The 1085876-nt window shown below is 38.3% G+C and overlaps 14 protein-coding genes across 38 annotated transcripts; 5 read left to right on the forward strand and 9 right to left on the reverse strand.

The window, feature by feature from the left end:
• Positions 1–94335: 94335 nt before the first annotated feature.
• LOC310918741 (uncharacterized protein) lies at positions 94336–156573 on the reverse strand. 11 transcript variants are annotated; one of them, XR_014591737.1, is made up of 6 exons: positions 156310–156563; positions 155951–156052; positions 125611–125700; positions 123797–123966; positions 97254–97485; positions 94337–94636 (listed from the first exon to the last, which is right to left on the reverse strand). XR_014591737.1 is itself a non-coding variant. In XM_083877699.1 (5 exons), the coding sequence occupies exons 2-5, from the start codon at positions 156015–156017 to the stop codon at positions 94580–94582; spliced, it is 384 nt and encodes a 127-aa protein (XP_083733825.1). In that variant the 5' UTR covers positions 156018–156052; positions 156310–156565; the 3' UTR covers positions 94336–94579. The 11 variants fall into 11 exon arrangements, 5 of the variants coding, with proteins under 5 accessions (XP_083733825.1, XP_083733824.1, XP_083733826.1 ...); XM_083877699.1 differs by lacking the exon at positions 97254–97485 and having other exon boundaries at positions 94336–94636; positions 156310–156565; XR_014591739.1 differs by lacking the exons at positions 94337–94636; positions 97254–97485; positions 155951–156052; positions 156310–156563 and adding exons at positions 119054–121350; positions 128949–129020; positions 139881–139937 and having other exon boundaries at positions 125611–125667.
• Positions 156574–156973: 400 nt separating this feature from the next.
• On the forward strand, positions 156974–258740 carry AKAP9 (A-kinase anchoring protein 9). The gene is made up of 50 exons (XM_083871724.1): positions 156974–157065; positions 181303–181557; positions 188383–188427; positions 194563–194616; positions 195024–195194; positions 197547–197702; positions 198462–198659; positions 199333–201774; positions 203331–203544; positions 204308–204387; positions 205606–205735; positions 206122–206243; positions 206695–206800; positions 207235–207448; positions 207966–208062; positions 208922–209014; positions 209417–209785; positions 210379–210603; positions 212205–212345; positions 212900–213003; positions 213716–213921; positions 220483–220694; positions 225045–225207; positions 227995–228207; positions 230639–230871; positions 231499–231618; positions 234652–234828; positions 234951–235055; positions 235468–235620; positions 235883–236062; positions 238826–239914; positions 240881–241021; positions 241403–241888; positions 242306–242369; positions 243085–243203; positions 243974–244165; positions 244967–245155; positions 245806–245950; positions 246718–246937; positions 247915–248065; positions 248981–249649; positions 251367–251566; positions 252448–252556; positions 253429–253614; positions 254164–254364; positions 254746–254978; positions 255970–256055; positions 256754–256874; positions 257682–257821; positions 258431–258740. Exons 1-50 carry the CDS (start codon positions 157018–157020, stop codon positions 258472–258474), a joined length of 11811 nt encoding a protein of 3936 aa, XP_083727850.1. The 5' UTR covers positions 156974–157017; the 3' UTR covers positions 258475–258740.
• A 1460-nt stretch (positions 258741–260200) lies between these two features.
• CYP51A1 (cytochrome P450 family 51 subfamily A member 1) lies at positions 260201–270679 on the reverse strand (the record flags this gene model as incomplete). The annotated part of the gene is made up of 10 exons (XM_083877685.1): positions 260201–260450; positions 261115–261283; positions 262177–262272; positions 262845–263040; positions 263497–263616; positions 263793–263967; positions 264907–265033; positions 268444–268620; positions 269600–269696; positions 270507–270679. The coding sequence occupies 10 exons, from the start codon at positions 270677–270679 to the stop codon at positions 260272–260274; spliced, it is 1509 nt and encodes a 502-aa protein (XP_083733811.1). The 3' UTR covers positions 260201–260271.
• Positions 270680–273007: 2328 nt separating this feature from the next.
• On the reverse strand, positions 273008–294223 carry KRIT1 (KRIT1 ankyrin repeat containing). 3 transcript variants are annotated; one of them, XM_083865123.1, is made up of 18 exons: positions 294145–294223; positions 292708–293032; positions 291911–292032; positions 291469–291628; positions 290273–290365; positions 289181–289310; positions 286838–287081; positions 286403–286518; positions 285836–285979; positions 284594–284750; positions 284204–284311; positions 282382–282538; positions 280153–280304; positions 279354–279520; positions 277564–277651; positions 275632–275838; positions 275209–275325; positions 273008–274743 (listed from the first exon to the last, which is right to left on the reverse strand). In XM_083865123.1, the coding sequence occupies exons 3-18, from the start codon at positions 292010–292012 to the stop codon at positions 274675–274677; spliced, it is 2211 nt and encodes a 736-aa protein (XP_083721249.1). In that variant the 5' UTR covers positions 292013–292032; positions 292708–293032; positions 294145–294223; the 3' UTR covers positions 273008–274674. The 3 variants fall into 3 exon arrangements, with proteins under 3 accessions (XP_083721249.1, XP_083721250.1, XP_083721251.1); XM_083865124.1 differs by having other exon boundaries at positions 291911–292068; XM_083865125.1 differs by lacking the exon at positions 291911–292032.
• A 398-nt stretch (positions 294224–294621) lies between these two features.
• On the forward strand, positions 294622–381618 carry ANKIB1 (ankyrin repeat and IBR domain containing 1). Of its 4 annotated transcripts, XM_083870637.1 has the most exons (21): positions 294669–294746; positions 314837–314887; positions 327041–327309; positions 339406–339706; positions 345821–346003; positions 352653–352770; positions 356260–356468; positions 358657–358745; positions 360429–360573; positions 361882–362048; positions 366137–366225; positions 367245–367375; positions 371414–371548; positions 372107–372193; positions 372282–372348; positions 372718–372863; positions 373417–373595; positions 374152–374203; positions 377372–377483; positions 379062–379195; positions 379541–381618. In XM_083870637.1, exons 3-21 carry the CDS (start codon positions 327122–327124, stop codon positions 380291–380293), a joined length of 3285 nt encoding a protein of 1094 aa, XP_083726763.1. In that variant the 5' UTR covers positions 294669–294746; positions 314837–314887; positions 327041–327121; the 3' UTR covers positions 380294–381618. The 4 variants fall into 4 exon arrangements, with proteins under 4 accessions (XP_083726762.1, XP_083726765.1, XP_083726764.1 ...); XM_083870636.1 differs by lacking the exon at positions 314837–314887 and having other exon boundaries at positions 294622–294746; XM_083870639.1 differs by lacking the exon at positions 314837–314887 and having other exon boundaries at positions 294622–294746; positions 379062–379105.
• Positions 381619–387102: 5484 nt separating this feature from the next.
• GATAD1 (GATA zinc finger domain containing 1) lies at positions 387103–392346 on the forward strand (the record flags this gene model as incomplete). The annotated part of the gene is made up of 5 exons (XM_083877258.1): positions 387103–387294; positions 387403–387528; positions 387823–387882; positions 388961–389144; positions 389884–392346. 5 exons carry the CDS (start codon positions 387103–387105, stop codon positions 390072–390074), a joined length of 753 nt encoding a protein of 250 aa, XP_083733384.1. The 3' UTR covers positions 390075–392346.
• An 8436-nt stretch (positions 392347–400782) lies between these two features.
• PEX1 (peroxisomal biogenesis factor 1) lies at positions 400783–430603 on the reverse strand (the record flags this gene model as incomplete). Of its 3 annotated transcripts, none has more annotated exons than XM_083879629.1 (24): positions 400783–404170; positions 404854–404984; positions 405328–405525; positions 407016–407246; positions 408794–408970; positions 409885–409988; positions 410067–410209; positions 411020–411084; positions 411689–411823; positions 412607–412773; positions 412978–413167; positions 414350–414504; positions 415766–415936; positions 416984–417080; positions 417716–417848; positions 419135–419235; positions 420539–420648; positions 420905–421028; positions 422125–422244; positions 423624–424396; positions 424486–424600; positions 424844–424927; positions 426925–427068; positions 428640–428756. In XM_083879629.1, 24 exons carry the CDS (start codon positions 428754–428756, stop codon positions 404086–404088), a joined length of 3870 nt encoding a protein of 1289 aa, XP_083735755.1. In that variant the 3' UTR covers positions 400783–404085. The 3 variants fall into 3 exon arrangements, with proteins under 3 accessions (XP_083735755.1, XP_083735757.1, XP_083735756.1); XM_083879631.1 differs by lacking the exon at positions 428640–428756 and adding an exon at positions 429332–430603 and having other exon boundaries at positions 400784–404170; XM_083879630.1 differs by lacking the exon at positions 428640–428756 and adding an exon at positions 427899–427991 and having other exon boundaries at positions 400784–404170.
• Positions 428911–435026, forward strand: RBM48 (RNA binding motif protein 48). The gene is made up of 5 exons (XM_083879657.1): positions 428911–429130; positions 430936–431126; positions 431257–431402; positions 433288–433823; positions 434785–435026. Exons 1-5 carry the CDS (start codon positions 429017–429019, stop codon positions 434866–434868), a joined length of 1071 nt encoding a protein of 356 aa, XP_083735783.1. The 5' UTR covers positions 428911–429016; the 3' UTR covers positions 434869–435026.
• Positions 435027–435143: 117 nt separating this feature from the next.
• Positions 435144–439893, reverse strand: CLXN (calaxin). The gene is made up of 6 exons (XM_083879691.1): positions 439806–439893; positions 439429–439584; positions 437902–438006; positions 436748–436899; positions 435891–435995; positions 435144–435323 (listed from the first exon to the last, which is right to left on the reverse strand). The coding sequence occupies exons 1-6, from the start codon at positions 439861–439863 to the stop codon at positions 435276–435278; spliced, it is 624 nt and encodes a 207-aa protein (XP_083735817.1). The 5' UTR covers positions 439864–439893; the 3' UTR covers positions 435144–435275.
• Positions 439894–442288: 2395 nt separating this feature from the next.
• Positions 442289–455410, reverse strand: FAM133B (family with sequence similarity 133 member B). 2 transcript variants are annotated; one of them, XM_083879671.1, is made up of 11 exons: positions 455260–455409; positions 451627–451724; positions 450839–450917; positions 448688–448762; positions 448476–448514; positions 448008–448076; positions 447318–447413; positions 446105–446152; positions 444368–444463; positions 444042–444086; positions 442289–442509 (listed from the first exon to the last, which is right to left on the reverse strand). In XM_083879671.1, the coding sequence occupies exons 1-11, from the start codon at positions 455281–455283 to the stop codon at positions 442423–442425; spliced, it is 756 nt and encodes a 251-aa protein (XP_083735797.1). In that variant the 5' UTR covers positions 455284–455409; the 3' UTR covers positions 442289–442422. The 2 variants fall into 2 exon arrangements, with proteins under 2 accessions (XP_083735797.1, XP_083735798.1); XM_083879672.1 differs by having other exon boundaries at positions 442455–442509; positions 444038–444086; positions 455260–455410.
• Positions 455411–460844: 5434 nt separating this feature from the next.
• CDK6 (cyclin dependent kinase 6) lies at positions 460845–597392 on the reverse strand. Of its 5 annotated transcripts, none has more exons than XM_083860013.1 (8): positions 596272–597392; positions 593641–594126; positions 566301–566436; positions 540421–540588; positions 503806–503915; positions 479968–480018; positions 475949–476084; positions 460845–474481 (listed from the first exon to the last, which is right to left on the reverse strand). In XM_083860013.1, the coding sequence occupies exons 2-8, from the start codon at positions 593871–593873 to the stop codon at positions 474335–474337; spliced, it is 981 nt and encodes a 326-aa protein (XP_083716139.1). In that variant the 5' UTR covers positions 593874–594126; positions 596272–597392; the 3' UTR covers positions 460845–474334. The 5 variants fall into 5 exon arrangements, with proteins under 5 accessions (XP_083716139.1, XP_083716138.1, XP_083716142.1 ...); XM_083860012.1 differs by lacking the exon at positions 596272–597392 and adding an exon at positions 596157–596216; XM_083860016.1 differs by lacking the exon at positions 596272–597392 and adding an exon at positions 596157–596172 and having other exon boundaries at positions 593641–594106.
• A 74964-nt stretch (positions 597393–672356) lies between these two features.
• On the reverse strand, positions 672357–698572 carry HEPACAM2 (HEPACAM family member 2). Its single transcript, XM_083870294.1, has 11 exons — positions 698467–698572; positions 697632–697771; positions 691791–692141; positions 690436–690720; positions 684152–684448; positions 681169–681294; positions 681061–681085; positions 680901–680938; positions 679490–679563; positions 677978–678090; positions 672357–674777 (listed from the first exon to the last, which is right to left on the reverse strand). Exons 2-11 carry the CDS (start codon positions 697699–697701, stop codon positions 674768–674770), a joined length of 1389 nt encoding a protein of 462 aa, XP_083726420.1. The 5' UTR covers positions 697702–697771; positions 698467–698572; the 3' UTR covers positions 672357–674767.
• A 2028-nt stretch (positions 698573–700600) lies between these two features.
• On the forward strand, positions 700601–774696 carry VPS50 (VPS50 subunit of EARP/GARPII complex). 2 transcript variants are annotated; one of them, XM_083870272.1, is made up of 28 exons: positions 700601–700709; positions 703065–703133; positions 708657–708779; positions 709375–709446; positions 713978–714031; positions 717025–717095; positions 717505–717622; positions 717735–717770; positions 720199–720281; positions 721866–721908; positions 724608–724706; positions 727636–727776; positions 731503–731638; positions 736639–736736; positions 737434–737528; positions 738160–738258; positions 741236–741326; positions 742855–743031; positions 743434–743552; positions 745009–745115; positions 752422–752543; positions 755762–755842; positions 767490–767638; positions 768727–768823; positions 768971–769129; positions 771497–771618; positions 772610–772799; positions 774223–774696. In XM_083870272.1, the coding sequence occupies exons 1-28, from the start codon at positions 700677–700679 to the stop codon at positions 774340–774342; spliced, it is 2904 nt and encodes a 967-aa protein (XP_083726398.1). In that variant the 5' UTR covers positions 700601–700676; the 3' UTR covers positions 774343–774696. The 2 variants fall into 2 exon arrangements, with proteins under 2 accessions (XP_083726398.1, XP_083726399.1); XM_083870273.1 differs by having other exon boundaries at positions 736645–736736.
• Positions 774697–827650: 52954 nt separating this feature from the next.
• Positions 827651–982875, reverse strand: CALCR (calcitonin receptor). 2 transcript variants are annotated; one of them, XM_083867200.1, is made up of 14 exons: positions 982785–982875; positions 961428–961533; positions 896133–896215; positions 886785–886938; positions 883475–883585; positions 874273–874385; positions 870012–870103; positions 864928–865054; positions 851557–851710; positions 846598–846658; positions 846429–846495; positions 843817–844035; positions 835312–835353; positions 827651–829760 (listed from the first exon to the last, which is right to left on the reverse strand). In XM_083867200.1, the coding sequence occupies exons 3-14, from the start codon at positions 896178–896180 to the stop codon at positions 829539–829541; spliced, it is 1410 nt and encodes a 469-aa protein (XP_083723326.1). In that variant the 5' UTR covers positions 896181–896215; positions 961428–961533; positions 982785–982875; the 3' UTR covers positions 827651–829538. The 2 variants fall into 2 exon arrangements, with proteins under 2 accessions (XP_083723326.1, XP_083723325.1); XM_083867199.1 differs by lacking the exons at positions 961428–961533; positions 982785–982875 and adding an exon at positions 933435–933483.
• Between the last annotated feature and the right edge of the window lie 103001 nt (positions 982876–1085876).

A 1085876-nucleotide genomic window follows, 5' to 3' on the forward strand; every position in this document is an offset into this window, starting at 1 on the left:
CAGTGCAAAGCAATCCTTCTTGTCCAACAGACTAAGTGTATTTCATTCCCATAATGTACAAGAGCTCCTATACCAGTAAAGCATTCCCAGTTTAAGTACAGCCTGTATTTTCAGTCATTCATCTCCAAAATGGTAGAAAACACCTCTAAAAAAGGGTATGGCGAGAATTCTGTCATCGGTAAATGAGAAGTGCTTTCAGATCATCACAGAGAAAGTTCAATTGCATAAAGGATTATATATCAATATTATATAATCTCTTTCAAGGGTTTATGGCTTTATGAAAGCATGGGAGGAAAAATGATTCTGGATTGCAAGCAAAAAGTGACTGCTTTGAGTGTTTGAAAATGGTGCTAATTTGTTAAAACCCAAACATAAATCTGTGTGATACCTATGAGACACACATTTCTCAGCTCAAAAATTTTAAAGAGCATTTCTAATTGTCACCATGATTTTACAGGTCCTCCGTCATACTGGACCAGCTCTTCATGGATTTCAGTTTCTTGTTAGTGTGTGTGCATATGGCATGTACTAGTTCTTTATGAACATGGAAATTTAGGATGACAACATACAACATTTATTCATTTAAATAAAAGAGACAGATCAGAATAAAATACATAATTATTTCTTTAAAGCCAAAAAACCAAATCAGTAATTTATTTTCATGAGCACAGGCTGCCATGTGACATTTGCTTTGTAGGATGACTCATATATTTGGACATCATACCAAGCCATGAATATCTTGTCTGGCTTAGAATTCCCTTTGTACGGCAAATGCTGTTGAAAGTGTTTCCAAGCTCCAGTAGCTTTTAAGAATTGCAATTGCCTGAAAGATTCCAAGTGAAAAGTAAAGTGAAAGAATGGGAGAGATCACTGACTATGGTCAGCAATTTTCTCGTTATTGGCAAGGCCAAATACAGTCAAGAAATAACAACATTTTTACAGAGAGTAACTCAGATTGTACCTAAGGGTGTCAAATTATGTCCACTGCATATGGAAAGATCCGAAGTGTGACTCTTGGTTTGCTTCCTGAGGTACTGGTGGACTCATGCACTCCCTCTGCCATGCTCCAGAGCAGTGCCAGACCTGCCGTGACCACATCAGGATTACCTTTGGGCCACCAAGGGAGCAACCCCTCAGCCTCAACATTCTTTTACCCATTTGAGGAGAAACCAGGAGAGAAGCACACACTATTCCTGTCCTGGTCACTGCTACTGCCCCTGGGTGCCTGCCTGGGGCACATTTCCTAAGGCTCCTCTCAGAGCTGGATCACTGCCTCACTGGCTGAAGGATGCACATCTGACCACACAACTAGGCTTGTGCTGGGTGTAGTTGAACAGGACATAGCAATTAACCCCTTTAATAAATGCAGTATCTGTGGGCTCAAGGGGGTTAAATGAAGAACTGAAGGATGGTTTCAGCCTTCATTAGCCCTGGGCGTTGGATTACAGTGTTTTTTAAGGCCCTGCTCTTCTCTGTATTGGCAGTGACTTTCAGTTTGAAAAGAGGTCTGTTGTCAGACACTCTAATCCATTCAATAAGAACAAACTCACCTGGTTAAGCCTGACTACATAAACAGATTAGGCAGCTGTCATGCACCAACAGGCATTGTAAAATATGAGATGACACGATATGATAAACAGCATACATATTGTTCGGAAATTTCTATCTCTTTAGGTTGAGATTAAATACTTATGGAACACACAAAGCCTGACTTTTGTTTCACCATTGTCTCTGTTTCTCCAGGACAAACACTCATTCACTAATTAATCACACATGTTCCATTCATTCAAGCTTCATGCACACCTTGTTCACTGTGGGTCCTATTCTTTTCTCAGCTGTTTTCTTTGCAAACCTTTGGAAATCAATGGATGTAGGAGTGATTCACAAGCAATGAAAACAGAGACGTGCCTCTTTTTTTTTTTCTTTAACTGGGAAAAGGCTTTAGGGATTATAAGCATGACTTTCAGCAGAATTTGGGCTATGGTACAATGACTTTTCAAGAGGACTTAAGAAAAATGGATCTACATCCTCTTGCCATATGCTTTCTGTAATGAACATCTGGTTCCAGTGCGATCTCACTGTGGGATATTTTGTAATGCAAAAATGTGTTAAGTGACTTTTGCTCAGAGAAAGATTTGGTCACAGACCCTTCATCCTCAGTGTTATATGTACATAAGGCTCCAGTCTGTACACTACACGTCTGAGGATAATTAAATATCTGCAACCAACCAGGAGGCATTGATCTTAGCAGGAATAACAGCCAGGCTGCAGACAGATGTATTGGAGTTTGTTGTGAGATCTGGGTGAGATGAAGCAATACAGAAGAGAACCCATGGCATAGAAAATAGCACAATATATCATGTACTAATGGTACCAGTTTTTTTGCTGACTACCTAGCCAGTCATTCTTTCCTCTGAAACCATAGCCTTTGGTAATTAAAGCAAGGCAAAAATACAATTTTTCCTTAAGGAGTCACTGAAATTTAAACCTGTTCATTGACAAAATTTATTCACGACCTCTGGTAATTTCTAACCTAATGGACTGAAACTTGAAGGTTTATATGTCTTCTTTCAAAAATAATATATATTCTGGATGTATACACATAATGAATATACATTATTGTAGCTCATTTTAAGGTCTTGATTTCCCTTAGTGGCTAATGATTCTGCCTTTCAGAAATTAGATGTCCACTATTTTTGGAATCTTAAAGCCTTCCGAGGAAAATCAAGTTGAAACACAGAATCTGAGATTCTCACAGTATAGGCCCTATTTTATGAGCTTTTGCCTCTCATCATCTGGCAATTAACATCTTGCATTGTTTGTATATATGAATGTCTCAGCTTGCCAGTCACCCTAAGCAGCTTTTACCCAAGTGATAGAGAAGGTGACTCATGGCTGTGCCTTACAGGTCATTGCCACATAAAATCCTTTTATCCAAAACCTATATAATGGGCAAGTCCATCAGTATTTAAATCAAATAAGAGCACCCTGTTGCCATATTTTTCTATCCAAAACAGCTGAATGGGTGCTGTACCTGATGTAATAAAAACAGAAAGTAGATGGGAAGAATGAGGAAAAACCAGAATTAGTTTAGTAGAAGTTTCTGGGGGGTGGGGGGGGCGAGGTGTGCAGGTGCTCTCCATGTAGAGGGATATAAAATAGCCTGAGCAGGAAGGTTTGCAATGGGCAGGGCTAAAACTAGGCAAAAAAAAAGTGGCAAAAATGTTTGTCCAAGCTCAGCATTAACACTCTAAGGCAGCAGAGTGGCCAAAAAGGGGAATTTTCTGGAATTTAGAGCCAGAAGAGACTGAGATGTGGAGGCACAGCAGAGAGATCAGATAAAGAGAAACAGTCAGACAAAGCTTGGATTACTTATGTTGGGAAGCCCTGGGAAGGTGCTCAGGTTGTCAGGTGCACAGCAGGCAGAAGCAAGGAGGAAAAGTTTCAGGAGTGGATACAACTTGTGTGATTGGGCCTGGAGCACAACTTTGATTTTTCAGAAGAGTCATAGTACTTAGCCCTGTAGTTTTTTATATCAGAGATATAAGAGTTTTAGATTTTGGAACCAGGTTGACCATGTCTATCCATCTCTCTGTATGACCAGAGGTGTCCAGGATGAAAAGAGCTTCTGGTAGCACATCTTTTGTGAAAGTCAGACAACTCTAAAAATTTTCCTCTATGATGCTGCTTAACTAGATTTCTGTAACTTTCCAAACACACTGCCAAGACCAATACTTCTTCAAAATATTTGGCACAGTAGGGATGTTGGCCTCCAAGGTGAAGTTAGGTTCTTTTAAATGGAAGTTAACTCTGAAACCCAATAATGCTAGATTAACCTTAGGCACAAATTTTGACGTCTGACTTCTTCCCAATCAAAACATTAAAAATTAGAAAAATCTGTGCAAACTGCAAGACCACCAGCCCAGTGGTTTTGTAAAATAGGTGGAAGGGACCTACTGAAATAAGCTTGGAGGACTGAGATTTTCTCTCTTACTGTTACAAGCTGGGTTAGCTGCAAGCGCAACATGGCATTAGGGGAGATATTCAGGTGCCTGAACATAGGTAACCAGTGTAATTTCAGATAATTTCTGGTGAGCTGATAGGTGTATGGGAAACCCACGACTTGCTACAATAAAGCACGAGACCCTAGGGCATCTAAAATGTGCTGGACATATATGTTTAGGTACTCACCTCCTAGGTGTGTTCAAGTGGAACTATCATGGCAGTTTGCCATTCATGCTTTTAGAAATCCCTCCCTGAATCTCTTCAATGTGTCCCCAGTGGTGCTTAGCAGGCCTGAGATGAGCTGGCACAAGGGTTCAGCAGCACAGCTATGTGAATAAATTCTAGCACGTACATTTTATACCCCAAATCACTGTGGGAGAATGCACTAAACAAAACCCTACTGTTCCCCACCAGGGCTGGGAGCTGAACCAAGCCCTTTTCCTTGTGAGGGAGATCTGACCCACCGTCACCCCACATTTGTCCTTCACATGCATGTTCCAGCTAACCCTTCTCTTCCCAGAGATTTCAGCTGCCACACATCTGTTTGCTTGCTTAATCACTCTACCAAATGCATAAAATGCTCCAGCTTTACATAGCTATGTATAATGAGATATAACACATTTTGTTTAGTGCCAGAAGCGGTCTAAGCAAATTTCCACAACTGCCTTGGAAAAGATTAAGATCACTGGGGCAGGTGGCTCTAGTTTGCTGCATGGTGCCTGTGGTGCTGTAAGATGTCCTCTCCTCTCCCACCCATATGGATGGGATGTGTGGCTGAGTCCAGGGCAAGCTCTGGCTCCAGCCAGCTTCCAGCTGCCTTCCCTGTGCTGGCAGCCAGCAGCTCTTGGGTGCTTCTGGTGCTACGGCTCAGTATGGCATGAAAGCAATCTTGTCAGTCAGGGGGAGAGGTGTTATTACTCAGATCAAAGTCAGGATTTTTTTCCTGTTTTGAGTCACAGCTAGAATTATGGCACTGTATCTTCTCTGTCATATTAAAGTTTTGAGTGACTTTAACTCAAAATAAAATACTTCAACTAGTGCAATTAATGCTTTTAACACATTTGAGAATTTAAAATTATTATCCCTGAGTGTGGCATAAGAGTGGAAAAAAAAAAAAGAGGGAAGAGAGACTGAGATTCTAACTTTATTCCAAGCATTAAACCATGTATAAATTGTAAGGATTCTGGACAAGGGGATTATAATGTGATCTCAAATTATTAAAAGGCTTTAACACACTAAGATAGTTCGCAGCCTTTGGCACTGCTAACACAGAATGTTTCAGTAATGCTTAAACAACTTTTCTGCAGATTCTCCTTTTTTATTTTCTTTGATCATATTTCTGTCTTCATAGAAGTAAAGGGAAAAGTTACAAGCATAACACCAGAATGCCTGGGCAGGCCAGACACTAAAACAAAGAATCCAGGCTTCAAATCATGTTGTTTAATTGTCTTCCATTTGCCTCTCAGCTATCAAAATGCTCAGCTATTGAAAGCTAAGACATGTTGCTCTGATGCTTAAGAATAGGGTAAAATCCTCATCTGGCTTTCCACAGCATTTGCCACCAGGAAAGATGAAGAACAGCTCCATCTAAATAAATCAAAATAACGTCAAACCCAAAACAGCCAAAGTAGATGATTAGTAGGAAAACACATCACGCTCATACACCATGGTATTATCTGTGCAGACAAGTAAAGAGGAAGCACAAAGCAGGAGTCTTTTTCTTCTGAATTTCCCTGGAAATATTTTCAGATATAGAGGACAGGGCAATACCTGGGAAGCAGGGATCAGCCAGCGATTGAAGCCACAGCCAGGCTGAGTCTTAGGGAGGCCAGCATAGCTCCACTGGCATGATAGCTGCTGCCCCAGCAAAAGGAAAGTGATTAAAAACCCCAAGGCAAGATGAGCAGTAACTGGGCAGCCTCAGCAAACTCCCATATCTGAGGGCAGGGCAAGCAAGTCAGATGGAAATTTCCACCCCAGGCAGTCCATGGGGGAACTAGGGCAAAAGGATCCTGCAGGGCTCAAACACAACCTCTGCTTTATTCATGTTATCAAAAGAGTGCAGAAACAGATTCTGGAACTGGAAAATTCACAGTCAGGGCAAGATGTAGAGGAGCAAGGACAAGAAGACCTACAGCCAGAAAGCCACCATGTCATTCACTGCAGAAGGGCCTAAGCACATGGAGCATGGGACGATTTTGAAAAACAGAGCTCTTTTTGACATCAGAATTGAAGATCTGGACATACAGTTGTCTTTGTTGTCTTTATCTCACCAAACATCTTGCACAATGAGCAAAATGAACACCTGTAGTAGTTTTCTACCTCTTTTCTGCAAGACATTCAAGCACAGGAGGATACCAGCAGTGAAACTTTGCTTCTATCCTTCATAAAAGAACTGCTGGGCCATCACAAAACAGTGTAGCTTATCTTTCTATAGCTATCATTCATTAGTGTGGCACCTTGCCTTGCTCTGATTCATGGATACATCTTTCAAAATGAAGCCAATGACAGCATGGACAATAACTGAACACATAGGTGTTTCATTGTATAGTATGCTGAACAAGAAGTACACCTTTGTGGCATACATCTTGTCTGTGGATCCAAAGCTTAAAGCAAATATGAATAAATTTAACTCTGCTTCACTTCCTAGGGAGGCAGATTTCTCTCTGTTTTGTAGAGAGGCAAAGCTAGGCACAAAGGGCAAGATTTTCAAAGATATTGAAGTGCCTGAAGATGGAGAAATGCCTTTTGGGATTTGCAAAAGTGCTTATGCAGAGTAGGTACCTGCCTCCCACTGAGATCAGTGTTTTGTATCTGTTCAACAGATGCAAATCTGACAGCTGGCTCTGTTAGAACAATATTTGCTGAGGGTAAACCAACTGCACACAACAGAGAACAGAGACAAGACCCATTCTCTGCTTTCCTCCTGACACAGAACTGGCATGATATTCACATGATACAGAGATCTTGTACTTCTGTCCACAAGGGGCTTCTGTGCACCCACCTTCATGCTGTGCCACACTTGGCTGCTCTCCTTAACCTCACCATCTCCAGGAGCTCCCACAAGTTGCCCAGGGTAACCTTCTACAATTTTTCCTAAAGCAACTGCCCTTAGCAATATTGTCAGACTTTTTCTGCAGTAGACATTCAGCATTCAGTCACAGATCTGCCTTCTGCTTGAAATAGTTGCATCATCTTTTAATGTCTGAATATCTCAATAATTGTTCATGCATCCATTTTAGATATCCAACCCCTGGTATCTTTTCTGGTGCCCTCAGAAAAGAATATCCAGAGCCTTCTGGGCTGAGTCTGTGGAGAGATGCGTTCAATTCTATCACCTGATGATGATTTTCCATGAAGTTACCAACTGGACTAGGAAGAATAAATCCACAAAAAGACTGGCAATAGCCAACATAAAGGTTTATATACCAGCAAAATCCTAGTTGTTTAATCCGTGTGTTTAATCTGGACATGCTGTGAACCCTTTCACCTGCTACTGCCATTTCATACTGCAATTTGACACCTGTGTGACAGCCAAGTTCATCACTGGGAACTGGAAGACTTCAAGCCTGGAGGTGTGTTTAGGGCACAGCAAGCGTAAGTTTGCAAAGTCATCCAGAGTATGGGCACAGCATCCCTTGTTCAAAACAATGTCCAAGCAGCTCCTGCCTGCAGCTCTGCCAACACCACCCCCTCTCAGAGATGGATAAGATTCAGGTTCCTTCATCAGAAAGGATTCAAGCCAACGTGTCCCATCTCCAGCTAAAGGCCAATCAGGCAGGCAGTCAGAGCACACAAAAGGGAACATCACTCTGGTGCTAAGCAGACCGTAAGAAGGACTCCTGTCCCTGACCTGCAGCCTACACACTTTGACCACCGGTGATTTAATGCAGTGTTCAGCTTTGTCGTTGTAGTATGCAGGTTATGTGTAATTTGAGATAGACATACATCTCTATATGGTCTGGGCCAAATGAGCATTTTCATGTGGAAGGAGTGAAAACGTTTAGACAGTTTTGGTGCTGCGCCTTTTTTGTGTGCTTGTGACCAGGAGTTTGTTGGCTTGAGGGCTTGTGTTACTGACACAGCTGAGCCTGCTCTGGCTGGGGCGTCCCTGCTGTAATCCTGAGCAGGATCCTTACTGGTGAAAGGCATACTCTGAGAGTGAGGAGCAAAAACAACAATTGAAAAATAGCCTACAGCAAAATTCATTACCTGTGGATTCAGTGCTAATGTTCCAGGGTTATACATGCTGTTCAGTATTTTATCTGCAGTCAGACCAGATATGTGAGCTCCCAAGAAAACATTTCTTTGCCACAAAAAGACTGATACTTCATATTTAAAGAGAAAGAAAGGCAAATAAATTTAGGAAAACATTCTATTCCTCACTTAGGACTTTTGTAGTAATTGAAACAAACCCCCAAGAACATTGGAAAGAGATGCTCCTCAGCACATGCACATGGTCTGGCTCAGCATTGGGTTCAAAGGCAAGCACATTGCTGGTGCACAGCATGGCGCGCATGGGAACAGGCTGGCAAGCCTTCCGCCTTTGTTCAGTCACTCCATAGCTCAAAGGAAGTTTGTAGGACTGAGAATTCAATATTGAAAAACAAGCAAAGAACTTTAATTACATACTCATCACTGTACTTTATAAATGTCAAAGAGACACTGTCAAATTCAAAACACATTTGAAAACACAATTTTGCTATTGATATTCTTTGTTTTAAAAGCCAGAGAAAATTTAAGACATATTTACTTTTCTCTGTCAATAGTGTTTATCCATTGTTAAGCATTTATACTCTTAATTCATTGTGAAAAGCAACACAAGTTTGTTCTCAATTCCTCCTCTCTTTGTACCACTTTCTGTTTACTGGAAGCAAACAGCAAAGAGCTTCTTAATTTCTTAATCCTTTATGGTTATGATCTTTATAACTTCTTCAAGGAAAAACTTGCATGTTTATGCTGAGCTCTCTATCTATACCTATACATACTAGAGAAAGAGAGAAATACAGAAAATATATTTTGAATTTGTATGACCTGATGGCCACACTAGCTTCCATGTTCCAGAAGACTCTGATCATCAGCAGAGAGGACAATTCACAGCAAAGCAGGAGGGGAAAACAAATGTCTAACTTCAGTGCCTTACCCAAGCAGGTTATAAGTAATTCAGGTAAAGTAGGTAACAAAGTCCTCCTAAAGATATTAAAGTCTTGACTAACTAAAGCCACTCAGAGAAAAACACTTCTCAACATAAATTCAAGCGCTAGCACCTGATTTTATCCACAATGCAATGCATGTGCTGATTCAACATCAGAAAAGCTGTGATAAATTCTTCCTTATTCATGTTGCTTACAGATGATTATAGCAAAAAGTCTGTTCCCAATCTAGTTCCAGTCAAAATGACAGAACATTTTTTGATTTGACGACACAAAGAGACATTAAGAGATATAAATTGGGCAATTTCATTTTCCAAAGAGAGAACCATAACAATTTTGGCAGTTTTATATACGGACAGTTTAAAATAAGGCCCTCCCTGTATTATTCACTCTCTGAACTGGTTTTCTGATGATCTCTCCTAGCTCCCTCCCCTTTGCCACCAAATCAGTGAAACATTTTCTCAGCAGGGCAGGCTGTTCATGGCTCCCAGCCGTGAGGAACATGTACATCAGGATGTTTCTTAAATCTTTTTATTAAAGATTCCACAAGTTTGCCCCAGGCAGGAGACTGAATAATTTTGCTGACGAACGATACATGCCGCTCTGAGGGCAGCACTCCCTGCTATCCTCTCTTTTTGGCTGCAAATGTGTCCCAGCATCATCAGAGTCTTCAGGTGGACTTCATCAGTTGTAGTCATCTTATCAGCTAGGCACAGCCTCTCCTAATGGCTTGATAAATATTCTGGCATCCCCATATCACTATCAAGAGATTCAAATCATGCCCAGTACTTACTGCTGCTATTACTACAGAGCTACTGCCAATGACTCTTTCACTTATCTCTGTAACCAGAGACACTGAATAGTTCTTTTTATGTCTTCACTCCTGGTCACCAAGGGCAAAATTCATATAGAACTGTCCTCCACCTGGGTGGGAAATCATACTGCCCTTGTGAAAATTTAAGAAAACAATTATTCTGTGTAAGAAATCCATTTCCACAATCCCATCCCTAGCATGCTAATGCAAATGTGTACTGCACCAGATTTTTTAATTTCTGACATAGGAACATTGTATGTCCAACTCTCTCACAAGGCCACCTTGTGCTTGCCATGGGGCTCAAAGCATATGTGAGTGAAATAATTTATATTGTTACTTTTGAACTCCCTGCATCCAAAGCTAACTAAATATGTATGATACATATTTTGGCTTCAGTCAGAGGAATATGATTGCTGTCTTAGTGATTTGCAACCTTTTTCTCATGCAAAGCCTTCATCTTTAATCCTCCTCCCATCCATCTGGGCTCTAAGATGTTCTTCTACAAATAAAATAGTCTGTTTCAGATTCCATGCTCTAACATCAAATCAGGGGGAAGAATGAGGTAACAAATTAAGCAGACATTACTGCCATTTGACAATATTCAAGTGAAATCCTTGAAGATTAAATCATACCCAGTACAAGAAGGGTTTGCATACAACTTGTGGAACTGTCTAGGTTGCCCCTAGTTTTTCTGAGATAACCAGGGCAGTTAAGATGAAGATATGTCGTTTTCCTTTTTTTTTTTTTTTTTTTTTTTTTTTTAAAGTGGAAAACCACACATCTTCATCTTTTTAAAAATAAAGTTTTAGAATGGCCTTACATTCATCTTAGGAGGACTGAGAGGTGCACCACATAGCAAAAGAAGCAAAGGCAAAATGGTTTTTGTAGTGTACCCTGATATGGAAACAATGACAAGATGGTTTGGAGAGATGCAAGAGGGGTGAAGCAGAATTGTGGTGTGGGAGAGAAAAAGTGAGATGAATCAAGATAGGAAATTAAAGGAAAAAACTGAGTCAGGGAAGAGAAAAAAGAAATTGGATAAGATGAGAATGAGTCAAGAAAAGAACATATAAGATTGAAGCAAAATAAAAATACAAAACATCGATAAAAAACTGTTTTAAATTGAAAACTTTTCAAGTTTATGTTAGACTAGCACAATAAATCATGGACCTCAGCACACGACATCATGTGGACACATGCCATGGGAAGATGACTGACGGGTTAATCAACTGACATCACGAGAAGCAGACACACAGAAGAAAATTATATTTAAACTGACAGAGTAATTACTTTCATCATCCCTCATACAGGTCCCCTCAGGCAGAAACCTGACTCCCAGACCAAAAGATAGGGAGAACTATCACCACAGACAGAAGTATTTTTCTCCCTTGTTACATTCTGAGGCATTTCTTCCATTCTTCCAGTCGGAAAACCATGAGAACAGAATGTATTCTATGATCAACATGTAGCCAGGATGAGTATTTCCAGCACCAGAGAATCATTTAATAACATCTGCAATCAAGATGTCTTTGGGAGGAGGGTTTTTTTTTAAATCTGCACCCTCTGCAATCCTTGCGGTTGATATAGAAAGCCGTTTATATTATGTTGGATTTTCACTTAGAGACTGAAAACAGGCACTGGTATAACCAACCCTTCCTTTCCTTCCAAAGATTCCTGCTACGATGGGACACAGTTTTGAGGGAAGAAAAAAATTGTGACTACTGTATGGGAACTCCCCCAAAGTTTTGACTACTTTGTGCTCTTCAGATGCAGACCCCATTTGTACATTTGTAATTCGATGATTTGAAGTGATAACAATTGACATGCCAAGTTCAGTTTGAGTTCTGGTAGCATCTTTTACTTTCAGAGTTTAAGACCTGTCTTTGATTATAACGACATTAGCTAGCAAGGGAAGTGGTGCATTATTGTAAAATTCATCAAAGGAAAAGATACTATAGTTTCTGTGCAGAAATAAGCTATCTACAGTTTTTTCCAGATTCAACTTGTAATAAAAAATCTGTATTTACCTTCAGAACAATGAGGTTAAATCAGCTCATGTACAAGCATCTACATTAATGATGAGTTTGGTTTTTATGTTCAAGCAAGTGACGTCTTCCAGCTGAGGGATGTCTCACACATATTTGAGGCTTTTGTTTTGTGCAAGATTTAAATGACTGAGCAGAAGTATGACGACACTGAGGCTGCCCACATGTTTCCACCACAACCTCAGCCTCATGCGCAGCCTTCCATGTTTGCTTGGTTATAGGTGCTAGATAAGGAAACACTGTGCATTCTAGAACCAGCCTCAACTTGGTTCCTCTCACTCACCATGTCCTGTGCTTTGTGCAATGGGGATACTTCATTCCCACTCTGCCAACTTCTCCCACACACCCTGGCCCTTCCAGCTCTGCCTACATTACCCAAAGAGATCCTCAGCAGATTCTCCCCACCCTGAACAGGTGCCACAGTAGCTTGGACTTGAGATGCAGATAGACAAGGAAGTCTTGCCTAGGTAGAAAACACCACCACCACCAGAGCAAGTCAGCTGGGCTCTGGGATAAACAAAACTCAGTTACTTTCTTCACCCTCCAGCTTTCTTCAGAAATTCCTTCTGAATAATGAAGTAGAGAAAAACGCCCTTCATGAGACTGCTTGTCTTATTGGACACTACAGAACTGCAGAATAGTAGGCTCTTCTTTGATGCCCCCTTCTACCACCTGCATCTAAGTTTGGTCTTTATAATCACACAGATCAGCCTTTCAGAACTGGAAGAGAGAGGCTCAGAGGCAAATTACAAACCACAGCAGGATATTTTCTCCACATAACTGTTCTCAACCTCAGGGTGATCAGCCAAGCCTTTGGAAAGATGCATCACCAGTCAACATGTAATGGCAAAATCTGACAGTACAGAGTGTTTTGCTGTTTACTCAGAGAATATATTTGAATAATGAGTATGTTCAAGAAACCATGCTGATGCTGCTGCACTCATGGAAATAAGAGCAAAAGCCTAACTTTCCCAATAAATTATGTGTTGCAATTTTTTTTTTCCTCAGAGCTCTATGCTTCCCATGAGTAAAGAACTAGTAAAGAAGCTCTTTACCCAAACAAGTGATAACTTGGTAAAAGAATTTCCAGCTCAGAATTCAGATATGTGGACAAGCAGAACTATCTTGTTTGCAAAATGTACAAATACAGGCAGCAGTCTCTTCCAGAAAAAAAAGGCATGGAAGACATACAGGACACTCAGCACACACTTATCCTTCCATCAGAGAAGCTATTTCCAAAAATTATAAACCCTAAGTTAGAATTGTATGAATATTTACTGGGAGATAGAACATTTTCTCCACTTCTTTTGGCTTCAGTTTAGGTCTCCCTTCAGGATCCAGGTGTAACATTGCTGAAATTCTCTGGCATTTGCTTGAAGGCCTGAAAGGTGCACCACTTTCCTTTTCCATAAAAACATCCACAATGAGCTTTTTGTGGAACCTACACTCTTTTCCTGTTAAAAACCTGGTTGCTATGTGAATTTCTTGGTTTTGACACCTCAGGTTTCCTACACAGCTGGTAAGTTGAATTTACCCATTTGTGATCCAAGAGGCAGCTCCTAGAGACAGTCAAAGTCTTTTGAATGCAGCAATTTACTGTTTTCCAAGGAAACTGCTTCTTAGACAGTTTTTCACTAAACATCTTGTTCCTTATAGACTTTTAGCCTCCTTCCTTACCTTTTAGTCATGAGTAAATTCCCTCCTCTGCATTGCTTCTAGATGACTGTCTTCCTTCTAGCTTCTATATAGGCAGTCAAGAGTACTCTGTGTCTTTCTCTATTACTTTACCTTGTTTTCTCCTTTCCTTTCCTACCTTTCTTTTCCTTTCCTTCTCACACAGACCAAATGCAGAGAGAGGAAGTCACTGACAAATACTACCATTTTGTTCCTTTCCTTGCACAGCTCTTTTTGCCTGGGGCCATGCCTGGAGCTGCTGGCACACACTGCACAGCAGAGCATGCACCAGTAGCCAGGGTAGTTCCCACAGCTGTTGTGATGCCTTCAGCTCCAGTTTGATGGAATGGATATAGATCTACATTGCTCACATAGTCCTTGCAAGTGCAGCTTCCAATGGCTCTTCAGAGATATACTGTCACATTCTTTTTCCCTTCTGGCCTCTGAAGACACCCTGCACAGTTTTAATGACACTGAATGTAAGTTGAAACACTGTACACAAAACCTTACTAATCACCTTCCACTCTTACTTCGCGGATAAATATGATAAAATAAGGTGCTTAAAGATTGCCTCTGGTAAGAGCTATCAGTCACCACACTTTCAAAGGTGACCCTTGTTTCATAAGTATATTTGTTTAGACTACTTCAAGATTTGGAGTTATTTTTTATACCACTCTTGCAGATTGTGGTCTGTGTATGCTAATGTCAAGGCATTTTTCATGAATAAAAGCTCACAGAAATTAGATTGTTTCCTTATGCCAAAGGACATTCAGCATCATCTAGCCCATTTCATTGTACTTCACCATTCATCTACAACTGTGGCTCTCATTTATATAATCTTCCTGTGTGGCCTCTCCTATGCTTCCTTACATGGCTGCTATCACATGCCTGCCAAGCTGGGCTCAACTGGATGGCTGGTGCTAATGGAGTTGAACACTTTCTGTCATCCAGTGGTACATTGGCTCTGAAAATGAGAATATGGATTGCTTAGGAAAAAATTATCTGACTGATTATTTTTAGTTTACTCTTCTGCTGCACTGAGTGAAGCAGCTTGCAAAAAGCATGATTACTGCTGAGCAAGAACAATGAAGAAGTATTATTTGTGTGCAGACTTCCCCACAGACTCTATCTTTGACGCCAGCTTAAAATGTTCCCAGTCAGTGATGCATGGAAAATGTTCAGGATGCAGTAGACAGTTCTAAAAACAGCAGAACCAATCACCTGGGAAACAGGAAAAACAGAAAGTCAAGTCAAAAAGTATTTGAGCTATTGAACAAACACCACCCACCTCTAAGTGAGTGGCTAGCAGCCTGAAGCAATATGTGTAAATCCTTTTTAGGAGTTCCAAATTTTTATTTTTTTTTAATGTGAGGGAGAGAATAATTTCCTCTCATATTCTGTATGTGATGTTTAAAATCTGCTGTGCAATGGTAAAACTTACAGACTCCATCCCACATTATTCAATATAGTTTTTAAGTTGATGTTGAAATGTGTTTGAGAATCAAGAAGGATAGAAATAAGAATTAATGTGATAGAAAAACTCAAACCTTAGGCTCAAAATTGAGAACAAATGAGAGGTATGCTTCCCATACTTTGCCCTTAGTCCCAGGGAATCCGGAGCCCTGCTAAATAATCAGTAACAGGTATTGCACTTCTGGAAACTCAAACCTAAGACTGAGGAGAACATAAGAGGCACGATCTGAGCTATTTCAAATGCTAGCTACAGAGCCAGTTACATCTCCATTTCTTAGACTGCTTCAGGAAACCATTTCTCTTGAAGTAATAGTATTAATTAGAATTCTTTTAAAATAGAAGTTTCAAATTCCATACAGAACAGGTCCAGAGAGAGGGGTCCTTAGTGTGAAAGCATCAGTTTGCCTGATGCAAATCTTCATGGAATATTAAAATAAGTGTTAAATTCCATACAAGTAATTGGCTGAAAAGAGGAGATGAAACCAGTGTCAGGCTACTGCATGGGCACTGAGAAAACTGCCTATCAATGCACCATGCTTACCTACAGACTCCCCTGATACTGACTAGATAAAGGTGTTTGGGTGCCTTGGAGCACCTTTCCTTATGGGAAAGAAAAGAAAACTGCTAGCTGTGGGAAGGAAAAGGATGTTGTGCATCTCAGATCTGGGGGTGGAAAACATATTTGGGGTGAGTTTATGTTTTTCTGTAGTCATAGACAGAACCAAACATAGTCTCAGGAGTGATTTGTGTGCATCTGCATGACCATGTATGGCCAAAATTTTAAATCATTTGTTTCATTCCTGGGTGCCTCTGATTCTGGTATTTTGGGGGCAGTGGAGAGGTTATAAGTACTGAGCCCATCTGATAATTAGGCTCCTAAGAAAGCCACTCATTTGAATTTCCCAGAATGGAGACACCTAAAAATCATGACACTTATGGAAAATGTGAGTTTAAATGTATAACAATTGGGTTTTGGTTTATTTCAAAATGTGTGTACAAATCACAGTAGAGAGTTACCCCTTCATTAACACCCATAAAAGTAACAATAATAAACCTTCACTGCTGTTTCTGAAAGGGAATTGCTTAAGGTTAAGAGAGGTAACCTTTGAACTGGTGTATGTTTTCAAACCAGAAAGATTAAAAGGTGAAAGTTGAAAAGTATATATTTTAAATAGCACCAGATGGCTGTGGGCTGAGTTCAAACTGCTGGGCAGTTAAAGCACATGCACTCACCAGGACCCCACGGGTGAATTACAGCCTCTGTGTGCACTGAGGGTCTCCATTATCTGACATATACCTATGCCTGCTCAGCATTCAGCCAGGGACAGCTTTTCTTTCCTAATGACTGCTGGATGAATAGGGCCAATTCTTCAGCCATGAGAGCCATTCCCAGAGCCTGTGATGGGAACTGAGTGCATATCCAAGGACAGAGATTAGTCCACAGCCCAATGGTTTTCAACTTTTTTGATTTGTGGACCCCTTACTAGTTCACTTGGTGAAGTGGAAACCCCAGTGAAAATTAACACATGTGGATTACTAAAGAGTATTTATGAGCTTGGTTTCCACAGTCACTTTTTGCAAACAATTTCAAAGTTCTCTGCAGACCCCAGACTGAGACCATCTCTGAAAAAAGTCTCTTTCACATTCCATCTAGTTCTCCCTTTGCAAAATCTAGTAGTTTACCTTAAAAAAATCTTCTCCTAGTTTCACTACTACCAAAATGAATGCAGCTGTACAGATCTGACTTTACCTTGCAGGCTGATTTGAAGGTTAACCTAATTTCTTTTACTTTTTAGTTCTCATGTTTATATGTCAGCAGATATTTGGTTTGCTTCCTCCTGCTCTCCTTGGTCATTTTTCTCTAAGACAGCTGTGCAAAACTAGCTGTAAATTATACAGTAATCACTTTTTTTTCTGGACTTATGGTGTGGCATTATCTTATCAGCTTGTTATCTAATCTGAAATAGTCTTTTTCCATAGGGGAAGCATTCCATATGTTGATCAATTAGATTTATTGCCTATTAAATTGACAATTAACTTGGAACAATAATCACAACGAGAAATCCAGATTTCATGCTATGTGGCCTCAATTCTTTCAAGATCAGTCTTAATTCTCTGATTTCTTATAGTATTATCCTTGCTTAGGCTGCTAAAGATGTCTCCTCCCTCTGCTGCAGCAACCCCTTAAAATATAAAGTCAGAACTGAGAGTAAAGAGCAGCATTTCTTACAAGCTCTGCAAGCTATTATACTTTTTAAAATATTCTTCTTTTTTCCCCCTACTTATTTCATTTTTGTGATTCTTTGATTGCAAGCACGTCGAAAAGAGTCGACTTGTATCACCATGTTTGTATCTCAGACAACAACAAAGTCTTTGAGCACTACAGGAATATAAATATTAAAGAAGGAGAAGACTTATTCCTAGGATGAGGGTCGTTTTTTTAAACCTGTCTGTGCTCTCCATCACTTCTCTGATATGATAGGGTTCACTAGCAGGTGAACAATGCAAATTGAAGCCATAAAAGCAGCACAATTTTCATTTCATAAAAATCAAATTTGTTGGGAGGAAAGCTGTGGCCTTATTCAGAAAACAACACAGATAGAAAGAATTATTGCTTCCTGTAAAATGATAAAATCTGTGAGTTAAGAAGTAGAAATTTTATACCTCAAAAATGTCACATTTTATGTGAAATTAAAGGTGTTTTCTAGTTGTTTTGCACAATTCTTCAATTCCTAGCAGTATTTTGTAGTGCATGCATCAGGCTTGCATGCTTCATAACCATATCAAACTGTTTCCTGTATTTCACTAGCCCATTTATTAATTTCACCAGTTCTTGTCACACAAAATTAAAATAAAGTAAGGAATTATATTTGTATTTAGAATTTTTGGCAGCCCAAAGTAGTCTTTATTTTTGTATTTGCATAGAAGTGTGGTTATTGTCATATGTCTAAGCAATCTGATTTTAATCCTTCACCTTCCCCAATAATATAATTATTTTGGTAAACCCACTTATTTTGCTTTTGTTCCATGATGAGAATTTTAATGCTATAGTGAAGCATGAACTGAGCCATAAGAGACTTTTTTCTGAGCAATTCAGGGTTTTTCTCAGTTCTATTCACTGCAGTTGCAATGTGTTCTACATGCCAGTGCAGAAAACATTGCAAAAAGTGAAGAAACACGGAAAGTGTTTTCTGCATGCCTTTCAGACAAATTACATTTATTGATGGTAGGAGATACATTTACTCACAGAAATCCTACAACTAATTTTTGTTATTCTTCTAAGAAATGTTCTCAACACGCACACACATATAGAAAAAAAAACCCCACAGAAACAAAAACATCCAAAATAAACAAAAACAACAAGGACAACAACAAAATCAATTCTAAGCCGCCAAATCATTAAAATCACAATTATCAATAAATCCATATCTTCATTATGATTTGAACTTGTATCAGTGTTTGTACTGGGGGTAAGTATGGAGTAACTCCCCTGGAGTTTCATACCCAAAATAAAACCACAGTAAGATCTTAATCTAGGCTTCTATCTCACAGTACAGAGGTGAAGATATGTATGATACATATTTTCATATGCTTTTATGTACTGGAACACTTCAAGGTAGATAATAATTCATATATTGTGTTATTCATCTATTCCCTATAAAATTTATTAATTCAGTCTATCTTTTGGGGGAGGAAAAAGCTTATGCCTTGAGATTAAAACAACTTGAGTAGAATAGTAATCAGAGAGTTTAGCTAACGTTAGTATGCATCCCTCATATCACAAATGTGGTTTCAAGGTTATCCAACAACTGAATATAGCTAAATTTAATTATCTGACCTTCTAAAGAAATCAGCTATGCTAAAAAGGATAGCAACATTGAATTCTATTGTCAAGCTCTTTTTTTCACATAACTATATTGCTAAAACATCTAAGGCTGTTTTCAAACTGAACATGCCTTAAAACTTGTACAACTTAATTTTTTTTCCTGACTTTAGGTATGCAAATGAAGACAGGCTTGTTAGCAAGCTGTCATTTACTGGTAGGTAAATCTTAGATACTTGCTATGTGAACCCTCTGACATCAACATTAGGCAAACTGTTCCCCAAGGCTATATAAATGTGTTTCCTTCCTTTTGTTAAAAGAAAACCACAGCTGAAGAGATTTTATACAGCATCTTGTGACACTTCATGTAAATGCTTTAATTATTTTAATACTTCATGGCTGCACCAACATACATTTCTATTAGTGCAAGACAATGTGCTTTTCAAGGCTTCTACAGCTTCAGGTTTACAACAGGACTGTCCTGGAAGTCCTCCTTGCGAAACAGGGTATTAGGATAACTAGGTTAAGAAGATGATTGATCATTGCAGTTTAAAATCACTGCCCAGAGCTTCTTTGATTTTTCCCTGGTTCTTGCAAATCTATACTGTGGCAAATTTCCGGTATCCCCATGTCAAACTACACTACCTTCTTGATGCTGTCTGCTTGCCACAGAAACTTCTGGTAAAAGCTTTATAGCTCCATGTGTCTCCCTCACGCAATACCTACACTTCCAGGCCAAGAGATAGAACTTCAGATGCATGAGAACAAGTAGTAGCAAATAAAAGGTGAATGTTTCTACTTTGCATGCCGTCCATCTCACCTACTTCTCCACAAGATGTACTGAAGACAAGCATTTTACATGTTATGAGGACATAAATGTAGCTATAACTGAAGTTTGATTCACCATTGTCTGTTGGAGAGGCCCTGAAATTGTCAACTTGGCACAGCCCTTTCCATTTCACTTGGAACCTGATAGTACCAAAACTAATACTGATTTTTAATTCATACTTTAATGGGACACACGCCAATATAAAACTTGGTTAGCATCATAGACACCTTGATTTATGTGTATGTGTTGCCTGTTAAATTAACCTGAATTTTCACTGGCACAAGATTGAAGCCAAATCACAATGACAAATTTGAAGCCAAATTAATTAGCATTACAGTAACAAAATGGTTAAACTATTGATCAAAAATACTAGAAAGAAAAAGTGAAGTAAACACAATGACAGAATCACAAAATCATGGAGTCTGGAAGAGATCTCTGAGCAGATCCTCTGCTCAGAGCAGTGTCAGATAGAGCAAGTTGATCATAATTATGTCTAGTTGGGCTTTGGAGTTGCCCAGAGATGGACACATCCCAACCCTTCTCAGAAACATGTTCAACTGTTTGATCACTCTCACAGCAAAAAAGAAGTATTTCTTCTTGACATTCATGTTGCTTGCCTCGACTCAACTCCAGATGAGCTTTGGCTTTCCAACACACTTAGACAGTGTCTCTATGTTCTTCCTTGGAAATCCAACTCTGGTTCCATTGTTTGTAAAATTTCTTTTTATGTTTGATTTTCATCAGAAGCTCCTTGTTCATCCCTGCAGGCCTCGTTGTTTTCCACTCATTGTGTTGGACCATTCTTAAGTCTGGTGGATCCTTGAAACACAACGCTCTTCCAACAGCTTCAAATACTGGGATTAACCTCTTCTTCAAATTGCCATTCACTCTTTCTCTGAGATGTTACTTAGCAATGACAGGTGTCAATAGATCATGTCTAGCCTCTTCTGGAGGTTGTATTTCAGATCATATTTTCTGAGGCTGCAGTCAGCCTCAATAATGAAGGAAGCAGCTAAGTCTTTGTCTCTCTAATGCCATCTTGCAAAGTAGATTTATAACTTTAATAGAAGATGTGAGGAAAGGAAACAAAGGCAGACATTCAAAACTCCAGCACCTCACAAGGGTGTGCTCTCTGTCCAAGATAGATCCCTTTCCACCTCTCTTGCCTTTCATTTGCTTTATCCTTATCTCTGGCCCTTGGGAGTGGAGGTTTAAGATTTATGTGAAGTATGACTCCCTCTTCCCTGATAGCTAGCATCAGATTTCTTCTTCCCACAGCCTCTTGGAAACCTACCTGAGTTTACATTCCAAAAATATTCCTTAATTAGAACATTCCTTCAGCTCCACTCACTTTCTTGCTCTTTGCAACAATTCAAGACTATTACAGTAGTTTTTGAATCATACAACATCAGAACGGGTAATTTTCCATACTCGTCATTAGCTTTCATAATATCTAGGTCAGTGTGAGTTTTTAATATGTGACCTCCTAATAAGGAAGATGGCTAACATGGCATTTAAGTACTTCATCAATGTAACTGTCTGGAAATTGTAATGCACAGCGATCTATTGCTTGGGTGAAGGCAAACCATGACTCTCCTGTTTAAGGAATACAAATTCTAACTCTCCATCTCAGAATGGCTCTTTATTGGGTTGCTTAATCAAAATCCAAACACATATTTTTTTAATACGTTAGTTTTCTCTAATTTCACATCAAAGGGCCTTTCTGAATGCTGTTAATTGTCTTTGAAGGTATTACATGCTTGGGCTAAGCAAGCCACAGTTTTGCTATATTCATTTAACTAGAGAAGTGTGTCAAAGAAGGAAAGAAAAGAAAATGGGATTATGAATATTTTTGAGATGACTGACATGTTTACTATTGAAATTCATTACATCTCTGATTTTTGTGACTGTTAGCTTATAAATATCCAGTGTTTTCATTTCTTATGACTACTAATCTCTTAATATTTGTTTTTCCTCTAAGCCCTGCTCTTAATGTTGCAGAATTGCTGGGAAATCCCCACTTTTCAGCAAAAAAAAGCACACATCCATTTTACATTGCCTCAGAAGTCTCATTACTCATTATTTTAATAGTATGATATTTAAATATGTCTTATGACAATGAGGATGTTATTTTTTAAGTCCAAAATACTAATTCAATATGTGAGTTCATCTTAAATAGTACTTGTTAAAGATTTAACCACTGATGAATTAATAATGGTAATAATGGAAGTATTATCATAGTACTTTCGAACACTAATCATAGGTCAAGTTGCCATTATATGAGCACAGATTTTAAGGATGGTCTTTTCTCTGAAAACCTTACCCTCTCAGTCTATGACAGAGATAGATTAAAACAGAAGTAAAAGGTAGCAGTGAAATAGTGGCAGTGAGCATGGTAGGCACAACAGCAGCAACATCACAATTGGTAATTTTTGTAGGCATCCACAGAGAAAAAAATCTAAGGAGCAGAAAGAAGCAAAAGGAAGGGGAGAAAAAGGTTCTAATAACTAAAATAATCTGGATGTACAAATGAACTCAAAGAGGGGAGGGGAGGGTAGGGGAGGGGAGGGGAGGGGAGGCGAGGCGAGGCGAGGCGAGGAGAGGAGAGGAAATATGAAAGAAGAGCATTCCCCTGTTAAATGATTACCATTTGGGACTGTAAACCAAACATCCCATGTTCCTTCATCTATAGGACAGAATAAAATCTTGGTCATTGATTGCCCAGCTGCAATCTCATGGCAAAGCCTTTGGATTCAGAGTTGGGACATCTTGACATCTGTCCCACTTTTAAAGCCTTAGTCTTTTACTCACCTGAGCTTGTAAAAGGCATGTGAGGCTTTTCGTGGCTTGTCTCCTGCTGCTATAAAATGAAAAACATGAAGCAATATCAGAATCTTTAAACCATTCTGGAGTTGCTCCTTACTGGAAAGATGAACCCTTCCTTGAGAGGTGGCTACTGCATTCTCCACTTGTCTGCATGAGTGTTTTGACTGAATGATATCCCACTGTTTTTCCCCATAAAATAACTTCAATATGCTTCATAGCCCACTAATTAAATGGGATTTATCATCAATTAAACTGAAACCACACAATTTCTATGTGGGTGCTTATCTTGTCCATCTTGTCCAGGAGTGTGTGCCTGAGGAAAACTGAGTGTCTGTCTCCTTGCCATGAAAATGGCTCAGGCATTCCCAGTATGGCCTTCAGACTTTTGTTCATTGCTGTTTTGCTTCCTTATCCACCCCTTTTCCTTCCCTTTCTGGCACTACAGCAGTGTTGAACAGCAGCCATTGAGGGCTCCAGCCAGATTTTTCTCAGTGAAATGCCTTCTGTGGGGTAGGAAGCCAGGGAAAAGAGCAACAGCAAATGGACCAGCCTTGAATGTTCCTCCTCAATGCCCTCACCTGCACCCAAGCCCATCAGTTTGGCTGCCACCAAACACACCAGCTCTGGATGCAGAAGGCCCAGCATCTGGGCTATAGTACCAGTCTCTAAGCTTCTGGGCCAGTTTTAGGAATGTGTTTTTAATATTCATTGTTCACTTTGTCTGCTACAGATGTGCACAGTGCAATTACTATAATGTTTTGCACATGTGGTGTTATGAAATGTATGCCTTTAAAGTCATGCCAGCTTTTTTTTTTTCCTATAACCCAAATATATTATTTCTACCTATGTTCCAGTTACTTAGTTTGCCACACATTTAAAAAAGAACACAAAAAACTAAATTATAAAGATTAAACTAACAGCTATGTAACCAAAAGAGTGCAGACCCATTTTCTTCATAAAAGAACAGGGTTTTTTCATTTGCATGCTTGTATTTTTTTTTCTTCTGCTCCTGCTTCTCACCACAGACACAGATGCTCACACAAACATCTATCTAAATAAAAAATACATGCATGTAAGGACAATTCCTACTGTATGGAAGGAAATGGTTCCTTAGCCAGGAAGCCATGCTCTATCCAAACATTCCCATCTCCAGAAAATTATCTCCTTGCATTAATCACCTTCAAGCCTAACCATTTCAGCTTATTGTAGTCAATGATAAAACTTCATCCCTTGCTCTGAAAACAGTCAGTCATCAGAGGGTCATTGGACCTCATCAGTCCTTTTTGATTTTTCACCATGGGATACAGTTAAAGTAGATTGTAATTGGATGCCATTTGAGGACCTTGGTGGCTCTGAAACAGTATGGGATCTCTTGAGATAACAGTGCCTTCTTGAAAAGATTAAATGATCAATGTATCAATGTGGGAATTCATGGAAAGCCTGAATGCAGGATCACTGCATTGTCCCGAGTCAGGCACAGACCTCTTGAAAGGGAAACTAATTGCTGCAGGCCTAAATACATTTTGAGCTATCCAGTCTGTCCAGGTCCCTCCCTAGAACCTTCCTATCTTCAAGCAGAACAACACTCAAGTCTAACTTGGTGTCATCTGCAAGGTGCCTTTGGTCTATAGGTTTAGGCCTCTTTCCAAGGTGAAAATGGGCAAGCAGTGGGACACAAGACTGTCTGTTCATCCAGGTCTCTTTCCAACACAGACTTAGTCTGAATTAATAAGGCAACTATACTAACTATCTTTACATGCTTTCACTGATCCATATTACTTAGAGATTCATCACTGCCAGACAAACTAGCAGCAATTTCCAATCTTAATTTCTTGAAAGAGCAGCAGACCTTTGACAATACATACACACACCTCAACAAAAGTGAATGTTACTGAATATTTAATGATGAACAGGGCCAAAATCAAGTGGGCTAAACGAGGACATCTGATCTCTGACTAGAAACGAGAATGAGCTCATCCATAAAGAACATCATATTGAAACTTAGCAAGAAGAGCTGGGCACTACACCTAACAAGGAAGGAAGACTACAGTCACAGCAGCAGATAACCCACATCAAGATGGCTCAGTCTTTATTATTGACATAAAAAGCACCAGGACACAGACCTGCTGTTATCCTATGATTACCCATACTGCTCAATATGAGCACAGTATCTGGAAGTTTTGGTCATACCTTTGGTGCATTCTAGCAGATCCTCAGTATGCCTCACAAGTGAGCCAAAGACCAATCCCCACAGTCAGTTTGGATGCAGCCACTGGGGTTTGGAGGGCAGGAGAGCTCAGTGCTATGGACATGAGCCATGCCCTTTCAATCGGCCAGAGAAAAGACAGGATGTACTTTATTTCCTAGTACAGATGTAGCCACCAATATCTTTGGCATAGGAGCCAGTGAACTCTGACGGTCTTTGATTACAAAGAGAAGAATCCTATATATCTAAAATAAATTTAATTATATAGCAAGCCCTAGTGAACCTCAATTTGTTTGATGTTGTGTTTTCATTCAGTCAATTGCCTAAAACTTCAGCTCTTTTTCTCAAGCACATCCAAGCTTCTTTGCTCTGGAAATCTCAGAGGATCAATCTCCCTGAGGAGATTTTCAGTACACCTTCATTCAGACTGCGCAGGCACATCTTTCATGCTGTGTTTTGATATTTCCCCATCTTCTGGCTGAATGCAAGAAGTAGGAAAGCTGCTCAGAACTTAATTTAAAAGGTAAACTGAGCTCTTTTGAATTTCAAAAAGTCTCAAGATGGATCTTCTTTTATCAGAGCCATCTTATCCATCCCTAATTCAGAGAGAAACGTAGGGATTCAGATCAAAACTTTTTGATCTGTCTTTAGATGTTCTCAAAGTTCAGGGGTATTTGGATCTCAGGTTTTGGTGGGGGTCCACCGGTGATCTCCTGTGCCCATCTCCTACCTGTCTGTTCTTTTACATGTACATTTCTTCTTTCTAGCTTCCCTCCCCCTCCATTGTTCTTCCAAGATTAAAGCTTTTGTATTATTATCATTATAAACTTATTTCCTATAAGAGATAAGTAACTCCCCAGTGTATCTTTATTAATCCTGGTTAAGATAACATTTTGAAAGCAGACAGGAAAAGAGATTTATAAAGAGCAAGAGAAGACAGTTGCAGATCAACACAGCAGGAGCAGAATTTCCTACCCTGTCTGAGCCTGTTTACAAGAAAGAGTGGGTTAAAATTTGCCCTGCATGTGAAGTCGCATACTAGTGTACATGCAACCAGCTTGACAAGTCTGAGACATAATTTAATCTCCCAGTATGGCCAATATTGTAATCTTGCTGTGCCTTGGAATAGCCACCATAGTATTTTGTCTTGTGAGCAGACTCTTGTATACACAAAGCTCTTTGTCACTTTGATGTCCTCATATTGAAGCATGAGTGTAGCTTGTAGATTCAAGAAGGCAAGAGAGGAAAACCTCAGGAATGGGAAACTCATTGATGTGCACCAATAAACCAGCATGTGTGCTGGGATTTGCTGGGATTTCTTGATTAGTACCAATTTAATTTCTAAATATGTAGAGAGAATCCAAACCATATAGTGTTATCCCAACACTCTGAAGTTAAAAAAAAACCAGTTGTGATGGGCAAAAGGACAATATACACAAAGCCAGCAATTCAGTGTTGATCTATTTACAATCTTAACAGTCTTATAAGTTATTTTTGTTAGTGCAGACACAGTGATATGACACAGTTCAACTTGCATTTCACAATTAAAGAGATGTACACACGAATTTTATAGTACTTATCTCCTTCTCTGGTCTTACCCTCAGCCTTCCACTGACACTTGATGTCCAAAACCTAATGGTGTCCATTTGTGCAGGGCACAGAGAGGATTAACATGAGTCTTAAGAATCCCAAATCCTTTGCTAGGAGTATGATGTTGGCGTTGAAGTTTTCTCCCTCCCTCTCTGAGATTTGCTAGGGGACATTTTTATGTTTGCTGACATGCTGTGAGCTTTGCTCTTTCATCATCCATCTGCAAATCCTCATTGCATCTCCAAGTAATCTCTATATATGGTGCCTTTTACATACATCGGACCCTTCTAGGTTCTTATGGCTACCCCTGAAACTGATTTACATGACATCCAAGGTTGCATTTATTTGCTGAACACTAACTGGCCCAAATTTGTAGCCCTCTGGTCCTCTGCATCTGCCTTTGCCTGTGCTAACAGGTGTTAAAACTCAGAGCTGTTCCAAGCTAAGCAAAAGCTGTAACCAAGCAGGTAACACCCCACCCCACAACAGGTAACTGCTGTCACAAGCTGAATCAAATATCCAGGTGGGCCAAGACAAGTCCAGACAAACACAAAGAGGTGTGTACTGATAGCCTAATGCAAAGCCATATCTCTTATAAGCCATGGAAACACCAGATTTACTGGGAAAAAGGCTGCAGATAATTTTTCTCTCTGTCTGGGCTTTACTGCTTTTTATGACTTTGACTTCCCATGAGAACCTGGAGAGATTTCTTCATCCTTTGGAAACTATAAGCACAAATATACTGTCACCTTAATACAGTGGAATTAGAGCACACTGATAGAAATGAACCATTCATTGTAATTTGTTTGAATGAAAATCTCTGAGTTGGAAAAACCAAAGAAAATAAATCTGAAGGGTTTTTTTTTATTTTATTTTTTTTAAATGTCCTAGAAGACTCAGGAAAACCTAATCTAAAAAGCTTTTAACAATCAAGTGAAGGAAATATTTATTCTCTCCCAGATATGAATGCTGAGAAGCACCAGCATGTTGGAATATCTTGAAGTGATTCATCCTTTTGTGTATTTAATTTTTCCTAAAACTGGGAACATAATCATCTACTCAAAGTGGGAGGATTACCTTTTCGATACATAAACAGATAAAAAATAATTTCATTATTAAAGTACTGAGAAAATTAAATCATTCTCAGAGACTAGATGAACACTGATAAAGCCTACTTATTCCGGACTGAGTTTGTGGGGCAAAATACTCTCTGATATTCACCACAAGCAAAGATTATGGAGAGCATAACATATTGAAATCTAAATTAATCCTACTTATTGACTGATAATATGCCCTGACCCTGGGGGAGTATGCCTAATTTATTACTTTTTAAATTGTTTGGGTTCCTTTAGGATGAGCAACTCCCCAATTTATTTTCATTGGGTAACTGTGTGGGGAAAGGACTAATTAAATATGAAATAGGGATTATTTTGTTTTGAAAGAGTATTGCAAAAAATTCACATTCAGCCAGGGCTGTTTAGATTGTATGTTTTTTCATACTGCAAGGAAGAGAGACAATTTGGAGCACAGACTTTAAAAATGAAAATGAAAATAAGATGCTTTGCATAGTTTCCTAGCAGACAGCTATTGTCCTCTGAGTTTTCCTCTCTTTCTGATGCCACTCTCCACAGAACACATGCAGTACAGCTGGAAGAGTTGTGCTGGTACAGGAGGAGGGAGGGGATCTGTTTCCGACTGCTGTCATGCTCACAAAATAGAAAAACTGGGGAATAATATAAAATATTTTACCTTTAAGTCTCAAAGGATAATTAAGCCAGGGGGTGTCCCTTGATATAAATCTTTAGGCTGACTTAGTTTCTAGTTCTTGGGGGTTCTTGGCCCTGGCTGTAGATTGGCACCCTCTCATGTTTAACACTGTGCTCGTAATTCAGTCTTAAGAAAGACACTTGTTAGTTAACAAAAAACCCCAAAAAACTTAATAAAAGAATAATAAAACAAATTACAAAAATGCAGTTCCTGACCTAGACAGTCTTTCTGCAAAGGCATTGCTCCTGTCTGAACTCACCTCTTCTCCTAGGGCCTTTGTGCATTTTGCTTTGATAGAATCTGGAGGCCACTATTAGTCCATTTGTCACAAGGTATCATCTCCCTACTTTATTGATGTGCTCATCATATTTGTGTTGCACTGGATTCTGTCAGGTCTTTAGAGGGGTGAGCATGCAAAACATGCAAACAGTGGGTGCTGTGCATAAAAAAGCAGTTGGCATTGTGGTTTGCACTTCATTCTTATTTCTTCTTCAATATCCATCATTGATAAAACTGTACTCTCAAACCTATATAAGACATTCCGGTGTCCAGCAGTCTAATTCTCTATTTACATAATAGGATTATGTTCTTCTACCTTTATTACAAAACATCACTGTTAGCTTAGCAGTGAGGAGATAATAGACAATTTCTTTGAATCTGTCTTTGATCTTCAATAAAACTTTTATGGAAATCCTATGAAATTTGGTAATCTTTTATATTATCTTACTAGAGGCTACCTAGGAAGGAACAAAGGCTCACTGGATTTGCCTCCTGTTCCCTACTACTGTTTGTAAATATTAACTATTCAAGTCAGCATGAACCTAGGCACGACAAGGGAAAATCCTTTCTTGAATTTGGCCTGATGGATGATGTTTCCCACTCCAGAACAACATTCACTGCCTTTCACAGAATTTTTGCACAATGCACTATGTGTTCTTCTACAAGGTCAATGAACCAACAAACCAACACTGTCTGCAGTAACAGGGAGAAAACAGATATGCTTTGTCATACAATCTCTTCTCCTCATACTCTGTCATCAAGTGGAACAAGCTATGAAGTCCAGGTTAATATATATGTGACAGATAAACCTGTAGGTAAGGACTAAGACTGGGTTGGTTGGGGTTTTGGGGGGGGTTTCACTTGTTTATTTGTTGGTTGGTTTTGGTTTTGGTTTTTTGAGGGTTTTTTTGAGTCATTGGAGTTTTGTGCCTGGGGAGATGTGGTCCCTTTCCAGGTTGTAACATTGGCTTGTGGCTCCCCTGGCAGAATAGACTGTGCCAGGGATTATCTTCTTCCCTGACAAGTGGTGGCCAGCTCAGGGCATATCTCTGGGAGCCCTGTATAAGGAGCAACTTGCATCCTGAAGATGCAACAACTCAGTGTTTTCTTTCATTCCAGGCCAGGGTTCACTTCTACATCTTTCCAGGATAGAAACCAGAGGTTTGGAAGTGCTCAGATACACATCATCTAAGCTCCAGACCTGTGCAGATGGGATGGAAGGATGTTCTACACATTTTTCCTCTGTATCTAGCCCTATGATGTCTGTCAGGGAAATGAGAAATAATTACATTACATCACTTGAAAGTGAAATATGAAGAAAGGTGAATGCAGCGGCAAAGGTCTTCAAATGCATCCTGCGCCTTACAGAAGGATCCATGGCCTATATAAACCATAGAATAGTCTGGGTTGTAAGGGATCTTTAAAGGTCCAACCCCCTGGAAGGAGCAGGTTCATCTTCAAATAGATCACTCAGAGCCTCATCGAGCCTAGTTTTCAATATTTCCAGGAATGTGGCATCTCCCACCTCTCTTTGAATAGTCAAAGACGCAGACACTATGGAAGGAATAGAAAAATAGACCAGGCATAAAGGGATCTTTCTCTAAATGTGCCCTTCCAGCTTCTCACAATGTACATTTCAGGGAATTTCTGATCCAGATCTCATAGCTACATGTTTCTGGTGATGAACATTTTCCTTGTGTTAATTTGACTCCTTGCTTTCCTGAACATAGCAATGCCGTAGTACCCTGCAGTAAATGTTTAAAGGGTTAATTATACATTTTGCACAATGATCAGGGCATGAAAGTTTCTGGAATCAAAGACCTTGATCACAGCAGAGGTAAAGAAAGACGCATTTTATGCTTAAAAATGTGTCATCATATATATTAATGTAATTGATTACATTTTATTCACACAAGCTGACCTTTATTGCCAAATAGAAACCATAATACAATATAATGTTATACAGACAATACAATTTTCAAATGTTTCAAAGGACTAGTGCTTTCATATTTAATTTACAAAAAAAAAATGCATAAAGCTCATTTTCCTTCTTCCAAAAAATGCAATTTCATTTGAAGCCTGACAGTATGAGAGATCTTCATACCAAATAGCCAGCAAATGTTTTTGTTAAACTTTCTGCAAGACAAGAAAACACAAATCAGGTTTGTAACTGTTCATCAGTCAGAGTTTAAATCTGTAAAATCCAAAATAGCTATTTGAAATTCTGCCTTTATATTTCCCACACAGAGTATTTTTTTCTTTGACCTATTTAAAATAAAAATTTCCCATATAAGCTGCAAAACATAAAAGCTGCTGTTGACTATCCTCGAACTTCACACGAATTCTAGCCACAATTTATTTGACACTTACTGCTATGATGTTTAGGCATCATAACATGATTATAATAAAAGCTGTTGAGGTTTGGGGTCAAGGTTCCCCAGTGTTCTTGTTTTGACAAATGATCTTTGCAGCATTTACATATCATAAGCTATGTTTAAAATTAAATGCTTCAATTAAATCAACAACTTGGTTTTGCCCTCTGGGGTGATAAACAACCAAAATGAGATGTGTTTTTTCTCTGTCCACAGCAAGAGGGTTAGAAAGAGAGAGGCGGCAACAATAAAGACTGTTGAAAGGTTGTTCTGTTAAAAGCCTTAGTTTCAGTTTTACTCTAAGCTTTATTCTGATTGGCAGTTTTGTGGCCTGTCTTATCAATTATTGGAAGCTTTGCCAACAAAATAGAGGTTGCACAAGAACTTTTCCCACACTCATTTCTACCATTCTGGTTCAGTGAACCACATTTTTAATTTTCTAGCTCAGTTTTCTCAGGGTTTATTCTGGTTGTTTCCTCACCCGAGATTCCAAAGCTGGCTGGTGGTTCATGTGGGCACGAAGGGAGTGATTTTCCCTCTTGACCTCTGAAGGATTTAGGGTCTGCTGTCTGACTCTGTGTCTCTGTGTTCTGTGCTGAGCTCGGTGCTCGGTATTCGGCGCAAGAGAATGATGTGGAGTCTCAAGGTCTTGGTTTTCTTGTTTCTCGCGTTGTTTATTAGTTCTTATCTTACAATTCTCTCTGTCCAGCTAAGATGTTCACAGCAGCCTGGACACAAGGCGACTCCCCTCCTGTGTTCTCAGCAGCCTGGACACGAGGTGACTCCCCTCCTGTGTCCGACCAAGATGTTCACAGCAGCCTGGACACGAGGTGACTCCCCTTCCCCTGTGTCTGGCCATGGTGTTCTCTGCAGCTCGGACACAAGGCGACTCCCTCCTGTGATGGGAGGTCGCTACCTCTTATACAGATAACTACGTACCCATTGTTTACAATTCCATGCCAATGTCTATCACCTATACTAACAGGGTCATGTCTACTTTGATCCAATCCACTGAAACTACTTTGTGCCCACATCACTGCAGAAGATGGATGCCAAGGGAGAAGAAGAAGAACACAGGGCACCGCCCTAAAACCACCATCTTGTCCCTTTGGATCTACATTCTAAAAACCCAAAACTACAAAATCTTCTGCACAGTGATAACTACACTACTCTCAGTAACACCTTTGTGACTTGCAATTCTTCTCTCTGTTAGATGTTTTTCTCATGGACCAAAATCAAAGACTGTGTCTTCCTGGGCTCTGTGCCAGGCAAACCCCCCTGCACAGACCCCAGACCCTCTTTTTCGGGTCCCAGGCCTCTCTACAGAGGTCTGTGACTTCCCAGGGAACCCAGAGGGGTGCCCTGGACTCCAACAAGTTTTGTCATGGAGCTGCGTTTTTACCATCCTTAAGGCAATTTCAAGATTTTCCCAGAGATTAAAGGAATTAGAAACTTGTTGTTTAATGGAGACCTACACTCCAGAGTGTAGCAGAAAGGAGGATAACTCTAGCAGAAGAAATATATTCTGCTTCCTGAACAGCCTCACTGGTCCACCTACTGTCCTCACTGATTATTATAGTGCAAAGATACTTTTATTAAACATAATGATATTAAATGGACCTGATGCGATTTAACACATTTATGAGACTCTTTCATGTCTCACTGTAGGAGGCTGATATTTAAACCCTAGTCCTCACTGAACCTGAAAGCATTAATAATCCCCTTCTCTTTGGCCCATATGCAGGCTCATTACAGTTGCTCTTTATAGTTATCTATTTTCTCTTAGGCCCTTATGCAGAGAAGAATCTCTATAGAGGAAAAAGCTTAAGCACTTGATTAACTTTAAATACATTGAAGTCAATGCTCAAAGTTAAGCAGGTGCTTAATACTTTCTTGAATCTGGGCTTCACAGCACAGGGTTTCTACCTCTGTACTGGTTGAAAAATAATGGTCTAGAATTTGCTTCTACACTCAACTTCATTGATGCAAATGAAAGGACAACTCCATTTAGATTAAAGAGCTTTGTTCATCTTTGCCTTGTATTCTAGTTATCTAGAAAAATGGGTGTCAAACATTATTATTGGGGAACAGCAGACTTTAAATAAACTTTGCATTCACTTTTGTCACAGTTATAGAAGACGTGGTTTAACATCAGCAGGAACATCAGAAGGAAACTGCAACTTGGAGGTGGTGGTGGAACACCAGCATAAAATAAGAGAACAGGGTGAGTCTAAAGTGATGCCTCATGGCTCGACTGAGTGGCTTGCCTCCAAGCCATTGGAATGAGGCAGATAGAAGGGGACCGAATAGGGGCAGAAGGATGTATAGGCAGTGATGAGTGCCATGAGCAAGACATGATGTGTCCTCCATCAATATTGATAGTCAGACCTCGCTGTTGGCAGCGTGCATACGAAAGAAGGCATATGAAGACCACCCTCCCTACCCTCTTTCCCTCTAGTTACTGTATTTCTCTCCCTCAAGAATGAGGAGGGCCCTTGTGCTTCAAGGGTGCAATACCTAAAATCCTGCCTGCATCCAGTTTGTTTCCCAAGCATGTGATGGATAATACCCCTGCAGAACTCATTTCAACAGCTTCTTTAATCTGCTTTCATGAGGGACAAGAAATATCCTTATGTATCCTAACTTATTTGGATATTCCCAGTTTCTGGAAAAAAAAAAGGTCAAGTGGCTATACTTCTTTGCTCATGAATCTTGTCAGCCTGGTCTCCATGACAATCTGGGACACAAGGTCAGTGGGGAGTCATCCATTTCATCAGACACTAAACTGAATCTGAATTCCAACAACAGCCAGTCTATTAATGATCTACAGCCACTGGTAACCCGCAGACTTGTCTGAGGGTATAGATCAGGCCTATGTCTATGAAATGGTGCCTGACATTGCTGGGCAAGACCTGAAGTCCTAGACCAGGGACTAGGATGTACCTGTTGCCAGAGATGTTTGATTGGTCCATGATTGTATGTACCTACTACAGAGCTTCAGCTGCCCCTCTACCTTTGGCCTTCATTGCTGACGTTTAATGTATGATGTGAAAAGGATTTCAGGCACATTTCATGCACGTTGAGGGTAATTACATACCAGCAAGAGCAAATGGACAGTCTCACTTTTTCATCTTCAAGAGTGTCCCTGGGGTTTGGGGTTGGGACATGCCAGACGAATATTCACCAGGAGGACATTACCCTTCAGACTGGATGGACTGAAGTCATGGGGCCAGCTCTTTAACCACCCTCAAACAACTCTATTTCACAGTATCAGCCAGAAGCTGGCATCACCTGTCACTGATATAAAGGGATTTAAGAGTATCGATTTGCAGACTAAATAAAAAGACAATGACAACAGATGGGAGGAAGATTTTGGGGATTATTCTAAAACTTGGATTATTCTCCGGGCCAGCCAGGTACAGCATAAGTACTGCATATAGAGTCTCAGTTTCAATGTAGATGTAGACCCTGGGAGCAGGGAATATGACATACAAAATGCAGAGCTAACATTATCAGTGCCTATGCACAGCACATGCATCTCTTACAGCGAGAAATAGTTAACAGACATAGAATGAGCACATGCAGAGCTGGTAGATATGCCCAATTGAATGAATCAGTTTATATATTTAATCCTTCTTAAACAGGTTTATCCTCCAAAGAGTTTCTCATTTCTTCCTCTTTTCCATGATTTAGCAGCCAGCAATCTTACAGCCCTACTGTGCTTAGAAGGGGGCTCCAATTTTTTTATTTCTAACAAGGTTTCCAGCAGATTTTGAATGTCATACAAGTATTCTATTTGCACATTAACTTCTTTCAGACTGAACACATCCAGAGCTAAATTATTATCCTTGAGATCCAGAAAGGCAAAAGCGCCATCACTCCCTGTTCAGTGGAGGCAGCATTAGTCCTGGGTAAGATTTAACAGCTACTTTTCTTCTGAACATCTACACTTAAGAAACATTAAAATATTTAATTCTCTCATTTCCTGACAAGGAGACTTACCAACCATTTGTCATTGGATGAGTGACCTAGAGCCACATGTACAGGAGCAACCCAAAAGCTCAAATGTGCATGGCTTAGGCAGCTAAAGTGAAAGCAGTTAAGCTTGGACTCTCAAGTCTATGGATTTGAAAACCTAGGACCCTGTGAGAAAAAAGCTGAACGGAGGGTGGGTGTGAAATGCAAACATTCTACCAGGTAAAAAGATTAGTTGTTGAGTATTTTGGGACAAAGCACTGAAAAGGAACAGTATTGCAAATGTCAGAAAAATCAGAACATTCATTAGTAAGTCACAGTAACTCATAGAGGACAGGTGCCTGCTGCAATCCTTATAAATAAATGAAATACTTATCCTTTGACCATGCTTCATGTAAAAGCAGTTTTAATGTGAGATTCTTTATCTGGTAATATTTTATATGCGAGCTGATTCAATTTTCAACATAGACATGTAGCATGCTACTGAAGAAGCAGCAAACGCCAACAAAGATTATTTCAATCTGCAGCTAAAGTAAGGGGATCATCTGTCCCACTACATGATGAGCTCATCATATGGAGGGAAATGAACACCATACAACACTGCCTTGTAAAGGCTTTGGATGGCACTTTCATCCAAAAACAACAAACAAAAATTTGGCATGATTTCTGTCGTACATAACATCATCATCAATCATTTAGCTCAAACATCAATATATCCATTAGATAATTGCATATCCAATGACATACATTCATGAAAAGATAAAGGCCATATGCTGGTTGGAAATATTACATAGTAAAATCTGATCCTTATTTATACTGATCTTTGCCATTTTCTTGCAAAAAACCACAATTATCCTTCCAACACAGAGGTATGTTTGGTGTGATATTTGTCCATGAGAATTCAGTATATTTTATAAATTAATCTTGTAATAATATTAAACATGTTTAACATACTTGGCAATATGTGAGATGATATAAATCATCCATGTCAATCATCAGCATAAGTTGTGAGGCACTACAGGGATCATCCTGGTTCAACTGACATCCTTAGTAATCTGATGAGATATACCAAATCCTATAATAAAAGCAACCACAGTGATACTTATTGCAAACCTCCAACAAAGGGGTTTTGGCCAAAAAACCCTAAAACCAAAACATAACAAAACTAAACTAAAGGTGCTTTACTTTGAGAACTGAAAAAAAAAAAAAAAAAAAAAAAAAAAAAAAAAAGAGCCAACAATCCAAAGCAGAAGAAAGTGAGAACTTAATTGAAATATTATGTAGGCATTACAATATTACAACAAAAACTTGGAAATAACTGCAGTGAGAGTTATAGCAAAAAAGGTAGCAGCTGGAAAGAAAGCAATTATGAGAGGACAAAAAGAAGATTGGGTACAAGAATACTTCCATCTCTCAGGAATCAAAATGATGCTTAGATCTGGGTTTGTTACCAGTAGCTGCACAGACAATCCTGTGGCGCAGGAGATGTATGTAATCAAGAAGACATTTGATGAACCAAAAAGCAAGTATGAAACAGCAGTTCTTCAACACACAGCCATGTAATTCCTGAGCTTCCCACCCTCATCATCATATCCACCCATACATACATCTCTCCACTAACTCAACTTGGATTTGATCTGTTGAGTACTAGTGACCTGCACCTCTCACCTGCAGAGAAAAGGCAAATGCTTACAGAACACTTACAGGACTTACAGGTTTACCACTCCTGTGTGGAAATTTCCATTTTACTCATTCAGACCTCTAACATAATGAAATTTAGGTAACTCTTGAGTCAGACTGCATAGTTTAACTACTTGCACTCCCCATAAACATGACAGGAATGATAAATTTCTTTGAACACATGCAAATGAAGATACTATTAGGTTAGATTAGGTGCTTCCCTCTTTCCATTGGCTGTATCAGAATAAAAGAACCTCCAGATATTAATCCAGAGCCATTAATTAATTTTACTTCATATAGGAAAAAATATGTAATATGTCTGTCTGCTCCATTCACACCTAGTGAAACAGAATCTCAGACTTCCTCACTAAGCCTGAAGAGGAAAAATACTTTGTTAGAATCTTTCACCTACTATTTGGCACACAGCAAATGATAGACAAACTGCTCTCAGCCTCACTGAGTCCACATTTCTTTGTCCCAAAAGATTTCTGTAGTTGCCAGACCATGGGAATTTGTAATGCTCCACATTGACTGCTAAAGCAGAGACACTGGCAGACAGGATGGCTCTAGACAAGACCAGAAGCAGGGGCACTACCATGTACCCTGACTGATGCTGCTGAGACTTCAGCACAGCAAAGAATTTAATCCCTTTTCATGGAATAACTTTCATTTTTGTAACCAAGGACTACTGCAAGAAATTCATAATAGAAGTATACTATATATGGAGTGTCTCTATATACTATGTGAAGGATAATAGTTCTCCTTTTTCAGAATACAGCAGAAATAAATCCAAATTAAAAGATTCTCCTCTTATTTCCAGGGAAGCCCAAGATTTTATATTTAAAGTTGTTCCACCACGGACTCTCTACCTTGATATGGTGGATAGTGTCACCTTTCTCATTAAAGCACAAAAAAATCTGAGGACAGCTGCTTTATAACGAGATTCAGAGGTGCTGCAAATGGGAAAATGAAGTTAAAAGTCCTTTTGTTTTGATAAAAAATGAAAACTCAATTGGGAAAGAAGAAACTTTTAAATGTAAGTATTTTTTTCCCAAAGGAAAAAAACTTCGAGAAAAATGACCCTCCTATATCAGGTATTTCACTTATATTCTCTGTTATAAAAGCAACAAAAATGAAGGAAATCACTTAGTTTTCATCTATTCCAGGGTGATCTGAATAATTTAATGAGAACTGTTGTCCATGGGCAATCATTTACTATAAAGAGGACAGAATGAACTTATCTAAACTTCTTAACTGTCAAAACTCTGGTACCCAGGAATTTAGATTCTTCCAGTGTTAACTCTGAAAGTTGTGTCCTGTACTGAAAATGTAATTTATAAATTTCTGCCCACTCTTGCTGTGAAAAAAACCCAGAAGTCACATCTGTAACAGTTCCAGGTATTGAAAAGGTGACTTGCTTTTGGTAGTAATGTTTTGAAGGAAAATGGAATTGTATACTTGGCAATGGTAAGGAATACAACAGGTTATTTTTAAATGAAGGCTCAAGTTTTTTTAATGCTAAAAAATTTGGAATAAATTCTTGTAGTTAGATATTGTATTCAGATAAGATTTTGGCTTTATTCTTCTTTTATTTCTGTGTTTGTAAATGTGAAGAAGTCCAAAAAAGTAATGAAGACACACTTGAAAAATCACAAATTAATATTATTATTTGGCATTCATCTAAAAAAAGCTACTCAGTAAAAGCAGACTTGGAGCTGTCTGTGTTCTAGCACGATTCTGCTCTCCACCCCATGTGAAAGGTCTGTGTCTGAAACCAGACAAGGTCACAGGGTTAGGGAAAGCATTGCCTGCCATGGCCACAAAGCATTCAGCTACCAAGAATGAAGAGCAGTTCCCTGTCCAGATTTATAACCTCCCCTGCTGTTTCAACAGCTGAACACTGGCATATGCTCCAAAGGAAAATGGTCTCCCACATTTCAGGCTGAAGGGGAAAAAAGTGATGTAATGGAAAAAAAGCAGCAAGAAAAAGCATGGTGCTGAGCACAAGAAAATGTTTTCAGAAAGTGAACTGTCTGAACACAAAGGTTAGCCACACATGTTGATACAGCACAGTCAGAGTTGGGTGAATTAATGAGATGTCAACAGTGGTTTAGCCCTGTAGAAAAGGGAAAATTCTAGTGGAAGCAGTATGCTACATTTCCATCATTTGATACCTTGGTTAGAAAGTATTCTTAAGCAACTAAACACTGAGAACATATGATAGTATATGCAGCTAATGATACATAATATTTATTTGTTTGATTGTTCATTTACTGGTCTTTTGTGTTTTGTGACATAGGATAGCAGCTGGAAGGCAAAACAAATATAGAGGCCTGCATTACAGTCACAGAGTGGAAAATACCTCAGGAAAATAGGATTCCAGTTCTCCCAAAAGCTTTGGTGAACATAGGATATTGTCTTCCCCAATGTCTGATTACAATTTTGCATACTCTCAGTTTCTAAAGAAGAGATAGCAGCTTCAGATCCCTGCACTTTTACTGAAGATCCAGCTCATGTCATTGATCACTCAAGTGGAGTGACAGCACCAGACTACTAGGAGTTCTGTGCTACAGGAATGAGGAAATGGTTCTGGCATGGTCATCATTTTCCTTCCTGGTAGCTGATACGCTGGATATTTCCATACTGTGGAAATGCTGCCTAAGAAAGGCAAAAAACATTGGTATGAATAAGAATTAAGTAGTGAAATGTACCATTTTCAAACCTATTTTAAAGGAGCTAGGGAAATAATTCATATTCCCCTTGTATTTTCTCTCTGGCTTCTGTAGTATTCAACTACTTAGAAGCAGAAGAGTCATTTATATTTAGCACAACTTCTATTCTAAAGCTCACATATTAGTAAAGTTAACACAGATCATTCTATACCCGTGGTTGTTGCAAAACTGGATATGTCAGATAGAATAGTTTCATCTTTTTTAAGATGAGCATAAATCCACAGTGTCTTTCGTATTGACACCAACCACAGCATAACATTGTTCCTGTGAAGGTTAGTTTTAGTGAAGCCAGGTTCTTAGTGAAACCCTACAGGTGCATAAATTTCGATAAATTGCTTCAACATACTCTCAGACCTGAGTGTTCACCTTCAAGATACAGGATTTGTCTGATTATAAGTAAAAAGTCATTTACGTTTGAATTATGACATTACCTACAGGTAATGACTCATTAACAGCACCTTGTGCTCCTCTGATCAGAAGGAATGCCCCCTTCCATCGCAAAAGAAATCCATTTACTAGGGTCACAAATATGTGGAATTAGGAACATGGGCTTTGCTTACTCAGGGAGACAAAGTCATGTCCAGAGACTTTTTAAAGGTTTGTTGTTTGCAACAAAAATTAAAATCTAGGAAAGTCACTTTCACTGTCACAAGGATGCCCATCCAATCTTTCTCCTTAGACCGGGGTGAGATGGAATGGATGCTGAAGGAGAAAATGTTGATGTGCTTTACAGAGCATCATGCAAATACCAAGGGTGGGACTTAGATCACAGCTTAGGGCAAAAAATTATCAGGTGTGTGCAGGTAGCCATCTACATGTCATTTAGAGAACAAGCTCTCACTGTGCTCCATGGAGATTTGGTCAGGACACTCAACAGTCTCTCAGGAGTGGCTCAGCTGGTGAGCCACTGTAGCAGAAATCTGTACCAAAACCTATGTACTTGGTGCCAAGTGGGATGCTCAGAGTAACCCAAAACACCTGTGTAGAGGTAGCAGACATTACACACCATATCATGCTGCTGCGTAAGAGATTGTGGCTCATCACCTTTATTTTGGAGGACCTTTTACAAAACTAAACTTCCTCATAATTTGGGTGCTGTCCGTTTTAGAATGGACTGAATCATCCTTTAGGCTGTACTGACAGTTTTGGGTTGATCTCTATCAGCTCTCATGAGAGTTTAGTGCACATATCGAATATCATCTACAGACGTCAAATGTCAATGCCATAGTCAGCAAGCTGAATCCTATCCTAAGGCAGTGTGTGCTGCAGACATGACATAATTGTGTACTCTTAATTTTCCATTATTCATGGGCAGATTGCCTGGTTTGCAAAATTCACCTGCTTTACAGGTAAGGACGTATCCAAGCAGCCTCTGTTTGGAGACAACTGTGGTCCATCAGAGTGTATTACTTTGTTTTCAGGCCTGTAGGAGGTGAGACAGCTCTAGAACCCAAGCTACGTGCTTGTTCACTGCTCTACCCCATGAAATAAAGACTCCACAGAACCCAAGAAGATGCATAATGTGGTTCAGAGCCAGCAAAGGCGGGTCTTATCTCACTTAGGGTGGCTATCAGAGAGAACCAGGACCTTACAAGTACCACCATGGTCAGGTATTGGTTGCACTGACTCATCACTTCATTAACATTTCGTTATTATGCAATGATGTACCATCTAGACATTATGCAAGTCATTATGCCCTAAAAAGTTATTCCAAATCAGAATTCTCTTCCTAGCTCACACAAAAGGCATATTTACTTAACCTGGCTGGACCTGTAATTTCACAGCTTCCTCTGCTTTCATCCGTGGTCTTCACATTAGTCTTCCCAACCCTTCTACTACTATATGCATCTCTTTTCTGTTTTGATGACACTTTTACTTAGGCCTTTTAGTTCTGAGGTTCCCAAAATGGGCACACAAACATCCAAGAGGACTGTGTCCACACTGTATGAATCAGTTCATTAATGTTGATTCCTGGCTCTATCTTGCTAGAATTTTTTAACTTAAGTTGATTTGACATAGATTTTTACCTCAGTGATTGTCCATGAGTATTACAAAATATGAAAGGGAATATATTTTAATTAGTGAAGTCTTTCAATTTAAAAGTTAATCTTAGAAAGCTAATCTTGAACACAAAAGTTCCTTAGGACAAGAATAAGTACTAGAAACACAGAACATGGAATCATTTTAATTGGATCCTATCCGGCCCCATAGCCTTGTGTGTCTAAATGGTGCAGCAAGTCATTGACCATTTGCCCTTGGATTGTGGGGGTTTCATTCTGCTTCCTGTCTCTGTCTTCCAGCTCAGGGGACTGGGTACCCAGGGAACAACTGTTCTTATCATTAATGACTGAGGCAAAGAAGGCATTAAGTGCCTTAGCCTCTTCCTCGTTCTTTGCCACTGTATTTCCCCCCACATCCAATAAACAATGAGAATTCTCCTTGGCCTACCCTTTTGTTGCTAATATATTGGTAGATATATATATACCAATAGCCAAATTAAATCCTAGTTGGGCTTTGGCCCCTCTAATTTTCTCCCTACATAACCTCATGACATCCTTATAGTCCTTCTGAGTTTTCTGCTCATTCTTCCAGAGGCTATAGCCTCTCCTTTTTTTTTTTTTTTTTTTTTTTTTTTTTTTTTTTTTTTTTTTTTTTTTCTTCTGATTTCCAGCCAAACTCTCTGTTCAGAAAGGTTGGTCTTCTTCCCTGCCAGCTTGTCTCTAGGCACATGGGGATAGCCTGCTCCTGTGCCTTTAGGATTTCTTTCTTGAAGAATGTCGAGCCTTCCTGGACTTCTTTGCCCTTCAGAACTGTCTACCAAGGGACTCTGTCAACCAGGCTCCTCCATAGCCCTAAGTCTGCCCTCCAGAAGTTTAAGGCAGCAGTTCCCTGACCCTTTCTTCACTTCTCCAAGAATCAAAACCTCCATCATTTCATGATCATGCCCAAAATGGCCTCCAAACTTCACATAACCCACCAGTTCTTCTCTGTTCACAAAAACAGGTTGAGAAGAGCAGCATTTCACAGCAGAGTTTGGTGGCAGTCAAAAGAATGTATAAGGTTTTTCATAGTTAATTTAGAAACTGGCCTTCTTTTAACTTCAATCTAAAATATTTGAACACTAGAATGAACACAGTAGATAGGTAGATAATTAAATATTTTTAAAGTGGAAGAAAGAAAATTTCTTACAGTGACCTTTTGAAGCATTTCATGTTCAGATTTGGTTCATCATCAGGAATAATCATGAACTATTCTCATATTTTTTTAATCTCATTATTTAAAGGAAAACATATCAAATGCCAAGTAATTGCACCTGTGCCAAAAGGTAATTTTATATTTCTTGTTAAGTGAGACAGAATAATAATTCCTCTGTTCTTTCCAAATGAAATTTGAAGATAGAGCATGAATCAATGAACAAAACAATATATGACCATCTTCACTAACAGTTTAAGAGGAACATTTGGCAGTCCTTACAAAAACAATGCCCTCTACCTGGAAAAAAGTTAAAAAGCAAACTTATCATGCTTGTGAATTTGAAAAAGTTTCTGGATGTCTCAGAGGAAACTTGAGCAAGGCCAATAGTGTATGATCAGCAGAGATGGGTAACTGAGAGTGGACAGAAAATGGAGCTTCCAGCACAATGGAAATAAATTGTTAGCCACCTACTGAGGCCTGTGAAGCTGGCAACAGCTAGGAGAGATCAAAAAAACACAACGAAGTGAGTGCTTATGCGCTTGAATATATAAAGTGATGCCTACTGAAATACCATTTTATGGTTTTAAGAAAAGAGGCAAAATGTATCAGAGATACTGAGTACTCAACTGTATTTTAGTATATCTCTCAGAGCCTTATCTAAAACATGAAATCAAATTGGTTGGTGAAGCAGGATTGATGAATGCAGGTGAAGAGTCTGAATGCTGAATAATGTCCACAAGTGACATTACAGCTCACTGCTTACTGGGGCAATGGCCCAAGAATATGTAGTATGAGTAAACACTGTCAGCAGTGAAGCAGGAGGATGAAGACAAAATATAATGCAGTTTCAGAGATACAAACATAGGCAGAAAACAATAAATTAATTCAACAGAAACCAGTTCTAAAAGAATGAGGGCCCTGAAAGGTCATTTTAACTGATAAACTCCCCAGTATAGAGACCTCCCTTACTTAGGTGATTATAGCAAGCGGAGGAAAATGCAGTCTTAATCCCAAACTGAAATTATCTGTGGCAGTAAAAATACTATTAATGGCAGCAACCTTGATTCAGGAGGAGAGATAAAGTTGAAGGATAATGAAAATGCCAGACTGGTCATGTCATGAGTAGCAAATCTGTAAATGTGTGATCTGAATAGTGTTCAGCTGAAGGAAGAAACTGGGGCAAACTTGAGCAAACATAATTAGGGAGTAATTAAACCCTACCTGTAAGATAAATAGATAAAAATGTTGAAATTAAAAACCTCACTGCTTTACATTTCCTCTTTTAGAAGAAATATGACAACATATTACATCAATTTTAATGCTTTTACTTCACTGGCTGTTTAAAAGTGCTCAAGCAGTCAGGTGAAAATTACCACCAGGTGAAAGACAGGGGAGCTGGCAGAGAACTCCCCAGGCCCTGGGGCACACTGCCGGGGGAGGCAGGAGTGAGAGGTGTGGAGGAGAGGTATCACCAGCCTCTTTTTTTGCTGTGAGCCATTCAGGAAGGAGCAGGTTGGAGCAAGTCCTGGTTTCTGGCTTGCGCACCTCAGGTCCTGCACAGCAGGAATCTCGGTCAGGCAACACAGTGTAAGTCAGGGGCTGAGTGCCAGGGCAGACTGCTCATGATAGAGCCATCTACTTTATGATTTTGGAATTATTTTAAAGACAGCTGGCAAGGGAATACTCCTAAATCCTCATCATGTTAATTAGCTTTTTCTAACAGGGCAATCCCCATTCATAAAATGTAGTTTCCCTAATAGGCTACTGAATAATCTGTGAAAAAAAAAAAAAAGCACATCCCTCTCATGCTTGAGATTCATGCATCAAAGCAAAAGGTGAGATTTGATGAAGTCAACCTGCACAGCATAATGAGTACAGCACTGCATCAGCAAGGTTTCCTCCAGGAGATAACTACGGTCAGAAAATCATTATAGCAGTTGCTGTTAATAAGAGGGAGGAAGAATGATTCACAAACAAGTCCTGTAAGTTGCCTACAGGAGCACCACAGGGAGGAGTCCTGTTACTCATTATGCTGTGTGTCAGCTCCAAGGAGGCCAGAAGCACAGCAGAACAATGGCCGTGACGTCTTGGGTGGCCAAAGGTTTCTTACATTGTTTTCACATTCACTGTGCACTTGAAATTTTCTCAGAAAAGAAAGGAAGCTTTTGGGCCTGCCTGTGAGAGGCTTACTCCCCTATATAAATGGTAGGACTTGCACTTCAATTACATATAAATGTACGTATACATCTTCACCACCCCACAGAACACAGGAGAAAATATCCTTTTCTAGCACTTTTCCAGCTTATCGTTCAGAAGAGCAGTGGGAAGAATACATAGGCTTATACCATGGTTGTCTTCTATTCCTTTTATTTGTATTTAATTTTGCAGGGACAAGGTTCATTTTGTAGACAGTCCCAAGAAGGAAAATTCTTTTATTCCACATTTTGTTGTTATTATAAACGCATGTGGAGTATGTTATATGGTTTTTCAGGCTGTATGGAATGAAGCAAAAAGGAGTTTTCAATCTTTTAATGCTCCATGCTTGGGGAAGAGGCATAAGAAAATGGTCCATGGAGATCCTATATTATTATTTGAGAGATTTTTATTTTTCAGGCCTGGTCAGGTTTTATGACCTGGCGCATTTCTGAGAATGCACCTCTCAAGGACGAGGTTTATAATGATTTCTCCTTACGCTATTTATCTCACTATTCCAGTTGCAGTGCATTTATCCCCACAGACAGAAGCATGACAGGAGAGGAGAGAAGACATCAAAGAGATTTTGCCAAACAGAGGAATATGGATTTCTCACTCCCCTCCCTGAAGGATATTTTCAAGAAGATGCAAGGTTTTGCAATGCACAAATATATTAGCAGTGCAAAGCAAACAGGAAAGGCTGTAACATTTGCTGAGGTTCTACTGAAGTAACTTGGACTGTGTGTAGAGGGGGAGAAGGATCTGGGGCCTGGCAGTTTGCCCTGAAATGCACAGAGGTTACAGGGTCCACTGTGATTCCCCAGTAACTTTTCTTCCACCTACTGCAACCCAGAAAATAATTTGCTCTCAATCCAAAAAGGAAAACACAAAACAGCCGATTCCCATCTGATTCTTGCAGTATCTAGACTTGCTGGATGACTTGTTCCCTCCATTTCCTTTCAGCTATGTAGCACAGCAGTTATTTTCAGCATCTCTCTGCTGGAACACTGGCAGGGTAAATTATAGACATATTTCTCAGCAATCCCAACTCCTGTCTTTAAATACTCACACCACAGACTTTTCAACACAACATTTGGGGAGGTGACACTGTTGTTTATATAAGAACATATTCATTCTGAGGTGGGATATGGGACTTAACAAAAGTTATTACACAATGTGGTGGTAGGGAAAGGCAGCTGAATGCAGCCTAGTAAACAGTAAAATGTTGGAAGCTACAAACTCTTTTCCAAGTCAGAAAAAAAAAATATTTTTACACTTTAAATCCATCTTTAATAATAGGTATAATCTTAAATGGGATATAGGGGAACAATACTTTATACCAAAAAATAATAAGAACGTATTTTCAAATGCATTTTCAAAGGTGCTAAAGGAGTTAGGTGCTCAAGTCTTACAGGATGGCATAAGTAGATTCTGTAAGCTCCACTGCAAATCACAGCTGTAATGTCTGTAGTTAGCCTAAATCGCCCGGAAGATCTCGGGATGTACGAGGAGGTAGGGTCCCCTTCCTCTCCATGGTGTTACCCCGCAACCGCTGTCAATCATCTTTCAGGAAAACCACGTGGGCGCACCGCGGTTACTTAAGCGGACGCCCGCAGGAAATAAATCGCATTCCTCCGTTCACCACATTGGTGTCACGCGTGGTCTGTCCAGCCAGTTTGTAAGTTCGCCGTGGTCTCCCGCCCGACCAGGTCGCACTGCCTCGCACCTCGAGGCAACAAATGTCCATAAAAGAAGGCCTATTTTGCAGCCAAGGCACTTAACTAGGACTCAGTAGATTTGGGATTCATATCTGGCTCTGTCTAAATCTGCAAGCCATTTGCCCTGTCTATACCTCAGTTTCTCTTTCTGTGTAGCAGTACTGAGGCTGCACAGAGAAATTCTCAGGATGCAGTTGCAGTAATGTGGTGCATACACATGATTATTTAATTTATAGTAAATTTTGACAACTAGGAGGAAGTGGGATTGATCATAAGACTTACTCCATATGGATAGAAGAATATTACTCAGAAGAAAAGAATTAAAGCAGTACTTACTGCTTCCCTGGTAAAAATATCTCATAGTAGAGATTTCTTCAGAATTTTAAATAAGGCAAGTCTTTCCCCCTAAACAGGAAAATCTTAGTCATTATTGTGATGAAATAGCTTCACTCTATGAAGTATCTATCTAACTGTTCTAGATACTGTATCATTCTATCTAACCTCACCTTAAAAAGTCAAGGACACGGACAAAATGAGAATGTGCATAATGATGTCAAACATTATGACCACAGTGCAAGAGCGGTCACAGAAGCAATGCCTGGCTGCTTGGTATCACTGTCAGCAGGACTGGGCAAGCTCAGAGGAACAATAAAGTAACAGAAATTGGAGCTATACTCATCTGTAGACTAAGCTAAACATGAACTGGGACTTCAGGTCTCTTAGTTTTGCTGTGATGCCAAGCTTTGGGCTTTGAAACCATAAAAGATGCAGATTTGCCTGATAGTGGGTGCATCAGGTGGGAGTGGGGATGACTCAGCCCAGCTGCCTCCTGGGTGTCCCAGTGAATACATGCTGAGGAACCAGCTTTGGGCCCTCCAGACAAGACAGCACCATCACTCACCCTCCAACCTTCCAAACCTGAACCTAACCACTGAGAGAAGGTTTTGTCTGTCCTCCTCCCTGCAGCCCTCCAGGGAGGCCAGCCCTGGTGGACATGCATTGAGGGATACTTTCTAAACCTACATGATATTCATGAAAGAAAGGCAAAAGATTTCCTTTCCCCCTTGTTACTCCTGGCTGCTGATACACTTTGGTGCTCTGGTTTTATTCAGGCAGACCTCAGGCTCTGCCCTCAGGCCTGAGAGAGGGCAGTGAAGCAATGCATCTGTGATTTGGGGGTCATCACTTGCCACAATGCCACTGAGGCTATAGCTCTCCTGGTACCTTCAGTAGATAAATATGTGGATTCTTCAGAGGAAAATATTTAGAAATCTGTTCAAGGGAAATGCTGAAGAAAAGTAGCCCACAGGACCAATCCCTTAACCAAACCAATACAAACCAGTGCAGAAAGATTTTGTAAACACTCAAGATATGCTGGTTTCTCTGCTCCATCAGTCCCTTTTACTTGGGTCAGCTACATCCCAACACAATGGTAATTTCTCCTAGATATATTCTACACACAGCTATATATGCTTTCTTTTTTTTTTTTTTTTTTTTTTTTTTTTTTTTTTTTTTTTTTTTTTTTTTTCCACAATGTTCTGGACTACATTAAAATAACTTTGTCCTCACTGGGGACATCTCTGATTACTCACTTCTAGTTTAGTTCCTCACTTGTGTTCAGAGAGGAAAGGGGTTCAAACTAGGAACCTGATCTTCAGGGAAAATTCAGACTTGGGACTTGAATTGTCTTCTTAAGTAAATGATCCTGCAACCTCAGACCTTCCTCTAGAGAAGACATGGGGATAATCATAGTCATGGTTTACTGTCAGCTACCTGCCCTGGTGTTCCTCTTTGCTTTAACACAATGGTCCCAAACTTAAAGCTTAGCTGAAACATAAGAAAAAGGGTAATCATGCCAATTTTCTCTGTGTCCATGTCAACCAGGATTTTAAATACCTTTGTTTCTGCACGGGATTTAAGCCATTCCTCCAGATCCCTCTTGAAGTACAGTGTGTTAAATTTCAAAGGCACATTAGATTTTCTTCCTGTCTCTGGTATCCAAACAGGATGAATCTGCATAAAAGGATGTCCACAAATGAGAAAATAGGACCAGGTCCACTGATACTATTAGCTTATGCATGAGAAAGCTGAGCAGGCAGTTTATCTGCTGTTTCCTTGTATTTAGGCCAACTCTAACTTTTGGCACTTGTCCCAGCATAGATGAGAACATTTTGGGTATTAACAAGGTATAGCTGGAGTTGAAAGCACAAGAACTGCAAGAGACACCCTATATTCCCTGGATGTTTTTCCATCTCAGCTGGAGCAAGCAGATACAAGTCTCACCCCTTTACTCCACTAAAGTGGTTCAAATTGGAATGGAGAAGGAAAAAAATGGCAAAATGAAACAAAAATACTATAAAACCATGGCCAGTAGAGAAACAGTTACTAGGATTGCCAAAACAATGCACTTGAAGGCAGTGTGTAGCTTTAAAGGTGATCAGCTCTCTGGAAGATCCAGGTGTTTCTTAGGACTTGCTCAGGAATAGGTATCAGTGGTTTTGAGTTTCCTGGAAAACCAGTATAATCATTGCAGACTCCATCAACTGGGCTGCAGCTCTTCCATCTGCACTACCAGGACCACCAGAGCTATTGATTCATCCATCCACAGCTGTTAGATCCTCATCAGGAGGAGACACTTCTCTGGAACTCCTGTGGACACCCACTTGCATACCCTCCCCATTTGCAAGCACATTTCTGACTGTGTGTGGACCTCTGCACTGTTCTGAGCGTGAACCACATGAACTCCAGCTGGTCATCCTGATGCTGTTTGGGTTTTGCCATCTTTTTATTTTATATGTTCTCTGTATTCTTCACACATATACTTGTAACTCTGTCACCTATTGTATTAGTTGCTAGTTTTCCCAGTACTTTTCCATGGACTATCCCTAAGCAGAAAGACAAAACAAATTCCAGAGCTCCAAGCTCCAGGAGGTACAAGGGTCCATACTATCTTGGTTCTTCCTGGGAACCAAGGCTGAGAACAACTCTTCCAGATACATTCTCATGGACAAAGTACAACAAGTGCCGAGGGGGGCTCCAGAGAAGGGGCTTTACCTTGGGGGGAGTTGCATCACCACTTGTCTTCCTAATTGGTGCTTTTTATAAATTATGCTAATTTCCTAAAACCTATAGAAATGCACTCACCGTGGGGCAGGGATGGGCTTTTGTGGACATCTTTCCATAACTGCTCCTGAAGGCCTTCAAATAAAGATCCCTTTTATATTACCTCCTTACTAAAATTATCTCGAGTTTCATTTCCAAGTTGAGCAAAAGGCAGCAATGCATACCTCTATACACCCCACACATGTACATGGAGACAGGATTCTGTCCAACATGTAGAATCATAACCCTGTCTTTGATACTCGGGCTTCCATTTGGAAACCCCATTCCCAAATAATTTATAAGTAACTGACAGAAATAGATTGATATAAAACATGAGAGTAAAAACAGTATAATGTCAAGCTAATAAAAATGCAGAGGTACTCATGCCTGGCAGGAAAGGATTGTGGGGTGAACCCACAAGATGGAGGATTACTCTGTGGGCATGTTTGGAGGTCTTAAGCACCTCAGGGCATCCTGGCAGACTCCACTGAGGAACTCCAGCAGTGGGATCACCTTTTTACCTCTTCTACCCCCTTTATAAAGAGACACATTAATCTCCTCCATGTGTTTAAGGCAGCCTTTACTAGCTGCATTGAAACAGTTCACCTTGAGATTTGGTTCAAACACAGCAAGTCCCTCAAGTTTTTTCCCCAGATGTTAAAAAAGAAAAAAAAAATATTTGAACATTCACTTCAGGAAAGCTGCAGACAAAGGCATTACCTCTTCCCAGATGTGGATTCTGCCTGACTTTGAAGTGAATCTATTGAGCCATCCTTGAGACCATTCTGCATGTTCTGTCATTATGTTAAACTGTTAATTGTCCTACTTTCCAACATAATGTGCATTAGAGTCATTAAGATACACTGCTGTGGCAGGTTTTTCTCTCTAGTTATCCAGTCTACATAAAAAAGATATATTATCTGAGTCTCCGAGGTCTTGAGTATTTTCACCTGTCCTGTGAAAACTTACCATTTATTCTAATGGAGGCAGAAATCAGACTCAAGATGTTCCTCTGGCATGAGGAGAATATTCACAGGTGAAAAGCATAAAATAATAACAGATACACAAATACTTAGATCTCTTAATTTTTAAAAGAACATAGTCACTTTCTGGGAATTGCAGCTGCACTTTGAAGTGTTATAGTGTACTTTAGCTGACCAACTCCATACTGACAAGCTCATTCATATCTGGAATAAACAGGAGCATTCTTTCAGTGGCTAAAATCTGTAGATAAATGTTTGGGTTAGTCTTCTCTGGAAGAGTAGAACTTTTCCAAAACTCTTCTGCTCCAGTCCTGTTCATGCCCTCCCAGTTTTAATACAGCACAGTCCACTAACAGGGATCCTGAATACCACTAATAAGGATTTCAGGGACTCCGAAATAAATCTTCTGTGCCTTCCTCAGCTGAGATTAGAATCTACCCCTAAATTATAGCTCAACATTAGCTAAATATTCAAGTTATGCTTTCATTTTTTAACTAGAAGGTCTGTTATGTTCCCACGGTTCTCCTGGCTGGTTCACAACTAGAGAAATACATAAGAGGTCAGAAAATTTATTTCACTGCTTCAACAAGAAATTAATATAATTGATTAGCCACAGTATCTCAAGGCTTAGATCCATGCTTTGCAGAAGACATTCATAATATCCTGCAAGTTGAAATCCTGAAATATCATTTCACTGCGGTGAATAAGACCAAATCAGCTATTCGCTGCACTCAGTAAAGATACAGTATAGCCAAGAGAATGATAAGCCTGGCTCGCTGTTAGCACTGTAACGAAAGCAGCAAACCATGACAAGGTTAATCCCTGCCATTAAGAGTGACTATAACACACCTTGTTGATATTAATAAGGTCTTTGAGCTTTATTTTATAAAAGGCTTAATAAGTCATAGTGGGAAGTTGACCCAAATATGCTGCTGATGCTTTTCTGTCATCGAATGATATGCCTACTTTGCTCCTGGTAGAGTAGGATGCTCTGTAGATCCTGTGCCTTAATCAGAGATTAAAGCAGCTATCATGGTTTTAGATATGGAAAATGCTAAGAAATAGAGGGCATATTACAGAGCTTTATAGTGCCATTCAAGACCTGTGCTGAGACCCACAGCATAGCCTATGGAACTCACAATCAGGATCATAACCTCTGCACCCCTTCTTTCCTGTATTTCATTTCTCTGCTATAAAAATGAAATATTGTCAGCATTACACTTTTACTTTATCCATTCCTTTATTGCTAATAAGATGGGAGGCTCTTTAATGGCTACTCCACTGACATCTAGCAAGACTAAAACCCCTAACAGAGAAAAGCCTGTGCTTGATTAGTCACCCAAAAAGAATAAACTATCAAAGCTCTTAGCAAATTGCAACTGAGGAGTGGTTTTACATGCAGAATTTAAAGATAAAATGCAAATGTTTCCTAACAAATGGTGTATTCAGTGCTCTTAGGGTTTTCAGTGCTCTTAGGGTTTGAGTGCTTTGTTGATTTTTCCCTGGAGTCTTACTGGGTGTTCTCTTTTCACAAATGTTCTGCAATGCAAGTAGGCTGCAGATTGTTCACCAGCAATTTACAGGATGTGTCAACAAACTGGCAGCTAAGATCTGTTAACTGGTTTTAACTGAGTGCATTCAGACACATTATATTCTACTGGGATTTTCACCTGTGGTTAAATTACCTGAATATATTCACATCAGTTTTAAGGTGCAAGAACAAAGTTATTCCTGACTTGTACATTATCCATTTAAAAGAGAGCTTCTCATAAGGAATGGTGAAGCCAAGTTGTCATCCTCAACGAAACTTCCCCGAAAAGTCATCACTTCAGTACTGTAGAGAAGTAAAGTAAAACCTTGTAATGGGTAGACACTGAGAAAACAGCAGCAGCAAAGCAGTCATATGCTACCAAAGCTCCTTTCTGCAGTCTTATCCTAGATCACTTGTATGTCACCCGCTTTCCTTCTCTATTTAATTGTGAGAGCTCGACAGACGTGGTGTATCACATAATGCTTAATGCAATTGGGTGCAAGTTGTCGCCATGTAAATATCAAATTTGCTGCCAAGTGAAACACCTACCAACAATCATGAGTATTTTGCTCTGAAAATGAACAACAAAATGGAGATTACTAGAGCTGAGAAGAAATCTCGGGTTGTGTTTGTTTCCCTGGCTTTTTTTTTTTTTTCTAGGTAAGCAACTTTTTTGGTAAGCTTAACCTAGCAGGTAGCTAAAGACCACCTAGCCACTCAATCCCTTTCCCTTGCTCCCAGTGGGTTAGGGTACACAATTGGGGAAAAAAGAGTAAAATCTGTGAGTTGAGATAAAAGCAGTTTAAAAGGACAGAAAAGGATGAGATAATAACAATAATAGAATTAGAATGTAGTAAACAAGTGATTGCTCATCACCCAGCAATTGATACCCAGCAGTTCCTGAATAGCAGCCTCTTACCACTTTCTCTCTAGTTTATATGTTTAGCATGATGCCATGTAACATTGAAAATCCCACTGGCCAGTTTGGATCAGCTGACCTGGTTATGTCTCCTCTCAATTTCTTGTGCTCCCCAGTCTACTAGCTGGTGTGATAACAAGAGAAGCTGCAAAGTCCATGACTAAGTGTAAAACTGCTTAGTGACAACTGAATCATCAATGCTTGATCAACATTATTTTCACACTAAATTTAAACCATAGAATTATACCAGCAACTAGGAAGAAAATTAACTGTATCCTAGCCAAAACTGGGACAGTAGTTGAAAGTAGAAAAGGTTCAACTTCTTGGTTGACAAATTAGAAGTAAAGCTAGCACACAAAGGTGACTACATGATGTTAGCCAGGGTAGCATTTTCTCACATCCTATTCTTGCATCTGTGCATGCTCTTGCTCTTGATGTGTTGTTCTTCATTTCTCCCCTCCCTAACTGAAAGTCAAAAGTTCCTTTCTGATGTCTTTTTGGCTTCTATCTCATCACTCCTGCTCTAAGGTAAGCAGGTTATAATTATGACCTTCTTCTGGGAGAAAGGCATAAGCCTTGTGTATTTTTAAGCAGTTTCTGAAGGCTGTGTGATAGATCTTTGTCTCCAGGGGAGCCCACTTCAGCCCCATCTCACAGTGACATTAACATAGAAGCCATAACTACCCATTTCTTGGGACACTCAGGGAGCAAAAAATCAAGGGCTACATATGCCAGATGGGGAATGGCAGCTTCAATGCACTTTGCTTCATTGGCTTTTTACTAGCAATCTTTGATTCTGAATGTGTGAAAAATTGAGTGCAAAATGCCACAAATCATTGCTAAAATACTTATGAACACAAACATGTAACAATAAGGTTTCTGATGCTGTTATCATGACGAGTGACACCATGTATGCAACTTCATCTCAGTTCATTCAGTGCCACTGTAATTTCTGTTCAAAAATTATTCATTCCAGCAGAAGGTCGTGCCATCCCAGGGGGTTGTCATGAATTTCCCAGGCAGTGTGTGAGTATGTTTGGATTTAATGAAAAAAGACCACTCTCATAAGTTAATGATAGAGGTTGTTACAAGGCCTGAGCAAAGCAATTATTTTAAACTACAAGCCAACAAAACATTCCTTTTTTTGTTTTTCTCAGAGTTTTCCTTGACTTTCAGAGCTGGAAGACAGCTACAGGCAAGAGTGCAGCCAAACTAGTCAAGGAGCAGCTGCAATTAGTTTCTAAAGCCCCTCTGAGTAGTATAGGGTGTGCCTGAACACCCCTCCTGAGGCTTTGATGAAGAATAAGGTACCCATCTCTACATTTTAAACAGGATCTGCCCCCAAGTTCACCTGCTAAATCAAAGGCATGTCCTGACAGGAAACAACCTGAGCGGCCAACAACTGGAGACCACATCTGCCTGATGGAAATCCAGTGAGTAAGATTTATATTTCCCAAACAGTGCTGAAGAACAAAGAAAAATGCTTAGAGATATGCAGGAACTGGGAACATGGGTTTCCAGAACGCACATGGAGGAACCCAGAAAAAAGAGAAGGCTTCTTGCCATACCAGAAGTGGGAGAAAACAGGGGGAGAGAAATATACTATTGTGTTATCCTTTTGCTGTGCATAGAAGTAAAGTTTTGTTAAAAAACCCCTTTTTTTTTTCCCAGAGATGCTTTATGCAGATGGCAAACATTTGGGCTGTTGTGTTAATCCAGACAACAAAAAGGCAGAAATGTCCCCCAAATTGTGTACTAAGAAGGTTCAAATTAAATAGAGTTGCTCTGGCTTAAATTCAGACTGCTTCATCACCCTGGATTCATCACATCTCGCTTCTGTTCCAGCCTTCACACCAGGTGAAATGGGTACAGAGGTGTGCAACACAGCTTGAGAGCTCTGTATCCTCCCCATGGGTTCTGGTTGTATCTGAGAGGAATCATTAAATGAATGCTCATGCTCATGAAATGCATTAATTTGTTTGTTTGGTTGTCCTGCTGCTCCTGGTACTGGATTTCCTGACACTGCCAGCCCTGTAAGAGTGATGAGGCTGGTCCCCTGAGGCAGCTTCCATAGCTGTTTGCTGGCAGCCTTCCTCACAAGTCCAGTATCAGGCTCCCAAGGGTGAGAAGAGAGGAAAAGAGGTGGAAAAGGAAACTCAGGAAGAAAATTTAAAAAGAAAATTAAGGGGGGGAAAAAAAAGAGTAAAGGGGAGAGCAGAGAGAGTTCTGTGAAAGGAGACTAAGAAAATAAGATATCATTCCATTTTACATTTTAGTCCTCTACCTCCCACCTGTTTCTTTTTAAACATTGAAGAATTTCTGTGACACGGAATAGCCAACATAATGTCCTTGTGCCTCTTCACCTTCAGATATAATGCCTGAGACCTGTATTATTTTTGTCATCTAAAACCAACCAGAAATAAGAACAATATGACAAAAGAAGTAGGACAGGGTTTGTGCTGTGATGCAATAGTCCTGGAGAACGCCAAAGGCTTCCAGATTATCTTACAGAAACCTGCAGTGTCACATTTGCTCTTCAGTCATTTCTTACAAATTGAGTACAATATAGCTCTTCTCTTGTCCAGAACACTTGTTGTAATAATGCCTTCTCTTTTTTTCCCCCAAAGTTTCTGATATGGTGTGACATGGAAGAAATAAACTTATGTCTGCACTGGGTGCCCACGGGTGCCATAGAAGGTGGAGCATACACATACATACAGATTGCAAAGCTGGTCCTGGATCACTCTGCCTGAATGCTACCATCAAATGCTTCTTAATGCCCCATTTCAAGTTAGATTGACTAAGTAGTCAAAAGTCTGATTTTAGTTATTTTGATGGAAATCTATCTAATTTTGTTTTGTGGTACATACAGTTACTCCAAAAATGAAGGTAGAAGAATATCCTCAAAATTTCACCCAGAAGTATTTCCATATGAGATGACCATAATATGGTTAAAAAAGTTGACTGTAATGTTAGGTCGTGATGCCCATAAAAATTACTTTTAATTCCTTTCTTTGATCTTCAGTGTCAGTTTGTCGTTGATCTATCTCAGGTTTTGTGTTCGGTTCCCAGTATTGATTACATACTGAATTTCCAGTAGATTAAAAGGTTTATTCTTGTTAATCTATTTTCTACTGGTTTAATGGATTTGGGCATAACAAATTCAAAGATGGTCCTCATTCTAGGGCCCCAAAATACGTGCTTAAAAGTATACAAAATGTTTTAATCACACTGCTCCATAATTCCTAATTAAAAGACTATTTTTCCTTGATGTAAAAAAGGAGCAGTTAAATATCAGCATTCATATCAAATGAATCTTATTGCAGCAAATTTAGCACAGATTTAAATAATGAGATATGTTACACTTTTGTGTAAAATGATCAGAAAACTAATGAAAATTGCGAAGTTGGGCAGTTTATTCTAATTTGGCAATACTGCTCATGGAAATCCAAGTCATTTGGAAAAGATGATGTCCAAGGAAAACTCATAAAAACTGCCACTATTCAAGCTGATATAAAGCAAACATAGTAAATATAGTGCCATGTATTTCTTTAACAAAGAAGGCCATATCTCAAAATTTACTACACGTCTCAGATCATATCTCAGGAGATTTACTAGAAACTTACTAGAAGGTTTGTGACGTGATAGGATGTGCAGCCTTCCATTCTCTAAGCATTGTGTGCCTAAGGGAGATTTTGTTGACTTGAATCAATTTTCTCCCAACAGGTACCAGCCTAAGTGAAAGAATCAAGCTCTGCATGTAGACATTCTGCTGGTTAACTAAAAACCTGAGGGAAAATTGGGTTCTCATTCTGGTATTCTTCATATTTTACCCACCCTTAAGGTATTGCAAGATACGATCAAATACAATGCAGGATGCTTAATCTTATTTGCGTGTTTTCCCATCATTTTATTCAAGAACCTGGAAAAAAAAGTTGCATTAAGCAAGTATCTCTTTTTGTGGATAACAAACATAAACTATTTGATGGTGTGTTCAAGGATGGTTCTGCTCATTTCAGACTTCCTTTGGTGGTACAGGCTTTGCAGTTTTTCCAGCCTCAATTGTTATGCAGAACATTGAAAGCTATTGAAAATTTCATGAAATTTGTACTTGAGAGACATAAGAGCATAGCATAAGTCTGATTACTTTTGTTTAAAATATATTAATGCTACAGATTATCTTTATAAGTGTAATTCATTTCTGGCTTACTTGTGATGACTTGAAGAGTGGTTAATTACTGCTTGGAGGCAAAAATTGTGGCACGGAGGTCATTAAAAAAAGAAAGATTTAGGGAGTGCAAAAAAAAAAAAAGGGCAAGATTTGGGGGTTTTTTAGATCTGGTTACTTTGTCCAGAAGGGGATACATTTTTATAGCATGCATAAAGCAGAAATATTTATCTTGAAGCAAAACCACAGTGTTTTCCTTCCTGTTTTTAGAATCAACCATTTGATTGTTCTATAACATTGTTAGACAGATCTTTCATTGTTACTAGTTTTTACTGCAATGCTTTCCCTGCCGTTGAACTGGAAATTTTAGGGTTGTGTGTCTTAATATTTTAGGTAATTCTCAGCTCTCCTTCAAATTCTATTGATGAAACATGAAGAAAATTTCCTGAAGAAAATGTGGTGACACTATAAAAAAAAAAAAGAGAAAAAAATCTGAATATTTTTTATGTTTTAGTTGCATTAGCTTCATATTCCCTCAAAATAGTCTTGAATTTGACACCTGCCATATTAATCCAGAACATTTCTTCTCATCAACATTATGCCCAAACTTGACTGCCTCCTGTTTCCCAGGAAACCTATGAGAAGCTGCTAGAAACAAAAGCACCTTGCAAAATCTGATCCAATAAAGTGAGTCAGGTTTCCAGGTGAGCACCTCAACCTAACCATAAGCCAAGCAAACAAATTTGTGATCTCAGAGACCTGATTAGAAATGGGATTTGCTACTGTCTGCCTGAAAGTTGGTAAAACAGAGAGGTAGAGAACAAGACTGTCACATCAATTTAGTTAGTGGAAACTAAGGGGAAAAAAATTTCTCAAAAGTATAGGAGCCCAAACAGCTTATTTTTAAATGGGAAACATAAAAACTCATGTTTCTTGGAGTAAAACAGAGGTGTTGAATTTTGAGAATTCAACAAGAAAAAATGTGTGTGTTCTGGTTTAAGCGTTCAGACTCCTACCCAGGGAAAAACTCCCTTGTAGTAGAGTAGATATTTATCACTCCGTCTGGATTGCATGCAATTAACAGTCTGCATTTTTTATTTAATCTGTTTCACAGAAAAAGGCATTTTTCTCCGTCTTTTTCTATTTAATCCAAATTTTAAATCAAGATGGTTGACAATGGCAGAGGCCCTGCCTTCATCCCAGAGCACCTGTTTGTTTCTCAGGATTCCATCCACGAAGAAGTCACTGTTCAGTGTGCTGGGCCATAGTCAACACTCAGTAAACTAAAAAAAAAAAAATGAAGCCACTGGAGATTTACCGACTTCTTGCTATCTCAGAGTAGTTGTTTTTTATTAATTTGATTGGTTTAAGGCTTAACCATGTATGAAAAACTAGGTTCTAACAGGTTCTGAAATAGGTTTTGCTTTAATTAGGCACTTGCCTCTCCCATAAGAACATATATGCATTCACAGATATACACTTCTTCCATTCTAGGGTCTTTCTCACTGCTGGCAAAGTCTCCTTCATTACAGGATTGTTTAATGCACGTATGGGATGAAGTACATATATTATGATTTCTTATTCTGCCTTTTCCCCACATATTTTGTATGTACCTTACTATCACCCAGGAATGGCCATACCAGGTCATATCAAAACTCCAGCAGCTCATTCGCCTCTGTGATTGGAGCCAAAAGTAGATGCTTAATATAAAATTTTAGATTCAAGTACAACATGAGGCATTACCTCTCCATTATATACTCTCGGTTTCCAATTTTGTATTACTCAGAGAAGTCAGCATTACTTTGAAAATATGGATAAATGTGCACAGAGTGCTTTCAGTCACTAAATTTGTTTTAATCTCTGAACATTCCAGATTTGGATGACTTGTGAGGATAAGAAGAGAAACAGCTCTCTGCTGCCACTATGGGAGAATGGAGAAGAGCTAACTTGAGCATACTTTATTTTTGTAAACTAAATTCAGCCAGATATGCCTACGCTTTCTGTTGTATTTTTTAAATGGCACATGAAAATGTATTTCTTAAAGGGAACTGAAATGCACCCTGTACCCAGATAGCATCCCAAAGTTGCACTCCCATGCACACAAGAAGTTGTAGGAAGTGGGAAAGAAATACCATCAAGATGTCACATCAGATTTCAGTACATTAAATTTCTAGTGCCTTGAAGTTGAAAAGATCAGGAAAAAAACTTATTTCCACAATCACTATCACTAGGTTGCTTGACAAATTAAATTGAACTTCCTTGAATTGAATTATGTGTTCTGACCTGGTTCATAGACTAAAACTTCATTACATTCTGATTTCTGCCTCCAGAGCTCATTTTCCAAACACATAATGTTAATACAATTATTTTTCTTTTTAGTGTCAGTACCTCCCACTGACTGTCAAAGCTGCTCCTTACCAACTATAGTTCATGGTCTCAGAGGTGCATGAGTTGTCATGTTACACACACACAAGTCTTTATCCCTGTTCCCCGTTTTTACACATACATTTTATTTCCCTCCTCCTCCCTTTCTCTTCCATGCAGCTCTGAGAGGACCATTTCCATCACTAATGTTGGATGATGTTGCACGTGGAGGGGGCAGAGTACAGAGCACCAATCTAATGTATGATGTACACCCTCCTGGGCAGCTCCAGAAGCCCATGCTCAGCAGAGCAAATGCCTTCATAGCACAGCTGTCAGCCAGGAACTAAAGATTCATGTTGGGCCAGAAAAGAAAATGTAAAAGATATGGAACTATGCTTTCTGCATGTATTCTGTGCATTTGGATTAAGCCAAGAGCTCTAAACAGCTCTCAAGTCCAGATAGTGAGAACATTATTGTAGGTATTGATGTAGAATTTTGAGCACAACACCCAACAACAAACAGCTGTTCAGTTCAGGGGAGGTGCTGGAATCCCTCAAGTTTTCATTTTTATCTTGTTGCCTTGTCCCAGGAAGCACAGGGGTGAACTTGGAAGGACAAGCTTGTTTTATTTCCTTGGCATGGAATTTACATCTATGCCCAAATGAAAATTTTTTGTTTATCAAATATGGAAATAATAGAGATACTCTAAAGCAAAATATATTTGCCTGTAAATTCTTCAGGGATTACACAGGGAGTCTGCCAGAGGCCTTTAAACTCTGTTATTATTAGAATAATTTCATAGGCCCATGTATCCAGCTGCCCACTCTCTTGATTTTATCAAGAATCCTGGTAGCAGACACAACATTCTCTTCTGGCATCTGGAGATTACATGACAATTTCCACTTTCATTTATAATGAAAAAAAGCTCCCAAGTTCACAAAGAAGATCTTGAAACTAGGAACAAAATATAAGCAGCAAATAAAAAAGACGACGTTTTTTAAATTGATTTTGAACTCTGTCTCACCAGAGTCTGAAGGCAACCCTTATGATTTCAGGCTGGTGATTACTGCAAGCCGTTAAGGCTTAGCTCTGAGGCTGGCTCTGACCCCTGCAAATTTGTACAGGGATTTGATTTAGGATCTTGGCTCTTGGCCTGACTAATCTAGGAAACAAAAGACATGTAATAAGGGAGAAAGTACAGCTAGGGAAACAAGACATCTGGTACTCAATGAGAGAGAAAGCCAACAGGAGGGATGAGCCCTCAGCAGAGACAGAAATGGTGTCAGTATCTTGGTTAGGGTACACCTGGCTGTGGTCCTCACCAGCCACTAATCGCTTTGGGATTCTTCAAGATTAAGAGACTGCCATGAGTACCAGTTATCATTACTGAAGCATGCAGATCTGTTTTCACAGCTGGATGCCCTGATGCCCACAGCTTGTGCTGCTTGAAGCAGTGCTCATTCAAGCCACCTGCCAATGCAACTCCACAGATCAGCCAAATGCCAGGATTGAAAGCAGTGTCTATGCCTTAAAATTAGTTCCTCTGCAATTTAAATTAGATACATCAACCTAGCTTTTGATGTCCTTAGTGACAGTTTGAAGGACATCCTAAAAAAAGAAAACCCTTTCCAGACAACACTGGCACTTCATACATTGACAATAAATCTCCCCATATCTTAATTTGCAGTGTGAGAAAAAATAGCAAAACTTTAAGAAAGGTAATTAATTTCCACACTGATAAGAATCTCCTTTGTAAAAAAAAAAAAAAAAAAAAAAAAAAAAAAAAAAAAACATTTCACTCTTTACAGACTAAAACCATTCTGAAAGAGCTTATCTCAAAACCCCTCTTCCCATTTCATTACGTGCCAAGGTTTTATCAGGCTGAGTCAGGTGAAGACCAAGGGGCAGGAGAGCCCTTCACAGAGGAGATAGGTAAAAATGCATACTTCCTATTACCCAGTTTGGAGTAAAAGGGAATTGGCCTGCTTTTAGCCTTCCTCTGGTAGTTTTAGTATTTGCATGTCTAGGAGTGACCTCCTTTGTCCTTCACAGAGAGTGCTGACTGGAGGAGGTTGCTTTGGAGTATCAGGAAGGCATTCTTCCAGCTAGGCCTGTATAGACCCTTAGCTCATCCCATCCTCCTCCTGGCACCACAAAGACACAGTTAGGGCATTAGATTTCAAAGTGTAACATTCCCATTAAAGCACTTTTACAGAGCCATTTAGCTCAGGACATTTGCAGTTACTTCCCAAACTGGAGTTCACTGCACCACCACAGAGTGGAGATGGAGAGGGTCTGTTAATGATACCACCCTGGTGGAAACTCAGTGAACTCATGCCCTGGAGCAACTTGGAAAATAGCTGGTGCATCAGTTTAACAAACTTGTAGCCTATGTTGTCTTCAGTTGCATATATTTGGATCAATGACTTACTGTTCAATCCATTTCTAGTGCTTAATGCTGGAAACTGCACTTATAATTTACCTGGTTTGAAAACACAGCTATATTTACTACCAATATATTTACTGCCACTAAATGTACTATATATGTACATATATGTACTATATTTACTGCCACTCAGTACTTTTTCCCTGGATCCTCATCCATTTCCAGGCACTGCAATACCCTCTTTGCCCTTGTCCAGTTTGAAAGTTAACAGACCTTTAATTCAGTGAGTGGCAACAGCAGAGTCCTGCCCCTCCCCATCACAGAGCATAACCAGAGGCAGGAGGCAGGGCACAAGTTCTGAGCAAGAGCTGCTAATTAGCTTGCGGTCATTCATAAGCAGCACTAAAGTCAAACTTACCAACTTTTGCACCCACAGATTCTTTGCCCAGTCTTTTAAAAGACTTGATTTCATTCCCTAAGGCTTCCAGGGCTCAGCTTCTCAGCCTGTCTATCCCCCGCTATGCTGACAACTATTTTTTCCTCATCCGTGTATTCAAAGCAGAAGCTAAGAATGCAAAGGTTATTCACTTCCAAAAGCCTCTCTCCATGGACAGGTCTGTGATGTCTCTCATGATGACTAGCACCATGCTGGCATGCAAATTTGCTAAATGTAACCAAGGAAACAGGGTCCTCACTTAGTACCATACACTTCTCAGAGCATGTGCTGGAGGCAGAATAGCATTTCTGGTATCTGTATGCTGTCACTCACCTCTGAGAGTGCAATTTAAAAATAATTATATATGTATAATGAAGAACAGGAAAGAAATGTATTGTATGTAAATACAGCCTGACAGTCCTCTCAATGAAGGGACTGATTTCATCAGGAAATCTGATGGAGCAGAATAACAGTACTGATTTGGTTTTTATTCCCAGTGGAAAGCAGAGTAGATTCACAGGAAATATGCCACTGCTTAGACCATCTAGGTAAAATTTTTTGTTAGAATGTGTTTGGCCATGTGGAAAGGTCTGACATGCTGGGAGGGGAGCAAGATTATGGCATGTGTGGATATCAGTGCTATCTGAAACAAACAAACTTGAAATTTTGAGACAACCTAAATAATAGAGGAGCTGATGAGGAGAATTATGAGTTAATGAACAAAAGTTGATGCTGCCCTGATCTGCCAGCCATCCATAATACACCCAGACAAATGCCTGCTGAAGGGGACTATCTGGGTCATGAATCAGGGAATATGAACTGTGAAGGAACTCGAAAAGGGATGAAACTTATGCCTGGGTTTAGGTGATGTTCATGGTCTCTGTGGATGCAGCATACCTCTCATAGGTTTTTGTTCCTCATGCTTTCCACCATGCCAGCATTAGGCCATGCTTAACAGTTCACTTCCAGACTAAACACCTCTAGTAAAGCCATACCAGAACAGGATGCCAAGAGGAAAACACTCACCTATGAGATTTCCTTCTGGGAAATCTCTGCTGTAGATGTGATGTCAGTGTGAGTGAAGCTAATGAACCTTTGAGAGCAGTCAGGGTGGCCAGAACAGAGGCAGGAAGCCACTGGAGAGCTGTGAAGATACAGGGTCGATGTGCAGTTCTAGGGTGGCAATGGGACAGGGTGGGGCTGTGCTGGAGTCAGCAAACATAGAGGGGAGAGAGGAGGAGTGATTGTGTGTTGCAAACTCATGGAGAGAGTTAAATCTTTCAGAATGAGCAAATTTTTAACTAGAAAAATTAATAAGTTAAAGTAAAAAGCAGGATCCTCTTGTCTTCTCTCAATCCCTGACTTTCATCTCCTGCCTCTCTGGGTTCTTCATTAGGTATTTTAGGTTTAAAAGTCAGGGCTCCACTCTGCTAATCCTAAACCCAAATGTTTAAAAATCTTTTAGACGGAGGTAACATTCTACCACTTACTCAATGGAATATAAAGAATCGCAATCTATATCAATGAATGGGACATGAATAAATGAGAAACACATAATATCATTAATGATGAATGGAAGCATTTTAGTTGCTTCAAGTGAATTGCAAAAAAGTCTGATCATTCAACACATTTTGAAGAACTGCAAAACCTGAACATCCCCCAGAGGTTCTGGAAATGTATCTAAAGTGTCTCACAATGCTCATGGTAAGAAATATCAGGGGAAAATATCTTTCTATGGTTTTCAGTATTTCCTGATTTCCTTTTAACTAGAAGTACCAAAAAAATACCTGTGGTATTTTCATAATTTCACTTTTTCTTCCTCAGATTCCAAAAAATGAAAACATACGAGAAAATATGTATTTTAACCCTATTCCTAACCTCAAAAAATTTCATATTTGAAAATACAAAAGCTCAAGTTAAATGTTACTTTTTGTTACATGTGCCATTTGTGTCTCCTTGTGGCTTGTCCATGACTTTTGTGACAATCCCAATGCACTTTACACCAACTGGACCTCCAGAATTTGTTTTTTGGACATTGTGTTTTCTCAATTCATTCTCAAAAGAAGGATGTTACATGGAACAAAAATACCTTTCTTATATGTGTGTTAACATACTTGATGATGACCTTCAGATCCTAATCCATGTCTCAAGCCTGAATAATGACATAGCTCTGTGTGACTCAAAAGTCAAGCAAGATATACTAATTTTGAATGTATCAGTGCTCAGTATCACACTAAATGAAATCTGGCACAGCCCAAAACCTGATGTGCAGGTGTGAAAAGTTTATTGGGAGTTTTATGGAATCAAATTGAGCTCCAAGTTCTTCACATTCATGACAAAAGAACCTCATGTGACATTATGATGCCATTGAGTTCCACCAATACTGGTGCAGACTGACTGAATGTGGAGCAAGTGGAGAACCTCTTCCATAAGATAGCACTGATTCCAGGAAAAAATACAAGAAAGGTGGCATGTTAGCTAGAGAAAACATAATAGGCATTAGTGATCTATGGGGTTAGGTTATTCTGTGACAGTAGAAAAAGTACAGAAGGGAATGATTGGACATCAACAGGAGAAAAATCAGTAATTTTACAATAAAAGAAATCTCAGCATCACTGTCACTATGAAAATCTTTGAAATAGATACAGAATTAAAATAGTAACAGATACACACTTCAGAAGATTAAAGAGTCAAGGAGCATTTATTTAAGTAAGGCAGACTTAGAATTGAACCATAGAGGTGCCACAGGACATTGTTGAAGAAAGTGACACAAAACTTTTCTGTATCTTTTAAGATCTTTATATGAGTAGTAAATCAGAAGATAAGGCTCTTCTCAAGGTATATCTCCTTGTGCAAGCATGTACCTGATTTTAAACACATGTGTACCATAGAAAAAGAGGTAGGAAATCCCCTAAGGAAAGAAATTCAAAGGAACCGATTTTATGGGATTAAGAACTTTACAATAGTAACCATAAATAAAAGCTGTTTAATTAATTTTTAAAAACCCCATGAAATAGGTATTTCTGCAACTATTAATAAACATGATACATGCAGACTATGACACTGTGGAAGAACGAGACTGAAAGTGATCCATCTTGAATACTCTGAACAAAAGCTAAAAGAACTCAGTTGCTTCCTTTTGCCCAAATACTAACCATAATAATAAGGGGAAAAAAAGATTGTTATCTTATGCAAGAAAAAGGCAATTGAGTGTGGAAATTATTTAAGCATTGGTGATACACTATATGTTTCAACCCCCATTTAGAACTAGTACTGTTTTTACAGTAAAGAAGCTACTAAGGAAGAAATTAAAGTGTGTAATTAATGTTACAACATTACATTAACACATAAATAATTTCTCTGGCAGGTCATACAATTCACATGCATATTTTATTAAACTGTAAGAAATAATTTTCTGAGTGACCCTGATCTTCCTGCATGCTTTGAAGTTTGAAAGCCAGCAGTATAGCCTATAAGTTTAAAGAAATTTAGAAAGAATTGCAAAGTTAAAAGGTACTTTTGATGTTTGTTCTTTCTCTTCTGTCACAAGGGCATTCAATACAGTAGGAGTAGAAAACATTAATGGCTATGAAATTTCCATAGCAATCACGCTCATTTAACTCTTTCTAATCACTTAATATAAAAGGCTGGAAAGTGCTATTCATTTAGAAGGGGTGTTAAGGTAGTGCTAGGAATTTCCTATCTCATTGCTCACAAATTCTTCTATTACTGTCCTTGCACACACTGCCAGGAGTTATTGCTTGCCATGAGATTAAGCATCTTCAGCTCTCTAAGTACCCAGCAGTTGCTCTGGAGGTCAGATTCAGAGAATACCCCTTTGCCCTAGAAGCATCTCCAGTATCTCTGGTCACACAAAAAAGGCATCAGATTGCCAGACAACCTCCCTTCCTTTGTCCAAACAGCCTCATCCTCACCACTCAGACAATTGCATCCACAAACATGCTGGATTGCAATGGGGTGTAATTGTGGCATGTAGTGGTCAGTCAATTTTTAGTTTTTCCTCTTTTAAAGAAGGTTGAATGTTGAAATCCAGCTGATAAATAGGGCCAGGCTGGCTGTGCTGTGAATACTCTCCCTTTGTCTCACTCACAATTCTTCAAGTCTAATAGGAACTGAGCCCGTATTCTGGTGTGTAGCTGAGGAGAAAGTGCAATTTCAGCAGTAAATGAACACCATCACTGCTGAAGTGCCTGTCTCTTTCTCTAAGGACAGAAATTTATTTTATGACTGATAAATGTGTCCATTCAGAACATTTCTGACCAGTAGCACCAGCAGGTGGAAATGCACCATGGAGTAAATGCCTTGGTGGAAATACTTCATCTTTAGGTGTGGCAATGCCAAAGCTTTGTAGCAAACCATACACTTGACTTTTTGGTGGTTATTCTTGGAAACATTTTAAGTTTTGAGCTAAGAAGGCAAATGCAGCTAGTGAAGGAAAATATCTCAGAGGGAGATTTCAAAGAGTAAGTTTGAAAAAGTAATCAAAAATGTCTTAGCAAAGGTTATAAACCCAGATCTACCCTGTCTCCTGAGCACAATGTTTCAAGCAGTCCCACCCATCTTGTATATTTAAGTGCAATTTCCCATTAAAATTGAAGAATCAGAGATTAAAGGGGTCTTGGGTTATTCATCTCCACCCTGAACTCTATCCAATAGTTAAAGACAGCAAGGAACACACCCACAGGCACTTGAAATAATCCCAACATGTATGTCATGTGAAATATCATGAGATTTTTAAAAGCACATTTAAATCAATTAATCATAATTTCATAAATGAGATTTCTCAGAAGTATTGATTTAAATTCCTGCTAAACTGTTAAATAAAATTACCTGGCCACCAAAGATGAGGTTTTAAGTCTCCCAGTTGGTGCAAGAGTCTCTGTTTGCCAGCTGTATTGTAATAACCAAAAAGTTAACATCTCTGACTTCATAATTATTTGAATTTTAATGAACAAGATGAATTAAATCTTTCAGCTTAGCTGCTTATGCTGTGAACTAGCCTGAGTTCCTGAAAGATAAGGAATATATTGTGCTTATTCAACAGCTTTTCTGCATGGAGAAAGGAAGCCAGGTTTCTGTGGAATTTAAACTCATTATTAAAAAAACTGATAAGGGCAATTATGAATATGAGTTGTAGAATTAATTATTGAGTTTGAGACAAGCTCCAAAATGAGAACATGGTTTTTTTTACTATGTCTAGGGACAGTGTGCTTTTTTAAAGGAGGGTGGTGTGTCTGTCTGGATGTCACACACACACACACACATATATATATGCATCAGAATATTATTTTCTTGTAGTCACAGCAATCTAAAAATACAGCTGAAAGACTATCAAAGAGCACATAATTTCTGCCAGTTTTAATTCTTTTTTTCTTTTGGCTGAAGCTTTTATCACCCTCACTGGTATCTACATTTCACACAAAAAATATTGAACATCTTTTATGTTTTTCATTTCCCTCAGAATGAAAGGGATGTTGGTACATTGGTGCAATTTGCCAATAACACAAGCAAACTAATTTGGAGATAAGTACATGGTGAAGCTGGCTCATTTCCAGCTAGTAAATTCATTACCAGCATGGCCGATCTTGCAGCCAAAAGTATCAGATCTTCTATGCACAGCAAAATAGAGAAGGCTATGAATATTAATATGAATGCATTTTCCTTTTTGAATTCTGCATTCTGCAAGTAAAATAGACACAGGTGTATCACATACATATATACATACATGCATGCAGACACGTGTAAAGACTGACTCTCTTCAGCTACATGCATACTGTTCAGCATGGAAATTTTGCAGCTCTAACTGGGGGATTAGCAACTACTTAGGGATTTAACCTCATTTCTATGCAAAAATTCCAATCAGAGCTTAAATAAGGAGATATTGATGAGCTAGATATATTTGCAGGTGTTTCTATCCAGTACTGCTCTTCTCTTCCTGCCTCGCGCTTTTCTATGTTAAACACCAAGAGCAATTTTTTAAACAATAAGAAATGTAAATCTCTACAATAGTGCCTTTAAACTGCGCACACTGCAATTGTTCAAGTGAGGATTAGTATATTTTTATATTGGTGGTTTTTTCCTATTACTTATTTTTTCCCTTGTGAGGCTTTTAGCATGCTAAACACTGAAAAATGCCTTCATTCCCCAGAATTATAAAATAGTCTTGAAAGAGTAAAAGAGCCTCTCTGTCGCATACCTTTAAGTTTGAATATTTTGATTTCCTGTGTAATTTCAATTTCGCTGTGAATCAGAACTATCTACAGTAAACAGAAAGCGGAACTGGAGCTTGCTGATATTACAGTCTGCCAGGAACAGGAGCTGTTATTGCAAGTCTGAAGAATTTTATACCTCTCTGATAGCTTGTATACCATCTGAATCTTATTAAACTGCTTGTGCCCGAGCTGCAGCCTGGAGCCTTACTGAGGAACCTAAATGCTAATAACAAAATAGACCTTAATGAACCACAGCTTCAAAGAGAAATAATAACAAATTTGAATGACTTCTTGGAAAGGATTTTACTATCAGCAGTGATTAACAAAATAAATAATGTGCCAGGAAACCAACTGTGGACTGCTACATGTGTTTACTTCTGCCTCTGTTTTGACTGCCTGACTGGTCTTTGAGCTTCTTTATCCTAAAATGTGTGCCTCAGCCTGATGCCAAGAGTAACATCCTGGTTCCGTTCACAGTATGAAATACAGTAGGAGGTCGGCATTAGAGGTACCTGGCAGAACGGACATTGCATATACAGTAAAGTTATCAAAAAGGCAGCAGATAAATGTACAACAGAAAACAGAGCTGTGAAACACAGGTTACACGGCAGAACCATAGATACCGAATTGTTCATTCCCCTGTGTTGTGGTTTGAAAACAAAACGAGTGAGAGGCTCCAAGTCAGAGATATAATTTAATGAGAAGAAAGGTAAAAAGGTAAAAATAAAATAAAATAAATGCAATAACACAAAGAATCACTGACAGGGTCAGAATACAACCTGAGCAAGATGGTGGAAGCAGTCCAGGTGAAGTGCTCTTCCTGAAGCAGTGATCCTGTAGAGAGGTCTGGGAGCTTTGGTCTTCTGGGAATCCAGTGGGTAAGTGCCCACTGCACTGTCCCAAATCCCAGCTTATATCCAGGTGAGAATGCTTGGCTCCTCCCCTTTGGCAGAGCACTTCACAATAGCATGAGAAGTGTGAAATGGGTCCTTGATGGCCCATTAACAGAGATAACCCCTGGAGGGAGTTACCTGTGACTCACGGGCCATTAGCAGGAGACACCTCAGAAGTCATTAGCAGAAAAACACTCCAAAGGCGTTAATGGGCCATTAGCAGAAAAGACAGGGGGCTTGGGAAAACACTAGCCCACCTGGTTTCAACAGTTCATGAAGATGGTGATAGAATAAATACTTTGTGTACATCCTACACTGCAACCCAGGACATAATCCACCCCTTATTCTATTACCATCTACATCATATCCAAATCAATACATTCTTACAAAGATATGCATACACATAGAGAATAAAATGTTACACACTGTTCTCACTTAAAATTAGGTCTCCCTGTGGTACACAATGGGTTTCCCCATCTTTTTGCATTACCCACCAAGTGTGACCAGGTCCTTGAGCAAAGACAATCCCACGGATGGGTCTGCCTTTTCCTGAGGCGGGATTAATCCAAACAGTCTTCCCTAAAATGCCTTTCATATGCACTGCAGGGACTTTATCTCCATCCACTGTGTGCAAGGGTTCAGACTGGGCAGGACCACCTCGATTAATAGACCTTCGGGTGTTGACCATCCAAGTAGCTTTGGCTAAGTTCATTTCCCAATTCTTGAAGGTTCCCCCGCCAAGTGCTTTCAGGGTAGTCTTTAGTAGTCCATTGCACTGTTCAACTTTTCCGGCAGCTGGTGCGTGATAAGGAATGTGATATATCCATTCAATACCATGTTCTCTAGCCCAGGTGTTTATAAGGCTGTTCTTGAAATGGGTCCCATTGTCCGACTCAATTCTCTCAGGGGTGCCGTGTCTCCACAGGACTTGTTTTTCCAGGCCCAGGATGGTGTTCCGGGCAGTGGCATGAGGCACAGGGTAGGTTTCCAGCCATCCAGTGGTGGCTTCCACCATGGTCAGCACGTAGCACTTTCCTTGGCGGGTTTGGGGAAGGGTGATGTAGTCAATTTGCCAGGCTTCCCCATACCTGTACTTCAGCCATCGTCCACCATACCACAGAGGCTTCACTCGCTTGGCCTGTTTGATTGCAGCGCAGGTCTCGCAGTTGTGGATGACCTGGGAGATGCTGTCCATAGTAAGGTCTACCCCTCGGTCACGGGCCCATCGGTATGTCGCATCTCTTCCTTGATGACCAGAGGCATCATGGGCCCAACGAGCTAGGAACAGTTCTCCTTTGTGCTGCCAGTCTAGATCCACCTGTGATACTTTCACCTTGGCAGCTTTGTCCACCTGCTCATTGTTGCGATGCTCCTCATTAGCCCGGCTCTTGGGTACGTGTGCGTCCACATGTCGAACCTTTACGATCAGTCTCTCTACTCGGGCAGAAATGTCCTGCCAAATGTCAGCGGCCCAGATGGGTTTTCCTCTGCGCTGCCAGTTGGCCTTTTTCCAGCGATTCAGCCATCCCCACAGAGCATTAGCTACCATCCATGAGTCAGTGTAGAGATAGAGCCTTGGCCATTTCTCTCGTTCAGCAATATCCAAAGCCAGCTGGACAGCTTTAAGCTCTGCAACCTGACTCGACCCACCTTGTCCTTCGGTAGCCTGTGCAACTTGTCGTGTGGGGCTCCAAACTGCAGCCTTCCATTTTCGGTTAGCGCCTACAATTCGACAGGAGCCATCAGTGAAGAGAGCATATCGTCTTTCAGTCTCCGGTAGTTCATTGTATGGTGGGGCTTCCTCGGCACGCGTTACTTGCTTTTCTTCTTCGTCAGACGATAATCCAAAATTCTCACCTTCTGGCCAGTTTGTTATAACTTGCAGAATCCCAGGGCAATTTGGGTTTCCAATACGGGCGCGCTGTGTGATGAGAGCAATCCATTTGCTCCATGTGGTGTCAGTGGCGTGATGTGTGGAGGGAACCTTTCCCTTAAACATCCACCCCAGCACTGGTAATTGGGGTGCCAGAAGCAGCTGTGTTTCAGTGCCAATCACTTCTGAGGCAGCTTGAACTCCTTCATAGGCGGCCAAGATCTCCTTTTCTGTGGGAGTGTAGTTGGCTTCGGAGCCTCTGTAACTTCGGCTCCAGAATCCCAATGGTCGGCCTCGAGTCTCCCTAGGCACCTTCTGCCACATGCTCCAGGACAGACTGTTGTTCCCGGCTGCAGAGTAAAGCACATTCTTCACATCTGGTCCCGTCCTGACTGGGCCAAGGGCTACTGCGTGAGCAATCTCTTGTTTGATCTGAACAAAGGCTTGTTGCTGTTCAGGGCCCCAGTGGAAATCATTCTTCTTGCGGGTAAACAGATAGAGAGGGCTCATGATCTGACTGTACTCAGGAATGTGCATCCTCCAGAAGCCTATGGCACCTAGGAAAGCTTGTGTTTCCTTTTTGTTGGTAGGTGGGGACATGGCAGTGATCTTGTTTATTATCTCTGTGGGGATTTGGCGACGTCCATCTTGCCACTTGACTCCCAGGAACTGGATTTCTTGAGCCGGCCCTTTAACCTTACTTCGTTTAATGGCAAAACCAGCTTTCAACAGAATTTGGATAATCTTCCCTCCTTTCTCAAAGACCTCCCCTGGGGTGTTTCCCCATACGATGATGTCGTCGATGTACTGCAGATGTTCTGGAGCCTCACCTTTCTCCAGTGCAGCCTGGATCAGCCCATGGCAGATGGTGGGGCTGTGTTTCCACCCCTGGGGCAGTCGGTTCCAGGTGTACTGCACGCCCCTCCAGGTGAAAGCAAACTGGGGCCTGCATTGTGCTGCCAAAGGAATGGAGAAAAAGGCATTGGCAATGTCAATGGTCGCATACCACTTTGCTGCCTTGGACTCCAGCTCATATTGAAGCTCTAACATGTCTGGCACAGCAGCGCTCAGTGGTGGTGTGACTTCATTCAGAGCCCGGTAATCCACCGTCAGTCTCCATTCTCCACTGGACTTACGCACAGGCCATATTGAGCTGTTGAAAGGTGAATGAGTCTTACTGACCACCCCTTGGCTCTCCAGTTTACGAATCATCTCATGTATGGGAATCACAGAGTCTCTGTCAGTGCGGTATTGGCGGCGGTGTACTGTTGTTGTGGCAGTTGGTACCTGTTGTTCTTCGACTCTGAGCAGTCCCACAGCAGAGGGGTCATCTGAGAGACCAGGCAAAGTATTCAACTGTCTGATGTTTTCTTTCTCAACTGCAGCTATTCCAAAAGCCCAACGATATCCTTTCGGGTCTTTAAAATATCCATTCCTGAGATAGTTTATGCCGAGAATGCATGGGGCCTCTGGACCAGTTGCGATGGGGTGTTTCTGCCACTCGTTCCCAGTTAAACTCACTTCAGCCTCTAATACAGTCAGTTCCTGGGACCCTCCTGTCACCCCAGAAATAGAGATGGATTCTGTTCCTACATACCTTGATGGCATCATGGTACATTGGGCCCCAGTGTCAACCAACGCCGTATATTCTTGTGGGTCAGATGTGCCAGGCCATCGGATCCACACAGTCCAGTAGATCCGATTATCCCTTTCCTCTTCCTGGCTAGAGGCAGGGCACCCCTATTCCTGGTCATGGCATACATTGATCTCTTCCTGTACATATGTTTCTGAGGTCCCTTCCAGAGGATCAGTCATATCATCATTCCTGTACCGTCTGGAGTTCTGAGAGACTGGGGCAGCTTTGATTCTAGATGGGCTTCTTGTGGTAGGTGTTCCTCTTTTCAGTTCACGTACCCGGGCTGCTAAAGCGGAAGTGGGTTTTCCATCCCACTTCTTCATGTCTTCTCCATGCTCTCTAAGGAAAGACCAGAGGTTACCCCGTGGTGTGTATCCTCTCTCCCTGGCTGGGGGACGCCTGCTCCTAATGGCAGAGACTCTCATCGGCTCTGGTGAGATATGGTAAATTTCTTCCTTAAGTTCTTTTAATTTCTGATGGCCTTCTTCAATCAAGCTCCGGACTTGCTCCGCCAGTCTTGTTTCCACAGACGAGACATGGGTGCGGACTGGGGCGACAGTGTCTTCGTAAATTCTTAATTTATTAGCCAAGACACCCACCTTGTTCTCACTTTCCCTCCATTGCAGTGTTGCCAGGTAACGTGAGTGCATCTCTGGTCCAAGCCGTGCAAGTCTCAGCCACATTCGTGATGTGCACTGGACGTCATCTGGGTTTTTAGGAAATCTCTCGTTTTCTGAAAAAATGATCTCCAGCACAGCCAATTCCCTCAGGCGTTGGATACCTTGTTCTATTGTGCTCCATTTGCCTTGGTGCACTTGGAGGTCTTCTTTACAAAGGTATCTGTCTTTCACACTTGTCAGCAGTCGCTGCCAGAGGCTGAGAGGTTCTTGGGTTTTCCCAATCCCCTGGTCAATGACCACATCCCGGGACAGCGATCCCAGTTGCCTGGCCTCAATTCCATCCAGAATGGTGTCATTGGCTGCAGCGTCCCAGATGCGGAGCAGCCAGGTCAGGATGGACTCGTTGGTCTGGCGGGTGAATTCCCTTCGCAGGTCACGCAACTCACCCAGGGATAGAGAGCGAGTGATGATCTCTATCTCTGTCTCCTCTGCTGGCTGCGAAGGTCCTGCTGCATCCTCGTCAGTCACTACACGGACTGATTTGCTCCTTGACTTCTTCTTCTGAGTGGTGGCAACTGCTACTGGTTTAGGTGGTTCTAGTTCAGTGACGGTTTGTGTGGAGATGCTGACAGCACCTTTGGTTCCTTTCTCCTCTGTGACAGTCTGCATAGATGTGGACACCGTTCCCTCACTTTTGGCTTCTTTCTCCTCTGTGGTGGTCTGTGTAGATGAGGATACCGTTGCCTCACTTTTGGCTTCTTTCTTCTCTGTGGTGGTCTGTGTAGATGAGGATACCGTTGCCTCACTTTTGGCTTCTTTCTCCTCTCCAGTGGTCTGTGTAGATGAGGACACTGTTGTCTTGCCTTTGGCTCCCTTCTCCTCTATATCGGTCTGTGTGGACGTGGACACTGTTGATTTACTTTTGGCTTCTTTCTCCTCTCCAGTGGTCTGTGTAGATGAGGACACTGTTGTCTTGCCTTTGGTTCCTTTCTCTTCTGTATCGGTCTGTGTAGGCGTGGACACTGTTGATTCACTTTTGGCTTCTTTCTCCTCTGCGATGGTCTGTGTAGATGATGATGCGGTTGTTTTGCTTCTCTTTCCCTCTTCCTCTTCCTTAAGAACACACTGTATCACACCAGATAGTGTTTTGATCCTAAGCATGGTGCAGAAAAAACAAAAGGCTGTGCAGAGAAGAGAAAGCAGGAACAACAACAACATCATACTATCCTTGGTATCAAGAGGGTACTCCATATTTTCAAAAACTGCTGTGTTATGCCTGAAAAGCTGGAAAAAATCATTCTTTACTCCTCCCCACAGGGGCTGGGTAAGATTGTTGAGGCCCCAGATGTAGCATCCTAGACCAGAAAACGAATCTAAAACTGGGTATATATTTTGAATGCTGTTCATTGCCTCGGGGTTTATCAAACAATGGGCATAATAGACCAATAAGGCAATTTTAGTACCATACCCTGGTCTACACAGGAGCATTAAGACCGGCACATAGTGCCCCATGTGTGGAAAAATATAGAGAGATAGATATAAGACACATGTAAGCATGTTGAGCATCGTAGCAAACATGTGTCTTCTCAAATACAAAACTGTAGTTCTGACTTTTCTCAGTGCCTCTGCCCCACGTTGGGCGCCAAAAAATGTTGTGGTTTGAAAACAAAACGAGTGAGAGGCTCCAAGTCAGAGATATAATTTAATGAGAAGAAAGGTAAAAAGGTAAAAATAAAATAAAATAAATGCAATAACACAAAGAATCACTGACAGGGTCAGAATACAACCTGAGCAAGATGGTGGAAGCAGTCCAGGTGAAGTGCTCTTCCTGAAGCAGTGATCCTGTAGAGAGGTCTGGGAGCTCTGGTCCTCTGGGAATCCAGTGGGTAAGTGCCCCCTGCACTGTCCCACATCCCAGCTTATATCCAGGTGAGAATGCTTGGCTCCTCCCCCTTGGCAGAGCACCTCACAATAGCATGAGAAGTGTGAAATGGGTCCTTGATGGCCCATTAACAGAGATAACCCCTGGAGGGAGTTACCTGTGACTCACGGGCCATTAGCAGGAGACACCTCAGAAGTCATTAGCAGAAAAACACCCCAAAGGCGTTAATGGGCCATTAGCAGAAAAGACAGGGGGCTTGGGAAAACACTAGCCCACCTGGTTTCAACAGTTCATGAAGATGGTGATAGAATAAATACTTTGTGTACATCCTACACTGCAACCCAGGACACCCTGCTGTAGAAAATGGTCAGTCACTCATTAGCTGAGGTGGCACTAAAACTGTAATTTGCACTCTGATAAATGTCCTTGTGGTTCTGATCTGCATCAAAACACATGGAATTGCATGAAAACAAAAGAAAATACTCAGGAGATTTCCTAGTCCATATTTCTTTATCAAAACTGAATCTGCAATCCTTACACTATTATAGATAGAATGGTTGTCTAGTATTTAGAAGACTTAATGTAAGAAAGAATGTATTTGTAAAGCTAAAGAAGACCAATCAAACAGCTTCTGACTAACAGATCATTAAATAATCAAATTTTATTTAAAATATTGACATAGATTTGCCACCTTCATTCATTAAATTTTTGCTGTTTATTCCCTGGAGGTTTCCATAATTCATACTCCAAGTGTACTTAAAGATGACAAGCCAAAATTATACTGAGTCATTTTTTTATGATGATAGAGAACACAAGATGTTCTGGTTTTTTTAAACTGCTTGGAGTTCTAGACATTGAAATCAATAAAATCATAAACCAGGTTGCATGAGCATTCAGTGAGATCAAGAGAAATGGCCACTGAAATTGTCACAGGATATTTGTGTGTGTGTGTGGTGAATGTAGGCACACATAACTGACTTACTGAGGGCAGGAGCTGGATTGTAGGAGCTCATTTTGGGGCTATGCAGTTGCATCCACCATGGTGCCCCAGTTTTCAGACACTGTGAGACCTGCCTGCAACAAGAATGACTTCAGGTAGCATGTGTGCAATGTGCCATCGCATCTTCAGACAGTCTCCGTCTGCACTATGTACAGACAGAGCAAGGAGAAAAGCCTAAAAGCCCTCAGGGCTGAAATAATTTTGACCCTGGAGCAGTAGGTTCCCTGCATGCCATTTTTATAAATGACCAGCTACAATGCTGTTAGACTTTCAAATGGGGAAAAAAAATCTTTTGGGGACTGATAATTTTCAAGCCCTTGAGCACTTTATTGTTTAATAACTGTGTTTGCAAATACTTTCAGAGTGTTCTCACCTATAGGTTATACATCTGCTATTATGATGTAGCATCAGAATAGTAACAGACTTGAATTTCAACCACTGCTTAGTTTTGCCCTTGTGTGAAGTGGAGAGACAAAGTAGTTTGCAGCCTGACATTTTGTGGGGTTGCAATATATCCCACACCTTCTAAACACAACCAGTTCAGTTTACAATCCCAAATACTATGGTTATGGCTCCCGCTGCTACAACTCCCCCCCTTGCACGGCAGACAAGCTGTGCCCTGGTGCTGCCCGCCCAGCCCCTCAGGGGCGGATCAGGGCAGCGGCCGGGGCGGGCTCGGGGGGCCGGGGGGCACAGACAGCCCCTCCCGAGGGCTCAGCTGCCTCCCCTGGCCCGGACATCAGGGGCTCAGGAGCAGGGGAAGGAGAGATGGGATCCTGCTGGGAGGAGGAGGAAGGAGGGAGCCGCTGCGTGCGGAGATGCTGTGAAGGAGCAGTTCAGAACATCCAGTAATTTTGGTAAATCTGGGCACCATTTTGAGGCTTAATCTGTTCCTGATCATAGGCAGTGAAAGCACAGACATGCTGGTGACAGGGGTGAGAGAGAAACAAAACCCCAACACAGGCAAGTATTCCTTTTGGTGTTAAACATCCCATTATCACAATTGAATTGACAGTCAGACTGGCAACCCTGGAGTCAGAATTCAACTACAGTGTTGCAATTCGGAGCTTTCCTTTGCTTTCCAGACCAAACCCATATTTTTGTCAGTAAAACAAGCAGATTGGACTCAGATGTATAACAGCATTATATTATTGAGACAGAAGTACAATTTTAACATATTTTAGTTATTTGCAGCCACAGTTGATTTTCTTCATGCATTGCTGCAACTTGATTATCTAAATGTCTCAAATGACAACATATAAGCCATTGGATAATAAAAGTTTTAAATAAACAGCATTTAATTTTCAATGTGAATTTTTAAGATAAAGGAATAAACTTCATGGTGTAGAAAATGGGCAGCAGGGACTCAATGAATCCATGACAGGCAGATTTACTCACATTTTCAAAGTGGATAATGGGGAACTTCTGAATATTGCTTTTCAGACTAATAATATATTACAAAAAATCCTAAACCATTGTCTTCTATTAGTGGCTTTCATGACTCTCTAATTTTGCACTTCATTGAGGAAGTGACTATTACCCCTCTGGTAAGAGCAGTACAATCCTGATTTACATGCTATTTGTACTCTTTCACATTTATTTTTCCAAACATGATATTTTCTGAAATGTTGTTTTGAGTGCCAGTTTTACCTCCTGGCAAAGTCAGGGTGCCCTGGAGTGTTTAGATGAGGTGTGCCCCAGCACTGCACAGCAGTGCTGTGCTGACAGAGCTGCCTGACACAACCCTCTGCCATTTGTGGGCGTTTGCTCAATTATGCGACCACCCACAGAATGGTGAGATGCTTTTGAACAAGAAAGAGCACCTCTCCCGGTTATACAGCTTTACATTTGGATTTCCTGGGTAATTACAATTTAGCTGAGAATCAAAATCATCATCAGAAAACAGAGAGGGATTTCTGATCTGTTATGTTGTGCCAGGAATGAGAGCTCTCCTTACAAGTCTGAAGAGAGCCGTACTCCTGCAACTTCACAGATGAGTCTTGTTAAATCGCTTGCAACCAAATGGAGAACCAAAGCTGATTTTTGTGCAAAGCCTCCAATATTATCCCTAAGACAGTCTTTTGAGCAACAAGTGGAGCAGCTCTCTTGTAGGACCCAGTGGTGGAACTGTCACTAAGGCCCTCAAAATGCCTCCTTTACATTATGCAGTAATTAAACAGCTCATTCACCTTAGCTACAGCTCAGCGGGGAAGCACTTAGCTCAGGAGCCTTAAATTTTTACTGTTGGCCAAAAAGCATCCAGTGAAGTCTGACACAATCATTTATTTTTTAGCACACTGTAGGTGACACTCCTTGCTCTCATTTCAGAGCTCCATTGTTTATTAAACCAGGAGAGAAACAAAAGCTCCTCCTGGCTTGCTTCCCTGCTTCCCACCTTAGCTGGGGGCAACTTACCTTTCTGCTCCTACTGCTCCACAGACACGGCTGAAACATTCCTTAGAGCCTAGTGCTCAGATCTGATTCATTCCTGTAAAAATCCCTCCTAGGGAAGCAAGATATCCGCTATCTCACTTTTGCAGAAGTAGCAAGGTGATCTCCCAGTGCCACTGACCCCAACAATCTGCATGAGAAAGCTGAGAAAATACACATACTTATTTTCTTCTTCTGCAATGCATGCTGCTTTTCAGATTCTTCTTTTCCTATGGAAGTACAATTCAGCTAGAAGGCAGTTTCCCACAACACTTCCCAGTGCCAGGGGACTGATGCCAATTCACCAATTCCTAGTAAATAATTTCCTCCTGAGAGTTTGCCAGATATGTTTCCCTCTAAAGACCTCCAGCCACCCAGATGTACCCAAATTATACATGGGGAGATCTTGATGGGCTCAGAAGAAAGAGATAAAGATGAAAGGTTCCCAATTCTGCAGGTATCTGGCCCTTTCATGAAAAGATGTGTCTGCAGGGAATCCATGGGCAGACTGTACATCCAAAACATGCCGTCACCTTTTCCCCATTCTATTCTGGGCAAGTCACTCCATATCTCTGCCTTAAGAAGATTATTACCTTTTTTTAGCTCAGCTTCACAGTAGTTGCACTACAGCTCTGATGATGCTGCAATAATGGAGCAGCCTTTCAGTTGAATTCCCACCACATTATAAGACCATGAAGCATGAAAATATTAATCAGGGAATCTTTTACACAGAAATAATGAAAATACTTACTAAACAAGATATTAAGCTGCATATTTAGTCCTTTTTTTCTCTAACGTTCTGGAATTAGAATAGAAATAGAGTTTATATGAAATCCAGATGAATCAGTTTTTCTTCTTGCTTCAAGGTGGATGGACGCTGATGAAAAACTAACTTGGGTACCTCTGCACCAAGGTGTGCCAACAAATCATGATGAACAAAACAAAATTAATTTTTTTTTTCTGAATCCATCTGGCCTCAATGAAGTACCATGAAGGAAATGAATAATAAAGAAGTTTCTTTTTTTTATAAATTATGTCTCAATTAATCTAAGTAGATTATAAAATCTGAAAATCTGGTAGTAGCATAACATGCATTCTCATAGCAAAATTTATTTGTTGTGTGTTGAACAGCTGAAAACTAATTATAAGAGTCTTGTATGGATTAACAAAAGCAACTATTTCAACATCTTCACATATTTTATAATACACAAGGTGCACCAGCAGAATGCCACTATATAAATGTATATTGAGCCTTTTCTGTCTTTGGGGTATATCAAGGATGTCTCACTTCCCCCAGTTTGATTAGAATCAGAAATAATACTATGGCATCCAAGTAGGAAGGTGCAGAGACTGAGGATGCCCAGCACAGAATTTCTGTTTGAGGGGTCTCCCTCACTTTTCAAGAGAGCTAGTTATATCCCACTTATACAGGTGAAATCTGCTCCAAATTATTGATTGATTAAATATGATTTAGGCAAACCTAAATGATCTAGCTGTCCAATTATCACTGAATTATTAGCATAAGTTAAGAAGTTGTACAAAGCGCATATGATAAGCACTCTACACTTGGAAGCACACTCTAGATCTTTGCAGTACCAGCAGAAGTATTGTATAGAACAGTACAATTTGTAAGTTTCCTCTGCTGCTGAAAATTGTTTCATCTCTACATCTGAGTGAACCTGTGATGATGAAAAATGCTAACATTTTTTCTTTGGCATGAAGAAAAAAACAGTGTCTTGAAAACTGGATTAAAATGGAAAATTTGGCCTTGAAATTAAATACAAACTTGGGGATGGATGTGGCTTTGGCCCAAGGCTTCTTTTCAGATATAGCTCACAGCATTCAAGCAGCAGAAGTTTGTAAAGAAATGGAATGTCCAAAATTAATTTTCCCTACCAATAATTTACTGAAATCCTGACAACCGTGTTTTATTAAAACATGTCCCTTAGTATGGTGCTATTTAAACAGAACTGCAAGGGTTTGAAATATTTTTAAACTATTTTTATTATATCTATTTATACATGTGCTTGTGTTTAAAAAAATAAACATTTAATGGAAAAAAAAGGTGTGTCATTATAGGTGTCCCACAAATGACATCCACCAGAATTGCTACATATCAAGTGGCACCTCTGCTTTTCTGCACTATATCATAATCCTCACTCCCAACAGCTCTTACTGGAAAGGAAATAGCACATTTACAAACATTGCCTAGTAGTTCTTGTTAACTAATGAAACTACTGTTATTGTTAATTTTAGGGTTACATATTAAATCATAATGAGTCTTGTGAAAGTAGTAGGTACCTCTTAAAACATGCAGTTGATGGATTGCCTCTGATAAACTGGTTTTTAAACTGATGAAAGTGAAGTAACTTTCAAGTGCTTTTATGTACAGCAGGTTCCTACTTTTTATTGGAATTTTTTCTTCGTTATTTAAAGAAATCTGTAGGGGATGGAGCCATAAAAATGCATTTTAAAAATGTGAGAATCCAAACAGAATCTAGAGTGACAGCTGACACCATGCACTTAGCTCAGCCTGTGGTACCTTTGCACAGCAAAAGTCTCAGTAGAAAAATTCTGCAGCAGTGCCATGACACAGAAGAAGACTTACAGGTGATGTTCCAGCTTTCTTCTTGAACTGACTTCTGTCATCATCAAAATCAAAAGGAAAAAATTGGTTTGGTTAGTTTGCCTGTCCTCCCTTTGCAGTAGTACCACCCAGTTCTTTTTTTGCCCTTTACACTTGGACAAGGTGATTCAGAGAATCCCAGCTTACAATCTCATAAATTTGTGTTTTGCAAGTGCTGGAGACATTTGTATCTGGTGTTTGTATAAACTCACCATCATCAGGCTTTATTCCATCTTGCTGAGATATTCCTAACCTTAAATTGACACACTTACCATGGAAGCTGTCTCCAGGGCACAGCAGTCTCTATGCAGTTTCTACATCAGGTTTTCAATCCCTTCTCTTGGCAACTGCGTAAGGGGAACATAAATGCTACTGGCTCAGACCTAGACCTACCTAACCCAAACTCACAATTTTGATTCTGCCAAGACCAGAAGTTTCAAATACAGATTCAAAAGTGGGAGACTTGCAAAGCAGCTTATCTCTCATTTAAAGTCCCTAGAAGACAGCTGGTCAAAATCTTTGAACACAGGATGTAGGACTTCTCAAACTTAACTTAGTTCAATGGATGATGAATGCATTTAAATGTGACTTTCAAAAGATTTATAGTTTCTATCCTCTGCACTTATTTCTCTTCTTAATCCTGTAAATATTTTCCTTTTTGCTGTTTTCCAGCTACACCCAGCAGCACATATATCCATAGGTCATTTGCTTGTTAATGCAATATATTTTCTTTAAAGCTTTTGTTTCCTATATTTGTCCTTTGTTCAGTAGCTCTGCTCTTGTACGCTTAGCCCTCAATAGAAATGCTGCTTTTCTCTACATAACCTTTTATGTAATTACTCTATTTGCTACAGTTAGTTGAATCGGTATTTACTAAATAATTTTCTTTTTTCATTAGTCATTTTTACAGGACTGCTATTATTTGTTTCTGTGAGGCCTTCTGTCTTTCTAAAAATCCTTTTTCCCTACATATAAAACCCTTCCATCTTCAATCTACTTTTGTCTCTTTTGATTTTTTTTTTCTAATCAGAAATGAATACAATTTACCTCAGGACAGCCTTTTTAAAAGTACTGAAATTTTAGTGATGTCTTAGCATGGACTCCAAATGTTCTTTTGAGATATGAGGCTACAATGAGTTAGAGCCCAACCTTATGCACAAAATATTTTAAAAAGTCTTTTCAGTCTGTTCAGTCTTGCTGTTGGCTTTATGGAACTGTCTGCCATGATACTGCCGATTTAGTTATGTTGTGAGTTTTCCAGAATCTTCCATAATCCTGCCAAATTAAGCGGCTTTGTGCCATATGAAAATTGTCTCAGGTTTCCATTCTCCCTCCCAAACGACTATAAAAGGGTTTTAACCAGCACAGTCTCATTAGAGGCCAGATGCTCAGGTCAATAACTGTTCATCCTGTTGAAAATGTACTGTGTTTCCCATCTTTCTCATGCTATCTGCCTTCTAAGAACACAACTATTCTGCTCATTTTATGAATAATTTTATTTTCCTAGCAAGTTATGAGTGATCTCATCAAAAGGCTGTAAAAGTCTGCAAAGGTGTTTTCTTTAATCCTACTCAAGACTCCATAGAACATAATTGCACACAGAAAACACAACTGACCTTGCTGCACTTATGCTGAAAATTTATATATGTACCTATTTTCAGTGATTTGTAACTATGTCCTTCTATATATATATATATATTTTTTTTTTTTTGTCATTATATAAGCCTCTTGAAATAAATTTGATGATTTCACAAACCAGTTTATGGTTCATGAAACCAATACAAATGAAAACTCCGGCATGAGGAAGGACAATCCTATGTGCCGATACAGACTGGCAATCCTGTCTTCCTGTGTTTGATAAGGAATTACTTCTTGTTACTTTTTTTCTCCTGTCAGTCTTGTTTGCATCTTTCTTGTTTTCCAGAATATAACATTGTCTCTCACCATGTAGGCCTCTATCTGTAGACTGATGTTCCATTTTCTGAAGCCACTCAAATAACCACTGCTGCAATTTTATCATAGCAGGAGTTAGGGGTTTATACCTTGCTTCATTTTTTGTTTAGGGATGTGTATGTTTTCTCCAACTTTGACATATTCTGCTTAGAGCACTGAAAGTATCTTCTGGAAACTTGCATTTTCCCACTTTTCATTATAGAATACTTTTAATTTAATATTTTTAATGATTTATTATTTTTTTCCTGTATTCCCTCAGGCTGCTTTTCAAATCAATCTAATGCAAGCATAGCACATGTTTGTGTTCTTTTAATTTGGTTTTGGTTTAGTATAGGAATATGCATATCCTACAGTGAGTCCCTATTCCCAGTACAATGCTACAAAATGAACTAAAATTGCATTCTAATCCAGATGGTTTTCTTTTTTTTTTTTTTTTTTCACTTTGACATTAATGATTCTTCTACACCCAAGACTGAGCTTTTAAAAACGTATCCATTTCCCTTAAACAACTGACCCCTTAATAGTTTTCCTTCATCTCTCAGTCTCTTGTACCACATTGATTCTTCAATGTGATCCATGACATTCATTCCTACCATTTGTACTCATTTGCTATCCAAAGTCAAAATAACTGTGTCACCTTGACCCTGGTGCAATCATTCCCCTCATCATTCTAGCCCCAAATGGTTCCTCACATTGGACTTTCCTGCTACATCTCTGACTGCAAAGGGAAACAAATGCTTGTCCCAGGAAAGGAATGACTCTCTAACAATTGCCAAGGGAACACACTTGAAAGACACAAGCAAGAACACAAAAATGCATCACCTCCTCACATTAGATAATGTCTGTCATGCAATCACTTCTCCTTCCATAGTTCTTCATTCTGGAAGTTGAATTGTTATCATGATCTTCTCAGAGTTCCCAGATGATCAAGGCTGTCAAGGTATGCCAGGGTATGTGGTGTTGGGAGTATGTGGCATGTATGAGTTATTATATCATGTTCACTGTGGACTGAACCTTCAAATGACAGGAAATCACACAGCAAAAAAGAGCTACTGCTTTTGGTCTCAGGTAACCTACAGAACATTTGTAGATAAATCCATTTCTTAAACATCTTTTGAAGGTTATACTTGCATCATTTACCTTTTGCCTTCCTCTTATTATTTGTAAATATAATTGATTCATTTAAAAATTTCTTCTTGTTTCTTACCTAAATTGCTGTGTCACTTAGTCTAATGAAAGATATTGGATCTGTCTATGAAACATAGATATAACAAGAGAGCTGTATGTATGTAGCTGTATTCATAGCATTTATAAATAGCTGGAGACAGTCCAAGATTACAAAATTCACATCCAAAATGGAATTTGTCCTAAATTTTAGTGGTTTCAAGCAGGACTGATGATCTGATGTGTTTAAGGGAAAGGGTTTCTTATACAGAGGGCTTATCAAATTCAGAGGTTGCATATGATTCCTTTTTTTCTTCAGAGTAATGTCTGTCAACAAACAATAATAATAGATTTTTTCAAAAAATTACTCTTTCATTTTCCTCCACAGACAGGTTATTTAGATTGTCCAAACAGAAATATGTTTGCTGCAACTGTTTGTTGAACTGTTTGTTGAACTGCAACTGTTTAACAACTAGGATTGCAACGACCTTACCAGAAGATCTAACTTAATATAAAAATATTTCCAACTCTTCTTCAGATAACTTTGTTTCATTCCAAACTAGCAGTGTTTTTGTTAATCGATTTCAATTATGAACCTCAAGTCGAATTCCTCAACCATTTTTTCCATTGTCTTTTATGTAATACTTGGCTCTAAGAAAATTGGAATATCTTTTGAAACAAAGTCTTTTTTAAATATATAGAATGATAAAAAATAAATTTTCACTTCATTCATGTAATTTTACTGCTTAACAGAAGAATCAAGAGGAGCTTTGCAACAAGACAAATAACTTCATTTCTTCTTTAGACTTCATCTCATATTTGGCATCACATCAGTGCTTTTTAAAAGAATGAATATTACTGTCAAAATATCTTCTCACTGGAAAAAAATATTGCCTCAGAAAAAATTCAAAGAGAACAAAGAAGGTAATTTATTGGGTGTAAATATCTATAAGATTATTATTATTATTATTATTATTATTATTATTTTCAGTATTAATGGTAGTTTTCGGAAATCAAACATGCGTTTTCTGCGAAGCATGTGCTTTGGCCATGAGCACCGTGTGGTAATGCACATTAGCCCTGCCTGATGATGTTTGAACAGAGGAAAAGACATCATCTGTCAAAGTTAAATCTATCATGTCTTTTACTATATTTTATGTCTGGCTTGTATTCAATGAATAATCCAAAACATGCACAAAGAAAAGCTGGGAGTCAGCATCTTGAAATATGACCAATTTGCAAGAAATGCTTCAGAATATCATTTTCAGTTATCCCATGTCAGTGATTGATTGCTTGTTATTGCCATGTGATAAACATGGTGAGTTGACACAAAATTTCACACTACTTACAGATTGTATGGCTTGTTTTGTCACTCAGAAATAACCCTGCTTATTGTGTCACTCGCACAAGAATTTATATGCAGCACATAATAGTAGAGTTAAAAGCAGATATTCCTGATAATTATTCTTTTCAATGATAAGTCAAGGTTATTTCACTTGATCCAAAATAAAGAATTTCCTTGCTCAGAAATGATATATATGTGACCTGACCAAGAGCATACCAAATAAGACAGCTGAATGATGCAAAGCAGACAATGAAGACTACACATGCATTTGTAAAGAAAAAGCTAAAGTATGACAGAAATAATGAAAGACAAAAAATTTTAAGATCTTGGCTCCCATTCCTTGATTTAGTGCACTGTTCTCCTCAATTAATGTAACAGAAAGTGTCCTTCACTGAGTTTTCCAAGGAAGCAAACAGCATAAAATGCACTTGACTCCAGAGCTGAACTATCTATGTTATATTCATATCTTACTTCAGGAACCCTCCTATTTAAGGCAATTGCTACTTAAATGCTGTTTAACAGAAGTGTCATATGCAATGTCTAAGTGCTAATTATTTTAGCTAGACCTGGTAAAATCACAATTATGGTATAGGAACTTGTTGGAGCACAGCATTTTAACAACAACAACAACAACAACAACAACAACAAAAAAAAAAAAAAAAAAAAAAAAAAAAAGACACAGACAGGAGAAGAAAATAGATACTTAGAAAGTATGATTTTTCTGGGATGATTAAAAGAATTTTGCCTTATTAGTCTCAGATATGGGGAACTGTGAGAGGCATGAGAACAGTCTTTCAAAAAGATAACCACTCTCCGAGTGCAGAAGGGGCAGGAACAGAACAAATCCATTTATTTTGCTGTAAAAAAGATAAAAGTCAGAGACAATGAAAACTTTCTAAATGGCAAAACCAGGCAATTATTGCAAAAGAAAGAAACAGAAGATGATGGTATCTACTTTCTGGAGGCTCCTTAAGGGAAAATTTTTAAAGCCACAAGTTATTCAGCAGTAAACCATAAATATCTTGCCTATGTGCAGCTGGCTGGAGTAGGTCACCTCAGTAAAGAGTGTTAAAGTTAGCATTGTGTTCCAGTGTGGCCTGTGAAGAGAGCAAAGCAGTGAGAACAAACACTGAGGCTGCAGTGCACTCAATGGAGGTGTCCAGCAGGAGCGTCAGTGTCAGCCCAGTTCAGATGAAGGCGGCACAGTGGCTGTGCCTGGCCAGAGCTGAGGCCCACCCTCCACCATGTCCTACCTCCAGATCCAGTCAGAGACACGTAAGAGCTGGGCAAACTCTTTCCTCAGGGCACCAGCAGGACTGACTTACTCCAGCACCCTGGACCCCCCACCTCCCCACGGCCCAGGATCCCCCCAGGACCACCAGTCCCTGCCCCAGCGAAGCCTCAGCAGGGCTGATCTTCAGCTCCCCACCCTGCCCAGCCATGAGCCCACATCCATGGAAAGCCTTGGTCTACACATGCATAAGCATGCAAATGTGGCACTGCCCCAGACCACTTCTTCACCATCCAAGGCTTTTTCTGAGCAGTCAGGGAGTCATGGAGCCAGGAACAGAGAACAGAGGTTGTACTTGGAGGGGATGAGACCTTTGGGAGGCAGTGGCTACATATTTGTGAGTTATGATTGATTACGGGGTAAACATGAGGACTCTGTACAATGCAGCATCCAAAGATCTTTTTGAGCCCTGGATAAAGAAAAAAGAAGAGCTGAGAGCAGAAAAACATTCTGCCTTTATGGACAGCTCTGCCAAGATCAGTTCTGGAATATCAAGTTCATTTCTGGTATCTACATTATAAAAAGGATGTTGAAATTTGGAGATGTTACAAAGAGAAGCTACAAAAATAACTTCAGACTTTAAATGAATACCTTGTTGAGAATGTTTTAAAGAAGTTCATCTCTTTGACTTGTCAAAAGAAAGATGCAGTAGTTACCTGTCACTGTCCCCTAAGTACTTAGCAGATGTTAATAATGTGCTCCTTAGCCTACCAAAGAAAAGTGGATCAAAGACCAATGGTTGAAACAGAACTAAGAAGACGAAACATATTGTAAGAGCTATGGGTGATTACTTCTTGAAAGAACCTGCCAAGAAAAACAAGGGATTCTCCATTTCTTGGTGTCTGGAAATCAAACCAGAATGTCTTTCTATAAAATAAATCCAGGCAGATGAAGAAATTGAAGTTCTAAATGAATGAAATGCTGCATTTAAATTATATAGAATTTTTAAATATTATTTATTTGACTTTAATGTGCGCATTTCTCAATGGGCAAAAATCCACAAATAGTATTTCCCAATTCTTTTATTTGCATTTCAATTGCAAAGCAATCTGGATCAGATTTAAAGTCATTATAGAAAGAGCTAGTAAAGGAACAAAGCAAGATGTTAAATCTACCTGGAAAATATGTTCCTATACCAGGACTGCAACTAGTTATCAAAAGAAAATTTTCTGTATCTTTGGCTCACATTAAATTACAACCTTTTTAGCTTAGGTAAAAAGCAATACATTCAGCCATGTATCATTTTTAAATCTGAACTTTCTTAATTGACATCTGTGTAGAACAGAAATCTCTACAGATATATCAGGCAGACACATATCTGATAATCTCTCCCACTCTGGCTATGTTTCCCCTAGTGCAGCTAAAGCCAGTCCAGATGGAGGGCTGGAGGATCTTCCTGTTTTTCATTGAGCAACCTTTCCCTCCCTTTGATACAGGTTGTCATCCCATGATGAATGCCATGGCAGCCCTCTCTGAAATACGTCACTGGGAGACATCCAGGGTCAACAGAAAACACTCAGCCACATATTTTGCTCACTAGATATAAGAATTACACTCTTTCTACAGGCAGTTATTTTTCCTCCCTCTTGGGTTTATTCTTACCAACATTTTTAGCAACATTTTGTAGTCCAATATGCCTTTTTTTCCTAAGGAGATTTCTGAAGAAGAGCATAAAGCAACAGAACTGTAGCTTTGCACACCACAGGACACCTTTCACCCACCCTCTCCCTCCCATCCAGAAAGAGCAGTATACACAGACATTGGAATTACTCAAACAAACCCAGTGGATTCCTGGGCTATGACCATTCTTAAAAACAGTGTTTTCCCCTCTAATTTGGGAAGCCCCGTGACCCTGCTTGAGAGATGTGGGTCATCATGTCTTTAAATTAAGAGATCCCCCATGAACCGAATGGTAATGGGAATAAACAAAGCAGTCCTGATTCCTAGCCAAGGGTTAAATTCTTTGCTGATGTAATTCCATGAGCTGTTCATTCACAAAAATCAAGACAGCCAAATGAATTCCGGTAGAAATTATGTCCATTGTGAGCTGATACCTAAGTTACCAACAAATTTTAATTACCAAATTGTTTGCTGCAAAATTTGTTCTTGCAAAACAGCACAATACCCAGTCAGTACTTCACATGTGTATTAAAATCCTTATCAATTTTTGAACTCAAAATGAATTATGTCAATTTTGTTTTGGGTGGCAGCAAATTATGACTTCACTCAGCAAGAAAACATTTCCTGCTGCTATCTCTTAGAGACTGCCTGCAGTGTTTAACTATCAACTGCCGCATCACACGGACTGGAAGGTGACCAATCGAATGTGCAAGAAGAGATTAGAATGAATTTTTGACGTGTGTTTTCATTTCATAAACTCCAGTCTCTGTAGACACAAGTTTGTCATTTGTTATGTGTTTTTTTTCAACAGCAGTTTTGTCTTATCTGATGTTGAAACTCCTCCATGAAGCTTTGAATGCTGAGGCATAAGAAAGAGAAATCAGTTGGAAATTTGTTCATGTCTATCTCTGTGCTTGACATTTCTCCACTGATAAGGTACAGCTAAATATTGACTTTTTAGTTAAATTCAGATTAGCTCTCTCTCAGATTAGGTCCATGGGCATTGATTGTAAACCATTATCTTTTCCTCATTTATGGGCCCCAGTGCTTTAACAAATTAATTAAAAAAAAAAAAAAAAAAAAAAAAAAAAAAAGACAGAAAGAGAAAAAAAGAAAGATGCAAGACAAAATGGAATGGAAAATATGTAATTGGCTGCAAAGGTGTAATTAAATTCTGCTAGGAAAAAATATAAGAATGTTCTTGATGTTTACTTTTTAAAAGCTATCCTTCTTTTATTGTAGCAGTCTCCCTGTTCAAGTAATTTTTGACCGATTTAAGGAAAATATCCAACAAAGGTTGCCACCAGGACACAAAACTGGGAAAGATATAAAAAATTCTTCTATCATTAATTAACTAAATGCAAACCTGGCATTAAATAAGTATTACTAAAAGTACTTCTCTATGGGGGCTCAGTGGTACTGCCAATTCCATTACCCCCGCTCCTTGTCCCAACACAGTATAATACTTTGGGTGTGTTAAAATAAGAGCAGATGAGAAAGCACAATGATGTAACTCCTTTAATTTTTTAATAGCCTTTGACCAAATCCCTCCCAGGAGGCTCAAGAGGAAATTAGGGGATCATGCAGTACAAGGCAAAGTATGCTTATAGATAAGAAATTGGCTAGAAGAAGAAAAAAGAGAAACAAATAGGATGAACAAGTAGGAAATCTTCAGCTCAGCAAAAGCTGATCAGTGTGGACCCTTGTGACTCTGCTCCAGAGAGGTAGCACAGGGAGGACATGGCAAGAGAGCTGCCCAGGGATGTCTCCATCTGGAAGAGATTAGGATTACACACACATGGATTTACTCCAAAGCAGCTATTGCACACTCACTTCTCACCATTCAGATCCCATCTAATTTTCAAGTATAAACAAGTATTTAACTTCACTGGGCTGAAGCTGGAACAGCACAGGTATCCTGGCTTTCCTGAGCAGGTGAGATACCTGTTAGCCTCAGGTGTCAGAAGGAGGGGAGGGAAAGGGTGACAGAAGTCTGGATCAGGGAGGCAGTACCATTAATGTTGGCAAAATCTGTTTTTTTCTCCAAGAATATAAACAAGCCTGACCTGACGTAAGAGTGTCAGCTAATTAGTGCCTGCATACTGGCTTTATAACATGGACCCTGCTGGGCAACACAGATACAGAGTTAGGTTTTAAATTTTTGATCAGCACATTGTATCTCCGTGTGACCCTCGGTCAATAAAGGAGACTATCACAGTAGGGAGAAAGAAGTTGCCCTCAGTGGAGCAGATCCAGCTGATGGCTGTAAGGGGAAAAGAGCTCTTCTGATACTCAGCAGTCACAAAGGATTTAACAACAAGTTTAGGGATCCTTTCTGCTGTGAAATATACAAGCACTGCCTAGTCTTAGATCAGAAACTCCATGTGTTCCTATGATCCCCATCTTCACTGTGGCTGGGTACACACTCCCCGTTTCAAATCCTGTGTGTGAGTACATTGGAACAATGACAGCTTAGTTGTAGGAATTCAATTCAATTAAATACTTTGTGTCTTATTTACAATTTCAAATGGAAGCACCTGCTAAAAGAGGACTCCTCTAGGAACTTGATTTTCTCTTCTCAGTTTCAAGTCAGAGAAGAAAAGGGAAGGGAACCTCAGGATTACAGCATTAGCCATCATTCAGTAGAGCAGAGCATAGTGGAGCCCCTCAAACTTCCAACTTAAGCATAAGGAGAACCTGTCATGGAAATATATACCTTGTATATGGTATGGCATGTGTTCCTGTAAATACCTCCTTTGGCATAACATGCAGACATGATGAAAGTACAAAAAACAGGTGAGTGCCTTTGCATTTTAATGACTCTGTTATTCAGATTTTCCTTGATTGTTAGCACACCACATCTTCCAAAGAAAGAGCTTGTAATACTTCCATTTTAATCAATTCCTTTTCTATTCCTATATCATGAATTCCAGCAAAAAAAATCCAAAATCTGAAAAATAACTGATTATCTAAAGACCTTTTTTCCCTTTAAAACCAAATGTTGCACCTATTCCAAATTTCCAACTTGATGCATATTTAAAATCTAAATTATGATTCTTCAGAAATATATTCACAGCTCTGCTGATAGGATCCTAACTGGCACCTACAGTCCAAGAAATGAGTGCTGTGATCTCATCATGTACCACAGGTCCAGCTGGGATTGGGCTAAATCAACCTGTGGGTGGGAAACCTCAGTGGAGTTTTAGGAAGTAATATTAATAATTTAGACTGCATTTACCCTGCAAATTTTGCTAAGGTTGCAGTACAGTTCATTACTTTCAGAAAGCAGGAATAGTATTTTAACATTGCTCTTTAAAAAGGATGAAGAACTGTCAGCCTCTAACTACAGTCATTCTGTACAGCTAGAAATATGCACCATAATTAGAACAAGCAGGGAACCTTTTATGGCAATAGGAGCCTATAAAAAGATGTGTTGATGCTGAGAAAAATCTTTATTTTTCTCTGACTACTGCCATTTTGCAAAGGCTTTTTTAAGCAGCTGGTCCTCTCTGGTACTGTGTTCCTGTTCAGATATGGCTGGGAATTCCGGGGCCATGGCAAGTGACTTAACTCACCAGAAAGCCTCTACAGATCTCCCCAAACGGTGAATTGTGATGGAATTTGTCAGGTCTTCTGAGCATAAAAAGGGAAGATTGGTGGAAAAGGATGGCAGAATTATTAGTATGCAAGTAAGTTATTCAGCATCCTGCTTGGAAGACAATCAACTGAATGAATGTGTCATTCTGTTATCACTGTTCCTGGCTGGGTAAATAATCCTGAAATTACAGCATCACCAAAGTCAGGTGAGCAGAAGTTGTGTGTAGATAAGATATAAAATCAAAGTGGAATTGAAATTAACTCTGCAATGAAGATCTTTGGAAGCCAGAAAGCATAGATTCTTCTATGCATGAGAAGAAGTAAGTGTGAAGGGAACATAGACACACGGAGACACACATAAAAATCTGCAAAATTCACCTCCTCTTTAATAAGGTTGGTTTTTAATATTTTTAAAGATCTAGGGTTTTTTTAAAAAAAACGGTTGTTTTCTCACCAGAATCACCTGAAAAACTGCATACCCACAAGATGATCCACAGAACCCTCTTTAGAGGGAAATGAATGGGTCTTCTTATACCTCAGGTGGAAGTGCACATGCTCATATTTAGCATGAGCTGGCATGTTCTTGATTGCTTGGCCATCCTCTTGATTGCTCTAGGTCTCTCCTTCCTACTCTTGCATCTTTTTTCCTGTAGAGAAAGGGTCAGAAAATGTGGCCTGAATCTTCAATGAAACAAAATTACATTATTTAATTTAATCTGTATTTTAAATGGCTGTATTTTCCACAAATCTGAATGCAATAAACTTTTAGCTGTATTTTTAAAAATCCATTTAAAAATTACCATTTTTAAAGCATCTTATTAGCTGACTGATGTTTTCAATTACCTTTCCTCTGTGGCCACTAAAAGCTCAGTCAAGGGCATGCTGATGCCAACAGGCAGCTTTCAAGTTGTCACAAAATGATTTCTCAATCAAACCCTAGAGGCACAATTTTTATCAGTATTTGTCAAGTTCAGCTCAAAATATTAAAATTAAATGAGAGAAATCCAGGTCTTTGAGGCACTAACTTGGATAAATACCAGAAAATTAAACCAAATTCAGTCATGTCTCCAGCAATTCCACTCAAGCCAGTGGCATTTCAAAGGTTTCAGATAACAAGAGAATTTGTCCCAGTCACTGTTTTGCAGTCAATTTACACTCAGAGTTCATCGACTTCAGTGGAAATTCCACCATGATAACCATGACAGAGCTGGGAATGATTATATGCAGTTAAGGTATAAAGAGCTAATGAAGCATGCACAGATCAGTTCAATATGTTGAATATTCTCTCAGGACTGCTAGCTAGATAATGACTTTAGTAGATTAAGAGTTATAAACAGGATTCTTCTTTGTTTTATGTTCTTATTAAATAATGACTAATCTACCCTAAAAGTAGTGATCTACAAAGTTATTCAACAGACAATTTAAAAGGCAAAAAATAATCCCCACCAAAAGTGCTTGCCCTTTTGGCCTAAATGTTTCCAGTCTTAACTATAACGATGTTGTTCAGAAATGTGTGGAGAAGCAAACAATGTATCTACTGTCACTTCTCATTTATTAATGGTTAGTACACTGATGTAGGCATTCCTTATTTGTCTGCAATTATTAGAGATTATTCCCATTACACATATACACACAAAATTAGTACAGTATTGGGCAAACTTTTAATTTCTTTTCCATTTCTTTGAACATTAAAAAAAAAAAAATCCCTATCTGATTTTTGGAGCATGAAAAACAGCATGGAAAATGCTGTAAGAGTCTGTTACACAGTCTCCCAGCATTGGTTCCAGACAATTCTTTGGCAGCTAGGAAGTTATTCTTAATTAGTCCTGAACTCTATGCCCCATTCTGCCCTGTAATAGCCCTTGACTGAAATAAGAACCTGGGTCATCATATCTAACTGGATCATCATAGGTTATAGAAATGGAAACTAGTCACCTCTGGTACAGCTGCACTGGTGCAAATTGATGTAGAAGGTTGCTTGGGGTTTAACGTACTGTCTTCTCTCTCCAAAAGGACAAGGTGCTAGGCAACATTCAGGAGATGGATGGGAGATGTTTTTCTGTTTCCAGGCACTCACAAAAAGCCTGGCAGCTCTCTCATGCGTTAATCCTGCAGGCAGACCTAACTCAGAATTTCCAGAGACTTGCCATCACAGTGAGATGTGGAATGATTATGCAGTTATCTAATTGGAGTGCCATCAAATGCAGGGATGTTCAGAGAGTTGGAAAACAGCCTCTGTAAGGTGCAAAACAAAATTATTGAAACAGAAAAAGCCACTGAATGCAGAAATAACTCCAATGTGATTATACATTATCTAAAAATATTGTGGCTGACAGTAATAAATACATTCATAAGAACTGGGATAACATTCAATTCTTCACAGGATTTAAAAAAATATGATCAGGCAGAAACAATCATCATAATAGATAAGGAACAGAACAAACAGAAGAAAGTACTGGTAATTCTTGTTAGAGTAAAAAAAGCCCAGCTTTTTGTGATCTCACTGTCAGACACTGCTTTCAAGGAAAACTATATGGTTCATACCTGACTTTTTTCCATATTTTATGTGACCAGTATTAGAGCTTTCCAAGCTCTGCCTTCTCCACTGCCTGCCTTTTGTTTATGTGATGATTGAGGACAATATAAGGAGCAGAGATTTCCAGTGTAGCAGCCCCAGAGCAGAAACTGGAGGATTGTAACACAAGTCATCCAAAAAATAAAATTCCTCTGGCAATTAGTCAGTATGCCATAGCCTATAGACAGCCCATGGCAGGACTGCATGCACAGCCTGTGCTGAGAAGAGAGTCTGAACTGAAGTCAGAACTTACACTCACCTGGAAATTTTAACCAAGTTTCATGCAATCAAAAGAAATGGGTATCATGTATGGCATCACTAGCAAAACCTTCTTTTTTTGTGAACTTTTACCATATTATCACCTTTATCCATTCCCACATAATTTCATATAATTGTCTAAAACTGTGTTTATAATCACAATGTCAACATTTCACCCTTCCCTCAGGACAGATTGGCTTCTGATTCCTGCAACACTTCACTAACTGCTGTAATCCAGAGACCTACGTTGTGCTGGGAGACAAAAAACGAGCTGCAGGTACAAAGCTCAGCATTACTATGAGCCATTTGAAAAGCCATTTGAAGGACTACACAGATCTAGAGGGTTTACCTCTGCTGGTAGCTCTGAAAGATGCCCAAAACTTCTTTGCTCCAAAGAATGGCAGTGACATATGGAATAACAAGAGAAGAGGTGAGCTAGTAGAGATGACTGAAATCTCTCATCCATTATGTTAGCTTTAATCAGATATAAGAAAAGAGTAAATTCAAAGAAAGCAAGCTGTGCTTTGCAACAATCCCATGAATTCTTAGAAAACAATCAGTCAGTAAATTTTTACCAAGCCAGCCTGGTTTTGACAGGTAAAAGAAAAGATGTATGTTCATGAGAGTACCAGTTTGGGAACAACTTGCTTTCATACTTGCTTGACATTATCTTTCTGTCCTTCCAAAGGCTTTGCAATGTGTACAAATCCCGATTTTTGTATAAGCATTTGCTGTTTCAAAAATTTTTAGTTAAAATAAGTTGGTGTTATCAAGTAGGGACTTCTGGGTATTACTTCTCATTTTATACCAACAGCTACTTTAAAGAAAACCTGACATGTTTCTGAGCTTAAAATTCCTTGCTTCTTTCCTGGAATGAAACCAAAATAAAGCTCTAATCCTTGTTGCTCAACTGACAGATGACTAAAATTTTAGACAAATACAAAAAAGTGTTCTGAAAACCAGGTGTCTGCATATCTGCGCAGGGTCCCTTTATCTAGCAGTTTGTATCTGATATCAGCTCCCCATCTTGCAAAACCAAAACCAGGTCAGTCAAAACTTCCAAGGCTAAATATTTCCCTTTCTATTTTTGCTTGCAATTAACAGGCTAAGTTGTTCTGTAATTGTATCATGAAAATGAAGCAATTGTAGTACAATCTTTTCATTACTAATTAAAATTTAAAATTTATTTATAAGTTCCTAGAAAAAAATCTGATGAGGACCTTTGTGAGAGAATCATGGATATCTGCTGGTCTTTATCTGAGGCAAATTCATTATCATGTAAGTTCCTAGAACAGTCACAGTGGCACCACACCCAGTGACACATGTCGTCCTATAAGTTTGGTTACTTATTCTTCATGTACTTCTTTAAGAGGTTTGCCCTTTCAAATTAAAACAAACAAAAAGAACCACCAAAAAAGAGAGATTTTTCATTGCAAAACTTTATTGAAAGAATTACTAAAGATTGGGCAACTGAGTATTAATAATAAATATTAACTAAAATAACCCTTTTTTTTCCATTTGTATGGTGCCATGGAACAGTTACAACAGGATATTTCTGCTTTGGTCTCTCTTCCTTCCAAATGACTTTAGAGTTTATTTTTCCATGGTTATTCTTTTTCTATTCTTCATTATTATTTTTTAAGTATGAGTCTTACCCCTTTTTCTGTTTTATGAATGCATGAGGGAAAATATGTCTTTCCCTTTAAAAAAGTTTGTCTCCTTTTTAATGCAAATTACAGCAAAAGGACCTTTATTAATATTCTATTATCAGAACTGAAAGAGGTCCAGGATACCATAGGTAATGGAAAAAGTAGGAAACATAAGTGCTAGTAGTCAACCACAGATCCAGTACAAATGTAACTTGGCCAGTGCTGACACGGAGCTCATAAGTTTATGCTGAGCAAGTTGAAAGCTCATACAATCCATACCTAAAATGTCCCTGCATTGTGCCTGGCTGGGACCAGGTCTTTAAGTTATCTGTTGGTTTGGATGGAGAAATAGTTGTCAGAAAATTATTACCCCAACAGGAAAAGCTGAGAAGACAAAGCATGGAAATCTCCTAGGGAGTGGAAGTCAGACTCCTACTGGACATGCAATGTGGTTCTTGCTTCAAGGAGGGCTGGGGAACACCACTTGATCTGTGCCAGTTCTGTGTCTTCACTCAGGACTGCATAGGAAGCCACAATTTCCTCTCGCGGTGTGAAGAGATGTAGAAGCACGTCAGTACTGGCCAGTAGGAGGCTCAGAAGTTCTGGAATTGAAGGAGAAAGCACCAAATGGATGCGTCTCTACTCAGTGTTTCCAGATCCTTGACTCTCCACAGAGGTACCCCAGATCTACCAGGATAAAAAGCCCAGTCTGTGCTGGATGCAGAAGCAACAGTATGGTCCCAGGACCTAATCTGGGCATGAGAGAGCTACATCCTCCTCCATGTAGCTCTGTGCCTGAGCTAAGTACCAAAATAAGACACTTTTCAAAAGCCTAGATAGTGGACAAAAGAAATGTGTTTTGTAAACCAGTAAGATTTTCAAGGAAGGGTCAGTGGTATATGCTTTGCTAAGTGCATCAAGATTTGCCATGCATTTTTATTAATTCAATATGGTTGATCTAGTTATATAAACAGGAAATGGCAATAGATTAGCTCCTGGAGAGTGTTTCATATGGGATTACATTTAATGCTGGAATTCCTGTCAAACTCTTAATTTTTAAAATGCTGATAACACAGTACATACTGTGCACTTTTTTTGAACACTTGAGCAATGCATTCCCCTCAACACACTCAGAGCGGTAATAATCAAGATTGCATTTAGAGAAGCTTAATTTTATTCCATTAATCTCTCCAGTGGTAAGAGTAATTATTCAGTATTCACTAAGAAGCAATCCCATATCATGCACGGGGTGCCAGTATGTTAGCATGATTTGAATGACCACATAGTGAGAAGGCATGTTTCTCTCTCACCATCAAATTATTATGCAGGTCCTTAAAAAGACTATGAATTGTACTTGCTGGATATAAATTTCCCTCTGGTACTCCAAATTACCTCCAAAGCATGCTATCTTCTTTAGTATCATCTTTAAGGTCCCCTTTCTGAGATTGCTTTTCATTTTATGACTTTTTTTTTCACCATGCACCTTTGTCCATCCCTACATTCTGCTAAGGACTTTTACAATGGTAAAATTCCTATTTCTTATTCCTCTTGTCTCATCTGAAGCCTTTTTAAACAACTACTGCTGTGTATTGTGTAGCTTCTTCAGGTGAGTAAGGCAGAAAGACAGTATTTGAATAAGGTAGGGATCACTGAACGCTAACTGATGACTTTTCTTTGTGTTGAAGCCATTTCAGTTTCTAGGAAGGAATTTTTTTCCTGTGGCTTTTCTTTGAAGAAGATGTATCTTCCAACCAATTAATTCCTTCCATTGTAAAAGATGCAAAACAGTGGAAGACCAAAACTAGTGCCTTAGATGACATATCCCATATGTAACTAAACTTACAATGTAAATGTCGTACATGTATACATTATTTAATTGTCTCTCACTGTGTCTTGTGTTTATTTCCTTCTGCAGATTCCTATCTGCAGGAATATTCAGATAGGATATTTTGACTATGCTGAAGACAAAATCTATTTTTAATGTACATAACACATCCTGAATCATGAATTGAGCTTGTGGAAGCCTCTGTAATAAATTTCATAAAATAATAATAAAATTAGTACGGAATATGGAAAATTTTGCAACATGAGGACAGGCTATACTGTTTTTAAGACTTTGCCTTCTGCACCTGATATGCAGACTCCTGGATATTCTGACTTGGATGTTTGTTCAGTTGCTGTAAATTCAATCATTCAGCTAAGACATGAGGCTTAGAAACCATAACTGTGGCCACCCAGTGCTAAGGGCCACAGGGAATCTTTCTCTCCTGCCATTTAACTTCAGTAAGCAGCCAAGGTGCCTGTCTCTATCTGCAGAGGCTATTTCTTTCTCACTTGCTTAATTCTTCTAAATCTTATTTCTATTATTATTCCATCATTTATCTCAGTCTATCATCATTTATTTCAACCTAACCTCAGCTGGTCTACTTCAGTCCATATAAACTTTGGCTGCTCCTAATTCTTCCCCATCTACACTTTCAACTGCTTCTTCACCAGTTCCTTCAATTACAAGTTTATTGGAGATTTCAAGTCCTCCAAGTCAGCAAACCTATGTCCTCATCAAACAGGAATCAATTCATGAATGCAGTATGTACCTGGACTCTCTTCTTGATATTTTAAGGGGCAAAACATAATGAATAAGCTTATTAATCACATTTGGAAGAAGCCAAATTCCTGCTATATAAGCACTCTTGAGGGCCTGATGGTACTATAATAGTTGCTTCAGGGTTTATGAAGATGGTGAGGAGCCAGATTTTGAGAGAGGAATTATTAACTGCAACAAGCCTGCCACTTTTAAGATGAATGGGAGTGATCCTGTAGGAGTCTGCACCACACTCACATTTTCTGGCTTCCTGGCATCTGCAAAGGGAGCCAGGCTCAATGTCTCCCTGCCAGAACAATGCAGTCCAGGATAATCTACTGTGAAAGGAGAGCTTATGGCATGTTCTGTGGAACTCAACCACCACAGCTGTGAATATTATTTTTGAGTCATACAAGCACACACCATACCAAGCGTAGGTGTGTTCTCTGGCTCTGAGGATGGACTGTCCTTGGAGAGTGCTCAGAATTATGTTAATTCCTTCTTCTACTGCAACTATTACAAAGAAATATTTGTCTGTTTCAAAGAGCTATTGTATGAACTGGAATTATTTATTTTGATCTCCAGGAAAGAAGATTGCTGCCATTGTTGCACCTTTGCTAAGAATTACTGTCCCCTACTGACGGGAAACACAATTCTCCTCGGGTGGGTACAGTCCCGGGCTGTGTGCTGACCAGAGGAACTGCCAGAGACTGACTGCTGTCAGTAGCTCTCTCCATGCTTCACACCACCTTACCCTGTGAGGAGAGTCTCTCTTGGAAATCTTTGTCTCAGTGAAGTTACCAAAACCCTCGACATAGTTTCCATTTGCAGAGGACAACTGCCTCCTCTGTCCTTCAAGGTGCCTTAGCTACCATCCTGCTTTGTTTTGAATTCCCCTGAGGTTAACTCTTCCTTGTCCAGCACTCCATCATTTATCTCACTTCATCCCCCATCAGTCTGCCTCTTTCAGCTCTCTCCACATAAATTTTGACTCTTCCTTAGACCTCAGAATCATTTAGGCTTTTGCAGTGTGTATGCAGCTGTGTTCATGGTCAGATCCAAGGTCTGCCTGACAGCCAGTAAAGGCCAGGGTGGACGTTAATGTGTAAGCAATGAGGAAACCATTGAGTGTGACCTTGAATCCTAAGCTAACATGACAGTATAAACACAGTCCCAGTTACTGCTTATATGCTCTCTGCCTGTCTGAACAATCTCTCTCTTTTTCTCTCAGGCTCCCCCATTCCCGCTCACCAAACTTTCATTGCTTCCTCCACCATTCCTCACTCTCAACGTGAGATTGGAGACCTTTTAAGCAAGTTGAATAGAGGTATTCAAAAAGTCCACTAAAAATCACCTGGTCCTGAATGGCTTCACATAAGTCCATGCCATAATGAAGTTCAGAGTCTATATTTGGATAACCACAGGCCTCTGTAATTTTTAAATTAATCAGTCAGTGATTCCTCAAAATTATTTCAGTACAGTCCTCACAACTCACTCATGTAAGAGATTTGTGAATTCCTGTCCTCAGTGTCATGATCTTGCCCACTTGTCCTTCTATCTGATTAATCAGGACTGGTTCACAAAAATACTGATAGAAGTGGCTGTCACATGTTCATCCATGCAAGAGACAGAGTTAGAACCCAGAAGATACCTCAAATCCTTCTTCACTTACTTATGGAGACTAGAAGAAAGTACTATTATTCTAGAGAATTTTTTATTAAATAGTGAGATTTTTGTGTCCTGCTTTGCCTTCACAAAGGGTTACCAAATTTCAGCATATTCCCCAGCCACTGCCATCACTCTTCATTCTGATGATTGTTTTACAGGCAGGAAATCCCATGATTTATCAAATTGCTTTTTAATGAACATGTAATAGCAACTAATGATAAATGAAACTAGAGAAGGCAAGAAGGACCCATAATCACAGCCATCAACTCAGTCTAGAAGTGCCAATCCTGATGCTAATTTAATTTAAGATTTAAGAACATTACAGAAAGTATTATAATAATTTCAATTTCCACTGCCTCAGCAGTCAATTAGCATTGGACAGATGGCATCATAACCAAAACATTTATCTTGCCCCTTATATGTACTTCCTCCAGTTATTTCCTTTATCACAATATGGCAATCAAAGAAAACAAAAATCATGATGTCTATTAGGATGTAGAAGACTGGTATCAATTAAGGTTTAAGTATAAATTTATTTTCTTTCTGAAAACTTAAAGGTTTTCATCATTTTCCCCCAAAGGTCCTCCTAAGCCTGGTTTTCATGATGGACTACATAATATATCAGTAAGGAATGGCATATTGTAGAACAAATAAACTGAGTAATGGAGAATGACAGACTGTCAAGAAAACCAAATAGAAGTTGTAGCAAGTCCCTAATTGCATGTTTTGAGTATTGATTGTTAAACAATTTTTGTGCTTAAGGTAAAAAATTCTGGGTTCTCCCTTTTACCTATGTGTTGGTATTTTCCAGTCAGCCCTAGCTCCGTCCTGATATCTGTTACAAACACCTCATCCAGACTGCACAACTTCTTTCTATTTTCAACTTTCATTAATTACATAAGTTTTTTTTCTTTATGTTCTCGATGCTCCAGTGTTTCTAGACACTCAGCCATTCTGTGACAGACAGGGATTATATTAGCTGTTCTTTACACAGTTCAGTAATTTTAGTATGTATACAATTCTTTTTCTTTTCCTTTTACAAACCTGGCCACTTGTGACAAATGGGAAGTATAACCAGCCATTCAAAACATAGTAAGCTGTAGCATTTAGGTTAGGGTAATGTGCTGCTCTGAATACAGAAAAAAACGTGTTCTAACTGTACTGTGTTTAGTGGGTACACAAAGGAACCAAAACTAGTCCTGGTTCTGGTGAAGAACACTGTGGGCAACAATCTAATATACTATTTGCCAAGATTAGGTGGCCTGCTGGAATTATGTGATACATGTGAATTCCTTACTGAGATGGAGAGGCAAGAAAAACCCCATTAGCAACATTCAGAAATGTATCTGGAAAAGGAGCAGCACACATGGCATCTTAGAGGATGCGATGGCAGGAATAGAAAGGAAGGTGGGAAAGTATACTTGCATGGGGAGGTAGGCAGAGATTTATAAAATGAGAGATCTACAAAGTTTATGTAAGAGAGTCTCAGGTCTCAGTTGCTGGAAAGCCATGTCTTCAGCAAGCATTTCCCAAGAGTATGCAACATCAAGCAGTTGGTATGGAAACCAGGATGCATAAAAGTATAACTTCAGAACTCCACTGAGTCAGGGCAAAGACTGTCAGCCCAGTATCCTGCATCTGACAGTGATTAATACCAGTTCCTTAGAGAAAAAGCAGAAGAAAGACAGCAGGTACAAAGTGACCTCTGCCTGTTACTTTCCACAGAGTTGCCTGGGAGAATAGCCTTCTTGAGACAAAGAAAGTTAGCAACCATGAACAGAGCTGTATCTGATTCCCTTGTTTTGGCTGTTTATTAAAAAATTTCATCTTTTCATTCTGAATTGCAAAAGTATATCTATATATTGGTTTAAATTTTCTAACCTTCCGTCTGAAAATGTCAGGGGTGGGGGAGCAGCCTCTATGCTTCATGTGTATCCACTTTTTAATCCAACTTACTGTAAGGATCAGACACCCAAAAATCACAGCTCAGATGGAGACTTACAGAGTATTCCCACCCAAAGAAGTGTCCAGCGATGTTATGTCCTCCTCCTCTGGATTTATGTCTGGCTCACTTCTCCACCTAAGAGGGTTCAAAATTTTCTAAAGCATAGTTACATTAGCCAATTCCCTCTGCTGTTCCTCTGTGACAGATAAAATGGCCAAGTGACAGCATCTCGTGCTGAGCAATGAAGAGTCAAGTGCTGCATCAAGAAGGATATGAACACATAGCTTTAACTCTTTAACAAGTCATCTCTGCTATAGAAAGAGATGAAGTAAGTCCAAATGGAAGCATGCAGAGAGATAACAATCTGTTATGATTATACTTTTCCTGGGGAAACTGTCAATTTCACTGGCGAACCTATATATTCCAGGTATACCTGGAATGAGAACGTTCCAAATCCTTTGCTCTTCATCACCACCATCACAAAGTGCTTGGAAAGACATGGCACCTGGATGAGTTCAACCTCCCTCCACTGCTGCCAGCAGTGTTGCACTCAGTACAACTCTGAAAAGAGTCAGCTTCAACTCTCAGCCACTTCTCTGGGCAAAAAAGCAAATTGAAGTCACGTAGAATGGAATCATGGTTTTCTGCTAAGTTGCCTCCACTGCTCATCATCTGCACATCAGCTGGCCACCCAAAGTCAGTGATTACAATAAAAAAATAATGTAAGTAATTCCAATCCAAATCCAATTCCATCTTTTTCCCAAATCAAGTAGGTTTTTTTCTATCTTTTCAGCCAGTGTTTTTAACAAGCCAGCAAGCTTGACACTATATGAGCAAGCTTCATCATCTTCTTCAGTCAGTACTTTTGAAACATCATAGCTCGCCTCAGATTGTCTGGTGCAATTTCTAGATAGGCTGATCTCCAATAGAATCAAAAAGACAATCTGAGCAGCATGTTCCTCTCTTTACTTTTTTATGAATCCTGTGAAAAATTTGTCTATTTTTTTCCTGCCTGGAGCTTGAGGCTGTTAGACCGCTGAGTGCTACGCCAACCAGCATGACTTCCAGAACCTTGCAGTGAGTCATTTATGTCTGAGTGATTGTTTCAAAGAAAACAGTGCTGTACACTTCTGAGGCCCACAGCCTCTCCTGCTCCTCAGTCATGCGACTCAACTCACAGCTATAAAATATGTAGTGTACACGTTTTGCCTTAACTACAATAAGTAACTCCTCTCTCAACATCTTGAGAATTGGGACTTAACTTAAGGAAAAAAAAAAATTGTAGAATCATAGAATGGTTTGAGTTGAAAAGGACATCAGAAATCATCAAATTCCAGTTCTCAGGCATGGACAAAGACACCTCCCACTAGACCTGGTTGCTCCAAGTACCAGTGCAACCTGACCTTGAACACTGCAAGAGCTGGGGCATCCACAGCTTTTTGGGGCAACCTGTTCCAGTGCACTGGGTATCCACAACATCTCTGGGCAACTTGAACAAGTGTCCCACCACTCTAACCACCTCGAATTTGTTCCTAACATCTGATCTAAACCTACTCTCTTTGAGTCTGAACTCATTTTCCCTGTTCTGTCACTACAGTTCCTGTTGAAGGGTCTAATTCTGGCTTCCCTGTAGGGCCCCTTCAGACACTGGAAAGTTGCCATGAGTCTTCACTCAAGGTTCTCTTCTCCAGGCTGAACAGCCCAAACTTTCTCAGTCTGTCTTTATAGGGGAGGTGCTCCAATTCTCTTATCACCTTTATGGCCTCCTCTGGACATGCTCCAAACAGATCCATGTCCTTCTTACATTGGGGCACCAGAGCTGTGCACAGACCAGAGCTGTGTTCCAGGTGGGGTCTCACAAGAGCAGCAGAGAGGGGCAGAATCCTCTCTCTCAACCTGCTGGCCACACTCCTTTGGATGCAGCCCAGGATCCCTTTGGCTTTCTGGGCTCTAAGTGCACACTTGCTGGCTCAGGTTGAGTTTTTCATCAACCATCACCCCCAAGTCTTTCTCTGCAGGGCTGCTCTGTCACTTCTCCATCCACAGTTCTATGAGATCATGTTGTAGTTAGTTTTTTGAGAATGGATATATTCCCCTGTTTTACCTATAGCCATTCTATTTCACCTAGCAGATCTGCAAATCTGAAGGTTGTCTTCCTGCCATGAACAAGGAATTCTGTGGGATACAAAAGTGGTCAATACTAACAGCAGTCAGAGCAGACAGAGGTCTTAAAGCTTGATCCTCTGATCATCTGCAAGCCCCATAGACTGCAAATCTCATTTCTCCTTAGAAGTTTAACATGTGTTGTACATAATTAAACACTTCTGATTTCAAATACCACAGCATAATGATCATTAGCCTGTGCTAGATTCCCTTTATAGCAACCACCCTCAGATTTGGACAGCATTCTGAAAAGTGGTAAGCTAAACATTTTCAGCTATCTTTACAAACATAGTGAGAGGAACAATAAAATTACGTTTACGAGCAAAAGAGAATTTCCTTTTCAATAATTCCAGGAAAGGCTATTCTTATGGAAAGGATTATAATACAAATAAGAAATGGTATAGACTTAACCCATTTTCTTTACAGTCTTAAGACTGCAATTTTGTGGTTGTAATCTAATGTCATGCCTTTTCTATTAGTAGATTTTCTCCAGAGTCCAGACAGAAGTAGACATGTTAAGAAAGACATCAGGAATATACTGTTTTTCTGGCACCAACTTAAAATATAATTCTCATTAGACTGCTGCCTCTTTTTTATTTTGGAATTTTCTCTAGAATTAAATATATTTTGCCTTCTAAAGAAATTCTGTTGCTTTCAAGTGACAGAGAAATGCTCCTCAGATCTTATTGCCAGAACCAACATTCTGTCATTTCTCTGTCAGTTTACTTTGTGATATGATGATCATCTAACTAGAAGTCTGATATTCAAATTCAGCAGGGAGGAAAGGAGTGCACCCTCATGGCCTCCCTGTTCTTCACATCCAAACTCAACAGAAGAATCCCCTATTTCAATGAGAACAAGACTGAATCATCAGAACATCAGTTTTTAGGCACAGGAATCAAGTCTCTCCCTGTAGTCAGAAAGGTGCCAAACACAAAAGCTGTGCCAAGTAAACACCAAACACTAATAGCAGCGAGGAAACCACATACAAGTGTTGTGGGGTTCATCTGGTATATTTAATAAAACAATGTATTTCCACGGGTGTAAGGGTGTCTCCAAAACAACTCAAAATGAGAAGGTGGCACAATGTCAGAAGGAGACTGGAAGGTTATCCTGTTTTATGAAAGCATGAAGAAACCGAGATAGCCCCCATATAAGGAAGAGTACACCGGCTTCTCCTGATCATTTCCAAGGGCCAACCACCTTCCGTCCTGACCCATCCCCCTGCTGCACAAAACCAAAGAGACATCCTCTTCTCTTCCCCTCTCTGCCCCCTCACTTTGTCCTCTCTGGGACAATGGAAAAGGAGACAGACTGCAAAAAAACTTCTACCTCCTAGAAATACAAACCAACCTTCCTCAAACTCTCAAGGAGATTTTCAAATGAGGTAGGAGAGCAGAGTGTCTTTTCAGTGCCAGGCAGAATTTTGCCCCTTGCTGATGTTTTGTTTGGTTTGGCTTTTTTTCTTTTCAAGCCAGTAGCAGATGGCTCACCAGTCTGATTTCATCTGGCAATTTCCCTGCTCCTGTATTGCCTTCATGAACCACTCCACAGCCACAGTATGGAGCAGTTTTCAGAGCTTTCTGGTAAAAAATTGTCACATCTATTCAGAATAATAAAGTAAGATACTGACAACAGCAAGTTATTTTAAGTTTAAGGCTTATTTCTATCCAGGGTTCCCTTCTACATTCAATTCCTTCCTAAGCTATGAACCATTCAAAATACACTTTTATATAGCTGAAAGCAGATTTGATTAATATGATTTCTTTGTGAAAACCTGAGAAGATTAAGAAGCAGTGATGTAGAGAACATATGCCCTTTCTCAATGTGACATTCTCTAACATTACACAGGGGTCTGCAGATCCTTACAGTCATTATATTGTTCCCAGTACTGGTATCTAAATAGAGAAAAAACTATAATCAGGAAAGAATTTCACTTTTTTCGTATTATAGTTTCAATCTCATGTACAGGTCAACAAATCTACAGCTGTGTATCGAGTTCATTCTGTAACTAGGCAGGAAAGGCCACATTTCAAGGGAGCATTTGCAGATTGTTTTTTCCTTTGTATTACAGGAGCTTTTGTGATGCTTCCTTAGAAAAAAAATTAAGATTGGCCAGATGACTTCTATGTTCAGTGAAGCAAAATGCCAAATAAATATGTTTACAGGCACACCAGTTTACTGTTTTTTTCTCTATGTATCCCAGAGTGTTACTAACCATGGAAATACTTTCCAAAATCAGTGGGGGGAAAAAAATCTGTCTGGTATTGATTGAATATGGTTTCTCATCTGTCTCATGACCTTTTCCATCATATATAATTAGAAATGGAAAGGTCTTAGCTGTGTGCTTGCAGTACTCTCCAGAATACAGATAGAAGGTTGGTTCAGTACTGAGATACAATGAAAGCATGCATTCCATAGATTCTAGGTTTTGGCAATACCTGTAGCTGTTCCTCAAAATAATAAATACAGATCACCCAAGCTTTGTGTAAATCTTGGATTACATTGCACATTGTAAAGGATAAATATAGTTTGCAACCATCTACAGCACTGTAGGAAAACATCAAACCTGTTGATTATGTGATATGATCTTCATTACTTGCTGCTGCAGGGATATTTCTATGTCAAAGAGACAACATGATTTGCCTATCAGTGGTTAAGGAGATGATTATAATGGCTGTTTCTAAAAGCATTTATGAGTCTCTTGTGGTGAATCAAGCTGCTATTTCTGGAAGTCAGAAATCTTAATCAGCCCTATTGTCCACAGAGTGTTTGCAAGTTTAGGGCAATAGCATTTCCAGTTTTGACACCTACACTTTCTTCCTTTTGCTTGGATTTGAAAAGTTTGGGTGAATGTCATTAGGTACTGGCCTTAAATATACTGACCCCATAGGTATATATGGAATCAAACCACAGAATCATATGCCTTTCCCAATGTGAAAAGCAGAGATTGTGGTGATGGGGCCATCAAAAAGTTAAATATATTTCACTTTCAGATACAGCTCTATTTCCATTTTGATATGAAAATATTCTAGCAAAGTACCAGACAAGTTGTTATTGAAAATCAGTACTTTTAGACAGATACTTTCTTCCCGTATGGGGTAGGTCTGCAGCTCAACAGACTGCCAGCAGAATGTGTTTGTTGGCCCACTATTTGCCACTCTTGTGTGAAATTGAGAAAAACCTCATTAAGAATGCACAAAATAGCTCTTCAGCATGGAGGATGGTGGATCAGTTCAGATGATACACAACTGTCAACCTCTTATGCTTGGTTGCTGTGTGGCTTCTAGTGGACTGCTCCTCATACTGCACCAGACACAACTAAAATTAGCTGAGAGTCAGAGAAGAAGCCATTGCACATAATGGGTGGCTGAACAGACTGATCCAATTTTTGAGACTGTAGTCCCCTTTATAAATCTTTTTCCACAATTTATATGAGTCTATGGACTACATGGAGCATGACAGCTGCTCAACAGGATATGCCAATCCTGTGCCTTTCAAAAATCATACACACACACAAAAAAACAAATGTTTTAAACCAGCTGACCTTCCTTCATAACTTCAGATACCTCTCAAACCTCTGAGGACTCTGATTAAGCAGTTTGTAAAATGTAAATCTCTCCCACTCATTCAGACCATTTCAATGCCTGTTTTGGTTTTTGACTTCTGGCAAGGCATTGTACCTGTTAGATATAGTATCTGTTCTAGGAGAACAGAATCATTGAGTTACTAAATAAAAGAGATTGGTACTTCAGTGGTATGCAGTTGTCCTGGCTGTGAATTTATGCAATGTAATTTCTGTTGGCATCACTATAAATTATTTCAAACATAGCTGTGAATTGAAATAACATTTCACAACAGAGTATATACAGGGGATATTCTAGATAAAGTGCTTCAATTTCATTTGACCAGAAATGTATTGGCTAATAAAACAATAACATGAATATCAGACTGTCAGCAAAGAACACATTTGCAGTGAGGGTGAAACATGCATGGGTGACAATTCATCACATCTGTAAAAATAAATAAATTCCCCCAAAACAACAAAAGAGAAAAACATGAGTTTGTGTTGTTTCTGAAGTCCAAGTCTTATAAAGGAAAAATTAAAAAATGCCAGAGATGGTTTGCTTGCAAAAGACATGACACAATGCCACCTTCTGGTTAAAATGCATAGAAAAATATACCAGCTTTTTGTTGAAGCCTTACCTATTTATACATGTGCATAACTAGATCAGATCCCAGTATATTCACTATTGGATTTTCTGGAGTAGTCCAGCCCAGAATAAAGGCAGAATCTTGCTACTCAATAGTTAAAGTTCAGTAGAGGCTTGCACCTTTAGACGAGAATCCTCTATTTCATATTCTAGCAATGGGGGTTGGCCTCCAACTTTAAAACACTCATTTTTTATAGAGTATCAGATTTTTTAATAATGTTTCCTTGTTCAAAGATTTAGCAATTTTGGCAGCAGAAGTGTTTTAAAATTAGGCTTTTGTGAATTTTCTCTAGAGAGCCTCATGTGTTATTAGAGTCATATGGCTAAAAACTCTTAACTCTGCAACATGCAGAGACATTTTCATAACAACTTGGAGATATGAAGGATTTAAATATTTTCCAGTTTAACCTAAAGAAGAATCATTTGCCACTGGGGAAGTCAGCAGCTCTTTTAAGACACAGTCAATGTCTCTCTTCTCTTTTCTTGTCCTTTTGAACTGCCAAGCAGTTTAAAATAGTGTCAGGATCCAGGTAAAGACTGCTTATTAAATTTAATGGCTGGAAGAGTTAATATTGGACACACATACACATCAAATTTCTCCAATACTCTTCATCCAGGAGCAGGGTTTGCCCATTCCTTTTCACTTTTGAAGAAACTCCAGGACTTATTTCAAGGTACTGAACTTTACCCTCAAATCTTCACCCATTCCAGGACTATTCCAGGATCATTTGTAAGGAGGTCACACCCATCGTGTACTAGCTCAGTAACCCATCCCTTCAATTCCATGCTGCATGGGCCAACAGTGCACTGTCTGCAGAAATCCCCTTTACAGAGGAGACAAGTAAAGGCAGAAACTCAAAGAGGAGTTGAGCAAGATGAATAAAATTGGTGGTGTTTCCCACTTCTCATTCATCAGCCTATTTCAGAACCTCACTTGCCTCATCCACATTCTCTGTATGCACCATATGAAGGGGAAAGTGAGAAAAGTGTGCTGGGAGAGGCAACAGTCACTGCTCCAGAGGAGTAGCACAGGGAAGCTCCATAAATGCATTGGTGCCACCACAGCTATTGCAGCATATTGCAGCTATGGCAGCTTTAGAGCTAGAAAGACCAGAATTGTCCCTAGTGGGTAATAAATTCCTGAACAAGAATTTGAGCTCTCTATATGATACGAGAATAAAGCTGATCAATGGAGAGAATTATTGTATTGTAAAACTACAGCAATGAGGGCACTGTGACAATTACTGGGTATTTATTCAACTGATTTTCCTTGAGGAATTTTAATGAGGATTTCACACTCCATAACCACATGCTTTAGATTCTGTCAGTAAAAATGTTAAATGCTTCTGTTAAAGTAATGTGACACTGCTTTTACTGCAGTAGTCTTTGCAGGGGAATGATATTTTAGCAAGACGAGACCATGTCTACTTTTTTTTCAGATGTACTGGGAAGGTTTTCAATTATTTATGTTGTGGTTGAATCTCTTTAGTATGCCACTAAACCCAGACAAAAATGACAAGGCCAGCCCCATTGTGGAACAGTTGTGGAAATTCCTTCAGCTTTTCAGGCATAAGTTTCTCTGTACTCTCCACGTAGCTGGCAACAATATTGTGCATAATGCACAAGAAATGCTTATGATGGGATTAGAAGTGGCAAAATCCATCAGTTTTTATACAGAAAGTTCCAAAATTGAACTAATTTATTTGCAGTTATGGCCATTCCATGTTATTGATTGCTATGATTACAGAAAACTTAGGCTTTTGGTACCCAATGCTTAGATTAAATCTCATGAATATGGCAATGGGATTCAAATAAAGAAAAGGATCAGTTAAGAATTTGAAAACTCAGTTTATATTTTTGACTCAGACAATGATCTGCATCATGTTCTTCACAAGATTCATTTTTATGTGCTTCTCTTTCACTGTTGTCTTGCAGATTATAACTAGCATTTTCAGAAAGGATTATCTCTCATTATGTGCTTCTACTATGCCTTATTTACTGAGGTGCCAAATACATTGAAGCCTCTAAGCATAACTGTACTATACATAATAACATAATAACCCATAACCCACTGAAATCATCCTTCACAAACTGAAAATTAAAGTTTGTTATTCCAAATTGCCATTATCTTCCTGTGCTTCTGATAGGGGCTCTCTGCAGTTCACAGATATGCCCCAGAACTATCAGACAACATGGCAGTGTTTAAAATGCAAAATGTGAACATATCTCTCAGATAATCTGCACTAAATCATTCATTGCTGTGGCCATTAAAGTATTTCCATGTATACTTGGAATGGGCTGCTATTCCTGCTTGGATGTTTAAGGTAAACAATCACAAAAAAGTAAGTAGAGGTGTGTCACCTCCTTTGTCACCTCCTTGTACACAACAACATAAATTTAGTTTTAAGAAATTAGTGTTTCCACTGATGCTTATGCCAGACAACTGCAACTTATAGCAAAACTGACATTTCAAGTTAGGGCTCTAAATTCCTTCTTGGTGTAATACTACAACATTTTATGAGACTACACCAGAAACTAACACAGCCCAACAACAGAAAATTACCCTGTGCCACTTTGGGTTTGGAAATGTGTTGTGAAAGGAAAATGTCTTTCTTATTGCGGACTTTAATGTCTCTCAGTGATGGTATTTAAAGACTTGATTGCACAGACATTTCATGTGAATGGCTCTTCCTCGTTCAGTCATGTCAGTGATACCAACCAGATACATGTAAGCAATAGATAAATTGTTACAACACTTTTAAAAATAACTATATCAGAAAATCGTCACAAATTAAAAGGTGTGTACATTTAGTTGAAGACAACCTTCACCATCGAAAAGAGAAGGAAAAGAGAAGTGAAAATTGAACTTTGATAGGGGGTGAAAGTGAAATCTCAATGACCAACACTGAAACAAATAATGCAAAGACTATAGAAAGTAAGAAGTATTAAAGTAGGTAAAGGTTAAATTTGACAATACATATTTTGAAACAGTTATGAATGAGTCTGAAACTAAGAGTAAACTTTCTGGTGTAAACTATAATGGTGGTTCAGGAGCTTTACATGAGTCCATGCTCTGTGAATCTCTAGAAGCTATCCTGCCTTTAAACAGACTCTCAGCACCCTGACAAAGCTTGATAAACTCTGAAGGTAAGCCTGGGTAAAGATCTAATGCAAATATATACTGCACACATCATAGAAGGCAGCACAGGATCAGGGCCTTTAAATTATAATTTTTTTAGGACAGGTACAGATTGTGTCTGGTTTCCTCTGGGATGTAGCCCTTGGCTGACACAATAGATAGCCATTAGTAGTAGCAGTGGTGTCAGGTATTGTGAAAATCTGTGAAAATATCTCCAGCTTTACAAAAGGAAGATGCATTCTGCTACATCCCTGTGCAAGGCATAGCAGAGTTCACAGGAGGAGCCCTCTGTGTAGTTCTAATCACAATGACCACAGCTATGAATGCAAAGAAACAGGCCACAGGATGAAGCTCTGGTCTGCCCACAGAGAGGGTGCAGAGCACTCTCCTGGGCTGGGCAGCATTAAAGGGATAAGGAACTGAAGACAGGATGGCAGGAGTGAAGCTTCCCTGTTTTGAGTGGGAAGACAACAGGTGCAATGAGTGCCATACCATTTGGTATTCAGCTAAAAGGATAGGTTTTAGCCTATGTTATGTACCTGCCAAGGGGTTTCTGTGAGAGAGAATCATCATTCATTAGTGACATACCAGCAATAAACCAGTGCAATACCCAATAGCAGTGCCAGACATCTGCTGCTCCAAGAAAAGGTGGAAAAGGGGACTTGGCTCAGCCAGAAGTACCATGCATGGGGGAGAGCAATTCTTTGCTAATAATGTCTGTGGGGAGTAATGTTCTCTGGGCTTATGCTGCCTCACAGGTATCTTGCTAGACATGTCCTCACAGGTATCTTGCTAGAGGAAAAAAGCAATAGCAGCTGTGGCTCATGGGGCTTTGTAGTCTCACAGGGAAGCTTCCTTCACTCACAGCTCTCCCTCAAATCAACTTGCAAATAAGCATGTGGGGAGCTCACTCCTCTGCATGGCCAAGTGAGATTACAGACAGCATTTCATTAGTGCAGGCCTTTTGGCAAGCACCCACTGAAGTGAATGATTACACAAAAAGTCAGTTATTCTTCTGTTAAAATAAAGTCCTTTTTTACAAGAAATCAACAAAGCAAAATTTCCATGAAGTCATTAAACAAATCTTAGTTTAAAAGAATTTATCAGCACTGAAGGATTCAAAGAAAGAGAAGAATTAGGGAAGCCATAGCCAGTTAAAAAAGAAGAAAAGAGAAGAGAGGGGGAGAAAAATGAAACTGATTTTTTCTGAATGTTTTCCTTAAGCTGAGGAAGTCAAAATGATCATGAAGAAGAAAGGAAAATTGTGGCATCTGCATTAATTGGCATTAAGCACTTAAAACAAGAAGCTTCAATAACTGCAAATTTAAATTTCTGAACTTCTTTCCATCCTTCCTCATTGATATTCGTAGGGCAGTAACCACAGTATTTACTCTTGCTGGAAAATGCAGCTATAATTTATTATGAATGCATTGAAATTATTGTGAATCACTTTGGAAAACTTTCATAATATAACCCAAATAAAAGCTAGACAAACAAATAGGGGATTTTTGGTCCAGTCACTAAAGAAAAAGGAAAAGAAAAAGGAAAAAAAAATATATCCAGTTGAGTTTGAATAAAAAAAAAAAACTTTTTATGTTTTTTTGAAAAATAGGGGTTTTTTCAGAATCAAGCTAATCTGTAATGCTTTTTACTTTCATTTTAGAACCTTTATTTTTCAGTGAGTCATTATTAAATATTAAAGATAATTTTATTTAACAAAAGTAAATCTTCCAGCATTCCTAATTTTTTTTATTATTCACAAAAATCAGGAATTAAATTATTCTTTTTCTAATATAATATCTGTTTTAGTCTTTATTCATCTGAATTTAACTGCAGGCGATTCACACTAGCAACCAATTTCAGTCCCCTAAAAATGCTGGTTTATACTATTACCCCAAAATTTACACTATTTCAGTAAAAAACAAGAGCTACTTCCTATTTGTCTGGAGTTCAATCTGTACCTGAAGACTCAGGATATATTTTGGAAAAGTGCATTTATTTGCTTGGCTTGGCCTGACTTTGCTTGGTTAAGTAAAACCAGGCCAAGTTCCAGTAGATCCTGGAGTGACTTGTATGTTTGACTGGAAACTCTTGAATGTCTTTCTGAGGGGTTTCATGCTGAGTGCTAAAATCTCACAGTAAGTGAGAACGACTCTACCAGTCAGGTCTACTGGCTCTGAAAGGTCCCAGGCACAGGTCAAGTTCATGCAGAGCTTCTTGTAATACAGACAAAATGGAAATTTACCACCTCAAATATTAGGATTCAGAGCTGGGCTATACCTACCAGAGGCAGCCTGATAAGAAGTCAGCCCTTAAGGCTCCTATTAGAGTGGGAAAAACAAGGGAAAGCATGCTGCTGGGAATGTACATTCTCCCTCTGTCCCCAACACTTGTAACTGCTCCAGACACCTCAGCAGAAGCAGAGTTTCCGAGCCATGGCAGAGGGAAAGCAGGCAAAGGCACATAGCAACAATGGTAGGTCCCACCAAGGAATGTTGGGTTCCACATCCTGCCTCTAGCAGTGGCCAAGAGAGGCTAGAGAAGCATGGAAATGAGGACAAGTATGCAGTAATGTCCCCTGGCTTTGAGCACTCTATGAGCTGCAATACTTTCTGAGCCAAAACCAGCACTTCTGTGTTCTACGCCCCTCGATGAATTCTTCTTCTGTGGATTTATCTAATTCCTTTTGAAACGATGTAAACTTCTGGCATCCTCAGATGCTTGTGCTAATGCCATCAACAATATAACTATGCTTTCTGTGAAAAAAAACCCTGCTTTTTTTTTGTCAAACCTGCTATTCCATGCCCCTATTTGTGTTACCACCCTACTCAGCATTCATAAATCTCTGTTCCCTCCTTCCTCAGGCAAACCTTTTTCTACTCAGTAAACCAGGCTTATGTAGTCAATCTTCATCTGGAAACTATCTCATAGCTTTGAGCATCCTATCAACCTTTTCTAGCTCCAGTCTACCCTTTCTGAGAGACAGGGGATAAGAACTCATGCAGTCTTCAAGATATGTCTAACTCACAGACTTACACAGACTTCTATCCTTTTCTTAATAATTCCAGAGTCAACCCCAGGTGCATCAGTTTACATCTTTCCACATAGAATGGAATCTGCTATTTTTTCATTCAGCCAGAACATTAAGATTCTTTCAAAACTACCCTGAATTGCTCATTCTGTTTCATAAAGCTGTGTCACCTCATTTTGTTGACTCCCTTAACCAGATTGGTATGTATTTGAAAGCATAGAGTTCAGCAATGATCTCTGTGGGTTTCCACTGGTGCATCAACCAGGAAAGCCAACAAATCAACCTTTTGTTTTATTTTCTACCTCCAAACTATCCATTTACACATGCTAGGAGCCTTTTGTGCCTAAGCATTTTATTTCCTTAGAAGCACTTGATGAGAACTTCCTGAAAATATTTCTGGAAAATCCAGTAGAACATATTAACAGAATTTTCTAATCCAATGTTGACTGATTGCTGACTGATTCCTTCAAAGAAGTCTACAATTTTTAAGAATAATTAATAATATGTGAACACAAGGCTTGGGTCCTACTTAATAAACCATATGTAAGTAATTTCATTGGTTTTGTTCTCTACGATAACAATCACATTTATATATGTTCATTATTTCTATTATTTATTATAGGTACCACCAATTTGCTAAATGCACTTGTCAGATTTGCTAAGATACATATATCCTCAACTCCTGCATCAAGGCTTTTTTTTTTCAAATTGCATCATTTTCTTTTCATAAACAAGGGGGAAGCTTTAGAAGACTAGATGTCAAAATTAGTAGTTTACTCCATTCATAGTTAATTTCCTATATAACTCTTAAGTGAGCACCATATGCTCTGGCTGATTTGTTACTCTTTCTAACTAAAAAACTCAAACTATTTCTAACTATTGTTACCCATTTTCTTCAAAGACCTCTTTTTTGCCAACTCTTAAGTTTATAACAGACGAGTTGTCCCATTTAAAAATATTTTGGAGCAAGAATCCACCTAGCCTCCCACAGTGAATACAGCTTCAAACAGTTCATTTCTTTTTTTCTGCTTTTATAGTTAGATCACAATGCTTTAAAAAGCATTTTAAACTCATGAGCAAGAAGTGTAAGGATGGTCACCCCATTAACTAAGTCAGCATGCTATTGTGTTACTGTCATAATCTGTATTACTGTCATAAGTTAACAAAAAAAATGGGGGTGTGGGGGGGGAATATATGAATTACATATATATAAGTCATTCCTCAAAAATAATTGTCTATTTCTTAATGTCTTATGATAAGTTGGATGATGACAATCCTGATTTCACAGTATTTTTTAATATCACATCAGAGCTATTTGCACATAGCACACAGAGAGTATGAGGACAGGCCAGCCTGCAGTGAAATATCCAGGAAGGATTTATGGAGCGCAGTGCACTCTCCTCAACACGCTTCCCTTCCTCCTTCTTTGGAAAGACTACTGACAATGACTTTTTGCTAGTCAGGCAAAACTGGTGTTTTACCTTCTTTACCTTCCCTAAAGCTTAATGAACTCTGAACCACAATCTGGCCCCTTTTGTTTTATGTGCATAATATGACAATTCAGTATAAACATTCCCTGTCTCTAGGAAGCTCAGTTTAAGATATAAAACAGGGTGAAAGTATACATTAGATACTGCTGAAACTAACTTTGAAGTTGTTGTATTTAATTTAAACATTAGTTTAAAATCAGAATCCTTTATTTGGGGCCGGGGTTGATAAATAAAGCAAAAAGAAATTACAAAACGTAGATTGAAATAAGTGATGTTTACACATATTTGCTTAGGCAAGTGTGCTTCTCACCACTCACAGCCAAAGGCATTTCCCTTCTCAATGTTGTCACAGGAAAGAAACCTGGCTATGTGAGCTAGGATGATGCATTGCCCAATCTGAATGTTTTGGGGAGTGATTCTGAGGTGGCCAGAGCCTTCTTGCCATAGAAAGGCCAGACAGTGACATGAACTGGTGTTATGTTTGACAGCCATAGCTCCTGTGTAGCTTAGGCGTAGCAATGACTCATCATACCTTCCATCAAAAGCAGGGTTACCAAACACTTGTGCAAGAAAAATTGTCAGCATGTGGCACCTGCCTATGCTGCTTACCTTCCACTCACACACAAATTGGCAGCTCCTGACAGTTTGGCAGTGGAGGAAAGTGTTTGCAATTGTGGGTCTAAGGCAAACCCAAATTCAGTCATTTATTTCTTTTTTTTTTTAAACTTATTTTCCACATTTTTTAAAATTTCAAATGTGGGATTACTTGAGGTATTAAAACCAAAAAAATCTAAAACCTATAAGGTCAGATTAAAAGCAAGAATGGTGAACCTATTGCAATATTTCAGCTAGTGCACTCTGATTACCCATTAAATTATATTATTTCTTTTTATAAATGCATTTTCATTTTTTCAATCTGTTTTTTGACAAGAGTCTTTGAAAGAGTGGAAATCCACACAAAGAGCAGGTAAATTGATTCTCTTTGCAATTCCAGCTAAAACCTAAGTTCAGAACTGTCCATCATCCTGTGCTATTTTTGACCACAGATTAACGAGTAATATAGAGCAGAGGACAGTTTTGTACTTGTGGCATTTTGATAGGTAGAAAACGCACAAACAATTATAAAACAATCTTGAAGCTAAACCTTGAAATTATGCACACTGAAGTGCGTACTGTTGTGTGTTCATGGCACACTGGTATCTAACTTTATTTAAATTCAGGAGCCAAAATGTGACCTTGGTGAACTGGGTGGAAGTTTTGCCAGAAAGTTAGGTGGGACCTGGACCTGACCTCAAATTTCTGCATAGAAGTGCAATTGATTTGAGGGTTTGCATCAGCAACACGTCGCTATCAAAGCATCCTATCTCACTTTCATCCCACTGCTGCTGCCCCCGCTGTTACCATGCTGACCCCTTGTTCACACCACAATATTGGTTCCCTCTGAAATTGAGTTTTGAGTTCAGGATTTTACCGACAACTTTCAAGGCTCTTCAAGCCTTGACCCCTCTGTTCTTGTACAACCTGGTCCACATTTCTGCTTCCTTTCGTAACCTACTTTCTGTTTCTCATTTATCTCTGCTCTCCCATCACTTTTTAAGTTGACTGTGTCAAAATAGGGTGCTTTTGCAAAGTTGACCCCAGTGTGGTGGAACTCCATTCCTCTTGATATCTACAGATTTGGGAGATAAATCCCCCCCTCTACAGCTCAAGATTTCAACAGCTTGTCTCATAGGGTACAAAGTGTGGTCAGACCATGTGATACAGCTTTCATTTCCCCCAGACCTCCTCCCTCTTCAATTTTTTTAAGTTAAGGTCAGACTATGTAAAAGAATCAGAGCTCACAGCAGAATAATTGGAGTCGCCTGAGACTCACACAAAGGTCATGTAGGTTAGTGCTTTTGAGAAATCTGTGATAAGGCAGTGCCTGAGTGGGATTTGTGATCCAAGCCAATATTTCTGCTTAGTGTAACTTATGGGAGAATTTTAAATAAATTCTAACAGGGACAAAACTCCTTTTGTTGTGCTTCTTATCATGAAGTTTATGAGTGTTGTATGCAATATTGGACCTGCGAAGTTCATGTCCACTTGTTTTCCTGAAAAATACGTGTTGTAGTTGTTACTACCTCTCTGCTACTGAAGGCTTTCTTCCTACATAAATTACTTGAACACACTTCAAATATCTTTAAGAATTCGTTCATTTAATATATTGCCTTTTAGAAGAGAATACTTTTATTTTGAGAGACATATTAACAGTTGCAACACTGTACTGATTTAGCTTAGAAAAATCCTTTGGCTTTTACTCACATAATTTTGTATTTCAGAAAACCTGGGAACAGTTGCACTGTTCACAGGTTTCTTAAACTAAAAAAGGAAAAAAATTCCTTTCATATTTTTCCTATAACAATGTTTTCATTAATGTTCCAGGCTAGTTTTATCTTGGTTATGAATTTTATGATGATAAGAATTAATCACACTAGTCAAGCATGTTTCTTCATGAAAGTGTTTCTTCCTGTGAAATACTGTTCACATCACTGCAGATTCTTGAATGAGGGCTCCAGTATGGTTAGCACTGAAGGGGGCTGAAGAAGATTTTATAAATAACTCAATTATTTATTTTAGTTAAGGAAGACTTAAAAATTCATAAGAACACTCTAAGAATATCTAGAGTGTTCTGCTGCTGCCCTTACCAAAATGCAGTTTTCTGTATTTTTGACCATACTCCATAGAGAGGTTTTAATATGGGTCAGGAATGAAGCATATAACTTGTGGGGCTAAATTTCTCTGGACAGGAAGTGGAGACCCTGGTGTGGCTGAAGAACTTGACCAGATCAGCTTGGGAGTTTGTAAAAACATATGAACAAAAAAAAGAATATTTTTTGTCCTCTAACCTTCTCTTAGAAATAACAGTGTGTTTTTCCTTCTGTCAGTGAACACTTGTCACCCGATGCCAACTCGTCATAGTATAGGTCAGCTTGAGACGTCACACAGCAGACAGAGAAAACTTTATCTCTTGCATTCAGACTTTTTGAAACTCTTAAAATAACAAAAAAAGGGCAACAAATAATAATCTCTATTTAAAAAAAACAGAATTCAAACCTCTGTTTCAGCATTTTTTAGAACTGAAGCAAAAAGTGCTTTCAAGTGTATATTTGGGAAATCAGCACTCTTTCATTCTATTTACAGTTCACCTTTCCAGCTGTGCAGTGCCCTGACTTGTGTGTGCCATTTCAGGGCAGACAAATGTCCACAGTGATACAACAAAGCTCAGACTTACATTGAACTTTATCAATTTGTGAAGTCTCTCAGGCTCAGGTGATTTGGACCTTTCAAAGAACCATTCAGTTAAGCCCTGCTTTGGCAAGAACAAATACTTGATAAATGTTTATCTCTTCATACCACATTTCTCTCCTAAGCTGACTTCCATGTCATCAAAACTTCATCAAAAGTTCCACCCAAAAATGGATGGAATTCAGAAAAGTGACTATATCAAAAACATGTGGTGTTTTGCTAAAGAGAATGATTCTTCACCAGTCCCTCATAGTCACCCTTTACTTTACAAGAAGAATTAAGCACTCCTTTCAAAATCTCTTTTCTGCATAGTTTACAGACCTTCTCAGTGATGCAGGATTGTTGTGTTTGCTAACCAGCAAATATATGAGTTGTAAACGTTCCTCAGGAGTTCAGCATCCCACAGCATAAAAAAAGGAATTCTTTTCCCCCACTCTTTTCCAGATCTTCTGAAGTGTAACAGATGGTTGTTATTATTTCTCCTTTTGGTTTCTCTTCCTTTTATCTTTACCCAAAGTATTTCACCACCGCACATTTGAACTGTCAAATTGCACCATGGTGGAATTATGCACACTTCTGGAATGTGGGATGATCTCTTCAGTTCTTCAGCCTTCCTACCACTTCCAGGTAACTCCTCAGTTTTGCTGACATTCTGCTTCTGAGAATCATGTTACAAATTATATATTTTCTCATTCAGCCTATATCACAATCTCTGCCATTTAGAGCAGCTTTCAGTTCTACTGTTGTTTTTTCCTTACTTTTAATTACAAACATCTGAATATTAAAATACTTGTAATTTACAATGTCCTTTACAAAAAAAATGGTACCAGAGAGCATCTCAACCTGGACAAAAGGCATGATCCCACAGTACTTCCAGTGTTATGTCACCACCAGGTTTGTCATTGTTTTGGTATCTTGTTTTCTTCCTCCAGACATAATCCTGCAGAGCTGAAAAATTTTCAGATATATCAGATATATTTAGTTTTTTATTTTCCTCTTTATGAGATCATTGCTGTCTCTGAAGGGCTCTTCAAACAGTAAAAGATACCTTTCATTTGTTATCATATTGTGTCATATATATTTTAAAATTAACATTACTATGGAAAAAATTTAATAAAATCTGTGGTCTGTTCCTAACTCCTATAGCAAAAACATCAACTGGCACTCAATTATTTAAACTGTTGGTCTCCATTTATAGTGCTCTACTATAATGATGTACAATTTATTGTTGGACCGTGCAATTTATTTGTTCAGTCTGGCTGTGATTAATTTCAAAATTTTCATCATTATTCAAAAAGATCTTCCACTGTACATAGGCTTAATAGTGTACTCCTATCATACCTGCTAAATAAGCTAATGTACTTCAGCACAAATATTCTCTATCAGTTGCATTTACACTACAAGACCATTAATTCTGAGTAATAAAGCAAGACACATTTTATTCACACTTTACACTCTTCTGAAGATAAACACATTTATCACAATTCTTGTTATAGTTTGTGTTTGTGTGATGGGGTTAAAGAAACAACAAAATCACTTTGGAAAAAATATTTCTTCAGTATGTTTTACCCCACTTGTGGTTCAAAGAGCTATGCCTCCAATGTGCTTGAAAAGATTTCTATATGGGCAGCAGAAGCATGAGTTTTAATTTGAACAAAACAGGTATTATAGAAGAAGCTGTGTATGAAAGCAAGCAAGAACCCTTTGAGGCTCAAGAGGCCTTTATTATCTTCCTAAGGGGCCTGTTTAGCTCTGGCATGAAAAGTTAATTTATATACATTTAGTCTACTTTATTTTCGTAGAAATAATTATTTCTTCCTGTTGCATTTTTTCATCTGTTGCTACTTTCTCCCTAGTGCAGTTTAACCTCTTTGTAACGTATAGTTACAAAACATTGCTTGCAACATTAATTTCAAAGATTTATCTCAACCTCCTTTGAAGGTGTCTTCAGTTCAGTTATCTGCAGCATTTCTCCCCATTGAGATTTTTTTCCAATTTTAGTTAGTTATTTTTATCAAAGAAGACTAGAACTGCTGACAGTACAAAAAGCAGAAAAAGCAGGTCTCATAAAAATGTGAAAAGGAACATATAAGCGATGACAGCCTGATTTGTGGGTTATTGTAAATTGTATACACTTCTGCTGGAAATTATGTCTCTATCTAATACATATCAGAACATCCTTGCTCCTCTGTCTTTACTTACACAGTTCAAATGTCAATCTGGCTAGCTCAATAAAGGGCCAAGGTGGCAAGTAAAAGAGGCCTCTAGAAAAGGTCTCATATCAATGATTTGATGTGAAACTTAGACTTAAAATTAGATAATCCAGAGATGGCTGGATTATTTGTGTGATTAATGTCTCACTGAAGCTGGGGAGCTGAGAGCAGAATGTGGCAATCTGCAAATGAAATGATCTCCTGAGCAATTCATAGAGGACCATATTATAAGAAAGGAGAATATTTTTTCCCAAAGTTGTCAGCCTTCTGTGCTCAACTCAGGTTTGCAAAAGGAAGCTGGGCAATTTCTCTTTCTTAGACTTCCTTCAATAACACACAATGCTTCTGTAATTCAAAATTCCCTTTTTACTTTGATACTGCTTGAAGCAGAATATGATCTAGTTTCCCTTTTCCTGGTTTAGATCTGCTGCACAGAAAACAAACCATAAAAATGTGGTTTTGTCAGTTTTATGCAAGTAGTCAGGACTGAAAGACATGTGGGGTTAAAGGTTGAAACACTTTCAATTCATCATCCAGGCCTAGTTCTCAAGTATTTGGCTGTTCAATTTTGCAAACACAAGACAGCAATTATATGTGGAAACTGAGAAATTAGAACTCTTATCAAGCTCAAGTATTTGTATAAGGGCACAATTTCAGGGAAAAAAAAGAAAAAGTCTGTGTAAGGTCATATACAAAGACTGCAATGTGGTTTGAAAGTGTTCCTGAAAAATACAGGATCTGTTAAATGTTTGCTGACTAGATCCCCTATATCTGTAGGTGGGGGGCAGTGGTTCTTAAAAATGCCCTTTAAAAAGATAAGCATTTCTCCATAACTTTACAGATAATGAACTTTGGTTTTTTGAATATGTGGTGCCTCTGAATATTTCCAAGAATTATTGTCATCCAGCTCCATAGGGATCTAAAGTAAGCAAAAAGCACTGAGTTGAACGTTCCACAAACTTACATAATGGGTATTTAAGCTCTGAAAACTGTATTCACTACAAACAACTGCTAGGTTTTGCTACATTTAAAACATAATCTTTATAATGGAGCTTGATTTTCAGAATACTCTCATTTTGTACTCATAAGAAACTGCTGTAATTTTCCAAGCAAAAATTTGCACAAGTGTTATTCCATGACTGATCCTCCTTCCAAAAATCAAAATCAAAAGAAGGGCTCACCTGTAGATAGGGGGATTGAAATGATCCTTTTTTTATTTCAATTTCTTCTTCTTTCAGTGTCAGCTTTCTCTCTTCCCTTGATCCATAGGTGAAACCAACTTGCAAAGTTTTCCCCCTACTCAGATGTGAATGATCATCCCCATGAACAAACAATCTACAGGATACAGCTCCTACAGATTAAAAGCCAGATTGTTAACCAAAGGCACTCTGCATCGCCAGTTCACAAAAGTCTCAATTCTTCTTTAGCAAAAAATGCAGCAAATTTAGACCTTTTAATTTCATTTATTTATTTATTTATATTTGCTCATTTAGACCTTGCAATTTAAACAAGATCTTGCAAGTTCATTCAGCAATGTTTGCTGAAAGCTGATGAGCTCTTTCTAAAGACAAAAAGACAAGTAGACACTTACCTATAAGCTAATTGTTTCTCTGCTAATCTTCAGAACACATGTCATGGCCATGTGCAACATGGCAATCCTTTTAGTAGGAGCTGGAAAGCCCCAAAACTTTCAGTGCATTTTGCCCAACTGAAAGACTTCCTTTTGGATTAGTGAATTTTCTGTGGGGTGGGAATTTTGAGAGCTGACTCCCACTTTCTGGAAAGTTAAATTATTTATGAAACTTGCAAAGTTTCTGCAAATTTCTGTCTCATATACTGTCTGTGCAAACCAGGAACCACAGTGTTGCTCCTGGCTTTCTTTTTCGCTGTCAATATCACTCTCTTGAAAAGTTAAGATGAAAACTGTTGCTACAGAGATTTGGGGATGAATGGTGAATTAAGTAGAAATAGTTACAATTAAGTCTGTTTACAAAGTGACTGTGCACAACTGACTAGGAAGGGTTATCACTGGCCCTCAGAAAGAACTGAAAGTCAGTTCCAGAAAGAAAACTTGGAAATGTTTTGAGGTTTACCAAAAACATATTATGTTTTAAGTATGTTTATATGTTAGAAACAGTGTTCACTTAGGAGTAGGACAACGTCCTACTTTTGTATCAGCAGAAAGTCCCAATACAGTAGTAGTTTTGCAATCAAAATCCCTTTTCCAGTGCTACTTCTTTCACTTAGGGCCCATGTCTAAGGAATACCATCAGAAGACATCTGGCAATATTAACCGTGTCTGCCTTACACAAATTATGCCAACAAAACATTTTGCATTTCCCTGACTCCTGAAGAAGAACAGCAGAGGAAGGATTCCTCTAGAAAGGAAGATGAGCCAAGTATTTGTCTAGCATCTGACCGCACTGCAATGAAGAGTGGGACATTTTGTCTCTTTAGAGAAGGCACAGATTAGGCTGGTTTTTGTCTCTTATCAAAGTTTCTACTGACTGTTCTGCTGACATGTTCCCAGCCGCATGTACCTCAAAAATGTAAATTCAAGGGCAGAAACAGTATTTTACCAAAGGAAGCAAAGTTCCACTGCAATTTTGAATAATGAGAATTCAAGTAGCAACACTACTCAATTAGAAGAGTACTAACTGGAACATAAGTGAAAAATTAAGAGCAGTCTCGATACTCATCCTCCAAGACTCCTTCAAAGTAATTTGCTGAGGGAGTAGCATGATGCTTTAAAGGTAATTATCCTGGTAAAAAATGGTGAAAATTTTCAACTACTTGCCATGTTTTTTCGGCTTCATATTTCATTTTGGATATCTGAGGTACAGTGAAAGCAAAGACAAAGAGAAGATGAAAATACTTGAATTACTAAAAGAATATTTATTTTAGTCATCTTGATTAGCCTTAGCTATTATGTCAAACAATTTTTATTCTGTTTATGGAATATAACACATCTATAGGCCAGATGTTAACAATGTACCTGAACTCGGTGTCCACTTATTTGAAGCAAAATCTCTTGCATGACTCCTTTTTCCTGCTGGCAGTTGAGAGCACAAGTGATTGAAATGGCCTTTACGTCAATAAGGTTATTTAAATTTAAAAAAAAAAAAAAAAAAAAAAAAAAAAAAAAAAAAAAAAAATCAGACACAAATGTAGCACAGGAGTTCTGGGTTTAAAAGTTATTATTTGTTAACACAAACAGTAGCTGACAGAAGAGCACATGCAAATGTGAGAATATCCATTCATATTCCACATATGAATGGAGATCACACTAAGTCTCTGAAAACCTGACCTTCACTAAATTTGCAATACTTCTTTCTTATGCTACATTAACAGTGTTGTACTTGTTACATAGTAACAATCTCGATTTTATGTTAACTGGGTCTGATAGTTTAGGTTTGTTTTTTTCTTTCAGAGCTCTAGATTTAGGGCTAAGTCAATGCCAATTACTGCGGATCCTCCAACTGTACTGGAAATCTCCAGTGAATATTTTTCCCTCATTCAGTGAATATTCTCCCCTCATTACACACATTGAAATTCCATTAATATCAATACTGGTTTGGTGTGTAGAATACACAATAGAGATCTACACTGAAGTTCAAGAATCACAATTTTGTTTTCTGTACTAAACTTCAGCTCTTTTATTGATTCTTTTTCTGCCCACTCTCCTCAATGTTAAAACTAAATTGCTTCCAGACTTAATTATAAAATTATAAATTGAGGGCAAAAGAAAAAATCAATGGCAACACCCGTAGTGATTAATTTGTCAAACAAACAAACATTCCCAATTTCCCGACGTCTTATTTGCTTATTTTGTAACAGACACTGAAAAATAGCCTTAAAAATGTAAAAATGAAATGTTGCCTTCTTTCTGGGGAATAGAAGCCACAAGTTTAAATCATTAAACTATAATTATACTCTGAACATTGGAAGGATTTACAGTAAAAATATCAGGTTGAGATTAAGTCAATAAAATTAATCACTCGTAACCCTGAAGGAGCAAAAGGGTTGAAAAATGCTACAAAATTGAAAGCTACCATGAGCAAAGGGACTCAGGGAATTCATTTTAATTTACCACAGCCAAGTTCAAATACAAGCTGTTCTTTGTTATCCAACCTGAGGTATTATTTTTCATACAGATGCTCACATTTGACCAAGCCATAATCACATACTGTAGAGCTTTCTTTATCTGATTGTAGAAGTTTCCTGTTTTAGCTCTACATTGACAATGAACTGCATATGGAGGGGGTGGTGTCACAGAGTGGACTCTATTCTGCTCACCTAACCACATCTATCAGTGTATTAAGTGCCTTAAAGCTGGGACTTGAGCAATAGGTAGTAAAGTTGGCCTTCAGTCACTACTGTCCCTCTTTCTTACATGAGCCTAAAAGACATTTTATATTGTGAATTTTTTGCTGTTCTAGCAGCACAGACAGCTCTCCCACAGTGGCCTAAGAGAAGGTTATGAATTGCAATAACCTTTTCTCTCTCATCTGGGTTTAATGGTTGACGATGCTGTCTAAAACAGTACCTCTCCACCCCAAAAGGAATGTGCTGCCCATGAGAAACTGTGAAGAGCAAATGTAGCCATTTCTCTTCCAAGAATCCACATGGTCTGATGATGGGCAGACTTCTCAGTAGAAATTATCTAACAAAAGAGGTGTGAGTATAGGAGGACATAGGAAAGGTTGTGTTAAGGACAAGTGATCAGCTCCTTAAGTAGTAATTTGTAATTCGAGTAGATCATGCTTTTGGATCTGGAGTGACCTGGTACAACTACTCTGAAAATCAAGATGTGTCTGTGAACTGTGGGACTGTGCACTACGGTTGAATTTTAATTCAGCTGCAGAGATTTAGGTTCCTCCTCTAGCCCCAAGAAAATTAAAATCAATTAACAAGATCTCTTTTGGTTTGCAGTGTAGCCATCTCTATTCACTTCAGATATTAGCCATCTGATTTTACAGCTACCAAAGTGGGGACAGCTGTGTTTGAAGACTTGCAAGTAAAGGAGAGAATTGCTTAATACATGATGTAAAGTAACATTTCCCAGTGAAATCAACCAAAGTTCAAAGACTTCTTTTTTTTTTTTTTCAATGAGTGCTTTGAAAAACTACCAACTCAGGAACTATTTATGTTACCAGAAATAGTGAAGTAGGGCCTGCATGAAAAAGTACATATGCCGTTGCCCCTTCCTAAGCAAAATCAAACATCATAGCCAGTATTTGCAGTGGAACAGTTTCATTGAGAATATAACCTATGATAGTGCAGCTCCACATGATCAACCTGACGTGGCTTTCTTTCCAGACTATTTGCAAGAATTCACTGCAACCTTTGTTTATTTACAAGATTTCCACCAAAGCTAGTTTAAATAGACATTTTTAAAAAATATTTCCAGAAACATATAGCAGCCATCTGCAGGCAAGTTTATTTCTGAAAAGACATTTATGAATTTATATCCAACATAAATAAAGAGCTGTTAGGCAATTAAGCTGGAAAATGTGCATTTTTCAGACAGAAAATAAACATTTGTTTCCAGCCAGTTGATGTACAAGTACCACAATTTAAAATGTGAAAACATAACTTTCTACACCCAATGTTGAGACTGACTTTCTGCTTTAAAAACAGAATGTCTAAGTGTTCTTGATGACATGAATTTTTAAAATTCTTCTCCATGTGGAAGATGCTAATCTTCTACATGATTTAAAAGTGATCTTCACTCACAGCTTCATTCTTACCATGTATGCAAGACCTTCTTAATGAGCTGTGCCCTGCCACAATTTTTCAGGCAAATGCCTGTTTCAAGTCAAAGAGAATTTTGCTTGACTGTCCTTGAAAAAAAACTTTAGGACTAAATGTAATTCCTGGAATTATTTGCCTATCACCTAGGGATATTGGTGAAAATTTAACTTTATTTTAGACTGCAAATTCTTAGGTGGAAAGCACTGAAGAGTACTATAGTTTTGCATCAGTCACTCTACTGTAAAGATAATTTTGCTACCAAGCCTCAGTTTTCATCACTTTCCTCAGCTAGTATCTTTGGCCTGAAACATTTTCCCCTTGTTTCCATCCTCATGATGTTCTGTATATTTTACACTCTACATACTTGAAGAACATCCAGCTATTCCTTCATACAAGACTTAAAATAACACAACAATATTTATTTAGCCAAAGATCCGATAAGATATCTTTGGAATAGGTTAGGCAGAAACTATTTGGCTTTAAAATATTACATGTAGCATCTGTGTAGCTCCTTGAGAAGAAACTGATAATTTTTTTGATAAAAGACTTGTGAAAGAAAAGAATGAGATAGTTACAAGCCATATTATTTTCTAAGGTATATGTAAGGTCTTGGTCCAGCAAGAATTGCTCTTATGCTCTGAGCCATTAAAGCTGAAAAGAATAAAAATATTGTAAGTTTTTTAACAGTAGAATTTAGGTGTGGTTCCCCGACCTGCTCATGGAATAAAAATGTGTTTGGAAGGAGTGAGCTAATGGTTTCTGAACTGTGCTGTCCCACTCCCTAAAATCTCTAGCTGCATTAACAGCTCATCCACATTATTTAACCTCCATAGTATTAACTTACACCCACACTAATATTAATATAATCTTTGGTATTTTCCTAGGTTTACTTTACATTTTTTTTAGATAAAGGAATAGATGTGGAGGGCAGGTTTATTAGTGTCTGTGGCACAGGATGATCTGTGCTCTGGCTACCCAAGTCCCAACACAGCTGCTGAGTGCCATGATCAGGAAGTTAAATGAGAATAAACATCTTGCTATACTTGCCCTGTATCTTATGTATGTACCCTAACAAGTCAAATTGTCCACTATCAGAAGGAGGAGTCTGTGCTAGCTGGGTTTGGGTTTATGTGGTACATTTTTATGTTCTTAATATTTGCATTTTCAAATAGCAATGCCTATAAGGCAAATAGCCTCAGCTAAGGGTCAGGACTCCCTCTGATAGATACTATACAAGAAGAAAATTCCTGTCCAAAAGGGCTTGGTAAGGCAAAAAGTGGAATGGATACACTTCGTCAGAGGGGGTACAGAAAACACCAGAACAAGTAGCAAGCTATTTGCTCACTACACAGAGAACAAAACCAGCAAATCTATTTTAAGTGTTGTCTTAACTTCTGCTCTCCATTCCCTCTAGGTACTGAGAGGGATGCAAAGTAACCCTGATGTTGCAAGTGATATGCCCTGTAGGCTGAATTTGCAGCCCTTGCCTCTGGTTAGCAAGAGACAGGTCTCTGCACCATGGAAACCAGAAGCTGTGTGTGTTTGGAGAGAATGGCAATGCTGCAATAACAGGTGGAATCCCAACCCCGGTTCTAAAGCCCATGAGCTGCAACACAAAGACTTCCTGTGAAATTCTTGAAGAAGCACCTGAGAGTGTTCAGGTAGAAGGACACAAAGTTCTACCATCTGAGAGATCTGAAAATAAAGATGATGGGGGCATCACTCCAACCAAGAAACTGAGACCACTGTATCCTACCTGTGTGCTGTGGTAGTACACCACTACCTTCAGTCTTCGTTATCTTCAAAGAAGAGTTTAAACTCACATTAAAAGAATTGTAAAGAAAGAAGCATTAAACTCACACACACACAGAGCTTTTCTGTCCCTTTAAATTATGTTCCTTATGACAGGCAAGGTGAATTTTAACCCATATGGGAGCTCAGAAGCACAACAATGTGCAGAAAATCAGTTCCTAGATGCACCACAGCCATGTAAGGTCTTGAACATCTAGCTCTCAGGTATCTAAATCCTCACTGTAAACCACAGTAAAGCCAAGCTAACAGTCTCCTGATGCCCCAATATTCCTCGTAATTGATTTTTTTATATAGATAGCAGTAAAAGGTTTCCTAGAGTCAGCTAGTCCTAGAGTCCTCAGCAAGAAGGACTAGAGACTCCATGCATTACTTCCCTTCTTGTTAAATGAGATTTAAAGTACTACTGCTTCATAAATATGTCCAAAGTGAGAAAACACCTTCCATATATTGAAGATAGATATTTTTTTAAAAATCTGGAAAGTTGTCTGTGCACAAAGACAAAAAAAAAAGAAAGAAAAGGATACATAAAAGAAAAATTTTAAAAAGTAGCAAAAGTAGATAAAGTTTAAAAAGTAGAGTAGTAGAAGAGAGGGAAAGGGGGGAAAAAAGAAAAATGAAAACGAGAAAAAAGCAAAGAAATGAACTCATATTTAAGCTTTACATTTTGCATTCCTTAAGAATCCTGCTTATTTAAACCAGACTTTGGAAACGTTGCTGTAGTTTCAGACTGTAGAGCAACAATTTGCAATGCTAAAGATATTTCCTTTTGGGGTACTAATCCAGAATCTCCTCTTTTTTTCTTGATTTAGGAATATTTTAATTGGAAAGATTACATTTTTTTAGTTCACTTAAGCAAGCAGTTTTCTTCTAAAATATCTAGATTTCTGTTAGCACTGTTAACTACTTCATCTTCCTTCCTATGCACATACACGTCATGTCTGGAGCAAAGCTAAATAAGAACCACATGTTCCATATAAACATTTAGATGCTTTGCATATAGATGGTGCTTAGCTGGAACAACTATAAAGGAATAAACCAAAAGGAAACAGTAGGTGAAAGACTCAGCATTTTAGTAAGAGAGCAGGAACATAAGCAATTAATCATTAATATGGAAAAAGAAGCGGAAGGCAATAGGAGGAGGAAAGTAGTTACAAGAGAGGAAAGGTTTGGTTAATCTTACAGTTGAGGTGAACCTCACCCAACCACAGTTTGAGTCTTGTCTAAAATACACATCCAGGGTTACACTTTGCCTTGACGGAACTGGTGTCAAATCCTAAACATTCATTTTCCATAGATACGAGCACGAAGAGAATTTGTCCTTTCATCACTCCATAAATGTACTGGATGTATTGTTTACATTTCAAGTGTTCAGAATCAAAGACAACAATATAACTCAGACAGGATTAATTGCATCTGGTAAAATGCAGAGTAACTCTACTAAAACAAACTCTGATACTTAATTTTGTTAAGTAAACTTCAATAGAGTTACATAGATTTATCATTGTGTAACTCAGATCAAAAGCTAATTCAGTCAAAAGCAGTATCAGAGGGAGTACTGCCAGACTTGTCAAGCCTCATACTTCACACACAAGACATTCCTCTGGCTCCATCCTGCTCTCTTCAGTTTGGTGTTTCTGTCTCAGGCGACCACACAACAGCTCCTCAGCTTCCCTCCAGCTCTGGGATCCAACATCAGATAGATGAGTTTAGATTGCTGACAAATCCTGTTTGGCAGATGAGGTCCTGGATGAGCAGGGAGGGCTGCTGGAGCATGGTCCACAGCTGGGAGCAGTTGGTCTGGAGGGAGAGCCCACCCTCCGAGTCCTGCAGGTAGGCAGCAGTTCCTCACCCTCACTCCACTGCCTCTTTCCCCATGTGGCCCATACCCTGCGTTCCCTCTAAAAGCAGAACATTCCTGTAAAAGCAAAACTGAGGCCTTAACCTCGATGACAAAAGTATGTAAAGGAAATTACTTCAGTGATTCTCATTATAATGAAGAGTTTTCTAAACAGAATCATAGGTTGACAGGTAAGGTGTCACCATTGTAAAAAATTTCGCATTTTCTTAATATTTTGTGGGACATGGTGATTCATAACTATTGCAATTTTCATTGTGATCACCACAGTGATGCACTATAAATTACATGGATAGTCCCTGTGAAATATATCTTCCTCCTAAAAAGAAAAGAAAAGAAAACTAAATACTGTACACTGCTGATGAATGCTAAATGCGTATTCTTTTTATTTTCTAGACTTGCAGCCACATCCAGGCCAAAATATGAGAGGCAAATGAGAACTAAAAACTTCTGAGAAGGCAATCCCTGTACATTACATAAACACATATAGCAACTCCTTCCAATCTTATGATGCATTAAAAATTCTGAAATTTTTTTGCAAGATCAACCTGATTAGCGGATATTCCAACTTTCATTAAATTACTAACCAAAATATTCCTTTATAGTAAACCAAATTATCTGATAATAGTAGTCTCTGGTTACAGTCCTATTTTTGATTCTGATTTGCAGAGATAGTCCTGCTACTTTGAGATTATTTCCTACAAATGGGAAAAAAAAAAAAAAAAAAAAAAAAAAAGTTTCAAGATTTGACTTGCTCCAGGTTATGAAAAGGTTAAAAGCCAGATTCTGTCTCCATTTTGCCAGGCCTGGGAACAATGGGGGCTGGGACACAGGGGAGGGCATCAAAACACAGTGAACTTCAGTTACTCTTTTATCTCCATCTTTCATCCATTATCTTCATCACCCAAGTGAAATTGTCTTTTAAGGATAATTAGGAAGTAGCTTAGTTTATAGCAGTCCTGTGGCTGTCCTAAAACAAATGGTTAGAAAAAGAATGATCGAAAATAGCTTCATTTTTTTTTTCTGACATGGAAGCACACAGGACTTATTGAAAAATACACAGAATTTAAAACAGAGAAAGCTAAAGATTTCCTGGCTCTTAGTTCTGTCTGACATCCCTTATTACTCATTCAGACACAGAGGGACTTCAGAGCTTCATTCAAACTAAATCTCTAATGGGATTCCCTACCAGATAAGGGTATAGGTCCTTGGACTACAAATTAGGAGATAAAAGTCACTGAAATTCAGCAATGATCAACTTTTCAGTTCACTGTCAATAATATAAAATAAATTGAAAAAAAATAGTTTGAATCTCAGCAATAATGAGCCTTCCTTGAATTGTCCTAAAATAAAAACAAACAAAAACAACTTTTGAGGAAAAAATATTTTGTTCAACTTTTTTCATTTCAGGGTTCTTCCCATTCTTGAAAAAAAGAAAAAGGCTTCAAGAGGATGAAAAGATACATGTCAGGCAGTCTGCATCTCACTGATGCTAACCTAATCTATCAACGGCCTGGGAAATATGTGGCTTGACAAAGGGAAGCAGATGTGCTTTTAATCCTCCTAAAGCAAACTATGGGATGGGTATCCTCAATCACCCAGAATGTTTTTTTCTGGTGCCCTTATGTCTCTTGGTAAAGGCTGAACAGAGTTATTTGTCATGGAATCAGACCTTCACTTGGGATTTGTGTACTTTTTAGTCCTTTGATCATATGTCTCATATTTTACCTTAACTGAACCTTCATGGACTTTTGAAGATAATCATTGCTTTCCATTTTTCATCAGAGAGAGCTACTGGCATGAGCAATCATCCCTCTCTGCAAGCACTTCTCTTGAAATTAGGAAGCCACTTGCCCAGCCTGCTGACAGGCAAATAGGATACAGTAGATGCCAGATTCTGGCTTTTTTTCAAAGAACAGTTGTTAAATCTTTCCTACTTCATGTTGATTGGAAACTTGATTAATCTTTCACTGATGAGATCCAAGAGAGGTGAGAAAACACCTTCAATGCCAAAATGGAAGTAGTGTTTATTACACCTTGTTTGTGACCAAGATCCCATGTCTTGTGTAACAGAGTGTGCAGAGAACAGTCACTGAGCTCTGCCTGGCACTCTCTCCAGCACGGTGTATATGACAGGCTAAGGCAGTATCAGCCCATTTTTGAGACAGGAAAGCTGCCTTTAAGAGTTCTCAGTGAAACTAGTTTCCTGCTCCATGAGCATGTAAGGGAGAGAAAGCCATCCTTTGTTGATGAAGCCAGATGTCCAACTCCAATGTCTGAAAACACCAAAAAAAATTATACCTCCTATTTAAACACAATATGCACAATGAACACAATTCCTTTGGCTTTTTTTGGAAAGAGTGGAGAGCAGATCAATGCTGTCATCAGTGAACAGCATTATCGTGAAGCAAGGGTCAAATCAACAGTCCTAAATCTTCTATCAGCAATTTTCTCTGAGACTAGATTGGTCTTTATCATTATCTATTCCACAGATTCATCAGAAAAAGAAGAGAAATACACAGAGTATTCTTCACTGTAGCAAACCCAGACTGACTTTTAGCTACTGCTCTAAACACCTCCAAAGCCAGGACAGAGTCATTCAGAATTTTGGAAGTCAGTAAATGGTTCACTTCCCTTGTAAACGTAGTGCCCTTGGCAAAATAGTGTGTGTGCAGTGTAGTATAGCAACCCTCTTACCTTGACCGAAAAAGTAGTGCAGCCTTTGTTTGAACCTAACCTCCTTTACAAGATATTTAAAAGTTTGGCATATTGGATTGGTCAGAGGACAAGGTGGTGTGCATCATCACACAAAAGACTGCAAGTCTTTTGCACGTACGAAAAACAAAACAAAGGGCAAGTGATTACTTACTAATAATGAGGCAGACAGAGCTGTGGCTGAAATACAGGTCTCTTGCCACCCAGATCCATGTGAAAATTGAGAGGCCACAGTTTCTACAATCACATTACTTAACCTTTTCATGTCTCATTCTCCCCCAAAGTAAAACAATATGCCATAAAACCTTTTCATATTCAATTTTTCATTGACATAACTAGTCAATGCTAGTGCCTAGCATTAATAGCACACTTTGAAAATATAAGGTATTCTGTTAGAAAGCAGAAAATATGTTAATGGCTAACTGCTTGGTTATATACAGAAGGAACTAAAACATGGAGTTAAACTGCTGCAGGCATCTTCCACAGAGGCAGCATCCAAAAGAGGAGCCATCCAAAGCCCAGCATAGGCAACACAAATTAACTAATTCTGTGGCACTTTGCAACTCTGGAACTGGACCCTAGTAAAGTTGTATAGGTGTTTACCATGATCTGACAACCTTTTTTATGCAGCTAAATTGTTCATTGACAAAAGGCAGTGCTTTATTGTGCTAACTAGAGAAAATGGGTTGTTTTGTATAAAACTGAGCTGTGGCACAGGAGCCCTGGATTCAGCTACCATCTCTACCACATGTTCCTGTAGGACCTTGAGCTAGTCAATTGCTCTTTCCATTCCTCAACTCCCTCTGTGTAGCAATTTCACCAGCAAAGCTTCTGGGATTGACAAAGGAATTGGTGGTAAAAATTGTACAGTAAGTATTGTAGATTTGTATATGGCTTTCAGGGCATAAGTGATACAAAATCTATGGGTTTCTATCTTCTAGACAGAAAGTATATGCAAGTGTTCCATTTTGCAAAGTTAAAAATTTCATCTGGTTTTATTTAACATTTTCTTAAGCATCCAATTTTTTCTTTCCCTTAGCTGCCAATGTTTTGTGATTAGAAAACATTTTGTTCTCAAAGTCTCGCCATGCTTTCATTGCCATGTTTTTATGAACTAAGTGACAGAAGAGATAAATGAAGGCTCAGCTGTCCATGGTTGGAAAAAAAATTTAAAAAGCAGTTAAAAACTTAACAATGGGACATTAAAACCAGAAAGACAGATGATTATCTAGTGGTTACTTCCATGTAGCAGTTTTGAAGGATGAATATTTAAGGGAAAAAAAATATGTTTTTTCTGAATTGTTTGATTTCTTTTAAGAAATAAAACCATTCCCTTTTCCCTATCACCTTTAAATTCCATATATGACCCTCTAAATCAATTATATAGGCCCAGACAATGCCAAGGAATTTAACCTGCTACTGTAGCCATGATGAATATGAAGACTGCAAGAAAGGTTTGAAATCATTTAGTAGTCATAAAACCAAAATCTAAGTTGTATCTTGCTTACTGAATTGCCAAAAATTGTTGTTGGTTTACCTAAACAACACTCCTGTGTAGCCATATATTAAATATACTCTCAGACTTTCAAATTAGCTACGTACTGTATTTCACAATTCAGCTCTGGTGTTAGGAATAAATTTTAGTGTTGCGCTCACCCCACCTAGCTGCAAGCTGCAGGAAGGCCAGCTAGACAAAGACAAAACTAGCCTTATGGAAAGGAGTGCAAATCTAATTTAACTAAAAGACAGAATGTTATTTTTTACAGAAATAAATCTTACAACATCTGTGCTCTCTCAGTACTGGTTAATAACTCACCAAGAGTATATTCTATTGTGTGTTACTAACCCAGTTGCAGTACTTTTGCACTTAACTATCATTAGCACTTAAAATCTATTTCACAAAAGCATTCTTAAACGTGCACAGTGGCACACTGAGAAGTTTAGAAACGTAAAAAACTAAAATTCTTTAGGAAACTGAAGTAATTACTTTAGTCTGCATACACTATGTTTCAAACTTTTATCAGTTTGAAACCCTACCTTCCCCTGTGGAGAAACAAACCAAAACCAGATCAACAGCTTGATGATCTCAATTCTCATCTGCTTACACAGCAGCACTCCATGTCCTCTGTCTGTCTCAGTCTCCTTGAGAAACACACAGTCCTTGCCCTTGGGCACATGGGGGGAAGGTGCCTCTGCCCATTCTACAGAATCACAGATCACAGAATATTCTGAGTTGGAAGGGACCCACTAGGACCATTAAAGCCCAACTCCCAGTCAAGTAAGTTTTAGTAAGACTTTGATTTCCAGACAATGTTTCTTGCTAAGAAAGAACTTAACAGAACTACCCTTTCCTCTCCCTTGTCCCATTTGTTCTCACTGCCACACAAAGGGAATGAGTTAATACAGAGCAGAGGAGAAGGGAACAGAGAGCTCAGCAGAAGACTTGAGAATGAACATGGTTAGAAAACCTGCAGGAATAGGACTTCACAGTCAAAAGGGGCTCAAGAGTAATGGGCACACTGGCAGGAAGCCAGGGTACAAAACAACTGTGTTTGTACAAACTAGTTATGTATTTACTTCTGCCTAGTAAAAGGTTATAAGAGTTTTCTGTGCTTTCGTAGCACCCTATTGGTCATTTGTAGATAGCATAAAGAAGAAATCAGTCACAGTGAAACAAAATACTGTGAGGGAGGGAGGAGGTAAGTGGAGAGAGAAGGAATTTCCATAAATAAACTGTGAATACATAGTTTTAAATAAAAATGTATTAAATAACAATCAATACTAAAAGCATTCTTTTTATGTACTTAAAAGCTTCCTTTTGTGAAAGAAGAGGTTAATTTAATGAGTTGCTGTGTTTAGAAATCACTGGAATTTCTTTAAAACCTTTCCTTGTACATTAAAGGACCCAGGAGTTAAACAGGACCTATTGTCCCATTTCATTTTCAAGAAAGCAACCAATATTGAGGGAAGCTCAGTTTAGGGGATCCATTCATAAGCTCCATAGCTGAAAAAGAGCTTGCTGACAGTGAGAAAAAGCAGAAACAAACTGTAGAAATCACATCTCCAGAAATTCCCTGAAATGTGATAATGGTGTAGCCTGGTGGTCTGTACAAGTGAGAGAGAGCAGAGAAGCAGGAAATCAGGGACAAAGATAAGACTATAAACCAGCAAACTGCAATGAGTTCCACATAGAGCCTGAAGAGTAAGTAAAATAGCTACTGCTGTTACTTTTGGGAAATTTTAGAAATAAGGAGACTAAAGAACTGGTAGGTTTATTATTCACTATAATGTTTTCTAAAATCTGCTAGCAGTTTCTTTGTTATTAATGGTAGTTTCAGTACTAGAGCCACATTGACTTACTTACACATGCTGTACCATGAAAGTCTGCTGAGTCCCTCCAGCCTGTCTCAGGAGTGAATCTGTACTGTTTTTAACAAACAGGGGTCTGTAACTGCCTCATTTCCCCTCATGTGTGAAGATCTCATAAAAGCCTACTCTCTCAACACTGATGATTTCTGCTTCAAACCAGCCCTGAAAATTCCTTCTCCTACAAGCCCTGTGCTAAATGAATCAATAGTGCACTCTTTACTTTCTTGTTTAAATGTAGATTTCAGAAGTTTTGCAGAGAAATAGAACTCAACAAGAACTAAATCTTTTATCATTAATAAGTGTATTAGTTCCTCATCCTATTCTCTCACTATTGCTTGTTTCCATAACATATGGAATCATATAGAGTCAACTTAGGTTGCAAATTCTTTGGGATAATGTTCTCATTTTTGTTAAATAGTTGCCCTGTTTTAGGAAGGGATATTAAAAATTATAATCATCATGAGCCTAACAAAGTACATGCCCAATCCTCTTAGTCAAAGGTGCTGCCCTTCCCTGGGATGTCATGCAGATTCATACAACTTGATCAAATTGGTCAGCAGTGAGAGCTGATAAGGTAAAATAATAGTTTGTAGTTTCTTGTACAGATATAATGGAATTTCAGCTGGTGGCAATTCTCCTCCTCCAACATTTCCTCCAAGTGAAACAACATTTTTAAAACAGATAATTTTAAAGGACCATATGGCATATAAAAAAATAAATATCTAGGGCATCAAAAGCTCAAAACAATTTTTATTTTGATTGCCAAATAAAGTTTTTAAATTTCTTTTTGGCTTTGCATACAAAGGAACCATTGTGAGGCTTCTAGCGGCACATTTTCTCCCCTTCATCTTAGAAAACTAGCATTAATCATCAAAAGTCTTTTAAAAATACCATCAACATAGAATTTGCATGCCAATGTTTCAGCTCTATCAACATGAAACATTTGGAATTCCTTTTGCCCTCAGACTCTAAGTCATCTCTGGCAGGAGCCACTGAACAGATTCTTTCGTTTGCTTTGCCCTGGCTCCCAACACCTCAGCTAATCTAGAGCCTTTTTAACCCATCCCTTTGGATAGAAAGTTGCAGGCAGGCTCATTAAGGGAAGAGAAATCTGGATTTCTTCTGCTGTTACAACTGCATTGTCAAGGGCCCATCTCAGATAGAAAAGTTCTGTCTTACCTTAAACTAGTCATCCTCTTCTAAGACTGATTTACAAGAAATAAATTTTCTGTTGCCTTGCTATGTTTGGATCTCTTCTTAAATTTTCTGATTTCAGATTGCGTCAGGAAGAAGCTGATTGTGCATTTATTTGACTAGAAATTCAGAATATTGCTTTTTACAAGGATTCTACTCTCAACTTCTTACAGCAAAGGCTGTGTGTCATTCACACACATCGTTCCCAACAATAGCAAATCTATTGCTTGGCAAAATTGAGATGTGTTATTTTTTCACAAACTACCACATTTTTTAAAAATTTATCTTATCCTTCTAATATGGGGAAAAGAAAAAAAAATAAATTTAAATTGTCGTTTCCCTCCTGAGGGACTCTTTTAAGCACCACTTATGCCTGTCTCTACAGTAAATTGGATCTTCCTGAACAGCTAAACTTATATCTAAGATCATCTGGTAGCAAAGAGGATTTGCATTCCTATAGCTCATGTCTGCACATTTCCTATGTATGAATACATTACCTCCCACTATGCAGTGTAATGAAGTCAAGCCACTGACATTGTCATAAGATAGATTGTTTTTCTAATTACCTCTGTTTCTGGGGTCCCAGAGCATCAGGAATGTAAAAAGCTTAACAAACACTGAAATGTTTACAAATAGGAATAAGTCCCAAGACAAGTCCAGGTCAATGTCTAAAGTGTACTGAAAGTTAGGACACCTACTTAACTGAAGTAGTCAAACTAAAACAAGTATTTCTGTCATCAGCAGCCTCCCACAAAATCCATATCTGGTAGGATATTGAGGTCAGTCTCACCTCTACATTTATCAACATGTTTATAAATTCTCTACCACAGAGGAAAGAGCAGTATTCTCATTTATGTTGAGAACAATTTCTTTGGAAGGAAACTTCCAGAAGTTCATACAAACTACAGAGTCTAATGCAATTACCAATTTGGGAGCTCTGTGCTCACTCATCTTCCTCTCAAATCCAGATCCAAAAGTATTTTCAGTGAAAGACACAATGGCTGATCTAGACCAAATGGAATTTATGTATAAAGGTTGCTTCCCAGAAACTATGGGGTTCTTCATATTTGTTTTGGGGTTGAGTTTTAATTTTCTTCTTTGTAGCTCATACAGTGCTCGATTTTTGATTTAGTGTGAGAGTAATTTTGGTAATACACTAGCATTTTTATTGTTGCTAAGTAGTGAAAACATTACTGTGTCACCAACTTAATCCCTAAATCAAGGACTTTTCAGTTTCCCGTGCCCTGTCAGAGAGTAGCTGCACAAGAAGGTGGGAAGGGGCGCATCCAAGACAGCTGACCTGAACTGACTAAAGGGATATTCCAAACCATAGAACATCATGCCCAGTATATGAACTGCAGGGAATCAGCAAGGAGCTGCAGGTTACTGCTCAGGGATAGGCTGATGGTGAGCAATTGCATTGTGTACTACTTGTTTCTCCTGGGGTTCATTCCAGCTTTTCAAGCTGTTTTCTATAAGAAAGGAATTGTTTTTAAAAGTATACACCACATAGATGAAACATAGCACTTTCCTATACAAAGTACATATGCAGGCTTTTGCTCTGAATTATCTCAGAGTCCAGATGGTTTTTTCCAAATCCCTTTACTTCAGAAAACCCTGATAGAAAATTACTTCCCTCCTGAAATTAATTCTCAGAGAAAAATAAACACTGCCATTTACCAACTCTGGCTGGCTGGTTTTGGCCTTCTTGGCTGTAATATAGGCAAATTATTATGCAATAAAAGAAGAGGATTTTTATTGGGTTTTAATCCTTTTTCATGATGCTGAGATAAAATGGGTCTAACAATCTATCTAGGCCTGTACAGAACCCTCTCCTGATTTAAGTTATGGCTTCTTTAACAGCCATACAATTCCTACTCTGCCATCATTTCTCCCCTATCATAGCATTTTTTCCTCAGGTCTGCCAGTAACATACTGCCATTTTTTGTTGCAGTCTTTAAAATAGCTAGTGATATTGATCATTCTAGTGATATTGAAGAGTCTATAGTTTCATAGGATAGAGAGAAGAGTAAGGAAAGATGGTTTCTTTTCAGAATGGTTTTTCATCTTCAGAGGAGGTGGGTTTTTTCCTCTGAGAAAATTCTGCAATGATAAAGCACCCACCATTTACAATCTCTGATAAGAACTAAGAAAACTTTACTAGAAAGAAGAACGAAAAAGTATTAGCAGATAGACTCATATCAAATTTCAGGGAAAGATTAAAATCAAGAATGGAAACACTAAAGACACAATTCTGCTTTTCTGAAGATTGCAAGTCAAGAAACATACTTTATCCAGAAAGTTTTTTAAGGCTGCACAATGACAAAACAACCAATCTTTCTTACATACTTTTCATATACAATTGCAAAGTTTTTTACATTCGCTATTAAGTTAACATCAATGATCACACTGACAAGATATATATTTTTCTGTATCTACAAAGTTCAAGTAAAAGACATTAGAGTCAAAGGATAATATTTTTTGAGGAATCATTTAGAAAACACTGAATTCTCTCTCCATCTTACAGCATGCTACTTATAAAATTAGATCAGGTTACACAGGCAACAGTCAGATACTGAAAATTTGCAAGGGCAGTTATACCATAGGTTTTCTGGTCAGTCTGTTGCCACATATAGCCATTTTCATTCTTCATCTCATCAGAAATCCTCACATTGGCTTCTGTCCTTTCACTGTATACCTCAGAGGAAGAGTCTGCTCCATCTTTCCTGTGATTGCAGAAGCCTGCTACTAGTTGGGTCCCCACTGTTCTGCCTTTCCTTCTCCAGGCTGGACAAATGCAGTTCTGAGCATCTCCTCTTTGTCAGGTGCTCCAGCTCCCTGAACGTGCCTCAGTGGTCCTACAATAAACTTCCATTTTGTCAATATCTCAGCTTCATTCAGAGATAGTCTCGAAACAGAGTCACATTATCAGGATGGCCTGAACAGCATTCAGAGGAAACTGGAGCATCTAATGAGATGTGTATTTTGACTTTAAAATCAAAAGCATCCAATGGGTCTTGCAAAGAAAGATCATGTCTGCTTTGAAACATATTGTGAACTTTATATCTCATATGTACAGTATTAGTTGGAATATAATATCACATGAACTACTTCCTAAAGGATTCCATGTTCTGGTTTACTGCTGTCAAATACAATGAGCCTTACCCTTTCTAGTAACCAATGGTCACTCATTTTTTTTCCATTTAAAAGCTATTATTGCTGTATTTTGCTTTTGTAAAATTTCTGCTTTCAAAAAGAAGTTAGGATTTTCTGTTTCATCCTCTGCATTCCTTAAACAGAGAGAAAATATATATTCCTTAACAAAAACTCTGGGTTGGGGTAAATGGTATACAGATTTTTCATTATTTGTAATTTATCATGCAGTTAAATTATAACTTCTAATAATTAAGTCTTCCTTTAAATAGATTTCCAATTATTGTCCTAATGATTTATTGTATTAATCCTCTTCCAGTAGTAAAAAGGAAGCAATTGCTGTTCTAGTCTGGCATGTGTCATGCCAGTTTTTTACTCCCTATAAATGTGTTACAGTTCTTCCACTGGCAGTCACAGAAACTCTCTATAAAAGCAGCATTTACTGCAGTTTCTCTCAGAGCCAAGGAATACATATGAAGCTTGACATTCTGGAGTATCTTTTTTCAGGCATTGATCTACAGGAGTTATTAGAATTATTGCTCTTAGTATTTTACATTGTCTTAGAAGTGCAGCTTATGGCAATTTTTATGTCTTCACTATAAAGGAAAAAAATAGCATTACATAAAAATGAACGTTGCAATGGACAAAAAGTCTTCACACAGTCACTGTAGGGTCTCTAGGATGTCTACCTTTTTGGCTGCTGGTAACAGTATTGAGAAAAATAAAACCAGTCTCAGAACTCCTGAAGGCCCTTCTCATCTTAATTATGCACCAACTGCAAATATAGAAAACCTGATATTTTAAAAACAAGTACTTCCATTAACTCTTGAAGGATGTACATAATTTTTCTCTTGTATCACTTTTCCCTTTAAACAGTAACAGCTAGAGAGTAAAAACTCCTATTTTTGCACTCTGATTTTCTGCCTCAAAGAAAGACTAGCCTTCTAATCACAACACTTCTTGAATGACAATTAAGACAAAAATGAAACTCAAGTTCTTACTAAAAGACAAAAAACAACTTGTCTCAACATTTCTCTTTCACAGGAGTCAAGATCAAGCCATCTTGGCACCCATGCCCTTCCCAGATAGTCCTAACAGGTGGAAATTGTGAAAAATATAACAGTGGAAGAAAACTAACAAAGAACAAAAGCTTTCTTGTTAATGAAAAATTAAAATAACATGTTGAAAAACTAAATATTCAGTAACAAAATAAATTTAAAAACCTGCATATACACAAATTCCTGGATTAGATTTTTTCCTAGATTTCTGACCAAAGATAAATGGTTTAAGTTTATAAACAGTAGTATAAAAAGGAGGAGGAAACAAAGCAACTGAAACTTGCTTTTAGTGAGACTAAGCAAAAAGATAAGTTATATGATCAGAAGAAAAACAGATGTATGCATTTGGAGGTCTTGCAATTTAACAGTAGAAAAAAATGCATCTGAAAAAGAAAATTAACCTTCTTTATATTTTAGGGGCATCATGTTACTTATTTTTTCATTATAAGAACCCTCTTAAAGTACTCTGATCAGTCACGAAGGCTTCTGTAGCCTTTAGTGAAACTGCCCCCAAGACATTATAGGTAACACAGTGTCACTGTGGATAAGACCCACTTTTCTCACATCTCCTTCAGTCATTCATTACAGTTTGTGCAATCACTGATTCCATTGAAATCCTCAGTAGAAGCACAGCAACAAATCTCTATAGGTCAGTTACTTTCACATTTGACAAGGTCATGCATCAAATCTTTCTCACAGCCACCCCAGAGCATTCCAGTATTAGTGTCAGAACATTTTCTTACAGCTGTTTATTTGGAGGGAAAAATATTTTTAAACTTTTTCAAAACAATATGATTTTTTTAAATTACATAATCTGGCCAAGGAAATTTTACGCAAGAGGTTCTCTAGTCGTGAATAATAGCTATGCCAAAATAAGCTACAGGACATACTTTCATTTTGGTTTCAAATTTCCTTTTTAATTAGGGCAAAATTGCCATTTCTATGAATTTCAGTTATAATCAATCTTTTCTAGTTTTTTTTAATCCAGCTGCCTAATGTACTCTTACAGAGAATAGAAGATTTTACTGTTATACATTTAATGTAGAATTCTAACTGTATGAGATGAACTATTTTATCATTGAAGTTTCTGGATGAAGGAAAAAGGACTTGCAGTTAGTCAAGAACAAGTCTATCCACAATTCTTTCAGTAAAATCAATGAAACCAATTTTTTCCTTGATATCTATAAGATTTCTTTCAATGTTAATCAGATAATGTTAAAATACCAGCCACACAACCAGAGACAGCAGTTCTCAGTTGCTCTCTTTGAAAAATGTCTAGAGAAACTCCATGCATTTACTTACTTTCTGCTCCAAATTAGCAAAACATTTCTAGAAATGGTCTTTAAAAAGCCACTTGGTTTTCACTGAACACAGGGAACCTCAGGCAACAGGTATGCCAGTTCTAATCTGCTCAAAAATATTGTGGTGCTCTGTTCAATTGATCACCAAGGTTTCTAGATAACAACCCAAGAAAGGAAAACCAGTATTGTTTTACTCCATATTGCTGTTACTACAAGAATAAAGAAAGGACTCTAGCCAATTTTTCAGAGTACTTTGAATTTTCACATCACCCATGGTAATGTTAGATGATGCTGCTAGCTTCTCTGCTCTTCAGGCCCTGCATCTGATCAATCTCCTAAGAATGCACAATGGTTGTTGTCTAACTTTTGATATCCACTCTGCCACATGCCAAATTGCTCTTCAGGTGATTCTGCACCACCACTACTCTATTATCTTCTTTCTGGAGCCAAAGTAGGCACTAGTCTTAATATAGCCCACACAGAACATCTAATAACTAGAAATCATTAGAGATCTTACAGCTAAGAATCATTCATGTTAGAGAAGCAAAGTGTTCTTCACGGGTATTGATCATCTGACTATCAGGTGGATCAGAAACTGCATATACCCTCATATGACTCTTCTTGAATGGTTCTTCATGTGGATGTAAGAAAAAGAAAAATCACACAATGCAACCAAGTTGAACAAAAAACAATATACTGAGGCTTATTTTTTTTTTTTTTACATTGGTCACAGATCAAAAAAAAGGAAAAAACTCTAATTGAAATAAGAAAAGGCAAACAATTATTTTTTAAACAGCTAAAACTGATCCTACAAGTTAGTAGCAGTCTAAACTGTTAAAAAGTTAATTTGTACTTCAAACTTGAAAGTGCAACATATGAATGTTTGATCTTACCATGGAGCCAAATTAAGTTACATTAAAGTTGCAAAGCATCATTTTAAAGAAATGTAAAACAGAATCTCTCACCCTCAGAGGAGGAATAGCTAATATGAATTTAATCTTCTGCTAAACTTCCCCAGTTCTGCACAACCTCAGTCTCAGAATATTCACTTCATGCACTCCTTCCTGAGAACCAGTACAAATTATGGCCTCTAAAATGCCATCCAGAATTTTCCATTAATGTTTTCCCCCAAACACTCCCCACGTATGCCTTATAAATAAGTGTTCTAAATAAGAGTTCAAGAAGGAGTCCTGTAAGGACAGTATCTAGGGTTTTTTTCCCACAGCAATACCATTCCAAAGGAGGTTTTGTCAACAAAAATGGGGTACCACAACACCTGATTCTGGTTCACTTTGTTTCATGGTTACAAGGAAATAATACATTTTATTTTGTACAGGTTAACTATTTTACAAAATCTTATTATGGTAATAAGCTCAAAAATTCCGTAATTGTGAAAAGCATGTTTTTTCAGGGATCCTCTTTACTGTTGTGAAGTAATTTTCAATGTATTTCAATTGAGTTTCACCATAATGTGTCATTTCTCGGGCTTTTAAATACAGATGGTTGTACAAAAAGCCTGTGTTTTCTAATTTTCCAGCACGGACACACAGCTCAGGAAATGACATCACTCTCCTAGTGCCAAAAATCAGATTGGAAGTTCTAAATCTCAGCACACTTTCTCAGCCAGTGACGCAAGCAGCCTGCTGAAGTGAATGAAACCTTTGTCCTATGCAGTGAAACTTGGCTTTTCACGCCTTTTTCAAGAACTCTGCAAAATCTACCTGTTGAATATGTTCATGAAGTAAGTTTCAAAAGGTAAAAATCTCAGAAGTGACAAAATAGGTTTCAGAATGGGATTCAGACCTTTCAGGTTTAAATTCTGGCAATGTTCCTGAGTTTTAAATAGCAAACAATTTTTACTTTAAAAAAGACCCATATTCATAACATGATCCTTTATTTTGCAATAATTGCCCACAAACATGCAGATCCAGAACAGAAAATAGGCACTGCAGTAACACCAAAAGGAACACCAAGAAGCCACTTCTTTCCCCAAGTGTCATATGAATAATTTAGGAAATAATTTAGCCAAAGATCAACACACCTCAATACAGCAATCTAAAGATAGCTATCTATATAATAATATAGTTAATGAAGATCAAAATTACGGTTAAATCCAGGTGACTATCAAGTATATATTTACTTTAGGGTAAGCTGATTCACTTTCCAGTCTCTGTTCACTGTTTTGCAACTCATGCATGACATGAGGAGAGGCTTTGTGGTACGGTCCCACCAAAGCAATACCTGATACCATCTGTTTCTTCTCTTTCTTTCATTTCTTACATGAATCTCTTTCATTTTTTATTTTTTCTTCTTTTTCTTTTTTCTTATTTTTCCTTTTTTGTTTGTTTGTGGGTTTTTTGTTTATTTGTTTGTTTGTTTTGGTTTTGTTTTTTTGTTTGTTTGGTTTTGTTGGGGTTTTTTGTTTTTGTTTTGTTTTGCTTTGTTTTTGTTGGGTTTGGGTTTTTTGTTTCCCCAAATGGCATGAAGCCATTGCAATAAGCCATAAACAACTCTCATGACACTGAATTCTCACACTGTTAAGCCAGGTCAGTGAACTTAGACTAAAAAGCGTTAAAAGCCCAGTAACAACCCCTCAAGAACATAGAACCAACCTGTTAATTCTCTTAAAGTACCAGATATATACAGCAACCAATCTTTGTCTTTCCCCTACTGGGGCATAAAAAACTTAATTCACAATACTCAGAGCACATAGAATAGAACACTGATGAAAATCACCACAGTTTTTCAATCAACAGTAAGTGCTGTGAGGTCTCCTGACGTTTGCAAATGCTCAGCATGTTTCAGCAACACGTCAGTCTTTACAGAGCTAAACTTGTGGCATTACAAGAACATGAAGTACCATGCACCACTTCCAGTTCCACAGCAGTTGAAGAGCTTGTGGAGAACCACTTCAGAGCTTAGATACTGCCATTTCTTGGAATATACAGTGAACATGACGTCATGCACTATTCTGGAACACTATGATTGAGGCTACTCCTTTAGCAAACATAAATCAAGTTCTGGCACTGTTTTGTTCTCACCATTCAGCTCTAATGTCCTGCACAGAAGTTTACTAGCTAAGTAGTATTGCTAATTTCTCTACATCAGGAATTCTTTTTTCGCATCAGATGTACAACCCCTTTTCATGACAACCCAGCTATACATCAGCCATGCTTCTACAGAATTGTTACACCTCCAAAGGACAAGTACAGTGAATGGAATATTACCCAAGATCCCTTCTCTGGGGCCAGTGAAAGAAGCAGTTTCCTAAACAACTAGCTGGTTTTTCCTCCCCTAAAGCAAACTTCCCAGGCTTTAAATTTACCTGTGTAAATGGTCCAGTAAGTCCTTTATTTTGTTTAGACTGAGCTATAACCCCAACACAGAGATAAGCAATACAGATTGGCCCTGGATAATGATGGATCTGCCATTTCCAGTGCTGCTCAGACATATGGGGGTCACAGCAGCTGTTCCAATTCTCTTCACCTCGGTCATAAAAATACACAACTGGCCCATGTCAATGGAGAAGTTAGGACACAAAGTATAGAGTTGCAAGGGTAAATATTTATTCATGCACATGAGGTGCACCAGCCAACATGGGGCACCATCAATGTGGCTTTACACAGGTTCTTTTAGCCTTCATACTTTCAGGTACAACACAATTTGACTAATCACTGACACCCACGCTGCTGATTAGCAGTCATAGTAAAACTTTACAAAGCAGCTATATTTTTGCAGGATTCTCGCCGCTTGTCTGCTGATCCAGATGTCCCTGGAGCCAGTCTTGCCAGTTATCTATGATACAAGATGACACTGAGAGGGTTTCAAACACATGTCAGAGAGGCTGGGATGTTGTGTTACCTTGGTTGTCCAGGCCTATCCTTTATAGACAGCTCTAAGCCTCCAAGAAGCAAAGGCATTTACTTCTAGGGCCAGGTAGTGCTTTAGTTTGTTTTACTGAAGCACAAACAATACTACAGCGTCCAGTAAAATACCACTATTCCACTTCATTCCAGTATATAATATATACATGGACGAACATACATATTAACTAAATTTCACACTAGGAAGACTGACACACAATTGTTAGGTAAGGGAATTTTTGTAACAATTCCCCGATGTGCTGCAGCTGCAAACAGGCAGTGGAAAGGCACTGGGGCTCGTCACCGTCCCTCTTGCAGAGCGATTCTCTGGTTTTCCTCTTCCCTTGCGCCAGCAGAGAAGAGGAGCCCGTGTGTTACCCCTTTGACCGGCTGGACTGTCCTGCTGAACCCCACACGAACCCACCGAGCCCCACGGAGGATCTGTTTTCACCACACGGACTACGAGCCACGTGCACTGACCACAAACCGCGGGGCTCTCTAGAGGTTCTGAATCTAAAATCAATTGCTGGGTGGGCGGCAGAAACATCCCCTGCCCTTGTCCTCGGGCCGGCGCAGGCGAGACCCGCCCGGAGCGCGGCCGCCTTTGTTCCCGCGCCGGCTGCGTTTCCACGGCCGCTCCACCCGCCGCTTGTTTTCCGGCTCAGCCAGAAGATGGCAGCAGACGATAAAATAGCCCTGAATTTTGGGACCAGCTGTTGCCGCAAAGATGTGTAAAAGGCCCCCGAAAGCCTTTTACAGCAAGGCTCCGATTCCCTGCAGCAAGCGGTGCGCTACAAAACCACTTGTGCTCAACTCGCGTAGTTTTTAAAGCGTCGGGTTTATAGCGGCAGGTAGAAAGCAGTTTGTTCTTAAAAGGATGTTCAAGTTTGGTGACAACAAAAGCTGTTTCATGCCAAAGGAGCAGGAGCCAGGCACGCAAGCTGACCAGCTCCAGGGCGTGGGGCTTTGAAATCGTGGAATTGTTTGGTCTGGAAGGGACTTTTTAAATGTCATCCAGTTCCAACCTCCCCACCATGGGCAGGAACACTTTCCACTAGAACAAGCTGCTCAAGGTCCCGTCCACCCTGGCCTTGAGCATCTGCTGCTGTGGCAGTCAGCCCTGCCTTCGCAGAAGGGCCAACAAGAAAAACAATAAATCTCTCTCAATAGGTAAACGATCGGATCTGCTGTAAAGTCCTCTCAGTTACATCTGCAGCACCCAATGAGGCGCTGGTGCACAATATTTTTTGCGTAAAGCAGGAGCAGCATGTGGCTCCATGGGAAAGCGACCATATCACATTCCCACCTCCTGATGCACACCCCAGTGGGTTAGATCTGCCTGGATTTGCAGTGAACACAGCATATTCTCACATCAGTTCAGTCATCATAGAATCACAGGATCATACAATGGTCTGAGTTGGAAGGGACCTCAGAGATCATCTATTTCCAACCCTACCACCATGGGCAGGTTGCTCAGAGCCCCATCCAGCCTGGCCTTGAATACTTCCATGGATAAGTCATCCACAACTTTTGTGGGCAACCTGTTCCAGTGCCTCACCACTCTCACAGTAAAGAATTTTTTCCTAGTATCTAATCTAACCCTGCTGACTTGCAGTTTGAAGGCATGCCTCCTTGTCCTGTCACTACTTGCTCTTGTGAAAAGTCCCCTTCCATCTCTCTAGTAGGCTCCCTCCAGTAACTGCAAAGCTGAAATAAGGTCATCTCAAAGCCTTTTCTTCTCCAAGCTGAAATAAATCCTTTTGCCAGAGTGTTAGTGAGGTCTTTGGAAGTCCTAAGTACTTCTCTCAGCTCTGCTGTGTCTGTGGAACTCTTTATTTGAGGTGGCAGAAGATTTTCCTGAGTACTAAAGTTAAGTCTAGGAAATTCTTTGTTCTTACCAGTACTTATGGGATTACCTGACGTGACATGCCAGCTCTTTCTTCCCCATGAATAATACTCAAAAAGGCATGACTCCCAGTATGGTACAATGATTTAGAAGTAATCCTTATTAAGTAATGACATTTTTAATGTATTTTGAGACTTTCTGAAATATGAAAAAAACTCAAGTATTTGCCATTTTAGCACCAAAATATATTATAATAGTTAAAGTTTTAGGAAGCTTATTCAGATTTTGTAATTGTTGCCTGGAGCACTTCATCTCAGATACTATCAGAATTTCTGGAATTTCTAAAAAACACTGGGAATGCTGATCTGTCAGGTGAACAGTATGGACAAATTTGAAGAGAAACTGATATAGTCACTGGTGATTGGTACTGTGCTGAAATGTGGACATTCTATTAAGTTATTAATTTCTTCTATGTTCTTAATGGAGTTTCATTAATTACACTTGACCATATAAATTAGCAGAATAGTAGGAAAATTACTCACTTTTATACCTTCATGTGCAATAGGCTGAAGAAATTCTTATTCTGAACCTTCACGTAAACTTGGAAAATTGTGACCAATTATAAAGAAATATGTGCTATAATAGTTATACATACATCACATACAAATAACTGATTTTTGCTAGAAATTAATCTTTGTTGGTACCTCAAATATCAAGTGCCAATTTGAAGCTTCAGGGTCACTTAACAATTAGCTGTATTAGTTGCAATCTTACTTAAATTACCTTCCTTAATATATTATGCCTGCATAATAAATTATTCATCTCACAAAACGTCTTAGCTAAAGAGTCTCGCATCTTTCTAGTTACAGTATTTTCATCAAAGCAACAAACAAATACCAGAGTATTTCTCTTAATTAATTAAAATATAAGGAATAGATTCCAATATGCATCCAAAAAGATATGTGGAGCTTACAATTAGTCAAACTAGAAGCTGTGCAATTCCAGCATTCAGAAAATAAAGACACCCATCTCCAGGAGGTCTGTAATAATATGAGTTATTTTACTGTATTTTCAGCAAGATGAAAAATGTTTGGTTTTGGAAACAAGAAAAACACTTTTGTGTGCTTGACTTTATTGTGTCTGATTGAAGCATGCTAGCAAACCCACAATTATTCAAATATTAAGGGAATGCCTGGATCATATACATGCAAAACTTTAGTGTCTGATTTCTTCTGTCACCTCTTACAACAAAATTTACTTTCATTAAAAAAAAAAAAAGCTTGCTTTACAGACATTTGGTGGGATTGTGGTTGCAATGGTTGATATAGATTTGTCTAATTTCACAGCTGTATATGGAGGTTAAGAATTACATTTTTTTCTAATTGTTTCTTCTTATGCGGGAACATTTAATTTTCATCCTCAGTACCTGTTTTTTTCATAGGCTTTGGAACCTTCATTTAGAAATACATATAAGCGAATAGAAATTTTAGCTATTACATAGGAACTTGATTCTAAAATATTCATCAGTTGTATCATTTATTAATTTTTCAAACTGCTATGCCTCACCAGTCATTTTGAAAAGAAAACAGATGCAAAGAAACAGAAATAAACCAACACCAAAACACCCATGCTTTTAAAAGCATGTCTTACATCTCTAGCTCACCTACTTTTTAACCACCAAGCCTCACTGTTTTTTCTGTAGTGGCATCTGTTCTGCTCTGCTTTGAAGGAGAGAATATTTGTCTCTTTCTAAAACACAAGCAGGTCCTAACATAAATAACACACCTAAATGTCCCTGAGGTTAAAGTTTTATAACATGCAGTCAGACTAGCTGAATACAATAGACCAAGTTCTACCTGAAATTTGAGTAGACATCCACTTGCTAACAGCCAATTAACATAAATAGGCAATCCTCCCTCAGCATTACCTGCAATGGGTCTGTGAAATTAGGAACTTTACATATTTTACCTGAATCACCTGCCTGCTTCAGGTAAGCCAACGAAGCAGCGCTCTGGGAGACTCCAGCCAAGGCTCAGTGCAGCTGAAGAGCAGATGGTAGTGGACAGATCTGACACAACAGACTGTGACAGAGGCAGAGCTAAGCTAGTCTTTACGTCAACTTCATATTCTTCGTGCAAGCTCACACTGAGGTGGAGGTAAATCTGTTTGGTTACCATGCACTATGACAGGTATGCACTAAGGCATTTTTGTACTGCCAGTACCATCTGCCATAGAACTCCCACTAGGTTCAGTGGAAACAGGTGCATATCCTGGTCAAATAAAATCGTCACCGTGGTCATCTCTCAGACAGAGGTGTCTCTTATGCTCACACTTGATCCCTTTAATGTTCACTATAATAGAAAGTGTTATCCCACCAGGCAGGTTTTGTACAGCAGGCAAGAGCTACAGCAGAACTGTTGGACATACTGTGATGAAAGACAGCCAGGTCTTAGCAAACACCCCATCTCCCTTGCCATTGTCTCTGATGGGCAATATGATTTGTCTTAAGGTGAGAACACTAGGTGGGAATTGCAGGAGGAATGATTTGGATGCTCATTTAATCCATTCCAGAGATGGGGAAGTTGTGGTGTTTGCTATTGACTTTGGTATGACTTTCAGCCTGCAAAATCTATTAAATGTTGCTGAAGACTGGGCCAGCTGAATAAACTGGTATCCTGAGGTTGCAGGCAGCTATCTGGTGAATCCCCAGCCGTACAGGGACACCTGCAGGGTATGTCCAGCCCTAACACAGGGAACACCCACTTTTGGGTGGGTGAGAAAGGTGCTAAGATCTGGTAAGACACGAAGATAAAATCCTAAAGTAGCTACATAGGTGCTTTGTAATTCTGAATTCTGCAATGCCAAAGACTGTAAACCTGTTCATTTGTAGCCAAACCTAATATATTATAACCTTTTATACCTGCTTATATTATATACTGCATTGACAACATTCAGACACTGTATTAGCAACAAATCTAATCATAATAATCCACATAATCAGTGTCATATTTCCCATGCCTGACCAAGAGTCTTCTCTCTATCACTCTGCCACACATACATATAAGGTCATATCCTTAACAGGACTACTTCTTTATGAATTATATTGACCAAATATAGACATTTAAAACAACAACAAAAAAAAAAATTTAAAATTTAAGAATTTAAGTTTAAAATTAAAAACTAGAAAGTGGCATGGTCATTGTATTACTGCTAGGAAAACATCTAACTGCTGTCAGGTATTTTTTTTCTTACAAAATGGATCAGGGAATCTTATGTGATCCACATAGGAGTCTTTCATTCTAATAAGTATTTTTGTTGAAGAAAATAAATTAGAGTTAGATAGTATTATTATTAAGAGGTATTGCTGAAGTTATGACACCTGAGAATACACAACATCTGTGTTCCTTACCTGTTGGAAGAGGTTGTATTATCATCTTATGTCTGTGATATTTTTAAAATTTTTGCATATTATTTGCAAATGTGATTTATCCACAGCATGTTGTGATCTGACTGCCCTCTGATTCTGGCTCCAGTGGACTATGACAGAATTTGAATCTCCTAATTAGAACTTTGTGATTATCACACGTGGTCTTTAGGCTTCATCTTTTGGCTTCACATCCACTAAAGTGCCACAATGAAAGTCACCAGGCATACATTTTCTGAACAGTGAATAAAGGAAACAGAAGAGGTAGGAAGAATGTGGAGTTGCATTGTTAGAGAAAATGCTGTAGATGAAGAAGCCTTTGTCCTTGTCCCCAGACAAACACAACTAAAAACTAACTCTGATATTCGAAGCTGGTTCAGTGCCATTTTGTATATGAACGATTTTCAATACTAAATTAAATTCTAAATATAAATAATACTAGGACAAAACACCAGTTCTTGCTGTTTTGGAGAATGTCTGGCCTGTATTTCTTACCTTGTTAATCTGTTTCACTTTGCATATGCTGTTGAAAGCAGTTTACATGTTTAACTTACATGAATTCAATGAGTGTTAGAGCTATTTGGTATTTTCTTACATTCTTGGGCAAGCGAACATTATTAGTCAATTCTGAGATTTAATCAAACAAGATGAATGCCTATCTGTTACTGAAAGTTTAATTGGCTAACCAAGTTGTGAATTCCGGACAACTTGCCCTGCATGAATGATAAAATAGGAATTAAAACAGCTGAAGTAGGAAATCATACTGTACGGGTTTGGAGCTTATTTCCCCCTAGGAGAGAAAGTTCTATTCTTCCAATGTTGAGGGGATATGGAAATATAATTCCTTGAGATAGTATATTTAGTAGTAATTTCCACAGTATTCTATTATAGTTTGTCAGTACGGCTTTCATGACTTTCATAGTCGTTAATTAGGTGTTAAGCTAAAATCCAGTAGAATTACATGGATATAAGTCTGTAAGTAAAAGCAAAATTAGGCCCATCAATTCTTAGCATTAACTCAAGAACCCATTTAATTGTAGGATTTGGAAAGCTTGTATTTATCTTCTAAATGGGATATTTACAGATAGATTATTATCAAAGTGTCATGTGTGTGTGAAATCTTACTGACATCTGATAGCTAGTTCTACAACAGGGGCCACTGACAACCAAGAGGAATGTCACTGACACAGAAAAGGTGATTTATTTTTCCCTCAGGGGTCTCTGGGCCTTTGTAGTTGCTGGGAAAAATCTACTTGTACAGGCTTTGAGGAGGTACTTAATTTCACTGACTTAGGAACACATTTTTAAGAAATTAACTCAAATTTAGGTTCCTATAAAAATCTTTCCTCTTTAATTATTTTTTCTCATTTTCATTTGCTGCTTTCCTCTATACCACGATTTTCCTGTAGTGAAATGGCAAAGTCTGAGAACTTTAACCGAAACATATGGCTTGATTCAAATATGAAACAACAGATAACGCAGACATTTTTCATTCTCCATGATGGATGGTGTTTTCTTTTTACATAAATGGTACACATTCCTTTTTGATTAAAAGTTGAGTGCATTGTTTTGTAAACACAGGAATACACATTACCTGTTCCTATTAACAAATTATTTCAGACTTTTCCATAAAATGTAATGGAGGAGGAAAGGAAAAACCTTTAAAATGTCGGACTGTAGGTTTAGTTTACTTTGGTAGTAATATGGGTGTGGCATTTTGTTGCTAGGACACCTAATTGACTTTTTTTTTTTTTTTTTACTTGCTCCAGGTCAGTAATACTGTGCAAATAATGTTTTCTTTTGTATTTTTGTTTGTTTGTTGGGGGGTATCCCGTTTTTGCTGGAAAATTCAAGCAAGGAAAGAATGTATACTAAAGGAACCATATTCAAAAGATCAGCAAAGCGGAGATTTAAGTTAATTCAGAAAGATTTTGAATTTTGCATTTAGCAAAGCAGCACGATTCCAAATGCAGAATAAGGAATCCGTTCACATTGCAGGCGGTACACATTCCTGGGAAGGCTTTTTTCTTCCTTTGTGTGTAAGGCTGTGCCATCCATCGCACCATCACTAACGGAGCCCACGCCGGGGGGAACTGAAAGAAAAAGCACAATAGGACCACGTGATTCAAATTGCTATGAGCCTTTCAAGGCACACATTAAGTAGACTATTAAATTATCTCAGAATATTGCTTTGTATTTGCTGGAGTATAGAAATGGTATGAGCATTTAATTGCCACGTGCCATATTCCCCGTTGTGCTTTTAACACACTCTTCCAGCCCGCCTGGCACACGAGTGCAGGGTAAGTGATTTTAACAGAAGGGGCTACGCATCCTTTGTTGTCAGTCTTACCCAGCCTGCGGCACACGCTCGGGAAGCTCGCTGTATTGCCAAGCCTCAGATCGAGCTGTGGGATCCCTGCAATTGTGTGAGCCGCGCGCAGGAGCAGGACAACACCCGGAAAACCAGAACTGTCAGAATTGCCCTTCTAACCAGGGACACGGCATCGGCGGGGCAGCAGGACCCGCCCGTCCAGAGCCCCGTGAGCGCCGGGCCCCTCGGCGGCGCGGCTCCTTTGTGGGCAGCGGGAACCCCCCGCCCGGGCCCGCAGGGCGGGGTGTGAGGGGGTGAGAGGGGGTGTGCCCACCGAGCCGTGCGCGCCCGCTGCCCCCGCCCCGCCGCTGCCTTGCGGGGCTCAAACCCGCTCCGCCGGGGGTGGCTCCGGCGGGACTCGGCGGCAGCCGGGCGGGCGGGGGTCAAACCCGCTCCTCCGGGACTGGGCGGCAGGCGGGCGGGCGGAGGCGCCGAGAGCGGCCGGGCTCGGGGAGGAGGGCCCGGCGGCGGAGGGAGGAGGAGCGGGCGGGCACACGTCACTTTCCCCGGCCGCGTGTTTACGTGGAGCTGAAGATGGCGGCGCCGGTGGCCCCGCCGCGGCAGCTGTCGGTGTGAGGCGGGACGCGCCCGGAGCGGACAGCGGCGTGTGCGGCCCGGCCGAGGGGAGGGCGCGGGGCCGGCCCCTCCTCCTCCCGCCCGTGACACCTGCTCTCCCGCACAGACGCCATGGAGGACGAGGAGCGGCTGAAGAAGCTGGAGGCTGGGAAAGCCAAGGTAGGAGAAGGAGGCGGTGGCGTGGCGGGGAGACGGCGGGGTGAGGGCGGGGAAGGCTGTCAGCGGGGCCGGGCCGGGCCGGGCGGTGCGGCGGCGGAGCGGGGCCGCGGCAGGGCTTGGCGCGGGGCCCCGCCGCGAACAAAGCCGCGGGCGGAGGAGGCGCTTTGCGCCCCCGCCCCGCGCTCCCCCGCCCGCCGCGGGGACACCGCGGGGACACCGGCCCCCGACACCCGGCACGCCACAGGTGCCCGTCACGGGCCCGGACGGCGACAGCCCGGACAGCGCCCGCTGCCGCACCGGGCGCAGGAAGAGCCGCGGAGGAGGAGGAGAAGGAGCGTTAACCTCGTCACCCTCCGCAGCCGAGGCGCGAATCCCGTTTGCCTCATAACCTGGGAAAACCTGTGAACCTTTCGGGAAGTTTATGAAACCGACAGCTGTTCCTTCATTGTGGAGCTAATGCCGTGAGAGAGCCTGAGGAGCCGAGCATTAGCGGTGCCCCCGGCGCGGTGCGGTGCCTGTGCCTGTGCCGGGAGCGCCGTGCGCCCCCGCGGGACCCGCCGTGCGCCCCCGTGCCCTGGGGCCCGCACCGCCTCGGGGCTGCCCCGCCGCTCGGGGGCTGACCCGAGGGTTAATCGGGGAGCTTATCATTTTACTCTAAGCATAGCTCAGTCCGCTCCGGCTTGCACAGCGTTTCGCCTTCTGGGCAGCAGACCAGACTGCGCTTCAGGAGGACCTGTTTATAACTTCAAAGAAAGCTTTGGTGTGGTCAGCGAGATAAGCTAATTAATAGCATTCGAGATAAAATTAGTGTTTTAGCGTTAGGTATCATCTATTTCCTTCCTGTAGTCATAGCTAAATGATACGAGTTCAGAAGTTGGTCAGTAATTCATGCTAAAGATATGCATATAACTTGGCAGGGGCTAATAGTACAGCCAAAACGAAGACAAGCTAAAGATGAAACTATGAAACATCATTGTCTTATTTATGCAGACTATGGAAAAGATCTAGTTCCATCTGCAAAGTGTTATATATTAAATAGGTATATATATATATGTATGTATTTTATGTTATATTAAATATTATTTTGCTGTGTTAGTAAAAAACTTGTTAACTTAGTGTGTTTCTGTTTGGGTTCAAAACGTCTGTTGGGTAAATCTCCTAGAGGGAGTTGTATGCTTATATAAAAAAACCTGTTCATTAAATGCTTAGTGCAAGAATGGTGTTTGCACAACATTATGTAGTACTCATAAAAGGCACTGAGACAAATTAGACCCTGGTGGCAGTACATTTTCACAGATTGGCTAATTCTTTTGCAAAAAATTCGAAAGTAGTTCACAAATTAAATGGTAGGTGTAGATTTGCCAGTATTATAAATCGCAATGAAGAATTTAGATTTTTCTGCCCTTGTTGGCCTGGGATTAACACAGAAATGAATGACAATTGCTGAAAATTGAACCAAAAGCTAGGACTCTATCAGGAATTCAGTGACTTCCTTTGAGAAAAACTTTGAGAAAAGACATGTACACTTTACTAATTTATTCTGTATTTTAAGAGTACTATCATAACTTTCACTATTGTTCTAGTCTTTTCTGTCTGAAACCTAATGCTGTTCTTTTAAGTATTTGCTTGAAGACCTTAGTGTTCTATGCCTTAGTGTTCTATGCCTTAGTGTTCTATGCCTTAGTGTTCTATGCTATGTTCCTTGTGATTTAAGTCATTATCATGCTTTAAAGCTATACATGGTTTATGTGAAAAGGGACTATAAAAGCAGTGTGAGTTTTTCCAGGTTTTTTGTTTGCATTCTGTGTTGCATTTACCCTTTTTTACATGTGAATATAAAAATGTGTTGTATAGTGGAGATTAGGTCACAGTCTTTCAGTGACAGGTGTGACTGATAAAAGCAGAAAAGGAGAAATTGTGTTAGCAGAGAATGGAAGCTGGAGTTGCTCCTGCAGCTGCTTTTCTCTTTTTCAGACACATTCGCAGTAGTGTAATTAGTGCATCTCCTACAATTGCCTGGCTCCAGTGAATGTTTTCTGCAAACCACAGCAACAAGCATCTGGAAAACTTTTGAGCTTTATCACTTGAGAAAAAATGTGTTTAAATATATGTTGTTATTGTTATGCCAAAAAGTGCAGGTATTGCTATACTGTAGACACCTTAAACCATCCACTTGAAATTACAAACTTTAAATAAGCTGTTCCATAAACTACAGGATGAATGTAGGTAATTTGGAATCTGGTAAAAGAGCCTAGTAGATGCCATGAAGGTGGCTGGTACATTGCTAACAGTGGAGTTATTCATAATAGATACCTGGATTCTTGTTTGGTTTGGGTTGATTTTTTTCTTGTAAAGTAGACACTGCTGAATCTCAGTGTCTGCATATTAAACCATATGAACTTTCTTGTAAAGCAACCATTTGATTGTTTTCTGATATCAAGTAGGCAAATGTGGCATGTGGTTTTGTGTGAATTTATCTACAATGGAACTTTTTCTGATGTCTTCTGGGACACTGTGCTCCCACATAGATCTTTTACAGAGAAGTGTATTAAAAGTGGATTTTCTGCAAATTAATTTTTTTCTGGGTCCTCCTTTATTGTTATTGGAAATGAGAAGCTTGATTGAATGGTGCTAAGTGTACTCAAGCCTGGCAGAACAGGTCTCAGTGTGAGCACACAGCCTTTGCCAGTACATAATTTGAAAATTGGAATAAAAAGTCTTGATGGAAGCTCACCAATCTTCATGTGTACCTGGTGATTTTCGGAGACTACACCAAGTCTGCATTATGAAGCAGTTTGCACTATATGTTGTTCTGTTAAAAGCCTGCAAAGGCAAGGGAGGCACAAAGTTAAACCCAGTAAATTACACGCTCCCTTCACAGACTTGTAGTCATTAATTTTCTTTTGCCATGAGGTAGATCTGCTGAATATTAACCTAGCCTCTATAAACATCTGTCTCCCTTCCATGGAAATGATCTCTCAGTTCCTCTGTAGAACTCCTTTCTACCCGAATCAGGCTATTTCTTTTATCTTATCTTGTGATGTCATAGTGGAGAAGCAAGAAGAGTGTTTGTTAGAAAGGCCAGCTATGGTAAATAGTATTGACTGTGATGGAAAGTGGAAGGGAGAAGATGCATGCTGTTAGGTTGGTCGTTGTCCTAAAGCACAGTGACATTAGAAATCCATCAGTGTTTTGGGCCTTGCTGAGGAGATTCTGGAATATTGTTGATGGCCTGAGATAGTGAATATGTATCTGGTCTTAAAAAAAGACTACAGAGGATGGTGGTTGAAGATCTTGATATGGCATACTACATGTGGATTCCTGTGTGCATCAGTTTGCTTGGAAAGCTCATCTAACATTAAAGAGGGTACTATTTATGGTAGTTGGGTTGGATATTTTAATTTCATGTATTTATTTAGCAGCTTAGTAGCTGGCTTTTCTTATTAGGATATGGCACTGTCCTGATCAACTTTCAAAACTACAGTGAGTAGTTTGCTAGCTTCACGATAAAAACACCGGTGATTGAATTCCCCTGTCAGAAAGTGGCTGAGGGTATTTTGGTATAAAGCTTTTGAAATTAATAAAAGTATTTTAATTTCTGTGCACACAGACACACATGAAAGACACAGCTACTCTAACTGGCAAAATTGAGATGAAGCTATAAACAGCAAGTTTCATGGAACGGTCCATTTTACAGTACTGGAATTTAGTTAGCAAAGTATTTAAGTGTTTAAATTTCTAGTGAGCAAAGGGCACTCCTTAGCTGTATGCTTGTTTTTCCTATGGGAGAGGTGAGCGAGGGAAAGATACTAATACACTTTGTAAATTCTCTTGGGTTGGTCTAGGATTTGAGTTCTGATGTTAGAAATACATCATTTAGTGTCTTGTTTTTCAAAGCTTTTATGAATATTTGAAATACATTGTTGCAGTGTTTTAAGAAACTATGTAATTGTTGGAGAACCTGAAGAAATTAGCAAGTTGGTTTAGTTTAAACACTTGAGAACAGAATAAGGGCTGTTACTGCTTTTGATCTATACCAAAAAATCACGAGCAGACGGAACAGTGATGTCAGTTGGGGAAGCTCTAATGGCTCTCAGTGGACAAGTATTACAGGTTGTATAACTAATTTGGCAAGTTATCTTCACAAGTTGAATAGTCAAAAGAAGTAATTGCGTATTTTGTCATCTGGTCATGCATGTAAATATTTCAGAGGACAAAACATGAAAATGATATGTATTATTAAAATAGCATTGTCTAAGAGTCTGGGAATGTTTGCTGTTTGCATTGTTATGTCTTTATTTTTTGAGAGGAGAAAAAGATTTTCCTCACTCATCTCTAGCCTCTTTGGACTGAGTAGTTTGGCAAGTCTCAAGGAAAAGTGTTGATACGTTGCAGTTTTTTAAAATAAAACACTCCAACATGGAATAGTAACATGACTCAGTGATTAAAGCTCTGATTTAAATCCCCCAGAAGAACTCAAAAGTATAGATTTTGTGTGAAACACAGTCCTTTTAAACTCCCTATAATTTACCTGAAGAGGAAAAAAAGCAGTATCTCAGGTGTTATTAAAGAGATTTTCATCACTGAAGTCACAGATCATAGAATATACTGGTTTGAAAGGGGCCTAAATGGATCATCAAGGTCAACTCTTAAATGACTTAAGACAGTAATGGGGATTGAACGTATGGGGATTGAACCCACAACCTTTGTGCTATCAGCACCATGCTCTAACCAACTGAGCTAATTTAAGGGTCAGTCAAATTAAATAGATATAAAACTTATATGTCATTAAATAGCTGGGCTACTAGCACATCTTTTGCTTTCAAGTGTAGATTATTCATTTCGTTTATCCTATCTGCCTCAAATAACTTGAGCAAAAATAAATGGAATTATGGAAGGAAGAATTTACTTTCCAATCCGCATTTTCCTACTCTGCTTTTCTCTTAAAAGAAGTCATATTTGCCATGTCATGAAGTTCTGATTTCATCATAAAGCCCATAAAGCATCATAAAGTCATCATGGTCACTCTTCATAAATTATGGATGGGAGAAGCTTTTTGAGTTAAAAGTTCACAGCATGGCAGTGGTGCTTTGTCTATTTCTGAAGATGCTGCTGGTGTGTTAATGGACAAGAGAGGAAGCAACTGGATCTTTTAAGAGTTTCCTGGAAAGGTGTGGGAAAGCTTTAGCTCAAGACTATAGTGAAACTATGAAAAAATACTTTAATAAACAGTTTATTTGATGGAATCCTTTTTCTTGCACATGAAGATCCTCAGAAATCTGTATCAAATCTGTATCTAGTTCCTAGGCATTCTTTTATTTATTGCAAAGCTGTTTTGTTTTCTAGATCCTTCTGAACTTGTGAGGTTTGACTTCTTTTTGTTTACTGGCTTCTATCTGCTTGCTCCTTTGCATCTCTGTCGATTTTAAATGCAAATAATAGAAGGTATGTGAATTGCATATGTATATTTTGATTATGAACATGAGTAAGCTTAAAAGCTTACTTTGAGTTGCAGAGGAAATCATAGACATAAGGACTGAACATTGCCCTGGAGAGAACACATGTAATTTAAAAACTTTTTTGAGTAAAAGAGGATAGGGCAGAAAGAAACAAAGTGTGAGGTGGTCAGCTTGTGCATGCATTTATTTTTGTTCAAAATAGTGGATATCTATGTTGTATTGTAGAAAAAAAAATTATATATGTTTAGGATATAAATATATTCTGTCTAGATAATCAATTGCTAATTGGGTGGCGCATAAGATGAGAGATCAAATGGAAATCTGTGAGACCATTTACAAGAAACATTGTATGCCTAAAAGCAGAAAAATTGGTATGACTAGTTTAATTTTTCTTTTAATAGGATAATAGGACTACCAGCTTGTTACAGTTTACTCAGTGTTGGTATTTGTTTGTTTGTTTTTGCTTTGAAAAAATAAAAAGAAAATTTAATTTTTTTCTCATGTGTTCAGATTTTTTTATGGACTCTATCAGGTATTTGTTAAAAAAAAGGTACTTGAATTGAAGTCTGGGATTTCAACTCTCTTTTAAAGTGAAACTACTAGAAGTCTTCCTGTTTCCAAGTGTGGGTTTTTTCATATTGTTTTGATCTCCATTTCCTTCATTCCAGAGATCTTTTCTTCCTTTTGATATAGGACTTGATTATTGGTTTTAGATATTATTAGCAATGTACCCTTTTGTTCAAGTCTTTAAAGTAGCTCCCTACTTTCCAATAGTGGTGCAAGGTAGAACAAGCTGTAATTTATACTTGTTTTCTCCTGTGAATGCAGAGAAATATCACTTCAAAATAACCTTTGTTCCTCTGCCAGTTTAGAGAGAGTTGTTCTTTAATCCAAAATGCTAGTGAATTTCACAAAAATAGAGAAATAAGTCAACACAGTATTGTTAGTAGCACTGTGAGAGCAAGAAGTGGCATCGTAAAATGCGATTTAAAATGTTTTCTTGTTCCTTGTGTAAGGAGAAGGAATTACAGAAAAGAAAGCAAAGTTGCTCTTTGCCTACTTTCAAGACTTTCTTCATTTCTGTGGTCTTCTTTCCAACTGCTTATTTTCTTAGTATGCATGTTGCAATAGTGAAATAGAGATGACTGCAATATTTGTTTCCTTGTTATAACTAGAATCTAGAAAAGTTTGTTTGTTGGTACTTATTTGGAAATAAGCTTGATCACCACCACAAATTTATTCTGTAGGACTTCAGTAAAGTGTATCTGATACTCCAAGGAAATTGGACTTTTTGGCATATGTAGGTGTTGCCAGAAAAATCCTGTATTAAACTATATCGCAGCATAAGATCATTTACTAGTAATACAATTGTTGGGAATCCTAATGTAGGATCTGAAAGCTCTTTCTTAAATATCTGCCCCACAGAGAGAGATTTCAAGGTCTTTGTTTCAAAATAATTCTGTTACGAATACAAGCTAGCGTGTCACTTTGAATTTGGAATGATAAATGTGTTTGATAAACAAAACACAATTGATAATTGCCATCTTTTAAATGCTATGCTGAAACCTAAATAGTTCTTGACATTTATGTTGATGAGATGATTGTTGACTGCAAAGGGTTGGTACACCCTGTTGTGTTGGTGGTTCTGATGTTCCTGTTTATTGAAGGAATCCTTAATCTTCGTTTTCCTATGATTTTTTGAGAAGCCAGCATTTTATAACTACCTTTCCTACAACCAGTGGAGAAAAGACTGAGCAAATAATAAAAAGGTTCAGATTTCTTAGAATTCTTAGTTTCTTAGAAGTATGGAATGAGTTCTCCTGCTTTTCTCCTCTTCTAAAAAGGAGCCCCAGCAAGCTTCCAGATGGAACAAATTCAACAGTTGTCAGCTGGGCAAAGGAATGTGAGACTCTAGATACCAAACACCAAGTTTAGGTAGTAAGGGAGTGATCAAATCTCAGTTGTAACAACACTGAGCTGTAGCATCATGGCAAAACAAAGAAGAGGTAGTTAATTGGTCTGTGTTTCTAAATCTCAAAACATGAAGAAATTTTAAAATTCTTGACAATGGGATATAATAATGATAAAGAGAATATATATCGTTGTGATATTTTTAGAGGAAAGCCTAGATTTGATGAAAACTGTGCTGCCGTGATAAAATTACAGCATATCTGTAAAACTCTGATAACAAACAAGACCCAAGAAGATTGATGGACTGAACATGTTTCTGTGCAAATATTGATAAAATAGGTGTTCCAGAGAATAAGCAGAGTAAGTTGCGTAACAGTTTATTCAAATCTGAGTTCAGTGGTAGGCTGTGATTTGATAGAAGAGGTTATCCCTTAATCCTGGCTTTGTTTGCTGACCTTTTTACTTATCATTAAACTCTTCTCTATGAAGAAACCTCCAGTACCCAACCACAAATCAAGGGGAAAATGTTTAAGTATTTCTAAATCCGTTTAGATCCAAGAGAGGTAATTGGTTTAACATAAAACCCATATGTTTGCGTATACGTCTATTTAAATAAATATTGAGAAAATATATTTTCAATTAAAAGGTATATAGGAGAAATGTCTTACTGTAACAAGTAATGCTCAATAATGATTGGTCTGTTCAGTAGTATGCTGCGTTAGCTAGGCCAGTTTGCTGTGTTAAAAGAAATAAGGGATGTCCTGATACAAGACTCCTTTAAGATGGATGTGTTAGATTTTCTTCATTATTTGGAATATATTCCAGGAATTCAATTTAGCTTTCTTAAAAGAAAACCCAAGAAACAACAAGAAACAGCAACAACAACAAAAAAACCCACCTAAAACAACTCTCCACAGACAAGTGCAGTTCTGTGAGCAGTATCAATGTCTTTGTGAGCTTGCTTTTCTCATGATTCAGCAGCGTGTAAAAAGTGATAAAAGCCTGTCAAAATAGTACAAGCCTGTCAAGCCTTGAACACTGAGCATGAAATTCATGCAGTTGGTTCTTCCCTTATGTCTGCTCTGCTCCTGGCAGAGCTGTCTCTCTCCCACAAGCTGCATTTTGTGGGCTTTATTCTCACTCTGTCCATTCCGTGCCAGACGTGTCACATGGTGGGAATTAATTAAAGGTGATAGAAACAAGGTGGGAAAATGGCAAAGCACAACTGAGTTCTAAAGTATTTGCAATTTCCTAAAAAAAAGAGAAAATAATTAAAACCACAAACATTTCTTAAAATGAAAAATAATTTTTGTTCAGTTCCTATATGGCATGGAGGTGGCCAGAATGCATATGAATAATCGCTAAAAAATGTATCGTAAGTCTCTAGAATTTCTGCTTTTGAAAACTCAACACAATGTTCCTGAAAAGATTGCATTGACAACTGGATGGAAGTCATCACATCACTTGTGTTTATTAACAAGGAATGGCTATCAGTTCCTGCTTAGTGTGAACTGTATTTAAACAATTGATCTGTGTCTGAAAAGCTGATTGTTTCGTTGTCAAAGATGTAGCCTCTCAGATTCTGTGCCAGTTGGTGCTTGTTAAGTTGAAAAAAATTATGATTTTGTATTGATTATTAATAAAGTCTTATTTAGACATGGTCTGTTCATTCTAGAGGTGCCTCTTTCTTTCAGACTTCTTGATAAATGAGAAATTAGATGCAAACACAATTCTTGAGATCTTGCTGTGCATTTACATGTTCTCTCTATGTGTGGGTTTTACTTCTCTCAATTTTTGATCTTTAAATATTTCTGTCATAGCTACATTTTTTACACTGTGGAGAGGAAACATGTAGATGTAGTCTACATAAATGCAACTAAATTGTTTCCTCTTACAATGAAAAAGTTAAATTTACATGAATCAAGGTAATGTAAACAGTACATAGAGACTTAAAGTGAATAAATAGTTTATGCTTTTTCTAACATTCAAAAATACTTTTGTCAGCTCGTCTCAGCCAATATCTAGTAAACTCTTCTTCCTCATTTAGTATAATGACTAAATAATCCAATGCAGGAGGAAGGAAAAATATGCATTATTGGGCAGTGCAGGAGTTCTGCTGATCAGGAAAAACATGCAGTGAGCTTTAGCTCCTTTCTTGAAGCATCAACACAAATGACAAATGCTGTTATGATTCAAGTTTTCTTGCATTAGCTACCTAGAGAAGTCTGGACAAAGCCCTTTCAGATACAGGTTCTCTCCATGCAGTTCTTTATGTGTTGCAGTATCATTGTATCTTTAAAGCCCTGTGCTCTAGAAATGGTAGGTTTTTTAAGTTAACTGATTAGAATTTGCAGCTGACTATTTGCAGTGTGTTGTGGAACGAGTATTGATTAGGATCCCATAGGATGTAGTAGTTGCCTGACTGCAATTTTATACAGATGTGTCAGGATTTTTGTGGTAGGATTCTAATCAGTATTCATCATTTTTGAGAAACAGTTGATTATCCCTAACTTTGGCCTCCTGGAAGCCACATTGATGCTTGATAATACAGTGTGACCACAGCTGCAGTTATCCTGCAGTTATTGGTGAGACTGCATAAAAGACTGGCAAAGACTCCTTAAATGAAACAGACTTCTCTGAATGAATTGTCAACTTTAACATCCTTGGAGATCTGCACAACTGTTAATAGGAGACCCCCTTTAAGTAACTAGGGCTGATCTGACAGAACTTGCTGAAAGTGTTAAAGATTTTTGACACTGTGTGACATCAAAGTAAAGACTTGGTTAAGGTACAATCATTATTACAATCATTATTCCATGTTACAAATTAATAGAAATTTTGACTTAGTGTTATTTGTTTTAATGGCTTACTGTCAAAGTGGGTGGTCATTCAGTCTTCTACCAAGCCTGTGTCACTCAGTATTTACATTATTAGCAGTGGAAAAAATGTGTGGTTATATGTAGAAAGTACTAAACTGAAGTGGGTGGCAAACATGGTGAAGAGGCTTAGACTTCAAGATAATTTGGTGCAAAAGGATGTGGAACAACAACACTGAAGGGTTTTTTTGCTTCTTTGTGGTAAGGACTGTCCTTGGGCTTTCCAGAGTTTAATGGCATAATTGGGAGGGCCGAAGTCCATAAACATTTATAGGACTGAGTACAATGTGTCCGTGTCCTGCGGAAGTTGGGTGCTATCCTTACAAGGCTATTTCCTTGCTCATCTTTGAAAGGTCATTGCCTTCAGAGTTTTCAAATGAGGCAGGAGAAAAAAAGCAAACATCAGCTCCATATTCAAGCTGAGTGAGAAGGCGTATCGGGATCTATAGGCAGGTCAGCCTGGCTGTGATGTCTGGGAAGATGATGGAGCAGATCTTCCTGAAATCCATGTTCAGGCACAGGGAGGCCAAGAGTGTGATTGGAGTTTATCAAGGGGAGGTTAATTGTTCTCTGTGATAAATGGTGGATGTTGTTTGCCTTCACTTTAGGAAGGCATTTCATGTAATCTCTTAGAGGCTGTTTGTACAAACTGAGGCAGGTGGCTTGGATAGATGGTCTGCAAAGTGGGCAGAAAATTAGCTGGACTACAGCAAAGTCCAGCTGGTGGTAAGTATTGTTCTTCGGGTGCAAAGTTGGATGTTTTGTAAATGACCTGCAGACCTGGGGAGTGTGCCTTCTGCATGCTCATGGATGATACTGCCTTAGGGAGAGGTTAATGAATTGAGGCATAGAGCTTCTTATCAGAGACACTATAACAATCTGAAAGAACAGGCTGGCAGAAAACTCAGGAAGTCTTAGCAGCATGTTAGATGGTAGAGGAACGTTCACACCCAATTTTGGAATATTTTTTGTTCTCATGACTTCTTTAAGCCAAATTGTGCTTTTCTTATGTGGTCAACTCAGGTAGGTAATATTCTTGGGTTTTATCTGAAACAAGGTAAGAATAACATGAGGAACAGAATTATGTTATCAGATAGCATCATAGCTGTTATCTTGGTCGATAATGGGCTGATGTGATCAATTACTGATAGAGAAATTAAGGGGAGCTAGAAGCCAACAGAGCTCTGTTTTACCTTTCTTTTTTTACCTTGCTTCTCCCCTTGTTGTTGTTTCATTCCAGCATATATTGGGGTGGTGGGGGGAGGGAAGAAATAGATACAAATTTATTCTTCCCCAGCAACTGCAATAAGATAATCCTTTTTGTTGGGAGAATCGCATTCAAATGATCGATTTCACAGTGCCGGATTAGACACAATATAAAGCTAATTTTAAAAAATGCAAATAAATAGGCATATACTCAGTAGTTCAATACTATACTGTGTCCTAAGGAGCTGGGTTAATCTATGCAGTGAAAGGATTATATACAAACTTCATTTTTGTGATCTAATGCTATAAAATGGCTGGCAATTAAGATAATTTATAATACTGTTTCACTCTTTCCATGCTCCCTAAAATAAGTCTCTACTTTTAGGTGTTAATCTTCATTGACTTAGGTTGGGGAAGAACACCTCTTTGATTTGGACTATAATGTCCATGAAACTAGTTGTGTGAGGAAAAGGGATTTCAAGTGTTTTACTAGGAACCCACTTGAAATAATGCACAGAATGCTATGAAACAAGTGGAAGTGAATTTATTCTGGGGATTTTTCTTCAGCTGAAAACATAAAGATTTTGCTTATAGTTATTTCTTACATAAATGCATGTAAGCAAAAACTTAAATGAGTCTGGCTCAAAATCAAATGTAGTGTAAGTAATTTGTATTTAGGATACCATTATTAGAAACATGAGAATCATTACTTTCCTTCTTAAAGCTTTTTATTTTCTTGTTTCATAGTTTTAATGTTAATAGTTCAATTTTTATAAAAATGAGAAATGTCAATCTTAAATTTTAAACATGTAAGACAATTAATAAGCGGAATAAAGTGCCTGTGTTACATATAAACTTGCAGATTGCTGGTAATTTGATTGACAAGCACAGTGTGGAGTTACTGGCAACTGTTGCTTCTGCATGCTTTTGTATTTTTAGAGTTGCCTTCTAACTGGCAGGCACAGATGGCCACAGGTTATGATTTTTGTGTGTTTCTGAATTAAATGAAACATTTTTATGGTATTTTAAATTTCATTGTCTCAATATCTTGTGTAAAATACTCTATATGGGTTTTGATAATAATTGAGAAATTAGAATGTGAGATTTTTAGAATTAATAAGAACATTTTTTTCTCATTAAGCATCAATGTTATTTTGTGGTAGAAGTTGTTTAAAGTTTTCTTGAAAAAAATTATTCAGATTTGACACCTTTATTGTTCTGATAATAAAGAAGGTTCTACCAGGTTCAGAGTAAGTTGTTTCAGTGGTATTAAAATCAAAAGGTCATAAAGTATTTAGGACTGCTCTTACCTAGAGTTTAAAATGCTTTTAGAGAAACCCTGTGGATTTCTCTTTGAAATATCAGGCTTCTTCTGCCCATCTCAGAAGTTCAGTGTGGTATATAACTTTTTTCCTTCTCAGATTTCTGTTAAAAGTGAGGTCTAAAGTCTGTATTCTAGGTGATAAATTGCAGTTATGTGTGTTTAATACAAAGAAAATGATAATTGAGGAGAAAAATTAGCCACAATAGGAGATGTGAAAATAATTTCTCTTTTACGAGAACCGGACTCGCCTCTTTCCATCTATTATTGCCAAAATTTAGATTGAAATTCAGCCTTGCTTTGGGCACAAGGAAAAGGTAGAGTCACTTTTTCACTGCCTTACAGTCTCAGGAATGTTTTCCTAAGGTTATGTTTTGGGGAAGAAGGGGAGCTTGTGAAGAAAATTACAGAGCATGCTTCTAGTATTTAATGACATAGTTTCATTGCTTTTTAGGCTGTACCTATTCTGAAAGACATTTCTTTTGACTTGAGTATTTTTAAGACCTAAATATAGGGGAATTAAGATGCTTAATGCTTAACCGTGTTACTGTATTGCAGTTATTTTCTTAAAATAGTTATCCTGTAAGAACTCCAAGGGATTAATTAAAGGCGTCTCCAGCTGTTGATTTAACTATATTTAGTCAAACAGCTAATACAAATATATACTTGTTAGAGAACAGGTGTTAAACCAGTTGTTTTAAGAAGAAATAAATTGAAGTTACTACATAAGCAATGCTCAGATTGTTAGTAAATATATTTTTGGGGATACATTCTGGTATATGTCTGATGACTCTGTTGCTTTCCAGAAATTAAAATTCTGAATAGGTTAATGTTTTAATGCTTGTATTTAGCCTCTAAGTTGCTACTATACTGTAAAATAAGTGTTTGGATTTTGGTTTTTTTTATAAGCCTGATTGAACTCTCTGTCTGTGAAAGCCCATTACTTCTTTTTGTATTTCTTGTAGTCTGTGGCATATTCATCTTTATGGTTTATTTAAATATTTAATTGTGAACAGTTCATGAAGTATGGTTCTGCAGTTAAGGATGGGAAAAATTGATCCTATTTGTAACTCACTGGACTTCACTGAGTCTGTAGAAATCAACTGCAGTAAAGCCTAACCCTACAATTTTGTTGAATAAAACACAATATTGAAAGAAAAAGCAGATATAAAACTGCAACCTAGTACATAGTTTTAGTGCTTAAGTGCTTTTTGCCTTCTGTTCAGGAGGGCAGTATCTGCCTTTTACTTTCAGAAGATGACTTGTTTCACAAGACTGAATTCATCAAGAATTGATCTGAGAGAAAAGTACTTAAAATCTTAAAAATATTTGTAATTGTAAAACAAAAATGTCAGTGCAGAAACTTGCTAAAGAGTTTACCTTTATGAAATATTGTACTAATTATGGCTTCTGTCTAATGATTTTTCTGTCAAATGTGTTTTGTAGGTAATTTTTTAATCTGTCCCAAAGGCTTTAAGATGTGATACCTTTTGCAGGTTCCAGGCATTTTTGATTGTTTGTTAGTTGTTTGCATTTGTTTTACCTCTATCTTCATCTGATCAGATTTATTGAGCACAAACTTTGTCTTGATTGCTCTATATGCCTTAGGCCAGTAGAAATACACAGCAAGCTACCTTCCATTTGGTTGGTGTCATGTATCATGTGTACCCTACCTAATTTAGTCTACTACATGCCACCAGTGGCTTAGTTTTATTAGTTATTCTTACGTTTTAACACTTAACACTTAATGTAATATCTGACAACTTTGACTTTTGGCAACTTTCCATTAAGATGAAGGGGTATCATGTTGTTATACATCAAGACTGTGATAGATAACGTTTGCGTCTCCTTTTGGAGCTCAAGAATTTTACTTATTCTGTCTGTCATAGGCTCTACTACTTACTTTTCAGCTGTTAAGTGTTACTAAGATATGATCATTTGATAGCTTGACTTAAAACACCAGAGATCAAATTGTCTGTGCACTTCCTAAAGTCTATCTTTTGTTTGTGTCAGCAAGACACATCACATCCTGTGCTTTCATTCATAGGAAACTGATACTAAAATATAGTGTAGACTTACATACACCTTTAAAACAGCAGTTGTTTCGATTAATAGAATCTCATCTACATTTACATCTTGTTTAAGGTCCTGCACTTCCATGAGCTTACTGTTCTTAAATGGATGCCACAGCTGAAGTTACCCATAGCCTTATGTGGATACCAAAACATCTCAGAAAAGTGCCTGAAGATAAATATTGATACTTTTGTTTCTAAAGGATGGTGGGATAACATGTTCATACAGTCCAATGAACAGTACTGTAACTGTATGAAAAATGAATGCTTTCAGAGTATCTAAATCTAATACTAGGATGGTTTTTAAGAATGAATTAATATACAGACCCATCTTCTGACTGCAGATTTTCAAAAGACTTTTGTGAGAGGTGAAGGACAACATGGCAAAGCAGTGAAGTTTTCTAGTTCAAGAATTAGCGGAAAACATCATATAAAGACCTCACAGTTTAGCAAAGCAGTAATACCTTTCTTCCCTCATTCTTTTATAAAACTTAAAATTAATTCTAATATTTATATCACTATTATTAAAATTTATTTGACAGCACTTTATCTCTGGCCTGGAATTTAATTGCTATGGCAAGTTGGATTATTTTAGAAAGGCTTAAGGAGTAGAGGAAGAAACATTTTTCTTTAACATGTTTGTTTATTAACGTTGTGATAATTCCTTCCCCACCTCCCCTCCAAAAGTTGTTTCAAAAGGTTTTAGGACATTGAAGACTTGGCTTTGTCTCTGCACTATTTGCGGTTTTTTCAGCCTAGCTGAAGAATATTTCAGGATCCAGTTTTCAATTAAAGTTGGCATTAAACAGAAACCACAAGAGCGCATTTCTATAGGTGCATAACTCTTTTGCCCTCCCATTGTTACCAAGCCTCTGAAACTTGGCAAAAGTGACTGATAGACAGTGCCTTTTGAGCCAGCATCCAACTGGTGATCCTCAGCACTTAATGCAGAGTAAATGAGGCTCGGCTTTATGTCGGCGCCTTTAGCCTCGATCCCCAAAGACTTCCTAATGTTTTAGGCTTCAAGTATGTATGATATGTGTTTTTTATAGAAAGCAGCATGCAACAAGCTTCTGTTGCCGTCTCATTTTTGTCACTAACAGCTTGTCCCAGTCCAGTTATTTCAGCTTTGCTTTGGGGACATTTGGTACCAGTGTAGGTCAGATGATTTTTTTCTCACCCTCAGTATCAGCAGAGAGGCAGCATTCAATATGAGAAGAGTAAAATCAAAAAGTAGCTAGAATCAGTATATAAATCATTTAGGTAGAAGCAGTTCAGTTAAAGACCAGTTGAGCAATTTTTTTAGAAGTTATTTTGAGACATTGCTTTTCTTGAAGCAGTCCAGTATTGAAATGTGCTTGGTGTACTTGTGTCAGTCATCGTAACCTGACTTAGAGTGAATTTTCATACACTTAACTTCCATTCTGTGTCCAGAAAATAACTCAGCTGTAATGAACTTAGCTGGTCCTAGATCTGTTCCTATTTAAACTCTCGGGACGGGGAAGAGCAGACTAGATCAGAACCAGACTAATTCTGAGGCTTTCCATCTCACAGTGCCATCTGGCGGGGTTCATTCCAGTTCAGCGCCCCTGGTAATTAGCACTGCCAGCAGTACTCTTAACTTGATAAAGACTGGCTAAAAAGAATTGCCTGAGGTGCCGTTCCTCTCATTATCCTGTGTTGTCCTTCAAGATACCATGGCTATAATTGTAAATTCTGGTGATCCCATTGGTTTTCTTCAGAGGACTCCAAAGGAATGGCTGTCTCTAAAGCTGAAAGATTCTCAGGCTTTTATTTAGGAAGAGACTATAGGATTTCTTCTTTAGAAATTTTTATATTCTTATTGTCATCAACTAATGCGCATGAGCCACTTACGTTTCTGCAAGGGGAGACATTCTAAGGTATTGTTCAAGCTATTTGGAAAAATCTGGCTGTGAGTGCAACATAAAAATCAATAGATTGGAAGTACCTCATTCCTGGGTCATTATTTCTTGCTCATTCAGCCTAATGTTTCCCATTTAGTAAGTTCAGCATCTGTTGAATAGAGCAAATAACCTAATGCTCTGTTAGGCTCAACAGATAAGCAGATTGAAACTTGCAAAGAACATTAATTCTTTACTTACAGTTTGGATTTTCAGCTATGTGACATAATATGTTTAAAGTATTTGCAGGTTGCTTGCTTATTTATCTTCTTTTTGTGGGTTTTTATCTTAAGATTTGAAAAGAGTTGTGATACTCTTATTTGTTGATTAGCAGAATAGAATCAGTAGACTGCACTAGGAAGACGTCTGTTTATTCTCTGTGTTGGCAATATTTCATTCATCTTAATTTAAGTTATCCTTTGCTTAGTATAGACATCAGGAACCTAAAAGAAGCAGGCACTATAAACTTACCTACACTTCAGTTAGTGCTTCGCCAAGACAGCCCTCAGTGCTTAGACCTTCTGAGAATATGACAAAAGTGACGAAGTGCCACTTTCTTCTCTAATGCCAGTTAACTATTCAACATCTCTTTACAAGACAGACTAGCTTGTACAAAACTTGATAGCCTAACAACAGATGAGTTCTAAACAGCTCAGGTGAGATTTACTGCCTGAATCTCAGTGTTGCTGTCTCCTAGCCTCTCTTCCTTATCACCCTTTGAGGGCCTCTTATCAGCTGCTGTGAAGCATGAAAATGTTACTGTCTATTGGAACCATAAAACCAGGTCATGGGTGAGAGAGAGATTATCACAGGTATTTTTTCAGTTATCCAGGGTAAGGTGGGATGGATAGGCTTAAACCAAAGCAAATGTCCAACTAATAAAGCATGTCAGAATTTCAAATTCAGGTTGGCCTTTTTAGTTTGTCACTGTTGGCCTGCAGGACACCCCAGTCAAGAATTCTTGGGACTTATCTGTGCTTAATACATGATCAAAACAAATCCCACTTCAGGGCTCTACTTTTTGGGTTTTTTGTGGTACTGAAGAAGTTCTGTAGGAATAATTACTTACCTGTGTCAAAGGGAGTAGGCACTTGACCTATCATTACTAAGGCAGGTGATTGTTAAATTAGTCCTTCACCTTTTAAGACAAGGTGGCAGTCTGTCTCAATCTACGTATTTTGGTCTCAGTCTACATATTTTGGTTTCACTTTCAGTAATCCTTCAGAATTTATACCTTATTATCATTCAGTGATGAGGGATTAGGAGCAATGTAATTAGAAAAACCTGAGCCTTTCTATCACAGGACTGGTTATGATCTATCATGAGTTTCACCATGATATATATCCAAGTGTTACTATGTACTGGTTCTGGGATATATTGTAGTTACCACTACACAACATAGTTTGCCACAATGCATGTGATACATGCAGGTGCAGGTTAAAGCAGATTTTGCAGCATTTGCTCTATATGCAGAATAAATATGCCTTTCTGAGGCAAAATTGTGCCTTTTGTGTTAGTGAAAAGTTTCAAGCAACCTCTGACAAAAAGTTCTATTGCACTTTTGCTTACCCTCATTATGCTCAGTTGCAGATACTGTTCCTGTGGAGACTTTCAGTCTGTTAAATCAAAAGTTTAAAATATGCTTTCTAAACTTAAATAAAACGTTTGTATTGAAACACTGAAGCCAGGATTTGTTTGTTAGGCCTATTGGGCTTTTTCTGTATTGTGAGGCAGTCTCAAATAACAAATGGTATTATTGTTATCAAATTCTGTTCTACAAAACAGGATTGCATGCGGGCTTTTCAGTCATACCATAAGTATTTAATCACTAAACTGATGTTTTAGTAATTTTCTCTGGTAGGCATTGAGAGTAATTTTGAAGTTTAATGGTTTCTCTTCATTGCTGCCAGGCATGCTGCTCACTCTGGGGTGGCTTGCCAGGTTAACTCTCTGGTCCTTTTCGGCAGAGCTACACACCATCCCCATCAGTCCCCAGCTGCTGCTGTGATGTGGGATAATTCCATCCCGGGTGACGATGTGATGTTTATTAACTGACATGCAGTTCTTGTTGGCTTAGGCTTCCAGCATGTTGTGGTCTCACTATATGGTGGTTCTTCCTTCTGCTCTATCTGGCTTTCCACCAGTGTATTGTGATCCATGAACTTGCTTAAGATGTATTCAATTTCATCATCCAGATTATAAAGAATATTACAGAGCTGTCAATTTGTGTTTCAGCCCCTAACTACTCTTTTTAGCTAGAGACCAGAAGATTCAGAAGTCCTTGTCTTCTTACACTGGATGAATGATTCAAGTATGACCCAGTCCAGCACAGAACATTTCTCATTGGACACCAGACTACTTGAGAATTTCTGACAAAGAATAAGTCCGTCTTGTGAGAACATGTTAATCTGAAGCTTAAGCAGTGTCTGGAACATCTTTTAAAGTTATAGTAGTTGAGAAGTGCAAAATCATGATGTAGATCTCCATTCATGCTCTTTTTGTACTGTATAAAAATAAGCAAGTGTAATTACTTGCTTGTAGCAGCTTGTCTGAGGTTCCTTTTTGTTGTCAGTCTGTAAGTTTGTGACTCATCCTTTTATACTTTTTCCTTAAATGAATATAAAGAAAGAAATAGGGGTTTTGTACTCAAGAGAAGCTGTGAGAGATGAACAGACCCTGCTCTTTCTGTAAGAAGTGCCTGTGTGGCACTGAATTGGAGATGAGTTTGGTTTTAGAAAGCTGAAGTTTGAATCTAGTAATGTTTGTGTACATGTACATGAAGTTTGACTGTACAGCTGTACTTGTACAGGATGTGCTATACCTATGAATTTCTTCACAATTAAAAGGGGTTTATAAAACAGCAACTACAGCAAATATGTTTTATATTATTTCCTAACATCTTTCTTTGGAAGCGCTGAGCACTTTCAATTTCTGTTAACTATAATACCTCTGAAAATGAGGCTCCCCAAACCTGTTACATTAGTTGAGAATGTTAAGGAATAACAAGCATCCATAAAGCAGCATCCAGGTTTAAAAGGTGCTTAATGTATTTCTGTTCTAAAAAGTCTTTTAAGCATGTGAACTAAAAATATAGCTATTGATGCTTTACAAATGCAGCTTCATTGATTTTCACTGATTTTTTCAGTATTGTCTTCTACTGGTATATAGGCAGCAATTAAGTGTTGCAGCTTTTGTTCAGACTTTTTCTTAAGTGCTTAAGAGATTAAATTTTGCATTGTTGGAGCCAAATTTTATTTTACTGTGGACCTTTACTGTAGAAATAGTTCAGTCAGACCATATTTGACACTAATCAATGGACAGTGTAACCCAGCAATCCAGACTGCTGTCACAAGTGCTAGAGGTCAGAATCTGCTGAAGGTAGCTGAATAAATAAATAATGCTGCTGACATGATTTACACAAGTAATCCTCTCCATATTTTGCAGGTTAGTTCCCTTCTGTCTCAAGAGTATTTAGTTCCTAGTAGTGATTGATTCTTCTTTGCATCTCTGACTTTCTGCCAGTTGGAGGATACTGGCATTTAAAAGTGAAGATAATGTTATATCAGGGGATTGGTGATTTTGATCCTGTCTGTGATGTGGGAATTGGTGCTAGTATGTTGATTTGGGATTCATGAGTAGGAAGGTAGAACAAGAACTAGATAAATGCCTAGATAAAATAGGCATCATCTAAATACCTGAGTTTTTCTACTCAATTGTTCTTTTACTGTGAGAAATTATTTTGAAATACCCATTATCAGTCTACATACTGCTCTATTGTAGTCTGATGACTCTCAGTGTTTTTTCTGTTAACAAGAGACAACATCTTTAGTGAATTTAGTGCTAATACCCATTTCCCATTTTTCAAACTGATGGAAAGCCGAGTGTTGTAAATGGCACTTTTGAAAATCTGGAAGTAAACAAGTAATTCTTCCTGTACATTTTTATTGTCCCTTTTTATGCATTAAAAGGAAAGAAACACATTTTCATTCTTATTTCATTTTACACTGGATATTTGAAAGAAATATTTCAGACAATAATTTCTTTTTTCTAAATGCTATGAAGTGTGTAGAGGCATCCCTCCCAACAGAAGTGAACATGCCTGTTTCCAAGAGTATTGGTTTTTTGCCCAGAAGCAGAACTTGAAAAAACCTATGAGCTGGGAGTTGCAAGTTGTTAGTTTATTTAGTTGCAGAAGCGGAGAGTCAAGGAGTGAAATCGATTGTTCTCCACTACTGAAAAATACAGATAAATTTTTTAACAGGATTCGGTACTGCTTGCAGGATCCAGGCAAGGTCTTATCAGCTTCATGGGAGAAGCTGGAGGCAATGTCTTGACAGATAGGTGAATAGTGTTAAAAAATACTCTGCATTGGTTTTCATATGTGCTAAAAACGTGTTGTTAAGTGGATCATGGCAGTCTGTGTTCCCGATGCTTTCCCAGGGTAATGTGCTTGCTCTCTGTTGTTCTCAGAGGCCTATCAAAGCAGAGAGCCTGTTCTGAATGTCCTTCAGCTTCTCTTTCTTTGCATCCTTCCTCCTCCATGAGTACCTCTGTGTTTACATACTTGGCTGTTGCTTGCAATTTTTGTAATTCAGCAAAGACTTGACATTGAATTGTTTCAAAACTGCAGGTTCAGAACTGATGGAAGCAGCATTGAGTTCTCCATAGGCTTAATTGTGGCATAATTAATTAAGCTGGTGTGCTTGGAAGACAGGATAAGACACTGTATCAGTGTGTATTTGTTTCACATTTTGTTCACACCAGAAAAATCTATTTTTCTAGAAATACAGCATCTGGAAGTATTTTTCTTTTTAATTGGAAATTTTAATTCTAAAGAATTTGTTTCCTTTGGCTCCCATGACTGCTGGTGGACTTTTTCCTGCTTGTCATTGGAACGATGATAGATCCTCGACTGTAGTTCATGAGAAAGAATTTGGTATCTGAGTCTCCCCTGTTTTGATGTGAACATCACAGAATGTGTTTGGTCAGCAGTAGGTTTTTGCTGTGCCGCTTCTCTTATTTCTAGCTTTTAAAATTTGATTAAAAATATGAATTTAAAGTTGTGTTGCATTAGTAGCCAGATAGTTCTGTATGTACCTGAATGTGTGGGGTTAAAATGCTCTTGGTTTGTGCATGTATCCATCACTATTAGTGCAGTTATTTCCAAAGTCCTGGATTCTCATACGGAATTTGTCAGTTGTGTAATACAAAAACGTTACATTTTCATTTTCACATGTGCTTAGCTTTCATATGTGCTTATTTTCATCAGCATTTAAACAGAAAAAAAAAATAGGATTTGCTTATAACTGCCATCGTAGATTTTAACCTGTTAGTTCTGAAGAAGAGAAAGTTGACAACTTAATTTTGAAAGGAGGGAAATCTGGCATGCCCAGATGCTTCAGTTAAAATATGCAAAATACTTGAGAAGAGACGAGGAGTAACTAATTTGTCCTTGAGCTACATGTCTAATTTTGTAGACAAATAAAGACTGTAAAGCTGCTTTAAAAAAGCCAACTTAACTTTCCATTACAGAAGGTTTCAATCAAGTTGGGGAAGAGACTTCTTGACCAGTGACACTACATGTCGTTTATTACTTAGAAATAAAACATTAAAAAAGCAAAATTTCTCAGTAATTACACTTGAACTCAGGTTGTTTGCTTCCTGTCATTGGGATATGACAAATTCTGCTTTTCTTTTGGATAAACTGAAAATATTTTATTGAGATAAACTTAGTTTTAGGAGAATGTCGTAATATCCTAAGGGAACAACTGGAATTTTTACCCTTCCCATTTTTGAGAAACTAAATGATTTTGAGAAACAAAATATCTCTTTAGTTGGGTTTGAGGGTGTTGGTTGGCTGTTTTGGGGGGGAGTTTTTCTCAAACTTTGAAGTAGAAGGAGACTATTCTTTCTTTTCCTGTTTAGAATTTTTAGATTTGATGAAATAACAAAAGATATATATTTAAAAATAGAAAAAAAATCACAAAGTTGAACTAATTAGAAAAGTAGTAAGGAGGAGGTAAGTATTAAATACTTAGGTGAGCATATTTGGCTCAGCAAATGTTCAGGTCCTCCTCCTGTAAACAGAGCAGGAGCTATATGCCAAGCTGTCCGTCGTCCTAACAATGAGAGGAGACTGAAGAAACCCACAAAGAAATATAAATAAAGGGACAAAAGAATAAACCAGCCACACGTCAGAACTGATCTCCCAGTGATGCATTTATTTAGATTGAGGCTTCTCAGCTCTCTTGGGACCAGATGAGAACTAGAAAGCTCTTCAGGTGACATCTTGCATTGTAACCAGATGGTGACTGGGAAAGGATCCGTGTGTTCTGTTCTGTTTGGGTGTTCTTGAAGAAACTGGATGGAAACCTGGCTTTCTCGACTGGTGAATATCATGAGCAAATATGCTCTTTTTAATACTAATTTTCTTAAAATTGCAGCATATTTATTTAAAAAAATGTGATATTTGAGTATTTGTTGATGTTGAAAGTTTAAAGCTTTAGAGTCTTTATTTGTACACTTTACATTGGAGCTACATTTATGAAATGTATTGTAGCATTTAATGTTGGATGCTTCAGTTGGAAAGTGATAGTTCCTGTTTTCAGATTTTTTGATAAGATCTTTTTAGTTTTGAATTTTACTTGGTAAATCCTGATGTGCTTGTTTTTATTATTTGAACAAAAATTCAGTTCTTGTTAAGAAAAAAATATTTTAAATGGATTTTCTTGTGTAAACCACTGTAAAGTGATTAAAAGTAATAAGCTCTTCAAAAGGCAGTGTCTTTACCGTATTTGAATAGCTTACATACTAATTGGTTTTTAAACTGTGTGCGTGGCTCACCTGTGACTTTTTATTCATCAGCATGTTTTGCTACAAGGTAGTGTGTCTTGTAATCTTCTCACTTTTTGGTTTCCGAGTATTCTTTTAATATGTATTCTGCTACTTGCTATTTCTTTATGTTTTCAGTAACTTCATCAGCTTTTTGTGTTATAACAAACTTTTTTTAAAGGTTCCTATGATGGTTGCTGGAAGAGAAGTTTGCTTTTGTCTGTCTCTGAAATAAAAATTGAAAGGAATGTCTGTAAATTATTTTAAGGTTTTTATGAAATTGAAAAATGAGATCAGGTTATTTCACTGCATTTGTCCTTTATAATGATGTTTGTACCTTAACCTTTGAATGTTTGAATTTTAGGTATCAGTCTGTGGAACAGTAACTTGAAAGTATGAAACTGAAAAGGAATTAATTAACTGAGTGTTGGTTTACATTTAATATTTTTTTAAAGCAAAGTATGTTAATGGAAAAATAATCTGGGTCTGTCTCACATATGCAACATTAATTTCCAGCTTGTTTTCTCTAGTGATTAGTTTGAAACTTTATGTAGAATAGTGGGTAAGCCTTTATAGAGGATGTCATTAGTAATAAAGAGGAAAACTTTCACCTTTAACAAGATTTTGTGTTCTGTACAGCTTGCCCAGTTCAGGCAGCGGAAGGCACAAACTGATGGTCAAAATGGATCAAAGAAGCAGAAAAAGAAGAAGAAAACAGCAAACATCAAAGATGAAGAATCAATACAAGATGGGATTGAAACTGATCGATCTCGAAGTGATGAAATATCCACATGCAGCAGTCGAAGGGGAGCAGCTGCTACTGCTGACTTTGCTATTATCAGGACTTTGCATAGTGGAGAAATTATCAAACACACCCAGGCTTACACCATTGAGGTAAGTTTGTCTCAGGCTATAAACAGTCACTTTTAGGGGTGAGTGGGCATAAAATGGAATAAGGGAATTGGATGACATTTTGCATACTATTTCCTTTCTTCTTCTACCTGACTTAGTATGTCCGGAGAAGTACTTTCTGCCTGCCTGCTGGCATCTTTTTTTTTTTTTGTAGTCAGTTCCCTGTAGAGTATTGAAAGTGTGTTTGTATTGCTATCCTCCTTAAATATGCATAAATTAATTTTATTCTATTAGATATTGCAAATTGAAGTGGATTGTTGATCTCTGCATTTATGGCTACACCAGAATGCAAAACTAAACATCTTTCTTGTATTCGTGATGTAATTTGAGTCGCTCTGGTTAATGAGGATAAGGAATGAATTTAGAAATCACTACTTACAACTGGGAGCTTAAGAGACTAAAGAACAGTTACTCTACTTTTACTGCTTAATTAAATGTAATCTTAATTGCTATTGGCTGAAAGTACATATTCTGGGAAGTTTGGAAGATGGTGTGTGACATACTGGCAGTCTAGTTTAGTTCTGAGTGGACATGAATTCATATAATGTCATTACAGATAAAGGGACAAGAAAGGCTGATATTATTTACAGAATAACTTACTCCATTATTGAAACCAGTGCTTCTGAAGTGACATGAGTGGCATTCTAAGGAAGCATCTCAAAGCAGATTCCCAGCTCTGTGCAGATGAATACAGTAATTTTTGAGAGATACGGTACAGATCAATGCTCTGCATTTTGACTTGCCAATCCTGTACTGGGATAGACCATTTGTAACCATTTTGGCTCTGGTATTGAATTTCCAGCAACTGAGGACTAACTGAGAAATTACATTTTTTTAAATGTTTTTGCATTTTTGTTAAAAAAGCCGCAAACCAACCATGGTGGAAGGGCAGACAGACTAAATCGTACATGCGAATGAAAACTTGTAAAGTAATTGATCCATTTATTTTACAGTTTTAAGCCTATAATACACTAGATTAAATAAATCAATAATATATATATTATTGATTAGATATTTTGAACTTTGTAGGTAAGTGCCTTTAATATGTAGCTTTTAATTTTTAGAAAGTTTATGTTAGGGCTTCAAAACTGTTTGCAGTAATTCAATAAAACTGCCTATTCAACTCAGATTTTCCTGGTGGAGGTAAGAAATTTGATAACAGAATAGCTATTTTCATAGATGAAGATATGACTATTTCGCCTTCTAGGAAAAGAGAAAGATGTACTTTTTGTAGACAACCTGAAATTAATCAGGTTGTCTACAGCTAACAAGAGAGGACTGCTAGAGAAGAGGTGTTTAGAGAGAATCACTTAAACTGTTGTTTTAATAATGCAATAGTCTACATAACTATGACAACTGTATGAAGTAATTTCCTTGATCAAATATAGTTTGAAGTTGCAGATGGACTCTGCTAATGTATTTCCTTTGTTAGGATAAGTATCTCTACTACAGTTGGAGAAACGGTAAAGTACAGGGTCATAGAATAACTTTGGTTAAAAGGGACCTTTGAGGTCATCTAGTCCGATCCTGTGCTCAAAGCGGGTCTAATTAGATCAGGTTGGTCCTAGTGGCCTGTATTCCCCTCTAAATGCATACAGTATAAGACATAGGTGATTTTGGAAATGAAAAAAAATATCTGCACTGCAGTTGCTAAAGATTGTACCCATAGATACATTCGTAAGATGGGATGTGATTTTTTTGAGGTCTGTCTTACTCCCAAAGCAACTTATCTTTTGTTTAAATAGGGAACTGTGGAGATACACTAGGGTTTCTGGTTTGTTGAGGGGAGGTGGTTTGTTTGTTTCTTTTTTTAAATGTAGCTTTGAAAGTATAAGCCTGGGAATAGTGTAATTTTGGAATCTGACTCTGAGTTACTTAGTGACCAGTATTCACTTCCACAAAAAAAAAAAAAAAAAAAAAAAAAAAACCACCACAACACCCCCCTCCCAATGGGAGAGCATTTTCCTTTGTTAAATGTGGTCTGTAGTCACCATATTCATATTACTTAAATAAATAATCAGTATTCTGTAGTTGGAAGGTGATTGCTCAAGTCTTTGCAGTATTAATAAAAGAGGAAAAACGCTGCAAGTGTTTCAGTGAATCTCATAATTTACTAGTTTTAGTGTTATAAGTGCAATGATTTGGGCAGAGAGCCTGTATTACAGTAATTGGATTGGAGCTTGCTGAGTTGATATGGCAGCCAATGTAATAGGCAGTTTCAGGCTAATCTCTGCAGTGGAGAATTACAGCTTTGAGCTGTTTGCTTTTTCACCCAACATTAAGTCGTTGTAGGTTGCTGTGTCAGAAGAGTGAGACAGGATTACTGGAAGCATTAGGCAGGATCATTTTCTAGCTAAACTTTGATTCTACTTATTTATTTAATCTTTTACTGGAACTGATATTTAGAATTGTTCTTTCTGTACCACAAAATACAGACTCAGAACATCTGACTATACTGCCTGTCTATTTAAAAATCTTGGTTGGGCTTCTCTGTGGTAGTTTTGTGGGTAGAAATTTATCTTCCTGAAGTTCTTCTAGTATGATTTTAAATCCCCAGTGGACTTAAATGTCCAAATACAAGCAAAAAATATTACTATTTTTTACTCTTACTCAATATGAGTATCAGAAAGTGAAATAGAGATACTCCTCTGGGAGTTTATTTCCCTTATGAAGGCAGAAGAGTTTCTTTTCAGAGAGGACAAAAGTGTTTAGAGTACAAAGAGGGGTTTTTTGCAGTGATGTATTGTGATGTATTTCCTTTTTTTTTTTCGTTTTTTCCTTCTGTGTTCCTATGGGTGGATTCCACTATTCCCCTGTATTCCTTCCAGTTACAGAAACTAATTGGAAGAACTCTGGAAGAACTCTCATTGTTTAGCCATTACATTTTACCTTCTATCTGAACTTCTTTGTAATCTCTCAGGTGTTCCACCCACAGTTGGAGGAACAATTTACGAGATTTCTTAGAGAAATGCCAGTTGGTATTTATTGGTGAAAGTCTCTTGTTTCATGTTGAATGTTTTTTGTCTTGTTTTCACAAAGAGAATATTTTCTGTCTTAATTCTGTTGTGCCCTGATATTTTAGGTGTTGACATCCATAGTGTCCTTTTCCATATAGAAATAAAAAAAAAACCTAGACCACATTATATGAACTGGAATCAATTAAATCTTGGGTTTAGAATTTCTTCTTTTTGTGACTTATGCAACTAAAAATGGAAGAAAGCAAAAGCTGCTTCTAATGTAAATACTTGCTGAGATCAGCTTTTCTGGGAAGTCTTGAAAGGATGGATTGGAGCACACTGCTTTGCAATAATGTACTAATGCCAGGAAAGTAAAAGAAATTAACCTGTGTCACCGTGAAATTGTCCTTGAGCCACCTGGGTAGTAAAAGCTATTATACAAAGCTTCTTAGAAAAGAAAAGTTCAAAGTTCTGTGATGAAGAATACCTGCTAATTGACTAAGGTTGGATTAGTAATTCGTCTTTTGTTTTTCAAAGGTCAAATCCTTTTGGTAATAGTTTTAGAATAGCTTAACTGTTAACTAAAGTGGATGGTAAAGTTTACAGCTCCATGTTTATTGTTTCATTTCTATAAGGTATTCCAGTTGTTAGTGTCTGAGGTTTTGACATACAAAGATCAACAAGTGATTAAGAAAGAGACACTGGGTAGGATTCTTGAGAACTGATGAAGAAAAGTGAGAGAAGTAAGAAGGTATATAAGCAGCAGTATGAAGAAACAAGAGAGGATGCCTCAGTGAGGAAAGGTGTAAGTGGTGAATGTGATAAGATATTCCTGTGATGGAAGCAAGGAGCAACTAAAGACTTTGACTAGAAAAGAGCTATTCTGGGATGTACACTAAGGTGGAGGAATTGAAAAAAAATGGATAAATTAAATGTAGTAAAAATTAGCCCAATCACTTCAGATAATATAGCATCCATTGAAATATGTTTTCAAATTGAAGAATGAAGAAAACCAAATGTTTGGAAATAGTCTGTTCAATACTAAAATCAGTGCCACAAGAGAAGGTAATAAATTCTCAGCAGCATATGGTTCTGATTGAAGCTAGTCATCCTTCCCATTCACCATCTGGGCAGAAAATTGCTGGGAACACTTGCCAATTTTCTTCAATTCATAAGACAACCTCTGGTATTATGCCTTCCTTTATCTCTGTAAATACTGATATATAATAGATTTACTGGCACAGAACTCACCTGTATTGGAGTATGGTCTCTGTAATTACAGGGTATTTGACTTTAGATTAAACATTTATAAAGCCATATTACCAAAGAACAGAAACCTAATTGAATGTTTAGGTTACCATTGTTGATGGTGTTTTCTGATACCATCAGAAGTTTACACACTGCAGAGTTCAGTACCTCGCTGCAGGTTATATTCATATATGCAAGTTTGGCAATAGTTTATCTCCACTAAAATGCACTCGGTTTAAATTTGATCATAGTAATTTGGTTTGAGTCATAAATTACCAGGGAATTTGAATTGAATGGTTTTGATACTGGGAACTAAGGAAGACATTATAAAGCAATAAAAAAGAATAGCCTTTTGTATTCAGAATGTTCTACAAGTATTAAAGGCCCATAAGGTTCAGGATGACCTAAAGAGAGGGTTTTATGTCTGGGATATTCTGTTTACATTCTCTTTGCCTCATTTCTAGTTACAGTCTCCTTAATTAGACTTACTTGTGATCCTTTATGAATTGCTAGAAACCCATCTGAAAATGGCCAAGTCAAAATAACGTGGTCAAGAATTAATCCAGCTTTTTGTAGTTACATTTTTGTGACAGTTTTCACTGAGGTCATAAAAAAGTCAGTAGTTTCCTTCAGGTAGAATTCTGTTCCATCAGTATTCTGTCTATATCTTCATCCATTGCAGTTTGAGTAGCTGAGTACTGGATGTCGGTTCTTGCAAAATGTTTTATTGTCACCTATGGAAGTTTTCCAAAGAAATACGAAAATCACTTTTCTGTTTTTATGGCCAATTTTGTATATGGATTCTTTTGTGAATCCTGGGATATTGTTGGGTGTCCAGTGTCTAAGAACGTGACTTTTGAGCAGTGCTTAACTGCATAGAGAAACAAGTTACTCTAAAATGGGCCTGCTGTATGTATTCCACAGGCTACTCCATTTTTTTGTATCATCTTGCAGTATTTCCTCTGAAGTATATAGGTGCAACTTTTAAAAATTTTCTGAATACTGTTATAATTAAAGGTACCATCTGCAGAATTTATGGAGATAGTTGCATATAAAGAGTCCTTGAGATGTCTCTTCAATGTATTTTAAGAATCAACTACATTGTCAGTGAGGAAAATACTAAATTTTTTGCCAGAAGAGAGTAACTGTTTGCAGCAAGAAAATGATGTTGGACATAGTTAATATAATGTGTGCAAAACACCTGTGAGGGTGTTACAAATACCTGTTTCAAATTCCATGAAGCATTGAGAGAACTGATAAATAGCCTTCTTGGCATTATCCTGTCAAAAGATTTTGTGTTGCTAAGAGTGTGTAGTAAGAATTTTTTGAAATTACTTCCTTTCAAACTGGACTCCTGTAGCTCAAATGAGCTATGTAAAACCTAATTATTTTTGCTGATGAAAGAAGAATTGAAGCATACAGAATAGGTGGCTTGATAATGGAAGAAACTGGATTTTGAAATAAAGTTGGTCAGGTCTTAGGAAGTAACATAGCTGCTTGGAGGGCAAGATGACTGCCTGTAAAATGTTGACTACTTGTAATGTTACAGATTCTGATAGTGAAAGAATAACATGAAGTCTTACAGTCTAGGGTCTAATACGTGAGCTCATAGGATTTAATTCTCTTTAACTGTTTTTTAGCAGGATTTGGATGAGCCCCTTAGCACAGGAGATGGTGCATTTAACGGGAGTTCATTTGGCCATCTTTCTGTCCTTAGAATCATAGAATCCCTTGCCAAAAACTTGTTCCTTTGAAAATAAACCTGACAAAACTCAATATAAAATTGAGACAGATTTAATGTGAGGCTGGCTAACATGTTAAGTGAATTTTGGACAAGTTTTGTTATGTGCACATCATTTTTGCCAACTTAGTTGTAACTCACAGTTGTACTTCTCAAGTTTTTTCAAGTGCACTTAGTCCATGATAGTGCACCTTATATACATAATTTGCATCTTTTCCCAGGAACATTCTCAAACCTGATACAGTTTATGTAGTTCATCAAGATACACTGTGTTTCATTCAGGTGTCTGCCATGGCACATTTATGCTCAGTTTGTTAAGGATTTGTTCCTTTAATTCCTCTACTTCATTAGATCACAATATTTGAGTCATTGTCCATTTGTCTTCCCTTGGTTTCCACAGAAACTGAAGGATGAGTGCTTGTTTAAAGTTCTAGTAAACATCAAAAGTCTTGCATGTATGAAGATGGTGTTCTGTACAAGATTGTGTTCTTAAGCCAACAAAGTTACTAATTAGGTAAAATGGATATATCAGAGACAAGTTCCTTTCATGGTATTTCTTAGTTATTTTTTTAAAAACAAAAATAAATCCCACAAAATTACATTAAATTTCCAAAATATTGTTCTGCACTGGTTGTTTGAAGATTTTGTCGTGTAATTGTAGTGTTTCTGTGATCATAGTTCAACAGCAAAATGACTTTATTAAAGCTGGGATTTCAAGCAAGTGAAGGCAACTATTGCTGTACGTATGCTCTTATCAAATTCACGTATACCTTGGTGTTTTCAAATACTGTAAAATGGAAAATGTCTTGTTTAGTATTTTTAGAGTGCCATCATTGTAAATATTTTAATATTTTATTTTAGCCAGAAAATGAAATTTCCACCACAGTAGAAGATTACAGTTCTGAGGTAAGACTGGAGTAATGCTTTTCCTAGCTTTTCTTTCAACCTTTTCTGTTACATGTTTGCTGCGATGCTGTGCATTGTTTTTCAAAAGGAGAAGGAAAGAAAGAGCAGATGTGATATTATGGACAAATCTGTTGTGTGTTATTGCTGGTATGATCAATGTACCATTAAAATAATCATTATGGCAACTCCATAACGGGATGGCTACTGTAATAAATATTGCAGTATATACATAAACTGTTGTAGCAATGTCATCCTTAAGGTCGTATTAATGCTTTGTATTCCCATGGGAGTAGTGGCTGTGCATAATCTCTACTAATTTTCTGGGAGAGACTATTTAACAAGTCGATTACATTTTAATGAGTTTCAGAGCAGCCTCAGTGACTGGCTGAGTGTCAGTCTGCTGGTGGGAGATGATGAGTGATTTCCTGTGCATCTCTTCTTGTTTGGCTCATTTGTTTTCTTTCACTTATTAAGCTTACTGTATCTCAGTTCATGAATTTTAGTTGCTTTTGCCTCTCCAGTTCTCTCCTCCACCCTACTGGTGGGAGAGTGGAGTGACTGGAGTGGGGGCTTAGCTGCCAGCCAGAGTCAGCCCACACATTGGCACCTACAGCTCATCTCTGTCACACTGAAGGGTGGTTGTGTGTGTGGAACTTGGGTCCGGTCAGATAAAGCAGTTATGTTTGTAAGGGGTGAACTACCTCACGCATAAGTATCGGTCAAGAACATGCCAGCAAGAAATAGCCATGGAACATCTGAATACAGTGGAATTGGTTTTAGTTTGAAAATCTAATTTTTCATGTCTCAAATGATCACTTGGTGTAGGGACAGTCTGAGTTTTATTTTGCAGTTCTCTGTGCTAAAAGCTTTATATCAAATACACCCAGAATCTTAAGCTTGGCAACAAGTAAGAGGGGATGAAGTAAATCAAATTAATCTCATTGCTGTTTGCCATTAAGAGTGTAGCAGACATACTTTTGAAAGACTGCCATGGCCATAGTGCACCTTTTTAGAATATGCACATCACCATGGTATGTGGTTACTTTTAAATGGAATTTGCAGTATGTGAAGAATGTACCCTTGAAAACAGTTGACGGTGTCATTGGTATACATGTATTTTGACAAGTGAGACATATTACATATATAATGAAATATGGATGAAAATGTGATCCTACTTCTGAGGTGGTAGGAAGCAGTGCTGGAGACTGATTTTAAAAGCTGAAGATAGCATGTCTGCACAGGGCAACAGGATACACAAAACATCTGGTATAATGCCTCATGGTAATTGTGGATGTGTTCTGATTTTAGTGTTTTGGGTTTCAATTTCAGTTGAATTTAAAGGTCTGATTTTAACGTGAAGTTTCACATCTAAACACTTTATTCTTCAAAGATTTCCACAGATAACCTGCAGAGGATATTAGGGAGCAATTTTTGAGATACTGAAGACATAGAAGAATAGAATTACAGTCTGAATATTCCTTAAAAAAATTACAGATTCCCTATAAAATGCAATGACAGATGCATTACTAGGCAGTTCTTATTCCTGCAGAAAGACTTTACCTTGCTGAGAGTTATTTCCTAAGATGTAAATAGGTGACAGAAAACTCATGAGTAGTAGCATGATACTGGGTCTGGTAAAGAACAAGCTCAAGCAGTCAGATTTGCCATCTTTTCTAAAAAACACTTTTTAATTCCAGTTCATTGTAATTAGATAGTATTTGAAATGGGGAGACATCACATTTAGGAATGCAGATATTTTAGGAGCTGATTTTTCAATATGTTTCATATCAGCTGTAATGTTACTTTTTTTATTAAAAGCTCTGCTTCCATTCATGGATACACTGTAAATAAAATGATCTGAAGCCTTTTCAGTTGAAGAAGATGATAATAAATTAAACTTTGTCTGTAGCAGCATAATTATGCAAATATATAAAATATTGTGCTTATTTTTTTTCAAATACATAATTTTCTTTTTCAGAATGCTAAGAAAAGCCATATTTGAAGAGAGATAGGCCTGTTGATCCATCTTTTTCCTTATAGATGAGAACATCTGTATTATTTTTAGTGGTTTTGCCAGGAATAAAGTTGAATTGTGGTTGTCATGCTTCAAATAGGTTGTAAATTGTTTGTTATGGTGTCATTGATAAATTAAATCAGATGGTGTTAATTCTTCAGCCCCTTGTCTTGAGGAATTGATAAAATTAAGTGATAAGGTCACCCTCTTTAGTAGACTTACCAGACACAGAATTAAAAGGCAATACAGTTATTTAAGCAAAAGTGAGGGTATGCTTATATAAGAATTCTTGTATTGAAGGAAATTTGTTGTAAATACAGTCTTTTGTTCAGTTTTGCTTGGCCACCTTTCTAATACCTGCACTATCGAGGTAGTAGCCGACTGAAGACTGGTAAAAAATCTTTCATGTGACCAATTTGTCTTTTGGGACAAATTCCTCAATGTGAGCAACAATGACACCTACCTACATAGTCTTAAACTATAATGGTGATTAGCTATTTAGGGTTATGGTTTGAACTCAGAACTAAGGGAAGTTAGGCTTTTTCCAACAGTTGGAATTTTGGGGGATTTTATAACTGTGTAAGGTAAAGTTGCCCCCACACATTTTCCATATGCTTCAGTTTTATGGTATAACTGAAAAGCTGTTCCACCTGATTTTTTTCTTCTCTTCTTGTATCTCCTTCCAATTTGCAAAATAGATCTCTGAGAAGATGGTTAATACAAAGTCTGGAAATTTGTTTGTTTTTATATTTTTTCATGAAATTCTGTACCTCAATCTTAACTACTGCATAAAGAAACCTGTTGCTGTTCTGTTAGTATATAGAAAAATGTGTTAAGCCATGATATTTTAAAAAGTCATTCATAGTTCTCCTTCAGGAGTTACTAATCTTAATTACAGGATTATAACTATTTCATCACAAACTGAAAATGGCTTTTGTTTATGGAGTATAAACCCTCCCCAGCAAAACCCCCAAAATACGCTGAAATTCATTTTCCCAAGTTGGCCTAATTGCTAATTTTAGCTCAGTTTCACGTAGTCAGTTGTGACATAACTGAAAAATTGAGGAGAGGCTAGGAACATTGGCAAGCAGTGTTCAAGGTCTAAATACTAATTTTTAGGAAGGAATCAGGTGTCCGAAATGTATAAGAAAGAGTGGAGGAAGAAAGAAAACATGAGATAGACTTGCTAATCTGTTTCAGATACTTCTGAATGTTTCTACTACCAAATCAAACAAGTCTTCTAAGCAGAGCAGTATGTATTGATTTATGCTGAGCATCAATTTATTATTTGTAGAGGAAAATCTCTATAGTAATGGTATTAATGTTGTAAGTAGATACACATTATATATTATTACTGGTATTTTTGAGATACAATTTCAGGTCTTCCAAGGTCTAAGGAACATTAAATAGGGTAGAGTAATTTCATAGATGTAATCCTGACCTCTGGTGGCATTTGTCATGAATCACTGCCTTAATTCAGTGGTGGAAGTTGGTTTTCCTTGTATTTCTCAGAAAGAAGATTCCTTTCCATTGCCTTAAGCATATGTATTAACTGATGTGATAGAAATGAAACCTTTATTTTTAGCCAATAGACTACAGATTATATTTTACTTTATAATACTAAATAATATTTCTGTGAATTATTTTGAAAATGCAAGGAAGAACAATCAGACAGAATGTCCTTTGGAAGACTTCCATAACCTTCACTTGTTTCATACAATTATTCACCAAAACTGTGACTGCTGAGTAATGTATTGTAAAATTTAATCTATTCTTATTTGTGATTATTTGCTCATACAATTTTATCCAGAGCTCTTGTTACTTCTTGGTTCAATTGTGTTCAAATGGTATGTGGTTTGATTCTTTCAATGTTTAATTGTTTCCTGGGGTATGTAACTAAGCACATCATAACTAATTAAGGCATAAGACTGTTTCAGTTTTAAAGGTGAACTGCAAAGCTTTTAAAGAAGAAATAATAAGAATCTACATTAAGAGCATTTACAGATTTGCAGAAGATCTCTAAATGAATAAATCACTGGGACTGTAAGTCAAAATGGAGTCATGCAAGCCTTGTTTAGCCATCTATTAACACTCAAGTTGGCATCTGAGCTATTGAATTCTTATATTTCAGATAAGTGGAAAATTAATTTTGAATTAAGATATTTTGAAGCTAATAACACATTGCTAACTGTCTTTCTGCTCTTACAGAGCAGAATTTGTCATGCCAGGAGTTGCCAGGCTGCTCCCAAGGTTTCCCTCAACACAGCACCCTGCTATAGCTGTCTGGGGTTTTTTCAGAGATTGCAGTGCAATTTTTTGTCTTGTCATGTTTCCACTTGCACTTTGCCAGAGGATATAAGACTTTTGAAAGAAGAAGGTATCAGATGAGAAACAGTATGGAGTACCATGTTACTGTGTGCATCACTTATGTGATGTTGAAGAGTTATGCTCCCATGAAATGTAGCAGGATTTCTGACGTTCCAGACAGTTGATTTGAATGAGTGTAGCAAAATCCCTTTTATAAATAGTTAAAGGTCTTTTGTAGAATTTTCAGCTGCTGAGCAGTCTGGAACAGCTAATGAGATAAGACTTTTGTGCCTTTCCTATTAGCTCTTGTTATAAAGTGTCTTTGATAGTCACACATAGCCATGATTCATGGGAGGAGAAGTGTATCCACTGTGGTAGATTACAAAGATTGTACACTGCATCTTTTTCAGTTAAGCCTAAGTAAAATCGGTGTTACAAAGGGGAAAGGAAGGATTTCATAGTAGTTTATATTAAACTGCTACTGTTATTAATCTGGGACGTGTGCCGAAATCTGAATAAAGATGTTGGTGCCAAGCGCTGTGTAGACATTTGTGTGCCTGAACGTAGAGCAAACATCTGGCAATACACAACTGATATATAGTGCCTCTGTGAGTTGCCTGGACTGCTGTTAACTGCAATTTTCTTTATTCCTGCTAAACTAAGGTAGTAATCTCTGTGGTGGCTTCTTTTTACTGAGAAAATCAGAAATTGAAAGGGCACTGTGTCAGCTCTGCAAATTCTCTAATGCAGATTTATTCATTTGCCTAATACAAATTCAATGACTGTATTGATCCCATTTATAACAGTGTACTTATTGATTTACTCAGGCATGATAGTTATTTGTAAGTAAGCCCTGATCTAGGCTATGGCAGACATCTGAGCAGTACAGTTTCTTTTTTTTCATTTAAATATAGTATTTGGGTCTGAAATACTATGATGCCTTTCCATTTCTAGTACCATTATTTTTGTTTCAGGCTCTGATGTAATAACGAGCTCTGAGGAGAAATGCAGCTGTTCTTGCTTTCTCATTTTTGATCATTGAGTCTACTGTTTTAAAAGCCTGCTTGTTTGGTTGTTACTCATGTGTACACAGCATGTCCTTTTCATTTGGATTTTTTTTTTTTTTTAATCTATAACTGCTACTTTGGCTTGTGCTTGCCTTTTGGAGATTTGCTGGTTTAGGTTTGTACAGTCAGTAGAACCAAAATTCTCATAGAAGCTGAAAGGACTTGCAGTGTTAGGTGAGTGAAAGAGGATTTATTTTCAAATGTCCTAAGTCAAATGTATAATTTCTGCTCTTTTGCAATTTCATAAAATTCCTTCAAATTGGTGATGAAAGTCTATGATACTGCTTTTCATCCCCTATCAAGAGATAGGTGACTTTAAGAAAGACTAAGTCTTGTGGTGTATAAAAATCTTTCAGAAAGCATAACTATGTTTAGTAATATATAAAAATATTAAGCATATAATTTAAAATGCAAGAATGCTGTATTTTATTGATTTAAAAGATAAAGCTTTGCATTGACCTTTAAATCTGAATTCCTTTGTTTTCTCTAGATGTTGATTGGTAATAAGGTTTTTGTTTTGAGACAATAGTATTTATTTTTGCAATTTTGGATGTTTTACTTGTTATCTATGCTTATTTTGATGCAATTTGCTATATAGAAAGCTATTTTGTATTTCAAATGAAATAAATCTTTGTAGCATAACAATTCCCATGGGTCTGCAGAAATTGCCACATAAGATTCAAGTACATGGGAAATAGTAATCAAGCATTATTTCAAATAATATATTTAGAAATTGTCTTTATACAGGTAAATGGTTGCAGTTTTGTGACAAGAACAGCTATACCTGCAGACTTAATCAGGGTACAGTATTGCAAAATGACTCAGAATACTAATGGAAAATACTAAACACCTCAATTTGTTTTGAACAAAAACTGTGTTGCTGATTAATACTTTATTTTGCATGCTGTGCTCTGCATCTGCATTGTTTGCTATATTAATATAGTATATCATTAAACTTGAAATGCAAACCAATTTAGTCCATCTATTAAGGCTAAGGTTATAGAGCGCAACTCACAGAAAGGTTTTGTGTCAGTGCTTTTGAGGTGTGAATTATACTAACCAAGGAGGTTACCATGGCAATAAGATCTTTGATGCTCTATTGTATGTTAATATTCTAAGGTGGCATTTGGTACAGAATTTGATGCTTGACTGTATTTACTGTAGTGAAACATAAAAATTGGCATGTAAAGGAACTTGGATTGATTTAGGAAGAAGAATTTGGAGTTGGAGACACTCGCTCAGAGCATGGAATGCAGCAGTCACACACACAGCTAGAGGTGATGGAGAATCAGTTGTCTGGGAAGCAACAAGAGATTGAAGAACTAAGCAGAGAGATAGAAGAAATGAGGGCAGCCTATGGTACAGAAGGATTGCAACAGGTATAATTACCTTATGTTGCTTTCTACTTTTTTTTTGGTTACATGCAAAGATGCAGAGCCTCACTGCAAAGAGCCCACACTAATGGTGGCTGTTCAGAATGCACTCAGTGCACATTATTACACATTATTTCTTTCAATCATATGCCATGTGTTCTATTACTTTGAATGGCATTTCCATTGTGTGTCCTTTTTCTCTGTATTTTGTGACTAAAATTTGAATTGTCTTTGCAGTGAGTTTCTTCAAATTAGAAATGGAAAGACAATATTCTTCAAGAAAAGCCCTAATCCTTCTCTACATTTGCAAAGACTTTAATATCTTCCTGTTTCTCCAAGATCAAAAAAACCCTCAGGTTTTACTCCCCAAGGAATAATATAACTGAACCAAAATATATTTGTATGTCAGACTTCACAGTGTGAAATACAAAAACAACAGTGTCAGAATGGTCTAATTTAAAACACTTAATAATTTGGGTTTACAGGAAAGCATTTCTTACTTTAAAAATACCATTGGATATAAACTTAAGTTTTAAAGTCAAGAATACTCTTCCAATTTAAGCCAGTGGCGCAGTGCACTCAGGTCAGTGCTTTGTTGTTCTTTACATCTTACTTGTCTCTCTCCTTATTTGGATTCAGGTCATGTCACTGTATTTTGCTATTTTTTTGCAAATTACCATAAAATTTAAAAAAAAATTCTCTAATATTCAGTTATTTTTGCATTGCATTATTATTACTATTATTACTATTATTTTATCTGTGATAATAGATGTAATTTTATCCACTATAGCACCAGTTAAGTGGTCGCCCCAGAAAAGGGGGTTTATTATTTCTTTGTTTGGTGTTGAATTTTAATTACTGTGTCTTGTATCTGTTGTGCTAAACATAATAGTCATAATTATAGCATAATAAAATAAATGTTTCTAATGACTGTAACTACTGTTAATTTTTCCTGAAAGAGTAGAAAGTGAAAATGTTTTCATTTTTTAAATGGTTATAATTACACTTTTTAATAGAAAATAAAAATATATTGAAACAAAATTGAGCATTTTCGGGTTTGGAGCTGTGATACAATCATATTTTAATAGTTGCCGTGTATTTTTGTGTGATAGTGGTACAGTGCATAGTATCTCAGTTGAGAAATGCATATGGTTTATTTTTCAGAAGAAACAAAATAATTGTAAAAGGGGAGTGGGGAAGATAGTTGTGTGCATTTGTGTGCCTGTTTGTCAAGAACAGAGATTGAATTTTAGAAGTTGGAAATTATATAACATGATGTGGTTTGGAACTGACATATTTCCTTATTCGATTTCATTGGACAGATGCAAAAGCAAAGGTGTAGCACACTTAAGTTCCTGATCTGTTCCTAATTTTCTCTGCTATAACAAACATTTAGTGTTTCCATTAGCCCTGTGCTTTTGAAGTAGGTGTTGACTCCAGTGTTCTAAAAAGAACTTTATCTGGAAGCATTATCATGTTAACAGCCAACATTCAGCATATAATTCAGTGAAGGTTTTTTTGGGGAACATTGTAAACAAAACAGTTACAGAAGATTACTAGTGGTTTAAAAAAAATTGCAATATGTAGAGGTGAGGCTTCCATTAGCCTTGAATGAGTTCAAACTGAGAAAGAAACTTCATACTGATACATGATTATATAAATGCACAAAAAACTATTGCTAATCAATATTATAGAATATCTGACTGAGTGTAATCCTACAAAAATTAAAACAGTTGGCAAAGAATTTTTTTGTACTCTTATAATTTCTTCATCATTACAAATTACAAACGATTCATCTGTTAAGTATGCTGTGTCCATTTTGCAGCTTGAACTGCTTTTCTCATGTAGTTATGAATGATTTCCCTGGGTTCACAGTGTAGGATACTCTATGGTATCTATTACGTTTTAGTACAATGAATGCTATTTGTTGCATTTTAAGTGAGAATGATATAACTTGCATTTATTGTGGGAAAAGTGTGTGGATATGAGTAGTTGTACAAAAGTGCTGAAACACTATTACTAGATATTCTGGCTTCCTTTATAATGATTTGTTAATGTGGCTGCAATTTTAATTTTAAATTCAAGTTATATTTAACTAATTATCCTTCTTAAAAGTTGAGATTCTCTTATTTGTTAACTATATTTTATGAAGAGATCATGTATTGTTCAATGAGGGGGGAAAACCCTGTTTCTGAAATTTTACAAATAGAGTTTGTGAAAATATAAAAGCTCTACTAGTGAGACACCTTTTAAAACATAGAGTTTAGGGATGACTTATTCTAACTTAACTAAAATTAGCTAGTATTTTTTGACTGTGGTTTTCATGTGCATTAATGATTTCAATTTTATCTTTTACAGCTGCAAGAATTTGAGGCTGCTATCAAGAAAAGAGATGACATAATCACTCAGCTCACTACTAACCTACAGCAGGCACGGAAAGAAAAGGATGAAACCATGAGGGAGTTCTTGGAGCTTACCGAGCAAAGTCAAAAACTGCAAATTCAGTTTCAGCATGTAAGTTATACAGCTACCAACATTTATTTGGGTTTACAATAGGTGTCACTTTGGAGGTTCCATAAATAGCTTCTTCCTGCAGAAAAACTTTTGTGCATTTTTCAAGAATCAGCCTCTTGACATAGATCAGCAGTCATTTTCCTGTAGTTGGACAGAAGTGTTTGCTTTGAAATCAGAATGTCCAGCCATCAGCTTCCATGGGTCACAGCTTCACACTTGTTGTATAAAAGCTTCATTTGTGGTGTTATTAAAAGGTAATTTAAATAACAAAGTGAAGCTTCAGAAAGACATTTCTTCTAAAAAGCCTGGTGATTGAGGTGCCACAGGCACAGAGACTACACCTTACAATGTTGCAACTGAATATCGGTGTATTTCATGTTGCATAAGTACATTATGTAGCTTATTTTGAGCTTCAAGTGGATTATATTCTGAAGCCTGAGATTTTATTATTAAAAACTCGGATTATGGGCTCCATAGCTGCAGTTAGTTAGTTTTACTATATACTGATGTATCTGAGACATTACTGTCCTGTGTTAGTTCACCATGAATATTTAATTAATATGAAATATCTTTTTATTGGTTGGCCATCCCAAATGAATAAGGATGTTTGATGAGTAAGGATATTTCCTCCAAAAGAACTTAGAAATCTTTGGGTTTCTGATGTGGAAGAAGAAAGTAAAGATCACTGTTTCTGTATGTAGCACAAGCTGTTTCTGAAAAACCTGATGTATTTTAGGTTTTATTTCTTTAAAATTCAAGTTGCAGGCAAGTGAAGCCCTAAGGAACAGCAGCCATAGTTGCACAGCTGCTGATTTATTGCAAGCCAAGCAACAGATACTTTCGCATCAACAACAGCTGGAAGAACAAGAATGTCTGCTTAAGAATTATGAAAAAAAGAAGGAAGAATTTGAAGAGCAGATTACACATCTGCAAGAGAAAATCGCGACATATGAAATGGTATGTCCCTTATTATAAAGATCTCTTTTCCTAAATAGTTTTCAGGATTTTGTAATTCCTTTGAAATAAATAAAGCCAAAGCACAGGTAATGAGTGTGCTGCATAAAATGCATACAATGATTTTAAGTTTGTGACAGTTTCTGTTAACTAACACATAATATGTAAATAACTTAAAACTGAAAATTTTATGTCAGTATTATGTAGCATTTTTAAAAAGTTGTGGAAATACTTAGAGCAAACTATGAAACTATGTTTCATATGTTAAAATGCCTTCAATAAACATTATTTTAGAAAAAAAATTAATTACATGCTTGAACATTCTTTGCATTAAGCAAAAAATGATTTTTTTTCCTTTGTGTACTTTTTAAATTATCCTTTGTGGAAAACATTTTAAAACCATCTGAAAATTTAAATATTATTAAAAGTGATAGAGACACTGGGGGTTGCAAAGAATAGGGGAGAGGCGTGATGACATGGGTGGGGTAGGAGTTCTCAGTTATTCCAAGGGTACAGGAAACCTCCAGATGAGGTCAACAAATAATTTATATTTATGTTTTATAACTAAAGCCTCTCTAGCCTTCTAAGGAGGACTAAGTAGCTAAGTCTGTAAATGTTCTTACATGTTCAGATAATTAGCTAAAAATAAGAACACTTTTTTCCTCATTTTTTAAAGGAAAAACAGAAAAAAGAGGGAGACGATTTGAGTAAATTACAAGAAAAAGAAGCATTAGTTGAAGAGTTGGAAGCAAAACTTGGAGAAGAGGAAAAAAATTCATTTCAGCTAAAGGAAAAACTATCAGATGTCAACAAATTACTTGAAGAATTGAAAGAAGAGATTTCACTAAGGAACCAGCAGATAAGTAACATGAAAGTTGAACTTACCACCTACAAACAGAAAGAAAGACAATGTTCTGATGAAATAAAACAATTAATGGGAACTGTGGAAGAACTGCAAAAACGATGTCATAAAGACAGCCAGTCTGAAGCTGACATTGTGCAAAGAATGGAATTAGAAACACAAAGGAGACTGGCACAACTTCAGGCTGAATTAGATGAAATGCACGGCCAGCAGATTGTACAAATGAAGCAAGAATTAATTAAGCAGCATGCGGTGGAAATAGAACGGCGTCTTTTGCAACAGAAAGTAGAATTGGAGCAAACTTCAAGTCTGTGTTTTAATGAGAATGTTAATAAAGATCAAATGCATTTAATGAATATTAAAATTAATGAATTGAATGTAAAATTGCAGGATGCTGATAAGGAAATGGAAAAAATGAAGCGAGAATTGTCACAACAGATGGAAGTTTCTGCAACAGAGAAATCTCTTCAACAAACTAGAATTGAAGATCTTCTTCAAGAACTGAATTTTTCAAGAGAGCAGGTTCAAAGAGCCAAGCAAACTATAGTGGATATGGAATGTAGATTAAATGAAGCTGAAAAATACCAGTTTGTGATTGAAGATTTAAAAACTCAGCTGGCTTCTGCCTCTGAATTTAAGAAGGATTTGGAATTAAAACATGAGGCAGAAATCACAAATTACAAAATAAAACTTGAAATGCTAGAAAGGGAGAAGGATGCAGTTTTGGACAGGATGGCAGAATCTCAAGAGGCAGAATTAGAGAGGCTGAGGACAAATCTTCTGTTTAGTCATGAAGAGGAACTTTCCAGGCTTAAAGAAGACTTAGAAAAAGAGCACATGGTGAACATGGAAAGCCTTAAACACAACTTGAATATGCACCATAAACAGCAGTTAGATGAAGTACAAAATAAAATGAGTCAAGAGATAGAGGCCATGCAATATGAAAAGGACAACTTAATCACAAAGCAAAATCAGTTGATTTTAGAGATTACGAACCTGAAAGATTTACAGCAGTCTATTGTAAATTCTAAATCTGAAGAAATGACACTTCAAATCCATGAACTGGAGAAGGAGATTGCAGTGCTTAGGCAAGAGGAAAAAGAGAAGGGTACCCTTGAACAAGAAATACAAGAGCTGCAGCTTAAAACTGAGTTGATGCAGGAACAAATGAGGGAGAGAGAAGATACCCTTCAAAAAAAATGTTCAGAACTAGAAACACAAAATAATGTTATTAAGGGGGAAAATGAAGCTTTAAAAGAGAAATTAAAAAATATGTTGGTAGGCTCTGAAGAAAACATACTTTGTAACAGTAGTGTTAGCTCTAAGACAGAAATTTTGGACTTGCAGAAAAGAATAGAAAAGCTGATTACTGAAAATGAGCAACTTAAAAACCAGAACAGTATCCTCCAAGAGGATACTGAAAGGCAGAAGAGTGCCTTTTCATTGACCGAGAAAAAACTTGAAGCTAGCTATAGAGAACTACAGAAAGAATGTGCAAGTCTTCTGAGGGCAAAAACTGAGTTAGAAGAGAACAAGAAAAAGCAGGAAGCTGAATATGAAAGCAAACTCAAAGCTTTGAATGAAAAAATCTGCCACTTACAAAGCAATAGACCAGTTTTATTTCAAACTAAAGCTGGTCTTGAAGGGAGTAAAGAAGTGAAGGTGTCCAGGGAAGACATATTTGAGGCTGGAGAAGTTGTTGAGAAAGATGCAACAGAACTTATGGAAAAGCTTCAGGTTACTCAGCGTGAGAAGGTGGAATTATCCCTGAGACTTTCTGATCTCTCTGAACAGTTAAAGTCAAAGGATAATGAAATCTGTCTTTTAAATGAGAAAGTCAAATCCTTAAAAGATGAGAAAGAGCAAATTCTAGTAAAGTGTAAAGAACTAGAAGTCACAATTAGTCATGTTCAGAGAACAAATAGTAGTAGTAATGACTCTAAGAAAAAATGCTCTAAAGGAAAATCTCTAAAGACTGCTACTCCAGTGTCTGAAGGTAGGAAAAAACCCTCTCGTTCAAGGAATAAAGCTGATGAAGGAATAAATTCAAGAGGTAATCTAAGTTCTGGTAAAGACTGCAGCCATGAGGTAACAAAAAGGAAGGAGGTCCAGCAAGTGGTGAAACCAGAACAGCAGTCTGTTGTGGAACATTTGCATGGGATGCCAGACAGACTGACAGAGGAAACATCATTAACAGCCATTACACAAAATGAAAATAACCTTCAGCAGCAAGTGGATGCCTTAAAATCAGAACAGGTACGTGATGTAAAACAGTATAGAAAATACTTGAACTATGAAAGTTTGTAGGAGCTTACACTTGAAAATTTGCATCATATTTTTTCCAATTGGCTGCTTTGAAGTATAGGTTTGTGTGTGTCAATGGTTGAAAGAGGTTACATGAATGACCAGAATTACAAGCATAGTCAATGTGTATGAGGATGATTTTTGTATGAAAAAAAATACTCTTCCCTTGCATTTAATTAAATCAATAGCAACAACAAAAAGGTAAGAAGACTACCAGAGCAGTTCATATTTTGATGCAGCATTTCACTTACTTAAGGGGAACACTTATTTTGTGACATAATTTTTTATTCCATGATTATTTTTTCAGTTCTCTAAGTACTCATTCAAACAGTATAAAAATAATGAAACTTCATCAGTCACCTTTGCCCAAAGTTTTGAACTATCAAACTTGTGAAATACTAAAATTACATTATCAAATTTTTTAATGTTTATGTGGTTATCACTTTTTAAGAAATGTATCTGGATGTGGAAATCAGAATCCATATAGTGTGATTCCAACTATTCTCTTAAGTTTTGCTGGGGCAATTTTGCTTGTATTTCTTGGTATTGTAAATTAATTGTAGGTAACATGGAAAGAATTCTTATTTGTCAATATAAATAGCTAAGTATTGAGTTACCAGTATTTAATTAGGCAGTGGAATCATAAATCTGTATTTAAATTTATATACACTGGTAAAGCTCAATAGCAGGCTGCAAGATGTATGCAACTAAGTGTTCTGTGGAAATAGATGTTAAGCAGACCTCTACTATTTTTTAAACTTTTTTTTTATGTTACAAAAGTCAACCTAACAGTGAACTAATACCACCAACTGCTTAATATTGCATTGTAGTTCATTCACTTCATAAGTGAAATCACAAGCAAAAGCCACACTGGAAACAGTTACGAGATATTAAAAAACGCTTAAGCTTTTTTATGGTTTGATTTAGGCCTGTTTGTTTGATTGTTTGTTTTTAATAAGATTGTGATAAGGGTCATATAATTTCCTGCCATACTACTAAAAATCATTTTGGTCCAGAAGTGTCTAAAAACCTTTTCAAACTTCAGCTCTAAGTAGGTCCCTGTTGTCATATCCCAAACATCCTTCTTCTTTAGCAGTAATATCCCCAAAGTGCAGACTGGAACTACAAGCCTTGGAAGTCAATGTTTTTAAGGTCTGCTAATAATGCGTTCTTTTCTCTGTGTTTAGAGTACACTTTCTTAACTACTTTGTTAGTAATGATAATGCTCTTGCTTCACTGCGTTAAAATTCATTGGGATTTTATTGCTGCAAAATAGGAATTGCAGTGTATTGAGTTTTGTTGATTTTAATTTTTTATTCTAAGGTGAAGAAGTGTCTTACTATTTTGTTAAAACTCAAATTTCCAAACTATGTATATTTAAATTTACCTTATGCATGCTATATATGCAGCATTCCATTCAACACATTATTAATCTCAGAAATTTCTAAAGATAGGTTTTTCTATTTTCTTGTTTCTCACTATTTTAAATTGTGTCTTTATATTCAAAGACTGATTTACAACTACAAATGGAAGCGCAGCGGATTTGCCTATCCCTGGTTTATTCAGCTCATGTAGACCAGGTTTGTGAGTCCTTGAAGGCAGAAAAAGAGAGTGCACTTTGCAGTCTTAAAGAGGAACTTGTTCATCATCATATGCAAGAGATGACTGATCTTAAAAGAATGCATCAGCTAGAACTCCAGACCCTGAAATTTCAACAACCAGGTAACTTGACCGAAATTATGAAACTGAAACTCTGTATGAAAAACAGTGTCTTAAAAAGCCCCAACCAAACAAGCACAAGAATTTGTGCATCTAGCTGTCCAATAACTTGTTTTTATAGAATATTTCAAAGTATTTTTTCAAGAAATTGTTTACCCAGTACATGCAATCTGTTACTGAGGTAACTTGAAAAAGACAGTATATAAAAAAATAAGGAATTACAACTCCTTGCTTGCCATTTATATTAGCTCAATTAATTGTGAAGAACAATATAGTAGATTCACCTATAAGTAAAATAGTAAGCACGTTCACCAGCAAAATGTTTCTGGACTTGTTCCTTTTTCTTTTCTTTGTATTGCTGCATTGACTCCCTGCATGCTTTAAGTAAACTTTGATACTACTTTTTGCCCCAATGAGCTTTTATGTTATCATGATGATTTTCTCTCCCACCATGTTTTGCCCTTGTTTAATTTTTTTGCATAAGTTCTTCTCCCTCCACTAAGTATTTGTACACTTTTATCTTTCTGGAGGGCACTAAAACACAAAACCCTTTCTTATCTCTTGCTCCTCTAGAACCTGCAGCTCAATTGTGATAACAGTAACTGTTCATGTGTTGTAACAATAAAGAGGAGAACAAAAAAACTTTCCCCCAAAAGTTCCTTTCCTCAAGCTGAAGAGGCAGTCTCACTGAGGCAGGAAATTAAGCCTTTGAAAAGTTATTGTGCACCTAGTGTTTAAAAATAATCTGAATAATTTGTATTTGTAGATGATGAAGGGAAATCTACACAAAGACTAATAGAAAAACTGAATGAAGCTGTCACTGAGGAGTGTTCCAGGTTGGTTCAGGTAAGACTTAACGAAAAACCTTTTTCAAATTGAAAATTTGGAAAACAAGAAATGATGGTTAATGAGTCATCATATTTTTGTGCAATTTTTTTGCATGATTTCTTTGCAGCTTTTCTCTTTGCATTGATCTCAAAATAGAGACTGCTAAGCCTGAGCTTCCAAAACAGCATTGCAAATGGTTTTTTGTTTGTTTGTTTGTTTTTCATTAAAGTGGTTTACAAGAGACAAGTCTTTTGTCTTACACATGGTCTTAATCTTCTAGCTAATGTTGATCTCATCTCTGCTGGTTTAAAAGTCCTTTTTCCTTTCTCTTTGTTTCTGGCTATCAGGATTCTGATGTCATACACATATTGATGCACAGGACATCACCTGTCATATCTGCAATAAGATAGTAATTTCTTTCTTAGCTGCAGCTTATATTTCATAGATAAGATTCTTTTGGGGAAAGTGAAAGAGATCCAGGATAGGAGAGATTAAGCAGGACTCCATGATAGCTCACAGAAAGTAGCAGCTGAGAGTGCTTGGCATGAGTTATTTCACAGTGTGAAAAATGCTGCTGCCTATTTGTGTGATTCTTTTGTTGAGCTGTTGGAGAAATTATGATTTTACTTATTTATAAGTTGAATTTGGATTTTGTTGAGTACAAAATCTTTCAAAAAGAATCCCACTGTGCTTTGAGCACATGGTTTCTTTTCAAGTATCACTTATCTTCAGAAATCATATGGATAAATCTTTTTGCCTGCCTATTGTGAATATTTTTTATGCCATACCCTTTAATCTGATTTGTTCAGCACTTAACGAACAAGATGAGTTGTAATCCTTAAAAAGATACAGATTTCTGCTGTAAGGAATTCCTCTTCCAAGTAAGATTGCAGCTTATGAGAATGAGACATTTAAAATGTAAATGTTTTTTCCACATCAATAAAGGAGGCCTTTCTCTACAAGATTTTAATACTTGGCAGTTCCAAATTAAATACTGATTTGAAAACATACGTGTTTATGCTTTTGCTGAAAAGTCTTTTCATATCTGTTTCTTTTGTCATGAGTTTTAAAGATTGTCTAGGTTCTTAGGATTCAACAGAACGTTTATGCCATCATTAACAGAAGTTAATGCTCACAAGATACTACTTTCTTCCTATTTTTCTTGTTTTCTTTGTGTATTGTGATTGATAAAATAATAAATTGTTTGCTTTTCACTTTGTTTGATTTGTTATACAGGTTTTGTGTGGCAGTCAGGATGAAATTTCTTCAGCTGCTGTAGAAGCTGGTGATAGGGAGCAGGAAATTTTCTGTAAACCTGCTGTGAAAGAAAAACTGAGTGTAGAATTACCAGTACCCAGAGGTCAAGGTAATGACTTTGTACTATCATGCTGGTTAAAAGTACTTATTTAAAGTATTTCAGACTGGCAGTTTTGCCACTACTTTTTCAGGTACTAATTCACGCACTTAAATAACTGGTTTAGAGATTTCTCGTTTTTTGTGGGTATTTTCTTACACTGTTTTCATTTTCATGGATATTGGTGGAAAAAAGTGTTTGGGGTTTTTCTCTTCCTCTTCCTCCTACCAGAAAAATGCATATGTATCCATACATACAAAAATGCATTCAAAATCTGGAAGGGCTTCACTTGTTTCGCTATTTTGTAATGTTTATCAGACAATTCTTCACAGCAGAACTTGTGAACAAATCACTTGTATTAAAAATTGTGGTAAAACATTCATTTCCCTTTTTTAAAGTCCCTGGTTATTTGTGTAATTTAACTCTGCAAGAACGTATGGATGCACTTCTCCACAAGATAATGGAAGAGTACAACAGGCTGAAAGCACTTCAGACACAGCTGATGGCAGAATATAAACAGGTAAACTTCTATAGCATGGAGTATATGAGCATTTGAATTTTCTCTGTTGCATGAATTCCTTCTGAATGACTGAGGAAGGACATGCTGTCCATGTCACAGAACTATGGACTGGTTGAGGTTAGGAGACACCTCTGGAGTTCATCTAATCCAGCCCCTCTCCCAAGGCAGTGTCAGCTAGAAAAGGTTGCCAAGGACTGTGTCCAGCTGAATTTTGATACTTCACAAGCCTGGTGGGCAACTTTGCCTTTTTTAGTTTACATGTGCTCAGCTCTTCCAGCCTCTCCTAGTACAACAAATGCTCCAAGCCTCCCATCTCCTTTGTAACTCTCTGCTGGACTTGTGCTAGTATGTCCGTTTCTCCCTCATACTGGGAGTGCAGCACTGGATATAGTATTTTTGTGCTACTACTAGACAAATTGTTGTTAATTGCATTTACTTGATTATTATTTAGGTCAAGGAACCAAAGGTGTCTTCTTCAGAAAGGAGGAAAGAAGAGGAACCTATCCCTATGGAAATAGGAAAGGAAAGTGTGCACACTCCTTCACAGAATCTAACGGGTAAAAAGATGTATATGCTGTTTTTAATGTATTTATATTCAGAGAGAAAGAAAAGACAATGACTTTTAATTTTAACTCATATATATCTTAATATAGCTTGAACATAAGAGATTTTTTTCAAATTTTGCAGTACAATACTCTGATTTTCTTACTTCTGTAAATTTTTTCAGTATTATATTCTGTGATATATTTTTGGTTTAGTACTTTTTAGTTTTCCACAATTACAATTTGTTACCCATATCAAATATTATTTTGCAGAATGGAAGATTAAGTTATCATTTTTTGTTATGGAAAAGTAGTTGACAGGATGTCAGAATTTTTTTTTAACTACATTAATTATTCAGTTCATCACTGCTAAATATTTGTGAAGAAGTTAATATAGTTTCTTTCTTTCTTTATTTCTGTCTGTCTGTCCTTCTCACCCCTTGCTTCAGATAACCTATATACAGATCCTACAATTCAAGAATACTGTTCAAAGCAGATAGAGAACCTTAAAAAACAACTTAAGGAGCAGCATGCTCAGGAACTGGAACATCTCAGATCCTATTTCCAGCAGCAGCTGAAAGAAGGTCAAGAGAGGTACACTGCAGAGCTCGTCCATCTTCAGGATAAGCTTCAGATTGCTGGGGTATCCTCTGACCACACAAGGTATTAATCAGTTTTTCAATGCTTATAACTTTGCACTCATTCTATAAGTGTTTCAAATAACCATTTGTGTGAAGCTCTGTGTTCTGCTTCAGGATTGGAGAAATTCTTTATAAAAATGTTGCTCTTCTGTAGTTTTGTTCCTTCAAGAGTTGTTAAGAGTCTTATAAATAAATGACATAAACATTGCAAATAAAGTAGTGCAGCATTTATAGTTATTAGAGGAATATTTGATAAATGGAATAATGTATAAAAGTAATTTCATACATATGAGCTTTATAGCAGCAATTTCAAAACTTCAACTCACTAGACCATGTTTAATCCTCAAAACTCCAGTCACTATCCTTTATGTCTAAAGACATCTTGTATAGTTGTAGTTACCTGAAATTAATTAAAGTTTGTGGTAAAGTTTAGTTCCACTTAACACGTTCTGGTTTTCACCAAGTCGTGGGCATTGAAATACTGATTTTTTTTTTTTTTTAATTATTATTTCCCTTCTCTGCTTTTTGTATCTTTTTAGTGTAACCACAGAATCAGAAAGAAAGTTAAAAGAAGTCTTCAGGAAAGTAAAGTGCACAGAAAATCTTCATCAGAAAAAATCAGATAAAGCATTAGAGGTATGATGTAACTCAGTTACTATCAACTCATTTGATAGCTAATATATATATGAGTGACATAATTTAGATGCTTTGGCTTCTTAGATGAAATTGAAAGACAGACTTATACTTGGTAGATTAAGGTAGTTACTGTCTCTATTATACTATTAGACAGTCCATGTTGGGGAAAAATATTTAAATTTTGCTGAAAAACGTACCTGGGAATGATGATCAATAAAAGTTGCTTTATTGATGCTGGGTTTAAATTTGTTTTCTTTAATTTATCACTGAAATAAGACATTTTAGTTGGCTGCTTCTTACTAAAGTGGAAGAGAATTAGTGTTCAAATTCTGGGATTTCATCAGGAATCTTTAAAATATTGTGACTTTTCTTTAAACACAAGTTATGAAAGGAGCAATTTAAGTGAAATCCCAGGACTTCTGTAGTACATGCTGCACAGTTTAGGAGAAATTTTGGAAAAGTAACCCCAAAGATTTTGAGAGGCTGTGTGCAGATGGGAAAGACCCTATGCATTCCTCCCCTAGGATTGCTGGAAACTTAGCTGAAAAACTTCTGCATTTTGCAAAATAGTAATGTTTTGTACTGTGATTCTGTGCTTCCTGACCTGGTTTCACTGCCTATGACATCTCAAATAGTTCTGAAAGGAGAGTTGTTGCAAACTGTACTTTAAAAATTAATTTTAAAGCAGAAACAAGGCAAAGTCTTTTACCTGGTTCTTCTGTGTTGGGGTACAAAATTATGTGATTTGTATGAGATGAGGAAAACCTAATTGAGAAAAAATCTCTTACTACATTGAAAGTTGAAACTAATAAAACAAAATCACAAATACATGATCTGAGATTCTGTGTTTTTCTTACAGCTTGGTAGGGAGATGGAAACACAGAATGATCTGGATGTTGTTCAATCGCTCCAAAAGCAGTACCAAGAAAGATTAGAAGAGGAAGTAGCAAAGGTATTATTTTATTTCTTACATTAAAATATGTTTAAAAAATCTGTCATTTTCATTTGCCATTTTCAACTATTTAGGCAGTTGCTGTATAATATGATAACTTTTATATGATTTATTTACAAGGACTTGTTTAATTTGGCTTCTGAATGGGAAAGTCTTAAAAAATTCTGCAACATTTTGGGGTTTCTTAGCTATCCTAACTCATAATTTCTATTCATATGGGTTGTAGTGGTGGTGGTTAAAACTTAAAAGGAAATGGACAACATGCTACCATATTCTGCACTAGAATTTATTTTAAAAATCCAGAGACTTTAGAAGTCTTGTTGATGGTCACCTATGGGATTTCTTAAATAATAGGAGATGGTGTGAAGCATAAACTAATACAGACTTCTCTTATTTTTTCAGGTTATTGTGTCAATGAGTGTAGCATTTGCCAAACAGACTGAATTGTCAGGAAGGAGGCAGAAGGAAGAAGAAGCACCAATGCAGATTGTACATCCAGAAAGAAAACATTTTGGAATTAAGAAGCAGCACAGTGAGGAAGAAGTTGACAGCCTTCTTATAAAAGCAACTGGACAAGGCAGTAAGAATGAAGAAGAATTGAAATCACTTTGCAAGGAACTCAGTGAAGAGTCTGGAGAGATCAACTCACTTGGAGAACAGCTTCATTCTGATAGCAGCCCTGATTGCATAGTAGGACAAACAGCACATAAGTCAGTGATTTCTGAAGAACTTTTTTCCCATAGCAAAGGTCTTATGGCAGAAGAAACACCAGTAAGTGTTAAAAAAAAACCCAGCAAGAAAAGATTAAGATGAAAATTCGATTTAAATATTTCCTTTTGCCTTTCAAAGGGTTGACAACTTTAGACCTAAAAGATGTACCTTTCTTTCTTGCGTGCTGAGTTAGGGAATATGATGCCAGTTGTATTGCAGGCAATAAACCGTTTAAAGACTTTTTTTTAAGCTAGGTTATATTTTAGTGTTTCTACAAAGAACAGATTAAAAATAGTGCTTAAACAGTTTGAGTCTCTTGTGATAAAGGATATCAGCTGAACACAAAAATTATTAAAGTGATGTAAAGCATATAGTTAGCATTTCACAAACACAGGGTTTGAATTAAAATCAGTAAGATAAAATGAGTCGTAAAGAGCATGGAAGTTAATACTGTTGCAAGTTACTGGAAAAAAATTGAGTTATCTTTTTAAATGGAGAGTAGTTCTAAGCTTGGACTGTCTGAGAAACGGGCAATACAATAATGCTTTCATGCCAGCTACGTTCATTTATGAAAGCATTTTCTGAAATTTATTTAAATGTTTCTTGAGAAGAGTTGTTGGACATAAAATGCTAAAATAGTTGCACTGTTCCAGCACTCCAGCAAGGTGGTGGCCGCAGACACAGAAACGTGCAGTCAGCTGTTGCTGTACGAGGAGCGCCTGGAGGACATGCGGCAGGAGCTCGTGCGGCAGTACCAGGAGCATCAGCAGGCAACCGAATTATTGAGGCAGGGGCACATGCAGCAAATGGAGCGTCAGAAAGAAAATCAAGATCAACTCCTAGCAGAGCTGGAGAGTCTTAAAGTGCAATTAGCTGAGGTATTACAGAATTCAACCAGTGGGTTAATATGGGTTAACGAAGGAACGTCACCAGGCAGATTCATATTTATGATTTATATCTATTTAGAGGGAGAGAGAGGCATGCGCATATTTTCCATGTGCATGCATGCACACTCGTGCATACACACCTATCTTTTTGTGTGTGTACATACAAACCCATATATGTGCATATTTATGGAAGACATATTTTTTTAATCAAAGCTCAGACAGTGATGGATCAATTTAGACTTCTGTAAACAGGGAGCAAACCTTCAGTGCTGCACAGCAGCCAGAAGAGAGTGAGTGGGGATGCACTGCCAATTGTGCCACCTCACAGATACATGGCCCTGTATAGCATGCAGGCTAGCAGCCATTTACATCAATGAAGCCACCAGCCATGGCTAGAAATACTATTATAAAATTCTTCATTTTTCATCATTCTGACTTGAATAGTATCAGTGGCTTCCTGCAACAATGTGTTTTGGCATTTTGGGACTTTTTCCCCCAGTTCTAGGAAATGAATCCTTACCAACTTTTGGAATGAAACAATGTCTGTGGGTTTTGGTGGGAAGCATCAGTGTTTCTTTGCCTTTTCAAACTTAACTTGCTGTCACTCTGTATCTATTCCAAGCCTAAAATAGATTTCTTAATGAAACTCATTAGTTTATCTTAATTAATAATGCTTCAAAAATAATATAATTTATAGACATGTCTTTCAAGAATTCCTTCCACTGAAAGACAAAGTGAAAAGAATCCAGAAAAATATGTCTTGCTCTGATTTAATTTCAAGAGTGTAATGTTACCAAAATGGACATGAAGCTAGTAATCAGTGAATTCTAAAATTCTGTGCTTTCGCTGTGGAGTGGAGCATCCAGCATCCGACCTTTACCAAACCTGGTTCTGCTCTGTTTAAGTTTGGGCTCAAGGAGTTCTGGAATCTAGAAAGCCAGTCGCTTGAACCTTTGGAACCTTTTCCAGCAACATCAGCTGTCTCTCCTTGCTGCTTTGAAGGTGTCCTAGAATCATTTATCCTGATAATCTTTCCTTTTGATACATGCATGTTTTCTCCTTTTACCTTTTATTTCAGTTTGTAACTGCATCTTTGTCAGGGTTGCCAATTCCTGTAACTGATAAAAAAAATTAAGTAGAACTTAGGCTGCTGGGTGTTTTCTGGTTTCTAATGCCAAGCATGTATGTTCATAAGAACCACATAGAAATGTATGCAATGTATTTAAGCCATGAACACTTCTAGCTCTTCTAAAAGAGAATCTGTGTAGGCTTTTTATAAAAAAAAAAGTTATTCTCATCTTGTTTCTTGTGCAAAACATGTTATAGCATGTAATATTCAGAAATTCCCTTCAGTTTGCATTGTGACCATTGTATTTCCTAGAGAGCATAAAAATGGTATGAAAATCTTTAGAAAGGTTTAAGTATTTTTTAGCTGCATTCCATTCTAGAAAGCTTTTAGTGCTTTTGTAATGATTTAAAGAGACAGACTGAAATTTCATTGTTCATTGTCTGTAAAGAATTAGAAGTGACAGGACTCACTTTACTCAGAAGCTTAAGAAACTGTGTGAACCACTATAACACTTCTTTCTTAGCGTGTCTCAATGGAGAATGACAGCCTGGTTGCAGAGAGAGAGAGAATGCTTTTAGAAGAACTGGAATCGTTAAAACAACATTCCATACCCGGAAAAGAGAGGCTGTTTTGTGAGTTACAAAACAGCAGCACGCAGACTGAGGTAAATATGGACTTTGACTTTCTGGGCAGCCGTGGCATGTAAAACCAGTAGAAGATTCCTGTTCACTGTTATTCTTTCTGTGTAATATATAAATATGTTTTTCTAAAAGATGTTGAGTATTGCGGGAACAGAGCAGTTGTAAGATTCAAGAGGTGATAGTGGTAAACATAGATTTTTGACTTCAGGTAAGCAAAAGCTGGTTGAACAGCTTGAAGGTAGGGATTATTACTACAGCTATTTCCTTAAGTAAACTCACTTTTTCATATTGCTATAGCAACACAAATAGAAAGTACAACAACTGCCTAATCAGTGTAACAAAGTTCTTTCTAATTGGCCCTGCCTTGGATTTCCTGGTTTGTGTTTTTAATATCTTTTTTCACATACTGAGAGTATTACTTGATTTATAATTTGGTGCAGAAGTATTAAAAAGGAAATGACAACTAATTTAGGTTTTAAATTTCATATTCTACCATACATAAGAAGAATATGTTGATTCTGACATGACAGGATTCCTGTCCTTTTTGTTTTCTCTCCCTCTGCCAAAACTTTCTCAGAATGAAACTGAAAGCCAAAGCGATGCGAGAGAGTGGATCTTTGAGCATGAACATGTGGGAAGAAAGCCTGATGAAACCCCTTCAGCTCTTCTTTCTAAAGAAAGGTGCTTAAAACTGTTAAGAAAATATTTTTCTTAAATTTTGATAATCATATTCTTGCTGTTAAATTAATAATATTTATAAGCTTTATTCTGACTGATGGTAATGTGCATTTTTTTTTCTAGAAAACCATATTTCTAAGTTTATATACTTTAGGTTAAATAGTGTCTTATTTTTTATAAAGCCAATGTAATGGCATAGACAAATCTTAGCCTATTTTACTATATATTTTGTAAAACACACATTGAATCATAAGCATTATTTATACATATATATACATATTGTATGTACATATGTGAATTAAGTTTATATTAGTATGATTGTCTTATTTTGTAATGCCATTGGACTATTCTGTAACTTTTTTGGTTTGTGTAGAGGAACAATTTTCTTAGCTGTCATTTTGAGAAAGGATTAATTTTATAATGAATACCAAGTGAAAACAGACCTCCACTTTAAAAGAATAACTATATAAAATGCCAAGATAAAAGCAGAAATAGTGATAAATACTTTGACTTTGTACATAATTTCTAAAAAGAACTGACTTTTAACACAAATGTGTATTTAGTATTTCCATGATTTAGGGTTTAGGCTTAAAAAAGTAGTCTTAATTTTGTTATTTCAATTGCAAATCTTCTTTGTTTGCAAGGGTGTATAAAGGATAAAACCCACTTGGAAATTGGGGAAAGATCAGAGGATTGATTAGTTTCTGTCCTGCAGGCATGTTTTTCAGAAGGCTAATGAAAAACTCATGAAGATTCTTTTAGAAGTTGTGAAGACAACTGTAGCAATGGAGGAGACAATTGGTCAGCATGTTCTTGGGTTACTGGATCGGTCTGGGAAAGTTCAAACTTCCAAACAAGCGGGATGGGACACTGAGACAGAGGAGTCAATGAAACCCTGCATCCGTGTGGGGTATGAAAAAGGTACTGATTGTATGGTTTTATATTTCATGAGAAGTATTTGCATGCTTTAATGATATATTTAAATACTCTTAGTTTTGATATTTTTAATGAAATTTTAACGAAAAACATCCCCACAACCTATTTTTCATTTGAATGTATAAGAGATCTCTGCTGAAGAGACAACATTTCAGAAGTTGTCTTGGTCATGCCCCACACCAGTTACAACTCACATCCAGGGTCCTGTTGCAAAGCCTGCAACAGAATGGGAAAGTGATTGAGAAGTTAAGAAAAAAAAGTTCCTGCTGATGGAAGCAAAGAGAATGAAACATAGCACCATGGTATCTTGCACCACTTACACCCTTTTGTGTATGTGTAGGGAATGGGAACTGGTGTCAAGGGCTGTATCTCCACCAGTGCACTAGAAGTACAGAGGTGTGCTGTGGTCACTGAGGGCAGCTGGCAGGGGACAAGCCTGTGTATGTGTGCTTGTGGACTTCATTAGCTTCTCAAAGAAGCATTTGCAAGCAAATCCCATTTTGGACACAGTTCCAAGAACTTCTCAACTGCCGACACTTGCCCATCAGCTCCTGTTTCGAGGAGTGCTAGTTGGCACAGGACTGAAGAAGCATTTAGATGTTATAGTTAGTTGCCTGCCAGTGTCAAAGAACTCTACTGGGCTCTGCTTATTTTCTTGTGACTGCACTAGGACAGCATCTTCCATTTCTCTTTTGGGCAAGAGTAGATGCTCGATTGTATTGCCATTTAGGTACCCTTTAGGTTGCACACATGCATCCTGGGTCTTGTGGGGAGCTAATGAACAGCAGAACAGTTCAGCCTCAAACATGTCACACATCTGGATTTGGCTGGAATTTTAACTACTAGGAATGAGAAAAAGAACTGGAAGTCCCATACTACATTTCAGTACTAAGAAAGTGTCTATTACAGGATAATAATACAACTGGTAAATGAAGGTGAACTTTACCTCTTTCTTTCAAAATGTAGATTATTGCATATTATTGATTCCCTCTGGCTTTAAATATAGGTCACATTAAGCCTTGGTGAAAGTTGAGAAATGTTGTATGAATTTGTAGCACAGAGATATCTTCACTTGATCACTCAAAAGATTATCTGCAATGAAATTTATAATGTCGTAGTCTAAACATTTCTGAAGTTATCAAGTGAACAGCACTTTTATTCTTGTTCTGCTGTTTCATTTAAAAAAGTAAACTTTTGTTTTCTACACACTTCACTACATTCAGTTGTGAGAAAAATTATCTTTTGAAACTTAAGGCTTTTGAGGCTTTGCCTTTTTCCTCAAAGGGCAGATGGGATAACTAAGCTTCTGACCTTATTTTTTGATGCATTCACTTTTTGCCTGCTACTGCACATCAGTGTGTATACTTGTATCTGTCTCTAATTATTGTCATTAACAATTCTTAATATGGAATACTTGCATTACATATATATAGCAAAACACAGTTAAAAAGTACCTCTATTTGTTACTTTGACTTACCCCTGGCTTCCATAATGCTACTGTCTAAACACAAAACATGCCCTGTGATTGGAATGATTTGCTTATTTCTTGTGAAGTCTTCTGATGAAAGAGGAATCTCTTCGCTCTGTTCCTTTCTGCTAGTGACTAGGTTTGACTGTTTCAACTTGTTTTTGCTGTTAGTGTATTTTGAAGAGGTATGTAAGGTTTCATTGTCCTGTAAGAAAGTAGGTATCTATTCCTGTAATTCCCCTCCTTGGCAGAGAGCAACATTTGAGCTGCCTATCTACCAGTTGATTATTCCAGTATTTTTTTTTTTTTTGCATGTTTCCTTACATTCAGAAATAACAATGAAGGCAGGACTAACCAAAGTAAAAAGTGAAAATTAGATAACAGCTAAGCTTACAGTAGCCATCATGCATGTTTGTAATGTATCTCTGGAACTGTAGTCACAGCTCTGCTTTTTTTGCTCTCAAAATGATACTGCACCATCCTTCCTGCCACTGGGGTCATGGTAGCCATAGTAATAGTTGTACTGTTTCATCAGCTAAAGTATTTGATCTTTCTTCAAATGGAATTAGATGACCAATTCTGTTAGTGTTTTCAGCAGTGAGACTCTTGTTATTCATTTTCTATACTAACACTAAATGGCTTGAGAGGACGAATTTAAAAATTTTTCCCCATTATTTTAAGGAAATAAGAAATATGCAGACACTGTTGTTTTTTTTTAAAAAAAACTCTGCATATTATTGTATTTTGTAGTACCCAGCCAAACAGAGCTTCCTTTTTAATTAATTAGGAAATATGTAGGAATAAATTTATACCAATAAAAATCTAATAATAGAGTAGTAAAATAATGTGTTTATTGAAGTGAATTCTCTCTGACCTTCTGAACATAATCCATATGTATTGACAAGCAAAACTCAGCTTACTAACTAACTGACTTTGCTAAGTTTCAGCACTTTTAAAAACTGAATCATTAAGGTCGTATACTTATAACCACACCTGATTTATAGAGGGCCATTGACTAGGTTATCTGCAAGCGCAAGATTTTATTTCTAGAAGAGTGAGTAAAGTTCAAATTTCAGTCATAAAACATATCATTGGAAGTGAATGGCCATTTGTGCACAGTAATCTGGTGAGTTTACTTGGGCAGAGGGGCTGCAGTAATGCAGGTTGCTCTGGAGAAGTCTGTGAGGTTATGGCATTTCTTGAATATTAAACCCTCCTGCCTACCTTCTGAGCTCCTTATTTCTGAGCAGCATACCAGGAAAAAAGGTAGTAAATATCTAAACACTGGGCTGCCACTGGTTATTTTTTTTTCAACTCGTAACCCCTAATTCCTGAGTGGAATCCCAGGAGTAAACTGAGATACTACATCATGCAAAATATGTATTGCTTCATAAATGTCAGTTGGCAGCACATAAGCAACTTCTGTAGGTGAAAATTCTGAGCAAGCCCTGTATAATTAAGCAGTTTTCTTAAGATTTAGTGGACCATGGCATCTGATGTGCTGAACTGCATGCTCCATGACAAAGGAAACAATATAAACCTTTGTTTCTTTGGTTGTTTGTTTTTTTTTTTCATTACAAGGAGAGAGTTTACACAAAGAGATGATAGTTTTACTTAAGTCAGTTATGTTCTATTTACTATTTTGAATTGACTGAAAAACAAAATTGCAGGACACAGGAATTTGATTTAGTTCTGTTAGGGTGGGAGACTGAACAGCCATAGAAGGATAAACAAAATGGGGATTAGACCTTAAGCTGCCAGGGGTGATTAATGAGACTGGACAATGTTTCTATTTCTTGTTTCCACCACTGAAAATCATGTGGAAAGATGCTGTACTAAGCTGCTGTGTACTAAGACCATTTTGGGGAGGAAAAGATACAGAGACTTTTACTGTGCAGTTCAGAAGACATTTAACATGAATTTGTGCTCTTAAGTTACAATATGTAGAAATCATAATATGGTTGTCTACATTTATCATTTGGGTTACCAACCCTATTGTATAAACAGAATTATTACAAGTTTTTTGTGCATTTGATACTTTTTGGGGGTGTTGTCTTGGAGACTACTAAAGTTTCCATGTGCCAAATTGTACTTTTGGTAACAGCTCAGTTTTTCTTTCCTCATTTTTTATAGTTCTGTTTCAGGCGAATTATGATGTTTTGTTTTGAGATATTTCATATAACAAAATGGTGGTTTAATGTTGATTTATTTTTTATTATTGAGAAGAAATGGAAGCAAATTAAAAAAGAGTTGTCATAAACAAAAGAGGAGTTTTAAGTCTTGTTATGAGTTTGTGGAAGCCTGTTGGTACTGAAATAATATTAGCGACATTATTAATGTAAAAGACACATTCTGATCCTGGCTTTTAAAAATTACATTCTGAGCTGCCATCAGTGTTTTTAAGTTTTTCTTCAGAAGTTTACAGACAGCTAGTTCAGATGATTTTGCAACCAAATCCACATTTCTGCAGTCATTTTGTATAATCTTAATTTTTTGTATTTTACACACAGTCATCATTGCACAATTCAGATGTACATCTCAGGAAATAATTTACTAAAATAGAAGGGTGACAGGACATGAATTATGGGTTAAACCTGAGCAGGAAAACGGGAACATTACCAAGGTGATTTGTACTCCACCAGGAAAGAATTAGATTGTGCAATAACTAATATGTCATTGTTTTATCTTGTTTATAGCTGTGCTACTGTACTGTGGGCTTTTATTTTGTGAGATCTCTGAAGCTAAGCAGGGTCTTACCTGGTCAATTCTTAAGGTTGGTGGCCTCCAAAGAGCATCAGGTGCTGCAGTAAGTGTGTTGGTGGCTCAGTAGGGAATATATTTTCCTTCAACTCAGTCTTTAACCAATACTTTGGCACAGCATTTGGAAATACTTATGCTGCTTGACATCCATCTCAAATGAGGGTCCTTTCTACTCTGAGGATATTAAAGCTTCTGCATCATTATAGATATTTTGAAACACCCAAACCCAGCCCAAATTTGGGTGGTAAGGCATGAAAATACTATTGAATAAAAAAAAGCGAAATTGTTTATTTCGCAGCCTTCGTTATACTGCAGGGGGATGGAATATTAGGGTGTTTGGGGAAAGCTTTTATGGTCTATAAACCCATTGCAAATATTTAGTGTGCTGGCAGAAAATGGCTGCTAGCCACTGCTAGGGTGAATCCACTACAGGAATTCATGGCTGACATTCCAAAGTGCAGTACTCAAAAGTGCTTTGAAATCCTGTGTAGATGAAAGGTGCCATGTGAATGTATCTTCTATTCATCTGGTTATTTGTTCTATTCATGCATATAGTGTGCTTCTGTTTTTCCCTTTGGAGTGTGAAAACAGTTTGTAACATTATATCCCACATATCTAAAAGGAGATATAAAACAGTAATAATGCAACTAGAAGAAAAATATTACTAAATGCATCTTCATTTGAAAAATCTTAGCAATTTTAAGAGAAAATTAAACCAAGTGAAACCTTCCTCAATTAAAATCACTATAGATTAGTTTGTTGTGTATGGGTCATATATATGGGTGCAGATATTGTCAGAACACTTGCAGGTAGGAATGTAGTACACCAGGTGGTTAGTCATGTTGCAGCTTGTTATAAAAAAATCTAAAAACAAACCTCAAAACTAGAATCTGACTTGCTTGATAGGTTCAAACAACATCAACAAGAGTGCTCATATTATTATATGCCTTCCAATGTTATTTGTCTACCTGGTTAGGAGGCAAAAACAACAAGACCTAAACCAACAAATTTTTAAAGCAATTTGTGAGACTGACCTGTTGTAATTTCAATTCAATTTCTGTAGCTAAACAAACTGTTCTAGTTCAGCAGTCACAATTCGTGGAGTAACCAGGAACTTGAATTCAAAGATAACTCAGTATTGCAACTTCATTTCTAAACAGGCATTGACTATTCTTAGTTCATTTAGTCCTACTGCTGTTCTTGAAAAATAAGATATTTTTGAGAAAATCCTAAGCAAAAACATCTAATTGTTTAAAAAATTCACCATATCAAAATACTTATTTTAAATATAATCCAGAAATGCACTTCATTTAAATAAATTTTCATTTTTAAAAACTCTCCACAGTGGCTTTTTTTTTCTGACATTTCAAATCTGTCAGTCTAAGGAATAACCTTCTTTATTTTTAAAAGACTTTTTCAACAATAGTTTCTACTATATGATATGCCTACTGTGTTGTTCCTTCATACTGAAAGTATGATTTTGAAACATTTCACGAGTTTGCTTTCACTTGCATTGCTTAAATACAGCCTTGATTTCTAAATATGGCAAATTTGCTGTTTTCTAGATGAATTGCTATCAGTCTAATACCATAGTCATGTGTCTGGCTTTTCAGAAAGAATGGATAATGGCCTTAAATGGAATGAGACCTCAGGAAGATTGAGAAGCAGGCAGGTGCCAGGTGGCCCAGCAGCAGGAACAGTTGCAGTCCTGCTGCAGTGTACTTGATCAGCTACCCATTTTAGTAAATTTTCAGTTCACTAATAACCATGCTGAATATTGTTGTTCAGTATTCCAGTCCGTTTGTCCTAAGAAGCCATCTGAATTGCATGCATGCCTTTCCTTTTACTCACTTGAGTTTGATTCACTGGCTTGGACAGTTTTGTGTTAATGCATAGTAACGTAATTGGGTGTTGATGAAACAGGGACTGGCAGTCTGGTTTTTCGTTTCATTTGGGGTTTTTGATTTGTATTTTAAGGACAATTTTGCAAGTATTATTGCAAGTTATTCTAAGTAGTAAGGGTTACTGATTGTAACAAAGATTAGAAGATGAGTATCAGAGCCCCTAAGCATACTGAAAGTATGTCTAAAATATTGTCTGTTAATATCTCCTTTTCTCTCGCACTTCTGCTTCTTTTTAATTAACACATTGTTTGTTTTGTTTGTGTGACTTTTAGTATGCAGTATTTCCCTGTCTGTTTTTGTGACTAAGATGAATGTTTTAACCATTTTTGGACTTGTCTTTCTTATTCTAACTCAGTTGTACAGTTTGCATTTGCTATGAGACTGTGTGAAAAGGTAACTTCTTTTTTTTCTCAGAGTCCTGTTCCTTATATCATGGTAGTAGTATGGGAGATGATGATATTAACGTGTGGTCAGGAGCAGCAGGTGAAGGACTGCTGAGCCAACATCTTGCAGAAAGTGGGATGGAAATAGATCCTGAAAATGAAGAGCTTATTCTGAATATTAGTTCTCGACTGCAGGCGGCTGTTGAAAAGCTTCTGGAAGCTATCAGTGAAACTTCAAATCAGGTGGGGTGATTTAATAGAGAAGCACTTTAAATTTTGTGTCTCAATTGGGCTTTTTTCTTTATTTTTCTTGTGATTGTGTTTTCATAAGCCTAAAACCCATAGGTTCATTTTGACAGCTGTAACAATGCTTCAGGTGCCTCCACCCAAAAAACAACTGCTCCAGCATGACTTTACTGGTGAATTTACCTTCCTGCTAGAAATCTGCTTTGGTCTGCAGAGGAAGTCTGAATTTGGGCATTCTTACCAATGTAGGGCAGTCTTTCATTGCTCATACAGATCATCTGCATTCTGCTACAACCGAGGGATGAGACAGGAGGTGTCAGAGCGCATAGAGCTTGTGAAGAGGGAGGATTAAGGGGAACTATGTCTAGTTCTCTTGACAGACATTTTAGTCAGTTGGCTGGCCAAAAAGGTGGAGCTCTCCTGCTGTCTCTTCCAACTGTGATTTAAGCATGGCCAGTTAAGCACATATCCACCTTGGTATCAGAAAAGGAGTCTGCACTCCAGCATTATGTGAGGTGTGTGATTCAGGAATAGTATTCAAAAAAGAGGCAGTTTGCTATCAGAGTATTTTGTATGGTGGGATGTTAGTTGCTGTCTGGAGTACTTCCTTGTTAACTAAAATAAGAACTGTGTACCTAGGTCAGTTCAAATCACACTGCTTTTATCATATGCTTTACTGTCAGATTCTGTACATCCCAATTTGAAGGTGTCAATATATTTTCCTTCATAGCTTTGTAGCTGAGACTTTGCCAATATAGCACCAGAGTTATGGCTCAAACACATACCGGTGCATTTTCTTCATTAATATCTTCTATACAAAGATGGATTTATCCCTGATGATCATATATGTTTGGCTTTATTTTTCTTAAGTTAATAAAAAATCCATCTGTTTATACATTTTTCCATAGTATAAATATTGACACCTCTCTTGCTGTTCTGTAGAGGGACTTTGCAAGCATTCATGCTTGTCTGCTTTGCAATATCTGCTCACTGGATTATATACAATTGTATATATGCATACTATTATACTTGTATATACCACAGTATGAGTTCTTGTATATACCATCACCACCTATATACCATATAAGTGACTTGAAAATTATTTTTAAATATTCAGAAACTGAATCCTTTATTTTTTTCTAGTCTGCAATATTTTATTAATCTAAAACTGGTTACAGGCAGAAAAGATTTTAACCTTTTCTCTAATCAGTTGTGTTTTGCATGCAGACATGTACCCATTTCTTCAAATAAACTTAAAAGACTCAGAGAAAACCTGGCAAAATCTTCAAAGTAACTGTATAAGACCTGCCTGAACACACACTTTCAGACCTGAAGTGCAGTTTGAAACTTGAGGCAAGGCATATAGTGGGTGTATTAATTCAAATTCCACCTGCTGGTGTTATGTATAGGTAAATAAACTGGGCCACTCCCCTGAACTCTTTCAGTTGGGAGATACTAGCAGGAAGACTTTAAACTAGCAGAGTTTGAGAAAGTTCTTCCTGTTGAATTAACTCCAGCAGCAAGGATAAACGCGAATAATGACATGCCTGTATTTTTCTTTCATTAGCTGTAGTGGAATTGGAAAATTTTTAGTTTCAGTTTTGTTAGTTTGCTTGTCTGCTGCAGTGATCCTGCACAGGTAGAAGAAAATTCTGCTTCTTTGCCTTGGAAATTACTTGCCAATTGCTATTGGAAGATTTCTGTTGCTTTTTCATGTGGAACATGAAGAATTTTTTAGGAGTGACTATACGAAGTTTTCCTGTACCTTTTTGCTTGGGATTAATCCACCCCTGAATTACTCAACTTGAAAAGCGATCTGAGGCTTCCTACTGATTCTGAGTAGGTTTGTCACCGGCTGGGCTGATATGTGTCTTCAGACTGGTAAATGCATGTGTTCTGTTACAAATTCCTGTCAGAAATTTCTAAAGCCAGCCTAGCTCATGCAAAATACCCACGGGACGTTTGAGAAGGCAGCAAGAGCAATATTTTTGGAATGGATTCTTACCGCACCTACTGGGCATCTAACCTGTTTAGTGGTTTGTGGACTGAAGGCCAAGAAGAAGATACATACGAGGTTGAATCTCGTGTGCCTTTACCATATCCTTTTCCTTTCACTGAACACTTGGATGAGAATAATTCTGTAGTTGTAAATACTTCAATTTTTCACTTCAGCCACAAAAAAAATGGGCACATTTTAAAAGTTGTCTCTAAAATCTCGTTGCCTACACCTCCATATTCAGTAAGTATACAAGTTTTTAAAAGAAGTTAATCTTAAACAGAAGAAAGTGCAGTGAAAAATTATATGATCCTGTCTCTGTTGTTAAAATTGTATTGCTCACAGGCCCTTTTCCTAGTCAGTTTTCAGTGGGCACTGAAAAAGCCTTATTTATACAATTCTCTGGTCATTTCTAACACAAGTAATTTATCAGACACAGAAATATGTTGAATTCCAGATATTTGAGATCTCCTTTTAAAGCACTTCAGTGTTACTCATTACATTTTATTTTTCTCACTGAGAATAATTCACGAGGGGGAGAGACTGCAGTCAAAGTTGTTGTCTTTTAGCTTTGGTGCACTGATTAGTAACAGTAAGTAGCACAAACTGGCAACTTGCTTGCAACGATCCTGTGGAGAAATTGTTGATCTTAAAAAATCATTTTTGTCCTTCTTTTTGGTTTTGCCCTGTGATATTTTAAATAATATTTTGAGTTGTTATTACTGAAAAAAACCTGGAGAATAATTTTTGTTCTGAATATTAACCGGAATATTTCCTGCATTTCAGGAAGCCACTTTTAGAGTTGTCTATGTACAGTAAATCTGTCATATGTTTCTCTTTCATCCGAGGTGGGTCTTTCATTAGCACTTGAAAATAAAAGGATAAAGAAAGGGTGCTCTGTGATTTTTAAAACTATCTCAAGCCAGTGCAGATAGTTGCAGTATTTAGACCTTTCTTTAACCCCTGTCAGAATAAATAATTAACATCAACATGTTAATGATGCACATCTGAAAAGGAATGCCTTAGAAAAGACATCAAGTATTTAAATTCCATGTATTATAAAAGAGAATGTATTGATTATTCAGATTTTCTTTTCAAAGTGTAAGTGGATAATTTTATGTGCACTGTTCTATTTAATGTTTCTTAACCCGTTTTTCTGAGCTTTTAAAGCAAACTCCTCATATTCACGATCTTAGTGGGAATGTGAGAAAGCTTTTATCTTTTAAGAAATTAAGACATAGAATAATTTATAAAAACTGTAGATGTTACTATCTTTCAAATATCTGCCAATAACCAGAATGTTAATAAGTTAATACCCAAAACAAACAAAAAAAAGCCCACAGCCAAAGGAGCAGAAAATGTTATTTCATTTTCCGACATCTATTGTTCTTATTCAAAATAGATGATCTTATTTTGAATACAAGCCACACAAAAAAACTCACACAGACTTCAGGTCTAACCATTTGTTTGTGTTCCTCAGAGAGGTGACTGTAGACTATAAATGTTAATAATTGAAAAGTAAAGATTTTGGTAATTTATTTCAGTTTGATGTTATCTTAGATGGACATTTTGTGTAATCAAAACTTCTAACAATGTTTAATCTTTATGCATTATTTTACTTTTGTAATTCAAATTTTAATTAGTTTTGAGGCTATCATTTTGGATATGTCTAAACTGTAAATATGCAATTTTATGTGACATGATTTTCCAGTGATTCAGGATAGTAGCACAGTGAAACTGTGCTATTTCTATGTCAGTATTTGTTAAACATTAACCCACCTGGACAAGGGGAGAAGAAAAAAAAAATCCTTAGTAATTCTGCTAGGTTGACACTGTTGGAAGAAGCACTGCTTTACACCCTTGTTGGTTGAAATGTGTAATACTCTGAAAATTCACATTTTCCTGGTGTTCTCATCAGTCTTCATCTTAAGGAGAAAAAGAGGTGAAACACCATTTCAGTCAATTTATAGTAAGGCTTCTCCAGGTTTTATACACTGTTTTTTAGCCATTCTACATGTGTGGTGGCTGGTAGCTTACTCATATTTAGTGCAAAACTCATGTGTAAACAAAGGTGAATCTAGTGTAAACTCATAAATCAGGAATTACCGGAACAAAGACACGGATTTAGCCAGGTGGCTCATGGAGTTCAATCTACTGACAAAGCCTGTTTGCTTAGACTTTTGTAAGTCAGTCTTCATCTTGTACTCTGCAATGAGTGTTCAATAAAGATTTTATCAATTGTCTAGTGAAGTTACGTGAGGCTTCCCGTTGCACTGTTAAGCAACTGTGAATTAAATAGGAATGATAGAATAGGTGTTTATCTAATTTCTGTATTTTTTTTCCTGTGATAGCTTGAACATGCTAAAATTACCCAGACAGAACTCATGCGAGAGTCCTTCAAAAAGCAACAAGAGGCCACAGAATTTATCAGATACCAGGAAGAGCTACAAGAACGTCTCAATGAGGAAACCAAAGCCAGAGAGCAGTTGGCTTTGGAGCTTAGTAAAGCTGAAGGTGAGTAGCTTTTTTGATAAGTTGTTGGACTTTGCACCTACTTACTTATTAATTGGGTAAAGAAATAGCAAATTTGATCAATTTCTTTGCAAATTTTAGAATGTTATCAGCCTTCTGGATAATTATGGACATGATGACCTCTGGAGGTCCCCTACCAACATCAACCACACTGTGATTTTCTTTTCCAATTTTGACTCACTTATCTGAAAATATACACAACAATATTAAAAATACTAGGTTGGTTGTGTGTATGTTTGGAACCTCAGAATTAATTTATTTCATCATAACATGTTTTGTTTTTTTTTTTTGTGCAGACAAGCTTAAATGTCAACAACTTGAAATCATAAATTGTTTAGGCTGGAAGGCACTTCTGTAGATCAGCTATTCCTGCCCCTTGCTCAAAGCAAGATCAGGTGGAGCAGCTTGCCTAGGTGTTTAGTCAGGTTTTGAATGGCCACAGTTTCTCTGAGCGGCTGTTCCAGTGTTTGAGCAATGTCAATTAGGGGAAAGGAAAAAAACCCCAAACTTATTTTCATGTGTTAAAGTGCAGTTCCCCATATTTCAGTTTGTGTCTGCTGCCTCTTGACCTTGACACAGAATCTTTACTCTGAATGTGATCATATGGTGGTGATATGTTTCAGTTTGCCCTGTTATAAGTGATCTTTTAAAAAGTGTATTTGCAACTTCATTAAGGAAGCAATTAAAAATTGTAGGGTCTTACAACAGGAGAAATCTAGTAATCTATTCTGACATCAGGAAAATACGTTCAAACGTGACGAACACTTGTTCTCTTGTTTTGATAGCTCAATGTTTTGCAGGCACCCAACTTTTCTATCATTATCTCTGATTAGCATCTGGAAAAGATGCAAAAAACACCTGCTCTATAGATAGGTTCTCTGTAGTAGTAAGCAGAAAGATATTTTTGATAGTTTTGAAACTCAGCAGACTTCTCTGTTTCAAAGTGGGAGAGTAGAGTGAAGTTTGATAGTCAAATGTTACTCCTGGAGAATGCTACCTGCCAGGCTTCCTCTTCTTTTTACACAGACAGATAATCCATCATGATTTTACATGCTATTAATAGCTGGGACACACATAAGCTGAAAAGCAGTGCATGTTTCTAAGCCGCATGTCTAAATTGTCATGTGAGGGACTGTTGGTGGCCTGTCAGTTCATGCAGCACAAATCTTGTGTGTCAGCAACAGCAGTACTGGCTGCAGCATTTCAGTAGCTTTAGCAAAAGCAGAAAGGATGAAAATTTATTTCAGATAGAGAGAATTTAAAATCTGAAGATTAAACTCTGAAATAGGCATTCCTACTTTTATTCCCCCCACAATTAAATTAAGAGTGAAAAAAATTGTTTGGAACATGTCTTAACATGCAAAAATATGAAGAACTCTTCCACACGATATAAATAACCTAAGAATTTATATTCTGACACAGACAGAGTTACAAAATGTTTAATATTGAAAAATTTCAGAATGTAGGCAGCTATATGTTGCTGCTTTCTTTGAAGGATAATATTTTGTCTTGATAGAAATTTTATTCACAAATCTTCGATAATAAAGTAAAAATGCCTAATATATTAGGACAGAATTGCTGTTTTGATTTGGTTCATGAGCACTTCTGGAATATAAAGGACAGGATTAGATGTTACTTTTAGCCCTTGATAAATATATTGCACAGCTGTGAGTTAGGTGCATTTGAAATTAATGCACTTTTACATGACTGGCACCTTTTTTTGTTGGCGTTGGCATAACAAAACAAAGATGTCATAGAACTCTTTTTATTTGATTTCTGCCCATTGAACTGAGTTGTGAGCATACTCTGACAAAGACAAACTACATTCTTTTATCGAATTCCTTAGGTAGGTACACAGAACAATGTCTTAGTTCATTATACATCTGATGGTACTCTGTCTTCTCTTGAGATTAAATGTGTCATTTGTGATCATTTCTTTCTTATCAAAAAAACTGCTGCAGCTGAGACATTTTCAAACCTCTTGTGTTTTAGTGTTGTCAGATATGATTTATCTGATGTGATAGAAAAGCTAATGCAAATTTGTTCCCTGAACTCTGACAATTTTCATTACATCCCAAAAAAGAACCTGGCAGAGGTAAATACCACAACATGTGATTTTTGCAGATTTTTGTGGGAGTGTGCATTCCATTTAACCTGGGAATGCCCTCTGAACTTCAAATCTGTTAAGTATTCATTGTGAACAGCATCTGATATAGCGGGAATAACCACTGGAGTTTGTCTCAAAGTTTTGGAATGTTATAAATTATGTTACTTGTTCAGTGTTTTCTATTTCAGTATCCAGTCCTGTGCATCTGTGTTCACTGTGAATTCAAATATGGAAAAAAAAAAGATGGGTCTACCTGGTTAACAAATGGAAATACTTTTAGTTTTTCTACATTCTCAAGATAGGGTAAAATGCATTGTAATACTGATTCAAGACTGGATTTATAGTGATTTATACTGAATTAATTTAAATTTCTTACTTCTACTGTGGTTATTACAACCATATCCTTGGCTTTGGAATTCCTGTTTGCTCCAGCGGTTTTGCACTGAGTAAAAATTAGAAGCTATATCTGGTGTTCTAGTATCTTTCCTGTAATTTGTTCATCATGAAAGGATAGCAAGGACAGGAGTAGAAATTGTCAGGTGTTGTGTTGAGCATCTAACCTACATGTGCATGCAGGTTAAAATACAATAGTAACTTCAACAAGAAAAAAAAAATTGTGTTTGATTGTCTATTAAATCTGCTTCCAAACTGATGTTTTACAGGCCTCATTGATGGTTATGCAGATGAGAAAGCATTTCTGGAAAAACAACTCCAGGAAAAAATAGATGTAATTGACCATCTAGAGCAAGAGCTGCTATGTACAGGTAACAAATTGCAGGAGTTAGAGGCTGAACAGCAGCAGGTCCAGGAAGAAAAGGAATTACTCTCCAGACAGAAGGACGCCATGAGAGCAGAGGCTGGGCCAGTAGAGCAACGTATGTATTCATCACAACCTTTCTATGAGATTTGCTTATACTTCCAAATAAAACAATGAGTAGTCTTGGCAAAGGCTTCTCCCTGTTGCCTTTGTGATCATTAATAAAAATGTGATAGGGCCAACTGTGATATTTTCACACCTGTTGCCTAATGTTAGCATGATAACTTTTCTTGATTTTTAAACAAGAAATGACTGAATTTTTGGAAGTGTTGAGAATTATAGTTGTTCTTTAAGTGAGATAAAGATTTATTTCCAAAATTTTGCTTTTATTTAGATTACCACTGGAGATGGAATAGCAACAATGGATAAAAATACTGTCTAAATACTTTCCAAACAGACTTAAAAACAGAATAGGAAGCATACCTACCAGAACATGATTGCACTATGTGTGATGGCTGTATTTATTTTAGTCATGGAAGATAAACTTTTCTAATGAATTCCTCTTTCAGGGAAGAATAGCAGAACAGTTGTATAATAAAGAAAGCCTTTTATCTACCAGTAATGAAAACTTTAAGCCCTGATGGTGAAAATTTCATATATATACCATGTCAATGTAATTTAACTAACAGCTTACTCAAAAAAAGCATTTGCCCTCATGAAGTAAATGTGTCTTTTAATTCTTCCTTAAACTAATAACTGAAATTAATATTTCATGTTTGAGAGGGGAAGAAAATTAGAACACTAGTGTTTTAAGAAGTACTGATCTTTCAAGGACTGCAGTGCTTACATTGTAAATAGCAGGTTGAAATTATAATTTTATTTTATTTTTAGAAGTTTATTCCAGTTTATAATTTTATAGATTGCATATCTTGTGTATCTGCAATTCCCTGCAATTTTCTGTAACAATGGAATTTTAAGAACAACCTGCTGCTTCCTACTCTGCAATAAAAAAGATCCTTGTCTATGGTTCCACTTTACTTATTTTTTGTATGGCTTAGGCTTCTAAATAAATTAAAGTTATTTTCATGTTTAAGAGCTGTAAGGATAAACAATTCTATAAATATGTGTAGGTACTTATATCATGCATACCAGAATAACTTGTCACATTCCTTAAGTTATCTCAACAGCTTTGTCATTAAATGCCACATCTATCTTTGGCTTCATTTTCTCTTACATTGTTGCACCACAAGAAAACTATAGCTGGCATGTGAATTACTTTGCTTCTTTTTTTTTTGTTTTCTCTCTCTCTATTCTCCTAGGCCTAGTAGATGCTGCAATCGATGCAGCTTCCCAAGCAGGTGTGTTTGTATGTTGCATGGCCAATCTGTAACTGGGTGGAAGACTTACACGTACTGACATTGTTAATCAGGATTATTGGGCTTTTGGCTTACTGACGTTACTTGTAATTCTTACTGGCCTGCAGCTTTGATGTTGTACTTCATACTGAGTTCTACATTTTGCTAACAACATTTCTTAAAATTTCTAAACATAATAAGCAAATTCATCAATAACCATCATCTTATTCACCTATGAATTACAGTTACTTAGATGGTATTGGAGAGATATTTTTGTAGTCTTTTATTTCTTTTTATTTCCAAATACAGCTGAGTCATTCACTGTGATAATTAAACATCTTATTGTATTGCTATATAATGGTTACCTAGAAATGAGAATTGGTTACATACGATGTAAGATGATGGTGCCTGAAAGATCTTTCTTCTTTAGTGAAAGTACATTTTATTGTTTCTGTCTAAATATCAATCCTGTTTTTAAGATTCTCCAAAAGTAAGTGCACTTTGCCGTTTGGGTTTTACCTCGAGGGGTTTGTATGGTTATTTAATAGGCACTGCAGTGGGCTGTGGCTTAAGAGTCTTAGAGTGGTTCGGGGCTTTCCTGTATATGTGCTTGCTGGCTTTTTCATGATGACTCAAAATTGGGCATTCATGCAGTGACTGATTTTGCAAGCTCCAGTTGCAGGTCAGTAATTTTCCTCTCTGTCTGCCCAGCAACCTTGCAAAGTCTTTCAGTATTTCCCTCAAATTATTTATATGTATCACATTAAATAATGAAATCTGGGAGTGGATTGATTTTGCTGGCAATGGGGATGAGAAGAGGGTTGGGTTTTCTGTGCGTCACTCCTGTGCTGACTCTAGCTGTGGTTTGACCCCATGCATTTTCTTTTCTTTTCAATTGTACGAAGACCTTTTAAATTATATGAAACTTAAACAGGCAAGTGATCTGATACAACTTCAGTAACAGTCCTTCAAAGACTACCTAAAGGATAGTAATTTTAATATAAATTTGCTTCAGTCACTATCGTGATTATTTCTCAGAAGAAGATATATTTTCAAAATAAGAAAAATAGTAAAAACCCAAGCCAGTTCACATCCTTCTGCAGATTACAGCATGGATACCCTGGGGTGTGGTTTTGCTTCATAACATTGCTTACTATTCATATCTAAAAGTAGTGATGCTTTTATTATACTCAGAATTACTGGAGGAAACAGAAAAACTAATGAAGGAAAAAATTGAAGTACAACGTCAAGCCGAAAAAGAGCATGATGATCTTCAGAAGCAAGTTAAAGTTTTGGAAATAGATTTGGAAGAACAGGTCAATCGTTTCATAGAGCTAGAACAAGAGAAAAATGCAGAACTAATGGACTTGAGGCAGCAAAACCAGGCCTTGGAGAAACAGCTGGAGAAAACAAGAAAATTTCTAGATGTAAGTATGGTAAAAGGCAGATATCGTGAAAGTGGGTGGCACTGCTACTGAAGTTTGGTTCAGGGAGCAATGATAATTTTTTTCAGATTTTGAGCAAACATAGGCAAATGATGGCAAACATAGGTAGTGTTGTAGGTTCCAGCCCAAGAATTAACATTTTAGGAGTTGAAAATTATTCAGAAGTGCTTGCTTAGGACACTCTGTATTTCAAGCAATTTATAGGTTTTTTTTTTTCTGATGGCTTTTTTGTAATATTTACCCAGAGTTAATTTCCATTTTGAATTTCTATTTTTTCTACATTTATCAAAGACAAAGAGTAGGGAAGAAATCATAAAATATTTGCTTACTGTCATTTGTGTGGTGTACCTGGAACAGAAGAAACAAACTTGTCATTTTTGTGAAGTATTATTTGGCGTGTATCTGCTGTGCTAATTTTTTGATTAAAAATATGAAATTTATTGCCTCAAATGATAAAGATGTTAATGATATCAGCAATAATTTCTGCTAGCTTATAAATGCTGATATTACTGTTACCAGTTTCTTACTAATGCAAGTTAGAAGTGATGATGCTTAACTTGGATAGTTTTTTAATCAAATGGTGTATCCACATACTTCCTTAACTTTCAGGAGCAAGCAATTGACCGAGAGCATGAGAGAGATGTATTCCAGCAAGAGATACAGAAGCTGGAACAACAGCTCAAGGTTCCACAAAGGAGTCAGCCTGTCAATGAACATCAAACCAGAGAGGTAACACATTTTATTACTTGTACTCAAGGAATATGAATGACAAGTTGACAGCTGTTAAGATATAATGAAGCCATTTTATGGTGTACCTACTCTGCAGACATTTGCAAGCCAGAAAAGTAAATGCCCTGAGATTGAAGGTGTTGCAGGAAAGTGGTGGAAATGTGTTTTGGGGTTTTTTCTAGGCTGTTTGGTTTTAGTGGAAGACATACAAAAACTTCTTGACTTTCTATATAGGCTCTCTCCTATACTTAGAAAATCCACTGTTCTCAAAAGCTTGTGGAGACATTCAGGACTATTCTAGCAATTTTGCATTATTATGTTCTTTGACGACAGTGTTCTTTACATTACATTCTTATGTTGCTTTTTGACATCCTGTTTATAGCACAGGTACACTGCTGTGGAAATGCAGTTACTGAGCTTTAACACCTGTGAAGTAGCACTCTGTGTGTACACCTGAACCTCCCCAGTGAAAGTCTGTTGGAACTGAAGCAAATGCAGTGACTGTAGAACAGCAGCTCAAGGGAATCACAGAAAACTCTTAAACTCAGCAAAATCAATAAGTGGCAGCAGTGCAAATCTATCTGTTATAATGCTTTTGCAGATTTTGTTTGATGAACTGCTAGTCAATTAAATTAAATTTTATTTTTGTGGATTTTCTTGTGTGCTGCTTTTTGATCAAAGTTGATACTTTTGCATGATTTCCTTGCTTGATTTTCAGTATTAAAATGCCTGCTATTACTTAGACTGTCATTTTCAAATCAAAGGTCTTACTGTAGTAGTTCAGTTGCTGTCATTCAACTCTTAAATATTAGCAATATTTAGTATTCTGTATTATATGAAATAGTGGAAGGTGTCCCTGCCTGTGGCAGGTGTGTTGGAACTAGGTGACCTTTAAGATCCCTTCCAACCAAAACCATTTTATGATACTAGGATATATTTTAGGACCACAGACAGTAATAGGACACAAATTGCTATATGTGAGATGAGCGTGTCAAAGTACTTATTTATTTGTAATTTCCAGATTTAGACCTGTGATTCACTGGGTTTCTAAATAAATTTTAGTACAAAGATTTGTATGAAATATGACATTGTTCAGTCAGTACTGTGGGATGTGGTTGTCATCGGCCTCTGTGAACAATGAATCATCTGGAATTAGCTGGGTACGTCGTGTTAAACAAACCATACAGAGCAATTCTACATCTATTTCCTTCTGTTGCCAAGAGTGTGCACACTCCTCTCCTGCTGACATTTTACAGAGATGGAGGTGGCTCTAGCACAATTAATTTTCCTGAATCCAGGATGTTAATTTTCGATTCATTTTGTTACGTTTCTGTTTATTATTTGTGGCATGCATAGCATATGAATTCCTGGTTAAAATTCTCACATTAAAAAAAAAAAAGTCCTATTTGTTTATAATCTGTTTGTAAAAATCATCCTGATTTATATGTACATATACACATACGTGCACACTCTTAAGCTGGCAGATATGCTTCAATGGAAATTTAAAACATACTGTAAAATGAAAGACAGATTTAACTGTGATTCAAATTTTGAGATTTGCACTTGATGTTTTTAAATTGGAATTTCTTGGTAGGCAGAAAGACAGTAAGATAATGTCTGCAAGCACCTCAGATGTAGGAGCTGGTTTAGATGTAGGTGACATTAAATGTGATATGCTGGAAATTATAGACAGGATTTTCAATAACGTATTCAATTTACATTCATCTTACAAATGTGCTGCATATTACTATATAGTATATTTTGATGTAACAGTATTCCTTGAAATATATATATATTTTTTCATTATTTATCATGCTTTTGAGAGAGCTGTTCTATTTTTTGTAGTTGCACATTTTTTTAAATCCTCTTCTGCTTTGAGGGAATGCCATGAGCATTTTCACTTGATAACTAAATTTGTTTCTTACTGTTGTTTCAGCTTCGTCAACTTATTCCAGGGAGGGTTGTTGTAGAGTCTGCTCTAGACTTGATTTTTATTTTTCCATTTCTCTCTCAGGACTTTTTTGAGGTCACTTCAGACTGTGATGTTACTCATGGATGGATAACGTCAATAATACCATCCTGTCAGCTTTATGTTCTGGTCCTCTTCTCTTCTGTCTCTTGAAATGCTTTGACTCTTCTACCTTTTGGCTACATCGTAACTTCCTAATTGTAAATACTGAAATCAGTTTCTTGAGTGGGACAAAGTTTACTTTCCCTATCTCTTGCTCAGTTATTCAGGTCTTATCTCTGTACATCATACTATGGATTTGTTATGCATCTTTCTTATCCGTAATTTCAATTAATAATTTCTGAAATACAGCTAGAAATCGATAGATAACACTATCTCTGCTACTTTAGTTAATATTTTAATATGTTGTTTCTGAGACACATACATCTGACCTACTGAGATTCAGAATGTTTGATTTAGATGTTTTGTCCCCCATAGAAAGTGAATTTATTACATCCATGACATCTGTTTGGTCCCATTTAAGGAACACAGCAAGAAAACAAAGCTTACTGTATTTTGTGGTTTAAGTATAGCTATTCTCTTCAGTATTAAAGATCCAGTGAGTTTTAGCATATTCCTGTATATCACTGATCAACTCCTTCTTTTGAATAATTTTGTCACAGATTTTTAGAACTATGATTTTCCTCTGAAGCCAATAGCATCTTGATCATAGGGTCGAGACGTTCCATCCATAGGTGTTAAAGGGATCATTTTAGTGGGCTGCATTGGGATGCTGTGCTGCTTGCTTTTAACTGACTACAGAGTCTGAAGGCTTCAGAAGGACAAGATCAGATCTAGAGAGTAGGCAATGTGGCACAGATCATACCACTTCTGAAATAATGCTGTTTGTACTTTTTGGATGTAATACCTCAGTATTCTGACTATATGTTCTGTTTCAACTAAAGAGTAGGAGTTTCGTTATGGGAGAAAAAGAGGAATATTTTCTTCCTGTCAAAAATGCATGGTGTTGCTAGTGAATCCTTTCGGTGCAGTACAATATAATAATCTTGCCATATTGTCATCAGGTTGAACAGCTAACAAATCATCTCAAAGAAAAAACAGACAAATGCAGTGAGCTTTTACTCTCTAAGGAGCAGCTTCAGAGAGATATACAAGAACGAAATGAAGAAATTGAGAAGCTAGAATGCAGGATAAGAGAACTGGAACAAGCCTTAATCATCAGTGCAGACCACTTGCAAAAGGTATTGCTTGGTTGAAATTTATCAAGGATCTGCTGCTTTCTTATTTCCTTGAAACCAAAATAGTGTGGTGGTTTGTTTTCTTTTTTTAATCTGATAACTATTAGTATTATTTCTGTTTATAGGTGGAGGAAAGGAAACAGTTTGGCACCATCGTTGTAAAGGGAGAGTTACCACTTGAAGTACAACTGCAAGCTGAACGAGAAGCTGTGGACAGAAAGGAAAAGGAGGTAAAATGCCTCTGAAAATTTCCATCTTTCCCCTTCTATTTTGGTTTGTCAGTTTTTGCTTTTTGTTGATCCTAATAGACTATACAGGTGACATTTTTCACAGTTAAAGAGACAGCAGTCTAAATCTCTTCGAAATTCTCTCGTGATCCATGATAGTTGTTGTTCTGTGTTAATATTTATGACTTGCAAGAGTGTTTCTGAAATAAAAATTCAGCCCAGTTGAGAAAAACTGATTTTTTTAGCAGTGTTTAAAATTCCATTCAGTTTAAGGACTCAGGACGTCACCAAGTACACATTCTTTTGTTTGTGCGTGGCAAACCAGTTTACTGTAGACATTGTACTTGAAATTTATAGCATTTAATTTTTGGTATGGCTTCCTACTCCTTTTCCTGTTCCTTTTGTTGAAACATAGGTCACGAACCTTGAGGAACAGTTGGAGCAGTTTCGAGAGGAGCTAGAAAATAAAAATGAAGAAGTTCAGCAATTGCACATGCAGTTAGAAATTCAGCGAAAGGAGTCCACTACACACTTGCAGGAACTTGAACAAGAGAATAAGTTGTTTAAGGTAACTGTGTAACAGAGAAGCCTAAGATTTAGTCTCCTTCCTCCACAGAAATAAGTTCTTTGAAAATGCCAAGACACCAAATTCTTTCTCTTTCTCAAGCATTCCACCATTCAACTTGCCAAAAATATTAAAAAGCAGATATGGTTACTTGTCATTCCATGAAATTTGTGTTATTTTAATTCCTACACTTGAAACACTCATAAAAGAATATACAGAAAATGCTATGTATGACTGTAACATGTTTTGTGGGGGGTTTTGGCAGGATGAAATGGAAATACTTGGACTGGCTATCCAGAAATCTGAAGAAACTGCCATAAAGGACCATCATTTAGTGGCTGGGAGGCTTGCTCACATCATGCAAGAAAAGGATCAGGAAATATATCATCTTCATGAACAAATAACGAAACTGCAACAGCAACTTGAAGTCACAACTGACAACAAGGTACATATTCTGAAATCTTTTTTGGTGTCTTGCTTTCTGCTGCTAGTTTAAAGGAAAGAAATCTCTCTGTCCCTCACCAGTTCATTATCTTCTATTGCTGCCTTAATTTAAAAATGCATATGCTTCGGTTTCAAGCCATGCTTTAAACCTAATCGCTTTTTCTTTTTTTAGTCTTGTTTATGACAGATGCTTTTTGCTTGCTTTTCTTTTTAATTATTCTCCCTTATTTCTACTTGAGTTTTTGCCTAAAATTCTTCTTCATTCCTTATTCTTCTGATAGTTCTGAGTATTTCATAGTATTTAGGTAGCTGAATTCAAGCTCAACATTCAATTTAGCATCTTCCCTCACATGACTTACATTCAGTGTTGCACTCCAGTGACATCTGCTGGATCATGTTGGATTTTAATGTATTTTTAGCAGTTGAACTTCTGAGCTCCATGAGCTTGTGTGAATGCTTTGTTCTCATACCAGTGCTGGCAACATCTTTCGTCCAATTTCAAGCATGGTGGTGCAAGCGAAATGCTGTGTTTTATTAGAAGTAGAGAGGAATAATGAAAGAAGCAGATTTCTCTTTTATTTACTGAGCTTTAACACCTGTAACTTTCTGTTATTTTTCAATTATATGTTTTTTTGATTATCAACTTCATCTTCTTTTGACTTGCTTTCATTTTGTACAGATAAAACACACTGATTTTTTCAGTGGCTGAATTATGCATTCTGACTATTTTAAATGTCATTTATTAGTCTTAAGCTTTCACTCAAAAGCAAGTTAAGAAAAGGCTTTCTGTTATCCCTTGGTAGCTGACTGAACATTCTACTAGGACTTATTGAATCCACTTAAACTGGGCTCTGACTTAGCTGGATAATTTCACTGAGTCTTTGTTCTAAATTCCGTTCTAGTGAAACTCAGTGAATAATGACAAAGTCTTGAACTGGATTTAGGAAACTGGATTTAGGAAATATCATACTTCAGTTCTGCTCTATACAATGACCCCAGTAATGGAGTTACACTTCTTGCCTTGAGAAAAGTAGTTATAATTCATTTTAATGAATTGGTTTTTCTCCTGTTACATGGAGCTTAATTTTCTTAATTTCATCCTCTGACTTGGTTTTATTTTCCAGGATATTAAATAATTACTCTGCTTGGTTATGATAGCATTATTAAATACTAATAGATTATTCTTAGGTTAATCCTGTTTCTAAGTCCCTTAGACATCTTCATCCCACTAAGTGCTTTTAATTACTGTGAGCCTTTATTCCATTATGTTATGAAGAACAGAAACTGTTATGCTGAGTTGATAGCAATCACCAGGATCACTGTGCTTTCTTCTGTCTGTGGCAGTGGGATTGAAACTATATCATCTTTAATATCCCTTCCAATGCAAACCAATTTTTGATTTTATGACTTGTTCAGATTTTATTTAGATTTTTTGCACTTCCTCTAGTCCGTGGATTTTTAAAATCAAGTTCTTGATTGACAAACCAGCCTTTCTACTTTACATGGTCACATTTTTTTTGTACATATTATATTTATTAAAAGTCATCTTATTATTCTATTTAACTAACTAAGCATAGTGAAGTATTAAGTGACAAAGGCAAAAACATGGCTATTTGAGTAATAAATTTAGTAATCTTTCATATTTTCTGCATTTTTTTCATATTCAAACAGGCTCTGTTAGAGTTCTTACCTATTTCAGGTACCATAACTGATTTTATCTTATATGTTTTTCTGAATATTTTGACATATTTTCTTCTGCCTTCTGCATTTCCACTGTAGAAGCACTGTTGTCTTCAGATCTCCAAACATTCACTTAAAAATAAAAAAAATCCATTTTGTCTCTTAGCCTTACTACTTATAGTCTTGTCTGTCTTTATTTTGTCTTTGTAAAGACGAAAAGACGAATTTTTTGTTATTCTTCTACATTCAAATGAAATTTGCTTTCACTGCAATTTAACAAGAAGGTTTTTTAAGGAATTTTCTTTCTTTTGCTGAGACTTTTTTATACATAATTTTATAAATTTCTTGGAATTTTGATCCCCTTCACAGCCTCTAATTTAGAAGTAATCTAGGAAGATATTGTTCTTACCCTCTTCATGTTTTCATGAGTCTCTGATTTTTGTTTGGATAGTCATATACATTATAAAATAAATACTTCTGTAACTTTGTCTCTTTCTACTTTGATTTAAACTATGGCACAAAGGAATGATTGTGCTCTGGGTCTGTGTGTACTACTTGCCCTACGTGTTTGCATGCACATCTGCATACATGTATGCATGCACACATAAACACACAAATACGTAAAACACGTATTTAGGATTGTGACAGAAAATGTCACAGCTGATAAGTGTTTTCTATTGTCTCAGATTATAAAGCATGTTACATTGGTATCTTTGAACACAATTAGTAAAAGGTGTATTTGTATGTAAAATACATATTCATCTAAATTGGGTGTGTCTTATATAAGCAAGTATTGTGAGCACTTAAAATTCACTGTTCTCTAGCTCTGTGAATATTATGAATGCTTTCACTTCATCTGATGCTTTAATACCTGTTTTTCTGTTCTTTAAGGTCGTGGACTACTTTCTCAGTCCTTTTTGAAGATGTCTCAATTCTCATTAAAGCTTTAGCAGAGACATCACATTAAGAAATTCATTGAGAACTTTCTTTTAAGAGATCTTTGAATGTTGGACTAAACTGTTTCTGTGAAGTCCAGGACAAACATGATCTGGGTGCTTTTGTTTGGCTTTTTTTTTTTCCCCAGGTTATTGAAGAGCAAAATGAGCATATACGGGAGCTTGAAGCCCAGATAGAATGTCTGAAAAGTGATCAAGAACGTGTGAAGAAAAAAAATTATGAGGAAGTAGAGCAGTTGAATGATGTAATTGATAAGCTTCAGCAGGAGCTGGCAATTATTGAACAAAAGATACCATCAGACGCTGCTGGTTTTCAAGAAGATGCTGACAGTCCAAAACACATACTTGAAGCAGTTCTGGCAGAAAAGGAAGCTTTGGAAAAGCAAGTAGAAAACATAAACGCAGAAGCGTCTCAAACGAAGAATGAGCTCGAGGAAACAAAGTTAAAAATGAGCCAGTTAAAGCAAGAAATAAGTATGTTAAAAAAAGAGCATGAAAAAATAACAGAGAAATATAAGTGTGCACTGGCCCAAGGTGATAAGTCAAAACCAGGAGACAGGAACAATGGAAAAACTGAACAAATGGAAGGAGGCTTATGTCAGGAGATACACTTGCCAGAGCAGTCCCAGCCTAGGACTTCAGATGAGAATGCAAGAGTCACCATTAGCAAGATGGAGATACAACTGCAGCAACTTCAGGAACGCATTAAACAAAAAGATTCAGAACTGTGCCAGTGCTACAATGAAATAAAAGACATGAAAGAGCAAAGCAAAGCTGAAAAAGAAACACTTAAGGAGAGGATATTAGAACTGGAAAAGACACTAATGGAGAAAGTCGCTGCTGCTCTTGTGAGTCAAGTTCAGCTAAATGCCGTTCAAGAGCAGAGAAGATTCATGCAGGAAATTCAGGAAACTTCAAAGTGTGTGAATGAAGCAAGCAAGAATGCCCAAACAGAGAGTTTGAGTGATAGAACTGAAAATGAGACAGAGTCAAAATTATCACTCTTAACACAGAGGCTTAGTGAGATGGAAGACCAACTGGCAATGGTAAATCGTAGCTTGGAGCTAGAAAAAGAAAAAGTAAAAGTTGCACAAAAGGAAGCTACAGTGAAAGAAGAAAAGTTCTTAAAGCTTCAGCAATTGCTAGAAGAAGTTAAAGAAAAACATAAAGGAGAGATACAGAAATATATTAAGCAAGAAGAAATGCAGACGTATCAGGTAAACAGATGCCATTTCCTCTTGTCTTATTTTCACTATAACCTGTTATTTTATGTAAAGTATAATGAAAGAAATGGTTATAATGAAAATAACCATAGGAAAAATCTGCTTTATGAAGCACTTTCATTTCTATATTATTCCTACAGTTACAAAGAAGAGTTATTTTAGGAGAACCCCATAATAATCCATTATGCATTAAAAACACCTTTTGATAACTGTAAGGTGGTTTTGAATTTTGGACATATTATTGCTTATTCTTAATTGGACTTGACAGAGAATGGAATATAGTCCACTTCTACATGGTGTGGAGGTAGAGACATAAAAATTAAAATGATAAAAACTGTCTAAGAGGATTCAGAATGATAGGGGAAGTGATACTAATTTGTCTATACAGGTGTTTTTGGAATGGAGGTTGTTTATTTATATATGTTTTGATTTTGATTAATGTTTTCTTGTTTTCCCATCTCAATTCCAAAGATATTTCCCTTCAGTAGCTTTTCCAGTATTCATTTGTCTAGATTTCCATGCACCAGTGGTTTATTGCCTCTCTATTTAGGACCATCAGTCGAAATTGACTCTGTTTGATAGTCCAAAAATGGGCTTGATGTCTCTGAATGTGAGTTTCAGCAATCACAGAACCCAGTATTGAACAAGAAAAATTTCTAAGATGCTTTATCCAAATACAAATTTAATGAATGTCATAAATATCTTATAAGTTAAATAATATTATCAGACCTCATTTCATACTCTCAGTAGGACCTTCCTCTCTGTGCTTTCAGTTTATGCTTGTAGTTTAGTAAACTGTAAGATAGTCTTTCCTCCCATGGTCTTAGGTTTATTTTTTTGAAGCTTTGTTACCCCAAATAACATACATTTGTCTTTTCACTTTGTAAGTTGGTGTGAAAGTGCTCAATGCTCTTAAAACTTGATTCTTTACCATTTTCTGTGTTTTGTGTTGCTGTATAGGTAGAAGCACAGCTCATGGAAAGTCAAAAAGAAAAAGTGCTTATTACTGAACTTAAACAAGTGAAAGAAGAGGTGGCTGCTGCTAAGGAAGAACTGAGCAGTTACAGAGAAAAGGCAGAAAAACTTCAGCAAGAACTAGCAGTAAGAACCAGAGTGTTCCATATTATATTTAAATCAAATAGCTGTACAGGACTTAGTATTCAAATATGCATGCTATAGTTTGGGATTTTTTAATCTTTTACTGCAAATGTCACCAAGAAAAACAGCCACTTAGTGTCTACTGTGAGTGGAACAGAGCTGATGCTCTAGATCTAATACTCACTCATTGCCAAAGTGCTTAGTTTTACTGCAGTGCAACAGCGCATCTAAGAGCTGTATTTCTTAGGAGATAATATTTGCCACCATGTGTCATAACTGCTTTAAAATAGAATTAATCTACCTGTAATGGTTTAGAGGGTTGCTTGAATTTTAGCTGCTTTAAATATTTGGAAGGATTCCAATTGAGATTCGCTGCATTTACAGGTAAAAGAGGCAAGTCTGATACATCTTCAGGGAGAGCTGTGCAAAGTCAAAGAGAACCTGGTTCAAGCAGAAGAGAGGCTTGCAAGTTACCTGAGAAAGGACAAAGAAATGGTGAAAACTGAAAGCAAGAAGGATGCAGAAATATCATGTGATTTGTCCACCAGTGAGTCTACTCTAACTGGAAACAGCTCCTCAACACAAACAGATGAGACTGTGGAAATCTCACCAGTCCTTGTTAAAAATGCAGAAATTCAAATTGATTTGCAAAATGAATCTTCTTCAGAAGAGATTGCAGAGATTGTAAGAGAATTTACTGAAAAAATTGACCAAATGCAGGAACTGCACGCTGCTGAAATCATGGACATGGAGACAAGGCATATCTCTGAATCTGAAGCATTAAAGAGAGAAAAGTTTGTTGCAGTACAAGTATTGACTGAAGAATGTAATACTTTAAAGGAAGTCATAGAAACTCTACAAGCCAAAGAAGTATGTATTTTATTTTTAATTACTGAAATACTTTGGTTCAGGCTTTTTTCCTTGCTGCAGAAATTCCCATTTAAAATCTGTAAAGTGTGAACTACCACATGCTCAGTAAAAAACTTCTAAATGTTCTAATGTTTCCATGGCCCTGGGAGAGGTTGTGAACCTCTTTCTCAGCATCTAAGTTTACAAGTATGCTCAACTATCGAGTGTTTCCTTGTGCTTCAGCCTTGAACCTGCCCTGTTCTCTGAAATGTAGGTTACCCTGTGGAATGCCATCTCTTTCATATTCGGTTTTATTACTTTGATTGCAGGGGAAATGGAACTATGAGTTTCATATTATTTCCTGCTCCTTAAAAGTTTTTTCCTTGTTGAGAGTGGATGAGGGGTTAAAGACTCAATTGTTTTCTTTTCTAAATACAGAGCATCCCAGTTTCTGGATTAGCACGTTCTCCACCACATCAAGCTAGAGATGGAGGTTCTAGTGGTAAGAAATTAGTTTTTACAGATTTAAAATACTATTATAAATTAAATCTGCTTTTTTGATATTAAGTTTACTGTTAACAAGTTTGTGTTGTAAGAAATCAAAACAGCTACTGCCCAGATTGAAGCAGAAGCCCATTGCACCAGCAACAGGTTGTGAGCATGCCATGTCTATTAATTTGGTACAAAAGGAAAATGTCTGGAGCAAAGATGGGTTTTAGTTGAGGCATCAGATGCTAATTATTTTATTTTCCATTGGAGTTTCTATATCCTTCCTAGCTATTACATTATCTCTTCAGCATAGTTTCATCATCTCCTGACAGTATTTAAAGCTACAACTCCCTAGCAGTGGGAGATGATGAGACGTATTAACTTGTCCAAGTGTAATAATATTATTAGAGTGATCCTTTTCGTAGGTAAGGCTAAGCACATTAAGAGTGGGTCATTTGGCAGAAGTGTTTATAAAAGTAGTTGTCTGGTAGAACTAAAGTAGGATTTTTAAGTGTGATTGTGATTTTATTTTTTGGTTTTCTTTTGCTGTTACTTCTTTGAAACTGAAAAACAAAAACTGTAAAACAAGTGGTCTCCAGGCTTAGAATGAACCCTTAGTGACATGCAACTACCTGTTAAAACAACAGATAAAAAATAATTTTTTGATGCCTGTTCTTCAAAGCTTCACCGTAATCCAGCTTTCATGTTTTTCTCTCCTTTTATTTTAGACTCCAGTTCAGACTGGAGTCAAGGAATGTACCTTGCTCAGACCCAGGGATCCGACACAGTATCTGAAGGAATAGATGAAGGTGAAACTTCAACAGATTTACTTCCAAAAAAAATTAAGGTAAAATAGACTCAATCTTTTTTTTTTAAGGAACAAGAGTGATACTGCTTCTGTTTGATCATTGATCATTGAACATTGATAAGAGAGCCATTTAGATAAGTTTAGTGTTGACAATTTTAATACATTCTCTTAACAGTGATGTGCATTTTTGCATTTTAAATTAGGCTAAATATGAGTTTGATATCTGTAGGCTTGTTCTCAGTTATGATTATGAGAAATAAAACTACTGTTATAATTTATTGCAATTTTGTTGTATTAACAAAAATGTCATGCTCATATATTACACAATTTTATAGATTCTGTTTTTATAGCTATATTATGAAAGCAAATGTGTTTATTATAAACAGTAAGGGTATCATGCTTTAATTACATTTTTTTAAAAGTATTTTGTGACAAAGCCCTACCTTCATAGTAATTTCAAAAAGTGAATGACAAAGCTCACCTGGAAGCTTCCCAGGACTGTTTTTAAAATGTTGGTTTCCATTAGTAGCTCTTTTAAAAATAAGAAATTGATTTGACAGATGTACACTGGAAAATTTTACTTGAAACTGAGGAAAAATACAACTATTTAATAAATTTCTCTGTGATACATATAAAGGACTGGGTGACACTTCCGTCTTTGCTATGAGGGAAGCATTGTTTCCTTAAGCTGTTCAAATTAGAAGCACCAGTTTTCCAATACATATGAAATAAGATTGCATTTATTATTGTTGTTATTATTATATGTTGTTATTACTGGCATTACTGATTTCTTGTTGCTTTTATTGTAGGGTTTGCTGAGAGCAGTCCATCATGAAGGCATACAGGTGCTATCTCTCACCGAATCTCCATATAGTGAAAAAGATCTGTCACCTCATAAGCAAGGACGAGAATCTTGGCTGGAAGAAAGAAAAGCTTTCCTAAGCACCATCTCATCTTTGAAAGACCTTATTGCAAAAATGCAAGTTCATAGAGAAGCTGAGGTATAAATAATATTGTAAGATTCTATATGAATAAAAAATAATTTATTATAACCTTCTAAGACACAATCACTGTTCGGGTTTAAATGCTAAAATATTCTGTTACAAGGCAAAATATTTTTAAAATGTGCCATAAAACTCCATATTGCACTTCATGATATTACAGTTTATATTTGTTCTTCTGTGGATTGATAACTTTTGACTGTATGGGTCCACCTTTTAAGAAGAATTCTATTTTGAATCATGTTCCAGTAGTAGTTTAAATAGAATTTTAATGCTGTTATTTATTGGCTTATTAATCAGTAATCTGTTAAAACTTTTGCTTGTTAAAGTACCCCAATTAGACTCTTGGATATGTACAGGTAGTTTCTATTACTTCAGCATTTACTTTAGCATGCAAAGTGGGCAGATGAACTTCGTGTCATTTAAAATTAAATCTTTTTCATACACAATATCTGCACACTACCACATAGCTCTGTGAGAGCCTAGGGAGAGACATGTAATATATGAAAAATTAAAAGAATAGTCTGATGTGGTAACCTCAGTAGTAACTATACTGGGCTAAGTTTTCAGTTACAAGAAGCTAAATTGCCTCCATCTAAAACAAAGATAAAAATTTAGCATTTGGGAATGCAGAAAATTTTGTAATGTGTACAGTAAATACATCCATTTGGATGGATGAAATTTACACAGCTATTAAGAAAAGTTAAATGTTGCACTGAAAACACGCACACTACATAGAATTATAATGATGTAATATAATCTTTCAGTTTGGCTCTTTAAATTGTTTTTTTACCACTGCAGATCTGTGCAAGTACTGAATCTCCTGAAGGTGTCTCAGACTGGCGAGGAGAACTTCTGCAAGCCATTCAACAGCTCTTTGTGAGGGAACAAAATGTTCTCCTTGCTGCATTTCAAACTGAACTTGCAGAAATGGGCACAAGAGATGCAGTGATATTGATGAATCAGTTAGAGCACAGACTACAAGAGCAGGTAATATAAAATGTACTGTAGTCAGAGTGTTTGTCTACATTAGATTCTAATTTTAAATTTAAAAATCCATTATAAATATATGTATTAATAGTAGTTTTGACAGTCTAAGGATGAAAACAAAGTCAGATTTGCAGAAAGAACTGGTGTTTTTTAAAAGAAAAATTATGTGGCATGGGAAAGAAACTTATGGATACACAAGTTACAGAATATGGACAGCCTTCAGAGATCAATTTGAATTAAACAGAGTTGTCCTGAGTTTGATGTCATTAAATTAATTACAATTATTTTACACTGTCTAAGAGAAAAGGTAGCTTGATATACAAAATAATTTACGATAAGAGAAAGTGATAAGACTTCTATGAGACAGACAAAATAAGTCAGTTATCTCCTCTGGAATGTGGAAGGATTAGTGAGGAAATTGCAGTTTGCCAGAAAAGTGATAGTTCTTTTCAGTCTGTAATTTTGATGCCTAGTAGAGAAATTTAAAAAAAAAAATAACAAGCAGTTCTTCCAAATGTTGTAATACTGACTTCATTGAAAATGTTTTGAATATATATGCACTATCAATATATAAATAAATGTGATGTCAACACCACAGATATTCTCGTAAAATCTGGACTTTTATTTTGAAATGTTTCTAATGCTAATAGGCTACTAACCAGAGAGCATCAATGGACTATCTTCAGAATGCAGACAGAAGAAGTTTGCTGATGGAGATTCAAGTATTACATGCTCAGATGAACAGTAAAAAAAGTAACCCAAAGAGAGAACCAGAGATTGATTCAAAAAGCCAAGGTGACTTCTGTGGTAATATATGTCTGTTTCCAAAAGCTTTCAAGACAGTGCTGATAATGTTGTAAGTGACAAAAATGGTGACTTTCTTTGGTCTCTAATTTTGATATGCATGTTCTGAACATGCTTTGTGTACTTTCCATCTTCTTCAATCTTATTTGACTACTTTTGCAAAATTTAAGCTATAATCTGTGTTCTTATGACTTGTATCAAACTGAGAGTGATACAAAGTTATGTTCAACTGCTATAAGAATCCAGTTTGAATTTTAAGGCTATTTTCCATGTATATGCTTCACTGTTTAGGTTCAGCAAGCTTTGAAATTATCTAACTCGGATAGTCAGTCATAATGCAGAAACTAAGAAGCAATTAGAATGAAGAACAAAAGGTTCAGAGAACAGGTATAGTTTAAAATTAAGTAAAGCTGACTGTCTGTCAGTGTTTAGTTACAAGTATTAGGTCACAAGTATGCATATGTAATATAACTAACTTAAATTATGTTAACCATTATCCGGATAATGCATATTGCTATAGTTGCACACATCTTACAGCCTTTAAGAAATAAAGAAGATGAAGTGGTTTCATGAAAGTATGAAAGGTACTCAAGTATAGAAGTCATGGGTTTGTTTTTATTGCACTACTGAAAGAATATATTATTTTAAAATATCACTCTTAATAATAGCCTTGTGGCCATGCTCTGGCTAGGAGAAGCTTTACCCAAACACAGTGTGTTTTTATGAACTAATTTCCATATTAATGGTGATCTCTTTAGAAATGCTAGAGTATAATATGCAGCAGAAGCAGTTGCAAATTCTGGAGATGCAAGTGGAGCTCCGGAGTATGAAAGACCGAGCAGCAGAGCTTCAGGAGCAGCTGAATTCAGAGAGGATGATGGGTGCAGAGCTGAAGAATGAACTTGCACAAGCCAAACTAGAGCTTGAAGCAACCCTTAAAGCACAGCACAAGCACTTCAAGGACCTAGAAACCATCAGGTGTGGCTTTCAGTGCCAAGCTGTCTGTGTTGACTGTGAAGATTATCTTTCCTAATCTGAAATCCTAATACTGATTTTATTAAGGGACTTGATCTCATGTAGTATAATTGGTTCTCAGTATTTTTGTAAAACCTACCTGACAAAAATAGACTTTTTACATTTTACAAAAAATATATTTCAATTCATAATTTGATTTAATACTTTATTAATTATCAAGTTCCTTTTAAAACTTTGTCACATTAGACTACTGTATACAAGCTAATAAATAGACCATATTTATTTCTAATCTCCATGAACATGGAAAAAAAATTGCAGAGTTAAGATGACTTTGCAAGTACTTCCACATGAAATACTTTTAAATGTTGCCCTGGCATGGTTGATAGCAGAAGCCACAGATTTGGCACTTAGGAAAGCCATTATTATTTATGCCTGAAGCAGAGGGATGTGCCCATGAACAGTATCTTAATGTTCAGCTCTGAGATACCAAATTAAGCTGGAGTTTAAATTGGGATTACTTTACAGATTACTTTATACCCTTTATAGACCATCAGGAGCAAGTTTCTTTCGCAAACAGATGCAATAGTGATTTGCAAAAAAAAGAAAATTGGGATCATAGATTTTTTTCCTCCTCCCCCAGTTTATTTTTTCCTTTGAGAAACATGGCAGCAAGATGCACTTCCATGGCGTTCTTTAAGATTTTGGCCCATGCTGGATTAGGTTGAACACTTAACTGCCTCTGAGCCCCCACAAGTGGCAGCTACATAGGTAGCAGGATGGGCACACTTTCTGTAGTTCTTGAACTATGCAACTCTTTTGGTCTTGTCTTGTCTTGTCTTTCTAAATAGGCTTTTCACTGTTACTCTACTAGACTAGCAGTGTTTTCAGTGCGCAGGATGGAATAAATAACAAGTAACTGACAGTATCGAGACAGGATTAGAGCCATTGCCTAATGTAAAGTTTGCCCATTTCTCTTTTAGGACTGAAGTCAAAGAAAAAGCAGCTGAGCTAGATATTCTTAAGGATACAATGGCCAATGAACAGAAAAAATCAAGAGAGCTACAATGGGCTTTGGAAAAAGAAAAAGCTAAAATGGAACGCAGTGAGGAAAGAGGAAGAGAAGAGCTTGAGGTATTCCATAATTCCAAATATCTTGGGACATCAAGGAGCATGAAAATACTATTTTGGTTAACATTTCATCTCAGCTTACATTTTTGTCCAATGCATGCTTCATGTTCTGTCTTCAACTGTAGTATTATATCATCTAGAGCTAAAGAAAAATGTATAGAAGCTGTGTGGCAAAGTATGAAGTAGGCCCAATGCACATTCCATTTAAATCAATAGGAATTTTACTGTGCTTTTCAGGCCCAAGATTAAAAGATTCTGTAATGGTTCTCCGTTATTCAAGGGGACAGGATACTGCTGATATGGCTACACCCATCCCCTACCACAGCCTAACTCACAAAATACAGTATTTAAGAGTATGATTTAAAAAGACATATTGATTGTCACTATTTTAAAAGTCTGCAGTTTCACCTCATGAAAATCAAACTAGGGAGCTTACTTTAGGAGAAAATGCTTCATTACTATATTCATTGGTACCTCTGCAGTATTTGCTATAGTGAAGGGGAGAGCAGGTATCCTGGTACAAGACAAAAAAACAAAAAAGCAATAACTTCAACAGCATAGATTTATTTACATCTTGAAATCCAAAGCTGAAAAACCATTTTCCCAGTTTTTGAAAGTAAAAGCAGATGGCTGTCTTCAGCTTCAGAATTACAGTTGTTTGTATCTCGCTATAAAAGATATGCATCTCGCTATGCATTTAAAAGATTCTTTTATGAAATAATCTGATTTTAGAATTAAAACATCTGTAATGTATTTTAGTATCAGATGTAACTGCAGCATTCAGAGTATTGCATGATTTGTGAACAGCAAACCCTGTTAAAAGCAGCATGTGTAGGGTTAGTGTATTTGCAATTTGCAGAAGATAGTGGAAAGTATGCACAAACAGCGTTGATCAATTCTTATGTTTTCTTTTGAAAGGACTTAAAATTTTCTCTTGAAGATCAAAAACAAAAGAACTTAGAGTTAAGTAAACTTCTGGAGCAAGAGAAACAGCTGTCAAGTGATCTGCAACAGAAAATTGAGTCCCAAGAAGCCCTCAGTGCTGCCCAGCTGTCACGTGAGCGAGGCCGTAATTCTGAGTTGCAGGTGCTTCTTGAATCAGAGAAGGTTCGAGCTCTCGAAATAAGCAGTGCCCTAGAAAGGGAAAAAGAGCTATGTGCTCAGCTTCAAAGTGCTGAAGATAAGGGACAAGCTGGAACACCTAATCCATCTGAGGAATTGCTTAAAGAGCTACAGAAGCAAATGGATGAAAAGCATGACCGTATAGTGGAGTTAGTAAGTGAGATGGAGAAGTATAAACTGGAATCTGTGCAAGTGAGACAGCAAATGGAAAAAGAAAGGCAGATCCAGAGGCAAGCATTACAAGCAGAACAAGATGCTAACATAGTAGTACAGAAGAAACTCCATGAACTGGAGTCCAAAGTAGAAGACCTTCAGTGGCAACTTGGAGAAAAGAAGCAAGAAGTTCATAAATTAGGAAATGAAACAAAGAAGTTGCAGGAAATAATCCAAGATCTACGGAAAAAAGAGCAGGAGGATGAAGGAAGAAAGGAAGCTGAAAGGACACCAAGCCACAACCCAAATGAGGTACAGTAGGACTGAAAGTAATGTGTAATATTGAAATATGCAATTTAGCTTTAATTTTTTTGCTCAGTCATTGTGTATTGACTCAAGCTATAAAATAGCCTGCAGATTACAGAACATGGGCACCAAAAAATGTAAAATGAAAGAAAGCATTCCAGTTTGCTTCCTAAAACTATTCACATGCTTCCTCCTGAGGGTGAAGTTATAGAAGTATATAAGGAGGAGCATAGAAGTGTATAAGAAGGAGCATGAGCAGGAGAAATGGATCTGGCTGTATACACACACTTTTTGTCTCAGTACAGGAGAAGAACATTTCCTGCAACCAGTTGCAGGAATGAGCTGTCCTTACTCAGGAATGCCCCAGGTCACTGCCCTTAATCTTCAGTTCATAAACTGCAAGGGGTCTTTGAAACATTAGAAGTGATCTTCCAACAGCTTCAGTAAATAAATAAGTAAGCAATCAAAAAAGCATATGTGTATGTTAGCAAACAAAATAGAAGAAAGAAATCAATGCAAAAAAATCAATTTAAGAAATATTCTAATTTTTAGATTAATTAAAGTGGTAACTCTGTTGCCTCTAAGTTTTTCAGTTAAAAGTGAAGAGTCATAAAAGGTCAGGGAAGTTTTAAAATTATTTTTAAATTACTTTTAGAACTTTTTTAGAACTTGCCTATAAAAGGTAGGTGTTGCTGGGTGAATGATTTGTGGATAGTCGCAGAGAGGATTGATGGAGACTTGCTTGCCTCTTTACTGACCATGTTTTGGCACATCCTGACATCATTCTTTTTTTTACCGGTTATTTGTATGTGGACCCAGGAAGGAAATTTTTCTTTTCATCTAATTTGGCTACTGATTTTTGTCTTCTGAAGCATTGGAAACTACCCACAGCCAGAGGCAGGATGTTGAGTGTATTGATAACTGTGTCAAGCAACAGCCTTTCTGCCATGCTCAGTTTGTGCACTTTGTTCTTCTGCACAGAGGGAACTGCCAGCACTGTGGTCAGCAAAGAGTCTTCCCTTGGATCAGGTTAGCAGCAGCTGTTGAGGTTTTTTCCCTTCCTCATCAGCAGATAGTCTCATCTATTTTTCAGGATCTGCCTGGAATTTCAAATAATGAATTCTCCTGCTGTTTTCTGTGACATTTGCTAAACTCTGTAGGGCAAACAGCCAAAGGTAGAGCGGTGGACTCAGGTTTCTTTGTGAAGGATTGCAGTTCTTCCATGGCAGTGTTGGGAGGCTCTGGGAACGCCTAGGAACACCTCTTCACTGCATTGTTTTGCTTGTAGTAGCATCAGTGGTGTGGTTGCCTGTGACTGGACTGACCTCCATGACCATGGTGGTCTTTTTCAGCCCCTGTTCTTTGGACTGTAAATTGGTTACCAAAACACATAGGTCCAGTTGCCCAAATTTCTTGCACAACTGGTAAAGGAGCTGCTAATGGAAGAAACAGAAAGGCTTGGTGACATCCTGCTGAGTTTTTTGACTGGTTTCACACTGTAGCTCCATGATTGCTAGATCTTAGTTAAGAAAGACACTAGACCTTTCACAAATGATAATTTAGTGGTATATTACAGCAGTGTTGTAGTCACACTAAACTTCCTTCTCTGTCAGAATTATCTGTTTTTCAGTTTCTGAGTGTGTTTCAGAAACACGTGTTTTCATTTTACAGCATTGGATCACATACATTATATATATATATATAAAAACTTATTTCTTTCCAGACTACCTGGGATACACCCAATGACAGAACAAGAAATTGGGTTCTGCAGCAAAAAATGGAAGGAGCTGAGACAAATGAATTGACTTACCACACACTGACAGGAGAGCTCTCTGCTGCTACTGAAATTCTGGAAAAAGTCAGACAAAAGCTGCAAAATGCATCTCCAAAGCTGAAGCAGTTGGCTTGGAAAGCTGCTAGCAGGTTAGACCAGACTTCAGCCATTTGCTTTTGTAAATAGCAGCCAGCAAGCTAAGATATTGGGTTTGAATCATAATTCACAGACTGCAGGATTTAATTGAGTTTGGGGTTGTTAGTTTTACTGTGTGTGCTGTTACTTGAGATATACTGATGGAAGACAGGATCACAGAGTACCAAATGCTGCTGTAAATCCTGTTTATTTTAATAGCGTCCTTTTTAAGGCACAGCAAATTTGTCTTCTTTTTCCTCCTAAAAGTGGTAAGGTTTATCTGGGTATGGTGCAGGTAGATGAATTTAAAATAGTAATTAAACAACTCATCATGTATAAGGGGATGAATATAGGGATTATTGTTCTGAATCATCCTCCTTGGGGAAAAAGATAATTATGGTCAAGTGAAACTGATCTTGATTCTTATTTTTGGAAGGTTACTATCTCCGTAAGATTAAAAAATATCATGATATCAGGTCCATGGGAGGTTTGAATCTGTTTTTATTTTGCTGTGATGATCATTTAATATTCAGCATTCCTTCTGAAACATTTGGGCAAAGCAGAATGCAATGTATCTGGGAAATACCCTAGGATTTTGATCACACACATTCAACAGATCTGTGGGAAGCAGAACCACTATTTTAAATTTGCTCCATGTAGAATATCCCAGTCTACAAATGAATGGAAACTGTTCTATACACTTTTTTTAAAATCAAGACAAGTTTGTTTAGAGTCATTTAGCAGTCTTGAAAATGTTGCCCTGCCTTCAGTCTCCACTCCAACTGCTGAAGTCACTTGCTGTAGATCCAGTGCATAGGAATCCACAGAAAGTCCTGTTAGTCTGGCTTGGGCTGTCAGAATTGATCTGCTGTTGAAACACTCCCTTTTGTTTCAGATTGAAGTTTGAAACAGCAGATGATCAAGACTTCATTGCAGTACAAAATGCTATTGAAGAAGTTATTTCAGAACTGAAAATACTGCCTGGATTGTCCAGTCTGGAAGAGGTGAGAGTCAATGCTGTAACTTTGATGGGAGAGTTTGGATGAAGAGCTGTAAGCAGAAACTGCAAGGAGTTTGTAAGCCTGTACTTATTCAGGTCTTTACTTTATAGAGATAAAATTCCAGCGAGTGTTCTGACTGGAGTTTGTAAAGTGTGAAAACCTCTTTCCTGTTCTTTTTTTTCAATTTTAATACATTTAAACTGATTTTTCAAGTTTCAAATCAAAACTTTTCTGATTTCATTTTAAATTTCTGCATCTCGTGGCTTTTTCTTTAAGAAAAGCTGTTTTCCTTTCAGCAGTAATCCTGTAACTGAAGAAACTTTTCTCAGTTTTCTCTGATATTAGAATCAACATATAGTATTTACTGTGTTGTGTTGACACAACACATTTACTTAAACTGCCCTGTATTTACCAAAGGAAAAGCCATTGAAGATTGAGTGGTGTGCAGCTGTGTAAAAAAAATGAAGTGAGGTAATCTGTTGCAAGGAATTTGGTAATATTTGATTTTTAAGTGAGCTTGATTTAGTCCTTTCCTATATTTTAAGCAAAGGTTTTCAATATAACTTCAAAAAAGCTTTGAGGCTTTTCTTTTCCTCTAAGTTAGATAAACACAAACATAGTAGAAAACTTTGCAAATCATGATAGCTGGTACAATTGACCTTGTATGAAAATACTCTGTTGTAATGTACAAGATAAGTATAGACAAGAAAGTCACAATAATCTGTAGTTTACATGTACACTGAAGTTTTTTGTATACGAATTGATACAAAGCTATTGTCATTATCTATGAAAGTTTTTCACCGTAAGCCAGTTATTTTCAAATTGGCAGCTTGGATCTAATAGAAGTTGAGTTTGGTTTTCTTTCTTGCTCGTAGCTGAAGCTGGTGCTGCCACCAGGGACTCCCTCCAGCTCACTGACTGAGAGGCTGCTGAGGCAAAATGCTGAGCTGACGGGCTTTGTCAGCAGGCTGAGTGAAGAGAAGAATAATTTGAGGAATGCTGTTATGAAACTGGAGGAAGAACTGAGAAGATACCAGCACAGACAACCTTCTGCAGACTATGTATGTCTTCTGTGGTGCTGATCTAATGAGTTATGTATAGAGACATAAAGGCATAATTTCTTGTCTTAGTCACTCAGTTGAGAGTGATCAAGTCTTTCTTGGCTTCCCTCTACAGAGTAATTCTGAGTGAGTTATCCTTATTCAGTGGTCAGTGTGTCTCAACTCACTCTTTAAAGTGTAAAACTTCGTGATTTTACCCAGCTTCTTTTTGTTTACTCTTTTTTTTTTTTTTAATGCTTTGTGCTGTTCTTTTTTATCTCTATCTCATCACCATGATAAGCAGATCCAGATAGATCCAGATAGCTTTCAAGATCATGAAGCTAGTAAGATCCAGTTGAGGGGAATTTTTTTTGGGAAAAGCTGTATTTTTCTGGGACATTGATTGGGTACTGTTTTTGAGGTGTCATAGTGCAAGGGTGGCCTCAGATCCAACCACTGAATAGTTTTTCTCATTAATTTTATGGGCTCTCCACCAAACCAATGATCAGATTGACATGGCCTAAGCTTTTCCAAATTATGTCGTTCAAATTCAGTTTCCTTTGTCTTCAGTCTTCTAGGCACTCAGCAGATGTTGGAGTTAATATTGATACTCTTGTTGCTTCTGAGAAGGAAATTTGGAATAGAGAAAGGCTGTCTCTTCAGAAATCCTTGAAACAAGCTGATGCAGAACTCTCCAAGCTGAGAGCAGAGCTCAGGAGTGAGGCTTTCCTCAGAGAACTGGGATCAGACACTGAAAATGCTGTTTTAAGGGTAAGAAAGTTTTTTTTTCCCCCCACATACTAACTACAGCTGCTTTTAAAATTTTGATTTGGGCTTATTTTTCATTTTGTTCACTCTGCTTTATTCTGAATAAAAACAGATTAATTCAGCTTTAAAAATTTCATCCTCAGGTACCTATTATTTTTTCTCTCCAAGAACAATCTATGTTGTCCTTTTGCGTATGCTCTATTTCTTGCTGTTTAGGTGATCCTCAATTGCATTCAACAAGTGTGAGCAGCAGCACAGTCTTCTCCATGGTACTGAGAAATGAATAATCACAGAAATACTGTTGAAGTAACAATGTCAAAAGTCTTGGAACTGTTGTGATTCCTGGAGCTTATGGGGCTTTTTTGTCTTTTTCTCTTTTTGCAGAGAATTTATGGCAAATACCTACGAGCAGAGAGCTTTAGAAAAGCTCTCATATATCAGAAAAAATACTTGCTGCTGTTACTAGGAGGATTCCAGGAGTGTGAAGAAGCCACGCTGGCCCTCATAGCACGGATGGGGGGACAGCCTTCCTACACAGACCTTGAAATCATCACACATCATTCAAAGGGTTTTACACGATTTCGCTCTGCAGTCAGAGTCTCCATTGCAATTTCAAGGTAAACTGGAGGAAGTTACATTTCAAACAGATGTGACTGTGCTGTTTAATATATACTTTTCTAGCTCTCTAGTGAAATCTAGATACTCATATTCCATCATGTTTAAATGGTATATTTTTGGTAGTCATGAATATAGTAGAAACTTGTAGGCTGACAAGGTGAGCAGAGTGTAGGTAAATTCTGTAATAGGAATAAGCAGTCTGATTGTAGTTGAAAAGGGCTCAGTATCTGATAATCACAGATGGAGTGTAGGGGTAAAGTCATGTTATTAAAAAACATTATGAGCAATTCTAAAGATTGCACTTATTTGCAAAGGTTTTTTCTGCAACTTAATTTCCTTTAAAGACTAAAATCTTACATGTAAGTATAATATAGATTTAGTTTTCTTCATCTAGGTAGTCCTTTGAATTTCACAAGGCTAAGGATGAGCAGGAAATGGTGAGGAAGAAAAAGTAAAGTTTATTGCTGCATAGTACTGCCATGTTGCTAACAAACCTTCTTCACAAAGGTTTGAACCCCCAAGCACTTCTGCTGGCTATTGTTCTGAGCCTTGTGTGTCATATAAATTGAAGGAAGTATTCATGTATCTGTTGTGAGAATTTTACTCATAGTGCTCTGCAGTTGCAGTTTTGGGGCTGCAACAGAGCAAAGAATTATATTTAGTATGATTTTAAAATGCTAGTGTGCTGTAGCTTGCGTGCTTGAGCCATTTACTGTCCACTTGGACCTATATCTAAGACCTCTGGAATTGCACAGATGAAGGTGAAAGCAGGTTTGAACAAAAAGGTGGTGTTTCTCAGGGATATGCAAAAGGATGTTTTGTATTTGATACTGAGGTTTTAGATGCCCAGTTGTTAATTTTGCGTGCTGATCAAGAAATTCTTATACTTTCTAGAATACAAGAAGCAGATTGCTTTTATCAGACTATTTCATTTATCCTGAAGCCATTTGGTTTTTTTGGTTTTTTTTGGTTTTTTAACTTGAAATGCAGAATGAAGTTCCTGGTTCGTCGATGGCACAGAGTTACAGGTTCTGGTATTCTGACTATCAATAGGGATGTCTTCAGCCAGAACACAGGTAAGTCATAGTCCAATAATGACTGAAAAATGGTATTTGCAAGTCACACAACTGCTTAATGGAGATGGGTTTTAATTTGTATTATACTCATGTGGAATGAATATGGGCTGTTCCCTTTTTCTTTTGCTATTATTGTTTGGATTAACCTCAGTTTTCATCCTCAGTTGATTTCTGTTTTCTCTTCAGTTTGTTTTGCTCCATCGTGGGTGGGATTTAAAAAAATACAGAAGGTTTCCCTATGGAGGGTGTTCATGAAAGCAGTTTTAGCTGCGTCATTGGAGTTTTTGCAAAAGATCTGCACCACATGCTTTTTCTTAGAACAAAAGCTTCTCATTCTTTTGTTACAGGTTTAAGTCTGGGAAACAATGGTTTTCTGTTAGCTTTTTTTGTAGGAGTCTAAGGAGAATCAGAAGCTTCCTTATTATTTACTGGCTGTTTAGGTCTGCACTAAAACTTCTGCTCATTCTGTGAGAGTTTTCTCATTGACGTCAGCAAGGCCAGGATTTCATCTCTGCTTGTCCCTGAGGGAGTCTGAAAGTGGTCTACACTTGTTAAATGCCATTTTTGTGATATGCAAACAGAAAACTTGTATCTGAGATTCCCAGTAAAGTGCAAAAGGTCTTTTTTTTTTTTTTTTTTTTAGGTTTCAGGACGCTGCTTTTTGTATTTCTAATATTCTGTATACTTTGTATTTCTAGGTAATGAATTACGGCCTGATTCATTCCCTGGTGGCATGGATCTTTATGGAGAACAGAGGCATTCCTATAGATCCAGGTCAGGCATGGAGTCTCCTAGATCACCTATAAACTTTCAACATAAGTACGTTTGGGGGTTTTATTACTATTCTCTTTCAGGCACTGTTTAAATAACTGAAAGCCTCAGTGTTTACGGCTAAGGTTTGTAATCTTTCATGCTGTAAGATTTAACATTTTTGTAAGAATATGTCTCAGGCATTCAGTGTGTGATTACTCATCACACGATTGAGGCCAAAGCTCGCACAGCCCTGCCACTGAAATGGGATATTTTTCATCAAGAGCAACATTTTTATGAGTGCCATCATACTTTGATGAGCTTATATGAAGTTGTGAGTTCATATCTTCCCTGAATATCAAATTCTAGCCATATTTTGGGGTTCATTTTCATGTAAACCACCTCAATATCTGTATTGTCTTAGTTTGCCATGACCATAACAGTTTACATGGTAAAAACCTTTAATCTATTTTAGCCACTATTGACTTTTACTTATAGAGAGTAATGACAAGAGGCAGAATCCTGTAAAGATAGCAGTGTCCTTCTTGACACAAGCTTCTTACTAGAAAACCAAACTTCAATCTACCGTGGATTTTGCTGCAGTCTCACTAGGAATTTGCTGGTCAGTCTGTCTCAAAAAAATCCAGCAACAAGTCCTGTGCAGTAGAAAGAAAAGGCAAGAGGGAAAAGTGGTTTCTCTGGCTTGCACGGTAAGTGGCAGGGCCATTAAATGGGTTTGATGTGCTGGCTCCCACATGGATAAGCTAGAGGCCATGCAGGTCATAAGGTATCCCTGCCTACACTGTTTTGCTGTGTTGCTGGTATTTTTACTCAAAATTTCCCTTTTTGAAATGGTGTGTGTTGTTCTGCCCCCAGGCTCCACGGGATGCACGCTGATTTAAACCCAGTCTCCTTCGCCTGTCCTCAGCTGCAGAACTACGATCCCGAGAGGGCTCTGACGGATTACATCCATCGCCTGGAGGCGCTGCAGAAGCGGCTCGGCAGCGTGCAGTCAGGTAGGGCACCACAGGGCCCACTGCCACATGGGTGCTGCTTCTCTGAGATACATAACAAACAACTTCCATTTTATCCATTTTCAGCCTTAAAGAAGAGGCATTTCTGAGCTGTAGCAAAAAGCTCACTTAAAAGAAGGTTGTAAAAGTCTTTGAAAAGAGATACCAAGCATGCTTTCAGTATAGATTTTGAGATTATTGGTAACAGTTTACTTCCCTGATCTCCAATGAATGCACAGCAAGGATTCAGTTGGCATCTTGCTAAGAGTTTAAGTTATGTAGAAAAGAATGTACCCAGAAGATTGTGTTGTGGAAGAGGAATTTTCTTCTCCTACCACTTCAATTACAGAAGTTACAATTTGTCCCATAGATGACAATTTTTGTGCTGAAAGAGGAATACATCAAGAAAATTGTCAGAACAAGGGGATGAAATTTGAGTTTTGAAGTTACTGTGTTTGTCTTTGCCTTCATTTGGGAAAGTTTTGTTTTTAAAAGATTTGATCTTGAAAAGTCCCTATTCTATGACTTCCCATGTAAAATCTTTCACGCTTATTCAGCTGAATGTGTGTACTTGTTCCGAGTAATCCTGATCAGTTTTTCTCCATCTTACAGGTTCGACTTCATACACTCAGTTGCACATGGGTATAAGAAGATAATAATACCCTTCAACATCTCCATCACTGGCAGAGATGCTAACAGATTGCCTTCTGTAAATCTGTGCTCTTTCTGTGCTTTTGTATAATGTGTATATTGTGGGACCAATATGAACACAGCTATACAATTGTGTACAGTTCCATCCTGGCACACCCACAGAGACTGGGATTTATGGATGTAGGCACTTTGTGTTCATGAAAAAAAAAACAAAACCAACAAAATCTGAACAAAAAAAAATCCCCCCAAAACAATCCCCCCACCATTAAATTACATGTATATTTGTGGAATGCTAATTTAAATGATTAACTTATGAAGTGTGTATTTATCAAAAGGGTGCGAAGATGAAACTTGTGTATTAATTAAATTGAGCTACATTCAGCAAAGTTTACTTGCACTTTTTCTGGCAAGGCTACTGAAGTTACATTGACTCTCGTAATATTTGCTACTGGCAGTGCAGACAGAATATCACTTGTAGAGACCTATTTTTGTAATGGTAGAAGTTTTGAATTTTATGGGTATTTTGTCAAAGTACTGAAATAAACATGACTTCATGCTTCTAACTGTGTTCAAGAACCACTCCCTTATTCACATGGAACAGGTTCCTCCTGCTTGTAGTGACTGCAGCTTGACTTTTTAGATTCCAAAGCACTGCTATCAGAGAGGGTCAGGGACAAGCCTGGCTTCTGCAGCCCCTGGTCACATCTGACAGGGAGGAATGGGCCTGCACTCCCTCCCCTGCCATGACTGATACAAACACAAGGTTTTAGAACAGTTAAACTGAATTTAGACCAGGAAGGACCAGAAAAAACCCTGGTTACACCGAGTGCTGCTGAAGGGGCTACAGCCCCCTCCAAGAGTTACAAATTTACTGATGAAACCTTTTCAAAAAGAAGTGACAGGGTTGAGCATGGAAAACTTCAGCAAGAAGTTTGTTTACAAATTTAATTCAAAATTTCTGTGAGCCAGAGCTCATTACCATTTATCATTAGCACTCTTGAACCAAACACCATTTAACAATCCTGCATGAGTCAGTACAAACCCAGACAACATTCAGCTATTTCACCTTTTTACACACAAACATGTTATTTACAAAATTCAAGTTGTTGGTATCTTCATATTGTTAACTCTTACACTTTACATCAAGCTTCCAGAGATCACCATTTTCAAACTTTTTTAGAGAATTACTTGTTGCTTTCCAAACAGAAGCATTTTACTACTACTTCAAGTTAGACAGTTAAATGGCTCATTCTTGAAATAACATACCTGTGAACCTGCCTACCACTTAGCTGTACAGTAACATTTTCTTAAATCAGCCAAGTCCATCACTTGCTTGGAACAGAATCACAAATGCAAAGGAAGGGCACCACCAAGTACAGTCCCCTGTGGTGCCTGTTCCCAGTTGGGTTTGTTGAAACTGGATACAGAGGCAAGGTTGGCAGCCTCGCCCCTTGGACATCTGGGGAAAGTAATCTTCAATTATTTTTCAAAAGGAAAGTGTTCCAGTTTTAGAAATTACTTTTTTCTTCATTAAAGATCTGGCATGCACCTTAAAAGTGTTACATCAATAGAAAAGACACCTTTGCTTTAAAAATGCAATGCGAAAATTGTAGAAGAAGCAATTACACACAGCAGTAGTAAATAGTATGGGCAAACAAAATGCAAAACCTTTGCATTTAGTAGACTACTGTTGCTCTCCTAACAGTAGATGCATCAGCTTCCATCTGCCACTTAATCTGTCACAATTTTATTCAAAAGTCTGTTCATTCACACAATTTAAAGAAAGGTTTTAGCACCAGAGTTTAGAGTGACCGCCTCTTGTATCTGATAACAGGGTTGTTAGGTGTGTGTATCATTGTTGTATAATTTATAGTTGGAAAATAGTCATTGATAAGATCAAATTCATACAAACGAAGCAAAGTCGACCAAATTGTCTTAATTTGAACATAAGCGAAGTTTTCTCCAATGCAGCGATGACGGCCTAGAAGGGAAGCCATAAAATGCAGTTAGAATATTTTACTGGATCCTCTTTGACATTTAGCTAACTTTAGAAGTTGTATGCAGACAGTAGTTGCCCCTTTCTCAACAACCTCAGTCTCTGATGTTTCACATACCCCGTTCTATCTATAATTCCATCCAAGTTTTATTTTTCCAAGTTGTCACGGCATAAAACAGAGAAGTGGAATGAGATTGTACTGTTCTGTCCTCACTAGAAAGCATTAATCTATGTATCAGGAAAGAAGCATTTGCTTCACTGAGAAATGAGATCAGCTCTAACTCCATCGTGGCAATACTTGCAAATTGTTCTGGAAGATGGGACTCTGCACACTTTTGCTCTGCCTTCAACTGAACTTTTATTACCAGGTTTGTCCTTGACTTGAAAAGATGTGAGTCAAGCATCACTCACACTAACCTAGAGGTGTTTTGATGACTGCTGTGATAGATACATACAGCTATGACTAATGCAGAACTATTAATTCTTTTAAACAGCACTTTCACAGTAAGAAAACTTTAAGGCAGAAACAGAAAAAAAACAAAAAAACACCTGTCCTCAGAAGCTGCAGTGTGGAGAGGAGCTGTAGGAGATGGCTGGTATGAGCCACCTCAGCACAACTTCACACAAGGTGCTGCATTCTCTTACTCACCAGCACCAAATGGAATGTATGCAAACTTCTCTCCAGCTGCTGGGTTATCATGGAGGTATCTGTCAGGCTTGAAGTCCAGAGCTTCATTCCAGGAGTCTCTGAGTCTGTGGTTAACAGTGGGAGATACACACACTTGATGGCCTGGAGGAATATTGTATCCAGCAACAGTCTACAAGAGAAGAGACAAGACCCCACACATGACAAAATGTCTCCATTTTTCTATCTGAAGTGTTACATCATGAGGCTTAAATTTCAAGGGATTTTGGCAAAGTGCACTTAAAATTAACGCAACCTAACACTTCTTGTCTTCCTTGTACAAGACATAGTGCTCAAGTAGTTGCAGAAACCTTCCAGCTGTTTGAGTAAGGCTGGCAATTCTACAGAATTCTACAGAAGGAGGGTAAAAAAAAAAAAAAAGAAGAATGAACTTAAAATTTATTGAAAGTATTTAAAATTGAAGGGGCATAGTTAAAAAAATATGTGAATTTTTTAACATGGTGCCATATTTATATAAAGCAAGTTTTCTTTCAGATTTACCTAGCTTGTATTAAATGCATGCCATATTTTTCTATGACAGCAATTAAAAATACCTTGCAAAGAAAAAATGGTGTCACAAAACTAAGATCAAATAAGACTTATAGCTACAAGAAAGGGTCAGTTTTGCTGAAGAAAATGGCACATGGCTGTTCCTAGGTTCAAGAGCTGCTCTTCCCTAGGTGGAGCAATCCCTGTTCCCCCAGCCTCTCACCACCAGTGCTGCAGCCCCCTCCCATCCAGGTGACCCTCTGCTTGTTTCACTTCATCAGTCTCTTGCTTGCTGGGGCCTGCAGGGATCTGACACTGGACATAATTCCATATGAAAGTCAGAAATACCAAGTTAAGGGTATTAATTGCTTTCCTAGCTCAACACTGGCTGTGTTACCACTGACAGAACCCCAGACTGCCATCAGCTTTCCTCCCTGCCAGCAAACACGGCTCACTTGTGTTTCATTCTGCCAGCTGATATACCTCTGACCTGGCCTGTGCTGCTGCAGTGAAATTAGCTCCTAAAAGTGTCCTCACCTGAGGAGTTCTGGCCATTCTCATCATGGTCATGATAGGAGGTCTAAGCCTTAAAGTTTCTTTTAGACAGCGGTCCAGCAAACTGAGATCCTTGAGCTGAAAACACAGAGAAAATGATGTATCAAAATATAGCCAAGTTCATTCAACACAAATAAAATGCTATTTTGTACCATTATAAAACAAATTTAAAAAATCAAAGAGTAAGCAGCTTATATTTACATGTACTTTATTAGCTACACTGATTATTTCTTTTCCATTTGATTCAATTAAGAAGGAAAAAAAATCACTGACCAACTAGTGTCTTAGTGATCTGTCTCTTAAATATTTTCTGTTGCCTAATTAAAGAACAAGGTCACACTATATTACTTTCCTCAGTAGAAATATGAGGATTTTCCTCTACTACAGGTCTATCATTTATTAAAAAACATAGGAACTGCAATTTACCTAATGAACACTGATTAAGAAAAACCGTGTCAAGCTGTAAATTTACTTGCACAGCAAGAGAACAGGAAATGTACTGGCAAACAGCATTATCACAGAATGACTGTGCCAATTATTCTAACACAAAAGCATGTGACTGTATTTCATGTTCGATGAGTTTTTAGGTTTTTTTAAATAAACATCTAAAAGTATAAAAATACCCCTCAGGACTAATGTAACACACAAACCTGGTCATAAGTTAAGGGTGGCAAGTCATCTCCACATACTGCCTTCTGTTCTGCATAGCACTGTTCCTGTATGGCTTTGTCCCTGGCGAGGAAGAAGCCGAGCCAGGCACTGGTGGTGGAGGACGTGTGCTGCCCTGCCAGCAGCAGCCCGATCAGCATTCCCGCAATCTCATCGTCCGTCAGCGCGCGGCCGTCCCTGCACCCAAGGGAACAAAGCTGGAGCTTCATTTGGCCACGGTTCATTATTTAGCATTGCTATTTATACAGTAGCATTTACAATTTCTTCTAATGTACTCCTTACTCCTCTTACTCTTTTATTGCCTACCCTAAAAGATGAGGCAAAAGATCTAAGGGTAGGAAGAAGGGTGAACAGAGAGAGACACTTTAAGAGGATCATTCCTCAACAGCCAGCAAAGCCAAAGGAAACAACCTCAGCCACCTTGTGACCACCAAGGAAAATCTCAGAACTCTGAATAACCATTCACAAGTGAAGTTTTAAACCTGTTTTTAGAATACAACTAGGACAAATTGCATGCAACAAAACCATTTCAGAACATAAAGGGAGTGTTTCTTGGGTTTTGGTAGACAGTTCTAACTAAAAAGTGCAAAGCTGAAGTAAACCTTCAAACAAGTCTTTAAACTTTTGTCTTACTTGTATGAAGCATCAAGTAGAGTTTGGAGCATGTCATCCTCCTTTTCCTCAGACTTTCGACGTTTCTGGATAACCTTGTAGAAAATCTTCTTTATTTCTCTGTGAGCTCGATCTCGTCGTCTGCGATTCAAAACACTTCCATTAGCAACTTCACACTACATAACACAAAAGGCTTATGAGGATTTACTGGGATGTCTAGAATAGCATACAGAGAAGTGGTGGGGATGTGGGGCAATCCAAACAACAATGATGTTTAGATAAAATGCTTAAGTTGCTTCCTCTGTTACTGGCGGTACCTGAAGCTCGGCAGAGGCAGCCAGCCCGGCAGCAGCCAGGCAGCGTGGGTGAAACCCCCATCCAGGTCGGCGTACAGCTGAGCCACCTTCTCATCCAGCAAGCCTCGGATCTCCTTCCCATGTAAGCAATGACTTGCTGTCAAAATGATCAGTTCTGAAAGGGCTTCAAACAGGTCTGAGGAAAGATTTGAAAAACATTACTGAAATTTATCTTATCAGATGTCTCTTGGAACAACTTTTTAATTAGATCACTAATAGCTTTTTTCTAAGGTATTTCTTTCTAGAATTTTTTGTAGCAGAGTTAGAAATTCTTCCAAAGCAAGACATGCATCACAAGCTCAATCCTTAATAAATATAAGTAAAGTCATACAAAGATTTAACCCTGAAATCCAAATCTATGGGAAACCAGTTGGTTTTGCTGCTCGCTGAACTATTTTCATATAGTAGTACTTAGACACTTAAATATCAATTTATATATTACCATATTATTAACTATATTTACATATAAATAATATACATTCAAAATAATTCAATATATTAAAATCTGACGTTTATTATATAATTTTTATGCATTTAAATGTAAGTATGTTTGTTTAAATAATATTTGACACTGTTATGCAACTGTGAGCTTGCAATAGTGATGATGGGCAAGCTGGGAATGAGGGAAAATAATAATTTCACTTCGGTCACTATGTAACCATATCAGCTTGGAGGATGCAGGTTTTCACTGTAGAAACTCCCAGAGTCAAGATCTCCAGCACAGGCTCTCTAGGAAGCCAGAGCAGCAGCTTTTCCCAGGGACCAGGAAGTGGTTACACTGAGCTGACTGATATCATACAAAATGAGCACAGCAGGTGCACTATGAGCTGACCAAGAAAGCAAAACTAATAGTCCTTCACTCCCTTCAGCGATTTTCTGAGCAGCTTTATTCTCCAATTGTCTTATATTTGATTTTTAAAAATCTGTATTTTCTTTCTTCTGATGTTCAGTACACTTTTACCTATGTAATTTTAAATTTATTTTATATTGCAGTATATCTTCTACAAGAATATACTGCATTGGCCTTAAGTACTTCCCAGAAAACTGGAGGAAAAATACATTGGATCCTGCTTACTTTTCTCTCCACATTCTCCCCATGCTTTGAAATACTCCTTTGTTTCTTCTTCAATCACAGATACATGCTGTCTAAACTGGGCAATGTTTAGCCCAGTTTTGAGCATCTTCTTCTGTTCCAAAAATATCTAAAAGAACCAAAAGAGAAAAAGCAATCAGTACAAGGATCGTCATATTAATGTGATTAAAACTTACTAGAATTTGTACTGTAAGAACATCCAGAAGTAAATAGGGATTATGATTAGGACTGCAGGGTACAGCAGATACTCAGTTTTATCCAATAGGTAATACTGTTTTTCATCTTCTTTGTCTTTCAAGCAATAGTTCAGAAACATTCAAGTAAAATAATAGCTCAAAGCAGCTGCAGTTCTCTCTTTTGCAGTACCAAACAAACAAAAAAAATTTTAGTATCTTCATTAAGCTTTATCCCTGAAGATACAAGATGCCTTCAAAGTTCAACTATGGAATGCCCTTTAGATACATAATCACAAACATAACCAGTCTCATCTTTGCAAAGTCTGGATTTAGCCTGTGTCCCCTGATATGTGGCCTCCTCACTTTCTCTCACTCTGTGTTCTCAAGCAGAAGGACCCTGCGCTAGAGCTGACCCTTTCTTTTACAGAGCCCTCTGATCTCACTGCCCAAGAAGTCAGATACGGAATATAGTGAGTTTCACATCCTTCTCACCTCCTCCTCTTTTTCTATGTATAGATTCATAGCTAACAAACCTACTGGTGAAAATCCCTTCATTAGATGAGATCCATTCAATGCCTTGACAGGGCATTAACTCAGAAAATTATTAATTTGATTTTTAAGCCCTAATTATGAATGAGGCATTTGCCCTATAGCTCTGCACTGTACCATTAGTAATACACCAAAAACTCTTCCCACCAAGGGCTCTGCATGTATGACACAGAACAAAAGGCATTGAAAGAAAAGCTACTTTCTAGAAGCTTTTGTTTTGAGAATGCAGTGTGGACCCCAGCAGCCTGTCAGAGGGCAAACAGGCCACAGAGCAAAATGACAAGCACATTTTCCCTTGCAGCATGCTAGCCAGTCTCCAGCTTGATGGATTCAGGAATGGCACATAGGAGTGAACACATCCTTTGCAATTTCAGTTCCTCTCAACAAAAAAATGTCTGCAAGAGGCTTGGAGGGAAGAGAGAGAGTGGATATGAGTTGATATACCGACTACGGATATTAACGATTACCAGAATCACTAGTAAATAAACCAATTACTCATTTTGAAGAATGAGGGGTGGTTCTTCCAAACACATGACTGAAAGTCACAGAATAAACAGATACTTAGCAGCTTAAGCAGACAAAAGGGGGTCTCAAAAGAAACTTCAGGATGTCCCATCAATTGTAGAATGCCAATGAAATTTTCCATGGCTCTCTAAATGCCTTCTTATTAGATGTCTGAAATAAAGTCGTGGTGGTGATACTATGCAAAAAAATCAGTTTACCTCTAGCAGAATGCATTCTGGCCACAACTGGCTGTGCTCTTTCTCTAGCTTCATAGAGGGAAACTAGAGATAATCAGTGTCAGAGATAATTTAACTGTCCATAGCAAACTCTCTGCATCTCCTCGCTGTGGAAAAAGAGTAACTTGTGGAAAAAAAGGAATTTTCTGAGGAACCTGAATCTGCAGAGATAATAAGAAAAAAGCCCATCTGGTATCAAAGGTATGAATTAAGTAGACATATCCACAGACACCTAAGGCTTACTGAGCAATAGGATTCATCTCTTGACTAAAGCAGAACTCAAGTGCACTCTAGGGAAAAAGAAAACCTGGGGTAACTCTAGAAAAAGACCTAATTTCAAAAAAAAAAGGCAAAAAAAAAAGCTGTATATGGTAGACCAACGAGGTAGGCCTTATGTGCCTGAAGTACATGGTGGTAAGAAATGCCCATTTCCAAGGAGCTTACAGAAGATTCTGTAAAACTGATGGATGAGATTAGATCACATCAAAGAACTACCTCTTGCATAAAGACAGACATTCAAATCCATCTACAAACTGAAGAGCATGAAAGCCGAAGTCAAACCATCTGTAACCAGTGGGCAAACTTTCACAGAATTAAGGACAAACCACGACCTTTAAGTTTCAAGCAGACATCCCATGACAGTCAGAATCCAGAAAACAAGCACAACACAGTGAAAATCTGACCAGCTTAGCAGTCTGATTCACAGACACTCTTCTGAAATGAGTATATACCAGAGAAGAACATGAGATGTATTGCAGAGAATCATGCATCCTCCACGCTCCAGCAGCTGCAAAAGTGATTCATAACTCCAACCTTGATTTTTTGAGGAAGACCTCTAACTATCTGAACTGGTAGAAACAAGTCTGTTGGAATGGCCCCACTCATGGAAGAGATCTCCTAGGACACAAGAAATGATCTCTTACCTGTTACCCAGCCTGCAGTCCTGCTGGTTATCACAGGGATGAGGAACTATGCAAATCCATCAAGTGGCAAAGAACCTACCCAACCAACCAATCCTGCCCCCAAACTGCTATCCACAATACTTCCTGACAAAGGATGACAAAGGAGGAAACAATCAAATTCTCCTTTACCTACTTAGAAAGCAGCAAGTTGTAGGTAGTAGCTGTGTATGAGATTTCCAAAAGAACAGGGTAAGAACATGGTTACTCTGTGGATCATGGCAAAATGCCAGTGTGGAGGCAAAGACAGTAGTGATTACTGCCCCTAAGCCACATCATTCACAGGGCAACAACCACAGCACGTAGGCAGGAATGAATGAAGAGGCATGCTAAGGAGGAAAAGAAATTGATGGTCACAGAAACTATCACCAGCATTAATACAAACAAAATGAAGCCAAAACTGAAAATCCAAAAATAAAGTATATCACAGTGCTTTTTCTTCCAGACAGCTACTCTGCTATACAACATGCACTGAACACAGAGTGCCAGTGGAGCAAGTGTGGCCACAGAAAAGTTGGCTTCTGCAGTTTGAGAGTCTGACATGACAGGCCACCCTCACAAACAAGAAAGCAGCCAATGCATAGCTCAGATACAATGCCACATGACACAACCCCCATGCTCCCATGCAGACTGTATTCTGCAAACATGCACAGAATGGTTTCTGTCTGAGCAAAACAAACCTTGTGGTTCTAACTGTTAAATTATTACTCCCATGTCTAGATTTGACATGGCATAAAGTTACCAGTCTTAGGCCTCTCTCAGAAGAAAGACCTGAAGTTGCTTGGAAGGGAAAAGTGAGCTACAGTCAGTGGCATGCTGCAAGGGAAGAAAAAGTGATGCACTAGTTTTTCCTCTTTGGTGAGATTAGATGGTTTCAAGAACAGAAGATAACACCCAGAGTGACAAATAGCCAGGTGGCAAAGAAAGCAACCTGAACATGCTCAATCTTGATTATCCAGATGAGACTATTCACCTACTGCAACATGCCAGTCTGTATGAACACAACCCCATCACACAGAGCCAAGAGCTCAGGGCTGCCTACTCAGCATCCAAACTGCACTGCTTTTCTACTCCTCTGATATTTAAAATACAAACCGCATTGGGGACGTCATAGGCGACTCCCCTGCCAAAGACCGGCGTGGTTAACCGGGAGTACACATCCTCCGCGTTCAGATCCTCGTTTTTGCTGTTGAACAGTAGAGCAGCAGCATCACTACCCAGTAAGTATGTGAATGTCTTGCCAACCATAGTGAAACTGAACACAGGTCCATACTAAGAGAGAGAATAAACAAACAAAAAAAATCTCTTTGAAATAAGAACAAAAATCATTAAATCCATATCTCTCTGTATAGTCTTGCATAAATTACTTTTTCTCCTAAAAAGTATCCAGACATTTATTAAAGATAAATGTATTTTAAACCACATTTAAATTCATTCTCAATGTACATACCAGTGATATCTAATGTTATAATGAACATATGTGAATGTAGACATTTTAAAACCATTTATTTTAGAAAACATAAATAAAAGATCAGTTACACTAAAAAAACTAGCAGAGAGATTGCAGCACATATTGACCCAAGTAATCTACAAACACTGTCTTGAAAAATTCTGGATTTGGAATTATGCATAAATAATTAGGGGCAAATAAGATTTTGACATTTAAAAGTCATTGCCAGCAGACCTTCATGCATCAAATTTGGCTTTCTCTAAGCTAACCAAGCTAAGATTTAAGCTTATAACTCTAGATAGTTTTAGACAATGTGAAACAGCTTTATAAATCTAATTTAATTGGAATTAAGGTTCTACTGATTTAGTTAATTTTTTTCTAGGCTGTTACGGTACAAAAACTACTGAGGTTTTATACACAAGCTTTTTTAACATCAGAGAGGCCTTAAAATTCATCAAGTTGCCCACAGAGCTGGTCAGCTATATTCCAACCTGGTCACAGATTGGTAAAGAATGTAATTAAAAGCTACCAATTACCACAAGAAATAACTTCATGAAAATGGCTTTTTAATTAACTTGTGATTCGGCTCTGAGCACTACCCAAATGTACTAACATATATATGACATGTGAATCACGAGAGCTTAGAAAACACATGAATAGATCTGAAGATCACAGAGCCTACTGTGCATTTCGAGGTGGTAAATGGGAATGAACTGATTTTAAACAGGCCTCAGACAGAGACCTTAACAGATACACAAAGTATTTTCATATATGCTCAGCCAGTCATGTGGGGAAACATACCTTGTCGTAAGCATTTTCCAAAAATTCAATGGGGCTTTTTCCAAATGCAATTGCATGACCAAGAAAAGGGATGCCTGATGAAATAAAAGGTGGGTAGTTCTGCAGAAGAAAGAAAAAAATAATTACTGTATTTTCTTCAGAGATTATCACAGAATCATGAACTAATAGAACATCCTGAGCTGGAAGGGACCCACGAGGATCATCCCCAAGGGCGGCAGCATGTGCCTGGCAGAGTTGTTCAACCCTCCTTGAACTCTGCCAGGCTCGCTGCTCTGACCACTTTCCTGGCATGTGCCAGTCCCCAGAAGTAACAAAATCATGTCCATTTACATAAAAACTGACCACAGAAGAAGTTTTAAATATGTTTGTTTCAACTCTTTCGTGAAAAGGCCAACTTTAAAAACATAGTCAGTTGTTCAGCTAGAGCTACATTTAAAAGCAGCAAGGGTTAAAATAAAGTGAATATTGTTAAGATTCTTCCTATGCTGCCTCTGAATGTGAAGCACAAACATACTGCAACTGAAAAGAAGGCAGTCAGACACCACACAGTGCTGGAGGATTTGTTAAACAGCCCCTCAAAAGCCCCTTCAGGTCAGCGCTGTGTTCGTACGCGACCGGGCCCCTTCCCTCACAGCGCCGGGAACGCCGCGGGCCCGGAGCGCCTCTGCCCCGCGAACGGAGCGCCCGCTGAGGGGACGGCGGCCAACCCTGCCCCAGAGACCGCCCCGGGGAGCTGCAGAAATGCCGCCCGCCCTCCGGAGCCCCCGCGCCGCTTCCCCCGCGCTCCGAGGGCTGTCCCGAGGCCCTCCCCGGGCCGGGCCCTGCGGTGACACCGCCCGGCTCCCCCAGCCCGCGGCCACCGGCCCTGCCGGGCCCCCGCCCGGGCCCGCCGCCCGCAGCGCCCACCTTCTGCTCGGAGCCGAGGTGCCGCCGGTAGCTCAGCTGGAACAGGTAGCCGAGGCTGAGCGCGAAGGCGGAGGCGGCCAGCACCAGGGACAGGGGGTTGCCGACGGCCACCCGCTCCAGCAGGGACCCGCCGACCTCCATGAGGTTCAGCATCTTCTCGGCGCCCGCCGCCATCCGCCGCGGCTCCGCAGGGCAGGGCAGGGCCGGCAGGGCCGGCAGTACAGGGCGGCGCGGCGCGGGTGGGCCGGGCTGGACCGAGCCCGAGCGGCGGCTCCGGCGCTGGGCTGATCTCTGCCCATGTGACGACGGCCGCCCCGGAGCCAACCCGCGGCCGCGCCGCGCGGGGTGACGGCATCGCCCGGGCTGCGGCCCGCGCCATTGGCCGGCCGGCGGGCGGGGGCGGGGCCGGGCCCGGCGCCTCAGGCCCGGCCTCCGGTGTTGGGAGTGCTGGGGATCCTCGGACAGCAATTCCTCTGGGAAAGGAGGCTCGGTGACGGGGAGCCGCCCCTCGGGCCGCACTGCCGGCGCCCCGCTAACCGCCCGGGGCGCTGGTTTGTGAGGCGGCACGGCAGGCGGAGAACGAGGACAGCGTGTGTTTAATTCCTGATGCTCCAAAAGTTTAACGTCAGAAAATACTGGTTTTGAAATGAGTTTCCACTAAGACCTAAGGGTTTAAGATCAAATAGTGCACAAAGCTGTATTTGGAAACAGAAAGCTCATCCCAGCCGAGGCCAGCTTGTTGTCCACATACATTTTTTTAATTCGACAGGAATGTATCTTAATGCAATTCCATAAAAATCTGACTTGGGCAGGTCTTTTAAAGGCAGTGTTCATCCGGTAAGTCCAGTCAGTTTCTAAAGTTTAAACTTGTAAATCTGGGAATACTAGCAGGAAACTGCAAAGATGAGCTCTAATGCTTTTAAATAAATTTTTGCAAAGTTCAGAAACCTAAATTCCCATAAACTCCCTACTTCATCTGCAATAAGTCATCAGTTATGAGTACTTTTAGTTTTGTCAACCGGAAAAGATGCACAGGCAAAAGCATAAGCTTGTTACTGAATGAATATTCTCGTACTTTTTAAAAATGTGTAATATCATCTGGTAAATCATCTGGTAATATCATCTGAGATATGCATGGAACTAATGTTAAGTACCCTCAAACTCTTCATATCAGCTACAGGATCTAGTAAAGTTTTCAATTTGTTGCCTGCAAGCTCTGAAGTTTCAACACTTTGCAGTGCCAAAGGAAATTCATGAGTGTTGTAATGATTGAGAAAGGGTTCCTTCCTGTTTACAAGCCTTGACAATTCTTCTGGGGGACATGAGAGCTATCACTGGTAGTTACTGACATTCTGCTCTGTCAGTTTATGAAGTGAGGACATTTTTGGCGGAATAGTGTCAGTCTATTTCTTCCAAGGGAGAGGAGCTCCAGATTCATTACCTATCTATTAATGGTTTTATTTCATTTTTATGTAATTACTAATTAAATTTATATAGACTAGTAATTTAGTAATTATTTTTATATCTTTACCCTACAGTAATAACAATTAGGTAAAGCAGAGCTTTTGCAAACCAGGTATGTTGTTTCTGTTGAACCTGTGTTTCTTTTTTCAGTCAATGGCCCAGCTTTAAAGTGCATCCAGCTGTAAGCTGACCGTGGTTGGGAAAGCCCCACCTCCCTGGAGCAATTGTTCCCTGTGCCAAGCAGCAGCAGCAGCAGGACATTGCCCCAGGACCGAGGCTTCCCCCTTGAACAAGCTGCTCACTGAGGCCAGGAGGGTCAGTTATTCCACTTGGTAAAACTGTGCCTGTTTTTCACAGTTTTAAGTTCTCAGTTACTCTTTTGCCATACAGGACGTGGCTGAGTGGTCTACTCAAACCTTTGCTTTTGGCAGCTGTACAGGTTCTCGCCTTTTAAGAAAGTGCTTGTTAGATGGACTATAGGTGGTGAGCTGGGCATCTCATGTTTACAAAGGCGCAAGTGTCAGCTTTGCTCATCTTGCAGCTCATTTTCATTAATTTTTTTGTTTGATATGAGGGTTGTTATGAATGGTCTGTCTCAGTGGTGTTGGATTTCTCCCTGTTCCCATCTTTAATTTCCCCACTTCCAGATGAAAGGAGAGCACACACCCGTTTTGGCCCAGCAGGGCCGCATGAGCTCCTATATACCCAGGTGCCAGAAGCCTCTGGGACTGCAGAGTTGGGCTCTTGCTGCTCAGTGGCTGCACTGATGTGCAACATCTGCAAACCTTTGCCTTGCCATGATGAACAGTTTCCCATTTACCTGGTAAATTCCTGAGCAGCTTTCAAGGTGCACTACCTTAATTTAGAGCCATCGTGGGACTGTCCCTCTGCTCCTCTCTGATGCTGTTCTTCTATACCTTACAAAGATGAGCCTGTTACAAACTACTGCTCTTTGGTAATAACACCTGCTTGGTGTAACATTTGATGGCACCTTCATGCTGGCTACAAAAATAGAAACACCAAATATGACTTGTTGCAAACAATTTATTAGGTAGTAATGAATAAGAATTTAGCAGAAAGGACTATACAGCAATAAGGCATATTGATAGTATAGTTATATAGGCAACTGACACACCTTCTTAACATTATCCTCTTTCTAAGAAAGTGCTATGTAGAGAAATGTATTTCTGATACCAGTGCCAAGTGATAGCAGGAATGTACAATGAAGGACCTGACTGTTGGATTATTTACCTTAAATAAAGCATAACAATCCATGAAAATTTACTGTTATTTAGGCCTGTGAAGTTTAAGTAGAAAAGTACAGCTTGCTAAGAAGAATACAAAATACAAGTCTCCTGTTCACTTTTTAACAGCTTACTACTTTAATTTCTTAAACTGCAGTTACTAGTAAGGTATGAGTTAAGTTACTATACAACAGCACAGTTCTTCACATTCATTTTAGCTTTTATTTGAAAACTTAGAGGCAAGTGCTAATTTTTATTTTTTTATAAAAGCTTTTTTTTTTACAAAATATTGCACACTGTTTTAGCATGCAGTTTACACGGAAGAAATAGTCAAGTGCACTTAAAACCCTGAAATACAACCAGAAACTTCAAAGATTTGTGTTACAGATACTATTTTAATGTACAAGGATATGTTTCAGACTGCATAGGATCCCACCTTACACTTGGGACCCAACTTGTTGAGCCCCAACCCTGACTCTACAAAGAGCAGGCAGAATGCTTACAAACTGATATCTTACTTCTTTGTCATTTTCATTCCTGCATCCTGCACTGCTCTTAGCCTGAAGAAACTGAATTAATCAGTAGGAAAATTAATTTAAGAGAAATAACTTAGTACCTCTTGTATGAGCTTTTGTTACTGCATATGTGTTGTAATCCAGGGTAGGATTTATAAAACTTCCTGAAGTCCTCTGAGTAAGGTTCATCTGTAAATCCCTGTCTCCCTCTCCTCCATACATACATTTTATATTGCACAGCAAAAGTAAAAATCCATTTTACAAAACAAGCATGCTAAACATTCAATATGGCTTCTGAATGATTTAAAGTATTTCCCTTTTGGCATCCTCATGCAGTATTTTAGAATAAATATGAATACAAAGTACGAGAAAGTTAAGAGTAAAAATAAAGAGAGCTAAAATGTTCATCAGAAACCAAATAAAAAACAAGAGCTTATCAAAAGTAGTTGCTCAAAGGTCTAACTGGTCTAACTGGTCTTTTAAGCATATTTATCAATATTATCTTAAAAATACAGGGTGTCTACAAAATACTGCCACGTATACCACCTCCTTGATGTTCCACGCAATGATGTGAAAGGTAAATAGGTTAACTGAGACTTGCTTAATGGCACTCGTAGTCCCATATTTCTCTGGGAACAAAAGCTTCACTGGAGTCATGCTCATCGAACTTGGTAAACCATTTAGATTTTATCACCTTTATTGGTTAAGCTCAAGCCCTACAATAGTTAATATATGAAACACAAAAATATTTATAAAAATAATAGATATGTTGTATAGTTCTTTTAAAAAAATAAACCATGCAGCTTCTGTACAAAGTTAAAAAAACTGTACAAATTGACTTTTCTATTGTGTAAAATTCATGTACATGGAAGTCCTGTTACGAGGAGGAACAAGTTGTTTTTTGCTCAGCTGTCAGGTGCCATCTCATAACTATTGTTCATTTCCATCACTCATTTCTTTCAGTAGGCATTAGCTGGCCATTTAATTTCATCAGGAGTTTTACAACGAGTCCTGCCTGTGTAAAGGGATGCAATTAATTCTATCAGCATTGCAGAACTATGACAATCAAGTACATGACAAAAGCAATTCTCAGCTTTATCCAATATCAAACTCAATTACTTTCAATCACAAAGTTACTGGCTCCAGCTCTCTGCATCTCATTACATTTGGAATTAATCTAAGAGAATGAGGGATTGGGCATATGCAAGAAACAGTTTCAATTAAACGGAAGGTTTATCCTAATGATTATAGATGCATTTTATGTATTTTGAATTCTTCACAGAAGGCTTCACATGCTATGAAAACAAGCAAACATCCTGAAATATTAATAATAAAGTTTTAAAATCACTTTTGTGAGGGCTTGGCTTAGGGCTTTTTTTATACTGTGCATGGGTGGTCAATCTCAAGAGAAAAGAGGCTCATGAATCTAATTTAGGAAAAAAATAATTGAATGTAAAGGATGCAAAATGACAGTGCTTACCTGTTTGGTATGCACAATAAAGCTCATTTTGTTTTCCAGACTGTGGATTTGGAAACACGTATCTCCATCTCCCAACTGCCACATAAAGCAACCGTACTTTAGGCTGAGGAGTAAAGCCTATGATCAAATGTAGGAAACTGTCACTCAGAAAATATCCTCCATACTTGCAAACTGAACTTCCCTTCATTCACAAAGACAGGATTCAGACTTAAACCACTACATTCCACGACACAGATGTAGTTCATAAAGTAGTAAAGTGAAAAAATACAAGACTTTGTTAGTGACTTATAAAGACCTTAAAATCTTGGAAATTTTCACCCAAGTTTAACTCAACAGTTGGATGTGAAATTACCTCTAGCACAAAGATTTTAAGAGAAGAGAATTAAGTTTTATAGTTATCACTGGCAGTTCACTTAAGCTGACCTTTGTTTCCATGTTGAGGAGGTGCAGCCCTTTTACATTTACTCCTACATACACTTTGATGACTTTATGGCTACTTGAACTTGCTTTGGTGAATATCTGTCCCGTGAAAAAAGCTGCTCCATAAGTAGGAATTTCCCAGCAATTCTGCAAGAACATGCGCTGAAGGTGATGCATCTCCTTACTGACGCCTTCACTGGTACTGAGATTCTAAAAAAAAAAAAAAAAAACAGAAACAATGGCAATCAACAAGTCCTTCCAGACAGCTGTGATTGTTTGAAGAAAGTCCACTGTTCAGTGCAATCCCTACTAAATGCGTATTTCTGAAGTGCCTTCCCATCAACCATCCTCCTACAGCTAAATTAAACCTTGGAGCCATGCAAAGGCTCAAGTGCTAGAAGAGATGGAGGCAAAACCCAGATACCGACAGGAGCCTTGGAAATCTGAGCACAGACACACAACCTCTGAAGGGCCCCACAGCTTTGCCTCTCTCAGAAGTAATTGGGACTTGGGATCAACATCTGTGCACCCATCTGATACTAAATGCATCAAAATCCTTAAAACTATGTATTCTTTCTCCTTTAAGGGTTCCAATCCAGTGAGACATGGTAAGATGAGCAAGTACCTCCTTCCAAAAACATGGATTGTTTTTTCTTTTCTAAGCAAAAAAGTGCAGATCTCTTTTCATTAGTGGAGCCTTCATTCAGAATGAGACAGGCTTCTGTTCCTTCCTCTTCAGTAGAGTGCAGCAGTCAGAACAAACTGTCACTGGAGTGCTCCTCAAACCAGAATGATAACAACCACTCTAACAAATAAAAAATTGGTTGGGCCGTGGACAAGACCAGAAGGCACAGACATGAGGGAGAACACAAATCTTCAACAGTTAGGGGCCATGACTGTGGGCATGATGGACAGGATCAACCTCTCTGGATCCACATCCTGCCTTACAGCTTACCTGAATTCTACACAGTCATTTCTAACAGGTAAAATCTTCAGAACAAAAGATTGCAAATGTTTTCCCTTTCCCCCCATGCCCCACACCCCAAAATAATGTCCCAAAAGCAGAAGTCAAGAAAGCTGTGCTTATTCTTACATATAATTTGATGACAGAGTAGAGACTACAGCATAGTCTTAGACCACCATCACCCCCTCCTTCATCTCTATTAGAAATAATAGGAATGATCTGCTAATTTCTGACAAAAAAGGTGTGGGCACCAAAAGAAAATTTATGACTGAGTAATCTCATCTCAGAAAGAGACGCAAGGTTTGAAAACATTCCCATGGAGCCTCTGCAGCATTTCCTGGCAGTTATACACATCATATATGTGCATTTATCACATATGTGTTTCCTTTAGTGATGCACATCAGCTGGTACAGTTCTCTTTCTGACACACCTCATTTTTTCCACAATTACTTGTGAAGACCACAAATTTAATCTGATCTCATTTGGGACCCACAGCCCTCAGTTAAGATGCGTTCTTACACAAAAAGCCCAAGTCCAAAAATTTTAAATTTTTTGCTCAATTAACTGCTCTAATTAAAGGAGTTTGTGTGTGTATGGGTGTGCACATGCACATCAGCAGCACTACCAGATCCCCAAAATACAAGTTACACTGGCAAAAAGGACTTTGGGGATGTATTGCTACAAGCAGACATGGAAATTTAAATCAGAGTAGATTTTTTCACACCTATGCCTGAATTGGAAGTGTACCCAATACACAGCTAACACTGAAGGTAAATGAACAGATAACAAACATATTTACTTCTAACAAAGAGATCTGTAACTGTGCAAGAAATATATTCCAACAACCCATCCCAAAAATTCAGAACATACACATTTTTAGCTTTTTATACCAGTAATTCTGTTCATTAATTGACAACCAGTCAAAACAGGTTTAAGAACAGGTTTTTCTACTACCTGCTTATTTATCTTACCTTGTATTCATGAAGTATCCTGTTTGTCCAATGAGGAGCTTTGCTTTTTAGTTTAGTTATTGGTACAATAGATTTAAGATTTTCTTCACTAAGAGAAAAAGAGGAACAAAGTTTTTCTTCACTAAACAAAGTAAGAAAAAAGAACAATGTCTGCTACAGTGTACCTTCAAGTCACATACTGAGCTAGACAGTCAGCTCCTACTCCATCTTGCCTCATCAGATGAGATGGTTTCCCCAGAAACAGTGCAATTCTCAGTTAATGAAAAATATGACAGATTGTAGATACTCTTCCTTCCACTCCTGTAGTCAGCACTACCAAGGACTCAGCCCAATGAATCTCCACATTAAAGTTACATATTACATGACATGAAAGAGAAGCTAGTTACATCAACTGCCTTTTTTAAAAAGCCCAAAATGCAGGAAACAAAAAACACTGAAAGGCAGAAGGCAAGCCTTTACTAGTTTGCTTTTATGTACAATTAGGACAATCTCAAGACCTAGTGATGTAATCTATTTAAACTGTATTTGGCATATGATCTACCAGGCAAAAACCCTGCACAGGACAGTGCATCAGATCTTTAAGGTCAAGGATACTCTCATACAAACAACACCCTGGATATATTTTTGGAATTACCACTGTTTTAGTGAACATTTATGTCAACTACAAAAGGAAAAAACTGATTATGAAACTCCTTATCTACAGGAAAAAGAACTACGTGAATATGGATGGAAAGCATGTCCAAACGGCTTTTTATCTAGCCTAAACTATCTTTGCAGGTAGTCCTGTCTGTAGAGCCGAACATGTCCATTGAGCAGGATGAACTTGGAACCACAGTATGGATATGCTTCAGGGAAGAGAGAAACACGGATACGCCTCAGGGAAGAGAGAAACACCACCCTGCAGCTGCTAGGAGTCAGCAGGGAGTAGTTTCATACAAAACTCAGCTGCACTGAACTGCCCACTTGTACAGGAGGGCAGTCCCACTTAAGCCCCAGTCTCCTGATGCTCCATCCACTGGCTGTGCAACTGCAGAACAATACTTGCAAAAACCTGCCAGGCCAAGGCAGCTCAGCTGATGCTGTGAATAGAAGATGAGAAGCACAGCAGCATTCCAGAACAGCACAGCTGCTGTTCCATGAATGAAGTGAGGTGGAGATGACAGGGGGTGAAGGTGCACACAGTAGAGAACTGGAATCTTCATGGGCTTCTACTGCTGTAGAAATGTATGTGGGAAGAAAAAGCTATCCCAAAATAGCTCAGCTACTGTTGTGCTGGCATGCAGAGGGAAGGGGAGAGAAAAATACCATCTGGCTGAGCCCTACTGGTGCTATGGGTTTGACCAATTTAGTACAGCATTTCTCCTACAAATGACAGAAGAGAAACAGTATTGCCGACAGCAGGGTCTGTCCAAAGAGGGAAAGTCATCCCAGACATTGGTCTATCTGCCATAGTAAGATGTTTCTTCAACATTGCTCAAACCCTCAGTCCTTTCAGAACCCTTCAAATAAATACTGTTGTTTATTTTGGTATTACTGTAACTCAGGACAGATTTTACACACTACAGAACCTCAACCCCTCTGTCTAGGACTGCAATAATTAAGATTAATATATTTTCACACACGATATCCAACTTCTATTAATGCTACAAGGGTTATGTGATTACTCTGAACTATAACTCAGTGATAAAACCAACAAATATATCATGCCTAAAGTTTGAAGGTTCCATAGTAAGTGCTATCTAAAAATACTTAATCTAACCCATAATTTTAAGTTTTAAGCACATACTTACTTTAGAAAGCCCTGTTTATGTTTCTTGCTCTCATAATTTCCATAAACTATTTGTAGAAGCAGACTTGCCAGTGTAATCAGCTTTGCATCAGGTGATGTATAGAAACCTTTGAGTAAATTATATCTGGCCTCATCAAAAAGTATAAGAATAGCCAGTGGATCTTCAATCTGTTAAAAAGATTTAAATAATATGATTTCTTTGTAAAAAGGAAAATAAGCTCAGAAACTATAAATACCATTTCTCACTGATTCAGAGACAGAAGAAAAAGGTGTGATCCTGACTGAAGTATATATTTTAGTGGTACTTTGTAACAGAAGCATTGCTTTTCATTGACTTACTTCAACACTTAACTGATTTAACACAAATGAAAGGCAGCTAGGCACACCATGCCCAATCAAAAAGGTTCCCAAAAATACTAGTATCTGTGGATTTTCCCCCCCATGAATTCATTTTCAGTCATATGTTTGAATAATCCCATTGAAATTCACCAATTAAATAACTGAAAAACAAAAGCACAAAGAAGAAAATCAGGCAGGTTGTTTTTAGCTGTTTGTTAGACAGAGACTGACAAATGGAGACATTGGATAAACCCAACGGAGAGGGTGAGAAAGAGAGAACAAAGAGATGACAGGAAGGCAAGAGAGAGGGAGGGAAGAATGTAAAGACTCAAACCATTACAGAAAAGGAGGTGTCAGGTTTAAGTAAGTTTGGAAATTACTACAGTCACTATACACACAGAGTGCTGACAGTCAAAGTGTTCTGAGTCTGACCATAATTTCATTCACTTCCAAGTGCTGACCTTTTTTTCTATTTCCAGTGGAAGTCTCACATCCCTTCTCAGAAAAAGCTGTGAAGTTTCCCTTTGAGGATCCAAGTTTGTCAGTTCAGTGAATATTTCAGGCCAGTCTCGAATATGCTGCAAAGGCTTGTGATATGGCTTCAGCTGGAGACCTGAAAAATAACAGGTTTGTTTCTAAATAAACAGGCAGAATAATCCAGCACATACACACACACATAAATGATTAAATGCTGCACCAAACCCAGAGTATCTGAAATTGAGGACTCATTAACAAACACTTTCCCTATGTTTTCTAAACTGCTGTATAGAAAAGGTTTTGAAAATATGGATTTATTGACAAAACTCTTAGCATCAATTTGTTAAATGCAATAGTGTTGAAACTTCATTATTTTCAGTTTCTCAGGAGTGAAGTGCTATTTAAAAATTCAATGGAGTACCAAGACTGGTCTTAAAAACACAATAATAAAACATGAGAGACTGTTGTCTCTATTATTATGGCAGTAATACAAAGTCCAATAATCTTCTTTGTGACAGAAAAATATAGATATAATTGATCTTATTTGCTGTTTTTGCATATATATGTAAACCATAAACTTTTCAGAATAGACATTCTTCATTTTAATCTATAAAATGTCTTGATTCTTAACAGGCAAAAGTCAATATTTCATGTTCTCCTATGTATATGAGAGCTGAGAAATTGATACTGAACTTTCAACTACAGTCCTACTACATACTAGTCTGTACCTTTGCTTAGTCACCCTGCCTGTCCTTGAATTATTGCTTGGCTTTTTCTAGGAGTGAGGTTCTAGGAGGCTGTATCTGCCTCATCCTCTCTGCTCTGGCTTTCACACTGTGGCATTTCACATTATATGGAAAACTTATATAGATATGTTATAGGACAACGTCTTTCACTGAGAACAATCTGTTCATTTAACTTATCCATCTTACATTCAAACACAGAAAAGCATCATCTGTCCTACAGGCAAGAAACCAAAGAACACAAACTGCAACATACTTTATAATGAAACTTGTCCATTAGTTGTTTCAAGCCATAAATCAGGAGCTCAATTTCAAATCTAGGCTAAATATCTAGAGAATTACTTGCTTTTACGCAAACAATGGATCAGTGAGCTCTTCCCTCCAAATGCAAGCATAATACCTCAATGATTCTAGGAAAACATTACATACATATTTAGAAAAGGCAAAAGCAGCAACACTTTAACCCTCAAACACTTCCTTTTCTTCTCATTAACATCTATGTTTAGCTGAGGGTTACAGTTGTCATGTGGCATACAGCAAAGTAAAAAGGCCAATGGTATGACACTGGAAGAAAAAGATTAAAGAAAAATAAAAAAAAGATTTCCTGCAATAATTCCTACTTAAAAAAAAAAAAAAGAAAAAAGTAACAATGCCACTGTAGTGGAGCCTTGGCAACAGTAAATAAAATTTTAAATGCAAGGCTTCTGTGTTAATGACACTATCAACATAGTATCCTACCAGACCTGAACTAAGCTTTGAAATGTCCCATAGCTATCCTGTTGCAGCAGTACTCTTGACCACATTATCTGAAAATACCCAACCACACTCTTTGATTCTTCTGGGCTTCTATTTATCTTCTGCTATATATCTCAAATAAAAACTATAATATCTTTTTTCTTTAGATCAGAAATACCATAAAATACCACAAATATAGACATGACATTTTACATCAGAATTCTCTCCCATCAAATATATTTGAAAACTTGTTTATCAAAAATTATTTTTGTGCAAAACATAGGAAAATTCATTTGATTAAAGCACCTTATGAAGAAACATTAATCATCTCACTTTAACTAGTAGTTTTAAAAAGACTAAACATTGGTAAAAACAACTACATGCATCCAAATTCAGATACTCTGGGAAGAAAAATACAGATAAAACCAGGATAAGCTTCTAATAAGGCCTATGACATCCAAGGTGCCCTGCAACCTGGAACAGCCTCATCTTCCTGGATGAAATACATTATAGTTGCCAGAGTGATACAGTCAGACCTACTGAGGGTTCCCAAAGTAAAAGCTGAAACAGAGAAGCTCTCCACAGCTCTGAAAGCAATTTGGAGACATCAGGCCCTAAAGCCTGTCAGAGAGCATGTCTCTTACTCTCTCCTAAGACAGCATTACTTTTTCCTAAAGGCAAGCAGAAACAAACTGTCATAAAACCTCAATATAACCATTGTTCTTTTTTACTTACTGAGGTTCTCAGAACAGATCCAGATAGTGAAGTACTGCTGAGTTTCTTGGGACAGGCGCATGCCCTCCATGATTTGCTGGACAGTTGTGTTGTTGCCGTGTTTCAGCTCCACAGAGCGGTATGACCCATCCATACGATAAATTCGTGCCTTCTCATACTACATAAAAATGGGAACATAATAAACAAACAATTTGTTAAAACCCTTGCTGTTGGTGTTTCTAGAGAGGAAAGTAGTTTTACCATATATCAGCAACATCTATAATGTTGGGAAAAAGAACATGGGATAACGCCTACATATTTATTATTTATCCAAATTGCTTGTTTCATGTCCTGTGGAAGTTCTTACACTGTGATTTTTACAACAGTAACTCCAAGAAAGATCTTACTGCTGTTATGAGGACTTCTGTTGAACTCAAAGGCAAGTAGGTATTTAAAAGTTACTTGAGGGATCTGGGCTCAGCTGCCTATGCATATCTCAAAATGTTCACTTTGCTATTACTGGCAGGTTATTTTCCCCCCATACTAAAAAGACTTATTTTTAGAGGAAAACACCACCCTTTATTCAGAACCTGCTACAAGAATACAATCTCACTAAATCTTATGGTGGTCCTGAATATAATCTGAATAAATCTAATAAATATTAAATCATTTTCCCCTTCAGAACTCCCATAGGTTTCACTGAATTGCATGTGAGCCCACGGTATGCCTCCGGAAAGACATACATAAACATAAATCAGGTGCTTAAAGCATATATACACAAGTCATAAATCAATGAAATGTCTCGTTTTCATTTCTGCAAAAGGTTAGATGTTTCAGCTGCTTGAATAAAAACATTTCAGGAATTTGTTATTTCCCTTCCTCAAATCTACTAAGTCATCAAGTCATCAAGAACTGAGTTCCTAAAAACTTCTGGAAAAAAAAGGTGGATGGCTTGGAAAATGACAACTGATTGAAAATGAGGTTGGAATGGAAAACATCAGTCTATTTTTGCTGCAGTAGTCACTGTCATTTCTACTGTAGTAGTTTATAGGGGGAGTTTATACATTGTATTAATTAAATAGCAATAAGTGACAACATCATGCATTACACTCAGAAATCGGCTTAAGTATGTCCATTAGTCTTTAGAGTCATTAGACCACACACCTTCACATGATCTACTGCATAATAAGATCCTTAAAATAAAGGTCAGTTCCCTCCTTAATCATTCTGGAAGATCATTCATGCAGAGTGAAATGAAGATAATTTAAAACATCTTGAAAAACTGACAGGTTTAGTACCACCTACTTACAGGGATATACGTTGCATCTGAAGTCAAAGAAAAGAAACAAGTGGGTTTATATCATTTAGCTAATTTTAAATCTACTTCAGGATAAGAGGAATTGCATTATAAATTTTGTTTCCTGTCATGGCTAAATCTCCACTGGCTGCCAGGGAAGCCTGCACTGACTAACTGAAGAAGAAAGCCTATTTCACAGAAGCCGACATTTAGTCAGCTGAATGCTTCTGTTTATCAACATATAAGATAAGAATGCATAAAGAAAGCTGATGGTTGCATGATCAAAAATAGACAAAATCAGTGGCTGATGTGATGCTCCTACAAATAAAGCGGAGCATCATGTTTACATGTCTTACATGTATTTCTTGAGCCATGAAACAGAACAGAAGCATTTCAAGAGACAAAATGTCAGTTTGCAAATATTTACACGAACAATTTCAATGTGCTGCACATTTCCTGTAAAAGCCGGAAGTGACTCTAGCTCTTCTACAAGATTATGTGTAAATTGAACATAAACTTTAAACTATTTAGAAAATAAACTCATACAGGTTTATTTATGGCTTCCTTCAGTAGTTTTGCAGCTTCTTCCCACTCATTTTGTTTGTTCTCTTCACAGACATTCAGTGGAGATCTTCCTTGTTGATCTGTAATGTGCTACAAACAAACAGAAACACTAATTCTATATTGATTTCACTGGAGACAGGTAAATATTTACACATTTTTGAGATAACTAAAATCCCTGATACCAGAGTTCAAACATTTAATTGATACACAATGGGAAAAGTAGACATAATGAAAAATATTTAACCATTTTTTAGTAATTGCTTAACAAGATCATTGTGTTTATACATTGTGATCTGGACACCAAAATATTTCTCATACACAAGCTAGAAACTGTTGCTAAAACTACTATTTCTATACACAAACAGAACTTACTCTGTCAATTTCTGGATGATTTAGTAGAATTTGTACTATTTCAGCATGTCCACCTCCAGCAGCAAAATGAAGAGGAGAGCTAAGTTGACCATTCAAAAGATTTGGATTGCATTTCCCTTTCTCCAACAGCATTCGAGTGGCTTCAACTTTTCCATACCTGTAGACATGTTTAAATCAGAAGAGACACAGCAAATATATAATCATTTTTTTCAGATGGTCCTAATTATGAAGAAGTGGTTTTTTCCACACTGAAGAGTTTTCAGCTTTCAAATTACACCATATACAATGGAACATAATTAAGTTTGTAGAAATTACTATCAGTTTGACGCTTCTTTGGTAATCACTGGTCTAGGAACTATTGATTGGATTAATTATAGACAAACTGAACCTTGCTTTAAGCTAGCTAAGTTTGGGTAGTTGCAGCAATTCAGTCATGACAGAATAGAATCCAGCTTTGTCTGGAAAAAAATAATCAGTGTGAGAATCAAAGTTCAGCTTATGATTGTCATGCAGATGGATCCAGAGGATTCTTAACGCCCATGCTTACAGCTGGTAACTCTTGTGTATATTTGATGTATAGAGTATTTACAAAGTTTCTGACAAACACTAAAAAGCAAGTAAGATTGTGGGCTTTTTATAACCAAGTTTGATTTTAATGTTATTCCTACCATCACACATACAGACCATCATATATACAAAAGACTAACTTCCATAAAGATAAAAGAAAAGCATTTTTATGACTGAGGAAAGCTTTCAAGCACTTAGAGATTAAATCACAGAGTTATAGTCAGACATGCTGACCTCTGTAAATCACCTAGTCCAGCTTCCCACTCAAAGTGTGACCAGCACCAAAACATGCTCAGCTCAGCTGCTGCTGTGCTGTAAAACTGCTCACAGGCTTAAGCCAATACAGGCTGTGAAAGCTACCATGCTAAAGCAGATCCAGAGCCTCCAGCAGGAATTAGAACAGATAGTCAGGAGAGATACGAGAGGCAATAAGTAAGTGATGACATGATCTCCACAACTGGTCTCCCCAAAAACCATTCAAATTAAAATTATCTCAAAACCTGAAGCAATGTTTCTCTTCAGAAGCTTAACATTAACATTATTATATTCAACACATAAAAAGTCTAGAGGGTTTTTTATTTCATATTTTGGGGGCTGATAAATTACATAAATGATAGCACTAAAGAATCATGATAGCTAGAATGCACTTGATTGGCAAAACTCTCCTTGACTCACCAGCATGCATAATGGATTGGTGCCCAGTGGTCACTGTCCAACTGATTAACGGAAAACTTTTTATCCAGAAGGTGGCTTAGTAAATCAGAGTCACCTTCACAAGCACTGCGGTGAAGAGGGAAATCATCTACCCACTGGTGTTCCCTATTAATTAAAAGTGGAAACAGGAAAAACACTGTTCAGAAATATCACAACTGTTGAGAACATCAACTTTTTAAAAAATACTAACATAGCACTAACCATAGATCTACATGAAGAATAAAAGAGAAATTCATGCAGCTAAAATGTGCCAGTATTCATGCAAATAGGTTTTTGTCATGCAGAAATCAAGCCACAGCTGTATTTATTAGAGTAAGAAATGCTTCTCTAATATTTATAATTTACACCTTTCTTGATTCCCCCCTAAAGTATTGTGTTTCAAATAGAAATATTGAGATTTCAAATAGAAATATGTACTTATACAGTGAAGCCTAAAGTAATAGGAATCTCATTCTAAGTCTACCAAGTGCTACTGTAATAAAACAAAAATTAATTATCCATTAATGAAAAAGGAATGTAAAATAATACTTGTCCTCTGTGACACTGCTCATGCTACGTTGCCACTTTTCTCTTTTAGGAATCTGAATCTTCGAATAGTCAGGGGCTCCAAGGCCAAAGTATGGATTTATTACCACCTTGTCAACCTGTGAAGACATAATTTAAACACAACTGAAAAAATATCTTACTGAGATTTGGCTACACAATCCACCATTCCAGTCAGGTATTCTCTTGAATAGTTATGACGGTAATATATTATTATATATTTATATATAGTAATATAAAATTTCATTTTATAATGAAAGAGAATTATGATCAAATGTGAGGTTTTGAAAAACTAGTGCACACTTACTGCTAAATAAACAACTCTGATGTGAGCACAAATTCATATAAAATAAATGAATGAACTTTAAAATGAAAATGTACATATGTTTCACAAATACAAAATGAAAATATAGTTCTTACCCTATTGGTATACTGAAGGTCAGATCCAAACAAAGGATTATAGATACACATATCTGCTTTCTCCAATGCCAGCATTTTACTCTTTATTTCCAGGGCAGTATAACCCATGTGCAATGAACTCTCTGTTTGACCAGGTTCTATAGCATAGGCAGGGTTTATTACATTTGTTTTGATTCTCTCAAGAGGAGATGGTCTGAATAAAGCTGGGATAGAGTGAGACTGGGTGTGCCGTTCATCCAACCACCTGCAGGAGAGAATGGGCAAGTGATTAATTTTCAGGTACAAAAGGATCATTTTGGTCATGCTGTCCATTATTTTGTTTGATTAAGGATTGCATATATGATAATCACACATTTGAATTAAAAAAGAATTAAAATGTGCACAGCCAATTTTATAAGACTAAATTACTCCCTGAATGTGAAATGTGTTAACCACACTCAGTTAAATGGTTGTATTTGCTCAATTTTGTGCAGATGCAAACTCTCAAAGAGAAGGAAATTATACCCTAAGAGTTACAGTGGTTATAACCACAAAACTTACCCACCCCAACACATCACCATTTCATTTACTTTCAGTTTATTAACATTACTATGCTGAACAAATTTTGAAACTTAAAGCAGTTTCTTTAAGGGTGAGTTTCAACATCTGTACTGACTAGCTTTTCAACTCACATGGTTCATTAGGGAAACACAGGAAAAGGCAACAAACCAGAAGGTACAGCTTCCAAACTGCTAAGTCTCTTTCACATAGGCTACCACCTGTCTTTTTATAAAGCTCTGCTGAAGTTTATTTTCTTCTCAGTGCACTGCTACTGACGCTATTGAAGAGCTTTAGAGCTCTCTATTCTGTGCTACCAGGGGAAGTCAGTACTCTACACCTGCTGCATTTTTCCTACCATATATGGAATATAACACAGAGCTCAGGACAAGCTGTTCATCTCAAGTTTTGGATAAATATATTTTTACCAAATTGTTAAATTGTTTTAGTGTTTTATTAAGAGGTGTGTTAAAGGTCTAAAGCCAGGTTTGTATTTAGGTTTCTGCACATGCTTTCTCACAAGTTTGTTGGAATACAATAAATTCTGTGATTGAGCCTGGAAATACAGAAGAAAGAGAATTAAGTACATGCTTTGGACATCCACTGGCAGACCACTCAGATCTTGTCTGTCTCAGAATCCTATGTAATGATGGCAGAAGATAACCTGCAGTTCAGTGCATATGCTCAGGCCTATTTTTAAGTCCTAGATCCAAGCTATAATGTTCTGCAAAAGCAGCATTCTCTTCACTTACTCATGGTCCTGGCAGAAAGAACAGTAAAATTGTAGTCATTGTACTATAAACACCCTCTAAGGTATTTTCAGGCATTTTCTCTAAATATTTGGCAGATAAATTACTTATGGCAGTTTGAATCTTTAAGAAGTATTGTTCTAGATTATGTACATAGAGAATAAAATATATAAACTATTTTCCATTATACCTCCAAGGCCTCTTGTGAGGCTTGAAACATTTCTAAGCAGAACTTAAGAGCTTGAAGGCATTCAGCAAACAACAAATAAATTTAACTGGCATGATAGTATACATGGAAATACTACAACTCTCCTAATAAAAGGTAAAAACCCTACACACAGAACCTTTTAGGTAATAGCCCATAGCACTTTTACATTAGCCAGAGGTCTCAGCTAACTTCATCACTGCAACTAAGTTTATACACACATCTAAGTGCATCTGGTATTTCTTAGATAAGGGTATATTAAAAAAACCCAAAACCCAGAAAAACAAACACCAAAACAACAACAACAACAAAAAAAACCTGTTCATGTATTTAAATTTCAAACTACTATGAATCTGGCTAGACAACTAATCACCTTTCTGAAAGTTAATTCCCTACTGCAAATAAATTTGTGTGTCTGGGGAAGATGCACTCCCTTTCTACAGGGAGATTTAATTTAAATGCAAATCTTAATGGTATACAATTAAAGGTTATTTTTACTACACTCTGGCAAGTGCTCTTACTCAAATGACAATTATGCCATTTACAGAAGATTAAACATTATGATTTTACAAAACATTCACTGTGAGCATGAACTTCCAAAAAGCTCCTTGATTTAGATAAACACACCATTCTTGAGTTGGCAAAAAGACTTTTAAAAATATGTTGTGAAGGTTTGCATTTCTGATAAACATGAAGAAAATACCATGATGATTTCCTTTTTAACCACAAGAATGCTATAAAAACTATGTGTTACACTGACAAGTTATCTTTTTAATATATACTTATATTTTGATATAAAATATCTAACTTTTAATTTTAATGTTTTGTTTTTTTTCTGATGGCATCTCTTACTTATCCAAGGCAATTAACATTTTTGCAGTAAGCGTGGCAAAGTGTGTGCTGGATTCGCTGCAGACTCTCATGATGTCTTGTAAACAGTAGAACACGGGGCATCCCGGACTGTATGTATATTTCGTATTATCTAAAAAAGAAACATACTCTGAAGACACAGCAGTGAGAAGAATCTTATTTTTCCCTTCTGCATCTTTTGTAGTTACACATCCCTAATTAAGACCACATTCTAACTTTAGACTAGAGTGACTTAATTTTCTTCAAATAATAATTGATAACAATCACATACAATCCTTTCATAGCAATTCACAATCCAACAGGTTAGCCTTAAAACCCCTATGTATTCTGTCACTACTCCATCAGTGTGATCAGATTCATTTAAAGAATAAATGTTAAATGCATCCTATTACCATAAAAAAAAGGAAGATGACTCAGGACTAGGAGGGCTATGTATTTGTACTGGTAACTCCACAATGGTATCTATTTGATAGGTTTTATCAAGTCTTATAAGTAAGGCAAAAAATGAATACGTTTCCCCAAAAGCACACAGACATTTTACTTCGATATTTTTAAAAATACTTTCCTGACAAGTAATTTACTTGGCTTTCTAAAGAATTTATTTACTGTTTAGAGACTTAGTAAACATTCTTCTCTGAGTAGAGAACACTGGACTGAGTAGGATGTCTTAGAACTGCATTCAGCAAATTCTGTACAAGTTAAGGCCTGTGTTTTGAAATATAACCAAATGCACAAATACTGCTTAAACCAGAAATGTGCTATTGTTACAAAAACAAAGGCAATATATTAAACCAAAGGTTTCTTCCTTGATTTTAAGTAACTTCTTCAAAGTTTAAAATATTCAGAGAGTTTTGCATCTGCCTGCAACTTTTAATGTTTAAATACAGAAAAAGCCATTATCATATTGTCATATATATGACATATAAATATGTAATATTATATATATAATTATACATATAATCATATATCAATGAGATAGATATATACAACTTAAATACATCATATTAAAAAATAAACCCTCAAGTGAACTTCTGCTAAAATAGGTACAGCTTCACAAATCATGCTCAGTGTTACCTTTCACAACAGTTGGAACAATGTAAAGAGATGCCTCCTGGCCTGCCTTCTCTCCATCTAGAGGAAACTTCTTCATTAACACCACACGCTTTCCTAGTGCATTATTTAAAAACAAAAAACAGACAAACCACAAACCAATTAATTAATCATAAAAACAAAGAAAAAATCTGGAATTGGCTATCTGAAAGCTTACCAAATTCAATCTTCCCACCTTCTAGGAAGAAAAAATTATGACTATAAGCTGTAATCTAAAGAAAATGAAGAAAATCTAAATGCATATGAAAAACTAAAGAACATAAATATGCGTATACCCGTTAACATGAAAAAATTATACGACTGTAGCCCTTTTTAACTTTTCCAACCTCAGCTGCATATTTTAGCAGTGTACAAACTAAGCTGGGCATAATTAATGCTTGGACCATCCGAGTGAGTTGAATTAAAACTCTCCAAACTATGCAAGGAACAGAGTTTTTGCTTTCAGAAGGCATCCCTCTATGTGTGTTAATTCTATTTAATTCTATTATTCTGTGTTTGCTGCATGATGAGCTCTGTTATGTCCACTCAGCTGCAGTTAGTGCCACCTGCAACATTTTACCACATAAACAACAGAAATGAAGTCAACAGCAAAGACTAGAAGTCCTTTAGTCATTCTATTTTATACACACCTGGAAATGTAATAAGCTGTCTAAAACAAATTTGTCAGCACAACTATGAGGTTCTTTGCTAAACCAGCTATGTAACAGCAAGGAAAAAAAATGTACTCATCAAATTCCATCTGTGAGTGATAGAGTTATGCTAGAGGTATGTTCCTATAGATAATGTCTTCTGAACAACTGACTTTATAATCTATCAGGTTTTCAGTCCAAGTCAAGTTTTAGCTGAAATTATGGATACAAAAGCCACTTCGATCTGGTTTACTGGAAGTTTAGCTATAAATCTAAATTCAAGGTGAAGAAGCAGCACAGACAAAGATTCATTTATTAACAATCTTTTAGTAAGCATTTTACAGAGCTGGAAAGAGAAACAAAGGCAAATAAAGGTTTTAGCTGTATAGTTGCCCTAGGGTTTTTTGATGAACCTCAAAACATATCTTCTTTTTTTACACTAATTTCATGCTTTTGCACAACCTTGCCATGCCAATTTAAAAAACATTTTTATAGTGCTATCAACAGTACATTGGATTAAAATGGCTTTACCTTTAATACCCTGATTGGCTGGTGAGATTGGTTTGGTGGCTTCTAATACATAATCCAAGATGCTCTGGGTTATCTCAGTGCCTCCTTGAAGTTTAGTTTCCAATAAAACTTTCTTTCTTTTTTTCTTTTGGCCTTCAATGGGAACTTCAAGCAGCAAAATCTTTCAAACAATAATGAAATCAAAGAAGTTTAAGCACAGGTGAAAGAAGCACAGAACTTTAAAAAATATTATTATTATTTATTATGACACTGTAAAATTCAAAGTAACAAAATTCAAGAAGTACTAAATGTTGAGGAGCAGAATGGTGAAGTCAGAATGACCTCTGCAGCAGGCTAAAGAGTAAAAGACAAGGCTACATTCTCTTCTGCTATATTATTACAGATTTACTGTAGTATTTAAAAAGCCAAACAACTAATACATAAAGAAAATAAATAGTTTTACTTCATAGGATTTAGCTCGATATTCCCGAGAATTGAGGCTAGCAGTATTTTTTGGACGAATCACAGCAACATATGCATCTCCAATGTTTTCTGGGTTTCCCATCTCTCCTTCTTACTTTATCACTGGAAATAATGAATAAACAGGAAGAAAAGGTTCAGCTGAAAAAAAAAATCCAACAGCACACTAAACTTCAGGATGCAGTGCTCATATCCACTGATGCTTTGTATTATTCATTTATTGTTCTTTAGCTGGAGAAATGCCAATGGCTGATATAATGCTGCTTCCTTTTCATGAAAGGGGAAAATAGGATGTCACATAGATTTGATTTGATTTGTTCTATAACCCATCTTTAAAATAAAAGCAGTGTATTTCTTTTTCCTCTTTGTAATTATCTTCCATTTTGCAACATTTTGCAAAACAGACAAAAGGCCAAAGAAATTTTGAACTCTGGAAAATATATGAAATTGAAAAGGAAAGCCATTTCGAAGTGACAAGCACTGTAATTTATAAATTGTGCTGTAACAAGTACTGCACTTCTATGAACTCGACATGGATTTCAAGAAAATATGTGGTTTTCATCTCCCCCCCACAAAGTAGAACACAGTCTTGCCTACAGCCAAGTAACAAAGCTGATAAAAATAAACTATAATATGTATTAATTTTCTTAGTTTTATTTCAGTGGGGCTGCAAATTGGTGCAGCACAATTCACTCAAATAGAGCTTCTTAAAGGAATGTATCTTTAGTTTCTGAAAAAAGTGAATAGAAGCATTTAGATTTAAGAAAAAGCTTTGCTTACCTTTCTGTTAAACCAAGGTGACAATTCCTAAAATCACAAAATCGTATGGAAATTATATGGAAAACCTCCTAAAGCTCAATCACATATCAGCTTCCAGGAAGAAGGTTATGTCTGACCATTTCCACCTTCCAGCTGATCATTTTCTTCATCTGCAAATGAACACCCTTTCATTCCATAGCATCAGTAAGCACATGCTTTTTGCAGATTAATTCCTCCAGATATTTTAAATGTTAGTGTTTCTAGCTTCTCCACCTCTTCTAGAAGAAACAGAGGTCTTCAGGTTCCTGTGCCCTTAGTCCAGTATTTTTCCTGGGATCAAGACTACCTGAAAAGATAACGAAAAACCTCAACATAAATAACAGCATGGCTATCACCATCAGTTAAGATAAATACATTAGTTAGAGGATTTAATGATGTTATGTGAGCAGTATAATATCTGAAGAGAAACAGCTAATGATTTGCATTACAGTAGCATCTAAAAAACATTTAAAAAGCAACATGCTGACTTATGAGAACTCATACTTCAGGATATTAACAATTTTAGAAGGAAAAAGGAACAACCATCCCTTATGCACAGCTAGGAAAGGCCTGCTCCTTGGGTTTCCTTACACGTGCTTGGATACACAGGGCTTGGGTCATAGGCTCGTGTGGAAGGACCTGCACTGGTACGGCCGGGTCACCTGGATGACAGGTGGTGCGACAGCTGAATAAGCAGAGGGTGAACTCCCTCTGCCACTGCTCTGCACTAAATCCAGTGCAGAATGAGCATGAAACCAACAGCGCTGAGACTTGCAATACGACTCCAGAAAACAAAAATGAAGAAGGGTGGGGCTGTAAGAACGTGACAATAAACACAGCCAGCTTCAGAAGACACCACCACGAACTGATTCTGACCAAACTCAGGTGCTAACAATTCCGGGCGGCCCCATTCCGAAGGCTACCGGTCTAAGGCACACGCCGCACCCAGGCTTCTTCCAGCACCGACCCTTCCCGCCCCCCGCACAACCCGCCGGGACGAGGCGGAGGGCGGCACCACCCCCGCCAGGGAGGAGGGAGGCCGGGGACATCGGAAGCCCCGCAGCGCTGCCTCGCCTGGGCACGGCCGGAGGGCGACGGGCGGGAGGCGGCCCGGCATCTCCCGCACCCCCAGCATCTCCCGACCCGCACCCCGGTATCTCCCGCACCCCGGCATCTCCGGCCCCTCACCCCCGGCATCTCTGGCCCCTCACCCCGGCACCTCCCGCCCCGCTCTGCCCAGCCGGGAAACGCCCCCGAACTTCCCCGGCCGCGCCCAGGAGCGCCGGGCACCGGCCCCCGGGAGGTGCTCCAGCAGAATCCCCGCGGGGCGGGAGCGCCTCCGCCGCCGCCAGGCCCGCCCCGGGCCCGGGGTGAGGGAGGTCGCCCCGGCCCCGCTCCCTCCCTCCCTGCCTGCCTTGCCTTCCTCGGTGGCGCCTGCCTTCGCCTGCCCGCCGCATCCTCCCGCCGCGCCCGCCGCCCAGGCCCGGCTCCCGGCCTGCTCCGCCCCGGCCCCGCCCCGCTCCCTCCCCCGCCGCGGTGGATCCGCTTCCCGTCGGAGCCCCGCGGGCCTCGGCTGCCGATGAGTTTCCGGGTCGGCGGCCTGAACTTGTGCTGCCGCCGCCGGTTGTTGACCGCGGGCGGGGAAAGAGGGAGCGAGCCGAGGCTGCGGGCCGGGCCGGGAGCGGGAGGCGCGGCCGGCGGGCGGGGAGGCGCCGAGGCGGAGCGGCCGCCCGGGCCCGCGGAGCGCCGCCGGCAGCAGCTGTCAGTTTCAGCGCCGCCGCCGAACAAAGGGGCAGCGAGCCGGCTGAAGGGGCGTCCGAGCGCCGTGCCCGCGCCGGGGGCCCCGCGGGCTGAGTGACAGCCCCGGCTGCCCGCCAGGCTCCCGCTGGAGCGGGCACTCCAGAGGGCGCCGTACCCGAGCGGAGAGCAGAGAGAGGGAGCGGCCGCCGGGCACATGGAAGCGCTGAGCGGCGGGCGCGGAGGCGCCGGGAAGGGCCGGAGAGAGCCCCTGTGAGGAGCCGGTGAGTGCCCGCGGCGCCGGGCGAGGCTCGGGCGGCGGCTGCGGGAGCAGGACGAGCGGAGCCCGGGCGCTGGTGAAGCCGCAGGCTCCGCACGTCGGGGTGCCGGTAGCGCTGTGCACCGCGGGCGGGCCGGGCCGGGAGGCGGCTCCGGGGGCGCCTCGGTGCGAGGGGAGCCGAGAGGGGGAGGCGGGAGCGGCCGGAGGTGAGCGAGCAGCAGGTTACCGGGGGCAGTGCGGGGGGCTGCGGGGAGCGGGGGTGGCGGGAGCCGCGGGCCGGGGGATGAGGGGGGAGAGGCCGCTCCGGTCCGGCTCCCCGAGGGCGCGGGGCTCGCCCGGACTGACGGGCGGGGGCATCGATAGCGGCTACCCCGGGCCGCCCTAAAGTTTGGCACTGCCCATGGCCTGGCCTCAGCCGGGTCCCGCCGCTGGGCTCACGCCCGCCTTGTTCGTAGCCGGGAAATCCTGCCGGGGAGGCAGAAGGGAAGAGTGTGAGGTGCCCGAGCGGGAGCGCGGGGGAGCTGTGGCGGGGTGACCTGCCCTCCTGGCCCGGTAACGCCGTCACTGCAGCGCTTGAATGCATTGTAAAGGCTTGCGTTTTAAATCCACCAGGGGTGTGGGGTTTGTTGGGGTTTTTATTTATTTTTTTTTAACTCGGTGGGAAAAAATTTAGGCTTGATACCGTAGCAGTTTTATGTAAGCAGTATCCCTCTCCCAGGCAAGTCTAAGCACATACTGGAAATTGGGCAACTTTTAAAAATTAATCTTAATCATTCATGCCTAGTCAGTCTACCTCTTATTTACAGTTCAAATAGTATGCAGAGGATCTACAGAATCACGAAAATATTCTTGGCAGAGTAAAGCACTAATACTATTAAATTGCTTGCATGGATCCCTCCATTATGACTAACCGTCCTTGATTGCACCTTCTTTGAGTGCATTTCTGTGCTTACCAGCTCCAGAAATGGAGTTTTAGTTGTAGACATAACATCAATAATGTGCTGTAATTTAAGTACATTCACTAAAGAGAGAGACGGCTTTTGAGGGGATTTTGGCTGTAGAGGTTAGCATTGAGAAGAATTGTGTCTTCCTTATAGATATGGCTGGTTTATCCTTACTTTCATCTTTTTGATTTTCAGTATGAAGTGTGGTTTAATTTCTCTTTAATCTCTTTTCCATACAGAGGAAAATTACTCTTCTTCCTTGAGGGGGAAAAAAGGCTTTAGTCATAAGAAAAGCTACAGGATTTTTCAACTACTTAGAGCATGTGACTTGTTTCATTAAGATGTCTACATAGAAGTAAATTGCTAGAATTTATAGCAACTTTTTTTTCGTTTTTTGGATGTGGAAAGACTAAATGGTTATATTTACAAATCACAGAAGAGGCTTCTGCAAACTTTAATTCCAGGCTTCTCTGTGATCCTGCACTCAGTCAATTCCTTCTTCAACAAATTTTACTTCTGTCTTTAATGAAACAAATATATTTTAATAATACAATCTATTATTCTAAATTATAGTATTATTATAAATCTACTAAAAAGCTAAACAGTGTTGGTGGTGCTCTGTATTCATGTATATATGCATCAGCAGAGTATTATGAATGAAGATTAATTTTAAAAGAAGGGAAAAAAGTTACAACAGTGGCGCTATAAGAATAATATAACCCAAAAATTAGGCAAGTAAGTTTTATGCAGTCTTTTTTATTTTCACTTGTGCCATACACACCTAGATAGCACTAGGTATGTACATATGTAACTACATGATTAGGCTTATTATACAGAACATGGAGTTTCCTGGATGTAGTCACATATTGCATGTGAGTTTATATGTATCCCTTAAGTGTTCCTATCTGGCCTACAAACTTCAGAAAATTAAAGAAAACTCAGCATGTAAATATGAAAAGGAATGCCTTCTAGAGCTGTCAGCTTTTATTCAATGGAGCAGCTATAAAAATGGCTTTAGAAAATGTCATTATGACTTTGTTCACTATATAAAACCTTGTTAACGCTATGGTTGATTAATTTTGTCCTGAGCAGTTTATCACTCCTGGTCTGTGACATCTCTGCTGTGATTGCTTATCATTATGTTTCTTTTTGCTTCAGTAGTAGAGCTTTGTTTATTAATCATTAACTAGTTTGGCTAGCAAGTCTTGTGATGTTTTGGAATGTTGTTTGTTTTGGTTTTTTTAATATTTTTTGTTTTGTTTTGTGTATTGGAGGGGTTTTTGTTGCGGTTTTTTTGTTTGGGGTGGTTGTTTGTTTTTGAGGGGTTTTGTTTGTTGGACTTATTTTTGCTGTTCAGATGTCATGTAGTTACCGTTACCTGAGTAGTTCATTATCTTCTCCTTGGAATCTGATAACTAGATGTTGCTGTCTGCAGTTGTCACTGTTGAAGTTTTGTCAGCTTTGCTAAGGTGACTCATGCCAGTAAGAAGGAAAATTGAGAAGCTGGAGGTTACTGATCTGTGTGCTGAACCAGTTACGTTTCTAATCATATTACTGTGTTTGCATGATTAGTAATGACACATAGCAAAGAGATCTGTTTTGCTTGAAGAGCAGCCCTGTGGAAATTCTGAAATGTTCAAAATGACACGGAAAATTCTGTTTCCAACATCATTATCATCAGGCAAGACTCTTACTGCTTTTGCTTTTTCCTCCTAAAATATGTACCACATAGTTTTCCATGGAGCATTATAGAAATCACACTTACGTGTAAATTTTAGGGGGAAAGATTATTTCGTGCAAGATTATATTACATTTTACATTGAAAGTTCAAGCCAGATGCATCTACTTAATGTTTAACAACTACTGTTTTTCTTCATAACTGCTAAATGTCTTCAAGAGTTACTGGAGACAGACAAGTTAGTCTTTGCTTGTGACAGTGGAAGGCCAAGTGCAAGGTCTCCACCTGGGTCAGGGCAACTCCTGGTATTGATACAGGCTGGGAGTGAAGGGGTTGAGAGCAGCCCTCTCGAGGAGGACTTGAGAGTACTTTTGGATGAAAAACTGGACATAAGCTGGCAGTCTGCACTTGCAGCCCAGAAGTCCAGTGGTATCCTGGGCTGCATCAAAAGCAGCATGGCCAGCAGGGTGAGGGAGGGGATTCTGCCCCTCTGCTGTGCCCTGGTGAGAGAGGCCCCACCTGGGATGCTGCATCCAGCTCTAGGGCCCCTCAAGCGTTGGAGCGGGTCTGGAGGAGGGACACAAACATGGAGCAGCTTTCCTATGAAGAAAGGCCAAGAGAAGAGTTGGAGTTCCTCACCCTGGAGAAGAGAAGGCTCCAAGGAGATGCTGTTGCAACCTTTTGGTATATAAAGGGAGCCCACAAGAAAGACTTTTTACTGGGGCCTGTTTTGACAGGACAAGGAACAAGAGTTTTTAACTGTTTTAGATAAGGCAAATGCTAAACTTATTTGTAGTAACTGCTAATATTCTCAAATTTTCTTTAAGGAGTTTTGTTGAAGTTGCTCAAGAGAGATTTTCATTTGGTGGTTTCTTTAGATTTGTATTTTAAACAAGGTAATTTCTGAACCCTGTTGGAAGATAATTGCAGCTAAAATACGGGAAGACATTGTAAAAAGGTTACTGCTGCGAAATAGGAAGGTCTCTCTGCTGAATGCTTGGGATCCTTCCTAGCTCAGGTGTCTGTATGGAGCAGCTGTGTTACAGTGTTGCAAAGAAAAGTTACTCTTGTAACTTTTCTCATTTAACTCTGTGGTGATGAGGAGGACAAGGGGACAGAATTAGTCCTCTAAAAGCAAGATTTATATTTGTGGGTAGACTTACCTAGAAATCAATGTTTGTACACAATCTTCAGTATAGTAAAATTATTCTTTGGCAACAACTTGGTGTAGTTTATATATTACATAGTGACAACCGAGGCACTATATTATTAATTATGTATAAAATAGTTTTTATGTGCAGGCTTCTGTGTTGGAGAAACTTTCATTAAATTTCTTGGGGTTTTTCCCTACTTAAAGGAGTTTCCCAGTGGCTTGTGATTACCATTTTGACACACCTGAAGAACTTGCAGCAGTCATGATGTGAAGACTCCCAGGGAACACTCTGCCCAGCTGAGTGCAGTGACTTTAAGGGATAAAGAGGCAATGGTGACAAGTTCCTGCCCAGTGCAGCAGAACTGTGTCTCTTCTGTGACTGCCTTATCTTCTCAAATGCCTTTACCATAATACTTAGGAGCCTCTGCACATGAAACCAAACAGTTACAAGGATGATGGTTTCATCTAGCTTGGTGCTGCCAAGGTTAAATTGACCTAAACACTGCATCAAATCTGCTCCCACAAAGCAAAAAGGATGGATCATTGTTGCGGGAGACTCCCTTCTGAAGGGAACAGAAGGCTTAAAGAGAAGGACCCACTTCTTGGGGAAGTCTCTTGCTTCCCTGAGGCCTGGATTAAGGATGTGGAGAGAATATTTCCTATCCTGGTATGGCCCTCAGATTAATATCCATTATTGGTTTTATTTTTTCAGGTAGGCAGCAATGAAGTTGCAGCAAGAAGTACGAGGGCAATGACAAGAAACTTCAGGGCCTTGGTTAAGGAATCAGGAGCACAAGTAGTGTGCTTCTCCATCTTTTCAGTTGCAGGGAATGATGAGGGAACAATCAATTCATGGCTCCAAGCCTAGTGTGACTGGCAGAATTTTTGGGGGTTTGATCATGGGTTGGTTTACATGACACCAGGCCTTCTGGCGACAGACAGTGTACACCTATCTCAAAGGGAGAAAAGGATCTTTGCACAGGAGTTAGAAGGGCTCATTAGAAAAGCTTTAAACTAGACTTGAAGGGGAAACTGATAAAACCAGGCTCACTAGAGATAAGCCTGGGGGCAGCCCACCCATGTTTGAGGGATGGTGTGCTAGCGATGTCCTTTGATCTTATATTTCAGTGAAGACAAGGGATGAAGATCCATGAGGTAGCAAAGACCAGTGGTTATTCAGCTGTTAGAAACCACAGAAGCATCTGAGAGTGATCATACAGGAATTAGGACTTCTTCCCCAAAAAAGGTGGAGGTATAAATAGCTTGATTGAAGTGCTTCTGCTCCAGTGCATGCAGTACAGGCAACAAACAGGAGGAGCTGGAAGCCATTGTGCAGCAGGAAAATTATGATATAATTGCCATTACGGAAACATGGTCGTTGTGTGATGACTCACAACTGGAGGGCTGCAGTGGATGGCTGTAAACTCTTCAGAAGGGTTAGGCAAGGAAGGAGAGGCAGTGGAATACCCCTGTGCTTTAGGGAGTGCTTGGATTGTCTAGAACTTAATCATGGTGCCAATAGGGTTGTTTATGAGTGAGAATCAGGGGCAAGGCCAACAGTGCAGATATCCTGGTTGATAGTCTCTTACATCTAGCCTGCTTGCAGAGGCAGACGAAATATTCTCTGAGCAGCTGTGAGAAGTATTACAATCACTAGTCCTTTTCTCCTGGGGAACTTGAACTCACCAGATGTCTGTTGGAAATACAATGCAGTGGAGAGGAAACAGTTCCCAGAGTGTCTTGAAGAGAACTTCTGACACAGTTGGAGAGTAAGCCAGCTAGGGAAGGTGCCCTGCCGGACTTACTGTTCGCAAACAGAGAAGCAGTTGTGGGTGATACGATGATTGGAGGCTGTCTTGGGCACAGTAATTGTGAAATTACAGAGTTTTCAATTCTTGGAGAGGCGAGGGGGGATTCAGCAGAGCTGTTTCCTTGGACTTCTGGAGGGCAGACCAGCATATTGAGGAGACTGGTTGAAAAACTTTTGGGTGGCATTCCTAAAAGGGAGAGAAGTCCAGGAAAGACAGACATTTTTGAGGAAGCAAATCCTAGAAGTGCAGAAATGGGCTGTCCCCATGTGGCTAAAGAAGAGCTGTTGGGGAATATGACCAGCATGACTGAACAGAGTGTTCTGGTTTGAAATCAGGAAAAATAGGAGAGTCTATGGCCAGCAGCTCAGGAGGACTACAAGGATATCATGAGGTTATCCAGGGAGAAAATTAGAAGAGCCAATTAGAACTTAATCTGGCTACTGCTTTAAAAGTTGATAAAAAATGTTTCTATTAATATACTAGTAATAAAAGGAAGGCCTAGGAGAATCCTCATCCTTTATTGCATGAGAGGGTAAACAAAGTGACAAAGATAAGGAAAGAGGCTGAGGTTCTTAATGCTTTCTTTTTCTCAGTTTTTAACTGAGCATAGCATAGCATGACCAGTTGTTCTCTGGGTACCCAGCCCTCTGAGCTGGAATAAAAAGACAAGGAGCAGAATGAAGGGCCTGTAATCCCAAGTGAAAGAGTCAGAGACCTTCTATGCCACTGACAGACTCACAAGTCTATGAAGCTGGGTGGGATCCACCCAAAGGTACTGATGGCACTGGGAGAAGTGCTCACTGAACTACTTTCCATCATTTACCAGCAATCCTGGTTAATGGTGGAGGTCCCAGATGACTAGAGGTTAGGAAATGTGACACATACAAGAAGGGTTGGAAGGAGGATCTGAGGAGCTACAGGCCTGTCAGTCTGACCTCAGGGCCAGAGAATGTAATGGAGCAGATCATCCTGAGAGCCATCACATGGCACATACAGGATGGCCAGGGGATCATGCCCAGCCAGCATGGGTTTCTGAAAACCAGGTCCTGCTAGACCAAGCTGATCTTCTAGGACAGAGTGACCTGCTTAGTGGATGAGCAAAAGACTGCAGAAGTTGTCTACCTAGACATCAGTAAAGCCTCTGACACCATTTCCCACAGCATTCTCCTGGACAAACTGTTACCACTGGCATACTCTTCACTGGGCAAAAAAAAGTGTCTGGATGTCCAGGCTCACAGGGTGATGATGTATAGAGTTACATCCAGTTGGTGGCTGGTCACTGGTGTTCCCCAGGGCTCAGTATTGCAGCCTGTCCTATTGAATATCTTCATTGATGATTTGGAAGAGGGGATCCAGTGCACCCTCAGTCAGTTTGCAGATGACACCAAGTTGGGTGAGAATGTTGATCTGCTGGAGGGCAGGAAGGCTCTGCAGTGGGATCTGGGCAGGCTGGATCCATGGGCTGAGGCCAGTGGTATGAGATGCAACAAGGCCAAGTGCTGGATCCTGCCCTTGGGTCACAACAGCCCTATGAAGCACTATAGGCTTGGGCTGAGTGGCTGGAAAGCTGCCTGCCAGAAAAGAACTTGGGATTTTGGTCGACATGATGTCGACTAGGGGTAGCCTAGTCGATATAACTTAGTGGAAAAGTGATAAAAATGATTTTGTCTAATTGTGAAAATTCTTACAGTTTTATTTTGTGGTAATTATCTTAATTAAAATAATGATTTTTGTAAAATGTCCTGTTGGGATGTTCGTAGTTTCTCACTTCTCCCATCCCCACCTTTCTTGAGGAAAGATGTAGTTCTGGAGGTTTCAAAGGTTTTTTGGGGAAAATACACTTAACATGTACAATGCTAATTCTAATGGCATATTTCTTGACGGGTTTATATAGTCTCTGATCAACTGTGATTAGATGGACATAAGTTGGAAACTGATTCTCTGCCACAGGTACTTCACCTGATGATTGCTCTTCTTGGAATTTAGCATAGAAAATAATTAAATTTTTTTAGTTTATAATTCTGTTTTTGAAACAAGTCCTGCTTGTTCTTATAGCAGGTACTTTAAGAGATGTAGGAACATTGTGTCCTGTTTGTGTCCCGGTTTTGACCCTGGTTGTAAATTCCTACTAATGAAATAAGTTAGAGGAGAAAATTCTATTTGATGTATTTATTAGTTTGAGTCCACTTAAGATTTCTGCTCCAGGGAAGTTCCATAGATGTTAGTTGGTATAAGCAATGCCCCCCTGCCCTTTTATTTCAAATGGATTTCTAAGAGGAATTTTTGATGGCAAAGTTACAAATAGTGTGTTTCTATCAAAAAAGTGTAGATACTCAAAACTGACTGTATTAAAAACAGGATTTTTAGGATGCTCAAATGAAGCACTGATGATGATAATTGAAATATTTCCTGTTACGAACCAGCCTTTGGAGAAATAGCTGACAAATTATGAGAAAAGGTCATGATACGTACTTGTCAATGTTTTTGCAAATAAAATACATCAAATACTGATTCTATTAAAATTTATTATGGACTTAAGATAGGGATTTTAGGGCAGTTGTAGTTTATTGATGAACTCTTCTCTCTACTAAGGGTTTGACTGTTACTGTACTGCTGTGATATGCAGTTGTGTGTTTTTCTTTGTATTTCTATTGGTTATTATGTGTGTAAGATGTGCAAGGCTGGATGCAATATCTGGACTAATTTTTGACAGTAGCAATCTGTAAATGCTGTTGTAATCAAATTTTTCCCATAAGTACTATTTTTCCTATTAAGAAAAAAATATTATTTCTTATTTCTTGCCTCTGCAAATTACTTGCAGAATTGTCTTTTTTTTAGCATTTTGTATGCTTTAGTCCAGGTGCCACTGTTGTGTTTTAGATCTCTAAGCAGCTGAGGGGCAAGTGAATACATTCATCTCTGTTTACCTCTACCATGTTGAAAGTCTACAGACAGATGTGTAGAAATGTGGCAGAGTAGAGCCCAGAAAATTTCTGGTTCTGGTTCTCTTCAATGAAAAATGGTGAGCTTCATCAATGTTGTGAAGAAACTCTAGAAATGTGTACCTACTAAACTATGAAGACCAAAGTTCCAGCTGTACTAATAATGCAGGTTATACATTTTAACATTTGAAGAACTTCATTGACTGATGAAGTTACCTATATACTCGTAGGTTGGGGGTTTTGATATTTTAAAACTCAAGTATTGAGACTCAGCTATATAGCAGACTTCATGGTAGCAGAGCACAATTCTTCAGCAATGATCTGGCATGCTTATTCTGTAGAAATAGATCTACTGCAAAACTGTACTAGCAAATTATCTAGGTCTATGAAGCATTGTGAGTTAAATATTCTAAGACAAAGCATTTGTTCTTTATGAAAGAATTCCTGTTACTTGCATTCTCTGAAAGTTTGTGCATGGAAGTACACAGCCTGCAGTACTGAGACATTACTAATAGCTCTGTAGCTTATTGCAGTATAAATATACAATGGCTCTTAATTTAGGCCCTTTTCCCAGACTTCTTTAGAGTCACTGACACAGATACTTTGTGTATTTAGTTCTCCATATTTAGAAGGATGTGTTGGAGAGAAATCTTTCATTGGAGCTATTTCAGTGAGTCACCGAGTGCAAACTGCCCATTAAAAAAAAAAAAAAAACAACTGAAGAGGCTTTATTTGGTGACTTACTTGTGTGTTGAAGTACAAGTCCTTTGTAACATCTCATTTACCAACCTGTTAATTAGTTAAAATGGAACTGCATGGAAGTCCTTTATCCTTTTCAGGACATGATAATTAAAATTCAGTGAAATTAAATAGTGCAACTTTGCATTTATAATCTTAATTAACTACCTGGATGAGGTGATGGAATGCACCGTCAGCAAGCTTGTTGATGACACCAGGTTGTGTAGGCTGGAGGGAAGGGCTTCTCCTCTGAGACCTTGACAGGCTGGAGAAATGGGCTGACAAGAACCTCATGGTTGGTGTTCAGCAGAATCTGAACATAGGAACAGAACAACTACACAGCAGTACAGCCTGGGACCGATGGCTAGAGAGCAACATCACAGCAAGTGACATCGCTTTGCTGGTGGACATGGAGTTGAATGTGAGTCAGCAAGGTACCTTTGAGCAAGAATGAAGCCAGTCACTGAGAGAAGTGAGTATTTCTGTCAGCTTGACATTTGTGTGATGGCATCAAAAACAGTGTCTAGTTTTGTGCTGCTTGGTGTAGGAGAGGAGCTGACGTTCTGAAACAGGCCTAGAGGAAGACTGCCAGGATAATTAGGGTACAGAAGCACATAATGTAAAAAGAGAAGCTGGAAGAGCTGGGTGTCCTCTGTTCAAAGAAGACTAGGGCAGTGGTAATGGGAGGGTACAGAAAAAACAGAACCAGACTCCTCTTGGAGGAGCTGGGTGATAGGGCTAGAGACAATAGAAAAAGTTCAAGCAAGGGACGTTTCAGTTAGACATTAGGAAAAATTATCATCACTGATGTTGGGTCAGATGTTGGGATATGTGGTCTGAAGAGGCTGTGGGATCTCCATGCTTGGAGATACTCTGAACTTATTGAGAATGGCATTGAGCAGCCTTTGAAGCTCTGAAGACTGGCTTGAGTAGAGGATAGAAGCAGATGACCTCCAGAGGTTCCTTCTAATGTAAATAAGTGCTTGCTCCATATCTCATGATATGGTTGCACAACTGTTTCCTCCCTCCTCTGCATACAGCTGGTTCTGACCCAGCTGATGTGTTTGGCCCAGAGAGCTGTGAAGTTCTGTAGAAGAGAATAATACTATTGTCTTAAGTAAACTGTACTATATGGCTCTAACCCTGTTTTTTTAACTTGACTTCTGCCTAGTCAAAGGTTTTAAGTGGTCAGTTTAATGCTTTGAATTTTCATGTGTCTGTCATGAAATAGACTAATCCCTAATGAGATTTTTTTTTTCCCAGACTGTTGTATGTTAAGGGTTTTTCTTCTGTACTATGACTTACTATTAGTAGAAGTAGACCAATTACTTGTGCATTCTTTCAGGCAATGAAATAAATTAATAATTGTAATTGGGATACTGGTTTTTATTTGTTTGTGAGGTTGGGTATTTTTTGTGTGGTTGGTTTGTTTGGGTTTTTTTCTCTCCCAAATTCATGAATTCAGACTTTCTCAATAAGCAAGCTGCCTGAAGTTTATAATTACTTAATAAAGGAATAGAAAGTTAAATACACTTGTCTGGAATAGGGGTTAGACAGGCAACATGTTCTAGTATAAAATACTTTGTTGTAATCTTTAATTAAAAAGAGATAATTTGGAGGGTTTAGTCTTTGTTACTCTGGATGTATTTGCAATGTAAAGTGTACAAACCTTAATAAAACAGTCACATAATTTTACTGTAAATGTGATGTAAGTTGCCTCTTGATTTGGTCTTTATTTCATGGAAATACCTCTTAATTTTATTCAGAAATCCTGTTGATTTTTGCTGCATGTATTTTGCTGCATGAGTAAAAAATCAGTATGGAGAACCAGAGTTTTAAGATAAGTTTTTAAGAAGATGATTGGTTAACTTTTTTATCCCTCCCCCCTTCTTTTAGCTATTTGTCTAGTTTTCTACTATACAAATAGATGATGAATATAATGAGTCAAGTTTCTCTTTAATTAGTCACAAGCTTGAAAAAGTGTACTGAATTAATTTTAGTTTTGTTAGGTTGTGGTATTAGGGTAGTCATGAAGAGTTACTTATAATTATGTCCTTTGTTATTTTGCAAATAGGCAAAGGTTCTTAATTTTAGAATCTCATGAGCTCAAGGGAAGAGATCCTAAATCCCAAAATCATGATTTTTTTGGGAATAACTTCTGTATGAATAATACAGTTTCTAGGAAAAACAAATAGTATTTTCTGTGAGTCTTCAGCATGTTTTAACTTCTTCAAAGGAATGATGACATTCAGATCAAAGCAGACCGGGTTAGTGCTAAATGGAGGTGTTCAAAAAAGTTTTTTTGAAACATAAAACCTCAGTATGAACTCTGAACAGAAAAATACTCTTGAAACAGTTTACCCATGGCTTACTGTGAAACTAAATCCTTTCACATTCCTAAAAGCCAGACAGTCCATCCTAGTCATGCCTTGTTTTAGCTATTGCATACTTTATTTTCCCCAGTGCTGCCTGAGCCTGCTTACTGTAACTGTTTGATGATTCCTGTTCTCTTTCTAAACTGCCCACCCAGCTGCTGTATCCAAACAGCTGAGGGCACACAAGAAATGTTCTGATGCAATAATTGTATGTTGTGGCCCCAGTTCCCTACAGTTGAGAGATAACAAATAATTTTTATTTAAATGTGCTACATTCTATGAAATGAAAGTGGCTTTAAAATCTATCCACACAGAGTTGAAGATATGAGTGCAGTATTCTGTTTTTAAAATGGATTCAATGAGATATGAGGCTGCAAAATGCAAAGTTTTGGGCTTTTTAAAATACAGTTTGCCATTCTAATTGACTAGGAAATAAGATTTCCATGTCACTCAGACACTTGATTACATCCTGAAAAAATGAGCAAGTTTTTGCCTAGGTGGATTATGTGCCTTTTAGAGTAGGTGGTTCCATCACCCTCGTTTCCTGGAACATTCCAACCTCATGCCTTTCTGTTGCAACACAATAGGTTTCCACACAAACTACAGTTCAAAAAGGGAGTCTCTTGTATTTATTTTCTCTCTTTATAGAGGTATATTTTGATTACTAGATATTGTTAGTTGTGGCTGGTTTTTAAGGTGTTAAATGTTTGCTTCTGAGGTACTTCTTACTTTATAACAAATAGTCTTCCATTTCTCTCATTTCTTGTCTGTTGCTTATTTTGCCTTTATTTTCCAGAGGGTAGTTTAGTGCAATTGGAACATCCTTCTTGCTGTGCAGGATGCTGTATGAGTAGATAAAGTGATACCAGAGTAGATTTTTAAAGCTGTTTGTGCCTGTTGAAATTTTCAGTAGACCTTAAAACTTAAAACCTCTAATGAATATCTCAACTACTGATAAAATATTGTTTCTTCATATCTAGCAGCAATTGAAAATCAGATCGACAGATTGTTCCCCAGCAAGTTTTAAGGCTATTACGAGATAGGGGTGCAACAGGGGGAAGGAAGGTATTGTTGTTAAACATCTCTCTTTCCCAAAGTGCAGGGGGAGAGGGACTACATTAGATATGTTTCTCACCTCTCCCTCCTTCAACACTGTGTTTGTTCAAAAAGCTTTATGCCAATTTAGTAGATGTTCTCACTGGAGTCCTGCTGGGCCCCTGCAGCTACACTAAACCTTTTTCACCTATACCTGCTTTTTGACAGTCAGGGTAGGACAGCTTGGATTTTTTCCCTCTAGTAAATGCAAGCTCACTTTTGTCCTTTCACTGCCCATTTTAGAGGGATTTTAGTTGTCTTTCCACACAGGTCCTGCTTGCCTAGTGTCAGGCACCTGAATACCATGAGTTGCTGCTATTAACAATCGTGTGGGGTTTTGCTTAGTGAAATTAAAACTGGACTCAGACAGGGTACCCATTTTGCTGACATTTTTGCAAAGGGCTGAGGTGAAATTGCTGTATCAGTTACTTCCTGTGACTTTGCATCCTGATATAATTTGATACTCCTTTGTACCTAACCCATGCTGCCCGACACGGTTATTGCAAGCTTGGGTGCAGTTTGCAGCAGCCAGTGCTGCCTTTGGTACTGTGGTGCCTGCTCTGTACCTGCAGTCTCCCACTCCACCCAGTAGCATCTTCTAGTCCATGCTCCATCCACTGTCCCTTTCCCTATGGCCACTGTCAGAGTAACAGCTGATAAAATAATGCTGGACTACAAAAGAAATTTCATGAAAACTGTTTTAACTTTAGCTAATGCAGTGGTACTGCCTTGCCTCCAGCACCCAACCAACTGTGGGCTTTGTACAGTTTGCACATTGGTGATGTTTCTACCTCTGTCTGCACTTCAGTATGAATAAACACTGTTTTGAAAGCATTTCCATTCCCTACAATATGCACTGGTACAAATACTGCCTCCCTATCACTGCTGCCGTGCTCTGGCTGTTTGGACCATCAGCATCCAGGAAGAAAACCCAGAAGAGGGAATTGATCTGAGTTAGATCTATTCTGCTTCTCTGTACAGCCACCAAAATAAACCAACAAGGGAAATTGTGGAAATATGGATTAACAGAGGGGATGGATCAGAAACAAAAAGGGCAGTATCAGCTCTGGTGTCAATTAAAACCACTTTAGAAACCACAGTGTAAGTTTCTCAAGCAACATTAGTGTCATAAAAAGATACTGGAGGCAGATTTCCATCTTGCTAAGTGCATGCTTCATAGTAACTATAAAATTTACTCTATAAATTTTGAAGCTTTCAGGGAAGTCTGATAGAGGTCTCACACTGATCTGAGCAGGGAAGTGGGCCCTGGGGAGGAGAACAACCCAAAAAATGAGTAAGAAGTATGTGGGGAAAAGAAACGCACTTTTTTTTGTCGCTTTTTTTCTGGCAGAGAGTGGGGATAGGGAATGTTCTCTTGTGGTGCCTTTTACTTTACAAACAGGAAGAACTATTCTTAAATAAGTGCCTGTGTGTTACATTGGCACTGGAGTAGGTTTTTCATGAGGTGGTCACCAAGGGATTCCTGAGCATCTCAAGTCTGCAAGCTGCTGAGGTTAATACAGCTGGTTCCCCCAGCTTTCATCTCGTCTGCCACTGCTTGTCTTTGCTCCCACAAATCTCTGCAACTGGTAGTGAGATTTTTTTCCTTTAACAAACTCTGTATTCTTGGACCTTACCCCGGTGGATTTCTGTCTCGTTTTCAGACAGCCAAATATAAGTTTGTTAGTACCTAGTAAATGCTGGATTGATGATTGAACTTTTCTAGGCATAGGTCAGGCTGTGTAAGAACTGCTTTATGAGTCATGGTAGAGGAGGCTGAATGGGCTTGTCAAGCTGAAAGAGAGACATGATGACTTAACAGACAGCAGTAAACCTGCTCTTCTCCACCAGCAGTCTGGATTCCATACTCTCAAGTGGCCAGGAGCCATCTTGGGCTGAATATCAGCTGTCACTGCTTTGCAGCCAGGTTTGGTAGCCTTTAAAGTCTTCCGTTATGTGAGGAGGCATGCCTAGCTGTGGAGACAGCAGGAAGGGAATGTATGTCTCAGTCCCAGCAGCACCACCACAGCAGGGGAAACCCCTGTGCAGATGTCCTCTGTGACTTTGTGAGCGGCATTCGGAAATAGCACTGGCCGAGAACCTCCTGTGCAGTGTCACTGACACCTCCCGCGTCAGGAGGGTGACCTGGATCTTTCTGTTCTGCAGGACCTCCCCGTCTAATGTAGCAGCAAATAAGGGACACAGGAGGTCCTAAAAGTCTCTTACCTAACCAGAAGTACCAAATCCACGGGTGAAGTAGCTGTGCTACAGCACTGTCAGTTCATTCTTTTCTTATGACTCTGGGAACTCTGTGAAGCAGATGTGGAAGGAGCAGCAGTGGCAATGAACATAAACTGTGTGAACTCCACATTATGTATTTTGATAGCAGATGGTGGTGTGAGCAAGCAGTATTATAAACACAGGGAATGTAGGTCTAGTGAATGCTGCTTTTCAGAATGTCTGCTTGCTGGCACAGTAACCATCTATTAAAAAAAGTAAGGCACCAGTTTTCTGTAAAAAAACCCTAAACAAGAGAAACATCCTACTGAAATCTGGGCAGTACACAAGGGTCAATGCATGGACAAGGCATCAGAGGATCTTGGGTACTGGATACCAAGCCAAAGGCTTTTGCTCAGGAGGGGAGCGTTACTGTATGACCATTAGCAATCTGAAATTGAACAGGCTTAAATCTGGTACCTCAGGTGATCTGATTCTGTGACAGTCCAGCACAACTGTCAGTTACAGTCTGAATCTTTTTATAATCATTCCCTTTTTTTTGACTGCAATGTTCTGCTTCCAAGTATTTTCTGACTGTATAAATAGTGTTGAATGCTTAAATCTGTGTCTGAATAGAGACATTTTCTTCATATTGGGAAGACTGGTGAAAGTTTTCAAGTACACTTCAGCTATGCAAGGGTTTTCTGTGAGGTATCTCCTTGTTCTTCTCCAGGAAACATGAAGTGAAGAGCAGTAAAGAGAATGACAAGCTTTACTGACTACAGGAGAATATGGGAACAAGAAAATAGGTGGAAGAGAGGCAATTTTGGGAGGAAGTTTCCTTTTATTTGTGGTTGCAATGAAGTAGAGAGAAGTAAAAAGAAGCAAGGTCTGCATATGTGATACCTTGAACATTGCCGGAGTAAGAGAAAAGACCCATAAGACTGCTTATGCTTTTCTCTCTCCTTTGTAGCATCTAGCTGTAGTCTTTCCTTGATAATTAGTTCAGCATTTCTCAGAGAAAGGAGGTCTTTCATGAGAAAATGGGGAGTGAAGTCTAAAATAGTGCAACATTCTTAAATGACAAATATCACTATTCTATCTCAATGTAAAAAATACTTTGGATGTGCTTTAGAGGTTTCCTCATTCTGGCTGAATCTAGCAAGGTAAAAGGAAATTAGCAGACACCATCCCTTCATTAAATATTGTTTGCCGAAGTACTTTGTGATGAGAGCCAGGGTCTGATTTTGTAGGTCTAATCTCAGAACTGACAATCTGTGTTAAATCTTGTGGAAAAACTGTGAAAATTCTGTTTTGAGTTAGTTTTTCAGTGCAAATACAATTTTCTTTAGAACTCTTTGTTCTAAAAAAAACCCTGTGCAACCCTCTCTGCATTTTGTTACATTTAATCTCTCTCTTAAGAACTAACTTTATGAATGATTACTGCGGGTGGGTTAACATGATGCAATTTTTAAAAGACTCCACGACAGGCTTGTTGGACAGCAGATGCCTTAAGCAAGATGCTGTTCCTGAAATATTAGTAGAAATCACGTAATATGATGTCATAATTAGCAGACATGTCGATAAATGTGATGTCCTGAGGATCAGTCAATGTAATACCATAATGGAAAGTCTGATCTCACAAACTTACTTAAATTCTTTGAAGAACTTGGCAAAATACATTTGTTATAATCTGGTTGAGTTTTCAAGTGGTGTATCCCATGATCGTTTACTTAGAAGTTTTAAAGAATCCAAACAGCTTTGGGAAAGAGCGAGAGTCCATCGCATGCAGAAGTCGCTGGTTTAAAGATGTTTATGGATATGGATGGAAATAAAGAGACAGTTTTTACAGTGGTTGACGGTTACTGATCCCAGACAGATCAGTGCTAGGACTTTTGCTGTTGAATGTGAGGATAATTAATATAGAAAAGACAGTAATTAGTGATACTACAAAGAGTGCCCACTAAAAAAGGATTTTATCAGACACAGTGGTGGATATAAAATTCAATATAGCTAAAACTTAAAGACTCACATGATTGGGGGGAAAAAGGGGTCCTAAATATGTCTTAATTATTACAGTTTATAAACAAGATCTCAATGTTATATTAAAAACTATGAAGAAAATTAGCTTAGTCCTTAGTATCACTCCGAAAAGTAAATGAAGTGTCAAAATAGAGGCTCTGCTGCCATGATGTGAATTCGTTCATTTTACATGTCCTAAATTAAAAGAGTGCTGGTGACATTGGAAATAGATCAGAAAAAGCAGAAATAATCCTAAAAATAGCACAGAATCCATTTCTTCAGAATTAGGTCTAATCAATCTGTAAAAGAGCAAAAGATTAGTATGACATAAGGGTGATCACCTGTAGAAGGTGACGTGATAGAAATCTCTAAAATCGCAAGTGGAATGCAGAGAGCAAATATGAAAACTTTCTTTGCCATCTGCCTCTCAGTTCTTTTAGACAGTTAAAAGGAAATTTAACAAATTGCTAGTTGAAACCAGATATTTCTTCACAATGAATAATTAAACTGTGAGATTTCAGGATGCTCTATCTGTTAAAATTTTCCATAGATTTGGGGAGATTTTGAACAAAATAGTGGAAGAAAAATGCAGTACAGGTTATTAATATAAATCTAGCATATCTACCTCAAAAATTCATCAAGTGGCAAATTGCTTGAGACTGGGAGAGTGTTATATAGAAGTATCCATCTGTTCTTGCCCAGTTTTTGTACTTTTCATTGGTACACTCTGCTGTTAACTCTGGACAAGGAATGAGATGAGTAGACAAGTATACCTCATCCAGTATAACCATTATTATGTTTACAATACTTGAAAACAAAATGAGAGATGAACATGCATATGTTGGTAACAACGAGATTTTAAAAGAACTAAAGTTGTGTATTGTCTGATTGATTTTTCATTTGTGAAGTCTAAAACAAATAGAAATTTGGCTGCAAACCAGATATGAAGCTGTTTCATGAAAGCTTACAATAAGTTGTATTAATTATTAAAATGTTGACATATAAATAGTAGAAGTGGTAAATGAGATAATTATATTATCTAGTTATCATTAATAATGTTTGAATATATATATATATATAATGAAAATAATTTTCAGCTTGCCTTAGCTAAAATCTTGAAACGGAATTGCTGTTAGGGATTACATTCTTTCAAAGTAGAAATAAACTAGTTTTTTCCCCATTTAGAGTCTTAGATATTTATTCCTAAGCAAAATTCAGATTTATTTTTGAAGATTAGCACTTTTTTTTTACAAGTCAGTCTGAAATAACTTCCAAAACAGCAGAGGATTCTTACCAGTCTTTGTCAGACCTAATTTTTAATTTATGCTACAACCCTTCCAAATCTACAGAGCTGAAAAAAACCTGTCAATTTTGCTTTTTTAGTTTTGTAGAGGCTTGTTTAATGTTTTTTGTAATTCGTCTTTTTGAAGTTGTGCGATGGAGCTATAAAAGGTTAAAGGTTTTACTGTCATAGGCTGTTGTAGAAGACAGGTAATTTTTCAGATCTTCAAACTGAAAATCAGTTGAACTCAGCATCTCAAGAACACATTAGCTCCAAGAATCTATTACAGCTTTTTAAGTATTGTACACTGTGGATAAAAAAATAGTAAGAAGACTCTTGAATAAATATAAGTGTTGACTTAAGAAGTCTGATTTCAGGACAAGATCACTAAGTTAGTGGACTAAAGAAATTTCTTCCCTCAGCAGAATATTCATTGTCTAATTAAGCTTTTTACAGTTCTTTCTGTAAGAAATGGGACTGACTGCTTTTGGGAAATATAATGGATTCTGTAAATTTCTAGGTTTGCAGTCAAAGAAAACATTTTGTAGCATGCAGAAGAAGCTAAATAAAACAGGAATGCAAGTCCTGCGGGTCTTTAACATATTTTAAACTCATTTTGGTGTTTCCACAGAATTCTTCTGGAGAGGATATCAGATTCTGCCAGAAGTTCAGCCCCATCCTAGTTCTTTCTAGTTAGTTAAATCTCAATTTTAAGTGCAGGGATGGGAACCCTTATTGCCGTCAAGGACTTTTTATTTCTCAGTACCTAAAACACTTGCTCTCTTTCTTCTCTGGAAAATCATGGACTGTTTCACAAATCTGGGCACTAGTTTTCATCTAGAATCTGCTGGTCTACATCCTTATCCTTTGCTGTATCAAGTAGCCATTTACCTAGGTCAAACATTGCTTTGACATAATAGTTTCGGGTCATAAAGTTTGGCTGAGATTGTATTTTGCCTCAGATACCTTGGAACAGCCTCCTTGTCTGCCTGCCTTTAGCTTTGAGCATAAGCACGGGACCAAAGAGATGTCTGGATCTGGTTTAATCCACTCTTATGACAATTGCTGTTGAAGTTGAAAATTGTTAAAATACTTTGAAGGAAGAATAATTTGATTATATGGGCTGATGATGTGACGTATGATGTAGTCTGTGTGCTAAACCAGTAAAACAAAACCATTCCTAGCACTCTACAACTGTATTGCAATAATATAGGATGAAAATTTACTGCAAACTGGTTAACCTTAGTACAAATGCCACTGGATTTGTTGGAGCACAGATGCTCTTTTATTGTTATGACACATTTCTGTGTGAACAGAGGGTTTTTTGTTTTCAGGCATAATAAGAAATTGAAACAGTGGATGCAATAGTGAAATGTTCCATCAGACACAAGATGTAAGAACCTGGTGACCTGGATGTTGTGGTTCAGAATATAAAAAATAGGATTTATATCAAAATTTTGCTATTTAAGAAAGACTGTAAGAGACAGATGTAAAAAGATTTCTAAAAGAATGATTTTAAAAAAATTACATCTATGATTCTATAATATTTTTTGGGCATTTGAGCTGAAGTTTACACCAGGCAGGAGTGAGCAGAAAACTCCCCAGCTGATGCTTCCAAACTTCTCAGCAATATTAGCTGTGAAAAGAACAGAGAAAAAGTAAAATTAAAAATTCTTTTATTTCTATGATAGAACATCCACTTTCTTTGCTAATGGCTTAGATTTTTAATATAAATACTAATTTTGAAGCAAATTATAACATTGTTTTTCCTTAAGCTTGGATGTCAGGAAGGGTAGTAATATTAATTGTTAGTTTATAATTCTCTTTGTTTCTATAGGAAATGTCATTGTCCTGACTGGAGGGAACATTGTATTGATAAGCTGTATAGGTACGTACTAATTCAGAAATATTCAGCAGAAAAAAAAAAATAATCAGAAGAGACTTATGCAGCCTCAGCTATTTCCTAGAAATAAAAATACATCAGAATAAGGAATGTTTGGTCAGGATAGTCACAATTCACCTACTTGTGTAGGCCCATTACTAATATGTCCTTTAGTTAAAATAAACACCTATTAGTCCTGCCTGATTTGTCTCGTATGGCAATGACCCATTGGATGAGGAAAGTTGTGTAGAGTCCTTTCTCCTTTCAACCTACTGCTAACTGTTTCCCCTTGTTTCCTGCATTTTTCTTGCTCCTGCAGTTCAGCCAGGCCTATTACTTCTGCTGCTCTTTTCCCACTGTCTTATCTGGTTGCCAGAAGGAATAGTGAGAGCATAGGTGAAATGGCATGAGTGCTGTTGTTGTCTTCTCTGTCTGGCTTCAGCATAACCCCTGGACAGGATCACAGGGAAAGTTCCACTAACCATCAGGCACCGTGTCTGTACAGTTATTTATGATCCCAGTGTCTGTACAGTTACTTCTGGTGAAAGCTTCATGGAAATACTTGAAGAACTTCTCTATTAAAATGATAAAGATTTTACTACTTGGGTTAAACAGAATATTTTTTTCAGACGCCTTCTTTAAGACTGTATAATGTTCTGTTTCATGTAATTCTGATGCCAAATGGGTCAGATTTTGCAAAGTAAGTGACTCTGGTATCTTGCATTTCCCCTTCTTCTGTTCCTTACCTTACATGGGAAAAGTCAGTACCAGGCAGTTCTACAAAGAACAGCAGTCATTTGTATTGTAATAGTGTCTGCATCAGTCCCTAGGTTTCTTGATTATATTAGTAGGAGAACTGATAAAAGAAGTAATAGAACTGCATGGCCAGCAGGTCGAAGGAGGTTATCTCCCCTCTGCCCAACTCTGCTCTTGTGAGATGCCACTTGGAGCACTGTGTCCAGCTCTGGGGTCCCCAGTACAAGAGTGGACCTGTTGGAGTGAGTCCAGAGGACTTCCACAAAAATGGTCAGAGGCCTGAAATACCTCTCCTAGGAAGAAATGCTGAAAGGGTTGGAATTGTTCAGCCCAGAGTAGAGAAGGCTCTGGGGAGACCTTGTTGCAGCATTTCCATAATTAAAGGAGGTTCTGTAAGAAAGATAGAGGCTTTTTACCAGGGCCAGTTTGGGCGAGCCATGAGGCACTGACTTTAAACAGAAAGAAGTAGTTGTGGATTGGACGTAGGGAAGAAACATCTTATGATGAGGGTGGTGAGGCACTGAAACAGGTTCTCCAAAGTTGTGGATGCTCTGTGATTGGAAGTGTTCGAGCTCAGGTTGGACAGGACTTTGGGCAGCCTGGTCTACTGAAATATGTCCCTGCCCATGACAGAAAGGTTGGACGTTTTGATCTTTAAAGATTCTTTCCAGTACAAACCCTTCTGTGATTCAAGCTCAGGTAATACTGGATTTCTTTAAAATCTTTATTCTCTTTCTGTTTTCTTTGGCTAGATACTCATCTTGAAGCCAAAAATTGTTATACAACAAGGTTGTTTCATTGTAGTTACACTGGTGTCAAGAATAATCTTCCTAAATAGGGACTGTATATGACATACTATAATTAAATTTTGTTATCCACAGCCTTTATGTAAATTGTTAAACTGTTTGTATGCAGTGGAAAAAACCAGCCAAATATCTCAGCAGAGGTGTTCTGGCAAAAGTTAAAAAATACTTCTTTGAGTTTTGTGTTTGTTTAAATTAATTTTAGATTAGATCCATTATATCTTTTTCCATTTCCTGCCAAAGTCAGAATTTTGCCAGTGGGTATATTAAACATTTTATCAGAAGTTCAGCAGTTCCAGTTCTCCTAATTTTCTGGTGTACATAAGATGCAAGTGATGATCCTTGTCACTGCAGTTACCTGAACAGCTTGTTCTTAGTTAGCAATGACTCTTGAGATTGTGGAGAGTCAGCACCATGATAAGGAGGATGCTTGGACTAAAAAGAGTTAAATAGTTCCTGAAGTTGTCTCTCAGAAATGTTGTAAAATCCTTCTTAAATACTGTGTAGAAAACATACTTTGTTAGAGGAATCCATCTCATTTTAGACACACAATGATCTCCCAGATTCTGTGTTTAGACCTTAAATGAATGTGTTGCTTTGAAGGAGTGCTGACTAGTTAAATTACCTCTTTGTTAAAAGGAAATTGATTTGTTCATTCATCTGAAAAAAAATCAAGATCTCTTTGAAAGATCAGCAGGGTCACATTGTCTTTTAGCTTTACACGGAACAAAACCAGCACGTTAAGAATGCCTCCAGGAAACAATAAAAGTATGTGCGTGATTCTTTCTGCTCCAGTAGGTTTATGAACAATGCTAGTCAACTGTCTCAGACAGTTCAATGCGCTTTCTTCACCTCCCACTTGAAAACATGGAAATAGACAGTCCTTTCATGTAATCAGAGTATATTTTACAAAATTTCATCCATAGATATTTGTGTTATTAATATACAGCACTAAGTAGAGATTTAGTCTAGTCTTCCAAGTGTAGCTTACTTGAGTGTAAGAGGGAACTCTGAAAAAATTGCATATTCCTTGAAATGGTGTGCAGTGTTCTTTTCAGTGCTTTAAGTTATTTGGGTAACAGTACAGAAATTACAGTAAGTGTTGTTTATTTTATTCAAAACATGCAACCTGTGGAACTATCAGCAGTCTACAGATAGAGCACTGGTCCTCTCAGTAGTATTGTTGTGAGCCAAGAGTCAGTGGTAGAATACTGTGATTGTTGCTTTCCTCTGACATTCTCAAATACAGCGTATTTTGTGAGATTGGATATTGAAAAATCTAGATTTGTTTCCTCGCCTTTTTACTTTATTTGAAATACATTGCTGGTTATAAAACCAGTAGATTTTATGTTGAAATGTACTGACTTAAGATATTCAGTATTTCCAAATGAGAGAGTATGCTTTTAGAAAGGAATGATGCTTATTGCAGTGCAGTCTTATTGTAAGTACCTGACCTTGTGTAGCTATCCTTACATTTGAAGATTTGTCATATAGGCCTCTTTCACATTTACAAGATCCTGTAGCAGTATGACCCTAAGAACTGATACTCTTGCACATGAAAAAGCTTCTTCAAACTGAGAAACTTCTGCTTCAGGAAGAGGCTAAGGTTTCTAAATGTGTAAGGGATTTTCAGATATTACTGTGTGGCGTCCTCATGAGCATCCCTGTGTAGCTGTCCTGTTTAGTTTCACTTTCTGTGGATGTGCCCTGGCAGACAGTAAGTTTTGTTTTCAATTCTATCAGTTTAACACCACTGAAAATGAAGTTGGCATTAAAGTTTTTGTCTGGCCAGATTCTACCAGAGGTTCTCCAGAAGGTTGGCTTTGGGCCCTCATGCAATTTCAGACTTGTTTACTTGTGCCAAGCTGAGCAAACATACTTGAAAAATACATCCTGGACTCAGTCAAGGCCAGGCATGTTGCACCCTGTAGAGATTGGTCAGTCAACTTCCTCATGAGGTTTTCTGTAATTCTTTATGTTGCCATCTCCATTCCTCCTTTCATGTTCTGGCAGTGCTCTGTACTGGTTGTCTTTACTCTCACTTTTTCTAGGCAGATCAATCTGACAGAAATACATAAATTTCTTCAGACTTTCTGCCCCATCCCATCTGTCCCTTACTCTCTGAACTGTTGCCTTGTAACTCTTGGTGGTGGTTTCTCTATAGTTTTTTGTCTATTGAATCTGATTTCAGAAAGGACATTTGTCTTAAACAACAACCCAGCTCAGTTCAGTTAATCTCACATCTAAGCAAATTGTTTGGATGTTTTTTTTGCAGAGGCTCCCATCCTTTGGGCACGTGTGTGGGGGTAGGGACAAACCAGGAGAAGCAACATGGTGGCTGAAGTGTGTTCACATGCTGCCAGCATGGGAGGTGTTGCACTGGTTAAGAACATTACCAGTCTCTGGTTTGTATTCTTTAGTTTATCACTGATGTTAAGTGTCCTGAGAGTCATCAGCTGTAGCTACCTCTTTATGCAAGTGCTGAGTGACACTTGTTCACTTCTTTGTAATGAAAAAGTGATGCTATCAGCATTAGCCTGTGACACAGAAGTCACTTTTACAAATCCTTAATAAACTGACAATGTTTTGTGTACTCTACCTAAAGTGTACTGTTACTTTAGTCAGTGGAACAGTCTATAGTGAGCTTTTTATAATAAAACACTGTGCTTGGGATTAAAATGCCAGCACTATGTCTGTCTGTAGCTTGACTTAATCTAATAAAACATTAAACATTTTTTGTGCTTCCTTGCCTTCTAATCTAGATAGAGAATGTCTTAGGGTGCTGGTGTTGGTAGACTAGGTACGAATCTTTTGGTTTTAGATTTGAGAAGTCTACATAACCTGCAGATTGAAGAGCTAGCCCTAAAAAAAGTTCTGCTGTATTTTATGTCTGGAACCTAAAAATACCATTAAGCAGAATATCTTCACCTGGAAGGTGGTTGGGCACTGGAACACACTCCCCAGGGAAGGGGTCATGGCACCAAGCCTGACAGAATTTAAGAAACTCTTAGACAACACTCTCGGGTACATGATGTGATTTTTGAGGTTATCCTGTGCAGGGCTGGGAGTTGGACTTAGATGAGCCTTGTGGGTCCCTTCCAACTCAAGATGTTCTGTGATTCTGTGATTTCTCTTATATCACTGACTAGTGTACAGCACATTACATTACTAAGATTATTAAGGCCTTGACAGACAGTTGCATTGGGAACAAGTCTAAAGTGTTACCTGAATTTCACAGAACTTTGAGAGTTTTGTTGTTATTTTTAAAAAAAATTTCTACAGACGTGAGGCCCTGGAATGAATTTTGAAGTAAATTTGCAATTACAGTTGAGACTAATGGGTATTCCAGAGCATAATTATAGAATGATGATTCCTTTGTTTCATCCTACTGAATTACTGTTCAATAAAGGAAAAAAAAAAAAAAAAAAAAAAAAAAAAAAAAAAAAAAAAAAGGATACACCACAACAGATTGCTCCTTTTAACTTGTGCTGCTGGATTTTTTCCCCCTGACTACCTGCAGGAATGCTGCCTTTGTCCAGCTATCACAAGACACCTTTGATTTGGCTGCACAGTATCTTGTCTCTCCTAACGTATGTGTACCTACTCCACAGTTGATTTACCACATTTCATTTAAATGGCAAATGCGAGTATAGTAGACAACACAATTAAAATTAATGTAGCAGTTACTTTAGCCACATCTATGCAGAGCTTTTTCTTAAACTGATTCTGGTCTATGCTGCAGCTGCCCCAGTTGCATCCCTTTTTAAATGCAACAGTGCAAAGAAAACCAAAGCCATTCTTAAAATCCTGTTTTCTCCACAAACTGCAGCTGTGAAAGATATGTGTCTGAAAGAAAATACTCCACCTGGATGAAAGTTTTTATGGCTGAGGCAGTAAGCCCAAAGTCTCAAATTACTAAATTGAGCAATAACTTTAACCTTAAACTTGTGGGTGCATATGCCAGCATAAAGAGATTGTAACCTAAGTTGCTAGACTCTCTATCCCACAAGCATATAAATGAGGAAATAATTAATTCTCTCACTAGCCTACACTATGTTTTATTCAAGTCAACTCTCAACATTATTGCCACTTTTCAACCTTGGTATTTAAAGCACGGAGAATGTTTTATTGGTGATCATTGTATGAAGAGTGAGATGGTGGCATAGCAATTTTTTTTTTTTTTCTCTGTATTTTGATGTGTAAAATGTAACAAGAGTTTGATAATGTTAAGTCCTATTCACAGAGGTTTAAAGTGACAGAGATGCTTTCATTATTTCCTGTTGATGACTTAGAACTTTTGGCACAAAACTTAGCATATTTCAGCGTGTAAAAAACCCCTAAACACCACCACTCATTTTTGTAACCAATTCTCAAGCTTTATAAGTGCTTTCCTTACTTCAGATTTTGCAGAAAAGTTCTCCCAGATACAGGTATCCAGAGAGAACAATTTGTAATGAATTAAAATTTGACAAATCTTAAATATTTACTATAAACATCTAAAAATTAGATTTAGCCTAACTTTTTCTGCTGCATCTTAATTACAGCCATCTGTGCCATCTATATATAAAATAGGTATGCACATTTGAATGCTTCATTCTTAATTTTGTCCTCCTGGTAAAGTGAGGGGGGTTTTTTATTATTATTTTGTGTAGAAGGCAGAGGGCAAGAGAGGAAGAAGAGCACTAACCAGGGCTTTTTCTGCTGCTTCTGGGAGACAGCCTGGTATTCTGAGAGTTCTTGAACATAACTTTTGACTTGCTTCATTTGTGTTAGTCTGTCCCATAAGTGAGGATTAAAGTTACCAACATCACAATGTGATACTCAGCCTAGGCATACAGGTCACAAGGCTTCCTCCTAAACCATGAAGTTGTTTGTGGTTCCCTTCTGCAAAAAAGTATGATTTATAATGTAAGACAGACTCTGAAGTAAGCATTTTAGAAACTCAGCTTTTAAAAATTAACTGTTTAACTGCAGTATCCAAAGCAAATAAAATAGCTACCTTTTGAGCTAACTGTGCTTGAATCAGAAGATGCCTTCAGAAAGCAATTTCAAAGTATTTCATACTTTCATCAAAAGCCAGGTGCTTTTGAAAAAAAAGTATTTTTTGTATTTTTTTTTCCTTTTTCTGTAACCAGTTTGTTATCATTTGTCTTTTGAAGGGTTCAGAAGCCATGTAATGTACACTAATTTTAGTTAATGTATTTTATTTTAATAACGTTAAGATTTAAGTATGAGGAACTACGTATGTAGTTTTACGTCTTTGAGCTTGGCTCACTTAATTGTTTCACAAGAATATTCTTATAGTTTACATGACAGACTGCTTAAGAAGTAGTTTTTAAGGTTTTTAAACTGCAAATTGTACTTCAACTTTTTAAGGTTAAACTCTAATTACAAAGTATTACCTTTAAAAAAAAAGTTGCACATGATTATTAGCTTTAATCCTGATCTTTGCTTATTACATAAACAGTATGTTTTTTTGGTGCAAGAAATATATAACATTTTCTTCTCATAGTTAAACCCTAAGTATTTTGTTACTGGTTTTGATAGATTTTCTAAGCATTGTGATGTAGTACATTTTGTCTCCCTTTTTCTCATTCCCCAAGGTTTAGAACAGCTCCTGTATCAACACGTGCTAGTCCTAAATTCAGTAAGAAATTCTGCTTCAGTATTAAAGCAATTAAAATGTAAATTGAGAAAGGTGTGCCATCTCATTAAAGACTTGTGTGTTCAATATGCAGTTCCTAAATGAATGTTAGATGTACGATGTTTCCAGAATACTGACCTGATCCCCCTTGTACATTATACCATTTTTCACAAATTTCTAGCAAGCACCTAGAAAGGAACTCCATCCCAAATCCCATGAAGTCATTGCTGTTCTTCTTCAGAGTCACTTCTATGAGGATGCCCATGAAAAAATCAATAGTAATTGGGCAGCTGGTGCAACTGCTCTCAGAATCACATTGCTCTACCCATGTCTTTCTTTATCTGCTCTTTTTTCATCTCGTACTCAAAGCTTCAAGCTTCTATGGGAGTGGCATCTCTTTGTTAAATTTTTATAGAGCTGTGATACCAAAGTGTTGCTAATAAGCCACAGGAGTTAGTGTTCATTGCCAAAGCAGAGAAGTGTGATGGCCCTGATGGAGTTTATAAGAATCTTTCCTTAAACTTTAGGGTGTTTTTGGTGGGTTTTGTTAGGCTGGAACTTCTATTTGGCAATACATTAATAAATATGCTTTCAAATTTTGAATTAGTTGGTTGATGTTTGGAATCCAGAAATAAGATGGGATATATGTTCCAAGCATTACATTTAATTTTTCTGGTGTTCTTTGGTAAAATAATATTCGTGGTTATGATAGATGTTATAAGGCTATGCTAAAGGCTATGATACAGTCTTTCTGTTAGCACAGAGCTTGAAGATTCAGTGAATAGATCTGCCTACTAAAAAAAAAAAAAATCTTGTATTTGTCCTGTAAAATTCTATTCTATTTTATTTAGATAAAGTACTTGAAAATTGTCACGTTTGTGTGGTCATTTTTTTTTCCCACTGTGATGTGGACATTAAAAAAATAGCCTAAGGATTTTAAATGCTGGGTTTATAGAAAGAGGGAAGCAAGACCAGTGACACTGACACTGCACACTACCCATGTGAGCCCAGGAGCTGCTGAAACTGCTTTAGCAACTCCTGAGTTCAGCTCGCAGAAGCTCTCCAGGTCTCTGAGGCTGACTGGCTGGTAACCTTGCAGACCACTTCCCTGCCACCTGTGTCAGAGGAAATGTATGTATTATATGCCCTTCAGCTCTAAAACCATGAAATGACAGGCAGAAGGAGCGAACTAAAGTTTCCTTTTCCTTAATGCCTGGTTCCAGCTTTGCTCATTACCTTTCTGTTCTCTGGGAATGTAACAGGTTGGAAGCTCTTCATGGGCAGATAAGTACCCTAAAGAGCATCAGACTGGGCCACTTTCAGCCATTCTCAGGTCAGAATTTTGTTGCATCAGCTGATATTTTGTCCTTTTTCTCCTTCAGCTGAGGTAGAGATTGCTTTGGTGGCAGATGCAGTGGGGCTGTTTGCTGGAAGATGAACTGACTACTGCAAATGGGCAGATCTCGAATATTTTACAGAAGGGCACTCATCAGCTACAGCAGCTTGAGAGAGGCAGCAGCTGTCACATCTTTGTTTCTTCTGGACTTCGAGACATGCTGGGAGCCAACTGTTAGAGCCAGAGTACAGAGACAGCTTCTCCCTTGTCTTTCTGTGTTTTTGCTGATCTGTTTAATTGCAATTCAGAAAACAAAAAACAAAAAAAAAAAAAAACAAAAAAAAAAAAAAAAAAAAAAAAAAAAAAAAAAAAAAAAAAAAACCAACACCACCTGTGTGGCCCACCAAATTTCCAAAGCATAAAAGGCTAATGCCTGTTGTAGTGTTATGGATGAAAGACCTTGTGGATACTATATGAGGGTGACAGACATTAATATAGTTTATAATATTGTGTGTTTAAAGTAGAGGATTGTTTTCTGTTTAATTTTGACCCTGTCACTTCACTCCTTGCATTCTTCCAGAGATCGGTTTCTTGCCATCACATCAAATAGAAGCTGTTTGCAATCACCTGAAGGGCCTTCATTGACTATCCCCATTCTATCATATTTAATTTTATTTTGGTAATGTGATGGCTATATTTACATTAGCCTTTGCTAAATTTTCAATACCTCTGCATTCATTCTTGGTTCTGTGTTGGAGTTCACTTGTGTGTTTTCACAGCCATGTCATAGCTCTATCTCATAATCCTTTATAAAATTCTCCCTTTCCTTTCACTGAGATTCATTTCCTTCGGAGTGTGGTCCTTTTACACAGGTATTTTACTCTTTTTATTTCATTCACCTTTCTGTATCATGTCTGTGTCCTATTTAGCCCTTTATTGGACACATAGACTGTAAGATTTTTTAAAGAAAGCAGATGTCACTGCTTTCTTCAGTGATTTAGATGGTGCAGTCTGCATATTTCTAAAATATCCAAATGATATGATAATGTACATAATAGTTAGAGCAGCATGCTTACATCTTTTATATTAGTAGTTGCTGATGACTGTACAGCATTCTAATATAGCCATAATGCATCAAAAGTAAATAAATTTTATTTGGTGTACAAAAGAAATAATGATTTTTCTCTTTTCTGTACAAAAATAACAAGCTTTTCAGCTCACCCCACAGAGACCCTCACTTCTCCCATGCATTTCCATACCCCTCCCTAAATCCATTCAAATCTCATCTTCAATACCTCAACAGAAGCACCCTGTCCCAGATTTCTCTCACTTGCCTGAGGGGCACCATCTTATCTCCTTCCACTCTAAGTGTTCTCATTCATCGCTACCCAAGTTTAATGTTCCAGTTTGGGCAAGAAGCAGCATGTTCTGCAGCTGATGCAAGTTATCTGTGTGATACTTTCCAGAACTAAATGCATGGAAATTGGTGCTGTTATGTTCTGATTTCAAATTATTTGTGCTCTTCTTAGTGTTATAGGCATTAGTGGGATCTTCATTATTGATTTCCATGACGATTCTGATCTCTTTTAGGCATTTGTTCTCATCCAATTTAGTTTATAGTCTTGAGAGCTACTGCTCGTAGATAAGGATTGACAGATAGTATAATACTACAAATGAATCTTGTTAAACTTAAGTGAAAATCATTCTTTCGAGTTATTTTTGAGATCCTGTCTGCTGAATGTAATATGAACTACTGGTTGACTGAGAAGAGTGTAGAAGTTTTCTTCGTACGCTAAAGAGTTTGTAGACTAAAGTATGGAACTACCCAGTATTTAGAGCAATGCAACTAATTTTGTATCTGAAAATAGATTAATTTATGGCACTGAGAGCTTTGACAGTAATGTGAACACGCAGTGAGTTTCTTGAAGAATATAAATATTATATCTGCATAGTATCTGCATGTTTATATTTTAAAATATATGGATGTCAGAAAGATACAAAGTGCTGTAGAGTCTGTAGTGTGATTGAATAGTCTAGGTTTTGATTTGTGTATATAACTAAAAATATGAAGGATGTCCATTTGCTTTTGGATGAGTGCCTGCTTGGTTCATCTTTAGGTAATTCTGGTCTCAGACAACATATTTAGTATGTGGAGGCAGCTGATACAGCAGTGTTGTTGTTACCTCACAACAGCTCAAAATAAGGGCTATCTTACCACAGTTTTGTAGGAAAAAGGATTAAAATGAAGGCCACCAAGGCCACCTCCCTCCTTCTTGAATAGACCTGACCACACTGATGAGATTAGCTGGTGAGACAACTGGTGACAATAGCTCTGGGGAAACAGAAGTGTATCACTGCAGCTGTTCACCAGGTTTCCTCAACTACTTGTAATGTGAATTTTATCCACATCCTGATTCCTTTGGATTCTCTGCAGCTCTAGACCCCTTGGATCCCTCTGTTTCATCCATCTACGAGGCTGGAGGGGCATCAGTAACTGTGTTGGAAAGCCAGTGTAGAAATAGTAGGTTTGAAATAGTCCCAACAAGTTGAATATAAGGTACTGGGCAGCTCCTGCCCTGTCTGATTTTATGTGCACAACATAGTCTCAATCCCCTAACCTGCTGTGCCTGGCATATTTGGATTCCTGTGTGTGCTTTGTGGGATGAAAGGTCTGGCATGGAGCAGTGTGGATGGGATGACTCATGCACAAAAGAGACCCCCTAGAAGGTTCACTGTGCTACCAGCCACAGCCAGTGCTGACTCCTCTGCCTGTCCCCTGACATAAATCAACATGTGCTCTTTTCATCTGCACATCTGGATAAGCTCCTGCTGTCCCATGTCATGAGCAGAGAAGCTCTCTCTGCCCTTTTAGCAGCTCAGTCTGCTGGTTGCCTCCATGAGGTCAAGGTGAGAGTCTGGGGAGCACAGCAGCTGGAAAATACTGTAAGGTGCAGTTGGTTTGTGCCAGTACAAATGCCAGGCCTTGTATGGACATACTCGTTGTAGATCTAAGTGTAATGGGGGTTAGGTGTTTAAGAGAGTCTGCTTAGCAGACCTGTTAAGATGAGGCCATGGTAATTTCTGTGTTCATCAGCATTCATCTTACTGGCACAGAAGGGTGCTGTGTACATCCACCTACACAAGCTCAGGTGCTTCAAGCATAATGTAATATAATTTTCTTTAATTAAAAGTTAAACTGATGTCTGCTTTATTGCATGTTTTTGAAGAATTTTTCTTCCTTGTGTAAAAATTTTGCTGTAGATCTATTCTGATTTTGAAGTAATGTCTAATTTTTATTTATTTATTATTAATGGAAATTCAGTGTGCATGCTAGTCTTCTAATACAGGTTGATACTAGCCATTTCTTTTGCATATGTTTAAAGAATATAGGTAGTGAAGATATTTGCAGAGGGAGGTCAGTCCACACTTTATCAGGGAAATGATCTGTGAAGTATTGTGAATTTGTGTGCATTTACCTGGGAAGATTCATGAGGAGAGTTTATGTACTATGTATTTCTTCTTCACCTACCTATTTACAGTGCTGTAGCTCTGCATTTTTTTCTTTTCATCTAGGAAAAAGTATTTTACAGAATAACAGGAATATTGTTTGTCTTTTTTAGGCTGTGAAGCATGTTACAGAACCATACAACAAGTGGATGAAGGGGAAAGGAAGAAGTGCCATTGATAGCTAGGATAGCAACATGGGAAATACAACCACCAAATTCCGCAAAGCTCTTATAAATGGAGATGAAAACTTGGCCTGCCAAATCTATGAGAGCAACCCTCAACTAAAAGAAACTCTTGACCCAAATACTTCTTATGGAGAAACGTACCAGCACAATACTCCGCTCCATTATGCTGCTAGGCATGGAATGAATCGTATCCTGGGGTAAGCAGCCTTTGAAATTTGGCTTGGGTGTGAAAAACTGACATAGCAAATGCAAGAGAGTCAGCAGGTTATAAAACCTGATGTGCATGTGCATAGGTGTACACATATATGTGCTTGTGTGTGTTGCGCAGACAGAATTTGCAACAAGTTCAAGCAGTAATAGAAAACATCCAAATTAGTCTGTAATCACAGGTTGATATAACAGTCTTTAATTTTATTTCAATATCTGTTCCTTTCTTGTAACATTAGTCTGGGACAGTTTTAGCTTGCTTCCTCAAAACTCCAATACTATGGTTCTTTGAAAATCATGACTGTTCCACCATTCTTGATGTGTTTTCCTGTCTTCAAGTAATCTGTTTGCAAAGCTGTGTGGATACCACACTGATTGTAGCTACTTCTAGATGGTACAATATATATTTATTGTTGTGTTATTCAGGCAGCTTTTATCTTTTGTGTTGGATAATAACAGTGAACATCTTGAAAAATAAGTAAGTTTATTATTGCTGCAGTCAACATGTACAGCAATCCCTAATATTAGCTATTTTTATTCTTTCATATTTTTGTCAGTGCTCTAAGATCAATTAAAGATTAACATCTTACCCATGTCCAGACATTGCAGACACAAACCATTCTCAGTCTGGTATTTTGTGAAGGTAGTACTGGGCAGACATTGCTAAACCTCTTCCTCAGTAAGCACTATTAGAGAGAATTTCATAAATATCCTCTTTTTATGATTAGGAAACAGAACAGAAATAAATAATAAACTGTGTCATTGGTAATATTCTTTTCATCTTTGTGTTTATGTCTAAATGGGCCTGTAATATTCGTAAGATTTGTTTTGTACCTTGTATGCTGTAATTTTACTAGCTTTCTGGCCTCTCACCATAAATTTTTCCTCAGTGTTTTAGATTCATCTAACCATTTTTTTACTTTATAATTCCTTGTTTACTTCAATTTTGGCTAAATACTTTTCTTCTCTATGTATTCTGTATTTTTATTTTTAATTTGATGTTTTCATTTCATCACTGACACTTTTTATTTTTTCCCTGATTCCTTATTCTTGAATTATAAAAAATAGTTAACTAAAATGAATTTTAAATAGCGTCCAGTTTTTACTTACACTTTCCATGTGATTTTTTTCCTCTGAGATTTTCAGGGTATTTCTCTCAAGAAAATACCTTTTAAGAAATTACAGCCTCATTGAGACAACAAGGACAGATGAAATCGCGCATATGAAAAGAAATAGTCAAAATTACTGACTTCTTAGCAGTGCATTAGTTAACTCATATTGCATCATTATGATGGGATCTCAAATAACCGCTTTGTATTTTTTAAAAAAATTCTTTTAGAAATGCTGTTTTGCTACTAGCTACATAGGACCTTCAACATCTAAGTCTCACAAGGCAACTTTTTTTTTTTTAAACACATTGCAAACTAATGATCAAAATAATCATTCCTTTGCCTTGTTTGAGTCAAGGGTTAGTAATACATTTTTTGTCCCTAAACATAGGGTAGATGCCTTTATCTGCTGGAATCTGATTCTGAAAACCCAGACTGTTAAAATTGAAGCACTTGTGAGGAGTAATTTACTGAAGTTTTTTTTTACTATTAACTTTTCTGATGTCTTTCTAATGGCTTCTCTCTAAGATGTGCTGCACATACATTTAGCCTTTTTTTCTAAACAAAGTAGTAAAAGTGAATAAATATAGGCCTTACAGTGTGTCTATTTGCTAAGTTGATAGCAGAAAGGACACAAGTGCTTTGGAGTTAAGCCGCTTCTTTTTGATGCAGAAAATCCTCGATATAGCAGGAGTTAAATGAGCTGATTATTAAAAGGAATGCTTTGATTTACTGATAAAGTTCAGTACCTAAAAATAAATTAATTTCATTCTCTTTGTATTTTGAGAGAAATTTACAATTATGAGATGTCCATAGTAGTATAATATTTTATGTTTATCTCTTCATAAAACATTTTAAATATTGGGGAATCTGTAGCAACACTAACTACAAGCTCTAGTGTTTACTTATATGCATACTGTATAATTCAGTTTTTCTTTATAAGCTGAGATTTGTATTATTGTAGGTGGATATGGACTGACTTGTGTTTACAGTTTACTGTGTGAGATTTCCTCAAAATAGAGGAGTGTGGTGCAGTTGATACATCTTTTCCATTACAGAATGCACTGAGAGAGATATTCTGGGCTGTTTAGAAATATCCTATCTAGCAGTGCTGAGGCAAAGAGACAAATTCCCTGTTTGCACATGTACGGGTGCTGTGACTGGCCAAAGGCACGGTGAAAGCACAGGCGTCAAGTTTGCAGTGAAAGGGAGTTGGGGACATCCCAGCAATGATCTCAGAAGGAAATAATAAACTGGAGAAGAGGTGAAAAGGTCACAAAGCAAAACTCCCAACCTGGGCAAACTTAGTTTAATCCAGCATGAAGTCTACTGGCAGAAACTTAAGCCAACAAAAATTTCTCAATGATTTCGAGCTGCACAGTAATTATGCAGCAAGTATCTGAGTCATCTGGCTGCTGCACTTTTCATCCAACATTTACAGCCCAGAAACAGGATCAAGCTGTAAAAATTGGAAAATTTGCTGTTAATTTCTTTTCACTAGATTCAGCAAGAATTTGTTAAAATGCTAGGATTGTTTCTTGATCATTTTAATGAGTATCATAGGGAACTTTAGTATACTAGGAATGTTGAAATAAAAAACAGAACATTGTCGACATTCCATTAATGTATAACTTGGTCTGCAGCCCTGAATAATGTTTACCTGACATACCAGTTTGTTTTAACATAGCATTTAATGTTTAAAAACCAAAAATTGCTGACCACAACTAATTAGCTCAAACAAGAATTTTCGAAGATTTGATCTCAGGCCAGCAAGCTCATCAGGAGAGAGGAGCCTCTGCTCCAAGGCTGTCACAGGATAACCCTCAGCCCCCAGCTATGACACCTGTCAGGAGGAGTTGACAGAAGGGTGCTGTACTGATTTCATGGGGCAAGGTACCAGTGGGCTGTTGAGGTTGGCATCTGTGAGAAGAGATCAGTGGGCACCACACCAGGCACAACTAGCTTCTGCCAGCTCCAAAACAGCCCCAACACTGGCCACAGCTGAGACTGTTGGTGATGCTGGTTGGTACCTCTGTGATTATGTACCTAGGAAAAGATGAAAAATGCAGCACTCTAAGAGGAGTTTAAAAAGTGTGTGAGGGAAACAGCCCTGCAGAGACACCAGGCCAGAGAAGGAGGGGGAAAAGGTGTTCGAGGCACTGGAACAGAGATTCCCCTGCAGCCCGTGGTGCAGACGGTGGTGAGGCAGGATGTCTTCCCACAGCCCCTGGACATCCACCTGGAGCAGAGATCCACCCACAGCCCCTGCAGGATCCCACACTGGAACAGGTGGATGTGCCCTGAAGGAGCCTGCAGCCCATGGAGAGCCCAAACCAGATCAGGTTCCTGTCAGGAGCTGCACAGCCTGTGGAGAGAAGCCCACACAGAAGCAGGATTTCTAGCAGGACCTTGACCCTCTGGGAGACCCATGCTGCAGCTGTGTGTTTCTGAAGGACTGTACCCTGTGGAAGAACCCACACTGGAGCAGTTCATGAAGCACCCCACATAAGGATTTTGAGAGCTGCATACAACATCCACACTGGTCTCATTCTACTACAAATATTTATCAGGTTTCTGTATGAATTAAAATATTGACAGAAGATTCATATTCAAGAAGATAGTTTAAATCTCACTCCCTAAATAGATGTAAAAATATTACAGACAAAGCACACTGGAAACATGTTTTCATTAAAAAACACAGTCTTTAGATGATCAAGCATATCCAATGCCCTCAGGCTTTTTTTTTTTTTTTTTTTTTTTTTTTTTTTTTTTTTTTTCCTAAGGTATGGTTTAGACCATCTGACTGCTTATTTTAAAAGAATTGCTATCAATGTGGAAAGTTACTCACTAGAGTCTGGCTGGCTGTTGGTGAACCACTCCTGAGCTATGACAAGAGAACAGACTTTCCAGAGGCTGGTTGAGATGGAGTGACTGGAAATCACGAGGACTTGCTTGACGTTGAAAGGAAAAAAAAAGCCTCTTAGATAAACTGTCATTTTGCAATATATGTGGTGCGACTTTCAGTTTTGCAGCTTTGCTGGGAAGCTTTTTGGATCAGTGACAGATTTTCCTCATTGTGTGTTTCATACTGCTATATCTGAGCACTTTGTGAGTATTCAAGCCAAAAGTGGATTGTTGTAGCAGTTGCTGCTGGTCCTGGCCTGAAGAGGGAGGAGGAGAAGATGACAGAAACATGGAACTGTGGGGAGACAGGACAGGTTTATGAAGCTCATTTTTTCCTAGAACAAGAAAAACAAGACTTTCTTGTTACAGAGATTCTGGAAGTTGAGGTGATTGCTGAAACAAAAGAAAAAGAAGAAAAAACCCACTTCTTTTAACATTCTTGATGTCTGCCATTCAGTAATAGGGGTAAAACAGCTCTGGCAATGAAGGCATAGCTAAGCCACTCAGAGAGAAACATTGGTAAATATGCCTGGGACTTGTTCATAGGAAATATCTCTTGTTTCACTGCTATAATTTGGTAAATATATTCCACTTCAGAAGAACACCAACAAAGAACATCAAAATGGTGGTGGTTTCCTCTAGGCTGAACTAAATATGCATCTCTTGGAATTTCAGCCACAGTCCCCTTCTCCTCTGGCTGTGTAAGAGGTTTCAATAAGGACTGGTCCAAGCAATTGTAACGCAATTAAAAAAAGTTTCTGATATTACCAGTATGTTATGGAGAGTGAATTTGCCAGAAAACTTGTTGACCCCAGAGGGAATGTTGCATTCGTCACAGCACATTCAGGAATGTCTCTTCCCATGCCAGGTTTTGTTGGCTTTTCGTCCATTTGCAGTCATGTTAAAAATTAGTTTTGGATGATTTTGAGGGACATGTGTGTGGACTGTTTTTCAGAACAAGATTTCTCTGAAGTTTAAAGGATATTACAGGACTTTTTGCTGCAAAAATATATGTTAAGGAAAAGTATTGACAAAACCCCTGCTCTTTGCAGGTCATCTGGCTTTAGAGAAGTGCTGTAGTTGCTTGTTTTCTAATAGGGTTGAAGCTGCTCTGAATTTTTGATAATTTTTTTAATGGAGATGGAAATCAAAAAGAGGCTACTTCACTGTTTTGACAGACAGAAATTCCGTAAATATTTTAACTTTGAGATCCAAATAGACCTAAATTATTCATTTGAATAATTTATTAGAATGTCATTGTCTAGATCATTCACTTCGAGCAACAGAAAAGCAAACTTGTTTTTAACTATCAACAATTATATAGATAACTATTTCAAATATACTTCTATTTAAATTAATTTTATTCAGAGAAGTAAATATGTCTCCACTGGTATTATTCCTACTAGGTCTCCTTTATAGTCAATATGGACATAGATAATAAATCTAGTCAGAATAATTAGTGAAGGCAACAGCACAATTCATGTATTGTGAAGGTGACGATAAAATATTATAAATTAAGTATATGTCAGAAGTGCCTGTTTCTTCCCATTGATTTCAAGGGAATTTAAGAGAATTGGATCAGCTGTAGTTGTCTGCACTGTAGGTCACCAGAGCTGAGAAGATGAATCTAATCCTTATATTAAATTATATGAAATATGTAAAATTGAAAGCACCTGCTAAGTTGTAAATTGAACATTTTGACGGTTTTACAATATGAGACATGAATGTACTTGGGGGAGATAACTGCTTGTGGTATAGTGTTTTCCTTTTGTGATGTGTGGTGAATGATCTGTGCAGTGTTTGAACCTGTCCAAGTGGGAGCACTGGTGTTTATGCAATTGCTTTGTTGTCATTGCACTCAGCTGCTGAATTGGTTCTGTGAGGTCCTTCTTAGATTAGTTATTTGGTGTGGTTAAATCTTGGTCACCTTTCAAATTCCTTGGAATTTGAAATACTGAAGGGAGCTCTTGATTAGATGACGGAGAATAATAAATGAAGAATATGATCTCACAGGGCTTTGTGGATATGTTTATAAAGAAACAAGAGGGCCAAGTGAACTGAAGTGCCCCTCATTTCAGTAGCAGAGCATCTGACTGGGTGGTAGAAAATAGTAATTTATAAGGTCATTTTCAGCATAGTCAGTCTAAAAAGCAGTCAAGATGATGGAGAAACAGTAAAAATAGGAAGCCTTTAAAAGTGATCAAATTTTACTGTGACCAAATCCTGAAGAAAACTGCCAAAGGCAGAAAAAAACAGAGGAGACACTTAGGCGAGCAGCTACAGATGTCATGTAGCAGCAATACATTTACTATGTTCCTCAAAGGCTGCCACCCAGTTGGGCACTGTTTTCTAAAGTACAATAAGGCAGTCTGATGTCTCAGACCTGACATCCTTGGTTTTCTTTCCCTAAAGCTCAAAATCTCACCTAAAAGCAGTTCTCACTGAACAGATGGGTGTGGCCTCCCAAGGTATCTGCCCTGGTGTTCCTCATGACTTCCTCACAAAATGCAAAACAGGAGGTAGACTTTATCCTAATCATAGTCTGACCTACAAGCAAAGATCAAAAGCCAGTCAGCTGCTGTGTTTTCAGGTCTTAAAGCTGACTTTTTTTCTATCTGACCTCTGATTATTTTAACCTTAGTTGGTTAAAGATACATGATGCTTATGAGTTCGTTGCTCACAGCACAGCCTGCTTCTTCTAACCACTGGGGTTTTTTGCACCCAGAGGAAATTGTTCTAATTTTCCTTTCCTTGGTGGAAATCACACATTGCAGAGTAAGACTGCTTTGTTACTGGTTGGTGAAATGAGATCTATTGATGCAGTACACTATTAAAGGTTTCTTTTCTGTGTTGTCTCTTCTCCTTAGTAGAGCTGTCATGAACATTTTACCACAGGCAAAGTAAAATTTTATTTGGGTTATAGAGGAGTACAGCTTTGGTCCTTGCCAACCAGAATGACCATATCTTTATTTCAACTAATTTTGTTGCCAGGTAGAGTTTGTGACTCCATGGAGTTGATTGGTAAATACTGAATCATTGTGTCAAATGCTTCACTTCACCCTGGGGTTAGAGGCACATTGGCTTCCTCACCAGAGAGATCTGTTGGTTCAAATTTTTCAGAAATAACTCACTAATTTTTATATAAAAATGCAAAATACAAGCAAAATATTAAGTGACATTCTATATAGACCCAGTTTTCCTTTTGGCCAAGGTACAGAATCATGGATGATTTGGGTTTTTTTAATTCACACTTTTTTTGTTTCCAGTTTAATGTAATAAAGTTACATCATGGGGATGTGTAAGGTAAATTAAAATTAATGTTATTAAAGATAAAGTGGCATACAAATTGAAAACATTTTTATGGAGGGATAGATAAAGATGAGACAATTTCTGTAATACATTTATGGTTTTTAAGAAATAGAAATGATGTAAAGCTTGATAATATTTATTGTGTAATTTCTTCATTATTGCTATATAACTGATATCAACACTAGATATCATACACTGCCAGGTCATTTACAAACTGATACAAAGATAGGTGTCCCATGCAGAAATACAAATCTGTGTGTTTAAAAGGTGACAATGAACACACTTGTTGGTAGTTTCATGTTTATTATTTCCTCTTACATTTGTTTGAGACTAATCCAAAAATAATAGTCAACAATTATGTGAGAAGAGAAATCAGTGTGGATGGTCTCATAAAAAATCCATGTTCTAAGGAAGGACTTGGAGACAAAGCTGGAAGGATGCCATCTGTGTTTGAGAATTGGTTCTAGCCATCAAGAGATGTGTATAAGAAAGGGCTAGAAACAGAGATGCAAATCACACGGGTTTTGCTTTACAGAGAACTGTCACAAAAGCTGCTGGTAAGTAGCCAGCTTCAGTGGAAGCCACTACTGATCTGGCATTCAGCTTTATTTCTTTTGAAATCCCACTCAGAATATTGAAATAAAAGCCAGAAGAGGCATGGGATCTTGGAAACAGTATTCCTGACTGTCCAAGGGAATGCCAAACTTAAGTAACTTGTAAATAAAACCAATAGTGTTCTGGTTACAAGAAACTTACAGATATAATTGATATATTTTTGCTTTAGGAATTATTTAATCTCTGTTTTGCTGTTCCTCCTAACAGTCATAGGAACCATAAATAAAGCATAATTTTTCTTTGGCCTGTGGTATAACAAATGTAAAGATTAATGTAAGAAATGCTTAAGAATCTTAGTGAAACAGAGAAGAAACTTTTAAATACTAATAGATAACTTTCTAGCACTGTATAATGAATAAAAATACCAATAATTATATTTATTAGATGTGGCTTTCAACATCAGGTAAAAAACAATACTCTTCACAAAATTATTTAAAACGGTAATGACTAAAAAGATTTCTTAAAGTGGTTACTAGTACACTGTAGTTGTTTTCTTATAGTATATTTGAGAGGAAAGTACTTTTAGTGAAAAGTACTTTTCATAGTTATTCAAGAGTTGAATGTGTCAGTATTGGCCTACTGTGTTGAAAGCTGAATGATTCAGTAATTGTATGAATTAATTCATTGCAAATGAGTTTTAAATTACTGGGTAACACGACTTGGCTCTTCTATATGTTGTTGTAACTCATGGCTTTCCTCTTCTTCTCTTAATGCTCTTAAAATTCTTCTGTTAATACTCATACTTCTCTTAAAGCTGTGAGCTTTAGGTTCATACCTGCACTAGAGTTTGCAGTGTAACTTTCTTTAGCAAGCTGTACTTACAAGCCAAGAGTAGATGGGATGTTGTGAAAGGGAATCCTGTGTAGTTTGTCCTGTTGCTGCAGCTCATCTTTTTCTAGTGCCTTCCTTGTCTTGTTTAAAGCAACAGTGCAACTTTTTGTGTACTTTACACAGTATATGTAAGTGCTTTGCTCTCAAAATTTGTTACTTTCACTGTCTTTGAACATATTCAGATATGTTTTAGCCTCCAGCTGTCAGAATTAGTTTTATCATTTCATTTTACACCAGTTTTTAAATCTTGCTTTATTTTTCCACACATGGGTGCATTTTTGTATGTTTTTTTAATGCATATAAATAGAGCATAGAATCACAGAATGGTTTGGGTCGGAAGAGACCTTAAAGATCCTCTCGTTCCAGCAATGTGTATCTATATATAGCTAAAATATAGATAGCATTTGTTTAGAGAGAGAAAGAAACTGTAAATATGGTGGTTTTCATGCCCCAAACATTAAAGATTTTATCAAAACCTGAAAAACTAGTTCTGTTGTTAGTTTCCCAAAGTGAGGACATGTCCCAGTTGTTCCTTATTCAAGTTCCCAGCCTTGTGATCTTGAGTTTCTTGCTGCTTTTTTGCAAATACAGATAGTAGTAGGTGTGAATGTTACAGCCCTTTCCTTTTTGTCACTTTTTCAACACTTTTATGATGCCTTTGTCACCTCAATTTTGGATTCTGCAAAGTGCTACAGATTGAAGCAAAATCTGGAAACTGCAACTAGAGTAAAGTCTGTCTGCCTTGTGGTTAAGTGATATTTCCCATAGGCAATGCATATTTTCACTCTATCAGTACATTTCCAGGCAAAATTTAGCTTCTTATACCCCTGAAATTATGAGCCAAATTGCAGGGATCTACAGCAGTGCTCTGTGAAAGTCTTATGCACCAAATATCACTGTTAAAAATGGAGCCTTGTTGAGTAATGAATTTGTGGATGTAAAATGTATTAATTTGGCCATTTTTGGATGGTAGTCATCTCTGAACTTTTAAGTCATGGGTTTGGCTGGGCTTTTCAGGTTTGGCTTGACTTCCCCTTATGCTGAAGAGCTGATCATATCCAAGGGTCTCTATAGAATTTATCTTCTTGTCCCTATCTTCTTATCTCTCTCCTTCCCATTTCTTTCTTTTTGTCTCTGACTTTCCCACCTTCCTTCTCCTACTTCCTTTCGGTCTCTAGATTCATACTATGTAAAGCTAATTCAAACAAGAAGATTCAGTTTGGGTAGTGTTTGATACTGGTTAGTCTTACCATTTCATGTAATTGGCTCTGAAGAATTTTGGCTGTGTAGCTAAATCCCTTCCCTCTGAAAACAAACAAAAAACCTCAAGCAAACAAAATATGCTGTGACTTTTTTTTTACAAGATCTTTAATCTCAAGTTTGGCATATTCATATTTCCTTACAAATGCATCTATCATGTCAGCTATTGTGGAATGAAAGAGAGATTTCTCTAAGGAACATTTTTTGTTGCCAAAATGGGGCACCATAGAGGAGACTGTTCCGTGTTTTCCTCTGAATACTTAGTTGCCACATATTTAAAAGATTGGTGTTTTAGTAATAAGCTTTATTTTCAATTCAAATCACTCAGAGATTTTCAGGACGAAGAAAGGACAGAAATCCAACTGACCAAACAGCTATCAAGACATTCTTCCATTGCAGGACCAGATCATCTGTGCCTAGTTTCTTGTACTGAAATACTTGTCCAGACTATTTTCAATAATATCTGAAAGGGAAATTCCTGTCTACCCTGTACAACCTCTTCCTTTATTAATAAAATAGTTTCAGGATTATTCTTTGTCCTGAACAAAGCAGGAGTGAACTCTGAGAGAGAGAAAGGTGGTATGTATTCAAGGACAACAGAAAGAGGAGATGGCATTTAGACTTGTAACTATAGTATAAGGCAGTAACTGAGGTAAATAACTTTTTTTTGTCATATTGATTAAGTTTGTCAAGTTCTTCTCAAAACTCTTCACCACGAGCAATATTGTCTGATTTTGTGGGTAGGCAGCACCTGCTTTCAGGTGGCTGAGCTGCCTGAAAGTGATTGAAACTGTTTTTCATTAGTCTTAGGGGTGTGGTCAGGGAGGGTGGAACCAGGTTCCCCTGCACTAACTTAATGGAGTTCCAGAATAACTGGTTTTTTCATATTTGCAAAGTGTTTGGAGTGAGGGAACAGCCTGGAGAGGAGGCATACAGTGACTTGTGTGGGCTTTATGTGTGTTTATGGGAACAGTGCAGGCATTTTTGCAGTGACTTCTTGAATGCGTGTGCCATGCTTCAGATTTAGCCTGGTATTACCTTTCTGGGAACCTGAGGGAACAATACCTGTTCTTCCTCCCTTCGCACAAAGCTCTTTTACCATTGTTGTCTCTCTGATCCCAGTTCCTTCAATGAGGTGATCTTTCCTCTCTGCCATTGCCTGCCATTTACTCTCCCTTAATTAAAAAGTGTTTTAGCATACCTCGAAAAGCTAAAGCACATACAGATGCATGGGGCTTGTGTGATTCGTCTTAGTTCTTCCATTTCAGATCTGGATTGTAACGTCTATAATCCTTGCTGGCAAGAGGCAGCAAGGGAGCTGCATTGTCTCAGGTGTTGTTAGGATTCAGAGCTGCGATTCTAAGAATCAGCCTGTTGTTCCCCTTTCACTTCTAAGGTGATTCTTTTTGCTGGTAATATTGTTGACTTTGAACTGCCTCTAAAGCATTCAAGGGTATATTTAAATTCTTGCCAGTTTCTGTCACCTATATAGGAGAAAGTTTGCATTATGTTGCACTTCTGTATTGAAAAAGTCAGTAGTCATTCCTCAATGCATGCAGTGCTGGCAGGAATAGTATTTATAATATTTTAAGAAGTAGTAAGGGCTGCATCTACGTCTGACTTAAAGATACAGCAAAGGAGAATGAATTTTTAACAAATTGCTCTGTCATTATCTATTTGCAAACTACCAGATGCACTACTATTCAGGACAGAGGTGAAGAAATAAAGTACCTATTTCATCAATCTTGTGCCTTAATAACATTTATCACAATGCAGCACAGAATTATAGAATAAACTTTCTCATACACTGACAAAGTAATTGTATATAGTACTTAGTGATGTTTCAATAATCCATCCAGATCTTGGCTCTCAACTCCTAAGAGAAATGGAGGAGAGCTGTCCAGTAGTAATTCTCTGTTATAGAACATTTGTCACTAACACAGATAATCAAAATCTTTGCAAGTGGGAGAGTTGTCATAATCCACCATTCCCACTTGAAAGAAATGAATGGAATTGTGTGCTAATTAGTTTTCTTCTATTTTTTTCCCCTTGTTGCAGGACTTTCCTTTTTGTTCGAGACGGTAACCCAAATAAAAGGAACGTGCACAATGAGACATCTATGCACTTACTGTGTATGGGACCTCAGATCATGATCTCAGAGGGAGCTCTTCATCCCCGCCTGACACGACCCTCAGAAGACGACTGCAGAAGAGCTGATTGTCTGCAAATGATCCTGAAGTGGAAGGGGGCAAAGCTGGATGAAGGACAATATGAACGAGCAGCCATTGATGCTGTTGATAACAAAAAAAATACACCTTTGCACTATGCTGCTGCCTCAGGGATGAAAACCTGTGTTGAGGTAAAAGTTCATATACAATTTTATGTATATTATGAGTAACTGACATGCACAATGTTTCACAAAGCTTTTTTTTCAGGGGAGAGGGAATCTGATATGCTATAGTGAATTAACTTTTAAATTCTATTTTTCATCAGTTGGAAAAATTGCAAAGATAAACAGCCCAAAACAAACACTGTAGAGAAAAATGAAAGAAATAGATTACATATACATTAACTTCATGAAAATAACTCCTCAACATGAGGAAGACTCATGTAGGCATATAAAAATCAGAATTAATTACAAGACTGTAATAGCAGAAAAAAAGCTTAAAAGGTAGGCATAGGCATCCTATATGTGTAAAGAGAAGTGAAATAACAACCTGAGAGAAAATTGAGGCTCTTTTTATTTTGCTATGCAGCTGAGACTGGAAATGCTGTCCATGTTTCAAGAACATTTTTGATGTCTTTAATTTACAGTGTCTAGCTTTTTTAATGTTTGTGGAAGTAGTGAATAGTAATGAGTAATTGGGAATGACTTTTGAAGATATTGCCTCAGATTTATTTTTAAACTATATCAAGTAAGGAGAACTAGTATTTAATTGTGCTGGTAATTTAATATAGAGAACATGAGCAGACAGATATCTAACATTTTCAAAAACAGTTAACATCTTCATAAGTCTGTCTGTTCTAACAGCAAGATTTGTATTGTCAATGGCAACAATTACTTCACAGTTCAGCATTTGTATGTGAAATTTACTTCTTTTTTTCTTCTGTTCATAATTTCATGTTTATTCCAACTATGCTCAGTAACTTAGTATCATCAGCAAAGTTTATCACCTCTTTTTTTCACCTTCTCTTCTAGATAACAACTTCATATCTTAAACAGTCAGGTTCCAGAATCTCTGGGACATCACTGATGACCTCTCTCTGCTGTAAAAACCTGATGGTTTTTCCTGACATTCTCTGGAGCTGTTTTTAGTATTGGTGTTACTTTTGCAATCTTCTAATTTCATACCGTGACAGATGCAGTAAACTGCATATTATAGTAAATACTTCAGAAGTTTCATATTTTGGTTTCATTAGAACTCATGAATATAAGATAAGTATGGTGCTGGGTATTTATATGAGGATTTGGTTTATTGATTTTTCTAGAACCTCTTGGGCTGAGATTTCAATTTGAAAGACTTTTTTTTGTGTCCTTCATAAAGTGAGTGTGGTACATCCGCAGGGAATCCAGCACTTCGTGCCACATTTCTGCTCTATGTTATATGAGACTGCTTTTACACTTCGTCCAGCAGCCAACTTTATAAAAACATTGAAAGATTTACTGTGTGATGGTTTAAAATTATTTGTTCTGAGTTTTTATGCATATGGTATACAGCTTAAAAAACTGTCAGAGACTTCTTTATTGGGATTTTGCATTTACCTTTCCCAGACTTTGTTCTTTACATATTCTTCATTTGGACATAACTTCAGCTTCTTTTTTTCCTTATGATTTTGTCCTGTTTGTCTCTCTTCACAGATTCTTCTGATGTTTCTGAAAATTTTTTCCACACTTACTTAGTTTCTCCTTTTGAAAGTAGACAGTGAATTTCTTGACTGATTTAGTACTGCTTTTTGAAAGTGGGCAGTGGATTTCTTGTCTTTTTACCGCTTCTGCAAGTTTAATGAATCCTTGGGAATTGTTAATGAGCGGTTCTTTGACAGTACTATTTTGAATTAGGTCTTGCAGACTACTCCGAACAAAGTCAGGAGTTGTTTCTCCTCTCGTGTTTGCTGACTGTTTTGTCTGTTATCCAGTCACCTATGTAGTCTGAAATTTTAATTTAAGTGTCATTTATTAGCTTACATATTTTCTAAATACACTTGGGAGATGCAGTGACAAAATAAAACTTCCCTTTATTTTTGTGTTTTCTTCCTTGCAGCACTTTTATTCTTAGTAGCCACGTTACTTTTATTGTTATGGTTTTAGGTTGTTCACCAGAGCTTTTTTTGTTGTTGTTTAATTACAGAATTGTATTCCACTAGTATTTCTTGATAGAGTTTATTTGTTTGGGGGTTATTTTTTAAAAAGGCATATAGCATCACCTTCTCTATTATTCTCACATTTTGTTTGCTGGTTGTAATCTGACAAGTTTGCAGGTATTGTCTGAGAATTCTCATTTAAAGTTTGTCATTTCAATTCCCGAGCCTCAGCTATGCACCCCCTTGAATCGAAAAATCTTCTTTCAGTAGTCCTTTCTAGAAGTTCAGATAGTGGCTTTTTATTTCTAATATCCAATCCTTTCATTCTGTTAGTATACAGATCATCCTGAGTTTCTTGAGCTTCTAATGAGTAAAAACTCATCTTCCTGATGCCATTTTCTATGCTTTTATTTAAGCTCCTGCCTCTCTGGTTCCCTACTCAGTAGTGAGAGGAGTTAAGAGGATGCTGCTGTTAGATGCCCATACTTAACCTCCAGTACCACAGGCTGAATCTTGCTCCTATACCTTCTCTTTCCTCTGCCCCATGTTGTTACAGCTCCTCAAGCTCCACACCAGCAGTTTGTCTTCAACATGTGCTTAGAAAATATTTACGTACCTACTGATTTTCACCAGGGAAGCAAGTCCTAACTAGTCATGCAGTCCTTGCTAGCTGGAGTATACTCAGACCCAGCTAACTCTATACATGGTAACTGAATCACATATAGCTGTTGTCTTGCTCTTTCTTTCATCCAACATAAATCATGGTTATAAGATTGATTTAGAGCCTCTTGTGATGTGATTTATTTGTAAACAAGTATCAGGCTGTCTCCTAGGTCTGTGTTACTATTGCTTTTTGATTGTCAAGTTTTTATTCTTTCAGATTTGACAAAGAAACTAATTGCAAAGGACTATATAAGTTGCTCTTGTTCTCTCATTTTAGTGCCACTTACTTGATCCAACTTCATGATAAATTCTGCCTATGGGCATTTGACTTGCAGTTGTTCTATCTATCCTTCCTCAAGATGAGACATTTGCTTTCAAGCATCTTTTTAATTACATTATTATACAATAGAGGACAAACGTGCACGTCATACGAGAAAATGGGAGATAGAAATTAGCATTGAATGACCTCTGAAAAAAGCTGGTGAAAAACACGCACATAAAATGATTTGACATAAGAAAGATTGTTTCTGGTAGAGAAATGGTAAACAGAAGAAAACTTTAGTAACAAGTTTCCAACATATTTCAATGTCTGGTATTTACAAACTTAGACGTCAGATTTACAAGGGATTTGAGCAAGGAGTCTTGTGCCTGTTTCTGCCTTCATGTCACTACATGGGGCTATACAGTGGTGTTAGAGATAGACACACCAGTTTAAAAAGTTTCAGTTTCAAGAAGGTGAAGCAAATGGGCTCATGCAGTAAGATCCAGGTTGACTGTAATGTCAGAAAGAATCACAGATGCTGCAGAGTGAATTGTAGTTCTAGAGCTGGGCTGCAGCTTTTAACTGCAGACTAAAGTCAATTTGTTTTAAACTCATCATAAAAGTTCATGGTTTGAGCTTCTTTACAAATTGTCGTTCTATTTCTCAGTGTATGTAAAGTGATTCCTTAGATAAATCCAGTTACTAGGCTGCTAGTTCCCCATTTAATTATATAAAATGGGTTATGTTATCTTAGCAATACATATTGTAATTGAGTAAACCATTTCTGACTCTAATTCACTTTCAGTTTGTCTTTGAAGAAGAATTTACAGTCTGATCCACTTGGATTGCTATTTGCCAGAGTTATGTAGTCCTAACTAGTCATGGTTTCTGCATTAGAAACAGTGCACACCCCAAGTTCAAACTTCTTTATGTGCCCTACCATGGGATAGGGAACCTTGGATCTGAGATATCCTAATTCCTCCAGTCTGTGGTCTGTAGTCCTTCCAACTTCTTCAACAGGAACAGATTTATGAACAGGAACACTACATGCCTTCACCTTCTGAAGCCTGAAATGGAGAGATTGGTGAAGGGATTTAAAAATTATCTCTTTGTTCCTAGAAGTATTTGAGGATCTAAATTTTTAGGGGAAAAAAATAGAGATAAAGAAACTGATCCTAATCCTCAAGTTGTCATCCAGAAAACTGAACGTCTCTTAAAACCCCAGGAATGCCTTTTGCCCATTTTTTGTGGTGATACTCTCAGAGCTGCATTCCTCTTATGGTCTCTTTCGCTTTCCACCACTTTTCAGGAAAACCCCAGTTCTGTATCTTTGCTATCCCCACCACACCCCAATAAGAAAAGGAAACCCCAAATATAGATCCTTTTGGGTGAAGTACCTACTGGTCGAGTTGTTCAGAGTTGACAGTCAAATGTGCAGCCTTGATACTGCTCTGTTCACATGTGTTGGATTTTTCCTCTGAGAAGAACAGCTGTGTGGAACCCATTGCTAAAGATAGTTTGGGTAAAATTATGTGCTTACCTCAAACTACTGAATAGACAATAATAACTTCCATGCTGAACAGATTTGATTTTATGCAGATACATTCCACACTATCACAGTATATTTGGCATATTAAATGGTATTTTTGCAATTGTTTCAATTGCTAATGATGATTGTTTAGATTATTAATCTCAATCAAGCAACACAAGGCTTTTGAACAGTGCTTCTAGAGAAATATGGCATCATTATTAAAAACTTGTTGCTTTGCATATTCCTCATCTTGCAGATTAGATTTTGAACTGCCAAAGTCTATGGAATGTTCTTTCAAATATATTTATTATTCTTTTTGCTCAGAAGGTGTCTTAGCTGCCTCAGTTAAATTTCTCTTAGAGGTTAAAATGAACAGACAGAATATGATACTCAAGTTAACAAAGTTTTGGCAATGTTAAGAAGTTTAGATAGAACAAAAGTTAACTGTTGACTGTGTATCTTGGTAATTGTCCCAGTGTCATCTGTATTTCTGCCTGATACTCTGCTATGAAGATCAGACACTCAATGACATCAATATCTTCTTAACTAAATCTTGTCATTGCAATGATTTGTGGTATTTTTGGTATTTTATTTTGGAGAATGTGGGAAAGGTTTCCTAGTCTACAGGAATGAATCCAGGTTTGTAAAAGACATTCTGTATTATGCAGTGACACATGAAGGAAATTTTCTCTTCTACTGAAGGAAAATTTAAGGAGTGTCTGATCATGATCTAAAAGGCTTATATGAAGAACAGATAATTTTAGAGAAATTTGGAGGGTTTTGGAAGTGAAAAATTAGAACCTTAGTTTTGAAATACCCTGAATAGTGTTGTTAGAGACATCATGATCTAAAGGCAAGATGATGTTTATAGACTTTATTTAGAAACAAGATGAATCATTTTAGTAGTGATATAAAGGTGTCCTAATAAATCAGCAGAATGTTTCACCTGGGCCTTTAAAATCTGTGGCATATGCTGTCCTTGCTTTTATAGCAGGTCAATTTATATCAGGAGACCAAGTTAGCAAGTTAAGGAGAGCAGCACAAATGTTTAATAGAGACTGCATTTTGAGAGGGTTACAGGAAAGAGTAAAATGACAGAACACTGGACCGTATTAGAGTTGCTCGAATTAGCATTATTTCATTTCACTTTTTTGATGTCCTCAAAAACAAAGTAGAACTGCCAGTAGTGTTTTGTGCTCCCTGTGAATTGGTGTCCTCTCATCTCTCCTACCCAAGGAATCTCATATTTTCTGTCAACACAAGTGTACAAATGGTGGAGTTGTACCCGTGTAGAAAGAATATTTAAAGGTGGTTTTAGCTCCATGCTACATATGCCTGAGGGCCTCAGACCCCTCATTGCCTATGGGGCACTGACCATATCAGTAAAGTAGCATTTTAGTCTTTAAAACCTAACTAATATATTGTGTAGCATTACATTGTAATGTATTTCTTAGATTTTATGATTCTGTGGAATTATGGTGGATATAGGTATAATTATGCACAAAAACAAGCAGTAATTTATTTAATAACAATAGATAATCCTTGCTTCTAAAGACCATTATTATTATTATTATTACTATTATTATTATTATTGTAATAATTGTTCTGTTTTTCTTGTTAATTTTTTGTTTTCTTCTTAGCTCACATGCCTTTTCTTTAGGGTGTTATTAGAGTTGCTAATTAATTGCTGCTTACTTTGCCATTTTACTTTTCAGCTTCTAGTAAAACATGGTGGAGATTTGTTTGCAGAAAATGAAAATAAAGATACCCCATGTGACTGTGCAGAGAAACAGCACCACAAAGAGCTGGCTCTTAACCTGGAATCTCGAATGGTATTTTCACGTGATCCTGAAGCTGAAAGCATTGAAGCTGAGTATGCTGCTTTAGACAAAAAAGAGGTCAGAGGATACTTTAAATCTGAAGTATTTTACACATTTATATTTGTAGCAGTTACATTGTGACACAAGTCTGCAAGTATTTCAGTAGGTATTGTACTTTGTACATTGTATTTGTAAACAGTTTTAGGGCAGCTCTTTATCATTTTCAAGTTAAGCTCTGAGAACATAACAAATACATTGTCAAAAGTAAACAGAAATTTTATTCATATCTTAATTATGTGGACTGTCTTGCAGGCTGTGAGGCTAGAAGAAATACAGTGAGGCCAGTAAGCTCAGAAACAGTTTCTCTAAACCAAACATTATTTATCTTTTTTAATTATTATTTCTTAAGATGCCTTTTTGTCTCAAAAATTAGAACAAAAGAAGTTCTGAAAAGGAGAAAACCTGTGGAATAGAGTAGGGAAACTTTTCCAGTGGATCTTCCTAGACTGGGACTGAGTTGAATGTTACGAAAAACACTCAAAACTGACTAGTGCAGGCCTTCAACATAGTGCATTTACTTTCTTGTTTTATAACATGATGCTGCATACTAGAGTTTATATGAAAAACAGGTAATAACAAGTGATGTTACTTCCAAGTACATTTTTGAAAGAGAGGGATAATTCACTGACAAAAAATTGGCTTGAATTCTGTGATGCCTTACAGAAAACTGTGATTCCATTTAGATAATTTGACCAAAAAGATTCTGAGTACAAGTCCCCTCCCCATTCATTATCAGATTTTAGTTAACTAAAATTCTAAGTAAGAATACATAGATAAATTATATGATTCAGTAAACATTACATAGATAAATTCTGTTTAAATTAAAGGACAATAGATTTCTGTATTTCTCCCTTGCTCCCTTCAGAAATGACATGGCTTGCCTTTTTACTAGCTTGGCCCACTTATGACCTAATGATGTTTAGAAGAAAATACATAAGTAGGCTTAGATAACATTAACTGTTCCCTGAAAATTGCCACTCATGGTCACTTTTGTTTGAGAGTAAGAAGGTCCTTGTAGGGTCCATTTAATTTTTTGACCATTTTTCTTGGATAAATTCAAATATAAACAGCCTTAATTACATAGTTTATTCCTAGATGAGACATTTTGAGATGAGGTTTAATATAGTTAGTACATTAAAATAGCAAATGTAATTAACTAATTTTAATTTCTCTGAATATTTCCATGTAGAAGCATCCAAATTGTAAGAAGATTGTTTGAAATTGCATTTTCTCTTTTGGCAGAAATACTTTAAAAGGCTGCAGCCGTTTCTTGCCACAATTGCAGTTCACCACTCCTTTGGTTTTGCAAATAGAACTATTTGGAATGTTATGTTTTCAGCTGGATCATAGCAATGTTTTGGCTTAAAAAAAGAAAAAGTTTTAAAGGGTGGTAATAATTAAGTTGAATGATTGTTTTCACCATATTTATACCAGGGTTTGCTAGCATATGCACCAGCACAGGTAAGAAGATGAGGAACTTACAGATGTGGGACAAATCAAGAGCCACTTGAATAGGCTTTTCTGCCAGAGAAAGTGTTGTCTCATGCCTATTTAAGGTAGATGCTGAGCAAAACCAGCTTAAAGACTTGATAGTTACAAGGGACTGCACAGTTGTTCATCTCACATACCAAGGCAGCTTTCCCATGTGTTCCAAATGTTCACAAGCCAAAAATGTCAGCCTGGAATTTGGTATACCAATTGATGACCTTGGGGATTTACAGTGAGCAATTCTGTCTTCACATGCTCCTTGCTGTTTTTCCCCCCTTTCTTTATGACTTTCCAGTGGGACAATTTCTCTAAGATCTTGTTTATCTCTAAGAGAATGAGTGCTGGCAGCAGGGAGATGCCAAGAGCATGTAGCCAGGAGACATTAATCTTTCAATTTGAGCCCTCAGAGTGGCCAAAACCAGTTGAAGAAACAGCTTTAGAAAGAGTTGCACTGAGCTGCAATCCAAATTACTCCATGTCCTCATCCTCAGGTCAGTGTACAAATGTCTGAGATGGGCAGTGACAGCTACAGTTACCACTGGCAATGGTGATGCCTCTGTCAAAAGTCTCAAAGTATGGATGCTTCACCAAAATTGCCTCTCATGATCCTCTGCCTTTTTTCTCTCAGTTTCATTTTTATATATTATTAAACACTGAGAGATGGAGTGTACAAAATGCTTGTTTAGCATAGTATTCAGCTTGTAATTCTTGGCATTCAACATCCTTTCAAAACAGAAAATATTCATTCATGAATAATTAAAAAACTTTGAACACTAAGAAATGCATTTTCAAAGAAACTGCATCTTTTGAATGAAGGTTACAAGAAAAGATAAAACATTTGAAAACCATGAATAGGATTTCTTCCCAGGCAAAACAGCCAAATGGGCTTAACTCCAGTGTTTAAGATCTGCACAACAGTATCTGGAATGATAGTACCCAATACCTCCCCTTCCAAGCCTGCCATGTTTACAGGAGAACACAATCCTTTTTTTTCTTGATTCTTTGCTCTTACTTTGTTGAATAATCTCAAAAAAAATCTTCGTTATATAAAATCTAAATCTATATTTTAAATCTAATTGAAGATAGACTAAATAATATGAAAGTAAGTGATTGTTCTTAAGCTGCTTTTATAGATTTTGGTTGTTCTTTTGCACAGTCTTTTACATTGTTGTTTGTTGTAGCATGAGAGCATATTTGCCTTGGTGATGTATCCCTGGGAGTCCTGAGACTGAAAGGATCCTTCCTTTCAATCAAATCATGTCATGTTTTAAATTTACATAAGAAACACCTGGAAATGAGCAGTACCTCAGAGCAGATGATCCAGAACAGTTTTGGCTCTCAGTCAGATACAGTGGAATACCTTATGCAATAGCAAAATATATAATTTCTTCATTCCTTTTACATATGTGCCACTGAATACTGAAGAAATACACTACTAGTGATTGTATCACAGATTTACTGAGTGTATAATAGTTGAAATGATTTTTTCAATTCCTGATGTCATATAAATATATAAGTAATATAAACACCATAAGTACAAAGAGTTGTCTGAAATTATTCAAATTTATTTTATCTCTACAGCTAGAGAATGGTTTATGAAGAGAAAGGAGAGAAGAGGACTACGTTTAGTTAAGATACATGTAGTCTCAATATACATATAATGCATATAATTTTACTTGAATGAGTTAAATGGAGTATAAATAATTTTTAATATATTACTCCATTAACTGTAGAACTCCATCCACCCATAAAGAAGGATGTTTACATGGAGTGTTTTGACACCATTTAATTATATAGTCATCACTGTAGCAAAGAGTTACTTTGCCTCTGTCTATTTTAATGGTGCTTTAAAAAAGAAGAAAGTAATAGTAGTTTGAAATGAACTGTTAAAATAATCAGCTTACATAGTAAAAGCACTTTCAGGAGGAAAAAAAAGGTATAATTTATGATATCTAAAAGTTAGTAGCAAAAATTGGGAGAAGAAAATAATTTTAAAGAAGGGCTCTTGAGAATACAGAAGTGTTGGAATCAGTAGTGAGAAGTTCAGCAATGCATTAAAGTAGTAACTCTAACAGTATATTTTGAAATCATTATATAGTTAAATGATGCTAGTATTAAAGAATGTCTTTTTCACAGCAAATATCAATAGAGAGTTCCTCCATAAATGACCATTAAGAGAGGTCTCCAAGCCTCATAAACCGTAATCAAAATCCTTTACAGCACATGGCATTGCAGAGATAAGTCATCAGTGTTCAAAGTAGTTAAAAACAAACCTCTGTGAAATTACATACTGGATAAAAAAATCTCCGTGATATTACATAGTGGATGTACATCCTCATAACTAAAGACTGTATCTTCACAAACCTCTGTCTTGTACACATTAACATTTTTAGGGTTCCTATTATATAAAGTCTTCACTCTGGAATTTCCAGATTAACCTCCTTAATAATGCCAGTGTAAAATTTCTCTTCTTTCAGTTTCTTCTGTGGGCTCATATGTTATTTTATGAAACAAATGTCTGATGTTTCAAACACATTCTTAGGGGGTATTTCCCTCATTACTTAAAAAGACAAAATTAGGATTCTTAAAAACTGAAGATCCAAAACTCCCTGCTGGGTTCTGTGGAATGCTCCAGCTGAGATAATATAGTAGTCTGTTACTCAAGAGGAGATACTTGCCAGTGGTTGACCTACAACCAATCAGTTAAAGATAATCTTTATATCTGTATTTTAGGATAAAATATCAGGTCCTAAAATATGCTTATGTGTTGCAAGTTTAGCAGAAAAGGTATTTTTTCTTATGATGTGTGCGGTCTTCAAGAATTGAGTACTATTGTGCTGACACAGCTGATTGCTTTACAATTGCAATTCAAAATGGAGTTCAGATTCAGTCATGATCATTTGGTTTCTATTTTTTTGCTGTTCATACAGCACAATTATAATCATTCTGGCACACAGTTGTTTCTATCCCTGTCTCTCTGAAATGTTTTTTAAAAATTACCTCTTTTATAATAAGTTAAGAAGGTCAGTCAAATTTCAGCATGCTATTAATCCAAGCGGCCCAGATTTATTTCAGTGCAAGCCATTAATGTTCAGATTGTCCTTTACTGAGTCATGCATGATCAGCACAGGAAGGACATACAGAAACTGCCTGAACTTGAGCAATCATGATACAGGTCAGGACACTCACACGTCATTTCTCTTCTGCTCTGCTTGCTTTCTCAAAAGGAACAAAGACACAATGCAGATCTGTGGAGCATTACTTTTGCTTGATGACAAAGTTTCTAGTGTGGAGAAGCACCTGTTTATTTCACTGATTAGCTAACAAGAGATGTCCTTGTGAGTCGGTTATGGTTTTAGATGCATTGTGGAGTTAATTATGATGTCTGGAGTACAGGAAGCCAGTTACATTTTTAGAGTAGGTGTCTCAAAAGAACAAAATCATTTAGAAATCCAGGGTATCCTTTCTCATCATCACTTCTGCCTTCTGCTTGTTATCCTTAAAAGGGACAGCAGACTTTTACTTAGACTGTAAGTTTTTGAGGACAGAAACAGTCTTTTGCTTTCTGGCTATGTATGTAGGTGTACATTTGTGTCCTTATAATCTAGCACTGGGGAGTCCTGGGCTATGGTCTACATAAAACCAAAATACAGATAGTAAATAATGGTGCACAGTCTTTAATGTTGTTATCCATCACCACACTGCTATGTCCTTCCCTCTCCAAATTGCTGGAGGCAATTGCCATTTGGTGGCCAGGTTCCTGGTTAGTTCTTAGCACATAACACTTAATGTCAAATGCTTTAAATATTTTGTTAGCTAGCTTTTAACTAAATAAATAAAACCAGTGCATGTAAGGATAGTGAGGTTTACATATCCTTTCTGTATCCATTCTCTTTACAGACCCTCCCACTTTTTTTTTTCCTCTTCCTACCTATGGGGCATTTTCTCTGTGCAGCACTAACAAATACATTATTTGCTGTCATAGTCTTCCTTTCTTAATTCTAAAAAGGAGTCTGCAAACATATGTGTGTATCTCTGCTCTCTTGGTTGGAGCTAATTCAGAATCCTAAAATGACTTCTTTTTGTCTTTCTGATTTGTTTTGGGGGTTTTTTTTGTTTTGTTTTGTTTTGTTTTTTTTAATGCTGTAATAAAGGGATGGATATTCAGACCAGGAAGGCAGCTGATCTGCTTTGTGTAGGGCTGTGAGAGTTGGCCACTGTTGTTCAAAAAGAGTTTTGATATCTCCACGTACAATATATCCCCAGCCTTGAAGATATCCAAAAGCCGTCTGGACATGGTCCTGAGCAGCTGGCTCTAAGTGACCCTGATTGAGGAGGAAGGTTGGAACAAATGACATTTGAAGGTCCTTTCCAACCTCAGCCCTCATAGTGTTTCTATGAACATCTAATTGCATGCCTGATCTGTCTTATTCAGGACTGACTTCACTTCTGAAAGGGTGGATATTTCCTCAGAAGATCCAGATACTGGATTCTGCTCACAAACTTCTCACTGTCTAATATCTCAATGTATCCTCCTCCAGACCAGTTTGGAGTTAAGGGGTCTCAATTAATGTTATAGTGTCAGAGTATCTATATGCAATATGTGATAACCTGTCCTTTGTCTTGCTCTTCTCTAAATCCTTAGTTCAAATCTAGTCATGCCTTCTCGTACCTATTCCACAATACCTGAGGCCTAATCACTGAATCAAAGTTCATCTAGATTCTGTGAAAATCTAGGTTTTTTTTGGAGACAGAGTCAGTGTTAGCCTAGCTTATCATTTGAAGATGGCTTCCTGCTATAATGGAGAACTTTAGAGTTTTCCTATATACTATATACTAATACATACTATATTTATAGTATGACTTTTGTAAACTTTGAAATTTAAAAGCATTTCTTCCAGGTATAATGGAGAACTTTAGAGTTTTCCATTATACCTGGAAGAAATGCTTTTAAATTTCAAAGTTTACAAAAGTCATACTATAAATATTACAAAATGACAGTGTTTCCATATAGCTTTGCGTGGTTGTTGGTGTGCACAGTGAATAAATTTTGTCTCGTACTGCCTCACAGTTGAGATGGTGATTAGTAACAGTGCTTTAAATGCTTTCTTTTTAATATTGTATTAGAGACTAACTTGAAAATATTAGACATAAATTATCTTTCTTCTTCTTCTTGAAGCCATATGAAGGGCTAAGACTTCAAGACCTGCGAAGGCTTAAGGATATGCTGATCGTGGAATCTGCTGACATGCTCCAAGCCCCGCTCTTTACTGCAGAGGCTCTGCTTCGGGCACATGGTAATCCCAAACCTTAAGGTCTAAAGAAACTGCTTGCAGCAAATTCAAAACCAGTTTTATGTTTGCACTTTATTTCCAAGTAAAAGAGAAGTAATGGTTAATAGCAGGAAATAGATCACACAGTACTTCAAAAAGAAGTACAGCTGCATACTGTACAGAAGTACGGTATGTCAGAAAACATTGAGGCAGACAGGGAAGCTAATAGAAAAGTGATTCAAACCAGGAATTATATTGGAAGACAGTTTAACTGAAGCAGTGTGGAAAAACAGAACTGCCCTATTTTGGTGAGAGACACGGGAGTAAAACTTATATGGTTTTATATGTCAAAAAAGTCAAATTCATCAAACCTATTTTTGTCAGACCATTGGTTTTTCTGCCACTATTTGTGTATCAAACTGGATCAACATTTTTTTATTTATTTTTTCTTGCAATAAAAGCAGTCTGACTATTGTACTAAGTGGTTGGAAATTGCCTTGGGGTTTAAATTTTACATGTATGTCCTTAGGAGGATTTTCTATAGTTACACTTTTAATACAGGGTATGCTTTTCCATGTGCATATCTGTAACTACTTTATTTTCACTGAAATGAGTCTGCATTCTTGTTCAAGTTAAACTGGGGTCGTTGTAAAGGGGATATACTGAATTCAATGTGTTTTCTCTAGACAAAATTATCTCTGCAGCTTGGTGTAAGCTTTAGGCTTTGATTCAGTGTTTCAAAACTTACGCTTACTGAAGCATCTGCATTGTTACTTTATGCCAAAGGAACTACTCAGGCAGTTAATGTTTTGCATGCTCATCACTGTGTTGCTGGATTAAGCTTACATACCCTATTATTTTTGTGGGCTCCTTGTTAAAGTCAGTGGGAGAGGGAAAAGTAAAATAGAAAGACAGTATTTTAAACCCACAGATTTTGGTACACTTTCATGAGGAGTCATGGTACCTGAAACTCATCTCTTTTACATTATTATCCATAGCTGGTATTTGTGTTACTTTTAACGCTGAACTAAGTAAACATGAACTTGTTCCAGTATGATGATATTTAAGCCACAGTCCTTGCATGTATATTTTTAATGTTGATTGTTTAATTCTTAAATTGTGTTCATAATATGTTCAATATTTGAATGCTACGTTGTATTCCCAGAATAGTTTCAGTAAGGCTAAAAATTTTAAATACTTGACTGAGTAGGCTCCATAACCTGTGCAGATATTTTGAAGAGGAAAATTGTGGCAATACTGTTCAAACTCTAATCTCAGTCTGCAATTAGTTGAAAATCAGTGAGGTTGATGTAAATTGTGGAGAAATATCTGCCAGCATCTAGCAAGCAGGAATTGAAAGTTGAGAAGAAATCAGTCTGTGTTGGAAAGGTCATTCTACTGATGTTGCCTTAGTGATGTTCTGGTAATTTAATGCAATTGGCCAGTGCACAGAAAGGAGCACGGACAATTAGCAAGTCATGAGAAAGTCAACTATTTTGTTTGTAGCTGTATTGATTCAGCTTAGTAAAGGAAATAGGTATTTACAGAGGTTTAGAGAATTGACATCAAATGACAAATTGTAATTTTTTTTGCATTAAATCTTGAAATTCACAAAAAAATAATGTGAAATCTTGGTTTAAGTCACACGAGGAATAAAAAACATGTTTTAAATTCTTGGAAAGATCATACTTATATACTAAGTTTAATAGTTTACAGGCATATAATATTTAATCCACCAGACTTTGCTTTCTTTTATTTACAAATATATTTATTATTGACACAGACATTAAGAGGTAAGAGTGTATTTTCCTTTTTTCTTTTAATTGAGAGACAAAAGTATGTAGAATTAAAGGCAAGATCAAAAAATGTTTTTGTGGCACTCACAAAAGCAGATATCTTTACAGTTTTTCTACAAGTGTTTTTTTCAATATTGTTTCTCTTCTAGTTCATTATACAGCAATGGATTTCAGGATAAAAAATAGGCAATTCAACAAATAGAACTACCTTGTGTTTTACTAAAATTCATAAGTTAGTGAAGAGAACACAGTGGGTCCATTTAGTGACATGTCTTAACTCTTGCTAATTTTAAAGATACAGTCCAACGAAAAAGGTCAAGAACCTTTCTAACAAATTTTATCTGTATCTTAACATCAGTCAGCTCCTCTCTGAAAAGTTATAAACTCAGGGTAGTATGAAAAATGCTGATAAAATTTGTAATTTTGAAATGTTAATGTGTTCAGAGTCCATATCTTTAAACAAATGAAATTAAACTAACCTTTGATATGTTTAAACTTACATAAGAAAGGACCTGATCAATAAATCATCTGCAGCTCAAAGAATTTTTTTGACAGGGGCAATGCTTTTACTATGTTTGGTGCTTAGAGCATGTATCTTTTTTCCCAGTACTAATACAGTATAGAAAAACTATCTTTTCCTTATAAAAATAAAATTCAATAAAAATTTAAGATCTTTTAGTTAACAACATTTCTTTGGGAGTAGCCAGCACTTAAAAAAAACCCCAAACTTTAAAATAGTTTTTTAAAGCAGTAGGAAAAATTGGGAAATTTCTAGTAGTTTATGAAATTCAAGTTTATCTGATCTGTGTGTATTGTTGACGAATTTAGATTCAAATCTGTATACGAATTTGATGGATTTATATTTAAATGAGAACTTCAAAGTATTTTTGGTAGAAAAAAATAGTGTTCTGAAGATATCTTTACTATTAATCATAGGACTCAGAAACAGAATGCATTTCAAACAATTGTGAAGAAATTGATTTAGTTTTAAGATATTATATTTTGTTTCACTAGTTGTTTTTTGTAGATAAATGGGCAGTGATAATTATGAATAAAAGTAAAATATTCACTAACACTTAATTAAAGAATAAAATGAAGTGAGAATATATGAAATTTTCTTTGCACTCGCGTGGATTTTTTTCCCCCAGGAAACACATCATTTATATGTGTGTATATATATAAAAACTGGAAACTCATTAAGTCAGAAATCTTCTTGTAATCCAGTTAGATCTTAGTCTTCTTCTTATATTTCCTGGCTTCATTAGAAAAACCAAAAACAAAGCACAACAGATAAAATCGAATCCATATTAAACAATTACTTTTTTCCTAGAAAGAAAAATTAATGAAAATTCAGTTGTGTGAGGGTTGGTATATTTTCGTTTGTCGGTGAAAGTCAGTGCGGTTCTGGTTTTCAATTGAGTCTTCTAGCTTGAGTCTTCTAGCCACTACAGTTGCTGTAAATAAATTACAAAAATAATGTTAAGACATATTACAGGGAAAGGAGATGCTTATGATGCAGCTATTTACAAAACTGTATTGCATTACATATTATCTTGGAATATGTTCTCTGAAATGTCTAAAGTTCCATTCAATCACACTCTATTATAGTTATTTATATATATATTTTGTTTGTTTAGTGTTCTTTTGAGGGTGCAGTTAGGAAATATATTTTAAACATTGTCAGGGATAATTTCCTGTATGTCTATATTTCTTGAAGACTGGGACAGGGAGAAGTTACTTGAAGCCTGGATGTGTAACCCAGAGAATTGCTGCCAGCGTTCAGGGGTTCAGATGCCAACACCCCCTCCAAGCGGATACAACGCGTGGGACACGCTCCCTTCTCCGCGAACTCCACGCACTACTCGCTCTTCTGTCACTTCCCCTGATGAAATCAGCCCCTCACCAGGAGACATGGAGACAGCTGTGGTAAATTTATAAATAGATCTTAAACCAGCATGGCAAAACAGCTGATTTCTAAATGCAGTGCACCTGTGTAGATAGGGGAGCTGCCAAAAATACCTTTGTGATAGTATAAAGTGTTTCTCTTTCTAAAAGTGGTGAACAGAGAAGTTGACACCTTAAACATTCTATACGATAAAACAGTTGAGCATCCGGCACGTACAAACCATTTAGTTTTTACCTTGGTTCTCACTCACAAACTCTCATTTTAGACAGCTACAGTCACATCAGTACATTTGGCCCTTTTGAACTTTTCGTCTCATCCCTATCAAGATGTTCACTTTCATTGTATCCATTTCCCAGAATTTACGCAGTTCTGTGAACCCTGCCTTTTGAAAATTTTTTCTTTAGAAAACAAAATTGTCTTTGTCTGCATTTTGAAATGTCAGCCCACTAGTGTACTGTAAGCTTATAATTACTTTTACTATGTGTGGGCTGCTTCAAGCAGTTTACAAAGCTATTGCAAATTTGAAATATGAAAGCGCCTTTCAGTAAAATCAGCATGGCTCTTTTGGTAGACAGAGTTCTCTTTTTAATAATCCACAGCTGCAGCATTATAAAACTATTGCTCCATGATCTAAGCATTTTTTTTTTAGAATATTACATGCAGTCTTTCAAATAGATCATCTTAAAATCTCAAAATTAAGATCTAGCATTCCTGCATAGAAATATTTTATTTCTTTAATTGTAAAATGCTGTAAAAGAAGCTATATAGAAGGTATATTGTTATTGTACATTTATTTACATTAGCAGTTAAATATTGTCCATGAATAATTCCTAATTAAAATGTTGAACAAGAGATTTTATGTCCTCAGTTTTACATTGTGTGTTTTGTTTTTCGTTGATGGTCCATAAGCCAGGAATGCAGGTTTGGACAATGATTGCCATTATAGATCTAGAGTGGCTCAATCCAAGTCCAGAGTTACACATTTAGTGTTGCTGGTTGTTTAAGAATCTTATCTGAACTATCAAATCTCATTTTGCCAGGAAAATGAAAACTGAAAGGAATAGATAAAATAAAGCCACAAGGTATAAAGCTCCTTTACATGTTTTGCATTCGCATCCTATTTTATAAACAGTTCTAGTAAATGTTTTTATTTGATGTTTTGAACTCAGGCTTCATTAAATTCCTTATTTTAAAGATACATTTTAAACAAAATTTACAGCTCATATAAATTTAATAGAGATTATTTTCAGTGCATTGTCAACTTACAAAATATTTAATTTTGACAAGGCAATAAGGTTAAATGACTGAAGAAACAATACATATCTTCACTGAGTTCTACATTTTAAAGGCCATTTTTGTTTGTTTGTTTTTGTTTTGGCTGTAATGTAAGTGCTTTTAAAGTGGCATACCACAGGCTAACTTCCTGAAAATGTCCTGTGTGTATATAATACCTAATGCATTGAAAGTTGAAATATGTTTTCATGGTGTCTTTGTTTCAATGAAAAGAAAAATCCTTTTGTATTTCTTGAAGAACATTGATATTTATTTCCACACATAACCATAAGCAGAGAGTATTTTCATCCCTACTCTTTAACTATTTAGCATAAGGGCCTCAGTATTCAGTGGGTTTTTTTAGTACCTACTTCTGTAAAATTCAGCAATTAAATCTTCCATTGGAGTATTTGTAATATAACTTATTCTTCATTTTGAAACCAAAAATCTCAAAGTCCTTTTAAAAGAATAATATGTATGTAGGTTATTACTTAAACTATTTGCAGCTGCTGCACACTCAAACTGCTCCATGTTGATTTAGACCTGACTGTGTGAGTTGCTAAACGTTTCCTGTAGCCTCTATAATCTCCAAACTCATTTCTGGCTGTCTGTGAAGCTGATGAAAAACGCAGCTCCCTTTTGCACCTAGAACTCTAACTCTGAGATTCCAGCACTCTGCAGGGTGAAGCATTTCCCGGGCTCAAGGATGCTGCAAAAAGCAGCCCAAAATATGCTCTCTGAATAGGGAGTTATAGAAACAGAGATACCAAATCTTCTCATTCCTATAGCTTTTTTTTTCTGGATAGTTTCTAGATTTTTTCCCCTTTTGAGTGCTTCTTTAAATTTTTGCTGCAATTTTCCAACATAACTCATTCTGCTAACAATACAAAAAGCTTTAGAGTATTTCTTAATCAGAAGCATTTTTGTCATTTACAGTGTGACATTTGCATGTGTAATATTTCTGTGTTTGAAGACCCAGTGGATATGCCTTGTGGACATGACTTCTGCAGAGCTTGCTGGGAGGCGTGAGTATATGTACTTCTCTGTCATTTGAGAAACTTTCATACTTGCTGCATTGAAGAGGAAAGGACAGAGACCGTAAACAGCTAATGTTAAAGTACTGTTTGGGTTTCAAAGAATTCCTAGTTTGAACATATCCAATATTTTAGTTGTCACTCAAACAACCATTAAGCTGGTTTAAGCTTATGTAACGTTTGTTTTGGTTCTGACTAAGCAAAATTCTTAATCAAGTGTTTTAAGCTTGTGTGTAAATAGATAAGCCTACTCTTGATTTGTTCAGTGTATATGTGTGGTGTTGGCAGCATTGGGGTTGACAGTTTCTAAATTAAGCACATACTTAATTCCGTCTCTGAGTTTAGCACACTAAACTTTAGGCATTGTGAATCCATCTCCAATCAGAAAAGCAATTAAAATTCTTTATGCTGAGGTTTAATAACTGAGGAGTAGATTTCACTTAGAAGTTATATTAATCGAATGCTCTTGTTACTGCATAGGTCAGAGTAGTCATGCTAGTGAAAAGCTCAGACATGGATAATTATGATAGTAAAAATATTAATCATATTTCCCAGGAATAATTATATCTCTATACAGTGCTTTGTGTTCATCTGTGTCCCCATTCAGGAGATTGTACTACTTGATCTCTATTCCTATAGTGTCTTGTTACAGCACCACTTCAGCACAACTATTCCTACTACAGATCAGCCCCATTTCTATGAACCCGTTGGCCTGGTGCTAAGGAAGAGCACTTTTCCATATGAGCTTTCCAAAGGCAGTTTTGTTCAGTGACAGGAAAATTGTTAGTCGTGCTTCTCTTGCCTTGCAAATCCCTGGGCAGGATGTAGGAGTTACCAAGAGATCACTGGTTTGATGTGGTGCTTCTAACTTGGCTGCTGGACTGTGTGTCCTTTGTGCAGGACGCAGGGTGCAGCTCAGAGCCACAGCTCAGTGGGGTTTGTGGTGGCACATCAAGGGTGGAATTCATCTTTCTGAGCCAGTCATTCCTAAGTCACTTGGAGCATAGCCATGACTGAGTTCCCCAGCTCTAAGAAACAAATCTGAGATGGGATGAATTGACAGGTATCTCTACCTTAACTATTAAAGGATCTCTGGTGAGATCTTTAGAATAATTGCCTATCCTTTATATTATTAAAGTTAGAATGGTATCATCCTTGATGTCATAAGCCTGTTACAGCTTTGAAAGTAAAGACCAGCTTTCAGCAGATTTTTGAGCTTGTTCTATCTTGTGTTCTGGTGGTCAGGGTCACCATTTACACATTTGTGTCCAAAAACAGACCTGTTTTTATTAGCACAGTTGTAGAAATTAATTGCATATTAAATTAATTATTTCCTAGATTAATTACACTTATATATTCTGTTTCTGATTTAAGATAGAAGTAATTCTCAGTTTAATTAAACATTGCAGAGCTGTCTGATAAATGGCAATGGTGGAAACCACAAACATAGGACCAAATATTGCTGATGATGCTCACATTTGAACCAAGACAGTTTTATTTTTTGTAATTATGCTGTTCATCAAATTTGTAGCTCTTTTGAGCAAAAAGAGATAGTTCTTATTCTCTATTTTAAAAGTAATCATTGTGACTGCCTGTGAACATAGTGTAAAGTACTCAACAGCCTTTTAACTTTTCCTTTTTATTCTCAAATACTGACTGGCAAAATTCTGGCAGATTTTTGAATCTGAAAATTCAGGAGGGTGAAGCTCACAACATTTTTTGCCCAGCATATGATTGTTTCCAGCTTGTGCCTGTAGACATCATAGAAAGTGTGGTTTCCAAGGAGATGGACAAGAGATACCTTCAATTTGACATTAAGGTAAATTGTCAAACTGTTCTTGTACTCTTCAACTCTATTCTATTTTATAAAAAGTAACTTAAAGCTTCTCTATGAAATGCTGCAATATATCTGTAACTTTTCAAGTAGAAATTCATAAACAAATATGTGCAAATATGTATTGGCTCTTATATAGCATAATATCAATGTTTGCTGTACCACAGAGAAAAAAGGAAAGAACATTTTCTGTTCCTTAAGTGGAAATGCCATATTTCCATAGTATATTGCCTAATGCAGAATTAATAAAATCTTTTGATCAAACTCATTTTTGTAACAGGTGATATGAAGGTTTTAATCAGTCAAAATTGTTTCTGTTTGCAATCTGAAATTTTAGAAGTTTTCAGATTATTTTTACTGCATTCAGAAATAGTACCTGTTTCTTTTTTAAAAACTTCCTAGTACAATGTTTGACATGATTGTATATGGGTAGAGGAGTAGGAAAAGCTTGATTTTATTTTCCTGAGTTTTTAATATATTTGTTTTCATCATTGCAATTTGTTTTTAAAAGCAATCTTTTAATTCAACTTTCTTCTTTTATACTAGTGTGATAATGAACTAGTCTTGAGAAATGCACTACTTTATCAATGGTGGCAGGGTAGAGGTAGAGAAATATTTTTATTTACAGTACAGTAATTTCTCTGCAACAAGTCTCTTTAATACACAGTAAGATGCAAATTAAATTACCAGATCTGACTCATCTTTTGCATGATGACATTTTATTTCAAGTAACTGGTAATCAGAATAGGTTTGAAGCAAAGGTTTTTTCTCCATATATATTAGAGACAGTTTTTACAAAAGAAGACTTGTTAGATTAACCAAAAAAGATGGGAAATAAATTACTGAGTTAGTCTAGTTCTTATTTCTGGTTTATTGTGGGATTTTTGTTTAATCAGTAAGGTTTTCATTCTTTCCAACTGAAAGAATCAGTTCTGTTAATGACAAATCAGTTCTGTATTGCCAATGCATATATATAGCAGAAGTTTACTGTAAGCCTCATCACAAAGGAATTAACTTGTAGAGGTTGAACATTTTGTTTGGAATGTAAGTAATTTTATTCTTAGTGTAAGTCTGAAGTACTGTTGTTACTAAAAAAAAAAAAGGTAGAAATCAAATTATTCCCTTTCTAGAACTATATTTAAAAGCCTGTCCTTGTAGCTGGAAGACTGTCCTTATAGTTTTTGGCTTTCTTCCTTCAAAAGAAGATTATGAATACAGATTGTTTTATATCAAGGATGAAACTGGATCTTATGTGGTACAATATTTTGCTTTTCCTCTTTTTTTTCCCCACAGGCCTTTGTTGAAAATAATCCTGCTATTAAATGGTGTCCTATACCTGGCTGTGAAAGAGCAGTAAGACTAACAAGACAAGGGTCAAATTCAGCAGGATCAGATACGCTTAGCTTCCCTATGCTAAAAGCCCCTGCAGTAGATTGTGGCAAAGGACATCTTTTCTGCTGGTTAGTACTGGAAACTTACTGCATCTACATAGACTCACAGACACTGCTATTCCAGGCACTAATTAAAAAGTCCCACATAGCACCAAGAAATTAGTATGGAATGGTATATGACCATACTGTCCTCTATCCACACACTAAATAACCTCGTGCACAAACATTGTAGTATTTTGGGGCATTGCAAAGATTATAATCCAAGAGTCATTACTGGCTCTCTTAGGTGCAAAACAACAACATGGACTGTAGTGGTGCTCTGTTCTGAGGGGGCAGAGGAGAAATGGAATATTGGAACAGGGATTTTTGTATCTGGATAGTTGCATAATCAAAACATGGCACATTGTAGTGTAGAAAACTAGCAATGTTTAGCTCTTTCTGAATTTTGCCAGAATCACATCAAAGAAGCTGGAGTTTAAATAGGGCCATGAAGGACTGTTTCCTTCACACATAGCTATTCTGTTTGCAGGATCACTCCGATCTTTGTTTCAGGTTCAGCACTTTTTCTTTCTGTTATCTGAGTTTTAAGATGAATACAACCTCAAGAAGGAGTAAAAAGCCAGATGTTTTTAAAAACATCCCTCAGATTGCTGATCTTCAGCACTTCCTAGAAAAGGACATAGCAGCATCAACAAAAATAAAAAAGATTTGCCATATTTTTCCTTGACATTATCAGAATGACAATTTATGACTATTGTAGGTAAGACATCTTTATGTTCTTGAAAAATGAAAAAGGGTCAACCAAAGTACAGACATTCAGAAAAGCACAGCAATTCTTGTTTTCATTTTTCAATTGAAACCATGATACAAGGACATACTAAATCATCTGTTTGATTCCAAATATCATAACTCTAAATGGAAGATGCTTCTGATTTTAGTTCTTTTCCCATATGAATGAAAGTAAGTAGGAAAAAAAAAAAAACAAAACAGACCTAATGAAACAACCACAAAAGCCAGAAAACAGGACTTCTTGGGAAGAGGTTATTAACAATGGATGGAGAACTCAAAAAGAAAGAAATCCCATGGACACAAACCAGAAAATCTTTTCTACCAATGAACATACAATAAAACTTAGTGCTATTCCACAAACAGGTACCATCCTCTCATCCTTGCTTCTGATGACAGAGAATCAATTTTTCCATTAACCTGAAGGAACCTGAGACCACTTCAGTGTCCTATTGACATGAACCTTCAGACAATGGCTGCTTCTGCTTCCATTGCATGAAATGAATGTAGTAGCTCCCCAGAATGTTCTGAGGCTGAAAATGTCCTCTGAGTGACTAATTTTTAGGAGAAATGGGGTTTTTTTGTTTCTTGATAATATTTCTGTATAATTTTTTACATTAATGATCTGAAGTACTGTACAGTTAAGGTCTTGAGAAATACTTCATGTTAGCAAGAAAATGTCCAAGAAGGGCTTTCAAAAGCCTCTTTTTTCATTCCCACAAAAGTGAATGGAGAGTTTCAGTAATGGCAAGGAAGTTCTGCTAGCAACAAAAGCATCCTATAGTACCTCAAAGCAGAACCATTTGCTAAGGACACCCCACTAGTCTTAGAGTACAAAGACTCTATGCATGAATTCCTGTGATTTACTCTGGAGAAAAAGTGTCTTCTCAGTTCAATTGTTTTCATCATTACTGTGTGCTTAAAGGGAGCTTGCTTTGTCTCTTTAAATTTCAATTGGCACATCCCACAATCCAGTATTTCTGTCAATTCTGCAAGTTTCACCCTGGTAATCTACAACTTAGACATTGTAATAGCAATTGATGCCGCATTTAGTAAGAGATTCTTCAGAATTTATGTATTAGAAAACAAACCCTTAGATAATCACCTACTTTTTTCATATCTATAGCCTTCCTGCTCATAAAAGCAAGAAAATTCTCCAAGTCTATTGAACAATTTCTTCTTTTTTCTTTTCAATGTAGGAGTAGGAATGTTCCTCTTCAATACAGAGTTCCCTAGAATTTACTCAGATTTCATTGCTCAGCACTAACAGCATCTTCAACTAAATGTAATCAATTGTGGCAAATACAAAATTCTATTCCCTTTCACAAAAAGCATTCTGCATCACTTAAATGTAGTATACATTAAAACTGTGCACAAATCCTACATCAGTTTATTATCAGATCCACTCAGCATGTTAGAACCCCCTCATCCAGTCTCAGAAGCACAAGGAATTGTAACAAGCAGACAGTTGTGGCAAATAGTCTTAGCAGGCAGTGCACAGTTAATTTTGTACCATCAGTTCTCACTCCATTTATCCTAGATATGGGCAAGTGGCAGAGTCTCATTCTGCAGGATTGACAACTCTTCAGGTGCACTTTGGATGCCAGCTATATAAGTTGCAACAGTGTTTTGCTGTTTTGGTTCAAAATATATTATCACGAGAGGAAAAAAATCCAGAACTATATTTTTCTTTGGTGATATTTTTAGCCCTTCCATGAATTTTAGCTTGTGTTGAAACTTGCTACAACTTTAATAAGTACATACTGCGCCTTCAAATAAATCATCCTTCTGACTATTGAGCAAGGTGTCTGGCATGCTGTTAATTGGCACAGCTGTTTGGTGTTAGATCCTTTCATTCACTGCTGTCAAGAAGTCTATCCAAAATACAACTTTCATAAAAACTTTCATTAACAGTAGCCTCAATGCCTTTACTCTTGTAAAATGACATCCCAGCATAGAAATGCTTATTGTGGGGTGGGCTGAGGAAAGAGCTTCTTCTATGAGTTGTTGTTCTTGAACAACTGTTGTAACTGTCATATATAGATATGACTGAACTTCATAAGAAATCCACAAATATACAAATTTGAAAGTATCAAAGACACATGACCCTCCTCCCACACCCCCATAAAAGATTGACTAATCAATCAGCTTTTAACTTAAAACTGAGCTTGTCAATGTTAAATCTTTGGTAGTTTCAGTCCTTTCTGGCAACAAATACTATATACTGTGAGAGGGTCTTGGCACTCTTGAAGTCAATGATTTAAGTGTCCTGCTGTTGCACAGAGGTGAAAGGTGTTAACTTTCAACCAAGGCTGAAATCACCTTATTACAGACCAGTTATTCATTCAATATTCATACAGTCTTTCCCAGCTAAGATCTTAAGTCCAAATCAGAGATACGTGTGCACTGAAGTTCAAAACTGTTCCCATAACCTTTTCTTTGTTCCTGAATTCCTGCTTAAAATGTGGACAAGGGCAATCAGAAGAGTATTGATGCAGCTTCTGAACCTGCACTGCAACAGAGCAGTTCACCACTGGATCTGCAGCAAACTTGTGTATGCTCTGATGCAGCTGGTGCCCATCTGAAATTATTTGCTTTGATATGGCAGATGGCTGAGGCTATTTGTTGCCATTCCAGTAGAAAAAAAGGAGCTGTTACAAATCCGGAGTGCGTATTGACACATCCACACTGAAGCACCATCTGGAAGCCATATATCTGCTGCCACTGTGTAGTAGTGATTGCCATCCTTAATCCTAGTAGGAACTTCAAGAGAAGCTCAAGAGACTCATTACTCCACTGTGTCCATGTAAATAAGTTCAAGCCCCCTTTTAAGAGACTCTGGTGGAAGGAGTAAATATCCATAAATACTCAAGGCTGGTGTTGAAGGGCTTCAATCTTGTTCTGGATTAAAAGCTTGAATCTAGTTAAAGGTTGATTATTGCAACTGAACAGATGCAAGTAATTCTACATAAAATACATTTCTGCTATAGCAAACTACTTTCTTTAGGATAAACTCTGTAGTCTGGTTTACCTTTATCACAGAAACTATATGAGCATTCTTGTGGCACTAAAATAATACCCAGGTATAAGAAAAAAACTGCAAGCCAGCTGATCTGTTTCAGATTGTAGTTTTAAGAAGCTTCTTTCCTTTCCAGTCTCATTTAAATTCTTTATTAATAATGGTCATCTATGTTTGTGAGAAAGTAGTCTAAGTGTATTTTAAAACAATGTTATTTAGCTGGCCTTTGTTTTCCTGACTTAATTAAGTTCTGAGCATATCTTTTTCTTTTTTTTTTTTTTTAACTTGAACCAATTTTGACTTTAATTCTAAATCTCTGAGTTATAAGTAATTATGTATACACCTTTTTCAGGGAATGTCTTGGTGAAGCACATGAACCCTGTGACTGCCAGACCTGGAAGGACTGGCTACAGAAAATATCTGAAATGAAACCAGAAGAACGTAAGAGCAGCACAGTGCTGACAGGGAGGGTGTGGGTGTTTTGCTCTCATTTTGATCTTTTCGTTTTAGACAGAATTTTTTTAGTTGCATTAAGTGAAAACTGGTTTCAACATTGTTTGAAAAATAGGGTAAAAGGGGAAGAAAATGACAGTCCTGAATGAGGGCCTGCTTATACTTTAACTACAGCACTATGGTAGACTGTTCTTTGTAGGACATTCCTCCCCACAAATACGTGTGTGGTTCAGTCAGGGTATGTAAAACCTCTTCCTTTTAAAGCTTTGTTTCATTAATTAGTCAATTTATTCCTGCATAGAACTTCATCTACCCTGTCCAGTTTTGATTTTTAGCCCAGTCTGCTCCCGGGATAGAGTAGTTTTCCATGAAGATTTTTATTCCATTAAAACTAATTCAAACCAATAGGTGATAGTAATAGTATGGTTGAGGGTGAACTGCAAGGGAGTTGTAGGAAATGGCTTAATGATATGTAGTATTTACTAAAAAAATCTAATAATGGTTGGGTTTACACAGGACAGATATTTTCTTAGTCAAAAAAAGTAAAGATGACAGCAATTTGAATACATACTAACTTGGTTACCACTGTTCAGAGCCTTTCCATAGTATCTTATAAACATTTTGGAAAGCATAGAAAACTTTACAAAGAGGTAAAATGCACCCTACTTGTATAAACTATACCTGGTTTGTCAAACTATACCTGTTTTTTTATATATGTATTTGCACCTTTATCTATTATAGTTGTCACATAAACGGTATATAAATTTGTATTAAAATAAATGTGTGGAAATACATTGAAATAATAAGTGTATTAATATTATATAGGTAAAAATTAGAAAATGTAATAATAAAACATAAGTGAGAAATATGGAAAAACTTCAATGTTTTGTCAAGAAATAGGGAAACTTGCATCATTCCTAATCTGATTCTCACAAAAGATTATACAAGCACAATTTCAACCTCTCTGTTTTTGCATGCTCCGCATCCTCCTGTCACCCTCTAAAAAGTTGTGGGAGTGAGTGAGGCCTATGAGGACGCTGCCAACTGCCTGTGGTTACTGACCAACTCCAAACCTTGCGCCAACTGCAAGTCTCCAATCCAGAAGAACGAGGGCTGCAACCACATGCAGTGTGCAAAGGTAAGAAGGATCCTTCATGGGATTTCTTAAGGAATCATAATTCAGCTTTGTATGTCCTGTATATATTTTAGGATCACAAAGGTCCAAAACCTCTGAAGAGTCATGCCTGATGGCTAGTGGAACCTATTCCAAGAATTAGATAATGAGCAAATGGCAGGTTACGTGTATTTAGAAAATGTTTAATATTTACTGAAATCCGTTTGGTTGACAAGTGTACATTATAATGATTGAAATTTCATAAACACCTAAGAATAATTACCCATACAGTATGAAGCAGAAATAATTGGTGGTTTAATCATCATTAATAATTTAGAAGAGAAAGGACAGAATTGGCAGATGCAAGATTTTAAGGAAGGCTTAGCTCTAATGAAGGTTTTGCCTTAGTATATTTTTCTTTTGCATTATTTCTCTAACATAGCAACAAAGCAAAAGAAGTTTAGGTGGAAAACTGTAAACAGGAATTAATCAGTAGGAATGAAAAGACAGCAAAGAGTGATTCCAAAGGAAATTTATTGATGACAGCAGCCAGAAAATTATTCACAAGTTTGCACTGTGCTACCAAAATAGAAGAAATATTTTTTCCATGAGTTCAGTATCATTTGAAAATGCTTTTTTGCTCTAGTTAAAAGCAGCATATTTAGAAAACTGTTTCTTTATGTCAGAAATATTCTGTATAACTACAACTATTACCTCTTTGAGGAGCATCATTAAAAATAAGAAAGTAGTGAACACTTGACATAGTTGGCCTACAATAAAAGGCTAACAGATATAGAAAGTAATTCTCTTTATTTTTCTGAAAATATGCAGGTCTTTCTCTACTGCTGTGTAGATCCCATTTTCTTTATATTGTCACATATTCTCTCTCTTTCTGTGATACGAATTGAAGATTGGGGCTTTTTTTGGTATCACTGGCAGCAGAGAACATTCTTCTACACTTTGATTTATGCTAAGTTTGCTGGTTTTGGGTTTTATGGGGGTTTTGTCCTAAATGATTTTTAAAAGAGCTCATAAATTCTGTGCTTCTAAAACTCTCTAGAGTATGTATACTCTGTAGAGAGTAACTCTACAAGGTATGTTTGTTGCAGCTGTTGCCAGTGAGCTCAGTTGAACTAAGTGCCTTCAGGCTGGAGAAGACTTTGGCCAGTAAACACTGATGAATGTAGGTAATTTGCCATTCTAAGGCACTAGCTGACAACCAGAGGTCTCTTCTTTTTTGATGCTTATAGGCAGCTTGAAGTGTCCTTAAAACAGATTCTTTTGTCCTTGAGAAATCTCTGCAGACAGCAGCTGCCCCCCCTCAGCCTGGTGAGGAAGGGTGGTGTCCTAAAGATCATTCCAGGGCTTGGACACAAGGAATAGAGGTCACTTCACTTGTTGCTTCCTCTGCTGAAGTAACAATTCCCGATGGAGCCTCTGCCTTTTTTTGCTGGGAGGTCTGCTCAAGCCTGAGACATGATGGGCTATAGCTGCTTCTTAGCATCTAGCATGTACCTTGGTGTAGAGAAGGATACCCCTTACTCATAAAACCCTGCTTTTTGTACTTAAGCAGGCACTTTCTTGCTGTTTTATGAGTGCAGCTTCTAACGAGGTGAAACTTACTCAGTCCTGCTCTCTCACTCCACTATCTATAGTCGTTTTTTAGCCTTATGGGTACTTTGATTTCAAGGAACGGGAGGAGGTTCATAGATAATAAATTGCTGCAAGTTTCAGGAAACTTGGTAGCTGTATGGTGCAGAGACTTCATTTGTACTGCCACCAAGAGAGAGGCTGAAATACCTACCCAGCTGTTACCTGCTCAGCAATTACCTGTTCTGCTTGGCTCAGACAGTGGCCAGGCAGCAGATGGGATTTGTTGAGCCCAGGTGGTGATAAAAGGCTCAGCAATCATAAAGACACATAAAAACACAGCTCAGGAGTTAATCATAGAATATGCTGAGTTGGAAGGGATGCATCAAGATTAACAAGTCCAACTCTTGGCCCTGTGCACGACACCCCAAGCGTCACATCATGTGTCTGAGAGAGCTGTTGTTGCTTCTTGAACTTTGTCAGGCTTAGTGAACACTGTCCTGGGGAGTCTGTTCCAGGGCCCAAACACCTTCTGAGTGAAGAAATTTTCCCTGCCTTTGAGGGAGTGGACAGGTCCTCGTAGTTTAGTGCAAACTCAGTGTTCTTTTGAGTTCTGTGTGGAAGTGAAGCCATCCCATAACGCAGTTATCCAGTGCTGTGTTGGACGTTTTGTCCAGAAGGAGGCTGTGAGAGTATCAGAAGTTCTGCTGAAGTCCAAACAGGTTACATCACCTGGCTTCCCTTGTTCAGCTGGGTGGGTTATCCTGTCACAGAAAAAAATCAGGTTTGACAAGCAGGACCTCCCCTCATAAATATATGCTGGCTGTGACCAAAGACTGTGCTGTCCTCCAGATATTTCTCAGTACCTCCCAGAGTAATCTTTCCCATGATTTTAGCATGCACTAAGTGAGCCTGACAGGCTGTAGTTTCCAAAGTTGTCCTTCTTGCCTTTCCTAAAAATGATTTTGAGTTTGGGAGGTGTGTAGGAATAGCTGATGTGGTTTTGAATGTCTCATGAGACTGAGATACTGGGAGGAAGGTCTGGGAACACTGTGTGAATCTTGGGTTTTGAGGAGGCTTTTGGAGATATGAGAGATTTAAAGATAAATCTAATGGAGTGGTCAGATGGGAAATAATTTGGGAGAGCTGAGATTGTTGCAGTAGAAGCATACGTACATCAATTCATAGGAAGTCAAGATTTATTAGTTCAGTGTGAAATACCTTGTTTCATATGATCTTTTGAATATTTTGTAATGATTTTTTCTTATAATGAATATGAATGGGTTTGAATGGTAGGCAAAGGATGCAGTGATACTGACTTAACAGTTTTATACACATTTGTTCTTGTACTTCATTCTCAGCACTTCTCACCATTTTTTTATAAGCCAGCAGCTTTAAAAATGTTTGAAAACAAGAAGGAACAGCACAATAACAGGAAGAAGTATTCTAGTCTTCATTGCTTTTTAGAAGAAAATCAGCACTACTGATTTTTGAGACAAAATTAGCAGAAGTACAATGCAAGAATTAGATTTCATTCCTTCTTGTAATATATCTAAATGACTGTATAAAATAACTATATAACAAACACATCTGGTATGGAGTAGGTATTCCTGGAAAGGTTAAACTTATCAAAGAGAGAAGAAATGCATTTAATTTATCAAATGCCATTAATAATACTCATGGCTTAATATTAATTAATGTAAATTTTCTTTCCTCATCTATAAGACAGATAAAATAAACATGATTCACCAAATTGTGAAATCTTTTGCTTATCCAGCCATAAATAGCTTCCAGTTATTTTGAAATTAAGTAGCTGAGAACTCGCTGCTAAATGGAGAATATTTGATCTTCTCTGATGCAGGGAAGCCTGAATAAGTCACCTTACACCTCCATGTAAGGTTTCACCTATTTTGAAAGCACTTTACTCAGTCAGTGCAGAAAAGGTTCACCTGGAAGTAATCACTCATCAAAGTTTATGTTCAGACTTCTCTCTTGCTGTAGTAGTTGTTATCAGTGTTTTTTATCAGGAACACCACATGACAAAAACTCAATTAATCATGTTCTCTTAAGTAATATTAGGAAAAAAAAATCATTCTTTCTCATGAATAGTTTCTGTGTTATTTAAAGAAATGGGACTGTTTTTTAGCAATAACAGAAAACCAGGCCTGATCAGCTATATTTGACATTTAGTTTATTTCCTCCAGTTAAAACTTAACATGTAGATCCAATGCAGTCTAATTATCCAAGGAACAAAAATGATGACTGACATAGTTTGATATGGTGTGATAAACAGATCTCTTGAGTAAGTAAAATAGGAAGGCTATTTTTGAGGCTCCTCAAAAATTTGTTTACACTCAGAATGCTTTTAATTCAGCTGTCCATAGAGGAATAATGATGCCTAACTGCAAACCTAAGACATTTCAGCTTCTTGTGTTTTTGTTTTTTTCCCTTTTATCTATTTTTTTTCTGAAGTGCAAGTATGACTTTTGCTGGATATGCTTAGAAGAATGGAAGAAGCACAGCTCTTCCACTGGAGGTTACTACAGATGCACTCGCTATGAAGTTATTCAGCATGTGGAGGAACAGTCCAAGGAGATGACAGTAGAGGTAAAAAAATGAATGTGTGGATTTGAAAAATAGCACCAAGGTTGCAATTCTCCATTCAGGATAAGTTTAATCAAAATTCTTCCAAACCACAGTTCTACATGGAAAAATACAACCTTAAACATATCAAAGAGACAGAAGGAAAGCACTACTTATTTGTGGATGCATAAGATTTCTGCTTTTGACTTTTTTAACAACCACTGGTGACTTTACTCAAGTTATTTTACTTCTCTGACATGGTTTCCTTTTGTGAAATGAGCATGCTGGTCCTGTAATTAGCTGCTGTGCACTACAGAGGATGTGCCTTAATTTTGGCTTTAGGAAAGTTCCTTTAAATAGCAGGCACTGACATTGTATCAATTCTTTGGCTGCAGTATTTGTAGTCTTGTGAATTTCAAAAATTAATTTTGTCTCTTTACTTACATGGCACTTAGCACTGTGTATAATAGTTTATATATAGTCTGAATAGAAACAGTTCATTATTTAATTTTATCTAATGGTGATTGTTGCATAAAATTATAAAATTTATTTTGGTTTCTTTTGTTTCCCATTATTTTCCAGGCTGAAAAGAAGCATAGAAGATTTCAAGAGCTTGATAGGTTTATGCACTATTATACAAGATTTAAGAACCATGAACTTAGCTACCAGGTGTGGGTCAAGCCATTTTTATTGATGCTTGTTTCTGGTTTATTAGTCAAGAAAGAATTATCTTACTGTATTTTTTTTCTTTTTCTAGTTAGAACAGCGCCTTCTAAAAACAGCCAAAGAAAAGATGGAGCAGTTGAGTAGAGCTCTAAGTGGAAGTAAGTATTTGCTGTGATCTGTGCCTTTGATTTGAAATCACATCAACAGAGTTATGGCTAAACTGTTCTTTTTGGATAGTGCTCACATCAAGTCTGCTGTGTGGTGTCATTCCTTCCAGTACTAGAATTAGTAAACATTGGATGAAAGTTAAATGTACAGTAAATCTTACCTATTCCAAAGCCTCAAGGAAGAAGTAGCATTAGAGTGTGGTAGAAGTTAATGTTGTGTGCTTATTTCTTTTAGTAAGAACACTCTGCAGTCATTGAGAACTTGCTGCTCTTTACTTGCAAAATATTTAACTGATACGTACAAAAGTAATGCTGACATCAGCAGGAAAATACTTTCCCAATGCTTGTTTCATATTGCAGCTGAGGGAGGCTGTCCTGATACCACATTCATTGAAGATGCAGTGCAAGAGCTTCTAAAAACTCGCCGCATTCTTAAGTGTTCTTATCCATATGGATTCTTTTTGGAGCCTAAAAGCACAAAGAAAGAAATATTTGAACTTATGCAGGTAATACATGGATATATTTTACTTTCCTGATGGCATTTTTTTTTTTTAATATTAGTTATCAGTGTCTGTTTGCCATTTTTGTAGTATAAAAATGACATTTGTAACCAAGTTTGAAAAAGTAGCATGTTTTTTGTATCACTTTGCAAAGGAAAAGGACAGATGGAAGGGGAAAGTAAGAAATTCCTGTTAATCTGCTTTCTGAGGGTAACATTTTAGCTTCAGTCTTCATCTCCTTCCCAAGCTTCTCTTTTCTTTCTTTCCCTTCTGATGTGCTTGACATCTGCGAGGAGGCAAAACTGGGGGAGTACCTGGGGCTGCTGCCTCCTTTCCTGTCCCTTGAAGATGTTCAGTATTTCAGAGTGCAGGGAAATCCTGCTTCAAGCTGGAGTACAGAATGTCGGTCAGCGAGAGTAGGCTGTGGGGCAGATATTTTGGACTATTTTGGTACTTCCAGGAAAATGGGTATCATTCTGCTCAGTATTTATGGAGAAGAGCTCTTCCCGATTTGCATTTCCCTGTAAAACTGTTTTTTCTGTACTATTAACTCTTGTAGACAGACCTAGAAATGGTCACTGAAGACCTTGCACAGAAAGTGAACAGGCCTTACCTTCGGACCCCTCGCCATAAAATCATCCGAGCAGCTTGTCTTGTGCAGCAGAAGCGACAGGAGTTCCTGGCCTCTGTGGCCCGTGGGGTTGCTCCTGCAGACTCCCCAGAAGCACCCAGGCGCAGGTAATCCCCCCAAAACACTGCACAAGTCAGAAGAAGTTCTTTTGATAGCTGCCAAAGTGGGTGAATCCACTGCTGTTCTCTGACTATGAGGTAGATGCTAAGTGTAGTGGTTGTAAATCACTATAGTAGTAATACCTTCTTGGACGTTTCATCCTTATGGAACTCCAGCCTTTGGGGAAAAATGTGTTTTTTCTTTTTGAGGATCACTGCTCTGTGTGTTGTAGCCTAAATTGCTTCCCCTTTTGTGATACGTTAATGATTAGATGTCATGGCTTCTGTTTCACTTTTTTCCATCAAGATTGTCACTAAATCCCCGGGACACTTCAAAAATCTCTTAAGTATTTGCTAAACATATCAGGCAGCTCTGAAATAGTCAACAATTTAACTGTAGGGTTTTCAAAATAAAATTTTGAGTTAAGAATTAAAGGGGAAGACTTGTTAAGTTTAGAGAGCTACAATTGCACTAGTTTTCAGATTTCAATAGGTTTTGAAGCTCTGGAGGTTTTTCATATTTGTTCTACTTCTAAAATTGATGGTATAACTTTCCATTTTATAGCTTTGCTGGTGGAACATGGGATTGGGAGTATTTAGGATTTGCATCCCCAGAGGTAAACTATTTCTTTTTAATTTTTTTAACTTAGTTCTGCATATGCTAGAAACACAGGTATGATCACAATCTGCATGAAGAGCTTCCTTTTCTTGAGTCAAAGCATTTCAAGTTGGTTAAGCTTTCCATTTCATTTATTTCACAATAGAAGGAAATATATTCGTAGCTAATTGTGCAATGACTCTAAACAATGCCTCTACATGGATGAGTAGTCTAAGCTGGCATTAGACAAGATATTTTGCATTCATTTTCTAAGTACATAACCAGTGTTAATATTGAATATAAACTGTTGTCTCTGTGCTGGAGAACCTTAAAGTAAGAAATGTATGAAATTGTCTAAATTACTTTTACATGCAATATCAATTCAGCAGAATTTGACAAAAAGTCTAAGAAATTTCTATCCTCTGTCACAATCCCAACAAAAACATGCAGGCATACTCCTAAATATTGTTAAATACTTCAAATATTTATTTTTATTGTTATGTATTGAAGTAGGATGGAAATTGCATACTCAAATTACATTAATTTTTGCTACTTTACCAAAAATGAAAATCACTATTTTTTAAAATAAATATTTTATGACCTGTAAATGGGAGAGAGATAATTTTTGAGACTCTGCTCTGAAAAATGAGAAGCTTCCTCTAAGGCTTTCCTTTATCTTAATTTTTAGTTAATGTTTTGAGAACATTAGATTAAAGCATTCAGTCAGGAAGGAAACTTCATTTCAGCATTTCCTTGTCTGCTGTTTTCTTTCTAGCTAGTCATTTTTAAACATCCTAGAAAACTCCATGTACTTTTTTCTATATATTTCCTTTGCTATTGTTGGTGAGCATCACGCTGGTGAGAACATGGCTGGCTTCTCTGCAAAAAAATCAGCTGCTTCTCCTGTCCAGTTCCTTTAGTTCTTTAGAAATAATCCCACATCTGACAACATCAAAGTCATTGTGATGTTACTGTATCATCACTGGAACTGTTTATGAGAAGAAGCTGGTAAGAAACGTGTTGAAAAGCTGTTTAGCAGGAGGTGCAATTGCAGCTGTGCTTAGATGATCTGCTTGTCAGTTTTTATGATTTGCCTAAATGTGGCACTGTTTGATGCAAGTTGGTTTCTTTGCTATGTAGCTATCACAAATACTTGCAACCACCTATGCTGAAGGAATTTTATAGAATTAATAATGGTCATCTTTGTTTATTTTGGTGAATTTCACTGCAAAGTATTTTACATAGAGCTGTACTTTTACTGACAAGTAGTAGAATGACTGTGTAAAGCAGATTATTATGGAAAAAAATCTTACTGGTTTTAGCAAAGAATGCTGATTGTTGTAGGAACACTGTAAAACCAAGATGTTCCTAGCCAACAAAATTAAAACTTCTTCTGCTTGCAAGCAGAAAATTGTTCTATGTGATAAGAAATAAGGTTTCATAAGTAGTAATTAAGATCTCTTTCTAAAGATTAATAAGCAACCAAAAATTAAATAGCTGTTGATAAGCCCGATTATTTTATTGCAAACAAATGAGAGCTAAAATCTGGTGTGATTCCTTTTCCGATTCAGAGTGATATAATTATGTATTTTTTAAATAAATCAGTTATATTGTTCTATATCCAGGTTTGATTTTCTGTTGTTTGAGGCACTGCCTTGCATTTAGAAAATCCCTAAGATCCCTAAAAGTTGGAAGAATATTTTATAGAAGAATCACTTTATGTTTGCCTTGTTTCTTTATACTATTCCATAGACTAACAAGCATATACTACTAACTGCTGTTGAAGACAGAATATTGGGCTAAATGGACCTTTTGTCTGGTTCAATAAAGCTGCTTTTTTATGTTCTTACGATTTCCATAGATGAAAATCTGCCCACACACATGATTTTGTGACTATTCCTTTTGTCTTGTGTATGTCATTTATGAGGAAGTCTCATAATTGGTCTGAGAAAATTCATGGAAAAAAACATACTCTCATAATATCATCTACATTAATAAGGTCATTGTGTAAGAGAAATAACACTTCTGGATTTAAGTTTTAGGTACTTTAGATGATGATGAGAAAGAGTTAATACAGGAAAGGAAAACTAATGGTTCTGTTATCTTTCTCAATTCATTTGGCCAAATGAATCTTTTGGATTACAGATTTCCCAACTTGGAGCTCACAGAAATAAAAAATATTATTATTTTTTGAAGAAGAAAGCAAGTACCTGTGTCCATACTTTTATTGCCTTGTGTGCATGAATAACTGAAATTACACAAGGTGCTACCTACACAGGTTCAGTGTCAGTTCTACCAGAAAAGATAACTGGAAATTTCCCTTCAAGCATAAAACTAGTTCCTTCATATTAGGAAAGATATGCTACTTGATCCAAGTATTAAGATAATTACCCTTGAGATGTTAGCTTGATGTGGTCAAGAGTCTTTTCCATAAATGCTATATAAACTGTCTAAGCACACACAATATGAGAAAATACAGGCTGCAGGAGTTCAAACTCATATGGTTATGGCTCATTAGCAGCTCGAGTTAAGCAAAAGTAGAGGAGATTTGTAATTCATAGAATAAAAATCCATCAAAATCCAGCATAGACTGTCCAGTAGAAGTGTGTCAGATGTGGCTTAAGAAGTTCTGGAGCCGTAGTGTCCTGGAGGCTGGGAAAAATGTGTCAAGTCCCAGTGCATGTCTGCCAGCTTTCTGTGATGTTTTGAAGGTTATTTTCTACTGCCAGTTGCTGGCAGCAAGATTCTGAGATAATCTATTGGTCTAACTCACATCAATTGTTTCTATGTTCTAAAATCATTGGGTATGAATTTATTTAAAAGTGTGTTAATGTGTGCATATATAAAGTTTGGCATCAAAGAACAAGAAATGTGTTCTTGGAATTGTTAAAAAAGGAGATTGCAAGTATTAAAATGGTAGTACATCTAGGTTGGGGGTTTTCATTGGGTTTTTTGTTTGTTTTTGTTTTTGCTAATTCGTTGTTTTATAGATTTAGGATTACCTTGGATTTTTTTGTTCTTTATGTTAAGAGTCGCATGATACAACTTGCAATTTGTTTTTCTGAAAGTGGGTGATTTTATAATAAGCATATAAAATCACACATTTTTTTATAAAAATGTGGTGCTTGTTACTCAGAAAAATAGTACTGCATGCTGCCCTGTGTTTTGTAACCTTTGGTTTATGCAGGAATATGCTGAATTTCAGTATCGGAGGAGGCACAGACAGCGTCGACGTGGAGACATGCACAGTCTGCTGAGTAATACTCCAGACCCTGATGACCCCAGTGAGAGTACATTAGGTACGGACCTCTCTGGGGCTGCTTTTTTCTCAAAAATCACTAGGAGTGACCACAGTGTTTGTTCTTCTGTGGATACACTTTAAAGAATTGTCAGATACATTGCTGTATTTTCCAGGATACAACGTAAAGGCTTGTCTCTGCAGTTTTTTTATGTGATCTTAGAAGTATTGTTGACTTCACTGTGGCTGCTGCTGTTCTAAAAGAGAAATGCATTGATCTTCCCACTAACCACTCCTCAGCTGTCCAGTGCAGTTTGCTTTTCTGAAGATATTTTGAAGGTCACTCATACATACACCAGGTCTTCTTCTACACCAATGAAAAGAGCCAGTTGTGCATAGAATGTAGAGGCTACAGGCCTGTGGAAGAGCACCCTAGGGCTGTATTCCAAAACTCTGCTCAGAAGCTGTATTGGCAAAGGCAGCCAGGAAAGAAGTTGGCCTGAGCTGTGACTTCCAGAGTGCTGCTCTTCTGAGGGCTGGTAGTGCAGTTCCTTAAGGTCTCTCTGTGACTTGGCTGTCTGGGCTGGCTCAGTTCTGCCAGAACCCAGCAAAGGTACAGAAATAGCTTGAATCCAAATCATACTGTGACACTGTTTCTGCAGAGCTGCCAGTCTGTGTGCTCAGTCTCAGCCATGCTGCACAAACTCTCATTGCTGTGTCTCAGGAACTGAACACGTAGTTTTTTCTTTAAAACCAGAGAGATCCATTATTGAGGAGAAAGGATCACATGCACCCTTTATTTTAGAAAGAGTAATCAAAATTTTGGTCAACTTTGGTTCTTCTCTATTACAAATAAAATGGACAACTTGAATGTTAGTTCAAGGACTAGATTTTGACTGAATGCTTGGATATAGTAGTGATGGCCAAGTGCACACTGTTAAAGCATGCAAGAGAATATTATTTTATTTCAGTCTATCACATTTTGAGTTTTAGAGTGGAAAATTCCATTTTCCAAAGTCAAAAGAGTTACATTTATTTTTATTACAGAGCAGTTTTTTCTGGAAACAGCATCTTACTTCTATTTTTTGTTGGATTTAAGAAAACAGCAATGTCAGTAATTGCTGAAGTATTCACTAACAACTCTACTCTTAATTGTGCTGCAATGTTACAGTCAAAATTATTATAATGTTAACATTACAGCTGAAGTTTTGTCTTTAAAAGAACAGAGCAATTTCAGTTACAAATGTGATTTGTAATCCACCTGTAAATTCATCCTGCATTTGTGTGCACATGCAGTAGTTTTCAGGGCTTTCCATAAATCATGTATGTGCCTTAGAAGCACTTTTCCCCTGTCTGCCTATGCTCCCAATGGCATAGCCCATGCTTTCACAGAGAAGGGCATTGAGGGCAGAAAGGACAAATGAGCCAGGCAGTCACTCCTAAAACAGTGGGATTGGTGTTTGACCACTGTGTAAGAGCTGATGTGGAAGGGGTTTGGATTCTTTCATTTGGAGTGAATAAAGGAGTAAAATTACACAACTAGAATCCAAAAGGAAGAAAGAGATTCTGTCAGTATATCACAACAAAGGAGGCTTCCTCGCTGGTTCTTCAACCGCTTCTGTTTTGATTGCCCAAACAGACACTCAGGAAGGTGGCAGCAGTAGAAGACATGGCACCTCCATGGTGAGTTCAGCTTCTATGGGTATTCTGCACAGCTCTTCGCTTCATGACTATACTCCTGTCAGTCGCTCTGAAAACCAGGATTCTCTTCAGGTATCTCCCCTAATCTCTTTTCCATTCTCTCTGCTTTGCTTGCTCTCCTCTGTTCTGCCTTTCTGTGTCATTTTGTCTCTGCAAATTTTCTTAATTCTTTAAGGAAAAAGGGAAAATCTACAACAAATTACACATTCACAATGGTAAGAATTGCTAAACAATCACTGACATAACAATAGTTACCTTTTATATCGTGTTGTCAGCTCTGCTGGTAAAAATTGATTTTGATAAAGGACATGTGGGAATAATGAATGAATTTCAGATTTTAGTCAAAATTACTTTTCATCCAAAATATGTAACAAGATGCAAGTTTCGTTCTGAGAGCAACCTTATGTATTTCCACAGGCTCTGAGTTCTCTGGATGAAGATGACCCAAACATCCTGCTAGCTATTCAGCTGTCATTACAAGAATCTGGCTTGGCCATAGATGAAGAAACTAGAGACTTTCTGAATAATGAGGCATCTTTAGGAGCAATAGGTACCTCTTTGCCTACAAGACTGGACTCTACTCCCATAAGTATAGACAACCCAAGGGGTGCTTTGAGCAGCTCTGAGCTGCTAGAACTTGGTGACAGTCTGATGAGACTGGGTGCAGGCAACGATCCCTTCTCAGCCGATCGTCTTCATTCCCACCCCTGCAGTGAGACAAGAAGTGGATTATACTCAACGTCCAGCGATGCTGATTCCAGCAGTCAAGATCCCAATACCAATGAAAATCTGCTTGGAAATATTATGGCCTGGTTTCATGACATGAACCCACAGAGTATTGCTCTGATCCCCTCAACAAGTACAGAAACAGATGAGGAGTCACAGCAACCCAGTACTGAAGATGGGTCAGCAGGGCAACCAAACCTTACAGACACAGGGCTGGAGCCTCAGGAAGAACATGCACTGTTTGAGGATGCACTCAAAAATGAAGGCAGAGGAACCCAAACAGAGGAAAGCACATCTGAAGAAAACATTATTCCAAGTGAAACACTATCACAAATTGGTGATAATAACAGGGAGGTAACAAGCACCCTAGATGCTTCAGGAGATAGTTCAAGTCAGACTCCTCAAACCTCAAGTGAATGGACTGAACATGTGCATCTGGTTTGAATAAATATAAATCTGGAGTAAAAGAATGGCAGTGACAGATGGTACAGTATGTGGAGTAAGCATTATGGAGGCTTTGATCCACATAATTGCAGCTCAGTTGTAACCACTGACATAACAACGGATATTTAGGAGTTTTCTTGAATTGTAGTTCTTCATAATAATGTGAACCTTTCAAGGAATATCCTTTGCATTTAACTAGGTAGTATTTGCCTTTTTGCTCTCAAGAGAAAGGAATAAGTAGGTTGTATTCCACATTCCTAATACAATGCAGCATCTGTTTAGCCTTAGGTTGATGATCCTTAACTTGAAAGTATGGATTAAAGGCTTACACTGATTATTTTGGTTGGTTTTCCTAAGAAATAGTTTATTCCATTTTTTAGAACTCATAATTTCACCAAAATAACATCTAGTAGTTCATTTGCATTTTGGTTTTGTTTTCCATAACTTTTCCTTACTCATTTTTCATTTTTGTTAGCAGTGTGAACAGAGGTATTTAATGCTTCTCTGTAGTACTGCTCCAGGAACAAGTGTTAGGGGATATTTATTCCCTTTAAAATCAAAGATTTTTTCATGTCTATTTACAGTCCAAATGTGCCAAACTGTGAAAAGTTAACTGGCAGTAGCCTAATGAAACAGTGCAGTGTTACTCTATCCAACTAATCCCACAATTCTTAGCAGTGAAAGAAACCACTGGGTAGCATTGCTTCTCTAAATTTAACTGGCATATGTTGCCATGGTGACTGCATTTAATTAAATGTAGCCTGTATCTTAAGTTAATAAAACCTAATGCTGCTGTTAAACAGTTATTTTAAATATTAAAATACAGTGAGTTAGCAACAGCTATGCTGTATTTTAAGAGACACTTTAATGGAAGTGCAATCATAGTTGTTTTTTTTTTTTTCATAATTCTACAAAGCATTTTATGCACTAATAGTGCAATTACTTTTAATGATAACATTTTATAAAAAATATAGGAATACAGAATTTTCATATATTAGCCAGTCCCACAATTAAAAGTTCAGATAACACAACACATCCTGCTCAACATGTTACGGTGCCTTTGCCTAACCCAACTGGATAGTTGCCACAGTTAAACAAGTAATTCAAATTCAGTGTTTGTTCTGGAGTAACTATGCTATTAATTGCAAAGACCTCCATAAAACCACCCATGGCCTTGCCTTTACAGTAAATAACTAAACGTTCAGTCAGTGTTTTTGCATATACAAAACACTACTAGGTATTTGTTCAATTGCACAATATTCATTTGCTGTGTGGTTACTGTTTAGTGTAAGAAAAAAAAATTAAAAATTAAAAAAAAAAAAAAACCCACAAAAAACCTTTTCCTAGTTGTTGTACCGTGAAAAACAGAAATACTGGTTTTAGATTTGCTTAAAAGCATCAATCTACAGTTAGTGAGATACAATGGTACAGTATGTAATTACAACTAGAATAAGTTGTTCAAATGGCTGTTTTAATTACATATAATCAAAACTTTTCATAACATGAGCAAATTGCCTACACTCCATTTTAAGTTTTGCTTAACTGTTACCAGAAATTTGTTGATATGATATAAAAGTTTACTACTACTGAGTGTGTATAGGCAAGTGTCATGATAGCAAAGTTTATGTATTGATTACTGTGAGTTCAAGTGAGTGTTTTGGTAACTAATTCATGCAAATCCAGCTTTGGAACCTTGCAGTTACAAGGTTCATATTAGTTAAAAATGAAATAAGACTATTTTACCCTTATCCCATAAAAACCTTGTCCATTTTCAAGCATCTTTAGAGAGAATGAATTAGAATAGTCTAAATAATTTTCCAACTTTTCCTCTAGCCACCCTACTCCTGACATAATATTGAGCCTTTGAAAAATACCTATAGGTATAAAGTCCTTCAACTGAAACGGTCCTTCATGAACTGTCATCATGAATTGGTCTGAAAGTTGTTTAACTCACATAGCTTCCTTGAATGGTAATTTCTGAATAGAAAGATTCTCACAAAAAGATTGTGTATTGCATTGAGATGTCTTGCAAAGTTGCAGTAAGATATGTAAGAGTGCTCTCTGTGAAGATAGTGAAGTTTGTGGGTTCTGGTTTTATGTAATTTGGTTAGGTTGTGCAGTATATCCATTGTTTCCGTGTTACTCTTATGAGCATGAAATTAGACTATTAAATTTGTATTTTCTTGGTACTTATTTTAACACCATAGTCATTGACTTTACAATTCAAAAATAAAAGTTTGGCAAGACTATTTTGTAAACCTGTTAATTTTATAATGTAAAAAAATTACTCTAACCTTGAATTGTTATTTGCACTTTCATAGTCTATACTTGATACATTCCCACTTTATATACAAGTAGGATACTACAACCATGTAGATGTTTGGCCAAATGAATGCTGTTAATAATATGTAAAATTCTTTGATTAAACATTTATTACTTAAACTAATCCCGTTCTGTCTCATTACATCTTAGACTTACTGTAGCAGATCCTTGAGACTGCTGATGGACATTTTTAGGGTGTGTTCAGTACTGTGCAGATTAGCTGGACACCATGTAGTAAGCAGAATATTTTGATTTGTAAATATAAGGTACCATCATCATTAAGCTTTGAAAAAAATCTAAAATAGAATTTGTCTTAATTGCTACAGCCATATTGTGCACTTGTTCTTTGTAGAGTAATGCCTTGTCACTACAAATAGTGGTGCTAAAGAGGGGGACTAATTTTTGTGAAAGATTCTCTTAATTAGTGTTACTTAAGTGCCACTAAATATCCACTCTCCATTGTTACCAGGAAATTCCAGAGTGTCTCTGTTACATTAATAACACTAAACTGTTTTGTTCATTGTTACAGTAATGTCATCAGCTTCCTCCACCAAGCATGCCAAGATCATGGAATCACACGCTGGTTTGGCTTGGAAGGGACCTTAAAGACCATGTTGTTCCAATCCCCCTTCCATGCACAGGGACACCTTTCACTAGACCGAGCTGCTCAGAGCTCCATCCAACCCTGCCTCGAACACTTCCAGTGATGGAGCGTTCCAAATTTCTCTGTTCCAGTGCCTCAGCACCCTCAGAGAAGGCATCCCACTGTAATACTCAGGGAGGCTGGTGAGAATGGAAGCCAAAACACGGACACAATGATAGCCACATTCTTTACAAGCAATTGTCTGATTCAAGAGACAGCTTTAACTTGCCTTGAAAGAACCAAGTACTCGTGGTCATTTTATGCCATTGTGCCCATTGCTTTACCTACCCATTTCCCTCATGAGGGCCAAAAACAAAGACCTCACAAAATCTGGGGTGAATTCTTGGCTCTTCTACAAGCTTGAATGAGTAATTAAGACCCAAATGTTGCAAAGACATGTGATGCATGTTACTTATGCAAATAATAACCGTGCAACACATCTCAAGAATAGCATCAGTTGTGGCTCTGGGAATTAAGGGAATGCAAGCTGCTTTTCTCACAAGAGAGCTGTTGAGCACAGAACCTAGAACAGAACCATGTGGAAATGCAGAGTGCACCAGTCCATCAGATTTGTACCCAATTTCATGCATTTACAACACAAATATTTCTGGAGAAGCACTCCGTGTGCATCCTCTGCAGCTGACTGTGGCACAGTGACATAGTAAGAATAAAGGATTCTTCAGCTGTGAGCCATCTGCCTGTAGGATAGCAGTAAGAAACTAGGAGGAAGCAATGCAATTAAATCCACTGCAGAACGATTCAACTCCTGAAGCAGGAAATGAGCAGTGTGTGAGGATGTGCATCACTTCCAATAAAACCACTCTCACCGAGAGCTCCCAAGAAACAGTTCTGTACTGACAGCCAGAGTGTTTCTAACACAGTCCCCCTCCACAGGTGGAGCCAACATTTTATTTCCTCCACTTCTTTGTGGAGTCTGCATTGGAAGTTTCAGAGAGCAGGGATGGGCTCTGATGACTCCAAAGGGCAGCCCTTTCTCTTACTGTAGTAAAAATAAACTGAAAATACACATTAGTTGGAAAAAAACATTTACAACTTTAGCTGAGCTTACACAGCACAAAAGGCCTCAGCTGCATCAGGCACTTCAGTCAGGCCTCAGACTGAGCCAACCCACTCCAGCTCCAAAGAGAGGCAGTTCTGTTAAGGAGAATCAGGAAACTAGAGGATGCTCAAAATTTGGGACATCATAAGGCTTGGGATCCTCTGGAGAGGGGTACTTTAAGAAGTCCTGAGCCCCACCTCTCCTACCTGTAACTACCAGGTATTCAGCAACTCTCAGAACATTTCAGCTATTGCCTAAGATAAAAGATATGCTGGGTATAATTTCTGACAAAACATCATAACCAATGTTTTTTGTGTCACCTTCCAGGCAAGGTAGGGATGATCAGACAGCACTGACAGCAGTCCCTGCCTCCCTCTGGCCTTACACAAGGCCAACAGAATAATCCTAACAAGAACAGGGTGTTGATCTAATCTCAGGGTGTTGTTTTACTGTGGTTCCATTTAAATGACAGAACCACACTTCTCAAGAAATACTGATCTAAAACTTTTTGACAAAGTAAAAACTATTGTCTAAACCATTTTTTCAATTATCTTAAACTATCACCTCAGATTAGGTTTCTTTAAGCTTGAGTTTTATTGATTTGGGTATTTTTTGATCAAGTCATTATTTAAAAGCAGAAAGAATATTCACTGTGGGTAAGTTATCAACAATATACAGCAGCACATTTAATTAAGAGTATACACATATACGTAAACCACACACATTCTACATTTGTGACAGAAAAGCCCCTGCATGTGGTTTCAGAAAGACCAAGGGCTTAGGAGTCAGGAGTCGGGAAGATGGTAGAACCAGAGTTGAAAAAACAACAGCAACTTTTATTTGCTGTCCATTAACAATAAATCTTATAAAATCCACAAAATAAAAACCTTCACAAAGTATTAGTTACTTCTCTGGACAGAAATGGGCACTGTCACTCATTTCTAGCCTGTTTCTATGCAGACTAGTGAAGCCATGCCAACGTGATGGCAGTGAGAGGGGCCCAGCAGAGGTGGGTGGTTGGGAACAAAAGCAGGCAGAAGCTGGAAAAAAAGTAAGTGATGGGAAGAGCTTAAGGGCTCTGAGAGATTGCTGATCTGCAAAACACAACTACAGAGAGATGCATTAAAGAAACAGAAAACAAAATAACAGCACCCGTTAAGTATAAACACCTTGAAAAGAGATGAGGGCAAATCAGGATTGATTGATTGATTGATTGATTGATATCAAAATTGAGGAATAAATTTAGCACCTGAGACAAGAAAGTCAAAGTTGGTGTGGAAGAGGCATGCAAGAGGTTAAACATAGCTGTCCATGAGCCAGTACCAGCCCAGGCACACCCTGCATCCACTGCACGATGCATGAGCATCTCTTAATAGATGACTGCAAATTATGGCTATTTGTGTCCACTGAGGACAAGACAAAAATCAATTTCATTTGCACCAAAGAAGCTTTAAATAAACCCTAAGGATGGAAACTGAATATAGGAACTAAGAAACTGCAAATCCTCATGCATGGCTGGGCATTTCTTTCATAATATCCAACTAGAAAAACATCTACATGCAATGGTCTGGGGCCATGTGAGTGGCAGTAGGTGAGGAACCACTGTCAGATCCATGGCTCCTACATTTGGCTCTCAAGGCTTCACAAAGGCGCCTGTTCATTCCCTGGCCTTTTAAACTACTTGATATACAACTGAGGTTCCTTGCAAGAGGGGCATAGAATGGTTTGTGTTTGAAGGGGACCTTGAAGATCATCTAGTTCTGACCACCCACTCCATGGGCAGGGTCACCTTCCATTAGACCAGGTTGTTCAGAGCCCCACTCAACCTGACCTTGAACACTTCCAGGGATGGGGCATCCACAACTTCTCTGGGCAGCCTGTTTCAGTGCCTCAACATCTTCAAAGCAGAGGACTTTTTCCAAATACTTAATCTAAATGAAGACCAAAACTAGTGTATGTTGAGGGTAAGGTCCACCAACACTTTCTCCTAAATCGGGACAATCATGGCTGTCTATCCCCTGTCCTCCAATTTTCTATTGAGCCGGAAAAGTGACAGCTATAAATCCCTGAATGGCAGCACCTGGTATCCCCTGCAAACAGGAACAGAACCAGAGACGGCTCCTGCTGCCCAGAATCACAGAATGTTAAGGGTTAGAAGTACCTTAAAGATCATCTAGTCCCAACCCCCCTGCCATGAGCAGAGACACCTCCCAGGCTGTTCAGGTTGCTCAGGGCCTTGTCCTGCAGTTTTGGGCACTGCCAGGGTTGGGGCATCCACGGCCTCCCTGGGCAACCTGTTTCAGTATCTCACCACATTCACAGTAGAGAATTTCTTCCTAATATCTCATCTAAATGCTCCATGCTCCAATTTGTACCCATTCCCCCCGTCCTGTCACTGCTGTTCCTGATGAAGAGTTCCTCTCTGCCTTCCCTGCAGGGCCCCTTCAGGCCCCGGAAGGTGCTGCGAGGTCTCCCCCCGGCCCCGACTGCCCCACCGGCCTCGGCCCTGCCGCCTCCGTCCCCGCCGGCGCTGACGGGGCGCCGCTCGCTGTGCCGCGGCTCCGGCCGGGGAGGGCAGCCCCTGACGGCGCCGGGGCCCGTCTGTCGCCGGGAAGGGGAAGGGGCAGGGCCGGGGCAGGGCCGCCGCCAGCAGAGGGCAGGCCGGGCCCCGCGCTCCGGGCCCGCCGCCGCCACATCCGCCGCCGCCGGGAGGGGCCGGGGCCGCCGTGGGCGCCGCGCTCCCGCCGCTCCTGCCGGGCCCGCGGGCCCCGCGCCGGGCTCAAGATGCCGCTGGGGCTGAAGCCCACCTGCAGCGTGTGCCGCAGCACGTCCTCTTCCATGTGGAAGAAGGGCGGGCAAGGCGAGATCCTGTGCAACAACTGCACGGCCCGCTCGGCGCCGCCGCCCCCCGCCGCCTTCGCCACCACCTCGGCGGCGGCGCAGCACAGCAACGGCGGCGGCGGCGGCGGGAAGCAGGTGAGCGGCCTGAGGGGGTTGAGGGGGCGGTGGGGCCGCCGGGGTGGGGCCGGGCGGGGCCGGGGCTGTCCGGGTGTCCCCCCTAACTGATCCCGCTGATCCCCGCAGAGCAAGCAGGAGATCCACCGCCGCTCCGCGCGGCTCAGGAACACCAAGTACAAGTCCGCGCCCGCCGCGGAGAAGAAGGTTTCCACGAAGGGCAAGGGCAGGAGGCACATCTTCAAGCTCAAAAACGTAAGGCGGAGCGCGTGTGGCAGCGCGGGGCCGCGGGCGGGGGGACACGGGGCCCGCGGGGGGAGCGGAGACAGACCAGGACCGCGGGGGGAGTTGGGCACTCGCTTGTCCGCGGGTAATGCTGGAGATGAAAACGTGAGCGCTGCTGCTCTGGGCTTTAAAGTAATAATGTCTGCTAGTTTTTTTAGGAGATAATGTATCTGTATGTTGTCTAAAAGGAAAAATAATTTCTGGAACTTTACGGTTGATTTGATTTAATGCTCTCGATTTTCTATTTCTGTGTTCTTTTCTTAGCCCATCAAGGCTCCTGATTCTGTATCCACTATAATTACAGCAGAATCAATCTTTTATAAGGTATGGTTTATGCAAATCTATTTGCAAAAATGATTATCCAGTTTCTGTTTCCAGTTTCAAGAGTTATCATGGGCAGTGAAAGGACTAGAGGAATAGTCACAGAAACTGTTCTTCCTTGCCTAACAGTTGTGTAAGATTATGGTTTGCCATAGTTGCTGCCATTTAGTCTTGCAAGGTAGTTTACCTAAGTAGTTTAAATAGTTATCATTGTCCCAGGTTTTTCTCTTCCAAGAAAAAATGCATCTCATTTTTTTGTAATTATTGCTGTCAGCATTTTAAAACTTAACTTGCACTGTGCAGAGGTCAAGTGACTGGAGATGATTATTTAGATTTCTGTGACATTTCCTACCTTAGGTGCAGAACATACTTCCCGTAGAGAGGGTGGGTTGCAGTGCCCCAACATCTCAGCTGGCTCCCATTTGAGAGATGGTGCAAGCAGCCTCAAACACCCTGGGAACAAGATCTGTTGGCACTTGCAGTGAAGCAGGAGGGAGCCTTCTCACATTCATGCTTGAGAGCAGCTTTACCAGCATGCCAATGTGTTGGTGTTCTGAAGTTCTGAAATTTGCTTCCCAGCAGTACAAGCAAACAGAAGGTTTTTTCTCCCTTTCCCCCTCCCAAAAAGTCAGGATAGGCAGTGAGAGACTGCACAGCCAGTGGTGGCCTGTGATTCCATATACTCTCCAGGGACCTGATGCTTCATGCCTGGCATTCCAGATTAATCTCTTGTTTGCTGTTGACCAATTCAGAAAAGAATTGCTGTCTCGTGTGTTTGTTTTTATCAGAAATTCCTGAGAATTATAGCAAAACTTCTGTCTAACCTCCTTACATAAAATGTTGCTACTTTATACTTTGTGCTGTTGTGAATAGGATTGTTTGGGGGGTTTTGTGTTCTTTTTATCTGTTTTAGAAACACACACCTTTCTTTCTTAGGCCACCATTCTTTTGCATGTGGCTAAATTGAAGCTGCATCTCAAGACTGGCATAATTTAGGATAATTTAAGATGTGAATCAGAATGTGAAGTGAAGCTGACAAAATCAAGTTGTTTGATTTCAGGGTCATTTGTATGTCTCCTAGGGTGTATACTACCAAATTGGAGATGTTGTTTCGGTGGTTGATGAGCAGGATGGAAGAACATACTACGCTCAGATCCGTGGCTTTATTCAGGACCAATACTGTGAAAAGAGTGCTGCACTAACCTGGCTCATTCCTACACAAGCCAGCCCCAAAGACTGTTTTGACCCAGCATCCTATATCATAGGTATTCTCTGAGCCTTCACTTCATGCAACTACTTGGATGTACCTATGCTAATGCAGAGTTGTATTCTTTAAACTAATATTTTAGCTTCTCAAGGTATTTAGTGCAAGTTCCACATTTCAGACTTTAATCTTGTAAACATTTCATTTACTGTAATAACTCTGTTTATTTATCTTGTGCATATAATATGATTACCACTGTTGCAGTGTGATTATCTTGTACTGTGATTATCTGGGTGTTTGTGGGGACAATTACAGCTGTGCAGCTTTAAAGATCAAATTACTGCTCTATAGATAGGTTTAAACCATAGTAACTTTGATTCTGATATAATAGTCTGGTTGTTTCATTTAAAATGACCTGAATTACTTGATTTTTATCCTGGGTATTCAAAAGACATAGCATGCAAGCACTGGCATAGAGACTGTTCTGCTACTGATGATAAAATTAGTAATTCAGAGAAGTCCTTCTAACAGGACACAAATAGAATGTATTTTAAATATATGAACTACAGTACTTCACTCAAACACCAGAATGCTTCAAATGAGACTTGAGGGGAAGATCAGCCCAGCAAAATTAAAGGTAGAGGTTTCTTGCCTGACACAGGAGACTACCTTCCTAGGACAGTAATGGATTGCAAAGACAAATTCTGTAAGGGAGTGTTGGCATTGTGGCATATTTTTATTCAACATACTTAATTTTATGCCTTTAAGTTTTGTCTTTAAAGATTTTTTTTTTCCCCTAGGACCAGAAGAAGATCTCCCAAGGAAAATGGAATATTTAGAATTTGTTTGTCATGCACCTTCGGAATATTTCAAATCTCGATCATCTCCCTTCCCTACTGTTCCTACAAGGCCAGAGAAGGGCTATATATGGACTCATGTGGGACCTACTCCTGCAATCTCCATTAAAGAAACTGTAGCAAATAATTTATAATTTTTTTAAGGAATACTTCAGACTAGTTATTTTGGGTGTATCCTGCAGTTTATAAACCCCATACAAACAGTTTTAAAAATTATGAAATGTGCCGGTTCACTTTATGGATTATGATATTTATTTATTTTAGATATATCAGATCTTTGAAGTGGAAGTTTTTATTCCAGTTGCTGCATCATTTCAGTGCTCTGTTCTTCAGATATTATTGCAAATCTTGGGACAAAGCCACAAGTTTCAGGAGTCATCTTTGACTTCCGAAAGTTACTTGTAGTGTTCATTTTTACTTTTAAGTTATCTTCCAGAAGAGGAGTTTAAAAGACATAATCATCCAGGATTTTATATAACTGTTTAATTTAGTTAACTGTGACTGCTGGTTTTATATCCTTGTTAAATAATTTAAGACTAGCTTCTCCTAAATACTAAAATGGTCAGTGATGCAGTTAACAGTTTTCTGAGAGAGGAGTGATCTACCTGGATTTCTCCAGACTAAAACCTCACCTGCAAGGAGGGACTCCAACAGTCACCTTTTAAGGGAATTTTGTTCATCTGAATTGGAAATGTGGGCCTCTGTGTGTAGCTTTCTGTTAAACTTACTTATATAAGAGCATAAATTTCCTAGAAAATTGGATGCAAATTCAAAAAGTAGTGTTATTTGCCTTCCTGGCATCCTCATGGCAGCCATGTATCTGCATTTCCTGGGCAAGCCAACACTGACATGATTTGAGTTTCGGATTGTTAGTATTTGTTTGCTTGTTAGCTTGGACTCATAAAATTTGTTTTAAATCATTTTTTCAGTCTTCACAGTTAATGATGGTAAGGGAAAAAATGGTCAGGCAATTCAAATGAAAAAAAAATCAGTAAAGGAAATAAAAACTAATTTTATATATTGACAGTGTCAGCATAACAAGGAAAATGTTTAAATAGCAGGACATGAGAAATGCCACATACTAAAATACCAATGGAGTTTTCTGCCCTAAACCGTTTACAAGCCAGTCAGCTCCAAACACAATGAGATGTGCTTGTATGGCCTGAATCCCAAGGGCTTAGTGGTTCCTGCTGCCTGTGAAGGATAAGAGCTGTAAGTGGCCTTAAATTTAAATGTACTGATCTTTTCCGGTATTTTTCCTTTGTATGAACTTATGTGACCAGCACCCAGAAGGCCCAAATCACCTTTAAGGTATTGTATGAATGCATAAAAACATTGCACTAGGCTTATATTCTAACTTTCTGAAAGGCTTTGATTTAAGAGGTAACATATCTGAAAGTCTCAGGTATTGACAACTTTTCATACAGTGGGACCTGTGAGGGCAGGAACCAGATGGATTTGTTTTGGCCTGTGGCCTCTCTTCTGCCCTCTTCAAATACAAAGAACAGTCAGCCTTAATGGAGCAGATCTAAAGTTAAGTGATACTGTTAATAATTCAGAATGCTCAGAAGTTAGCAATATATTGCTAATACAGAGTTAAATCTTAACCCTCAGTTGTTTACAAAGATGAGATGTGTGCCCATGTTTAGTGTCTTGCAGTAATTAATCCTGAAATGACCTCCCTTTTCTCCATTCTCTCCTTTCAATTCCTCTGGGATTTTTTCTTTTTTTTTATTAACAATTACAAGAAAATAAAAATAACAGGTCTTACATTTACAATAACCAGAGTGACTCCCTTGACTCAAATGTTTTCCCTCCTTTCTCTGGAGTCCACAGGGTTTTCACTTGGGCTCACTGTAAAGTCCCTGTGCTGCCTCAGCATAATCCATGGACCTGTCCTCTTCTGTGGGCTGTTTTACCTTATCTGAATTATCAGGGTTGGAAAAGACCTTGATGGTCATTGAGTTCACTGAAGCCTTGCTGCTTTCCTTGACAGATTTTCAGAGGAATAAGGAGGAGAACAATGCTTGCATTGTTTTGGTTTTTTGAGTTCCTACAAGGTACAACAAGTGAAAAGTACTTTTTGCCATTTACCTTATTTGTCAATAAATTGTAATATAAAAGGGATAACTCATTTTTCATCAGAATACACCTTTCTAAAATTCAGTGCTGCTGGTGATTCAAGTATTATACTTCCAACTTTTTGTCTAAAAAAAACCTCCTTTTTTTCAGAGAGCTACGGAACAACTTGTATTAGTAAACACTAAGTATTTTTATTTTAATTTTTATTATACTGAGAAATGTTAAAAAATAATTAAAATGAGCAAGAATTCTGATTGTAAGTTCTCAAGAGAGAGTGAATCTGCAGGCAATGACTTGTGAAGTGTTACAACTTCATTTATAGATATTTGATAGATATTTGATATTTGATAGTTACAACATTCAAACTTCATTTATAGATATTTGAATGGATGCACTGTCCTGTTTTCCTTGTATTCAGAACATCACCCAGTAACACAGGGAAAATGACAGACTTGCCTGACAGCTTCTTATAGATGGACATAGCTGAAGGGTGGGACCTCCGAGAGCAATGTCTCTGAAAATTCCTCATCTCTCTCATATTAGGAAGATGGAGGACAAAAGGAAGACCTGAAAAACAGACTCAACAGCAGAAGGGATATCAGAGGATCCTGTGGGGACAGGCTTTGATGCCCTGCAGCTGAGGGAGCTGTGCTCACCCATTTCTGCCTTCTAGCTTGGTAATCCCCCATGCCAAAAAGTAGGGAGGCTTCATATTTGCATCACTGGACTCTGAGTGGAGGCACTGTTGCTGAATTTATGGCCTTGTGTTGAGCTCCAGAGTTTTGTGACCAGCCAACAAGCTGTGCCTTAATTTTCATAAAGGCATTTTAGTTCTAAAGATGGAACTTGTAAGCCAAGAGCTAAAAGCCACAGAGCATATGTAAAATACTGAGTACTGCATAGACCTGTGGCCTGTGCCCCAAGGAACACGTTGCAGGAAATCTGTGGGAGGAGTAGCCCTTAACTCTGATTTGAACGTTACTGTACCAAAATGATGCGTACTGGAGAAGGGTTTCTGTCTGGGCAATGGCTTTGTTGGGAGCAGAATACTTGCTGGGAAAACATGATGCAAACCCAATGGATAAATAAGTGTGTGGCTCCTTGGGCTCCTAAAATGAGGCTGGGGTTCCTCTCTTGCTGTGCTGTGCTACATCACAATCATCTCAGTCATCCTGGCAGAGGCTGGATTAGGCCCCTACAGCTTGGTATCCAAGCCAGTCCAATAGCTTTTCTTCCAGGTAATGCAACCTTCAACTTTAAAAATAATATATGAGAAGCAAAGAGTACCTTTTTTGTGGTTGGTGGTATATTGTGCATTATTATTAATAAAGGCTCTAAATAGACTTACAGAACTAAGAACAAAAATATTAATAGGCGTAGTATTGAAGTTTCAACTGCTCTTTACAGTTACTGAATTAGTCAAATTATAATTTTATTTTCATACAGATAGAATTTGTAGATCTATTAGATAGGAGACTACATCCCTCCAAAATTATGGAAGATTGTGTGCCTAAGCAGAAATACTTTTACAATAGTTAATAGTTGTTAACATTTCTTTTTGTGTGCTCCCCACTGCAGAATCTCGTGATCACTGACAATAGAATTTTTTATTTGGCAATTGTTTCTCTTTCACCCACACAGTCACGCTTACCTTCAGGAAGACTACCTTATTTTTTTTCTCAGCCCTTCTAATTGGTGATTTTATATTCTTGAATTTGGCTTACAGCTTCAGTGAGATTATTTTTCTTTTCTAGTTTGGTAGCTTCAGTCACAAGAACAACTTCATGGACAACATCTCTAGGTGGTTCATGCATCTTTATAAAATGCTTAAGTGCTTCAGTGTCTAATCAAATAGAAGTATTACTGGAATCTAGTTTTGATAGAAAGGTTGTTTTAACTGAAAATACCACGATTATCCTGTGCAGGGCATTTAGACTCAGGCATCTGCCTACATATGGCAATTTGGGCTCCTACAACATTTTGTGAACTCCTTCATTTAGGGAGAGCAGAGCAGGAGTGTTCCTCTTTTCTCATGAAGCTGTCTAGGGGCCAAATTGCTTTCAGTAGTTCCACCTGTCTTCCTACACTCCATCAGTGTCCATGGGCACTTCTTTGCTGAAGACCATCACACCTCTCTGCCTTCATTAGTGTAAAGTACCCTGTTGTAAACTGATCCATGTTCAAAACACACATGATACTTTTAACACAAATCTTCCCCTAGGGAACTTCAGTAGGAATGTTTATTTTTGTCTTCAGATGGTCAAACCCTTGATAATCGTTTTCAGTGTATGTAGTCAATGTTCCCTTTCTTTCTGATTAGGTTACTTTTGTATAAAATTACACTGTAAGGCTGCTTGTGGTACTGAATCTGAATTATGTAAGCAGAATTTGGGAACCTCTTCTTTCCCAAGTCTAGATTTCAGTAAGTCATTAAGAATTAAAGCAAAGAGTAGCCTGTCCTTTTAATCCATGTTCCCTTCTCAAGTATTTCTCAAATTGTGGGAATCTGCATTAAGAATTTTCCAGTTACCTCTCCTTAAGGATTTCTTGGAGCATTCTTAGGGCTCTCGTTCTAAACTGTGTCATAACAGACCACTGCTGGGCAAGGTAAAAGACTTGTTTCTTCTTTATTGTTGGCCAAAACAAAACCGAAAGCAACCAGTTCATACCTGCAGAGTTTGCAGAGCCTGACTATCGCTTAATTGCTCCCTTGATAAGTGGAAATGATATGTTGAAACTTAACATATCTATATAAAGCTATACATAAGAACAAATACTGGGACAATGCCAGGGACACATTGCAATGTACTTCTTTGGGGGACTTTCTAGTCAAGCTTAACCCAGCAGCTCCTGAATAAATTGAGACCATCAGGAAAGAAGCATCCACCTCAGCTTTTAGTGACCAGCAATATTTTTGACACAAAAGTCAAAGGCAGAAAAAAGTAAAAATGTCTCTTCTAGAAAATTATTGGAAAAGTCAGTGCAAGGTCTGGGGAAAATAAAAATCTCGTCAGTTTGGTTTTACCCACTCACATTCCTGCCACATGTGATAGGTTGTTTGTTTCTGATGTCCCCAGTTCTGCTCTATCCTTTTTGATGCAGTGGGATGTAAACAGAACATAACATTTAACAGCACACATGCAGGAACAGGCAAGGTGGTTTTTTAAAGAATGTTTTCTGAAGTCTCTCTGTTTCTTCTCTAGTAATTTCTAACATTCAAATTCCTCTTAACAACAGGCTAGTGTTTCATGGGGGAATCATCACTGAGGAGTAATGAGCACTAGACCCTATCACATTATTTTTTCTTTCCTTTAACAAGATATTTCTTCTGCCAAGTACAGTCTAGTTTTGTGAAGGTCTTCTGTAGTGTTTTATTACCAGCCTTTGTTTTTCACAGGCCTGAAAATCTTACTCAGCAGGGTTTTTTTGCTGTTGGTGCTGTTTCACTGTTCAGTCACTGCCAAGGTCAGATGAATATGTTGAACACACGGGTGTCTGCACAGCACTGGTGTCACACACGTGCGTGCTGGGGCACAGGCTCTGGGCTGGCCAGTACAAGGCATGGACATCCTGAACAAATCCAGCAAAGGGCCTCACCAGTGATTGTAGAATAAGGAGTCATTTGAAAATACAAGGAGAGGGTGAAAGCTGGGAGTCATTTAAAATACAAGGAGTCATTTGAAATATAAGGAGAGGGTGAGAGCTGGGACTGTTCAGCATGCAATAAAGATTGGGGAGGAAAACTTACTGATGTGTCTAAGTATTGGATAAAAGCATTTATCAAAAGCATGGGGATCCACAGCAAGACAATCCTACTGAGCCTCTATAGCAGCATTCTGTTGATTTTGAAGTTCTAGTTTTCTCTCACCAAACATAAATAGTGGAGCAAAAAGGGAATTAATTCTGCAAATACTTTTTTAAAAAGTCAAAAACAATGCAAAAGAAGTGCCCATACAATGCTGTCAATTGAGTATACATTACAGACCTCAAAGGACTTTTTAATAGCTAATGTATGAAACTGCTATCCAATGAATACAGGCACACAGAAATAATCTGAAAGGGAGCCCAGAAGCCAAAAATAAATGCTTCCTCAGCACTCAGCATGCATATACAGAAAGGTGTATCAAATGTTTGAGAGATGTATGTTTAGACAGAGCTCATGAATATAGAAAAACATTTTGCCAGTTACAAAAGTTCAGCAAAATTTGAATATCACCTGATTCAGTATTTTCAGTATTCTGATTAAAATATACAGTTCACAAGACATTGTAATATGCACAGCTATAGCACAGGCTTTGAAGACTTTAAACATAGCAATGTGAGGAGTTGCCACATTACTTAATGCTTGGGATAAACTTAAAATTAAATAATCATGCTTTGTTCCCACATTTTTAATGTTTAGAAAACCTCACCCACTGCAAATTCTCACTCCACCCAAGATTCCCACAAATGACATTATTTGCAAAGACAGCTCCCAAGAAACCCGGGAAATAAAAGTTCACTAATGAGGAGGCCCTGGTATTTACTTTTCCTGCCATGTGCAATGTCTTTGAGTGTTAATATGTACTGTGAGCAAGACCTTCTCAAGCAGTGAACTTTCAGTGCATTGCCTTTGATTCTGGCTACAGGAAGAAAATACCTGAAAAAAGATAACATTAAAAAATGATGACATCACAAACAGCTGTTCCACAGCACACCTTGCCCAGGAGCATATTTAGAGTACGTGATCTCTGACGTATCCTGAACAGAAAATGAGGACTGAGGCATTATTTATTTTTCACGGAATCAGCTGCTGTGGGATGGCAGTTTCTGAATTGCTTTTCTAGCCTAGTTCCTCCAGCTATTTATGATATTACATGTACCCAAAGAACCAGTCTGTAATATTACCAATGAGAACATTTTCAGCTCTAGAAAGCTGAAAAACACGTGGAGTTCTCTAAAGAGTAAATTTGGTCTGACAGCCAAAGGGACAGCAGGGATTCAAGCTGCTTCCCTCTGCTAGGATCAAATGGGAAGGGTCTGAATGCTCAGGCTCTCAGAGTCTGACAAAGGCACAGACAGTGTCTAAACACAGGTACCACACTGATCAAGCAATCAGATAATTAGAACAACTTCAATAAAGCTAAGAAAAAAAATGTTATGGACACATTTGTCTGTATCCAAAATACCCAGTTTTTATTTGTCACCTTGAAACTGAGCTTTGTAAGTGACCTTCTTTGTAACAATATGCTCTATCTGTTGTTAAACTTTGTTTTCTATCTTGGAAGAGGACACAAGAAATCTATCTTGCTTAGTGTTTTGAAACATCACTCCATCCCTCATCACCACATCTTTGGTAAAATTTTTTACTGTTTTGCCTGTGCTGCCACTATTGGATCTTGCACAAACAGCTGTGAGCACATCTATAATTTTCCATGAAATGTGCAGATCACAAATATCAAGACAATAAAATCAGAAAACATTTTAGCCTGAAATACTAGCAAGCACTATTTTGTGGACATTCACAAAACCAAACACTTACATAGGGAAGAAAAGCAGTTTAAAGTACAGAGAAGAAAGTGGAAAAAAATTGAATGTGACAAGCAATACTGTCCCTGGTTATGCAGTCCCAATCAGAATAGATTCACTGATCATGCTAAGTGTTTTGAACAAATGAAGTTTCCTAAACCCTGGAAAAATTACACTTGGATTTTTTTTGCTTGTTGACATTTTCTTAGCTGTAACTGAGAAGAAACCTCTACAAAATCCCATTATACATGTTTCTTTAGTTATCTGAGTAGGTTGCTAGAGTAGCATAGTCTCTCTTCTCAGGGTCAGAACAGTATCTTGTTTACAACACTTTGAATTCCATTAAAATCTACAGAGAAATAAACTTGGTCTTAAAAAACAAGAACTGTTCTTCATAAAGTACATTCAGAGAGTTTCTCTGCATTTTGTTACAGTGCCTAAATTATAAAATCAGCTCTTGTTGCCATAGTTGGACCCACCTGGGTCACAAGACTGAAAAGCTGCAGAGATGAAACTGTACAAGTACTTCAATGCTGAGAACATACGCTGCTTGCAAAATAATAAGGAAAGCATGAGAATCTGAGATCAGTGTTATTGATACCTGCTTTTTAGTTTCTGTAATGCGGCTTTTAATTTTTCAGCTGTTAACTGGAATGGGTGACTTTCTTCATTAGTCACCTACAGAAAAAAAAATATCAGCAAGAATAAAAAGATTGAATTTTCAAAGAGGGAACTAATGTTACACAATTTATGTGGCAAATACATCTTGCAGTGCTTGAGGGGAAACATTTGCAAACCAAATTTACTTGTAGTATGACAGACTGAGAGCTGACAAATGTCAGTGCAGAACAGTGCCTGCACAGAATGAGTGCAATCCTACACATCTTATGACACCCCCCTGGTACCACTCTGCAGTCTGAGAAAATGATGGGCTGTCTCAAAAAGCACTGTACAGGTCCCATCTCTTCCCTTGGCCTCGGGTTGCAATGTCAGGGTTTTTTTATTGTTTTCTGTAAATCTCAGTTAATATATGTAAATGGTTCTAGTTCCATCTCACTGAAGAAGGGCCTGTGAAGGGGCTGTATTCCACCCTGTAGCCTTTTCTGGAATTCATATCACCATAGTGGGGAGCTGGAATAAGATACCTTCTTAAAACCACTAGGAAATGGAATTCATATTTCTCATAAGCATTTCTCCCTCCTCCAGCTGCTCAGGAAAGAAGGAGTCCCCTGGGAAGGCTCTGCAGTGGCTCCCAACCATGGCCCCTTTGGACAGATCCACTCTTCCTTGTGCTCCATGGCACAGGGGCCCCACATCCCTTATGGACAGAGAGGAACAACCCCGTGTGTCTCATGCCACCCCAGCACCCTGCCTGCTCCCCACTGCAAGAGTTCTGCTTTAGACCCACTGTCCTCACCAAGACATGGCTCAGTCAGCAGGACCTGCAGGGCTGGACAGCTGCTGGGGAAGGACAAAGTGATCCAATCACCTTAACATAGGAAGAAGGACTGGGGTCAGTGTAGAGGCAGATGCTGATATGACGGAAGCCAGGATCTTTTTCTCTCCAGGATCTGTAGAAAAAACAAGTTTCAATATGCTGCCTTCAAGTGGGTTTTTTCCTACCTCTATGTTTTAAATCTGTCTTTAATGAAGGACATTTTGATCTTTTAAAAGTACAAAAAAATGTCTCTTAGACATTTAGAAAATGAGCAAGTTTTTATCTACTGAAAAAAAATGGCCATTAGAAAATGGGATAGGACTTAGTTCTTGGCAAACACTAAAACCGTAAACCACCAAATAGCTCCTGTTGTAGCCTTTAAGTATCTAAACAAGTCTAAACTAGTTATAAAAAATTACTTCAGCCGTGCTTTGGCAATATACAAGCATTATGTTAAAGTAATACATATTATTAAGAAATAATTTTATTATTTTCTGAAACTTGGCAATAATTAAGGAAGTGGAGATTAGCACTGAATCTGTAACTAGTTCATCTGAAGGACCCAGTTACCTTCCCAACAGAAAACAGGCATAAAACCATGTGACGGTTTTAATTCTCCTGGTGCTAATGTGGAATTATATAACTTGGCATTGACAGCATTTTGTGGGTGGTTCCAAACATTTTGGTTTTTATTCTTTGCTTTTTATTCTACAAAGCTGCTGATCTCTGGAAATAAGGGAAATTGCCCAACCCGTGCATGACCTTAGTAATTTTTGATGTACCAAAATCCGGTGTTAGTGTCCACACTGGGTCTCCACAAGCTCCATACTGTGCTATAGCTGTGCCTACATAGGGTAGTAATCATTCCTGCAGAATCCTAAGGGCTGGTTTTGTGTAAACAGTAAAGAAAGATGTAAACATCTTTCTGCACCCAAGAGTTCCACACTGACTTTGTCCCTGAGATATCAGTCTTCACTAAGTCATTCAACTAATATTAAAGACTTTTGGAGGCTGGTGTGGGACAGCACTGCTGAGAGATGCAAAATCTGCCCTGGTTACCCAATAGCAGCTGACATGATTCTTCTGCTGTAGGACATAACAGGAAGGCCATGTACATGGAAGTCTTGCAAAAGCTCTGCCACTGTTAAGAGGACAGAGAGGATTGATTTTTCCCTTCTTTTCTGTTAATCTGAGTTACACTTGTGACCTGAATGCCAGCAAACTGATTCAGCATTTCTGCTACTGCTTGAGCATCTGAAAGTGTTTAATCCTAGACCTCTTTGCTGCATCACTGCAACAACAGGCTAAATCTTAAGGCACAGTGAAATGGAAATCTGTCGACTAAGACACATTGTTACTGTCTGGGCTATTTTAGAAATAGGAAAACTCAAGCAATTGAACCTTAAAGCCAACTGCTGTAAATGGGTCATTCCCAAATGATGCCTGTGAGAGAGAAGTGAATCCTTACCTGTCAACTGACATTGACAAACTGTAATCCAGTCTCCCAACTTCTTCCTATAGGATTAACTCTGAAAATATCTGCTGAACTCATGCAAGAAACTCTGTTCTGCTTCTGGTCTCTTCAAAGCTCCTCCACAGCTTATGGATTTATGATTGTTATCTTAACTTCTTGGAAAGTAGGCTTCACTCCTACCCTACTGCAAGAGCTTAGGAGCTATTAAATAATAAACAAGGAGTCAGATCCTCATGCAATGATATAGCATGCATGGATTTTACTGTTTTCACAATAACTAGGAGTTACTGAATAAATTAGGCAAGAAGTCAAATTATATTAGTGAGATTAAAAAGTCAATTGTATCTTTTAATAGTTTTTATATATATGTATATACATGCACAGTTAATTTGCATATAATAGCCTGTGAAAAAATCATGTTAATACAATACTTTTGTTTTGAAATTTTATTTTAAAATATTTGTTTGTGTTAAGGCTGGGGAAATTGGCTATGCTTCCTTAATGCCACAAGATGGAGAAACTCCCTGTATGACATTAAATGCACACGTTGGTCCACACAAAATTTAGACTTGTTTGCTGAACTAAAAGCTGAAGCACATTTCAAACCTAATATAAATGATAAAATTCATATGTTTTAATCAGGCTGTTAACTGTCATGCTTAAAATATTGTCAAGCAGAGTTTTAGCTGGTGACATCTATGAAACATAAGGCTAAGTAATTTAAGCATCCATACATGTTGCTTATCTTTTGAGTTAATTTCAAATGGGTTAAGAAATCTTTTCCATTTTTCTTTGAAAATGGAACAAAGTTTGATTCCTTAAGAAATTAGACAATCAGTGACCTTGTGAAATTTTAACTATACACCAGAAATACTGTTTTTGAAAGAAAAAATGCAATTTGTGGCAGAATACCATTAAAAGGACCCAACATACTGGATGGGATTTAATGTGCCCCAATGCCCCCAGTTCTTGAAAAAGCAAGTCTGTAAGATTTTCACCATTAAGAATTACCAGATTCCCTCATCATTCAGACATATAAGCCTTTCAGTAGAGTTAATTGCACCAATTAAACCAGGATTTGACAGAATTGACCTGCTACCTCATATCTTTCCAGTCAAAACTCAGTCCAGAATGGCAGATCACTTTCAAAACAGGTACATTTTTCCAAAGCATGGACTGAAGAAAATACCAGCTAACCAGCTGAAAGAAGATAGCTTCAAACATAAAATCCACTTTAAGAAAAATTACTGAATAGTAGTGGAACCCAAGTTGCTATTAACAAATTTAAAGAACCCCTTTACACACTGGAAACACGGTTACTCTTTACATCATTTATGTTTAACACTTGTTTTTTCAGAAGTCCCTCTACTATGGGGGAAAGATTAGTAGGCAGTGGAGGACAGATCAGTGACAGCTGACAATGTTGGTGACAACAGAAATGAAAGAAAAAAGCTACCCCAGGTTATCAAACCTTTGTAGGGGCTGTAATATACACCCAGAAAAACAGACATCATTATCCCTTAAGAGAGGTAGGAGTGACAGGAGAACTAGTGGGGAGGCACAGGATCTGTTCATCTCTAGGTTGCTGCTTCACAGAGCTTGTTTAGTTCTTTGACTTGATGGAGACTAGAAAACAGGTTCAAACATGACACACATTGCTTGTCTGCCTGTGCTATCATCATGAGCCACTGCAGCTAAATCCCACTGCCCTACAAAATGTGAAACAAATGCCACCAGTCTCTTTTCTCTTGGAGTGCCTCTCCCTCCCAGGCCCGGTGCAAGTGTCTCCACAGACCGGCTGATCCTCACTGCACAACAGTTGAATAGAAGGGATTATCCTCCTCTGAGCTACAGGCTTAATGCTCCTTGTACATCAGACTTATAACAGGTATTAGCTTGGCTTCTTTACATTATCTACTATCTTCCAAGGTGAGATGTCAATGTAACTCAGAATGTAACAAAGCTCACCTTACAGCAGGTAGTTATTCAGTGACCTCCTTCTTGGATCACATGAACCTGCCCTCAGCATCATCCAGGTTAGGTATACAGGGGGATGTCTGAACTAACACTGAGCTCCTGCACTGGTGAAATTCCTTGCATAAAGGAAGGAGGAAAAACAGAGATTTGGAATCTAGGCTTCCTGGGTTTTAAGAACATTTTCCATGACAGTGTAGTACGTAATTTTGGTTGAGAACTGGTAAGACTTTGGCATACAGCAAATCTGCCTTTTAAACTCTGCAATATAATACATGGCACTGAAGTATGGTATTCCAATTAAATGACTCCCAGTGTGAGCACAGTACAATAATCTATGGAATTGTCTTTGGTACCATCACAATTAGCTTGCGACTGGTCCTTTCAGATTTAAGTATCAGTGCATTATGAGATTATCAGTACTAGGAAGGTTAAATAATTTCCATTTCTAATGAATTTTGTACAACCATTACCCGGACCTCAACTGAAGAACAGATGCTGCTGCTAATTTTGGCTTATCTGGATGCTTTTGTAACATATGAAGATTTCTTTACCAAGCAAAGAAGATGTAATAAACCTCAGTGTTATTTAAACAATTTTGACAAGGACAGAGCTGGAAGACCATCTTCTTACAGAGGCTCTGGGAGCAGAAGAGAACCTTTGACTGAAAAATCTTTAAGCCAGTAGGTGAAAGAGTAAGTGAAGACTCCTATTGGTACCTGAGAAACTGCAGGAACTAATCAATGGAATTAACTGGACTGAAGTTTCAAATGCAATTATTTGAACTGATGGTAATACAGTATTTCCTTGGCTTACAGACGAAAACTATTTTGAAGGGGAAGCAAAATGCTGTGAAAGGGTGGAACAGACTCATGGGAAAAATCTCTAGTTTTCTTTCCTGCCTCCTCCTTCCTTCCCTCTCCTTGTGTTAAGACCTGGTTATCTATGTGTCACTTAAGGAACACAGCTCTTTAACAATCTCCATGGAAGACAATAGTTGCAAATAATTTCAAGATATAACATTAGAAAGCTTCCAAGCATCCGAAATATTTTTAGCAGTCTCTGGAAAGAAAAGGTAGGGATAAGAAGGTGCAGTTGTTGTGAAATGCAGTCTGGTATTCTTCTGATTAAGAAACAGTGGCAGAAAACAAGATGCAAGTATCTTGGTCTGGTTTTTCCTGCTATAGCTGGAAAAATACATTCTGGAAGTATTAGTCTAGTTGTCTGCCAATATACATATGAAATACCATCCTCCTCTAAGCCCTCCAAAGGCCATTAGAGAATGGCTTTATAGAATATTTAAAAAGCATATCCCCCATTAGTATTACAGTCTATTTGAACAGATTCTATTTGTTATGAGGGAGTAAGCAGGGACAGGAAATCATTGTTAGATTTTGACAAGTAAACTGATAAAAACCGAAATGTAAAAGTTTATATGATAAACAACTGGACAGAATATAACCAATGTTCTCTCAAAAAATTTAATATCAATCTAAAGGAGGACAATTTTCTTCAAAATAAAATGTGACATAATTTTACAGCATGAAAGTTTAAAAGAAACTTATCTTCAACTGCTGCATTAATAAATCTGTACGAATATAAATAATCTGATTTAATCACATCTGTCATTTCCAGTTACAGTTCAGCAATTACAAGCAAATACAAGATATTAAGCTAGAGTAATTTTTTGTCCTGGTCTGAATGTTGCACCAATCTGTACTTTCCTCTTCTTGGGATTCTGAAAATTATCATACCTGGGAACAAAAAAAAAAAAGACATTAGTGATTTCTTATGAAATGTGATTTTTGTGTCTTCCTCTTCAGATGCATATTAATGCACCACAAACTCCAGATGTTTAAGTAAATGTTTATGGAAATGAAGAGTGCCTGTCTCCTCAGAGCTGGGGACCTGGAAAAGTTGTCACCCACAGACCTAACTCAGAGAGCTCTCTGCCCTGCTTCCTTTGTTTTCCTCCCAGCTTTTTGATCTCCAAGTCCAAGAAGACACATTCTCCTTTTCAGTATGTTTATACTTCTACAGATTATTGCCTTTCCCAAACACAGCAGCTACAAAGACCACTAAGACCACTACAGAGGGCCAAACTCTAGCAATTTGAAAATACAAGGAGCTACTGCTAAGTGGAAGCAGGAAGGACCTGGAAGGATCAAAGAGCCTCTTTGTACTGTTATGGCTCATAACATAATACCAGAGGGTTCTGGTCTGTTATTTCTAGGTCCTACATAAATAAGACAATTGTTAAAATAGTTTCCCTTTCCCACTATGTAACTTAAAATTTCTTTAAAAACTGCTGTCAAAAGCTATCAGCTATCTGCTGCCAGTTCCCACATTTATTTAAAACTATTGTGTTTCTGATGTACAAGGAATGTTGTAAGATCACACCTCCATTGAATTAAAAATTACAGAAACAATTACTTACAGTTCAGTAAAATGCTTCCAGTCCTCCTGACTAATGGATGGTCTCATAGCCTGCAGAGCAGTCATCAGATGAGACTGGGTAATAGTTAAAGTGGTCTTGGGAAGCACTGACTGATTGAGGGTGCTGTCCTCCTTGAAAAGAGCCATGAACAGACAATGAAACATTTCTACAGAAACAGAGTGCCATCAGTATCATTAACTATGGAGCCTCCCCATTACATGTACAGATAAATGCATTAAAAATACAGTCACAACTTTCCCCCCTCCATATCAATAAATGACAGAAATAACTGTTGTTTTAAATGAATGCTAACATCTGGCTTATTCTCCTCAAACTAAGTATCACTTATTTTTGCTATTTTTGTTACACAGTATTTAATATTACTGCAGAAATTATTTACTGAAATACCAAGAAGTGTGGAAAAAAAAAACAGAGAAGTGTTAAGACTACATAATTTTTTAAAAAGTGCCTTACTCCATTCTTGCTTCTGTAATTGGCCTTGCTAGCATTGATTTCTGTCCTCAGGTGCTCTGCTTGTTGCTCCTGGTTCTCCAGGGAGCCTTCTTGAGAAGCTGCTCTAAGCATTGCAGGTTGTGAGGATGCAACATCTCTCTGAGTGATGCTGGTAAAGTCATAAGTTATGGAGTTTGGACCGGACAAACACAAAGAGCTCTAAATTGATCACAAGAGGAAATACATTAATTCATTATAGATCCAAAGAAGCAACTCCATCATTAGGAATTAGCCCACAATTCAATATAAGCTTGTCTCCACTGGCAAAAAGAGTACTTTCTCATTAAAATATATTACATATGTAATTTTTTGAACAGAATGATTTAAGTTAATATGCCAAAGTGTTTGGGCAAAAGGCCAAGTTTGAAAATTGAGTGTTTCATGTCTGGAAAATATTTAAGTATTTTTGTAATGGCCCATCAAAAAAAGAATAAAGGTCTGCTAAGTCCATTGCTTTAATTACTTAAGAAAATCAGTGGTTCTGAAATCTGGACAAGTTTATGCAGTTAGCTTTGGAATTTAAATATTCATCACCTCCAAATTCTCTGTGCACTTGGTAAGTAAGCACCTTTCCAATTCAGCAACTTTAAGACATCAAATTCTTTGTCCTTGTAGAATCCTTGCTGAAGAATTTTCACAGTCAAAGGAAAACTAAGTCTTTAAAGTTACATTAATTGAATACTATCACCCATAATGCAAGATAAAATATACCAAAGCACCTTAGCAGTCAGTAGTTACTTCTCTAATGTCAGTTATTTTTGCTTTAAGAATCAATGCAAGACAGTTTTGGAAACAAGAGTCAAAGAACTTTGATTACTACTTGTAGTAACAACAGATTGAAATTCATTTGAAAATGAGTTTCCCATGGGTCATACACAAACTGAAAATCATGTCTTCACTACAAGGAGCTCAGAGGGAGCATACCCTGTTCTGCTGACCTGCCTGCCAAGAGAGATGAGCTGATCACTGTGCATGTGCTGGGCAGCCAACTTGCACATCCCTACCTGCAAACTGGCCAGAGAACATGCTGCTCTCTGTGCTACATGATGCAACATCAGGAATTCTGCTTCTTAAAGGCAATGATGGAAGTTAAGGTTTAGTTCAATGTGATATATTCTAAAATAAGCAAGTTCTTTTTCACAATTCCATGGTCTGATTATTCTATTAATGCACATTTTACTGGGAACTGAAGACGGTTCATTGATTCTTGAGACTGTAACTTAATTCTTGAAAGCTGGCTTGTCACTCTTTTGTAATAAAACTAAGTTAAAGAAAAAAACAACAAACAAACCAATGACCAAAAAGTTGAGAACTGTTTTACTGTTAAGCTTTGGAAGGGAACAAACCATTTGACCAGAGAGTAAAATCTAATATGAATGCAATTTGCTTAATTATAAGGTATTCAGCAGTATTCTGGGATTTTGATTTTAAACTCTGCAAGGTTTCAGAGAAGTCCATACTGTATTTTCTCAGATCACGTCCCTCCATCCCCTCCCTCACTGTGGACTACTAAGTGTAATCTGAAGACAGTCTGAAGGTCAAAGCAGACATAATTGTATTTATAAACCGAACCAGGCAAATGGTATGCCTTTTTCTGCTTCTCAACTAAAAATATTCAGGAAATTCAAAACATTAAGTTAGTAATTTACCAGTTCTGAAGGAGTTCCATTTCCCAGCTCTGATTCATAAGAACTTCCAAAATAAAGACGATACATGTTGGACCTTGGATCTTCAGGAAGCAAGTCAGACATGTCTAAGGAAATAAGAGAGTGCTCTAGCCCTGCTTCTCCATCTATTGCTGAATCATCTGAGCCACTGCTGTGGTTTAGAAAAACCATGGAAGAGAGACTAAAGTCACTATCAGAACTAGATGCAAAATCCTGTAACAAAGAACAGAATATTACAAGAGTTAACTCATAACAAGTTACAAGTGGAAACACATGAAAAGATTTGATATACAGTGCAAATGAGAATATCAATTTACATTTGATTCTAGTAGTAATCTGTTTTTCTCTAGGACTATATTTCTAAATATTTTGCTAAGAAAATCTAATACCTTTAAGAACTTTATGTCTTCATGCTAGAAAAATAGTTTCAGGAGATAATTTTAAGGTTTTATTGTTTCCACTGCCTCACACTCTCAGTAAGAGCAAGTATTGGGAAACTTCATGTACATATTGTGTTGTACCACTTCTGTCTCAACCTTACCCGCCAAGCAAATTAGTATGTTGTGTAAAATGCTTTAGGAGGCTGAAGTGGGTCTACTTTTGTAGTGTCTAACCACTGTACTCATTTTCAGTCATAGCCAGCACACTTTAAATGCTGATATGGAAATCAGAATTGCTGCTTTAGACTGGTGTCTGCAAATCTCTTTGACTGTACACCTCTATCAGTCAAAACTTCCTGAGCACACCCTACCAAGCATATGGATATTATTTGTAAATTATATATATGTACCACTGAAGTTCTAATATTTTCTTCCTACACAACAATGGACTGCCTTGTGCTCTCTCTGGGGTGTGTACACACCACTGCTTCAGACAACAATATCTTTCTATGAGAGATAATCATGAGGTATCAACTACTTATTTACTGATGCTACAAGTGAAGGGAGTGTTAGGGAAGACATGGTGGAGATCCCTCTCAATACTAAGAGTCACATCCTCAGAGCCCAATTCCTATGTAACAGCTGGGGCGAAATGAATTCAAGAGGGTCTCCTTAATCTTCCACCCCTGACCCAACCCCTCCCTTGGCCACTGAGTAATGGAAGCCATGCCTGCTCCTTTCCAGCTAGAACCAGAGGACAGGCATTAAAAATGCGAAGAGAGGTGATTGAACAGAGGCTAAAAGAGGAAGGATCTGTCAGTCACATGAGGGGTACAAACCAAGGGTGGAATCCCGTACTTTGGAAGTTCAAGTACTAGCTGGTTCCTGGAAGACGAGGCAGAGCTGGCAATTTCAGATATTGCCATCCTCTTGCCACTTCTCTCCTGACCTCAGTCAAACCCAATCTGCTGGAACAACTCCCCAAAACCCACCAATTTCTCATTTCCTCCATCCTCCAAAATGTTCCATCTCAAAACTGAATTTGCTATCTGCTCCTAAGAAATTCAGTGTGGGATCCCTCCAGTCAATCTGTTAGTTGTTCCTCACAACTGTGATAAACACATTTGGGCTTACATATATCTATTTAACAATAAATACCCATCATTAAACAAGAAAAATCTTGTGTTTAAGAAGTATTTAAACCAATTCATTACATTATTCTAGCATTTTTCTGCAAACATTTTAAATTGTTAGTTCTCTGTATAAAAATATAAAAACCCCATAATTTTGCTAAAAAGCCCCATTGATACAATTAACTCTTTCACACATATTAACATAAAAATAAACAGGACAGACTTCCTTTACATCAGTTTTATTTACCTGTGTTAAACCTAAATTTAAATTAGTATGGATTGCCTCTAATTGGGCATTGTATAATAAAGCTTTTAGGTCAGCCCCTGTGAACTGTTCCGTTTCTGCTGCTAAATCCTGAAAGTCCACATCATTTGCCAAGGACAGGGAATGACTGAGAGCTTTTAAGATTTCATAGCGTGAGTTCTGGAAAACAGGAAAACAAAAAAAGTCAGTAAAGCAACCTCTTATTTTCCTTGTCCTGACTGCTGGATGGTGCTTTGGCCCTGTCATCAGCCACTTTCTCTCTGAGGGAGGATCTTTTTTCAAGAAGATATTGCCCTAACCAAATGCAGTATACAGAGAATGTATTTCTCTAATACAACAAGTCAGTATCTGGGATTTTTATATATGAAATACATAAAAATATGAAGGTGAGCAGGTGAGCTCTGCTTTTCATTTGTCCTTTTGTAAAGAAAAGTATGATGAAAGTGAAATGCTTCTGTTCACCAGAATGATCTTACTCTAAAACAGAACTTTAAAATAAAGAAAAAAAAGAAAAGAAAAAAAAAAAGAAAAAAAAAAGAAGAGTATATCTATGCTCTTAAGGCACAGGATCATCATACGTGTTTCGGAATGAAACGATGTGGTGTTTGATAAACGTGAACTAATCTGAAAATAAGCAGCACTAATGTTTTCTCATGAAATAGGGAATCAGGGACACACATTGTACCACAAAAGACTGGCTATGGTTAAAACAAATGGCAAATCCACTGGACTCATACTTCAAAGAAAGATGGAGAACATTATGCCCACTATACTGCATCAAATTTCTTTCTGCAGATTAGTTCCCTGGTTTTTAATCTTTTTTTTAAATCACCTAGATCCACAAGAAATTACTTGATCCAGAAGACTCTGGTAGACAGCCTTTTCTTTCCACAGTTTTATGTGAACACATAGACATTAAAATTAGTGAATTTATCCTGTTGTAAAACTGGAGCTGGGAAATCAACTCCACTTTTTCCAAGTTTGAAATGCCACTGCATATAAAGAAAAGGAGAATAAACCCATTAGTCTGATTTTTTCCCTTGCCTCTCGTGTGAAATTATTTGTTTCCTCACCTGGTCAGGAGGTGGACAGTACAGGCATTTATCCAGTCGACCTGGCCTTAACAAAGCTGGGTCAATCAAATCTGGGCGACTGGTAGCAGCTAGCACATAAACTCCTTAGGAAAGTGCAGAAAAATACCATTAATATATGCTAAACTTTTTCATAATAAAGGAGCACACAGGTGAATTGGTACCTTGCAGGCCTTCCACACCATCTAACTGAGTCAACAGCTGGTTAACCACCCGGTCGGTGACTCCTGTGTTGTCGTGACCTCGACGAGGAGCAACAGAATCAAACTCATCAAAGAAAACAATACAAGGCTTAGCTGCCTGAGCTCTAAAAAGGAAAAAAAAGCAACACTTATTTTTCTGTTCAAGTTTCATTCACAGAATTGCTTAAAAATACTGAAAGTAATTTGGTTTTGCTTCAGAGAACAGTTGTATTTAATGACAGAATAGAAAATCTGCTTTCTGTAGAATTTAAGAGGTTCTGAAAACTGGACTGCAATAGAATCGCTGCTCATTTTTATGACATAATTTGCATTCACATTATCATTTCTAAGTGCTCAACTGTCATATTAATATACATGAAAGCTCTAAAATCCAATCACTGCAGATGAGTTCTTGGCTTACAGACAGCTAACAAAAAGACTGCCCACATGATAAGTTGAGAAGCAAAGGCTATGTAGGATATGCTGGCATTAGTGAGCACTGAGGGCCAGTAGGAGCAGATTTGTAAAAAAGAACTACTGGCATTGAGGATTTCAACACCAAGTTTAGTATGACCCTAGGTACTGAGTGTGCAGTACTACTTGGAGTACAGCAAACTGTCTTCTGGAATCATCTGAAAGGAATTCAGGATGTGTTTTCCAAGATAATTCTATGCTGTGAACCAATACACTGTAGCTGGAGAAGACTGGGAGTTCAGCTTCAAAAGCACATTCCTCACTGGAGCCAAAATGTGCGGTTCTTTAACAATAATGGCCAGACTGAACCTACCAGGACACACCATCTGGTTCACCACAACTGATTATTTCAGATGCTTTTATGATCTGATGCTGTATCTCTCCTCAGACAACAAAATTATTTATTTGTGCTTCAACCAGAGAAATCTACTGATAACATCACTAATCTTTACAAAGCACACCTGTTAAATATATCTCGAACTGCTTGTTCACTTGCTCCAATGTATTTGCTGAGCAGCTCTGGCCCCTAAAAAGATATAATCAGAAAACAATACTCATGACATGTTTCTTAGTTTTAATGTGTAATTCAACATCAACATATATTTTGTATACTAGACTGAATTTTCTTGCAACCAAGACAGAGTCATCTCTGAACAGAAGAGCCAAGGGGTCTAGATAAGCCAGAAGAATTTTTCAAGCATTCCAACTTGTTTAAAAGTAATCATTTCCATTTTTGTACCATAACAGAACATGTGTTACATTATCTCAAGGCAAAGGTTTACACTGTATTTAAAAAATGTTTAAAATATATTGCTCAATTTCACTGCCCAGTGGAAAGACCCCCATCAAAATCTGGTGTCTTTTTACAAAGAAAAGAGAAACTAGGAACACCTAATTAAATTTTATAATTCTGCCTAATCAATAAGTATATTAAAAAAACCTCACTAATAAAACTGTGAAGTTTCAGGAATCAGATGTCCAGAGGGATATCCAGAGAGAGACAAGTAAAATTTTACGTGTGAGTTTCTTAGTTTAGTATTTTGCCCTCATAAGCACATACTTTCAGGTATTATGTAAAGTTATTTCATTCAGTTAATAAAATGAATCAATTAAGCTTAAACTCCTGCTACCTTGATGCTGATGAAATTCATTCCACTCTCTCTCGCAACCACTCCTGCCAAGAGCGTTTTTCCTGTTCCAGGTGCTCCATACAGCAAAATTCCTGATCTCTGTCGTATGGGCAGGTTTGCAAATAATTCTGGATACTGGAAAAGAGTTTCAATGTGATATATTCTAAAATATGCAAGTATTCTGTAATGTACTGTAACATCACTGACTAGTAATGATTTTTGTCTAAACAGAATCCATCTAATTTATTACATCCCCAGTATTATCCCAACAGCTCATCTGGACTGTTTTTAGTTTACCCAGGGCTGAACTAGGTTTCTAGTTTTAACAAGTACCTAAAATACAAACAACTGTGATTTTCTACCAAGAGGAAACAGACCAGAATAGGGATGGACAAGAGCTTCATATTCTCCATACTGATAGTTCTACATTCCTATTTTAATCACTGAATGATATAATCAAATATACCCTTCAGTCATTTTTCTGTAGAGTCAATGCTCAATGGCTCATCTCAACATTAAAGTTTTAAGCAAGGCAGAAAGGCCAAAGTAAAATGAAGTGAGATTGCTGGATTGGGATTCATCTGAAAGAAAATACTCCTCTAGCAAAAACACTGCAGAAAACAGCTGGAAATCTCTTTAAAGAGCCTAATCACAATCCCTGCAAGTGAGTGTGGCAATATTCCAATACTGTAGAGCAACACTTGCTCTATAGTAAAGTTCAGCCATTGCCTTTTGTATTTGGAAGACAGAAGGGGAAGGAGAAAGTGTTTTCCAGTAGTTGAAGACAGTTGAAGATTTAAATGCAACAAAATCATGCCTGTCATCTTTATATCCAACACTTTCCAACCCTTAAAAATAATTCTTCCCTACTAACATTATGTACAAAAATCAAATGAGTAATTTAAAGGAACTTAGTACCTTTGCAGGTAACAGGATGGTATCCCTGAGCATTTGCTTCACATCTTTTAAGCCACCAATCCTGTCCCAGCCAATATCTTTAGGTTTATGAAGGTTGGCATTTCTCAGAGCTAATGGAGTAAAATCTTTTAGAGCTTTTTGAAAATCCACAGTTGACAGATTCAAATCTGTTATAAAAAAATAAAGAAAAAAAGATCCTGAAAAAAAACCCAAACACACAGACTGCCAATAACTAACTCCTTACAATATGTAACAATTAAAGAAATTGTAAACATAGAACATAAAAACTAAGGGTTTATTTCTGTATTATTCCACCAGTTCTGGATAACAGAAGTAAGACTGTGAAAGAAAAGATTTTGTTGTCAACATACCACCATTATCTGATGCACTCTGGTTAGAAGCACAGGTATGAATGGCTCGATCAACCAGCATAGTAAAATCTCTAGCAACAAAACCTTCTGTTTCCTTTGCAATACACTGGAGGTCAAGATCAGAGAAGTCCTTTGGATCAGAATTCAGCTTTTTCTTCATTATGGAATACAGCATTTCATATCTTTGCTTCTGAAAAACAGAATTGTACAGCAAGTGTGTATTGAGTTTACTCTTTATATAGAGTTCAGGAATTCAAAGAGTAAATAGGTATGACTTATTAAAATTTCCTTAAATATTTGTGTAACACCAACCCTTTAAATAACAAAACCAAAGCAATATAAACAAATGCCAATTCTTCAGGTATACTTCAATAAATTCACCAGTTTTATCACTTTAAAGATTCACCTCAGCAGAGCTGCTTTAAATTCAACATTAATAATGAAACATCGCTCCCTCCCCAGATTCTATTGTTTTACATCCATTCCTTATGTTTCACATTAAAAAGAACAGGTTTCATTTTGTCAGTATGAGCAGAGAATATGTTTGAGATGCAATATATTGTGCTAGATAAAAACACTTCAAATAATTTGGTATCTTTTGAGAACTTTTCCAGTGATCTCTCATTTGAGTATTAGTATTAAAAACAATAAAAGCAGACTTGCAGGAAGTCGGAGAAAGCTAAACTGCATCTAACACAGCATCCCCTCCTCAGTGGCTTTAATTGCTGGCCTGTGACCGAAGACACACAGACAGGAACAACTCATGCTAAATACAAATGAGTCATTAGGGGATGAGGGTTTCAAAGTATCTGCTTTCTCCTCCATGAAAGTTAATACTGTTCATTCTTCTCTCTATCCATTTTTCTTTTCAAACTGGACTATGTTCAAAAGTAGAGGAATGGTATTAATATGGAAACAAACCTAAAACTGTCCCATAAAATTAACATTTAGTTTTAGGGACATACTTATTTCACTGAGCTGTGAAAAAAACATACATTTAATTTAATTTCTCTAACCTGATGACTTACATGTTTTACAAAGCTGCTCCTTCAGCATCCCCTTAGAGGCAAGAAAGAGACACGCATATCTCACCTGTGGTTAGACAACCTGACTTGTTTTATGTTGAACTGAAATGTCCTCTGAATACACCCTCCTCTTACCACTGAAGAGCAGGGCCAACTGTGAGGTTTTTTTTAACTATATAATGACAGATATAAGTTCTGAGGTACTCAAGTATCACAACAGAACTAAGATTTCCAGATTTTTTTTCTCATCTTCCAGTGTAACCTATTATTTTTGCAGCTGTTCCAGCATCACACTTGAGGCTTCTGGGAAGGCAAACAATATTTTAACCATTTTTATTTGAATTTACCTGATCTGGAGATCGGATACATTTGAAGCACTGAAATAGGTGAGTTCCTTGTGCTGAAACCAGGGACGGATGAAGGGAATGTTCAGACTGACTCGTTGCAATTAATGCAATCAAACTCCCCATGGAAATAACTTCTTTTATCAGATCTTTCAAAACTAAACACAGAAGATATTACTGCATGAATTGCAAGAGAACAAAAATGCCCCTAACCCAGAGAGCAGCATTAGTGCACATAAAATAGAACAGCTTTGTAACATATGATATTTATTCCCATGTTTACAGTTGGTTTTTTTTTTAAACTAGGAAATAAAAAAGGTATAGTGATTTTCTCTAGGACAGCACATTTCATTAAGAAAAAGACATCAGAAATGTTTTGTAAAAACTGATTTTGTAATGTCACTGATGACATCTACTTTTGTGTGCTTCCACTCTCTCCGTGCAAACAAAAAAGAAAAGTTATAGGAAAAAAACCAGAACTTAAGCCTAGAAAATAAGCACTTCAGGAGAAAAGTAATACATAAAAAAACTAAGGATGCAAGGTAGATCTTCAAGAAAAAATCTTTAAAGCTCTGTTGTATGCATTATACCTTTAAGTAAAAGTCATAAGAAAACCAAACAATTCTGTATGTAACTTAGCACATTTTTAAGGAAGAAACTATAGTAAGATGTCCTGAATTTCAAAAGCATTTCAGTAAAAATCATGCTAACTCCCTCAAAGTGAGCTAAGAAACGGAAGGCATTTTTTGCTATGGCTTTATTAATCATGGTCATTTAGATTTAATTTGCAACTTAGTATTGCCTAGACTTTCAGGAATAAAAGGGAATCATATACAGGATGTCAAACTACAACAGATCATATTATTTTTAACATTTGTGAACTGTTACATTGTAAAACAATACAGAAGTTCTACAATGTATACCAAGTAGGATGATAAAGAAGTTGGTACTCATCTAAAAGAAGCTGGTTCTCAACATGAGTAAGTATCAAATTGATCTACCACTGTAATTATAAATAATAATTACGGAAAATAAAAAAATCAATTTACCAGTAATTATCAGTTAAAAATTCATCTGCAGTTTGTAATCAATTGCAACGTATTAGAGTGTATGAGTAATATAACAAAGAACAGAGAAGCCCCAAGCACTGGCAGTGGTACTGACAACAGGCAGTACCAGCAGCACCAGTGGTGGATGCACATTGGCAAGGGTTACTCCAAGATCCAGAGTGCATTATTTTGATTCAGCTAGCAGTCTACAAATGCCTACATACCATAATTTGTAAGTCTCTGCCTGAATATCACATGGTCCAGAGGCAATGATACAGACAGGATCATTCAGGTAGGACAGTACAGCTCAGGTGTAAGAAATTCTAAGTTGCATTATATTTCTATCCAGACAAAGGTAGAATAGTATTACCATAAGCAAGTCTATTGCTTTGAACAGTTTCAGGGCTGTTCTCATGCTCTGGTGTAGAAGGTACTCCGACAATGTGATCAAGATCATCCATCAAAATAATGGATGGTTGTCTCCATGCTGCCTCTAAAAAAGCTTCTTCCACGTGTTTCCTTATGTTTACTAATCTTTTTCCTAAAACAAAATACTATTAGAATGACAAAGAATATCAGGAAAAAAATCACAATGTTTTGTCTATTTTGATTTTACATCTATAAATCCAGATACCAAGATTAAATGAGAGTCAACAATCGCTAAAGAGTCCACATCTTCAATCAAAAAAGTACTAGAAGGTTCCATGTTCTAAAATGGTATTAATCATCTTTTACTAATCACTACAGAAGCCTACAAATCTAATTTCCAGACAGTTAAAACCAGAGAAATATCAACAGCATTCTAAAATAGCTACTAAAAAATCCTGCAATTGGAAGAATTTTCCAGAGCAAAGGCTCATTATCCATCTTTCCCCTTTTCTCTGGTGTAAGGAGCTCCAGCTTAGATAGTGATTTAAGCAAAAAGAATACACTGAGGAAATATAAGGGCTCAGTAAGAAAACAGTTGAGTATTTTCTGTCCTTGTAACAGCAAGACTATTCAGAAAAGCCAGTGAAACGCAAGAGTAGAAAAATGCCTCCTTTGTGCTCTTCTGTCTTTGTACAAAGTAATTATTTTGAACTCACAAAGCCTAAGGAGTCATTTCATCATCTATAATTATGAGTGTTAGATGCCTATTGCCAAATACCCTAGTTTAGTAAATATGCCACCATAAATCAGGTTTCAGTTGGTCATTTTGACCCTTCTTTGCTGCCTGTGTTATCTTTTCACTGAGTACAGGTATCCTTTATCACTTACTGTTTGTTAACAAAACATTTGTTTCAGCTAGCACAGCTGAAAAAACACACAGTTCAATTTTTGCAACTTCTTCCTATTTTGTAGCAATTAGAAATTAGCACAGCAAGCATGGTTTGAATTGGTTGTGGTATGCGGGACAGAAGCTGATAGAAGTGTGAAATAAACTTACAGTAGCTGTATTTTCATCAGACTGTTGAAGACACTAATTGTGGGGCATCAAACAGCCTTGTAAAAATGCTAGAAAAATTATTCAGACCAAATATAGTACCTTCATAACCATGCCTCTTTATTGTACAGCAAACATTTGAGATAAAAAGAAACATTTTCATACCTCTTAAGGCTTTACAATCAATTACTTCCACATGAGCATCCAGTCTAGTGAAAGCTTCTTTGCAGATGGCCTTTGCTAATGTTGACTTTCCACTTCCCTACAAAAAATAAATGTGAGCTAAAGTAAATTGACAGAGGCAATGTGTTTCTGTGTTTTGGTCACAGTATGCACTAGTCAACAAGCTGGGGAAGCTGTACACACGCTGGGTTTATTCCTCAGTAAAAGTATATATGTATTCTGCCTCTATCACTTGGTAGGGACCAAAGCCCTAGAGTGAAACAAAGATAAATTCAGCATGGGTACATCCAGTACAGTGTTCTGATTCCACTGAGTTCAATGTTAAGACATCTGCTTAGTTCACATATGGTAGTAAATGGATCACTGTAAGAGGCAGCAGGAAAATAACAGTATAAACTCCAAGGCTATGTTATGCTAGAACACAAGAGAAAATATATCCTTATTTTCATTCAAATATTTCAAAGACAGGTGCTTATCATAACATAAACACAAAGTAGAACAATCCCTATTGAAATTGCATTGGTAGCAATCTTCAAAACATGTGTATATGTGTGATGTTTTACTGAATTATCTCTGTTCAGTTAACTGCTCTTTTTTTCAGCTTGTTCTTTATTCTTTGGAACATGCACAGCATCAAAGAATACTAACATCAACCAGTTTGTAACTATGAAAGATAATGTGCAGGGGTTTGCAGGTGAAAGCAGAAGCAAGTACCTTTCCTCCTGTGAGAAGCACCCCTCCACTTCGCAGTCCCACAGCATTAGCAGCCAGCTTCTGAGATAAAGGACGCCCCAGAAGACTGTGACTTATGTGTTCAAATAAAGATGTTCCTAATTTGTCCACTCCTCTGTAGGGGAAAGGAAACATTAAATGGCCTAGGGTAGCATCAGTGCACACTCTGTAGGTGGTAAAAGCTTGCGCTACGGGGATGTTGAAATGCTGACAGACTGTAATCTCAGTTGCCTTTCCCAGCAATGACAGCACACTATCACAACACTCCAAGCCTCTCATGTCTCCTCTGCCCCACCCCTTCACATCTGCTGCACAGGACCACTGTTTTCTCTTGTACTTATGACCACAGCACTCTGCATTTCTCCCTCCAGCTGATGATTGCAACAAAACTTTTAGGAACTGAAGTTCTTTAAGATCCTTACTATTAAATGTAGCTGAACAAGTAAACAGGAGGAAATTACTGGGGGACATGGATTGGCAGAGTGCAACTTGCAAATTTTGTTTCATTTGAACACCCCAGCTAAAACCACCCCACTTCCCCTTGCTGCTATGTAGAAGTTTGTTCATGCTACTTAGAACATCAAAAACTGCTGAACTACCAGTATTTCTTCTAAAGCTCAGTTCTGGGTTTCCATGCTGAGGCAGTCTCAGTTCTGAGACCTTTCATCCTACTGGCAGACATGCCGAAATTTTCGGTATGAGTACCTTTAGACACATGAAGCTTTCCATTCACTGCAGTAAGATCATTCAAGGACAAAATTAACCATCTGCATAAATGAGGATAAAGTCTGAACCCGACACAAGCCAAAAGATTTTGCTTAGATCTGGCACAGTTTCCAGAAAGTCTGCATTTCCACCAATGTTATTTGTCAGATTATACCCCTTCCCGACCCAGAGACGGGGCTCTTGAGAGGCATTTAAAAAACTTTTATTCTATTTTTAGTCTCATGTGAAGGGTGAGATGGTACAGATGTTACAATTCATAACACCACAATCAGAAGCCAAACTGTTTCCTAATTACTATACATTTTAAGCATTTCTTGGCCTATCAGCTTTTGCCACACAATGCTGCTAATGCCTTAAAGTTAATCATCTAAAATTACCCCTCATGGGTCCTACTACAATACATCTTTCATAGTTCTATTTCTCCAAAGTAACTAGCCTATTTGCAAGGCCATCATTTAAAATTTGTTTCTAGTTCCATTTCTCTCTCAATAATGTCTGTCCTATTCCATGGCATTTCTAAGTCACATTTTTTATCTCAGAGTTTGCATACAGATGCATACTATGTGAGCCTTCTGTCAGGCTTTGAGAATTCTCTATAAATCCATTTCCCCCAGTTATTTTTTCCTAATTCTCATTCCCATTCTTTCCCATGTTTTTTCTACCAAAATGTCTCACCCTAAATCACTTAATTTGTGGTACAGAAGCTTCTTGTCTCTATCAGGCATAGGAGGCTGCTTGTCATCATCAGCTTTTCTACTCAGAGGATGTAAAAGAACCTACAACAAAGAAGAAATAGGACTTCAGATGAATATAACTATAGAAGGTGGCTATGGAGTGACCAGCCATTTCTGGAATTGTGCAAAGACATCATTACATGTTTTGCTGTGCTTGAAAGAAAGGTGCACTGGTGAAACAGAAAAATTACAACTAGTTCCAAAATACAATCAAGTATTGACAGTAATTCAATAGTGTCAGATTAGATTTTGGGCCAAGTGCTGTTTGTAACAGACTATGCAGCCCACTATCTCTTCCTCTACCTGCAGCTTGTTCCTTCACCTGTGCCATCCCCTGTCCTGCTGGCAGGAAAGCTCATGAGGCAAAATAGTGAAACTGATCAGGAATCTGCTTGGGTGAAAAGCAACTTGACAAAACACCTGGCATGAATTTTTCCATCTTGTTCACCAGGGAGCTAGTATGGAAAGCTGGGCAGGCAAACAGGGGTTGTAGAGGTTCACAGGTAAGAACAGGCTAGTAGGAGATGTTGACACAGCTCTTAAGAAATGCATTTTGCTCTTTTGTCTTAATTCCAGTCACTAGAACAGTTTCTAGAAGCCTTTTTATACTTCACTTCTAGTAAAAGAAAGCTTGTTTTACTTTTTTTAAGAGCAATTCTAAATTTTGCAGACAAGTTCTATCCTGAACAGCCAAAAAACACCTTTAATTCCCCACTAAAATTCACTGTGTGTTTAAAAATGAAAAAAAAACCCCACTATCCCACTCCTATAATGATAACCCTGAAGTAATGGGCAGTGAATCAACTGCAATTACTAACGGAAGCAGTAATTCTCATACTAAATAGAAATATTTATTCTCCTGAGAAATGAAATATGGAAGAAACAGAAGGCACAGAAACTATATCAGAGAAAAGGCAGGGAGAGTGTGGTGGGTTTGAATGGGGAATGTGTCATCTTTGCCAGAACAAGCTATTGTTCCTGCCAGATACACGAAGAAGTGGTTTAGTTACCAAGGGAGAGAACAACTAAGCATAAGGATGGTACATATACAAATAAGTATAAGGATGTTCAAACTTGGGCAGTACTGACTTTCCTCTCTTCTAATTGATTTTTCTGAGAGTTTGATTGCAAACTATGACAATCAGTGACAAGCATGGCATGCCTGGAATTTCAGCAGGCCCTCAAGCTACAAAATGGCATAAAGGATGCAGATATAATTTAATGAAAAGCCTAACATTATTTACTTTAAAAGGGAAACTGAAATATATTATATACAAAATGCAATGTATTTTAAACAAGTATAACAATTTAAATTACTTGATACCTGATACTATGTGATATTTACTTGTATATTTGTCTTTTGCAGCAAACTGGGACTCAGTATAAAAATATTCTCAGACTTATTTTCTTCAGTGTTCACGGGATGTGCTGCACTGAGGACAAACTCCTCCATTCCTGCAGAAACACAATGAACAACTAATAAAACTCCAAATAAATTAAGTTTTCATTCCACAAAAGATAAGACAGATTAGAATATTACTACAATATAATCCAAAATGAAAGAATAAGAAAGGTTAATCATTATTAAAGGGTAACTCAAGCTTATACTTTCAGTGTGAAGAAGTATCAGTTATGTTAAAAGTTATATATAGAAATTAACTGGCATACTGGCTAAGTAATTCCATAGCAGACAGGACAGTATTAGCCTTGCCTTCTTTAACAGACAGATGTACACAGTCTGTGCTTGTCATTATCCATGGGTGATCATCAGTAGTGGAATCCTGCAGCCAAGAACTGAATGCACACTTAACATCATCTTCGTGTATATCTTTATGCTAAATAGGAAAAAGGAAGAAGGTAAGTAAAGCAAAACCAGGTGTTCATACGTAAAAATGTTTTCTTCCTATGCATGAGGCATTTTTTTTCTCTTAAGGCAGCAGAGAGATGGAAGAGTTTTCTTCCTTTAGAAAACAACATTTTGCCAACAAACACCATTTCTATCAACTGCTCTCGGGAAAGCATCTGTGCAGCCCCTGCTATGGCCATAGCTGAGTATTAGATCACCTCTAGAGATTTTTCCCTCAGAACACTGATATGAGGGCAAGGAAAAGCTTCTATTTTTGTTTTACTTATCTGCCTCCCCAGATCCAAGCGCAGTGCTCAGACCCTGGGTTTGAAGATAGTGACCTGAGACTTCTTTCATATGCCCACTACACCCCTCTCTTCCTTGTACATCCTTTTCCTATTTAAAAAAAAAAAAAAATCTGTGTTTTCCAGTTCAGGGGCATCACCAAAAACCATCAACAGGCAGGCAGAGACCAAGCAATTTATCCCAGATCACCTAGATAACTGGAATAGGAAAAGAAATTGAGTCTAGATCTCCTATCTCTTGGCTAAGTTCCTAATCACAGATGCATAATTCCCATGTAGAAAAGTGAAAAATGTGCTGAGTTAAAAGTGCTATATCCTTTAATAGCTTCAGGAAAACAAGTCAAAACTCAGAAGTTCAATTTTCTCCATCTTCTGTGATATCTACCAGTTCCTTTGAATAGAAACTCATTACAATTTGCAGTGTAACTATCTGGAGTTATCTACCAAGAGCAACCCAAAATTTAATGGTTTGATGTTTACAGAATATTGATCAAGTACTGGATAAGCTCTGTTTAAGTAGACCATAGCAACCAATTAACCTAAATTTACATAGTCAAAAGAAAAAAACAAGAAATTATACAAAAAAAAAAAAAATCCTTTGTAATTATTTCCATAGTCAACAATAGACAACTTTCAAATCATCATCTAACAAATTAAAAGAAATAAACAAAACATTCTCCTTTCCCCCTCCTCCCCCCATCTGACGAGAGCAATATTATCAGCTTCCCAACACATGAACAACTATACAATACATGAACAAGACCAGTAATATCAACTCACTAAATTCTGTTTGGGTTGCAGTGTAAGAGATACAGGAATTTTAGGAATAGATTCAACTGACTTAATTCGGACTGTTGAATGTATTTCAATATGTAGTTTTTTTCTCAGACCATCTGGAATCTGAAATATTTAAAATAAAAGCAAAAAAAGGAAGTATTAGCAAGTAAACTAGTTATAATATCACATATATAGTACTACATCAATTTCTTCATCACTAATAGAACCTCAAGAGAACGAAGAAGGAATTTATAACATTGACAGTGGTATCCAAATCTTACTCTTACATGCACACTTCCAGTTATCTTTTATCCTATTTATGAAAATGCTCACTACAGCTGACTTTCTACTAACTTAATAAACCCAAAAGCTCAAAAAAGAAGTAGAAGAAATTCTTAGAACATTGCAAGCATGCTCTTAGTATAGGAGAAAAACAATTTAATTTCATTTGCTGATTAAAATTAATTTTACATGGGCAGGTAAATATACATAGACCATTACAGAGACCAGACCTAAGCACACTTGCAGCAGAGAGATAGGAAATCCAGTCTCCCTAAATCATAGTAGGCAGTTTGCCCTTTTAAGGAAACTCCTTTTCAATCTGTGTTATTTTAAAACTTATACCAAACTGAAAACATCTCATAAATATTTCTTAACTGTGAGAGACTTTATGATTGTTGGCATTCAGAAAATTGTTACGTCTGTCAAAAGATTTCATGACAAAGACCACTGCAGGCACTTGCTCTCATTCTTAACACAACAGTGAGTGAATAGTGAGAAATGTATTATGTCAAAACAGTCAAATGGTGATTTGAAGCACATTTTGTTTGTTTTTGTTGATCCCACATGTGCTTCCAGGAAAGAAAGAACATAATCAGGCAGTAGTTCTATCAGAACAAGTTGAAACATCAGTATCTCCATACCTGGACTTGTGCCACCTGGCAAAATGGCATACAAAGACTAGAACAGTTTAAATTATATAAGCTGGTTGACATTAATATTCCAGATGTATTTTGAAGAGTGTATAAAAGGATGCACAAACATTATGTAGCCCTAGGATATGCCATCCCATTACTTTACAGTTTGATGACCCCTAGGTCACGGCAGATTTCAAAGAGTTGACTGATGAAGTCTTATCATGCAGTACTGAATGTATGTAAATAGATATTTTCACTTTCTCCTTAATACAATGGCTGCCCACAGATTTTGAAGAAAGCATAAATTCCCTTCAGAAATGTTGAAGCATTTTCCTCATTTGATGTAAAAATGCTAAATGTGCAGAAACCCAGAATACACTGTATATCTTGGAGGATGATGGTAAGTAATGTAGTCCAGAATAAGTACAAAGCACAGCTCTAGCAAACAGTATTTGGTTCTAGCAAACTCAAGAGAGTAACACGAAGTCTACAGCCCAAAACTGCACGTTAAGTAGCCTGTTCACAACTATCCAATAGAAAATATTATAAAATAAAAAGCCCAAAATATGGTGTGCTCAAACTGACCCAAACTCTTCCAACATGCAGAGTTTCCCCATCGTGGCCATACTCTATGACACTCTTTAGGTCTTCAAATCCATTCCAAACGATCTGAACAACAGATCCCTCACGGGATGCTTGACCACTATTAGAATCGGAAGGATTTTTGTCTTGTGTACCAGTCAAATGATTTTGCTTTTCAAATGGCAGATTTTGTTTTGCTTCTTGATGACGCAGTCTTGGGGAAAACAGCTGATTAATTTTCCCATAAGATACTACAGGATTTGGATCCAAATCAATATATTCTATATTCCATGGAAAAACGTGAACAGCATTGCATTTCAGAAATTCATGAGTGGTGGACACATTCTGGACACTGGGAGGCTGGGTCTGACATACTCTAAAAATGGAATCCATGTGAATTAAGTTCAGCAGCTTGTCTTTGAAGGTGCTCATTTCATCATTATCACACGCAGCCTTTTGTTTCTGCTCAGATGTGTTAGAGAAAATGTTCCCTATGAAATTCCATATATTTGGGAAAACATTTGAGCCAAACGTCACATTTGCATCAGCCTTACTCTGTTCAAGGACTCCAGGCTTTAAGTAAGGTTGTTTGGCAAAAGGATCCTTTAATGTTTCTTCTTGTTCCATGTTATTTTTCACGAAATTTTTGAGGAAGATGTCACTTTCTGTGGCTGGTGTACTGGTGATATTCTCCTCAGGTCCGTGTGTTTTGGGGCATATCAGAAGTTCCGTGCACGGCTCTAATCTCCCATATGGGGCTGCTGGCACAAGTGTACCTAAGTATGAGCAAAAGATGCCAATGAATGCACCTACCCCTGCAAAGCAGCTTACTGGAGGTGCCCCAAGAGCCCTGAGCACTGCTTACCGATCCTGATGTAAACGTGGGTGTGCTGCTCAACCCAGACAGGGAAGATGGCTCTTGGAAACACCACTCGAATCTGGTCAAGGAGATGTCTTTCAAGGGAGGGAACATGCAGTTCCTGGGGAAATGTGGTACCATCATAAATTAAATACTGCAAACATTTTTAGCATTTGTTGGAAAAAAAACCCCTATATGTCTCTTTCTAATACACCATTTGAAATATAAAATACAACTAAACCCCACCACATTTAGTATTTTCTTAGAGACTGAAAAGAATGGGGCATTGTGCAAAAAACTGCTTGAGCCAGAATCTCTGTTGTCTGTAAGACAAGAAGATGAATAATGGAAGGGGTTTTATTACCAGAATTTCCCAATCATCTGCTGTGAGTGGTTCCACTTCTACTTGCTGACAGGAGGACACATGGGAGCAGGGTTCAAGGAACACCTGGCAAAAGTAACACCAAAATATTTAATTCTTTGTTTTTAAATATATAAAAGCTCCATCTTTATTTCAACTAGAAAATTGACATTTCCTTCATTATATGTTTTTGCTACTTGGAACATACACCATCCTAATGACACTAGGTAATTAATCCATAAGCAGATGAATGCTCATTGTATAGGAAATGGATCCCATTAGGCTTGGGGATGTCAATGAGCAGTAAATATTAAAAGCATCAAGAGTTGTATCAGGTGATAACAAACAATCAATTTTTAATATACCTTGATCACATAACCATCTTTCAATTTTTTAATCTTTATTTTTAAATCCTCATGATTTTAGAAAGCTGAAAAATTCATTCACTTGTGCATAAATTTAGAACCAGATGAAAAATAAGGAAAAAGTACAACAGAAAAGCAAGCCCAGCTCCTTAATGAATAGTTGCATAGGGAGCAGCCCCACCTCTACAGAAGTTTTAGTATCACATGAATCAGGAGGAATGGTAGAATCAGTTGTGGCTTAGGTCTTTCAGAATGCATTAAATACAGACTGCTAAAGTCAGGTTTTGCCAAAGGTTTCATTTGACAAAAAAAAAAAAAAAAAAAAAAAAATTGCAAACGACATCTTGCAATTAATTTTCAAAGAAACATCATTAACTTTTTTTCTGAGATAAAACTAGTTACCTATCTTCTCAAAGAATTATGTTAGGTCACCTTTTACAAAAGTAACAATCAATTTTGAAATCCTCTATGTCCTTAGTTTGAATAATTGAGAGGATTATCTCTCCCCCAGCACAGCAAATAGAAGATCATACTATTATGAAACACAGACACCTGTAACTCCTGCAAACATGTAACTCCTGAATCCAAAATGATGGTGAAATTACCTAATTAATCATGTAGTTATTCAACTGTGCAGATGATTATTCCCAGGCAACAGCTGGGTGAGGTTTTCTTAGGTTTCCTTTTTCAATTGTTTTCCTGTTGAAGGCTATTAATCGCTAGAACTAAAAAAGTTGAGCCTGGGTGCTCAACTACTAAATTGGAAACTTCTGCAGACACATAATTTTCAGATGTTTAAATATGTTTAAAAAGTAAAAAACATAAGGTAATACACTGCTCTGAGTAACACTTTTATGTCTTCTACCACGTTGAACAAAATTTTCCATATAAGAGAATAGGCAAATACAAATACATCACACAATAACACTGTCTAAAGCAGTACTTTTCTATTCTTGTTTGTTTAAATGTCTACCTACTAATATAAAAAAAATCCTTTGATTTTGAGATTTTAGTACCCCCATGTCAGAAAACTCCATCTGCCTGTTGGGGATCTCTAACTTCTGCTCAATGAAAGAGTCGTTTATGAGGCGTTTAACAGAGTGTTCAAGAGTAAGAGGTGAATGTACAAGAAATAGATAGATAGATAGATAGATAGATAGATAGATAGATAGATAGATAGACAGACAGACTGACAGATAGATATTCATAAGAGATGAGTACAAATATTCAAAGAGAAAGAGACACACGGTGGAGGGGTGAAAAAAGGGATGAAAATTTAAACCCCAAGTACAAGAAAGTAAACCCCAAGTACAAACAAGAATATGCAGAAAGTCAATATGCAGAAAGTCAACAGCTACTTTAAAACAACAAGAACTCCAAGCAAAAATTCCCATTCCAAATTTTTCAATTGCTTAAAAGTGTATTTTCTTAAAACTAATGTCACTGAAGGTGGTTGTTCCAGCCCTGCAAAGATCTACCCACAAGCCTATCCTAACATTGTTTAGGCAATTGTTAATGGTTTAATGAGCAAATCTTTTCATGTTCCAGAAATTTCATGACAGTTAACTTTCCTCATGGGCAGATGTAAATGAAGAAACTCATTTATGAAGAAACTCATAAATACAAACAAGGTCATAGCTAACTCATGAAGTACTACCTTTTCACTTATCTTCCAATATACTCTTTATTTAAATAGAAAACTAAGGTAGCACTTCAAACCTGTTCTCCATCTGTGATGCCAAGTTTCTCTGCCAAATGTCTGTTAATCTCTGCAATATTTTCACCCTGGTGACCTCGATGCCTGGTTTCCATCCAGCTCAAAAATACTGGCTGATGACCCCAGGATACTTTCACAGCTTGGCCCTATGAGTTTCAAAGAAGAGAAATAAATTAATATAAAACCAGCTAAGATAACTATTAGACAACCTAAACCATATTTGATTGGAGAGATCAAAGGAATTAAAGACATTATCGGGATTTTACACCTTGTTTGCACAAGTCTCAACACAGAAGTGAGTGTTGGTTTCAATTCTTAAACAGCTTTCTATTTTTATGGACTATTTTTAAGTAAGAAAATTAATTATTTTTTCTTTCTTCTGCATGATAGGGTATCACAAAATATTTTACAGAAATGCGTAACTGCATATTTGTATTTCCTAAATGAGGAAAAGAAATAAACATATACTTTGATTTCACAAAAATTGTAATGTTTACATGGTCTCCAAGAGTACTTCCATGACATATTTAAAATAATTAACATTAACTTAGACCAAAATGATTTAATCGACCTATTTCAGAACTGCCCAGGTAACTGATGTCAAAATGAACAACTTATCTAGTGTCTTCTGCAATTAGATTCAGCTATTCATTTCATTTATCCCCTTCTTAACTTTTTTTTTTTTTAGGAGATGTATTTAAGACGCTATTTCTATTAAGTTTTCTGACATTCTATCTTTTCATTTAACAGCTCGGGTCAAGCAAAAGCAGGAGTCCACCACAACAAACAGAATGTACAGAATGACCCTACAAGACTTCAAAGCAATTGCACTCGTCTCCTATCTCTTGCCAGCAGATCTGTAAAACTCAGAAACTGCAGCTGAAACGAAGCTCACATTTAATACTGCATTTCTTCCAATTTCACCAACCTCCTTCTACTACCCCAAAGATGAACGAGCAGGGTTTTTTTTACACACCTACGTTGTTTTCCTGTTGCGAAATGCCCACTTTGGCCTTGAGAAACTCCCCACGCCGAGGGAGGCCTGCTCGGCCCAGAGGAGCTGTGCCAGCACTCCGCGCTTTGCTCGCATCTTTCTCGGCCCATTCCTGCCATTTCCCACCCTGTTCTGCTGGCATTCTTAGCTCTGTGTTCATGGCACAAGAGGCGCACAGCCCCTCCTCCCGTTTCCACACGTGAAATGTCACTTACAGAGTAAAGCGCTCCCTGCAGCTGACCTGACCCCGCGTCCTCACAGGGCTCGGCACGACGGGGGTGCCTTTCTACAGTGACACATTCATTTTATTTATGTACACCAAGAATGAGGATTCTGCATGGATTTGGTACCTCTTCTCCTACTGGAGTTAAGCGTTTACACATTAGTCGCTTAGTGCTAGCACGTTACGGGGAAAATCGGTATGAAATAAGAGTGCTGAGAGAGACGCAGATGCCCACAGTGGCAGACCGCGCCGGGGAAGAAAACTTCCCGCGTTTTATTAGGAATGGATGACGATACTGGGTCAGGCAGGAGGCGAGGGAAGGAGGGGTCCCCTGATGTCTCCCTGTGAGGGGTCCCGGCTGCGGGGAGGGGAGGAGGGCTCTGTATCGCCATGGAAACGGGATGCGACGGGGTGGAGGGGGGGGCGGTGCGCTCACGTAATCCTCCCTGCCTGCCCGAGGCGTCCCTGCGCCTGAGCCCCGAGCGGCGCCGCCCCGGTACCTGCTGCAGGCGGAGGAGCGAGGCCAGCGCGGGCGACAGGTGCAGGAAGCAGTCGCGGGTCCCGCTCAGGATGACGGTGGCGGCGGCGGCTCCACCGGGGTCCCCACAGCCCCACATGGCCGCGGCCCCGGGCCCTGCGCGCCCGCTCCGCCGGTCACGGACCCGCCCACCCGGGGCAGGCGAGGGGGGTGGTGCTCCCTGCCCCCCCCCCCCCCCGGGGCAGTGGCACAACCCACTGCCGGCCAATGCAAGCGCGGCATTTCCTCGCTGCCCGCCCCTGATTGGCTCTTTCCCTGCGGACCGCGGCTCCTCCTCCCCGCCGCACGAAGGGAGCCAATGGGGGCTGCGCGTGGCGGGGCGCGGTGGGCGATGGGAAGATGGCGGCCGGCAGCAGCGGCGGCCCGGGCGCTCCGTGCCGGCACCACGCGCAGCTGGGAGCCTGCGAATCGCGCGCCAAGTACCGCGAGGGGTGGCGGCCGCGCGCCGTGAAGGTGCCGGGGCGGGGGGCGGTGTCGGGTGAGAGGGCTGGGGGAGGGCCGGGCTGGGGCGGGAGTCCCGCGGCTCCGGGCGAGGGAGAGCGGGAGGCCCCGGGCCTCGCCTGCTGCGCGGCAGGAGCTTCTCGTTACTGCAGCAGAACCGCGAGATTTGGATATCTCTGTGTGCGCTCAGTGTACGAGGAGCTATAGCGGCACCTTAAAGGGCTGGCGTGAGAAAGGAACCGCTAACGTTGGAAAACACAGTCAAGATCATGAAGTCCAGCCCGCATCTGATCCAGCCTCTTGTCAGGGCGGTATAGAGAGCGATAAGGTCTCCCCGAACCACCTTTTTCCCAAGCTGAGCCCCGCCCAGCTCGGTGAGCTGCTCCTCATCCGAGCTGTGATCCAGCCCCTTCACCAGCTCTGTTGCCCCTCTCCGGACGTGCTCCGGCACCTCGGTGTCTTGCAGAGAGAGGCCCTGAACTGACTCCAGGGTTTGAGGTGGAGTCTCACCAGTGCCTGAGCAATGGTTACTCTGTGCCCGCACACATAAGGCACACCTCTTTCACTATCACCACCCTCCTGTAAAATTTCAAGCCCTCCATACTCCATGAAGTCTCAAAGCTATTAAGTTATTTTATTCTTCCAAGTGTACACGGTGGGCAGAGGGCAGAGAGCCTTGTGCATCCACAGAGCTCTGGCCACCACAGGCATCCAGCGATCACTGGATGATACACGCAGGAAAAACAGTATGGATGTCCCAAGTGTGGGGAAAACCTTATTTAAATTTCTTTTTCCTGGACAAGAAAGAGGTGGTAGAAGGACAAACCTGCCAAAAAAAAAAAAAAAAAATTTTAAAAAAATCGCATAGTGAAAGCATCAGGTTCCTTCAGTCCCTTGTTCCCAAAAGAATGTAGATGGGAGTATGCTGCTGCCACAAGAAAACTTAGGTTACCTGCCTGTGGAGACTGTTTTTATAGTGGAAGTTTGAGAGTTCATCTCCCAAGCAGTTCTCACTTTGTCCAGAATATTTTTTGAGAAATATGTGTAATATCTGCCATCTAAATGTTTGTGTTTTGAGTTGTTTTTTTTTAAAAAAACCCTCAGAATAAATTTCCTTTGATCTCAGGAATGAGCTGCTTAGCTGTCTATTGTACATAGTGAGCCATCAAAAAGCTTTGCTTAGAGTCTGTTATGTGACAGTCACTACACAAAGCAAAAGAGAATGGTTGGTTTGGTTAACCTGTTGTTAGAAGACCTTGTTTCTCTCAGCATCCAGATTTTATCTGTGTGTCTTAAAAATGTAGGCTGTTGGATCACCATGGCAAAGAGACAACTCTGCATGCACAGGATTTGCCCCAGGGAATTGTGGTAATTGTTTTTTAAATCCCTGTGTGGGAAAAAGCAGTTTTCCTCACTTGCCTGACTTCTCTGCCTATGAAGAAGACTGGTTTTACAGTGGTTTTTTCTGTATTTTGACAGTACCTCCTACGAACTGGTTATGAGTACATCTGGCATGGAAGCTGACCAGAGTTAAGAGATTCTACTCAGCAGCTGGCAGTAGTACTCTAAGTTTGTGCAGAAAAGTCAAGTCTCATTTGTGTTTTGCTATGCATGAGAGGCATGAGTTCAGCTCTTGCTCAATGAAGAGATCCCAAATATCCATGTGCTTACTGCCCTGCAAAACAGAGTACATAGGGGTTTTCGGCGTCCTGAGAGGATTTGAGGAACAACAGAAAACATGGAGAAAATGCCTGCCTTTTGCAATAAAGCAAGAATGGGAATGTTTTTGAATAGTCTCTGTTTTTGTTTTTTTTCAGGTTTACACTATCAACTTGGAATCTCGCTATTTACTGATACAAGGAGTTCCTGCATTAGGTGTTATGAAGGAATTGGTTGAACAATTTGCACTATATGGTGCCATTGAGGAATATCATGCTCTAGATGAATATCCAGCAGAGCAATTTACTGAAGTGTATCTTATAAAATTCAAAAAACTGCAATGTGCAAGGTAATGGACAGGGCAATATCTGCCTCTTGTTGTTGTAATCTTTTACATTTTCTGTACTTGCAGTGGGTTAAGTTTCTAGAGATTTGGAGTAAAATCCTCAGTTTTGTTGATACACTTTAATTCCCTTCAGGGTGGCCAAGAAAAAAATGGATGAACGAAGTTTCTTTGGTAGTTTGTTGCACGTGTGCTATGCTCCAGAATTTGAAACAGTCCAAGAAACTAGAGAGAAGTTGCAGGACAGAAGAAAGTATATAGCAAAAGCAACAAATCAAAGAGGTTTGTGAAAAAATTTCGTATAGAATCCTGATTAAATTTCCTGTAAAATTTTAATGTTTTGCAGGGCTGGGTGGGGTTTTGGCTAAAGTGCCCAATGAAGAAAACACTTTTTACCTACTTCTTTTAAAGGTGCTCTAGTGTGTTGATGCTGGCCAGATGCCAGGCACCCACCAAAGCTGGTCACTCAGTGCCCTCCATAAACTTGACAAGAGGAGAGAAAATTTAACAAATGGTTCATGGGTTGAGATAAGGACCAGAAGAGAGATCGCTCATCAAATACCATTGAGGGGAAAAGAAGCTCAGCTCAGAGACATAAAGTGAATTTATTGCTAACAAAATCAGAGCAGGATAATGAGAAGTAGAATAATCCCTTACAAACACCTTTCCCCCACCCCTCCCTCCTTCCATTTCCACCCCCTACGCCAGTGCAAGGGGACAGGGAATGGGGGTTATGGTCAGTTCATCATCCGTGGCTTCTCCTGCTGCTCAGGGAGGGGAGTTGTTCCCCTGCTGCACCGTGGGGTGGCACAGAGACAGTTCTCTGTGAATCTCTCCAGCATGAGCTCATCTCACCAGCTCCCTGTGACCTGCTGCAGCGTGAGCCCATCCCGTGGGGAACAGTCCTCCCCAGACTCTGCGGTGTGGGTCACTGCTCCATGGGCTGCAGTCCTGCAGGGACAGGCTGCTCCAGCCTGGGAGCAGGGCCCTCTCTCCATGGGCCTCCCACAGGATCACAGCCTCCTCCAGGCACCCACCTGCTCTGGCATGGGGCTCCTCCATGGGCTGTGGGAGGATCCTGCATCCCCACGGCCCTCCATGGTCTGCCGGGGCACAGCTGCCTCACCATGGTCTGCACCACAGCCTGCAGGGGAATCTCAGCTCCAGCCCCTGGAGCACCTCCTCCCCCTCCTTCTGCACCATCCTTGGTGTTTGCAGGGCTGTTCCTCTCATGTTCTCATTCTGCTCTTCTCTGGCCATTGTTACAACTGCAGAACCACTTTTTATTTATTTTCCTTCCTAAATCTACTACCACGGAGGCACTACCACCATTTCTAATTGGCCTGGCCTTGGCCAGTGGCACATCCATCTTTGAAGCCACCAGGGATTGGCTCTGCCAGACACTGAGGAAGCCTCTGGCAGCTTCTCACAGATATCACCCCTGTAGCCTCCCTGCTACAAAAACCAGGCCATGCAAACCCAATACAGATGCATTTGAAGTATGTTTACAGGGAGACATCTCTCAGTATTTAGAGAACTAAGTACTTTTCAAAGTCATTTTTTTGGTTTTAAGACTAAATAATGAGATGCTTAAGCTTTAATAATAAAGTATTTCCTTCACTTTTTGTTCAATGACCTGTTACCAGAAATTTAAAGCACTGGCAGAAAATTTGTGATCACACTTTCACCTTTCCTCCAGCCTCCTCAGGCATGCCAAAAGGACAGTTCTAGAAAGAAGATGACTATATCAGAACCTTCAAAAGCATTTCTCCAGGGGGCATGTTAAGAACGGACTAAGTTCCCAGGCAGTGCTGAAGGCTAGGCAAGCTGAGGAATAAGCAAATTACTGAGTATAAGCTTCTCCTTTCTTGTGCTCACATACTTGGGTATCATTCATTGTGTGAGGATTTCTAAAGGAAGTAAACCCACTGATTTTTAACATCAAAACATCTCAGTTTTTTCAATGTTACAAATCAGCAAAGGCAATAGACTGGAGAACTGGTTTGAAAGTTGAATTTGTTGTATTAAAAGCTTAAAAAAAATTACAGGTAGCTGGGAATCAAATATCAGTGCTATTGTTTCTGCATTTAAAATAGTTTTGTTCTTGGGTGTTAGAACTAATAATGACATGAAATAGTGAAGGTGCTTCTTTGTTGTTTTTTTAAAGATGGCTTTGTGTTAAAGAAAGTAGAAGGCCCTAAGAAGACAGACTCAAAGACCTCTGAGCATGACTGTCCATGGAGTACATCGGGATCACATGTACCCAGTAACTGGGATCCATCCTGCTTTACAAGTTCTCCTGGAGTATCCCACAACACAGCATATCCATCTGGGAATCAAAATCAGAGCCTGTTAACATCTCCACACTATGATAACAATTGTGCTGAAATTTCTGGATACTTTGGTCAAAACACATCTTTAACTCCAAGTGTCCCTCCAGGAGGACATACTCCACCAGCTTCCTTAATGCAGCAAAGAATGGTTCCAGCTTACAATGGAGCTGACAGGTTTATGCCTCGTACAACTCAGCTGCAAGAACGTAAGAGGAAGAGAGAAGAAGGTAACAAGTTTTCCCTCATTGGAACAAGTGAGGACAATACTGAAGTTGTTATTGGTCCACAACTACCAGAAATACCTAAAGTGGATATGGATGATGAGTCTTTGAATACTTCAGCTACATTAATTCGAAATAAACTGAAAGAGGTATGGGTTCTTAAAGTTCTAATAGTTCAAACATAGGTGCTTGTTAGCCATAAAAATATTGACTCTCTGATTGCTTTATTCAGCATTTACTCACTATCAGTTTATCTGCCACTTAAAGCCAGTGCTCTTACTATTTAACTTTTCCACAATCTAGAATACTACAGGCAATTCTACTCCAGACCTCTTACACTGCACTTGGGAAAGTGTAAATGTCAGTGCATGATTTTTAGTAAACCACTTTTTTTTTCCCCCACATGTGAAAGTCTGATAACTTTGCTGACTCCAGTGTGCTACTTGTATCTGGTTTCTGTAAGGAAAATAATGAAGTCAGAGTTCAATGTAATTTTGTTCCAACATTTCTTATGTCATTAAAAGCTGTACAGAATTCCATGCTGAGAAGCATGTGTTAAGCTATATATCCTTTTATGGAGGATATCAATCAATTAGCAGGTCAAACATTTCTGATAAAACACTTCCTTTATATTGAGATACCAAAACCTCCCTTGACTAACTAGACTGATTTGAAAGTGCGTATCTTATAATAAGCGCCTTTTATATTAAATACATTTCTAAAATACATGTCAAAATGCACCTTTTGCTTTCCATTCATTTCCTGAAATACCTGAGTTTATAAAGTACATTAAACCTTGCTTGGAAGCACCTGTGTTAGGAAGAAGGGAGATGGCATATGTAATAATTTATCACTGACTATCTGAAATCAGTTTGTATAGTTAAATACAAAAATGGTAGTGCTAATTCTTCTAAGTTTGACCTCTCTTGTGTATAATGCTGCCTTTGGTGTTACTTTTTTCTTCTAATCACCAGGAAAATGCAATACAACTGTGATGATAATAATAAATCCCTCCCAAACACACGGATCTTGGAGATGTGGCCTCACTCTAAAATGAGCATTAAAAAAGTAATATTTACAGGTTACTAATTTTTTTCCCCTCTAATTTAGGTTGCAGATTCTGTTTCAACATCTGTGGAAAAGCCAGAGAGCAGCTCAGCCAAACCACTTGTAAAGCAAAGAAGAAGAATATAGATACTGCTGGCAGCATCTTCCAACAGTCCTTTTGTAAAAAATATAGTTTAAAATATTTATTTTTTTATGTAAAAAATAAAACTTCCTTTATACTGTATTTCCCAGTGATTCCCTGTTAAAAATTGTATGAGTTTGTTACTTGGAATGAAGAAACCAATATACTGTATTATTGTTGCAGTGTTGTCCTGTGTACCTCCTATTGTAACATATTTTATAACTCACGCAAGAACTCTGTTTAGGCAGAGTTACAGAAGTAAATTCATTTATTCAATAGTTTTAACAGCAAAGGAATACTGAAGCTTAGGAGTAACTTGAAACTATTACTATTTTTACTATATCATGAAGAATGGTGAAGACAAAGACCTCTTTTTAACAGTATTCAGTAATGGAGTTGCAACTTGGAGTTACTATTTAGGAGTTGCCCGGAAAACTTTCTGTTCAAATGCGATACTGCTCTGTTAACAAAAAAAAAAAAAAAAAAAAAAAAAAAAAAAAAAAAAAAAAAAGAAGTTAATTTTCAGTTAACTAAAGGAATTCTATTTGGTCAGAAAAGGTACTGAACTGAAATGCAGTGATGACTCTCTTGCTTTTTAGCTTAGAAAAGGTAAATCCATACCATTCCTTGTGTCATCACTGGCAGAGCAGCCAGAACATTCAAAGTTATAGTTGAAGAGGAAATTAAAATTTTAACTGCTCAGCAGTAGGAATAACCTGGCATGGAGGCCAAGGTGGCCCAACTGCAGAATGAGACAAACTGGATGGAAACAGGAAGGCTAGAGACTGGGATGTGGGATAACAATGTAAAGGACTGAAATTTTCCTAGTGATGAGATTAATATCCGCAGCATTGTGTTGCAACAACCCTGAAGTGGGAGTGCTGAGGGGCCACCTTTAGGAAGCAGAACTGGCACTGAGGATGAATCCAACACTGGCCAAAGATGTCCCCTGCAGACATTCACAGGATTGGTGCAAGTGTCTAAGGAATTGGCTTGTGCAGTTTTTTTGAACTTAAGGTTAATGTACCTTTATGTCTGGCAAACATGGCCCAAAGACTTCTAAGAGAAGCTTTTCCTCTCTGACTGCTTTTTCAAAGTCCGCAAAAGAAAGCTTGCCATCGTGGTCATAGTCCTGCAAAAGGAAGAGAACGCTTCAGGATAGGATTTTATTGCTTGTAGTTTTGTTTAACACGTGTTTAAAGAACACAGATTCTATTTGTAGTTTGATTTGCAAATTTGGGGTCATCAGTTTCTGCTCAGAAAAGATTAATGTGACTTGCCTCTACCTAAGGCAAAAAGGGTGGGATTGAAAATTTGAAAAGATGGGTTTAAATAAAGGGAGTTGGGATGCAAGGCCTGGTTTTAAGTGAAAATTTTTGACCACCACCATGGAAGGGGGAGCGTATGTGTCTTGATTTGCTTAAAATACTGACAGACAGTCCCTGGCTGATCTGATATTCTAAATCAAGCACTGTAAGACAAGCTTCACATTAATAATCTTGAGTTTAGTGTTCTAATAGAATACATAAATTGGATAAAGACATTTCACGATCAGTTGATAAAACACAAATGTACTTAAAAATGAAGCTACTGCAGATGCCTGTACTGATGGAATAAATGCAGCTTACACTTTTGAGTTTTCCACTTCTGATTGGGCTTTTGCTTTCACTGTGCATGCACAGATCTGTATGCACATATACACATGCTAGTTTACACATAAAGTTTGTAGTACATTCGCATACTAAATTAATAGTTCCATATGAGAATACTGGACTGGGACTCATGTAAATAAGACACCTTATTTTGTTACCTCATAGAAAGTTTTAAATATTGGTTATTGAATGTTTGGAAGACCCTCAAGTATCACAATAAGTAAGTACTTGCCATTTTCTTCAGTACTAAATCTACCAAGTCTTTAACTCCCTCATCAGGCTCTTCATCTGCTGGTTGTATGAGAAGGCTGTTTTTCAGCATTTGAAACATTTCGTCTCTTGAAATGTATCCATCACCATTCAGGTCATAAACAGCAAAACAGTCTTTTGAAATAAAAATAAATTTCAAGTTGATTACAAACTATAATCACATACCATTCAAGCTGTTGCTAGAACAGACAGAAAGTGTGAACTGTACATTGTACAGCATTATCAGTTAAGCCAAATGTATCATCTATGTGCTGAAACACTCCTGGCAAACACTTGACAGACAACACTGCATCACTACACACCAGTATTATCCTCTATACTGCTTACAGCAGGGATGTGTATTTTACTGTTTGTGGTTGTACCGACACACTGAATTACATCCTGGGCACACATCCTAATGGTGTGACACCCCTGACCACCTTCCAGATTACTGAATTTATATCATGCAGTAGGGATGGTTAATGCTGCAACCTGGGAATGATGGAAACAACATGCTGTCATTCTCCTTTCTCTACTGTGTAATTTTTTTTTTCACCCACTGCACATGCCCTATTTTTTCCCTGCTGCTTAAAATTCTAGAGTTCTTGCTATTTTTCTCCATCATTATTGTGGAGGTTCTTATTACCATCTTACAGTTTTTCCATTTATGCTTCCAAGCTGAAGAACTGCTGGAGCTAATGCAACTGCTACTGTGTCCCCACTGTGCCAGTAAATGAATGTTGGCACTGGTCTTGTTTGGCTTGAAACTGTTAATTAACCAAAACCACACTAGAGATTCATATGATTCATCTGCTTCTTTCTAATTTTGTGTGTGAATACAAAAACATGTATTTTGTCAAATGTCTATACTGTAGAATAAAGTTCAGTTTAAATGCAAGATTTTGTAAACAACAAAATAAGGTGGTGACTGCAGTAACAGCAGTTTAATACAGCAAAAAACCTCTGTCTCAGAGAAGCCATTTTAGAACTCAGTTTCATTGCATTAAACTATACAGAAGAAAACTTCAAATACCAAATACTTTGTAAGAGTAATTACTAAATTACAACAAAAACAACGTGTTATTTGTTATAAATTCAATCATTAGTACTAAATATTAGCATACAGATCAATCTTACATTTCATCTTCTCTTCCAGTGTCCCTCGAAGTAACACTGCTAAGCCTTCCACCCATTCCACCACAGTGATGCAACCATTGTTGCCTTTATCAAAAGTGCTGAACACTAGGAAGTGTATTAGACACATTTTAAATTTACACGATGGGGAAACACAAAAACAGGATGTTTTCTTAAATTCAGTAAAACTATAAATTATCTTTCTTCTTACGATGTTTGTCTGCTTTCACCAAGGTAAGATTACCCTTCCTGATTATAAGATTTCACAATGAAAGGGATTCTGCCCCTCAGTTTACTGATCTTCCACTCCAGAATCCTGCCAAGATTTTGTTTGATCTGTTGCCTTCCTGACTTAAACAACTACAGGAAGTATGCTTCCATGCAGATGTAAAGCAAATAAACTGATATCCCTTAAAATAGGGATAGTTCTGCATACAGATTAAGATTTAATTTACTAGGTTTTGTCTCGGAAAATTTTGGACGAAATAATCTAAATATACAAAGAAAAATAACCTCCTGTCTGTCATGTAACAATTTTTTTTCCCCTCCCTAAGCAACTTTCAATCTCACAGCTTCATTATTCATACAGCCTGTAATACAGTAATTCAAATCCAAGCTGCAATTCAAAGCATCCACGAGCATCTACAATAATTTGTATTTTAGAATATTAATTAGTAATTTGGCTGAGGGAACATGCAGAGCCAAGAATTTTTGACTTAGAAGATGACAGATGATAGCTTTTGCAAACTGAAACCAGCCCCTTTGCACGTAAGCATCAAAATAATTTTTAAGAACGTGTAAGGTAGTGTGAGGTAGCTTCCAAGACACACTTGACTTGCTGCATAAAACTACAACAACTTTTTATTTTATGGCATGTAAGTAACTCTCCTGGCTAGAGACATGGAGAAAGCTGAACCAACGGGTGGCTCTTGGCAGCCCCAGACTGAAAGAATGCCAGACCCATGCCTGCTCTGCATACTCCTCTAGACACCTCTACATCAGAGATCATTCCTTCAACTTTCACTGTGCCTTGCAAACATGTCCCTTTCATCTGTGAAATCACTGTATTTTCAAGGGGTTATTTGGCTTATGACTCTCGCTTCCTTGTACTATCTGCCCAGGCCCTTCAATGCTGTTCACAAAGCCTCTATTCCCAAAGTTATCCGCTGTAACAGAATGCCATCCTGGGACTTCCCGGCCTGAGCTAGAGCTGCCACCCCGCAGCGCCCGCAGCTCCCGGGGGAACCACCGGAGGAAAGAGGAAAGCGACGCTGCCCTCCTCTATCACGGCACTAGAGCGGCTGCGACAGGAACAGCCACGGGGCAGCACAACTGCCCCTGTGGTCTGCCTCGAACCAGAGCGTGAGCTCCCGTGAACTAAGGGAAAACTCATTTTCTCAACAGCCCCCGAGCATTACTCCTCCTTCGCTGTCCCGGCCGGGCCGAGAGGACGCTGTTGGGCACTGACACGCTGGCGGGTGGGCAGCCGCCACCCCAGCCCTGGCACGGCGCCCAGCGCTGGGCCCTCACCTCGGTCCAGCACCACGTCATCCGTCATGCCGAAGGCGCTGTGCAGCGTGTCCCGGAACACCGTGCGGTCGAAGCCGGCCCCAGCAAACTGGCTGCTGGCCTTGGCCACCAGCGTGTCGAAGAGGCTGACCAGACATTCCACTTCGCTTTTGTTAACTGCCCGGCCCAAACACAGGTAAACACAGGCTGTAAGTTAAGCTGGTAAAACACGAGGCAGCCGCAGGGACACCCAGGGCCGTGACACCCGTAACCCCCGCCCCAGCCCCAGCCCGCTCCCACAGCGGCGCCGGGAAGGGGCTGCCCTGAGGCGAGCAGGGCCACAGAGGACGGGCACGGGAACAACGCGGCGCGGCTCCCGCAGCCCGGGGGAGACTCACAGTGCTTGGCAGAGCGGGTCAGCGAGTCCACCAGCAGCTTCACCCCCTTCTTGTTCATGGCGCCCGCAGCCGCTGCCCTGGCAACGCGGGGGGGGGCGGCCGCGGCCTCGCACGGGCCCGGCGGACACAAACACACGCAGCCAAACAAAGATCGAGCCTTAAAGCACGTTCAAAAAACTGCATTCGTAAAAAATAACTGCATTTCAAATTTCTAAAAATGTTTGTGGGGAAAAAAAGAGCTAGAAAAATACAACGTACAATAGTGCTTGTTCATCTGCTGTCAGAAGGCAAAAATATATTAAACCACTCTTTTTTCGACATTGCTCGTTTTCTACTTTGTCCCTCTGCTTGGAACACGGGTGCGCCACCCAAACCCCCCTCACGGTCTCGGCATCGGGAAAGCTGAAGGGCTGAGACCAGCCTCCCCCTCTCCTTCAGGAAAAAGGGCATGCAAGAGCAGACTCAACGTGTTTATTAACGTATTGCAAACTCAAACATTCCCTTTCAGTACTGAAGCAGCTTTGTTGGGAACTGACAAAGCCCATCAGACCCTTAAGCAGCTACACCCCTTTCCCAAGCATGACAGCAGCACTGTCCTCCAGCTGGGCAGAACAGATAGTTACAGTCACACAATTAAAATGACATACCAGCTTAGGTGTTTGGAAGACTGGGTCTCATTTCCATTTTTATTTCTTTCTGTGGCAGGTGGTTGTGTAAAAGTCAAATAAGGTATCACAGGACAGAGCATATATGCTATGGTTCATTACAGGTTCTTTTACCAAAACTGCAACACCACAACTTAAAAAGAAAACAATCCCAACAAAACTAAACACAACCCCCAAATCAAACCCCTCTGTTCACTGCCTATCACCTTTATTTCAACCTCACTGACAAGAGTGTCTAGAATTGGTAACATCAAGTCCGAGAGTATAAAACAGTTGATGAAAATATTACTATTGTTTAGATGCACATTGCTGCAACTCAATGGTTGTATTTTCCCAAGAACTTGAAGACAATTTCCCTATACAATGGCAATATGAAATAATTTTTCTCCCACAGATTTTAGTTACAGTTTGCAGACTAATAATCCATGTCTTGTAAGTCCTGAAATTCTTGGCAACACAACATTTGAAGCATTCGTATGCAATAGAGGTAAGTTCTAAGTTAGCACCTGTGCAATGGAAAAAAGGGGTGGATCAAAAATACAATCTATATTTGACTACCTGGGATGGATGGGCATTTGTTAAAGGCTAACAGAAGGCCCAGCAATCAGTATTTCAATGGAAGATGTAGTGAGAATTTAATGTAAACTAAAATCAAATGGTTGTTCATATTTTCTTGTGGGCACATTTAATTTAAAAAGCTTTTTTAAAGTTATCTAAAGCAACTAAACTAAAGTAAAACAGCTTTATGACTTAGGTCAACATTCTGTAGCCCTCAAGTACAAAAATATAAATACAAACTGTTTAAACAGTATCTTTAATGAGATTCTGGCAGTAGTTTTATCTAACAAGACATGTCACATAACAGATCTGCCACTGAACTTGCTTAGAGTAAAATCAGCTTCAATATGAAGCTGTTAAGGTATCAAAACCCTGCTTTTTACATGCTAAATAACTTCAGCAAGTGTGCACTTAAACACAGCAATGAACATAACTAAATACATACATGAAGATCTGCATGTGAAATGTAATTCTTAGAACTGGTTACAACAAATGATTACCTTTTGTTAATTTAAAAATGGTACAAATCATGCAAAACAATTCTAAAGATAACGCAAAGAAAGCTACCAGTGTTTGCAAGAAGTTTTCCATTAAACAAAAATTACATTAAATGAAATATGCATATTTACTAGCAAAGTTCTATCACTATTTCGAAAAAGCAGAGGTAAGATCTTCAGGTTTTGACTGTCAGTTATACTGCAAAATGTCATTGCTCTTGCTTAATGCAGAAGCACATGCTTGGAAGCTCAAAACTGCTCATTCAGGAAAGTCTGTTGACAATAGGTTCCCAGGAATGCAGAGATGCATGGATTAAAAGTAGCAGAGATTTGCAAAAAGGCAAAGGCACCCTTATTCAGGTAGCCAAAATGGTAGCATTCCCTTTCTCATAAGCATGGAGACAGTAATGGGGCAGATGATACACATTTCTACAAAGGCAGCCTTCTAAATGTTATCATTAATTTTCCATTAGCAGACACCAGCTTGTAGTAGTTTATGCATAATATTAAACTGCAGGATGAACTTGGGATTTAATTTGTCCTGATTTACAAAGAAAGACTATTACTAATGCTTTAAAAGACTATTTTTACTATCTAAAAAGTTTAACTTTTATTTTCCAATATTTTACACCTCAGCTGGCCTACCATCTCATATTGTCTCAAACATCTAACACTGCTTACTGGAATTTTATAAAAGTTGTACCTCATGTATTAAGCAGCAGGCAATAACAATGGTGTTTCCCAGCATAGCTGCATCTGGCTGGCTACTGAAAGATTAAGAGTATTTCTAAAACACAGGAAAACTCATGCAGTTTGGTAAAGTTTGCTGTCATTTCACAGTTTAAGTTTCCTTTAGTCATTGCACTTCTGTTGATAGTCTCAGGTTGTTTTAAAATATTATTCTGAATCTGAATTTGAACCAGCAGTCTTCTTTTTCTTCTTTTTACCATGTTTCTTGTGCTTCTTTCTCTTTTTTGTTTTATCCTAAAAAAAAAAAAAGTTATTGTATAGTACAATTGCCATTTATTACATTCTGCTAACGCAAAATGAGAACACAGAAAGGAAAGACATTGAAAGACATTTCAAAAGAGATTTCTACAAGAAGCCTATTGTGAAATCACAAAAAGCAATTTGCACTACTACGAGCAGCCTTCAATTTAAATTTATCTCCACCTCAGTACGGCTACTTCACACCTCTCATCACCGTCACTATTACATTTCTTCATCTTTTAAACTATTTTCAGAGCATTATAGATTGCTGAGAAAGTCATAACAAAGTGTTTTGAAGTGTGTGAATAAGTAGGATGTTTACAGATTTTAAAGTAAGCACTTAAATTCACTTAAAAACACTTAAATATGTGTAAAATTAAATAGCTCAACTGCACTTGGCTAGACTATCACTTGTACCTTGTTTAAAATAAAGCAATTACGATCTCAACTGTAAATATAAATACACTCAAACTAACCCTGCTGGATTCAGTCCTGAAGGCAGTATGCTGATCACTGTAATACAGAAGCTAAGAGATGCAATATTGTCTTTCTGCAAGCACAATTTCAACTGAAATTCTCAAACAGGTGTGGTATTACATAAATGAAACTATCAGTATATAAAGCTTTGTTTTATCCATATTCCTTACACATACAAATCTTTTATGAAAAAGACCATAAGCAATCACTAGAAATATTATGGCAAACGGCTCATGTGAGTCTGAAAAAACAAACAAGTTCCATGGAAAAATGTGTACTGAGTATCACTGATACTGCTATGCTTCTATTTTTAGGTGACTAATGTAGACCTTCCCTTTGCCCTACCTCATGTGGACAGCTGAGATGCCTGATAAGGAACACTACTGCTGACAGGGGAGACAGACACAAAGACATCTCAAGTAGGCATTTAGGGTCTCAAACCCACTATACTCCTAACTGAGGAACCTCAGGTACATGTGGTACATCTGGATTCCATATAAAACTGCTAAACCTTCCTCTCACTTTTACCAACAGATACAAATAAAAGATATTGAGAAAAGTAACAGGTTGCTGGCAGCTTTTTATTTGGCTGGGATAGGAGTTCTAATGGCATAGATGTTGCAGCAGTTATGCCCTAAGGCCCTTTCCATGGTGGTAGAGAAGGCTGACCAAGGAATTAGACACAACACTAATGAAGGAATAGCCCTGATGTCTGTCTGTGTGTCAAACTGCTCCCTACTTGATACCACACAGCTATTAGTATCCTAGGACATTGATACAGAATAGAATATATTCTACATAAGTGCTGAAATTGTTTAAATCTCCAATCACATATAGGTAAAAGAGTGACAAGTTTCTTTAATTCAACAATTGAAAAAGTGACTTCAGCAAGTAAATAGAGAAACTGTTAATTTAGATGTAACAGTAGACTATTGCTATGAAACATTTAGTGAATTATATGAAATTAGTGAAAAATATGAAACTGGAAATTAACCAAGTACAAAGTATTTATATCCTTAAACTACAGTATGAGTAAGAGGGATACTTGCTGTTTTCTCTTTTTCCTCATTGCTTTTCTTCTTCTTCGCTTGCACCTAAAGAAAATTAAACCAAATGTAGTATCATAACAAGCTGATTTTCAAGAAAATTAATTCAAAACTACTTGTAGGTGATAGAAGCTAGACTTAACTAGTCTTAAAAGTTTATTTTAAAAGGAAAAATACAAACAACTTGGAGTGTACTGCACTCTTCAATTCACCTGTACCGTGCAGGAGAGTTTTAACAATGTATTAAATCTAAGCTAGTTCATTAATTTGCTCCATGGATCAGTAAGCTACAAGCACTGTAACATCTGAAACTGAGGATTCACACTGACCTCCTCTGTCTGATCCGATTCAGATATAGATTCTGAAGATAAAGGTCCATCACCACGATCTGCTTTCTTCCTTTTCCTGTGGTGATTTTTACCTTCCTACACAAAATAATATATTTGTGAGTAAAGCTGGATCTTTCACATTTTATAAAACTTCTGCTTAAAATTTAAGATTGAAATTTCACTTCTAAGTTGTGAAATATTTTAAAATATTATTGACATTAAACTAATTCCATCATCATCAAATTACCCAACCAAACTGTTAAAATCAACTTTTAGTGAAAATAATAATTCTCTGTATATTCCTTTTTCTTGTTACCAAGATACAGCAACTGTCTAAAAGTGAGAGGAATAATAATATGCTCTTACTTTAAATAATAACACATGGAGGAGTAAGCATTTGGAAATAAAACATTTTACCACTTCTAAGTAACTAATAACTGAAGAGGTCTCCATATACACATACAAACATTGCAGCATCAGACTCTCGCTTTGTTCATGAAAGAAAAAGCTCCCTCTGTATTTGTGTTGAACCAGGACAAGCTGTCTCTGCCAGCTGTACTTCCAACACATCATATTTCATTCCTATGCATTTAAAAGATAGGTTTTTTTTAAATTCTGATGCTGTGTGGGATTGTTCTGATGAGCTGCTTTTCTGCTCCCTGCACTTCCTTTGCTATGGAGAAGGCAATGTGTTCCTAAGAATGAAGGTACTTTCTCTCACTCAGTTTTTAAGACCAGGAACTTCCCAAAAGAACTCTTGACAAGTACACAGGATGCACCCCATCTGACACATGGGGGATCTGCAGGTAGGGGAAGAAAGACCTCTAGTCCCCAAATGCCCTTTGCTTTCAGAAGATGTGTGAAAGTACTGCTACAATAAACGGACCATGGTAGATACTTGGTCTTCAAAGAGAAGCCTTCAAAAGATGAGATGGGAAATGGACACTGTCAAATAGAAGCAGGAGCAAGGGGAGAAAAAATCAGTACATTTGCCTTATGCAATGGAGAACTCGTACCAAAGTCAATACTATTGACCAGAGCAGGAGAGGCCAACCTGCTAAGAAAGGTAACTTCAGAGAGAGACTAGGGTGGACTCTGAAAGAATTTTTAGTTTATCCACAATATACAAATAACTAAAATTGAAATCAATTAGATTGTTTACATTAAAGATAATGGAGGAGTGTACAACATGGTGTGGGGTGGGAAGGGGAGATTTTCATACTTAGAGAAATGACAGGGTAAGGTCATTTTTCTTAAGCTAATACATTTTTCTCTGCAGTTCTTCAAAGTTCTCATAAATATAGTATCTGTAATTATGACTGTGTTTAGATAAAGAGATCCTCTGCTTATTGTTTCTTAATTTACAGCAACAAGTCATTAACCTACTAGGTATGCCACTAAAAATACCATCACGCACATTTTTAGCTCAATGTGACAGCTAAAGGTAAACCTCAAAGCACTAAGGATGCAGCTGATCTATTATAGCAGATTAGATACAGTTTTAATTTACCTTTGTAACAAGAACAGATCCAGTGGTTTTCATTAATAATTACTAAACTAGGAGCTGAATCCAACTAAATGTCTGCTTTGAACTGGGTGCACTGAATACCTTCTGACTGTGTGGGACAGAAAATTTCCACAGATGTAAAGTGTAAAGTGAGGCACTCAATATTAAAGAAATATCCATTATGTATGCAACATGCAGTTCTGTTTGAAGGATTTCAAGAATAAAAATACCTTCTCTTTTTCACAGTCTTCCTTTGACCTCTTCTTTTTTGTGCTATCCTAAATGGAAAGGAAAACAAACCACAAGAAAATCATTTTATGAGAAAGGAAAAAAATCTCCAAAGCAGTCTCACCAATACTCTTTTTATGTCTGTTTATGTCTTTTTATGTCTGTCCTTTCTACCTTGCAGTTGACAGGAATAATATAAGAAGCTGTAATTTTGATGCAGGTGCTAATCTCCTGATCCAGCAGCATGAGGAGGTCTGTATGGAATCCTTGCAGGATACTTAGCCTCTGGGAAGGATACCAGCTATCACTGCTGTAACCACATATAACATGTAAAGTTGGGAGTCTTTTTTCTTTATCCATGTCCATCTCTGCTCAGACCAGGTTAAGCAGGTATTTTCCCAGAGTTTTCTGCAGTAAGGGTATCTCTGGGTCCCTTTATGTAGCAGAAGTTTTTAACCTCCCATTAGCACAAGTTCAAAGGTGTCTGCAAACAGTCATTCATTACAATTTATATCCCACCAAATCAGGCATTCCAGTGAAGGCCTGCAATAAAGTCTAGGCAGAGAATCTTAAAACCTCACTGTATTATTAATATTAAAGCAAAAAGGTCAGTAACCATACACTGTGAGACAGAAAATGCTAACATAACAGAACAAGCTGCCTCATGTATCTGCACTTTTTTTGTTCATTCAGTAAGCCCACGTACCTACATTGCTATACTTCAGAAAAGGAAAAAGACAAATTCAATTTAATATGCATTTAGGAAAGGCTCAGTTGTCCAACAGGAAACTACTTAGATATTTAGAAAAGCAATGTTCTGGCCACTGCTATCCTGCAATACTTGCATTTTCAGATATGGTGTTCAATTTAATTGAATATTCAAAAGACATTTAAAGTGTTAATGTAGTATCAAAACTAAACATTTGAGCAGCACAAAAGCTGCATATGTCTGGATTCAGAAAAACGACTACAAATTGCTGGAATGAAGCATGTTAATTTTCTAAAGGTCTAATTACTTCCACCAGGCATGTGGCCAGTGGAGGCAGATTCCACACTCCATGTGGAAGATACAAGCGCAGCTCAGGCCTTGCAAGAATACCTGGCTTTAAATGTGGAAGATGAAAACCCATATTAATATGTTATAGTCAGAAATCTTTATGGTTTTGTAACATTGACCAAGAAAACTTGCCAACAGCAACACGTCTGCATGTTTACCTTGCTGTCTGACTCAGATTCTGAAGTTGTGCTTGCTGAAGATTTCCGTGAGGAGCGATACTTCTTCTTCCTTCTTTTCTTCCCCTGCTTTTTATCCTATCCACAAATATTGTAAAAGAAGGAAAAATACAAACTTCAATTTATTCTCACTAGCATTAAAGATTTACATTAAATATAAAGAAAAGGAAACATCAAATTCCTACATGTTATAATGTTCTCTTGAGGAGTAAAGTACACTACAATGGATTCTTTTAGTGAAGGACCTTCATAACTCTTCTGCATTGAAAAAATGCAAACTGGTGAAAAATCCAGCTTCTCTAGATTCTGTTTATTATTTAGATGTGTGCTGTAGAATCTGATTATCTGTAACAAAGACTTTTGCTAGAAAGTAAAAATGGTATTTTTGCATTTTTATGATTAGATAAGGGATTCTATTAAAAAAAGTAATTCACTGTTAAAATGAATCCAGTTTACAAGCCAGGACACCAAAACCTGTAGTGTTCATATAGAAACTATTGACTAGAGATATATGTCTAAAATTCACGACTTTATTATATATACCAAATGCATAAAAACGAAATGGTTTTATCCAAACCAGCCCCTCAAAATATTCTAAAACATATTATCAAAATCTGTATTAAATTAACCTCATGAACAAAACATGAGAGATTCCAGTAGGTTAGCTCTTACCTCATCTTCTGAATCAGATGAACTGCTGGAAGAATCAGAGCTTGATGAAGAAGAGGAAGATGAAGACAACTTGACCAAACACAACAAAAAGTGAAGCTTGTGAGATGCAGCATTTTGTCTGGCAAATACTCAGAAGCCCATCCAAACACTCCCTTTAAAATGTCTTCATTTTCAAAGCATAACCAATACAGTTTTACTTCTGAGAAGCTGGTCTTACATAGATTTTTCTTAAACAAACTTCTAAACCACTTCTAACATTTTTCTTTTAATAATATCTATTTAATGCTCTTTTCCTCCCTTTAATCCCCCTTGTACCAAATGTATGCAAAGCCCTTCTAAATAAAAGTAAGTTAATTTAACATCTAAAATCAAAATTACAGCTGTACTTTCTCTTTCCAAGAGAACTTAAACGACAAACAGGAACAACCTCAAAGCAAAAAAGCTCAGAAAACTGAAAATTTTGCTCACCCTATTAGATTTCTTCTTTTCCTTTTCCTTTTTCTTTTTCTTAAAAATAGAATAAAACAAATGTTACTTTAGCATAATTTTCTTTTGGCATGCATTTAGGTCTATAAACTTTGATCTTGGTTTTTAAAATGTAGTCACAAAATTCTGTGTTGGCAGCATTGATGATAAATCCAGTTCCAAACACAGAATGTATACAACTGAAAACAACTTACCTCTTTCTTTTTGGAGGAACTCTCATTTCCACCCAGTAATTTCTCCCTGTGTTTTTCCAGTTCTTTCCTCCAATTCTAAGAACAAAACCGAACAGATGTAGTAACAGAAGTGTCATTTCTGAACAGTTTTTTTAAGCTCTCCTCTACCTGATATTATAATTTGAACAAAACCCACAGAAAAGAAACAATATATAATGTTAACCAAAGCTGTAATACACTTGATTTTTATTCAGCAAAATACAGTGTTAGTTCACACTTAATGTTCAAGTTATTTGGTTTTAAGAATTGTCATTTTTCCTGAAGGTCATAAATTATGGTATTTTTGCTTTTGTATCAGTATCACAGTGTTCTTGCTAGAGCACTTTAGAAAACCAGAGTATCCTACCAGAAGAACTGTGATTTTGTCTTAGTTCTAAGATCACCTGAGACAAAACTTCAAGACAACTTCTCCTGGCCCTTCTTCAACATATGAGTGTCTCTAGTATTCTGGGCCTTGCTGGTTTCAGCAGTAATTATATCAAATTACTATATGCATCTTCATAGAAACACTCTTATTCCGTTTGGCCAAGCATACCAAATGAGTGAATAAAAATCTCCTCTCATTCCTCCTTTTCAGTTATGAAGTAAACCTGGTCTCTAGGTTTACTTAAATGTCCCCTTAAAGAGCTCTGAAACATCCAACCTGCCCCCATGAAACTCAAAGGCTGCTAGGTTCAATCTGCACTGTCAGACACATCATGTGCTCCCTTCTTTATTATTCTGATCCTCACAATGAAGCTCTATTGGCAGTGTATTGGCAAAACAACAATGATCCACATGTTGTGCTAGGGGGACAGAAATATCAGGAATGAAGTAACCTGTGCAATGCAGGATGATACACAGATCCCCACATCAGCACACTCTGAATTAGCTGAACAGATCTGCTAAAGGAACATGGGATTAACCAGGATGCAGTGCTGTGTGTCATGTGCTTCCACGGACCAAGGCAGCATCCGTGCGTTGTGTACTTTGATATTCCAGGTACCCAGAGCTACCTGAGGGGTCTCTCACAGCAGCCTGTGCTTCATTATTTTAAAGCCTGTGCTAGTGTTATGTTTTAAACAGAAATGTCTGACAACTGTCAGTAAAACAGGGGAGACAGCACTTGATTCAGAGACTTGGGATCTTTTCAGTGTTCAGAGATTTGTTTTTAGGAGCTTTAGGAATAACTCATGGCCATTTCACGATTATCTGCATTACCTGCCTACCCTGCTACAATACTGAAAAAGGTTGGTAGCTTCTGTGAATGTCAATTTCACTTATTTCACATTAAGTAAAGATAAAATCAGGAAAGGAATGTAATAGAATACTAAACCAAACCCACCAAGCTAAAACTCAGAGCGCAGAACAACGGATCCTCTCAAAATAGCACCCCATGGCCTCCCACATCCTGGTACAACTTCTTAGGCAAAAAGTTACAGCAAAAATACTATGTGTACTATGCCCTTCCAATAACAGAAGAGGAGCATAATCTCTCTTCAACCAGAAACTTACAGTGATGAAGATTGCTGAAGCTTATCTCAAGATATTCAAGTCCCAAGAAGGAACAGAAACAGTTCAATTCATTGTATGCTAATTTCTCCCATTTACAACAGGAGTTACATGTGAAACTTTCTAATACTCTGCTGATCTCCAGTAGGTACAGAACACAAACATCAAAACAACTGCATTTATATCAGAGCATGTGCTGTAATCAGCTTAGGATGAGAGAAAAACAAGTGCTTCATAGTCTTATCTGACTGAAAGCCATTTTTTGTGCCTTCTCCCATAATAATATTGCATGTATGTTCCTTGCCAAATACATCCCTTTTCAGTATTTTTTTTTCACTGTACTTGGGTTCTGTGACCTTCAACAAGTGAATATTAGCACAAGAGACTTTGGTTTATCATACCTGAAAATGCACTGTTTAATTTATTGATATAAGCACATGCATTTTATAAATACACTTATATTTATGACAAGGTCAAGTTTTATTCACCAGCAATTTAATAGTTACTCATTAAAAGCTGGAGTGAAGTGAAATATTATGGCTACTTGATAGTGTAAATGGTAACAGAAGCAGCATGTTAGATAAAAAGAATCGTGTATCAACAACTAATAACATTACCAACCTCATTCATCTTTTCTTCAAACTCAGCCAAAGCCCTGGATCCTTTCTTTTTCTTTTCTAGTTGCTCTTTCACCTCTTCCCTGTATGAAAAGGATGACAGATCACAATTTTTACAATTAAAATACCGTCTTCAATGTCTAACTTTTCTGTAGGGTTGTTTTTTTTTTTTAAGTTTACCCTTGGTTGAACTTCCGAGAGAAGAAGAATGAAAGCATCTTAGATGTTACACATATGGTAACCTAACCCTAATAGCTTAAGTACAGTCATTAAATCCCTCCAAAAGATCTAAAGCTAACTTTGCAATTAGGTAAATTGTTCTCTAATGTCTCATGAGGGCAGGCAAAGGGATTGAACATAAAGTAAGTTGTTGATAATATCTCAAAGTGATGGTTTTGTTGAGTAGGGTAAACTGGATTCTAAGAATATACCAGCAAAATAGTTCTTTTAGAGATTAATCTGTTTACAAATTAAATATATCTACAAAGTTTAGGTATTACAGTTTGAGAAAGAGGTAAAATGACACTTTCCTCTTCTGAGGAACCATTGCCAAAAAAATATAGACAAATGAGAAAAATACATTTCAAATTTATATTCTATTGTTTTTATAAGAGGAGATTATAAGAGGATGAATACATATTTAGAAAAGAATACCTTGGCCAGAGACAAGAAATCTTTCAAAATCTATTACTGGATATTCTGGGGAGGAGGCAGGCACCAGTGACATTTTAGTAAGAGGGAACAAATCTTTTACTTAAAAGGTAAAAAGGGTAGACAGGCAGTGCCACTTACCATGTTGGTCTTGGCCTGTTCAAGTAGTCTTGTATTGTTGGTCCTGAATTTGGGGCAGGACCTCGTGCCCTGGCCATAGCTATGGGATTCATATAAGCCTTGAATACGAAACAACAAAAAGAAATACCAAATTCATCAGTTACACTATGATACCAAAATATCTTGTTTGTTCTTCACAGAAACTTTTTATCACTCCCTGAAAAATAATTCTGACTTGATTCTAAGAATATAAAATATTCAGCTAAACAGAGTTGATTCAGCCTGGCAGAAAGACTGGTAAGTGCCTTCAGTTGGAGTTACGCTGTGGCAGAAAGAACTGATCCACAAAAAGACCATGTTCCTTATAACAATTCCATTCCTTAAGCAATGATTTTGTAAACTAGGAATAGTATCGTGATTTCTGAAATATTCTTCTTTGGGATACAGAAAATGCAATTAAATTTCAGCTCTCACTCTCTGGAACAACTGACTCTATGCCTTTAAAGTTCTGTTCAAAATTGCTGACAGGAGTCACTAAATTCGGCATGAAATTTCTTGCACCACAACAAGCAAGCACTGGTACTTTGCTACAATTCCACATGTATCAAAATTCTGTAGGGCTTATTAGACTTAGGGCTATTTAAGGAGAAAAAATGCACAAAACCCAAACATACATAATCCCAATGTTATGAGGTATTCCATCTTTCAAACCTATGCATCCTCTTTGTGTTACAAAAGATTAAATTAAAATTTAGAATTCATAATTCACCTCACCAGTTAATGGAAAAACTCTTCCATAATTTTTTAATGTCAACGATATTTTGTTCATGTGAAAAGGAGGTACATATACCCCCTTATCTCACTCATTTTTATCACTACGTCATCCCAACACTTCACTTCTGCAAAACACACAAACTGTTCTTAGTGTTTGGTTTGGAGAGAAAAAGATCAAATAGCTAAAAAAATTACTTGTTTTGGTTGCCCAATCTGAGACAATTTTTGAAAGAGTACATTTTGTAGATCCAAAGCAAAGATTTGACCATCTGTGTAGCTCTCACATGTCCAACACTGCTTTTTATCAGGCATTCAGAAACCATCATGTGCAGTAAGTGAGCATTTGTGAAAGCTGTCAGAAGCAGCAGCTGCTGCCTCCCCTCCTGCAGCTCCCACTGCAGAAGAAGTGACCACAGCAATGCTGAGTTTCTGGACTGGACTGCAAGCAGCCTGGTGGCCTTCAGCTCTTGGGAATACATTTGCTCCTGGAAGAGGCACTCCAGGCTCTGCCTGGGATGAGGCATCTGGCTGGAAGGAAGCACTGCCCACACAAGTTTGGCTCAGAATCACCTGCTGGACCACTCTGAAGCAATCCAAGGACTCCTTCAAGTGGAGCATTTTTGACTGGAGTTGACTTTGTAACTCTAAGGGAACATTTGCTGCCATTTCTTTGCTGCTTTACTTCACACAAAAAGGCTAACTAACACGGGCAAATAAACACAGAGGTGTGCCAATTGAAACAAGTAGCAGATGGATGTATGCACTCAAGTAGTTACAATACTTAGAAAGGCATTCACATGACAAATCTAAAACTGAATAAAACTTCTGTAATTGAGTTCAGCTTTGAGTTGGAAGAGGAGCTCCTTCAGGAATGCAGACAACACTATCTGAACATGGTTTTCATTAAAAAAAAGGTAATTTCAATGTATCAGATCCACAAGAAACTTGGTTTATACCAGTGAGCACATTGACTTTTGATTACCATTCAAAAATTTGTATCCGAAAGCTCTTCTTATGCAATTATTGTGAAAAAACCTCGAGGTCTCTTGCTGCTCTTAAATAAGAATCAGCTGCTTTCCTACCTGAGCTAACAAGTAATGACCACCTCACCACTTCCCAACAAAACTCTCTACACGCAGAAGAGGCTACAGCTGTCAAATGCTGATTTTCTACTTGCTCAAACTGCCCCTGGATAACTGCCTAGGAAGCTTCCTCCCTTCAGTGGCTGTCTTTGACTTTATCACAGCAAGTACTTAATGACTGTGTACTGCTCTATATTCTAGGATTAGGAAATTTATATCTTAAGACATGGTTTTATAATTTCAACCAGGTTTGTTTATGAAGAATTACTTCACCAATAAACATTTCTGAAAAGTATTTACACTACTTTGCCAAACTGCATGTCAGTGCATGGAATTGCACCCTCAATAAAGAAAGTGACTGTCCGCACATTCATTTTCTTCTTTTGGCAGTTTGCTCAAGCAGGCAATAACCAAGGAATTTGCTGCATAGCTGCCTTGCTCATGAGAAGTGTTAAGGCAGCTTCTGTCAGGCAGGGCTCTCTGGACAAGCAGTACTATTACTGCCTTGCAAGTTCCCTGCAGATGTGCAAAAAAGTATGTTTATTTTCCATCTCCAAAAAGTCAGAAACAATGGTGTATTTAAGAAGGGACATGGCAGAGAATAACCATAGGAATCTCTATGATCATACATAAGGAGCAAAAAGTCCTGTATTATAACTTGTCTGTAGTATGTGTTATGCCGTGATGGCATAATAAACCTTAAATAGGAACAGAAAGATTTGCTGGCATTGGTAAGTATATCCCAGCTGTCCCATTAAAAGAAAATTAAGAGTAAATAAATACACACCTGAAAACCTTACAGGACATTTCAACCATAGATCCAGTCTTGGAGCCTAATACACTGTCAGCTCTTTCTTAGTAGACTCTATTTTTTTGATAGGTCAACAAAGCAATCAAAGGGACTTTGCCATCTATCTATAAAGTATCTGAGTCTTTCATGTCTATTACTTTACTATTCTGCCAAGGTTTGCAAAGATGTGAATGCATCTGAGTACAAACTCATAGCATATACAAGAAAGGAAGAGAGAAAGGGAAAAAAACAGAAGTAATTTTAAGTGATTACAAACAGAAGGTGAAAGGCTGACTGGTATAAACACATTTAAAGAAAAAGAGGAGGAAGGATGAATGTGTTTCAGTTATGTATGAACTCAGGCTCTGCAGTCAGGTGTGCAGAAGCACATTTTTTGCCTGCTGAGCGCTGGCTCCCGAGGCAGCAGAGTGCTGCGCAGACATCAATTTCAGATCTCTCAGGTTCAGCTGAACGCCAAGTTTAAGGAAATGCGGCTTAGTTAGGATCAGAGCTACTCCAGCGAGTGGTGCAACTCCCAGTGGGATCATTTTATTTTTGTACGGACCAGGCCAGCATATTAATCACCTTCCCTCGACAGCTCGCCAGGCCGGGTCAGTCCCGATGCCGCCGGGTTTGACAAGGCAATCAGAGGCTCGGCCAGAGAGCCCCGAGCACGTGCCGACGGAGGGACCCCCAACCCTGGCGGGGCTCGGGCAGCTCCGGGCCGGGCGGGGCGAGGCGCAGAGCGGGCCCGCCTTTGCCGCCCGCCGGCGGGGCCCCAGCGCGGCCGGACCCCAGTGCAGGCACCGCGTCCCCGGCCGGGCCTGGGCAGCCTCCGGCCCGCCGCGGGCTGCCCCGCCGGCATCGGGCCGCCCCTGTCCCCGCGGCGGCCCCTTCTGCCCCGCCCGGCGGTGGGAGCGCGGCGGCGGCCGGACGGGCCCGCCCGGGCCGAGACAGCGCCCGGCTCCCCGCGGCCTCCGCGCCAGCCGGGCCGTCCGCGTTACTCACCACACGGTTATCCCGCTTCCCCATGGCGCCGTCGTGACCCCGCGCCGCCGCCTCGGCCCAGCCCAGGGCCCTTCCCCGCGCCCGGGAAGCGGCGGCCCCTCTCGGCCCCGAGCGGCCGCGGAGCTGCGGGAGCGGCGATGGCGGCGGACACACAGCGCCGCCTGCCGGGGCCGCGCCCCCCGCGCCGGGCCGGGCCTCGCCTCGCCGCCCCGCCCAGAGCCGGGACCGGGCCGCAGAGCCGGGGGGCCGCAGAGCCGGGGGGCCGCAGAGCCGGGGGGCCGCAGAGCCGGGGGGCCGCAGAGCCGGGGGGCCGCAGAGCCGGGGGGCCGCAGAGCCGGGGGGCCGCAGAGCCGGGGGGCCGCAGGAAGGGGAGGGCAGGGCAGGGCAGGGCAGGGCAGTTTTTCTGCAGGGCATCGGCTGCGGTGGTGGCAGCGGCGAGGAGACACAGAATCACAAAATGGGACAGGTTGGAAGGGGCCACGGTGGATCGTCTGGTCCAGCCTCCCTCGTTAAGCGGGGTCGTCTCAGAGCACGTGAAAGAGGATTGTGCCAGACGGTTCTGGAATATCTCCAGTGAGGGAGGCTCCACAGCCTCCCTGGACAGTCTGTTCCAGTGCACGGTCACCTGCACAGGAAAGAAGTTCCTTCTCATATTCAGGAGGAACTTCCTCTGCAGCAGTTTCTGCCCGTGGCGTCGTGTCCCGTCGCATGGCACCACTGAGAGGAGCCTGGGCTCGTCCTCTCGGCACCCCTGTTCCAGACACTTAGACACGTTAATGAGTTCCTCTCTCAGGCTCTTACTGAGGCTGAACAGGTCCAGCTCTCTCAGCCTTTTCTGCTGAGAGAGAAGCTCTCGTCCCTTCTCCATCTCTGTAGCCCTTGGCTGGGCCGCTCAGGAGCTCCGTGTCTGGGATCGCCAGGAACGGCCTCTGGAGGGGGAGCCCTGGAATGGAAACGTGCACTTGTGTCCTGGGGCTCTCCTCTGGAATCTGCCTCCCAGTAGAGGGCAGGATTTCACGGTGACAGGTTCCTCTCCTCCTGATCCATCTAGTGGTCAGTTACAGAGGAAACCGCAGTGTTCGCTTTTCCTTTTGCCTACGGCAGATGCATGGACTGAGGTATGAAATAGCAGCCTGTCTTGGCACAGAATTGCGCCCCGTTTCGGCGGGAGGGAGGAGATAAGAAAAAAAACCAACAAAAACAAAACAAGCAAACACCCCCGCCCCCCCCAAAAAAACCAAAAGAAAAAAAAACCAAACCAAAACAAAAAAACCCAAACCAAACAAAAAAAAACCTCACAAAAACAAAAACAAAAACAAAACAAAACAAAAAAACCCAAACAAACCAAACAACAACAACAACAACAAAACACAACCCAGAAAAAACCCCCACCAAAAACCGAGGGAAAAAATTCTCCCTCGTTAGCCATCTGCACTGGAAAATAAAGCATGGTAATATCGGCAGGGTTAATATTACATTAGGTTAATGGAAGTGCTAAGAAAAGCCCGGGAGTTAGTGGGATCTATTAACTCAGAATTCCAAATGTCCTTTTCTCAAAGCTTTAGCATTAAAAATTACTGCATATTAGTCACAGTTTTGTAAAAATGAAGAAAAGTAATCACATGTTAATATGTTAATCATACCGAGCACAAATGAGTTTTGTTACTGAAATAGCTTTGCTGTCTTCATACTTGGGAAGAGCTGGAAAAATTGGCCAGCCCACAGGAATTTGTGATACCAAATTGCTCAGTAAAAACCAAGAGCAGGCAGCTTGTGAGGAACTAGAGGAAAACTAAGAAAGTGACTATTCTAGATTTGCAAGTAAAATTTGTTCAGTTGCAAATTAATTTTAGTGTTCAAAATTGCAAGATAGTGCATAAGGGAAATTTTATTCCTCAGAAAACAGCTGGTATGTTCTAAAACAAGGATGTCTACTTTGGAAACACACCAGGCAGGAGTCCTCTCTGAGCTGCCTGCAACGCTGGAGAAATACATTGAAAACTAAACAAATAAATTGCATTAAAATACATACAAAATGAGATTAGGAGTATTAGTAAGACTATTATAATATCCATTTGGTGAAGCATGGTGAATTTCTTGCCCCAAATTTATGTTCAGATTTGGACCACCCTGGAGTTACCCCCCAGCAGTCCAGTTCCAGAGGCTGCCCCGTGGCACTGCACACATGCAGGCTGTCCCAGCGCTGCGGCGGCTCTGGGAGGCCCAAGGGTGCCCCAGGGTGCCCCAGGGTGGGAGCAGAGCTGTCCGTGTGTCCCCGCTGGCACAGCGGTTCGGCTGCGGGGCTCCGGGGGCTTCAGCTCGGCTGCAGCAGCGGAGGTGATGCCTGGGCTGCTCAAGTCTGCCAGGACAGAATGACTCTTCAGAAATGTTTTGACCAAAACTGAGCTAAGAGAGTTTATTCATCCCACACTTTGTGCCGTGAGGCTTTGAGCCTGGTGCCTGCAAATAGAAAGCCTTGCCACGGCAGGAAGCGAGGGGGCAGGGTCCCTCCCTGTGCAGGCACTGGGGAGAAGACAGTCCTCTGCTAGGCATTCCACAGTATTTTAACTAGACCCCAATTACCTTTTCTCCCCTGGGCTGCCAAGGCTTGAAAATCCAGCTAGACGAATCAGATTTTAAAAATGGATGAAAATACTTAGGGAAAGGACTTCTGTGTGCTAGAAGACTAAAAGATGACCTTGTTTATCAAAGGAATGGAGGTGCAGGAGCAACACAACTGCTGAGTTCAAAATAAGAACTCATACAGATACTGTAAAAAACTTACTTTCTGTTTTTCAGTAAATGGCAGGCAGATAATAGATAAAGGCAATACATTTTAAATTATTTTTAAATGAACATTTGTTTCTATAGTGCTAATAGATATGACACCTAGTGTCATTAGATAATTTTGAGGCCAAGAGTAAAATAACTTTTTTGAGGGTAATGAGAAGAGTAACATTTGCACTTTTTCCTACCTTAGTATACTTTCCTTCCTTAGTATTTTGCTTATTGGATTTTTTTTTTACTATAATTTTCTTTTCCGTAATTGGGTCTTATGAACTCACCTGTTCACAGATGAGGGCTAGGAAGAAAATTCCCACACAAGGAATTTGTTTCATAATTGTCAAGAGACTGTTGGATTTTCTTCTGTGGAGTCTTGCTGTGAGCACTATGAAAGATAAAGCACCAGACAGTATCCAGATCCCTATGGTAGCTTATATGTAATGTTATGTATTCCCATTATTTTTCCCTTTTTCACAATTAGCTATGGCTAATACAGGTATTTGTGACTCTGGCCTCACTGCAGTTCACTTTGTGTCTGTCTCTGGCTGGACTGCTGCTCATAATCTTATAATGTGCTTAAAGACTAACTTGGAATGTCACATAATGGAAAAGTAGTTTTTTATTTGCCTGTGTCACACCTGCAGTTTATGTAACTAATGCTTGTAAAAGTCTTTCATGGTCCCTTCAGGTTTCTAAGAGCAGCACAAAGTTTTGATTTTAACTTAAAAATCCTTTGAAGCTTTAGGGTCTGATTAGCTTTGCAGTAATTTCTGTCTCTGTGTCAGCTTTCATCCAGAAGTTGGTATCTCCTTGAATGCTTGAGCTGATAGTTTTTAGATTCCTGGATCTGGTGGCTTGTTGGAGGCTGCATTAGTAGAAGGTACTTGTATCCTGCTCTGAAGAGAACTTAATGAACTTTACAATCAGTTGAAGCTGTATTTGCAGTGCTTTGATGAGGATTTTTTGGTTGGAGTAAAACAAGAAAAAATGCACCTTGTTTTGGAGCCTGATATGTCATTTTGTGTTTGATTTAAAACATACACTTTTATTGTTTCTATATACTCAGAAATGTTACTAGTCATATTTATAGCTGTGTTGATTTGGCACAGCCTGGTTTTTTGGTAGTGGGGGAGGGCCACTGAGGTGGCTTCTGTGAGAAGCTGCTAGAAGCTTCCACCTTGTCTGACAGAGCCAATCTACGACTGCCCTGAAGATGGATATGCTGCTGGCCCAATTAGAGAGGCTGGCAATGCCTCTGTGATGACATAATTAAGAAGAAAGTCAAAACAGGGCTTGGCAGTTTTTCCCCGGGGGTGGTGAAATCCGCTGCTGGGGCCATCTCGGCATGGTCCATGGCGAGCCTTGCCTGCCTGACCGCCCCAGCCAGCCGTGCTGTGGACAGGAGGGCAGGGACGGCGGTGGCTTCTCCCTCCCAGTGCCCCACACAAAGGGAGGCGATAAAATGGCCCCAGCGCTGTGGCAGCCACCGCTGCCTGCTCGGTGGTGGTGGGGCCACCTGGCCGGCGGCAAAAACATCGTGAGCAACTCTTGACATGAAACCCAGGTGAGATCGACCTCTTGGTGCTGTGGGATCTTTGAATTGGTGGAACTTGTTGGCAATGGTACCTACAGGCAGCAGTTTTTTTTCTAGTCAGAGAAGACAAGGAAGTGAGGACACGTGAGGGAAAACAACATGGCACCAAGGTCAGTGGGAAAAGGAGGGAAGGAGGTGCTCCAAGAGCTGGAGCCGAGATTCCTCTGCAGGCCGTAGTGAAGACCATGGTGAAGCAGGCTGTCCCCCTGCATCCCATGAGGTCCACGAGGGATGCAGAAATCCACTCACAGCCCATGAGAAAAGCACTCACACAGGAGTGGGTGGATGCCAGAGAAAGCTGTGACCCAGTGGGAGATGTGAATGGAGAGAGAGGGCCTCTGCTTCCACACTGGAATGGCCTATCCTTAGAGGACCGCACCCCATGGACAAGTGACCCATGCCACAACAGTTCAGAAAAGACTGTCCATAGGAGGGACTCGTTGCAATGGTTTTGGCAAGACTGCTGCTGGTGAGATTGGAGCCACACTGGAGGAGTTAATGGAGAACTGTCTCTCACAGGAGGGACCCCATAGCATAGCTTGGAGTGTTTTCTCCCAGTCCTTACCTCAATTCATGAGCCCTTCATCATTTTTTTTCCCTCTCTGCCCAACTGTAGCAGAAGAGGGTAAGCGAATGGCTTTTGTGGGTGCCTGGCATTTGGCCAGTGTCAAACCATGACAATAACCAACAGAGAGAAAACAGTCAATCAATAAAGTATGCTCAGCTCCTTGAAAGATGAAAAAAGCGGAATCTTAAGGAATACAAAAATACCATGCACATTTAGCACAACAGTTGGATCAAGTAATGTTTGGGAAAAATAGTCCATTTCATGGACAACTGAGAGCCATTATAGCCAAATTAAAGCACAGTTTGCCTAGACCAAAACAAAGATTTCAGTAAAAATAGACCAGTGCTGAGTCATACAGCATCCCCAAAAATTCCAGCAATGATTTGCCTTTGAAAGAAAAAGTAAAGTTTTACATCATAATTTTTTAAAATGGAATTCATTGTAGGTAAGCAAAATACCTTGAAATTAGTAATTGCGATAAATAAGGGTAGAGTTTTATAAAATTGGTATATGGTAAGGTGCTGGAAGGGGTGTGCATGTGCTTATGTTTCTGTGTCTGGTTGTTTGCATTTGTAGATTTTCTAGAATACAAAGGGTGTTGAGAAAAACACTTGGAAACATAAAAACTAGAAACCAGTGTTGCTAATTTTCTGTATTTAATATACAATACTTACTGCATTTGTATTCATTTTACATTTTTAGATAAAAGAAAAATATAGCTAGAAGGGTGAAGCAGTTTTAAATACAAAACTAATTTTTTGCCTTTTTACTTTTCAATAATTTGGGAACTAAAGAGAACTAGACACTGTGAAATTTTTTATTATATTGGTTTTCATACTGAACCCTCAGCACCCAACAATAAATACACAACTTTGCTTTTCTTGCACTGCCAGCAGCAAAACGTTCAGTTCCAAAGGACTGTAATTCTGATATAATACATTATTGATAACTTTCTGCGTGCCTTAATTTAATTCTGCTGTATTGACACATTAGTTTTGCAGTCAACCATCTTTACAAACTTGTAAAAGCTAAAGAATATGTTAATACGGTAAGGTGCATGCTCCAATGAACTTCAATGCAGTCAACGTAAAGTAGCCCCAGCTGAGGGTGTTCTTAAAGCAGAAAGCCCCATAGGGTGAAATTTGGGACACAGAGCAGGCATGCAGTTAGATCAAAGGGCTTTGTTTGAAAGCTTGCAAAGGGAACTCTAGAGTTTCCAAAGTGTCTGTGTTACTTCCCAGCCATTCTGTACAGCAGAAACTTACTTTTTCCCAATGTGTATATGGTAATCAGCAGCTGTGCAAGAAGAGGAGAGAGTCTGCAAGATTTCCTGTACAGCAATGGTGCAAGACTTCTATATACCACAGTTCACATGCTGTAGCCCCTTGATGTCATATTGATGACTAAAAGGTAAACCAGTATATCTGAGTAACAGTTCAGGAAATCACTGTTACATTTTTCTGTACCTCTGCAGGTGATACTGTATTTCACACACAGACGATTTTAATGTTGAATGCAAAGAATGTAAAGAACACTGACTAGTAACTATTAAGCACACAAAATAAAAAACAAAATGATGCACCTTTAAAAGAAACAGTAACACACGCACCTTTTCATGTTTGTACCCTGATTAAAAGAACATCATGAATTTCAAGTATGAAATGATACAGTGAAATCATGTCCTGTGAATAGGTATCAATGGTAGTCTAGGTAGTACAGTTTGCACTGTAGGTAACTTTCCATCTTGCAAAACAGAATCCTACTGCATATGTAGGTAAAGTGACTTGAAATGCTAAAACCTGACATGCCAACTGTTGCACTGCTATAGACTGATACAATGCTGTAAAGTCAACAGGACTATGCTGATTTTCACCAGCTGAATATATGCCCTAAGGTGAATGAAGAAACATATTCCAAACTGCTTTGCATGCTTTCCTTGAATTATCAAATCCTAGACAACTCCAGAGCAAAATATTTTATGACAAAAAAGGTGAAAAAAGAGAGAGAAAAAAATTAATCCAAACAGCATAGAGGCTGGTTAAATTTCTGTTGTTGTTGTTTTTGTTTTGTTTGGTTGGGGGTTTTTTTTTGTTGTTTTTTTTTTTAATGGTAAAATTAGACTGAGAAATGAAGGTACTGAGAGATATTTTGATTTGCTAATGGATGTTGTTGGTTTGGTGTAATACCAATAAATAAAGTTACTCTGGATGTGTCTCAGAAGTTGTCGTCACTGTTCATAGTATTCTGTAAACCTGAAACCACGAGTTTGATAATGCCTTTTGAGAACATAACTTATCTTGAAGGTTCTTAAAAGAAGTATCTCAGGAGAGTTACAAACAGGCTTAACTTTATATGATTTCTGTTAACTTCAGTGGGATTTGTCAAGTGTAAGGTAGGCACACATGGAGCAGTAAGAACTGAATCTTATTCCTGATACATTTCTGTACCAGCATTCTGCTTTTCTCCACATATCCCAATGCCACTAAGAAGTGCAATTCTGACCTTTTGTATAAAAAAGCAATTAACAGAATTTTTCAGAGAAATAATGTAACTAGAGTTAAGATTTTTATCACACATTACAACTTATATATATTCTTGCTGATTTACTAAGCTTAAGTATCTTAATATAGACCTGAGCTGCCTGACACTGAAATTTGTAGACTTACAAGGCCAAATTCTTGGTTTAATTTAATTGTAGTCAGTGGAATTAGAACAAGAATAAATCATGCTAAATGATTTTAAATGTTTTGAATCTCCAACTCTATTTCATGCAATTGTCCATGCACAAAAAACCCACCAAAACAAACCACCACCTAAATTTGCTGCCTTTATGCTTCTGTTTAGGCAGCAATCTTACTTCAAGCCCAGATGAGCAACTTTATCACTGCAGAAAACTTTCTTCTGTTACAAGATGCTGCACAAACTTGACCCCTGGCTTAAGTATCTGGAATCAACAGATACCTGCTGGGCCTTCTATAAACAAACTAAAGCCAAAGGCAGCCTATGTAATGTTTTCTAATTTTAGTTTTTCAGACAACATCCCCCCACTATATATAAAATTAGCTCTACAATAGCATTTCAAAGTATTCTGGTTATTCCTTTACATATTAAAACAAGCAAAAATGCTCTAAAGCATAAAAATTACTAAAACTGAACACATATACTACTCTAGTTGCAAAACTCAATGCAGAGTATGATGCTTACTTATGATTTTTCCAGACTGATCTATCTTCCTGCCTAAGAAGCTAGCCTCACTTCAACAACCAAAATGTATACTAAATGCAAATAAACAACAAAGCAGCAATACTCAACACACTTTTCTGCAACTACCCTTTCACAGGACTAATGTATTTTCATACAAAATAATATACTAAACCATAATAGCAATAATTTAGATTAATGTCAAATAACTTGAAGATAAATGTCTCCACATTTTCAATAAACACACCCCCCATTTACTGGTGTCTTGGTGCTGTTATTAACCATGTGTCCTCACAATTACAGTCAGTTACTAAAGGAAAGCCTTTTTCTGCAAATACTTTTTGTGAGCAACTATACTCACACAAGTAAACCCTCTCTGCTCTGTGGGACTGCTCAGCTGAGGTACAGTATTCATGTCTTTACAGACTTAGGCCTTCAGACTAAAGAGTATCAAGCTAGTGAGGAAGTACAAATACACACTGTAACACAGAAAGTAGAAGACAGACATAGGGACTAAAGCACCCTGTGATGCATTTGGGAGTTATAATATAAACATCATTTCCAAAGTATACAGTTCCAACTTGTAACACAGCATTTTGAGGGTATAATTTTTCTTTAACTAGAGCATTCAAAGACATACTTTTAAAGCTGTTCAAAGTAATGCAGGAAGATATTATACTAACAATAAAATTCATACGAGATTCAAGGGCAGATATAGACCACTTAAATGAATTCACCATAAATACATTAATCTGAATGCTTGTAAAGAATTTACAAGAAAATTAAAGACTGCAAGGAACATATTAATGTTCATCTGTGGAATTGGTTTCAGTGCCAAAATGATACAGCATTGTGCAAAAAATCCAGATTCTACTGGAAAAATAAATGGCACCTTTATATTTTCCCTATCCTAAGTGTTTTAAAATGTGTTTCTTGCCCCAGCAAAAGGGACTGACTGCCTTGCCTGTAAATGGTGCCTGGCTAAGAGTCCTTGAGACTGTTTCAGTCCATGTGACAACTGGAATTGGCTCACTTCTTACTGAAAAGCACCATCATAATGTAAACTTTGTTTGCTCACATTGCTGTGACTCCAAATGGGTTGTAGGAAGGGAGCTCAGTCTCCTGGTAAAGAGATTTTGAACACTGTGGAGAATGACAGCTTTTAACAGTGCTTAATGGAAGGCAGATGCCATGGATGTTGAATTCTGTTTGTTGGAACTAAACTGAGATAACTTCACTCTCATGACCAGTGACAGGACTCAAAGCTGAGTCGAGGGGGTTTAGGTTGGATATCAGAAAAAGGTTCTTCACCCAGAGGGTGACTGGGCACTGGAACAGGCTCCCCAGGAAGGGGTCACAGCACCAACTCTGGTTCAGACAGAGCTTGAGAGGCATTTGGACAACACTTGGGCACATGGTGTGATTCTTAGAGTTGAACTCAATGATCCTGACAGGTCCCTTCCATCTCAGCATACTCTATGATTCCTTTAATATTGACCACCAGAGAGTGATCAAAATTTTCAGACAGTGCTGGCTGTCTCTCTTTTTGAGATAGTAAACTATAAGGCAATGCTTTTCTTTTCAACTTACTACACACAATAGAAAGGAGAATGGCAGTGGGGAGGTGAAATAAATCAAATCGAAGCAAAACAAAGCTGGAACACCACAGGGTTGCTAGACATCTAAAGAGAAAAAGCCTCTAAACTCATGATGCTGCAGTCCTTCTATCACGTTCTGATAGGTAATTTCAGTTCAAAATGTGCATGGCAACCATTACTTTCACACAAGCACATCCCCCCTGAGCTTACATAAGCCACCTTTTACAGCTTCACATCCACAAACTCCTTGCCACCATCCAATTTCTGATGCACATTTTGTTGTAGGTGCAACCCATGGTTACAGCCACCTTTCTTAAAGGGACTCCAAGATAAAATCCCTTCAAGAAATCATTGTGAGTTTTGGTCTCGCTAGAAAAACACTTATTTAAGTAGCATGCTGCAGACAGGCTGCATTTTAAACCAAGTTTGGTGGATTATTTTCTATCACAGATGAAGGGTGATTGTTTGAAATACGTCTCATCTGCCTGGAATACAACATTTTGTCTTTTCCCACAGAATGTCCAGAATTCAGTATCATCTGTTTTGTGCAGTGGGAGTTTTCTTAGGGGAGTTCTTACATCAGTGCAAAAAGTGAAAGTCAACTGTCATAGAAGCAGTAAACATACTGTCCCCTTTAGATCCAGGGAAGACTTTTCCTCAGGAGAATATTTTGGCACTTCAGGTCTGTTTGTGCCTAGTTCTTGTGGCAGGGGTCTGTACTTTACATTGCCATAGCCAGAAGGGAAGGAATAAGCTTGATTGCCTACATGAATGGAACCTATCTTAAGAGCTGGGGACTGTTTCACAGTTGCTCCACTGTATGCTGGGAGAAATCCTCTTCCTGGGAATAGTGATGTTGGGGAAGGTGAGGGGAAGCAGTAGGAGGCTGGCATTGCTAGTCCTGTATCCATCAAAAGCTCCTGTATAACAGAGGCATCATTGTGTATTCTTGTAAAAATGTGCATCACAGACAGTTGTTCAGGGATCTTCTGTACTTAGTAAATAATCTTCTGAATCCAAAGTTGTTTTGGCTGATCAACTGAACATTATGTTCAGTCTAATCTATTCTAGCTCACTGCTTTGCTTGAACCAAAAAGTGTCAAAGTAGCACACGTTTTACCATATCCTACTCTATTACTTTCCTGTTCCTAATGAGAAGCAAGATAAAACCAGAGTACAAATCACTGGCTGGCCAAGACTGAAAGCTGCAGAGTCATAAGGCAGGGATTTAGTTCACAGCTACTTCAGTGGTAGTGGAAGCACCATCAGGGTCAGATACAAATGACAGGTAGTTGTCGCTCCAGTGAGAGGAAGCAGGTAAATTGGAAAACTGCTGAGGAATAGACTCCTCAGGGCTTCCTTCACAGTGTCACAATATGATCTGGGCTAAGGAAAGGTCTGCTTGAGTGGCTGAGTGATCTACCAGTAAATATATTTAACAAGAGCCAGAGAACTACTGTGGAGAATTAGAGGTTTCCCATCCCTGGAACTGTGAAGTTTGTCTCTGTGCCAAGCCTAGTTGTTCATGCTTAATGGAAGGACCAAAATTAGCCACTCTGTGCCAACACTTACCCTGCCACCCATGCACATAGACTGAACACAACAAAATGCCATGCAGGCCTCCTATTCTGCACTTTTGGAGCTGGCATAATAGTTAACACTAGCTCTCCTGTTGGCAGAGTAGTTCAGAAAGCTGATTCCTACTCTACAACCTACAAAGTCTTTTCTTTTCCCATGGCAGATGATTTTGCATTATTATTTACACTGGGTGTCAGACTTGCTAAGCTCTCAGACTTGCTCCTGGTAAGATGCTGAACCACCTGGACTTATCCAGCAAAACTTGCATGTGGATAACCTTATCAAAATCCAAGTGTGCAAACCCATGCCATTTCAGATGACCAAAGGACTTTCAATTTGCAGCAGGAATCAACTTCTAATGCACAACATTGCAGACTAATAGACACTGTCAGTGGCTCTCCTGCAGCAGAGCTGTACATTCTCCAATGTCTGCAGCTCAACTACAGCCACTGTCTCTGTGGACAGCTTAATCTGCTGTGAAGCTGTCTCATAAGACTTCTTTTTTATCTACCCAGAAAAAGCTTTAGCTTATGCAAAATTTAAAAAATAGAGCTGTTGCTATGTTTAAGAAATGCACTGGAACTCACGACTTAAGTTGGCGTAAGTATCTAGAACCAAAATCCCGTTCATGAGTCTTGCTTTATCATCTTACATGACAGGAGAAAACAAAACAACTGGAAAAAAGTCTTCGCCCTATGTTTATATGTAACTTTTCCATGTAGTCAAACTCACTTGCCAACTTTCCTACTCTTTGCCTGGTTTTTCTCTTTCCATCACATCATGAATTTCCTCCTTCATCTAGCTACTCAAAATTGATCCTAACATTAAAGAACTGGGGTTTTACTTTTAAAAATAAAGTCTGAGAATTAGCATAACATGATGTACATGTAAAGCAGGGAATAAAATGAAGGGCTCCATATCGCTGAACATTGGTTTCAAATCCTTTAGGAGTAATTGTACAGAGGAATCCATCAGTCTGAAAATTCATTTTTCATTCAGTGGCAGAGACTGTCCTCTTTCTGGATTTAACATGAGCATGTCAATGTGAGCAAGTATCTGTGTAAACACTAGAAAATTTGTCTTTTTCAGGCATGTGGATGGGTTTAAAGTACAGAAGGCTAATTGTGTGAATGCAAATTTGGCTTGCTCAAAAATGGACAGTGAGCTTGAGAGCTTTACAGCACATCCTTGTAGACACCAAAGTAAATCACAAGTTTAACATGATGTGTTTTCCTATCTCCTTTCAAACAGTACAGGTTTGCTACAGTGCAAATGAACATTTAAGTGGTAGTTCAAATAAATTCATACTTGGATGCTTTTCTTCCATAAAACCCTATCACCTTTGCAAAGTCAGTGAAAAAGTATCAGTTTCAATGCATATTTAATACAAGGTTTGCATTTATATCTCTCACATCAAAAATATGCTCTTTTTCACTCATTCTGACAATATTTTCCAAATAGTTCCTTAAAAATATCTTTTCAATCTTTACCAAATGTCAGCTGTTTGTGGGAGCTTTTTTTGCCTTTTTTATCTTTTCTTTTTTTTTCTTTTTCAAAGAAGGCAGTATATTTTGTCTGATCCTTTCTGGGAACAAAACCCCTGCTCTACCACAATCACCAACAATCAAAATACTATAGCAGAAGTTGTTTTTACTTTCTCTAGCCTTGCAAAAGTCTCATTAACATTGAGCTGGAAAAAACCCATCAATATATCCCAAAATAGATAAAGTATGTAATGTGAAGGGAAAAAGACCATATGGTTAAAGAGTTTCGATTTATCTTCACTGTTTTGCAGTCTTTCAGTGAAAGCTAGAAAACTTAATATTGCAGAGGCCTCCACAGGACTTTTAAGTCAAAGCAAATTTTCCAATAACTTTACTCACGGCAACCTTGGGTTTTTCTGCCCAGAAAGCAAAAGGCTCATCTAAAAATGGTGCTGGTAATTTCAGTTTCTGATAAGTACATGAAGAACAGAGGGTATCTACTTGGCCTGGAAAAATCACTTTTGAGAACAAGTTCCCAGTTGATTCAGTTCTGTTTGGGTGCCTATCACTGAATTAAAAACATACACATAATTTTTCAGGAATACTTTTTAATGGAAAAATATATGAGTTTCAAGATTTTGAGTGTTACAGCTAAAGTAACGATTTTCCAAGAGTCTTATGAGCCATTTTTCGTATTATTTGTGTACACTACTCTTAAGTGGTCTTTATGGTTCTTACATTGTATATGTATTGCATATCAGTATGCAATATTGCTAAGCTTCAAACTAAAGGGAAGAAATAACACTTGGCAAAAGTATATTTGTCAGTTCACATGTCTACATCTTTCTTCTTTTAATGGTCTAGTTAAATAAAATTGATGCGAAAGCTTTTTTCTGTTTTACATAAATTATTGAGATTTGATGGTTACAGAGTCTAGTCCAGAAACTAGAATGATATCACAGCCATTATCTAATAAATTGCAAGACACAGAGAGATAATAAACAGCTCACAAATAAAACCTCAATTTGAGTCTTACAGCCTGTTAGACTGCAAAAATTATAGTCGTGTTTTTGTATATCTGAACTGTACTTGCACAAAAAATGGATAGGAAAAATAAAACTTGGAAGCTTAAACATATTTAATTCCCATTTAATTTTCTAGAGATTGTTTCTGCTTTTCTTCTTCATTGAAAGTAACCTGTATACTCAAGGCTTAGTAATCAAAAAGAAGTAAAAATATAGCTTATTGATAGTCAGTTATTGAAGAGTTCACCTCTCTGTGAAAGCAAAAATACATTTCTTAAATTTTCCCCCACTAATGCAGTTTGGAAAAAATGCTTTTTCAAACACACTAATTTCAAGAAAATAATTTACACATTAAAAAAAAGTGTGAAATCCTGTTAACATCAAAAAAGATCTTGATATTTAGAAGGAGTTTTGAAGCAATAAAATAAATACGTTAGGTTCCTAAGCTTGCAATCAATTCAAGCTTCAAGCATACAACAACAAAATCACTCACATCGCCTAGTATCTTCTAATTCACATTGTATATAAAAGTCAATCTATTCCTGAACCTACTGTATATGAAAAATACTAGCCAAGTGGTTCTATAAAAGAGAGTTCTTAGAATAAATTTCCTCATTATTCAAATGTGTCTTATACATGGAACATAATTTATGTGGCCTTTTAAACCAAACTGTATGGTTTCTGATTCAAATATGTATTTGACAACTGATGTGTTTTCAGTTGTGAGCCAGGTAAGTGCTCCAAGTTTGCTGGCTAAAAGACCAAACCAGCATGTTTCTCCCTATTTTCCATATTAAAGTTGATCTAATACCTAACAGCAGAAAGAATTATATGTATAATAAAACATGCTTCTCAAAGACAGTGAGTGAACCTGTGAAAAGCAGCAAGGCAAAATATTTTCCTCTTATTCACCAAAACAACCACTTAGTATAAAAATGAAGTAATAGTTACCATGCTGGAAATCCTGCCCTATGCAGAAGATACTCAAATGCTGTGATTTAGTGATACCTTTCATTAAAAAAGTTCTGTACACATAGCCCTAGATTTAATTTTTTTTTTTGCAAACATGACACCCTCATTTTCTGGTGTGTTTTAGGAGAGAAACAACTGGAAAAGATGCCCTACTGTTGATAATTGTGGACTAACAGGCTGAAAGAAACCTGGAGTGTGGGCACAGCCTACATAGAAATATGCACAAACCCTAAAATTTTAGAATTTTACTAAATGACACAGAAGGAAACACAGGGGTACACAAAACTAAGCCTAAGCAAGGAGGTGCACAAAGTTCTTGTCTCATCACTGGTTTAGGCAGTGAGACTAAAATAATCAACATTTAGTAATAGGAATGCTGGGGACATTGACACTGTGTAGCTATGGAAAATTTGGAAGATTCTTGCTGGAAATAGCACCTGTGAGAATCACTGAAACCTAAAGGAGATGAATGGGAAGGCTGGTGTGAGCATGGAAAGGGCTGAAGGGGGAAAAGGGCTGCACCAGATGGATTGCTACTAACACTTCACTAGCTGGCTGTGGTAATTATTTTCCTTGGCTATTGGGTCTGGTTTTTTTCTGCAGAATTATGTAGAAGTGATTAAAACAAAAAGGCTGGTGGGAGATAGAAATTTCTCCTTTCATTACTTAGAACACTCTGTTCTCTGCTAAGAAGAGCACAGTGCTTGGCTGTGGGTGTTCTAGGAGCTATACTTAATACATCTTTTGTTATTCAGCATTTTTTAGCTGCTGTTGAACCACTCCTGTAGAAGAGAACACATACAAGCTTAGATATCACTAAGAAGAATTGCACTCTGAAGTCTTATTTAAAGGTGTACAAAGAGTTTTCATCACAGCACTTTCTTTTTCACTTACACAATTCCTACATCCTACACATATGGCAGTAATGAGTAAAGGTACTAAAATATTAGAGCTATACCAGTAATGTAAGAAGAGCAAGGGCATGGATTTGAGCACAGTCTCACAACTGTCTGTGCTGTCTAATTATAAATATGATTCCTGGCATGGTATTAGCCAATGACAGTGCTTTGCCCAGCCAGAGAACAGGCTTTCTCAGTTTACTAGTGTAAGTGAAGCCCCACATGGTTTGGCAGGGAGGACTGGAATATGTAAGCCTACAGCATGTCAAATGGAATTTCTTCCTGAAGAGATTTGGAAAAGGAGGTAATTTGAAAAATTGTTGGTCCTTTGAATCCAGGCCCTTGCTACCACAAGGACCCCATTAGAGAAATATTTTCCCTAACCCTGCCAAAATTCTTAGATTTCTTGGTTTTGTTCCTGCCATTCCCACTGGAAAGATGTTCCAGAATGTGACCATTAATGCAGCCCTTTGCAAACTGTTCTCCTGAATACTCTCATTTATAACCTGATCCTACTATATTAGACAACATACAGCACCATGTTGCAGAAGCTCTGCTTCTGACTCCATAAGCCAGCCCCTGTTTTTCTCTGCTGCTTGCTTAGCTCTTTGATACTACAATTGGGAAATAACTGCTCCAGTAGCTAAATTCCTGGTGATTTCCACATTCCCATTAGTTTTTGGGCCAACACTAACCTTTGGCTTAAAGTATTCTCTCCCCTCCCTTCTGTTTTTACTCTAATAATATATCTACATTCAGCAACCATATTCTCAATTCTTTAGCTTTGCTAAGCTTAATAGAACAGATTCTTACACGGAACAGACGCACATTTCTATCTGAGAGTTTTAAGCCTAATTTGGAAAATATCATCTCCTCCTCTACATTTTCACCCTATATTAGTTGGTGGAGAGCTCTGGGAGAGTTCCCTGAGCAGTTGCTGGGAAGCCACATCAGCTGAATGTCCTGATAAAGTATGTATGATTGATAGCTCTGCATTAGGCAAAATCTGGAATGTTTTCAGAAGTGTTAAACTCCCTTAAAACCTTTTCTAATTGCTACTGTTGCAAAAGTCTCCTGACTTTTGGCTCTGTTTGTTGTTCTACTTAGTGTTTAAAAATTGTTACCAAATATTTCACCCTGGCCCATCCTTCTCTGTGAATGTTAAAGATTATTCACACTTGGGTCCATTAACCCACACAGGAATAGAGTTGGAACACCACCAGTGCAGTGGGTCTGCAGTTCCCCTTGGCTGTAGGAACAAAGAGAATGACAAAGGCAAGGCCAAGATGAGAAGGTTTGCTGCAGCTACCTGGCCTTCAGCCTCCTGCTCACAGAGCTTCCAAATTCTGATGTTACGGATCTGTAATATCTCTGTGTGCAGATGCTTTGTGCATGGTCTTACCAGGCCTAATTTGTAACTTGCCTGTTCATGCTGGCTAAGTTTTGCATAGACTCTTTCTGAGCTTAAAGAAAAGCACAGGCCACTGTATGCAAGCATGCAAGTGGTCCTTTTAAAATCTGGCTTGTTTAAAGTAGGCCTAATTTAACCATAAATCACAAACTTAAACGTCTAACAGTAACAAAAGGCTTTATCCAGGAGACAAATAAGATCCACTTACTATCCTAGCAGTGGACCATGACCCAGACAGTGCAGACACCTGAAACGGAGTTAACAGTGGAGTTCACCACAGGAGCCAGAGACCTGCCCGTGAGATGGCTACAAGTTCCCCTGTCACAGCTGGAAAAGTTATATTGCCCAACTCACTGCTGAGGACCTGCTTTGCCAAGCATGCCGTGGATGAGGATATATTGCTGGCTCACCACCTAGACAAGATGAAATAGAGACGAGGAAGAGAGAAGACTAAAGGACTGTCATGGGAGTAAGCAAAGCTGGCTGCCTCACTTAGCATCAGTTATAGTCATTGGACCAGTATTTTCCCCAAGTCATGTCCAGGTAAATGCACTGAAGTCATGCTAGGGAATATGGATTTATGGATTTAAAATATTTCTTTTTCCCCAGTACAGTATTAAAAAAATAAAAGTTTCTTTGCAAAATACTGAAAATATATTTTAGTTAAGGTAAAAATACTAAATATAAAAATTTCAGGTAATATTTAAAATAACTGTGCTATAAAGACAAGTAAATTGATTAGTTATTTTGACATTCAATAATGGCACATTAACCTTAGTGGAGAGGCACGTGCTAGTATCCCCACACGGTGGTTTAGGAGAGAAGGTCATACATTTCTGCATGGAAAACAAGCCTGCTTAGTAAGTGACATGTGAGGGAGTTTGAGCATTAATGTTCATGCACTTGTGATGCATTGGAGGGTGTTGCAGATAAGACAGCACAGTATACAGAGTACAATGCAGGACAAATACTTCTCTGTGCTTATTACAAGTATAGGATTCTCTGCTTCCGAACCAGAAATATTTCTTCTATTTTTGTTTTTGGCTGACAATGAGAACTGGTTGAAGGTGAAAATCTGTATTGATTTTCATTGGCTCTGCTCATGTCTTTGAGCTGGACATCAGAAAATTATTTGGAATGAGATGAAGAAAATATGCTTGTAGCTGTTTCCTGGGGGGAATGACGGGTTAGACGATGTACTAGAACATGTCTGCATTTCAACACAGAAAGACCATTTGGAAATTGAAACAGTAAGAACAGGACAGTTTTTTGAAACATGCACACAAACATAGCTAGATAATAACTCATTTGTGTATGAAAAAATCTAAAAGCTGAGACATTTATTATGATCATCATCATCACTGTTATTTTTGTAGAGTAACGAAACGATGAATTAGTTTATCCAAATTTTCAAGTGGGGAAACACCTGCATATATGTTATGAATGAACAGTAGCTGGATGTATTAACTCATGTATCAGTTAACTGCAGATTGCAGAGATCTGGTATTTCAATACCATTCTTTAAATATCACAGAATAATAATAAAGTACCAAATCATGCTTCAGCAGCTAGAGAGAGAGAGAGAGAGAGATTGCATCATATTTTGGCAGTGACTCGATCATCAAACACTGGCAGCATTCAATATTAGAAGGATAAAATGGCAGCAAAACTGGTCAGCAGCTTCTCTTCGTCTGGAGTTTTCCCAGGTAGATAAACAAAACAAAAACAAAACAAACATAAAGCTGCAACAGGAGCAGGTCAAAATCCTGGCTCTTGCATTGCTCTGATAAAAGTAAACTAGATTGATTTCCATGGATAAGCACATCACAATCCCAAAATAAAAGATAAGTGCATAAAACCTCCAAATAATGATCTCCCTAGGACAGCTATGTGGTTTGTATGGGACAGTGGCCTTGTCAGCTACATGTCTTGTTCATTTATGGTTCATCTTCAGTCAGCACTTATGATGCATTCACCTCACTGGAGTTTTGGCTGGATGACATGTGACAGTCCAGATTGTCCTTGAATTTCTCCAGATCATGGAAATATGGGTGAGAGAGGGCAACATACGCAGATATTCTCTTGGCTGGGTTGAACGCTAAGCATTTCTGAAAGTATGAAAATAAGTTAGTTTTAAGTAAAATGTACAGTTAACAGTGCATACACACATTAATGCATACCACCTTCAGTATATGATCACTTTGAGACAAAATAGGGCCTCAGAAGGTGCTGCACAATGACCATCCATATTAAAACAAGCAGTGGGGTCAAAGTATAAGAGTATGGCCACCTCAAAAATCATGTGCTAGAAAATTCAAGTATCCACAGTTTAGGAAATCCCAGAATACAGGTTTTCTTGAATTCACATGCACAGTCTTCACCTGCTTATGTTGTGCGTTCAGTTTCCCCCTCTTCTTCCTAGCAGCACTTTGATGGCCCTCCTTCCAGATCTGTATCCCAGCCTTTGTCCAGCCAGTATTGAAATCCTTACCCTGGCCTTGCATTTATACCTTGTTCTTTATGTCGTTCTCCTCCATATATTATTCTTCCTACTATTCTTGTCTAACCAATTCCTAGTCTTACTTTCTTTTCTTGTACCATTTAACTTCTTTATCATTTAACTTCTGAAATTTAATTCAGAGACTTCCAGTTCTACTCTCCCCTTTCATCTGTCTCTCCCAGTTATCACCTCTTTGCCTAGCAGGAACGGATTTCTTTCCTACCTCACCTTCTAGGCACAGATAATTTATCTTCTTCCTCCCATCATGCCTCAGACTCACTGAAATCTCAGTTATATATTATTCCAGAATCTAATTCTTGCTCCCTATCTAGCTTTCACTTCCAGGCTGTCTGCAAGCACAAAAGATTTTTCTCATAGCAGTGTTTCTCCCTTGTCATTTCAAGTGTCCAGATGTAGTCCAGCTTTCTGCAGCTGGGAGCTGCTGTCATGAGAACATCTGCAGGGTCATCTGCTGTTGAGATAACCTTTGGGCAGAGACAGCAGTTTCTGAAGAGATGCATCAAGTCTTTCAAGAGTTGCACTCTACCTAGCTCATGTCAATCAAGATCTTTAAAACACTTCCAGAGAACAAATTTCACTGGATTCCAACAAGCACAGCAAGAAGCAAACTGAATTCCAAGTGTCAAGTTTTCAGTATTCAGTAGAAGGCTAGCAGATGTAATCTGCCACTTCGGCCTATCTCCTGTTATACCACAAAGAAATGGTTGATCCATTTCTGTACTCACATCAGACCAATACTGTAAGAATGGCTGCATTAGTGGTACTACAGTGGTCAGTAGTGAGGATGTAATCATAAGATCTAACAACAATCATAAGGTCAAACAGATACATCCCTTACCCAGTTTCCTAATCTTAAACTATTCTCAGCTCTGACACCTCTTGAGCCAAAGGCACTGTCTTTGTGCTGCTGTTTCACAGATTAACACAAATTAATCTATTTTTGGCCTTTTTTTACTAACTCCATTAAATGGAAACTTCTTTGTTTCTTGGCAAGTTGCATGCACAGTGGGAGCTATCAATCATGTCAGGTAGGGAACAACAAATAGAAACTCACAAGAAGCAAGTCTTTGCCTACTTCATCGATATCTGGTACAAATTTCTCAATAGGTTGTGCGGGTCTGGAAGTAAAAGCATTTCTTGGAAGGGCAACATCATTAGGCCAGTCCTCTTCTTCTGGGAGTCCAATTACACTGTGAAATGAAAAGCATAATGTTAGGTCTGAACATTTATGCAGTTTTCCCTTCATATTGATTACACTGAGTAGCATTTTATAAATATTTTTGTTTAAATGAGCTTAAATGTTTAATTGTACAGTAGTGCAATAATCTCTGTGAACAGAAGCTGATAAACATAGGCCTTCAATGTGCTTGGTAGAAATAATTTTGTGGGTAGCACAATTTTCTGGCCTAAGTCTCAATTTTCTAAGTCTTTTTATTGAAAAAAAGGCTGAGTGCTTTAGAAAAAAGTTGCTTTGCTCTTGACTGGATGGTGCAACATATGTCACTCCAGGATGATTAAAAGCAGTAAGTTTCAAAGGGGAATTGCATGCAAGGATCTTTTTTCACAAGAATAGGGACTGAGAGAAGAGTGTGGGTCAAGATGAGGGTAAGGCAATAAAAGGGATGTTTCATAATGCTTCAAAGCTATGTGCAGTAATTGTTGCCCAAATTTAAACAATTTATTTGCTTCACAATGCAGGTTTTGAAGTCTCAATTTAGAAGTGGAAAGGCACTTGAGTGTCTTTGTGGTTTTGCTTTCAATTGTATTTTATTTTTTCTTTATTCTTTAATAGAATAATTTAATTTCTTTAAATGTTTTTTGTTCTTTAAATGATAGAAGATATTTATACTTATTAAGTAATCATGCTGAGGTCTAAAACTCAAATAAACTAAATAGTAGGTAAACCACCAATGATGAATTATGTCATCCATTTGACAGTTTAGTCTGATGCTAATATTTGTAGGGTTGAAAACCTGTTTCTGATGGAAATTCTGGAAAAGATAATACATTACTTGCTTGGTTTCAGGGAAAATAAATTTTTATAACCTGTAAAATCGAGATTTTCAATGGAAACGCTGACAGGAGAAGACAAGAAAGGACAGAAAAACAATGTCACTGAATACTTGGGCCTGCACAAAGGCCAGTGCCACTAGGGAGCAGCATTGACCTTTTTTCGCACTGAGTTTGTCGCAAGACTGGGTGAGGCCCTGGGGCAGCCACACGGAGCAAATCATAGGTTACCTCAGCAAACGTAATGGAATTACCCCACCTCTGCCTGTATGGATGTCAGATTGTAATTTGGCTCACCTAAAATACCTCTGAAAAATTAATATGTCGTCAAAGTAACAGCATGGCTGGAAGGGCAAAGCAATTACAGTCTCAGGACAATTAAATCCTACTACATCTGGACACATCACAGCTCTTGGGAAATCCTGAGTTCAATCTGTATGAAAAACCACACTTGCCTTTTATCAGGTGCAGCGTGGGTATGGGGCAGCCCCCTTGGCCATGGCAGTTAAAGCCTTTCGATTAGATATTTCAGGATCTGGCCCCATATTGAATATTATACAAATAGCATCAAAGATGGGAGAGTTAAGCATTTTAAATAACAATGACATTTAACCTGCCATTCAAATGTGTTTGGTTAGTCCCCCTGTTTTTAATGACTGCACGGCAGAGCATGAACGGGGCAGAATAAGCACGGGCACAAGCAAAGCTCACAACCAGAAACCAGGGGTCAGCCTGTCAAGAGAGGGGTGGGCTGGACAAGACAGTGGAAAGGAGAGACATTTCTAGCTACACACACGTAGTACTCAAAACCCCTTAATAGTGAATGTCGGAGTAGCTGTTCCCACTCTAATGGTCCGGTAGCATCACCATTTCAGTGACTAAGTTTGGGAGTAGCTTGGATAAGTTTCACCTCCTGCCAAAGGTTCAGGCCTGGTCTTGAGAAATGCTGAGTACTTTCCACTGCCATTGATCACAATGGGAGACAAGTCTGTTCAAACCATTGCAGTTTAGCCTGAAATCTATGAGCATAAGCCACTTGCTGGTAGTGTCCCGGAAAAGCAGGAAAATGTTTCAGGCTATGTATGAGGGACTTACCCTCATACACAGTGGAATTTTACTGACACAAATCACAACACACATGCAAAGCAAAGGCAGACCACAGCCTCAGTATCTGAAAGAATGCATCATTTCAGATTGCATGAAAATTCTGAAACTTCCTTCTGTCCAAACTGATTTCCAGAATGAGTCACTACTGTAGAAAGAAACAACCCTCCTACAAGAAGAGCTAGGCCTAAATGTAGGGGGCTCTCCAGCTGTGAAAACACAAACACTGTTTGCCACAAACCTTCAGAACCCAAGACAGAAACTTTTCAACTATTTAGGAAGAACTGTATAGAAGAAGCAAACCCGAACTTTCTCTTTAAGTAGATGTGCAATAAGGAATTTCTTCTAAATTTAGCACGGCATTTTCTTTTCTTAGTGAATTCTTTTCTGCACAGGTAATCTCAGCCCCTGGGGATGGAAAGATCCCGTTGGAGGCTGCCACTAGCAGCTATGCATCTAATTCTAACCCAGTTCATTTTCATTTTCCCTTTAAATGCCACAAATTAGAGAAATCACAGCTATGTCTTTTTTAGTTGTAAAGCATGCTGTATGTATCAAAGCTGTCTTCATTTAATACAGCAGAATATTGTAGGACTAAAGTAGTAGTTTTGGCAGAAGAAGAAAAAGTAAACTTTAAGGACTGATTTTTCTGGATTAGGCAGGAAGAGCTATTTAGCGCATGACAAATTAACCACACAAGTGAGTCACATACTCATGGTATGCTATGCAGGAAAAGGAAGTCAACTGTGTGAAATCAAGACCTGCAATTTAGGAACCCCACATTAAATAATAAAAATGTTTAGAAACAGCTCTGTTATGATTTGAGAATTGGAAAAATGGTTGAACACAGAAAATTCATTATGTGTTCAGTTTATGTTTTCTTAGACATTTTACTATCTTCCCTTTGGAATATCTTCAAGAAAATACCACTTTGGAATAATACTTCTCACTCTCTCTCTCTGTGTTACACACTTCTTATTTCATCCAGATCCTTGGATCTTGTACTTCTTATTTCATCCAGATCCCTGGATCCCTGCAGCCCCTCCATACAAAGAAAGGGAAGACAGAGGTGCAGAGGCAAACAGGCATTCGGTACCAGCTCTGTGTGGCTTTGATTTCCTAACTACATGATATGTACATCAGATCTCAAATTTACATGCCTCTTAAAAATACAAAAATGTTCCTTACTCTGAAGAGCTTTTACAAGACAAAGTAATATAATCCTACTTAATTATCACACTGGTAGTATAAAAACTTAATTTTGGATGAGAAATATTCCACCTAGGAGAGTTTAGAGTCTACCTGCCTCCTTAATGTATTTGATGTATCTGAAAAACACAAACTCCTAGAACTGTAAATGGTTTTAAAATAAAGTCAATTAATATCTGAAAAAGCACATGTTAAATGATGATATTCCCTCAGCTCTCACAGTTACCTTCCAGACCAAAATACAGACTCTTAACAGGCTACACAATATATTTTAAAAGCTAACATATTTTCAGATGTTTGGAAATCTTTTCTGCAAAGATGCTGTTGGTAATAATCTTAGAGATTTCAGTTTTTAATGTAATCTAATGTTTTTTTCTGCAATGCACAAAAATAATAGTAATAAAAAACAACTTCTGTATTTGTTTACATGAAGAGAATCTCTTGGACTTGACTGTTTATGAATATGTATGAATGGCATGTTTAAGAGACTTTTTAAAAAGCCCAAACCCAAAAGACTCATAACTTCCTGATGATGGTTATCAGTTTTGCAGAACTACATTCCATGTTGCTTCCTCCTCCCACTCTGACACAGAATACACGGAAATATCATGTTGCATATGGTAGCAATAGGAAATATGTTCTAGGAATACTTTGTTCTAGTCACATTATTGCATAAAAACGTGGCAAAGAAATCTCATAGGGTGTCAATGTTAAACAGATAATGACATAAGGCAACTAGTGATTACTTACTCGAAGATTTTTCCTAGTTGATCAACATCTGAATTTCCACGGAAAAGTGGTCTGAAAAAATAAAAAAATGTTTTTAGGATGTGACTTGCTTTAATTAATGTAAATTTATATATGTCACTGACAGTTGACAATGCAGGGTGAAAACATGGGGGTTTTTTGAGACTTCATATCTTCTGCTTCCATGCTTTATCCAGTCTGTGAGTGAACCTTTCAAGTTTCTACTAAACCTGGTAACGAAAGGGGACAGATAGCACACATTTTTGAATACTCTACTTTCGAAAATGTAATTGTGCCCTTTTGCATGAATGAAATAATTTTTCCTCAACTAATACTGTCCTATGAATTATATGATTAACAAAATAGTTTTCACTACAAAGAACACTAAAATAGCTGCTAAAAGGGACAAAACCAGAGTGAATGTCATGCAATTCATTAAAACAATAGAATTAGAGATTATTATGAATATAAATTGAAAATTATGTTTCTTGCATACTGTATATTGGAAATGTGCTCCTAGGTTTAAGCAATCAAATAAATGACAATGGTTTCATGAAAGTCTGTAAACAATGGAGTGTGAAACGGTACAGAATTTACCTTGAAGTAGAGGAATACTTCTGCTGCATAAATAAAGATACATTCAGGAAAGAAACAAATTGTTAGGCTGAATGTCCAAAGGCTTAAAAAAAAACCAAACAGTGACTAAAAATACTTTCAGACACACTTTTTCTTTTCAAAGCGCAATTTAAAGTATTTTCACTCATCATGTATAAGATGTTGTCACCCCACAGTGCCAATGTAAAATATGAAATTCTGATTTGTATGGCAGTATGCCTGTATTGCCAGCTTTGTGCTGAACTCAGTAAGGTGTGAACAACAGTGCAATTTTATGTTGAAACTCCAGAGATAGTCCAACATTTTACTGACAGATGAGTAAGGATCCAGCCAAGAATGATATGGTTCAATAAGTGGTAGATTACTCCAAGAAACATGACTCACACACAGTGCAAACTGAGACAGTAACTTAGGTCGACTGATAGCCAGGCTGCCCTCTCTCCTAGATCTCAGCTCTCTAAGTACAGAGTATGTTGCAAACTCATGGTTACAGTTTCTGAGTTTCTACAGTTCAGCTGAGACACAGTGACTTGACAAACAGGGCATAATCCCAGGCTTTCACCCATTCTCCTGCCTCTCTCCACATACTCCTTTCTGATCCAAGTCTTTGATACCAGTGACAGCCAAAGGCATCATTTCACTGCTGCTTTTCATAGGAGAAGATCTCTCCCATCTAGACTAGAGAACAAGGAGTAGTCATCTATGGTCCTTCCCCTCTCACTGCCCATATGCAGGAGCAGGTGTAGGATCTGAATCCTTTTGCTATCTGTGAGTTAATACTGAAAAATGGCACTTTCCATCTTGACACTCTCACAAAGGCAGCAGAGGCTCCATGTCACTTGCATGTCTTGTGAGTCCATTCCAAATACAGTAAGTAGACACAGAGCGCTCTGACATTTCTTAGATAGACATAACAATCTCTACAGAAATCTGGGCCACCAAGAAAAAGTAGTGAACTAGCAGACATGCTGTTCTTTGATGAACTAAACATGCATTTTGCCTCCTTCTTGTGTGCTGCCATTCAGGACACGTCATATCAGCTTATACTCCAAACTGCTTTGTGCAGGGACACTGAGAGAACAATTTAATCAAATCTGATTTGAAACCTTCTGACATGAGATTTGATCTGATGGGATAAAATGTGGTAGCCTGTTACTTGTCCATAAAGCGCTTTATTTATTTTGACTTTGAATAAATCATAAATAATGGGATGTTTTGCTTCCCAGATACACATGATATTTACTAACTGTAGTCACTTTGACAAGACCATTGCAACACATACTTTGGGCTTTCTGGGTTTTTTTAAGCTTTAAGGTATATAGCAATCCTGGCTTCTATAAAAATCCGAAGTGTAACCCACTCGGACAGGAGCATCTACTTCTGCCCTAAGTTTCGAACCTGATTTTCAGAACATTTAATAGCTACAATCCTAGCACTGCTTGTAGCAGCAGACATACTCTGTATCTTCCAAAGCCAAGCAATATTACAACTTAAGACATTTTTTTGAACTACTGCTTGAAATTATTAATATACAGTTACTTGGAATATTTCATTTCAGCTCCAGCATTAGATTATTAGGGTCCTTTAAACTAACAAAATCTACACATTGAAATAATCATATCTATGCAAATGGAAAGCTGATTTAATGTTTTAAAATATATGCTGAACCTTGCACTAATGCGAAAGCCTGGCAAAGGCAGCCTTGTTTGCAAATCACCTTAGGCAGTGTCATGCCAAAACAAGTACAATTCTTGGGATTTTTAAGGAAGGTTTTTCCCATCATTGCTGCTGTCTCAAATTCACTAAGGGCTGGAACAAGAATTTAAATTCTTTTGAAAGTATAATTATACAACACAAGGTGACCTTCCAACATACTTTGATATTTCATCATAATGAAGTGGTATTAGTTCATCTTTCAGCCTCCTATCCATTCCACCATCACAACTACAACAGGATGCCAATTCCAGGTTAGGCATCACTAATATAATGAAATTTGCCTCATGAATTTTGGCTCGAGGTTCAATTGGAATATTGGATGGATGACTGGGGAAATAGATTCACCTAATCAGCAGCTGTATGAAGTTCTCATTTCACATTTTGGCACTAGTTACTCTTTTGTAATGACCAGACAGCTCTGCAAGTCCAGTACACATAAAAACTTTCACGTCAAGACAATTTTTTAAAGGGCCTTAAAGGTGGACATCAGCTCTCCTACCACTTTTGAATTGAGAACACTCAGCAGCCACAGAAAAGTAAAATTTAACCTTTGTTCTTGGTGTCTTTCACTTGACTCATACATCCACTCACTCCCTGAGGTTTATTTATGCAAGCTTGATCCAGAAGCCCTTTCTTGAGTATATGCTCTCCTCTCTGTGATCTTAATCTGTGTAAGACTGGTTAAACTCTGGAGCCTGATTTTGTAGAATTCCTTTTTTCTTCAGGAAAGGCATGGAGCTGTGTTTGTGTCCTGTGGCAGGGGATGTGAGTCTGTCCTCTGGCTTCAAAAACCACCTAAAATATGTGACTACGTGGTATTTCAGGAAAGAGAGACATTACCATGGATGAAAGAACTATCCATGGGAAGGCACTTCCCTTTTGTGTGGTTCCTCAGTCCTCTCAAACATCCCTGACTCTGCTTGCTACAATATCCATGCTCTGAAGTCTCCAGCACCATTGTTGTTACTGAACACACACCAAGTAGGGAAGAAGATGGGACAAAAAGATTTGGAGTGCACCTATGACATTTAATTTCCCTGTTTGCTCAAGAACTCTCATATGGTTCCTGTGTTTGTTGGTTGTTGCTTCTTTGATTTTTCAGGGCAGCAGAAAGAGGAAAACGTTACAGGGAATATGCAAGTGTCCATCTTGTTTGGCTACTCCTTCTCCTGGGCTTGGAGCTAAGCCATTATCCACTGCCTCTGGAATGATGCCTACTGTATGGAGGTAAAGTCTTTTTGTGTCTACTGTAGGACCAGAATGCCCTTATCCTACAGATAGGAAGACATGATGGAGGCATTGTATTACTTACCCTGTCTTGCTAAAAGAAACCCCTCCTGAGCCAACAAGCAAGTACCTTAATTCCTGAGGTAAAAATTGTGCACCTACACAATTCAATGGATAGTAGCTATGAGTCTGCATTGTGAAAGCAGAAGCACAGGAACACCCTCTGAACATCAAGAAACAATTTTTTACTGTGGGGATGCCAAGCACTGGCTCAAAGAAGTTGTGGACCCTCCCACCCTGGAGATACTCAAAAAGCCACCTGGAGATGCTCCTGGGCAACCACTTCTAGGTGATCCTGCCTGGGCTTGGACCAGAGGTCCTTCCAATCTCAACCATTCTGTGATTCTGTGATAGAAATAAAAATACGGATCACAAAGTAAGGATGCAATGGAAAACCTACAAATCCTGAAATGTTACCATCACCTTATAGTTTAAAAGGGCTTGCATCATTACTTTTCTGGCCAAAACGCTCTCATGCTTATATACAGCTGAACAAACTAGATTTACCCATTTACTGACTTTAGGCTCTTTTTCTCTTGTCCATGCCTTAACTCATGCTTTTGCACATATTCATGCCAAGTTTCACCTTCACTGAATATTCTTTCCATCCAAACTGGATATTAGTGTTTGAAAAGTTGAATACTTTATTTTATAGACATTGTGTTTCACGACTGTACTAAGTAAAAACTGAGATATAAATATTTCCTAAGCAAGTCTCCACAAAAGAATTTTCCCTGGTGCAACGCTACAGACATGCCAAAGCAATTTTTAAAGTACTGTATATAATGACAATGCAATGCCATGCAAGAGATAAATGAGTTTTAACTGTAAACTGGCCACATTACTTCTAGATTGTATCTTTAGCCTGTGGTCTACAAAGCAAAGAGAATCTAAAGCTTTTCATAAGGAATGTGGTGGTGGGTTGATGAGCGCTGATGGTTATCCTTTGCTGATATGTTATGTGTTAATGTTGCATAGCTCATGCCTTGTTATCCCTTATTCTTCCTGTTCTTAGGACCAAATGGCAGTTACCTGTCAATCTTGTTGTTTACATGGCACCTGCTCCTGCCAGTCAACCAGAGACCTCTCCCAGTGTCTGGAAACTTCTAAGAAGAGTCCTGGGTGATTGGTTGAAGTCAGGGTTTCCCCCTCCCACAAGTTAAATTATGTACCCTGAATTCCTGTAATTGGTTCTTATGCTCTGCCGTCCCACATGTTCTTTTTCCTCCTTTAAAAACTGAACCCTTCAGGCGCTCGAGGTCTCTCCATCTCTCCTGCTCTCCACCTCTCAATCTTGGAGCCTCGGCCCTGGGGTTGGAATAAAACCTCAGTTGCTATTTCATCGGAGGGTCCCGTCTCTCATTTCATCTGCGCCTTAGCAGTGGCTCTGTTTCACTGACTAAAAACCCCCAAGTTGCAGAGGTGCCAGGGCTGGCCAGAGCCAGCAACACCGGGAAAACCACAGCAAAGGAAAGTTAGAATTTTCATAAAGACTGGAATTAAAGATATTGATAAGCACTGTTCTAGTCAAACTGTAATGCAGGCACAAGGAAAAACCCTAATAAAACCACATGCACTGCAGCACAGGGAAGGATTTCTGCAGATTTCTTGACAGTGACTGACATTTTTAACTAATTAGTGACATTCTGATTGGAAACTGTCTTTCCATTTCTGACATTGGTGGAATGGACACATGGAAGAAAGGTAAGAAAGGTCATATGAAGAAAGACTGTATTCAAGAGCGAAAAAAAGGTAAGAAATTCACTTTCTAACCAAAACATGCTACTGAGCTCTCATGACAGTTCTGTAATTGCCAGTACAAGTGCTTCCAAAGCTGGACAAAGCCTAGTATCTTTCCAGATATGTAAGAAATAACATACAAAATAACTACCAAGATTCCTTCTGATAGTCCATTTGCTCATTGTGGTGACAACAGCAGTTGTGACAGCAACATCTCCTCTTCCTTGTCATCACAGAAAAATGTTAAGGATAATCTCTTAATTACTAACTTGAATATATACATTATTCTTAGTGAAAAGCCTGTATATTGGTGATCCATGTGTACTCAGGGAAGTCCTCCAAGAACTCCCTAAAATGAGAAGAACATGATGGGTGGGAAGGGTACAACTTGAGTTTTGGGCAAGTAGGGCTTAGACACTCTGGTTGAGAAGATGCCGCGAAGTTGTTTTGGGAAGAAGAGCAGTGAATTCAGAATAGGTAGCTGCTGCTTTGAAGGCATTATACAAAATGAGGCATGTGTTGAAAGTCCATGATTACTTGACATAGTAAAGAAAAAAATATAAAGAGAAATGGTATAACAAGGGTACATGGAAGTTGTACATGAAATTTTAGAATCTGACAGTGTTGTAGCAGTTAAGTCTAGAAGTTTGTATGTCTGTGAGTATAAGAGAAATAAAGTGATGGTGAAGAAACTAAAAAAGCTAAAGCCAAGTAACATTTGCCAAGGAATCCTGCATCATGCCATGGGAAACCTGCCAAATTATATAGTCAGAGATACACTAAAAGGAGGGGCTGGGTTTTTTCTTTTCCTATTACAAAATATGAATAGCTGGTAAATAATTTTGTCAGATTCTTAGTTACTTGTTATGAAGAAAATATTTTCATTTTAAGAATTAAAACCATACATGACCTAAAACTGAAATTATGAGATGACTAGAAATAACATGATCTGGACTGTCCCATGGAAACCTTTATTCAGAGGGATTATTTCTGAGCTGATTCCTAGCCACTCTTGTTGCTACCACTGTTTCTCTTTGACAAATTGCCTGCACAAGTCTCTACCACAGGTATGAAAAGAGAAAGTAAAGCAAGAAAAAGCCCCTTTTAAAGATGAAGATCATTGGTCTTTCTGGAATGTAAGACGAGTAAGGTGCAATATGAGACTTTAATCTGAAAACAGGCTATGCTGACAAGATTTCACACTCTGGACAGTTACCCACTTCCAGTCACAAGTGACTTGCCTCAGCTGTTGTGTAATTTGAAGTTCCCATTTTAAATCTAGCATTTTCTTGTACTTTCTCTCTCTCCTTTCCCTTTAATAATATCTCTGTGTGGGTGGGTGCCAGACACTGCATAGGAAGAAGTTACTTCATGTAGAGGTATACTTGATCATAAATTGCTCAAAACTTTCATGAAACTTATCTTCTCTCCTCCAATATGTAAGAAAAAAGATGACATAGATAAACATTATGACTGAGGAAATACTCTTCAGCTAAAATCTGAAAGAAACCAGATCAGCCATCTTGAGTTTCTCATTTTAGTCGTTAAAAGCCCAATTTCTTTCATTCAAAAATCTATCATTCTTCAAGTATGATAGTATCACAATCATGAATAAAAGCTCTAAGATGGGACTATGTCGATACTGAACTATTATTAGAACCAGATCTAATGCATCAAAACCTACAACAATTATTATTTTCCCTGGAGTTTCTCATGTCACCCAGTAGACAGAAGCAGATAAAAAAAAGAGATAGTTTTGCAAACTTCCAGTTCTTCAGTGTGTTGAATTTGCTCTCCATTGCTATTCAAAATGAAGCAAATTAATTCTAGAAATAAAGATAATATTCTGACCTCCAAATGCACATATGGCCTAGTTCATAAGAAACATACGGGATCTCTTTCTTGAAGAAGAAAACTAAGAGCTTTCAGAGCTGGGTGACTGAAAGATACAAGCGAGCAAGGAAGGACCCAATTTCAGATGTTCCCTATGCATGCATAACTGAAAGGGAAATGTTAGTAAAAGGGAAACCAAACAGAGGCACCCTGTACAGCTTTATGACCAAAGCAGGGCCAGCCTACTGTGTAGAGTGAAGCTTATCCAACATACACAATGATCTCCATAAGTAAGAGAAAATATAACCATCTTCAAAGCTTCCTTAAGAACTGGCAAAGGAGATTTTTTTCCTGGGTGCTCAAAATTTGCTTGATACCTTTCAGGTAAGAATAGTCCAATGTGGCCTTGGAACAGAATGATGAGCCTTGTCCCCCACCACTAACATAAAAGGGAGCTTTACCACAGACATCAATGACTCCAGGTTCAAGCCAGTTGAGATTCAGTTTCAAACCTTTTTCAAGAAAAAAAATCATGCTTCAAGAGAAGGATATATACATTATATCTGTGTATATACACACTTATATACCCATACATAAAAAGTTCCCTAAAGTGAGATAAGTGTAGATAAGATCTTTGACCAGAATATACTGCAACATAGGCAGATTTCATCTGTTCCTGTGAAGAACTGCTTCAGAATTCATTACTGAACATTATTTTTTGAAATAGAAGAGCCTTGATAGGTTGAGTGTCCTTCACTTACTCTCTCATCACGCACGTCACAGTTCTCTTATCTGTGGACATTTGTTTCCCCACAAGATTTGTAGGTTTATTTCACTAGGGCTTTAAGGGTCATTATCTCAGCTCAGGAAGCATGATATAATAGTGGCACCTTGAAAACTGTGGCAACGTTTGAAGTAAATACACACACAACTGACCTTGGAAAAAGGGAAGGGAAAAAAAATGTGCGGTCTCTGCCCAGTGTGGAAGAAGAAGCATTCCTTTTGTTTGTACTGACAGTTCTACCAGCAATATGATTGAACTGTCTGTGTATTAAACACCCATCTCATCACTATGCACAGTTAAATTACATCTACTTGTCTATCAGCAGTTTAAAATTTAATGGCATAAGTAAACTGCAGGCTTATGCCTTTTGTAAGCAGCCTGAAAGAAATAGTGGTATGACACATACAATCTGGTCATGGTCTTCTCACAATCACCTTTTTAGTTTGATGCATTCTCTTCTCTCTCATTAACTTATTTCATATCCCCATTTTAAACGCACTCTTTAAAACCGTAACACGGCTTTGCCCTTCTTGTGCAACTGAGTTGTGGGGTTTAAAAGCAATAAATAATTGAGGTATGGATTAGATAAATGCTGTCTTATATGGAAGGGTATGAGCCAAAGAGGGCTCCTCACTCTCCTGTTCATTCAAACAAGTAATGGTGCAAATCAGTATGCAGAACACTGTGCAGGCAGTGTGTGTTTGTGTTTTTGTGCAGAGAACCTCATGCCTGTGAACAAATTTGCCCATATTTTCCTTGAACAGATCTATATCCTGCCCCCAGAGCATGTCAGAGCTGTTTCCCACCACTTCTTTAATTTAACTCATAATTTACCCCTCACTTAAAAATCTAGCAGACAGCACTCCAAAATGACACATTTTAGCCAGGTGCTGTATTTAAAAAAAATGCTTTTAGAACATCTGTATCAGAGCAAAAGACCGACCTTCAAGGCAAGCAAGAGGAGTTTCAGTCTGTTCCTAGTCTTTATCAATTATGTAAATTAAATGAAAGCAGTCTTCTACATGAAGTATCTACTCCTTTATTCTGTATGAAACTGCACTGTGAAAATCTTTTCAAGTCACAGTTTTCAGAGATACAGAATGAATTTTTTGTAGTAACACAATTTTTCTTGCAATGCCAAGATGCCTTCAAGAAATTTCATCCATTGACATTTACCATATTTACTGGTGTAAAAACCCCTTTTTAAATGGGCTTTGCTTGAGAGTGCCTCTAATGCTGTACTAGTTTTAATCAAAAGGATGGATACAGAACAGGTTTTAAAGTCTGAGGCCCTCTAATTAATATTCAATAATGTTCCACAAACTGGATATATTTTCAATTAGATTGCTTTCACAGTACAGCTTTAGGTTAAAAGGTTTTGTGCCATTAGGTTGACTTGTCTTGGAATAAATTCTTTTAAACCAAACGTCTAACCTTGTTATCCTTCTTGTATCAGGTGAAAGACTATGTACACATACTATTGCCCAAAGGAAACTAACTCTTACCTACCTGTGATTCTTCCTTATTAAAGGGAAAAGAAAGTTGTGAACACATCTAGTCTACATACTGGTTCATTTGATCTCCCCAAGGATACTGAGTAAATTAACATCCAAGTATGTGTTCCCAGGTTTTCTTTAACTCTATCTATCAGGGCTTTAATTCTATCTTAGTAATGCTAAGCAAGGAGCTTCACAGACCAAAGTATACTTATTCTATGGATAAAAGAGCTTATACTCCAAATACTTAATACAAAATAATGTCAAAGGATAATGTCACAAATGATGATTTATTGTCACCATTATGAGCAACACAAAAATTGATACATTATGTGATTAAATTACTAGTCTAACTTTAAAAAAACCCCCCACCAACAGAGTAGAACTGGGAAGACTAAGGCAAAAAAGCAAGTATCTGACTGTAAGTGCATCAGAAAAATTCTGTAAGCCAATCTTTTCTGTCAGCTGCAGCAGTACAGTGACAGAGTGACAGTGAGGTAATGGAGGCTGCACATGGGCACTCTCTGAGACTTCAGAAAAGGGAGCTTTAAGAGATGTCAAATTCCCATGTTTGAAGGGAAGCATGGAATTCAAAGATGTTCTCACAATCTAGAACATGAAATTCTCAATACAAAATGAAATCTAAAGAAAAGTGATTTTTTTCCCCTTTTGGAAAAACATTAAAGGCTATGAGAGAGAACCCTTGGGTGTTCTCTCCATCTGGGTTTCAGCTGCTCCTGTGTGGTGTCAAGGACATGTTTTGATCTGTGATCACTTTATTTGCCCCCACACTAGGTGTTAATGGCACCTGTTGCTCTAAGCCTCTCTAAATTTTCAGATAAACCTGAACTATCAGAACTGTGCCCACCCACAACTAATATGTCTCATCACTCTCAGTTGTAATAAAACATTCTTGGTCAGAAAAAAAAATAAATCTGTAAGTGGATTACATCCCTTCAGACAAGAAAGGCAGGAAAAACATTTCAGTACTAAATGGCAAACTGTTACGTGAGCAGAGGTTAAATTTCAATTTCAACCTTTTTCCCCAGCTGCTGAGTCTGAGTGTCAAAAGACATGAAAGTGGATTAGAAGGACGGTGTGAAGAAAATACTTTAATTTTCAGCAGCTGTGCTGGCTTACAGTGAATTAATAAACACCTGCAGAAAAGCTTGAGATAAGCATTTAAGGTAGAAAGTTATGTATAGCAATCATACATAAGGAAAACTGATACAGTTTTCAAAGGCCAGTTAAACTAGATACAACTTTGCCCTAAGCAATACTTTGTCCCATGCAATACACTCAGGCCAGAGAAGCTGTGAGATTTACATTCACTGGCCCATGACTGTATAGTAATCTGAGTTCACCTATTAGGAGCCCTCTTGTTATTTATCCTGCTCAGCTTTTAGTGATTTCACACAAAATCTCTTTTCCCACTTGAATCCTGACCAAAAGAAAGAGTAAGTTAAATGTTATATTAAAGAGAAAACAAAAATCTAACTTGCAGGTGATGACACTGCTCAGATGCCACCCTCCCCTATACAACTGCAGCACATTTTGTGCTGTAGATTTGTGTGTTACAAAGCTCCCCAAATTTTGATGCCATTATCTCTGCTTTGCCATTACTGAACCATAAGCTTTTTGTGTTGTCTGTGGCACAGCTCTATTGGTTTTTGACATAACTTTAATGGGAAGAACACACAACTCTGTCCTTAAAAAATGAGCAATCCCTCAGTCTGTGAAATACTGAGCCCATGTTATTCCTTGAATCACCCCATACCTTGAACTCTTCAGTCCCCACATCACCACAGTGTTCACCACCTTTATGTCCACTACAAGGAGTTCCTCAAGATCCAGATGGAGACAGCTATAGTTTCTGAAAAAAACCCCAACCTAATTTGTTCAGAATTAAAGAAAAAAGCAGAATCCTCTTCTAGTGAAGTGAATAATCAAGTAAAAGCCTCATCCTGTGGTAAGCCATTTTATGCCTCGTTTTTCATACAGTTGTGGCTGGCACGTTTGCCAAAAATAGAGGGTTTGCTAAAAAGTCTAGGCCCTCTTTAAACTCCACTCGCACTTTCCAGCAAAATGCCCTCAAAATCAAACTCTTCAAAGATCTAGGAGATGAGCAACACCTACCTCTTCTTTTGCAATTACTTCACAGGAATGGAAAAATGATTCCAAGGCAGGAGAGAAGCAGGCAAGTCTATTTTCTGTGCTTGAGTGGGTAGGACACCCACCTAGAATACAGTTCTGACTCTGTACATCTACTCTTTCATTGCTAATGGTCTGATGAGATCTAAGTTTAACTGGGTATCTTCACTCTTACAGCAGTAGAGCATGATTCATCACTGGCAAACAGGCCCAATTTAACAGCTACAGACATTAGAAACAGCTGTTTCATTAGAAACATTACAGAAAAATATCCTGCTATGTATACTTCTTTAGATGCTGAAAGCTTGCTCCCAAATTGTTTGGATATAAAGAGCACTTAAAAATTATTGAATTGTATAGAACAGTGTGTATGCTGTGCTGACATAATCATAAAACCTGTTTCATGGACATAATCTAATAAAACAGATCTGATAATTCACTGTAGTTGGTGAAATTCTGGATTATATAGCTCATTGAGTCATGTACCTTTAGGTAACTGATTCAGACTCAGTGAAAATCAATAGTAACTGAATCTTCATGCCAATTTACTCCAGCTCAGTTGAATAAATTAGTGGAAATGAAATAATCCTTTGGATGAAATTCATATTTGACAAATGTCTATATTCCAAAAGCACTTACTACTGGCAAACTTAGATATGTTAGGAGAGAAGGTATGAATACGGAGAATATTTAAGTAAAAGAAGAAATACTTTCTCAGAGTTTGTCTTTAGAGTGAGTTGCATCTGCACAAAATTCATTTGGTGCATCTATAAGAGGAAAGCAGAGCAGTTTATGTATGAGTTTCTGGAAGAAGTCACATGGTTTGACCTGCCAGATGGATGGTTCCTAAAAGACTCCAAAACGAAGCATGCCACAAGCACAAGAGAACAGCCAGGCAGGTCACCTGCTGACACCGAGAGCTTGTCCAGTCCTGGCTCTCCCTCTAGCAGTCGGCACACCATGGTGGCTGTGTGTCACATGGACTCATTTGCACAGGGCCAGCAGGTCAGGCAGAGCAAGCAAGCAAATGTAATGGCCGTGCCACAGGATGTGTGCAAACAAAAATTAGAAGCAAGGCAACAACACGTGCTTTCATATCACAAGGCAAACTATGGCTTCAAAGGAAGAAGGGACAGGAATTGCTGTGACTTGGTGTGAGCTGTATCCTGCCAACACCAGGCTCCTGATGGCAAAGACAGCTCCAGCTACACGTGGGTAACACGTGCTGCTCTGTCGCAGGTGGCACATACATGCAAGAGAGGCTGTGGCCACCTTCTTTCCTCACCAAATTAGGACTCTGTCTAGGACTTTGACATCTGCAATGCACAGACTGGCAAGTTCTCTACAGTGGTCCAGACCCTGAAACATCGGTAAGCTTTTCCACAGAGGTAGTGGGGAGCTGCCTTTGGTCACCATGATTCCCTCAGAGAAATTGTTTTCCAGAAATCTAAATATCAAACTTCTTGCCTTCTCACTGACATTTTGAGGTGTCCTCTCACATCCAATTATTTACTTGGTACAAAATAGTACCAGAAAGCTGTTATGTTTTGCTCTGCTATCCTTAGATGTTTTTAAACTCCAGAGATTGTCTGTTCCTTTAGGTCTGCTTTCCACTTCTGTCATGCACATTTTTGCAGTTTTATTTGATATAAAGAACATCTAACAGCCTTGGTGACCAATACATATGGAGAAGTGCTAGTCTGAAGCTACTGAAAAACATAAATATGAGAGGGATTTGTCCTATATATTTTTTAACTAGGACATATTGTCTTTATGACTGACCAATGGTAGCTAATTATTAGACTCCTTTTCTGGACAATCAAACACAGAAAATTCAGTAAAGGCTGCCTGGATCAAAATGTCTGACTAGACACTCAATATGGAAAAAAAAACCTCCCACATTTGGGAGCTCAGCAACATGAATCACAGTTAAAGTCTAGTCTTTTTCCCCCCTCCTCTCCAGAGTGCACCAGTGCCCAGGAAAGGATCCCAGGAATTTAAATACCATTTTGTAGCCATTTTCCAATGAAAGAGAAAAGTAAATAAAAACAATGTTTAGTTGTATTATGAGTCAAACAAAAGTACACAGAGATTCCCCCAGCCAAACTCTAGGCAAAAAGCAAAGTCTCTCTCAGCCAAGTTCCTGCAGAGGGAAGCTGTGTGAAAGAGCCAGGGGACCCTTTCAAACAGAAAGTCTTTGGGCAATGTACAGCTGGCTATCCTTCTTCAGGCTAGAGAGCAAGGGGCATGGATGACATTGCTCTGCTTCTCTCCTGTTCTCCGGCTGGTGGAGTGACTGCTAAAAACAATCTGCAGGTGGGGATCCCACCAAAGCAGCCCTCAGGCTGCTCTGGTTTATTGCAGTTATGAACTTGTCTTTGAGATGCTCCAGAGGACACAAAAGTGGTGCACGTTGACATCACCTGGCCAGCAGCTATGCCCAGCACAGCTCAGATCCAGATGTTTCTGCTGCTAGCTGCATTTCCAAATGGATACCTTTCAAATGCTACAATATTAATACCAAGGACTTACAAATACCTGCATCATGACTGACATGTTGTGGTCTTTCTCATAACCACAAGCTCTTTTCCTCTGATTCAGATTGTCACAGACTGGAATATTGCACCTCTAAGGAATGCATATATTTTTCAGGACTGTGTTCAGGGGGATTTCAGACTAGTGTTGTGGCACCTGCAAGGAAGAAGCTATGGGAAGCTCTCCAGAAGGAGACTTCTCTCATGAGGTGCCATCTGGGCTTGAGCTGTGTGCAGCCACTGGCTACCAGCCCAGAGCTACCTGGTCCTGGTCCCTTGGCCACTGCCTTGCCTGACATGACCCCACATCTGAACCAAACAGTCAAATTAAACTTGGTCAGCTAACATAATTTCTGTGGGGCTTTGTACCACTGCTTCAGGGTTCCCTTCTGGTTTTTTGTCATGGGGTAGCGGCAGTTTTTGGTTTCTATGGTTTATCAACCGTTTCCCTTACCAACAGATCTATTCCTCCGACTGAAAGTCTGGCACAGCTGGAAACTAGAAGCAAAACCACAAGTGAATGGCCTGGCACTTACCACCCATCTCCAACCACAAACCCATACAGTTACTGGATTTGACTAACGGCTATCAATCACCCAAACTGTAGACAAACAGATATCAACTAGAAAAGGCTTGAGGGAAAATGTGAGCTAAAAACAACATGGTATTTTACTTTTAATGAGATGATGCTGTCTTGGAAACACATTTATTTCTTACTCAATAATTATGGCATTATTCTGACTGTTTGCCCTTTTCTCTAATAAGGGCAATAATTCTCTAATAAGGGGTGTTTATCCTTTGCCTAAAGCCAATGCAAGTTCTGCCTTGGAAGTCAGGTTGAACAGAAAACAATCCAAATTATCCAAAAGGCTGTAACAACATGAACAATTGCAGTCTTCTGCTTCTTTTTATGTTAAGTTTCCTTAAGTGTGAAGCAGAATGTCATTGTTGTTCCATCAGATCACTAAGATCACTAAGCTAAACTGTGGCTTGTGCCCATTCAACTTTAAAAATACTTGAAAAAAATTTTTGTAATGGGCTGGCCACTTATCTGAGGAGGAAGAAAAAAAATCCCATTTTATTAGGTCCAATTTGGAAAAATGATCAGCCTCCCACACACCCCTATGCACATGAATGGTAGAAGAATAAAGGATGGAAAGTGCAAGGCACAGAATTTTGAATGCTGACAAGATCTTTCTAAGGAACAAACTTTCTCCCAGTACAGTTGGTCTGGACTGCAGTGAACTTTTATGGCACTTGCAACTTAAATCATTCTTGTAACAAAACAAGATAATTTCCAAAAATGGCAGAAACAAACTCAGGCCAGAATTGTACAGTACTTCGGTTCAAAGGTTGCGAATTAAGCTGTGTAGCTTTTACAGTTCTAAGCTGCAACATCCACCATTGCTTGTTAGAATAAAAGACAAAACAGAAGAAAAAAGCTGTTATTTTAGTTCTTTCTGCTACCAAGATCTAACTGTAAGCAAGCACACAAGTGAATGATTACACTCTGGAGCTCTTGGTCCACTAGATATGCTGGTTTAAGGTTCACTGGAAAACACCAGATAATGTGATTGCAAGGTCTGTGTTTGAATTGCTACGTGATAAAGAGAACAGTTCTCTCTTAAACCGCATTTAAAATGTTTGGCAGTTTATATGGAAAACCTAACTTATAAGGAGCATTCATGGCTGTACCTACTCAGTTGCTTTTTGCCATGTTTCTACTGTCTTGGTTTTATTATACCTTCCTTCTCAACATCCATCTAAAAATACATCCTATTTTTTCTTTTGTTAACAAATTCCTCTGCTGGTGTCTCCAGATGTCCTTTCCAACCTAAAGAAGACTGAAAATACATTACAGATCTTTTCTCTGCTTTTCAAAGACATTTCAGAAATGTGTTGAAAATAAGACAACACAGCATGAAAAGGAAAAGTTAATGCTTTGTGGGATGAGTTTTCAGTTCTTAGCAGAACTGAAAAGAAGTAGAAATTTTCCATATGGAGGAGTACAGGATCTAGTAGGCAAAGCCAAATATTCCTACTGCTGCATAGCTACTATGCCCACTTAAAACAGTGAGGACTAGATGATCAGATATGTAGAAGCACAGGAAAACAACTGACAAGGAAGTAAGATGCATCTGAAATGATACTCTGTTGTAGAAATATGTCTCACAATTTGTTGCATGGCAGTATTAATATTTTAGAGGCTCCTTATTATCTTCAGAGCCTCTTTTCAGTCTGTGTTCATGATAGTGTTCATGTGCAGAAAGGTAAAATAAAACTGGTCTTCACTACTATTAATAAGAGTTGTTTTTCTTTCTCACATTCAGTATGCCCAGAATTTCATCTGCATTATCCACACACACAGCAAGAAGTTAAAATACCAGTCTGTTGACAATTCGCAATGGTGTGCAAATAAAGATAATTTTAGAAAGACAAGGAATATAATTCTTCCCTACAGAAATCAAGCTAAGTTCAGTTTACCTGATTTCCATTTGAGACAGTTCTGTTTATGGTGATTTATATGAATATGTAGTTTCTCTGTTTTGCTCCCATCCAAACCCAGGTATTTGCAGCCACATCACTGATGCACTTGGGCTGCGCCAGGAATATGTCCCATACTTAGAAAAATAAGCTCTATATTCAATTGCAAAGTATCTTGCTGATAATATTTCAGTGTATGATACTTTACTGTTGATTACAGGCTTTAAACAAATATTTCTGCTTTCCCAATGGTTTGGATAATTGAATATTAATGGAAATAAAAATTTAAGTAACGATATACTGTTCCTTAATTTGAAGTAATGGTCATCTAGCACATATAAACAACCCCCCTGTTGAGTATTCATTCGCAAGGTTACAGATTGGCTATTCCTCAAGACCATTCAACAGCAGAACAACTCATCATAAGTAATGACTAACCCAGGCTATGTCAGGAGGGCACAGTACTTTCACATTTCCAAGCAATTCTCTGCAACAGCGGCATTTCTGTGAACAATTTCCCCAGAGCCCACTGTATTCTTTACTTCAACCTCCAAAGGAAGAACACACTTAGGCCATTAAGAACCTGTGGCTCTCTGCTGAACACACATTGCCAGACGTATACCTCTTTTTTCTTCTGAAAGTGCAACCTTAAAAGCCTGTATCTATCTGTGAGAGATTAGCACCTACAGAACAGCTAATTGAGACCAAATGAGCACAAGGTGAAACTGATGCTAGATAGGACAAACTCAAGGAAGAACTGGACTGCAGATCTCTTCGGAAAGGAAAAGCTGCCGGTCCCATACAAAGCACCAGGGCTCTGTTACAAGTTATCACTTTGTTGCCTCTGGTAACAAATGGGAGTTGCACATCTTTGTCTGGATAAGGACATGCATACAGTAGCTCACATCCTCATGGCTTGACTTCCTTTGTAGCTACCTTTTTGTGCCTGTGGTTGTGTGTGTGGCATTTCAGCAGACAAGTAACAATAACTGTACTTCCAGAGTAGCCTAAACTGGGGCAAATTTAACTTACACACACTCTTTTGCTTGTGCTACGCAGCCTCACGAAGCCCAGAAGACTCTGAATTCCCCCCTTAGCCTCAGCTCACAGTTCTTCATAGCTCCCACATACATTGCAACCCTTATTTTGAACAAAAGTCTCACAGTCCTGGGGTTTTATCACAGATGAGACAGCTGAAAGCTTGTACAGCATGAGTGAAAGAAGTGCAAGGCATCGAAGCTGGGGATACCACCATGCAACACCCTCTCCTGCCTTGTCAGTTTGCAGCACTGTCTTTTACTGCGATTGCTTCAAGTGCTGTACTGTGCACATTAACACAGAATAGCTCTGCCACTCTTTGTGCTACCCTGTCACACTGAATTGTTTCTGAAGAGGCTACAATCCCCTTTGAAGTCAGGGTTAATTTCAACGATTTCACTGAAGCCAACACTTCACTGCATGATCCCACTAAAAGGTTAGTCTTTTCACTTAACGGCTATTCCCTATCAAGTTTTGGAGACAGCTTAAAAAAAGATGTTCCTGTTACACTTGGCTATTTCTTTCTACAACCACTTAACCATCTTCATCCCGCAAAGCATTAACTGAAACTTCAGCTGCAGAGCTGACTCTGCTGTTCTTTCTTTGCTCATGAGTTGGGTAGAGGTAGAAGTGAGGGGCACATTCTGAGTGGATCCCCCTTCTCAGAATCACAGGGGCGTTGGGGTTGGAGGAGACCTTAAAGATCATGCAGTCCAACCATCAATCCAGCACCACCATAATCACTCCTGAGCCATAGCCCTAAGTGCCACATCCATCTCCTGAACACTTCCAAAGACAGTGACTCCACTGTCTCTCTGGACAACTTATTCCAATGCCTGACCACTCTTGGACTGAAATTTTTGTTCTAATACCTAATCTGAACCTTCCCTGGATCAGCCTATGGCCATTTCCTCTTGTTCTTTCAGTTGAGACATGGCAGAAGAGACAGGCCCCCACCTCACCACAAGCTCTTTTCAGGCAACTGTAGAGCAGCAGTGAGGTCCTGCCCCAAATCTCCTTTTTTTCCACAACAACCCCAGTTCCTCAGCTACTTGTCAGAGGACATGTTTTCTAGACTCCACCAGCTCCATTTCCCTTCTCTGGACACCCTCCAGCATCTCAATGTCCTTCTTGAAGTGAGGGACTGAGAATGGAACACAGCAATCAAGACCTCACCAGGAAAGGTCTGACTACAGAGAGACAATCACTTCCCCAGTCCTCCTGGCCACATGATTCTCATGGTCTCCTTCCACAGACCCATTCTACCACCTGGTTCTGTAGTTGACACAGGGAAGTACATACAATGGATCTGGTGACTGCACTTCAAACTGTACTAATAACTTATGGCTTGTTTGGAAAGGGAATAAAGATTTACTATATTTTAGTGCTTTAGATGATTTACAATTACTCAATACCCTAAGACATTGTAGCCAAGAATGAATATGTATACTGCTAGTTTTTTAAAACCTGATGTTTTATGATTCTAGGAAGCCTGTAGGTCCTAAATCTGGTGTTCACATCACCGGAGTTTAGATATTATCATATACGTATACATTGTCTAGAACAACAAAGTCCAAGCTCATGTTTTTCCTACACACAATTATGTAACTCCTTTAATTGGACAAATTTATACCATTGAAAGATTACTTATATGCCAATAGCTTGTTTCCCAGTCTGCTGTCTGTGTCCACCAGGGAATTTGGCCCACCATAGGTATTTTAGTAGAGTCACACATCTCTTATCTGCTGTTAGAATTTTCAAGCACAGCTGGTAATGCAATAACTGTCTCACATATATTAGGAGTTGACAGAGTAGGCAGAAAAATGAGACAACTGCTAAAAAACATGATTTAATATTTAAAAATTAATAAATAATAACCTCATATTATTCATGCCAATCTTGTGGCTTATGAATTTCTGGGATTGATGATTTTACCAGGCTGATTAAAACACCATGGAGCTGGTGCATGGACAGTCTCAGTAAGAAACCCATGTGAATGGAATTAATTTCCCTCCTGGATAGATGAAGCACTGAGATAATACTATTTTAGTTTTGGTTTGGGGAGTTGGAAAAGGGTTTTGAGAGAGGACTGTCTTTCCAGTTTTGGGTTTGAACTGGCGCCTGTAAACATGCAGTCACACACCAGCCACCCTCTAGCGTGATTTCTTCAGCTTAACTGCACTGTGAATATAACAGAGGCTACAAAAAGTAATGGTCTCTACTAATGATTTTTAGATCTGTATTTACATCAAAGGGTTGTAAAATTAAATTAAATAAGCACTCAGTTGCTTGTTTAATATTATAGTTAAATGTGCCTAGCTGGAATTGTTGCATAGATAGCCTGAGTCCTGAGTCCCACACGCACACCTACCAACCTCCTGGTTTGTGCAGCACTGAAATCATACAGGAGCATGGTTTTGAAAACTGGGCAGGTATAGATGCAGTAAGAATGAAGCACCAAACATTCTGACACTTTTTCTCAAGACTGCCTACTTTGAAGAGAATTCAAGACTGGTGATCTGAGTTTTCTTTTATAGAGCGTTTCAGACAGATCTGAATCTGGGATTCCACTCTTTTTCCCCTTTCACCTTCATTCACCTGAATTCAGTATTACCTAACGGAAGCAAGAAGGCATTCTCTTCTTCCTTAAAAAACTAGTCATGGCTTCCTGCTTAGGAGCCACCCACACTCCTGGAGCCAGCTGGAAGAGTTTTATGTATCCAGACAGAAGTGGATGCTATTCCCATTTTGCCTTTCTCTTTAATGAGGTGTTCACCAAGTAGAAGGTACAAAGCCCTTTCCTACTGGCCTGGAAAATGCTCAGGCTCAAAGTTTATATTTTTGTAAGTAATTCAAATCTTTATCGAAACATTAAAAAAACCCCACCAAATGATGTCCCCATGCTCTTAGGCCCCTGTAAATCATGCCAGCTGTATCTCTGAAGGACTCTCTCATATGGTAGCAAGCCACATAGCACAGCTTACCATCTCCCCTAGTAGTTTTTACTATCCATGCACCAGAGCTCCTAAATCACAAAGAAAACAGGCACTATGACAAATATGTTTACTCCTTTGTTATGTAATGACACTCCATCCAAATGTCTAGAAGCCACTGCAAACTGCTTAATTAAACAGGAAATTTAAAAACTGGAGCTGTCATACAAGGAATTTTTGAAGTAAAGTTTATTTTGGGGGTGCTGCCATCAGCAGTGCACATGGGCAGAAAAGACACACATAGTAGCAGAATAGTTTCTGTGTACATAACACATATACCTGACTATTGAGCAGTTTATTGCTGATCTGTAAATAGAATAGGATCCTTGGGAATCTAACTCAGGGTCACAAACTCTATGTGTTCATCTCTGCAAGGCCTATAAATCTGTACCAAAATTAAAATGTGCAGTTTTAAAATAACTATGACTTTATACAAACCTCAGACTGCGGGAGGAAAAGAGCTGAAAAGTGCAATTTGTTTAGCTGAATCAGCCAAGATGAGAGAAATGTGCAAATTTACTCTAGGTGTGTCTAGACAGAGATATATTTATTTAAATTATTTTGTGTCCCCGTCCTTTATACACTTCTGTGTATTTCAAGATCTACTTCTTAAATAAATACTTGGCTTGTATTTGTCTTAATTTTTTTTAGATTAAGGGTAATTTAAACTGACGTGTCATCCACTTAAAAGATACAGTAACCTGTAACATACAGACTGGACGATTCATACAGAGCTCACTTTTCTCCTGCATTTTTCCAGGCTTAAAGCATCCTCACTGTGTTTGTGACAGATTCTATTCAAGCAAACTCAAACTGTCCAATGTCTCCTTGACATAAACAGGATTTTGGTATCTTTTGTGATGCTGTATAATGTTTTATTATGAAACCCATTCCAGTGAAGTCCCTGGGATATAAAAATGCCCACAGAAGTCTCAGTATGTTTCTTAAAAATGACAGACCTTTAAGATCTTTAAAAGAGAAAGCAAAAGAGAGTAGGAAAAGAAGGCAAAAAGTACCTAGTAGGACAGCAAAATAAAAAGGTTGTTTTAATATCAAGCCCACGTTTATCATGCAAAGTTTTAGCTGCATTCTTATCCTCCCAACACCAGTGGAAATACAGACTGGTGATTACCCAGAGGCACTACCATTTCCCAGCAAAATTGCTATTGCATTTATTCAATCTTTTGCATATATTCCATGGAGTTTGCAAAATTTTACATTTTATAGCTACCAAGGTCACAATAACATGGGCTTTCTTTTGCAATCTATCAGAAGAATCCAAAAGACAACATAGATCATGCAGAGACTATTGCAATGTTAACCCACAGAGCCACCATTTAGGGCTGTTTGCTGTGGCTTTATGGCAAAGAACCTTGAGAACAGTCTTCCAAATCATGCTTGTACACTGAAGCATGTAGAAGTCATAATGTTGGTGATGAAAGAACATAGTACATACAGATTTGGCAGATTCCTCTACAGTTTTTGACAGTGTCCCAAATATAAGACTGAGAATGTCAGACTGACCCTACATCTGGCAAGAAAAATGGAAGTTCTTGGTTTTATTGAACTCTGGTTCAAGTAAGATTCATTTCCATAAGAAAAAAATACTGATTTTGTAGTATTAATGTAATATTTGCATTTATATGTAAGTAGAAAATTTAATTTACTGTGTGGATTTGGAGATTCAAAAAAGTTCATAAACCATTACAAGAAAAAATAAAATCAAATTGGTAGAGTTTGTACATGGCAGTATTTCTTATCTGTCAAAATGCTTCAAATTAAAAGGAGAGGAAAAGAAAGTTTTGAGCATGTAATAAAGTTCTGCATTCATTTTTTTTTGCCTGTATCACTCTTACTGCAAACACTAAAATGAAGCTTTTGACTCTGCTATTTGAATCAGAAAAAACTATCACTGGCTTAATACTATTGTGAATATGTTGGTATATGGGCTAAGACTGAAATCTTTAAAAGTTTGCAGTGGAGAGTTTAAGAGATATTCCTAAAATCGTCTTTCTTTTTTTCTCTCATTTTCTGACGTCATTTCTGAGTCAGTGACAGAGAGGGTGGAGGATAACTCTACCCAGGCCATTTGACAGGCAAGAAGCCCAAGAAAAATGATTTTTCCATATAACATTAATAAGTAGTAAAATCCCAAAGTTATTTTGCAAGACTTCAATTAGTATTTGAACTTATTGTATAAATTATGTAGTTGTTTCTCAAGGCCCTATAGCATTGCATGTCCTTGTAAACTGTACTGATTTTGAGTTTTAGGTGACTCAGTATGTATCTTTCTTTCCCATTTTCTTTCTGTATATCCTTTGGCTTCACCATGGGTGTTAGAAAATGCTATACAGTTTCTACATGGAGATCACCCAGGTGATGAGAACATGCACTTTTTGCCTTTAGCTCAACCAAAATTCAAGTGATTGGGTTAGTATGAAGACAGATTTACCCTGTTAACATTCTTGCAGGTTTGTTCCTCTCCATACCCTACATGGTACATCCTGCACATCAGTGTCTTTCCACAGACAAAGACCAGTACACGAGAGGGACTCTTGAATTCATACCTCATCTGTAATATTTTGTAGTGAGCTAGTTCTGATTTCATACAATCAATTAAAAAAACCCCATTTATCTTGGAGGATGGGGTTGAGTCCATTTAACGTCTGTTACCCTACCCTCAGGCTATGAAAGTTATTCTTAAAAAATCCCACCTATAGAAAACAACTTTACAGCAACTTCTTAAATCTCAAATATCCCAAGAGTAGACCACAAACAGACACCTGATGCTTCAATGCACAAACTGCAGAGGAAGAAGACTCTGCTGATGCAGTGCCCTGCCTTCCTCAGGGTAAATCCTTTCCAGAATCCATCTTTACTCAAACTGATCAACAGCCTCTCTCTGACCCAGTTTTATCTGCATTTGGATTCAGGTTCAACCAGAATACAACAATGCTCATGCTAGTTTTACCAAGAGCTGAGACTCCCATCAAAAGAGACTTCAAGATAGCAACAAGTATGAATCCGCAATGGGCATTTATATTTCACACTGCAAATAAAACATCCTACCAAGCCTTTCCAATATAAACATGACTTGGTATATTGTAACAGGCACTACTGCACATTTTTTCAAATGAAAAGCGTGAAGAAAATAAAACTGTATTTCTTACTTTCGACGAAACATTTCTGCAAATATGCAGCCAACACTCCAAAGATCAACTGCTGTTGCATAACTGGACTGAAGCAAGACTTCAGGAGCTCTATACCACAAAGTAACAACCTGCAAAACAAAAAGGAACAGAAAAGAGTGCTTAGCTGCAGAATTACAACCTCCCAAGTGCTGTATGTACAACTTCCACTTAGTTTAATCTATGTTGTAAAAATTCACATATTAGGGCTGAGTGGTTTAGCCAGCACATGGAAAAGGGTCCTTTATGGAAAATCTCATTATCCATAGCTGCAGTGATGATGGCTTAGGATGGGAGACCATTTCTTGTCAAGAATATTCCAATTCAGGGTACAACAAAACTATAGTTTCAGAGTACAGCATGGGTGTGACAATCATAGTACCACATCACATTACCAGCAACTCTTTGAAGCTTTTGCAGCTTACAGACTTCAAACACTTTCCAGTAGAGATTTGGACTCTACATAAGGTAAATGGTAGTCAATTGAACAAGGCCTCGTTTTCCTAACTTTTGTGAATGAAGATGTAGTCGCTAGAGTTAAAGTGGAAACAAGCAAGCCAGGGAATACTGTGGGTTTAACCATAGGACAAATTAGAACCTGCAGCATGTCTGTTCTCAGCCCTTTATGTTTTATGTACTATTTTCTATAAAAGAAATTGGGTTACCTCAAGTGCATGGGCCAATTAGGGTAAACATGTTTGATCTGCCTCAAAAGTTGTCTCTGAAGAAACTGAAGAAATTATAACTTTTTTTTTTTTTTTTAATCAGTTGGATACAGATTAAGTCAAACCCTTCTCAAAGCTGCTCCTTACCAAAGGCATCAGTGCTGTCTACTGTGGTTACCTGGCACACAAAGGAACCCTAAACTGTCAGTTTTTACCTAAGCAACACAGCACAAGGATTCCTGGCAGATTCCTGACCTTTACAGTTGTGTGACTGTCTCTGCCCATGTGCTGCTGGTCAGATCAGCAGTAACTTCTCTAACACTGTATGTTCAAATGACACACTCTTTCCCACAGACACGTGCCATATAAAGCACCTGCTTTTAGGCTGTTTTGTCCTGGTGGTTCTGTCACAACTCATTGTAGGGAACCAGTGGGAATTTTACTGGCACTGCTCCATCAATGTACTTTGGTAAGTCCTGCTCACTGAACCCACAACAGAGATGGGACAGTTTATATTTATCCTTTTGTATTCCACAAGTAGACCAAATACTGATGAGGCTGACTGTCTCTTCAAGATATCTGCAGAAGAATACAAGGAGCTCTGCAGAGTCCTGTGTGAGCTACTATCTTGCTAGAATATAATCTCTGAGCCACAGGAGTATTCCACTCCTGAATACAGTTATAACCCAGCCATAACAACATATCACCATCAGCTAAGTGCCAATATTTCCTTATTCTGTGCTATAATTTAAACCTCTGGCTATTAATATGGGAGCTGGCAGGGTCTCTATAATTACTGTTTATTTCTTCAACAAATATGAAGATGAGAGATGTAACATTCAAGAGGAACACGAACCAAACCAAAACTCTGGGAAAAAAAAAAAAAAAAGGATAGAAACAAAAAAAAGTACAATAATGAAAATAAACTGTAAAATTACATTAACTAGGATGGTGAGTTCTGAATTTCAAGACCAACACAAAGAAATGTGTAAGAATAGTGGGTTTTTTAAATGATAACAACATAATTGTCTTCTAAGAAAAATAACAATGGAAGTAATCAGCCAAATTTGCTGGTCAAAGCCAGATGAAACAAAAGTAAATACAACATTTATTGCAATTGTTACACCCCCTGACAGCCCTTGGAACCACTGAATGGCTGTTGAAGGGAGGTTCACGGATATTTGCAAGAGTGGTCATATTTGCTAACAGTTCTTTTAAACACGTTGATGCTTATTTATAAAATTTGTCTATGAAACAGTTCAATAGCACAATAAGAAGTACTGCACTGGCAAGCTACACTTCCACATAATCCACAGAAACAGATTCCTATGTGGAAGCTGGGCTTTACTTATCTCCATTTGTTTTGTTCCTGATTTGCTACCATACCAGTGATGCTTTTATGAAACACATCTCTGTATAAAAAACAGAGAAGTTTCTTCAGAGATTTACTCCAAGGAAAGAAGACAAATACAACCAGAGGTCAGGGATTCTCTCTGGAGATGCCCTGTCTGAATCAGATATAATTACTCCTAGAACACACCATTTTTCCTGAGGCAGACGTATCTCTCAAACTGAACCATGCTTTTATTCTTGCATTTGTGAGTACATTTGTGGAAAAGCTTACTGAAGTAATATTGCTTTGAGAAATTAGATATAACAATTTCAACCCATTACTGTTTGTGAATGGCTATGTTTAGTGTCAGGAGGAAGAGCTGTGTGATCTCTGATCTGTGGAAATACCACCAAACCTCATGATTCCTGGTTTAATGTCCACATGGTCCTTCTCACACAGAGCATAAGGATGATTTCTTTTCCCCAATCCCACAAGCCCTGCAACATTAGGGCTCTCTGCACTCTCACAGGCAAAGAACCAGGGGAGGCATGGTTGTGGACCATATTCCCCAAACTGAAGTCCCTTCCAGATGAATGTGGCACAGGACAGCTGCACCTTCCCTAAGAGACACACCACAGCTCTTGCCCATGTCTGTGCTTGCTCAGGGCAACAGTGCTGTTTTCAGATGGCTACGGAAGTGAGCAGCACTTGCTGCTTCTCCCCTTACTGGCAAGTTCCCCAAGCATTTGCAACCTGCTATGCTCCATACATGCATACACAGGGGAGATCTTACTTGAGTAATTTGGAAAGCTAAACCTGTAAAATATAAGATTTCCAGAAGACTAACAGTTAAATTTCAGCTAATACCCGACTGCATTATAGCCAGAGAGGAAGGAATCTGCGTTGAGTTGTTTTGATATCCTCTGTCATTAATGTGTCATTATAAAAGTGATCAAATAATCTTTATGGTTTGTAGCATGCAAGTCTGTGTTTCAAAATGTGAACTTGAAAGGGATCAAAATGTACTAAATGTCAGTTCACACACACATAATGCCACAGATGACTCCTTTTGTGGTCAGGGTCTTCTCCTGAAAAGCACAGGATGATGTGTATGATGCAGTGGTTTTGACAGTTTCACACTCTCTCTTACCATAGAAACCAAGAAAATATTTGTGGACATTCCAATAACATTTGCAGAAAAGTAGAAATGAAAATTATTCTGAACACAGGATATGGTGAGGCTGAACAAGCAGGTCATCACTTCCTCTTTAGCATGGTTCTGAGTTAAAAAATGCTTTGCTTAGGTAAGTCAAACTACCAGGGAGACAAGGTCTCCCTGAGCAACAGCACACTTAACAGAGCTGCTTGATTGTCCCATTTTTAGGATGAAAAAAACATCAGTACCTGCATCAGTACATCTCACTTAAATTCTGTTTCTCTTGAAATCTGAAATGCAGCATATGATGTAATCCTTTTCCTCTGTAGGAAAAGGATTCATGTTCACATGCTGATGGAGATCCTAAATTCTGCAAGACTCCAAAATACTTTGGAGGCTGTTGACTTTAGTCACCATGTTGCATTTTAGTCCTCTCACCTAAGAAATTTTTCTCCACTGCCCTCTTGTTTCTCCTTGCCCTGGCTGGTCTCTTCAGTTCCTCTCTTACACCAGCCAGGTTTCTACCACATGTCCAATGACCTCCTGGCTTCTTTCCCCTGTCTGCCTCTGCCTTCCTGTCACACACACCAGTGGTCCCCTGACAGCATCACCAAACATGCCTAATTCCCCGCTACTCCTATGCAAATGCCTAGGTGGACACTGCCTGCTGTCCTGTTGCATCCCATGGGCTCTGCCTTCCCTCATATTCCTCATCAGCTCCTTTACACTTCCAAGTTCCCTCAAATTTCACACCCTGTCCTCTCTTCTTCCACTTGCCTCCAAATGCTCCTAGGCAAAACTAGGTCCTTTTCCCCCTTTAGCTTCTTAGCCCACTCTGCCTGTCCTGAAGGTACCCTGAACATGTGCATTTAACAGATCCAGCTACATATGAACAGACTGAGAATATTTACATAGTGGAAGAAGTAGGTACCTAAAGATGTAACTAAGTTCCTTTTCCAGTGCACATTCTATGTTTCTACCATGCAGATAAGATTGGATGGTATCAGGTAAGAAGGATATCAGTAGCTGCAGATCACTACTTCTACCTATATAAAAGTTAATAGATTTAGGCAGCACTTCATGATGAAAATAAATGCCACGTATCTGAGAGACAGAAGAAAGGAAAACAACATCTGTCAAAGTCTACTGAGGCTGTGTTTGACTCTCTGAAGAAGGAAATGTGCTCTGTGAGAAGCAAGGGCAGAACTACATTTATATGAAGAAAGAGAAGTTTATTTTGAAATAAAGCCTTCTGCCTTACTACACCTGACAGATGTGGCTACAGGGCACCACCTAGCCCAAGGACTTTCAATCCTTTGCTTCATGTTACCCGTTTCTGCTGAAAAATCAAAATAGTGGGAACCGTCCACTCACTAGCAACAGAACAGAAGATCTAGGCATTGTGTCAGTCTCATATAATTTCCATTTACTTTACAGAACAGATTTTCATTTTTGCTCAACTGCTCAATTTAAATGGATCTGCAAAATATACAGCTCTTTCCAAATATAGCTGTTGTCTGAATAGCATTCAGTTCAAAGAAGACAAAGACAAACAGTGGTTTAGGGATGGGGTTGAGTAACGCAGACACAAAAGACTACATTTCAGTTTGCCACAGACTTTAAGTACAGACCAATGCTCAGTTGCACAGCTACACGAACAAAGCAGGGATCAGACTGTAACACAGCAGCTATGTCTGTGCTAGGAAATTAAATGGGACAGGAAATGTTCCTTTGGCACTGAGACCAAAAAGTACAGAGTGGCCTATGTCCATATTATTAAATTCTCAGCCTCCCAAAAAAGGTGACCACATGCAAACTACTTACTGGGAATGGTCTTTGGTCCATGCTTAACCGCCAGTGCCTAGGAACTGTCTGGGGAAGGGCTGGTTGGAATAACTCTTGCCAGGAACCATTCTAATAATTTAACAGTATAGACAATTGAGCTCCAGTACCCACGAATGTTTTCTGGCACTGTTTAATCTACCAGCCAGTGAGTCACGCTGTGGCCTCGGGTCTTCCTTTCACTCCAGAAGGAAGGAATTTTGCTATGCTTCCCTCATCTCCTCTGATTCAGTGGTGGCTCCACAAGAGTGATGGGGTGGGGGAAGTATGGCCTACTCCTCATCTCACCCAGCAACTGGTCTCACTTTATCCTAAATGTGTTGCACAGGTCAGATGAACATACACTGCATTTGACTACCATCTATGGGGAGAATCTGACTGGCCCACACGTAGACACCTTCCTTTTAGATAACAAAAACTGGATGAGCTAATTCTATACTGATTAGTTCTGAAGGGGCTTGGAAGAGGCTTGTACAACCTTTTTAAACACAAACTTTCACAGAAATCATGCCACAAAAGAAATTAGCAGGACGCTTAAATTCACATGAAGTATCCTTGAATCCAAGTAAAATTCTTCTTGTAAATATTCTGCTTTTGTGATTGTGGTTCTTCTGTGCTCTTTTTGTACTGATTTTGTTAATTATATTGGCCATTAGATGCTGGCTCATTTTGTTACTTAAAGCATTTAAATCTCATGGAAGATTACTTGCAAATTTGTTTTTTTAATTTTCCTTACAATAGTTTTTAGATTCAGGTTTTTTGTTCAGTTCTCACTAACAAGGCTTTCACATGATCTTCAGGACATCTTTTTTGACTGTTTTTCATTTATTTTTGTCCTTTCTTTTTAAATAAAATGAGGGGACATAGCTACAGAATATACGGTACAGTATGCAGAGTCAAGCTTTTTAGTGTAGCTTCATGGTCTTTCAATTTCACAAAAAATCTTTTGCTTCAAACTGTTCACGAGGATTCAAAGTGGAATCTTACCAAATTCACTGTGAACCTGTTACTTCATGGCTTGTTCTTCAAGTCTGGGACTGTAAAACAACTTGAAGAATTTTCTTGAAGCTTTATAAAAATGTCTTCTCAGTTGAATGACTAAGCTTGACACATTTGCCACAGACTAGCTGGAGAGGACAGAATTACAGACAAGCATATGGATTGAAGTCCGGCTTCAATCCCCACTGCAGAGAGAGGCTGTCTCTGCCTAATCCACCTCCCTCTTACTTGCTAGAAAAACAGTTGAAAAGACTCCACAGAGACTGAGAAGAAGAAATGTAGTTTCTGAACTGAATATGCTGAAATGGCTTCCCGGTCTGGCAGTGTAACATTGCTTAAAATGAAGTCCATGTAATATTAAAAACTGCTTAGGAAAAGAAAGGATTTGTTTAATAATGTTTTATTGCCTTCAGTTTGGAGTATGGACCAACAGCCAGGACTGAGCAGGGCAGAAGTGGCAATCCAGAGGGCTGGTGACACTAGGTTGTGACATGATGGCTTTTCTGCAGGATCATGGGCCTGATACTCATCCTGCGTGCTGTTCTGAGTCCTCCTGACAGCCCAAGGTGGCCCCATTTCCAGCCTTCTTCACCATGCCCTGCTCTGCTCCTGCAATGATGATATTCCCTACCTCCATGTCAACTTCCATGTCCCCTAGGAACACTCCAAAGACCTCTGGAAGTGGATCACACCTGTGCCACATAGGGAAATTATTTTTGTGTGTGTTTTTGTGTGCATGAGTCCCGGAAATAAGGGAGGAGGTAGCCTGGAGTGTGCTGGAGGCAGGAGCAAGGGGAAAAGAGATGAGGAAGGGAGGAGAGACAATGCCTCATTCCACCCTACAGCACCATGCACAACAATTCCAGCAGACGCAGAGAACACGTTCAAAACCCACCTGTCCCACAGGTGTAATGAGGCCAAGACAGGGGATTTTAGCATGTGATAAATTTTAGCCTTTGTACAATGATGTATTTTTCATCTCTGCTTTGGAAAAGGGGAATGTTTCCTTTACTTGCTGGCACCTGTCTTACTGTGTTTTCCTATCATTATACTTGGAGCATTCACTGAGCATTCTGCATTTATAAAGCGAATCTAGGACTCTCTTTAATCTATCTCAAAGGACCTATTATTATTCCTACCTGTGATAGAGAAGGTAATAATTGCTACATTATATGATGTGCTTTAGTTTCCAGGGACAGTATCTGCCCGAACAATTATATTTGTTTAATCTCTCTTTTGAGTAGTGGTTCTTCCACTGTTATTTTACTGTTTTTAGTTCCATCACAGAGATAGGTATGACTGGAGAGAATGTTTCTTTCTTAGAGAAAGATGATTATAGTTTGTCTGTTTATAGAAACATTAAAATAGTTTCCCTTTTAAAGTAACTGTGTATCAAACTACTCCAGTGGCTTTTAAAAAGCACTTATTGACAAAAGATTTAGCACACAAAACATGAAATCCTTTCTAGCGCTATGGGTCTCATGAAGTGCACATGGCAATACCAATTTTATCTCTTTATTCATATTTGTCTCCATTTTGGCCACAAGCTTGATGAATTGCTTCATGAAAACTGGAATGAATGTTGTTATCATTCCTTGAGTTAGATCATCAAGCAAAAGATTATTTATTTATAGAAGACACAATCCTGATCACATGTACCACCCACTATCAAGTTGCTGTTTTAGAATGGGATCTCCTGGTTTTGATGCTAAAGCATTTGTGATTTGAAGGAAACATGGTTTAGCATCTACTCTAAGATAACATGACAAATAAAGAAGCCATTCATTTCTTAGATGTTCTATACACACAAAACTAAGCAGAATTTTCTTTTTTTTTATTTCTAGGAAGAACCACATCACCCAGTGTGACAGTGCTGCTGAAGAGCATTTCTAGGTACATCCGTTGTCACGAGGCTTGAACGTGCATGCGTGCGTGTTTGCACATCACGTGTAGCTGAAGACACTTCACCTACATTCAGTGGGTTTTACCTTAAAAGTCTCTGTGCATGAAACATTTGTGTGGGACAGCTACTAGAAAGGAAAACAGGCTCTTAACATGAGGTAATATTTCAACCACTAGTGATTCAGACCTTACCTCAAAACTCACACAAGGAAATATATTTCTACTAAGCAGAGTATTTCATAGAATTCTCTACAGAGATGATATAGAGAACATTTCTGAAAGACTACATGAGATTTCAGGTGAAAAGTGTTTTATCTTTATACAAAAAGAAAGGAACAAAAATAGTACCAGCTACACTACTCTACCTGATCCAGATTCCACAAAAGTCAGACTTGCCAGGTACTTGGCAAGAAGTACTAATTCTTGTGTACTGAAATCAAACTCATGATTCTCTATTCTCTGAGCTGCAGTGCAGCCTTCTGTGGAAAATGAGACAACTCAATTCTTTACAGAAATGGTCAGCTTTGCATGCAATGAGACTTGTGCATATATTGCATATATTGCAATGTATTTACAGATAGAGATACTTAACAACATTGAGAGTGACGGACTTTAAATAGAAGTAGTCATTCTTCAACCATGCTTCAAGACTCAATAATCAAATCTGTAGACTGAAACAGCAAATTCTAATAATCTATCTCAGAACTAAAAAACCCAAAAAGGCAGAAAGAAATAAACACCACTGTCTTCTTATGCAGATCAAGTCTAACACATACTGTAAGGAAGAAGACATTTCCTTCCACAATTCCAAACAAAACTAAAGCTAAAAAATGCTAAAAAACCCTAAAAGATGGCAGCCTGAGACTGTGCCTTGGAATACAGACCTGGTTCTGGGTCTGGCTGCAGCAATTTGGCCTGCTTCCACTTGCTCAGTCACCTGTTGGTGTCAGCTAGCTCAGAGAACAGTCCTAACTTCTAGAAGCACATTTGGAATTTGTTTCAGTTGCTTTACTCTCCTCTGCATCTTGAAGCCACAAAATCAACTCATCTAGCACCCTGCATATTCCCACTGGATAGCATCCACCTCCTCTACAGTCTCTCACATCACTTATGCCCTGCCCTTGGGAGCAGGAGAACACACAGCTCTAACTTGTGCCTACGACCAAACTGTGGTTGTCTCTATACCAAGATCCCCCAGAGCTGCCCTTGTGACTGCCCGGCCTTTTCCTGGGTTCATTGAACTAGAGAATCTGAGCATTACCACCTAAAGCTGGACTTGATAATGACAACCGGCTTTCCACTGCTACCAGAAAACCAGCGTCTGGTCGACAGAAAAAGTGTTCCCACTTCCTGGGGTGCTGTGTTGGACTCCAGTCCTGAACAGAAAAAGCCTAAATGAAGCAAAACCACGAAGGCTACCACAGACCTCCTTCCCATGGAACTTGGGCCCACTTCTGTCAAGCCATCTTGAACAAAAAGAAGGAGATGCACAGAGACGCCACAAAGAATGGATGAAATTGGGCCAGTTCTCTAGGTGAGAGGATTTACTGTGGACAACTTGGGAGTCTAGACAGCAGAAACTTGGTGCCAACAAATTCTACAAGATACTATTTTCATTCAGTTGAGAATGAAACTTAGAAATGAATGTTGTGTCTGAAGGCAAAGTACCAATTTCACTGAGAGCCTGATACAGTAGATAAAAGACTGCTGGAGCAGCCATCTGTCAGAGATGGACATGTGAAGCAATAGCTTAAAGTAAAAACTCCTATATTACAGTAAAGCTCAAGGATAACCCAGAGTTGCAAACTAGTCAGTTTCTCTGCAATTGAAACTTCACTTATGATGTACCTGCCCTCACTACTTCACAAGGTCCAGACTTCAACTGACTCATCATCATGACAACCATCACAGAGCTGGGCCTTCCTACACCTATGGCATAAAGAATTTGACCAACTCTGAACTCTACAAATCTGTTCCACATTTGAAACTGAATGCAGTAGATTTTACTATGGCCTTACATAAATGTATGGCTTTAAAGTGAAGTAAGCAAAATTGTAAATGATACCATAGAGATGAAACTCCTATGAAACTCCTTTCAAGAATTCCTTAATATTTAATTTGGGAAACAAAACCATCATGAAACATCTTTCTTTTTGAAAACAAATGTGAAAAGAGATTTGTAAACACACACAGAGAAAATAATAAAAAACTGAACTTCCCATATACAGATGCAATATATGCATAGGTGTATGTATATGTTCATATATTTAAGTAAACATACCACAGATCACTAGAAATTAGTTGAGTCTTGAAATAAACATCACCAGGACAAAAAACCTGCCACAGACATGTACAGCCAAAAGCAAGGATTGGAGAGAAATATCAAAAACAGTAAGAGGCATCTTCAGGCTGTCTGAATGTCACATTTAAGTAGCTTTGTGAGCTTATGACCAGTAAAATGCCAGGCACAATGCACTGAGGTTCTGAAGCTCTTTGTAAGCATCTTTAGTTATCAAATTCTTCCTCTTACTCTGAAAGTGTCTGTAGGTGTTACATGTAGATGATCGCATGCATCAGAAAGATCTACCTGTACTGCAGAAACAAGCAGCTGTGCTTAGCTAAAGCACTACTGTGAGTGATGCATTTCTGGTAGACAGATACCCTGGGTAGATGGATGTTTTCAATGAAAGTCCATATAGAGCCCTACCTGGTGAAGCCTGTGACCAAGAGTGGTGGTAGAAGCAGTATATGTTTGCATCTACGTTAACATCTTGTGCAAATGTTATTAGGTTAATCTCGAAGTGGAAACTCAGCTGAAGCGGATTTAATTGTCATCTCCTACACCCAAACACATTCTTTGACCACTAGGCTAGGGGGTTTTTGGGTGACAGCTCTTTCCTTGCCTTTGCTGAAGCCAAATCACTATTCTGCCAGGAGTATATGAGTCATGGGGCAAGACTGTCTGAAAGCAGCTGAATGCTTAAGAACAATCAGCTGGAAGGGGCAAGGAGCCGAGTTTCTGGATACTGCTCTGGAATGTGTATGCATTTTACATTAGACCATCACTGGATAAAAATAAAAGCAGGCATTAATTACATTAACCAGGCTGGATTCTACTCTGTATCTAGACAGATTGTATTCTGCTTCTCTCCTTCTAATGGATGGAACTCACACTCTGCTTTCTTCTGTGGAGAAAGAAGCAACATCTCCTCCCTTGCTACTTGATACATTACTCAGCAGCCAAAACTAGGATTCACAGCACTAAGTGAAGCCCATAATTTCGAAAGAAACCAAAAGAAAATTTCCTCCACTTATAAATGTTATATGACTTTCTGAACTGATATTAACTATCTGAAGATTTAGCAGAAGACCAGAATGCTACAGCTGGTCCAATACTAGACCGTGATAGACATTATTTCCCAATTTTAACATTAAAGATTGCATGATTAATTATGTTATTTTCAAGAAGTCACATTCCAAGGAAAATGTTTTACAGATAACATATTGTGTTAGCTGGATAAACAAGACCTGAATTAGTTTAGATCACTGAAGACTCTACTCCAGCATAGTGATGGACTCATAAAAATATAAAATGATTAATTTGTGAAAATAATGTTGTAGATCAAACTTCTATAGATAACACTCTCAAAATTGATACAAAGCATCAATTATTTAAGCCAAAGAGATAATAGCTTAAGACAATACAAACAGAAATGTTCAAGGTAATGAGTGCTTTCATGTTACAAGTTCTCAAGTCTGAGGGCACTGCATCAGGCTAAAGGACAATGAGATAAGAGTAATATTGCTAGTTACTAACAAATGGCAGATAAAAGACCTCTTCTGGATTCTGATTAAGTGACAGCATTCTACACATTCCTGTGAGTTGAGAAAGTTTGCCTGAGAACAGCAGCTATGTTACATGTGAAGCACCACTAAACAAGCGTATCTCTATGTTTTCAAATTCCAGTGTGAGTAATGGCTCTTTCTCCCATCTCTTTAACTTGAACAGAAGCTCCCTCTCTCCTTCTGGACATGCAAGAATAACTTGGCGTGCTTCAGTTTCCATTAAGACGTATAAATGTATATGCTGAAAGTAAAGAGAAGTTCTGTAGGACTCAGTGGCTGCGAGCCAATGTTTACAATCCCCTGGGTGGGAAATGACGGGTGAAAGGCTCTCCATGGCAGGCTGGAGGAGTCTTTGCTGTTGCCGACAATGACCTTCTGCCTCTATTTTCAAAGTAGCTCCCTGTTAACTCCTTGAACACTGTGTGCAGAGAGGCCTTAGAAAGGAAACACTTTCCCTCAGAGTCCAAATCCACTTTGAGGCATCTGTTTGACAGACTCCAATTTCAGCAGTGGTTAAGAGAGTGTGGACTATAATGTGTACTCTGCATCTGCTGTTGGAGTGTGCCATTGAGATGCAATTTTAGTAGTCGAGAACTGGGCTTAGCTGTGTTCTGCATGATACAAAATGGATGTTCTCAGCTTCAGGGAAGGTACATCAATTTACAGGCATAGGGGTTTGCCAAACACTGAGCATAATGAGTCTCCAGGATAGAAGGAAAAACCCAATTTATAGAGATAGGTTTTAATTCTCTCTGGCCAGTCAGTAGCAATGTTGTTTGCTGGTAGTGGCGATACTTTCTCTTGGGGTCTCCTCAAAAGAAGAATGATACTAAAAATTGAAGACAGACTGAACCACAGACTTGGTGCAGTGAAGATACACAACAGAGCACCCAGTGTGGAAGGATGTACTGCTTTAAAAAAATTTTGCCCCTCTCCTGCCTGACATTGTAAAAGACAATATTTAGGAGATCTCCTCTTGTGTCACATCCCGTTTGCTGTAAATCATTGTAAATCACTGTAAATCACTCATGACTCCTAACAGTTCAGGAAGAGTCCTTATTAAAAAAAGATAAAGACCGACTTACAAAAAAGGCCTTCTAATATGTTTATTGCAATATATACCCATCTTGGAAAATAAGAGAATAAATCCAATGGAAACTAATATTCAAGCACTAGCCTAGATGCTTTAATGGTCTCAAGAGAGGGCGTCAAGTGCTCTTCTGAAAACATCAACCTTACTGCCAGTTAAACTTGGAATATGTTTTCCCATCATCTTTGACACTTGTTCAAGCCTTTTCCCCACAAAAATCTGTTCTCAGGAACAATCACTGCATGCAAAAAATTCTCTACATATTCCTTGAAAGGGAGTAAGAGTGCTTCCATCTCCAGAAGATGTTCACAGCATTAACAGCCACACAGAGACAGCAACATCTATCCCCTCCATGAACTTTTAGAGGAAGTCCTGTAAATAACATCCTCATGCAGTCAGGAAATACTTCTATGAGTGGTCCCACGGATGCTGAGAAGAGAGAAACAGTACAAGAAGCCAGAGCTTCTGCAGAGATACCAAGCCCAAGTATCAGCAGCTCTGAGACTGACACAGATGAACAGCCCCTAAAGCTGTTGCACTGTCTAAGGTTCTAAACTCAGAACAGGACAAGACTGTAGGATCTCAGCTGTTCTTTTGAGGAAAAAAATGTTTTGCATGAGAAGGCTAATGTTATTAGGCTGTGCAAAAACCACAACTGGACATCTCATAAAAAGCTCCAACCTAACTCCGAATATGCAGGTAATTCCTAGAGATTTCAGGCAAAGCTCTGGGTCGTTAGAGGAAGACATCTGCAGGGAGTGAAATCATTGATATTTAGATCTATGCTTGTTTTCAACTGTTAGTACTTTAGAAAGTAGTTTCAGAAACAAGAAATTAGAAATATTCTATGTTTTCTAAAGAGTATACAATTGCAGCTAATAAATACCTTTTTTGTCCAAAGAAAATAGCAGCCTGCAAGGGAAAGGACTTTTGACGATAGCAAACAAGTAACATATTTAGTTTGGAATATTTTTCTTTCATAGTAATATGAGATTTTGTTACTGCTGTTTAAAATCATTAATAATCCTGGGATTGGAAACTAAGTATTTTCAAGAGCTAACAGTATTGTTGTTTTTAGAACAGGCTGAATTTAGAGCAAATCAGTTTTTGTAATATGAAGCTTTTACAAAACATGGGTCTAAATGACCCCTCCTTAAGCTTTTTTATTTACAAAGCATCTTTAAACACCAGATAAACTTCGTTTTGTTTTGGGCTACTGCATGAAAATCTGAAAATGAAACTTCTTTGAAAAGAAGTAGGAACAAGACTAAAATAACCCATGAGCACAATCCAGGAGAATGAAAACAGAAGTAAACAGCACAACTAATGACAAAAAAAAAAAAAAAAAAGGTTTTTTAGTTACAGCAAAGGTGTTATTGGGATAAATAAAAGAGACTTTTAGTGCTTCTTCTGAATAACTGAAGTGCTAGTTTAGCAACATGCCTTGAAAACACTTATGTGGAGACTAAAGGTATTTCTTAATACAAGTCTGGGGTGTAATCTTCAGACTGAAAAATAATGTAGAGTACTGGAGATGACCTCTCTTAACATCTTGCCACTCCTATCTGTAGGACCTGGGATGAACAACAGTTGACTGGGAAATCCAATATGTAAGAATGCGTAATGATTAATTTGTGAAAATTAGTTTATGAAAGTTTATGTATATGTCCTGTTGTATCTCACATGTCAGCCACAAGTGTAATTTTAATCAATTACATCTAAGGCAAGTATGAAGTAGATTACATACCCCTCCCCTAATAAGTGATCTATAAATCAGCTTATTTTTCAAAGTTTAAAAGACTTTCATCGTCTTTGACTGCAGAAGGAACCAGCGTACTTATGAGAAATGAAGCCTATTCTAATTAACCTGACTTCCTGTGAAGTTCTAAGTATCTTGCAATCAGTAGCAGCTCACTACATGTAAACACATGATTTTTTATTTTTATGAGGAAAAAAAGGCAAATCTGTAAATTTTAAGGTACTTTTGGTACTAGTACATTTATGTTGCGAAGCATGAGCCTGCTCTTGAACTTTGCTGACTTAGGAGACCTAAGAGAGTCTCATGCTTGCCAGTGACCAGGAGAAAGCTATACTTAACTCTCCCATAGATCTGACCCTTTTCCTCATCTACTGCTTTGACACCACTTTGACAGTTGTTTCAAACTGACATCCCTAACTGTGAATAAATTACATACATAGATGCTACTAGGGACATCTATAATGTGTGAAGGGTCATTGAATAGAGTAAGAATCTGTTTCCACACGTGATAGGATACACAATGTTTGGTTATAAGGGTGTTAAGAAGGCATCCATGCATGGGAAACAGCACAACTATTACTGAAAAATGAGTAATTTTGCATTAAGGGCCACTGGTTACTGCAAGATGGTCCAAGTACATCTAAAGATGCTGTATAAATATACAACTTAAGTTCATAACAATAACTTATTTCTCATCAATTGAACCTGTTGTAGCTGCAAACTCTGTCACTGCCCACTGCAGATGATTCTCCTCTACATACAAACTGACAGCCTTCACACCAACTTGCACCTTCTTTGGAGAGGTGGCCTAATACCTGCAACCTGTTCTTGTTTCTTTTCTCTGCTATGTACTAGTAGAGCAAAATGACTTACAACATTGCATAGAGGAAATCAGGAATATAAAACTTCCTGAAAAAGAAGTCTATAAAGACTGTCTATAAAGACAAAGAAAATAGAAAAATGGTATCAAACTAGCATGTTTATGCAGCCTTCTGTTTTTATCCAAGTGTTAATGCTATACTGTGGGCTTCTATCCCTAAACCAGATAACTGTAAGGTCTGATTTCATTGATGAGTTTAAAAAGGCAGCATTCACTGCTACTGAGGGTCTCCTTCTTGCAGCTGTTGCAGTGATGGGTTGTATTTAATGAAATATTCTCCCTCTTCCCTCTGAAAACTTAACACCTATGATTTAACATTTAAAACTCAGCTTCTGTTCAAACACCTCACAACAACAACAATGCATATGCATTGATGTAGTTTTATTTCTTGTAACAAAATCATTAGATTCATGAAGCAACAACTGAACTGCTCCATACACAGTATATAGTTAAAACTGCAGAACTGAAGCCAAAATATGCACAGCTAAAAGGAATGTTACAGGGGGGCCTCTCTTAGTGAACAAAGCAGGCTCAGTTTGGCTCTTTTTCCCTAGCGCTACCACATCCGCACATCGTTAGTTGGAAAATTCCAGATATATGCTGTAATTTTTTGTGCTTTTTTTCCCAGTACACTTGAGGCTTTAGTGTCCAGATGCCATTTTCCCCCCCTTATCTGTCCCTGCTAGTTTGGGTCTTTGCCAGTTGTGGTCAACAATTAATACAGCAAAAGAAAAATACAGTACACTCCCTGGCAACTGGCAGAGGCTCACAGGAAATACCAAATAAAAACTTTATTATGTATTGTTTAACTATTTTGTTTGCCTGTGGGCCACCCTGTTGTTGGTGTAATTTAGAAAAGCATGCTCCATCTGGATGATCTGTGCGCAGGCTCATTGTTCCCAGAATCTGTCACGCACAATCACTGCTTCAGCCTGTGGCCCTCTGCAGAAAGAAGCAAAGGCATGGCAGCCCTCCAGCCTGCATTCCTTTTCATTAGACAACTTGTGACCAAATGTTAGAATAGAAGAGTAACCTTTTAATATTCATGTAATTAATTTACTTTCCCCTTTAATTATAAACCTTCACATGAAAAGAAGAAAATAAAAAGACTTCCCTCATGATTCTCCTCCCTCCCCCATCCTTTCTATCTGCTTTCTGGGACATGGAAGGTGCTGGTTTCATTACACACAGGTACCAGTACTTCTGTCTACTGGGAAATTCACATGGCACGAACATGTTGGCAGGCTTTTAGTTTATGTATTAATTGGTCTGGTACATGGAATAGATTCTGAATTATAAAAAAATGGGAGAAATTAAATTCTTTCCTCTATACACCCTTGCAGCATCTGCTTCCTTGTCTTAATCAGTGGGGTAATCCATTGAACACAAAGCTATTCTTCTGTATTTGAAAACACAATAGACATCTAATTGAAGTTCCCTTTCACAGCCAGGTCAGCAAATGACTCAAAATACTGTGTCAGCTGGGATTTTGGCGGTGCAGGGTTAGGTGTATAGTCAGTGCTTTGTCAGTTCTGCTTTCCTGGAAAATGGTGGCAGTTTTTATCTTAGGTTAGATCCATGTTGAACTGGGTAACATGATGCAAAAGCTCACTCCCTACAATTCAAAAAGTGCATTTGATTGCAAGTGCATCTGATGCTTTAAGGTCCCATCACTTGAGTTAATTTCAGCACACTGAACTGGGGCCCGAAATTCCACGTGGGTAGTTCACCCTTTAGTTGCTACAGCCCATTCAAATGAATCCAAGTGTAGTAGGTTATAATTGGAGTAAATGAAGCTAAGGTAGAAACTGCCTGTCTTCAAGGCAGCATTTAAGTTCTTATTGCCTGATTTTGATTGCAGTTTAAATAGGTGATGAGGACATTAAGGATTCACAGCCACTTGGCATATCAAAGGATGGGGGCCCAAACACAGTCAAGTATCCTGTATAAGATGCCGTGGTTTCTATGGCAACTGAGGAACTGTTACCGAACTTCACTCATTTCTCTTCTATTAAATAGGTATACTGCCATGTTAGGTCTGCAAGCAATCAACATATACATTAGTGGTTTGATTAGTTCATGCAACAACCCATCACAGCAATGGAAAAGCAGCACAAGAGATTTTCTGTTGTAGTCACTTCAGCAAAAAGTAATGTACAGGTCAGAATGCTTTAGATGAGGGCAAGACTTAAAAATGAAAAGTCATCCACATAGTAATAAAATAGCGCTTAATTGAGTTTGGGACAATTCTTCCTGTTCAGTACCTTTAGCAGGGAATATAACAAAAAAGATTACATTTTTCGTATTAATTGCATATTCAGAGTATAGTACTTCACATATTCACTATGAAAGAATTCCAGTTAGGTGTCAAATTAAACTGCTTGCATATAAAAAAGTAGCATCTTTTGTCCAGAAGGCAAAGCAGCAACTGGAAATAAAAGTGAATTCAAACACTCCTTGGCCTAAAGCAACAAGAAATTAAAAAACCCAACCAAGTATAATGCGACCAAAAAATCCTTGTCATTGTACTTAGCATGGCCTAATTTTTCCTGTCAATGCATTGACTGTCTTTTTATGCTTCCTCAATTTCTTTTTGCTCTCTCAGCTCTCCTTTCTCCTAATTCACTCTGTGTACACTACAGACTCCTATGGGTGTGCCATAAGACATACTATTTTGTGGGAAAAATGTTAGGAACTGTGCTAAGCTAAATTCAAAGAAAGAGGCAGGATGCTGGATTCAAAGAAAGAGTTAGGATGGACTGTATTACAGTTAGAACTCTACAATTAGGAATAAAAATTGCAGTACAATTATGACGAGTAATTTAATATGTAACCGAGGTCAAGCTCCTCCCAGGATTTCCAGATTCTTCCCCATTTTCACTTCCTGAGCAAATAAGCTTAAATACTAATGTAAAACTCAGTAATTAAATCTTGATTCATTAAATGAATTTTAATGACATTGCTCAGAGGGTAAAACCACGAGAATGAAAAGCAATATGCATCACTACACCTGGATGCTTACAAATCTCAAAGGAGAGTAATATACTCCGATAAAGAACTCTTTCCTCTGAATAATAGGAGATAATGTTAAAATCCTTGATTAAAATAATTATGCTGACTAACTGAAAAAATTAGTCTATTAACTAGGATTTTTTTCATAATGGTAAAATTTAATGCTTGGCTGTAAATACATAATATTTATGTATGGTAAAATGTCTTGAAAAAAGAAAACAGATCTTGATTCAAACAGAAAACCAGATCTTGACTCAAATTGTACAGCTTGTAACACAATGATGTTCTGTTCCATGATGACAGAGTTTCAAAGGGATTGTCTCTGCTGAGGGGATTATGATGCAAAAGCTTAACTGCAAGATATCTTTCCTGGTATCTGAACAGAAATCCATGGTTTGTCCAAATGACCACAGCCTAATTTGTACTAAGTTGCACAGTACTGCAACTTTCCATTCCACCAACCAAATCTGAAATCCCTTTCAGTGTAAAAACTGTAAAACTGGAAAAAAAAAAAAAAAAAAAAAAAAAAAAAAAAAAAAAAAAAAAAAAAAAAAATATATCTGTTCTACCTGGAAACTGTAGTAGAAGCATGCAGGAACAGTTCTGTTGAGCTTCCCACCTGGACAAGGTGCTTATACAGATCCACTAATTCTTGGAAATACCTACTCAAAGCAATGTTCAGAGCAGGATATTTCAGTCCTGAAATTAATGTTCAATCAGGATGAAAGGGCTTCTCCATTTTAGCATGTGCCTCACCAGGAATTACTGAGCCATTTGTGTTCATGCCTCTGAATGGGTTTAGAGCCTAAGGGACATGTAGGGAATCCTCAGGAGAAAATGACAACAAAAAGACAACAGGTATGGTTGTCTATTTAATACTTGTGCTGCTCTTTCAGACTTCTGGGCTTAACTGCAACTACTGTCAATGGAGCTACTCATGTTTATCACAGAATCACAGAATATGCTCAGCTGGAAGAGATTCAATCAGGATCACTGAGTCAAGCTCCTGGGTCTGTGCAGGACACCCCAAGAGTCACACCATGTGCCTGAGGGCACTGTGCAAACCCTTCTTTAACTCTGTCAGGCTGGTGCTTGGACCACGTCCCTGGGGAGCCTGTCTCAGTGCTCAACCACCCTCTGGGAGAAAAACCTTTTCCTAATATCCAACCTAAATCTCTCCCGACTCAGTTTCATGCCATTTGAGTTGTTGAGTTCTGTCACTGGTCTCAAGAGTGAGGAGATCTACACCAGAACCTGCCCCTCTGCTTCCCCTCATGAGGATGCTGAAGACCACAATGAGGTCTCCCTCAATCTCCTCTCCTCCAGGATGAACAGCCCAAGTGACCTCAGTCACTTCTCATAAAACTTCCCCTCCAGACCTTTCACCATCCCTGAGGCTCTCTTTAATAGCTTAATGTCTTTTTTATATTGTGCTGTCCAAAAACTGCACATAGGACTCAAAGTGACATCACACCAGTGCAGAGCAGAGCAAAAGAAAAGAAAATCTGATGTGGCCATCTTCCCAAGATACAAGGTGAAAACTTCTCTGTCATGATGATTTGACTAGCAACATGAAAAAAGAAAAATAAGACCTTAATATCAACTGTATAAAAATACTGACTTACTTCAAAGAAAGCAGCAAATGATCAGAGACCCTATTTCAATGCATACAAAATATACAGTTCCATTCCTTATTTTTTAACTATTCTTCAAAATAAAGTATAAAACACCTTCTAAAAAATAGCATTTTTAAATTCTATTAGCTTGAAGTGTACTACCACTGCTTGTGAAGCTACTGAAGGCATAGGGGAAAATAAAAACTCTTTGATTTTTAATATGACTTAGCCTCAGGCATTTTGTACATTTTTGATGGTCTGTGATATGGGAAGATATTAACAGTCCTCTTATTAAAAAATTTATTTCATCCCTTGGCATGAAAAATAATAAGAAAAAATTACTAGTGAGTACCCAGCATGAAGGGTAACAGTACACAGTGTGATATAGATTACTCAATATAAAGAAGAATTAGCATCCACTTATTATGAATGTTTTTATTTCTAGTCAGCCTAATAGCTTCCTCAGTTCAGTATGAATCTAGGAATTTTGACAGGATTTATGCATTTTACTTGCTAATAGTGTGAGGGTCAGATTACAGTTGCAGTGTACCAGCTGCTGGAAAGGTAAGTACTACATAAGCACAGCAGTTCCCCTCTCAAACAACCTGGTCTTGCACATTATGCTGCACACTAATGACACAAACAAGGGTAAAATATAGCTCCTTAATCCTTTCTGGGTGAATCCATTCTCAAGAACAAAATTTCTTTTAAAAGGTGAGGGCCAGAGCTATTGGGCCAATCTGGATGAAAAACAGCACTGAGAACAGAAGGGAAACAAGAAATGTATGCTTAAAGTTAAAAAAAAAAAAAAAATCATCAAAGTTATGGAATGAAAGTACCTAGCACTGCTTGTAAATTCTAAGAACAGCTGTGGTTTTTGTCTTTGCTTTTCTGTGAGGTAATGTCCAAAACTACAGAATGGGGTAATCTGTGCACACATTCAGCTGTGTATGATTTCCATTTTCAGAATTTGATAGTTCGATACTGAAGCAGTGCAGAAGGCGATGTCACATGTGACTATACATAGAAAATACACAGAGCCTCCTCACAGCAGGGTGGGAACTCCACCCCCTTGAGGGCCTCAAAAAATCTCTGCAGGGTAAATATATAGCTGATGTTGTAAACACAAAGTAGAGTGAGACAGAATGCAGGAAACTCAGGCTAACTTCAGAAGATGTTTACGTTGACTATAAAAGCTGAAAATGGTGTTTACATTGAGACAGGCTTTCTTATTTTCTGGTTTAATACAGATTCTTTAATCAAACTTGTCAAAGCCAAATGTATACACATTCTAATTTTTAATCGGAATTTGCGTGATGCGAACTTTTTTTTTTTTTTAATTCACTTGTTTTAAGTAAACTGCTTTTTAACAGTTGCATCTATTACAGCTTGCATCCAATTTCATTTTATAGTGTGGAATTGCTACCATTTCAGTAGTTTTTCTCATAACTGAAGTTAGAGATTCATTTTAATTTTTATGCAGGAATAATTTTCAACCGGCTAGTACAGTTTTAAATGATGCACTCAAAAGCATTATCCAACAATGTCTTTCATTGTTATTTCACATTCTTGAGCCATCGTAAGATTTTTCACTCTCTCTTGCATTAAAAAATGGATTACTGGGAAGGCTTTGAGAATTTTAATACATTAACTTGTCAGTGTCGTGTCAAAAAGAAAAAGGGGGTTTTGTTCTACAAAGTACCAATGAGAATTCTGTGGCCAAAACCATTAACTGGATAGGCACTGATATCAATACCATTTTCTAAAGTCCTTGTTGTTCTTTGTATACTCCACCCCTCCAAAGCAGCTTGAATATTTGTTCACAGAATATTTGTACTTTTCAAACAGAATATGAAAACCTGCAATGAGATTCTGGCTACAGTGAAGTTAAATGGATGTTTTCCATCAACTGCATGGAAGTTAGGATTTCCTAGCATGGAGATTCACTATAATTTTACCAGCTTACCATGCCAGTTTCCCAACAGCAAAATTTGAAGCTAAAACCGAAGTGGCATAATTTGCTTCTTCATCTCTATTGTAAGGTCCTTGGTAGTCAGATTACTATATCTGCAAATACCAACCTTTGTGTTTAAGACTTAGTTCATGGTAAAAATAGCATCTGCCTACAAACCCAAAGTTTTTACATTTTTGGATATTGATAATAATACCTGGCCTTGATTTCTGTTGAAAATTATGCCGTTATCACATAAATGACTAAAATTCATCTGGCTACATTGTATGACGCTTTACAATGTAAAGTGCTTTTAATGTCCTCTGAAATTACAGTTCAAATCATGCTTAAACCTCAAAACCAATGTCCCACAAATCAGAGAAGTCCATACCAGAAAACGGGCGGTTTCTCCCACTCTGTTCAATCAACATAATTTTTTCTCTAAAAAATCTAGCTGTATTTTTCATAAACTGATTTTTTTTTCACAGACTAGTGAAAGCTAATTTTCTGAAACTAGGTTATGCAATGACTTTGATCCATTTAAAAAGGTCAGACTGTTTATTCTTGACCAAATTCTTTCCCACTGTAAAAAGGTACTTCCAAATGCCACATTCCAAAACCCTGCCAGTAAGTCAATGAAGCATATTTTCCCACAAGAACTGATACCATGCACAGGCCCCACCTTATTTAATTCTTCTAGTGATTGAATTACATAAGATGCATGATGTCTTCAGTATCCCAAGTAATTTAAATTTATCAATATAAATGTAGTGCCAGCTGTGCCTTTACTAAATAGTTTTATTCATTTCAAAGCAATACTGTCTGAGCATCATCTGACAGTAACAGAAACTAAAAGACATTGAAGTAGAAATTTTAAATATTAAAACAATTAACTAAATGCAAAATCCACTGTTGATTTAAAGACAGGCCTTCTTATTTGCCTTATAAATTGGCTTACTTCATTGAACTTAGCTCCTTGCTGATTTACATCAGCTGAAGTATGTGGCTATTATGACCTGCTGCAATAGCCTTAAAAAACATAAACCAGTAAAGCATTTTCAACTTTTAAGCTATGCTTTCAAGCTGGTTTTAATTTTATGGAGCAAGAACATACATACATAAACAAAATTAAGGAAAACACCTTTACATTAAGAAGATACATATCTACTTCTAACCCTTTCTGTTTAGATGCTATAGTGAGCATGTTTTGAGATGTGTTTTTTCTTAATGTATCATGGCACTCAGATGAACTCAGAATATTAAACTTCATAGCAAGATTTTCAAGTTTTCCAGTAATGTTCTTTTGCATTTTAAGAATTGATTGTTTCTGTCCTTGCAAATGCAGTATGAAGCAGAACTTTGAAGAATCACATGGAAAGATGTACATACAAATAAAACAGGGTTAAAAGGCATCAGCTACACCATTTTTTCTGAGATGCACTGTCAATGAAATTACAGCATCAGTGGTGGAACACCTTCTTTGAATTGACTGGTAATACACTTGCAAGGTAGCCAAAACTGCTCTGCCTCAAATGGATATAAGAAGTAGATATTATTCTTATGGAATATTAGAAGAAATGAACTCAAATATTCACACTGAAGGTGCTTAAAAACATAGTACAGGAAAGTGTTCTCAATTATAATTTGATTCCAACAGCGCACCTTAAATATACAGACCCCTCTCCCCATGACCAATCAAAAAAAATTCAAAATCTGTCCTAGATGTCTTTTCACAACGTATACATATACAAAACTTCCCCTGTTTTTCAGACACAACATCCCCAGGCTGTATTAATTTATAGTATCTTCTGCCTGAAAATTTAATCAAAATAGGGAATTTACTAGTTTTTACAGCATAGGTGAGGAGGGGCAAGAAGATGTGAAATGATGACAGAAGTCATGCATTTGTTTCATTTCATAAAAAATGTGTAGAAAGTCCTGTTTTCCTGAAAAAATTAAACAGGAGGATATAGTTTTCATCTACGACTTATTCCAAGTACTCCAGCTCTCAGCTTTCTCAGCATTTTGTTACATATGTTCCTGCTGATGTCTGTGACTTTAGTGTCTACATTTGTGCAGTTTCCCATTGCTCCTCTCACCAATTTTTCCCCAGAAAGAGGAAAGCTCATTATCTAACTCCTGTAAGGCAAATCATGGTCCCCACAGATCCATGGAGTGTATATGATGTAAATTTAAGTTATTAGCTCATACCTAGACAAAATTAATGCTCAGGAACACTATAGGTTCAATGACTTTGATATTCTATCAGAATGAATATAAGATGCTGTTTCCCTTTTGTGCTGGTCTGCAAAGGTACACAGCTAAACTCTTGTATGAAAAGCTCCAGAACTGCAGATCCTTGACATTAAGTTTTCCCTTACATTTGTGTGCAGTTTGCCTGGAATCCCGTAACTCATGAAGAATTAACTCATTACAATGTCTGCCACTGTCAGGCCTCTTGGTTCCTTGCTTTGTGTACCTTCAGTCATCTCAAGAAATTGCACAGGGCTCCCACCTAGCATTGCCTGATGGCCTTCCCCACTCTGAGGTCCAAACCTACCAGCAGCTGTGCACTTCACTGTGGCTCTCAGCAACACAGTAGCAAGTTGGATCTGTCTTTTGGGAAGCTACTTCGTGGCTGTACAACCATGGCCTACATATTCTGCATTTGTTTTCCATCTTCTCCATACCCTCCACTGAATAAAATTCTTCCTCTAGGGTTAAGAAGGGATTTCCCAGTCCAAAAATGTGGAACAGTTTAACAAGCATAGCTGAATCTTTCTTTCACCAATACTTGATGTTTCTCCACACTCCTTGTAGATTCTGTATCTCATCTTGAAGTTCCAGACTAATATAATCTGCTATCATCACTGTGTTATCCAAAGATGATCTTAAATTCCACATGCCAAGAAACTTTTCATCTCACGTATCATAATGCTCTTGTATCTGGAAGCTTCTCATAGAGCAGAGGATTATTTCAGCTGCCCCAGTGGATAAGCCATAAACATCCATCCTTCCGTAAACTACATGAAAAGAGAATATAAAAATCTTTTGAGGATGTGGGTTTTTTTGCAATATATTCTTCATGGTTCCACTTAATGTTGGACTTGCAATCAGAACTTCACCAAGGTGCACAATCTGTCCTGTCCTCAAGCTTTCTCTCATACAAATGACAGGGAAGATACTGTAGAGATTTATGCAACTCTGAACGTCTGGATTTTGTTGAGTGGCGTAAGATATGATCATCAGCCAAACTTGTGGCATTCCTGAGTCAATACTTCCATGGAACTGTAAGCTCTAGGATTTGTACCCAGTATGAACAGAAACAGTTCTGAAAGGGTTTTGAAAAGTGATAGGTGAAGGGAGAAGAACTCCTAAGATCTATTTCCAACACTGAAAATTTAAAACTCTGACTCTTGTTAACTTACACAGCTTTTCAGTTCAAATAATTTTGCAGTGTTGAAATGCATAAATAAATGTTCTCTGATGTCCAGTACAGGTGAGTGGCTGTGGAGTTGACAGTTCTGTAGAGCTGCAAGTTTCTTGTTTTCACTGGAAACTCCCCCAGTCACAGATTGTGCATGTGAAGTAAAAGACCTTTTCTGGAAGCAATTCACCATCCACTAAGCATTTTTCCTCCTGTTCTGCAGAACAGAATATATGCTTCTTCAGATCCTTTGTGCTAGGAATAAAGCTGTTAAAAATGTTTCTTCCAAACCCAGGTCATTTACCCTAAGTATAGCACAGGAATCTGTGCAGTACAGGAGAAAGGAATACTGTGGACTGTCTTTTCCACTACCCACTCAACTGTTCCTGTCCCAGCAAAAGAACTCTTGCTCTGAAATGCCTCCTAAATTTTTTCGATATTGTACTTTTTCCCCCATCCTTTGGACTTGCTTGACACTATATACTTATAACTTAAGATAAAGGTATTAATTTTGGAAGATAACAGCGATAAAAAATATGGTGCAGTCATTTCTGAAACGTAGCTAAGGGTAAAACCCAAAAACTAGCTGAAGGCACATCTCTTTCTCTACATATTTCTTCAAAACTTATTTCTTCTCTCCTGCTGGCAAACAATGAACTAGCTGTTTACATGGCAGGTTTCCATGGTTACAATCTTGCATGGGGCCCACATGGTACAACCTATATCATTGTTAAATCAAAAAATATCTCCTGCTTCCTAAGCAGAAAGTCCCTACTCTCGTTATTCCTCCTTTAAATCTACACCATGACCTCAGAACTCAATCAGCATGAACTTGCAGGTGGTTGCTTTCCCTCCTTTTTTTTGCATCAGTTTTCTCCTGTTTCTGTGCTTAGTAGATTAATTGCTCGTATTTCTTAATGCTGGTTTGTTTTGGTTTTTTATCATCTGTTCTTTGTCACTCAGTCCTAGTAAACGATGAAAACTCTGATCCTGTTTCAAATCACTCTTAATTTTAAAAGCAAAAATGTCCTGAGTCTTCAAATAGTATGCAGTCATTCCATTTTTTAATTATTTTTTTCTTTTTTACTGGAAAGCTACTACCAAGACGCCGATGTCATTATGATAGTTGCCCTGGAGAGCAGAACAACTTGCTGACTGCAAACAAATTACCCATAGATCAGCTCTTCCATACTGATCACAAGTTTAAAGGATATTTTCATAGACTGGATCTGTAGAACAAGTTTTCCTTGTGTTCATTACAGAAATAGCAACATCCAATGCAATTGGATTAATTTATCTGTTCCTTTAGCTGTTCTGATTCACATTTGAACTCTACAGACTTTTGCAGTAGACAACTGTGTGCATTTTAGAACCCTTCTAAGTTTAATTTTCAAATCTCTCGCTTAATTTTTTAGCATGTCTCATCCAGTAACTAATCTGTGACAGTTTTGCATATTTCATAGAACCAGTTATACATTTTATTAGACCAATTTTAACTACTGCTACTCCTCTGACAGACCTAAACAAAAACTCAAGCCCCTGCTTGTACTTCCAAGGTCTGACTTCCAGTCAGGTGCAATTTACTGAACTATACTGGGAGTTTTTGATATATATTAAGACGTTCTGTCTGGTTTTGTACTTTTGAAAAGCATTCTGCAGTCATCTTTCATGACACTTACATTTAACTGAATTATTTCTTAATCTTGGCACTTACGTGACTTTTTCCTCTTCTATAAACCATAGCATTTTCACTACTTACAAACAGATGTAGTTTATCTGATCAGAATATCTTTTTCCATTGTCTTTTAAATATAGAATTGTTCTGGAGTTTCAGAGAAGCATATTCTGTTTTAACTGTATCATCTTCTGATTCCTTTCAGTAAGAAAATATTCCATCTTCATGGCAAATCTTACCGACACCCAGAGTCCTCCTGGCTTCTTTGCTTTACCTTGGTTACAAAACCTCATCACTGTGAGCTTCTGTGATATCTGTGTGTTGTATCAAAGCAAGTGTCCTTGGGTGTCTCTCTCTTCTTCCTCTCTGAAGCCTTCAGTATCCAATCCTGACTGGATTGATGGCTGTCCTTGACATACTGTATCATGGCCTTACAGTGGACCTGAGCAGCTGAGGTCAAGTATAAATTCTGAAGCACCGACAGAGCTGGGCTACTTAGAAAGGTTACCAGAAGTCTCAATTCTGTTCCTTTTCCTCACCACACATATAGCGTACAATGTTGAAATAAGCTTCCATGGGATTTTCAGTAGCATTTCTACTATTTGAGCTGGGAAAATGTAAGTCTACAGGATGCACAAAAAAGTAACAAAATTATAAACAGTCTCCTGATGGGTTCATTTTTAGGTTCAGGTATTTACTTTACTTTCACAGTAGTCTATGTTCCCGCTTACTTGCGCGTGCTGGTTTTTCTGCTCAAGTCATTTTTGAAGGTTAATTTTGTTAGCTGCTTCCAAGTTTGTCCAAGCTTTTCTGTCATCCCTTGTTTCACGGAAGGTCTGACCAGGCTGCTTGTCATTTATTGATGTGACTTGCCAGGTTCATCCCATTTCCAGATGGGGAACATTGCAACCAGACTTCCCACTCCATCCAGACCTTTTCAACTTGCTGTCCCAACAAGGATTCGGTTCTTGCTTTCAGATCATCTTTTCATCCCTACCTGTGAAATTTTCAGGTTGTACTTTTGATTCTTTAGTGAAGAGTCTCTCTTTTACATCTCATTTTAATTAATTGTTCTTTCACAGCCCTTTATTTAAACTGCAGCCTCCTTTGGTTTTGAACACCATGTCCATTATTTGCTCAGTCTCATCTTAATAAAGTTACATGATTTCTTTCTTTGGAAAATTAATTTGGCTTTGACATTTATGCCAATGCCTCTGGCCTGCCGATGGCTGTTTCCATGACAAGTGGAGCTAATGAAGGGCATTTCAGAAAAACTGACTATGAAAAAGCATTATAAATGCACATCAAATCTTGAAGGGGAAAACACAGAGATTTGGAACTGTAACAGACTACCACAATTATCAAAATTTGTCGATTTGCATCACAGAAATTTGCGATGCTCCCTCTCATAGTCATTTATATTTCTTGCCTAGACAATATACTTCCACTGTTTATCAAATTATCTTACTACATTTTGCAAGGATTAATGTATTACAGCCATAGGTAACTGACCTCTTTATGCAACTACACAACATTGGTCATCTGCTACCATTTAGCATACAGTAACAAGAACCATAATGGAGTTAAATTAAGAATGGGACATGGTAGACTGGACACCAAGGGAACTTTCTGAAAGTGATTATATAGAGGTTTTGGAACAGGCTCCCATGGGAAGTGATGGAAACCCTATTTATGGGAACATTAAAGTTATGGGTAAAAGATTAGAAATGCAACAGAGAACAATCTGACTTGTTTCACTGGACTAGATGATTTCTCAGCTTTTCTCCTTTTGAGCTCAAGAATTCCACACCAGCAATACTGAACAAGTACTAAATATTGTTATGCTAAGAGGAATTTCCTGGGCTGTACCTGTACAAGGGAATTCTCAATTAGAAATGCCTTCTACAGCAGGACTTCTGCCAGTGTGAAGAGAACATTTACAGTTACTTCCTTGCCACTGCAAAGAAGTGCCAATGACTCATTTTTATTATACATTAAGCCCTAAGAGCACTTCTGTCAGCACTGCACAGACTGCCTTCACTCTGGAGCAGCAAGAGCTCCAAGGACAGTATGCTATTCGGTCTGCACCTCCTTCTTTGGATGTCTCACATTCAAGTATCAAACAGGCCCATGCCTGCTTATTCAATGTGCTCTGATAAGAGCATAACCTGAGGCTGGATTTTAGTGTTTTAGGATGGTTTGAAATTATGTGGGAACAGTTTTGTAAATACACAGGGAGAAACCTTGTCAAACAATCAAATTGTTTTTACAATCCAACCCACTTGATTATCTCTGGGAGTAGATGTAAAAACAGAGCCACTTAAATCAACAGAAAAATAGTACGAAGATTTAAATCACTGGGTGGGGGAAAGGCACCACATATTTTCACAACCGAAATCAGGAGACAGAAGTATGGTCACACAAAACAAGAATGCTCTTTTAGAGAAAATACACAGTAGTAATTTTCTCCCTTCCTTTCTCCCTTTTACAACCTCTGCCCCTATTTTTTTAGCAGACTAAGCACAGGCTGTTCCTTATAAAGTCAGTTCTACATCCCAAAGTCTGTTCATCAGTGTTTTTTTGAAACCCCTAATGCAGTAGTGTACCATTACTAACATTACTGTATCTTATTAAGTGAAAGAGGAGGGGAGGAGAGGGGAGGGGAGGAGAGGGGAGGGGAGGGGAGGGGAGAGGAGAAGAGAAGAGAAGAGAAGAGAAGAGAAGAGAAGAGAAGAGAAGAGAAGAGAAGAGAAGAGAAGAGAAGAGAAGAGAAGAGAAGAGAAGAGAAGATGCCATTTTATCTTCACATCAACATGTGAAGGCTTATTTCTGCTGAGTACATTTTTCTTGCACCAATGGAACTGTGCTGTTGCAAAATGACACCAAATTTTTCCCTGAGGTGAAAAGGCAATGCCTCAGAAAAGCAGAATTAAGAGGAACCTAAGTAATATCAGGTGTCAGATTTAAAATAAAAAGCTTTTCTCACAGTGGCAAAGTTAACTGCAGCCCAGAGCAGAAATGGTTGAAAAAGTAAGCAGATTCGTTTATGAAAGATGGGTACTTCAGAATTTTTATAGACAATGATCTAGATACACACTCCAGCACTGGAAATTGCTACATTTCTGATTGCTGAAAGCTGTTTCTTCTCTCCCTTCTAAGCATCCTCTCCTAAACATTATGCTTTGATAGAGCACATAGTCAACCTCTGGTCCAGCCCAGCAGAAACTTCCTTTGTTCTGACATAAACTGTGCTCAAAGTTGCACTTCTCTTCCTTATTTTTCACCAGGAGGTAAATTTATTCTTCAGCCTTGCACTGGTGCAGCTGCAGGGCTGCAAAACATACTCAGCTCAGTGTGGACAACCTCTGTCCTCACATATTGTATGTTCTAATGTCTGCAGCTCTGGAAAGGGGTTTTCTGGAATAGGGCAAAGAAAATATTCTCATGTGAAGCCAATTTGCTTGTTTACTGTGAAATAATTTACTTTCTTTGAAAGATTGAAAGATTAAAAGATAGGCTTTTTGTGGTTCATGATAAACCTGAGTCTGAATCAGAGAGCTGCATTCCCTGCATTCCTGACAGGTCTCATGGGTGAGTCCTGGCATCAGCTGCAGAGGAACAGCACAGAGCGCTGAATGCAGGTCCTGGCGCTGTGGGGGTAAAAAATACTTCAAACACTGATACAGATGCCCTTAGAAGTTTTGTTACAGTCAGATACAGTAATAGCCTTAAATGAAGCAGCTGATTGGTTCATCTAACGCCTTCAGAACAGCCTAAATCAGCATGAGCTGTGAGGTTTTGCAAGACATTTCTGCCTTTGAGTTATTTTAGTTATTTGGGGCCTCAGCTGAACACTTCAGATGTGGAACTGACTCCAACAATCTAAGATGGTGGTGTCTAGGAGTGGATGGCTCCATCTTCCTGTTTACCCTCCCCTGTGTGTCAATGCTCTCAGTCATGTGGCCACACACTGATTTGCATCTACTAAGTCACCTGAAAATTAGTAATTACTGTATACACGGTTTGTTTTCAGTCAGACTGCAAGGGAGCAACCACTAATGCCAAAGAAAGGGAAGTGATGAAAGTGTGCAATTAAAAGCAGGGCAACCCTTTCAGCAGCAGTAGAAATGTTACATCTACTTATCCTGTGAAACAGCACCTGTAGATTATTTCTAGAATATGTCTCTAGAAGTAACAACCTTGTCATAAATCCTCTGCCTCGGTGACAGCAGCTAGCACAATTCTTCCAGACAAGTCTTAAAAATGTAAAAGTTCTTACAATGGGCAACAAAAGTTAAGTTGGCTTTGAAAATTATCTTATATGATTATAATGTAGATGAATAAGAAAGTTCTAATTTCCTAATTTTCTTAATGTTTATTTCCATACCGCCCTTTGATTAATATAGTAACATTGAACAATCTGTTTTGCTATCATTACTTGAATATAGATCTGGGTCTTCTTAGTGAACATCTTGTCTCAGTCAAGTCATCATAAATATATCTTAAAATGTTTTTAGTCAGCTGCAGACCTTACAGTCAATGTGCTGATAACGATTTTTGTTCTTAAGATTACTCTAGAGATAAATGACTTATTTTATGGCATGGAAATAACCTTCCTAGAGGGTGCTGGGAGGATGCAATAAAGATCCTACCAGGTGTTAAAATATCAGAAAAAAATCACTACTTTTTTTCACAAAGCCAGACATGTAGACTTTTTATGCAGAACTGTGTATTAGTAGAAAAGACAGATTTTCCTTAAACAAGACAACAATTTTCATCTTTCTGTACTTCTAAATAGCAACAAAATCTCAGCAGCAGGACTGACAAGCTCAAACCCACATATTTTGATCCACTGAATGTCTGTATGTGTCTCATTTTCCTTTTCAGAGACATTTGGATGCACTAGACAAATCCACCATAGTGAAAGACCTGGAGATGAGGGCCCAGATCTGAGGTGATGTGCTTCCTCACACTGGTGAAGGGCATACCAAAACAGTGCAACTTCCACCAGTCAGAGGAGAAATCACTTGATTTTATATTCTTCAATCATACATGAGATAAAATCAAGTATCACTATACTGATTTTACTGATTTCATTAGGACACTCTTTAGCACTTAGTTTAACCAGTGGCAGGTGGTTGCCTAATTTCCACAGGTCTCCTCTGATATCTGACGGCAACTGTGCACTTTAAACAGATCGCTGAATCAGGCCTACTTAGGGATCCTCAATGGATCTCAGGTTAAAGCTGCACTGCAAGAGACTCAGAAGAAGTAGCCATAAAAAAAGAGGAAAAAAAATGACAAAAACCAGGCAAAGCAAAAAAATTCTTTGTCTGGGTTCTCATCAATCATACTGCCTCACACAAGCATTTACATTTACATTATTTATTAATGGGGAGCGTTTACTAGAAAATTACAATGCAACAGTAGGCAGGAAGCAGAGAAGTACTCATTCTTTTTTGGAAGACAGTTTTTGTGTCATTTTTGGTGTTGTTTTTGTTGCTGTAACTAACTTACATATTTGTTTTTACAAAGTAGGCCCTGTTAGTGAAAATTATTTTATGCTCCCTCGCTACTATACCAACAAAATGAAGTCCAAGTTCTTGCATGATGTGACATGTAAACCATTTGCGCTGAAGTGACTGCCAGAAATGGATGGAAAGTTTTTATCCTGAAGAAATATTCAAATAAAGTACTAGCACAATCTAAAACTATTTACTGAAAGTAACTGCAGAATATTTTGTGTCCTCTCTTTTCAGAAAATCTATTAAGTCGCATCTAGTACTCAACACCTTACAGCATCAGCAGAGAAAGTGATGTATTTTCCCTTCTGTGTTGGGTAAATCTGAAAACAAGCGGTGTTTTTTTAAAAAGGAAGACATAAACCAATTTTGTTGGCATTTCATGGGGAAAAAAACCTCCAGTAGTGCTGACATCTAAGGTAAAGCACACATGTTTTCAAAGAAAGTATTATAAGCATGTTACAAACACCAACATTTTGCCAGTTTCACTCAAGATCCTGATGCAGGCCAGGTTTTGAGAGCTGGATAACCTCAGCTCCACCTAGATGCTCTCATCACAACTGCATGCACTTATCTCACTTAACATTCTTGTATGCTATGATTCAGCCTCATTTCCTTTCTTTGACTTTAATTTCTTTAAAGTCAAAAGTCATCAGAAATAGATAAATGGATTATTCCTTTTTGATAATACAATTTCAGATTTTCCAGAGACCCAATTCCTCCTTTGCTCAAAGAGAGTTAGAACTGAGCACCCATTTTTCTGTACCAGGAAAAACGTGACAGTTCATTAGCTTTTGCTATCCAACTCTAAAATTACAGTCACATCAATCTACCTCCTTTGTCCTATGGAGCTTCTCTGTTATCACAAAGCCTATTCAAAATTTCCCCAAGGGCTAAGACTAACACTTGGAAAAGAGTCTAACTTTGCACGAAACCAAAAGCATTCCCTATTACCCACCATCTCAGACACCCCTGCCCAACCTCATTCTTTCCAGTGCTTTTATTTCAGCCTCGTATCAGGTCTCAGTCTGAACACAGCTGGCAGCAGTGATCTCCACCCTGTCCCCCCCCCAGCCTGCGTAACATTACTTTGAATCTTTTATTCATTCACTGACAGAAATATCAAGAGGTTACTTTAAATGACAGCAATATGCCTGGACTATGGGTCTGCCAGAAGGATTCTTCAGCACTGTGCAAATGACCGGCTCTTAGAGAGAGACTGCTTTGAAGTCACCATTTGCAGCACCCACAGCACTTGGGCTGGATCGGTTTTTACTGGGTCACTTTCATGGCAAGCTCTTTCTGTCCCATCTGAAGAGTTTCTTAGTGAAGAATGAATGGGGATGCATCTTGGGAATGGTCTGACACTTCAAAAGATGACTCTTGTAGTTTATCTTGCAGTAAGCTTCTCCTCTGAAGGAAACTCTGCAGAGCCCTTGTATCGATCACAATGATAGTGTTTTATCACTGGGCTGTCTACAGTATCACTATCCAAAGCAAATCTTTGCAAGCTGTGACTTTTATTAATTGATATATGTATGGATATATTCTGTCTTTGATAACACAATACTTTTTCTCTGCAAACGCTTCAAAACAAGCTGGTCTTGCTCATGTCCATGGAAGTTTACTCACTGCCTGGTGAATAACTGCAATTTCGACTATTTTTGGGATGGTAAAGTAAAAAATGTCTTTATGTTTAAAAACCAGAAGTTTGGGTGTTTGGAGCTGTTTTGTTTAGCTGTGTTTCCTGTGCTAAGTTTCAATGGAGGTTAAAAAAAAGCAGCATTTGCACATCTAAGCAGCTAGCCAAAGGTACAAGTTAAAATCAGAAAAGGAAAGTTGATTGCTAAAACACATTTAATGGAAGGTTCTAACCTGCAATCAGTTTGTAGGAGCAGTGAAGACTGACACTTAAAACCATACCACATTTATCACATTCTAAACAGCTCACCCTTATAGTTTCCTACATACCCAAACACAAGTTTATTTTGAAGATGCTAAAACCAGTTTTAAAACAGTTATTAAATTTTAATCTAAACTATTAATTTTTTAACTTCAAAAGGCCATGGTCATAGATGGTTTTGGTTTTTTTTAAAAATAAAATAATTACACACTAAGTTTTAGGTGTGGAACTCAGTACTTATGTCTATGTCCATACACTTGATTTATCCTTGATCACAGAATAATTCAACTATTTTAATACTCTTTAGCTTAGCTGCAATGACACTTGGATGCTTATCTGAATACAGTACGAACTTGCATGTGGATAATCCCTTAGGCTGAACACCTCTTGTTCACAGCAGCACCAAGAGTACCAGCTCATGGGTTTTAACACATGATTTCTGGCACACAAGTATTAGATACTTGAGCAAATATACATACTTTACAAAGGAATCCTGGCAATGTTCTCTTTTGCTGTGGTAGATTTCTGGGTGTTTTAAACTTCCTTTGTAAGAAGGCTACATGGTCATGGAAAAACTCCTGCTCAGTTCTGTAGATATTTTTCCTCATTTCATGTAGAACTTTTCAAAAATGTCCTGCTAGAAACCTTGTAACATTCTGCAATTTTAGTTTAAATGATTCTACGCATCAACAGAAACACTCCTTGAAACTTCTGCTGACTGGTAGCTGGGAAACAAAAGTAAAAGCAAATTGGGAAGAACCTTTCTCTCCTTTTCTTCCGTTTTGAGTTACATGACCGATTTCCCTGATCTCAGCAGCCAGATTCTTTCACCTTTGTATCAGACTGCATCCTACAGACAGTGAAAGAAAGTAGTCCTAAAATGCAGGTTTACATATGTTTTATGTGACAAGGATACTTCCCTAGGTTTAGCAAGATGATACATTCTCTGTTGCTTCCTGCCTTCATTCACTCTGAAGCCAGATGTCCACAATTACATAAAATGACAATGGGAAGACCCTTGCACAAACTAATAATAAGAACAAATGCTTCTTACCAACATGAGCCAAGCTAACTTTTAACAATACGGTGTAAAATGCAAAGTGGATCCTTTCAGTTTCTCTTTTCAGCAGTTCTGCCTTTTCTGTCTTTATCGTAAGAGTTACTGTCATGGCAGTTGGGATACTCAGGATAGAAAAAGGAAACAAAAAACTCATGAGCAGGCAACAAACCCTAAAGAGACCAAACACGCACACAGCATGGCAGCTCTTCAATTTGCTCCAGAGATTCTGTGCCAAGCTACAGCAGCTGATTCTGGGGGTAGGGCCAGCAAACATGGAAATGGGGTCAAAGAGCAAGGAGCTGTCAGGACTTCTCCAGCATTAATGGAGGAGAGAGCTAAATCTGCAAGTGAGCTCAGGTCTGAGCCAAAGACAACCAGGAGAGCTAGTGGGAGAGGGGCAACAGTGGCAGAAGACCTGGTGATATTGGGGGTGCCCTTTAACAGCTGGCTTGGGAAACAGCTGTGATTTTGGCTGCCAAATCCACTTGAGTTTCCTCCAGCACAACCCTATTTAGAATCATTCAGTAACATATGGAAGGAAGCACTGAATACATATTCAGAGAGGTAGAAAATCAGAGCATAATGGTGTAGCATTTTCACCAGTACCTGTGGGGTTTTGTTCAGGTAAAATACCTGGGATTCATCAAGACCTTTATGTTAAAATGGATATTTCAGAAGCTTTAACCGGAACCGTCTGACTTAATTTACAAAGGAAGTCACTTCACTACAGAAGCTTGACTGATGGGAGTTTCAGAAAACTAGCACATACTTATTCCTCTGTAATCAGTCACGATTTAATTTAGAGCCAGTAGTCGGTGACTGATTACCTGTACAACATAATTACCACAACTTCAATCCTGGCTCAAAAGCAATTGTTTTCAGAGACACAAGTAACTTCAGCTGTAGACATAGTTCACAATGCCATCTTAACAGAAAAATAAAAGTCTTCAGAAACTTACCACTGAGGTAAGAGCCATCTGAAAACTGTAGATTCGTGCAAGGCCAAAGTCAGCTAGCTTTATCTGCCCATTGCTGGTTACAAGGATATTTTGGGGTTTCAGATCCCGATGCACCACACGATGTGAATGCAGAAAATCCAGTCCCCGAAACAGCTGAAGCATCATATCCTATATATAAAGAAGAAATCAATATGCAGTTATCAAGACAAGGTGGCAGGCAAACAAGTAAATCTCCTGTCATAATCTGAAAAACTAATTTAATAAATATTGACTTAAATAGGTGCACAAGAGATAAAACCAACTATTAATATAAAATGGACAGGATGTTGCTAGAATGAATGGAATTGTACCAATGTCCTTATCAAGTTAATGTATGGTTTCTAGATGAATTATGAGGTTGATTAACAGTTGTATAAAGATTAATCAATATACTTAAAAAAATAGCAAAAGTATATCTCTAAATCCCTGGACAACTTCAAATGAATGCTGTCCAAGTAGGAAAAGTACATAGCAGTTTTTTTCTCCTAACTTTAAACGACACGCCACTTTGCATTCTCACTAGCTTATGCTTTATCCTGCAGTGGTGAAGTGAAATTTTATCATTCATTTTAACAGGAACAACAGAAAAACTGTTTAAATGACAATTTTTTCTAATGTTATAGAGGGAAAAGGTTCACTTCACAAAACCTGTTGTATAGAATTTACTGAATAGGAGAGAAACTACCGTTAGATGAAACTTTAGCACTAAAACAGTGTAATAATAATAATTCTGATTCTTCTTTCTCTTTTGTTATAGTGATACAATCTTCCACAACATTTCCACAGCTGAAGAAACTATTTTATCTGTACTCATGTTTTGACAATCTTAGTAATGTGAAAAGAATGAACCAGCAGACTCAAAACCAAATACGAGAAATCCCCTGCATTCCAAATTAGAAGGATAGTGTCAACTTGAGAATTGCATTTGCAGAACAGACAGTTACAAGAAGATGCTGTAACAAGAAAGAAAAAAATGGATAAAGTTTATTTTCTGCATGCAACTGACTTGAGCTCATGAAACTGCTGTTCTGTGTATGCTGGTGGCATATGCCCTTTCCATAATCCATGCAGCAAGGTGTCCTCCAATCCTGTTGTTATTATCATACCCAAAATGATCTTGGAGAAGGGTATGGCATGAAAAAGAAAAGAGAAGAAAGGTAACTTGGGGTTGGTTGCTTTTGTTCTTCTCTATGGACTCGGGCATGTTGCAAGTAAACATTCAAGGCACACTACTGAAAGGAATTATATCTGAATATGGGTGTAAAAATAGCTCAAAACATTCAGCTTGATAATACTGGTTAAGTTGGATGCATTTTTAACGTAGGCTTTAGAGATATTGCTGAATACAATTTTTTTTCTTATGTTTCCTGATCATTTATATAAAAATATTATAAAATAAATAGATATTAAATTTGGAATCTCTCACCTGACCTCTGATAAAAAAAGGCCATTTCTGTATACAGCCAGCTCATAAAGCAATCACTTTTTATTTGAAGATCCCAATGATGGAGATTTTACCATGAAATTATGGATGCTGTGACAGTATTATATTATTATCACCTCTGAAGGAAGGTGGCGAACTGGTATAATATAGTTTGGATGTTTAAAAGAAATACACAAAGCATATTGAATCCTCTTGTATTTATACAATTTATTTATTAAGTTCAGAAACTTGTAAGAGCTCGGGCTACAGCTCTGCAGGTTTCAGTCACCAGTAAAATTAATGTATGGCATATCCGGTCACTCTGTGCCATTTTAACTTTTGTTAAATCCCGAAAGTCTTTGGACCAGTCTTGCAGACGTAAAGAACATGTCAACAACAATTAGGCAGGGTTATCTTAAATATGAACTTAGTTGTTTCATTGAATTTGGGCCTATTTTTTCTTTTTTATTCCAGGCTGACATAGTATCAAATAAGAAAATGATTTAAAGAACTGAAGTATTAGTCAGTAGACCCTGGCAAGTCCCTTTTTGGTGACATTTATATATCCTATTCATTTGTCAAGTCTGTAAACTCATTCAGGCAGTTACCAAACATATCAAAAATATTTTTTCCAACATCTGATGCTGGTTATTTTTTTTTCTTCCTTCTTCAAGCCCAGCATAACATAATTCTGCTCTGCTCACTTCAAGCTGCAAGCAATGTCTTCAGGTTCTAAATTTAGTCTTCTTCCAGCCATAGGTAAAAAAAGAAAATATTTGAAAATGGAAACTAGTGTATCTTCCCCTCTACCCATCAGATTCAAAAGATGAATATCATTTACAGTAGCTCTCTTCACACACACAAAAAAAAATGTGCTGCAGGAAAGCGTACTGGTAAAGTGTAAATTTAAAAGGTGTTAGAAAGAAGAAGAGCAACTGGAGGGGAAAAAAGTGCTATATCTCCTCTTCCAGGAAATTCAGGGTTAGCCCATATAAGCTGTTTTCCAGCATTCAGGTTGGACTGTTGATAACACCTGTTACTTACTATGATAGGTATTAACAGATTTCAGTTCAAAATTATCTGGAAGAACATCCCAAAGTTTCATGTGTGTAAAGAAGGACGCTGGGACGTAAAAAGACTGTTTGCTATTTGTTATTCATTATTGCCCTGTTTTTAAATTTTCAGCAAGTAAGAAAAAGAGCAGAAGCCAAAATAACAACATAGGCTTATTATTATGAACTTTAAATACAGAATAACAAATGTGGCAGTTGAAAATTTTGCGCTGCACGTTAGCTTAGTCAAAAACCATTAGGCCTTGCTTCTGGAAAATGATTTCATTCACTTGGTCAGCCACTTGCAAGATACATAAGGCAGGGTCTGGGCTCTGTGTTTTCTTTGACACTGTAACTAATATCGGAAGATACTAACCTTTGCTAGCAAATTGAATAAAGGCTGTAAACATGCACAAGCCAGATCACTACCTAATTAAATCAGGATAATTTCACTCATCTAACGGAAACGCATCCATTTTTATCAGTGACGAATACGCAGTATTACCTCAATTACCAAGTTCTAGAAATAATTGCAGGAGAGTCTTCGTGTGCCTCAAGGATTAATTTTTTCCATGTCTGCTTTTCCCTGAGAAATTTTCTGTGGTAGATAGGCATACCACACTTTGGAATTACAGAGAGAATCATATTTCAAAAGTTAATTGAAAAACAATCAATTCTATTCAATAACAAGAACCTTTGTGTCTTAAGAGATTGAAGGAACAAGCTCTAATGAGTCATGATCAAACCTTAACTGATGCCTATCAGTGTTCTTTGGATATTGTATGTTTGCAAACAAAGACACAGAATATGCCTGTTCTTTCAGATTAGAGATTTCTGCTGTGCTCTAGTATCACAAAACTGATGATAGTTGGCTGTTGCTTGAGTTGAAGATACATGCACACATTATCCCACTGCAATTACTTTCAGAAAATCAGAGCTTTACATTTTTTTTCTTTTTCAGACTACATTTTCAATGCCATCTATGTGCAAATATAAAGTATTTACCTATAAGCTCAATTGAAAACAGAGCTATTTTGGGATGCAATAAGCACTTTCTTTAGAGGAAAATATGTAGCTTTAATTTTGTAAAAGTCTCATACTGAAAACAGGAGCAAAATTTGTTATAGAAATGCTGCATCTTTGCAGCATTTGCTTGTTCCACTACATAAGTAAAGATAAGGTATTAACAATAAGGTATTGCTCAGTCTGACATTTACTGAATTTATCTGCTCTGAATGTTAGCACCAAATTATGATTAACTTTTCAAGCAACACCATGTTATGTCATGAGTCTCAATAATATACAGAAATATATCCTGCATATTCTTCATCAGAGAGGATGGGGCTGGGCTTGGGTTAGGCTGATCACCTGCTTCTGCTGCCTCTGCCAAAGGCAATATTTATGGCTCATATTTCCTGACAGCAGGAACAGAAAGACCTGATTTCCTATACATTTTTGTCTCCACCTTGTCCTATTCCCTCTTGACTCTATGCTTCACTGACTCCTCTTAACCATCCGCCAGCATCTGATCCATAAATCCCTTCCAAGCCATTGGCTTTCAAATACCGCTCTGATCCTTTAAGAGTCACCCACCATCTTGACTCCCAACAAAAATATCTATTATCTGCAGCAACTTGCTGCTCATTTAAGACCCGCCAGATTCTCTGGAGGATTCTGCCTGCCTAATCCAAAAGAAGATAGCATGGCTGAAAACCAAAACATTCAAGTATCTACTCAAAGACAAAAGAAACTATGGAGTTGGTTTCAGTGTCAGTGCCTAGGCACCAGCAGCAGCCTCAGCCAGGGGACACCAGGGGTTGTGCCCTGCCAGACACACACTCAGCCCCAGCTGCTCTGACAGACCCACCGCAGAGCATGGCTGGGCCCATCAGCCACGACAGTGGTGCCTCCATGAACATGTACTCAAGGGCAGAAAAGGCTGCAGGGAAAGAGAAGAGAGAAGAGAACAAAAGGAGTGGGAAACTGCACAGGAAACACCAAGGCGAGAGACATGGAAGAGAAGTGAGAGGACAAAGAAAGTAGTCCATGGTGGAGCAGTTACCCACACTTCAGCTCATGGAGCAGGCAGATATTCCTGAGGGAACTGCAGCCCATTGAGATGACCTAGGATAGAGCAGGCACAAAGTGTGAGGAGGAAGGAGCAGGAGAGGGGAGCTGCTCCTATGCTGCTTGGGCTGAGGAGAGTCAGAAGTGATGTACAGCCCAGAAAAAAGCAGGAGAAGGCGTTATTTGAACATCTGCTCCTTATTTGCCCACCACTTGAACTAGCAAGTATCCATCTTGACCGGCATTAGACTAAGTTGATTTTCCCCAGGATAAATCTATTTTGCCCATGATGGTACTTAGTAAGCAATCTTCCTCTCTCATCTCAGCCCATGAGCTTTCTTGCTCCCTGTTGCTCTCTACTTTCTGTAGCTGAGGTGGAAGAAGTCAGTGCGCACCTGGATGGGAGTCTGACTGCTGGACTAGGCTAACCCACCACCATGGTAAAGTATGGATGCTAGGTTTTGTCTTGGTAAAGGGGAAAACATCAACAGTTATATATCTTCAGAGAACAAATACACCCTGAGGTAAACATACACTTATGATTGGCTGCTTGTTATGTGAAGCTTACGCTTTTCCTCCACTAGCTACAATGTGAAGAAAGAAAAGCCTTTAAGCAGGTTGCCTTTTGTTACAGTGATTAGTTCTTAATGCCAAAAGTTCCTAATTTAGTGGAAGCACACAAATATACTCAGCTGTATCACCAAATAAAAGCAACACAGTATAGAGCCTTGCAAACTACAACAGATCCTAAATTTGTATTAACACACAGGTCACACAGGTTTTGTACTTTTTTTTTTTTTTTAACCTGCCTGTTTTCCTCTTCCTGCTCTATTTCTATGTGAACATTTTGTAAAGCACAACAATCCTTTGGTATCTCCTAAGGCTTCTCCTACTCTTCTGTGGAGTATCTAATGCAACTTCACAACTTGCATCCTTCACCCAGAGTTTCTGTCTATCTGCAACTCATTTTTCTTTCTGCTGAGCAGAATGGAATGTCCCTATTTTACATGGCAGGTGTTGGAATACTCATCCTGAACATTTCCTGTAGGAGTGTTTGCGTAAAAGGCAACCACAAGTGTAAACAAAAGGGATGAGTTTTAGACAGCAATGTGTGATGAATCAGTCAAGGTAGTTTCATTAAAAGGCTCACTGCCTCTCACTGGAATAGGACCTTCTCAGAGCAGAAGGGGAGCAGGATGAGGCTTCTTTCACATCCTACTCAGTTATATAGAATCCCCAACCACTGAATTGCTTTCAATTTAAAGGATGATTTTACACATGCTTGGAATGAAATTTTAAAGAGCTGTCCCATTCTCTGAGGCCTATTTTTGAAGCAGAATAATTACAGCCCTTCTATGGTTATACTTTGTAACAAACAGTCAACATTAATTAATGCCAAAAAAACAATGGCATTCCTGAGGAATTACACAGTACAGATACATGAATAGCAAAAGACATGATTAATGTCGTTACACTGAATCCCGAAGGCATGAGCAATAATGCAGTGATTCCCTGTTAAATGCAGTGATTTTTTTTTTTTTTTTTAAAGTTTTTGTCCTCACACTGGGCTGGGAACACATCACAGCAGCCTATCTAGAATGTCATGACTGTGATGGTGGGGGCAGATGCATTTTGCCACTGTCTGTGGAGCTGCAGGATACTCTTCATGCAGCTGGCTGGATGCAGTGGCTGGAACACAGTAAGAGGCAGACAGATCCCTGCCCTTGTGCCCTGTTCCTTTCCTCAGAAGAAAGCTATTTGGATCAGTCTCTCTGCAGGGCATTCAGAAAGGGGACGAGGAGGCTGTCTTTACCTTCTCCTAGACACATCATAGTTCCTCAGGTCTCATCTACAATCCAACCAAATATATATAGAATATATAGAGTTCTTCATCTTCCTTACACTGGGTAACTATTTATCTCAGAGTAATCCAATTGCTTTCCATAAAGTATTCACAGGTCATTCCCCAGAAGACTGCTGTGATACTCCTGTCAATTAACTAGGAAGTACCAAGAGAATGTGAACTTCACAGCATGTTCAATTTAAATATGTTCCCTGTTTTGATAAGAGAACAATAAATTCAAACAATCTATTCACTTAGCCTTATTAATCAACTTTACTATACAAGATAACATATTCATTTTCTGTTCATAGAGTAAAATACTATGGAGAGAAAGATACACTCAATTTATTTAGTGTATTATTAATATCTGACAAGCACATGCAAGAAATTGGTCTAATAATTGGTGGTGTTTTCTATGCTGATATCCTAAAGGTAAATAATTTGTTAAAAAATAATTAAGTTACATATATTTTTAAACATGAAGTACTTGTGTAATTATCTTTGAATTGTAAAACTATTTTAACCATATAAAAGGTATTTTAATGCACTTAAGAGTAGATTAAAAGATATATTAAATATATTCTGATAAAGAGTCTCTAATCTATTTTAAACTGCTTTTGTAAGAAAGAAAGCACAGCTCGTACAAGGGATTTTGGATTACCCAGTTATCAGGATGAAGAACCCTACAGACATGGACACTCACAAAAGTGTGCATGTATGTATACACACGTTATAATATTTTGAATAATCCCATTGAAGACAATGCTATCTATAGTAGTCCACTGCAATAAACATGAAATGAATATAGTTGTGTTGTTTGGTTTTGTGTTTTGTTGGTTTTCTGTGGTGTTTGTTTTTTTTTTTAATGGCTAGAATTATTTGTGTACCAATTTAAGAGATAAAATACCTGAAGGAGTGGAGTCTGTAAAACACTATTTTGAAGACTGTTTTGGTTGCTATTGGAAGTAGCAAGGTAATGAAGATTAGAAAGTCCTAAATTAATTACTTTGAAATACAAGAATTGGTCAATTAATTCAGAGTCTGCCTAGTAAAAATGGCAAATGTTACTACTATGCACAGACCTGCCTGTATATTACGAATGTTATATGTCAGTCGCAATCAAAAGTACTGCAATTGTGCACAAGATTCAGGAAAAATGCATAAGTTTACCTGTATTACAAAGGTCCATGGTAGTATTTGAAAAACTTTGATGCTCACCAATTCTACTGCATTGCTGTAAGATTATGACTCAATTTCATGAATGTATCTATGTAGCTATGTCTCTTAGCTTTCAGTATACTGAGGCACTGTCTTCCCTTGTTGCGCACCTATACATAGACTGAACTCGATTCATAGCCATGACAACAGGCTTAGCATGTTCTAGTCTCTTTGCTTCAACTTGCCAACTGTTCCTTCTGAGTCAGAAAAGAACTGCTGAATTCGTCACTGCCACAGGAGAACCGGACCTAACGTATATTGGAGTGCTCCAAGCATTTCTCAAACACCAGAGCTCACCAGCAGCAAAGGCAAATTAGGACTAGGCCACAACAACAGATGCACCTGACTCTGCATCTACTGCACCTGCAAGGACTTGCACCTGCAAGGAACTGCTCTGAGTAACCTCCTGTCTACCCTCCTTAAAATAAGGACCTGGATTCATATTTTACAGGTTGGTAAAAGTTTCAATCTAAGCACATGTCTGTTTTACCAGAACTTTAATGCTGACAGATTCCCACGCTGATCTCAGTAGCTGTGAACAAAAGACCAAATTCAGCATATAACATGTCTACTTGACATCTCTGGGGGACATATGTACATACACATGCTTGGGCACACACATGGATGCATTTTACTTAAGTTTATGTAAGTCCTTCCAAATGAATTTCTAATTTTATAGCTCAACACCTGTCAAGTCAGTTTACAATCTAGATCTTTCGAGTTCTACTTTTTCATCTGCTATTTTTCATATTTGATGAGAAGAATATGCATGACTGAAAAAAACTCTGCATAATTATTGTTCTACTTACATTCAGTCATTCAGTGTACCAACAATTCCTGTCGAAGTGGAATTACCAGACACGCAAATGAAACATACAGCATTTCCCACCTGGCTACTGGTATTTGTCAGATAAAATACATGAGAAATGAACAGAGGGGAAGTTTGTTTTAAGATTCTGACAGAAATCGGCAAATGCAGCATTGTTAGCAAGACTTGTCCCATATGGGAGAAGTTTTACAGCAGGTAAATCTAACTTTGTGATTAACAGTCTTTTTCAGTGCTCAAACCCTTCCACTCTCTGTTCCCTGCAGAAAAAAAAAAAACACAAGGCAAAGCTTTTAACAGAATTTATGGATCTGAACCTAGATAAGTAAAATACTCATGTTTCTTTCTTGTACCTCTGGATGATATCAGAGTTTTGTACATCCCCAAATACCTTCTGGGAAACTTCCTTTCTTTTATTGCAAGGTTTTTATAACCGTATTGGAAACAGCAGTTTCTCACAGAGCTTCCTAGTCTGACAAGTTGTTACTCCTCTGTTCTTTTATCCCTCATATAATCTGAAAAAGAGATGAGGACTAAAATGTACTACAAAATCCCCTAAATTCTTTACTGCCTCACCCAGCTGGTAAAGCTCCATATAAATGACTTGAAACAGCACCTGTGATTTGTATGCATCAGCTGCGAAGACCCTTCTAGCACATATCTAGGGATTCACACCAGCACAAATTTGCTACCTAAGTATCACAGCAGGTCACACTGAAGTTTAAATTCTGGAGTACACTTTCCATATAATTACAGCTCCCTTAATTATGTTTGATAACAGGGTAAGTCCTACAACATTTTTCCTTCAGCTGATGTTGTGAGCCTCTTTCTTCTGAGGTAAAATCTAGATTTTAACTTGACTAAGTTAATCTGTTCTGGAACATTGTGTATACACCCCTATCTCTATCACTTTAGTGCTTTCAGTTTTTAAAAACAGATTTTTTGATTGCTTCTAATAGTACGTATTTCCTTCTCCCATTGTGGGATATCATTGCCAGTTCCTCTTCAGAGTCTTTGTTTCTGCATTACTACCCATCTCTATTTTGGGACATCACCACTTGCAATCCTTATGGAAGCTCCCCTGATGTAATCAGAGAAATCAGTCCACCTCGAAAAGCCACAAAGCTGGATGTGACTCCCTTAAACTACTTCAGTATGCTTTGGGGAGAAGTGCACAGAAATCACTGTCTCACTCCCTGTCACCACCTACAAACTACAGTAAATTATTAATCACAGATGAGTTAATTGTCCTCCTGTGCCTCTCACACCAGTCCTTATAAGAAAAGGTGTCAACAAACCAACCCTCTTCTCTAGGAAGAATGCAGCTCCAGCAGCAGTACAGCTCTTTACCAGCACCTTCCTGATGCCATTAGCCATAACAATCTTCCCAATTTCCCTAAACTCCAGAAAGGGTTAAAATATGGCATATGTTGACAGATGACATGCCTTGCTAACAGGAAGGACATGTTGCTGTGGGGCCCAGATCTCAGCTTCTCCTTCCCTGCAGCTGTCTGTGGACAGCAGCTAATTGTATCCACTTGTTTTACCTCAGGGATAACGTCTGGAGGGGACAAGTGCCACAAGCGTACTTTTTTTTTTTTAACGGTCATTTCCTCTCTGGTGTAACTTGCATGACAGCATGTGACAAGCAGAAATTAATGGGGACACTGCTGTGCCAATATCTCTTGAATTGCTTTGACACTGGCTGCAGGCTGCCTGCTTGGCCACCCAGCCAAGACCTCACATGAAATGTGGCAAGAGGCCCACAAGCTCTATTCACTAACAAGCCAGCTGGTCAGTGATTAGAAAGCTGAAACAACGCTGTGCACATACATCAAGAAAAATGCTTTACAAGCAGCTTCGGACTTAGGTGGTAAAGCGCCTTAGAGGAATAAATCTGTAAATTTATCTTAGGGACTGTTACCTTAAGGCAACATTAGAAAGAATGCAGAAGGCCCTTGAAGATGACTGGCCTATGTTGTCACCTAAGTACAAGAAGGACTAACCTCAGAACAAAGACTAACATCTTGATGTGCCCAAAATCATGTGTGAACAGCTCAGGCTGCATGGATTCTGGTCCAAAGGAGCACTCAAATTATGTAAATATATAGAGATTTATGACAGACTACTTTTCCTAATGGTCCATCAACACTCTGGCAACATTACTGACATTTCTACAGAAAGTCTCACTGAATCTGTTTTATACCGATTTGTTTCTACACTGATACAGAACAACAAAGGATGAGCCTTTAGAAGCATCCCAAGAGATTTGGATGATCAGATCTCATACACCCAAAGCAGCTTTGTACCTTTCAGCCCAGACTTTTTTGAAAACTGTCAGATCCTTGGCTAGACACAAAAGGCTCAAGAGTGTTCCTTTAATTTCTCTCTTCAGTTGCTTTTTTAAATACTAGCCACTGAAAGTGCATAGGCTCTTGATGACACACCTGATGGCAACAAGAAAACAAGTTACGCTTTTTTTAAAACTGAGAAAAAAAGCAGTCAATAGGATCCTAGAGATTGGGAATACATCCATCTTTTAAAATCAGTAAGACTTGGGCACCTAATTCCTAGGGCTCCTTCACAGTTATTAACTCATTCCAGCAATTTTTGTTTGATGAAAAACTTGTTTAAACTTATTATAACACAGGCCTGATCAATCTCCTGATATATGAGGAAATATATTTGTGGCTTATACAGATACATCAGGGCACAAGGCACTGTAAAAGGATGTGGCTGGACAGCAGAGTAACTTTCTCAGATTAGAAACTGAGGTTACTGAAGAGTTTGGACCTAATTTTGAAGGCTTCCGATGTAGAAACTTTGAGGAATTCTGCATAGTCATGAATGGCACTTGCAAGCTGAGGAAGAAGATGGCCTCATAATGGCACGATGAAGTCCAATGAAGTTACCAGGACTCTACCCATCAATTTTCAAAGACCTAAGCTGGTCTCACTGCTTTTTATTATTCCCATTTTCCTCCCACCATCATTGGAACCAACAGCACCTTCAGAGAGATGTAACCAACTTTCACTGAGACAAAAATGTCAGCATGACATCAGGCATCAAAATACTACTATTCTCTAAAGTTAGACTCTCCTTTACTAAATAGTTAACAGCTTTTATGAAAGATGCGAACATAGAGGAAAGTAAGAAGACAATGCCTTCCTAATCTCTCCAGAGAATACATAACAAATAAAGCTCAACTGTGTACTTTAAAAAAGTCACTTCAATATTGTATTTTTTTTTTCTTGTAGGGTACTTGGCACAGCAGAAGAATCATGATGCTCCTAAGTGCTGTAAAATGGCTCAACATTGGAGCCTATTACTACCCCAGATCTAGTCACAGGAGTACATTTAACTTTGCTGCCTCTCTTGCTCTGTATTATAAATTCAGGGATAATGGTTAACTAATTCATGAGCATTGCAAAGATTAACTAGTTAATGTTTGTTAAATACTCCAAAGAACTAGATTTTGCTTTCAGTTATAACGGCTTACAAGCTTGAAGAAAATTAAAGGCATATAGAAGAGGAAGGATTTTATTTTTATACAATTCATAGGAAAAAATAGGCTTAAAAAAAACTCGGGAGGGGACAGTGGCCTACTGGAATCAGTTTGTCCAGGATCTCCCATTTAAGAATTTTACATATAGTTTCTCAATACTGCAATAGCATTGTTTGAGCTCTTGAAATAGTCTTCAGGATGAATGTCTTACTACACCTAAATTAAAAGCAGGAAACAAGATAATCATTTTTCTTGGAAGCATTCAGCAGATCGAGTTGCTCTCTGTGTTTACAGCAGCAATTAATTTGCAATTCTATTAACTTGAATTTAAAAAAAAAAGGCTCCTGAACTAACAGCTTTCAAAAGGGAACAGGCAAGTGTCTCATCCTACAGACAAGGCAAAGAGAAGACATTTTGCAAGAGGAATAGAGCATATACACAAAGACTTTTGTTTTCACTGAAAGAATGAGAAGTTTCCTGTTAGCACCAGACTAGTGGGAATGGCTACCCATTCCCATTGTGCTTACATAGTCTATCACTTTCTCCTTTCTTTTCTTATTTCTTACCTTTTCCTTTATGTCTCTCTTTCCTCCCTTTATGAGTCCTGTTGCCCCTTCCTTCCCCGTTCCCCTTTCTGACCCTTCTTATCATGCCTGCACTGCACCCTGTTCCACTTCACACTCACTCCCATGGCCTGTGGTCCCACTCCATCTCTCTGGGTTGCTGCCTCCCACAGCCCAGGTGGTAACAGGCAAGGTGGGTCACGAAGATGCCAGCTACCAGCTGAGCCCTCAGATGCCAGCTACCAGCTATCTGAGAGCCCATCTCTGGATTTCAGATATAACAAACTGCAGCAGGCAGTGATGTGACTGTGATCTCTGCTGTGGCTGCAGTGGTGAGAGATGGTCCCACATATCTGCTGAGCCTCTCCAAAGTCACATGTGCCACAGCCCCTCCAGCTCTGAGCAAAATGACACTGATTTACATTAGCACACATTAGTGGAAACCCTGCCTTGTTTTCTTTTGAACACTTGACTGATTCTAAAAAAAGTAGATATCCTCAACTTACAATGGGCGATGAGTCTACTTATTTCCTAAAGTTAACACAATAGACAAGAATCAGCTCTGCTTTGGGAGTGAGAGGAAAGGTGCAACGTGAGAGCTGACAGTCTTGGGAGGGGAGAAAGATGGCCTCTGAAGTTTCATAGGAAGAGGATATTTCCTCCCTTCACTTCCCCAAATATTCAACAAAACAAACTCTAAGACATTTTTAATAAAAAGCCACTGTATGTTAGAAGTTAGTGTGCAAAAAGAGCTAATCAGTGGAACAAACTGCTTCCATGAAGATACATCTTTTGAAAGTGTCACAAAAGATGCATGTGAGAAATGCAGCTTCTGGCAAATTCAACACTGCTTCTCAAAAGGGTAATCTGTGACAAGCAGAAAAGTATGCTATTAATTACCTAATTTGGAAAAGAAAACTACATGTATTCCTGTGTGTCTTTACTGTAAGCATTAATGGAGAACCTATGAGAAAAAAGTAGCTATGATCCAGACAACCTGGATCACGTATGTCCATACTTTGCTGAATCAGGTCCCAGAAACCGAAATCTTTTGTTTTCCCTACCAACAACAACAAAATAATTACAAATTATATGATCCAATATCAAACTGTATGTTATTCCAAAACTAGTCAATTAAGTAGAAACAAACTGTATCATCAGAAGGGCAAATGAGAAAGGCTAGGGATCACTATCAAAGGACTTCTGTTTTCTTTTGTTTATTAAATAGCAACTGTATTATTTACTGCAGCTTTGCAAGCTAGTGAGCAGCTGGGTGTGACACATTTCCATGCTCTGTAACCTCTCCTTATGCTTCGTTAGACTCCTTATCAGGACCAGAAGAAAAGAAATCTCTCTGTTATGCTTTTCCTGTGGCAAAGGAAAAGACAAGATGATGACTTTCCAGCTCATTTCACTTGTACAACGTTCTCATCAATCACCATGGGGTAGGTCTTTGTTATTTTCACTGAAGGACTGTTCTTAGTTTTCTGTCACAATAAAGCGTGACTCCACTAATTAGCAAATCAAGGTTACCTCTACCACATTTGCAAAAGAACAAAATGCAAACATAAGGCTAAAACTGCTTCTGAAATATTTTCCAAGTCCCCAGGTTGACAGAGATAAACCTAAGTCAAGCTAAGTCTAAATTTTTTAATTGAAACAGAAGTTAAGGTCTGAAACACTCAAAGTAGATGACGTAAGGAAGCAAAACTAACCATTTAATCAAGAACCAAAAGTCTTCTGCTTGTTTTGCGACTTTCTGCTCCAGAAACCAAGCAAAGAAACTGTGGTTTATTTTCATATTAAACTCTCTGTGAAGCATGCATCTCTCTGCAGTTTTTGTTGCTATAGCCCACACAGCTTGGCCTCTACTCTCCTTTTGCTATGTCTTCAATAAGAGTTTTAGACATCAGCAGGAATTACGTGAGAAAACAAAAAGCAAGAAAAAGCGGTATCTTCTAAGCAAGGCAAAAACTTAATAGAAAATGCTTTGTAACAGGGTCTCTCCCCTAACTTAATGTCTTTATATGTATTTTCCCTTTTAGTCTGTGTTGTTTCTCACTGAATGACAGCTACACACAACATACTACTGTAATAACAAGCATAGGGCTCAGAGATCACTACTGACATTTTCAGAATTCAATTTAGACATTTTTATTTAAATGCGTGAAAGACATCTATATACTCTTTCATTAATTGCATTTTACATTTGTAATGTTCTACGTATTCTTTTGGAACCATTTCCATTAAAATGCCAACTCTGTGTTTGGATAGCAAGTATTTCCTTTGTAACACTAAGGGAGGAGTATGTTACTGTCAAAATTTCTCCCCAGAAAGTCCTTGCTAAAATATTTACCCTGCTAGTCAGAACAGGAATATCTGAAGTTAATTCCAAATGAAAGAATATTTTAGAATGAATCATAAACTAGATGTTAAAAAAAGGTAACATGCTGCCATTCCAATGCTCCTTCCTTGTTGTAAAACTAAATGAAAAACAACCCTGCATTTCCATCCACAGAATATTGTAACATTTTGGAGTGTTCTGAAGTTTCCTAATTGTAGTTATGCAACAGAACTATCACAGCCTAAAACAAAGGACAAAAATTCAGCAGCTGAGTTTACTGGCTTGCAAATTAAGCACTCTTAAGAAATGGTTAGCATGTCTTCTTGATTATTTTTGGTATTTTAAAGTTACATTCAATGCTTCCTATTGTATAGACAAAAGAAGTGGGACATTTTAGAATACTTATAATTTTTACAGCGTTGTTTGTAAAGTCACATATTTAGCAACAGTGAAAGCTGCTGACCAGTAACTTTATTTACAATTAAGCCACTAATTTCAAAGGGCCCTTTAAGGTATAAGACACTGCTCAACATTAATAAAGACAGAATGCAATGTCATTTGTTGAACTGGTCACAATGGTAAAATACATCTTCTTCTTGGAAATGGGTATTCTCAAGAGTCATTATTTTCAAAGAAGGCAAATAGGATATTCTGTGGCCACAACAGCTATGATATTAATGAAAAACAGATATAAACAAAACAGTCCACCAAACCTTGTGATCCTTAGAGCCCTTTGCTATTACTGAGTCAATTTACCATGCTGACCAGCTATGACACATTTTTGTGAATTGTCAGGAGTCTGGTTCCAAATGCACAGACACTGCTTACACATAAGTTTTGATGGAAGACTATTTCTTTGCTCTGACCAAGCATTTAAACACAAGCAAAACACATGTTTTATGACTAATCTGAGACTAAGGAAACAATGGTTTCAATTCTTCTTTGTTCTAACCTTAGAATTCATCAGGTCAGTAGCACAGGATAACAACTGATTCTCCTCTGTTAGCTCCTCTAATTCAGTCCTTCAACCTCATTTTTAATACTGGAGCAATCTGTTGACATAAAATTAAGCAGAAGTTTAAGAGCTTTGCTGAAGCAGAGCCTCTGCTCCCTTCGGTGTTTTTTCCTTTGGGATTGAAGTTGAACCAGAAAGTGCAAGTATATATTCTGGCATGAGTTTAAATGTTTTTTATGTGTACAGATGGGTTAGTACTGTATAGCTGTAACAGTAAAGGAGAAGTAAAAGAAACCTAAAACAGTGATGTTTGTAAGTCTTTGGATAAGGTTTCCAGTCCAAAAATGAAGGATAGATTTGATGCAGGAGCTTGAACCTTTGTAACTGGCTTTTTCTTAATGGCAAACTATTCAGGCTTTGCAGTAAAACAAATGAAAGGCTGCTTGCCTGATGCTGCTAACAGCATTGCCCCATACTTACTCCTAGAGGAACCCCAAGAATCCCACAGTTACACCACAGGATTTGACGTTCTGTGAAGGATTTGTGCTCTGGAGTACCGACATTGGCAAATGCTGCAAAAGCACATCTGATTTATTAAAACTACAAATAAATTAATCATTTGAATTTCCAAATATTTTCCCTTGCTGTTGCACCAAGAACAAACAACAAATGGTATTTCTGTTATTTCACTTGTGTTTCCATTCTGAATTTTCTGTCTTCCGGCAGCTGCTTGCAAATTTACTAACAATGTGTGTCTTTTGTTTGGACTTCTCAAAAAGGATAGTCTCAAAATGGAAGGAAGCTCATTTTATTTCACTTGGAAACCTGAGAAACCTGTAACATGAACTGTACACTGATTAAAGAGCACTGATATATAAAGGGCATAAAAAGGAAGCAGTTGTGTAAATGTGTGAAGTGGCTGTGATGGGGAAAGAGCAATACAGTGGAGGAGCACTGTTTCACACAAATAATGCTGTTATAGGGTCTATCGTGGCTCATGTTTAACAAGGTATTGTGTAAAGACCAGTCAAAAAGGAGGACCTATTATGGTGGGCACCAAAGTTAAGGCTTTTCATACAGCCTCTTCCATTAAAAGCTCACCAATAAAATGGACAAGACAGACCCCAGGTGGAGAAATAGTGAGACCGTTCCAGGATGCTACATTTTTACAGGAGTCAGGAGGACACAGGCAAAACAGAAAGAAAAGTGATGAAGAGAAAAGTTCAGGAGGAAAAGAAAGAAGAGAAGAGTACTTTGCTGTGTAATTATGAAGTGAAAGTGAGGTGAAAAGGTGAAAGAGAAGGACGGAAAGAGAAAAGGGATCAAAAAATAGGAACTGCATAGGCAGAGAACATAGAGTTGAAATCACTGAAAGCAGCTTTGAATGTCAAGAGGTTTTGGCTTTGGTTGCTCTAGCAGCTGAGTGTAGCTGGCTGATGCCCCTGGCTGGTGCTTCTCTGCAGTTTCATGCCTGATGGCCTGAGGACAGGAAGCAGGGAGGAACCGTGTCTGCTCTGGCATCCACAGGGGTGGGTGGGACGGGGGCTCTCCATGTGTCTCTCATCTGACACACTGAATAGAAGGGAGAGGCACAGCTTCAGCTGGGTCTTGTTTTATTACTTCCCTATGAATGTAACAGCTCAGCTGGCTTGGGTGATGAGCTATTGGATGGACTCCTTGAATCAGCACATACAGGCCTGTATACACACACACACACACATACATATACAGATGCATACATATATATTCATACACACACACATATACATGTGTGTACATGTATGTGTAGTGTACTTTCATGTGTATACACGTAAAGGCAATACACACCAATCCACTCTCCAGGCAGAGCACAAGAACTGGTGCTACCCCTCACATATCCGTGTACTCTTTAAGCATCTGCGTTGCCAGTTCTGGTCTTTTCTGGGCCACACCTATTTTGAGAAAATGAACTCTGGAGACAGTAGAGTGATGATCATAGTTTCCCTTTCTCTCACTCAAATAGCAGGTTTTTTTCTGCAAATATGTTAGAGGACTTTTACAATATACATTTATATTTGTATGTGTGTTTATGTGCCTAAGTATTCATAAATAATAAAACAGCTCTTCAAGCTGACTTTACATTCTACATATGAAAACATGTAATACAAAAAATTCCATCTCTGCCCGTTTGTACGGAACTTTGTTTTCTGGCATAAGCTAAATATATCTGCTATGGAGGAAAAGAAACAAACAAAACATATCTTGATTAAATCAGTATGCCCCTAAAGTAGCATATTTTGAATTAATTTTTACTGTGGGATACAATAACCTGCCTATTCACTGGCATAAAAACAGTGCATACAGTTAGTCCAAAAGTATTATATTTCTCTAGGAGTGGAATAGAGAAAACAGTCTTATGGAAAAATAACTTAGTTGACTACTATATTATCTTTTATTAGCTATGAGTTGTCTGTGGCCAACTTTTGAATTGTTTTACACTATGGCTCTATAATTGCTGTGAGTAAATATAGACACTTCATTAATATTGTAGTTTAGAGAATCTGAGCTGTAGTAACTTGGGTTGACTGAGATGGTAAATGTACCCTGCTCCAATGCTTCTTGTCCCTGATCAGCTGAATTCAACCCTTTGAATCCTGAGTTCAGTAAGAAAAAATATGTTGCCCAGTTTTCCAACGTATCTACCTTGTCACAATTTGTGCTACCATCTACCCTTCCCCATCTCTGTGTTTGTTTTGGGATGAAGTACAACTTTGTGGGTGTATTGCATAGGGAATTGATTTCCTTCCAGTGCAGAAACTACTATTCAAAAAGTGATTCTTCTCTGCCCCTGCAAAAATCAAGAATGGCTCTTAGAACATCTCTTTACCTCACATCTGCTGCAGTCCAACCTTTGAATTACTTGTCAAAAGTAGCATATGGCTTGTAAGCAGATTTAGAACATGGGTAATTCCAAACATTTCAGTCTGTTTTTCTGCCACTGCTTTGTGTGATCCATCAGCTGCAAGAGCTTTCTCTTAATTGCTTTAAATGTAGCATATCGTGTTTGATGAAGAGAAAGACTCTGGAAACATGAGTGACACTTCTGCAGAGCAAGTTGCACCTGCGCACCATCACCATGAGACTAAAGAAAGCATCTCAAAAATACTCTCTACTTAGAGGAACTGCCACTGGCTGGATGCAGAACACTGTGGCACTATCTCTGACATGCTGCCTGGCAGCTCAGCTCCACTTCTCTACCTGATTGACAATTATTCCTACCACGTGCTTGCTCCCTTTCTTTCAGTGTCATCAAAGCATTTCACTTAGCAGTTGGTACCACACTGATATTACAGTAGCAAAAAAACAGTGTAATTAATAATCTGAGAGCATCTCAAGGGAATGCAGAGCAATAGGACCCATAAACTTTTTTATGCATCACATCCATGTCCTGCTCTGCTGAACTAACAGAAATGAAATGAGCTGATAGCAACACTTCACTTCCAGTGTTTGTAATACTGCAATTTTGCAATGACTTGATCATAAATCCATTCTACCAAGGTTTAATCTCCTTCCCTACCCAGAATTCAGAATCTCTTCAGTTTCTTAATTTCCTCTGACTTTCTGAATAAAGACGATTTCTGGCCCTCCGTCTACTGAAAACAATAGCTTCCTTCTGATTTCAAAAAGGAAGTGTCCCTTAGGGCTGTACTGGACTGCAATGTTGCCTTGAGAGTAGGGACTACAAAAGAAAAGTAGGTTGAGATGTCTATTTACAGAACCCTTGATAGACACCATTTCACAGTGACATTTCTAATTCAGTGTCATTGTTTTGAAAGACTAAAATTATTATTTCAGGCAGGTTGCTTTCATGCATTATGCTCCAGTGTTGCTTGACTGCTTTCCAAACTGGAACAACTGAAAAAATGTGAAGCGCTCCAATGATTTTAAATCACTCTAGTCAGGACAGAGTGATTTAAAATTATTGGAGTGCCTCACATTTTTATGAGCTCTCAGTTTGCAAGCAATGGAGGTCTCAGCAGTCCTAGGCTACAGCACTGCAAAAAACAAATATACATTATCATCAGATTGAAAATATTTGCATTTGGAAATTATAGGAATTAGAAGATATTTAATGCCACGATAATTAAAATCAGTGGCTGTACAGTAAGAGTAAAAAGGTCCAAGCTAAAGAAGTAACTGCATAGATACCAGACTATATTGCATAATGCAATATATGCAGTCCCTTTATTCACAGAATCATGACTCCTCCTAACCCCTTAGTCAGTTTGTATCAGCCAGAGGAGATGTAGCTATGCCTCTACATGCAGCACAGTATGGGAAAGAAATTACACCACCTACAACAGAGGGAACAATCACTCTGGAGAATATCCATTTTTTAATGTTTAGTTCCTTAATAACTTGTGCACCTACTCTCTTCCCTGATACCTTTTCATGCAGAAGTTCAACTCCTAATAGCAGGGTAACAGAAAGAAAAAAAAAATTATCCCACAATGATATATCAGTCCATCCCTTTTGTTTTTCATTAATTTTTACTGGCAACTCTTAATTTGTAATACTGATTCAGAACAAAATTTGTTGCAAAAAAATCCACAAAAATTAAATCCTTCGCAGCTGTAAATGGGCACCATTTCACTGAAACAAATGGATTTACACTTGTTAGTATCAGCTGGGGATCTGATCCATTATTTGTTCACTCCAAATTCCTCACTAAGTTTTGCTTCTTTCTTTACCATAAAAGTACTGACAGGAAAACAATAACAGCTCTTCTGTTAATATTTTTCTTATTAATTTGAGCAGGTTCTTTTTCATAGTGATTTTTAACTTTGATGTTAAATGCAGCCACACTCGTAAGACTCTCAGTACTGGTGAATCTGTTTTCCTGGAATATCCTGCTTTATTTTCAGAACTGCATGATTGTGTGACATCTGCTTCACATCTCATACGTGATCAACTCAGGAGGTACAACCACGGCACATGGCTGAGTCACCTAACAACAGTGAACAGTGCTCTGCTTTCTGAGAAACAGCATCTTCATATTAATTTTCTAAGTGTCCTGCAAAGATGTGAACAGTCTTCCTGGTTTAATAGCAGGTAATATAAGCTAAGGACATGCACAGGGATGCAACAGTAACATGTACTCCATGACTGAGGCTAATATTTAAAACTTCAATTTATGGGCTACCATCTGACAAGCCCACAAAAGGAAATTAGGTTCACTGGTGTACTTTCTAAATTTTAAGCATGTAAATACCAAAATCTGTACACACCTGAATCAGGTGGGCATACTGGCTTTCTATGCCAAGAAGTAAATATCAAAAAAATATCCACAAATGCCATTCACTTGGGTGAGGAACCAGGACACAACAGAGAAAAGCATGTACACTGAACCCTGCTGATTCTGTGACTTGGCTGCCCTGTTCAAGGCTGGAGGGAATACCATGAGGATTCAGGAATCACAGACCTGAGTAGAAGGATATGCCCAGCTTTTGCAACATTCCATGATAGATAACATATGCACCCGCTCTACTGGAAAACTTTGTCTGTTCCCTTCTGTGCTGACTGTCAAATTGAAACACGCACAGCCCACTTAGCACATGTAGCCTGAATTCTAAATTTCTGGAAGAAAACTATTGCAAGAAGCCACAAGTCTACCTATAAGGGCATTACCTCACAAAGGTAACTTTTTCATTACTAATACTAAAGAACCTCGATAATAGTTTGTTTTCCCCTCTCACTTTTACAGACTCTTTGGTTTGGCAGCAGAAGATGAGTGGAAGAAATTCCAAAGGACCATTCTGTAGCCACTAATGTGCAGCTTTATATACTAAGCCATCACACACAGAGATTATTTAAAGCTAAGTATTATCAAATACCTTGCAGTATCTTAAATCAATAAACACCATCTTGGCTGCATATGCATGATTTTTACATGAAAAATGTAGTCAGTGTTAGAACAACCATATCCATATCAAAACTACTTAGGAGCAAAAACCCCACGCCAGTCTCACAAGCATCAGAACAAAGTATGACCACGCAGCTTAAACATTCAATCCCAAAGGCTAAGACATCAAAATGCTTTAGTGGTCTGTTAACTATTAAAAAGAAAATCATCTTTCTGTGGCAGACGTGCCATTCCCACTTCCACTACCCTTATGTCAACTAACAAAAGTTTCTAATGAGCCAAGTCTCTCAGAGACTCAACTGTTAAGGCCATTAACGTTACCAAAGACCCGTGCATGACTAACAGCTGTGTCCAAAGGAAACTGAACTCAAACCCTCCATATCCACATAAACTGCCTTAAAGAGTATCCCAGGAAGAAAAGAAGGGATGAGATGATGGGTAGAGAGGAAAGAAGGAAGATGTTGTCATTGCTGATTCTAATTCATGCCATATGGAACATATATTAATCAGGTCTGACAGAGGAAGCCAGCAAGTGTGAGCGTGACTATGATCCAGCAGTTACAAAGGCTTATTAAGTAGATTAAAGGCTGAATATAGCTCTCTTTCAAAAGGAACACCAGGTCCACATGTATTTGGAGTAGTGTTCACCATCCCTCTAGTTTAAAGTACACTCCCTTAAGTAATAATGGAAGGGCTTCAGCAGAAGAGTTTTAAGTAACTCCTCTGTCCAGAATAACCTAGAACTCAGAAGCCAGAGCCACAGAAACAGACAAGAGCATTCACACTCCTGGTAACAGAAAGGGGAAGTGAGCATGTCTGCTTAACATCCTGGGTGTGTATTCCCACTACCAAGAAATGTCTCACAGGAAAACTACCTTTCTTCTATCATGCTATGAACACCTGTCAGTATCTTCCTAGAACACCCTCCAGGGTGACTCCTAGTGCAGGGCCTTAGGCATTAGAAAGGCACTGCTGACCAGCATTAAGACAAAAGCTCTAGTTGTGTTTAAATGATCAATATGGTTCAGTCTGCTACAGTCTGACGATTGCTGGCAAAAATAAAGGAAGTTCTTAAAATGGTACCAATGTCACTTTTATTTCTTGACAGCTGGTAACCAAAAACCCCAGCACGCCAAAAGCTGAGCCTCCCTTCCCTAAATGTTATGTAATGCTGGTAGTCAATTCACACAGAAAAGATCTTTTGGGGCTGATACTTCTCTCTTAGTTATTTTATGTCATTCAAGGTCCACTAACAACTGTTGATTTTACACCACAGTGCCAAAGAGGTATATTAGATCCTTTAACTTCAAGCTATGCAGTGCTTGGCTCATTTGGCACTTCTGTGTTGCTGACACACACAGAACTTTGACAGATGGTCTTACAATACTGGCAGTTGTTTTGTTCTGTGCTGGCAGTGAGGGGAAATACTCTACACAAATTGTCTGCAATTCTGGAAAATAAATGAAGTACAAATCCATATTAACCTCAAAAGCCAAACTATAAAAAGTCAGATTAGTCATTTAACAATGTATGTGCTCTGGGTTAAATGCTCAGCTGCTACAAAATTGTAGTATTGCCGTGCAGCCAGGAGAAGCATGTTATGTTTCAATTTCTCTCAGGAATATCTGTAAAGACTATATAATTACAAAGGTATTGAAATATACTAAAAATGAGCCTTGAGACCCTTTCTCATGTGATCAGCCCTGACTATCAGCAAAAGTACCTCCATAAACTGGGTGTTTTGACACAAATATGAAGCAACAGGGTGCAACTTAAGTTAACCGAATCCCTCTCTTTTCCTCTGCCAAACAGGATTCAAGAAAAAACACATCAGCTACCGTGAAAATGTTGAAATCAACAGCGATGACCAAGTGAAGAGCAATTTTACATTTTTCCTCACCCATTTAAAAAGACATTATGTACCACAAGCTGAATTTTACAGTCACTAATTTCAATGGTTGCAGTGGAGCTTGCACAGTACATAAAAGACCAAAACTGCTCCTCTTCGTTTTTGTGTGGCTTTTCTACTTTATTGTGCCAAACTATCAGATATAACAACTGGGTTAACTAGTAAACCATGTATATAGTGCTTTTTGATTGTAAGTGCAATGATTTCCTTCATCAATATATAATCTTCATGAAATGTATATTCAAACATATATTTGACATAGTGCAATTTCAGAACAGACTTTTTGGAAATCACCAATACTTTAGCTCATGTCTTGCATTTCTTTTAAATGAAACACAGCTCAAAAGATATTTCAAACTGAAATTTCAGAGGTTTGGTCTTTCAGTTCCATCAATTTCAATATATTTAGTTAGACAATATGCCAGTCACTTTGCATCTTATTTTCATGATGTTAGTTAAGTTGTAATACAGTCCACATAAGTAGATTCAAAGTCCTAGGAGGAAAATAGAACCTTAATAGCATTATAATAAAATAGTCCTACATTATAATAGGTACATTCCATCTTCTGACTGAATCAAAGCGGTATCCATTTTCAAAAATTTTATTTTATCCACTATGATTGGTTATAAACATGGTTGCTGGAACTGACTGGTATTATACATATGTGACTTTGACAGCAGTGAATAGATCTTTATCCGCTTTAGTTCTAATTTTATACTGAAAGATCAAACACCTCGTAAGTTTGAAGCTGTTAAAAAAGTTATTAAAACAACTAAATTTTCAATAGTTTTCACATTTTCTTTTCCTCCCTGGGGACTTTTGCCAGAGTAAGATGATACACAATTCCAGAAAGTACTTATACAAGTGAAAGATAATGGATCTCTGAAAGCATAAATTATTTCTCCTCATGAAAATGAAATCAAATGAAATGTTAAACAGACACAGTCAAAATGTAGCAACATCAATCCCTCTGCTTCTCTTCCCAGGTATAAATTTTTTGTCAAACACTTCAGCCTATGATCCACAATGTGGCACTTTGCTGTGAAATTCCCAGAAAAGCAGAGACGTTGGTATATGCGTTTTATTAACAATAATGCAAGCACATCCTATCCTAGGTAGGGTCCTCCCTTACAGATGCAGAATATGAGATAACATGACAAGAAAGCTTCATTATTGTCCTCACAGTCATTGAGAGCCTCCCCAGCTTCTCTAACAACTGGTGATGACTTTCCCCACCCTTCAGCCCATCCTCTGCAGAGCATACCACAGGTCCACAATGAACATTTCTTGCTCTCAGAATGTACACAAACTCTCCTGGCAAGAAGGACATAAAACAAAAGTAGTCTCTTGGGGGAATAAAAGGCAAAGGAAAAGGGATAAGGAGCACAGGATTTATTTTATCCATTCTAACAATAACCAGCACTTCACCTTTAAGGGAAAGTTCAAGTAGTCTCTGCCTAAACAATAACAGAACCATCTGCCTGCAGCTGGAAGCAAAGGTCATTCTTAATGACTTCACAGAATCAAGGAATCATAGAATGGCATTACTGGTACTGGAAAATACCTTTAAAATCCCTCTGCCATGCACAGGGACACCTTTCACTAGACCAGGTAGCTCAGAGCTCCATCCAACCCAGCCTTGAACACTTCCACGGGTAGTGCAGCCACGACTTCTCTGGACAACCTGTTCAGTACCTCACCACCCTCACAGCAAAGAATTCTTTCCTAATATCTAATCTAAACATAATCTTTCAATTTTAAACCACTCCCCATTTTCCTGTCACTACATGATCCTGTAAATAGTCTCTTTCCATCTTTCTTGTAGGCCTCCTTCAGGTACTGGAAGGCTGCAATTAGATCACCTCTAAGCTTTCTCTTTCCCAGGTTGAACAATCCCAATTCTCTGAGCCTTTCCTGGTAAGTGCTCCACCCCTCTAATAAACTTGGTGACCCTGCTCTGGACTTGCTCCAACAGGTCCCTCTCCTTCCTAAGCTTGAATTCTACATTTGGTACACCAGTTGAGATTCAGTAAATTTACAACTCTGAAAGAAAAAAACCACACGTGCAGCATTTTCACAAAGAGATTGTATCTGTTACTTCGTGCTGCAGCTCATGTCCCAAACTGGGCACTACTCAGTTTTGATGCAACAAAATCCTATGGGATTACAACACAATTGGTCTCCCTGATTTATCTCTGAAAAATTATCTCCTAAAATCTTTCTCCTTATATACCTTTATGGTTTCAGTAGGCACTCCAGGCTCTGGAACTTTATCCAAGTAAGTAGTCAAGTCTTGATCCACATGTTCAAACACTAATGTCAACTTGGTCTCTCTGTCTGTTCGTGACACGGTGCACACATCAAACAATCTGAGAAGAGGAAAAGAACAGAAGAGGTAAGAGAGGTAAGTATACAGGAACCAGTACAGACCTACCTTGCATCTCAAGCATGTCTATTTAAATTTCTTACAGTAAACAGAATGGAAAAGAGCCTTCCAAAGGTAGACCAATCTTTGAGCTCTTGATTCATCAGATAACAGTTGATATATCAAAATCACCATCTCAGTCCTTCACTTGGGAATTCTGAAATAGGATTAATTATTAAGAACTCATCAGCTGTTGACTGTAAAATAATTACATGAAAAGAATGTTTTTTGATACAGCAACTTGAGTTAATACAGAAAATTACATGGTATTTATCCACATTCTAGGCTCTAGTACTTACAGTCATTACAAAAAACCCAAGAAACCCCCCAAAAAACCCCAACCCCCCGCCCCTAAAAAAAGAAATATTAAAAAAAAAATACATAGAGTGTTTGCATGCACCTTCAGTTTCTTTCCACATATTTCCCACTTATACCATTACACAGCTTTATAATTAGATCTTGTTCACCAGAAACAGAATTTTTTCACTGATTTCTCTTGCAAATTCCTGGATGCAAGGAATACCTTCAAAATCAGCATAAAGTTTGGAAAAAAGCTTCGTGCACAAGATGTCATTATTTCTTTCATCACTTTTGGTCATTCTTTTACTGGAACTTCTTTATCATTTCACCTTGTTGCACAACACCAAACTAATTTACAAAGCTCTTCATAATACCACATTCCTATCTGATTACTGTATTTTCTATTGTTTTCTCTTTTTAAGTAGGATTTCTCTCATCTCCACCTCACCCACCATGCCAGCTTTAACCACTGTTTTACCTTTTTCAAAAACATCTGCCCATCCTTCTGTGCTTCACACCTATATTCATACCAGTGATTTCACTATCCTCCCTCAAGTCCCACTTCTACAAAATCCTAATAGGAAACCATCTAAACAGCCAGAGGGACATTTCTTCCCTGCTCACATACTTTACTCATACGCTTATTCATTTAATTTTATATTCCAAGATCGGATTGCATTTCTCTCTGAGGCCAGGCAGAAAAATGAATCACTACTAGGTGACAATAGATTTAAAAAATGAATGGAGTTATTGAGAAAAAGTCTAGACAGTTAAACTGAAGAATCTCTCACTGATAACAGACCAAACTAGTGTTGACACTATGGCTTTTTTGTTTCCAACATCTTATCAGTGATATTGTTGTATTACTTTTATCTTTTCTCCTCTTCCTTAGAATTACTTTATTAGAATTAAGAAGTGCATAATTTCTGGTAACATTATCAAGTAATATTTTTGTTGTTTGTTCGATTACTAAAGGCTTTATATGCAGGATCTGAAGACAACTGATCACAAATAAAGCCTTGGGAGTCCCTGCTTTTCCCAGAGGCCATTTGACAAACAGAGAAGGACAACATGTACATGAGATTTTGCACTCAGATTTTACCTCTTACCTTAAATCTCAATGTATTTCACAAGAGAAGGAAACACTAGAATTGGCATAACCACCTGGGAAGAATGTAATTTGGGTTTACGAGAGCAGTATTTTTCACTTGACATTTACCATGGTAAGGCTGTGCTCTCATTTGACAGCATTTCCTAAATAATCTTTGGTCTGACACTGAAAAATTGTTTATTAGCCACTATATTCTGAAAATGTATACATGCACATTCATTTTAGGTTAAGGAAGCTTTTCAGTGAGTAATAAATTAGGAATCAGAGTTCCAGAATATGGAAAGACTGTGACTCTATATCTACTTGAAGACTAATCTGTACTTAATCTCGAATCATCATCTGAAAACAAACAAACATTAATTATTATGGTAACACAGTGACTGTAAGAGAAAATGTGTTGGCACATTTCTCAAAATGACAAATACTATTCTCTAAGATTCCTTCAATGGGGTGTACGTGTCTTGTGCATGGCAAATACGCTTTGTGAGAAGTCACAAACCTTCCTGAAAAGTGAAATTTGCTGGTATGTGGCTGGAGGTTAATAATCTGCAATATATTTATATATACCAACATGGAATGTAGCTGAACTGCCTATAAGCCCAACACATGCAAATAGAGAGGAGCCAGACAGGTCTCAACATCTGAACATAAACACTGGAAAATATTTCCAACTGTATGATTCCTTTGTGTTGACCTACATTCACCTAAATGTTCTAGAACACCCCTTCTGCCAGGTATTTAATACACTGGCAAAAATGTATTTTCAACTATAGCAGAGCTGCTATTTAAGAAAAAAAGGGAAAAAAAGATTTCACTGTGTTAAACTTAGAAGCAACAGGTAATTTCCAACTCACTGTGGAGGAAAATGTTGACTCTCTATTAATTATTCTGTATGTCGGTTATTTTGATTCTGGCATTTTCTGGCATAGCAAAAAAAAGGAACTCAGAGAAGCACAATTCTGGTTACCATTTACTGCATAAAAATATTATCATCAAATAATAATATTATCTTTCCTTTTTATATACTCTTTATGTGAAACTGCAAATGTTTTACTGCTAATCATAAAAGCTCCAGATTCTGCACTGGGCTGGGTAGAAGTACACTGTGTTTACTCACAGAAAATATAGCTGTAAACTTAAAAAGATAGTAATTGAAATCACGGGTTATATGAATCCATGATATTACAAAAAAACAACATCTGGCATTGCTCCTGCTAATCATTCTTGAAATAAATTGAGAAAGACACAGCCTCTTTATTTAGTAGTTTCCACAAGGAAAAAATTACTTTTTATAAATTATACTCTTTTACATTCACTGTGAGAGTATCACCCATAAAATTGTCTTTGTTAATTAGGAACATCTCTGTTGCCTACATTGCACATCTCTGAAGTAATTTCCTCAAGATTTTATGTATGTGACGAGTTAACACTGCACATGATTGCCTCTCTGGAACAGGCAACAGCAAAAGGCCTCTTATTTAAAGAGTTACTATGTGGACACCGTCCTAAGTGAAGTAAACCTACCACAATTAATACAGGATTTCCATGCTGAATACTTTGTAAACACAAGCCCTGCCCTTCTATTGTACTTACAAAAGAAATGTTTGAATTATTTGATTAAAGTAAGATCCGCTATGGGAAATCCTGCAAGTATTTAACAAGACGTTTGGCTGGGAGTCATACACCGCCCACCATGTCAATCTGAACTGGAACACTATTGAAGAACACTAACAGAGAACCTGGGTTTTAATGTAGACATGTTTTCAAGTTAATTGTACTAAAGCAGAAGCTGATCAGTTATAAATCTCTGTCTCTGTTTTATGTGTTTAGTGCCTAGTGGCTCTTCCTATAATCCAGTAGAATACCCGCCTTCCTACAAAAATACTATGGCGTATTTTGCACGCAGAAAACCAGATGATGGACCTTGAAGTTTCCACAGCTTCTTACAACACAAAATCTGACAAATGCAACCTTAGTTCTCCTTCATTTTACAATATGAATACCTAATGCTTTTACAGTTAGATAAAAGACAGTTATTACTTTGAAAACTATTCCATCTACTGAGTGGTAGATTGTAACTGATCCCAGAAAGTCCCTAAATGTTACTAGATTTGCTTTTGAGATGCTTTGAGAATTGCTATGAAGGTTCCCACTTTCAAGTAGCATAAACATTTTTTCCTGAGCAAAATGAGGTAACAGCGATGGAGATCAGACCCATTACCCCAAGCCACCTGCAAGAAATACCAAAAGACAGATCTGACAGTAAGACCTGAAAAAACTGTAGGACATAATTTCTTTTGGCTATTATCAAACAGATGAGTAGGTACATCTGGAAAACTAGCTGGATCCTAGTAAAAAGGAAGACCAAGAATTAGATACTTGCTGCCAATGCATCCAAGGGCTTACTGTTATTTTTACTGCAGTAGGACTAATCCAACATGAATACATCTGTACATCCCTGTATGGTCAGTCACATCACTGAACAAAACCAGTCCTTGCCTCCTAAATAGTTCTAATAACATGGATTTACTTTAATTTTCTTTGGAACAGTGTCTTCCTTGAAAGAGTTACTTCCTAGCTTATGTATAATGGAGGAAGAGAATTGGAGCCTTTGACTTACATGTAGGAGAAATGCTTTAGAAGACTGTGGTTAGGTAAATAGTGGCATAATAATACGCTACAGTTTTAAGATTTCACAAGTCTGTGCAAAAACACAGATGAAAAGAGTTTGGTGGCCTCAATCTAACTCTGAAAAGTATTTATCTGCATGACAGAAAACCAGTGCAGAACTTGTGTATTGACAGTGTTTATGTAAACACCACAAGACTGGGATACCAAGACTATCATAGGCCATGACTGAGGTTTATTGACAAAAAAGGGGAGGAGGACCTGAACAACTTGTACTTTTACTGCCTTTGGTTCAGATTAATCCTGGAAGTTCATAAGCATGGAAAATTTCTGCCTCTCATACCAGGAGTATTGAAGAACAACAGTTGGTCGTCCTTTTACTCCAAATTTCAGCAGCAGCCTTAGACTCGTGTTCTTGGGAAGTCACTCAGCAGCAATCCCTTCATTCACCCCAACTTTATAAACTAGGTACTCCTTGAAAAAAACCCCAGTTCTACCCCTTTTAATATTAGCTACCTTTTCCTTTCTTGATTTTGATGCAAAAAAACACTGCTGAAAGCAACCAGTCCCTACCTGGAATCGCAAATACCCAATGTATAGGAACAAAGGCGTCATCTTTCAGATGAAGAAGACAATAGCTGGGCAAATGGAGTGTAACACATGCATCAGGAAAACCAAGTCCCACGTAGCAGAACAGGAAACAGAGCTTCCCACTCTGAAACATATGACAGCTCATTCCCTCTGTTCAGGACATACTGCTTTGTCTCATTTTAATCAGCAATCACCCACTTCTCCATGCCTCTGAAAGCTGGTATTTCAGATATAGAGTTTTCTTGCTCAAAGGCAAAACACTTTCAGATGGGAAAAAAGCACACATGCAGATGAATAAGCCACTAAATTCAAAGTATTTAAACTGCATTCTTCCTTGGATAACATTTGTAGAACCACATAGTAATGGAAGAACTAAGTTCCATTTTCAGAGGCATGTGGGGTCTTCAAGAGCTTCACAATGTACTTGTAACTCCAGCTGCAGCTGCTCCAGTGTGTATCACTGCTTAAGGTATGCCTCCACAGCAGACTGCAACACAACATAGACTTTGACTGTGCCCAACAGAACCACCTCAGTACTGGAAAAATGCAGCATGAGGGCACAGCAGTGCCCGCAGCACAGCCAGAGAGCCCAGTCAGCTCCATCCAGCAACAGTCAGATGCCCAGAGCCTAACTTGATTAAATAAAGTCGGTCTGGGTATGTCTATAGTGTTCATGGCAACTTTATGTCTTAAATCCTTATTCTCTACTTTCTGCTGGGTTCTTGGAATTTGTGTACATTTCTCCTGCTTTGCTACCGCTCCAGGAAAGAGTAACAGGATCACCTTTTGTCTCCAGGAGAAATCTGTTTCAGAAATTTGCAAACAGCAGTAAAGGCAGAACTTATCATTAGATAAAATACATTTGTTTATCTAGGACAGGTAGATGTTCTACAGATAGATGTTTTCAACTCTGAAGTCACTCACTATTATCTCTGCTGTGCACAGAGCAGAAAGAGCTACCACAGAGAAGCAACTGTACAGTGAAAGAAAAGCAGCACAAAGTCCTGTTCTGGAGACCTACTCCAGCAGAGCCCAGCCAATATTGTTGCTTACAGCCCACTCACCAGTGAGGTTTAAGGGAAGGAAGGGGGACATTAGGATGACAAGGCAACCGTTCATCTGCAAGCTGAGCTTTGTGCTCTAACTTTTTCCAGTCTCTCTCCCTTTCTGACTTGGAAAAATTATTTAAAATGTTTAGCTGTATAAAAGAAGTTTTTGTTCTTTAAGTGTGCGTGAGGAAGAGAGAAAGTGACAGAGAGAAATAGATGCTCTTGAAAGCAAAGTAAATAGCACTGGCTAAAGTCCGACAGAGTGGGCTGACTGGGCAAGCATTCAACACTCAGTCCCGACTGCAGCCATGACCTGCAACACCCCTGTTCTCCTGCACTGGGCCTCACTCAAGCAGTGAGGAGCTCTGGTGCCAGACTGAATGGTTTTGTGATGCAGACAAATGTCTGCTCCGATGAAACCACCAAAACTAGTTTTCATTTTCAACAGAAACCAAGATTTGTGCCCAAAAGATGAAAAGGCCAAGTCCATTTTCTCAGTGTGCCACCCAAGCCACTAAAAGATGCAGTAATTAAAGGGTTTTACTTCAAGGAAAAATAGGCCTGACAAGATGTTCTCTGCACCTTTCTTTGTTTATAGCAGCATGCTGTCTATTTTTGCCCTCACGCCGTCATTTCTCTTTCACCTTCTTTGCAGAGGGAGATTATCTTTAACAGACAAGGACCAGAGGACCTTGAAAAGGATCTTGTAAGACTCTCTAATTCAAACAATACCCTGCCTTGCAGAACTTCTCTTTGGGACTTATCCTACAGTTCACCAGTGTTCAAAATGCATAATTCCTCACCAGGTCCACGAACAATCTCACTGCAATTGATTTTATCCAAACTGGGCACACTGAGCCCTTGACATTAGAGGGAAAATACCAGCTGGGTGGTGCCTAAACACACGCCTGTGTGCTGCCGTACCAAACACTCTGTCCGAGGGCAGGCGAGGGACACGCCAAGTCACCCCCAAATCAGAAAAATAACATGGCCTGTTATGAAGACAGTCGTTGACAGATTGTTTAGGATCAGCAATAGCTGTCTGACCTATTCATAGTGCTCTCATGTGATCCTTCAACAAGCAAATGTACACTGCCTTTCAAAGTCATGTACACTGCCACTGTACAGTGCTGTGAGCTTCCAGTAAGCCTCTGTAAGCTTCCAGTTCAGTGTACAAATTAAAGATGCTCCCATTCATTGGCAGTGTGTTAGCATCTGTTGTTAAGTTAGCATCTGTTGTTAAGTTTTTTAGATTTTCTTTATAATACCTTCCTCAGGGAACAGCTGTATTCCTTTCTAGATTCCCTAATTTGCTCAATATGTAAGTAAAACTTATGTCTGAATATTGATTTTGTTTAATTCAAATGAAAGGAGCCCAGTGTTATTCCGAACTTCCAGCTGTACATGGTGCAAGATGGGATACAACAAACTCCAGTCTTTACTGTAGCTCATAAACTGCTTGTTACAGACTCCACATCTCAGTTTACATTTTGGATTCATGCTTGTGCCAGACCTACAGGATCTAAACCTAAGATGAACATCTCTCTTCTAGGTTTAAGCAAAAATAACTCAACTTCAAAATTTATACTTTACAACAGTATAAATTATCATTCATTCTTCAGTGGCTTAATAATCTATCTACATATGAGATTTGTGATGCTAACATATCAAAAATAACAAAGGAAATAATAACTCTTAATTCCACATAAAAAATAAAAACCCCTTCACTCCACTTTTCATTGAGAAAAGTCAAATGTACTGTTTGATACTCTGTACAATCTCATACATACATTGCACAAATGCTTGCAATATCCAGGAGTTCCTGAGGTCTTTAATTCAGCTTTTTTAAAGTATATAATTCCAATGCAAATTTCAGTACAAACTCCTGCTTCTTCTAGATTCATAGAAGAACCTAAGAATAACAAAGCAGCTACTGTAGAAGGTGACAGAAGAGGTTCTCTGTTCTGATGCTTATCATCAATCCAGGAGCTGCTGTTCCTAAAAGCCCTCCAGGCCACTCTACAGCCACAATTATTATTATATGGATGCACTGAGAACTCATGTGCTATTTGGGCCCTAATTAACCACCCACAGTACGCTAAGCCCGTGGGAATACAAGCAACCTGAAAAGAAGCAGCCTGAGAGTAATTCTGAAGGGCCTAGGTGTCAGACACTGAAAAAGCAAGGTAAGGGGCCTTGCTAAAGGCTGCAGATACACCTGAGCGCTGATGATGTTGGCACCACCTCCCAGGACGGATCAGTACTGGCAGCACTTGAAAGGAGTCCAAAGCTGTGATGGCGATGGTGAAGAGGAGGAGAGACAGAGCAAGAAATGCAAAATATTTTGCTGTGGTTCTGTTACTGGCATCAAGTATTGTTGTAATGATTCATGAGACACTGACACATTAAAACCTTGTAAGAAAATACAACTCTACCTATGCTTCATAGGTAGAGTTGGAACCAAACAGTTTGTCTTTCTCAAAGAAGCATCAAGAGATAACTTTTAGAAGGGGAAACTTCCATGGTTTAACAATACCATGAATTCCATTCTAAAGCAAAGGAGCACAAAACAGAAGAAAAAAAAGCCTTAAGAAAAACAAATTGGCCAAAGTTGACAATACTAAAGATGCACAAAGTAAATAAGCAGCATATATGCTAACATAAAGAGTTGTTAACAAGAAAATAAAATTAATTCTTTTAAATTATTTGGATTGTGTTGTTCTAATGTATTCAGGGAATACTATTACTAAGAGAATCTACACACCTTTTAATGTAACATGCTATATCTCCATGTATTAAACAGAAAGCAATTAGCAGACAAAAGAATAAACCACAGTAAAACAGTGCATGGTTCACTCTCATGCCCATTTGTTTATATTTGGGTTTATTATTACGTATCGCTTCTTAAATAAAAAGCTCTTGTCTCTCTAAATGACATTATAAAAAGGAAATCCTTGGTAAGAGAATGAAACCAACATCACTGGGAAATAGGGTGCAAACTTCTACCTGTTTCTAGTCTGTTCATTGCTATGACAGCATGGTCATTTGACATGACAACATAAGCTTTGCGTAATATTGTATGAAATTCTTTTAGATCTGTCAGCAGAAGAATGCATTTTAGAAGTCAGAGTACAAGAGCGTAGAATAAACCTGTCATAGATCTTGACCCTGCATGATCCACCAGTCCTGAACTACCAAAGATATTACGCTTCACTTAAGATGCTTTAATTTAACTGAATTTAGAAGAGATTATTCTTTCCCAGAAAGATTGTAACTGATCAATTTTACTTGGTGGGATTACAGATTCTGTTCAGTTCATTTCTGAAGTTATTTTAAAATATTTCTTCCATGTAGACTTAAAACAAAATGAGAAAAAAACCCCAAACATATACTAAAAACACCTCTGGCCCTATTCACCCAGCCCTCAAAGACCAGGATCAATCCTAAACAACTCAGCATACAAGAGCCTTTACCTAGGCCTCATGAAATCAGCACACCTATTTAACTGACTTTGGCACAAGTCCAGAACGTCCTTTAATTTCCAAGGGAGTTTCACCTGTGACAAACCTGCAAGATTGAGTCTAATATTCATGTTCTGAAGAACAGAAACAAATGGGACTAATAAATTTTCAATAGAAATTTACAAGATTCTTCTGGCTTAATAAATTTAGCTGGGGGCAATTGCTCTCAAAAACACTCCATACTTAAAAAGAGATCCTTTTTTCTATTAGCATGCAAATTCCTTACATGTTTCATCGGAATTACATCTTGCAACTGTTTTAAGAGGTCGACATCATAGTGGTCTTTTTTCCACTCATGGCCATTCACATGCGGCCATGCAAGCTCTTTGCCTGTCTTGTCATTTCTTCCATCACACTTTTTTTTAAAAATTAATTAATAGCACAAGTAAACAAAAAATATCTATTTTTGTAAGATTCTCAGGTGCTGTCATCCTCGGTTCTTAAGGTAGATGTCTGATACACGTTTCCTCCCTTTCTAGACAGTTTACATGGCACAGTGAGCCAACCATTTAAAGATTAATGCACATGGAGTTAAGTATTCTACAGGCGATACACCTCTTTAAGTATTTCCTTTAAACTCTTGCACACATATGTAAAAGAAAACAAATTAAAGATTATTTGAAGAGTTTGGCAATGAAAATGAGGTGTTCGTAGCATTTTGAGCCGGCAATAAATCTTATTCGACTGTTTTATTAATACAGGGCAAAGGCAACGATTTCTTTTGGGGCATCTTTCAGCAGCATGAGATGAAGGTTTACATTTTAATGTATGGGTAGTTTTAAAATAAATTCAGCATTTTGTAAATTACAGTTTATGTCAGATGTAAACACATGGCAAAACTGCATTTTGATTGTTTTGCATACATCATCTTTCACATTTCTGAAAGAAATGAGCAAACTGTAATACATCTCGCAAAACAAGGTCTGGTTCCTGGAGTACTAAAACATTTTTACATGCAGGCAAATGAAAAAAAGGTCCATATACCCAGGTGGTGCCAGCAAAGCAGGGTGTGGTCTGTGATGCCCTGGCAGACAGTGTGGGTGCAGGCCAAGCTGAGGGAGGCCTGAGCACAGTGAGCCCACGGCTGAGGCTCCAGGGGCTAGCACGGCTTCGTGGCCAACAGCCAGCTCTCGGCATCAGCGGAGTTGGGAGGCATCTGCCTGGGAGTCAGGCAGGGCTGGCTCCCATCTGTTTGCAATGCTGCAAGGACTTACAGAGCAGTGGGCATAGATTACTTAAGATCATAGAGAAGTCAGTGAGAGCCTTAATTTGCCAGGAATTATCACTTCAGGTCTGTCCCGCTCTTACACTATTCCCTACAGGAGCTACCTTTCTCACTTTGGAGTATAAATACTGGTGAGACAGAAATTGTTCTGACCCTTTGTAAACCATGTATTAATTGTTCTATTAATGTAATTATTTTCATTTCAAGAATGAGTCAAGAGACAATGAGGGCTGAAGGAGTTGCTTCTTATAATTTTCTACATTCCATCCCTAAACTCCTCAACCGCCCTATCTACCTCTGTTGGGAGAAACAGCACAAAAATACCACAGGCAATGGTCTTAAGTCTTTGTAGAGTTGACTAAACAGACAGTGGTACACACCATACAGGCCCCACAGAACCACCACAGTCTGCAAAAGCCTTTTCTGTGGTTAGCCTACCTATTCCAGTGACATGCTACTTTTTTGTTTCACCTTTTTCCCATCTAACAGAAACACTTACTCCTCTTACTTCTAATTTAGTGCTTCTGCTTATCTTCAACTTAAAACAACAGTCAAGGAAAAGACAAATTGTCACAAACATGAAAAGTATGTAATCATATTGGACGTTGTTAGAAAAGTACTATTTCTTATGTGAATCTTCAGGCTTACTGCACCACAGGTATTTAATTATGGTGCCACTGAACTACCAATTTTATCAATTGCTATATCATATAACTTCTGAACTTTCATGTGAGTGAACAGTTACCAGTGATACTGGCCTACAAAGATAATTTTTTTCACTGACATGTCCAACACACAATGGAATAGAAGGAGACAAGAAACAAACTAAGATTCTAAATTCAAGGAGTAATTAAATTGAATAGGTACAGAGAACACATTAAGGGAATGTACAATTTTAAAGATGTGGCTCTATTAATTGCAGGGAGAAAAAAAACCCAAAACTGTCAAGGTAAGTTAAGTGATTTAGGAACAAATGTCTCAAATTACAAAATATTCTATGTATTTAGGGTAATCAGTACATTTGGGAATCACTTATTGTTCAAATCCTCAAAGACTCTCAATGACTTCTCAATGATTTTCAATGAATATCCCAAAGCCTAAATCACAATACAGGACTGGAAGAAAAAACTGAGACTAGCTGCCGGCATTAATAAGCACTCACACAACAGATATTTACATTGAGAATGTGTAGATACCAGAGGGCACAAGATGCTTCCCACTCTTCTACAGCAAATGCAGAGCTGGAGCTTTTCCTTATGATGCACTTTAGTTTGAGAGCCTTACCGTAACCCCAGGTCCCTAAAGCAGTGGAATATTCATGAAATAAAACTCCTAAGTTATTCCAGGAAGCTGACCTCCACCATTTTACACAGGATATGAAATAGACCCCAGCTGTCTCCACTTAAAAATGACTTACTTCACATGTTTTATAAAGGTCCATTCAGCTGCTTTCTGAGTTATTGCAGAATTGAAGTGACTTTCCGTGAAGAAAGACAAACTACCCAGTGATTTCCCACACCTACTTTTCATATAGGCATATCCTGGTTTTCAAACATCACAATCGGCATCTAGATGTTCTAATATAAGAATCTGTGTCTCGATTATGAAAATATTTGACTGACAAATAGCTGTCTCAAATCCATTGGAAGAAACATACACAGTAGAGCTTTATTTTTTGCTCAATCCAGGTAGACACAGTAGACTCCATTTCTGTGGATGTCTCTGTATGCAAGCACTGGTTAGCATATTACTACGGATCTAAACGCAGTACAGTTCACACAATTTCACCACAGAAGGCAGAGAAGTGACATGGATTTAGATCCTTCAAAGCAAAAGAACACCTTTTCAGGCTTGTGAAAATAACAGTCATCAATGTATTAGAAAAGCCATGATATAGTCCATGTCTATTCCAAAGATTTTAGTTTTATTTCAAGAACTTGACAAACTTCTCAAAAAAATCCTCCATTTAAAAACTGACAAATGTTATTGCAATATTTTTCTATAAAGGATGTGCTCTGGGATGACTGAGTTCTTGAACTGAGTGACTAATGCTGATAAGGGATCGCAATTTCATGCTTGAAAGAAGAAAGATTAAAACGACCCTGAATTTTGCAAGATCTGAAAACTTTAAAAAAATCAGTATTAAAGGAGATCACATAAAGCCCTTCAAAGTATATGTTTTTAAGCTAGAAAAGGGAGAAAAAAAAGCCATCTATTAAAAAAAACTAGTTGTGCTGCTTTTAAACATTGACATTCCCTGTTCAGTTGCCTGCTGCCCAGGTGAGGTTAAGCCAATAGATGCCAAAAGATGCATGGGCTCTTTGCCACTTACATTAAGATTTATAATTTTTATTTACTCTTTCCAGAACACATTTAATAAAATGTATTATTTTATTATACTTGAAGAGTGAGATGGCATTTCAGTTCCATGTTCCAGTTTTCAGTGTTGTGCAACTTTTTAAAAACCATTAGCTTTTGGAATGCTTTTTCCTGACTTACCCTCATCCCCTTTCTGCTTTTTCTAGACTTTAAAAAAGAAAACTGTTCACACATTTTTAAAGCACAGGCAATAAACTAATTGCAGTCCTATATGTTTAACAATCCTAACCCATGTTACAAAATAATAATTCTCACGTTAAATGCAGTAAAATCTTGACATTTTCATGGTTTTTCCTTTTCCACATGCACCCAGCATGTGTAATATGCATATCAAAATAGCTTAATAGAGCAGATTATTTACTTTACTATTACTACATTGTCTTAATAGTTTCCTAATAAAACTGTTTTCAAGCCTGTTATGTCAATTTATAGAACAGACACTTAATATAAAAAAATCATGGAGCAGAATCTTTCAGCAGTATTGATTGACTGATTTTAATTTTGAAAGCTATTATTTAGCAATGTGGGTTGACATGTTTTAAAGTTATGGAAAAATAGAAAGTCCCCCAAAATTATACCAAGAGATAAAGGTATAGCACCCCTGCTTTACAAAAACGCTTGAATAACTCAGACTGGAATGTAAGTTAGACACCAGAGTTTTCCAACTATTTGCAATTGTACAATCATGCAATTTGCCCAAAATTAAATTGAGGCAATGAAACTATGTGCAACCATCAAAATTTTTTCAATAATGACATAATAATCCTACTTAGTGGCAAATCCTGTATGAGATCAGTATGGCAGAGTGAAGAGTAACGACAAGAAGAGAAACCACAACTGAGAAAGCTTTGAAGGGTGCCTTAAATTACTTGTAGACCACATGAGCAGCCATCTCCAACACACATCATCAGTTACCTTTCCTCTTGTAAAACATTAACAATTTTTGACCAAAATGGCTTCTGCTGGAGCTTAAAATTCGGTGCAGGATAAGCAGGCAATGCCCATCCATCCCAACTACTGTCAGTGCCCTTTAGCACTTTCATGCCAAACACAAACCAGAAGCAGACTGTCTGAAGCCAGTAAATTTCACATAAACCCACACTTTCCTATTACAGAAAGTGCTTCATTTTTGCCAAGTGATAAAAACAAGTGCCTTGTACACGCTCTTACCAACAATCCACATATGACAGACTTTGGTTAAAAAAAATTTCCTGTATAATACTAATTTCATCTTCCATCTAAAGTCTCATAGTCCAAGTACCCTCTGATTTCAATACTAACTTTTTGTTCTCCCACAATGAAAATAATTTCCCATTTGATTTTGTGACATCTGCTATTTACTGTACGAACTCTCTACCAGCACTTCCACTTTTCACCGTCAAATTTTACTGACTGGCACTAATCTCATTGAGATCGAGCAAGGTACAGTTGGGTGGCTGCTCTACATTAGAACCATAGACTGGTTTGGGTTGGGATCTTAAAGATCATCTACTTCCAATCCCTCTGCCATGCACCCTTCACTAGACCAGGTTGCTCAGCTCCATCCAGTCTGCCCTCGAACATTTCAAACATGGATGGGACACCCACCACTCTTCTGAGCAACCTGTTCAGTGACTCACCCATCCTCACAATAAAAAATTCTTTCCTAATATCTAATCTAAACCTATCCTCTTTCCATTTGAAGCCATTCCCTCTTGTTTTGTCACTACAAGCCCTAGTAAAAAAGTCCCTCTCTTTCATTCTTGTAGGCTCCTTTCAGGTACTGGAAGGCCACAAATTCATCATCCCAAACCTGCCTTTTTCCTAGGCTGAACAAGCACAAACCTTACAGCCTTCTCTCACAGGAGAGGTGCTCCATCCTTCTAACCATCTTAGTGGCCCTGCTCTGGACTCGCTCCAACAGGTGCATGTCCTTCCTTTGCTGGGACCCCAGAGCTGGGTGCCGTGTTCCAGGTGGATCTCTCTCACCAGAGCAGAGGGGCAAAACCTCCCTGCCCTGCTGCCCACACTGCTTTGGATGCAGGCCAGGACACCTATGACTTTCTGGACTGTGAGTGCCCATGGCCAGGTCACGTGCAGCCTTCAATCCATCAGCAACCCCAGGTTCCTCTCCAAAGGGCTGCTCTTAATCTCTTCATCCCCCAGCCTGGGCTGATACTGGGGGTTGCCCTGACCCAGGTGCAGCACCAGCACCTGGTCTTGTTAAACCTCAGGAGACGCCTGTGGGCCCACTTCTAAAGCTTGTCCACCTGGAGCCCCTCTAGAGTCAAAATGAGGATTTCCAGAGAGCAATTCATTGAACTTCAGTGTGGGCAACAAGCGTGAGTGGGATGAATTATTCTCCTAAAGCACACGCTTGCACTGCACTCACTGTGGGGAGACCCTAAATGATTACGATGGAGTGCACTTTTAATATTCAGACAAATAAAGTGTCTACTCACAATTATCTTACATCCCTATCTTGTTATGCATGGCTATGTGTACGTTTTGTGAATCCATCATGATACACTGGAGCACAGCCATAAAAAGGGTACAAGTCTGTTGTCTGCCTTGAAATCTCCCATTCCTTCAGAGAGTTTAAGAACCCAACACTCCTAAACTGTCCTGCTGTATCTAGCACCCAGGAAGAGGATATAGATCAAAATAGTAGCCAGGATTTCAGTGACTGGAGAGAGCATGATTTCAGGGAATGATGTATGACCCAAGTGACAAAAACCGTGCTGCTATAACTCTCTATTTAAGTATCCCCCATTTCAAATCTAAGACTTTTCATATCATTCCTCTTGACTGCAGAATTTTTGATTACATCTTGTTTCTTAATCTCTTTTCTAAAGCCTATTGTTACTATGTCAAGTTTGGGAACCATCCCTTTTCCAAAAATGTCAGATTTAAGTGTTGTGGCCACCATGACTCTGTCTTGACTATTAAAATTTCTTAAATCAGCTATTGCGAGTTATTTCAGGCTACACAGAGAGTGATCTCTCTTTTTTTGTACTCCAGGAAGAGCTACATCATTGATTGTATCTCTAAGTTTTGTCTTTAAACCTTGTCTACCTGTCTTTAAACTTTGTCTACTACAAACAGTGGTTAAATTGTGTTTTATGAGTATTTTCGTGAACTTAAGTTTACTTTACAGCTTCTTCCAGAATCATAGGCTTAATATGGTTTTATTGATGTACAGGACAGCAAAAGATTATTTAGTTTTTATGACTTAAGCTTTGCTTCTGCAGAATAGTCTTGTTCACTCTCAACTCTGGGTTACAGGAAACCAAGCAGTCCTTCAACTGCACTTTCTTACAAACATCACAATATCCTTTTGATTTGGGATATTCCAATATACTTTAAATGTCTTCTAAGAAAACTCCCTCATCAGTGTCATTCACCTGTCTGCCATTTATCTATATTCACCAAACCAACATTTTTAGTCCAACAGATTACCTGTCTCTTCCGTGCAAATCCTAACTGTTCTTGTTCTTGTACTGCCATGATCCTCAGTTCCAGTCTCATTTCTGGTTGTATTTTTTCACTTCTGCACAGATATTTGCTTCTGAAATAACTGACATCTCTAAACAATGTTTTAATCTGACCAAATAAAATTTAAAAGTAAAAAACAGAGACAATATGAATAATAAGCAACAGAGAATTAAGAAATGCCTGGCAACACTTTTTTTGTTTTAAATGATGCTACAAACATAAAGGCAGTATGATGAATGGGATTCTATACAATGAAAAGATATAGGTGCTCAGTTCTGCAGAATTATTAACTTGTCTGGGACCTGCCTTAAGTTTAATGAGATATCATTCTAATTTTCAGACTATAGTCATGAATTCCAGTGTGTCTGGATATGGGTATTACTGCTTTGATCAAAACTTGTTGTTCAGCATTTTATAAAAAGCAGTGATAAACAGTGAGGCAACAAATTGATTTGAGATGTCTGCGAGGAAACCACAAAGATCAGTGGATAGGCCTATCTCCATTAACAATCTAGAAGGTTATCTAAGGATAAACAACACACTAATTAAAGTGCAGATGTTGCCTAATCTGGATGTCATAAAGTTCACAAATACAAAGTATGCTGAAAGATAAAGTCGGCAAAACAAAATTCACTTCATAATCTACTTCCTAGCACAGAGAAGTAATACAGGTCATTGACTTTCACTGTCCTGAAGAAACCTGGAAATCAGTAACAAAGGTTCTAGTGCCGTGTTAGTAATAACATTAGTCATAAATCTCAATACTGTACTGCAAAGTCTCTAACTCTGGCTCTTAGGAGCATGTGCACTAGAAGCATTTGCCCTTGAAGTAAGATGTACACTGCATTGAAATGACTGTATCTGTGATGCAACCTGGAGTTCAAGAGATAACGTTGTACAACATGCTTAGGTGACAACACAGAACAGACATCAAGTATTTCAGAGGATACATATTGAGTTACAGAGGAATTATTTGTGGTGCAAAAAGGGAGCACAATTAGCAGTGAAACAGGTCAACAGAAATGCTAAATCTACTTCAGTGAAAAACCTATAGAATTTTTATACCCCAGTTTGGTGAACTCAATAGTTGCATCATCTGAACTCTAAACAGTGAAGTCTCAAACATGCATGCTTGAAAGGACACCTGTGCACAGTCTGCCTGTGCTAATGCATTTTTGTTCATCTTAACACTAGGACCCTATGATTTGAACAACCAAAGCTGGTTGAACCAGCGTAGCTCTTTCAGTTCCCCAGCAGAAACTCAAGCCCTAAATTTGCAACTCGATTCTTGGATTAGCTGGAAGATGTGTATGCAATTCTGCTGTTAGCAGCAAGTGTTAGGCTGATGACAGAGATGAACAGTTAACCATGCACACCGCTTTTCGGAACATAATGCAAGAAGCAGCAGAAACTCTTCCTTCAGCTCTAATCCTCTGGTTAAAATATTGTATATATGATGATGCACTACCACAAAATTAGGGCACTTTAAGATCAGAACTGTATTTTCTAAAGAATACTAGCTGCCTACAATTTATCGAAGGTCTGCCATTTATTACGAGACATATTTATATTCTAGATAGTCATCAGAGTTTTTCTAGGAAAATTATGTGATCATTAGTGAGGAAAACTGAAAAGCAAAAATCATATGGACTATACACTACTAATTACTAAAAGAATCTAATCTGATCTTTAATGTGCTACATAAAAAAAACAAACCTTAATATATTTATATGATGAGGAAAGGTGGAGAAAATCAAAACTCCATGGAAGAAAGTGGAAATCATACTGAGACTTACTAAAAGGAATTAAATTTTAACTTGGATATAATGTATCTATGAGAATCCTGCCCTATTTCTATTTATATGTTGGATTTTATTACAAGTTTATTCAAAATACTGTTGCTAGGCATGTTATAAATCTGTTGTAAATGTAAAGCTTTCATATCCTGTGTATGTTTTTAGTATCAAGGTGTTTTTAAAAAACATGATTCTGTATTTCTATGCATTAAACATTTCCTTTTTTTTTTTTTTTTTTTTTTTTCAGAAAAAGAGTTCAATTCCTTGTCACAATGAGGGAAAGTTTAATGTGACACTCAATGGCTTCACAGCCCTCCCTTTTTATTGGGAAAGAGCAGAGTACGCAAGGTCCTCTAAGGTTGTTTCACTTCAGCAGTAGCTGTGTATCCAAACGAGTCCTCCCCCAAACATCTAAGCACAGTCAGTACATTCCCAACTCCTACAGCCAAGTTAAAGTGAAAACGGTCTTAGTTCAGTAATGATTGAGGTGGTTTGCTCTAATCAAATTAAACCAGCCAAATGTTCTTTTCAAAGGTAACTGTCTACTCTGCAGCTGTATGCAAAATACCACATCAAATGTGGAAAAAAAAAGTGATAGAATTCTATCCTTACAGTAGAGCCCTGGCTCCACAGATGAAGAGAAACAAAAGCACCAGTGCAGCTAGGAATTACGATCACAGAAAGCTCCCAGAAATATGCTAACTTAAGAAACAGTGAACAAAGTACTGAAATTTCCAGTTTATAATTAATTGATTTCAGGGAAAAGGGAGTTCTCTGGCATTGCTAAACAGCGATTTATCACACTGACCACACTTCAAATAGATATTAAAAGACTAGCCAAAGTTGCACATAAAAGAGAGAAAAAGAAAATCACACAGGCTTTCCCACTCTATTTCTCACTTCGTTTCTCTGCTTTTATCAAAATATGTAATATTCTGTACTGACTAATGTTTCCAAAGTCCAAACTCAATAGGTTTCATTTAAACTCAGTATGATTCATCAACACTAGAACTGAGTTTTCAGTTATTAAATACGGGAAATTCCTGTAAAGATGAATTCATGTCTGAGTTAGTTTATTTTCTTTTATTAAGAGAAGCTCAGTCCCCTGTTAACAATAATCCAGAGGAATAAGCAGTCAGTGTTGGTATGAATCCCTTTAAAACAGTACAGAACTTTTTGCTATGCTTGTAGTTTGTATGCTAGGTATGTCATAAGAAATCCACCCAAGGACAACTCTACCAATACCAGCAAACTGGCACACCCTGTATTTAAATGTGTGAAACATTCACCTCATTCTAAAAATCATGCAAGATACTTCAGAGAATAGAAACGCATCTTCTGAAACCCTAAAAAGACATCTAAAGCATCATATGGAAGAGTTTCTTACTACTCATATAAAACATTTTTTATTCTGTGTAAAGAAAACACAACTGTGTCGTTAGAAATTTAAGATCTGATTTTAAAGGGATTATTTAGTAGACTATTTCCTTTTTTTTTCTAATGATGGGACAAATTTTCAAAGGTAAAGGGTAAATAAATAAATAAATATACAAATCAATACAATAATTTGGATGCAATGAGGTATTTTGAAAAGAGTTCGGAAATCAACAGTCATGTTTCCACTCTTTGACAATCATCTCATCAAAAACTTCCCAAATGGCAGTTTCCCAAATGGAAAATGTCAAAGGACCCAATGGAAAAAAGCACTCATTGGAAAATTCTGAAGTGGTTTATTTATTAAATACAAATTCTTTAGACTTCAAAGGTATAGCTATTAAATAATTGTGCCTGCAAAATTAGAAGTATTTTTCAGAATATAAGAAGATATGAAGAATATGTATAAGTGGAGAAACACAGCTTAGTTATATATGTATATGGGCATACTTACCTTCTGATAATTTGTTAGATCATTAAGAATCAACTTGTTCTGCAATACTGGAAAATAACTAGACTTCATACCAAGCAAACAAAATCTTCAATATACAGCAAAGTTCTGGAATGAACTACAATTTCTGTTTTGCTTACTGTTACAAAACTTTATGGAATAATTTTAAAACTTCAGAACTAAATTACATCACCTAAGAATTATTACAATGACAAATAATCACCCTTGATGTCAAATTCATGTTACTACTCTGTCAGCATAGCTTTATTACCTATTCTGCATGATTCGTTTTAACTTTTAATAGAAATATTCTCCAGAAATAAGGCTGTAATCTAATATATGAATAAGAATCAGTATCTGTGATTCATATTCTGATGTATATTGTCCTTGAACTCTATTCAGAAAGATGTTTTAAAATTCAGTGCATTCTTAGTATCGTAGCTATTTCTATTGGATAATGCACTTAGACCTGTCCTAAGCTTCAAACAACGGCTTAAATCCCACCAAACCCACCTGAGTGACTTTGTCAGTGCTTTAAGTCATAGACTCCAGGTCCAGCCCACTCTCTTTTAAACCCTCACAAAGCAAGCAACTTTTCTTCTCCCTGCTCTTCCATACTTCAGCCAGAAGTGAGTACCATGAAGCAAACTGCAAAGTCTCAATGAATCTACCCTGGTCCCTGTCTGTAAGTGCGGACTATCCACTCTCCTGGCATCTAAACCTTTTCAAGAAAAGATGCAGTTTTGAATCCTGGACTCCACTCCATTCCCTTGCCTGGAAGTCACAGCCTGCCACCAGCAATGGTTGTGGTGGAAGAAATTGGTTTTCCATTCCAGGCAGGACCCAGCAAGCGTAAATCTCTTCAAGAACAGCACAGACATAACCATACACAGATTTAAAGGAGGAAGGGAGCACTGAACATAATCTAAAATGACTAACATTTACTCATACAAAGACTGGAAACATGTGTTTTTTTTGTAAAAAACTTAGATTTATAATGAGATAAAATATTTTTAAATGGTCTTGTACTCACTCCAGAAACTAAATTTCCTAAGGCTCAGAAGTCCATTTCATACTCAACCCTTCCTTCCTGATATGCTTTTATCTTGTCCTGTTTCTGCCAGATCATATATTAAAATTAAATCATCACATCTATAACCAACAAGCAATTCATATGACTGGCAAGAATATCCTTGTTTTCCCTGTACATGCTCATTCTGTGTACTGTAAGGTTGCAAGCAGTTAATGACAGGCCAGCATTCATGTCCCCCCTGCCCAGTGTCCTCTGACAACAAATTTCTCCAAGTGCTATGTGCCCTGGTGAGTGGCAACCACATCATCTCCCGTTGCCCTCCAGCCATCAGAAAAGCCAGTACTTCCAGGCAGGCAGCCCCCTCCTCCCCAAGACCTTTGCAGTGTCCCTCACAGTGGCCAGTCAGTGCAGGGATGATCTCCCTTGCATTCTGACCAAAACTGCTCTCCAGCCTGGAAATGCCTTTCCCTTGCCAAGGCATTTCCTGTCTTCACATCTGCCTTGAAGACCATCCTGTTTGTGTGAGACTAAAACTGACTCTGAAGCTCATTCAGTTTTTCCTTCCCATTACTCATCCACCATTTCTACCTCAGCTGAGATTCATCTGCCACCCAAATATTTGGCAAGTTTCAAGTTCAGTTTCTTTCGCTTCACTCCATCCCTGTATCTTATTTTACTCTTTCTGTGTGCAAGACAATCTTTCTAACTAGCAATGCGAAGATCACCATTTCTTTGTCTCTAGGGGCCTGCCAGATGCCATACTTAGTGATGCTACACAAAAAAAAAAAAAAAAATTGTATTGCACAATACAGCACACTGTGCAAGAATGACCTCATAGACTAGAAGTTTAACATTAGCTTGGCAGAAAAAAGAAGGAAGGAAGCAGAATTCACTAGAGACAAACACCCCCTAAAATAGAAATGTTTCACTTGACAGGATGGAACATCTCAATAATTTTGAGAACATCATCCTTTCAACTTATTAACAGTACAGTAATAAAGCCAGAAGTCAACATCAGCATCACCAAAAATTAGAAAGAGAAATAAAATTAGCTACTGCCTTTTGAATTTTTTTCCCCCCTGTATGCTTCCCCATCATTTCAGTTTAACAAACAGAAAAAAAGCAAAACAAATACATTCTCAAATTGTCTTGCAAAAGGTTAACTAGGTATGGATGATCTGCTGCAGCTATGTTCTGAATGCTCTATCAGGTTAGACAGTGACCTTTAAGACATTTATAAAAAGACCTTCTAAGTATGAGGAAATTTTAAGTCTCAAGCCATTTATCCACCTCTGGGACCTCTGAGCAAGGTCAAACAAGTGCTGGTCTTTATGTGAGCACATGCAGGGATGGGGGAGTGACGTGTGCGCCACTCTCTCTCCCCAACACTCAGGTGGCCTTGCCAAGGCAATCACTTGATGGGCTCCACCAAGCGCTCAAGTGCAAACCAAGAGACAACAGCATGGACCACTGGACTGCAAAAGCAGGGAAAAAGCAGCATGACATGACTCCTGTACCATAGAGAGCAGTTTACAGCGGCATTTATAGTTCAATGGGTATAAAATAACATAAAAACTCGAACACGGCATAACTGTGCAAACAGTCATAATTGCTGTATTCCTGCCCACTGATTTGTATACAAAAAAGAATGAGGAATAGATTAAGACTTCCAGTTAGGTGGATCATTCTGTTGAACCTAAGTCAATTAGCTGGGGCACATATTCTGCAAAGTAACAGGAAGGAGATAATCAAGATTTTTAATTCCTGCATGGTTATGATCACTTTTAATGGCAAGATCTCTGACACTTACCTTTGAAATAACAACCCAGACTAGATTGTATTTTAATAGGTCATTTTCAATACAATTTCGGTTATTTTACAACTGAATACTTACTAAACCATGAAAATACTAAAGAAGTTGTATTTATAAAAGAAAAGTTATGAGACAGGAAGCAAAAATATACAGCTTTGAATTTTTGTTCAATCTGCTTAAGGTTTAATGCTATTAAAAACTGTTAAATATAAATATGACAGAAAACAAGCATGCCAAGAACTACAGTAGTCTGTCTTGCATATCACCTTCCCAGAGTGCAAATTCACAGTTTGATGATGATTAAGATATGGAGAAAATTATTCATCTGATTACCAGCAGGAGAGAGATAAAATGAATGCAAGATACAGCTGAATTTACCATTATAATCACAAGATGAATTTTTACACATATCTTGCAGCAGGGTTTTACACACAGGAATTTCCTGAATCTAATAGGTCATTTATTCCTGGCAAAGTCTGGTCTTTATCTACATATATTTCATTTTTCCCAACTAGAACACTAGCAATAAGCTATGTAAGTGCTGGACCAGCTTCTTCCAGATTTACCTACTGTATACATTAAAGTTTTATTAAAGCATTACATCTTATTACCTAAAAGGTGAGCTGGAGGAGCCCCTTGATCATTCTACCAGCTACAAGGGACTTTTCCAAGCCCACGACACAACTATTTTCAGATTGATTTACAGTAAGCTTTACTCTTGAAGATTCTATTTTTAACTTTGTTTTGTGCAAATAAATAGAATAAAATAAGGTGTCCTGGCAGAGAGGAGCTCTATAAAAAGGGTAAATGTGAACACAAAAGGATTTTAAGCACATAGCAATTATCTTAACTGCCTTCTTCCCATGCCTACCTATACACCATTCTTAACAGTCTTAAAAAATTTTAGATCAGTCCTCCTTATTTCCATTACAGTACAGAGATTTTCATTACTGTCAGTGTTCTGATGAAGATTTTATTTCCCTTTGATTCTCTTCTTGTAGCCTGTGTTGCTTTATTCTGCAGTGAAGTCTTATGTAATTTCATTATCTATCTTTGTCAAAGCAACTGTGCTGTGAAAAATGCATCTCTTCATTGTACAAATATGGAAATTACAGACTTGAAACAAAGGAACACAAAACAAAGCTCTCATAACTAGCAAGCAGTAGCATGGAAAAATATGATCAATATACTTAAAATTATTCTGTGCTATCTCTCCCTTATGGAGAAAATTCTCTTCCCTAGTGCCAAGCACTGGAAACCAGTTTGGCTCTAACTATTTCTCAGAGGAACTGAATCTACAACTGTTAAAAGACCAACCTGGGCTGGAATAGCAATGCTAGTCCTGAATCCTGGTTCTATGACCAGCAAAGCCACAGAGAGCTCTACCTATGCCTAGAAAGTACTGGGTCCTTCCCTACCAAACTGTTCTTTGCATTTAGCACCACTTCATGACAAAAGAGAACTCCTGGGCTGCTGAGATCCTTACTGCACTCTCTGGAGAAGCACAGAGCTACCAATTGGAAATGACACTCAGCCTAAGTTCATGTGGCCTGTGATCTCTGCTTTCAGCTGATGCCAGAGTACCACAGTGGAGCACAAGGCCTTTGCAGCTCATCTGTACAAAGTCTGTCTACATTCTGACTCACTGAATGGCTGCTGGTTTGCATTGAGCAACTCATGGATCACACACGCCACTACTCACAGGTAACAGATACAACACAGTATTTGCAGTTCCAACATAGTTCTCTCAGGCTAGTTGCTTGTAATATTCAGAAACAAAGTAGATGTCCTCTCGAAATCAAAAATATTTGGTTTAAAATATTTGTGCTGTTATCCCAGTGCTGTGAAAACAATGTACATTTTAAGCCAGTATGCAGACAATGCATTTGGAATTGTTTTTATTTATTAGTCTGGCGATGATAGCAGTTTCCAGAATGCATGCCCAAACAATTAAAATATTTTGAGTATAATATGTTCAATAAGTACAATTAGATCAGCTGCTTAAAATTGCAGAACTTCTGTTATAGCATTTCCTTTTCTGAGTATATTTGCATAATACAAAAATAGATGTTTAATTCCAATAAATTGCAAACTCTTCTACTATATTTTGTAACAGAACTGAGACATTTAAATGTTTTCAAACAATTCTTCCATTTAGAGGATATGATTCTGGTCACTCCAGAGGGTTCCTATCTGCTCTACAGATTAAAAATAAGGACAAAAGAATGAGGTTTTGAATAGCATTCCTCACATTCATCAAAAGAAAGAATGTTTGGAACTGCTTATCTTATGCTTTTTTGTGGAAAAGGTGTGCAACCAGTGTCCTAGGCACCCTGATCTATTACCAACCAGCCCCTTGTGTCTGAAATGCTGCTTATTCCAAAAAGGTACAGGCTTCACAACACCACTATGAGGACCTGGAACACACTGGCACAGATTTTAATATTGAAATTATATTCTTATATTGCTAGTTGAAATACTCACTGCTTTGCAGAGCATTAGTTTTCATTCAAGCTTGTAAAAATATCTGAAGCTTCAATGTATTTATACAATGCTCTATTGAGATTCAACTGCACTTAAATCAAGCAAAAGAAGCCTGCAGTTGCATAGTCAGTTCATCAAATAGCTCTTCGGAAAACAAGAACTGTATTTTCATTATTTAGCTGCATTCAATATTAGAAAGCTCTTAAAAAGATCTTTTACATCATATGGAAAGATGTCAGTGGTAGAAAAAATCTTAAGTATTATGTTCAATTATTCCCAAACAAGATTTAGCTTCAAATACATAAATGCCTAAACTCGGACAACTAAGTCCTCATTTTCTCCCATAAATTAATGGGCTGCATTTCAAAGATTTTGACAACTCCCAGTTATTCCTCTACTGCCAAGGAAGAACTTAGTGCGTGCTCCTCTAAACCAAGCCACTTGATTCAGTGATCAAACATATGATGTCCACTTCTGAAGTATACCAACTAAGCCTCAGGCATTACCAGGTGCCAGCCAAAATAATGGTTATTAACTGAATTGTGGATTTGCTTGATGGGCAATGGAAGTGTAAGCTGCAGCCTGTATGTGTCCCATTGCTCACTAAAGTGAGACTGATGACATGCACTCCATGATCAGCATTTCAGAACACATACGCTTGCCTATTCAGTTTTGAGATAAAGGAGACTGTGACATTACACTGTCTTGAAATGAACAAAAGTTAATTCATCTCTAGCAATTGACTTCCGTAATTTAAATATTATTCTTCTGTCTCATCTTTCCTCTTGCACCTAATAAACACTCCCTGATCTCAGACCCTACAAAAAAAGATGATTACATGTGCAAGGCATTTTGAAATTCACCTGTAAGTTCAGAGTATCTATTTCTCTAAGACTGAAAGAGTCTTGGTGTTAGTGAGGTACAAAAATGTTTTCCTTTTGCTGTGTAATATGTGCGCAAGTAACACAAAGAATGGGAAATACTCTTGCTAATATAGCACCACCAGCAAGATGCTGACCAGTTTCAATCTGGGTATCTGCAAAGTGAAACTTACTTCTTGAAGTTCATAATTTTAATAAAAGACTCTCGAAGGCTGCTGAAGGTTTGTAGCTACAGAAAAATGTAAGAGGTTACAGTAGGGCTAGCCTTATCACTGAGAGCACAGGCCATTCATCCAGGATTTACGCTATTGACACAACAGAAAGGACATCCTGGGGCCACTGCCACCATTTTGTGAGTAAGGTCTGACACCTGTACTTTTGCCCTCTTGGTAGCACAAATCAGCAGCTCGTGGAGAAAATTAGTACCAAAGAGTACTCAACCATAAGGCTGCCTGAAAAGCTTGAAGTCTTAAGCTGTTGCTTCTCTTTAACATGATAATATATAGCTCTCTATAAAAGCATCTAAAAATGCAAAATGCACATTCCACTACTGCTCTCATTCTTGCTATTTCTATAATGAACAGAGCTACTAAAAATCAGCTGCAGCTGGCAGTACTAATAGTTCAGACAAAACCAGGGAGAGGTTGGGTTTTTTTTAATTTTCTCTCACGCCTGAGGAACTAGGATATATATGGCACCTTGCCCATCCATTCCAACACTTAAATCACACACCTATGCCTCTGGAGATGGGTGCTTGTGTGTGTGGGAGGCGATGCACAGGGATGAGGTGAGGTCTGGCAGGCAGCACCATGGCCTGTTGAAACCTCAAACCACACTCCATGCACACAGTTTAATGCTCACTTCAGCCACAAACCCAAACTAGTGTCCATTCCATTTATGTCTCCAAACTCTGACTCACCCAATTCATGTATTATACCCAAGACCCTACTGATTGGGACAGTGGTCCCACTTCCTCACCTGACCACGTTGGGGTGTTCAAATGTCTCCAGGTGCCTCAAAACTGCCACCTCTCGGATAGTGGACAGCGGCATCCCCTCCTCGCTGGTCTGCACCCGTACTCGCTTCAGCGCAACAAAGCGACCTCCGTTCTTCAAGTCTCGGGCTTTGAACACCTTCCCGTAGGCTCCTTCCCCAATCTCAGCCACACATTCATACTGCTGGTCAGCCAGGTTTGTGCTGTCCTTATCCATGCTGGCACCAGTCCTCTTCCTCCTCTCCAAGTGCCTCGAGGTGGCTCTCAGTCTCACCTACTTTCTGAAAACCAGTACTTTGCCCGGGTGCAGATGGCCACGCACTTGGTACCTCTGCCAGAGAGGCCGTAGGAAACTCTTGCCCTCCTGCTCTTGTTCCTTTTCTGTACTGGCCACAATGTGCCTCCTCTTTCGGCCACCAGGAATTATCATACAGTCTTTGGGAGCATTGCCTGTGTAAAGCCAAACAAATCTGAGGACAAACCAAGCAAGAAAAGTGAGTTTAGTTCAGTTTACTTCATGACTTTGCATTGTTCAAAACCTGCCAAAATTAAGCTAATACAGTAGATAGCTATATGCAAAGCAAAATCCTGACGGAAAGGAAGATGTGACCCATGAGGGTGACATATGTATCAACGTCTCAGAGTGACTGATACACTACAAAGTTATCACGCTCTGAGCAGAAGGCCGGGCACTCTGGCAGTCACTCGGCTACAGAGCAACAGCATGCTGAGGGGTTTTACTGAGAATGGGCTAAAGATGATGACCCTGTGACACATGTGTGATGGGGAGCTAACCATGCATGTGTGAAAGAAGTGTACGTCCAAGAACTTATGTCAGGATTTCAGGACTCAAAGTTTTCTTCGTTGAATGTGGTGGAGTCCTGGATATGTATTTTGCTGTATTATTGTCACTTGCTTGTAAATAATAGCATTTGGAGGTTTCTGCCTTGGTCTGCTCTCTCCTGTGCTAAGCCCTTCATGAACAGATCACAATCACATCGCAAGAAACAAAGCACCTATGCAGAGGTGAAATACATGCTTATTTAGATGACAATAATATGTTATGAAGCATTGTGTGCTGAAATAAATTCAGAAATATGCACTTCAGCAAATTCGTTAACAAGCAAGGGTGTTGGCTGTGGACACTGTTATATGTGTCACTGGCAGCTCTTTGCAAAGCAGCATGGTCAAAGATGTCTTCAGGAACAGCACGCTCTGCTGCAGAGTGCATGAGGCTGGAGGGCAGAAGCACTTCCTTCTGCATCCAGTTTCATCCACTTTCTGCAGGACTGGGCAAATCCTCTCCCCTCACAAAGATCCACATCAATTCCTTTCCCCTGACCCTTATTAATACAGCAATACAGTGATCGCCATGACTGTAGCCCTCTCCTACACCACACTTTTGCCGTGCTAGAATGAATGAGTTCCAAATAGGTGAGTCGGGGATTCTGACTTACTTAAGTGGAATTCAAGCACAGAGCTCCACGCTATTCTGCACCTTAGATGAAAATCGCAATCTGAAGGAAATCCGTGCCCAGCGCTCATCCCTTCTCCTCGGCTGCAGCCAGAGGCAGCTCCCCGCCTCGTTCGGCTTCAGTTCCCAGCACAGCTGCCACCCCCAGCCACCGGGCAGCCCTGCCTCCCCCGCCTGCAGCATCACCGGGCGACACGGAGCGCGGGCCGCCCCGAGCCCGGCGTGCGGGGGATCCCTACCCGAGCCCGGTGTGCGGAACATCCCCCGCCCGAGCCCAGTGTGCGGGGGATCCCTACCCGAGCCCGGCGTGCGGAACATCCCCCGCCCGAGCCCGGTGTGCGGGGGATCCCTACCCGAGCCCGGCGTGCGGAACATCCCCCTCCCGAGCCCGGTGTGGGGGGATCCCCGCCCGCCCCGAGCCCCCGGCGCGGCCGCCCGCGCCCCTCCCGCCCCGCGCCGCGAGCAGGGCGCCCCCGAGCGGCGGGCAGCGGCGCCGCGCGTGCGTGGCGGCGGGGCCGGCGGGCCTCTGCCCCGGCGCGGCCGCGTGGAAACTTACCCGTGCTCGCCCTCCCCGGGCACGGCGGGGCGCCGGGGCTGCCCCCGGCCGCCGCTGCCCCCGCCGCGCCGCCGAGATCCCCTCCGCGGGCGCCCCGCAGGCGGCGGGGGGTGGCGGCGGGGGGACGCGCGGGGAGCCGCGTCCCTGCGCTTCCTCTCAGCGGACGGGGCGGGGAGGGGGGGCCGGCTTCGCCGCTCGGCAGGACGCCGAGGGAACCCCTCCGGCGGCTCCCCCCGAGGGCACCCCTTCCCCCGCGGGCCCCTCCGCGCCCCCGCACCGAGCCCGAGGCGGCTGCGGCGGCACCGCGGGGCGCGCTTCCCCGGCCCGGCCGCCCAAGGGACGCGTCCGCGGTGCCGCCCGCGGGGAGGGGGGGGCGCGCCGTGCGGGCTCCGGGGCCGGGCGGGGAGGGGGCGGCGTGTGGGCCACGCCGCGGGGCCGGGTGCGCGGAGCACATGGGCGCCCCGCGTTACCTGGTGTGCGCCGCGGCCGCCTGCACCGCCACCGGTTCCCCAAATAATCCTCAGCCCCGGGGGGTGGAGGGGGGGGGGGGGGGAGGGAGGGGGTGAGTCCTCTTCTAACACAAACCTCCCATTGAGCGAGGCGGGGTGGAGAGCCGGCCCGGGGTCTGCCCCTTCACATGGCGATGTCTCCGGCAGGTCCCGGCAGCGGCCGCCCGGGCCACACAGGTAGCTGCTCCGCGGCTCGGCCGCCCTCGGCTCGCATCTTCTGCCGCCGCTACCGCCGGGCTGCACCTTGGCGCAGAAGGAGCTCGCACTCGTCCCCCGGCCCGCTCCTCCCGCCCCCACCCTGCCCGGGGAAAAGGAAAACGCAAAATAAAACCGGCGGCCCCCGGGAGCTGCAGCGCCGCGGTCTCAGCCCCGCCGGCCGCAGCCCGCGGTGCGGGGCTCGGGCACCGGCCCTGGGCTCCGCCGCTGCCCCGGCGCTGCGCTGCCGCTCCTCGCTCGCTCCCCCGGCCTCTGTTCTGCCTGGGAGCAGCAGCAGCTTGCTGCCTTTTTTTTTTTTTTTTTTTTTTTTCCCCTCTCCTCAACTTTTTTTTTTTCCCTTGCTTTCCCACGCTGGCTGAATGTGACTTGACCCCGTTTCAAAAAAGTTTGACATAGTGCTTCAACATTTCCGCATTCCTCCCCGACTACAAAGGCTGCAGCCGCCTCCTTCTGCTTTCTGTCTCTGCTCTCTGTCTTCACACTCAATGAAATCCTTCATGTGCCCCTGCCAAAGGCAGCCGCATACCGCAAGGGTCGCCGCGAGCGCCGCGGGCAGGCACGGCCTGGGGCGAGCGCCCCGGGGGGTCCCGCAGGCCCTGCCCGGCCCCGGCCCCGGCCCGGCCCCGCCGCGCTCGGCGCTGCACGGGCGAGGGCTCCGCCGGCTGCGGCAGCACTGAGAGCCTGACTCATTCCTGGAGCTCGGCGTGCGAGCCGCTGGGAAATAACCCTTCTGGGGTTTCGGTTTTCCCCCCACGCCTCCATCATGGGATATAACTTTTTTTTTTTTTTTCCCCGTCCAGAAAAACGCGAATTCTTTTATTTCTGATTCCCCCCACCCCCCCTTTTTTTTTTTTTTTTTTTTTTTTTTTTTTTTTTTTTTTTTAATTTGCTAGTTTCCATTCACAGGCAGCGCAGAGCTCTGGCAGGAAGTAAGCGCCCATGAATGCTTTCAGGAAGCATCAAGAAACTTCATTGCTGAAGAACCCCCAATCACAGCACAGTCTTTTCCCTGACAGAATTGCTGCTGAAGACGCCCGGGGCAGGGGGGCAGGGAGAGCAGGATGTGGGGAGGAGTAGGGTGCATGGGCAGCCCATTTTCTGATGCAGAGAATATTCTGTATGCAGCCAATTCCTGCAAATACTGAAATTCAGTTCAGGGGGAAAAAAATCACAAAACAAATACCAATCAACTCCGTCTCCATGGAGAAAAAGCATATGGCCAAGTTCCCAGTTCTCCCAGCTGGTACCCTACCCTCTAGCAGGTACCGTACCCTCTAGCACATGCTCTTCTGGACCTCAAGGATGATTATGATACAGCTCCTGAACCACCTCATACACTGTTTAACTAGGAAGGAATGGACTGAAATCCCCTTTTACAGTGAGAAGTGTAATTTAACTAAGTATTTTTATAACTACGAAAAGTGTCGGTCTAGAACTTGGTGCTCTACACTGATTTAGAAAAACTAAAAACTAAAAAAAAAAAAAAAAAAAAAAAAAAAAAAAAAAAAAGGCAATGTAATATTGTACAAATGAAAATAATCCATATCAGAAAGAAGCATATAATTACTCTATCTGGGCTTACAGTGCTAACCAGCATATATGAAATCCTATAGGTTAAATAAAAACTGACTTCAAAACTGACTCCAGCAATTCCACATGCCCTTCCTATTGCTAAGAGGTTTAGAAGCAGCACCCGGAGGGCCAGCAAGGGGAAACTGGTTGAGGGCAGAAGGGAGACCCCTGATTTCCTCCAGAGAAAAGAGGAAGCTGGTACCACTCACCTTTAAGGAAAAGGGCAGTGGCATGAGAGTTTTTGCAGGAGACCGTGCATACTTTTCAAGAATTTAATTTATACTCACAATATATTTTCGTTTAAATCACAGAAATTCCTCATCAACTTCTGAAGTCCATGATTTTTCAGAAAAATATGCTGAAGTTAACAGCAAACCTCATGATATTTAAATGTAAAAGTGTCACAGATTCAAACACACAGATCAAATATTTGTTCTTAAAAGATGTGAAAAATCACATCATATTATGAGGTTCATATGTACACTATCTCCCTTCATTTTCTTGTTTTGTAATTTCCTTTCCTTTCCTTTCCTTTCCTTTCCTTTCCTTTCCTTTCCTTTCCTTTCCTTTCCTTTCACTTTTGGGAGGGAGAAGTAAAGCCTTGGTTGCTGCTCCCCCTGAAGATCTCTGGATCTTTAAACTCCTGTCAGGCTCTTTTGCAAGGAGGGGCTGAGGGGCACCGGGTCCTTTGGCCAGACAAATATACAGCCTCACATTCAGGATGAAGATAGACAAAAGATTTCTACAGTACCCTGATATTTACTTCTGTGCCCAAATGTGCTGGTTTATCATTCTTCTACTAAACAGTGTTCAATGCATGATCACCTTTTCATCCCAAATTCTCCCAATTTTTGGGAAGTATATGTAACTGTTCCGTCCTTTAAAACTTCTAGCTGCCTTTCTGTGTGGTGATGTCAGGAGAGATTGCCATGGGGGATTATATGTTCATACTGTCAAACTGAATGAATTTATAACGGAAAAGTGCCCCAGAGTTAATATGGCTTTATATGCTCCTCAGAGGTTTTTGAAGGACTTTAAAAAAAAATGATGTGACTAAGTTTTTTCCTCCCTATCTGAAGTAGTCAAACTACTCTGTCTCCCAAAGTATAAAGAAGCTATACAAATCTGTAAAATTACCTAAACTAATTTTCTCAATTTTCACAAGTTAAATTATTTTAGAACAAAATTTCCAAATATGATTAAATATAAACAACAGACAAAACATATGGTATTAAAAACAATTTGTTGAGAAGAGGCTGAAATTACTTACCTGAATTGTCAGACTTGTTTGAAAATATAAATTCTACTACATTTGTTTTAAAGTTCAAAATCAAGGAGATGTTTCAAACAATATACATTTTGTACTTTTTGTACATAAAAAGTACACTGTGAATAATAGATATTTCCATAACAACCTTTAAAAAGGTTTAATCTTTTATGTTTGCGAAAGCAACATGCCTCTTGTAACATTTCTAATTTAGAAGATGTAAGAATACATTAACCTTTTATCAAAAATGGAAGGTTTTCCATAGAGAAATTAAGAAAACCCTTATTTCTTTTGAAGCTGACAATATTTTAATTTTTAGAAATTTATAGCTATTTTTGGAAATTAATGTTTTTAAAAGCTTATTAAATATTGTTACAAAATTAATTCTGACTACCATTTGTAGCTATTCTACACTTAAGTAACTCTAAAGTATTTTTTGTTCTAGAAATACAAAAATTTGGGAATGAGTATTGAAAGAGGAAGAAATTTCTTTCTGCATCACTGTTTTCTGATTTTACATCAAATTCTTCTTTGTGAAATTATGATTTTCAATACTTTTCAATTTCAATACTTTTCATTTCAATTTATTTTTCAATCACTACGATTTCAAAGAAATCAAGAAAGAGAGAATCCACTTATACTGAAATGAATTTAGAAAGGAAAATTCTAATATATTATTTAAATAAAACTTCAATCAAACTCCATTAAAATTACAAAGAAATTATGTTATGAGCTGTATACAAATCGCTTTCATAAAATGAGGTCTGTACTGTTTTGCTGGAAATAATGAATAAGCCAGTGGTGTGGAAATGGATAACAAGCAATTACCAGAATGAGTAAAAAGCAGTTGATTAAAAGAAGCTGCTAGTGGTGGGCAATACCAAGAATTGTGATGAATAGACCAAGACTTTCAGAAGGGATGAGACACAATGTATTGTTTTGCTTTGTGCATTTAATCTGTATTTCTGGAACAGCTGAGGTTCAAATCACAGTTTGATCTTATAAGAAGTGCTCTGCAGAACAACATGAAACTTCCTTTTCAAAGAACAAATTTTCATAAAGATTGTGGAAAATAGTTTGCTTTTATTTGAGTGTTATTGTCGGGTTTTGTTTATTAGCTTGCATCTTCATTCTCAGGTAAAATTGTTTTAGCCTGTTTTTCTAGGCATTTATCCTCAAGAAAACACTAGAACTGATGGGAGATCAACTATTGTTGTAGCAGAGATACATCAGTTAATTATTGTGAATTTGAATATTTAGAATTTGTTTTAAAATGTTAGCATAAAGTATCACTTTTTAGAAGTTCCCTTTAGCAAGCCAAAATAGGTTCTCTAAACAAAAAAAGTAGTAATTATACTGCATAGAATATTATTCTTGAAAAGATATTTCAGACCACATCTAATACCAAATTTGGGAAATAATTATTCTCATTAGCCTTGTTACATCTGTGTGAAAATGGATTATAAATATATACTACATATTTTAAAGCTCCTTTTAGTGAAGCATAGGCACAATGAGAAAGATGATATAACTGAACGCTAAGAATTAATTCCAATGTGAAATACAAAAATATTTTTCAAATGTTATTTCTTAGTTGAACACATAAAAATTCTAACATTTTTACTAACATATTTACATACAAATAAGTCATTAACATTCACACAATGTTTTAACTAATTTAAGTGAGAGAAAGTACTATGTAATCCATATAAAACATAGCAGCCACGGCATAACTGGCACTGATTAAGGCATCTAAGCCAATTACAATATGATTGTTTAGTTTATTTTTCTTTCAATCAGAGCCTTTGTTTATAGCTGATAATTTTGTTTTACAAATTGTATCTTTCTGTTTTTACAGTAATAAACTATACTGTGGGGTCCTTTGTTAGTACAAAGGACCATAACATAATGTCAGGGTTTAAGCACACACATATTTCCCCATATTTGTTTGTATGTGCTTTAGCAATTACTGGTGGCAGAAGTGGCCATGAAAGTTGCCGTGAGAAGAGCACACCTACAGCTAACACAAGCCCATTAGTGCCAATAGTCTGTATACTCCTAGGAATGCACCTGAGAGAATCCATCTGTATTTTACCATCCAGCACTTAAGGCAAGAGCCAGTGAATTTCACTGACTGTCTTCAGAAAGCTGACTTTTGGGAATTACAGGAATTATTGTGCAATGGGTGATCAAGTGCAAAATGTATACTTGCTGTGAAGAAAACAGCTTGCTATCTGTATTTGCTTCATTCCCTGAAGATTTAGCTCAGAACTGGGTCCTTTCTTGGACTCCACACTGTGCAGCTTCATACTGAAAAAGGCAGCCTGCACCAAACAGCTTACAGTCAGAGCCAGGGAAATGGAAGGATAGGGGAGGGAACAGATTCACTGAAAATCACACTGCAGGACAGCAGTGAAAGAGTACAGCAAGAAGATGGATCTTCACCTGCAGCCCTGATGCTATGATCTTGCACAGGGGTAGATACAGTATACATACTGCAGACGGTGTCAAAGGCAATGGGGTCCTGGTGGTGTGTTTTATGCCACAGGGCTGGCAGCCAGGCTGTGCCACTGTGGAAGCTGCTAGGTAATCCAAATCCCTAACAGGAGTGACAGTGGGGAAACAAGCCAGCAGAATCTGTTGAGATGGGCACTGCCAGTTCATCCTGGGACTCCTCGGCGTGAAGCACGAGGTCCCAAGGACCTGATGCCATCCCCCATCTGTGGTCTCTCACTGGCACTTTTCCTTTCAGCCCAGAGCTGAAAGGGTATCTGTCTTGGCCTCAAGATTTAGATTTTTTTGAAAGGAGGCTCATTGGGGCAGAAATATCAGCCACCCTGAAGGTGGCAATAGCCAACAATTGAGGGACATAGTGGAGAAGGGACCCGTGTTTTACTTACTTCCAAGTGTTTCACCTAATTTGCAGTCATTGCTCATTGGTTTTATATTCTAAACTTCCTTGTGGCAATACTTGGCATAGGTGAGGTTTTTCCCTCCTCCTTTCAGCTCTATTTGTTTTAGTGACTTTTACATATGCTCAGGTGAGTGTATTTACATCTGTGTCTATGCACTCATTACATGGATGTATCTTTCTTTCTTCATGCCATTTGCAGAATGCTTATTCTTAATCTCTGTTTTCCATTCAGTGTAGAAAAGAAGCAGAGACAGTTTTTGCTGTGAAAATGAAGTTATCTACAGAAACTTTGAAAGAACACTCTGTTTCATTTGTATGCCATAATCCTAAACCTTTTGTGTCATTCACATCTTAAAAAATGACTCAGAATATGACTTAGTTTAGAATGTAGCTATGATCAGGAAAGCTGGTCACAGAAAACAGGACTATACTCAGCTGATCTGGTGCCAAATAAGCTTAGTCTTATCTGTTGGTAACAGTGACTAAACCAAGATTTTATAAATTTTTCCTCTGTCAGTGTTTCACAGAAAGGGAGTAGACTTTGAATGTGGATAAAGAATAAAACAGGTTCTTAATCATGTTCCAAGTGTGGGCTTCCTTCTGTCATGCAGAAAGAACCTACATTACCCCAGAGACCACATGGCATTTATGTGGTTGATAGCCCATAAGCCTTTTTTGTGTTGCACTTGGGAATTAAGTAAATTTGATCTGGAAATTGCCAGTTCACCCAGAACTACAGCATGCCATCTATATTGTCCCATTTTGGAGAGAAATGGCTTATTTGCTTCTGCTTAATGAAAAATGTAGTAACATTTTTGATAGCATGCTATAAAAACTGGCATATGAGAAAGGAACCTGCCCGAAGTATGGTGCCCCTGTAAATTAATGAATATTTAGCCAAACAATCAAACAGAAATATGACCACATATGATCTCTGGTGTCAGTCAGTAAATATAAATGTAATGAAAATTAAGATGAAACTATGTAGCAGTTGACTGCAGAAGAAATGAATAGTGCGACACTGCCAGGACTTGGTGAGACACTGATGTCTAAACCTCTCAAGCAGCATCGGTCCTATCAGTCAGGTGATGAAGGGGATTAAGGAATTGCTCACTGCTGCAACAGGGAACAGAGTTTTCTTTGGTAGAAATAACTGAGAGTTACATTGTATCATTGATAGATTTATGCTGGTCTACCACAGAATCATAGAACATTTAAGGATTGGAATGGACCTTAAAGATCATCTAGTCCCTTAAAGATGATCTAGCCATGGGCGGGAACACCACCCACTAGGCCAGGTTGTTGCCCCATCCAACCTGACTATCGGATCTGTGCTGGTTATTGATCCTTATAAGAAACAATTGTATTAATTTACAGCACAGACTTATGTTAGGCTTTAAGAAACACCTTTTAAAGGCGAGTATACAGTTAAGTACAAGTATTCTAGCATAGGATCAGGCAACCACAGGAGTTAAAAATCTTTTGGGAATGATCTAATTCTGTTCCAGAGAACTGGGGTGGACTAAGTCATTCTGAGATCATCTCCCATTTAGTTGTATGTGCTTCTGATAATGCACCATTCCTGAGTACAAACACAGTAAGAGCATATAATCACCAACAACAGCTATGATAGAATAAGATTTTAACTTTATGTATTCTGAAAAAGCACTGGGAATGTGGAGACCCTGTGGCTAACTGTTCTCTGCATTTAATAGCAAGTGTTTAGTGCTGTTCATTCTGTCTATGGTGTCACATCAGTGCACCCACCTCTGTTTTTTCCAGTTACCTGGTAAATACATAGCAATGATTTTCAAAGGGGAAAATGCAGTCTGCCTTACACAATTCCATGGATTAAAAAGTGGGATAAAAAAGAAGATGAAACTTTAAGAACAATCAAAATTAGTAGTAATGACAACAAATTATACTAGCCAGTATGATTTGCTATTTGGATTGGGTATCCAGTGATGACACTCGTGTAAATCGCCATAAAACACAAACACAATGTTGTGAATATTGGTAAGTGATGCCAATATAAGTACCTACCACATCACCTAAAATAGCCATGCACTTTACATTCAAAACTCTATTAAAGATATATTTTTCTACATTGTTTGTTACACTGCCTAAAAAAATTACTATATTATTCTCATTGTTATGAGTCCCTTCTCAGCTCTTCAACCTATACAATCTTGAAAAATAATTCTCTTTCTGAGTAGAATGGAGGCTGTTGTGGATTATTCATATCACCGTGGTGCCATTGGGTAGAACTGATAGCTTCCGGTAAACAATTCTTTAATATTGTCCATAACAGAGACTGAGAAATACAGTGTCATTGAATCCAAATTGTAACTGTTACTGATTTTATTATAGTGCAAATTTGTTTAGACCTCAGTATTTCTAGAGCAGGCATAAAATGCAATGCATGCTGAAGACATGTAGATAACTGTACTGGGTATAAAATGTTGCTGTCTGCTGTTTTAAAGGAAAATTAGGCTCTGCAAATATGGGCAGCTGTGTTTTCAGGATAAAAACTCTTCTACTGGTATTCTTTAGTGCATGATGTGATTTCATTGCACATAGATTTACACACATAACTTCTATTAAAATCAATCAACATTCCTACCATAAATCCTCTTGCTTGTCCACTGGAATACTGTATCCCTTAAGGCTGCAATAGAGTTTAATCTATTTAGTAAATGTAATATAATACTACAGTATGAAAAAGCTTGGGAAACTAATGTTGAGCATGCACTAACTCATTTTAGGAACATTCCAGATTCATAGATACATGAGTTTATTATCTACACATACCCAAAAGCTTCTATCAAATATAATTATGCAGTAGATTAGGTACAGTGGATAGCTGCCAATATTCCCTACTTGTATGACCACTATTATAGAATAGTCAGTTCTGAGTGCGTATTCCAGCTATCATCAAGCTGCTTTAGAAAATTTATATTTTGTTTTCATGCCTAATGTAAACAATGTGCTGTGGTTATTAAAAGCCAACATTGATGTTGCATTTCTATTTTCTCAACCAAGTGGGGAAACATGAGATTTCAGGTACCAGATAATGGCAACTGCTAATTAAAAAAGAAAAAAAGAAAAGAAAAAAGAAAAAAAAAAGAAAAAAGAAAAAAAGAAAAAAGAAAAAAAGAAAGCTAGTTCTATTGAGTCAGAACAGAGATCTCTGTAGTGCAGTCCCTGACAGTGATGAATAATGTATGCCTAGGAGAATAGTATAAGCATAGTACTCTTAAGTTCCCTACTCTACTGTTAACACTTACAAGAAAAATGAAATTGCCTGATACCTAGAACTAGGGGTTAAACCCCCACAGTTGAAGTTCTTGGCCCTGCCTTTGCTTTTAGCACATAAAGCTGAGCAAATAAGAACGAGTGTGTGCACCAACCCAGCCATTGCTAACATGAATCCCCTCTCCCTGTTTCACAGTGTGAAGACTTTGCAGATCCTTTGCAAGAGAGCATTGTCATGAGTCACTATCATTATTTATGACAATTAAGTAAAACCATTATTTACCTCTCCCTAGCTAAGAATATTCCAAACTTCAATGGAAAATTGCATCACCTTCCAAGCGTGGGTGTATTTAGGTGCACATACATGTATACACACAGATCAAATATTTTTCCCTGAACAAGATCTAACATCGCTGACAAAACTTCACCAGGTATTCAAAAAGAGATGACATTAAAAGGCAAAATAATTACCTGACAATTGAGCTCCATAACTGCATATTTTGTGATAATATATATATTGAAATCAGAATTAATAAATGACGATTTATGAACAAAATTGTACTGAATACTTGTACTTCTATGCTGAGAAACCTGGGAGAACAGCACTACTCCCATGTCAGGGCAAGACCAGGGTGTGTACAGCTCCTTCTCCTTCTTCCTTTCCCTATTCTCTATGCCTCACTCTTCTGCAGAAGGTGAACTCAGATTTCTGGCTTTGTGGACAGGACAGTGGAAACTTTCCACCAGAATCCAGTAAATTATTTGGGTTCCTCATTACTGATCAGCTCAGATATGCTTCTGAGATTTCTATCACTCAACTAACATACTTAATGTAGTACTTCTTTATTTTGTAAAAGCTTTGCCATGTCATAATCTACTGCACATATTTTCTAAGTACTTAGAGAAAAAACAAACCAGAGGCAAGATCAGAAGCAAATAAAGGAGATAGGTATTCACAGCCTGCTTCATCCAGCCTGTCCATTATTGGTGTAAGAGCAACTCTTACTGAAATCTTTTTAAATCTCTCTGCTTCACTAATCTGTTTTCATGTCATAGCTGAAAACATCAACCAGCTCTGCCCTTTGTCACAGTTCAGTAGTGAACCTCTCCATACTAATTCTATGACTGAATGTTTCAGTTTACCTAAAAACAGCTCCATTCCAATAAAGACTAATGCCTCAAAATAAAACTTGTAAGGAGTGTTCAATTCACAGATTTACAATCGCAGTTCCAAAAACTCCCACTCTCCTATTTCCTAAACTGAAGCACACCAAAATCAGTAATTCAGGTTTCTGCATTTGGGGGCAGAGCTGTTCCCAGAGATGTCCAGTAGTAATGTAGCACAAAAGTTATTAGGACAGTAATTTAAAAACTCTTCAAAGAACAATAGGCTTCTCATAAGTCTATCTGAAGTCAGAAGTTAGACTGGTTTCTTTCCAAGTGTGCGTTTACATATTGTTTCCACAGTCCTTGAAAGCTCTTAACGGTTATGAGTAACAGCTTTGCCATAACACCTGCCATTCAGAGAAAACCAGATAGTTGCAGTTAAAAGCTAAAGGTGTTCTTGTATTTATTGTATAGAGTACTTTCCCAGTACTTCAAACCACTGTTTATCAGAGACTAATTATTCAAAGGATTCTGTTGCAAGATAAGAATCTTATTGCATTTTTCGCCTCTTTTATTGCATTGCATAAGCACCCAGTAGCTGAAATACAAACATGCTGCATAGGACTGGGTTTTCTCTTTAAAAACTCTCTTGAATCATGCCTAAAGGAAAAAAGTCATCTGGCACCACAGAAAATATTGCTTCACTCAAGGTTCCTTCTATCAACTTTAGTCTCCTTAGAAAATGATGAATCCTTTTGTTTGCTGTCCAAAAAATGCTGTGAAAGTTTGGGATCACATGACAGATGATTTTCTTACCATGCTTTACATCAGCAAAGGATGCACTCTCTGACCTCTATGGCGTGTTACAGTTGAGAAAGCAGCTAGAAGATCAATGTTTTCCTTCAGTGTTGTTAATTAAAAAATTGACTACGACACTTCAAGAGCTTGGAAACAGCTTAAAACTCATAGACTTGAAGTTTTAGGTAGAGATACAGTGAATCTTGAGGGCCAGGTAATAATCATTCATACCTAATCTCAATGTACTCTATAAAGACCTTATGAAGCCCTGCAGAACTGCTAAACTCAGGGAAGACATTACATGAAATTTAAGGATAGGAAAATGGAGCCGAAAAGACTAGTGCAAGGCAGAGACAATGGAGGAAAAACTGAATTTTGCCATCTTGGTCTGTAAGTGAGCTGTTCCTGCCACAGAAAAGGGAGTGGCAGGGCTAAGGGATGAGCTAAGACAGGACTCTTCCAAATTCAGTGGGATCTGGCTGCCACTGCAGGAGGGAAGGGGAGGGACAAACAGAAGCACTGGAGACCTGTGGGGCTCGAGACCAGCCTGCCCATCATGGGCAGCAGCAGAGCCATTGCAACCCCATCTTCTGGTGAAGGCAAAGCAGGCAGTGAGGCCATAGACACGGTGCTGCACCGTTCCTCCCCTCGGCACATATTCATTTCCCCCATTTTGCCATTTTGTGGTATACTAGGCTTGTGGAATAAAAGTATTATTGATAGAGCCATTCCCTCCTCTATTACAGTCATGGTGATCCCTTGCTGCTGTTTTAACATTCCTCTAAGCTTATGTACATGATTTCCTGGGCATGGGGTACATTGTCATCCCCCAAACACAAGTTGTCCGTAGGTATCAGAAGCTACAATATAAAGACAAGTAAAGGCCCAGTGATACAAAGGGCATGTCACAGGCTCTTTCACTTTATACAAGGCCCACCAATGATGCACTAGAGTAAAAGAAATGATTCTTGAAGAGTTTGGGTGGTTCAGCCTGCCATAAAACTCTGCTCATGGGAGTATCAGACTGCGTTGGAGGAGCTGAACTACCATTCACTGAAGGCAAAGAAAGTTCAAGGTTTTTGCACCACCAAAAAGAGGCTCAGTACCTTTTCAGACTTAATCTACAATTAATTAATGGGGCTGTTTGCATTTATAGTTATGATGTTTAATTGTTTTTCCCCCAAGTAAAAACCACTGTATTAAGGGAAGAAGGAACAGACTTGACTGGAAATCTGCAGAGACCAGGATGCATTAAAAATGGCAGGTTTTTTTGTATGGGATGTGACAACTTCTCTAAAAAAAACTATTTAAGGTTTGAGAGAGAAAAGCATGCAAATGGGATGCCTGGTTTTCAAAAGTCCATCCAGCAGCTTGCATGAGTTTCCAGGGGAGCTGCTGGGAACTCAGAGGCTTTCAAGGACTCTAAAGATTTTTAAAACCAGGTCTATTATTTAGATGTCTAACTTGAAGCTCCTGCTTCCAAAATTATGTTTTATATCTCCATAATAGGTTGGGAACATGTTCATGCACCAAAAGAAAGAGACCTGAGGGTAAAGATTACTGACTAATTTCACTTACTATCCATCAATGAAAGTTTTGGTGCTCATCATCCAAAAGAACAAATTAAAAAGATGGGAATTTAAAAGTGCTGCAACAAACTCACTGTTCAATGTTTAATCAACCCTTAATTTTTCATCAAAGAAAAAACATAGGAACGAAACCAGTAACTGTGGTTATTGCTTATCAGCTACACAGCAAGAAATTTGACTCAGCAAATAAAGCTGTCAGTGGTGCACACATCAGATTAAGCAACAACTGCCTTTCGCCTGCTGGGTAATAACCAATGTACTAACTTAAAATGAAACTGCAAGGTGGGTATTTGGAAATTGATTTTTATTTTGTTCAGCTTTTTATAGTTGTTCTGTCTTTTAGGGGAAAGGAAATACACATTGTTCTTAACAAAGATTAAGCCTATGTGAGTTGCTGCTGAATTTATCCATTGCAATAAATCTGTAAAATTATAATTTTAAATTAAATTAACAAGGTTACTCTGAATTCAAGCATTTTACTTGACAGCAAAAGAAACCTAATAAGAATTCCTGCAGTATATCTGTACCAGGTCAGACATTCAGAACATAGAAACTGAGCAAATTACTGCCAATAGGAAACAATATCACTGGAGATCTGTATAATGATATCTGAAAGCCTGTAACTGCAAAAGCTGAGTCCGTGGGTAAACATATGAGAAAAAGTGGATCTAGAGAGCCAGGTTCCCACTAGCTCTGTTGAAGTCCACTGAGTCAGAGGCTAGACCTTTCTTGTTGCCTTAGAAGTATATGATAGTCCTAATTAATTAAAATAGGTTTTGGAAAGGTATAAAATAATTGAAATGCAGAAAAACATGAACTTGTCTTCCCTAAACTTTAGTTTCCCCATTTGTGTTTTAAAAATATAAATAAATAAAATTATGAGTTAAATAAGCATTTTGATGCATAAAGGAGCAAGAAACAAACACCAGTTTCACCAGGCAGAGGCACCTCCAAAATGTTCGCTGTAGTTGCAGATTATTATCTGATAGGAGCTGTCTGCTTATGTTGCTGCGCTGAAAGACGCCCGTAGTGGAAAGACACTATGGAGAGGTCCATCTTCCGAAGCCTAGATGTTTAAAGTTTAGACAGCTACTCCAAATGAACAAGCTGTTTTCACTCCATAGTTACTCAAGGCTAGGCACTTCCTGAGAATTAGTCACACTATTGCTTTCAACCATCTTGTTTTAAGGCCAGATGACTCATGCTGTAAGTATCTACGTCTTTCTAAACTTAACACCTATCCTTTTGATCACTCAAGGGAGGTGAGATGCATGCTCTCTTTGCTGTAGGGGACTTGCCTTTCCTTAAGGGAATTGCACCTAACCAAAAATGATTGCTCTGTGCCCTCCCAATTGGAGTGGGTGGTCGTAGTTAAAAGCAAAAAATTCATCTTTTTGGGGCTGGATAAACTGTAGGATTTAAACCAGGAAATCAACCTAAGCAGTTTAGTTTTGGAACCACATCCTCAGATTGTGAACCCTATGTCCCTAATACCAGAGGCATCAGAACTGAGACAGTGATTAGGAGATTTAAGGGAATTTAGACCACTGAAAAAGTTAGAAGAAAAATAAGGAGACTTATTATTATCTTGATACAAACAAATTGTTTTCAGTGGCTTCAGTCTGAAAAACTTTCAGCGCTGGCAATACACAGCTTGAAAAAATGATGCATACATGCTTATAACCTTAATTTTTTTTTCTAAGGTCTACACTTAGGTTATTTGAGGTAGCCTCTGGATCCCATGCCCAAAGCCTTCCATAGTGTTCTGTTCTCTTGTTCATTCAGAAATCTCCTGATTCTGGGCTGGTTTTGATTTTAATTAAAGGAAAATAATGATACAAGATATCTTCTTTCAGAAGGGAGCATGACAGTTATAAAAGGTAAAAAATACTTTAGACTCAAGGAAGTAGGGAGTATGAATTAGAGGAAATATACTATTATATTAAACATTCTTTTAAATCAGCATGTTCTGTTTCTTATCAAAGGTTTGCTTTTAGCTCATAGTTCCACTAACTACCTTTAGAAATGGCTGCCAGACTCTCCATTCTTTTTGTGTTTGTTTTTAGCGATGAGTGGGAGATTAACATTAGAAAACAAGCAAAAATACTGTGCCTCAAAATGTGCCATAAAAGGTGGCTGAATATCATCACTCTGTGGGCAAAATCTGTACTGACTACATTTTAGGCAGATCCACTGACTACAATAAGAGCTGGAATGAGTACAACTCAAAAGTTGGCTCCATTTAATATAAGAAGGGAACCTTTTCTGATTTGTACCCATTTCTATAAAAAGTCTTAATTAGAATAATTGTGTGAATTATTTGCTCTTTTTAATAGGTATTTTTCATTGGAACAGGTTTGATCTAAATAGAGTCTTTAAACCACAGGGCCCATAATTCAAGGATTTTATCAGTGTCACATTTCTATAAAACAATGTCCTTCAATCGGGATTTTTTCAGTGAAACTTACAGGGTAATGGTTGGTGATGAGAGGCAATCTTGCAAAATTTGATGATATTACAAAGTATTGTAGTAGTTTAAAACACACAACTTAGGAAATGCAAAACTCTCTTATTTAACCTTGAGGTCAGTTTCCTTGAGCATCTGAATTACTGTTGAAGCTGTTAACACATCCTGTGATCAGCTTGGGAAAGAAACTATTTTCCAGGGGAGTTTTGCTATGCAGTTGGGTCAGACTCCTTCTCAGCCCTTTTGGTTCTGAAATGTTGCTGCAGTAAAGAAAAAATAAGGATTTCTAGATGTTCTACAATTTTAGTTGAGTCAAGAATATCAGCGAATCATTCTTGTGGCATTCTGAGATCTGATATCTAAGAAAACTAAGAAGTAGGGAAGCAAAAATGCAACGAAAAGCAAGAGAAAGTTGAACATATTTTCAATACACTAAAAACCATAAACCAGCTTAAATTGAGGAAAAAAGCAATCATTATCTTTTCGTTTCAATTAAATTTAAACAATGCCTATTATTCACAGAGTTACAGAATGGTCAAAGCTGGAAGGTATCTTTGGAAGTCATCTGCTCTAAACCCCCTGCTCAAGTGGGGTGACTTAGAGCCAGTTGCCCAGGACATGTCCAGATGGCTTCTGAATATCTCCAAGGGTGGAAACTCCATGCCTGGAGTGCTGGGCAACTTGGAACATTTGTTTCTGGAGAGAAATGGATATAAAGAAAGACTTTGTTCTTTTTTCCTGACAGGTCTTGAAAAAGTATGACTTGCTTCTGTGAATCATTGGCTGCTTCTTTCTCTCTTCTTCTTCGTGTTTAATTGATATCGATGACCTAACAGTCTCAAGATGCAGGGAAAACTGATTTTAGTGAACTTCACATCTAGCCTAAAGACACTTGTTTCCGAGGAGGGAATGTTGTCTCCCACCACACAAAACAATACCTAGTCTGCAGCACTAGAGCCACAAATACAGCTTTAGAGCTTTGTGTGTGTGTGATGGAATCCAGAGGAGCTGAGAGTATTCCTCTCTGTTGTTGGGGACTGCAGGAGAACTGTGCTTGTTACAAGAGTGATCCCTGTCCATACAACAGGACAGGGGCAGCTGAGCAAACGTGGCACCAGGGAGGACCCTTCCTCATTTCTGTAAGTGGTCAAAATAAGAAAAAGGACAATAAAGAGAGAAAAAATCCAGTATAATAAGGGTTTGGAGGTGAGACTGGGGAAAATTAATATCATTAATAGATACACTTTTTATTCCCTGCCAGCATATACAAAAGCAGGTGGAATTATGATAAGTGGAGTGCTTGAGATCCACAGTAAGAGGCTGAGCTTTGCACTATTGTGTCTTTATGTCTTCTCCAATCCGATGATCAAAGGTCAATGCATTCTACTCTTTGATGGTATTTTGTTTTACATTGAAACTTGACGAGGACAGTTATTATCCCCATTCCTATGTGCTGTTCTGTTGTGAAACAGTTATTTTAAAAAGTCAATCAAACCAATACAGAAAAAACCCAAACCAAAACAAAAAAAACCCCATCCTTAAACCCCAACAACCCAGCCTAGAAGCTAGTGGCCAACAGAGAAGAATCTTTTGCTCTCTAGGCTCCCTCTTCTGGCTCTGGACTAGTAGCTTTCTAATGAGCACAGTTGCTGGAATCATACTTGTTTCTGTTAACTGAATAATTACTTCAGTGCACAAAGAAATAAAGAGGAAATACTGGAGAAGTGGAAGACTCCATTCTTGCTCAAGAATAGAACTAAATTGATATCCCAAGTGAAGCTTAGCATTTGTAAGATATGGTGGGAAAAGAAATTTAAAAATTCTTCAGTTATTAGTAAATGTACGATATTCAGTATATTAAGAAGCAACAAATGTTTTAGTTGTAGTGCACTAGATTCAGTGAACATATAAACCAATATCCTTCTACAGCTTTTGTGACTCATTTGTCAGTAACTAAGGTGTCTTTTTCTGCAGTAGCTTCAGTAGACCATAAAAAATTATCTTGAAGCCTAAAAGGTGTTAAGATTGTGAATTCAGAAATTGTTGACAAACATAAGAACAACAAAAGACCTGGTCATGTCAAAGAGGGAATGGCACAAAGCTGCAGCAGAACACAGGTGCATATTTGGCTTGGGACATGCCTATATATATTTTTTCCCCTCCTTGGTAAAAAAAAAATAGAAAACAGGTCATTGCTTGGGGAAAAATGAAGTTTTGAGTGTGGTACCTTCTTCCTCTCCTCCCAAGGGCTTAATATGTGTACAGAGCTAGACACTTTAGTAATGGTATATAATTTTGGGTTTCTGGTCACTTTTTTCAACTAATAGAGAAGCTAAACAACCAAGCTTGCATGTTCTGTTGGGTTTTTTTTTGAAGAAGTTCAATATAGATTTGGTAAATATTAAAGGATTCAAAAAGTGCCTTAGAAAGCATTTTAAAATTCCCCTATGCTGTGGGAAAATATACAGTTAATCACTAGCTAGTTTTTGGGGAGTGCTGAGTAGTGTAGCATGCTCTCCCACAATAGTCAGAAGGAGCTCTGGGTACCTCTGAAAATCAGTTCAGAATTCTTTCAAGCCAGAACTGCCAGACATCAGGTTCATTCTTGGGTTTATCATGCACAGTATTATCATTATTGCACAATAAATAGCTTATACTGAGGAATTAATTTGGCCAATGTTTGTTGGTTTGGTTTGGCCCTGTAGTTGTTGAATCCATCTTTTTAACCTGCTGGAGAACTTTTGTCTTGATCACAATTGCCAAGCAGTTACAAAGATATCTCACCACTTCGCTTCGATGCTGCTGGGCTCCCACTGGGATAAACTGAAACCCATCCTGTCATTTCAGTGAGGGGGGGGGGGGGGAGGACAGGGAACACAATGACTGCTATGAAAGACATTGATTTCAAAATAAAAGAAAAGAGGGGACCCCTCCTTAAAGAGAACCATGAAATATAGACTGAAAGGGATCCTTTTCACTACAGATTCCCTCTGCATTGCCTGATTTGCTTGCTATTAATGATCTGAGAGCAAAGTGTTCTTGGCTTAAATGACTTTCATCCCTGAGCTTTAAACAATGCATCTATTTTTTTTTTACCCACCTCTTCAACCTGTGTTTTCCACTGCTGTATGCAATTTACATGAATATGTCTTTCTCAACATGGAACAGGGCTGCAATAATAGATTGCCTATTTCTGGATTTCAGCAGCTCTGAAAAAAATGCCTACGAAGAGGCAGTCTACTGTCTAAGGATGTCTATGTTGTTTTATAGCAGTCGAACTACAACACAGGGGCAGTATCCCCTTATCTCTAGGATACCTAATACTTTCAACCACATTAAAATATCATTAATTTTGTTTGAAAAATTCACATATCTCTGTGGTTTTCAAATAGGCTTGGAAATCTGGTGGCAATGTAGTCTTGAAGTCAAGAAAATGCTTTTTGTGGGAACTATGTAGATCTGTTCAAAACCAGCCAAATTATGAAATCAAAATCCTGATCTTGTCCGTCTTTCAGATGGCACAGCTCAGTTTTGCCTCAGTACCAAAGTTCCCTGGGATCTGCTAATGCTGAATGTATATTTTTCAAACTCTTAGCCCTTCTGTCAGTACTTGGAATAGTATTATAGTATTACTCAGCTAGGACCCACTAAACAGATCCTTTTCCTTGTGCTTCTGCTATCACTTTTATGGGCATCCAAGAGACCATTCATTCTGGATCTTCTCTCACTGAGATGAATGATTTCTTATTGTATTTTCATGCTGATGGCTTGCTAACCAAGGACTGCAGAACCTGCAAAAAAGTCTCATTCTTTGGGCAGCCAATGCCATCTTGAGATTTTGCTGCTGGCTGTCACCCAATCCAAGAATCCAAGTATTGGGTACTGTCATAGTTAGTGATAGCTGCTTCTACAGATAAATGCTGCTGTGGTTTGAGTAAGGGACAGTGCTTCTGTCACCTAAAATATGTCAGGGCTATGTTTTACAGCACTTTGTTGTTTACGTGGAGAATATTGCTTTCCCCTCTCTCTTAAAATTGTGGTTGCAGCCTAGAGAACACTGCTGTGATGGAGATACCTCCAGGGTCTGGAGCATAAGTCCTCTGAGGAATGTCTGAGGGAGCTGGAGTTTATCCTGGAGAAAAGGAGGCTAAGGGAAAGCTTATTGCTCTCTTCTACTGCCTCAAAAGGACATTGTAGCCAGGTGAGGAGTGGCCTCTTCTCCCAGGTAACAAGTGACAAGAGGAGAGGAAATGGCCTCAGGCTGTGCCAGAAAGGGTTAGGTTAGAAATCAGGTAAGATTTTTTTCTCACTGAATGGGTAGTTAGGCATTGGAACAGGCTGCCAGGGAAGATAGTGGAATCACCATCTCTGGAGGTGTTCAAAATGTGTGGATGTGGCTTTTATGGACATGGTTTAATGGTAAACATGCTGGTGCTAGATAACAGCTGGACTTCCTGATCCTTAGAGGTCTTTTCCAACCAAAATGATGCTATACTTTTAAAAAACTATGTGGCAGAGAGTTTTAATCTTGAGTGGCTATGCCCTGAGGTGGGAAGTTTGTGTACTCTTATCACAGGGTTGACTTTTAGGGCTACAATATTAATGAACAAACAACTAATGAACAATTCTTTTGCAAAATCCAACTGCAGACTTCATCTACCTCCTGCAGTACTGGAATTCAGTCTGACTACATACTACTGAAGGAAACATTTCCTTTTATTTCTTGGTTTTTTTTTTTTTTGTTTTGTTTTGTTTGTTTTGTTTTGTTTTTGGTTTTTTTTTTTTTTTTTTTTTTTTTTTTTTTTTTTTTTTTTTTTTTTTTTTTTTTTTTTTTTCCCATGGTACAGCTGGGGACAGCAGATGGATGGGCTATGAGTTTCTATAGTTTTCCTGAGAATTCTCAATATTTCGGTCAGGTACCTTTAAACTTTTATTTTCTTTAGGATTAAAATACTATTCACTTTTACAAATTCTATATGTACCTGAGACTATTTATCCTCTATGTTATCCATCATTTCACTCTGTAGTAGAGGATTGTAAAGGTAAATTAACACACAAAGGACACCTTAGCAGAATTGAGCATATAATTTCTAGGCTTTTTGATTTGTTTCTTGAACAATGGGTAAGTTTTGCTGCAATCTGTAATGAAGTAAGACAGAATTGCATTTAATAACACTATACAGGCAAATGACCATTGCTAACATTAATTGCTGACAAGAAATAACAATGCATTTTATTGCTATTCTGTATCTTCCTTTGAAAATAATCTAAGTTTATAATCAGAAAAAAATGTTTTTAAAGTATTATTTCTCATATTTTTGTCCAAAAATGGTTGTATTCTCCAGTATTCAAACACCTTCAGCCACGATACAAGAATTCCTAGAGGACACGTTTTTATCTTGCTCTAATGAAGAAAACAGCTGGCAATATGAAGATTATTTTATTTCCTTTTTCAAGTGTTATCAGAACCTTTTGAAAGCCACTAGCTTTTAATAAGCAATTACATCTCCTATTCTTCCAGTTGGTGTTCAACCTTGAATACAGTACCTTTTCAAAATAAAACTTCCTCTTTCAAAGCACGAGCTCTAAGTGTATCTAAAAACACCATGCCCAGAGGAGCAACTGGGAAATCTATTATTTTTTGTCACCCCAAAGAGCACCTGTTCATTATTACTTTGATTTTATTGTTTTTAAAAAACTTTAATCCAAACAAGCCGTTTGCCCATTGATCCATGATTACTTGACTTCCTTATTAATTTATTATCAAAACTCCCTGAAAACCTTGTAAATTACATCTCCTATGTTGTTTTTTATCTACAGATTTATAACCTCCCCAGATCCTATGAGGTTATACAACGTTTGCTTGCACTTCACAGTATCCATTGGATTCTGATGAGGCCATGTAGACATGTTGCTCCAAATCCCTTCTTTGAATTTTTTAACTTCCAATAACAGCATTGCAGCAGTTTTGAAGATTCTGGATGCAACTTGTACTCTGAAGAGTATATTGTTTATACTGCTTAAATCTCAACTTTTTCACAACTTAATTTCTTAAGGGTTTTCATCCTTACCCACTCCAATGAGTTATATCAGCTGACTTTTTTTGGATTGCCCAGAATATCTTCCCAGGATAAAATGTATGAGGATTTTTAGTTTATGTGCCTTTTTTATGGTAGTATTCTAGAATTTTCTGCTCTAATATTAATATAAAATATTTTACCTGATTTCTCAGTTTGGCTAATTTATACCCATTGACATGCTCTCGGTCTTCAGTTAGGTCTTTAGTTAAAACTGAAACATGAGGCTGCCAGCTATGGTGCTGAAAAACAAATATTTCAGTGATGGCTTCTCTGCTTTTTTGTTCACTGTTGGGACAAAGCTAAAGGGGACATGCTGTACCTTTTGAATTAGAGCTAACTAGATGTCTTGACCATTATTCCTATGGCATTTAGTTAAAACAGGGTCACAATAACCTGATTTTTAGCCAAGTTTTGATTGAGACCCCTATCCTGTGTTCTGACTCTTCTCTGTTTTCATTAGTGCAAAACTAGGCTTTAACGTGCAAAACTGGGCTTTAACATGCTTTAATTACAGGCTTTAGCAACTGAAGGGGGCACAGGGATTTTGTTTGATCTCTTAGCACAAGCCACATCTTTTTACTCTCATTACCTGCATCACAGTGAGTATCACTCCCCAAGCTGAATGTAGTGCCTTTTGTTCAACTATATTTCAAATTTCATCAAAAGATCTTTTTTTAATTTTTTTTTTTTTTTTTTTTTTTTTTTTTTTTTTTTAATAGATGTACCAAGAGACTGAGAATCAATAATTTGCTTTGCACAAGATTAAGCCACACACACGTGGGCAGGGTAATGGGATCTTTAACAGGCTGAACCAAAAGCTTTAAACTTGCATTTATGAACTGAAAATTTTGTTCATCTCTATACCACCCATCATTTCTTGGCTGGTTTTTTTCCTCCATTTCCTTTAAAGACTCTCTGATCAAGATTGACCTGCCAGTTAAATCCCAACAGTGCAAAACAGATGATTCTTTTTCAAAAAAAAAAAAAAAAAACAAAACCAAAACAATCAAATGTCACTTACAGGAAGAACAGCACATGACAATTTTGAAATTTTCATTTATGATGCAGGTTTTTACTAGCAAGCTATTGAGTACATTGTACAAATCTGCAATATGTTAAGGCAGGAAAAATATGAAAAAAAAATACTTTGAATTTTTTTACAAATCATGTAATTAACAAAAAAACCTTTTACAATGCCAATGTTTTCTGAATTTTGCTATCATTAGTGGTGGGCCAAAGGGAAAGAAGGAAAAATAACCCAGAACAAAGACAGATGGAAAGAGGGGAAAGAGGGGAAGGAAGGGAAGGAAGGAAGGGAAGGAAGAACCAGATATCATCAGCTGCATCTGTAATTTGTTTTAGATAAATGTTGGAGCAAATGAGAAGTTATCTGCCTTTTTCCAAGAACTGTGAACATAAAGATAACATTCTATGCTGCACAAACAGCAAGGAAATATTATTACAATGGTAGGTAAAAAAAAATTAGTGAGGTCATTTTATGGCACTCCATAGTGACTTAATCCTTTGTAAATTTTCTAGCTTATGTCAATTAAGCTACATACTGCTTTACTTGGATCAATTAAATAAAATTATTGAAAAAATGGGGTTTGTCTTATTAGATAACCTATCAAATGGTCACAGCACTTTTTTTACCTTTCTATCTTTCCCTTTTCTCCCCTGCTCTGATTTTGCATTAAACTAGAAGCCTGGAAAATGTTAAAACTCATCTGTAACAAACAAACAAACAAACAAACAGAAATAGAAACAAATAGTAATTTAAAAACCCCAGGACCTACAAGAGGGATGGGATCTACCAAAGAATTTATGAATACTCTTGAGAAATTTGTTGCCATGTTTTTGATAGATTAAAGATTTGCTTGGAAATTCCCCACTGAATGAATTGGCTAAGATAAATTTGGGTTAGTTTAAAATTTTAATTAAAATTTCAAACTTTGGTTTCTAAATTTTGTCTGGCAAAGTTGATGCAATGTGTGGTATGGTTACAGTAAGAGAGAACTAACATCTAAATTCCACAGTTCCTCTCATGGCTTTTTGGTGGGGAAATTAGTTATCAAATATCCTGGTCTCTTGATTTACTTTCAATCACCTGAGCATTTCAAGCATTTCCAGCTATTGATTGAAAACTTTTTCTAATAGGAATCCTTTAACTTTTTAAAATTAACCACTATATATTCAGAAAATCAATATATATATCTAAAAGGAATTTTATTAACACAATTTATAGATTCCTATTAAACTGAATTGTCACATGGAACATAAGAAATGTCGGGCTATACAGCCTTAAAACAATGGGAAACTGCCTATAGGAGGAACCTATACTCTAAAAGGTAGGTGTAAATATGGGTATAATTATTTGTGACTAATCACAGAGATTTTGTGAGAGTGCACTTACTAAAACATTTGGTATAGATTATGAAACAAGTGCATGGGTAATGGATTTCAAACATAACCTATTATATTCCATTTTACTTTTGAGGAAGTTGCCACATACTAATTTGAAATAAGAGAGGAACTTGGTAAAGATATAAGTGATGTTCTGATTTAATGATGTAATCCATAGAGCATTGCTCCTGTGAACCTTACAGGAGAAAGGGATTTTTCATAGGATTTTCTAGTTGCAAATTTTGGCTGAACTCCAAAGAATACTGCCTGTCTTGCTAACATCTTGGAAGATTAGCTCAGTTATTAGCAATCAGCAATCCCACCTTTTGACTTTCTTCAAATGAGTGTCTGGACTGTATAACCCAAATGTTGAGTCACCTCTTTAATTATAATAATGTTCTTATGAGAAATAAATAATAATAAATTACCTAACTAGGGATTAATTTAAGGTCTTTTGGCTGCTAGTCTGTTTGATTTTGCCAATCAAACCATTAAAACATGTCAGACCTAATGTTTGCTTTATTAATATCATTCACCAAGCCCATAACTTCAGATGAAGTCTGCAAGACAACCTGATTCTCAGCATAGCTTGCTTGGGTAGATAAATAAATAATCAACATAATAAACCATTATCCAATAAACCATATCAACATAAATAAACCATTTAAAGAGAGTTTACGCCTCCCTTCCTGCCTCATTTATTAAGTGTAGTTATGTATTCCATAATATAGGAATATAGGAATATTGGGTTCTCAAGGATGTCCACAGTTGAATATTAATTTGTATGAAAATAGAATCTGAATTAATTAAAGGCAACATAATTTTTCATCATATTTTTGCAATTTAGACAGAAATAGGTTTAACTAGAAGAGGTCGTTTTATGCCCAGAATTAGATTAATGATTGAACTAAATAAAATTAAGAAAATCCAATAATTCATACTTAACTTTAGATATGGGGTAGAAAAAATGTATTTATGTGGGATGTGCAGCAGTTTCACTGATTATCCATGTGTTCTTCTCCATGAAATCCTAGTTACATGCATGTACTACACATGGATCACCACAGAGTCACTTAGACACAGCAGAGCTCTTTGTAGACAAACCCTGAGCAAACAGAGAAGCCTTCTTCAAAAGCCTATTTTGAATGGGCCTGAATGATCTGATGATCTGGGCTAGAAGAGGAAGGAAACAAAACTGCCAGTCAGCTGCTGAGTAATGGCTACCATGCCACATGTGATGCCCATGAAATCAGGGCTGCCCTGCACACTACCCGCTGCAGTCAGTTTCACCATTGGACTGTGCCTTGCTACAGGCAGGGTCAGCCATGGCCATTGCCTGCAACACTAGGGGTACAATACCTGCTGAACAATCATATGTGGTGAAAGATGAAGGAGATCAGATTTCTTTAGCTCTCTCTGGGAAAGCTGTCTTTAACACAACCACTTAAAATCCCAGCAATTTGGGAGGCAAACTTCAGCATTTGTGTTCAACTCCATTATATTCTCCTCTACAGGTATCAGAGGATCTCAAATACAAATGGGAATTGGATTCACTATTTCTTTGCACCCTGCAACACAACCGGCCCTAATTCCTATTTAGATCTTCTTTGTCCTTTTCTGCTACTTTTTTCCTGCTGTCTCACGAGAGTCTGAATTAGTCAGCCAGGACAAATCTAACCTTGTGACACTTTGCTGTGATTAGTTTGGCAAGCTACAAACCATTCCCAAGCAGTGCAACCTTGGTTAATAAAACCCTCTCTGTTCCCCATAGACTAGCCAAAGGGAAAGTAAGAGCCAGACAGCCTGTAGAGCCAGCAGAAGAAAGCTGCTGTCCAAGAACGGGGCTTGTGTGCCATACTCTATACCTGCAGTGTTTCAGCAGCTGAACTAAATTGCAGCATCAGGCTTCAAAATTTTTTATTTACCTCTGGTGGATCTTTTTGCTTGACCCCATATATGCCTCCACTTTAAAAACAAGGATGGAAAAATCTTACCTAGAGATTCTGATAACATGCTCATATATATTATTTGGTTTAAAAAAGGAATCCATTTGTATTACTAGGACATGGTCAGGTAAGGTTATTCCTCACAGGAGAATTCATATGAATATAGTGAGGCAGAAGAGGAGAGCAACATGTGGAATAAATCAATATCAAGTCCAAAACTGCTTTTTTAACATCTCTGTATGCATGAAAGTATTTATTAGGCTATTTTAAGCAGTCTTTTTCCTCTGCTCTCTTCCCCTTGAGGGTTAAGTAATTTCCTCAAGGATTGTCAGGAAGATGCTTCCTTCCCTTTACAACTGAACGCTCTATCAGGGTAGCCTTGTTCTGGGAAAGTGTTGCTACAAACTTACCCAGTTAGCATTTTACACCCCCTCCCAACCTACCCAGACCTAGTTCTATTTCAAAGACCTCATGGAAACAGTCCCATAACAAAACCATCTCTCTTTGCAGAAAGGTCAGCATGCAGCTTCTGCACAGCATTTTACAATTTTCAACGATTTTTTTTTTGCCAAATGGGAACATTGAAGAAGGCTTAAGATGCACATTGGTTAGACAGCACTAACAGCAAGTAAGAGCTGTTGACCAAGTAGATAAACTCAATCTATCCATCAGACACTAGCAAGATCTTCCAAATTTCAGGTAGCCAATCATCAAGAACCCACTTCCTCCCCTTCAAAACTGTAAGCTCACAAGAGGAATTTCCTTCCCTTTGACTGTGACTCTCTGTCCTCTAAGGCAAAGCCTTTTTATAGCAGCAGCTGCAATTGCACACAGCTGGTCAGTTTCCTGCCCCTCCTTGGGGCTACAGTTAACTCCTTCCCTGCCTCCCTGTGTGAGGGGACTGTACATGGTTCCTCACTGTCCTTGGCACTGCCCTGCTTTCCATGGCTCTCTGAGCTTTCACAAATGCTCACCTGCACCACTATTTTTTTATCTCCTACCAAAAGACTCTGAGCATATTCCCCTCATAATTTAACTTGCTTGATTAAACAAGCAACTTTTCCCATTGAGTTTTTTTCCTTGCGTTTTAAAGACTGAACCTGGGAAAAAAAGGCATAAATGGTGGAAGCTTTGACTATGTAATGATGCTTTCCAGAAAGGCACTGGCACCTGGCTGCAATGTGTTGATACCTCCCAGAGTGTTGCTGTGCAACTGGGATTCCAGAGGCACTGGCAGGGTCAGTTCAGTCCAGTCAAATCACTGACATGCATATGCATGCTCATGTACACATTTAGAACATCAGTCTTCAATAAGTGGTTCAAGGAACAGAATATCTTCAAATGTGTTATTAGGAGTCATTAAAACCCGAGCTGCAAAAAGACTGACATTTTCAAAGGAAACTGTTTGTAAATTGGCTGGAGTATATCAGAGAAATGTCTTCACATGTAAAAAAGAAGTGTAGCCCCTAAATTTTTCATGTTCCTATTCTGCTCAAATTCTCAAAACTACCAGTTCACTTTTGAGCAGAAATACTGTCCATTTCAATCTGGTGATCAATTTATTTTAAAGGCATAGCTAATCGGGAAAAAAAAAAAGAATAGCTGAGGATTTTTTTTCCTATAGTTATCAATAAGAAAGCAGCCTCATATTCATATCTCTGACCCCGGTACTGCAAACAAACATCTGATAGCTCCTAGGAACGTGGATAGTGAGAACTCTCCAGACACTGTCCTTTGTGCATATGCAATTCCAGGAAGCCTGAGCTAATTTATCACCCTAATATCTCAAAAAATCTGGGCCTGAGTATCTGCAAAAGGGGATTATATTAAAACATATAACTTATGTTTATTAAAAGTTACTATTTGTAGACAGGAGCTCTTAAAACAACCAAACAAATTTTCACAATTACATAAAGCCAAGTTTGACTTTGTTAAACTGAAATCTGCATTTTATTGTACCTAAAAGGGGAAAAGAGTCTAAAAATAACACTTAATTATCTGCTGGTTATTTCCAGACACACAAAGTGCTGAGGTTTTGTCCTTCTTAAGAAGATTATCTTCGCTTTTTCCTCTGGAATGCATGTAAAACAGCTCTTGCCGTGCTGCAAGCTTTAAGAAAAAAGCTCACTGCTAAATTACCTGTTGTCTGGGGACTTAACATTTTGCAATAAGCTGCTGAAATTGCATTTTAATAAGGAGTCCTGACCTGTACTTTGTATTTACCTTCAAGGCTCTACAATCTATTTTTCTTATGGAGGTCCTGACCTGAGAAGCTCAACCTGGATAACCACAGCCAGAGGGGGATAAAATGCAACACCTAGGAGATTTCGGTAAACAGTAAAACCATTCCAACTTAATCTGTGCTAAAATGCTTGGAATGTGAGAGCCACCCGATGATGCCCCTTGTCTGTGTATCTGACTGAATCCTTTCTTTTTTGGGAGGAAAGCAGAGCCTGGGAACTAGGCCAGATGCCTGCCACTTACCTTAAATTGATCAGCCACTTTAAGATTAAAAACACTGCAAACTGCAACACTATGAAAACAAGGCTTGCTTCACATTAAATACAAAACGCAACACTGGGCTTGCTGTGATCTCTTTTTCCATTTTCCTCAGTGTGCAGTTTTTCCATTTCTGCTCAAAGGTAGAAGCCAACAGCATCTTGGCCAAGTATTCATTAAGGTTTATATAAAAAGAAATTTATGGTTATTTAGGAGTTGGCATAAAAGCATGTTGTTGCTGGAGAAGAAATATAGTTGTGAAACAGTTTGAAACACTGGATGTCTTATTTGAAGTAAAAGCTATATTCTATCTTTGCCTGTTGTATTTAAAGAACTATTGAAGTTTGTGATTGGGATAATCAGCAGGTAAATTTCTCAGTGGTTTTATGTACTGTAAATATTTAGTCAATTCAAGAATTTACTTCGTTCTGCAAGAATTATTTCATTGCTGCAATAAAGATAAGTGTAGAGATAAAACAATGGAACAAAGTCATCATTCATTGAAGCAGGTGCATCTACATGAAATTAGTTTTTTTCCTGTGTATGTCTTTTCTGGAAGAATTGATTAAAAGAACAGTTACAAAAGCCTATTTGACAGAAAAAAATTAAGGTTGGATTCATACTCAAATATGGGTATTCCTAGATGATAGTACTGGCAAAGTCTAGTCAAATTTGTCTTGTAGATTTAACATCATTTCCTGAATTTAAACAAGATGTGTTTAAATCAAAATTATTTAGTCTATATTTTGATTTTTCTTTGTGTGGAGATAGCTAGAAACACCTTCTCTCTAACACGTTGGCAGAAGTGCCAATATAAAACCTGTAATTTCACCTGTTCTCAGTGCTGGATGCTTTAATTAAATAATTTGAATGGTTTCTCTCTGCTGTGTCTTGACACAGTGATAAAAATCACCATCATGTAAGACAATGGTTATTCCCGTAAATGTGCAGTCAGTCCTGTGGGAGTGTCAGTGAGCTTGTTGGGGCTGAGCTGTGGGGTCCAAACCAGCTCCCTGGGGACCACCATGTGCGTTCACTCAGGGGCCCAGGGCCAAGGCAGGGGGAGCGAACTCCTGCTCTGCTGCTGCTCTGTGCCTGCCAGCAGCTGGATTCTCTCCCTTCTCTCTTAGGGGAGTAATTTGCTTGTTTTTAATCCTTCTCCTCTCATTTTAGGGTCAGAGCAAGCAGAAAAGACACATGACTTTCTGGCCATGGATGTCTTAGAAGCTGTAAGATGCTGGCCCTCCAATGTGTTGGCTTAATTAGGGGGAGTTCAGCCAGCTAAAGGAGGCCAAACGTAAAACAGAAAAATATACTCCCATGGAAGCAGATTAGGTTGGTTAAAAGAAGAAAAGCTCATGTTAGGTTTACAAAACCAAATACTCAAGGGTGTTTGATCTGAGATTTGTCTCTACATAATTCTGCTTGTGTGGCAACCTCTGAAGTCACTGAGCAGTATGGGTATGGCACAGGAAGACAGACAATTCTAAGGCCTGGAGGTCTCCACTCTTAAGTGCACAACTTCCTGGGAGGAGAAGGAGCAGAGACATCTCTCCTCTGAACCTTGAAGAATTATTTTGATGCTTTCTTTCCCCCTACAAGGAAGAAGTCAAAAACAAAAGAAAGCAACCATTCCTCCAAGAATTTATAAGATAAACTTATAATGGTAGCATCAATTTCCTTTTTGAAAACGCAGCCAGTAACCTTGGAGACCTTTTTCTGTTCTCCACCGAGATAATAGATAAGCCAACTCGTGGATTTATAAGCTACATAGAATACCTCTAATGAGAAAGTGTCACCAGAAAGACGGAAGACAATAAAGAATATGTACCTCAGTATACACCCTGGTATGTGGAGATTCTTCAGAAATACATAAGGACATTGGGCTAACCAATGGTCTTACAAAACGCACAATAATGAAAGTATTGCTTTTGGAAATCTGTGGATTTGATAATCCTGAGCCATATGATGTATTTTCATCATAGCTTGTCTTTTGAAACCTTTAAGACTTTTGGTACTTTAGGCATCCTTGGACAATGAGCTGTGTGATGTAATTACATGCTTTATATTCCTCTTGTTTGTTTTAAATCTGTCACCTGAGAATTTTATCTGGTGATCCTTTATTCTTAGGATAGATGTAAATGAGAAAGTTACTGTTCATAGGCACCTGCTCCTATCACTACCCTCTGAATTTTTACTCCACTCTGCAAAATTGTTCTTCACCAGGTCTAAAAGTCTCAACCTGAGCAATGTCTCCATGTGTAGAAGTATTTCCATACTCTGATTATCAATATTGCATCCCTGTTCCTCTTCTAGTTATGTCATAAATATTTAGAGAAGACTTCCCAGAACAGTAAACTATACTCACTTTTTTTTGGCACAGAATGATAACATAGTAGCATAATGTTGTTTTCTCACTTTATTCTTGCTTTATTTCCCAAGATGTTTTTATGGGTTTGATGGTTTTTTTGAGACCTCTTAGGCATGGAACCAATATCTTCGGAGAACTAACCAAAATGAGTCCAAGATTTCTCTTTTCAGTGTCCTTTTTAGTGCACAGTTACTTTATTAAATAATATCCCAAAAACATTCTTTTTTCCTCTTTGTATTACAACTCTGTAGAGACTGCAGGTAGTGAAGACTAACTATCTACTCATACCTTTGTCTCGGAATTGCTAATTACCTTTATAATTCATGGAATTACCTTCCTCCAATGGCATATATAATAATTTCTGTTGAGGAACACTGTCAAGACTTTTTGGAAGTTCACTGAAGCTGTATAAACCATCAGAGCTTTTCTAAAATAGAGTCTGGTGAAAATCTTCAATAACCAGAAGAGCTATGATTTTTCTGCAAAAGGTTTGTCAAAGTCTGTTCCAATAGCTTCTATTATCTTTTATTTCAATATTTTCATGCCCTTTTTCCAGTGCTGAAGGAACATTTGCTCAAATTTTACTAAAACCAATTTAAAAATCGAAACATATTGGCCAGCTTTCATTCCTTTAATTAATTTGTTGTTGGGGGAACTTAAGTGATGACATAGCTAAATGGTATATCTCATAGTTCGAGGACATCTGGTTCTGGTGTTTTGTTCCTGTTTATTGGATAGATTTATTTGAAACTTCTGCTGACACGTCAATTTGATACAGTGCCTCAAATTCTTCCCTTCTGAAGAAAGGCTGTGTGGATTCTCCCTAAGGGTCTTTGTGATGACTATCAATACAATAACTCATTTAGCAACTTTGCCATGGCTCTATCTGTCTCAAGTGCTTATTTTAAATTGTGATCACCTATTTGGTAGGGTCTGACAGGCTTTCTGCTTCTGATATATTTGAAAAACTTTGTAGTCTTAGTTATTACCTGCTCAACTAGCTATTCCTCAAAATATTATCTACCCTGGTTTATTATGGCTTTATTTGCCCAATCTTACATACTCTAAGGTTTTCCTTGCCTGAACACAACTTTCACTTTTTGCAGGACCGACTGCTCTCTTTAAATTTCTAATATTCTCATCTACTGTTTAAATATGATGATTTTGTGGGGTAGGGTGGGCCAGGGTCTTTATGTGATTGTTCAAAAATCTCTTTGGATTGATATTATTCAGTCACTTGGAGAATATAATATGATGCCAGTAAACAATCTTCATGCCACATGCAAACATTTTACCCTTTTAGATTACAGGTTTTGATTTTATTTTTAGAAGTGCCCTCAATTTAATGAAATGCTGTTGAAGAGGGTAGCATATCTTTCAGGTCCCTTCCAATCCAAGTTATTCTGTGATTCTGTGAAACTTTCAGTCTTTCTGCAAAAAGGGTTTTGAATTAAAAAATGTTATTCCTTCTCTCCTATGGGTTCTTCATTGGTCCTCTTTGTACTACTTGAACTACATCAAGAGTAGCCTTTTCTCTTATCAATTTGCTAATTAGTTGGTCGAGGAAGATTACAAAAAATCCAGTCTCTGCACTGCAACCTTTCTTACACAATCTACATAGACATAAATAAACTCTGCAGATATTGCCATGCTTTTGGTCCTGTTGGCTCCCTTGGGTCTCCCTCCCATGTCACAGTCATTGTTACTATCTGAGCTGGGTGACTGGTGGGAATGACCTGATGTTACACACTTAATATTTCACTCTTGTAGCTTTCACCAGTTTCTGCCTTCTATCTGCTTTTTTTAATATCTTAATTTCTCATTTAGTATTTCAGCTCATTCAGCCATTGTTAGACTTGTAGCATATATTTAGAAATCCTTTTAAGTTTCTTGTTAGCCTGCATATCTGTTTTTACACCATCTGTTTAAAGAATACTTTACTTGAGGCTGTTCTTTGTTGCTTTCTTCTTCAGCTGTATCAGCTTCTGTTCTATCTTTTATTTAAGGATACAGGTGTTTATAACTTCCTACCTAGAGGATGCAGCATTCCAAAATCTCCCTCACTTGCCAGCTTTCTTTCAAACTTAAAAAATTTCCATTTGACCTTTTCTATTTTTAGTGTAAGCAGCCTGATTCCATTTTAGTTTAAATGAAGATCATCCTTCCTGCTCTATTTATTTTAAAAAATCCCCTCAGAAATCAATCCTTTCTTTCCTTTATTACTTTTACTGCCATGCACGGAAACTTAGTTTGCTGTTTTTCGCAGTTGCATTGATGGTGAGAAAGAACCATTGCCACAATGCCAAGCACATCAGCAGGAAGTACAAGAACTTCTTTTCAGATGTTGAAATGTTTGAAAATTAGTTAATACCTGTATTTTAAATCTGTGGGCTGTTTTTTTAATCTATGATATTCACCTGCTAGGCTTTAAAAGCTACTAAAACTCGAAAGAGTGGAGTTTAAGCTCTGTAACATTTTCTTTCACAAAGCTTAATTGTATTCTTAGCATATGAATTGGTTTTGCATGGCCTGGTTTTGGTTGTGGGGTTAAAAATGCTGATAACACCTCTGTGATAACATATTTAAGAATGTTCTATATTACCACCATTTCTAATTGGCCCAGCCTTGGTCAGCAGCACATCCATCTTCGGAGCCATCAGACCCACATGGTGGAAGCCTCTGGCAGCTTCTCACAGATGCCACCTCTGTGGCCCTCCCTGTACCATATACCAGACCATGCAAAACCAATATGGCATGTGTCAAAATTTGATCAAACCTGGAGCCTACAAGTGCTCCCTGAAATTAATTGTTAAAACATAAATGCTTCTGGAAATGGCCAAGATATAGAAGTGAACTAGAACTTATCTTTGCAGGATTAAAAAATTTGTTTAACTCTGAAATGAAATTTAGTGCAAATAATTTCATAAGCCAGAAATTAAATTTTGAAAGCAGAGGTCACTGAGGAATTTAGTTGGAAACTTCCAGTTTATGAGTAGCTAAACTACAAGTTCACCTAGGGTCCCTTAGGAAGTCTAAACAGAAAATAGTTGAATCCATGCACAGGGAACACTGTGTAGGTAAATATGCAAATACAACGTCCCAGTTCACTTTTGCCTTTGCCCCTTGCCCTACTCAAAGTGAAACTAATGCAATATTTTTAAAGGCACAAAAGTTAAACATGTGTCCACTAAATGTTAATGAGAATTGTATCCCATATGTCCGTTGAGCCTTTGACATACTTCCTTTCAGATTCTGAATGACTGATGTGCTTTTGAAAATGTCACAGAGATGTAATTTTTTTTCTTAAATAATATTATTTTTGAAAAAGTAACAATTCAATCTCAGAATTATAGTTCTGAGATGAAACCAGAACTCCAACAATCCAGGGGCTCAGAAAAATATCTCAATATTCCAGGGACACAAAGAAGAGATCCCGGGAAAAAGAATAAACCTTCTGATCTCATTAGTTTTATATCAGTAACTTAAATTTTTAGTGATTATCAAGTACCTTGTAAATTGTTCTTTGTGATTTGATCTACCTCCAGAAAGTTACCTGGAAAGAAGCAGTCACAAAAACTATCAGAAAAATTATCAGAAAAATGTTATTTGCTCAAATAAGGAGCACATACCTGCTTAAACAAAACTCCAGAAGAAATAAAGCATGGCTTTAGTATAATACCAAAAAGGTAAGCAGGATTCATTCAGAGAATCATTCAGAGCATCAGAGAGTCAATCATAGAATAATTTGGGTTGGAAAGGACATTTAAAAGTCATCTCACCAAATCCCCTCTGCAGTCAGTAGGGACACCTTCAACTAGATCAGGTTTCTAAGAGACCCATCCAACCTGAATTTTCCTTGAATTTTCCAAGGGATGGGGCATCCATCACCTCTCTGGGCAACCTGTTCCAGTGTTTCAACATACTCATTGTTAAAAATGTAAATACTCATATTTAATCATAATTCACTCACTTTTAGTTTAAAACCATTAGCCCTTGTCCTATCATAACAGGCCCTGCTAAAAAGTTTGTCCCCATCTTTCTTATAACCCCCCCTTTAAGAACTGAAAGGCCACAATAAAGTCTCCCTGGGGCTGTCTCTTTTCCAGACTGAACAATCTGAACTCTCTCAGCCTTTCCTCATAGGAAAGATGCCCCAACCCTCTAATGAACTTGGTGGCCTTGTTTGGACCCACTCCAACAGGTCCACACCTTTTCAGTGCTGGGGACCCTAGAGGTGCATGCAGCACTCCAGGTGGAGTCTCGCCAGAGCAGAGCAGAGGGGCAATATCACTTCCCTCACCCTATTTGCCACGTATCTTTGGATGTGGCCCACAACACGTTTGGCTTTCTGGGCTGCGAGTGCAAATTTATGACTTGTGTCCAGCCTCTCATCCACAAGCACCCTCAAGTCCTTCTTAGCAGGGCTGCTCTCAGTTCCTTCATCCTGCAGCCTGTCTTTAGCCCAGGGGTTTTCCTGATCTAGGTACAGCACCTTACACTGGGCCTTGTTGGGCCTCATGAGTTTCACATGGGGCCACTCCTCCAGCTTGCCCAGGTCCCTCTGGATGGCATCCATCAAGTGCACCACATGGCTTTGTGTCAACTGCAAACTGACACAGGGTACACTCCATTTCTTTGTCTGTGTCACTGATGAAGACATTAAACAGTGGTGATCCCCACATAGAGCCCTGAGGGACACTACTTGTCACTGATTTCCATAAGGACATTGCATTGTTGCCCACTGCACTGCCTCATACCCAAAGTTCCTGAATATGTTAATGGCTGCACATCACAGTTTGTTTACTGTTTGTGCTATACACAAGGCAAATGACAGTCAAATGTTTTAAAGTTCTTGCATAGCAAAGCACTAAGCACTAGGAACAATAGGGAGATTTTTGTGTTTAATTTTTTTTAAAGGTCACATTTAAAAACTAAATTTCATAGAGAAGGAGATAGGAAAAGGAGAACAAATGTGGTTATTATAGCTCTTAATACAGAGCAACCCAACAAATAACTTGGAATTTCTGTATCATTTTCTACAGGAAAAAGGAATGTCTGTGGGTTCTGGACTGGACTTTTTGGACCTTTAACATTAAACTTCAACTACGACATCAGCAATATTCTTCTCCAACACCATTATCCTTTGAACCCTGAAATTTGGAAAAAAATGTTCATCTTCTACCTTGGAAATGAAAGAGGTGGTCCTATGTTACAAGTATTTAATTGCAAAATTCCAATGGCTGTCACCTTTGACATCCCCCTTGTGTAAGCTGTGGAAAGGAAGGAAAGACAAATGTTGAAAAAGAATCTGGCAGGCTCCTGAAGTCTCTTCGATTTATCCCTGTTCAAAATTTGCTTTACGAAAAGGAGTGTCCTGTCCCTGATTTGAGAAAAAGGTAAAGATATCTAAAAGAAAATTTGCTATATGTAATAAACTTATTTTTCACTAACAGTATCAGTCTGGAGAGAGTGATGAAACTAATTTTCTTCCTATTTTGGAGAAAGTTGGCCAGGAAAGTAATGAAGATAGGAAAGCTCACCCAGCCCCCTTTTAAAATAAACCCCCCAAAACAGGGTAAAGCTGGGGCTGTCCTGTGTTTTTCCCAAATGTTGTTTTGCTGACATATGTCTAGCCTAGTGTGATTATGCCATGTTTCACTGAATTAATCAGCTGGAATGACATGAATCATAATAAGAATTGACAGCCTACTCTGCTTTCTTTGTACAGGCTTCAAAATTCAGCAATGAGCACCACTCAGAAGCTGTGGATTGAAATCACACACAGATTTTGGACAGTCGTGAACATGAACAATTAATCTCACAGAATGGACTTTGAGAATGAATCAGAACAGTGAACCAATTCTTCCCATTTTCCCAACACCAAAGGGAGTTCTAGACACTCGTGATGTAAATATTATTCTCTAGATATTGAATCAAATTGAAAAATTGATTCAAAAAATTGAAGAAATAAAATTGAAGCAATACCAGAGAGAAATAAGAAAAATATTTTGCCTACTTTCTAACTCATGAATCTTCCAAAGTAATATGAAGGTAGATCTTAGCATACTCAAAGGTTGGTATGAGCAAGTTGGGAAAAAGTACAAATTTTTGCTTAAGAGTGGGCAACCTCTTGAGCTGTGTGCCTTTGTAAAGCTCCAAAATTATCTTATTTGTTTATTTATATGAGTTCTAAAAATCAAACCTTGTTAGCTCTAGAATAAAAAATATTTTTACATTAAGTACAATAAAAACTTTAACTGACTTCTTCCATTACAAAACACGATTGAAATAAATCCAGAACAAAACCAGCCCTACATTCAGGCCTCTTTACCACTGATCAGTTATTTATTTTAAAAAAATCATTAAAAGAATAATTTTTCAAAGAAGCATCAGATAGACTTCCCTCATCAGTACCAGGTGTTGTCTAACCTGTTTTTCCGTCAACAACAGGGATTCACACTTTCCAGGACAATCTACACTAGTGGTTCCACAAGTTTTGATGCTTTTAACTTCCCTTGTTAGAGTTTTTTTCACTTCCCTTAAGTCAGAATTTGTTCCAGCTCTGTCTGTAAACTATGCTTTAAGCCCTCTTTGTCATGTTTGTCTTTAGACATCCTTCTATAAAGCCATGAAGTACCAGTAACTCTTCACACTTAAACCTTCCTCAAAATATAGCCCTTCCAGAGGTCTTACCCATACCAGCTTGCATATTCTCCAGACGGGATTGTTAACAACCAGTGAGCCAAAACTAAGTTAATTGTAACAAAGTAAAGACTGTAGAATTAACGAGCTATGCTATTTAATTCTCCCTCTTCTGGTGATTCAATGTCTGCTTACCTTGCTTCTCTGTAATCTCCAGCATATACAAATACTACTCCAGGCTGCTCTGGACAGGAAAATTATTTTGTTCTCTGTAAATCCCTCAGTTATTGTTTTCACTTTGCAGTGACAGGAGTAATGAAAAACACATGCTTCATTTATACTGTGATGGGCTCTTTCTCCTTTCTCTGAAGTGTTGGGGAATGTGACTTGAAATGTGTGTGGCCACATGGCCAAAGTGCAAAGGTGTCCAGGAAGGCCACTAGCATCCTGGCTTGTATAGTGTGGCCAGCAGGACTGTGCCCCTGTATTTAGCACTGCCAAGACCATACCTCAAATACAGGGTTCACTTTTGGGCCCCTCACTACAGGGAAGACATTGAGCAGTGAGTTCAGAAAAGGGCAATTGAGATGGTGAAGGGTCTGGAGAACGAGTCCTATGAGGAGAGGCTGAGGGAGCTGGGAGTGCTTAGCCTGGATAAAAGGAGCCTCAGGGGAGACCTTATCACTATCTACAACTTCCTGAAAGGAGGTTGCAGACACGTGGGGGTTGGTCTCTTCTCCCAGGTAACAAATGACACCAACCAGAGGAAATGGCCCCAAGCTGAGCCAGGAAAAGTTAAGATCAAAAACTGAGAAAAAAATTTCATGGAAAAAGGGTTGAAAAGCATTGAAACAGACTACCCAAAGAAGTTGTAGACACACCACTGCTGGAGGTATTCAAAAAATGTGTGGCTATGGCACTTGAGGGCATGGTTTATGGTGAATGTGGTGTTAGTGTTAAGATGAGAGTAGGACTTAATGGTCTTTTACAACCTTAATGATTCTGATTCTATGCAAATGCAGAGAAGAAGCCTAGATAGCTGTGCTGGAGGTGAGGTTACCTGAACTGTGTTTTGGAGGATTCTGAGTGTATTTGGTGTAGTTGGATTTTTCTTTTAAATATCTCAATAGTTCCAAATTTTAGAGAAACAACCCACTTTTACCCTTGTCATGTTCACAATAGTAACCCTGCAGTATGAATGTCAAATCACAGGGGAAAGCGAAAACATAATGTCCATTGCCGTCTGGAACCTTTTGCAGAAGCCCGTGACGACCTACCTGCAATATAATACAATGACTCTGAGAGACCAAGGCTGCAAAAGGCTGTCAACAGAAACACATAAAAGAAAGGAAGATGTATCTGTCAGGTAGATTTACTATGTTCGATAAAGCAAATAAGCAACTTATGTTTTTAAATTTGTTGATCCATGCAAGTAAGATTTCCTTGCATGGTCTATTTCTAATCTAAGATAGAAAAAACCATCAATAAAGTAGGAAGAATTGTATAGCAAAAAATATTTTGTTAATAATATATCATTGGCAATAAAATTACATGCATTGTTTCAGTACATGATTAAATAAGTGAACAATTATGGCCATTTTGAACTGGCAAATTTCCTTGGTCACCAGTATCCCTTCAAAGGAATTCTGGCTGATAAAATGTCAATAAAGTGCTGCTGTTCAGGCATATCAGATTGCACTTGATTACTTTAAAAAAATATTTGCAGTTGCGGTTTGACATACAATAAAAAGGAATTACAAAGGAGACCGATTTTCTCTTTGTTAACAGCAGCTGCAGATATTAAATCAGCTGCTCCAAGAAGAGCATAGCTTACAGAGAACTTCACCTCATTTTTCTCTACCCAACTGTTTGAATATAGAATATTTGAGCCAAGTTATTTAAAACCTTTGAAGTTTTTACATTGAAAGCAAGAGAAAAGAATGAAGTGACATGCAAAGTAGACCTGGGATCATCAAGGTTCAGAAAAATAAACTGCTTTATTAAAGTGCTCAATTAAAAAAAAAAAAAAGCTTTTTTGACCATGGTCATCTTCCGACACTCTTCTGTAAAACAATACTTTCCCCACTAATCTAAATTGAACTATAGTGCATTTTGTAAGTGACAAAGCACATTTCTTCTGGTAAACCTGAAAATGAAAATTAAAATTGTCTGTATCTCATTTTTATGTGGTTTGCATTTTTCATCCATTTGTGACAAAAATAAAGAAGGCTGGCTTTACAAATATTAGCAATTTGATTTAATATCAAAGCAATAGCAACACAAATACGTGAAAGCACACTTTTGCAAACAAGCACACACAACTTTTCAGTTTGTTTAAGATCCTTTCCGTGCTTAGATCAATTTTTCCTATGATGTGTGACTGTGGACTGGAAGACAGCTGTGAAGACTTTCTGGTCCAGGTCACAGAGCTGTGTGTAGCACAGTGCAACATTGATGGAAAGCTATTACTATCTAGTGAGCATACAGCAGCAAAATGAAATATGTGTTTCAGTCCAAGCGTCCACATCACAAACCCACATATTTTCTGGCAATCCTCTCTGTTCCAAAAACAGGCATGGAATTTTAGCTGGTTTTACTCCTCAGAGATAGGCCAACCATTCAGGTGTGAGAGATGTTAAAAACATAATACAGAAAAGTTCACTGACTTGTTTAGTCAGTTTATATACACATAGCAGCAGAGCTGAGTGAATACTACAAGGACTACTTCTGCAGAGCTCTTTACATTCTGATTATATCTTTACTCATGCTGCTACAGGCACTTTTGAGGGTTTTATCTGCTTCTGGATAGGAGGAGTGGGGTCCAAAGGGCTAATCATCACAAGGCAAAACTGCAAAACATGAGGTGAATCTCCTGCCAGTGAGCAGCAGTAATGAATTTCAACCACCATGCAGAGATTGATGGTATTTACCATGCCTAACTTCAGCCATTTCAGTGCTGTACCTGACTGTAGCAAGGCATCTAGAGTCCTTTTACAGGCACATAGAGTCCTTCTACGGTCAACACACAAATATGAGTAGCTCCTGAAGGTAGTTTATATAGCCCACCTTACACTATTACCTTAGGGGGCTTCTTTCTTTCCACTCATCAGAGAAAAAGTGTTAAGGATGAGCTTGGACAAGATACAACTCCTAGATGGCTAAATATAGATGTGGTGAACCCCATACACCCAGACAAATGTATTCCATGAAGAGCATTCCAGTGCTGATTTTAAAAGTTCGATGTAACTCAAACCTAAAGCAACAATCTGGGGTCAAGGTGATCAGTTTGGTAGTTTGACAAACAGGTGCAGTGTTAGACAGGAAATAAGGACAATAACCCCTCTTCTGTGGGGAGTAACAGCAAATTTGTAATCTGGCAGTTCCTGACTATGTGCACACGTAAAACGATGTCTTCATTATCTAAATCAATAATTAAGCCAGACAATCCCACTCTCAGAGAAATTTAAAACATAACATCATCAGGATATGATCTATTGTTCTTAAAGAAATAATTCTTTCTTAGAGCTGATATTTTACTTGTCTCTATCATTTTCTGTAACATTACTGTGCAATATTTTGTGTAACATTACTTGAACCCTCAGATCCTATAAGAAGGAGAGATACTGGAAGGATGAAGGGGTACTCTAGGAACTGAAAGGTCCTGCTACAACACTTCTACAAAGTGCTTTTACCAATCTTTCCCTCTTTTTCTTTTCTGCACCTATACCAGAAACATGTTTTGCAGCTTCATTACAACACAACATTCTTATTCAGGTATGGAGCATATAGTGTCCCTCCTACACGAACCTAAATGATTTTTAACCCACAGGCTGACTTTTCAGTGCCTTGCTCTAAAAGCTTCTTTTTTACTCTGTCAGTGGGGTAGATGTAGAAGTCACTTGGGACAAGTACATGTATCTCCTTGTCCAAATTGCTGAAGAGCAGCTCCAAGTAAAGAATGGAATAATATATTCTCTCTCTTTTGAGAGAATAAATAAGGAAAAGGACAGAAAGCTTTTAAATTGTACACAACATAAACTTGTATCCCATATCTCCTAAGCAGCACTACGGAGTTGTACAGTTCAAAGAGAATGAATCCTATGCAACTTTTAAACAGAGTTATTTTTCACCATACTACCACACTATAAAGCCCTGATCCAGCTTTTTATTCTAAATAAACTACCATCCTAGTTTTTGCTTTGCTTATTATACTTCATTTCTAAATGCTCTTCTACCCCTAACTAGATAATATTTAACATTTTGATATTTTTCTTCATTCCCCCCCCTCCTTATTTCCTCAGTTCTTTGAGTTCTCAACACATCATTTAGAAGTGTTCAAGTGTCTCTTGGAAGTGTTAGAGAGGCACTAACAAGAAGGAGGAATTCAAGCTGAAGGTACTCCTTGAAGAAGAGAGAGTAATATTTGCAGCCATTTCGTGAATGGACTACATCCATGTGGAGGACATTGAAAAAGGTGCTTGAAGGTAATGAAGGGTGTGGATCTAGATCAAAGGAAAGAAGGACATTTTTTGTGTTTCTTGGGAGATACAAAGAATCCAAGTGGTGGGCACAGAAATGAGATATCTCAGTGTGAATCCTGTACAAATCATTAGGAAACAAAGTTTATTTCAGTTTCTTTTAAAAAGTCGGGAGATGCTGGACAAGCTAGCAGGAGTCTTCTGGGAGACCTAAAACTGAGTCCTGAAATCACATCCTTACTACTGGGCAAGAGCATGAGAAAACATGGTAGGTGCTGCAAACTCAGATTTTTCAGTGGCTGTGGCAGCTGTATTAATGTTGTACTGGAGAGATGCCAGCCACTCTGACTGAGCAACCTGGAGATAACCACGTGAAAAAGGAAAAGCCTCTGGAAGGTCTTGTCTCCAAACAGTAGATATTTTAAGTAAAAATAAACCAGCATATGCTGAATTTTATTATTTTTAATGGTTTCCCTTAATATTTATCTAGAGGGCATAACCCCCTGCCAGCACTAGAATGGTATATATTACATTAATTTCTTACAACTGTACACTCCTAGTTCACCTTTGTGTTGCACTGGTTTAGTACCTTCATATTTCAGACTAATGTGAATCTGAGACTAAAGTCCTAGTATAAAGTAACAAAACTCTGGAGAACTGCTTAAAATCTGGCATTAGATATGCAGAGAATTGCTTTCATAGCAGTTTGTTTGCAAGCAAAAGGGAGATTCCATTTGGTCCATGTCACCTTACCGAAAAAGGCTATATTGGTATTCTGAATCTTTAGAATAAATACAGATTTTGCCATTTGTAAGATGTCAGCATAATTATGCCAAGTAAACAAAAAGCAGAACTAATCAAGGTGCATAGAACTGGGGGAAGCAGAGGAAAGATCAGGTTTTCAGGAAAAAACCTGAATTCTTTGAAGTCTGCATTTGAGAAGAGGAGGCCATTGACAGACATGTAATTACAGACAGAAAACTGATAGATGTGTGATTACAGACAGATGGTTAGCTCGGCAGGAGTTTCTGACAGCTGGGCTCCAGCACTACTTCTTGTAAGTCTTTATGACCTGATCTTTCTTCAGCACATTAATATTCATGTATGATTCATTTTTATGTATGATTTAGGTGTAAACCAAATAATGGTTCTACAAGAGGCTGAACAGTTTTGACTTTAAAATTAACCATGAAAGCTTATGCCAGGTGATTAAATTTAAGCAGACCTGCTGGCTTTACTGGTTTTTGTGAATCTTTCTAATGGATTCACTGCCCTGTGTCTCAACAGTCATGGATAGGTTTTATTTAACCTGACTTTGGCCAAGTGAGGTGTCTATTTTAAGAGAGTCTTCAAACCACTCTGACTCCCTAGAGAGGAATGACAACCTTCAGAAGGAAATTCCTTGTGCCCCAGTAAGATGTCTCAAGCATGTGGGAACAGTCATGCCTGTTAAATAGTTTGGATTATTTTTAGATAAATGAATATTTTTTAAAAAAATAATATTTGCCTAAATCACATTCTCTGGGACATTAAAAAAAAAAAAAAAAAAAAAAAAAGAAACTCTTCTTGTTTCCAACAAACTTCTCCAAACCAAAAGCAGTATAACTAACTCTAACTGAGGCTCTTAGAGCACTTCTGTGTTCTTCAGTTTGGGTGCATCATTGAATTATGCACAAAATCATAGACAGGCACCAGACTCTCATTTCTAGGCAAAGGACCTCAAAATAGGAGAGGATAGGGCATAGGAGAGAAGTCGCAGTTTGTTTTAATCAAGTTTCCAAGCTACAATCTGTGGTGATCATCTTTGGCCAAGCTAAAACAACCCCATGAGACAGAAGTCTGCTCTTCCCTTTCCTTTTTCTCAGACTTAGGTCCTTTTAACCTCTCTGTTCCTTCTTTCACACTTCATACCAATTTTTTCATCACAGGTGGGATGATAGATTTCTTTATTTTATAAGCATTGCAAAATCTTAGACAGTGATATATGAGACAGATACTTCTCTCATCATTATTTAAACTTTTTACAAGTAGACCAAACACTGTGTCATTTTTCATCTCAGAAGTCTGAATGCATTGATAGTTGTAAATGAGTTGTTCTGTATATGTGGCTATGAGGTCCATCGCTTGTCTGATGTTTTAGCTTAAAAAAAAAAAAAAAAATAGGCTATTTTTCCTGATTTTTTTTTCCTAAGGTAACTTCCTGCTTGCTAAAGAAACATAAAGCAGAAACATGAAACAATTCAAGTCAAATGTCTGTAGATGGCCTTCTAGTTTTGGACCTCTTTTCACATGCATTTTGCAATTAGTCCATTGTGCTCAGCTCCCAGTCAAGCAGTGTTACATTATGCTGTGGTTTCTATAGACAGCTCAATAGCAAAATTAACAGCGTGAATTTGGAAGCAGTAGCCACTTTCGCAGAGCTGTCAAAACCACACAATGCCAACAAATATTTCCTTTTCTTTAATTAAAATACATCTCTGTGTTATCTGGATTCGTTACATGCTGGATCTTCTACACTTGTCTTGCAAGCTCTGCTGAATGTAGTTGTTCTAGACAGAAGTAAGCCAGAGACAATTTATGCCACTCAATCCTTGCAGTTTGAACATGGTCCTGCTTTTTAAATGAAGAGGTGACTACTCATGAGTGATAGGTATTATTTGCTCTCTTTTAATTTTGACAAGCTTTGTTGCCACTCATTTATAAGATCTGACTTAAAACTAAATGTATCATGTGATAAGGCCCAGAAAAATGGCTTCAGTCTTCCTAATTACTAGTTGTATACAGTTCTAGCACACAGGTCTAGAACAAACTCATAAAACAAAGACACTGGCATTATTTCAACTTTCTCAAACAACTCAGCAATTGTTCCAACTTCTGAGATACAAAGTTACACACTAATACTTTAGACCTGGAAAACTGTTACTCTAGTGGAGACAGTGAAGTCATCTCCTGCAAGAACCTGTAGTTAACATGGTCTCCTGAAGACATCTAAAGGGTTGCATTCTCCTTTCGACTCGTGGATGATGATCCTCTGAAACTGTGCTCTGTGTTACATACCATAGAGCAGGCTCCAAATGCAGTCCATGGAAATCTTTACTCACCAGCCAGGTAAATGTGTGTCTCTTAGAATAAAGCAGGAGTGAAAAATCTACAGTCTAGTCTCCGGTATTGATTTTATGGTTTCCAACCATGCTATTCTTGTATTCCTTATTCCTACATCATAAAGTGCAGACATCCAATTTCCCAAGTGTGTCTAAATGGCCTTAGAAAAGATAGTTTCTCATCTGAGCATAAAACAAAAGCAGCAGCACTCTATTCTGCTAGACATATTTCAGCAGGAATGAAGCTAAAACACCATGAGAAAGCAATATTTGAAATCAGCAAGGACTGCAAATTTTTAAAAAAGTTATAACTGTTTGTAAAGAGTTTACATGAGAAGGCCAGTTGAAAAGAGGGAGTTCCTCATGTGCAATTCCTATCTTTACATATGAAAATAGTTTTGATTCTGTTTAATTGCGTTCATTGTGACATTATAGCAAAGCAAATTATGACTGAGCCTGGCTGGTAGTTTGTCTGATGCAATGTAATTCTCATTTTCAGGAGTGCTACTTTCTCACAAGAATGTAGTGATCTTATATCTCTGTTGTAGTGATTGTGTTTGCTGAAAAAAAGTCCACCTTTGTCACTTAATTATTAGGTATTTCTTTAGTAATCACAACAAAAGGCTATCAGAAAATAACTATGAAGTTCCTAACCCTCTCCAAAGAGGTGGGGTTTTTTTGGGGTGGTTTTTTTTTTTTTTTTTTTTTTTTTTGAAAGACAGGTTGGGTTTTGTTTTTCTCTATCCAGTTTCAGCTTCAGGCTTCTGGCCTGGTGTATTACAAATGCCTGGCATTTGTAGAAGTGCTATCCATTTGCAGTTAGCTGCTTAATTCAGAGGCTCCTCCTGGTGTTCTTCACAGCAGAATTCTCCCTGAGCCTGACTGCCAATTCAATAGTGGAATTTTTAGTCCAGGACATCCAACTGACATCTGGCTCAATTTTAGCCAAACCATTAGAAATTTTAGTAGTAGGAAAAAAAAATCTGTTAACCCAAGGATAATTTTAGGACTCCTTCTGGGTTGTCAAAAGATTTTCTGAAGGTATCGCTAACTTCTGTTATTTCATAGGAGCCCTTCAAGTAAATATGAAAGGCACTGATTGTCCAGTTTCATTTCCTAATCATTTGAAAGCACCAAACTTGTGTAAAACTAACGTGATCACTTTATAATCACATTAAACAGCGGAGTTGTCACATCCAATAGTTCTGGTTGGTTTTTCTCTAGTATAAGTTTCCTCATGTAATAATACACAATTTGTAAAGAGGTATGAAAGGAGATTTGATTTCAGCTTATTTGGGAATATATAAATCATCCCGGTGCAGATCTAGCGCAAAAGGGAACCAGTCCAATAAAACAGAAAGAATTCACCTCTGTAAGGATTATTTATGTCATAATACCTTTTGCCTTAGCAGACCCCTGTATTTTTTATTGCAATCCTCTAAAAACAACTTAGTTTGGTAAATATCATTTTTGAGAAACTGGATACCTTAAACTGCTTCAAACTGTGCTGGAATCTGTATCTTTAAGTACTGGAGACTGCTAAAATATCTAATACAGTCCAATTAATTTGTAAACACCTTGTTCTCTGGAAAATATTTGCTCTACTTTCTTAAGTGTTTTTGGCCTATGTTACTTCTTTATATTACACTCACTTTTTAATATCAAATTGATAAGTATATTGATAATTTCCTGTAGTCAGTAATTTTAGTCACATGTAAAAATGGCTCTGTAAAGCAAGATGATGAAGGACTGACATTTTTGGAATGTTCTTCTATAAGAACTAAAGGGTTCAGTGTTATTCCCTTTGCAGATACACATGAACATTCTTGTTATATAGGTGCCCAATCCTATAAAAGAAGCTCTTGTGAGAAACTAGGCACCAGATGTGTATCCACTGAAAATGCAGAGGATAAACTTTTAAGTTGACTCATTCAAATGCCTCTTCAGGATCCAGGAACAACAGTTATGGGTTACAGATTATTTTTTTACATTTGTTTTACAGCATTACAGAACAGCCTGATACAAATTAATTCTGCTTGGTTAAGATGAGTAAAGCTACCGGGGAATATTTAAAAACTGTGAAATTATCTTCCAGTTGATTGGGATATGCATCTATTAATGTCACTGAACATTTTCTTAGGCAAATAGCTGTCATATTTCTCCAGTATTTAGAATAATTTTAAGATTTTTATTAGTTTAGGTTGTAAAGGTGCATCATCCAACCCTGATTTGCTTATTTGTCTAAGAACAGCCATTACCATCAATTTGTAACTCCAATAAAACTTACTGGGGTCCCATATAGTCTGAAATGTTCAATAAAAAAAATTTTATTGAATTTAATTTCATTCCTTTTCTGCGATGTCCTCATTCAAAAGGTATTTTTTAAATCTCATTTTATGCATGGACATTCAACTAAATTAAAGTAAATAAATTGTAATCTTTTGCATTTTAGCAATGTTCTTCTGTAGCTTTCACAGATAATGTATTAATTTATTTTCTTACCTTTGATCAACTCAGTCTTATTAGGGTTATATCTATAATCCAGATCACAGAGTTGGGTTGTTTTTTGACAAAATCTAAAATAGTCCAAGTCTACTAACAGAATTTCAATATCTGGGCTTTGATTATGTGGTTTGTAGACTTAAACGAATTTTATTGAAAGATTTAAATTTTTCAGGTATTTTCTTCTGAGTAACTTATACTGTTGGTAGAAAAATAAGTTATTTTGAGTTTAAATTTCTGATTTAAACCAGTAATCCCTCTGGCTTTCATTTATAAATCAGAAATCATCATGGCTTTCTTTTATCCTACATGAAAAGTATAAATAATGTATTAGAATGCCCCCTGCAGGATCACTGGCAATTGCCACCTATTTCAGCCTCATCTTTTCAGGGAAGGGATCTGAGAAATCTGATTTTAGTTCATTCCACAACTGACTGCTGTATTAGTCAGTTAGAACAAGATACCCTGTCCAGAACATGGAAAACATAAGGAGCTAGGATTCAGATAACTAGTTCCCTATTTCACAAGGAGAGCACTCTGTTTATCTCTTCGGGGCAGGTAAGAAAACATAACCTCTATGTATCCATAAGCAATCATCAAACATGTTCATTGCCTGTGCAAATTTGGAGCTTTATACTGATTTCAGTCTCCCACTTCCCACAGATGTTACCAAGATTGGTATTTTAAGTTTACAGTTAGATAATGTACAGTTTAGATAATACTCATTCTCTCTAAACATATATTTTTGTTGGCCCCATGGCTGGTGCTGGACTCATCATATTTCTCACTGTAATGGAATGGGAGAGATGGGGCAAGTACAAGGGGGTGTGCTCCTTACACAGAGTAAAACATGAATGAGGAAGGTTTGAGTAGGTGAAGAGGGAATGACCAGATGTTTTACACAGTATTTCTACAAAAGGTACAGTTTTAGGAAAATATACAGCCCATTTGGAGTGACTGGAAGATGAAAACAAATAACAATACTAAAAAAAGAAACCCCCCAAAAAACCCCAACAACCAAAAAACTCACCATCAAATGAAAAAAAAAAAAAAAAAAAAAGGGGGTAAAGAAATAACCAGACAATTCACTATTTTCAAAAACAAGACTGCAGGAGACAGCAACCAAAACTAGCCCCACCTCAGCCCAGTGTCTCTTAACTGACCAGGATGCTGTCTTCTTCCCAGGAGCAGAAGAATTTAATTCTATGCATTACTCAATCAGAAGGATGTGATTTTCTTTGGAGGAGCACTTTTAAGTCAGAGACATCTGAGAGATCTTTTCTGAGAGATTTTTTCTGAGAGATCTTCACATGTCATAAAAAGAGACTAAAGAAAGACAGAAGAGTGCTGAAACTGAAGAATTTTTCTTTCTTTTTTTTTATATGATCTGTATGTGTAGTCTCTCATTGACTCTGAGGCAGCAGACCAGTGTCTCAGACTGTAGCCTACACCCCCAGCAGTCACCATCTGTTAGCAGAGACAAACACTCCCCTTTCTGTGTTCTTTTTGTGATATTTGACATGATTGATAAGAAGGAGATAGTACTACAAATCAGAGATGTAGAATAGATCCTGATCAGCGCTGATTTAAAGTAGCAGAGGACTTGGCCCAGTGCTCCTTACCTAGGGAGACACCAGGACATATTTTTCTCCTTGATAAAAACAAAATATTTAAATTCCCTGAATATTCTACTAATATGTGGTTCAGAATGTTGCAGCTGGATGAGCTAACCAAATTCCTAAAATGGATTAACCCAACCCAGCTGTCTCATTTAAGGATGATTTAAAGCTAATGAAAAATAAAAATTCCACTTTTAAAAACAAAAGAATAATTCAATGAACACACACACACCAGTTTTTTGGAAACTAGTTGAATTTACTGATCTGAAACCATCTGAATGAGCCCTGAGTTTGGAGTTCATCTCTGCTGTAACTCTAACACAAGCTCTCAGCCTCTGGAATTACAGTGGCCTCAACATGGCTGTGGGTGTTTAGACAAACTTATGCCATGTATTTAAGGAATTTGTGAGTCAAACTGGAGGAAATACACCTCACATGTCCCCCTAAAAAGAATAGTTAAAATCTATTATATAACACTGACGACTTATTCAAACAGAGAGATATTTATCCTGGCCATCAGAGATATTATCAGCTGTTTGAGCATTGTAATTTTTCCTTTGATCTGTTTTTAGAAAATAGTAATGATTGAATTCTTCAGATATTTCTCAACATATGGACCTTTTACTGTTTAAATTCTGAAGAGAGTGAGGAAGAGGTGGTCAATGTAATCTTGAAGCATTTTAAAAAAATTAAAACTAAAGCACCTGATTTTCCTGCTGGACAACATTGTATCAGCCAAAATAGCTGGTTTAACAATTCTGCCTGTGGTAAACTAGCTCCTCATAATTCATTTCATAATTGGGAAAAAATGCAGATTTTCTGACATCATCTCAATGCAGTGTTGGACTCACTGTACAGCAGAGAATCCAACATTAGTCACTTATTTTTACTCTCCATGATCTGACAAGAATCAATTGACCCAGACTGCATATGATGGCAATACATTTTAATTTGAGCTTTTTGGCTCAAAATCTAGACACAAATAACAAATGTATATTTGAGTATAAATTAAACTGTAACTATGAACTTACATTCTTTCTCTTTTCCTGCTTTTAAAAATAAATCAAAGAACCAGAGCCAGAAGTTTCAGACGATACAATATGAAAACTAGATGTTGGACTCCGTGGAAGAAGAGAAAGCTGTCACCTCCCCATTTTGTGGTTTGGAGTTATATTTAAATGTTATCAGTGTTTTTGGTTTTGTTTTGTTTTTCTCTACAGTCCCAATCTCAGTGGTAATGGATTCATATCCTATTACTTGTTTATTATTAATTTTAAACCACAGCCCCAATACTACAATTTGGATTAAAAATTCCTCTGTGTCACATATGAGTAAAATCTGTGAATTTCAACTCTCAGATCTCCTTCTGCAGCTAAGTAGGTTGTTACGGAAAGAACTGCTTTTGGACAGGAAATTATCTTCCCACAAAAAAGCAAGCGTAGGATAATAATTACTACAAAGAGTGTAGCAAAACCCTGATTCTGACCTTGGCTATCCTGATGCAAATCCTGAATATGATCTTCTCAAGTTTCTCTGAATGGATAGGCAGAATAATATAATTTGACTTTTTTTCTACAGGGATCAATTCTCAGAGCGGTCTCATGTTTTTCGTCATGTGAGAGCTTTCTGCTGAGAAACTAGCAGGTGGCACCCAGCCTGACATTTCTGGCTTATTTTGCTTTACCTGATCTGATTTCAGAGAGATTAGGGAAAGAGATGCAAATGGACACAGGTCTACAAAGGGAACAGAGAGGATGCAGCAAATGTAAAGAGGGCAGGGATGGTGTCCATTCAATTCCACCTGGCTGCCTGTCTCCAGGGTGACTGTCATTATCAGAGAACACAAGAGAGTCCTATTTTTAACTTGAGTGAAAAAACAATTGTTCTCTAGTTCATATTGAAAATCAATTTAATAACAAACTCCTATCTGGGAGAGAATGTCTAAGGTTCTGCAAGATCAACTTGTTAATAATGCCCAAGTATTTAAAAAGGAAACAAAACCTCAGCTATCTATTGACATAAATCTTTCCAGACTCCTTCACTATCCCTCTGCCTAGCATAATTTAGATTTGAGTGGGAAGGAGATGTGGAGACAGAAGTAAAAAGGAAGGGAAGTGAATATGGACACAGAAAAGGAGAAGATGAAAGTAAAGAGATGGAGAGAATAACCGCAAAATTCTTCTAAAAAGATCTTAAAAATTGCATGTCACTTCCAATTCTTCAAAGACAACCCATGACGAAAAGCAATGTAAACTTTCTCATGATCTAGCCTTCAGTTTCTTCACATATTGCATAATAGGGAACATTCATAAAGGGATTATAAAGACTAACAAATGAATAATGACTATTATATATATGCTACTGGCCTGAATGATATGTGCTACACCTGGATTTAGGTAGAGCAGTAGAAATGTTATAGACAGTTAAAAGAAATACCATAAACCTCAAATCCTTTATTAGAAGCTTACTTGCTTTTGCAATTCAGCTTCAATGTACTAAAAGCTGTCAAAGATTAAAAGTTTCATCATCTCTGTAACCAAGTAATTGTAGTTGAAAAGTCTTATTTCTGAGGCAATATTTCAATTTTTATTGACACTATGTCATGTGGTCTAGCTGGTATTTAATGGCAACAGAACTACAGCAAGATTTGTCAGCACTGTAGGCAGAACTAATAACACCACCTACAGCTGAGTTATTCTGACACTTTATGAGACTGCTACTAGTGGTGTTTAATTTCATTAAAATATGACTTCTGGAATGAAACTATCCATATCTTCTGTTTCAGTCTGGTTAATCTATGTTGCAGCAGAAACATTTCCAATGTTTCCAATAAATATTTCACCAGCAGTACATTATCTTTGCATTATAAATACCTAAAAGTGCCTTCATGAACAGATCCAAGTGTCATATTTTGCACTAGGGATGTGTGAGGAACATAAATTTGAGAGTCAAGAAAAAACTTACCAAATTATGCCAATTTGTAAGAACTTGGACAACCTGGACTCTGTTTATGTTTTGAAATAATCTGTCTCACCTGATCATGCTTGAAAACATGCCCATGATAATGATCATAAGCATCTTCTACCTGGATGCTAATCAGACCACAGCTACAGACAATCTCCAAATTCAAGCTTTCACTGCTGTAACTAGGTTCCAAGGCAAGCAGCTTCCCAGGGTTCTGCCTATATTGTTCAAGGAACACCCTGGATGAAGTGACCACAGAAGAAAAAAAAAGATTCATGGCTTATAGGAGTAGGCTTTGAAGGGAATTATAAGACCAAGACTGGGAATCAGGAAGGTTAGAAGCATAATGAAAAACTGGGAACAGCTGAGCAAGTAAGGCCTGACAGCTGGGGCTCATACCAGGAATGATGGGGAAAGAAGATGGACTGAGGAACAGAGGAGAGATGGGCTAGTTATTGAAATGAGGAACACTGGGCAGAATCAGGCAGAGTGTAGCACACAGGGATACTGGTGTGTTCACACTTCCCTGTGACATCTGGAGCTGAGCTAAACATCTCTCCCCTGTCTCTAAACATCAGTGAAGCTCAGTGGAAAAAGGCATGTATCATCCTATCTTGTGTCTCCATGTCAGCTTGTCTATTTTAGCAATTAATCTGTTGTTTGCCAGGCCCAAAGTCAGTTTTGTGTTCGACAAAGGTTCACTCTTGCCTAAGGTGATCATTATTTTTTAAACCAGTGTGATTTTCTGCATGAGAGAAATGGTCCAAGGTTATGCAGAATCACAGACTGGGTAAGGTTGAAAGGACCACAGTGGGTCATCTAGTCCAACCTTCCTGCTCACACAGAGCTGAGCAATAACTGGGTTTTAGATAGCTTGCCATTACATGCAATTGCACTGCACCAAAAAGACAAGGACACATAGTACTTCTATAATAGTGTAAGGAGGTAGCTATTGTCAAGGGTGACTGTGAATACAAATGACTCTGAAGATCATCCACTGAAGTAGGACAGGCATGGTTATTGCATCGGTGGTTGGTCAGTGAATGGTTGTTTAAAATACTCATGCGTGTCATCAGGTTCTTATCACACACTTTTTCATCCTCTGTAATCATGTTGACATTTGAAGCCAAAATGTGACAAGAGATTACATCACAACTGTGGCTCATCTCACCATTTGACTATGTGCTTTAAGATCAGTTTACTATAATACAGAATAGTCTTGATTAAAAATGGCCTTGGAAAGATGCAAGCCCCTATGAAGCATATGTAGATTGGTAAACCTGCATCAGGGTACCAAGCTCAAAGTCCTGCTAAACTAATGGTATCTAAACATGATACTGTGTATGTGCCAAGTATCTGCTGGTCAATGCTGTTCTAGGAGATTTGTGTATTAACAGACATGTTGGCTGAATGCTTGTACAAAAACAAATTAAAATACCATATTTTTAAGAAACTGGCTAACACAGAAGGAACTCATCTAGCTCACTCTCTGTTCGAAACCATGTAGCCCTGCCTGGAAAACAAGTAACTAAAAATAATCCCTACTCAATTCCAATGTGTACAGCTCCACAGCAGCCACAAAAGACACATATTTGCTTTCAGTTCAATATTCACATGAGAATAAAAGAGGGAGCATTTTCAGTTATTTGGCTACATCTAGAAGAATGATGTACACAGAACTTTAGGGATATGGGTTTCACTCCAGTTAATTAAAGAATGATTCCTTAAATTCGACTACCAACCATTATGACATGGGATTTTTAGAGATAGTTTTTTCAACTTTTCTTTACATTGTCAATCAAACAACAATTAACAGCCAGAGAGATGTGGCTACAGCCATATTTTTCAGCTTCTTTCCTTAAGTGCAATCTAAAAGGAAGACCTTTCTATTTAGCAGCGTAATTAATTTTTATGTTTAAAAACTCTACTATGAAAAACTAACATTACAACACATAGACAAAATATTGATGAAAATTAAAACTGTTTAAGAGGTATGGACACAGAAAATATCCCCATTTTCAAATATCATCATATGCAAAAATTATCGTATGAAATCTGCTGTAATAAATGTCAACACTTAGCATCAAATAACACAGAGAGTAAGTAAACTAGTGATACATGTATCTCAAAGAAAATTTAGTTTAGTAGAGTGTTTAGTATAACTTCACTATAATAATGATTTTTAAAGTAATGTAATTTATAGAAGTCAACAGAATTAACTGGCATAAAGTTGATGAAATCCTTACACTAGACCTACATTTGGAAGGAAGAAATGCTAATGGCGACTTCATTTATTTGTTATTTCAGAGAAATAGCTGCCTTTTGATGTTTTTGAACATGGGTAGGACAAATCCAAGACCTTTAACAGAAATTGTTATGGTTTCTAACTTTTGTTCCAGGTAGGCTAGGACTAGAGACACAGAGCCAACTCTGTAACTGGCCCAACTCCACTCACAAAATTTGGCCAAACATAAATTTGTCACATTGATTTCATGTAAAGGCCTGATCCAGTGTGGTGCCCAGGTTTCTTTCAGAATTAAATGTAATACAGGAAGTATTGCAAATGTAAAACCACATTTACAACTGAAAGCTCTGAATTACTATTCTTTCTATGAATTCCATATAAATGGCTGAGTTTGCATTTTCTAGGGTTGTTACAGAAGTGTGTTTATTTATAATAACTCTTCATTTATTTTTCATATTTACTAGAACAAACAATAATTTGTTTTCATGGATACTATACAAACACCAGAGAAGGTATCCTATTTTAAAGACTGCCAGGATATATGAAAGAGACAGGAAAAAAGAACAAACCAGCCATAATAGCAACCAAATACATCTTGACAATGTCAGTTTTGAGAATGTGTTCCTCAGGTTTGCTATTTTCAATAGTTTATTGAAGATATAGAAACTGTTCTGAAAACAGGTCTTGCAGAGTACCAGTGCAGAAAATAAAGGTTCTGTGACCCAGCTGAGGAACAAAGCCTGTGAAGATTACACATAGGAAACACCAGGGAGGAATGCTTGGAAAACAGATTGGAGAGCAGCAGATAACTGGAAATGACAGGCTGGCATATTTGATGAACCATATGGGTTGATGGGATGACATAAAAAGAGGCAAAATAGTCCAAATACTGCAGACTTGGTAGGCCAGGCCAACAAGTTTGTTTACAGCAGTTATTTCCAAGATTCATATTGGAAGGATGATAAATATTTGTGAGGAAGCCTTTAAATTGCCACGGTGAAAGAAAACAAGCAGTTTCCTAAAGGATTCATAGTTGGTATGAGCCTTCAACATAAGAATCTCTGATTTACTTATATTTTATACTAAACACTATAAATTGTTCATTTATTGGAGTAAGGGAACTGTGATCTCTGTACAAGTTCTCTATTTCTTCCTTACATCTGCTGAGAATCTGATACTTCCCACATATTACCAAGATTTTAGCAGAATGTACACTGTTATGCAATGTACACAACTGTGAAAAAGCATGTGCAAAAGCCCTTTATTTCTTCTTGCTTAAATACTTCTACAATGGCAAAATGAAAATCTTTTACCCTAGTCCACAGAAGGCAAAAGCCATGGTAGCAACCTCTGCAGAACTTCAGTTTAAGCTGTTGCATTTTATGTTTACAACTCCAATAATGTCTTGTGTGAGTATCTGAATGCTTAACTGGTTTCTGTAGGAGTAAACTAGAAGATGCAGATGAGTTGGAGGTGAGTGGAGGCTTTCGTTGCTTGGTACTGACCATAAGGAATGCAAGTGGAGGTTTTGGCAAATTCCCTGGCTCAGGGTGATTTCTGAATACCTCATCTGAGACAGTGGTTGGTGAGTTAGCCAACTTGCAAAAGGACAGCTTAGGTCTAGGTTCCTCTTTACAGGTACGAGGAAGAAAAAAACGCCATGAGAATCCTTGCAGCATGTCTTAGTGTGGAGCAGAAGTGAGGTAGTGAGGTAGTTTCCATGCTTTGTTCAAGAGTGTTAGTGCCAGACTGCAGCTGGGAAAAGCACATTTCAGTGCACACCCTTAGCTTGAGATAGTCCATCTCTTTGCAGCAGTTGTGGGATCCTCACCTCTTAAATACAAGACTTGTTTCCCTATTCCTCAAATACTGTTTGGAGTAGCTCTGTGACAAAGGGGACTTTGACTCCCAGTCTTCCTCCTGCAGTACATTGGAGGCAGAGTGACACGATTTATACAACTGAACAGAATCATCACATACAAAGAAGATAAGACGCATCCGTGTTATGATGTTGCATGGCATCTACATACTTTCTGAATAGTCACAGTAGTGGTGATAATGAGGGTTATGTTAAAGTCACAGGCAGAGGCAAAAAAAGGAAGCATGCCTCTGCAGTTACATGTGAGCTGAAATAGGTGTATGGTTTTCACTTCATTTTGAGCAAGCCTTACCCAGTACAGTTGAAGTGAAAGAATGTGTGTAAACTGTGTAAAATTCCAGTGGAAATGCTACAAAGAAAAGAACTTCCCGTGTTTGTGAAGGATCTCATGTAGCAACAGTCTAAGTCTGCCTTTCTCTCAAATGGAGAGTATCCAAAAGTTAAACCGTCTGCTGGGGCCTATATTCAAGACTAGGCACTCAGCCTATCAGCCAAGAGGCATGATTGATTCCTAGTTTTAGGACACAAAAATGTTAATGTTATCTCTCTCTCTCTCTCTCTCTCTCTCTCTCTGTGTATATATATGTTATGCTCTTAGTGAACATTTCCCTTTTTAACCTAAGCCCTCTTAGGACTAATGACATCACCATGGCTTGTTATACTAAAGTACTTGTTCAACTTGTTGGTATGTGAGACTGTTTTCCTCCTATATAATATGTCCAGAAAGAAACTGTAAGGAGAGAAAAAAAGGAAAAATAGTTGAAAAAATATTTGCACAGAAGATGGAACACACAAAGTTAGCTTCTTTTCAGGTGCAAACAAATACTTTTCAGGCAATGTGACTAACATTTACACACCTGGGCGACTGCATCTCTCTTAAAGATTGCCACAGTAAACTTTCTGGTTTTAGGAAAATTAAAAATTTCTGCTTCCTAACCAGGCATATTTTTAACCTTGACTGCCTTTGTTTTGGGGAGTGTTAGGGGGGGAGACATATTAATCTTTCATTTTTTGTAGAATAGTCAACATTCTGTTCTAGAAACCATTGAAATAATAAAGACTTTCTGGCTCTCTACAAGTCCTTAGGTTATTATTATTGCTTTTGGATGATGGTCACCTTCTGTTTAGACTTGCTGAATGCATATATCCTGGCTCACAGGCCTTCTGATACGTTTAGAGTTGACTGCAGTGTGTGAGGGGGAGCAGGCACTGATTCTAACAAAACACTTTGTTTGCATGGTCTGTCCCTATGCAGGGGAAAACATTGCTGTTTTCTCTCTTTTAAGTAATCATCACAATGACCCGTTCGTTAGACCAAATGACCTTATATTGCTGATAACAAACTGCCTGAAGGAGTATTGACCACAAATACCAACCTGGTATTTGTCACTCTCTCTCTGGAGCTTTCCAGAGGACATTCCACTTCCAGCTACTCCAATATCAGATCTGCACCGATGTGACTGAGTGGAGCTGTGACTGAAGCACTCACAGGCCAAGGACAACCTTGCCAAAGCCAGTGCTTACCACAGATTTGTGTTTTTCTTGTTGTAAGCAAGAACCAGATGAGAGGGGAGGATTTAGAAGCTGATCACAGCAGAATGGTGACTGAAATACATGCTTTGACTCCTCTGAGAGGGCTTGTCTCTCCACTAGCTGCGAGGAAACCCAGAGAGACTGTCTAGGTACATAAGAAATCGAAACTGGAGAATTTAAAACCCAACCTCCACAACACAAGTGCAGTGACATATTGGGACCTCCAGCCTAACAGCTGATTTTTGTGGGTGAATTACTGAAAAATGACTACTGTTTTTCACTACATTACAGTAGTATCAGTATCCCTGTAGGCAGGGTGACTGAAGAAGAAAGCATTTCAGGCTGACCACTGAGTAAGCTGGGTGGAAAACTGTGAATTTTGCATTTTGTTGAAGCACAGTGAAGTTTATCTGTGCGTGGATGTTTGGTTGGTTGGTTTTTTTTTTTTTTTCTCAAAGGAATAAATAAAATTACATATCCAACATATCTATGCAAAGGCTCATTTCATATTCATTGCTCTAAGCACAGTATTTGCTAGAGGCTATTTTTTAAAATGGTATAAATTAACTTTCATCATTTGCTTACCCCTAAACCCAAGACCAGTCATAAGGATGGCTTCTAAAGACATTTAATGTAAAAACAGCTACAGATAACTAGTAAAAGAATGTGTGTCCTCTATAGTTCCCAGATTAGAGCTCAGTTAGATCACGAAGAAAATATACATAGACTAAGAAGACATGATGACACCACCTTCTGACTGGGAAACAGGAAAAAAAGAGTCAGAATTGAAAGGTTAGATTAGCTGAAATATTACTTCTTCAAACGAAGAAGCAGAATGACAAAAATATGCATTGGTGGTAGCTAAACAGGGAGGAAACTACTCAGGGAAATTGAGAAATCTGCCTGAAGAACAGTCAGATATCTTCTTAGAATACATGGTTTAGCTGAAGACAATACAGAGAACAGTGGTGATGGACTAAAAAGTAATGGCCTTTGGCCTTCTTATATCAGTGATATATTGATTAGACTGTACAATCCAATGACCTCTAGTGATCTTAACCTTGACAAGACAATGAGTTTTTCAGTTTAACTACAGGAAAGTTAAGGCTCTGACATCAAAATGCTCTCAGTATAAGAATGGAGGCATGCTTATTGGCAAATAGAGTTAGTTTAGATAAGCTGCAAACCTGTTATTTAAAGTTTATTACATATTACTTAATAGCATTTTTTTTCTATAGGGGTAAACTTCTCAGCTTTTTGTGGGTTTGCTTGATGCTAAAGCTATGGCACAGTGTTTTATTATAGGGTAGGGACCACAGAGAATAAGAAAAATAATTTCTAGAACATAAGTGGAAGGCAAGTGGTAATAAAGGTCAGATAATTCCCATGCTGGCTTGACTTAACTAAATAGTTGACTAGTAACCCCTTGCCTATATTCTGGAAATGTTTGGTAAAGATAAGCAGTCTTTTGTATTGTTAATGCATTAATGTATTGCCATGGCACAGCTTTGTCAACTGTGCCTTGAGAGCTACAGCTGTACTTCTTCAGCTTGCTTTAGGGTACAGCAGAGTATGTGTATGTCCATGCAGACCCCCATACTAGGCTCAAGTCTGCTCCTCTTAGTTCTCTAACCTTGAAATTGGTCAGTTCAATTGAGTTGGTTGCTTTACTGGCAGATCAACATCCTTATGATCAGCTCTTTTTAAGGAACTGCAGCAAGCCGTATTCATATATACAATGCTCAGCAAGGTAGTAAGAAATTGAATGGTGTGTAGAAAAGAAGAGCAGAAAAGACTTGCAGAAATATGTTTGGTTATGCTAACTTCATCACATATACTTCCAAGGCCCTGTAAAATATGCAACAGATTAGGAACTGCACACAGAAAGTGGCACTAACACAGAATGAGGCACTTACCACTATCACTTCCTATGAACAAGAACAGAACTCTGGTAATAGGGAATGAATATTTCAGCAGTGAGTACAAAGATCAGAAGAAAACATATCCGAATATGATGCATGCACTGATACACTCTTAATTCACTACTGCTCCTTATGCATAACTAGTCCAGAATTGAGAGCATGATTCACCGTTTTTTAATATCTTCTAAATTAGCCAATCCCTTTTAAGAGAGGGCCACCATCTATTAACTTCAGAAATACTAGTTTTAAAAACTTTTATAAAACATCACTAGTTCTCCAGGATCAAGGATACTGTTCCTGAATTTTCAGGAAGACTTGCTGTGTCATCTGGCATTTTTAAACTCATATTCAGTTGGACATATATTTGAGGTAGATAAAATATTTTGAAAGAGAGGAGGAGAATTAAACTCCATCTTATTAGAAAAGTGAGTACAAAATTGTTAATACAACAATTTTACAAAAGTCCTTGCAGGTTTTTTCCAAGCTGTGTTCCTGTTCAGCTAGTAAAAATGCTATAACTTCACATCCAAACATGCCCCTCTAACCCTTACTAATTTCTACATTTTTCTCATTCCTCTGCTGTAGTATTAGTTTCCTTACTAAAGTATGGGTACCTAACTTGAGGTCCAGCTGCTACTGTTTGTGAGCCAATGCATAGGACAGTGCATATTTTTAAAACACTGAGGCTGCTGTTTCCCTGTAGAAAGTAAAAGTGTTTCCTGATAATGCACAACCAGCTGGCTGAACAGTTTTTGCATACGTACAGTCAAGGTCTATTCTTCATTTCACATGTTGTGAGACATTTACCAGAGATTAGTGTTCCAAAAGAAAACTTACCATCACTTATTCGATTCATTCAGAATTCCAAGGAACCCTTCAATTGTTCATGTTCATCAGATCTTAAAAGAAAATAAGAATAAACAATGTATTACTATCTGGTTGAAAGGGATTTATTAAAGATACTTGATGCGGGATTTAAATAGATGCTTATAAAGCAAGATAAAATTTGAAAATCTAACTTTGTATGTTACTACAGATAAACCAAGGATAAATATGTAAGGAAGAACAAATGTGGTGAACTATGGTATAAATACTCTAGCTGTTTCTCAAGCTAAGCTTTAATGTCTTTAAAAAACCATTTATATTGTGGTATGTTTCCTGGACTGAACATCTATGTTATATAAAGGCCACTGAAGTGCTCCCTTCCCCCTTCCGTTCACAATCTTTTTAGTTTAGATCAATTGTCATCCATCAGAACATTGAAAGTCACTTCTGATATTTTTCCCTCAGTGTTTTCTTTATACAAAACAATCAATACAAGAAATTTAAAAAAAAATATAAGAAGAAATCAATGAAATTTTATCAAGCATGAAATGGTGTTTTAACAAAACAGGGGGATTTGCTGAAGTAATGTTTCAGTAAGGAAGGAAATACCATTGACTTTATTACAGCTGCCTAATGTTTTCCACGAACTGCAGAAAATAATTCATTGTATCTTAGTGACCTACAATAACAGCTGACTGCTTGCACTTGATGGAAATGTGATTTGTGCCTACTAAAAATTAACTATTTAACTTCTTCATATTCTTTTCTCTGTTAGCACATTAGTTTCCTTTGCATTCTGTTTCGAACTGCTTTGTGAGATGTGAACTTCAGTAAACAAAACCACCAATTGCTAGGCAATGTTCCTCCATGAAAGAAGAAAAAGAGGGTCAGACTGCATGCTTATGTGAGCTGTAAAACCCATGCTGGGCTCTAAAAGACTGCACCTAGATGAGGCCCCTTCATTTTAAGAGGCATTTTATCTCAAAAGTTCAATAATGTAATAAATATAAAGGAACGTTGCTGGCACTTGCACATGTGCACACAAATGCATACATATGTACGCTCAGCAGAAAGTTCCAGGAGAAGATGAAAAACCAGTTAAGGTTCTGGGCAGGAATAGATAAAGTGACAAGGTGAAAAACTAGTAATTTGTCTAAGTAGTGTGGAGGAAAATGAGCAGGGATGAGGCAGAAAGAATGGGAACAAAATCTTTGTCTACTGAGATTTGTAAGAAGATTTACTCCCACTGCTGTTGCTGCCTCCAAGAAACAGGAGATGGATCCAAGCTGTCCTGCTGCAACTGTAATTAAAACTGTAAGTCCAACAAATTTCATATTCACCATGTAATACCATCCCTTCATTACACAACTTACAGGCTATGTTCTGTCCATAACAGCTAATGGCACCAAGATATTGTACACACATCAATGAAGATAATACTTTATGTATACACAGTATCTGTCTTCATAGTGGGAAACTGTATATGTAGGTACATCACATATAGAGTATCTATGAATATTTGCATCTACATTGCATGTCTATGCAACTGCTTCTGGATACCTGTGCAGTTTACTGGGGAAAGAGAATTTTTCTAGGGATCACAAGAAAATTTTACTGTAATAAAAGGTCACCTGGGATCCTTCACGTTCATTCAGAAGAAACAAGAATGTTCACCTTTAAATATGAACAGTACTGTATGCCTCAATAATTTGTATGAAAAACAGAGATGAAAAAGAGATACGTCCACTTCAATTTTTATTACATATAGTTGAAATGCTCTGCCTGTTTTTTCTAGTCTTTCTAATTCAACGGAGGAAAACTAGCAAGAAACCAAGCTTGTTTCCTCTGAAGTAACGCATGTTCACAGAAGGAAAAACAGTGCAAGGAGACCCTGAAGTCCTCATTCTACAATTTAATGCTAGTGGGAATTTGTTTTATTCTTTCAAATGTGTGAACGGAAAGACCACTTCACATTACTGAAAATGAAACAACACTGTAAGCAAGGAAGTGTTAAGATACTACTGTAAGTGAAGATCAGCTCTTTTGAACGGGTTGAAATACTGAATTATTAAATTGCTATCTAATTCTAGGCTTCCATTCTATATGCTAGTCAGAAAATGTCATTGTGAACATTACAGTAGCTCCCATCAGCAAGGAAACTGTTTTCTAACTTGTGGCATGATGTCAGGGTAGTACTACTCACTGAAACATGAATATCACTTTCTCAGAGGTTTATGTTTAAAATATTATGTAGGCCTGTTTATGTATTGAGCTCTCTTAATATCAGAAATCAAGAGACTATACCTGCAATCTAAACTTAACTTTCTCTGTAACATCTATAATATCTCTATAAGTTATCCATTTCCCTGCTGCTGCTGAAAGTACTCTGGACCACGTGTCAAATGCCTCTGTGCATGAGAAGATGCAACTGAGCTCAAAAAAAAAGCTGAAATACTAAAATGAAAGGGAACCTAGGACTGTTAAACCACAACAAGCTTATATAATGAAAGGTCTGACTCTTCTGTCACTGGGGAGTAACTAAAAAAAGTTCTCTGAGGTTATTCACTGTTCAATTTTTATTTATTTTATCCTTCTTGTCAAAGGGAAATGATTGGGCAACCAATTGGCGCAAGCTTCAAGCAGACTTAATGCTCCCTCAAGTAATTTTATATTGAGCTTATTTTTACCTAGTGCATAATAAGCTTATGTTCATATAGATCTACATTTTTCTTTTACAGGCATTAAAATCAAGAGAAAATGTGTAACATAAACCTTGATAAACAGGTTCACAAGATTCGCAATATACTTAAATGTAGTGAAAATCAAATTCTACAGGAGAACACTGATGATTGAAAACTGTGTCATAACAGACCTTTCTGACTAATATACCCCATAACTAGTTTCTGTGTTTCTTACAAAGGTGGATTCATATGACAGATTTTGTCTTGTTGGACCTCAGAGAAAACATCTAAATGAAGTAAATAAATGTTTGAACCATTTTACAAAAAAATACTGCAAGACTTTCTGTCTCAGCAGGTATTCCAGCAGCAGGCTTCAGGCATCCACTATATAGAAAACATTGCTCACTAATACTCATTCTTTGTTACTGATTTGACTGGATATACTCTTTGGAACATAAGAAGCAAAATACAGATGCCTAATTGACTTTCTCTACATCATCATGTTCTAAATTTTACTCTCTCTTCTGATATCTCTTCTGCCTAAACTAAATTGCCAAAAATTATTCTCAATAATAGAGAATTTTTTAGAAATTCTTAGAAATTCTTTAGAAAAGCTAATTTTTTAGCTTTTCTTAGAGTGACTTAATATATTTGCTTGCTTTTCAATTAGTGTTAAAACTGGAGTGGATCTTTTTTTAGTTTGTAATAATATACAGGTTTTCTCAGCAGATTTACAGCACATCAACCTGCACAAGTAGTTTGATTTCATTGGCTTGCCTACACCTACACCGAATTCTTTATGTTGTCATCTTTCTACTTTTTCTTATTTCCCCTTGACGTTTTTACTGGCTTCTTGCCATTTTACTCCACTTTTCTCCTCTTTTACCAATGCTTGTATTGAATCATAAGACTATTTTTTTTTCCTCCATCAAGAGAGAAACTCTCACTTATAATAAAATCTTAGAGCATCCTAACCAATTTTTATATTTTAATGCTATTTTTAAAAAAAGGTCACTGATAAAGAGAAATCTGCACAACAATGGCTTACAACACAGCAGATAACGGTGCTCCCAGTGGCATCAATGCCAAACGAAATACAGCACTGAAGTAAATATGGTTACAAGACACAGCTGTATCACTGCTAAGGCAGAAAATAATCAGTTCCATAATAATTGGTTGTATTTTTGAACAATATTATTTCAAGACTATAAAAAACATTTTTTCCCCTAAAGGACAGCTCCCAGATGAGCATGTAGTAATATCTTTTACACCTTTTAAATCCTGCGTGTGCACACATGGTCCCAAAATGTATATACTAGATGTGTTTTTCTACTGTCAACATAATTGTTCTTACATACAATTCAAAAGTGGAAATAATTGTTCACTTTCTCAAGTTACAGCCATTCTTAAATACGACCCGGGGAGTTGAGATTATCCTTCAATAAATTTACCCTTGTATACAAATTAGGGATGTAAAATTGCAAATTAGGGATGTAAAATTAATTTCTCTAGTGTTTTAGATACTTAAAAGTAATTCAGTCAATGGTTGCAATTCAGTATCAGCTTGGTGAGTGTTTCAGTATTTGATAAATCCATATTTGCTTACTGCAGCCTCTTGCCAGAAGCTGTGTGTTTCTCTAGTGCAGTCATAGGCATGTAATCCAGCTAAGGCAATTTCTGTATTGTTGGTGTGTAGCAAAACACACCTCCAGTGTTCAGTTTGGCATGTCTTTAGAGAGCTGCAAGCTTTCCAGGCAAGTGTGGAAGTCTAGAGGGTAGCAAAGAAACCACAGTGGAATGCAACAATGAAAGCATTAGGATTGGAAATACTAGAAAATATAAAACATTAATAACTATTCTACAACAAGCTACTCAGTAAATAAGTTATGGAAATAAGCTGTATTTTCAATTTTACTACACTAACTGATCTTCTGTGGAAATGTAATTTTCTCTCTTACTTGTTAAATATATCCAGACAACAAGACAGCTTACTCTTGCTTGCCAGGTGGACCGACCCTTCCTTCCTTCCTTCCTTCCTTCCTTCCTTCCTTCCTTCCTTCCTTCCTTCCTTCCTTCCTTCCTTCCTTCCTTCCTTCCTTCCTTCCTTCCTTCCTTCCTTCCTTCCTTCCTTCCTTCCTTCCTTCCTTCCTTCCTTCCCTCCTTCCCTCCTTCCCTCCTTCCCTCCTTCCCTCCTTCCCTCCTTCCCTCCTTCCCTCCTTCCTTCCCTCCCCTTCCCTCCTTCCCCTTCCCTCCTTCCTTCCTTCCTTCCTTCCTTCCTTCCTTCCTTCCTTCCTTCCTTCCTTCCTTCCTTCCTTCCTTCCTTCCTTCCTTCCCTCCTTCCCTCCTTCCCTCCTTCCCTCCTTCCCTCCTTCCCTCCTTCCTTCCCTCCCCTTCCCTCCTTCCCCTTCCCTCCTTCCTTCCTTCCTTCCTTCCTTCCTTCCTTCCTTCCTTCCTTCCTTCCTTCCTTCCTTCCTTCCTTCCTTGATAAATCCATGCCAAGATCACCACTAATTGCTGGACAAAGTGATGCAAGTCATATATATTCAAAATATCTGATGCTGAGCCTATACTGTACTTTTCAGGGGCCTTAGCTAGAAGAAACTTAAAATAGACATTTGACACAGAAATTGTGGGACTTTGAAATGTAGCTTTCATTGGTGTCTGTCAGGTTTACCAGGGTGCTCTTGTCAATCCATACACTTGATCCTCCACAGTAAGTACAGGCAAGTGGGACATCTTCATTTCACATGCTAAAAGGACTCAATGTATGTTTATGGGAGATGGTGCAGGCAAGCAGTTTCTGGAATGGTGAGACAGAGCCTCTGTAAATTGCTTTTGCTTCAGTTCCACAGCTGCAAGAGCAGCAGGCACTGGAGTCAGATGAGTCTGGAGAAGAGGCTTTGCTAAAGGCTGGCCAAGAAACCAAGCCAGAGGCAGAGACACTGGTACATAAAATGCATTCCAGTGGTTGGCATCTGGGCCCTGCAGCTGCCAAGCACTCCCAGTGTGTGGCCATGGGTGTTGGCTTCAATACTAGAACATTTTGAGGGGGAGGCTGACAACCAGTAACCAGAGAAGACAGTGCCAAGTTACTATAGAAATTAAATTCATGTGCCAATTTGCTTGCTATTTCAAAAGACAAAATTTCATCTTGCAAGTATTGTTTTGAACATAGCCATAGAACAGTTAACAGAAATATGCTGATATTTGCTAGTGGGGGGAGGGGGTAAAATACTCACGTAAGGGAAACGATGCTCCTTGGGGCACTGGTTAACAAAACAAAACCATACCCATTATACTATTCCTTAATTAATGCACGAGTTTCCTTAGAGACCACAGCTCTGTTGGGGGACACAAGTCTGGTGTATTTCTTCCCCAGAGACTGTGTAGGGAGAGTTATATAAAACAAAGATAGAGGTGAAATGAAAGATATACCACAAGGCTGAGCAAGTTTCCGCTCCAAAGACAGGCTCTGTACACTAAAAATATGTGAATAGATCAGAGTGTTGTGTAAAAACAGAAAGGTTGTATTAAATCTGTAGAACATAATAGAATTTAACACATGGCTTAGATTATATCTAATGGCATGCACACAGTCCCAAGCTGTATCAGGCTGTATATCCAGCTCTTCAGTGGAGACCATGTCACAACAGATGATTACATTTCATAATTTGTTAAGAGTTAAAAGGGGGTCAAATGTATCTTTGCCGCTCTCCTGGGAGAGTTCCTTTTAAAAATAAAAGCCCTTACGTTCTCAAAATACTTGAGCTGTGGTAGCAAAAAATTCATAGAGGCTAATTTGCCAATCAGATCACACGTTAATTAGTGAAAGGGATTACTGTTTTAAACACAGCATTCATGTTCCTTTGAACAAGGCTTGAGCATGTTGTTCGTGCATGATTCTTCAGTCCCTGTCTCCCCAAACCCAAAAGCAATGCTGGAGTGCAGTGCGTCTCTGAAGGAGAGCTCTCTGAAACTGTGAGACTAAGATCCCGTCTCAATGACTCACAGACCTCCCACCAAATCTCACTTCGCAGCATCTGCAAATTCAGTTAAGAATCTGAATGTCAATCAATGGTTTTCTCTGGCTCAGTAATCATTCACAATAATGATTTTGTTATTGAAACTCCAGCACCAGTTCTGCTGAAGATTTACAGACCAGAATGGAATCCAGCTCTCTGGCCTTTAATTATCCTAGCTCTATAGTACTAAAAAACCAAAGAAAAAAGTATCAAAAGCCAATGAATTAGGCAGATATAACTTTACAAGCTCTTGGGACATATTAATTTAGAAAGATAATATGGCAAATTGAAATTAAAAAATACTAAGTTTCAATCATATATGGACTTGAATAAATAAAAACAAACCAAGAAATCTCAAATTGCACTGTCAGCAATCTATGTCATAATTTTCTTCTGAAACCTTAGCATTTAAATACCTATTTCATTTTGACTATAAATTAGTGGTGAAATCTTCAGAAGTTAAAATGGGCAATATGTAATAGTGATCCTAGTTAACATGAATGTTTTCTTAATTCTGTTAAAGTTTGCAAAATAAGAAACAACTACCTTAAATCTTAGTTTAACTTAATAACTATTTTGTCTCTGAATAAAGCTGTTGCATATCAAGTGTTCGATTTTAATTTTTTTGTTATAACTGAGAATTTACTTACCAAATTACCATGTTCATGTCAATATAAGAAAATATTGTATGTGCATCACAGCAGAGCCTGTGAATTCAAATGGTAATGAGATCTTTTCTTTTCTGTTTCTGTGTTACTGGACTAGTTTGTGCTGTACTGGGGCTTCTTAACAGTTTGATGTCTGTGGAACAGATGGCTGAACAGAATGAGTTACTGATGCAGATGCAAGGTTGACACAGAACCATCTCCAGGCTGTGATAATAGAGATGGATGGCTCTAGGAGGGAAAGTTCACACAACGGTGTGTCTTATCAGCACACTGTAGTGTGCTAAGTCTTTGACACTTCAGCTTGTTCTCAAAATAGATGATTTCTCTTTGCTATTATGCTTATATTATTTCTTTTGCTACTGGCCTGTTTGTGGCAACTGCAGATTGAAGAAATTTAACCATAAAGATTAGTTGTTATAATATAAAAACCTTACTTGCAAGACTAGTTATAAACAGCTTCACTAGGCAGGATTTTAAAATCTCCTCTGTTTAACAAGACTCTCATTCTTGCTCTATCTTTGCCTTCTACTTGGCCTTTTGGGAGAGCAGGTTCATGTACTAACATGTAACTCACAAATGATCATCACCCCTGATCATCATTATCTTGAAATCCATACACTGATGCCAATAGGAGTTCTGTGAAGGATATCAGCTGTTTTTTCTTGTTTCTGTTCTCTGCAGTCCACTGGACAGTCTATCATGAGGTGGTTAACTCACGTCTGAGGTATGTTTTTGACTCTTCCTAGGTTGTTTCACTGGAGCACACACATCCCATTGTATGCATAAACTGGATCCACCTTGACTGCTTGTATTAAACCAGTCAGTTCGTGTTCTTTTCTCATTTCCTTTAGACACAAGACAGACATAGGAGTTATCATTGAATACAGTGGGAAGTTAGCACAAAAACCAGGTCTCCCTTCTTCTTCACTTCTTATTACCATTATTAATTCATAACTGTCACTATATTCTTTGCTATTCCAACTTTCTCCTTTAGTCTTCATGTGCTGTGAAGCCAGACCTCTCCCAGTGCAACCATAGCTGCACTGAAGCTGCTGCTACAATTTGGCTCAGCAAAAAGTGGCGGAGCCCTGAGCAGTTCTCAGACAACACAGCTGCTGAGTGGGAAAAAGAATGGTTTTTATTCTGAGCTCTTAAGCAATAGCAAGGAACAAGCAAGGGGTTACAAAGGGGAAGTCAAAAGTCATCTTGTGACAGGTTACATAAAGTGAAGATTTGTCGTTCCAATAGGCAAAAGGAAACAAACAAACAAACAGCTTTTTGCAGCAGACTCCTTAAATAAGCAATATGGATTTGTCACGGCCAAAACTCACTGAAGGGTGGGTAGATGCTTCTAGCTGGAATCAGCCCAGTGAGGAACTCCTTGTGGTGTGCTGGCTCTCCTCATTCTCTTTCGACAAGGTCAGTCCCTCCAGCTGAGCCCAGCCCCTCTCATCGCTCATGATGCACTAACTCTTGTCACACCGACACCTGGATTGGGCCCCGTGTGGAGCTCCCCAACACGGATGTTTGTGGTTGGGCAAAGTCCATGTCATTGGTTGCAACCCTGTGGGTCTCTGGTGCTCCTGTTCAGCATTTGCCCGAAGGGGTGGCAGCGATGGAGAGGGCCGTGTACCACGGCCCCGGCACAGGCGGCACAGGCGGCACAGGCGGCACAGGCGGCACAGGCGGCACAGGCGGCACAGGCCCGGCCCACACCGCTCTCGCTGCCATCGCCAGTTACTCCCACACGGGTTGGAGATGCAGTCGGGAAGCGGAGAGCCCTGTCCCGCCCAGGATGGATTTGGCGGTTGCCCTTGTGCAGCTTCTGGAGAGATTTCCTCCGGGCTGTGGGACTCCTCGCGGGGACGGCGTGTTCCACATGTGTCCCACAGGCCCGGGGCTCTCCTGCCGCAGCGACCAAAGTGCGGGGCGAGAGCGCGTCTTTCCTCCCCAGAGGCCACTGTGATTACAGACTGTGACAGTCCCGCCATCAGCACCCTTTCAGCCATACACTTGGAGCATACCTCTGAAAGAGGTATGACCTGAGTAAAGCATATTGCTCTTTTTACTGGTGTTTCTTTGTGAAGGCCGAGATGACCGCAGGGCCCGCCGCCCCTGCCGGGCCCCGCCATGGCGCGGGGCAGCAGCGCCCCCTGCCGGGCCCCGCCGCGCCTGCGCGCCCCGGCCCTGGCCTGCTCCCGATGGAAACCGGCTCCATAAAATTCCTCCTGCCTTGCTTCCTCGTGCCAAGGATTCGGCCCCGAATCTTTTAAGTCTTGTACGCATTTGTGTGAGAAAAATCCCCGAGAACCCATAAATAAGCAGTTGTTCTATAGAAAAACTTGGGCCACACAATTTTGGTTTGAAATAGAAGTGTGAGTACTAGAAACACTGCTGGTTGCACCAGGCAGGAGGGAGGATGTCACAATCTGTAATCTCAGCTTCTGAAGACAAAAGACATACTCTTGCCACGTACTTGGACATTGAATTACCTACAATTTTCATAGGCACATTCTTTGCACAAGTTTCATCTCTGCCTCTAAGAGAATATCCTCTGGTGTTGAACAGCTAGGAGATGCCCTTTGTGGATGCTTTCCCTAGGAATATCCAGCCTATCCCACTCTATCACTTTTACTGATACCTTTATTATTATGATTATTGTGGTATAGCTTGAATCTTTCCTATGGTATCTTTTTACTCTCACTCCATGGCCACCTTCTGCTCAGAGAATATTTTTCTACCTTCCTTTTTATCCACTTCTTTGTAGAAGCCCTTTATCTCTTATAAGACACTGTATCTTCCTCTATTTTATCTTTTCTTGAAAATAGCCTTATTCTGTCTTACCTCATGAGTCCTATTGGCCCTGCTCCAGCTGCAATCTTGAGAGTCTTCAGCCCAAGAAATATTTCCTTCCCTTCCCTTCCCTTCCCTTCCCTTCCCTTCCCTTCCCTTCCCTTCCCTTCCCTTCCCTTCCCTTCCCTTCCCTTCCCTTCCCTTCCCTTCCCTTCCCTTCCCTTCCCTTCCCTTCCCTTCCCTTCCCTTCCCTTCCCTTCCTCCTTGTGATCCATTTATCTTCTTTCCCTTGAGCATCACAGCTCTCCAGACCTGCCTCTTGTTTCATCACCTTCTGGTATCTGTTTCTCAGCCCTTTTTCTATCTTGCCTAGTCTAGACCCTGCCACAGGTCCTATCCTAAATCTTACCAGCCATGCTTCAGTCTGTTTCTCCTATGTTCTCCCTAGTGAATATTTCCCTTTCTGTTACTGGTTGTGAAGCCATGTTCTGTACTTCTAGCTCTTTTTAGACAGGGAAGGTTTCCCAGTACTTTTAACTTCCATCCCCTAAATGCACTCTTCCCAGAGAGGATTCCTCACTCCCTGTTCCTGTGCAGGAATTCACAGTCCACAAATGCTTCTTGGGCATGATAGGGACCCTGACTGCTCCATCAGCATAGTGGAGGGAGCTGCTGGCAGAGCATCACTGTTGTTTGGGAAAGTCACACAGCTCCTCGGGCCTCCCTGTCTCTCCTTCTTCCTGCAGACCTGCCTTTGGCTCCTGTACAACAAGGTCCTATCAGGTTGTCTCTTCCAAGTTTCAAGATTCAGGGCTGACAGTGCAGGGCTGAGCTCTTGGCACCCACCTGGCCCATCACAGCCCAGATCTGTGATTTCTGGGGTTGTCACCTGTGTATAGATCCTGCTGTTAAATCCTGAGTTTGCATATGCCCACCTAGCCCACATATGAATGGCAGTCTTTTCTGGCCTTGCAACTGGATAAAATTAGCCCTGTGCAGACAAATTTCCACTCACATATACCTTTTTTATTCTAGCAAAATAAAGCCTTATTTGCACATGGTGCAAAATATTCCCAAGCATGCTGGGAAAATCTGTTTAACATAGGCAATACAACATATTTTTTCCTTGACCTCACATTTGGAGGCTACTGAGCCTTTTGGCATTAATAAACACAAAACACATCTGAGGTAGATACTTGGTGTGGGACAGCTTAGTTTTCAAAATACAAAGATCAATAGAGTCACAATCCACGCAAAAAATGTTTTACAAAGTAGAGGAAAACAGGAAATGCTTGTAAAAAGCAATTCTGACAGTCTTTTTCTATGATATATAATCAAATACAATTGCACACTGTGCAATTGTGATTGTTATCAAACATCTGCATTTGCTGTTGGACTACTGCTAAAAACACAGTTTTATAACAAGCAAACTACTATATACAAATAATAAAATCTCAATTTCTGTTAACTAAGATAGATATAGAGTGCAGTGTTTAGCATGTAATACACTGTGCCAGATCCCAAGGGTTATTAGTAAATGTACAAGTATTACAGGCAGAACAGTCTTGACTTGGAGAGTTTGACTTAGTTTATTGCCAATTGCAGTCTTTAACTACTGATTGGGGTATTGAGAAACCAAGAAGACAAACAACTAAGCAAACACGGGGAAATTTCTTTATTCCCACCATTCCTCCTTCCCATCAGAATTGCTACACTTTCTCAAACTTGTTGGATTTCCTTGGGCTCTCCTGAATGGCAAGGGTTGGTGAGGGATAGGGTGCTCACCCCAGTGCTGAAGATATCTGGAAGATAAAATATTTTTTAGGCCTGCTCTAAACTTTTTTTCTTCATTTATTTGCTTCTCAAAGGCTTTCTGCATTTGGTTGTATCTCTCAGACACACTTGAAAAGAGTTTCAAATAGAATCTAGTTTTTTTGAATGTCCCACTCTGCTGTTTAGAATAGAGGTCCAGAATATTCAAATGTACTTGGATTTTTCTGTACTTTTAGATACAGCTTGTGGATGGGACTAAGCATGACAGACTTAAAGGACTTGAGAAGTGATTGAAAGCCAAGTTTTGAATTTTTTATGATTTGATAACTCAGCATACAAAAAAATCAGCAAGCTGAAGTTAAAGAAGAAAGTGTCACGATAAGGAAAACATATAAAAGATGCCCAATGCAATTTTTGTTTTCTCCCAGATAAGTGTTTGTCTTGACTTTGCAAGACATCTTTATTCCATTACTATTAAGATGAAAAAAAGTTATATAGAAGTTATTTTTTAGCCCTACAATATAAAAGTTATAGCTTGATAAACATTACAGTGTTGACATTGGACAGTACTTTCCTAAATAAGAACATGAGTTATATTTGGTTGGAGTATGCTATTATAATGAGGTACTCTAGTTCAGAAGCCCTGCCCTAATAGTACATTTGTATATTTAACTGTATCTGAGTCACAGGATCCTCTGTGACCAGCAGTTTGTACTTTGCCCTGGAACACAGCACATAGCCTGAGGAGATACATACATATTATCTTTTTAGGTGGAGCAGGATTTCCAACATGCTCGTATTTGCATTTTATGTTTAACTGAATTGTGATATGGATTTGTACTTGAACAGACTCCTTAGATGTCTAATCCTTTATTTGTCTTCTTCACTCCTTGTCTGTTGTATATTTACCACAGATTCCAATCAAGAAATGATCCCCTGCTTTTTTCCTCATTATTTAATGACACAAGACAGCTGTCACTTTCCATTGCAAGGCTGCATCAGTTTCATTTCTTACAATGGGATTCCTTTAAATCTGTCTATGAAGTGTTTGCTACAGTTTGTTTTGCTACAGTTCTGTCTTTTTCTACAAAAGCCTTGTGGTCTCCACAGAAAGCCAGTGACTGGACTCCTTTGGAAGAACTGGGCTCTTTTCATACACTCAGGACTCTTTATGAAGAACTACTTGTTGAGAAAAGCATTTCTATACAAACTGACACAGACTTTTTTATTGTCAGTCGCTGTTAAGATTGTGTACTGAACACTGAAGTTTTTAAGAGATGCTTATGAACAATATTCTGAAGTTTTTTGTGTGTGAGTAGAGAATATACTCAAAAAATGCATCATGACTGACTGTTCAAAGGCATTAAAAAAAAAACCCCTTGGTTGGACGTGAAAGTATTCTCAAGACAGATATTTACTTACCTAGAAAGTAGCTTCTATTAATCAGGAAGCCTCTTGCACAACACAGCATTGAGAAACAGTCCCCCTTCAAATGTGCAAGTCACATGTGACATGATCAATTTGCACATCTGTCAGAAAGTTAATGTTTACTAGTATTAGCTCCTTTCCCTTTCTTCTTCTCACTGTCCCAAGCACAGTTCCCAGAAACTCCTGCCATGTCCCGTGGGAAGCCATTGCCCTCTATCTCCCAGAAAGATCAATGATATGAATGCATAGATAGGACCATACTGGTGACAGATTTCTGAAAGAATCGTGCTAACACTGAAGAAAGTCTATAGAAAATATCTGATTGTATTTTATCTGAGTAAGGCAAAAAGTAATAAAAAAGAATAAAGCTACTTTAAAAAGTGTTTTTACCTGAGATCATAAGACAATGAGGTGTCTTCTTTTTAAGGCTCAGCTTTCTGCAGGTAAAGCATGGAGGTACATGCACAGTATTGTGCTTGTATTTTGCCATCATATCTTGCTCAGCTGGCCATGCATCTTTAAGGAGGTGTTTAAGGAAGCATAAATTCACTTTACAATAACATGAACTCATTGTGTTGTAAGTGCTAGTGTCACTTTTGCTGAGATCGACATAATAATCATCCCCCTTCCTGATCTCACAGAATCACAGCATGTCTGAGGCTGGGAAGCACCTCTAGAGATCATCTGGTCCAACTCCTGCTCAAAGCAGGGTCTTAGGAAAATCTCATTCCCTATCTATTATACCAATTAATCTTTGTAATATAAAATGGTATTAACTTTTTAAAACCATATGCATAGTTTACATTGGATATGGAACAGTCATGCTTAAGCAAGCAAACTAAAAAACCCCAGCTTCTTGTACAGAGAGAAGGACAACCTGGTTCCTGAGATAAGGACTTTGCTTCTTAGAATTTTAATCACTGTCCATGAAGAACAAAAGTTACTCCTGGGCGACCAAGATAATGCCAGCATTCTAGCCCCTCTAATGTGTTTGACACCTTCCCACCGTCTGTCACTATAGATAAGGAAGTGTAGCAAGACGGACTGTGATGCATCTGATCAATAGAAAAGCAGGTGGATGATGACATTATAGAAATGTTGCTTTGCAAAGTTTCACTGTGATTAGTAAATATTGGTGTGTGTCTGTTAAGCAGCAGTAAGTGAAATGTGCAGCTGAATGCCTGACTTGCTTTGAATGGGACACCTTATGTGCGTGAATAAAAAAAATACTCTTGTAATTCTATGCTTTGCATCCCAGCTTGTCTCCTTCTATGGCAGAATCCTGTGCAAAATTTAGGATAAAGGTCAACTACAGCAGATTGGCCAGGACTGTATCCGGTTGAGTTTATTATATCTCCAAGGATGGAGACCACTGCTTCTCTGGGTAGAAGTCTGTGACTACCTTGACAGTATAAAGGTTTTTCTTATTAATATATTAATATTAATATGAACATTAATATCTTATTAATATTAATATGAATATAGGTAACATCTCCCTGAGGTATTTCTTCTTTAGGTCCCAGCTCTCTCAACTAACCATTGTATGTCAGATGATCCTTATCATCGTTGTGGGTCTTTGGTGGATTGCTCTGGTGTGTCCATGTCTTGTACTGGAGAGACCAGCACTGACTGGACTCAGCACTCCAGGTTTGGCTTCAGCAGTGCTGAGGGGAAGGGTCATCTCCCTCAGCCTGCTGGCAGTGCTTTTCCTAATGCTGCCAAGGATACTGTTGGCCTCCTTGATCTTGCTGCAGTCTTAAAAGGACTGTGGAATATGGCCTGTAGCCTGATGGCCTGTAGGAAGGTTTTTTTTTTTTAAATGCATAATGAAGTGTGAGTTGGAGCATTCCCATATGAGCAGTGGTGAAAGCTGATATTCTTCAGTATTATTATGCATTGCTTTTAAGACATGTAGTAAGAAAGACTAAGTACTACACACTACCTTGTTATATGGTACAAGTGCCTGAAGGTGCTGTGACTGCTGTTTCTGTCCCTACACTTCAGCCTTCCAGAGTTATCTTCCCTTCCTTTGATCTCAAGTCCACAGCCTCAGTTCATCAAAGAAAGCCATTCTTGACCCTCATTAGCAGGCAAATGATGTGGCAAAAGCTTCCACCAAAAGGAATGGGGAAAAAAGAGATTGTATTTTTTAAATTCCTCCCTGTCCCATTTCACAGTGCTTTCTCATTATCCCCGTGTCATATTTGAACTGCCCAGTATATGTATACCTTATCTGGTTCAATGGACACACACTCCATTGGTTTTGGTAATATTTGGAATAGATTTTACATCAATAAATAAAAGCTTATCAATCTCTCTTGAATATTGCGGTACCAATGAGAAAGAGGAAAGAGTACAGTATGCAAAGGTTTCCTTTGTCATCCATTAAGCTTCTGTGACATTTCAGAATTGTTTCTTCCTTATAGTTTCTTGTTTTTATACCTCCACCAAATGGATTTCCCCACCAAAAGTAGCTCAATGAACCATGCAAATTTTGGAAAAACAGTAAAGAATGAGCACAGTTTGAATAAGAATTTATGCCTGTGTATTTTTGCTTAACAGTCAATAATACACAAGACACAATGAAACAAAACCAGATGAAAACAATATATTATAAGCAGAAGATCACTTGCCTGTGTTTCTCCTCTGTCTGTTTCAATAACATATTCAATAACATATTTCTCCTTTCAGAGGTGGTTCTGCTGCCATATCTAGAAGAATTATTTAACCCAGTTTTTCTTCTTTCTATAGTAAAATAAATTTCCCTTCCAGTTGAGTTTTTCTCTGTAAATTTTTGTTGTAAGTGGAGAGTAGAATTGTGGCAGCCATGACTTGCGTACAAGGCCTCTAGGGGACATTTTACTTGCAACAGGCAGGTTTTTGTTTCTTATTTACAAACCTAATGATGGGTGTCCTTTCCTGTGAAAATGCATGGACCCACAGAACTATTGGGCATTATGTGATAAATAAACAAAATTGTTTTATTAAGTTTACGGTTATTTTTACAGGCATTTTTCAGACGTTTAAAAGACTGTTAAGGCGGACTTCTGTGTTGGACTACTGAAGTCATCTCCCATCACTGATGAATGGCTAAATCCAAATCAGTTTCTTCATCTATTATTGAGACATGAGCACAGACTCTGCAACAAAATGTTTTGGGACCTTAAAAATGCACTTAGGCATGGGCTTAGGTGAGCTTAAAAAATTGTAGAATGGAACTGATATTGACCTGACTTTTTTTCCCCCCCAGAAAAAGCTTTAAAAATGTAAACAATTGGCAGTTTTAAATACAGAGAGTCCAGAGGTGGAGAAACTACTTTCTCTTAATTTATCTGCATTTCCTGCCCTGTGGCCTGTAGTGACATCCAATGTGGTAAGATGGAATGGTCTCAAACACTTCAGAAATTAGCATACTCCCTTCAGAGCAATTAAAATTATCACTCCAGTAAGAAGAGGAGGAGAAAAAAGGATGAAATTCAGACTTTGCAAATCCCAAAGAGCTGTCTTGATTTGAAACACACATGAAATCAGCTTTGACTGAACAATGGAGGAATTTATGGGGAACTCTCTAAGCTTCTCAGTCTTTCAGAGTTCTGCCCAAATGTTTCTACTTAGAGCCTCTGCCTGATGCCTTCATGTCAGATGTCTCTTTCTTAAGGAGCAAATCTGGTGACTACATTATTTTTGAGATCATGTCACTACTACTTGCATATTTGGGCTTCATGTGCTGCCTCTGTGAAATGCCAAATCCTATTTTCCTCACACGCAATGGTGCAGTTTTCCCCTTTTTTTTTCAGTCTCACAAGATCAGAATGCTCACTGAAAACCATGCTATTTTTCCTTGTCTTTGAAAGATGGAGACAGGAAAAATGTTTAGTAAATATGGATTAAGGAGGTATTTTTATTAAGTGCAAATTATTTTTCGTAATACAGAGTGCTTTAAATAATACCATACAGCCTGTCTTAAAAGGTGGACACAATGTATGCTTTCTCATTACTTGCAATAATGATTTTCTGCACAATTAACCATTCCTGAAGTAACTTTTTTTTTTCTGTAGGTTAATTCAGTTCATATTTCCTCTTTTCCCTGACTGCAGCTAACACCAACTAATAGGTGACCCTGTGGAAATAATAGTGAATTTTACTGCAGGATTTAGAAGCAGCTAAAGAGGCTTCTGGAAGAGCATTCTTCTATTTGCAAAGGGACTTGTAGCACACTGTTTAAACAAAGTAAAATTAGTTTCATTTGTACTGGAGAACTATTTTAATATACAAATAGCCTGAACTTTCTGCAGCTTTTGGAAATAATTTGAATGAGAGTCAATGAAAAACAGGCTCTTCAGCAGCAAATAGAAAACCAGTTGAAATGCAAAGGAAACAGATGAACACATTTTTCTGAATAATATACATATGTACATTTTTGTAACTGCCTGACAGATCTGTTTCTATGCTTGAAAATTATGTCATATTAAATGAGTTTAAAAGAATGACTTTATTCTAAACCCCAAATATATTTTGCAATCTGACATACTGCATTTATTATTTTTCATGCCAGTGTGGAGCATGACTTTTCCTGTGAAAGTCAACTCAAATAAAAAAACCTTCTGTTTCCTATTTTTTGCTATTTTTTAAAATAAAACAAGCATGGATGGCATCCTGGGCCTGGTTTCTTCTTGTGCCTCTGCCGATTGTTTTTTAAAAAAGGTGCAGGTTTTATAGTGCATTTTTTAAGCTATCCCTTTGTCTTTTGTATTCACTGATAAGGAAAAAAAAAAAGAAGAAAGAATTAAAAATGTCCCAAGGAATTATTACTTAAAAAAAGAATTAAGAAATGGGCAATTTGCAGCACCCCAAGAAAAGGGATTGTCAGTCTTAAGAGAAATTGCTATTTTAAGGCAAGGTGGCACAAGCTTTTGCTACTCTTGGTGTTGTTGGTGTTTCCTTCTATACATTATAAAGAAGAAGAAGTAACTTTGGTATTTTCAGATGCTTTGATTTCTTCTTCCTGTATCTTCATATACATCTAGGAAAGAACATATACATAGATAAGCATAATACTTGTCCACAATGCTGTTTTTGTTTCCTTTAAAAGAACTGTTGCAAACATGTAAGCAAACCAGCAGCTCTAAACAAAATTCTTCAGCCTGAATAAGATCTCTGGGCACATATTTGCAGCAGGCTGATTTTTGACTGAATTTTAAGCATGTATAGTATCTAGTTTTTAAGAGAGAGCACAGGTTTGAGCCATGAATAACATAATGGGTAATACGGCAACCTGCATTGCTGCTCTTTCTGTACAGATATTTCAAGCTGCTCATATTGTGCAACAATAATATATACCTGCTAAAGGGTGGTGGTAACCATGGACTGAGCCAGTGCAGTCCACAGTACAGCCCTGTGCTGAAATGCCTGGCAAGGCTTTGCGTCCTTACTGCACTTTAACAGCTGCCAGAGCAGAAATTTGTGAAATGGTTAATGATTGACATGAGAGAAATGGTATGGATCAGAGGAGAGGAAGATTATGTAAAATTATCTTCATTTGGTGTGAAAATGAAACCTAAGTTACAAACAGTTTTTAGTGGAACAGTTATGAGCTATCAGTGCTTAACCTCTCACTCATTAGCTTTGGCAGACATCTTTGGATTTCTTCCATACATGGCAGAACCTGTTCAGTTTGTCAAAGGATTTATATTTAGTTTTTAAAAAAAATGTCCAAGGGCAGGAAAAGAATCAAACCAAAATGGCTTAAAAGAATCTATTTAATGAAAAACTAGAGTGTATGACAATCCTGTAACTCCCTGTAGCTGTGGAGCCCAGAGATGAAGCAGAACAGTACCCTCAAAATCTGATTTTGTGTTTTCTCTTTGATAATTTGGAGGAGAAGAGGAGATGATTCTGAAAAAGTCTGTTGTGAAAAGCAACTAATGGAAGCATATGAATGTAAAAGTGCAAAGCCAGCTATCCTCTTACCTCATGCTTTGACTGTGATTAAGTTATAAGTCTGTCAGTCCAAACCCAAGAGGTTTAAAGAATTTAATTATTTTCCAGTGGTATTTCGACCTTTTAAGAGCTGGGGACCATCTAAAGTTTTGTAATTATTTAGGCTGCCAAAGGCATATGCGCATGTGTGGATAAAGGATAAAAAGGCTGATAAAAGCTCAATGAGAGGTGGAAAAACTATTCTCAGGTGTTAGGTATTGGCTAGTCTACAAATTTGCTGGTACTGTCACTGGAATTTCTAAGAGCAAGACAGAGAACACCTGCTAATTCTGGTGAAGTTACATTCAAAGACGGGATTTGAAGATTCTCAAACTGTAAATCTGAGAATTAAACTTTACTTTTGACTGATTTTGCTTTACATACTTATTTTAATAAATTTGTGGAATCACAGCAGTTTCATTTAGAAGCACTGGGAATAAGAATAAAGTGACCACTTAGCTAACAAATCTGTTTGGGCCCCGTAATATCTGTCCTTTGGCTTTGTACAAAGAGAGATTCCTGCCATAAACAGAGTGCAGGCAAGTTTTGTATAATTTTTCCCATGAATATTGCTGATTATTGTACAGATGACTGCATCCCGAGTCTGTGGGGTTCATCCATAAGTAATCATTACTTTGCACTACAGGAGTTTGCAATTACTTTCCCAGCTTCATTCTTTGTTCTGTGGTGTTTTGTTTCTCCCTTATACTGAAATTGAAGCATCCTGCTGTAAGCACCAGTATTGACTTAGTCATTCCTTATTTATTTATCTCTCAGAGTGCTCCTTCTCAGCAGGTCAGGAATTGGAAAATTCATGTATGTGGTCCTTCTAATCTGAGTAGTTTGCCCAGTATCATGCTTAGCAGATTTTGTGCTATTAGCAAAAACTTTTTCCTGTTTCCTTTTCAAAATATGAAATATGAAAAGAGCAGCAAAATTGGTTTATGCAAATGAGTCCTTTACAACTACAGAATATGTTTTGCAAAGTTTAAGCTGAAAACTGAATTGTCACAAAGTTCAAGTTACCTTTGTATTGCATTTATTCCTTTTTTCAGAGGGGTCATGTATCAGTGAGAAAGTTGAGAAGGAAGACATGTACGAGGAAGAGCAAGAATATACCTACTTTATGAATGGTATTTTTTACATCTGGCTTTAAAATTCCTAGGGTTCAAAGTGAAAAATTCTGAGCAGAACAAAAACATCATTAGCAGTTCAGTGCTGCTTTCTCACTGACCAGCTTATTTGGACATAGCATGGCTATGTGTTTACATACATAACTTGGACACACAGTTGAAGACATAACCTAAGATATAACTAAATTTTTTGTAGTGTAAGTACTGCATGCTAATGCAGTCACATAAACATTGTGATTACTCAACCAACTGATTAGCATATTGTTAACAGTATGTATTTTTCTTTTCAACTATAAAAGAAAGAGAACACATTAAAAAGACATAGAAAATGAGATATAATAGGCTTGTTACCAAATAAAGTCTTATGTGCTGTTCTTAATTTGTAAGAAAGACTATATTCACAATAGATTTATGGCAGCTATACCACAATTACAAAAACTTTAGTGTATTCACCCTTCTTATGCTAGGGAGTGATATACAGTTGGTTATTTGAACAAAGCCAGGTCTGTGAGACATAAGCACAACGTGCTGTGGCCTTCCTGGTATTTAAGTCAGCAAAAGTGTTTCTGTGGAGTTCCCAGTCAGGGTTCCACACAACAAGAATTCTTTTTCTATGGACACACTTCTTACTCAAGTACTAGTCTGTTAGTATTTCAGTGACTATTTTAACAACAATGATTATTATTCAGCTGACCAGTTTCAACATTGCAAAAACCTCCACCCTAATTCTACTTTGCACACGGCTGAGAGGTCTGGAGGCCATGCTACCAATTAAAATGCTTTGATTGAATATTTAACCTGTTCACCAGGAAATGCTGATGTTTCAGTGCTCTATTAAATTAAGTGGGAATTTTCATTTGAAGCTGCATTTGAGGAACTTACCTTTTGTTTTTTAACAAAACTGGCATAATGAAACAACAGACTGGAGTTTTGAGGAGAAGTGAGGGATGGGATTGGATAGGAAATGGTGGAGGAATTAAGGTAGCTTATATATTTCCTTCCATAACCCTCTCAGTGGAATCAAAAAACAGCTACCAAAATGTAAATTTTTCAGGATGCAAAAGTATTTGTCTTTGAGCTATCATGTGAGTGAACAGAGTCTGTAACTTACTGTTGGTGGTCTTCTTGTGGCTGCTCAGGAATGTGCTGAATAACTTCATAAACTGTACTTAGCATATCCTGGGCTGCAACAAAGTCAGGGCCAGGAACAGATTGACTTGGAACCTAAAACCAACAAAGTGTATTCCTACTTTAAGTATATAAATGAAAAGATTCAACAGAAATTAAACTGTTAATGTAACTTGTAATTTTTAAAATTTTTCATCAGTTTGGCTTGTGGATTGAACAGGTAATCTCTGCTAGCTTATACTTCATTTTGGACAAGTTCTTGTCACATTAATAGTAAGCAAGTAATAGTTTTAAATTCATTTAGCCCCTTAAAAGGTTTAGGATGCAGCTTTTGCATTTAATACAGAATATATGTTATATTAAAATACCACAAGTCAAGAAAGGAACATTTAATAAAGAGAAAAGCAGGAGTAAAAAAGCAGTAAATATTCAGGACATGGCTTCAGCATAAAATTCCCACTGGCCTGTCAAAGAGAGAAAAATGCATGTAATTTCCATAAATCAAGTAATATTGATTGTTCACCATGTTAAGTGTATTAATTTCCTCCTATGTCATGACAAGAGATTTACCTAGACTCCACATCCATAAGGAATTACCAGTCTTTCTGCCTATATCTGCCTATACCAAACTTCCAGTTCTTCATTATCTCAATTTTCTTATTTTCCCTGTTCTCTGCTGACTAAAATGAATCAGGAAGGTGTGACAATGTGACCCTGTGACCGTGCTTTAAGAGCTCTCCCCTACCTGACCAGATTGATGCACTCCAAAGGTACAAGATTACATTGCTGGCAATTTTCCGTAGCCAAGGGCAAGTCTTTCTTCTATTTCCTCCTAATTTTACCATTGTCTCTAAATTTTGTGGCCCTCTTTCTGATTTTTTTTTGTCCTTTTACACCATATCAGAATGATCTCCAACTGCTATGCAGTAATATCAGCAAAGACACAATGCAAGAAAACAGCAAATGTTGCAGGATTCTTTTTCTGCTAGCAAAATTCCTTTGCTTAACTCCTCCCTCACAATACATGAAACCAATTTTTGTGAAATACAGCTGAGATTTACCTTACTTTTACACTTTAAATAACTCCCTGCGACTTTTCTGCACTGCCAGGGCTGAATGTTGCAGAGCAGAAATATTAGGGTCAAAGGAGAAAATGGCATCACAACAGTATGCTTGCCTGTGTGACACGGGAGGTTCAATGCTACCCAGCTACCCAACACTACTAATATTCTTTTAATATAGGGTAGTTGAATGGAGATTGCTGTCTTTAGAGCTTGGTTATTCCTTACTTCACTATGTTGATTACAAAGTAGTGAACTAGTAACACAGGAAAGAAAGAGCAAGTGCTGGATAAACAATAGCCATGAATATGATGTCATACAGACATCCATAAGAAGCAACAAAAGCAAACCTACAGAAGGATTCTGGTACAAATATTTAGTATACCTAGAGAAACAGAAGAGAAACTGTCTGTTTATGATGTAAAATCACATACCCTAGAACCATTGGTTAGATCTGGAAAAGCGATGAACTCATATATCCCAAAATCATCTGAAGCATTTTCATGACCTAAAGTTAGAACAAAGATTAAAAAAGATATCTTCTAGGAACCTGGAAAATAATGACTGGCAAGGCATTTTGCCTTAATTTTTAAAACATCCAAATACCACTTATGTGATCTGCTTTTGACCATTTCCTGCCAAGCTCCTAAACTGATGTGGAGCGAAGCAGGACAACTGCAGAGCTGGTGTGCATGGTACTTGGTGATTTCCCACACCTTCTACCCAGTGAGGAGCCTCTTGCTAACTTCAGCAACAATTTTGGTAGAGACATTCATACTCTCTATTCTGGAAGGTAAAATGACCAATTTACTTTCTCCTCCCATGGAAGTGAGGCTGAATTAATAAACTCAGCACATCTACAGTGTAGTAAGGCAGTACTACCTGAATATTTTACAATTCTGAGAATAATAAAAGGGAACACGATACCAATAGGTGCCTCATTATTATTTGGGACTTCAGACACAGCTTGTATTTAGGTGTAGTTAGTCTCTTTCTCTACCCTCCCACTGTCCAAGAGATGTGAGGCTCTTGGTTGTCTCTTGGGCATCATTCCACATGAAAGGTTGCAGCACTAACAACAATGTCGAGTCCTATGCTTTGCTATGACTTTGATCGACCCTCTGTGCTCAGTTGAATGTCCTACCTTCCTAAGCTTCATATACTTCCTTATACTTGTGCATGTAGCACTTTATGGTCTGCTCTGATGCTTTGATAGAAAGGAATGGGAATAAAAGTTATATCCTTCCAAAGAATGGCTGGTCTCTAGCATCTCCTGCCTAGGATCATGTGGGAAGAATTGTGGAGAGAAAAGAGTCAGGGAACAAAAAACACTCTGAGTCCTGACAACACAGAGAAAGGCAGTACAGAATATGGTAGAAGGCTATATATGTATACTGCAATGTCATTAGCTCATGATTTTGATAACAATTGATGCCAAGAACATTTTCAGTTGTGATCCTTCCATGGTGTATCACCTCTTACTATCCCAGAATAACACTGATTTAATTCATATTGGTGACAACAGTGGAATACAGGTATTCCAATCCCAGAATACAGGGATTAATAGGTAGAATTCAAGACAACAGTGCATACTGCTAAGAGCTCCAGGTATGAGCTAAAACCATGTTTGACTTCTCATTTAGGTCTTATCTTAATTAGCCAATCATAGAGGAGTGCAACCCAACCCAACATAAAAACGCACTTTTCTTCCTCTCCTCTTTTTTTTTTTTTTTTTTTCTTTTTTTTTTTTTTTTTTTTTTTTTTTTTTTCTGTTAGTGGGGATGCTATTTTTCTTTTTAGGAATGGACTTTGACCTTATGCCCACACTTATTTCATTACTATTACCTGAAAATGCCTGTGCCTTTCTGTAATCAGCCTCTGCCCTAGAAAACATAAACATGTTTCTCAGTTTGACATCATAAGCCAAGGAAAGAAAATTAATATGATAAAATGCAATTCTCTGGATGGAAAGTACTTTTAGACCTAGGATGAATTGTTTTTCTACCTGCTCTGTAGCTTCTGTTGTATCACTGAAAAAAAAGAAGGAAAAAAGTTACTCTTTTTGCTCCAATGGTCTAAAAGAAGAACTGGACTATGCTTAACTTTTACATACCTTTATGTGGCTGATATCTTTTCAATAGGAACAAAAAGGCCATAGCTAGGATCAAAAATAATGAAATTCCTGTTATTACTGCAAGAGAAGACAAAGATTTTCCTTTCTGGGCCAGCTTTTCCAACCCTGTGACAAAGAAGATGAGATTTAGTATTTAGTTCCTTGTTCTTTACAATGTGCTACAATGACACTGAAAAATGCATCTTTTAAAATTATTCTGAAGGTAGTAAATCTGTATAGAGATAAAAAACTGATGCAAAATCTGGGTCTTGTGAATGGGTATTATTTATTTTTCCCCACAGATCTCCTGAACTGAAAAAGCAGTGATATGCATATCAGAAAAGACTTCAAAGCAGATTAGTGCCTAGAGCTAAATGAAAGTCAGTAAATACAATCCACAAATTACAGCATCACAAAAAGAAGATGCATATTATAACTTGAGGAATAGAGACACTTAACAACCGAAAAAGAGGATGAGAGAACAACTTGTGCTAGATTGGAGGGAAATCCTCCTAGTAGGAGGAGGTATAAAGTAGGAGAGGACAAAAGATTCATTGGACTTTTTCTGAAGATTTTCAGATCACTGACAGTCTTGTTGTTTATCAAACCACACCAGAAACCAATAAATTATCACAGAATTACAAAATCAGTTAGGCTGGAAAAGACCTCTGAGACCACCAAGTCGAACCCATGACCAAAGATCAATATGGCACTAAGTTCCATGTCCAGTCTTTCCTTAAACACCTCCAAGGATGGTGACTTCACCATGTTGTTTTTATTCACATCTAAATATATTCAAAATATTTATTTACTTTGCTCAGGTCTTCTGCTGGGATATGGATTAGCAGGACTTTTACAGCAGGATTTTCTGATACAACACAAACACAAATTGCATATAATCACATATCTAAAAGCACATGGAAAACATTTGTAGTGAATTTTCAAAGACAAGAATGTGAAAGTTAGGAAATTTTAGACGTATTTGCTGGTGCATTCTTAATCTCCTCCTTTTGCTCTGAATTGTGCAGAATTGATGTAATTAAAGGACATGTCACAATCCATACAGGTAAATTAATGTGGTGTATTTGCTAGTGCCAGATTTATTAGTACAATTAAAATGTATATTATTTAGCTGGATGTGTTTCCAGTATTGATGAACTCCTGTGCAGAGGACTGAAACTGCTTACATCTACTTACACCTCCATGTAATTCACTGGCATTGTGCTGGCTACATGTGCAGTGGTTTTCATGCAGATTAAATATGAGGATTTCTAGCCAGATGTGTCCTAAAGATATTGGAAAATAAATCACTGCAACTTCACTGATTTTTTCAATAGTCCTTTAGTGTACTGCTTTCCTTAGGAAGAAAAAGCCCAAATGCTGGAGAATCAGATAAGTCTTTAAAACTGTTCTTTAAAGTGAGTAATTTCAAATGTAGAATCAATGAACCACGTCTCCAGAGATGTATCAGTGCAGAAAACTAAGACATGCTATTTGCATGCATTTAACACACTCAGGCTGACTAACCTTGAAAACTGAGCAATGACATGAGATACCTCATCTTATTTTAGAATCTTGGCTAAAAATGGGTAACAACTTAGTGCAACTATTGATATAATTGTAACTCATTAAAATAATTGTTTTTTTGATAATTTTTAGTATTAATTAGGCAGCCATCTATAGCACCATATAGGTGATTTTCTGTCCCATGGGGAAGTTGTGTAAGGTCTTCTAAAACATCAAAATTCTTGTTGCTACTGAAAATGGGGTTTCTGATATTTTGAATGCCATAGTCCAGGCTCTGTATCTAGGATTATGGGGGTAAGGAAAAAGAATATGGAAAATTATCATAGTCTTTGCTTAGTATGTTTATTCAGTTGCAATCAAAATTTAGCCTGAGCAGCATCTCTGAGAATGAATTGTGTCTGAATTTGTACCTCTTAGAATCAGTCAGTGCTGCTCTGCAAAGTGTAGCCTTGACATCTCCATTTAGTGACATTTGAATAAACACTCATAAAAAATAAAATGACTACAGAGAGGGAAAATGATCTTTTTATATTTTAAATACACAGGATAAAATGTTTTAATAAGATTTAAGTAAAATATTTGTAATTAGGAAATCTATTAAGTGCAACTAAACATGAAGCTGTGGAGTCTTCCCTCCTTTTTGGCCCTTGAAAGGAAATTTCAGCTGAATATTAGATCTTACATGAACTTCCTGGAGAAAAATCATGTTTATTTCTATCAACACATAGTTCCGGTTGCATTTTCTTTCACTACTAACCACAATATTTAGTTTTTGACTGCAGTATTCTTACTATGAAATTGCAACCCATCTTACTTCCAGCATACTGAAAGCCCTGGATTCATGATGAATCAGTAAGTAGCCTGAATCATGGACATCTCTTCTTGTTTACCAGACTAACAAATTTGTTAGCTCTTTGCTCAGCACAAGTGAAATTGCTTTGTTAAATTTTCTAACAGGCAATCTAGTCTAGCTTGTTGAACATTAATAGCATATGTTCCTTATCTGGAAATACTTGTATCCATCTGTATTGAGAAGAGATATCAGACTTCCTTGATATCTTGTTCTTTGCTCTATGCTTCTGGAGATTTTCTGAAAAACCGCTTTGTTGCTATTGAACATAATCATACAGGAGCTGAAGTTACAGTGTATTAGAAATAAAGATATGGGTTCTTCAGAACCCATCAATCAATCCAGAGATTCATAAATATGACTATGAAATCATTTACATGAACATTGTAATAAAATCCCATGAAACTGCAGTGTCTTAGTGGGTTGCATTCCAAGCTGTGTCATACTGCAAGTAAAATCTGTATCCCATGGAATGTCCAGAAGCCCCTTTACTATATTCTTAGCAAAAACTAAATTTTGATATATCTTCTAAAAATTACTTCCTTTTTCTGGGGCTGACACTCCACTCAGACGTTATACTTTACAGCAATGAAGTTACATTCTTACCTACAGATGTAACGACAACTGTGAAGTGAGTTTCATCTCGTTTTCCGGTCACGTTGTTGAAAGCACAGCACATGTAATCTATTGTCTTCTGGGCCACTTTATCAGATACAATTTCCAGGTGGGGTCCAGATTTTATTACTTGAGTGATATTGTCATCCCTCTGAATCCATAAATAAGTGTTTGGTGGATTTGAATCTGCTGAGCAGTCAAACAGTACAACTTCCCCCACGTCAACTGTAAACACTGTCCCTATATTCAGACCTTTGTCTGATTTTACTCTAAGTCCATAAGGTCCATCTGCATTGGAAAGAAGGGGAAACACAGTGAGAAAATGAAAATCAAAGTATATAATTAAAATTTAATCAGAAGTGTATCTCTAAATTTAGAATATTTAAGTGAAGAGTAGCCTTTAGACTGGCTAACATTCAGTCATTTCAGTGAAAAGGCTTTCAGTTCAATAACTAGATCTGTGCTAGGCTTAGCTCAGACTACATCCACTTCATACTGGTCTAATTGTTGTTTAAGGAAAAAGCATGGGTCTATGTATTTCTCAGTACGATAAAAAGAATGAAAACTGAAATCAGCTGGATTTCTATGAAGTAAAGGAGCATATCTTCTTCAGGAGCATATTTGATTTCTACCTCAATGTCAAATTTACTGGCATAAGTAATTTCCCTACAAATTTAAAAGTGAACAAATTGGCCTTGTAATGTTACCTTCACTGCAGTAATTTACAGTTTAATAATTATTTAGGGAACTAACTTGCAGGTATAATACTGAGTGGGGTGTACCTTACATAAGTTCAGAAATTTTTTTCCATAAATGACTGCTAGAATAAACTTTAACTTTTTCCCCCATTTTAGTAGGTTTGTACTAGCAAATAATACTTTAAATAATTAAATAATACTTTAATAAAATAATTAAAAATACTTAGATAAATACTACTATAATTATGCTTTTTTTCAAAGCAAGTTCTTATGCTGAAAGATGTTTTTCTGAATATAATTAGATATAGCATATGCTGTTCAAAACTCATGTGTTCATTACTCAAAAATTGAGCAGATGAGTACTTTTAGTGTAACCTGCATAGGAAAATGAAAGGGAAAAAATATATATTTTAATATTATAAGCATATTTCTCCTGCTGTTTTTACTAGAACACTTCAGGTCTTGCGGGCTTTTATGTCTTTACATGTTAAAATTGCTTTTACAGTTATTTAAGTATAGAAATTATTGTAGAGATATAGTACTCCAAGTGTGCCTTATTAAATAACTTTTTCTAGTTAAAAAAAAATGAACCAAAAAACTCCTAATCATTTTAATGTTTGTAATTCCCTGAGGACTTAGATGAATAATCAAAAATGCACAGACATAACACTGACAGAGCCAAAGATGAAAATATGAAGAATATCTTTTTGGTAGGATCCCTGAAGATCAGTAAAACTGCCTCATACAAAATGGTGTAGCACAAAATGGGCAAAGTATTGTGCCCATTGCAGGCACTGGAATCTAGTAATTTTTCCACCTTCCTGTGGTTGTCTGGAAGAATTAAGATAATGTAGCTGGGTTTGAATAGGAAAATTCTTGCTACATGAAGCTGTACACTTGTATATTTCATACTTTAGTTCCCACCAGGAAATTCAGGATGATGTTACAACATTCTCTAATATATACTTCTATTTACTGTTTGTCTTTTTTTATGAGACTCATTTATTCTTCAAGAACACCTAAGCCACCAGCACATAGCACAAATCAGGCCATTTTGTGTGTGCCTCTGTTTTTTTTCTGTTTGTTCAGGCTTCAACACAAGACTATAGACCACCACATATGACCTCAGTTTAGTCTACTTTTAAGTAAATGTCCACATTTCACAACATAAACTTGTCAATCTTTGAATTTTCTCTACTTACTTCCTAGTGGTAAGCTTTTTGCAGTCTCATCTTAAGGAATGGCCAACATCATGTATAATATTTACTTGGGAAATGAAATACAAATTCACTTCAGCAGGAATTATTGCTGCTCCCACCTACACTGCAGTGGCCACTCTGAAGAATTGTGACTTTTCTTTAAGTTGTAGATTCTGGGCTGCTTCCTCACAGGCTTTTCAGTTCCTGTGCCACTTGCTTTATTGTCTCCAAGAACCAGCTGACGCTGTAATGACCATTTCTGTGAAGTACAGACCTATTCCCCACTGTTTTGGCTTGGCTAGCTTCACTTGGGCTGCGTGCTTCTGTGGAAAGGGAGCTTATCACAGGCGCTCACCTCTTAGAGCTATTTACTTCCCTTTTTTCAGATCTGAAAGGAGAAGGGATGTACTGGCCTTTGACATTTTTTAAAAATGAAATAAAGCCCCTCACAAACTATTTATAGGTAGGAACATAGGTTTTTTTACTTTTCATAGCAGTTCAGTGGTTCTTCCAATCCAATTCTCCCTACTTAGTAGAATTAACTTTTATTTTCATGGATAATATGACTTTGACATGTGTTAACAGAGATAAATGGTAAGAACAGCTGACTGGTTTCCGTGCCCACTGTAGTGGGTGGTTTTCCACAGTCTGAAAAAGAATCAGAACTATGTTCTGCTTTTTCATCAGTATCATAACTGTGCAGCATAAAGAGGTAACACTGAGAACTATATTTTAATGAAAGCTGCAAGTTGAAAGAAATCCCTTTACAAACACTGACACACACTGGCTGAGGAAGTAAGTTTGAAAAAACCAGAGAGGTTATCTTAAGAAATAGGCAAATCTTGGCAAAATCTGAAAAGTGGCATTCCTTGCTGAAGTTAACACATGGATTGGGTAACCCTTCTGCTTTGCCTGGAGCAATATTTTACCTCTCCTGGGCATTGTGTACATCAGGGTCCCTAAACAATGGGTATCTGACAGGTATACACAGCTCCAAGGATGATTTTGAAAAGCAGGCAATTAACAATTCTCTCACTAGTACTAAGTATATTCTATCTTTTGGAAGACTTGAGGAAGAAAATCCCACTTAGTCTGCTGAGCTCAACTCCACCAACACAGTACAACAGTGTCTGCTGCAGCCCACAGGACAGCAGCTTCTTCCAGTCTTGAAATAATTTGTTTCTGATTCACATGACTGCAATAGCCGTGTTCTAGGCTGCATTATCATCATAACTAATGGGGAAGCAGGATAATATTATTAGGACATAAATTAAAAAACACTTTTCATACTCAGTAAAAACCCACAATGACAGCCACAAGCCTTCATGGATGCCTCAGCTCTATTTTCCCTTTCCAGTATTGTTCTCTACAGAAAACTGCCTCTTGCCTCAGTAACACCAGTTAACTAAATGACGTGTAAAATAATAAATCAATCTTTCTGAGTAACAATTTACTGCTCCATGGGAATATTTCCAATTGCTCCTATCACTACGAAACAGTTACAGTTTCCAAGCAGATGGCAGGTATTTACCGTGAGTGACCTTTTCTTTACCACCTGCAGTCACTCCCCCACAGCAATGACATATGGCAGAGAGAGATCCCAGGGCTGGGTCTGGATTATTGACAACTGGGAGCTGGGAGATAAAGTACTTCTGCAGGCAGAGGTTGAACCAAATTAGGTGACTTCATCTAGCTCAGGAAGTAAGACCCCAATTCCCATCACTGACTTAGATATAGAGAATACCACAGGTCTTTCAGCATTACATTGTTTGCTTTTAATACTTTTTTCCAGATTTTATATTATGCACAAAGCAAACCCTCAGTTCTGATGAATGACATTCTGAAAATGCATACACACATGGAGAAAAAGTGAATCTCAAGGTTTTTGACGGAGCTGTATATCACAACCATTTAAACAGCAAAAGACTCAAGAAATGTGGACACTTAAGTAACTTTGAGATTTAAAAATTCTGGTAAACAATACATCAAAACCAGGTTTGTAGTTTAGAACTTGGAAAGATTTTTCAAATTTGCAGAAAAATACATGTAATTGAGTGAGGAAGAAGGGAGGAAACAGTACCAGAGCCGGGACTGAAGGGCACACACATTGACAGAACAAGTGTCCCAGACACCTGTCAGTGCGATTGGTGCTTTGGAGACTATCTCTAGTCTAACAGGTCAGAAATTAAAATCTCTCACGAGCTGTGCAACAGCTCTGAAAGGTAGCAAGAGTGGCAGATGTTCTTTTAGCCTGACCCGAGTTCATTGCATGGGAAGAAGGCTATCAGGCTGGATACAGTGTCGCCAAGTTCTATGTAGGTATTTTTTGAAGACAGACCTGTACAAGGCCAATTCACGGCTCATTAAAGTGAGAAACGAAGTAGAGGAACGGCATTCATATAGCTTCAGGTTTCATTCTCAGCACTTTAAGCACATAAGTGAGCTGAGATTGTGGCTCTACAAAAGCAGGCATATAAAAATTTGCTACTTTGAGGAAAGTTTTTTTTTTTAAACGACAGTAATGATAAGTTAAAGTTCTATTTATTTCTTTGGTTGTTTCCTTGTTTATCATTATTTCCTTGTTTATCATGATTCCTCTGTGTAATGAGATGGAAGCTCAATTAATATTTGCTTTGTTTAGGACTCCTTGCAAGTGCTTCTTCATCTTCAAGTCTGCATTGCTGTCAATTTTATAAGCTACACATAATCTTATATCAGCTCATATCTAACAATGTCCTTGTTAATCTTTGCTAATTTAGGCAGTTTTTTTCTTTTCTCATGGTGCAGTGTAGAGACCATTCCCCCATACTTTAGATGTAAGTCATCCCCTTATCCAATTCTTCCAAGTTATAACAAAACCCCCTGAACAACTAGCAGAACAGATAACCAGAGATGATAGGAGATGAAAGGAGGAGGAGGAAAATATGAGAGCTACAGATGTAAGAGATGTAGGTTCTGAATATGTTAGTAGTGCAATCATAACAAGTTGAGCATGAGCTGCTTACCAGCTGCTAGCTGCCAGAACCTGGAGAAAGCAGGAATGAACACCAGCCCTTGCCTGGACAGGAATCCAGTTCCAGTCCTTACAGTGCCCATTCCAGACTGGGCCACTGGGTAAACTGGCTATATCTGAATAGGACTGGTGGCAAAGTAGGTCCTGGCCTTTCAAATTTCAGCTCTCCTCTGAGAAGGATAACTCAGTCACATATGTGTAGCATGTGCTACTTGAAAATTGAGGAGGCACTGGGAATTCCTGACATGGACCAAAATGAGAAGGCCATAAGACTTGCCATATCATTGTTGAATGGTGATTAAATCAATCTTCTGTTTCCTCCAACTCAATTAGTTTCTCAGGTGCCCTCATTTCCAGTCAAAATACCTGGCTACCTCATGGTTTATTCTTCTGTAAAAAATGGTCTTTATGGAACTCTTAATGCTCCCTCATGTTTCCCATTTGATGTGGAATTGCAATCACATCTTTCAGCTCTAATTTTGCTAAACCTGACTGAGGTCTCTATGTCTCTTCTCCATTTCTGTCTTCTTTTCTTTCCAGTTCAAGGTCAGTATTCTGGGATCTGTGGGGACTGCATGAAGTATTGTAAATGTGGTGTTATCTTCTGTGTGCCATTAGCACTCCCCTTGTTTCCTTGTTGGAAATCCATTGCCCACTTTTATCCATTGCTAGAATTAAACATGTCTTTCTCATGCCTGAATCATACTTTCAGTTCATAGATACCTTGTGATAGCACAATCACCTAGGCTCACTGCCTTGACTATTTTCTAATCAACCTTATCAGCAGAAGCTCATGTTTTTTGTTCTATGAAAGGGCATGCACATTTTTTTTTTTTACTAGCAAATTTCATCCCAGGACTATTACTCTGTCAAAGTCATTCAGTCCTCCTATTTAATGTCATAAATGAACTTCATTGAGACACTCCCTCTCTTCTTTCTGGTGCTATTAATGTAAGTGTTAAAAAGGACTGGACTTGAAGTGATCTTGAGGAAACCCACTAATACCAGTCCTTCAGCCTGGTACTTCCCGTGCTTAGCTTTTTGATACTATTTTATGTCTCCATTTATTACAACATTTTCATGTAAAACCTTTGACTCACACCTGAAGACATCTGTGGAAATCTTGAAGATTCTATTTGAATTCTGCAGTTGAGACTGATCTTCTAGATCAGAGACTGAACTACACAACACTGAATAATTTTATTATCCTGTTTTAAGTTAGAGCTATTACAAACAAGCTCATTTTGAATGCAAGCTCACATACAATGTTGACTCAACTGTCTTCTGCCTGTTTTCATATTTGGAGGCACTCCTTCCAGCAAAATCATTCACACAAAGATACCAATGAATATTTCATATACTCACAATATATGGTTGGTGCAATTATCTCACTTTCCATTGCACTGACAGGGTTAGATACTAGACAGCTGTAATTCCCAATGTCTTCTTTTACTGCAGGAACAATTAGAAGTGTAGCATTGTCTGATGAAAAGGTATAATTAGGGCCAGCATGAAGACGCTTCCCATTTTTCATCCATTGGTAAGCTACCCTTGTACCTTTATCCACAGTACAATTTAGGGTAATATTCCCTACATACTCCACTACTCCTGAAGATGGTTCAGTACGTACAGTTGGTTTTGTGACTGGAACTGTAAAATAAAGAGATATGAAGAGTTGTTAAAGTGACAAGCCATTATATTACAGTCTTCATGGTTAAGATGATTGAAATAGCAATCATCATTCTCTCTGAAAATTAATCTCTTAAATGTAGTTAAAGGTTAAAAAAAGAAGGCCATATTCTCAGCTGGTCACTGTAAGAATTGTTATGTGACATAAATAAAACCAGACTGTTTATATTACTGGTAATAGGATACAGGCTGCAGTCATGTACCATGGCCTCTTGCCTCATATATAAATCACTGAGTCCATGGAAATGAAAAAAGCACAGAGTATGACTGCCCACCTTGTGTGACCTCTCAGCATGACTGCCCACGACTGTGTGCTTTGCCCACACTGGGCACCACTGAAATCTGCTGCAGATTGGGATGGGTTTGGGAGTTAAATGGCAGCTTCAACTTTGTCACCTCAAGATGTCATTCATCTTTATTCCTTCCAAGCCCAACAGTTACAGGGTTCCCTCTGTATAATTCAATAATTCATAAATTACAGAAGCCTCTTGTCATCCTTTTCAGATCATTCTTTCCCATTTCCACTTTCTTTTTTTTTTTTTTAAGTCCCCAGTACAAAGAGCAGAGTCTAAAGAGGGAAATTCAGTACTCTATTATTCAGATCTAGGCTTCTTTTACAGACACAGGACTACAGTCACCAGCAAAATTCAATGGCTCCTCTTTGTTACGGGAAGTAAAGTTGTTCAGGGAAAAAGACTATTTGAAATTCAAGGCATGCTCATGATAGCACAGCAGAAACTTATTAAATTTTTTTTTGACGTCTGTATAATTTCATCTTAAATGTTTCTATACATCTTCAGTTTTTTACTTATAATATAGGAACATCAATCCATATATTAATTTTGCTTAAGCATAACATATTTTAGTGTTTCCTCCTGCAGCAGTAGAAAACAACATAACTTAAGTGTTAGCATTTATTCATGTACAGTTGCATTAAATGAGACACCATTGTAACTGGATACTAAGAACCAGACCTTCAAAATATTGTAATTTTATTTTTAAAATGAAGATACTATCTTTTACTAACTTACCATCAACAGCTACTTGAATCTTTTGACTTGCAGCTATGATCCCATTTCCATGGACATTGACTTTTACAATGTAATTGCCCTCATCACTGCAATTCAATGGATTAATCCTCAAAGATGCATTTGGTGGTGTAAGGGTAAACTTGTGCTGGTATTCCAAGTCTGGAAGTACTGTTTGATTTACAGAGCCAAGCAAGTATTTTGGATTACTGTCAGGCTTCTCAAAAAGCCAAATTATCTGGATTTCAGAAGCTGTAGCATTGAAATTGTAGTCAACAGAAAGATGAAGTGGTTGCCCCTCAATACCATGGATGGTATGAGACGGTACTGTCAATTTTAAGGCAGAACAAATCCCTGCATAAAAATGAAAGAACAAACAAATAAACAAACCCAAAACATAAATTGAAACCCCAGAAAACTCAAATGAGAAATTCTCACAGTGAAAAAACTCTCAAGGCTAAAATTTACAATTTTTTGCATTGTTATAACTCAGATTTTAAGTACATAAGGGGCAAGAGGTCATTTACCTTGGTGAAGCTGGATCTAGCTACAGAGCTCTAGCCTCAAATTATACAAAAAGCCAAAGGAAGGATCTTCTACTGTTGAAAGTTGGACAAAAATGAGATAATGTACATTTACCTTAATGTATAAAATATCTTCCCTTTAAAATATCTTGTATTTCTAGCTCTTATACTGTCTAACAGTGTTGGATTGTAAACTCAGTTTTTAGGATTTTTTTTCTGGGTTGGTTCAGCTACAGAAGAGTTTCTTAGGTACTCTGCCAATTATGCTGAGAAACTTACTGAAAATCTGACAAGCAGCACTTACATGAATGTTGACTAGGACTATATATAATTATTATTGCTGACTGCTCTGTACCTGTAAGACTAAATTCAATACAAAAGTTGCAAAAGTCAAGTATTCCAGTCTTACAAAATTGGCAGGATTACATCTTGCTGTTGATGTGCACAAAAGTGAAATTTTCAGCCACATGATTAAGTCTGTTTTCCAAGAATTCTGTCTCTTATGGTGCAAAAAGGCCACTCCTCAGTTAATCATTTGCTTTCCTGTGCATTTTTTAAAATAATTTTTCCTTGTGATGGCCTAAGACATATTTATAGAACACTATTAAAGCTTTAGTCTTGGGACTAACTGATTGATTTTCGCATTAACTTTTCCAAGGCACTCATGAGAACAGCAATCATGTAAAGAATTGACATTAATAAATGGATCTCACAACACCATTTTAACTGATAGGACTTTAGAGATGAAGAATTTAGGCCCAGAGAAAATTAACAGCAAAAATACAGACTCATTTTGGATGACCAATTTGAAATATTAAGGACACAATTTTTCCAAATACATATAAAAACATTTTTGTATGTTCAAGATGTTCTAGTATGTTCAACTCCAATTGACTCTAGTTGCAGGTTTGGTTGCTCAGATTTGTGTTCAATACTGCTGAAAAAAATGCTGCAAGTGCTAAAAAACCCTAGGAAAAAAGCAACCTGTTATAAGTAAGAAATGTAAAAACTGATTTAAGTAATCCATCTGCTACTGCATAAGAACACACCGGAGACTGAGAACGCACTGCTCAGGACAACACACAATGCTTTCACCATGCACCATCTATTCTTTTCCTGCTAATGATCATTTTTGGTTGGACTTGATGATCCTTGAGGTCCCTCAAACCTGAGATTCTGTGATTCTTGACACGCTTCCAAATGCCTGTAATGAAAAAGTAACTTTCCAGCTGATGTACATGGAATGTGTTTCTACCTGGGTGAGTAGGAAAGGACAGAAGGAGCAATGTATGAAAAATACGTGACTGTGTTCATTAATATAATGCAGAATTAACTTTGTTTCTTAAATTTCCTACTCTCATACCACTATTCTTTATGATAGAAATCATTAAAAGTTCATTTACATCTATTTTCCTAGGTTATGTGACAGAAAAAAAAAATCAGTTTGGTAGCATAATATGGTATCTGTACAAGTCTTTTGGGTTAGAATAATCAAATTTCAAAGCATGGTTGTTTGCCATGAGTTAATGGCAAAGCAAACTTGTTAGGGATGAGGGTTGGGACACGAAAAAGGGGGGATGGTTACAAATACAGCAGTAATGCCAGTAATTAATGTCAGAGGTACTCTGACATGGAAGGGCACGCAAAGTAGCAGAGCACAGATGGAGTGTGAGTGGACTGGTTCATGGGTAGCCAGAAGTGCTGTACAGAATCTACCCCAAAAAGTAATTTTGTGGCTGGCTTCCCTTTTGATACAGCTGAGCAATACTGCTCTCAGCTAAAGACAGCTAACAACATTTCTGAGGGCATAGCAGGGAAGCCAAAGGAAAATGCTGCAGATTACTAACAGAGAAATATACAAAAAGACAGTGAAATCATTTGACAGAAAGTCTGGCATGCCCCTGTTAGTGGGGGCTAAGGAGGAAGCAGGCAGAGGGCTTCAGGCTGCATGGACTTTAATTTGCAAAGGACTGGCTGGGGTTCACCTGAGATAGGAGGAGAACAGGGTAAAAAAAAGAGGAAAATTGTAGAAAAAATGTGGAATGGTTTAAGCGGAGGATATATAGGACAAATATGTTTACATGCTTAACTTTCTAGATGAAAAACCAAAAATGGATGATGCATATCAAAGTGAAGCCTGCTCCCCTACTCCTTTTTAACAGTATTCGTAGCCTGTTGTTCTTGCAATTTTCTAACACTGCACAACTCCTCAAGGCTTGCTAGTCTCTGGTTAACAGGACATTAAATATTTTGTTGGTTTTTCTAACACTTCTCAGATGTTAATATGGTCCCTGACAACATCACAGTACAAATGAGCTTTAAACTGCTGTTGTGCACTTGAAAAAGAGTGAAAGAGAATAATTCCTCAGTAGAATCCTTCATGAAATATTTAATGTACTAGAGCTACTTCATATAACCTACCAATTATATAACCACACATTTCAATTTTTAGATCAACCGGAATAAAATCAAAAACATCTCCCAAACACAGAGAGATCAGTAATTAAAAGGTCTGTCCATATACTTATTCATTTTTTTATGTATGATAAATATGTTCAATTTTTGGGTTTACTTAGCAGTCACGATAGGTAACTGTGCTGTTGGACAACACGCCAGTAACAGAACCAGTGCCATCATAAAATACGTAAAACAAACAATATTTTTCACAGATCTGTTTGTGCAAAAACTTAGCATAACCTAAGCAGGTCTTACAAGCACCAGGATAACTGGGACCACCAGTATGGAAGGCAACAGAATAATAGAGCAATGAAAAGAGAATCAGGGCTGGAAAATTTACTTTCTTTGCAGCTAAAAACTGTTGGAATATAAACTGCAAATTAACTTCATTCTGCTTGATTCACAGGGAAAATTGGCTCTGTGTAATGTCTTGGAAAGACATTTTGATCTGCAATTAGGAAATTATTTTAGCTAGGACCAGAGATGCTGAGGGCAGAAACTCCATTTTCCTCTCAGTCCTTTCAGGAGTGGCTCTGGATAACTCCAGCTCTTGTTGCTCTCTCTGGCTTTGCTGGGATGATTTTGTGGAGTGCCAACATCCCACAGGAGCTTCCCCAAGGCTGGTAGGGCAAGGGAGAAGGCAGGCTGAAACTGGGGCAAGTTATTCGATAATGGTGTTCTATCAAAGGCAAGAGTTTTACAGAGCAGTGATGGAAGTATTCTGGTCTTAGCAGAGATCATGTCTTCTGCAGCCTGGAATATTTTTTCATTGAGAGGGTTATTCTCTTCACCAACAGTGTTGTCAACCACTGGAATGGGGGCACCTAGGGAAGTGGAAGAGTCACCTTCCCTGGGAGTACTTCAAAGATGTCTAGACGTGATGCTCAGGAACATGCTTTAATTGTGGAATTGGCAGTGTTAGATTTATGGCTGGACTTGATGCTCTTTAGGGTCTTCCTCAACCTAAAGGGTTCTATGATTCACTTGTATTAGACTAATTATGATTTTTAATTTAGACTGGAGACTGTTACGACTAATTGAAATAATGTAAATAGCAAAATCAAGGCAACATGTCAAACTAAATTCATATTTAGCAGGCCCAAATTCCATAACATTTAAGCCTATCCCTACAGCTTTACGAACATAATACACTTTTTTCCATAACGATGGAATTCCAAAACATAATTTTTGTATAATGATCGTAAGGGCCGTACCACAATGACCTCCATTTGGAGCTCAGTGATCTGTGCTTTGCTTCCATCTCAATTTGCTATCACCAGTATTAGCAAGCACAACAGAATTGTTGTTGACATAAAACAAGGGCTGCAGTTCTAGTTTAAATAGAAAACTATGACATACTTTTAAGTTTATAACATCAACTGAAACCTGCCTGGCGAGGTTTTAGCATTCTCTGAATTTAACATGCACATCTTGTCAAAGTGAGTTTGGATTGTCAACTGCTTTTCACCAGAGTTCACCAGAGCCCTTTAGCTCTCCTGAACTTGGTGCAAAATGTCACAATATCAGTGAAATATTTTTTCCCTTTTTACAAGTAAGTTTAATTATGGAAAAAAAAATCCCAACCAAACAACCCAGCTGTAATGGTCCAAGAAATCTGCAATTTTTATACCTCCATTTATACCACAGAAAATTTGGGCATACTCTTCCCTGGACTGGGATTTTTGCCCAAGAAAAAGCTCCACTGAGCTTTGTTAGAGGATTTAATTTTATTTGCTGAGGTCAATACCTTCAGTGGCCTTTGCGTCATGTCTCCAATGCACCTGATTCTCATCATGATATGAAGTATGAGCAACACATTTCCCTTACTAGAAAATGTGTATATCTGGGTAAGGATGTAAGGCTTCCTGGTGAATAAACCGGTACTCTAAAGCACCCTGCTTGCATGACAATAACTCTTCTAGGATTTTAATGCAAAATATCCAATAAAGTGGTAAAGTAGATAAAGGACAAAGTCGCTGTTTTTCGTCAACCAAATATTTTTAATTTTTGAAGAAGAGAGACAATAATAGTCATATAAACCACCAATCATTATGAAGCCAAAAGTCTTGAAAAAGTATTGAGCTCAAAATCAAGGAAACTAGGTGATTCTATAATAACCTAGAACTGTGAGGTTGACAAAGAAGATAAAAGTTGTTCCTATACGTGAATGATTAGAGAATGCACTACATTTGTAATATATTTCCTCTGTTAACATTTAAAACACCAATTAAATATAGAAAAAGGTGATTACAGTAGTTTGTAGAAATAAACTTATCTAACATTTGATCACAGGATATTTGTCAAAGCACATAGAACATCTATTTTTTATCTACCGCATGGATAATAAATGCACACTTACAAAACCTGCACCCAGACACCAAACAAATGCACTATTAATGGAGAGATATTCTTCAGTTGACTAAAAGCTTAATTTAGTTTCAATACCAATTATATTTAGATATTACATATGAATGAAAAATAATGTATCAGTACTGTCTCAATATATTTTTAAAGAAGTGTGTAACAGTGTATAATCTTTGGTTTAGAACCTGTCCAGCATTACTTGTTAAAAAGAATGCACAATGTATATGTTACTCAATAAAATGTAATAGTACCTATTTAATCAATACCTATGTTTTACATGTAGATTACGTATAGCATTCATTTTTGTTCAGCTGCTAAAACCTTAGCTTCACTCATAAGAAAAGGTGCCACTACTTGATGAAAAGCTTTTGGGCTACCTTCCTGAAATCAAACATCTGACAATACAACAGAAATATCTTTAAATTTATAATGATAAATCTTAGAGAATCAATTAAGATTTCCCCAATGACAATCAAATATAATTCATACTGTATCTTACCTACAAGCAGAAAATATATCTTGTACTGTAAGTCCCAAAAAAAGTTGGCTAAAGGGCTCCATGAAAGCATCCTGTCCCACACAAATGCCAGCTTCTCAGCACTGAGCCAGGGCTTGGACCTGCAGCTGCTGGTTTATTTGCTAGGGAAATCAGCAATGAGTTAACAGGTCCTATCCTGTCGCCTGCCTTATGTTATTTGAATACGTGTATACAAAGAACAAAGGGAGTGGAGCACCTGTTAGATGAGGACCCATCTTCATTGCCTCTGATTTTATCATAACCCTTCCCCGGCAGCCACAGCAAACATGACACAGAATGTAATAAATGGGGAACACAATACAAAGTACATTTAATTAATAGAAGTAAGTAAATTCACCAAATGAACAGGTTATACACTTATTAACTTCCTTTAGTTACAGTTTCATAAAAAATACTGTGTTGCTACATACTTATTTCAAACTAAAATTAGTATTCAGAATATTTTTTCAGAACTTTTCTAACAACAGCCTCTCATTTTCTGTTACAAAAAAAAAAAAAAAAATTAAACAGCTGTTAAAAAGTCTTACTAATTTTTTCTTAGCATCTTCAAGCCCACAACTTTTCTATATTTTTTTCCTTAACATAAGTATAACTCAGGAAAGAACTAATTCCCTTTCCCTAAACAACATGCAGTGTCAAGTGCCTCTGAGATACCTTTTAAATGAAAGTCCCATGGCTAGAGTGGACAGCTTACTACAGTTGTTAACTGCTGATTATTGTTTCTTCTCCATTAACTTACATCAGTTTAAATTAATATTAATGTAGGGTTTGGATTTTGTCCAAAGCTGTCACTCACCATACAAACCAGCAGCAAACTGGACAAACCCTCCCAGAGCTGTACAGTAAAGTTTGCAAGAGCAAATATTAGCAGTGACAGAGATGGTTTATCCATACAAAACCACACAATATTTTTCCCTAAATAGCATTTAGGCAGCCTATTATCGATTAACAAATACTAGGCTAGACTGTATCCTGCTTTGTGCAGAAGCAACTGGTAGGAACTAACTGCGTCCCCCTCATTGTGTGCCAGGAACAGGGGTACAGCAAGGTGCTAAGCCCTCATCAGAAAGGCTGAACACTCAATTTTTACCTCAGATGAAAACACCCAGATGCTTCCAGGTGCAATATAAGAAACACAAGGCTTATTCCAGGTTAATAAAGCAGAAGTGCAGTGGTCCTACCAGAAATAATATCACCACCCAACATATGTCGGGAGATAAAGAGGATATTTCACATATTCCCAAAAGCTTTCTGGCTCCATTGTCCTGCCCACTTGAATGTTGTTGTTTATAACCTGCTTAATCCGTCTAATTGTAGGCTTGATATATCAAATTGCAGCCTTTCATAAAAGCTAGGTTAGAAATTATTATCTACTTGATTTCACCAGGTAATAAAATATTGGCCATAGGTTCTAACTAAGTTCTAACTGAAATGATGGGAACTTTAGTATTGGAATAAAATCTGTACTGGCCCTTTAAATGCTCCATATGGGCAAAGAAAATGATAATAATAAAAGGAACAGATTAGCACAGCTTTGTCTTTCAATTGTGCCCCGTCATTTCCAGCATTTGAATATATTCTTGATGTCATTAATATACTGCAAGTTTTTACAAGAACTCAAGCAAATGTCGTGCACGTGAAAAAAGATTTATTCTTCTGTAGAGTTGTAGCTCGTGCTAGTTGTTAAATGGCACCTAGACTTAATACAAATTAAACCTCCCTTCTTTTGAAGTGAAGCAACTATATTAAAGCAGCACTATTTGCAGCACCAACATCCTGAAAAATTTAGTTATTTTCTTAATGAGAAGTAACTTTATTATTTACTATTATTTACTATTTTAAACTTGTTAGAGGTTTTCCACAAAACAATTACACGATATTCCCAACGGTAGCCAGAAGTAATGAGCTCCTGCTAAAGCAAGCAGGGAGGGACCATCGGTCCTGACCCTCCCTTTGTCAGCGCGTCGCTCCAAAGACACCTGCTCTTGCCTGCCCTGCCCTGAAACAACACAGCAGCAGCTGGGGCGCCGAGTATCGCCAACAGGATCAGGGAACACGCGGAGCTGACCTCCGTGACTGCAAAAGGAAAAAACCGCCTTTTTCTAAAGGTACCACCAAGCCACAGTGGATGTGCCGGCAGTCTCACCTTCGAATGCTGTCTCGCTTAAGCAAAGACTGTAGGATAAATGATTTCTTTACTTGTGCTGATATAAAGTAGATTTAAAAAGCTATCCGGTGGGTTTTGGCAGGTGTGGGTTTTTTAAAGTTGCTGTGAATACAACTAAGTAGAGTGACACGGGCCTGTTTTGGCGACGCAAAGCTCCATCCACCCCCCGTGAACAGGCCAGGCGCGCTCTGTGCGGAACGCCCCAAATAAGCCGAGACAGCCGAGAAATTCTCCTCGTCTGCGCGTACACTCTAGCTTGTATCCATAGACAGAGCCTCGTTCTGTACCCTGAGCCAACCGCATCCAAATCTACACAGGTGAACCGCAGTGCTCATACACCAACCCGCACGGCCTGACCGCGGCCAGCGCCGCTCCGCGCCGGGCGGAGTGACCGGGACACCCACAGCCCCAGGGCCCGCCCCGCTCCCCCCGCGCGGAGCGATCGGGGCACCCACAGCCCCAGGGCCCGCCCCGCTCCCCCCGGGCGGAGTGACGGGGACACCCACAGCCCCAGGGCCCGCCCCGCTCCCCCTGGGCGGAGCGATCGGGGCACCCACAGCTCCAGGGCCCGCCCCGCTCCCCGCCGGGCGGAGTGACGGGGACACCCACAGCCCCAGGGCCCGCCCCGCTCCCCCCGGGCGGAGCGATCGGGGCACCCACAGCTCCAGGGCCCGCCCTGCCCGCGGCGCTGCCGGGACTTGTAGTCGGGTCGGCGGCCCGGAACTACCGCTCCCAGGGTGCCGCGGGCGGGCGCGGTCAGGTGGCGCCCAACATGGCTCCGCCGTGCGCCGGCTCCTTGCGCGGCCGCTGAGCGCAGTCGGGGCGGCGGCGGGGCCATCATGCAGAAGATCAAGTCGCTGATGACCCGCCAGGTGAGCGGCCCTTCTCGGGGGGCGGTGGGACACCGCCGCGGCCGTCCCGGGCCCTCCTCGGGGCCGCCGTGCCTGGGCACTCCGGAGAGCCGCCGGGGCGCGGGTATCGCCCTCTGCCCTGCCCGGGGGGAAAGGCTCGGGGCGTGTCAGCTCTTGCTGCACAAACATCCACCTTGTTTTTCTCTCTACGCCGAGAAATGAAAGCGTGCGCAGGTGTCAACGCGTAGCTCGTGTCACAGCAGAGAAATCGTTGTTGAAGATGACAGGGCAGGCCTATGTCAGTTTGCTTTTTTGACATATAATTTTGGGCGCTGGGCTGTGGTTCTGTAACATGGCTTTGTCTGGCAGCAAGAGCTTTTGGTCCAAAGGGCGGTGAGGCTGAGGAGGTGCCAGGGACATATTCGGGTGGGCACATAGTGAACGTGTGCCAGAGCACTCGGTGTGTGTCGTTCAGCTCGCTGCTGTGTGCCACTTGCACCCGTTATCTCCGGGATTATGTAGATTAAGCCTGTGTTTGGACCAACATTTCTAAGACTGAGAGGCCTTCTAAGGGTATCAGCAGAACGTTCCAGTTATTCGCATACATAAGACACGCCTGAAAAGAAGACTGTTCATCTGTGTCTAATTGGAGAACTTAAAAAGAATCACTTGTATCGCCCACGTCAGATATACTAGATAGTTATAGAAAATCATGGGAAAGTCAGAGACTTTTTTTTTTCTAAAACTATGGCCTCAGAGTTGTGATCCTTATGGAGGAGGCAGGGCTTAAAAATAAACACTTGTGTGAAAGTGGAATTACCAAAATAATACTCTGTTCTGCTTCAGTAGAGGGGTACATGATTCATTTTCTGCTTGACTAAGAGGAGTGCTGGGAAACCTGCCCAGTGTGGAGATGATGTTTTCTGCAAATGATGCAACTTAGGCAATTTTCAGTCATTCTGAAAGATTAAATTCCATTTACCATTTGATAAGTGAAACCTTTTATCTGTTCTGGAGATAAATCACTAGAAGTGCATTTTCATGGGAGGACTTGGGGAAGATTTTGTGTGAAGTATGAGAAACTGCAGCTGTTGCTTTGCTTGTTTCTTACATTGCATTTCTGGTGCCTAGAGGTGAGTCAGCTTTGATGGTGGCAACTGCAGAGGGAGTTGAAATGATGTGAAACAAAATGTGAGAATCAAAACCAAAATGGAGAGGTTTTGCCTCTTGGGAAGATGAAACAATTGTAAAATGTAGTAGTTACCACTGAAGTGATGTACAACACTTCGTCAGTTTCAAAGAATAAATACAAACTTTTCACCATAAACTAACATACTACTTGTATAGGTCCTTTTAGAAATATACCCAGGACCAGAAAGAGGCTTGGAAAAAATACTGTTAACATCAATCACAAGAGCAGGAAGGAAGTCTGCCTGAAACTTGTGACTCACAGGAGCACCCTGAAGTCTCAAGGGAGGCTGGAGTCAGGGCCATATCTGAAACGTGAATGTGTCCATTCATTTCTGTCTAGGGAGCTAGCAGAAAATATGCTAAGCAGCCTGTTTGGTGGTAATGCTGCATGAAATGGTGAGAGACTGTTTCAGGTTGTCAGGAGAAGCTGTGCATGACCCATCCCTGGAAGTGTTCTAGGCCAGATTGGATGGGGCCCAGGGCAACCTGATCTAGTGGAAAGTGTCCCTGCCCATGGCAGGGCTTGGAACTACATCACCTTTAGATGCCTTCTAACCCAAACCTTTCTATGAAAATTGTGAATATGTTTGATATTCAACAAACATACATGCTATTTGTGTGGCTATATGTGTTTTAAGGAGTAATAATTATATAAAACAGCTAAGGTGGATTAGGCCACATTTTTAGTTTAGTTACACATAGGGAAAGGCAATCCTAGTAGTGGAATATGTTAGGTAGAAAAATACGCCATCAAGCAGAAATAATCTTGCCATAGAATAGGTGGCACCTAACTTGAATTCAGTTATTTAATTCCATTAAATCATTCAGTTAGTGGAACAAAGTGTGTTCAAAATGTTTTTTGGACACAGGCTCGTTCTAAAATTTAAGATAACATCTGGACATTGACAGGAGGATATGAGTGAGTTTTATAAAGAAAATGTTAGTGGACTGTACTGAAAAGGTATGCATTGCAGCATAAAACTGGAAATGCTTAGATGTTTAAGGAGATTAATTTATATACCAATGGTCTTGCTTAAATGTTTCTAGAATGAGGTCTTAGCCTTCCAGCTACATGTCACAGTATTTATTAAGGGATCTGTAGATATCTATTCAACATCAGGTAAGACTTGATTGCAAGATACATAAAGGAATCAAACTTAACTGATTATCAAAATTCTTTTGAAGGGTCTAAGAAGTCCTCAGGAGAGTGTTAATGACCTCAGTCCTATTGAAAGCTTTCGGATTCCTACTAAGGTATGATACAACACGCCTCCCCTCCCACTCCCTTTGTTTTTAGTTTTTCGTTTCATAGTTAAATGATGCTTAGTTGTGTCTTTTTTTTTCTTAACACCAGGTTTGCTGTTGTTTTTTTCAGGTTTGTTGTTGTTTGAGTTGTATTTCTTGCTGAAAATCTTTTGGAGTGTTTTAATGAAAGAATTAAGAGCTGTGAGACAAATCAGTTCACCAGCTTCAAATGAACTTGCACAAAATTTTTTTTCTTGAAACTTTCCAGTTGTCACTGGATGCTGATCTTAATGTTATTTAGGTTTCTTGCTGGCATGAATTTAGGAAAAAAGAAGGAGAAAGAAAAATGCCTTTTTTAGTTTTCCTTTGGAAAGTAGATACTGTGTGGATTTCCTGTATAGTTCTAGTCTTAACATTTAGTTTCTTCATGGTTTTGGTGCTATAAGTATATTTTGTAATTTTATAGTTTTAATCTTCAGCATATATAAATATAATATATATAATTAACCTCATGTTCTACTTTAAAAGTTATCTCTTTATAATAGCAATAGTTTTGAGTATTTTTTTGGGTCTCACTATTTAACTGAAGCCAGATCACTGTCGTCTCAGAAGTCATGCTGAGTAATCTGTGTATGAGGGAATAATTGTCACAATAATTGACTATTACTTATATCCTGTTGATCTGAGGGGAGGAGTCACAAGACTTCTGTGTTTCTCTATTATTTTCTATGAATTTGGTCTTTGCCTTTAACCAATAAGATACTTAAATTACTGACTTGAATTCAGATGACCTATTTTACAATAGTTAAAAAAAATCGAACCAAAAGACCCCTTGTAATTCTTTGTCTCTGTATAAGTAGTGTGTAATAAGTTGCTTGTGCTGAGGCAGATCAGAAAATTTGCATTGCTGTATATTTAAAAAGTCAAGTGAGAATCTCTGAATTGATACATTATACTTTGTTAAACAGTGGCCAATACATTGATATCAAAGAGTCAAAGTATTCAGATGCATCAGTGTTGAACAAACTGTCACATCTCCATGGCTTAGATTTCACAATTGCAGATTCCTGCCACTCCCTGAGCAGCCAGTTTCAAACTGTCTTTTTGCCAAGTGGGCTCTCCAGATAAAAGTAGATGTAGGGTATCGTGGCTGGATTTCCATTCTGTAATGGTTTGATGTTACATGTCTGATAAGTCTACAGTGTGTAGCAATAGCAGTTTATTGTTATTTGTTGTTTTTATTTATCTCTTGAATCATGAAAGTCTCAAGCTGTTTTGATGACAGAATGGTTATGATGTTGCACTTTGATTGTCACACTTCCACATTCAAATTGATATCTCCAGACTGATCTAGGTCAAATGTTACTGAAAACTTGAAAAGAGCTATACAGAAGTATACAGAATGAAAGGCTGCAGAGTCAGCATGAATTAGGGCCAGTAGGAATTACTGGTGAAAGCACAAGCCATTGGTTAGCCAATCCAGTTTGTTTGTTTGTTAGGTACAAACCCATGGTTTTTGAGATGGGGGACTATCACACTAGTTTGGAGGTCAAATGGGAAATATGGAGGACAGGAAGAAGAATATGCTGACATTCCATCCCCATGATGGCAAAACCAACAAAATTCTTTTGAGTCTTTATATCTGAAACCTGTTGATTTGCTGACTGGCCAGCCTGATGAAGTGATAACTGTAGTCCTCAGTTTTTTATTTTTAGGCAATGAAATTGTTTGGCATTTGGATGTTGTACTGAGTACCTGAGTGTATTCACTCATGTTAACTAGTATTCCAATAAGATCTGCAACTATTTTGAAAATTTTCAGGTTTTTTATCATATGAAGGCAAATCACCAGCAAACTTGCTTTGCTCATTTTTAATACAGAGTCATGCAGCCAACTCACTCACATAGGGAAGTATCTTAGTAGGAAGTAAGTCTGTAGACAAGCCAAATCTGAAATGCAAGGCTGGATTTAACAGGTTGCCCAGAGAAGTTGTGGATGCCTCATCCTGGGCAGTGTTCAAGACTAGCTTGGATGGAGTTCTGAGCAACCTAGTCTAGTGAAAGGTGTCCATGACAGGAGAGATGGAACTAGATGATCTTCAGGATCCCTTCTATCATTCTCTGATGATTCTGTGATGATTCTATGATATCTAGAAGATAAAGTTGTCTGTAGGAGGACATATCTATTTTGACTAAGATACCTTACTTCATTGGCATACCCTGATTACCCAGGGAAACTAATTCTCTTTGAACCATTCTGTTATTGTTGTTTCCCAAGCTGGTAACTGTTTTATTTAGCAGATTCTGTAACAGAAGGCTGAGGTAGGTATTTTGCACGCTTGAATTCAAGAGTGTTGGATTAATGGTGAGTTGACTTTGAATTGGGTTGTTTTGATGATTATCAGCTCATATGCAATATATGAATATTATTTGACTTTGTGGCTTATCATGGTAAATAACACTGAGATTTTAATTTTTTTTTCCCTATAGGTATAGGAATGTGGGTGTCTATTTCCCCAGCAGTAACTGAGTGCTTTTCAGGATTGCATTAAGTAGTAGTGTACCTAAGATGTATTCTATGGATAAGCTTTGTTGTTCTCTCCATCAGGAGAGTTATTTTCCAAGTATAATGTTTGTTTTGGTAGAGTGAGAGCTTTTTAATAAGTACTCTCTATACATATTGAACAAGGAAAGATCAAAAAGAGGTTCTGGGCATTTTGTATGAAAGATAGGAAATACCACAAACTTCTCTGTGGTACTGCCTTCCCTAGCTGGGGAAGGGGGAGGGAGGGGCAGGGGGGGAAAGCGAAGTAAAGTTGTAGATACAGTTATACATTGTATTTTGTGATGTTATAGACATTAATCCTTATATAAAACACATAGAGATATGTTAGATCATTATAGAATATGTATAGTTATATAATATATAAAAATTGTTATATGAAATATATACTGTTCTATTATAGTATAATACAGTATAATATATTGTGATGCATAGATTAGATTAGATACTAATCTAATTAGATAAAATTTTTTCACCCAAGGGTGGTTGAGCACTGGAACAGCTCTCCAGAGAAGTGATCACAGTTCTGAGCCTATTGGAGAAGCATTTGGAAAATGCTCTCAGGCATATGGTGTGACTTTTGGGGATGGTCCTGTGCAAGGCCATGAGATGGACTTGATGATACTTGTGGGTGCCTTCAAACTCAGTGTGTTCTATGATTCTGTGATTATAAGTCAAATATAATCTCTAAATATATCTTTGTGTATGGGTAAAATTGAAAGATTGTGTTTGCATGCGTGTATACAGATACATATATAAATGCTTTAATACTTCTTTTATTTCACAGTGGTGCAGTGTTGCAGTTTACCTGCTGATTGAGTCTGTTGAGCATGGCCCTCATCCTGGTATTTAGGGTTGGCTTTTAGCACAGGTGTTACCTGTGTTCGGAATGGAGGGATATAAGTCAGCAGCATATTCATTGGTGTGTTTTTGGCTTATGACAGAATGGGAGGCTGTGTCCAAATGAGTATAGCACAGACTTGGTCCCGATAATCTCTGGATAAAAGTGCATAGGCTGTTGCTTAACTTCAGCTTTTAACTAGCTTAGACACTGTTTAGAATTTTTTTTTTCTCTGAGTAGTATCAGTTAAAAAGTTAAACTTTTTTCAATGTCTTCACTTCCCAGTCTTTTTGGTGATAGTGACTGGAATGCAGAAGGTGTTTGCTTCTAGTCATTACCAGTAATGCTTCATTCAACAGAGCAACAGTGGTTTTACTGGTACAGGCAACATAGCAAACAAGGAGAGTGGGAGTGTGATGCACTGGGAAATAGCTGGGTAGACATCTGAAACTTGCTGAACTGCATTTCAGATGAGTCTGCAATGAGGTGACTCTTCTGAAATACATTTCAAGGAATTGCCACAGGATTCTAGACTGTAAACTCCTATTTCCATAGAACAGAAGGACAAAATGGTGCAAGATGTGTGTGGATGCAAGCACTGTGTTTTATTTAGCAAAGGCTTCTTTGAATATGCAAAGCTGTCAGACTTCTTTTTCCTTCTTTCTTTTCCTTCCCACATGCTGTCTTTCACTGTTCTATTTAGGTGGCATAATGAGAGAGGCCTGCTGCTGAAGGTTACACTAATGGTAACCTGACAGGATAAATTGTTTTTCCATGAAAGTATGATCCCAAAGTACCGTGGAGGGGGGGGAAGTGCAGTTGGCACCACTGCGCCCCACCTTTTTCTTCTTTCCCTTCCCCCCGCCCCGCCTCTATTTTTCTTGTGAGAAGTATGCCAGAGGGGCAGTGGCTTCTCCGATGCTTTTCCAAACTGCCCACTTGTGGCCCCTTGGCTGCCTCTTACTGCACAGAGAAACAGCACTTTCCTGTGTATTGTGTCACTTTGCCTTGGAACGTCTGTCTACACATTGATCTTCTCAGCTGATAGGCAAAATAAGCAAATTAGTGTTTATTCAGTCATTTAATTTAAAATTGGATACCACTAGCTGGTGAAATAAACCTTTGAGCTCTTTGTGACGGAAATACCATCACCTTGCCCCACTGGAATAATTCAGCACTCCTGGGAGGCTCAGGGTCATTATGGGACTCTTCAGTCTGCTGGATTGCTCCACCAGAGTTTAATTTCATTATCAAGCAATTTTATTTTTATTTTTGATGAAAGAGTATTCTAATACTTCTCCCTTTTGAGTCTTTGATAAAGGATTTTTCATTCTTTTTGAGGGAACAACATCCAGGAGAGGGCCAGTATTGCTTGCAATGTCCAGTGGAGCAGAGGAAGAGAAGGTTCAGGCTGAGTCTTTGGTTTGCTTTCTACCTCTGGAAGCATCTGGGTTGTTGGGGAGACTTCCAGAGGAGATCGTGACAGCAAGGAGGGACACGTGTATCTCTGGAATGTTAGCTTTCAGAAAGCTGACAGCACATCTCTGCTTAGACCACTGTGCTAAAATCTGAGAGCTGTTAGTCTTGTGCAAAGAAGGCAGATCTGTCCTGGTTTAACCTGTAGAAATCAAGTGTTTAATGGTATGACTTTTATTTCAGTGAATATGAGGGCTGAGCTGAAAAGTTATGCATTTGTAGAGACATTGTCTCCCTGACATTTACAAAGAGGATTCTTCTGTTTTTAAAAATTCAGGTTTTATTTGTTTTGTTTTGTGCACTTTTTTCTCCATCTGGAGAAATAGTCTGCCAGTATATTTTTAGTTTATTATGAGAATTTCTAAAATTAAGAAGGAAAAAACTGGACTCAACATGCACTTGGTGCCATAAATATATCAATGAATAAGTGTTCAAGTAGGCTGCAACGTTGAAGTCTACACTGTGTTTTTTGAAAAGTTTTAAATGTCTTGCTCTCCCTAATAGGAAGTACAAGCCACAGTGTACTGATCTTAGTTTTGCCATTGCTTCCTGTGCTGATGTTGGAAGTGGCTTTTGAAAGATGTTTGTTTTGTTAAAACATTGTTCTTCCTAGGATGTGTGGGCATTATGGAAATTCTTTTTTTTTTGTGCAGGAGGAGATCAGAGAAGCACATGAAGAACCAACTGATCCTCAGGCACAACAGGAAATAATCAACAGCATTGAAGAAGTTTATTTTTCCAATGACTCCTTTGATATTGTGAAGTATGAGTTAGAGGTAAGCTGTCATCGTAAAAGATAAATAGTAACATAACAAAAAATGAAGACCAAAAGTATGCTTGTTTCAATGTGCTGTTTTTATTTCTTAGATCTTGTATTAATACAACAGTGTATTCCTCTATGTTATCTTGCAGTTGTGTGGAGCTTCTCCACATAGAGTGTTGGTGCATATATACAGTATATAGTCTCTTTTAATGTGGTGGAATATGCCAACAGGCATTTTGTAATTTAAACTGTAGTGAAAAAGTCAAGATAGCTGAGGAAACAAATCTGTTCTATATTTTGTGTCTTTTTTTAGCAAACTGAGACAATAATTTCTGTGATTGGATGGTTGTGTGTATACATATATGACATAAAACAGGGTAACTTCGAGGTAATTATAATATTATGTGAAGCAATTATGATCATATGTTGTATATCTTTACACTAATTGATTTCAGTATCCATCATTTGAAAAGATGGATTAATTCTGCAAATTAGATTACAGAGGCCATAAGAATGTTTCTTCGATGAAGCTGACTGCCTAGCTAATACCATGTGTGAGTTAACAATCTTTAATTTCTCACTGATTTTAATTTATTATTTAAATGCAGAGGCTTCCTCCAGTACTTAGTCTTCAAGAACTGGAAGAGTACAGAGACAAACTAAAACAACAGCAAGCTGCTGTAAGTAAAGTTTTTTCCTCTGTACCCTTACACAATTTGTTGTCTTGTCTGTAAGTCTAGCAAGAAGCGTAACTAAAAAATACTTGATTTCTTAACACATTAGATACTAAGTATTTTTTAAATATCATGTTGTGTGCCTTTATAGTGGAAAATCATCACTAAATTATATAATAATAAGAAATCATGGAAGTAAATCTTAGTGTTAAGTATTGTAACGAAAAGCAAATGTGCTAACTATTTCTTTAGAAACTTGGCTTTTTGAATGTTTATCTTGTAATGTTCAATACAGTGCTGAATAGTGGAGTAATATCTCTTTGAGAGATTTCTGGCAATGTTAGACATAAAATGTTTGAAAAACTCTCTTCTTTAAGATGATATTTTCTCTTTTCATTTGCCAATATGCTAATTGTTCACAAGGGTTTTTAGTGAACAGTGATACAGAGTCATTATGTAATAAATCAAATGAAATGTAATGAGCAGTAACTATGAGGAATAAGGAGAAATTGAAGTTGCAGCATTTGAAAGGTGCTTGTTACGTTGCAGACTTTGAAATTTTCTATTCATGTATTAATTGTTGTTCTATTACTATTTTGAGATGAATAGTGTGGTATAGGAAACAAATTTATTAACTGTGGCATTTGGAGAGTAGCAAGGAAAATAGAAGTAATAATCCTAATTCATGTCTTCAAATAAATGAAATGTATAGGAGAATCTTGCATTGTTAACAGTATGTAAAGCAAGTGTCTTCTGCCTTAGACTGCTTTCCCCATGATATACCTACGAAATTTTGTCAAAGATTAGTGAGAAGTTGAGGAAATGAATATTCCATATTTCTTACCAAGATTTATAAGGAAAGAATTTGAAAGTGAGTGAGGGGAAGTAATTTTTTTGTTTGTTTGTGTGGTGGTGTTTTTTTTTTAAATTTTAAAGAGGACATCTGGTGGTGACCTTGTTTTGCAAGGAAGTGCTCCCAACACTGAGACAACTTCACTGAGATATGCTGCATCAACCTAATATGTGTTACCAATGTCTTGGCCATGTTTTGCTGGCAGGATGGGAACTGGCTGCAGCTGGGGGAGTAGTTTCAGGCATAGCTGCTGCTGAAATATTTGAACTGGAAAGTGCATGCAGCTAATGAATAATAGGGGAGAGGACTGGGCACAAGGCTTCCATTAAATATGACCAGATCTGTCTTTCTTTTAGAATACAAACAGGTAAAAGCTCTCAAGGCCAAAACTTTTGACAAGAAACATATGCCCAGTTCTTCCCTCACCATCGCCCTCAGACAGGATTGGTCCTTGCTTGTTTCTTTCTTAATCTCATCAAAATGTGTTTTTGGGATAGGTAGGAATAAATTCCTCCTTGGGCATGTGCCAAGGGGCCAAAATGTCTTACATGCTGTATTTCATGTCTTTATGTCATATTTTCAGGTAGAGTGTGAGAGACTGTTGCATGTTTTCTTCTGTCTCTGTTGTTATTCATTTATCTTGTGATGAGTCATTTAGAGAACTGTTTGCCTTAAAGGACATTAGTCTCTTTCACGGAAGACAAAACTGCAGAATGTTATATGTTGTTAGTTCAGTCCTGAAAATATTTTAATGGTGAATAGATTATTAGATAGAGGATTCAAGAAGCCTGTTGACATATTCACACAATACCTCTGCTTTTTCAAAAAACAAAATACTGCATTTTTCACTTCAGTATTTGTACCTACAGCTGGCAGAGGAATTTACAATAGTAAATTGTAAATTGGTGATAATTAGCAACTTCTAAATTTCTCTAATGCAAAGCACTTATGGGAGTGTGAATTACAGGTACTAGAGCTCTGATCTTCCACTTCTCACTGACTGTTACTATCTGCTTTTGCACAGCTAGTCTTGGTCATCCCGTTGTTTTCAGGGTCACTATAGATTTACTTTCTGTAGTTTGCCATTAGTTGTCCATTCCACAGGAGGGATCCTAACTTGCTCAAACATTTTTTAATGTATGTATCATAACAACTTTAATTAGTAACCATCTTGGTACAGACAATTTGAATTAGATGATAGCCTTTTTAGTTGTATGTCTGCTAGACTTCATTTTAATTAGTAGTTTAATATCCTTAGCTATGTTGTTTTTTCTTCAGGAGATGAAATATTTTTTACTGATGTGATTAGGAAAGATAAAATTGTCCCTTCAGCAAATGTTGGCAGGCATTGATAACCATGGTCACATTCAGCACTAGCAGTTGTAATGCAGGATTCCAAGACTTAGCACAGCACAATTGTATGGAGAATGCCAAAAAGGGTGTGACAGTTTGGAAATAAATGAAGTAACTGGGGATAATATTGCTCAACTGGAAAAATAATCTGAGAGAAGAACTTGGAACCTCAGAAAGAAACGTAATATCACTAAGTTCTGGGAAAGAAAAAAAAGTGCCTGTGGCAGGTGCTTGTCAATGTTGAGGTTATTATTAGTCAAGGGTAACTGAGGACTTCCAAAATGAAAAGAGAGTAAAAACTGAAGTGTATCTTTTATTCATGTGTACTGCTTGAACATTGCTTAACAGTGAAGAATAAAACTGTTAGATTTGTACGAGAGCATTGAATAACTAGCAGGTATATCCATGTCCTAAAGTTTTTAACAGGTATAGGACTAGAATGAAGAATGTGTTGAAAAAAGAAGGTGAAAATTCCACAGTGTGTAGACTGCAGAGTGAACAAAATTCCTTAAAAGTCCTAGGGTAGGCATGTGTAGCATTTAGCTTGATAATATCCTGTAAGCCCACCTCACTCTATAGTGGTTTGTTTGCTGTCTGCAGAGGAAAGCTTTATTAGTTATGGAACAACTAAAAGGTTAAGAACAAGTGAAAAGTCGCAAAATTGCTTTGTGGTTCTGGCCTGGTTTTGATAAGGAAGGAGGAGCGCATAACTGGATATATGCCCCTTGCCCACATTGCCCCCTGATGACGTTGGAATACTTTAAAGACCATTTATGTGCAAGTGCTCTTCCAGAGGATGAGAATTGAGCTGGTAGAGCCAATATAAGTTTGTTACAGGAATGCTGATTGAAGAGCTCAACTTTGTGCTATGTTTGCCTAAGCAGTCAAGCTTACAAAAACCTCATTGTTTCTCTTTGCCAGTAGTGCTTTGTGGGCTGGCTGTCATAGCCATTTTTTTTTTAATTTCCATTTCTGGGAGTATTGTTCCCCCAAAAGAATATAGAGCAATACCAATAATTTCTTTTTTATGTTTGAAACCATTTCTTAAGTATTTTTAGTCCCTGATGAAAAACAAAACTAAATACACTATTCTCAAGCTGGCATTTATAGGACTATTACTGTTGTATTTCTTTTTAAGTTTCTGTGTTTGTGGACAAGAGATTGATTAAGGTAGCAATGCCCAGTTTTTAAATTCAATACAGACAGCAGGTCTCAGGATCATTCTACTTACTCAGAGCAGTGGAGAAAAATTTTAAAATATACATATTCTGTGTTCTAAAGAAAGGGTATAATGTGTAGAGGGTGCATATTCATTTTGACATAGTTTTAATATAATGCAATATCAGTCTCAAATGTAGGTGTCCTTATGTTAAACATGTGCTTTAACTCTAGATGGCAATGATGTGTCGTGCAGCCTCTCATTCCTCCGCTCGGGTGGAGCGGGGGAGAAAGGGAAGAGTAAAAGTGAAAAAGCTCACGGGTTGTGAAAAGGTAGATAATCCAGAAGAAATAGCTGAGAGATGGGTAAAGCAAAAGCAAGTGAAGCAAACAGGGAATTAATTCACTGCTTTTCATGGGCAGGCAGCTGTTCAGCCTTCTCCAGAAGAGCAGGGCTCTATCATATGTAGCAGTTATTTATGAAGACAAATGCCGTAGCTTTGAGCATCCTTCCCTTCCTTCTTCTCCTCTCAGCTGTATATGCTGACCATGACACCCCATGTTTGGAATATCCTGTGGGTTAGTTAGGGTCAGCTGTCTCAGCTATGTCCCCTCTCAAAGGTTTGTGTACCCCCAGCCCACTTGCTGGTGAGGTGGTTCGAGGAGTAGAAAAGGCTTTGATTCTCTACAGGCACTGCTCAACTGAAGCACTTCTGTATTATCAAAACTGTTTTCAGCCCAGGTCCAAAACAGCCCCATACCAGGTACTTTGGAGAAAATCAAATATCTCAGCCCAAGCCAGCACACTGTGCTGTATGGTTGACTTAAATTTGTACTCTAGCATAGCATGAGCAGAATGTAAACAGTTGCAGTGTCCCTAATTATTTCTGTTTGCTTTTCTAGCACATTCGTTAACAAGCAGAGTTAAGCGAGTAGTCTGAAAATGCCTACTAACCGCTAGATAAGATCGTGAACGTTTCTCTTATCCTGGTTCTAAGAAAAGCTGACCATAATTTTTACAATTTTTTATATGTTGTTGTGGAATATTTATTGATAAATTTGGAAAATGCAGAACATAATGGTAGAGAGTCACAAACTTGTAGAACTTTAGTGTGGGCATGGCCTACTTATTTGAAATTGCTATATATCACATGGAGTGTTCTTCTTTTTAAGGTATCTAAGAAAGTTGCAGATTTAATTCTTGAGAAACAGCCTGCATATGTTGAGGTAAGATAACACTTACTTTTCAAGAATAAATTGTTCCATTTTGTGCTTTTATAATGCTGCAGTTGTGTCGTTACAGTAATTTGTAGTAGGGGTGCTACGTTGGAACCAGCTATTTTTGTGTGCTAAAGCCCTGACTTTATAGTAAAAACCAATGGTGTATTGAGTTGAAAGTCCTTAAGATGATAAAGGTTTTGATCTATGGTCATTTTACAAGACTTTCTGAAGAATTCAGAAATTCATGAATTCACAGGCTTGGCTAATACCTGTAATGGAATTGGAACAGGAGCTGCTTTAGTGCCACTTTAGGAGTGGTGTCACATCTTATTCCATAAGAGAAAGCAGTAGTGATCTTTTTTAAGATCACTTAACTGCCACTAATCTCAGGCAGTTTTGAGAATCACAGTCACATAATTGTAGTGTTGGAAAGGACCCACTAGGATCATCAAGTCCGGCTCCTGTTCCTGCACAGAACTATCCCCAAAAGTCACACAATGTGCCCAGGGGTACTGTTCAAACAGTTCTGCAAAGTAAAAATGGTGATTGTTATTAAGTTAGTCTGAGAATGATCCTGTGGTGAATACTTCTCTTTGTGTGCAGCACCTTACATCACCGTTATACTGGTGATTATTAGAATAATTCTTATTTTGGGCAAGGAGCTGGAGAGAGTATGAAAGGACAAAGATGATTTCCTGGCTATTAACCTGTGGTAGATGTCATGGAGTTGCAATTACTTTCCTCTTATTCAGAGGACACAACATCCTCTTTCGTTTGCTAGTTCTTATGGCCAGTGCATCCAGCCTTAGTGAGGTTGCCATCTGTGTTCTGGCATCATTGCCTAGTGAAAGGAGTGCTGCTGTGTAAAGAACAATGGAAGGGGGAGAATGACCATACAAGAAGCTTGTGTCATCTCCTGCAATAGCAGGTGGAAGAAAAAGGCTGTAACAGTAAAGCTGTTTCAGCTTTAGTTAAAGGGGTGAGTTGGGAGGCTGTTGCAGAAGGAGGCTGATAAATGCTACTGTGGTTGAGTCTTCACAAGACAGTGTAGAAGGAGGAGAAAGGGTAATTGTGTGGTATAAAAATGTTCTGGTATTATTTTACTGTTGCGCGAGTTTGAAATTGACAGTTTTGAGTGAGTGCTGCTTTTTCTGAATCCAGCAGCTTCACTTTGAAAACCCCTCACTGCATGATGGAACTGCAGCAAATGTTCTTGCATTTTGCTGTGTAATGTTAATGTTCTTACTGCAGATATCTTAGTGAAGTGCACTTGTTTTATAGCTAGAAGTGCTTTCAGATGTTCTAAAGGGACAGTTAAAAATCTGTAGTGCCAGTAAAAATCTTTTAAAAACCTTTTTTGTATGCATTTGTGCCTGATGAAGTCAATAATCCTTCAGTGCTACTTATGGGCACAGGCCTGCACAGGGCTACTCTTGTCAGTAGACTTATTGGAGACTTCTGGTGGGTGTTATAGGTCTCACTTTCCCAGTGATTCATGAAATGAACCTCCTGCTGTGCTGTGTGAATGGCAGCTTGTAATTGCAGCTCCAGTTCCGTGTTCAAGTCCAGTAACAGATCATTACAAGAACCAACAATACGATTGAACACATCTCCTGGGCACGTTTTCACTGTGTGAAGTGTAGTTTAGGGACATCATGGGTTGAAGCCCATGCCTACTATGAAGTACTGGTTTAACAGGCATTCCTGTGGCCACAAGAGGCATGGCACAGACACAGGGTAAGAGATTTACAGTTTTGTGTTGTTGGAAGAAAGACATGCTTTAGGAGCAACCAGTGGCTGAAAGACTATTTTTGAGAAGAGAAAAAAAATATTCAGCCCTAAATGCTGGACAGAAGACTCTCTCTTTGGGAATATTAGACTGTACTCTCCCCATTCCTCTCCATGCAGTCGTGTTCAAAGGAGAGATTTTACAGTCTTTGCAAGAGGCGGGATTGCAGTGGAGTTGCTCCTTATTGTCTGTGTTTCCTCATGAACAAGGAAACAGTGGCTTTTTGAATAGCTCTGGTATTTGCCAATTGTGTTTTTAGAGAGAAGTAAGTATTGAGAAAAGTAATAATTGAATTTGGTTTCTTAAAATATTTTACATATCAGGAATTAGGCTGTCATTTATACAAAGGAACACTGTTAACATAAAGGAGGAAGTTTTGGTGGACAATGCAGCTTAGTGATTTGGAGACCGACCAGGGGCTGATCTAAAACTGAACTGAACTTTGAATTCACTTTTGCTTGTCATATTATTAGAATTAGATTAGTTTTCAAAGTGAAAATCTTCCTTCTCATGGAAAGCACTTGATACATTTTGAAATAATGAGCAGAATTAAAAAATAAAATAGAATTTAAAAACACCAACTTTTCCTGTAGCCTGGGGAAAGAATGTGCTTTTTTGCAGAGCTGTTCTAACAAAAGAAATCCTAATAGTTATATTAAAACATTTATTTTTTTCGAGGAGTTGAGATTATGCTAGGCACTTCACTATGTCAAAATCAAGCTAAATTCAGGTCACCTCTGCTAAAGAGTTTTCAGCTGAAAGTCAACAGGATATAATTAACATTCATTATGGTGTGACATCTATTAAATCAGTAGAACACAAGTGCTTCTAAACAAGAAAATGCTGTGTGAAACTTTTTTTTTTTTTCTGCTCTCTGGCATATTAATGCAAATTAAGCCGGTGCTTCTATCCCTGAAGCTTTGATCATTCTGTTGTAATGCATTAATGGTATAGACATTATTAAGCTAAATGTGTAATATATAAATGTAGCGAGAGCAATGAAAACTGATTTCAACTCTTATCTTCAAAAGAGAATTGTATTTCAAAATGTAATGTTACATTGTAGTGCTTAGTGTATATAAATGATGAAACAAATAATATATAAAGTAACTCTACAAAGTCATTATAACATCTCAAGAGAAATACACTAATCAGTAGTCTTCACTGATATGTGACTTGTATATTTGTTTAACCTGTTGTCTCTCTGTAGGAACTTGAACGTGTTACATCATTGCAGAGTGGCCTTCAGTTAGCAGCAGTTATTTGCACAAATGGAAGAAGGTATCTTGCTTAAGGAGCTGCAGAGATTGAAAGTGGGGAAGTATTTAACAGGAAATCTGTAAATTCAGGAAGTTTGGTGATGATATTTCCTGTTTATGTGCTGAGTGCTATTAGCAGTAGTAATTAGAGATCTGAAACAGTTGCAAACTCTTGCAGCTTTCACTTTTGCAATTGAGAGTTCTCATTGAAACAGAAAGCTTTGGAGATGTATCATGAATCCGCAGACAAGTGCAGAAGGGAGGATGTACCTTCTTAGTAGTCTGTTGGTACAATCTTGTTTTCTGAGTTTCCCTAACAGTGCTGACAATCTTATATTCTACCATGTATTTTGTTGGACTTGTTAGAAATGATTAGAAGTAAGCTGGTTTTTTAATGAATTGTTGAAGATTGTGTTAATTTTTACCTTCAGACACTTGAATATAGCAAAGGAAGGCTTCACACAAACTAGTTTGGGGCTTCTTGCAAATCAGAGGAAACGACAGTTGCTTATTGGACTGCTAAAGTCTCTGAGAACAATAAAAACACTGGTATGTATGGTTGTTTTTGTTCAGTGACAAATATTTTTCTTCATTTCTGCATAGTAATGACTGGTGGTTTTTTTTTTTTTTTTTTTTTTTTTTTTTTTTTTTTTTTTTTTAGCAAAGAACTGATGTGCGTTTGAGTGAGATGTTGGAGGTAAGTCCCTACCAGACTGGTATAATTTGAGGCTATTGTAAGTCTACATTTGCCAGTCATCTTAATTTTGTCCCTTCCTTTCTGCTTGCAAACAGGGTGTGTGCATGGGATGAAATTATATCTTTATTCTTCTTCGAAATTGAGAAAAATTTCTTATCAAATTAGATAGCCCCTCTGCTGGGGGAGATTTTCTATCAAAAACTCATTCCTGCCTTTAGATGTGGGTAGTGAAGCTTGAGTTAGTTTAATAAAAATGTTGTGGGATCTTTACTTACCCCTGCTCTCAACTTATACCTCTTTTCTTTAGCTTGATATTTGGATGAAAAAAAAATAGCTGATTGTTGATATGCTGGGTCTAGATAAAGAATTTCTATTGATATATTACTATATGAATTTATAGATTGGCTATCTGCTTGGTATTTTATTTGTAAATGTAGTATCCTTCTTTCCTTATTCGTTGGCTTGGCTTTTTAATTCAATTGTAGAAAACATTGCAGCATGCAGGCCATGACAGTGAAAATTCTGATGCTGTTATGTATACTGTCTAAAAATGCAGTAGATACTGCACAGAGCAAAATAAAATCTTGTCTTAAGGTGATTAATTGTATGAAAGAAAGAAAGCCTCAGGATTTTACTGGCAGCTGTAGTACATGCAGTGTAACAATTTCGACTTGCAAGTTTGCCAGATATTTACAGCTAATACTGGATGGAATGTCATGATGACAGTCCCCAGTTATTAAATGTGGAAATTGAATCTTAATAGTTTTAACTTTCAAGATTCTGTGAATTTAATTCCATCTTGAGTAAGTCACCTCATCTCAGCAAACTTTCTTACTCTTTACCAAGCACAACTGCACTCACTTTCAGGTGGCATAAATGCTTTCTGCTCAGTAAGCCCTGTACAATGATTAGCTTTTTATTTCTGTGCTGTATTTTGCTACACAGGAAATTACCTCTTCACTGTCTACTGGCAGCAATTTTCCTGAGAAGGTGTGGGTGCTACATTCACATGCAGACCCTAATGTCTGATTATCGTAATTGGTCAGTGATTTTTTTTAGGGCTGGAATTGCAGTTTTTGGCAGAGTGCAATTTTAGAGCTGTGCTCAATGTTTGCTCCCAATAAGTTATCCCAGCCACTGGCCCACTTTTTTTTTTTTATTTTCTGTACTCCAAGAAGTTAGGAGGTTGGAATACGTGTGAGAGCTATTAGTAGCCACTCACACAAGAGCATTTTGAAAGGGTTCCTAATTAAAAAAAGATCTGGAATGAAGCTACAGTAGCTTACAGTCCTGAGCTGCGTCTGGAATATATTCATAACGCATCTTATGCAAGCAGGCTTTTTGGTTTGGGCCCTGTTAGACTTAATGGAGCTAGTATCAGGTTTCCAGTGGAGAGAGATGTAAAGAGCTGTAAATACAGCAGTCCTTTTAGACCAGAGTACTGTTCTGTTTTCATCTAATTGATAATGTATTTGGGGATTTTTGTGTTTTTTAGTTAAACTCGATCTGCATTAGAACACTGCTGTTAAAACCAATTTCATTTCGGAAACTCCTCTGTGGTAATAGCTGAATATAAATTACCCTCGTGTTTTTACTCTTCAATCAATGGCTGAAATTCCAGTAACAGCTTTGCATTTGAGCTCTCTAAAGCATGTAATATAACAGATGTAATTATGACAAAAACCAGAAGCTTTTAGCTATTAAAGAGGGTTTCTCTTCTTCCGAGATTCTTTCTGGTCTCACGTCTAATAGAATACAAAAATAATAGCTATATCTGAGGCAATGCCTGTACCTTGTTGGTAGGATACTTGGATTTTACATTTTTGTATGTATGTTTTTGTTTTGTCCTGACATCTTCATAATACTTCCTGATTCAGCTGTCTATGTATTTGATATGCTTATGTATTAGGTCAATGCATCTGTAGTGTGTTCTTTGTTTCCTGAGGCCTTCTGTGAGTCAGTTGTATTTAAGTTAATTTCCAATGAGCTGGATGTGTCAATTTAAATAGTGTTTATTTGGGCAGAATGTTGCAAGTGTCTTCCTTGTCTCCTTTTATGTTTTATGAACTATGGGAACAGCCTGCCAGTGCCTGAACTAAACTCTTTCCATGCTCATGATTAGGTTACTGGGAAGATGTTAGTTGTTCTGTAATAAAAACTTTGTGATGTATTTTTTATGTATGGATAAGGAAACAATACAGCAAGTTCTTTGCATAAGGTAATGTAATACCTAGTGTTTTCAGAGGTTGCTAATTCTAAACTGCTTGCACATTTAGTGCTGCAGTAGACCCTCATTCTTTAACTTTATCGTATAGACAAAGAGGAGAGGCAAAATATTTTATTCTTAATGTGTGTACATAAGCACGCAAGCAAAAATGGGTATTGCACTGTTGCTTCAGATGAGCTTTCAATTGTATTTTATCCTAAGGAAGAGGATTATCCAGGAGCTATTCAGCTGTGTTTGGAATGCCAGAAAGCTGCCAGCACTTTCAAGCACTACAGTTGTATAAGGTAGGGTGACATTGTGCACATGTCAGCTTCTGTATGATTTTATTTGTAAGTGGTATAAAATAGTGATCATTGATTCTCATTCTCTAAAGAAAGTTTAACTCAAAAGTAATTTTCAGCTTAGAAAAGTAAAATTGAGGCAGGTATAAAAGCATAAGTATCCTCTATAGTTTCCCACCTCCTACCTTGACTAACCAGTCTTCACGGTCATAACAGCACATAATCAATAATTGTTTTCTAACTGTTGTAATACGTTGGCAGGTAAAGTAACAACTTAAAGTGAATTATAACTGTGCTACAACCTCCTGCCTAGACATACCTGAGCTGAGTTTTTGACAAGTTTTTATTCTGGAATTAATTTGCCTGTAGCAAGATGACTTCTGTAGGATAACGTACTATGATTCTTGTCAATGAAATTAGCAAGTGCACAGTTTCATACTAACATGAAGAAATTGCTTTCAGAACTGAAACTAATCCAATATCTACAGTTTCTAACTTAGAAAGACTTAATGTTTCCATTGCTTTAAGAAAAAATAGCAGGAAATGCTCATAAACTCCAGCAGGAGATGTAGTAACACCAGATTATTATGGAGGTCCTTCTGTTTGAAGGTTAATTGCATGTGAAGAAACAATAAAGAAATAGAGGCCACTCTCTTTAGTGTTTAATGGCAGTTCTTTTTGTTGCCTGTTTTTTCTATTTAAACTTTTCTTTGGAGGGTGTTGTACCCAATTTATCTAATGGAAACAAAAAAGGAGGGTGATGGGTGTATCATTTAAGCGTAGAGAAGAGATAAGAGATGAGTCTAAGCAGAGATGCTAGAATCTGTCTTTTGATAATTAATGTAGGCCCCTAAGGAGAAGATTCACAGCACGGAAGGAAGTTGTCTAAAATCAGATATAGTGATTATTTAATGAAAACTGTACTTTCTCTGCTAAAAGAGAATATCCTACCTATTTCTTTGTTGCTTTGACCCTTCCAAACAAAAACATAGTAGTCTCTTTTTAAATCTTTTTTTTCTTGCTGCTGTTCTGAAATTTTTTAAGCTGATGGTTGCAAAGATGCAGTGGTGCTTTTCTTTGTCCTAAATAGTTTCTCTTATGGTAGCTATTTTTGTTAATTTTTTATATCAACTTTAAAATTTTTTCTAAGAAAGCTTAAATTCTTTTTTTCCTATAGCATTTCTGTAAGGGTTTCCTGAGCAACGAATGAAAATCCCTGTAGTTTGCAAAGACTTAAAAGCCCTGACCCTTCTGAGTATGTTCTGGTGTAGACCACAGTGCCAAACCAAAACATTTAGAGCAAGTTTCTTGGTGGTTGGGAATGTCTTTGAATTATTGGTTAAATCCTAGCAGGATGAAATCTCGTTTAACCCTCTTAACACTGCTGTGTTATAAGCCTAGAATCATGGGACTTTCCACGTAGCAGTGGTGTGATGGGGCTAGTCTGACACAGCAACAGCAGCTTAATGGTTTATGATGAATTACTATGTTTTGGCTCAATAGCAGGGTTTTTGGAAATAAGAAATGGTCTGAAAAGTTTATATAATCAGCAATTTCATTCTAAACATTTTTTTCATTCATCAATAGTGAGTTAAATTCAAAACTGCAAGACACCTTGGAACAAATAGAGGTAAGAATTAATATACTGATGTTTAGTGTATGTTAATATTTAGCCTCTGAGTATGTGCAATAAGTACTAGAGCTTTCTAGTAAAATGTTGTTAGCAGTTATAGAATGTGTCCATTTCTTTCAAATACTCTCTTTGGATGCTGTAGCCATTGCTGTTCATATAGACTTTAGTGCTGTAATCAACCTAAATGCTCTGTAATATGTTCTTATATGATGACCCAGACCAATAGTTGTGCTCACTGTAAGTGATAGATCAATCAAATTTAAAAAGTCATGTAACATTTGAAGTATTGTACTTCTGAAGAGTTATGAAAAGTAAATTAATAACAAGCCAGGGGGTTTGGATAAGCTATACAAGAGATCAGTTTCACAGGAAACTTTACAGCTCAGCAAACTGGAAACTGCTGGATAGGACTGGTGCTAAGCTGTAGGTAATAAAACTTGAATAGCTGTGAAGGATGAGACCAAGGTTGGTTTAAGTTGGTAGGTAGTATCACAAAAGCAAAGGAATATAAAATGTTAAGTGTCTTCCTGGAAACTGGTGAAAAAAAAGGAATTATTTGACTCCACTACTAGGTAATTTTGGGCTGGAACTTGGCAAGCTTTTTGTAAGAAGTCAAGCAATGTAGGTATGTATAATGTGTAATGTGATGCATGTAATGCATACACATGTAATGTTTGAAAGGAACCTGAATTAGCTATTTGAGCAGCTGTCTACACTCGTTGTCACATACTCTTCAGAAAGTTAGACTAGCACATGTTTATTATACCTTGTTATTTAATTCCCTGTAAAATTAAAACTTTATCAATTTCCTTCAGTTATGTCTTTGTACTTCAGCTTTTATGCAAAGGTTTTTTTGTTCCTTTAGTCTTTCTCTGACAGTGCTTTATTAGAGCATGTCTAGTTCAGAAGAGCTGATGGAATGACTGTTTCCTTCCCACTCTAACACAGGCCTTGTGAGAGTGAGCTCTCATTTTTTCCTTGTGAGCAAATACTGATGTTGTTTACAAGGAGACACACATCTTTACTTCCTTCCAGTAACAGCTTTGAAGAACATATTCTGGTCTTACCAAAATATGATAAAGTGTGCCATATTGGTTGGTGAAAGCAATTCACAGCTAGCTAAATAATCATGTTTAAGACTTTTATTTACTACTTGTGAATTTATAAAATATTTTACTTTCTTACTGTGAAAGTATTTTATTTTCTGCTGGAGTTCTGCCTGTGCATATGAAAGAAACATAAGTCATCCTGGGGTACATGGAGTGTTGCTGAGAAATACATGGTCTAATTAATATAGAATAATATTCTACTAGTTAGAATTTCGGTAATGAGTCTTTTCAGTAGTTGAGTGCCTCTACTTAAGTCTATTCCTTTTTCCTTTTTTAAATTTAGGTTCTAATATAAATCTTACACTATGTTGCAAATAAAATGCAAGATGGCTATAGTGGCAGGAACTATTGAAAAATGTAACAGAAAATATTAATGTTCTCTGTTTAAGATGTCTATTCATGGGAAGTTTGATATCCCAGATTCTCTTTGTACAGCTATTCTGCAAGAAACAAGTGAAGGAATTTTTTTTGTGTCTGAAATTCAAATTGCTGAGTAATGTTTTAGAGAAGTTTTGAATCTTCAGGTTACCTGTCCTTTTACCATTTGGCTTAGGGAAGAAAGTGTAGCGAACAGCTCCCACTAAATCTCTAGGATCAACACCAAAAATACTTTGTGACTAATGATGTGATTAATGAAAATTTTCCAATGGATTAAGTAATAGTACGTAACAGACTAAACACCCATCTACTGTGGTTTCTATTTTTAGGAGCAAGACTGTATTGCAAGATCATTAAATCATAAGAATTGAAATGGTTTTAGTATCTAGCAAGGAAAGAAAATATTTATTAACTGTGTATGTTATTATATGTTACTGATTCATTCTGTTTTCATTTTTTGCATTGTTGGTTGAAAATAACTAGAGTTAGGTTGTATATCTGAATATATTACAGCATCTACATGAGAATTATGTTATTAAGCTACATAGTCAAATTCTTGAAAGCTTTATTAGTCATTAAATACATGATCCTATTGAAGGGGTTTTTTTTCCACTTAGTTTACATAATAGGTGAATTTCATTTGTTGCAGAGCTGTTTAGTATGCTCAGGCACAGCTCTTGCTGGCAGAACCTGTATTTGTGTACCTGCTTTCTTTTTTGACTCTCAGGTCTTGATTGTTTTGCTGATGTAATATTCTATAAAGGTCTGTCTTGCCAATGAACTTTTGATTCAGATAGTGTTAATTACATTTAAGAGATGCTCTCAGAGGGTTAAGAAGTCTATAATTTAATTGATTGAGCTGAAAGCCCCAGGTCTGGATTTTTCTTAGGGGTAGAAGTAGACCAACTTAGAAATCCCAGCTCTCCCATATTGAGGTTTCTGGCCTTCTCAAAGTAAATATCATTTTGAATTTGATTTCAGTGTTCTTGTTTGTTCTTGGGAGTGGTGGAACTCTGGCTGACACTGAAGTACTTATGCTGCAAGAGCACTTAAGCACCTCAGAACAGTCCAGAGACACTTGGTTACTTTACAAGCATAATTATCACACTGTTTAAATAAATACCTTCCATGCTTGCTGTTGTTTAAGTAATGTGTTAGTTGGCCTGTTTTTGTTTAGTGTTTAACACATTTTTTCTTTCATTTTTATAGGAACAATTGGATGTAGCGCTTTCCAAAATATGCAAGAATTTTGATATCAATCATTATACAAAGGTTCAGCAGGCTTATAGGCTGCTTGGAAAAACACAGGTTAGTATTTATCTTCTGAGGAAGTCCCAAAGAACAGTCATGTCACAGCTTGAAGCTTTGACTACTGTGGTAGAAATTTATTTTCCTAATTGTTGTGGTTTAATCCCAGGTGGCAGCTAAATCCCACGCAGCTGCTCACTTCTCCTCTTTGGTGCAATGGCAAAGTCAGAGGGCAGGCAGGTGTTCAGTCATCCCCATGACAGCAGGACTCCATCATGTGTAACAGTGACTTGTGAAGACAAACTTCATCACTCCAGACATCTCCCTGTTCTGTCTTCTTGCCCCAGCTTTTATTACTAAGCATAACACCACATGGATTATCCCTTTGATCAGTTGGGGTCAGCTGTCCTGGCTGTGTCTCCTCCCAGCTCCTTGTGCACGCCCAGCTCACTCTGGAGGATTGGGGTGAGAAGCGCAAAAGGCCTTGACACTGTGTAAGCCCTGCTCAGTGGCTAAAACCTCAACACTGTTGCCAGCACAAATCAAAACCACAGTCCCGTGCCTCATACCAGCTACTGTAAAGAAAATTAACTCTATGCCACCCCAAACCAGCACACTAATGCTGATGGATCTTGCCAAATATATGTGTACAGAGGTTTTTATAATGCTTATGTAATTTAACAGTGCTTGCTAAAGGTAAGCTGTGTGTTACTGCAACATGTAAGTTTTTTTGACAGGTTATAACTGTAACAGTTGCATATTTCAGCTTTGTTTATACTGCTGTTTGCACTATTCTTTCTATTTCGTCATGTGAATACTATTTTTTATAGCTAGGTCTGTTTTTCTGGCTTGTGCACAACCTCTGCCTTGAATATTTCCACTTTATGTTGTACTGTTAACATGATGGGAATGGACCATGTGAGGAGATAGATTTTTGTGGTAAAATACATCCCATGGCATGTAAAACACTCACTGTGGACATGTCCTGAAAGTTGCATCTGTATGTGCCTAGAGCATTTGCTGTGTATATAACAGAAGGATCCCATGGGATGGAGTTCTCATCCCATAGGATGGAGTTGTCTTCTGTTTGGTGCACTGCCTTGAGGCTTCATGTTGGTTCTCTGAGAAGGCAAGTAACCAGTTTCCTTCAGAAGTTATGAAGTATGGGACCTAATACCAAGGTCCTGTGAAGTAAAGGGTATAAGGGGACATGAAAGTCTTTGAGGCAGGTTTTTTCAGTGATCAGTGCTCATAATACAGGCTGAACATGGTGGTGCCAGTGTAACAGAAATGGATTTACTTAGGGAAGAGATTCCCTCGGAAAGCTTTAATTGCTAAAGATCATGTCAAAGCACCTGTCCTGTGATGAAGACAGGATAAGAGCCCCAATAATTTCTTATTATGCTTGGCTTTTTTAATGCTTTTTGCGGATTTCAGGAGCATATCTGATATAAGATTGCCTTTCTTGGGTTTGTTTTAAATTTTTGTTTGTTTATTTTGCTTCTTTCTAATTAGAACCTTTCTAGCAAAGTTGGGCTCTTTTTTTTCCTGGCTTGACTGTAATAACAGTGTAGCTCTGCAATAGGATAAAAATGGATTTATCTCCCCATACTTTGTTAATGTGCAGAACTATTGGAATGCCTAAAGACTGCAAATTAAAATCAGGGGAGAAGATTAATTAGACTTTTTCTTTTTTCAGTGCACTGTATTCAATTTCTTATTTACTGAACAAAAATAGGTACAATGCATTCACTGCATGTCAAGTGCATGACATGTTAAGAAAGGCAGATATTTGTTGGAGAGGAATGAAGTTTCTGGCAAAACAAAAGTGTTACTTGTTACTGCATGGTTTTGCTTGCTTTGTTCCATTATAGAGTGACTTCGTTTTGACATTCTTTTTATTACTAGTAAAGTACGTATTTTGAACTTGTCCTGAAAATAATTTAGTTGCATTGTTATTCAAGTCTTTCCCATATTGACCTCTTCTCAGTAAACAAAAAGTCAAGATCCTTCAGTATCCTCAGTACTTTTTATTATTTCATTTGTCATTTTGTTTTCTTTGGCTAATTGAAGTTAGGACTAGCTATAGAAGATGGGCTCTTTTCAATAAGATTTAAGCAGAATTGCTTCTTCATTTCTTATGGAGTGATTGAGTTCTTAGCTCTTGTTAGTAGCTAAAAATGTCAAATAGGAGGTAGTGAAACTGAACACTTTCAAATCTGCTGATTACATGTATGTGAAAACAATGAGAAAATTCAGTTTCTGAAATGGACTAATGTTGCATACAATTTATTAACAACAGGACATTTGGGAAACATCCTGACCTGAAACTCAGACATGATTATGGCAAAACTAATATGTTATGCAGTCATTAGTCCTTATTACATGTTATTTTTTCCTGGAAAAGGTAGTATTTTTTTTTTTAACAAATGCCTTTTTTTTCCACCAAAGAGAGGAGTTTTACAGGAAACTTACTTATATGATGTGCATGCCTTTCTGTAATGCTTAATTGTACTTTGGCTTCTTCACTCTGGCAAGTGGTTGAAGACTTTGTAATTGTGCTTTTAATTTTAATGATTGCAAAGGAAATATTTTTGGTTTAGTTGGCAGCGTTTCCTCTGGGAGGAAGAGCATGAATCTCAATTTCTTTTCCACACATTATCAATGATTAGGAGGGTAAATAAATGAGTAAATTCTATGATCAGCTATATTATATTAATTTCTACTAGTGACAGTGTACGAAAAATGTAAATTATAAAGGGAAGATGATAGAGTAAACTGATTTTACTTGCAATACCTGAACTCTTTTATGTGACTGTATTGTAATATTGCCAAGATCTGTGTTAGTATTTTTGAGACTGACATTGGAGGACATGCTTACAAGTGTTCAGTACTGAAAAAGATGTGTTAAAAAATGATGGCTAAAAGACGATGGCATATGACAAATTGACTTTTGCTATTTGATTATATTTTACTCCATTTCTTTCAGACAGCAATGGACCAGTTACATATGCACTTCACCCAAGCCATTCACAACACCGTGTTTCAAGTAGTCCTTGGATATGTGGAGCTGTGTGCAGGAAACACAGATACCAAGTTTCAGAAGTTACAGTACAAAGACCTCTGTACAGTATGTAATGCTTGCATATATGTTTGGTTTTTAAACTGAATTTTTTCACTGTTGTAGGTGTACCTTTTATTCAGTAGGGATTCAGTTGTTAACCCTGTAGCTACTCTAGTTTCTTAACACTTTTCTTAATACAACTTATGACTATTTGAGATATTTGTTACTCCTAACTTAATGTTGATTTTGATTACATTAAATCTTAGCTCCTTGGAGGTATTGTGCGCTCCATCTAATCAATAAAGACCAAAATTTTAAAATGTGTGTGTCTTCAGTATGATATGGTAGTTATTGGAATAACTATTATCTTTGAACTTTATTCCAGTGTATTTAGGTAGTGTTCACAATTTCTCTGATACTGCATTTCAGTAAGAATTCTTGTAAAGATTCTAATTTAATTGGAGTCTTCCCATTATTCCTGACTTTGTATAATTCACTTTTCATTCTCACATTTAATTTTACACTTTCGGTACCAGGATAAAGGACAGCTAAAATACTGAGATGTGAAAGCCTGATGATAGGCAGATCATGGGCTGGGAATATGTATGTATTTTCTTCCACTACAAATTTTAAGTGCAATTTCTTGCATATTTTGTAATGTTGTTAGAGTGAATTAATGTAGTTTGAATAGCATTTTTAGTTCACTCTTTTAGTTTTTTTCACTTGGGATTTTACAGTTATACCCTGAGAAATTTTCTAAAACTTCAGTGATGGGGAAGAAGAATGTGAGATATTTTTAGTAGTTGTAATGTTGAATTACAATTTGAAATTATGTTTCTGTCTTGAATGTTGTTTAGGATGTTTGTTTCAGTCACAGACTAAGCCCTCGACTTAAGGACCCACCCCATCAGTTGCAATTTATTAAATTAAAATACAGTCACAAGGACATTGAAGTTCATATTCTGATCCTTTTTTTCTTGTTGTTCTTTCACTTCTGTTATCTCTTGAGATCATGTAGCTGCCACTAGTAAGCAACGCCTCTGCATTGTAAACCATTTCATTTTAAAGAGGTGCCTCTTTGCCTTTAAAAGCTTACATAATCTAAGAGCCTTCATATAAATGAAAGTGTGATAAGCAGAATAAATTTATTGGGAATAATTGAACTAAGTATTCATGAACATAATGAGTAAGTTTCTGGATAGTTGGTATTTCCACTTCACTGAGATGAATTCTAGCTGCAGAAAGCCAGCAAACCCTGATCTTTGTTCTCCAGGCTGCAGTCCTTTCATCTTTCTGCTATAAGCTTTCAGAGTTCTTTTTTTTATTATTATTACTTTTATTTTTGCTTTATACTTCTGTATGTCCTTGTCAGGGTCCGCAAACATATGCGGGGAACCTGATGGTTCGTTTTGGAGATCTCAAAGCGCAAAAGACACAACAGGGGACAAACCAGTTTGCTTAAACAAAAAATGCACTTTTATTTAGTGCCCACAATGCGATAGTAGGGAGAGAAAATAGAGAATAGTGAGAAAGATAGAGAAAGAGGGGAAGGGGGATTATAGCTACCACGTGGAGAGTCGGAGGTCCTCAAGACGTAGAGATGCCCATAGACGCGATCTTCTCCAGTGGGGTGATCACAAAGGGTGCACGGGATCCGCAGAGTCTTTATAGGGTGGTCAGGAAAAGGACCAGGGCAAGTGGAACGGAGCCAAAGAGGGCACTGGGCCAGTGCAGGCACCTGCGTCAAAGTTGGGTGCTCAGGAACAAGCGGCAAGCTGTACCCTTCTAGCACGGCCAGTATAGTCAGCTCAGTCCAGTGTAACGAGCTGCTATTGTTCTTGCATTCCGTTCTCGTGGAGATGCGTATCAGTCCTCGGCAGGCGCCCCACCTCAGCCAGGCCAGGGGCTCTCCCCAGTCTCTCCGGGGGTCTTGGTCTTCAACCATCGGAGACAGTTGTGAGGCATAACACATCCTCGGACAGACTCTGACAGTCCTTCAATTTATTTCTCATGCCTTGCTAATACTAATGATACTAAGCCTATTTATTTACACTTACAAACTACTACTGAGCTGCTTCTGACCAGTTCTAAAGTACAGGTTCTGTGTTGCTGTTTATCCTTATACTTGAGTGTGTGGAGGGATTTTTCAGGTACTTGGAAATACCACATTTTGTAATACACAGAGGGTGGCTTTAACTGCATGGTTACAAAACTATTACCTCATTATATCTATTAGTTTTTACTTATGCAAAGCCTTAATGAGATGATGCTTAAATTAATGTGACCCTGTAATAACTAGCATTTTTTATATAGGAAAGTACTCAGAATTTGGGACTTAATTGTACTATGGATATTGCTGCAATTGCATTGAAATTTACTTTTAAATTTTTCATGACTATCTTGGTAACCATTAGATATGTAAAGGACAGGCTGCGGATGGGACATTTTGGTCTCTTACAAACCATGCTGTTCAGTGTTCGTTGTTACCTGTTGTAATGTAATGTTTGTGAAGCCAAGGTGCTGAATAAGATAAACTGTCATAGCAACTCGATTTCTAACTTCCTGTAGAAAAACCAGCAAATTTTCATCTCATGAATTCAGTTGTTGGGGAATAAATTGTTTAAGAATGAAATACGACCCTTCTTTCTCTTTGTTTAGTTCAAGTGAGAACCATCTTCAGGCTGCCTATGCCGTTAAGCCAGGATGCCCTTAACATGTAAAGGGTTCTGGAGTACTTACTTTAATTAAGCAAGAGAACTTATATAAAATTGAAGTATTCCTTTTGAGGCAGATATTCTGCTGCGTGTTTCTAAAAATCTGTCAAAATGAACTCATCTCTCTTATTTCCACTCTATATGGGTAGTGGGGGACTATAAGGGCTTTTTTCTTTGTTTTGTTTGCATCTTTTTGGAAGTCAGATACTGGATATTATAATAATGTGAATCTTTTAAAAAAGAATAATGTTTTCAGAAATTCTTAAGCATTTATGAGAGTTAGTGCCTGTGCACTCAGAGTTACTGTTTCATTGTTGAGTGTTCCTTTTCTTAGCAATATGCTATGCTTTTATGTATTTCCTCTTTTTGAATATTGCTGGAGCAGGGCAAAGCTTGGCTGCTTCAGTGTCAAGTTTTGATGTTCTTTATTCTAGTATAAACTCAAATTCAATTGTTTCCTTAGCTTAAATTGAATTATCTTTGTATTTAGTAAATCATCCTTTCTTCCTGTCCACCTGAAAGTCCATATGTCTTCAAGTATAGTGATTTGCACAAGCAAGCTTTAGATTTTGAATAATAAAAGCCCCAAAATACAGTAAGAGTAACATTTCCTCATAAGTTAGTAGAGAAAATTGCTGAATCAGCAAGTTTGTTTGTTTTTAAACTACTTCTTTAAAGATCATCCAACCCAGTGGGGTATTCACCAGGAAGACTTCTCTGTAGCACTGAAGTACAAAAGTCTGTGTTGTTGAACTGACACATGGGTGGCTGCATCCCTCTGATAGTGAGATGGCCTTACCTCTCTATCTGTATCACTGTAAAATAAATGTAAGAGGTAGTTAATATACAGGCCAATTGAGAAAATGAAAAAAAAAGATGCTAACAAAAAAACTTTGTACTATTGAACAGCATTTCATTAGTTGACCAAAATCAAGAATCTGTCACTTCTTAAAATACATTTGAAAATGAAACTGATGTATCTCAGCTCAGCTGTATGAAGTTTGGTAAGGTTTGTGTTGCTGCAGCAAAAACTGAACACAGTTTTGAAGTTTCACAATGCTATTTTGTTGTTCTGTAGCATATTACGTCAGACAGCTACATTCCATGCCTCGCTGATCTCTGCAAAGCCCTCTGGGAAGTCATGCTCAGTTACTACCGAACCATGCAGTGGCATGAGAACCACGACCAAGATGAGGCAGCTGTTGTGTCTTCTGGTAAGAAACTTGGGGAAACGAAACTTCTGATATTTGGAAATAACTTTTCTTGGGCTCAAGTTATTAATTTATATGTTGGTATCTTTGTAGTCTTGATTGAGTGCCTTCAGCATTTTTGCTGATAGTGTGCATTAATGACTAAATCACTCACTGGATTTTTTTGCTCTTCAGTATAAGATTAATTTTTTTAATGAATATTTGTATGTGCCAGTATTGCAGATATAAATAATTTTATTTAAACAGTGCTTAGGGGAAATGTCCTTTCCCTATTGTGTGGAATCTTAAAAAAACAAACAAACAAATTTATTTTTTAGTTAAAAAAAATAGTTTGGATTGCTGGAGCTGTTTTTTGCATTGAAGCCATTGCTTGAGATGAAAGTTTTTATAGCTATATCGGATGTAAAATTCAGACGTGAAATATTAGCTTTTGTAATGCGCTATGTGAAGAAAGATTCTAAAGTTTTGATTGAATTGCCCATTCTCAATAATACTTACATTGACAGTTTAAATAGATACGTTTTTTTTTTTTTTCTCTTGTGTCCATTTTGCTGTGGTTTTTACAGATGTAAAATCAAGCAGGTACCATAAAGAACTTACTTCATGGAACAATGATCACAATAGACTCCTAACTCAGCCACATATGCACTTATGAAACTAGTTTCCCTTAGTGTCATTACCTGTGATATCCTGAGGAAAGAAAATAATCTACAGTCTAAAGACTTCTGCTGGAGCCATTAAGCCTAATAAAATGATATATACAGTCAGATGCATAATTTTAAATGCACTGCTTTTAAATGCATGCCAGAGTGTTTTGGTATGTTTACTACTAACCTTCTGTCACTCCATTTTTAATTTTCTGGAGATATGGCTTAGCTATAATGTGCAACTGAAATGTAGTGATCTACTGAATCACTTTTTCAAATACCTCAGCGATGATAAAGCACACAGAAGGGAGTTTTACAAGTACAGTTTAATTTCAGGGGGCTATAAATATCTACTGGTTTTTTTTTTTTTGCTAAAACTCATTGCTTATTCTACAGTAATTATTAAAATTGTACATGGAATTCTCATTTTATATTACTGATTTAATAGCTGCGATATGTGGGAAAGTCAGAGTAACATTCCTGTAGAATGGGCATGTATGTCAGAGGGAACCAGGGAGACAGTTCTGGAGATTATGCTAAAGTTGTTCCTCAAATAAGCCCCATAGACTGGAGCAGTAGCTGTACCACTGTGTCTGGCTTTTATAATTTTGGCAACTCAGGGCTGTCCCAGTATTGTCCTGGTTAATCTCAGCACTCTTAGAAAGTACCTTAAATGTGTCAAGGGACTCTTGATCTTAGGGCACAAGTACAACTGTAAAAGTGAGAAGCTGGACTTGAAAGACATTGTTTATAAAGCTCTTTGTATTTTAGTTGTGAAACTTATCCAAAAGAAGTCCTTGGAAAGATAGAATTAAGCATGTATATGTAAAGTGAGAGGACCCTTAAAATAATTGGGAAGCTGGGCGGGAGCAAACACAAATCCAATCACTATGATTAATGCTACGTTCTCCATTTATTTCGTCTAAAATGGCAGGTTATATACACTTTGATATAGTTTACAATTACAGTTACTTCTCATTGGCATACAGCACAGGGAAAAATGCAAACAAACATTGTTTTATTTTTCCTTAAGGTGGCTAAAGTGTTCACACTAATGACTATACTTATTAACCTCTAAAAAATCCACTATCTCTCACTAACACCTTAACATCTAATTTCTAGCTGCACCACAGGCTTCACAGTTGGCCTTGGTGTGGGGCCCAGGCTGGGTACTTCAAACCTAATTCCAAAATTCCTACAATATGTACAACTTGTTTAATCAAACTGAAGATAAAATTAGTGAACTAAAATTATCAACATAACATAAAATGAATTCTATGTCATATTTAATGAGCTGCTACTTAATCTATGATTTTGTTGTTTGTACAGTAGACGGCAAATTGCTCTTATACGGGGTTTCATCCCACAAAATAAACTACTTACTGGAAAATTTTCCATTACATTGTTTATTGTGGTCAGAGCATCGCTTATGTTTTTTAGTAAAGAATCAAACAGAAAATGAGTTTTAAAGGGACCTATGCAGATAATTTTTGCCCTCCTTGCTGAAAGCAAAGTGAACCTCAAAGTCACACTGGTTTGTGTGAGGGCTTGCTGGTTCAGGTCGATTTTCACATACCATGAAATTTACTTATATGTTGATGTAATTTACATGTATTCATGAGACAGTGATTTAACAAAAAACTTGAAAGTGAGTGGTAAAATGGTCACTGTAGCATTGAAACTCCTTATTTTATAAGTGTAACCCTAGGGGTAAAAATTGATAACATCTCTAGTATCTATAAAAGATTCAAAGAAAAGCAAGAAAAAAATTATGTAGGATGTAAATTCAAAGTGTTTCCTTTATAGTACTGTAAATTCTGTGCAAGACCTGCTTAGTATTCAAAGAGTGAAGCTAGAAGACAGAGATTTGATTGAGTCCTTTTTTTTTTCCTTTCCTCTACTATGCAAGGATTAAACAAAATCCTTTTGTTATGACTGAAAGCTGCCTTTTTGAATTTTGAGAAATACTGAAAAACGTGAAGAATTACTGTATTTAAATCAGGCATCTAGAATAATAACTCCTGGGAGGTTTTGATCCTTATTTTTATGTGGATTTATGAATATTTATGTATTCTCTACCTGTTCCAAATTCCTCAATGCAAAATGTGTAAGCACTTGTGCAGTCCTTGATTTTCAGGGAAGTTATCCTAAATTAACATGTTTGCATATGTGAAATTAGCTGCAGTGCAGCTTCATTAAAAGACTGGAAACAAGACCTCTTAGCGTGACTGGCCATAAACCAGGACCATTGGGAGACTGACAGAGAGAGAATATTCCACTGATTTTTTTAGAGAACAATAACATCTATATTGAAGTGTTGGTCTGGCCATTCCTTCATGAATGGCAGTTTGTGAGTACAGGGACTATGGTCTTAATCTAGAGAACAGGACAAAGACACTGACTGATTTAGCGTTGGCTTCAGTCTGCAGAAGAGAGGAGGTTGCAGAAACACACGGAGAATGTGCTGTGGCTAAGATTGCTGGTTTTGTTTCCTTGATAATCCGGGAAAGGTTAAATCCACTTAGAGATTTTCTGTTCGTAGAAATCAGATTATTAGATTCTTTCTATTTATGTTTCATTTAGTCTTCCATGGCAGATCAGGAAAATGCATTTGTCAGAATTATTGCTTTCAGAAGATGGGCATATTTAGGTACAGTTACTAAATTATGATTTATGTAGGCAGTGGGTAATATTTGTTTTATGATTTTTCTTTCATGAGGAATTTTTTTTGCATACCCTGCAACAGTAGATAGATATAGTATGGAATTATGCTTATAGGTCTTGTTTGCACATAAAACAGTCTTTTATCATCTCATTTTGAGTTATTAAGGTAAATTCTCAGTAAACCTGCAAAAGCTGTCTCAATGCCTTAACACAGGAAAAAATTGAACACAGATTTGCAGCCTTGAAAAATTAATATCCCTAATATAAACCCAAAATATGGATTGTATTTTATTATGTTTTTAATTTTGATGAGGAGCTATACAATTCCCAGTATTGGAACTTTTACATTCTGGCTGTTTATTATGCTGGTTCTGTGTTCTTGTATTCCAGCCTTGTGGGCAGACATTTTAACTCAACTGGCTTGCCAGTTGTTCTTGGTAGTGTTTGTATGTTCACTACTGTAATCCCTCATTTACAGATAAAGCTTTCTCAGTGTTCAATAAAGTTCATAATTTAATAACATGTCCAGCCACACCTTATGGCTCCATCTGAAAGAAATCAAGCCCAGCATCCTTCTCAGTATTCATATTCCCCATGTCTGTTTTTTGAATTTAAATGGAGATACAATGTAGAAGATAGCATACTTTTGTTGTTCCTGTTAAACTTCTATAAACAGTCTTATAATAGACAATAGTTCTTTTTCTGTGGAACATACTCTGGAAAGGTTCAAATCAGAAACCAGATGGTTGATGAGGAGAAGGACAATGTATATGACACTCTTACACTTTAAAAGACTCTGGTCTAGGACTGGGAAAATGAGGCAGTGCTAAGTGCTATTTATAATTGGTGATCGTTACAGAAGGAAACTCTGCTCACTTAACAGTGAGCACTGGATGATCTGAAGAAGATACAATCAAAACATGGTTAGACTACTGTGCTCTATTGTTATTTTGGTTTAACAGAATTGTCAGTGTCTGATACAAAGTCATAACAATTCCTGTTTAGTGGATGTTTTTCTTTTGTTCTCTTAAATATGTGGTAGTCCAGGCAATGCTGCAGGGTCTGTTCTGCACACATCTGAAAAGGCTGATAAAAATCTTGTATCCAGTGTCCCATTTCTTACATGCCTCTTTTTTAGTAAGGTGCTCACAGTATTTACATGATATTAATATAGACTGCAAGGTCTGGATTCAGGGCAAGGCATGACAAGGAAAGAGCACTCACTTTGTTGATAAGAATTTCTTGATGCTGACAACTGGAGGACAGATGTAGGTTGTTTATGTTTCTGGACTCTTCTTCAGTAGACAACAAAATTAGACATGAAAAATTTCTCTTTTCTCTAAGGAAGGTGAAACTAAGCCAGTAGTTTTTATGGAAAAAGCTGTGAAGCCTAGTAATGCAAGAGTCAGTCAGAATTAGTTCTCACTGTGATCCTTGCAGTACATTACTACCTAAGGAACACTACTGGGACAGGTATTTGGTGTGCAGGTGATGAAACTCTTCTGGTCTGCATTTGCATATAATGCTTATATGCTTTTATGTGCATTATTCATTTCTGTTCAAAAGTTTAGAGCAAAACAGCTCTTCTGGAGTTTGCATAATCAATAATATGGAAATAGCTGAGGAAGTAAGATTCTGTACAGGATAATTTTAAAAGCTTTTGGAAATATTTGCAATGCCTTTAACTTGAAGTTTCAGATGGCAACAATGTGATTGGAACTGAAGAGAGCAGTTTTGACCGCAACTATGTAAAAAAGAAATTAGAGCATGGGCTTTCACGAATATGGCAGGTATGGGTTTTGAATTTTATTCCCCCCCTTCCACCTCTCCAATATTAATTATAGTTATATTTATACTAATGTTCTTAAAGAAATGTCTCCAGGTGTGTTTTTTAAGTGATTTGTTTTGATTTGAATATATCAAGACCATGAAAATATAATTTCTATGAGTCAGTGGTTCCAATGCTTCCAAACTCAGTCAAGATACCAAAACATAGTAACAGGACTTCTAGTCTGATCCCGTTTCCTTCAACCTGTGTGCTGCCACAAAATTTATTTTCTTCTTGTGTGCTTTTCTCTCTATACTGCTTTATATTTCTGGCGTAACCATAACTACGGAGAGCCTGGAGCCTTGTGAACCTGACTGGTTTCATGGTATTCCTGGTGTGATTGCTGGATGAGTTTGGTGTGCAATGTCACCCAACATGTATGATGAAAAAGCTGAGTTCTGTTTTTGTGTTGACAATAAAGCATCTAGGAATGACTCTATCTGTGTTATAAAATGCTAAAGAAACTGATTATAAAATTATAATTTTAAAATTATTTTAGAGAAATTACCGATATTACAGAAAATGGAATTCTATTCTAAGTCTCAAAAAAAGAATTTATAAGTGCAAGCAACCAACAAGTGTTAATGAACCAGGCATCCAAGCCTTCACTTTTTGTCTTCAGTGTATTAAGTATACAAAAACTTGTTTGTGTTTTGTAGGATGTTCAATTGAAAGTGAAAACGTATCTTCTGGGAACAGATCTGTCTAACTTCAAATACGATGACTTCATATTTGTACTTGATGTTATCAGCAGGTATGCTGGTGTGTTGTAAGACCTTTTAGTACATGTCCACAAATGAGCTCTGATAGAAAGCACTGTTGATTAAGGCTGATATTTGCATTTTGATGCAAATTCCATTCAAATGTGCTGATAGCTTGAACAGCAATTGTTCTATATGTGAGAGTTTATGAGAATGTATTTAGGAGAGGTAGCATGAACTGCTTTGATGCTTAAGTGGGATATGATTTCAGTATTGTCTCTTTTTAAGATATGGGATGTGCAAGTCTAGCAATTTTTTTTCTAAGAGCTTTTAAAGGGAGCCTGAGTTAAGCAGAAAAATATTGTGTTACTGCCAATCTGTACAATATTATATCCTTCTGTTTTGGTAATAAAATGACAGATTGAGACTGTGAACTAACAGCTTGCCCTGTGTAGTGTGCTCTCAAAAATACATTTCTTTTGCTTATGGGTCTTTGTCTCTATGTATGTGGCACACAATGATAGGATTTGAAGGAAAATGAGACATGACTTTTGTGGAATGCAACCTTAACATTGCAGTGTAACATTGGTGCTCTGCGTTTGTGGAGATACGTCTACACTCAGAGTTGGAACAGCAGTATTAAGAAATCAATAAATATGTCTAAACTTTGTTTTATTACTCTAGGCTGATGCAGGTTGGAGAGGAATTTTGTGGCAGTAAGTCTGAAGTTTTGCAAGAATCTATCAGAAAACAAAGCGTTAACTATTTCAAAACATACCACAGGTGAGACTATTATATGTGCAGTGGATGATTCTAATGACATTCATTATTGTTGGGTAAACACATTGCAAAGGAACTACATAATGTTCGTGCACTGAGGTTGACAGTAGAGTATGTTTCCTGATGAGAATAAGGTTCTGAACCCTGGAGAAGGGGAGAGGATAGAGAAGTCTTTGCTTCCACAGTGTTTGTGGAAAACGGTAGTTCTGCAGCAGAGAAGCCACATAAAGATGAACAACGTTTAGTGTAGAATTTCAGTAGTTTTTTAGACTGCCTCTTGTCTCCTGGCAAGAGAAATTCTTGAGGAGGAATACCTTGTAAGACCATACTTTGTAGCTAAATTATGTCTTCTTTTTCTATGCTGTTGCTTAAGAAGATTTATCATGTACTACTACGAAATATTCTTTTCAATATGCAATTCTGTCTTGCATCAAGTAAGATACTTAGATATTTTGAGTCATATTTTCACAGCTTGTTCATTGGCAGGATCTAATTATATTTCAGTCAGCTCTATTGTCATATCTGAGGCCAGTCATATGTTGTCATGGACAGGCATTCTCTAAACTCAGATATGATATATGGCTATAACAACATCAAGACTTATCTTTCTATTTTTTTGTTTCAGTTGCCTTGAGTTTACAAATGTTTTGGTTTGGGTGATTCACGACTTTTTAATTCTAGTTTTCTAGCATTACATTATTTCTGGGTGTAAAAAATGAGAAGATATGAGAAGTACAGCCTTCCATGCTCTAGAAAGCCCTTACTTTCGTGGTCTTGATCTGTTGTCCTCTTCTTTGGGAGCTGTCATTCAACTCTGTCATCCAGAGTAATTTGAAAAGTCTGATACTTTCTGCCTAAAATCCATGAAGTATGAAAATTAGGGCAGGAGAACATGAAGCGGTGTCTGAATTGAGAAGATGAGAATGTGGTTTGGAATTTCTTCCAACTTTGGTAGTTTGTAGCTAGGAATTCTTTCTGGACATTTGATGAAGACCTCAGTTCCAGTTATCTGAAAAACTTGAGCCTTAATCAGATCCACATTATGTCTTGTCAGGAGATGGCTGCCAAGATAATATTTTTATTTCTTGAAATTTTTCTGAATCTTGAACTGAATTTCATGAACCAATTTTGGTCTACCTAACCATCTTTTACTACATTGACTTATCACATAATGCCTTGTTGAGTTAAGTAAATATAATTTTGACTGTTACAGTTTTGCTTATGGAACAACTTAAGGAATCATAGACTAGTTTTCTGAATTATCTTTGAGTAGAATAAAGGTTAAGGAACATTGATGGAATATGTCTAGAAATAGTAATTTTTACTTGTGGTTTTTAAGATAATGTAATTATTTTGAAAATAAAATGGAATATTTTTGACATGAATTAAATTATATTTCATCTATAAAAAATATATGTGAAATATATATAATATATATTTTAATACTTTCTTCATGTTTTATGCTGAATGGGTGTTGTGAAGATTAATTGGCTGATTTTTTTCATCATCAGAAGGGAAAACATAAAACCCCTATGTCTCAGAGCTACATCCCATAGTTTTTTTTTATTTAAAAGCTTTAAGCATCTTACCTTTCCAAATCAAGCTAATGTGGCTTTCACTTCTCTTGGTATTTAATTGGAGGGGGGAGGGAAAGCAGGAGTGCTTTGAAGGATTCATTAGTACATGAAAGCTATACAGAGCTGAAATAACTGGAGTCCAGGAGTAATCAGTTCAATGTGTAATTTGACATATGTGACCTCCTGGGCAGTGTGGTTTTATAGAGAACTGCCAGCATAGAGAGAATATTGAAGGGAATTGGCTGTGTGATTCAAAAATCATTGAAGGAAACATAGTACTAGAGCATACAGAGGCCTTTTTTTGGGTGCAAGTTGATTGTACTGGTAAATAAGAATGGGGTTTTGGCAAAGAGCATCAGTAAGATGATTTTTGAAATGCAGTTTATTTTTTGTACTGTAAAGTGTGTCTGATCACTTAAGCTTTTCAGAGAATGATTGCATCAGATCTTCATGCATTCCCCCTTCTAGACATACATGCTGATGAAAATTAAGAGTATTTGTTCAAGTACTCTGTCAGAGCCTTGGTTGGTTTCAGAATTGAAATGCTACAGAACCTGTTGTGTGGCTTTTAAATATTTACTTTTCTGTGACTCTTTCACCTTAGCCTCCCTCACATAGACTTTTAATCTTTAATGCTAACTGTTACTTGTTAAACAAAACAATGTGCCCTATTTTAATAGGAAAAGATAGAGCAGTGTGATTCCAAAAAGCATTCATTGGTATCTTTCCCAGTATGTTCCACTTATGTGGCAATTCTCTTTTTTTGTTTATTAAAGATTTTTCTGCTTATGACTTTCTAGTGATTGAAAACAACAGAAGAAATGCAGAGATGTAATGGCTTGATTACTTTTCCTTATTACTGTATTGATACCAAAGTAAAATTAAGCTATGAAGAAAATTAGAAATTAATAGCCATTTAGGTTTTTTATTTGAAAAGTTGAGATGTCTGTAGAATATTATTTCTTTCCACTTCCCTTTGCTCTCTGTTGGCTTCAGTGTGTTTGAAAGAAGCATCTGTCTTATGTGGGCTCTCAGAAGCTGTTGTGCTGCTAGCAGTGTTTGTATATTGTCTTCTCCAGTTTACAGAGGAATAAAATCCAATATTTCTGCATAACTGTAGGTGTCCCTCTATAATATGCAATGGTTTTGACTAACAAAAATAGTTTACAAATTTTGGAGATAGTCTCCAAGAAAATTTTTCTCCAGAGGTGTCATAAAAAATACACTGTTTTGGTAGCTGCAGCTTTTGAGTGTTTGTTAGTTAAAATAATTGCTTAAATACTTGTTTTAAAGTGTAACTTTTTGTACAGTTTCAGAAGGAGTTTTTCACTGCAGAAGTGAAGTAATTGCCAAATTTGTGATTTAATCTTTCTGCCAATTAAGAATATTCATTTGTGTTTCAGAACCCGTCTTGAAGAACTAAGAATGTTTTTGGAGAATGAGACCTGGGAACTTTGTCCTGTTAAATCAAGCTTTAGTATTTTGCAGCTTCATGTACGTTCTATGAATAAAATGTACAAATGTGTTCATACCTTAATAACTAAGAGTCACAGTGTTCTAGCAAGATCCATGAACTACTGTACAAATTTTTTTAATGGCTTCTAAAAGCTCCTCAATTTTACTTTATGATATTAGAAACTTAGGAGTCAAATGGTTTTGAAACAGGGGTGTTTCTGTTTCAGGCAGGCAGAGGTTGTTATGGAAGATGCTAGAGTTGTAATCATAATGTTAGCCTTTATTTTTTGTGTTTCAATGTACTATTAATTTGTCTATTTTTCATTTCTGAATCATTTATCTGACAGTAACATGCTAAAAAATGAGTGCTTAAAGTTAGTTGCATGAGCACTCACTAGCTTGTACCAATTTTGCATCTGTTTCTGGAAACATAGGTCATACAGCCTCATTTGGAAAGGAAAAATAATACTCTTCTGTGGTGAAGTCCAACTGAAAGCAAGTAATTAGTGTACTCACCCTCTAATAATCTGATTTTTTTTATTATTATTATTTTTAGCATGTGGTGGTTGAAATTAACTTGTTTTGCCAAATAAAACATGGTGCCTGTGATTAAAGCTATAGCTCAAGTTCGAAAATTTTTTAGCACAGCAGTGTTAAGGAAGATCATTTTGGAACTTCTGAGGAGTTAACGGTAGAAGTAAGCAATAGGCTACTGGGTCACTAAAAGTACAGAGGGAAAGGAAGGGAGCATCAGCAGCATCCAGCACCAAAAGAAATAATATTTTTAATAAAGAAATGGGATTATACATCTATACATGCTGCTCAAGGGACTGGAGCAGTGGAAAATGGAGGAAAGTTACTGGTTTGTTGAAGCAAACAGAAATCTAACATTGTAGTCATTTTAGCTGCATGTGTTTTAGTCTTTAAACCTTTAGTTAAATGAAAATACATGTTTTGCCATTATAAATATCAATATCTAGAGTTTAATAGATAAAAATAATATGTTATCTGAGATAAGTTTTTAGGAAAAAAAAAAAGTAAAAAAATCGTGCCTTTTGGGTCCTACTTTGTCCATACACTTGCAGAAGTTTGTACACTCACCCAATGATCAGAAACCATGCAGTGGGTTTGAGAAGTAAAAAATTTTGACAACTTTTTAAAATAAAGTATCGACAAGAAAATTTCAGCTTTAGTAAATTACTAGGTAACTTCTGTAATGAAAACTGCATTTTTGGATAGAATTTAAGGCTTTTTTTAATCTCCTTATTTCTGTGAAATAAAAAACACAATTAGTTTTCACATAGTTTTAGACAGTAAATACTTTCAGAATGCAGATGCATTGCACGTTGTAGCAGAAAACTTCTAAAAGTACAAAGACAAGCAGTGTAAGGTTACCACTTTTGAGGTTACCACTTGAGCCAGCATGAAAAGCATGTTTAAGTAAGCAGCAAACTTTGGCTAAAAGTTAATTGTCCACAAGTTTGTTGTTATCTTTTGTTTTTATGGATCTGGAACCATAATAGTACTGAAAATGCCTGATTAAAACATAATTTATTTCTGTTGATAGGAATTTAAGTTCATGGAGCAGTCGCGTTCCCCGTCCGTGTCACCGAGTAAGCAGCCGGCCTCGGCGGTTTCAGCGACGGTAACGCTGTTTGAGCAGTACTGTAACGGAGGAAACCCCTTTGAAATTCAGGCTGACAGCAAAGATGATGAGACAGAAGATGTGTTAGCATCCAATGGGGTATGGAGTGTTTCAGAAAAAAAAAAAGCAAACAGTGCTTTCAGTAAATGATGATTTATTTTGTTTGGGAATGATGGCAAACTGTCTTAGTACAAGAGTCTGTTGCCTGCAGTACTGTGCTGCTTTGCTTTTAAAAGTGCCAGAAAGTCAGGCATCCTGTTTAAGGTTTAGTTTTGCACTGAATCGGTACTTTTTTTCCACTGAAGTCAAGCATTCCTGAAGGTTAGCAAGACATGTTCCACCTAAATTAGTATTTTTCCATTTTTAAAGAACGTTGTCAGCAGCCTTTCAACCAGCAAAGTTATTTGTATTCCAATCAAGGTAAAAGCCGAAAAATGCAACATTAAATGAGTGACAATATGATAAAAAAAATAATGGTAGTCAATTTGGTTTTTTTAACAGTATGAATCAGATGAACAAGAAAAAAGTGCATATCAAGAGTATGATAGTGACAGTGATGTTCCCGAAGAGTTGAAAAGAGATTATGTGGATGAGCAGACAGGAGATGCCCCAATAAAAAGGCAAGTAGGCTGTGTGTGTCCTTGGTCTAATTCACATGCTTTTCATCTCAGTATTCTAATTGGTTCAGTTTCTATAATCTACAACAGTGGAATAATAATCAAATAAACATTACACTGCCTGCACAGTTAAAAGGCTCAGCGCTTAGATCTCCAGAATGGGGAGGAACATTAAACCTCTCATCATTATTGCTGACAAAACCTGAAGAAAGGAACATTTTGAAAGCAGATAAAGCCTCTCTGAAGCAGGTAGTGGAAAACCAATTAGTAAGGGACTAGTTAACTGAGGGTCCTTCTGTAGCAGCTGTTGTGTATATGTGTAATTTCTGTTGTTTCAAAAGCAGTTGTTTGCAGACAAATGCTTTGAGTTTTGGGCTTCTGCTTCTGCAGAACAGTAAACTTCTATAGGTTAAGAAAAATAATTAGATTCTTCCATAGCTTGAAGGCAGTACTTTTGAATTTTAAATTCTCTTTTTCTTTAACATACACATAGATATATAAATGAATCATAGATATATATAAATGAATATGCATATTCTATTTTGATGTATATTAAAAAAGTATTTTATTTATATATATTCATATTAAAAAGCCAACTTTCTATCCTTTAAAAGGATCTGAAAACAAGTTTCTGTCAAGGACAATGTACAACTTAGATATACATTCCGGCCTTGTGAAGCAAGCTAACATTTTTTTATGTAGGATTTGCAGGACAACTAGAATGCCAACACTTGGATCAAAGCAGAGTAGCAGACTAGTTACAAGATAACTCTTTAGGATAAAATGCATGATTCTTTCTATAAGGTATATCATGTAAAATGCCTCCTTTCAATGAAATGGTGGAGATATAGTTAAAAATTCCTTGATTGGAACAAACAAGAGTTGCTGTCCATAGGTTTGTGCTGTGAAGTTAAAAATTTTGGAAGAATATAGTTTTGAGGTATGACAACTGGCAGAGGGTTTCTCTTATAGAAAATTAAAATGTGTCTAGTTGGATAAATACCATTGAGTCCGACTTCCTGCCTGTTTCAGGACTAAAATTTATGAAAAAATTAATGACTGTAGGTTTCATATTCCTCAAAATTGCTTCTATTTTTAGGTAGTAACTTTAAGCTGTCACTGACTAACCTGCCTCTTGTTTTATTGTGTCTTGTGTTGGTTTAGTCTCTTCATGAATTATGAATTTGAATCAGAATGAGTCAGAGGCCTGCAGGACGCCAGCTTTAGAATGAAAGTCGAAAGTCGCTTTCTCTAGCATAATTCTGTGTAAATTAGGTCAGGCTTTTTCTTAAATATTAGAATCCTTACTGACTTGTGCTTTGGCATAAATAAAATTCTGCACTGAAAGGCATACTGTCATGTGAAAGAAAGGGGGAGGAATAATATATTTTCCACTAAATTTCGTTTGTACATCTTTGAATGTTTTCACATTTGCTGTGTTCTGTTGTTTTCTTTGAAGCGTTTCTCGAGAAACTCTGAGGAGCAGAAAGAAATCAGATTATAACCTCAATAAAGTGAATGCACCTATTCTAACCAACACTACACTGAATGTAATAAGGCTTGTTGGTATGTAGAATAATTGTTGTTTTTTACAAGTTTTTTTTTTTATTTTTGTACAGACTTACAGACTTTAGCAAATATGTTAAGTGATATTTAAGACCCTGAAAAATATACCTAGTTGGGCTCTGTTTCAACTCTTAGAAAACGTTAATAAAATAGAAATGAAGCACTAAACAAGTTCTTTAATTAAATAGACAAATATGCTTATATCTTGTTACTTATTTTTACCTGGAAAATTCATCTGCATGCATATGTTGGTTTTAACCTAAAATGGTAATTTATTTGTCTGAAATACTGAATGTGTTAGAATAGTGGAGATAGCAAGCAAAAAGATTAATGCTCTATGTTGCTGATGTGTTTTATGAAATGATTTATTTTGAAGTAGAATAGTTGCAAAAGTAAGAACATTACGACTAGAGGGTTTTTCCGATTTCATTATTCAAATTCTCGCACTCAGAATAACTGTTTTTACTACATAGTAATCAACTAGAAGAAAAGAGCTCTCTCATACATCCTGGTAATCTCTATGGAGTTTAGGGAATCTCTATCCGTGGAGGTCATCAAGACGTGACTGAACAGGCTGCTGAGCAGCCTCGTGACCTGCTCTAAGCAGGAGGTTGCACTAGGCCACTTCTTGAGGTCTTCTCTTGCCAAAGTTTTCTATGAAAACCTGGCCTCCGATTCTAGACTTGATGGGATTGATTTTTTTGTGATCATGCCTTCTGTGTGATGATCTAGATAATTGTATGATAGCAATTTTCTGCTATTGACTTCTGTTTTATTTATAGACAAGGGGAAGTAACTGCCTGAATTTATCTGAGTAGGCAGAAGAGAGAGGAATTCTGTTTGTGTTGCATTAATGAGATTTGCCTTCAAGGTTTGAAAATTATTGTTGCGCTTCAGAATAAGCCCTTTTAGAAGAGGTTACTCAAATACCTGGTTAACACCTTTTTCTGTCTTTGAGGGCAGCATGAAAGCCAGGAATTAATTTTCTAAATTGTTTTTTGCAGGTTTGCTAAAGCCTTTTTTTTGCCTTGAGCACTTACCATATAGACCTGAAATGAGAGTTCATTCTGTTGTGACTTTTCTGGCATTGATCTGTGACTTAGGTTGGAGAGATTTGTTTGCTGCTTTCTGCTGTAAAGTTTTGCTCTGAGAAAATTGAGGATTGAATCTAGAAACTATTCATGGCACTTTTATGCAAACTCCAGCCTCTGTTTCTGCCATAAAACACTACCAGTAGGTGAAGCTATAGTTCTGGTTTTCCAGTTTTGCATAAGAAGTCCTATTTGTGGATTATGTTCATAACCCCAAGATTAAACATTATTTTTAAAGCTCATACATATGCTTTTTTCTCTGTCTGGAATTATTATTGATTTTCAAATTTTCTGCTGTTTGGGGTGTTTTGTATTGTTTTGGCAATGAGTGATAGTAGTGATAGTTGAGTGATAGTAACAGTGATAGTGAGTGATAGTTGAAACATGGAGTTGGAAAGCGGATCTCCTGTGGGAGGAAGACATCATTTAGTACTGCCAGTAAATATGCTTGTTTTGAACTTCAGCTTAAATATACTTCTGTTCCCACCACTTATTCTAATAGGAATTCTATTTCAGAAGCTTTGTCAGCCTATAGAATAAAATAAGTTATCCTCCTATTTTCTGCTGACTTGATCTTATGACAAAAGGAATTTTGAGGTTTAACAGGTAATTTTTTTTTTTTTTTTGATGCATACTGTTCTGCTGTTTTTAATATCTGTCTTATTGGAATCTTACCAAAATCATGTGCAAATCATGTGTATCATACTTTGGATGAGATCTTCCTGTATTGTCCAATTCTTATATCATTGCATCACGGTCCTAAGTTCTGTCCATTTTGCACCTCTTTTGATTTCTTATGTTGTACCGGAAGTGTGTAATGTACAGTCAGCAGATCCTTCACTTTCTGATTTTTTCCCAGAGATAAAATGCCAGCTTATAGTAGAAAGATGCATGTTTCTTAATTAATTGTCCCATAAATGCATGGATTTATGGTTTGTGCTGCTGAATTTCATCCAGTTCTTATTACAACAATCATCAAGTACTCCTGTACATTATATCAATCCTTTTCTGTTTTGATGGTGCCTCTTTATTTTTTTCTATTATCACTCTTATTTTTGTGCCAGAGTAATTAATGAAAAGTTAAAGAGATGGTCAACTGCTGGGAACTCCATTGGTAGCTTTTTAGTTACACCCCTTTTCAACACACTCCAAGTTAATTTATTTACTGTGCAATGTTGTTAAATTAATACTTTCACCAGATCCCAGACAGATGAAATGTACTGCGTCCTTTGTGTAGAAAATCATGTACCTTAGACTGGTACAGTTCATTTCTGTTAGATCCATGATTTATCTTAATTTTGCCTCCATATTTCTGTTTCTGTCACTTCCATACTTGCTTTAAAACAATCTGAAATTCCGCATCCTAAAAATTAAAACAGTGGATCAGTAGTTATTTGGGTTACTATTTTCCCTCTTTAATATGTTTTTCTTTGCTGTGTTTCAGTCATAGTGATGAAGATGCAGAATTAAGTTGCCCAATCAAGTAACAGTAATAATTGCCTTACTTTTTAAGAAAGTAGTAGTGCCCATTGTGTCATACTGAATGATTATGACAGTGTTTGTTAAGCATTTTGAATTATTTCCATGTGCTGTATGCTTTTTATGGAGGCTAAATGAATTTTAAAAAAAAGTAGCTTAATATTTATAAACTACATGAATGAGTTGCTAATGTATAATTGAAGTGGGAGCTGCTACAATTGTGTTTGAATTTCAAGTGAACAGTTCAATTTATCTGATTTCTCTCACTAATTAACTAAGGTAATTAGTTCTCTTTCTAAAATAAAGTAGCCATTATGCTAATTTTATAAGGTTAATTTTTCCTATCAAGCCATTGCATATTGACTTAAAAAGTAAAGGAAGAATAAACCTATGTTAAATTTGTATGGAATATTTTGACTAAGCACTATGTGTCAACAAGAATATTTAATGACTATGTCATTGTATATATCGATTCAGTGATCTCTTAATGTCATTCTAGACCATAGAAATAGTTTAGTAGTTATTTCTTTTATTGGTGGATTTTAATCCTTTTTTGGCCTTATTTTTGCTTGTGCTAAGAATGAGTTTTGAGGTAAAATTCTTAGATTTTCCTTGCTTTAAACCCCATTCTCTTTCAAGAAAATAATAATACTGATGACAAACCTCACAGTAGAAGTAGTTAGCTGAAGTGAGTGATTGGTCACATAGCATAGAACCTCATGCAACTTAAAAAAACTTAAATTGCAGAGTCTTTCAAAATGGTTTAGCTGCAACAGACTTGGCACTTTTTACTTCAAAGCAGCGTTCTAGCTCTTAATGTTTGTCTTCCACCATTCCTTTTTCCCAGTCACATGGGTCAGGGATTCCCAAGGGATGAATTTGTCAGTGACGACTGATGCACAGAAGGTATTTGGTGTACGCCTTTCCTGCATCGCCTCACCAGGGCTCCTTCTCCATTTTAGTAGTAGGCCTTTTGCTATGGATATATTTGAAGAAGCTCTTATTTTTGTCCTTGACATTCTTGACCAGATTTAATTCCAGATGGGCTTTGGCTTTTCTTGTCTTACATCTGCTCACTCCAAAGACATCTCTGTATTGGTTTCAAGTGGCCTGTCTCTGCTTCTACCTCCTGTGTATGTCCTGCTTTAGTGAGTTTTGACAGATGTTCCTTGTTCATCCATGCTGGTCTCCTGCCCTCTTTGCAGTTTCTTGCTCATCAGGATGTACCACTTCTTGAGGAAGTGGTGCTTGAATATTGACCATCTCTCTTGTACCCTTTTTTCCTACAGTGCCCGTCCCCATGGGATTCTTCCAAAAAGGTCCCCAAAGAAGCTAAAGTTAGCTCTCCAGAAGTCCAGGGTTGCAATTTGGCTTGCTGCCCTGCTTCCTTCCTTCCTACTTCAGTATCCTGCTTCAGGATACTGAACTCCACAATCTCATGGTCTCTATAGCCAAGGCTGTCCCCAGCCTTCCCACCTCTAACAGGGCCTTCCTTGTTCATTAGTATAAGGTTGAGCAACACACCATTCCTCCTTGGTATCTTCCACCATCTCTGTCAGGAAGTTGTTGTCAATGCTTTACTGTTTGTGCTTTGCTGTTTTGTTCTGCTATCAGATGTCAGGATGACTGAAGTCCCCTGTGAGAACCAGGACCTGTGACCATAAGGCTGCTTCTACTTGTCTCTTAAAAGACTTCATCCACTTCCTTCTCCTCATCAGGTGGCCTGTAGCAACCCCCCCAACAGTGTCACCCTTAATGGTCTGCCCTGTTATCCTAACACTCAAGCTCTCAACTGACTCATCAGCCACCCGAAAACAGAGCTCAATATATTTCACGTGTTGCCTCGCATACAAGGCAACTCCATCACTGTGCTTTCCAGGTCTGTCTTTCCTAAACAGCACTTTTAAGAAAGGCAGACCTGGAAAACTTCATTGGCAATATTCCAGTCACACAAGCTATCCCAACATACCTCCATAAATGCAATGGGATCAAAGCCCCATGACTGCATACACATCTCTAATTTCTCCTGTTTGTTCCCTACACTGTGTGCACAGGCACTTCGTAGAGGTATTTGAGTGTGTCAGTATCCCTGTGGGAGTGCCATAAGGGGATGTCCCATAGTCCTGTCTTCCAGTCATGTAAGGCTACTTGTAACCTTCTGGAGATATCCCCACTTAAGCCTTATTTTGCTGCATGTATGATCACTGTAACTCTCCCCTTACCCCGTCTTTCCCAGTTTAACGCTCACTTTACCAGATTGGCCTGGTAAAGATTTTTTGGCAAAGATTTGTGTGTTAACTTGTGAGGTGAATCAGTTTTGTATTAATAAGTCTGATAAAGAGTGCTCTCTACTTTCTATCCTTAAGGACAGAAGTAAGTCTGCTAGCAATATTTCAAAAGAAACCTGGCATATGTTCAGCAGTTTAAGCCTCTAGAAATTCAAGCTGCTTTCAGCTGCTGAAACTTTAAATGTTGTTTTCCAGTATTTCTGGAAGTTTCTATTTTGATACGGCTTTGGGCTGTGTTTGTGCTGTTTGGAAATGTTCTTATACATCCCTTTTTAATGTAAAACAGTAACTTCAGGGCAAGTAGGTAATGATGTGTAGATATTAAAAATTGGTGTCCTGTTAGAGAAAGCAACGAGAAGGAAATGTTCTTGGAACACTTGTGTCAAGATGCTGAGTGATGTAGTGATGGAGAAATGTTCTTGGCACTGGAAGATTTTTATAGGGACAGTACTTGGGCAGTGTATAGTGCATAGCCCTTATAGTGAAAAAGTGAAAAGCATAAGACACTGCCCAAGAGATTACCTTCAATGTTCATGCCAGCTGCACAGATGCTTGGAAGTCTTAACTGTCCAGAATGTGACTTGTCACTCATACTGAAGTGTTTGAGTTGCAAGCAAGTTTAAAAATATGTTTATCACAGAGTAAGTGGAAGAAGCCAGCCTGTCCAATACAGAAAATTCAGATAGTGTGGGTGAAGGTAAAATTTGCTTTAATTAGGTATCAGTACCATCCTTTCACAAATGTCCAAAAATTTCCGCATTGGACTGTGCATTTGATTTTCCCTTTTAGAAGACAGATTGATTTTTTAAGTCCACTTTTCAGTTTGTTCACAATGCTATGGGTCAAAACATTAAAAATTAAGTAGTATAAAGTTAACAAATGGACTAAACTGACAAATATTAATAATTACAACCTGTGTGAAATCTCTAAAAATAACAAAACATATGCTTGCATGTTTTAGCAAACAGGGGCATAGTCATGTAGCATTCAATAAGGAGTCTAAATTAGATTGTACCTTCCAGGTTTCTGTGACAGGCTATTGCTTGGTTCTTACTGTAATGCTCTACCCATTTTACCAGGTATCATGCTGTATCATGCATTCTTCAACTTAGTTATCTTTGCTGACCTAAATAATTACTCTCTTGAAAAATTCAAATAACTCCCCTATTATTAAAAAAGATAGCTTTTCTTTCTTTGTTAACCAGTTTCTCTTATTAAACCGATATTTTCTCTGTCTGTTAGTAAATTACTTTTCTGGGCACGATATTATCTTGAAGATGAGTGTTGTTGACTAGAGGAAGAAATAGTTTTAGCACCTTCTTGTAATTTTTCTAACCTGTCATATGTAAACATGTCTGGAATATGATGATTTGTGAAATGACCTGCTGTATCCTGTGTACTGGGGTAGACTGCATTTATGTTTCAGTTTAAAAATTGCTGTATTTTATAACCAAAAGTTTGGTATATGTTAGATTTTTAGAACAATAAAAGAGTAAGCAGGATGTCATTTTTGAGGTAGCAAGCAGGAAATGTGGGGGTCTCTGCAGTATCAGGGGTTTTCATTTCAAGTGTGCTGCTTTTATGACCCAGTGAAGAACCATGTCCTGTGCTGGAAAATAAAAATAACTGAAAACTATAGGCCCTGTGAATTAGGTTTGTAGGGAAAAATCCCTTTTGGACTCCGAATTCTATGATCAGTTTGATTTAGATAACATACAGATGAAGATCTTGAGGCTGGGGGTTTTTATTATTTAAAAAAAATTAAAAATTTCCCAAGTCCAATATGTTAACAGAGAATAGGAAGGAAGAGAAGGAATTATTCTTCTCCCTGGCTGTGCCAGGGTACTGACATCCTCCTTTACTCATAGTCAGTCCCCCGTGGAAACATTTCAAAATTAAAACTACTTGGGATTCTTACCATAGGATAGAAAAGAAGGAAAGCAGAAAACGCTGTATCACCGATGTGAAGCACATAATTCCTAGATTTGTTGGGTAAAATCCAGTCTTGGACATATCATTTTTATACTGTGTTTTTCTATTGCTTAAAAAATATCTATATGTGCATATATAAACGCACTATAGTCGCTCTATATTGTATTTGCCAAAGACTGCTTTAGCAGATTATTATTTTTTAGTTAAATGAAGCTGAAACTTCTAGAGGATCCAGTATGTTTTGAATTGTGTAGCAGAAGGCTTGAAATGGTTGAAGACATTTTGATGTGGATTAACATTTACATTTGAGAAGTCTTGAAACAATAGTAGTGGTGTCTTCAACCATCATTTTAGCTTTGTTTTTAAACCTTTCCAATCTGTGAACTATTATTAAGTTGTTGTTAATAAATGCTGAGGGCTACATAATACGCTTGGTAAAGCTGGCTTTGAATGTTTCCAAACTGTGTTTGTAGAACTTGTGCTGAGGAAACTGATTTTCTGTGTTTAATTTTTAAGGGAAATACATGCAGATGATGAATATTCTGAAACCTATTGCATTTGATGTGATCCACTTCATGTCCCAGCTCTTTGATTACTATCTGTATGCAGTCTATACGTTTTTTGGCCGAAATGACATGGTAGGTAGAAGCATTTTTCATTTTCAAGTATCACTGTACACAGAGAATGAAAATACAGAGGATAATACTCTTTGCTTAAAATACTACCTAATATGTAATTCCCAGAAAAATTAGCGGCAAGAGAATGGATTTGAATGCAGGAGTAAGAAAAGGCTAATTAGATCAGCAATATGGGAAAGAAATATTGGGAGCATTATTGTCAGTGAGACTTTAATCATATTATGTTTTGAATAGACAGATTCTCTATTCTTTTTTCCAGCACTATTGAAAAGAAGGAAAGACAAACTGAAATACCTAGTAGTGGTAGAAAGTGGGTAGCAAAGGAGCCTGCAGAAGGAGGGTTTGAGCCTAGACAGTATAAGGTGATTGAATTTTTCTGTATGCGTTTCTCTAGTTTACATAAGAATAGCAAATATAGGAAAAGGGGGCCATGAAAGTTAAGTAATAACTCAAGTTTAAGAAGTCTAAAAGACACTTGTCATATTTATTATTCTTCTGTCAAACTACTTGCATTAATGAAAACAACTTTTTTTGAGTGATCTTGTAGCTGAAAAAAATGCTTGTGGCAATGTCTTTACGTAACACAGATCAACTTTCAATAGAAGTGTTTTAATAGCTACATGTAAAAACAACTTTCTCCTATCTTGGCCCCTAAATTACTCCACAAGTAACAATGTCGAGGGGTTCCAAATCCATCATCATGTGTTGGCAAATTGTAATGAATTTTCAGACTCAACATATGGTTCTAAAAGGTTTTGAACTGTTTGCCAGGACAAATATGTTTGCAATTTGTATTTACAAGATGGGTGGAGGGTTTTTTCTTTTTGTTGGGTTTTTGTTTTGTTTGTTTGTGATTTGGTTTGGGGTTTTTTGGTTTGTTTTGTTAAGATAATTGATTTCCATTGGCTTAGTTGCTCTGGTATTCACGTTGTGTTGCATTTATTGTTATTTTTTTTGCGCTGCCTGTTTTGTGTTTCTAAAGCCCATACCAACTTCCTCACTCTATGCTTCTAACAGAGAACAGCTCAGTGCTAGGCAGGTAAACATTACAGCAGATGGGTGGTAAAATTGTGATATTTTTGTAGTGTGCCTAGTATTTGTTTTGACAGATTGTTTTCCATAGGAAACACAATGCATACAAGGGTTTATGATTGTAATAAACTCTCTTGTAATGCTGCTTAAATGTCCTCACTCCCCATAGTGTTTCTAAACCTTTAGAAAGTAGAGATGGGTGATGGTATGTGATTTAGACCACTCAGAGAGTTCTTGTTTTAATTTTTGTCTAGAAAATAATGTCAAATGAGATTCTTAGAGTATGCTGGTATAACTTCCTTAAATATTTAAAATTATTTGTGAATATTGTGGTTATTTTGTATATGTGAGTCAGTACATACATAAGGAGAGCGATTGGTTATACAGAGTTCATTGCCAGCTCAGTGAAAAACAGGGATTTAAAACATACACGTTGAGTTCTATGTCTGTTCAGAGTGCTGTCATTGCTCTCTTCAGACCTTGTTGGAAACATTATCCTATGTAATTGGTATTTAGCTTTCTTCACTGCCAAAAATTAAGCACTGTTGTCACCAGAATTGCTTTCAAAACTTTTTTATTTGTGGGATGCAAATTAAGCCTGCCTTGTCTCAAATTATGGAACAAGAAAAAATTAAGAGGATTGCCTGTATTTAACATCTACTCACTAAAATTTAAGACATTTATGAGCATGCCACAAACAAAATTGAAACACACAAAAACATGCAGAAACATAGAAACATACTGAGGTGAGCTTTCCTCTTTTTTTGACTGGACATTGCATTAATTTGTAAACTTATTTTTTTTAATAGCTGTAGGAAGTTATTATAAGAGGTAATTACTGTAAGAGGTTAATGATAAGAGGTAAAAATTGTGATGAATAGAATTATTCTGCAAATTGTTTAATGCTCTGCTTACTAGGTCATTACTAGGTCATCAATTTATGGAATTTAAAAATCTATAGGTCTGCAAATAGAAATAGCAAAAACTTGATGAAGTGAGTCAGATGTAGTAATGAGTGAAATGTTCATGGTGAAGCCATGAGGTTCTGTTCTTGTGGACATGTCTCCTAGATCAGGTTTTAGATTTCATTAGAATGTACTTCCAATGGGAATTCAACTCAGATGTAAATTGTTATTAAATATATAGAAGAATTGGGGCAGATGGACATTTTAAAATCAAAAACTTTAGATGCACTAAATGGGGACCTAAACTATACCTGTTTGAATTCAAAAAGAGAGAGGAGGATGTCACATAAATGCAAATACTTCCTTCCCTGATTCAGCCCACTGAAAGGAAGTCTAATATTGTAGTGCACTACAGTGCCCTAAATATTGTTCAGCAAATTGCCTTTTGGTGTGAATCACATACCAGAACTGTATTCAAAACCTTCCAGGTTGTTGACTTAAATGTGTGTTTCTTACATGTCCCATTTGCACTTTCTTTGTTGTGTTAGTTTGTTGGGAGTTTTTATTAACAGTAGAAGATAAGAAGTTACAATAATTATGCATGTCAAATCAGGCCCTCAGCTGGTATAATCCATTGCACTGAGCAGGAAATTAGTGTAGCTATATATATGTATATATAAAATAAATATGTCTATAGCATAGGTATATCCAGGCTGAGCATCTACCCCCTACACTTGTGAGCCATGAACATGAAGATGGCACATTTCTGAGGTTGATCTTTGTTGGCATTAAGTAATAATGACTATTTATAAAGATCAGTGGTTATAATTCTTACATATGCAAAAGATGTATATATTTTTTATAATTACAAGAGATTTTATAGCTGGAAAGAGGAGTGAAAACCATTTGACTTGGGTGTGGTGTGAATGCAAGGCTCGGAGGTGGCGTTGTGGGCCACCGTTCTGGGCTCATCCAGATGAGAAAATCTAGAGTCCTGCAGTCAAATACAGAATTATAACAATAAAAGATACTGGATGTTTTATTGGTATGAATGATACACTGTCATCTTCATGAAAGATACTTAGGTCATTCTTCACACCAGTGCAGTGTTGAATGCTGTGACCTTTGTTGATTTTCTTTTCATTTTGTATGGTTGTGATTCTGTGGTAGAATTTTAATGTAAGTAAGTTGTAGATAGTCTTTGCAAGCTCAAGTTTTGCTGTATAACTTTAAACTGATGAGATTTCCTTTCCCAACTTAAGTAGAATGTATTTCTTCCAGTTTGAATCAACAGGACTGGGCCTCAGTAGCAGCAGATTACGCACTACACTGAACAGAATCCAGGAGAGTCTGATTGATCTGGTAAGTACCTGGATTTTGCTAATGCTCAGTGGGATAGGGGTCTGAGCACTATAATTTTTATATATATTTATATAAAATATTTATATTATATTTATATATAATAATTATAATTACTATAATTCAGTAATTATATTTCATAGGGCTTTTTGATTTTTTTTCTCTTTTTACATTCAGTGTCTAATAACAAAGGCTTCATTTCATGATGTAGAGGTCATTATTGTGTGAAATCACTTGTTTCTAATGTACAGCAAAATGAATTAAATAGATTTTGCTAGATATATCAGTGAAATTCTGTTTTTATATCTTCTGTTATGGTTCATGCAATAAAGAGAGACATTCAGTATTATCCTTACTAAGAAACATTTTTTAAAAAGAAATAGATGACTCATTTTTCTTCAGTAAAAGAATAGCAAAATAGTAAGCTATCCTGAAGATTATTCACCTTTCAGGATAATAGAGGTTGTATATTAAGACTTTCCTTATTTATGGGGAACTTTCCCTGATGTGTGTTTTGGATTATATCCCACTGGTCATTTCTTGATTTATTTTCAAAGTGTGAAAAGCAAATACGGTGCTCATGTCACAGTGGCACTAGATTACTGTCCTGCACAGGAGGATGGTCAAGAAGACTGTAGGTAGTTTTTGTGGACTCAACTGAACCAGCAGCATTTATAAAGAAATATTGCTAAAAACTACATTAGAAATGGAAGTTTGAAGTTCTCATGTTCCACCCAAATATAAAACCCTTGAAATATTGTGAAGAAATTTTCTCAGGGTATCATAAATGGCTTGTGCAGTAGTTAATACCATGGATATTACAGGAAGGTTTTATTTTCCAAGGCTTCTATCTTAAAAAGAAGAAAAAGATGTTCTACTCTGACTTGCACAAGGATTTGACACTCCACAGAAATTTACTTTATGCTTCTTTAATTCCTTGAAACATTATATTGAATCCTCAGAGAAGCATCTTAAAGGGTTTGGGGGCCATTTCTTATACAGTCAGTAGAGAGAGCATAAGATAATTAATAATCCTAGGCCTCTGTAAAAGAGAAAAAAGGCTTCTTGATATTCTTCTTAAAGGCAGTGTATGCAGAAAAAAAAATAATTCTAGGAAGTACTTGCAAATGAATCAGTTAAAGATTATAGGAAAATGGTAAGTTATGGAATTAATTTTTGAAATTTCTCTGTAGTGATGGTTCTTGGCAGTGCTTTACAGACTTCATTTTTTTTAGCAGTTAAAATAATTAAAAAAAACCTTCTAGGAATAAAATGGAAAAATAACAGCAGTTTGTTTTCTTCCTCAGTCATTAATAGTACTCTAACAGATATTGTTATTGCCAGTTGAAATTAATAGCTGTGTTCAATATAAGATTTGAAAGAAGAAAGGAATCTTAGCTAACTGCTATTAACTTAAAGACATTCCATGAGGTTTATTAATATCTTACAAACTTATGCCAGTCTTATACTATAAATGGAAAAATTTCACTTGTTGATTTTTGAGGAAATAAAAGTATTCTGGGTATTTTTGTTTATTGTTCACTTTTTTTAAAGAGTTTGTGAAAGTCAAGATTCATTTTCATTGTATCATAAAAAGGGTATTTCTCAAGACTGTATGGATGGTTCTGAACTGCTCAAGGGGTTCTCCTATCTTATTTTAAATATTTGTAAATTGCTTTCTGAAAGTATTCATGTTCACGTTGTGGCATTCAGTTCCATGGCCTTTGGGAATTTAAGGTTATTGCCTTGTCTTCTATCCATGGTGACTTTATTAAGGGCCTAATTTCTGTCACATTTCAGTTCCTGATGGCAGCATCAATATTTTATTTCCATAAAGATAGTCTGAATCTGACAGTTCTGAGTCTGTGACCAAAACTCGGCCAGACTTGCATGTAGATCAGAATAATTTCACATATCTGTTAGTGTCTGTGAAGGTTGAGCTAAATGATCTATATCAAGACTCTTTGGTAATTTTGACTGGCTCATTTCTAGCTTTCCTCTTGGAGTTTCTCAATTCTTTTTTTGAGATGTCAGCGGATTAAGGCCTCTCTACTCAAATTTATTGACAGGAGTTAGAGGAATAATTGGAGGACTGAGTGGCGATCCCCCCTCAGTCTTTGTGTAGAGTTCTGGTGGTTCCTGTTTGGGATTGATTTAATGCTATGTAGTTTATACCAGATACCTTTTTTTTTTTTTTTTTTTAATCCTGCTTTTATTGTTATTCAGCTGAATTTTACGTTTCCTTTTTGAAGGAAAAAGCAATGTGGAATGGGAGTTCCACTTCTGTCAAGTTAAAGCAGTAAGCATTCTTCCTTGCATTCTTGTAGCATGTTCATTATGAAGAGTATGGAGGTCGATTGGAGACATTCCCTGTAATGCCTTGTGGAGCTGCTCTATTTTCCCATTATTACAGTGCAAGAAGTTCCTGTCCTTTAATATATACTGTGCTTACCATATACTAACTGTACTTGGAAAAGAAGTACTATCCTGGTTTTTATTTGGACCACTGAGAAACTAAGTGAAATTTCTGACCTGTGTGCAAAAGGCTGCAGCAATTTGAAGCACTTCCTCTACCCTTCCCTCCATCCCTTCTCATGTATCATGTGCCTCCTCCTTCTGCTGGAGCTCCTTGTCCCCTCTGAACAGTATTCAGCTATAGCTGAATCACTCCTCCACTGTTTTTTGCAGTCTAATACTTCATAGCAAAACCAACTGTACTTTATAAATTGCAACAAATCCTCCTGCAGTTTAGATTAATGTTTTAGACAGTGAACAGGAAATAGCTGAGATACTGTGTGTTTAGTCCTGTTAACTGTTTGCAAGGCAATAACGTGGCACCTCAGCTGTGATACATATTATTCAATGTCAATGTGTCTCTCCTGCACTGATAAATGGTAAACTACATTATAGTAAACAAAACCCCCCAAACAATAAACAATATCTAAGCTGCTTCAGTTGGTAGTAAGTGTGCTCCTACTGGTGGTAATTGGGAGACAAAAACATTTTTAATTTGAACTTTTCTTAAAATTTGAGTGTTCTGTATGATGTAATCAGAAGTGATGAAGGATTTTATTATGACAATGATGAAAGGACTTATTTACAATTTAGGTTCTTAAAACACTAGTGCTTTAGATACACTTCCAATCTCAAACTGTTACAAATTTAAAAATAATGAAATCCAATTATGGTTCTTTTTAAAACTCTGTACTGCTAATACAGATACTGATTTAAGTACGATCTGAGATTTCTTTTGGTAAATAAATAGACTTAATTAAAAAGAAATAGAAGGGGCCTACCATTAGCAAACCTTTATTTGCTTTCTTCTAAGTTTAGGTGCAAGCATGCTGAGGGCTTAGAGTGATTGAGTAAGCAGTTTTCTGTATGTAACCTCATTTTTTGCTTAAAGAAATACCTTAGACTAAACCAAAAGTATAAAAAATAAAACCACCATGAGTATTTGTTTTAAAGTAGTTTAGGGTCCAGTTTAATTTTTGAGAGTTAAGAGAACAGTACGACTTCCAAAGATTGATTTGGCTATACTGTACTGAACTTCATATGTGTATCTGAACTTCATAGTCAGGTCTTTGTGCATCTAGCACAAAGTAGCTTTCATACAGATGTGTGTTACGCAGCAGCTTCAGAGTTAGTAATTAAATAATTACTTCTGGATCCTTCAGAAGTAGCACTCTACAAAGGCTTTACTCATTCATATAAGCAGATTTTATTAAAAAGAAAACACAGAAAGAGAAGACTGAAAAGGGGATGAAGAAGTGCTGTTCTTTCAGCCTTACTCAGATGTGATTTAGATTAGGCTAAATGGATCAAAACAAGCCCTTTTTTTGGGTTGCTTGAATCTCCTCACTGGCAGTTTCCAAGTCAGTATGTAGAGGTACCTACACACATTATGTCCTTGTTTGCAATTTCTAACACAAATGTGTTTTTATACAGTAATTATGTCCATATTAGTTCACTGAGAGCTTTAAGCCCCTTTGTACAAGGCATCAATCAGTTTGTTATGTGCTTTGGTAGGAATACTTACTGCTTTGGAAGGAAAATACTTCTGATTCCTTGCTTTTTCTGTTTTTAAGCAGTTTCCTTATCTTCACAAAATGTAATGTAACTGTGATACTGCCATTGCCTAGATCCTGTTTGTGAATGTCTCATGTATGTTAATAGCTGCTTTGAATGATTTTGGCAAAAAGAGATTTGGGGGGCAAATAACCATGGAATACTCATAAATAATTCGTTGCAAACAGGTTTGCTCAAGCAAAACTGAAATTTAGAATGAAGTTTCTGAAAGTTACTGTGTCTTACAGCAGTAGAAAATAAATCACTGTAGTAAAGTATGTAAACATTGCAATGCAATGTATAGAAGAGTAGTTGGCAGGAATTACTGATATAAATGAACATGGGTCAACGTATTTTAGAATCTGTCTTTACTTTGGCTTTTGGACTCCTTCTCCAGAAAGTATAGGACTTTTTACAGAGTCAGGCTAGAGATTGATGGTGCAGAGATGAAAAATGTAGATTTTTCCGATGTACAAATAAGATAAAGATTGGTAGGAATACTTTTTTTCTTCATGTCTGACTCCCCATCTCATTTTGGCTTTGCCTCTTATATCCTGTGGAAGGGTACAATTCAGTTACATTAGTCCCAGTGCTGGCAACAAATAGTTTGGTTTTACTTAAAATGTCACATCACAGACCTGCATTACATAGTGTAGGTAGGTGCCCTGTCACATATGGTTTGGCAAAATACTAGTGGCAGACTCTAAAAAGTCTTGGCTGTGGAGTTGTTTACTTGACATGGCTGTGCCTAGCACAGGATGCAGCACCTAAAGGGCATAGCTGAGGTCTTCAGTGGAATGGTAGCTGTGATTCTTGGTGAGGTTTTATTTGGCTGAAAATGTCTTATGCAACATTTCTAATCCATGCTTGGTCTCCTAATGCTTAAAAGGAAAAAAAAAAACCAAACTGAAGAAAAAAGAAGAAAACAGTTTTCTGCATTTTCTCTGTCCTGTCTTTAAAAGAGATTTCTAAGTGTACATAATGACCATTTTTAAGGTGTTGTCTGAATTGCTTGTCAAGGGAAGAGAGCTCTGTGTATACAAAATTCTGACACAACAAACACTTTGAAATTATGCTAGGACTTCCACAGGTGTTTTCCTTCCTTGCATTTTTCATTTAAAATTCTTCATACAGCTTTTTTTGTTGTTGTTGTTGTTTACTTTACTGTATTACCAAGTAGACTGGAATAATTTACTGAAGTTTTTGAGCTTGTTTAATTGGATACATTTTCTGGACTTTGGCAATTGCTTGGTCTCTAAGCAGTCTCTGGGACATCTCATTTTTGTCACTTCAGACTCTTCTAGCTGGGCACCGAAAATGGGCTGCTTCCAGAGGAGTGCAGGTGTCCACAGAGTCACAGCTGAGCACCTGGGAACCAGTAGCAGCTCTTCTTGAGAAAATTTCTTTCTACAAGAAAGTGCTGCAGTAAAAATGTGTCTGAGCAGACCAGATCAGCTTACATGTTTTTTTTGCAAGGTAGTGGTACAGGTTCTAATGCTGCCTGTGCATGTGCTTTTCTGTGGAGTCTCATTTGATATTTATTTTTTTAGGGCATAGTTAATGACTCATTTTCTCAGTTGTCTGTCAGCACACAGTGGTTCCTCATAGAGGCATTGTTGCATTGATTGAGACAAGATAGTAAATAAACCTTCCAACTTCTTGTATCTTTTTTATGCAACAAGTCTGCTATTTAACTTTGAATGTTTAAACAAACAAACAAACAAACAAAAAAACCAAACAAAAACCTATGATCCCAGAAGTTTTGGTGCAAACTTTCACTGAAGTCAGAGGGACTGACCCAACTGAGGTTTGTGACATGCTTGTTTTGTGACAAAGACCATGGAGGATCCACAGTCTTGAAATCAGAACTTCCTGCCTGCTCTGAGGCAATGCCGATCAATTCAACCCTGAGGACAATGTGAAATGTGTGCACTGTAAATGTTGGGAAGTTTGAGGATCCCTTTTATGGCTCTTCAATAATGCTATAAAGATATCACTTGCATGAAAAAGATTGTAAAAAATAGAAGATTAATAGCATGATTTCTCAGAATGGTTTTTAAAGATCTGCTTTCTTAAAGCATGTAGAATGGTGATCATTGTAGTAGCGTACATTGTTTATGTCTGATTTACTTTCTTGAGGGTTGAGGCAAGATTACCTTGCTTGGTAAGTTTTGTGCCCCTCAGCAAGAAAATACTACTCTTGCAACTTAAAGCCTACTAGGAATATTGTAAAATACCATTTTAAAACTTAAACACGTTTACAACGTATTCAAGAAGTACTTTTACCTTGAAAGCAATGTGCTTTTGCAATTTGCCCTACTTATCATTTTCAGCATTCAGTTTCAAGAACAGTTAGGGATGTGTAAGCTCAAATGGGAGGGAAAAAAGCCTGATTGGTTGCTTTCAGTACATTCCTTGTGATAAAAAGTTCTTGTATATTAGGCATCTACTTGGAGTTAGTTGAACTATTTTCAGACAGCTTTTGAATACAATAAGAAGTTATCCTTTCTTGAATCAGTTTTTCTTTTAATTGATGCTCATGATGTTAACAGAAACTATTAATTACAGTTTTATAAACAGAGATGATAGAACTATCTTGTCTTATGTAAACATCTGGGGTTAGTCTGCTTTTCTTCATCCATCAGTACACATCAAGTTCTTGGTAGAAGTGTTGGTATGTTGCAGCTGCTGTATACTCTTCTACTGCCAGAACCTTTTCAGATAGTACAGTCCATGCCTTTTGAACACCACTTACTCCTTTAAGACTGGGATTTCTTCAGTAACATTTAGAGTTATTGCAAAATCAAACCTAAATTTTCTGCTATTGTGTATGTATATTAAAACAATTCTAAAACTGAAATCTTGTGCAAAAAGTATTAGGCCAGAAGAAGAGCGGTTTTAAAAGATTATTGGTTATGAGTGTGATCTGCAGAGCTTTGTGTGCTGGGGACAGGTAGTAGAATTTAGTGGTTTTTGTTTAATGTTAGTGGAAATGGACGATTGTAATTAACTGTCAACTATTTCACCATAATTAGCAGATAATGAGTTGCTTCAGTCATAAGTTTTTTCGGATAACTGAAATAAAAGTGTTTCTGTTCTCACAACGAGATCAGCCCTGTAAAAATGTCTCCTTGCAAACTGAATGTCAAATTTTTAACTTAGATAATTAGCTTATATAGTTTATACTTCCAATTTAGGTAATGAGTTTATAGACTCCTCTTCCCATTGAAATGGTAGGCTTAACAGAGGTTTGCAACTGGGTTCAGCCAAACTTGAAATGAAAATGTTCTCTTGTTACAGATGACATTTTTAGAGGAAGAGATTGAAAGAGAGGCTTGTTCCCTACACAGATTTTTTTTTTTCTACCTGTTCATTAAAATTTTTCTTCATGGAGTAAATAATTAAATGATGAAGTGAAATAAAGTGAAAATTTAATAGGTAAGACCTGCTGTAAGGTGTCTGCAGGCTGTAGTGGTTAACCTGTCCTGCTGTGCCTGCTACAGTTCATTTGGTTATTGTTCAGAGAAGTCTGGTGCTTCTAATATTTTTTTAAGCTTTTTAACACTTTGAACTTTTTCCTTTTTTTGACAAGGAAGGAGAAGAGCATCTTGTAGTTTGCATCAGTTCCATATATACCTTAAAATTATTTTATCAAATCTATTTTATGCAGTTTTCTTACAAAGATGTTGTGTGGGCTGTGATATGTCTTTGACATATCCCAGTTCTGCTGGATCAGGAAGACCTGCTACTCTGATGCAGGGAGGAGCTAAGCAAGTTTATTCTGCTTTAGTATTGCTCTCTGCATGCTTAATGCTGGGTGCTACAATATGTTCTCAGTGTAACTTGAAATTTCTTGAAATTTAAGTTCAGCTGGCTGCTATTTAATTTTCTGGCTTCTACTCCCCTCCTCTTCCTCTTGAGGCTGGCAGTTTTACAGGACTCTGCTTGTTTTCTGTGATACACAAAGGGAGTCTCCAGCTACGGACATCTTCTTGCAGACTTTCTTCATTACTGGAAGAGTTAACTTTAACAAGTCCAGTACACTGAAAAACATCTGTTGTCTTTAAATAGTCTGTAGCCTTTTTTCCTGTTCCAGCCTGTGTATTTTGCTCCTTTATTTGCTGCTTTCAGTCATTTGATCATTTCTGTTAATGAAAGCAAGGAGGGAAAAACACATGCATCACTGAGGCCCTTTCAGAGTGATCCTGTGCTTCTTTTGGATATTGGCACACCGGCTGTTTATTTTTTGCTATCAACATGCTTTTGCAGTGCCTGCTTTTTAGAACAAATTAGGAGAATGAAATGCTCATGCTGTTTGTCCACGATATTTGAACTAGAGTTTGACTCCTGAGTTGAAGGTAGCATATCTTTGACTTAGCCAGTTCTCACGTACCTTCTGTATTCTTCAGAGGCAACACAATTTTGGCATTTGAAAGATGTTACTTACCTTCATGGGAAGCAAAAAGGAAGAAAAAAAAGTTTAAAATGTGACTGAAGTGGCAGGCAACTTTGGAGATAAATAAAAATTGAAATCTTCATAATATTTGGGTTTTACATAATTTGTAATTAGTCTTTGAAAGAAAGAAAGCTTCTTAAATATTTACTACTGATACTCTTCCCCCAGCTCTGTCACTCATTGTCTCTCCTAAGGATACAGCATTGCTTGGTGAGCTGTGGGTTTGGCTACTTTTATCCTCTGTAAATGCTTTAAAACTGATATTTTGTTTGTTTTTGTTTTGATTTTTTTGGTGGGTCTTTTTTTTTGTTTTGATCTGGGTTTTTGAGAATGGAATGAAGTGAAAAAAGTAAAAGAGCAGGCAGATAAAGATAATTAATTAATATTGTCTTTGCCTTAATGTTTTTAGAGAATTAATTGCTGTGGCTAGATCATTAGATGTCATTGCTGATCCACAGTAAACATGTGAATGTGCTCAGGAAGTACCTTAGAGCTCTCTGAAAGAGCTTACATGAACTTTAGCAAATATCCAGGTCTTTTGGCTTGCTTATCCATCCTGATAAACTCAGCAGAATGCAGACTTCATAGTATTGTGAAGCATCTAGTCGGTTTAATTCCAGATTTATCCATCTGAATGTAAACACAGATCAGAGCAAAGAAAATTATTTTTTCAAATAACATAACATTGTAGCTAGCCTTTATAATTGTTCCTATGCTGATTGCAACTGTATCTGATTACATTTGCCATAAGCTTCTTTTAGAAGTTTTATCTTCTATTCATTGATGTATTTCTGTGAGATCTTTTAGTGCTAGAAATGATGTGTTGATGGAATTGCTCAGTCAGCAGTCCTTGTTTTCAATGTCAGAATTTCTGTGGGGAACCATCAGGGTTCTCTGTTTTATTGGCTTTTTATGTCTGTAAACTTATTACAGTATTTTTAAAATAAATCTGAAGGTACTTTCTCAGCCTTGTTAGTGAGAACTCTGCTTTCCCAGACTGTGCATTGTTCCATCTGCTGTAGCCCATTTTTGTTTGTGTTTGACATCTCTGGAGATGCAGAACTGAAAGAGCTTTTCTGATTTAGCAAATCCACCTCCTGTTGCGTTGGGCTGTCACACCACAGGAGGAAACTGCCAAATAAAATCCAAGAGAGTTAAAGTGGAACTTGTGAATTTTTTTTCTTCCACACCTCAAACCACTTTTAACAGTTTGGACGCTATTATCTTCTCAGTTGTCTTATATTCTTAATGTCACTTTTGGTTTGGCATTCATCCAAGCAGTAAACACATTCTGGTGCTGCTTTGTCTATAGCAGCAAAGTTTTGATCTTTCTGCTCATCCTGTATCACTTAAATTCTCACCAAGTCCTTACACATTTTGACATAATCAATTTTCACCTGCCCTACCTTTAATTGCTGCAATACTTCTGCTGAGAGTCTGTCAAATATTTTGCTATCAACCACCCTGTTAGTTTTCCAGTTTTTACCTGATCATATGTGCAATACTTTTTCTCTTGGCATTTCAAGGTCTGCAATGAAATATTCCTCTTTGTCTCAATCCTGACATAGAGAATGAGTGACACCACTACTAAATTCCATAAATGTTTCAGGTGCTCACTGCTGTCCTCTTCTGCGTAAGCAAAAGTGTCTGAACAAAACCTGTTTGAATAGCAAGTCCTCTATTTCAGGTCACTTCTCACAGTCGTTCTCTGCTGTGAAGCCCAGAAGAAATTCATGGCTACTGTTGTGTGGTTAGCTTGAGTCCATTTTTCTCCCTCCTTCCTTAGTTACTTCACTGCAATTTCTTCTGGTTTTATTTCTATCTCTACTTGAAACAAACAAAGAAGCAATTCACAAACTTGAAAGCTGGAGTTTTTTTATTATGCTGGTTTTGGCTTTATCTTTTTCCCTTTTTTAACTGCAATTTCAGAATTACACTAATTTGTTTCTTTGAGTCCAAACATAAATGTTATGTTTAAGCATTATTGTTGTCATATTGCTTGGTTATTCCTATGATGTTTACAGCAGCCATGTTGGGCCACTGATTTTACATTTGTAACAGTTATTTTTTCCACTGCTTTGTTACTGTGTTACTGTTATTTGTTTTAATTTCATACATACAGGCCGATATGTTGTAGCATACATACACTGACTCTGGCCAGGGTTTCTATCCCCAGAGTATTGAAAGGCTCTTAACTGAAATCACTGCCACATCCTGCCTGTCTTCTTGCCTGTTCTGGGTGCTGTATTACCTTCACTTTGTATCATTTCTCATCTTCCTGTGGCCTGTGTATAAGCATGGTATGAATAATTAATCCAAGCCAGCCAGAACTACCTTTATATTTTCATGTTTTCATGCCCTGAAACCCTGTGAAGCCTGGAAACAGCCAGGCTTCAGAAGGTGTCCCTTTGTACACCTGCTCTGGGAATTTTTTCCTTCTGTGATTCCTTTTCTAGCTGTATTCTGTACTTAGATTCCTTAAATGTGGGGGTAGAATTTTTTCCTTTAATTTTGGAACAAGGCACTGGTATAACTTGTTTTTCACCACAGATTCTATTCCTTTGTTGTGAATATTTCCTTGCTTTCTAGCATCAAGATGTCTGCAGGATAGAAGTTTTTGTGGAATAGTTTAGTTGAGATGTTAGGGCATGGGTAGGACTCAATGATCTTAAAAATGTCTTCCAACCTAGTGATTCTGTAATTGAGAACATAAATTGTTTTTTTACCTAAGTTAGCCAGCTCATATAAGCAGTAACGCCCTTGCAGAAGTAACATTCCTTTAATATGTCTCTTTATCTGGTTGCTGTCAGATTGAAGATACTGTTTTCAAGGATGAGAAGTCAGTCTCCCAAAAGGCAATTGGGCTAAAGCCTGTTTGGGTGTTAAGATGTAGTGAGAAGATTGTTCGCTGCCTTTTTTATTTTAATTAATTTCTTCCTTGGCTACTGATTTATTTGATTTTTTTTTCACCCACTTCACTATACTGTTCAAATAGAAATAGGCTTGATCTAAATTACACCTTAGAATTTGAAACATTCCTTCATCTTATCTGGCATCTGAAGCTGTTCAGCTGGAGCCATCCTTGCTGGTTTTTGGGGGTTTAATTTGTTTAATTCTTTGTTTCAGGAAGTGTCTGCTGATCCTTCGGGAACTCTCACTGCTGCTGAAGAGAGAAAAGAGAAGGTGCCAAGCCCACATCTCAGTCATCTCGTAGTTTTGACATCTGGCAATTCACTGTATGGCTTGGCAGAGAGAGTGGTGGCCACAGAATCCTTGTAGGTTGTTTACTATACACACAGTGTTTGTGATCACTGAAAGCTATTGATTGTTTAAAAAATTCTGGTTACAACACAAAGCCTTCTTGGCAGGTCAAAAATTCCTACCTCTATGTGATTTTAAATATGAGCAATAAAGGTAATTTCTTTATTAAAGGTTCTGGAGTCTAGTTCTTTGGTCTAGCAACATGCAAACACAAGAAATGAAATTTTAGTGCAGATGATCCGCTAATTTGTGACAATACATGGCCAAATCTAATAGGAAAAAAGTTTCATTTCCAAGAGGCTAATGGGAATATTTAATCTGTATAGTTAATTTTCACCTTATATTAAATACTTTACTCAGAACTGCTTAGTTCATATCAGTTTGGCTTGAATTACCATGTTCTTTGCAATGGGTAGAAGTGGACCTATGTTACACCACAGGAGAAGAAGAGATTATAACCAATTAATGCAAATGTTATTAAGTATTTTTTACTTGATAAGAATAATAGTAAGAGTCAGATAGGAATTATTTCTTTCCTCATACAAGATGACACTTAAAGATTAGGAGTTAATTTTAATTTTTTTTTTCATTAATGCTTAGTTAGAAATATGTTTCCTTATTATGTTGTTAGTAACAAATTCTACCCCTGAGATGGAATACGAGATCAAATTCTTTTTATAGATTCACTAGTATAAAATTAATTGGAAATGTTATTTTGAAATTCTAAGATGGATTTATTAATATTGATGTTGACTGTCTTGCAGTGGAAATTGTGGTACTCTTGGTCACTGACTTTACTTGACCTTGCCTCAAACTTTTGCAGCATATCCTCAGTAAAATAGAAATATGAATTCTTGATATTTCAAGCCTTAGACTCTTTATTCAATATTTTCTTTTTTGCAAGTGCATTTTAAAATTTTCAGAATTGAGAATGCTATTGAGAATGATATGCTGGCACACAACTGGTACAGTTCTTCTTGGGACTAAATTTTTCACATTTGCATATTGGTATTGGCAGATATGTCAGCTGTAGAGTAAAAATTGTAAAGAGGCATGCCAAACATTGCATTTAGTTCACAGTAAATTTTCTTTGCTTTCAAAGGGTATTTCTGGCTGAGCAGTTCGAATTTCTTCAGCCTCATCTTGATGCAGTGATGCCAGCTGCCAAGAAGCCTTTCCTTCAGCAGTTCTATTCTCAGGTCAGAATTGTGTAATTCACAGCTGATTTTCATACAGAAGATTTGAAACTTGTACATTGTGGTGCAAATGCTTCTACATCATAGCTATATATTGCCCCTTCTGGCCAGATATTTACTGAAGTGAATTTAATTTATTTTCTATTTCAGACAGTGTCAACTGCCAGTGAACTGCGTAAACCAGTTTATTGGATTGTTGCTGCTAAAGCCATTGATTATGAACAAATGCTTCTTCTCATGGCTAATGTGAAATGGGATGTGAAGGAAATCATGTCACAGCACAATGTATATGTAGATGCTCTTTTAAAGGTGAGTGGTTTATGGGAAATGGTGTGCTAGAGTTTATATAAACACTAAATTGTTGCAATACTTCTCTAAAACTGTTAAAGTGGCATGGCTAAGATAATATATCATCCTGACAAATGGGAAATTACTATGAGATCTGTCCAGAAGTGTTATTATTCTTGGTTCTAAAGCATTGTTTTCAGTGATGATTTTTTGACTACATGGTGTATGAAAGTGCCTGAAACAGTTTAATGAGTCTCACGTCTAAGTCTTGAATGGTAGAGAAATGCGTAGTAAACAGAGTAATACTGAGGGAAATTGAGTGGCCAGAGATAGCATTTTTAAAATAAAACCCCAAACACACTATTTGCTGCCCTGAATAATAATTTTGCTGATTGTCTTTGATATGTATCATAGGAGCTGTAGACGAAGTCAGCACCAACAATCATGCAGTATGATTGAAGTAACTGAAGTTACTATATTTAGAAGTTAACATTTGAAAAGGAAGCTAAAGGGAAGTTATTCACCCAACTTGTCAATTGCATTCAGTAGATGTCATTATACAATTGCCATGTCTTATGGCATACAGGACTAGTTCTTGGGACAAGCCCTTTCTCATCCTTTTATTTATGCCCACATAATGTTTCTAAAGGTCTTCAGAGGGAAGTTCTGGCAGTGGTAGAATTATTCTAATTAATTTTACCATATTAATTACTAATTCTTTTCAGAGAAACTGAAAATTTTATTTAAAAGAGATGTGAAGTGTGAATCACAGAAACAGCTACACTTCTCTGTGGAATAAGAGTTTGGATAACACCTTCATACTTTGTAGCTCTCCTCAGCTAAAAAAAAAAAAAAATCAAGGCAAAGAAGGAAGAATTCCACAGTGACATTGCACTGAATTTATTGGAATCTTTGTGATTATCCTTGTTTATGCTGCCATGACTTTTTGATACCAGTTTGTGCTTAAGATAGTTGATCTCTGGGGCAAAACTTTTTCCTTCTGTGAGTATGCAGCTGCTGATGAATTTGCTTCAGGACAATCAGGTCTAATACCATTTAAAACCAGTTTTAGTCTCTCTATTCTATAGCTAGTACTAATTGCTACAAAAGCTTTTAAATAACTGCTAAGCAATGAGTAATTTTCTATGTACACTGGGACTCCAGGGACATCAGATGTGAGCAGAGTGTTTAAAGTAATAATCAACTACTTTCAGCCGTGTGCACACATACACAAAGTTCTATATTCAGTCGAAGTATGTTGGAAGCAGATAAAGTGGGGAAAGAGGATTGTTGAAGAAATAGATTATGGAGCATTAGGCATCTTCATCTTCTGAAGAATGTGTTGTATACCAGTTAAAGCATGATGTTGTGGTACCCTGCATCTTGTTGCCAAATTCATCTTTCAGAAAATTTATGTTAAATGCCAGTTGGTTACTGGCGTTCTCTTCTGAATTTCCTCACTTACTGAATTTTTGAGAGGGGATGTAAGACAAAAGGAAAAAACCCTAGACTAACAGCCTTGATAATAAAATCTCTGCTGGGCAGGTATGGTCTTAGAAGACTGCACTGCAAATGACTTTTGCTGGTTATACAGAGGAGTTCATTACCAGTATGCTTGACAGTGAAGTCATATGACACTTTTTAATATGGTAAAGGCTTTAATCATTGGCAGAGAATTTCTGTTTCACTTTAGGTCATGAAATCACTGTAGCAGTAATTGCATTCAATTATGACTAGTTTCTCTCTCAAAGTGTCAGCTGAAATCCATCCAGGCCATTGATGATTCATGTGGAAACAGGTTCCTTTAACCTGAATTGTTATCTAGTGCTGCAGTGTTAGCAGCACCTAAACTGTTAGATTTGGCCTCTTTCAATGGGTTCTCTCAGCTCCTTCTAAATCACTGAGGAATTATCTAATGTGAAAGGTTGAAGAAAAGTGGTTACAATATTTCTGAGCTTCTCTTTAAAAGGCAGTGGGGTGGGTGTTTAGAGGGATAAAGAGATCATCACTGGATTTTCTTCAGTGGCTATATTTTGACTTAAAGAAGTTAAATATGAGTTTAAGGAGTGAGGCAATGAAAATGGCATTTGAAGGATAAGCTATGTGGTTCATTTTCAGAGGTGTCAGTTTCACAGAGAACTTCAGCTCTGGGGAACAGAGCAGCAGTTCCTTTAAAAAATATCACTAAGGTAATGTTGTGAGTGATATACTAGAAAATGATGTTTTCTACTTTACACATTGAGTTGTCTCCAGTTTGTGCCTGTTAAGCCTCTCTTCTTTGCTCTTTTCAGTATTCTCTTTCATGTGCATTTCTAATTAGTTGTTGCTGTTGTTGGATGTATAGAGTATGATCCATTTTATCCTAAAGGAATAAACATGTTTTATTAGGAATTTGAAGAATTTAACAGGAGGCTGAATGATGTGTCTAAGAGAGTCCGGATTCCATTGCCAGTCTCCAACATCCTTTGGGAGCACTGCATACGCTTGGCCAATAGAACTCTTGTGGAAGGGTAAGTATTTATGAATGTCTTGCTTTTGGGTAAATATGTTTATAATGATAATGTTTATTTTATAGAGTTAAAACTTCTAATTTTATAGTGTCCTTGTGAGCTTTTGGGGACGGTAAAAATTATCAGTGCTTAACACACTCCTTAGCAGTTATTTCACAGTCTGCTGCAGCATTAAGCCTAAAGAGGGTGGTTGTGTTCCTAGATACTGCTGAAAAATGACACTGAATATTTTAATGAAGCATTTGAAAATACAGTACTCTTTCAAAGAAACTTCTCTATGAAAATTATCATTTCCTAGCAGAGCAAAGAAGGAAGTTAAAATACAATAGTCAGTACTTCCACGGTGATGCCATTTATTTTTGCCAGAAAGAAAGATGAAGTTATCAACACTATCAGTTTTCTTAAAGTAGCCATGGAACATGATTTTTCCAAATTCAACAACAGAGAAATGTCTTAGTTAGCTTGCTCTCTAGCACCTTAGTCAGGAACCTACACCTTGCTCGTCCCTCACTTCATCCTCTGGTTGCTGTGGCTGTTTTTGAACAAGTAGCTTTGTGTCTTTGATGCTCCCACTTGGTTCAGCAAGCTCCTGGGGACCATTCCTAAAGCTGCTGTGGTGCCCTTCAGATTCCAGTGCTTGTGATCACTTGAAACCACTGTCCAGTGTGCTAATTAGCATCGGTTTAATTTCTTCTAACTTACTTATAGTGAGTTGTTCAATGTAAGATTTTTTGGAGCTTTTGGGAGAGGAGGGTGTGATTTTTCTATGTATCACTGGGTACAGTGGTGTTCTGTTCAATGACTGGGCTAAAATGTGTGATACTAATGCAAATAAAGCTCTGCAGCAGACATCCTAAGAGAAGTTCTTTGCTTTTGACTTAAAATGGTAATTTTGCTCCTCCTCAAGGTTCAAAAGATTGAGTTAACTTTGAGAAGCAAAATTAGTTTTTATTTCCTTCTAAGTTTTGCTTTCCACTGTTTCTCTTTTTAGTTATGCTAATGTAAAGAAGTGCAGCAATGAAGGACGTGCCTTGATGCAACTGGATTTTCAACAGTTCTTAATGAAACTAGAAAAGTTAACAGACATTAGGCCTATTCCAGATAAAGAATTTGTGGAGACCTACATTAAAGCATACTACCTGACAGAAAATGACATGGAATGCTGGATAAAAGAACATAGGGTAAGAGTTAAATTTTGATTATTTCCTCTCTATTGAGGAAATTCACCATAATGATAAAAACATGCTAACAACTATAAATAATCAATCTTTCTATGTGTTAAAAATTAATATAAGCATTTTTTTATTTGCTGTAATAAAACTTATATAGGAAGCAGTATAAATATAAATGCATGTGTGCATGTAAGTGTTCATTTTTTATCATATGAAGTTAGTATGTGTTTGAACTGGTTCAACTCCTCATGACTGGGGAGGATGACTAAGCCAGTCACATCTGGCTATTGTATCAGAAAGTGTAGAGAACTAGAGCAAAGGGAAATGGAAAACGTTTCTGAGCTGTTCAGAATGTGCCACAGATCACAACTTGATCATCAAGAATTACAGTTTGGGATCACACCATTAGGTTTTGTATTGCCTTTAGTAGTGGATTGCTTAAACCAAGTTGTAAGGCACAATGAAGAAGAGTCATTGCTTTTCCTTTCTTCATCTAATAATGCTTCATCAGCATTTCTTGCTGAGATAAGTCCATATTTGTGTTTTGAAAACATTCATATGCTTTCACTCTAGCATGAACTAACACTTATAACAGATCTATGTAGGTAATAGTCACATGCTACTGGAGATATCCATCTTTGAAGTAAAAAGTCTTTCAAAGTGAAGCACTTGAAATCTGTATTTTGGGATTACTTTGAATCCCACTAGAAATAGAGGAAAGAAATACGTCTTTGCTTGAATTTTCCTTGTATTGCCTGGAGCCCCAAGAGAGATTGTGAGCTACAGGGTTTAATGACCTACAGGGAAAAACACTTTTTTAAAACACATTGGTGGGAGCTGTGTTTTGGATAGTGTTAAGACATAAAGGTAATACTGAAAAATATGGTGTTTTCACAGGTGTTAAGAATTCTTTTCTTCACATTTTGAACATTTTTTCCTCCTTTATCATGTACTGAAATCAAAATTGTTTGGAGATTCTTCAGACAGAAGCATTTAGAAGCTTATTGGAAATGAAAAGTAAAAATAAAAAAGATCACCAACATTTATCATAGTTTGTTAAAAAAATGTTTTTGTGTTGAAAGCTTAACCATTTGCATATGTATTTCCCACCAGGCCTCCCAAAGAATGGAAAATACATTAAAAGTTGATTTATATACATATTCACAGAGCTACTTTCTGTGAACTCTCTCCAGTACATTTAAAGTCATAAGCATTTTCCATTATAAGCTACCATGTAGTAAAATATAGTTTTGTCCTCTGCCTCAACTATGAAGACTATCCAGACATGACTGAACTACAGCTTTAAATCTCCCTGTGTAGTGATGCTTCTATCAATTGTAAATTCCACACTGAATATGTCTGGGTTTTTAAATTTTTTTATCTTTGTCTGGTGTTTTATTCTGCCCTAACATGATCTGCTTTTGTTTGCCAGGAATATTCCACTAAGCAGCTGACCAATCTGGTGAATATTTGTCTGGGCACCTACATCAACAAAAAGGCAAGACAGAAGCTGCTAGCTACCATTGATGACATAGACAGGCCTAAGAGATAACTGGAGAAAGCTGCTTTCTTTCTGACTTGTACCTTTTTCTGTTCATGTGAAGTACACAGACATTTCTCTCATGGACTAATGACAACATTAGAAATGCTGTGCATGACCTTTCTTAGCAACATTGGAGGCACTCTGAAGTGACAATGTTCTAAAAATATGACTTTTCTAATCTGTAGAATTCTTTTCTGTTATTTTTTTTTTGATCACTTGCCCTAAGTGAAGGGCCACTGTGTATCATTGATGAGCTGTATGTTTTGCAAAAGTGTATACTGTAAGTAAAATTGAAATCAGAGAGAAACACATTGGTTTAATATATCACTGATGCTCTTTTTAAATAAAAGGGCTACTTGAAAATATGATTTCTTTCCTCCCTGCTTTCACCTTCAGAAATTGTGCTGTATTATAGACCAGTGTAAAATGAAAGGATATGTATAATAATTTGATTGATGTATCCTGCATGTGGATTAAGAGTGCAGATCAACTAAGTACTCTCATATTAAAGCCCATCATCATATGTATTTAAAAATGTCTGTTTATTTCAGAATTAATTTAGTCATCAAAATTATTGACTTCAGATTAATAGAAGGTAATAAACATTGTATGCTAATATGATTTGTTTGTGAGACTTTGTTTATCCAATTCAACAATGCAAAATGTCAGCAATAATGCCAGGGAATTGGAATAATGTTTTTCTGACTGACGTTTTGGATTGATACTAAGATAATCTTCCTGTTTCCTGCTCTGCTGTAGATATTGTGAGTGATCTTGAGCAAAGTAAAATGGTTTGACTGCATATATGTCCTAGAAATCAATTTGCAGAGCATCACTGACTTGACTGAATTTTTCAGGTTTGCCTTTGGCTTTCAGTATGTAAAGTTTCAGGAATTTTATTTTTTATTACACAATCAGCTTTTTGGAGTGGTCCCAGACCATTTTAAAGGAAATTTTGAGCTAATAGGTAAAATAAATTACATAGGCTGCAGTCCACTGGTGTGTACAACATGCTGAATTCTCAGTTTGGGATTCATATTTGCCATTGTACTTTATTCAGACATGAGGGAACCAGGAATTAGTGAATGTCAATAGTAATATAGTGACAGAAAGTTGCCCCATGGAGTCATCATAATTGCTCTCTTCTGTGGCCAAATTTCCTCTTCAGAAGTGTACTGAGCATCATTGTATGAGTTAAGAGGAAGTCTGTATATGGTTTTAGAAGAATAATAGAATTTACATTTTAAGTATTGACTGTGTGGTATTCAGCTTTCTTGTTTATCTGTATTTTGAAGGAAATAAGATTTAAAACAAAATTTAACACTGTTCTTTATTGACTATGCTGTCTTGCCTAGTTCCGTTTAAAATTTGCTTAGTGGTTTGTCACTATATATGTTGAAGCTGAATCACTTTTGTCCTCATTAAGTACATGGTACAAATGAAAGTGTGGACTTCTGCATCAGCCTATCTGCCCTGGAGTCAAATCCTGAGCTAGAGCTCTCGTAAGAAACAGAAACATACTGGGGACTATCAGTGTAAAATATCTTTCAATTTTCTTCTTTTGGATGAAATAAGAAATTTAAATATCTTTACTACAGCTTTGGTGAGCTGAACACATTTAATTTCTCCTGAACTGCTTAGGTCACTGTAATTTTAGTGCTTACCAAAAGGTAGAGGTATAATCATTGGAATGCAGGATCAAGGTGAGCAATTGCATGCAGCACAATCAGGAGTGATTTTTTTGTAGTGTATCTGTAGTTTTTAGGTAAGCCTCCAAATAAAAGAATGTACAAGAATAATTTTTAAACCTATGCAACAGCTGTATGATCTTCATTCATGTATGCCTTGCTGCCCAGGATTGATGCCAAGCAGGAGGCCACATAGCTAAATGGCCTACATACACTCCTAGATACATGTTTTTTAGGTTGTGTGAAATCAGGTTTTGGACTCAGTGATCCTTGTGGGTCCATTCTAACTCAGAGTATTCTATATAACTTGGCTCTGACTGACTAATGAAGCTAAGTTTTCACTGAGTGCTGAATTATCTCACTAAGGATATGTTTGGTAGTTTCCATGCTCTGATATGAGAATTTTTTATAAACCATTGATTTTTGAGCATCTCTGTGCATCATTGTTCTCCTTTGCAATAAACCTCTTATACTGCTTTTTCTGCAGTAGAGAATATAGCTTAGATATCCTTTATGTTTTAGAGGAGTGTTTTACAAAACTTTAATAAAAGAAAAAGATCTTCAGTCTCCAAGAAGACTGACCAACAGAGCAGAAGTGGGCATCTGTCAATCCTTCTTTAGCCTGATGCAGACTTTAAATCCTGGTGCCCGGAAAGTAAGTACTCTGATACTGGTCAAACTCACCTGGAGCATAGATGAGCAGTTTTCAGGTTTCTGGTTAGGCAAAGCCTATACCGACACTGATCAGCACACAAACTGGCTTTTCTACTGTCAGCTTCTCTCAGTTATATCCTTTGGTGACACTCTTCTTCCAAAAAGCAGCTACTAGGACAAAAATAGCAGGATTTTTGTGCAGGATAGCACTGATTGTTTATGTGGTCATGATGTACGATTGAGGTCCTTGCTTTGATATTGGTTTATTTATTCAAAGCAGAATTACATTGATGGGAAAGACCATCTTGGATCAGCAGTGCTTCAGCTACTAGGACAGTAGAGCAGCCCCCAGAGGTGTTAAATGCCTCATCTGGGTAGGCACATGGATGTTCCATGATTTCAGGTATGTAGCTACATTTTCAGGTAATTGATTGTTTTGGGTTCCATTTTTCCCACGTGGATAAGAGTCTTCCCATGTGTACAATAAAAACTTGGCTCGCTTCTGATCTTCAATGGAAAAAACTAGGCCTGTCCAGATCTGCTTAGCAAGCCCTGGATGTGGGGTGTAGATTACAGCGGGTGTTCACTGAAAGAACAGCCTCTCTTCTTTGTTCTTATCCCCTTAGGGAGCAAAAGAGGATAAGTGATCAATGGTTGCCTCAAAGCTTCCGTGAAAGGTTTGCATTCCCTCTTAATTTTTTGCAGGTGTGAATGATAAAGGTATGTCTTGTGATAGATACCAAATGCAAAGCTGAGTTGTGCTCTTAACTTGTTATTGTGCCACAGAATGCACAAAACTATAAGGACCGCTTCTTCTTACTATGAAAGTGATCTATTTGGGGTCTTTTCCTGTTTAAGACCTGCTATATTGTAAATGACACAAATAGAGACAGACAAAAATACAGATTTATTGTATTTTTATGGTATCTATTTTATTTTTAACCACTGCTTGAAACAGTGTAGCATAAAGGCTAAACATTGTACCGACAGTGGGATTATGGTACAAATAATGGAAATAATGCAATTTGCAAGCAGCAAGGTTTTCGTGCTTGCTGGCTATTTAAGGATATTTGTGAGTGTGTTGTGATGAAAACCAGCTCTAGCAATACAAAAACAACAGAGATTTGTTTTTTAAGGATCTCCTGTTCATCTATGAGATTATGAAGTGTTATGTGGAACAGCACCTTTAAGTAATACTCAGGACTTTGCAAACAAGTATTTTGGTTTTTTTAAAGTAGGCATAAATCAATAGCATGCTGTATGATAAAATACGTGTCTGAGAAACAAATTATGACATGAGTAACCTTGGGTTTTGTGTTGTGGATCCAGTGCATAATTTTGTTGAGTATTCTGTCCAGTCCCAGAGACTTTACGTGTATAAACTAAATTAAAAATGGTTGTATGTGAAGTAAACTTGAGTCTGCTTGGCTGTTCTGCTAAACAAAATCTCTACAGTATAACTCAGCTGCGCTGGTTTGGTTTGGAGCTCTGGATACATACGTAAAAATAAAACCTACTTTCAGAGCAGAGATATATAGATCTGTGTTACGTTAGTGCATTATCTTGTACTGATTTTAATATTGTCAGATTTAAAGTTGTCAAGTACCTGTCTAAATGTGGTGATCTTTGAAAAACAAAGTATATGAGCAAGCTGAAGAGATGTAGGGAGGTACCTCTTGTCACTAAGCACAAAATGCATTATCAGATGTGCAAAATGAATGAAAGTATTTCTGAAGATCTTTTTTACAAATAAATTCAGGGTTCATACTGTATGTATTTCCTGCCCTGTATCACTAGTAATTTTCATTCAAAGTCATCCCATTCACTGTATTTCAGTAACCAATAAAAAAGAAATATCACTTGATCCTTAAAATAGAAAGGATCCTTTTACAGGATCCTTTACAGGATAAAATTATCTTGGGAGTGCTGAGAGCTGCAGGGATGCCAAGAGGAATATGCACGATAAATTTGTGTTCCTTGAAATTTGTCCTTATATTATATTGTAAACATATATGCACACAAAGCTTTTGTGTTCAATGTAAGTGACTACAGAAAAAGAATGATAAAATTGAACATGGTACTGGTTTCTCTGCTGCCATTGGCACTGACACTGAAGCCTGGGTAGGTGGTGCGGAGGTGTTTCCTTGTGGGAGTAATGGGTGTCCGTTGAGGACAAGGATAAGACATTTGAATCTGAATTCTGAGCCTTGAGTACACCTGAGTTACTGTTCTGCTCCCACTCCCTCTGCCTGTGTGCCCCTGATGTGTGGTCTGCAGGAAGCACCACACGTGAGCCTGCTGAAGAGGAGCTCAGGCACAGCCCAAAACATTGAAAGCAACAGGTTGGACACTTGGTGGAGCATGTTGCTCTTGCCCTTAAAGGAAAGCTCATGGATAGTCGTGCTTGCTGTCCTGGTTGCTTGGGGAGGATGCCTGTTTGAGATGCAGAATACTCCTGCGTCAGGGCATGGGTGGATTGAGCTGAAATGCAGTGGAAGGGCAGCGTGGTAAAAATGTAGTTTGCTCTGGGTGAGCTTGCGGTCCTCTTGAAACCTTGAAACACCCCAATAAATGCAGGAATTCAGATGCCTGATGCAGTTATTAGCACAGTACTAAGCATCTGTGAGTTTTCAGGACCATTTATTTCCAGAAGTGTAGGAAAATGTCATTTATGTAGATGAGTTTGACCTTGGGCTAATTCCTGCCCCTGAGCTGCTAGTTCAGCTGTCTCCTGCAGCACAGTTAGAATATTTAAGCAGCCAAATGTTCCAACCAACTGAGTGATCATGGGTGGTTTATAATGTGCTACATTTCACTAGAGAAAATATTTGCTGTGCATGGTAGTGGTGTGTCATGGCTGTAATGCCATTAGCCCTTCCTTTCCCCCTTGCAGACACCAGTGCTGTGCTGGTGTCTCTGCTGTTTGAAAAGGCATTTCCTTCTCAGACCTTTATGCTAGTTCTGTTTATTTTTAGTGAGGTGTTTACTTCTGCCTTCAATTGCTCAAAATGTCTGCAGTGAGATGCAGGGCTCTGGGTGATGCACAAGTGCTTTTGCCTTGTGTGTTAGGAGAGCTCCTGGTATTTGTGGCTACCCAGGCCAGGAGAAAGGAAGCCCCCGTGGGTGGCACATCAGGCAGCTCCTTAGAACTACTGCACACCACAGCAGGCAGGTGACAGACCCATCCTGAGCTTTGATTCAGGTTCTGCTCTGTCTCAGTGCCTGTTGTAGAGAAGTTGGTTATATTTTCCTGTTCTTTACTCCCCCAGGCATGAAAGAAATGACATTATCTATCGCATTTTGTGAGGTGCTGTTAGGCCGTGGCTCCATAGGCACAAGCTGTACTTTTGGCAACCATTGGTTAACCCTGGAGAAGCTGAAACATGAACTGGTTCTTTTCATAGGGTAACGATAGGCAAACAGCCAATGTGGATCACATTTTTATTTTTCTTGAAGCTCAAGTTATATTTCCTGAGGTACTGAGTTAAGACCTAAATACCAGAATTAATATGCAAAAAAAGCTAGACCGGGAGGTACAAGGAAACTGTAGATGACATTAAAGACCTTGTTTGCTCACAAGAAAATTCAGACATAAAATTCTTGGCCATTTGCTTTTTTTACAAATAGTATTTTTTTGTAAACCCCGTATCTGAGACTCTTACAATTGAAATAATCAGATAAAGAGATTGTGGAATTTTTTTTCAGTGCCTATTCATGCTTTTTAAGATCTATGTCTTCAATAATGGTAAATGATGGGATAATATCTCTAGAGACTTTTTTTTAAAGGCAGTAAATTGATTAGCTTTAGTTGCCTGGAGTGAGTATGCTGACTCTAAGCTGGTAGACTCTGTTTAAGATTCTGTATGATGAGTTCCCATGAACGTGGGTGCTCTTGTCTCATGTCTTTAGGTTGATACTCATTTTTGTATTAAATTTTAGTTTTCTGCATTTGAAAGGGGGGAATTGTATGAATAATTAAAGCACATTCATTAACCTGTAATGAATGGTCAGTAAAGCTGGGAATTGGACTGAGTGACATGCACATGGGATGTTTTGAACTGTGGTCTTTGTAGGAATGATAAAAAAAATCTTGAAGTAGATAATAAATAATTTTCTGTGGGTCAGTATGTGCCTGTATCACAACCTGAAAAATAGAAGTATAATATTCTCTGGGGTTATATAGTGCTTTGTGATGAACCTTTCTGCTCTCACTATTTCATGACGTCAGTGAAGGATTTTAGGCTCTTCTACTCTTTACTTTCACATGTTTTCCTGTAAATGGGATAGTGTTCGTATGCTGTTTTATAAACACTGATTTCTTAGGAAAAGAAAATTACAAAGAATGCAGAACACTGGGCTTCTTTAAATATTTTTAAAAATATTTTTACCTTGCTTTACCTATACAGTGTAGAGGAGAATTGGATTAAAGCATTAGCTTATTTTTGCATGTAGCTGACAGGTTAATTTTTTGGCATGTTTTTTCCCTTGCATTTTACTGTGCACTGCAAGAGCAAAAGAAGCATAGTAATGGTCAGTGACAGTGTACGGGGAGGTCTTTCCATGGCTCTTTCTCACTTGCCTCAGTAGGGCTTGAATCTGGGAATAATGTAGGTTGCAGCCAAGTTTGGCTGATCTCTGTTGGCTTGTGCATACCTGCACAGAATCTCCCTCATCCCTCCTCCCAAAAGGATGCCAAGTCACCCAGTGGAGATGTCTCCCTCCCCTCTCTGCAGAGCCTAACCCTGAGAGCACCTTCTGTCGAGTTAGCCAGGTTAGCACTGGTGCCAGCGAGGCTGGAGACATCAGCCCTTGGAGTGGAAAGCAGAATCCAGCCCTGCAGTTATTGAGGTGTTGAGCCATGCCTTCATGGGACCTCTGTGACCTGTGTTGTGCCACCCATCCTGGTTGTGTGGATCTTCCAAGAAGAGGGCTGGAAGTAGTGGGGGCAGCCAGCCAAAGAAATGTTGGGAGAAACTGGGCAAAAACCCCAGGCTGGAGGACAAGGATCCAGTGGCTGGTGACCAGATGAGACCTGACTGCCAAGAGAAAGTAATCTTCTGGTTAAGCTTACTGCCTTCCACATGATGTTGAAGCAGGGGAGTGGCCAAGGGGACACACAGAGGGCTGCCTCTCTCTCATGGGGTTATGAGCTCTCTGTCACAGTGCCCAGGGAAGACATTCCTCCTAATGAAATCACCAGCCAGTCTCTACTGCCTGCCTTTTGTGTTAGTAGAATTTGAATTAGGCTATCACTCTGAAACACCAACCTTTCTTTGGTAGTGATGAGGAGAGGCAAGTACAATCAAAGGAGGAAATTAATCCAATCTGATTAATCTAATCTTGGTTTTAATGGAATGCTCCAAGGAGGCAATAGGGACTTGCCTTTCAGCACATGCTGGATCTTGGGCTCTGGCTACAGAAGCATTTCCATGCCAGCCCTGGAGCAAGGCTGACCGAGGATATCTGCAGGGTCTAGAATGTAGACTCAGAAGAGTAGCCAGGCTGCAGGCTGAACAGTCACCACCTTGCAGAGACCATATTTCCAATATGTTCCTGGGCTGAAGAGAGGAACAAATGGTAAAAATCCCACTACAAAATGGATGACTTTTTATATAGGTTTTGTGGTGATCAGATTCAGGACTAAAGCAATGATGGACCAGAGAAATGCAAAATGCTCTGCATGTTTGACAGAATCTCCCATTATCTACCACAATACATATATTGTGGTAGATAGAGAGGAGTAGGAGGACAACTGAGCAAGGTGGCCTCTCTGTCTCCTGCCATGAAGTGGGAACAATAATCCTTGCAGTTCCTCCCCTCTGAGCTGTTAAGTCAGCCTAACGTCTAGCTTTTCATGTTCATCTCTAATCATTATTTTGTATTCAAACCGATTGAATGAAAATGAAGAATATATTGAATAGCTTCTTCTAGAAGGTATGGAAAACATTGCGCTTATATAAGTGGTCATTCTTCATTGCATGTTAAATACCTGCCTGGGTATCAGTGAAAAGTCATTTGCAGAGTTGGTATATGTGTACTGTCTGTGGTGTAGAATGCCTATTTTGTGAAAATTGTGCTGCTCCAAATAATTGGGTGTAATGAAGAGGAATATTTGTGAGCAGAATATTTGTACTATGAAAAGACCGAATGTGCTTTGGAAGAAGAGTTAGAATTTCATTCCTCCCATTGCAGTATCTAAAAGTACGATAATCTTAAAAGGAAAGGGAGTACTCTGACAAATTGCTTTTATTTTTGCTTCTTACAATAGCTCACAGACAAAAGACAGGCCATTTTTTTAATGCGTTGTGTCAGATTGTTCTTTCTTCTGACTCAGCCACCCTCCCCCAACCTTCATTTTGCCCAAATGTCAATTTGTATGCATCTTTGTAAATGTGGCCTCAAGGTTTACCTGAAGCACCATGGCCTGTATTTTCCCTGTAATATTTAAAGGTCCCAAACAGTTCTACGTGTACAGGAGGAGAGGTGGGACCAAGTAGGTGAGGTTGCCCTTGCAGCCAGCAGCCCTCAGGCCATTGCCAGTGTCCCCTCATGGTTCAATCACATGTGCTTAACTGGAAGAGCTGAGGAAGAAACCTGAGCAAGGAATAAAGAGTCTGAGCAAGGTATGAAATGTCTGAAAACTGGACATTTTTAGAACATTGGGGCATTTAGTCCAATATAGAAATGCACAATGCCAGCCAGAAGCTAAATAATTCTGTCAGCCAGCCTGGAAGATAAATTCCCATTCCCAAGGGTTAGGATAATTCACAAATATGGAGGAGACCAGAGGAAATGGTGAGGATTCCTGCTTCCTGCAATCTTGCAAACAAGGTCATTAGGTTTTCTTCACAGCTTTCCTTTTCCACAGTTAACCATCTGCTGTGATACAATATACCTCACTGTCACTGTGCTGTTTTAGGCTAGAAAGGATATATGACTGAAGCTTTCACAGTTTCTCAAAGGTAGGAAAGAATAAATTGCAAAATTCAGAGGATGCTGTCATGACTGAGATAAGGGGAAGAGGACTGAAGCAGTGGAAGCCCAGATTTGTTTCTCCATAACACTAATGGATCACAGAAGGAGCAGGAAGGTGGCAGAGCCTGGCTTCATCCCCCAAAAAGGCAGTGAAGAAGAAAACTGACAGTGCAAGGAAGGATTGGCAAGAAACACTCTGAATAAAATGTTGAGATCGAACCTTCCATAAAAATATGCTTTGAAATAGTAAATCAAACACTGAATTCTAATTAGATACAAAAAATTCTGAAATAAGCCTTTAAGATGAAAATTAGTAAAGTGAGAAGGAAATGGTTTCTTTCATAGAAAGTCAAGTGTACTTCTTATTCCATAGAGGCACGTATGTGCTCAGGGCCATTGCTATATGTGAACTCTGTCAGAAAGACTCTTTTCTCTATCACAATCCATTTGCAAATTGAGTCAGTGAAGTACCAATTAACCTTAGGTCATTAATTTTAAATACACTATCAATTCTCCTTTTTTTTTTTTTTTTTTTTTTTTTTTTTTTTTTTTTTTTTTTTTTTTTTCCTTATGTAAAGGTCAGTGGGGAGTCTTGGGTCCTTAGCCTTAAAGAGATCTTTTTTTAATGCACCAATATCAGGGCTCAGATAACCATTATCCTTGGCCTTAGAGCTGTTGAAGATGTTTCTATACCTTTAGTTTTAGTCTCCATCCTCTACTTCCCCAGGTGGGGTGTTGTGTGAATGGCAGGAATTAGCTCCAGCCCTTTTCTTGGTTGAGAATGTGAGTCTATTTTGGGTTTTTTGAGAGGCACGAAGGAGCAAGAGTTCAGTATCTACGAAAACAAATTCCTGCTTTTGTTTCTTTAGTTTTATGATCTTAGTTTTTTATTATTTTAAAGTTACTTCCACATTGTTAGGTTTTATATTTCACTTTTACTTTTGGATGTTTTAAAAATTTTAATTAGAGGCTCAAAAGAGTAGGATGTGGGTTTTGTTTTATGATTTGCCAAGATATCCTCTGCTGTGAACTTCTTGGGCAGATTTGGAAGATTTGGCTAAATTTGCTCTAGGAGAGGCTTCATGAGGTTGACCTGACTGTTCTGCCTTTGTTAAACCATACTTAGCAGTAGTTTAAGTAGTGCTGATGGAGGAATTGCTGGGTATTATGGGAAAATACACAATCCTTTGGTTAGGCAGGAGCTGTATTTATGACCTTTATGAGACACATCCAATGGGTTTCTAATGGCTCAGCTCAGTTGCATGCATGTCTAACACCATGAGGAGCTTCTCTGTGCAGGTCCTGAGCACAGTCAAACATAGACCTGTAGTGGCGTATTTTTGGTTTTATCAGTTTTATGTGTGTATTTGTTCCTTGCTTTTATACTGGTTTGTGTAAGTTATAATGGTTTGTCCCTTGTAACCCCATTTTTACCCCTTCGTGGTTTTCCCCAAGTTATAGTTATGTGTCAATCATAATTATGGGTCCAGTCCATCACCTCAAAGCCTCACCCTGGGTCTAGAAATTTCCAGTGAGGGCATCGAGTGATTGGACAGGGTCCCATTTATTCCCTCCCTTGCTTTATTGATTTGTTATAATATTTGTCATTTATGTACAGACCATTCCCTCCTTCCCCTGACTGGTCCCACACTGTACCCTTCCCTTTGCCCCTCCCCTGCATTTAAGGTGTTACACGAGGAAGAGCTGCGCTCTCGTGGGCAGACTTCCTGCTGGACACGTGGTCCCGCGTGGGCCTCAATAAACTCCAGCAGAAGTCCCCCATAAGAGTCCTTCCTTTATTCCTCATCACTGCTCACACTGCTGCTGTGGCAATGACCCACAGGGTCGGGGAAGTGTCTCATGATACCGAACCGTACCCTCACTGCGGCCGGTGTCAGGGCTGGCCAGGCAATGCGGGACAGGAGTCCCGAGACACACCAGACCACCACATAGACCCTGTGACCAAAGAGCTGCTGTGGAATGGATTCTTCTGCCCGTGAAAGAAGAATGATGTCCACCTCATTTTACTCATTTTCTTACCAGCTATTTTAAAAGCCCAGGTGTTTAATCCTAAAAATTGACAACACCAAAAACTGGAAAAATACTAAAACCCCAAAGCTCTTCCAAAATAGGTAAAATCCATATATTCATTCTGAAATTTTGTCTGCATTCAATTTAGTAAAATAAAGCTCATTCATGGAACAATTTCATAGGAATTAAATATTATGTCTAGAATGGTGGGGATCCCAAGCTTCTGGAAGGTGCTGGATTTAGCATGCATTAGATTTCTAATATATACATGTCTGCATGGGGGCTTTGGCAATGCTGTGCAAATTAAAATGACTCCCTGTGAGCTAAACTACGTGTTAAACTTCACTGACTCTTCCACAGCCGGGAAAGAGAGCTGGCTCAGACCTGCCAGCTTGCATACACGTCTTGAAACTATCAGCAAAGCTTTTGGATGATCAAGAATGTGTAGTTGTTTCTAAATGAATTTATGTTAGTGGTATGGAATGGATCTACCATTTGATTTAAGAACTTGCAAGATTGTTCCTCAGAAATGTATCTTTCTTAGAACTTCTAGTGTCTTTCTACCTGGCATAGGAAGGATTTCCACTTGCAAAATGGAATTACAGTTTGTATAATTCCAGACTTAGATTAGGAACTGTAGCATGTTGTCTCAGTCAAAAATTGTTAAAACAGTTCTGAATATAAATAGTCCATCAATACTTTGAAATAAGCTGCACTTTTTAAAAAGCCCAAATCACTTCATTTATGTGTATTTCTTTGCTTCCTGTTAACAGTTCAAACCCCTAAGTTTTATGGTAGAGTTTTTGCATTTTTATTAATATTAATTCATGTTACAGTTTCCAGTTGCTTAGTAACTGGTGACAGGCTTATGCTTGTCATATTCACGAAGAATGTAGGAGAATATACAATACAAGAATGAGTCAACTGTACTGCCATCTACCCAAGACATGCCATCCAAGGCAATTCTTCAAACTGCTCTACAGTGTATTTCTCTGTTGTCTTGATCCTACCCCCTTTTCTGGATTCTATTTGCATGCTCTTGCTCCTCTTATCTTTCTCCTTTTCTCTCCACTTTTTTTTTGCCAGGAATAAAACTCCTGAAATGGCTGGTTGCACTCGGGTCCTGTGTGCATAATGAGTAATTCTTAACTCTGACTTTGCAGTGTGACAAAAGCTTCACTTGCCCAGTGGCTGCCAACGAGCACCTTTGGCTTTTTCAGACACATTTTCTATGCAGTGCAAATGAGCCATTCTCTGCAATACAGGGGCATTTAAGAGTCTGAGACAACACAAAATTGATCCAATAACAATCTAATAATAAATTACTATTTGTAAGACATGCTGTATAATTTGTCTGGATGGGAGATCAGCTTGGGGATCAGATGGGGAAGCAACTTGGTGGCCAGTTCAGAAATATTTAGGATGATTTTACTCTTACACTCAAATTCCTTTTATAAGAAAAAGAACATATCTATATGAAAAAATAAGAATTTGTTGTTGCTTTAATGAAAAAATTTTAGAGTCTAATCATAATAACATTATTAGTATTGTTACAATATTGTATATTGGTACTATATATATCTAATTCAAATTAATACAGGTAATCCTTGATCATAAAGTTAAAATGTGATAAAATAAAATTTCTTTCCTGGTATATTTCTTATGTTCACCCTTGCAATGCTTCTCCAGTTGACAGGCCATGAGTTTCAGTGTGTATACCTGTGGGTGGGTTATGAAGAGCTGTCAGTACCCTGCAGCATTCACTAGGGAACAGAAAGGTGTCCTGTCTCCCTCCTCTTTGCCAGGACAAACATAGTGCTAAGTTTTCGTACTCCATTCTCTTGGGTTCCACTTGGGTTTATTTAATTTGCTTTTTGTAGCAGTTTGTTTCTGTGCTTTTCACTGGTTCCAATTTACTTAGTTTTTCTATTATTTTTTCTTACTGCTAGAACTGCTTTTCCAGAGCAATGCAAGGTTGTACTCCTGTAGGAACTGCTGACTTTATCAGCATGTTTTGTTTTATATTCTGTGACCTCCAGTATGATCCTGCACCTTCCATCTTCCACACCAATTTCATTCCAGGCAGTTCGGAGGCACTTTGGTCCACACAACAAAGGTATTCTATTAAACGATAAATGTAAGTCAACCAAAATAAGCTTAGGCAACAAGTACCAGACATTGGACTATTGTTACAGTTAAAGAGCTAATTTCAGGCCTGTCCAAGCCAGGACCTCAATTTATGAAATTTCAGGCCAATATGGAGCCTTTAAGTCATAATGGCAAAAATTTCACTGAGTGCCCTTTGTTATCTGGATTCTTGTTCAGTCTCAGCATAATACCTTGATTTTGTTAGAAGCTACATTGGAAGGTTTAGACAGATCCAGCTGTGGCTTTCAGGGAGGCCATCATAAATAAGCTAACTAGTTTTTATTGATGTTTGAGGGGCTTTTTAATTGTGCATGATATATTATGCAGGATAAATAGTTGTCAGATGGATAAGAGTGGCATGCTCTTGCATTCTGTGCAATGTCCCCATACTCGCACAACACAAATTACAAGCATTCACTTTTACCAGAGAAAAACAATTAGGTTTTTTGCATTTCAGTCATTCTTCTCACAACAACAGCAAGTTCTAATAGAATATGGGCTCTGAATGTTCCAATGACTAGGGCTGAGTGAAGAAAGGAGTCTTGAAAGGTCTTGGTTCTCACATCTTGGTTAATTCCTCAGCATTGTTGGAAATCACAAAATCAATTAGATTGGAAAAGACCTCTGAGATTGTTGCATCCAACCTATGGCTGAGCACCAAGATGCCAATTAGACCATGGCCCTCAGTGCTATGTCCAGGATTTCCTTTAACGCCTCCAGGGACTGTGACTCCAGCACCTCCCTGGACAGCTCCTTCTGAAGCCTGGTTACCCCTTCAATGAAGAAATTCTTGATGTCCAAGTTAAACCTCCCCTGGCACAGCTTAAGACTGTTCTCTCTCCTCTCACTGGTTGTCTGGGAGAAGCTGCCAACCCTCACCTGGCTACACCCTCCTTTAATGCAGTTGTAGAGAGGGATAAAGTCTCTTCTGAGCTTCCTCTTCAACACTCCCAGCTCCTACAGCTGCTTCTTACAAGACTTGTGTTCCAGACCTTTCACCATCTTCACTGCTCCAGCAGATCAGTGTCCTCTTGAAGTGAGGGGTCCAGAACTGGAGAGAGGACTTGAGTTATTTCTCCATTCTTGAGTACAGGAAGAGTCACATCCCTGGTCCTGCTGGCCACACTATTGCTCATCCAGGATAGGATACCATTGGCTTTCTTGGCCACTTGGGCACATGCTGGCTTCAGCTGCTGTTGACTGACACACCCTGGTTCTTTTCCACTGGGCCACTTTCCAGCCACTCTGCCCTAGCCCGTGGCACCGCCTGGGGTTGTTGTGACCCAAGGGACCTGGCACTTGGCCCTTGTGGAATCTCACACAATTGGCCTTGGCCCATTGATCCAGCCTGTCCAGGTCCCTCTGCAGAGCCTTCCTACCCTCCATCAGATCAACACTTCCACCCAATTTGGTGCTGTCCATGAATTTACTAAGAGTAAACTTGATTCCCTCATCCACATAATTGTTAAAAATATTGAATAGTTCTGGGCCCAACACTGATGAACACCACTTGTGACCAGATGCCAACTGGATGTAGCACCATTCAGCACCACTTTCTAGACCTGGATATCCAGCCAAGATAGAATTGAAGGAATTCAGAAAATGAGAAAATTGTTGCAAGAATTTGGTGCTAGTGTTACTGGAAACTGGGATATTGTTATATCAAATTTATTAGTGGTCCGTTTAGCTTCTGGCAGCAGGGGCCATTCGGGTCTGGAAAAGGTTGGTATGAAGCAATTTTGTAGGAGTGATCTTCAGTATAATGTGACTTCTGCACTGGGCTGATATTTGGCTGTTTCATGTATGGATATTTTGTCTCTTCCAGGTACAGGTTGACAGTTTCTGTCTTCTTGCGTCAGTCCAAGTCAGTTTGAAATTTGAGGGCAAATTTGTATGAGCATAGTGGATTGTATCATTCTGTAGGCTACTGTTGCATTTTTTCCAAAGGTGGTTATTTATGTGCAAGCTGAATGGTAGCTATTGAAACAGGCCCAGTCCCTTGAGCACATAATACCATTAATTCTTTGTGCTGGTTGCATTTTAGATAATCACTGCTGGGGAGTCAGTGGACCTCAAACCTTAACTCCTCAAAGTCTTTGCCTTTGCCTGTAGAAGTCAGGTTCTGTGCACTGTTTCACTTAGGGGAGTAATACAGAGAGTACATACGAAGAAAGAGCAATACACCCAGAGCAAGGTCTTGTGAACACTGCTGTCTACAGCTGATTCCTATTTCCCTCTCTGAAATCCCAATTGCTGCTGTTGAAGCAGATAGATTGATTCATTTCCTTCAGTAGAGGGACGCTTACTCTTCTGGGTCCATTTCCCTGGTAAGTTTGGGTGTTTTGTGTGTTTACTGAGAGTAAACAAGGTGGGAGCAGACAGACCACAAGATGTTCTAAGGTTCTGCTAGCAATGCAACTCTTGTTGGGTTTCAGACTGAAACTTCCTGGGGAGCCCCAGAGCAACTAACTCTGGGAGCTCAGGCAAAGGCATCAAGCAAAAAACCCAGATCACAAAGCAGTGGATGTGTGGGAAAAAGGCTTCCCAGAAACCCTTCTTGCGTTGAAGTGAACATATAGCTTATTTCTCAAAAAAAAAAAAAAAAAAGGTTACTTTTAAGACAAAAATTAAAAAAGTATAAATTAGTTCCAAATTGTTTTTTGATGCTTTGTGCAGAAGTGCTTCAACTACATACATTGATACAAAATTCAAATGTTTCATATCATACTATTTTCCTTATTATAGGAGTACATTTTGTCTCTGTTTCCAGTTCATGGAAAGACGGAGTAGCTCTGATGGCCACCAGCAGAAAAGTGGCCTTTGCTGTTCGTTTGCACTTAGCCACAAAGTACTGCAGTGTATGTTTCAAAATCTTCTGACTTTGTGCTGAAAGAGTTGGGATCAATTAAGCAATTAAATGTTTCTTTGGATATTTTGCTGAATCAGAGTATAGTTTGAATGAGGAAATGTTATATAATGATTGATCTTCAGAACACTTTCTTGCAAAACGTGTAGGCAATATAAAACACTGCCATATTAAACACAGGTAACCAGTGACCTAGGGTGAATCAGGAGGTAAAACTGAGTGAGGGCAGTGGCAGCAGCCCAGGTCTTAGGCACTGCTGGGCAGAGCAGCTTCCTTAGTCCTCCACAAGGGAGTTTTATCTGTACAATGCTACATGCATACAAGGTGCCTTTGAGTTCCATAGGGCTAAGCCAGGCAGGAGTAAAATGTCCTGGAAGAGGGCTGGACTCAAATGGTAAGCTCTGGGGCCAGTCTTTGCTGTCCTCTTTTTCTTATTGCTATGCTCCTCTCCTGATTGTTACACACCTAATCCAAACTTTTCAATTTATGAAAGACAAATGCAGAGTGTATTACATTAAAGGACTCAAATACCGATATGCAGTGTATACAAATCCTACAGTAATTTATCAGAGAGAACCCCTGCAGAACAGAAAGCAGCTCCCTGTTCAAGTGAGAGCAGGTCCCTATTCCACCTCCTTCCAGCCAAGGACTTGGAGGTGCTGCTGCTGGCTCCTGGGGTCAGGCAGGATTTCTGCTGCTGTTGTAGCAGGTAATTGTACAGGGAAAGGTCTGGCTGAAGTAGTCGTGGGTAAAAATGTGGTGTAGGTAGATCCTATGAAACACAATGAGAGCAATAAGCACCAGAGTCCTCTAATAGTAGCTGTCATTGGGATGTTTACCACAGGGGATGGACTTACATGCTGCATTTTGATAACAATTTTCTAAGGTCATTTCTCAGATACAGAAATGCGACACTTCAATTTTGCTAGGAGTTAATTTCTGCAAAACGTGGCCATTTTTGACTCATCCTGCATATCCACTGTGTCTTTCCCTTAATGTTGTTTGTTGTCATTCACAGATGCTGTTAAAATGTTTTCATTTCATATTTGGAAGTTGTGGGTGTCTTAAAACTATCCTCATCTATTTTATCAGTCTACAGGAGAAGTGAGGCCCTGGGGTCTTGAAGTGTAATTATGGATGAGTTTAGCCCAGCAAATGAAAAAACCTGCTCAAGCCTTCTGTAAACAGGCACTGCTTTTCTGTGACAAGGTGGATCATAATTTCAAAAATGAACTCCTGTCATCTAACTGGAGTTTGGTTTGTTGCATGGTGCATTTCATCTCTTTATTTTCAAGATTTTAAAATGCTGATTTGTTGGTGTCTCTAAGACCAAGCTGAGCATTTTTCATTCAGTTTTGCTCAATAGCAGATGTTAAGGATCAAAATAAAGAGACTTTGATTAAGTTTAATGTATAACTGACAGTAAATGATATCTGAAATAAATTACTCTGAGCAATCTAAATCATGGTAAAATCCATCAGGTTGTGAAGTACTAACACAGACTCACTAAAGTGAACTTGTCCAAAAGAGTAAGACAGCTAGTCCACAACCATGTTCAGAAATTAGTGAAAGTGAATGAATAAGGACCAAGTCCAAATCTTTTGAATAAGTCAGCAGCAGTTTTTCCTTGGTATGCTTTGAGGCCAAAATCCTTGATATTCTTCTGGCCCTCCTAAAATCTGCACCAGAAACCCTTCTTAGTCAGTCACTCAGAAGCTGGTGGGAGAGGTCCTGTTCAAAAATTAAACATAAACTCTTGCCATTCAATTTGGAGTAAAATATCCAGAAGCAGATGGAAGATGAGGATGTAAGATCATGACCACAACCTTTAGCTTTTAGCAGTTTTTCTGCTCTAATTCACAGCCCTGAAGTGTTGGAAAGATTTGCTGTTCTGGATTCTGGGTTACTGTGCTTGAAGAAATACTTGAAATACCTGAAGAAATTTAAGCTTTTAAAGTCATCTACTGCCAACAATTCAGCACGTAGTCATGACAAATCATCAGGACCAGGTGGGTTTTCAGGTTCTACACTTTGAACTTACATGCTTTGTGGTGGTGCTTAAATTCAATTCCAGTTGGGTTTTCACTCCAGTTTGGTTTTATAATTTGTGTTTTATAATTTTGTAATTTTTACTATTGTTTAAGATGGCCTCTCCTTCCCTCTCCTTCTCTCCTTCTCTCCTTCCCCCCTTCCCCCAGACCTTCCCGCCAAAATCCTGGTTGTCCTGGTAACCCCATCCCATAATACTTGTTTACCACTTTTCGGTTACCTGTCAATCTTTAAGTTATATAACTTCCCCACCCCCTCATCATGTATTCCCCCTCCCCAAGTTACTTACTATTGGTTCAAAAGTTCTGCATCCCTCATTATACGTTGGCAAAGAGTTTCGATTGGTCCCACGCAATCCCACCCCTGAACCCACCTAATAAAAAGCCGTGGCCATCTCGAGGCCAGCGTCTCTCCCCGGAGCGCGGCCTTGGGAACACGCATCCCTTGGTTGCACACCTTGAGAGTCCCGCCTTTCTATTCTGCGCACCATCCGCACCTTGGTCGAGTTTGCCCACGCCTCTGGCAAAGTGGCCCCTGGATGTAGTGGCGGCAGGGCTGGCCGGAACTGCACCCATTGGAAAAAGCCGATCCACTGCAAGCTGGCGCCCAATGCGGGGCTGTCACGCGTGGGCGAACATCTGACAGCTCGACGGCGACGGCTCTGACGCTGTGCCCTCAATTTGAGAGCCACGTGCTCGAATCCGGTCCGTCGGGACCTTTTACGGATCTTTCATTGTCGTCGCGCCTCCTAGTGGAAGCAGCCTTCAGGTGCGCTCCCGGGAGGGAGAGGAGGGTAGCTTCGCAGCACCCAGCGGAGTCCTCTTCAGTGCGGATTTACCCCAGACCAAACCGCTGTACCCACGCAGGAACCAGGGACGGGTAAGCGAGTGAGCCCCTTGCCCTCACCCTACCCAAAAAGGGGGTCCAGCCCAGGAGAAACTGTCCTCGGGGGGATCAGCCGCGCGGCGCCTGGGGGGGGGTTGTTTTCCTCTCTCGGGTTTTTGTTTCGCGGTTCCTGTTTTTATTTCGTTTTGTTGTTTTATGTTTTGAGTTTCCGCGGTTCTGAGCTGGTCCCAGCAGCGCTCGGGATCAGGGGAAGCGACCCGGGCGCGCCGCGGGAAGAAACTGGGGCCGCGAGATCAAGAGCAACACAGCAGAGACCGTGGTGTAGTGGTTAGGGTTCAGCGCTCTGACCGCCGCGACCTGGGTTCAATTCCCGGTGAAGCCGGTTGCCCCAGGAGCGGGATCGCGGGACCGGAGCGGCGGGCCGTGCTCGTCTTTTTGCCGGCCCGGGCGCGGGAGACGTAGGTTCGAATCCAGGTCGGGACCGGGACCGCGGGAGGCGCGGAACCCCCGCTTTTTGTCTGCGCACGGGCACAGACAGGGTTTAAAGCGGGCTTTTTTGTTTTACGAGGCACCTTCGGGGCGGAGGCAGTGGGGGGGGCTGCCTGACCGGAGTTTTTCATGCTGGAATTCGGTTTTTAGTTTATTTTGTGTTGCGGTAGGGTTTGGAAGTGAAAAATGGGTGCCAAGATCTCGGCAGAACAGAAAGACGTTTTTCGTTGTTTTGTTGGTGTTCTCAGTTTTAATAATGTTAAGTTTTCAAAGGCAGAACTGAAGCGTTTTGTGCGCACGCTCTATCTGCACTTTCCAAAAACGAATCCGGAAGTTGTGACAGACCCCCGATATTGGGACCCCGTCATCTTAAAACTTACCAAATTAGCTGCCGCTGGAGACAAAAATGCAGCGAAATACCTGTTCTGGTCGCGGCAAATTCAAACTGCCGTGAAAAACATGAAAGGAGTGCAGAAAGAGCAGTCTCCCGGAGAAAGCTCTGTTTCCCCCTGTTCTTCCCGTTCTGTGTCCCCCTCCCCTTCTCCCCGCCGTGGCATTCTCAAGGGTGCAGCGGGCATACCCCAGCCCGCCAGCCCTGGCCCCTTCATGACGCCATCCCCCCGCCTGGGACAGACAGGGCAGTCTGCCCGGGATGTCCAACGGAGCATTGGCCACGCTCCCGAGGAATCTTCCCTTCCCCGAGCCTCCCTAAACAAACCCCGAGTTCAGTTCAGTGTTAGTGGAAGCGCCGGCGCGGAGCCGCTCGGCGCCCGCGCGGCAGGCGCGGGGGAAAAGCCGCTCGGCGCCCGCGCGGCAGGCGCGGAGCCGCGCGGCGACCGCGTGGCAGGCGTCCATGCGGAAGAACCGCATGGCGACCGCGTGGCACGGGCATGCGGCGTCCATGCGGCAAACGCACGCGGTGTCCATGAGGCAGGGGCACGCGCCGCCCATGCGACAGGCGCACGCGGCTTCCATGCGGAAGGAGACCCCGGCGCCGATGCGGAATGCGCATGCGCCGCCCATGCGACAAACGCATGCGGCGTCCACGCGGAAGGCGCGCGCTGCGCGCGCGTGGAATGCGCACGCGGTGCCCACGCGGGAGAACCGCGTGGCAGCCATGCGGCAGAGGCGCAGGCACGCAGTGCTCGCGCGGCAGAGGCGCGGAATGGCGGCGGCCGCATGGCGCGGTCGCTCTCTTTGTCCGCCCTGCCTGCCGCCCCGCTGCCGGAGACGCCCCTCGCCGCCGCCGCCATGGCCCCGCTCCCGTTCCCTTCCCCTTCCCAGTCCCCCGAGTTTTCCCCCACCGATCCTTTTCCGTCCCCTTCCACCCTTCCCCGAGGCTGTCACTGTTCTGAAACCCCTTTCTATGACCCCCCCACCTGCCGCTCCTCCCGAGTCTCCTCCCAAAACCACTCCTCCGAAGGCGTGCCTTTCCCAGACCCTGGCACGCCCCCCTCCCGTGGCAAGCCACTCCCCTTGGTGACGCCCAAGTCCCGCCCACTGCCTCCTGGTTCCCACGCCCCTTCTTTCGGTTCCCACGCTTGGGGCAAGGAGGGGGAGGGGTGGGATCCAGGAAGTGATGGTCCCCATGTCCCTTCTATCGCTCCAGTTACCTACAGGAGGGGTAGGGGAGGGCATGAGGAGGCAAAGTGGCAGCAGTTGTCCCAGAATGTTGTCAGGGAACTCATGAAGGCCCTCAAGGAGTACGGCCGCATGAGTCCGTACTTCCTTGGTTTGTTAGATGGCCAAGTTACCGGGAGTGAGGTTGTCCCACATGACATCAAGTACCTATTCAAGTGCTTGCATTCCAGAACTGAGTATCAGCTCTGGTTTGCAACCTGGAAAAGGCACTTGCAGGACGCGCTCCCAGGGTGGTCAAATGACCCTGACACAGCTGTGGACAATGAAGGGAACATGATCACGCTGGCACATGTGATGGGTGAGGGAGAATGGGAGATGCCACAGAAGCAAGCTGAAAGCCTCCCAAAGCCGTTGTTAAGGCAAATTGCTCGTGTTGCTGTCAAGGCGTTTTCCACCATGCGGCCTTCCGGCCCCATGGAATCGTATTCAGATGTTTTTCAGGGACCTCAGGAAAACTTCCTGCTGTTTGTGGAAAGGCTAACGGTAGCCATAGAGCAGCAGGAAGAGGACGAAGTGGCAAGGGAGAGGCTGGTCACGTCGCTGGCGTTCAGGCACGCCAACGAAGTCTGCAAACAGGCCATGCTGACCCTTCCACGGATTCCCAAGCCGACATTACAGGACTATGTCGAGGTGGTAACTGAGGTGGTCCCCCTGATGACATCAGCAAAACCTGAAAGGCCGGAACAGCGACGGAAAGCGGTGAATGCAGCAACCACAGAGACCCCAACCATCCATCAGAACAACGCGGCCGTGGTACCAAAAGGGAGGCGTCCATCTGGAAATTCAGCTGACAGGCCTTGCGCCTTATGTGGCAAGCAAGGACACTGGTGGCAGGCTTGTCCCCTGAGACGGGAGTTTCAGGAATTTAAACAAGCCAAAGAGGGAGGAGGAGGAAATGGGAGGGGAGGACGCTCCCAACAAAAAAACGAATAAGGGAGCGCGGAGCCACCCAGTGCGATGACCCCAATCGGGTGGCCCAAGCCGGGGGAGGAGGAATGGGGAATGATGATTTGAGTTGTACCGGACATGACATTTTAACGGACTTGACTTTTTCTTCCCAGAGGCAGCAGAGGAGCCCTCCGAGAGGGAATTTACTGGACGAGACAAGAGGCTCCCCTTTGAGGAGTCCTTCACCTGATGATTCTGACCCAAATGTGCCTGTTCCTTTTGCAGGAAAGTCCTTGACAACAACAAGCGAAGGAGTGCCCTTTCATCTTCAGTTGTCTGATGCCCTGTGGATCCGTGATGATGAATGGCACCGCGTGGCGGTATCTAAAAATCGAGGTACCTGGCACAAAATTGGCACAACATATGTAGTCGTGGGGGATTGTAAACATACCCCGCCGGAGATCGAGATTGTTCCCCAAACCACTCCTGCGGATCCCGAGTGGTTTGAACTCTGGCTTCGCTGCACGAGTCCACCCATTTATCTGTCAAAGGGACAGATAGTCGCCCAGGCAATACCATCACTCCCTGAGAGGGTGTGTCCCGAGGGCGACTGCAAGACCTGCCACCCCCAGATAAGCACGGTCGTGTACATTACACATGACAGACCTGAGGAGGTGTGCAAATTAAGGGTGGGCGGGGAGACCACCATCATTAAAGGTCTCCTTGACTCGGGGGCGGACGTAACGGTGATCCCGGAACACCTATGGCCGTCACGTTGGCCGTTGCAGACAGTGGTGGAGCAAGTTGAGGGTGTTGGAGGCCTTCAATTGGCAAAGAAATCAAAGCACATGGTGCAAATTAAGGGGTCCAATGGGCAATTGGCGAACATCCAGCCCTTTGTTTTAAACTACAAAGCACCCCTGTGGGGGAGAGATGTCCTGGCCCAGTGGGGGGCAACAATTGAATTCCCTGACCCCCCACAAAATTTTCAGGCTGCGGTCACTGAACTGCGCCCCACCCAAAAACTGAATTGGAAAACGGATTCTCCAGTTTGGGTGGAGCAGTGGCCGCTTTCTAAGGAAAAGTTAAAGGCGCTGAATGAGCTCGTGGAAGAGCAACTCCGGAAGGGTCACATAGAGGAGACCACCTCTCCTTGGAACACCCCGGTGTTCGTAATACAAAAATCGGATAAGACCCGATGGAGGCTTCTCCAGGACCTCAGACAAATTAACGAGGTCATCGAGGACATGGGCTCTCTCCAACCAGGGATGCTTTCCCCAGCCATGTTGCCCCAAAATTACAATCTGGCAGTAATTGACATTAAAGACTGCTTTTTCCAAATTCCTCTCCACCCCGACGATGCTCCGCGGTTTGCATTCTCGGTTCCTAACATCAACCGAGAGGCCCCGAGGAAGAGGTATCACTGGAGGGTTCTTCCCCAAGGAGTCAAAAATTCTCCCGCCATTTGCCAGTGGTACGTGTCTTCCTTGCTGACCCCCGTGCGTGCAGCTGCACACCAGGCCGTCATCTTGCATTATATGGATGACGTGCTCGTGTGCGCCCCCAACGACGACCTGTTGACGCATGCGCTTGACCTGACAGTGGCTGCACTGGTTGCTGCAGGGTTTGAGTTGCAGGAAGCGAAAATTCAAAAGATGCCACCTTGGAAATATCTTGGCCTCGAAATTAATAAGCGGACCATTGTTCCGCAAAAATTGGCGATCAGAACCAACATCAAGACCTTAGCGGATGTGCACCAGCTGTGTGGGGCTTTGAACTGGGTGAGGCCTTGGCTGGGTCTCACTACCGAGGACCTAGCACCTCTTTTCAATTTATTGAAAGGGGGAGAGGGGCTGAGTTCCCCTAGGTCACTCACCCCGGAGGCACAGAAAGCACTGGAAAAGGTTCAAGAGTTGATGTCCACCAGACAGGCAAATCGATGCCATGCTGATTTGCCTTTCCGATTTGTCATTCTAGGGAATCTGCCGCACCCCCATGGAATGATATTCCAATGGGACAATGGGGTGACCAGCATACCCCGGAAGGACCGAGGCGGGAGAGATCCTCTTCTTATCATAGAATGGGTCTTTCTCAGCCACCACAGGTCCAAGAGGATGACACGCCCACAGGAGTTGATGGCTGAATTAATCCGGAAAGCCAGAATCCGCATTAGAGAACTGGCTGGTTGCGACTTTGAGGTGATCCACGTACCAATTCGGTTGAATTCGGGCCAAATTTCAAAGGCAATGTTAGAGCACTTGCTTCAAGAGAACGAAGCACTTCAGTTTGCCCTGGACAGTTACACTGGACAAATTTCAATCCATCGGCCTGCCCACAAAATTTTTAATTCGGATGCTCAATTTAAATTAAATTTAAGGAGTGTTCAGAGCAAAAGACCGCTCGATGCCTTGACAGTTTTCACAGACGCGTCCGGAGGGTCCCACAAGTCAGTGGTGACTTGGAAAGATCCTCAGACTCAGCTGTGGGAGTCTGACGTTGCTGAGGTGGAAGGATCCCCTCAGATTGCTGAGTTGGCCGCAGTCGTCAGGGCCTTCGAAAGGTTCTCTGAACCATTTAATTTGGTAACCGATTCGAGTTACATTGCAGGTGTAGTGTCCAGAGCGGAGAACTCAGTTCTCCAAGAAGTGACTAACATTGCTCTGTTTAAGTTGCTCTCGAAGCTAATAAGGCTGATCTCCCACCGAGAGCAACCGTTCTACGTGATGCACACCAGGTCGCACACGGATTTGCCAGGGTTCATAGCGGAGGGAAACAGGAGGGCTGATGCTCTTGCTGCCCCTGTCGCGAAGGCCCCGCTGCCTGACGTTTTCCAGCAGGCAAAGCTCAGCCACCAACTGTTCCATCAGAATGTGCCAGGTTTGGTCCGAGGGTTCAAACTAACCCGAGATCAGGCCAAGGCCATTGTGGCGACGTGTCCCAGCTGCCAGCGACATGCAGTCCCAACCCTGCATGCCGGGGTAAACCCCCGAGGGCTGAGCAGCAACGAGGTTTGGCAGATGGACGTTACTCATGTCCCTCAGTTTGGGAGGCTGAAGTACGTCCATGTGTCTGTGGACACCTTTTCTGGAGCAATCTATGCATCCGCCCATACAGGGGAGAAAGCAGGGGATGTTGTTAAACATCTTCTCCAAGCCTTCTCTTTCCTAGGCATCCCTAAAGTCATCAAATCGGACAACGGGCCAAGCTATGTTTCCAAGGAGTTCCGCAACTTCCTCCAGCAATGGGGAGTAGAACACAAGACTGGCATCCCCTATTCCCCGACAGGCCAAGCAATTGTGGAGAGGACACACCAAAACATCAAAGGAGTCCTCAATCAACAGGGACAAATTCTAAAATTGGAGTCACCCCAAATTCGATTAGCCAGGGCCTTGCACACAATTAATTTTCTAAATTGTTCATTCGAATTGATGAATCCCCCAATAATTAGGCACTTTGGAGGGAACCCAAATTTAAAATTAGAGTCTAAACCGCCAGTTCTCGTCAAGGACCCGGAGACCATGAGAATGGAGGGTCCACACGATTTAATCGCTTGGGGACGCGGGTACGCCTGCGTATCGACACCCACCGGACTTAAATGGGTGCCGGCCAAGTGGGTGAAACCTTACATTCCCAGGGCCTCCAAAGGATCAGATAATCAGGTGAAAAATGTCACTTGGCGAAGAAAAAGGAAGCCCGTTGGTCCGGAGGAAGAGAGGTCCGCTCCTTCCTTCCCCATTCCTCACTGGCTTTTTGTTAATTAATTTATTTTGTTATATTTTAAGTTACAGGAAAGCCCAGTCGGATGCCAACTGAGAGCCCCAGAAGGACTGGTTTGACCAATTGTTTGGAAACTGGGGACTCTCAGGCTGGGTCAATTCTGCTGTCAAAACTGGACTTTTAATTTTGTTTTTGTTATTCATAATTGGAATTGCATTTTGCATCATCCGACGATCCACCAAAAAGGCCATCACTGCAGCCACCTTGTCACTCAGCGTGAACAACGTCTGGGCGAGTGTTCCTCCTGTCGAGGAGATTGAGATGCAGCAGCTCCCGTCATGGGAAGATGAGGAATACCCTGACCCAGAGGACTTTTGTACCGGAGACTGATGATGAGAGGTGGCTCACGGAACAGAACATCTATCCCCCAAGCAGACACTACCAAAAGCCATCACAAAAAAATAAAAAAGGGGGAGATGTGGTGGTGCTTAAATTCAATTCCAGTTGGGTTTTCACTCCAGTTTGGTTTTATAATTTGTGTTTTATAATTTTGTAATTTTTACTATTGTTTAAGATGGCCTCTCCTTCCCTCTCCTTCTCTCCTTCTCTCCTTCCCCCCTTCCCCCAGACCTTCCCGCCAAAATCCTGGTTGTCCTGGTAACCCCATCCCATAATACTTGTTTACCACTTTTCGGTTACCTGTCAATCTTTAAGTTATATAACTTCCCCACCCCCTCATCATGTATTCCCCCTCCCCAAGTTACTTACTATTGGTTCAAAAGTTCTGCATCCCTCATTATACGTTGGCAAAGAGTTTCGATTGGTCCCACGCAATCCCACCCCTGAACCCACCTAATAAAAAGCCGTGGCCATCTCGAGGCCAGCGTCTCTCTCCGGAACGCTGCCTTGGGACCACGCATCCCTTGGTTGCACACCTTGAGAGTCCCGCCTTTCTATTCTGCGCACCATCCGCACCGTTGTCGAGTTTGCCCACGCCTCTGGCAAAGTGGCCCCTGGATGTAGTGGCGGCAGGGCTGGCCGGAGCTGCACCCATTGGAAAAAGCCGAACCACTGCAATGCTTAAAGTGGAATTTAAAGAACTGTAGCAAGTTTTATAATTGATGCTTTCCTTTCTTACTAACAGTGATAATAATATATTTCTGAGTTATTTCATATTTATTATGCCTGAAGAAATGCTAATGTTCTGTCATTCAAAGAATTACAGGATGTGTTTATTTGAACACTACACTGCACAGCTTGCACATCCTGAGATTCATATTGTAAATATAAATACTTCTGTCATTTTATCAAACCCATTAAATTTTAAACCTACTGAAATAAAAATAATCAACAATTTTTATGAGTCATAACATTCATAGTTGCTACAAAGGTTAATGAAAAAATGGAATGAAGTAACTGCATGAGTGATAAAATTCATAACTTTTACTGGATTTAATTTCTGCATTGACTATAAACTCAGCCTTTTATGGATCCATCGGTTCTGTCTACTCTGTTCTGAAAAACTTTTTCAAATGTTGGCAATATTGCAGAAATGCTGCTCCAAACACTGCTACTGCCATTGTGGGGACGTTCTCTGTGGACATATACCAGTTTTGCTCAGACCTGAAGCTGTTAGAAACCCTTTTGATTAACAAAATCAGAAATCTAAGGGCTTATGCTATTGGAACTGAGAATTCCCTGGGGATAAAATCTGCCCAGAGGTTTGGGTTGTGTTTTCAGATTTGTGTGTTTTCAAAGATTGTCTTGTGCTGTGATTCTAAAACATGAACTAGTGAAGGCTGGAAGAAACATCTTTACAATTAAACTGAATTTTGAACCGAATGACTGGTAAAAGCTCTTTGAGAACACCATCAGGCTCAGATTTTTCTTGTCATGGAGCTGACAATGAAGGAAGCAACTAAGGAGGATTCTGGGTGAACCTACTGAAGGTGTGTCTGCTGTATTCTGGAACGCTTCCAGGGAAACTTCAGAGTCCCTTTACATGTCCAGAAGTTTTTAGAAGAAAAAATGGCCCCAAATCAAGAAAAAATGTCACAGTGTGTGAAATGGAAATACAGGTAATGTTTTCACAATATGGAATAAAAGGTATTCATCCAGACTCATACAGTAAAATTCACATATACCCTGTTTCTGGGAGTGTGAGTGCCACATCCTCTCATGGAGGAAGAGAAGTTTCCCAACGTAAATGTGAAGTAATATTCACAGATTTATTTTTAATTTGAAAAGGACTTAACACTAGCTACCAAATCTCTGATATTTTACAAAAACCATTATTTTTGGGATGCACAGGGAGTCCACTGGTGGATTAGAAGCACCAGCTCAAAGGAAGTGTGGAGGACTTCTCTTTGCTACATTGCCAGCAAAATGAAAATTTCATGCTAGACTTGTAATTTCAGTGGAAAGTCTAGTATTTGTAATTTTGATATTTTATGGTGTTTATAGGACTGTGTGCTGAAAAGTAAGGTAATAAGGGACAGCCTGGGTTGAAAGCAAATGTCTTCCAGCTCAAAAATAGAGCATTTTCTAGTTCAAATACATTTGTATGTTTTATTGTTATAAACTGGTGAAAACAGAAGTGACTAGACATTAAGAAAGTTAACTAAGTTGTTTCATGAGCTAAAGCATATCTAGAATTTTGCATATTAAGCTTATTAACAGCTTAAGAACTTCCAATTACCCACAACTCTCACAAAATTTGCCCTTGAGGTACTAGATTTGAAAGTCTGATAGGTAAGTATTTAGCTACTCTAAGTGAAAATACCCAGAAAGGGTATGTGCTGTTTCCAGAAGTTTTGAAAGCATTTGAAACCTCCAGGCTACTTTATGATGAAATATTGGGAAAAAATTATTCTAGAAAACTTCTCCATAAATCACTGTGGTATGAGAGCTGACAAGGACTGCTGGCTCTCAGGCACTGGGTTATTTCATGTCTCTCCAGCTTACCCACCACAGTGCTGAATTCACCCCGGTTTCACATGGTGTTTCTGTAGGTCATCACTCTCTTTCTCTTACAGTAAAGCATCTCAGCAGTGAGCACTAGGCTTGTGTGAGAATTGGTGCATGCAGAAATGTCCAAGAGAGTACTTTTCACTACATGCAGCCTACCATTGCCCTGCCAATGCAATTTGTAGCCATACTTTTTTTAAATGAAATCCCTTTATCCTTTCAGTAGTATCCTCACTTCAGGGTTCAGTAGTGTAGCTGTATGGGTATGTGCAAAATGAGACACCACAGCTCTGTCCTAGGTCTTGCCTCTGGTACCAGCATTTACATATGCAAAGGTCTGCAGTGAGTGGACAACTTCTCTCTCTCCATCCTTTGCCATCCCCCAGCCCTCTAAAACATCAAATATGAATTGTCTGTCTTCATTTTGAGCCCAAGGAGCTCACTCTGGCCACAACGCCAGCTCTCCTACTCATTTTGACTGCATTTCAAATGACAGTCATTGTGCTTTCTCTTGTTCTGTGCCTCATGTCTGGGGAAAAATTACTTACCATTAACACCCTCCTGCTGACCATGCTGCTCTTCTGCAAGTCACTCCTTAAAAATCTTTCCTTTGCTTTGACATTTTTAAAACATAAGAAACTTCCTAAGTTCTTTATATGCCAAGAATAGTGCCTGTCATGGTGTCCAGCACTGTCTTCCTTGTTTCCTGAACTCCTTGTCTGTCTGTTTTTGCCTTTCTGTAGTGTTGAGACGAGTGAATTCTTGTTACACATACAAAACACAACAACACAGAAACAATAACAATTGTAAAATCTAGTAAATCACAACAACATTATAAAATAATGGAAGAACAGTTAAGATAAAAACATCTATTTAGGAAGTTCAGGGAAAAATTGGAAGAGCTTAGCTGTTTGGCTTGATTAAATAGCAAGAGGCACAAACAGGGCAGAGGACAAACATAACTAGGGAGTACTTATGAAAGGATGACTGTGTGATGCAGATTACAGGTTTGTACTTTGCTGGAACAACCATCACCAACCCAGATTTTTCTGGAGGGGGACAGCTTCTCAAGAGGGTTGGGAGCCTCGTTGAGTAAGTTCCTTCTTTGTATACTATCCTTTTGGCTACAGCTTAGTCACCGTTTCTGACTAGAAATATCACACTTCAGCACCTTGTGGAAGCCCTTTTCTAGGTAGACACTGCTATAAGCCCACCTCTGTGTCATAAGCATAACTGTGCCCTGTGATCCCTTCATCATGGGGACAGTGTACTTGAAGGCTGAGTTCAATCTGTAAAAAGGAAATTTCAGAGGGAAGAGAAAAAAACCCACATGGCTGAAAAGGCATGAATGAAATTCATCATCAGTGAGATTTGTGATAACCCAGCAAAACTGAGATGTCTGACTGGGCATGGTGGGGAGGACATGGAATCTACAGTAAATCCATGCCTTTTTGGAGGGGCAGCCCCTGACTCCACTGTACCAACTTAGTATCTAACTTAGTATCTAGGTATGACTCGTGAAATAAACAATAGACTTGCTTTCTTTTAGCTACACCTCAGTCTTGGGTTTTAAGAAAATAGGACATTTTACAGAAAAAGTCCAAATCTTTCTGTAAAATTCTGTAAAAATAGTAGGGTTTTCAATCCACCCATATCTGTTGAGTATTGTTGTCTTTGATGAATGCTGTTTTCATGTGCGAATCGTTAAAAGGCAGGTCAAGAATTTTTAGCTGAACAAAACATATATGATACTGAACATAGCTTCCTGTGTTTGTATGCATGTTAGAAAATGCTTTCTGTCACTTTCTGAATCCTTCTATATTCCCCTAGGGATTTTTTTAAACTTTTTTTTTTTTTTTTTGTAATATTATTTTACTATTGGATAATTATTTAAACAACTTCACTGAAGCTGCTCAATATGATAAATGACTTCCAGGACAAATCATAGTACTATTTAAAGCCTGGTTTATCAATACCAGTAATAACGGGACATTGAGCTTCATTCAGGTTAGGAAAGGACTTAAGCAACTTATTGAATAGATTTCTCTAGGACCCTGACACAGAATATAAAGGCAATTTATATTTCAGGTTTTTTACTACGTATATATCAGTGTGTACAGAAGTGGCAGAAGGAGCAGAGAAGAAACAAGAAGAGAAGCAGAGAAGAAGCAAGAAGAAACACCAAGCAGATGCATTGATGGCAACCTGGAAGCAGATAGAAGACTCAGAGAGATAAGTGAAAAACTTTTTGTGGTAACATGTTGCTGAAGAACACACAGAATTAGGCAGAAAGGATAGACATTGCCATGTCCAAAAAAAAGGGAGTGCACAAAAAAGTAGGTGCACAGTCAGTCATCTTGCTTTTATGAGAATGAATAGAAATCCTTCCGAAACCACGTCGGCTGAGCCCAGCGTTTTCTAAAGGGAGTGTGGGAAGGAGTTCTGATATCCTGGTAATATTAGAAAAAAAAAAATGACCCAAGTGAATGTCCTCTAATTTAAGCTATGTGAAGTTAGGGGCCATGAGTAACATCAACAACAAAATGGACTGAGCTGGAAAGAAGGGCAGTGAAAAGGACCAAGACTTGCCAAAATGAGTCCAATTCAAATCCTAAACTCAGGGAAGAAATGTAAATAAAGAGAGAGGAGGAGAAACTACAGCAATGAAATCTTAAAATAAAATCAGAAAAAATTTCAAAACCACACGAGAACCATAAAAGTGAATAGGATGACAAGAAGTGCTGGGAAAGGGACCAAACCTTGCCCAATTATTCTTCCTTGAAATCTCAAGATTTTGTTCTCTTTCCTGACAGGAAAGTCTTCCAGCATTTCCCTCCAACTGACTCCATTCTGGATTCCGGGAAAAATACAGTCTGGGTTTTCCTTCAAAGCTACTCCATTCCTGATGAGAGGAAAAATCCAGTACGGGTTTTGCCTCCAACTGACTCTATTCCGGCTTCCGGGTGAAAAAATGAAAGCCTTCCTTTCAGGAAAGGCAATGAAATCTTGAAATCAGAGAACAAAGTCAAATAGATACTCCAGAAAGGATTTATGATGGGAAAGAGTGCAATTGCAGAAATCGAGGAAAAAAAGGTGGACACAGAGGGATTTCAAGAAAGTGGAAAAGGAAAGACCTCCTTTCAAAAAAGGGAATGAAATCTTGCCATTTCAATAAGGATTAATTGGGCAAACTTCAGTTCCTTTCCTGCCACTTCTTGTCATCCCATTGTCATCCCATTCATTTTTATGGTTTTTGCTTGGTTTTGAAATTTTTCCCATTTTTATTTTTTTATTTTAAGGTGTCATTGCTGTAGTTTTTACTCCTCTCTCTTTATTTACATTTCTTCCTTGATTTGGGGATTTGAACTGGAGTCATATTGGCCAAGTCTCAGTTGTTTTCACTGCCCCACTCTCCAGCTCAGTCCATTTGCTTGGAATCGCTCCGTGTCCATTTTTTATTCTTGGTTTTTGCAATTGCACTCTTTCCCATCATAACTCCTTTCCGGAGCATCTGTTTGACCTGGCTCTCTGATTTCAAGATTTCGTCCCCTTTCCTGAAAGGAAAGTGTTTCTTTCAAGTGATTTCTTGTGATTTCAATGAAGAATAATTGGGCAAGCTTCAGTCCCTTTCCCACCACTCCCTGTCATCTCATTCACTTTTATGGTTTCTGCACAGTTTCAAAATTTTTCCCATTTTTATTTTAAGGTTTTGTTGCTGCAGTTTCTCCTCTTCTCTCTTTATTTACATTTCTTCCTTGATTTGGGGATTTGAATTGGAGTAATTTTGGCAAATCTCGGTCCTTTTCTATGCCCCACTGTCTAGCTCAGCCCATTTGCTTGGAATTCCTCTGTGTCCACCTTTTCTTCTCAGTTTTTGCAATTGCACTCTTTCCCATCATAACTCCTTTCCGGAGCATCTGTTTGACTTGGTACTCTGATTTCAAGATTTCGTTCCCTTTCCTGAAAGGAAAGTCTTTCCTGAAAGGAAAACCCGGACCTGATTTTTCCAAACAACCGGAATGGAGTCAGTTGGAAGGAAAACACAGACTGGATTTTGAAACCAAACAAAAACCATAAAAGTGAATGGTATGACAAGAAGGGATGGGAAAGGGACCACAACTTGCCCAATTAATTGTCATTGAGATTACAAGTGTGGGTTTGACTCCCACACACTCTGAGGGTCCAGCCTTGCAGAAAAGTGGCTATAATAATTAGTGAGACTGCTCTTCGAAGATGTTTTGTAACTAAAAAGATTTAATAAAGTAAAAATAACAAATTAAACAAAACATTGCAGAAAACAAATGATAAGGCCGCACACAGGCACCCGAGAAAACCTCAGATGCCTTGTTAGCACATCTCGAAAAGCCTCTTTCTTCTGTGTTCTTTCTTAAGTACTAAATGTTTTGGGAGAGATAACCTGGCTAACAGCCAGAAGGGAGGAATCCAGGTTTTGAAGAACAGTGACAACATCCAACAGATCCTTCTTTCTTGGCACTGAGCCAATCCTTGTCAGAAGGGTATCAAAGTTTCTGGGTTCTTTACCTTAAGGGGTGAGCCTTAAACTTGCCCTATACGAAAACACCTGCTGGGTGTGTGGGGTGCATTACTACACGTAAGATTTCTTTCTTTTTCCTGAATGGAAGACTTTCCTTTCAGGAAAGGGAATGAAATCTTGAAATCAGAGAACCAAGTTGAACAGATGCTCCGGAAAGGAGTTATGATGGGAAAGAGTGCAATTACAAAAGCTGATATAAAGTGGAAATGGAGTAACCTCTAGAAATGTCTCTTCATTTTCTCTGAATGAAATCTAGGTCCTTAATTTAAATTTGGTACACAATAAAGTGAACAGGGAGCTACTATGAGGTGAGGATATATCTCACATGTGCCTCTTGCATGTCTGACAGTATGATATAAATCAGTAAGATCTTCCTAATGAAGGAGTTTTATTCTCTCCTGCAAGCATTGATGGATTATTTTTTTTTTTTGTGCAAATAAAAAACACTTTGAATATTTTTTTTTAAGTTTCACTTTTTTGTTTGTAAGGTAAATATGTATCTAATCAAGTCTTTTAGACTAGGCACTGTGTGCTCTCCATTACCACACTTAGTTTGTTCCTGTGGGGAGGGATAACTGTGTTATGACAGTACATGCTAATGCTGTCTTCAACATTTGTGTAAATGTGCTTATGAAAATGAATTTTAAAGAGCTCATGGCCATCAGACTGTATACACTGCAACATGACAAAGTAAGACAACAACTTGCCAATGTCTGTATGCTGTGTGTGATGCTCTGACGGCTGTGGTAAATTCATCTGCAGAAAAGGGAGCTATGTGCTCGCTAGGAGCCATGGGGGACTGACTAAAGTGGGCCAGAGACATGCCCTGACTGCCACTTTTTCTGCCATGAAAGACATCCTTGGTGCATGCTGGTGAAAATAGAGTCTGGCTTTTGGGAATTTTCAAGTAAGCATTTTTATTTGAATATGCATTAAAATACTGATAAATGTCCATGTGGCAGTTGCAAGGCCATAATACTTTGCTACACTAACAACCACTTTTGCACACAGGAGTCACTCACAATTGGTACAATTTATTTCTGAGAGGAAAGTACATTGCTTTCCCATGTTTTACAGTTACATACTCAGCAGCCTGTGCCCTGTGATGTGCTTCCTTACACAGAGGAAGGTGACCAAATAATTGTCAGACCTGTTGGCAAGGAGGATGCAGCACCTGCACGACGAGGCAGAGTCACACCATGGTCCCAAGCTGTTGCTACCTTTGCAAATGGGAGTGCTGCTGGGTCAGGCATGGCTACTGTGAAAAAGGGCACAAAATTTACTTCCATATTTGAGGCAGTCATATAGTAAGGCTCTATCAACCTACCCTCTAGAGGCAGGAAAAAGTTTAGGCAGCTCCTTATTTTCCTCTGGGCACTCATGCACAGAAATGGACTCGCTGCATTAGAAAAGTCCAAACTAGAGTGGCTCTCCTGTTGAATGGCAGCCCTCAGGAGGAAAGAGTTATAAACAAATTATTCTAAATTTTAGGATATTCCCAGTTTAAGTGATGGAACCAATGAGAGGAAGTCAGATTTAATGGAAAATTAGAAACTGCATCATTTGTCCCTGAGATAGAAAGAATGGTAAAAGATTTCTCTTAAGAAGCTAGAAGCACCTGAGATTTCTTTCCCCCCACATTTAAAAATAATTATTCCTTCCAAGCCTTCCAACATACAGAGGAAAAATGAAATTAGTAAATATTGCTTTTCACATCAAATTTCTGCCTTTCAACCTACTTTTATAGCCAAAATATTTGCTAGGTTAAGCAGTTCTAGAAGACAGTTGCATGATATGTATTTCCTAATTTTTATATAGCATTTCTTCTCTGCAGATATCAGCTAGATGGAGTGAAATTTTATCTCATTTCAGCAAATATCTTGTGACAATAGAATGATGAAGAAAAAAAATCACAGGAGTGATATAATTGCAAAAAACTCCATTGTTTTACCGGAGTGCCAGTAGATTTTCCAGATGAGTCTTTGGAGAATTTCAGAAGTGTTTACTCTGCTTGTTTATTAAATCTTTTTTTCTGTTAATTTTGGGAACATTTCTTGTGAGCAATATGGGCTGTACCCCATACTCAAAGGCTATAAAAGGCCACTGCTGAAGTCAAGGAGGAATTAGTCCCTCTTTGAACTAAGTAAAGACTTTAGGACATGAATAACAGTGATTTTTTTCACTTGCCTTTAGGCAGGAGAAGTTAGCACATTTTACAGAACATCAGCAGTATTTTGAAATATAATAATTAGGACTTCAGGTAATTGAAGCACTTGGAGAAGTGCTTAGCTAAGCTTTAAACATTAAAAAAATAAAAGAGAGTTTAAGGGCCAGTACATTCTAAATCTGAACCAAACTATTAAATGAGCACCTTCTTTGAGTGGCAGGGTCATTTTTCAAACCATTCAGATATATTGAATGAAAAACCAAACAGGGTGGCTGTTCAAAGGAACAATTCAGATTATTGAAGACTTTTTCATAAGCTACCTACTTTTTTAGGTAAATACGTATCACTTAGCTTAAGAATTGTGAGTCTACAGTCTTGCTGCACCAAGAGAACAGCCTTCCCAGGGTTTAACAGCCCCGGAAGCTGGAAGCTGTCCCCTTGTGCTGTTTGTTGTTAGAGCCATCAATCTTTATCAAAGTTGGCAAATGCACCATGACTTTGTGCCACTGTCTGAAATAATATTTTGAACAGATTCACTAACAGAGCCATTAAGGAAAATTTCTTGGAGACAAAATCAACAGCTTTTTCTCTTTGCCCCATTAATTAATATTGTCACATTCTGCCTGTTAAGATGTTCTTTGAAGGCAATGGAAAAATGGAAAACTGATTTTTTCCTAAAGATATATTAGATCCAAAAGCAATGTGTTTCTGCACTTGCTGATTGTTTCAGTCCTAAGGGTCTGTCCACTTGGCTGATTGTAGAGTCAGGAAACTGAAACATTTTTTCCTACATGTTGTCATTGAGTTTATCTATAAATGATCCAAAGACAGTAAACTTGCCCTATTCTTGGTAACTTTTGTGGAGCATATCAAGTTTACAAAGTTTCAGGGAAAGCCATGACTTGTCCTTAAAATCCCCTTCTGTTTTCATTTATCCTTCTGGTTATGGAATAGTTATTAAGCGTGTTTGTCCTGGTGTGATGTGCTTTCTACATAGGCACCAGAAGATATATTATTTCCCCATGTAAGCAATAAAATAAAAGCAATAAAATGGGCAATTGGATATAAACCTGATGTAAAATAGGAATTTTTTCCCTTTTCACTGGTATCATTCCCACTTGGTGCTTTATTCCAGTCCACTCTGGTGCCCATGTTCCTGCACCCCTTTGCTTCAGGGAAACCTGTGGTCCTGACTACAGATGAGGGTGAACTTGGTCATACTACCTTCAAGCAGATCACAGGTCAGAAGGAAACCACAGGGGATGCTAATACAGAAGCAGCTGTAGCAGGGACTTCTGTGTGTAGCGTTCTAGTTACAGTCACTGTTTTGGGAATGAATTGGCACAGCAAGAGCTTCACTGAAGTATTTAGACAACTCTTATTATTGTTTTTTTTCAAACACTAATGAACACTAATATTTGGTGCTGAATGTAGTAGATTTTTGAAGACAAGTGTGTTGCAAGGAGCATAGCTAATTCTGCATGGTAAGAATCCCGTGTTTGCATCACTCTCCAGCCTTCATAGTGTTTGACCAGAATATCCTCCAAAAGTGTGTGTTTCTCTCTGCCTAGATACCTGCTTTCATTTTGTTGTTCTTGAGGGATAACATGTTAATTTCTTTTAAAGGTGGAGAAAGACTGTAAGATTTTCTTAAGAATAATTGAGCTCTTGAAGGAATGTTAAATGGCCTCAGAAGACTTTTTTTGCAGATGTTCTACTTCTCTTTGATAAAAAGAAAATCAGACAATTGTAAAAGCAGATTTAAACCTGTTCTGATGAAAAAAGTGTCATGTAGATGTTCTTGCCATGTCTGCAACAGAAACTTGCACTGACAGTTTGATCCTCTCATCCATCTGGTTTTCTGCTCACACTGCTGCACCGAACTCCCTCTGTGTATCTGGCTCCTGAAACCTTGTCAGGTTGATGAGGAGATATTTGCTCAAGGTGCATTCAAGAGCTTTTTTGAGATTTTGAGAAAAGCCACTGTGATCCTGTGGGGACATTACACTGAAAGGATGCCTCTTACCTGCTTTCAGACAACAGATGGAATGTGTTTCTCCAACTTAAATAAAGCTGCCAAGACCTGCAATAGCAGGGTGAGACTTTAAATAGTAAAAATTTTGACTCCAGAGAGCCTATAACGTTTATTACTTACTCCTTGAAACCTTACATGAAAGCACCTTTCCTGAGGTGGCACAATGGGCACCTCAACTTCCCTAACTCCTGGGCAGGGACCTCTTTGCTCTGGGCAGATTTGCCACCCATTGGGTGAAAGATCAAATGTTTTCTTCCTCTTCCATCATCCCCATTTCTGAAGCAGAAGATACCACTACTGCTTCTATGTGCCTGTGTGACCCTGTGTGTCTCTCCCATAGGAGTAAGGGCTCTGAGTCTCACAAAGATAACTGCCTGTCTTTTTCCTGCCCCCTCCTCTCTTTCCCACCAGATTTGAGAGGCCCTTACTTTTGCCATGGACTAGCTAGCACAATGTCTATGGGACAGCAAGGATGGGAACAAGTGTTGTCAGTCAAAGATGAACTGTCTTGTTCATAAATCACAGTGAGCTGATGGGAGTGCCCTGTGGCCATAAAACAGATTTGGAGGGTTGTGCAGCATTGCACACAAGCTGCTTTGCCATGTCCCCTGATGGGATGTGTTTCCAGCTCCATACCTAGCACAGAATCAGTCCAGCCATCCTCCAGCTAGCTGTGTTCCGTAGTCTTACATACATTGGAATGAGTCAGGAATCTGCTTTCTCTGCTTTGTTGTAATGAATCTTTGAGTTCTTGTGAGACGTGATTTTCATCTCAGGTGCAGTGCTGCTATCCAAGTCTCTTTTTTTCCTGTCTGACTGAACTCAGTGCATTGCTGTGAAGCTGTAGATATTGGATCCTAATCTAACAATCTCCTCTCAAGCATGTGGAATATTCACTCTCTATCCTTTCTTGGGTTGTTGGAAAACAGGAGTCCAAGTGAGGAAGCTCATCTCCAAAGGCATAGGTGGGTACAGGCAAAGAAAAAGTGGCTTGGACACAACAGTCCTCTTCATGTGTTTGAAGTGGATTTCTTTTCTATGAGCAATTTATCCCAGATTACTTTACAACACTTCTGCTTTCTGTTCTACTGACTCAACACTTTGAGGCCATGCCCATGAAATAAAATACTCTAATTTTTATGTGTGTTTTCATTTCCCCATAAAAACTGCAAAACAGATTTACAGATTTTTTCCTCACAAATCTCATTTGTAATACTTTTCCCTGATGGTGACCAGAAGCCATAAGGCAGCAAAACCCTCCAAGGTTCAGCAACCAAGTAAAGTGCTGGTCGTTATTTCCACTTGCTCAGAAACAGCACAGAAATTGCTCATGGGTACACTTGTCCCACGTGCAGCAAAACACGATTTGAGCAGGGAGCTGCTGAGAATGTTGCCAGCTTGCTGAGAGAGCTGCTTGAGCGGTGAGGCTTGGGGGAGTGTGGCAAGGCTGGCTGGAGCGCTGAGCAACCTGGTCTAGTGAAACGGAGGTGGGAACTGAGTGATCTTTAAAGTCCCTTCCCACCCCAACCATTCTATGATTCTGTGATTCTGGAGGAAATCCTGATCCTCACTTTAATTGCAGCTCCTGTTCCCCTCCCTTGGTAGCATGGCTGGTGAATTGCTCTGCAGTTCTCTTTTTTACCTCACCCTAGCTCTCTTTCTGAATATTCTTCTCCAAACTGAAATTCTTGCTGGAATTTGGTGAGGGTTTTTTCCACTGGATTTGCAAATATTTGTTCCAAATTATAGCATATTGTACTGTATTGAAATTTATGTTATTATAATACATAATAATACTATATTTGTATATAGTATATTGATAAATTATATTGTATTAATTTAATTTCTTTCTATTTCTATTATTTCTATTTCATCTTCCTTGTAACACTCTTCAAAGCAGATGTGCCCAATGCAGACTGTTGAGAATTTGGCCTCTGAAAACCTTAGCTCTTTTAAAGTAAAATCCAAGTATGGGAATTCTAATTGCAGTAATCCAAAGTCACTATAAACTTCTGGAAAAAAATCCTTCCAGTTCTTTCCTTTCTGGGACCTGCAGAATTTTTTTGTCTTCATTTACACAAGGCCATAATACAAAAATTTTCATTTGTTGTTTAGTTTCATGGTAAGCACATTTTTGTGGTGAATGCTGTGTGTTTTGTTACCAAGGATAAAATACTGTTTATTGGCTTCTTAGAAAGATTTCTGAATAAGAGAAGTTGCCCCTATTTATTTTCCAAATTACAGATATTTGGAGAATATAACCACACTAGTTATTGTATTACCCTTCTGACATAGGATTAAGAGTTTTCCAGTTTGGTTAAATGATTAAAAATACGCTCATAGAATATGATTCATTTATAGCACATACCAAACAATGTATAGTTTTATTTCTAAAATTACATATTTTGTTTGCACCCGCGGCAAAATGACTGAAAGGAAAATATACTTATACATAGCTTTGGTTTTCTTGAACTTCATTTGACAGAAAATTCATAGAATACACTTTTATTCCATGTATCATTTAAAATGTTGACAACAATTTTAAGGCCTAAAGGATACAGTGCCTAAATCAGAGACAGTTCTTGCAACTTAGTCTGAGCCCTGAAATTGATTTAATGATGATTTAATGATGATTTGATTTAATGGTGACCATGAAAAGGATAATTGATGTATCAGCTGTGAGAGCAGCCACATCTGGTAGAAGGAGGGGTAGGCAAAATGGGAATAATAATTTCTAGAGCTCTTCCAACAATCTCCTTGGTTTCAGTGCTTGGAAGATGAACTAATTTTGGTCCTATCAGTCCATTCTGAATCTTCCATGAATTTATGACATGGCTGTTACAGGGAGACGTTTCAGTTAACTCAAACTCCTGAAAATGGAGACAGCAGCAAACTGCAGATAGCCACTTAATCAAGCGGATAATTAAGAGGGTCATTCAGACTGAGTCTCAGCCTTTCAGTCCTGATAGACCCTCACTGTTTCAGTTGTCAGTTGCAGAGATATAGAATTCCTGTGCATCACTGTTACAGAAACCAATGCTTTTTATCTCTGAGGGTTATTTTGCTGAGGTTGGCAGCTGTAATTGTTTGGAACCATAGATTTGAAGGCATAACTAAGAGATTTGTAATTAGAACAATTGCTGAAGTTTTCAAGTCAGTGAAATTTTAGAGAGTGAGGCCTTTTGTCATAAAGTATAGAGCATTTATGTTAGAAATCAACCTAGGCAGCATCCAGACTTCATACTAGTGGGAAATGGAGAATGAGTGGTTTGCTGGGCAAGAAAGTGGTCGACTGAACAAGAAATTAAGAGAAGCTTAGAAAAGGCAACACATTTTATTTTCAGGGGAAAAGCTTGTTTCTAAGTTCTTAGTACTAAATGTATAACCCTGTCTTCCAGATGATGATGTAACAGGTATTCCCTTCCTCTTTGCTACATGGATTCTCAGTGCTGAGAGCCCGTGAAACTCCCTTTCCCTTTGTAGCCTGAATGATTAGGGTATGAGATATCTTCAAAAGCTGAGCTTGAGGATTAGAGTATTAAACGCCAAACAAAATGACTTAACCAAAGCAGAGGTTTCAATTTACTGTGCATTTTTCTCCATGCTCATCTTTTGTGGCCTCACCTTCTCTTTCACAGATGGAATCAGCTCTTCTCTTGCTACCATTTCCCTTGGGTCTGTTGGTGGGAAGCGTGCTTTCCTCTCCCTGACTTTAACTGAGGAAAGATGTTCATTCACCAGCTCATTTTTCAGTACATAGGAATTTAAACACAAGAAGTGGACCTATTTTGCATTTTCTCTGGAAGCAAAGCCAATGCCATGGTCTTCCTTTTCCCTTTCCTTTCCCACTCTGCATTTTATCATCTCCTCACTGCACTGTCCTCAACCAAATATATCAAATGGCTGAGATAGATAGAGGAAAATAATTTTGGAGTTTGAAATTTGTATATTTATTTATTTATAATTAGAGAAAACAATCAGATTTCTATGATTCAAACTGGATGTGTAGAAATGACTATCTAACATGTAGAGGAGAGGAAGCACATCAGGTACTTTTATAATTCCCTTTAAACTTCTTATTTACAAATGATGCTATTTCTAGATAAGACAACTTGCCTAAGAGGAGGGTGGACTAGTTTAGCACAAACTCGAATTAAATATTCAATATTCTTGGAGCCCTAGGACAAAAATAAGATGTTGTTTAATTCATTAGAGGATATACTCCCCTGGCTGAGGCATGGTGAAAAAAAGATGACAGAGAAACTATTTAGGAAGTGAGAGATCTTAGAAAATAACAAAAATCCTTCTTGAAGAAGATGTGGAATATGTTAATGAAGTGTTAACACCTGCTGGCACTTCTATAAGACAAATCTTGTCAGGTGGAAAAACACCAAGCTGTATGCTGGGTGGGAGTCAGCGAGTAAGGCTCTCCTTCCACTGCAGGGGCTACAAGCTCCTTGATACCAAGGTGCAGAACAAGTAAGAACAGCCCCTAACAAATGCAACAAAAACGAACAAACAAACCTATCATAAAATAGTTATTGTCAAAAAAAGTTTCATTACATTGAAATACCGTTCTAGTCAACACAAACCTGTTCATTCTGAGGATAGTTGGCTGCACTGCTGCCTAATTGCCTCCTGGTTTCCTTGCCTGCTCTAAACACAGCAGGTTCCTGGCATCCATTATCATTGGAGTGAGAGGCAAACATATTTACAAGTAAATACACATGTATTTGTAACAAACCACAACATTTTTGGGTCTTGCATTACTCCTGCACTTTGTGGGCTGAATTCCTCTAAGTAGGAAGTACCCCATGCCAGGGTATCAGCCCTTTTCTCACCTGCCCTCTGTAATTTCAGCATGTGCTGTGAGAACAGTGTCTGTGGACAGACTCCTGAGCTCTTCATAGACCAGACTCTCCTCTCGACTTTGCCTTGCTATACCCAGATAACAGCACTTCTAGCCATCGCCTAGGATCTTTTGGCAGTGAAAACCCTTAAATAAGTAATAGTCCTAATAAAGACTATGATTGTCTCAATCACAGCTTAGGACCTGAAAGATGGCTATGAGCAGTGGAGGACTCTGAGCCTCATGTTTGGGAGGAGTACAGCAAATTTCATAGTTTTCTGTTCTTACTGGCCATCAGTAGAAAGACCAAACCCAAAGCAGTTAAGTTGAGAGTAAACTCAAATAACCCTGCTAAAGATTTTGGATGCTATTTTTCAAACAAATGAAAACAGAATAACACAAGCTTTGTCAACACTGTTTTCACGCAGCCAAATTGTCTCTAAACAGCAGTAATGCTAGTGGGATTTGAAAGATTGCTAGCCTGGCTTTTTTTTTAATATAGGAAACAGTCTCCCTTTGGACCCCATGTGTTTTCAAAGGTAGATGAATTCAAATGTGCTAACTCCTATATGTTCAGTTACAGTTGGATTGTCAGAAAAATTATAACCTTGCAAATCCCTCTGTATCTGGCTCAGTGGGGTTTTCTCAGCTTTAGGGAGGTTACGAATGACTTCTGCTTGGGCTCTAATGCTCTTTTTATTAAACCTTTGCAAGTCTAAGAGAGAACTCACACCACATAATATGCTGCCCCACAGCACATATTTTAGATCAAGAAAAGCTAGAAAAGATGTTTGCAATAGAGTTTCCTTCTTGTTTTGTGATGCTGTAATTAAAGGGGCAAATACTGCCTCTAGAGAAACTTGTAGCTTGCAGAGATTTAATATATATCCCCAGCTTTTTTTTTTTTTTTTTTTTTTTTTTTTTTTTTTTTTCTTTTTCTTTTTTTTTTTGCCTAGTCACTAATCTATGTTGTTTGGGGCTGGGAGGGAAATGTTTTGCCTTTCACATTTTGCCCTACAGCTGTGTAAGACCAGAACCAACACTAGCAAAGAAATAACAATCCCAACCCAAGCCTTCCCTTAGGGCAGTGAGAACCTGAAACCAGAACCAAGCCAACAGGAAGACACATTTTCTCCACTTTTGACACATTCTTTTAATGTCAGAAGAAAAATTAATCTAATAGGGCATGCTCTCAGCAGGAAATTTGAGGAGTGATGTGGCCCTACTCATGTATAAGGCCTCCAGAAGTCCTGGCGCTTTCAAACCACATTTTGACAGAGTCAGTTGTAGCAGAGAATTAGATCAAGAATGAAAGTTGTCTGAAAGATAGAGATGAAGAAACGAAAAATTATTTTGCAAGAAAAGTGTCAAAAGTGTGATTCTGGTATAAATTTTGCATTTTGAATTCTGTGCAAAAATGCAACTAGAATATGTATATTCTACCACCATAGTTCATTGTAGCTCCTCTTTAATTCCAGTTTTTTATTAGTATCAACTGCAACATTGCATTATTGTAGTTTCCATCTTGGAAATTTAGGTTTAATATTTCAGCTGCTTCTAATTTGACCACACTGAAACTTGGCTTTAATCAAATAGGTTTCCTGAGGAATCCAATGAGCTGTGGTTTTTGAAGTGCAACAAAAATAGTAAAACTCTGTTGATTTCAGATATATTTTCCAAGGTGCTACATCCATCAAACCTTGGTTTTGAAAAAACAGAAAACTGCAGGAAAATTGCTCTTAGTCCATGTCTATTCTGGATCTCTCACAACACAAAAATGGTGGAGATGGACTTCAAACCTAAAGAAAACTGGTGCGCATTAACCAAAACTTTTACTGCTGGAGTTCTTGCCAGGGAAGGGCAAAACCACACTTTCCATTAGAGATAGAATGTCCCATTCATTTCATGTTAAATTAGCTGGAGAATGGCAAAAGGATGGAGGCTTTCCACCATGAAGCAGTGGGAATTTTTCAAGACTTCAATGAAAAGGAATAGTTTAAGCTTTTAGGAGAAATAAGGCAGCTATTTGGGGCAGTGGGAAATAGCTGCAATAGAGGTTTGGATCTATTATGGATACATCTTGCTATGGCAGATTATCTGGGGGGTTAAATTTAGGCTTGCAGAAGCATTCACTGCCTTGCTCCTATACTGTTAGGACCAGAGTTTTGGTTTGGAGATTTTTACTCGGACATAACCTTGAAAACCTTTTCAAGCTGTGCCACGTGTCATTGTGGAATGGTGGGGTACTTAGCAGAACAACCAAGAATACAGACATTTGACCTATCAGAGGCAGAGGGAAAATTTTCTAAGATTGAGATCATCCTTAAATATGTTTTAGAAATACATGGTACTAAAACATCCCCACAATCTTTGAATAACATAGCTGAAATATGTTAAAAACTTCACGTCCATTCTAAATGTCAGTGTTGTACAGTCTGAACACCAACTATTCCTTACCTATGTCCTTGAAATTCGCATAAGCAAAAATGTTTGGTAGAGATTTTTTTGTCATTACAAAATCCATTCACACCCAAGAACCATGCAGAGAAGAATCTCAGAGCAATATCTGAAAACAGCAGAGAAATGTAAAAAATGCTGTGTGAAGCAGAGTGGTTTCCGATCTGTAAATGGGGCAATCATTTTTGGCTGTTGCTTTTAAATTGCATTGACACACACTGTTATTCTGCATTTCAGCTCAGAACTACAAGCAACCTTATGGAAAAGGTATCCATGGGGATGAAATCTGTTTTGATGGGCAATGAGTGCTTTGCTACCAGAAGAAATAAGCATCCTTCCAGAAGTAAAATAAGTTTCTGAAGATTTGGAGGAGAGTTCCCACACTGAAAATGGTATATTGTTAAAAACCAATTACTTTTATCGCAATATTATCAAAGATAACAGTTTGGTACTTGTCTATCAGACATGACTTTTTTTGTCTAATGTCCTTAAAACAGCTCACAAGATAGACACTCAGGTCTCTCTTGGGCCATTGTCCCCCACATGAAGAAGTCTTGCTATTTCTAGGGCAGAAAACGTGTAACTGCTAACAGAAGCCCTTTAATCTTGTTATTTGTCCAAGGTATATGAAAATAAAAATGTTTCCCTCCTATTTCCTTGCAGATGTTGTTTAAGTACAGAAGGTTCCATTAAATACTTGATGCCAAGAAAGCATGTATCTGTGAAATACACTTGCCAGCCCAATGAATCTGACTGGTAGCAATGATCCAGACTCTCCTGAGCAGCTTTTTAATGCACTAAGCAAAATAACAAATGTAACTATATTTGGGAAGTGCTACTGAAAGGTTTTGCACCTTGGCTGAATGAAAATATTCTTAGGAAACATTTGAACACCACATGAAGGTAGAATTGCGTAATTTGACTATACTGTTAATTGGTGGTGCTTCATCGCAAGTGAAACATTGCTTCAGAAGGAGCTCTCTGCCAGAAGACTGACAAACACCTCTGCCCAAATTAAATTCCACTGAAAAGCTGATATTTTTGATATTAGTGAACCAGTCTGGGAAAGGCCTTTTGGGTTTTGTCTTTCTGAGGGCTGCTGGCATTCACATACTGGGCAGGAATGCCTTACCTATGTCCATTTTGCCCTTTTACAGAGGTGGGTTCATCAGGTCATTGTGACATAAAGGAGATTTTAACTTTCTCAGTAAATTTGTCACTGGTGGTAGGCATAGAAGAAATAGCCTTGTTGAACAAAAGGAGGGAATTTTACAGCAGAAATGGAGAAAATGAGAATCAAAAGGCTGATAGCAAAGCCTACAGATAATACTGTGTGCGTTATGTGCATTTGATATGCTCTTTTAATTTTTCTTTTTTAAACATTTATATGGAGATTGACCTTAGTAATGGAGAAGGGTTCAGCTCTCTCAACTACATGCACATTTAAAAATATGTGCAATATGTCCAGGCTACATATGGGCAATATATCAGCTATGCCTCAGCCCAGTAGCCACCTTTGAGCAAATGAGTTGCTGGAGCACTGCATCAGGTATAGGAGCTGAATCACCTCCCTGCCCAGCAGCACTTGAAATTGCATCACTTAAACCCCAGTCATATGACTGGAACTACACATATAGAGTCTATGTAGGTATTTTGTATTATATGTGATTGTATAAATATGTGTATGTGTGTGGTCTCTTCCTCAAGATATGCTAGAGAATTCTCTTAAGACAGACCTCTTTCAGAAGAAATTGTTGAACGTATTTCCTTCCAAGTCTTTAAAATGTTTTAAATATCTCAAAAAAATCAATCAGCAGAGGGAAGAAACTCATTAGTTCTCATGACTGAACACTGTTGCAAAGGAGGAGATTTTGGTACAAAATTCCTGTCAGAAAGCAGAAACCCAGGTCAGTTAGGAATATGTTGTTTACAGAGATGGAGGAACAGCTTTTCCTCACTGACCTTTATGGGAACATTGGTTAGGACTCGAAGACAGTTTAGATGTATCTATAATAAAATGGTCTGACAGGTTGGGAATTTTCACCAATGAAAACATGCTTGGAGGAAAAGTCTCAAAATCTGGCCCCTAAATCTGTCAGTGGAAGTTTCAGTGGATTCAGTGAGTCTGGCACCTGGTTTGCAATCATTTTCTCAGGACCACACAGTAGATCTGTGGTAGGGACATGCCCCAAATATAAGTCTGCTAAGTCCTTGCAGTCCAGTGCCTTAACCACAGGTTTTTGCTTGATTTTAGTAGGTATTTATTTAATGCTATTTTTCTACTAGCTCATAACCACCAGAGATTTTAAGAAGGCTTTTGAAGGAGTGAGGGTTATCCAACTGTTTAAGAACTAGTGGTTTGGTATTCATTTGTATCAGAATATCTTAAGAGAAGAAGACATTCCAACAGTTTTAAAATGAGTCCGATTTTAATTGCAAAAAGAAGCCTCTCACAAAGCCAAAATTTCCCAAAGGTTCAATTCTATACCAAAGAAATTGCATCTAAACCAATTCTATGCAACATGTAAAATAAACTAAAGGATGATTGACTTGCACTCAGCTTGACATGAATCCCACCAGGCACTGCCTAACCCGAGGGCTGGAGCTGACCAGTATTTCCAAAATCTCTGAAAACCCTTTCCAGAGCTCCATCCTCCTGTATCTACCATGAAAGGAAATGTCAGAGCAAGGCTTAACTTCTGCATTTCTCCCTCCAGCTTTGCTCTCTGATCGACCTCCACAGATCTTTGGGAGAAAGAAAAGACAATGGCAGCCCCATATATTTTCAGCCCCCGTGGGTGACATGGCTATTACAGATGCAGTACCAAACTCCCCTTTCCCTGATCCATCCATAGCCTTTAACACTTGGAAAACAGGATCTGTAAAGGATGAAATCCTTGTTACAGCAGAACTCAATCAGCTGACCTTTTAATTTCAGTATGGTTGAGGTTTCACTCACATCTTTGCTGTAATTCACCACGTGTAGAAGACTTTCTTACAAATACTGACCAAAGTGCAGCTTATGTACACCACTCAAGGCAACAGGTTTACAATCAAAAATATACATCTCCTGGTGTAGATAATCATCAGGGTATATATTTTATGCCATAAAACCACATTATGTAACAAATACTAAAGCAGACAATTAATTTCTTGTATATAAAGAAAGGCATAACTCAATTATAACTCTCTTTTCATTCATATCAGTTATGAACAATGAATTTGTGACTTATGAATGTGCCTCAGATTTGCCAACATAGGAAGTCTTCCTACATTTTCAAACCTTTTTAATTTTGTGAACCATGCATTTCAAGCATCATCCAATAAAAATTAATTGCATAAAACTATCCTGCCGTGAACATACAGTAATATTCTATGTAGACAATGATTACAAAAAACAAAAAAAAAGGAAAACTTTTTATGTGCCCATGGAATTGTTTTGTTTAAATTATAAATTATATCCAGATATTATTATATGTGTTTTGGTTAGTGAAGCTATATTGCTAATTTGTGATGACAGTATATGTTGAGAATCAAATATATTTACTTTATTTCTTTGTCCTGATTGCATTCACTTCTTTTGCTGAAGTGTGCTGTTGGTAACTGATGCACCATTCTGCACTGAAGGGTGTTGTTACTAGTGTGATGTAAAACCAATGTCCAAAAAACAAGGACTCTTTGCTCACGACATCCGGATGTATCAAAAAAGTTGGTACCAAGTTACTTCTACATGGGCTATAGCTAGAAAGGAGAAACGTGATCTATCTTTTGGGGTTTTTTTTTGCATTTACCAAAACTTGACAAGTTGTGACAAACTATTCATCATGTATATGGCAGTACCTATACCTGTGTAGGTGATGGCACATCTGGAGTGGCGTCTTGTCCTTCCACATCTTTTCTAACTCTGACTTCCCGAGGAATCTCCCACAGGGAAGAAATTTGACAACAGAGGATTAAAATGAAAAATCTCTGTAGTCTCTTTCAAAATCAGGGGCTACTTTGTGTTAGATACTCTCCCACCATAATTCTTATGAAGACTCTAAACTACTGCCAGTTCAAAGCTGCAGCATCCCCAGAGGGACATCTCCTTTCTGCTGCTGGAGAGGCAATCATGGCAACCAGAGGCAACCCAGCACAGGCTGGGTCCTTGGGAGTTAAATATTTGCTATATGCCAGAAGATAGTAAAAGAAAAAAAGCTGTAGGATAATATAATAAGAAGAAACTTTTCTTAAGCTATCTCATCTTCATTTGTTGTGGGCCTGAATTTGTTAAGCTTGCCTGCACAGTCTGCAGCAGGTAGAATATGGGCTCTGACCATTTCTAGAGTGACACTCATTAAAGGTAGATATTTTATGCAAATTCCTTCCATTTGAAGTCTATACTGGCAATGCTGTCTCTGAACCTGAGACACAGACTCCTTGCTCATGAATCTTACTTCACAGATGGTTTAAATTCTGCAGAACTCTTTCCCACTCCTTCTTAGCAAGAGTCTTTATTGTGATGGTACATATACCTAAAGGTATCTTACATGAATCTGCATACACACTGAGAGAAGTTCATATCCTTGCAAAGACCAGTGGGAAAAGCTGTACATCTCCTTGTGTTCCTCCAGAAACAGCCATCCATACAATCTAGTGCTGATCTGCCTTGTGCTGCCGTCTGGCCCTCTTTGCTCACAACCAAAGAAATAACTAGGAAATAAGAGAAGAGAGTAGAATACAAGGGGTTTCTACCTCTCTGGTTTTTCTATATGGTCACATGAAGTGGGGGGCCTTTTGCATTCTTTTTATTTTGATCTTCTGGAAGCAGTTATATGCCAAGCCTTTCATTTAAGCAACTGTCCCTATAAATGTAACAAGTAAAAGATATGTTAGTGGCCAAGTAATCTGTGAAGTTTGTCAAGTATATGTAATGTGTCCAAACACGGTGCTAATAAAGATGAAACATTTTACTAGAAATACCCAGGCAAATATAAAAATAGTATCTTGTAACGTTAAGGAGTCTATATGTAGCATAATACAGATGTCAAATATGCAGGTGATACTGTATTACACCAAGGATTTTCAGTGTTTGCTTGATATTTAGACAACCTCTGAAATGAGAGAGGCAGAAGTCCTGCCTTTAGCCACACTGCTGAAGTCACTGAGAATTACTGCTGTGTTACTCAGGGTAAAGTGAAATTAAAAGGTTTTCCATAGCAAGGAGCTGCCTGGTCTAAGGTCAGTCTTCACAACAGTGGACCTTATGCTAAAGAGAGAACCCAGCATTATCATGCAGCTGGGAAGGAGATTTTTCCTGCTCACTTCCCAGTCAGCTCCTTTCATCAGCTTAGTGCTGGTTTCTGCAGCTGAGAAATGCAGTTTAGCCAATGTCTCTGGTCCCAGTTGTTCCCATCTTGGATGGGAGTGGGATGATGGATGACCTTGGTTGTCTGTGTTCCATGTGGAGTCCCCACAAAGCATAAAAACACTTAATGGAGGCTACAAATCTCTGACCTGCAGTCCCTCCCACTCATGGCTTAGATTTTGTGCATTCTGGGGTGATGGGTCACTTTCTACCTGAACACAGCTCTTATAATAATTTACTGTACATATATTCATATGTATGCATGCTATCTAGGCTTTCCAGATAGTTGACTTATTGGTGCCTTTTATATAACTTTCCACTTCTCAAGATCTGTTATATTTTTTCTATCTTCTAAAATGTTTTTAAATAACAGGATTGTATTCTGTCAAAAGTAAAAAGATAATGTTACTCTGCTTCTAAAGATACTTGGTTTGCGTGCTCAGACTTCTATCCTTAACTTAGTTTTAAATCTGCACCTACTATTTCCACAGTTCCAGTGGGTAGTTTTTAAAAAACAGTGTGGGCCAAGCACCTGAATTCTATGATCTGATTTGGATCAAAATGCACATTTTCCAGTCTGATTTTTCTGAGTACATCTTGGACCAAGAGCAAGTCAACATAAGTTGCAAGCTGTAAAGGAAAATGTTTCTCCTGAAAATTTGTAGAAAGCACAGATTGGGAAATAAACACATCTTATGATAGTGATACTGAGGGGGAGAGAAATGCAAAGCATATGAGGGAAGGAGCTGTATCTCTTTGACCATATTATGCAAACCAACATCACCAACACTTGAGCATGATCACACTTGGGCACATATTGCACATTACACAAACTAACCTCCTGTAGTGTGGTCACTTCTCAAAACTGTTTTTGCTTGCAGTGAGAGAAAAAGGACCAGAAGTCAATGCTGATGTCCTTTAAAAATTTGCAGCAAATAATTGTTTCTTTCAAATATAGGCTTGTGATGTCCTGAAATTGGATTATGAAGAAAATCTTAAATGGCATATAAGGAGAGTTAAAATGCCTTCCTGTGCCAGCAGAGAACAGGGTCCATCTTTTTGCTGCTGTGAAATCATGGAAAATAAGTTTTGGCAGGGATTCAGCAGGTCATCTAAATGGTCCCCATGCCAAGGCAGGTGAGCCAGGCCTAAATCATCCCCAGTGCTGACTGTGCTGATTTGTGTTTCCTGAGACTCACAATACCACAACCTTGTTAGTCTTTTTACTCCAATGCTCCTTTTTCCTGCAGCAGTATGGCATGCTCAGCAATGGGAGCCTTTTAAGCACTTCATTTCACAGGTTAAAACAGTTGTCCTTTATTAGGATGAGGGCAACATACTGATCTGTATTTGTGATACTGAGATTTATTTTATTTTTTCAACTATGCTCTGTATGGTCAGTAAACGGGTTCTTAAATACAGATTTGGGATCCATCTGAAGTACATAAAAAGTTGTGTAGAGGGCAGAGAGGGCATGTTCATGCTGCAGATTCTCATTGGCTTGGGATCAATTACTGTTTCAATGTAAATAACTTTTAGATTACAAATCCCCAAATTTTTGAGCACTATTTAGCTTACAAAGACACACCAAACTTCTAAAATTCCTAGTAGTGGAAATGTAGGTACCTTCACATTTTCAGTGTCTCAGATTTCCATCTTTTTAAGTCTGCTCATACATTTTTTATTGAGGCTGGCAAAGAATGGGAGAAGAAAACAAAAATTCACCACATTTGCAGGGTTGTCCTTATCCCAAAGCAGAATTATTTTGCTGTGTGAGCACTTTGTAGTGTTTTAATTAAGGGAGCATTATTGCTAAAAAAATTAATACAGAGAAAATTGTCTGTTCTACTTTTGTTGCTGATTATTTCAGATAAAATATATTTATTAAGTAAATAAAATAAAAATCAAGTATTACTTTCAACATCCCATGCCACAACGAATATTTTAATTTGTATTTCTGTACCATGTAAAGAATAACAGCCAACATCCATCTAAATCTATCTTCCTGACAGATTTAGTTGCTCAGAGCAACCACACAAAACCTTCTGCCAGAGCAAATGCCCACTAAACTGGGTTTTCCTTTGATGGGTGTGGTGTTTGAGAGGCAACGAATACTGCAGAGGTGATAAATGTGAGGTTGCTTTCCTCTTAAAATACACCTTGAATCCACTGATTCAAGTGTCAGCTCCTTCCATACTTTTTGATACTCATTCATTAATTGTATGTTTCTGCTGTTCTTGTGAAATCTATTAGTCATACCACCCTACTGTCATAATTGGAATTATTGAGGCTATATCAGCATTCTCAATATTACTGTCACTAGTGTATGAAGCTATTTATAAAGCACAGAAGTAAATGTACCTTATGTGTGCAATGATGACATTTCAAACCATCTTGAGATGAAGAAAAATAGCATTTCCCATTGGAAAATATTTTGATTAGAAATTACTCAGTAAGTACCTTTAAAACTCAGCCTTTCCTACAAAACCCAAGTGTGATGACAGCCCTAAACTCAGTGTGTATGTTATACCAATTTTTTGTGGCTGGAAATCATCACCCCTTGACTGAAAGCAAAGCTTCCATAAAGACTGACACAAGCACACTGAAGATGCAAACAATATCCTAAACCTCAGATCCTGGATCTGACTTTTCAGAGCACTCTACTAAACAGAGCAAGAAAATATCAATAGCAAAGAAAGAAATCAATCAATATAATGGTAAAGCATTTCCATTTTGTACATCCACATGAACATAACTGACTGTGAAACAACTTGCACTTACATGTTTTAAACATGTACATTATTAAAACCGACATATTCATGATTAAACTCTCTATTATGCACATTTCCTTTACAATCAGCTCATTTGTGTCTTTAGAAAGCAGGAATACCTTCTGCAGCCCTCCTGGGAAGTGCACTGTGCCCCAAAGCTATTCAGAATAATACAGATTCATAGTAGAGCCACTTTATTGTCTTTAACAACTGACTCCTCCATTTCCTATTGTTCACTGGTGAAAGTAGAAACAGCAATGTGAGAAATACTGTTGTTTCAAAAAATAACTGTCTTTTTCTTCCTTGAAGTCTGAAAAATAGGTATGTGGCTTGAACAAACACATGGTATTAAGTGGTGGGATTAAGTAAGGTGATGGTATCAAGTGTTCTGCTGGATTGACCATGTGATGATCTGCACCGCCAGCAGAAACTTCCTTCTTGTTCCCCAGCTCCTCTTTTGTTCTACAGTGGCAGAACCAGCAGCTTCCTCCTCACTCTGGGGACAATGTGTTGTGGTGCACAGCTGGTGTGTGTGCTGGTGGTGAAAACAGAGCAGCCCCTTCCCTGCAAGGCATAGCCTTGTGTATGGATAGGGTGAGTCTTGCCCCTTCTCATAGTGCTGGCTTTACAGCTCCTCCTCATGAACTCATTCCTGGAAGGGACTTCTCCATGAGATGGTGACCCACGTATCTAGACACGTAGATTTTTTCCTCCATTTAATATCTACAAATTGAGGGTAAAGCTTGGGGTCTGGTTGTGTTGGGGAAGGAAAATCAGCCTGGGTGGATACAATATTTAAAATTGGTTTCAAATCACTGAGGAAATGGCCTCATGTTTTTGAAGTCTACACTGAACTGTACTGCATAACTCGTTTCTGAGCACTGAAGATAGTTGCTCATTGCTCATCCAAGTTAAGAGGGTTTTGTCTGCTAATTTGAATAGAAGTGGAAATAGATTATAAAGGTTTTTGGCAAGACTGTCTAATGATTAGGAACTCAGGAGAGCAACGAGATTCTAAAAATAGATGCTTCCTGTGCTGAGATATTGGTTTCTGATTTTTTCAGGAAATCTTTCTGATTTTCTTTCAGGGAACATTTACTGCCATGATCACAAATTTGTGACAGAGACAAGCATTCATCTAGCACTCAACTCAGAATGCCTATTAAATAAAACCATAGTTCCCAAACAAATTTCACAGTTTATTCAGAATGAGAGAATTGTGTCTTAATGATGAGTTTCTGGGCAGAGTAATAGGGTGACAATTTTTCCTATAAATAAATATTCTTGAACTACTAGTATTGTTCATTGGAATCTATTTTGAGATGCCTTCAGGACTTCTGTCATTAAACCTGAAGAATTAATCTGTTTCTCTGAGGGTGTTTGAGATCTTGGTATGCAATGATTGTTTCACCTTAATTTGCTTTATGCCCCTGCTAATGGGATGATAATATCTTGAGGTATCCTTTGGGGATGGTAATTTTTTGTGACATTCTTTGGAAAGTATCAAGATTTCAATATTTTGGAATGACTTTCTGCTGTTCATATGTTTGATTTGTCTTGCAATATGCAAAATCTTGTAAGCAGTTATCAAGCTTATTAAAAGGGAAAAATAAAGGAGTCCAAGTCAGTTATGCTTTGTGAAAGCTGATGGTTTAAAATCACCTAATGTTAAGGAAAAGTACCAAAAGCAAAAAGTGCTGCAAGTTTCCAATTGCCACATACTGGTTCTTTCTTTCCTATTTGCTATCGGCTACCTGGGATGGTTTCAATGTCAGATGGTCACTTCATACAGCTGGTATCAGGAGATGTGGAGACTATGCACCCTGGTGAGCAGGTCCATGTTCACTCCCTGCTGCAGTGCACGGGAAAAATGTTATTCCAGGTCTGCATCACACTCCTTCTACATCGTTGCTGTTAGAGGTTGATGTGGTTTGAATAGGATGTGTCCTTCTGCCTGGGCCCACACTCTGACACAGCATCTTGGATTTCCACACTCCCACCCTTCTCCCCAATTTTTTTCATGAGCAGAACATGAAACAATGTGGTAGCAGTGGCTGGTGCTGAGCTAGGCAGATGTCTCTCCAGATTTTAGCGCAACGAGTTCAGAGTCCCCTATGTATCTCCCATTTAACTGTTCATTGTTGGGGTCATGATGGTACAGGTAAACAGGGACCTCTGTGATTGATGTGGCAGTGTAGGAGGTAGATCGTGTAGAGCAGTGCTCTCGACGCCTTTGGCCCCACTGGGTTTTGTACTGTGTCCATTGCCTCTTCAGAGCTCCTTGCACCTGTCAGAGAAACACACAGCCAGGGTGAGGCACCATATAAACTCCTGTGAGGGAAGGGAAGGGAAGGGAAGGGAAGGGAAGGGAAGGGAAGGGAAGGGAAGGGAAGGGAAGGGAAGGGAAGGGAAGGGAAGGGAAGGGAAGGGAAGGGAAGGGAAGGGAAGGGAAGGGAAGGGAAGGGAAGGGAAGGGAAGGGAAGGGAAGGGAAGGGAAGGGAAGGCTGATGCTGCAGATGGATTCTTGCCCCTGAAATGCCTAATGCATTTTGATACCTGAAGAAGCTCAGCATTGAGTAATGAGCCTTTGCCATGGATGGCAAAGTGTAAGTACACTTCATGAGCTTGCCAGGACTAATTCTGTAGAAAGAGTTAGAGGATGAAGACAGCTAAACACGGATTTTGTTCTGGTAATTTAAAAATAGGTTCTGCGCTCACAAAATGTAGAATGGTCATAGCCCTCTGCATGGCAGAAAATTTCAACCTTTGAACAGTCATCTGCTAAGAATAAGATATTTTATTCAACATTTATATCAAGATTAGTGTCATACATGGTACTAGGAAATGATTTAAACTATTGAGTCCTGCCAGGGAATAAGAAAAACTTCTCCAGCTGCATGTCCATGCATGGCAGCTCTTGATAGTGTTATGAAATGAACAGAAAGTGGGCAAATCCTGGCTCTTTTTGTTTAGATCAGTGATTCTGAACAACACAAATTGAGAATAGCAGCAGTTTGGCACAATAATCTGCTGTAAATGACCCTCTCCTCCAGAGGAAGGCAGGTGCAAGTGAGCCATTGTGATGACAGGAGTCTACAACATTCCGTGCTGCTGTGGAGGTGGGCACTGTTTGTCATTTGGAGAATGTATTGCTAGTCACCTTCTCCTAACATATAAAGAAAAAAACCCAAATAGCTGTGTGGAGGTTAATTAGATATTGAGTGCAGGAAAGGCATATGGTCATGATGAAACTTTAATTACTTGGGCTGTGAGCAAGCTTTACTATGCCAATATTGAGAATTAAAGTGAAATAGCTGCATGCAGGGATGTTCTATCATACTATCACCCAAGTTTATTACTGAGAAAGAATTACTGGGTCAAAGACTAATGCAGTGGCAGCACTTGATACAGAAATGTTACAAGAGTTAAACTTTGTAAAGATTTCAGTCACTTTAAAAATGTCTTTTGATATTACAGAATGAATACTGTAGCTTTGTTGCTCCAGAAGCTATGCAGAGGGACTGGAAGAAGAAATCTTCAGAAGTACCAGGACAGTGAGTTTCCCCATATCTCAGTGGGGCATCTAGGGCAGGCACAAGGAGGATAATGCAGAGGACTTGTCTGTGGACAGCAGCTCTGCCTGCCCCAGCCACCTCTCCCCCACTGCACCACAATCACCAGCCACTGTGCACTTCTGGCCTTCACCTCTGCCCCAAGCTGACCATGCTTGGATATCACAGTACTTCATCCATTCAGATTCATGTCAGGATCTTTAGTGAGGGCAGCAAGAGCCTGCTTTTAGAGTCTTTTTGTTCCTCTCCTAGCCCTCTCCTTCCCCTCCCCTCTGCACAGACCCCAAGGCTTTGATCACTCTTGCATGGGGAGAAGGGCTGCTGTGCAGGTGAGAAGCTCCTGACAAGCTCCCCAGCTGCTCTCAGCTGAACTGGAGTCTGACAGTCCACCAGGGCAACCACAGGTCTGGAGATGATAGCATGGTTAACTGGAGAGGGAAGAACAATGTCCCTGAGTCTTACAGAGCCTATCATGAGGAGCTTATACTTTTCTTCTTCAAAGGGAGTGACGCTTACATATGGTGGGTAGACAACAGACACATCCTTTCCAGTTCAGCCCATGACCAAAAGTGCTGTTATACAGGTCTAAAAGGCTCCACAGAGCAGTGAGAGCAAAGTCAAAGCATCTTTTTTTTTGTTCTCTGCCGAACTGCTCGCTTGTACAAGGATCTGGCCACAAATGGACAATGGATTGCACAAGTTGCTGCATTTGAGTAAAAATTGCTAATCTAGTTTTCTGCCATGATTCCAAGAATCTCAGATGATCATAACTGATTGCCAACTAAAACCATTCAGGCATGGATTTTAAATATGTAAGCAGGATTACTGAAAATCACATGCACAGCCATGATATATTAATGACTGACGAGGCAGCTGGGGACCAGGAGGTGCAGGGCGATGCCTGCCATGCTTTCCACTGTGATGGCAGATGAAAGAAAGCTAAGGCTGAAGCAACGAAGAGCCCAAGTTTATTTACTCTGGTCTTCAAGGCTTTAGAGGTTTTTCTGTTCCCTATTTGCCATTCACACCTCATTGGCACATAAGATAACATGGCTGTTTTTTCCCCAAATAGACTTTCCATTCTGTTGTCCAGCCTTGCAGTCTAGAAGCAATCTTTGGCTTGAAAATGTGGTCTGGTGAGCAGACAATTGCAGAGACCTTGTCTCATCTGTACAAAATTGTTGCTGTTGGACAGAGAAACTACAGTGCTCCTGGACACCAACATTTTATATGAAAAGATACAAGAAAAAATTTTCACTTCAAAAATAAAAAGAGATACATTGTGTATGTGTTCTTCCAGATGAATGCAGACATTTGTACGGCTTTTTATTATTATTTTTAGATTTCTTTCTATAGATGGGCTCATGGTACTAAAGTGAGCTTAGTGAGGCAGTAGTGATGAATGCACTATAAAACACAGTAAAGTGGTTCTGAGTTTAGCATTGTTTGTCCTGGCTAAGCTTCATGTACTTCAGTCTTGAAGTTAAATGTTCCAGTAGAAAAAAGTAAATCTCAGATTAGCCAAGCTTCTGCAGTACTAAAATTAATCTCCTTGCCCCACACTAAATTTTCTCATGAGAAATAATTTTAGCTTCTATAGCAGCAGATATATGCAGCAGCTTGGAAACAATGTTATATCATGACTGAAGACCAGACTGTGCCTTTGATCCATGTACTTCTGCATATACCAGGACTAGGGGAAGTTAGCTCAATTTTCTTGGTCAAACTCAGATTGGAAGGCCCTAGTACCAGCTTGGCATTAGTCTGTTGCTGATTTTTTATAGGTTTTGTGCCTTATATATCTACAGATTGTGTAATGGCAGAAATAAATGGGAGGCAGGGATCACAATCCTTTCATCCTCTCCTGGCCAAGCCCAGCCTAGCCCAGCCCAGCCCAGCTACTCTAGTGCATAAATTTTGCTGGATGTTTACGGGTAATGTGCTATTGCAAGTAGCACCAAACAATCTTGAGTATTAGAGAGGTGTCATCTTTGATACTGCTCACCTTAATGAAAAATTCTAAAAAAAAGCTTCCCATAATAAAATTTCATAGAGGAAAGTAATGAGAGGGTTTTTCACTACTCCTGCCACTGACAGTCTGCAAATCTGAAGCAGATGCAATGATTTTGAAAATGGGTGTAATGGTGAAAAATAACCAAGCACCGATAAAATCCCTCTCAACATGTCTGAGAAACCTGCATCCTCACAGTCATTAGTTTTTACTGCCTGACATTGATCCATGTTTCTGATCAGCTGCTCCACCAAGGATTCATCAATCATCCATATTAGCAAGCAGATGCTTCAGATGTATTCCTTAGTGCCTACCTTGGAAATTGTATTCCTGGGCTGTAAATGTGGACATGCTCTTCTGACATTGTAGTATTGCCAAAAGTACTTTGGAATTAGAGCTAGTTGATGAAACTAAGAAACAAATATACTTTAAGATACTTTGTGTTTTCAGTGCATTTTATTATGGCCTTTCCTAATCTTTAAAATTGCTACAACCTTTAATCTAGAAAAATCTGAGTGTTCTCATTAGAGATGAAGAATCAACCTTTTGCATGAAAGCTATAAAACATTAAGGGAATTTGTTTTGCAAAATCTAATCTGAAAAAAAAAAAAAAATAGAGGCGACACTCGGGAGAGTGAAGAAGGCAATGTTCAAGACCAGGATTTTGGGGTAACACATTTCTTGGAGGCCAGTGAGGAGACACTGCAGTACTGCTTGTACACAGTGATACAGTCACTCTTACAGGCAGAGGATGCTTCAAAAACTGCCTCACTTGTCTCTACTTTCTTCACAGTAGGTCCTCCATACTAAGGAGTATCAGAAGTTTTTCTTTGTTTCCAGGGCATGGATATTCAGCTGTTTCAGAGTGATGACAGTAAGGCAGAAGGAGAAACGTGATAGTAGCCTGTAGATACTAGGACAGAAATGTGTTAGGAAAAGAGTTGTACATATCTTCAACTTTGTTTATTTGGATGCTTGAAACCGTGAACTTCTGTAGAATGATCTTTAAAGCTCTCATTTCATGTTAGGTTCTGATGTGATTAGCTGCTCACATTTTGCCATTCTCTTTCATGCCTCCTGAGGAGCCATGCTGCAGAACTGCAGCTGAGGTCTCTATCTTTTTTATTCTTCACTTTCTCTGTACATTTACACAGGGAGTCAGCCAGAGGCAAATTCACAGAGATGTCGACAAGTGGTGGCAGAATTTAATACTCTCTGCTATCCTGAATGTTATCAAATCAGCCAGTAACACCTTATCAATAGGATAACTTGCTTCCAGTCTCTATCTAAACATCAATGTGGTCACATCATTACATGGAATTTGCTGGTTTCTAATAATATACAGGGATAAACAGGAGCACAAATATCTCTCTAGGCTGACTTACTGAGCATTAGCAACACAAAGTTTATTCTGTATCTAATTCATCTGCACTGGATTGAAAATGAATTTTTTAATGGGCTTCCTAGCTTTGCTAAAATACATGGGGTTTTATTTTGCTACACTTAAGTCACTACTTTTGATGTGTTGAAAAAACCTTTTTCTCCCAACCATCTTTGGAAAATTGCTGCAGGAATTTAAATGGTTCTTGATACATTTTAACCTGCTTAAAAAAAAAAAAAAGGTATTAAAATGGATCTAAAACCCACTGTAGGCGTATATATATATATATGCACCTGTAAGAGAATGGGAGAGATTTTTGCCTCAATGGTTTTTAATTCTCAATTGCTATACAAGAAACGTTGACTGTGCAAAGGCCAGTGCTAATCCTCAAATGAGTGCAAATAATTGCACTCCTCCACCTCTGACAGTGCTACCAGGGATGGATTTGCCATGGCTCTGGCCTGAGCTCCGCACTGTGTTCTTCAGACAGATCCCTGAATGTCCTCTCTGCTTTCTATCAAGTATTTTTGTCTTTCCTTCTGTTCTGGGGCAGGAAAGGGAGTAAAGCATTTTTCTCCTTTACTTAGACCTCCATGTCAAACTTGCAGGTAGCAGGGCAAGAGTGTCATGCTGTACCTCATTAGGTGCCATCTGCTTTGTTATGGTAGCACACTTGATGAATTTGCTCAGAGATAGTCCAGTCACACTCTGCACAGAGCAGTCAGAAATGCACACCCATTGCTCGTGTATAGAGTAAAAAGCAACTTGGTGCAGCTTCAAAATTTGTAATGCAACATGCTTCACATCTGCGTTAATGAACAGCAGGATGACTATTTTACAAGTTCTGCTCATTTTCTGCATTTCATGTACTTACCTCACCATTGAAGAAACAGAATATGGTAGCCACAAGTAAGCCCTAAGAGGAGGAAAAGAAAAGAGTTTAAGGATCAGAATATATAGACTTCATCATATTTTGGAAATTTGGACTTGATAGATATAAGACAAAAACATTAATCCACTTCCTCTGCATCACAGACACTCCCCATGTTTCACAGGTATGTTATTAAATGGATTTTTTGTCTTTTCATAATTTTTAACCATTTCCCCCTCCCCTATATTACTAGATTTTATGGATTATCTGTTATGGCTATGAGGTTATTTATATATAAGAGATGTAGAGAAGAAAAATAAAAGGTATATATTTGGGTTACAGTGGAGAACCACACTGCCACTGATTTTGCTGAAGAATGGTAGAGGAACTTTGTCCTATATGTTGCTACTCATTCATCAGAGTGTAGCTATCCAGTCAAAACTCTCTGACACAGAGAATCCAGCTGTCCCAGGAAGGCTTTAAATTGAATTTATGTCAGGATAAGTGAACTGCTGTGTTGGGCATCACAAGGGATGGAGACGATATGAGAAGAGGTGTAAGTGGCCAGAAAAATGAAAAAACCCACCACAGCTCATGAGTGAGAAGGTAGGGAAGCAGAAAAAAAGAGACACCACACAACATATCTTGGTCGTAAGTGGCTTCAAGTTAATTTCATTGTCACCACAGTCATTCAGATAGCATTACACCACTGCTATAAGATTAAACAGGGCCAAGGAAGGAATATGAGATGGGAAAGTGTGAAATTAATAAGAGAGAAAATTCTTGCACAGAGAGCCTGCCATTCAGGATTATGCAGTTACACTGGTCCATGTCCTAACTCCACTCGCTCTTATTAAAGTAGCATTACATAGCATCACTGGGAGCCAAATGCCTTCATTTTAAATTACTTAAAGCAGTTATTATAAACTAAATGCATGACAGTTTGTGAAATTGAGGGGAAAACTGCAATGCAGATTATGTTCCCAAGGGCTGTTTTGAAGAGCTTTACAGCTGTACCTTTTCTATAAAACCTTCATTTAAATGATTACCAGTTGAATTGTAGATAATGCTTTGCAAAATGTCTTGGACTCTCAGATGTATATTTTGCACCACAAACAGGATAAGCAATGACTTTTTAACAAAATGCTTATATATAGATACACAGGCTGGTTTAGACAAGCGCTGGCCACTTCAATATTGACAATTATTTTTCTCTAATAGATTTTCTCTGATGCAGAATTTTTAAATTGACAGAAATTCAAATATTACCATTAAATAGCATGTAGGAGGAGGATGAAGGTAGACATAGTGAGAAGAAAAGTTTATTTTTATATCTTGGCAAAGCAGTGAGTATTCTCAAAAAACTCAAATCCCAGCATGAAGTAAGCAATACACAATAGATTGTCCTAAGTTTTGAGCTGAGAAGCTCCAGAAGTTCCAACAAAACCTTAAAACTTGAAAGCAGGGCTTCAGCCAGACCAGACACTCCTAAATCAAACTTTTTGCAAGGGTAGAAAATGGGTCTGTTCCTTGCAGCCTGTGCCAATGCTGTTTGTGCTGTGCATGCTCCAGAAATGGGCACAGCTGGGCAAAACCTCTGCTCCTGAACTGCACTGTGCACCCTTGCAGCAGGATCTGCAGTTGTGCTAAATGTGATTTCACTAACAGCAGTCAGCCATAATGGCAAACCAGATGGATCTGGATCTCCTCTGGGAGCAAGGATGCTCAGTGGACAGTCTACATGAGGCATAGAAAATCAGAAGACAGCAAGGGGAGAGAAAGAAGCAGGGGGGGAGAAAGAAGCAGAGAAATTTTTTCAACTTTGTTCTTCAGTGAGAGTGTTTAGATGGAATGTGGGAGCCTCAGTTCACCTAAGGACAGAAACTGAACCTGAACTATTGAAGTGAAGCCATTTTCCATTTCAGTTCCTGTATGGTTTTGGAATTCTTCTGTTATATCCTGCAATTGCTCCACTTTTCTGCTAGTCTGGAGTGTAGTTCCTTTAACTAATGTTTTCTCCAGTCAACTTCTGACAGAAAAGCTAAAGAGGAAGGTGGAGCAATGCTTCATATCCCTTTCAGTTTCTCTTCTAGTTTAGAGTGAGCTGAAAGCACACCTAGCTTCTTGTTATTTTGAGACTATGCATGTAGTACAGGTTCTGGATGAAGAAATTATTTTCTCTAGTCTGTTCCATGTATATCCCATTGCTCTTCTTCCACCTGCCATAGCCCTCTGAACTCTGCCATCTATCTTTCTATTATTTCTATTTCTATTTGTTTTTCCATTTCTTCTTTTTATACATAAAGTTTTGCCCATAGTTCAGAGGGCTGTTATTATCTTCAGCTGTAAAGCTCCAGAGATATCAGTAGCAGACACCCGCTTTGTCTGTCGGGAGCCAGGAGAGCTTGGGATGACCATAATTCTACAGTGGATATATTAAAACACACGACAGACTACATGTAGGTTAATTATTTAATTTAAGGCCCATAGGTTATTTCTCATATCTCTTTGACACATATCTTCCAAATTCTAACTGCTACTGGTTTTTGCTCAGGATACAATTCTTGCTGAGGAGGAGATGTCTAAGTCAATTATATCTCTCTGCCACTGTGTGGAGTTGTTAAACTAACCTGTGATATATTGTCTGCTCCCAGCAAGATAACATTGGCTGTGGTGTTGAAAGAGGAAATGAAGAATATATTTATTTTAAGATGAGGGCCTTTAATGACTTCTTCTGAAAGTCTTTATTACTGAAACTATGTGAAGAACAAATGAATGTGGCTTTTAGCTGAATCATGCCATAGGGATTGTCCAGAGACAGCAGCTCTCAGACCTTCACATACCTTATTAACACAGTAGTGAGTTTTTTCCAGTGTTTAAGTGACTATACTAGTCTAAGTAAATTCTTTGCTTGACAGGTATTTAATTTTTATCTCACTGTCTAGAAGACATGAGTATCTTGAAGAGAAGTTTGGGTAATTTGCTCAGGTTAAAAATAAACAAATAAAAACTCAGATATTGCAAATTTACATAGGTTTCTTATACCTCTTGTTATTTTTTTATTTGAGCTTATGTCTCCATTAAACCAAGAAAGCATATATAGATAAACCTATTCCTGCTGATCCTGACCATGTCCAGGGCCCTAGTTTCTGCCCTAATAAACTATACACTGTTTTACTGTTAAGATGTGGAAGAAGATTTTCTTCTACCATTCATTATTGATGGTAGAAGAAAATGTACAGGTGATCATAACCTAAAAATCATTTTTTGATTCTCTCTGCAGACATTGTTCCATGCCCATTTACTTCTCCCTTCTGGAGCTGAATGGACAGAAAAAGCAAATAAAAGCATGGCTGAGGTTGTTCATAGAAGTACATTTCATTCCCACCTCTCTCATTTTAAAAAGCTTTGAGAAAAACAGCAGTGCATTTCTCACCACCTTCATTCACAGCACATTTACACACCTCTGAGGTAAATGACTGGATTATGAAATGTTAACAATTATGAATTGTTAATTTATGTTACACAAAAAAATAGAAGCACAGAATGTGTCTGTGCAGTTTCTGCTGCCACTGAGGTTGGGAGATTGTCATGAGAGGGCTGAAGACAGCAGCCCACCTGCTACAAAATGATAGAGACATCCTGTCAGCCAGAGCTCATGCTTTGCTTCTTCTCCTGCTCTCTTATGGGGGCTTCATTACTGTAATTTTTTTTCATGTAATTTTCATATAAAAGTGCCACTTTATTATATCCAGCCTACAAAAAAATCTTTTCCCTACCCTTAATTGGGTCAAAATATTAAGAAGTTTTTAAGCTACTAATAATTCAAAGAGAAAAAAACCCCAGAAAATAAAGGAAAAAAATTATGCTGTCAAAAGCAGTCCTATAACCTTAAGTTTGAACAGAAGGAGAAAATATTTCTGCCTGGTTTGGCATTACAGAGGATATTTATTTCCTTTTAAACTGAGAAACAGATGGAATGAATACCTTCTAAAATACATTGAAATTTGTCACTATTTTTAACAGACTGCTTTTAAATTGGTTAATTTTGTTCTGGATAAGGCTGCACAGAAAGCTGAATTTAAAACTTGGAGGCAGTGTGGATATATATGCAGTCCAAACCTAGGCCTAAAAGATTTAGAATATCTTTGTACCAGAACAGGCACCTCTGAGCTGCATCCTCCTGCCTGGCAGGGTGGGTGCTGCAGTCCTGAGGGTGCTGCTTGGAAGCTGCTGAGTAGCACACAAGGGATCTCACTTGTGGAGAAAAAGGCAGTGATTATTCCCTGTTCAGCAGAAAAAATCCTTTTCATTTGCCAATGAAAACCAAGGCCCTTATGCTGAATAGCATTTTAATTTCTCATAATTATTATTATTACTCATCATTATTATTATTACTCATGAGGTCGACTTACACATTTAGAGCCTCAGTCACCAAGGTATTGAGAAGAGTAGCTTTAGCTGCTTGTGTATTGCTGTTGATGCAGGAGCTGCTCCTCCACCCCTCCCTCACATACCTCCATGGCTCTCTCCTCTTTGGCCCAGTGACAGTGCCACCTGACAGCCTCTAAAAACCTAGCTTGAAGGCACTGAAGATAAGAATGGGACAGTTTGTGTAAGGAGCTTGAAAGCTGAGGCTTGTTCATCCCTGGCTTGGTTTGAGAGCTCTGGAAGGACTGTGTCTATATGTTGGACTAACCCATGCATCATGCAGTTAGTTTTCTACTCTTCCTTTTTTCTTGTGAGGTGTTTGCTTTGGACCAATGTCAGAAATGGAAGCTGGGGTAGTGATTCTTGGTAGCAGAACCTCTGATGGAGGCACAGCACCCCAATCTCTTTACAGCCTGGGACTTCTCAAAAGATTTTCAGTGGTTCCAAGGATGACGGAAATGTTAGCTCCAGCACCAAGGATGTTAGTTCCTTCCAGCCAGGTCATCAGGCACAAGCCACATCTCTCTTGCTCTGTCTTGGAATGGAGACCTGAATGCAGCTACATGCAGGAAGAACCAAGGGCTGTTGCTGCTCCACTACTTCACAGGAGGCATTCCCTTTGCCCAGCTGTACCATTTTGTCTTCATTGGGCAGCATGATGGAGTTTTCAGGCTTTTGATAGATGTGTTTCCATACCAGGGGTGTGCAAGGAGCTGGCATATCCAGTACCCTAGTGCTTTACAGCCTGAGGAAGTCTGCATCTTTCATGTGCTTTCAGCATCATCTACCAAGTTTTGAAAATCAAGTCCTTTAAGGTAGATCTGCAACTCACTGGCTCTTGTGGAGTGCAAATGTTTGCTTTGCGTGCCTAATTTAGGAGCTTTGTGAAGTAAGATAGCTGTATGTGTTCATCAATGCATCTACAGCATCTCGATCCATGCCTGTCATTCCACTTAAGGTGTGCTGGTTTTGTGTAGAGTAGAGGTAATTTTTTTCATAGTATGGGGCTCTGCTGTGGATGTGGGCTGGATACAGTGTTGATAATGCAGGCATGTTTTAGCTATGGCTGAGCAGGGCCTCCAAAAGTCAAGGCCTTTGTTGCATTTCATCTCACACCACCTTGGGTGGGCTGGGAGTGCACAAGGTGTTGGGAGGGGACACAGTCAGGACAGCTGAACCCAGCTGATCCAAGGAATATTCCAGATCATATGACATCATATAAAGTGACAGCATATAAAGTGGGAGAAGAAGAAAAAGGGGGATGTTTGGAGCGCTGTTTTTTCTTTTGTTTCAGGTAATTTTTCGTGGGTGATAGAGCCCTACATCCCTGAGGATGGCTGAACAACTGCCTGGCTGTGAGAATGTGAGAATGAACTCTATATTGGCTTTCCTTGCATATGTGGCTTTTCCTTTATCTACTAAACTGTCTTTATCTCAACCCATGAGTTTTCCGTGTTTTCACTTTTACCCTTCCAGTTCTCTCCTCCATGCCAGTGCAGGGAGTGAGTGGCTCAGAGGGGCTGAGTTGCCCCTGGGGTTAAACCACAAGGTAATGGGTGAAATGTCTTTCGTTCTTTTCCTGGTGTACTTTTAATTTCAACATTCTGGAGACTAAAGAGCTGATACTGGTGATAGTGAGAAGAGATATGAACCTCTACATTTAGAGGATTAATGGGAATTTGGCTAGCTAGTCTGAAAATGTATATGCATTCCCATTTGCAGCACAAAAGCCAGCCTTCCATTTTTAAAAATCATTTATGTGTCTGTTATTCAGATCTGTTAAGAAGAATCAGATCTATTGTGTGAAAGACCCATGCAGTAGACATTCAGTGCTTGGGAATTGTTCATAGAGCCATATTTGAAAAACCACTTCTGCTTAAAATGGTGAGCAGTGATGATGCCATCACAAAACAAGTGGGACAGATCAAAACCAGACTTCTGCTGTTATTCCGAAATTACTTCATCAGAGGAAATCTACCTTGGTGATAAATAAAATAAAATAAAATAAAATAAAATAAAATACTGGTGTCTTGTTTTTCAACTGGGAAAACCGTTCTCTGAAAGAAATAGCATTACACGCTTTTTGGTGAACAAATTATTTCTTATCTTCAATCCTTTGAGTTTTACACTAGACTGCAGTGCTTGTTTGCACTATTTCTGTTTACATGAATTATATAACTAACACATCAATCCTTCACGTTCACCGAAAGAAAGTCATGTACTGCAAAAACCTGTCTCTCTTTCTGTTCTTGAAAAGGCATTAAATTTTCTCATTTAACCAGTGCAGAAATGAAGAATGTATTACATTTTGCACCAAACAAATATTGGCAATATTTCCCAGGAAGCTTGTTTGTATTAGACTGACATGCCATGAGCTGCAAAACCTCACAGGCTCTTGCTGGTGTCTGCATAGGCTGGCTGTGCTGTGGGTCATGGGAGCACAATAGCTAGCAGGGAAATACAGTCATTACACAAGCTAATACACTATCTGCTAATTACAGAACCAGCCCTAGAAGAAAATGAACACCAGAGGAGTGATTATACAGCTGGCCATTCATCTTGAATGTGCATACAAGAAATGTTAGGGAAAGGATTAAGAATGTTCATTTTAGGTTACAATTAAAAATCCAGTCTAAGAGGAAAAGGGAGGATTGCAGTCAGCTGCAGTCAGCAGGACAACTCCACAGCCCTTCCAAAAGGCAGGGCCCTTCCAAATTCTAGCAGGAAGCACACCAAGATTGTACCACAGAGGTGTCAAGAGTTCTGTGTGAGCAGAAGGAACCCATCAGGGATGAAACTTTCCTGCCTTGGATCTCTTCTTCACCCAACCCCCTTCATCAGTGCAGCCTCCATTTTAACCTCAGTTTGGTGACTTGCTATTGCATAATGACCACAATTAGAATTTTTAATTAAGACAATTATAATTGGTTTTGCAATTTTCCAACAACTGCACAGGATTTAAAGGATATTTTAAGAGCAAAGTGATTATTGTAACACTCTATCTTATCCTAGCTTGTTAGAACCGTAATCAAATCATTTGTCACCAAAAAACTAATTTGGAGATATTCCTTTATAGCTCTTGTAAAAGAAAAAGTAACAATACATGCAACAATAGAAGAAACAAGGCTGTCATTCCTTTTTAGCAGAACTGTAATATAAGATGTCACTTATAAGAACACTTCAGAAGCAGACCTATAACTTCAGTTATTCTATCCATGCAGCAGCAGGAACACCCACAGTTTTGAAGAGATAAGGATAATAAGCAGTATATATAATCTGACAGGATGCATTATTTATCATATCATTTAAGGAAAAAGCACTATTGATTTTTTTTAAGCTGTTTTCTTATTAAAGCATTAAAATAATTTCTTCACTTACCTTCCATATGAATGGAAGCAAGAAGTAGCTCACCATATTCACTCATGTTGACCACTACTCACAAATGCATTGAAAAACTGCCTTTCCTAGTCAATATAGGACTGGATATATTCCAGTCAGTCAACCAGATAATCTAGCATTTAAATTCATTTTGGTTTGGCTTGTTTTGTTTCCAAAAGAAAATAAACTAGACTTACTGAACAATGTTGTATTTTTGAAGTATTTTTGGAACCAAAATGTCAGTCTGATAATTTAAGCTGCCTAATAATGGAATTCTAACTCCCAAATTAGTCTCTGGTTTTTCCTTTGTGTGTTGGCATTCCCTCTGAACAACAGTTTGTAAACACTGCTTATTTTAATATTAAGGTCACAGCACTAGTTTCAGTCAATTTGAGCACTTCAGCAGAAGTTGTACTGGAATATAAAAGCCCTCTGTGAACACAATTTTCTCTCCATAGTTTAGAAACAGTGTAAACTGATAATTTTGGTGACTCATTACATTGTTTCCCCTATCTTGTCTCTGCTCTTTACACAGCGGCACTGCTTGTGTAAATGTAGATAATCCAATACCATGAAATAGTTAGAAAAGAACTGAAAACCCAGTTATTTTCAGCTCCAAGGCAAAACCCTTGATAACAGTATCTTTGAGTAAATTAGCTTAGCACCAAACAATTCAACTATACTGAAAGTGCTACATACCTGGTAATGCATTAGTATATGCATGATGTAATCATATATTTCTCCAGCAAGTCGGTTTTCTGGTCTCCAGGGAATAATAACAAATTGAATTCCAAGTAAGGGCACCAGGATTAAAGTGGCTCTGACAGCTTTCATATACATGTTGGACTCAGCACGATGGGTATCTCTAAGCTTTGTCACCAAAACTCGGACAATATTAAGCAAAAAGAAAAAATTGACCTGGAAAAACAAAGCTACTGTAGGTGAAAGCATTCAAATTAAACTCAATATAAAAATACAAAGCACTTAAATGGCAATAAAGTGTAGCTTTCTAGCTTTATTGTATCTCATCATAGGCAGCTCTTTGGCAGTCAGGTCTTGGAAAGTACCTTGAATATTTTCAGGAAAGACCTGTTAAGGAGCTCTACATGCTTTGGAGCCTGCATGCATGCTTCAGGCAGGCAGGCGTCAGTTCTAGGATGCACTGATATTTTGACACTGATGTGGGCAAATTCAGGGTTTCCAGGGAACAATAAATACTACTTTTATATCAGAAGTTTAAATGGGGTGGCCAAATTGTCCCCTAGAAATAACCATCTCTCTGTCCTGAGTCTGACAGTTGCTGAGCTATCCTGTCAGGTGAGACAAACTGCAGCATGTCCCTGAGCACATGGGACCTATGGGAGCACACAATTTCCCTAGGGAATATGCTCCATGGATTAATGCTCCAGGCTTGTTTGTGAGCAGAGGTGTAAGGCTGTTCTTGAGGAAAACCTAGGGCACGCCTTGCCTCCATCTGGACTGCAGGGACCTTGTGGTACTCTGCCCACAGGGAACAGGTAACAGTTGCTGTCTCAGGGCAGAAATGCCAGACACCAGAAAATTTTGGCCCTGACTCTTATGATCCATCATACCAAGAAGTTCAGCATCTCCTCAGTTATTTCAGGAAATCTGATCTCAGCATAGAGTAACCTGCTCTTGAATCTGGCTTCATAGAGAGCTCCTTGTGGGATGTGCTGAGAGCCTGCAGGAAGAGGGAGGGCAGACCCAGGCTGATAATGAGCTCAGTGGTTACCCTGTGGACATCCCTGGCATCACAGACCCTCTTGGTCTCCAGTGTACCCAGATCACTCTTTCCCCCTCTGCTACACCAAAATCAGACACTGACACTCTGGAACTTTAATGGACTTTCTTTTTACTGCTAATTCGTTGAAATTAGTATATAAGTTGTATAATTTCCATAGATATTTCAAGGGCTCAGATCACATCTATATACCAGAAATTTCAGTTGATTTTTTTCAGAACAGTGAATCAGCAAGCTCTGGTAAAACATTTCATCACTTCTAAACTATATCGGGAGACCTTTCAACTGTTTTACATTTGTGCTCTACTAGAAAAGAGGAATAATAAATTACTTCTGAGGTCCCATTCAACATTAAATTTAAACCTTATTCTCCATCCTATTCTGACTTCACTCACTCTGCTTAACCTTCACTTTTAGATTTTCTGAAAGTAACTGTGAAAAGTCAAAGGAAGACTTTACAAAGCTAAAACCCCTCAGCTCTTCTGAATCAGTCTGCCACTATGGGATTTTTTGTAGCAAATCAAGCAGGACACACTGTAGACATTGACATCTTTATAAGAAAAATAAGATTGGAAATTACATAAGTGCAATACAGAAATTATAAGAATAATGTCTTATTTTGAAAACAGCTAAAGATTCTTCTTGTTTCATAATGGTCGCTTTCCTTTTTCTTTGTGGCCAATGTACAGACTGGAATCACGGTCACAAAAATAAAGGTTAAATGGCTTCTCTCGGATGGTATTTGGCATTACAATAGCAGATACAGTCAAAATTGAACCAATAAACCCACAATAATTGTGATTCTTTGGGACAAACAGACTTCCTATAAGGCAGGGAAAGATGGGCTATTTCACATAGCTGATGTTAAAGACTGCTTCTCCAGAAAGGGTAGATTGATTTTTTTTTTTTCAGCTATTATATGAAAAGTTGTTTATTCAAAGGTGTTCCCAGTAATCATTGTGCTATTGTTTGAGGCAATTATTGCAGATATGTCCACATAGGTGTTTACAAGTAAGAGGCAGATAAAAAGATGAAAGTGCATCTTGAGTGACACAATGATATGAGCTTGGGGCTTGGGTTGAATAAAATCCTTTCTGTGCCTGTCAGGAAGGTCAGGGTTACAATGCCCAGCTGCATGACTGGCATACCAGATATTGTATGTATACACATCGCCAAGCTGCACTTTGAATCTTGTCCTCCTACTCAGACAACTCAGTCCAGTTCTTTCCTTGGAACTCTTTTAGCTCCCTACCTTTGGACCATATCAGCCCAGTGACCAGCAAAACCCATGCTGAGCAACCAGCTCACTCCAGCTAAGGCACAGTTAAACAACTGATGCTACATAAATGCAGTGTATTCATTTCAAGTCCCACTGGAAAAAGGTGTTTTGAGCCTGTCCTTTGTAACACCGAGTAGAGAAAACCTCTAGTTACTGCTGAGTTTTGACCAAAATACTTCTAGTACAGAAGGTTCTATTTTGTTCAGGTTTGCAGCATTTCTAAAATAATTATTATACTGGTATATTGTTGATAGCAAACAATATTCTTACCAATAAAGCTGCCATTACAGGTCCATGAACAATATAAAGCAAGTGTGTGTCAACACTCATCCAGCAGCTGGAGGAGAAATACAGCATTAACATTTGTTATTAACTTGAATAAAATTTGCAGCACAGTTAAATAATGCTAAGTTCCTTCAAAATCAGGCATCCTACTCACTTGTCATTGAAGTATCTGGCTCTTGCAACTGCATGAATGGATGCTGGCACTAAAGGGAACCCTGAAATGATTAAAGTTATAAATCAGTCTTGGTATTTGTTTAACTTGAATTTCATGTGTGTCACACACTAATAAGTCTCTTGTTCACAAAACATATGGATGTGAAATCACATCTTTCAGGAAAGAACTTATTGAAGCACACCCAGATCCTGGCAACACCTCAGTGGTGAAATGCAAAACGGATTAACATTCAAGGCAGGCCAAAAGTAGAAGCAAAACCCACAGACCATGCTCTCCTGGGGTGTCTCAAAGCTGCTGCCAGGGTCCCCTGCACTGCTGTGGCTTTTGAAGGGAAGGGTGTGAGCAGGCAGTGTGGGAAGGATGTAGGGATCATTCTGTTCTCAGAGGCGTCTTCCCTCAGGAAACCAGGGACACTTGTTAGAATCATGTAAATAACTGTTGAGCAAGAGAGAGGCACATTGACTTGCATGCCAGATTATGGAGCAATAAGAAACAGAGTACAGAGTTTCTCTTTTGGAGCCAATGGCATGAGAAAGTGTTTGGAGCCAGGAGGTTTTTGGGGGCGGGAATTCATGCTATCTTCTGTAGGTTCTCAGTGTCTTTGCAGCCAAGCCCACTCCATGTATCTTTATCTCAACAGGGAGAAGAGCTGTGAATACCATAAATCCACATATCCTGACTTATTTGTGACACCTCAGAGGAGGCTTTGACAAGGAGCTGATGGGAGCAAATTTGCACTGGGCTTGGCAACATGTCATTCTTAACAAAGTGGAAAGCTCAAGTTCTTCTTTCCAGCCTGACACTGACAGTAACAGAGTGGTCCACCCCTTTCCCTTCAGCTTGCTTAAATGTCATATCCCTCTCTGACAGGCTAGAAACCTGGGACTGGGGAGCCTGAACCACAGTCCTGACCCCAGTTTGTACAGCCTTGCACCTACAGACAGCTGGACATGATCTGCTGCCTTTTCTGTCCTGTGCAGACAACTTGGTGCATGCTTTTGGTGCTACTGCTGCCTGTTCTCTATGAAACACAGACTTTTCTACTGAACTTTGAATATTCTATAATTATAAATGAAAATGTGTGAAAATATCCTATCAATGCCATGATTAATCACAGAGGGCTTAAAAGAACACAGCTCCTGTTTTATTCACGTTAGTGGTTTCATAAAAATATTTAGAAGAGATGGAGGATCCTTAGCCATATTGTGGGGAGTGAGAATAAGGTCGATAGGTACAAAAATAGGACACTCTTATGTTTACAGGTAACTTTAAGCAATAGCTATTTACTCTACTGAAAAGAAAAAAAAAAGTTACTATTGCAATTTACCTTTGGAGGACAATGCAGCTGTGGGAGAACAAACTGGATTGTCTTCTCCTTTATATGTTTTTAGAAAATGATGCCTTGGCCTCTGGCTGCAGAATTCCCTTTTTGGGTGATGATGCACAGCAAAACAATAAAAATCTCAGAATAAAAAGAAAGGAGCCTATGACTTCGGGGTGAGTTCATGGGATTGACAGCTTGAGAAAATAGTTTTGATTGGGAAATGGAGCAAGTCTGGGCCAGTTTTGTTGACAGATTGAAATGCAATTTTTAAGGGGCCTTTCTGTAATAGCAAAACTTCTTCAGCTGTAAACTATGACCTGGAGTCTTGCAAGTACATCATGTCACATGATGTAAAGAGAGCTTTCTTCTTCTGCTAAATGCATTAGAAATTAGATATTTGGCTCAACAAGCTCAAAAGCAAATCTCAAGAATGCAGTGAAAAGTCTTCATTGGCTAGTTACAGGCTAAGAAGCTCATGACTCTCTAAAGCTGAGATTTCCAGCGGCAAGCTGGATGGGCTGTTCTAGTGCTAAGTGTTGCTCTTGTAAAGGGTCAAAAAGCAGACAGTTACGGAGGAGTGGAGGATCAAAGACTTTGAGGTCCCGGGATCGTGGTTACATGTATCACTACAGAGCCCCACCTACACATGGTAAGCACTGAATAATGCAGAGAAGGTCCCAGGGACAGATGTGACATATCCCTTTAGGTCATGCCAGGTCCTTTACAGCACAAACTGGCAATCAGGTCAGTATTCCCAGGACAACTTGGAAGGCGCTCAGTTTCAGCACTGTCCAAATAAATGATTTCCTTTTCACTTTTATGTGCGTGAAGCTGTCTGAAGCAGCCAGAGTGAACTGTACTGTTGCACACAGTTGATACTGTTTTCTTGACCTGCCTAATGGTGATTTCCTGACCCAGTGAAACAATAACAAATAAGAAGTGACGTCCCCAGCAGCAGTTTGCAGAGAAGGGGTCAACTGATGGCATCGGCCTTGAAATACATCTGCCCATGTCAGATTCCATTGAATCACCTCGAACCTTTTGTAGATGTTTTTATATTTGCTCAGATTTTTATTTTTCTTATAGAGCTATTTTACAAATGTCACTTGCGGTTTTTCCAAATAAAGTAGGCCAGATCTTCTTGCATAAAGATTAGCAATAAATTACTTCAGATTAGCAAAAAAGTAACTTCATCTTGGACATTTGCCTTGCTCTCTTGAATTGTAATTCAGAGCACAGCCTGCTCTGGTTACCCTGTATTGCCCTTTGGAGAAATGTATCTCTGTCTACTGATTAACATTGGATGGATGTTTAAAGTTAGACTGTGTTTACTACTGCTTCCGGAATCAGTGGAATTACAATGATTCATGCAAACTTAAGAGGCAACCAGATAGTTGTAATCAGACCATTTTGCTATTAATAATTTTTTTTTTTTTTTGGAAGTATTAATCTAGTTTCATAAAAAAGGCCGAAGATGCATTGTCAAGAGTTATGTCCATTTTTAATAACTTCTTCCTTCTCAAGATATCAGCTCCCTATTGCCACAGCCACTATCCTCTTTATTTTTTGGGCAGCTCTGCATACTGAGGTGTGTCTTATCAGGTAACTTCACTGAATTCACCACCATGCTGCTGGTGTCATTCTCAGCACTACTACAGCTGGCTCATTAGCTTTCATTGCAGGCTGGATGTCATAGAAGCATTAAATTGCACTGCCTAAACTGAATGTCACCAGAGGGGAAAAAAAAAAAAAAAAAGTCTATGACCATATTCCTCTTGCATAATTGGATATGAAGTGATACTATTTTGGGAAGCCTTGTTCTGCAAGACATGAAAAAGTTTTGTCTAGAAGCAAATGTTTAAAATGGCTCATCACATTGGGTTGCTGTTTCACAGCCCTGTGAGACTGTTTATATTCAGATATTCTGAGCTATGAGATTTTTGTGATAGCACAGCAGCTTGCTCCAAGAGGACTCAGCTATTTGGATTGGCAAAGTCCAGAAACTCTTACTTGATTTAGAGTTCTTCAGGAAGGTTGTCTTCATTTTAAGAGCTGATAATGTTTCACATAATTTTAATTCCAAAAGCATTACAAGTGCCTCTCATCTTAGAAAAGATGCCGTTCTCATAAGAAAAAAGTGTGCATGCTGGTGTTCTCATTAACAAAACCCCAAAAAACAAAAACCACCAAAGACAAATTATTACTTGCCTGGAGACTGCTATCTGGTACTACTAACTATATAAACTAGAAAATCATGTGAATTTTCTTGGTATCTAATGTAGGTATCCTAAGAGCACTAAGCTTTGTATAAGAGGAAAGTAAATGACCAGACTTCGAAAGTAAAATCCAGACAGGGGATAACTGTGTTGTTACAGCTCATTTGGGATCAAATATTGGATGTTTAACTTGTGTTTGAAGATAGAGTTTTAAATTTCTTCAGAAAATATAGAACTGGGTCATTTTCCTCTAATCTAATTACCTAGTTGCCTAATTATCCATTAATCTAAAAATTCCTGATTTTATTAGTTTAAGCAATAGGGCAATTTTTCAATTTTCCTGCTTAAATGAAATAATCTTGAAAAAGTACAACTTCATCAGTAAGGATAGCAAATATGGAATAAATTGTATCAGCTTCAGACAGGGATTGCAGGAACATCCCTGTGTGCAGTGGGACAATGTATAAAGATCCATCATTTGCTGCTTTGCTGCACCAGTGGTTTCAAGATAGGGGCACTGCCTTATCAGAAATTGGGACGAGGCACAGATTCACAGTTGCCACACTGGAAAAAAGCTCTTGATATTGATTTTCAGTCAACACTGATATGGACTGGATTTCAAATAGTGATTTAAATGTAAAAGATACTTCATTGTAATTTGCTGATTGTATTTATATGGTCTTTTACTGGACTAGATAGTCCAAAAGAAAAATATCTGCTGCTACCCATTAAAAAGGCAAGGGGTCCCTTAGCAAAAAGAGAAGAGATTGAATATCTGGAGATGAAGAACCAGACATAGTCATGGTTCTTTGGGGAATATGCATCTGACCACATGCTGTTGGACAAAACCAGTCCTGACAGCAAACCTATTATCTACTTAGTAGGTAAAATTTTTTTTTTCCGTTAAAACAACATGTGCCAAAATATATCTGATACTGGATTCACTTCCAGAGAAATTGCAGTTTCTCTTTTTGTATGCTGTGTTTGCTTCACTTTGTGAGGCATGGATACTGATCTTTCCTCTTGATTCCAGAAAAATTATACTTTATAGATACTGTCACACATTCATGTTTTTGTATATATGTGACAAAAATAAACAATTTTTTTTAGAGAAGAGATATACTTGAATAATTTTTTTTCCCATAGCTTTTCTTAACAGAGCTTAGGCATTTCCTCCTGCAAATGCCAAGAAACAACAAATAAAAAATACATTTTCATGCTGTTTTTTGTAAGTTTATAAGCCCATCTAATTATACGCACTAAAATTTAGAGTCCAAGAACTCAGTCTGAAGCTATGATCTATTGACATAAACTACATCATGAGTGGTATATAAGTGCCAGAAGAATCCAAAAATCTGGATGTACTGACCATCTTGCTACAAATAGTAGCATACATACCCCAGCCCAAGAGGTAGTACCAGTGCAAACGCTGCTCTTCGGCAAACACTGCCACCACGATCAGCGTGTGGAGATAAATGCCTTCGCAGAGCATCCAGAAGTAGTTGCAGCCCAGCATGTACTGATGAAAGAATTGCAGCACTTTGCAGCTTACCTGTTAGATAAATGAGAGAAAGTCACACACTTGACCAGCATTTTGCATTTAAGTAGGCAAAGACAAATGTTACTGCTAGGCTATAAGAAAGTAAAAGGGAACAAAAATTCCCAGTTCTTTCTGGTTTTTGGGGTTTTGTTTCAGCACCTATCAGTGAGAGGGATTTTAAACTTTTATAAATGAGATGAACTAAAGGAATTAAATGAAATTAATAAATTAAAATTAAATCCCTCACAAAGTAGGATTATGATAAAAACACTCCAAAAAGCACCACAAAATAAAAAGTTCCTTCAAAATTCAGTAATTTGATGGGTTTTTTAGAACTGAAACAAACAACTTGCTGTAGAGGTCAAAGGAGGGCTGTGAAAAAAGACAGTAACATCAAGCTCCAATTTGGGTGACTTCCTTTTGATCAAACTTAGAGAAGTTTTTATTTAGGTCTCCCTTCTAAGCCAGAGTAATTTATGCTTTAAACAGCCCCCAGCTCTCAATGAATTCCTTTGGAAATTCATACAAGTGCATGTTTTTGTGGCAGCAGAGATTCTTTTTGTAGGGTACCAGGGAGATTTTGTCACTTTGTGAGGTGACAGCTTTGCTCTATTTTGATGAAATAAAAAATTGACATGTGGAGCTAAATGGAGCTGGTGAAGTGGTTCCCATGCATGATTCAGATGAGGTTGCAGATGTAGACCTTGACAAGGGATTGTGGCTACAAATTTCCAGAAAGCAGTGGGCAGATGGTGGAGAAAACCATGTTGTGTCCACTACTGGAGTGCCAGCTGGTGAGGAACAATGCTACTCTTCTTCTTCATGTCCATTTGCTTTCTTATGGAGGGCAGTGAGGTCCTCCCCCTGAACTTCATTGTCACCACAATGCAGGAGGGCCAGGAGGAGTGAGCAGGAATTGCTGTGCTGATAGAGACCCACGGCTTCTGGGGAGCACCACTTGCCACCTGGAAATCTGAGGTCATGCCAGTGATAGCAAAGTAACAGTCACCATCTGTGGCCACAGGAGAATACTTCTTTCCCTTAACTTCTGCAGATGTTTTCCAAGCTGGCTACCTGAGCTTTATAAGATGTCATTAGGATTCACTTGTCTCTTTCAAGAGACACTACTGCAGTTCAGCAGATAGGGGACTGCATGGTTTGCATTTGTCTGGACTGCTCGTTTTGCATTTGTCTGGACTGCTCCTCTGGATCAGAAAATCTTCTCAGTCATTCAGTCCACCACCTTCTGTTGCTGAAGAACATTCCCAATTGCCCAAACATGTGTATTTAGTTCTGTTTCAATATTTGCAGAGCAGGTTGGTGTTCATGAAAATACAGGTTTATTGCTGAACAGTTCTTAAAAGTGTGTCCAAAAAGGCTTGTATACTGAACCCAACCCAACCCAACCAACCACCACTACCACCACCAGCCAAGCAAATGATAAGGGAAGATATATTTGCTCCCTTTTCTGTGGGCAAAAGTGTTAATTAAGGCTCTTAATATCATTCCTGGACTGCTTTTCACAGGTCTGGGTCAATATGTTTATTGCCTTGTTTCCTAGCCCATGCTCAATGCAGCCTCCTAGCTGGTGGCTTACCTTTCTCTCTTCTCCCCTTATTGATCACTCATCCCTACAAGGGCTGCCTTGCCTGACAGGCACTTCCCTCAGTCTGCCCATGGATTCAGGTGGCACCTTCCCTGGCATCAGCCAGCCACCCAGGCCTCTAAAATGTGAGCAAACTTCCTGAGCCATCATAGCACTTTTCTGTGTATGGCCCAGCACTGTGTCCCCTTGTGGAGGTCTCCAAGGAGGAGCTGGAGGTCGGGGGATCACCTGAGGGCTCAAGACATCACTTTCCTGATGGCTTTAGTGGGAGCGACTCAGGGTGCCTTCGTGTTGCACACAGGCTGGTCCTGCTCTTACCACCCAGTCACCTGGACTCTAGGAACAACTTTGCCTTCAGCTTGGCAGGTGGAGGGGAGCTGAGCACAGATGGTGAGTTCTGCAATAAAATTCGTGGTACATCTCAAATCCGTCATTTTGACTTAATTCTTTCCCTGTTTCATACTGCCCAACTGAAGGGAAGGTGACTATGGAGGATCCTTGCTTCTCTTTACCATCTGTACCCACTGTTCACCAGCCCTCTGAGCAGAGACTGACTGAATGTACCTCCCTCCAGAACCAAGTCAGTCTTTGCTGGCACTTGTATCTGGAGCTCAAACAAATGCACACATAGAAAAAACATTCCCTGACAGCTACAGAGCTAAGCTCCATTTATTTAATTTCCCAACATTTCTTTCTTTTGTGTACCCTCCATTTGAACTATGACTTGTGTGTTCAAAAACGGAATCTTTTACTTGTCCTTTAGAGCAATAGACATGCAGCCAACATATGACTCTTGAGGAACGTAGTCCCTTATGATGTAATAAGTTAGAGAAGTAAGAAAACCCTCGGTAAAACATAAAGGATTGTTATGGCTAGTGCTTTCACATGCATAATATTAATTTGAGAAATTATCTGAAAAAGTTATTATAAGGAGTTTAAGCACAACAGTGCATTGAGATAAGATGTTAGATTTCTATTATTCAAAGGGAAAAATAATCAGTCTGCTTTGGATGAGGTAAAAAATGCAGTGTGTTTCAGCTGTGGCTATGTGATGCAATGGAAATATTTTCCTACAATAAAGAAACTGTTTTTCTTTGGTCAGAGCAAGTAAAAGAGGTTTTTCAGTAAAAGCGAACCTTTTACTGATAAGAATTGGATTGATAAAAATAAAACATGACAAATGCAAACAACACCTTGGTGTATAATAATTGTAATTGAGAAGATTGCAAAAATAGTAAGTTTAGTATATTGTTTATTTTTACAGAAATGAGTAAAATAAAACTGCAAGATGATGCAGAAGCAAATCAAGCACCTGTTCAATGCCTGATAACTGATTGTTTTCTTTACTGTAGTTTATGAATCTTTGCTATAATCTATAAAGACTGAGATCCATGATTTATAAGACAGGTATTTTTACTATAAAAATGGTGAGGCACTGGAACAGGTTGCCCAGAGAGGTTGTAGACTCCCTAAACCTGGAAGTGTTCAAGATCATGTTGGGTGGGGCTCTGAGTAACCTGGTCTAAGGGAAGGTGTCACTGCCCACAGCAGGGCCATTGGAATTAGATGATCTTTAGATGATCTTTTCTCTGATCCCTTCCAACCAAACAATTCCATGATTCCAGGATTTATGACTGTTGAATTTGAGATAAGAAACACATGTAGGGAGTTTATTTTCTGCTGAAGACAAAAGTTTTGTTTTAAGTTCTTTGAGGCAGTGGCTCTGTCCTTGTTGTGTCTTGTAGAATATGCAGCACGGTGAAATCCAGGAAAAGATTATTGTAACACCTTCACACTCTGAAGGGGAGTAAAAAGTCATGAGCTTTTCAGTCTGCAGGTGTGCAGGTGACTAAAGCTAGTGGGTTTTAATTCATGAACAGCACAGACAGAGAAAATAGCAGGTCCTTTCTAGTGCAGCCCCACAATGGTTTCTCAGGTTGGTGGGCCTGTCTCCTGAACAAATACTCCACTTTTTGACAGCCTGTAAACAGACAGCACTGTTCTGCACTGTCCTGCTGATGGCTATAGTGTAGGGGAAGTGTAAAAAAATTACCAGGAAAAATTACCAGCCCTCAAAGTCAGGTAACCACCTAAAACATCAGCTCCTTTTGTGCTTCTGGAAGGATGTCCAAGAATGAACCTCTTTTTGCAGAGTGCAATGTGGAAAGAAACTCAATCTGTGAGTAAGGAGGCTGCCTCTGGCCAGATGTCTGCATTGCTTTGATGGGCACAGAAACTGAGAAAATTTCTTTCCAGATCTGCAGGACAGCATCCAAGAAAAAAAAAAAGGTCCACTATTGCTAATTCTCCTTCCTCATAAAAGAAATCTGCAATGACTTTAGATTATGACCTAATTACTCAGGGGCAGAAGTGGTCAATAGGAATACAGTCAGTCATATTCTCACTTGCAAGTCTTGCAGAGAGTTATGGAACCCTTGTAAACATCACAGCTGCAGTATGCAACCAAAGCACTTCAAAAGGATTCTGGAACATTTCCCAGAGGAGAAATAAAACAATTTACTTTCCTTTTACAAGAAAGAGATAGAAAAGGTGTCTATGATGTTTTGCAGGGCATATTGGCAAATTATAAACACTCTAAATGTTCCAATCCTGCCAAAGGTGTCCCAGAGGTCCATCTGCCTATGCAGGACCCTGCAATTGCACAATAATGTAATTGGCATAGTGCTCTCCTCAGCTAATCCAGCAGCCTCTCATCATCATTTCTCTGTTAAGGCTTTCCTTGGTTATTGGTTGATAACTTATGGACAGAAAACTGCACCATTAATTATCATCACTACTCACCAGGGCAAGTCAAGACAAAACTCTTGAACTACATAAACCCCAGAACTCCATTTTCAGTGATAATAACAAAATTTGATATGAAATAAACCTGCTAATTGTTTGAGGAGGCTGTCCTAGTAATTCAGTCAGAGCAAAAGTCTTGACTGTGTTTTGGCACAGTAAAGTTGTACAGATTCCTGTGTGTGCCCATTCCTGAACTGCTTTCCTGGGTAAAGGAATTCAGGGTGGCAGGTTGGGAGGTCTGTGTTTTACATCAGTTCTTGTCAACTCCAGAGAGCCTGCGCTATGGAAAAAAAGTGTGGGAAAGCCCCTTAGTGTGCATAATGATATATCTCTTCTCCAGTGCTCACTATCCATTGAAATGCCCCCCACTGACATTTCAAATAAATTGCTGAGTACAGGTCAGCCAAGGTTATGGATTTTAAACCAAGCCAGCTACATCTACATCACTACATCTGTACAATTCTTTGTTTGAAAAGGAATAAACATATTTGACCTTACTATTCTAGTTCCCCTTCACCTCTGGGAAACCTCCCCAGTGTATGGCAGCAAAGGACCCTCCTTAAAGAGATTACAGCTTGCCATGGAGGCCAGATATGATTTATTCAAATTCAGTTTTAAGGCAATACAATATATTCTCAAAAATTCTAAACGTAGCATTTTAAAGGAGTAGCTTCAAGTTTGATTGCTGCTCTGCCTTAAAAAATGGTGGGTTTTTTTTCTATTAGAACATTATTCTATGAAAATATTCTTAAATTCCAAGTATCCATGTTACACAAATAAGCAATAAAAGGGCTTTCCAAAGCAAGGCTGTGCTAAGCATTGTAGCTGTAAATCACTGGCTATCAGAACATCACACCATTATACAATGTATCTGCAATGAGTCATCCATTAAACTGTGTTCCAGTCAGAAACTTGGCATACTGGGGTTTGGAAGAAGATTAATGTTTTAATATACTTTAAAACCACTTACAGAATTAAATATACACAGTTGCTCAGAGGGCTCCTAGGTTTTGTGTTACAAGACAGCAAAATATGAAATTAAACAACAAGGAATATTCTTAACAGCACGTGTGTCCATGTTGATGCCACAGCAAAGCAGCCAGCCCAGATTTACACATTCTGGACAGGAATTAATAAGGCTACATCTGCACATATGTGAGTCCTGGCTGCTGAGCAATAGCTCTCCCTGGACTGCAGCTTTGAGCTCTGCAGGGCCAGAGGGGTTCTCACAGCACATCTGGCACTGTCAGCATGCAGTGACCACTGGCCCCTCACCTGCAGGATGCACCATGGCAAGTGTGACACAGGGTGTGAGACAAAGCAAAACAGCCTCAGCATTCCCGAGGGGTTTTATCAGCTTGGTTTCTGAGTGGTGCTGCAGAGAGAGGCAGCTTTTCAGGGAGCCATTGCAGATATGAGCCTGACTGATGGAAGAGTGCAGAGAGGCTAGCAAAGAGGGAGAGAAAACAAGGGCAGGGCTGTGTAATAAAATAGCACAAGATAGTGCAACTTGCTGTTCATTTGGACAGGATCTGCTGCCACCTTCTCCCAGTGGAAGAAGGCAATCCCTGATAAAAAGGCTTTAGAGATCCAGCTATTCCAGGCACTTGTCCTCTACCGTGACACCAGAGCAAGAGCCACCAGGTACTGGAGGATAGGACAAGGCAGTGGTTACTCGAATCTGTATCCAGGAATAGCTGAGCTCTGGGCTTTGAGCCCTGAGCCATGGTAGTTTAACTTTGCATGGAGTATATCTAACAGCCAAGTGCACTTACCTTATGTTTGAGGTGTAAGACTTAGACCTGCAAAAGCATTTCCTGGGGACTAGGTACACATATAGCTTTGATAACATGGATATATCCACTCACGACTCAGTTAAATGCTCCAAGAGTTTTCTAATGATACAACTAGGATTTGTAAAACTATATATAGACACCCAATCTGTCTCTCTTGTAATCAAAAGATAATTATAGGGATGATGGAGATTATAGTAAAAATTATCTTATCCTAAAGGATCTATCTAAAACAACCCAGATAGAAAACTCTGGAGGTAACTTTGTCTGTCTTTAGCATGGGGTGACTCGGTCACCTGTATGTGTCTACAAAGCAGGTGTCCACATGTAAGACATGTCTGACCTTAAATGTTTACAGGTGTTTTTATTCTCTAGATGTACTCAGATGCTGCTCCAGTATCTTTCCTGGGGTGGCCTGCTGCTAGGTAGAGCTGCCAACCCTTCAAAGGATGTTGGGCCAAGGGGATTCCAGAAAATTCCAAAGTCAGTCAATTGGGTGCATGCAAGCATAAGCCACTCAGAGGTGAGATGGTGAGCAAAGGACCTCAATTAACCAAACAACTAACCTGTTATCTGCCAATAGCTCATTCTGCCAACTAAATTTAAAAGTCATCTACATAACTAACCCAAGCCTCTTGATGTTTAACTCCTTCTAAAGAAGGCATTACTGTTTCTTCTTCCATACCCTTATTCCACATTTGCCTGTCATCTGTAAAGGTACTTTGATGTTCTTTCATTTTTTTCTCTTCTGATTCAGGCTACTTCTGTTTGGTCTTAGATACCTTCATGAAACACAGGGTAGCAGGGGCATGGCTGAAAATGGGCAATATTGCTGGTCTTTACAGCAGTCATTGAAGGGCATGTCTGACTTCATGGTATAGATATGCAGGATGATGCAGTCCGTGGAGAAGAATGAGCACTCTGCATTTAATTCACCTGACCTGTTTTAGCCACCTGCTTTAGAGTGAGGTAAATTGGATTTAGACACAGTTGCCTCTACAGGAAGCACTGCCATTTAATCAGACAAATCCCAGTGAGAAAAATAGCTGTGGCAGCATGTGTTTTGGAAACATTATGGTACTATCCTGAGGAGAATTCTTTTTCAAAAGATTCATGCTTTGAAGCATTTTGAAAAAATCTTTTTGGGGAATTCATACTCAAATTTCTCACATTTCAGGCAAACCCTTTTAAAGGCATATTGAAAGGAAAACTTGGAGAGACACCTTGAATGTTTTTAGACATAATTGCTTTATATTCACAGAGAAATATCAACACCTGAGCTGCTTAAATGTTCTATGAATATGAGAGGCCTTGTGTAAAACAGAAGCTCATTAGGGTGTGTCATGTCTATACAGTGTAACACAGAGTCCACGAAAAGGCAACTGTTAACATCTGCACTTGTTGAGCTGACATTCAAGGAGTGGCTACTTGACATTTTTCTATGCCTGTGTTTTTAGGGGCTAATGATATAACCTATTTAACTTTCAGGCTCTCAGATGCATTGGAGACAACACAATTGACAGAAACTTATGTTTGCCAAAGTACTATCCCAAATTTTTACGTCATCTTCACTTTGTTATCTCTCCCATCTCTTAGGAAGACCAAAAGGAAAAAAAAAGCCTCAGTATGGCATCTGAATCAAACACAGTTCTATACTGTGGAAGACAAATTTGGAGACTGCTACAGCTCATATCTGAGGGTAAAGTAATCACACCTTTCTAGAGCAGCAGTTCTGGGGACACATCATGAATTTCAGCAAATCTGGAATGAATTCACTCATTTTGCATAAGCCAGTGTGTGCTTTTGCTTCAACAGCTATTTTGATATGAAAACCTTTGGATTGGACTACATCAAAGCTATCATCCCCCTCTTTGTGGATGAGGGCATAGCTAGAGTGGCAATTACAATTCCCTGTCAACTCCTGTGGTCACCCCTCTGCAGACACATGAATGTCAGAAACTGTGCTTGCTTGCACCTTGTGGGCTCACACACAACTGTGAACCTCAGCAGTGTGATATCGTGCTTTATTCAATTCAGAAATTCTTCTTAGTGGGGACAGCTTCTCTCTAACCTTCATCATTAGTGCCAAATTTTCCTGTTCTTACTCTCATTCTATTGATTTCACTATTGCCCAGGCTCTCTGCCACCTCTTGGTGGCTAAACTGTCTGCTGAGGCTCCTATAAGTAATCTAATGGAAGTAGGATGGTGAAAGAGATGTACTAAGATAAAAGACTTTAGAAATGCTTTGAGAGTGACAGGAAAGTTGTGGAAATAGTCACATTAGAAAAAAAAAAAAAAGAATGAAATTATTTAACAAGAATGGCACCTCCTTAGGGTCTATCCCAAGTATAATACATGAAACAACTCAGAAGATTGAAGCATCCCTTTCCTTTATAGATCTCCCTCTTTTCTGTTTCCAGGGAGGTCTGCTCCATGAGGAGGACTGCTGGGACAACTAAGGAAAATAAGTCACATAGAGCAGCAGTTTTGCCATTTGTCCTCACTGGTATAATTTACGAGCACCACATTTGATAAAAATATGTTTAAAACCCCTCACACTTTGCCAGGCTAGATCAGCAGGAAATGAAAGCGAGAAGAGGTGAAAAGATAACATTTGTATGGTAAAAAAAATACCCAAATTGACACTCTTTCTGAAATGCTGCAAGTCTCCTTTGCTTTCTTGTTTTGCATTGCCTCTCTATTCCTTTGGGAACAGGGAAATACCAATAATGGAACCCCATAAATCACAGTAACCATTCTTTTACAATTGTCATCTGTCCACACAGGTCAGTGTTTTATTTCTACAGTTTTGCTGTAACTGTGATAGAGAGGAAAACGTAGCACAATTGAGCAGTCATGGTTTTCCCTTTAATTTGTTAATGGAGAGATTATTTATAGTGTTCTAGCGTCCATGAGAAAGTGAGCATTTTAATACAGAAAGTGAGACTTTTTAGTATTGCTACTATCATGACTTTGCTTTAAAAACTTTAATGTTAGCAGACACCAGCCTTTGTGCTCTCTTGGTCTAACTAATAATGCTGAATGGAAGCATCTTACTGGTTGGAAGGCTTGTTTGTTCCAGGAGATGGATTTTGGGCAGCACAGATAACCAAGTGCCCCTTGTCCTCCCACCTCATGCCCACAGTGTCAGCAAGTTTAGTGAAATGCTTGCAAAGCGAAAGGGACCACATGCTCCTGCCAGAGACACAGAGTGCATGTTGTACCATCAGCTAGGGTGGTAAACTAGCTCAGGATCTACACAAAGAGGGAAAAACAGCCTCCATCCTTTCACACCCTGCCCCCCCCCCCAAGTTCAAGGGCTGTGTTAGTTACAGGTGCTGCCAGGAGGAAATGAAGTCATGCTACATGTAATTAAACAGGGATTGCTTTGGGTTCTTCCATACCAGGTCTGCTACTGAACCCATATAAGAAGGTGTACATATTGTTTATACATTAAGCCTAAAGAAGAAGTGTATCAATGAGATGGGACAGTGAGATTGGAGTGTGCCTGAATGGATGCTGTGTCCTTACTCTCTGACATAACATGGCCAAGCATGAGACCCTACACAGGGCTGCTAAGAGCTACTAATGGAGCACTGGCCCTTGCTATGGCCTCTATAAAACTGCAATCCAAATATAAACTTTCACGCCATACAGTGACAGAAACAAGGGTGAAACTACCACAGAAAAGGTGAAGAGGCTACAGAAGAATCTGCAGAGAGAACAGATATCTCTACTAGAATGTGAAAGAGAAAAAACCAGTAAGATCTCTAAAAGATTTTTTGGAAGAGGTTATAATTACTGAGACATTACTAATTTGTGACCAAACTTAGCCCCACCTAAAAGCATATTTATATGATGCCCATGGAACTGATGAATTGCTTCAGGCATTAGTGTAGCTTCCTTTTACTCCCATCAGTACTGAGTATTAAAATTATTATTCTTGTGGAATACAGAAAATGAAAAATACAGATCTGATGTGTAAGACTATATTGAGAGATTTGGCAGCAAAAGTTTTATTTATATTTCTGGGGGTTTTAATGGAGAACATAATGTACTATCCACAGATCACCCTTCTACTGTAGGTCAGTTCATTTAGGAAGGTGATAGATGGTATCTCTTCCTATAAGTGCAGCTCCAGTAATAGAGTAATTAATGAAATTCCTAGTTCAGATACAATAGTCAAAATTTTCAGTGTATGTAAATAAGTGTCCATATATCTGTCCTGTTTATTTTAGCCTAAATGTCTTTGAACCTTGTCCATTGATTCTTCATTTCTTGTATGGTCTCCTGGACTCAGATCTTTCTTTTCCATGGTTTCAGATCCAGATAAATTTGACAGAAAGAGAGAGAGAGAGAGAGAATTATATAACCAGAAAACATGAAGTAAATAAGGAAATTAAGATTATTATAAAAGTGGCTTGACTTACCATTTTACATGAGCAGAATGATCACAAAGGATTTAGCTCTTAGCAGCAATGTGAATAAGCATGTGGTACAGACTCTCCTCATGTAAATAACGCCTCGGATTGTCTTATGTCTTTTCTCCCTGGGTCACAGGGAGAATGGGGATGTCTCGGTGTTAGAAAGGAATTTCCTGTCTTGCTCCTCCTGACTTTTCTCCTTGTTATTTAAGAGATCATTCTTTCTTCTTTCAAAATTATATGGATTTGTTGATATCCTCATAAATTATGAATCACTGAAAGTATTTTCCCATGGCATTTCACATTTAAAAACTATTGTGAAACTTTAGGTAGGAAAAAAAAATGCAGGAACTATTGGGGTGAAAACACATTTATTATTTTGCAGAATAAATACCAGCAACTTAATCTCTGTATATGGCTGCGACAAGTGGCATCAATGATTGCTTGAAATTCAATTTACACACTTCAATATTTCTGCTTATATTAAAGGTGAGAGCCATACATACATGAGCCTGTGAAGCTCCAAAGATGCGTATGTAGAAAGTGGATAAGTGAGCAAACTTGAGGAAGTTGGAAGCAGTAATCTTCAAATGGACTTATTTAAACAGTGGGTGCAGTAGGAGTAGAAAAAATCCAAGCTGTAAGGCTTTCATTTGCTTTGTTAATAGGCATCAGCATAAAAATATTATGGGAATTTTTGTATTTGTTTTTGCATTTTAAATATAAATCCTCTAAGTCTTCATATACTCATCTAGAGATTTCCTGTAATTAAATCACATGTCAAAAATGTGCCCTTATCTGCTAATTTTATTTTCCCAATCACAAACTTACAATTTTATTATGTTACTAAGGTAACAGTTTCTACAGTTTCTAGTAAGGTTGGAAGACTGAACATATTAGCAGGTCACCTCACCTCCTTTTTATTCTTTTTTTGGTTTTTGGGGAGGTAAATCTAGAATGTGAGGCAAGATCAAGCAGTGAGTGTACACTCATCCTGTACTTGATGATGGGACAAAAATGAGAGACCCCAGATCTTCCGACCCCAAGTTTTGTACCTTGTCTGTAGATAGTCTTTCACTGCAGAGTCAAAGACATGCAAAACTGGTTTGGAAGAAGAAATTGCAAAACAAGAACTTTGCTCATCAAAACATTTACTTAGCCAATAGCTACAGCCATGACTCTATTGAGCATTTAGGCTCCTCTTCATATTCTGAGCAGAGACTTGAGAGCTGAGTGTGATACATGAACCTCTGCACTGCTTTGGGACTCCATGGCCTCCAGAGGTAACCACTGGTGTCACTTTTACACTGTGCCATAGCAATGGAGGTTGGGAATTTCATCAGGTGATGCTCGTGGGCTGGAACCTGTTCTGTGGCTATGTGGCTCCATGGGAGCCTCTGACTTCACTGGTGCTGAGATTTCACTTCTAATAAAGACCTGGCCAAAAGGCACTAGATACAGTTTTTAAATGAAACCTTAAAACACAGGACTCCTTCCCATGCCCTCAACTTTTAGTTTAAACTATTTCAGATAATTTATTTGTGCTGTCAGAAAGTATCATTCTTAACCCTGAGGTAATGACTTTACTCCAATTTAGGTGCCTGATATCATCTGCCAGCTTTTTATCTCCAAATATCAAGTGTATTTTCATTGCCTCTCTTGCACAGGCTATCTACGCATGATGCTATGCAATGAGGAGAAACAAAATGTGTGATGTTTAAATTATTCTTCTGCTCTTCTACTTTTTAATCTCCAGATGGTCTCTGAGACCAGTGATGTTTTCTTTAGGCTATATATTTTTCTGCTTTAATTAACTTACTTAATCAGCACACATTTGAGAGACACACATGTGATCAGATAATATCAGGTGCAGATATTTAATTCCTTTCATGAAATTAGAGGTAGATAAATGGTTGAATCATAATTGAATGATCTTATTAGACTACAAGCTGATTAGTGTTAAAATGAAACTTGAAATTACCACGTTTGCATTAATTTCACATTGGTTGGGGCTGCTGTAAGGACTGAGCACAATGTGATTGCTGGGGTAGGGAGCAAGATCAGAACTGGATGACTGAGATCTGCCATACATATTTATCAGCTGAGCTGGCACAATTTGTATCACTACCTAAGACCAGTGAAGGTAACTACATCTTTGATTTACTGCCTCCCAAATTAAAAAATGCAGCAAGTAGACCTTTTTGTGCGTTATATTGAAATAAGCCATCTCTCTTTCCATCCTGTCTCTCCCCATGTGCGTGTGCATGTGAAGAAAGACAGGCAGTCACCTAAGGCATCTATCACCTCAGGGGCTTTGTTGGGAATCCTCAGGTAGTTATTGCCAGGAGCAGAGGAGGTCTGACACATACTTGTATGGATGGGCTGGCTGGAGCAAGTCTGGGGCTTGCATAAGATTCAAAGATTTTTATTACTTGGTGAAAGATCAGAGCAAGTTTGAGTGAAATTCTCAGAATCTGCACCCTCTCTATGTGTCTTCCCAGATGGCTATCATTAGCTGAGAAATGGGAATTCTTGGTTTTGGCATGGCCATAGTGATTTTACTTGGTTGCTAGGATGGAGAGGAGTCATGCAGTACTTACAGGATCCCTTTTTACAAGACCTGGGTTAGGGACGACAGCAATGAGGTGGGCAATTGTGAACATGGAGTTCAGCACATAGGAAAAAAACAAATTCTTATGCAGTGTTATCCTTTGACAGCTGAGGCTCCTGAAAAATATGTAACACATGTCATAAATTAGTGTTTTTCCTCTGATATCACTTTAACAAGCTCTTTCTGGCAACAGTCTCTCAAGAATGTCTTTTGGCAAGGCATAATTGGAAAATACATGCCTTGCATTGCAGCCATAACCTCTGAAAAATGTTTGGGTTTGTTTTTACACCTGTTTAGCACCACATGCTTTTTAGACCATGTTGTAAAGACCTATCCAGCTACATTCTTAGTTCTTGATGCCTTTCTTTAATTCATTGCAATTGAGATATGAAGTGGTGAAGTAGAACTCTGAGAATTTTTGGATGCACTTGATACAAGTAATGAATATGAGGAATACTGCTTTATAAGTAACTGTTCCTTAGAGACTCGATTTCTCAAACTCTGATGAAAATAATTTTCTACTTCAGGAATTAGTAGTGAGACAGGATGGGAATTTAGACAGGAATCTCCTTAAATTACAGGGGGATTTGGGTTGATATCCTGCATATTTCTAACTCCAGCTGAGATCCCAAACCAGAGGAGGTAGTTTTCCTGCTCAGAAGAAGAAATCTCTTGAAATCACTGCTTTTGGGGAGGGTAGGATTTATGCTACTGTGGGCAGCAGAGTTTCACAAGATAAATTTTCAGAATTCTTGTGAAACCAAATCATGACTGCAGTTTCAGACCTGAACCATCTCCCATTTCTAATTCATGCCTAAATCCTCATGTCACCTCTTCATACATCCATGACGCAGAGAAAAAAGGCCTCTGCAGCTCTCCACGCCCCAGAGCATAGTGACAGAATGACCGAGGGTGATTGCAGAAAGGCAGTCATTGAGCTGTTAGATAATGCTGTGCTGTCCAGTGATCACTCAGAGCAAGAAGGCAGAACTGCTAAGTAAAGAACAGCTAAGAAATACTGCTGTCTTGCTGGGTTAAGCTCAGTGCTAGGAATCTTTTGCAGTCTGGAATGGTGGTGGCTTTCTTCTCCTCTGCATGTGGAGGCCAATGCAGAATGCACTCTCTTCAAAAAGAGAGAGTTAATCTAGCCAATTGAACTGTCCTCTGCTTATTTTGCTTGCTTTCTTCATTGATTGCCTTTCTTTAGCCCCTTGGTCACCTGCCATTTATTCTTTGTTTTCCTTACACCTACTTTCCAAGTCATTACATGGAATTCTTTCTTTAGCTTGAGCTCATCTCTCTGGTTATGGTTATCAGCATCCAGCAAAGCTTATCACTTCTTTTGGCCTCCTTATTTATCAAGTCAGCATCTTTGGTTTAGGATGTTCATGGGATGCAGATCCTGGTGGCTAGGAATGAGAATATCTCTGTACACTTGTCCCTGATTTTATAACCTTCCTTTAGGATCAGCTATTGGCAAATATTGAGCACCAGATACAGGGCTGAGTTCATGAACTTTCTGCTTAATTCACTGTAGGACATGGTATTCAAAGAAATGGACCATTATTTGGAGGTATTTTTGCTACATTATGCTCTTGTGTTTACTCCGCTTGTATTTGTCCCCAACACAAATCTAGTTTGATGTTCCTTTTCTGCTCCTAAGATCTGGTGATATTTACTCAGTCCTGAATCTTTCTTTTTCCCCATACTCCACTACAATACTTTGCCTATGCCACTTAACCCCACTTTTTTGGGGACACTATGACATGCTTATTTCTGTCTTTCTTTTGCAGCCCTGGGAACAGGACTGATGTGACATCAGTTCTGTTCCCAAGAAATAAAAATATCCTTATTACTGGGAACAATCTCTACAGCTCCTGGCCACAGAAATGTAGACCTTTGTCTCTCCAGGTGCCTTTCTATGTGATTTCTGGTACAGAGAGTCTTTTGTGATAATCTCAGCCAGGTAGATGTGTCTCAACTCCTATTCCTGTCCTTCCTCATTGCTCTGCTTGACTTTCGGCAGTCTTATTCATCTATTAAATTGGACTGTCCATCAATACATGTTGCATTTGTTTGCTGCCCAGCCTCCTTTCCCTGCTTGGCTTCCTCTCTTAGTTCTACTTTCTCCTCCTTTCCCCTCAGTATTCCTCTTTTTCCTTGATCATGCCTTTCATGTTAAAGATCCATCTGTAATATTGGCATTTATTTCCATACTCACACTTTCTAATTTGACCTTCAGTGTTTGCTGTCACAATAGCATTGACACCTGCTGGACTTGGTCTGCACCAAGAGGAGAAAGTGGAACCAAACCCTTACTTGATTTCTCCTTTCTGCTGGTTTTGACAATCTTTTGCAATCTTCTCCTTCTCTGACCTGTTTTAGCTCTCTTCCTGGCCCTTTTTATGTTACTAATCATTCCTTTGTGATGTTTTTGAAGGCTTCTTGGCATTGTCCCCACCACCTTTCTGTAATCTCCCTACTCTGCTTCACTCTTGGGCACATGGTGTGACTCTTGGGGATGGTCCTATGCAGGGCCAGGAGTCGGACTCGATGATCCTTGAGGATTCCTTCCAATCCAACTTATTCTATGATTCTGTGTGGTTCTGATAAATCAGTATGCAAGAAGGCATAACTAAGCCAGTTATCTGCGTCTAAAACCTGTGAGCTTTTTGTCACTCCAAGGCTCTATCCATTGTCTCTTCATATCTCAGAGTCTCCTATTTTTTCTGTGGCTCCCCTGTGTTTCACATTGATTCTGTCTTCTATATTTCCTTTTTCAGAGATAGGTTCTCCTACCTACTGACAGTCACCCTTACTTTATAGTTCCTATCTCTACTTCTCTATTAAAATTAGAATATTTTCCTCCTAGAACTGCACTGTGAGTCTGCCATTTTTCTCATGTATGAATACTGAGAATACTGATTTTCACACCTAGTCACTTACTTTCCTCTCTTCCCCCATTGTTTAGTTATCAAATCATTTTCATGCCTTGCACCATGTTCTCCCTTGTCCCTGGGGAAAACTCCCAAAAAATTCCACAAAATGTCTTTCCATCCATTACCTTTCAATTCCTTTTAAAAGCCTTGGCAGCAATTAGACTGCAGGTGCATTCATAACACAACATCTATTATTCTGACTAATATAGATTTGTTGTACTCCCCATCTGTCTTTACACAAATGTCTTTGTTTTAATAATTCAATTGGAAGTGATTTGGAGGTAGGAGTACCTCTTTTCTTTTGTGTTTTATTAAATAATATAACAGGGTCTCACTCTGCAATTATAGAAATCTTGCAATAATGTGACGATGCGTGAAGCTGTTGGACACTCTACTTTATTAATACATTCTCCTGTTATGAGTTAGCATTGCTTAGTGATGCTCATCACTATTGATTCATTATTCCCTTCTGAAAGTACTGCAACATCTGTGATGCCAGATCATTATATTATGAATCTTGATACCCAAAAGCGAACAGAAAATAAATCTCCGCCAGCAAAAACTTTTATATGGGAAACTGCAATCCCTGCAAACTGCCTCTGAAATCAAAGGCTATTATAGGTCCTGAAATAAACTCTTGCTATCTGATGGACTGTCTGATTGACAGCTTCCCTTCAGCTGAAGGTCAAATAATCTATTGCTGTCATAGCCAGATGAGAGAAAACAGCTGAAGGTTACATGAGCCCTGCTCCCACATAGCTTCATTCTCACTTTCCTATGATTGTAGTTTGGTTTCTTCTTTGTACTCCCATTATGAAGCACTTTGGTTTAATTCCTTTCTGTCTTCTCCCTGTAACCTTTGTGTCATGGCTTAGTCATGGAAGGGGAAGGAGAAGTGGAGGAGGAAAGGCAGGAGGAGGTGTGTTACTGTCTGGAAGGCTGCTGCAAAGACCAGTCTTTCAGAGCAGCCTGGGACCAGTGAAGATCATACGTTGTTCATGACTCAGAGCTCAGAGTGAGTCAGACAGGCTGACCCTGCCTTGCTTGCTGAAAGGAGTCACCTAGCTGGTCCGTTTAGAATACCTAATTTGACCAGATCTGGTCTTTATTGTCCCAAAGAACTCAGACCAGAGTATGGGGTTCCAAATCAAATGAAACTGTGCTTATTCCAGTTTTCTCAAAATACTACTGTGGCTGTGGTTTTGTACTATTTATCTGCTTAGATGGGAAGGGAATTCATCAGTCCATTTGGCAGAGTTTCTAGCTATCACTGTATCTGATTAAGACGTGTTATCACAGGCACTCATCAAATTACCTCTTTGGAAATTACCAGAATTCACAGGCTGTATTTTGGATCCACTTATTTGAAGTTTGCAATCTTACAGAATCTTGTAAGCTCTGAAAAGTCCAACCATTTAATTTTCTTATGTTTCCTAGTCTTATTCTTTGTGGGAGTGATGTTGGGGTCTTGACCTTTTACTACCTTTCCTGTTTGACAGTTGAGGCAGAGAAATTTAATTGACAGTACACAGGTTCACTAAAGAACAAGACTGAAATGCTCTAGTTAAGCTGCCATAAAGTAGCTGTAGTGCTTTCAGTGAATATCAGATTAGTCTCCTTAAAAATTCTGATATAGCACATCCCTGTTTTTTCCTTTTAATGCAGATAACAGGCTGCACACTAGTGCCAAATTTACTCTTTGTGTTGAGTCCTGTAAACACCTACTCAGTTCAATAACTCAGTCCTTCAGCTTCAGATGCAGGTAGTCCTGTCCTTGCGGAGCTTGGAGTTCCCAGCCACTGCTCCGTGCAGTCATAGTGCCTGGCAAGCTCTGGGCATGCTCTTCAAGGAACAAAAGGCAATAGGGAAATGAAAGGCCTTACTGCATCCCCAGCTGCACCATTTCCCCATGGGCTGCACTTTCACACCAGTCTTGAGAAACATAAAAACATGGTCTTGGCTACACCTCACTGGGTGGGGTCCTGTTGGTGAGAGGAGCCTGTGCTCAGACTTCTTTATCAGGATTATATAAAAAGACACAGACAAGCTGCTTCTCACTGCCATGATGCCTTCCAAAATTTCCTTTTGTTGAAGTGCCTCAGGGAAAGAAGAGAAAGAAGTAAGAAACACTTACTTGAAATAGAAGAAAATTGCCAAGGAAATCAACAGGGATGTTATAGACAAAGCATGACCAACGATCGCCATATAATAAAGTATGAACGCCATCTGCAATTTAAGAAAAAGAAAAGGCAAGCATGAATAACTGGTAGGCACTTGGTTTGTTTTCTCATTAAGGAAGAATCTAAAAATCAACCTCCCATTTTGTATTTTTTTTTCTTTCAAACATTCTTTTAAAATATTTTTAAATAATAGCAATCTATTAAATAGCACGATTCATGATGATGCATTTCTTACATATGTAGACCTGTTCCTGATATACTAAAGTAACTGATGAGATCCCTGCTCACATTGTGTCACTAACTTTCCCAAGCTCTAGGATAATGCAAAAGACGTAATACATTTACATTTTTAATATGCCCATGACAAGTTTTCACACATATACAAAAAAACCTCCAAAAAACCAACCTAAAAAGCACCTATATATATATATAAAATAAAATAGGTTGCTGCAGGATTGTTAGAAAACTTTCATGGGTTGAATGCAGCTTAAACAACAGGGATCAAAAGCTTAATGGTCAGATTCGGAGATGAGTCAGTATTTAACTGCCCTCAGGACTTGTATTAGGGCTGAGTTTTTGTCCAATGTATTCAACAATGACCTGATCCAGAGAAACTTCTAAATTTTCAGGTGATACTTAGGTTCTACAGATAACAGTGAGGCACTCACAAAGGGCCTCATTTAACTGAGGGGACAAGAAGATGCTATATGAGCTTTAATATAGGAAAAAGTGGGCTGATAGACCTGGGACAATTGATCTAAATCCTGTCTACACAATCTTAGCTTAGGACTGGAAATCAAACTCAGGAAGGACATCTTGGAGTCATCCAGGCCAATTCCCTGAATCATTGGCTTACTGTGTAATGATAGCTAAAAAGCCAGCAAAATATTATGATTAAAAAGGCACTGAGAGTAGAACAACAACATATGTTTTAAATTTATAGCACTAAAATGTGTATGTGCTTCTAGTCTCCATACCCCATGAACACAGAAGAGCAAGGAAAGGTGAAAAAAGGCAACTAAAATAGCTGAGGTTGAGTTTCTGTGGGTACAAAGGCTCAGATTCTCCTTTTTGGAGAGGAGACGTGAGAGGGGGCTTATGGCCAAGGCCTTCAGAGTCATGGAAGCAGTAAATGAGGAGAACATTATCCTCAGTGCACACCACACAAGAACAATAGAGCCTGAGACAAATTCTGGTTCACATTAGTGTGAGCCCTGGTGCTGGGCAACTCAACGGTCGGACAATGCTGTGAATCCAATACCCATGGACAGATAATTGGGCTTTCACTGTGACTTGTGGCAGTGAAATCTAAGAGAGGCTGATCCATATTTTTTATGCCAGTTGTAAAATAAAATTGCAGGACAGCACCTAGGCTTCAGAATGTTGAAGTATTTAAATGTCACACTTTGGTCTCAGTCAAGCTCTCAAGCATCAGCCATCTGTCAGAGGAGTGAGTGAAGGAGGCTAAATGCCATGCCAGGCCTCACCACTGCCTGCTTTCTGAAAGCAAGGACATGTTAGCGGCCTCTCTGGGAAAAAAGACTGGAAGTCTTAGTTCCTCTGCTGGGTTTATTTTCTTTTCAGCTCTACTTCATTCATTTTTCTTTCATTATGCATGAGCAATTTTCCTCTTCTCAGTGATTAGATGAATTGCTTTTTGTAGCCTGAAGTTTTGACACCCCTGTCTTTTTGTTGTTTCCAAGTAATTTTAAACTTTCCCTTGAGAACAAATATGAACATAATTCAGAAAGCAAAGCCATTCCTCTTAGTAAAGGTGCACATCTTATAAAATTTGGTCTTGAGACATTTTACAGCTTTCAAATAGGCTTCTGCATTCATTAACCTAGGTGGAGGTGGCCTGATCCAGATTTAAACCAGAGTCACATTTACACTGATCTGACCATGTAGAAGAGACATGATCTGGGTGTAAATAACATTCACCAAGTTATGGAAAAAACTATGTATATTTACTGAAAATACCCCAGGTCTCCTAGTTCTCCTTCACAAAGACTAACCACTGCATTGCTAATGAGCACAAATGCTCGATAACCTGCTGTGAGAGTACCAGCAATCCCAGAGAGCACAGACCTGAGTGTGGAGAAGATAAGAAAACTTTCTCCAATACAGAGTAGTGGGAGAGGTTTACCTGTGTACATGTGAAGTTTGTTCCACTTCATACCAGGTGATTGCTGTGTTTATTCATGATATTAAATTAATATATTCTTAAAGAAAGCCAGACTTTAGTTTACATATGATCTGTTCAAAAATATTTTTTCTACCTATCTTCTATACAACCTATGGTCTGAAATAGCTAGAAGCAGGAAAGATCTCCAGATAGCTACATGCAAGTTTATGCACACCCTGAAGGATTCTTGGTTATTCAGTCTATCTGACTTTCTGTTCTCAAGTGCTTAAATAACTGCATATTTGGAACTTGGCAATTGCTTTTTTGATTGCATCCTGCAAATTTACTATGCCAAATGCTTAAAAAAGCCTTTCAGATATAACAGTGATGACACATCAAAATGGGCTGAAATGTCAGCTGACAAAGCATATGGTCTATCATTGCATTTTCAAGAACTGGCTATATATATTTTTTTTCAATGATCTGTCTCAAAAGTATAGCATATTGGTATTTTCAGTTAACTTCAAACAAAAAATGAGCACTTTTACTAATTTCTGCATTCCTTGAACTGGCCACCTGTCATATCCTTCTGACACATAGGGCTTATATAACATGCTGACTCATTATATTTTTTGTTTGTTCTCATTTTTTTATCCTGGATTTAGAAAACCTAAATGTTCTTCCTTGTTCCTCTAGAATTCTTCACTTGAGGAAAGAGAATTCTCTGAGACTAATGCCTTTGACTCAGTTAGTTATTTTATGTGTAGGTATGTGGAAATAGTCTACAAATAAAGCACATTTCTGTTTACTGAAGACTTGGTTGAAAGGTCATAATCTAACTTGGTATTTCTGTAAAGATAAATTGTTTCTGCATTTTCCATAACTTTTTGTTTCAGAAAAATCATGACGTGCATATAATTTTTCTTTTTATTCTATCTGTTCTCTGTGTGAATGATGTTCAAAATTCTTCTTCTGGGAGGCATGGATAATAGGTAACAGAACTACATTTTTTGCCTCCTTACATCTGCCAACATCTGGAAAATTATATATTTATGGTGTTTCCACGTAATGCCTCTGTAAGTTCATATTGTTACTATTATTCCTGCCTTGCTCATAGGTGAGCCTCATTTTACCATGATGGTTTGTCATGCTGCAAAAACCATTAGAATTTATCTCCTTCCTGGTCCAATAGACTTTCCTAAGGCCCTTTGGGCTGAATTACTACTAAATACACCTGCATACTGCTTTTTGGCTGCGTAAGAAGAGGTCCTCCAACGCAAACCCCAAATCAAATCACTTCTTGAATATTTTCCTTCCACTGTTCCAAACAGTCACAAATTTTTCTGTCACAAATCTATAATCAGATTTTCCTGGAGCTCCACTTGCACTTGAGAAAAATATTTATTTTTATGAGCTTCCCTAACTTAAATTTTAAAGTTTTTCTCAGATTTCTCTCTCTTTATTTCTTTTGATGCTTTTATATTTAGTTCTTCTCTTTCAGTTTAGCACCTTGATTTTGGAAATATTGATCCAAATGCTTAATTCATTATTGTAAATAGTCTCAATTTCTTCAGTAAAAGTCAAAGTTAAATGCGTTTGTGCTTGTAAGATTTTCTGGATTAATAGTATCTTCATAAATATTTATTTTCAAAGAGTGTGAGTAGAGGGTAATACTCTTTGCTTAAGAAAAATAGTTTTGACTTACATTAATATTACAAGCCCTGCAGAGAAGACATCAACATCTTGGAATATTATTGTTACGGAAACCAAAACTAAGACTCTAAAAGATTATTTTGTGACTGTTGGTCAATCAGGGAAAATCATAGGTATTAAAAATGCATCTGAAAAATACTGCAGAACTTGCCATATGAATTACCACTAAATTATCCACCCCATAACAAACCAATATTGAGGTTTGGACACTCATTAAATAATTTGGAGAAGCTAAAATCACAATAACAGTGTTATTTAAGTCTTGTGCAACAAATAAAGCTGAAAGATAGGGCTATTCTGGTCTCTCTCATATGTACTATTGCTAGCCCAGCCAAAAACATTGCCAAACAACCGCTGCCTCTTTAACTTCAGCATACCTTCAATTTTTCAGAGGTGAAAGAGTTGCACAGGGTGTAGTTGGACCAAGTTCGGTTGCTCTCAGGATGGCGGAACCAATTTCCAGTTTCATCACAATATTTTGAGGCTCTCTCTGAAGATAAATTGCAATAACAGTTATTTTAACATAAGCATATTATGAATTAAAAAACCCATCTAAAAGAATTTCTTTGTTTGGAAATAAAACGTCTGTGTAATGAAATCCAAATGATTTTCAACCTAATTAATATACTTCTTGCTGTTTTATTGTTTTGGTTTTTTCCTGAAACTTATCTGGTGGTAAACTTGTTTAGCTGTCTCCTTTTGCACTGCACCCACTAGAGTATATATCTCAGCCTTCATTCAGATGCAATATTTAGCTGATAATAACCCATTTAAAGAGGCTGTTGACTGAAGCTTATGGAAGAGAAAATAACCACAGGTGCTGATGCCAGACCTGAAGGAAGTGCGCAGGGTTTCAAGTATCAGGGTTAAACGAGTTAAAAATACTGCAGAGATTAAGGGCAGTCAGTAGTGTATAAACCAGAGCCTGTGTGCTGGAGATGCCAACAGTCCCAGCCCAGTGCTTTCTCAGTGCAGAGGAGTGGAAAAGTCTTGCCCAACCTCCTCACTGGTGGAGCCCTGACATGCAGAGTGGGAGCATTGCTCACTCTCCTCAGGGTCTGCACAGCAGGCAGGCACAGAGACAAGCAGCCTCACAAACAATTTGGCGCTGGTCCCAGGTGGCCAGTTTAATTTAAGATGGCTGCAGAATTCTTAGTTTAAATAATCTGATATGTCTTTGGCCTCTACACAGGTGTCTGTGGTGTTGGTTCCTTCACCTCAGGTGGCTCTGGCATCCTTCCTGAAAGCCCTGCCATATGGATCATGCTCCAGGCTCGTGCTCCTCTGCATGTCCTTTTGCTGTGGTGGTGGTGGGAGACAGTGGGGTTTCAGCAGCACACAGCTCTGTGGGATGCCTGGAACTGTGGGTGTGTGCTGTCTGTGTCCCCCTCGTGTAGTGGTGTGGAATTGGGTTTTTTAATTTTCTATAACTTTGTGTCTTAGTTTCTGTAAATGTTCATCCAACCCATCCTCCTTTCCAGATACCTGTAGTTAAGTCACATAAAGGGTTCCCCCTTTCCACAGTATGTCCCTTAATGGCCCAGGCCTAGCCCATTGTATGTTATCAATACCCAAGGCCAGTGCTTTTTCTCTGCTGATAGCCTTGGCTTCAGTCGTTAAGAATCTATTGTATTTTATCTGCGTACACACCCAAGGTTCTTGACAGCCCAGGCAGCCCAGATGGCCCAGCCAAAGCTTCAAGTTGCAACCCACCCCTTTCACCCCTAAATGGCCATGTCACACCCCTTCATTTCAATAAATAACACCCCTGTTCATAAGAGCAGGCGGAAACCCAAAATCACTCTCTCTGCGTTCACTCTCAGACACACACTCAACCCTGGAACACCTGGGCATCTGCCCTGAATAAACACCTTCTTTACCATCGATTCTGAGTCACTCCTTTCTCTGAAGTAAGCACACTCCTGCCTGGGGTCCGGACCTGCCTAAAACTTCACCTTATCACGACAGAGCCCAGCTAGCCGGTGGGCAGCTCTAGGGACCGTGATACCCCCGGCCAGGCTCATACTCCTGCTGGGGACACCCTGGATGCTGAGATGCAGACGGTCCCTCCTTATCACCTGTCAAGTTTTGGACCAGTTCCTTTGCCTTCCCTCAAGCCTTAGCCACCTGGGAGTCAGTGGAATATTTGCCCAAGTAACAAAGACAGGATAAGATCATATACTTAGAAAATAATATACAATTACTTGATCTTTTCTTAGATAATGAAACAGAGACTTATGAAAAACGTGATTTTTAAGTCTGACTTTTAAAATGGCCTGAAAAGTTTATCTTGAATTTCCTTGGCCTTTTCTATCTCTATAATTTGATTGTCTTTATATTTAGATTATCAGCATTTCCAGTAAATACACTTTTACAGAGCCCATAGCCATTTGAACATACACAATTTCATTTTTTGTGGTTAACATTCCCACTTACTTTTCTTCATCTGATGATTAATGGCTCTATTAATTTGTAAGATTCATATTCCTAAAGTCTAAAGAAAGAAAAACTGATCATATGGACAAGGTATGGCTAGTATACACTGAGTTGTTTTACTCTGAATAGAAATACAGTGCCCTTATATAGTGCCCTTCTAAAAAAAAAGAAAGATAATTATCCAGAACACAGCATATTTTTGAAATTATTGTGGATTTCATATCATTGTTTTGAGGGACTTGTTAAAAGTCAATACGTGCATCAACAATACCAAGAGGAACAGTACATGTTATTTGAGCCTTCCATAGCTGCAGCTTGGAGATAATCTCAGACTGCCCATGTAGCAATGTTTCCTTTTACTTATTGCCAGATGCTATCAAAAGCTATAAAAAGTTTTCAGTCATAGATGAAAGATTAATGGTTTTGCTACCATGGAACACAGTGTGCAAACGTTGCACTGATTATCCCATGCACTCTGCAAAGTGCACGGCTTTTGTTAATCTGCTACAGAGTACATATGGCAATGTCATCCATCACCTCTGTACTTCAGTGCCTAGGTAGGCACTCTGCCAGAGTATATGTGGCCTCTGTAAGTTAGAGACAAACCTTTCGCCTCATACTTTTCCTTAAAGCCAGACAAACACTGATCCTACTAAAACCTGATCCTACTCTGAAAGTGCTGATGTCCCCATGGATTTCTTGCTGTGATGTGAGAACACACAACTGGGGAAAAAGCACTCTTAACTGTCCATCCCAGTGACTCAGGTCAAACATCTCTTCTAAATCTATTCTTTTATACATAAACAAGCTACAATCCAACCACTGTTCTGCTGCAATTTGCTCTGGAGTGGCCCAGTAGCAGGTGGGTGTATTGAACCTGGGCATGTGTTGCTCTTTGTGCTAACCAGAAGAATATGGTAAAGTCTGAAAAAACGCACACATGCAAGGATGGCTAAGAAAATGTTAGCAAGGCAAATGGAAGTTTGGGCTTTGAGATCATTAAAATACTGTATGAACACTAATTTTTTAGGCTCTGTCTGTACCCTATCAGCTTGGATGGGGCACCACTTGGGTATTGAATTATTCAAAGTAGAAGAACAGTGACATCACATTGGACTGATCTCACCTGACTGTAGGAACCTTAAAGTTACATAATTCAGAGGCAGTTGTGCAGAATCTCTGCAGTTAACTGAGAGACATAGACACTTCAAGAGCTGTCTGGGCAAAACAGATGAGAGCAATCTCATCCACAAGGGATCTTTTGTGGGAACAGTGAAGTGTCTTGAAAGATTAACCAGTAGCAATTATTAGTATGTGTATTGTTTGTGTCACTAAGAGTGCTTTTATGAATCATATGCTCATTTAAAACCCTCAGTCATCTATATGTAATGAATATCCTAATATCTCTGGATCAACATGATAGCTCTATCAATCAGGCTTTTCACAAATAGACCAGAGCTATAGCTAGTACATGTTAAAGGAGCCAACATCAGTTTTTTGTTTATTGCTGAGTTACAAGACGGAAGAAGAAAGAAGTTATCCCCTCTTGCAGTCATGCTCAGCACATACCAGACACTGGTTTCTTTGCCATTGTTTGGATAGACCTGTGCAGTGCTTAGTTTTGTACATGAAGGAATAGTTGATGTTGCACATCTGACTTACTTACATTTTCGGTAAAATATTCCAGAAGAAACTTTTTCAAAAATGAAAAAAAAATCTCATATAATGCAATGGAGACCCTAGAAAACTTCAATGCAAGTGTCCTAGTAAATGAAGGATTATCACTGTCTTCAAAATGTCTTAGTCAGCAGAACTAGAATCTGTATAAGAGTCATACTGGGCACTATGGGGATAGGAATTGTTTTTTAAAACCCAGCTATCAAACTTGCTGGGCAGTTCAGAAATACTGAAGGAACAGGACAGAAATACACAGAAGGGTACAGAGAAAAGAAGTAGATGGAAAAAGAGTTCAAATTTGTAATTTTTATAATTGTCTAAATTATATCACTTCAAGACAAGATAATAGGACCAACAAAAATATGGAGTTGTTCATTTTAGTTAAATTCAGCCAAAATTCGGATTTTGTGGCAGCAAGAGAAGGGCTCTCCCAGTGTCAGAGCAGGAAGTCAAAGCTGTACTTGCATGTTCTTCAATTGTAAGAGGCAACAACGTATTAATCATCATCTGATTAATCATCATCTAGTTGCTTACGGATGTATATGGATTTGCTTCCAAATTGCACTTCTAGAAACTCTGCTCTTGGAGCTACATGAAAAGTTACAAGTTTAGCTTATGAAAGGGAACTAAAGACAAAAACCCAACAAAGCACAGAACTGAGGGGAGTTTTTCTAAATGCACTTTTGGTCCACAAAGTGGAGTGGAATATTGCTCTTAAACACTGCTTTCTGACAAAAAGTAGAGGGAAACTGAGATGAAAAGGGGTGTCTGCCAGGAAAAAAACACCCTTCCACATTTGGCTCCCTTGCTATATGACTGCACCAAAATAATCCTGGCTAAATGCACTGTACAGGGACAGTGCGGTGGGCAATATAAGACCCCCCTGCTAAAAACCCAACAGGTGGCACAGGGTGTCCTGGATTTGTGAGATAAGAATGTATTCTATTTGCCATCTGTTGGAGGTGGGGGGCAGTTATCTTATCTCTTCAAAGAACAATGTCTCCCTCCGGGGAGATGTCTCCTGCTAATGGGCCATTAAGTGACTCACTGCATGACTGTTAAGGTACATCATCCCATTGTGAGATGCTCCACCCAGAAGGAGGAACCAAGCATTCCTACCTGCATAAAATAAGCTTGGTCTAAGCCATCGGCCCCAGTTTTCTTCACTGAATTCCCAGAGGAGCAGCCATCTTCGCTGGATTCCCAGAGAAGCAGCTTCTTCCCTGCTGGATTCCCAGAGGAGGACCAGGCCCATCTACTCTATCACCAAACCTTCACAGAGAACTATACCCTTCTACAGGATCTCTGCTTCAGCAGCATTTCATCTGCCACTGCAGGAGGCACAGCCACCATCCAACTGGACTTTTACCAACACCCTGACTCCTCAGGGTGTCAGGTTTTCTGACTGTATCAGTAGTTTTGTTTGTACTAAATACATTTGTTGTTCTTTTTTTTCTATTTTAGTTTTTTTCTAGTAAATAACTATTATTCCCATTCCCATACCTTTGCCTGAGAGCTGTTTTTTTTTATTTTAAAATTGTGGTAATTCGGAGGGAGGGAGGGGGTTTACCTTTCCCACTTCACAGGAGGCTTTTGCCTTCCTTTATAGACTCCTGTCTTTTCAAACTAAGACACAGGGTAAGGCTCAGCTCCTCCTGTTACCCTCGGCAAACCTGCCTTGCTAGAGGGCAATTATATTCACAATGTATTTTTTTTTTCTTCCATTAGTAAGAATATTGCCAGCATGAATTACATACTTAGTTCCTCAAAAACTAAACTCCTACCAATTTCAGTGTGACCTAGAACCATTTCAGAGGGAATATACCAAAGATAAACCTGTCTTAAACATGAATATAAAATACAGTCTAAGAAAATTGCATGTTGCCTGAATAGGAGCATATAAAATAGCCCTGATCAGAGCTTTACAGACAAAATGGATGAGAGAATGAATTTCATGCTGTCATTGGCATTAAAGCAGTAGGTCTTGTTATGTTTTCCTTACAAATTGATTTGTTTTTATGCATTATCACATTGTGCATGATGTGCACTACGAGGAGATTGCTTCTTTCAGAATACAGATTCCTGTCTTGTGAGAACTGATCTAAGTTCAGTGAAATAAGTGGGACTACACTTGGTAGCTAAATGTGAAGTTGTCAGACAGAAAATGAGCAGAGCACTGAGCGTGTTCTTCACTTTGTTTCTGTGTTCTTTTCTTGTTTAGTTTCTAAAATATTCTATCTCATATCTATGCCAATTTCTTGGCATCAATGCTGAAAGTTGTTGGGGATCAGATACAGAAGGCTGGTATTTGGCACCCACAGATACAGGCAGGAGGGGGATTTGATACTGTCCTGACAATAATGTTTCACTTTTCCAATTATGAATAATGTAAGTATCAAAGCAAAAAAATATGAAGGAAAGACATTATTTTATTACAGGTCTCAAAACTATACATGGCCTCTTAATGAAGTGATATAGTCATCAGTTAGCTGATACACAGTAGTTCTCCAGAGCTTGGTGCAGCCCAAAACAACACAGCATGAAATACTTGTTTCAGAAATCCATGGGGTTACTTGCATGCCTAAAATACATGCTGAGGTACTTGGATATCAGAGACTCAATGGGGAGGAAATCTGACAGACACTACAGTTTTCTTAATGGAAAATTGCTATTTTTTAGGACGAAGTTTCTGTTTCTCAGCAGAAAACTGGCTCTATTTTGTTTAACATGAGTAAGGTACCAAAGGAAATAATGACTTATGACACAAAACCTGTCAGACTTCTCAGGACAGTTCAGTCTGTGTTTTGGCTACCTGTTAGTGGCAGCCACTTTCATTGGCAGCTGACAGACTTGTAGACACCCCCGCTATTTCTTCTCTCCTTCCTACTTTATTAAGTCTCCATGTGACAGCCAGCCACCTGTAAAGCAACTGGCTGACTACCCACTGTTTTGATGCCACATCTGTAACACCTGCTGGGTTACTCAACAGCAGTTCTAAGAAAGCAGCTCTGGCTCAACCAGGAGATGCTGAGCTGCTGCCAAAACTGGGAAACAGGGTTGACTGACCAGGATGCAGGTAAAGAGGCTGACAGAGGTGCTGATGAGTAGAAGAGAAATGTGCCAGAGGAAAATACTGGGTCCAGAGGCCCACAGGCAATTTTCCTAAAGAGGACAGCAGAGAGAACAGTAGGAAATTATTACTGGAGGAGGCTTTTCTTCCTACGGCTGTATACAGAGAACAGGAATACTAAAAAATTTCCAAATTTCAACTTTTAAATCTTGCCAGAAAGAGTAACCACAGTATGCACACACTGTGGGCCAGACTTCATGACAAGCATTTGTACATTAAGGGGTGATTTGCAATCGGTGTATGAGCCACAGGCCTTGGCATTAATAAACATTAGTAAGTGGAGTGAGATGCTTCTCCATGAATGGCTTCAAGTGTTACTTTGAAGAGTGCTGCTGTAGCAGAGCAATTAGTTCAGAACAAGTCATTGGAGACAGACAAGAGGAAAAGCTGAGAATAGGTGTCTGGGGACCAAGTAGGAAAGTGGCTCTGAAATCACCTCCATCTGAGAAGGATGAGGACCTTTAGTCATGGGGAAACTTCTGTGATCACAAGGCTGCCCAACACCCACCTTTGCAGGCACAAGCTGAGCATTGCATGGACTATACATAAACTAAGACTGTTAGTGCTACATGTTTTTTTTCTTCCTTGAAAACCATATAAGCAGGGAAAGCAAAAGACTTGTAGTAAATCTTCATGCTTATAAAGAAAGCTGTTGCTGTGTGGGAAGGATATCATGAGGAAAATGGGGTCTGAAGCAGAAGGAACAGACCACATCCTAGAGGCACTTCTATCATGCTTGAAGGAAAAAGCTTGTTCAACCTCAGGATCCAGAGCCTCAGGCTCTCTCCTGAACAGGGGCACTTCTGTCTGGGAACTGAACCAAATTCAGCCAATTCTTCTAAATGCTCTTCTGGAATCTTTTGTGCAAATAGTCTAATGGTTGAAGAGCTGGTCCACAGAGCGGGTGACCTGAGTGAAAGGCAATCCTGCAGCTGAGGGTCTCAGCTTCTCAGTCTGCTGTCCACAGGTGCTTTAAAGATGAGCCTTGAGCATGACCCTGCTCCAAGACTCCTTGAAAACTATGACACTGTACAGAAAAGAGGTCAAGTCTTCTAAAGAAAGGACACAAAAGACAAGACCTTGTGATTTTTGGTGCCCACTGTCTGTCTCAGGGGTTTAAATTGCTGTAAAGATTTGTTGGGTTGGTCTCAGGGTGTTTCCACAAGAAGTGGATAGTGACCTTGCCACATGAGCTCACTTTCCAAGCACAGGATTCCTGAGCAAACAGATTTCCTTCAATCCTTCCTGTCCAATACCTACTTCCACTAGAAAGAGGGGCATTCCTTCACCAAAGATTGAATGGAGGCCAGACTGGGTCTGATTTGAAACTTGCTGTGCAAATTCTGTAATTATGGACAGCTTGATTTATAAACAACAGAATTAAGAAACAATCTGGCTGCTACTATAAATGGGATTCAGCAAAATATATAAGAAGTTTGATCCAACCTCGAAACTCCTCAGTTTCTAAATAAGCAATAAGCTCAAGAAGAACAACAATTTTAGCTAATGGTGCTGGATGATTAACTCACAGCTATGCAATAGTCTCTTTCCATCATTTCCAGTTGGGCACATGCATTTTGGGTTAAGCTTGTTGAAAATTTTCAGATTTATGTACTCTCCCTCCCATATGTGTAATTTCATAGATTTTAACTGCAGTTGGTGCACTGTGACTATGTGGAATTTAGCACACTGTGGCATCAAGCACCACCTATAAGCAACACGTCCTGAGCATGGAACAGACAATTTCGTCTCTCTTCAAACTGTACTCTTTGCAGAGTTAAACTTGTGTCTAATATTTCCTCATATCTATTTAGAAATACTTCCATTTGCTTTTTGGTTTTCCTTTTAAACATTCTTCAATTATTTCTCTCAGTCTGCTCCTAGTGTTTGAATGAATAGTTTAGCTAAGAATTGAAAATCAGAGATGTTATTTCTGCTCATCTTCTTTCATAAAATTGTATTTTTCAATGAAAACTTAACAAAGAACATACTGATACATATTTCAAGCACATAAGCATCTTCTCTTGATTATAAAAACTTAGAATGAAGTGCTAAGAATATTTTGATGTTGTAATTCAGAAGCTGAAATTTTCATAAACTAGGTTCCATAAATCCATGGGTTATATTTATATAAATATAAATACATATAAAGTATTTTAAAAACTAAAATATGTAAATTATGGAACTCAAAAACTTGATGTGTTTTAATTTTGACCAAACTTTCTGAGATTTCACAGTGCTGCAAAAATGCCACTGGATTAAACACATCCACTTAATGGCATAAATGCTCTGAAGACATCCTTTGAAAGATAAAATGGTAAAAAGAAATACGGTACCAGTTGGATCAAAGTCTGGAAAATAATCCGGACAATTCTGAGCAGTGAGCCTTCCAGCAGGTGTGTCATCCCAGCACAACCAGCCATCCCATGTTCGGTTGCAGAACAGACCTGGACATTTAAGAGGATTGCAAGAGTTAATTCCACAAAAGAGTCCCTCCTGAATGTCTCTGTTCTAGCCTCTGGAGGAGTATTGCTGCCTGCAGACAATCAAGTTTTCTTTTTTGTAGTATATCCCTTTGTTATTGTTACATTTAGAGTGGCATTCAGGTGCTCTAAGACACTTGTTTTTACTGACCTGATGGTAGTGGTGTTATTTTACGAGAAAGTTATGTTTTAAAGCATCTTGAGCTGAACTCTGAATGTAGGTCCAATCCTACAAATTTCTCTTCTTGATCCTCTTTCTGTCAGCTCTAAGCATGTACACCTGTGATACCCAAAGACCTTTGAGGCATCCATTTTCATTTCACCTTTTGCTGCTCAGTAGGTCTGAAAATCAGGCATTCAAAATGTAAAGGCAGGAAGTGTTTGTGGAGACATCCCAGCTAAAAGCATTTGCAGAGACAGGTGCCTGTAAGGCTATTGCCTTGCTCAATATCAGAGATCAGTGATGTAACTACAAATCCAAGGAAGCAGGTAGCTGCAAGGCTGGTCTGGGACAGACAGATTCTGCCTGCTGATGTTGTCTAGGTAGGCATGCTGTGGTCCTCTCCTCCTCATGCCCCATCTGGGAAGGTGGTGCTCTTGAGGCTGTGGGATGTTCCCAGTCCCCAAACAGCAGCAATGTCAGCAGGCAGAACACAGCTCATTGCTGATCCCCATTACAGAGATTGTCCGTGCCATGGTCCTCAGAAATTGTGCTCTAAGACTGCTTGCTGTGATGTGTAACATGACCCATTGTGGATTTATACAAGAAACACATTACTCCCCCACCCCGCCCCAGTTATTTTCCATTCAAAACCAGTTTGTTTTGGGGAAAAAGTATTTATCACCAAGACCATCAGGTTAAAGTGAAATAGAGTGAGAAGATACATCTTAGCTTTTTTTTTTTTTTACTCTGGGCCTTAGGAAGTGTTAAAATAGAAGTTGTTTTTGAAAGAATCATAATAGAAGGCACTTAATAACCACTGAACGTTATTAACACAGGCTAGTCAGATTCTTCTGGAGCTTTTGAACTTATCCACAGATAAACTTTCTGTAAAAAGACATCTGAATTGTTCCATTTTGCACCAATAACTGTAACCAACAACAAGTAGTTGTTGATTAAAAATAATAAGCATAAAAATTTCAAAAAATTTTTTTCCAGACTAGATCTTGTTCAGAAACGAAATTTTTATGTACCCTTTTTCTTCATTAGCTAAGATTGTATACACCTATATTTTTTAGTGATCAAGTTAAATGTGCTAATGTTACTTGTTAACTTAATTAACCAATCATCATATCAGCAGTTTATTATCTTTCCTTCAGGCATTGTCATGTCCTTCTGTATCTTTGAAATGTATCTGAAAACTTTTAGGAATATTTTTGTAATATCATAGTAAAAGAAGAGTAGAAAATGATTGCAACTTGAGCTTGTTTTTGAAAGTAGTGCCAAATGGAACTGGAGGGAATATCTAGCTTTAAAACTTCAAATACTTTGCCTGGCCTGATAAAGAAAGATAATCATATAGGTCAATCTATACATCATGGGGTTGTCTTCCAAGGTAATTATCCTGATATATGTGCACGCATTTATCTATATCTGTCTATTAATCTATCTATGTATTCATATACACACACACACATTGTGCTGTTCTGGAGGGGTGGTCATGTGTTTCCATGTACCTGAACTCCTCATTTTATTATGTCTTCAGTTCAGAACACAACTTCAGTTGTGCTGGCACAATTCTGTAGTCACCCATTATCCTCATTATGAGTTATAAATTAATTAAGTGTTTGTTGCTATGAACAGCCCCCAATGGCATCACTTAAATCTAGCTGCCAGCTGAAGGAATGCAGGCACTTCCCTGCTGTCCTTCTGGGACAACATTGACCTTGAGAGCACTACTAGAATTCATGTCTTGACACGTATGAATTCCCATCTCATGCTGGAAAACCCACCCTTTGCAATTTATCTCACATGCAAAGTGCGAAAGAGCGGTGAATACAGTGGTTACTGTGGTAACTGTCAATGGATAGTAAAATTAATTGTTTATAGAGCTGGAGACTAAAAGAGTAATCTAACAAGAAACAGTAAGTTATTTCCCCTGCAGGTCCAGCAATTAAAGGCTTATTTATGCCTGAAACATCATTCCTTCTACCCAATAACCCTGTTTAACTGCTTGTGGGTACTCCCCATTATTTGCCTGAATTAAAACTCATTTTAAGCAGTGGGAATCTCTATATTCATTCCAAAATATTTCAGCATGAAGACCTAATTATCCTAATGTCTAACTCTTCTTTGAGTCTCTCAGAGCCCAGTAAAATCTTTAAGATAAAGAGCTGTAGAAATGTCTTCATTGCTATATTACAAAAATCTTACATTATCTCCAACATCTCTGTTAGGTTGGATGTTTTTCTTCATTTTTTAAAACATATTTATCCTTTAAATTGTGTCCTCAGTATCTGTTGTCTACTTGCATAAGTATCACACTACCTGTGATATTTTTTCTTTAGCTCATTATATCTTCATTCATATCTTCTATGAGAAAAAAGTGACAAGAACTCTCAGTCCCAAACAGAAATGCTGCTTTATATCATGCAATTGCAGCACCACTATCATTTGTCATTTCCCTTTTTAGTAATTTTCATATATGTTTCATATTCCATAAAGATGTTTTATAAACCTCTTTTATTAACCTCAATGTTTTATGAATCTCTTTTTCCTATTGTTGCTGCTGAATACAGAATACATGGAACTTGTGCTGGTACAGAGCACAACACCTAGCAGTCAATACACAAATGGCAAAAAACTGAAACAGTGAGTGGAGCAAACAGAACAGCATTTGTATTTAAGATTCACTATCAGGTGTGACCTTGCTGAGCAAGAACAAGAGAAATTCAAGCAGCAAAGCATTGAGCCAGAAATGTAGGTGACAGAGGAAGGAAGAGCTGTTCATTCCCTGGGCTCCTTCCTTTTCTTTCTATGCACTTAGGTTTTTTCCTTTCTATGCACTTAGGAGAATGCTAAGTAAGTGTGAATTTGATTACTGCTTGTAGAAAGGAAACTGCACACTGAGGAAGACTAGGGGTTAGTATAGAGAAGAAAATATTTCTTTAGTTATATAACCACACATGGCAAAATACAGATAATTTAAAAAACCCTTTTTACCTTTTTTCTTGTATGGAGGTGCTCTGTTCATCCTCTCATAACATTTGAACTGTGAGTCTATTATCTTCTGCCGTATGACTGAATTTTCAGTTACTACAGGCTCTAATGTAGGATCAGTATAATTTACAGTAGAAGAAAGACTTGGAACAATTCTCTGTATGGAAAGGAAAAGCTGTTAGTACAACTGAATAAACAAAGACAATTACATTTAAAAAAAAAGTGAGGACTAGCAATTTCTATTATGCATTCTTAAAGGGCCTTTTGTTTGCACATATGTATACCATTATGATGGGCCTTGCACTACTTACAAAGTAAATGCTGACTTTTATTAGTTTACCTCATGGAAATGTAAGATTTTAACCAAGCCATTTTTCTTGGTGAAGAGAGGATCATTAAATACTTGATAAAGTCTTCAAAATCTTTTCATTTAATTTAGTGTCTTCAAGAGAATTTTCTATCTTCCCATAGTTATACCCATACATTTCTGTTCACCTGTGCTGATTTATCTCTAGACAGTGCAGAAAGATACCTCAGTGCCACAGCCTTTTCTTTGAACTGATTATTTCACATTTTATGTCACTTGCTTTGAGCTTCTGCAACAGTTAAGGTCATAGAAACACAGGGTAGAGTTTAAACCTCGATACCTGACCTTAGCTCCCAGTTAAGTACCCAAGCAGACTCCCTAAATTTGATAGTCTAAATAGCAAGGTCCTCTTTGATCTAGTGGCATCTTCTGAATTATCCCACTCTGAACTGCCTGCCTGTTGAAGGAAAGGATCATTGCTTCTGGAAGGCAAAGATCTCAGCTTGAGAGGTCAGCTATGTTCTTTTGCCTTCCATCCATCCATCCATCCATCCATCCATCCATCCATCCATCCATCCCTCCATCCATCCCTCCCTCCCTCCCTCCCTCCCTTCTTCCTTCCCTTCCTGTCTTGTACTGCCAGGTCTATGAGTGGAAATGAAAGCATGGAGCTTTAGTTTGTTCTGTTCTGCCTCAATCCTGTATCATGACTCTTCTCTCCTTGAAGGTGATGGTAAAAGATGAATTCCTTTGCTTCCTCACTCAAAAACAACATTGCTGTAGCACTTTCCTAGCATGACCCTCTGTTTTCCCCTTACCAAACAGTACGAAAGCCATCACAAACAGATTCATTTGCAGGCTGCTTCAAAATCTAGGACTCTCACAAACACACATGACACACAAACTTGACCTTTTTAGCAGCAAATGCTAATACAGAGATGTTTAGGCATGCATTTGTAGTTGTTTGAACTGAAAACATGACAGGCTTGAAAGTTCAAATATTGGCTTATGTCTTAGATTTTGCTGCTCCTTTTTTATTTCACATCACAGGCAATTGTATTCCATCAATATGTTATTTTTTCACCCATTTACACGCTAAAACATCTTGGTAAAATACAAAGCAGAACAGTGTGTTTGACCTCATTGAAAAAAAAGCCATTACTTTTATCCTGATACTTCTCTGCCAAACCATGTTGTTTTAATCTTTTTAAACTCTTATATCAAATCAATTATGTTTTCTAATCTCATATTATCTCATCTTTTGACACAGACATTTTCAACTGTATACCCCTGGTAGCTGTAGTACATGGAGGCAGTCAATCTTGTTTTACTTAAGCAGGTGCTTGAAATAAAATAAGAGGAATAAGAATGAAAACATTTTCTGGCAGAGATAATTTTATATAAATTTTAGATGTATGTATACATACATCACCCCCCACCTCCACCCCTCCTCCCCCCCAACTCCTCCCCCAGGATATACTTGGACAATGAAGCCATTTGGAACATTTCATCTGGCCATCAAAGTGAAAAATCAAGTATCTAGAAAGTCAGAACAGGAAATACAGATGCAAAGCCAAACATCACAGGTGCCTTAGTTTTAAAAAGACTAGGTGGAGCAGCTGGAGTCCCAAAGAATCATTTAAAAACCAGCCAAGCAAAATCCTAAATCCACACAGGAAGCACAGGAAAGTGCAGATGAGGTTCTTCAGACAACCTCAGCTTTGTCTTAGCCCTTCATGTCCATGACACAGCCTCTGGTGCTTCGCTGAAATGATTAATAGATACTGCATGCTAACTTTTCCCCTTCTTACTTTGAATAATATCTCAGTTCCAACCCGTTTGTATTCAAGACAGAAATAGCAGTTTTGTCACAGGAAGCTTGGAGGATTTCTGTGGCAATGCCTTTCTTCATGATAATTTCTCTGTGATTCTGGGCCAATTTGGGAACACATCCATGTGTGGGATGATGGTTTTGAGGGGTGAAATACAATTTGGACACTAAAGTCATCTTACTCTGATAGTCTCATTGCTTGCAGCGTGTAATTCCTTAAGAAGTCAAGTCCTATTGAAGTTTAATGAGAATATTTTGATACTTGGAGGTAGAGAGGACCTGTGGTGGTGGATAGATTAAATGTCTTGGACTGTGTTCAAAATTATGTAAGAATGCTCAGCCATGTAACCAGGAGGCCCATCCTACTGCCCCTGCATATGGAGTAGCTGAAATTGCCAGCAAAATTTCTTTTTCCCACATTTAGGCCAGGAATCCACTCAGAAAGATTAAAAATATGGATGAGTAGTATCACTAAAACTCATCAGTGGAAGTCACTTAATGGCCTCCAGTAAAATGAAAGCAAGTTGGAATTAAAATTATAATTCTCTCTTACATTATCTTTTTTATTCCCCTAATTTTTTTTTTCTTTTTCTTTCTACTAAACACAATGACTTAGATTTTCAAAGTCAATTGCCTAAAAGTCTTTCCGGGCACTTTTTATGTAATTGAATAGCTTGTGTGTGAAATCAAATTAAGGTATAGGTATGTCACTGGGACTGTTCATCTGTGATATGCTCTTTAAATCTGCTCTTTCCTTTGACTGCTATTCCTCATTTTTGTTTGCCTAGATTTCAAAAGCTGGCCTTGGAAGATTGAACACAGTTTTCTTCTGCCTTAAAATCAGATTACACTTCAGCAGATTAATGAAATATTAATTTTGTGGCTTGCTGGAGAAGTCATACCCTGGTTTGAAATACTGTGTTTTTACCATGCATAAGAGAATCCCATATACACCACCCAGAACTTAAAGCCTGACTTTCCAAAGTCATTCCAGTGGGCTGATGACCTAGTCTTTATATACCTGCAGTTCAGTCAGACAAGAATTTTGATGCAGTTTGTGATGTCAGATGTTATTATTTGTTTTAGTCTTCCTCACTCCTTACTGTAGGGGTCAGAAAAAAGCAAATGAAGCAGGAAGACATCTCTTGGTCATTATTCTCTTTTCAGAAATAGCAGGAGATTGATATTGCTATATGGGAGAGCAAACTTAGTGTGTATCATGTAAATGGAAGAAGCTGGGATTGTCCCACAAATATCTGTGTATCTGTGTTTGTATAAGCCCTCATGGAATTCATGATTTCGACTCACCTCTACTATGTTTTGTTACATCAATGTATTTTAGAAATTAAGACTCAAAAGACACATTTGTACCACAAAAAAGCCAAGGTCAATTAATCTTTGCCTGGCAACTACCTACAAATATTGAACCCACAAAATATGAAGAAATTTTAAATGTTCAGAGTCTGTTACTACACATTAAAAAGCCTTCCCATCCATTCATCAGATACTTCAGATGGAAATATTGATGATGTTTATACAATAAAGGAATGCCTCATTCATTTAGAAACACTTTTTATTAAGAAGAAATAAATAATTCACAATAATCAATGTGATCATTGCTTGAAAATGCATTGAATTCTTCAGAAGAAAACAGTTTAAGTGATGTCCCATGCAGCAGTTTAGCAGCCGTACATATGATGTCACTCCTAAAAGTCCAAGTAAATGACGTCATACATACGACCACCAAGCCACCACGTGACAAATTACTGATATAAGAAAGTGAATTATCATTACAAAAAGAAATAACAGGCTGCTGGGAATGCTGAAGTTCACTTTATACCTAGAATGAATAAAGGATTCTGAGAAAGCAATTTGGCTTCATTATTCAACTATACAGAAATGAACAAATGGTGCCCTGGTTTCTGTAAGAGAAACTGCTGTTAACCTGTGCAACATGTGCCTGTTTCTGAAAGGGAGAATCCAGATAAGGTAAGCATAAAATTCTTTCACTTTTTTTTCCCCACAAAATATTGGACATGATGAACAAGCACCTCCAAATATTTTTCTTTTGCTATCAAGCAGCTTGCAGGACACTAACAGTAACCATACATGACATTTAGGAAAAGAAGGCACTTGTAGCTGTCTTCTTTTTCCCCTCCTACCACTAAATATAGTAATTTAGCAACAATTATTGGTGAGCTCAGACTAGTAGAAATTCTGGATGCTCTATTATTGATTTCAACAGCTGAAGCATTCACTTGGTATAATTCTTTTAAAACTCCTGTGTGCAGTCATCTCTTTGTGGATCACTAAATTCCTATTCTTCAATACATCACATTTTAGAACAAGAGCTCAGAATGCTTTAGACGAGTTGCAGAGCCCCTCTCATACTTTGATTATGTCTGAACTACTTTTCACAACTGCTAGTTTTGGGACAGTTAAGAAAACAACTGTAATAACTTAAGAAGGTCATTAGCATATGGTATTCAGTAAACATAATCATTTCTATCCATCACAAGTGTGCTAGGAAGCAGCAGGCAATATCTTTGGGGAAATACTACAGCATGACATGTTTTACTTAATCACTGAATGTTAGAATTTTCCCATACTCTACCGCTGTTGGAGCAGAATGGTAATTATCTCAGTGAGATCCCGTATGACTAACACGGCAGTTTTTGGCAGCTGTTTAAACAAGCATGAGATTATCAGGCGCAGTAGATGACGGCAAGGTTGCTGTAATGGAAAGCAAGTGACAAACCTTACAGTTCTTTTCCATTTCTACAAGATTTGCTTACATGAAAAGGTTTTACTTTCATTTTAGCCTGATGAAAACTGTGGGCTAATCCAGAACACTTCATGGATATTTTCTTGCAGCCCTGATTATCCTCTTGTGAGAGACCTCTTTACTGCAATCAGCTGCATAGCAACAGTCTTGTTTTTTAAAAAAAGCAAAGATGTAGTCAAAATGTCCTGATCATCCCTGAAACTGGGAGCATAGAACAGAATACAGCAATCCTATTTCTTGGGAAATGATGAGCAGCCTGACTCTCAAATTTTCACATTAATTCTTACCATCTTAAAATATCAGCAGTTTGCTTTCCAGAGCTTCTCTTGTGCTAGAACAGGTTCAGAACTTGTGAGTGCACATACTTACAGCATGAAGCAACCCATAAATAATTACACAGGGAAGTGTACATGCAGAACAACAGCTTCCAAAGGCATGGTCGAAGGTGATGAGACCCAGGGAGATCTCACCATCCAAGGATGGGGAAGGCCCTGGGCTGCCAGAGGGACCAGACAGCGAGAAGGCTCAGAAGAAGTCAGACAAAGGAGGCTGGGACAGATCTTCAGCAGCTCTTCTGGCCTGTGGGAGATCTGCTCTGGACCAGGTGCTGGAAGCAATGCTTGTTCTCACAGTACCTGCACAGGCATGGGTTTCAGAGATGTACAATGAGAGCCACTGAGCTGAGCAGGAGCAGGAGCCCAGCAGAGTCTGTGGCCACACCACTCCACCAGTGCGTGCTGCCCTCCCAGCTGTGAAGATCAAACAAGTGCACCATGGGCAGCTCCCCCATCATGGAAAGTGCTTGACTGATGGGTTCTGGAAGCTTGAACCTACCCTAACACAACTGTATTCCAAAATACACCACTTTGTGCAGTTACTGAAAATTACATTTAGGATTTCATATAATTAATTTTCAATGTTTTGTGAACAGGAATATTTATGAGTCTTTGAAGAGTCATAAAGAAGTACCAGACTCTACATATCTTTGTGACTGAGGCTTGGTAACAATTTAATAGATTTGGACTTTGTGAATGTACACAATTTGATTTTTGCTCAAAATGAATTTATTTTAAAATACAATATTGGTCTAGTCTCTTCTAATTGAAATTAGTGTGGCCTTCAGCTGCAGCATTCATTTAGTCCTTACTATGCATGTTGTGGTTGGCTCAGGATACAAAATTGGAGTATGTGGGAAAAACTACTTCATCAATCCTCATTTCCAGGGCCATTTGTAGGCACAGTTCTTACTTGACAAAAAAGCAAAGAATACAAATCTCTTCCATCAATGTCCTGAAAAATTGATGGGTCACACAGGAAAGAGACCCAAACCTTCTTCTTCTTCCTCATTCTCAGCAGTTTGATGCTGCTGGGCACACTGTGCTGTCCATCTTTCTTGTGAAGAGAAATACGCATTGAGGACATGAACTAATTCCTCTAACATACCAGGGCTCATGTATTTGAGGAAACAAATCTCAGCCACATTCTATGGCTCTCAATAATTAAAAAAACTAGAGACCATCAGTACAAAGTGAACAATGACATAATGAACAATTAAATATTCTAATGAAATTCCTTTTGTAAAGTAGAGGACTATATGGTGATGCAATATTGTGCATCCAAAAGCAAGGGAATCCATCAAAGAGGAAGAAAATAAGGAATTGCTTTTATTTCTCAATTAGTTTTGGAACAACTGGCACTTCAGGGTTTTTTTGGCAAAAATGAGTTATTATAGATCTGTATATGGAAGTGTTATTTATTCTATGTGAAAAATTACATATATAAAAGAGATGGTTTCTATCAGAAAGTACCAAAACCCCTTGGCAACAAGTTAAAAGAGATGGTGGGGAGGAAATGTCTGTGTACACGAAGTAAGTCGGGTCTGTGACAAAACATCGAAGGAGAGATACGGGAAGAATCTGAGGAACTCTTCTGCAAAGCACTAGCACTGTATAGAGGGCAGGGTGTGCTCCAGCTCTGAGATTGTGTTAGAGAATCATAGCTACACTAAGAAAAGAAATTTCAGGTTAAAGTCTTCCCTTCTCAATAGGGGTGACCAGCACAGAGGAACCACCAACCCTTACAGTGGGCCAAATAGCACAAACAGAGAGGCTGGAGCCCAGAGGAGAAAACAAGGAGGTTAAAGGGTTGTGTTGCTTTGCAACAGCTCGAACTGACCAACTGGGAGTGCAGGTCACAAATGAGAGGATGACAGAAAACGATCAAAGTAATCACAGAAGGGAGAACTAGAGGGTGCTTTGAGGGGTGGATAGAGAAGAGGGACAGGAGATCACTCCTGCCTGTGTCACAAATCACCTTCATTACTACAATTTCCTCAGCCTTCAGGGCTGACCTACAAACCCAAGCTGTAGGTCAAAGCACCTCAAGTAATCAGAAGTGCTGTTGAAAATTTTAGTTATCAGAATATTTACAGACCTGTCACTTGACTGGGAGCAAAATAAACCGAATCTGTTTCTTCATTTGACATTGGCTTTTATAGGAAGAATTGCTGTTCTTTATCAAGACCCCTATCAAGCTGTGCAGATCAGATAGGACTCAAACCAGAAGGAAGCTGGTCTCTCTCAGGCTCTTTGTTACAGACATCTCAGATCATGGGTGATTTCATAGCCAGTGCATTGTCACATGCACCATTGTAGGATAGGTAGAAAAGCCAACTCAAATGGTCGCAAATGCCAAAAATACTCCAGTATACCTCAGGGTAGAAGACTTCTCTCAAGCACGGAGATGATTCCTCAAATCATTAGCCAAGTTAGCAGAAATATATTAACTCTCTTCACTTCTTTCTCCATCTCTTCAGCTCTTATTTGATGGAGGGTACTAATCCTGAAACATTAATTCAATATTTTACCGAAGTAATATGTTCTTTGCTGTTCTCCTGGATTCTCCATGATCTCATTTAATTGCTTTCTTTTTACCTCCTTCTACCCATCATTCTCTTACTGTTCTCTATTTTCCTTTCCTTTTTTATCTGTATAAATTTAAGTGGCAAACAGTGCTGTGGACAAGCTCTGCTAGGCTGAGAGGAGAGCTACAACCCAGTGAGTAGACCAGGCAGAGCAGTTGCTTATGATCTCCGATTTATTTTCTACAACATGTTTCTTCTGTTTCTACAACATGGGATTTGATGAGGAGATGCACAGAGACATTTCACATTCAGATGTTAAAAGAGAAGATGAGAAGCAGAGGGGCAGAAGGAGATAACCAACAAAACCAAAGAGGAAGAGGAGGAAGAGGAGGAAGAAGAGGAAGAGGAAGAAGAGGAAGAAGAAGAAGGAGAAGAAGAAGGAGGAGGAGGAGGAGTGTCACCCTGAATTTTCTTGCATTTGAGTCTTTGAACCTTTACAGCAAGGTTCTCATGCAGCTTCATAGAAAAAAAAAGTATATTTTTAGAATTTATTTGTGTGTTTACATAGTTCTCCTCTGGGAGGACTAACATAATTGATGGTGATAGTAACCAACAAAGTCCATGAAGGGACAATATCTTTAGACAATCCTTGGCTTTTGTACAAAGTGTATATAAGTTAATGAAGTCAAAAAATAAAGTAGAGCTTTCCTTTTTTAACCTGCTGTTGCCTGCTTGTCTTCTGTGTGTCACAAAATAGTGGCAGAGGAGGAAACTTTCTTCAGGAACACAGAGCTAGAGTTAGACAGGGAATATGGTGGCAGATATCATGCAAATTACTCATACCACACCAGGGTAGTGAGGTGCTTCCTCCCAGTAGCATCATTCAGACATATACTGAGCATTTTGTAATTTAAGCTCTGGGCAGTATTCTCAATTCTGGCTGCCTGTAATGTTTATGATTTTATTATGATCACTAGTAATTTGAGGTTTCACAAGCAGAGATCAGCAAAAGGATTCAATTTATGTGAGAGGTATTTAGTCAGGCAGAAATGAATTTACAACATATTTAGAACCACCACTGCTCAACCATGTTGAATACATTAAAATAAATGTAGTGTTGATATGAAACGGTTGAAAATAGCATTTGAACTAATAAATATATTTATATGATTATTTCTCATTTTGGTTGTTTCCTAATAGCAGATCAAGTATAAAGAGTGAAAATCCATCACTACTTAAGTCAGTTTGTCTCACAGAACAATATTAAGGGCAGTTTTCAAACACACATGTTCCCATTAAATGTTGTAGCCTGTAAAATACAGAAATAAAAAGTCACATGCATAACCTTCTTCAAACTTGTTGTTCTGTCTCTTCAAGAAACAATGCTTTCAAGTTCAAACTTTTATTAGATAATCTTATTAATCTTCTTTAAAATTTATTAGTAAGGAAACTCTTTCCTTCACCTGTGCAGTATAACAAGTATAACATGATACTCATTTTTCTCAACATCACCACAAGACTAAATACGGCAGGTGTCATGAGCAGTTCAGTTTTCTTGTACTTACAGTTAGAAGGATGATGAGTAAGAAGCAACTCTGAGTTGTTTTTTTCATTGTGGAGTCTTCTTGGAGAGACGTTTTAGATGATCCTTTTAATTAAACAACAAAAATAAAAGCATTATTGGACTTTTCCTGTTATGATAAATTCCTTGTCTTTATGTATGAGCATATTTTTAGACTTAGACTGGGCTCTGTGTGAATGGTTGGTTGAGCATCCCCAGCCTTACATGTTTTATCTAATTGGAGGTTGGTACACTTTAAGTTTAGTCTCCTCTGTGAATCTCTGGTGGTGAGTACAGATGATGTGGGGTACAGCTCAATGTTACTGGGTCACCACAGCAGATCTGGGTTAAGCCCTGTGTTGTTGCCAGCTGAGGCTCCCTTGGTTCTCCTTTTTCAGCTGCTTCTAACCTAATATAGAGCTGCAGACCCACGAGCAATCTGGATATTTTAAACCTGACTTGCAAAATCTAGAAAGATGCAGTTTGCAAATAAGTGTAATAGCAGCTCAAATTACCTGTTTATGCGGCTATGGAAAGCCAGAGTTTGAGTAATCTCTAGCTGGGTGAACAAGCACGTGTGACAGGAAAAGAGAAACTGGGAACAACACAGTGGGATTACACACTCCGTGATGCAGCTGGGTGGCTGGGCTGTGGATAGACACACAGCAGTGTAAGCCTCAAGGCCATCAGGCATGACTGCTTCTGCACAAAGTACTGAGGAGGCAGAGCATGGACACGACCACACAGGTTTGACAGGAACTGGACCAGCAACTTTTTGGTTTTCTGGGTTTTTCCTACATCAACACTTATCTGGCCTATCTGGAAAAAATATCCAGGGGCAACCAGGTATGATCTTATTGCTTCACAGTTGTGGGAGTTCAACCAAGCAAAGTTCTTCTAAGTTTCAGCATTTTAAGTTTTATAAAAATGTAAGTTCTGTATTAAAGTGAGACATGCTGCTTTTGTCAAAACACATTGTGTCTTCTAATGTCTCACAGACCACTCATGGTGTATGTGCTGAGCAGCATAAGGACATGTGGCTGTGATCACCTTCAGTCACAGTAACACAGTGAGTACTCACACACCTTCATTTTTCAGACAGCTTAAAAACTAGAAGTTAAGTGTTTTATACCTGGACAAACAATCCTGTGAGCACCCTACACAATTAAAACCCATGAATTTAATGGGAAAAAGGCACAGGGACTTGGATGCTTAGTCTAGTTGACATACAGGGAACAACTTGTATAACATTTTTCTCAGCAACAGCTTTGTAACAGATTTTCTCATCTTTAAATGGTCTGGAAGGGGACCCATTTTCAGAGGGGAAATGAAATATTGTCCTCATCTAAAGGAGAAATTTATAATGTCAAAATTAATAAAGGTGTGGTACTTCCACTTCAGTGTAGCACATGATCCAGTGGGATCATTGCAGTCGTGTCACTGAGATTACATAAAACATAAAGAAATGGCAAAGAGAGCTTAGAGGATTTGTCTCTAATAGGAAGTAGTCTTATTACTGTCTGAACCTTCCCAGAACCATTCTAAATTAATTAATTATTTAAATTCATCAATCCACTAATCTAAATTAATCAATTAATCCCAGTACTTTTCAATGATTGTATTAATTCTTCAGCCCCTGTGGCTTATAACAGTTACATAAAACATCTCTGACTGTTATTTAAACTAGAATATTGTTCTTTCTTGCAAATACAAATGTAGCAGTTTTGTAGCTCATTGTGTGCTAAGGTATTCCTCCTGCTTCAGCTATAATAGCAATACTACTGGCACCTTGGGATTATACCTGAATTTATCTGAAGGTAAACACAGCATCCTACTCAGCAATGACATCTCTTTTGTCTCTGTCCAGATGTCTACAGGTGTGGTACTGTGCTGAACAGGTCTTCAATTACAATTTCCATTGGGTTATCCGGAAGGTGGGACACCCTCCCTGCACAGCCATTTGCACAAGGCCAACAAGGGAAGTCAAATTTAGTCAGAAAGAAGGGTGTAAGAAGAAGATTTAAAAGAAGGCAATAGGGCAACAATTCTCTACCAAGAAAGAAAGAAAGAAAGAAAGAAAGAAAGAAGACTGGAAAAACTTCTTTAATTATTTTGGTCTGATAAATCTGCAGTGCCATCTTTCACAATACTGCTGATATACCTTTGGATAAAGAGATGGTTTTCAAAATGGTTTTCAAAACAGGAATTTGAGGAGTTGTGGCCAAGTACAGAAGTGTGATGCAAAAATCTCTTTCTTGGTGTGTTTATTATAATCAGAAGCTTTGAAACTTCTCTTGCAAGCTCCCTACTAGGCAGCCAGTTCCTTTGAGAGCTTTCTTTCCACCCCATGCAGCTTTTTCAGGGTGACTAGCTGGGTACACACCTCAAACCACAAGGTCTCTATGTTTTCTTACCTAGATAAGGCTTGCAGACCCCCCTGGGGAGTGCCTTGCCACTCAGCACAGGAGGCACCAACCTGCTCTGCCTGCATTAACGCTGGACTGGGAGACACCAGGGCACACACCACTGAGCAAGGTACAGGCAAGCCAGTGCCTGGATCCAAACACCTTAAACACTCAACAGGATCTGCTGATGAGTGTTTAAGGTGTTTGGATCCAGGGAGGAGGTTGCAGGTCTGTGTGTGTAGCCAAACATGTAGATAGTTTTGAAGGTTCCTAATTTAGGCTACTGCTTTGGGCCAGGAGTGAGCCGTACAGTCCCTTGTACAGTCCCAGGTCTTGTGCAGACCAGAACTGTAATTCTATCCCCAACAGGCACAGGAAATGCCAGGAGTTTAATCCCTATGCCTGAGATGGGAGTAGAGCCAGTCCCTCCTATCTCCCCAGCATACTCTCTAGCCATTAGCCTGCAATAGTCTTGAAATTGTTTAAGTGGCACCAGGATTTCCTGGCATTTCCAATAGAAATGATGATTGCTGCTCAGTTATTTCTCATATACGAGAAAACTGGTGACCATCAGTCCCAGGCAGAGAGACAGGCCTCCTTACAGCCTCTAATCAAGTGTCCAGGGACATGAGGCAATGCAGATGTATCTACTGCCTTCTATTCCTGTACTCCCTGTGCCTTACCTTTGTACAATACCTCAATGTTTTGTCTAGCCTTCCTTTTCACATGGGAATTCCTTGAGAAATAAAAATTTCCAAATTCTCTATTTCTAGTGTCAGGCACATAAAGGCATGGTAACATTAAAATTGCAGGTATCTAGGACATTTGCTGCTTATCTAATTCATTTTGGGGGTCTTCGAGACACAAATGCTGAGGTGTGTGATGACTACTCAGTTGTTATTGTAACAGATCACAGTTTCCATTAGCTCGCCTGGTGGAGATTGTGAGCTGCATCTCGAGTATGTGCTATGTTAACAAACTGAAACTATCAGCCATGGCAAATAGGCAATTTCAGAACTACAGAGAGTAAATGAACAAATAATTCTGCTTTATTGATTCATTTGGATTACATGGGAGCTGCAATGCTTGGTACTTCATTTTTCTATTTAAAACCAGTCAAGAAAAAGGGGTTATTTTATCTTAGGTTTCCCTTTAACCAAATCCTTTCCAATAAACTGGACAAAAATAGGAAGAAAGTAGCTACAAACTTGTCTGTGTCTATTTTTAAGGTAATTACAAAGTTTTCTAAGCCCCTACATTACATATTTGAGCAGCTGATGTGATCATACACACCAGTGAGGAAACTGAAGATGGTGGTTCTTAGACTGGGTAATACAACAGAGACAAGTATACTTCAAAAGAACAAAAACCAAAAACACAAAAACAAAAACAAACAAAAAAACAAAAACAAAAAACAAAACCAACCAACCAACCAACCAAACAAACAAACAAAAGATTTATTTTTCTAGGACTTTAAAAATATACAAGCCAAATTATCCAGAAGATTTTCAGGAAATGCTGAACATTTTATGAAACAAAAGATAGTAAAGCATCAAAGGAGTTAGAGGAGCTGATTCCTTCCACCTGCCAATGCCAGGGCATAACTTAGGAAGGGAGTGCTGAGGTATCTGGCTGTGCACTGACACAAATCTCATTTGTATTACATGTAGAAATGGGTGGGTGTAGCACTTCTGCATCCTCTATTGACTGTAAATTGGGGGTGGTGCCTACTGCTTATTTGTAGCCAAAATAACCCCAGTAGCCAGAAAACCCTCTACTTCTTCAGAGCTCAGGAAGACATTGCTAATGATACTTTTGGCTCTTGGACAAGTGGTTTTATGAGATTGCAAGTAAAAGCAAAGAAAATTTCAGGAAGAGACTAGCAAAGTATTTCCGTGGATTTGTTGGCAGGCAAAGTTTGGAATACTTACATAACCAGGCTGTGTAATTAGCTTCAAAACACTTAGTTTTAGTTCATTGCAAATGTATTCTATGAAGTATTTTAATCCAAAATGTAATCCACATTATGTGAAGAGTTGCAAACCAAGCAATTCTGGAATTCAGCATCTAGAGGACCCTCTGTACCTTGTTGCATTTCTCTGAATTTGGCAATATCATTCTGTTTTACCCAGAAATAGTGCCTGAAGGACAAGGTTTTATGCCTCTGCACCACAGGCTCTGGTGATACAAACAGTGGTTAAAGGAAGGGGCTTAGAGACGGAGGACATGGTGAGTAATAACAGCACATCTGCCCCTGCATAGACCAATTTAGGCTATTGTGGAATTAAAATTTAAAAAACATTGACTTCTATTCTTTTGCAGCGAAAGAAGAAACAGCACATGCAAATATACTTTTACTTCAGCCATAATGCAGTACAGAGAGTGGACCACACTGTGACTCTGGAAAATAAGTTCATTGCCTTCTATCACTGTTCAAAGGATACACTCTTGAAATAATCTCACTGTTACAAAACAATGATTGCTCACATAAGAATTATGTCAGGCTCTCAGCATCCACAAAATATCATAGAGTGGTTTGGGCTGGAAGGGACCTTTAAATATCATCTAATTCAAAACCTCTCTACCATGGGCAGGGACACCTTCCACTAGCCCAAGTTGCTCAGGGCCCCATCCAGCCTGGTCTAGAACACTTTGGGGGATGGGGCATCCAAAACATCTGAGTAACTTGTTCCAGGGTTTCATCTCCCTCACAATAAAAAATTCTTCCTAATATATGGTAAAAATCTACCTTCTTTCAGTTTAAAACCATTGATCTTTTCCTGTGACTATAAACCCTGGTAAAAAACTTTATCCCTATCTTTTTTCTAAGACCCTGTTAGCTCCTGAAAGGCTACCATAAGGTCTCCCTAGAGCCTTCTCACCTCCAGGCTGAAGACCTCCAGCTCTTTCAGTTTGTCTTCATAAGGGACAGCTCTAGCTCTCTGGTCATCTTCATAGCATCCTCTGGACTTATTCTAACATGTCCAGATCCTTCTAATGCTGGAGCCTCCAGAGCTGGATGCAGCACTCCAGGTGGAGTCTCATCAGAGTGAGCAGAGGTGCAGAATCTCCTCCCTCAATCTACTTGCCACACCGCTTTGGACACAGCCCAGGATACAAGAGTCACATCACAATGTTCATACTTGATGGTGAGGGCTTTAATTTTTTAGTTTTTACAATCAAATTTGAAATACTGAGATTAAATGCAAACCTTACAATTCTGAAGCAACACTCAGGATTTTACTAGCTCTGCTTTCAGTAATGGATAACAAGATAAAACCAGAAATGTTTTAAAAAACTTGCTAAGTGCCAGGAAACATTACCATGTTAAAGTCAAATATTTCCAATCTGTGGAACAAAGAAGCAGAAAAAAAAAAAAAAAACGGAAAGCTGTGTAACAAAGCAGAGGAATAAAATCTATAGCAGAGAATTCCTGCTATTCTGAGTGCTGGAATAGTGGGACTAAATGAAGCAGCTTCGGACACTGGTCCGCCATTCAACAGATGAAAGCAACCACACTGCAGGAATGCCTAGCTCATTACTGAGCACTCCTCAAAGCACAACACTTCCTTGCCATTTTGCTATATCATTATCAATCTCTGGTTTAGCATATCACACAGTAGAACAGTGTAATTTTAGCCTTTTAGGCCCAGCTGTAAAATGTCTTTTCAAAAGTGCTTGCAGTTTTTGGAGGACTTTGCAGCAGTGATTGTACAATAAGAAAATATGCAATTATCTAGTCTTGGAGACGGTGTACCTTGGACACAGCCAAAAGCTTGGTATGAATACTACCCTGCTGTAAAACAAAGGTTTCGAAAGAATTGCATACATATATGTCAGACTAAAATCTTTTGCATAACCTACAAAATTAAAGCAGAAATTTAAATTTATTTTTTTAATATATATAATATTTTAGCAGGGAATGCAGCTTTCACAGTCCTTATCACCTGCAAAATAACCTTTATGGGTAAGATTAATAATATTAGTATAATTTAAAAGGAGAATTGTGAGGGTAGAGCTAAATACACATTACGGAAGAAACTGAAATATACAACACACTTTTAGTTAAAACTTTTGAGTTAAGGAAAAAGCCATATACATGGTTGCCTTATAACTTTAGCATGGAACAGCATCCCAACTGTATATAGATACAGCCTAGACCTTACACACCTAACATGCCTGTCCATGTATTTAAAAATACTCAAACAAATACTTGAGTTCAGTGGAGCAAGAATATAATGACAAGGCAGACCTGGGTGGACTTTGGAAGCATGCATAAAGAGTTAGGGAGAAGCAAGAAAAACTGCAAGATAAGATGTGAATGTAAGGTAATTTTTCTAATTACCAAATATTTTGTGTATCACATTGGAAGAATCTTCAAATAATTGGATAAATGTAACCTCATACATGACATTCTTCCCTCTTGGATCAATACATATTTTGGTCAATACTTCCTTGATTTCATATATTTTTTGTTAAATTTTTTTCCTTTTGTACATACTGCAAAGAAAAATAGCTATTTAATATTTATTTTCAGCCAGTTCCCTCTCAGTTTTCCACTCAAACTCCTACTGGTCTTTTTTTAGTCTAAGCATACATTCCTATAAATTATTTGTAGCAAGTGACTATTTTATGGAGTAGGCACAAAACCAAGAAAAATATTATAAGTTTTTATTATGTCAATGTTTTTATATAAGTCCTATAAAGTGTGAAAAATCCTGTGAATAGATTGCTTTAAATCAAATGCACATGACATACATTTAAAGCACTTTTTCCCATTTGGCAGAATAGCCCGTGCTACAGCTGGATGTAGGTTTCAATTGTACCTCAAGAAATATGAGCCTGTGTGGAAATAATGCATTTTTCTTGAGCCTGCTTCTAATTTTAGAGCCGTTTTGCTAATAATGAATAAAAATCTTGATTTTGATTTGAGGTCAGGGTTTATCTTTGTCAATCTCCAAAGGTTGTATCTAAGGTATCATGAGGGTATTTTAAATTCTGTAATAGAAGGAGACAAGTTTTGGGACATTCAAGCCCCCTTGTGAAAGTCTCTGGAGAAGGCTTTGTGTGCCTCAGGTCTCAATTAACTTTTAAAGTTACACCAGCTGGTTTACCTAAAGAATTTTTACCTCTGCTGATACATCTTGCTTTACCTATGCTCTTAAATTATATCTACTGAAACACTGATACGTCTGTATCACACTTACAATGTATCACACCTACAATGAGTAGAAAAGTGACCCAAAGCTGTCACTATATTTTACACTATTTTTACAACTAATCTAAAGATGAATAAAGATACAATAATGTAGTGATAGGGATATAAGGAAAAATTGGTAAATCAGCAAAAATAAGACTATCTGCATCAGTTATTACAGATTATCTGAATATCATGGCTGCAGTGCTTGGATATTGCGTAGTCCCTGTCAGGATTATGGCACCACTACTATAAAAGGTTAAATTGAATGTAACCATCTAAATTTCCAGTTTCAGTTCAGGCAAAATCTACACATTTCTCCCTAAGGCATTATACATTAATCTTAGAAGTTCAAAAGGGCAATTTGCATATAGTAAAGCACTATGAACTGACATTTACTCAAGAGGTAGCTAATAGCAACTAAAAATTCTGTGGAAGACTTCCAGACTAACATACATGAAGCAATGTACTTTCAATGATAACTAGACAGGTGAAGTTCACTGTACTTAGGTTGAAACAAAGGGGTCTTTGCCAAGACCTGCAGAGAGAAGGCTACTGTTTTCTTTCTGGTTCCTCTTTTTTTCTGTAAGTTAGAGGGGGTTAGCCAGGAATAAAAATGAGGGAATGGGAATCACCTGAACAGTGAGACAAGTCATTATTGGTGTAACTTACCCATATGCTCCAAGAAAACTTTATAAAAACCCTTGGTTCTTTGTCCTAAACATTGTTCCAGGCTTGGAGTCCAGGTTTGTCCAAGTGGTGGAACACTCCAGAGGAACAGCTGAACCCAGATGAGACATAATGTATTTGCAGGAAAACAAAACAAGGAGATGGCTAAAATAGATGGTGGCTGAAATGTGTGAATGCGCTTTGTGGGCCAAAAGGTTGGTGATTACTCACTATGAATATTAATGATGACCTTTCAGGGGCATTGGCTGCCAGCCAGGCAAATAGAAACTCTGGTGACCTCTTCCTCTGCTTATAAATATTAATAAGCAGAAGAATTTTCATAACCACTTGTAGGGTTCAGAATCTCAGCAATACTTTCCACAGATCCTAAATACAAGTGGTTATGAATGACCAACCACTTATCATAGAGGTTTCATTGAAACCCAAGTATTCAGGTCCATAGAAAAAAGTTTCATTTTCTGGCAGATCAGTAGTGGATGTAATATTAATTAAAAAAAAAACAAAAACCAGTGAAGCATGAGAAGGGTTGTACAAAGGAGAAACAAACTCTTTTACCACAACCTTCCCACCCAAGAAGAGCAGAGCAGAGTCTTTAGATCTCTAAGTCTTTGCATCTTTCTACCAAGATGAACTATCATGAATAAATTCTTGAGAAGTTAGTGAAGCTCTGCTTTTATTAAGATGCATTTATTGAAGGTCTCTTCCTGTCCTGCATTCTGAGGACAACAACAAGGGTTTAGGCTGACTCACACATTACAGGCTGTCATTTTGCTTTTGCATCATGCTGGGGGTAAGATCAGAGCCAGATCCTCCAAAGTGTCAAAGTTCTCACTGCCTTCAGCAGAACTGCCCTTCTGTGAGCCTTGGCTTTTTCTTTTTCCATTACATGTAGAGTGAAGCTCTGAGACAGCACTGGGGAAATAACCTACACATCTTGAAAAGGAAAACTGCATAACACGGGAATGATTTCTTGTCACTTATTTTGGCTCCTCAGAGCCCATTAAATGGTATACTGATTTTTTTTTGGCCTCTTGGCAATGTCCCAATTGAAATTACTGTTATTATTTTAAAGTTCATTTATCTGATTTTGTTCTTTCTCATGTGTTATTTTTTATATGACATTCTAGTCAGAAAAATAAGATGTAGCCTAATTTTGTACTGGATAGGGCACCAGTGGGGAGCAGGGTTCTCTTGAAAGCATCTCAGGGACAGTGAGACAGGCTGGGGGTAAAGCATAGTGTGGTCTGGCTCCCTCCTGCTCCACTGTTTGGACTGGAAGCCTCTGGGGCCACCACAAATCTCAAGCAAGTCAGTCGAGGTCCAATTATGGTCACTTATAATGCATTTCTTAAGGATGCCAAAACTAACTCCAAAACTTCCTTATGCCAAGGTTTGCTTTCAGTAAAGTCTTGATATACTCTGCTGAAGCCTGTCTTTAGCAGAGTTTTATTTTTCTGGGGCAGATGAAATTAATTTCTGGCTCCAGTACCCAAAGAATTCAGAACCAACCCCAGAATGACACCTGAAGTCACTAAGGACAAGCCTCCAAATTTTGAGTCAGCTGAAAACATAGAGTCAATTTTCCTTTCTGAGCATATTCCAGACCCGTGCAGGTGCCAGGGGGCTGTTCTTAGTTTAGCATATAGAGCTGGAACTTGATGTTTATGCAACAGCTGGGCTTAGGGTTTCCCCAAATCTTCCTACCAAATCCAGCTGCAGAGACACAGAGTAATCTGGATCACAAATTCTAAAGTTTAACAAGAAAATAAATGCCTCCAATGTAGCAGCCTATTTGTAAGATTTTTCAAAATAAACCCCTGGAAGTAGTCTGTAATTCTTGGCAAGATTTTTCCTGTTACACCATAGGTTGCCAATTTTTAGTATTTATTTCACTGGAAATAAATTTAAAGACCTGAAACTTTAGACTCTCTGTGATGTTGAAAACTTCAAATATCCATGTATGTTCTAAAGCTTCATGTGGAAAAATAATAAGACAGTCTCTTCCATAAATTACATTGCCAGACAAAGTGCCTTCATATGGAAAGAACTTTATATAGCAGATAGAGGACAAAAGGGAAGCGTATTTGGATGAGTACTGAGATTCAGAAAAGATTTCTGATGGCTCTGGAAAGAAGTCAGAACAGTCTTTTTAACGCCAGCTACAGCTGACCTTGCTGGTCATCCTGTCTCATTAAATCCAAATGTGTGTATGTCTATGGGTATATGTGTGTAAGCTTGGGCAGAGATGTATAAAACTTCAAGATGTAGGTAATTTAACACAGCCTGGCTATTATGAGATCTGTGGAGATCATGTCTTGAGGCCTTTTGCCCCTCTAGTGCTCCTTTAGCCTTCTGGTGATGGAAAGATCTCAGGCTTTTATTTCCTCATTAGTAACTTGGAGCTTTTGCCTAAAGCTTGCCAAGTATTCATCCTGATGAAGCACTTGACCTTTCTATGAAGTATGTTTTTCAGACACCACTAAATTAAAAAGCACCTAAAGAATATTTTTTTATTAAACAATCAAAATGTTTTTAGTTATATCTGCATTTTGATTCTTCTGCCCTATACTTAGTGCTTCACCAAGGAAGTGAGAGGCCCAGCTCTGGTTTCTTAGAGTAAAATCTGGTTTTACATATCACATAGCTCACACATTGCAAAACAATACACAAGCAAAAATGCAATGCAAAAGCTATGTATTTTATTTGTGGACTGCAAACAGCATCTGTATGCTTTTTCTTTATTAAGATAAAAATATCCTTCATATTTTAATTATTGGGCATTATTATAAATTCATTTTTTATTAGTATGTGCAAGAAAATACCACTTTTGTAGCCTCATTCAATGATCTCATTTGAGCAGGTGTTTCACATATCTACAAGGAAAAGAAAAAGCAACTCTTCAATTGAGGATAACGTCACTGTGAAACTAATAGTAGAGTTTAATAGTACAGTTCACAGCAAAGACACAATAGCAGAACTTGCTTTACTGTGCCTATATGTTCTAAAACATATATGTCCTAAAATGTTCTTCCAGACATTATAGTCATAGTTCCCTTCCCTACATTCAGCATTTTCCCACTATCTTTTACTTCCTTTTCCCCTTGCATTTTTTTCCAGAAGATACTATTTCCATCTTCTTTAAATATAGTCATAATGCTATAATGATAGCACAGAGTTCCACAGCATAGAATAGAAAATCTGGTGCAATATTAATTTAGTTTACTTTCAGTGAATATTGTGCTAACTGCTTCCCATATTGTTTCAGTAAAACACCCAGATGGAATTTATCTCAAAAATTTACATCCTATCTAGCTGGCTGTATTATGTCTGCAAAATCCCCAGGCCTTTGTTATAGAATTAGGATAGGCTTCTGGAGCTCTGGTTATGTGTTTCTGCTCCAGGGATAACACCATGACAAACTCATTCAACTTTACTTTTCCTCTTAGTGAAAAGAGCCGGTAATCCAGATTCATTTGCAATCAATCATGAATCCCACAGTCCCTTTGAAAATACTTCAAAAGAAACAGCAAAAATACCAACCGCAAGAAAACCAATTAAACAAAAATCCCAAACAAAAACTAAAACAAACAAACCACTCTAAAACAAACAATTAAGTTAACGACTCCACAAAAGCTACTTTGGAAAGTAAGTTTTGAAAGAATCACTATAAGAGGGATTAAACGCATTCACATTGTACAGTTCAAACAGCTGCTAAGCAAAAAATGACTCAGCCTCTGCATCCATGTGGGTCAGTCTTGTTTAAGCACAGCTTCAGAAATGTTCCCCCCAGCAAGCTGCATATGGACACCCAATGTATCCCATCACCAACATGCAACTGCACTTTGCCATACAGACAGAGGGGCTGCTGGACAGGGGATTGGGTACCTGCTGCTGAATATCTTTACATATCTTTTAATTTACTGCAACTGGTATAAAATAATGAACTTTCACTTTTTGTGGCTCCTGGGCAGTATCAAATGCATGAAACTCCACTTTTACTCCAGTGTCATCAAAATACGGGGAGTGGTCAATGACAATAACCAAATATATGGATTTTGCTGGTTTGAAGTGTTTTAATTATGACAATAATTTCTTCATCAATCTCCTGTAAACACACTGATAGTAATGGGAGAGGATGTGACAAATCTTATTGCTCCTATGATGCAACAACAGTTATGCCTTGAATTTTTACATTAACTCTTGCCCAGCCATTCATCTCCATTGAATAATTCTTCTAGGTTGCCTTGCTTACTTGATAGTTGTATTAGAATAATGGGACAAAATCAAATAATGAACTCATTTCTTGACTCATGTAATATGGTTTTATACCATTTCCTTCTTGTATGATCTGATCTATGTCCAGTAAAACCAGCTTTTGGTACAACACTGTGATGGCACTTAAGCTAATGAGCAGATCTTGAATCCTGCTCTTGGTATCACTTTTCTCAGTGGCATCTAGGTTTTGACTCAAAAGTTTTTATATCTGTAACTAGATCCTTAACTTGGTCTTTGATCATTAGTACCACAAACCTGGTTTTACTTTTATGAGTTCTGCCGGGGAAAGTAGAATGTATGTGGAAAAAATAATCTGTGCATTAACTGAACTATGAACATCACCTTTGACATGAAAGGCAGCATAAAAGACAAAACACTTATTCCATTCTGGCTGACAGAAAGTCAAACTGCAGAAGACAGGGGAGGACTTCAAACACAAAGTAGAATCCTTGCCAAGAGCTGCTTTTACTTAATCAGAAAGGACTGGGCTAAAGCCAACACACTGACTTCCACAGAGAAATTCAGATGCATAAGTCATGCAAGATGATAATAGGAAGACGGATGCTTGGAGCTCTTGAAACTATGTCCCAGCTACTACTAGGATTTCTGCTAACAGATACTGAACCCACTACTTAGTCTGATAACTGAACCAACTCCTCAATCTGATGATTCAGCCAAAAGGATGTAACACAGACTTATATCCTGGCACGGCCAATACTCTCTGTTCAAGAGGAATACACAGCATTTACCTGGTTTACAGTGTTCCTATTTCAAGAGATGCAGGCATAGCACACAGGGTGCTGTATCCTATGTTAGCTTTCTGAAGTGAGTGACCCCTAGTCCACATTATAAGTGCTATCCCTTTCGATCTATGTATCCACAGACCTTCTGGAGGCAAAGCAGCAGATCAGCAGCAGCAGGCTATCTACACCCTGAACAGTTTTGCAGAAGGTGCTGTGGCTTCTGACGGCATCTGGTGTCTCTTACCTGATGTCAATGGATGTGTCGGTTGTGGGCTGCTCTCTCCTGTTACTGGATGGGACACCTCCCTTCTTAAATTCTTTGCCCACAAAGGGATCAACAGTGGTTTGATAGTGATCAGTTGTCTATGTGCCAGGGTGGAAGAACTTCAATACTATTCTGAAGGACATTTAACTAAAGACACTCTGAAATACACTCAGGAAATAAATTCTCTGTGTTTTGTCTTGGTATGGAAAGGTGCTGCAATCAAGGGTCCTGCCTGCATAAAAGAGCTCCTGGGGAAAGACCCAGGTACATTAGGACAGCACCAAAGCTCTGAACTCTGACCCTAAGCAATCATATTTCAGTCCCTCACTTGCAAGGAAAGTACCATAACAAAATTAGCTTTTTGAGTTTATTAAAAAAATTAACTGATTTTATATTGCATTTTTCATTTTATGAATTTAGGTTCTCACGGTACAAATACCATATATATCAAGCAAATCTTGACTAATATCTCCTACCTGAAAGACTAGAAAAATGTTTGTTTTTATGTGACCAAATGCTGCTGATAAAAACATGAAGCAAAGCTGAGATGAAAATAAAGATTCTACTTTTTATATCACTTCTGGGACAAAGCAGTAACAGTCTTTTCTCTACACTAAAAATAATGGCTTAAAGTTATTTAAGGGTCTGTTTCTAGCTTCTACAATTGCACCTAATTTTAATTTCTCTCTATAGCCGTTGATCGGAAAACTGTCAAATTGCTCTGCTCTGGTGAGATAGTTAAGGAGTTACCAGCAGATATACAAAAGAGCCTAACCCCCCCTCTGGCTATTAAGAGACCTTGAAATTATTTTATAAAACTTCTGTTTAGATGTGTTGAAAATCAATGACCTATATTTAGTGCTGTAATTTTAACTCTCTTTACACTGTATTTGCATTTCAGCTTTTATTTTCAGAGGAAAGACAATGAAGTGATGATAATGTTTTGGAGCTGGTCTGGGTGCTGGATACTCAGCAATGCATAGATCCTCCTTAGCAAAACTCACCAGTGGTCCATCTTTATTTAACATGGGGTCCCTTTTCTAACAGTTGCAGTGACAGTTCCTTGGAAAAAAATGCTTATTTTGTCGTACCCATTTTTTGGAAGACAAGGACTGTGACTTTTCAGACCACAAGTCTGTATCTTCCTGTTTGTACAGGACTTAACCACTGGAAAAAAAAAAAAGTGTAACCATTGAAAAAATCCAGTACTGTCAGTACTGGATACAATGAGGCCTCACTGGGAATTCTTGTGCCAGGGTAGAGTCCAGTGGTTCAAGCAGATGTTTATAGCTAAATAAATATCTCATATGAGATTTAATTATAGAAGTAACAGTTTTGGGAAAGATTGTTTGGCAGCTTTATTTTTAATGTCAAGTTCTTCAGTATGGGACTTAAAGCATTGAATTTCAGCATTTATGACAAATGACAAATTGAGACAGCGAAATACAGACTGTGAGACCTAAAATATCTGAAATAAGCAAAATTTTCTGGGACAAATAATTGTTTTATTTATTTTTGCTTGAATCAATGTACTCAATTAAACTGACTTTTAAATGAATAACATTTTGAAGTAGCTCAGTTTTTGAGTGTGGCTTCAAGGCTTTATTAATGAGAATTATTATTCTCATTAATAATATAATATACTACTGATCGAATAGGAATAAACATCTGGCCCATAAATGTAAATTAAATGTAACAACTGTTGAATTACTATCAATTTTGAAGTTGTAAGCAATATTTTTTCTGATTTAAATTTGGCCTTACTTTGGGCCAATACGACTGTTCAAAGAAAGTCAACATTTGGTATTGATTTCAATGAATAGACGTTTGAAGCAGACAGAGAAAAAGAAGGCTGCTGCAAAGGGAAGGGCAGCCTCCTGCAGAGAGCACAGCTGACAAAAAGACAAATCTCTTTACTCATCATGGATTTCTAGCTCAAACATCCTCCTTGGTAATTGCAATTCAGAGCTGGGGCACACAGCACTGTCCACACAAACAACCATGCCTTGCTCAAATCAAATTTAATAATGAGGGCTTGGGAATAAGTTTACAGCCCTGCTTAATTACAAGCCTTATAAAATTCAATGAAACCTTCATACAGACTTGTTACTACTACACTCTGACATAAGTTTGCTTTCCTGCTCCAATCTCCTTCCATAGTGTCCTGGGTTGCAGTGTAGGATGTACAAAAAGTATTTATTCTATCACCATCTTCATGAACTGTTGAAACCAGGTAGGCTAGTGTTTTCCCAAGCCCCCTGCCTCTTCTGCTAATGACCTTTGGGGTGTCTTCTGCTAATGGCCCATTAACGCCTGGCCCATGAGTCACAGGTAACTCCCTCCAGGGGTTATCTCTGTTAATGGGCCATCAAGGACCCACTTCACACTTCTCATGCTATTGTGAGATGCTCTGCCCAGGGGGAGGAGCCAAGAATTCTCACCTGGATATAAGCTGGTATATGGGACAGTGCAAGGGCACTTACCCACTGGATTCCCAGAAGGCCAGAGCTCCCAGACTTTTCTACAGGATCACTGCTTCAGGAAGAGCACTTCACCTGGACTGCTTCCACCATCCTGCTCAGGTTGTATTCTGACTCTGTCAGTGATTCTTTGTGTTATTGCATTTATTTTATTTTATTTTTACCTTTTTACCTTTCTTCTTATTAAATTATATCTCTGACTTGGAGCCTCTCATTCGTTTTGCTTTCAAACCACAACACATAGTTTGGACAACCTGAAGTTCCAACAAAGCCCAACACATATTCTAAACTCAAAAGAGATTTTAAATTCCACAATTTGCTAAAACCATGGTGTAAAGCTGTCTCCAGGTATGTGGGTTCTGAATATTGGGCTATTTCTTGAAATTTTGTTTCAGAAGCCAAGCTCATGTATTGGCAGTTTACCAAAGTTAGCTGTCAGACATGGAAATAAATTTTTGTTCTGAAGAGACAGAATGAAAAAGCCTGTGGATTGTGACACTGTCATACCAAAAAGAACAGTCATGATTTTTAATGCCAGCACAAAAGATAAGCTGTTTCTTTTTGTTTTCCTGGATACAAATTGAGTACTTTTTTTTCACTTTACTATCTATGACTTGAACAGGACATTGCACCTTACTTGAAGATAAGTTGGCAAAATATAATGGAAAAACTTCTTTAACCGGCTTTAAGATTAAAAAAAAAAACAAACCAAAAAAACCCAAAAAAACCACCCCCACCTAAAATGGGGAATGAGGTAGTGTAAAAATTAATACAATTCTCCACTGGTAAAGTTTCATTAGATAATAGCATCAAACACACTCTGTTGGTACTGGTAGTTAAAACAATTTCACCTGAGCTTTCTAGATTCATATGTGTGGACTATCATTTCTGCCTTCAGCCATATTTGTTATTGAAACTATGTAAAATTTTTATATTCCAATGAAAATAGAAGCAAAATATTATTTTCATACTTGAAGTAAGCCTAATAGCAACTGCATGTTCAAAAAAAAAAAAAAAAAAAGCCTGGGAAAGGCAGTAAGGCAGAGATAAACATCTTGGTTATATACAGCAGTCTGCCTAGAGATTCTGGTCACTAAACACACCTGAGGAATTAAATCACTGAAATTTGCATCATTATAACAGTATTTCAGGACTTCCAGAGATAAACATTTGCTTTGTGATGCATAAAAATACATTAGGCAGCTCTAGTGCAATTATTATAAAAATTGCAGTCTTGCAGAAAATACACAGGGTTCAAGTACACAATAGTTCTTTGAAGTTATGAATGCTGATAGGAGAATGCCTTCTCCACTATGGTGACAGATATTTCCCACTAAATAATATGCCATTCTCTTTTTCCCCACAGATCAAGTCATGCATACTTTTTTTACAAATTCTAAAAAGGGGTTAATTCCAGTAGTGTGCCATACTGGTATCACAAACAGGTACATCCAAGGAGACAAACTTTAAAAACAAAAGTCAAATTGGTATCTGTGAACTTTTTCAATTCATGCTTTCTACAGTGTTTTCTCACCTTTCCTTCTGTCTGTATGTGTCATGTAAGACCTGTATACCCAATGCCCTTGATACAGTTAGAGAACAAAAGGTATGAAGAGGGGACTAGACCCTAGATGTAAAATTTTCTGTATTCTGGAAAGAGCTATGTTGGGAACTTCACACTTTCTCAAGCACAGCAAATGTCCTTGGGTAGCACTGCTGCAAATTACCACAAATGTTTATTTCCCATTTATTTTGTCAGAATGAGGGGAAACAGTTTAGGTCTTCACTGTCTTTGGCATCTACAGATTTAGAAATCATCCTCAAGACAAGCGTAACCCCCTTTCTAAGTGTGCACGGAACAGAAGTGAGGTAATATTTGTCAGCCTAAGGCCTGAATTGCAGCTTTCTGAACTCTCTGGAGAAGTGTTAATAGATTTTTTTATATAGAAACAAGAACAGTATCTTCTTCATTATCTGAGCCACAATGAAAAATGAAAGGAATTTGCAGTGTTGGGATGGAGCATGCAAACCACATGTAGCGGTCATAATGCAACAACCTTAAAGTTTTCACAATTTCTTCTAGAGAAGGAAAGCAATAGGCTACTTCAGGATAGGAAATTGGGGCACAGTGCTAGCTAGAGATTTTGACTCTAGAGGAAGGAATGATATTGGGAAAGGTGGTAATTTTTGTACATTTACAAGGACATTTGTTCAAAAATAAGGGACAGGGTACAAATAATCATGAATTTTGAAAACGAACCTAAAACTAAGACCAGAGAATATTAAAATTATCATAAATAATCATCTTTTAATAACTAGATATCTGTTATATTCCTTACATTTTATGCAATGTAAGAAATTGCAAAAATCTGTTTTCTATCCTTCTGTGAAAAAATATACCACCATACACTTTAGAAGTAATGAATATTCTGGTCTTACTTGATTTAACAGTCTCACAGTATACAAAACCTTATTTTTATTTGGTAAGACTGAGAAAGGCACAGGGAATGACTGTGAAAAGAAATTTGGGGCTAATCCTAGAGGAAAGGATCCAGTTTACATTGTGCATACAGAGGTTCTGATACAAGTTGCAGAGCAAGGCAAAGGCATCAGCAAGACTCTTGCCCTTTTGGACACAAAATGAACAAAATCAGCACAAATCTTTCTGTATGCCTCTGGTCCACTTAAACTGTTTTCCTGGAGGATAGTAACCATTGCTTCCTCTGAAATGACTACTGCTGGTAAAAGGTGCAGACAAGCCACCAGAGCAGCGGGAACAGATCTGAGCTAATGCAAAGTGTGAATTACTAATCCTGACACGAATTATTTTGTCTCCTTTGTTTGGACTATATGAGAATGACTCAATTTCTAATATGCAGTCCTTCTTACTGCTGGCAAGAGAAAAAATGGCCCAGATCACCTACATCACTTTATACATGGAGGAAAACAGGATACACATCATAGGTGGCCTCAAGGACAAGAGAATAATCCAGTACTTTTGGGAAAAAAGTAGCAGCACTCAGATGCAGGGCTGAGCATCTGTATATGGTATAAATTCATTCCTATACGGAAGCAGCTTGTCTGTGCATCTTCCCATAACAAGCAGTCTCAGAAAAGAGCTTTATAAGGAGAGTAAAAGTGAGCTGCCCATGCCACAGAACTTAATGCAAACAGTGAGGCCACCCTGGGCTGATCACCATGTGGATTGGTACCACTGCAACTGGGATGGGAAGCCTCTCACACACAGGGGATCCAGACCAAGACAGAGAGGACTTCCTTCTGGCAGCAGATCAAAGAGAGGTGAAGAGAGTTACCAAATAATTTATTTTTTATTAGGCTCTTTCTTACTAACACTTTTTCCCTAATTCATCTGTCAGAGGCTCAAGATCAATTTATTTATAAATGTAGTTATGCAGTTATCAATCAGATAACTGTATTTTCTGTATGTCCAGGCTAAAGTGAATCACCATCACAGAAATCTTGCTTCAGTGGTTTTATGAAATACACTTATGTGCCTTATTCAGTTTTGTGTCACTATATTTGTCCAACCAAATTGTACTCTTCAGAAGCTACACAGTTCAATGTCAAAGCCTTTTTAAACAAATCAATGTTGCAACCTTTAACAAAGAGCCAGTCCTTCAGTCCCACACGGAATCTTTGCCTTGGAGACACAGAACACGAACAATTTAAAATACAACAGGACAGATCCTCATCCTTTACCCTAAGTAAGTGAGAGCTACTCCCATACACAGCAGCACTCGCACTGCAGACATCCACTTTTTAAACTCAAGAGAAAAAGCCAGGCTAAGGTACATAACCTATATGTGCCTGGTTTCTTTAGTAAACCCTAATTTCACTAAGAATATGTGTGTTCAGGCTGGAAGTGTTCAAGGCTGGGTTAGGTGGGGCTATGCAACCTGGTTTAGTCAGTGTCTCTGACTTAAGAGAGGGGTGGAACTGGGCGATCTTTAAGGTCCCTTCCAAACAAAACCATTCTGCGATACTATGATTAATGAATGTATGATGAGCAGCCATCAAAAATCTTCCTTGGGGTTAAAATACAAACTCTGAAACGAACCTGTACATGGAGGCTGCTATTTCCCCGACCAGTTTCTGCATTTCCCTGGAAATGTTAAGCATGTTGTAACCCACTGATTATACACTGGAGGGTTTTCCTGGCCAGGAGAGGAAACGGCTAAAACAATTTTTTTCAGAATAAAAATTTAAATTGTGCTAGTTCAACATCTTGGTTACTGCATCATAGTGATGGTGTGTGTCCTACCCCAAATCATTTTTATGCCAATACCCAGGAATTTACCTACTCATAAAATAATGGTGATTTTATTTTACCCATCTCTTATTGCAATATTGCACAGGAGACAAGGAAATAATTAACACTGGAATTCCTAACAGAAGGTCAGTGCACTGGTTTCATAGCAAGCAAAAAATTGGCAAATGGAATAGCCTAGAAATTTGTAACAGCAATGTAATGCAAATTAGTGTCAAAAGTTGGCTCTCACATCAGTCTCCATTATCTCAGTGCCAGGAAAACCTGTGTGGCAACACTTGATTTTGGCAGATGTATGAGGCTCTAATATGACTAAGACTTTTATATCCCTTGCTTTTTTAAATGCTTTTTCATTTGCTTTCATTTTAAATACCATCTCTCTGAAAACCTAGAGTTCTACCTTTTGTCCTGCTGGTGGTGTTGGTACATCATTGCTCAGACACAGGCAGAAAGACACATTCAAACCTTTTCCTTGTAAAAGAGCTGAGTGTGGAACTTAGAGACTCAACTAGAGCATTTCAGTGGACCAGCAGCAATGGCCTGACCGAGATGAGGGAAAAAATCCACTGGTGTTCAGGGTTGCAAAAAATTCTTTCTCAAGAGCAAGCAAATTAGACTGGAAGGTATGGTTAGTCTGAGTCACTGCTGCATCCCAAAGGTTCTCCTCTGTGAGGCAACTGATGTTGTCCTTGCCCAGAAATAAGTGAGCAGGTGTAACCTAATTCTTAATGAAGATGGTTAATCAACACAATAAACCTGACCCTCAGACTGATTTTTGACACTGTGACTCATATTAAAGAGGTTTTACTTGCCAAGAAGACACATTGGCTTCAGTGCCACCATTCAAGAGATAAAGGCCAGCTCAGCATGAACACAAGTAGCATCTAGGCAGCATTCCTTTTCTTTTGGTGCTTCAGAAATTCAGAGTCACCAGATATTAGAAGGAGCACAATTCCCTTCAATAAAAGCCCTTCTTAGAACTAGTCTGTTATCACTAGTGATACAAATTAGAGTAGTAAGCAAATAAAGCTGCTGCTTTATCTGAAGTGCACGTGGCAAAACATACTTTTCTCTCAGAGGAAAAGTAAAATATTGTAAAAAAAGGAAATTATTCCTTTATTTTGGTAGCTGTTACGTTCTCATAATAAGTGTTAACACTTATTAGCAATTTAAGATTTGGAATACAAAACAACTATGCTGAGATTATTATGCTATAAGTTTGTGCCCAATCTTTTTAGACTATTATGAAAACATGTTCTTTCCTCCTCAGCATCTTCTCTTCTCTCTGCAAAGACGCTCACAAAGGATGCCTGAAGGTAAGAGATGGCCTGCGGAATATTAAATGTCCCTCTCTGAATGACACTTGAAAAGTCTGCTCTTTTCATGTTAATATTCTGTTCAAAAATGTGAATGTTAAAACCACTATAGCTTCCAGGTGGTATCTGGGCTATACACTCATCTTTCATTTCACACTCAGGAAGACAAACAGGTACTTCAAGGACACGATTCATTCACAGTCTCTTTTAAATCTTTATTATACGGTGATAAAAAAATAATACCTTTAAATGTCTGTTTTTACATAATCTATGCATTTCTCCATTGGTTCCATGAACATCATATCATGGTTATGATAAAACTGCAAAAGATCTTCTACTGGGGAACAACAGCAACAAGCACTACAAGCATTGCCCTTCCTTGATACTTCAGGGTGCTTTAGTACATTCCAAACCAATATTTACAAACCAAAAGTCATGATGACATCAAACTAGAGCTTCTCCAAGTCAAAGACTCTGTCCAAAAGAATAGCCCAAAAATATGTGTCATCTGCATAGTTAGAAATACAGTCATGTGAGGTTGTATACAACTTCCCTTTTAGGGCAACAAAGACAAACCCAGCAGGTCGCTCCAGTGGTGTTTTTTCCCCTACTACCTGCTGTCCTTAATTGCAGTTTCCTGGGACTGTGATACTATTAGCTGAATCACAAAGGGAAAATCCTTATGATAGGCAACTGGGGAAAGCAAAGCATCTGACTACTTATTTTTTCTTTCTCTTAATCTGGAATTATTATTGTTCTTGTGAATTTCAATGTTGTTGCTACATTGAATTTGAGCTCCAGAGCCAGTGACCTGCCTACAGCCCACTGTTCTCCACTGCACAGCAATGCAGCCCGAGAACCACTCAGGATGGACCGAAAGATCATCTGTCATAGAAATGTTAAGGTCACTTGAATGGAGAATGATTGGCAATATCTAGGCTTAGAAGCACTGGAATGAATAACTTCCAGGAGAGGTGTAGCCATCACCAAGATTTCATGTCATTTATGTGCATATTCTCAGGGCACCCAGCACCAAGGAAACAGAGGACAGACTGAAGGGACGTACTAAAACAAAGGCAGACTACAAGCAGTCTGAAGCAAAGACTCAGTGCATTTAGAGATGGTGGTGAGAAGACAGTGACAGAGTAGGAGCCACAACAGACCCATATTATCATACAAAAAGCAATGTTCACATAGTGCTGAGGGTTCTCAATCTAAGAAGCAGGAAGGAGAAGGGAGAAGGATTCAAGGTTTCCATCCCTTATCCTCTAAGCCGCATCAAGAAAGCCTGGACAGACAACCTGGGTTGTGGTGTTTGTGTGCTGAACACATGACTTCAGCACGCACATCTCATGTCTTTGTACTACAAAAGTGTGAATGAGTAAAACAGATTTTAATTGAGAATAAAACCACATTGCCCTCACTTGAGGGCTCATATTTGGCCTTGCTGTGCTACAGTCCTACAGTCAGGAGAATCATACTCTCTAAATTGGTTCAATAATATTTTATCACTCATAGAAACAATGAGAGCTGCAGCAATGAGGATTGGCTAAGACGTGTGTTTAGCACACGCTCAGTAGGGGACTTACGCTCATTCTGTCCTGACTCAGGTTAAAATCCTAAAATCTCTTTCATTCTATGCTTAGCAAAGATATGCAATCTTTCTACTCTTTTCTTTTTGTTAGCGAATAGTATGTTCTGAACCTGATTAACTTATCCCTATAAGAACATTATTGAAATGCATATGTTGGTGCATGTTTTTATTTCAAAAATTGGCACTGTCCCTCAAAATTATGAATCAGAAAACACATTTTGATACAAAAACCCCAAGCAACATTAGAAATAACAGAATAGATCATTGCCAGTTATGTCTGATTCAGACTAGAAATATATTTACATTTTGATGTATACACAGTTTTTCAGAAAACAAAAAATAAATTGTAGCAATTTACTATAATGCAGCTTAATGATATTAAATCCCTCAAATTAGCTACTTACAGATCACACGTGAAAAAAAATAATGATTGCATTGTGCCACCAGACTATTTTCAAAGGGTTTAGCAACAATTTCTTGTCTTCAGTAAAAATGCCAGTTTGTTTTTTTAAAGGCTCTACACCACAGAGTTGCTTTTCCAGCAAAAATTTCCAATACCCCCATGAAGAATTTTGAGCTGAGGAATTTTTCATTTTTTTTTACCTGGCCTACTATCTTCCTAGTGGAAACAATTTCCATTACAAGTACATTTTTAGCAATGTTGCAGCAGCCCAAATTCCTCAGTATTCACTAACAAGGTCTATTATTCCAGTATCTTTCAGATAATTTATGTAAATATAAAAAATGCATGACTTGTCAATGTTGATTTTTTATTATTTAATGGTGTTAGAGTCATTACATTGTAATTATATATTGTATGTTTTGTGGCAGTTTATCCTTCTTTTCACAGATATGTCTGTTTTCAGCAACAATGCATTAGGAACACTCTGGGATTTGCAACACGGAAAAGGGGCACTGTGGCATTGATAGCACTAAGTTTCTAAGAAAGGCCAAAATGTGCAAAGGGGTGAAAATGGCTGAACAAAGATGAGTTCAAGGACATCTCTGCCTTCCTCTGGGATAAATATGGGAACAATTTGCAGATCTCCTTTTATGAGGAAATTTTGGGGCCATTTGGCTGAGGTGTCTTCAGTCATTCCTAGGGTGGAAATGGCAGCTGAAGGAAGGAGTTTCAGCAGGGGCCCCAGGGCACTAGTTTTCTCATGGCACACAGAAGCTGCTACAGTGACATGAAACTAAGGCACATACCATAAGCCATAAAATTTAGTGCTGCTTTTCTAGGCATGGTTCACATTTTAGTCTTGGAAAAAGCAGCAAAACATTCTGCATCAATTTTTCAGGGTTGGAATGTGAGGTCCAACAAAAGACCAACTTGATATACTAAATCAGCATCAAGTACAAGACAGAACTGCTGGCAAGACTGGCTCCAGAACTGGTGCTTGGTTCTCATGCACTTACTTCCTTCTTGTGACAGTCTTTACTGGGAAAGGGTTACAGTCTGAAAAAGTTTGCTAGCAGCTTTGGAGGGAACAGTTTACTACAGAGAACTCCTTTATGGAAGTATGGGTTTTGGATATGATTCGGTTTCTAGAATATGGCACTTGAATACTAGAAAGATGCTGGATGGATTTTCAAGGACTGAAAAGCAAAGTTTGACAGACTATTAAAAATATATATATTTAAAAAATTATCCTTTCTTATGAACCTTTCTTGCTGTTGCTCCCTTCTTGAACTGCCTTGTAAGAATGGAAGCTTTGAAAAGCATAACAATAACACTGAACTTCAACAGATGCTGAAAACATCTGAAAAAATAAATTGGCATTGCCTTCTGTTGATTTCCAATTCCATCTCAGTCAGTCAATTGAGAACGCACTTGATGTAATACAAAAAAGTTAGAAAGCTATTTCTGATTGTATTTCATGAAATTTGGAAGGTAAAACATTAAAGAAAAATCTAAGACTTAAATCGCCTTTTAATATTGCTATTTTTACTTGAGACTCAAGTGGCCCCTCTCTGTGTTTCAGAATAAACTATGACCAAAGAACTCATGCTTTAGTCAGCCTGCATGTGTAGGCAGCCTTTACTGAATCCTCTGCTTTTTTGAAAATAGTTGTTTCTAGCTCTCTTTGCTGCAGATGAAGAGGATAAAAGACAGCAGAACAACATGTCACTGTGGCTGGGCAAGTAGTTGTACATAAAGATATTGGCAGCCTTCAGATTTACTTTCATCTCATGGTTGGCAGGTGCAAGTGCATGGCATTGATTATAGCACATTCTTTCAAGTACACTTGTGAGATCTATCTGTGAATATGTGAATGGTTTGTGAACAGCTCTTTTCACTCTGTCAGATCAGATCAAGAGCAGAAGTAAAGACTGTGCTGCTAACTTGTGGTAAAAATCTCTGTACTATACGGTAAAATCAATGTACTGTTTCACACGTATCTGTATTGATTTGTAGCATGCTGCTCATCTCTCTACATACATATCTCTAAAATTTGAATGACAGGTAGAATTTTATGATATATGGATAAGCAGTGTGTTACAAACTACCACAAAATGCATGGCAAGCATCATGTTCTTGTTTATGTATTTAACCCATGTTCTGGGTTTATGTGTTTATATCTGATGCTTGCCCTGATACTGCCAAATGAGTATGATCAGAGATCTGCATTGCTGTAACTTCATTACAATTGCAAGGGTGCCATTTTTATGCAGGTATCACTTATCCAAGTGGAAGTGTTGCCTGTTATCTGAAGAAACCTGTGGCTGAATGTGCAAAGCTTCAAAAAGCAAGATTTTGCAAGACAGACGTGGTGTGAGCCCCTGCCAGCAGGGAGCAGACAAGACTGTGACTTGAGCCATCAGCAGTGTTAGTTCCTTTCTTACCACAGAATTAGGTTCCAATACTTGATGTTTGCCCTCAAGACACATAAACCACCTTAGCATTCTTCAGTGAAATCTGGTTCTGCATGACCAGTTTTCCCCATAGATGCATGGGGAGCCATGTATGACACAGGACAACATGATGTCCTTCAGGTGTAAATCTCTCGAGATACGTCATGAGAAGGAATACCCTAAAGCAGGCTTACAATAAATGTCTTTCTTGCTTATTTGAATTGTCATCTGGAGAATATGTGTGCTACATCTACATAGGTTTTTGACTTAATTTCAAAGAATTATTTAATTTCTTCAATCAGTCCTCTTTCTTCAATGAGTTTGGGATGGTGGAGGTTTATGACAAGAAGTGTGAGACAATAATTTGATTATAGATATATGGAAGTCTTCTCAAATATCCAGAGAGAAGACAGCTTTATCAGAACTTCTACCCAGTTACTTTGAGCCTTATCTTGCTGTCAGTGGTGTGTAGTATACATAGATATTAGCAGTTTGCACCCACCTGTATCTCTAGGGAGCAGTGCTTTTCTTTTATCCTGTTAGGATTTAATTATGTGAAACACTAGACTAAAATTCTCTAGCGCATAAACTCATCAACATATTTTCATCTGTAACTGTCTCAGGAGAATTACAGGAAACCAATAGGATACACATCAATTTGTTTCTTGTTTGCTAATAAGCATGTGTAAAGCTGAACTACCATATCGAGAATCAAAGTAAGTCAAATCTCACCTTCTTTCATCTTTCTTAGACTTTAGTTTTCTCTTGAAGTCCAACCTCTGCCTTTCAGAAATTTAATTTATGTCAAGAAATTGCAAAGAGTGAAAGGCAAACACAGCTAACTGACAGCTGTACTCCAGAGAACTCCAATATCCATTCTGGAACCAGTCACTACATTTCAAGTTTCAGTTAAATACTCTCCCAGGAGCCTCCGGCTCAGTCTAGCTTTGGGTGTATTTGTTTTGATGTAAACAAGAGAACATATGTTACACTACTAAACAGCAGCACTTCCTAGCTGAACAGACTGTAACAGAAAACTCTTGTACTCATGCATTTGCCATGGGACCGAGTTGTGATGTGTAGCACCATCTCTGCTTCTGAGTTCTTGAAATCACAGACTAACCTGTGCCCCAGCTAGGAGCCTGGAAGGTAAAACCTCCAGTCATATCAGTTCTCCAGGAATATGTGGGGCTTCTCCTTTGAAAAGAACAAATTCTATAAAGATGTCCTAGTCTGGCTTTCGCCTTCTGATTATGTGCAAGCAGTTGATCATAATGTCACTTTGTACTTTCACGAAGACGACTGTGTGAACCAGGCCCAATCTCTAGTCAATGAAGTAGAACCCAGCAACAGTTCCACAAAAACTGTAAAGGATAAATAGAATTTAGCTAAGAGCATTTTTAGGCCTCAAATCTACAAGCACTTTTCTATTTTCTTTATATTTTGAACATGAACAGTTGTGGAGATTGCAAAAGTTAGTTGGAGTGGGGTTTTTAGTTGTGGATTTCACCTTTTCAAAGTATCAAAAATTTCTGAACTGTGGTTAGTACTACTTCTTAGTTTAAATCTTTGTCACCATGACATGGTCATTATTAATTACTATCGATGAACTTAATTAAATTAAGTTTAAATTTAATTTGAAAGAAGCACGTTTTAATTTCTTTTTTTTCCCCAACATTTTAATCCTTAACATATCATCAGCAAAATTTTTGTTGGTCCAAACTCCTGCAGTTCTTCACTAATCTATCTCATCTGAGAACTTGAAACTATAAATTACTTCAAATTACATCTTTTATAAGTACAGATACACATCACAGATTGCTGCAGCACTACACTGATTACTGACTTCCTAGTTTTAATATAACTATATGTAGATTTATAATCATAATGAAATACTATAACAGTTTACCAGATATCTTTGCTAATTAAATATGGCATTCATAATACAGTACTTTGATTAAATCATTTATAATAATGGATCCTCTCCAAATGGTTGGAGGCACTAAAGAAAATTAATTTAAAAATTAGTAAATTGATCTTCATTGAATAAAACCATTCAAATATGCAGCTAATCTCCTTCTAGTTTTTCAGAGCCAATTTTAATAATTATATCCATAACCAAAATCTAAAAAGGGAAAGCTGGAAAAATAAGAAGGCCCAAAGAAGTACAAGATTTTGCACATGGATATCCAGAGTGTTCCTAAGAATGCCAATGTAGTATTTTTGTGTTGTTTTGGCAGGGAATAATTAGTCCATTGTTGGACTAATCATGTGAGGTGGATGACTACTAACAATGCCACGAAATGTTAAAAAAATATTAAAAAATCCAAAGCATTTCCAGAAAAACTGATGGCATATTTTTTGTGCATAAACTGCATGAACACACGCCCACCAATTTCACACAGTCTTCGCTACTAATCATCTAATTAGGGAAATATTGGACTTGTGCTTGACATTTCCACCTGTATAGCCATCTCTGAAAAAATGGAGAAATTTATTTAATTGACAGAAATACAGCTCAGCAGGATAAAAGCAACCAGTGAAATATCTGTATGCTATTGTGTGGGAAGGGCATTTTACACAAACTCTTATTCAGTCAAACAGCTCTTTGCTCCACTCTTTTTCACTCTAGCCCATGACCAGGACTGTCTTCTTCCCTCATCCTTGCCCCTGGGCTTTTCCAGGGTCTATGGGGCTATCTAGGTCTAGCCCCGTAGATAGTTAGATTTGCCCATCAAGGTAAGATAATCAGTGAGGGGAAGGAGGCATTCAAATTTTTAGCTGCCTCTAAAGTTCAGTTTCCTTCCCCAATCCTCTTATTGTACCCTCAGAAAGACGCACAATAAGAATGTGAGCCAGTAATTCCTTGAGAACATTGAAATATCCCTAAAGACTGACTCCACCTTTCTGATTTTATCAGCCCAATGTGCCCACAGAATGGAAAAATAATGAAAGAACATAAATTTCATTAATTGCTTTATGTCTGGAAATAGCTTGTCATTCTATTAAATTTCCAATTTGTTATCTGCCCAAATGATAAGGACATGTAGCTCATGACTGCTTTTTCTTCAGGAAGGAAAGAAACAGGAGCAGGACAGGAACACTACTGGCTTATTAATCTTCACTACTTTAATGGCATAGGGGTCTCAAAATTAGGCCCATCATGATAACTGCAATGCAAACTAGTACAGCACCTTGTTCAAGAGAGTGCACAGGACTCAGGTTACACAAGTGGAAAAAAATAAGGAAGAAAAGAGCATGATAAGACAACCACAGCTCACAGTCTGCCAGATGCTTGCACACAATATTCAGTTCTGGTCATTTGAATGGTTTAGTACTATACACAGTGGACTCATTTCACAGCTGCTTGAAACAGGCAAATGCTGCCTTTGTATTTACTCTACTGCCTTGGGAGGCTTGAAGGATGGAGAGGCTAGATGGAATGAAATTTAATGTTTAGTTACAATTTTTGTCTGGGTGTGCATAGAATCCTTTCAAGCTACAAAACTGGCAAATTTGCTTAGATTATTTTCCTGAACTTCCTTTAATTTGTAATCAAAAGGTATACAGAAAATGGAAGTGTGGCAGATCGCATTTTGAAAAAGAAATCATAGCTTTTACAGAGGATTTCATACCCAGATACAGTATCAGAATAAATTTAGTTAGCTGACATATATTTGACAGAAAGAGTACCTCCCTCCAAACCCTCAGAGAAAGACGGAGAGACACAGTTAAAGGGACTTTTTGACCTCTGGAAGACCAGCTCCTGAGAGAGTCCATCTGTGTCTCTCTCTGTGTGCGTGTGTGTGTGTGTGTTTGTGACTCTACCAGACAAGAGTTTCCTTCCATTCATGAATTCAGACTAGCTCACAAGAAATTAGAATTCATGTCTTGTCCCAAAACTACAGCCAACACGGGTCTGAGTCACCTGTTTCAGAGAATAATCTCATAAAATGTAATTGCTAACAGCATTACAAACATTTCCTTGTGCCAGACTTGCAAACATTTTCTTTGAGGTTTGTTTCCAAAAAAAGAGTCCAGGTTAATATGACTTAGCCTACTCCCTAGAAGAGTATTGGAGCAGTTAGGGGAATGATGTAAAAGAACTAAAATGAGATTTTATTAGTACGTTATCCTTCTTTTGACACGCTTGGCCACTTAGTGGGAATCTGTGGAGAAGGATAATAGGAACAAAATATGGCAGCAACCCGAGTTTTCAAGAGCTATTGATCTGTGCCTTCGAGTTCAGCATTAAGGCCTCTATTTTGAAAACATCCTGCCTCTTAAGACTCTTTCCTAGCACCTAAACACCCCTGTAAAAAGGAAGAGGAGTGTCTCAGCAGCAGGTTAAGATGAGGTTTCAAGGGAAAACGGCTGGATGAGAGCCCTCAAAATAGGTACGAATAGGTGAAGTAGAAGCAATGCATCTGGCTGTTCATGCTTTAAAATGATACATCCTTTTTCCAGAAATAGCCCTTCTAGCTTAGGCCACTAAAGTCAATGGTATTTTACATTGCTTTGTCTGAGTTTGCACTTGTGATCTATAGCAGAGCAGGAAAATAGGTCTTCATCTTCACAGATCCTATCAACCCCTCTGCTACAAGACTGTCTTTCACAATACACTGATATAACATTCATCCTTTTCCTACTCCCATCACAGCCCAATTCAGTCCCATTGCAATAGGAACATTTAAAGACTGAATTGATGGAACATATTGCAGCTCAGTATATTTAGACTGATGTTTTGTAAGTCTGGTACCCTGTTATTTTTGAATGTCATAGAAATACGTTGCTACACCACTTAGTCTGTAATTTTAGTACTAAATATGACAGCAATAATTCTAGGAATGAGAGAGGTATTTACTATAAACAATTCCAAAGAATAATAAGACCCACCATCCTCCAGAATCCATTTTTCTATCAGTTATGCATATATTACTGACAGTATAATCAGCTATGGAGTGTGTACCATCTGCAGAACTGGAAGCAGCAAAAGGGACACTTCTGTCAAGTTGGAGTCCTAGGAGCAGGATTCAGCTCCCCAAAGCATACTCACCCATCTACTTCTCCAGCTATACAGAAAGCCCAGGGTGTCTCTGAGCCTGAGACTGGAGGAATGACCTCAGCACTAGGAAGCTCAAGCCCTGCTGAGACAGGTGAGCAGAATACGTGGCACCAATGAGTTTGCACCAGAGATTGATAGGTTCTACAGGAACCAGTGCCCCACACTGCACAGGAAAAGGTATGGCCAGAGGCCTAGAATGGGATCTAGCACAGCTGGAAATAAAAATCCGTGACTTCTGAAAGCAAGGATGATCCCTCTCCAACTGCAGATGTTTATTGCAAAACTGTTGAAGCCAACAGGAAAACTTTATTAAAGAAGAGAAGCTGGATGGAAGAGAAAAGGAACATGCCTGTAACTTATGAACTGGAAGACATGAGTGGTAGAGATATTAAAATCATAAGGAGAAGAGAATTACGGAAGAAGTCCAAGTGTAAGTGTTGTATGAAGTAATGTAGCCAAACAGTAAAAACAGGACATACTAAAGGCTGACATCAAAACAACCTGACCACCATGGGCTAGATAAAGGAGCAGTTACAGCACCTTGAGGTCTGCAGCAAGCAGTGGAGAACTCAAAGTCACTGCCTGTCCTCTCTTGTCCTTCTGCACTGACCTGTGATGATGAACAACAGCTTGGTGTGGGCCTAGAGCCACCATCAAAGCTTACTGCATCTTCCCTTGGCAGCCTTGGCTTCTTTCTCCTGGAAAACATTTAGTACTGTCCCAATAACAAGGCCATAGGGCATTCATAGAAAGTTGTCATTTCCACCACCTTTGAAGCCCTCCTGAGGACTGAGGCAGACTGAGGGCTGCTGCCAGCTGTATTTGGATGCCTTTCAATCACAACTTTTATGTTTTCTCCCCCTCTTCTCTTCCCTTCCCTCTGTAGCACATCCTCAGGTGTGAGGCTACAGCATGGTTTCCCAGTCCATATCCTTCTGAATACCTGCAGCAGCATGGAGACAACATGCTGAAGCAAGGAAAAGGGGAAGTGCAGCTCCTTTGACCCAAATGTCCATCAGAGAGAGAGAAAAGAAAGCTGGTGTATCTTTGAGTGTTTGATGGACTACAGAGCCTTCCTCCACTGGTTGCTTGCAGCCATTGCTGAACAGATCTCAGGTTACCCAAGACTCTGCTCAGGCAGGGTGGGGCCCAGAGCTCTTGCCAGAGCCAGCTGCTATGAAGGACAGGAGTTGGACTCCAAAAGGGCAACTTTCTCCTCCTCGTCCCCCACAGCAGGAGTGGGCAATGGGCAGCTACCAGCAGCCTGCTCTGCCCCAGGGACTCTGCATCCTGTGGGCTGCTTTCCTCTGTGGCAGCCAGGAGAGAAGGGGCAGCCTCAGGCATTGGAGTGGTGAAAAACAGCAGGTTCATGCTAAGCAGTGAGAATGGAAGGGGCAGGCTCTTAGAGGGAAATTGTTACCTCATGTTGAATTTTTGTGTGCACTGAATGCAGAGAGGGCCAGAGCCTCTTGCTGCTCCAAGAGCCCTTGGACAGCTGTGAGGCCAGAGCACACCAGACATGTCCCTGTAGGTTCCATGACAGTGCTCTCACCCTTGACTGCCTGTCCAAACTGAGCAAAAACTGAGTTCCCGAGCTACACAGGCTCTGCACAACATTGGGATGACCACAGTTTGGTGGGTATGCCAACCCAGACAACAGCTTGTCTTCATCCCCTGCTCTGCAGAAAGAAGATAAGTGCCCTCCCATGAAACCCCAGCTCCACTGCCATGACTATTCCTTGCCAAGCAAGATGCCTGGGAGTATAGGAATAGGGGAGGAAGCCTCTGGAACAAGACTTTTCTGCCCACATGCAGCCACAGGCTAAAGACATGCAACCCTGGCACTTCCTGCTGTTGGTGCCACTCTGTGTGCTCTGCACTCTGAAACGAAGAAACCCTCTGGAACTGCTTGTTTCTCTGGATGCTCATGTGGCAAGACAGGGTTTGCAGTATAAGTGTATGTTGTCATGTCATCAGCCCTTTGTGCTATGCTCCCTGCCAAAGACACCTTCAAACTCTCCATAGCCAGTACATCTCACACATTTCAGCCCAAAAGTATAGTGCAATGTTTCATCCTCAAGAATGCAACTTTCTCTCTTTACCTATCAGATACCACATATGAAGGCTGTGGAAAGAAAGACTGTCCTGAAGTTCTAGACCTTGGCCTTTTTGCAGTATGGTAATTTTCCTATATCCAATTAAGTCAGCGAAAGCCTGCAAATTATAATAGGCCCCAGGTTTCATGCTCCCTCATTTTGAGGCCAGCATCCATCCCTGTGTAACTGATTCAAAACAGATCAAAATGTAGTTTGGGGAAGTGAACATGTCTTCACAATGTGACAACAGCCATGAATGCAGATAGAGCCCCTTGTTGACAAAACACTGGTTAATATAAAAGCAGATACTTAAAACTATTTGCATATTCCGGCAGCCAAACAACTCTTGCAGTCACAAAGTGAGCTTAAGTCTTCTTCTTACCTTGTTGATTCACCCACCACTGGCTACAAAGAAATCCATATGCAAACATTCCTCACTCCAAGATTAAGTCTTCTATGAATTGTCATAATTTATAGGAAAGGATGGATCAGGATTATAGATCCTGGTTTCACAAAGCCAGTTTCTACATACTGTGACTAATAGTTCCTTTCAGGAGAATTTTATTCAGAAGAAGTTAAAAATATATAGGCAAATCTGAGTGTGCATTGAAGTCTCATCACAATCAGCAAAGCCAGAGATAATTTAAGGGAGTCAGATTTAGGCCTGCATTTTCATGTTTTCCTAAATTGAAACCAATGGGAGACAAATTTTAACAGGACCATTGACCTTGAATTGGGCCATTATTATATATTTTGGAACTCTTCATTATCTGCTGTGCACTTTAGGTTCTTTCCACATTTACTCTGCATATCTTTCCTTGCACATGCAACATGAGGACTTTTAAGCACCAATTAATAGATATGTAGAGGAGATGACAGATGGCTTAATTTAGAAATGGGAAATACTAACATCCACATAAAGCAGCATTCTGCACAGCTGTCACTCTTCATCATTCCTCTCTGCATGCATCTTCAGTATTACAGTTATATATACCTGCTTAACTAGCAGACAAGCACATTGTTGATATTAGCTAAACTTAAACCAGCTTTTAAACTAGTGGCAACTCAAGGTTTCTGCACTGTCTCTCATAGACTTCTAGATTCCTGTCAGAGCTTTGAAATTCAAGGTAGGATTTCTCTGTGTTAGGTAGTAATCCAGTCACCTGAAAGTAGGAGTAGTAACTAGCATTAAAAGTGGGAACAAGTGCACCTTCGAGAAAATACATTCATATTGATCCTTAATTTCTCTCTCAGATCCTCTACCACTTTCTCAGAAGAATACTGGCAACCATTTGGCTTTCATAGTTTCATGTCACCACAAACCCTTATTTGCTAGATGGAAGCACAGTGCACAAAGCAATAGTGAGCCTGTGGAAATGCTAGCTGCAGCTCTGGAGTGCAGGTGTGCACAGGCAGAGAACAGTTCTCAAAATGCCTCTCTTTAGCCCTTATCAACAGTTTAAAATACCACATTTATGGACAATAGCTAAATGATGCCTGATAAAATCAGTTTTTTTCAAAAATTATCATAGAAGCATTAATAAAAGGTTAGAATTTCATGCTCAAAGCATAGCAAATTTTCACTGAAGCTATAACCAAGTCACTAATGCTCTAATTTGCTTTCAAATATGAACCATGGCATTAGATGAGCACTTGACCTTCATCTTCCACATTTAAAGACTCAAATGAAATATTTGCATTATCAATATGTGACGAAACAAAACGAATCAGAAAAAGCTCTATGCACAGCATTTAAGTACCAATCTTGATTCAGGTTTTTCATATCCTCTTATTAAGGAGAGGTAAGATCTGGGTTCCTATTTAATAACTCACCCATTTTCAGGTATATTCTTTTTATCAAACTACTGAAACCAACAGTCTTCTATTCAGTACTTCACCTTAGATGTTTCCTCAGGATATGATGGAGAGCTGATTACTGAGATAGACAACGAATTAGGAATAGTGTTCAGTGAATGCTACATGCTATAGGATATTTTTTATTTCTGTTTTGATATTGCTTTCTTTTTATTTCTACTACCAAATGGTAAACATGTGCACATAGACCTGACTGAGGGACTTGTAACTACAATTACATATTTATATGTGAAGGGATATGTATTAGAAAGGAAATTGGCAGATTTCAGGTTACTTTAGCTTGGATATTCCTACAAACAAGTATTTCCGTTTTTGTACTAAAGCCAACTGAAGAAGAAATCTTCCTTTTAACTAGATTCCCCACACCAATTTGATTAATAATTTTATATCCTTACTGACCCTAGCACTATAATAAATGTAAATTTAGAAATGGCTAACACACTTCAGGAGGCTGAATGGTTGTTGACAAAGGACTTGCACAGATTTGCATGATTCTGTGTTGCTGTGAGAGCACTTAAAGAGAAAAGAGAGCCATGAAGTCCATTAAAACTTCAAACTTACTTAAACTGAAGCAAATATTGATACTAAATGACATTACTGATATTACATATGGAGGAGAGGACAAAGGCAAACGAAATGGATTTACTATCTTCCGTTTGCAAATCACAACAGTGACTGAATTCTCAAGGAAAAATCTGTAGTTTCTATCATGTGGAGAGCTAGGAGGAGCACAATGATTACCCAATAGAGAGCTCAACTAGTGCTTTTTAGCCAAATGACATCCTCCTTTCTTCTTCATTGGCATGCTTTACTTTCAAGACTTGCATCTCCACAGGTGCCTACATTCCAGGTGGGAAGGGAGGAATGCCCACCAGGGAAGGGGTCAGCTGTGGCAAAAATACCTCCTACCTCCAGCAGTGGGGAGGGTGTCATTGCTCACACAGCCAAAGAGAGCAACAAACTGCCCCATACACTTGCTGTTTTTTTATCAACTGGTATCTCCCTATTGAAATGTTGCAGTTCTTATAAATATTCCTGCTTCTCAGGATGAACATGACCATGTTGAAATTGACAGGTTGCACTAAGTCCTTGACATTGCTCCCCAAGCAATCCAAGCATGTTTCCTGTTTTCAGTAGAAAGGAATGGAAAAAATCAAAGAGAATTTTAAACTTCTCATTTTAGCATGGGAAACTGAGCCTAGAATGCTGTTCAACAGCGTGACATTTAGGAAAAGAGAGGAATGCTGCTGAGTGACTGGTCAAAGACACTGCTAAAACAAAATATTAAGAATCCTTTAACTTTCTGAAATAGAACACTGATTTAGAATTTATTCATTATTGTGAGTGGAATGCACTGTAATTTACTTCTCTTGTGATGAATATTGAGTTAATGACCAAAGGATTTGGGTGGAGAATAGAAAGTGAATTTTAGCTGAAAGTAAATTTGCTAAAATTTCACATCAATCACAAATCAAAAATTATGAGTTTTGGTTCTCTGAAACTTCATTAAAAAAGTATTTAGTTTGGGCTTGAAAAAAAAAAGGGAATGTAAGATTTTGGCCTTTTTAATAAAAAAACCACATTTTTTCTCCACCATTTGCTTAGAGATCATGATAATAAGCCACTGTCCCTCCAAAAAACCCACAAAACCCAGGAAAATAAGTTTTCATCATTCCACTACAATGGGTCAGCTCTGTTGATGTTCCTTTTTCATTCTCAGGTCAGCTTCAAACATGTTTTAAGTCTTATTTTCTAAGGACTGTGACTTACATACCCTGATTTTTTGTGTGCCAAAGTTTAAGATAAAAATCACATATATCTCCAGGTAACACAGATTTTAGTACACTAACTAAAGGAAAGAATTATTTTAAAATGACTGGTCTGCATTTCAGGGGATGTGGGAAAGATACTATCACTGCCTAGCTGAAATGTTCTACAGACTGGACCCCCAGATATAACAGATATAACCCTGCTGTAACAGGAACTACAAAGAGCCTGGAGGATCTACTTTTGAATCTTGTGTCTGGTGCCCTTTTCAGCTGGCCTGGGAATGTAGCTCTCAATTCCTAACAGTTCCATCACTACCGATAGTCTGCTTCAGAAGAAAGATTGAAAAGAATGGTTCCTCAAGGAGACACAGGCACAACTCAGTTTCCATTACCTCTGTCTGGCTTGCAGCAGCAGAAACTCTTTTTACATTTCCATCTCACTAAAAGCCCCATCCTTCAGAGATGTGGCTGCTGTTTCAGTACGTGCCATGGAACGTTCTGAAATGCTGTGTTTCAACACCTCTGCTGGAAAGACAACATAAAAGAAGAATCAGGCCAGACTAGCATTTCACCTGCAGTGAGGCAGTGGAGCCAACAGGCATGGCACAACAGGAGCACGGGCTGAACCAGCAATGGTAATTTTCACTGCTGCTCCTGGTAGTGACATTGGTGAGTGACTCACTGCAGCCATTCCTGACACCTTCCATGGAGCATTAACTGGGAATGAGAACTGTTCTCTTTTGCAGGCACTCTCAAGGAAGCAGGAGTTAGAATCCCAGAGCCTTTCCATGCAAAGAAATAAAACTTAGACCAAGGTTTATTTCTGATTTGGAGTTATTCAGTCTTTGGACTACAAATGTAGGGAGCTGACTAATATCAGTCATGCATGTAGAACTCAGAAACACACATTGGATTGAAAATGGAAATCCTGACTAAATTACTGTCCTAAAACCAGCAAGGAACTGTCTTAACTAATTTTGAAAAATTCCTCATATTAGTGAGTCAGAGGCACTCCACATTTTTCCTCATTTATTTGTTGTGGAAACTGAAAGAAGCCTTTTTTGTACTGCCATGACAGTGCATTCAAAGAATTTGTAAACAATATCACTTTTATTCTGCAGCAAATTTGCATTCTATTTGCAATTGCTTTATACGTAGGAATTTAAAAACTAGTCTATGCTTCTCTATTACTAGGAAAAAAGGAATATATTTCTCAGATCAAACCCAAATAAACAAAGCAAAAACTTCTGGAATATATTTGCTTTTGAAATGCAAATCTCTGAGATAGGTAATAAATTCAAATGTTCAAGGATCTTCCCATCTCAGTATTTTTTTTTATTTTTTTTTTTTATTACACAAATAATGTTCTTCTCAATTTCCATAAAGAGAGGTCATTTTTCACAAAGGATAATCAAGAAATCTGGACTGGCCAATCCAAATCTGCCATTGTCCACATACAACCACAAATTTAAAGAATGAGAGTGATTGAAACCTTGGGCATGCTTGAAAAGTCTCAATTAAATCCATCAAGAGAATACATTTCCATTAATATTTTGATTGCAATGATGTAAAATTTTCTTAACAGAAAAGTGCTTAATGATAAATATTTAGGACACATGTACAAAGACATTTCATGTAACTGTTTCCTAGATCACAAGTAATAACATTTTTTAAACCAAACCAGAACAGTATTATTATAAGCTTTAAAAATTTAAAATAACTTTTTAGGAAATAAAAAAATAATCTTGAGGAATAAATGGGCAGCTTTATCTTCTAACATTGGCATTGAAAAGCAGAGAAGTGATACTGAAGACTGAAAACACTGTTCCACTGCAGAAAATTAATTTTTCAAGCTACCACCGTTTCAATTCTGTTTGCTGTGCTTTTTACTCAAAATAAGTGAATTTAGAATACACTGCAATAGTAAATAATTGTAAATTTGTTCCATGTCTGAATGACTGTTAGAGGAGACAGAGCTGTATTAGAAACAAGCGTTACCAATATTGTATTCTGATTTTTTCAACACTTGAAAAGATACAGAACCATCATTTATTTTCTCTCCTTCTGGGAGATGAAATTGTGCTCTTTTAAAAAAAGTAGAAAACTATTTTACTTGTTAACAGTGAAGCACAGTATTTTGTGCCATCTTTGAAATTTAGCAAAGGGTGGAAAGATTGTGTTTCTAGAACTGCAAAGTGCCATAAAACATAGAAAAAATGCCAACAGTGATTGATAGATTTTAAAAGGAATGCTTACTTTAATGGTTGTCACAATAATTTGTGAAAGCAAAAGTATAGATAGGAAACAAGATTAAACATAAATGCCATAAGAAGGACAAACAGTAAGAAACATTTTCTTCCGAGGAATATTACTAAATTTGTGTATTTCAGTGAGATACTGTCAGGAGCTGATTTTCTTAAATTATATAGAAGCTTTGAAATGTCATGTCATAGCTCACTTAAATGACATATAGACCTGGAGTCCTATGTTAGAAGGATAGTCTGTTTTATTCGGAGCAACTAGGTATTGGAATCTAGAAGAATTCTGAAAGAATTCAAAAATTATTTTTTTTCAAGAAAGAGAGATGTGTTATGGTTAGCAGTGTATTTTTAACACACACTGAGGCGATTCTGTTTTGAATTTGCATTTTATTTGTATTTTGTTTTTTCTTTTACTATAAAACTATGAGAACTAGAATATTAAGAGAGTTACCACAACTTTATTTTGGTTTTATGTTGTAGACTGATTCCTTAAATCCTACTCTGTCATTAACCATTATATGTACTATGACAATATCCAGGAGACCTTGTCACAGATCAGTAACCCCTTGTGTTCAGCAAAATAAGAAAACATGCAAATGAAAATGTATCCAAGCAAGGAAACTTAGCTATATGACAAGAGAAATGGGTCAATACAGAGGGAGAATGGAGTAAAAGAAAGATCTCCAGCCAACGGTCTAAACAGACTGACCACTGCAGAGGTCAATAAAAATCATAGAACAAGTGAGTTTTTAGGGGAACAACAAAGTGATTATTCACCAGGGGCTATTCCCAATGATGCCAGGTGGTCCAGGAAAGAGAATTAAGGGTTTTCCCTAGCAACAAGTGGTTGGTGCATTAGTGAGATACACCAGGGTTATTTAAAAGTAGAAAAAGAGGCTGACTAACTGATAGTGCCTGAGATATGTGACTGTCAAGCAATGCTTAGCACAGTGCAGGCTAGCAGAGCCCCACAAGTGAAAGAAAAGAGACTGTGAGCCTGAGGAGGCTGAGCTTCCGGAGGGTACAGGGGCATGGCTGATGCCCATGAATATGATGGATGACCCAGTCATAAAGAAGGGAAATGAGATGATACTGGAGAAATTACACAACTCAGCCTAACTTCAATATACAAAATGATACTGAACTGTGATAAAAGACAAACAATTTATGACTACCTAGCAAAGAATACACTGATAAGAAACAATCTTTGTATGTCAAGAAGAAATTGTAGTGAGTCAGATTAATTTCATCCTGGGTTATCTAACAGCTTAGACTACTGTTGGTGTGACTTGAACATGATTTTCCTAACACAGTCCCCAGAACTTTCTCACAAAAAAAAAGCTGGGAAACATGGTCTAGATGACAGCACTATAAGATGGATGCAGATCCAGTTGAAAAATAAGATTTAGGACTTGGTACAAAATGTTTCCTGTCAGAAAATTGAGGCATATCAGTGTTGTGGGGCTCTCTCCACAGCCTGATATGATCTCACTTTTCAAAATTCAAACTTTCTCCTCACCCCTATGTGAAGTTGTCTAGAGAGTATAATGTCTCCTTTTGAACACTTTTGAAATCAGCTTTTTAATAAAGTTGGGGACAAATGAGTGTCTAGCAGAGAGTAATATAAATTCTGTGTGAGAAAGTTGTCTCAAGAGATGTAGAAAAAGATGTCTAAATATAGGAAAGATTCAGCAGCATTTTAAAAAATGGGAAAGAGGTTAGATTTCTGTTGTCCAGGGATGACAGGAAAAGAGACAATCTGCATTGCATTCCAGAGGGAAGATCTGGTTGCATATCAGAAAAAGCAGTCCACCTGCACATTTAGAAAGCACTCAAATAGGTACCCTGGTGTCTTTATAGAAAATCTTTTACTATTCTGCAGCAATAGGAAGAGAGAGGTATTTGCTCATGACAGAAGAGATGATGACTGTGTCTGAGAAGTAAGTCAGTGACAGGCTGTGTAAGAGATATTTCTGACTGGTTAGGGAAATTCATCACTCACAGATGTCAGGCAAGAGGAATCTTCACAACCTAGGCAAAACCCTGGAAGCAAATATTAAACCACAGGAAATGGCCTCTGGGGTCACAATGATAATCCGTTTAGTTCAGCTCTACCATATTTCTTCCTCCTTTCCAGCCTGTAACTGGAAGTTATGGAACTACTCCATAGTTACTGGAGTAAGGCAGTTTTCAAATGGATCTCCTCATCCCTGTCTAATTTCCAACAGTGTCTATCAGCTCGCTGTCTGTTAATTTGTCCCACCCCTTTTGGAAAACCTGCCAATACTCTGCTCTTCACAGACTCCTGAGGCAACAGAGAACTTCCACTGATTCACCAGTTGCTTTTATCTGTTTTAAGCTACAGCTCCCTATATCCAGTCTAGTGGGACTTGGTGAATAAGACTTTGACAAGCATTTTTCTCATTAACCACCCACATGATTTTGTAAACCTGGAGTACATCCCCATGACTTTCTCCTCTCCAAACTGCAGACTTGTTACCACTTCTGCTTCTTCATAAAAGGTGGCTACTTCAGCCATTTAGGTCTTACACTAACTTCTGTGGGGTAATGGATTTTAATGACAGGCAGGAAGGGAACACAGCCCCTCTTTTCAGGTTTCACATTTACCAAGTAATTTTACATTACAGGTAATTTTGGGTAAAACCTGACAAGAAAAAGCCACAGCAAAAATGTTGCCACAGCCCCACTTAGAATGCCAATGAATGTAAACCTGTTGCCTTATCCAGTATCTACTGGTTTTATTTTAAAAATGCTGTTTTTTTATTCTGTCTTCTGTTTAACCACGGTCTTGCCCTGTAGCTGCATTTCAGAGAAACACCTCATATAATCCATTTCAATGGTCACCTTTGTGGCTGAGAGCTGAAAGTAATTTGGTTTTGGCCTTTTGTTTGTAATACCAATTGAGCCGTCTTCCTAAAGAACAAATGGCCATTTGTGTCTCTTCACTAAGACATGGTAGGAGAGGCCACTAGATGCAGAATTACACCTGGACAATGGGAGTGAAGCTAATGGGCACCACAACAGCCCTCCCCTATCAACATTTCTGATTCAGACAAGGGAATGGCTAACTCTTTTCCTGCATTTCCTGGACATTTAATGTGGTTCATAACTTCCCTTTTCATTGTAGTTTTACATTCAGTTTCATACACTAAATCTTCTTAGCTCTTTGGTAAGCAGTTCAGATATTACATGAAATATCTTTAGGTGGTGACTTTATGTTGTGCCTTTGGGTTGTGACTTCTCAGTACACAAGGGGATGAGACACCAGTCACCTTAAAATTTAGGAGACTTTAATGGAAAGCAAATCTCAAAACTGATATGAGACAAAAGCACTAGAATAACAAGCAACTTCATTAGAAAATATCTTACAAAATTACTGAATTGTTCTCTGTTATACAAAGGGACTGACAGTGAAAAGAGATACCATTACAATAATGTATTGGAATAATGTTGACAACTCCATAGAGAAACAGAACCAGAAGTTCAAAGTATCATCTCTAAAAGTTTACTACGAGAAAGGTAAACAGTAAAAGGAAGTAGATGTATGACTATGGTTATGGAGGTTTCCATAAAAGCATTGGGAGAGGGAGCTCAGACAACTGACAGGATTCTGGTTTTCCTGATTGACATCATGGCCAGCTCCATCTCACATGTTGGAAGGAGGAATCCCTTTCAGGATCAGACAGTTATGTTTCAGTGGTGGTGACATTTTCTTTCTGCTCCCTGTTGTGATGACAACTGTAGCAGAGCATCTTTGTGATGGCTGAATGGACAGTGATGACATAATCTTTTTTGTCTTCATCATCCTTTGATAAATGTTGGATAGATACAACAGATTGCAAGAGTTTCCCTTAGCAGCAATAGTAGCTTATAAACAACATTATGTCTCTCAGAATATCAAGTTTCTATCTCTCAAAATCACAAAGCAGAATGCAATTAACTAACTCTGTTATACTTAGGATAAACTAGTACATACACACATGGCTGCTTTACTCCTCATTTACAGGACTGCCTCTTTAAAGTATCTGCATCTTTTTAAAATTGCCAATGACACGAGTATGGCATGATACTCAGTGATTTTGTGCCAGTTCCTAAGGATTGAAAGCATTTGAATCCTGTTCTCATGGTGAAATACCTACAACTCTGAAGGTGAGTGATCGAGCAAACGACTCAGATGGGACTGATGAGGATTAAGGCATGATGCCTTACACAGTCATAAAATAAATGGGAAATAATTTTCTGTCTCCAGAGGTGGCAGACAGTTCTTCATTTGTGTGGATGCTTTAGAAGCCCAGAGGTTATGCACAATATCTAAGCTAAAGTAAACCAGGTGAATTATAGAATACTTGCCACAGGCTAGCATATATGGGAAGATATTTTTGTAATGTTAAAAATTTTCACTGATCAGGCATTAAGGAATGTCTAGTACCAAAAGATCATAGAAAGGGTCAATTAAAGATTTTTTTTAAAAAAGAAAATTATTGTGCTTCTAGGCATAATGTGCTTGTCATTTCTTAAAAAGCTGAGGGGCTTATTAAAAACTTATTAAAATCAGTATTAAAACTTATAAAACTTATTAAAATCAGTAATTTCAGAAACATTAAATTGCCAGTTGTGTCCACAAAACCAATCTGTAACAATTATTAGCAACTATTTAATCTAACAAAATTTAGGAAGGATGAAAGACAATCTGTTGTCCTGCTGTCCTAATCTTTGGTGAGCATTATTTTTACTGGCAACATTTTATGGAATTTTGTAATGAATTTTGTAATTTTGGAAGCATAGAAAACACAAACCAATTTTTGTTTCATCTTATGATTTAGCACTTCACATCTTCCATCAATCTTCACATAACCGCATTTTAGCCACTAGGCATCATATTCTTTGAGTATGTTATGTGTCTCTTTAACCTATAACTCTGATGGAAAGACACATAGTTGTAAAAAACCCCCCAACCATACAGTAAAAAAACATGACACATTTACAAAGATAGAATAATGGAATCATTAAGGCTGGAAAAGACATCTAAGACTGAGTCCAACCATTAACCCACCACTGCTGTGTTCACCATTAAAGCGTACCACTAAGTGCCACATCCACATGCCAAATGAATGCTTCCAGGGGTGGAGATTCCATTCTGGGCAGCCTAATGCAATGCTTGATAAGTGAACATTTGTCAGATTTTGTGGTTTCCAGAGTCCTTTTTGGCTGAGGATTTTATTCTGTAGCAGTTGTCTTAAATGTTTTCTTTATCTAATTTTCCTTTATCCAGTAAGGGTTGTTGTATAAAAGGTCTTGTCATCTTCTGTTTCGTCAATGACAACTGACAATTTAGAAATATATCTGTTATTTGCAGAGACCTGTAAATGCTTTCCCATGCTCAGGTTCATAAAGATCCACTACCACAAAAGACTGGAGCAGTGAGAAAAATAAACTATGATCAAAGTCTTTATCAAAAGCTCATCCAGATGAGTTGGAAAACTTCCTCTGATTTTAAATCTGATGTTGTTAACAAGCACCCTTTCCCTATCTCTACTACTACTCATACTAGGGAAAAAGAACCAGGCAGTAAGGAAAGTGTCAGAAAAGGATTTAGATAACCAAATAGGATCCAGTTGGAATTTAAATGCTTTTGAGGGGGGCACATACAAAATTGCCTTCTCAAGAAGTACCTAAACTTCATATGTGCTTTACAAGTTCCCACATATCTACTATCTCACGGTTAAGCCTCAAAAATTTTCAACTCCTCTGTCAGAATCCACTACAACTAAATCTATACTTTCAATTAAAATAATATCAGGGTGCGATGCAAGCAACAAGTTTGCAACCATCCTTCCTCTTATCTGCTTGAATGTGTTCTGGCATGATTTTGACCAACATCGAGTAACGCTATCTTTGAGACTGTTACGGTGCAGATGACATTGCAATTCAGGCCCAAAGCAAGTTTCAGTAGGCAGTGAAGGAATAAATACGCAGTTTTATGGGAAAGAGAAACAGGAAAAAATACATTCAATCTCCCCCTTTTTTTTAATAGGGAATCTAAATACCCATTTTCTTAGCCTGTAGACAGTTTTGGACTGGCATACTCTGTGTTCTTCCTACAGGAATATGCCACTGTGCACAGTGCTTAGTAGTGAGGTCACCTACTTGGCTATTCTAGAATCCCACTAGTTCCTACATTTCTACCTTCTATACAATCCTAATTTATATGGACTGGCCGAAAGAGTAAACCAGAAAATATGCACAGAATAAAAACAATGACTTGCTTTTATTGCTCCCCAAGTTGTAGGCATGAAGATTCACTTTTGATTCTTGTGTTCTCTGCATGGGAATCCAGCCTCAGCATCAGAACTGGAGTGCCCCTTTACTGTTATCACCAACCCCAAATGGGTGATATGACACACATATTGCAATACCACAACCACAAACCTTAGTAAGGAGAAGCTGGCAAAAACCTGGACCCTTTGCAATGCAGTAATGATACAGAAAGTTTGAGGAATTCTAACATTTTAAAGGGTATTAGTTACAATCAATTCTTGAATGACAGAGGAGAAAAAAGAGTGAACTGGAATCTATACCTAAAGAAAGCATCCCAGCTCTATATGCCTACTAGGAGCAATTCCTGCCTGCACATCCTCACATTCGGTGTGCTGACTGAACTTAGCCCTAGGAAGGCTGACTGCTCATCCTACAACATTATTTTTAAGTGCAACTTTTCATAAGCAAGCCTTTCCATGCTGTCTCTAATAACCACACTAGAACTTTATAGCCTGGATGAGAGGACAGCTGGATGGGCAAAAACCTGCTTGAACAGTCAGGCTTAGAGGTTGGCAGGCAATGGCTCACACACTGCTAGAAGGCTGCAACAAGTGCACTGTTGCATGGCTCTGTGCCAGAACTTGTCCTGTCCAGCACATTGCTCAGTGACCTGGGGGAGGTTGAGTACAGTTTCATCAAACTTGCAGATGATACCAAATTGGGAAGAACAGACTTAAGGGCAGGTCTGTCTCGCAGAGGGACAGAGACAGGCTGGAGGAACAGGTTGACACAGGAACATTATGAAATTTTATGATAATCTCTGCAAAGTTCTGCACCTGGAAATCTTGACAGACAGCAAGATGTGCCAGCATGAACCAGCAGCAGGTTCTGGCAGCCAAGATGGACAACAGTATCCTGGGCTATACTAAACACTGACAGAAGATTCAGGGATCTGATTATCACTCTCTACTTGGCACTTGTTAGATCACATCTGGAACATTGCATACAGTTTAAGGTTCTCCACAAAAAAATGCAGTGTTAATAAAATGAAGTGAGTTCAGCAGAGAGCCACCAAGACTGTAGGAGGACAAGAGACAATGAATATAAATTGAAATGAAATTCCTGACAGGATATAAAAAACCCTTTTTCACTCTAAGGATGGTCGTTCACTGGAACAGGTTTTCTAGAGAGGTTTTACAGCCTTCATCCTTGCAGATTTTCAAGACTCAAGTGAAGAAAGCCACAAGAAACTTGGTTTGATCTCCTAGCTGATATGACTTCAAGTTTAAATATGTCTCCAACTCAGCTCTCATTCTGTGGTTCTATGACTCCTGGTTCCTTTAAAGCAAAAGTTTTACAACATAATTTTTCGAGCTTTCCTGAAAAATTCAGCATTCTTCTGGTTTATTTTGGGTCATGCACTTTGAATTAGAATTACCTTATGGTTCCAAGACTCATCTGAACTATTCATTGTCACAAAGATGACTAGAGGTGCTAATTAAGTTGATGAGTTCTGAATTGTCAGTTTGGATCTCTCAGACATCACAGTTATGTTGAAGTAAATTATATGCATTATTAAAGGGTGAATATCATAACACCCATGTTATAACTACTGAAGTCTCAGAAGAGAAGACTTAATTTTCTCATTTTCCTGAAGAAAATTAGTTGTATTCCCATACCACAAAACATGAATTTTAAACCACTAACACAATTTATCAAACTTAAATACGTCAAGGGTGGTTTGAGAGAACTGAAGAGCATTTTCTTAGTAATTCTGGCATATTTTGGCAAGTAAAAAACTTCTTAAAATTAGCATATGTATTTATGTAGAAAATTTGAGTCACCTAACAATAAGTATCTGGGAAAAAAGAAAAAACAAGGCTTTCTCAATGCAAATCTGACAGATATCATGACACCTAGGAAATAAAAGTATTTTTCAAGATTTTTGCTACAGAATTCAAAATGAAAAACATCCTCTGTTGATGACATGAACAGAATTGTGTGCAAGATTGTTATTTTCTTTAGTGTGATTGTTACTTCTATTATTTTTATATGTGAAAAGAGGTAAGACCAGCAATACAGAATAGCTTCTCCACAATTTTGCAGTGAGACATCTTATTAAACCAATGTTACAACTACACAAGAAGCCAATAAAGATATCACACACAACAGTGTCATCAGGAGAGTCTGCACTGGACTTGTCTGTGGTGAAAGAACTGTCCTCATGGCTTGTTCAGCTTCAGACTGCAGGGTACATGCTCTGGATGCAGTTTGCAGAGCACTCTGAGAGTTGTGTCTTGCAAGCACAGACAAGACCTTATAGGTAAGATATTTTAAAAAAAGATAAAAACATCACACTGTCTGAACACAGCAAGCAAGCAGTTAATTAATGGGTCTAAATGAGGGAGCCAGGATATTCTACACAAAATTTTTACAACAGCAAGTAGATATTGAACATAGGAACCCCTTAAACAGAGGGCAGTAAAGATTTGTCTCTGACTTTTGTTCTTTTCTTTCAAAGAAAGAGAGAGGGAAGAAAAGATAATGTCAGTTAAGGTAATAGCAGATGAGACCAAATAATTGCAAATGGTTGAATGCAGAAGCTGCAGGATGTACTTTACCATCAAGTGGGTACTTGTTAGAAGCTATTTATGTATCAAGTGTTGCATGAGAGGAACCAGAGGGAAAAAAGTGCCTGAGCGCTGGAGATGCAGCTGGAAATCAGGATGGATTCAGGCGAGACGCAAGGACAGGGTAGATGAAGGGAAGAAGAAGGTTCAGCAAAGAATATCTGATGATAATGGCTGAATACCATCATTAAGAAGAAACAGGCATGGAAGAAAGACAAATAATAAAATCTTCCAGCATGGGTTTGTTGCTCCAGAAGACAAAGACAAAAAAGAAGAAAAAACAGAAAGGAGAAGGAGAGGGAGAACTAATGTGTCAAGAAGAGCTGACAGGGATACTGGGACAACTAGAAAAATATATGGGAATAGGATAATACATTGAGGACTCTGTAGGAGAATTGAAGAAAATATTTTTTAAAAAGAGGAAAAAAAACAGAGATCCACTGCAACAGCATGAAAAGGCAATTTTCAAAGGGACTCACTGGCCCTATCTTTGTTAACATTTCGGTTTAGAGCAAAGAGTCATCTGAAACAGATTACTTCAATGTTTCCACTTAGTGAACGTCAGTTTTGCTTGGCTTCCACCTTTTGGGAGAAAACTATCCCAGAAGTTGTGTTCTGAAGTGTAAATGAAAAGTGGGCTTACCCAGAAGAAGAACAAAAGGGCCAGTCCAAAGTGGCCTATACTGTCAGAAAGTTCTACCCCACATGCATGAACATTAAAAAAAATTCTTAAACCCCCAAGTGTTTCTGTCAAAATCTGAAGTCTTTTAGGACCTATAAAATGAACCAAATATTGTGTATCTGCTGCCATATTTATAATCAGCAGTCAGCCCTTGACTCTTTGAACCTTTAGCACTCTTTCCACTTCATCTTCTCTAATCCTAGCTTGGAACCCTTATTTAACTTCCCTATGTGAGTTGTTGTCCCTCCATCCTTTCTGATATTTACTATTGATTTTTATTTCTTTTGCAATGATGAGGTGCAAATTATACCGTTCCAGGAAAGGGCTGAAGGTTTCCTTAGGAGCATCCTAGCACTGGCAGTCTCAGAGGGCTATCATGATTGGTGAGTGAAGAGGATTGATGAGTCAAACAGTCCTAAATTTGAAAGGATGAAAATCATTCTCAAAGAGCAAGGGCAGCAACCACCCTTTGGGGCAGCACAGGAGTATCCATGTTCTGGAGAGCTTGAATTCCTCTCCTGGTGAGAACTGTCATTGATTATGCCGCCCATTTGGCTGTCTGTGCTCTGGGATACAGGACAACATATCTCCAAGCACACACTTCAGCCACTCTGGGATCCTGTCCATGCATCCCACAAAAGAGCACTTCAAAAGCAGAAAAAGGAGTGTCTCTGGCTTGCTTCTAGGGCTTTTGCAAAGCAAATCTGTGTCAGTGTTGCAGAGTCCAGTTCAGGCCAGTATACTGTTTCTGTGCAGGGCATTATAGTGGAATGAGAGTAATAAGATGCTTCTGACACTCAGATCATGACTGAGAGGAGATGATGTATATTAAAAAGGCTGTTGTAGTTTAATAAATGTATGTCTGTGGTTATGAGTTGTGGGCGAACTCCTTGATGTGACAGGTAACTACATCAGAAGCTCCACTCCTGGTCCCAGCCTGTATAAGTGTCAAGCCGTGTGGCAGTGACTGTCCAGCTGTGCATGCAGCATGCCATAACACAGCTCTGCTTGAGTCCCAGTCAGAGACTTGTCCCATTCAGCACCCAGAGGTATGGGAATGGAGGAAAGCTTACGCACTCGGAGGAATACTAGATAGCTGATTGCCTGGGGTCCAGGGAGAGCCAGCCCAGGCTGATGCAGAGTTTGTGTAGAACATGATCTCTGTGTTCCTCACTGTGGACAGGCAGTAAGGGATAGGAGTGGAGACACAGCAAACAGCTGTCAGGACATCTCTACTCTTCTCAGGCCTCATCTGCTATTCCAGGGCTCTTAGAACAGCAGGAAGCCCTGGGCCACCCTCCATTCAATGCAAAAAAAAAACCAAACAAAAAAAAACATGCCAAAAAACAAATCCACAACAAAACCCAACCAAACAACAACAAACAAACAAACAACAAAAACCCCAAAACAAACAAACAAACTCCCCAAAAATCTCACATGATTTCAACATTTCCCTCTAGGAGTTTTCTCCTCCCAATCCCACTGCTTAATATCACCTCTCCACCTTGCTGTTCTCTGCCTGCTGCCAGTCTTGGTCATCATGCATATGAACAGAGGCATCAGTTTTGGTTGAGGCACCGGAGTAACTCCAGTAACGGCTGGAGTAAAATATCCACATGTGCATAATGAATATGTGACAGACATAAACACCAACTGCTTCGATCTTCTGCTTTGCTCCTGCTGTACCAAATTATGTACTAAGATAGACATAGTTAGCAGTACAAGAACTGACAGGTCTGCTGCTGCAGTGGATGCAGGAAATGGAAGTATACATTTGTTATGTGTCACAGGCAAAAGTAAAAAATGAGGGCTTTTTAGAGAAGTTAATAATATCTATAGCTGCAAAACATAACTGGCATGAAAAACAACTGTAATTGCTGTTCTTCTTATGGTATTTAAAAGATACTTATCTGTTTGTTTAGACAGAAAGAAAACACAGATCTACACCTGTATCCTCTGCAAACATAAACCAGAATGAATGTCAACACAGCTATATAGATATACATCAGTTTTCTATTTTCAGCAATCCTTTCAGGGTCAGCTATAAAATATAGAGAACTTTTCTACAAATATGCTGGAAAGTGATCAAATTAACGTTTGTGTCTGTGTCAGTATCAGGAAGAAATAAAGGGGGTGTGGATTGAGAAAAGTGGGGGCTGGCAGAGAATGCTGAAATACCAGCTGTAATTATAAAAAGAAAAAAAAAAAGAAAAAAACAATTTTCACATGCATTACAGAGTTTAGTCACAGAACTAGTGCATCTTTATTTTACGAGCTCCCCTATTATCAAGCTGTGCAGCACAGCCATGAAATTAACAGTCAAATAAGGAACTTAATCCTGACATAAATAACATTCCCACAGACATTGCTGGGAGATTTGTCAGAAAAGTGTGTTCAGAACTTGACCTCTAAAATGAATAGAGTGTTGGTGGTGGGTTCCTAATTATAACATCTCATTTAGCTACCAGAGTGAGGCAACTGAAGCAGTAAGAAGTACAAAGAAGTCAGTTGTTGACAGATGGCTTGGTCTTTGCAGCCATTACTCACAGAAATAATATTTGCTCACACAAGGTGGCCCACAGCATTCACTGGAGTGTAACACAACTCATCAGAGGAATCCAAGTCTCATGATAAATCTTTCTGAAAACAAGTTGTGGCAGAGAATCAATCTTTTTTTTTTCCAAATGCACAGTTTTTGTGGGTAAAATCACTACTTTGCATTAAAGTAATCATGGACAAATTACTTGTTTCAGCGACTTTAAGAGCCCATAATTAATTCAGGAAAACCTTCAGTGTCCTTTTAAACTAAACAGCTAGCTGGCAATCTGAAGTCATGAACAACAAGAGTTCACCAAAACCAGGGGTGTTTTAATGATTGTCAGATGAGGTTTTATGCTTTGTAAGCAGTTTTCTAACATAAATGAAAGCTGTTATTAGGCTTTATGCTAGAACTGCTCAAACCTGATTCAAAGTCTACTGATGTCAACAGGAATCTTTTCTCTGACTTCAGTAGCTTTCAGATTACAGCCTGTACTTCTACAGGAATAATGGGACCACTCAAGCCCAAAAAACAATGAGACCTCACCAGCTGAAGGATGAAGACCATAGATCTGGACAGGGATCAAATTATGCTAAGAAAGCTACCACAGGTGTCAGAAAGAGACTTTAGCTGACTGGTATTTCACAGGTGTGGGAAAAGAAAAATATCAAAGGCTTCTTATATTACCCATGAAACTTATTTAATAATGGACATACAGAGATGCACAGAAACTTTATTGCATGGATATGTTTTGAGGCTTCTGGTTATTTACTGATACCAAAGAAATTAAAGCCAACTAGTCAAATCGACTTAATTAATTAAGAAAGCACACGCTCATAGGAAGGCTTTATTATCTTATTTGTCCTAGAAAATTAATTATGTGTAGTCAATAGAACTGTAACCATAGTGCTGCCATGAGCTGCAAAAGGGAACAGAGCAACCCATGAGTGCAGCAGTTTTAGTACTTGCAAATTTGAAGCACATTTCTTTCTCATTAGTTTTGAATATCCAAACTACTGTGCAGTAAATTTGGAGTTTAGGCATGATGTCACAATCTTGCTTCTCTTTTACAGAGAACTATCCAATTCAGCATCAGTATAAAAGGAAGAACAAATACTACTCTCTTCAGTGAGATATGAACATCAAAATATGATTAAAGCATTACCTACCTCCTGAATTAATTCTAAAGGAATGCAGTAGATTAGACACAAGATTCATTCCCAGTGCATTAGAATGGCTGCATCCTTGACATAGGAATAGACAGGAAAAATAAAAATAACAATTCCAAACCTTCTTCATCCACATTGCCCATTAGGTATTTTATATTCTTGTTAACAGCTATGCTGCAAACAGGGGTTCAGCAGCAGTATAACTGGAATTCAGCAGCACTACCTTTTGTCCTGATGCCTATATAATTGCTAGAAGTAGGTATTTTATTTATGCAGCTGTGATGTGTTTTGTAAACAGGTTGATTCTGACTTCTGAAAGCTCATGGAGAATTATTGCAAAGGAAAAAAAAGCTGACAGAAGCTCCCACGTGTTTGACTTCTTGCCATGTTTACAGATAGGACCATGAAATAGTGCTTCTGTCTGTTTTTTCTGGAAAGGGGCCAAAGCTATTTAAGGACAAGCAGCCCAACAGGTTCCTATCAGAGCACAGCTGCACCAACCACTGCTTTAAAGTCCCAAAGTACTATGACCAGTCCCAAAGCAGTAAGACTAGTTCCTCCTCTGGAATTAATAAAGATCTTGTGTTAAACATCATCTAATAATTTTTTTTAAAAAATAAGCAAAATTCATTTACAAAGCAAAGGCGGCTTCTCTGTCACTTTTATAATAGCACTGGTATGCCAGATACTGCTGTCATTACTTCCGCTGCCAACACAGCTTTCAAGTGGAAAAGTAGGATTTTCATCTCAAGTTGCATATGCTTTCCTCAGATAACTACATTCTTTATGAGAAATGCTTTCTCTTCATCATGTATTGTCAATAATCTTACACTAGACTTACTTCACAACAGCTTGTGCACAAATAATGTTCTGATCTAACAAAATCCCCAGTTATATTTGTTTAGCATATTACATCAGTAGAAAGTTTTAACTTGATCTGTTAGCTGAAGGTTTTTTGGACTGCTGAGTCACACACGATTAATTCCAACAATATTTTAATTTCCTTCATGATTAGGTAACTAATGATTTGAAATGAGATTGGGTGTTCTAAATGGAATCAGAATTAGCTTTTTTTGATGAATGAATTATGATTGATTTATGAAGTGGGACTCTCTAGGGCCTGACTTTGTAGTGCTTATTGATGAGGCTAAATTCCCATTGAAACCAATGAGCAATTTTCCTCAATAAGCATTGAAGGATCTGCCCTTATGATGTAGCAGTTATAACTAGCTCTAGCTTTTGAGCCACTCTTAGGACTGCAATTACAAACACTCCAGAGCCATAATCCCCAAAATAAATTTTGCTAAGAATTACACCAGAATTTTTGAGTAATGTGGAGTTATCTCATGGAGTTATCCCAAGGGTTTTATGTCTTTCCATGACTACAGTATTTGCTAGCATAACAAACACAGAAACCTGAGTTGGAAGTACTTGGGCAGTATACTCCTAAAGTTCTCCACCAAAACAAGTCTGGATACACTATGCAGATACAATTCAGTTTTTTCCATAATAATCATTCTTCTTTATGTTTTTCTTGTGATTTCCCAATGAGTTTTCACAAACAAAATGAAGAAGCTGACTGTATTTGGAGGTCTAGGAAGGGATTTAAAAGTCACACAAATGTAATGTTTTGGTCCTTTCTTAATGCATGTTTCTCATTATTAAATAAACTATTGTTTTTCTAGACCAAATGCACAAATGCTGTTTTTCCCAACAAATAATTTAAAAAATTCAGTTCTGTGTTGAATGAAATATTTTGTGGGGTTTTTTTCTATTTTTTAAAAAATCAAAATGTTGGCGTTTCAAGATCGTCTTCCTTATAGACTTGTGTCAAGAAGCAAATCTCTCTAAAACGAATGTATTTTAGAACCATTTTGCTGAGATAATTCAAAATTGGTTTTTAAAGCAATTTGACAAATATTTTTAACAAAAGTTCCTGCACTTCTAACATTACAACTTGAGAACAATTTTAAAAAGGCAGTTTATTAGATATTAGCACATATTCATTTTTGAAGCAGCTGTTGGATTAAATCTGCACATGAGTTATAGCACCTGTCATCTCCTGATGTCATGAAGTTGCTATGTAAGAATTTGAATGGACTTTTCTCTGCTGGCAGTGAGAGTTGAATCAGCCATAAAACCTCTGTCCTGTCAGGGCTGAGGTTCAATAGACTAAGAATGACCCCTCATGTCTGAACACAACTTTGATTTGAGTTTTAAAGCCTTAAGAGAGGTCAGCTTTTACAGGATTTTGCCAGGAGACAAACAGAGTTCTCACAAATATTTCTTAAAGATGTTTCAAGGAGTTTTAGGAAAAGATGAAATATCTACTAGTTCCCTGTAAAAAGCAACTATTTCAATAGTGACCTTGAAAACCAAATTAGGAAAGAGAGGTATCTCCCTATTGAGAGGAAATGAATGAGGAAAGCACCTGAAACTGGAAAAGAATAATTTTCTGAACTGTCGATGTCATTATTTTGTGTAAAATAAGAATCTTCTAGAAGCTTCTATGAAGAATTAACCTTTTTCCTGTTGTTCATTATGTAACCTAGTATCTTTCATTTTTTTTTCTGAAAAAACACAGTTATTGTTGTTCATTTCTATAGAAACACCCATTTATCACATAATAGTAGATAGCTGTGCAAGCACTGCTAAGGTATCAATTTTCTGACAATGCTACAATCTCAAACCCAGTAGTATATTTAAAGATATATTCTTATATTCTCTGATAAAAACAACTTTATATCACATCAAAAGTATAATCCAGAAAATCTTCTGAAATGTACCAAGAAACTGCAAAAAATGAGTCCACAAATGTCTCAGTTTTGTGTTTTTACTGTTGGTTTTGGAGGCATAACTGTCTGAAGATGTGTAAGAATCCTTTCTTATATCCCTCTGGATGATGCTGATTGACTGTCTCCTGATACCAAGAGATGCATACAGAGAAAATTTTTTTGTCTCTTTACTTGTGGAAGAAAGGGATAAAGTTTTATGCTCTTTTCCCTGGAAGATAGAGACTACCCTCAAGTAAAACAGACAATGGACCAAAGGCTGGCTACAGTGACCACTTCAAGCCAGATTTTACCAGTTTCCCCTGTTAAATTAGTAGCACCATATTCTGTCTGAAACCAGTGGCACTTGCACAAAGAGATACTGCTCAGTAGGTACTCTGGGATCTAGGAAAACCACAACTAAATTATCTCACCGGTGCCAACATCAACCAGAGTCCCCTGCCTGCAACCATGATTGCCAGGGTGTACAGGCAGAGTGACTGCAGCACTGAGGACATGAGTCTGCCTTTCCTAAATGTGCTAGGATTTCCCAACACTTATTCACAATGAATTAAAAACTCTGCTGATGAACCACCCATCTCACTGCAGCTGAATATTCACTCAGGTGAGCTTTATTTATCATCCAGTTTCTGACAGAGACAGGGCTGTGCTGGCTGGTTTCTCCACACTAATGTACAGTTGTGCAGTCCATTGTAACATGTAAATGCAACTTGCCAAGAGCTGTTTGTCTTGCAATTATACCAGTACTGTCCTATGACACAGGACCTCAGGAGACAGATGAAAAGTCCCCTACAAGGGACTATAACGACTCATACTCTCTGTAAACTAGACCACAAATTCAGCAGATGGTGACACAGCTTCCCATTAAAAAAAATCCCTTGTCCCAAGTATCTATGGCAAACTGATAAATACCAAATAAGTCCCCACTACTGGGAATGGCTGTTTTCCTGGCCAAAACATCAGGCATTGAACTAGGGATGGTGAAGACCAAGAAAATCAACTCAAATTTAAAGATTATTTCCGAGTAGTAAATTTTAAAAATTAATATCTGGCACAGGGTGAGCTCTGCAAACATTGTTGTCAGAAAAGCATTTCAGGAACTCTGAAGAGGATCCTACTTAGATGCCATACAGATTGAGGAAACTTGTTCCATACCTACACTTTCTTCCTAAAAAGATATTATTATGCTTTCTGTCACAAGATGAAAGCAAACCTCTATTATCTAGATGTCTCCTTTGCTTTGGTTTTGTGTGATTTAGATATTATTCTGAGTACTGACATTTAAAATCTACAGCTTCAGTTATGTTTTAATATTCCAAACATTCAAGGAAAACTATTGGGCTCTCTAATCCAAATGTTAATTTGGCTTTCTGAAAACCATTGGGAGGAATTCCGATCAGTACTTCTGCATTATCTTCAAAGTTGAGTTTTATAACCGTATGTAAATATGAAAGAACTGATCAAATGTAGAAAATACCAGCTGATTTAGAAGGTTACAATGTATTACAATTGTATTGCAATGGGTTAGTTATCTATGCACAAATTCACTTTTTCAATTTTGCATTGGTGTGCAAAATCAGATCTCAGTAAAAGCATGAATAAAGCACATTGTCCCAGTGGTCTGTTTGTTGAGTGAAGTTGGCTGAAGAGTAGCATTTCTAATTTGTGAAAAAGTTTCGGTGGGAAGCAGGGAGGGTTATTTGGTTTTACTCCGAATCAAACAAAAAATCCTTTTTTTAATTTCCCATGAACTGGGAACTGAGAGAATATTTCATTCTGACAATCTCAGCACATGAAACTTCCTCCAGGAAATAACCTCACTGCACGCAGCAGCTGCTCAGTGAAATCAACATTCCTGGTATTTTCATGCTTGCTAATCTCCCACCTTGTTTTCCCCAGCAGCTGCCAGGGCGCCCCAGCCCCACACTGCCAGGGCTCGCCCTCACAATCCTGCAGCTACACCCAACCATTCCTCCACAACTGGCCACAAATCCCTCATTTCCACAGCTTTCAGGCTCCAGCCTATGGAGACAGAACCTGCCAAGCCTCTCAGCTCTACAGCAGAAAGTTGGGAAGCCCTGGAGCATGTGGCTCTCTTAGGGCCTCGACTATTGGGAGTCCTGGTCCGCCCTGGTCCACCAGGACACCTGACTGAACGTTTATTTAACATAAATATTTGCAGAAAAACATTTCGATTTAGGGGAAAGCTATTAGTTCCCAGGTCTCTGGTGTGCACAAGTCATTCCTCTTTAGAATACAAAACATGAGGAACCATAAGTGGCAAGCTGACCTCTCGGTCTCACCACATCCTCATTTTCCCTGAAGGCAGGTATCTATATGGACACAGAGAAGAGAAATGGATCCTCATTATTATTGCCTTACAAGTGAAACAGACTCCCACTAAAGGCAATGTTTTTTGTTAGATTCCAGAGTAGGAATTATTCCAGCATGGAAAAAACTGCCTTTCCTAAGCTTATGATAAAAATATTATCAGTGTAGTCCTTGATTTAGAATCAAAAACTGCTGTAGTTTATGGCATGAAGACTGACTTCAGATTAGTATTACCAAGATGCATTTGAAATTATGAATTTACACATACGTGTTGTAAAGCAATACCACAGTTATTCTTTTCTAAAGTACGGCTTATAGAAATAGAAAAATATTAATGAAAATTTGGAAGGAGCACAATACAAAACATAGCACATTCAAAACACTGAGATTACATTTACGCTACTGATCCAAACATGCTCAAAACAGTTCCCTGGCACTTAAGCATGCAATAACCCCCCCACATACTATTCAACTATTTTCTCTTTGAAAACAGGGTATCCACATCCCAACTGCCTATTGTGCACATTGCAGGCTCATGCCAGCTCCCAAAATTCAGCCAGTGATCCTTGGGAGAGCTCTAAATCAGCTGAGGAGAAGAGTTTGTCAGAGGCTTCTCCTACAGTTTTGAAGTACAGTGATATTGCTGTGATTGGCAATGTAGCCTGAGATACGCACAAAAAGCCTTAAAGCTCTGAGGTACTTATTGGAGAGAGCTGTATAAATACCACTCAAGTATGCAATCTTTTTAGGGTGTCAGAAAGCCACTGGAGTGTGGAATGTATAATCTAGGTCAGTCACTAATGAGGGTAAAGCCAAATGAGAGGCTTGTTCAAGAACAGCATGTTGACTAGAAGCCTTAATTCTAATCTTTCAGGGTTTTTCTGCCATGTAACGGTGTGTTACCCTCAAAAGACTGGATGCATGCTAGAATGACAAGTCTTGAATCTGCATTCAGATTTTTGGCCAAAGGAAAATAATTATTTTGCTGAAGTGTTTTTGTTTTTCATTACAAAGTGTCATGATTTCATTAGGAAAAGCTTTATTTTATTTATTTTTTAAATTTTTTTTTTTGTGGGAACACATGGGGAAAAAGAATTGTCATATTTTTGCTGTTAAACTGAGACAACATACTTTTGTCTGATTCCTTAGACAATTTTCTGTGGCTGCCTGAGCTGCTACAGTCTCATGTGAGCTGAGTCTGCATTCACCCATCCATATTTTCCTCTATCAGCTAATCATAACCATTCAACACATGAATATATATTCAATTAAAAATGCCTTGTGTCTGCCTAAGATTTCTTATTTGAGATACTTTCAAACTTTTTATTCCCTACAAACTTCTGGTTATAGTCTGAATTAAGAAAATTTTCCACAAAAGGAATTTATTGTTGAACATCTTTATAACACCATTTTTCTTATTTCTCAGATGAAACAAAAAATGGATATTAATACTCCTCAAAATTATTGATTCTATTGTGACACTATACATTGTTTAAAATTATTTCTATTATACCTATGACAGTTCAGAAAAGTCAAATAAGGTTCATATTTTCAGCCCAAATTATTTTTCTCTTTGAATAATATTAATACCAATAGTAAAACAATAACTAGTGCATAAATAGTACTGCAAAGATGCATAAAGATACACAGATCATTTGGAAGACAGACAAGAAGACATCAGAATTGAAAAAGGTGATAAAATTTTACTCACAGAACTTCCAATAGTCTATTAAATACATGGTCACAAGTATTCTTTCACCACAAGGAATAGTGGTGGTTAGCATTGACAAGCTCGAAGTAATGAAATTATTTGTGTAGAGTGATAAAGCAAGTCAAATCTAAATCATATTACTCTTAATCCCAATCAGATATGCTGGCATCCAGTATATTCACTGTCTATGTAAGCACACAAACGTTATAAGGAAGACAAACAGCTGCACACATTTAGTTAGTCCTTAATAACAACTTTATGACATATAAAATTCATCAAAGTAACTTTTTTGCTCTACGGTTTCACAAGGACACGAGAAAAAACTTGTACAGAAGCCTTTTTGTCTGTGATGCCTAATACCCATACATTTAAAAAAATGGGAAGGAAAATATTTCACTGTGGTAAATTTAACATGTTGTACTTATTATTACGAAGATGTGTTCATTTCATTGAGACCACTATGTACAATGCAAATCTTTCACAATGCCTGCAGACTCTTCTAGTATTCTTGTCGGAGCAAAATTATATACTTACATAATGAACAACAATTATAAGGGACACAAGCTTTACACTAGTAGTAGTCATCATTAGAGAAATACAAGCTATAGGGCATCTTGATACTCTAATAATATTACACTCAGTACAAAATGTCAAACATTTGACTACCTATTCCCTAGAGAATCTTCTTAAAATCAGGCTACATTAGATATTCTGAATCTATTAATTTTACCTTCCTGTGTATTATATTCTCCTTATAGAGTTCCTTTTCATCCTATTATGAGATTTTAGGAAACTATAGTCACATTATGTTAATGCCATTTCAAAAAATTAGTTTGCAAACACTCAGTCAAGCCTGAGTGCAAATGCTACTACTGAGAAGTAGTATTCTCTATCTCAGTCATAATAATTTTAACCAGCAGACTTTTCTGAGGAAAAAGTTATTCTTATTATCAAACTGAAAACGAAGAATTCTGTCAAGCCAGCAGGAAGTATAGCTATAATCCTAAATGTGATGATTACTTCTTCAGACAGTTGTACACAGAACTGCTTAAACCACACTGTTGCTCCTCTGTCATAAATATTGAAAAAATTGAGAATTTTGAGAATTTTTCTATATAGCCATTACATTAACAAGCAACATTATATCTTAACACTAAACATGCTTACATAGTCTTGATCCAAAATTATGAACTACTTATGTCCTAATTATTTTACTGCATAATATAAATTCAATAAATTGTCAATAAATTGTATTTAAGACTAAATTTTGATACACCTTTGAAATGAAGTTTTGGGTAATATGAAATATCTTCATTCTAATTGTACTGATTATAAGCTAGGATACTTTCCACCTTGTATTAATAATAAAATCATATTTTTCAAGTCTGAGGATGTCCTGTGTAAGTAATGCAGAATTATGATTAATTAAAAACTTTGCAGAAACATTTTCAGAAAAGAATTCACTCAAAAATCCATGTATGAAAACAGTCACCACCATGAAATTGTTGTCCAAGTTTGTTGTTTTTGTTTTTGTTTTTTGGTAAAAATTATCAGCAGAGTCATGTCCTTGTAAGTGTGAGAGCACAGCTTACAAAAATGCACCACTGAAACATTCTAGACATATTTTTGTTATTTCATTAAAATTTATCCTAAGATGATAATGTAAATTTAATCTGTAAGTAGACTGCAGTAACCAACAAATTTTGTGGGCTTGTAATGCTTTATATGACAAGAATAGAAAGCAGTATAGATGCAGTGCAGATGCTTTACAATGGAGCTAACAAATAAAAGAATAAAGGAAAAGCAGACTAGAAGGGAGAGACCATAAAATGTAAGTTACACATGGAGATTAGGAGTCCACAGAATGAAGAAGAACTATTCATATAGGCATCCACATGAATATAATATCTAGGCAGGCATGACAGGCGAGAAAGGGATAGTGTGTTACACAGAGTGACCCTCAAATTAGGGACCAATTGGTCATATGAGAAGGTGACCAGTTTACACACATCCCTTTATTTCTGAAAAACACTGTCTTTTTGAGATGGAAAGAAAGCCAGTTGTGTTTGAGTTGCACCAGAGTCTCTAGCCGGATGATCTGGTGCAAGGCCTGAACTGGTTTGCACTCTTGGTCAGCAAAGGAGCATTAGGGTTCAAAACTTACCAGCCAATTGAGGAACACCTCCATGACAAGACACAGAGCAGTTCCCTCAAGTAGATAAGAAAATTTAGTCCCTTTTACATAAAAAGGAAGGTCCAAACTTAGAAGTTTTCAAAAAGGCTGACTTTGAGAGAGGATAGTTATAGTTTCTACAAGTTTTACTAAAGGAGTACTTTTTGTACTGCTGCGTATTGTTTGAACACAACTGCAAAGTGATGCAGTAATGCCCAGGTTGTCTCTAATGGAGGTTTGATGTGAACAGCTTGTTATTAATAAAGACTCAATTACAACCCAACACCCAAAACAGATGCCAGAAATTCAGCAGAACTTCCTCTCTGATCAGGAACCAGTCTGAATTTATTTCTGCAGTGACTGAGTAATCAAAATCTGCATGCATTAATATGGTGGCATAGAAGCAGGGCTCTTGATACAACTCAAAACTGAAGCAGAGCAAGGGAAGCACATCCCTTTCCCCAGTGCAGCCACAACAGCTACTGCTTGTACGTTGAACAAGGCCTTCCTTCTGCACACAAATCAAACGGGCACTTTTGATTTCAGGTTTTTATGCCACAATAATTATTACCTTTTCTGTGAATGAATTTTAACTAAAGGAGAACCTGCACATATCTTCCCTTCCCCTGTGTGATCTGAAATAAAAACTATCTTCCCCTGCAGACCTAATTTTCTTTCATTTCTGAGATCTACATTACAACTCTGTTTTCAATATCTAAACCCAGTTTTGTTCCTTCTCAGAATCCCATTTTACCCCACATCAGTTGCTTACATGAAAAGAACTAATACCAGAAAACGAATATATTTTTAGCTGACTTTAATGTGACTTAGCAGCAGGAAACAAGGACAGCTTGTTCCGTGAGAATGCCACACAGTACTCCATGGACACAGTTTGGAAAGTATTGGTAGAACTTTAAATAACCTTGTCCAGCTAGACATGTTTTCCAGGAACTTTTGCCACATTCAGAGCTCTAATTGGTCTTCACATGCCATGTAATTTTGGTTGTAACATGATTGTAATAGTTCCCTCACACTCAGAACTGAGCTGTCAGCAAGAAGAATCTCCCACATAAAAAGGGGGAGACAACCCCAGCCAACAGAAGCAGTGGGAGGTACTGCAGGCTATCCATTGTAGTGATTCAAGGAGATGCAGAAAACAAGAAAACGTAATAGGAGTCATGCACTTAATCATTCTCTAAAGAGAATAAAGAGAATCTGTTTACAGTTGGTCACAAGTAAAAGTACATATAATATTTTCATTGTGAAGTTGTAGTAATGATAAGGGAGTGAGAAACTGGAGCAAGTTTTCCAGAGAAGCTGTGGATATGCCATCCCTAGAGGTATTCAAGACCAGCTTGGATGGAGCTTTGAGCAACCTGGTCTAGTGAAAGGTGTCCCTGCCCATGGCAGGGGGTTTGGAACTAGACGATCTTTAAGGTGCCTCCCAAGCCAAATCTTTCTGTGATTCTATGATTCTATAATTTTAAGTCTCCAGACTGTAAGATCCTTTTCAGTCAATTCAAGAAATGGTGTTGTGGAGTTTATAGCACTTCTCAACCTATTTCACACAAAGGACCAGTTTACTCTTTTGAAAAATACCTGTAAATCTTCTTCATACTCATTCATTCTCCTGTGGAAAAAACAGCTGGAAATTTTCATGTTCGTGCATTTGTTTCCTCTACATGTGTGAGATTCTGTTATAGGATTAAGTGTTTTTTAAAGAGTTTGAGGAACTGTAAGCCAGAGGCTTCAATTAACAAGCACAGAAACATTTATAAGCAATAAGCCTACAAAATAACTTTTGCAATGTCCCATAGCAATATACAACATACAAACTACTGACTAGCTATCTACACCATTGAAGTGAGACCTTTGCAGACGACTCCTGATGCCAAGTTGAGAAGTACAAAAAGCCAAAGCATAATAAAACAATCACATAGGAAAGATCTTTTTTGTTTATTTGGTGTTTCTATTGGGGTTTTTTCATTTCTATGTTTTGGAAAATTTCTCACATTAGTCATAGCCTGAAAGGAGCAAGATTTTCAGTTCCACGCCCTAAAAATATTGACATTCACTATCTTCATTTTTCTGAAATTCAGTAAATTCACCAGTGTAAGTTTTAAACTACTTGCCAGCCGCCAGAAATAAGCACAACAAAAAAGACATTCAGATTGATTACAGTTTTGAAATTATCCATTTTCCTCCTAATACAGGTCAGTGCTAACCAACACTCTCCTTCCCACACCAGGCAGAAAAGCATCCATCAAACTCAATAGTAACTTCAGTGGGATTTGTCTTTCCATCACTGAAGCAGAGCCTGTTGCCTCCTTAGCTGGGGTACCTGCAGCACCGTGAGAATGCAAAGCCCTCTGTAGAGCTGAGCTGCACCACTGACTCACAAGGGCAGGGAGTGTTGTGTTTTGCAGACCTTTGAGTAGTCCACAGAATTAAAACAAAATGCCCTGCCTCATTATACTTGTTTATTTTTATACTGTAAATATAGTAAAGTTCATTGGTGAGCTTTTGGGTTCACCTTCACTTCACTACGAGAGATTTAGCTCCCAGGCAACTAAAGTAAAACCAGAGATAATGGAGAGATGGGCTTTGTGCCCTATCTGCCTGGTAGACATGCATGGGTTAATTCTGGTGACATTAAGACACAGAGAAGTTTCAGCAAACAACCTAAAGGCGATGTAAAGCCTAGTACACAAAGCTAAACATATAACCCAATTTTAGCAGAATATGCAGTCATATTTCAAGCTCGTATTATTGTACAGGAGAGCTAAAGAGCATATTAACTTCTCTCTAGTGAGCTTAATTTCATTTTCAACTGCTTTTCTGCACTTGAAATTTGCAATTCAATGCAATCAATTTCACTTTGGTTAAACAGTTTAATGTGCTCTAATAAAAACAGGCAATTGATATTCTAATTCTGTTGTATTGAAACTAGCACTGTATTATGAACACACATGACAAAATATAGCAAGCACTATGGCAGCTACTTAAGGACATTTTTCTTCAGTTGTTTGTATGAGATATAACAGAAGCCTTTATTGCACTTTTAATTACAAAGGGCTAGAAGGTACTTCACAAATTACACCTTTAAATAGCAAATAATCTTAGTTTCTGTTCCTGAGGTACATCGGGGTAGTCTTCCAACACTTTGCAGCATGACCATATCATAATTTAAGGACCAGTCTTGTAAATATTTTTCGTGCATTAAATGTTTCACTGTGATCTGCTGACAGAATCTTGGTCAGCAGGGAAAGACTGCAATTCTTGTTTTAATGATGTTGCATAGAGAAAGAATATATAGAGATACAATATAATTTAAAAAGCTGGATCCTATAATTTTTCAGAAAATCTTTTCTGAGGAAGTCTCAAAAACTTCCTGACTCCTATTGACTGGAGCAGAGGAAGTCAGAGGAGGAATGAACTGTTTTCTAAGTTTTTGTTGTGTGTTTTCTTGTATGTTTTGTTGTGTTGCTGGAAATAATTTTATACAGCAGTTATCTGTCGAAATAATCTCACAAAGAAATAAACAAATAGAAACACTAAGTAACATCCTTAGTTACCATTAACTAATGAGTAGAATCTTGTTTCTGACTGTTCTCTGTGTTTAGTCATCAAATATACATGCAGTATTGGTGCAGTATTGATTCTGGACAAAGACTATCATCTAGGAAAACACCCATTACACTCTTGTATTCCTTGCTGACTTTCCAGCATGATTTCAACAATCTTGAAGCTTATAAACGTTGAAATCTGATGAGATCACCACCTGATACATCAGATGTCAAATCAGGCCAGTACTTTACCTTTTGAGGCTTGACCTTTTCTTGACAAATTTTCATTAATGGCAGAGGCAATCCTGCTAATAAAAGGGCTGAAGAAACATGGAGTGCTGTAATGCCCAAAGGAAACCTGAAAGAGAAGTGTACCATCACTTAATATATTTGGACGAGTCCCTTAATTTGTGTGTTTGAAACCAGATCTTCTGAGAATCTAAATCTTGACTCCAACTCTAATTTTCCAAACAAATTTTCTGACACATTCCTTTGTTGCCCTTAGAAATTATGAAAGCTCATGCAAACATCAAATAGGAGTAGATTTAGAGTTGGTTTACTTATTTGGTTTTTTCCAGGCAGATCATTATATTCAAGGCAAAAGCTTTTGAATTACACTTGCAAATGTGAGCAGGATCACCTGCAGAAGGATTAGTGGATTTGCATTGATGAAATATTGCAATACACAAGACATGTAATTATTAGTCTTACAGTTGATAATTCTTTCCCTTACAAGTACTACCTGCTAGCATTGATTTAATAATTTTTTCTTTTGAATTAAGATTGGATTAATTATCTTACAGAAAGTCAAGCTTATTTGTGAATCAATTACCTCCTATGTGTGTTTTATGCTCTTATTTTTCTGCATTTCTCAATAAATGAGAAGCTATTAAATTTGGACAAACATTTTTACATATCAGTTAGGCAGGCAACAATAACAATATTGAATTATTTCCATAGAAATGAGCTCATTACCTCTGTCTGTTTGTGGCAAAACAGTTTTAAATGTGTTTTGCATATGTGTTGCCAATCTGGTAGGCAGAGATAGTTGGAGGAAATGTAATAAATAGATAACCATGAAACCAAGTATGGGCACAGAACAGTTGCATTCTGAACTGCTCAGTCATTTTGTTAACTTAGCTCTTGTCTAATTCTTGATCAATAAATCAAGAATAACATCAATCATTTTTTCCCCAGAATTGCCCACTCTGCGTATGTCACAGGATTATTAAGAACTTGTCTGATCTGTGTTGGTTTTAGTGGTGATTTCAGCTGAAGCACAATTAGATCCTGAGGGCTTGTGCAAATATCAAGTCAGGTATGTGAGTGGAAATCACATAAATCATGCCTTAAAAAGGAGCATAACATACCCAAGTTGGTATAGTAAGCAATAATTATTAAACACCCAGACTGTGTCACAATATGAAAAGAAATATGCAATTGCTCAAGCAAATATTCGCCTCTTCAAACCACACATTGCTTTGCAACTTCACCCTCAATAACTCTCTTTCCTGAGTCAAGACCACATTCTTTTCAGTAACAGGACAAAGCAACTGAAATGTGCTTCAAGTTAGTAGGTTTAAAAGCAAAATCAGGATCAAATACTATAATATAAAGCACAAGCTGCTACGCACATGAAGTTTGCTTTCTTTTACAAGTTTTATACTTTAAAGGACATAAAGGAGGACACGAATTTGGGGAGCATTTACAAACAAACAAAATTGGAACAAACCCAGTAATCCACTGGATAAACAAACACCAATACAGCAATCCAGCCACAAAGCTATCTGGGGTATCACCAAATACAGATGTAATCTAAAATAATATTACCATCAAGGAAAAAGTATAAAAGGAAAAACATTAGGTGAGGGAAAAAATGTTGGACTGCAGCCATAAAAGGGCCTTCACAATTCTTTTTTTCGTCAGCTTATCCAGTGCAGCTATTTATTGTGACCCATTACAAGACTCAAGCTCCAGGACTGAGCTGTCTAGGGACATTTTTGCCAACTCAAAGACCCATAACTATTTATACATTCTCTTTTAACTTCATCAATATACAGGTTTTTTAAAAAATATTTTAAATTCTTTCAAAAAATAATTTCAAACTTTCCATGTACTTGCTCCAGTCTATCTTCTGGATCTCTTCCATACTTTCTCCTTTAGTATTAGGATTTCTTTTGAATCCATATTTTTTTTCTACTATCTAATAACTACATGTCTGCCATATATTCTTTATTAATACTGGACAATGCTGTGTCAAAAGCCTACTTGACTCATCCTACTGTCTGTTTTCCTCCCCTCTCAGTCTCTCAGTTTACTCACACTTCTGTTTTCAAAGTTGGTCTATAAAAAATGTTCCCTTCCTGATTATAGTCCCTAATTGCATTCCGTGCCTGCTATAATTTCTTAATTATCTAACGATATAATTAAACTTTGCCACATTTTCTGAAACATCTGCCATGAAAGAAGTGCTCTAAATAAACTTGTAGTACTACTGAATAGGTTGCTATTAACTACGGCCTCTCATACAACTATCTCCATTTCTATCCACATTGAGTACATCTTTCTCTTGGCTTAGCTGGCAAATCATCTGGGATGGGAACAGTGTTTTGGTTTGGTGTTTGAAGAGCCCTGAAGAGTAGTTTCCAACTACTCTAAGATGATAGTTTAATTTAAATAAACTTTAATAATTCATAGGGATAAAGGCTCCCTATAGAATCTGACATAATTAATTCTGCATTGGGGCATTCAATAATTCTTCCTTTCTTCAAACTGGATCTCAGTTTGCTTAAATATGTGGAGAGTCTGTCCTACAGATCACTTATTAGCAAGCAATAAAGAATACCTTATTGTAAAGAAAAGGAACTTCCCTACATGATCATCCTCAGGTACCTGCTTGGCAATGTTGGGCTCTGCACCCCTCTCAGCCAGATCTAGGACCAAGTTTCAACATTGGAAGACATGAAACATCCCTGGGGGCTGTGTGAGCACAGCTCTCTGTGCCTGCACATTAAGCTGTGAGAGATGCACTGAATAGGCTGCTGATTTGTTAAGCAATTGCCACAGAGCTCGAGTTATGATTACAGACAGTCCTTGCTACCAGACACCTACTGCTTTAACATCAACAATGGAGATGAGTCACTAAAGCAACTTGGGAGCATCATTGAGCAAGGGCTGAGACAAATATCTCTGTCTGCTGTGATGGTGTATGCTGTGACATCTAGGAGAGCACTGCCCCGGGGTGTTCTCTGCATTATTATCTCTCTCCCCCATGTCTATCTCAAATATTGAAACTCCATTCCTGCAGTAAGTTCAAAGGAAGAAGGAATTTTGTCCCTTCACTTTCCTCCAGCAGCCTGCTTATTTTAGAAGAATTTATCAGTCTGTCCAGGCCTCAAATGTTATTTATTGGGATCCTTCCCCTGACCTTACTAATTCAGTTCCTCTGAGATTTTTCCAAACAGTAGTAGTAGTTTTATAAACTGGCATGATTCATACACTGCCACTCACACTCTGAAGGGTAGATATGATCCTATCATATGAATTTCAGTCTGGTGTGACCTGGGAAAGTTATGGTTGGCAGCAGATAAACAGAGATGGTCTGTCTGCAGACTCGGGAAGATGACTTTGCACTTCACATTTGGTTAGAAAATTATCCTTTTAGTCCTCATACATAATCATTTAATGTGGTACTACTTTTTGACAATTGCACCAAAAAAAGTTTTCACATACTTTTGCTTTAAATGGAATTTTCTAGGTCTGGAAATATTGTTTCTATTTATATGTTTACATATAAATAATCCACATCCTTTTTTTACTTTTTGTCTTTTGGGAAGTTTTCCCTGGGACAGATTGTCCCAGGCAAAGTAGGTAGGGATGGAAGAAGTTATAGAGATGGACTCTTTGATTGGTGTGTATGTGAAAAGCACAACACTGAGTGCATATGGATAGAGAATATAAAAACAGCCGAATTCCCCTTAAAACAACTTCAACACAGTTTTGGATTAATTATATGTTCAGAACAAATAACACAAGAAATTAAATAGGCCAGTATCTTAAACTCACTTTTTTTAAACTTCACTTCTCAGTGACATGTCAATCTGATGCAAATTGACAAGATAATTGATTTATTACAGTACTAGGACTTGGAGATACAACTGCACCAGTGGCAGATTGGCAGAGGACACTATGGCATCTTTATCCCCACAGCAATTCACAAACCTCAGAGCAGTAAATTGCGGAAAGACAGTTTAAAACCCCTGCTATGTTCCATTTGATACAGATCTGTCAATCCTATTCTGTGCAAAGATGGCTTTGGAACTAGTGAGACTTGTTCAGCTACCATGTATGTTTATTTCAGATCCTGTATTATTAGACAGTAGCTCAGAACTCTTTTTGTTGGTCTTGTTTCCAGCCACAAGGAACTTTGCTACTTTTCTCCTCCAAGCAAGGCGAACCTTCAAGCAGACCAGGAGGTGAAGTTTGAGATGAAGAACAGCTCTTTGGAAACACTTTCTCAAAACATCCCCAGATATCCCTGGCTACTCAACATCCTGATCCACTACATGTTTCTAAACAAGTTAAACAGATTTGTTTTCCACCTGCAATCAGCCTGTGAATTATCTGTGTGCTTTCAGAGGGGGCACTGCTTTAACTGAATGAATAGCTGGCACCTGATACCAATGCCCTGTGCCAAACACTAACAGCCTGAAGCATGTGCCTGTTCAAACTACATCCGACCGATGATATTGTTCATATGTAGAACTCTGTGCAAACACGAGCATAGATGGGTTTGTGATAACACAGGCTTCCCCCCAGCTATCATGAGCATTATTTCTTAGGAAGGAAAAAATGAATAAGTTCCAAAAATGAACAAGATGTAACAGAGGCAAATTAAATGCAGATGATAAGATGTCACAATTTCAGACATCAATTGCTCAAATGTAAATATGATATCCTAATCACCATATTCTGGAGACTAGTCTTTCATTTAGACCAGAGTCCTCAAGTCAAAAAACACAGAGTGATTTCAGTAGGTGCTGTGAACACGTAGCTCATTCTAAACTCCCCCAGAAACTTGCTCTGAACCAATGAGGGAGAACACTTTCTTCCTCTCTCTCTTCCATTTAGATTCCTAAATAGGTATTTTTTTTGAAGCTTGGGAATGCCAAATTTGAGAGCCTTGAATAAAAATCCTCACAACAATATAACTTCTGCATGTGGCAATTCTGTGATAATCCATTTAAATGCTGCAGAAAAAAAAGCTTTTAACTAAAAAAACCCCTAAACTCCAACCAACTGATACCAGCACTGTGTTAAAAGGATGCCACCTACCGGGCACCTCATCAACCTCCAGCAAGAGGTCTGGAGAGGCAGGTGAAGTAGATCTGAGAAAACTGAAAAAGACTGCTTTGTAGGGGAGCTCCCTAAAATTGGACTAAGAAAATTAAAAATTAATACCTCTCTCCTTAAGCTTGGGGTTTCCCACAAGCTCCGAGTTTTCTTTCTTTTCTGCCGGCTTTCTCATGCCTCTTTTTTTCTCCTGTAGTAGTAGCAGCAGCAATAGCCATATTTTGTACGCATTTATTCTTTGTATTTTCCTATTAACTCTTTCCCTCCGGTGCTTCTATTTCGGATAAGAAGGCTGCATCTTAACAATCTGTTTACCATTTTTTTCTGTTCTCCTCCATTGGGCTAACAGGTACTGTCAGTACTGACCAGGTTTTCCATTGAAAACAATTAAAAGACGCAATATATGCACACACATGCAGAGATGCACACAAGAAAACATGATGGAATTAATATCATGTTTTAGGGGGAAATCAGGCTGTGCTTTAGGCTCTGCTTGGTGTGGTCAAAAAAAAAAGTTTAAAAAGAAGTTTCAGCTTTGAGTTTATATTTCCTGGGTTTGTGAGATTATTTCAGCCCCATTATCTAATTGTTCAGCCACTACATTCTGCCTCAACTATTGGGTCTCCTCGTTATTTACAATATTGCTTTCTAGTAGGAAACTGCCAAGTATACTTATGTATAATATCCCTTCCATTTGTGGAGAGCAAAGATACCAGAAAAATCCTCAGAATTGGAATGATTTTATAGTCTATAGTTTATATTAAAAACAAAGCTTCAGAAAAGTGTGTAGCTCTTGCCCATGTCTTGTTATAGAGTACTAACAAAACAGAGGGACATGTTCTCATTTACCAGACCAATTTATTCTATTCTATTTTATTTGAAACCAACATGAATTACATTTACACCTACGTTCTCCAGATTCATTTTCACTAACAGATTAACACCAAGTAATACGAATTATATAAGTAGACTTTAAGTCTTTGCTTTAGATCTTATTTGGATTTTTCACTATGTTCAGTTTGCTACATTGACACTACAAAGAGGATTTCATATGAATCAACCCTTTTCAAGTAAGAGTTAAGGCTTTAACATAACAAGTGTGATGTACAAGGTGTCACAGTTGGTTTACATAGTTGGTTTACATAGTTTCAAAAGAATGACCAGTATGCCTTCTAAGAGTATCCTTCTTTTTGTAATTGGAAGAAGTATTTGGCACAGTAACTAATGTGCTAACAGTACAGATGTGCTTTTTATCCACAAACACATATTTCCTTCTTCTCACCCAAACCAGGGTGTACCTACTTACCTTGTTCTAACTTCACACTCCTTGGGAGCTCTATGATTTTTTGCTATTTCACTCCTATTGACACAGCGCAGCAATCTGAGCTTAACCAGAACCTGGATGTCAGCAAGTCAAGACCCCTCTTTAAATCTGTGCTCACAGAGCTCTCATGTCTGACTCTCAAAAGGAAGAACTGTGTTACAAGAATCTCCGAGCATGTCCACTCAGTGGAGGGATGAGGCATCACATTTGATGCCAGGTTTGAGTGTGGGTAGATGGGCACTTTGAGAGGGGCAGGGGGCAGCCCAAGGCAGCAAGTGGAGAGCGGGATCATCAGTCTGGTATCATCAGTCTGTCCTCCACCAGCACGGCTTGGAGCTGCACTGCTACACCAGGAAAGCTCCTGTCCCACATGTCTACTAGCCAGGAAAGGTGAAAGGGGTGCTAGCTTCCCTGGATTACACTTTCTGAGGCCACCACCCACAGCCTCCATACTAGGAGTATCTGCAATCAGTCCAGTCTCCTCATCAGACACCGAGATTAACTTTGTCAGATATTTTTATTGCATTTTACCATTTTTCTTCCAAGCATGAAAAGACAGATGATCTGATTCCAGCCTACATAACCACTGACTGAAAAGTATGAATTCAGGCTAGTGATTTAAGTGGTTATGACTTATTTATGGAAAAGTCCATTATACTGTTTCAAAATCCTGGAATAAAGGGAGTTCTGCCCAAGGGTAGCAGAAATTATGGGAAGAAAAAGGCAAAAGAGAGGGTTTATTTAATTATTAGCCAACCACATTGGCTTTAAGCAGAGTGGTAAAATAAGGTCTGTAGCAGATGGGATAGGGGCCTCGTTTCAACGTCACAGGAATTGCATCACGCACACAGATCATACTTTAAGAGTGCATCTCTCAGCTACAGAAACTCCTAGTTCTACCTAAATAAACAGTGTAGATAGATTTTCCTTTTTCTCCTCTTGGGAAAAGTCACATCACACAAGTTAGGTTGCATACTCAAGAAGTTCTATGTGTTTCCTGTCTGTTTGGCAGTGCTTCTTACTCACTCCATTTGCCTTAAAAAGTTCACTTAGGATGAGGATACTATGGAAAATAGTTTTTGAAATGCTGCTTTAATAAAATTATAAGAAAAAAAAAATCAAAAATACTGGTTTTTAAGAACCTCAAATCTACCTTCTCAAACTTTACACCCTCATGCTTAGTCCATACCCAAGGATTATCCTGATTGATCAAAGAAAATTAAGAAGGAGGAACCTGCTCAGGAATAATCATGTACAAATTAAGCAAAATGGAGAAAGAGGAAAGGCAATTTTTGACTAGATCTCTCTCTCTCAAATAGATATGTGGATATCTGAAGGGGTCTCCAAAAGTCTCTCTTTTTTTACTTTTTAACTGGGTGTTCTGTGACACATAATCCTATTGCTTTGAGATTCAGAAGATTTTGAGGAAGTTCGTGTCCCAAAGAGGATTTCACCAGTATGATATTCCTCTCTTTATATACAAACATTGACACAAGTATGAGACCCTATGAGAATTCTAGAGGTGTCTTAAGTATGGCAAACAAGTATATTATCTTGTATTAGTTCCTGTCACAGAAAAACCTGCCCTGACATGTTTCAGTCTCTCTGACAGGATGGCAGTGCTTCCAGCTATGGGAACTATCTCATGCCCTACTTCATTTTTCTTGCAGTGTGTAAAATCTGCTCTTAAAAAAATGCCTTAAAAGGAATCAAAGCATGAAGAACAGAGATATACTTCTTTTATCAGACTAATGGCAATGATCCACAGAGAAAATGTGAGTTCATGGACTAGCATTAAACTGGAATGCTAACAGACTGGCTGTCAGACCGCCACCTTCTTGAAGATTGATGAGTTTTATTCAACAGCATTAAGATTACTTAAGAATTAGCTCTCAATAGTATTCTAAGTATAACAGCTTTAGCTTTCTGGGGCTTTTTTTTGCAATCTAAGGTAGTAAAATTTCTGCACTGTTTTCACTTTCTCCCTTTGCTTTTATTAATGGATGAAAAATTTATCAAAGACTGAGTTCAATGAGGTTAAAAGATCTTCTAAAGAAACACATGGTACTTGCCTGTAACACTTTATGTGTTTGTAAATCACTGGTCTCCATATGTCATACAAGGTCTCTTTTGGAATTTAATTCATAAACCCAAGTTCATGTAATAAAGTCATAATTAGAGCCTCCCCAGATTATAAAGGTAACTCCAAGGTTAGAAACCACTTGCATAACCCTTATTTAGCCTTTTTGGGAATAGTTACTATAGTTTTAAATGCTAGTCTTTGCACTTCTTTTGCCCTTGGAATCCTTCTTCCTGGGGTTTTTGAGGATGAACAGTGCAAACTTAAATAAAAGTGATCCAATACTTTATCTCTGGTAGTCAGTGGATTTCATTTATTGTACATACATAAAACCCCTCATGCTTTTATTAATTTCTCTACATGGCTTTTTCCTTGGTGCTCATTTCTGCAGTATAAATGCTTCACTGACAAATAATTAACCTCCAAACTACTGCTGTTTGGTGAGAGATAGCATTATCATGATTCCACAGATGAAGACCCAATGTTGCATTGATGGGTTGGCATTTTTTTCCTTAATCAAAGACTTCTGAAACTTACTATCTACTCTCAGTAACTCAGCATATCATACATATGAAGGATGAAGAAGCAATATCTAACACATGGAAGGAAAAACATTTAAAAGATAGCTGACAGGGAAGAGTGCTTTTGTAAATGCTGCATAATTATACATCACTATTGCAATGTCCACAGCTCATGCAGCACATCCTGTAGAGGTATTTTCCCATGGAATGTTGTGTGTCTATTTTCTAAGTTTCCTAGGCCATTTTTAAATTGTACATAAAAGCCTGTTCCTCCTTCAAGTTCCTATAGAGATGACATAATTTCTGCTATTTAGCAGGTGAGTTGCTTATGCTACTCTGATTTTAATTTCCTTTGGAGAGATCAGTGCTTTCAGCTCTTTTCCTTTCTTCCATTTTTGGATATGCCTGGCTGCCTCTTTCTGAGACCACAGTAATTCTCTGAGTCATAGAATAAAATTGGCTGTAAAGGACCTCGGAGATAATCTAGTAAACCCCCTGCTCAAAGCAGGGCTAACTTCAAAGCTAGATCTGCTATTAAGGATCATATCCAGGCTAGTTTGAATCTCCACAAGGAGGGGAATTCCACAGCTTCTCTGGGCAATCCATTCCAGTGCTCTACTGTTACCACTCATCTGCTTGCTAATGATTTGGGTCTGACTGTGATTTCAAAATGTCCCCAGTATCATGTGATTAACACTATTGGATTTTAGTGGCATTTACTCTGGTAAGAATGTGAGACATTCTACTATTCCAAGACCTTTCTACTTCAATATATCAAGGGCAGATAATCTACTAGCAGATTTTCTGAAACACTGCCTTCTGGAAAAGTGTTGGAAAGCACTAATTAGCTGCTCTCCTTGCCCTATCAGACTTTCCAGTATCAAACTGTGCATCTAACATAATTTGGTTGTTTGAGAGGGCCTGGAAGTGATGACATTTAGCGTGAGTGGATTGTTTTGTTCCTGTCTCATTGCCTGATTGTTCTTGTGTTGATTTGTTCTTGATTCATCGCCTTAAAGATCTTTAATATCTATGCATACATGGAATACCCTGTCATTTTTCTTCTCTACTGCTGTCATCAAGTGCACCCTTTCCCGTGGCTTCTTCACTTTTCTAATTAACATCTTTATTGCCAAGGGGCATGCAGTGGAAATAGCTATCACAGAGCAGTGCACTTCTGGTACTGCCTTCTAGGTAGATTCTGCAGCAAGCAGTTGACATCACCTGTTTTCAAACACACTGATAAACAGTTACATGGGGCTGCCAGGCCAAATATTCTTTTCCAGTTTTTACTGTTTTTCATGTATTTATCAAATTTAATGTATAGCTAACCTTTCTATGCAAAATTATTTCTGTAGGAGCTCTCATGTCTTTTATAGAGATATGAGGATGTCAACTTGTATCCTTAGACTTTTATCTGCCTAGAATAAATGTTCTTGTATACTACTAGCCATGTTTTATGCCATGGACTCTAATTTTCCTAAAGTCAGTCCCAAAACTTGTCCTCAATACTGATGCTCATTTTATGGCTATTTTTGCTTAATTTATTTGAAAAGATGTATGTCTCACCACTATAAATCTCCTTTTTTTAACAGCAATATTTCTGCTGGTTGCTTTCCCCAGCAACATTCTTCAGCTGCACACTTTTCACCTTTGATCTCCCCAGTTTGCTTTGCAGTATTAAATATAAATATTATCTTAAACAGCTGCTTTTCATTTTTCATTTTACGATACTCCCATGATCACTGGCAGCTTGCTGGGTTTGTGGCTCTGGACCATGCTTCTAGCATGAACTTTGGTTAGTGCTTCTCTCTGGTACTATGCACACAAATGACAGCTGACCCACATTTTATCATCTACATGTCATCACTGTGACTGAAATGTCCCCTCATCTGATCTGTCCCTTTTATGCTCTAGCTCTTCTAGTGGTGTTCTAGGATGTTCAAGTTTCCTCCACTAAAATACATACTTTTATTTCATTTTTACCTCTCTTCGGCAAAAAGTCTTTTTGTAATCAGTTTCAGCTGGTTGATTCACTCACACCAAAGGACTCAGTAGGTTCTCACCTTCCTAAGATTTCTTTGCTCAACAGAGAATTTCTCTCTCTGAAATCCTATACTCAAACTGCTCCAGCTGTCTATCCACATTTCTTCTGTCAGCTTCAAAACTTTTGCCCTACAGACATCTACAAATCTTCTCATCTCTCTTACAAAATAATATAAGAAGAAGGGTCTTCCCCATTCTTTGCCTGAAGTCCAGCAAAAAAGATTCCATCAACCAAACCTGTGCATTAAATGAAGCTTCCTTCTTTCAAAAGGTCTATACTTCTAGCCTCTCTCTGTGTGAGGAACATAAAATTTTCTCCAGTTTCTGCCTGTCAGCTTGGTTTAAATTACTTCCATAAAAACTGGTACATGGCTTACGATCTGCAAGTCCTGCTTACACACTGAATGTGCTGAACTAAAAAGAGTTGCTAAAATTAATTAGCTTCCCAGGTAGTTTCTGTACCCTACCCACTGAAGCCTGGCATGATAAATCCATGAAGAACAAATACCACCATCCTAAGATCATTATACCAGTGTTTTAACTACACATTGTGAAAATGGCTTATGTAAGAGACTAGAGTGTTTAAACTCTACTGTAAAAGTTCTTCACCAAAAATCTTTACAGATGTGTGCTGACAGCAGAATATGAGTGGGACTCTGGCAGGTCATGTATGACTGCTGCACTGTCAAGGATACTGCTTCTTTCTACTCTGAGCTTCTCCATTATGAACTTTTTTCTGTTATACTCCTGTTTCCTCTGAGACATTAGCTATTTCTTCTAACCTATTTCCACTCTCCATTCCCTCAATACCATTTACAATTCCTATTCAGATATAGCTCCTTCCAAGCTTTCTGCTGCTGCAGTTTGAATCTCTTTCCCAGGCCTTCAGTTTCTCTCCTTCTTAAAGCTCTCATTTTCCTGGCTTCATTATTCCAATATATTCAGTGGGGAAGGGGGAGGTAATTCTGTCTCTTCCAATGCATCTTCCTCCTAATGTTCTGATGTCCTACAAGTTCCTACCCTGTCTACCCTCAATGCCTGTTTCTGGAAATGTCAATGTTGTTCAAATATCAGTCTCTCCCTCAGCATCTAATGTATTGTACAAGCTTGTCCTTCTCAAATGACTCCTGCCCCAAATTCCACACTCTACTGGTCCTCAGTACTAACACCTAATTCCAGTATCCCTCTTCCATGTGTGAAACCACTTCCATTTTTCCATACTGTTTTATACCCCTTCCTGCTCTTCCTTTGTACTTTAGGCATGTTGTCTCAGCTCTCTCTTAGGCAGCACAAACTGGCTTATACTACCTCAAAACTGTGACTGCAGAGGAAAGCTCTAGAAGATCTGGGTTGTACATGTGTGGGTGTGTTCTTACACAAATGTAGAAGGTTCAGTCTTGACTCAGAACCCATCTACTGCCAAGTCCATTTTCCACCGCATGGTAGCACAAGGACTTCTCAGGCAAAAAGAGCGACCAGAACTTGTGAACACAAGCAAAGCAATATATCATGCACTGGAGGAGATCTTCAGAGATCGTGAAAATTATCTGGCTAAAACTCTCCAAATAAATCCAACAGACTAAAGATACCGTGTTTTTTTGTTTTTTTTTTTTTTTTTTTTTTTAAATACATATGCACTGTGAATAGGGCTGTTTTCTCTCCAATATCCCCTCCAGTCTATTGCATCCTTGTCCATCCAAACAATGTCTGCTGTTGAGTTCAAGACACTTTCTATATTACAGTGAAATTTTAAAAATTGAAATAGTATTTTAATATAAAAAATTATACATAACTGAAATTTTGATCACTTGCAAAAGTATTTTTATAATGGTAGTAAACCCAAGATTTTATTTTAAAAATCCTGTAATTAATTTATACGTTTAATTTTCACTTCCCTTCAAAAAAATTTGAACATTTTCAACAGTAAAATTAGTTCTGAAATCTTTTAAATTCTACACTGAAGTAACTGGCATAACTAACTTTCTTTAAATATTAAACCCATGTGATTTTTTCATGTGGAATTGCACATCAGTTGAAAAAAATATAATTTATCACTTCAAGAAACCTCTTGTCAAACGCGTTGATATGGTATGTGATATGTCTGTAACATTTGATGATCCACATTACAGTAAATAATATACTGACCATATGCTGCAAATTATGTAAATAAGTAGATAAATTATAGGCTTTGATACTAAAAAAGCACTGTCGCAATACTTTGCAGGGGGATGGAGATACTTTCAGTTAATATTTAAGGTTCTTCAGGATCCTAGCTGCAAACAGTGCATACGTACCTCCTTCTGGCTTAATCACACTGATTTCTCACGCACTATAGGCCATCAAGTCCCACTTCTTTTCCTCTTATTAAAGAGGAGGCTACTAGTTTAAATGCAAATATTTGTGTAATTTCTGTCACTGTGCAGACAACTCAAACAGCTACAACAATGACAAAATGCTGGAGTGGGCTTGGATTATTATTCTGCATGTAAACCTGAACAGCAGATGAAAAAGCAGTGATAAATTTATTTTGTGACTACCTACTGGTTTCTCCAGTGATGACCTCTGATTACATCAGGCATTTCACGGGATAAACACTTTTCTTCCAAAACATTTCAGATCTGATTGCCAATAGAGTCAGTAGGCATTTAAACACTTAAAAATCCACACATACTTGTTTTCTTTTCAGTGCTGAAATTACTCCAGTCTTTAGGAAGTATACACCATCAAATACCCTGAGACAATAAAAACAAAAAATGCAAGAAAAAACAGCTGACAAAAAAATACTGGGTCTGCTTTATCTGTGAGAACATATGGTAACAATGATTATTATTTATTACTTGATCCTGCTTCAACCCCAAATGTACTTGGCAACATTTGAACACAGAAGAAAACATTGTATTCTAACACAAAAGAGCACAAAGGCTTAAGAGTCAGACCCTTCAGCAGTCTGTAGTAGTGGGAATGGTCCTGAGAACATTAAAGGAAATCTCCACTCACATCATTTGTTCCCCATCACTGAGTTTTAATCAAGACCAAGGCTTAAAGGACTTGCTAAACTCCAAGCACTACAACTCTGCACAGTAAGGAGCCCATGATCAGCTGTCTATGGGTTACCCTTTCCGTTTCCAAATGTTCTTAAAAACCCTGAAGCAAAGCCAAAGATTTACCAGAGATTATCTAAGCTAGTTTGACTAAACTGCCCTTTGAAATGTAAATGGAATTTCCCCTGCTACAATATAGGTAAATGGAAGACAGTGCTGTCTATTAGTTAATCAGGCATTTTGTAGCCTAGCTTTCCAGTTCATCTCTACCACTAAATGCTCAATTGCATATAGCATTCAAAATATGTCTTCTGAGTTCTACCATTCCTCCAAAACATTTCACTCTTTAATAAAACTTTGTGTTATTTGATGCAATTTCTGCATCCCATACCCTTCAGTCCAATGTTTCCACCTCTGCAGCAACAACAGAACTGAGGATAACACTGTAAGCCTACCATTCCATTTCTGTATTGTTTTGAAGACAAAAGAAAACTAAGATCCCATAAGGAGCTGGATTGGCTGGTGAGAACAGGAGGAGTTATCCAGATGAGATCCAACTTTTAGTCACATGAGGACACTCATCAGTTGTAGACACTTTTTTTTTACCAAATCCAAGAAACTCCATAAAGTTTCTCTAAGCAATCTAAGTATGAAGGTGCAACCATCATCTCTCTCCTGTCCTTCAATATTTAAGGCTGAATGAGATTGCAAGCAGCATATTTAGAAGTATGAAATGCTCACTCTGGTGAGCTAGTATAGTCTGGAGAGGGACTATCATATCAAGGCAAAGATCATTTAATATCTTTTGTGTTCATTGTACTACAATGGATGATGACAGCCCATAACATAAAAAGAGCTGAAATTTTATGGGACAGCATTCATATCTCTTCCATGAGGAATCATACTTATCTATTAAGAGATGCTTACCATCTGCTTGTTAGCTGGCATATGGCAAATTACACATCATGTTTCAGCAATGAAAAGGAAGTGCAAAGCAAGAGAGAGGCCTAGTGATGAAGCACCTGCACAGTACAGGTAATTAAGACTACAGAACACAAGCTACAGACTAAGGCTACCGGTCACTAAGACTATGTGAACAGAGGCAGATATCAAAGAAAGTTGGAAAAAGTCACATGGTGATAGGTCTATTCAAAAGAATGTGCAAAATAAAGTGAGACATAAAGAGATTTTGTACTGAAGGAAGTGTAAAATATCACCAGTTTGCCACTGAACCATAATGGGAGTAAATTTGTACAGAAAAATCTTTCTGAGGACTCATGTTGCTTCTTCACATATCACAAGCTACATCCAGCTTGGCCTTGAACACTTCCAAGTATGCAGCATTCAAAACTTCTCTGGGTAACCTGTTCTAGTGTCTTACCACTCCTATCTAAAGTTGTTTTTTCCTGTTATGCAATCTAAATCTGCCCTCTTTCCATTCAAAGCCATTCTGCTTTGTCCTATCACTACATGTCCTTGTAAAATGTCACTCTCCAGCCCTCTTGTCAACCCATTTTAAGTACTGGAGGGCTCCTATAAGGTTTCCCTGGAGCTTTCTCTTCTCCAGGCTGAACAGTCCCAACTCTCTCTGTCTTCATAGCAGAGGTGTTCCAACCTTCTGATCAACTTCATGATCCAAAACTGCTCCAAGAGGTTGACATCCTTCTTATTTTGGTGGTCCCAAAGCTGGATGCAGCACTGCAGGTGAGGTCTCACAAGAGCAGAACTCAGTGGGAGAATCACCTCCCATGACCTGCTGGTCACGCTGCTTTCTGTGCAGCCCAGGACATGTTTGACTTTCTGGGCTGCACCAGCATATGTACAGCTCATGCTGAGCTTCTCTGCAACCTGGTATTCTATGATTCACTTAAATCATGATAGCTAGATTTGCTACAGATAACTGCTCTGGCACACAAAACCTGTAGGGAAGATCAAGATACAAGTAAAATACAACTGAAGAGCTACCTGTGATTTTTCTAAGCAGTTAACAATCACTGCTGATATCAGGTGGAGGAAAAATCAAGACTAAAAAAAGAGTCATCCATCTGCATACATCCTAGCTTAGATGCTACAGTCACTTGAGCTTTCCGATGTTAAATGATGCCTCAGTGCTGCCTGAAAGAAACAGAAGTGGCTAATTCACTCCATGAATTTATTCAGTCTTTGGTTACCTTTCTCCCTCTTCCATCAAGCTCTAAACAGTGCCATGAATTACAGCAGTTTTTGTTATGTGAGCACTGAAAAGTAAGTAAATATTTCATTATTAAAAAACCACAAACAGAAAATGTAGTTGACCTTTAAAGGGACACTGTGCCAAACGTGGAGTCTCATTCCAGTCACTAATAAAAGGTAAAATAGAAGTTTAGTTTGTTTTTCTTTTACAAGTATATCTCAGCACAGTCATAATCATGAAGCTTTGACATCTTTGTAATGGCAATACTATGCTTTCAGAGGCATTTAATGTATTTAAAAGAGATACTTTTAATTGTCAGCTCAATTCTGAGAAGACAACTCTGAAGACATGGCATAGCTCATCTTCACTCAACCTCCAAATATGTCTGTAAATTCACTTGGCATTGTCTGCAGACTATTCAATTTCTAGAAGAAATAACCAGAATAAAAATCTTTTTTTTTTCCTAATTGTCGAGGGGCAGTTAAGTGCTTTGTAGACCACCCAGGAAGAGAATGGCATTTCAAACACCTCCTTTTGAATAATAACAATTTTATAACCCCTGCTTTACCCCAAGGTAATGAGGACATCACAAAACAAACATGTCAAAGCTACCAAGTTTACATCATATCTTAATACTACTTGAAAGTACATATTGTAAGAGGTATCTTGAAAAAAAATGCAGTGAAATCACAGATTTTAAATGTATTATTCACCTAACTCTTGGTAATAGTTAATATTATTCATCAAAAACCACAGGCAAAGTGATTTGGTTCTTATATACACTGCTGGATATGACCAAGCAAGAAATTATTTGCTAAACAGTGTCACATGAAACTCTAACACTGAAATGTGACATATTAAACTGAAATACATGCTTATTTCAAAAACCACTCCTAGAAGTGTGGTGAGAACAGCCATTCTGCCAAATCCATGTCAGGTCTTCTACATTATAAATGATAAAAAAGCCAGGGTCCAGATGTCACACATAACACCTTTCCTGAACCCCACATGATAACTGTGGAAAAAGGAGTATGGCCATCATGTTGAGGTGCAGTAGCTAATGAACTGCATTTTTCAGTTGGTTTTGTGTACAATATCTATAGGTAAGAAAAGGGGTACTGCACCATCCATCCCTGTCCTGGACCCAGGAGTCTTCCTCTCCACGTTTCCTCGGTCTCTGGTGCACAGGTTAATTTGATCCTTGCAGAAAGCCACCTTTCAGGACTACACTTCAGTATGTAATTGGCTAAAACCGGTTCTAGTTCTCCGATCTACCAGATGATCCTAATTCAGAAGACATTTTGGGAACCATGGAAAAACAGCATCATACCTCTCATGTGCTTTATATGTACTCTTGTTCCCAGTGCTATTCCCTATCAACTATGACTAATGACTACACTTTCTTCTTATGACTGAGCACCCAAATTTCTTGTATTTTCTTGTACTTCCTTGGTTCAGTGGTAAACCTTTGTATACATCCATACAAAGCAGCACAAAGAGTCAAAAGGTGCTCACTGCCAGAGGGCAACTACCACCCCCAGGTCCTCTCCATCCTCCTTAAACTCAAAAGACTCATCCTGAAAGTGTGGAGCTAACTGAACAGCTCACAGGCTCTCTGGTAAGGCAAGACCATGCCCTTGGTTTGTTCAGAGGATGGCCTGAAGAAAGATTCCTGTGGTATCTGTGAATATCACCTTGATTTAAAAGGTATCCATCTGAAATGGTTGTAACCACACATAGAAGGAAACTTGGATTTTCCAGTTGTAACTTCCAGGTGACTATCAAGCCCAACATTGTTAGCAGTGGTCCTTCTAACAATGAGATCTGGACAATTCCCACTGCTATTGTTACCTTATATTAGGTAGTTCTTCATGTGAGCAATTCAACATGTCTCTTCATTTAAGTTACTTCGAAATTCACTCCATTCAAGTAACTAAAAGCAATGTCAAATGGAAAGTGGGTATAAGAGCAAAAACTGGTAAAAAACAATATGTAATTATATGCTGTTCTGTGGAAGGCCAATGCTACTAAATATAGAAATTAATACTGAAGAAAATGAGATTAGTGGAAACTAACATACAACCTTAAGGTATTGGTCATTCATTTCTGGGTACCTTTATCAAAGAATCAATTAACATTTAATCCTCTTAAAAGGTGCTCAGTCTACCATTGTTACATACAGACTATTCATGTTTCAGACTGAGATCATCATCTGGCCTTTGGCTAGATGTCTTAGACGCTCTTGACTATTTACACTGCAAATGTTTTAAGAGAGTGAATTTAACTCTGTGTGTAGTTCTAGGTAGGGAGCTGACTAGATGCCACTCTAACACCAACAATGGTTGAAACTGCTCAGCAGGTAACTGGATTGCTCCTGAAAGGCCCAGGTAAGATCTATGTGGGCATTAATATGAGTTTCCATATTGACAAATGGAAATAGTTAAGACCCGAACATTTATTATCTGAAATAAAACAAAACTGAGTTTACCAGCTTACTAATATGTAGAACCAATTATCACTTTCAAAACTGAATTCCATTGTATTTGCTAGCATAACTTTCAGTCAATTGTTTAGTTTCTTGTTTTCCCAAAGCTTCTATTTGCATGCATCTAAAAAAAAAACAAGCATGGAAGAGTCTTTTTTTTCCTATCTAATGATTTTTCAGGAACTTTGAGACATGATATGCTCTCTTCCTCCATTTTCAGTTAGACAAAACTAGTAGGAATTACTGGCAGCTATGTCGATCATGCCACTATTATTATGTAACAGGACTTGCATGTAGCTTCTTACAGGTTCACAGATACAGATTTAAAATTAACTGGGTAGGTTTTAAACATTATCCTATTCTATCTTGATCTAGAAGAGAGCTGGAATAAAAATAATTCATCAAACCCTCTGAAGAACATTGTTTTCATCTTTAATGAAAATTCTCGATTTTTTCAGATGCTTTACAAAATCACTCAGTTGTGGACATGAAAAGAAAAAGTTTTCTAAACTAGATTCTGTCAGTTTGTGAAGCTAATCCTTGTAAACATATTATTAATTAATATTTCATTAAGATTTTTAGAAAATATGCTTCTGTTCATTCATCTCTCAACAAACCTTGTGAACTGCAGAGAACTAAACTATAACATTGCTCAGTTGCTTGCTGACATTTTTTGTAGTAATTCAAATATTTAGCAGTTTACTTCTAAATTTCTTTGCCACAAACAAAATAATCAGAAAATATTCACCCTTGTGCTGCTTGAATATCTTGGTTAAAATATGGTGCATATGCAAACTGCAATCGAATTTTTTTATGAAAAAATGATCGAGTCTGATGAAACATTAAAATTGGAGTGTAAGACAAATCTGAACTGCTTACTCCTCTTGAAAGCACAATATAGTTTATTCTACATAGCTTTTTAAAACAAGTGTTAAGACCTGCGTGGCTCTTATCCATTATTCTAAAGCAGTACTATGTAGAGTTGTTTGTAGAGTCAGATTCCTACTTGAATTTCTAACTAAATTTCGCTGGCACTCACTATAAATGATAATGAAGACCTATGGTGAAACCCATCTGGGAAGATTAATTGGGATATTGCCGCTGATCTTTACAGGACCAACCCCTACCCAAGATTTATAAAGTTTGCGTACTCTAATACATGCCAGTAGGTACAGAAACACAGTATTTTAGTTCATTCAGAACTCTTTCATGTCAGCTAGCATATGACAGCTGTAGTAAGCATCAGAGTAGTAGCTTAGCAAAAGTTGCCTACTGGCAAAGGCTATCACATGTCTGAAGAAATTACAATGAAGTATTAGCTCTCCTGTATTTAATTTATCTCCTTGAAAATTATGCCTAGGATTCTGAGAGGTGAATTAAATTCAATCTTCAGCTCAACACCACCTGCAGTTTGAGCTGTTGGCATTAAAGAAATGTTATCCTGGTCAGCCCTGATACACTCAGCCCTGAAGAAGCATAGGGACCCTTTCATTGACCAAACACAGGGGCTGCCCCCACAATATAATTCTTCAGCCACTGAAGGGGAAAAGGAGCAGAAGCAAAATCTTAATTTCATTCAGTGCCTATAAAAAAGCAAAGGCATTATATTGTGATGTCTTCTTTAATTCATTCTAAACTCCCTCTAATCAGACTACTTAACTCTGAAGTGCACAGTCCTGAGAAGAATATCACACGCTGCATTACTCTTAAGAAGTTTAAGGGTTGCCAGTGTATGTAAAAGCTTGGCAGGAAGACATCTGTCAGATATAGACAATATTGACTTCAAGAAGTCTTAGGATACACATCTTTCTATTTAGTCTTTTATGAATGATTTTTTCATTCATCATTTCAGCTACAATTGCCATTGTGTAACTAAAAAAAAAAAAAACCAAAAGTTTTTCTCTTTCCTTTGCAAATTGTCAACTACATTAACCTTGTCAAAAAAACCCTCCAAACCCAAGAATGAAATCAATATCGGAATTTAAAGACAAAATTGGCAGGCACTATATTGTACTTGGACATATCCAGTAAATAGCCTCATACATCAATCTACCGTCATCAGTGGCAATATTCTGAAACCTACTAATGTTGTTTATTACATTTGCGGTGTGAAACGCCAAAGTCAGTACAGATATCGGTCCAGCAGATGAAAAATATCACGGAAATAATATCTGACATGCCTGAGAAGCACGAACTAGTGACTCAGGTGTCATTTAAACGCCCTGTAGTTCCAGCACGGAGAGCGGCTGCTCTATAACCGGCACGGTACGGGCAGGACCTGCTCGCCAGTGCAGGAGCCGCAGCGGGAACTCGGGATCCGCCGTGCCCCGGCCCCGCGCTGTGCCCCGGCCGCCGGCACCGGACAGCCCCTCCCCGGGGCACCGCACACGCCGCCGCGGCGGGCCGGAGCTCCTGCAACCCTCTGCCTCTTTCCCCCCTATTTCTGGGTGCACCACCAGCCAGGGGCTGTGTTCCCCCCGGAACCCCCTCCCCGCCTGCCCCGCGGGTTCGCTGGACCCGGCGCCTCTCCCGCTCTCCCGGGCCGGCGGGTGGGGAAGGGCAGGAGGCGAAACTTGCCGGGACTTACGGTGGCAGAGCTACCGACGCTGGCGCGGCGCCTCTCCCGGCCTCCCGTCACCCCGGGCCAGCTCCGCGGCGGCTCCGTGCCCGCACCTTCAGCCCGGCCGCCCCTTCACTGCTCGGAGGGGCGCCTGGCGCTGCCAGCCCCCCGGCACCCGCCCGGCGAGTCCCCGCGTCCCGGAGCGGGCGGACGGGCACCGGCCAGGGTCGAGCCCCTCCGGCGGGGCTGCGCCTCGGGAAGCATCTGCCTCCTCTCTCCCGCGACGCGCCCGCTCCCCGCTCCCCGCTCCACCCCGGGCGCGGCGGGGCTTCGCGCCGACGTCGGTGCGGGGCGGCCGGAGCAGCGCCTCCCCCGCCCCCGCCTCCCGCGGCTCCCGGCGCTGCTGCCGGCGGGGCGCCCGTGCCGGAGACGGAGCCGGAGCTGCGGGGGCGGCGGGAGCGGGAGCGGGGCCGGGCGGCGCTCCCCACACAGCGCCCGAGGAGCGGGGGAACTGCCGAGAGACGCCCGCCCCGGGCAGGGACGCGTCCCCCTCGTCCCCGCGGGGGAGGCAGCGCAGCCGAACGCCCCTTGTGCCGGGGGTCCCTCCCGTGCGGGGCCGGGAGCTCCCGCTCCGCCGTGGGCCGGGCTGTCTCCCGGTCACCCTGAGAGGGTCATGGCCCGCAGGAGCTCGGACCCCGCGGGGTCAGAGGCCCGGCCGGGGACCTCCCCTCCTCCTCCTGCTCTTGGAGGAGAAGGTCCTCACAGCCGAGCCAGCTTGAGATTCTGTCGCGGGCATCTTTAGGAAAGGGAAGCCGGGGGAATGCGGGGCGTGGAGCGTAGGACCCCTGCGATCCTGTACCTGGGCGGGCGGGGCGCTGCCCCCGCCGCACATTGAGGGTTGCTGGGCCCCCGGCCGCCCCGGGGATGCTGTCCCGCCTCCTCCCGTCTGCCCCGTTCCTCTGATGCTCTTCCAGCTTGCGTGAACCATCTACCTACCGTCCACGAAGCTGGGGAGGATGAACAAGAGGTGGCCGCAAGAGTTCATCGGACGGCAGAGTCATCTAAATTCCCGTTTCTGCTCCAGAAGTCATGTAAGCGTTTTAAACTCACTAACTCTAAGAGGCCGAGAAAGACCCGGTTCCAAGCACCTCTGGGCACCTCTGGGCTCCTCAGAAAAGCAGACCGCAGCTACACGGGCATCCAGGGGCAACTGAGCCAACACTCCCCACCTCGAGTGGTTGTGCATGAAGCAGTGCAGGGGAGCACTTTTCTGCTATGACTGTTGCAAGCTACCCAATATTTAAATATCCAGAGAGCCACAGTGAGGGTGGGAGCCGGAGCGAGCGCACGGTGATTCACCTCAGCGCTCCCGCCAGACGTGTCAGTGCGGATCGCAGTGCTGGGGTGTCTTCCCAGCAGGTGGAGTCAGGAGGCAAACAAACTTGCTCAAAAGGTACCACCACCCGGCTGAGGACAGCTTTTTTCTTTCCTTTTTCTGCGTGAAGGTTGTTGCTGTCATCAAATAAAATGAACTCTGTCTTTAAAGTCTCCTGGCTTACTTCTGAATGGAAAGTTAGCTGCTACTGAAGCGGTTCTCAGGTGTTTTTCTTCCACCTGCCACTTTCTCCTACAGACTACAGCCAAATTTTACAGCTTGGGTTTCTCACAGAAACCTGCATGGAAAAGAAGCTGGCTGCCTTTTTGCAGCTCAGACTATTCTGAGAAGGGGGGGAGGGAGAGGAACAAGGGAGCTTAGTGCTCAGAAGGAGGTGCTGGGCTTAGCATGCACCAAGGTCCAAGAAAAAGGAACTTGCCACTTTTCCCAGCAGCTGATAAAAGAGTTCCTCCAGCTAATACCATCGAAGAAAATTTGTCCTCCTTGATACTGAGGGTGGGGGGGCAACCATAATAAGAGTTGAGACACTCAAGGAATACTGATGTAATTTGTTATCCCTTTAGGATTTGAACTTTCTCTGAAGGTTTCATCCTTTACTCCTGCAGAGACAGCAAAGATAAACAGTGGTAGCTGCTTTTATGTGCTCTCACAGTGCCACAATTGCTCCACTCTTCACAGCATTCTCTGGCAGGAGCAGTGAAGTTAGGGGAGGTTCTCTTTAGCTGCACTAGGTCTGGTACCACGGAGCAGCACCCCCATGGACTCACTGCAGTCCTGTCCCTCTCGTGCTGCCCCGAGAGGGGCTTGGGTGAGTCACAGTTCTAAGTGCTTCAGATGTTTGTGGAAGAGGAACTGCTGAGAAACAAAACCTTATTCTGAAGCCTAGGGAAAGCAGGAGAATCCCTCTTCCTGACACTGGAGCAGTAAATTGAAAGTGGTAAAATAGAGAGCTAGTTTCTCCCAAGGTCCACCTGTTTAGGATTTTTTTTGTATGTTATCCAGCTAACACTGTTCATTCTGTGATTGGAACACATCACATTTTCACTGATGGCTTTTATATTTATTTCAAAACAGATTGCATGTTGCTCTGTTTTCTTAGTGAATAGTATTCATCTGCTTAAGTATAAATCTGTCATCCCATAATCTAGAAATAGCTTTCCTAAGGTTTGGGTGGTTTTTTTTATAAACTCCCATTTCGTTAACCATTACCTTGACACAGAAGCAGCACTTTCTCATTTGTTCTGCTATAAGCAATTCCCCTGTGCCCCAAGGGACTGCAACTGTTTAGAATGTGTGTGAAATACTGATCCCACCCATAAATAACCACTTGAAAATTATTATTAACTGTACCTCAATGGTTCTATTTGCACCTGTGCTCAGGAGTCATTACAACACTGAATTCTGCAGAGAAGAGGCTGAACTAGTGTTTTATGATGTGATATTATAGTTTTGCTTTGTACGTGGAAAGTGAAGAAAGTCCAAACCTTCCAAAATTTCAGTGATTTTATTCTGTTACGAGGGAAAACATTTTTCCACTCAGTATGGAAAGTTTTGCAGTTGTGTAATTTGTCTCGTTTACACCATCTTTTATTCTGTAAATATATTTTGTTTGCCTTTAATGGTACTAGAAGTAAGGATGCCATTTGTGAAACTGGCACTGTCCTAATTTTCTTGGTCAGGTGAGGAATTTAAAAGAAAAATTCCCAGCTGGACCTACAAACTTTCCTTGAATTGTGTAGAGATATTTCCAAAATCTTTTGCAGATGCCTGCTTGCAATGTTTGGAGACAAGCTATTTCCCGTCATAATTTATATATCTTTCTTGCCTGGTATGGTGTACCCTATAGGAATTACACAGAGCACAGTAGAAAAGGTTGTTCAGATTTAGTTTTTCTGAAGCATGGAAAGTGTGAGCATTGAGCTGTCTACAGAAGACTGTAGAGGCATGCTTTATCCTTTTATCAAAGGATTGTAAATGCATTTGGGTGAGGGCTACATTCACAATTTGGATAAAATACTGGAGTTAGTAAAAGATAGCATTTAAACAAAAAGGGTAATACATTCACCCTAATCCATTTCAGGGTCAAAAGAATGGGAATTTGCCATTCACTTTAGCACAAGTTACATCAGTCTCTATAAGGCTTCCATTGTAATGTTTAATTCTTTTACGTACAACTTGGTAATCTTCACTCCTGGAAGTGCCCTGACTGAAAGCTCAGAGAATAGTTACAGCACTATCAGCAGCAATGCAGGCTTTCAAAGCCTGCTTGCTGGAAAACACATCAGCTCTGTGAGGGGGAAATTCATGGGGTGGCTATAGCTGCTGTTCAGATCATGCATCCCTAATGAGATAATTTTTCTTTTAATTTTCAGGAAAAGAGATCATTGCAGAACTAGGGATTTGCAGAATGACAGGTAAATATATTTAGGAAGCTACTGCCAGTCGCAGAAATCCATTCCGACCATGAAAGGCAACATCAGAGAAGTATAGAATGCTCCAGTGGCTGGAAGACATACAAGAAGTTTAGACTAGGATTATTAGAGGAATAGAACAGTGTTTTATATCTAACCCCAGAACCTATCAAGTTATCCAAGAACTGTTTTTAAGACAGCTCTTTTCAAAATTAATGATTCTGTTTAATTTTTGTTAGCTTTTTTTTGTAGAAACATGAAAAATCAAGACTTGTGTATTTATCCAACATCAGATATCTCATTAGAATGATGTACAAATAATTTTAATGTCAAAATAGATTTATTTAAATGAGTTGCTTAATGAACAATAATCTCGCTAACTTTCTTAATGTATAAAAAAGGCATGGGTAATTAAATTTGCCTTCTTGCTTAAATTTCTCTTTTTAATTTTTGTTATGTTTAATATATCCAAGTATTGATTCTTCAGTTAACATCTCAAGACATTCTAAGAGGATCTTCAAAACATTTTGAAGTGAAGGGAAAAGAATCTTGACTTATGCACCTAAAAGATAATTTTTTTGGCTTTTAGTGGTGTTTTGGGTTTTTTAAAAACCAATACATTCAGTCAGTAATTCGGAAACACAAGAAGCAAAGTAATAGAAAACGGAAAATACAAGAAAATTATTTATATTCGAGTTTTCAAAGAATAAACCAAAATGAATAGAGACATTCCAGTTGCTAGTACTTATACCACATCCAAATTTCTCTAGAAGAGTCTATTTTAATTTATCAATACATATTTTCATTAGTACAGTACTCAGTAATTATCCATATTGGTAGCAGAAACACAGTGGGCTTTGCTTGCACTGTGTAGAGGAGGGAAAGAGAAAGCAAACAAGATAATGAAAATCTAGGGAATGTTTCCAAAGAGTGGGCATCTGATTCCTCAGAATGAGCAAGTATTTTCCATCTTCACTTGGAATCTGATACTGTAGGCTTCATTAAGCCAGTGTGTAGCTGTACATGATTCTAGGAGAACCTCAGCCAAGCATCAAAAAGAAGAGCTCCTCAGGAGAATTAAATCCACTGACAGTTTCAAGAAATGTCCTCTACGGTGTTTTTACAGTATATAAATCAGAAAATATTCTAGATTACACAAAATTTCCCTATGGAAATTATTTCAAGAGCCTTACGAGATGTCTAAAAACCACCAGCAGGCATATTTAATAAATCATACATACTTATGAAGTCACATCAATGTAAGTTTTACCTTAATTAAAAAATGTAGTTTAAAACAAGAAATTTTACATTATTTGGAGTTACAGGTAATGTAAGAATCTATTAAAACTCAAGACTCATCTATGTATTTTCATACAGATTAAATTTTCTCTCTTTGCAAGAATAGCCTGGGGTCTGTGTATCATTAAGGCTTTGCTTACCCCCTCAGTATATGTTTTAAATGAAGCTAAAGATGTGCTAAAACGTCATAGTGGTTTTGTGAAATAAGGTGAATTTTGGTTCAAATCCTTACTCTGCTAGACAGAAATTAGTATTTCTGATTAGCACTGTATTTTAAAAAGTCTTAGTGCCTGAAAAATATAACTGTAATAGTCACATAACTGATTAAACCCCAGCTCTTGACAGTAAATGTAGGCTTAATCATTCTCATTATCATTTGTTTGTCACTCAGTTTGACATGTGTAAAATTAGGTTCTGCCCCTCCAAACAAGTTGGTGTGTAGAAATCTCCTTGTATTGGGTGTGAAAGTTCTCCACAGCACCACGATGAGTGACTGACATAGATTTCCTTAGCAGAGATGTTTGCAGGGTGGAGGTGTTAATCGTAGTCTTTGGAGGGAGACACTGCTGTCTCCCACCGTCAGAATGCCTCCCAGAGCCGTGGGATCACAGGTCTGTACATGCACTTGAGCAGTGAGGGGCCTTACACATACTTGGTCATACTGACATGTACTACAAGGAAGCTGGGAACTGTTTCAATTGCCTTTATGGCTGATTATCAGTATCACAAAGAGACATCAGAGAAGAAATGGAATTGATTTTTTTCAGCTTTTTAAGTAAAGATGAAATTAGCAGAATTCATTTCAAATGGGTAACCACCTCTATGCAATATTTAGAGACAGAGCAGCCGAAGAGGCAAAATTTCAGATAGTTTTGTCCAAATACATCTTATTTCCCCTATGGGCTTTACTTCTCCTTTACTCTGCAGTCTGTAAGGAATCTGTGGAGTGGGGACTAATTCTCAGTATTTCATCCAGCATCATAATTATAACCCATGTGAGTCTAGAGGGTTTGATTAGCATGAGAGCGTCAGTTACTACTTTTATAATTAACCTCACTGTAAGGAATGGGGAGCATAATTATGAGTAGATTTCTAAATATACAGCACATATTAAAGAAAGTAGGATGAGAATGTTTGCATCTCAAAGGACTTAAATTTAGGTTCTGATGACAAAACAAGTAGGTGATTGCATGCAGTTGGGGCCAAACACTAGTCTGGAAAAGAGAGCTAGCAGGAAAGCACTACAGAGACAAAATTCATGCTTATCATGTTGATTCACATAACAAATTCACCTTCTCACTTCTTTTCACACATGCACACAAGTGACATATTTATTCCAGCATGGTTAGTAATTGAATATTTAAGGCCATTTTTCCTGTAACAGCTGCCCATTTAAATCTCACCAACCAAACTTCTAATAAAAACTAAATGTAGTTATTGAGGATCAGATGCTCAGAGAGAGCTGCGAATCACAGAACACAAGTCTTGAGGGAAATGTCTGAGCGTAAAATTGTTGCTTTCCTTCATCTAAACCTAATGATTCACTTTGTACGGCAGAGGCACAGATGGCTGTGTATCTGAGGTCTCCCTTAGCTGTACGTCCTTTCCTCCTGACAGGTAAGTGAAATCACATGAAAAGGTCCTAGATCAGTTCTGTTTATCTGAAAGAGCTTGTAAGGCTTGTGCATCTTCAGTCCTTTGAAACAGGTACAGGGATGAGAGATGTCTGACTCTAGAGGATCCAAATATATAAATGTAACAAGGTCTCACAGAGGAATCTCATTTTGTCTGCAACATTTTTTCTCTATTTCTATTCTTCATGTATTTTATGGCTTTGAGGTACAACCCTCTCCTTAGCTCTTCTTATCATTATGAAGTGTTTGGAGGCAGTCATGTCTAAAAATACCCTGCTGTGTTTTGTTTATAAACACTCCGTTATTTCAAAGAGGGAAATGAATTCTAGAGAGAAGATGCAGGAGTTGTCACCTTCATAAATCCAAACCAGTCATTTTAGTTATTGCTGAATATCAAAAAGCAAGAATATTAGAAGTTTTCAATCAGAAGACTGTCAATGAATTTCAGTCTTGGCCCACAACATCTTTTTTGTTTGTGTTTTGGACCTTATCTGTAGAACAGATTTGGAAAAAGATTTAAAGGTTTCTTTCAGATGACAGTGAAAAATCTGAAATTTGTACATAAATAGCAAATGTCTCAGACAATAAATTGCAACTGGAAAGTAAATCTTCTCTTGTAACTTCCTGTATGATGTGGTTTTAGCATTTTTTAATGCTGAAACTTTTCTTAAACTGTTATCTTTTGCTGCCAGGTCCTAAAAATAAAGATATTGCATGGTTTTCCATACTGTTATGTTCTGAGTTGTGCTTCACCTCACAGGGGTTTAACAAGATTCTTTTCAAATTCTTCATAGCCTCGTTTTTGTCACAGTTTTACAGAATGTGAAAATAATTCAAATTCAGGCAGTAAATATATCCAGGAGTGTCACCTCTCCCCACACTACTCAGACATACACATGTACATAATTACATCTTCATTCTTTAGTAATATTGATCCATTTGTGGTCAAGTGTAACGTTCACCCTCTGAACTGTGAACATAAGTTAAATGTTAGCTGTAAATCACAGAAGAAAATTTGAGAGAAATGTGCTTAAAATTTCTGGTCCCAGTTTGAGCACATGGTGTGAATTCAGTAATTGTAATTTCCATACATACCATTTCCATACCATTTCTAAAGAGGGTGAAATCTAAGGACATCATTAGAGATCTGTTGGGAACAGTTTGACTGTATGTTAATCTTATGCAAATGCTTTCATGAGATCTTTTGTGAGGCTGGCATCATTTTTCTCAATGTAACATCACTGAACTCACTTTCCAAGGTGAGTTTTCTTAGTGATTGATGCATTTTGTTGAGGCATGGAACCTGGCTCACCATGTCTCTGTGAGCATGGGTCCTTAGAAGATGAGTTGGAAACTGAGGGTCGGTAACTTTCAATACATAAATAAAGTGTTTAACACTAATATTATTTCCATATTTATTAAACTATAATGAAAATTTGAACCTTTATGGGTTTTATTCCTTCTAATGCTGATTCTATTTACTGCAAGCACATTAGATGGTGTGTGGTATAAGTTGTATACTTCAGATGACACAATTCTTTTTAAAGATCTAGGACATTCATTCAAAGGTGTTTCCAGTCCTTTCCAAGGAAAGTCAGACAATATATACTTCCCTTCTTCTCAGAGTAACTTCAGTCACACACCACAGTGTCATATACATCATTTAATAACAACAAGCACATAATGTCTAGTGGACTGAACTTGTTTCTTCAAGTTCATTTTCCTTTTCAGTATAAAATGTTTATGAGATATTCTTTCAGCTGTTCAAGATTTAATAAATCTATTTCCTCTAAGGTGAAGAACTCTGCTCTTTTTGCTATGTGTTTTGATTGATTTATTTTCTTTTAACTTTATGTTTTTGGTGTTTTTCAAAATAAGGTTGAGAATGCAAAAATATTTGAAAGACAGGGCTACAGATTTTGCTTATTTGTCTTTTTCTTTTTTTTGTAACTATTATGAAGCTGCTAGAAATCTTTGTGCCCAGAGAAAAGCCATTATATCAAGAGGAATTTTCTTACTGTAGAATGTATTTAGTTCAGACAATAAAGCAATCCAAATAGTGAAGGTTTTTTAGTGGAATCATGTCTGCAGACTCTTTCCTCTGAGTTCATGACATTCTGGTCAGAGACTATCTTTTGATTCAGCAACTATTACAAGAAGGATAAATAGCATCAGCCTCATGAGGCAAAATGAAAAATGTCTAACTAGGATAGCTCAGTGAAAGATGACAGTGATGTTTTCATTGACATCACGGCTAGATAGCCTCTAAAAACAAATGGCACTTACCTAGTTGCCTAAAACTGCATCTGAGTTCCCTACTGAATATTTGTTCAAAAACGTAACTCCTGGTGCTCTTTCATATCTGTAGAGAAGGATGAAGAGAGGCAAGCAAAAATGCTGAGCAGACTTTTACTATGTTTTTGTGTATATTATGTTGTTTCTAGGAAACTGATGACAAATAAAATTGGTAGGAATTATTTTGTGAGACTGAATATATCTCACCAACTTGTTGCTGAATGTTCTGACTGCATACATGTTGTACTATCTAGTTGTCTAGGTAACTGAAAGAATAGTTGTAGCAAAGAATTATATTGAAGTTTCAAAGTTCATAATTTATGAGGAATATGAGTACTAGATGAGGAACTAGACAAAATACTATGTTGAGAAGGACTGGGGAGGAGAGAAATTTCCTCCTATTCCATCACCATTTTGTTCTTTCATAACTTTGAGATGAAATCAAAACACTTTTTCTGGTAATTTCTAAGAGACAGGATGATGTGGAATGCTGCCTTGGCCCCATCATTCAGGAAGGTTAATCTGATGTACCTATTGTGCTAAACACTCACTTCTAGGCTTAGATACACTGATTTCCTCAAGACTCATTTAGACCATGCAAAAAGCAAGACAATTATCTCCATTATAAAAGCACAGTGAGTTATCTGGCAAAAAGGTTTAGAAATTATCCCAGCCATCTGTATTTTCTTGAAAGATAGTTAAAGGCTGTTTCACTCTGAGGAGAGTGAATGTGATGGCTCCCTGTTTATCTTCTCATGTGTTTTGATATCCTAATTGGGACATGTTAGAAGGGAACTTGCATGAGTCCTGCTCCAGAATCCTAAAAGTCCTTTTCTGATTATTCTTCTGGTATTTCTATGGTAGATTTTGGTATGTTTTTAAAATAAATGTTTATTTCTTCCAATTTGGCACTCATAGATTCAAACCCCATCACCTTTCTTTTTTTCTTTTCCCCAAATACGTCTCTAGAATCTCGTTGCCATTCTATCTGAATTCCTTTCATTTAATTGTCTTTGTGCATATTTTTCTTCCCCTACTGTCCTTTGGACCTACTTAAGATAGACAGAAACAGTGTGCTAGCAATAAGCAAGAGGGAAAAGTTAAGAATTAAGTAAGAGAAGGTTGGTTTTTTTCACATATTAAGTATTATTTTTTCCTGCATGAAGGTGATTTGTGATTCCTGACCCACAACTATTCTGTGTGTCTTGCTATGGGCAGTTAGTATGGAAACTACCAGGGAGAGCACAGCCAAATCAAGGAGAGCCCAAGAAATGCTTCGGCCAGCCTGTATTTGCCTCTAGAGGTCTCCCAACTCTTCTTACTTTTGAAAGTCCAAATAAACGCATTTATCGCCTCTGTCAGCTGCCTTTAGCATGCAGTCTCTCTCTGGCCATCCCATCATGCCCTGGCCCTCAAAATTAGCTGTGCAACATTTGTGTGTTGTGGTTCATAAATAGAATTCTTTCTTACTGCTACTTAGCATTATTTTACCCCATCAGCTGACCTCAGTACAGCTCATGAAGAAAGATTTGTTGATATTTTGAGGGAAAATACTGGGTAATTCAGACAGTTTGTGCCATAGTAAATTCTGGTAACTTTAAATGAACATTTAATTAGTGTACTCCATGAGCACATTTCCAAGCAAAGTGTATGCAAAACTGAGTGGCATTAAAATGTCTTTGCAGTACTCGTGAGCAGAAAAATGGAATCCCCACAAACATTTGATAATGCTCTTGCTCCACTGCTTGTAGCATCTCAGAATGTGTCAGCTGGAGAAGCATATCTGCCAGGTTTCTTCCTTCCATGGTGGTGATAGCTGGCTGACGGTCCCAGCTTTTGCAAATGGAATTCAGGAGTTATTTGGTAGGGGTTACTCATCCTGCTTCATATTGTTGTTTTATTTAGGTGTGACTTCTAAATGCTTTTGTCTAATTTCCATCAGTGAGAAGACAGATTCACTCCCTGAATCAGTACAGTGTAACATTTTCCTGTTAGCATGATCCAGGAGCAGACTGAAGCAGAACAGGGTGGCATTTCATACCACCCATTTCAATGTGAATTTAGACCTATTTTCACCCCCTGTGGGAGAAGAACACGGCTGCATTCAGAATGCCAGCAGGAACTCAGCAGGAGCTGCTGCTCTCAGGCACAAGATAGAGGCAATCAGGTGCTTCCTGCAGGTGCTGTGGAGCTGCTTGGTTTGGATTGCTTCCTCTCACACGAGCAGGATCCTGCTGGTTCTGTCCAGAGAAAAGGAAGTGGGTGCTGGCTCACAGCCGGCAACCTGGCAGCAGCAAATATCTCTCATGCCTCCTCTCCCTGGGAATGAAGAGTTTTTGCTCACTCTCACATGTGAAATACCAAATGCAAAAGATTTAAATGGCCAGCCTAATTTTGAAAGGGGGAATAAATTTAAAGGGCAGTCAGCTAGGGGAGCAACCTTTACTGAAAAATCGGAGGAAAACAGGAACACGGAACATGCAGCATCTCGAACACATAATCAGTAATGCTGTTGTACCTCAACTGATGTCTCATATCTAGAGCCCTGGGCTGGAGATAGATTTGGTTAACTAATTATAATGTGGAGAGTGAAAAAAAAAATGCTATTTATAAATATCTATCCTGTTTCAGTAGAAAATAATCAGAAATTTGGAGACATTAGGGTTTTTCATAGTGAGCAATGTGTTATGAAGAAAATTTGTTCCCAACTCACTAGAAAATCTGCATAATTCATATGATAGATCTTTAAAATAATATAATATTATTTTTTAAATATATACATGGATGTTTTAAAGAATGACATTTGAAGTTTGTTTCAAAACTAGTTTTGTGGCTAGGAATTTCCTAGATTTATAAAATTTTTGATTAAATTATTAAGAGGCATGTGGTCATAGCCAGTTTTGGACTAGTGCAAGTAAATCAAAAGATTTATTGGTTTCAAATTTTGCTTGTAAGTTAACTACATTTTAAAGTACATTTTTTTCTTGGTGAATGGATTTGAGTGGACACTTTTAACTTTTGAATGACCCCTAAAATTTGTAATACTTGTTTTAACTTAGAGAAAATTTAATTAAGAAAGAAGTGGATTCAAACCTTTCTGCAACAATGAAAAGAGTAAACTTGCCAAGTAACTGTAACTATAAGGTTACTGTAGTAAGGAATTCTCACTTTTCCATGTTCATTTAGCTTAAATTTCAGACCCAGATGGGAAGCAATGAGGACAGTGGCTCTGACTTTAAATAAGACAGATGTTTCTTTCTGAAGAACTGTATTCAACCATCAAGCAGCAGCTGAATAAAGAAGAGACCAACAATAGCCTGTGAGAGTGATCAGCTGCCAAACAAGCATGGTCTTAGAAGATGTAAGAAAATCTGTTCAGGCTGATATATACCAAGAGAAGACCTAAGGGATCATTAAAAAGGAAAGGCTGATCACTTAGTTGCTGCAGATAAGAAGTCAGATGTCATGGTACTAACTATGAGTAACCAAGATTTAGGGATCTGTATCAGGAAGGTTTTTCTAGTGGTGAGGAAGGTGAAGGAGAGGAATAGATTATCTGTAAGATTATCTGAAGGAAAGGAATAGATTATTTGATGTCTGATATCTGTCATATCTTTCTTCAGGGAGACCTGAAGAGGACCCCATAGAGTATAAAATAGTTTGTATAGTCTGGTCTCCTACGACTGGGTAAGTCCTTGTTGTGCCCCAGTCATCTCAGACCAAATAATCATCTCCTTCTCATTCTGAATAATCTCCTTCCCATTCCCTACCCTGTTTTCCAGGCAAAGTAAAAAAAGGTGTAGACCACCAAGCCTATAAATAAAAATTTCTTGCAGCAGATCCCTGATTCAGCTGATATGGGGGGTGCAGTGGTGAATTTCTGTCAGAGATTGCAGCTATTTGGCAGCAGGTATCATGGATTAGGCAGAGAGATAAACTGTTTGGCTTCTCTACAGATTCTTTTTGGTCCTATTTTTTGGTGATCTGCTGCAGAAAATATTCAGAGACAGGTTTGAGCTGACAGCCAAACTGGTTGATCATCATCATGCTTCTTCATACAGAAGAATAGTGTAAAACATCCTTGCACAATATTGGTACCCCATAATGTAGCTGTGTGGAGGTGAAAAGGTATTGTAAGTTGTAGAATTACATATCTGGTAGCACAGGTATCATTCTGAACCCACCAGTTTGGAATGCCAAATGTTATGTGAAGCTTTGACGTCCCTGGGAATGATGTGATAGGAACAGAAAGAAGGTAACTCTGCAAACATTTCTCAAGTGCTTGCCTGAGTAAGGAGACACTTGATAAAACAATATTTCAGATTCTCCTGCCCACCAGCTTTAGAGGGATGAACATGTGACATATTTAGATACCTCAGCAATGCAATCAAGTCCCCTAGTGCCCTTGGAAATATCTCCAAGGGCTTTTTCTTCATTATCCTCTTTACTTCAGGAGCTGACTCCAAACATAGCAAGTTCTTGGGAATTTAAATTGAAAAATATATGCCAAACCTGTAAAATTCCATCTTCAGAGCTGGTGTCAGTATCTGCTCTTGGAGATTTTTTCATAACACGTCACAGGTAAAAAATACAGCACCAAAGAAACACTCAGAATAATATTCTCATTTCTTAGCTATCCTTTTAAAAATGGCCCTGAGTATTATGCATTGCATGTTAGACATAAGAAAAAAAAATCATCTGCCAGCACAATTTAGAAAAGCTGATGACTTTAAAGACTTTCAACATAGAGCTGCCACTGATAAAATCTTGCTGTGACTCAGCTATGCTTTGCGTAAGAGCAGGTCATTTTGCTACTTACTGTTGATTACTGCATTTAAACCCCTCTGAGACCTTCCAGAGGTCTGTGAACTGTTAGAAAGTGCATGTTAAATTGGGGATCTATTAACAGAAAAAGTTATTTTCAAGGACTTGTTGATAAAATTTAAAATATAATTAAGGTCCATGTATATAATAAATGGCTCGTATTTTTTCCTATTCTACTGTAAACACAACAGCTTTCAAGTTCAGGGTAAAACCAGGTGAAAATCTTTTATTCAGTTAAAGCTGTAAAAGGTTTACCTTCTTCTGTAAAAAAAGCAGGGGAGTTTTTGTGTTCAGTATTAGACCAAAGAGTAAAGCAAGAATGTTAAGAGAGTAAAGTCATAAAAAGGCTCCAGAAAAAAAACTACTTGTTGCAAATCAGCTTGTGCACATATATCTAAATATAAATATTATTGAAATACTATTCCATACTATATATATTTAATAAATGAGTGTATGTGAATAATTCTGTACTAGACAGAATAATGCAGCTGGGTGCAAACTGGGCAGTTGGGGACCAGGTCAAGGTGCCTTGGTGGACAAGAAGTTTAATACCAGTCAGTAGTGTGTCCTTGCAAGCAATGAACACAACCAGCAGGTCAAGGAATAGGGTCACTGCTGGAAGGCACTTCCAAGGCTACACGGGAGTGCTGTGTCCAGATCTGTCTCTTGCAAGGTAGGACTTACAAGAGATGGAATGACAATTTTGTGACTCCAGCAGAAAACCTCTGCAGTGTTCTGGAGCGGTGAGGGAAACTGGTTTTGCTCAGCCCGGAGAAGAAAAGACTATGGAGGGACCTGATACTTGTCTCCAACTACCTAAAAGTGTATTACAGACAAGATGAAACTCGACTTTCCTCCAATTGGCACATCTGTTAGTCAGGATCCTGAAAAACCAGATCTAAAGTGGAAATTGCACTCCTATGAACAATTCTGTGATTCTGTTGTATTCATCTAGCCTGTTTTTAAAGTTTTCTTATGATGGAGAATCTACTATCTGCCCAGAAAATCTATTGCAGTGCTTCCTACAGGAGTGAAAAAAAAAAATACTCAAAGTAACTGTACATTGTGAGTGGACTAAATCATCTTCTTGAAATATTTGCAACCCTTAAATTGCTGTGCTGTGACAATGCCTATCAACCAGAGAGTAAAACTGAATACACTGTATTTCTTCCAGCAGAATTGAAGGAAATGGAAATAGTTAGGCATTTAAATAATGAAGCTGCATTATCTGAAGCAGAAGTTAGCAGCCTATTCCTTGCTAGAGATGGGATATATTTCTCAACCCCCTTTGTCAATCCCAGTGCTAAAGCTTTACAAAATTAATGATTAAAATAGATATGGCTGAAGAACATATGAAATTATTTCATTCCTTCAAGTACTTCTCCATCTCCATTTCTTCAACAGAAATCAGCTAGCTCATTGGAGTTTTTTTCTAATAAACTCATCTCTGGAACTCCCAGGATTTAGGGTATTATCCTAATCTACAGCTTGATCCACTCAAACATCCTGAGTGCCGTGCAAGAGTTTGAGGTTAAGGTCACCCTTCACAGGTGTATTGTTCTCTTTTCATACAGGGTAATCATGAAGTGCTGGCACAGCACCAACAAGGTGAGGAATTGATACCTCTAAAACTGAATCTTACCTTTGCCTGTTGCTAAAATATTTTTTTCTTAGGCTGCTACATATCTAGATTTTATATTTCTTGGAATCGTTTTCATGAACAAGAGCACATTCAACCTAACTTTCAAAAGTGTACAAAGACTAAATGGAAATAAATATTACCGTCCTTGAAGTGGAGACAAAGTGGATGTATCCTATAAACAGTGAGAAATTTCCTTCCCAGGGTAGCATTTCTATACTTCAGAGGAAAAACGGAAAAACAGGTTTTGGTTTACAGACAGAATCCTCTCTGCTTAGTTTATACCCAGGACATGGTGTGGCAGAAAAACTAGTTTGTGTTGGCATCAGAGACTTTCTGGCCATTGGATTATAACTTATTATGTTCCACAAAAGGTAAATAAAGTTCTTAACGAGAATATGGCTGTGGTGCACATCTTGCCTCATGTCTCCTAAATTCTCTTCAGGCTATTTCTATGAGTGTGGTTCTATAAGAGCTGCAGAGGCTCATATGTGGCTTTGCTGAGGGCTGATCTCCCTTTGTGGCAGATTTTTGCTCTAGAGCAGCTGTAGGAAATGTGTGTATTTGCATGGAGAGATGAAGAACTGTTTGCAGGAGAGCTTTGAAGGTAATGTTTCTGCAGGTTTTATATTTTGACCCTCAATACAACCAAGCTGAGGACAAAACTGGGAATTACAATTACTATTTTGTGTGTTACTGAAGTTAATTCAACATGGATCTCATTTGTCACAAGTCAGACCTGTCAGGTCTGTATACTTATACATATAAGTATATAAGGCTTTTTTCAAAAAAACCTGATTTCATAGTGATTGTCCAAGTCAAAGCATCACAGACAGGACACCTCTCCATGGGATTTTAAGTGGTTGTTTCTAATAAGCATCCTAGAAGATTAGTGTAGTTTCTCGTACAAGTTGTGGAAGGAATGTGGTGGGTTGCCCCTGTCTGTACAGCAGCTGCACACCAAAGCTGCTCTGTCACTCAGACTCTTCAGCTGTACAGAGGAGAGAATATGACAAAAGGCTTAAGGGGTTGAAAATAAGAGCAGGGAGAGATCACTCAGCAGTTAAGGTCACAGGCAAAACAGACTGAACTTGGGGAAATAAGTTTAATTTATTACAAATCAAATCAGAGTAACTTAATAAGAAGTAAAACCAAAAATTAAAAATGCCTTTCCCTATCCCTCTGCTCTCTCCAGGCTTTATTTCTGATTCTCTTTCTCCTCCTCTCAGCAGTGCAGGGGAAATGAGGAATGGAGGCTGGAGTCAATCATTGTTTCTGTGGCTGCTTCCTCCTCTCAATCTTCCCCTGCTCCAACATAGGTCCTTCCCAGGGGCTCTAGTTCTTCAGAAACAGACTGCTTCACCTCTAGTCCTTTCCACATGGTCACAAGTCCAGTCAACAAATCTCCTCCAGCATGGAGTTCCATCTCCACTCTTCACAGGTCCAGACAGGACCCTGCTCCATCATGGGCTTCCCAGGGAATCACAACCTCCTTCGGAGAGTGACTTGCTCTATGGTGGCAACCTCTACTGGCTGCGAGTGGATGGATATCTGCTCCTCCATGGGCTTCCATGGGCTGGGCTCTGGGGGGACCACTGCTTCACCATGACCTCCATCACTGACTGCAGGGGAATCTCTGCTCTGGTGCCCAGAGCACTTCCTCCTTCTTCTACTTCACTGAAAATTTATAAACATCGAAGCTATGGTCTGATCCACTTCAGACTTAATTTCCAATGGAGTAAGTTGGCCACAAGAGCCTCCTGACAAGATCTTGATTAATGTTAATGCTAAATTACTAACTAGGATGTTTGTAGTCAGTGTTCTTTACATAGGATTTGCTGCTCTGTGGAGCCCTTTTCACAACAGGCTCCTTTAGGTTTATTATCTTTTTTTCAGAGCTGATTTAGGATCTTGTGCTGTTTCTAACTTTGATGCATATATTCAGTCTCTTATCAGCTTTGTACACTGATTCACCTCTTAGAATCTTCAGCCTGAACAACAGACTGAAGGGCTTAACTAAAAGATTTTTATTTCAGCTTTGTGGTAATTCCATAAGGAAGAAGCAGTGCTTGAGCTGTAGCAGGATGCTTAAAGCAGCTGAAGAATTGCACTACACGACCCAGAGTCACACTTTTACAGACACCGGCTTCTCACTAAAATGATTAGGCCTATCTATAGAGATATAACTGCCCTGGCAGGAAAAGTCCCCTTCTTCAATTAAAAAAAAAAAAAAAAAAATCTCTTTTTTGCATTTTAGGAACTTGTACCTAATGTTAAGCAGTTAAATACTTATCTGGTGGTGATGTGCGGTTGTCGCCAGTAGCACAAGGCACAGAGTCTGACCCATTGATGCTTGTGATACTAAAGGAGATATTCAGAGCATATGCCTTTGTGATCAGAGGCCTTTTCATAGCCCTAGCTCTATCTAGGTACTCTCAAACACCTTCAGCTTATTTATTATCATGTCATTTCACACCCTTCCTTTTCCCATGAGTACTTCTGGGCCTTTTTCCATGCTACTGTTCTCTAATAAGCCCTCTGTCATTAGAGCTTCCATTCTGTCTTTCAAAATACTGTCATCAAACCCCTTTTATCACTTTTTTTTTTTTTTTTATGTTCAGGACATGCTACTATCTCAAGTAAATAGAAAATAGCATAATCAAGAAAATACTAAGAAAAACATCCTCTATACAAATCTGTAGATGTCACTGTATTTTCTTTTTCTTTGGAAATTTTACCTCCAGCTGGTGTTCTGTCTTCATTATCTCCACTGCAGAGTGCTCAGAGAGGCCAGGGCCTGGCTTCACTGTGCCAGTAAGATATCCTGTATATCTTGAACCTTGAACTCAGAAAGTGTTTGGCCCTCAGTCAGCTCTGGGATTTATGGTGTCTTAGATATTCAGTCAGTAATTCAGTTAGTGTCTGGCCCTCAGCCTCTGTCCTAGGCCTAGAAATTAAGAGTTACTTTGTAGGGTATTTTATATGGGATGAAGATGTGAAGACTGTTGATGACTGAGCCAGTCAGGAGGACAGCAAAGGATGCTTTTGGCATTTTGAGGTTTTCTGTGCTGGTGATGGTGAGCTGCAGTTACAGTCAGAGAAAGTGAATTGTAACAGGAAAGCATCAAGATGCCCAAGCATATTTTGTGTAACTTCCCTGCTTAGTTCCCTAAGAGAAGAAGATTCAGTTTCTCAATTCATTAGCCCATTTCTCTACCTTTTGTAGTATTTGAAATAATTAGTCAATTTCAGCCAAAGCTGACAGTGGATAGGATGTTCCAGAATGTCCAATTCTAAAAACTACAACAAGGACCAGTGACTGGATAGACAGGCAAGATCCAAATGCATCATACCACTAGAGAAAATGATTTAGTTCTGTCAAATATAAATCCTTAAGAGGAGCAACAGACCATTTAGTAGTTCTAGCTTTGAACTAGACCTAACTATGTTGCCACTTACTCATCTCAGTAGGTGTGGAGCATTTGATGCATTCGGAGGCACCCTGGGAGGAACGACACAGAAAATCTTCGGTGATATTGTGTGTGGGTAGAGATGCACAGGAGGTGCAGGACATGGAATCAGTAGGAGCTGGGATCTGTTGCTACCACTGCCTGTAGACAACGGGTGGTATGTTTTTGATAATTCAACCCAGAAGGGGAATTGCTTTGAAGGAGAAATACCTTGAAGAAGAAATCCTTTAAAGGAGGAGTACAGTAAGCATAATGTTGCCTTAAATGTCATTGTTGTTACTACTGTTTTTACTGAGATTACTCTAAGCATTCTTATCTGGAGTTTTTCTAATACCTTTGACACATATCTTTGAGAATGAGATCTGGGCATCAATCAGTGGCACTGAATTCTTCCTATCTGGATCTTAATTAGAATTAAATACTATTCAGCTATTTGAATTAAGCAAGTCTGTAAATGTTTTCATAATATTAGGTATTCAAAGTTTGTAATAACCGTATCACAAGATGTTCCCTTCTGGACAGTCGGAAATGCATGGGGTAGGATACACGTTAAAAGTCTTCCTGTCCAGCCATACTTATTAAATACACAGAGCAGATGGGAAAGGGATTTGATAACTTGCAGAACAGCTTTTGCAATATAAGTTTATCTAATCTGTCACAAGTTTATATAACTCTAATTTTCCTGCAGCAGAAATGAAACATGAAGTAATTTGGTTTTGCAATTGTTTTCAGAATTCAATAAAGTTAAAAAAAAGTAGAAAAAACTGTTAGTGGTTGAGAGTTCTGCTTTCATACAACTCAGTGAAACTCTACCCTCTAATTACTTTTAAACCAGTAGTTTGTGCATTTTGCCCCAAAATTAAAATGTTGGATGAGGACAGGAATCTCACTTTGTTTATACCTTGGACTAAAGCTGACTTCACAGATTTCAGGTAAGTGAGATCATATAATCTTGTTCAATGGGTTTATTCTGTTTGGATTTGGTAAGTATTGTTATTATGTACTTTTATGTAAAGTATCATAATAAAATTGTGCATAAAGGCATTTACTGTGAGATGTACAGTTTGGGAGTTCAGCTCTGGTAAAGTTTATATATAAATTGCTGTATCCTGTGGTCCCACAGGGCTTACTATGTAAAAGCTACATTCTCTTTTATTTTTTTCTGTAAACTCTACTCTATGTCCTCAAATCCATCTCTCTCAAGGTCTCTTAATTTGATTAACTTCATGCTTTCAACTCAGAATAATTTGTACTTCGCTAAAAAAAATTATTCTTCTATCATATAATATGTGATTTTCTTTAAACATAGAAAAGCATTCTCCTTTTTTCCAACAATATTACCTAGTCTAATATAAAATGCCATTTATAAAGGTTGCCTTAGAAGGGTTCTCTAAACCTTTTAATAATTATTATTAATTTTCTCTTCAAAATTAGATTTTCTGAAAGCTATTTTCAGCACATGTTTATAGAACTTAAAATGACTGTTTTATTTAGCACTTGTCCTTTTATAAGTGAATAATTTTTTAAACATAATAACATGAGAAACAAACCCTTACATACTGCTCCCCTTACTCCCACTTGTATCTCTAATCATGAACACTGAGAATCTGACTTATCATACACATCAATCCACACATCTAGCCACTCATCCAGTGTACTAATTAGAATGTGCTTTTCCAAGTAAGCAAACTAGTCTGCAGCTTCTAGTATGGATTTCCACTGACAGCACCGGCCAGGAAGCAGCTCACCACTTTGAGAAGGCACACTGAACTAATGACCTTTTGCTTTTAGAACAACTTTATAGGGTATTTACTTTCAATTAACTTTGACATGTCTGACAACATTACCTTGGCAGTTTTAAAATCTTAGATTAAAATGCTAGTTGAATACCAATGCCACTCTTCAAATAAAGGCTTTCTCACTTTATTTAGAAAGAATCTACCAAAATATTTATGTTTATGTCCAATTTATCTTCTGTTCATTTCATTTTATTAGGAAACCCAGTGCCATGATGGCATCATGCTGCTCATGTTATTGTGTGATCAGTTTGATGTGGGAAAAAGCAGGTGAGCCAACAAAAAGACATGTATTTGAAATGCCTTTTTTCTTATGTTACATTAATTTTGAATAAACATTTTCAGCTTCCATTTGTCACAGGCTGTTACGGTGTGCCAATTCTCTCCTTTCTCTGCTGTGTGAGCATCCCTGCTGCCAGCTGACCCTACTAACTGTGCAGGTTTGATGGCACTGGTCTAAGGACCATGTGCAGGTTCTGTTTCTAGAGATCTCATCACATTTTATCCATAGATTTTATCATTGAAAGGGATGGGATTGTTCTGCAAGACACCATAATATTTACTTGCATTCTTCCATTTTTCAATATTCAACTATTTCCTTTTGGCTTTCAGGGTCAGATCATCAAAGAACTGTAAATCTGAACAGTCTCATCAAGTATAATGGAAAAAAGGATTGATTTCTCAAGCTTCTGTTTAAATTACAAAGAAGACAATTTTTCAAGGCTACTGACCTCTGCTTATTCCCTTGATAAACTTTAGTCAGTGAAGGCACACATCTTGGTCCCTAATGCAAATAATGACATTGATCATGAAGGAACAAATCTCAAATTAGAGAAATTAAAAAGAATATCAACCATAAACTGGTGCAAACGGGGATTTGCTTCTTTTTACTTAGCAGCTTTTTTTTTGCTACAATGTCTTCAGATAAGAATTGTTGTGTTGGATATTCCTTACTGTGGTGAGGCACTGGAATAGGTTGCCCAGAAAAGTCATAGACGCCCCGTTCCTGGAAATGCTCAAGTCCAGTCTAGATGGTGCTTTGAGGAACCTGGGGTAGTGGTAGGTGTTACTGCTTGTGTCAGCAGGGCTAGAACTAGATGGTCTTTAAGGTCCCTTCCAACCCAAATAATTCTAAAATTCTAGGATTCTCTGATATATTATCTGAAATATAGTATTATGTAATATTTTCTTCATGGTACAGCTGTATCTATACTGCATTTTTCTTCCTGTCTGTTCTCTTTGCAGTTTTCTAAACCACTCATTTAATGACATGCAAATACCTGAACATTTATTACAGAGGAAGAAATATTTTATTTCAGGGGTCAGGGGATTTTCTTATTTTATTTTGATGATTCACAAGTTTATGTATGCATTAACTAAGAATGAACATTTTATTACCAGTTTGTTCCTTACCTGTTTGTTTATTAATTTTCAATTGATTTTGTATCTCAGAGGTATTTGCTTTGTTTTTATATAAAAGTTACAGTGGAGCAATTTTCACATTATATCAATTTTCTCTGGTCTATCTTTGGAAAAATCAATAAAATGAGGTGAAAATAAGGTCTGTGACTCACTGGCTGATATACACAGAAAAGTGGCACTTTGCAATGCTTTTTTAAAAAACAACTATGTAAAGATTCCGTATGGTTTGGTTCAGATTTTCTCTCTGAACAGATCTAAAATCCATGGTGACATTGTCACAGGGAAATTCCATGCAAACCAGCAGCCCACCAGTATTACTAGGGTGTCTCTTTTTCAGTTTTAGTCTGCATTTTCATGGGAGGAGTTTTCAGATGCTGCAGGCTGACACTGATATCCAAGAAATGAAAGTCTCTTCATGCTCTGGAAGCTCTGAATTTCCTCTGGCAGGTTTCTGTCCTGCTGCTGAGGGGAAGTTGGGCCTGGGGGGATGCAGGGTGGATTGATGGTATCTGCCTGCATCATCAATCCACCTACAGTGCTTTAGGAGCAATGTGTGCTCATTCTCAAAACCGCAGGCATACTTGGGGTGGTTTTAATATGGATGAATTTGCTGCTTGTCTTTTGGTAGGGTGAGGAATAATTTGATTTTCTTTTCCTCCAGTTGATAAAATGAAATGCATATTTTACGGCAAGGCTGTGGGATCCTTTCAAAACTGGCATTTTTCATCACAGCTCATTTTGATCCTAATAGGAGTGTGTTGCCCCTAATAAAAAATGGACATTTTATTTGCCAGAGTATTTGCAGTCTTCAAAAAGACACATTCATTGGCTCTTGGTCACTCTTTAGCACAGAACTACTTGCCCTTAGACTGCTATTATGTATAGCATTGTTATTATCATCTACCATGATTATTGCTGCTGAGACATGAGACTCACTAGCTCACTATAGATGAACTGTTTTAAGAGCTGTCTGCTACAGACTAATGTAAGGTCTTTGACTTCCACTATTCTGCAGTAATTAGATATTTTAACCAAAGTTTTTGTTTTGCCTTTCGAAGAACATTATGCTCCAAATATTAATGAACCATGGATATTTTAACTTCTGCTTTGATGTCTTCAAAAATATTCTCCCTTCTGTTTCTTGATCTTGTTTTGGGCCTCAGAATGACTTTCCTCTTCATTACTCCCTGTGGAGGGTGAATTATTTCTTCACATCTGTCTTGTCCCACAGGTTCTTCCATTCATCAGGTATTCATAGTGGGTTTGTATCTCTTCTCCTTGATCCAACTAGACTTCCTGTAATTTCTCAGATTCTGCTTTAACGGAGTTGATTGCCAATCAAGAATGCAAGGAGTATAGACTGATTAGACACATGGAGATCAGACCCACAAATACAAGTGTGCTTAGACTATACTTGTATAATCAAGATATTCTGTGGAAAATCTAGTAGATCTTAGAGCAGCAGTGGCAATTTCTGTGAGAAACATTATATGAGCTGTAAAAAATGCTCCAAAACAGGGTCTGATATAACACAGCAGTTGCCCCATGCTGCTCCATCCTGCTCCTGTAATTTTTAAAAGAGATTGTTACCATTTAGGAAACAGAGCAAAAAAAGAAATTTAGATGTAGCAAGATACCACAACAAAAACTTTCTATATTGAGTTAGATTCAGCATTAGATTAGATTTTTCGACTCTGGATTCATTTGTACCTGTTTTACTATCTGTAACAAAAGTTTTTTACTCAGAGATCAGGTTGGGATGGATTTTGTTCACATTTTTCCTTAGATTTTCAAAACCATTTAAAATTCTGAATTCCATAGCAAAGGACAAGAGGCCCACATAATTCACTTCTCAAGCACTTTGTTCTCAAACTACAGACCAGCTTTCAAAAGGAACAGGCATGCAGTTGCACATGTGCAATTATATGTATTTATAAATGTATTATGTACGTGTATATCCTGTAAATGCAGGCTGTGTTAAAAAATATAGCATTTACTGCTACACTATTCCACTCTTTATTCTAGCACGTCTGGCATCTTCCACAGAAAAACTATGAATTTTTTAAAATGTCAACTTAAAAAATGTTGATGACAGAGTACCTGTGTGTTTTCACTACTGTAATTTGGAAAGTTAAAAGAAATTGAGTGACATGGAAAATAAATGTTAGGTCACTGGAATTATTAGGGTAAGGCACATTGCAGTACCCTCTCCAAACTGCAGTGCAATGGTGCTGTCAGCCTCACAAGTGCCTCCCTTGGCAATAAGATCTTGTGAACAACTTCTGTAGAAGGAAATGGTTATGGCAGAAATGTAGCCTCTACTTCTGACCCATTACATAATATATTAATTCAAATTGGCACAGGGCAATAACTTGTTAAAATGTGGGAGCCTGAACTTTTTATTTTTAAAGCAAGACAGTGCATTTTATACCCATAGCTGCCTCAACAGTATCCTAACGGTAGGTCCCTAAGTGTCAAGGGAAGGCATAGAAAACAAGAAAAAAAAGTAGGAGGTGGAAGGTTATGCTTTCCTGTGCTGACTGAATTTTTATAGCCATCTGTTGGAAGAAATAATCTAGAGATTCATGGAAGATTGGAACAGGAAAGTAATGAAAATACTAATACATTCTGGAAACTACTGAACTGTATATTTCTCAATGGTCTTTTTATTTCCTGCCTATTTTCCTTGCTGTCTCAACTTTCTATACTGCAATAAGTCTTTATGATAATTAAGAGAGTCAGGAAGACTTATATGTCTTTGAATCAAAGAGGATATTTGTGCAATGCAGAATAGGATGCTGTGATTTATATTGGTTTTCTCTGCTGTAGTTTTATGTAGTTTATTTTAGGATGATGGAACCTTGGTTCTGGTTTGAGTGCTTAGTGATAGACTGGGCTGGAAGGAGCTTCCAAATAGCATTACTCTTTTGTATAAAAAGGGAATATGTCATGTTGACGATTTTGATAGCTCAGCAAGTGTTCCAGTCTCATACTTCTATGGCAGAGGAAAAAAATGCAAGTTAACTGCAGGCTCCCATTGTAATTAGAGTCTGTCTATGAGTTACAGTTAGTCCATAAGGCAATCCTAAATTATTTTGCTTGTGAGAAGAAATTTTTGAACGTTCATTGTCATTTTTTTGTTCTACTTTGTCATGCTCTTGTGCTTTCCTCTCTGTCACTTCCTGATTACACTGTTGTTAAAGTAAGTCATGAAGTCTAAGCCTTCATTGCAGTGAGTTATGGGGATGTATATACGGATTACAGTCAATATGGAAATTCAATAAAAAAGCAATTACTGATAAGCATGTCTGCCAGCTTCTGCTTGCAAGCTGTAAATATCTGATCAGAGACTAATTTCATGTAGTGAGTCAGATTCTTTTCTTACAGTTAATCAGTTCAGATAATATTTCTTGTAGAATGAATCTCACTCCCCAAATAGAGTAAGAGAATTGTTCCATTTTGACAAGGCCTCAAACTCTGCTTGCCATTTTATGCTGGGTTGGGCTGGGTTAGAGTTACTTCTTTCATGGTGGCTGGTACGGGGCTGTGTTTTGGATTTGTGCTGGACACATGATGATGAAACAGGAATGATTTTGCTATTGCTGAGCAGAGTTTATACAGAGCCAAGACCTTTCCTCCTTTCCATTCTGCCATGCTCGTGAGGGGACTGGAGGTGCTTGGGAGGCTGTGAGGAGGCACAGCCAGGACAGGTGACCCCATCTGGGCAAAGGGATATTCCAGACCATAGAGCACCATGCTCAGCACACAAAGTTGGGGGATATTTGGAGTGATGGTGTTTGTCATGACAAGTCACTGTTCTGTGATGGGGCCCTGCTCTCCTGGGGATGGCTGAGCACCAGCCTGTCCATGGGAAGAACTGAATTAGTTCCTTGTTTCTCTTTGCTTGTGTGTGTGGCTTTTTATTTCCCTATTAAACTGTTTTTATCTCAACCTACATGTTTTATTTTAATTCTCCTCCCAGTTCGATCAGGTTGGTTGGGGAGAGGAGGGTTGACTGAGCTGCTGTGTGGTGCTTAGTTTTCAGCTAGGCTTAAGCTGTGACATATTTCTAGAGACATAGCAGGAAGCTTTATTGCGAGGGCTTAATTCAACTTTAGCAATTTCACTGATTCCACCATCTGCATTGTAATCTATTTCATCTCTATCTGAATTAAAGGAGATCCTGAGCAAGATCATAATCTGTGCATGAGGTTATTAGCAAGGATGAACTCTTAAGACTTTTGGTGCCAGCTTCAGCATCTGAAAGCTGGATGTCTTCTTCTGAGCTGAAAGCTCCTTTCCAAGTGTCACTCATGTTCTTGTCACTGTAGCATCTGTTGTCAGGGAGCTCAGTTTGGGATTTCCCATCCGTATATTTTGACACATGAATATAATCATATCTATGGGTTATGTAATAAATAAAGAGATTAGTAAACATGTAGGAGCATGTAAAGGTGTTACCATTCCAAATTATTTAAAAATGCACTACAAATTTTTATTAGCAGACTTTACCTAATATTAGTTCCATTGTGTTTTAGAGATCCTTAACCTTCCAACACTGATATTTTATTAGTCCTATTGCTTACAGCTCATTTTTTGCTTTATTTCTGTTAAGACCTTCATATCCAGTGTATAGAATTTGATTGAACATACAGAAGATAAATCTGAAAAAAACCACTTGTATGTTCTGTGACTTTAAGCAGTGAAACTCAGTGATTGGTTGACCTTCTTTTCTGTCTATCTGTAAGGAAATAAGTTATATTTCTAAGTAAAGATTTGTTTATCAAGGATGAAGTTGAGATTGAGCTTACTGGAAAAAAATAAAACATTTTTGTTTCTTCTTCATCTTACATGTTTATGGCTAGCTGCCTACAGCTAGAAGAAATTTTTTTTCCTTTTGAGCTTTTGCTAGATTTAGCAACCAAAGGCATTTTACAGATTTACCATAAAAATTGGTGCCATTTATCAAAGAAGCTGACAACCACCTCTTAATGGTACTGATAAAGGTGCTAAGAGTCACTCACCACCAAATGATAATTGTGTTCTAGGAAATTACTGGGAAAATGCAAAAGCATGACAACCTTTTTCCTTCACTCAGAAAGTCATGGATAAAAGCAAGAAAAGTCCCTGCTCCATTAAATATATGCAAAGAAAAAAAATAGCTTTTCTTATTTATTTTTTCCTTTTTTTTTTTTTTTTTAATCATGTAATTTAATGGGTTGTTAGCTGTAAAACTGGCAGAAAAGGAAACAGAATACTTTGACAAGTACTGTGGTTGAAAAGCTCCAGTCAATTTATTGTATCCTACATGTCAGAAACCCATCCAAATCACAACAAGCATTGGATGCTCAATTTGGGCCTTGCACTGAATCCTGCTGGCAGTAATTTATTGTAGCTGGCCCTTACAGAGCTACTGACAGAAGGATTCTTTCCTGTACACAAATAGAGCCTTTTCAGCAGCACATAGATAATTATATAAAATCCATTTCCTGGCTTGAATAGGATACAGGATCAGTTTTCAAATATTAATGCCTAAATTCTGCACATATTTGCCAGTGTACAAACTAGATATGCTTTGTGTGCTTAATATAGAGATCTCCAGGTGAAAAATTCATGTTACAGACACAAAGCTGGTGTTTCTGCAACAACCCATCAATGAATAGTTTCATTAACTAGCACACAAAGTTCATTCAGAAGAAATGAATCATATTTTCTTGATACAGGCCACTAACTGGCTTTCTAAGGGCTGATCTGCTTTTTAAATTCAAATTCTCCATCATTTGCAGCTATTTGCACCTTCTTGATCTCTGTTCAGGTGAGGAGAACACTGAGCACCTCATGCAGGGTTAATGAAGTTAAAGTCATATAACTGGATTTCTTATGTTTGACAAACTTTTGAGAGGGAAAAGCCCACTTTATGACAAGTTTTAATTAAATAAAAAAAAAAATGAAGAAGTATCAGAGCTTTTAGGGATATATAAATTTCTTGACATCCTACCAGTACTAGTTTTTGCATCTGTTTATCTGTATCTTGAGGATGTCTTTCTAATCTATGGACAAACTATAGCTTTCTGGGAAAGGGGGTTAGGGTGGAACCATTACAGACAAAAAAAGCCCCCAAAAAACCCACACAACTGAAAAAAACCCAAGATAATCCACAGGTTATTGTTCTACATTACTGTAAATAGCTTTTCTTTGTCAATGGTCATTATCCACCTTCAAAACTTCTTCATTCTCCAGAGAAGGGTTTTAATACAAGAAATCTTTCAGAAAGAAGACTTCAAATGGTTGTGGGTATATCTCATGGTTTAGAATGAGTGAATGCTCACTTATAGGTCCCTTTAGGTGCTCATTTCTTCTTTATACAGGAGTTTGTTTCATTGATCACCATGTCCAAAGTTCCCTTTATCATCTTGATCCATTCTTTTTGAAAACACAAACCCATTTATTGCTGGTTTAACCTTCACAACCCCCTTTATAAGTTCTTTACATAGTCCCTTGCTTTGCCAAGGTAGGAAAAGTGTGATTTCCGTGGCTGTGAGTGTTTAGAGCCTGATAAAAGTGTAGCAGCATCTTTTTCAAGCTGCTCACAGTCACTACACCCCAAAAGAGCTGCTCCAACAGCATCCTTTGCCTTTAATTACTTCAAATGCCTGGAGGCTAATATAGTGCAATAGGCTTATAAAATACATCAATATGAAGAGCTTCTTGGGGGGTCTGAGTAGCAGAAGATGTCTATAGTCACATCAGTCAGAAACGGTGACATAAGAATAAAAAAGAGCTCTGTGAAAACTGCCCATTAAACAAGATAATGCACTGGCTTTCCTAAAAACCATAAGAAGTCTAAAATATGTCCTCAATAAAAGGAAAGACAAATCTAGACTTCCAAGGGAGCGGTGCACAATATGTATTTCTTCTTTTACTTTCACAATGGGAACTGGGAAAGAAAATTGTGTTTTAAAATACTAATTTCCATAAAGTCATAGAAAAAATATGGAAAAGAAAAGGATTTTTCCATAATGAAAGAAAATTGTAACTGAGATTCACACACAGTTACAAATAGGTAAAAAGTTAATAAGAGGTGGATGCTGTTTAGAATTCTTTACCAAATTACATTTATTCATAAATTCAGCCTAAAATACAGTGAAGCTAAGAACCTTTGGAAGTTTTTTGATTGCTCCTCTTTAAATTAGGAAAAGACAAGTAAAACATGTTATGTATGTGTGTATAGATATTCAAATATTCAATTGCAGAGCATAGATTATTGACAGTATCTTATTCTTCAAAGAGAAGAATAAGAAAGAGACAGTTTTGTTAGTATGAATTTGAGGGTTGCTTGCAAAAGAAGTAGAAGAAAAGGAAGTTGCTCTTTCAAATGTTAATCTTTTTATGTACCTTTGGGCACATTTTGAAGTAGAAAAAACATCCTTATACATTGTGTTTTTTCCTTTTTGATAAAAAATGAATGTGAATTTTTTATTAGCCCTAATAAAAAAAAAATTCTCCTATTCATTAATATCCACTGCTGGCTATTAAAATTCATTAATATTAATTTAACAACAATTTTATTAATAAAATAATAAAATGAGGAAGCTTGGTCATCTCTCATCCTCAGCCACCATCATGATTTCAGCAAGACTCAGTAGAAATTGAAGCATCAGTTCACACAGAACTTGTAGCAGGGCAGGATCCTGAGGGGAGACAACTGTGATCCAAGTGCATGTAGTTAAGCTCTACAACCAGAGGGGTGACAGTAGCATGGTCACTGCTTTGGATGCTAAAACTGGAGCTTGGAAGGAAAGTATCTGATTCAAGGGCTACTTAACTGGTGAGCTTCTTCCCTAAAAGTAAATTTCTAATTAGAACAGTAAACTATCAATGTTCTAAGAACATCGTGTAATTACCAGGTAAAATCAAAGGTTCAGACATGCGAGAATCATTTGCTCAGAAAAGAAAGTGAGAGAAACTTATGAGTAATCTTTTTTTTATTTCTTTACAATGTCATCTCGTTGCCTGGAGCAGGTTTTCCAAATTCAAGAGAGGTTATCAATGTGGCTGCTACCAGGGACTCCTGTATGAGGTAGTTATTGACTGTGTTTTGTTTATCATGAATTGTCCTGATGAATTAAAGCTTGAATCTGGAAAAGATCTATGTATATTGACACCAATAATGGCTCTGAGGAGAAATGCTCTTCCTCAATTGATAGAAGAGGTCACTGTTCTCAGAACTGTTGCCATACAATTTTGAGAGCTACTGCCATCAAAAGGCCCCAGTAACTTGTATCCTTATTACTAGAAAGTGAATGAAGATCACTTTATGTTCAGGCATTTTGCGTTCATAAAGTGCAATTTTACTAGCAGGGTGACCTTTTCAAATAGTTTTTCCACCTTTTCATTCAGTGCATTTCATGGCTGGGGTTGTTTTTTGCAGAGAAAAGCAAAAAAAAAAAAGCAAGATTCATTGAAGGATCTGGATAAAATAGAGAGTCCTGGAAAAAGCACTGTGGTTCCCTGTAAAATACACAGGAAAAGACTGATGCCTCAGGATATGAGCAGAGCATCCATTCCCCATTGAATGGCATGAACATAAAAATTAAGCACCAAGACTTACACTCCTGCTGCCTCTGCTGTACAATATCCAGCCACTCTATGGATGATGAAGGTTCAATTTTACTTCATCTCAAGAGAGTTCAAACCCAGCTTTTTCACCCTGCAGGGCAGTGTATTGGTCACTGTGTATTGGACAGTCAGGCTGTCCTTTCCATCAGTGCAGAATTTAAGGTCCACAGGGCCAGCATGAGAACATGCAAGAGGGGACTAGATTCTTGAAATTAAAAATTAGGAAGCGAGGCAAGAGAGCTACATCAAAAAGAAAGTTTGTCAGACAGTGTGCTCTTGTATAACTGTGCTAAGGAAAAGGATCACTAAATCCCCCCTTAAGGCAAATGATATGTAGCTACTCAGCCACATTATCTTGCAACAAATGTATTACTACAGATTCAGAGGAACCTGATCTGATGGCTGAATGTGAGGTGCAATCTGGCAACTCCTTCTGGGTCTCATCTAGATCTGATCCCACAAGAAACTTGTAGGCTGGGGCATTAACTGTGCTTAGGGGTAGGTTGCAAGATGGTCTGACTGGGCACATTTTGGGGAGTAGGTCTAGGAACCTGAAGAGCCTTAGGGAGGTATCCAGGGGGTCAATTTTATAACTGCATGGTGTCTGTCTGGGATGACTATCTATTTTTCATGTGCCTTTAATTCCCTTCTGCCTTGTTCTAGGCACTGGTATGGAATATAAACCCGAAACTAGTGTGTTTTAAGGTTTCAACATCACATCATGCAAGCCAGGACTGACAAATTCCTGCCACTATAATTTAGAAGGTTTTGCTTAATATTTCTGATTGCATTCCCAACTGTGAAGTCAGGAGACATAGCAAGGAATTCAGATGTACTCTTCAGCCACCAGAGACACACTCGAGTGAATTACTAATCTCCCTAGACACCTGGAATGCAGATAATGAATTTGTATGTAGAGCCTGATCATCCACCAGAGCAAATCAAATCATTCCTCGCTCTGCTGGGGCAGGAGGATTTTAAAGCTCCTATTCTGAAACTCTCCTCTTGCTATTGGCATGGCTAGATCCTCCAGAGCACTAACAGCTGTGCTGCCTTTCAACAGCCTTTCCTTCCAAAAGGGAGAAATGACAAATTCAGTAGCACTGGGCTAAGCTGATAGAACATCCAGGCATAAATGGCAGTCCAAAACCATTCTTCAAAGCAGTAGCTGACTTACAATTTATAATATAAAGCCCAGTGGCTTCACATGAGATTTCTAATTGTGGATTGGTCAGGTCTTCCAGCTTTGGGCCAGCACTGTGCCAGGCTGGGACACCCAGATTTCAGTAAAACAGCACTGCAGCAACATCAACATGTATGTAAGAGATACCACGTTCCTCTAGGGCTGGCAGGATCCTGCTCACCTCTCACTTTGAGTGAGAGCAGTTGTGATTGCCAGGAGCTTTCTCTGCCTCCAGCAGCAGCCTGGTTCTTTGCTGGGATTTGCCCCAGCTGGGCCAGAGCACACCTGCAGCACACCAGGCTGTCCCCAAACATCATCCTCGAGTCCTGCAGATGTTGTACTTTTGTGTTTATAGAGAAACAAATTCTGAGGATGGCTAAAGCCATCTCCAGCAAGCGCACAGTACTAGAAAGGGATGTTCTAGAAGTCCCTTTACCTGTGCATGACTGTCAGTCTGGATGAAGGAAGAGGCACTGGAAAATACCTGGCCAAAGAGGGGAAAAGTGCATAGTGAGAAAGTGGGGAAAACCACCCCAATGTGCTAAGCTTCAGAGTCTGTTGTGTCTGGAGAAACAAATAAGCTCACATCACCAAGAAACTGCTGGATCTGCACAAGGCCACTAGCACACATCAGTGTCAACAGAGACTTGTTTGCATCCACAGGGGCAATGGCTGCTGTGTGCAAACAAAGCCTGCAGGATGATGCACATATATCATAGGAAAAAGCATCCTCCGAAAGGCTTTCCAAAATCTGACCTCAAAGCCGCTAGTGTGGAAGTCAAGGCTGCCTCTTCTGAATCTAGAGCTGCAGCTGTCTCCCAGCTCTCACTCCAGCTGGGCAAAACCAACAAATGTATGATTGAATTAGATCACCTCCACCCTCTCTCCTCGAAAAGGGAGTTTTCAACAGGGAGAATGAGTTGTCCAAACTTCCATGTTTGCTCAGAAAATAGAATGATTAGGACTGCTCACAGTTCTTACACCTTGCCTTATTGGTCCACTTTTTTTATTGTAGGACACCATACTTGATCCCAACATTTCTTTTTTAGCTTTCCAGCAAATTTGACATAGTGCAATTTTATCACTGCATCACAAATGAAGGATCATGCAGTTGAGGTTGTGGACAGTCTCCTTAGCATTGAAGAGATAAAACTTATAGCTTTTTTTTCACTATTTTTTAATACAATCTTTATGTTTCTCATTGCTTGTTGTTTTTCTCTGGGGAATGGTCTTTCCCCTCCCAACTCCCTGGAACCTCATACCATATAGTTTAACCCTTCCTTCCTTTCTCTCCCTAATTGGCTGAGGTCCAGCCATCCCTTCCTGAGAAGAAAATTATATAAACCCCTGCTCTTCCTTGTTCTGGCTCTTTCCCCCTGGATTCCTTGAAGAATAAACACCTTGGACGAAGGTCCTGGGAGGAGAGCCTCTTTTGATATCTTTTGTCTTGTCCCGGGTATATTTCCCTCCAAAGCCTCCCAAGGACTGAACTAGCCAGAAGACCCCAGGAGGTGGGCAGAGGGTTAATTATATCAATTGCTGACGTGTTTTTTGGCAAGGAGAGAACATTTTGTAGGTTGTAAGTCACATATGAGAACAAGAGAGAGAAGAAATCAGTAGTATTGTGCTTCTCTTATATCTCAAAGAACTTAATTTCCACTAAAACTCAGGTAAGACTCTGAAGAGGTGAAATTCAAAGAGACATGATTAATAAATAACCTTAATAAGAATTTTATATTTACCTTTCAAATAGCCATTAAAGCAGTTCACACAAAAGAACCTTTTAGTCTTCCCTTAAATTACCCAGGTTTCCTCTGCTCTGCTCCTAGCTCTGAGATTTGAAAGGGCTTTTACAAACCTATGCAAGGGGGGAATGCAGTAAATTCTAATGCTCTCTTTGTCTTTTTGCAGGTCCTTGTATTTGCCAAGTATAAACCAACAATTGGCAAATGTGCAAAGATCATCTGTCTTCTACTCTGGATAAATCACTTGAAACTAAAGAGTGTTTGTTTGGTTTCCTTTTTTTTTAAAGATCTTCTACTAGCTTTTCTTCTCAAGTGTGTTTTGAAGAGGAGGTCATCATTAGGGAATTCTGTATGAGTTTATTTTATGTTTGTTTATCTGATGTTTTTTGTAGGAAACTGCTAATTAATTGCTGATTGATAAAAATTAAATAGGCAGCCAGAATTCCCTGAAGCAGCAAACAGCAGCTGAATCCAGTGCTTTGGGGAAGAAGCTTTTCCAGAGACTGTAGGTCTAATGAATACATTGACACAGCAGGTCAATTGCCTCTACTCATGTGGAATTTTTTTCATTGCTCTAACACTGCTTATACTCTGTGAAGGATACAGATTCCTCCCTATATATACTTAACCCCTGATGTTTCTGTTCTCCTCCACTCCATTAGTTTGCTTCTGAATATCTCAGCATTTTTAATGGAAGCTTTGATTTTTATATGATTTCTTTTGGTGGTATCATTTTGATTATTTGGTCTCATCTACCAAATGGCAGCCAGTTAAAAATTGTTGATCTCTACACTATGAGAAAATATATTCCAGGGGTACAAAGTTGACCTATGAATAAAAGGACTTGGTTTGGTTGAGGTTGTTTGTTTTTTTCAATCCTCTTTCTCTCTTCAGTAGAATAAAATTACATGAAGCCACTCGTTTAAGTGAGACCCCAGAGGGACAGAAACCTTTACAAGAACAGCTGTTCCTTTAGTGCAGAAACATCTGCCAAATAACATAAGGGGCTCAACCTCTTTCTTTTTGGCTTAATAGGAATTAAATCAGTGCCATGCCAAATTTTCACAGGTTGATCATATGCCCTGAAAAGAAATTCTCTTACTAAATGTCCATTTTCTGTTTGTGGGAAGTGTTTTGATTTTTAGGATAACAATGGGAAGTATTGTTATCTTAAAACCTATTCAGATTTTTATCCTAAATTCTATGCAGCATTAAAATAATTCTGAAGGCACTTTTTTCTGCCGCATCTATTTTAAGATTCAAATTCCAAGAGGACCTAATCATGTGCTAAAATCATGTAGGTACTTTGTGATTTAAGATGTAATGATGTATGTATTACATATGCAATTATGTCCTGATTGGATCAGGGCCGAAGTGTGTATGTGCTCACTTTCAGATTTTTAAATTAAAGTGAATAAATGGTAGAGTGATGAGGCATGACACTTATTTAGAGGTGTATGGATGATTTTTTTTTTTTCCAGTTTCGTAACTAGGCAATAGAATAATTCCTGAAGATCTGACTTGAAAAAAAAACTACTGAACTTTTATTCCTGAAATGGAAATGTAAACTGTCTCCTACTTTCTTTTTTTTTTTTTTGACTTTCAAATTTAGGCAAATCACTCATCAAAATGTCACATCAAGAGGGTAAAAGAAAAAAATTCAATACTTGTTAAAAAATGGTCCTCAATTACATTGTAAAGTTATTTTTCTTGTTGACAAAAGATCAAAATATATAATGAATTTATGAATAACTTTTGTAAGTTGGTATGTGCATTACTTTTGAAAAAAAGTAACAAAATAAAATTTTTACTTCCAAATCCAGCTTCATTTAAGCCTACTCAGTATTTCTCACTTCTAATCCTCTTTCAGTTATATAACTTTTCTATAATTTAAGTATTTGAAATTAAATTCACTTTTTAAGCATCTACCACAGACTGAATTTTAAAATTTAATGTCTGATGTCATACTTCACCCATTTTTTAAGATGCAGGTCAATGTAAAATATACTGTCATGATAACCTAAAAAAAGGTTGTAATTTTGTTTTAGGTTTGGGGCTTTTTGTTTATTTTGCTCATTTTAGATCCAAAAATAGAAACATGGAAAAGAATACAATGAGGATATACCTTTTCTTATCACTGCTTATGTATTTTTTTACAGACTAGTTATTTACTAAAGCTTGCCAGGTATATTTCCTGGAAAGTAAAATAAATAATATAGCTAAGCAAGACTTTCTGTGGGGGAGCACATAGCAAGGTATGCTTCATTTAGATCCAGAATTTACCATTTGCATTCCAAAATGCATTTATCTATCAATTTCAGCATCAAAGCTCAGCTGGTGCAAATGAACTGCCCAATAAAGAGGGTGGAAGAGCCAGAGATGGGAAAGGCTGGATTGAGGATGACTTTATATTGTCCATATTTTGCCTTTCCTTGGGAAAAATACAGAGTTTCCAAAGTTCACTTCTTTCTGGTAGAAGACTTGTGTGTGACTTGGTCTCAGAAGACCTCTTTCCCTCTTCAGGGCTGGTCCTCAAGGACAATGACACTGCATTACTGAAGGTTCATTAGGTCAAGTAACAGTGAACCAGAATGTTTCTGGTGGGAAAGATATCCATCAATATGATGAAATTAAGGGATTTTCTTCAGTTTGCTCCAATAAACAACCAAAAGATGACATGCCCAGATTTCAGAGTTTGAGAATTCTTTGTGCTAAATAGTTACCATGTTTTTTTGGTTGGGGTTTTTGCTTCTAATTTTTTTTTTCAAAACTTGGAGAAGTTGTGGAGAAAATTACAATTCTAGAAATGAGATTATGCATGGTCATTGTGGTCTTTAATTTCAGGACTTCCTTGTATACTGCCTAGTGTACAGCTGGTTTGGGAATGAATCAGGAGCTCAATTTGTTTTAGTACACAGACACTGAGCTGAGGATCAGGCACAGATCTCCCTACGAAAGGGAGAGGAGTCACCATATGCAGAGAACATTGCCCCAGAAACTGGACCCTAGTTCTAATTTACCCACTGATGCTTTGAGTCGTCCTGGAGATCAGTTAAACCAAAGTTTTCACAGGCGGTCTTTGGGATTGTTTTCCTTTTACTCATTTTCCAGCTGTCTGACTTGGGAGCTCTGGTTTATAAAAGCATAAATAGCAACACAGCTGGAGTCTCTGCAATTTGTCTTCTTTTGAACACATATTTCTAAATAGCACAAATCTCTTTGGAAATTCAGACCCTACTTTTTCAAACATGACATTCAAATTAATAAATATTTATCTTTACTCCTCTGTGCCTAAATTCCCCCTTTTATATTGGGAATAATACCACCTGCCCCTGTTCCCCCTGCCAGCTCGCACACAGAAGGAAAGGAATTATCTTGTGAGAACTGGGCTCAAAACACACCTGCAAAATGCAAAACATACAAAACAACATCTTTTACATGCAAAGGAGTTCCTGGTCCTCTCTGTCTTAAAAGATGACAGTTGTTAACCAGGACAGAAATTTGGAAAAGTCCAGCTCTTCAGGCTGTAGGGGTGGTTGTCCTGGCAGGTGCTGGATGTGATTTCTTGAGACTGTTGAAATTAGAGCAAATCTACTTGGTTTGGGTTCAGAAAAGGGGTTTCTTTCTAAGGATTTTAATTCTTGTTTAGTGACACGGGTTGATGAACTCCTGTTGGCTGCACTCTTTAAATCAAAATTTTTATCGTGAATGGTCTAAATCGAGCTGGCTGCAATGGTTCAGGGAGAAGAGTTTTTAAGCTGCCTCTGGAGAACATTTAGTGTCATGTTTTATTTCATCACCTCCTCCTATGAACCTGTGTGCTGTTGCAAAGACCACGTAATGAACAGAAAAGAAGTCATTCCGCTGTCCTTACCAAAGTTGTATGGCACTTCACTCTGAGGATCTAATTATTTTCAGAGTGGAAAAGAGGACTAAATAAGGCTCTAGAGAAATACTTTACGTGTTTTAGAACAGGATGATTTCATGTCCATTTTATTTAATGAGCATACTTTGTAAAGATGGGTTTGAAATACTTTATCAACCTCACTGGATGTGAAAATCACTGGTTAGTTTGCAGGACAGGTATTTGGGTAACAGCTATGTTATGAGCAACTTTTGTCTTCAGAAAACTGAAGCTAGTAAAGAGGATTTAAGTTTTGCAGAGGTTGCCTCTGTGTTGTGATGTTTCTCTTATTTAGATTATTCACACGTCAGGGTATATATGATTTGTATTCGCTGATTCTATACCTCTACTTTGCAAAATAGCTGCCGTTGCAGTCTGTAAAGTTAATATCTAATGGCTTATCTTACTCTCTGCTAATACACAGTAGAGTTCAAGTAGTGCTGAGAGCAAGGATGGAAGGACCACATCACTTCAGTCAATGTGGACAGGGAAAATAACTTCTCTTGCTGCCAGGCATCAAATGAAGAGAAGCAAAAAATAGCTGATAGCAGAATGGGGAAAAACATGTGCTCTGTTTCATTCCAAGCTCCAGTATCAGAAATATAAAAAATACACTTTTCTTCCTCTGAAGCACGATGGTTGACTCTGCATATTAGGTGCATCTCCCTAAAGATTCTGCAAAGGCTTTTTGCAAAATCCAAATAAAAATGGTGTCGATCTCAGATCATTTTAGATGTGCTATTAAAACTTGTGTAATTCTTTTCTGGTCAAGAGACAATTTCTTGGTCTTAACTCTGTAATAGACAAAGGTCAGTTTTGTAAGATCAGATTTACTTGGTAACCAAGTTTTATTTTTACCTGAACTACATAATCTAGAAAGTATTCAAAGATACCTTGGGTTTGCAATCCCTCAGGTAGGTATCTCTTTGTCATAAGGGGATCATGATGCTCTGCTACAATTAATAAATGGTGTTTGCAAATTACAGACATGCAGGTGTTTTTGCATGTCATATTCACATGCCTCTTATTTTGTACTTTAGTCTTAATCCTCAGCTACTCATGTTATCTATATGATTGTGTCCTTTTTCTGTCTGTTTTGACATGAAGTGGAAGCTTCCTTTGCTAAAGGCCCTCGAGTGCAGAAAAACCCACACACTAAAGCCTTGTTGTTGCATGCAATATGAGTGGTGTCATTTCAGTTTCCTTCTCCTTGTTCTCCAGATCTCTGGTAGGACCCTGGTGCCCTGCTCTCTCCACTTCAGTGTGGCCTTTGTTGCACAGAGCTCTGCCAGCAGTGCTGGAGTGAATTCTGCACAGATGACATGTGCTGCAGTGAGAACCCATACCAGAGTATAAATAAATGCAGATCTGCAAGATGTGTGAGGCAGGATGAGAGAGGGTGAGGGGGCAGATGCCTTGTGTCTTCCAGGTGGAAGATACAAACGGATGAACAGAAGACTTTGGCTGTACCAGGTCATTTTCCTATGGCAACTTGTTTTCCCAAGAAATAATTGAAGGGATGCAAGGTTAGAGCCATTCATCCTCAGGCTTTATCTAAGTAGTTTGGTTTTAGTAGTTATATGGACACATTTAAAAGGTCGTATGGTTAGAGAAATTGCAGATTTGAAAACTCTCGTTTTCATCTGCAAGATGCAGCAATTCCGCTCACCTTTGCTTATGTTGCCCACTGTAAATAAGCAATGTTGATGCTAACTTTTGGACCGCATATCGTGCTTGGATACTCTTCTGGACTGGGACCATCTGTAGTTTCTATTAGTAAAACACCTGTTTTATGCTGCAATTTTTTTACAAGTACTGTCTTCAATGCTTGATATGGATCCTTGTCTCACAGACCTACTTGGAGCATACTGTGTTTGGGATGTTTAATATGCTATGGATTTTATCCTGATGCTTGATGTTCTGTTTACAACCAGTTCATCACCATCAAAGCATTTAATGAAAACATATTCAGATTTTCTGATTGTACACTTTGTGAAATTGTTTTTCACATGCTTCAGATATACTGCCTCTGCTCCCTGCAGTTTTACAGTGCAGAGAGATGCTAATAAAATGTTATTGTTGACAGTTCACTCACAATATAAAATTCTTACAGCTGTAAAACATTTAAAGATGTTTAATTGGTTTTTAATTAGTATTTTGGTACATAACTTTTAATAGGATTTTTGGAAATGTATTACCTTGTAAAACAAACTGAAATAACAGGTTTTAATTGTGGATGCTTTGGATACTATAAGTTTCATCATTGCTGCTGTGTAGCTACTGGTTTATTCTTTTAGGAGTACTGCTAAGAAAGTTTTCTAGGAAAAAAAACCAAAACCACAGCAAAAACAAAATATAAAATATTAACAGTAAAATATCTGATAAAAACCCCAAATCTGCAGTAGTATCCAAAGCAATGAAAAGGGCTGGATCTAAAACTTAGATTGGCAAGATCATGTTATGTGCCCTTAACTATACCCAGCCAATCAAACCTGGCAGCAGGATTTTGTGTTGTTAATATATCTAACTCCTAAAGAAAAAGGTCAAAAATCTTGATTTGACTTTTGTAGCTGCCTGCATGATGTCAGCACTTTAAAACTGCTCAGGGCCAGCACCACCATCCTGCTGCTGTGCTGTCCCTCATCCACCAATCACACATGGCACAAGTGAGACCAGCCCAGCCCTGCACTGAGCTTGTTGGCACCTCCAAGGGCAGCTGGGGCTCTGCTGCTGGGACAGCCAGCTTCTTCCTCCTGGATTGTCCCAGTCTGTTGCTTTGTTGTTTAGGTCATAATGCCACATTTTCTGTGTACTTTCTACTGCAGCCTGCACACCTATTTCAGGTAAGCCATCTGAAGAGCTGTTATTGGTTATCTGCTTTCTGCCCAAATGGTTGAAAGCTGCGACGTGGTGAAATCCTGCATCTATAGTTTTTCATCCTGTTGGAATTCAGAATCATTATTTTTCTAGCAAAAGATTTTTCTTTGTGTCCTGCTTCCAGCCAGGACAGGGTTAATTTTAACTCTGCGTTAGCTGGAGCCAGGGCACTGACATGAATCACTGCAGAACTCACATTCTGTATTTAATCTAAAGAAGCACCATAAATGGAATATTAGATAAGCATATCTTTGAAAAGAGACATATGCTCTGAAAATTAGATAAGGGACATGCTTAAAGGAGTTCAGTAATAGAAAGCAAATGTGTCAGATATCACAGAGTGAAATAACAAAATGGAAAGGAGAAAACTAGGTGTAAATCAGTGGGTGACTTGCATCAGAGTGGGAATCTTTTCATAGGTGTTTTCTTGTTGCCTATGCCTGACAACATGACATAGGGCAATGTGTTTGTGCAGCCTAGTAGTATGAAAAACCTCACTTAGAAATGGAAAACAGAACTTTTTTTTCAAGTATGTAAGCAAAACATTTGAGATTTTTTATTTTCTATCCAAAAATATTTAAAGATATTCTTCTTGGATTCCCAAGTAGTTTTGGTTGAGGATAAATCAATTATCTAAATATTATTTTTAAAACAAACACAGTATCTATACACCTAAGTACATGAAAATTCTAAAGATATCCATACCTCAACTATAGAATGTTTTATAGTGTTGCTAAATTAGTAAACTTTGAAAATTACTGGAAGAGAAGAATATTAATCCAGCTGACTTTTATGTCAGCTATGGTCTTGACATTAGAAGAAGCCATAACACAAGGATCGCAGAACAATTGTAGTGAAGAGTGGGTACAGGGTAAAAGAATTTGCCTTCCTGTATGCAATCTCTATAAAAAACTTTCAAATAGGACTCTTTGTGTCACCTGGAGATCAGTCTCTCAATGACAATTCTTTACTTCCATTTGACTTTTAAATACACAATTGATTACATTTTATATTAGTACTATCAGGTATCATAAATTCCATAATATGTTGGAAAACAAATTCCAAAATAAGTTTACTTATTTCTAAGCAATGTCCCTGCATTTTGTCTTAAAGATGATTTGGACCACCTTTCATTGCAGTTATTCACAGAGATGAGTATTTATGCTGTGTTACCTCATGGCTAGGAGAAGAGATGCAGGACCAAAATGTAAAACTGAAATATATTGCTGTGGGTGGTTTTTAAAGACATTGATTTTTATTCCCCATCTGTCATATTGGTTTGCAGCCAATATCCATCAGTGAGATGTGTGATTAATGGGGTATTGAAGAAGCAATGAACAATTTCACAGTTGTTTAACTTGTTGTTTTATTTTTCCTTTTGCATTAGTATTATCATCCTACAGCATCTGTTGTTAAGGTTAAATATAATAAATGTGCTGCATATAGCACACATTGCTATCAATAGTGATAATAACTAACAATACACCACAGACGTCTGAGAAAATGAGACAAAGCTTCTCTGCCTATAACTTTGCAAATTCTTCACTCTCTTGAGGCTGTCCCAGAGCCACAAGAGGCTCCTTAGGAGCCAAGGAAAGCCAGCAGCATCTCTTATACAAACACCTCAGCTCCAGATCTGGCCCCTGTCCTTGGTCTCCAGCTCCAGACAGCTGCAATCCAGCTGTTGTTACCTGGCAGGTTATCCAAAAGCTGAGTGTCTTTATCTGATGGAAGTCTTCAAGCACTCCTCAGAAGAAATTTGCTGGTTATTCATAATTGCCCAGACTCCTAAATTAATTTTTAAAAATGCAAAAATCATGGTATTTGAAACACATAACATTGATATAACAGCAAATAATGATGCAATCTTATTTGAAGTCTTGTTGATAACAGATGGTATCCCTACCAAGTATGAAAGAATGAATTTTCCATTGTGACTCCATGCATCATAAATTACAAAATTATCCCCAATTTTCCTGCCCTGTTGTTTTCCATAATGCATTTAGTTTCCACATTTTATAAAACAAGAATCCAACAACAGCAACAATCAAATCAAATATTTCTGTCTTCAGTTGCTCCACCTGCTTTACACTGCAGATGAATCACATAGACGCCTCAGTGCTGCTCAGTAGCTTAAAAAATGTCAGCAAGCCTTTGGAGTTGCCATAATTTTGGGGGATTTGGAGAATAACGGTTGAAAATGTTTCCAAAGTATATTCAGACTTAGTGAGATTCGTAATAGCAAACAATCTGAGATGACAGAAGGGTGGAGTTTGTTGAAAGATGGCCTGTGAACTATTAGATACCTAGAAAAGAATTTGTCTTCATGTGCTACATATGCTTTATATGCAAAGCCGCTAGAGAATGATCTATTGAAGGGACTGACATTATTGCTAATTGCAATCTGATCTTTGAATTTTTAAGAACCTGAAGTCTGCTCCACAGAAATTTCTTTAGAATAAAATTACTGCATTCCAGAAATTTCAAACTCTATAAAATCATGGAGAGGACAGGAAGAAAGTTAATCAGGCACTATTGATTTTCTGGCTTTCTCAGTAAAAGAACAGGAGACATCAAAGGAAACCAAAAGGAGACCTATTCAAAGCACACTTTTGAAGGCTTGGGATGTGAATGGTCTGGCTGCAGGGGGTTGTGAAGCTAAAAGTTTGCATGGGGTCATGAGAGACTGGATGAGTTTAGGAAAATCATCTCATTGAGAGTTCCTGAATATGCAGAAACCACACTGGTCTTCTAAGCCCTGGGAGCCACGACTGTGCTTGGCACATCCAGTGTGGTCATGTTCTCTCCTGCGTCTTCAGTCACTTGCTCTGGGACCCAGCTGGAGAGAAGGTATTGGTCTTTACAGACCTTTGGAATCACCTGCTGTGGCCTTTCTTTCTTTTCTTCCTTCTAGTAATTCTAGATCATGGTGAAAAACAATGATATTGCAAAACTTCCAATATGCTAAAATAGGATATGATGTATTTCTCTTGTATAAAAAATCTTACATTTTATATAAATGTCTAGATACTGCATATGTAGCCTAGGTTGTCTTTTATAGGCAAACAGCATCTATATAATAATAGCTTCTAAAACTGCAGTATAAACATAGAAGGATTTCTTTTGTTAGGTTTAACAGGTTTCCATTAATTTTGCTTAGATTAACATTGAAATGCAAAAGATTTTATGCTTGTAACATTACATATGAAGTTAAAATCAGTATTTAATATAGTAACAGGTAAGAAGAAATGGATAAAGATGACTCTGTAGAAATTAAAACTTCCAATTATTATATCAAGACTTTTCATTCCAAGTAACTATTACACAATGCATTTAAAATTTTATAAAACTGCACAAATTCTCAGTTATTTAGTGCTGGTATGTTTTAAAGTAAGTTTATTACTGGGTCAATTTTTTGTGAAACTCTGTATTTGGAGGTGTCAAAACTGCCTAAACATGAAACCTGCCATTTGTGTCCATTTTGGAAGTGGTTTTGGTTTGTATTTTTTTTCCCAGAGAACATGGGGTAATTTTCCAGATTGCAGTTCAGGGCAGGGCTCTGAATTGCTTCATGTATCCCCCCCATCATCCAGTGACTATAGGGGAAATTATTCTCCTAAACCTTGGCTAAAACATGGATTAAGTTTTTCATGTGAATATGCCTTTGTGCCATCTTCATAAGTTACTCCACACCATACTTATATATTTCACAGGCTAAATTGTCCTAGGTTCTATTAGTGTAAGTCTGTAAATTACTATAATCAGAATTACTGCCGAAAGGTCCATGAATCCTTCAGAGCAGGACTTTCCAGCTGTGCTTGTTCAACATCCATCACAATCAGGCCTGATTCTTGCATGGAATTTTTGGGCACTGTAACAATACAGAAAGTAATGCTAATAGCCTTTGGCTGTTGTCTGCAGATGCTGAACCCAGGAGGCAAGGCTCTGCATGCAGGAAGTACTAAAATACCCCATTTTCCTAGGACAGCAGAGGCAGATTATTGAACTCATATGTTCCCAGACCAGAAAGGCACAGAAAAATGCTGAAAAAACAGGGGAGCAGAAATCAGAAACCAATGTGGCCCAAATACTTCAGCCCGTTTCAGTTTTCCACTAAACTGCAAAAAAAAGTACCATCACCGGTGGGATCCAGGGAACATTTGGCAGTTTTCTAGTATGATGCTGAGTGAAAAGACATTCACACATTTCTGCTATGCTTTTTGGAAAAATTTTTAATGCCTAGTAAGAGTGCTTTCTGTTTAGGCTGTTGCAACAGCTGCTTGCAATCCTGCTCATTCAAATGTAGCCAGCAGGTAAGAGAATAATCACTTATCAGCCCCTTGCTTTCCTTGCCAGGTGTGAAAAAAATAGTTAATTGTTGCTTCGCGTATCTGTCTCTCAGGTCAGCTCAGCGTCAGCTGGGCCACCCTGCTAGCTCTGATACGTCCAACAGTACCTTTGCGTGGGTCTTTGGCTCCGCAGTGCTTTTGCCTTAGCTGTCTCAGCCGTGGTTCGAAAGAGGGGACACTCCAGGCTCAGGGAGAAAGATTTTATTCGGGTAACTCAGGGGCAGCCCCTGGTTCCAGGCCTGTGCCTCTGGGGAGTGACCCCCGGCCTCGGTTACAGGGGGGTTTTGTTCCCCCCAAAATCTCGGGGGTGGACACAAGTTACAAGACCAATCAAACAAAGCCAGGTGGGTAAGGTCAAAATGCAATACACAACATTAACAAATCAGGTGAATTTGGGATGGAGTCCTAGGAGACCCACCAATCACTGTCAGACACCTCTCTTGAAGGTTCTGGGGCCTGGGGGATGGTGGACATGTGGGGGAGAAACACAATGGGATGGGGGAAAATACAATAGGATGATCGAAACCCAGGGCAGAGGATTAGAGTTGTCTTGGCAACTCTTATCAACCTCTGATAAGCACAATCCAAGACAGGAACTTTACCAGGCTAGGGTTAAAGTCCAAATCACATCAAACCTACAACTAAGAAACCTATGATACCATTTCAGCACCCCCACAGTTAATGATATGTACAATGGCACTGCTGGTTGGATTAGCCAGAACAAACTGCCTCTGTTTCAAACCAGGTAATTGGCAGCTTTCATTTCTGGATCAGCAGAGGAAGTTCACCAGCAAGGCTTACAATGTCGTCTACACAACACGGCCAGAAAACTCAAAAAGGTCAGAAAAAATTTGCACATTTTTTAAGAGGGACTCAACCATTCTTGTCTAAATAACAGGACAGAAAATGGCTCCATTTTTCTCCAGGTAGGACATCAGTACCTCTTCAAGCACTTAGGATACCTCTTTACTCTTACAGGATAGAAACATTTCTCCCCTTTTCATGGCTCTTAGCAGACCTGTGCCCCTCAGTATGTGCAGGTTGAGAGTAGCTTTACAAGCATCCACAGGAAAATACAAAACTTGCAAGATCAGCCAGCACTGGGGCGCCATACACAGTTCTGAGAGTGAACCCAAAATTCTGAATCACAGCTGTGGCAATGGTAAGTGAATAGTAAGTCAGCTTCCAGCATACTGTTTTCACTGTTGTGTTTAAGAAAGACAACCATTTGTCTCCAGCTTGAGACAGTTGTGGAAAATAATGTAACTCACTTTCCAGTGACTTATACAAACTTAATTTTCATTGGCCACATTCATTTTCATCATCTCCAACTGTCCATAAATCTCCAACCAAAACCAAGTTAGAGCTTCTCTACAAAACTCAGATAAAATGGCAAAGTTATCATAGTTTTAGAAGGACACTGGCAGGTGCCTCTGAACTGATTTTTGTTGTGAGAATTATGACCTTTTTAGGAACAGTTTTGATTTCCCCTTCTTTCCTGCACTGTGTGTTCCACACAGTAAGACAAGAGAAGATTATCATGTCCAGGGAGCACAAAATCAGGTGAACAGTTTCCCTGGGAGCTTCTAGCCTGACATGCAGAGGGCGGCACCGGCACTGGTTAATTCATGGAAGTTGAAGGACAATGTCTTGACCCTAAGTAGAAAATTCCTTATATCAGAGCTCACTACAGGTCACTCAAGGACATTACATCAACAATCTTAATGATACATTGATGTTTTATCCCATCCTAGCTGTCAGAAAAACTGATCAATGCCGGACACCCTCTTTCTAATGAAACCTCAGTCGAGCTCCATACTCTTTCTTTCAAGGGAAACTGTTTAATTTAAAACTTTATTCCATAGTAAGAAGTCTTGGAGAATAAATGAGACTTTGAATTAATCTTAACTCTGAGTTAAGTAATTTCCAAGTATGATTGAACTAGTCATGGATTAGTGTTAGATACTCAGGATTCTCCTACTTTTTGGCCAAATGACATTGAAAGGGGAAAGGAAAAGTTAAATACTTCAATCAAAAAAGACTGAGGCATACCATTTCAAAATGTTTTATGCTCTTCGGTTTTTCTTTTTGTATAAATTTTTGTTAAAAAAATTATTTCAAATGTGTTTAAGCAACTTATGAAGTAAAATGGAATTTCTTTTTTGGTTCCTTTTTTCCTAGAAGTTGTGATTCCAAAATCATTGGTCTTCCATGGCTTCATGGTTGATTGATATGTTCCAGCTGCTGAAGCAAATAAAAATCACAACTGCTCAACTTTGTGTGATGCATTTTAATACGAGCATATTTTCTGAGTTTGTACACTTTCTGGAGGTATCAATAATATTGTTGGGTGTTAAAATAGATTAAGAGTCTATCCATAGGTTTTCTTAGTGTTTGTATTGTAGGTCTGAACTCATTTACTAAATAGTCCAAGAGTAAATCAGTAGCAGATGATGTAACTGCAGACCCTGAGTTGCTCTGTCATGTTCATACTACTGGGTGTCTCTCTTCCTGCAAAGACAGAAGTGTGCTCCCTAGCTGGGGACTTTTATGGACCAGTGAAAAGATGAAATTTGATTTCTAAAATGTACATAAGGGTCATGCAAAAATATCCTGGTGACTAAACGCCATTGGAATAAAAGCATTTTATTTCTTATCAACAAATAATTGTTAAGAATTATTAGTTGGTGATGGCCTGCATCACCACCTAGTAAACAGAATGAAATATATCTTCAAACTTTATCTTTTTTTAAACTATAAATTCTGCCATCTTCTTTCTTTTTAAGGAGTGCTTATCTGTTAGAGACAAAAAGTGCCAGAAGATTTTCTGCTTTGAAGATACATCCATTTTGTTTGTATGAATCCAAGAACATTTGGATCTTCTCAAGGCTACATCAAAGAGTTTATCATGTTCATGCATCAAAAAAGTAGTGATAGAGGAGCACTTTTAAGGGCAAGGCCTATAGCTTCATTTTTGTCTTTGTATTTGAATATACAAAGGGACTTTCAAAAGGAGGAAAAATTACAAGCAAAAGCAATTTTTCAATTTGTCTTTAAAATTAATTTTCAATTCAACTGAAAATTAAATACTTCTATCTAAAATAAAGGACTCCAATTAGGAATAAAAAAATCCTGTCAGCATTCTATGATTAAATTAAGCTTTGAAGAAGAGTAAACAATTTTTTTCCTCAGAACATGAAAGAATATTTCATCTTTCTCTTTAAAGAAAACCAAGCTTTAATTGTCTCTTAGTCCAATCCATAGTCTAAAGAGGCCATGTGAGTGCAATCCTATGATACCCTGCAGTACCTATCAAAGCAACATTATCCCATGTCCTCTGCCAACTCACTGCCTTGTAAAGACATTTTATCTTTGATTCTTTTGCTTGAGAGGGTTGCAGCCACTAATCTGCAAAGCCTTTTTGTTCCTAAGAGAGACATCACACAAAATTGAGTAAAATATCTCAGAGTGTCTCTTCTTTCTTTCATTTTCCTTTCTCATCCATCACTCCTGTTCAAAGTTCTGTGAGTAGTACTTCCATTCATGATGGGTTAGTTTGTTGGTTCAGGCAATCACTTTCAGTTTTATTATCTATTGATGTTCATAAGGAAGCATTAAACAACTGATCTCAGTTGACACATGAATACTGAGCGGACAAGGGTTCTTTTTGGCCTCTGTCTCTAATCCCTAATGTTGTTTGAGATCTCATGACCTTGACAGAAATTCTGCCAACTTTCTCAAAATCTGAAGGAAAGGCAATCCTGGAAATCTTGCCTAGGTGCTAAAAGTGCTTTCCCAGTCCTTCTGGTATTCATAAACTGTGCTTGCAAATAGAAATGATAGAATTAAAAATTTGGAGTTATTTGTTGGGCAACAATTAAATCATAGGACTTATTTTGCAGGATATTTCAGTGGCCAAAATTACTAATGTAAGGGTTCTTTTACTGTTCGGTAAGCACAGTAGCTCATATTCTACTTTTAGCTTAGGAACCTGTAATACATTGGCTGGACATACCTCCATTCTTACCGTCAACAAGCTACCACTGCTACTCACTGGTAGAGACCTAAAAGTTGAGTACAATGACCTGTGGTGTGACATTGGTAAGAGAGTTATTCTATCCTCATGTTTATCTCATAATGTCTGTGTATATCATCTCTTTATTTGTATGTGGAAATGAAATAATTCTATAATTACTCTCAGATCCACTCTAATGTCTTTTCAGATAAGATTAATAAGGATTAATTTAATACACATTTAGCAAAAGAAATTAATTGAATTACACTGTAAACTACAAAATCTAATACATAGCTAAGTTTCAACTCTCCAGAGAACTGACACCACTGTGGTTAATGCTATAATTATTCTTGTTTTCCATGTCATTGGGCACAGAACTTGTCACTCATTATCACAGACATATAGCATGGTGATAACTGGAGACAATCCATGAGTCTCAGCTTGTTTCACACTTTCTGCTCCCAACTGAATCTGTTTGTCTCCTCTGGAAAATCTAGATTCAAAGATGTGTTTCTGAAAATCTTGTTACTACTAAGAAGCTGCAGATGAATGGCATATCATGATACTCTTCTTGTCTGCATAACTTTTACTAATGGAAAAATAAAATACCATTGATTTTTAATTTTTCTGATTGTCTTCACTTGCATCCTGGTTTCAAGGCTGCTACCTGGTCATTATGGTTGCCCAGCCTACATAAAACAGTGATGTACAGTCACCCTATCAGCCTACAAGCACTTCCAATTTCTCCATCCCACTTTTGCAGATTAAGGATGTCCTGAGATTCCCTGGATACTCTGAAGGAGGATTCCAGCGGACACAGCTCAGCTTATATATGATGCTGTTGTTTGAGGAAGCAGTCTTGCCTTTTTGAGTCTTTTCTGACACACCACCCCTAATTCTAGATAGGAAAATACTGCTGAGCACCAAACCTCCAAAACAGAGAAGGTGAAAATTGTTACGGGTTGCAGATTAGTCCATAATTACAAATTCTTGACAGGTTTAGATGTAGCATGTGTTTCTCTATCTAATCATGACATACAGTCCCAGCACTGCATTCATGTGAGCACCAAATGGTCCCCAGCAGCCCCCAGGCATTCACTGAAAGGGGAAAGAAAACGTTGACATGCTCCAGGACTCCCTAGCAGCAATTACCTGGGATAGAGGTGGAGTCCCCAAGCCACATCACTCTCCTCTGTGTCCTGTCTTGGCCTGTCATGGTTCCTTTTTGCACACTGTCTGAGATTCCTGAAGGTAAAACCACAGCCCATTTTTCTGGCTCATAGAGACAAGGCAGTTTAACAGATCCACTTTCAGTTAAGGGAATTTGGTACTTCAGCTGAAGCAGTTCTTGGACCTCTTCCACTGTCCTTTAATAAATGAGAGTATTTAAGCTGCTGATCAGTCATAACCTCTGTTGGTTCTGCACAAAGATCTTCATCTATGAGGTCAACCAAAGGGATAGTTTTATACAAGAAACTCCTTTTAAGTATGCACGGAATTCTCAGCAGGAATTACAGCTTATTATGAAAGGTTAATATCACTTTGAATAGGAAGCTGGATTTGCACAGTTTCAGATTGCCAAACATGGGCTTCCCTCAAATGCAACATGAGTTCATTTAGAAGAAAAAAATCATTTGCAAAAAGATCTATTAATACAAACCAGAAAAACTTAAAGATGTGATGCATATGTTCCAAGCTAGTAAACTCAATAGTTGTCCATTAGGCTTAAGTGTACCCAAGATAATATGCAAGAATGCAGTTGCATCTCCATCTGTCTCATGTGCCTTAGGATTCCACAAAACCTAGCTTGGAACATATTTTTGGCACATAGTAGTGGGAGGAGAATAAAACTACTTCTAGTAATTGCTTGATGGTTGTACCTCCACCCTCTGTCCTGACATTGTTGTCACGGCTGCAGCAGGACACAGTATGAGCACATCCTGTAGGGAAGTCTGGCAGAAATTACACAAGCTAATAACCAGTTCAAGACAGCATTAAAAAATATGTAGCATTGTATTTGGCATGAAAGGGTGTCGTGGTTTAACTGCAGCTGGCAACCAAACACCAGACATCTGCTTGTTCAACCTTCCCCCAGGCTGTATGAGGGCAAGAAAATTGGAAGAGGAAAGGTGAGGAAACTCTTGGGTTGAGAGGAGTTAATTATAATAACAACAATAGCAATAATAATAATAAATATAATAAAAAACCCCAACAATGACAACAATAATAATAGTAATTAAAAGGAAAATAGCAGAGATAAATAAAGCTCAAGAAAGACAAGTGATGAAAATTAAAATAATTGCTCATCACCAACTGATTGATGCCTAGCCTGAGCAGTGAACTTCTGAACAACCTTCCCTCTGGCTTTATAGACTGATCATGATGCCATATGTTCTGGAATATCCCTGTGGTCAACTGGGGTCACCTGTTCTGGTTGTGTCCCCTCCCAACTCCTTGTGTACTCCCAGCCTCCTGTCTGGTGGGGTGGTGTGAGAAGCAGAAAAGACCTTGACTCTGTTAAAAACTGGTCAGCAACAACAAAAGCATCTCTGAAATACCAACATTGAGTTCAGCAGAAATCCAAAAAACAGCCCCAAAACAGCTACTGTGAAGAAAATTACCTCTACCATAGCCAAAACCAGTGCAAATTGTTGCCCAACAGGCTTAATCAGTTCAGCTACATCCAACAGAGTTCTTAAGGTCTCATATTTTTGAAATCCAAAAATGAACTTCTTATGTGATTGTAAAGCTTTTATTTGGTCATTGAACCTAATTTCATCTTCCGTCAAAAGCTACCGACATGAAGAAAAGACTATTGACCACATTTTACTACCCTCATTCAGGCTGAGTACTGGTTTGTCCCATTGTTTTCCTCATGTGTCTTTACTGATCTGCCCAAGAAATAAGTGAATGAACCCACAGCACTACTGCACAAGCAGACAAGGTGAGACTGAAAGTCAGGGATGAGTTTACAGCCAGAGTTTTTAGGTATAACGTGCTATTTCTTCTAAAGGTCAGGGTTTTTTTAAATGAGCAGCATTGCAACATGTTGGTACTTTTAAATATGGTCTCACCTCCTCCTTCCCCAGAACAAATAGATTATTAATAAATCAATTGTAAAACACAAATCCTGTTCTTTTTCATGTGTGTTTACCTGTTCTGTTCTGTTACACATAAAGCCCATGGCTCCTACTTAACTATACTCATGCAGTGAAAATCGATAATGACATCAATTACCAAAGGACATTTACCCATCCAGAATGAACAAATATTTGATTTTTTTTGGCAAGCACTGTGAGAAGCATTTCTCTTTTAAATTCTCTGTACTCTCCTCTAAAAATGTAGATTAATTCTGTGCAAAGATAATGACAAAATTAGTTGGAAAATGCCATTACAAGAATATCTTGTATTATCTAGTGAACCTGGATCCTTAACTTGGCTCACAGTGCTGTGTGTTTGCAGAGTACAATCAAAAAGGGTTTTCAGACATTATCCTTCTAACTTTTCCCATCTGTTTTAGAAAAAGGCAAAAATCTTCCCTTGGAGCCTCTAAAATCTTAAAGCACCATTTCAAGGCAGTGATAGTTGCTGTGTGGTCCCTCATTGCTCCAAATCACACATACAGAATGATAATCACTGTGTTTCTGCCTGCATTTCATATTACAGCCAAGTTCCTACAAGGAAAATCTTCCCTGTTTGTCAAGAAAATAGATCTAGTTTATGCTTTCTGTGAAAAAGTGGGAGTGAAGGCAGTGGGGGAACAATGCAAAAGACAGAATGAGCTTTAAAGTGTTTTTTGCAGTGGTACAGGTGTGTGTGTGCAGCCTCAGACGTATCCTGGCATGACTAAACCATCTCAGGCTCAAATATGGCTTTTCTCAGGGCAGAGCAATCAGTGTATCAGAGTCTGGCTTTAATATTAATTTTAAACTTTTTAATACCCATGATGGGAAGGTTATAAAGACCAGTCGTGGAAACTTGCTTTAAATTGAATTTATAAGTTTATGACTAAAAAAATTGCACAGTCACGTCACTGGTAATGTATCCTGTTTTTTCCTCATTTAAGAAAACCTTATAAATTCTAAGTGTCCAGGATCAGAGACTCTTTTCACTTTTTTATATATACAACATCAGAAAGATCAATATCTGGAAGGTTTCACAAGTTTGGATAAATACATGAAATCCAGAGTATTTCTATTAGGTTTAGTACTTACCCAGCAGGTACCCAAGCAAATAAATCAATTGTTTAGTGTGACACAGTTTTATCCTTTTTTATTTATTTATTTTGAAGGCTGCCTTTTTCTTTTGTTTCTGCAAATGGGTTAACAAGGGTGGCCAAGGATCTCATGTCAGTCCTCTCAAGGCAGCTCTATTAATTCATATCCCTTTTAAGCCCTCAGCATGGCAATTCCCCTGTTGTTCCCAGACAAAGAAATTCTGCAACACCCTTGTCTAGCCACAGACCATCTGTGAAGAGCAGAATGGAATCTTCCTCATTCATGGAGTTGAGTCTGAGGAACAACTGCAGTGGTCTGGCTTATGCTGGTGGTTGATTATTCAGAAGTCATTGTGTCATGACCAAAGCAATCCTTTCTTTCAGATGTAAAATCACCCAGAAGTGATCGCTATCCAACACTGAGAACTGGAAAGAGCACAGTGGGTTTCAGATAAACAAGCCTCCTCAGATACCCTGAACATCCTGACTCGGCAGCAAGGGATGCTAAAAGAGCTCTCATTCAGGGGTAATGCCTGAAAAGCTCTAACAACATTTTCCAAGGTGACTGCCAGAAATCTTGAAGGATTTTTCAAGCTAATATACAGATATAAATCTTGGAGACATTTTTTGTATTCTGTAAATAAATGCAAGAAATCCATTCTTTCAGAGAGGAAAAATGTAGCTAGCCTTTTATACTCACTTTTTGGTGGTTTTTTTGTTTGTTTCTCTTCTATTTTTTCTCACAGTAGGGTGATTAATGACTACTGGTGATCCTGTGGTAATATCTCTATGCCAACAGCAAGATGGCAAAGGTTAAGTCAGATGTGGACAGACAAAGAGACTCAGCTATCTTCTCTGCTGTCTGTATGTGTGACACAGAAGTGTGAGGCACCTCACTTGCCAGCATACCTTCCCACCAGCATTAGGGTTATACAGCATGACTACCCCATGTCAAACTACATCACTTTCTAGTCAAAGATACATTGCTTAATAATTTTACACATTTTAGAGCAGTTCTTAAACAATTATATTGACCTTTGTCTACAATATGCAGACACTAGAAGACCAAAATATAGTGAAAGGACAGAAGGATGGAGAAGACAAGCTCCAGGACTGGATCCTCCTCATAACCAATGATAGGAGAAGTGCTGAACAGCTGAGACTCACTCCAGTTTCAGCTGGTGCTTAAATAGCTTAAAACCTGGTGAAGAGCTATTGAAAAATGTGAGATGCTCAACCAGCTGCAATCTTTGTACAGGGGAGGACTGAGAGAATAATTTATCCTGTGGATCCACAGCTGTCATCAGAAGACTTAACCTCTAGGAGCATCCTTCCCCAGATGCCATTCCCTGTTAAGAAATGGTCTGGGGGCAGAGCTGTTCTCTACTGCTTGGGCATTGATCCACAGCTCCATGGGGCAGTGGATAAGATTTGCAGGAGGATGGCAGGAGCAGCAACAGGGACACTGTAGGACAAGATGAGGTATCAAACAGCATGTAAGTTCTTTTACTAATGAAAAGCTTTCTCTCAAAACTGATTTTGATGTGAAATTAAGTTCTCAGCAAAATAGTAATTTTGTAAGTACTGCCTGTGTTCTGCAGGCAACTTTGATTTTTTTATTGCTTGAAAGAACTACTTAGAAATTTACATTTTCGTAGCTAAAAATATGCCTAGAATCTTACTTTCTGGGTGTTTTGACTGAAAAATGTATTTTCCACTAGGAAAAAACAACCCAAATTTCCTTTTTTATTCTGTCTACTTATCTTCTATTTTACAAAACAAAAAGTACATTTATTTGCTTTTCAAGGTATGTCTAAGCATAAATAAAATAAATGCAAAATAGGATAAACAGAGTTTACCTTACTTACAAATAAGGCAGTACTTCTATGAAAAAAAGTCTTCCTAGGATCCTGTTAAATGCTATGAGATTGCCAGCCACTCTGTTACCACTAAAGGTTTGATTCACATTTCTTGGTAATACACTTCACATTTTCCCCTAACCTTTAGACATCTGGATTACCCTCTGACTTTTCTTTTCAGATGTTATTTAGATGCTGGATAGACTGCGGTTTGCTGTTCTAAATGTTTCCATATATAGGAAACTAATCCATCAGGTTCTGATCTGCTTTCTCTCACTGTCTAAATATAAATGATTTTTAAATTTCTGACCTTTTATTTTACTACCAGGAGACCCAGGAGTTTTGAAGTCCTTTATCCACAAAGCAGGAATGCATTTCCCTGGAAAAGGTGCACAGATGCTGCTTGCCAGGCCCTTGCTGTGAGTTGTCAAGGCTTAGAGAACTCAGCCTGCGTTGCAGCAGTTTTGATATTCAGCAACAGAGAATGATGAGGAGATCAGCCTGTAATTTCAAAGTATTTCTGTACTGCAGAAGGATTTCACCCTTTTCCACACTTTTTCCATATTTACTGCGTTTTTGTCGTAATTTTCCTGTCTTCTACTTCATCACTTCCTCATTCTGATGCTTTCTTTGATAGCTCTACTTTTCCAGCTATGCCTACAAATGCCTTCATTTTCTTTCTCTCTCTCTCTCTTTTTTCTCTCTTTTTTCTCTCTCGTCACAGAGGGCTTCAGGCAGCAGCCAGACTAAAATTACAAAGCCAAGGGAAAAACACAGTAAGAGCTCCATTTTTTTCACATAGGAAATCCAACAGAAATTTAACAACTAACCACAACAGGTCAGAAATATTGCTTGAAACGTGTTCAAACCTGATGCAGGGAAAACAACAGATCAGATGCATCCCTTCAGTCTTAAATGAAATCCCAAGATTCCCCTCTAGCACACCACAGCTCAGTGTTCTTCAATCCCTGTCCCAACATTTCAAAATCCCACTGTCTGTACTACGAGCCTTGGTTTACAAATGACACTTCTCTGATCTCAACCTGTAACTGGCTTGGGAGAAAAAACATCAGAAACAAGCTTTTCTCACTGAAGAGACTTAATCTTCTCTGGTTTCCTATTTTGGGGTTGCAAAGCAGTGTGATACTCTTTGCTATGTGCTGTGTTCTATATTTTGCAGTTGTATCATCTGAGAAAATAGAAAAGCAACAATGAAGGCAGCAGTCACACTGCCTCTGATACAGCAAAGAAACAAAAATCCAGCATACTAATGAAAAATTACAAAAATGTGGCACAAGGGAAATACTCTGAAAAACAGCTCTTTGGAGGGAAAGAAAGGTCCTGCAGGAATTGCCTGGCGTGAACACCAAGTGGCATCCTGGGAATTAAATTTCCCTCTCTGGCACAGCAAAAGCACATTATGTGCTTTGCCCAGGCTTCCCTTTCAGTGCAATTTGTACCAGCATCAGCCCTAGAATAAATCATGGCCTGGTCCCTCCATGGAAACATTTTCTTTGAAAGTCAGTACTGTAAATTCACTCCAGCAATTGAAACTTGGCTTTGCAACCTGTTCTGGATAACTTTCACACATAGTTATTGTCCCATTGCTTTTTTATTTTCTGCCTACCCAGCTCCTGCTTTAGCCAGCACCAGGGGGAGCAGAAAAAATTAAAAATTAGGATATCTCCTTAGTGCCTGTACGTGGCCTAAGAGAGAAGATGTGCCACAGGCAATGGATGGGTGTCCCTTCTTTGCCAGGTCAGCAGGAGGCAGGGCTCAGTCCTGCAGAGGTACAGGGATGGAGTCAGGAATCAAACTGCCTCCCCATAGATCTGCATATTGGAAAAAAAAAAGCAGCTGGTTCCTCAGGAGGGAAGAAGATATATGACATCCAATTTTACATCCTTTTTGAGAGACTGAGCTGTATTTTTTTGTTGCAAATGTAGGTACCCATTATATATTTCATCTTTTTGGGCTTGTTTTTTTTCCTAGGCAGTTTCTCATCAAAGAGTGTCCTCTGTGTCTGTTGTTGTCTTCTCTTGTTTCCTTTAATGGAAAGCTGCTCTGAACTCTCAGCCAAGATGGGGATAATAAATACCTCCAAATGATCAGTCTTTTCTTAGGTGCAGGTGGGAGTTTGGTGTACCAGCACACAGTGTCTGCTAATAACTTTATGCTGTGTGTACTGTATTCACATAAAAAAAAAAAAAAAAAAAAAAAAAAAAAAAAAAAAAAAAAGGTGGGATCATAATCTTCAGTGCACTTTGTGGAAACAGTCCTAAAGCCTGGAAAAATAACTGTATTTGCACACCTCAAGGTACTGATTTGATTATTCTGTTCAATCAGAGCTGCTAACCTTATGCTGAACACTTGGACCCTGGATTACCACCAGGAATATAAGAAGAAATAGGAAACTTAGAATCCTTAAAGTTAGCTATAAGGCTGATTTTAAATAACTGACAATCTCTAATACAACTTGAACATTATACAAGAACATCTCTGCATTGACTTAAAAAATAATGCAAGACCAAGGAATACTGGTTCAATACTAATTTATTCCCGCCATAACACATAGTTGGAAATACAGTGTATCATTCCATACAAATAGATGGTTTGTAGCATTTTATTGTGGTATCTGGGTTTCAGCTGAGATAGAGTCAACTTCTTCTCAGTAGCTGTTACAATGCTGTGTTTTGGATTTGAATGAGAACTGTGTTGTTGGCACACTGATGTTTTGGTTTGTGCTAACTTGCGTTTATTCTGAGTCAAGGACTTCTCTCTGTGCGTGGGTCTCATGCTCTGCCAGTGAGGAGGTGTGCAAAACAAACTCGGAGGGAGCATAGCTGAGACAGGTGACCTGAGTTTATCAAAGGGATATTCCATTCCACAGAGAGTCATGCCCAGTATATAAGCTGGGGGAGTTACCTGGAAGCATGGCTGACCTGGGCTCAGGTGTCTGGCATTGGTCAGCAAATGGTGAGAGATTGCATTGTGCATCACCTGTTGTTTCTTCTTCTATTGTCATTATCATTATTATTGTAAGTCACCATTATTACTGTATTTTATTTTATTTTCAATTATTATATTGTTCTTATCTCAACACAGAAGTTTTACTTTAAATCTCCTCCCCATTTCACCAGGGTGAGGGTGAGAGGGAGTAAGCAGCTGCACGGTGCTTATTTTTCAGCTGGGCTTAAAACCAGCTTTAACCATATGGTTAAATGAATTTACATCAGAAGAAATCTTTTTTTTGCAGATACTTATGAACTATGATTCTGTCTAGTGAATGCAATGATTTAAAGTTGTATCATGATTTGAATTTAAAAAAAAATCTTGTCAATAATTCATTGTCAACATTATCAGCACCTGGTATTCTGTTGTTCCTGAGCTCCTGATTGCCTCTTGAATCACTTCAAAATTTAATCCTTCCACAAATAGTTCATGTGTCTGGGACACAGCTTTTATTCACTATTAAACATCTCCCTGTAGTGGACACATGAAAGTACTTCTCCTTGCTCTTCTGTAATTGAGTTTATATAATGAAAAGGATTCCTTATTTGTTCTTTATCAGACATAGATGTGGTTAATATCCTCTCTTCCATGCATCAATACACTTGTAAAATGTGTTTATTTTACTGATCTTCCTAACCTAATTCATCTTTTCCCTCAAGCCATCGAAGTATTGCCTTCCCCCATTTACTGCTGACCTCTTGAGTTTCCCTCTGGTTTTAGAGTGGTTCTCATCCAGAGTTCAATTCTGATTCTGGAGGCTATAACATTGCTATAGGTCAATCTCAGCTGCTTTCCTACAATCTTTATCAAACCAATCTTTTTCCATTATTTTTTTAATTTGTTCCTACTGTATGTTCTAATGTATTCTTTGCCCATCTCCTTGCAGGTGTCCCCTCTAGTATCAGTTTTCTCATAAACACCCTAAATTTTTTGGAAGACTCCAAGCACTTTTTACTTCTGACCAATATTCCTGTCCTTATTCTGGATTCTCCAAAGAGTTTGTATTTTCTTCTGTGTCTCAACTGCTTTGTTTCGTTCTGCTCAGCTCTTGGTTAGAGCCAATAACTTTCCTGCAGTGCAGAGAGCTCACCTGCAGCCAGCTACCCCTCTCTTTCTGCTGTGTCTTTAACATCTGGACCCCACGAATCTTCCTTCCCTTCCTTAGGGTATCAATCATTCAGGAAAACACTGGCAACTTAAATAAACTTGTCTTTAATTCTTCAGAGAACCAATCTTGTATTTTATGATCAGTGAGCTTCATCAGAATGACACAAGTGTTTCCTGATGCCTTCCCTTAAACCACAGGCAGGAGAGCAGAGGCAACAGCACACCCAGTTGCTGCTGACAGCATAGTGTTCACCAGTCATCCAAGTCCCATTTCATTCTCTGCAATCACCCCTCCATTCCAAAACAAGTGCCAAACTCCCAGCTTCAAGGGGTTTGTTTCCTAGTCCTATTCATTATTTTGCAGCTGAGATAATAATAACTAAGAGGTTCCTGGTTTATGTAAAGTCAAAATGTTGGATGTTCATATTCTCCTGTATTATTTTCATAGCTTAGATTATTCAGAAAAGAAAAAAAAAAAAAAAAAAAAAAAAGAAAAAAAAAAAAAAAAGAAAAAAAAAAAGTGGGTGTATAAAGCTTTTTTGTATTTTTTCCTGGTGAAGGAATCAACATTGTGCACAACAGCCAATTTGCAGGAACAATTTCCTCAGGGTAATCATTATCCTTCTATATATCTGACCTGGATAACTTTGGGCATACCTATGGCAATCCAAAATATAGGGAAGAGGTACTGGTAAACAAAAATCTAAGGACTGTTTCAAACATTGGCTAGTACATGCTTTTGCACAATACTTTGTCCTATTTATTAACTGAAGAATTAATTCACTCTGTAACCTAATGTATAAAAATTCTAGACAGAAAAAAAGTCAGCAGAATGTAAATAGGAAAACAACTAAGCTAAAAGAGGAAGACAAAAACATTTAAAGCAAATAATAAAGAATAACCTCACATTTATTAATTTTGTGTAAACAAAATTTAACTTAAGCTGCATCACTCTGAACCTTGTTTTAAGTCATACTGAGTGTGTGATTCTATGGCGAAATCACGTGGAAAGAATTGTGCCCACTTATAAAGCTGAACTTGGATCTTGAAGCTGATGAAAGTCTCCATATTGAGTTTATTAAAAATGAAGTTTAATGCAAACAGGATGATGGTCTGCACACTTGCACACAGTGGGGCTTCAGAGGAAGCCTCCTGTTGGAACACTGGGTACTGAGAATTTTAGATTTTCTGTGTTGACAGGCACTGATCTCTGAAAGAAACCACTGCATTTGACCTAAGGATGTGGAGAAGGCTTCCAAAATTTAATGACAGCCCTGGGATTATGGGTGTGTAGTTTGAATAGAAGTGTATAATAGCACATGGTGGAAAATTTAGAGTTTAAGATTTTAGAATATAGTAATATATAAACCAAGATAGGGGTTTTAAGGCATAGGCCAGTCCTTTTTCACAGCCTTCTTCATGGGTTGGGGTGGTATTTTGTAATTGGGTAGAAAAGTCCACATTTCAGGCCACGGGTGGTTGGTTATTGGGTTAAAAGTAAAAATAATTTAGGTGTAATTTCTCACTTGGACAGTTTATCCTTAAAAGACCTTGTAGAGAGATAGATACGGCTCAAATTTTTACTTTGTTAGCTAGAAGTGTTGTAGAACTCACAGCTTGTGAAACTGTAATATAGATAAGAATAAATAAACATCTGAGTCCAAACAGAAATACTGTCTCGAGTATTTAATCCCAGCTCTGGCAGAGAAAGAAGATAAAACACAACAGCCTCCCAAGGATGATGAGTTCCATGTGCCATAGCAGAGAGGGCTGTGATCTCTGTACCTAAGAGCCCATGGTCTTTGACCACTGCAGTTTGATCCTGCTGATTCCTCCACAGCTCCCACCAGAGAAAGAGAAACACAGCCCCATTGCCTCACCTGCCTTGTTTTGTGTCCTTACAGGGGACTGCCATGGGAAGAGATGCTGAATGGTGTCTTAGCAAGCTCTTCCAATGTCTCTAAATATGTAAGATACAAAGTTAATGGCCAAGAAAACAAAGGCTTGCACTTGAAATCTTCGCAGCAAAAAAAGACCAAAAGCCACGTTCTGGCCAAAGAGCATCACATGTTCAAGGCATGAGGGCAGCGAACACATCATCTCTTGCATTACAGCATTCTACACCAAATCCTGCAAACCACAGAAGCTGACTGAGCCTCCTTTGGGAGTTGTCAGAATCTGTGTGATCTTTGCCATACCCAAACCATCTCCAGCTGAGCCCTCAGCTGGGTGAGGAGCAGTGACACCACACCGAGGTGGGCTGGGAGGAGGGGGCTGGGGGGGTCCAGAACCCCCCAGCCCTCGGAGCCACCTTTCTGTGCTGGTGGGGGCAGCTGGCTCTTCCAGCCCACAGCTTGTGTCCAGCATGAGGAAGAGTGGCACAGGGGAAAAAAAAGCCCTGTGACACTTCCAAACACTCCTTCTTTGGGCCTGGAAAGACCTTCTTATTTTTCTAACTAGAACCAGCTTACATTACTCAGAAGGAAGATTGCTTAGAAGAGGGATATACCCTCTAAAAACCTGTTTGTGGGCTAGTTGAGCCTATTTCTTTGCACAAGATTTTCTCAGGGATTTAAGAATTAAGTATAGCTGATGGTATATTCTGGTAATGCTGTTTGATCGGGGAACAGTTTGTGTGGTAAATTTATAGTTATTCTAGTGTGCTTTCAGAGTAATGCTCCAAGTTTAGGATTGGAATCTTTGTATTTAGGTGTGGGGGTGCTGGAATGGTATCATAAGTTTCTTAGTTGTAGGTTTGATGTGATTTGGACTTTAACCCTAGCCTGGTAAAGTTCCTGTCTTGGATTGTGTTTATCAGAGGTTGATAAGAGTTGCCAAGACAACTCTAATCCTCTGCCCTGGGTTTCGATCATCCTATTGTATTTTCCCCCATCCCATTGTGTTTCTCCCCCACATGTCCACCATCCCCCAGGCCCCAGAACCTTCAGGAGAGGTGTCTGACAGGGATTGGTGGGTCTCACAGGACCACATCCCAAATTCACCTGATTTGTTAATGTTGTGTATTGCATTTTGACCTTACCCACCTGGCTTTGTGTGATTGGTCTTGTAACTTGTATCCACCCCTGAGATTTTGGGGGAACAAAAACCCCCTGTAACCGAGGCCAGGGGTCACTCCCCAGAGGCACAGGCCTGGAACCAGGGCCTGCCCCTGAGTTACCCGAATAAAACCTTTCTCCCTGAGCCTCCGGAGTGTCCCCTCTTTTAAACCACGGCCGAGACAGCTAAGGCAAAAGCGCTGCGGAGCCAAAGACCCACGCAAAGGTACTGTTGGGCGTATCACAGCTAGCAGGGTGGCCCAGCTGACGCTGAGCTGACCTGAGAGACAGATACGCGAAGCAACATTTAGGAAATGAAAAATTACAAAATGTCAGTTTTTTTCCTCTCCTAGTGAACTAATCTAAAACCGGGGAGCAGATTTTGAGAAATTGTGCTAATATAGTTATTTTAAGGGACTGTACCAAAGAGGCAGAGTGCTGAAGACCCCCTCTCCCAGAGCAGAGGATATCCTTCACTCCTCAGCATCAAAGAGAGCTCTACATGTTTATCTAATTTTACATTACTTTGAGAAAGTCACAGGAAAATAAACACAGAAGCATCCCTGGCTTTATTTATTCCTAGTAAAGCTTATATTTTGCTATGTATCATTCTTACCCATATACAGGCATCAAAGAGTAAGATAAGTAAATAAGTAAGTAAGTAGGTAATACACTTTCCTTAAGGCAACATTAACTAAAAATAAAAAAGGAAAATATTTTTTAAAATACTTTTCTCTTGAGAGGGTGATTCCTGAAAGCATTGCCTGCAAGATCCAGGAAATAATCACTTTGCATTAGGTCCCAGTTGGTTCCTAACTCATATAAAGTCGTGCTTGGGAAAATACTGTTTCTAATGAAAATTAATTAACACTTTGCCAAGACCACTTTTGCTTTTTTCTATGGACACACAGAAAACTTTATTTCTAGTGGTCAAATACACAATTTTCAAGAATGTATTGAAAGATCAGAAGGAAATAAGGCAAATATTTTTATAGATGTCTCTAATTATGCTTCAAATTTTGTCTTTAGCTTTCCAGACTTGAGATTCAGGATCCTAAAATAGAAAGACGTTAAACAAAATATGATCTTTATCATTAATTAAAACACTGCAGTACTAGAAAATGAGTGGTTTTGTGGTCTTTTCTCCATTTCCTGAATTGGGCAAAAATTAAGTATTATGGTAATATTTGTTTATTTCAGGCAATGGGCAGAAAAAGTGATCTATTCTTACAACAGCTTGGATAAAGTCCAGAATGTCTAATTTCCAGCTCACTATAACAGCCCTCCAAATGGCCAGCTGATTTTGATAAACACTGATATCTTAATATTTATTTTCCATACAGCCTCATCCGCAGCTCTTTCAATGTCAGAATTATCTCAGTAAACCAGAAACTTCTCGTTTGGGGGAATAGACATTAAACAATTCATATATTCAGTTTCTAACAATGTCTTTCCCTTTAAATCAAGCCCAAAGATAACACTGTATATTAAACTTTAGGCTAAAACACTGTGTGTCAATGCAGCCAGCTCACCAGGAGGTTGTGGGTCCCCTTGTGCTTAGGTGATAACAAATTCAAGTGTGGTCCAGGCTATCTGCTGACAGAGACAAACCCCTCATTCTGCTCCTCAACTACCTCCCCTCCAGCTGCTGTCTGCCTTTTCCATTCAGACTGTAACCTCTCAATTGCAGGGTCCCTCCTTCAGCCCCTTTTGCCTATTGCCAGGAAGAAGGAATCCCAGTCCCAGGATGGGTCTCTAGGTGCTGCTGTAACACCAATAATAATAAATGCTGCTGCAACTATTTTTCCACATATTAAATCCATACCAGGACTGCCTGATATCCTCAGAAAGAGATGGACAGAGATGTCATATTTTCTATTGACTGTGGTTCTAACAGTGCAGGGCTCATGTCCAACCCATGCCATATCTCACCAGTGTGACCAGCTTTCCTCACATGTACTGGGGCGTGAGGAGGATCTGCCTGCCCCAGAACCTGCAGTCCACATTTCAGGACATTAAAGCTTTGACCAAACAGAAGCATGACATGTACATGCCGCTTTTAGACCAGTGTATGAGGAATTTTGTCCAAAATATTATCTCTCCTTTCACCTATTTCCATTTCTCTGAAACTGTCAGATGCCCTTGAACTTGCTCTCAGAGGAGGAAAAAAGGAAAGGTTATTTCCATTAACTTGCCACGCATTTGTGCCCTCAGCAGTGTCAGCAAGGGTGCTGCATAGTGACCTTGCAAGGACAGGGTGTGATACACAAACCAGCCATTAATCCCTGCAAGAAGAGGGAGGCCAAATGCCTCCAGTACTGGTTCTACCTTTGCTTATAATATGCACATCTAGCATCAGTTAAATAGTTAGCACTAGTCTAGCACTAGTTAGCTCTAGTGCTGGCCACATTACATTTGTAAAATTGTTAATATAGCTCAGCTCTGCTGCAAGGAATTTCTTGATGTGACTTTGGGCTTAAAGCAGCAACAGATAGCCAAGTACAGTGAGAGAAAGATACAGTGTGACCCTAACTGGGCAGGGAAAAGAAGATATTTGGTTGCCAGTTATGCATTTCTTTCTCTCTAACTTTTACTGGAGTTAAACTATCTCACCTACCTTTGCAGAAATATTTTGAGAACAATGGAGTGAAATAGCATATAAATCTGTGTATTGTTAGTACTATAATTGTTGTTATTATTCCTATTGTTATCTACAGTAAAAAAACCCAGCATTTTGTTTTCTTATCTCACCATGTGCTGATGATGTCCTCTGGCAGACTTATTATGATACTGATAAAATGCAACCTTCTGACCCCACTCTGCTTTGATGACTGGTCATTTGGCCCCTCCAAATAGCATTATTCAAAATTACATCAAATGACAGTCGATGTTTTATACTGTTAATCTAAGGAGACATTTGGAAACAAATAACCACAATGCCTCAAAGTGACTATGGCTGCTCCATACACACAGTAACAGCCAGGCTGAATTTCACTCATATAATATGGATGTTCCTGTTCATACAATTAAAATTAAATCAGATTAGGGAGATCTTAAGTTCACATAGAAAATAAAATCACTGTCATGCAAAAAGTGGTCAGTGAAAATCAATGATAACTAGAGGTACTTACTGCTTCTTCATGTTTAGGGCAGACTGTTTCTGGGCAGACTGTGGAGGTGTTCAAATGCAGCATACCTCTGAAGTGGTATTCACCATAAGAATTTTTGTAGCTGTGGGCGGGACACAAAAACAATAAAGAACTAGAAGGCTTTAAAAACAAACAGCTACAAAGCAACAAATGAGTGAACAAACAAATAAGGGGGGGAAAAGACCATCCAAAACACAAGTGATAGGTTAATAAGCAGGGAAGTAAGCATTTTGCTTTTAAACTATTTTGTCCTGATTAAAAAACTGGTAGTGATACAGCCACCAGAAAACTATTTTTACAGTATACTTTTCAGTGCAATTTTTAGGCATTAAAAACCGAAGTGGAAAGCAGAACTTTGAGGGAAAATTTGTAGCTGGGTTCAATTTTGGAGGATTCTTAAGAGGAATAAAATTGACCTACTGGAACAATTTAGTATTCAGTGTGTTTTCATACCTCATTTCTGGAGAGGACTAGCTACTTTCTGAGGGGAAGTACAGGAACACTCATGTAAATAATTACCAAATCATCTGCCTACGTATTTTTTGCAAACTCTTCTACTCTCTCCTACATTCAACTGCTCAGAGGAACAGCATGTTATTTACTGCATTTCCAAAGTTTTAAAGTTTTATAAAAGAAAAAATCCTATGGTTTCTAGAATTTCAAGTCCAGTTTGAATTGTATTTAGTTCTTGCCTTTGGGCAACAGTGAGCTGCCTTACTTAGCAACAATTTACTCAGCTTACTGACCCTGGAGAAGCTGCCCAAGAATTGGTAGAAGTCTCTTTCTTCACTGATACCAAAAGCTATAGTCAGCCCCAAAACTGGCTATTAATTACAGTGATCAGAGAAGGGACAAGCTCCAAAGACCTGTCCAGGACCTGCTGTGCTCACAAAGTTGGTTTTTAATCACACCTATATTTGTGAAAGTTTCAGCAATCTACTCTACAATAATTAATATTTTAGAAGGAGAAACTCATAAGAAGTGTTGCCCTGAAGCCTATTCCATGCTCAGAGCTGTGCTTATTCATGAAGCCCCTCAGCTGCCTTTGATCGTTCTTCCTTCGGCCTTTAAATCTGCTCACAAAACAAGTGTGCAGCATAATTAATAATCCGGCCTTGGCACAGGCACAGAAGTTGATTAGAAAGAACAGCAAAACCATCTGTATGGTGAGCCAGATAACTTCGGCCCCTCACCTAGTCATGGTAGGGGAGCCCATTTATTTGAATTTCTTTCCCAATGATTTTACTGGCATCTTAAATTCTTCATCAATTAAGCTAAGTAATAATAGAATTTTGTAGTGTCATATGCCTAAAGAAGCATCAGGAAGCTGTATTGGTCGTTCATGGATTTTAATCCTTGGTTTTCCTTATTGATTTAATTTTAATTAAATGTGAGTTGTTTAGCAGTCTGTTAAGTCAGTGTGGCAGGGGAAGGGAAGAGAAGCAGTACCAGCTCTGAAAGTGTAGAGGAAGCATGAAGCAGATCAAGAGCTGACACCTTAGATCTGCAGAGGCTGCACTTCAAATTAGTCAAAGGTGCAGACCATGTACTTAGAGAAGACTGCCTAAGTAGAAATCTGTCTGAAGGCTGACCTGTTCTGTTTGGACCATGCTGATGAAGGTGTTAACTTTTGTTTCCTGTTTGGGTTATTTTAGCAAGTTACCTGAGGCTTTGAAGTTCTGCCTTTTCCCCATTTAATAACATGTTTCCTAGTCAATCAGAATCACCAAGATCAGTTATAATCTGTTACATCTGTGTGTCCCAGCAGGTTCTAGCTGGTAAATAAGCCCCAGCACCTTTCCTGCATCAGTGATTTTTATGAGTGTGAGGGATGCTACAGCTGAGGAGAGGCAGAGGAGCAGCTGGAGCAGCATCAGGCTCTGCAGCCTTGGAGGAGGTGCTGCAGCCATGGAGAGGCTTCACCTTGATGCCAGTAGTGCTGAAAACCTTTAGAGAGGCACTGAGTGTGAAATGGGATTTACTTGTGACCCAGGGAGGAAAAAGGTTTTTCTATGAGAGTGCAGAAACACTCTTAACAACACTCATAACAGAAATGCTGCTTCATGACACCACTTTTCACAGCAAACATGAGTTGCTTATTCACTATCATACTCAACCCTTGCTACATGATATACTTGGCACCTTTTACGATTTCTCTACCTCTGCAACTCCTGTACTGGTTCCCATTGACTAAAGTGATATAGGTAGTAGAGGGTAATAGCAGTGCACTGAACAATGGATATTAATCTCTTATATACTAAAAAAAGCCTTTTTATTAACAGGGTGTGGAAAAAGAGACAGTGAGGTCCCATCTCTTCACCTAAAGGAACAGATAGAAAATTAAATATAAGGGAAAGAGGAGTTAGAAAGTGAGAAAGATGAAGGGAGCCATAAACCCAATTTTTTGTCTTTTATGGATGAAAACATTACAAAGCCTCCAGCTTTATTAAGATTTCACTGGGGCCTACAATATAGAAAATGTTGGTTTAATGTTCACTCATGGGATTTTTCTGACACAGCATCTTGAAAGGACCATGGCTGATAGAGAGCTGTAGTCATGGGATGGCCCAATTGCCATGTGTGGTGTAGGGCTCCATAGTTGGGTTTCCAGAGACAAGTTCCAGCACTAGTATTCAACTCGTGGCAAATGGAGAAAATTTCAGACGCTCCTTCCCCCACTGCTGCCCCTATTCTGCTGTAGGATTTTACATAAGAGGAGATGACCAAGACCTTGTGGCTTTTCCTGTTGTGGTATGAAAATCCTTGACAAAAGGAAGTAGTTGGTTTGTCTAGACAAATCTCAGGAGACAGAACATGTAAGAGGCCCAGGCTTTTAACCCATTGTGAGTTATGTGCCCAGCATCAAGTTTAGAATTCTTATTAGAACAAAGGCTGCAAACTTTTGACTCTTTGTTCACTTAATATGGCAAAGGTTTCTCTAAGACGTGCAGTAATACTTTACTAAGTGGTCGTTCACATCAGCAAAGATTTTATAGTAATAGTTCTCTGATTATTCTGTTTTTTCATGATTATTACAACAGAAGGATTCAAACACAGACTGTGCATTTAACTCTTTCCTTTCTGTGCTCTGCATCTTTCAGTATCATGCACATGTGAGAAGATTCCTTCATAGTGCTATGTAACTGTGTGCTTTCTAAGACTGCTGACACAGGAATGTCAGCATCATCTTCTCCTTAAATTTCTATTTATTGTGGACAGCACCAACAATCTTGGCTGTATATTTCAAAGAATTTTCTGTTTTGAAATACATATTCTATGTCTATGTATATATATTCACATGTTTCTATTAACACCTAGTTACTGGTAATTGTTGAGAAAGTATCTGCTTTTATAAGAAAATGAGGGATTTCCCTGTCTTTTTGAATTCTAGAAATTAATCTCCTCACATTAACACAATGTAAAAACCTAGAAGATCCAGAAGGTAATTTAAAAAACAACTTCCTAGATATTATTCAGAGAACTAGCATAGATATTCTTCTTATAAAAAGAATCTCTCATCTTCTAGTCTTGTTTAGTGTTTCAGTGCTTATATAACAAAGCAAAGCTAATCTCACAATACTTCTAAGTTATTAAATCTGAGAATAAATTGTGCTTCAGGGAACTGTCTTTGGGAAAAAAGGAGAACAGTTTTATAAGATTTGTGATTCCAAAGCAGTACTGGTTACCATATTTGTGGGCTTGTTTCACATCTCTGTATCTGCATTTCATGAATTGAGAGAAAAAGGCACTTCTTACCTGTCTCTCTGATACCAGGAGCAAAACAATGCATCCATCTCAGAAATTTCCCTGTCTCCTGGGAAAAACTGGTGTCCTCAGAAGTTTAAGATATTCTCTACATCAAGAACGCATCTGAAATATATCCTTAGGGGTCACACTGGAAGGGAAATACTGCTGATGGAAAATTCCTATTGAATCAGTGGCAAATATCTCTTTCCTCAAATAATTTCTTGTTCTGACATACCCCAGCTATGGATAAGTCAATCCTAGTAATCCTAGGCCAAATCCTAGACCACGTTCCACACCTCGTAATCCTAGGCAAAAACCAAAGACTTTGTAATTCTCTTTATAGCTGTGTGGATAACTGAAACAGATGAGATAAATCTCTCTATGTGCAGATGTTAAATAAATCTAATGCAAGAAGAATATTTTGTCTGTTGCTTTGGCACCAGCAAAGGAGCTGCTGAGATGGAAGTGATGTATGTGCAGCAGTCCCCAGAGTGCCACAAAGAGCTCTGGGGTGGTCCACGACATTGATGTTCCAGAGGATGAGACCTGAATGAAGTGGTCCCAAAAAAAGCTCATGCAGAAGAGTTAAATCTGGCATGTCACTCTTTTCTACGCTTTGGGACACTTTCTCATATTTCTTAATAAAAGCAGAGTTTAGATCCCCCTTGGGTAGAAACAGGGAAGGGATGTGGGTTCCCACTCATTCCTACTCTATTGAGAAGCTCTCTCATGGTTCAGTCAGCATCTCCTGCACAAGGGATTTCAGGTCTGACCCTGGCAAAAGCGTGTGCTTTGCTCAGAAAAGTGAGCAGCAGATCAGCTGGAACCCTGAGAATCACTCACCATGAAAACTAAATGCTCTAGAGCTGAATTCATCCTCTCAGGCACAGCAGGATGTCACACCAGAACTGCTGCCCATGGTGTCCAGTGATGTCACCCAGAGGCTGGGTTCTCAGGGGAATGTGGACACTCCCCTGGGTGACATTCCTTTCCCTGCAGAGCATGGGTTCCCCAGGTGCCATTTCTCCTTTGTTCCAGGACCAGCCCCACTGTCCCTAAGCTCCAGACACCCACATCTCCTGTGCATGTCAGTGTCTTGCAGTTCTTCCCTGCCTTGCAAATCATGGTCAGTTCTCTCTCCTTTCAGAGCTCTTGGTCTTACTCTTGCTCACTCTCTCCCTCTTTATGAGGGTGTTACCTGGATGTTTTTTCAGAACCTCCAGGAGGAGGTTGTTTACAAACATTCTTCATGGCAGCTGTGTGACTTGGGTCACCCAAGAAATTTGAAACGGAACAGCAGAAACAGGAGCACTCACAGGTTTTGAAAGAAAACTATGTCTTCAGGCAGAGCTCAAGCTAGGCCTGCCAGACAAAGTGCTTCCCAGCACGGGGAAGGTTTTTAGCCTTTGACTCCTGCTCATCAGCAGACTAACAACCTCCAGTTGTATTATGCTTATCAGTTGCTGCTATGATTCATCTTCAGTGCGAAAACCTACTGACTACAGCTAGAAAAAAACCAATGTATTTCCTATATCCATCCAGCCAGTGATCTCTGCAGAGAGCTTTAGGTGGCTTCTTAAGCCCACCTCTTCCTGCTGGTTACTGCTATTTCTTTGAGAGACAGGAGAGCAGCTGAGGAAATAATCCTGAGGACAGAACTTGAAAATAATTTATTTTGTTCTAAAGGTTCAATAGCTGACGAGTCGTATGAAAGCCTGGGAATTAGAGCTGATTCCCTCACACATCTCTGACTCCCTTGGCTCCTGGTGTGCTTTGATGTAAGAGGGAAGATAATAAGAACCCAGCAACTCTCCATTCCAGTGATGCTATATCTAATCACAAGTAGCACATATTGGAGGCACAGAGAAGCCTTGGGGATATGCTGATCAGTCACCTGGTAAAAGATAATGACTCACACAAGGCTGTACTTGGAGTATTTCTCCTGCTTAGTCCATTGCACGTGCTGAGCGTTTCTGTAATACTTCTAAGGTCTGATTTCTCTCGCTCCCTACAAAGTTTTTTTCACCTCCCTACAGTGAATCTGTTCAGACATCACTCTTTTCTATGCCTCCTGAATCAAACTCAAGGCATCTCCTACATTTCCTGAACATATACAGCTAAACAGACCACCAGGCAAAGTCAATTTATATAGTGGAACTACTATGAAACTCTGAACCTTGTTATACAGTGGAAGATCATCCTCGTATCCAAGGGATGGGAGGAAGAATTTTCCATTTTGTGAACACTGTGAGTAAGTTTGACTGCATTACCATGGAAATTAAGCCACAATTTGTAGCCCCTGGGATACAAATGGCATCATGCTATTACTTTCAGAATGCTGCACTTTGACCTGTATACTTTCCTGTATAATGACTGCATTCTTTTAACAAGTCTGGTGACAATAATAGTTACCAGAATTCATTAAAGATGAAGAAATTATAGCATTTAACAAATCCAGTTCATTAGTCTGGGACCCTACTTTCAAAAACATAATTTCCTTTTGTCTTCGTTCTCTGATATATCCTTCTACCTTCTGCCAGGGATGACCCAACACTCAGGCATTCAGTTTCTCAACCACTTTCGATATTTATTTGCACATTAGCACCTCATTCCTGCCCTTCTGCTGTAGGACATGGCCTTTATAATTCTCCCTTTTTGTTGGGTAGAGGTTTTTTTTGTTGTTTTTTGCTTTGTTTTGTTTTGTTTGGTTGTTTTTCCAGGGGTCTCCTGGTAAACAGATTGAGGATTGATCTGGGTTATGGTCATAATATTATTTATTAAAAAAAATTTCTAATTTCTATCTTGTTTTCCATCACCAAGCAGCAGTGCAGATGAAGGGAGCATGTGGTGCAGCAGCAAGAATAAAGCACCTGGGAAGAAGTGAGAGCACCCAGGGTAGAGAGGGGCCAAGAACTTCTTAATCTGACTTTGTCACTTGGTGCAAAAACTAAAGAGTAAAATCTGGTGTTTGTGCCTGGATTGACAGAGAGAAATTAGATTTTCCTTTCAGAAATGCAAGAGCCTGGAGCTGTTTCTATAATGAATGAACTGCTAAACTCCAGAGGATGTATAACTCACAGTTAAATATTTCTGATATGGAGGAGGCAGTAGGAAAGACATTTCAGATTAGGTTTTAGCCAGTATAATTTAGGGCAAGAGAATAAACTGACCTGTTTTTCACAGAAAGTGCTCCAGAGCTTCCAGGGAAGAATAGGTTTTGTTTGTCAAAGAAAAACAGTATTTTATATAGATTTTCTTAAAATACTTTCTTTTAATGGTGATGATTATCCGTGAGGCTGTACATAATTGTACATGAGGCATGGTTGTGAAAAGTTTAACCTTTCATCCAGTATTGTGGATTTACTAAGTCATTTCAGCTTTCTAGGAAAGGGGGATGAATCATATGTCTTTGTATATATACATCCGACATGAAACTGCCAAGCAACTTTCCACCTACCTAAGAGTTCCACATAGCTCCTTTGTGTCCATCCTGAAAAATAAATCCTGTTTAGATTTTGACATTTGGCATCAATTTCCCACTAAAATCTTGTTGTTTTTACCTGCAAAATGCAAAATTCCCAGCATGACAAAAATTAACTTGAGGAGTGATGTCTTTGTTTCGTGATGTTCTTGGTACCCTGCAAGAAATAAAAGTGCAACTCTGTTCTAAAGTCCATAAAAATTTGCTTTCTTAAGGAAAATTTAGTTTGCATATGAAATAAGTTCAGCTCTGATGTATTGCATGAATTCCAAACAGAAATGGATGCATTTTATAGTAAGCAAGACAATGCTGCTTTTATTTTCCTTTTCCTGAAAAATAACACCATCACATTGTCTAGAGCAATACTGCTGTAAATTGACATCCGAATTTACATAAGATAATTAATTTATAAAATTTAAGCCTGTCTCTTGATATAATACTGGAACAAGGCAGTAGATATCAACAGCTTGAATGTAGCCCTGATAGCAAAAATCAGTATTGGATAATGTGAAAGGTGCAGTAAACTGTGAATTAATGAGTCACCTACAGAAGGCTATGAGAGACTTTCATGTCATTTTTCCTTACCTCAAAGAAATGTTACAGAGCCCTGCTCATTTGGTTAATGGAAAATTGGCTTAGTGGTTTCCTGATCTACTCCTTTCCTTCCTCTGCTGCTTCCAGCTTGCCTCAGGCTGGTAGTTAAAAGCCTTGTGCAAACACAAGGGTTGGGTAAGGCTGTGGGTGTCAGAAGAAAATGAGAGAGGGAGGGAGGAAGGGAGAAGGGGCTATCTCAAGGGTATGAGGACTGTTTCAGCAGCTGAAAATGGTGCACAGAGAGCTATGGGAGTGCCAGAAGAGTCTCCAATATCCTGACCAAAACAATACACTGTAAAACAGGCAAACCATGACTACCTGCACCACCTCCTCATGAAGTGAAAGAACCCCACAGTAGCTGTTTCTGTCAAGGTGAATTTATTGGATAGGTGATTAGTTGAACTTCTCAACTTTGCTGTGAGTATATTCAAGAATTCTGCAGACTGGGGAAAACTTGCAATTTAATTGGGGAAAATAGCAAATTTGTTACAAAACTTTAGGTGAATGAGTTTCTCAGTGTTTATTCTGCTATTTAAAAAAAAAAAAAAAAAAAGACGGAAAACTTCCTTTCCTTTGGGTGTATAGTTGGGAGAAAAAAACTGCACTTCTGTGATTGACTCAAAGGGGCTTACAAAATGAAGAATCAATAAAAAGAATAATATCTTCTTAAAGTAATGTATTTTAAACAAAAACAGCTTCCAGGACTCATTTAACTGCTGAAGCATGCAAGTTAAGGCAATCATCTGCTAGACATGAGAAGATCAAAATAAATCTCGAATGTGGAGTCTAGGCCCACTGCTTATCAAGTAAAGAATCGTTTTGACACATGGTCTCAAATCTGCTGTTTCTGTGGGCTGAGTTCATATCTCTTATGCCAACTTTCTCCTATCACAGGCTGTCACGTAAGTGAGTGAGTGAGGGACCTGCGCTGAAGACGGGGTATGTCATCTCACATTCTCCTTTACACACACTGATGTGTCAGGCTTTTCATTTTGTGACACTCAGTAATAATAGTTGCTTTCTGGGTTGCCTTTTCCTTCCCTTGACATAACTAAGTCAGTCTCCTGAGACAAAAGCTCAGCCATAATCTGCAGGAATGAGGCATCCTGGACCAATTCTTTAGGCCTTGAAGGACCTAAATTCAATTCTTTGCTCTTTGCACAGTGGTGGAGAGGAAGTGGCAGCCGACTGGTACACAGTTCATAAAATGAAGGAAGTAGCATGTTTTCCCATCTCTCTCATGCTTCAAAAATAGGAATTCTTTGTCCTGCCAAACAGATATATAAATAACCTTGTTATCTGTGCTTTGCACAAATTGGTGTAGTCAGCTAAAATATGTGATTGTTTACTTATTTTTCTCCAAGGTTCAATGGATGTTATATAGTAAAAAAAAAAGGATATTTTCAGGTGTCAGTTATCATTGCCAAAAATTTGCATTTCTAAAACTAGAACAAAAATACTCAGAAATGGATGTGAAAAAACCAAAAACATTCCCATGAAACACCTTGGAGAAGGGGAAAAAGCAAGGGATTTTGTAAAATGTAAGAGACCCTCTGCAAATATTGACCCTAGAAATAAGGCTGCTTTTGTGATGGGAATATCAGAGAGTGGAAAAGAACAGGCTTGCCCACCACATTATGGACTACAAGCTGGTCAACCTCTGCCCACAAAGTTGCTCTGAAAATGCCACCAGTACAAATGTCCTTTGAGAGACAGGAGCCTGCTGTAAGCACCTTTGAGAAGATGACCTTTAGGAGCAGATAGACACCTCATTTTAATAGTCACTATTTTGATTTTGAAACATGACAAATTTTATTTATCTTTTTGCTCTTGAGTCACACTTTTATCCATCTGTATGGCAGTAAGGCCTTCAACTTGTCACCTAGATAAAACTAGAGTTTATGTAGCTACAGTAGCCAGGAAAAATTTACTTTAGTGGCATGTTCCTATCTGCTCTGTGTCAGGGTATGTTTTGTGGTTACTGATTAAAGGTAAATATTCAGTATGAAAATTTTCTCTTTTTTTCTTTTTTATTTTTTTTTTAAATTGTTCACTTTATCATGGTTGAAAGTTACTTTCCTTCATGCACACATATCTCTGTGGTATGAAAATTTTGCTGTACATCAGAATTGCAAGCAAGTCCCAAGACTCAGTTGGCACCTAACACTGAGTGTTAAGCTCTATAGTCTAGTGCAGAGGTGATGCAGACACACAGAAACTATTGCTTAAGGGTAATCACATAAAAACCCCCAGATTTCCACCTTTCCAGTTTAAAGCAGCTGGCCTTTTTCCTTTTAAATATTTTCAACTTTCTATAAGGTCTATGACAATATTGTATTCACAGATACTCTTATTCTTATTCTTCTAAATGATGCTTATTCTAAGAGGTTTGAAGCCGGAGACTGTAGTGTGCATAAAATAATTTCTTATGCTAAAACAAAGAATATACTCAACTGGACAAATAGCAGAAGCAACCACTTCAGTAAATATATCTTAGGCATAGACATGTACAAACTTATACAAATTATTTATTCAACCAAAGAGAAACACCTGGGTTGCATTCATGATAAAAAACACTGTGGCAATGGAGGTTTCACTGGGACAATCTTCTTATCTTACACAGCTATTAAAAAACCTGGGATATTATGTGTGGATACCTTCCTTCCTTGACAAAGTATGGTAGGTTTCCATCTACCTGCTTTCTTTCTAGAAAAGATCTTTAAAAGGCTAAATTATAGGCTTTTGTAGCTGCATTAGGAATGTAAAATTATCCAATATCAATTGCCAGTAAAACAAAATAGAGATAAGTGCAAGGCTTTCAGGCACTTCAGGCTGTGGGAGGGGGGAAAGGATCTGCCTCGGTGTTAATGAACCTCATGACTTTGCCAGGCAGCCCTCACCTGTGAGATAGGAAGCTCACAGGTTTTCAGCAGTTTTCTTTGTCTTTCTGTTCATCTGTACCTGGTCCTGTTACCAATGCTGGAGAAGTGACATTTTAAATTTACAAATGAAACCAGAAAAAAACCCATCCAAGGTCTAAACTTTTTACCTCCTATTTTTTATCTATATATAACTTCCTGAAGTACCAGCATAGTTTCTCAATGCTGCAGGCTGTACTCAGGTACCACAAGATTAAACAATGTAAAAAATGGAATAGGAGAGAGAGTTCATGCTGTGTTACCGGAGGACTGCCCTGCTACCTCCAGCCATGAAATGATTCCATGAGGAACAAGTAAGGTATAACAGTGGGGAGGGAAGAAGATTAGAATGGAGACATCTGAGGAAGAAGAAAGATGCAAAACAGTTGTTATAATTTATTACAAAACTAAATATTTTCTGCTTTCAACACTCTGTGAATGTAGTTTTCCCTTGTATCTCTGAAATTGCTGATGGGAGGTGACTCAATTTATTCAAGTGAAGGGTGTTTCTTGCAGGAACGGATGAGTGCTTACTAGAGGAAAAAAGGGTATCTGATGAAGAAGATCTAATTGCAGCCTTTCAATACCTTAAAGGACCCTTCAAGAAAGACGGAGAGAGGCTACTTATGCTAGAGCAGGTAGTAACAGGGCAAGGGGAAATAGCTTCAAACTGAGAGTAGATTAAATTTATAGAAGAAATGCTTTATTGTGAGGGTGGTGAGGCACCAGAACAAGTTGCACAAAGAAGTTGTGGATACCCCATCCCTGGAAGCCTTCAAGGCCAGGTTGGATGGGGCTTGGAGCTGCCTGGTCTAGTGAAAGGCATTCCCTGCCAATGGACAGGGGTTGGAATTAGATTGTCTTAAAGGTTCTTTCCAACATGGCCATTCTACGGTTTCCTCTCCCCAGGCTGGAATAAGTTGGACTGCCAACACCCTGTGCCTTTAAAGTCAGCAGGAAAATTAGCAACCCCTCCTAGAAGAATGTTGAAGGACAGAAAAGGGGACTGGAAGAAGAAGAGAAAGGGTGAATGAATGGAGCACCCTTCAGTGGGACAACTGCCTTCCTTTGCTGTGGGAGCTGGGTTTGCATCCAGGACAAGGAAGACAATTCTGCAAAGGAGATGATGTTGCCCATAAAGCAGCTGCTGCTGTACCCACTGTGCCACCCCTTTGCTTCATCAGCACAAGTGTCCTGCATTTCTTAGCTGTTCTGAGAGTGGGATTCATAATAGCTATTCCTCTACATAGTCAGCATTCTTGCTTTGTGTTCCCTTTGTAGTGCTGACAGCTGTAAACTGAACATCTGTTGTTATTCTTGGCACATTTCCTCTTCCTTGAGGCACAACTCACTGTCCTAGAATTCAGAGGCTCTAACTGTCCCTGGTTGGTTTGGTTTTTATTGTGCTTGATCAGGATTTTTTAAAAAATCACAAAAAACAATCTGAGTGAAAATGATCTTGTCCTGGTAGAGTTCATGGTTGTAAGAGAAAGGACTGAAACTGAGCAGATAATGATTATTAGCACTGTGCTCCAAAAGGGCCAATGTAGCAGGCTGCAGACAGGGAGGCAAGGTGCTCATAGAGAAGAATCCCAAAGGGTAAAAATATTTCAGGAGAAATGCTAATTCCTATACAAAGCACTATCAAGGACACAACATAATTCTGTCCTGCTGTGGAATAAAACTAGGAAAATGCCATAGCGGAGAAATGGTAAGGACTGGATAAGGCAAGCCTGGACAACCAGAAAATCCAAGAGAAATAAAAAGGGAAAACTCTGGTAGTAACTATAAATATCTATAGTAGATTGCCACATGAAGGGGGTGAAATTAATTTCAGAGAAAGCTGCAAAAAGATGTCAAGTAAAACCAATGTTGACTAAATGCATAAAAAATTAAATAATGTGCTACATTTTCATTTATATGACTTTGATGAGAAAGGGAGAGAAAATAGTCATCAGGAAGAGGATTGAACTGCCTAGAACATATTAGGTGACACTTTCACAAAATATTAATACTGATTGTTATTTAAACAGTTGAGGAACATTGAGGAGGAAAGTCCACACCAGGAGAGGGGAAAGAGCAGAATGAAGACTCTTTAGGTGAGTGCAATATATTAAGGCTGAAAGCATAAGATGAACATAATCTTGATTTCCTACAGAATTGGCAAAATGGCATGTGCTTGAATAATTATGATTTTTAACAAAAAAAAAACACACAAAAAACCAAAAACAAACAAACAAACAAAAAACATTTACCAAAAAATAGTGAAGCCTCAAAACACTGGAGAAGGAAAAACACTAAAAAGAGAACAACTTTTTTTAAAGTGGAAGAAACTATGATCTAGAGAATCATACCTTAGACAACTTAGTTTTAGCACCCATAGAGACTGGAAGGAATGACATTTAAATATCCATAGAAATTATTTGAAATTTAGAAAATACAAATCTAAAACATGAGAAAAAGATAATAATTTGGTAAAGAGATATCTAAATTAGGACATTACTGAACAATATGAAAATCTGGTGGTTATCTAGGCAGCCTGTCGAAAATTCAGTTTAAGTAGAGGCAGAGAAGACATGCGTTAGATTTTAGAACAAACTTACAAATGGTAAATATGTTTGGGTAGTGCCATTGGCAAAATAGGTTGTAGAAGATTTTCAGTTTCAAAGTCCCTGAAGAAGACAGCCAACCGTCTGCCTTTTTCCTACATAAAGTTTGCTTTCACACCTCCCAGCAGTGAATTTGTTGGATGAGCAAGTTCCCACAGATTGCCCGTGCAAGGCTAGCTTTGATGTGTTGCCTCTGCCTGTGGCTGCTTAACTTTGAAATGGGAGTAGATGATTCATAGAGAATCTCTCTTAGATTTGAGGTGGCAATACTCAAACAGAACAACACCCATTGGGAGTTGTCTGGACAGAGGTGAGGGTTTCTGAATCTGCTCAGAGAAATTGCCCTTGCCTGTCCTACATCAGAAATGGCCTGGCACCCCTATAGCCCTGCTGTGCATGTCTTGAACTTCGAGATAAGTCCCAAGGGTGGTTTTTGCACCTCAGACCATCTTCTTTTTGATCCTGAAACACTGCTGTCAAAACATACAAGAAGTGTCGCACAGTTCACCTACACAGTTAGAAATGAGACTGACCTCAAGATTAGATGAACCAATACATCCTTTAGAAAACATTAAAGAGTTATGATTTCTGCTAGGTAAATAGCAGAATGGTAGGAATACATGGTAGGAATGCCATGTACCCAATATAGAGGGTAATGGGTTTACTTTGACCCAGTTAAAAGAGGTATCTAAGACGCAAGCAGAAAATAATATTTAAGCCTCTTCAAAAGGCCCCTTGGCATGTAGCTCAGCAGATTTATATTAATTTGAGCTCCTGCAAGGGAGGATAAAGCTGTGCAAGAAGTGAGCAGCAGCATGACACATACACAGTGAACAGGTCCATGACAGCCTTGGCTGTCTGGAGAATGTGCTATTTGTGCACATGAACAAAAGCTTTATTGGACCACCAGGCAAACTTTCATCTGGAAAATGGCCACGTAAAAGTGGAGATTGAGAGGGAAGAGAGATTTCTCAACACAGCACATCTGACTGGAAGTGACCGAGCCTCTGACTGCTCAGTAAACCACATCTTAAAATCTCTTTTATTTTTAAAAAAGGCAAAAATCCCTCATAAAATAAGGACGTTTTGCTTCATTTTTTTTCTAGGCAGCTGTTCCAAAACCTTGCTGAGCTCATGATCAACACTGCTTTTGAATTTCTATCCTAAACTGACAGTATTTTACTATTTCATTTGTTCTTTTCTAGCAATATCATTCAATTTTCATGACCAGGTAGGAGCCACATCCTGTCTCAAGCCTTGTTTGGCTCTTTGTCTGAGGAAGGCAAGTATCTTCACTTGCAGCATAATAATCCTTGTGGTAATACTTGAAGGAGCTAGCTTGACAAAACAGGGCTGATGCTGCAGTGTCACTGAAACCGGTAGAGGGATGATAGTACTTGTAGGATCATTCAGCTCTTCCTGGAGGATGTTATGAGGTAATTAACACAACAAGAGGGAATTTGGGCTGTGGTTAGGGATAGTGTTAGGGTCTTCCCAGAGACACTGGGATGAGAAGAGCCATCAGTCCACAGGCTGTGGCTGAAATCCCGTCAAGGACTCGATGGCAGGAATTTGATCTAATACCCACATCCAGAGCAGTAGCTCTGTAATTCTCAGGAAAGATGCAGCATGGCTTTGGGTCACTAACTGGCCAGCATTATTAGCAAAGACAAACCAGGACAGAGAAAAAAATCGCAGTTCTGCTCTGCTTCTAATTCTGCTTTATATTATTTCATGGACAGGTAACAGCCAGGGAGAAGTCAGCAAAGAAATGCTGCATTTCCATGACCCTTGGTCTTATCCTTCAGATAAGACCTTTTCTGTGTCACACTATCTGTATTGCTACAAGATCTAGGCAGTCCCTTACTAGATGATTTTTCATTAAATAATAAGGTCAGTCTTTCTATTACATCTCACTGATAACTCAGATGTAATTCAGGTGGTTTCATCTCTACCTCTTGCCAGCAGCAATTTTTATATTTCTGAAACTTTCACATTTGGCTGCTAAAATTGCATTCTAAAATCTAGACCTAGATACCCACATAAATACAGACTCAGTCACAGAGCTCTGACTTCAGAGGCCTGCCATCAGTTGATGTCTGAGAAAACCAGACCAATTTTCTTAGTAATGAGCTCCACGTAGAGCAGCCTGATTTCTCTGAACACCTTTCCCAGTACATATAAGACCATTGCTAAAGCAGTGAAAATAATTTTCAAAAGACACAGGATAAATGTTACAGATCCTGGATTTTTAAACCCTCTCTTCAAGCCAAAACTTAACCTTTATCTTAAAAACTGACTATGTGTATTTGGACTAAGAGTACCAAGCGATATTTTTCTTATAGGTTGCTTAAAGGGAGAGTTAATATGTGATTTTATTATTTTCTTTTAGCCCTTGGGAAAGAATAACACAATATATATACACGGAGAGTAAAACCACAGAAATCTTTGCAGAGCCATCATTTCTTCTCTTCAGGCGTTTATTTTTGGTGATGTCTTATCTGGGTGACAGAAAACTCTAATGACAAACAACAGCAAAAAGTGCAGAGACTGGCAGCTGTCTGCATGAAATATGACAAGGTTTATGTAACCAGCTCTGGCTCATTTCTCAACCCATTATTCAAGAAGAGTTACACACTGAGCCTGCATGACCAGCATGCATTCAGATCACCTCCAGGGACAGAGCACCAGGGCTGAAAGCCACCAGATCCAGGCTGACTGGTCAAAAAGTCAGTCAAATCGGCTCTTATCCTTTCTGTGCACTTCCAGTTTCTTGTAAATGAGAAGAAAAAAACAATAATTCTTCAATAATTTGTGAATAAAGCTGAATTAAAATTACCTTACTCTTATCTGTTGAGAGAAACTAGAAAAGATAGGGTTTTTTTCTTTATTTACCTTTTTTTTTTTTTTTCCATGAAATAATATGTGTCCATCATTACAGAATTTATTCCACTAGGGAATATACATAGCCATTTCAAAAAGCTGAAATGGAGAGGAGAGATCTGACCTATCAGAATCATAGTACAATTTAGGTTGGAAAAGACCTTTAAGGTCATTAATTCCACTGTTAATCCAGCACTGCCAGATCTACCACAAATCACATCTAATAATGCTCCCAAGAAAACATCCCTGAGATAAAATATCAGCAAAAAAAATCCTATGGAATGCAGTTTGTAGGCTGACAGCTGAAGAACAAGCTCCCACAGCTAAACACTGCAATGTTCCACGGAAGTACTTGGATGTTGGATAACTACTTGATGAATAAATGCAAGAATCTATCTCAATTTCCATCAGAAGCATGCCTTGTTTGGATGCAAATACAGCCCAAGCTGGACCCTAGCCCACAGGATTGTAAATAGGCCAAGTACTGGATCCTGATGGGAAGCAAAATTTAGTATCATTCCATCCTTTAACAAATAAAGATGTTCAGGAGAAAGCTCTTACGTGTTTTGTAGGCAATTGGCTGTTAAAGTGAATATCCCTGTGCACTGTGTGCTTTGTCATTCTCAGGCTCAGCACAGCCAACAGCAGCTTAATGCTGCTCTCGAGGTGAATCTCCTCTCCATCTTTAACACAGAATACCTTCTTATCTACAGACTATTTCTAAAGATTTGTACATGGTGCTAGCACAGATAACAGCTTGAGAGGCTTTAATATTTTCAGATTCTGCTCCCTTACGCCAGCTACAGTGTGAAATGCAAATACAGACTGGGTTAACTCTGTGATCCCTATTTGCATATCTGGCACAGTGATCAAGGACTGAGGTTTCAAGAACAGTAGTATTTTCAGGCTTTGTCCCAGAGCTGTTCAGCATCACTGAGCAGGAGGTGACACCACATTTATAACATCCAATTAGTGTTAGCAGTACACAGCAAGACTCACAAAAATGCCCCAGAAAAGCAAAACAGAATGACTTGCTTCTAGAGCCCAACGGGTCAGGGGAGGGGATTCCACTTCTCTTCTTCCTCCAGATGAGACCCCACGTGAAGTACTGTATCCAGCTCTGTGTTCATCAGCACAGGAGAGACATGGACCTGTAGGAGTGGGTCTGGAGGAGGGTCACAAATGATCAGAGGGAAAGACTGAGAGAGTGGGAGTTGTTCAAACTGGAAAAGGGAAGGTTCTGGGAAGACCTTACTGCAGCATTTCAGTACTTAAAAGGGGGCTTATAAGAGAGATGGAGAAAGACTCTTTTAGCAGGGCCTATTGCAATAACACTAGGGGTAGTGAGTTTAAGCTAAAATAGGGTAAATTTAGGCTAGTTTTAAGGAAGAAGATTTTTAGAAATGAGAGTAATGAGACACTGGGACATGTTGCCCAGAGAAGTTGTGGATGCCTCATGACTGGAAATGTTCAAGGTTTATCTAGCTGTCCAGAGAAACTTGATCTAGTTGAAGATGTCCCTGATCTTTGCAGAAGAGTTGGACAAGATGACATTTAGAAGTCCCTTCCAACCCAAACTATTATTTGATTCTGTAATAATGTCTGAGCCTAGAAAGAAGTATAGTGTAGGTTTGGCCCATTAAAATTACTTTCCTTTGATTAACAAATGGAAAAGCCATTTATATATCTTCCCTGTCTTCTGCTCAAATCATTAATATTATAAAAAGTTGCTCACGTGAATAGCAGGCACCCAGTAGAAGAGCTCTGAGCTTTTAATTTTCTTTCTGCTCTCAGTATACTTAAAATAAAACATTTGATCTCCTTCTAGATAACACTTGGACTTGATTTTCTGCCATGGTATGTTTGGATTCTCGAAAATTTTTTATCCCACTGTTGTACAGGTCAAAATCTATATATGAACTTTCAAATTGATAGTATAAACCTCTATGTTTGCACTAGACAGTGTCTTTTCTCCAGCTGAAATGACATGAAAAATGTATGTGTAGAGAAAACAGCATGAACTATCGGTCATCTGCTAAGCAGAGAAAGCCCACAGACCCATGGGCCTGGGCAATATTATGTGAAGAATGAAATACTAACTTTTGAGGTGGGGAGGAAGAACAGGTTCTATTTTACTGATGTACTTTCAGGTGTTGACTGATCACTGCTAAGTTTAAGGACATAAACATCACAGGCAGAGGGAAGAGAGTCTAAAACATCCCTGTGAGATTGCCAGCTCTGTATTTCCTCCCAACCATCAAACTCTTGATCAACCCCTGGCACACAAGTTATTCCCTTCTTCCAAACCCCTCCAGGTGCTGACTAACCATGAGGTGCAGAAAATGTGCCAAGGCATCCTGACACAGATAGTAATTACCAGGATACATCAACAGGCTTGAACAAAAATTTTTAATGTCTTGAAAGATTTTTGAAAATTTTAATGCACTTGCACCTTGATGTGGAAGAATTGCATTATGCTATTCTGTGTTCTCTATTGTGGAAACATTGTGAGAACTGAAAAAGCAAAGGACTTTCACTTGCAATAAGCCTTGCAATAAGCCTTGCAATAAGCTTACATATATAGAGATTGGAAACAGAGTTGAATTTTAGGCCTTGAAATATTTGCAGCATAGAAAGTTTCTGAACTGAAAAAAAAATAAAACAAGCAACTATTATATGCTGTAAGGTGTATTTACAGTCTTTATTGGTTAGCTTAAGTAGATGCTTGTAAGCTTTTAGCATTAGCCTATTGGCTAAAAAGCTTTTAAAAGACCTTGTAACAAAGAGAACTTTGGCTTCTGTTGTTACAGCGTGAGTTTTACCATCTTCAATGTCTCCACTTTCACTAAGACTGATAATGAAATTAAAAACTCATTAAACACCTCTCAGTTGCTCCATCCCATTATTAGAAATTATATCCAACACTTTATATACCATCCAGGCTCGTCCTTTAACAGGTCTTTAATACCACTAGCTGGTGTAACTGAGGAGGTGAATGGAACTTCCTGGCCACCTCTTGTCGTGGATTTTTTTAGATGACAAAATTACTCCAGCTTTACATTTTCTTTAAGGTCAAAAGGCTATTTTTCTTTTCAGAGTCCTTTTGCCAGGGAACCTGTTGCTCTTTGCTCAAAAATCTTTTGTTCTATACCCATGAAAAAATTTCAACAGCCAAAACAAACCTAGACAGCTTAGGTCATCAGAAGAATCTTTTCCAAATACCTGGTGGGACTGAGGATTCATCCTCATGTAGTTCATGCTATAAATGCTGGTGTAAAATGCTTGTGCAGTCCAGCTGTCTCACACTTAAGTTAGCATGGGCTGGGCTGCAAGAACTGGTGGTTCCTTAGAGGCCTCAGTTAACAGAGAAGACTCCTAGCAGCTGCCAAACAAAATCTGTGCTGGCATTGTGGCTATAGATCCTCTGACATGTATTAGAAGTGTTTTTTTTGTGGGAAGAATCACATGAGAGAGAAGAATGACCAGGAGATGCGAGAGGGGAGCCAGAGCTGGAGAAATAATGAGTCACCATAACAACACTGCCAATTCTTTCTCTCCTTGCTGCTTTCCAACACAGAGGGAGCAAGTTCAGCAATCACGGCCCCCAAGAGAGCTGCATTTTGTAGTAGCAGTATTTCCCTCCAAATACTGAACTTTTTATTCTGGAAAGTGGCCCCTCCCTTATTTCCAGTTTAAATGATGATTCTCTTCCAACTCTGGCCCCTTTTCTGAAAACCTAAAAGATTTTCCTCTCATGAGGGAAGTAACAATGACACCATTACATCTGACAGTCAAAACTCAAGTGAAGAATATAACCCATGTTCTGGATCCCAGCTATTACAGCCAAATGCATCATATCACTCTCTCAATTAATTTTTAAAAAAAATTATTTTGAAACTACTAAGGCTTCTCAACCTATTATTGACCTACTATTTCTCAGCAGGAGGCTATTAAGGGTTGAATTTATGCAACAGGAAGCAATCTTTTAATCTCTAGTCTGTCCTTTCAGGAACAAATTAAAATTGCTACTGATACACCCCATCTTGATGAAACATTTAGGGATATGGGCAGATAAGCATTCCACCAATAACTATGCAGTAAAATTGTTTTCTTAATAAATTCTGCTTTTGCTTAGTTTTGCTCAGGATGCTGCAACATCCAAACAAGTTAAGGTTAAAGAATAATTTTGTCTCATTTTAAAATATGCTGCACAATAAATAGCCTTAATTTACAAAAAGGGTTGGAATTCAGAGCCTTCTAGAAATTTGAATGCTTTAAAGTTGTCCTACTTTTTCTTACTCAAAAGTCTGAAAGTGCATTTCTTCACAGATTTTCCTTGCATTGCTTATCATTTTATGTGCAGTGGGTTTTTTTATGCTTCCTGTGCATCTGAAAGTCTGCCTTCTAGGATTCATTTTGCTAAAACAAGATTAACATCTTAAATGGCTCTTTTCATGGTTCTTGCCCTTTAAGTTCTATTTGTCTGCATCACTGGTGCTCACTCACAATCCTCCACTTGCAAATCCAAGGAAACAACATTCATCCTGCACTCCAACAAACCCTTGTAAATGAGTTCAGGGGTGATGCTGTAGGTTCTGCTCACACATATGGGAGCTGGGGCAATTCCAAGGTCTATAATGCAGCACCATCTGGTCCAGAAGGCAAGAGTCACAGTACTCAACCCCATGGGCCAACCTTCTCAGCAATTTGGGGGTAAAGCATTCAGTAGGTCACCACTTACCCTACAAACTGAGAATATATGGCATGGGCACTGTGTCAGTGTCCCAAAAGGATGAAACCATGGTCAGAAATAGCTGCAAGTTGAAGAGTTCTTTCTTTCTTTCTTTCTTTCTTTCTTTCTTTCTTTCTTTCTTTCTTTCTTTCTTTCTTTCTTTCTTTCTTTCTTTCTTTCTTTCTTTCTTTCTTTCTTTCTTTCTTTCTTTCTTTCTTTCTTTCTTTCTTTCTTTTCAAGGTAAAGCATGCTCAGCTTCCATCATCTCTGTCTTGGATCACTGGTGAAATTACCCAGTTTTCAGGTGCTAAAGCAGGGAAGTAGCTTTCCCCTGCTACTGGAGTAGGTTATGGAAATAGATTGTGGATCTGAAAGGTAAGTGGTGCACAGAGGAGAGTTTGCTGCCAAAGCTTTGCTGACAGGTGCAGGTACACCAACAGCTTCTGTCTGAACTCTGCAGGTGTCCTGCTAATATTCAGAGGTTGCCTGATAGCTTACTTCTGCCTCATTTAACCTCATTTAATGCTGAAAATCATTTATGTCTATTTAAACTAATTCACAGTCTCTTTAACTTGACAGTGGTAATAGACACTCACCTGGATAATCTTCATATAAAACTCCCAGTTTAGATTCTATTTTACTTCTATTAGTCCAAATCTTTTTAAGGAACCTGAAGGAATTTTCCACTGAAATGCCCTTGTGAAAGATAAAATGTTATTTTTGAAAGATAAACTATTCTTTTTTCAACTTTCAAACATCCTACATAACTCACAAGTGTCATCCAATATAAGTGTGATACTGGAATAAGCATAGAACAAAAGTTAAAAGGAAGCTAAAATTTGCATCAGAGAAAGCATTTTTATATTTGCAAAATAAAAGGAAAAAAAAAGAAAAATTAACTTCTGAAATTTCCTCTGAGAAAATGCATTAAATCATCTTCACTTTTAAACTTGCTGTGAATGTCTCCTCTCCTCTCCTCTCCTCTCCTCTCCTCTCCTCTCCTCTCCTCTCCTCTCCTCTCCTCTCCTCTCCTCTCCTCTCCTCTCCTCTCCTCTCCTCTCCTCTCCTCTCCTCTCCTCTCCTCTCCTCTCCTCTCCTCTCCTCTCCTCTCCTCCCTTCCTTTCTTGGATTCCACAACAGAGCTGGTATTTCTCTTATCTCTGCTAGCCTTTCCCACATCTAAACACAAAATTTCCTCCCCTAACTCCCCCAGTCACCAGCTCCTGGTACTGCATGTACTCTCCAAGTAATAATTCTTGCTGATCTTGGCAAGCCATGTTGCTCTTCTGGCTCCTTTGAGTGCTCTCCAGAGTAAAAGTGGATGCAAAGCAACCAGGCTTGTACCAAACCACTTCCCTATATTCTCTTTCCTATGCCCTGTGTTGCTGTAAAAACCAGCTAAGTTATTCTCTATTATTTCAATAGTGGCCATGAAGTTTATTTAGTTTTATAGAAGAAAACAAATATTTTAATCTGCTCTTTCTCTTTTGAAAAGGGCTGCAATTTCATATTACCCTTTTCCTCTAATTCACTCCTTAAACTATTAGGATGTCACAAAGCAACACATTGAACCCTCTCTGCATCTTTGCTAGAAGAATTTTTTGAGGAAACTTATAAAAGAAGAATTAGAAAAGTGATCCCAGACTTAGTAAATATAAGAAAGAACTGCCCAAGAATGAACTACTGTGTGCTGTCAGATAGAAATTAATTTGATATTCACCATTTCTATCACTGGGTTTGTTTGCCAAGACTCTGGAGTGCCTGGGAGCTCTCTCTCTCAGAGCAGGGCACTGCTGTGGGAGGCACTGTGCAAACAAAGGGGGAAAAAAGACACCTGAAAAACTAAGATACAGAATAAACTACTTAGGATCTGCATAGATGTAATTGCTGAAGTAAAAACACTAATTGTTCTGTCTGATTTTGTCAAAATAAAATTCCAACTGGTACTGAAGAATGCTTTCCTTCAAGGAAAGTAGTGTATCAAAGTACTGGTCATGAACTCATTAGGCAAAATACCTGGCTCCTCATAGTCCAGCCTGAACTGTGAAATCCAACAATTTATATTTCTATTTTTGCAATGGCTGTCAAGACAATATTATAAAAGAAGTCTGAAAGAAAATTAAGTAGGGTAGAAGGGCAGCACTGTTGTGGAAACAAATGTAGAGTGGCATCAAAAGGTAGCTGTGCTTAGTCATGAGACCAGACTCCTTACAGGACAAATGTCCTACCCTAGCTAACAGCTATGACTCTTGGAGGCTGTGGTTTCCTACCTATCCAGCAGTAATAATGACAGGAAATTAACGCCATTTATATTTGGCAAACAGTATTAGGGGTTCCAGGTGAGGTACAATGCTGAGTATTTAAACAGCTCGGTCTGGTTTGGTGTGGATTACCACTTATTTCCTTGAGACCCAGAGCTAGAAGTGTGTGCTTAGACATTTCTTGTCCAGCAAATAACTTCTCTTTTGAGAAGAGAAGTAATTTGTTGGACAAGTCTCTTTTTTACTTTCTTCTTCTTCTCAAATGACTCTTCCTCTTCATTTAGAGGAAGTTTTTGGCAGAGACAGAATCTTTCTTAGCCTTTTTTCCTCTTTTTTTTTTCCTGCCCTCTTTGTTTACATGGGTATGGTCGACTCTAACTAGCTTTGTACTGTAAAAAAGAAGCGATGAGAAAGGTGTATTAGTGGCCAAGTGCAAGTTTTCTTGAAGGAGAAAGCCTCACAAAAGCTTTGAATCTAGAAGTTAACTCTCATTAATTGTTTAAGCCTGTCCAGTTGGCAGACACAAATCAAGAATTTAAAGAATTCTCTCTTCTATTTCTTTGTCCTCAACCTTTAACAGACAACCCAAAAAGAGTAAAAACATAATAGCATAAATGTGTATAAAACAAGAAAGAAAGGGTAAAGAAAACTATCTCCTTCACACCTCCAGGGCAGTCCATAATAATACACAGAACAATGACATGGTACAGTCCTGTACACACTCTATTTCAGGCAACTTGTGTGGCTCGAGGTATGGAGCAAAACAGAGAAGGGTTTGGAGATGCAAAAAAGTGTCTAGTAAGATATTTCAGTTTCTGGCATTCCTCATCTGAGATAAGCACTGAACCACGTTTTGCCTATCAAGTGCTGACCATTTTACACACAGTCACTATCAATCAGTAGGATTGATAGTGATCTACGATCAGTAATTTATTGTAGATCAATCATCACTGGAGATATTATTCATATGTGTTCAGTTAATCATTTTACATGAAAACTGATTTAGTTTGCAAGAAGATACCTGAAGCCTACTTGGGTAGGTGAAGTCACCAACTTTTCTAGAAGCAGGGAGAAATAAAGTGAAACACCAAAATCAGTTTGGGTAGATTATATTCATCCTCTGACTCCAGTACAAACATTGTTTCATCCATGACCTGATTTCTGTATCAATAAATACATTCACTATTTTATCAAGTTTTATTTTTCAAAGTCATTTGAGAAAAAACAAACAAACAAACAAACAAACAAAAAAAAAAAAAACAAACACAAAAAACCCCACTAAAAAAAACCCCTCAAAACCCCCCAAAAACATTATTTGTGCTATCTTTATGGAGTTACTTGGGAATTAACTTATCATGTCAATATTTCATTTACCAGAATTCTTTTCTTAGGTATTTCATAATTTCTCTGCCTGATTGTTCAGAGAATACAGCTCAGACTTAAGCATAATATAAGAAATCACTGAGAAAGCAGAATTTTAAATGTAATCAGGTTCTTTTATCTCACAAATTCAGGATTTTTTTTACATAGATTTTTTTCAAGAGTTAAAGTAATTATCTCCACAAAGTGATCTGGACCCGTGTAACCTAGCCTTCTAAACTGATTCATTTAAACCTCCCCCACTTCTCACAGCTGACACAGATTCAGCCTAAAGGTGTTGTGGCTATGTAAGGTAATTAAAATCACAACACAAGATGACACTTTTCTTTCCATGGAATTGATTTAGCAATTGGTCTGGACATATTGCTGTAAAAACAGATCTTTAGAGCATGATAAGGAGTCCTCAAGTTAGCATAGGTGTCCTTCCCACAGGGAAAATCATCAGCTGAATTACTTCTTTGGCTATTTCTCTGCATTATGCAATGCCCAGTTAGAACAGATAAACTAGGATTGCTTAGCAGCTGGAATTATTTAACCTGTGGGATTTATTGCATTTGAAAAATTAAGTCAGTTTTCTGGAAGGAACACGCAGTTACTTAGAAATACATGTGAAATATTTAGGGTGAAGTAATTCATCTAGAATGATGAACATTTAATTTCTGTAATTTTGTCCTAGGTCTGTAACTGAACTTTGTTTCACAGACAATTTCAGGAATTATTTTATTTGACTAACAATATGAAATAAAAACCTGGGAACGCTGAGAAGAAGCTGGAAAGAGTCTGGTGCTGAAGACAGCTGTGACCTACCCCACCAGCAGAGCATGCTGGTGTAACAGTACTGGCTTCAGAGGAGTAACACTGGAGAATCAGCCCAGGAAATTGTATGAAGAGCAAAATTAAAGAGCACATACAAAATATTTTGTTAATTTGTGCTCTACAGCTTTCTGCATTCAAAGTTTTGGTCCTCCAGCTAACCTAGAAGAGTTTAAATTCTGCAGATATACACATTTTTTTCCTCCAAAGACCTAAGTGAATAAAGATCTTTCAAACACAGTCAGAAGTAAACAAACATCTTTCTCATAACCACCCTGGTGAGGTTTACTAAGTTGTCATTCTTTCATGTCTCATAATTATCTAGACACTGGCATTCTTAGAGAACCTACATGAGAAAACCTTGCACACAAAAGAGCTATGGAAGATGGGAGATGAATCAGATGCTGGAACCTGACTGTAAAGCTGGTTTCTTTTCTTTTGAACAGGCAGAAATTCAGATGGCAAGTACTTAAATTCTTAATACAAAATATTCCCTGCTGCAGGTTTCTGGAATCCAGCTCTCTCATTTTTTTCTATTCCATTGGAATATAGTTACATTTAATAACATCTTTCTCTTACAATGAATTCTGAATTATTGAATAATTTCAACAAGAAAGATTGGAAGAGATAGGCTGTATTGTGAGGATAGTGTTTAAGAGGAATGTGTGGGTTTATAATATCTTAGCAGAGGAAATAACTGACTCTAGGTCTTCGTATCTATGCGAAGGCTGTAACCATTGAGCTGATGGCTGAAACAGTAGGAACAATATTATCTAGCATGAACTTCCCTGCAAGGAAGAGCCTAGTGGGGGATTCCTTGCCAGAATGACAGGCCAGTACTCTGCTAAAATTGAATTATGTCCCACTGGCCCACTTGAAAACTGTTTTTAACTGTGTTAAAACAGTCTGTTTAAGTGTTAGCTATGATAGATACTGGTTGTTGTCAGCTAACCTTCCCCATGTACAATTTAGGGGCCTTAAGAATGCCATCAGAAGTTATGTGTTTCTGCATTTCAACTGTGATGAGGCTGAATAAGTATGCTTGAATTTATTTTTTTCTTTTGGTGAGTCATCTTCAACTAATAATGAGGATTTTGAACATAGCTGAATCTTTCCTGTACACTTCTAAGCTTCTGCTGGCAGGCAGACAAGTATGCATCATGGTATTGGCACCCTGCTCCTGGCAGGAGGCTGGGGCATGTAGACTCCCACAACAGCAACAACCAAGAGTGATCCAACACTTGCTTGGCCCGTGGCCATAATGTGTTTTTGTCATCTCTCTAGAAACTGTATAAATCAGCTTCTAAATGTTCCCAGATTCTTTTTCCTGGGGAGCAGAAATCTGATGGTGACACTGAAAGGCAAGACTCCCACAGGATTCTGTATGTGAGCCTGTCACAAGGCTCTTCACCCAGAAACATTTCTTTTTTGTCTTAAACATTTGTATGGCCTTTTCACAGCTTGAAATAATGTTTTATATCAGTTCAGGCAGAATATCCTTATAGATGTTTATTTATCTGTTCAGTACAATGGTGAGATCTGGGTCTAAATGCTGCAGATAAAAAGGAGATTGAAGTAGCATGGACAGAGATGCAGCTAATACCTCTAAGCAAATGTCATGTTCACAGTACTCATGGTGAAAGGGCATTAGCCAGAGCAGTGTCTTTTCTCTCATGTCTTCCCCATCATTCCTTTCTAGCCTGATATTCTTCCCGTCCTCTCATTCTCTCTATTAGTGACTTTGTAGCTAGGCAGAGACTTTTCATTGAACAGGCACACCCTTGGCAGAGTATCTTCAGGTGGGATATTTACAGACAAGATTAAATTAAAAAAAATGATTACTCTAATGAAACATTTCTTTCTCTTTTCTTTTACTTAATTCAAAACAAACATTCAAGAGGTCAAAGTGAAGAGGGAATAAGGAAACGTTCTGTTACCTCTCCATTTTGGGGGGATTCCTTGAGATATGCAATGTAGTTACTCAGAAAGTCAATGGTGCATGAAACAAAGAAAATGTAGCTTACCTCTGGGAAAAGAGACAGAAACTCAAGTGATATGGCAAATATTTATTCAATTCAAAAGGAATTAAAATGGTTCAAAACAGTTCCTGGCATTATTAAGCCACTGAGTCACTAATTTCCTCATCAGCAGAAAAGCAGCTCCTACGTAAAAGACGGCAATGAAACAAGAAAATTTGTTTTAAAACGGGATTACTACTATTTCACTAAGGATATGGTACAAGTTTTCAGGAAGCCCATTCAGCTGAACAGTGACAATTTGTAGCTGGTAAGGATCTTTTCACAGCAATATTGTGACAGCAGTCGATGTGAGCTCTCAGGGACATGGAGCTTTGATTTTTAAAGGAACTAAGCCTTGTTGGGTGCATGCATTACAGCCTAAAAATGCTGTACCTAGCTAAATGACAGGCAAAATTGGTCACTCACTATATGGCATTAACAGGTCATGATCAAGGCTCTTGGTAAATTTTCATGGTTATGAAATATTTATTTCTTCAGATTACCTGCATATGAGACAAATAGCCACCATTTGAGAAGAGGAATTTAATTTGTCTGGACAAAAATAACCTCAAAGGCTCTGGGAGCTCTGAAGGTAAACTCCTTGGTATTTCTAACAGGCTAGAAGAGGAAAAATTTCTCTCTTGGTATAATTAGAATCTAGCCTTTTTGATCTCCATTTTCACGTCGCTGCACTTTAGGACCCAGTGAATTCAGGCTTTGGTCACACAGCATACATGGCTGTGTGCAAGCAGAGAGCTGTGGATGTTGTAGGGAGGGGATCTCCTCATCAGGTTTTGGAAAGTGCAAAGCAGGGTTGGGAGGGGGGAACTGCAGCAGCTGGGGCCAGTGATCCCCATGCTCATCCAGGTGGGAAACAGCACATTGCAGAGTTCCTGCTATGGAAACGAAGAATACAGCCCAACCCAGCACTCTGGAAGGTTTCCAAGTCCTTGCAGGCTGATAGGGAGGCACGACACATAAAGCATGTATCTAGCTCAGGAACAAGATAGTTAAATACCTCTGAGGTTCTTGCTGTGTTATAATATGCAGGTTGGGTCTCACAGAAAACTGGCTTTCCTGAAAAATGATGCAACTTGTAGTTTGAAGCAGTTCAGTGTTTATGAAGAATCATCTCTGAGTTTAATGAGCAATGAAATAAATCTACTTTTTTATTAATTTTCAAATTGAGCTATATTTTGTATTTTTAAAAACTCCTTAGTCAACCCTATTGAGTATAATTTCCCATTCTGTTTTTCAGTAATTAGTGAAATGAATCTCACTTCATTGTGGAGTACGTCAGCTCTATGTAGCCTGGAACCAGAATAGAATAAAAAGAGGAATTATATGGGGGACAGAGTAATGTCTGCTCCACAGTGAAAATTCAGAGTGTGTGGTTGTCCTGCAATGCCACATGACTTCTCTGTCCAAATCCATCCCAGCATGATCCAAACCTTGTTTCTAATGACACGTAAGGTGATCACTTACTCAGCTCAGTCTGCTGCTAAACCCCTGTGAAAGAAATGGTACCCTGAGAGCTGAGCTTCACATCACTGTGACAGCAGGGGCTGGGAAATCTGATGGATATCAATTTTGTAAAGTGAATTTATTGCACTTCTGGGCCATTAAAACGTTTTCTCAAAAACATTTCCAGGCAATAATGATTTTACAGACAGAAATGCTGTGTTTATTGAGACTGTACCTTATATCTTTTCAGGGGGGGAAAAAAGAAAATGGACAGTTCTCAGGACAATTCCAAAGACTTTTTGAACTTAGAAAGAAATCCTTGTTATGGTAACAGAAGAGTTACTTTAGCATTTTTCCTGGTTGTTATTTTTAAAGAACATTTCCTGGTTTAATTGTCATTACTAACTGGTTTCCATTTTTTTTACCAAGTGTGTGGGAAGAATTGTTAAGTGCTGTCTGTGAAGAGTAAAAGGCAGTAAAAAAGAGCTGAGTTACAAGGGGTACAAGAGGGCAAAGCAAAATTTTAGGGATGCAAACTAGTGGAGCAAAGCTTGTACAATTTTCTGAAAGATGCTGTCATCATATTTGGTTGCAACAGGGCATGCCTGAAATTAAAACTGATGAAGCAAACGGAAATATCATATCAGCTAAGAATGTTTTAAACTCAAATTCTATGACATTCCCAAGAATGTCAATAAGAGCATTGCCTCAAAAAAAGACTGGAGGTTAGACTTTTGGCTAATAAGAACATGTGGGATGCTTCTGGGTTAGTTTTACAGAACATCATAATAATGTTGGGCATAATAACAGCTAACTGCAAACACTCTGTAAGCCAATCTTTCTGTTTAAACTTTAGAGGAAAATGTGATTTCAAAAGTGAAGGAAACATCTATGTTTCTCCCAAATACCTCTAACTATTTTATGTAGTAAACTAAATGGGAGACAATAGCTTTTTTCATGCTACAGTATGATAATAGACCTGAGTTTGAAAAAAACGAATGCTTAGTCCTAAGATTATGACTTAGCAGGAATAGCCTGTTACCCACATTTAGCTTTCTAGAACCACTTCATGTGATTATAAAAACTAATACAAGGGAATTCATGTATACACTCCTACATTTCTTGGTATAATTTGTGCCCTATACATCTGTCTTTTAGCTGACAAATTTCAGGGACCAGGTCTTTTACAAAACATCAAATAAGCTGCTCATCTAAGTAAAAAAGAGCAGTATTGTGCAACAAGAAAAAGTGCTGATCAGATTTAAGTTTTGAAAATAGCATGGCTGTTTTTGCAGCTCGTAAAAAGTTGGTGAGATTTCATTTTTTGAAACAGTTTTGAGATACAGAAATGGGTCAATGTATGAAAATGACGCCTTAAGTTTTAACTTTCATGCTTTTCAGATTCTGTGCTACCTAGAGGTGTAGTTCTGAGCCTCATATTAAGTGCTAGTAAATTCTCTTCACAGAGTAGGTAGACAAAACAAATCTTTTTCCTACTGAAGACCAAGGACAACGAGTACAATTTTCAGGCTGAAAAGCATAAACAGCAGTGGGCTGAAGAGCGAAAGAAGAAGAAAGAGACCTCCTGACCTGAGGCTGTGGTTGGACAATTGGGCCCCAATATGCAAATGGACAAAAACTTAAAAAACTGTAGGACCACGTGACCAGTCATCCATTTTTGTGACCATTTCTAGTCCACCTTGGGTGTAGCCCTGTTAAGGCTCTTGTCCTGCCCAAGGTGTACCCTAAAGGCCTTTCAATAAATATCTCCTTTATCCTCTAGCTCTGTTCAGTCTTTGTTTCAAGTCAGCCTTCCCAAGGCATCAAGAAGAATCCCACTGGTGTCTTCCTGTGTTGAATATTGCTGCTGTAACTTTGTTTTCTATTATACTAGATTTCAAACCTTTGTGTTTAAAGAAAAAGAATCCAAATATTTGATGTGGAACAGAAAAACTGTGTTCAAGAAGAAGACAAAATATTTTTAAAAATTGCATTGACATATAAAACATTTGGCTAAAGAAAGTAAAAGTATGTCCATCTTTCTTTTTGCAGACGGCCCAGTCTTGCCTGGTTTGTGCTGTGGTCTGGCTGTACATGACTGTATTAGTGCTAGAACCAGCTGTCTGTTTGAGAGCTGGTTTTCTCGGCATTAGGCACCAGAATTACCCAAACTGCAGTTTGCCTGTTATCCCAGTCTTTCTGTTCTGTTTTAGCCAAATCAGTCTGGTCCTTTATGATCCAACTCACAAGAAATTTTCACTAACTTTTTGAAATGTTTAACTATACTACAGGACATGATTTCTCTTTCCTGCTCTGCACAAGAATCATGAAAGGACCGGCCTTGTCCACCGGGCATTGTGAGTAGAACTGGGAGACTGTGCCTTTAGGCTTAGCCATATGTTGGTACTGAGATGTCTCCAGTTTTCCTGTTCATTTCCCAGCTCATGTGCAGTGTCAAGAAGATGCAGCTTCACAATGTTTTTAAAGTCATGCAGGCCAGCAGCAGCCTTGGTGCTTTCATGCAAGGCTGAGACTGGGCTGGTATCTATCTCCAGGCTGAAACTCTGGGAGTGTAACACAGAGATGGACAATATGGCTCTGCAGGGATCTGGGCAGCTGCAGAAGCTGAAACACTTTCTTTATGGTCACTTTATGTTCACAGAGGGGTGTCCTTTATCTGAGGCATCTCTCTGTAGATTAAGCATCTCTGATAAATGTTCATGGTGGACATATAAGCACCCTGAAAGGACTCTCAGGCCTTGCAGTTCTTCAAAAGATGTAACACTGTGATCTGCCTGTATTTCATGGTGACTTCTCAGTCAAATGAACATATCAACTTTTCATCTACCAGGCTTCCAAAACTTCTAATTGATATGAAAATTGTATATGCACAGAGCATATATGGAATCTCTGACTTGGATTTGTCAAAGCATTACAAAAGAAACAAATTTTGTGTTAAGAAATATCAGTCTGTGTGAGGCTGTTTAGTGAGAACATACTTTACACATTTTGGAGGACAGAAAGGAACAAAACATTTTGCTTCTTTATGTTCAGGAATTTTTGGCTTTTCTTGATTACTCATACTTCTTTTACTTAAAATGATACATTTGAAAGGAAATTCAATCTTATAAAAACAATATTTCATTAAAACTTGATATTTATACTTTTATTTTTGTTCCAGGCCAGCAGTAAAAGACAATATTTGGAACTTGGAGACTGTCCAAAGGACCAAAATTTGGGGTTATAACAAGCAGCATTGCTCACCAGGCCTGAATTTCACACATATTGAGTGCTCTGATTGCTTCCAAACCAGTTCCTTACTGTGTGGCTTCTATAGGAGAAATTCCGTCAGTTCATGGTTTACTCATATATTGCTCATTCTCAACCATCAATGCATTGTGAACCTCCCTGTTGTTTTACTAGCATGACTGGATCCACATGAACCCAGATCTCTGGTCCTTCCCATAATCTGCTGCAAGACCACCCCGTCAGAGCCGTCTGATTCAGCTGGTGCAGGGAACTAACACAAGAACCATTTCACAACACATAAGGTGTATGTGTATCTTCCCACATTACTCCTCACCCATCCCAGCCACTAACCAAACACTAGGTGTGACAGAAGACATCTTATCAGCCATGGGTAAATATGCTGTATCATTCATCTTCCTTGTCTTTGCTGTAGGATTATAGCTGTCCTCTTTTTTCAGTAGTCAATGGGAGAATTTAAGTCTTAGAAACTGATTGTGTTCCTTACAGATTTCCAAAATAAAAAAGATCTTGAACAACATATCTAGCAACTTAATTCTCTGTTTTGTGTTGAACATTTAAAAAAAAAAAAATCCAGTTATATTGCAGTCTGTACCAAAAATGTTAACAAAAATGTTAGTAGAAGAAATCATGTTGAATGGTGGCAGGGGCTAATTCACTGCAGCAGTACCTCCATTAGCTGAAAGGATTGACCTTGTGGGTGCCGTGGCAGACACCTTGAGGGTTACCACGTGCTCATCTCAGACCCATTTCTGAGATTTAGTGACATAGTAGCAGAGTCAGATATAAGCACAGAGAGGCTAAAAATAACCATTAACTAAGGGCAAAAAATAAGAGATTTAAACCAGTCCTTTTATCCTGGTTGATCTTCCAGAAATATGTAAAGGTAATTGTATCATTATGAATAGAATGGTAATGGTTTTATTCAGTTTGCCTTTTAATTGGATGAGAGGCACATAGGAAATTCAGCTTCAGTCCCACCTTCCCCCTGAAAGTATCACCCTTAATACAGCACTGTAAAGCCTCTTGATGTGGTATTCCTCCCTCAACTGAGCTGACAGACCTATCTGTCCTTGCAATCTTTAGTCTGCCTCCATCAACTCTTCTTCTCTTTCATGGATGCAAATACATATCTATGGCATGAGCCATCAGTTGAGTTTTAGTTCTCATGAAGAGGCCAAACAACAGCACTCAGATCTTTGAACATCTGCATATTTTTAAAGTCAACTCTGTTCAGTTAAGGACTGCTGCGTAGATGCACTTGAAATTTCAACTTTCTTCCAAGAATTTGTTCTTTGTGTCCCAGTCTCAGACCAGAAGCTCATTCTATACTGTGCATCAAGTAAGCTTTGAGATCAAAAATATTCTGGTCTGGGGTCTTACTGGAACTGGAAGTAGCAAGTGAAAGGCTGTGCAGGAATCCAAACTATTCAGTATGTCAACACTGTTTGAAGAGCCACGTGTGCGTCATGTTCTTGTTTGCAAGCTAATTAGATTGCTTGTTTTGAAAGATGGATTAATGAACTAATCACAGGGTGCGGTAGATGTTTTTTCTTGGCATTCTGAGACAGATTTAATATAAAGTGGTTTATTTTTTTCTGTGTATGATTCACTTCAGAACTCAAAAACACATAAAATGTGAAAATGATAACTGGGTTAAAAAATGAATGTTATAATCACAGCCATCTTTGGCACAGCAAGTTTTTATTTATATTGTGTGAAACTGTAAATAGTACCAGCAACCACGGAAAGAAGGAATGATATGGGAGCTTTCTTGTTAAGAAATCAAAGCTGAATGGAAAAGGGTGTGGTTTTGATTGCACAAAACGTCAGACAGATTTCTGGTTTACAAATCTGAAAACAGGAGTGGATCACATTTTGATGCTTTCTCATACTGTAGCATTTATGGAATTAATATTTTTTATTCAAATCAATTAAATTTTGGCAGCTCCTAATATTGCAAAATTCACAGCCCCAAATTTACATTCAAAAGCAGAAGGCAAAAGAGACTGGAATCTGGCTCAGCCTCTGACTATTTCTGGCCACTCATTTGTGGCCAATTCATCAAGACAGGCATTTATATGTGCATTTTTCACTTATTTTCCTGTTTTTCAGCTTCCTCATTCTAAACAACTGCCCACCTAATAGGTGGGCACATAATTATGCACACCCTTTTCATGGGGATCCAACCTGCTGAGCACTGCATGGTGAGATCCTGGCCCTTCCCTAGTTGTGTGATTCTGAGCAGGACATTTAGCATGAACTGTGAACCACCTGGTCTTCAACCATTTTGAAAATGAGAGGTGGAGCCAGATTTTCAAAGCTATTTACCTTAATAAATAAAGATAGATATAAACGTCCAAGGACAGAGATAAGGTGCCCCAAACAATTTTTTAAAAGCTCCTGGGAAATTCTTGGAAACTACATCAACAGGGGTTAGAAAGCTGTGCACTTATTAAAATCACATAAATCAAACCTTTGCAAATGCAATCTTTGTTTCCTGATCCCTTCTGTCTTCACCTTCAGTTACACAAACAGTCCCTGCGCAGATACAGGATTGTGCAGTTCCTTCACCAACAACCTCCTTTTCATTCTTCTTCATTGCTAAATCTGAAGAAATGTAAGAGACCAAAGTACAGGCTGCAAAATCTGCATTACTAGTAAAGAGGACATTGTACACCCCAAACATATCCCATAAGGTCATGCACCAAGTCAAGGCACAGTCCCACACTTGTTGATTAGGAAAAGGAGCATTTTTCTTGAATATTGACTAACTGCTAAATACGTTAAGCAGAAATAACATACAGGAGGACTGAGTCCTAATTATTTTTCAGAGCATGACTATACAAGTGTCTGAAATAAACATTATCAAACCATAGTGATTGAATAGTACCAATAGTACCAATAATCCACACCACTGCTAGGTATGGATGTAGTTATGCATTGCAATTTCTTTTCACAACTGCTCTGTTTGAAAGCGATTAAATAGAGAAAGCTGTCACAGTCATCCATCACTTCCAAAAATCTCAAAATCATGCTTTAGTGTGTTTTATGGAGCTCTCACTGCTGCTGAGATTTATTGCATTGGCTGGAAAACAAAGTTGTCATTATTCCATGTTTTCAGTTGTCTGATGGTGAAAAACACAACCTTTTAGGATGTTGCCAAGTACAGTGTTGCATTTCAAAACTCTATTAATACCCAATGCTTCCACTTGAGAGTCCAGAGCACTTATTTTTTTCATTTCTTTTGCTTTTTGTACATGAGTTAGTGTGTGATAATATTGCAAAATGACCACATGCCCATCAAGTTTACAGTGTAGCACACAAAGAATATAAATCAACATTGGTCCTTGGAATAAAATATGCAGCTTTTATCACAGGCATACTGTACAGAATAGACAGGTGGATGGATTTGCTGGAAGGGGCAGGGAAGGAGGGCTCTATCACCAGCTCAGCATCTCAGCAGGCCAGGTCATGTTGTGGGAGCCCCCTGCTCACTCCTGCTTCCCTCTCCCCGTTGCCACTTCCCCATCACTATCCTGAGTGATGCACGCAGGGCTGTGTCCCTCCTCAGACCCTGCTCTTCTTGCTCTGAACCTCTCAGCTCATGTCCTTGGCAGTGAACTCCCCTAGCTCCGCACTGCACTGAGGCAGATGTCCTCCCCAAATCAAAGCGATACTGTCAGCACAGGCTGTGACTCCACTGGGAATAGGCATTTCCCCAGGTAATGGCAATCCTAAGTGCTTTGGGTGCCCAGAAGGGTGGATGGACTCAGTTGTATCCTTAGTTTTCCTGTGATGTCCTCAGAAAACTTATTTTCATTCCAGCATTACGTTACTCTTCACTTGAGACAGTCACTCACACTCATGGGAAAATTTGGAGTGCAAGGAGTTCAGATCGTCTGGCCAATAAGCACAGAAAACATGGCCAGGTCCTCTGGTTCCTTGATTTTTCAAGAACATGGTGCAGGCAGAGGCTGTCCAAAAGGGCAAAGCAGAAGGAAGTGCAATGACTCAAAAAAGGCCCTCCTCTCCTTCTTTCAGCCCAGGATTCCTTAGCCAAAGAATGATCATTGCTGCACAACTTGCAAAAATGTCTCTTGTGATTAGGAGGGAGCGTAGCTGGGACTATTTTATTTTCTTCTGATTTGCCTTTCTCAAGTGCTTAAGTATGTCCTACCTCTTTTCTCTCCAGAAAGCTATTTGAACTGTTTGTCAGTGGCTTTTTCACAGATCTGAGGGTTTCAGCAATAAATAGTTTGAGGGCATTTTGAAGCTCTGAGATCTGGAGCCTCACCCTCTGCAGCTGAGACTCAGGACACTCCTCCCTAACACTTTATGGGATGAAATCAGAAAGCTATTTTGAGAAATCAGATTTCTCAAAACTGGGAAAAAATAAAACCTCAAACTTAAATGCTACTGAATGCTCACTGTCATATTTAAAGGGATAATTATGTCTGTTTGGGATAGAAAAACTGCAGGTGTCTGTACAAAAATGAGGCAATAGAGTTGGATGATTCTCTGTTAGTTCTATTGCAATAGTTTTGCAAAAAGCTTCTTTACTGTATATCTGGAGTTGAAGAGCAGCTTTCCATCTCCATTACTGCAGAGTACAGTGTGTAATCTTTTTTCAGTCTCATATTAAATAAAAAAATAGAAAATTGGAAAACAAAAATGAGGTGAGCCCTACTTCAGTGACCCATTTGCTTTTTAGTGTTTGTGGTTTTAAAAAGTTCTATGATCATTAGAACTTATGTGATTCATACTGTACAGTTTTGTTTAGGTTAATTCACACTAGAAGGATGCAAACTTGCTCTTATGACACCAATTAAGGAACTAATTTTAATTGCCAGTACCAAAGGGGCACTTAGGTGTCTACTAATGTATAATATATTGGAAAGAAGAATATCCAAACTATCTGATGAATTTAAACCATGCTAAATTCCTCCTTCAGTATAAACTGATCTCTGAATATTGTTTTAGATTTTAAAAGAAGTCTTGACAAAGGTGGAAAGAACACCTGGTAAAACCTAATCAAGGAAATGCCTTTAATAGTAAATCAGATATTTTGCAGGGTTTTTGTAGAATAGGCTTCATAGCAGTTTTAGTTCTAATCCTATTTGAAAATGTATTGGAATAAAACAATGAGATGGTTACCACACCAGACCAAGCAATCACATCCAGCAACTCTTTGGGCACTGAAATAAAGATTGGAATTTTTTATTTTTTAGCTTTTATTTGCTTGCACCCACTGATGAACACTGATGAAATAGACCTCAGGTAAAGCAGATGCATGTGCTGCTGCAGGAGAATGCTATGCTGTGTAAGATCATGTTTCTGCACTTAAAAGGATGTTATTGATGTATTTGGATTCACTCCAACTCTATTAACTCTTGTTGAATTCATGGTAGAGTCCCTCTGGGTGGCACAGTAGAAGTTGTACAGGCTCTGTGTGCTCCAGTGCAGCAGCCTGGATCCATGAGAGAGCAGTAAATACCATTTGTCATCACTGTTTCTCTCATTAAACTTTCCTCCCACTATTAGAAAAGAAAAAAAAAAAAAAAAAAAAGGGGGCGGTGGGGAAGGAAGGTGGAAAGCCTTGGCAGTTGTGCTACTTTCTACTGGAGGCACTTCTGTACAGTGTTCTTTTCCAACATCAGTAAAAATTAAGATTC

Source organism: Zosterops lateralis (assembly GCF_965231275.1).
Source record: "Zosterops lateralis genome assembly, chromosome: 1".
In the NCBI taxonomy this organism is placed as follows: domain Eukaryota; kingdom Metazoa; phylum Chordata; class Aves; order Passeriformes; family Zosteropidae; genus Zosterops; species Zosterops lateralis.

Bases quoted from the DNA above. Each gene is read 5' to 3' on its own strand.
- LOC310918741 (XM_083877697.1), bottom strand. From the start codon at position 156,017: ATGGATGGCACAGCCTTACACACAAAGGAAGAAAAAAGCCTTCCCAGG. The intron at 125,701-155,950 runs GTGAACGGATTC...ATTGACGTAAAG, and splicing joins GAATGTGTACCGCCTGCAAT to GCCATTTCAATCACTTGTGC. The intron at 123,967-125,610 runs GTACATTGTTAA...TTTAATCTGTAG, and splicing joins TAAGTGGACACCGAGTTCAG to GAGCTGTATCCTGTAGATTG.
- AKAP9 (XM_083871724.1), top strand. From the start codon at position 157,018: ATGGAGGACGAGGAGCGGCTGAAGAAGCTGGAGGCTGGGAAAGCCAAG. The intron at 181,558-188,382 runs GTAAGTTTGTCT...ATTTTATTTTAG, and splicing joins CCCAGGCTTACACCATTGAG to CCAGAAAATGAAATTTCCAC. The intron at 198,660-199,332 runs GTATGTCCCTTA...CATTTTTTAAAG, and splicing joins AAATCGCGACATATGAAATG to GAAAAACAGAAAAAAGAGGG.
- KRIT1 (XM_083865123.1), bottom strand. From the start codon at position 292,012: ATGGGAAACCCAGAAAACATTGGAGATGCATATGTTGCTGTGATTCGT. The intron at 289,311-290,272 runs GTAACACTGAGC...TTTCTTTTTTAG, and splicing joins TGTTCCAACTGTTGTGAAAG to ATAATACGAAATATACATAC. The intron at 285,980-286,402 runs GTATTATTTTAC...TTTAATTAATAG, and splicing joins AGCAGTGTCACAGAGGACAA to GGAACACCAGTGGGTAGATG.
- ANKIB1 (XM_083870636.1), top strand. From the start codon at position 327,122: ATGGGAAATACAACCACCAAATTCCGCAAAGCTCTTATAAATGGAGAT. The intron at 356,469-358,656 runs GTAAATTTATAA...TGTCATTTACAG, and splicing joins GAGACATGGAGACAGCTGTG to TGTGACATTTGCATGTGTAA. The intron at 372,194-372,281 runs GTGTGGGTCAAG...TTCTTTTTCTAG, and splicing joins ACCATGAACTTAGCTACCAG to TTAGAACAGCGCCTTCTAAA.
- RBM48 (XM_083879657.1), top strand. From the start codon at position 429,017: ATGGCGGCCGGCAGCAGCGGCGGCCCGGGCGCTCCGTGCCGGCACCAC. The intron at 431,403-433,287 runs GTTTGTGAAAAA...GTTTTTTTAAAG, and splicing joins AAAAGCAACAAATCAAAGAG to ATGGCTTTGTGTTAAAGAAA. The intron at 433,824-434,784 runs GTATGGGTTCTT...CCTCTAATTTAG, and splicing joins TTCGAAATAAACTGAAAGAG to GTTGCAGATTCTGTTTCAAC.
- CLXN (XM_083879691.1), bottom strand. From the start codon at position 439,863: ATGAACAAGAAGGGGGTGAAGCTGCTGGTGGACTCGCTGACCCGCTCT. The intron at 439,585-439,805 runs GTGAGTCTCCCC...TGGGCCGGGCAG, and splicing joins GACCCGCTCTGCCAAGCACT to TTAACAAAAGCGAAGTGGAA. The intron at 436,900-437,901 runs GTAAGATTGATC...TTATTTCAAAAG, and splicing joins ACTGGAAGAGAAGATGAAAT to ACTGTTTTGCTGTTTATGAC.
- FAM133B (XM_083879671.1), bottom strand. From the start codon at position 455,283: ATGGGGAAGCGGGATAACCGTGTG. The intron at 448,077-448,475 runs GTGAGCAAAATT...TGTTTGGTCAAG, and splicing joins AAAAGAAGAAATCTAATAGG to TTGTCTTCATCTTCCTCTTC. The intron at 442,510-444,041 runs GCAAGTATCCCT...TTTTTTTTTTAG, and splicing joins ATGAGGAAAAAGAGAAAACA to GATAAAACAAAAAAGAGAAA.
- CDK6 (XM_083860013.1), bottom strand. From the start codon at position 593,873: ATGGATAAGGACAGCACAAACCTGGCTGACCAGCAGTATGAATGTGTG. The intron at 503,916-540,420 runs GTAAGTTTCTGA...TTTGTTTTGCAG, and splicing joins AGATGGCTCTTACCTCAGTG to GTTGTTACTTTGTGGTATAG. The intron at 480,019-503,805 runs GTAAGAAATACA...TTATTTTTTCAG, and splicing joins GCAGAAATGTTTCGTCGAAA to ACCACTTTTCCGTGGAAATT.
- HEPACAM2 (XM_083870294.1), bottom strand. From the start codon at position 697,701: ATGCTTTCATGGAGCCCTTTAGCCAACTTTTTTTGGGACTTACAGTAC. The intron at 680,939-681,060 runs GTAGAAAAACAA...TATGTTTTCTAG, and splicing joins CAACAGAAGCTACAGAGCAG to GGCAGAGGCTGATTACAGAA. The intron at 679,564-680,900 runs GTAATAGTAATG...TTCTAACTTTAG, and splicing joins AAAGGCACAGGCATTTTCAG to GTCATGAAAATGCTTCAGAT.
- VPS50 (XM_083870272.1), top strand. From the start codon at position 700,677: ATGCAGAAGATCAAGTCGCTGATGACCCGCCAG. The intron at 769,130-771,496 runs GTGAGTGGTTTA...ATGTTTTATTAG, and splicing joins ATGTAGATGCTCTTTTAAAG to GAATTTGAAGAATTTAACAG. The intron at 771,619-772,609 runs GTAAGTATTTAT...TTCTCTTTTTAG, and splicing joins AATAGAACTCTTGTGGAAGG to TTATGCTAATGTAAAGAAGT.
- CALCR (XM_083867200.1), bottom strand. From the start codon at position 896,180: ATGAAAAAAACAACTCAGAGTTGCTTCTTACTCATCATCCTTCTAACT. The intron at 874,386-883,474 runs GTACCGTATTTC...ATTTATCTTCAG, and splicing joins TCCAGACTTTGATCCAACTG to AGAGAGCCTCAAAATATTGT. The intron at 870,104-874,272 runs GTATGCTGAAGT...CTTAAATTGCAG, and splicing joins TCACCTCTGAAAAATTGAAG to ATGGCGTTCATACTTTATTA.